This window comes from Bombus huntii, chromosome 12, assembly GCF_024542735.1.
Source record: "Bombus huntii isolate Logan2020A chromosome 12, iyBomHunt1.1, whole genome shotgun sequence".
In the NCBI taxonomy this organism is placed as follows: Eukaryota; Metazoa; Arthropoda; class Insecta; order Hymenoptera; family Apidae; genus Bombus; species Bombus huntii.
In genome coordinates, this window is record NC_066249.1 from 5,892,399 (window position 1) to 7,045,831 (window position 1,153,433).

At 38.5% G+C, this 1,153,433-nt stretch overlaps 19 protein-coding genes, 4 long non-coding RNA genes and 1 pseudogene across 58 annotated transcripts; 13 read left to right on the forward strand and 11 right to left on the reverse strand.

The window, feature by feature from the left end:
* Positions 1-6,115: 6,115 nt before the first annotated feature.
* LOC126871805 (protein shifted) lies at positions 6,116-10,935 on the forward strand. Its single transcript, XM_050631061.1, has 6 exons — positions 6,116-6,795; positions 7,456-7,698; positions 7,822-7,965; positions 8,783-8,935; positions 9,798-9,893; positions 9,981-10,935. The coding sequence occupies exons 1-6, from the start codon at positions 6,642-6,644 to the stop codon at positions 10,205-10,207; spliced, it is 1,017 nt and encodes a 338-aa protein (XP_050487018.1). The 5' UTR covers positions 6,116-6,641; the 3' UTR covers positions 10,208-10,935.
* Positions 8,964-11,041, reverse strand: LOC126871814 (5-demethoxyubiquinone hydroxylase, mitochondrial). Its single transcript, XM_050631081.1, has 3 exons — positions 10,879-11,041; positions 9,568-9,737; positions 8,964-9,490 (listed from the first exon to the last, which is right to left on the reverse strand). Exons 2-3 carry the CDS (start codon positions 9,722-9,724, stop codon positions 9,060-9,062), a joined length of 588 nt encoding a protein of 195 aa, XP_050487038.1. The 5' UTR covers positions 9,725-9,737; positions 10,879-11,041; the 3' UTR covers positions 8,964-9,059.
* Positions 11,042-20,354, forward strand: LOC126871798 (DNA-binding protein P3A2). Of its 5 annotated transcripts, none has more exons than XM_050631043.1 (8): positions 11,042-11,170; positions 12,796-13,070; positions 14,518-14,642; positions 14,759-15,184; positions 15,283-15,585; positions 15,996-16,136; positions 16,224-16,371; positions 17,924-20,354. In XM_050631043.1, exons 2-8 carry the CDS (start codon positions 12,893-12,895, stop codon positions 18,253-18,255), a joined length of 1,653 nt encoding a protein of 550 aa, XP_050487000.1. In that variant the 5' UTR covers positions 11,042-11,170; positions 12,796-12,892; the 3' UTR covers positions 18,256-20,354. The 5 variants fall into 5 exon arrangements, with proteins under 5 accessions (XP_050487000.1, XP_050486999.1, XP_050487003.1 ...); XM_050631042.1 differs by lacking the exon at positions 11,042-11,170 and adding an exon at positions 11,237-11,654; XM_050631046.1 differs by lacking the exon at positions 11,042-11,170 and adding an exon at positions 11,237-11,654 and having other exon boundaries at positions 15,283-15,483.
* A 221-nt stretch (positions 20,355-20,575) lies between these two features.
* On the reverse strand, positions 20,576-21,605 carry LOC126871815 (cytochrome c oxidase subunit 5A, mitochondrial). Its single transcript, XM_050631082.1, has 2 exons — positions 21,279-21,605; positions 20,576-21,060 (listed from the first exon to the last, which is right to left on the reverse strand). Exons 1-2 carry the CDS (start codon positions 21,481-21,483, stop codon positions 20,807-20,809), a joined length of 459 nt encoding a protein of 152 aa, XP_050487039.1. The 5' UTR covers positions 21,484-21,605; the 3' UTR covers positions 20,576-20,806.
* Positions 21,606-21,630: 25 nt separating this feature from the next.
* On the forward strand, positions 21,631-23,447 carry LOC126871812 (SPRY domain-containing SOCS box protein 3-like). Of its 2 annotated transcripts, XM_050631079.1 has the most exons (6): positions 21,631-21,779; positions 22,138-22,229; positions 22,371-22,561; positions 22,634-22,862; positions 22,928-23,155; positions 23,221-23,447. In XM_050631079.1, the coding sequence occupies exons 2-6, from the start codon at positions 22,142-22,144 to the stop codon at positions 23,337-23,339; spliced, it is 855 nt and encodes a 284-aa protein (XP_050487036.1). In that variant the 5' UTR covers positions 21,631-21,779; positions 22,138-22,141; the 3' UTR covers positions 23,340-23,447. The 2 variants fall into 2 exon arrangements, with proteins under 2 accessions (XP_050487036.1, XP_050487035.1); XM_050631078.1 differs by lacking the exon at positions 21,631-21,779 and having other exon boundaries at positions 21,981-22,229.
* Positions 23,360-24,950, reverse strand: LOC126871807 (N-glycosylase/DNA lyase). The gene is made up of 3 exons (XM_050631063.1): positions 24,643-24,950; positions 24,187-24,492; positions 23,360-24,126 (listed from the first exon to the last, which is right to left on the reverse strand). The coding sequence occupies exons 1-3, from the start codon at positions 24,738-24,740 to the stop codon at positions 23,538-23,540; spliced, it is 993 nt and encodes a 330-aa protein (XP_050487020.1). The 5' UTR covers positions 24,741-24,950; the 3' UTR covers positions 23,360-23,537.
* Positions 24,951-25,589: 639 nt separating this feature from the next.
* Positions 25,590-52,008, reverse strand: LOC126871804 (uncharacterized). Of its 4 annotated transcripts, XM_050631056.1 has the most exons (12): positions 51,871-52,008; positions 44,343-44,496; positions 43,861-44,009; positions 43,418-43,782; positions 39,222-39,312; positions 38,735-39,135; positions 35,204-37,167; positions 32,159-35,012; positions 30,463-30,714; positions 27,692-28,015; positions 27,062-27,340; positions 25,590-26,421 (listed from the first exon to the last, which is right to left on the reverse strand). In XM_050631056.1, the coding sequence occupies exons 8-12, from the start codon at positions 32,173-32,175 to the stop codon at positions 26,226-26,228; spliced, it is 1,068 nt and encodes a 355-aa protein (XP_050487013.1). In that variant the 5' UTR covers positions 32,176-35,012; positions 35,204-37,167; positions 38,735-39,135; positions 39,222-39,312; positions 43,418-43,782; positions 43,861-44,009; positions 44,343-44,496; positions 51,871-52,008; the 3' UTR covers positions 25,590-26,225. The 4 variants fall into 4 exon arrangements, with proteins under 4 accessions (XP_050487013.1, XP_050487014.1, XP_050487015.1 ...); XM_050631057.1 differs by lacking the exons at positions 43,418-43,782; positions 51,871-52,008 and having other exon boundaries at positions 44,343-47,037; XM_050631058.1 differs by lacking the exons at positions 38,735-39,135; positions 39,222-39,312; positions 43,418-43,782; ... (1 more) ...; positions 44,343-44,496; positions 51,871-52,008 and having other exon boundaries at positions 35,204-37,664.
* Positions 47,261-51,448, forward strand: LOC126871796 (zinc finger protein 530-like). Its single transcript, XM_050631030.1, has 3 exons — positions 47,261-49,447; positions 49,536-49,695; positions 49,752-51,448. The coding sequence occupies exons 1-3, from the start codon at positions 48,072-48,074 to the stop codon at positions 50,403-50,405; spliced, it is 2,190 nt and encodes a 729-aa protein (XP_050486987.1). The 5' UTR covers positions 47,261-48,071; the 3' UTR covers positions 50,406-51,448.
* Positions 52,009-52,101: 93 nt separating the features above from the next.
* LOC126871817 (protein yippee-like 1) lies at positions 52,102-71,103 on the forward strand. 2 transcript variants are annotated; one of them, XM_050631085.1, is made up of 5 exons: positions 52,102-52,311; positions 67,579-68,046; positions 68,214-68,257; positions 68,456-68,564; positions 68,659-71,103. In XM_050631085.1, exons 2-5 carry the CDS (start codon positions 67,945-67,947, stop codon positions 68,746-68,748), a joined length of 345 nt encoding a protein of 114 aa, XP_050487042.1. In that variant the 5' UTR covers positions 52,102-52,311; positions 67,579-67,944; the 3' UTR covers positions 68,749-71,103. The 2 variants fall into 2 exon arrangements, with proteins under 2 accessions (XP_050487042.1, XP_050487043.1); XM_050631086.1 differs by lacking the exon at positions 52,102-52,311 and adding an exon at positions 65,238-65,562.
* LOC126871824 (uncharacterized) lies at positions 60,336-62,644 on the reverse strand. The gene is made up of 2 exons (XR_007691753.1): positions 61,185-62,644; positions 60,336-61,122 (listed from the first exon to the last, which is right to left on the reverse strand). It is a non-coding gene; the product is annotated as an uncharacterized LOC126871824 (long non-coding RNA).
* Positions 71,104-71,685: 582 nt separating the features above from the next.
* LOC126871810 (uncharacterized) lies at positions 71,686-74,597 on the forward strand. 3 transcript variants are annotated; one of them, XM_050631069.1, is made up of 2 exons: positions 71,686-71,872; positions 72,208-74,597. In XM_050631069.1, the coding sequence occupies exon 2, from the start codon at positions 72,232-72,234 to the stop codon at positions 73,099-73,101; it is 870 nt and encodes a 289-aa protein (XP_050487026.1). In that variant the 5' UTR covers positions 71,686-71,872; positions 72,208-72,231; the 3' UTR covers positions 73,102-74,597. The 3 variants fall into 3 exon arrangements, with proteins under 3 accessions (XP_050487026.1, XP_050487025.1, XP_050487027.1); XM_050631068.1 differs by having other exon boundaries at positions 71,686-71,812; XM_050631070.1 differs by lacking the exon at positions 71,686-71,872 and adding an exon at positions 71,886-72,085.
* LOC126871797 (atlastin) lies at positions 74,275-101,325 on the reverse strand. 10 transcript variants are annotated; one of them, XM_050631040.1, is made up of 9 exons: positions 97,668-97,765; positions 83,937-84,017; positions 79,396-79,655; positions 78,249-79,028; positions 77,944-78,165; positions 77,652-77,866; positions 77,510-77,576; positions 75,416-75,446; positions 74,275-75,116 (listed from the first exon to the last, which is right to left on the reverse strand). In XM_050631040.1, exons 1-9 carry the CDS (start codon positions 97,720-97,722, stop codon positions 75,109-75,111), a joined length of 1,719 nt encoding a protein of 572 aa, XP_050486997.1. In that variant the 5' UTR covers positions 97,723-97,765; the 3' UTR covers positions 74,275-75,108. The 10 variants fall into 10 exon arrangements, with proteins under 10 accessions (XP_050486997.1, XP_050486992.1, XP_050486993.1 ...); XM_050631034.1 differs by lacking the exons at positions 74,275-75,116; positions 75,416-75,446 and adding exons at positions 76,226-77,047; positions 98,362-98,510 and having other exon boundaries at positions 97,668-97,770; XM_050631035.1 differs by lacking the exon at positions 75,416-75,446.
* LOC126871786 (uncharacterized) lies at positions 98,702-683,821 on the forward strand. 7 transcript variants are annotated; one of them, XM_050630990.1, is made up of 21 exons: positions 98,702-98,896; positions 98,938-99,879; positions 187,044-187,098; positions 212,302-212,402; positions 354,009-354,071; positions 437,180-437,438; positions 466,676-466,813; positions 525,185-525,294; positions 540,222-540,340; positions 553,727-554,030; positions 590,614-590,907; positions 639,916-640,197; positions 648,020-648,134; positions 657,006-657,277; positions 657,468-657,821; positions 659,162-660,689; positions 661,509-661,612; positions 662,409-662,789; positions 663,042-663,125; positions 664,003-664,169; positions 665,969-683,821. In XM_050630990.1, the coding sequence occupies exons 4-21, from the start codon at positions 212,391-212,393 to the stop codon at positions 666,291-666,293; spliced, it is 4,911 nt and encodes a 1,636-aa protein (XP_050486947.1). In that variant the 5' UTR covers positions 98,702-98,896; positions 98,938-99,879; positions 187,044-187,098; positions 212,302-212,390; the 3' UTR covers positions 666,294-683,821. The 7 variants fall into 7 exon arrangements, with proteins under 7 accessions (XP_050486947.1, XP_050486950.1, XP_050486948.1 ...); XM_050630993.1 differs by having other exon boundaries at positions 98,702-98,894; positions 98,932-99,879; positions 657,009-657,277; XM_050630991.1 differs by having other exon boundaries at positions 98,702-98,894; positions 98,934-99,879.
* Positions 237,489-248,974, reverse strand: LOC126871831 (uncharacterized). Its single transcript, XR_007691770.1, has 2 exons — positions 248,884-248,974; positions 237,489-238,272 (listed from the first exon to the last, which is right to left on the reverse strand). It is a non-coding gene; the product is annotated as an uncharacterized LOC126871831 (long non-coding RNA).
* Positions 249,160-254,580, forward strand: LOC126871829 (uncharacterized). Of its 4 annotated transcripts, none has more exons than XR_007691765.1 (4): positions 249,160-249,553; positions 249,623-250,442; positions 254,333-254,453; positions 254,535-254,580. It is a non-coding gene; the product is annotated as an uncharacterized LOC126871829 (long non-coding RNA). The 4 variants fall into 4 exon arrangements; XR_007691766.1 differs by having other exon boundaries at positions 249,160-249,540; XR_007691767.1 differs by having other exon boundaries at positions 249,166-249,810; positions 249,965-250,442.
* A 2,965-nt stretch (positions 683,822-686,786) lies between the features above and the next one.
* On the reverse strand, positions 686,787-688,609 carry LOC126871806 (putative GPI-anchor transamidase). Its single transcript, XM_050631062.1, has 4 exons — positions 688,313-688,609; positions 687,634-688,239; positions 687,217-687,327; positions 686,787-687,147 (listed from the first exon to the last, which is right to left on the reverse strand). Exons 1-4 carry the CDS (start codon positions 688,367-688,369, stop codon positions 686,911-686,913), a joined length of 1,011 nt encoding a protein of 336 aa, XP_050487019.1. The 5' UTR covers positions 688,370-688,609; the 3' UTR covers positions 686,787-686,910.
* Positions 688,610-689,765: 1,156 nt separating this feature from the next.
* Positions 689,766-757,437, reverse strand: LOC126871801 (follistatin-A). Its single transcript, XM_050631053.1, has 6 exons — positions 754,348-757,437; positions 725,900-726,088; positions 725,289-725,507; positions 724,142-724,378; positions 702,967-703,263; positions 689,766-698,454 (listed from the first exon to the last, which is right to left on the reverse strand). The coding sequence occupies exons 1-6, from the start codon at positions 754,577-754,579 to the stop codon at positions 698,336-698,338; spliced, it is 1,293 nt and encodes a 430-aa protein (XP_050487010.1). The 5' UTR covers positions 754,580-757,437; the 3' UTR covers positions 689,766-698,335.
* Positions 757,438-812,023: 54,586 nt separating this feature from the next.
* Positions 812,024-838,374, reverse strand: LOC126871799 (angiogenic factor with G patch and FHA domains 1). 4 transcript variants are annotated; one of them, XM_050631048.1, is made up of 9 exons: positions 838,212-838,374; positions 837,422-837,621; positions 837,110-837,346; positions 836,873-837,031; positions 836,518-836,674; positions 836,113-836,273; positions 835,574-836,016; positions 835,254-835,353; positions 812,024-812,536 (listed from the first exon to the last, which is right to left on the reverse strand). In XM_050631048.1, exons 2-9 carry the CDS (start codon positions 837,602-837,604, stop codon positions 812,387-812,389), a joined length of 1,590 nt encoding a protein of 529 aa, XP_050487005.1. In that variant the 5' UTR covers positions 837,605-837,621; positions 838,212-838,374; the 3' UTR covers positions 812,024-812,386. The 4 variants fall into 4 exon arrangements, with proteins under 4 accessions (XP_050487005.1, XP_050487007.1, XP_050487004.1 ...); XM_050631050.1 differs by lacking the exon at positions 836,518-836,674 and adding an exon at positions 836,720-836,795 and having other exon boundaries at positions 838,101-838,278; XM_050631047.1 differs by having other exon boundaries at positions 838,101-838,245.
* Positions 838,375-838,383: 9 nt separating this feature from the next.
* LOC126871785 (dnaJ homolog subfamily C member 13) lies at positions 838,384-849,117 on the forward strand. 2 transcript variants are annotated; one of them, XM_050630988.1, is made up of 18 exons: positions 838,384-838,749; positions 839,259-839,526; positions 840,575-841,420; positions 841,788-842,231; positions 842,325-842,735; positions 842,833-843,398; positions 843,522-844,437; positions 844,512-844,868; positions 844,950-845,141; positions 845,221-845,733; positions 845,824-846,402; positions 846,476-846,905; positions 846,976-847,258; positions 847,334-847,547; positions 847,616-847,801; positions 847,877-848,017; positions 848,092-848,332; positions 848,419-849,117. In XM_050630988.1, exons 1-18 carry the CDS (start codon positions 838,682-838,684, stop codon positions 848,532-848,534), a joined length of 6,771 nt encoding a protein of 2,256 aa, XP_050486945.1. In that variant the 5' UTR covers positions 838,384-838,681; the 3' UTR covers positions 848,535-849,117. The 2 variants fall into 2 exon arrangements, with proteins under 2 accessions (XP_050486945.1, XP_050486946.1); XM_050630989.1 differs by having other exon boundaries at positions 841,863-842,231.
* A 1,637-nt stretch (positions 849,118-850,754) lies between these two features.
* Positions 850,755-854,724, forward strand: LOC126871795 (zinc finger protein 567-like). Its single transcript, XM_050631029.1, has 6 exons — positions 850,755-850,919; positions 851,502-851,604; positions 851,824-852,379; positions 852,465-853,456; positions 853,543-853,768; positions 853,865-854,724. The coding sequence occupies exons 2-6, from the start codon at positions 851,510-851,512 to the stop codon at positions 854,642-854,644; spliced, it is 2,649 nt and encodes an 882-aa protein (XP_050486986.1). The 5' UTR covers positions 850,755-850,919; positions 851,502-851,509; the 3' UTR covers positions 854,645-854,724.
* A 566-nt stretch (positions 854,725-855,290) lies between these two features.
* Positions 855,291-857,179, forward strand: LOC126871978 (probable methyltransferase-like protein 15 homolog). Its single transcript, XM_050631403.1, has 3 exons — positions 855,291-855,358; positions 855,575-855,638; positions 855,748-857,179. Exons 1-3 carry the CDS (start codon positions 855,291-855,293, stop codon positions 857,017-857,019), a joined length of 1,404 nt encoding a protein of 467 aa, XP_050487360.1. The 3' UTR covers positions 857,020-857,179.
* A 2-nt stretch (positions 857,180-857,181) lies between these two features.
* On the reverse strand, positions 857,182-865,349 carry LOC126871792 (C-1-tetrahydrofolate synthase, cytoplasmic). Of its 2 annotated transcripts, none has more exons than XM_050631022.1 (13): positions 864,450-865,349; positions 863,295-863,360; positions 862,053-862,388; positions 861,426-861,518; positions 861,090-861,231; positions 860,617-860,728; positions 859,611-860,176; positions 858,943-859,246; positions 858,652-858,869; positions 858,108-858,571; positions 857,774-858,026; positions 857,506-857,691; positions 857,182-857,439 (listed from the first exon to the last, which is right to left on the reverse strand). In XM_050631022.1, the coding sequence occupies exons 1-13, from the start codon at positions 864,473-864,475 to the stop codon at positions 857,350-857,352; spliced, it is 2,856 nt and encodes a 951-aa protein (XP_050486979.1). In that variant the 5' UTR covers positions 864,476-865,349; the 3' UTR covers positions 857,182-857,349. The 2 variants fall into 2 exon arrangements, with proteins under 2 accessions (XP_050486979.1, XP_050486980.1); XM_050631023.1 differs by lacking the exon at positions 864,450-865,349 and adding an exon at positions 863,438-864,364.
* Positions 865,350-901,404: 36,055 nt separating this feature from the next.
* Positions 901,405-915,617, forward strand: LOC126871819 (uncharacterized; annotated as a pseudogene).
* A 195,442-nt stretch (positions 915,618-1,111,059) lies between these two features.
* Positions 1,111,060-1,113,717, forward strand: LOC126871830 (uncharacterized). 2 transcript variants are annotated; one of them, XR_007691769.1, is made up of 4 exons: positions 1,111,060-1,111,524; positions 1,111,648-1,111,702; positions 1,112,321-1,112,478; positions 1,112,989-1,113,717. It is a non-coding gene; the product is annotated as an uncharacterized LOC126871830 (long non-coding RNA). The 2 variants fall into 2 exon arrangements; XR_007691768.1 differs by having other exon boundaries at positions 1,111,060-1,111,702.
* The last annotated feature ends 39,716 nt before the right edge of the window (positions 1,113,718-1,153,433 follow it).

Consider the following 1,153,433-nt stretch of genomic DNA (forward strand, 5'->3'; position numbering starts at 1 on the left):
ATGACTTGGACGTCACGTAATTTTTACGAACTTTATATATATAAATATATACGTAAATATATAGGAGCCTACAAAAAAGAATGTATTGTAAATGAAAGAAAACAATAATTTATTATAAAGATACTATGAAGTATATAAAAGGATGCGGAGACATGTAATATATTTAAACGTGATTAATCATAAATTTATATTAAATTACATATTTGCCAAGATAAGCATCCGACGTCCAAGTCAAAATATAGTCGTATATAATTACGTTTCAACGTATTTTTCTAATCGTAGCATCTTGTGTATAGTTTCAAAGTGTGTCCAAATGATATCTATCAGGATTTGAATTTCTAGTTGGCTGAAACACATGGTAACTTATGTGAACTTCCAATATTTTCGTACGTGTTACTGGTCTTTTGATACTTTTAATATATTTTGATATTTTTCTTTTTCTTTATTTCACTTGTTATATACATAGAAAGTTTTTTGTATTCACGATAGGTACGATGAGCGTCTAGCACGACGCATTCGTGTGTTGGATCTGATTTTTTTTATGATTATATTAACAGTTTTATTTATACCGTCGAAGGAATGACACCGTGTTAGCGTAGTGAGCACAGATTTATATTTAAAAAAAAAAGTATGATATATGCGAGACTTTCTACAAAACCGTGTTCATTTTACAACGACATGACAGCACATGTTATACCTATAAAACTGTGACAAAAGTAACAAAACAAAGAGAATACGCTCGTTCATACATGTGCGCGTCTATCGTGCTAACTTTTGATTGTACATTACCTTAGTACTATTAAGATCCTAATGCGTTTTCCGATGAAAAGATGCATAAGAGTGCTCCCAGAAGGGATACATCATTATGTATTTTTTCAGCGATGTCATCGTTTCAATATTTTTTCTACGGAGTAGAGTTTTCAGAGTTTAGCAATCTGGTTAAAGATTCTTTCATCTCCCCGTAGTGCAACAGAGATTGAGAGTATGTATCACATTGCGTTACAAATGTTATGTAAAATTTCAAAGTGACTTCGCTTTGTGTTCGACTGTTTACCAGCGACTATGATAACGCGCATTCCAATGCCTGTGTAACATCTCCTATGTCAATAAAGAAAAGAATAAATTATGAATAATAAATAAATAAATCAAAATCTTGAAACAACCAAAAAATATGAATATAGGACCATTGATCATTCTTTCACCACCGAGTTCTCATCGTTTTCCACCACAGGAATCAACATGTTCCATCGAAGAGACTAATGACCCAAACTAAAGTAACCATCACAGAAAATGTTCGATGCTTCCTATTCAATTTGCCATAATATTCGATGTTTTCTACCAAAAATCCGTAAAAGATAGGATAAAGAACAATGGCACGGACCCCCTGCAGTTTCATTGGAGACCTTGCTGCATCGTCCTCGAAGCAACGGTGGCCTGTATTATATGGGAACGCATTCGTTTTCCCAAGCAAGGGCTGTGTGACTGTGGACAGAAGTCGAACGAGATGTGACCGATAATGTAATTATGCGGGACAGGTTTTTTGTGCCAGTACTCTAACTTGATCTCTCGAGAATTCCTCTCTCTCTCTCTTTTTTCTTGTCCCCTCTTTCTCCTTTGTCCTCTCTTTCGCCGATATTTCCTTTTTCTGTCTCTTTCCCATGTACTTTCGTCCCTGTTCCATCTTCTTTGTTTTACCCAACTTTCTACCCTGTTCTCTCTTTTTCTTTCAGAGTTTTCCGACTTTTTCGGATTCTTTCTCTGATCGCTAATCCCATTTTTCCGTATTCCCCACTCCGTAGAGATATCATTCTATCATTGTTGTCTACCTAGTGAGAAGAGAACGATGAAAAAGGATGAAAGGAGAACGCGGTCCGATGACGCAGAAACATAGCACGATCTGGCCGCTGCCGTCAGCTACATGCATCGACGTTAGCGCCTGGCTGCCTGCCGGAGGAGCCGTGTGTCCATGTAGGATCCGAGGTCGTGTGCGTTTGTATCCTGTGGGAAAAGAGGAGGTAAGGTCGGTGCATATGAGAAAGAAGGATCGTATATACGAGTTGCACACGCTGATCGGATACACGGGTACGTTGCAAGGTAAAAATTACAATGATAGGTAGATGTCATGTATATCGTACCTACATAAGATGAAAATATATAACGCAAGATCAGACATTATCTCGATCAACGTAGCATAAAATATTATAACGTATGTTATTATGATAAAACAAGAATTCCATTCACAGAAAAAAGGAGAACAAAAGATCATCCAGCGCATAAATTGCTTTCCCTGGATTTTTACTTCCACGAAGTAGGTTCATTGTTCCTATAAAATCGTGCGAAAGATCAACTTTTAATACAATCTATTCGTTACAATTAACAAGCGTAACCAACAGCTGATTCGATTTTGCAAGCATGATCGGACGAGCCCCTGCGTTAATGCGGCTCGAAACGGACCGACCGTCGGCGGATCGACATTTAAAAAGCTGGGGACGGTACACGGTTTTGCGTAATGCTCTGCCGTGTACGACTGTCAGGTGGTTCGTAGCGAATCCAATTAGGTTTGCGACGGTCGGGCAAAAACATTCGATCGGGAATAAACCGGCACCGGTTGCTCCTCATGGGGACGGCCCTCGAGACTCGCTTCCCCGTTCGTGAGCCATGTATAATATACGTTCGAATCAATTGTACGTTGTGTATCGGACGAAACGGCCTTTCCTTCGTAATCCGCCGATAATATACAGTGCTCAATTTTCTCGTGCAATGGTTTATTCAATATCCTCTAATTTCGCCTGGTTATTAGAGTCTCAGCACGTATTCCGGCCTACAAATATCGATTGCTCGATGGATATTCCAATATCCATGAAATTGATTATTTCTGTCTCCACCTTTTCTCCTACTTGTCACTTATGACGCATAAAAACGATGTAAGACTGTCCTGATTTCATTCTGCAGAAAGTTCTATATACACTATATGATTCTTTTGTTATTAGAATAAAAAGCAAGAAGAAAAGAATAAAGAGGGGTGCTTGTTGTTTTTTTTTTTTTTTTATTTTTACTTACCGATCAAAAATACCAAGAATTCAACTGATGGGCTGTTATCGAACCGTGTGTATCTTTCAACCGACCAAACACAGTAATAATAGCTCTGCGCGCGAGAAGATCGTTTCTCTTTTCTGAATTACCCTGTATGCACGCCCGTTTCGTGCACGGCAAAAGGAGTATGAAGAAGGAAAAAGGCGAAGAAGAGAAAGAGCAAGAGGAAGACCGAGGAGCCGTAAGAGATAACAATGGGCCATTTGTTAGATGGGCCAATCCTCGGACACGCAGCCTACAATGGACACTATTATCAACTATTCATTAACCGTTCTGTTAAACCTGTTGCCTGATGTATCCAGAACAACCCCATTCTCCTTCAGGAACTGTGTACTTTGATTTCTAAAAATGAAGATATCGCCGTAGAATTCTTAAGACGCAGTGCATCGTCTAAGATATCACCGATCTGTTAAAGAAAATAAATGGCTCGTTAAATTTTCAGATGAATTATCCGGAACACCTTCAATACAATAGCTTTTTTTAAATTTGTTTAGTAATATATAAATATAAGAAAAAATAACAAAAAGTGCACGAATAGAGCAGTTGGCAGTTTGCTACATATATTTAACGTATTATCGTTGGAGTGCTAAATTAAATATAGTTCCTTTCCCGAGACACGGAGATCGAAGACAGTTCACTAACAAACTCGGTCCACAGCAACGGCAACACATCTATCGCATATCATGTATTATTCATCAACCGGGCTTTCATTCGAACCCCGTGGTCGAAAATAGTAATGCAATCGCCAGCCATTCCATTATTACGCGCTTGTTTTCTACTTTTGCTTTGATTTCGGCTAAACACGGAGGAGAATCGTTCATCTCAGCTGCCATAAGTAACCGTGGAATCGCAAATAAACCTGGTTATCGTTCATTATTTGATGAAGATAAATTGTTTCTCTTCAAGAATCCATGAATTACTTCAGTGAACTCCCCGTAGTTTCTAAGAAATCAATCAATCAATACTATTAACAAAATAGAAGTGCAATAAAAATTTATTAGATGCTGGGATATATAAGAATTAATATTTCATCATTTAAAATATGGAGTTTTTCATTAGAGAATATTTAATAAAAAAGAGACGATATTCTAAGAAAATAGATGATATAGTAATGTTGTTCTCTTGAAACAATGAAATTTGAAAATATATTGAATAATATGAAACTTTCGTGAAATCTAGGTTATAGAATACGCTACAGTATCTTGCTGATACTATCTGAGATACTAATGTCTCTCTTAAGAGAATAATTTACGTAAAATAGCATTGTACTTTACATTTGTAGTGTACTTTTGCTCGACCATATTATCTCTACGTATATATCTATGTGTGTATATATCTGTGAAATAACCAGTACATATGGAGAGCGTCTTGTGTACCTTTCGTCACCTGCACCTGTTTGTAGAAAGTTTCCGACGATCTGGCATGTTCCTTGGAAGATCAATCGCGTCGCGAAGAGTTGCTCGTCTCTGTGAGGCGCGAAAAATGTTTGCGGCCTGACCGACCACAAGCGCCAGAGTGTAAAATCGTGCATGTCGTATATACCACGATACCTAACAAGCCAGCCTTTGTAACGGATTGCAAAACGACCATGGAAATGTGGTCGAACATTCGACGGGAAGAATACCGTACTAACTAAGAAGAGTTGCACCACAAGAGAACGATGAAATACCATCCTGAAATTCGCTCATCTTTTAAGATATGTCTCAAAAGTATTATGTAATAGAAACTACAATAAGAACTTAAAATACTTGATAAATTTATATTTAATTTTCGTAGCAATCTCTTCAGAAGATTCTTCGTTGTTGTTACGATATTGCTCGTGAATAGTAATCCCCTTTTGGAATATGTGTTCTGACCAAAAGTAAGTTTTAAAGATTTTGTTCCATCTACAAGATTTTTATTGCCAGAGATGTAAAAGCAGTCCTGGAATAGTAGAGTATGTTACTTTGAAACAGTTGTGCGAAATAGCAGGTATTTGAAGTGCTTTATCGTCGATCGTTCGTCTCTGATCGATTTCTGACACCTCACAGATTATTCAAGAGATTCGAGAGAAGCTGAAAGATAAGTTAACAGCAGACTTGGTGTCAAGCTTGGGAACAAAGTCCACACTGCAACAGTGAATTCTCTTTGCCGAATGCAAAGACAGACGGGGGAGGGATAAGGAGGGGAATAGACGATGAAGTACGAAAGAGAATGGAGAGAAGAAACGAAGAGGAGGAACCCGGCCAAAGACGTTTAAAAACTGGTTCCTTCCACCCATTTCTTTTCACCTTATTTGCTAATCCGAATTCTGATTTCCATATATCCGCGTATACAATATTCGAGTCCCGAGGAGATTGATATCGACTGATAAACCATAAAATACGTCAACAGGACTGTCTTTGATTTACCAAATAAATACCAGATATTTATCTCTCCAAGAAACGCGTCCGTCTTTAATAAGATCATTCACAGACTCGTCGAATACAAAGAATTTCGTAATATCGCGATTGTTATGCAAATAATTGTATTTAGATGAATTCTTTTTATCTTCGATATTCGATAGATTTTATTGATGACAATGGCTGTATTGCAATTATGAATTGCAGTCAAGGTAATATTCGAATCAATTCAAATTTAAATTCACAGCTTTGCTCAATGAGGACTTATATATTACATTTCGAAGCTGTTCTTAACATTAAATATTTACTACTATGACCTACGATTTGTTATGCCCTGTTCTTATTTTTCTTTCAACAAATAAAAAAATATTCAATGGATTAAGAATGATTTTTTCATATTTTCAGCAAATTCGATACATTTTGTTAACAATGAAAGATCACGGTGGCAAGCAATGTAGCAAAATTAAAAAATATTAAAAATGTCAAAGAAGAAGTTAAGAAAATCCAATGGAGATTATGTCAGAAAGTATGATCGGTCAAGTTTCAAAAGAAGCATCAAATATCGATCTTGCGAATCGTTGTGCACGCACCCTTATCCCCAAACGTATCGGGACCCCTTAAGAGATAGAGATCTTGCTCTCAGACTCACAGCAAGAAGACGGGCTGCTGTAGACCTTTTCTCATTGAGTCAGTCAGTCAGTCAGTCAGTTTGCCGCAGCAACGCGGCCTGTACGAACGTGTGCATACGCGTCTTGTTGACTTAACATCGTGTGATCGTACGGCTGCATTATCGACAGAGCTGGCAGAAAGCTACAGCGAGACATCGGCGAAATTGGTCGTCGGTCAACCGGTCGTTGGTCGTTCCCTTGATCGCGAGATCTGATCCCCATTGAAGCTTCGCATACGTGTCTCTCTGGGTTGTGTCAGCTCATTAAATTGCGTGCGTGAGAACGTGCTCGTTCGTCTCGAGTTTCGCCGTGAAATCCCAAATTTCACGCGTCAAATCGTGGCGTGTTCCGTCGGGCTGCACACACCAAGACACACGAGTGTCACATACACCAACGAATAGCTTACGCTTACAAAGAATCATACAGAAAGAGAAAGATTTACATAGCCACAAGGGGGCTAGTCATAAACCGTGCAACACCTGGCGGCACGTCGTTAATTATGCAGTGGGCCGCAGCCGCCCTGGCCTCGGCGGCGATCGCTCTGCTCCTGGACACGGCGGCCGCGAGAAATCACCATCGATCCGGCAATGGGCACAAACCAACCGGTGACATCTCCCTATGGATCGACCAGCAACAGATCAAAATGTTCAGCGGTAAGTTGGTTTACGGATATCGATACTACCGCGCCACGAATATCCATCCGTGTTGAGTGCCGCATTTTTCTTTTTGCATATACTGTGTTATTTTATTCCTACAGTATTTTATTCTTCTTGATATTCTTATCATATTGGTATTAAAAGAAAAAAATACATATTGTCATTCTAAAGAATTTATTTGATATTGATAAAATTGCCATTTTTGGGATGCTGTTGTGGCATTCACTTATTCATGATTTTAGTATATGGGGACAATATTTATTTTTTATATTATATCTAGTTTATGTTATAAAATACTTCATATATATGTTTATGTTATATGATACTATGTTATTTCATTATAAGATGAAAATTCTATCATTATTGTTCATATATATATATATATATATATATATATATATATATATATATATATATATATATATATATATAATATATATATATTATATTATATATATTATATATTATATATATATACATATCTTTTATGTGATTCTCTCATGTTTAAGTATAGATATACTACTGTATTAATTTATTCTATAAATAGTATTAGAGTAATAATCTATTTCTTTTAATTTATTCCAACATCACTCTACATAAATATGTATGACAATGTAACAAGTTACAATCGATCTTTATCTTCTCTGTTTCATTTAGGGGTTGAAATGGAGATATTCGCGATTACGGAGGGTAGGGTCTTGCCTTATCTATTGGATCCAGAATTCGAAAGCAAATTACCGATTATTCCGAGCGAAGTAACGTACGTGAATTTTACATGGAAGTCTGGTGTAAAGAAATATTACTATAATTTTTATCGATTAAAATCGTTCGACGAGACGATCCTGAAAACACCATATATCACGATCAAAACGCAAGGAAGAGTACCCAAGAGACCTAAGGGTAATTTATGTTTTTTTAATTATCGAAATATTTTGAGTCAACAAATTTAATCGATTAACAAAAAATTATTAAATTTGATGCCTACGTATATAAATAAATGCATAATGTTCATTAAATTCGCAGAATTCAGCGTCCTATTACCATGTTCCGGTAATAATTCGGGCATTGCGCAATTAGGCATCGGTTTGATGATTGAAAGTCGTAAGGGAAAACCTTTAAACGGAACACCCCTTCGCCTTAACCTGAGAAAAGAATGCGCCGTGCGCGGTGAGTGCGTCAATCGCGCCCATGATCATCTCTTTCTACACACGCACACACACGCCTGCCCGCACGCACAGAGTTCTGTATCAGCAATAATTCATTGCTCAACTTGCTACACACTTCAATTAGAAACTATCGAAATCTCAACTGTTTCATTACCATGAAAACTGCTCTTTGCAAAAAGATAAGGAAAGAAGATGATAGAAGCAAACATTTTTTGTAATAATGATGCATGTGGAGTAGGAGACATGTTATGAATTGACGATGATTTCGATTGTGTTTCTGTCCGATCGGTGCACAATATATATCTTTGTGTATACAACTCGATAAAAGATATTTTGCGGGAAGCTTTAACTGTGTATAACGCTTTCCGATTAGTATGAAGGTAGATCCTCTTATCCGCTTATCCTATAGATCTGTAATCGATAAAATAGTTTCTTCAAATCAATGAGCGCATGAGTCTCTCTGACCCGAATGTATCCTAAAATTTTTATTAATGAAAGCCATTTTAAGTGGCCGAAGTATTCACTTAAGTCAATGTGTAATTGCGTTTATCTGCTTAAATTTACGTGGGTGTAGCGGAAAATAATCGCTCAATGTATCTTGTGTTCCTTTGCAATGAACGATAATTGTTTATGGTCTAAAGGTGAAAGACAAGATAAAATTTATGCATGAACCAATTTGATATTTGCTTGTACTATTTATGAATTTATACAATATTATGAAAAAATACTTTTATGATTACACTTATTATATTCAAATCCTGTACTTGTTATTGATATCAAATGAATCTTTCTTCTTTATATAATATTTTTCATTGCAGAACCTAATCCTGGACCTTGTCCAGATGGATATTTAGGCCCACCTCATTGTAAAAAGGCATTGTGCTATCCAAACTGTATGAATGGTGGCAATTGTACAGCACCTGGTGTTTGTTCGTGTCCACCAGGTTTTCAAGGACCATATTGTGAAGGAGGTATTTTGATTTCAAAATAAGACATATATATAAAACAGATATTTTATTTACTTAAAACTAAACTAATATTTATAAATATTTTATTAAAGTTACACTTTTGTACTATATTAACAAATTATATAATTTATATAACTTTGGATATTGATATAGCAGTTTTACAACCAAATTTAATAACATTTGTTAAAGCTTGATAGAATGGTGCTTGTTCTGCACCATGTTTTAGACCAGTGTCATGATGTTCTTGTTCTTCATCACGAAATTTTTTTATTACTTCTAAAACTTCTTCATGTACTTTTTCATCACTTTCCATCAATGCACGTAATTGATCGTTATAATGCTCTGTGATCACTGTTTCAACAGCTACGGTGCAAGCCATAGCTGCTTTTTCTCCCATAAGTGCTGTACCAGCACCAAGGACAAACCCAGCAATGTTCCAAACAGGTGTTAGAACAGTGGGTCTTACACGATATTTTCTAATCAACTCTTCAAACTTTGCACGATGTTTCTTTTCTTGATCCCACATATGTTGAATAGTTGGACCAACAGATGTTCTACCTGCCTTATATACCCGTGTTAAATTTATATTCAAAGAAATAACAACATCCTGGTATATATTTACAGTATATTTATACCTAAAACAGCCATTTGTCCAGCATATATTCTATCAGCTCCTAATTCTCCAGCATGATCTACCCTTATAACTGAATCTAATAATTTCCCTGATCTAGTTGCTCCTGAAGCTGCTGATGTACTAGCCAATCGAATTCCAAGCTGTCTAAGATGCAGCATTTTTTTCTATAAACTTTAAAAAAGCGTTTGTGACAAAAATTTTTTCTCTTAATTAAAGCACAATTAATTTTAGGTATATGTGCAGAAAAATGTTTAAATGGTGGGAAATGTATACAAAAAGATACTTGCGAATGTCCAAAAGGATATTTTGGATTACGTTGTGAATTTTGTAAGTAAAATTATAATAGAAATGTAGCTACTAATGGTTAAAATTATAGTATTGGCTTCATAATAAATATGTTTTCACTTTTTTTAGCAAAGTGCGTAATTCCTTGTTTAAATGGAGGAAAATGTAAAGGGAACAATGTGTGCAGATGTCCTACTGGCTTCAAAGGAGATCATTGTGAAATTGGTAGAAGATCTCCGCAACGCTCAGCCTGCACAAGAGCATGCAGAAATGGAACGTGTCAACCTGATAATACGTGTCTTTGTGAGCCTGGTTGGTTTGGAAAACTGTGCAATAAAAACAAGCCATGGGCTTGAAAGTAAAAACATATTTTTCACTGGTGGTATTGGTCTGTAGCCAATTGGATGCAACAAGATTTCTTATTTAACATAAAATTACAAAATGTCTTGAATTCTATTTAGACTGTATTCCTTCATGAGTTTAAGACATCTTTTACTTCAAACCTCGCATTTAGTTTAACAATCTTTATACTTAAGACAATACTAGATATGTATTCAGAAAATTATGAATCATTAATTTTATAAAGTATTACTATGTGAATTTAATAACAGTATATATATATATATATGTATATATATATTATATATATATTTTTTTTTAAATCCAATTGGTTGATACCACTAAACTAACATGTATAATTAGTAATTTACCCCACCCCAGATGTGATATGTAAAGCTGCTTTACAACATTTTATACTATTAAATATTATTTTTAAATAATATACTTTTATATTGTTAGATTTATTATAATGATTGTAAAAAAAATAAAATAAAATATATTTTCTTTCTTGTAATTGGTACTTTTCCTTGTTGATTTCGTAAGATTACATGTTGTCTCTCTAAATTACCTTCGTATTTAAGATTCGAACTTTATATCTCGATAACAATTTACAACAATTTCTCATTACGAAAATGTAAGACAAGAATATCGCTATAAAGACAATAAAATAGAAAGAGGAATTGCATACCCAAGATAAAGTCTTTCGAATAGAAAACGTCAAAACAACAAACGATTGTTTCTTGCCGTTTCAGATGGTGCAAGTTTTTAGGTTAGACTGAAACTCAGCAACATCGTTCCAGGGACGCTGAGAACAAGAGTCACGTGTTTCAGGATCCAATAAGAAGGTAGATCGGATGGACGCCATGACGCGTACCCCAGTGGTACCAGCCAATCAGGTTATTCCAGATCCATATACATGTATATGGTGTTCGTGTTTCCGTGGTCGCTGGTACCTTTTTGCGGATTCTGAGGGGAAATCGGTGAGTGCCGAATAAGTATCGGTGCGTTATTAGCACGTAATTGATCGTTGAGGGACCGGGCGATGCGCGTATGTTGCTTATTCGCGAAATAAGGGCAATTTCGCATCGTCTGCTTGGAGTGCACCGCGCAGGCTCGCTCAAAATGGCCGCCTCGCTGCCGCGTTTGTTGTGGTGGAGATGGAGGGCCGCGTAGCCGATCGATACGGCTGCTGGCGAAACTGGCCATGGTGTCTATGGCGGCTGTTGTGTGTGTTGTTGTGGCGTGGCGCGACGTACACGCGAGTTACGCCCGGTGAGGTAGAAGGTCGCGTTTTAGCCTCACGGTGGTGGTGCTGTGCGGGTGAGCGTTTAACACGGGTGGCGAGATGAGACCGCGAGACGCGAGCGTAGGGCGTGGTGAGAGAGCGTAGCCGACGGCGGCCTCCCCGCAGACGCGAAACCCTGAGCCCTCCCTGATCGGGTGACCACTCACGGGACACACAAGGTGCGTACGCAACTCGCGATTTTCACTGGGCCTGCTCCATGGCTCCGCGGTACCGCGGTCATGAGCTTTGCGGCCCCGGAGGTGGTCTCTTTTGCGTGTGCCCTGCGCATTTTCATTGCCCCCCCAAGTATCCACCAAATAAACGCGCCGTGTGCGCGGCTTGGCGCATCTTCTCTCTCTGTTCTCTCACACCTCGTCACGCTTTGCCAAGCCACGCTCTTACCACTCTTCTTAACTGCCTGTCCGCCGTCTGTCGTCTGTCGCGTCGCCTGTCAAATTCATCCAACAAATATGTATCTGTTACTCGCTGTCACCCCGAGTGTAACACCGGTTCGCTACGCTTCATCCGCGCATCACCGATATTCTATGTCTATGCACAGACCACGGCGACGACGACGACGACGTTCACATATTTACGTTACGTTAATTTGTCACCGCGTGCTCCTTTTTCACGATGTTATCTCACGTTTAGTGCGAATATCTTATAGCATCACGTTTCATCATGCGTGGGGATCCTAAACATACGCGCGGGAAACACTTCCGCCTGAAACTCATTGTTTATGTTTCTCAAATTCTGACCGTATGTAGTATCATCATCCTGGATTCTTATCTACTCTACCCTTATCATGTAGCATTTCACATGGAAATACTTATGTATTCAATGTCTTTATTATACTTTGTAATATTTTATAGTTCATGTGTATGTAGTAAGAATATCTGTTTATGTGTTTTTCTTACCTTTATATCATCAATTAATGATACATAGATAACGATATCATTATTTTAATTGCTCTTAAAATATTATTTGATATACAATCATCTTTTTTATTGTTGGATCTAGATTTATTCGTTTCATTATATATATGAACATAGTAAATTTCAATATTTCTTTTAACATTGAAGTTCCTTCCTATAAATAATGTAAGTGATTATCTATATATAGCTAAAAGAACATTATTTTATAGTTATATTTAAATAATATCACTATGTAAACTTAACAGAAGGTAAATTTATAAACATTATGGAAGATAACTTTGTTTTGGAAAATTTATACATTTACAAGAGACAGTCTGTTGTTCTATATTTTATATTTCATATTTTATATTTTATTTCTCATATAAGCTTGTTTCTTTCGATTTAGGAGGTGATGTAGAAAGAAAATAAAACATCAAAGATTGGCATCTGTTTCGACGGGGCATTGCAATATAACCGAAGACAAGACGGACGAAGACAAAAAGATGGTGTCTCTGCCTAATGCAGAGCCTGGCACAATGGATAGAATCTCAGATGATGATGATGACGAGCCAAGTAGTGGGTCTGAAACATATGAGGAAGGTGACCTTTTGACAGCTGCTATGGATGATGATGTGACGGCCCAGCTCGCCGCTGCAGGTTGGCAAATCAAACACGCTAATGGTGATTTCCATTTTTTTGCTTTTTCACCTTTTGAGTTATTTATATTCTAATCATTTTCATTTACAAAAGGAAAGTAACATAGAGGGTGCACCAATAATGTTAAATGAACAAGTCTCATTACATAGGCACAAGGAAAAAATAAGTAAAGGACTTTGTAAATTAAATATTTTGGATTGTGATTGACATATTTCAGTTTATAATTGATAATGTTAATAATGCATATTATTCTAAATTTTTATATAATATATAAAGTATTAAAGTATGATTTGTATAATATTATTCAATTCTTTGAACATAGATAAAGAAAAATGATTATCTTTTGCAATATTATAATAATCATATAAAAAATATGAAGATTCATAGAATTGAAGTTACCTTGATTTATCATCAACAGAAAGATAGAAGTAAAATACTGCCTGCCAATGATACATCTAATCTGGTAACTATTAAATATTAAACTAAAATACATTTATAAGAAGATTCTCTATGGAGCCCTAATATGGTTAATAGTTTTAACTGTTCATGTTTTTATTAAGTCATTTAAAAGAAAATACATAAGTTTATTGTTTTTTTCATTTACATCATTGACAGTGCAGCATGAATTTATTGTTTTTCTTTTTTTTGCCTTTTTTTATCTCACTTTTTTATCATTCTAATTTTCTTTCAACAAGATAAGTACTCATAATACAAATTACAAAGAAAATATTGACAAAAAATACCATTATTGAATGCATTTTACATTGTTTGTGTGCTGTAATATTATTTGCTTCATGTTTTTAATATTCTACATACATGGAAACACTGTTTTTTATATACATGTTAATTTTGCATTTTATGCAGTAATTTTCACTAGCAAATTTAGAATTATTCATATATATCATCTTTCCTGTGTGTTTATTAAAATATCATAGCTTAGAAATTAGCTTAATATTTATCATTTAAATTTGTGTTCACTTTGTGCAGTAAATTTATTATGTTATGTTTACTCCCTAAATGTTATAGAAAAATATGTAATATTTTGTAGATGTTCATTTTTACCTTATCGAAAAAAAATTCAAGAATATATTACTTATCTAGATTTCAAATACCTTTCATTTCATGTTATAAAACATAATGTTGAGTTCTATACACATATACAAATTTAATTCATTTTAATATATGTATAATATATCCTTGGATATCAAGCACGTTTCATATCACTACTGCTTTGCATCTCTTGTTTTGAATGAACTAAAGATACATGTTGACATGTCAGTAAAATATCTATACACATATATACATATACGTGAATAGGATAAAAATATTTTAGCAAAAATATTTTGAAAATACCGCACAAATTGAAATTTTTTCTTCAGTATCTTTTAATATTACTGATATTTTACTGACATTTTATTTGGTGTGGGATTGTAAAATTAGAAAACATATAGTTAATAATTTGCACATTTAGGCCCTGTTGGCGTAGCTGCCGCCGCGGCTATTGTCTCAGCAAAAAAGAGGAAACGACCTCATAGCTTTGAAACAAATCCCAGCATTAGAAAGAGACAGCAAAACAGACTCCTAAGAAAACTTAGAGTAAGTATATACATATTACTATGTTTTATCTTGTTATCTGTATGCCTTTAAATATTTATTATCATTTATTTATTTATTTATTTATTTATTATTTCTTAAATATGTATTTTTTACAGCAAACAATAGATGAGTTTGCAACACGAGTTGGACAACAAGCAGTAGTATTAGTAGCTACACCAGGAAAGCCAAACAGTAGTTATAAAGTATTTGGAGCAAAACCGTTAGAGGATGTAGTAAAAAATTTAAGAAATGTTATAATGGAAGAACTTGAAAGTGCGCTCGCACAACAAGCTCCGCCACCAGTACAAGACGATCCATCTTTATATGAATTACCACCTCTTATAATAGATGGCATACCAACACCTGTGGAAAAAATGACACAAGCTCAACTCAGAGCATTCATCCCTTTAATGTTAAAGTATTCTACAGGCAGAGGTAAACCTGGTTGGGGAAGAGATAGTACACGGCCACCATGGTGGCCAAAAGAACTTCCTTGGGCAAATGTGCGTATGGATGCAAGGTCTGAAGACGAGAAACAGAAGGTTTGTAGATATCTAAAGAATCTTCGAACACCTTTTTTTCATTTCGGATATATACATTTTCTAAACTACTTAATGTTTGTTCTAATGTATTTTTTTAGATTTCTTGGACACATGCGTTAAGACAAATTGTAATAAACTGTTATAAATTTCATGGAAGAGAAGATCTTCTACCTGCATTCAGTGAAGAGGATGATAAATCAAATGTACTGATACAACAATCGACTCCTCATTCCTCGTCGCATCCGTCACATTCATCCGGTCAAGGGCAAGGTGGACAATCGCAGCAACAACAGCAGACGGTGGGAGTTGTTCGCCTCAGCAGCACGGATTCATCTAAGGGAAACTCTTCGCCAGCACAAATCATTGCCGCGTCTCCTACAACTCTTGCCACTGCCACTCAGGTGGGAGTGGATAGAGTACAAAAAAAGAATTGATCGAAACAACGTGATTGAAAAAAGTCCAATTATTTAGTACAGTTTCAGTCTAATCAAATTTAATGCAAGGTTCGATAGTACATTGTGAGATCATGGTGTTTCTTTAAATTCTGATTTTACATTAAAAAAATTAGAATTTGAAATTCCTTTATACGCAATTTGCGTTTATGTTCATGTGTTTGGTTTCCCTTATTTGAGTTTAATCTATCTTTATTTCTGTAGTCGTTGTCGTCATACTTGGAATCACATTTTATTTGGTTATACCTTCTGTAAAATTTTCACCATTTTTTTAGTTGTAATCATATCTTGCTTTTTAAAATATTTAAAAAGACACGTGACTCGGCCATCATAATTAATATTTTGTTCTTGTGTTCTAGATGACGGCTCAATATCCGACGGCAGTTTTACAAACAATAACGAATCCTGATGGCACTGTATCAATCATCCAAGTTGATCCTAGTAACCCAATAATTACGCTACCAGATGGTACAACAGCTCAGGTTCAAGGTGTAGCTACTGTAAGTTATCATAAACCACTTTTTATATTTTTCTTTTTGACTTTAGGAGCAAAGTTTTAAAATGGGAATTAATTTTCTTATCTACAGATCCATACAAGTCAAGGAGAAGTGCAAGCACTTGCTGAAGTAGCAGGCAGTGGGGAAGGTACTAGTGTCGCTGTCGATTTAAACAGCGTTACAGAAGCAACATTAGGTCAAGATGGTCAAATCATTCTCACAGGAGAAGATGGACACGGTAAAACAGTTTTCTATAGGCTCTGCACCGTCGCCGGCCAGGAGCTACTTGAACAGTGAATTCATTTTTACTGGCCCAGGATCCTTTGTTGTTTTGCATGCTGTCTGCTACGCTCCATTCAAGAAAAATACCTACGTGTTCTACTACTTTGTACAACGAAAGTAGAATATCGATTAGTTATTCTTTTTTGATACTGTACATATGCAATTTCATTCGGAGCTATGCACAGCTTTATTTTAATTTCTTCTTTAAGAATCCATGATACATGTAAGAGATCATCAAAAAAAATGTTCAGGGCACTTGTGTATTGATTTTTATGAATTAATTTACGTTTAAATGTCGTGTGATAAGTCAAGGAACTTTACTAGAGAGAAAATAGAGAAGTTGCTCTTAATATTGTGTCGTTTTGTATATACACATATGTCTATAACGTTTTTAGACTACTCTCTTTCTGAGATGAGATAAAATTCAAGATCTTTTTAACAGGGGCTCGATAATGATGAAATAATACAAATGATAGAATTAAATTTGAACGTACCGTATCTATATGCATGTACATACTGTTTTTTTTATATACTGAAAAGCAATTCATTGATGCCTACAATATATTTACATATTGGAATGTTGCATGTATAGTTCGTACATTTCTATGGAGAGCTTTAGATACATAGATTTTTAAAGATTTTTAAAGTGTGTACGTTATAAAGTAAACAGATAGAATCGATCGGTTCACATGGATTCTTAAGATTTTAAATTTAAACGAGAAAATAAAGGAAGGTATTGATGATCACATAAAGAACCTGTCCCTGTTTTACAATCACTTTACCATTATTATCGAAAATTGGTTACTTTAATTTACTTTAATTAAAACAAAGAGAAATAAAACTGCTGTACATAGAGTATTTTTTGTTGATGTTTTTATTATTTTATAGCTGTTGTATTTCGCAGCCTTTGTTTAAGCTACTCACGATTGCTATTTTCTAATTTATTTGAATCAATAAATTATTTTTAATAAAAGAATTCGTATTTGTATAATTTATGCTTGTCCATACTTGATCTTACAGATTGGCTTAAACATCTGTTGCTTTTTATTAATGCCTTATTTTTTCTGAAGTGTAGATGAGAATTATGTTTGCACATTAATGATATTACATTAAAAGGGTGTGCCAGAAAAAAAGATAATGCTAAATGTGAAAACAAAAGTACTCATCTTTTCAATTACATTAAATATTTGACACATAGAGTAAGTATATCTACTTTTCTTTAGCACACCCTGTTAATCTAACATTTTTTTATTAGCTTTGTATACAACAATATACTTTTAACTTGTCATTTAAGTTTTAGAAAAAACGTATAGCCCGTTAAATCTGACTGTATCGTAAACTGGTAGCATGAACGCACAAATCCGAAAAAATTGTCGATATCGAAAATACACGTACGAATACGTGCTCTTCGAATTATTAAGTTTGACTTTTTAATTCCCAGTTTGCTATACAGAGAGAAAAATGCCTGGTCAAGGGCAGAACACAGGACAGTTACTTCTTTGTTTCAGGCTATCCTGTTTCCGTCTCAGGAGTGATAACAGTACCAGTATCTGCTAGTATGTATCAAACTATGGTTGCCAATATTCAAAGTGATGGTACGATGCAAGTAGTCACACCAATGGTTCAAGTCCCAAAGGTTGAGCCTGGAAATGGGGAAGCTAGCATTGAAGCTGTCACTATTCAAGGGCATCCTATGACAATGATAAATGCCGCAGGTGAACATCAAGTTCTTCAAGTAATATCATTAAAAGATGCTAATGTCCTCACGAAGGCTATGCAAGCCGAAGTTGTAAAAGATGAGGATAGTCAACAACAACAAACCGTCTCTAGTCCAGAATAAAGCGTTTTACATAGTTAATACAAAGCTTTTATGTTAACACCAAAATGCGACAGGTGCACATTAGTGGTGTTCATGAGAAGAAGAGTGAGAGTATTAGAAATGATATGTGTTATTAATATTAAGGGAGATGATTGTGTCTTTTCTGAATCATCGTATAGTGTGTTCTCTTGTTGAGAAACAGTAAATGAATAGTAAATGAATAATATGTTTGGAGAGTGAAAATGATTGAATGTTCGATGACTCATTGGACTTGAATGTAATCATATTTGTATTCAAGATTCATTGTAGACACTTAGAAGTATTCACTTGTAATTCAATTTCTCGAAGATAGTACTAATTTTTAGAAAGTACTGCGACGCTCGATGAATGAAAATCGTTGAACATGCAAAGTTTCATCGATGTATTTATAGTGATAGTATCCGTCGTCTGGATATTTAACATTTTCCAATAAGCAAACACGGATACAAATATTTTCATCTAGTCTTAGTGTCGGGTCCTTAAGAACGATCGATATACCAAAGAATTTTAAATTTGTGTTAAACTATTTTACGAAAGAGATGATTACTAACAAATTATATAATTTAATTACATCGAACTAATGATCTAAAAAGGACTTTAATTGAACGAGTTGATGCTGTAAACTATATAATTCGAATTTATTTGTTGAACTTGTTAATGATAGATTATTTTTTCAGACAAGATCAAGTCTCAAAAGTCACTTATGGTTTCAAAAATATTTGTGGAAAGATCTGTCATATGTAAAAACCTTTTTGAAGTTCAATGAAAAACGAATTCACATTTCGTAGCAGGATTCCGAACTAAATGTAATTTTTGAGTTAATCAAATTTGGCTATCGGATTAAAACAAAATGTAATATGTAGCCTATTTTTATGATAAATTGAGATATGGAGATGAGTCATTTTTCGGCGATAGAGATATATAATGATACATATTAATATACATTAATAATCGACAGTAGAGATAAATGAAAAAAAATTAAGCATTTCTGACGGGTACAAATAGGCTATAAGACATAATTTTTTGAAAAATAAGACATATGGATTTGAAGTACACATCCAAAAAACATAATTACTTTTATCATATTAATACTATGTTATATTAGAAAATTATTTTTAGGTGATGTTATAAAGAACACTATATACATAATTCTCACAAAAATGACAATTAAATTCTTCCATTTCCATTCTGTATTACTCGGATAGTGTGCAGAATGTAGAAATGGAGAATCGCTTATTGTTCTTTATTTTCATTTTCATGTAATCTATTTATTTTGATTATTAATGAAAAAAAAAATCAAAATGTTTTCATGCATTTAAATGCCAACTCACTTTTATACAATATATTTAATGTTAGGAAGAATATTATTTTTTCTGTGCAATCTTGTTTCAATGTTGCGGTATCAAGTATTGCAAGCATATGTGATTGACTACCGAAAATGAATTTCATTATTCTGACGATTTTATTTACATTTTTATATTTTTTAGTATCTTTATGTGCATCATACCTATATATATATAGGTATGTGTGTGTACACACACACATATATATATATATATATATATATATATATATATATATATATATATATTGTTTTCAGATGATAACTAATAATGAATTTGTGATACTTGTTTAATTAATATCTTTTAGTACATGTGTCTCTATCATGAATGATGATCATGAAGTTCCTGTAGGTGTGTAGTACAGTCTTCTCTTTAAAAAAGTGTATGTCAAGAGCAGAGTCGTAACATTGAAACAACAAACTGCCCTCGACATTAAGTATGAATGATACCAAAAAGAAAGAAGGTTTTTATAACATTATAGGAGAAAGTAGATAAATTTAATAATTATCAGTAGAAAACAGATCACAATGACTAGATATTAATTGTTATATTGTTTTTTAAAACTATGGCCATTACATACAAGATGTAATATATTGATACTCCCATGTAAGACCATGTTGTATTTTTTTGTTCTTGTTTGTAAGAAATCACACAGGACATAAATTAAGTTTAATGTCATTTGAGAAAAGAATGTAATACCATTTTAGATAATTATAGATGTATGTGTACATGACTTTACCACTGTGTATCTTACAATGTAATTTGTACATATGTCATTGTTGTGTCACCTTTCTGCTTTGGTTACTTTTGATGTAAAAAGGTAAAAAAAAGGGAACTTGAAAAATATTAAAAATTTCAAGGCAACATAAGGAACCAATAGAAGTTGCAATTAAAATATAATATATACATATCATTTTGTTTCATGATCTATTAAGGTGATTAAGTCTTGAAAAGCAATATATAAACAATACATGTTTCATATATTTTTCCAATTCATGAACAATATGCTTCATGTACGAAACAGATATGACATATGATAAATATTTGTCAAAATCAATATTTAATAAGAGACATGACAATTGGTATTCTTTTATCCTGATTTAAAAATTGATTTTTTGTTTATTTGTGACAAGTCTAATAGAAAGCACCTCTAAGCGTATATACTATGTTTATTAATTTAAAATCAATAATTAATGTATATCATCAATGGATTGAAGCGCTAATTCAGGCTTATCATAACCAAGCTCTTCTGGGGTATTGATACCTAATTCATCTAATGTAGGTCTGATTTCTTGTAAAATGTAAGGATAAATTTCTTTAAGTTTGCTTCCACATTTATCCTTTACCATCTCCAAAATCCTGATAGCAAGAGCAAAATCATTCAGTTTCCTGCAAGCCCTTAATGCAGCACAAATAACAACTGGATCTGGTACAAGATCTAAACCTGAAAAGACAATGACTGTTAGAACAATTATTATAATATCGCTACAATAATAGTTATTTCAATCTGGCTATTTAAATAAATAAGGAAGAACATTCGAAAACAAATTTTTTGAAAATAGAATGTTACTGTTCGATTTAAATTACTCGAAATGATTGTCATTTAAATTGTTAAAAAATAATTGTGATTGTAAAGTATGATATAACTACGCAATTACTGACCCGCTAATTTGTTAAAAACTCGACGAATTTCCCAGTGATCGAGATCTGGACGACTTAGATAATTCACGTATTGCTTATTAAATTCCTCCTCACTTTCTTCTGGGCCATCGTGGGAGGCACGAACATTTCGACTTACAACTGTAGCGCGTGGTAGTAGAGAATTTCTTATGATATTATTTGCTTGTCTTCCCACAAATCGTAACATTTTTTCGACGAAATGTTACTGAATTGAATATGATAGCAAGGCTGCACGATTGGCTTCTTGCGTAATATCAGAAGAAGACGGAATTTGCTCTGAGTTCGATCGAAACATTTCTACCAACCTAGAAGTAGTAAAGCGTTCAATTTACATGCTTGCAGATGTTGTACCGCGTGTTTCAATTATCAAATGTTTTCATATTACTTTTACGTCACTGTATATAATTTTTAAAACTAACCCGATTACAATACATGTATAATTTATTATCTAGTTTTTTTTAAATGACTAAATATTTTACAAATGTAAGTCAATAAAATTTAGAAAATACTAAAAATGTACATTTATATATAGTTTGAGTTATTCATTATCATTATGACAATATTATTATTATATATTATTTTTTCATATTTTTCAAACAATTTACATATAAATTTAATCGTGACAAGTTTATCATATATAAGTACTTACATGTGTACACGTGATGACATATGTACATCGTGTACACGTGTGTTTGTACACGATGCCATTACGTACATGAATATTTGTAGAATCATTAGATTAGCGCTGATCATAAGTAAATCAAAATACAATAATATAGTGTAGTGCGATAATTTACTGTAGAAGAATAGTTGAAAAACAGTGGAAATATTATAATTGCAGAATTATGTATTTCGAGTATAACCCTACATGGCCGTATGCAAGGTTCTGTAATTGTACTTCACTGACTAACTGTCGTTGCGGAGAAAATAATGGTATGATAAGATATTTAAAATAGCGTTAAATGATTCTCATTTTTCTTTCTTTTTTCATTAGCAAGAGTCTAATAATTTAAATGCAATTTTTTCACAAATACTACCAAAATTCACATAAATATTATCTTTTTGTTTGTCTAGTGCATGAATGGACATGGAACAAAGAAAATGATACATCTACTATCGTTTTATCTGAAAATAATTTAAAAGTTAAATTTCACAATGGCTATAGTTATGGTACAGCAGCTGTGAGAGGTACAAACGTATTAGAAAAAGGCAGGCATCATTATTGGGAAGTTAAAATGCTTTCTTGTATTTATGGAACCGATATTGTAAGTATCTTCAATAGAAATTAATGACATTTAATCTACATATTGTTTCTATTAATAATGCAAAATTTTCAGATGGTTGGAGTTGGTACAAGTAATGTGAATTTAAATAGTGCACAGGATTACTTCTGTTCCTTTCTTGGGCGTGATAAAGAATCTTTTGGTTTTTCTTACCATGGATATATACAACATGCTGGTATAAAACGTGATTATGGCACTTGTTTCGGGCAAGGTAGCTTGGTAGGGGTATACTTGGATACATGGAGAGGCACCCTAGAATTTTTTCTTAACAGGAAGCCACTAGGTAAATTCATAATATTGCAAATATCAACGTATTTATATTTTTCCTTACAATATTTTATGATTTAGGTATTGCTTTTACTGGATTAAAGAATTTTGCGTTATATCCTATGGTGTGTTCCACAGCTGCACACAGTACGATGAAATTGACTCATAGCTGTTCTGTGCCAGCTTCTTTATCAGTATCTTGTTTGTCAGTATTAAAATCATCACATAGAGCATATTTATCAACTATGATTCCTGGATTACGGTACCTTACTCAGAGCATTTTTGCAGATATATTAAAAATTCACTCAAGTAAGTTATTTACAAAGAAATGTGCAATTAATAATTTATACTTTAAATGTTGTTCTTTTCTTCAGACAGAAACGATGAGAATGAGAAGGATGAACCCCAATTTCCAACAGATCATGTAATTCTAGATGACTTTGACTTTGTACTAGTGGGTATGAGTATAAAAAGGAGGAAAATGTGTAGGTGAGAGAATGTGGACAACAGACGTGGCCTCAAATTAGTTGTAAAATTTCTTATTTATAGATAAAAACGATCATTGTAAACATGTACATTAAAAACGAATTATTCCTTCACAGATAGAAAATTTCATATGACTTTATAGAGTTTTGTAAAAGTGTAATGTAATGCATATACCGATTTTTTAAAATATTAAGTAAAAGTATTATTAAAATTTCTTAAGATTTCGTAACATGCTACTTGTACTATTTCGCTTGATACGCGATCTGGTACGAGCAGAAATATCATTAATTTTTGCACAAAAGACAAGAGCTTGAGCCCATCCAGCTAAAGGACCCCATAATTCGCGTAAATAGTTACTAATTTCTTCATGAATTTTTGGGGTGACAGTTTTATATTGTTTTAAATGAGGTAAATACCTTGCCCTAGCTATTTGGAAGATATGAGTGTCTACAGGAATAGCCTCTAAGTGACCTAATGACATTAAACATACACAATCTGCAACTTTTGGACCAATCCCAGGAAGAATAATTAGTTGTTCCCTAGCTTTAGCATATGATGTATTGTTCTTTTTGTGTAAATTTGAAAGCCATTGTTTTCCACCAAGATCTATCAAATGCATTGCTGTATTTACTATATATTCTGCACGATATCCAAATTTTTCTTCTCTTAATTTACTTTCAACATCTTTACTTGCTAATGCCTCAATAGATGGAAACTTGTAATAATCTTTGCCTTCGATTGAGCAAATTTTTTCACCAAAGAACATACATAATTTTTCTACCATTCCTGATATCCTAAAATAATGATGTATTTAAACGTATGATATATAAATTAAACCATTTTACTTTACAAACCTTTGGATATTGTTGTTAGAACTACATATAAAAGAAAACACATTTTCAACAACATCTTGATTTAGTATTCTAACACCATTTGTTTTATTTAACGATTCTTTAAAATGTGGATCCGCAGCAGTCCATTTTTCGCACAGGTCTTTTAAACACTCGTTCAATCTGAAGTAGTCAGACAGAATCGTGTCATAATTTTTAGAATCTACTAGTGGGCCTTGTACATTGTAGAATAGATAATTATCATGTTGCGTAAGAGTCCAAACATATCCACCAAAGACTCCTCTAAATCCATTATTGTAATTAAACCATCTATAAAAATTATTTTTTACATTATTTGTAGGAAGCAAGACTATGTTATTTCAAAGCTCGCAGGAAAATTATGTTAGACAAGTGAGAAGTACTAAAAAGATATTGGTTATGTTTTTTTTAAAAGATTAATTATGCCATTAAAAAGATTACCTGAAACTTTGACCGCCTTTTAACGTAATGCCTAAATCTAATTCCGACGACAAGCAAGCGATTTTACCATGCTTTGTTCTCACTTCATTTTCGTGCATCTTTCCTTCCAAATGTCTTATATTGCTTGACAAATAGATTTTAATCTTTTCTATCAATGCACTATATTTAATACGAGGCAGGAGAAATTTGTAATACTAGAAATTTCGATTATTCGTACAGGATTAACAGTTTTAAACGTTTATTTTCTTACAGAACAGGTAATATAATATAAATAGATAAACCGCGCGCAATTTGTGCAAGTGGAATAACGGAAACACGTGCGCATTTAATAGCGCGCCAAATTCGACTTTGAATTCGATTCCAAATCCCGAATAGTTGTAGAGGAAGATGCAAAAGATATTATGTATATGAATTTTGATAATTTTCATAAGGTTTTATTCTAATTATTTTTATAATGCATCCTTTATTAAATATGTTAGTACTATATCACTATTATACATATTTACAACGATGTACCTACTGTTAAGAATTTTGATAGTTTATATTTATATATCTATGAATTATTTTCATTTATACAATACGAGGAGATATTGCATATTTAACTTATTACACTTATTTTTTATATGTCGCATTTAAATACAGCATATATTTCAATATTTAAATACTTTTGTATCGTTACAATCTTGATTTTCTTTTCAACATTTTTACATCGCACGAACATGACTCATTCATACATAAATACAATCATACAGAATACATGCACGAGCACAATTAACGCGGAATCAGCGTTATTGTACACATAACCAAGAAAATAAGATAAAAGTAAGTGAACTATTACGCAGATTTCTAATTACAAGAGTCAACAATTTTGTAGGAAAGAGATTTTTTCATTTTCTAAACTACTTGTTAATATAGCGATTTTTTCTAGTTTTTTTATGCTTGAAAAATTATGCTACTCATGATATGTACAGTTTTATTATAATTTATCTACAGAATAATTTATTTGGCATTTTCAAAGACAATAACGACTACATAGTTAGTATATAGATAATAAAAATGATACCCTGTCTATTTCGAACGATTTCATTTCTCCGTTTCATTTCATTTTACCATTAAGCCACTAAGTAAAAATCAGCAGTCTAAAACGAATCTGACCTTGCAAATATGAAAAATTAAATACAAACCACTTTTATATAAGTAAATCTGCTTCATATAATTTTCGTAGTTGATATGTTTGAAAGATTCTAGATACTCGACCAATTAGCTTTACAATTATAAATGATGATTAACTCGATCTTACAAAGAATCGATCCAAGGAACTGAAATATGATATAAAACTGTCGTCAATCTACTCTAATGATTACACTTTCTATAGCGACCACTACGTATTGTCATTCTGTCATTCAGACGGTCAAAGAGGATGACTGCTTTTATCTGTGATCTGTTGTCCAAAAATGACCGATCGGGTCATGATCGAATACTCTCGATAAACTATTACATCCCTGAGAATTGGTATTGACATCTCTAGAAAAAGAATATTCTCAAACATTCGTCGCTCTCTTTTTAAATCTCTTCCATTTAATTTAATGATAAGGAACATTTTCACGGACATGAGCCTGCTTTCGGTATTCGTGATGCTGGCATTTGCCCATCCAGGACCATTTCGTACAAACCTTTTGCGGTTTCAATATAAAACATTTCGTTCTTAGAACGTCAAAGAAGATTTTGCCGATAAAATTCGCGGATGCTGTGTCTGCCATCTTTAAACACGTACGAAATCTGTAAATATGACAAAGAATCTGATAAGTTCGATTCGCATTCGGATTGGTCTTTGATAAATTCATTCGAATCTACAGATTGTCTTGCTAACTGGCCAAAATTTTATCTCGTTAAGAGTTGCTCATTTTTACTCTTGAAGCTACTTCTTGAAAATGTATCTTTTTTTATTTCGTTCGTCTGACATCGACGTCTGAATTCCGACATTCAACTGATTCTATGTAGACTGACTGACAACTTTAGACAACTCGGCTATTGCTGTCTAAGGGTGGAATTTCCTATAAAACGCATACGTTTGATGCAAATGCAATAGTTGGAGATCGTTTGTGCGAAATACGCTTCTTCGATGTATCGTACTGCAAGCATCTCACACTGTTAGAAAATCTCTGTGTGTGAACGCTGCATCTAACCGAACTGAAAGCGTCCTTGTAGGAAATTCCAGCTAAACTCTATCTCTCTATCAATTTCACGTGAAACTTCTTAGCATCGATAATTTGTAACTTACGTATTGTAATATCAATCGATTATAATAATAATATTAATCGAGTAATGCAACAGGACCTTGACAGAGATCCTTCATAATTAATTGGCCCGATTTGAGGCCAGTTAGCAAAGCAGTACTGTAATCGATACCGTTCGATACCGTTCGTCACAGGCACAATGCATCATGCTCGAGATACCCCAGTTGAAAAGACCGTAGCGCGTCTCGAAAGCCGGAATGAAAAAAGGACAGGCCGTGTCGTGTCTGCGACAGCAGGCATCTGCTGTGCCAAAACCGCCCAGATTCGTGTATTTCGTGGCCCGATGACCGCGGCCGCACCATTGTGTCCCTGGGATCATCAACAAGTCCCTTCGCGAGCGGCTCTTACCTCGTCTCTGGCGGTGACTGCTGCTCGTTCCGTTTAAAAGCTTCGAGTATTTCCTGTATTACGTGATATATAAAGAAAAACTGAAAACTCTCTCTCTCTCTCTATCTCTGTAACAAGTACGACAAGTAGATAATTCTCCTATTTTAGAAATTCGATTTATCGATTTAGCAAAGCTGAAAGTGTCTTTATGGTATATTTGAAGAAAAAAGTTAACTAGCACAGCGAGATAGACTGGTTAAAAAACCTTTATCCACGATTTTATTCGTTATTTCTATCCAGAGTGATTCGATGACCGAACCTCGATATATTTCGTTATATTCTTAGATGATACCATAAAACAGGATCACAGTTTTTTTATTCTATGCTATATTTCATACATTTTCTTTTTATTATAGTTTTTATACCTTCGTCGATGTTGTGAAATCAATTGATTTCGCGCCCTGTTCCTTACGTGGGTGCACCGATGACGTAGATCCGACGTGGACGAGAGCCAGGAGAGGTCCTGCGGGATCCTCGACGAGTCCTTCTGATCGTCCACATCGAACAGTTCGACGGACGTTTCATCGCCGTAATCGTCGTCCAAGTGCGTGCTTGATGTGCAGGATCTCTCGTCACCGACGTCGAGTTTCTCGTCCACACAGTCAGTAAGCGTGCCACCCTCGTATATCAGTTGCACCTTTCTGGCCGTCTCCTGTAGCCAGACCTGCCTCAGTGCTACGTCCGTATCTCTATCACAGTCATACATGTATTATGAAGAATAGAATTATTATTTAAATCACTGCAATTTAAAAATGTTATGACGATACATGCCGAAGCTTAGAAAATGAATTATCTTTCTCTAACATGAATTTTAATAAACTATTAGTTGCATATAACGCGAAAAATACCCTTCTCAAGTAGCTTGAGTTTTTTCCTTCTTAGCGTTTTTTTAGTTGTTAGTTCTTTTCGCATCGACGACGAATGACACAGGAAGAGACGCACCTTTAATTATTTAATTTAATACGCTCGTTTAAAGTAGCTAAAACCCTAACGCGATGCCCGTGTAATTCACGCTAAATCGATCACACGCACGCGTTGCACGATACTTCCTCGTGATTAACGCGCAGCTATGATTGATGCTCCCCCGCCTTCTTTTCAACTCGTCGATAAACATCTTCGACGTTAAATGGTCGTCGTTAAATTCGTCGACGGCTGTTCCACGATAACAATGTTCCGTCCATGTGTTCTCGTTCCAATACGTGTCTTTTCGTCTACTTGTTACGTATGAATCACTCTGAGCGATTAAGAAACTATAAACCTTCTATTTCGCAATACTATTTACAATTAAACATAGAGTGAGAACCATTCAACCAATTCTTTTAGCCCTGATGCTATTTTTTCACCTTTTAATTTCACATTTTGCGAACTTTGATACAAATAAAATCATTCTTCGTTATTTTTCATCTAGCTGACAATCGTGACTCGTTACTATGAATCAAACGTGTAAATAGTTACCAAAGAAATCGTAAACCGGAAGGATTGGAGTTCTCTAACGTATTCATCGAATCGGAAGATTTCGTTTCTCGTTGAAGAATTGATGGTTCGAGAACGATGGTGTCGTTGGCGAATCATGAGAACAGGCAAGCCGCGTGCTTTTCTCGTTACAGCAAAAGAGCTTTCACCGATTTAAGTGCAAGGTGACGTTTCGCGGTCGTGGAATTCCCTGGTATCCTCGTGAGAGTATCCGCAGATGAGTTACAACCGCTGGTCCGAGGCCAGCAGCTCTGGGACCGTTCTCGATGTTCGGTCTCCTGCTTCCACCTAATCCTTGCTTACTTAACTTGCCGCTTTTCGGCTTAAGGCCTCGGTTGGCTTAGCGGTCGCTGTCCACGGCTGTACGCGATAAATTGTTTTCGATCCGAAAATTTAACAAAACACGATATAACCATCGTTGTACGATCTACTACTTGCTGGAAAGTACGCTTCGCTTTTAATTTTCGTCTTTCAAGGTATAATATCGTTTCTTAAATAAAAAAAAAAAAAATCTTCCCATGCGATCAGTTCAACCGGAATATCTAACGTTATTGTTTCGTTTGAAATCAATCATCGATTGGGATGAAAATTCGAGGACCGTGGCGAATCGAACAATTTTTCAATTTTTTTCTCCGCGAGAAAATCGTTCTATTATTTTCTAAACCTTTAGTCGTAAATCTTCAAGGGAGAAGAAGCATCTGGACGCATTGGATCTTTAAAAAGAAAGAACCGCGAGAAGAGGCACACTCACGTGGGAAATACGCGAGTCTCTTTTTAAAGAAAAAGAGCCGACCGACTCGATTTAGCGCTGTGGTAATTCTATGCAGTTTCCGGCTGACAAGGACGCGCGTCCAGTAAACTGCAAACGTATGCCCGGTATCAGTTAGTCGATGTAAAAACGACGACGCGCGGCGTATTGAAAGAGGTAACCAAAGTTAAATGCATACGTAGCCAGTCTCGTGGCTCCCACGCGTATTGGCAATGCTGAAAGGAGGCATTGTTTTCCTCTTCGCTAACACCGACTCCTACGGTTTCACCGGGAGGGTTGTAGTCGTGAGATGCTGCCTCTTCGGGAGATTTGTTCCCTCCTAGTTGAAGGAAATGTTATTCCAGGCAAAGAGGATGCTACGATGTTGCTCTAACGTCGATCGGAAAAACAATCGAACTTCGCGTTTCAAGAAGAAATTCTTGCCGAGTGTTTTCACGAAGTTTATTCGCGATTAATATGTATACTACGCGGTCGTGAGTCGACTAGGTGGGAATCGATGCAGAAACATTTCAGAGAATTGACTTTGTGCGATGCAATAAATTTTCAACCACAGACATTCGTATTTTTGCAATTTTACTATAGCTACGTAGACCCTAAGCTTCTTGGTAATTTTATTTATTAAAATCATTGTTACGAGGTTGATCTAACGTAACTGTTTGGCTTGAATTGAAAACATAAACGAATTCTCAAATGGTAATGAAATAATAAATCTACTCTTCCGTAGCTAAGGATTAAACGAGAGATATTCGATGCTATTGAAAATAGCCTAGATTTTACGATTTAAAGAAATATTAAAAAAAGAAAAAAAAAAGGAAGGAAACTTCGAAGAGGATCTTTGATTCTTAGAACTAATAAAAAGAGCATTCTTTTAAAGACAGGATGAAGATCATTTACCCCCAATTGACGATGGTCTCCTTGGCGCAAATTCCAGGCAGTCGAATCACCCGTTCGAGTTCCCCGTCCTGCAGGATCCTGGTGACTGAAATACCGCGATTAGTTGCGGCCTTGGCGAATCCAAACGAGACGTTCGGGAACGGTAGGAGGAGGTTCGATTGTTGGTGAACAGCTCCGGCGTCCGACAGCACCAGGAGCAGCCCAAATGCCAGCAGCATCGAGTACGGGATCCAAATGATTCGCCTTCTTTCCCTGGACACACGCGATATTTATTGCCTCGTTAAGCTATCCGCCACGATGCCTGGTAGCAAATTGAATTTTATTTCTATCCTTTTATTTTCTGGCCGGAGGAATTCGGAGGAGTTTCATGTTACATCTCCTCTCTCGCTATTCAGTTTAACGTTACAGACCAGCTTTTTGCTCTTTGATATTATTCAGATATGCAGCTTCTCAGAATAAATAAAATAAATTTTATTATGAAAATACACTTTCCGTTCGACTTTTATATTATTTGTTAAATAAATTCTTTCAGTTACCATTACTTTTTATTAAATAATCTTACGTAAAAACGCTATATAAAAATATTTCTTTCCTCGTGCGAGTTTATGATTAGAATAAATTATAAATCGCTATATAAATTTTTCCACCTTTATGTGTAATAATTTAGCGTTCGTCTATTTAAAGTGAAATCTCTGTTCGTTTCTGTACTCTTTGAATTATCTGTATTATTGGCAAATTCGATAACAGACAGGTTGTAAAGAGAATCGGTCGGATCGATGGACGGTGTAACGGAGGTATCAATTTCTGGCGTACAACTTCGATTTGAAGAAATTAAAGCACCGAGCCGTGGCTTTGACAAGCCACCGGGGCCGATACCACCCGCGATCCTGTCGCAGTTTCTTCTCGTCGTTCGTGGAGAACTGTTTGGCGCTTTGCCATCACAGGCTCGATCATCTTCTTTTCATCGGCAAGATAAAAAGAAGCCGCGCCTCTGTATGCTGGCTCTTACGTAATTAACACGTATGATATCTGCACAGCCATATGTTCCACGACTGTTTATTATTTTTTTCACGAGAAACTCCGCAAATTTCTAATGTTCTCTCACCGAAAAAATCTTTCTTCTCAAACGTATATACATAGACATAAAATGTAAATAAATAAAAAAAAAAAAAAAGAAAATAAGAAATAATAGCTGGATAACTGAACGTTGTAATGTTTTAATCTTTTTAGCGTCCTAAAATTCCATTGCTGCGGCAAAACAATCCCTCTTCTCGGAGACTTAGACAAAAGACAAGTAAAAACGAGCAGTAAGATAGAAACGTGGGGAAAGATTCTGGAATCTTGGAATTCTGTAATGTTTTAATCTGTTTAATTAAAGAAATTTTAACGGTTTTTATATAAAACATTAGCCTTCCGTCGATAGAGTTCAACGAGCTTCGTGATAAAAGTAATCATGATGTAAATTTGGAATTGCGGTAGCATCTAATCTTGGAACGATGACACATGATTTCATGCAGTTCGCGAAAATATTATCGCGTTTGAAAGAACGAGATAAAAATTACACGTATCCGTATCGTTCCCTTTAACCGGTTGCTTTTTCAAGAATTCTTAATATGTCGTCGGTTATACGCGATAAAACAGACGATTCCTAGAAAATTCTTTTCCTCTTGAAATACGCTGAAAAATCTTACGATACCTTGGTAGCACGCTCATCTGCACGGTCCACGAGCGAAAGTTCCAAAGAGCCCTTGGCGCGGCGGTTCAAACTCTTCCATAAATAGTGCACTTCCGTGAACCGCTGCGAACTTCCTCACGGGACGCACATTCGTTCATATTCGATGGCTATCACGGGCTCAATCACCCTTTTACTATCTCACTTCTCCTATCAAGGATTTCGGATCTTATTTTTAAACGTTAATTGTCAACTCGGAAGCTCTAACTCGTGGTGTTTCGACGCGTTTTCTCACTGAATCGACATGAATCTCAAACGAAGGGACGGAGTCGCGAATTATACAAATAGAACAGGCGAAGGGAGAGATGTTTCGGAAAATCGAGTCACGTGGTTGAGACTTTTCGCGCCCTTTTCTTTCGAGCGAAATCGGTGCAGTGCACAGTGGCTCCGTTTAGCTCGGGGATACCTCGTGGAGGCAATCGGCCGTAGTAACTGGCGCGCTACGCTCGCGACTCTCCCTTAAATACTGGCGAGAGTTCTGGTGGTTGTCCAGTTCACCTACACCACTACCTATTCTGTCACTTACGTCTCTCCTTCTCTGACGCTCTCCCCTTGGTTCGATGCGTTTCCCCATCTGCAACCCCACCACCACTCGGACACCAACCAAAGTCTCTGCTTCCCCTTTCCTCCTTCTCTTGCAACCTTCTACCACCAACGTGAGGAGCCGCCTCTGCCAAATCCAATCCTACCCACTCACCCTAAGATCTAATCCCTGCTCTCTTCCTCTTACTCTTTCACTCTAACTCCCTGTCTGCTCTATCCCCCTTTCCTTTTTTTCATCCCTCTTTCCGCTTCTGAATTCCGCGCGCACACCTCTTTCCCTTCCTTTTTCCCTCATTTCTCTTTCTCTTCCCCTCTGTAGCCGTCTTTGGATCTCGCGTTTCTTCCTCCCCCTCGTTTCTCTTTCTCTTTCTCTTTCTTTCGTTTCCTTTGTCCTTCCACCGACCAAGTCGCTGCTTTTTTACACCCTGATCCTTCCTATCGTCTAGGCGACTCTAGCGAGCTGGCGAGCGACTTTGGTAAATGCCGGTGCATCCATCACCGAGCGTCACACAGGCAAGTCGAGGTTACCGAGGGCCATGGCTCTGATTCCGTGTTACGAGTCGCGTGTTGGTGCATCCTCGTCGGTTGCCTCCTAGCCCGGTGGATTCACCTAATCGATCATACAAAATAAATTTACTGGTTCATCGATATTCGTATTAATATAAATAACAAGAAAACGATTATCTTCTAAATGTAACGCTTTTCATAAATCAACGTAAAGAAGCATTAGTTTCGTCAGCTATTTTCCGGCCGTAATGGATGAACATGATAGAATTACCAATAATCGAAGCTCAGACAGAAGCTTTCCTTTTTCCATATATATTGCGAAAGAAATTATTCGATGATCGACGTCGATAGTACAGACAAAGTCAGCGTTTGATCGACTGGGAAATTTTTCCTAACGCAGGAAGATGTCGACCAAATTGTCGCCGAAACGTTCGTTCATAATAAATTATGCAAATCAGCGCAACATGAGTAGTCCTCGTCATTGGCCATGAGTCCCGCAAGATCGTACCACGACTGGCGACTAGCCAAAGGTCGTTCTTCGCGAGGTTCGCGATAAACTTTCGTCCCGGCGTGCAACCGGGAAGCATTGTCGCGCGAATTAGCGCGGCTTTTCAATTTTTCCGCCGGCTAGGCACTTATAGAGAGCCGGCCGCGTTCTCTGAAATGGATCACCTGCGCGACGATTCCTTATTTCCACCAGTGCACCGCGAATATTTTATTCGCAGATGCTCCTGAAGAAGATGTCCGGGTTCCCACGGATGGCTCCGTGAAATTATGCTCCATTAGCTTACTTATTTATATTGCAGTAGCTGCAACAGTATATCATCGTCACTGTTATCATTCGAATCTTACGAATAAATAAAATTAAATATAAAAGATATAAAACAATAGGGAAACTTAGAACGTAATTTATCTTCAGATTACGTATTAGAGAAAAATTTACTCGTTACTCGAAAAAATATTACCCAAAGTTTCTCGAACGAGAAAAGAAAATTCCTTTCTATCTTACCAAAAATTGTAAATTCCTCCGAGTCCTTCCTCTTCAAAGAACCATATACCGTCACATAGCTTATTCTAGTAGCTATAAAATACAGGTAACAATTAGACGCGTGCACGATGTCTTAAAGGAGCCGGTCATAAAAAGATGAATGACTGGCCCATCGTGAACACTCGAGGGTCTTACTCTCAACTCAGGTGGATCTCACAAGTTAAACGCGTTAATAGCACTAGGCAAAAGGAGGGGAGAAAGAAGGGCGACACGACGGATTTGAAGATTTATGCTCATCCATCGGCAGCTCTTGAGTGGTCTCCTTGAGGAACGAGATCGGCTCCACGGAAATTAATTGGCGGGACGAAGAAGTGGCAGTGAAAAGCCGCCAGTGGTTTCCACCCATTGTACTCCTTGTGGTTATGACTCGGTGCCGCAGGACAGGGTTGTTAAAAGGGAGGGGGAGAGAAATGGAATGACAGAGAGAGAACAAGAGACAGAGAAAGGTAGACTAGTCGAGGTGAGAGTCTGTAAGTGAGTAGGTAGTTCTTGGGGCACTCGATTGTTCGGTCCTCGAGGGTTCGTCCACGAACTACCGTCTCCATATGCACGTTTTTGGGGCTCATAAAAGATCTCCGAACAAAGGTCATCCCGTTCTGATTTCCAATTGCCTCGTAAAATCTGTTCTGTGATTGTAAAGTTGCTGTTTCGCAGTATCCTTTCGGTCGGGAACATCGTCATTTCGTGTTTCGACTCTGTTTGTGCGTGTGAATTATGATCCTGCGAGTAGAGGAATTTTACGTTATGTATAGCAAAATGGTAAGTTCTAACGGCAAGGAAATTAGTAGAGACAAGATTTTTACAAATATTTCCAAATATATAAATATATAACTTATTAAACGTTGAATGCGTTAAACGAGAGAATTCTGCAACGAAAGAATTTTATTTTCAAGTGCCGAATAGAGATCTACCTGTGCCTCCATCAGCAATCTGAAGAACGGTTTCCAGAGTTGTTTCACTCCCCCACAGGAATGGTTTTATTGTTCCGAAGGCGAAGAGCTCTCGAGCTTGAACGCCAGTGCACATAGTGTGAGGTAAGGTTCCGTGGGTTGACTCTTGCAGACACTTTTAAATCTTGGAAAAATATCTATTACCTCTTGTCGCGTTACATCTGGCTGCTTTCTTTTTCCTCTCGCGTTTCTATGTCGATTAAAGTTCAGTTCTCTAATTTATTCAATCGCGTCCTTTCGATCTCCATGCTATTTTTTTACAGGCTAATTAGAAAGAAGCAGATTAACGTGAAACATTATTCGTAGTTAAAAATATGTCAACCACCAATTGTTCCGTCAATCTCCGATATTTATACAATTTCGTAGACAAGAGAATTATCTTGGGGATCGTACTAAATTGCAATTTCTAGAGCTACTTTAACCAGAAAAGAATTCGTGGAAATATGAACGAAGGAAACGTAGACAGAAGAAGGAGAAAAACAAATAGAAATAAAAAGAAGAAGCCAGTTTAACATTGGCATCGCGTGGTTCACATGACTGGTAAACGGCTTCCTCAAACATTCGTGGATTGAAGTTTGTCTTCTCGAGAAGTAAACGATGACAGAACGGATCCTTTGCTCCGTGGATGTGCTCGATCAACCAAGCTCGCAGATCCCGAGTTAAGATCCGCCGCTCTATAACTAACTTGCTATTATAGCGGTTGAAGTGTAATTATCTCGCGATAGTTCAACCGCAAGATATTCCCGTTAACTAGAAGGCAATTTGTGGATACTGGCCATAATCGAATTCCCTCTGTGCTGTATGACAATTGTACTACGTCAAATTAGACGCCTCTCTTTCATTTTCTACCCGGCAGCCTCTTTTCCTCCTACAATTGTAAAACGAGCCATTAGCGCTAGTAAACATTACCGCTGTGAAGAGTTGGCAAACACACGGGCTTTATCGAAAATTTCGTGTACAACGCGGGTCACTATATTTTCGGAAAAGAACAAAGAATTATCTCGAGAGGATTATACACACGTCTTATTCCTCTCGACTCCTAAAATTCAAGCAGAAGTTAAAATTATAATTGAATATCTTTACCACAAAGATCATTTCAAGGTGAAAGTAAAAAAAGAACATTTGTTTCATCACTGAAAATAGATAAAGTAGATAAAACATATATATATCGCGATTCAAAATCTCACAGTCGCAATGAATCATCTTGTAGACACGATCCAGACCTAAAATATAACCATCTTAACAAAACGTTCCCGAATCGAATCAATGACTAATTATACGTTGGAACAACAACGCGGAGAAAAAGGTTTTGGATCGGACGTCGTTCGTGGGATAACGTATCGATCATCCATCGGAGATCCATTACACCGTGCCAGCTTAGATCCTTCGAACACGGAGAGAGGTCGACGATCGTTTCAAGGGAGGATGGCTTCATGGATTTTGTTGAACGAGTTGAGGTATAGTCGTCGTTCAACTTCTCCTTCTAAGAGCTAATTAATTTTTATAGCTTTGCTCGAGGAGAGAGACCTCGGGTCCACCGTTCGTTTCTTCTTCAGATCCTACGAGGCAATATTAATGGACTGGCCCGTTTGCTTCGCTCATGTTTGCAGATTTCCTGCAGGTCCTCTTTATTTGCGGATCGTCTCGTTGTTACTGCACTGACCCCTCCACGTCCATACGTTGATTGTTCCTCCCTGGTCGATGCACATAATTTAATAGTTTTTACAATTTATAAATTCGTCTAGTCGATGGCAGAAAATGAGAGATATAAAATAATCAAGCGTGGTACAGTACAGACATAGCGCCGTGAAGCATAATACTGGTTTCCATAATGAACATTGTTCTCGTGGGCTGACGGCTGATATCTCATAGCGGTTTTCTTCGAAATTGACATATTCTCCTGGAAAATTTATGGGTAGAAAATCCTGCAAAATTATGAGTTGAGTTATTATTTTGTTGATAGCTTTTATGACTTCATATAAAAATTCCTATACGATAGATTTAATGGAATCGAGGAACGTTTGTTCGATCGATTATACTCTACAAGAAGGGGTCTTTGATCTTCCCGTGAAATTTATAGAAACCATGATTAAAAAATCGAAGCAGTTCCACTATGTGAAGCTCTTCATCGTCCGAGAAAAATAAATAACCGGTCGATCAAGTGGTGCGTCTCCCTCGCAGGTGATTAAGTTTTAGGGTTCCGAACGGAGAGATTTAAACATGAATTTATCGTAGTAATTATTTGCCGAGGCACGAACATACAAATCAAACAGGCTCGTTATTATTACACACGATGGCGAATTAATTGCCAAAAGAGTATAGATCGATATGATCGGTGGCAATCGTTTGATTTATGTCGACATCAGATAGCTGACAATGGAATTTGTAGACTCTGATATAACAAAAAATAGAGTGCAAGATTCGATGCACTCTATTTGAAGAGTTTTCGAAGAGAATCGAAGATTGTTTTCTTTGCTTATTCCGCATATTCGTCGTTTTCTTTTTAGGTTCAACGTCTTAAAATTTGACTGCAAAAGGGGTTCTTCCGTAACAGACGAAATTAGCTGAATCAATAACGGATACTCATAACGATAAAGCTGTATCGATTAAAATTATTTTCGTCGAAATTAAAACTCATCCGTACACGCTGAGATTTTATCGAGCACTTGAGTTCTAAATTATTGCAAACAGTGAGTCATTCAAATCTTTGAGTAGTTCCACGGGACCGTAATGCCTATGGAAGCTTATAATGGAAGCATTGTCGGATTTCTAATATAAAATCGTGGCTTATTTTCTGTATTCAACAAAACGCTGTGCGTGCAAATATATGATACCATGGAGGAACGTGTACGAACGCAAATGGATATCCTAAATGGCCAACGGTGAGTGTATACGTGCACGGTTATAATCTATATTGTACCCGCATAGATGTGTCTTTGTCCGTGACCTATACATCAAAAAGATTGGCGTCTTTATTAACAGAGATACCCAGGATTTCTTCTTTTTCCTTTTATTAGTCAAGCTTCGAACTCTTGACGAAAATCAACGACCGTTGCGGTAAACGTCTATCTAATCTCTCGTACGAGCCGTTTCTATAATCATACAGAAAATATTGGGACGTTTGTTAATGTTCGTCAGGTTTAGTTGCATTTTAGATTCAAGACCATCACGCGATACATCAACTTGATTGACTAATGTCGCATCCGAGCAGTTGGTTTTCCCTTGGAAATCGTGAGAAACCGACGCATACAGGAATCTAGCGAAATTTCGATTTACAATAGTTTGCCGAAACTCCCATGTATGTACCAATTTTACAATTCTACTTTAAAAATATTATGTTATACTATATTCCCTGCGAACACCTATTTTGTTATTCGAGCGGATCTTTCAATACTTCATACGCTCGAAAGCAGATTAAAATCGTATTTATCTCCGATTCGTGGTCGTGATCGCGGCCAACCAGAATGAATTAAAACAGAGAACGAACCGTACGGGGAAATGTCGGTAGTAAAACGACGAGGAAATCCCCCTTTCTTGCCCCGTTACCCCTTAGACACTCAGGCCATTCAGGCAGTCGCCGTTTTCCGCGACAATTGCGAGCGCAATGCAATAATTGCATAATTCCCGCCACACTTGCCACTCGGGGCGAAACTGGTCGGTCCATGAGTGGTTGAGCCGCGCGTTCGTAAAAGGGTGTAGCCGCTTCGTAGCCACAGAATTGTAGCTTGTAAGTTGTATCCGCAAGGAGAGCCACCTTTTCTTTCACTCCTCGAACTTTGCCGCTGGAGGATGAATTTTGTGACCGACGTGCGGCTTCGACGAATTTTGTTCCTCCTACTCTCGGGCTATGGGTTAATCGTCAGAGAGTGCTGCAGCATCAGGATGAAGCCGACCTATAGAAAGTATAAAAAGCAAAATATACACATTGTAAAACGGAAAGATAGAAAAATATAAAACATAGTTACCGACGTCGACGAACCTTGAACTTCTTAGTGGACAGTAAGGAATTACAACGAATTCTACTTTTCGTTCGGTCTAACGTGACTGGTCGGTCACTAGCGGTTCTATACCTGAAATTTGTGTGAAAAATTTGTTTCAAAATATCATAAACGCTAAGTCAAATACTATTCAATTATCTATTCATTAGCATCGCTATACCTATGGTATACATACCCATAGTAAGATGAATAGAACAGGCACAATTTACACAGAATAATCTGCGGTTACCCAAAATTATTATGCTGGTAATTATAAGTGAAAATAGCTTGATTTATTGCTGGGGATGGTTATATTTTCTAAGTAACGAGAGGTAACTGTGACGAGGAGAAGGGGCAAAAGGGTCGGGCAGACGAAGAGAGAACAGATAGGCAAGGCTGCAAACCGCTTGACGAAGGAAATAGAATTCAGAGGAGAACTTCCTTCATTTCGACTTTTACCGGCTCTTAGCGAAAGCAACGCTGCGTTGTAACGGGTGACGTTCGCACAAAGGGTGTTAAAGTTTTACGCGGACTATTTCTCTTTTTCATAGATATACGCCTCTCGGGCGATAAAAACTTGTACAGTTTACTGAGATTCGTGTCGTTGCCATTGGAAGAAGGAAAAAATCGTGAAAAAATTAGCAGACGTTATATTCGCCGATATTCTACGTATATATTGCCGACATTTAAAACATTTATTCCGTCGATGCGTTTGCCTCTACCTAATAACAAATTTCCATTGTATTTCTTAAAAATATTTCAACCTTTTGACAACGTGAAAATCGTCTAGCTTGTAAACACACACAATGAAGCGGTCGTCACGGGAAATTCTTTCGAATTGGTTACGGCGTCGAGTCCCAAAGATTTGTCCGAATGTCATCGAAGCTTCTTCATGCGGGGGTGGTTTCGTGGAAGAACGACGGGAAAGGAATGGGAATAGGAAAGAAAGCGAACGAAAGGCAGAAGAAATGAACTGGCAATCTCATCAATTCACCAAAAAACAGCCGTAGCGGTATCTACCTGATAATATTTACTGCACATTGAAACGCGGCAGAAAGGAAAGCCACGGGTCTTTGTAAGACCAATCGGCCCATTCAAAAGCTGGTATTAGCCAAGCTATTGTCGGAGCGGCGTGAAATCGACATACGAAAAATTTTAAGCGAATCAATATGACGCTACTAATTGCTGTATAGCTTCGAGTCATGCCGGAACGCAATGTTTGGTCCAACCAACGATATCTATTGTTTATTATAAAAACATGCCTCCCTTTGTTGCTGTTCTGTTTCGCATTTTTCTATAGACGCGAAGGATTTGAAACGATTGGAAGATTGCTTCGATACAGAAAGAATTTTAATACATTTAGATTTGTATTTTGATATTTTCAAAATAATTGGTTCGGCTTAAAACAAGGAGAGTGTCTTCTCTTTAATCAAAGAGCTCGGCTAACTTCAAAGTAGACCGTAAGAAAATCATAGGAAAGCAGCTACTCAAATACAATTTCTAAACGACTCACGAAGAATATGCGAAATTATAATAGAACATTGGTGGTTAAAAATGAGAAAAGCAAAGATACGTGGCAAGTGGATGTTCCTGCACCACCCTCCGGTGAGAAGTGATCACGGAGTGGAACCGGTGATCGGGGAACACGCAGTTCCCCGAGAAGATCATAGAGAAAAGAGGAACTTTACGAGCCGCGTATATGGTGCACACGATCCGGGCTGCGGCACAATTCGCCACTAATTGATTTTACGACATCCGTTATATTGACCGTGAAGATCGTCGACAGAGTTGGTCGAGCTGCAGAGGGTGCAGATGACACCCTGGTGCGAGCCATGCATGACGCCCTTTTTCAGCGGATACACTCGAGGAATCTCCATGTATGAACCCTGATCACCGAGGACGATCTGATCTATAGTCTGTAGCGGCCCTCTGTTCTTTGTCCGCTTAATGTTTCGCTGATAACGGCCGACAGAACGGGCCGAGTTGACCGAGGAACGAGAGCTAAACCGGTTGAATCGAGAACCCATCTGATAATCTGATAATCGGGACCCATCTACGGAGACACGACTAAGAAGCATGTGAAAAATACTCTGCTCGTATTTAAGTTTTACATAGAGTGTAGATTGTTTAAAAGCATCGACTAAGAAAGAGTATGTATATGAAAATTAGTTTAATGCCACTTTGGATTTTTTAAGTCGAGTTAACGTAAGAACAATACTGAATTTAAAGAAGGGGTTCAGGAGAAAACTGTCTTTGAATCACCCTGTATATTATTAATAAATAAACGGTGAAACTATAAATTAAATTATAAAATTGAGTCTCGATTTATTTGGTGTTCGTTTTTTTTTTTCAATGGAGCATTAACTATATATAATGAAAGATCGGGAACTTAATTGGTACAGTCGATGAATAAATATGGAAAAAGCGATAAAAAGCAATCGGAGAAACCAGTCGTGGATACAGGTCGTAGCCTCAATTCTCGTTCGATGGCATTAGTTGCCCATAGAAGAACAGAGAATCCCCTTGGCCTCCAATAGGATCGAGACGGGATCTCAAAAGGAGGCAAGATAGGAACGAAGGAAAGTCATCTCTCGCTCTCTACTGCTCCATCGCTATCTCTCACTCCAATGGACAATGAGACAATGGAGTGACGTTTGCGAGACGTGATAGCAGTCGGATTAATTCTCGATCGATTCGAAGGGAGCCGGTTCTCTGCTTTGAGAATTCGTACTTTCCCGACAAATACGCAACCGGTTAACTGTTTGACTTGACACTACAAACCACGTGCTTTCAAATCGTACCAAAATAATTCTAGAAAATATGCTTACAAAGAAAATGCTCAAATTCTTCGATCGGTCATCGTTTAAAGTCTTTTATGCCATGCCTAATACACAATTTCTGAACCATGAAACTTTAATATACCCTATATAAATAAAAATACTACATTGACACGTGCGTGCAAAAAGGCTGACTATATCGACGATCAAATTATTGTTATCATAACCATCTGCTCGTCGCTTTTACAAGCTTAAAAGCTAACGCTGCCGGTCGTCAGATCAAAGGAGGCCGACGCTTCCGCTCCCGAGAATGGAAAACATAACCCGAAATTCCCTAGCGAATACATTCGAAAGTGAGCAGTGAACTGATCGGCAAAGTACCCGGGAGACCGCTCAGAATTTTATATGAAGGAGAACAAAGAGTTCTGCTCAAGAGTTCAGTCCTGTAAATACATATATTCGGTTCAGTATCGCAGAGAATGTCGTTGCACCGGTCTTTTGGGAATTCAAATATGCGATGCATCTACGATCCAAGACACGGATTGGAGATCAAAAGGTTGTATCGGTTTGCAGAGTCCAATAAACGTTTCACGTTCCTCTCGTCGAATGTTTGATTCCTATAAGACGATAATAGTAATCTAGTTCGATCAATCTTTGTCTTATCTAGAATAATATAATATTTAATATGTAAGAAGTCGTGTTTTTATCGAATCAACCATATATCCTATCGTGTTTGTTTCCTATCGCCTCGTGCAAAACGCGTATTGGACAGGGTGCATCGTTTTCGACCACTGAACGCATGAATTGTTGTCACACGAGTTGATTTCAGGGTGGCTCGAAAATCGATGAACTTCTGGCAGGTCGTACGACTAATCGTGATCGATGAACCGGCACGCAGCGGCACGTGACTGGTGATCTATCGCGTGGAAACGATTGATCGCGATATATGGACGCGGAGACATTTCGCCCTTTCGTTGGACATCATTTTTTTTAATACCTCGTTTTAGATCTCGTCCTACCATGCACTCGTTTCAAACTTAGTTTCACTTGTCATTGCAAAAAGTGAAAAAAAAAGGGTGAGAAACAGTGAAAAGATACAGTCGAAAATCACTTTTGACTGATCCTAAAAGCTAGACGAATTAGGGCAAGAATGCAGGATAACTAATTGCCCCATAGCGTAAGTCTCATAGACACGCATACCGATACATTCATTTTTAGGCAAACCCATGGCCCCAAATGGCGTTCCATGGTCAGATAGAAATCTCGAAATTATAGCTCGACTATATAGATGTTCTCAGCGACAGAGGAGCTCGTTAGTGACTGAGAGTATCGATGACCCTCGTTAGGTAATCATCTTTTAATTAAGCCAAGAAAAAAAGACGCCGCTGATACATAGTCTGCAACCACAAAACTCTAATTACCTTGCTCTACCGGTTTAACAGGCAGCTTTGTGTCTTCGAATGGGGGCTGACATACAACTTGACGCACTCTAATCTCACGGTTAACTCCTGTGTCAGGTGCATTTCATGTGGTGATGATGTCGGAACTATTCTTCTAATCTACATTTCTTTTGTAATCGCTAACGCCTCAGTTTTTCTAAACAATGACAGAAGTAGCATGTGTCTTCAAAGCAACCATGTGTTTATGTTCATATGTCACGCTCGTTGCTTACAGATGATGAGACGTAATCGTATAAAGTTATGTTATGAATAAGTATTAGAACTTGCATAACTTCTTTATTATCGCAACTGTGATTAGTAGTCTTGCATTTCAAAGTATGTACATTCTAAAAAAACATCAGTTAAGAAACTTTTGCTACCTTCTTACAACGGAATTAATTAAGACGTTGAAAAGTAAATCTCACCATATCGTTTGTTTATTTCCTCACTCTATCTCTTATCTTCTTGCTGCACGTTTGTTCCTTTGTTTCGAAGGCGGAAAGCGCAAAGCACTGTCTCGTGCATATTCGCGATGTCCGTTCACTTTGACGTCGTTCACAGTCCGGGAAGTGACCTTGAGTGACAAATTGATTTCGAACGGACTAAGGTATATAACTCCTTTAGATTTAGTCTAGTCTATCGAGTACCTCTGTGAACCTGCTACTTTTACATCTATTTTACTGGTAAGACCCATCGAAATAACGATAAAATAAATTTTATTTTATTTATTCGAATAAGAATAAAAATAAAATAATATGGTATCGTATTTTCCATTTCCTCTGATGACTTTTATCTAACGATAATGATCACCGATTGTTATTATTCTAAGGAAAATTGAAACTGTTATTGAAAAAGCTACAGTGTATATCGTAGTATAATTGATATATATATAGAGATCGCAACTGACCTGCAGAGGATGGGATTTGCACTACGAAGGGATGGTCGACGAACGGTTGTTTGACGGTACCACCCCCACACCGAAGCATGGCAAACCTGGTATCGCATTCACGGTCCACTGCTTCAGGATTCGGGTCTCCACCCTGTCTCTACGCTCGTGTTTCCTCGTGAAAAAAGAAAAGAGAGAGGTGGAGAGAAGGGAGAGAGAAAGGAGAGAGAGAGAGAGATGATACGGTAAAGGCTACCCATCGTTGGCGATCTGTAACCCTCGATCGTCGGATCTGAACATATCTCACGACGAAACATACTTAACAGATGGTTAGGTGAACAACGCATTTGTCTTACAAATTGCAGCATCGAAACGTCTTCACGGCTTCTACCACGAAAATTCTTCATCCAACTGTTCTGTATCCGAGAAAATTTATGGAAAAAATTTATTTTCTACCTGGAGAATAGTTTTTCGATTACTACTGTTGGAATCGATTGTGCCGTGAAGAAATTTGAGAAGTTCGTCTTTGACAATGTAGTTTAAACTAAGTTAATCTAGAAACGTTGACTTAATTATTACATTACGTATTGCAATACAAGTAACAGAGTACCAGCGAACGTGATTGCTCTTCATAAGAATATATTGACTTTCGTATACTTAAAGAGAGTTTATAGAAAATTCTATCCGAGAGTACCATCGAATAATCGTAAATCCTGAACCATCTTGCGTCTGTTCGACGAGAAATCTATGTTGCGAACGGATCGTGAATCCATGAACATAACGCAATCACCTCACGCATCCGTCTTATTCCAAGATCAAGTCACGTGTGAGACTGCATGGTAATCAGCTGACACGGACCGTGCACAAAAAGAGTAGGTGATTTTAATAGAGAACAAACAGGATAAAGTGATGCAATTTCCCTCTCTCGATATTTATAAAACGTATATACTTACAAAGAAAATCAAGAATTTTTCTTTTTTGATAGTTTGTCCAATATTGTTCCATCGAAATGCAACAATATTCTCTCTTTACTCTGTAAAGTTATCTATCAGTAGAGGACATAAGTCGTGGTCGCGTGGTAAGAAACGGCTGGGCGATATACATAGCAGGTGCGCGTGCAGACAGCTCGAGGCGTTTACCAGTTAACCAAGGGGTGGGCAAACTTTTTTCTGAAAGGGTGGAATAAGAAGCTGCGGGATTTACTGTGCCAAAAAGGGGTCACGCTATGCTAAAGCGAACGCGCAGGTCTTTTTAATCATCTTGTCAGGCTGGTATAATCCGTGCAAATCGTTCGTAAAAATTCTCACTACTTTCTGGCAGACAAAACTACTGTAACTGCAACAGGCATAGCTTCTGAAACATGAAGATGGCTAACGTTGACTGTTCCGTGAAAATGTCTTAAATAGATATCGTATATATCGTAAAAAATATTTTCTTTCTCAGGAGTATTTAAAATTCATACTTACCATTTCATTTGTGTTACAGTAATATATTATCCTATATAAATTAACGAGAATGAACTATCTTAACTATCTACTCAAAGAATGTCTTTGGAACAAAAATGTCACTGAAATGTTATAAAAAAATTAATCTTTAAAATATTCATCTCTCTAATTATTAATTAACGAAAGAAATATTTCACGTACATCAATTAAGTGAAATTGTTTGTCTATATATTTACCAATTTACAAAAATATCCATGATGTTTTAGGGACAATATTAAGAAGTGATTGCAAAAAAATAAAGCACCGTAATCGACACTAATTAGAGATAAACGAGCATAGAAGTGAATAAACGTTGAAGATGTGCTTGGCGCCTGAGTGTGAAGATGAGTAAAAGTTTGTAAAGATAGCACTTAATCCAACGTGTTACGTCTAACACAGAGAGAAAGAGATAGAAGAAGAAAATGAATGGACGTGGCTGTAAGATTCTCATTCCGCCAACACGCACTGGCTTTTTGCCAAGTCGTGAGCGCGAGCCATTAACGTGCGGGATTGCTTATCAGTTGCTGAGTCCGCGTTATTGCGTCGACGATGACCAACCGAGCGGCGGGCGACGCTGTTTCTGTCCCCGTGCCACCTAGATGCCCCCACGTTTCATAACTCGCCAGATATCAGCTATAAGCTATAAATGACGAAAGCGATCACGTTCACAAGAACCTACGTCCGTGATATTGACCTCACATCGATTATGGAACTATTTGCGTGCATAGCGAAAAATTACCGCACAAAAATCATCCTTCCTTTTGTTTGTAAGCTGATTGTTTAGAAAACGCTTCAGGAAATCTCTTACGATACAATATACTAAAACAATGGTACATAAAACATTACGAATGAAGTACATTATAAATGCAATTTATAATGATTTTTATCGGAGTAACAATTTTTAGTTATATATACTTAACTTTGTACGTGATACCCGAAGTTTGATATTTAATAACATTATCTGTATACGGAAAAATGAATTTAAAAAAGTGAATAATGGTTATATCTATTATATGATAATTATTTTCACACGTGGAAAGTAGTTATAGTGTAATTAGCGTTGTTGACACTCGATGTAATCACCTCATACTTGTTTTCCCCTTTACATCCTGAAGTAGATAATTGATTACTACGAAACCTATAATTATGGGTTATCGCTATGTTAAAATAGACCTTTCACTTTTCACTTGTAGCTATAGTAATTGCACATAGAAATTTCATAATAAAACATCGTCATATGAAAAAATTTCAATATAACATTTTGTCAAGAGACGAACGAGTAATAAAAAGATTGTTGGAAAGAAGAGTAATAACTTGTAACCTGTGAACATTTAAATATGGTGGAAGAAATCGCGTCGGCGGTACAGTGTTGCCAGTACGGAAGTACTCGATGACGCTATGCCAGGTTTGCTCCCTCCAAAACCGCGCGTGCATTGGCAGCATTGTTTTTTGGTAGTTTACAAATAAAATGGCCGATATATGAGGCTATTTTGTATGGACAATAAAATATGCAATTCTGTAAAATTAATGACCATCGGCCGCTCGTGTATGTATGTCAAAGTATAGGTTCAGTGCCGCGAAATACGAGAAAAGAAGGTGAAGTGTAAGTGAGCGTGTGGGAGTGCCGTGAGAGGAAGGTGGAGGTTGTCTTTCAAGACCCGTGGACGCCGCGGGCCCGAACACCGAAACGAAGAATAACTTACGAACTCAAATATATTGAAAAATCAACCGACCACTATATCTTTTTCATTGGCGCGCGGTGGCGCGGTGACAACAATACGAGAACGGCTCTAGATTTACGGAACCTGGTTTACAGCGCACAGGCCCCCTCTGCCGCCTGCTCTAATTCTTCAGGCACTCTCGCCTCACCTAAACACTGTGTGTTCCTAAGTCTGACAAAGCAACACTTGGGAACACACCAAGCATTTGTTATACTTTATGTGACAGATGACATACACATGGTGTTAATCACCTTCCATATTTTATTTTATGAATCTTGATTATCCATAAGCTGTCTATTAATATCAAAGGGTCAAATATAGTAACTTAGAGCCGCTTCAGGCAGATATGATTCTCAATTTTGAAACCCACAGCTGAGATACTGGAGTGTGACGGGTACGTTTATTTAGAACCTTTCAAAATATTTCCCGCCGACCAGTTTGTTGTAGTGGAAAGAAATGGTGCCGACAATACGTTGACAGAGACGGAGGGGCCCACGAGCAGTGCGTCCAGCCAGCCCACCCCCTCCGTTACTCCTCTGTCAAACATGTGCACCACTCCTGGCAACGTAGGCACAGGATTTGGGTATGCTTGGTCCTTTGGTGGACCTGGAGCAGAAACCCGAGAAAATGCACAGGGTGAACTTACTACAAATATTAGTTATGCTGTGAATAATAATCAGGACCAAGGATCCAGCCAAAAGATACAGATCGACATTAAACCAACTAAAGTTGCCAATAGTACACATCGTAGACCCATGTTCACTATGAATGAAACTTGTCAACAGACTCCGACGACGCATCATACAGCTGGAGCTCATAATCAAACACACGGCACACATGTTCGTACTAAGAAACATCACGATGTATTTTCATTAACATGCGACAAGGGAGGTTGTAATTGTGACGCTGCGCATGCAACACCCCCACCATCTCTTTTTTCAAATACTTTAGTTTTTACTACAGCTGATAAACACGCTATGAGTAAGCATTTCATGACACCTCTTGGACCACTACAGCTCACAGCAGAAGAGTGCAATGAAATTTTAATGAAAAGAGCAGCAGCTGCTTCAAATCAAGCTAATGTTAACAATGTGGCAACGAGCCAGACAGATAGTACGGCTCACTTTGGGCATGTTTTAACGCATGTGAACACTACACAAATCGAAACAAAGGTCAAGCAACAACAAGATATGGGAAGTCAGGTCAGAGTACCAAAAGAAAGACCGTATTCTTGTTCAGAATGCGGGAAGTCATTTCTTCTAAAACATCACCTTACAACACATGCAAGGGTACATACAGGAGAACGACCTCATGTTTGCGTTCATTGTGGTAAAAGTTTTGCACACAAACACTGTCTTCATACCCACCTTCTCCTTCACAGTGCGGACCGACCATACCAATGCAGAGAATGTAAAAAGTCTTTTACACTAAAACACCACCTTGTAACGCACACACGAGTACATACGAGAGATCGTCCATTTGTTTGTCAAGAGTGTGGAAGATCATTTCCTTTAAAACGTCATTTAGTGACACATAGTAAATTCCACTCAGGGGAGAGACCTTTTGTTTGCGAAGAATGTGGAGAATCATTTTCTCAAAAGGATCACCTAACAATGCATTCGCGCTTCCATGGCAGTTTACATCCATTTGTTTGTCACGACTGTGGAGCAACCTTCCAGAGAAAGTTTGAGTTAGTGAATCATGGTCGTTTGCATGGCAGAGTTCCACATTCGTGTACTGTTTGTGGGAAAGAATTTCTTCAAAAGAGAACACTACTAGCACACATGCGCTTACATACAGGAGAAACTCCATTTGCTTGTACTGTTTGTGGAGAAGCATTTCCTCGAAAAACAGACCTGGTAACCCATTCGAAGATACATAACAATAATACGAACACAGACGAAAAATCTCTTATGTGCAGGTAAACAATAATTTCAATAACATATAGTTTAAATGTGTATGTCTGTCTATATTAAAATCTTCTGCATATGTTAAATTTAATGTTTCAGGGAATGTGGATTGGACTTCTCAAACCGGGAAGCTCTTACCCTGCACTTAAGGTTACATTCTGGTGATCGTACTCTTGTAACAGATCTCTGTGGGTTAGCAGCTGCTTTCCAACAAACTCCTGGACACTTCCTTACACCCAACACTTCTGGAACTCATCAGGTATTATCAACATTAGCATAATATACGAAATGCGTATACAATCAAAGGGTTTACAGATGAATGGACCCATCGGAAATCCCGGTGTCAGCCATATGCATGGTGCAACACAAACATCACCACCTGTAGGAACAGGCCCGAAACCAAAACCACACGTATGTCCCGATTGCGGTCGTGGATTCGCGCAGAAACATGGCCTGTCTCAACATCAAAGACGTCATACGGATGGTAGCTGCCATATAAGATCACACGTGTGCGATAAATGTGGAAAAGCGTTTTATCAGAAGAATCATTTGTTATTACATCAACGCCAACACATGGATCCCCCGCCCAGCATACTTCGGCAACAACAGAGACAAGCTGCACAAGCTGCTGCTCAACAAGCACAACAACAACAACAGCAGCAGCAGCAGCAACAACAGCAGCAGCAGCAGCAACAGGTACAGCAGCAACAAGTGCAACAACAAGTGCAACAACAACAAGTGCAGCAACAGCAAGTGCAACAAGTGCAACAGCAGCAGCAGCAGCAACCTCAACAGCAACAAACAACGTGCACTGTAGATACAAAAACAATACAGCTTCAAGCAATACAACAAGTGCAACAACAAGTTCAACAACAGGTACAACAGCAGGTACAGCAACAGCAACAGCAACAACAACAACAAGCGTGCTCTGTGGACACTAAAGCAATACAGTTAAATGTCACTATGTGAGACGATATAGAAAGTGGGGATTGGTCGATCCCTGGAACAATAGCACTCCCAAATGCGCACCCTGCTGCCACCCTCTGCACGCACTTCTCTTGTACTAACATTACACGTTAGATATATTTATTATCTCTAGAATCGAATACGAAATAACCAATTTTATTACAAGAGTATATATACAAAGTATACATATTATATTCTAAATATGTAAGGCTTGTAACAAGAAAATAAAAATAACCATATATTAGTGTTTTACATATACTTTATATATCATTTACTCTAGATATGTAAAATGAAACTAAACAAATTAGTTGCCTTAATGAGACGAAGAATTTTAATGAATATATTAACTATTGTTTGGTGAACTTTTTTTCATTTACTTTTAATTAGTAGGACGTCACTTTATAAGAAAATACATATTGAATAAACAAACGTAAAAAATAAGTTTTTTATGTACTACTGCTTTGTTGTTATCCTTCATGCTGCGCTTGTATGGTGAAAGTCGAGAGAAATGTTGATCGTGTGAATGATCAGTAAAAAATAAATATGTAGAATGTATCAAGAAAGAGGGAGAGGGTGGCAGACATAGCGCATTTATGGAGCATTTAAAATTGTAGGTCTGCCCGAAAAAAAAGAGATGAATGGTGTCTTTAAACGTATTTTTTACGTTATAGCAATTCGCGAAATTTGTTTAACAAATTCTAGAGAATTAAGAGCGCAAGAGCATTACGAAAATTTATATTCCATTAAATGGATAGTTATTAACTTTATTAAATCGAAGGATTCGAATAAAGTTCGAATCGTTAAAATTGTTTTGTTTTTATATGATTGATAGCGTTTTCATTTCTTGAACTTCCGTACTTTCTTATGTTCTCGACTTCGACTTTTTTACTTTATAATACTAAGATATGTGTGAAAGCCATTCACATATTCTTACAAAAAAACATCCAGCATAGTAAACTTTTGTAATAGTTTTGTCAGAGATATGTAATAGCTAATAGAATTGCGCAAAGAAATGAAAGAAGTAATAAAGGTAGCTTTCCTACATAGTTTTAACATACATATATATTTTTTCCAGACAGATAACAAACATGCAATGCGTTTTTTCGTGATTTTACACGAAAGTGAAACACGACCTAAATTAGAATCACATTTTTAAATGGAAGAAAAAAAGGAGAAAAATTGTTAAACGATGAAATATTGTAAAACGAGCTTTAATGTGCCTTTTTTCAAGCTCGCGATTAAAGTACCTTTCCTTCTTCTGCATTCCTGTTTCTATTCGCATACGATACAGATTGTCTTGTGAAAGTAAACGTTTTGCCCACGCGCATGAAAATATATGGGCTACACGAAACAATCAGTATTCATATTTTTTTCAAACTATGAAAATACGAGCATGTAGTACATCTATGCGATTAAAATTTTCATTCGTTTCATTTGTGCAATATATAAGTTTATTCAAGTTACTTACAGTCACACACGAATCAAATGCTTCGAATGCTGCGGTACTTCACTTGTTTACTCATTTGAACATCCTGAAATCTCCCGCGTTTCATTTGGTAATGTAATAAAAAATAGAAGATAGGTAACACGCATTTGTTCATAAGCGATATCTGGCGGTGATGTCCGGAGATAGACGAACGCAAATAGCGCATGCGCATAGGTCATCGTATACCGTCCCGCCTGCGGACGAACCGAAATAAATCGAACGACGCCGAGCCGATCAGCAGTACGGTGCTCGCTGGATGCGACTGTTTCGCGTTAGTGATGATCAAAACGAGTTGTCGTCGTCGTTGTTTGTGGCATTTCGCGAAGACGAAGAAACCGTGATCCGTGATCAAAAGCTCGAGACGGAGAAGAGGCCGAGGACACACATCGTCGCTCGTTGCCGCGGCCACGGATGCATATGGAGGTGCGTAAACCCTTGTTTCGATGCACCCTCTTCATCTATGCACACGTTTTTTCTTTGCTTTGAAAACATCACAGACACTTCCTTTAACACCACTGCTATTTTTCTATGTGATCTCCTCTGTCCCGTGAAACATGATTTAGTACGCGAATGTATCCTGGACAATTGAAAGTGCAATAGATGCATTTATCACAGGAATTGTTATTTACGATATCTGCGTCGAATCGAAGGATCGTTATTCGTCGAAAACTTTCAATTTCGTACATTACCTCGAGTTAATATTTTTTTACAAATAATAGTATGTTTGAAACGCGATTCGAGGAAACGTCCATGCTGTTTTCATTCGGTCAGCCTGTGCTTGGAACGACGCAATACTATTTTTTCTTCTTTAAGTTTGTTTATTTGATGTGCAATCATTCAGGTGATTACAATAGTATCATCTTGGGTTGTGCAAACGTATATGAATTTTGCACGACAGTGAACTCTCCCTTGGAAATAGGCCGCAGATTAAAAGTACGTGCGCATACGGCATTGGACTTTGTGTACGCTCTCAGCTGACGGGGGCCTGTCAGCTGCCTTCCACGAGAAGATCAGGGCCGTCATTTTGTGTGGCGTTTCCATACGATTTTTCCCGTTACTTCGTTTATCTGAAATTTTACAATCGACTCATTCCATTTCGTTTCTACCTTGATGGTACACTTTAATTACAATTTTTCTTCGCTTAGTAACAGTGCATAATCTGCCATATCGAATAGCTCTGTCGTCACGTCCGCACGTGTGCGTAGGACAAGAATCTATTATTCCATTGTTAATTGATCATTGTACACTTAGTTTACACTCATTTAACATCTCATTAAATTTCCATCAGCCTCTCGTATGTATACCTCGTTTCTTTTTCGAATACATTTTTATTCGTCGACTTTTTTTATTCAAATTTTTTAAATTGCTTCTCACTTACAATGTCAACGACATCGTAATATTCCGCGTCAGTGGTGATAATTTCCTTGATACTTAACCGGCAATCTCACCAAGATAATGCGCGCCGTCTTGTTTTGTACACATTCACAGCTGATTCAACCGCCTCGTCTTAAAAACGTTCAAACTGTTATCTTTTAGTACGCGGGTACCCTTTTGCGACATTTCTTCTCTCTGCTGTATGTGAACGCGTACGTACAGAATGGCTTCGATCGCTCTGAAAAAACCGTACATACATAATATCCAGCATAGTACCTGTGGTAAAGGCTAACAATAAGTGGTAGAGGGAATTGACGTAACGCTTTGCTTCTTCCCTCTGTGTGTTTCTACCCGAGACCACCAAACTTCGATCGATTTTTCTATCGTAAATATTTGGCCAAGTTTACATCAACATTTACGTATCGTCGATTTGTTAAAAGAGTGACATCTAAAAAATTGTCAATTCTGAAGTATCTACAAAAATTAATCTTTTATTTATTTCTTATTAATCTTTTATTTTATTTAACTAATATTTTATTTTTATTTTCTATAAAAACGATACTACTTTACTTATTAATATCGAATTATTTAACGAAAGGAATGTTACAATGCAAAAATTGTATCAATTCCCTATTTAGTAGTTATTTTATTAAATATCCTCAAAACCCAAAGTCTGTTTTATCCCAACGATAAAAGAAAAGAAATTCTTTTTTATTACTAGATAATGGAATTATTAATAATTTTTAAGTTTAAAACGATCTCTTGAAAAATGGACTTTTCCTAGTTGTGTCTTTTAGTAAATGGATGATATAAGTTGTCTCTTACTATAAAAATCATACTGTCAACAGAAATTCTCTAAAAGGGAATAGTATATATATCTACTTTCCTTGTACTTGTACCGATTGAGTACAATTTGACTACGGGTTTCTCGAGTCGATCGAGCGCCTTTCGAATTTAATAGCCCGAGAACCGTTTGGTGTGTGGACGGTGTCCATATACACAAAGTGCATATTAAGGTGCAATTCGCTTTGAAAGCGACATCCGCGTGATGCGTTCGTCCACAGGACGCTTTACATGGAAAATTAAATATGCGCGACGAGTTACGAAGGACGATGACCCGAATTAACTAAACTCGAAGCTGCTGCTGTGCGCCGCGCTTGTTCCTCTCCCGGTGTTTATTTAAGCTGCAGTGGTGTAGCCTCGCTTGATTCCTGTCTAGCCAGGCAACAGCGACCAAACCAAGCTGCTATACAGTCACTTTGATTCGCGCAACGAAAGTTCTTCGCTCGTTCCTTCGTAACCATGCTATTGGCCATACCAATATACACCTACCATGTGTACAGTACTCTGCAAAAATATTCTTACACCATTTAACAAATACAAATCTTTTGTTTTCTTTCATGAATGAATGATAATATACTTTTACGATACACTTTAATTCTGTTCTTATTTATAAAGAAGCATTTACCCAAAAATTTCCTAGAAGTAATTCCCTAGAAAGTTGTTAGTTAATTTTATGTAATTAATTTTGTGTATGAGCTTTTTCTGCCTCAATAACAAAAGTTCTTTTAGGTTCATATTATTTATTATCTTGTGTTTGATGTTAAGATATTTACACTATTGTAACAATTTTGCTTTTTTACGAGAAAGTGTTTCCGTGATATTAATACAAGGGCTACCAGACTGCTCGAAATTCGCAATTCTTTATAGAAATTTTATAATGTACAACGATGCATCTATAATTTGTAGTTTTATATTATATTTTTTTTATAAATTCTTCATCTTGATTTCCTTGATACAAGTCCCGTAGTTCTAGTCTTAAACTTGGACGTCCACCGAACAAAGCAAAATATACACGTTGAGTAACACGATACCGATATTTTAGGTATTCGTGTATTATGTATAAAAGAAGTTCCACGGAATACATACTCTCGAATAAAAGCACTACCTGTAATGATCGTTTCTCTAATCGTTATACACAGTTATTTAAATTTTCTAAAAGTGGGAATTCCAGTATAATTATGACTAATTAGTGGCTTGTTGTTATTATCTGTCCGTAACGCGTTACGCTTCGATATAGCCAATTTTTTAAGTCTTTTTTAATTCTGTTATAGTCGTTGAATATTTCAAGCAAGCAAACGCATCGAATTTTCTGTTTCCATGAACGCGTCCTCCGTAGACCTGTTGGACGACGCTTTTGTGTACGTTTACAGCTGATTGGGCTGTCAGCTGGGCTGCGCGCGATAGAACCATCTAGCAGGCTGGCCAACGCATGTTCCAGAACGCTCCGAGGGGGTCTTGTTTTTCTCTTGCTTTTTTTCTTCTTCTGTCATTTCCCAGCAGAGGCTCTGCTCGCTGGCGACCACGCCAGTCAGGGCAATGCCTCTTACAATCTTTAAACTTATCCCTGCTGAGTCGCTAGCGGTTGGGATAAGGTGAGGGGTTATATTCTACGCGTTTACGTTATACATGTACGCAAGCGTAAACCCTCGCCTATACTGGATGGGTATTATAAGTTTTGCCGGCCAAACTTTTTGAGTAAGTTTTACGAATATAAATAAGAAAAATAAAATACTGTATAAACAGTGGTCTTTTATAGTTGTATTAAGAATATGACGTATGAGAGGAACAGTATTTTAGTCTGCAAAGTTGTAATTAGGTCTCATATTATTAGACTTGCATAGAGAATTTCGTAAGAAAAATTATATTAAGTAAGTTGATACGAAAAATTCATTGAAACGAAATAGAGTTGACAAATAAACTTTATTATTCTTATTGTTACGTGTAATAGTTACCTGAAGTTTTTTATCGCTATCTTCCTATCTTTCTTATAACTTTTTAATAATTAACAATAAATTGTCGAACGGCAGTTATTTATGTAACATTCTTTTCTGATCTATATTTATCAAATATACCGAAAAAGTATAACCGAAAACAATTGTGACACTTTTATAGGGATCTATAAATAACGTCCAGTTTCGGTTTTCTTTTTATACGCTATTTTTACGCGTATTCGGTAATATAACGGACGTATTTCTATGGTAATTTATTAAAGATTTTCTGCTAAATATGCGTGCTAAAATTACTATATTGCCAAATGTTTAGCGGTGATTGTACTTAATTATAATCGTTCTCGTACGTGAAAGAAAATCTTGCAACATCGGGTAAAGTTACGAACGACCTTTAATTCCAGGAACTTATTTCTAGTTAGTCATAATAGCTGGTAAAACGTGACAAACTACACGAAGATTCCCATTCATAATTCGTACAGTTATACGACACGAGTAAACTTCCGTTAGAAACGTTCTTTATTACCGAACTATAAACTAACGCACATATTATTTTCTTCGCACGCACTTGATTAAACTCGGCTCTCATGGTAGTGGGGCTCGGCGGGCTTGCGATCAAAAACCTCGCTATCATTTATCACTCTACCGCTGCGCTGGTTCGTTGTACGTGCGTGACCTACGCAACTTGACTTCGCTTTTTTTTTTTTTCAAATCGTTCTCTCATTTTTTTTTGCATTGTAACGATTGTACAACAGAAGATTGCGAGTTTACGTAATTAAAAAAAAAAAACCAAACTGAAGACTTAGGATATAGCAATTCTAATGTGTATTTAAAAAAACATTATTTCTTTTTTTCAAAGCGATCAGACGAACGGATTAGATCACGATACTGGCTTTTTTCTACTGATTCCAACGCGATGCTTCGTTACAGATTGGATTATATTCTTTATCTGGAACATATATTCCGGATTGTATTTGAAGTCCTTGCCACGCGCCATTGGTCTGCTTGTCCGGTGGCCATTGCTTGGAATAATAGGGACACGGATAAATACGAAGTCCATTCACTGTTCCACGCATATAATTGAAACGTTTCAAATCGAACGTTCGTTACGATAGATATCGGAAACAATGGGTTACGCTTGATTATGACATGTACCTGGAACATGTCATCTTTACACGAAATTTAAGTTCGCGGCTATTCCAAGTATCGATAAAATGATACCCGCATATCTCCCCTTGCTTATTCTTTTTATTTTTCTCCTAATGTATTTACGAGGTAAATAAGAAGGAAAGAAAGACGCAGTGTTTTCGTCGCTCTTACGTAGTGCATCGCCTTTTTTTTTTATTTTACTCATAGTTGACGAGCCAATAGTCGAAGCCGTACATACTATACGTAAATATAACCACGGATATGTATATGTTTACTCGAGTCTGGAATACATACAGATATATATGTGGATACAAGGAAGGAGGAGTTTAGGGGGAACAAGAATGAAAGAAAACGCTGACCACCAACAACGACCTCTAATAGGAAAGAGGCTATTCGCTTTGTGCTCATCGATTTGATAATGTAGTACTTGTCTTTCGTAATACGTTTTAGAAAGCTAGTCGAAATGCTGGAATTTGAAGTTTAGATTTCCTATTATCATGGTTATCTCGGTTCGTCGAACGTTGTCAGTACGCGCGGATCACTAATTATGTTCAACGAGTCGTCGCGATGAAATGTAAATCTGCACGGCAAAAAAGCCAGCTGGGTTATTGAATCGTCGTACAACGATTTGCTCGGAAGTATGATTCATTCGTACTCGTGCATACACTTGTCCAACGCACCGCCACATATACGCTACGCAATTCGTGAGTTTTCCTTTTGTATTATTTACCATGAATCAGTAGCCGTACTTAGTTAGGTTTATATATTTACGTTCACGTGTTTGTTCTCCCCACCATTTTTTGTTTTCATAGAACAAAACTCCGGCATTTAGGATATTAAGGACTTACTTTTATGGTCGTCTGGCTTAGGATTACGTGTATTCCTGGTATAGAGCCTACCTTGCTAACCGGTCACATTTAGTCCTGATTTATGGCCAATTAGCCATTCAATTTTCATAAATCTTAACGTAACGATAAGAGCGAAATTTGTTTAACAAAATCTTTTATTTCAAACGTAAAAGATCTCGCCAGTAGCTTCAACGCGATTGGAAAAAAAATATTCGCAGCAACGCATTCACTCTTATCGCCGTCCGTTTCTTCCTTCGCGTGGTGTGCATGGCACCGTTATATTGTATATAATTACTCGTTGCTCTTGCATGCAATCTTGCTCGTGGTTCAACAATCTTGGCGCTTTTAGACGTCCGCGCGAATTATTTATAAAACGATCGTGCACCTTGCTCAACGAAAGAGTTATCTGTATGCTAAGCGAGAACACGCCGTTGCTCGTCGTTCAGTCCCGCCACGCCGCGGCGTGTAATGTAAAACTTGTTGCGAAGAAAACGCGCGCAACGCGACGTCTTTAGAGTCATTGTTCTCTCTCTCTCTCTCTCTCTTTCTTTTCCTTACTCGTGGGGGAAATACACGGATGTATGAATATACGCACTAGACGATCGCGTGTGAGCTTGTTCCTCCCGTTGCGGATGTCTGCTTGAAATTTTTCGGTTGCTGCGTGCACGAAATATCTTCGAATATTTTGGTTCCTAGTCGCGATCTTACGTTTACCATAACATGGATCGATAGCGTTCTCTTGGTAAGTAACGTGTTCAGGAACAAAGAAACAAATCCGCGGTCACTTTCCGTAGAAATAACTGGCCGAATGATATCTGGATTGCATTACCTTTCTCACTTTATATCGGACCGCAACGTGTCTACCGTCGATTATTTTAGCTTAGCATCGAAATAGAATTTAATAGAATGTGTTTCTTTCTCAGGTTTCCGATATGAAGTTTAAAGATGTTTTGTGAATTGGGCTAATGGAAATGATCAAAGTATTGAGAAATTGATGAAATCAAATTTTCTTTTTTATGGAAATGTTTATTGCTTACAATGCACTGTCGGATTCTTATCCCTATTCGAGAGGTCTGCGTGATTTATTAAAGCCATATCTTCCTGTGCATTCGATGGAAGACAAGGGAGAAGAGATATCGTCGTTGCACGACGACTAAAGGGAACGTAAGTCGACGATGTTTCTTACGAACTATCTGCATAAAGGCGTCGTGTTGGAATAAAATTGAAATACTTAGGAAAAATAACGATAAAATGGTATTCTTCCTACTTTATATTTACATATACGTTTCTTATTAAATCGTAGCATACGAAATTCTATCAGGGCTCAATGTTTACATCGTATTATCAGCGAGAGATATTTTGATCGTCGCGTAAAACGTGTTAAATCCATGTTGACGAGATAAAGAGGGAAACGACGCAACGTCACTTGTTTCCTTATCACTAATGTTTGTGTTTATGGTGCACTTGGTATTCCAAGTGCGTACATTCGCTATTTACACTTAGCCGGAGATCAACAGCTTTTTGGGACCCACGTACATCGCACTTGTAACATTGCGAATCTTTGTAGAAAAAGTATAATACGCAATCTCCTTGTTTTTACTTCTCATTTGCTTTTTATTTTTTCACGTTCGTTTCTATACAATATATTGCTAGTCGCGCATAGTATTTATTCGTATCCAAACGGTGATCTTTTTACGCTCACGTACGTTACGTGTCGTCTATCTCCAGTTTTTATAGCGAGATACGAACTGTGAAATTCGAATGCGGAGACTATACATGCACATTTAATGCACATACCTGAATCGACTCAGAACGTAAACGTCGTAAATATTCGATTTTGCTGTTACGTTTCTTTTCTCCGTGTCCTTATTCTGAATTAAGTGTACATCCATTGACATCGAACCTTCTCGTTGAAATTTTCCGACCTTTTATCAAGCGAAGATTTGAACCCTAGTCAATGTTCGAGCATGTTGATTTTTCTAAACGTACGACATTATCGCGTTACGAACGTTTGCTCAATTCTACGTGTACATTTGTGCTGTTTATCTTCTGCTGAGTAAATTCGTCGATAATAAATATCTTTTTTCAGACAGGAAGTAGCACCTCGAACTTCTACTTCTTTTTATCAATACAGTTAAAAAACTTGTTTTTCAGGAAGAGGTCAGTTTTGTAAAGATCAGGAGACTTTGCTACGTTGTATTCTAGAATAAATAGATTGTGCAAAACGTAAACATTATCGTGTGTGAGCTACTTGGCAAATGTTTGTAAAAACTGTGATCCTTCGCTGTTTTCCTTTTTATTTTTTTTTTTTTTTCTGTGGGTCTGTTATCACGAAAGACGTTGATCTACGTCGTCTCTGCATGTAATCCAAGTTAAGGCCGTATCACCGTGTACCGCCTTGCATGTGATATGCAATAGAAAACATTTTGTCAATACACGCGATGACGCGCGGAGTCGTGACTGTATTGCATGACCCGCGATGCGTGTTCCGTCGATCGTGGGTCAAACACGTGATTGCCTTCTCGCGAACGCCACTGTTCACGATCATCTATTTAACCCTTTTCCGTATAGGGTTAGTCGTTGAAGAGAGTTATCGATTATCGCGCGTGACATATCGAACTGCAACGTAGCGCGTCTTTCATCCTTTTTTTACATCATGGAGATTATCGATATGTCGTTTATCGCTGTAGTCGATCACGATCGTATCCTCAGTTGTGTGTGTGTATGTGCGTGTGTGCGCGTGTGTGTGTATATATATATGTATATACGTCAATAAAGTTGCGAACTCGAAATGAAATCCGACAGGAACGAAATGAAATTATTACGAAATGAAATTGTACGACTACACACACGTACATATGTAATTGACCGGCACTATAGTCATCGTGTAGAATGTGAAGACTTACCTTGTGAATCAAGAATAACTAATATTTTTATCGAAATATACGATCGTCTGTATTCTTAGAGAAGTATCGTCTATTATGCGCTTGAAATATGTTTTCGACGCTTCTGTAGCCACTCGTCATTTTAAACGACAACTTATAAATGGCGCCATTTAAACGATGGACAACATTCTATGAATACAAAAAGAATACATGAAATATACATGAAATATGCAAAGAATATACATACGTACCTAGACATGTACGTGATTCGTTCATGGAACACTTTCTTCTGCATGTGAATTATCGGTCGCGTGTAGATTCTCGATTATGTCACGGAAATTCTTTATCGATGCAGTCGATAGTCTTTGTCGGAAGAATGCTCGTTTCTTGGTTTTACGCTGTATCAAATATAAGAGCCTGATAATTTTCAACCCATGCGATTAATGGCTCACTAAATGGCATCGTGATACGTGTGCAACACATTTGCATGGATTGCCGTTGTCCACGTTATAACGTAACGATTGTTTTATACATATTTGGTATCGATACGATAATTCTACTGCGAATTAGTCGGCGTGAAAATGCTCGAACAGTAAAAAAAAAAAAAAAAAAAAAAAAAAAAAAAAATGAAAAAATGTGGAATTGTAGTCAATTCGTATGGAACTCGTACGTTCGACCTCTAGTGGAAATTAGAGCGTATTTACTAGCACTTTTTAAGCTGCTTATATCAACTTTATTATACTAACCTTACCTGTTATATCGAGTTAGCGAAAGGTTAAGGGGAAGCCTATTATGTTATATCGTGTACTAGCTCTTAGTCCATGGTGTAGCCATCTAGAACTCGATAGAAGTATCAAAATTTCCAAACAAATACGTACATTCGGTTCACCGAAGAGTTTAGATGGCTGGCCGAGCATGAAATCGATTAAAATTGATTTCTGGTTAGACGGCTACGGTACACGAACGCAAGGTTCGCCGAGGTCCTTGAAACAGGTGCTACGCGACTCCTCGCGAACTTCGATAGTTTCAGCTTAATCTACTCGATAGTGATTTCGCTGTAACAGCATCCCGAATAATCGCGCGCTTGTCACGTGTTTGTATTGGGTTACCACATGATGCGTGTGGTATGTGTTGGCTCCGTTGAATGAAGTTTAGTCGAAGATGGCCGCAACTCCTTATTCAATGGAGCCGAGAACAATAATACGTGGAACGTGGAGGATTGTACCTCGACATCGGGACCAAATTAGAATCGGCAAGAATTTTTGTATCGTTGGCCGTCAGCCATGCGTCCATGTGCTTTTATTACGACGGTTGTCACATTTCTACTAGATTGAAACAATTTTGTGCGTCGTCGTACGCGTATGTGTGCGCGAACGATCATTAACATAAGTGTTATTTAACGACGCTTCATGAATCTTTACGATCGTTTCAATTTACGATTCTGATAGAGTAGTTCATTCGGTGCCATTTGGGATGCTGGTCAATATGAATCGAACATCTACGCCAACAGTGGCAAAACAATCGGTTCGGTTTAGTTCGGTTGTCGGTTTCAATTGGGAAGAATAAATGAACATCGCGTCGTTTTCAACGTTCATGGTCGATGTTAACTCCTTGCTCTATGACTTTTTTAGTACATAGTTATTGGAGCGAGCATTCAGTTATTTAGTTAATCGTTGATGCAACATCATATTCTATATAATATTTATTTAGTCGTAAGAAACTGAAATTAGAGTTCAAATTAGTTTTCTTTACGAATGTAATTTTCGATATTATTCGATATTATAAGACAAATGATTAATTATTTCTATTCTAGACACGTGTACATCTGAATAAAAATGATCGAATAATTTTCTAGCGAAAACACCTTCTTCTTTATTTTAAATCCGTGCACGATCGCTCTGTCGGCCGAGAAGTTTAATATTATCGATAGAGTTACCGGTTAAGTTAGAAATGGATAAGTTGGCCGCGCAAACGTGAAATTATCGATGGGAAGAATGCAAGCCTTAACGAAATTTCCCTCTAACCTGATTATCTTTCGCGCCGATTAAATTTCCCGCGGGAAGATTTTGCGATAATGTCGTTGAAAGGTTTTCTTTCATTCTATCTCCGCTATTTATATCGAATGGAAAATCTGCGAAAGTCACTCGACGAACTTTCGATCGAGCAATTAACGATCTAGCTCATTGCAATTGTTATCATTCCACGTTACGAGAATGTTTCTTATATGACATTAACGTAGAGATCATCCGAAAGAAAACTTCACGCCTGATTGGAAAAAGCCGATAAGATATACAATATTCATATTGATTGCATTTACCGCTGACTGTTAACCTTTGCAAAAGCGTAATCGGTATTTAATCTAATCATCTGTTTAGATCTTTATTGCGTTTATCTTGACATAATATTGTTTACCATTCTACAAATTGCCTCTTTATTGACCCTGAATGCTCGAAAGAAACGACGATGTATATCAAGTTTTAAGTCCTTTTTTTGCCTCTCGTGATCTTCTAAGCGTATTAGACTCGTGTAAGACACATTTACACGGAATGCGTGTAAAAACACGTTCATAAATATGCACGTTTGCAACTAATACTTGAAACGGCATATGAATTTAAAATCGAAGCAGAAATCAAAGGATATACAAGGTAGGACGTAAAATTTCCTGTTTTATCGTTTCAGCTTTCGAAACATAAAGCATATGCGTCGTTCAATTCCCGATAAACGTTCGGTGTATCGCATAAATGGTTATTTCGTTTTATCTAATGTCTACGGATGTCCTGAAATTCTGGTGTCGATATCTGTCTTTAGTATCAGAAGAATCCAATCGTTTATCTTATCATCCTACCGAATATCGTAAGGTTTCTGTCGCTCGATGAAAACACGACCGAAACATAAACGTCCAAATGGTTTTCTACGTTCCTTCGATTTCATAAAATTCCATCCTTTGTCTTCAGTATTGGAACAAGGTGAACGGAAACATGACCATTTTTAAAAATAAGTTTCATTGTCTGTAAACATCATGAGTTACTGTTATGACTCACTCACGCGGTCTGAAACGTGTGTGCGACTGTTCGCAACTTCGCAACTAGAAGTTGTTCGCTGCGCAACTCAGTTTTCGAGAGTGAACTGTACGCTTTAGGGTTACGCAGTTTGCACCGCACGACATCTGTTCCACGTGTTTCCCTATTGCACGCTTCGTCTGTAGTAAGTACATAACACGCATCATATATCAACAGCAGGTGAAGAAAAAAGAAAACAAAGCGTCTATCGCGGGTAGAAACGGGCTTTCACTGGATTCTTCGTGTCTTATTCATTGGCGAGGTGGGCTCACGCGGCGCACGCCGTCTGCACCGGCATGGCACGGGGAAAAAAAGGATGACAAGAAAATCGGAAATTCCGAGGATGCGCCGGCGACGGGTAGCAATGACCTTGGGTCGTGTATTGACTCGGTGTTCCATCTCTTTGTTCCCAACAATTCGTCGGGAAACTTCTTTCTTGCGGTACGGCCTCTCTGCGGATTCATAGTCCGCGGCCATCGAACCGCGCCACCATTCTATACAGTTGTTCTTTATCGTCACTGTATTCAAGGATGCTCGAGGAGATGCCTAAGAAATTTTTTAACCTAACCTGAGAAGCGTCTTTTATTATATCTTACGTTATATTTGAAGGTTTCTATTCGTGTTTTTATTCAAGAGTTTCTGCGCTGTTTTGCACGATTCAGTTAATATTGTCAGCAAAAGATTAGAAGCTACAAGTTATCATATATTAATCATTGTCCTCGTAATTTGTTAGTCTATAGCGTCTATAGAGTGTATAGAAACTATGATATAATTATAATTTTTATAATTCATATTCTTAATATTTGAAATAATTACTACTGCGTCGTTCCATTAGATAACTTTATGCATTTAGATATGAAACTACGTTTCAAGCTTAAACCTAGCAGATAATCGTTCGCAAACGCGAATTCGTATCTTTAAATGCAACACACGCGAACCGATAACGGTTTTACGTATTTGTGAATGAAAGTAACGTGTGCTTTTAGTCTGTCAGACCGATCGGTGCCTCGTCGACATTCAAAATAAAATATCAATCGAATTATTGTATCGATTTACTTTTCGGTAGATTAAAATCGTCTTGAAGCGTTATTCTCTTTCAAACTGTTCCATTTCAAATACGCTAATTTCAATTAGTACAGAAACGATTTTAAACATACAGAAAGTAACATTAGTTTCAAGAAATTGAACAGATGTATAATTTGTTTTAATTACGTCGCATTCTTTTCCTTTTTTTATGGTCTTTAGAGCGACTCTCACGTGTCAGAAATAATACAGCAGGAAGTGTGTCCGGCGATTGTGTCACACAGGCTGTTAATTCCGCGCGCTGCCATAAGCCTGAAAAGTGAAGTACATAGTACCGTTATCGCAAGGCCACGACGAATCATTGTTTCGATTGATTCAAGCTGAGAAAGAAAGAGAACGAGGAGGACGGAAAGAAAGAGAAAGAGAGGGAACGTAGGCGAAGAAAAGGACGCGACGAAGAAGGATTGAAGAAGGAAAAAAGAGGAAGGAGAGGAGGATACGGGTTAAAGCCGCAGAAAGCGTCTGGCTCTCTAAATCCAAATAAGAGGTTACCGTTCTTTCATTCTTATAAAGCAGGAACACCTCGCTAGGTCTAACAAAACAAAAGCTCTCTTATTTTTATATGTACGTACGCCACTATATGTGTGTGTGTGTGTGTGTCTTTCTCAATACAATATGGAAACGAGATGATCATAATTACGATGCACTTCTCATTCATATTAATGAACGATGCTACATTTTATTTCGAGGCCTTGAACTGAATCACAACGTTGTCGATATTCTTAGTTTTTTCTCTCTCCATCTTTCACATAATTAATTTTGGGTAACGGGCGCTGGAGAAAACGAAGATCGTCCCGCTTCGAGATCTTTCTTTTCGAGAAGGCTTCGACGATGCATCTATATCGATATTTCTCATCGGTGCTTGATATACTTATATCGATAGAAATCGTTTTCTTTCAAGATTGCCTGAAGCACAATTTACATTGACGTTTCAAACCAAATGCTACGCTTTTGTTTCAGTATCTTTAGCAGATAAATATGAAAGAAACTTGACGATTCTGACGATGAGTACAGCGGCCTTCAGACAGCTCAAGGTCACAGTAAGGTACAACAGGATACAGTTGCATTTAAGAACCACGGGCATATATAACTCCTGAGTGCCTCCGCTGCGGGACGCATCGTTCGTTAAACATCCTTGACTTGGAATTTGGAAATGATTTTCACAAAATTACTTTTCTATTCAAGATCACTGTATTTTCTCTAGACATTTTACAAACCTCGTTCAACCGTCTACCTAAAAGGATCTTTTTTAAATTTCTACTAAACCAAAGTTTCTGGTTAAAGTCGTACAAATGCTATTCATAAAATCCCTTCCCTTTCAACATTTTTAACGTTTTCTCTCTCCAAATGATTCTCATATTAAGATCGTGTGATCTCAAAAAGAAAGAAAAAACATTGTACAGAAACAGGTTGGAAGCGTGAACGTTTAACAAGAAGAGAGACTGGCCCGTGCTTCCTCGATCCTTATAAAGAAGTCTTTCTTTAGGTGCATCATAATAAAGACCTTGTCTCCTTTCTTTGTTTGAACACACGCCAGCACGTGGCGTAGCCGGTCGCTCGATATGGAGCGTACATCAATGCTATTGCGCTTCAAAATGTTCAAGCAGTTTCGCTGTTCCGCCGCTGTGCGCGCGTATACATTTCTTATTTTCATATATGCGGTGCACCATATGTTATCTATTCTTTTTCTGCTTTTCTCTTTATCTTACCGACGCGATGCGGCGACCGTATTGAGATTTTTCCTCCCTCCTTTGCTTCTTCTTCTTCTTCTTCTTCTCAGCTGTTGGTTTTCCATAGTACACTCTAATAGTAAGCCACAGCGCGCGGTTTAACGTGCTTGGAGCCAGAGCACGCACGTTATTTAACAGGCCGTTATAAATAACTCGGAACTGATAGTTGTGGAATAAATATACATGATAGCGAGTAAATAGCGTGTAGAGCGTACAACGTAACGAGAACGCGGATCCCGAAGAAGACGCTTAGAAGCCAATGTTTGTTTCATTTTTAATGCCCAAACGAATGTAATTTTAGCCCATTTCGCACGTGACTGCCTTTGTTTACTCAACTCGAATATATAGCAATATTTTACCTTAAGATGTTACGGCTATTAGAGACCTTTCATCTTTCTTCCTTTTTCTCTTTTTATTTTCTTTCTTCCGGAAGAAAGCGCTATCCGTTTTCATGTATTTTAACTTTTACAGATATTAGTTTCTTTTTATCTTTAATAAAATCTCGATGATCCTATTCAAATAGATGTCATCTGTTCGCGGTAGAGATTAATGATATCGGATTGAACGCATTGCGTTAGTTAGATCACGCGGCTATCCCTGAACAGTGGCATACAACGCGTGTCGTCATCGTAGATGTTATAAGCGCGTAATTTTAAGTTGCACAACACACAGTCGATCTTATAACTCTCCGTAATAAGAATTGCTATGATTAGAGATACAAAGAGAAGAGCGGCGAGTATATATCGACTACTAATAATGATGTTTATCGACAGGTGTCCCCGAACCGGCGCTGTCTGAACCAGCTCAACAGCTGATCGGAGTACGAAGCGGCGGTGAACGGGGCCACTATTGCACCACCACCCCGCGATTGGAAAAAATTTGATATATTAATCGGTCACTGGTTAACGGCCGGACGTTTCCACGAACGAAAAAAGAGGAAGGACGAGACCAAGGTCGAGAAAAAGGAGCGAGGCGTCTGGACACTCGATAAGAAAAAGAAGGAGACAAATTAACGACAAAGACGACGACGACGGCGACGACGAAGACGACGACGACGACGACGACGACGACGACGACGACGACGAAGAAGAGGAAGAAGACAAGGGCGAAGATTTCTTTGCTTGTTTGGATACGCCATCATGGTCAAAACTTTTCAAGCATACCTGCCCTCGTGTCACCGCACTTATTCGTGCATTCACTGCCGTGCTCACCTCGCCAACCACGACGAACTCATCTCTAAGGTGAGCCGTGCTAGATCAGGTAACGAACAGACTTCTCGCATTCATTTCCGAGCTCTGTATACATCGATGTATACTTGTGTTGTGCGTGTCTATGCGTCTATATATTCTCTACATATGTGTGCAACTATGCGCAGTCTACTATACAGGCTTTTTCCTTTTGATTGCAGTCCTTCCAGGGCAGTCAAGGTCGTGCCTATCTCTTTAATTCCGTGTAAGTATGCTAATGTCTTCAGAGAGGCGAGATCAAATCGCGATGGAAAGTAGGACGCGTTATTTTACCCGTGAAACTTCTCGTGCTTTCTGTATATTATGCCCGTCTCTCTTCATCTATTCCCGTTGGCCTGTCGCGATACGATAGGCTATTTATGTAAATGATAAAGAATAATGATCGGTCTTCTTGTTGTTTTAGGGTGAATGTAGGCTGTGGTCCTGCGGAAGAGCGAGTTCTGTTAACTGGCCTTCATGCTGTCGCTGATATTTACTGTGAATGTTGTAAGACCACCCTTGGGTGGAAATACGTAAGTTCCCTCTAGAATTTCTAAGAAGACAGCTATACGTGTATGCACGTAGATCGATCCGGGTATTTGCTAACGACGCTTGGAAATTTTGTAGGAGCATGCGTTCGAGTCGAGTCAAAAGTATAAAGAGGGCAAGTTTATAATCGAGCTTGCTCACATGATCAAGGAGAATGGATGGGAATAGATCGAGTCGAGGGTCACCCGTTGCAAGAGAAACTGGATACTCCCGATACAAACATATACGAGGCCCATCAAAACTTTTCCTGATATAAGAATAATGCCTACAATGTTGTTCTAATCGCAATGTGCGGCCCCCTCCCCTCTGTCAAACCACCAACGAAAGTCTGTGATTTCATTTGTGATTTGTAATCTTAGTAACTTTTTATGTTTCGGACAATTCGACGCTATTTTTCGTTCTTTCCGATCGATTCATCATACAAGCGATGACACCGGCGATCCGCGGCGTCGCGGATCGATCAAACAAGGAAGTATTGTAAAGAGAGAAAGAAAAAAAAATTATTTTTCAACAAACCATAAAAAATAGAAGAAAAAGAAAAAGACGGGAAACAAAAAAGGAAGAAAAAAACAAATGAATATAGAATATAAGGAACAAAAAACAGATGATAATGACGTTAGTAAGCTATGGTAAATATGATGACGAAGGTGCCATGGTGGAAATAAAGATGGAGAATCGCTCTGTTCGAACAATGGGGTGCCCTCCTAATTTTAATTCATTATCTTTCTAGACATTTTGCCGTGAATGTCGCAATGATAAATGTTAAAAATTAACGCGCGGGGCACCCCGATTAAAGATCAAATTTTTTAATCCGTTATTGCACCGGAGCAGCGCAAGTGCCACAGACTTTGCTGGACTGACTGCCTGCCCGCCGCGTCTATCATTGGAATTTCACTGCCGATATTCCTAATATTAATTAAGATGGCTGTGCCGCATCGTAGGCGACGCAGCTGGTAGTTTTTAGAATAGCTTACGAGTATAGCATATTAAAGCCTACGTTATAATATTATAGGACCTCATGGATATAGAAAATAAGGATACCGTAAGAGTAATCACGGGTGTGAAACGGAAGTCGAGAGGAAGAAAGACGGAGTGAATGTCTTACGTGTGCGTGCGTGCGTACGCGCGCGCGCGTTGTGCGTGACAGGGACAGAGAGAGAGAGAGAGAGAGAGAGAGAGAGAGAGAGAGAGAGAGAGAGAGAGAGAGAGAGAGAGAGAAGGAAGAAGAAAGGTTTGATTAATCGTGTCGTGTGTATATGTTTGATTTTATGTTCACCATGCCTGCCAAACTGTCTGTTAATCTGCCAGTCGCCATTACTGTTAGTGGAAAAAAAAAGAAAGAAATACCGTATTCTAACATGTTCACGTTTTCGTCGGCTCTGCAAGGTGTGGTATGACTGAACTTTTTTGTTGTGAATAAAAAAAATCATTGATCTGCGCCTTCCTATGCACGCACTATGAGATATATAATATTAAAGCAAGAAAAACGAGAAAAAAAGTTAAAAACGGAACAAATTAATTGCTCATTACTTTTAATATCGATCTCATTTGTAAATATTTAATAGAGTTCAATGACATCGCAGATTCACTATTTTACAAAAGATCGGAATTCCGATATCCGATCCCCCTCTCGAAGCCCAAATGTACGATTGATTTTCATTGGTCATTAAACGAAAAAATTTTACCATGATACTGATTTGTCATTTTCACGCTAAACCAATACATAATGACATAGCGACATTTTAATACAATTAATTTTCTTTTGGTAGGATATCGTATCTTTGAGACTGCTTGTGTAAGTGAAATGATGTAAACTAATTTTTAGGCGACTTTTGATGTTACCTTCGTTATCTTCTTTAAATTGTAAAACGATTAAAATTGATATCATTTATTTTAGACATAGAGGTCCTAACATTTATGAAATATCGATATTCGGATAGATATTTGGATTTGAAACGATAAAAACAAGTATTTACCGTTCTTTGCGTTCTATATCCAAACGAAGGTAGCAAAATGTGCAGGCGTGAAAAACGTTTAATTCCTATTTTAATATAAAAGTACATATATAAAGCAAAAGTATAATTGTGACATAAGTGTACAAACAAACAAAATATTGGTCGGTTCTTGTGCTACGTTTCTCTTAGAAGAGCGCAAATTGAATAAGGAGTATAAAAACTAGGTGGGGTCATTATTCAGATATTTAATAAAACACGAGTCATATGCGTTCGTCGTTTTGAATGCATACATACGAAAGTGCAGTGTACTTGTGTGTATTTAGAAACGTGATGAATGAATGTGCCGGCCTAATTCCTCATGCTGTCTCTTGAAAAGTACTTTTTATATTACTGTGCCGACGTCCCTTTATCCGCACTCACTTTTCCAGTGATCTTGTTAAATTGTCCCCACCAACACTAATTCCGTAGTTCTCAGCCTCCACCGCCATCCACCATTTCCACCATTACACAATTTTGCTTTGTAAAACATGTTCATAATAAAAAAGAAATACAAGGTATTTAATCGAAATCGACTTATTTTATTTCATACGTGATACTCTATTAATTGTACATATGAAATATAATAATTTCATTATTTATATTGACTAATATAGATATTTGACAACTTATTTTAATGTAAGACCTTCCTTGTTCATGTCAAGTTTATAATTTTTTGAAAATAAAGAAATTTAAATTATTTCTGCTGTATATAAAATTAAAATCACGTTCCAGTTTTAACTACTTGTACATCCAAATGTATATAAGTAAGTATATACAGAGATATTAGACGATTATCCTGAACAGCTGAGTTTAAATGTATATTTTGCGTTATGATTGTTGATTGTTTACGTTTGATCTTCGAAAAAACAACAACAGATATTCGGGTATTCTTTTCATCTTATATACGTATATACAATTTTATTTTTAATGCATAATAAATTTTTTAGTTTATTATATACATCTAAAGATAATTTCATTCTTAATAAATTAATATATTTTGCAATATTAACCTACGCTATATATTAATTCGTACAAATATTTGATAAAACATTTTTCATTGTTTTCATTCGAAATTCATACAAATATGAACTTTGCGTCTGCGCATTATTATATTTGGATTTTGGAGTCACAGTTGAGATCTGGTAAAGGTTAGATGAAACGTCATAGTGACGCGTCGTTGTTTATTTCGTAAATATTATTAATTGCATGTGAAACATGTATAATTAATTGCATATGAAGTACGTATATTTATCAATATATATGTTTACAATATAATATACATTATATAGATTATATATGTAGGTCAATAAATTCATACTAACCTTTAGACTATAAACGTTTTTACGATACTCTCAAACTATAAACTTGGGTCTTTCATGTTCGATGCATGTTTCAGTAGATGATACTTGTTTAAAAAATCCCAAAAAATTCATATAACATGTTCAAACGTTCTAAATTAAGGTTATCATACAATCTTTATCGAATAACCTTTAAAACGGGAGGAAAATAAGGTTTTCTACCTATTACTTTGTTAGATACTCGACTCTATCGAAAGAGCCCGGGCATAATATACTTTTACAGTTTAAGGGTTAATGAAATCAACTGACATATAAATTTATATTACTTAATATAGGTAAAGACCAATAAAATAAAAAAGATGTTACTTCAAACGTGGAAATCGGCAGATAATATTGTAAGAAAAGATATAATAAAGCCAGGAACTTTCTCGAGAAAACCGACTGAATGCGCTTCTTGTGAAGTTGTTATTGAAAACATAAACGTTATCAATGCGTCTGTAGAGGATTTGAAAAACAAATTTAACTCGCAGATTTTACATGGTATAAGTAAAAAAATGTTAACTATAGGTGAAGCAAATTGTGAAATAGATCGTCAAATTGAGCGAGCAATACAAATGATGATGGTGTTAGAAAAAAGTTTAGTTACAATAGATATAATGTTAGAAGGCATTGATGATCGTTTAGTTATTAAGTTCGAAATAACATTGAATAAAATGCAACCATATAAACCAATTTGGGAATGGACGCCACAAGACAAGTATTCGATAGCTTTAACATATAAGGAAGCAGGTGTATGTTTATTTCAGAAACATAGATACGTGGATGCATTTTATAAATTTAGTAAAGCCTGTAAAATTCTAATAACATTAGAGCCAATTCAGGATTTAGAATTAGATAAGACATTAGAAACTAAAATTAATAATTTAAGACTTATATTATATAACAATATGGCTGGGTGTCAATTAAGTCGTAAAAATTATGAACATACCATATCCTTATGTAATAAAATTCTAAATAAAGAAGCTAACAACGTTAAAGCATTATACAGAAGAGGAGTGGCACGTGGAAATTTGAAAGACGTAGAAAATGCTGTTACTGATCTAAAATACGCTGTTAGTCTAGAACCACATAACCAAGCAATAAAAGAACAACTTACAATATATAATACAAAATTACAAGAGGCCAACCAGAAATTTGAAGATATGGTAAAAAAGATGTTCAAAGCTTAAAAAATTATGTTGATACGTTTACCTGTAAAGGATTAAAAAAAATAAACATTTTTCATTTTGTAAATAAAAAAATAAGTGTTTATTTTTATCTACAATAATTTACATATTACAAGTAATGTATTACTTTAAAATTACAACATTAAGAATTTGTTACAAATATGTAACTTTGTAATTCTATGTAACTATATTATTGTTAAATTATTCTTACATGTTTTGTATTTCTCTTGTAGCTTATATGTACATTATGCACATTATGTACATATGCACATTAATAGTAACAGAAATATTTTTACATTATGTATAATTTATTCAAAAATACATGATGCATCAAGAGAACAATTTATTTCTTGCATTTATAATTATATTGCAAAATTGATTAAATATTGGAACAAGAATATAAGACAATTAGAATAATAAACCTCCCCCTATTATTTAACAAAATATAAATCGTATATTAATACATACCTCTAAAAATATTAGTTTCAAATGTATATATTGGCACTTTTATTATTTTGTGCTTTTATTTTGAAAAAATTTTATTAAAGAAAACATTATGGAATCTATAAGTATTTTGAGAAAATAAGATTAGAACCACTTAAATATTATTTTAAAATGTAGAAGCAAAATAACAATAGATTTTATAGCTTGCAAGTTACATTAAAATAAATATTATTACATATACATAATAAATGTATGAAAGTATATTTGTTAAGCGTTCAGAATGTATAACATTTTCTTGTTGAAATAAATGTGACCATTAGTAACTGCACAAATAGATAATTAATGTTTTAAAACTATCACCATAGAATATTAGAATATAAAACCTTTTCTGCAATCTTTCCTTCTGAAACTATGGATTGCTGCATTAGAACATGCAATGGAGTGTTACAGAAACAAGCCTGAAGTATAAAACTTTTTGAATTTTCTAGTCTGTTATGATAAAAGCCTTATTCTTACAATAAGGAAAGAAATAAAACTATTATTATATTTACAATCCTTCAAAAATTTGTTAGTACATAATTGATATTTTGTAAAATAATAATCTAAGGTAAAGTTATTTAATGCTAAGTCTAATAAAATATATACTACATGGCATATATGTATTTTCAATCCATTGTAATTAAATACATTATCAATTTTATTTAAAATTTATTAAATGTGAAGAACAGTGAATAGTATTTACACTTCAGTTTATTAAAAAAAATTAAACAATACAATAGTAACTGATGTAGGGTAAATCTGGCACAGATATAATTTAGGTATGTTAGTACATATACATAGAATAATGCATAAATATACAAAGTGTGTTTTATTAAAATTTCGTTTCAAAAATATTTTACCACGTTTCCTTGTGACCTTGAAATGCGTTTAAGTACGTATATTCCTCTAACTAAAAAGTTAAACATGAATTGAATATTATAAAAAAAAAATGTAAACGTATTTGTTTCTAAAGACTTCTTTACACTTTGTTTTTTATGTATGTATATATATCCATATATTTCAATATAAAAAAAATTAAAATTGATGATAAACATTAACAACCCCAGAACAATAGCTTTCATCCAAACTATCTTTACCAGTAACTATGGAATTTTATTTTTCTAACAAATGTAATATCAATCATAGACAATACTAATAATGATGATTTTCAACAATCTAGCAAGGAATTGTAATCAAAATATATTGTATATACATTCACAGTCACTTTAAATTAAAATATGTAACGTACAGTATTTCCTTGTGACTTAACAAAGAAAAAGCTATTTATGGCCTCATATTACATGGTCAAAACAATGAAATTTTGTTATGTCACTTACTGGTTTTAATACATTGATGTATGTTTCTAATGCACTTGCGAAATTGGGACACAAAGGGAATGAACATCATGATAGTTTAGGCTTGCCATTGGCAGTGGCAGTGGCATTCATTGTTGTATTTGTAGCCATTTCAGCAGCTTGAGCCACTGCTACAGACACTGACTTCTCCACAAATTGTTGATAGACTGGTTTAATTAACTGAACAGAAACAAAAGTGCATTTTCTTTAATATACTTAAGCATAATTTGCAAATTAATGTAAATTTAGTATAAAACAATTACTGATGTTTATATACTCTAGTTTATAAATGGAAAACAATATGACATATATGACATCTAATGATAAAAATGATTATTTAATTATAAATATAACGTTATAACTTTGATAAAATTTATAAAGATAAATGAATTGTGCGTGAAAGTCACTTTTTTTCAAACTGGAATATATGGAATAAGAATTATTTTTATTTCTAAATTAATTATAAGCAAACCCCATACCTTTTGTACATTCGCTCCTGTTAGTATTCAGCTTACATTAAGGAGGAAAAAAAATAGTAACATAATATTAAAGGCAATATTTATATAAGTGAAAAATGTAACACATTAGAAGTAATAAAGATTAGAGTATATAATATATACAGAATATAGAAGATAGAATATATATGCAAATGTTAGAACAGTTCAACTACATTTAAAATGATTTACAATGATCTAGATTGTAATCACATAATTTAGAAGTATTATCAAAAAGAATGTTTGTCAGATAATTTAAATATCTAAGACAAGGGGGAATAATAATTTAAACAGGGATCGTATAATTTAAAAATATTATTAAAGGCAATGTTCATGAGATGTTGTAAATATCCTGTAAGGGTTAGACTAATAATCTAAACAGAAATTATATAATTTAGAAATACCAAACAAAGTGATATTTGTGAGGTATTGTAAATATTCTGAAAAAAGGGAGGAATAATCAATTAAACAGGAATCATATAATTTAGAAGCACTCTAAAAAATGATGTTTGTGAAGTACTGTAAATATTCAGAAAAAAGAGAGGAATAATGCGTCAAAGAGAAATCGTATAATTTAGAAGCACTATCAAAAATAATGTGTGTGAAGTACTGTAAATATCCTGAAAAAAAGGAGGGAATAATAATCTAAACAGGAATCACATAATTTAGGAACATCATTAAAAATAGTATCTGTTAAGTAATGTATATATTCTAAAAAAAGAGAAGAGTAGAAATTTAATCTATAATTTATAAATATTATTAATAATAATATTTGTTAGATTATATAAGTATCTCTAAAAAAAAAAAAAAAAAAAAAAAAAAATGGACGAATAGTAATGTAAAAAGGAATTGCAAGAACTCAGAGCTAGTATAAGAATTAATGGTAACTATATGGGAAAGGGCACACCTTATCAATTTTGATGACCTCGGAATGTGTTGTCAAGGTCGCTAAAGTCAACATTCGGAAAAATTTCTTTTCTGTACATCTTACCGTCACTCGGCCTTAATTTCTGAAATATTTGCAAAAAACCTCAATACGATTCATGTTAAGATTACACTCTACTCTGAAGTAGGCGGGTATCTTTATATAGCCCAACCTAAGTTTAATTCATTGGTGAAAGAAAACTATTTTTGATATTGTGCAAATAAAAAATAAAAATGAATGGGCTATGGATTGGAGTTCAGTTTAGGTTGGGTCATATAAAAATGCGATCACTTATTATGTTGTATGAATGAAATGTAATAGTAACTAAATTTAATTGAAGCTTTTGTGAATATCTTGGACATGAAGGCCGAGCGGTAATTAAATGTACAGCAAAAAATTGTTCAGAATGTTGTCCTTGACAACATATTTCAAGCTTATTGAAATCGGTGAGGTGTGCCCTTTTCTATATAATTGCCGAAGTAATAGTTGATATATTTGAATATTTGATACTTCTCAACAATAGAATATAAATGTTCCCAAAAATTAGATATATCTCCAAAACTAAAACGTGTAGAAGACGAAGGTGGAGAAGGAAGTGGAAATGAAATGAAACCATATAAAATTATAAACCATGATGAAGCAGCAGCCACAGCAAGTGTAAGTACAGTGAATAGTACACCCATATCTCGGACCTGTAGAAATCATATGTGGAAGGTATGAATCAGGAAATATGGTGAAATGATGAGCAGCAATTATTTACATTACCCAGTTAATACCTTGCGCTACATACAATACCATCATTAAAATTTAGCGTGCGTAATATTTTAAGTAATATTTTAAATATATGAGGTTTTAAAGATAATGCAATTTTTGATATACATATTTTAAGTCGCAAAACTATAAAAAGAACTTGTGTAAATTTCTATTCATATGATATAGCTATGTAATGTGAATGATTAAATGTGTGCACAGTACATCGATGTAAAACTGGATACTAATTGAAAGTATCTAATTATACATATGCAAATTACTTCTCATCATTTTAACGCGTGGAATTAGCGTTATTAATAAATAAATTAAGTTTATTAATTTTATAGCTATAGAGATTTTACGGATATCTGTTATACGTAGATAATTAAATATACATTACTTACATTATTCCATAAAGTGTTTGCCACTTCATCTATTACTACCCCAAGTGTGTCGTAATTGCCACTGTACCTATATCGATGAAAGAATAATTATAGTTAAATCAAAATTGCAAAGTACTTATGTAAATTACTATTATGTATATACCTAATATATGCCAATAACATGAGGGTTAATATACAGATGCACATGATGAAGTTACAAATATTTGCTAGCAAATATAAGCCAGTAAAACCAAATACTGAGGATAAAAAGTACATGATGGCAACAATTGCACCATATACTCCTGCGGTTCTTGTTGATTTGAAAACATTTTTACTTTCATTTTGTGCTTTAAAATGAACAAACGCTTTATCCATATCCTGTAATAAATCATGTATTAACATTTTTAGCATCAAGATGAAATATCAGGTAAGCATAAATTCGAACAGTTTCTCACCTCGCATAATTTTTTCATATAGGTTTGACTAAATGCATCTCCGCCCATTTTTCTTTTATTTTGAAATATGCACATAGCTTTATCCATACAACGTGCATGCTCGGTCTCTAAACGTGCTGTTGTTAAATATGGTTTTCTTGATCCACAGACATCTTCCATTAATCGTATATAAAATTCTCTCGCTTCCGTTACCGCAGCCAAATTATTTGCCTCTGCTGTTGCCTAAAAATAGAACGTATACCATAACAAATTCACCAGTAAGGCATAGAACCATAAAATTAAATATATAGTAAACGAAAACTTACCACTAACATACTTTTTGGTTCTGGAAGTTCGTTTCCTTTGTAAATTTTCATGTAACTTTTGAAATATTCCAACAAATCCCTTGCTTTCACAAGTTGACCATCGATTTTCTTTGGAACTAAATTCTCTGGAGCTAATAACACCGGTATGAGCACTTTGAGCTGTTCCTTAAATTCTGGTTGAATTTCCGATAATCTACCATCGAAACGAGGATTAGTGGCAATATTCAGGCCTGGATGTGGCATTAGAAAACAAGATATTTCCGAGAAGCAAGACTTAATATGCATTCTCAGATTTTGTAATTCTGGATGTTGTTTGTCGGAGATTTCTAATCTTCTGTTCAGTATCTCTTTTCCACCTTCTGAACCATAAGGTGCTTCGTATGGGTAACTCCAATCTCTCACTAAGAATTGTAACTTCTGGAACGGCGTGACACCGGACTTTTGTAACGCCAGCCTACCATATTCCGTAAAAAGTTGCAAGTGCTGAAGGTCATCCTCTTGGATGTTTTGTGATAGATTATAAATTTGTACGGATGACAACATTGTACTTAGAGCAAACACAGTCGCACAGTCCTTCACTGTCGACTGGCTATCGAAAGCACCTTGTGTATCCATCAAAATCACAGCAACTTTTTCACCGTCCGGTAAGGTACCGCAAAAAACTTTCGACCACATTAATATCCCTGTTGTGTCTCTTTCAGAGCCTCCTTTCCATGAAAATCCACTCAGTGGCTCATCATCTTGGCCCAACCAAGAATCCGTCTGGTTATTATTATTATACTATGATCGATGTTAATTACGCAGCCAATGTTCCGTGCAGGCATGGAAAAAAATAAAAATAATTATTCGGTTTAGTTTATCTATTCATCTGAATAAGTATTCTAATAAATTATTGGAAACATTAATTAGACTACGGATATTTGTTAGATAGACTACGGAGGCAATTAAGTAAATGAAACCTAAACAGAAATTTAATCATTTTTATCTGCTAAATATTACAACTCAGTGCTTTGAATATTTTATATATATTTCCATTTTATATGCATTCTGTGTATTTTTGTATTTTCAAATTTCCCATAAATCCATTAGGATACCCGCAATCTAACTTATAATTAATATTTCGATTTTACCAGTAATAATAACATACCTGACTGTTCATGTATCGCAAGAAAAAGTCAAGCAGGAAGCTTTTGCCTTTCCTGAAAGCACCTGCTACTGACACAACAACTACACTCCTATTTTTAATATCATCGTCAAGAAGAATTTTTGACAAGGCTTCTTCGTTTAATTCGAAACTATGGTCTGGATGAGCAAGTACGATCTGTACAGGTTGTCCTACATCCGATGTCTTTTTATCCTGACTATCCATTGAAAGACGTTCTATTTTTTCTTGCCAACCAGATCGATCTAGCGAGGTCCAGAAGCGAAAAAACACATTCATTTATAATTACATATCATTTCTAAAGTAACAAACATAGAAAAAATCATTATTATTACACGCTGTTAACGGTATAGTAACTTGGTAGAATAAAATATGATAAGGATAAATTAGAAATTCTGGGATATAATTAAATGCCTTAATTTTGTAATTTTATTATTAATCAAATTTTTCTATAAATTCATAGGTCCATCGTGTTCAAACGAGCTTTTCGTCACAGTTCATCAGAATGATACAGAATCATCATATGACCATATATGTATTTATTTATGCAAAATGTATACATGATCTTAGGTATTCATCGCTAAACTTTTATAAACATAAGCCTCTAGGTTCTTAGAACTACGTTCGTTTCTTTACCACATTACATGCATTGTAATAATATCCATTATTGTTAAAACATACGCCAAACAAATGAAAATTATCAAGAATTATAATCAATCGTAAACATTTTGCCATCTTCAAACTTTTGTTTTTCTTTTCAAGGATTTTTTAATAAAATTTTTGTTGAAGATGTTTTATATTATCTACTATTATAATTTGAGAATATGAAATTTCTATGAAAATATGAAAATACTAACTCCTTATACAATTGCTCGCTGTTAGATTTTTACGAGAGCAGGGCGAAAAAACGAAAACAAGTATAACGGAGAGGAAAGCAACGTGGACCTTGAACGACCAAAATCTTTTGCTCCGACTGCATACGACAAGGGGGGAAATGTAATGTTTAGAGGCCTTGACATAGCTGACATCGTTCCGACATACGTCTAAATAGGTGTAGTCCACCGCACGTGGCACGAAAGCCAACTATATGAAATCAACTATCATTGCTCACGTCTTACGTGAACAACACGCTGACCTGTGCCACGTGATTCGATTCAATTTGACGAGACAACGAGACACGTAACTTACGCACTCGTGCAAAGGATTGATGTCAGAGTCTGATGAAGATAACGATTGAAAAATCTAATTAAACAATTATATATATGTAATTCTATCGCGTAACGGATATTGATTATTAAACGATATTTGATCTGAATTTCTTGTTGTTTCAGAAAAAAGTAGATCTGTTGTAAAGAGCTAATGGTAAATATCGAATATAAATTTTCATATAGTTAATAAAATATAGAATAAAATAGATAATCAATCTTATTCGTGGATTTTTCTCTTATTTATCGTTTTTATGTAACAACAAAAAAAAATTCGTGAAAAAACCGTATGTGATGGTAAAAAAGAATGATATCCATGTAAGCGGTAGAAACGTCACACAAAGATTACCATAACGCGTGAAATGATAATTGTTACACGGCTTCTAGGTTTCAAGAGTCTTGAACACTTTCGTTTTCCAGCATAGTTTCCATGGTACGTGACTGCACGTAGAACGTGAGATACGTGGAAATTTCTCACGACTCGATTTCCAAGCAGTTTTTATAATTGACGAACGACTATGTACGCATTTGCATTCGCGTGAAACGACCACGCGAATTCTAGTCTGGCACCTCGATCGCAAATCTGTTGGTCACAAACATACTGAATACTTCAACAGATCGATCTGCCCTCTTGTAAATGATTATCTATTTCTTTCACTTTGTACACTATGAGACGAAAGTTTGAACTGCAGTTGTACAGGGTGGTTGGTGTAACTGGTGGTACAAGCGGAAAGGGGGCGATTCTACGCGAAAAAGGAAGTCGAAAATATAGAATAAAAATTTTTCGTTTGATTATAACGGATCTCACTGTAGATCGTTGTCTCGATGGAAAAATTAAAAAAATTAAAAAAAAAATTTTATTCTATATTTTCGACTTCTTTTTTCGCGTTACCAACCACCCTGTACAGTATCTTCGGGTATCAGTGACGATTTAATCGACTTCAACAGATTTTAACGAAGATCAGCAATGACTAATTAATTCATCGTTTAAAAGTATTTCGTTTCTTACGACTGTCGACTTACGTAACTAGCTTACGTCGTTATGTCACAGATTTATGTAGCACCGTGTTAAACCTTATTTAAAAGAAACTTCTTTTTCATCTTTCTAGCTTCGAATATATCAGCAAATAAGTACATGATACTTGTGTCAGATTTATCAGAAAGATACAGAATCACGATATGATGGTGCGATTAACAAAATTTTTAAGAATCTGTTGGAACGATTAATCACTGTATCTCGATCGAGATATACGTTGCACCCACTACAGACCAAGTAAATTAATTTCTTCGATAACGCGAGATAACACGAGATAATTATTTTAATTCTGTTCGTAATTCCACTTCAAGAAGATCAACGAGTTGGAAATAAATAATCGGCTATAAATCTGACGTTTCTAAATATCTTTACGAAAGCTCGTTTCTTAATTTCTGCTTCTTCCTAACAAATTTTTCATCAATAGCGACCAATAAAAGCCTACTCTACTTTTATCAACGCGCTGTTCATAATTCAAAAAATCGATCAAGACTTCGCGCAATTCGTTATATAGTATACGAATAGTGACAATTTCAAGCATAAAGAAAACAATTTCGTTTAAAGCGAAGAGCGTTCGAAACGCGGAGCAGATGAAAAGCGGAGACCATTGGAAAAGCAGCTCCCATGAGTCGTGGAGCGTTTCAATTTTACACGATAGAACGTCTACGAAGGAGCCCCGAGCGATTACTTATTGCGAACGAACGGCCAATTATACTCGCGCGAGCGCTAATTCCACCTCTTCGCCTCTCCTTCCGCCTTCTGTGCTTTAACGCTAGTTCTCTCGTCATCGTTGACGTCGTCGTCGTTGTCGTCGTCGTCGTCGCTGGTGAAATACGCGACGCCGACTGCCATCCACAGCCGCATCGGTGCCTTGCAATCTTGTATTTACACGAATCATTACCGCATTAAACTCGCGAATACAGGGCGTCGAATTTCTCATCTGGAACGGAAGACTCGGGGCGACGCGACGTAGCGAGAAAAACGGAATACGAGAATTTAATTAACAGACGCGCGTCGCCAGCCTCTGCTACACTCGAAAAGAAGAAGGAAATTCTGAAAACGAGATGTTGACTAATGCAATTGGCCTAGTGAAAATGTAGCTCGCCGTGTTTGTACACACCGTTTCCTAGAAAGATTCTGCCGCGCTCTAAAGGCAGCTACAACTGCTTTTCGCATTAATCGTCGTTACTTTTAAGCAACGCGTACGCCACGTTCTTATCAAATATTTCAAGAGTATCCAGAGTATGTGGGCAATTGCGTGTATCGAGGTAGATTTAAACGACGCGGAAGTGAAAACCAAAAGTAATTATTATCGAGCACGGTAAAGAGTAATATTATCGAGAAAGAAGGCGAACGTTTGAATCTTCTTAATGTACTTTTAATATTTTGCGAGATGTTGAACTAAGATACTGAACAAGATTCTGAGAACAGATAGTGATAGGCTAACTATAACTGAAATCTCTTACGAGATAAAAACGAATGATCTTTGGTTTAACATTTAGTAGCAATTTTTTCGACTGCATATTTTCGAAGTTCCATGTAATAATAATAAAAAAAAAAAAAAAAAAAAAAACAAAATTACAGTCTATATAAATATATGTTTGCAACATGGTGAAAATTCGATCGATCTTCGTACGAAGTGTTTCTGCTTATACGAGTGAAAATAATTAGAAAGTAACAATTAAAGAGATAGTCCGTATTAATAAGTTTGATTTTCCTAGAAGTCCGTGCGAACGTCAATGAGTAGAAAAACTATTCGAGCTGCGTAAGTGTAAGAAAGCAAATCTATAGACGTTATTAATTAAAAGAAAAAAAAAACTGCAGATCGTTGCTATGCTTACGTATTCAACGTGTGAACGCTGGCTGAACGCTACTATTATACACGCTGTATACGCGTCTATATTTTTCTCCACGTTGCAAACCTGTGATAATAGTTTTTGCACGAGATTGCGTGCATCGTAAAGTATGCAAAAAATATATATGTGTAGCGTTACGTGCGGCATAAGTTATCGGTTGACCGTGGTATTTAATAAAAATTTAAATAATAATCACAGTTCTAAATAAATAATATCGGACTAGCAGGAATTCACAGTACAAATGTTACTGTTTTTTCAATATTATATAATAACAAATATTGTGCGGCAATATATTATTATACTTGGACTTAAAATTCTTAGAAGCTTACGAAGGTTTTGTATGACGATCTATTAAGAATACGCTGTGGTTCAAAGGTCCATTGGGTATGTTTGTAAGACATACTAAAGAATAAGTCAATGAAAGAAACTCACCTTCTTCCTCCCGTTCGTTTGTGTACACCCGTGGAACACGGTTCACGTTTTCATCGAGGGTCGTCATCGGGACTTTCTTGACTGAAAGCAAATTTCGAAACGCATATTTAGTCTATTTACTTCGTTTATGCAAATATTTTCTTCGTAAATAATTTCTATAAACGAACAACGGACGTTAGAACGGAACCAACAAAATAGTCAAGCAAAGAAAGATTTTAGAAAGAAAATTCCAACGATCGTCGATCATCGAAGCATTGAAAAGTAAAATTAAAGAGCAACTATTGCATGTTACGCGTAATGAACGTCGACACTCGGACATTTTCTAAGTTGCTGCTTGTGTATTCGTTTGGCATTACAATGAACTCTGAAGGTCTGCGTTCCGATAAACGATTTCATTGCCGCGAATCTGTTGCGTTGTCGAGGTTTTGGAAACGCGCCAATATCATGTCCAAACTCTCACGTTCGATTGAAACTAAATTCTAGTCGTTCTGAAAAGCTAGTTTTGCGTGCTACATTGTACCTCCTTTTACGCAATTTCGTTATTTACGAATACGCGACGCATTCAAAATTTTAATCCCGTCGAATTCAAGTTTCACGTAGTCGAACGATAGATCGAATGATTTACGTTAATTCCACGACGAGACTGTACTTTGGAACGCGTCACGATCAAAAATATTAGCAAATTATCGACAATTTATGTTCCAATCAAATCCCTGAACTTCACGTACGACCGGTCATTACGTTTCGTATATTTTCAGACCCATCGTTATCCCGATCAAACGTTTCCGTTATCGCGAGTTCTTGTTGCGTCTTGCCGTAGCTTTTGACAACAAGCCAATTCCCTTTCCAACGAGCAAATTTTCAGCCTCGATATCTGCCTTCAAACTTCGTTGCCTACGATTTAAGCTCGTTTCGTTTCGCGATTAAATTCCATTCTCGGCTCGATCGATGATTCAGCGTCGTACTCGTTGGAACATCGTCTTCCGAAATTTCTGACAAAATACCAATCCCCGGCGGCAATCAAACTTTCGAATACGATTAAACCTAAACCCGTCTCGGTCCGCTATTTAAGCTGGTTTCACGCTGGTCCACGGCGCACCGCGATTGTCGTGTCGATCGATAGCTGCATTGTGACGAGCCTGTTGCGCCCTTGTCCTCGGTGGCCTGACCGGGTCCTTGGGCCTGTTGCTTTGTTCTTCTTGCCTTTTCCAGCTGGACGGTATCTTCTTCTTGTCGCTCATGTTGCCGTGGCTCGTTTTTCACATTCGATGCAACGGCTTCAGCAGCCTCTTCTTTCGGCGTTCCTCACTCGTCGACTGAAAAAGGGAATCGCGAGTCCGCGGAACGAGCGAGAAAACGAGGCTGTACCGACACGCACAGGTGCTCGATGCGCACACGATCCAACACTAACTCGAACATGCCAGCCGACTAGAAATATCCTGCTGTGTGTGGTGGTGGCCAGCCGATGGACAGTGGTCAGACCAGAAGCGGAGGAGTCCACCAGAGTTGGCAGTATCCCACAATCGGTGAATACCGGTGAAACCTGGGTGACGTGCTGTGGCGTGTCACCTTGTATCGCGACAGTAGCCCCGCGTATGACCCAATATTACGCACCGCGGATAGTAATTAACGAGAATCGACTCGTGGAGATTCGCTCGGATGCCGGCGTCCAGGAATAAACCGACTCGAACGCATGACTTTTAATAATAGACGTAATTTTACTGATCTCATTTCACAGATTTACGGCCACGATTTGGCCAACGTCATCGTCGAAGCTTTCGTCGCACAGATTACGTTAAAGTGTAATTTGTATAGAATGTCAGAATGTTTATAGAAAATTTTTACGAAAATTTGCATAATAGATACGATATCTTACAATCGAGTCGTGTCCAATCAGCATTAATGTAATTCCCAAATGTTTTACGCAATAAGCATAACATTATTATAGGATTTATTTATTCAGAAATATTATAAATTCAAATTTCCAATGATTTCTATCCTATATGATAACTTTTTTATTCACAGATGGATCTATTTACAATGGATTAACCAGGAAACGATAAACTAAATACAGTAATGTGCTGTAACTAAGACAACTAAATGAATAATTCACAACTCGTAACAACTCGGCAACTCTCTCGACTAAACTCTCGACTCCTCGCAACTTGACTCTCAACCAACGACTTCTCACAATTTGACTCTCGGTTAACGACTGTCGATTAATTCCTCTTTCTCCCTTAAGGATCCCTTTGTCTTTTCTCATACCCCCACCACGTACGTGTTCCACGATCGTCATCGCGCACACCTTTTCCCGCGTAACTATTCGACCGAAGGACCGACGATACATTGATGGGCCGCTTGGCCCATTGAAGTTTCTCGACCCTCTCGGTCTGTCAGCACTTCGGCTTTCTCGCAACGTTGTTTATAGTTCACCCGATATTTCTTAGGCAATCTGTCCACGATATTACATTATGTGTATATATATATATATATATATATATATATACATACACGGAACACGTACGTGGTGGAGGTATGAGAAGAGACAAAGGAATGCTTAAAGGAAAAAGACGAATTAATTAATTTTATATACAGAGTGGTTGGTAACTGGTGTTACAAGCGGAAAGGGGGTGATTCTACGCGAAAAAAGAAGTCGAAAATATAGAATAAAAATTTCTTTTTTCAATTTTTCCATCGAGACAACGATCTGCAGTGAGATCCGTTATAACGAACCGCACGCGTACCGAACGAAAATTCAAAATTGATTTTCTCGAAAACAAAGCCTCAAACGAAAAATTTTTATTCTATGTTTTCGACTTCTTTTTTCGCGCAGAATCGCCCCCTTTCCGCTTGTATCACCAGTTACCAACCACCCTGTATGTTGAAAGTTTTATATTAAATTCCCAAATCCTCTCATCGGTTACTACGTATGTTTTAGAATGTACTTTTGTACATTCCAGTTAGCTGTTAATGTATTCTGACTTTTATAGTGTGAACGTAGGTGTTTAGTGTCTGCCCAGATCCGAACGTAATATCACACTTGGCGTGTTTTACCAATGTACTGTTTACTACGCTCGAATAAATTATTCGTTAAAAATTGTACGTTATTATTAACTTAAAAAGTTTGAAGACGTGAATTTTCTAGATCTTTTAAGAGACTATTAGCCACTGAGGAGAGTTTACGCTTTAAGGATACCGTAAACAGTACCGTTTATACAGTAAGTGATAATCGCCTTCGTTGCTCTGGATATAATTATTTACTTTTTGAGATTCTTTAGAACGATTATTCGATTATCTGTTAATATTGCAATAGATCGGTGTATCGTCGAATATTACGAATGAATATTTTCTACGCTTTTTGATAATTCTAGGAATTCTAAGACATTTTAGTGACTATCGATCTCAATAACAATCTTCGTATATACATTACACTTTCAGAATCACTGGAAGCCAATATTTTGATCGTTCGATCCCCAATCCCCAATCAGTCATCGCGTTACGCCGTATCCGGAGATCACTTCGTTATGGAATAATCTAATCCATACTTATCGCGTACCACGGTGTTTATAATGATTTGTTAAATAACGCAATCAAGACAGACACAATGACACACAAAAGTATACTTTCAAAACATTTAAACACTTAATATTTCTTCCGAATATATATGCATATTAAGCTAGAAAAATTTACCGAATGTTCAGCTGGATAAATTGTAAAATATAAATTACACGATAAAAAGAAAAATATATACATATATGCACTACGTAAAGACCACAGATGCAAGATACGATAGTCACGTGTTTTCTCTTTCGCACGAGAGTAATTTTAAAATGCAATATCTTGTCAACCTGTCACATTATCAAACTTTTGATTTTATTACCAAACATTACCAAACATTACTATTTTTGGTAATTATCGATCGTCCACCATACCGATTTCGATGATCTTTGAATATGTTGTAGAAACCAATATTTTGAACAATTTTTTCTTCTACGTATAATCGCCGATCGACCTTAGTTTCCGAGATATTCGTAAAAAAACTGTCGGTACCAGTACCCTGAATTTTGCTTAAAATTGTACTTCCGCCGTAGCGTATGCGTAGGTATAGTTGGCAGCCGCTTCACGACAGCCGAATAAAACGGCACTTAACCCAAATCTATATAAACTATAAACAGAAGATAAGAATTAGGTTTGGTTTACGGGCCACGTTATAATATTTATTAGGAAGAAGACGAATGTCTAGGTTCTGCTGTTTTGATTAATTTGATAGGACACTCGCAGTCTAAAAACAATAAAACTTTGTCTTTTCCTATTTTGGATTTTTCTTACAAATCTATTAATTAGAAGAAAAACCCTGGCGACTAATACGCGAACAACCTGTATATGTGTGTACCTTTTTCCTTTTTTTTTTTTTCGGAGGATAAACGCAACCTTAATGGTCTCTCTGTTCGGGTCTGTTTAACTCGGCATGGATCTTGGTTAAAATCGCGGGATATTTTTTGAACATATCGGTGGATCTTCAGGTTCGTTGTCGAAGAAGATTCCAAGTATTATTTAGCTTTGGAACTGACGGCGAATGAAAGTTTGGCCTAGCTAAGCGAAATCAGGTTAAGGGAGATTCGGTGGAAATTCGGGTAAACATTTGGTGCAAGTGTAATGGTAAACATTGACCGTATAAACGGCTTCGATAAATGGTATTGACCTATACTTGCTCGATCTGTTCTTTCTAACTTACCGCTAAGTTATCAACGACGATAGTGTCACGTAATTTTTTGGGGTTGGTTGGTGAAATAAAATAGCTGAGTCGTAACACAACTATTAACCTTGTTTTAATTAAACTTTATTATCAATTCAGCAATCACAATGTAACACACACTGAATTAACATAAATCACAATTCACTCCATCCACGTTATGTAAGACTTAGTTACAACGATACGTTAAATACGCGACTGTTATAAGGGTAGAGACCGGTATAGATATGTTGACTATTCTAAGGATACAGAATAAGTGAGTTTTTCTGGCGATACTATGTCTGAGGAAGGCTAGGGATGGGTGTGTTTAAGGGCACGGGACTATCGGATTTGTTGATGACAATTTTGGTTAAGGAAGTGAGGGCAGTAGACACTGTCTCCGATTGGATAATAAGACGGTTGGTGGACCAGGAAGGGTTTAGCCGCCCTCGCGAGAAAGTTGCTAACGGAACATACCAGATGCGAAGAAAACCAACTTTCTAAGCTAACACGTGGTAGACAATAAAAGTAAAGGGAGATCTAAGACAGAAATACTCGCTTGGTCCGAAGGACCTTAACTATGAAAATGCCAAGACCCCTGGTGGGTACTTAAGACTATTGAGGGTGCGCACCAAGAATCTGCAGACATCTGGGTGCCATCCTGTCCGCGGTGTGTGGCCTGGTCTCTGATGTGAATTGACGTTACAATAGTTCCGTTAGTTTTCGTATTTTTCGTTATATGCCCGAGCTAGTTAGAATCGTTTTCTATTTCGTCTCTTTCGCGTTCGATCCTTGAGCCATTTTTTTTTAAATGTCTGCCTTAAAATCAGTTTTCATTGGTAATGAAACGTGGATAATTCCGACGATGAAAAAAAGTATATTTGCAAATACAACATGTTTTTCTCTTGTTCGTAAAGATAGAGCCTAACAAAAAACCAATGGGATTCGAAAGAACAGGATACTTTACTATTATCTTCTCTAAAATAAAGAATGGATAACGATAAATTTCTATTTTTTCCCTCGTTTCTCCGCTTTATACGAGATGACGATAAACATTTAGAGAATCCAGCTGACGATGATCATCCGTACGCTACAACAGTTACGATTCTGCCATCAATGTTTGCTTATGGTTGTTTCATCGTAAACACAGGCCATAAACTAGAAAAATACAGGATCAAAAAAGATACTGTTTGTGACAGATATTACGTCGGCGAGTAAATTACAATTCTCCAACCGTCTGATAGTTGTCGTCACTCTACGACGAATGGATGTTAGTGGCCAGATCATTGGATGTTAACATTCTGCGTAGAAATTTTACGCTCGGTGTCTACTTCTAATTTCCTTCAGGTAGCTTTACTTCAATTTTACGCAGCGTAGAAAAGAACGTAGGAAAAGGAAGGAGGAAGGAGAAAGAGGGAGGAGAGAAGAAATCAACCGTCGAGTATTATCGTTTTGCTCTCTGGCGCGCGGCGATCGATCGGACAAGTGATCGATTTGCTCGCGTTGCACATCATAGAGTAACAGGTTAATGCATACCAAAGCGAAGTGGAATATATCGGTCATGCATAGTCATAGACGGGAAAGTGGATGAATAATGGCTTGTAAAAGTGAAATACAAACAGAAATATAAAAGAAAAAAAAATAAAAGAATAAACAAAAAAAAAAAAAAAAAAAAAGAAAAAGGAAAAAGAGGAGGGAAAGGAAAATTATAAAGTAGATTGCAAGTCTTCCTTTCGACAGGATTGCGTAAAAATGACAGAGAGTAAATAACTGCAATATTCGCAATTACGAGAGAATGATAGGAATATACGAAAAAGCGTAAAACGAGTGATAACGATAATTTAAAAAATCCAAACAGAACAAAATAAAAAATATAAAATAAAAAAATCGGATTTGATAATTCTTTAGCTACACGATACAATTAATATGTTTACAAATAGAAATCGTTCTTATCTTCGTATCATTTGTTTCGTAACCTGCAATAGTAAAACTAACGTACGGCGATGCAATCGATGATGACACAGTAAACAAAAATTGAAGTACTACGATTATTGAGCAGCAAGCAAATATTTGTGTAAAATGAATAGAGTGGATGTTCAAACGTCTCTCGCTCTCGAGTAAACACGTATTAATTTCCTGACGTATGATCTCGGTCTTTTATAATGTTTACTTAAAAAAATTTCGGGGAAAAAGGTAATTGACATAAAACAATATTTTTTGTATCATATATCTACATATTATGCATATTCCTGAGTACGCTGCGATGAGTTGCAATCGTTTAAGCATGAGAATCATATTGTTCGACTTTTAAACTGTTTGACCTTTGAATTATTCTGTTTTGCATCGTCAATTTTTATACGCGATCACGATATGACGTTAGCTGTTATGACAGAAGTAGAAAAAAAGAAATGAACAGAATCCGAGAGTTATTTAGCCGAGGTTTATCGCTGAAGGTGATTTCCAAGGTGCACGAAAGTGAAATTTAATGGCAAAAATAGTGAAATTTAACCTTCAGAGTCAAGTTTAATCCTCGGCTGTTATCGTTGAAGCGTAGATAGTTATAATTAATAAATCACATTTCGATCAGACTCTTTAATTCTAGTTTATACCTTTTAACTGAAAATTTCAGGCGATTTATATTGTACAACATATATTATACGACATATTTGTCGATGTTCTTTATCATATAAAATATGGAATGCAAATAAAGCGGAAATATTCTAAAGACAAGTAACCCAACGCAAAATGCTAGTCAAATATAACTAAATAACAGTCGCTAGAAAGTTAAATACAACTAAACAACAATCGGCAGTACATTTTTTCGCTACTTATTTTTCTAGAATTTTTAAATATACGTTGACGTGCGAAAATTACAATTCAAGAATAAATTCACTCGAAAGAGTAGCAAATTAAAGTAGTAAAAAACTAAAAAACAATCCTCTGACAAATTATTTTATCGCTATAAAGAAGGAATACACAGACACTTCGTATTATACATGTATACAAATTCTATGCACACAGATTGATATTTTCAAACTCTAATCTTTCGTAAACGTATAATATTTCAAAAAATCGAAGAGGAATTATCGTTATCGCAGAGAACATTTTATCAAAAATGCAGCGTCCGAAGACGCTAGGTGAGGTCACCTACCTGAGCGACGTGAACAGAAGGTATAGCTGCGTGCAACATAGAAACAAACGTACCACTTAACCAGACGGCAACGTCAAAAAAACTGACGCGTTCTCCTTTCTAAAAACACGTGTGCCTGTTCGTGATACTTCATTATTCACGATATCCCCGTTTAGGTTGTTTCGGCGTTCGTTCGCGTTTCCGCGAACGTTACCGATTTACGAGCCTCGACCGAACAAGAAGAATCGCAATCAAAGCGACGCGTCAGCGTCGTCGGCTGCTTCGGCAGAACTTTTAGATCGGCGCACGGTTAGCGGCAGCTATAAAACTGCGGAGTTAACGATCGAATCCGTGGTGCACCAAGTTACGATGTGCTTTCATGGCAAGATATTTATTTAAGAAACCATCCCTCTCCGTATCAGTGTTTCTCAACCTTTTACGAATCGTGACGTTATTCTAGTATAGTAAATAATCCGCAAACCTTTAGTATATTATGTACATAGCAAGATATTTTCAATAGGACAAAGGAAATGCATTAAGCAAATTAAAGCAAATACATTCAACGTAGTTCTCTTGCAACGTGATTCTAATCTAATATTTAATACAACGGTTTCAACAGAGTGTAAGCGTATATGTAGATGGCAGGAGAAAAACGCGGTAAAATACATTTTTGTTGATATTATGATTTTCGTGGTGCTTCGTAATTAAACGTAACAATGTTAATGCGACGTAACTGAGAAAGAAAACAAACCTGTTGGATTAAAAGAACGTAGTAAAAGAACGTAATAATAACAATAATAATTAACGAATTTCTCAAAATTTATGGCGATTGTCCAAAAACCTGGAGTAGCAAAATAAAATCAGGCTCGGACATAACAAGAAAATTCGACTACTTTTCATTTATAAAGAATCGATGTTACGATAGTTATTCTAATAATATTTAATAATATTATAAGAAACCCGTATTGAAAGAAATAAATGCTGAAAGTCTTCGTGATGGAGATTTCTACAGAAAATATTCTCTATAAAGATAATTGTAGATAAAAATAACTTCTGGCAAGACATTCTGCAACCCCCTTGGGGGCAGCGCTGCACAGGTTGGGAATCCGAGCTCTATATATTCTACGCCTCGTTGCGTGATCCCTAGTCCCGCACGAACGCAAATGTTTTACGACAAACGAGGTTTACGGATGGAAAAAGCCGAAGTGTATGTCGTGATGGATCAAGAAGAAGGAAGAGTAACGGGACAAGACGAACGAAGAAACGAGAGCTCGATCGTATTCCGGCTAGTGACTCAGGATTATTATGCCTCCTTCAACCACCTGAACTATCGTTAATCTCCCCAGGCTCGGCTATATCTCCTACATGGGTTATTTATATTTCCAGCGGCGTACGCTAGCAAGTAACTACGATTCGCTTCGAGTTTATGCTGCGCTGTTTGGTTATGCGTTTTCCAAGAAACAGGCTAGCGCATCTATCGGACAGAGATTCCCTGGTGGCAGCGCTTCTTCGAGTTGCCATTGGGGAAATTGAGGTTAACAATGTGGCCAAGAAACTGGTTAACAGTGTTGAATTAAGAACCTTTCCTACGTGCTTGTAGATTACTTCCGCAAATGTCAGCAAAATGTGAACGACATTTGCGTAACAGCGTTCTATAGCGTAGCTGTGGCGCGTAATTAGCAATAAACGTTCGATTGTTCGCTTTTGTACGAGGAACGCGATACGGAGGGCTTCGATATTATAAGAAAGCGAAGCGAAAGCTGCGTAATTGATCAGCGATAAGGCGATGAATTCACTGGTCCTGTTTCTCTCCGCCGTTTGTACGTGACTACGTTCATAGAAGCTAGAAAGTTACGGAATAATCGGAATGTCAACTTTATTATCGTCGTGAACGATCACATAGAAAGGGAGATCACTAGGAAGAAGAACGAGTTGGGAACAAGATATGAGAAAAAAAAAAACGAAATATCATGGTCTGTCCCTTTTTTCTATTCGATAATAGACATGGTTCGTTCGTAGATACAGTCGAGAAGAAAGAGAACGAATTTTTCGTGGTGCGTTGGTAGCAATGTAGAAGAATACATCAGTGATCACGTGCAACTGCCCTTACACGCGTTTTACTGCGTTCTCCAACTAACTCAATCTCGTCTTTACCGCGGCGCGTATAAGAAAAATATGGCCGGTTGAAAAATGCCGCTGTGATCTCGCGGTTAAAAGCGAGAGGCAGAGGCAAAGATCGCCCGAGACGTTGCAGAGTCTGGAGAGACCACGCGTTTACTCGTCTTACGTATCGAGCAGAATCGAGGGTCGCACTTTTATTTTACGACGGGAATGTGCGTTTCGCTATTTGAAACGTTGGACGACGTTATCCCGGTCGCATAAAAATCTTTTATGGACTAGTCGCAATTCCACCGGGACAGACGTTCAATCGTTTACCTTGACGCGGTAGTCGAACGAAGGGACAAAGAAAAACGGAGACGAGGAATTGTGTGTTTTTCAGAGGAATCGCGCTCCGGTTTGCACAGTGTGGATATCGTCTCCGAACTCGCTTGAGCGAATAATGCGAGTTTAATCAACGAGCTACGGAAATACGTGAGCGGCCAATGAAGTGAATTGGATGGATCCATCGCGATGTGGAGCACGCGTGCGTGTACTTTGCCGTGTATTGGTACACTCTAGAGGAGAAACTCTTGGTATTAGTCTTATTGGATTGCGACAAACGGATTCGCGAGGTCCTCGCTGGCAATTGACATAGTTCCCATTCGTTACCAGATCTCGTCTTTCGCTAATTATCGATCGGAACTAAGCGCTATTCGGCTATGGAAAATGATTTCGTTTGATACTAATGCACTTTCTTTATGTACGTTCTCCACGTATCAATTGATATAGAAAGTTCGCTCAAGCAATTTCGTAATTACCAGATTGTGCTATAGATGTTTGGATGCTGGATGTTTACGTATTTAAAAAAAGTATGCAAAGAATGAAAGAAATCCACATTTAGTATGTATTTCTTCAACTGCGTACATAAACATATAAATTTGCATAAACATCTGCAATCTAATAATCCACATTTAGTATGTATTTCTTCAATTGTGTACATAAAGATATAAATTTGCATAAACATCTGCAATCTAATAATGATGCTACGTTGTTAACTGGAAAGTGACGCGTAAAAAAGCTATTTTCGAACGTAATAATATAATATATTATTAATCAAATTTCCTAACGACGAGAGCGATACTCATAAAATGGGATCAAATATTTTTATCACTTTCGGTTTATAGTTACAAAGAACCCACAGTGATAACTCGAAACACGTTTTTCAATTTGATCGACTTTCGTAATAAAAATTGTAACGATGAAGAAAATTTAGATTAGAGAAAAACGTATCGCTTAATAACACCTATTGTTCATTACCAATTCAGCTATCGGGACGATATCATAAATGATAACAAATGATTTACCTAAATGAACTTCTTTTATTGATTGATATTATTTATGAGCTTCTTTTATCAAACGAGTGGTTCTGTTTTCTTTTCTACATATTCCATACTTCGTTACAATTTATCTTACGTGTTTACTTTCTATTAAAAAGAATTCGTTGTTGATTTATCATTTACACGACCCAGTTTGGAAAATCACACGTCATCGATTATTATTATTACGTATTTGCCGCCTCGCAAAGAGAACTATCGATTGAATTATCGATGGGAGGGAAACGAAAAGACCAGTTTTCATTGGACACGTAAACCTATCGATAGAATTCAATAAAACACGCGCTGTGTCGGACTGAATAGGTATGCCAATACACAGCTCTCATTTCCAATCCTGAATATCGGGGCTCTGCATAACGCAATTGCTTTCGAACTCCGGCCTGCTTGTTTCCACCTGTTTCATTGTCACGGATTTCATTTAACGCGAAATAATGTTATAGCCCTCCCTCGTATAACGTATCGCCGTTCTTGGCCATTCTTTGGTCCCTGCTCGTTCAGAGGGATAACGTTTTCCCCAAACTTTATAGCGGGTACAATAGACAGTTTAACGTTATTGTGTATTTATACACGATGAAACGTAAGCATGATTTCATGTACAAATAGAACACGTGGAAAAGATGCAAAGAAATGTTAAAAAAAAATTCTATTCGACATTTTTTCATATTGGTCAACGAAGAGAAATAATTCGTAAAGCGTGTCACGTAAGTGTTTGCAAATATCTAATCGGCATGATATCGGATGTTGTTTGTAAATATTTAACAAGTATCATTTGTATTAAATGTTTAATGATGTGATCGTAGATAGAAGAAGATATACAAGAAAATAAATAAATATTAGGACGAATTTTTTAATATTTGAATTCGTGTTCTACGAACACTCCCTATATACCGGTCATTAATTCGAGGTCATTGCGTTCGACATTAGTTTATTGTATATATTTTGCATTCAAAGGAATATATGCCACAATATACTTCCTGGTTATATGTATAAAGAAGAATTTGTGGACGGTCAACGACATGTGCGTATATTAAGCAATAAAAATGAGTAACGATAAAGCAAGAACGCTTATCAGGTCATGTGAATTAAAGTTAAAAGAAGTATTCCAAAAATTGAGTTCGGGATTTGAAAAGCACGGTAATTTCAAAAGTTATATCATTTCGTTATATTAAAATTTGCAATAAAATATTAAATTGAGAAGAAAATTTAAAATATAAAAAATCATATTACTGCGATTATTTAGTTTTTAAATTCATAAATAGTTCTCGAAACTATTTGTCATAATTGAAAGTCTGATATCTGAAACATTTCATCATAAAATTGCAGTAAATAATATTTTCCTAACAAGAGTTCAATAAAATGGGACATATATTTGTAATTCTAGGACAAAATTTGTAAAATTATATAATAAACAAGAAAAATAATTGAAAATTGTAAAAAATATATCGTGTAATTTAAATGTAAGAATAAGATTATTATAAATTAAAATAAATTTGTCCTGTGTATGGTTTCCTAATCATTAGTATTACTATGCTTAGATTACTCTGAAGAGAATATCCGCTTGTTGACGCAGCATAAATAATATCGTACAAAGCAGTAACAAGTGAAATAGCTGGTAATTCTGCTGAGTAATAACAAGCAAGGACGAGCAGTCAGTAACAGGCACAGTTTGAAATTCCCTCGTTTTAAGAAACATAGTTGGAAACTTTTCCAGAAGGCGGCAGCACATACGTGCCATGCTTTGAGGCTACGTCATCCTCCTTTGACAGAATATCACGTTACTACACATGATTATGTATGCATAACAGGCTATTACATTGTTTATACTCTATCATGTAATTGATATAAAAGATCAAATCGTCATATATTACTAATAAAAAATATTTACGATTGTACTTTAACCTCTACCATCAACCATCAACGTTACTTAACACATCCATTAAAGTTTTCACTCTTGCAGCGTATATTTAGTCTGGACGCAACAGTTACGAAGCAATATATTCGTTAGCAATGCGTACACGTTGTAATTCACGAAGTTAGAAACACAGGATTTTCAACAACGATTTACATTGCTTGTGGCAGCACTTCTTACAAATTGTTCATTATTTTAACATATAACGATTCCCCACTTAATCAGAATTAAATTAAACTAACAAAAAACGTTAATATTCGTCCTATTAAGCTAGAAATGTAGTTAAACAGTTGACAAAACGTCAAAAAAAGAGCACAAGGCATAACGGAGAGCGGTTACATCTGGCGCATGAGCTTTCAGAGTACATTTCAATGATTATTAAACGCATTTTATATCGTCGTTGTTATCACTTGAATTTTCCTTCTTATATTATCATAAAATATTGAAAAATAATAGCAGTACTTACCCACATACGATCTGCTGTAATTGCCACTCTGTTTACTCTGCTGAATGTCCGCCATAATGGAATAAGAATGACGCCACTTCCGTAACTGCGTGCAACTGCTTTACTACGTAGGTTAAAACGAACTTTGTCGCTAACTTTTACTTGTTCGTGACAATTACGCGATATATTTGATAGTGAGACGTTTATTGAATGTAAATGCAAAGAATAATATTAACGAAAGTGAATTGCTTCTCGTGGGAAAGAACGGTAACCTCTTCCCACGAGTGCTTTTACTCTCGTTACACCGAACAATAACAGTAGATTTCAAACTTCAAACAGATAATCAATGAGATTAGATACATATCTAAAAATAAACTTCCTCTTAAGGCTAGCTTTTCGTCGAGAGTGTACTGCTTTTTTTTTAATTATGTTATAAAATGATCGATAGAGATTTATTCTTATAAGTGAAACTTCACATTCCTATTTCAACTTTCACTAATTACAACCGGTTTCTGGACGTTCAATTGCTCAAACTAGATTTGACAATTTTATCGGCCACTTATAAGAATCGAGCGATATTAAATTTTATGAGTGTAAACATGCATATTTGGAAACGAATTCTACTTTAACAGTACATACAAGTAGATATATTTGAAGAGACTTGCGATACTAAAAACTATATACGTATAACTATAGTTTATAGTTTTTAACATACCTTCTATTAATTTTAACGATATAAAAAGATTACAAGTCCGTCAAAGTTTGTTTAACTACTCACAACACGAAACGACAAAAGCCTACGATAAGATGAAAAACAAGAATGTGTACGATACGAATGTTAGACTCCGTGTTTACTAGTTTGGGAGCGCGCAGCCGTCCTGAAGCCATCTGATTCGTGGTTTCGGCGAAGCGCGGCACTACTTTCGCCGGCGGATGTGATTTGATCCCGGCAGTTGCACGGTCGTAGATTCCCTATGGTGGAATGTGGATGCTGTGCGCGGTGGTTTGTTTCGTACGTGAATTTAGATTCGTTTTGCTGGTGATCGAGCGTCCGAACCCGTCGACCGAATCGCCCTTGCAATCTGGCAGCCGTTTCGCGTGACGATGCAGCTTGACAGAACGTACGTGCGCATTGACAATTACGCGCGAATCAGCGTACAGTGGTCGAGCACGGGTTAGTAAACAAATGACAGAACGGTGGACGAGAGGGAGAGTGAGAGAGAGAGAGAGAGAGAGAGAGAGAAGAGAGTGTGTGTGTGAGAGAGAGAGAGAGAGAGAAAGAGAGAGAAAGAGAGAGAGAGAGAGAGAGTGAGGAAGGGAGCGAAACGAAACACTACCGTACCGTTCCAGCGCGAAACAGTGGCGCAACATTGTGCCTTTCGATTCGCGTTGTTCGATTTCTTCGGTCATTAAGGGAACGCCAGCCCATGCGCTTTTCAGCTGGTTGACGCGCGTGGAACGTGTCCGTGCATTGTCGCCGTGACGTCAAGTGTCACGAGTCTGTGTTTCCCAAGTGCCAAGTACATCAGCCGCGTGCCAGCTGCATATTCAGCCTGTCAACTTTGTTTGGGTTTCTTTCGACAACATCCACCGAATTCGTCGTCCCCATCTCTAGCAAGTGTTAAAATATACATACGCATGCACAACAAGTTAACGACATTGTGCGCGAATTCGGTGTCATTTCTGTGTAAGAACGTTCGAAAACACGTTCACGCGGGTGATGCTGCATTCCGTTTACGACTGAAACGCGAGTGGAACTTTCATACCGGGGCCCTTTAAATGTAAGTGGTCGAGGGCAACTACGTTTACACGCGTGGTATATCTAGAAACACAATAACGGTAGTTCTCGTGTGCCGGTTAGCAAGGCATTTAAACTTTGACAAGTCTCGATTTCTTTTTCGTCCCGCTTTAGTTTTATTTGAACGCCTTTCGCGTATTATTCGTTGCTTTTAACGTATCGGACTTGTGTTTTGCTCCTGATGCCGGCAGCGTGCAATCGCGTTCACATCGCCCCTAGCCACGAGAACGAGATCGTCAAGTTCGATCGCGATTCACGGTGAGACGTTCCGATCGTTTTTCTTCCGCGCTATTTACGTGCCATCTCTTCGTCTTTTTCTGTCGACTTTGTCACGCTTTGAGGTTAGAAAATTATGTAATATCAAACGAACACTGAACTTGCCTGGCTCGGAATGTGGGATTTGTTTGCAGTTCTCAGCGGGACCTACTTGACTTGGTGAGTAATTTCATTCTATGTTTATTGGCCTTCGAGAAGCGAATTTTTACTCAATTCCTTATCCATATCGTGAGAGTATTAAAGATGGTTGGTAAATTTTGTCGTATCACTGTGAAGTTGACGTTTATTGCATTTTGTATAATGTAAGGGATTGATTAAATTGTTCGTTTCTTATTTTGGCAATATATGTTCGTTATGATGCGGTCTGTAGTAAATAATATGTTTAATATGGACTTGCTCGAATATTGTGCCAGGTGTATCGGACCCATTATGTTTAATAATATACGATACTTTAGAGTAAGTTACTTATTACAATATACAATACCTTTTGGAGTAACTTAATTATAAAAAGAGATAAGAAAAAAGTCGAGTAGTTTTTTAAACAGTTGATGCTTAAAATTTGTTCAAATAGTTCTCTTTGAAAAGAAAAAATATGACATAAAGATAAAAACTATCATTCATCGTATCTCACGTACTGCGTCCACTCATTTATGAACTCGTTTCGTGAAAACATAGTCATCAGTCGTCACGCATAATATTTTGTCACGGATGCGTAGGATTCTGATACTTTCGCGCAGTGTTTGCTTGAGCAACCGTGAAATTCGAGGCGATCTAATTTTCGCGTAGCGCGTGCAGTCGTGTCACGTCTCGGAGTGGTAATGAAGGACATTTCGTAATTGTCGATGCGATTAATTAAATCCCACCGCGCACGATGTTAGTCCGAGGCGAATATCCGAAAAGATCAAATAACGTATATCTCGTAAGGTCGACTTCACATTCCTCTGTATTATCTTTGTAATCTTTGTTCTTATTCTTATCGTACAATAACACAGCATTATCATTGATTTAGTTTTGATGACGCTTCACTCTTTCGTTCGATATTCTACATAAATCGTGCGACAAGCCAGTCGTGAAGCAACAAATTCTTCGATAAATAAAAAAACCAGCGAAAAATTGTATCAATCGAAACACAATAATATATAAATTCTGTGCTTAATTTTCGATCGTTGTTTTTAAATTTAAATTAAGTTACTTAATTTTGGAGTACTTCATTTTAATTTCTATTTCGTGCTTTAAATAAATAATAATGATTAATAATAATAATTGAAATAAATAGTAATATTCGAAATAAATAAAAATCAGATAGGGCAGAATCAGGCGAATATATTAGGCGTGATAGTACTCACCGTTTTCGTGTTGTTCTAACAAAGAATCGCATATTTCATCGGTCGTTATTTCATCAACATTTATCTTCATCGGTGGTCTGTCACATCGTTCGTTATCTTCCAGGTTGAAATCTCCATTATTGTATCTTCTAATCCACTTTTTAATGGTATGTTATCATCATAAATCACCATACACATCACAAACTGTTCCTCTTATTTCTTCTATACTTTTATAGTATCGATTCATTTTCACATTTAACATGGAAAATGTATATGTATCGTGTTCGCTCATCCTCAGAAGGCCTTTACTCGTAGAAAATTGAATAAGAAGTGGTTGATGTTGCAGATGAACCATTCTAAGACCGTATTCGTCGTAGCTAGCATATAAGCATTAATTTGAGATAATACTTCTTGAAATGCAAACGCGTTTAAGACGAACGATCTTATTCCTCTACATAATACACTTCACGAGATAAAAACGTAACCTTCTAACAATTTGCTACACACACACACACACGCACGCACGCGCAAACGTATTCGTAATACATATGAAATTAATTGTAAAAGGCGGAAAGTTTTATTTGGTCGAATTGGACGTGAAAAATATCGGTGCGCTGGAAATCAGCGACTCGTAATTATCCCGCCGCTTAATTACACCGGCGTGTTTTTCGGGATGAACGGGTGGCGGTTGTCTTTTTAGCCGGCAAAACTCGGAAAAGGAATTCTCGCGGTGTGTCTCGTTTTTCAACGGGTCGGCCCTTTCACTTACAGGCTCATCAATCTCCCGCTAGTTTTTCCGACGTGTCAGTGTTACCTATGGGAGCTCGTATGCAGTCACGAACCCTCATCACCGGCCGTTTCTCTTTCCCTTTCTTCCTCAAGCTTTCCGGTTCTGTTGCGCAACTTATCATTATCATATGTATCTCGTGCACGCAGCATCGAGGCACTCGGCAAACAGCAACGTGTATCTAACTTTTTGCCAATCTTCGTTCTCGTTCGCGAATGATGTTTTGCTTGAAACAAGTGGTTGGTATCGATAGATAGTTGGTTGAAAAGTGTACGTCGAAGAATGGTTCGGTCGGTTTACCTGTTGGTTAAATAAAGTAGCATTCTGATCCGCGTTACGTGGAAGTACGAAGTTGCTATAGTTTGTATTATATTGTATGTAACGGCATATGAGTCACAGGATAATACAAATCATGTTGTTGTTGTTTTGCCTCGGAGTATCAAGACCGTTAGGTTACAAGTAATGTAAGAACAAATAAACTCCAGGCAAAACAATGTCACCACTACATACAACCGTCAAACGTAGACGAATTCGAATTTTCCGGTTTTCCCTCGACCAGTGTAAATAAACGGACGCGATCGCAAGGAAAGAGTTACAGTCAGTTGTCGATCAGTTATCAACGAATTATCAGCGATCTAATTAACGAGTCAATAGCGGTCCTATTTTACGACTTATACACTGTCTCAGCGAATCGGTTGGTACGAGCGTCTTTGCGAGCATTATCTGTATACTAATTTATCATTTTAAATATATTCGACGGTTTCAACAACGAGCAATCTCGTCCATTAAACCTCACCGACCAACCGCCCTCTACACATAAACCTCCACATGTATATTATATTTTTCTATACTTTTTGCTACGATCCGGGTCCCATTATACAATAGAATTAATATTATTAAAGAAATTTTAATAATCGCAAGTTTTAAGTTACCAATATTGCTATTATTGTTTGTTGGTTTAGTTAAGATTTCGTAAAGTTAGCTAAATATTCTGTTTGATAGAAAATTATGAAATTATAAAAGACAAGTGTATAACCCACAACTTGGAACTTATCAATTTGCTAATTACATATTATTGCCTGGTAAATTATAGGTAGTTTAAGAGATCACTGACCTACTTGTAGATGAAATATGATTTCCTTCTTTAAAAAATTAGTTTAGTAACGACAGTGGTTGGCAAGGAATTCCTGCTCAAACTATAATTCTATTTTAATCATAATTATACGTTTAAAAACTTGTTCTTCAGAGAAATTTGATCGGATATTTTACAAGTTAAAATACTTTTGTACTTGTATGTAGCAGGCTTCTATTTTCAAAGATTCTTTCTATCAATATATAATCGTACTATAATTGGCTGGAAATTTTTCACACGAGATTATATAATTACAATTTAATTACACCTTAATATACCGATAATAAGGTATCAATTTAATGATACACTATTACGAAGATATTGATATAATAACAGATATAGTATAGTGTTGAGTCAGAGAAATCCTAAGTCCCATTACTTTTAACGAATATCTAAGTATGTGATTTTTAAGAAGTTATCTAAGTCGATTCTATAAACAAAGATACTTTACGTTCGATAATATACAATTATATCCGATCGTAAACGCGATTACTCGAAGGTTAATTACTATCGTACATCTTACCTATGTATATTTTATTAAATAACAGTGGATCTGCATTGTTATGCAAGCAACGTACTTTTTATCCTTTATCGACGTTTGATTACCTTCAAACACATTGATAGTTATATAACATGTTTTGTAAAATCAGGTATATTTGAACTGTTGACTCACGTTTAACCGTAATTTGTAACCTACATTGCGTTCAACGAATGGCGATTGCAGCGTTTGAGAATGTTTTCTACACTTTGTGAAATATCTTAACAATACTGTACTTATGTCCTCTAATTAAGATATCCAATTACATTTGAATTAATTACATTCGTTACTAATTGCGTTGGCAGTTAAAATAAGATAATGGAAAGTTTTCTAGAAAATTTATTCAAAATCAAATTAAAAATGTAATTGCAACTTCCTTACCAATCGCTCTTAGCCTTCGAACAATTTTTATATTTTATATATTCAATATACTATATATTCAGAAGGTTATGAATTTCTCTAAATATTCGTAGTCTACTTACGTATCAAATATAAATACTAGTTCCCCTACCGTGTATAAAACATAAATTTAATAATACACAAATATTTCCTAGAAGCACTTTCGATACTACGAGTTTATTTTTGAGTTCGATAATTTCCGCTCGATATCTCTTTACTTAATGTTATATCAACACGTGGCTGCGAAAACTTTTTCTAGAGGGATCGTTCGTTTGGTTCCACGTCGAATCACAGTTTCTATAAGCGATTTCAACGGGGTGGTCCCTCGCCCACGGTGTGGCAACTATATTGAATAGGCAAACGCGAAGCCGGACCGGTACGGACCCGATTGTACGTACCTAAGAGAGTTTATATTTGCACGAACCTCTGTACATGCAAACACGAACGTTCCGTAATTTCTGGTCAGTTATCGTCTTCTCCGGTTTGAATTTAATTGCATCGTCAGGTAGGTTACAAAACGCGTTCCTATCGCTGTCGCATGATTTTTATTATCACGGCCTGGACGAAGCACAGAATGAGGTTTCTTTTTTTTTTCCTTTAAATACGGAGAATTATCGTAGACGACTTAACTAACGCAGCAATATCGTTCCATCGCGAATATACATATTAATGTATTAATGCGTTCAACAAACCGTGTTCCGTACTTATTCATGCAGTTGCCTCGATACATTAACCCTTTGCGGTTCGTCTGCTTCATGCGATTGCCTGTTACTATGTTCGATTTATTCCCAAGGTAATTTGTCCTAAACATAGAATAATGCTGAACACAACGGTCAAATTATAACGTCGTACAATTAAATCTGGCAGTAAGATATCATTTTCTCGAAGCAAATTAATCATATTTTTCTTGCGAGCAACGATATAAATTAGATGTTAGAAGAAAAGAGTTTGAGATTTTGGAAGTTTACGGTACTCGTCGAGAGGGATAGATAAACAATGTGTAATCGATATCTATGGATCTTAAAATTCATTCTTTTGATATTTTTCAACTTTCAATTTTTGCGAGAAAATTTTGGATTTTTTCACGAATTCATATTGAAAATATTTGAGGAATCTTCGGAAAAAGATAGACCTTTAGCTCATTGTAGTGCGCTTTGCTTGAGAATTGATGCAGCTCTAATTACTCTGGTTCCGGCTTTGAACGATGCCAATTAAAAGTGTTTCTCCTCGTTACACGATCAAAATCTGTATCACTTAAATCATATGTTTTAAAGAAGAAACCCTGTTTCTCCCATTATAAAACACGTACAAATTTTTATCGTTCTTATACATATAATACTTACGTCTACTGTCATAGCTATTAATTTTCTTGCGAAAATTGCTACGTGCTGGCAAAATCTGAGATCCTTTTTATGTAACATCCTCTATGTTAAATGCAGGGTACAGCCGTATAACACGTAAAAGCGAGCGCGACGATGATTCCTCCTAGAAAAATACGAAAAAAAAATAGAGATAAAAATTTTCTTATTCTCGGCCATTTGAAAATTTATCACGTGTAGTTGATCGTGGCTAATTTCGGACTGGTCAAGACTAGATTATCGACAGGAGGTTATTCTACGCGTGAAAATAAGTGTAAAACGTAGAATAAGATCTTTACACAAGATACTTTGTTTCCGAGAAAAATAATTTTGAAAATCTATCATACGCATGTACCAGGCTGATTTCTAACCAAACACGTTCAAACTCTATTTTCTTAAAAGCGAAACTTTGAACGGAAAAAAATTTTATTTTACATTTTCGACTTATTTTCGCAAGTAGAATGACCTTCTGTCGATAACCTAGTTTTTACCAGTCCGGAATTAGCCATGTTGAAACGTCGAAACTTGATAAATGTTGAAACTCGAATTTCTCGAAAACCAAGCGGCGAATGAACAAATTTTATCATATAGATTTTTCCTATTTCTCCACAAGGAATCAGCACGTGCTCACTTTTACACGTTATTCGACCGAACACGGTATACCGCGTAACTGAGGAGCCACTGAAATCGTTTCAATAGAATAGCACTGTGTTTTGGACCACCCACCGGTAAACTTTAAGACACTGCAATAATCTATCATGTCATAAGATTCCTTTTTGGTAGACAATCTAAAGTACACTCTTGCAGCCACGATAATACTTTTCTTCTCGTGAAACGCGTGGGATTCGTGCATTGTGCGTTATTCGACGTTAACATTTACGCATCTCTACAATCATCCTCTATGCACCGGAACAAAAGGCTGAGGTTCGTCGATCAGAGCCGCGGCTGATTTTAAGAAGCTCTCTACGGCTTCGTACTTCCTATTGTTCCCTGGCTGCTGTCTTATTTCGAACGTGCATCTGCAATCTGCTTCTCGCATCGCGAGTAAACGACCTACGAAAATTTTTTCTCCCCGTGCGTTTCTCGTAAAACAGGTTGTTTGGTTGTTCCGATACGATCGCCACTGTGATTTCTTGCTATATACGAGTTATCCAGTTTAGCGAATCGAGGGTTATCGTCGATCTGCTTCTCTTATCGCAGGTAATAGGAAACACGTTGCATGTTTCGGGATTTTTCAGAGGGTTTGCTCGAGCGGTTCGTTTCGAACCGGTACCCTGGTCAATTTCGAACTTTGAATATCAAGTATACGAAGATTCTATCTTCAGAGCGTATATATATCCTTATGAATACGAGTTAACGCGAAATGAATACGTCTTAAAACCAAATACAAGTATACAAATATATCATTATGTTCCTGTTGCTTTCCGATGGACAAAGTCTATAGATTTCTTGTCATTGTAATAATTACTATAGACCCCATTACTAATAATTCTACCATAACGTAGCCTTTAATGATCAGTTTCAATTACGCCTACTTTAGAGCAGCGTATTCACATTGTTTTATCATAAAACAAGCATCCAACGTGAAGTATCAATTTTCAAGTAGACCTGCACCGTAATTAACGAAATGTGGCATGATTAGTGTTCGATTTTCCCATGTTACCATTAATAATTTACTGTAAACAAATGCATTCGGTGTACGACAAGCACGATAAACAATAGTAGCCACGTTGATTACCGAGTGGACACCTTTGTCCCTAGAGACACCCTTTGTTTCGATGTCTATCTTCACCAGGGGAACCGTGTGACGAGAGGGTGGGAAACAGGGGTTAGGGGAGAGAGAGAGAGAGAGAGAGAGAGAGAGAGAGAGAGAGAGAGAGAGAGAGAGAGAGAGAGAGAGAGAGAGTGGTTCACGCTCTACTGGCGGTAGCGTTGAAGTAATTGCAATTAAAATTTGTTTCGTGAAATTGGTTACCCACATCCCACGTCCCTGTCTTCTCTGCTGTCCATCAGTTGGAGGCTTTTAGCACGCACTTGTTTTCTATTTATTACACTCTTCTGGTAGATCGAAAATCGTAATTAGTAGCTCGTTCACGCGACTCATTTTCCGTCCCTGTCTCCCTCTCCCTTTCGCGTTTCTCTTTTCCCCGTTCTATCCACGTCATTTTTTTTTTAACAGCTGTAATTAACAGCGCACCGTTTGATAATTGTGCGTCTATTGTCCCGTTGCGGGTTGCGTTCGGGATCGATTTAAAAGGTTCGCGAGCAGAGGAACATTTTAGGCCGGGCGCTTCCATTCTATTTCGATTCGTTTTTCCTCGAACGGCGAGAGGCCCTTTTAATTGAAATGTAAATTGTTCGATTGTACCGCCGCGAAGTATCGGTTGATTTTAACGATGCATCGACCTGCGCAGAAATGAAATTTCACCGATTCTCCGAATGGAACGAAAACAATGCTCGAACCCGCTAATATCCTGATCGTGACATTTTCTTCCCTTTCGATCGCAGCACGATGTTTGTTTCGCTAAAAAAATCTACGTATTCCCTAGTTTGCACTCTAACGACCCGCCGTGAGGAATTTCGCCGAGCGAATCGTAGCGTGCTCCGTTACTTTCTTTAATTCTTTGATCGCGCGAGTTGCAACGTTTTACGCATATTCAGCAGACTTGTACGGATACGCGTATGTCAGCCAACTGATGGGAAACTCGAAAAAGAAGCTACGTTCACGGTAAATATATCCTCGGCTCGATATCAGATAGATCGGTAGCATACTTTTAGCCAGGGGACGTTTCAATTAATTAATATGAATATACGTAACTGGAGCGTTCAAAGCTAACGAAATGATCATTCGAAGTAATGAAATATCGATAAATTCTGTACGCTTCTATGTACAGTAATTTCATTTCCTCTATGTTCGTTCGTTACAGATATCTGATTTTCGATTTTCATTTTTCAGAAAACGTGTTCGTATACATTGTACGTATTCCTGTATACATATAGCGAATGCATATGTAACCGCGTAAACGTGCACAGTCTGCTCGTACAGAGTATTACGTGGGGGGATTAAAGAAGATTTTTCTAATCAAACTTCTACCATCGACGAATAAAAATATTAAATTTGTACCAAACGAATCGAGAAATATATACAAAAATGTATACGATGGAAGGAGAAGAACAGGCTCTACTAATAAAATCATATACTTCGTCAAAGATCATTCAAATCCGCAAAAATAAAAATGAAAAATTCCCAATTGGTCGTTTCCATCACTCTGTGGTTCCGGTGTTAACAAATCGGATTAATTCGCGATCGATTCCCTGGACAAAGGGAACGAAAAATGGTACAATTTTGATCGGCAGAAGTAGAAATCGCGCGGCCGCGAAAACGCGAACCGTGCACTGATTACCGGCAATATTTCCCGCACGACCGGTCGTTAATAACGTTTCTGTTATTAATGAACGAACTGCGGCGTGGCGTTAACGGCTGATACGCGGTATAGTACGTTATGAGGTTCGATAATGCGCCACGCGGGATGGCTGACGCGTAATTGTAAACTCGATCGGAAAGGCTCGTCGATGGCGATTCGCGTCACGCTCCCTTATTTCTGGCCGGCGATTTGTACGTTCAGGCTTTTCGTAGCGTTAAATAATCAAAAGCGAATTCGAGGCGCAGTTGCGCGCATCGGCCGATCGCACTTTTCTCCATTTGAAATTCAATGCGATCCGTTTGGGCTTGTCACGAGACTGCCATACTCGATATTTATCGCGCCTTTCCAGAATTTTAGCAATTTTTCGGAAATATCGTTTCTGCACGTTGAGAAGGAAAGACGAGGGTATTGGTAGGAATTCGGCACGACAGGTGATTCTATCGCGCAGGAATTACATTTAATTTATTGGTCAAAAGTCACGTAAACTATGTATCGTCGAAAAATGTAAATAATATCGTAATATTATCTCGTATCAAGATGGAAGAAATTTGAATATTACGTAATTACACATACATAGGTGCTATGAAGTAATTGTATCGTTTTGTCAGAGTACAACGAATCGATTAGGACAAGGAGATAAGTAAGTGCTGGACAGAAGTATACTACAGAAATTAGAGAAGAATATAATTTGCATTGATATCGTGCAGATTCTCAGCTTGTTCAGACGGATCTTTCTTTATTTTCTCGTTATATGGTAGTCAAATTTGTTGAGAAAAGAATACACGTGTTTTATTGCTCACATTAATTTATGCAAGCGACGAATGCACGCGTGTTTAATATTCGCACACAGTTAAGCTATTTCTCGAATGCTGGACCAGTTCAACGGGTGGTCGTTATAAATTATAATAAAACGTTGCACTTCGTGATATCGCCTTCGTAGGAATAGTAAATTTCTCAGGGGCGTAATAACAACGAAAAGTGGTCGCCTTGGGGGGCGATTAATGTCGTCGCTATGAAAAATGCTCAATATTCTTTTTTACCTCTAGCTGTGTACACCGCGACACAACGTATTTTTTTTCCATTTATTATTTATATTCTTACCAGTACAGCGTGTTCTTTTTTTTCCCGATGAAACGCGGATTGAAAAATTTGTTTAATTTACTCACAGAATTACGATTGAACGATAATTACGATCTTAATTGTCGATAGATCTTTCATTTTCTACCTTACAGCCACGAACCTTCAAAAATAATTCATTTCCACAACGATGTTAACCTTTACGTTACGAAACTCGATTACAGCCGAATGCTACCAGTCGTGCGCCTTTTTATTTCAAGCCAATCGCTGTTAAAATTTGTCTCCTTCTACTGTAGGGGTCGACAATAGAATGTACGTTGGTAATATGAGAACAGCGTAAAGAAGTTGAAAATCAAAGAATATCTCTCCTTTATAAAATCGAAACTACCTCGAAGTAAGTAAAGAAATCTATTAAGCGACATAAGGATTAGTCGCGTTCTATGAAATTCCATTAAAAAGAAAATCCTGTCCGTAAAGCCCAACGTAAAAATTTCATTTTTCAAATATTTTTTTCCGACGTACCGGTCGAAAGAGGAGCCACATATTACACGGAACGATATTTCTCAGCACTCATCCGTGCTGTCGTTGCGGAATCGAAGTAAATGCGATTAAAGCTGGCCAGAGCATGAGATCGACGTTGCACGATGAATTCGACGTAACCATGCAGCCATGACGTATAACGGGGAAATTTATAAGGATTCACGGGGATCGTCGTAAACCATGAAAATTCTATTTATTTCGCGAATTTCAGGGCGAATGTGGGACGGACGCGCGATGAGACAAATTTACGATCCTTTTTAGGCATCAAATCTGGCGTGTCGGGAAAGTTTGGCTCTCAGCCAGCCGGTTCTCGAGTGCGGCCAAATACACGTACACATGTGCTCACTTATACTCGGTGAACACGTGAGCCACAGTATTATGAGATATTTAATTTGAGTTTCGCGCCGTTATATATCACTCGGGTGTTGATAGAATGGCTTGTTCTCTTGATTTCCGTTTTTGCACCCGTGTCGACCCGTGATTTACCGTAATTTCTATTAAAGATCCCTCGGAACGTGCACCAATTCCATTCCTCCTTTTGCTCTTCTTCTGCTTTCCACCTCTTCGTCTATTTTTCCCTTGCCGTTCTTGTTTCCTCCGTGCAATCTCTTTTTTCGCGTCAACTTTCGTGCCAGCGGTGTCGCACGCCTACTTTTACATTCTCCGACGACGATTACCGGCATCCGTCGTCGGTGGCGAAAGAAGGACGAGGAGAAGAAGAAAAAAAAAAGAGAGAGGAAGCACAGCGTGAGAAACATTATATCGCCGTCCCGTAGAATTTTCAATTTTCTTGAAAGCTCCGTAAAGCTTAAACGCATCCTTCGCGAACGAATACGTTTCGCGTCTTCTCGCGCCGGATTTCTCCTTACGAACTGTGAAAAACCGTGTTATATGAACAAAACCCTACGGTGCAGGCTGTTTCACGGATACGTGCACCGATCCATATGGGAAGGCGCGTTTTGTTTACCGAAACGCGGCCACCACCGGCTGCTGCTTGCCAGATCGGCCCCGTTTTATGCAATTTTGGCCAGCAAACAAGTTTCACGAGAATAACGTAACGGGAATGTATAAGTAATCGTTCACCGTTTTGTTTGTAGAGACAGTCGTTTGTTCTTTTTTTCTTTTTTTTTTTTTAAGGTTTATAAAGAAGGAATTAGTTAAGTCGTTTAAATCGTTGCAGTGAAAAGGACGTATTTCAAGTATCGTTGATTAATCTTACGGTTATACATAAATATAAAATTATATTATCGTACAATTGGGAAGAAACTTTAGATACCATTGCTATCGAGCTCTTCGGTTTTGTTTTCCATAAATAGTTTGGTCTCATTTTCTCTGCTTGTACGAGATTATTATCTCGGTTGACCATGTACTCGACCGACCATTGTTGCAGCTTATTGTATCGAAAGGTCATGAGTCGTGATCCCTCAAGATATCTATGTGCTCACCTCGTTTTGCAATAGAAATCGATCACGAGTATTACTTTGTACCATTATTCATCGCGATTCTGTATCCACTTTCCTTCTACGCTTTATCTATTTTTATTCGGTATCGGTTTACTTTCTTATTAGCCCGTTTTATCGATCGGATCCACTCTGACACGAGAAATGAAAAACCACGCAAGATTTAATGATTTAAAAATGACAAACTCGTAAGACGAGAGCGTACGTTAATGATTTAATATAACACACTGGCCGAGGATTGAAATATTTTCAAATTACATCTTGCAGAGAAGCAGTTGGTAAAGATGTTCACGAATTTATACAACAAAGAGTAAAATTATCAATAATAAACGAGAATCGTTGTTAAAATTATTTGTCGTTAATTGATCAGATAGTCGTTGTCAAAAATCTAATCTAATCTAATCGTTCAATTTATTTAATTCATGTGCAGTTATCATCCTCTGCAAAGACAAAGGTGGATCTCCATTCTTCGTTCTTATTTTCCCGAATTTTCCGTTTTCTAAGCGAGATCAGGTCGCTCGTTCGATTCAAGCGAACGATCAGCTGCCACCCACTAGTCGCTGTGTTCGCATCTGCGTAAGAAAATTAAAGTTTTCTGTGCTGTTCTTTCCATTAAAAACAGCAACCACATTGCGCTCGATCGTAATTGATTCTCCTCGAATCGTGCACCGATATTCGAACGATTCGCGATTTCCATGCAGAGCAACATCGCGCAATTATGTTTACCTACACTTGCCGGCAACGTTTAGCAGAATAATCCTTTCTTATTTCGCCGTTAGCGGGATAATTGCATTCCGTGCGGCGCCACAGCTCCGTGTATCGTTTTTCTCGAGAGCCTCGTTCCGGCTTTTTGTTTGACGAAGTTACCTTACCGTTGCTACGGTTGCTCCAAGTATCCCGCCGTTCCCCTGGGTACGAGAAGTAAGCTTAACAGTGCGATAAAGGTAATATGATTACGCGAATCTGCAACGCGTAAGCTCGGCCCAGAATATAACTTCTCGATGAATTTGTGATTAATATGCAAATGCCGGCTAAGTTCCGAACCGGAATCGAGGATAATTTCGCTTCGAGCGGTGTACGTCTTGCGGGATATAGAAAATATCGACAATCGTTGATTTAGCGTAGAAATAATTTTTCCAAGAAGCGATTTTTTATCCTCGTTGAGACGAATAATTTTCGCTAGTACGAATTATTGTTACCGTACGAAGATCACAGGGAAAACACGGTAAGTACGTTTTTATTGCTCTTTTCTTTTTATTTCAACGTCGCATTGTAATTTAAAGGCAATATTTTCGTACAAAATAACTAAGAATGGAAAGAACCTGTTGAGTTTAGCTAAAGGTATAATCGTTAAGACGAACAATATGTACATTCTCTGTTTCGCATCTTATTCGTCGTATTCCATAATCGTTTTTTTACCGTGCGTTCGTTTGATCGTCAGGTTCGTGTAAATTGAGCTATTAAATTACTATTATCTAACGATATATCAATAATATCTCGTAACATTTTTGTAACAATGTAATATTATAGAAAGTTAAGTAATGGGAGGTTTTTTTGTTGAGCAACGCTTTAACAGCTTTAAATATCCAACCGAGACTGTTATTGCAAGCGATAAATCTTTCGTCTTTCTTACAGCTTTGATCTTATGTAACGAAATAAAATCGATATCCACAATATTTTCCTGGCGTAAGGTTGATACCGATAAGTATTATCGCTGGAAGCTTGAAGGTATTTCGTAGCGCAACACTGCTTCAATTTACAGATTAACAAAACAAACAATCGATAATAACGATTATGATGAAAAAAAAACGTCTCGAATGATCAATAATTGCGTTACAAATTAAAGGTAGCTGCGTGATACAAACTATTTTTGTCAATACTGATCCGCTATATTGCCAATCTTCCAAATCAGGGATTAATAAGGGAAAATAATCGCCTGAACAAGAATTTCCTCGTATCTCTACAGAAAGTCGCTAGAAACATAGAAACTTGAACTTTCGTCCAACGATCCACACATCTGCACATAATAATTTTACAAAATATTTAAAAAAACAGTAAGGGAGAACGTTATGATAATTGATCGATCGCATCATCCTTCGACCGTGAAAAATCATTGCGGTTCCGTAAGATAATAATAAACAATAATTAATAATAAAAATCCATTAGCACTCGAGTGATTTCTTACGAATGAATCATCGATCTAATCTCTGGATTCTCTATCGCTCTCGATTCCCGATAAACCGTGTACGCCATCTCGTTTCGCTGGTTTTTCCATCCGTCGCCTGCATCTTTCTCCGCTTTTCACGAAAGCTGTGCAAGTCGTAAAGCAGAGGCATGAATTCCCTCGCATCCCATTGTCGTAAATAGCTGCGAGGGAAGGCCCGTGTGAATAAGTAAAGACGTTCCCTGAATGACGCCCCGTGAAAGTGTAATGCCGACGAACGTAACGCGTAAACGTGCAAACGTTGATTCTGAAAGTGATTCAGCGTTAGGATCGCGTGCCACATGGAGGCGAAAGACAGACGAACGTGAAAGTCTGGAAAGTTTCGCGTGTTATACGAGGGCGAATTGTGGTTTCACGATCTTTGTTCGGGCCGACTCTGCTGCCTCGTTTAGACACGCTTCATCAATCATGTTAATAAACCTGTTCGAGCGTTGTCCACGTGTCCGCCGGATGAATCGGGCCACGTTACGAAAATGCACATCCCGAGCATTGCTCCGCTGGAAATAGCCGAACGCAAAGGAGACCGAGTGATCTATGGAGGATTCTTTATCATCCCAAGTCTCATTATACGAACCATTCGCGTTCTACAATGCGTACGGTATTTCTTTTTTACCGCGCGTACTGCCGCGTATTGTTCGAGTTCTGCCTTCAAACTGTATAACATCGCGCGGGTTTTCCTCATGCAAGCCACGTGGTAACCAGCGGCGATTAAATAAAAGGTAATTAAGAAAGAAAAATGCGTCGGCTGAATTAAAAATTACGGATATCGGGGAATACGGTGGCGAATGTAGGGCGTGATGTTGAACATTGTTGGCAAACTGGGGTAGGATCTTTTGTGCGCGTGCATTGCCGACACGTGCTTCTTGTTTTGACAAGATAATGTGACTTGATCGGTCGGTGTTATCTTTCAATAGAAACATCATATGGTGTGTTGCAACCGAGAAACGTTTCAATCTTTTACTTTCTTTGTGATTAATATATCCGCGTATTGTTTCATAATTTACCGATATCGCGACTGCATTTATTGTAATTCGCATCGCGTTAATTATAGATAATTCTAAAGGGAATAGTAATTATGGAATTGGAATAGGATGAATTATTTTATCCGTACCGTTAACAGTGATAATATGAATTCGGATGCACGAAATTCTAAATCGATTAAAATACCTTGATCCGGGTAAACGGTGGAAATTTTAATGATCAGCCTTTCTAGGTTTAATATTCTCATTACGTATTCCACCATCGAAGAACGTGCTTTCCGTTCTCAATTTAAACACTGTCCGTGGTTTGTTTGATTCTGAAATGATCTTGGACAAAAACGGTTAGTTGAATTTATCGCTATCTCTTTCATTCATTGTCGCATGACTTAAATACAACCGGTTTTTTGACATACCGACACCGATCGTCACTCACCGGTGCATTGTCTTCACTAATGAGTCATAGCAACTACAAGCGAACGTTTTAACGCTACTCGTAACGTAATTATTCGCGTGGTAACGGTTTTTATACTTAGACCGCAGATCTTTGCGCGAAATATTCCTAAGGAATACTTAATATCGATAAATATGACGCCAGGTATTTTATTTTCCACCTTTTCGATACTTTTATCTCGTCTTACACGTTTCACAAAGAATGTCACCTTTGTCCCATCGAATTCGTAAGTTAGCCTCAATTTTCTCCACGAGTTAGTTCCAATTTAATCCCAAAAATCCTTTCATTGTGATTTACCATTGGAATTGAAGAAACACGTTGATAACCCGTTTACCGGCTAAGCTTCGAAGGCAAGTTCGATAAATAGACGTTTTCATCAGTCGTAAGGTGTTTCCATTTTCAATTTCTACGAAAAGGAAGGAAGACATTCGGCTGCTACATTTGATACGGAGGATAGAGAGGAACTAAAAGGTTTACAGTCGGCACGGCGTTGGGCTGAATACGCGCGACCCAATGCTCTCGAAGCTTTCGCGCAATAACGTGAGTAATCTACGAAAGCAACGCGGTATGGTGGCTAGATACTACTATCTGGGAAGGGAAAATGTAGGGCACAGAACGGATCGAAGCATCGATCGTTGAAGCGCGATAATGACTCGATGGATTTGAAAGCGGAAGACGCCAGCCGGCGTTCACCTTTTCGACCGGCTCTCATTTTCCCTTCGCCGACTTCCTCATTATTCCCAGATCATTTACTCTGCTTTTTGATACAAAAGCTTGGCGGGCTTGAACTGGCGTCGAAACACACGGCCCTGGCATTCGTGTTGGTGTCCACAGGTTCGTTTATTCGCCCTGTGTGGGCGCGCCTTTTTGCACCGGCTCTATTCGTACCGCTGAAATTCCGGTTACACGCTGCGTTCTCGAAAAATACTTTACGCGGAAGGTTAACCGTTGAAATCTTCCACTGCGAACGTCGATTCTTTCGATGCAAGAATAACAAGAGTTGTAGTAGGTTGTGCGAAAAGTTTCTTTCGTTTTATAAGGAAATAATAGACGCACGATGTTTACTGAATTATGCACGAATATAATAATAGAAATATAATAATAATAATAAAATAATACAAGACAGAAATTGTTGTTCATCTATTATCACCTTATGAAACGAAAGAATCTTTTCGGACAACCTTTCAACGAAGCAAAATGGTTATTCGTATGTTAGAAAGCGATGCTATTTTTATATAAAGATCGGCGCTCTTCTTATCTGAGACTTTGTTCAATCGCACAATTCTCGCTGATGACACGTGTTGTCCTTTGTCTTTTAAAAGTCGTACGTTTCGTTCATAATCCAACATCTCTCATAGCATAATTCAAACATGAATCAAACATGATTCACTCATGCGCCCCGTCTACGTATTCGGTACGTGGACGTATGCGAACAGCAACAATTTTTAATCAACGATATCAAGATATCAAAATAAGCACATAAACGGATAAAGTTCGTGCTTTTGAATTTACGTTAATGATGATTGTATAAAATTGACTGTAATGAATTGATATAACTAAAGTGAAGTAGAATGCCATCTTAGTCGAAAATTGTTCGTAGAAGAATGAAAATTAAAAAAAATTCCTCACGAGGGGGTTAAAGTCGAACGTCTTATTGTTAGTCAGATATTCTTCATTTGCATCTATTATTCGAGAGGTATCGTTCATTCTTACGTAAGGTTTACATAAGCGATTGATTTCGTAAAAAATCAATGGGTCGTGAATATTCATGAAAATGTTTTCCTCGCTGTTTACGTATTTGTGTTCTACGAATTTTTGTCTATCACAGTCGAAATATCGAGTACCATAGCCAGCTTCGCATTTTGGTGGATTCAGGAAGATTAGCATTTTACGATTTCGTGTTCCCTGTATCATTGTGCTTAGCCGGTCTTGGTGCGTCTGTTAGAAAGCAATACAATGTTACGTTAATAATCGATCAGCAATAAAACGATAAAGACGCGGCTACAATGGTATCTCGAAGAAGGATAGAGAGGAAAAGTAGCGGGAAAAGAAGTAAAATCGCCGTATAAAAGTTTTACGAGCCACGACATTGCCTTGTTGCATCTGCTCATACTTTATTCCGCTTCTCTTTATTTTTAGCTCCGTACGCTACGAGGTTTAACATTCGGATAAAGTAACTTCGCCGTTATAAACAGCGTCGGCTAACAACCCCATTTTTCCGCCCTGTAATTGCCTCCACATCGAAATAATTCGTTTTAAATGTATTTCCTTATTTGTAAGGTGGCGCAACTTCGAAAAATTCGATATTTACGAAACTTACTTACTGCAGCTTTTCCTTTCAAGTATTTCGCTCAAATCGAACATTCTACGTACGCGAAAATTAATTACTTTACGCGTCAAAGTACTGCACAAAGTACCAAAAACGTACGGACGTTCCAACCCTACAGGTAAGTCGTTCTGCACTTCGAAACCACTTTATGTAATTCGAGTATTTCGTAAGTACAGTAAATTAGATATCGCTTTTGACGAGCAGTGATCAAATGCCAGGAAATAAAACTTTTATATCGAGACTTATTTGGATTCATAATGAAATTGCATAGTGAAATGAGAAGTCCACCCCTGATCGAAATATTTTCCATCGTGGCAATTATTCCGTCGCTCATCCCTCAACCATCGACTTAACTCCGATTTCGTGATCTTACATACATATGATAAAACTGTTGGAGATTTTCAGTTTTCGTGCCATGAGCATTTGCACTGGTCAAAGCTGACGTAAAGGCTATCTATCGTTTCATCCTTTTAATAACTTCAGATCCATAGAATTTCTCGAACAGCAGCAGTTCTTTTTCCTGTGTGTCGTAACTACGATATGGAAAGGAAATGCATCTATATACCGGTAGATGTTCAAGAGCGTGGACGAGGGTACAAAATGCGAATATTGCGCTTTACCTTTCTACGAGGATTATCTTCAGTGCGATGCATCTCAGTGCATCCGTCTTTCCGTGCCACATACATATTTAATACGTTCATCCCATCCGCGATCAGCCGTTAGATTGCATCGTGTATCGGTCGGATCTACAACGAACAAAGAGACGTAAGACGTGATAACCGTGCACATACGCGCATATTGTTACAGAGATGCATCGGGTATCTGGCAGTGGTGGTCAACTTGCTCGATGATATTGAATATTCGTTTCAACACTGATTCACCAGAGTTTCGTTTATTATTTTTTATAATATTTACGATACTTAGAGTTTATATATTTTTCGTAGATTTGAACGAAGAAGATCTAATAAAACACATACCTTTCGAAAAATGTAAAAAAGGAATTGATTCTTTCGACCGTTTCTGGCGTATTTCTCCCTTAAGAGATATCGAGATTATCGATAGAGATAATTTATTTTGAGCGTCATCATTTTAATTTATTACTCGTTTTACATTTTAGAATATTGCCTGTAATTAGAATGCACGTTTATTGTACGAAATTATCAGACCTAAGGTGATTTAACATTTATATAACAGACAAACATATTTTTCCACGCTATACAAATAATAGGATCGTTTACGTCCAATATCGCTTCGTGCTCTATCGTTTTCGGTTTCTAAGAAATCTAGAAACAATCTGGAATATTTGTAAATATCTCTGTTGTATGATTTTTTGTTAGTTAAATGATTGAAACTTTTCTCAACGAAGTAAACTATCCGGAGGCAAGAAATTCGATGTTGAAATTTTGTTTCCATCGTCGATGATCAATATTATTTCCTTTGATTCGGTACTTTACTTCGGAAAATTTACTTCGTACATTGTAATAGGCATAGAGAGGAAATAATTATTTGTCGCCTGTAGTTTCGTGCGTTACATTTAATTAGATATAAAGCAACGAGCAAGTAATTGATACACGCTATTCTCTTTAACGGATCAAAATGTAATTTTTCCTGTTCCGGACAATGGCTATCCCTGTCGTATCACCGTTTCTAGCATATCGACTATGAAATATCCTCGAATTTCCATTCATAACATATTGGTTTCCTTCGACGCGGGCTTGCTTACTTTTTAATATTCCTCCTCCACTCTGGCGTGCTTTTAAGCTGGAAAACCCGAATATCGGCATTATTTATCGATGTCAAAACGCTGATATTGATCGTTAAATGGATAAATATTCGCGGGGTTAATTTTATTTACGACGAACACGTGTCTGCCTAAGTAACGATGCAAATATTAATAACAGCTTTGATCGATTTTAATCTATTACCTCAGTCTGCCGCATCATTTGTATCATTTTTGTTCATTAAAATTCTTTATCGAATTGTGGTATTTTCATCGTTATTATTCCGTGAATGATATATGATCCTAAATGTTATTATCCTACAATTATTACATACGTTGAACTATCTACTAATGTACTTTGCGTAGCCTTTTAATTTGAAGTTTACATAATATACAGCGTTTGCTTGTCCTCTCACAGGCACTTTTCAACGACGAAATAAAATATAAAAGGGCGAATATTGCAGAAAATAAATATTCCGCGAACATACGAATGGCACGCGAATGGAATTAAAATACGTTAGAAATGTATCAAAGAATCGAGCGTTGGCCATTTGCCCGTTCGAAGTTCACGCAAAATTAGATAACTGGCCGATATCGAGAAATATCGGTTTCTACTCGGTCATACGATTTCGCGTCCAGCCAAGAGAAGCTTACTTTAGTATTTCCAGACGATTTCACCCGGTCGAACGGACTAGTCACCGGGTATAAATTTCAGTTGCGTTCGCAGGGATGTGTGTTTTGTCTGCGGCCGTGGACACAAGGGGAGCGGAGAACGATTGTTATTAATTCCGTCTCCAGGGTACCACTAATATTCATTTGGTCGACGGCCAGGGACGTACGTGGAGGCAAGTGTGTGCCAGTCGAAGCTTCTGAAAAACGAAGGATCCCACCTCCGAGCGAATAACTCAATATCGACGTGGTTTATTCCACGGGGACGAGACCAGCGTTCGTTCTTCTCGCGTATTTGCCTATTTTGCCCTCTCCACCACTGTCGTTTTGCTCGTTTTCACTTCTCGACGTTAGTTTTTGCGACTCGAATAGGCCGTCAATCGTTAATTCGAAAATAAATTGGCTCGCGGAAATGATAGCTTTTAGTCGATATTTCTTTAACTCTTTGCGATTTCGGTTAAAAGTATCTTTTAAACAAAGAACATACCTGCACACACGCGAAAGTGTATTAACCGCAAGTAGTTAAAAAAATTCAGAGAAATGTACATAGGTCTGGACACGTTATACGAGTTTCAGGACAATATCGAAAAGTACGGATGCAAGAAACGGAGAGAACAAAATAGCGTAATTCTACACTTGTCAGAGGCATTACCATAGATTTCTGTGAAATAAGAGTTAAAGGAGTGTATTTGCTTACGTCCAAGAAACTATTAAAAAAATAAAAATAAAGTACAATTATGGCTTTACAGCGAAACCACTGACCCATAAGAGTTGAACGCTCTATAGTCTCGTATTTTTCTTATCAACAAAGAGGAGTTTAGTTTACATTCTACTGTAGTTAGAGAAAACCTACGTAGGGCGTATAATTCGATAGAATATATTATATGTAGAATGTATAATTCAATAGAACTGCAGGTCTTGCAGAATAGTAGAAACGTATGGAACGTTATCCGATACAGGTGTCAGAATTAATCTAAGCATAGAATATATATATATTTAAATGGTACGATAGGATATACGTGGTTCCTCTGAAATTGGTCAGATTTACCGTAACGCTGTGTAAATAATTGCTTTTACGTAAATCCAGTATCTCTTGATTCGATTACATACGTACGTATAGGCATTTGGAAAAGTATTTGAATATTTGTCATAGAAAATTTTTCACAATATATCGTACGTGTAGCGCTTGTCTCAAATGAAATTCTGTGAAATTTCATTAGCGCTGTAACGAGACGCGAGCATCGTGATTGCATTGGTAATGTTTGGAGCCAATTAAAAAATGTACATGGAAATTACAAGACATTTATTATAATTGTACACTTATCAAAATTTAATATACAGCGTAAACAGTGGCCTTAAACGTATCCGAACCACCTAATTAGCGTTAAACGTGATTTCACTAAATATCGTAGCTTATTAATATAATAAATAATTGACTGTTCAATAATTTCGCGAGCCACTATATGCTGTACGTATTTTCCTCGAGCGCGTGTTCTACGCAGAATTTGAAATAATCCTGATCGAATTAAGCGGTTGCAAAGTGCGAATAAAGATTTAAAATAAGAAAGAGTAGCAATCCGCTGAATCTGCCCGATACTTTTGGATCGTATTTTTCTCCTTGAAATACATTTCACGGCGAAGGATTTACCTGGTCCCGTTCTTCCAGCGACGTACATAAACCTCGAGAAATTAATCCCTCAGGATAAGACAGTATGACGGAACAGCCGGAGAGAGAGAAGATGGAAAGCTTTTTTTATAAGCGAGAAGCGCCTCGATGCTTCGTTTACCGAGCTACGATTAACCTAAAAAGTATACAATTCGTCTCTTCCTCTACCGCATCTCGTATTCTTTTTTCTTTTTTTTTTTTTTTGTAATACTTCCACCGTCTTTTTTCTTACGCTTCTTCTCCTTCCTTGTTTCTGTAACGTTTTATTGTGTAGCAGACTTTTACAGTTTTCGTTCATTTGGAAACAGGAAGTTAGTCTTTCGGTAAAATTTGTTCTTCTGCAAAATGTGGTATGATCTTCCTCGATAAATTTCTTTTTTATCCCGCAGCCGCTTTTCGGGACAGAGTTCTTTGAACAGCGAATGTCATAATACAATATTACAGACACATATACACGTGAATTTGACTAAAAAAAAGCTTCAGACGAATACGGGCAATTAATATATTCGAATTTGAAAAAATGTTGGTTTAAACAAATACACACATTTCCAGGCAAATTTTTATTCAGGAGACACAATTTTTAATTACCAATTGCTTCTTACCTTCAATTACCCCTTTTTATCGTCGCTGTACACCTTCTAACGAACATCTTTCTCGCATTGAATAGCAAACGATGGATTTTCAATAAAGGAAATATTGTTTTTTACTCCGAAGTTATCTCTTTTCATTTGGACGCCCTCAGCGCGGACTGTTATTGTTTTCGAAAATTATAGCACTCTATTCCGTAGTTCCTCTTGGTCCGTGAAGTGAAAAGGAGAGCGAAGGAGGTAACTTCAGGGATCCTATCCACAACCTATCGTCTGCCGAAAGCGTTCGAGCCTCAGCTCCCGTTTCCTTCGCCTCTTTTACCGTTGTTCTATGATTCTTTTTATTCCCCGATAGACATCTGTATCCCATGCCATCTCCGATACTGTCTTCAATATCTGGAGCAACATGCCGACAACTACGAATGTTCGTGTACTTTCCGACTGGTCAATAACATCCGGCTCTGCTCGGAAATGTCGGAGTACTTCAAGTTCCGTCGTTACATTCAGACGTAGTGCCCTTGCTTCCGCATTTACGTGTCGGTTCTACGAGGGACATCCGGCCCTTATCTTGTAATTGTATCGATATTGAAAAGACTAGTGCAGAATGGATCGTCTTTATAGTTTAATTCGATAAAAATTGAATCAATAACGTTACTATGTTTTGAGGAAAGATGGTTTAAAATACTTGATGTTAAAAATTATGTCTTATGTTAAGAATGTTTGTGATTTATTTATAAGCTGCGTAACTCTGTATGATGGAACTAAGACTGTGAAAATTGGACGAATTTGTTCGAACTGATAAAACAATTGACAAAATCATTATACTTAATCTATCAGACCTATTATACTTTTTACCCAAATTCTAAATTGCATTTCTATGGAAAGATTTGCATTTGTTTAGTCACGTCGGATTACCTTTAAATGGTAGGAAATTTAACATACAATACTACTCGTAATTATACTTCCTTTGTTTTCGCAATTGTGATTTAAAATACTTACACTTACGGTTCGTGTATCATAAAATCTCGTATCGTACTTTAATGTACGATTACAATTTTCTTCGTCGATGTCAAATCTTTGTCGATGGAATAATTATGAGCGTGTTTGATCTTTATCAAGTATCGCGTAAATGCTAAGCGAATACAGCGGTATGCAAATATTTTTCGAATTCATTACGTATCGACTTGTACGTATTTGGGGTTCTCCGCGGTGGCTCTTACAAATTTCAGATTCGTTCGTAGCTATCGCGTCTCACGAGACCGACATAGTCAACATCGTATACATCGGTCCGACTTCACGTGCACACATTGTCATCTGCGTTTTGTCCCACGAATCCTGCGACACCTGTATCGTGCACGTTGAGTCCCAGATTATCTCTGACGTGTCCTCTTGGTACGAGCAAAGCAACTTCCGCGCCATTTGTTGCAATAAACTATTATAAATGCTAACACAACTATTCCGTAATAAAATAGAATTATTCCACAAAGCGAAAGATTACCGCTTCGTTACACAACAATTATATAATTTCTGTTTATATACACTCGTGTTCTATTTCATCGTTTTACACTTTCTTTCACTCGTTTGCGACAAATCGCGTGCACCCAAAAACTGATACGCTCGTGTTCTCTTCTTCCACGCTAATATCGAGCACTTTCTCGATCGTTTCACTAGCGCTTGCACTTTCTCTGGCATTTGAACTTTAATCGCTCGAGTACTTGCGAATATTCGCACCACGTTTCCCACAATTACTCCAATATTCTATGAGAAAGCCAATATTTCATCTATGAAAAAACATCGCCTATCCGATTGTTAGAATGTTACATTCTCGCGAGCCGCGCATTCCACCGAGTTATATTACGATATAACTGAAATATTAATTTTTCCTTTTCCACGAAAGAGGGAAGAACGATTTCCATTCGTCGCTGCTATGGTTGCTCGTAAATATCGCGTTATCGGCCCGACACCATAAACAGGACGCAGCTCGCGAGAAGAGCAAAAATTCAAAGAGAATAACGAATCGGTGCAGTTTCAAGCGGCTGAGCCGCGGTCCTATCGGAGGACGAACGCAGAGGTGAAAATAGGGAAAAGGGAAGGGCTTGAAGCTTTACGTCAGCAGCAAGGAAACTTCCATAATTCTCGTCGTTTTCGCTGGCGCAGGTTGTGCCATAGGCTGCACGGATCGTAGACCTGGAAGGTTGCTGTGAGTGGCGGTTCTGGAGGTGGGGTACGGATGTAAGGTAGCGAAGGCGTACGGTAAGAGGATCATTACGTGGAAAGGCGGGCTAAAGGATAAGAAAGGAAAGCACGATTAGAGACGGGCGGAACATGGGAAACCTGGAAACCGCTGAAGAATAAAAACGGTGTCCTAGCTGGTTTCTCTGCTGTGCGAGACAGATATTTTATATAGATACGTGGTCATGCGCGCGCCAACCAAGGACACACAGTGGAGCTCGTATGTAATCACGTATGTATTACACTGCGAGGCTCGGTTTGTGTGCACGTCGCATTTGGCGGGAGGAACTAAAATCTAAAGGGAATAATGGATTCGCGTAGTTCAACCTTGCTTCTCGGTGGGTTCCAGGCGAGTTCTCCTTTTCTCTCTGCGTTCGCGACATCTGAAAAGGGGGAAACGAGGGAAGAAAAGAGGAAGGGAAGAAGGGTGGGACTTTAAGCTTTACCTCGACAACTTTACCTTCGCTGAGAAAACTTCCATAATCCTCGTTCCGTACACCCGTGTAGCCGCGCGTCTCGGTGAGCGTCGGCGTCGTTGTCGTCGTTGTCGGAAGCTACAGAGCGGCGGAGGAAGGTCGAGAAGGGTGCGTGAGGAGCGAGGGCACGTGGTAAAAGGCTGTACGTGTAGGTAGGCGAGTGGAAGGTAAGAAAAGGATGGAAAGGCCCGTCTGCTAGCTGGACGAAGTAAGTCGGCTGGGTATGGGGCAAGAAAGGCGAGCCCTAAGACCGAGTTGAAAAAGAAAAAAGAGAAGAGAAAAATATATAGGAAGGAAAGAAACGGCTAAACAGAGGAGGAGGAGGAGTTTGATCAGCGAAAGAAGAAAAGCTTCTGACCACACGAGTCAAGGAGTAGCGGATGAAGCAAACGAGGGGAAAGCAGAAACGGGATTCACTTTCTTTGGATTCTATGCTCGTCGACCGGTCGTTCGATGCTCTATCTTGGCTTTGTCTCTCGTCTCTTCCTTTCCTACTTGATTACGTCTTTTCTGCCGCGTATCTTCGTTTTCGATTTTTTCCCTCTTGTCAGGCTAAACTACGGAAACGTTGCTATCCGGAGGAACTGTGGTCGAGGACACGGTCGTTTCATAAATTGCACCAGATTTTCCTAATTACTATCGGGGTTGCCAGGAAAGTTTGTGCCGATTTTTAGATAGACGAGCAGGGTATTAAATATATTATGCAAGTTTGGTTGATACTCCCTTATAGAGTTTTTTCGTATCTCTCTCATAAAATTCTTACTATCTTATGAAACAGTAGTTTCTATTTAAATAACGTCCTATAAAGTTTTTATAATTTCTGTGAACGATACCACGCACGTTCGTTGACTTTCATTCGTTTCGACGTACTGAAACATTACCCGTAAGAAACATCACCTGTAAAAACTTATTCGACAATTCCATGTTTCTCTCTATCATTTATTCGAAATAAAACTGCAAGAAGAAAAAGAAGAAGAAAAAGAAAAATGTCGTCCGATCCATTCTCAAACAAACTGCCAATTTGCATTATCTCTAATTAGTTCCAGTTTCCTGTTCGTGTAAATTACAGTCGACTGTGACAGTCAACCGCGTAAGCCCGAGCATGTGTGACTGAAAGCGCACGTCAACGAGGGTAGCCGTGTTCCCTCGGCTTTGCAAGATTCTCGTTGTATCGAACACAATTTCTCCGCGGGTTTTCGGGATGCCAATCGCACTCGGTAATCTGAAGCTCGCTTAAACGCTTTGCCGACGCGCATTACGATAATTGATTGCTCAGTTCCTGATTAGAGTTTCCGATCATTTGACACTCGCTCTGTCTACAATCCGGGGGCGAGCCGCGTGGGGGTGGTTTCGCGTCTCGTCTCCAACCAACCAGTTGGATAGAGCTAGTCGATCTCTCGAGCTTACGGTTAAGCCGCCGCCTTCTATCGCTCTACCAGTCGTATCGAAGTATGTATCCTGGATATCCGGATTAACGTCACCCTCAGCTGCGCTGTAGGCGAGTCTTTGCGTGATTTGTTCTTCCGGCAAACGGTTCGAGCGATTCGTCTTTGTTTGTCGACTCTCGCAATATTTGGATGTTGTTGTTTGTCGATACGGTTCTTCTGGAGCTCTTCATGCGACACCGAAGTTGTGCAAACAGGAAAAACGCGAAGATAAAAAATAAAGCTTTATGTCGGGAGCTTACGATATTTTAATGCTGCTACAAAACTAAGAGGATGGTTGAAATGGCCAGTTGGTGATTATTTACGGAAATCGTATAGATTCATCGAATTTTAACGAATATTTGTTCTTTCTCCGCTTATTGTTAGCGACGTAATATCGGTTTTCCATTTTTTACCAATTTCACGTCCACAGATGTTACATGTTCTAAAAGTTACATCTCAGTGGCAATTTCGATGAAAGCTTGTCGTTATCAATGGATTCTTTTGTCAAATTTTTAAACCTATCGGAAATTTAAAGGATATCTTCGTCGCGCGTGTTATGTTTCTCTTCTATCGACGAAATTAAAACGAACTGGAAAATTCTAGCCATCGTGTAACAGATGCAAGGGTACAGTGTATTTTTGGAAATTTGATTGATCATTTTTTTTCTCGTATAAAGCGTTCATACGGACAAAGGCTTGTTTCTGTCTTGCGTCGTGTATTTTTCCACGCGTCTCTCGCACTGATTTCTTTAGTACGAGTTTCAGTATTAAATTTAACTCGCAATTTCAATCGGTAAAGCTTTTCAGCATTAAAAGAGCTGATTGCTAAAAGTAAAATTAATTAATTTTGCAAGGATCTGCAACATATTTCGTTCTTTGACGGAGGAGTGTGTACCGTTTGAGGGATTTATTGGAAAATAATGTGGCTGAGTTTCCAGGAACTTTTCGATTCTGATTAATTAAATGCCATACTATTTTTATACGTTTATTAACCGATGTATGCTTCTGCTTGTTTCTGAAACTGCGAAATTACGAAAAGGTATTTCTGCAGGGGATTATGTAAATCAAGTGAAACGAACGAGGTCACCGTTGACAATAAGAATCTGAATTCAGAGCCACGTATTAAAGCGTCCATTGATTTATTTCGTTCCCTTTACAATCCCTTGCAAATGAAATTTTATTCGATTAACGAATCCCAATGAGATCATAATGGTCCACGACATTTACGCTTTTCATTGTTCAACAGGATCCTAACGAACGTGCCAGGATAAGACAATAGGATATTATAAACATCGATTCTTCGTCGATGCACATTCATCTATGCATCGTTTAATCTGAAAAGAATCCATTGAAATTAGCGTCGCCGCTATACTCGCGCAGAGACGATGAAATGTTAAAAGAATCGTCCGCGACTTAAAATCCACCGGATTTCATTGCAAATCCATCAGAAGATATTATAGTTAATAGTATTAGCTGTTATTGTAGGTATTCTGAATGGAATGTTAGAAAAATTGGCCTCAAATACCTAGATATCCTACGTTTAAACCACTCGGAAGTCAAACTGATAAACTTAATCTTTTTATGGACTTCTCAAGTTTAATAGCACAGTTACGTGAATAAAGATTAACTCTTCAAATTTAAGCATTTTATCTTGACGAAGTTGATTACCTTTCGTCTTTTATGATTCGCTCAATGCTTTCAAATGACGTGTATCAGTAGATAGTATCAAGCGTCAAGTCATTATTCAATGGTGTTTGGAAATAAGGCGATGATGTCGGGATTTTAGCTTGCAATTAAAACGTACACAAGAAAGGAGAAGGAAATATTATATCTTTTACACACGTTCGTTAAAAATTCCTAATTAGAGATCACGAATTTTGTAGTTAAATTCGTGCGATGAACCATTTTAAACACTTTGATCGTCGAATAGAATTCGGAGTAAAAGATTGATTAATTACGTGGAATTCAAGTACAATCCACGAATGTGACGATAATAATCGAACAATATCGTATTCGACATTAAAATCTGGATCTTACCCAACTGATCTCGTGGAAAACGTCAGATCACATTTTGCAATGTCACCTACGGGCGATGAAAACCGATTAAGCGCGCTTCTCGTTGCTCGTCGCACCGGATTCGCCGTGTTCCTGGTGTGTTACCATCATTGATCCTGGTCTCGGTTAGTCGTTGCTTGGCTCGCGCAAAGGTACACGCGTTCCACGCTCGAGCGTGCACGGCCGTTGCGCACGGAGAAAGATTTCAGTAATCCGCACACGTCCAGAACTCGTAAGCGTTCGGAACAAGTCGTCCAATTTTTCGGTACGGTCAAGTTTGCGCGGACTCCAATTCCTCGTTACCCGCCGCCACGCCGCCTCCCTCGTTTCGATCGTTCGTTTTTCCATCCTCCTCCCTCCTCCTTTCTCTATTCCAGTTTCTTTCGACGTACCGTCTACTACGGCTTGACCCGTGCACCTACGTTGAATACGGGCCACCTGCGATCGTTACGGAGCCAGAAAGTTTTGCGGATCGATCCCGCGCGGAAGAAACTCTTCCCACTTTTCTTCTCCTTTTATTCGTTCCACCCTTCGATCCACCCTTTCCCACCACCGCGATCCTTCTACTTTCCCTCTTTCCACCCCATTTTCCTGCAACGTCACCAGTTTTTCTTTCTCTTCTCTCACCTTCTCCACTTCCTTCGTCCGGTCGTTTCTGGTTCACCATTCTTTTTACAGCCGCTATCGCCGACTTTTATCCGCGGCTCCACCGCTGAAATCCTTCTCTTTTGTTTTCACCTGTTCTTTGTTCGTGCATTAGCATGTAAAGCTCGCCGCGATGTCGCGTTTTTATAGCGGCGACCGATCCTCGCCAACCGCCACGACCGCCAAAGAACGGAACGCGGAATTAACCGCGGATCGACGATTTTTGTTGAGCGTGACCGTCACGGGCTTTCGATGCTACGGAAATCCTCGTTCTTTGTTTCGCGTTTTTGTTAGGGGAACACGAGAGGTGTGGCTTTTTAAATTTTTACAATTCTCTCGGGCTTTCGATATCTCGACACACTAATTGGCGATTTAATTAATAATATAATTCACGCGGTATATTTTGCACGGATCGAGCTACGAGAAATAGGAAACTTAAATATATTTTCTACTTGTTGTGCGAGAAACTCCTCACAAGGAAACGTCTCGAACTGTCCGGCTTCGATTTGCATGAAACTTTGCAGGCTCGAAAAAAAGGTTAAGTCCTCCAAATTTCAGCTCCTTGCGAGCTAACTAGGAGACGATCGTAGATAGAAAAAAATTGTATTAATAAAAGTCGAAAGCTTTTCAACATGTTGGAAGAAAATGCTCGAACAATTATAAAAAATGAATTTAAAAACTTCGTGTATCCTTATCTCTAAATATCATAAATGTGTAATAAAGTTCAAAGTATCCTTATCTTTCTGAGAAAGAATTTTTAACAATTGCTTATATCTTTGTTTCTGTATACGCACAACCAGTGGATATTAAACTTTTCTGCGTATCGTTGTGTCGTATTTTGTGTGTATCGTTGAATTCATGTAAATGGGAGCTCGTTAATGAACGCTATGTACTTACTATATCGAATTGTAATCCAATGGCAGATTAATCGTGACAAAGGCATCGGCGAGGTCTATTTCTGGTTATGCAGTTGCTATTATTACGATCGCATAGACTGTCAGGGTCTGACATCAAAGTTAACCATAAACAACAAGCATTTCCAATGTGTGATTTGATTGATACACGAGTAACCTAAACTGCCGCGTATACAACCGATACCTACTTCGTTCCATGAAATTCTAATCCACTATGATGTCGAGTCTGCTAATTAGGTGCCTTGTAAATAATAACTTGCTATACACGATCATAGAACAAATTTCCAAAACACAATTTATACGAATATTAGACGTAAATATCAGTCTTAGATTTATCGCAGTTTCGCAGAGAATTTCAATTTTTCCGAACATCCATATCCATCTCAATTAGATTCCACGTACGTAACTATTATAGAATGACACGCTGTTCTTCTCCATATACAAGGACGATATTTTTTAAACAATCAAATTAAAGAACCAAAAAGCGTTCCTCTATTCGTTTTACATAGTTCGTTCTTGCCGCTCTTATTTCTTTTCGTAGTTAGTACTCTCGCTAAAAAATCTTGGAACGCGTTTTATCTTTGATAAAATTTTAACGTAGATTATGAATCTTAAATTGAATGCAGTTTATAGCATACATTTTAATGGAGTAATACATTATACATCAAATATTTTCTTCGTCATATAAAATGTCGAGCGACGACATGTAAAATGTTAAATCGTGTTCCTTCGTATCTTTTAATAATGCTCTACCTTTTCCAACTTTGAAATATATATATAATCGCATATGTAGGAAATATAATATAGTACATATGAAATAAGAATTTCGACTGGGAAAGTATATTATAGTATAAGCAACCTAAAGTATATAGCAACCTAGTTACTGGGTCCACCAGGAGGTCTTATAAATGATCAATGAACAATAACCAAAGATTCGTTCGTCGCAGAAAATCATCGCAATAGAATTAACGCGAAATTAATTAAATTAGCCGTTCGCGATCCTGAGGGATAATAATCGTTGCAATAATTATCGACGAGGAAAAATACCGGCCATTTGCGGTTCTCTATTGTATCGTAATACTCGTTTATTAATTAGATTGAAATTGCATATATGTTACACAGTATGGAGAATTGATTGCTGACGAACGAAGCTAATCGAGTGCATATTCCAGCGACCTGAATTAATTTCTTGTCGACGTTGTTGGCACGCAAGATTCTCAGACTCGCGTGTTGTCACGTTTCCAAGCCGAATATCATCGTCGTGTTCACGTTTAATCGAGTCGTAAATTCATTGCTGGTTCTCGTTCGCGCGGAACAGCTCAAAAATGTCACGGAAATGCGAAAATATTCGATTTCGCGATTTCTTATCGATCACGTCATTGCTCCCTCTTTCTTCTCCGCTCTTTCTCAAACTCCTTTATCTCCTTTTATTTTTCCCCGGCAACTTTTTCCCCACCACTTTCGACTAAATGCTTCGTGAGATAGAGAGCCACGCGGCTTTTACCAGTTCAGGCAAAAATCTTCCGCTTATCGCCCGACCGTTTCCCCGTGGAACCTTTCCAAGTTTGCACGTTCGTTCGAATGATATGGATCTACTTTTACGGTAAACGAAAATTAATCGAGCGTGAATATCGTAATTATATTATACCTCTCGATCACGGTTTTACTCTTTTACTTGAGATTCTCGGTTTTACGTATAGTGCTAAAGTTTCCGATGAAAGTTCGATTTTTTAACGATTGCCAGATACGCAGGGTTTTAGCAGAGTGTCGAATCAAAGCGAGAAAGTTGCATTGGAACGTTATTAGTTTGGAAAAAATTGTTGATAATTCCATCTCTTTTTATGGCGGATTGTTTTAATAGAAACTTCTGTTAATCGTAATAACGAAAGTCTCGCGAAACTCGTTTTTCAGAAACGGTCGTAGATCTCTATAAAAATCTCGGGACAATTATATTTTATAACGATTGAGAATACGCTTGGCATTTTTTTTATGCCGGATACATTATCTTGATTCGTAGCTCGTAATTTCTCAATGAGATAATACCAGTTATTATGAATTAACTGCGGTATAATAGCGTCATGTCATATAAATTCGGAACAGTGAAAACTTTAATAGATGTACTTGATAATTTAGTTTGAAGCATGGTATCGCCGAAACTTTGTGGAAAGCTGGTAAAGATACGGAAGTTTTGCCGTATACGTGTGTCGAGCCGTATCGAGTTCGCGGTATGTAGCGAGCTTATAAAAGTAAATGAAGTTTTCCGCAGAAGAAATTCGCTATTGGAGAATTTTTCTGTCGGATTCATTAGCGGCACGATAATATTTCTCCAACTGTATTATTCCATATTGTTCCTTGTTAAACATGCTTTTTAAATTGTGTTTTATTTAATATCAAGCAACGTTATTTTTCATAAAAACGAATAAAAGAGATTTTTCGAAACGAAATAAAAGATTCTTCGTTTTATCTCTACACGTTTTAAATATTGTTTAATCCAAATCAACGATGTAAATAACATTTTTACAATGAAAAAGATTCGAATTTCCAGTTTGAAAAGTATCGTATCGCGATACTTTCACGGCAATGTTACTGTCAGAATCGCTGGTATCATAGTTTAAACTGACAGGAACGGTTGCTATATCTATTGAAAACTATTCGTTAGGTTGTCCTTGCTCGCGAATAAGAGTCCGGATGTGAGAACATTACAAACCTGGGGGTGCAATCTGTCTATGTCTCCTACATCGACAGGTTTTCATGGACCCGTGCCATTCCCGTGAGATTTAGAAAGGATATTTTTGAAAGGGAACATGGAAGACAGTTCGTTTATCCAAAGTGTAACTACAAGAAGGCTTCAAAGCTTTCGAACATGACAAAATCATTTTTATTATTCAACTTTTCTTTTTTCTTTTTCTCTTCTTTTTTTTTACAAAATTGTAGCTACTCGTCATCGCTTCGTACGTTTCGTTTTTCGAACAGAATTGAGACTGCATTTGAATCGAAGTGTGAATTTGAAAGAGACGAAAGACAGTTAGCGACTCGAACACGATACACAGTTTGACGATGAACATCATCATTTGGAAAACGAACATCACGCTTTGACGAATTTTCCAGTCACAGCTGCGTAAACATCGCTGTTTATCATATCGATAGGTTCGAACATATTCTGGTTTATGCTCCGTAAAGAGAGCAGAGTCAATTGTAACAAATGCACCAACTGTTTATCTTTCATCTCGATTGACACGCGAATGGAACAGTTACGACATCGGTTTCCTGGTCCTTTTGTTTTTTAATGAGCCATAGATGCGCGTATGGCTGCCGGATGTGGAACAGTTCAATTGTTATTGAGAAACAAATTAATGAAACATTTACTAGAAACGAGAATTCAACTGAACTCCGTTTTAACACACCGAATTTCTAAGCTATTTTTTTAACGTGTAATATTTGACGAGTGGAAAGGAATTAAAAAATCAAAATTTTAAGTTAGCAACTCGATTCTCGACGCTGATTTGGTTTAGATTCGAGCCATCTTTGATTAATATTATTAAAATCATCGTAGATTCAAAGAAAAGTGATGAACTAGCTATGTCTAAAAACGAAGTTCGGCCAAAGATTTCGAATTTGGCGTTTTGCTCGATACGATCGATTTTCCTTTTCATTGACGCACCATTCGATTATCAATTGTCCTGTTCCATCCATTCTGAGTTCTCGAACAAAAGCAAAGAAAAAACGAAAGGATAAGAATAAAGAGAAAAGATAGCTTTACGTTGAATCCAGCCTCTGGGTTGCCTCGTATCGCATAAAGGACAAACTCCGGCTCGTTATCGGTCTAAACAAAGATTGCCGGGTAGACGACGAAGCTGAATTCGAATCCAAGGCCGAAGGAACGAAGAAAGAAGCTTAAGAACGTTAGTTCTTACGTAATCATGGCCCCGGCGTTGTCTGATCCCTAGGCTTTGAAGTTTCTACTGCCTCTCTGTCGAGAATTGGTCTTAATAGGTGAATCATTAACGACCAAGGTAAATGACGGTCCGTGATATTAAAGTTAGGCAGACATTAAAGTCGACTTGTTCGTCGTTATTCCTATATAAGATGAAAGGAAGTGTCTGGGCCTGTGTTGGATAGAGAAGATGTTCCAAGTTTACCGTTGCTACGGCTCGTTCTTATTACCGCCTTGTGACATTAGAACGGCTGAGAAATCGAGTGTCTTAATCATTACGTTCTCATTTGCGAGAAACGCGTGTCGAGGGGCGGCGCTTTCGTCTATTCTGTCGACACGCGAACTGGTCTCGCACAATCGTATTTACACCATCCACATTTTCTATTTTCTGACTCGGCTACGACGACTGTCTAACACCGTTACTCGTGGGTCCAGTTATTTCAGGTATCGAGCTACGAGAGAAAGAACTCTTTGAGGATTCAGTCGCTTAGAACATCTGCGCATGGTTATCTAAATAATTATTTTTGTAATTTTTGTTTCGTAGAAGGTTTTAAGCAATCCATATCTGCTTCCTTTAGTCTGATTAGTTTTATCAAAACACCAATGTATACTTTTTATTAAAACTTTATAAACCATTTCTCCTAGCCGACTATTCCATTTCTGCAATTTGAAGAAAACGATCAACCCATTGTATCGATAATTCAAACCAAATATCTTCCTCTTTCATCCTGATCGTTTCTAATCAACGAGTCAACGTAGACGCTTTCTTTTCGCACGACTTTCTACGACGACTTTTGCTACCGATTGTATCCTTGTGAAATACGAACGATTTTCTTAAATACATCGACCTTTCCAATTCAAACGTAACAATTAACCATAAATTAAAGAGCAATCTAAATATTCGGATATCTTCTGTTCTAATCGCTTCTAATAGAAAAGTCAGTGTATATAGAAATTTGTCACTACGTCTTCCCATACCATCTATGAAATCGATCATCCTGTTCGAATTGATTTAATCGATATCGATTCATTTCTGTATAAAGAAAGTTACATATTCCACATGAAGAGAATCCCCGAAATAAATTTACCGGAAATACTCGAGAAAATCTCTGCAGCCGTACAAAAATGCCGGTTCCATTGGAAATTACCAGTTGCACGGGTCGAAGGCCAATGCGAGTAAAGGTCGGGAAATCGTGGCAGGATATTTTTGCGCCACTTTGCATCTGCTTATGCCTCGCGTGCGAAGGTGCAGTGTATCTTTTGCGCAGTCGAATTCAGAGGTTCACGGAAATACCTTAGTACCGGGATATCCTCGTGTCGGATGCTTTCGAGACTTCCGGCATGCTGTGTGTCTTTATTTCGTCGTAGTATGGGGTTAGAAATTCACGATGGTCGGAGAACGAGGGAACGGGTCACGGTTTCGGGATAAACGGTGAAATCCTCTGTCACCACCGTTGCAAGAAAACGATACTGTCTCCGTTAACGTACACGATGGAAGAAGGAGACAGCTAGACGATTCGTATTCCCTATGTTAATGTAGAAACATAAAGTACAGCCGACACTAGACACGAAGCTTCTCGTCGTTCGCTTTCGAGGGAGGGAACAGCTGTAACCAATGTCGAAGTCGATTACTCGAATTGTAAGTTGTAACTGTGTCCACGTCGTCGCGTCGTGTTGGAATAATCGTGAACGGAATAATGTATTTGCGCTTTGTTCGAGAAACAGAGGTTTAACGCGAGAAAAATTTCACGATTAAGTTTCTTGATAAACTTTTTGTCTTTCTGTCGATGATTGACTTCTTACGGTACTTTCGTTTTGGCAGACTAATTGCAGATCTTCGTTTCATTTCTTTATTCCGATAGTTGATACTGAAGTATATATACGCAATTTTTATTTCGTTTATCCACGTTAAGTAGATTCAAGGATTATGAGATTATAATCATAGAGATCGTGATTGATAATTATCGATTCTTCGCAAATCAGTTTCTCAAATTCTGTTATTTTCATCATGAAAGCTTGCACATTTTATCGTAATTTATTTACCTCTTCGAAAATACGTAGCAAGACGAAGAAAACCGGAAATACGAAGTCCTGGTTCAAATATAACATTGGACATAAAATATCTATATCAATCCACAGATATAATTATGTTATACGGTGCAAGTTCGCAATAAGAAGGTAACTGAAACATATGCAAATAATAAACGATAATATCACATTATATTAATATAAAAACGTTATCGAAAACAGCAATTCGATACAACAGAAACAAATATGGAACTATTCACTCTTCGTACGACTCGCTTTACTCTCAAACCAACTAACACTGTCTCAAAAGACCAAAAGAAAGGAGGAGGAAAGTACGAAGAAGTATCATATACTCGGCAGAAACGATGTCCCATCCACAGCGAGGAATAAGAAGTTCCATCACGGAACAAGAATATTCGTTAATCTTTATCGCACGTTTGGGCTACTTGCCGGTCGAGAAATTCATCTCGACCACTTGGTTCGCCTCTTCAATTTGCATCGTCTTTATCCTAACTTCCAACCGCGTAATATTATCTAGCAGCGTACCTCGCTAAACTTTTTATGCGTTTACGAGATTAAACTTCGGCCCCGTGGGTACAACGTAGTTTCTTTCTATTCGTAGCTTCTTTCACCCCTCCTGTGTCACTTTTCTGCGCGCTGCTTTGGCACAAGCGTAGTTTCACGTAGCTGGTTACTCGAACGAGGCGCTTAGTATAAGCACGACAGAGAAAATTCTTCGGCCGGGGAAGCAGTTCTCTAATACGAGGCCTGCAGTATGATAGGCGCCACGCCGGAAGTAATGCAATTTTTCCAAGCGATCTCGCGAGGGATTCAATTAGTTTGGTATAGTGACGTTCACCTGTTGCATTTCTAATTAATCGCGGTTGTATCTTTGCCTGTAATTTTACGGCTGCCTTGAAAGCTTCTGAAAAAGCGAATTTTTGAAGAAGGAATTTCAGAAACATGATAGATACATTGGACAGTGATATTTACTAATACCAAAGTTAGAACTATTCAGAACGTTAGAATGCTAGATTTTAAACAACGGGTCTTAGAGTTTTTGTTTTTGCAATTATTAAAATCGTGCAGGTACCTCTGGCAAGACCAATTGTGCGTTTTGTTTCTTATTGTATGCGTATTTTATCTGTAGCAACCGTTAACTATTAGATCGCGGGTGTTCACGTCAGTAAATAATTACAATCTAAGTACAGGTTCCTCTCATCCTCTAAATATTATTACTAATTCTTCATCCTAGATACTTCGCGTAATTTTCTAAAGTATGCGTTTTGTACATTTTTACACGCATAAATTTTCCTTAACTGTGCGTAAATATCCACGATCTATTAATCACTAATATTGCCATGGAACCAAGAATTTATAGTCCACCTAACCCACAGATACAAACTTCTCTCTTAAACAAACTAAATAAAACTCCGCTGCGAAGGGTCAACTTTCTAGATTACTCGATCTTCCGAAAAACCTCGAACCGAGATTCTCCAGCACCGGACAATTTCCTTCGTTCTTTTTTCCGTGACCAAGATCGCTCTACGATTTCACTGAAAATTTCCGTCCCGCCGGCGGAACCGAAGAGCTGAAAATTATACGAGGGGCCTCGTTTAAATTCACTCGCATTGGGTGGCAGCAGCGGAGCGCTCGAAAGTCTCGTGAGCGGAGAAAAACGGCCGAGGGAGGGATGCTTTCTCGTAGCTAACCTAATTCCGCAGATGAATGCTAAGTAGAGGCAGAGATTTTGGGGATACGCGGGGAGACGAAGGCCTGGAGGACGCGTTATCCTGGCTCAGGGATGTCTACCTCTTCTCGACTCTTCACGGCCGCCGAATTCGCGCGTATACATCGACCCGGATGCGCGTTTTTTTCCGCGCGAGCACCGAAGAAACGCAACCGGAGAACACGAGACGCGCGACGACGTTTCGCTACGCTCAACGACACCCGTTTCGTCGCGTTGGTATTGTCCTTAATTTCTGACTCGAGTCTACAACTTGCGTTTCGCATCGCTGCAAACGATTCGGCAAAACTATGCACGCGAAATTGCAAAATTGTGCTTGCGGAGCCTTCGTTCCCGCAATTGGCACGTACGTTTCGGTGTTTCGTTAAAGTAGAATAGCTGTGGCGTTTGCTCGCGCAGCGCAGGGCGAAAAGGAAGATGCGGTTGTTGCAAGGATGTCGTTAAGGATCATGGAAAGATGCTCGAATATTTGGCATGCTGTTAGTATCGCTGATATTTTGTTTTCGTCACTGCTTGCTAGTCGTACTGATTCCGCAACTATTTCAAATTTTATCTTTCTAATATCGTTCTTGATTCTTTTCTGTTCTTTTCCGCGTTCTTCTATCGTGTACAACTTGCAAACGATTCTATAGTTTTTATATCACTTGCGACTTCTACTTCTACTTGCGAAATGACGACTACAAATGTTATTTTTATAAATTTACTTTAGAATTTTCAATTATTAACATCGTTTCTTTCTAATAAATACATATTTATTTATATACTTAATATTTATGTACTTGAGCAACGAAATTGTGAAATTCGCAACGAGTGGAGTTGATCGGAGGTTCGCATAACGGTCGATCATTAAATCAAGTAGCTTCTGAAAAGTCGTAGGAAGTATCTGAGTGAGAGTTTGACGACATAATTATTGATCTGACCTCAAGTACCCTGATACCACTTAGCATGCTCCGGGTAACGCAGACTTTGCGAGTTTCTATCGGGTTGTTCTTTCGAAAGGTGAAACCTATTTTTGACAAAAAAACTAGATCTAAAACTAAGACACAGAGTAGTTGTTAGAGTGCATTTTCTAAGGTGACGTCAGAGTGCGGCAAGAAAGAGCCACTTATTCCGTGGTCTCGAGAGTTTGGTTGTTGAAGCGATGTTGGCAAGAAAATGAAAAATGAAAAGGGCCAGGAAACACGAGATAAAGGATGCGCTGCTTTGCTCCGTACTTATTGTACTTACATAATGAAGTCGTCAGCTATGTATCTTACATTAGATCAATCGTTAACGAACGATACTTTTACGAAAATAGAGTTCTGTATAAATTATTCAAACAAATACTTTTACGCTAGTTCTCTTATTTATATCTGCTTCTAGATTATCATTAAACGAATTAATTTGCCTGTTGAATAATAAACAACGTTCCCCTAGCTGATTTCTCTTGCACCCCCCGTTATATATTACGATAATTATGGTAGAAATACAAATTTATTTTCATCATACTCGGTAATTTCTTCCTAAAAATGTCATCGCGCAGAAATTGTCCCTTTTGTTTCACTTTCAACAGGCTGTCGGAGCAGTACAGTTCCTCCTCGATAATATGCGTTGCGCAGGCGTCACGCTCTCGTTTTTTTCTTTCTTTCCACCCTTTTTTTTTTTATCGTGAAAAACTCTATCTCGTCGGGCGATTTCTTTTTTCTTCCTCCTCTTCCTCCCTCCCTCCCTCTCCCACTCTCTCACTCTCTCTGATTCAGCGTTGCTAGCAGCGTTCGAACAGTATTTCAGCGACGGTGCGCGACAGCCTATTGTTCTCCCGCACTGGTCAATCATCCAGTAGTTTGCGGGCCGGCTATACAGGTGGAAACACACGCATTTCCGTAGGCGTATATTATACATATAAATGATGCATGTGCGTGGAACGGGGAGGATGCACGCACGCGCACGCATATGCAATATATGTATGCATACACGGTCGCCTATATTATTCCGTCGGCTAACAAAAGCGGCGGTGGCACCGCATTTATCTGGCCAACCGTGAACGCAAATTTAGTTGCGGCCATCGCGGTGGACCGATAAATTCTTTCACCGCGACACGTCGCCCGCTACACGCAAGTGGAATCGACGTACCTGTGTATACGATTAAACGATTAAAAAAAAAAGAGGTAGAATAACCACGAAAATGCGAATAACCAGACGGTCGCAGATTTCCAGCGTTCCGAATTGCAAGGATTCTCGATCGTAAGGAAATATGGAGCATAAAGACGAGAGTGAAATCGGTTCGCAGTAACAAGGAAATAGCTTCGATATTTTTATATTCTACTTATTGGAAGAGAATGGAAAGTAGAGGGGTTAGGTTGAAAAGTACAGAAGTTTATAGTTGACTGTAGCATACTTTGAAAAGAGATTTCGTTTTTACTGATTTTCTATTGATTTTCATTGCGCACTCTGTCTCCTTGGTGCATAGCCTTTTCAATTTTTTAAAAGGATAGAGCAATGGAACTGTAACGTTTCTTGGGTATTGTATGGGTATTGATGTAGTTGAGTACAGATATGAAAGTATGAAACTCCAAACGACTATTAACCCATTGTCACATCGATTAAAGGAGTTACACGTAGAGAATTAATAGGGGCCATCTATCTAGCTATAAACTAGAATCTTATTACGTATATTATTCTACACGTCGCTTAACAACCTCGTTTACATAAAATATGATTTCCTGAAAAATCTACTTTTCTTAGCTGCGTCACTCTTTTGAGTGAAACCACGTCACAGTAAAATACATTGTGCCAAAACAAGCAACAACAACACTCCAAAATCTCCTACACGCAAAACGTACAAAATTCAACGAGGGTGTTAATCGCAACTTCGTAACTGGCTTACACTGTCCTATTTCTCAGTAGAAATGTCCCATTTTGGTCAGACGGCCTTGGTAAGCTACTTAGATAGTACCGAATCAAATTCCACATGTTTTCCTTGCGTACGGTGGTTAACCAGAAGAAAGAAGCGCCGATGCTGAGGTTACAGGCAGACGTGGTTAAGTTTTTCATCGTCGATCTTCTATTCCCGCGGCGTGGATTACGAGGCGCCTCTTTCTCGCGATAATAACTTTTTTAAAAGTTTTTCATATCTGAAAATTCGTTCCACAGTCGGTCAACGCATGTACGTTAAAAATGGAACGATATCCGCTAACCGACAGTGAGGTTTCAAACGACGACTTCGACCTCGATGGATTAATATCAGCGATGGGTTCGAGTGCAACCCCGCAAAGTGGGCTCGAACACTGACCCGTTACATTCGAACCTTTTATAGATATTTAACAAAAAGAAGACTATAACGCGAATGTATAATATGTATATATACTGTATAATTTCTTAACATTTGGTTTTAGAATCCAATAAAATGATAATTTGTCCGATGTCTTCTTCTGGTTCTTGGCATTTCATTTCTTTAAGCACTTCGATTCGTTCAAATATTTGGATAGTTATCAGTGGATTTTCGAAACTTGCAAGTATTCGATCTAAGATTCGAAACCAGCTCGATCGAAGATATAACACTTTACGTGTACCTGTATGCAGGTATGCAATGAATGGATGGTTACATCTTACGAAGAGTATTGGAATCATACGAAATGATATTTTGCATTTGGCTGGAAATCACTTATTAATCTCGTCGCTTCCTTATTCCATATTTTTCTCCTTTTTCCCTCTTCCTCGTCTGAAAATGCTCTCTGTCAGTCTGCTTGGTTTTCGAGTAATTTTCTCTTCTTCCACTTTTTATCTTTTATTTTTACTATGAAACGCCCCGTTGAATGCGTAACGTAGAACACGGTCACACAGTGGCGTGGTCCTCCTGTTTAAATACATATCTTTCTTGCACGGCCACCGAAGAAGGGCTTGGAATTTGCATAATAGTTGAGAATTTGCATAATGGAAAAGAATGTATAGTAGAGAGTGGCGGGAGCACGTGTGCATTTAGGACAGACCGGTTGCCTGCCGAGAGGAGACTCACTGATGATAATGAAGCTAACCGAAACTACGTCGTTTAATTAATTAATAATGTAACGTCATTTTGAAAAAAGGAACACGTCCGAAAAAGAAGAGCAGCCGAGATGCGCTTCCCCTTAATGAAACGGCCTCGCGAATTGAAATAGAAATTCCCGTTTTTTCCAAGTTTCTTGCGATCCTCGTAGCAGTTGCATTCCTTTGTATCATCTTTCTCTCTTCAACGTGTGTTTTACTTTTAGATCGATGGCTCTCTTACGTTTTATATTACAATCCATGAAAATCTTCTTCGTCGATCATTTCTTTGGAGAAACAACGATTCTAAATACATTTTTCTTATTTGGTTTTACTTTTAACCACACGATGCAAACGATATTCGATAGATTTCTGAAAGGAAAAGAACTTTGCCATTTGTTCCATATTTTTCTTTTAACCACACAATATCGTAGTTTTTATCGATAATTCGTAGATCAATACATCGGTGGTTGATAATTAACGATCATACGTAACGAATAAAATCGGAAATTACGAACGTCTGTGCGCAGCGGGATTAAGCAAGCCAAATCAGTTTGATAATTCTGGCAATTTCAATAATCTACAAAGCTATTAAAACGTAACATTCCGACACCTCGACAGACGTTGCTCTCGAAAAACAATATTTATTTTATTTTGTTACACAAAGATGAAAACAAGCTGGAATCACAACGTGCTCACCGACGCAAGATTTACCGCGCTATGTTTTTCCGTCCTTTTAAACCAAAAGCCAGGCAAAGCGTAACGAAATGTTTACCTCGGTCCGTGAAACGCGAGCCCGAACCTTCTATTTATTTGTTGCTCTGCTACTGGAAGTTATTTCGTGGATCGTTGGTTCACCTACCGATCGATGCTGCCTCCAAGATGCTGTTCGACCGTCGCACCGGAAACTATGCTCGGAAATGTCGGTCTCGTTGATTAGTGATCGTATTTTGGCCCAGTATGCTGTTCAGCCCTGTATCGCCGATGGACGATCGACGCGGATGTTTCGCTCGCGCGTACGCGTGTGCGTGTAGCTATTTTAACACCTATACAAGTGAATCGAACATGAGCGAGTATTTCTCTTTTCCGTTCTCCTTCTCCACGAGTTGGTACAGGATTTAAGGGAGGAAGGTAGTATATTTGTCTGGCAGGTACCGCCCATCTCGTTTATGCGCTCTGCCTGACTCAGCAAGCCCATAAAAGCCCTTCTTATTCGCGAAAAACGATTTCTCGCGAAGGATCTTGTTTGCTGCCAATATTATTCCTATCAAATCTCCACGACGACGCCTGTCTACGTTAGACTCGCCGTAGTGCGGTTTAAGGCTTGTCGCGTTATTGAAACGGTTTTGAATGCAATCTTGCCGCGGCTGTTGCGTTTTTGCTTGGATAGTTTTGCAGCTTCGGAGAAATAACGTTCCACGAGTTTCGCACATTTATTTTACGTTTCGACGTTTTATGATAAATCGTGTACACAGGTTTTCTAGGTCACGGAGATTTCGTAGCACGTCGAAGTATTGTAAATTTGCGCGAAAGAAGTTCCATCTGTTTATGGAAAATAGACCACGATCTCCATTTGTATGGTAAACAATTATTGTTAAGACAAATTTTGCTAGCATAAAAGGCAACTTTCTCTCGCTATATCTGCACCATTCACAAGACAATGGGAATTTTGCACGATCCTTTGTAACAAGCGATTGAATTTCCAGCGTTACACGAATATATTACGCTTTTAAGATCCTGCTTTGAACTAAACGCTGAATGTGTTTTGCGCGCTTTGCCTAAAGCGAATGAACGAGGTTGTGAAATAGAGAAAAAGATTTATTACGTCACAGAAGATGGAGTTGGTCTTTGAATGGTAGTTTTTACGCGATATTTCGTCGCATTGAATCGCGCTTCTCTAGCTTTAACACACGCTACTTCTAACTTTATTCCAGCGTCGAAAGTACTTAACGCTCTTTATTTTCCATCTTTCTATAGATGTTACGTTACAAATTTCTACGTTCTCAATTACGTAATCGAAGGAGACGAGCGTGACGGTCGGGTATTCGCAGTACCGTGCGAGGCTCTACAGCTGACAGCGGCGTGATAACCGATTGCAAAAAAGCTGGAACCACCGGGTCGGTCCGACTACTTTAACGTAATCCCGCGACGCCAGCGAAAAAATAATATTATTCGAGAGGGCGGGCCAAAGTTGTCCGTGGCCATGGGAAAGTTAGCACGCGCCGTGACAAACTTACTTTCGCATTATCCTTTGTCCGCCGTCGCAGTCCCTGTCCACCGCGTGGAAGAAGTTTTCGCCGATAAAGAAGCTCGTAGCTGTTCCTTCCACGAGTGTTCCGGGATAACACAAAGCGTGTTCTTAATAACACCCGTCCCTGTTGCTTTTATGAAGCCGCCTGTAAGTCTGCCGCACACTTTCGACTTTTTATCGCCGTTTATACGCGTTTATACGCGTGACGCCCGAGTACACCAAGCTAATATCCGCTAATACCTGTTCCAAAAGATCTATTATATGCGATACCGTGTTTCTCTCGTGTACTTCTTTCGTTGTATAAGTCACGCCATCAAATATAATAACATCTACTTCTGCAAGGATAGGGATTGTCGTGAGCAGATCCTAGTTATTTATACTGAATGCATGTACAGGCTTATTCGTTTAATTCGGAATCAACGCTCGCGCGAACGTATGAGAATGCCAACAGCCATAACATGTACGTTTACTACGCAATCAAATCTTGTTCACCGTCTATGCGCTGTTGGTAGAAGTATAATTATTCGAGAACATAGAACGGTTTGATTGTCATCGAAGGACCTTAGATTTGACGTTACAGTAAGGAGAAGATCGCTGAGAATTATTTACATTCTATTTTTACTTCCCACCATTAATATAGGTATTATTTATTATTAGTAGTAGTAGTACTTACGTAGCACTTATACCACCTTGCATTAAATTGCATTAAATTTCGCACGATTTATTCTCATACGATTACGGGAATTTATATACTAAACGTTGAGATCACCTGAAGATTACCAAGAGACCGATCAAAATTTTGTCATTAGTGTGAGCGTGTAAGATCAAGTTCGAAGCTGATACTCGAAGCTATTATTTAACGATATATTCAGAATTAAAGTTTCGATATAGTACACGGTGTATTACGAAACATACGCTACGTATCTTCGATAAATACGAACTAAGAACAGGTGATTGATCGTGAGTATACATTTCTCGATCAAAACTAACTGGTAGACAAGAGAAGTTGGAAGATAGAAACGCACGATGGAAACAGAGTAAGAAGGAAAACCTCATGACGCTGAAGCGTGCAGGGGGTGAATGGAACGAAGAAGAGGGAGCAGTTGCGATTGGTTATAAGCCACTGGTAAACTCGGCTTGAAGAGTTGACATTAATTGGACCGTCTTGACAACTTTCATTCATCCTCTAACAAGCTACATCCTTCTCTATCCGTATTACCGGTTATCCCTTCTGCTGGTCGTAAATTCGACCTCGTCGAGCGTTGGTTGGTACACGAGAAGATGCATCGAACCGGAGAACGCGTAGTTTGTTGTTCAAATTATCAAAGGGTCCTCGTTTGCGTCAGCGATGATATTTAATTTTCGTGTATCGAGAAACGCAAACATTTTCGAGTATTGCCCGATATTTCCGTATACACGACCTCCTGCCTGTTTATTTTACATGGCCTCTGTTACCTAACGAGTAATTAAGAGATAGCGCACCGAACTCGAAATACAATAGAAACGAGATTCCAGCGTGGTCCAACTTTTTCTCTCTTCAAATTTGCTATCAAGTGGATAACGATTACGCGCGGTAAAATAGTTTTTATATTCGGGATTATGGGAATTGCCGGAATTCACCGTTTAAGGTAGTTTGCGAATATCCTGGAAGTTGCTTAAACGTTAAATTCTATGGTCATCTGTGTTTAAGAAGCGCAATGATTAACCTCTCCTGCTTTATGATTCGTTTCATGGGAACTGTATGTGATACAGAACATTGGATTTTAGTTGGTCGTCAAAAGTACAGAGGACATGTTTTATTTCTCGACGTCGGCTGACTTTGAATAAGATTACCAGATATTCGGATTTAAGTATATTCGAGAGAACATTAAACTTGGTATAATAATGTAATTATATCAACATTTTGAAAAATTACTATACACATAATACGAAACATTTATTATTTACAGAGAAGTAATTGACAATACGACTATCTGGTAATAATTTTTTTTTTATCTCAATTGTGACTCGATATTACAACACAAGTTTAGCTAAATTCTATCTTGAAAAAATCAACCTTTCATACTACTGGAAACTTATCGATACAACGTTCTACTATCACTTACGAGGTTTATATCCGATGTGAGATTATGCGATCACGATTATACGAAATTCAACTTTCGTTATTTTTTTATCAATTCAGTGAATATTTCGTTTTTAAATAAACGATCTTTCAGACCATAATTCAATGTACGATCAACTTTATTCCACAGTACTTATCGCAACTGTAAAGTTATTATTATAGAAATTTACTCCTCTGTACGAAGGACATAATCCTCTATTCGCAAGAAGAATTGCTACATCCAGAGGACTAGCGAGTTTATCGCTAAACGCTGGCACAATTTTTCAGAGGCTTCCTCCTCCCTTCGTATTAATACGACATTCAAGCAAAATTAATAGGAGATTCTAAATATCGTAAGCTTCTGTTAAATACAGCCGTTACGAAGTTATCTTTACAGACGGTCGTTTATAAATAGCCGGTTGCAATTTGCCGAGGCAGCTCGTTTAATTTTCGTAATTGGTGCAAAGCAAGCGACATGTTCGCGTACAGCAACTCCATCGGCGAACTATAGTACACAGTGATCCATCTATCTCCTAAATCGATAAATCGTACAGTTGTCGAGAACGCGTTTCGTGAATGAGAAATTTCGAACGAACGTTTGTTCTATCGAGGTTTAAATCATGTCATTACTGGCTCGACGAGTTAAACAACGGGCAGAATCGAGAAATTCGTCGTAGGTACGCTATTTCGTAAGAAATCTACCTGCAGAGACCGGGATGTTGACAGAAAATTGGGAGAATTATTTGGAAAACTTGTGTGCGATCTTAGTTTTGCGTGAGCCACGTTCGCGAAATCCACCGGCCTTTCAAATAACCTTTCGCTACATTTCGTGCGTTGGGGAAACTTTTAATTGCCGGCTTTGAAGGAAACGCGCCGAAAAGCTCGGGTTTTAGAGGTGTTCTTCGAATTCCGGCGTAATTTACTGGAATTTACTAAATGCTTCGGTCATTAAGAATTTACCTTTTGTTGACGAATGGAAATAATTTTTGTAGCAGGTGGAACACGCGGCATACTTCTTATAAATTCTTATCGATATACTTCCTTTGATAGAATTTCTTACGGTTATGCGTACAGTAGTAAACACGCTTTATGATCGAACAGATTGTTCTGGCTATTTTCCGGCAAACTAATTTACCGACTTTTGGCGTAAAAAAAAAGTAAAGGATTAAAGAATAAAATAAGAAGAATGAGAAGAAAGAACGAAAAAGCTTTCTTCGCGGGAAACGAGAAAAGTGGAGATGGGAAAGAGGGGGGAAAAAGAAGAAAAGCAAGGAAGGAAAGAAAAACGGGAGGAAACGAAGTAAAGAGAAGAGAAAACGCAAAAAGGATGTGAATGCAGTGGAGATGGAAGGGATACCATTAAGAACATCTACCTTCGCTTCTGCTTATCCCGGGGTTCAAGCATGAACGATCCATCTAACGTAAGATTTCGTAATGCTTCTATATCTCTTTTACTATAACTCAGTGTCGTTTTTTAATCGCAAACCAGCCATAGTACTTTGAGCTTTTTACAAATTTTTATCTACTTCGACGGTCTTAAATAATTGGTTCAACCACATGTCTTCTGATAATACTAAACGTTATTCCTTTCTTTTCTTTCCTCGTCTATTTTCTTTTGCAATTTCTAGCGTTAGGAGAGAATATGGAACATTTCCTCGATAGCGTATTTCCCGTTGTTACTATACGTTCGAATCTGCGTTTGATAACAAGTAGGCAACTTGTTAAACACGCGTTGTACCAGCGAATATCGTAGCATGTTCGTCTTTTTACGAGCATGTGACGATCGATGTTGTGCACAGTCGCAATAATTGAGACACCGAAATTTAATTAACTGCACCATAAACAGATGGTAAAATTTCATCGATTATCCGGTATAATTATTTGACGTTCAGAATATGGTTAATTAAAGATCGTGTTTGCTCGTCGAGCAGCTAGTATTTTCGATATCGGAAAAATGTAATTAGCAGAAAATATTCTGGCCGTTTACATGCGTGTTCCTATCGGAAAATTTGTGAAATCCTGTCTGTTTTATTTCTTTCTCTCCCCCCCCCCCCCCCGCTGCTCCCCCCCCACTTTTCCTTGAAATCGTTTCGTCGTTCTTTGATCTTCTCGATGACGGAAAATATTACGCGGCTCGATGCTCGAGGAACGAATAAATCTCCAAGCGAAGGTTTCAGAAAAATGAAATATCGTCAATGTAGAAAAGCGTTCTCTGACCTGAATTTTTGTCCTTTTTTTTTTCTTTTCTTCCTTCTCCTTTCGTTTTTGTACCGATGTTTTCTCAAGATCTCATCTTTCTTCGTTCAAGCGTATTTCGCGATTTCAATTCGTACGTTACGTACAGATTTTCGTTGCCTCGTAACATCGACGTGGAGAACGAAGAAGGCGCAAGCGAAATTTATTGCTCACCATTAGAATAAAAAGCGTACAACCTGTACGTTTGATCGACAAAATTGTAAATAATTTATTAGTCTCTATACATCGTACGAAATTCTTAATATTATCAACGCGATGTAAAATTGTCCACAATTATGTACCTTTTTTTTTATCGATCAGTTGCTCTACCTCGTTCAAAAAGATCCAGAAGAAAATCTATTTTGAGTTTTGTTCGCATATTGCAGCTTTCTTTCCTAAAGCAACGAAACGAGATTCGAATACCTTCAGCAATCAGTATCTCATTTAAAAGAAATGCAGGATTAAAAGTCTCGATTCGTACGTATTTCCGCGGTTCAACCTTTTTCCCCTGCACAAGACCCTCTTACGGCGTGCGTGGAATTTTCGTCGACTGAATTTTCTCACGGGCCTCTCCATGCCGCGTTCTTAATTAAAGCAAACCGACCTGAAAATACGTTCAAATTATCCCGGACCTTGAATCCCTGGGCTCGCAGCGCTTTTCATTCGCCTTCGAAGCAAAAAGGGAAACAGAGGAGAAAGGAGAGAAAAGCTCGAAGAGAAAGACGTTTCTTTTAAGCTGGTTTTCTTCTCTGCGAGCGAGATGGAACGCGCGTGCACGAGCCAACAGCAAAGAGCGAGCAAGACGGGTGTCGCACACTTTTCCTTTCGGAGAGGAAAACGAGCGTGCACTCGAAGTAAAATTGAGACTCGACAGAGAACAGGACGAGGCGACAGAGACCAAAGAGAGGCTCTCGGATGGAAGAAGGAAAGAAACGGGTGAAAAACAGCCGTGTTTTCTATTTGTCGCGCGTCTACAGCGTGCAGAGGTAACGTTACTGTCGTATTACCGTAATTTGCTGGGTTCGCGCGATGTCATAACGCCACGATATTAATATTCCCACCACGTCACTCTTCCTCAAAGCTCTGTGCTTTGTTTCGTCGCTTTTCTCCGCTACACTCCTCGATAGAGTCAATAGCGCGGTAGAAGCCGTGGCTGGAAACCCTCGCGACATTTCCTTCCTAATTCGAATTCCACAAAATCCTTTCCACGAAGCCAATTCAACCTTATTCTCCTACGGACTCCGCGCGTCTACGTATCTAGCTACATAGGTACCGTTCAAAGGGACTATATATATCACATAAAGATATATATATATATATATATATATATATATATATATATATATATATATATATATATATATATATATATACAGATATATAGATCCTTGAAAAGTTCCCCCGATCAGAGTCGACGAACCAACCCCGAGGAAAGGCGCGTTGGAGAACCAGCAGCGCGGTAAAAAAGGAAAGCTTGGAATAGGACGAAACTCGTGGATGGCGTCACGGACTTCTCGGATGTTTCCCGTTTTCGGTACTTCTCTGCCTTTTTTCAGATGTTTCTTTCCACCTCGTTTTATGATATTCTTCGTTTCTTCTCTGCTATCTTCTCTTTCATCGCTAGCTCCATCCGGTAGGTGTTCCGGGTAAGATGGACCTAAGCGAACATCCGGATGCTACGATGCTGGGTTACGCCGTTCAGTTCCGCAATAGAACGGCGAAACACCGCCTTGGCGTTCTAGTCTGACTGTACGATTGACTTTACTACTGGTTCGTTGAATCCCTCGATCTCGAAATTCCCCTTCTCTCTATGCTGTTCCTTCGTTGGTTCGCTACGCAATGGACGCTCGTATCGCTTTCTTTTTCTGGCCGTGGAACTTTGCCGAGTCTTCTCTTTCTTCTTTTCCTCCAGCGGAATTTCTTTCAACGGAGTTGTGTAAGTGGTATCGACGCAGTGGCGTTAATTATCGTTGAATACGGCTTCTTCGTCGTTCTGATCGATTCTTGGGCCGTTGTTCGATCGAACAACAGGAGGAAGATAATTTACGCCAGTCATTTTATGTTTTGTATTTAATCCTTCAATATTCGCGGCAGTTGTTCTACGATAAAAATCAGGTATATTAAGATTCTTTGGTATTTTCATCAAATTTAAACAATTTTTTAACGATAGAAAAATACGATTCGGTCGTGAACGACCCCTCAAAAGAACTCACAGTGCCGTAAATAACCAAATTTTACACAACGGTTAAAAGCCGAACGCGGTACACGTATCCGAGGATTAACACGAGCCACCGTTGTTCTCGCTGCGATGGTTTCGCGTTATCGTTCACGAGGCGAGCATCACGTTCGCAAAGCGAGATAAAATTGGCGGAAAGTCGCATGCCTTCTTTGGCGTTGTTACGAGTAGAGAGCCATACACTCCTCGAAGGTGCTTTCCGTAGCATTCGACGGCCATAAACGTTCCACCGACGCTTCGAGGTTTGATGCCTCCCCGTTATTTCCAGACGCCGCGCCGCTTAGAAAACTGTATCTCGCGATAACTGCGAGCAGCAGAACCATTACGATCGAGCAACGTGGCTGCGTTACGAGCGGCAAAGTTATAACTTAATATTTAGGAACAAAGGAAAGAGCTGGCTGGCGTTACGTTTCTCTTTGATCGAAGAAATTACCCTGCTACGTTTCCAAATGGAATAAACATGCAGAGTACGCGAACTGCAGCAAGTTCCGTGGCTCGAACGTACAGCTCGCTTGAACCGATCCAACGTGGAATATACGCGCGAATGGCACGATATCGATCGAATCGAGGCCCACGACTTATGTGCGAACGGAGGATTTGCTTCTCCGCGGAATAGACGTTCTACGGGATTAATTCGCGCAACATAATCGCATTGCAACATCGTCGAAACGTAAATGCTTCGTTACAAGAGCTTAACCGGTTGATTTGAGGTAAACTGGCAATAGGCTTTGACTGGCTTTACACGCGGTCTGCTTATCCACTGTCCGCTCCAGGCTCTCCGCGTTTTTATTTGCCGTGCATGATACGCGAATGTATGAAAAGATTATCGGAATCTTTTCTTGATATATGCGAATTTAATACACGAATAATACGAAATTTCAAGAGGAATACTTAAAAGGAAACCGATCGTAATCTCGTAGCCTTCGCGAGGTTATTTCGAGGAACTGTCGTTCTGACGAATAGAAAAATGAATTGCAGAGTAAATTGTCTAAAGTATATAGTAATCAGTTGTTCGGAAGATAACGTAAGAGACGAACATTCCGCTGTCACGACAGTGATTTAATCAAGTAAGTCAGGCGTTCGTTCTATTTGACGAAAAATTCGGAAATTAGAGAAGCTGTTTGCATAACGGGAATGTATAACTCGTAACGTATCGTTAATCGATTCACTGTTACTGTTAATTAATAAATTACGATACACGGACGGATCCACGTTATGGGACAAATTAATATCAAAATCAAACTACTACTATTTCACTGAATTACCTTGTCCTCGATAAATTTCCAAATTACCTGCACAATATCAAAATTTAATTCGTTCGCCCATTTTCCACAAACGAACCAACCTCTCCACGTCTATCGTTCAAATTTAATCAATACAATCCTCGACACATATGTAATACCCCATTTTTCATCCACCTTATCCCAAACCCGTGCCTCGTACGTTCCCTCCCATCAAAAGCGATCATCTCGCATTTGCATAAATCAATGTTACATAAACCGGTCGGAGAGGCGGAGCACGAATTCTCCGCGAAAAAGACCCGTTACCATAATTCACGCGGACACTAAAATCGGCCGCTGATGAACGGTTCTCTTTCACGGATGCTGGATTTGCGAGCTCGCAATTATCGGGCGATCGCTTCGCGCGATCCTCGTGTGCCTTTGACACTGTCAAAAGACGCCGTCAGCCAGAAAGGCATGGAGCGGCGAAACCGAAAGGCAGAGCCGACCGGTGAAAGAAAATCGCGATTCATTAAAGTCCCGCGTCGCCGTTTTATTATATGTTGAACGTTGATTTAGGGATCTCGGCGGGGAGCAAGCAACCGCGCCGCATTGTCTCGGCGCTCGCCTCATGCTGGGCATTGTTGGCTCTCCCATTGTCCGGTATCGTCTCCCCTCGTCCCCCTCGATCCTTCCTATGGTTCCAACCCCCTCAGGCAATGGCTAGTAGCCGGCACACGAGCACCTATGCATGTAGCCCGTGCTCCGACCAACGTCGAGTGACGTGAAGAGTATTTTCCACCGATTAATTGTTTTCCGCAGCCCTTTTTCTGGCTCGATCGCGAAACCTGCCGCTGTTTGCGAAATTATGCTACGTGTAAGTAGGATTTTTTTTTTTTTTACAGCGAAGAGTAGACGGAGGGTAGGATACTTGGATTTCTATTTTTATTTGAGTGATTTGTTTTTAGACACCGTGCATGAAATTTCGTTGTAAACGGGAGCTTTCTGGTTAAAGCTAGTCGAAAGCCTCGGAGCTTTCATTTTTATTTCAATGGTCAATTCTGTCTGTTTCATACATCGTGTTTTCTCTCTTTTGCCTGTGTGATGGATTCTTTATGAAATTGTCCTCTTTTTTAAATAACAGTATACATTGAATCAGTAAAATTCATGTCTTGCGTTTGTACGTATCGTCAACGTGGAATTATGAATACGTCGTGTATAGTTTTGTTCGCATGTATTATGTAGTTTCGTAGTAAATGATAATAATCTATGTATTGTCATTTACTATATATAACCATATACTTATATATTATATGTACACTGTATACGTTAAGTATTCATAATATATTGTTGAATGTTAGAATTGTTGAATGCAAAAACAATTCTAATACCACGAGGACCATTCTCACTGTAATATGTATTAGATTCTCGCCACACTATGATAGCTTCGGTAACATTGACAATGGGACGAGTCCGCCAGTATTAAGTCGACTCTCGCGATATTCGGACGACTTTGACAACGCTGAGACAACGCCTCGGAAGGAAAGTTTCCGCCTCGCTCTTTCTCTCTAAGTAACAATTCCCTTTACTTTCGACCAAATACAGTAAAAATTCTTCATTAACGAATAATACACGATTTTCGAAAATATCGATCGCCTTTTATATAAAACTACCAAAACCAAGTAAGAGTAACAACAGATACCAGCGACGTATTGTAAAATCACAAACCTGGTTATCAAAGCATCCTTCGTCTAAAACTTGTTCATCAGAGCCACACCCCGCATCGTCGACACAGCACCCATCTTCAAAACGCTAATCCAGAAACTTTCCCAATAATTGCCCTTTAGGCGTGCACCTAAATTCGTAACGTGGCAAATTCATCATCCGTTTCAAGCTGGACGCACTAACCGGCAGAACCTTTGCAATTTGTTCAAAATCCTGTTACATCCCTTTGCCTCGTCCGCCATCATGAATCGTTGGGGAACATCCACAATCTCGTAGAAACGCGACGAGAGCGCAGCTGGCGTTACCTGTACCCGTTGATCCGCCAGCATGGCAAATAGCGTAACAGTGGCTCGTCGCGTATGAATGTCGTGTTATCGCGCGTCGACTGGTCATGCGGAACTCCGCGCGCCTACGTCGAACAATGCGTCGTAGAGACGAGCGAGTATAACCGCGTGCACACTCTCGTAATACGAGCGTGTGCTAGCGTGTAGTTCCCCGGCGCGGCGTGTTGGCGTGTCGCTGTTCGGGACACAGCGCACTGTCAAACGTTTCACGATAACCGATCCTTCGCGTTGTCTCCGTCGGTACACGCGGCCACGTTTCCGCGCCCCGTGTATACTCGTTCGGCGGCAGTCGAGCATCGAGAGGCCATCGATATCCGTCCCGCGTTTCCGACGTATCTGACAGACGCACTCTTGGGTCGCGACCAACAATTGTTGGCACTCGAACGCCGCGAAATCGCCAATTGTTTTAGTCTTTTTTCTTCTTATTAACCTTTCGACGTTATACCTGGTTGAACGAAAGGAAGTTTGTACATTAAGAAGTATAAAAAGGCACTATAGCTTTGTATTTCTACTTAGCAGAAGCAATTAATAAATATAACGTACAGCGCTAGTTTGTAGCAGGATAGGCGATCGTTACCAATACGGTAACAAATGGTTAATGTGTTGATGGTTAATTCACAGTGTATCGGTTTTTGAATTTTAATACGAAAGGCGTATATTGCGTAGGATGTTGAGATCAAGAGATCGGGGTGAAATTGTCATCTTGTTTTTTGTCAAATTGTTTCTTTCGGGACGTTCGTAGTTTCGTATAAGGAATATTCAGAGAGAGACTGATTTATCGACTAAATCTTTTTCTTAATTAAAAATTCTTTTATTTAGGTGAATTGACTTTTTTTTTTGACGGTAGAAAAATTGTAATAGCGTAACGTTAGAAATCTTTGTATAACGTTTTATTTACGTAGTTTCCACAAATTTCAGGAACGGGGAGCACTGCTTTGTGCCTTTTGAAGAAAGAAAGAGCTCTTTGTCGGTGATTTATGGTTCCCGTTTTATTACTTTCCTTTCCTAGTTCATTCATGCTGCTTTTGCCGCTTAGCTGTGCAACGAAACTTTCAGCTTACTTAGTCAATGCTGTTTTTCAATAAGTATTGTACAACGTATTTTTAATACAAATTGTATTATTCCTTAAAATTATGCAAATGAAAGACTGTTCTTGTTAATAAAGCATCGAAAACGTTTTTCAAAAACGGTTGATTAATTAATTGCGTAGCTTAAATTTTTGATTAAGATCAATTTCTCGATAATTGTATCAATACGTTCGAAATATTAAGAATTTGATAAACTTATTTCTTTATTTTTATCAGTTAAGATTATTTTTAGTCGATCGCGGTTGGACAGAGTAGAATAGGACGTGTCGTGATCAGACAGAAGGTGGGACAATAGTTCGAAATAGAACTTCTTATCATGACCTTGTTACGTGATAGAGAATTTATTACACGTGCCTCGATGCGTGTAGATTGCTCTTCATGTTCAAAAACAGTCGCTTTATGGAGTCGATGTAGAAGAGAACTAGTTCGTTATTATTCAAACAAATGGTAGAGCAATTAAAGTGTACAAGTAGAATAGGGCCGTTCCTGATCGGACAAGTAGACCGCTGCTGCATTTAATCATGTAAATACAATGGGACTGTTCCTGTTAAGATAGATGGTTAACTAGGACGACGCTTCCGGTCTAATAACCATAACAGTTCTATTTTTAAGCACATAAGTGGACAAGAATATAAAGGGAATCTACGCTCTGTTTAGTGCGGCAAGTAGAACAGGATTACCACTGATCGGACAGTTCTATTCCCTAAGAATTTGAAGGAAATTATCGAGGTCTGCGCAAGTAGAAACATTCATTTCCTATCAAACATATCGTTTAACATCGTATTTAATGTAAATTCAATTTTAATCAAACAGATACGATATACTGTCGTACCTTTGATTTATGTTTGCAAATTTATTTTTATACAAACTACATTATGACTTGTAACGTACGAAACGTTCAATTTTATTCCATCAATTTTCTAAATCTCTTTCCCCAAGAATTATTTTTTTCTTTTTCCACGTGATTTATGCATTATATCAAACTTGAACATTTTCTCTTTCGCACACGGTTTTAGCTTCGTAACTTTTACGTACATAGTCATGTATTTTTTACGATTCAGTGAAACACGTCTCTTTAAAAATCTTCCACTTCGTAAATCATTAATTTCTACCTGCTAACTGCAAAATCAGATTCGCTCGCGTACCTTTCTTATCCACGCTTTCATTCAACCTCCATATACGCCAGATTATCGCATATATACTTAAATTTATTCCCAATTACTACCAATTCGTGCATTACAATCAAATAGACCGTTTGTAGCAGTCAAAAAATCAGATCACTCTTGCCAAAACCAAACGGAAGAACCTACCCCCGACCAAACCGCCACTGGTAACGAGGCTAGAAATAAGAGCAAGGCCATCCATTCGACCGACAGGTTTTCTCCCGTTTGACCTTCGTCCTTTGCTTTACCCTAACTAACTAGCATAGGAAACGCGTGTAACCGCGAAAGTTTCCCCCTTGGCCGGTGTAAACGAAATTACCCCGAGACCGCACGGTCACGGCGTTCGTGTCTCGCGAACTGGCCGCACTGCGGCTCGTTGAAAATTAGTTCTTTGTATCTCCATGAATTATCGAGGTTATCAGGTACGTGTCGGCCGCCGGACGGGCGCAACGCGGTCTGGTTGCCGGCGTGGCTGCACAAGAGATAGCGAGCGAGCGTTGCGTACGTGTCACGTTTAGATTGCAAACCCGCCGGGCTGAAACGTGGCTATTAGAGCGTAAAAAAGTTTCCACGGGCTTCCGTCTGGCACGTAGCGCGTTTATTTTACGAAAATAGACGCATACGAAAAGTAAGGATTGAACGAGGGAGAGGGGCAGGTAAGGGAAAAAAAATTTTTTTCAGAAACAGTCCGATCGACGGAAGGCAAACTGCCGAGCGAAAATCTCTCTCTCTCTCTCTCTCTCTCTGTCTCTCTTTCTCTCTCTCTCCCCACGTGCGCATTTCAACCTATTACGCAAGCAAATTTTTGATTCTCTGTGTACCCCGTTGCGAGCTGTTACGACGCGCATGAAACTTTCATGCGGCGGAAAAGGCGAGCTTGCGTTGCGTACTGGCCGAAATGGAAAAAATATCCCGAAGAGACGGGTTTCGGTGTAGTCCGTTGATTTCGCTCGAGGACACTATGGTTTCGTTTATGTTGTCGGCGCAAGTGAAATTTCACTGGTTTCCTACAAATTTCGTTTGACGAGGATATCGATGGTAGGTAGAATATGCGACGAGACAGATTTTTAATTGGGATTTATGAATAATGAAATTGATGAATAACGGAGAAACGAAAATTGCCAGTTGAATTTTTATGCTATTGCTGGGAATTTCATTCGAAGTGGGGGAGTTAATAAACCGAGGTTGTAACGTAACATTAGTAGAATGCTGGGAATTTGCTATATGGTCAACATTTAGATAGTTTTCTTTTATGGTATTTGAATATCGATAATCGTGTTTTCTTCATATTTATTATTGCACGTATCATTTAATTTAATAATAGCCAAGTACAAGTTGTCGGTTCTATTATTTGCAAAATAGAAATAAGCTTGAAACAGACGAGCAGAAATTTATTAATTAATTTAGTTTGCAACTAGATACTGTAATATTTTCAAAGTATAACGAACACGAATACGAATGGGAGCATGAATTTCCGCAAATGAAGCGAAGGTTTGGTGGTAGAAAGCTAATTTGAGGAAAGCATCGTTCAAAGCGTTCGACCGTCGACGCGCAATTTTTGATTTTCAACGAAACATATTGCAGCCGTTCCCTTTGAACAAAAGGGTGCGATATCTTTCAATTTCTCGACGATGCGTATGAAGTATGAGACTTGAGAAGGATTTCGAGGGTGCCAACGCGGCAAATCGATATCCGACCTCGAACTCCGACTCCATCGGCCGAGAGAAGAATGGCTGGTGAATTCGGAGCAATAGCCACCAACAAGGAGAGATAAAAACAGGATCGACGTGGGCGAAAATTCAAAGGGAAACAGATCGAGCGAAAGAAGGATTCCAAAGAAATCGAGAAAGAGTTACGAATCGAAAGAAAGAATATTTCAGAACGTTTCCAGACTCGTAGTACGTATTTGGAATTTGATCAACAGGATTATTCTACCTCTTTGTAAAAGTTTCGTCGGAATAACAATTTTCAGTTTATCTTACATTTCGATCTAGTTCTACGGTGTCTGCTTAAACTTACGACATAATTTAAAATCTATTTTAAGAAATAGAATTGTATTTTGCAATGGAACCTTTTTTTCCGGAGTTTCCATCGTTAAAAGAGTCAACCTTACATTAGATTCTATTTAAATTATATGATATAAAAAGCTTCGTTTCTTAAATATATTTCCATAACGTAATACCATCGTAAAATTCTTTTCGAACGTTTCAGTTCACGAACATTTTACTTCTGCAGTTATTCAAAGACAAATTGACACTCTCGAAGCTATTATCGCTTATAACACCGCGCTTTAAAACCCTATATTAAGATTGTGATTCAGCAGGAGTTTTGAAACGCAAATGGATTATGAATATCCATAGATAAATGTATATGACCAACTGGAAGCCGGCTTTCACGTTAGTATCACTCGTAAAAGCATTTCTTTGAGGTTGACCCTTTAAACCTGAATTCTGGATACCCTTACAACGCAAAGTAAGCAGTGATCGCTGGAAATACCTCGTCGTTTCTCATGTTCTTACAGGATAAACCAATTACGCGTATCGAATGCATTCTAGAATTAGGAGAAGCTTAACACGTTCACAAAAAACATTTGTATAAACGTTTATATAAAACATAAATTGACAATTGCAAATCACCTTTCATTTTCATCTTTACTGATGCTTTAACAGTAGAACTACCATACCAGTCAAATTGGCTGGTTTTACAATTTTATTTGAAAATTCCTACTTCACGTTATCTCTTTTTCCCCCAATGATGTAACGATTTTCGTAATCATAACTAAAAGAATAATATAATGAATTTTATTTTGTTTTTTATTTATTCAATATAGTATAATAATACCAAAAATGTACTACGTAACATGGAATTCCTTCTGTGAGAAAATAATAAATCAATAAATATAAAAATTTCTATTTTCACGTATTTTTTAAAGACCAGTCATTTTGGCTGGTTTTGGTAGAAATAGCTTCGCGTTAACTATCGGTAGTTCTAGCGTTAACTCTCCTCTCGTTCGACAAACTTCGATGTTTTCCTCATGGATTATTAATTATAAAAGTAAGAGCTTTACTGTTTTACAAAGTACAGAAAGAATTCCTATTTATTGGAGAGATCTGTTTAAACAGTTAAATTCTCGTTCGTTTCGATGAATAGCTTCGGAATGAAAATTTTCTTCAGAAATATTTCTCTATCACGTAAACGACCGCACTTTTGGAACAAACATTACGATGGCGACAAACGCCACGACGATGAAACCGTTATTGATACTGACCATGCTGGATTCCGCGAACGTAATCCACAGTGGGCCAGTAAGGGTGCTGGCGATAAAAGGATCAGGCTCGTTTTTACGATCTCTCCGGCCACTTTCGTGTAGGCGATCTCAAGTTTCCGCAGTACAGCGACACTAACATATGAACGCGGTATAAACTGAACGACAGACCTGCTCGATAATCGCCATACTCGCGCGGTACTCGAGCAAATCCCTTGATTCATTTCGTACGGTTATCTAGAGATCATTTTGTGAGAATGCGCTTTAAAGATGATTTTATGTTTTAAACACGATTTATAGGGTTTCAAGATTTCCAGATATTTCATACTCGATGTAAGATTTCGAAGAAATTGATATATAAAGTGTCGTTATTTAAGTTTCAACTTTACGCTGTGCAATTAATTAATTTCTTCCAATCACGCCGAAGTATAATTAATTTTAAAGGAGAACAAAAATTCTTCGATTGTCAACCCTTGGGCAATTTTTTATGTCACTGTCGTATGCCGATTTTTCGAGGGTAGAAGAACGAGTATGTAATTTACCTTCAAATACCGCGGTGTTTAATTATAGTCGAATGTCGCGGATTAACACAGTTCTTATATATTGGCAAAATTAATATTTTATACGAAGCTTTATCAGTAAGAAAGAAAATAAGTTAAAATTTGCCAAAAGTAGAGTGCAAAGTAGAAATTTTCCAGAGTGTAAACTACTTAAAAAGATATTTATTTTAGTGATTGGATTTCCTAGAGAATCGTCAGCGCTTAAGGTATTTATTCAAGAAATTTCACAGATTATGATGTCGATTTATTCGAAATATCCGTCTTTGTATCTACGAATGTTTAACCAGCGAATCGACCGATGGAAAAAGTGTAAAGGAAATCGGCAGAACTGTAGCAGAGTTAAAAATTTCCTCGAAGAGGTAACGTTGGAGAAGGAAATCTAAATACCTTCCCCTTCATCGTCGAGATAAATCACCTTTTTGTACGAACGACTGAACTTAGTTGGAACGTGACCGCGATTCCCTGGCGCAGAAGCGCAGAGAAGTTACGATTCCGGGAAGAAAGCGGGGAAAGAAGGGGGGAAGGATAACGAAAGAATCTTACCGATAGGACAAGTCCGATAGGAAAACGGAATTTCCTATTAAGTGGCGCGCATACGAATCGCCAATGAATTCAAATTCCGAATAATCAACACTCAACAAGGAAACGAAGTAGCAGAAAGCCAACCCAATCTTCCATTTTCTTCTTCTTTCTCTTAAACAATATTTGTCTGTTCGGAATATTTTTTTCTCTAGAGGAAATTGCAATTATTTAGTTAATCGCGTTATCCCTTAACGAGAAGAATATATTTCCAACGTCCGACTATTTCCATAGATAGAAACCATGCTAAAGGTGGAAAAAATCGAATCAATGTTAGTTTGTTCGGATTTTTAGTCCTTGCGCAAGTACGATGTAATTTATTTTTAATAAACGAAAGGACACAGGAAAGGAAATTATCATGTCAAAGAGAGATTCCCGTTTTTCGAACGGTTCCATACCTAGATTCCATTCTTTTAATTCTATTCATGAAAATATGAATTCGCACAAATGTCCGTCAGCTAATTATTTATGTATCAATCTCCATCGATAATCTCGCAACATCAAGAAACTTCTGATCAACACAAACCCACCCGAACGTCACCTGAGCGGATAACAGCGGGCGAATCAGTGTCGCCCTGACCTACCTCTCACGCTTGCTAAACTCGAATCCCGAATCGTATCAGTCCTCCTGCCGCCCACCAGAGACAAAGGAAAATAAACCGGACAGGCAAAACCCTGTCAATTCCACAACTAGTTCGTATTTCTCGTTCGTTCGAGAAACGAATCGTTTGGCAAGTTAAGTTCGAGCTCGAGTATGGATCTCGAGAAGAAGTAGAGAGAAGAGAAGAAGAAGCAGAAGAGAAGGAAGAAGATGAAGAGGTCGTTGTTGCAGAAGGGAAAGGGGCTAACTTAAAGAGATCGGACCAGCCGCGTTACGAGGAAAAAGCGAGAGGGCGGTTTCGCATACCTTCTCCGTCGGCTGCAAATAAAAGCTCGCTTCGCCGCTGTTTCTTCGGTCGTTATCTCATGCGTATAATCTAAAGCAGGCCGTAAAAGCTTCTATATAGGACTGTTGTGGCGTTTCATTCGTTCTAGGACCAGCTTCAGAAACAGTTCGGTCACTATAGGTACGTGTTTCGTGTGGTTATGTTCCTAATACGCGGGTCGTTTCTATGCCCTGGCTGTTGCGCAATTACGCGAGCAAGTGGCGGATAAGCGATTTTTCGCGGGAAATAAGAGGCCACGATCATCGATTCTTCTTCTCTATGAAACTCACCCAGGTTGCGATTTCGTCGGTTCCCATTCCTCGTTCAATAGACCAGTTCTACTTTGCTTCTATGTAGCTTCCGATCGATTTTTAACCCTTCTATTGAAACAGAAATTCAGATAAACCTTCGAGCACGGGATCAAATTATACTCTACGTAATATAGTCGCTAAATTTTGTTGCCTACAGGAATGTAACTAATATCGCGTGTTCTTGCATCAACCGTTGCAAGTACAGAGGATTTCTCTTATGGAAAATATGGTCTCGAATAATCGGAAAAGAAAGAAATCTGAAATTCATCGACGTTTATTAGAGACTAGTACCTTTAAATTTTCTCCAAGCAGAAAAACAACTCCTAAAATATAAATCTGCAAGAGCCATGAAAATCGCTGGAAACAAAAATTCTCAACTTCTGTAGAACAAAATTAAGTCTATTCTCAACGAAAATGTTACAATTATATCAGACCTTCTCTCGAAACAAAAAAAAAAAAAAAAAAAAAAAGACAAAAAGACGTCGTTCCGAGCTTCTTGTCCACGTCGTAAAACTCCAGAATACAAAACGACAAGCACCGACACAACAGAGAAGCAGTGGAAGGGGATCGTACAGGTTTGTCCGCGGAGTTGGCCACGCGTTTTCGCCAACTCTGGCCGCGCGCGTATTCGCGACACATGCGACGCGGTTTCGAGTTGGGGCATATTCGTACCACGTAGGAAACCTCCACTTAACTATCCATTAAATACGAGCAGCGGCCATCCGGCGTGGTGGTCGCGAGCACGCCGTGTACCACGCCAAATCCACCGTAATCTAGGGAAAATTTCATGGCCGGTAAAAAGCGGCGTGCTCTCGCGCGTAACGATCAATACCGCACGTACGCGCGTAAAACTCCCCGCTGACCGGCCGCAAGGGAGCGACATTCGGCGAAAACCCGTTTCGGGGGCCAACGACATGCCACTGGCCAAAAGCTGCTCGTAAAGGGACGCCGCGTTGTCGCCGCTTGGAAACGCCAGCGTCGCCCATTTTTCCGAAAACGAACGACCTTGCATGATTTGCAAGACGGATCCTGGAAGGCCGAGAATTGACCTGGCTGGGAAAAGGGTGTTTCTGGCTGGTGCAGTTTGGCTCTGGGAACGTTCGCTCGACTCCCTCTTTCACAGGGGAATATGGATCGAGGTTGAGGGCTGTCTCACGGCAGAGAGTAGATGTCGTGCTGGATTTGTAAAGGACTTTTTTTTGTCGGAACAAGTTGGAAGCTGCGGATTGGATAGGTTGCCCGAATGGTTAATCCTGTTAGTGGTAGTTGACGTATCGAGATTTTTTCTCAGTTGCTAAGGTGGTTGATTTTTATGAGCGGAAAGAAGCTGTTGGTTTATACAGAGTCGACCGCGTAAGTATTCGTTCGTACACTGGACGTGACTTTTTCAATACGGTTTAGTATTTTATCGAAGTTTCTGATGTTGTATGATCATTAGGGATTTGTAGGCATATTATCTTCTTACGTATCGCGTAATTAAAAGTAATATCTTTTGATCTCAATTTTACGCGCATAAGTACGATGTGTATTCATCGATTGTATTAATAATCGTTTCGATAATCCGTTAAATATTTTGTAGCTTATCTAGGTATTAAAAACCTTTTTCTTTTCCGATAGAAAAATTGATTGCCTTTGGTAATCGACGATCGATAACAAAACAACAGAGAGCAGGCTAATCAGATGCAATAACTTATTATCGAAATGTAATTGGAAGATGGATGAATGTTCATTAGAACGGATGATGTCTGTTTTCGGGACAGAAGGTGTCAGCCGGCGTTCGAAACGAATTTCGCACGTTGATTGGCTGAGACAACATCGGCGCCGCTCGGTATCCATTTCACAGTAAATTAATTACAATCATTTAACAGCCGCCTATAGACAATTTCGATAATGGTAAACTCGCGAGAGGAGGCGGTTGCGTCCAGGCAAAAGACCTTTTAAATTTATCACGTTTTGATCGGCCGTGATAAATGTATCGGAGCTAATTAATTTCCCGTAAACGTTGTAACATCGGGAACGCGAAGGAAGCGCATTGTACACGAATTTCGACTAATTACACGGCCCTTAATTATCAATTAAACGCTATCTGTGGGCAATATTTAAAAATGTTTCGGCCCGTTAATTACCGCGAGTTCTTCGCACGGCCGCGTCCAATACGACGGAAGATCGATCTTCGTGGCGTGGATGGCCGGTGAAAAACGTCGCGAACGAGATCAATTAGTTTTATAGATCGGCGAGAGGAAGGAAGCGAAAGCGGCCAGGGCCGATCTACGAGCCGCACGAATTATCCGCCACGAAATTACGAGTAGATAGGTATCGATGTCGATGACAAATTAGCCGTCTCCGCCGATTAAACGACCCGGCTACCCTCCTTTGACGCAAATTGCCTCGTTAATCTGCTATTAAATCGCGGTATAAATGATCGCGACCTTTTTTCCACAGAGTCGAACAGAGTCGTATTTTTACGAGATAATGGGAACGCCTAGATGGAATCCTTTATGCGAGTATAATGGACGCGCGCGAGAACACTTCCACCGTCTGCGTTTAACTTGACCAGTTTCATCAAGACCTACCTTTCGAAGTTCTCGTTTTGTTTAATGATCGAGAATAGACATTTTTTGCGAATTTTTTCACTCAGCGTAGCTCAGACGATGTCAGATTGATGAGATCGTAGGAAGAACCTTTTATGGTTAGATGATTAATCAGTTTTCTACGTATATATAGTTACGAGTATAACGTGCTTTCCAAACGATTGATCTCAAATAGTTTGCGAACATCGATGCACCGTGCGTTGGTAATTAAATGTTCGACTCGGGCGTCTGTACATGTTCGTATCTCGTACTGTACGGAGAGTCTCATTGATCGTTTGATTTTTCATTTTGACCATCGAAGAAAGTATTTGAGTAAAGAATACATTAAATACAAAGATACGATTCTTTTATACGACGACGAATCTACGATGTTTTGTAAAAGGTTAACGATATTTTCATAAATCTTTTATAAATCTAAAATTTGATGAAATAAAAAGCCATAGACGATGTAATTTTATTTTATCGTTATTCTTTTTTACTAACACGATAATATCAGAATATTACTTTATCAGATTAAGAAAACACCTATCCGGAATATAATTTCAACGAATACATACACGATATGATGTATGATATGATAATTTCCATCTTTCGTTCATTTCAATTTAACCGCAATTCAAAAAACCTTGTTCCACGATCCCTTCGACAAACTCGAGAATTCGAAAACTCGCACGAAGCGGACAAATATTTTCAATTAATCGCAAATCAGTCTGGGAAGCCACTTGCACGCAACTCGAGGGATTAAGACGTAACGAGCTGCACGGTGTTCCGAAAACTAGCTACGAGCTTTATAACGGTCTCGCGACCCTCGTTTCCCTTAATTGCTCCGATAACTACGATAACATTGCGAGAATCTCGGTCCATGGCCGTTTCCGGTTCTGCGAGACACGTCGTAAACTCATAGGTTTGCGTTTGCAAATAATGACGCAAGATGAAAAGGCGGCGTTCATCTTAGGAGGAACGATGGCAACGTACGGAAGACACCCAAGCTTCGTCATTTCCTATTGTCTAATTTTTCTCCCTTATTTATTCAAATTTTCCTTAAAGATTCTCGATTACTATATCATTTAGATTGGTAGGTATAAAAATTAATTGTATAATTGGAGTGAAGAGTACATAGAGATGAATTATGTTTGTCAGTAATCTTGAAGAATCCTCTTCGATCGGTGATCTTAAAGAATACCACTTCTCCCGTTGTAAAAAAAGATATTTAAAGTAGATCGTTTCACGTATTATAAATTTTGTAGAGGAACGTGTTTATCTAAGAATTGCGATAGAAAGACGACGGAATTTCGATACTCGTACAAGTCTACTTAAATAATCTTTCTAAGTAAATAATATTCTGATTAAGAGTTTTCGTGAGATTAGGAACTTCAAAGGAATAAGGATATCAGGCAAGAAAAAATGGCGAAAATTATGACTTTCTCTCCGTCAGATAGTCGTTTGCAAACACTGAACGACCATCTAAGAAGAATGACGACGCGGCGGCCACCGTGAAACATGCATCCATCTTTTTGACATTCTCCAGCGAGCTTCTCGAAAGGAAAATTTTCCTGGGCGCGGGAAAGAGAGGCTACGCTCTGTAATCGATCGACACGCTCGCCCACATCTGGGTCGCGACTTTTTCTCTAATTACTTGCGGCTCCGAGAGCGCTGCTAGTAGTAGTAGCAGCGGTAGTAGCAGCAGCAGCCAACCAGACCGCTGCACCAATGCAACTTTTCTACGCGGCGGACCAGCCTTCTTCCACTTTCTTCTCCGATCTGCCTGCCGTTCTCTCTTTCGCTCTCGTCTCTGTTTACTCCTTTAAGTCGTCCTTTTTTTTATTTTCTTTCGCTTGCTTCTTTCGCTTCCTTTCCTCTGTCGAATCAAAGTCGAAGCACGGCAGCGTAACTGGCGCACGACGTTAATCTCGATCAAAATCAGCGGATCAAAGGTCGGCGAGCCAGGTACCTTGCTATTTCGCGATCAGTAAATCAGCCGACCTGACTAATTAATTATCGTAGCCTTCGTCGAGGATATCGAAAGGAGAGCGCTGTAACGATCGTATTCTTCCTTTCTTTTTTCAATGTGTCCGTGTGTTAGTACGCGGCGTAATCACCCGGTGATTACCTTCTATCCGAAGATGGAGAAGCGGACGGAAGCGGGGGCGAGGAGAGGACGAGAGAAATCTTTCAGGGATCCAAGGGATTCGTTGGCGACGCGACGTGCCGCTCGAAAAACGTTTTCGGATCAATTACGCGAATTCGCAGTAGTACCAATTACTTTCGCAAGGAACCGATGATGGACGTGATCGTGATTCCGTGAAAATCTTGCTCGCAAACGGCCGACTGCCTCCTCCTATCATCCCTTCAAACCTTCTTCTTCTTACTACTTTTTTCCTTTTTATCTTCTTCGGCTTCTTTCGCTCTTCCTTCGTGGTCTCCCTTCTCCCTCGACGTGGATCTTTCTTGCTCGCTAATTGCATCCGGTCTTTGAAGCTAAGTTTGCGAACAGACGCTCAGTCACCAGGGATGAAAGGAGCGGACGCAGAGCACGGAGAAGAAGAGAGACGCAGATGGAACTATTGGATAGGTAGATGACTGGTTGAGTAGGTATAGGGCGATGGAAAAGTATACGGGTGCTACGCTTATCTGCACGGGAATTTTGCAGGCGTTGGTAATGGTTATGAAGTTTAGAGAAAGAATTCGGCTTCTTTACGAGGTTTCAGAAAAGCAGCTGGAATTCTTCTTGTCAAATGTAAAAGATTCGCTAGGAATATAGCGGTGTTAAAATATAGGCTGAAATAAATTCAATATAGAATTGATTTTCAAATTCCCCGTTACGTTACATTTTTCTGCATGTTATATTTCGATGAGAATGTTAACAAGATACATTATGTATCACCAAACCTATCAAACATCAGCATACCTGACAAATCAAATTTAAATCGATTTTAAATCTTCTAAATGTAAATACGGTGGTCCGAATTTATTTCCAGCAAAAATTTGACAACGCGTTAAAAGAAAGGAAAATAGCAGCGAATCCATGAATAGGGAAATTGTATTAGCAATAAACGAACTTCTCTTCGTCGACTAAAACATTAACTGCGAAATGGTTTCTCGCAAGACGAAACCGAACGATACGAAGAAACACTGGCAGATTTCAAACTCGATGCGAAGAGGAAAAATGCTCGATCGCCGTCCAGATACAGAGACGAGAAAGAGAGGCAGGAGAGGAAGCAAGGAGGGATGAAAACCGATTGGATGTAGCGGTCGGGCGGAAACGGCAAGGTATATTGGCACAATCAGTCGGTGACACGTTGCTACTTGTCGAACTGATTGTAACTTAAGAGCGAATGTAGTGCGCGCGTTACACGCGGCAACGTACACGTGTACGCCCGTAATAAGTTGAATTCCATGGATCCATCGCGTCGTGGCCAGCTGCACCAACGTGGTTAAAAATGGTGGACGCGGCCAGGCACGATTCGAGTTACGTTTCCATGGTTTTGCAGCTCTCCACCGAGCGAAACTGGGATTACGGAAGGATCGCGGGAATCTCTCGATTCGAGAGTAATTCTATTAAGATTAAGGGAACATCGGTGAATAATCTTATCCGTGTGGCGCCTCGAGATCCCAAGCTCGATGGTAATAACTCGCCGAGACAGAGATTCGTTGCGATATCGTTGGAAACGAACGTTATTCCGCAACGTCAAAGACGTTTCAGGATTACAGACGTTGGATTTTCTGCTTGCATCGGAGAAACATCCGACGCGCTGTTTTTCATTCGTAAGGAATCGGAGGTGCAATGGCGATTTCGCTTTGAGATAGAATTTCTTGGCCATCAGGGCTTTGAATCTTTTTGAATAGTTAGCGCCGTTTATATCCTACAATCTTTCAGTAATCCATTCGTAATCTTAGATCTTTAAATAATTGCTTCATATAAACATGAAGTATTAATAATATGAATTGTTGAAGTGGTTACCACTTCTAAGAAAACTTTTTAGTTTTCTCAAGCACCGAAGCCATCGACAGCGTGTAGACAAAAGACTGCGTCGAAGACAGACCATAAACAGTAGACAGGCGACGTTGGCTTCGGGGTTTTCAGTTATTGGGTAACACAGCTGGACCAGCTCAAATTGTATTCTTACTTATAATTACACTTCTATTTGAATATATTTTCTGCCTTACAATTTATCCACGAGTTTTCTCTGTTTACACATCGAATAACCTCAACATGAATGATAAACGTATAAGTATCTATGTGTCTTGTGTATCGTCATTGTACTATCACTTTACTTTCACGACAATTTGGTTTAGAATTAAGTCGATCAATTATTTATTTCTATTTCGTTTGTTTGAGAATCGCTTGCACCTACCATCTCGTCCTTCTGAATAGCGTAAGCTAGAATTTAGAATTAGAAAAGGTTCGTGTGTTGACTAAGTAATCCGATCTCGTGATTATTTGTTAACCTGTTCGATATCTTATAGCTTAGCAACAGATTAAACGTCGAATAATTTGTTAAACAATTTGAAAATATACTAGCAAATGGAAACGCTTTGCAAAGCGATGAAAAGTAAGATTGAGAGAAATTTCCATTTATTTTTTGTTACACCGATCCATATTTTAATAACACGAAACCATTTGCGAAAAATAATTGAAAAGCTAAATTGCTCGACGGCTTTGAAAGTGTATTTTTTAAAGCTACTTTCAAAATCACCGGTACCTGTAGTGCCCCTATCATTTCATATACAATTTTTGTATATAAGCTTTGCACAGTAGTACAGGTACAACTCACGCTGTTGTTTTTCATTGTGAAAATTTACGTTGCCATCGACGACGTACGTATTAATGAAATTATAACAGTTTTCAAGTCAAACAGTCAAACGGTATTCGAAATAATCTCCGAGTGATATGTGAACTACACATTATAGATATGGTTATAGTAATTTTTAATTTTCAATATTCGGTAGAAACAAATCTATAGATCGACTTATAAACTTTTAAGTGCTGTTTAAAGTATTAAAAAGACGATAAGACGATAGATAGAGACGATAAACGAGGTCGCGTTGCTGATCGCCGATATAACAGAAAAGGAAAGACGAGTATATTTTCCACAGCGTAAAGATAAATCCACGTGTGCAGGTAAATCAATTTCCTGTCGCGGCAAGACCTACCAAAGCAAGGACAAGTTGTTACGTTTTTTTTAGATCGCCTCTTTTCAAACCAATTTCCTTCCGTCGATGAGAAACTTTGCGGTTATATTGCACGACGCATCTTTTCGTGGCATGATGGAAAATCTTGACAACGTATTACGAAAATTAAAAGGGAACGCAATTTCGTTTTGATTAATTTCTATCGGATCGTTTAATTTCCATCATTCGTTGACGTCTAAGATTGTTAATAGAATTTAAAAGAATTTATTTGGAGCGAGGTCTGATCATAAACGTTCCCGTTCTACTTTGTCTGCTCATAAGTAGATGCAGCCTATAGACGTAACAGTTCTACGCGGTTGATCAAAAACGTCTCGTTCTACTTGTTTAGTCGAGATTCTAGCATTGTCCAGGATTTAATCTTAATTCGTTTTTCTTATCTGAACGAACAGAAACGTATTAATGTTTAACAATTTGTTTCACCCTCTTGTAAGTATACGTTGGGTATTAGTTCTGCTATTTATTAGGATAAACATATTTCTCAAATGATATATTTACGCCACATGTTTATACGTATCGTACTGATGGAATGTTTGGGATCGCTATGTGTTTCATAGAACCGAACAATTTCAAGGAAAACTCAATTTTGTATTCTTCCACTTTAAAGAAGCTCTTGGTAAAAGAATGTCATCAAAGTAAAACATATCCTTTTTTATTTATAAGTTCCGAGTCGCATCAACATCAAAGGTTATTAGCGACTGTTGGCTGAATTAAATAAACATTATAGGTAAGGGTTTGCGACCGATCGAACTAGAAGGGATGATTCGGTAAGGTCTTTGTAAATTGTCGAGAATTCCAATAATCTTGCAGAAAGTTACCAACGTGTTCTGCTACGATGTCGATGTTGTTGCTTGAGTCAGGTTGTTCCTGATCTTTAATCAAAGATATTGTCATTGACATTTCTAGCGTTCATTCCAAACATACAAATAACAAAGTTAGCAGCTGATTCAATATAGGTAGAGTGGAAAAAGTAAACCTAAATTTTCGATCAGCAGTACGTATAATACATCGATCATTCGAAACGATCATCGAATCTTTTACATTCACAGTCGTTCAAGTTCTAAATCTATAGATCATTCTTATTAATTTTACACATCTCCTGTCTGCGACTCGTTTCAATTTTATTCGTTTACTAAAAATCCATCGTAAGAGAACATTCGAGCATATACATAATACTTTTTATTCCTTGCTCTTACGTTATCTCACGAATCACGGTCACAAGCAACGACACGTCTCTAAGCCGTGGCTGTAAAAATTTCGATCTCGGCGTGCACACACGAAAGAATTGCCGGCACGTCGACGCGGGCGGATAAAAAGAGGACGCTGGCGCGATATGTAAAAGCGATGCTCGAGTAGTTAGAGGAGCGTCGAATTGAAGCGGGGCGAAAGAGCCAGGGGCGACTGGTGGAGCTTGAGTAAAGGTAACAGGTGCTATCTATAACGGCTGTAACGGCCGCGCGTAAGCCGAGGCGAAGCTGTTTCCGGGAAGTTGCGGCCTCGGTTCCATCTCGTTCCGTTCTATAGGAATACGTGCATTACACTCTCACCACGTCGACCCACGACGTCGTCTTCTGTTTTTACCACCGACTAATCGTCCCGACTATTTGCACTCGGATGCACTTTCAGCCAGCGAGTACCTTAAGAAAGGAATACACGTTTCTTTCCTTTGGTATTTTTTTTTTTTATTTCTGTTTACCTTCAGCAAGTTATTCGCGTATTTTTTTTTTATTTGATCGTTCGCCTGTAAAAAATTTGATGAAACGACTCCGTGTAAATTTCAGGTTTTAATTTATATTTATTTCGCGAAATTTTAGAGACACCAGAGACATTATCATAATTAAACTGCGAATTGTTACGTATATGGGGACAATTTGAAGGTGCCAAAGTGCATCCAAAAGCACGCGTGTAATACGAAAGAAAAGAAAATATAAAACTGTTGTATTATTTAATAAACGAAATAAATATCTTCATTTCATTCTTTATATTCGTAAAATTGTGAAATTTCAGAAAAATTCGCAGTCCAATTATAATAATACAAAAGCTCTGGCACCAAGACCAACCTTATCCGACCAGCACCAAGAGTCGGATATCGGAATAACAGACGACGGAAGAACGAGAGACGAAGAATCGCGGAATCGATGCACGAGAGACGGTGTTTTCTGTTATCGAAACAGCTAGGAGGTGACGTATTGGAAATTCTATTTTCCGCGGCAGTGAGTCTCACGACGGGTATTTCTACTTTTCGGGCGCGTATTGTTCGCGTGAATGTGTATCGCGGAAGGACCGCGAAAACGGAAACGGGCCACGTTTACGTCGTAAGCCCCCGACTCAATATTCCGCGGCGTTGCACCTTCCCTTCGACTCGCTTTCGTGTAAACCCTTGCCCGATCCCGAATATATATAAGGAATTTTATTGAAACGCATTGCGCCTCGCGTCTCATCTGCGACAATCGTGCTATCCCTCCACCCCCCGCCCTCACCCTGGCGCAACCTCTTTTGTATTTTCATGCTGATACGTTCGTTTCGCCGCGTGTTCTTTCCGCTTTCTGTTCGCGAAATCCTCCTTTCATTTCGGTTAACGCTTTATTGACGAGCTTTTAACGTGAACGACGGTTTTGTTGGAATTTTTTAATTAATCAAGATATTGGTACGAAAATAGGAGGATGCATTAAAAAGGATTTAAGCGTATTTATTTTATATTGTTTAAATTACGTTTTAGTTGGAACATATAGCGAAATTATCGAAAGTATCGGAACGATTGTAATTTGTAGATATTTTTTGTGTACATATCGTGATGTATGTGTTTCTGATATTCGGTGTTATCGTACTCTTAACAATTATAATACGCTTAAATTTTTACCAAGTTTCTTTTAGTAATTTTTTTGTTACTTTTGAGTATACATACTTTACAGAGCTTCGCGTATTGTCGTAAACTATTATTTGTTGATTTATGTCACTGGTTCTGCGAAAAGCGCGGAGTATCGATCGATAGAACGCAGTGAAAGGTTAATCTTTTGTCTTTGTGCAAAAATGTGACAGTCACGTATTTACCACATCGGCAGTCGACGTCGCGACACAATTTCACGAGGAATTATCACGTGTCATGGTACTAGTGGCTATTAAGAAAGGAAGAAAAGGCAGAAATAACGTATAGTAAATTAATATTCGTCGACAATGCTCGTGTTACTTTCGGAACGAGCGTTTTACGTTTAATGTTATTCCGTTGATTTTAAGTCCCGGGGCTCAGCGTCATAATTAAAATCTGCTTTGTTTCGCTGCACGCGTCAGCAGCACCGGGTATTAAATTTTCTATCGAAAATAAAGTGTCACGAAGTGGGGGAGAGGGAGGAGGAAAAATGAAAAAAAAGGGGAAAAAAGGAATGGAGCGGCGCGTGTCAGAGATCGTTCGATATTCTCGCATGAAAACGCGTGTCGTATAAATTTTAACGCAGCTCGTCGATTCGTGAAAAAAAGCTACGCTGCGATATACACCGCACTTTAAATTTACATCGGCCCTTTATCCTGGCCGAACGAATTATTGATACCTGTCTTGAACACTCCGAATTGGATTTTATATCAAATTCGACGAGACGTCGATGAAAAGTTCCTTTCACGTATTTGCATGTTTCGGCGAACATGTTTCATAGGGACTTATACATAGAAAAAATTACTAAAATGGCTTTGTTAATAGTAAGATTTGGACCCTGGTGATATACAAATTTTAACAAGTGGCAAAACTATGAAGCGGTAAAGAATCTGCAAGTAAATAAGAATATAACGATATCAAGAAAACGAAGAATGCAGAAAGAAGAGAAAGTACAAATGATTTCTTGCATTATACAGAATGTTCTTATAATTATCGTACAACCAATAAAATGATAATTCTATCTGAAAAAATAAATTGAAAATATAGAATAAAATATTTCATACGACGCTTTGTTCGCGACAAAATCGAATTTGTATTAGTCGAGAAAGAAACAGTTTCATAAAAATATTTACTTCGGAAGATTCTCGAAAAAATAAGACGCGTCAACCTCCGTAGCTCTCGAGACAATTACAAATCTCAAATTCTCTCGTCGCAAATCCAACGACAAACGTTCCTCTCGCTATTCGTCGAATCTTGCCAACGCTCTATGCATTACTCGCTGCGTTCTTCTGCGACGACGAGCGCCAGCTAAATATTGTTAATAACAAACGATAACCTCGCCAAAGAAACGTCATGTTAGGCGGAGTAAACAATAATTTATCCACGGTGGGCTGGTCGCGGCGACGAAAGTCCGCAAAAAGAATAAACGGAAGGGCAAAGGAGGGCCAAGAAATGGCTGGATAAATTGATAGCACGGGGACGAAGAGGCAACGAGGACGGTTTCCATTTGAAACGACGAGGTGTGACGAGGATGGTCGTGATAGGATGGTGGCCAGGGGCGAGATGGAGGCAAAGGACAGGCTTTTCGCGTACTGCACGGGTCGCTTTTGGCCGTCGTCCAATTTCGGCGTCGTTTTGACGTCGAGAGAAAAGGAAGCGCGGGAGAGGATAGGGTGAAAAAGGAGAAAATTCAGCGCGCGTTCACACCTGGGGTATACACACGGTACAGCGTTGCGCACATAAAGAGGGAGGGGGAGCAACGGAAGGGGAAAGGGGGCTACGAAAAAGAGTTACGTCGGCTAAGTAAAGCGAGGCCAGGCTTTGAAGGGAGCGCGTCCTTCTGAAGGGGGCGTATTTCTTCGTTAAAATTAACGGTACCACTTTGAAGAGTCGGTCGCGTGGAGGGTCTCTCGTCAGAAGTGGATAAACATTCAACGTTATAATTCACGGAGAAAGCACTGATTCACCGTAAATGCGCTAAATAACCCTTGTCGCCTGAAACCAACGTCGCTCGAGGATTGTTTCGGTCGTTATGGAACGCGGTGTTAACGATGGCAGTTGTGTGCTACGTTCCGTTCGTGCTTCTTCCGCCGATATCGGGCGGTATCATTGACAGTCGTGCGCTTTCGTGGCTTTCCCATTTTATCTGAAATGTTGTTGCTGGAAATTATCTGTTTAGATAGGATAGATTAATGCGCGGGCTGTGTTTCAGTTGTGATTTAACAGAGAATGCCGAATGTATATTGCGTTCATGGTGAATTCTGATTAAAACAGCGCTTTACGTTGTAAGTACCCGGTCAATAGTACACGATATATGATAATAACACATTCGAGTATTTTTTATTCTCTTGGCTATTTGCGTACAATGACTCACAAATTATTCGTACTGTTAAGATAGTATTAAGGAATTTGTGGGTTACTCGTTGCGAAAACCGATTTCACTTCATTGGAAGCCAGCTACTCGGAACTGGTACGCTTGCAAATTCCTTGCCCGAGCTCTAGGAAGATGCCACCCTCCATTTATCACGCAGCGGCTTTTGTTACGTACGCCGCTATACGATAATAATTAGCGGCATAACGATACGCTGCCAATTGCGAACTTCGAGCGGTTGATATTTTTTACGATACAGACTTTCGTATCGACGATGATGCACGTTGCAAGGACTAAACTTGTATTTATAAAAAGATTAGAATCGCTCAAAGTTGGCAATTGAAAAACGCTGGTACAAATACTTTTGTGATTCACTGTACACACCCATCTTGCTGGACTCTCGATCATTGGCCGTCTGTTTCGAAGGTACGTAAATAACGTTGCATCCAGAGGGACGTTTAACAAGCACAGGACACGAAGTCATATTATACCAGCATGGAAACGTCGCGTCTGTCGGTACACAAGACCTGGTCGTTTCCTGGTCCAGGGCTCGATACTTGAAGCGTGTTTATGCGAGTCGCCGCACGCTCGGCCGAGCGTTCGGCTGTCTGGCCGGCTACGTGCTCGCCTCCTGCCGAACGAATTGCAAACTCGCGGACTCCTCGTCGGAATTGCAAATGCCACACGCCGGGGGTATATTTTAAAACGAGTGCTTCCCGATAATAGCCTCGGCCCCGGAATTTCATCGGCACGGATCTTCGCGCGGATATCGTCTCGTCGCGCGAACGCCGCCCACGTTCTCGAATAAGAGGGGGTTGATAGGAGAGGGTAGAGAGGGCAGTAGCGAAAACTGAAAAAGCTTGTTTCCCGATTTTACGCCCGCCTTGTTTCATACGGTAAACACGAACAACGTTTGCGACGCGACGCTTCGCTGTGCGCGCTACTGCACCCTGATTCTATTATCTTGCCGCAGAGTATCGGAGGAAGCTTTTCATTCCGAATCGTTCGTTCTGTTGCGTCTTTCAGGTATAAGTTTATCGATAGGCTTACGTATATGACAAACTTATTAGGTACAGCCAGTTGCTGTTCGAGTGTAACATCGAATGCGAAATGTTTCGTAAATTTAGCGCAAAGTTTAAGATTGAATTTTAAGGTGTTGAAGCTTAGGTAACTCAAATAATCCTATTATCCTCGTAATTAGAACCACATAACCTTTGCTATGTAATTGGATTATCCTCTATCAGCGGTACGTATTAGGAGGTAGCTCGCAATGAAATTTCGTAAGACGAGACCCAAGTACGACATTCTGGTTGGATAAAAAAACGAGGAAAAAAATCGTCGTGACAACGATGCCGTAAAACGATCGTACGGTGGCCTGGGCCAATTTCTACACTGGCCAGAGTTTCTATAGGAACGAAGCGGAAGATGGAGAAACGGTCGCCTATTATTCACGAAGCGACGTCCCAACGTTCAGCGTAATTGTGCATATTTTTGTCGCATCTGTGCTGTCGCTCAGCGGAATGGCCGATGTCCAATTGTCTCCTTACGGAGCGCCTAAGAGCCAATTTTGGCTCTTGGTTAAAGCCGTCGAATTTGGCCGTTGCTCGAATTCCGTCGCGGTCGGCATACAGCCGCGATTTTGCGACACGAATACACGTGTACGAGCTGTGACGAATTCGTCGTGAGCTTTTGTCTGACCAGAATCACGTTCGAGTCTCCTTCTGGTGGTAAATCGACCATGAATTCAATCCGTTCCAATTTTGAGACGCATTTGCGAACAAGGATGGAGACTGAGCGATCGTTCGTTAGTCTGATTGCTGCTTCTTCGGAGCTTAATCTGTCGTGGATACGCGTGTCGTCGGGCTGCGTATTTTTATGGGATTATGGGAAATTTGAGCATGCAAAAACTCACGCAACGCAGTTAACATACAAAAATGTATGAAATATTTCGAATAGGATTTGATATAAGAAGTTGGGAAAATTACATAATGTGAGAAAGTGTTTGAACAGTGTATCGATGTAGATTTCAGCCTAAGCTTTTCTTTTACATTCTATTTTTTTGTCAAATATCCTATGGTTTCTCAAACGATGGCTTATTCGAAAATTAGAGGCGAAGCATTCGTAAAAAGATAGTTTGTATCTCAATCTACGTTCTCGCGTACTTCGTTAAAATGATTCACAGGCGAGGTAAACCAATCTACTGGTAAAACGAATAAATCCTTTAAACCCGTGGTTCCCATTGTCCTGCCGAATATCCATCTGGACATATGTCTCACTGTGTCGCTTTATCGAGTTCGACATATATTTGTATCTTCGTTGTCGACTGCCACATGTATTCTTCTTTAACGCGTGACGAATTTCCTTCGAGATTTTCGCGCTATCGTCCTATCGAAAGCGGCATGTATCACAGGCGAGCTTGAAAGATTTATCGCTTTTCCAAAGATGTAACGTCGTCGTTATTCCAAAAAGGTTGACAGAGGGAAGATGGAGAAAATAACAGTATTCTCTGTATCCTTTCGTGCAGTATCGATTCCAGATGTTGATAAGAGATCAGGTGAGCCGCGGTTATTTCGTTTGGTGGTCGGGCGCGTAAATCGCGCACGTGCGTGTCGCTCGAGCGTGTACAGCCTTAGTACGCGCACGCATGAACGCGCAACGCCTGGAAATGGAGTCGAGCGAGAATGAATGCGGCAATTAGGGATTCGAAGGAATTACGTTGCGGGGAATTGTAATCGCTGTCGATGCACAGGAGAAATGCAGTGGTGTGCGTCTGCGAAATTACACTCGCGCAGCCAGCATCCATAGGAATACGATTATAGGTGCGCATGATGTTCTTGCTGCTGACGCGATCGACGACTCCTTGCAAGATAATTTCGAGGATGTTAATAGTGGTAGATGGTTGCAATCGTAGGTTTCTAATTTGTCATAGTCGTAGATTTTCGCCTCAAAATTAGTCGTTAACTTGGTGTTACACCTTAGGATAAAATTGAATGGAATTTTTGCGAACCTAATATCGTCCTATTGATTCAAGTTGACGATCGTTGTTATAATATATTTTGTCTAAAACGAAATCGGAAACTTTCTCTAGCATATCGTAGTCTTAATGTCTTGTCAAATTTAAAGCAAAATATAAAACATTCGTAAAATCTGATTTTCTAAATTCTCACGCAAAATAAAATTCTGGAGACTCTAAGTAGAATAATATTAAACTTTTGTACTGTAATGTACAGTCGAATTTAGAAAATGCATCGAACGACAAATAAAAAACGGAATGTTATCTGACACAAGGGTTGTTCGTATTCAACGATACGACTGTATCTGAACGTATGAGAAAATCGCGAGTCGCTGGATAGCTAAACTGTGTGTTTGCCCCTTCATTACCTCCGAGTATATACTAACCGATTTTAATTACAGCCTCCTTCGTGTAACTATATCTCTTCTTGCTTGTTATTTACTCGTAAGCTTGCCTACGCCATCCAACTTTCTTGCTGACGGTTTAAATGGAAGTCGCAGCCAGGACGTGATTTTCCTAATCTTTCCGGCTCTTTGGGTTTTGCGTCTTTCGCAAGAAGTTTCACGGCTTTAAGTATATTTAGATGTAGTCTCCTTTAACATTTTATAAATGTTGCGCATTATGCTACTTTTAACTAGACTTAAATATCGTCCATCTATTTTTACTTACTACATTATATCTTTATATTTCGTTATCTTTCTTCTAATTTTTTCATAAACTTTCAAAGGATACGCGTTTATATATCGGTTTGTTTCTATTTATGTCCATAGAATGGACAAAGTTTGACAAGGAAAGAAAATGGAACGCTGTAAACCGGTGTGTGTTGAGAATTACGTCATATTTATTTTTGATCGCTCTATTCGTCAAAATTAACCTGCTACTGTGAAGGAAGAACACGTAAGTCCGAATTAACATCTCACATTTCTGACAAGTCTTCTACACCTTACGTTCCATTAAATTATCTCAAATTCCTATCTCGTTTTTCGAAACTCATATACAACTGGCTATAAAAAGCATTGGCATATTATTGTATTTATTATAGAATTTCTACGTTAATCGATTAGAATTTCGAAGTACGAAAATGAAGCGTATAGAACTTGATGAAAAAGCGTCTCATTAGAAAATAAGGATGAGTGCCAATACTTTTTATAGACATTGAAGATCTCATGCTTTTGAAACCTAACTAATTTTACCACCGAGCGTCCGTATCTTCTCCACGCAGTACAAAAATCATGCCTCGTTCAGGGGCGGTTTTACCTTGACCCTAATGACACTGTAAGTCTTCTGCCCCGAAACGCCATGGGGTCTTCAAAAGTGTTTGCCAAAGAGATTAATAAACGATTATCAGAATTACAGAAAATACGTTTATTAATATACAAAGTCTGGGATAAAACTATCAATTTTATTAATTGGAAGCAGCACGCATAATCGATCACTCGATGGGCCTATTCTGCAGCGTTTAGGAGGAGTCCTGCGTTTTCCGGAATGCGTGAAAAACAATGAACGCCTCCAACGTCCTTCGGACGTAAATATTAACTTCATCTTGGTTCGACAAACATCGATTTAACTTGACCGAAACTTTTTCGAATTTGGCTTAGTTCAGAAGCTCCAAAATGATTATTATGTTCAAGCTCGCAGAGTTAAATCCGCCACAGCCCTTATCGCAAAGTATTTCCTTCCTGCCTTTCCGCATCAAGTCTCGTGCCAACATCGATACCATCAAACTTTCGCGAAATCTATTTTTCCGTGGCACGCCGTGCGAGATATTAAGCTATCTGCCATTATCAGTCAATTACATCGCGCGTTACCTCCGCGATATCTCCGTCACGATCGACCTCTCTCGACGTTCCCTTCTCTTCTAATTCGAGGCCGTGTGCTCGATCCCTCGACTTGGTCGCCGCTTTTTGCACTGCTAACAAGCGATTCGCGGATTAAGCCGGATTCTCGGAGGCGTGCGATACCATCGTCGAGTTGGCGCTCGTTTCGCCTTTCGGCCGAAAGTGAGCGCGAAAGAGAAAGAGAAAGAGAAAGAAGGAGAGAGAGGGAGGGAGTAAAGGTTAAGGGCTGATAGCATCTCCGGAATTCCGCCCCTCGTCGATATTTCTCATGGACGCGCCTATTACCGGCTGCCTCTCTCCTCTTTCGCACCGGCTCGCGCTCCTCTTTATCTTCAGCCCCTTTCCACCCTCGTATTTCCGTTATCTAATGTTTATGGACGAGACGATCCGCTATATAGCGGCCGATCGCTCCTTAAACGCGGCCAGAAGCGAATTTATTCAACGCCCTTCTCGATCGCCGTCCTCGTCGAAAGACAAGATCGTGGCGAGTTCGGAGGTTTCTCTGACGCTTTTAAACGCCGATGAAGATGCAAAGGGGAACTCGTTTCGTATTCCCGGTACTGAAAATTCTTCCACCATGCTCGAAATGATTGGAGTGTCGTCTACGAGTACGTTTTCCTCGGGGGAGGACGGTGGAATTTTAAGAGGTTCGCGTGATGCGATTAAATCGTCTTTACGTCGGGTTAGAATCGGTTTGGGCTAGACTGGACTTGTTTGACAGGTACCGTTAAAGTGTTCGAGCTGTGTTTGAGGAAGGGCGAGCTCGGTGAAGCGTGACACGAGGGTTGGAATGTCTGAAACAGAGGGTAGTCCGTCTTGCCGCGCGTTGGATCTTGGCACTGTCATTCGATAGAAACTACGAATAGCGCGTCCGTTTTGTTTGAAGCAAGATTTTCATTTAGCGAGATCTCTAATTATATGACAAATATTACGGATACGAATAATTTACGATTTTAGACACTGTTTCGATGGTTTCTTATTAATATTGTGCAAGTTTACGATAAACAATGCTCAATTTCTGATTCTACGGTCAATACACGAACATGTTTAAGCTGAGGATGGGACGAACATTTGATACGATAGCAAAAGAAACAAAACGCTCTAAATAAACCTAGTTTTCAGATCCTAGTATTTCATCGTTCGAACTACGTCAAATATCCACACGACGATTTTCACCTTAACCACTCTGATCCTATATCCGTGAAATTATAGCATAGAAAAAAGAGCTGCGAATCTCCAAGTTTATAACCTGCGCGCAAAACACACTTAAGCCGAGGTATAACGAAAACTCGATACAGTAGCGAACGAGGTGAAACGCCGTAAATCATCGACGATCACGATGGCATTCTGGCATCGAGTCGGCCAATGGGAATCGACGTTTCGAACGGACACGCGGCCATTCCCGCGTCCTCGCCGCCGATCGTGAAATATCGTCGGACGTTAAGCGGTCCGCGTGTAATTTACTCGGGCCGGCCTCGAATTAGAATTCCTACCTAGGGCCGAGCAACCTCGTATCTAAATGGTAATGGGTCCGCGTCACGCTAAAGAAGCGAGGGTGAAACGTTTGCTAACGGATAGTGAATCAGGTGGCGAGCGTCTAATGGCCTCTTCCAAGAGACATTGCCGAGTATCGAATACTGCTTGCTGCATTGCCGATGCATCTGCGAATGCTGGTTTATGTTTCTGTCAATTATCTCCGGTAATGAAAACACGCGAAAACGAAAGCAATCGTGCTTTTGCCTTGTTCGCTCGGCGAGGTATTTGCCATTTGTTGCGCGATGGAAATGCTTTTTAAATTGACAGACGATCGTTCGCGCATATGATATATGTATATGTAATATATATTGCGAGTTAAAAGTTAGAAATCGTTTCGCTGGAGCGCGATTCGAAGGGTAATGATTTAACTTCAGCTGTTTATCTAATTGTCCGCTGTTTATTAAATTGTCCATGAGACATGGAAACGCGTAAAATTGAACAGAATGCATGTAATGAAATCTACGAAGTAAAGTGCTCGTTATAACGCGATATATTAAAACGAAGGAGGTCCATTTGAATTATACAGAAGTTAAACTGTTGCTCCACCGATTTGCTTTCTCAGAGGTTAAACGTCAGTTATATGCGCGAATTAAAAACTTTTTAGGAAGACAGTTGATCGGTTTGACATTTTAAATGGCTCGTTTATCGAACTTCTTTTTGGTATTAATTTAATCGTGAGTCTTGAACAATACGACTCGTCCGTGTAATCCTCACGAAAGTACAGAAGCTTTCGCTAATTGGTTATTAAAATTCAAATTATCTTCTCGGTTGGTAATTTCTTCCAGAGAAATATAATAGAAGATGCAAAATTTCAGGAACGAAAGAGATATGTTCGCATCTTGTTACGAAGCTCGCAAACTTCTTTTCGTATCCGGCGTTCTAATGGTCGCGTTCGTTAACGTAACGTCTGAGAATTGCCAACGTAGAACGACTGAAAACGCAGGCTGTCCCGAAAGCTAATATTATTAGTGGCACAATAGAGTCTCGATTATCCGACTCGGTTGGAGCCACTGCACAAGGAATGCCATGGAATAAAGTTTACCCTTTGACGTACTCCCATCATGCGAACGTCGGCTGAATAGGGAGTTACCAAAGCATATGCGTTATGAACTTTATGCACCGTGCCGCGATATTGCCTTCTCGCGGGACGATCGTTTACTGCTTTTCAGCAACGAACAGGACAGTCTCGTTTAATAACGATAAAGTGGAGAAAATTTAGTAGTAGAAAATTATAAGTTTTTAACGTTTCATTTTGTCCGGGATAAATCGGCCATTTAAACTTCTAAAATACGAATGCATTTGGAAAAAATTCGATCGATCTCGGAAATTGAAAGTCCAGCCATTAATTTGTTATTCATTGGAATTCTTAATATTTTACGCGCGTTGCTTATAGATGGATTATTGTCGCGTTTGTTTATTTGCCAAAGCGTTCATTTCTATCGCTATTGATTCACTTCGACTGAATTACAAGTATATCGCGTAATACTCGATTGAAATTTCAATCAAGTGTGCTAAAACGTTGTGAAATCGTTTAAAATCTCATACATACAAATAACTTATAAATATCTGTTGCACCAATGTAACATGCGTCAATAATTTATAATTTGTCTCGTTGTTCGTATGTTTGACCTCAAAATAGCAAACTACAACAACGTACGTATATATGTTTCGCAATTTTCCATAATAACTGAAGTGCTTGGGCGTTAAAGAGTTACGCTTTGCCATTAATTTCTACGAAGCGAAAAAGAACAATACCGACAGAAGCTAAAGAAAAACACTGGAATCGACCGCGTCTTCCGTTCTTTCTTCCCTTTTTCTTTCCGCGAGTACGTAAACCGAGGAAACGCACAATGGCGCAATCAAAGAATAGATTGGTGCTCGCGATAAAACGACACGCTCTCTCTATCCACGAGCGTAAAACCCGGAGTGCCAGATGTACAGTGTACAGTCGTGAAACATTTGTTCCGACTAGACCGGCAACGTTTCGAACACAACGTATTTTCCTCAGCATTTGCCGATATAACTCAAGGAAATCTGGCACGGACGTGCGACGAATGTATCCCCCTATGTAGACGCGAAAATCAGTATATTATACAGGTTCCTGTGTCCCCTTTTCTCTCCTGTTATTCCGTCGATTTCGTTCACGATTCAGTGACGAAAAGGTACCGTTGCACCGTTACCTCGTATAGACAGGCGACTACGTTCTTTTCATCAGATTTGTGAAAGCAGGCAACCAAATTTTTCGAATGTAGCATTTTACATTTGGTCCTTGGTACATACAGTCCTTGGTCCAACAGTTTCACCTGGTGACGCCGAAAGTTTGAAAGAGAGAGAAGCGAAACGTCGTAAAATATTTTCTTAGATAATGAGTTCCGAGTTTGCAAATATGAGAAAGATCCGTATGGTTCTTTAAGTTTGTATATTGAGAATGGTAGGAATCTTTTTATACAATTCCTGGCAATTGGATTCATTTTACTTTCTAATTGCAACGCTGTATCACGAATAGGAAAGCGTACCGCTTGACAATAATATCGTACACATGATAATTAATTTATTACTACACTATATCGTAGATTCGAGTCCCTCACAGTGTTCCATCCATTGAAAAACATCCTTCAAACTGATTTAAATCGAGCCTACAAAATGACATATATTGTACATATACTTGGTTCGCCTAAATTAAATAAATTCTGCCCTTATTGGCTCTCTTATTCGATCTCCACGACTATCTTTTGCATTTCACGTAAATATATGTATACGGTAGTCCCACGACAGGTAGGTTCGGCGTGTCAATAAATTGTTCATTCCGATCCACTTCTTCACGGACAGCCGTGTCCCGCCATGCGGAACCGTCCAGTTGTACAGTCAATTTAGAGTGGCCGTACCTCGTGCGGTAGATAGAGGCGACCTTTTTAACTGTGCTCCGTTACGCATAATTTACGTTCATTATCTTTAATGGGCGAGCTATTAAGAGGGGCGCGAGTAATAGTATGGCAATACCACTAATGCTTCCGCTCCTCTTACTTTATACCTTCTCCACCTTCACTCCCTTTCTCCCTTTTCTCTCTCTCTTTCTCTCTCTCTCTCTCTCTCTCTCTCTCTTTCTCGCTTTTTTATTCACGCACACATAGAACCTGGATATACACACCGATCTACTTTCTTTCTTTCTTCAGCTTTCGCAGCGTTCTTTCAGTCTGCTCGTTTCACCATTTTTCTGCCGGCACGGTTTAGAGGGCCGCGCGAAGCAAACGATGCCGGGGGAGCATTACTCTTCGCGTGGGAGAATGCAATAATCGGCGAACGATCGCTCTCGTCGAATAAAAGTATTTTTTACGCGGCGCAGAATCGCTCGAATGGGTAATTCGATAGCAATCGATGGACGGTCGTTTTTCTTGCCCTCCTGTCCTTCTTTTTCTTCTTTTTCGGTTTTTAGTTCGATTTGTCGTTCGCTCCTATCGATAACGAATGTGTTAACGACGATCCGTTTCGGGGGATGATTCCGCGAGACAGGTTTTCGCCTAACTGTTTAATCTTCGTCCTGTTTCCGCGTATCGTGAAAGATGGCTGCAGTTTTCGTGAAACATATTTCACAGGCTGGGCGATAGTAGATTTGTGTTGATTCGAAGCTTAGATAGAAGCGGATTGAGAATTTAAATAGACAATTTGATTGCACGACGAAAGAGAGGAAACAGAAGCTTACGTATAGCGGCTATAAAACATGTTTCCACATACTCTTCATTTTCTATCGAAACGTCGTTTTTATCATGTTTCGTGCTTCATCATATTCGTAGTATTAAAATTTTGTAGCCGTATGAAAGCGTTGTTAAATGATATGAAATTTGTTATACTTGAACCTAACCGATTAATATGCAAATGTTATAATAATATACAATGGTATGCAAATATTTTTTGTAGCCATTGCATATCGACTGCGTTTAATTTAATCTGAGAATCGAGAACGCAATTTACCATTCGATAATACGTTTCAACGATAAGCAATTATTAATGGTGAAATTTCATTCTCTCCATATATGCATCTCCTTTTTCACTCTAGCAACTTTGAAAGTTGTTTTGCTTTAGTTTGTCTTGAATTATGTACATATGTATTCCAGGAAAACATATCTTGCTTTTCATTAAAATAGGTTAATGTAATTCAACTTGAGATCCAAGAACTCCACAGCCGGGAACCTTGACGAAGATAAATAGCACTTGAATGAGTCATAAGTTCTTATCCAGTTTACGAAGAAGCTCTATTTATTCTATAAAAACTCAGGCTTTAAATTTTAGCTTCCGACGGAAAATGTATAGTAGAGGCGACGCTATAAATCAATATCACCTACATAGTACGCGAATAACGCTATTTTTAACCTTTCTACTGCCATCGAATCTGTCTCTTTCCTCAAACTGATACAATCTTTTCATTTCGAATTTTACCGAAATCAAATTTCTCCACATCGTTCGTTTACGTTCGTGTTTTAGTAGAATACACGCGTTTTAGCAGATTTCGTGCTTTTTAATTTTTTTTAATTCCATCGAATCTCTTATTTTCTCCACTCGGTACATTTTTTTCCAGAACAGTTCTTCGCGGAAACAAGAATAAGTCAAAATGTCCAAGATAAATCCTTCGCTTGTCGAAGTTGCTTTCGTTCACCGATATTACGAAGCACATTTTTTCACAAATCCCCTACTCTTATCATCTTCTCTAGCATCATCAAACCCTTTATTCCTTCGATTCATTATCTTCGAGAAGAAAGCTTGACAAAAACAGGATGAGGATGGAAAAAGAAAAATCTCCGGGACAACAATTCCACCGATTGTTCTGCGGAATTGTCGTCGTCGCGTCGGTCAAACGATCAGCGAGATTTTTCGCGACTAGTTTCATCGTCGTGTTCCCTCCTTCTTTGGCAAAAGTGCGTCCGAACTTTTGCACGATGACTCGCTGTTCGTTCAGCGGATTCGTGCGACCGTCTTCGCGACATTCTGGCACGAGTATCTCCGAATGTCTTTCGACCTGTCACTTAGCGTCCCAAAGAAATAACATTTCCTCCTCCAGCATCAGCGCGACATTGTCGTCGTCGTCGTCGGCGTCGTCGTCATGTTGCTCGTTGTCCGCCTCATTCTCGTTGGACACTCCAGTTTTCCCCTCTTTCTGCAGGACATCGCGGTGAGCGGATCCTTGTCCTTCCGTATTTTTGTTTCTCGCCAAGCATTCTTGTCCGACGAGGATCCACCCTTGCTAAGCGTCGCGTCACTGTCAGCTTGAATAATACATGTAAGCGACATAGAACGTTCAGCTTGACGTCCTGTACCACGTTGTTTGTCCTGTACGAAACTGCTCACGCGTCTGTATAGCTCGTTCGTGAAACTATTTTTATCATGGAGATTGTTTTTACCGATTTTTTTAACAGCCACGAGGACGTAGTTTAATTATCAAATGCATGATTAATGTAAATCATTTGTAGACCTTCGCGTAACGAGCGTTACCGTGTGAACGTAACATACACGTGAAAGCTTTCCATTCTGTCCGTGTATTTTTGAACCATTCTACGTAATCTCGTAGGTGCATAACGAATTCCAAGATGTTTGTTGATTTAAACAAACTTAGTTTACAGTTCGCGCACACATTGTATATTTCTGTTCAGTGTAAAACCTTTTCACCGAGTACTCGTGTCGTGGCAGTGATCGAAGCCTAAAGCAACCCTGGCGCGGATTTCCTGTGTCGTCCCGGTAGTCAACAACTCGGTTAATGTTTCATCTCTCTGTAACCGTGTACCTCTGTGTGTTTCAGGGATTGCCTTCGACGTGAATTGGATGTACTGACGTCATCTGGAGTTCGCTACACGGTGAGTACACCTATGCAACGATGTGACCCGAACCCAGTCAACGATAATTCGTCCGGGAGTGTGCGAGGCGCTTTGAATTTTCAACCGAACCGAGTCGATTCGAGTGTTTACCTCGTTGCGCGCGCGTTTGCACGATTTCCAAAAGCGATTACAAGGCGAGCGTCGAGTGATTTCTAGATTTTTAAGAAACGTTCATTAGTTAACGCTTTTCGCCCTTCTTACAAATTTTGAAAAATCGAGAATTACAAAATACGTTTAATCGATTTGCATAGGAAACGCTGGAACTCGACTCGGTCCACGATCAGACGCAAATTGGCTTACAAGTTAAAACGTTTCAACCTTTCGAACGATACTGTGTGTTACTGTATTGAAATTAGTTGTTGCTAACGAAGCTGGATGCAGAGAACAAAACGAAACTTTAGTAATGGCAAAAGTATTAACTTTACCTTCGTACAGAATTAATTCTCCGATCGTGTCATTCGCCTCGCTCGACTTTTCCACGCGACAACCACCATACGCGAATTCTACTTCAACCCGTTCCCCAAACCGAAACCTCAAGATACACGAAAAAAGCCCGCTCGAACGAAGAACATCCAGTGGCGGTAGGTAAAACATACCTTAACGCTGTTAGTCGAGCCATGAATAAATTTAGCGCAGCGACCGAGATTACGAGGCCGGTCAAGTAATAATGCGCGCGAGAAGAGGCGCGCCCTTAGCCCCGTAGACGTTATCGAGCAAAACCATCCCCTTTCGCCCTCAAACTAGTTTCGTACGCGCGTGTACAGTACTGTACAACCGTGCCGCGTTTCTATAACGCGTGTACACACGCACAACCGTGGTTTCACATACTCCACTCTCACGAAAGCTCGTAGAATCCACGCGAACGACAAATGGGGAGCGTAGAACACACACACATAGACAGAGAGAGAGAGCGAGAGAGAGAGAGAAGGAAAGAGAGAGAGAGTGAGAGAGAGAGAGAGAGAGAGAGAGAGAGAGTGGTCCAGCGGGGGTGAACAGGGGTTGGGAAGCGCTCGAAAACATTTACAGCGAATCGGATTAACGCGGGTATTTAATCCCGCCCGCGGCTTTCTCGTCGGCAAAATGAAAAGCGGGACGGCTAAAAAGGCGTATTAAAAAATAAGGCCGACGGAGGGTGAAAGGGGGGTGGCTCGCGGACGAGTGGAGGCGGTGAAACATGGCGGTGCTCGCGGACACTGTGAAAAGGGGCGGAATGGGCGAAGAAGCAAGATACAGGGTGCGCGCGGGCCTTCGATGAAATCTCATCTCTTTAATGGGAGAAACTTTTCCAACGAGCGAAGTCATCTCCCTCGAGCTTTCTCATCGAGTATCGGATTTCTGGCTGATCGCGCGCCGCCGCTGCCAACGACGCAGACACCCTTGAATCCGCCGCGTCGGGAGGGATGCTTCTCTTCTCTTCTTTCTTTCTTTCTTTCTTTCTTTCTTTCTTCCTTTTCCCGACGAACGAAAGTTAACGGCTGAAACGAAGAGCTGGTGAAAGGAGAGAGACACAGATGGGCCTGGTCCGTGTCCGTGTTTTTTAATCATCCTGAAAAGGAGCTCGAACGTGTCGCGTCTTACGTTTGAATCGGCCAGATGCTCGAATGGAAAGGGTGAGCGCGAACTTGTTCATGGTTATCTGTCGCAAGGGTGTCGCAGCTATTCGTACAACGCTCTCGTATCTTGGATGTTCTGCACGAGGCGTGTGTGCATGGTTTCTCTCGTTCTTTTGGGCTTGTAGGCGGATGATTTGCGACGATAGACATGGGAAAAGGGTAGTAGAGAGAGAGAGGAAGTTGTTGAAGAAGTTGGAAAATTTCAACGTAGTGGAACTGTGATCCAAACGGAAGGTACAGCGTTCTTGCTAAATTCGTCCTTTCTTTTGTCCGAGATTCATTGTAAATGAACGTTTTGTATCGAAATTTTCTATGGCGTTTTTTTTCATTTTTGTTTTCCTATGCAGATTTTTCTATCGTCTGCAATTTGTTCACCATCTTCGTTTGATTTTAGAATTAATTCTTAAAAGTCGCAAATCAAATCGAAATAGTATCGTCGATATTATTGATAATACTAATATGTGGCGATAATGTACGATGTGTGAGGATCTTCACTGTTAATTATCAAAAAATAGAAAACAAGTACTTGAATTTCCTTTTTGTTCTTGGCGATGTACAAATTTTTGAACTGTTTGAAATATCGGTACTAGAGAGAATCCAATTATTGAATAAGAGTTCCGACTCTTTGTATTGAAATTTACAAATATATAATCTGCGAGAAAGCAGCACCGAGGAAGTATAAGGAAACTCGTACAGTTTTTCAGTAGTCCGTGAAAATGATGTCTTCCTTTTTTTCGAGATCAATACTAGGATCAGTTTCCGGGTCTTTTGAAACAGTTTACTCTGGTTTAAAAACGAACGGCGAATAAACTTGGAAAAGAAAGGCCTCGGTGAAAAGTGGTACAAGAACGATGGAACATTTTGAAACAGAAGACGTGTTGCGTTATGGCGATTCTTTTCACGAGCAAATAGTAAATGCAGATTCCTGACGGTACACGCAACAGAAGGATTAATGAATGTTGAACAGCGAAAACTTAATAAGCGACTAAAACTTTGTGTCTTGTATGGAAATACGGGCATTTAAAGCATCGCTTTTAACGTAAAGAATTTAATTTCAAAAATGTTTATACCGTATGCTTGGATTTTATTCTAAGATAAAACGCGCAATGATAGAGGGCACTGTAATTTTCTGATATGCCGGAAACAGAATGTAAAATTTTACTGGGAATTATTTTATGAACCCTTGAATATTCTTTTCAGTAATAATTTTAGACTTTTCGAAGAAACTTTTATGTATTTAATTCATTAAAGATAGGGGAAGTGAATTAATACGTAGAAGGGACAGGCAAGAAAAATATTAAATGAATTCTTGGAACTCCCTTCGGTAACCACGGTATTAAAAAACAGAATTGAAATCTCAGTTATTAGCTTAGTTACTTTCAACGCATGGTATATTTTTTTAAAAGATTAAATCGCAGTGAAGAATTCTATGAAAAATGTATTCGCGTTAATTATCGTGTGCACCATCTTGAATTTCTAAATCTCTATCATTTATCCCCTTTAAGAGACTGGCCGAAGAATTTCAAACGACGAAGACACAAAATGCTCGTAGTTAAATGCTTTCGAATTTATCGAGGTAATCGCGAAGCGACCTGAAATCTTCCGTTTGCATCTTTGCAGTTGGTTGCAGCACGTGAGCACGATAACCCGAAGAGCGAGGCAACTTGTTCGGGGAACGCGTTTGTGGCGCGGAATCTCACGTACGTTCACACGAACGCGGCACGCTCGCAGTTGCTGCGCCTGTTTCGTTGGAAATTGCCATCGGAAAGTCGTAATTAGTTTAATCAGTTTCATATTGCTCTCTTCCTATGGATATTGCGTCCCAGCATCTTACGTCACGTCACATTTTCCTCTTTGCTGGCAAACAGATCTCTTTCAATGGGAAAATATTTTGGAAATTTTCTAGAAACGTTAAAATTTGGGTAGTTTCGATATTACGACCGGGCTTAACGAATCTGATTCACAACTCTAGGTTTGTGAAAAGGAAAACTCTTTACTTTGACGGTAAATATATTTCAAATTGCGTCGAGTTCCACTGTATTTATATCTTATTCTTCAATTCTGTGATCATCGCTTTAAAGTTATTGACGTTTTATCAACGTTGTCTACGTTTAGTCGAGTATTTTATTTTTTATTGTTTACTTTAATGCTTCAATTTTTACATTTTTATTCCTATTAATAATAGAAATTAATTCTGTTCAATTCACTTGGGAATGAATATATTAATAAATACATTTTATTAGTAGATAAATGAAAGTAATATAAAAATACAGGAAACTCGACAAATGTCGAATTATTTTTTAATCATACGCGAAGAATAGAAAATACCAGGAGTTTTCAATCTGCGGCTGTTTAGGAATAAAATAATAATGAGTAACGAAGAAAGTGTGAGTAATATATATGTTTGGACTAAACGAATGGCAGTAACAATGTCGGAAGATAATATACTTTATCTCTGGTGTGTTGTTTGATAAAAGAGCATTCAGAAGCGAGAGGAGAAAGCGGTGGAAATAAATCGACGAGGGATAATGTCCCGAAACGTTCGTGTCAATCTCAAATGCCGTCAGTCCCTTCTCAAGATTCGTCTTCGCGGATTCGAGTGCAGTAACAAATACCTTTGCTCGTTACTTGTCATTCATAAGGTTTTATGTGGAGATAGCTGAACGTGCCTCTGTTCTATTCGTTTTCGTATAAGTCGAACTGACATTCCAATTCTACCCATCTTCCGCGTTTTCTCGCATCTCCGTACGAAAGTATCGAAAGAAATATTTCTGTCCAGTCAAAGGATAAACATCATTCGTCTTCGAATTGATAAAAATTCGTAGAAACATTTACGACACGGCGCTTTAGTTAATCTACGTTTTCATATCTTTTCTCTTTGCTGTAACGAAGAAACGTCTTTATAGCTGGTATATGTTTGAAATATCAAACGTAAATTTACTTCTTATTAATAATTTCGAAATAATTTCTCATTTGTACTTGTGCCGGATTTTCTAATAATCTTGATAATAAATTAAAATTAATGCTACAGATATCGATAGTAATCTTCTTTCGGTTTCGGTAGATTTTTGACAAAAATGTTTCCCAAAGTTAAAACGACTATTTCACCAAATTCTGGAATGGACATATAGAATGGAACATATAGTTACTCTAAACTGTAAGATGGCAATGTAAGTAATTTAGGATAAATAATTTAGGAAATGTTCTTGGAAACACAAGATTAGGTAAATTTTATCGAACAGTTGGCCTTTAAAAAGAATCAGATTATCGATTAGAATAAATGTTATTTTGTTTTGGATTATTAATTATTTCCTTCTATAAATTGAAGGGTGTAACGATATGTTTTATCATCATTATTATTTATCATTATTGTTCTATTCTTGCCACTTTTTTCTACTATTTATTCTCTCAGCGTAGATATTGGAAATACTGTTTCCTACCTCATTTGCCAAGAATAAAAATGGGCAAAAAACGGGAAAGTGATATTTCAATAGAATTGGCTTCGATCAGCTTCGAACTCCTCCAGCCCTCCAGCACGTTTTATGGAATCCGCTATTCAGCTAACACTAACAATATTCTTTCATAAGACATACTAATAGAAACAGTCTACTGAAAAATTAAGTCAGCGAAGTATCAAGAGATATGTCAACGTTTAAAAGCAATCTAATTCACCGTTTATCGATACTATATCGTAAATTGATTTTATAAAGATGACAAAAATTACATTTATAGAGATCACAACTATGTATTACACCCTTCCATCCAAAAAAAAAAAGCAAAAGAAAAAGAAAGAACACTAAGACGTACTAAGTTAAATTTCTGTCTTTAAATTGCACTTCGATATAACTCAAGTATCTTCTTCGAACATCTTTCCAGAAACCTTAATAAAACAAAATATTTCGACCATAAAAACAAGGAATAAATAAATTCTCCTCGCGCAGCCCAACTTTCTAAAAGCAGATAAAAATCGTATAGTGAAGGAACAAACGACTACCGAAATACCAAAATACTAAAGGAAATCTACTCAATAATTCAACGTAAAAATTCAGAATACCATTCAGCGCAACACGTGCCACCCGTATCCACGTCAGCCCGAGACAACCATTTCTGGATCACTTACCATTCCTGAGACGTGTATCGTACACGTTGAACGGACCACCCATTTCCGTTCCTCGTCAGTTCACCATCACCGTGATAGCGACTGGTTCGTAGCTGAAAATCGGCTCTCGAATCTCCTACTTGCTTCACGAATCATACCTCGTCGGCTACTTCGCGGAAGGCATTCGCAATTCCTTCGGCCTTTCCCCTCCAGTTTCTTCGCTTCTGTAATCGGTCGTTCGTATCTCGCGGCACTGACGTAGAGAGAACGTAGTGCGGGTTCTACGTGTTATCGTGGAGAGCGAACCGCGTGATCGCGGCCAGGCCGATTTCGTGGCGTGAACGATGTACGATCGAGTCGGCTGGGTGAAAAATGAACAGGTTTCTCGAGGCGGGTAGAGGCTTAGCCACGCGAGCCGAGCGTACGTTACGTGACCTCAGCGAGACTTCATAAATCCGGCATCAATATCGAGCAGGCAGCCCGTGGCCGGCATCGCCCTTTTCTCTCACGTTTTCCTCGCACGCCACGCTCCGCGCGTCAAATTTATTGCGATTGTCGTCCGCTCCCGTTCTACGATTAATAGAATCTATCGAACGTACAGCGCTCGGCACCCTTTCTACGATACTTTCACGCGAAATCTTCCCGCCGCTGTTTACACCCTGCAGCTTAATTGTATTCTTCTGTCGTTGAAAGTGGTCTCTCGAGTACGAAAGAAATATGGTAGAATCGTTGTTAATATTTGCGTAGTTTCTCACTTGTGCTTTTTCGTAATCGTAATGTTTGACCGTTTTTAACATTAATTAATTAGGGAAATTCTACGAAAACGCGAGAAAATATATCGTATTTGATTCAAGACGTTTTCATTGGATGACTATTGTTGTTATTTGACAATCCGAAGGAAAAGAGGTCAGCGTCATCGATCAAACACTTAGGTATTGCATGTTTTAAGAAACATTGCCGCACATCGGTTGATAATCGCGGATTATGATTAATGTCTGTATACGTTCTCACAAACCGCTCCACCAATTGTCACTTTTTATAACAGACATATAAAAGATCAGTCTTAGACGTAGATAAGTTACCTAGTTCTTATGAAACACGCTACTCTACGGAGCAGATAATCTGTTCGTTTCTTGTCAAAGGACACTCGCGTTCCTTCTCCATGGACACCTTAATCGCACGATGCAAAAAGTTAAAACGGTAAACGTGAAAAGCAAATAGAGAGGAAGGGAGAAAGAGAAATAGAGAAGAAGAGAAGGTGAGCAAATAAGAGGTTTGCCGCGTTGTTTCACGAATGCATATTTCATCGAATCGACGCAACCCTTGACTTTTGTCGGCAGCTGCCGTCATCTCGAGAGATCCTGCAGAAGATTTCTTTTGGAATCGAACGAGCCACCGCCGGTCTACATCTTGATTAAAGCGATTGTTTCGACGAAGAGCACTTTCGTAGGCGCTGCTCCTTCTTCTCTTTTCATTTTCCTCTCCTTTTTTCTCGTTCGAGCACGATTTCTAGGTCCTCTTCTCCCTCCAGAAACGTCCAAGCGTGATATCTACTTAATTACCGAAGCTTTTGTAAGCGAAACGAAGCAAGTGCTCGACAAAGAGCGTCGGAAAAAAAGGACGATTGTATATATGTATAAAAAAAGAGGCAAAGAAAGAGAGAGAGAGAGAGAGAGAGAGAGAGAGAAGAAAGGAAACGAGAGACACTGCGTTGATACCAATGCTGGAAAAGGCTCGAGGAAATGTCCGTTGGTAAGAGGCATTTACATGTAAATGGCCCCATGGTTACGAAAGTCTCGTCGAGTGGGACGAGGAGAGCGAAGTTAACGAGGCTCGATCGTCAGGAGGAAAAAGAAAACGGCTGCCAGACGGAAAAAACGGCTGCACCATAGAGAAAGAGAAGGGGGATATCGTTCCGTTCCGTTTCGTTTCGGTTCGGACTTTCGTCTGTCGTTAACATCCCCATCCTCCTGAGTTTCTACCACTTCCACCGTTCTTGCTCGCTTCGCGCCTCCAACTATCTCGATTTCTTATCCTACCTCGGCTAATACCCAGATATACTGGATAAATCGAAGCTTCGTGGATGAGCTACTATTGTCCTCTCTATGAATGTGCTTTTGTGATAAATATGTGGATACAATGGTTGATTTTTATCGCGATGAGATTAATTTAGGAATTGTTGCGATTAACAGCCTACGAATTTTGATGCGTTCGTAGGAAATTTTTAAGAATTTGCATGGAATGCACGTAATACGAAAAAGTAGGTAAAATATTCAGCGTACTATAGAATTTTCTTCGCTACTTATCGTTAGTAGGTAAAACGATTTTCTACGGAGGTTCTACTTTTTTAATTATATTCTCAAACATAGGAATTTGCATACAAATCCGCAGTATAGGAATCACTGTTTGAAATTCAGGATAATTCGAAAACTTAAGCTGCATGACATTCTCGGTATATTTAGAAATCTAGTATTTTGTACGCTTTCGCGAATGAAAGATATTTAATAATTAATATAAATATATGAATTAATATAGATTTCCGTAGAGATCTTTAGCTAATCGAATACAACCGCTTCGAGTAACTTTCGGTCAGATTCTCACGCTTAACTGCACGACGCTTCGAACTGCTGTGACAAATTACAAATTCCTGAGATTAAACTTACAGTATTATAATTATATAATTGTATAAAAAATATAATCATTATATCGAATATAATTGAAACCGATAGAAATAGAGTGCGAAGTCTAGGACCGCTTTTAGAGCGAGTCGCAGGTTGAAAATCGAAAATGGAGGGTTGGCCAGTTGTCACGAGGGTTCGCGTGTATGCGCATTAGGTACACGCAAGTGCCAAGCCAGACTGGTCCGGCAAATAGTTGGAAGCCTTACGGTCGTATATCATCGGGACAGGATTTATGCAACGTGGAGATTCGCGTGTAGGTACGAGTGTGTTGGCTTAAGCGAAGGTAACGGGCCGCGCGTACAACTATAAGTCACGAACAGTTTTCAGTGCACACGCGCGAACAACATTCTCTTCGACGTGTCCACGCGGAAGTATACGTGTTCCTTGACGCACAATTTAGTCGAGATTAGTTCGTCATTGTATACCTTGTACGTAACGTTATTACTAAATCGCAGATTTTCAAGCAAATTCGTACTTTAACGAACCTAGTCAAACGAATGAAATTTAAATAGGAATTTGTTTAATCCACTGATTGTTATAACAATTATTATGCTTTGGATATTTCGTGCACTGTTTGCAATTTTAAATTTACTATAAGTATAAAGATCTGCGTTCGTCATTTGACACCAAAGGGTTAAATTACTGTGACGAGTCAGACTCGTGATATGAGACCAAGGGATTAAATTACCATGACGAGTCAGACTCGTCATTCGATGCCAAGGGGTTAAATTCTTTCAAAAGGAAAATGGAGGTATCGTATCGTTTCGTGTAATTTTGCGTCCCAGTGCAACGGATACATTATCATTTACGAGCGCTCGGTTGTTGCAGGCGTTTGTCGCGATTGCAATTACCATTGAACTTGTTACTGGCTACAGAGGAATCGATCAGTGTTGAAAATTGCATTAATTCGATGATGCTGAAGTTAAACTTGTGGCAGCCCGATCGATTCGTTTTTGTAGCAACTTTTACGTTTCGTGCATAGGGGAAGGTAAATGGTTTAAACGAAGAATTATAGCGATATAAAAATAATTGATACTTTTATAGAATTGGTGACAAGTTGATCGTCTATTGCATTTTTCCCTATAACGAAGAATAGACATCGCTTTTCATCCAGTAGATGTTCGCTTCTGCCATTTCTCTTAGACCAATAATCTACAAAATGATCTACTTTTTCCAATATTCTTGATCCAATATTATCAGCGTACGTACAATAACTAAACCGTGAATATTTGTACATTCGTGACAAATATAAATTTGTAAATATCTACAAATATGAAAAAGTATATTAAATATCAAATATAAAATACACGTTAGATAATAATTAGAAAGTAAGATATACTTTTATTCGTCTTTTTTATCAGTGTCTACAAAAACACGAATTGACATAAACATTTCACAGTACGCTAATAAACATGTAATCGTTCCTTTCTTATTTTTTAAATTGCCATATTAAATATTTGTAAATGTGAAAAATTCAATTTATTTGCTTAGAAAAATCCACTCTCCTCGAGGAAAAATTTCAACCTGTAAGATCAGCCGAATGCTGCATCAGTTCGTAAGCTGTCGGTTATAAACCCGAGATACGATGAACACGCTTCAGAAGCACCTGACTGACGTCAATCTGTAATTGCATTTCTCGTGACGTGTGGATACATTTTGGTCGAATTGCGTCGGATTATCTGTTCTCAATGTGCGATAGCTTCCGTGTTCTAACTGGCGCTACGTGGACAAGGGATTCTAGATCGTGGTATTAGACGAGCTTTTCGTAGAGCTTTGTCTTTAATTAGATATCGTCTTTCAATTTCAATAATGACTGCTCTATCCTGTGAACATTTTAACAAACGTATAATGTTTTGTGAGACAAGTACAGCTATCAGAAATCTATCGGACTGGTCGATACAAATAACACGTAATTATAAAGATATGTCATCTTATTCTCGTTACAGATTTATAAACGTAGAAAAGAAATTAGAATCGGTCTGCTATTATACGATACCGAAAAAAGAAAAAAAAGCAGTATCGACAGAAATACTATCTATACGAAAACTAAGCCATCGATCAATGATTCAACTTGAATCCGCTCTACCACTTGAAACATACCAGCTCACAGTTTCATCAATCATAATACATCTCGAACGATCGTCACAATTCCAACATATCAAAATCGCCGAATATCCAACGTTTCCATAAAACAAAAGGAAAAAAAAACGAAAAGAATTCCTGGCCAATTTCCCGAAATAGCCGAATTTTTCGCTTAACTAATCGTAGAGTCATGCTCGATGCGTTAATTTACAGTTCGTTTCAAAGGATCGTCACAAATTTATATTTCCAGAAAACGAAAGGCAAAGGGGAAAGAATTTTTGAACAATTCGTCAAACTATGCGCGTTTTTCGCTTAACTAGCGACGAGCGTGCAACGCGATAAAATAGAACGGCGGAGATGGGTAACACGGCCGCGGGAGAGCGATAGACCGATAGAGCCGTAGACATTGAATCGGCCCCGTGTAGCCAATCATTGGAGGATCCTCCCATTCCCTGTTTAATCGTCTCAGCAACCTGGGTTCCGGCGGCCCGATAATGAATACGCCCCGTAGCGCAGTTAGCTGCATCTGCAACCGACCACCGAGACACTCTTGGCCAGCGCGAAAATTCTCGAAACTTTGATACTCCGTGGCCGTGGTTAAATTTCAACTTTACTTTTGCTGTTGGAGAATAAACGAGATTGAAGAAAAATTATTGAAGGAAGAAGAGAATCGTAGAAAAATTTGACGACAATACCAAGTTGTTAGCATGGTGGTGCGGTTGATGGAATATTGGCATTGGTTTCGGTTCTATTGTTCGTGGCTGCACGCTTCGAATGTTTGAAGTTATGCGTCGAAGATTGTTTCAAGCTGTTTAGTATTAATTTTCCTTTGTTTCGGAGTTCTTACGGAAGGATTTAACATTAATTTAACTCGATTAATTTTGGAAGGAAAATCATGGTATATGTAACTTTTGTTTTTATGTGAAAAAGATAGATCTTTATGTTTGTGATCTAAACTACATTTTTAGGTAATAAATAAAATATGAAAATCTTACAAGCATCGTATCTTCGGTGAATATTTATTCATTGCACACAAAGATATCTTTATGATATAGGACAGGCAGCAATACGGTGTTACTATATAATTTTAGTTTTGCCCACGAGAAATTCGTTTTCGTGCGATTCGCGAGAATCGATCTTAGAAAATGTTTCTGTCAGGCACAAGCCGCCGTATAAACCTCCAGCCGTTGATCGGTAAATTCATCTCCAGTTCCTTTCATTGAAACACAGAAAGTGTTCCACACGAGGGAAATGGATTTCTTGTTCGGTCGTGTGTCGCCATGGGAACTGGAACGTGTTTTACAGACTTTTATTTTGATCTCGATGGAGACCGTATGTAAGCTATGTAATTTTCGTGGCAGACGATGAACATAATTTCTGAAACCTCCGAAATACAGACTTTTGCAAACTTTCTTATTTCCTAAAAAGATAGGTAATCCCAATAAAAAATTGTTCATTAGAAATTTCTCTTGTACCATTTGCGTTATACCTTTTGCGTATTAAATTTGCATATTATGTGTATATTTTTTACATTTGCATATCACATCTGCAAGCTGGTATTCCGTCGTTCTAAGAGCAAAAATGAAAGAAAAATTACGCTCTTGATTTGTTTATATGTTTCTTTATATATAATTCTACTATCTACGTTTTTGAAAATTATAAAACTGGACAATTGTACAATTATAAAACTGGAAACTGTATCGGTTAAACTGTACGTGCTCAGCTACTCTATTAGCCGAATACACCGATCGCGTGAATATCTTCCTGTATTTTACTTCTGGCCATGTATCTCAACGCTTATCAAAGCTTTCGAGAGTTCTAAATTTCGGATCATGTTCAAAGCGATTCGAATTTGCCGCCACATAAAATACAGTACAGGTTCGAAGCGATTCGAAGTGTTTCAGATCTCATCGTCAGACACATCTCCGTGCAAGGTAGAGAGAAGAACTCTAACGATATCTTTCGATTATACTCCGATCATAATTCTCGACGACGATAACCTTCACCTTTTTCAGACATTTCTAGACATTGGTCGTATATCGATTGCAGCAACGAGGTAGAACGCATCTGTACACAGGGTCGTTCGAGTTTGGCATGATTTAACTGCGGAACAAAGTGACGATTTCGCAGGTGGTTTGAGTCGTTTGTAAGCGTCGCGCGTGTCTAATGGTCCCTGTACGTGTAATTACGTTGACAGCCCACGGCAGCGACGAATTGTACGACCGATGTGTGGCGTACGGTGTGCGTCGTCCTAGGGATAGGAACGCTCGCTTCGATCGGTGTCCTGTTTGCCTACTCGATGACGCATTGCCACGAGATCCTCTGACCTTTCCGATTCCAGCTCACGCGTTCCGCTCGACGATCTTCCAAGAGAAATTGCAATGTCAAACTACGTGTACCAAACAGGTTTAGTTTAGGATAGGAGTTTAAAGACTTACCTATATACATAGATCCCTTAAGGTGAAGATATCCAGGGTCTTGCAGTCTTCCTTACGAACGAGTTAACTATGTTACAAAAGGCCTGTCTGTAGCAGAATTAGTTGGTATCAGTCGAGTGTTAGCTATTAGTTAATATCGGAGAAAAATCGAAGCGATAGGTGTAAAAAGTTTATTTATCGCAATTTGTAATATAATTTTTTTCACAAGAATCGATAGCGTCTGTTTTATATATAAACGTACACGTGTATCCTGAAAACACACGTGTGTGGCATAGTTAGAATAATCTCGTAGAACTTTTTTCCTATAAATTGGAGGGAACGTAAGGATCACACAGGGGGGTAAACACTCGTGTCTAGTTGCCGGTTCGGTGGTATGTTCCGTATGTATGTAACTATACATTGACCAGCTCTAGAATTCCACAGGGACGGAGGTCGCATCTGCGAATACGCACGTACAAGCACTTATGCGTGTTTGTACGTAAATGAAGCTATAAGCGACGATAACGTTAAATTCACCGACGCTTCTGCAACATCTGAAACACGGGAAATATCGGCTTGATTAATGGCGCATTCGTAAATGCTTCGAACGTGTTCCGCCCGAGTTTCGATTCTAAAAGTCACGCGCCGTTATGCGTGTATTTTGATGCTTGCGCAGGAAATGTCAAACACGCTGGAAATATTAAAATAGCCTGGAAACGCGGTAAAATATGTTTGCGGTAAAGTATGTGATTAAAGTTACAAATGTAGCCTCGTTTTTGGGTTATTAACGCTTATACAAATTTATTACCGAAGCATGCAAATTTTATATCCTTTTACCATTTTCCTTTTTTTCCTTTCTTTCTTTTTTTGGCGACATTTAAAATTCGTCTCAAAATTGGACGTCGCCACCGTTGTATTGTCACCAGAAAAATATGTCCACAGCTGAGGGTTAACAGCTAAAAGCATTCTCTACCTAAGCCCCATTTTTTTCGCAGAAAGTATGAATTTGCAGAAATACGCACAGTCTACTGGCAATAAAAATCTACTGGCAAATATTCGAATCGAAAGCAACCCCTTAACAATCTGTGGACGCGTGGCCGTCGAGTCGAACGAGGCTTCGATTACGCGAGACAGCCAGGGTGCCGTTCAATTTCGGTGACGTTACGTCAGTCGACATTCCGCACGGTTTGCTGACTCGCGAACGGCCGCGCGCTCACCCGCGCGTGCATTTCCGTGTAAACGGTACACGCTCGAAAGTATCGTCTCTCTCTCCGTGAGTTTCGAGTTGTTTCCACGCGCGCACGGTGAAATCAAGCCTCAGCCAGCCCCCTGGCTGGATTTACGCTCGGCCCGCTCGTCTCCGCCGCATACTTCTCGACGTTATGGCAAAATTGCCTGGCACGTGTGAACGAACAGGCGTACGCGCCGAATGCGTGTGAATCGTGGCAAGAATCCCTGTGAATAAATGTGAGCGTCAATGTTCGCGTGGCCAGCCCCTTTGGTTGCTTGTCTCTCTGTAAAAAATACGAAACACGCTGCAGGGAAATAGCAATTTGTCGAAGAAAGAGATGCAGAAGGGCGATCTGGTTGGCGATGGTAATGTGTTTTTCCAGAAAGAAAGCCTCGGTGTTCGGGGTCATAAGAATTTTGATGGATTTTTATTGTTGCGGTTTATTCAGAATTATAGTCGTCGGGTTTTCGGAATTATAGTCAGAACTATACAAGTTTTTTTTTTCGATTTGATGTTGATTTTTGGAAGGGGCTAAGCGTACGCTATTTTCACGTAGATCGAGAAACGATAGATGTATCGGTGGGATTTTATTGCCGGACTTTGTTTAGAGATTTACTTGGTATTCAGATTATTTATCTTGGATTATTTTTGGAAGGATTTCAATGTCTGCTATTTTAATAGAAGAATTGTTTATATTTGATTTGTAGAATCTTCGAATTAGTGAATTATCCGTAACTTACTACTGTTTACTTTTACTTACTTTTTTCAACATAATTCACAATTTCACGATTTTTGTTTAACATAAAGTGGCAATAGGAATCATTCACATGTCAGTCACTTTCAGCTAATATACTTTGTAAAAACGTGATCATCCTCGATCATTTCGTACCCGATGTACGCGACACTGTGCTTTTTGTAAGTTACTGATTAATTAAACTTGTTAAGTTTAAATATATTTATTTTCTATGAGTCTATTGATTTGACGAGTCTATTATTTCTATGAGTCTAAATATATTTATCTTCTATTGAGTATATGTTACAGTCAACCGGAAAAATGTATTGCTACTATCAGTAACTAACAAAAGACAATTTTTTATCACAGAGCAAAGAAAGATTTCGGTCATAGAAGACTCGGATTGTCTTCAATTACAATTTCCATCGATAAGATACTGAAAATCTCGCACAAAGACTTTAAATGAACGTGGGTAGACGAACATTAGACGAAATTTCAGTACGCAGATTCGGTTGTACACTTGGTGGATGGCGGAAAATCGGAGTAGACGTTTTGCTACGTGAGCACGAAACTCGCATGCATGATCCCTGGGGCATGTCAGCCCGATCGGACAAGAATGTCAGGTGGTCACGTCACGGACCACCGGCTGTCCATCAATCCTGTCCATGGGGTACATGGGGGTCCCCGTCTCATTTCGATTACGTCGGCATACTGGTTGGATTTCACGTGTAAACTACGACTTACTCCCTTCGGTATTATCTCCCTCTCTCACTAACTTCTCGTCTTATGACCCCGTCATGGGTGATAATAGAGTTCTGAAACGCTGAAGGCATTTCTGGCCACGTACATTCTATAAATGTTCGTTCTGCTGTCCCTCGATCCTCGATAGCGCGAACGATTCTTTTAATTTATCCTCAAATTCCATTGATTTTTCTTTCGTCTTTTTGTTTTTGTAATTATCGAGTTTTAAAATTGATCGACAGAGCCGGTTGTAAACAGCGCGAGGGTTTTGAAGTTTAAAATTTTGAAGTAAAAATTTCGCCTATTTTGTTATGGAAAATACGATATGTGGTGGAATATTGGGTACAGTAGAATGTTAATTATAAGTATGTACATTGCGAGATATTTGTTGTCTACGCGTGCTAAAGAAGTTTGAATTTAGTAGAGTCTGAATCTACTAAGTAGTACAAACGAAGTATGAACATAGTTTCATTCTAACTCTCTCTCTCTCTTTCTCTTTTTACAATACTATACTCTATATACTAGTAGATATATTAAAATGAAATATAATCAGAAAATTGTAAAAAAACCAATCATGAACTTACGTATATTAATCGCGATTCAATAAATTCGTATAGTATATTATACTGAAATTCATATCACTGTTACTTCGATCGCACCTTGAAATTTTATCAAAAATGTTTTCCTTATATTTTTCCCTACTTTCCACTAAAATGTTTCTCGATGTTCTTGCCTGTAGTTCGTTGATGTTTCCAAATTTCTTTTATTAATACCATCGATCGATACTGTTACAGTGATTTTACGTAGATTTTTGGCTTCGAGTGGTAGGAATAATAATATTCGATAAAATATTGGAAAAATCGTGACTAAAATTTAGTTGCTTACTGCATAGAATAAAAAATCGAAAGTTCAACAGACTCGAGACGAAGAAAGAAAAAAAAGGTGAGATGATGTAGGTTCGAACGAGGGGGAACAAGTTTCAATATCGATACGTCGGATTGGCTGATGCCCGGCGGCGCGCGCGTCGTGTCGACGATGAAGATCAGAGAGTAGCGAGACGCGTGTTTTCAAAGCGTGCAAAGGATCGGGTGAAATTGGGCGAGATATTATTGAACACGCTCGCTAGCCAGGTGGAAAGGCGGAAAGACTGCGTTCCGGTGATGTACGATCACGACTGCGTGCATCGAAGTAACGTAACTGGCGTGCATAAAGAATTTAGTTGCAGCATCTTTACTGGATGAAAGAGCTGATGTCTGTGAACAGCTCGTTCACGGTGCGCGAAGGAACTCTTTACCAAGGAGCACAATTTTTCGATATATTTCGTTGACGATATCTCGTATTTTGAGGATACATGAAAATATCGATGAATGTATCGTATTAGAATAACGAACAACGTCGATCGAATGAATATTTATATGAAATTGTCTGGAAAATTCACAGCGAAAGTTAAGGAAGGTTTAACGAGAATTGGATCTTTTTTCGTCTAATAATCTCACGAGTATTTTCTCGAAAAATCACTTTTTTCTTTTTTCGTTGATGATGAATCAAGTATAATAGCTTTTACAGGATTGTAAAAATATTTAATTTTTCGCTCGCGCCCTTTCAAGAAGTTTTGTTAAGACCATGATAAACTATAACGAGACTATTTTTATCCATAGAACAGTGTAACAAAATTGATGCAAAAGTAACGAACTGAGAAGAAAATCTTCTCAGTTCCTAAATGATAATGCAAAAACGAGCAAAAACCATCACTCGGTCAAAAATTACCCTCGAATCGGGCCAAATAATTCCACCTTGCCTCAATTATCACTTACACAATCTCCGAGTTCCATCGCGGCCAATTAGCATTCCGGGTGTGGAGGAAAAAAGCGTCGCTTCCGGAAAGAGAGCCGAGAGAGAAGCAAGCGCAAGGGTTAAATCAATTCGCACGATTCCCCGGCAACAATAAAATTCGTCGCGGTGTCGAATTTTAAAATTCAATTGCTGGTCGGGGCGCGGCGTGTAAAAAGCGTCGAGCGAAGACGAAGGAAAGAAGAAGGAAAAGAAAGGAAGAAAAATTGTAAAAGATGAGAATAACGAAAGAGGAAGAGGATCAAGAGGACGAGCGGTGACAGAGCGCGGGAAAGCACCGAGATTTCGCCGGAAATATTTCCCGCCATTGGCATGCGGCCCGCGATTATTCGTATATTTCGAAAGACCGGTACAAATTGTTCCCGCTTCCGGCCCTAGCCGCGTATCCCTGTCTCCGCGACCGTTTAAAATTCCACGCGCGACCCTGCCCACCGCGATCCAGGATTTTGATTCTCGCCGTTCGACGCCGCTTAGCGCAAACCAATACGATCTTGCGCGCGTTCACGCTCATATTCTTCTTTTTGTTGGAGTATGTGTGCGCCAACGACGTCTCTACAGAGCCGCGTGTACGATCATCGTTCGCCCGCTTGCTTCCCTTTTCCTTCTTCGGTGTGTACTTACGTGATCGAATACGTAAGCAGCCGGCTTTCTCCTTCTTTTACCGCGAATTCCACGATTCGCTTCCACGCCACTCTACCCACCCTTTCGAACTCGCCTACCTGCTTCGATCCGCTCGATGGAAATCCAGATAGAATTCGAGTTATTTGCTGGGATATTTTAGTTGCGTCGGGGGGCGAGGGGTAACGTCTCGATCCGCCGCCTCCCTTTACAGCTCCACTCGGCTTCCTCGGCACGATGTCGTCGTTTCCTTCTCGATTGGATTTCTGAGAAGCTTCTTCTTGGAGTACGCGTGACGCTAATAACGATGTCTGGCGAGATCGCCGAGGAGAGGATGATACGTTAATAGACGCGTTTTTGCGTTTGTTTGGTCGACGGACGATGGGGTTGCGTGACGAAGCTTTCGCAGATGAGAATAAAGAAGGAACGATACAGGGAAGATGCTTTAAATTGAACTTTAACTTCGTGATGGTCGATGATATTTCTTAGCGTGCAACTGGGCATTCTTTCAAGTTCTAGAATTGTTTACAGTTTCGGAATTTTGTATTTGTTCTATAGTTTTATGTATTTCATTCTTTTGAAGTCTGTAGCGGAGATAGGTGGAATAAGATGACGTAAAATTAGAAGAGTGTCGTATCTCTGACGTCAAGTACAAAGGACGCTATTTTCTACTGTATTCGTGGGTAATAAATTTTAATAATTGCATAATCTCATAGTTCTTTGAACACGGAACCAACTACTGGCTAATTGCAAGAATCGACATAAGTATAATTCGACCATCTTTCGCGAAACGTAGCTCGCGTACGTTGCAAGAGCGCCGAGGGAAAATAATTGAAGGTAATTCATAAAATTGTCCCTCCGTTCAAAGGATAAATACACACGGTCCACGGGCGACTCGCCGAGTCGTTTAATTAAGTCTTCGCGGTGGAACAAGCTTAACGAATGTAAAAGACAGGGTAAATTCGTTCTGCCGTGAACCGCCACGCGGCAGTACGTCTTCCTCGCGAGAGATGTAATTTAATCGCACGATTAAAGCTCCGTGGGAGAAAGAGAGGTCTATAAAAGTGGTGGAGGCGTGGCAAGGGGTTGTGAACGTGAGGGGGTGGAAACGAGAGACGCGTCCCGACAGATAGAAATGGGACAACACCGGACGATTCTTTTGCGACGCGTATTTAAGACGTTTAAGCGTAAAAGCGCGCAGCGCAGCCATTTTTCCTCGGCGAGATAGCGAATACTAGCGTCGTCGTTCTTCACCGTGAACGCATTCGAAACTAAGTCGGCAATCGTAGTTCGTTTCTTTTTTTGAATTTATTTTAATGGTTTTAATGATTTTTTTGGCGATTTCTTCTTTGTGAATTTTTGCTCCTTTTCTACGTGCTTTGCTTGTGTTATTTACGAAGCTTCTCTCAGTGACTCTCATTTATTTACTTCCTTCCGATTTTTCTCAAACTCATATAAATATCTTCAATATTTGGCTTGTACGTGTATACGTATCTTGTTAGTTAAAATTCCCTTTATCTTGTCACTGTAACTGGAGATTCAAGTTATTCATGAATTTATTATCATAATTATCGAATATTAAATAACATCTCCATATTGTTCTACCGTCGCTATTCTCTTATCGTTCGCCAAAAAATTTGCATCGTTGAAGCTTTCAAAAAGTTGTCCATCCTCATTTCCCTTTATTATTGTAATTTTTAGTAGCGTAACAAGTATGCCGAAAAATGTGCAGATCTCGAACAAATTTCACCGCAAGTATCCCTACCCTTACAAATTCTTCTCTATCGTCGAACCTCCAACGCCAACTTTCATTTTTCACAAATTATTCGGAGAATTCCATCCGAAGAATTAAATCTTTTACTTTTCACCACAAAGCCTCTGCATATTATATACTGTAAACCTGCACAAACTTTCGCAATTCACAATCTTCGCAAACACCAGCGAACACTCGATACATCGTATGATCGATACGCGAAGCACGTTAATTCCGTATACTTTTTATCGGTTTTAACGAGATTTCGGTTATGATAATGATAATGAGACGATAATCGATAGCCACTCGAGCTCGAGCCGCATTATCGTTCCGTTATCGGTTCAGGTATTTCGCGGTCGGATAATTGAGTTTTTCGCGACGAGTTACGACGACGTTAAAGGCGTGAAAGCCCGCCAAGCTGAGACGTAACACGGGAACGTCGATGGCCTGTTGCGTGTCTATCACTATGAAAGCGGTCATTCACCACGTACGAGACGCTAGTTTGCGCCACGGTAAAACTGTACCCTGCTAGAGCGGACGTGTTGCCGTGCTCGCGAAATTATGGCGCAGCCCGTTTCATGTTGCAAAAGTGTTCTTGTATAGCGGCCACGACGGCAACTCGTTTCGAAACTGCGCTTTAGCGCCGACGAATATATCTGATACGGGTTTTCGTGGTCGTTGCGCCATGATCGTTGATACTGACGAGCGAAATCGAGGTTAATGGTTTGCTTAAGTGTAATATTTTGGAATTTGATAGCGATGCTCGTGGTATACTATGGTTTAGGAAACGTTGACGCGGTAATACTTGGTTAATTGTAAGCAAAACGGATGCTTTGTTTATTCGAAGTATTATAAATGTTAATATAGTATAACGACGGGAAACAAAATGTGATGTTCTAGATTGTGTTACAGATAAAACGCAATGCTTCGTATTAGTGTGTTTCAGTGACTTTTCAATGTAAACACTCGATTGATTGGTAGATTCTTTCTTTTGTTATATAAGTACCATACGTAGATAAAATATTCTACTGTCATTTTACAACAACGAAATTCCATTACTTTAAGAAATTGTTTGTCAGAAATACCGTTTGAAAATTATTAAATATATGATCTATAGATTAATATTATTGGAAAAACGAAGTAGTTTGACATCTATTGTTTGTTGGTTCGATAGTGAGCACACTTTTAACGACACGGTAGAATATAAGAACGCGAAATTCTACTTAAGCAGTCGATTATCGTATAAATATTATACGAGCGTGTCGCATCGAGTAAGATTAGAGCAAAGTACCAGAGAAAACGAGCAATTTGTAGCGAGCGTCTGAATAAAGGTTGATGCTGGTTATTTCCGATGAATCGGATATCGAATTGAAAAGAAGGAAAGCAGGATCGCAGAGTGGATTGGAACACTGTCGAATTTGTGAGAGATCCGCCGAAAGCTTTTCAGATTTGCATACTGCCGAATTTTATTGAATACATTACTCAACGACTGACAGATCTCTCTTCAAACTTATTGAAAGCAAACATTAGTATTAAAAGGGGAGAACGGATTTTATTAATAGCGGAGCTATACGAAAATCACGTCTATATTTATCTTTTTATATGTTCTTCGTCTTTCTGTATCCCATTATGGAATACTTGATACAACATAGATAGTTTAATCGACAAATAATTGTTCAGAGTACTGTACAAATTTCTTTTCGTTATCTTCTTCTATTTTAGTATTTTTCGCAATATTTTATTGATAATTTCGGAAACAATATATGTTTTCTAACTGAAGAGTTTTCTAAGCAACGTCGTTTCTTCTATCGTCATTTTATTCTATTGTTTAGCTCGTTCTGTAAAAATACTTTTGATACGTGCACATATCGCTTACATACTTACATATCCCTTTTGAAAATAATACAAAGATCCTAACATTTAAACATATTTAGCGGATATAATTCTCACCGCAAGGCAGACCGCACGTGGGCAGCCGCACAATTGTTTCTAGTTACGATCGATTCTCCTAATGAGATTCTATACGAAAACTACGGCAACGTATTTCATTGCTGCGAGGCAAATTACACGATAACACACACAGAATCGTGATCTAGTTTCCTCTGTGATCAACGTACCCGAAATTAAGATATCAATTTCCTATGAAAGACCGAGTCTTAAAAACCTATGTCTAAAATATATCATATTACGAGAACCATCAACGAATTTAATTGTTTAAATCAACAGAAACGTCGATATTTCTTATTATTAACTATATCGTCCAAAATAAACAAAAATATCCAATCATCCGAGTATTTTTTATCCACTTCTCAAAGTGTACTTTCTCTACAGCTATCGACGCGGTAGAGTAAAACGATAAGTGTTTATCAGAGATAAATTTCTGCTACATTTTACCTTGCGCTCTTTTATCATTTTTCGTAAAATATATCAAGTACTCTTATCGCCAACTATGTACAACATACCAAGCAACGCATTATCCATCAAAGTACCATTCAATCAGAGTCGCGAAAGAATCACCCCCGCGGTGAACACTTACGACAATTCGACGGCAGTTAGGCGCATCCGAATCAATGGCACTCGACCATTATCTTTCCTCTTCATCCATGCGAGGCGAGCCGCAGGGTACGCCCCGATAATTATAATCAGTCAGTAGGGGTCTGGCCAGGGGTTAGCTTGGATCGTCCAGGTCACTCGGGGGTTGATGTAACAAGAGCAAGACAGAGAGAGAGAGAGAGAGAGAGAGAGAGAGAAAGAGAGAGAGAGAGAGAGAAAGAGAGAGAGAGAGAGAGAAAGAGAGAGAGAGAGGGAGAGAGACGTTTAGCTAACGACAGAAGGAGAGAACTCGTGTGTCGTCTCTCCTCGCTACGACAGAGGGTGGACAGAGCATTTACATCATTTAATTTATGACCCTCTACGCTGCACCGACAACAAGCGCGAGAAGGCTGTGCCCCTGTAGGTGTACGCGTAGTCGCGCGCGTGTAGACGTATACTCGCTGCCGGACACAGCATGGATCGCACACGGACGCATATCCAGAATAAATTTGCATACGCATGTAACGGTGCACGGTTGCAGTCGTGGAAAGAGGGGAGAAAGGGGGTTCCTGCGGGGAAGAAGCAGAGTGGAACACCGATGCCCTCCCTCGAAATCGAACTCGCCGCGTTGGAGAACGCTGGGGTGAGAACGATCTCGATGTCGCGCGAATCGTACTGGCTGGATAATGCCGTGTCGTTTCGACCGGTTTGCGACTGCTCGCGCCGAAATACAGAGGATGCCTGAATGCCGAATGATTAGGTGATTCGCTGACTGTGAGCGCAGGGTGCTGTTGCGTGCGTATGTAGTCGACGCGTAGTGGATGTTTATTGGGATTATTAGCGTGGAAGAGAGTTTGAATCTTTTCGGTGGATGATCGGAAAATCAATTTGGCCATCTCTAGACCTAAATACTGTTTTGCGAGCAGTAACGTTCATGCGAAATATTTGACTTGAGTATTAGTGGATCTGGAAGTTTGATTGGCCGTGAACAGTATATTAAGTTTTGACGAGGCAGGTAGAACTTCAGCTTGTACACCGTAAGATCTACGGGAAGCCGCAACTTGGCGAAGTCACAGACAAATCGGATTTTAGGTTGCGTGTTTTTAGTTAATACACGCATCGATATTTACCCGTCTCAGCGTCTTATTTAAACAGCAATTAATTGCGTCTAACGATTTTCTCGTTAAATATTCACTGAGCAAACTGTTCTGTAAATTCATTGCAATGGCACGGTATAAAAGAATTGTTCAAATAAAATTACCTACATGTTATATTAATTATCGACTGTTAATCGAACGAACGTATCATCTTTTTCATTCTCATCTCTTTCATTTCGTAATGAAACCGTGGCCCTTTGTGTCAGAAATCAATTCTTCGTTTGAAATTCGTCCTAATACGTTTAATGCGACGATTAAGTCCGACCACAGGCTGATAGTATTTTATGCGATTGAATGAAATCTCCATATGACTTTTAATATCGTTTCATCTACGAAAATTCCAAAATTGCAGGCTTGTATGGTGCTATCGAAAAATCATGTAAACAGTAAGCAGAATATCGAAAGCTGATACATTTTGTTGTATGGCTGTCTACTTCGTATTTGAAGTATACAATACTCGAAGAGTATCAATCATCGTAACATTTCATAGCAGCGGAATTTTTAGGATAAAATTTTTCGTAATATAAAGCGAGAGCAAGTTAAAATTCAATAAGCCCGATTTTTACGTGTGGCGAACGTGTTCAATTAAGACGCCAACGAACGAAGGATTAAAATTCGTGACCATCCCATTTTCCACGTCTTGGTGGCGCGACAGTTCGCTACCTTAGCGAACGAAGATATAATTCTTTTAATTACTGGCTAGCTTAAAATACAGCCCCTTTTAAAGCGCGCGAGAAACGAAGGAACGCTGGTTACGCCAGGACAACGACAGCGAAGAAAGAGAACGAGAGAAAGAGCACTTTCGCGAGGCTTCAAATTAAAACGCGTAATTACGCTGGGCGAATTTAGCTGCAATTAGTTTACGATTGGCTTTCAACTTGCTCCTGGACCGCATTGCCATTCGAATTTCCGAAATTGACTTACTTCCCTGTCAAGCGACGACCGTGTAATATCTCATTTTCATTTTGAAAAACAGACGTCCTTGGCGAAAAAGGAGTTTAAGGATTGCTCGACGATCGACGAAGATACATTTCAAGGATGACACGAGTGATTCCTTTCGAAAGTGTAGAGATGACACGCGTTTCTATCTACTTTGTTATTTTTCTAACAATAAAGTTATGATTTACGAGTTAGGAGGTAGTCTTGGAATAATTTTATTGTTTGTAATGGAAGATATCGATTTTCGGAAAATTGAGAAGGAATCTTTCGTGATTTCGGATAAAGTATGGAGAGAAATAATACGTATTTCATATTTGTTTTAAGTAAATATCAATCATCCTGATAATTCACAACTATTAGGTCGTCCGAAAAGTTTCTTTTTAACGAAATAATGGGTGCACAACATTTTCCGTTTTATATTACATCATCGAATTACATGGTCCATTTTGTTCTATCAAAATAAAGATCACGACGTTCGACTGATTAGGTTTCATGTTTGTATAAAGATGCGTTGTCGTAAAAGACGTGTCTGTCAAAGAAAGACACTTTTCGGACAACCTAATATATAATTGTCATGACGTTTATAACATTCGTGGACGAATAATATTTGATACGACGACTGTTGTTTCAAGAAAGAAATCTTTACGTCCCAAACAAACAATGGCTGTAATAGTAATAATAATAATAATCGGACGATGGAATAAAGCGTATTATAGGAATACATTTCTATTGCAGAATGTCCAAAGGCGGTACAGATTCCGGTTGGCTATGGCTCGCTTAGTGAAGCCTCAGATCCCGCCGTCCGAGCCGCCTCTCATCTCTCCATGGCAGCCACGGTAAGTAAATTGACGCTAAAACATTGTTAACCAGAGACCCTTCGTTGCTCCTTATGCAACGCTATGCCAACAGTCTGTCCGTCGACGAGTTTCCCCGTCTTGATCTTAATAAGTGGACGACAATAAAATTAGTTTCGTTAGCAGGGAATCTCGCGTGTCCCATGCGCGTGTCTTCCGTTTTCGGCTAACGGCCATTCCTTTACCGCGTTTACCCTCGTCAACGCTTTTCTCGTCTGAGATTCCGATATCAAAGTTATCCGTTTCTCCACGAATATCCTCTATAGCAATTTGTTTCCGATGTCACTCGATAGTGGAGAAAGATTTGTTTCTGCGAGTTTAAGTTGAATTTATCCGTCGTTCTAAGGTAGAATTTAATGAATTTTGTACATTTGTACATTTCTTATTCTATTTCTAATAAATTCACATTCGTTTATGTAGTAATTTTTAAAAATTATAAATTTCAAATAAATTGACAATAAATAATACATTGAAATAGAATGAATACTTGGTATTATGATATGTACAAGGGTGAAAATAATAAAGGAAGAATATATATCAAGTAATTAGTTTGGGGTAGTTTAAGCAGATGGTTATTAATGTAAGCGCAAAGTGTTTCAATAGTGTTGTAGTTTTACTTCGATATAAAATTCAATGTATATTACTTTTTTTACTTTGCATATAAATAATAATGCCTAAAGCCGCGCTTTAACCTGCTATCTGGAAAGACGACTTAACTTGTCACAAAAATTGCCAATATTTTAGACACAGTGATTGATTTATTCGAAGATATTTATTCCTCGAAATGCAACCTTATATTTATATCCAAAATATGAAAAAGCTATATACAATGTTACTACACTTTGACCATTTTTATTAAGAAAAGTTTTAACTTCGTATCTGAAGCAGTTTATGATTATAGTACAATCTCGTTAATAGGCCGAGGGTATAATCATCTTCGTATAATTAACGATAATTCCAGGTGGTAAATATAAAATGACAACCATAAGCAATGTTACATACATGAATTTTATTGTTCACAAATTTTATAATCTTTGGTAATCAAAGAATTATTTCATACCGTGAACTGTAGTCTAACGATCTTGAAATACATCATCATTGATCTTCCCTGTAAAACGTTACGATTTCGAGCATTGTCGCTGTATCCCCCCGGAGAACAACCCTTCCTCAATCTCGTAGTTTATACTCCGAGTCCCATCGGTCACTAGGCCCTAGAGGAAGGCCTGTTTGTCAGCGTGCACGTGCAGCAGCGCGTTACGATAGAGACAGGGGCACTTCGTTCTCCCTTCACGATGGACAAAGTCCAAAGTTTCAGACCGCCCCTTCCGGATATTCGTTCCTCGTATATCTCCAGCTTGGCCGGCCACGTACGCGCCTGCCTGGATCAAACAGGACGAACGTCGTTGCAACTAGGTGTTCACAGGGTGCAGGTTATTCTTGAATACCCGTTAAAGGTAGAACCTATTTTTTTGAAATACGATTGAAATACGTGTACTTTTGCGAGGGTGGACACACACCCTACAAGTTAAAAATATGTATGATTCTATGGATCGTTGTTGTACCTGTATCATTATAATGGAATTAATTGCGATTAATTATGTATATTATTTTGTCGTGTTGCGAGGATTCGTTACATTAGCACCAGAATTTCTAATCACTTAAGTTGACGTTCCTGCCATTTTCTCTTATACCAATCGTTTAAAATTCATTCTATTCCTCCATGAAAGCTCACAGCTCACGCGCAGCCTTAATTCCACTCTTTATTCACCATTTTCCTATTCCATTTTCCATCACCCAATTTGTAAATTTAAAATAACATACTTTCCAAGGAATGGAACAAGTAGCACACAGAATCTATCGCGAGCAAACTAGTCCAAGGGGAAAATTGAATTACAGATACTCTTTCCGCAAAATCGTCCGTAAATACGCATCTCACAGTAGGATCTGTAAATATCTTTTGCTAAATAAATAAATATTGCTAAATATCTCTATTATCCTTATTGCTATAACGGCAATCCATCTGCCCCGTTCCACCCCTACGAAAGAATTCTACTTACCAGCTCCTTCCCGTATTTTCAGCAACGTTGATCGTTCTTGAATTGCAGTAAGGAGGGTAGAAGTTCGGTGATCGTCGGTCAGAGGGTGGCTGCTTGTTGCGAGGGAACTAATTGGGTGGCTAGAGCACGCGAAGGGCTACGCTATCGGCACGAACATCCATTTTGATCGTTGGCGGCCGCAGCCGCGCCATCAGACTTACCCCTATACTGGCTCTCGTAGATGTTCCATCGATGTATTGGCCGACCGTTTATCGCTAGTCGATAACACGCAACACGCACCTGCGCTGGAATTCTCGGCGACGCAAACTAGCGTAGCCGAGGTCGCTGTCGGTTTCCGTTGTTTTCGTGACATTACGGACTCATTATGGGGTGACTGTTTGATGTAGAGTTGATCGAGCGAAGGGATATATATAACGTCTGGGGTGTAAGAGCCGTGGAAGGAGAATTAAGGGGCTGGTTAGGGTGGTTTGTTAGGTATGTTTGACGTGGTCGTATCTAGGGTGACTTTTCTGTAACATACAGGTGGTTGCTGTTTTCTTGGATTGGCATATGACTTATTGAATGTCTATTTGTTCTTCTTGATTAGTTGGGGATCGTTATCGTAACTATTTGGGAATTACTTGCTATCGGGGTTTTCTAGTTAAATATGAGGAGGAAAATTAGTTTTATATTGAAAGTATCAAGGTCCGTTTCGAATTGATCTAAGTTTGGGTGTGAAGTCTAGACTCTGAAGGGATTTCGCGAAAGCTCTACCACCATACACTTGTCCGATCGATTCAATCTATTTTCCCGATGCTTCCTCGAGCTTAGAGAGTGTTTAAAACTGATTGGAGAGCGGCCTCCATTAAACCGGTGAATAAATGTAAGGAAATGGGGATTCGAGTTGCTTAGGAATAGATTGTGATGTATTTTAGCTGCACTGATATAGTATAGGATGATAGAAAATTGTTAGACATACGGGCGTACAGTACAGCGTGTGTAATGTTGAACGCAGTAGTATATGTCTGATAAATCAGACACGTCTGTCTATTAAGTTTTAAGCAAGTGTGATCCTTACATTATTTTGTTTCTTCAATTTTTTTTTGAAATTTTTGTACGTGGGTATTGATAAAATTTACAAAATCTTCGAAAGTTTTAATCAAAATTGGTTATTGTTTTTATACAATAGTTGATTTTCCAAGGTTCCATCTTCCATTTAACAGCGTAATTCCACCATATACGCTGTATTCCACTATGTGGTTCTGTAAATTTCAATTACCGCTATTACTTGAAGCAATAGGTGCAAAAATGATTCGCAAGAGTCATATGCCTGCAAAAGAAGATACAGTAGCAATAACTTTTTGTTAGGAGATAAGCATCAGTCTTGATTCTTTAAGTAGGACGTCCAATGCTTCATAATCAAATTCATTTCGTTGTTTGAACGGAAAATCCTGCACTGTGAAAAACGTGTATTGTATTGTACAACGCTATTAACATTCGGTTTGAAAAATCACGCTTCATCTGCAGATTTCCACCTACAAAAACACTGTTGCTACTACATTGTGCCTCTCATCTATCCTTCGAGAAGAAAGGAAGATTATATGCATAGATCAATGGTTATCACGAACAGCATAAAAGGTCAGGTGGCATTAAGCGACGAGTTAAAGTGTCGAAAATTAAGGTAGCTGAATCCATATCTTGCATCGCCTTTCCTTTTGGCGTCGGTAACGCCTGTCTCGAAGGAGACGTGCTTCCAATTGCAGGGTAAACCAAACCTGACGTTTCCATGCCGCTGGTTTTCATTAAGAAGCCAAACTGCAACCACACGTAACAGACTAGCCGTGTTTAGCATTCAGCTCCGCTCCTGTTCGACGCCCACCCCTCTAAGCGCCAGCTTCTCACCCCTCTATCGACCTTCTGCCAACCTTCCATCCATAATAAAATATTACGCACGCCGATTATACGCGTAATTGCCGGCCTAGTCTATCGGAGAGTGTTCCATCAGTTTTGCGATCGATCACGTTACACCATGGTAATTAGTAATTAATATTTTTCCATGTCCTGATAGAGGATCGGATATTTAGGAAATTGCTTTATAACAGTAGAGCAACAGATTGTAAGTCGATTAAATATGTTATTTTAAATGTAACTCGATATATTAGAATCAAATTTCAACGTATATATATATATATATATATATATATATAGAGAGAGAGAGAGAGAGAGAACGATCGATTATTTGAAAGTTAATTTAATTTTTCTAAATAAAATTATTCTATATACAGTTTCATAGAGCTTATATATTTAAATATGTTTATCGTTATATTAATAATTAAAAGTTGTTATTCGCGTTCAATATCAATATCAAGAAAATACTGTAAAATAAAAAATTCCCTCGTACATGAAAACGGAATTATTCGACTAGCCGAACATTTCGATTATCCAAACAGGGTATGCCATAATTAATTAGAATAATCACGGTTCTGTTGTATTTTGGTTCCCTTGTTTACATCGCATACGACGAATTTCTAGCGTATAAGTCCTTTTAGCGGAAAATTAAATTCTTCGTAAATTAAAGAATAAGCTTCATCCAATATTTGTGTAAATGAACATTTTTCATTATCCTGATGTCTACTATCGCCCAAAAAAATTCTACATATTCATAAACATCCTGTTGAAAATATCACGGATTGAGTTGCCGACTTATATACCATTATTTATGTACATCGATAAGCATCAAATCAGACGTATTTCTTTTTCTCCTTATTTATTGTTCAAACATTTTCCATTTCGTCGCATAAAATTCTAATTCCGTCCTAATATTTTTCCAATCGCTACCGATGGTGTTTTTATTGAAAAAAATGTTTCATTTCTTTTCTCCGAATATTGTCCCATATAGCAACCGAACGATGCTCACGTGAAAAGCATTTTTGCGCTTTAAAACGAATCATTAATTTCACAATTTTTCCGCCTAACCGAGGCAACCTCGGCGAAGCAACTTTTTTTCTTTTATTACCGAGCAAAGAAGTTGACCCTCTTTCCTTACAGCATCTCAACGTTTTTTGCACGCGTGTGCCGTCAAAGCGAATCGATTAATTAAGCACCGACGTGCATGCTTCTTTCACGAGCACCGGCTCGCTAATCATTTCCGTATTGAAAATTCATTCATTTTGCCGGTTAAAACGTCCGATGTTAAAATATCTTCTAACTTACATGGGATTTTCGTCGATTAAAAGATCCATCGAATATACCGCGACCTTTGCCCTCATCTCGTTAACTTGTCTATTTAATCATTTTCGATCCAGTATCGGGTTTTCCACCCTCTTTCAGAAGGAGGTCTGCTCAGCAGGGTTGAGAAGAACCATAGCGACAGAGTCGAAGGACAGACATGTAAGAAGAAAGGGGAAACAGCTTTGTATTCGAGTCCATAACAATGCCAGTGATGCAAAGAGTTGCTCCCCTCCGAACGATAGTCAAACTGGTCCGACTATGGGCTGTAGTTTATTGGTTTTTTATGATTCCACTTTGAAAACAACAGCGCTTAACCTACAGCCGCGAACACCGAGGCTTCAAATATTTGGTTCTTGTGGAAAGATTTCGACATTTTTTCCCCCTTTCCGAGTTCTGTTGTCTTTTCAGGGTTGGAAGATTAGCTTTTCTTCTAATTCTAAGAATAACTGAGATTATTATTATTTTAAATTGCTTCTCTTATCTATTTATAAGAAAATTTCAGACTTCCTAGAGATTTTAATACTCTTTGCTTTTGTATATCGATCGACGTTATCATTATTCTTTAATTTTCTGATTTATATGAGATTTAGTGGCTTTTATCGATACTACTCGACGATTATAAGAGACAACATTTTTTATTTAACGTTGTTCGATCAAATATAAATCATAGAAAAATTTGTCTTTTCATCTTTTGCTTTCTCAGATCGTTCACGGGCCAAAGACAGCGAGCACTCCGTGTAATTAGAATTAATTCGATCGCGTCGAGCAACGATGATTTCAGATCTTTTTTTCCTTTCCCTGGCTTCGTTTCGTTTTCCATCCAGTATTTCCGGGCCGAGCGTGCACTCGGTTTCAAGTTCGTACTTTCGAGCCAATCCAAGAGCGGTCTAGAGTTCTCAGACCCGTAAATCCTTTAAGTGTCTCCCCGCTTTTACCACTCAACCCCTGGAGTGTAGATAACAGAGTGAGGAGGAGTAAAGCGAAGTACTTACTTGTGCAGTTGTGCCATTTTTCTTTGCGCGCGTCTGCCCGCTATTTTTTATGCGCATCTCTCGCAAGTAATATCGCGACCGACGCGCAAACAAATATTCTTTGACACGCGATACACAAGCATCGACCATCCACATCTTGCTCATTCTCTACATACGACGTGAATGAAAATTTGTTCGTTTCGTAGACCCGTTCTTCGTTATGCGCGCGCCACGTTCCATATTACCGCGTTTCATGGAAAAAGAAACAATTGCTTCTTTCGCTAATAATTGCGCGCTGGGTATAAAAAATACCTCGAGATTTGATTCGAGGAACAGCGTAAGGTTGAAAAATTCTCGCCTTTGTATCGTCGAGTATATCGTAGTTAAAGGCTTCTTTCTATTAAGCCCGAAATAACTCCTCGTAAAGTTTTTACGCTATAATTTTACCATTTTTTTATTTTTTTTTTAGAAATTAATGTATTAATTGTATTTCTTCGTTGGTAACACATATATATAAATGAAGAAAAAAGTAAAATATATTTATCTCTCTTTTTGATCGAGAGGTCGCTAGCTAACAAACTAAACTTCTAATTTCCACTCGTAGAAAGCTAACGAGGTCTAATCCAGGATATTTGCTAGAGGAGAGAAAAAGGCGAGTTCGAACGTCGATTCAGCTGGCTACCCGTTAAAGAACAAAAAAAAAGGTCGAACTCCAGAAACAAAATCGATCGCTGGTAGCAAAACATGACTCGAGCACCGATCTCGGCCACGTGATCCGAAAAATTCGTGGCGAAAGGAGAAACCCTCGAAAACTGGCAAATTAGTTCGACCGGATTCCCTGGATTCTCGACTCGAACTCAAGATGAAACTCCGTCCAATCGTTAGGGTATCTCTTTTCGACGGGAATCAAAGCAAAGAGATAAAAGGGAACGTCAGAAGGTGAAAAAAATTCCCGTTTAAAATATCCATCCATCCGTTCGTCGATCTCATCGACATGGGTGTACAGGGTGTCTCAATAATCAGGTACAATTTGCAAACGGCTGCTTCTGGATGAAAAAACGAGTTGAAAATGAGGTTTCGTTTTCGAGAAAATGAAGCTTCAGTCTGTCAGATATACGTGAACTTGGCCAATTCCTAACCGGATAAGAGCGGACGATCGACTGAAGCCTGACACTTGAAAATAAGTTGAAACCGTAGAATAAGAATTTCTTGCTTGAAGTCTCGTCTTTTAGAAAATCGAATTTGCAAGTTTGCCGACTACCTATGCATCGAACTAATTCTACGCAAATTTTGTTCCGCAGCTTTGAACCTGCTGTCGATTGTTTATTCGTCAAATTCACATATACTTAACAAATTCGTCGTATGAAACAATTTCATTTCCACTTGCCTTTTCATATAAAAACCACTCTCTTGCTGATTGCACCAAAATTACTGGACACCCTGTATGAACATTTGTCTGTATATGACGGATTTTCTATCCGAGCACCGATTAACCGAGTTCCAAAGGGTTGAAAAGGGTTTCTCCGGTGGTCGAATCGCGAAACGATCAGCGAGGCAAAGCGAGGAGCGGCGACAAGAAGAAGCGAAGAGCGAGAGAGAACTGTGCTCGGCTAGTGGAAATTTTGCCAAGAACCACGGTAAATAGTAGTAAGGTGGAGGCTGGTGGCGTTCGCGTAGGCGTTCGACTGCACGCCACGCACACCACACGGTCGACCACGTGCACCAGGCGGCCACGAAGTTACTTTGTAGCGGCTTCGAAAAGACCGATGGCGTCGCCGAGCACTCGAGCCGGCGTGATTGTAATATAGGTCAACGTTTACACAGCTGCTTTAAGCTGGATTTACTGAAGAGCTTTCGCCCTGCCATGCCAACCGGGGCAAACTGGGACGGCAAATACATTTTTTTTTCTCCTTTTTTCCCTAATGTGTATGCGCCAATGTGTGAGTACGTGAGTACATGTATGTAGGTGTGGACGTTTGGGTGCTGATGGGTGGTACGTAGCACGTCGAGGACCTCGAGTTTGTACACCGTGATCGAGAAGACGGGGATTTTTTGAGGAAATCTTTCTCTCGAAAGGAAGACGAGGACGCAGGTTTTTCTCAGGAAAATTGGATTTTCGGAATTTTCTGGACGTACGCGGCTGAGATGAAGCTCGTTGGAAAACCTTTTAATGGATTCTGAGAGAATGTTTTTGTACATAGGGTTGATCGAAGGGTTGTTAAAACTGTTGTCGGAGGCGTGCGTGTTTTGAAGCAAGGGCTTGTAGGGAAACCAATTAATCTAGTAATAGATTGCACGTCTCGAGCAATTACAATTTTTTCGTTATATTTCGTGAAACGTTAATATCATTGCAATTTTAATAGGAATATTGTGGCGATAGAAGAAAAAAATGTTTGTAGTAACGAGGGAATTAATTTCGCTAGTTGGAACGAATTTGATGAAACTTAAGTTTGTCAAAAAGCGTTCCAATGGATGGTAACATTTGCGCAAAGCTGACCGCAACCGTATTTATGACGAATAATTATTACGAATGAAAGAATCTGAAGGATTACTAAGGATATTTTGTTAGAATTTCCCCGTTCGTACTGTTAAAGCTATTGAAATTAATCCACTCGTTAGGATATATATACTTTTCGACTAGAAGTTGCTCGTTGAATAGCTTCGTTTCATTTATAATACGTGGCACCATATTTTCTTATTATTTTTTATATAAATATGTTTTGCTTGGAATGTGATAACACTATAACACATCGGAACGTGTATTCAGGTATTTATAAAAAGTATGATATAAAGTAGCAAGAGTGTGCGAATACCATGGTTCGATTTGCTTATTATTTAGAACTGGAGTAAAAAGACAAGAAATTTCTTTGGTCTCAGAGTCACTGATAATTGGCCTCGCACACCTTCTTCTGCCACTTTGTGCAAGTACAGTGACGACAGCACTTCTAACTTCGATACCGAGTTCCTTGCCTCTAGCCATTTCTTTCCTCGTAATATCTGAGAACTTGGTTCTGTACCTTGACAAATAAAACTGTCGACTTTTCGCTAAGTCTTTTAACCTAACCCATACCAGATATACAGTATACGCTCGGGAAACAACAATTTCGTTCGCGGGATATCATATAAACTAATTGCAAGCGGAAGAAACTGAACCTCCAAGTCATAGAGTCGCGATGTTACAAAGGTTCGTAAATGACATTAGACGCTATAAAAATGTATTAACTGTAGCTCAAAAGAAAGCTTTCTATTTTTAACAGCAAAAAGTCATATGAAAGATACATGAAAATTACATATAATGAAGTATTAAATTTTGATTTTTTTTTTTATATATAAATGTAAAATATAAAGGCAGTAACTTCCCATCCGAAGATTTATATCGCTATTCGTTTCTTTGACGATAGTGTGATAGTATGTAATAGTATGATATGACATCATTCATGCTATCCACCTTTATAGTTACAGTATGTTGTTAAATTGTTATTGCCTTCTATAAAATAACCCTGGACCGCTACAACGTTAGCGGCTTTCCGCTTTAGCCATGAAAAGACGTAGTACTACGTCAGCGGTGGTTACTGCGTTAAGATATACAATGTAACCTCGTTTATAAGCGTCACGAAATCCTCAAAACCTGTAGGAATTGCCATTATGTTGGAGATCAAATTTTATCTCAACGTTATCGCAAAATTCTCGTCGCTTATTTCTTCTATCGCGTTTGTTGTTTGACTTCATTCTGTAGAAAATATTCTGCCAAACAAATTTACCTTACAGAAAAGTATGACTGGCTTAATACGACTTAAGTATATTACCATTAATAATTAACAGTTAACTACATACAGACTTCTTTCGATTGTCAGTCAATTGCAAAAAAAGTTTCTACACAGTTTTTTCATCTTATACGATTCGTTTCACCGTAGAATTATTTCTACGATTACCAGCACAGCTAGTATTCGTAGATGTCTTCTTCTTTTCGTCATTCCTCTTCGTTTATTTCGGTTGCTCGTATTTGAGCCGAAGCGGCCATGAAAGTCGAATTAACCTTTCGAACTGCCTCGTTTCGAGTTTAACGTCGGTTAGTCTGAGCTTCTACGAATTTTTTTAGGACAGCTGTATACGTGCCGCGTTTCTACGTTGCGTTCCGTTTCGTGGCTTTGCGCGCGGTGCCGGAGGGTTGTTTCCGCTTGAAATTTTCGCGCGACCAGCGTTGTTTCACGAGGAAAAAAGAACAGCGAAAACGTTTCGTTGTATCCGTTTCGTTTGCCGCCGCGTTGTTCCGCGTTTTAGAAATTGCTTTGTTTATGAAATTAATGTCAAGTGATCGTAAGTGTACGGGCTCTGAAAATTGTTCAGCAAGTGAGAAATAAAGAGATTTCAGATTGCTGAAAGATTCATTTTTATACAAATATTAAAAATATTTAGTATGTAAATTAAATAAAGTTAAGTAAATAATTGTGATTAAAATTATACGATAAAAATCGAGTAGGAATACAGTGGAGTTTGTATTTAGAATTCAGTAAAATCAACATTTCCAACGGTTTGATGATTCTAGGTCGATATATCTTTAAATTTTCATAAAATATCACGTTCAATTTGGATAATACAATTTAAGTAATAAATTCATAATAAAAACGTATTGTCAGTAAAATGATAAATTTGCTTTTTTTTTATCATTCGTTTCATTTCCCTCGTTCCTCCGTAATTATTATTTCTTACGTCATGACACGCTATGTATCATAATTTCTAACTATTTACGCATAACTTTTAATAATATTTTCTCAAATTTTTCATTGTACTTTTCGTTTAATTTAAAAATATATAATATGATTGTAAAACTACGTGACACTCTTTCTCGATCATGGCCTGCACAACACGCATACAGATCGGTATCTCCTAGTTTTATAAATTTCATTTCCGCTCTATTTTTTACACCGTCACGATATTCGGGAGCTTTCATTGAAATCGGAGTAATAAATTACGCGACAAAAACGTTTGTCACGTTCGGCGATCCATTACTCAGCTGCGGATAGATAACAGAAAAATTGCAGTAACTGTTAATCGAATGAATTATGTAGAATTTTCCGTGCATGCGCTCATTCGTGTTCACTGTCTCGAATAATTAATTCAGGAGATAATTACAATCAGAGAAAATTATTGCAAACAGTCAAACCATGATATTATCGGCATCGTGTATTATTTCTATCTGAAATTTTATTATCTTAATCTCTAGTAATATTATTTTTGCCATCTTATAATATAAAAAAAGTAAAAGGTATTAAAAAGGACCATTCATCATTTTGATTAATTATTATTGTACAATAAAGGTTTATGAATAATTAATTGGGAATAGAATTTGAAATTAATTTTTATTCAGCTATTCTTTCGTTAGTTCTGCGTTTCTATCTATCCTTTGTTCGAACATGAATAATTATGAATAATTTGCTTTTTGTTCTGGGTGAGTCATCGATACGCGCGAGAAAAAGTTACACAACAGATTGTTTATAGTTTGAATGAATCATTCGTACATAATTTTGCACCTTTTTACGTTGAATAATTCGTTCTTCTTGAAAGTAACAATCTCTACGTTGTGCCATTTTCGCAGATCATAATTTTTGTGAAAAACTCGGCACTTGCACCTGCTTCAAAAGCAAATTTCGTTGTTTCTGTTGCTCGAAGTTTGGCCTTGCATCGTACTTTACACCGTTTGCTTGCGTTTCAGATCTAACAACAGATATAAATTTTAGCGACTGGTACTTGTTAGCGAGGAACATTGCACGGTGTTGGAAATCCGTTACAACGGAACACGTGCGTAGAATTCATATTAGTATGGATCACGAGACAAAGAAAATAAATCGTGCTTTAAAAACGAAGCGACTAAAGGTATTTATTGTTGTTGTAGAAATGAAACTTACATCACACGGGAAGGAAATATTGAGATCAAAAGGTAAAAATCATGAGAAATGAAACGTTTCCACTCACATTAATCTCTTCTTGGGATTTTCCATTGATCTACCTTTTATTGTATTTGACGAATCTGAAAGAATCTTCAAAACAGTTCTATTCATTCCTCCATGCAAAAAAAAGTTCATTGTAGTTAATAATTCTAAGCGATACTGCAAAAAATAGATTATAAATTCTACATTATAAATTCACGTGAAACAAGATTTTTTCCTTTTCTCGTGTACCAGGGAAGATTAAAATAAGTTTGCTTCTTAAATCTTCGTTTTATTTACTCAGATTGCCAAAAAGTGAAGCTGTCGGTTTTGTAGTTGCGATCCCTTCGATCGTATTTTCGATCTCGTTATAATCAATAAAACGAGGCGACCAAAACGACAAGAAAGGAAGGGAATGGAAGAAAAAATGAAGTATGCTATTGGTTATTCGCAGGATGAGCAGAGAAATCGAGGAGATCGCGTATCAGCGTGATTCTGGCGGACAAACGAAATTTGTTTGCCAACGGCGCGAATTTCGCCTCGTTGTTCCAACGGATGGATCCAATGAGATTCCAAGAAGATTAAAAAGTTGTCAACTGCTCTTTCTCCACTTCTTGGTCCGCCCCCTCAGCCGCCCTTCTGCCTCATTTTCCTCTTACTATCACGTCGCCGTCGCGTCGCCGGGAAACTTTGCTAGTTAGAATTTTGCGCGGTACGTTCCGAAAGGAAATCACCCTGTGTCGTTGCTGAAGCAAAGAAAAGCCCGGGAAAGCTACACGGTTTATCAAGTAGCAAAGCTGCTCGCCACGCGCAACTTTCTCTCTTTTCCTCTTTCCTCGCCAACTCTGTAACCAACCAAGGGAACAGATGCTCGCAAGGATGCTGTTATTTTCGACAATTAAAGGAAGGAGTTTCGATAGTATGCAGGGAACGGTGTTCGTATAGGTATTTACATTTAACTCGCAAATATCGTGATAACGTCGAACAGTGTGATCTGTGTTACGTTCTGTAGTTCGGAAACTAAGTTTTTGTTTGATTCGCTGTATCTTACGTTTCTTTTTGAGATTCAGAGTTTACCATAAGAGAGTGCTTCTTGCACGATAATTCATTAATTAATCATAAACTGCGAATGTTTATGCATTTATAATTTCCACTTAGGTTATATTTTCTATATAAAAGTAATTTCATAGTTCCAAAATAAAAATTGATACGTTAGATCCCAATGCCAGAAGCAAAATTTAAGATACGTCAATTTTTTAAACAAATACAAACTTTTGTCTGCAACGAACGCAAAGTTCAGTCTCCTACCCACCCAGTACAAGTTAGTTAACGCGATAAATTTAATTTTAACGCTTCTGCACGTTCCATTCTAAAATTATAGGTGAAAAAGTCGCGATAATGGATCGTCGAAGTAAGGATAATCGCAACAGCCGGAAACAATGAATCAATTATGCGAAGGGTACATATAGCGTTCGGCAAACGGATGCCGGAATACGCTTCGCCGAGTTGCGAGCGTTCGAAATAGAATATGATTGCATTTCACATGACGCGAACTAGAATTGCAAAGGACTTCGGCCCCTTTGAAGATGCGTGCCGCTCGGTGCCGTTCTGTTCAAGACGTGCAGCTTCCGACGCTTTCGTCGTCGACGAAGACGCACCGTCAAAGACGTCACGCGAATCCGTCGCCTCCTCCACCCACTGTGAACTCACTTATTCCCTGCCTAGCTCTCTCTTTCCGTTCCTCCATCTGTCTATCTCTTCCTCGCCCATCCTCTCACTATCGATCGATATGTGCCGCTTTAAGTTCGTTTAAATCGCATAATCCTGAAGGCGACCACGTTCTCTTGAAATCGAGTTTCCAGCAGCACGTCCAAGTTTCCCGGGAATTTTCGAAAAACTACGTGGACGTTTAGCGAAAGGAATAGACGTTTCTGTGCGAGTAGGTTGCGAAAGTAGTTAGCGTTCTAATTAATAACGACAGTATAATCTAATCTGATAAAACGACAGTAGATTAGAATCGTGTATTTGGTCCTGACCATCGACATGTTGTAACGTTGCTTACAATTAGTTGAAGGGTGCGAGGAGTGAGAAAGAGAGAAAGAGAGAGGGAAAGGAGATACCAACGACCAAAGACACCAATAATCAACTAAACGCCAGCTATTTCCTTCAAAGAAGTCCTCTGTTGGTAGTATTTGTATGCTTGCTACAACTTCGTTGAAAGTCTTTTGATGGGAATAAATAGCTGTTACATTAATTAAATCCGCTTTAATTATATCAACGTCTTTAGACCTTCCTCTCATTAACTTTATTCTGTTGTTGAAGAATAAGAACGAGTCACAAAGGCCAAGCCTTGGCAAAGAAGCAGAGGCCAAAATATGCTGCTCTCTTTCTATTCATTTTTATTTTTTAAAAACAAGCTCTTGAATCTTAGGAGTATCAGACATTTCAAAAAAGTGTTTGTCCACAAGAAGCTTTATTATACATTTTCACCCTACTTTTTTACGTCGAGTCTATCTAACAAGAAGCAGCCTACATTCGATCATCCTTTAACTCATTGTCAGTGAAACTAGACAGATATCAATGTACACTTTTAAAAACGACATAAACTGGAAGCCTGAAACGAAAATCATTTCGATAAATTTGCCCATCCTAACGCCAAACTTGTACATCCTTGCATTGTACATCTTTACTATCGATAAAACATATTCGCACTAATTTCGAAATGAAAATACAATTTTTCTATTTTTATACAAAAACATGTGATTCTGCCGTCGTGTCTTAGACAGCAGAGATCTCACTGTCGGGTTGGTCCGTAATTGAAAGACGTTCTTGCGTTATCGAGGGACGGGTGTAGGGGTTGTTTTCCCTCGTTCTCGTCCTTATATTCAAGCCGCGGCCCAAGGCCACGCCGCGTCGTGACACGGGATCCTGAGTGTAGCCATGGCAACTTTTGATTATGTCTCGCCGCGTCGTTTCCTTGGAACGTAGACTCCTGGTGAGCGTTCGTCGCGTCTCCCCTTCGTGGCTGTCGTGTGGAAATATGCGAAAAGGTGTCTCTCCCGCCCTCCTCGTCTTCGACGACGACGATGCGCGATGATGTCGAACCAGTCGAGGAAAACGGGTCTCCTCGCGAACGACTGAACATTGCGCGACAATTGACGGTGAAATTGGCGTGTATGAACCGTCTGTTTCGACCTGCAGTCGATTTGTCGAGTTGTTTCTGAAGGGTGGCTTTTCTTTGTGGAAGTTAAACGGCCACGCTTGGAAAGGAATTTCATGCGTATCCTTGCGTAGCTTCGCAATTAAATTCTAGCACGAATACTGAATTGCAGACAGATTTTGATTGCTATATGTACGTTGGATAAAGTAGGCGTAATTCTCTAGAGAATTCACTTTTGTATTTTTATCGAAAACGACAATGGAGGATTGCGTGAATCTTCTTACTTTATTACATTTATTTATCACAACATAGATAGCTCGTAAAACAGCAAACTGGAACGAGAGAGTAGTTATTCAAATATTCTTAATACAAAACGAAATTGATGATGCGATACGAATGAAGTAGACATCTTAATACGTGGAGTGTGATGGTGAAATATCTAATCCTGTTTGCTGGTTACAAACGCCTGAATTGTTACCGATCATCGCTACCGACACTGGAGTAGACTGGAATTATTAAATAATTGGAAGCAAAATCAGGGATTGTTTCAACACGATTACGAATTTCGATAATTCAACATATTTATCGTAACATGCTTATTACGGAATATTCTACAATTCTACTGCATTATCCACAAAACTTATGACCTACAGTGTACATGATTTATTAAACCTTAAATCAATCACCAAGCAAGTTAACTAAACCGGGAACAAAGAGCCGTAACACGCATTGTTTTCAGCTAATAAACGCCATAGCCCAGCAAACGAGCAGCCGTTCGATAAAGTCACCCCAAAAGAAGAATCATCAAAAATTACGTACCCCATTGTACGTCATGGTGTTTGGTCACCATGCCGGTCGGAACGGAACGAACACTCGTGGCAAGGGTAAACGGAGTATCGATCGAAATGGGTTAAAATCACTTTCGATGGTCTGGTCGACGGTCCAGGCGCGGGCTACACTCTCCATTCGAAAATCGATAACACGAAAGCCGCTTGATTTAGGCCGATATCACCGAGGGGATAATGTATGGTAAAGCCAACGAGTACGGGCACGCATAAACGATAAGCGGCCTGCTCGTCCCTTGTATGCGCGCTCTCCTGTACGAACCGCGAACGCGAGGGAGACGCGATTTACATACCAATTAAAGCGCGCTCCCTCCTTCTGCTCTTCAACCCTGTTCAATCCCGCTATCCTCTTCTGCACGACCGTCACTGTAGCCGTAATAAAATCTACGCGATACAGGCCGCGGTCATATAATAAGCAATCTGCATAAGCCCCTTCGATTCCGCCGCGACAAACCAGACCACCTCGTAAAATCCACTGCACTTTTTAAACGGTCCATTCCCGCGTGCCACCATTCCATTGCCTCGTTATCTGCTCGGATCTCTTTTACGTTAGATTCTGGTTCACCTGTTAACTGGGACAAACGAGTTGACTTCGCCAATCAATATCTCGAATACTTACTAAGCGATTTCTTAAGCTTTGTTGCGAAATTGTAGGAGAGGATCGCGAGCTTAATTACCGATCGTATTCTTCTTTGCTTTATATCGACTTACGACTTGTAATTTTAAACGTACGTCGCAGTGAAGTTTCTTTTTCAAAGGAAACCATAGAAGAGAAGCGCGAGGCGAAGACGAAGAAACATTTTTCTTGACAATATTGTTGGACACACTTGCAGTTTCGCATCGTACCTGTTGAAAATCTTTAAAACCTGCGAAAAATAGGCGATAAATCCACGAAGATTAGTAAAAGGAGAAAAATAAAGCAAACGGTGTGACTAATCTTATAACAATCGATATTTTTGAAATATTTTTCAGAGGATAGGAAAAATCTGTATTTAATCCGAGAACTAAATAGAGCAACAGCTTTGCTAATCCAGGATTGCTCGACAATATTATGAATTTTAACATCGCCCTATGGTGTTTGGTTGAATTTTTCTGAGATTAAAAAGTCCCTTTATATAAAGAGCAAACATGTTCGTTAACTAATAGATTGGTTAAGAATCATCGAACAATTTATAGGAAAGATTTATGTCGCGTATCGGATAGTAAATTGTTGTTGACTGGCATACTTATCGATGGTCCATTGTTCCCGTGAAACGCACGCTTGCGAGCTTTCTAGCATTCGTAAAGTCATGCTGCCCCGTTGGAACGGGCTGAATTCAGTGCAACCGACTACCAGAGACTATTATTCTTCGTTATTTGTCGCTATTACACGTAACTGTTGCGTTCGAGGCATAACTAATAATTAATTTCAATAATTTATACGTTCGCGTTCGACGATCGTGTTGGCCGTATACTGAAAAATGTGCGTCACTTTTCGTTTAATTAACCTGGCTATGTAATTGCTTCTTTTACGCGTAATGTAAAATTCCATCGTATCGGTAATTAATAATTGTTCATCGTCAGAAGTTGTTTACTGTACGCGGTAATTTGCATCTTGGTGTTTAACTATCGTTATATGTACATATATACATTTATTACAGTTTCATTATCGAGTACTTTTTAAGCTATTAATTTGTTAAGCTATTTATTATTATCGTAAATTTTAAGCGTAAGAATCTCGATGCAAATGGTGTTTTATATATTTTCTTAAGAGGCTAAATTTTCCCTTTTCCTCTTTTACTTCTCCGTTGCTTGTTAAATTTCCAATTAGTTCCTTTAAAGATACAAAATTTCCACACTTTTTCAAGATTTAACGCGCACCGGTCGTCAAGCAGCGAAATCTTTTTCCAACGTTTTTCGACCACGTTCTTCGCCGAGCATTATGCAAACTCGACCGAGCGCACTCCTGTTCGAAGGTTTTCCAAAGGACGATTTACTGGCGGTAATGGGACGCGAGAGGATCCACAGGCTCGTTCATGTATCATTCATACGTCGTCGCCGGTTACTCGCTTCGGCTGCGCGCGAAGTCGCGCGTTCACGCACCTGACGTTGCACTTCTAGTTACTTTCCAGAACGAAGGTTACGTCTTTCCGTCAAGTCAAATAGTTCAAACGTTTATCTTCATTCCCCGAGCAACGTAAGTAAAAATGAACTCGAGTTATATTTTCGACAGTCGATTTGTAACGTCGATTAAAAATGGAAAATAATATCGGTATATGAGGTTGCCATTGGAAAGGCAGCTACGCTCGTAGAATAACGAAGTTTAAAGATCTTTATAATTCATATGTTTAGTATAGTATCGGTTTTTAGTATCGAGAACTTCATCAGAGACGCTCGAAAGATGAAAATACCAAGATTATTTAAAATAACTGTTTTATTAATGTATTCGTAAATAGGTGGGAAGATGTCGTCCCGCGTTAATCATTTGTATAATTCATTATTAATGCATGTATTGGATTACAGGCAGTTCACGATAGTTCCAACTAGATCGTTTCGTTTCAACGTATATCCCATATTAAGAATCGTCAGTGGGATTCGTCGAGTAAGATGTACGATACAAATAGAAATCCAATACTGTAAAATTAAGTAACTTACGTTAAATTGGTTTCAAACTATTTTGATCATCCATGCTTCAACAGTATCTATCGAAAGTCAAAATGGAAAAATATCCTCGTAAAATCTAGATAAAAAATTAACACGACTATTCTTCACCTACAACTTGATTAGAGATCTTTATACAATATCGTAGACGTTTATATTTTTATGAATAAAAGTAGAAAAGTCGAATATAAGTAGAGATTTCTTTCAAGCAGAACGATTTGATATTCTAATGTACTTTACATATTATTGCGTTATATACATTTTCCACATGGTCGTGTATATTTTCCATAAATCCAGGAACATTTTTAACCTATTCGTTAGCAGCCAACGTTCTCGATCTACTCGTTATCAAGGCATAAAGGAAAAAGAAACGAAGTTTGCTTTAAAATATTTAACAATCCAATCAGGAACGACCCTCTCTTCGTTCTCGCACATTGTACACACGCAGGATCGGTGGAGGCGGATTTCATTAGCCCGTGACCCTTAATCGTCGCGGTCGATGATCAACGAGCGATCGAGGCTCGTTTAGCCGGCGCAACGAACGCTTCCGCCCCCGCGTCAAAGTTAGCAGCGCGTGTTGGGCTAACCCTGGTAATTTACGGCTAGCCCCGCCGGGGATTTAAATATGTCCGGGGGACCGAGATCCGTTTCCGCGCGGCACGGCAACTTCCCGATAAGCCGGTAGCCGCTTTAACTTTTCTTTAACCGGAAGATTGAATTTCGCTTCCGCCCCTCCGCCTCGCTCGTCTCTTTTTTATCCTGAACGAATGAACGAACGAACCGCTGGCGAAACTTTCGCTCTGGAAAAAGGTATAGGAAGCTATTGTTACAACGGCACTCGGCGAAATTTCCTCGAAAATCAGCGTGGATCGCGGATTTACGTCATCCGCGCGCCCCCGGGGGGTGGAGACCGACCGAAGAGGATGGAGGAAGGGAAACTTTCGTGTAGAGTATCGACTCGAGTCGCGCAACCTTCACCTGTTTCGTTTCGGAAAATCGAGGGAACTGGGTGGAATTAATGGCTTGTTTTACGACTCTTTTTCCTCCTGATTGTTCCAGAGGTTGGTTGCTTAGTGCTAGCTTTTCTTTGATGGCGATGGATAGTTGAACGTGAAGTTGAAACTGAACTGTGTTACGAGGCTGGGATAGTGTGCGAAGACGTTTAACAGGAACCGTAGAACGGGCGATTTGAATTGCTAATTGTTGGAGAAATTGTGTTACTTTAATTTTACTGTTTTTTGTGTTAGAAAGCTTGTGCATTGGCTATTGATTGGCTTATATTAATATCGAACTACGCTCCTCATGTTTCGATTAGGGTTCTGGTTTAATAGAAACGGATTTATTTGTAAGGAAACTGTTACGACCGTTGGGGGAGAGATGCGGTCGCTAGGAAAACGCGTCTGCGAGAGGCGTAAATTCTCGCTACGATTCTGTTAATCGACGCGCGAAATAGTCGTTCCCCTGTTTCGGTTAAGATAACAGAGGTAGTTCAATGACTTTAACACTGTATTAACAGGTTAACATAAAATAATATATTTGACAATAATATGACGAACACGCCACAAATTGTTTAACAATGAATAAAGTAATATGCTACAGAAAGTTGACTCGACTTTACAATGTCTCTCAATGAATTCGTTAGACTATGCGTCTTTGATTTTGCTCGTCAGACCTCTCGATGTATAACGTTTGGCTCGTCAGAAGGGACTGATTGCCTTTCGATCATTTCTTTGTCTTGTTTGGAAGACGACTCCCACTATGCTCGGGTCACGCCACCGCTCGCGCCTATGATCACGTATGCCGCCTTCTTGTGTGGAAAACGTAACGGACAAAAATCGACGTTTCTAGAGCTCGCTGCTTGACGACAACTATGCGCTCGTCGATACATTGTATATGTTCCGTCGGGCAGATAAGACGATCTGCCTGCGACACTGCAGGACCGCGAGCGACGGTTAGAAATACAGCCTGTGGCAAGCCTCGTGGCGTAACAGAAACTGTCCTCAGTTTAATTAGTAAAATTTACAATTAGTAAAAGCTGTCCTAAAAAATACGACAATCAGAATCAACGCTATTTCTCGCCGTTCTGCACTTAGTTTTATAAAATATGCCTCTCTTCCTAAGTCCTTGTACGTTATGCCTCATTCACAAAAACATTCGAAGAATCTTTGTTCCTGCTAATAAAATGAATCATTCTCACAGACTGAAAAGAACTCGGCTCTTAAGTACGCAGGACATTATATTTCCTTCGAGACATTACAACAATCCCACGCAAACTATAATAACGTCGCAGCATCTTAGTAATTCTTTTTCCTCCGTTATTCCACTCTACCTTTCCGTATAGCCGAGAAAGGAACGAGGCAATTCTTCCTCGAATTCCAGGCTACCGTTCGCATTAATCGATCCTCGAGAATCCTGATCGCCATTACAATCGCGCAGCGTCTCGAAAACTTGGAAAGCGAACCCTCGATTTACGTCGGGGTTTGAACGGACAAGAAAAGGGGACGATAGAAGAGAAAAACGGGGATGCCTTTAACCTGGTATGCTCATACGTTCGAGGGATATAGATATAATTGCCATAAGGGCGGTGGTTGAGATGAAAGAGGGGACGAAGGAAGAGACGAAAGAGGGTGGCAGAAAGACGGTAAAACTTCCGTTCTTCTCGAAGTCGCGTATTGGCCACGCTGTTTTCTTCCGCATTTTTCAGAATTTCATTGTCCTGCCTTCGGTCCAAGCCAGTAACAATGCTGCTCGAAGCACAATTCGAGAAGGATTTTCTACCTTACGTACCCATATCCGCTGTTCCCTACCTCTTGAGGATTGGCCACCACCTCGTCCGGTTGTACACGTCCGGCCGTTTTTCAATATCTTTCGCGTCGCCACGGAAATGGAGGAACGAAATTGAAAAAACCCGTGTATCAATTGCTGGACGCGTCGACGTCCGCGGTTTTGCTATTTTGTACGCGTTACGCTCGAATCGATCGCGGTTTAGGAGCTTTTCGGCTGCACGTTGAAATCTTTTAATATTTTTTTTTCTACGTTTTATAGAATCGCATTGTATATACTTTTTTGGATTTCAGCTTGTAATTTCGTTGTATTAGGTTTGGTAAGATCGTGAAGCGGACCGTGGATCGATTCGTTTGGACAGAAATGCGTTCATAATTTACAGCGCGCAGGTGTTGATCAACTATGTATTGATTAAACCGGAGGAAACTTGAGAAGTTTTAAATATTTTAATTTATGGTCGTACTTTCATACAAAATTTCATTTTACGAACCTTTCCATCTTCGAGACTAACGTAGCAAAAAAATTCTTTGCGAATGTCCTTTAACGATATTTTTCAAGATTCTCGTCAATCGAAATGTTGAATCAGCGCCGGAATAGTCGCTTAAATAGAGCAAGATTTCTATTTTAATTTGTCACTTTTTTCCCTCTATATTTTGGTTCGGTGTATTTTGTCCACATTATATCTAGTCGCCTGTCACAAAGCACTGCTTATCATTTATTTCTTGTCTCTTTGTCTGTTTCTGCTGCTTGTTATTTCTTATACTACACGCTATATATCCAACCCAATTCCCACTATTTCCTCGGTCCCTTTGATTTTGCTTCCGTATTTTTGAATTATTAACCACATTGGCATTAACCCAAGCACATAATACAGATCTCTATCTCTATGGTATATTTTGTCTTCGTATAACACATTGAAAGGAAAATTTAAGCTATAAATCATAATATCTACTTACATGTTTCACGAAAAAAATTAATAATTAAGAAGATAACGAGATACGTCTACGTCTCTACGTCTCTAAATTTTCCCATTTGATTAGCTATTTACTTCATGTTTCACATTAATACTACGATATTTGCAATACCTTGAAGAAAACATATTAAGAAGATATTAAAAATATTAAAATCTTCTATTCACGAAAGAAATAAAGTACAATTATATATTTTCAATCACATCGCGGTAAGAAAGATTTTCTCCAGAGTGGATGAAAAACAACGTTCATTTAGTCGTACTACTTACACGACGAGACAAATACAGTACAACACATAAAAATCAATTTTCTAGCATTGATTAATCTTTATGCTTCTCTGTCGTTTCTTCTGCGTCTCCATTGGCTTCCGTTTGCAACGATAAATCTCGACGAAACAGTGATCAAATAAATAATCTGTTTCGTCCTTTTCCTGCCAGCCAGTTTTCCTTTTCGCGTAACTTTTCCTGATGACAAACTAGTTGGCTTGGCGCCATCAAACGCGACCAAGTCCAAACATTTAATTCAACCACGAACACCGAAAGAGGTCAGTCTTTCCGCTTCCTTCGCGCCATTCTCTTCCCTCCTTTCCATTCTCGGTTTTCATCTTTCTTCTCGTCGATCGTACGATCGATGATACGCACGAACAACGAAGAATTTAACGTATAATCGAAGAGAGACGGGGTGGAACGTTTCGCGAGTGGGGGGAATAACGAGGCTTGGCTAAATAAAAATTCAATGCAGCCTCGTTAGATGGGCAGAGGCGCGATTACGAGAGGTCCCGCCCCGGTAACGGCGTATTTGCATACGAAAATTATCCCGTTGAATTTTTCACCTTCGTTAAAACCGGAAGAAGAGGGAAATAAGAGGGGTAAACGGCGCGAGAAATTGAAAATGAACGAGCTCAGCTATTTGCGCGATAAAATTGCAACACGACCGGTCCATGAACAAACGAACGAACGACGACAAAAGGAAATTTTTGAAGAATTTCCGCGCCAGTCTTTTTCTGCTTTTTTTTTCTCCCTTTGTCGCTTGTTTGCGACGATGCTTTAAAAAGAATCGCTCGATGCTTAAAACGACGATTCTTGGAAACTTCTCAAGAAACGGTATCGGAAGAATGTTATTTGAGACTGGAAATTGTGCCATTGTAAATGTTTCCCGACATAATTAGTGTGTTAGCGGATATCGCGATTGGAGTTTGCGAATCTCTACCGCTCCAGATTACATTTTTTTTCTTTTAGTTCGGTTTAATGCCTTAACGAAATTTTTACGCGATCAGAATATTCGTTAAAAATGTACATTCTCGGCGTACTTTCAAATCTATAGATTTAAATACGAGAAAGTCTTTTCACGTGTTCTTAATTTATATAATGGATTCACGGATTTACAGGTCTCGTCATACAGGTTTCTGCGTCGTTCAAGTTACTCGAACCTTTTTTAACAATTCTTTGAACGTGTCGAATGGATTTTAGAAATCCGAACGAAGCTCGAGCGGGATAATCTTCTACATCTGTTCGGAGAACAATTCAATGCAAACTTTCCTTTCCAGCTATAATATCACAGAGCACGAATAACGTATGCACAGCCCACAGATTCTTAAGGAGTAAGGCGGCTTAGTAACAACGACGTAACCATATTATCCGCGATAAAATCTAGACACTGACACTGGCTGCGTGCACGCGCACCTTCCATAACGGTGATACATTTTTTACACGACCAGGCCTGGAAAAAGCCGCTGTAATCCAGAAAAGTTTGGATAACGTATGTACCGCGTAATATCGCCGCGAAAGTTCAGCCGTTCGTTGCCGAACAACCGAAAAATATGCTTCCATTTCAGAGGCCACTTAATTCCAAACGAGGTGGCGACTGTTGGCCAGATGCTCGCGACACAGAGTATCTTTTCTCAGTTGATGTTCGCTCTGTTCCGGGTTCTTGCTCCTTTCGAAACTAGTGTATCGTAATACTTTGCGTGGAGTTAAAAGAAGTCCGATTTGGGAAGGCAAAGATTGGAAACTAAGTTTCGCGAACACAAGTTTCGTCCTTCTTTAAAGAGTTAGATTTTGGTAATCTCGCTTGTGCGTTCAAGTGAACAGGATGGTTTCTGTTGTTTGAAAAATAGACAGAATTAATATCGGCGACGGAGGGCACGATGGTGCTTATGTTAAACAAAAATACCGAATCTTAAATTTGGAATTTTGGATTTTGTTGGATAGGACTTCGCATTTCGAAGCCTTGAAGTGTAATGGTCGAAGAAACTTGTGAAATTCCAGGATTTTTAATTTTGTTGCAATCGTGTCTAACAATTTGAAAATCTCTCCATTTTTTTTTTTTTGAGAGCTTCCATTTTAATATATAAAATTTTTAGAAATCTACGAAACTGAACAATGCTTTCTTTGATCTTTTTCATTTCATTCTATTGTTGTTATGTATTCTCTAAAGTAGTGTAAATCTAGAGCCATACAAAATAGGAAACTATCAAAATTTTCATTTATAGACACATGCGGAATTAAATATTATAGTGTTATATTTAAATGCTGTAATATCGAACATCATTCTGCGTTATAATCATTCAGAAACCCTCTGAACCAGTACCATATTCAACGCATCTTTTCCTATTTTACAATCTTCTTTGATTTTTCTAACAACTTAAGTGCATATCTACTAAATATTTTGAAGAGTCTCGTTCCTCTCTCAGCGTAGCATCGAACATTCGATCTTTTCGCACATTTTTAGTCCACAAAATTCAATGACTCCCATCGAACAGTTAAATTCCCACCCTCACATTATCAATAAATTAATCGCTAATGAAACAGGTTCAACATTTTCAACCATCGTGCTACGAAAGTTATCCAAACTTATTTATTATTTGATTAATGGCGTTGCAAAATCCTGGCATAGAGCCGCTGCTGAATCGTTCAGTTTCCACGTTCAGCTGCTCGATTAATATATTAATATATAAGCATTAACGTTTAATGCGATTCACGGGACGAGCTGCGAGGGTGGAAACGACACTAATTCGCGTAATACGCTCGAAGCTTTTCCATCGGTTGTTCCGTTCTGATGTTTAGCGTTAAAGAGATCCAGAACGTTATTTTCACTTTTAATCCACCCCTCCCCTTAATCCAAATGCAGACTAAAGGCAACTGTTCGCTCGATGCAAAGCATGCTTTATTGCCGATGATGTTTAACCAGCGCTGCTAGTCGTCGCTGATATATCGTTTACCCTTTCACGGAAATCGCTGTGGACCCTTTTGTTCCTCCCATTAGTTCGGTCGAAGGTTGTTTAAGGTCTGTAATTAGAAAACATGGAATTATAGGAGAAATCGTTGTAATAAACGTTTCTTTGGAATAATCGCTTATTTATTTTTAATTTTAATATAGTTTCTGTTCGGAATTTTGAGTGGCCGTCCGTTTATGGCACGGACAGGCCCATTCCCTTCTTCAAGAAATTCCGAATTTCACGTCTTCCCCGAGCTGTAAACCCAATGACTCCGAGGTCAGGTCAAAACCCCGGGAAAAGTCCAGCCTGCGAAAAGTCCAGAGACGAAACCCAACGGCTGTTAGGGAGAATCAGCAACGTAGGGGGACAGTTCATCGACAGACCGTCGATTCGTACCGTGCGGCTGAAATACTCCACATCCAACAAAATCTTACCACCGCCATGTTCAGAACATCACACTTTACGTTTATACAACAAGTGCAAATACAGTGCCGGATTACTCTAACACTCGATTTTTTAAACCTCCTCCACCTTGTGCGTTAATTCATTCGAGGTACGCGATATCGACCGATCGGTTTGACCTGACCGGTTGCTCTTTAGTCGATGATTCGCAACAGTTTCCTTTGGGGGGCAAAATGAAATTTTGGTATTTTATGTATTATATGTACGCTATTTCGTGATATTGTAAACATCTGATCATGGGATAGAAACAATTTGGTATTTAATAAAATTAGGTATAATACAATATCGATTAAGATATCAGGAAATTGTGTGTAACTGACAAGTACCATGCACTTTCCAATTCTTTGTACAGTCGTGTAATAAAGATTACCTGTTAGTTTTTAAAGACAACATTAATTTTGGCAAGCTATTCTTTCTCTGTCAAAATTTATCTCGATAATCCATCGATATCAGTACATGAATCGTTAACCTACGTTAAAACTGTACGTATAATGTTGAAAATAACAACGTGTTTCGTGCTCGCCATCCATATGCAGATGCGTTAGTTATAAGAAATAGTAACTAGGAGATAATCCTAATCCAATCGATAGATTTAATCGATAGGCTTGAGATGCTTTTTTGTTTTTATCCCTAGTTTTTGTAAGCGCGTGCAATAAAGGTTTTTTTTTGGCTCAGAACGGTGCGATAAATTTATCCATTCAATACAATAATAACTATCGTGATCCTACCTCTGAGTATAGAAATAACAACATATAAACACGCGTATAATATATAATTTTTATTACATGACAAATTACATATGTAATAAAAACGATTAATTTTTCTATTCGTCGAATTATTAAACAATCTGCGTGCCGTGATAGACTTCTACATTTACCTACTACCAACGTTAATATTTTCGAGTTTTCGCAATCAATTCCTTCTCTTTCATAATTTGTCCTACTTTTTCTCGACTGTTTTCTAAAAATCGATCTCGTGAGTCGTTCGTTTGACCAAAGAAGTTCCTGTCAAGTGTTATACAGTGAGAGCTATACGAGCGGTAGTTGAACGCGAGCCATTGAGTTAACTGGCGAGATTTATCGAAGCTGGACGACCGGACGATAAAAGTACAATTAAAGCGAGGATAATATATTCTCAGCCTGGAGAAGGATGGTACACCTGTCGGATATTCTTCGTTGCGATCGGGCAAGGAGAAAACGAACCTGAAGAAAAATTAACCCAGTTACAGGGAATAATAGGGGCGACGATTCGCTACTCGCCGTTTCCCGTTAATAATCGATACTTCCCTTCGATATTCATTTTTCCATCGTCAAATGATAATCAATTTCCTTATAGCGAACGATTACATCTTATATCTTGTTACACAGTTTCTCTAATTTGGCAAAAATCTCACTTTGGAGAATGATGCTGTTGGTTTTGTTTGTTCCCCGAACGAAGTTGTATTCTAAATACAAATCTAAAACTTTATGGTAAAAGTCTAATTATGGCGATTAAATGTTTTTTTACTTACAAAAGTTACCTACAAAAGTCTCGATACGTCTCAGAGGAAAGCCATTTCTGTTTAAGAAGAACGTATACGATATCGTGTTAAAATGTACAAATTTATTTTGTCAGAGGATAAAGCAAGAATAAAACAGAATTTTTCTTGGCACAGAATTTTTAAAAGTATTAACTTCGCCGCGAAATTTCGTACAATTTCACTGCGTTAATAGAGTTTATGAAAAGTTCTATCGGTGGGTGTGTGTTAGATTTTGCAATATGGTTTTGCATAGGGAAATTCTATTTCTAATTTAATGAAATCTAGAGATTTGAAGTGCCAGTCTTGAAACATTCAGCATGAAGGATGATAAATTGTATCGTTGTTTTCTTATAATGGAAAAGACAGAAGTAAAGTCGCAAGGAATATAAGAAAATGCTTTATATTTCTGAAATGATTCAGTGGAAATATATGGCCAGCAACAAGTTTCTAAAGCAGCCGGATCCTCAAGGTATCCAACGAGGATTAAAAAGTTTTTGAGCTGATTCATGCCGTGAAATACTGCAGTGTACAAGCGATCCTGATATAGGGACAATTAATACGTGGAAAGTTTATTTTTTTCTCTCCAAATGAGCAAATAAACGAAACAAATTTCTTCGATCGAACGAGTTCTATTTCATTCTTTGAACAAATATCTCCAAAGACAAAGTCTAAAAAATTTCCAAATTGTACTTAATCATCATTAAACGTGACGACAAATTAAACGATATAACAGGCCAAACAGTAAGTTGATGAAACAGTGAAAATTTTACTGAATGAAAGAATACAAACTCTATAATATGAGTATACATCATCACAAAAAACTAAAAATACTGTCTTATACTTATTGTCAATCTGTTTTATAAATTACCTATCACAAGACAAGAAGATTTTTATTTATGCAAGACAAGTGCACTCTGTTACATTTTTAAATTGATCGTCTACAATTGCATCAACCATTACAATGCAAAAGATACTTTTGTTTTACTTATTTTACTTGTTATTCCCTTTATTTTTATTCCTTCAGCTTCGTTCCTCTCGTAGAAAAGAGACGACGCTTTCTACGAATAATATTCAGCAACGTTCATTTGGAATTTCTTGCTCGCAATTAAACGTCGCTTCAAATTTAATTACCGAAAGTATTTGACGCAACGCTTTATCAAGCACTCATTATCTTTCGAGTATAATGGAACGTCAAAATGTCCGGCAGTTTTTGAAGTCGTTTAACCAACTAGAGACGAGCAATGCGTTTGTTTATTCGACGTTGTCCGATGAAAAATCGCCGAACGACGAGGAACAGGTTACAGGCGTTGATCATCGAATTCGTGAACGACACGATGATGGCTCGAGCCATCGGCTTTCCATGAATAATGCAGGACAAACGCTTCTAATTATAAATGCTAATTGGTCGAAATGTAGCCACGTTAAACGGGACCTGGCAAATCATTACGACACTGATAAACATACGATTCTGATTTTGTGATAACAATAGCTTTTATTAATTATGGATGATGTTCGTGTTTGATCTAGTAACCTTAGGAAAATATAGGTTGCTGATTTACTAAAATCATTCGTAACAATACCATCGCAATAACCATACTACGAATTCAAGATTTTTTCTTCGAAAAATATACACGGTGCTGTCGTTCGACTATTAAAATTCAACGTTGGATAAATGCATTGAATTTGTCAAAATCGCCAATCGACGATATACTGAATTCGATCCTGTTACAAGTATATGTTATATATGTTGATATATATATATATATATATATATATATATATATATATATATATATATATATATGTGAATATATATATATATATATTCACAATCAGCGATTGCCAATCAAATTATAAAATAGAGAACATTGTTTCACCTATAGCATAAAGAGCAAAGAAATTCTTCAAACTCTCATTGTTCCTCACGTATGCCACTGTTAGAAGGTAAATAGTAAGTATCAAGAATCGAGTAATTTAAATCTAAAAATCATCATTTTATCACGTTCCAAATAACCTCGATAACTTACGCGCCCCTGTTGCAACTGATTAAAGACAAAGAGCGAAAATCAAAGTAGGAAGAGGGACCGCGGCAACGATCCCTAACCATCGACAACATTCACAGGAGAGCAGATTGACTGGTGGTGGATATCACGGAGACACGACATCATCGGGTTCGCGTTTTCCGCGAGCCATTGTTCGTTATCGATTACCGATGTCCGTCGTATTTAACCAGCGAGGCCCACAGTTTCCTCCGCGAGCACGCTATTTTCTGTTCATTGGCCGTCTTATCGCGTGCCACCCTCCCACAGCATCCTCTGTCGCTCGTTCACGGGGCACGAGAGAGCAGTCGGAACCCGCAGGTTCAAATTGTTTGCATTGTGCGGATCTCCGATGATATTAGCCATTATATTAAACTCTGAAGAGTCCGCCCGAAAGGGAGTACGACGTGAATAGCGACTCTATCGCCGCTGGCTACTGGGCAGGAGGATGGTCGCTTCCTTCCGCAGCGTCGTCCAACCTTCTTCTTGCTGCCTCCTACGGTAGCCAGACTGATTTCGATGCTTCCGTGATCGGAACCTCGCCGGGTTCTCCGTTTCGTTCGTAGGTCTCCGTTTGTTGGCGATGGAACGTATGTGTTTGCGATAAGAGCAAGTTTTGGAAACACTAACCAGGACGTTGGTTTCTTCGACTAGGAAATTATATGGTTTGGTTGAGAGAAGAGGATTTTGATATTTATTGAGATATGTATAATTTTGCGTAACTGTTCCGTTGGCAGCGTGGTATGGAAGATGGTGAGACAAAGAAAGTGCTGAGACGCGTTGCAAATGTATATCGACGAAGATCCTGGAAATCGTTTATTAAATAAATCTAAAACTATTCTAATATGAATTCTAAGTGTAACCTTAGTGTTCCTTTACTTTTATTTCGGCAATTAAGATCCACAATTCTCATCAATATTAAAACAATTAATCGAGTCAATGTGGTCTATTAACGAATTAGCAAAAATTAGTTTCGTAAGAACGAGCACGTTGGCTTGCGAGCTTCTATATTGTACTATATAATGTATGATGTAAATATTATATCATGCTTGCGAGTTTCTCAAGTTTAAAGCACAAGCGTTTGTCTATGACTTGTTTAAGATAGTGTATGATATCTTTAACGATTGTTTTTCGTTCGAAGAGGAACATTAAAAAAGGAAAGTTCTAGTATTCGTAGCTTTAAGCGAGGCTGGTGTCAATGAGACTTTTCGGAGGAATTTTAGAAAATTGATCTTCGTTATTCAGCTCATCCGGCTCTAAAAATCAGAGCTGCAGGATCAACATTCCTTGTCAAAAATCCAAATTTTCATTCATCCCAAAGCAGATATCTACAATTCACCATCCATAGACGTTTACACTCAACGTTCCATTTTACTCGGCTTTCTTCGCTCTCGTTTCACGTTCGCGCTCTTCGGAAATGTATATCGAAGAAGCTGGCGCACGCACGCACTTTTTATTCTATTTTACTCGACCATTTTCCACCCTCGAAGTACTGTTTGCGTTCACCTTAGCGAGCGTCGCCCGTCTTCCGGAAAATACGTCCTCTCTCCAAGTATCCGCATTAATTTGCAGATTGCAAATGGAATAGCGGAGTCGCACGGTACACATCGATAACGATTATTAGTCGCCTTCGGATGGTCGGAGAAGACTTCGATTCGAATATGCTAACGAGAGAACGCAACGTCGACTTCGCCCATTTGCAAAATCGAAAAATGGAAGAACTGGGTCAAAGCGTCACGGTGACAGTGTTTACGTAGCTCATAGTCCTTTGAACGTAACATATTTCGTCACGTTACGTAAATGAGGAGCCGCGACTGAACCTATAAAAGCGTCCGCGCGATTGTTGCTGTAACGGCGTTAATTTGCACGAAACTTGCTCGCGACAAACGGCCCCTCGTGTTGCGGCTTTCAGTGTTTTGAAAAGGCTCGTTATGTTTCGGATAAGAGGCGCTGGTAATTTTCAATTTGAGAGTCGATAGTTTGAGAAATCAGCTTTTAACAACGCGTTGTATATATTATACATTGACGTCGAAGAGTATTAGAACGGTTGTTTTGAAAAGATTTGATTTCATCGCAAAATCGCTATTCGTCTTCGCGGTTCATCCTGGCAATGTTATAAGACAATTCAACTGCGATTTTATTTTTTACAACTGCAACTTGCAACAACAGATTGGAAAGAGTTGCTCAACGTACAAAGCTTTCTCCTACGTTTCAAGTACCTGTTTCCCGATAACTCAAGATTCCTGTCGATTTATCCAAAACAATCGCAGTAAATGCAATCGCTGAAATCTCTCGCCCCGAGCCACAGCCGCCAATTGAACCTTCCAAACGGAAGCTACGATTGAACGGGAAAAGCCCATCCCCCTTTAAACACGGTAACATCCAAAGCTCATCTCTGAAGCACATTTTACTTGTTGCATCCGCTTCGAAAAATCGACGCTGAAAAGCGGAAGCGAATTTTCGGCCAAATACCATCCAGCCCGGCGCGTCATTAGCGCTAAGCGTTTACGTAAACTCCGATACCGGGCGAATTGTTTACGCGTTTTACGCTGGCCGGAAGTACGATGGAAAGTTGGTTCGCGATAAGCAACGTTTCGACAGCGAGCACATCCCACCCCGTCTGAAAAACGGGCACCGGCTAAACGACACAACCGTGCAAATGCGACTTTGATCGTTCTACCTTTTGATGTTCATCGTCGATATCTGACAATCTATCCGTTCCTCCATCCGGTTATCGATTATCGCCCGTGGCGCAAAATGAATACGACTATATTCGGTGACGTGGTGCGCTCTGTGTCGCGCATGCAATTTGTCGCGCGGCCGCCGCCGATTCGTTAATGGCGGCAGGAAACGCGTTATGACGCATTAACCCTTGTATTTGTCGGTACGCGTAAAACACGCAATGAAAGCAACGATCGCGAATTGCTGGTAGTATACTGATAGAGATTCGCGTTTTTCGGAAACTGTTATTGGAACGATCGTGTGATATGCAAGGGATAGCTTCAGTTTGTGTCGAGTCTTACGAATGGTATTGTAGTTGTATTCGATTCGGAGTTGGTAATTGTACGTCGTAACGAATAACGCGTTTTATGTTGTAACGGTATATTTACGATATATATATATATATATATATATATATATATATATATATATATATATATATATATATATATATATATATATATTAGGTGGTCCGAAAAGTTTCTCTCGTTTTATAAGGAAATAATGGATGCACGACATTTTTCGTTTTATATTATTTTACTGAATTACGTATGATCCATTTTGTTCTATCAAACTAACGATCACAACGTTCGACAGATTAAGTTTCATGTTTGTATAAAGATGCGTTGTTGTAAAAGACGTGTGTGTAAAAGAAAGACACTTTCCGGACAACCTAATATTTGTAATTATATTCGATGTAATGTAAGTTGTAAGTATGAAGAACGACGAAATGCGCGGAAAGATCTCGCGTAGTAGGACAAACCGATCATTTTCAAGAGATTTTATTTTATGTCTGAGGCCTAACGCGAGTATTAGGAAAATGAAAATCTGCTTTCGAATTAACGGTAAATATAATAGAATTGTTGTAATACGTAACTTCATTCCGAAACTGATACGTTATTCTAAACTCGAGTTTTATTTCAAACTATCGATTCTCTTTATTGACCGAGTCTATTTTGCTCAAAGATAGCTTAACCTATTTTTATCTCGTCGACACTTGTGTTCCCAGAGTCTACTTCAAACTCTTGTAGAATCTGTTTGAAGTATGTTACGTATCGGTTGTGCAACGTGAAAATGGATAACATGTACATCTACTGTACTCACTTGTATTTCAATTGTAGAAAGATCGACGTTATTTACGCGATACCGAAGCGAGCAAGTAATAGAGACGTGAACATTTTTGTTGCACGTTTTATGTCCTAGTTCTAGGCCACAGTATAGAGAAAATACGTACACTGGTTTATTGCGTGTTCCAAACTTATCATAATGTACTTTGTTCCGAAACTCGGCAAACATTCGCGTACCTAACATCCTCTAAAAACCAACCGCCCAACAAACCACAAAATCCTCGAACAAAAGCACCCTCTGCGTTCCAAATTCCCCCATGAAATCCGCAATCAAAAATCACGCAACAAACTCACGCACAACCATACCAGTAGCTACCAACCAGAGCCAGAAACAGAGGTCCGTGACGGGCTGGTCACAGCGACGCATCCGTCACGAGGCGTAATACATTTTTGAGAGCGGGCAATAAATCGAAAGCTGACGCGGGTCATCACAGGGCCAAGGATGTCGTCGCGAAACCCCCAGCTCGTCCCGACCGGCTTTATGGCGCACGCCAGCCAGAGGGAAACGCGTTCGACCCCGCGTTATAAATCAACCACTATGAACCCATTAGGGTGGCCATAACTCGTCGATATCTCGAGGACCGGCAGCTTATTATATCCTGCATATATAATTCGTCCAAGTGCGAGCATCCGTTCTCCAGTAGCGCGTGTTACACGTTGCGAGTAAACCGTTTTCACCGGATCTCCAACCGGTTTGATCGATCCGATTGATTGGCGAACGATCGATCTACGGTGATCGATGGCCAACGAAGCCAGCCTTCTCTACCTGTGGCCTATCGTTGCTCGACGCGTGTGCCTCGCCCGTGTAATTGGATTTAAAGATACGAACCAGCGATAAGCTTGACGAATGCTCGACCTAGACCGACACGAGGCTACGATTTGAGAATATTATTCGCAAGGGACGAGAAACGTCGATGGTTACGTTATTTCGATTATTTCTCGGGTGAATGTAGGGGTCCTGTAAGGAGATTTCTATCGTCTAAAGTCTAAAGCAAGAAACATTGGAACGTGGAGGATAGATTTGGAATAATGTGGAGCATTTGAATGAATCGCGAGGATTAAGCGAGATTAGATAAGATACTGTTGCTACCAGATATTATTTAAGTTACCTTGTTTCGGATAGTTTTAAGAGGTGCAGGTTTTGTAAGTAGGTTTTTTGTAGCCTAAGGAAATGTGATCGGTGGAAATTTTGAAAATCACGCGAGCAGATTTTACTTGTTTATCATAAAATTGGAAAGCTTGTGCAAGGGAAACCACGAATTCGTGAGAATCAAATTTTATCGTGAAAGTCACTTAAAGAAGATAGTATTACGTCATAGATTAAAATTTCACAAGCAAAGTTTAAAACCAATCTCTAGTCGAAAGATTCGGAGGAAACATGGCCGGTGGAGGTTCGAAAAAGCTGCCACGGCGTCTCTTTTCTCTCGGCCAGCCTCGTACATCACTCGATTCCTGTTCGATCCCCGTCACGATAAATCTTCGTGTTCTTCCGACGATCAGCGTTGCTGTCGACGAAGAAACTGGTTATTCGAGCCGTTAGTTTTCAAGCCTGGCCACGTTGTCGCGAGGAAAAAGGGGCGAAGCATCGCGTGAAATTCGATTACGCGGTCCGCATCGCGCATCCATCGACGACTCATCGCAACAGCATCATCGTTCCTGCTTCTGTACACGTGATAACGTACATATAGCGAGCCACGAGCCATGCTTCCGGTGAAGAAGATCCTTTGATCAAAACTCGCAGCCTTTATTACCTTGCACAATACGCCGCGACTGAATTATGCAAAATGCTCGCGAATTCGTGTTGCCTCCAGGCGTTCGTTACGTGAAAGCGATCGGAACGCGTCCTAGAGGAATTTAAAAATTTCGACGGTTGCTTGTTCCAGAGTTTTCAACTGATTGTTCCATCGCGCTCTTGGAAGTTTATTTTTTTCATTAAATTCCTTCTCAATTTCTTTCCTTTCATTTCGATAGTGAAAAGTTGTTGAAATAATAATATTTGAGAATTTTGTTCTCGCTCTCGTTAGCAGGAATAGCGGTTGTAAATTTGACGTTTAAGAAGGAACGTGTGAATAGATGTTGAGTATCAAGGAAATTACTATAATGTGTGTGGTAAGAAATATTATTAAGGCTCTATTACGCGTCTCTATTGTGCGATCGTTTAGAAAGATCGCTTCAATGTCTGACTAGCGTCTTATTCTACTCACGAGCGTTGTTCGAAAAAGGAAACAAAACAGGAGAAATAAATACTTCATTTTTGAAATTTTTCTCTCTCTCTCTCTCTCTCTGGTAGAATCTCATTACCATATAAATGAGCGAAAATGTTTCCACATTAAGTTTAGTGAATCGACAATTATATAATCTTCTTAAGCAGTCGTATCGTCAGCTTGCTAGAAGAATAATGCCGATAAGAGTAGAAAAATTTCTCAGAAAATCGGTTTGAAGTAGATAAAAAAAGTTTAGAATAGAAAATTTTTAATTATTCCACTATTTAACGGTCAAAGTATTTTCTCTCTCTGATTATTTAATTAACAAGCTTTTTTTGCAGCTGTCTAATAAAATATTATTCACGTGTATTGTTTATTATTAAAGCTGTATCGTAAGTTGTTCAAAAGCGTTCTTAAGTAACTACGACACTTTTATTCTACCAAGTGACACACTTTTCATATCAATTCCTGCAAATATCTCAGAAGCGACTATATTTAAAATACATTGTTTCTGCAGCAAACTTACAATATGCTTAACCACAATGCGCAGAAAAAGTAAAAGAGCCGGATATTATTAATTTTAACGGTATGAACTATTTTAAATATTACCTGAAGCATTTTAAATAATATATGTCAATAAACATTTCTTCCGGATAGAGCTCCTTACTAAAAGCATTTCGGTGTTCGTCTGATCAAAAAGTAAAATATCCCGCGATGTGAAACATTCCTGGGGCAATCTATACGGTCGTTTTTCGTGGAAAAACCGAGCTGGTCGAAAGGCAAACGTACTCGCCGCGAAACGTACACTCGTTCTCCTCTCGACTGCTCTATTCCCACCCTGTTTCTATTTCTCCTCGGTGAGTCTGGTTATGCAACTCGCCGATCGAAAATAGAAGAAGGTGCCGACATCGTCGACGACGCGACAACCGAGTGCGACCAGTTGATACGCCTTCTTGGAATTGCAAGGAGAATGAGACGAGTCGACTTCTTTGTCGAATCATCTTTCGTCTATTGTCTTTATGGTAGAATATAAAAAAGATATTAAAAAAAAAAAACTAGAAGCAACGCGGAAAACTGAAGGAAGGCCGAAGTAGTTTGGAAGCTGATATTTTTGGTTCGAATGGAAATTTACATTGTCTATATAATTTATATTAATATGACGAGAAATGACTTTTGACGCTCGAAATGTTACGTAGACCTGCTGACTGATAAAAGGTTTTATAGTCTGCACTTGTACATAATACAAATATAAAATTGAACGTTATGGTAGTATAAAACGGTATTAAATTTATTAGAATTTGCGATAATTTATTCTACCATTTTATTATTATTAGCTTGTTATTATTAGAATTAGGTCGATATAGATTCTTGACATCTCAGAGGGAAACTTTTCTAAATAATCAAACGATGTTAAAATCGAATGGCGTGGTTTAAAAAACGGATATGCTGACGTGTGACAAAAAAGAATGACGATGACCTTGGAATGGCTTCTAAGATGACTTTGTGCTTCTTCCATTTCTTCCATCGTCATCGAACGTATGTAAATCTTGAAATTATATGAACTTTCCCTAGTTCTCTTTTCTTTTCTCCGCTATCCATAATTCAAATATTCGTTTTACAAGTCGCCATACAAGTCGTAACTCATCGAACACCAATTTTCAACTAAATTTACCAAGATAATTTTAAGCAGACGTATTTAATATATATCGAATTCCTTTTTGGAATATTACGACAACGATGACGATAGTAACGACGATAATAGCGAAAACAATGACGCTCGAATAGGAACGGCATTAGCAACGCGTCAAGTGCATTAATTGCAAATCATTCGTCGACCGTCCATTGATGTTGCTTTAAAGCGGCGCATATTAAATCAGAAGCTCCGTTAATTATATCTTTTGCCCCGGCGCATTGTTTTCGCCCGGGATAACGTTACCTCGTTGCATTATTTCTATATAAATTGGCGCAACGATGCTTGTTCATTGGACAGCCGCGTGATTGACAGCTGTTCGAAATGTTAATAAGCGTGTACAATATGTAACAACGAGCAAATACGCTGGCCTGATGGTAGAAAATTACCAAGCGTTGGAAAAAATTCGTTGCATCACGGACTGCAGAAGATCGTCGTACAATAGACAGTGAAACGAGTATAAGAGGTACAAAGATCGGTGCGTAAATAAAGTTTATATTTCAGTTTCTATGGAGGTACGATGAAAATAAATAAACGTATATGATCATGTTTCTATTTCGATAAAAGCCAACATTAATTTTTCCCAAAATAATTGTATGTTATTTGTTGAAGCGGTCACCACTTCTAAGAAAGCTCTACATCTGGTCTTTTTTAGTTTTCTCAAGCACCGAAGCCATCGACAGCGTGTAGGCAAAAGACTGCGACGAAGACAGACCATAAACGGTAGACAGGCGACATTGGCTTCGGGGTTTTCAGTTATTTGGTAACACAGCTAGCGTGCGGATCTGCACCAGCTCAAATTGTATTCTTACTTCTAATTACACTTCTATTTAAATATATTTTCTGCCTTGCAATTTATCCACAAGTTTTCTCTGTTTACACATCGAATAATCTCAACATTGTTAATAATTACAAAAGATCCGAAACTTGTCGGATTTTCTGATACTTATTTGAGATTATTGTTTCGCTATCCATTGTTTCTCTTGTTGCATCTTTTTCGTTTTATGTAACGTATACTTTCTGAAACTTCGTAAAACGTGTCACACATACAGACATCGTAAACTTCATAAAGAGTGCTACACATACGTTAATTGCAAGAATCGTAACTGTCGACGATATCGATTGTTTTTTACATCGATGATATCAAAGCATAGAAATAATATAGATAGCGAGCTGAATTCTGGAATTAACAGATTTCGAGGTTTTATGATAAATTTGCTTGCATCGTTCTACTGCGGGAAGGGTAACGTTAAATAATTACCGACGTATCGATGCACAGAGTTAATTGTATCGAAGCTTACAATTGCGTGGATCAGTAATGAACGTTATCAAATATGTCAAATTACCGTCTCTGAAAATTTGATTAGTAAATCGTCGGACGTTTGGTATTAAATGCGCCGTTTCATAATTTGTAACGTAGCTTTATGCTAACGCGGTTTTTGTAAGCGTTGACCAACCAAATTCTCTTACGGATAATATTATTATTTTACGCGAATAAAATTTCTATCGTTTTATTGTCTGGCCGACTGCAATCAAAAATATCCTTCCCTATACGAAAACATATTTTCATACACTATATTACCATTTGCTTGTGTAATGCTGAATGAAATTTTCCATGTACTAAATTTATCGCTTCTTTTTATCCTAAAATTAGAACCATATAAAAAACTTATAAAACTTGATAAAAAAAAAAATATCCAGATTTCAAATACATTCTCAGTCGGAAATTATTTGATGGCCATAAACGTTTGTTTGCGACTCTTTTGTCCGCGTATATGGTAGATGAACGAGTCAGACGAATATCTTGACATTTAAACCGAGCAAGAACCGGAATAAAGCTAGAGTAGGCTGTGACTTTATGATTAGTTTGTGATGAAACAAACATTCCACTTCATAATCGTAAATATATATTTATACGACTATCATGAATGTCACTATCAATAAATAGTAAATGGAGAAGAGAAACAAGTACTGCAACACAATCGCTCAAGCTTCTAATACATCGTATGTCGATTATGTAAACATCTTTCTCGTGTTATCGATTAACAATCAACAACTGGCCGGATAAAAAAGCGTGTGTTTTTTCTATTAACAACAAGTAGGTACATTCTCAATTACAGAAACTTTCTTCAAAAATAGTTTCATATGTGAATACAAAAATTTTATACACAACGGGTATACTTTTGATAAGCTATCGAGTAGTAGTATGGTAAAAACATTATTTTATCTTTTCACATAATCGCCGCGAAAGGTATTAAAAGTTAAATATCGATGAACGTATATGGAAAATTAATTTCTTCTAACAATATTCTTCATTCTCTCACTTTCTCTTTGAATCGTCAAATTTTTCACTATAATACATTATCTCGCGCGTTTCCCTGATACGACAGATCCTGACAAAAATGAACTACGACCTGCTATTTTTCTCTCGATCTTCAGACGTAAATATACGCGCGCACATATAAAACAAGACCACAGGCAAGCTCGTCGCGTCAATTCACCGATTATGGCTGGCGAACCGGCCCCGCGGCGCATTAATTAATAACCCGCGATACAGAGGGGTGATCGTTATCAGTATGTACCGACACTTTTTCAGAGACACGGTTGTTACAGCGGCACGCCGTGTTTCCAGATATCGTAACGCTTGCTGATAAATAAATTTCGCCGTGGCCGCGAGCGTGTTTCGTTGAGGTACGAGCGTATTTCCCTCGTTACCGATTTTTCCTCTAACGAAAGTTCGGTTGGCGAACATTCGCTGGGATACACGAGGAATATTTTTCGCGTCGTGTAAACTCGCTCCATGAACATTTCCTCTGTACATTTCCACCGCCATCAGTGATATGCCATCTTTAATACGAGTATATTAGTAACAATAATGATTTTATTTTGCATTTAACGAAAAGGGAATAGAATTTGAGTGGACAATTGAGAATATCATTGAAAACTGAGAAATAGAGGAAAGAGTGACGTTCTTGGAAGCTAGAGTAAAGATCGAAGCGAAGGTGAACACGTGAAAGAGCGATCGTAGATCATTAAGTGTAGATTGAGATATTCTTTGGTGAATTGAAAGTAAATTCTACGAGAATTCGATAGAATACGCGAAGAATTTCGTTCTTTGAGGAGAGAAAATATCGTCTTTTATGTAGCCACGAAATAATTTTTGTGTTGTGTATTATTTATTTCATTTGGACACTTACCTTATTCTATAATCTATATAAAAAAATATATATTTTTATTATGAACGTATATATTTTTGTTATGAACGTTTTCTTTCGATTTTTATCAACTATGAAAATTTTCCACGTAATTCGTGTAACGACAAAACTATTTAGCAAAAATTAAGAAGATGTTAAAAAGAAAGAATCGCTTTTTAATAAAGTAAAATATCGAGCTTGCTCTTTCAAATTTCTCAACATTTATATAAATGTATATTCGATCATTTTTCGACTAAAATGACATTCTTCCTGTAAGGCAGAGGATCAATTTTTCACCGCGGAATCAGCAATATAACGAGACAAAGATTTCATCAACGAATCTCGATCCATCATGACCGATCAAAAATTCATCGATTTTAAATGCACCGCGGACAAAACTCGCTTCTGAAATTACACTGGTGAATTTTTTTTCCCCTTTACGATGGAAACTTCTCGTTGGTCCGGATGAGCAAAACGCGAAACGTTCCCATTCGATTCGCAAACCGACGCGATCGTAATGGCTGGCGAAGTAACGAGCAAATTTGTCGCGCGACAGGCTGACTACGTTTCGTTCCTGGTCAAGTTCGATTCTTTCAACGCCCGTGTCGATCGAACAAGACACGAGTGGGGTGCACGTAACTCCGCGTGGTTGGGAAACCAATGTTTACCGGACGGAGAAATTAAACTGAAGCTTGTGTCAATATCGTTGTCGGCTTTCGTCGCTGTTTCCGACCCGTTCACACCTGTGTCACCTTTTTCCATGCTGGCGCGTAATCGTTTTGGCCAATTCTCGCGGAAAAATTATTCCCTCGTTCGTTGAAATTTGTTCAATTCACCAATTTAAAAAATATTTTTAATTTCAACTTTAACGATACTTCGATTTCCATGTGTTTCCTTTTCTCTTTTTGTTTTTATTTATAATTTGATTCTTTGTTGTAGGTACTAAGCTGTAATCACGTAATAAAATACGTGAAACGTTGAATTTTCTTCTTTTTCTTTTCCAATCAAATTTTTGTGTCTGTAGATCCTTTCAATGTATCCTTTTGAAATTCAGAATTTTCTCTTGCACGTAGGAGTTTAATTTTTCAACGTTCATATATATACATATTATATATATATATATATATATATATATATATATATATATATATATATATAAATGTATCTTTTCTAGAATTTATACAAAAAGTGCTAGAGCAAAGTAATCAGAAAATATCTTCTCGAAGGAGATGTAATTGTACTGAAGAAAGAGCTGTGATTTGAAACAATTTCGTGGACCAGCCTGCATATTACAAGTAGGTAGACCTAATGTTCAATCACATTTAACTTTGCTATTCGCAATTTTACAAACTAAATTATAAATTTAACTGTTTCAGGACTGACTGTTTTTATCCTATAAGAAAAATGATATTTTATTGATCACGAATAATAGTAATTCATTTTCGCTAAAATCTGCAATTAGTTTCATCGGAAACAAATATATTTATCTCTCAATCAAATATCGTAGTAATTTATTTCTAGATTTGCCCATCCACATGTAATGTACATACGTGTATAACTCGTACGTGAAATGGTAAACTGTCTCCAATTATTTACTATTTTATCATACACTTTACTGATCTTTAACATTTCACTGAAAAGAGGTAACATCAACAGAAATAGAACGTAGATATACGCTTACTGAAACCACAAAATGCAAGAGAGAGAGAGAGAGAGAGAGAGATCAAACTCGACTGCGTCCATTTCGCGACGGTTAAAGAAGTTCATTGAAGAGGACATTTCTATGCGCGTGCATTCACGTTCCGATTGACGATTTCATTTTGATCCTCAAAAGCAGAAGACCTTCTGCCGGACCTTTTGGGCCTCGCTTTTCGTTTCTTCCCTTCCATTTCCATCGGGAGCTTTCCCGATTATCGGTGACCCACCACCTTTGTGCGCATCGAACGATCGGAGCACAATGGTCGTCACAATACCACTGCATCGAGCCGTAAAACCATAGACTTTTGGAAATCGTGAAACGATCCGAAACGCGACTTACGTAAGTATATTGCGATGAAATCGTACGTATCCTGTGTACGTAGTAGGAATCAGCTTCTCGATTGTCTGATCTGGAGATTTTCGATTAGCGTTGTATTTCAGAAAGGCGTAAAGAAAGCGGAAACGCGTAGAGAAATTCTTGTAAGCTTTATTAGTTGGCAGTTTAAACGTTTGAGAAAGGTATTTTTCTAGTTATAAGTATACTTTCGAATATTTGATTCTGTAAAAAAAGTTCTCTTACTATGATATTTTTTTATTGTAAAATATTACTGTAACTTGTAGTCAGTTGTATTTACTTGTACATTCCTTTGGTGGCCTTTGCGTTACGATTGCTCAGAGAGAATCCATTTTTTAAAACTTTTGTGCTAGCGATGCAAATCGTGGATAAAACGAATATCATTTGTACTTATCAAGATAACGCTACCAGATAATGTAATAACTGAATGATACCAATAGCAAGTTTGATAGCGCAACGTGGCGCTAGACGATATTCGAAGAATAATTAATTTCTTGATTAAAATCGTCGATACAGTACATTATGTATTATGTTCCTACTTGCACGTAAAACACACTGTTAACAAAACCCAGAAAATCCAGCAATCTACAATTTCATCAATTTCCCAAGACTTTATCCGAAAATAAATTTTGCTTGGAAACACTGATTTTAATCAACCAACTCGCCAACGGTACAAAATTCTTTTTAAAAACACCGTTCCGTTCACATTCGTAGGAAAATCGTAGTCGGACAAAAAGTCAAAGTTCATCTCCTTTGGTGACGTTTTCCTTCGTTACACAGCAAGAGGAACGTAACGGCCGTGTAAAAAAGAAGTCGATTAACGGGAAGGATAAATTCGTCCGCTTAAAAAATCAATCGAAGAAGAAACGGTTCGCCCCTTTTCAATTCCCCTCGCGGCTTCGTCCGTACAAAGCCGCGAAATTGCTGACGAATTACCCATTTTTCCCGCCTCTCGACGCTGCTCTCTCTGCTCGATCATACCCACACACATAGATGTGACACGCGTGCTCGTGCGTAAATCGATGCGAACAGGATAGAACGCGAAAAGGAGAAATTCCGAACGACAAAAGTGCGTTGGCGCGTGTATCGAGCGGTTCTCGAGAAAGATCGGACAAAGGGATTCGCAAGACGCGTATGAGATAAGAGGACAAAGAAGAAGACGCGAATCGTGGCGAATAATTTCAAGTAATTAAAAGTAGACCGACTGGTGAATCCAGCTTGACGAATTTCATTTCAACGCGAGCGTTGTTTGCGCGCCGCGTGCGAGCGATTCGCTTCGTAAATTCGTCGTCCTCGTGCGTGAAATTGCTAGTGGAATCCGCGCGATGATCGTCGACGTAATTTCAGACGTGAGATTTTTACGAAGGCAGATCTTACAATTTAACGCTTAACTTAACACGTTGTAAATCTTAGAAGGAAAGTATAAAGCAAGGTGATCATCCTGGTATGAAGTGAAATTTTAAGATCATTGAATAGAGCGGTTGGTAGAATGGATGTTCATACAAATTTATATTTTTAGCGATACTAAGCAAAAAGGTAGAAATTGATTAGAGGTATAATTTATTTTTCAAATGTTGTACCATTTATTTTATCTTTTATATTTCATACATTTTTCCAATTATGTTACCAAATGTGTTAGAATTATCGTCTACTGTTTTATAATCCATATCCATAGTCTAACGTCTCGTTCCATTTGGTACGAAAGCATATTTGCACGAGCTGATGCGAAGTATAATTGTAAGGGGTGAGATTGAAGCGACGAAGGAAGTTTTGTAAATATAAATTTTAGATCGAACGTAATGTCGTAGACTGTGCCTGAACATATAGCAGAACATTTTTACGCATGTTTTATTGACAAGTAGTAGATGAAATGTCTGCTTTTTTCAACATTTCTGTATCATAACATATTCAATTGCTTTAATGGATTATGTTTCATTCATGCTACTTTTTAAATATCTGGTTTATAGATCGTGGTCTGTTCAGAGAGCCTGCATAAAATCGATAATAACTGTAGCTTAAAAGTTACAGGCCGTGCCATTTAGTTTCCAATATTTCCAACGAAGATTCCACGTATAAATATTTGAATGATACTAAACTATGTCGGACACGTCTGAAAAGGATTAAGAATCTTGTAACTCAAACCTTCACACGAGCGCTTAGCACATACTTGAATCTTAACGCATACAACGAGGATCAAAGTTTTCTTCCTAAGAAGATTATTTTACTGAAATAAAATGGCATGAAATTAAAATAACGTCGTAACATTAATTTGAGATAAAGTAGTCTTAGATACGCGTATTTAATTACTAAAATGCTTAAACAAAGCTCACGTTAATAAAGATAATCAAGAATAAAGTCACAATTGCTTATTGTATTTGTAATTGCATCCTGTTTAAAATAAATAAGCGATTAGATACTTTTAGCAATATTATATCTTCGAATAATACTTCCTGTACTTACAACTATACCAAATACATCCTATGCGTCACACTAATACAATTTTTTGAGAAACCATTACCATTTTCAATTACACCATCTTTCGCGAACGAGGATCTCGGTAAAGAAGCAATGGAACAGGATTTTTTCCCAAAACGGGGTAAGTACAAAAAAACGTAGATAATATAAAGAATTTTATAAATTTCGAAACTTCACTGATTACATGTAACAACTTATTTTGACACTTAAAAATATCCATATTTCCCTAGGCTTTATTTTAACCCTCGCTGTCTGCGAAGTAAAAAATTTCTCCCTTGTCCTCCTACCTTCCTCGTTCATTCACCACCAACATCGATATCCATCACACCGCATCTTCCAAGCAATTTAAAAATCCACCACTACGTTGAAACTGTCGCCTGAAACCACCCCAAACAAACCGAGTCACCCTCTCATCTCTCCATTCATCCAAAAGCGTTCCGCTTGGTGGTCGCGTGATGCACGTTGGCGGAAAAATTTCGATCGTGAACGAGAAGGATCCGGCGGTTCCAGCGGCGCGCAGTCGGTGTCAGCGCGTACGCGCCGTTCTCCTCGGTAGTACGCGTCGCCGCGCGCGTAGTACGGTCCGGAGCGGAGAGCAGCAGCGTGTGCTGGCGGTTGAATATAGCGTCGTGGATGGGTCGATAACGCGCAACTCTCTCGCTCATCGCGGAGTCGCCGATGCCACGCTGTAGCGCTCCTAAGCCGAGCTTTCCTCTCATTCCGTCGTAAGCCCGCACTCTGGCACATCCATCCACCGCCGCCACCTGCACCAACCAGACCGACCGACCGGCCGACCTCCGCTACCATATCGCACCGCCGAACCACCACCATTACCCCCGCTATTATCGCTACCACCGGCGCGTGATATTCGGTCTGCCAGCGGCACCATCAGCAACACGGCCACCAGCAACCCGCCGGTTGTCATCTCTCGCGACCCGCGTCATTCGCGGCCCGAAACGTCGTCAGCTAGTGGTGCGAAAAGTAGCCGGCGAGGACATCGGTGCCCGTTTCAGTGATGTCGTCGAAAGTGATCTTGTTGATGTGAACATCCGGATAAGATCGATGATTCGTTCGATCAAAGTGTGACTGCGTGTGACGTTACTCTATCTGTTCGAGTTGCCGATGAAAGAAAGCTAATGCGTTAGTTTAGGTGTTGGTGAAAGGAGTTTGACGAGGTTTCTGGTAGTCAAGGTCAGTCTGGCGTGGATCATCGCGCTTTTCTTACAGTCGATGCGTGCCTCGTGCACGCGAGACGCCGCCAGGTGATTAACAGGTTGTTGTCGCAGAGCCCCTTTGTTGTCGCGCGTCACAGGCCAAGCATACTTTCGTCTCGTGTCTCCGTGATCGGCCTTCGAATTCCGCGAGCTTCGCGAATTTCAGTGTGCACGCGAATAGAGATCCTATTTGTACGTGGTGTTAGTCGGTCAACCGAGGATAGACATAGAGAGAACGGATCGATGGAAGGTGACGAGTGATCGATCGGTGATGCGTGAATCGAGCAGTGATCTCGTGGGTGTCGACGAACGAATCGGGCAGCCGTGTTCGCGTATATCGAAGCATTTCGAGGCGTCGTTGCTGACAGATTGATCGAAGAAGATGAGGAGTCTGCGAGAGCAACGGTGTGCTCGCGGACGAGCGGAACAGCGCACAGTGAAAGTGATTGCTAGTCGATCGACGCGATGTCAGTGATTCCGCGATCGATCCCCAAACCGATCGATCCCTCTCTGATCCGTCACGTGCGATTCATTCGAGCGAGATAGAGATTCGAGGGTTCGAGACTGAAGCTGGATAGATCGGTGCACGCGAGTGCTAGTCCACAGTGTCGTGATGTATCAGTGGTGACCAGTCGCAGCATTCACTGTTGTGTCTTTTTACGATGCTATGGTGTTCGATTCGCAGCGAAACGACGGCTGCCAGTCCAAGCGACTGGCTTCGGACATCCACTCGAAACTGATCTTAACCAAATCTTCGAGTGTTAAGTATGGCACAGGGTGTAATTTGCGATTCGACGCGTGGCTAGACTCGAGCAGAAGAGGTTCGATCGTGTACAGAGTGTGAGAAGGTTGTAAACGCGCGACCATCGTCGTCGAACAGCTTCCGAGTATTACGAAGTGGCATTTTTACGCCACCGATAAAATTCAAATTCCTAAGTTGGAAATCGAATCTCGATTCCTTCGACCTGGCAAAGATCTCCGCTATAACCGTGTTCCACCGAATGTCCCAGCCAGTGTACGCGTACGGTCGATGGTCGAGCGTCGGTTTTACGAGTGCTCGGGAACGTTAATGTCCGTGGTCGGACGGCAATTAAAGACGCCGCTGCGTCCGTCAGCTGCGTGTGCCGTTGCTGGTCCAACAGATGTTTCCCCGCCTGGAAGATTTCGGTGCTACGAGCGTGTTGTTGCTACGAGCGGATCGTGCGAGCGCCGTGAGCGCACCGCTCATCCGCTAAAGATAACGAGTGTCATTTGCAAGCCGGCTGATCGTGCGATCATTGTCGTCCCGTAGTTTGTGGCGCAGTTAAATCACCAAGCCGCGAAACATTAGTGCCCCACGAGAAAATGAGGAGATCCTGTTCGTTCTTCATCTCAAGGTAGGACGTCTTCTTCTTTTCATAGCGTTACTTTTATCCCTCCATTTTTTATCCTCGTCAGCCCTTATCTTTTTTTCTCCTCTGTTCGTTCATCACGATGCAAACGAGAAACTTTCTTTCTTCCTTCCATCCATTCCCTTCCCATGTTAGTTCCGTGAGTTCGTTTTACACCAGGATGGCCCCAAATGATAAATTTCTCCCTTTGGGCGCCAACCTATTTGCCACGTACGTGGTCCCTCGCGTGAATTTTAATGGCACCCCCTCGCATTACGAGGATAATCTAACGCGTCGGTGCTGGACCTACGCGAGAAAGAATCCCACTGGATGTCTCTTGAAAAGCTTAAAAGATACGTGATCGTTCAGGAATTCACGTTGACGGTGGGTAGATTTTTATTGGGCTTTAAGCGGCTGTTTATTGTCAGCCCGGAGATCGTCGCGCCGGTAACTACGAGTTTATCGCTTTTGTCAATTTTTCAGGGCGCGATCTCTGCGCTCGCCTCTTGTCACGGTGGTTATGTAACGCGTTCTCTGTATTTTCTCTCTCTCTCTTTTTTTTTGTTTTTTAAAGAGCGTAGTTTTTTTTAGAGACAGTATTTGTTTTTTTAGATCCAGTAAATGGGATTGTATGTTCCAAGAGAAACAGAGAATGAATTATAAACGACAACCGAGTTAGCGATAGATACGTTAAAAACGGCCATGAAAGGATATTAATTCCGATGGATATAATATTCTTTTTATGGCGCAGACCGGTGATTTATCGTGTTATTATGATAATTTGCTTGCGACGAAGCAAACGTTGATCGTGAGAAGTTTAATACGTACTCCTTCCTGCTGAACAACTTATCAAGTGGTTATTATTAAGCGAAAATGTTTTCATTTTCGAAGGATTTCGCAGAAAAATCGGCGAGTACAGTTTCCCAAAGTTTAATAGCTTGCAGTTCACTGAAGATTGTCGAAGGTCGTATGCAAACGAAATTGTCGAGATGGTCGTATTCAAATTCCTAAAGTGACAGAGTTTCAATTTTTGTGTAAAAGATGAAAATTCTTTACAGACACCAATGGACTCTCGTAATTTTGTTATTGTCTAAGACTAAACAGAGTAGAAAACGATAGATCGTGAACATAAAGTAAGTTTAATGGAAGGTTCTAAGCAGAAGTTTTAAATATCATTCTCTATGACTTATGGATAGTAGTGCACATGTTGTCCTACATTACTAAAAAACCATCACCTACCAGCGGTTCCAAATTTAACGGGTGAATAATAAAAATAAAACGTTCTTTCAACACGCTTTCACAAAGAGGAATGCTAAAATACCTGTCACGGAAAATCAATTTACGAGGGCGAACGCGTCCAGACAACAGCCCAATTCATCTTGACACCCACGTATCGCGAGGAACGCGTATTTTTTTCCAAGGCACGAATCCTGTCCGTCAAAGAAGCTAAATGTCCACTTCGGTGGCGCGCGATGTGATTAATGCTCGACGTCGTTCCGTTTCGGATGGTTTTCTTACGCAACCCGTGGAATGCGGACACCGCGAAATGTAATGTCCACGAACTACGGACGGAATTTCTTCTCGTCCTGTAATTAGCTGGTACAACGAGCCCACTCGAAACGAAGTTCCGACAGCGCGCCGTGACGCTTGCAACGCTTTGTCCCCTTAACCGCGAAAAATGCCACCGAATTATCGCGTTTTCAGAATTATTTCTCATCTTATTTTTCCGTCAGTTTATTTTTCATCTCTCCTCCTTCTCGTTTTTCGTTTCATTGCGAACAGCTTGCTTTCTATTTCGAAGAGTTTGAAAGTGAATTATTGTGTTACGGAAGAGAAGGAGACGTAAAAATTTGTGGGTCACCGTGAGAGATATTTGAGAACTGTGACAAGTGTATGGGATAAAAATAACGCCGAGCTTCTGTTTTATTTCGAATCAATTTCATGCATCGTATAAATAACATTTTACCACATTTTTATTTCGAATCGTCTATTTGTATGTTTCAGCGGATTTACGTTTAATCATGTTATATTGTGATTAATGCAAGATTTCGCGTGGTTGTCTTTTAGTTTAGTTTCGACGTGTCGCCGCTGGAACCTGTGGAAACGATGTAGTTTTTTTTTTAGAGCGACTTGTCAAACGGAATATACAGAAGTTTGCACGGGGGGCAAAATAAAAATAAAATTGTTCAGAATTAGACGCGAACGTGAAACGTTACCTGTAGTAGATCTAAAACCGTGGACTTATAACAACGTTTTAATTTTCTTCACTACCTTCACTAACCTTCGTTTAATTTAATCCCAACTTAATTTATCTCTCGGTGTCAAAAGGTCGATATAATGGAAAGATAAATAGTTAAATGCAAATGCCTTCTTGAAAATAATACGCTTAAGCATAAGCTTCTCCTTTCACTCACAAATAATAAAACGACGTGTAATAAGACTATGCTATCTCCTAACTTCTACGTGTCAAATAGATACAGCAGATGGATAAGTGGTCGAACATGAACTTCAAAATGACAAACTGTATCTTTCAGACGACCGTTCTACGCGGTAAAACACCACAACGCCCGAATCTCTGATCCAACTTCCATTTAACAAGAAGCATCCACCTCAATTAACAAAACAAAACGAAATAAAAAATCACACAACTATAGGTATCCTCCAGTCACATAACGCCACGAAACAAAGGAACCAGGAAGCTGGAAACTCGGATCCCCGGTAAACGATCCAACTTTTATCGCCGCCGTTTTTTTATTATTATTATTATTTTTTTTTTTAACCGAAACGAAGAAGATGCTGTTTGCGTTTACTCGACTCGGCCTTTACGACCTACATTTTCGTTGGAAGAGCGTGCAGGGTGCGCACAGGGGTGCGTCAAGGAAAACGAGGCAAAATCTGTAACGTTCCGGCCGTGGGTAGAAATTTCACGAAGGCCGCCGGTAATTTCATCGGCGAGTGACGAAAACGTTGCACGGTTCGACCTAGCCCGGTGATATTTCGCTTGGAAACGATCGTTCGGATACGGATGGACACTGAGAAAACAACGGCGACGGCCAGTGGCCACTTTGAAAGCGGATGCAGGCGCACGCAACGCGCAGTGACAACCGATGCTTTGGTTACTTTAAACAAACGCGATCAAAGAAACAGGTGCCACGTCTAGAACGTGTCGACGACGATGTTTCTTCGTTACGAGCGTTTCGTTTCCTACTGGCCTGAAAAGCTTCTTCGCGGAACTGGCCGAACAAGCAAAACGGCCATTCTCCCTTGTGATATTTTCGAATGATTCGGAGTATACCGAGAGACTTCGTAGGCGTTTATTTAAAGTGTAGACACGGCCTTTAGGTTTCGTTTCTTTATTAATCGAAGGATATTTGTTTTTCCAGCGTTAGATCGGTGTTAGATTTTGCATTTTTTAACCAAGTGTTCGATTTTTTTATCAAGAAATTTTTACTAACGTTACTGTTGCCATTAGCGTAGAGGTTGCTTCGGTTATTTGAATAATGTTTTGCTATCAACTACCGTAAAAAATATATTACAGCGTTAGAAAAGCTTCTTTAAGTTGCGTATCACGTTTTTCCATTAAACGATATTATTCGATTTTAGATCTGTCAATAGTACGCGTTTACGTTACGCGAAGAGTATGATATATTACGCGAAGCAAAATTTTCTGAAATAAAAATACCTGATATTAAGAGGAATATATAAAATGTTTTGGTAAGTCCATTCCACGTTATTTTCTAAAATGACTATAGTAAACATCGATGATATCGTAGGATGCTGTACCAATGGTAACTGTACACTAGTCCATGTTCAAAATCAATTGACCGCTCAAGGCCACTACTCCCACTACAAATGACGTCACAAGTGACCCTTTCCTGAATACACTGAATATTCTGGATATACTAACTGAACTTCAATATGATAGAACTCATCCAAAAACGTCTACCTCCAAATTTACATACATTTTCTGTCTGAAGCGGAAGTCCAACGATATTAGCCTAACATTGTTAGGTCATGTCACAAGTGACGTGAATATTTTTCTACTTTTATTATTATTTTAAACAATAGTTTTTTATTCGCCTGCAGAGTCTCCGTTTTTTTTTTTTAATCAATTTTCCCATTTCATTGTCAAGTTTTTCAAATATTTGTATTCCTTATGGGATAAATTTCTAGAACAATATCAAATATGAGGGGAAAAAAGGTATAAGATAGGATAACGACGAAATCAATCAGAAATATTATTTAACCTGTTAACCGGAGAAAAAAATTGGATTGCCAATATAAAGGAAAGTTGATTTATTTATGAATACCTTAATTTTTATACATTCCTTTATCGAACTTTATGAAAGACAAATTAATATAATATTTATATTCGAGGACTGGGAGGAACATTTTTCAACTTTTATAGTCGATGTATTTTACGTTATCAGAAGTGTCTGTTTCTTTTTCGAATTTAATATACACTTTCGTCACCCTGTAGAAAACTCCAAAAATATTGATTTTCATAACATCAGCTGTGGTCTACTGTTTCTCTACAATATTTCATGGATATATCGTCTATTTTTAAAGGACCTGTTTCTCTTTTCAATATTACCAAACTATATATATTATATTAAAAAATTCTCCCACAGACGTGAAATGGTGAAACTTCTAATATTTTCACTTTTCCATCTTTATTTTTAAGGAACCAGACGGATTTAATCAAAATTTAACAATTTTTAACCTCGATATTAATTTCTCGATCGTATCAACGTTTCTTAATCGTGCAACCAATAAAAAAAACTGTTAATATTTACGTAACAAGCTACCTAACGGATTACACACCCAACTTCTACAAAAGTATCCCTCGTTGTTTTATAGAATTTATCAAATCCTGTGTTTACTTAAGAAACAAACCATTTAATTAAGTAACAACGTCTACCCAATCAACAAATTGAAAATCACGCATCCTCTATAAAGTCAACTCCGTCATCTTCCTCGATCTTATCGATCTCTAAATCGATTAAACGCCTGATCAACTAACAAGCAACTTTACAAGATCCATACATCCCTATAGAACCATCTTTTGCTCCAAACTCTCGACTCATCTTTCGCAGAAAATAAGAAACAACGGATCGGCTATAAACGATCGACGATTCCAGGGACATTTTCGAAAATCCATGGGCCATCGGTGGCGTTGTAAATTGTCGCGGGTTCGACGACGCGTGTGGGTAGCACACGCTCAGCTGTGCCAACGCGAAAATCAACCAAACTCGGAACGTCATCGTGGAACGTCGGGCAATGGGAATTCGAACGCGTGCGCGAAACCATCGGCCTCGCCGCGCGGACGTATCGTGCGAGCCATTGAGCTTCGATTTTGCGTTTCTCTGTCGTGCGGCCAGATTTTCGTAATAACGTCACGTACACAACCGTCGACCACGTCGCCCGATGGATCAAAGGAGGAAGCTGGCTCCCAGCGATTCGTGCTTTTAATTTAGCTCACGAACCATTTGGCCCCCGGCTGCCGCCGCGAACGTGTCCGGGTTATCCTTATACAGAAATAACAAGGGACTTAAATTTTCCAGCCTAGTTTTTCGAACGTACTCTCATGTCCAGCGTTTCGGTCTGTTGTTGGCTTTGGCCAGGATGGTTTAATACCTTGTGTTGCTTTCGTTTCGAAGGATTGCATAGTATCGTTATTATCATTGTGTCGGGTTGATTGGAAAGCTCTGTCGCCAGATTTTCTTTCTATATTCATAACTTCATTTCAGGATTTTCATCAATTATGGATAGCTTAAATGTATGTACTATATCGACCACAAATTTTGAATCAATACGTATCCTGCGGATATTGAGAATTTAAAAAATGGGAATTTAGGATTCTCTTATGCCAAGTTACGAATGACATTATAATTATTTCTTTGGAATTAGTTAGAACGAATTATTTACGAATAATAATTCCAAATGTTTGATCGTTAGTATATGTTCCAAGTGCGAGAACATAGAAGACAATATTGGTGGAGGAATTACGTGTTGTTCAAAATTCATTTAAATTACTCTACCACAAATGTATCTAATATAATATAATATAAACTTTGCAATTCCTACTCTTGTCGAATAAAGCAATGGGAGAGAATATATAAAAAGTTGATAGGCTCGTACCAATGTTTTATAAATGGCAACCTGACGCTTGCTCTTTAAATTGCTTGTTTAAAGTGCAATATCTTTGTCCACTTACGGCCAATTTTATTACCATATAATTATTTAGCAATAACTGTTGAGAAAAGCAAAATGTTAACTTAACAAGTGCGCAGAAACTTTCGTAGCCCAAGGGTTACCGAAGGAATGTTTTGCGATGAATAAACCGCCGAAAGAGGAGCCAAGTAGTAGAACGAATATAACCAAAAGCGCTCTGAAATTAAACGAAAGAATATTCGAAAGTACATTTTCGGATATTTTATATACTCACAAGAATCAGATGGAAACTAATAGAAATACCTGAATACCTGAACGTTTGCATAGTTTCTCTTAACTAGTGCGTCATATTTTACGGCCATTTTTTCTACCACCTTTTGCTTTCTTTCTCATAACCGCGCCAGAATCGAATATGGAAGATACGAATCGCGCGATTCTCGTTTCGCTGAGTTGCAGCTGCAGCAACCATGCCCGTATTTTTGCCTCCATATTTCTGATAATATCGACGCTTCAATCAAGCAGATATAACCCTCATGCGATAGATAGTTTTTGGTTTGCAAGGGCAGTATCTTTTGACACAACTAAATTAGTTTCGTTTATTTCAATTACTTGCATCGTGTTCCTGGTATGCGATACGAATAAGAATGCATCGTGAAGAAACTAAAATGTAACTGAGACACCGTCATCTAAATGGGATATATAAATTGGAAAAGTTACGATGATTTGCTGCGAAGCAAAGGTACCATTGTAAAAATATAGAAAATACAGCACAGGTACAATGAAGAAAGCGATTTGAAATGTTTGAAAAGAACGGAAGAAGAATTAGAAACAGGGATCAGTGATTCGATTAAATTATCACTGGACTGCGGATATTTGTGCGAATTTATATTTTTATAAAGGTGCGCAAAGGAATAAAACCAGAGTATACTTCATATAGTTTGTCTTCCGCGTATATTCTGCAATAAAATCTAATTTAACCTGCAATCTCTAATAACGATCACGTGATTTCGAGTGTAAAGTCGAGCTACCTTGGTCTCGAGGTCGCTCGATCGTCGAGATACCGATCGAATGGAGCGTTTCCCATCTTCTATCGTCGCGTTGCACTCGGTTCGCAGCTGCTGCTGCGTGACAAGAACGGACAGAGTTAATCGAGAGGCTCCGTTACGCAAATACGCCCGCGACGGACTATGTTTAGTCGGTTTCGAACGGCACCGATTAGAATCGTATTTTCGTGCTGGAACGTGGACGTGGCCGGTACTTTTGAAATATATCGTCCGACGTTGAAGAATGCTGTCCGCCACGCGGTGACTCGACTCGATTGTTCAACGCTGTTCGTCAACTTAATAGCTGGTGACTCGGCTGGGTCGAGACTTGGTCGATCGCGATAATGTCGGTGGAAAGCGATACCAAGGAAGCGATAACGCTTACGGGCGAGAATAAGGAAACGAAAGAAATGTTCAAGTCTCAATCCGGATATGAAGTTTTTCTTCGTGTGTCGCGTGAATGACGACGAAGAATCAAGTAACCCGTTCTTCCAATAGAGATTACTTTCCATCATTTCATGTGCGGAAAGAAGCGAATGGAGAAGATTAAATAGAGCGAAAGACGACGAAGAAAATATGCAATGAAATAGCGTGAAATATTTACAAGCGTAAAGCGTAGGTAGAGAAATGTAAAATTCTTACTTCCGATATCATACTCTACGATCTTTCTTTTTTAACATACACGTCAAGGTTTTCTCTTTTCCTTACATCGATTTGTGCTAGTAATTCTTGAAACCCAAACAAAATTATTATAAACTTGTCTAAAAGTTAGAATAAATAGACGATACCTCCTCGATATATATCGCCAATTGCAAAGCAAAACCAAGGTATTGCTACGTCGTTCAAAAATGGCAATAAACGTATACTTTGAATTCGCACCAACCTAGAACAAAGCATCGGAAATATATCCCGAGAATTATAATAAATTTCCAGCCGAAGAATAGAATATCGTGAGAAACTTGCAATAAGGATAGATGTTCAAATTCTAGCTGAAAACCGTCGGTTCGTCAAAGGAAGCCTTTGCGCTTGGTTCGAAGTGGTTCGCGGGCAGCCCCCGGGCCGATTCTAATTATCAAAGTCGAGGAAAAATTACATAAACCGGGTCTTCTGTTCCTGCGGGATATCTGGAAAGTGACGTGATTAACCGAAATGAGCGTTCCTTCGTTCACCCTTCCGGCCGTTAGAGCCTCCTTTGAGAATCCGCCGGCTTCTTCGCCCCCGAAGAGGAGCGTGGCCGCGTCTCTTGACTTCCGGTGTTATCGTCGAGAAGTTCAGGGACAAAAAGGAGGGCGCGAGCGCGCGTTTAAAATTCCCGTCCTCTCGCGATTAAATTAAGAGGGTCTCCTCCTCATCGTCGACATTAATCTTCTTTTGTGACGCGTTCCTGGAAATCTTTCCAACGATCGTTACACCGTGTGTCTTAACGCGAGGCGTTCTCCTCCCGTGCGCGTCGTAAGCCCGTTACGTTCCAAGCGGAAACGCGAATCGAGTAAGCTTCTTAGCGAGAAATTACTCACCCAAAAATCTATCCAGACGATGGTAGATGATACGTAACAGCGATTTTTAAGCGCTTTAGTAGTGCAGTGTATTACGATTATTAGACCGCGAATGTTTATGCATTTATGGGAAATTCGAAATATACGGAATGTACGATTAATATACAAGATAATATAGAAAAATATCTCTTTCGATTTCTTAATGTTCGGAGATTTTTCAGATACAGAGGAGATTTTTTTTTTTGTGAAAGGGTGAATTCGATAAAAAACATGGCAAATTTTTATTAATGTTATTGTTACCAAATATATAGTTATTTCTGAACTGACAGTTGAATGATTTTGAGGGAACTTAGTTATTTTTGCGAAATATAAAATATGAATTACTATTGGAAATTCCATTTTGTTCCATCAAATTTTACTTTGAGTTATCAGGAATGGCGAAGCGTGGACAAGAGCTATCAAAAGCCAAGAGTACTGCCAGATAGCCCTCGTCCACCCTATTCACGTCTCAAGACCACTCTGCTTAAATTCGTGATGTGTCTGATAAGAAGTCAGAATGATAAATGAGCTTAAGCTACAGTTTCGCGAGCCCCGCTATATAGTATATGGTAGACAGCAACCCCTAACTTCGGAACGTCGCTTAGAGATCCTTGCTGAGTCTACAGTTTAACATACTTTTATTATACTGCCCTATGATTTATTAATTTTTCTGCATTTACATGAACTTATGCTCGTGAAAATTTATCATAATTTCCAAGCATTTTTATTATATCACATTAAAACACGCTATTTTCTTACGAAACTAGTATCGGTTTGTCCGAGAAGTTCCTAGCGAAATTTACGCAAAAGCTTCAACGTTACGTATCTCCGTAAAATCGAAATACGTCGAAGAATAAAGCAATGGCCAGACGAAGTCAACATTTCGCGCTAACAAACAGGTCGCGAGTACAAATGTCTTTGTACTGCGTATGGCAGCGTAAGGAAACATTTGCGTTGTTTGATAGGGGTTCGCGCTTTAATCACGTAATTGGTTGGTTTTCTCACGAGTCGACTTCTCCGACTTTCGAACGCCACCGAGATCAAGGAGGCTCGAACAACGACCAGAGCTATCCTAGCAAGGGAGGAAAGACGCCATGGAAACGGATAAGGTCGGTGTGGCGTTGTACGCGGCTGCATTATGGCGTAGCCTGCTTCTAATGGCATAACTCGTTGACGAGATTATAATCAGCTAGCAGACATTAAAGCTGCAAGGGCTCTGCTTCGCTTCTCGTGCTCCAACTTCTCTCATCGGCCTAAGAACTGCATCCAAGCTTTCGCGTACAATCACACGATCGTCCATACGTACATATAACCGTTGCAGCGCGTGTAATTGTGTATGCGCGTGTGTCTCGAGCAGAGATAACGGTCGTACGTCCGCAGTGACTTTGTGTATCGGCCACAGATCCTCCGAAAGCGAGGGTTTGCGCGGACTTTTCCTTAATCGCGTCAGCCCACTCGCCTTTGATCCGGGCTTACCCATAAACATCCTTTTATCGAGCCTTCGTTAGGAGGCATCGAGCGAAACTGCAGGGACGACGTTGTAGTCGCTGTACAAAGGACCGGTTGTAAAGTAAAAAATAAAAATTCAAGGGAGTAGAAGAGAGAATGTACGCACGTATATGTAGAAGAGGAGGGAGGAGAGGGGTTAAGCCGGATCGGTGGACGATGCTTCTACTCTTCGTCTCGCGTTTTGATTAAAAACTTTTTAAGGGCTGCGTTGCCTGGCGTGTTCAGCTAAATAGCTCGTTAATTCGGCCACCTCCGAACTTTGCTCGGCCTATCGAACGGTTAATCTGCGTTGCACGGGACGATGGGATTTCATCGATTAGCACGGGGTTGCCAGCTGGATGTTTACTCGATTGTAAGTTGAAAAGCGCGAGATTTGTGCGGTCTATTCGAATGCAATGATATTGTTATAATAGTGCAGGATATGATACACACTAGTTCGAACAGAATATTAATAGGTCAATCGTAACTTTGCCAATGGGATATATATTTGCATTTCGGTTGTCGTGCTTTGGTTAACGGATCAGATTGACCGAATTATGAAACAATTGCGTTATTTGGTAGATTATTAAGTCGGAAAAATTGCGACGATCCAGTTATTCCTCTAAGAGTATCACTTAATGGAAGAATTTTTTTCTAGAAAAATTTGTTCGCGAATGAATCAGTTTGTGATACGCGTTCATAGCAGATGGCAATGTACTGAGTAGCAAATTACACGTATTTTATTCGCCTGATTCGTTATTTCGAAACTCCATATCGGCTGAAGTTTCTTTGGGCTAGCGTTTCTCTAATATTCGATATCAAAATTAGATTAAATTTCAATATAAAATTGAATTCTACGTGATATCGTAAATTCAATTTCCTCTCCTTACGTAACTCGATTTCTAAATATACCATACCTATAAATCCAATTACGCTCGCAGCTCGAAAAAACTAATAACAATGTATCAAATCCCTTACGTTCTTTTAATCTATTTTCTCCTTTCAAACACAATCGATATACCACTATTCGTGCCTCGACAATTTATCCTCTTATTTCCTCATAAATCCAAAAACTATCAAGAAAACGCTACGAATCTCGAGTTGAAGCAAAATCGAAGAATTCCAGTCAACATACGACTCATCCCCCGAGAAGAAGACGTTTATCCAGTTCGTGGAAGGATTCTACAATTTACTGGCACTCGGTCGCCAGATACAAAAGTCGTTCGTAACAAGTCTTTCGATTATTCGAAGACGACCGTCGGCGTCGACGATCGAGATCCCTGGAATCTGATTCGCGAGTTTACGATTTTGTGCTACGAGTTAGCGCTGGCTCGGCTCGGGAAACGAGGAAGAGACGAGGAAGAAGTTGTAAACCCCGGGCTTGAGCGGCGCGATAAAAACTTTCGAGGGCAGTACAGCCACGCGGCCGTATTTCCGGCCCCTCGTCCGGCAACAACGAGCCTAGGCAACGGGAGGAGTAAAGGGAAAGAGAGCGATGGAGGCAGCTTCCAGCAGAGACAATGAAAAAGACGAACATATAACGGTGAAACTTTTTCGTTTGTAACGTCGTTGCGCCTCGCTTCCAGCGAATTGGACCGGTGCACGCGCTTACCTGTAATCTTCTCCTCCCTCAACCTGGAAAAGTCGTGTTGATTCCGGCTTTGTAATTTCCTAGCTGGATCCCAGATATCTCGGGCGCTCGATGCGGCGTACCCGTAGCGAGAGGGGCCGGAATTGATAAACGGTTGAAGGAATTGGAACGATTAATCGGCTATTCTTTGCTTCGTTTCATGGTTTTTTGCTGGTCGACGAAGAAATTGCTCGAATTTTGCAGGAAATTGGTTTAACGGGTGTCGGATGCGATCGTAACGATCCTGCTATTTGTTCGATGGTTTTGTTTTAGGCTGACGGTTAGCCACTTTTGTGAAATTGCCATCAGCGGAATAGACATTTGGAAATATTTTATTTCTGGAACAATGGATCAATCGTATGTTGCAATTCGTAAATACGATTCAATTTTAACTAAACAATTCTACATTTTGTACGTCTATATTTTGAAATACCGCAAGAAGGAGAATGCGGATCAAATAATAGATCGGTTGTAGTCGAAACGTTCGTTAAATTTCCAATTTTTCCATATTTTCATTCGTAATGTCTATCCGATTAAAGATAATTGAACGAAAATATTTGTACGCGCGATACAACTTTTTCCAACGATAAATTTCATTTTTTAAAACATGCGAAGCTTCGATAACAATACCTCAATAACAATAGCAATCAATCTTGCTCTTCTACCAGCGCACTGCGATGAACAATACGATCAACAGAATCGCCAGGTTTAAAAACGAAAAAAGAAAAACGATGAATTTTTCTTTACAGCCCTCCATAAATCTCGTTTACGTTCCGCGTTTTCCCCGGACATGAGAATGCATGCGATCATTCTACGAGGATTCGTTCCTCGCGCGTATTTATCTCAGCCTGAACGAATTTGGATCGTCATGGTGGTACACGGAGGAACGAATGGAGGGCGGGACGAAGCGAAGCAGATTTTTATGAAGCAGATAATGGCGTCTGCAATTTAAATCCCAGTCAGAAGAAGAAGAGAGAAAAGAAGTTATAAACTTCAGCTTAAGCCGCGATGTTTCCGACTGGCGGTTGAAAACGTTCGTAAAAATGGAGAACGCAATAAAAAATGACGCGCTCAGAGCGTTTCTCCGCGCGGTATCGCGACACGTCGGTCAAAGCGCGGCGAGAAATGGCTGTTTCGTCATTGACTTGCAGCGTGTAATTAGGTTTGGTTTAAGCTCTTTTTCTTTACTTGCTTTTTTTTTAAATTAATTTTATATAGAAAATAGATGTTTGCGATATTAACCGTTTTGCCGGTGTAAACTCGTGTTGTGGTTTTAGATATTATAGTTTGCTATAGATTAAGAACGAAATTGCTCTCATATTGGCGAACGTCTTTTTTTCATTTTCGGGTACAACATCGACATCGTTTAATTTTTTAATATCAGCAATGGAAACTCACGGAGTATTTAGTTTAGCGAGATTTTAAATATTTTCAACTTTTAACATCATATTTAATTTGTAACATAAATAGTATTTTTTGGATCCACTACGTTTTTTGCCGTAAGCCACGTTTCTTCTAATCGTGTGATTCCTCGTCACGAATGCATAATATTTGAGTACAATAATCGACCAAAATATTATAATTATTCGTGATAATCGAATATTATTAATTGAAACTCGTTTCAGAGCTAACAATATTTAACGCGTCAATGAGAACGCAAAAACCTATCCGTTTAATAAATCTGCCGAAATATAACACTCGTTGTTTCGTATCCAATTACTCGCTTTAAAACCACCCATAAATAAACGAAACAACTTGCCCTACTTTCGATTCCTCTACCCTCGCCTTGCTCTTGAATCTTCGACTCAACTCCCGGGTACAATGACCAACTTTTAAATTCCACCTAAAGGACCCACGCCACCGTAAAGAACATACGACCTAAGAAGTTCAACGGCAATAAATATAAGCCGAAGAAGGAAGGTCCCAGAGAACAAATCGCCACGATCTGTGACCTGTGACGATCGACGGGAAGATCAAACGTTCTCGGTCGCTTTCGCTCCAGAATGAACAAGTACACGCGCGCTACCCACCAGCAAACTTCAACCCTCCGAGCTGACGCAAGCGGTGTAATTACCGTGCACTCTGTTTCCACGATCCTGACCTCGCGATGCGTGTATTCGCCGTGCTCTTTCTTCTTTCTCCGTGCTCTCTCCCTCTCCTCGTTTACGGACGCGAGAACAGTCGACCTGGAGGGTGAAAATACAAAGGGGCGGTCGTAGGTGCACCGAATTTCAGAGTTCGCAGTTTATCTTGCCGCATTTGCAGACGTACCGGCTAGGTGGCAGAGTGTGTGTGTGTGTGTGTGTGTGTGTGTGAGAGAGAGAGAGAGAGAGAGAGGACGGGCGAGGAAAGGAAAGCGAAACGAGGCGAAAGGGTGGCTTTGTTCACCGTGTATGAGGGAGGAAGTAAGGACGAGACGGGGGAGAAAAGAGAGAAAACTGTCCGCGGTGATTGCTCTAGTGGGTGTGCAAATTGCACGGCGGGGTTGGTCCCGGCGAGGAAAATTATTTTTAAGCGACCAGAAAGGGGTGGATTCGGGTAAAGTGCCGGTGAAATGATGACGTTGCTGATCGATGATCTTTGTGTTTCGAGTGATAAGGGTTTTCGGGGAGGAATTGTTTTGGGAGTTTGGGATTTTATAGACGACGTTGTTTGTGAGAACAGATGAACGTACAGAATAGCGAATGAAGAGTTCAACGTCGATGTTATGTATAGGACCTTTTTAAATTCTCATAAAAAACTAAAGATGTTCCTATAGGAGTTGAATAACGTCAACTTTGCTATCGATAAAATATCCTGGTTTTTCAATGTTTTTACACTTTTCTTCCCAACTTTTTCTCTACCATGCTTTTTATCTTACCTGTCATAAGTAAAAATAATTTATCTCATCAGTCACGTTGATTGCCGACAATGTAACGTCTATGACATTACTCCTATACAGCGAACTATTTGTCATCATCAAACAAGTCTGTCGAACTTTCTATTATCCGTGTAACGTTGTCCCAATTATTTATTTTCATAGTTTCAAACACATTTTCTCAGAATTGCACTTACCATTCCTAACATGCTAATGTTCAAGCGTTATCCTTAAACGAACTATATACAAAAGCCATTACGACATGCTCAGCATTCTTCGTCTCCTTTACAACATTTCTATTTCACGTTTAACGCGTTCCATGAAAACCGATCATGTTCTTCCTAAGAACATAATAATTCGTCAGATGATCGTCAAAGGAACGTCCTACTTTCAATTAGTTACGCAGATAAGCAGCTTTATCCTGCTATACGATTTCCTACAGGTTCCTTCCATACCAACACATTCTTAAAAGATACTCGCGAACGCGAAATGCTCTCATCGAATTTTCATGTCGCGATTCCGACGCGGCGGAGATTTATATTTTCTGGCCGTTATCGGGCTTCCCCTTTTGTGCCGGTCCGTCGTTGCGTCCATTCGACCCCATTTTCGAGGCTGGCACACGAGCCGTTCCGCGCGTTCGGGAAAAAGCACCCTCCTTATATAAATAGCCCCGCGTAGAGCAGCGTGACAATAACGATTCAACCGTCGTCAGATGGAACGATTTTTATCGTCGCCTGCAGTTGTACGGTCTATTTCGAGAAAATCGAGAATAACGATTCGATGCTCTTGATACCCGACGCGCTGTCGTCCCCTTCTCACCCGTCAGCAATCCGCTTCGCTCCTTCCACCCGGTCCTCCGCTCTATTCTCTGGAACCCTTTCCCTTTCCGGGTCCTTCTTGAGTGGCCCCCTTATCTGCTGGCAAGGATCCAGCTCCGTGTTATCGGATCCCTTTGACGCCAATTACGCGATTTTTCAAAATGACGACACCGCCCTTCACCTTCCTACACGGAATGGACCTCTGGCGCCAGTTGCCGCGAACAGAGGGTCGAAGATGTAGAGGTAGGTTCGATCGAACGACGAGTGTTCTTTCGCTACCGATATCGTTCAAACTCTAAAGGGGTGAGTTTGTTTATTGGACTCTTGATAGGTTTCGTTCGATGCTGGAATTTTCAGGCGCGAATGGTAGTACTTATGGAACGTGTTATTTGTAGGTAGGATTTTTATTTTTCTTCGACGAGTCGAAATCTATCCGAGTTACACGAGATGCAAGTAAAGTTGCAAGCTTCTTAAGAATTTTATCTAGCGTTTGGCGCGTTTCTTTTTGTGTATTCGTTTCACAGGAATTTTATTTGTCCATTAAGAATTTTGATAACTCTCACATGACCGAACGTTTCTGTTGTGTAAGAGAAAATTTGTTCTTGCCGACTGTCGATGATAAAAATATACTTCTTCTGGCTTTGTAAGGAAGATATAACGCATGAAAAATGGTATTATTAATTGCTTAATAAGTTCGTTGTCCATGCTCGATATTAAGTACGAAAGGGTGAACTTTCTATGAGAATAAATTTCGTTCTAAAGAATTGTCACGTTGGATTTTGATAAATCAAGCTTGGAAACTGGATAGACCGTGGGAATGACAAGACAATGTTCTGCAGAATTTCCTCTATTATTATCATCGTTCTCCTGAATGAACTTTGATTAACCAAGAGTTGGCTGAAGTGTAAGTTTAACTCTGGCGAAACAAAAGAATCTTCTGGCGCATCGTCTTTACTGTTAATATGCTTCCTCGCGAGAATATATTTAATCAACTTTCTCCAGCAATTTAAAAGCGAATAACAAACGAGAAGAGAAAAATTATAATGTTATATTCTAAACGAGAGATTCTTGAAGAGAATTTCCATCGTTTCCAACACCTGGCAGAAGTGAATTTCTTTTTGGAAGTCGTTCACGTTTTAACAAAGCCTGATTAACAAACGACTTTATAAAATTTCGGAAGAACGCGATTTTCTTCGTTTGTAAAAAGGATGTGCCTGGCATGCACGTGCTTTCTAGCGTCGAAAACGTGTCATAGACGCCGAGATCTCACGGAACACAACGTCGCGTCTGCAAAAATGTCTGTCGGCGCTCGGCCATACAAGTCGTCTAATTAGTTTCACACTAACGAGGAAGAAGGCCGGTGCTTCTTTTACAGAAACATTAACGAGGCTAATTTCGTATTTAGCTTTATACGCTTACGAGTGCCATTCAGATGATTACGAGGATGCGCTACAGGCATATTCTAACGATTCGTCTTCTCGTTTCCCTTGTTAAACAGCCATTTCTGAACCTTTATGCGTCTGTTTGTAAATTCGAATGATGTAACAGATTAGGTGTGGAACACGTGAGTTCACGTATGTATAGAGGAAGATTTACGACGTAATCGTGTAACACGAGTTTTAAATTTCAGGGACACGAGGTGGAGATCGAGTAAATTCGAAATCTAGCAGTCTGCGTTTATTGTCCATCGTAAAAGATGTTTAGAAAGCGCGGATTCTATTCTCGTTGCTTACTCTCTGGTGTTTTTCAGTTTGGAAATTATCGTAACGCGACACCGAGGTATATAAAGATAAGTGAAATTTATTACGACCGTTTTGTAATTGATACGCAACTTTAGTCGTATTTCTTTGTGATTTAAAGTTTTATGTTGTATAAGTTGCGAACTAGAAAGATATTACCCTCTCTTTTGATTAAACGCCTGTCTTTTATTATAATTTTACGCATTCGTCCATTTGGTAGCGCTATGGTATATTTTCAAAATTCGGGGAAATTATTCATATTTAAAGTAAACTTCGAAACTACGTTCTTAGTAGATTTTATGAAGAAACACGAAGAGAAATAGTTCGCTATGTAAGGAGAAAATAACAGACTATAAAAGAACTCGATATAGAAGCCGCAAGTGGTAAGGGACTCTACTATGGTCAGACATGTGTCACGCCCGACAAGACAGCTCTACTTACAACTTTTCAAGTATTATATCATAGCCGGTTATAAGCTTTTAAGTCACAAGACGAGTAAATGTACCATTTCCTGCGCTAATGATCAACATCATTCTTCGTATTTTTATTTCATACAAGTACTTTATTATGTACTGAAATTTTTGGTTACTAAAAGAAAGTTAATACTCTTCTACCTACGGCAGGGAAATTCTTCCGCTAACACACAAAACAGCTATTCCTCAGCGAAATATTAAAACGAATGACGCTATTGCTTTTAAGCAGGTGTATCGCCCGCATCAACTGTTATATTTCACCCACGTCTACGTCAATTTTAAATTCCCTCTCGCAAAGAACGCTGCGAGCGTGCATTGTCGAAAGTCCTGCTAGTAGAATAGTAGCTCGCGTCTAGATTCTCGAAACGGTGTTCCGCCTTGCCCCTGCAAGGCTGCTTTCCACTCTCTCCGCGGCGACGCGAAAAAAGAGAAAGGTCAGAGAACAAATTCACTGTCTCTGCCTTCGCGAAGCGAGGTCGAGGCCGAGGCTGTTCGGAACGAGCAATTTAACCGGAAGTGCTTGTTACGTAAAGCCGCACTACAAAGATATCCGTTGAATGATATTATTTGTACACGCGACTCGGAGATACCGGGCACACGCCTGCAGCCAGCTCAAAGATAAGCGTTCCGCGTGGCGAAGACGCGAGGCCCGGCTCCTCGCGAGCCCTAATTAGTTTCCTCCTAACGAGCCTCGGGCCTGGATTGTATTCGTCATAGAGCGAAATTAACGAGGCCAATTTTACATTTAACTTCGTACGCCGAGAGAGTGGGACGCAACGGTGATTACGGGGTACCTTCTCTCCTTTCCCTCCTCTCCCTTTCCTCGTCGACACTCGTCCATCCGAAGTTCCGTGTGTGCTGCCACGAGTTCGTACGTGCGGTGTAACTGTACCACACTTGTCGTTGCGCCCACGCAACGACGAACACCGGCAAACAGGATGGAGTAGAAGCCAGCAACGAAGGGTCGGAGACGGGGACTGTGCGAGTTTACGTTCGTTTGCCTAATGTCTGCTGCACTGCCTTTGGATATGGCTACGGGGCTCCTTTCTCCGTGGCGTGCCTATTAATTAACTCCGAGACGTTAATTGCGCCGCGCGCACCAGGAACAAGTTTTCGTCGCGCACACGTGTATACGTAGGTACGTATGCGGCACACGCGGCGCGACAACTATCTGCGGATCTTCGGGGCGTCTGTTTCGCCTGTTCCGGACGTATCTGTGCGTATTTAACCTAACTACGGCAGAGCATGCTTTGGCATTTCTCTAACGAGGCAGAGACATCGGTCGAGCAAATTAAAAGGCGTTAATCGTGCGTCGGAAAATATACTTTTTCACTTTTGTTGTTGGTCGTCTTGTGAAAGGGCTGAAGGTTTTCGGAGAAGGGTCTAGCAATGGCTACGACAATAAGAAGATTTTCATTGCAAATTCGAAATACAACTTGGCCGCGTTTTTGTCACCTTGTACAATCCTCCAACGAGCAAACAAAGAAACAATTGTCCTGCAATAATTGGCATAGACAGCCAACGCTCAATTACGGGATCGTTATAACAAAAAGTCAAGCATTCCGCATTTAGTCTTCCGAACTAATCTAAACCTAATGTACTAAATCTTCAAGATCATCCGACAGACTACGAAGTATCCACAGACTTCGAAGTGGATCAAACAAGGATCTTCGAACGCCTCGAATCCGGCTACGATTCCACGATCGGTGACGGAGCACGTCGCTTCACAGCCTGACAAAACCGGACGCCTCGAACTTAATTAAGCGCGACGAGCGTCTCGCTCGTCGATTGATTAATTCGCAGAAAAAGCTACGCTTATTACTCGTGCGAGGGCGAAGCATACCGTGTTGCGAATCCGCGCTGACGAGCGTGAACGCACGCGGCGCTGACTCGCCGACACGGAAACTCATGCCGGCCTGATCGATGTGCCTATCGTTCGAAATTACGTTAATTGGACGTTGTCGAGAGCAGCGGGACAGTTTTCTATGCTACGTGGAGCGTGCGGCTTTGTCGAGTCGCGACAGAGAAAAACGGACGATAGGGAAAACCGACGGGAAACGGAGAAAGATGGAAAGGATAGAAAGCGTTTCAGGGTAAACGGGAAGGAGAGGCGTAGCGAGAAGCTGAAGCGACGCAGAAATAGCGACGAAGGGAAAGGGTGGAGTAAAATGTAACGGGGTAGAGTGCGAGGTGGAAAGAGACGGATGGAGAAAGGATGGAAGGGCTGGGGGTGGCGAGGGGGCGGGTTGGGAAAGCGCGCGCGGTCCCATTGGGTCGTAGTCAAGTGGTGCCCTTCGCTACGGTAACGCAGGCTCTCCATGTATCGATTCGTCTTTCAAACTTCGAATTTCAGCGCGCGCGCGCACCTCGCTGCTTCACACGCACGACACCTACGTGCGTGTATATGTACATGTGTGTGCTCGAGTGTATACACTACCGCTCATAAGTATCGGGACACTTTGATCGATTTGTCGTAAGAGGTACATGAATTGTAACTAAGTGTAGGAATTAATGGAAGATTTATGTGACGAGGAGCAGTACTTGTTGCCTTTTTATGGAACTGGTAGACCGTGAATTTCGATATTTTGAATATTTTAAAATTTTTAGATGGATATTTTAGTACGTCATAGTTGGAGACGTGATTTGGAAATGCAACTGTGGTGGATGGTTAGGTATTCTTGCTTGGATTAATTGCAGTGGTTCGTCAGTTTAGGGATTACAGGATACGAGATTGAAAAATTTCTCAAGCGACAAAAGAATTTCACGAGGTTCGATGATTATAACAAATGCGTGTAGAAGATCAAATTTATCATATTCTATCGTACATATAATGAACAGACGCACACGCATATATACAGAAATTAATTACTGCCGAATGTATTTCTCGAAATCATTTGTACATGGTATTAAATAGGACGAGACGTTTTGATATTCCCTCCGTGCTCTGGCTCAATTATGATTCCTCCCGATTTGCAAATTCGTTGAAAATGTTGTAATAAATGAAGTTCTGACCTAAATCTCGTAGAACGTAGTTAACTAGAACGCGTGAGGGCAGAATGGAAAGGCAAAAAAGGGGAATCAGCTCCTCGAAGCATTAAAAGAAGAATTACAAAGAAATGTGAGTTGTGTGTATCATGGGAGGACAGTCGTGCGCTATTAATTATTAAATTCTCTGATGTTTCTCACGAATTAACAACGAGATTAAACGAAACGTTCCTACTTCGTTCAAGACTTTTAAATAATACTGTCAGCAAGGAATATACAATACAGTTCGACACTTTCAAGAAATTAGACACTCTTATGACATGACAACTATAGATTTACGTAAAGTAAAGGCACTTGTTACGTATTTCTTCCTTGTCTTTCATTGACTCTGCATCTGCCTCTAGCTTTGAAACTTGAAACTACGGTATTTCTACCGAATGTTATGAAACGTCCTATAGACAAAGCGTTTAGCAAAGAGAGACGTACGTACGCACGCACGGACATGGACGCGTTAATGCGTGCGACGTCCGTACGAGTAACGGGATTTCGAGCGATTCGAAAATCCGGACGCGCGACTATTTTATCGCAAGCTTCGATTTGAATTATGTGCCAGCAGTAATTGTATCTGCTGCTCTCGTTTCGGTCGTTTCGCCGATCGAGAGTCGTACTCTCGACCCGATATCCCTCACATCGTCGATGGAATCGTATTCGACACCGAACTCGCGGATTTGCTCGGATAGCACTGATTCGCCTGTTCGGTTCAGTTAGATGCTCTTAGTTTTTTCGGGATGAAACTTGCGAATTTGATGGTATTCTCGAGTTCTCAAGGTAAAACCATTGGCTTTGTAATGTGAACAGGCAAATGGGAAGTGCGAGCGAGCAACGAGCGATTGTGGAAACAGATATTTTGTTATAGAGGACATTCGCATTAAACTTCGAGAAGAAATTATGTCAAATAATCATCCATTCGACCAAGATTTCTTTCTATTCGTTCCATTAACCAATTCTTTATACAATACGCGATTATTGAATTGGATAATTCGTTTGAATTTTCGTTTTGCGTTATAATGAATTTAATAAACACTATCTTTTAATAAAAGGTATATGAACCAATAGCTGTATTACTACACTATGTAATCCTATTGATAAATATTGTAGCTTAATGTTAAAGAATATTAATCTGAGTCTAATAATTGCAAGGGTATAAATCATGTATAAATTATATCTCGGTTAGGTGACTATTCCATAAAATTCTTTTTCAACGTTTAATACATATTTTGAGATTAAAGATCGTATCTTACTTGTTTGTCTTTGATGTTTGACGAACTACACAGAAATTCTAATATATCTTTCAGCTATCTTATTTCTTACCTCAAAATCACTGTACTTTTCCACGCTTTCTAACCTTTCGACTGCTTACTTTAGGATCGCACGCAAGAATATTCCAATTCAACCACGTGGAATTCATCAAATGCTTTCTGAAACGCCAGTCGGTTATATTCAAAGTCATTACCTTCGAGCCAATTTAACTTCCTGCGTCATAAACCTGACCAAGCAAAGGAATCATTCGACAATTATTCAGCCGGTGGAAAAACTATTTCATTTCACTGTGCTATTCCTCGATTATCAGTTCCGAAATTATATTAAATATTAAACAATAATTACAAAAGAATCTAGCATCGCACCGGGAAGGAGTTTCGCTTACCAAAAATGGAACTGTTTAATATCATTTTATTCTGTATTATTCTTTCATTGTCGATTCCACGGTTATATCAAATACAAAGACATTGAACGCTGGCACAAACATTACAAAAAATTTCACGTTGAGAGGAAAAACCTCAAAATAGAGTTTTTATTGAATCGCATATCGCAGCATGAAGGATTTCCCATTATGGAATCGTAGCTAACGAACAAGCTACTGGAAAAAAGGTAGTGGCTTGTTTTTCGGAAAGTGATCATATTACAGTGCAGAGTACTCATATATCGATTCGTTTTTTCAAACTTTCAACTGGAAAACGCATGCGCCTCTCGTGATCCCTGCGTGTACGGGTACATACGTGGAGAACCTGCACCACCAGTGCATTATCAACGAACAAAGCATTAAGCGAAAAGAAGAATTCTCGGTAAATTAGCAATGGTCATGGACGAACGTAACTAGCGATACACGAGATCGCGAGCAACAAAAATGTTTCAATGGCACGTGCACCGATCGAGTACTAATGCTATTTAGTACGGCGAAGAGCCTGTTAAGTGGCTTTGATAACAAATCGCTGTTTCTATTGAAACTTGATATATTATTCGCTGCTGATCAATTGGCAAGAACACTTCGATATTTAAGTTACAATGTCATAATATATCTATTGATGGTTAAAAGCTGCTACTTACCGATAGTCAAAAGTGTTTACGTAGCCAGCCTTAGAAAATCGAAATATTCTGAAAATGTATAGATCGTACACAATGGATCGCGAGTTTTACCTCTATGTTTATTGAATAAAAATTAAGAAACGATGTTCGATGTACCGTTTAACGTAGGATATTTAATAATAAGAGGCAATTTATAAATACGAACATAGAGGTTCTCGAGATTCGAAACGCAAACCATTATTCACCATTAAGTCAGTTAAATTTAACAGAAAAACAGGGATGCACAATGTGTCTCGAATTAATTAAGAGGATTATTTAAGCAAACCACTCTTGGTTTCGCGTCATTTATCTTGCCCCGGTGAATTCCAAGTGGTTTCACTGTAATTTTAAGTAACTCACGATTAGTTTCGGCATAAATCAACGGGGATCCGATGTATTTCGAGTACGTGTTTTGAAGCCAGTTGCCAGCAGTTTGATTCAGCACGAAAATATTTGGTAATGTACATGCCTAACATAGACGCGATGTCTGAATGTTGGAAGAGACGACGGCGACATCGGCTGGTGAAATCGTGGCCATTGTTTCCCGAGCCAAGTGTCTCATTTACCATCGAGATACAGTTTGTGGTTTGCTTTGTATAGTTTCTAGTTTCGTCGTTTCCTAGGGGCTGGTTGTTCGCGTTCCTTTAATAGGATCCGCTTCGCGTGAATCGCGTTCACGAATCGGCAATTAAAATCATAATTAGAAACTGTTGCAATATTTCGTGTTAGCTTTATCCCTGATACTTAATAGATTATGTGGACTCTCTTCTGTAATAATTTATCAATTCATAGTATCGGTAAATTGACATATTACAACATGCAAATTATAGATTTCTTTTTTCGTAATCTTGCAATGTAGTCTTAACGTTGAAATGGATACATCAATGATCGTTTCATTGCCTGGGTTAATTACTATTGCAATAATTTCACTTTTGTATTTAATATTTTGTATCTATTATTTATCGTATCGAAAGTATGACCATATTTCACTTCCGGTCTAATCGATTGGAAAGAAAATGTCGAAACCTTAAAAGCTATCGTACTATATGATCAAGCATCGAATTTCGAGCGCATCCACCTAATCCAAAACTGATCGGGAAAGGGCAAAATCCACGGCAAACAAAATTCGAGAATATTTTTGCCGGACGTCATTTAACCCCTTCCCCTGTTCGCCAGTGATAATCACACGTATTGTGAACACTGGCCTAGGGGGCGCGGCCATTTATTTGACCGTGCGCGTCGCTACACTCGCCATTATCCTTTTACAATGTGTTTGCAGCCTAACGGGATTGAAGTGGTTGGAAAATTCGGACCAGCTCCTGTCCGTTCGTTCCTGCCTCGTCATGCGAATTTTATCGGGGGCGCAATTTCGTCCGCTTTGATTATACTTCAAAAGCAATTGTATCGGCCCGCGTGCACGCGAAGCTTTTGCCAATCACCGCTACGACTTGTTGCTTGAAAAGGCGCGAAATTACAATGTATCAATTTGATGCGCGTCGACGTATTAATTTTACGAATAAATTTCAAAGAACCATCGCCCAAACCCTCGCCGTCGGTTACACGTTGCCTCGCTTTGTGCAAATTTACGCCGTCAGCAAATTTTCCGGCTGCAAACTTCGTTGCGCCTCTTTGTTTTCGTTTTCCTTACGCTCTGCCCGTGATATTTTTTAAATAATCACGTGCGGAAAATTCAGGTCTCAAGCACACGCATACGTCGCTGCTATCGTTATCGAGTAACGCGACATCGTTAATTAACGCTGCGGAATAATGTTGCGGGGGTGACTATAACTGCCTGGGATTAATGTACAATTATATTCTAATTTATTGTGGTAATTCGGTGGGTTCCGTGGATCACTTCTGCGTTTCGATGGTTTATTTGAGAAATTAAATATCACGGGTCGGGGGGAGGAGGGACGGGTAATTAGGTTGCACAGCGTATAACAAGCGAGAATTTCGTAGAATATACTGCAATCGTAATGCGAACTTTAATAAATTAAATTATCTTCGAACTAGTCTCGTCGTTCAAATATTTAAAAAGTCCATTAAATTTGCTCGATTCCAGCATTTTGGTACCTCTATCTATCTCCAGATGCGAAAATTTCAAAGGGACATACGCGGTATCTATATAATTATTCGAAATTATTCCAACACTTGCTGATTTACGACAAAATGTCTATCGATTATAAGATTATGAACAGAAAACGTACTAAAGCGATATTATTCTTCATAATTACCATAAGTTTCTATAATCGGTAACGGTAAAAGTGATATTACAAAATGTAAAACCTTGTAGAATTATTTTTTACGCGATAAACTATCTATCTTCAAATTCTTTAACGCTAAAATCCTGCAAACTTAATTATTAATTGATTAATTATCCTTAAAAAATAATTCTTGACTAATATCATTCGTGCGTAGAGTTAATGGTAAATAGAGTAAATAGTAAAATATATTCTTGTTACATCGTGCAATAAATATTTGAAATGTATGGTCTTCCGAAGCGAAAGGTAGCGATTGTTTCTAATTATTGATTCAGCAAGTTGAACGCTATGGTTAAACTATTCGAACAAAAGAAAGCAACAGAAAGGCAATATTTTCATTCTTTCCACTCTATTTCCCACTTGTCGACAGAGAATTCAAAAACAACCCGTAAACTGGCCAAACAACACGATACGCGAACACGGCTCTCGTGCTTTCAGCTTTAGCTCGATGTTTTTCGCGTTAAAAGAAGCTTGCGTCGAAAGCACCGTGATAGGTAGCCATTTCGGTGAACGTAGCTCGCTATCAGGAACGAGAACGGTCCATCAAAATATCGTTGCGATTTCATCCATTCTGATAAACGTCTAGCCTTTCCATTGTTTCTCTTCGTCGTTCTTCCTTATCAATCCATCGTTTCTCTTCGTCGTTCACGTAGAAGAGTCGAGTATACGAGAATGTAGTGGCGTCGTTTACCCCGTGCAACTATTATATTGACCTTCTATTCACGCAAACAGACCGATAGCCAGAATACGGTTTCACGTGGTTCGGATCGACAAACAGAACGTTCTCGACGCGATATAGGTAAGTGCGGACTTTAGCCAATTTCATCCCGAATTGCACCTCTGCCCCGTAGCAACTATCCCTTAAATTCACCGGAATCACCTGACACCGGACGTGGATTTCTAAATGGTTCCCAGTCTACGTACGTTGTTCCATCGTTGTTCAAGCGCCTAGTTCATAGTGGAATTAATACGGGGATGAAGAGCCAGGTTCTGGTTGTGTGATGTTTGTGGAGAGAATTTGGGACTCTGGCTATAGCGTCCTTAAGATTAGAGAGAGGTTTAGAGGAAATGGTTCAAACGGCTCTTGATATGGATTATTTGACTTTCTATTTTGCACAGTAGCTTTTTGTTCGAAAGCTTTAGATGTGTGTAACGTCTGTGGAGAGAATTCAAGATTCTAGATATAGCGTTCTTAACACTCGCAGAATTGAACTTTTCTCTCGGCGTTTCGTCGATCATTGTGGAAAAGATCTTGGACGGTTATCGACCAATTATTATTATTAGCGATAGAAACACGTTTCTTGTAAACGTAAAATAATCGATCTTTTTTACGCGCACTGAAAATGGTAAAATATTTTTGGAATATCGAGGAAAATATTTTCCTCCTCTCTGTTCCTTTTACTTTTGTATTCGCAAGAAAATTTGAATCGCAAACTTTCGCAGCTTTTTGGAATTCTCTCTTAGTCTTGTGTTCTATTTAGTTTAACGGTGGACGCAATTATATTTGTTCTACGCAATTTCTCAGAAAAAACTTTCCAGTTAGATTAAGTGGATGATGTTCAATTTGCATGAGAAAAAGGTGACTCGCTTTAAATTCCCGATGAAATACTTCTGGTTCAGCGGAAACTTTATCTTAGCCCATCGCCTTAGGTTTGTTCAACTTATTAAAGAACTTTGACGAAACGAATTAGACGCGAGCGCAATTAGATTCATCGATCGTGCAACTTTCTGTCTTATTCCTTTTTCCCCTTTGTGAAACGTTTCGCAGTAACGTTCGTATTAACATGTATAAAAGTTCGTGTCAACGTTTCGTGGAAACGTCTCTTCGAAAGAGAACGAAGACTCGAGGGATACTTTGACCAGTCTGAAATCGAATTAAAATGTAGATGCAAGAAACAACGAATATTCTTTAAAAAATAAATCTCAGTTAAAATGTTTTAAGTTCAATACATTCGCTACTTGCGGCATAGGTAACGCAAATAACGTTCACAGAGAACATGTATCGCCTCCTCGAAATTTCGTGGTTTCTATTAATTTACGTTCCACGTGTAAATCAACTTCGATCGTTCGCCACAAAAGTACACGCCTACTTGAACTCGTACATACAGCGAATGACTAAGCCTAGCGAAGCAACGATAATCGCGCTACTTAAAATCCATTTCAACAATTCCAATTTCAGTGCAAATACTTAAACGCCTCTTTCGCCTACCACCCCCGTCCACGAGTTTCTAGATCGTCCTAAAATTTATCCCACGAACGTCAGAACCATTCGCTCGATCGTCGGCAGAAATGCATCCAAAACTACTTACGATCGACACAATGGCGACGAAAGCTGCGACGCGATAATCGCATCTACGGCATTAGCACGGCAGACACCAACGTCTCGATACCGCAAACGTGCGTCTCTTTTAGCAGATATCATCAGCCATTCCCCTTTATTCCCCGTTGGATTCTCTTCCTGCCATTAGCCTCCTGCTTGGCCAAGTAAAACTCGGCTGCCACGGCCGGAATATCTCGCTGGAACAGACAGTTAGCCTGAAGTTGACTGTTGTCCCGGACCTAGTCTGGGAGAGTCTTGGCATAAATTAATCGACCGATGATAAATGCGAAACGCCGCGAATCGAGCAGCCAGCCACGCGCGCGCGAGACAAAGAGAGAGAGAGAGAGAGAGAGCGAGAAAGAGAAAGAGAGGAAGTGGCAGGGAAACGCAAAAAGAGATTGTCATGAAAGATGGATGTCTCTGGTCGGTAATCGCGTTGCATTCGCTGAACTTGGACCATTCAGAAAGTCCTTTCCCCTTTGCATTCGAACAGCCAATCTGCACAGGGTTGTTAACGATACGATGACTTTGGCGGATCCACCCTTTACACGAGATTTTCGTAGTCATCGACGGTGGATGGCTCGGAACGGCGCATAGGGGAGAGCACAGGCTTTATAGGGGAAGAATCGTTGCTTCGATAGGCAAGTTTGTCTTCGTTTTTTTTTCTTCTCTGGAATTTCGTGATTTATTGGCTGGAATTGGACCCTTTGTGCGAGCGATTGGTTGAAAGTTTCGGATCCATGGCCGTCAGGCTAGTTCATAAATCTTTTCCGGTGGAAGGTACACGTGTATGACTTTGATACTATATTCCATGAAGCGTGTCTTTGGAAATTTATGTCTATCGCCCGATGAAATCTATTCGCGTGTTTTATTGACGAAACAAGTGTCAATTTCAGCGTACAAGTTTACTTTACCGTACTACTCTTTGTTAGTGTTCTTCGGCAAATTTTCGAATATTTTTTTATCACAGGTTCACAAAAATTGAGCTTCTATAGAAACGATACTTTACTTCGGATATTTGGTATTCTACGCATTTTGCACACTCGAATGTCCCACGAATCCAGTCTAATTATCGTACAATGCCAAAATTGTTTCCTTATCTTTATTCCAGTTGGAACATTCCTTCTTCTGTTCGCATCGCGTTTACCTCGACAAACAAAAGCTGGCCACGACTCCCAAACAGCTACCCGAAATTCAGACAGTCGACGTTGCACAGACATTCGAGGAAAGTGTCGAGAATTGCTGATCGAAGTACTTTCGAACGTTTCTAGTCGCCCGCACGAGAGAATTCAAGTGCGTGTTTCTATTTATTGCGCGTTTATTTGCGACGATTCTTCCGTTACCTTACCAAATGTTTGTTTAGTGGGTCCATTGTCTCTAATGCATTGTCTGGCATGATTTCTCGGAAAGTATTACGAGATTAACGCGAAAAGCGGCAACAGAAGATTGGTGTTCGAAGCGGTGCACGATTGGCGTACCGAAACGTCGCGCCGCTAGCAGGTCTTGATTTATTTCGAGTTTCGTTCCAACAGATAAATCTGCGAACGTTACTTCATAAAGAATTCAAACAATCATTTCTCGTTCGATTTATTAAGTCGACCCATTGTCGCCACTAGAATCGATTCCCGGTTGTTTGTATGCCAAAATCCTTGGCACGAGTTTCGAAGGTAGTTGACGTTATTCCAGACGAGGCTTCGAACGATGTTGAAATTGATGGCAGTTTTAACGTTAAGTATGATTTTGATGAATATACAACAATGTACATTAGTGGCTGAAGACGTAATAAATTTAGCGTAATAATTTCCGCTGCTAATCTTCGATGTATTAAGTCGTCCGAAAAGTTTCTTGCGTTTTATAAAGAAATAATGGATGTACAACATTTTTCGTTTTATATTATTTTATCGAATTACGTATGATCCATTTTGTTTTATCAAGATAAAAATCACAACGTTCGACAGATTAGGTTTCATGTTTGTATAAAGATACGTGTGTGTAGAAGAAAGACACTTTTCGGACAACTTAATATGTAACTGTTAAACGCAGGATCCTTCTGCATATAATAAAATAATGTGAAATGAATATAATAAAAAATGTGAACACATCAAACAGTGGAATAGTTTTCGCTACTAAGATACTTTAGTGTAATAACAAATACTTTAAATAAAACAGAAAGCAATAGCTATGTATAACATTAAAATATTTCTACCCTAAAGATTCTGAAGAGATAAAATGAAAGATAGTATAGCTGATATTTCATAGCGATATTTTCGGTATTACGAAAATACGTTCGAAAACACCGTGCAACAAGTACTGTGTGTCTGCTATAGTAGAAAATATAAGAATGCTGCTAAATGGTTCGTTTAAGAGTTAAATAACAATTTCCATGATGACTAATAGCTGTTACGTAATTTATCTTTTGCCATAAATGTTCGAGAAAAAATTCAATACCCGCTAAGTAATATCGTAGAATAAATACTAAGAAGATTGATCTATCGATAATCGATACTCTAAAATTGTTACAATTTGCTCTACATTGTGTATGTTTTGACAAAAGTACAGTAATTTTATAATATTTTATGGCACTAAGCTAATTACGTTACGTCGATGAAATATTCTTGACGGATGCTTAAAACGTTCAATCAGAAGAATTTCATTCGAACTCTCGAAATTATGCAACTTTGTTCGACCCATTTTCCTTTAGGTATAATATTGACGTAAATCAAGGTGGTAACTTCGAGTGACTCATTCTGTGTAAGTGAAAAGTTCGAAAATAATTTAGAACTTTTCTGAAGAAATTTACGTGTGTGTATAATTAAAAGATCGTAGTTGCCTAAAATTTGTCAAGGACCTGTTAATATCTTCGTACTGCGGTAGAACGTTCAAGTATCCTCAATTACACATTGACTATGTATGGAACAAATTTTATGAAAAAACCCAAATGCTCACAGCGTCATTGTTATTTGTGATTATCCCAAGAATCATTTGTGTCATCTATCGTACCTTCTATCATATCTATCCTTGCTATAAAAATGGATGGAAAAAATGTATTAAGACGTTTCTTAAAACTTTTTACTACGAGAAAGTTTCCATAGCTCTTTATAGCTCTGAACTAAAAATAGCAAAAGCCGATCAACTAACAGCAAAATCACAAAATAAATTAATCGCATCTGGAAACACGTACCGACAAACGGATACGAAACCATCTGAAAACAAAATCTCCTTCTTCTACAAAATAGAAGAGAAATATATGACAATATCAGCAGTTCCGTGGAACATTAAAATTGCCAAAGAAGCGTTCGGCAAGAAGTGGAAGAACTCGGAAATGGTGGAGCGGGTCCTTTCCGTGCTCTCGCGCTTTGTCCGTCGACGGAACGAGCGATCGGTTCTCGCTCTGATTTTCTTCTCGTTTCGCTTTTTCCAGCGCAACGATTTCCTGCCTCTGACACGGCCGGACTTTTAATTTTAATCATCGACCGGGGAATTATAAAAGTTGCTCCCGCTCGAGGACGCTTTCAATTAAGGATTTCCGTTCCTCTCGGGACGATCGGCCTCGTTCGAAGAGGAGAGGGCGGAAAAAAGAACGAGAGAAAGAGAAAGAGAGTGGACGATACGCTCGAGAAGCAAGTTCTTCCTTCTGTCCTTTTTCTCTCGTCTCTCTGGGCTTGTTCTTCTTTCCTGTATCCCGCGGGAAGGCAAACGACGCTGCAACGACATGCGAGGATTTTTCTAATTAATTTCACGGAGACGGATCACCGTTCCTTCACTGTGGCAAACGTTGCTTCGTTCGGCCAATGTTACCGTCGTCAAAGAGGAATCGACGGATAGCGGAATATGCATCGTTGATGAAATTAACGAATCTTCGTTTACGTTTGAACAAAACGAGTAATAAGGCGGACTTTGTACATAAAAGTATAAAGATGATATAAGGAAAATTTATATGAACACGTGGCAGTTATTCGTTAAATGGGTCTACATTAATTGGGTCCGTAGGCGTGACATTTTCTGTCGAACTCTTAGAATGTCTGAAACTATATTTCGTACGTTTTATTTTATTAAACGACTTGAGTAATTGCTTTGGGGCGTAGGCGTATTTGAAGATAAATCGATGAATGTATTTCGATTAACAAAGTGACTGCTGTTTAACACAGAGTCAAATGCAAAAGATTCACTTCCTTAAAGTCCTGTTTAAATTGCCTTAAATACAACTAGAATTATGCATATCTCTCATAATACGTTTTGCTGATCATAATAGAAGTTATTATTGTAATATATTCTCTGGGCAAGAATAAAAATAAACAGTTTCGCTGTTAATCGTAATTCGATTCGCCGATCTTATACGTGGAGTTGCAGCGTCTTAAACAAATTTGTAACATTATGTAACAACGTGTGTGTGTGCGAATGAAGGAAGGAAGAACGCAGAGGAAGGAAAGAAAGTGGATAGAAGTAAAAGTATAAAGTTCTAGTCAGACACGTTTCACGCTCGATACGTTCGACCTCGGGGCAAACTAACTCGACTCGCTTGAAATCGTTTCGAGAGCGAGCGCCAACTCGCCTCAACTCGCTCTAATTCGCTCGAACTTGTTCGCGCTTAAACTCCAGGCTTGTTGGAAATCGCGCGAGCGCGTTCGAACCAGCCACGCAAACCGCTCCAATTTGTGCTCTCAAATGACGTCGATTTATTTCTATTCCCTTCGAGTTTGCGCTCTAAGCGCGCGTTCGCAGTCGCGAATCGAGGACACGCGTTTTTCAGGCCAGTCATAAACATCGAATTTTATAGGCTGTTTGAGATACACGCGGCACCCTCGTCACGTTAATGTCTACTGAAAAGGTACATTTCCATAAGCATTGTTAACCTTCGCTGTAACTACACGAGACGACTTTCCGATATTTCGTTTGACCCTGTCGGTATGAGAATTCTGTCATCCTATGTTTGCAAGTTATTTTAAGGCTCTTTCCTTCTGCGATCTTTCATATTTTTTACGATGGTTATCGTTCAAGTTTTAATTAAATAACACGTTATCATATTCCTTTTGGTCTTTGGATAAGCTTTTTAACTTTTTATAGAGCCGTTTCAAGTTATACGCTCATGAACCTTCTTTTTAAAATCCTCGTTCCATTTATTTATTACTATACTCTTGTACGATTTTATCGGTACCAAAAATTATATCGTCGTCACAAGAACGTCGGAAGAAAATGAACTTTCATGATCAATGACGGATCGAAGAAAATTGATCCGCTAAAAATGCTCTTCGTCGTAACCATCTCGAGTGTTCCAACATCCTAAAAATCATTTCGCACTTCGTTCAACTTCTATCGTAATAATAAATTCTCGCTCAGTCGTCCAAGTTCACCCTGACGATTCGTCGTGTCATTTTTCGAGCAGCATATGCACGAAACGATACAGCCAGTGAACGGATGTTTCATGAGGATTCACACTGATGCACGAGCTATTAAGCCAGCTCGCGCATCTTTTCGTAGACCGAACGCTTGCACTGGCCAAGATATTATTCTTCCCGAAAGACTTATGCGAAACAGCTGCGCCAGCTCCTTACCTTCTCTCTTTCTCTTTCTTCTGTTTCCCGCGGTTGAAACTACAATTACGTTCGGTCGATCTTTACACAGCGTCGGTTCACTGCCGATGAAACAGCGACCAACTTCTTCTATAACTATATATAACGATTATTTGATCGTTACGGTGCTTTATTGCGGCTGGCTAACGACACCCCGGATAAATCACCAATGACGAACAAAGAAGCTTCTACAGGTTCCAATAGAATTGGGTCGTACTCTTTAAACTTTCTCGCGAATGTATCGAGGGATCACGCGGCGCTAATATGCCTGTGAATCCACTTCTACGTTGATTTTATTACGAGACTTTTAGAATCTATGAGTAATGCAAGTTGTCTGACGAACCTGTAAGCTGCGAGATTTCATGATACTTTAATGACAGAATTATTGCTTGTACAATACACATTTGTGATGAATAATAGGTCGATGATGGTATTACAACGCGAGGTTGGGCTGAAATTTTTCATAAAACTGAAAAGTTACATTAGTCAGCTCCATAGTTTCAAAACAGAGGGAAGTGTTAATATTACAAACGTTAGTTTTCGAAATTTACGATTCCTTATTTCATCTTCGCGCTATAAACAAACTTATGAAGGTTTATTTTTTAAGAAATCTGACTTCTTATACGCTCAATCCACGGAAAGAATAAGTAATCTTAGGAGATGAACTTTTTTTTTTATCAATGATTCATACTTTGCTAGTAGAGGGTACGAATTCCATTTTTGTATTACTTTGCTTCCTTTAACGAATTTAGACAAATTGTGCATTTTATCGTTCTCCATATATTTAGGAAATTTCATGCTGAAAGTGCGATTCTCCGTTTACTTCACGCTACCATGAAGATTTATCTATTGTACACGTACAAGACGTATGAATAATAAACCGAAGTTGACGTTCGGAAAATGTTTGCCTAATTTCGTAAGGGAGCAACAGGTAAGGTATTGAACAGCAAGAAACAAAGCAAGGGCCTCGAATCGCTAGATCGATAAGAGCTTCGAACGATTGACGTTTGCATAGCGGCACGTACAAAAGGAGCAAGGAAAAATGGCGGAGCTTTGTTTCGTTGTGCTCAAGGGAAAGATAAGAGCCCTCGGTGGCTAAAGTAGCTCGACTACCAACTTTCGTGTTTTGCCTACGGATTTGCCGATTTCTCATGTCGATTTACCCAAACGAGAAATAAATATTTCCGAACTCGTAATCCCCTTCATTGTTCCGGAAAGAAAGGAGAGAATCTTGAAAAGTTTATCGGAAGAGGAAAGAAGAGAAAATAAATATCAACGAAGTGGATTTTCCTTTGATCTTGCATTGAGAGTAGATTCTACTATTTTCCAGGGGCGGATTTACCTTCACGCTAATGACACGGTAAACGTCGGGCCCCGGAAACCTATGGGGACTTCAAAAGTGTTTGCGAAACAGAAGAAACGATTATCAGAATTACATAAAATACATTTTTTAGTACGCAATGACCGGATACAAATTTTAGCTCGGTTAAAACAATACTCGCCGAATCAACAAATATTATCGTTCGAATATTCGAGTTTTGAAAGATCCTTGCGTTTTCTAGAACGCGTAGAAAACAATCGACTCCAACTCGCTTGTTCGATACTCGATAGGAATTTTAGAGACAGCTTTGGACTGGCCATCGCATCATGCGTATTCTAATTACTAGACACGAGGTTGATATTCACCGTCTAAGTGAATATCGTATTTTGACAGATAAGTTAAAGGATCTGTCAATGTAAATATTAATTTCCTATTGGTTTAACAAACATTGTCTTGATCAGGCTACGCTTTTCCAAATCTGTTTTAGCTCAGGAACGATTACTACGATAGTTGCAGGCCCGCAAAGGATTAAATCCGCAACTGCTGTTCGGCGAACTTTGTTCTTGAATCGAAGATGCGCGGTCAGATGACAAAGCGTCCGTCCAAGGCGACGAATTAGCTTGGAGAGCGGCAAATTAAACGTCAACGCGATTATTTGCAAATACAAACGGGCCAGCGCTGAATTTCGACGGTGGCCGCATTCTCTTTGTGCAACCGGATATCCAAGCTCGCGTTAATCTGGCGCTTCTACGTTGAGCAGACGCGTCTTACCGAAATCCCACCGCCTCGTGTTCCGGAGTTTGCATAATTCCGCGACAAATCGCACCGTCCCGTCTTTGCGAGGGAAATTTTCTACACACTAGTGTACAAGCTTCGTGTTGTCAAAAGGAAAATCGTTTTGATTATTCACAGACTGGTTGATGTGTTATAAATGTTCTAACAGGGTTCGTTTAATCGTTAATTAGTTTTGATAAAGTTAAATAGCGAGCGTTCGTATCTGGTATACTCTCGTTAGCTAGAGCTAAAAATATTCTTTTCAAAGTCGATATCTTCGTAGTCGAGATATAATAATATTTCACAAAACATGCTTCGACATTATCAATTACAAGAATGTTGCAAATTTCCAAAATATATAATAACAAAAATAAAAACTATTTCTAACATCTTATTTTATAGCAACGTTAATACTTTCTCTTCTGATATGCCTATCAGTACAGTATATCTACTAATATGTTATATAAAATATTTAAGTTCTTCAAAATGTCCTTTCAATCTCGTTGAAATATCTACTCATTGCCAAACTTTTTTTTCTGAAATTATGGCCCTAACAATTAACGAACAAGCTTTTATAAAGCAATCAACTGGAGGACTAAGACGGAGCGGTGCAAACACGCGAGAACGCAACGTCTGTGTAGTACATCGGTTCAACTGGCAATACTGCAGTGTAAATAAATCAATTTTCATCGGTTAATCGAGGAATTTCATCGATGTCTCGAAATACGCTCTTCGAACTAATCAAGCGCCACGAACGAGCGCATCAATCGGGTGACTAGAAAGTCGTGGCGCTGGTTTTCAAGGCGAGCCGCGCGTATAAATACGTCTATAGGTATGTATTTATGTTCCTGGAACGCTTGCACGCTCTTAGGGCGAGCCCGGAAACGACCAAGTTCCGCGCGAGAACTTTGCAAATTTGTTAAATTGCCAATTTACCTTCGCAACTAGCGGCCACCCTTCAGCCTCGTCGCCTCCATTCCAGCGTTCCACCTCCGTTCTGCCCTCCGATCCCCCTGTCCCAGCCTGTTTCTTTTCTGCTTTGTCTCTTGTTAGCGAACCAACCAACTTTTTAATTTTCATTTCCGTCCAATTAGCCGCGGGAATTAACTAGGAATTCCTCGAGACACGCGCCACGTCCTTTTTAAAACGTCTACGGCCCAGCTGCGTCGCGATTGCTCTATTAATTCGAAAGGATCCTTCGGATGAAACGTAACTGGACCTGTTGCGAATGAGCGTAGAAGTATGAAGTACGCATTTGCTTCGTTTTGTCCGAGGCTAAATCGGCGTAGATACACTAAACCGGTGTAATTTCTTCATATTCTAGCACCTAGCGACGAAAACACGTCGCGTACGTGTTTCAAAGCTGACACCTGTGTTGTAGGATATGAATGTTATATGTTGTTGAGGTATATATAATTATTTTTGGTATTTTGCATGATACAAAATACCTATTGCGAAAGTTATTTCGTAAATTTATAAATCTCTTCATCGCACACATATGAAATAACAAAATTATACTACTCCGCAGTGCAGTCCACTTGTCATATTAGCTTTATGTAATTTCTAACAAAGGAAACAGATCCATTTTTAATTGAAGATGGAAATTCGGAATTGCTGACCGTGATATATATATTATACTTGCTTTTCATAAATCAGTAAAGTGGCTCGTTTAGTAGAAATTTAAAATGATAAAAAATTTTGACATGAATTTTGAAACTCGACAGTGCAGGAATTTTATTTAGAAAGACAACATCGAACAGCAACTGTGCGCACAGAAATCTTTAAATGGATATATTTTTTTCTTTAATTACACACATCTTAATGCCATTAATTTCACGGTCGTGACTCGCATGATCGACTTTAAGCTGTAAAAAAAAAAAAAAAAAAAACATGCACGCGTATATTCCGCATGACCCAGTTTTGAGTTATAATTTCCTGTATTTTCATTACTCTCAAGTCGACCGTGCTCTCATCTCTTTCGGTTGCGTTAAAAAAATTCCTGGAATTATCCACTGCGAACAGAATTACCATCTTCCTCGTAAAAAATTTGTTAGGTATAACGAATCGTAATTTGCAGTAGAACAATACGAGACAATTGACATAGAAACTCCAAATGAAAATGTTAGCCGTCGCTTTTCTTTTCACATATCTGTTAAATTTCCATTATTTGTTGCGTATGTCGTTCACATGCGGCAAACTGTTATCATCCTTGTTTAATTAAAAACGATTTTCCGTGCCCACGTGCACGTAGGATCGTACACGCAGAAACGACTGCAAATCACAAAATCAAAACCAACTTAAAAAATACTCTAATCGCGTTACTTTCGAAACAGGAAGGGCATCAAGTCCGCCAGAATAAACAAGCCAACCAACGAACGAATGTATTACTCGATCCAATAATTTCTCCGAAATGTCTGCGAGACACAAAACCAAAATCCATTCGAAAAACACTTTAACTTTTCACAAATTTCCTAATATATCTCGAAATATCGTTCGGCTCGAGGAGCCTTAAAAACAGACAGAGTATTAACTGTCAGAATAAACAAGACACTCGGTTCAGTTCGCTGTTGTCATTTTTTCCCGAGCATCGCTCAGTCAGTTGCCAGCGAAACGGACATCCAATTGATTCGCATTTTCCGCATGGAGGTTGATCCCATCATCGAGCTCGCATTGTCATGCGAACAGTTGCACGATGCCAGAAGGGACGCTGAAAGATGACTGGTTATGCACCACCGGATAAGGATATCCGGATATAGAACATTCTGTAAACGAGTTTCATGTATTTACATTGCCGTTGCCATTATTCGTTTATCTATCGATCCTTGAGAGTATCTCAAGGGAGTATAGCGAGCGACCATGGGGCACGCTGGTTATTCGCGGCCGATCGATCGGCGTAATTGAACGAGATCAACGGCTGCCAGAAGCATATCGCTATTTTTTTCCTGGTTCGTTATCGGTTCGTTCCAATATACCGGCTGGAATCGATCGAATCGACCATTTCGTTCGCGATTCGCGTTTTCATGTTAGTCTGATTTTGATACTACGTTACGTTTATTCTTTTTCTATTTTTCTTTTCTTTTTGTGTGTGTGTGACGCAATCGATAAGCTGGAATCGAACGGCGTATTGTGAAAAAAGATAAGGTTCAAGTTGGAGAAATTTTGTCGTTTGTTTAAAAAGAGCGTTTTGTGATAAATGATGAGAATTGAGTTAAATCGTATTCTGGTATGTTACAGTTTGATATTTTAAATGGTTTAACATTCCTGAACTTTTATAAAAATGTAATGGAATCATTATTAATGGAGTATGATCTCTTGTATCAATTTTATGCTAAAAATATTCTTAGAACGTTAGAACTTAGAGCGTCCTTTTATTTTTTGAAACAACAGTGAGCTATCTTCTTGCTTGATAAATTACTCTGAATTCTACGCTCGTAATTATAAAAGAAACATAAGTCGAAAGCTCAGAAAATGCAAGTTTATCGCTGTTACTTCCTCCAGTCTACATTCTCTATGATAAAGTGAAACTATCTTCGAAAAACAGTTATAAAGAAAACGTTTGTCGCCATTAAAAATATTGTCTAGTACATATACGAAAATATTTCACAATAAAGATGTATAATAACATTTTCGCAATTATATGTTCAAGATGTTTCGTAATTATTGTCGAAGTAGTTTAATTAGCTTAATTACATTGTCATATAATATGTTCTCTCGTGTTTACCTGCGTTTCCATGTCTTTGCCACATTTATCGATCGTAATTTCTCTTTTTCACTTCCGCCATGGCGAAGACTTGAAAGCGAATTGCTCAAATCATCGAAGTTAATAGCAAAATTTCGACTTCGCCTTTCTTTTCTTCAAATTCAAACTCAACTGTTTGAATAGTTTATTCCAAAGCACTAAATAGAAATCTCGCATTTCTTCGCTCGCCTCTCAATTTTGCAACTTGATCGAAATAGTCCCTAAACGATTCGACTTATCCTAACTAAAAAATCTTCCAACCGGAGCCTGCAAAATTGAGCCAAACAAGCATCTCTAATAACTGACAATTTACCATTCGACCAAAAAGTTTTTCAATAAAACCTTTCTACCCAACCTTCCCTCTCTCTTACGGAATACCAAAAAACCTCTGCAAAACGACTCTCTTGCGGTCCCTTTCGAATTTCCAAAATCTTCCACTGGCTCGTCCATCCATAATTCCCGCGCTTCTTTCCCTTTTGCCCACCCCCGGTTTAAGGAGTCGGTAGAAGCGTCGTAGTATATTCGTAGCGGCACACTCAAGGGCGAAATAGGGAGATACGTTTCCGGGCGACGGTTCCGGAATGTCGAATGTCCTGCGCCGAAGTTCGCCGCACTTACAGGCAACGACTCGTGTGTCCAGCTATCTATCGCGAGGAGCGGGAAGCGGCGGACGACGAGTGGTACCTCTAGGAAGCTTAGCTGTCCTGGCGTACAATGTAGCAATCGCAGCGGACCGTGGGGCTGGGCACGTGTAATTAAATGCAATCAGGGAACAGAGTGCTCCGAATTGCCAGCGTTTAGCCCTCACTCTCTGCCCTCTCGGCCGCGCGCTCCTCTCTCCTCTTTCCCTCTTACGTTTTCCGCGCACATAAACGTTCCGGGGCGGCTCGTTCGCTCGCTCGCTTGCTCGCATATAGACGGTTGGGTGCTGTCTATTCGGCATTTCATCTCCCCGCTAAGCTCTGGAAAGAGCGAAGTTGAAAGGCTTTCAATTCGATAAAACGCTTTCAGCAAACTTCAGTTCGGAGCAATTAACGGAAATTAATTCTCGTTTCTTTTTCCACCGCCGCTTCTTCTGCATCTTCGAATCACCCCCCCCCCCCCCTTCCCATCTCGCCTCGCCCTTTTTCTATCCCTTCTTTCCCTCTCCCCCCTCCGCCGCACGCTTTTACCTTCTTTCAAACCGGTTCGATTCGATCCTTTGGATTTTCTTCGCGCGATTTACCTCTCGACGACGAATTCTGTCGCGATTCACACGGCGCGTCCGCCGAGGGTGGCGATTCGTCGACCCTGGTGGAAAACCAGGGCTCCTCTTCTCCTCGTGGTCGAACGGTGAACGCTGTAAATTCGCGGAATTCGCCGAGATTTCGAGTCGATTGAACGTGTTCAATGGGAGCTCAGTCGGTCGAGAACGATCGCGAGTAATTAATAATTTACGCGCAACGAGGAAAATCGAGGCGAGTCGCGCTATGTCTCTCTGGTATGGCTTGTTCGTGTCGCTAGTTAGAAACGAAAGGTACAATTATTAGCAGAAACGAGATACAAAGGGAGCGATAATGCTGAAAAATTTGTATTTACTTCTTAATCACACCTCGGATCTGTTCGTATTATCGTTATTCGTCTTACGAATAGTAACGTGTCTGAGGAAATGTAGATTTTCTTTATCTTCTTTGATCATTTCCATTCGTATCGACCGAATTAACTAAACCTCGGAAATACACAATATTTTCTAAAATCCCAGATAACGAATCTTCATTGCGCTATAACCATCCGAATTATTGATTTATCGATTAATTATGTTACATAGTAATGGAGAAAATGAGATGCAGCTATTAACCGTAATTTCAATTGTATGTAGATTAAAAGATTAAAGAAGATATAACTATTATAGAAACATATTGCAACATCGAATACTACTTTCATTAGAGGCAAGAAACAATGAAATCTTTAGTGGTGTCATTAGATACAGGATGCCATGAGAGGTTTCAAATATTCGATAGGGAAGAATTGTTAGAAATAACTAAAAATGTCCAACATTCGTTCGGTAATGAAACACGTATAAGATTTGTATAAGAATTAGTTCACAAATGTAAGACACAGAACATTATCCCAGCAAGGTGTTTTTAATTGCCCAAAAGGCAACTCCACCACACGATGGATTATGTTTATGAACCGAACGCGACCTATTCGAAGGAAATTCCCCTGCGTTGTGCCGAAACAGCTTTGCTGTATTCGTATCCCCGCGTTAAAGAGCTACTTTAAAAACTAGCTGGTTGTTGTTCTGGTATATATTACATCGAAGCATATTGGGTAATTGCAGTTTCATTTGTTGTTCCCACGGTTCGTTTTGTGAACGTCGCTTAGCAATTCGTTTGGTTATTCGTCTATTTCGTAACTGAAGTCAAGTAGAACATCTGCGAGTCAACGATTAAGAAAGCTATTTATCCAAAGCATAGCAATCACGACCAAACGCCTGTATATGTTCAAAGATTAGCAACGAACTCTAAAAGCATGTCCCATCATTTCCATTTGCATCACTCAAGACGTCTTCGAAGATAAAATGAGCGCGTGGCCATGTAACATCTCGTCGCTGATGCTCGAGTACTATTCGTTGGAATTGAAGCGAACGGACAAGAAGGCTAGCCCGTTCTCGAGAAAAAGAACAAACGCTTCAGGTATTTCCGCGAGACTTTTCGCGGAGGACCATTATCCTCGCTTTTTGCCCATTTATCGCGATGTTGTCGTGTTTCCAGCACGCGCGAGGAACAATGAACGCGGCGAGAGAAACGTTCTTCCGTGCAGTCCCCTGTTTTCTGGCTTGTAGAGTTCTGCAAGACTACGATCGATCGGAGGGGACATCGATCGGCGGACCGTAGCCCATTCTCTTTGTCCGATGCATCGTTCTTCGTCGTAGCTCGATAATCGTAGCGGAGCAACAACAACAGTTTCTTCACGCTTTAGATCCGGCGATTTAAGCGAGACCTCGATCGTCTCTGTAAGTCGGGAAACGAGGGGGATGAACGAGCACCGTTTTCGCAACAATAAAGCCACGCTTTCTTCGTGAAATGGACAGAGAGAAGGGGAAGCTTGAAACGGGGCGAGGAGAAAGACAGGCGTTCCACTAAGCAAAACAAAAGCGAACCGAAAATCACGGGCGGCAAGAGGGGCAGCGAGGTCTCGAATCCTCGACAGGAAAAGCGCAGACAAAAGGGTTTAGAGGCGGCCTATAATTCAGGGTTGATGGTTGGATGGACGAAGGGGATGGAGAAACGGCGTTGCACGCTTCGAGGTGAAGAGGGGTTGGAAGGGAGAATTACGAGGTCACTTCCGGTGGCGCCTGCACGAGCTTCCGTTTCCGGTCGTGCTACGCTGCCCCTCCCGCTTTTACTCCACCGATGTCTTCCTCTTCTCTCCACCGTGTGCCTACTATTCCCGCCGCCCCATTTTATAACCCCTTTTTCATTCTGCTTCTCCACGATTCTTTCTCCCGTTCTCTGTCTCACCTCTTTGTCTCGCTTGTCCCTTCCACCGCATCCCCATGTATATGTCCATTCTCTACCGACTTCTTCCCCGAAACCCACTGACTTCCTCTATCCCCTTTCACCTCCTCTACACTCACGAATCCCACCTTAACGCGATGGCCCTGCATTTACACGCGGTGCAACCGAGGCTGTAGGACGCTCAGCGCAAGCAAACTTCGCACAATGGCGTAACTTGCCTATTACTATCGCGTGCCCTTGCCTTGGTCATACCTTATCGCCTCCACTTCGCCCTTAGCCACTTGCAACCACTCTCTCCCACCTCCTAGTTCGCCATCATGCCTGTTCTATTATGCAGAAACGCTGGCGCAGAGCAGATAAATGGGGGAGAGAGGAGACGCGCGGCTTTTCGGCACTGGCCCCAGCACGCGCGTTCGTACATCTATAATATAAACGTGTACTAAGGTGTTTGGAATGGTGTAGTTGGTAGTATGCGAGGCGGCAAGTTCCTCGGTGGGGTGCGCAGGTGACTCTATTCGGGCGTAAATTCCTCGTCGTTAGACTCGGGGGCCAATAACACGACCGATCAGGGACATCGGCTGCATCGGCCTGCGACACGGCAAGAATGTGGATTACCCGGCTGGTGATTAGAAATCGACGACTGGCCTGGTTGCGCGAATTTATCGCGTCTCGGCCGATTGAACCCGCTGCTTCGATTTAACGCGAGTATCCCCCGCCGGTAAAACAGCTTACTCGAGGGGAAATTATGTCTCTGTGTAATTGGAAATTAAGCGAATCGCTGGTGCGGTGAATATCGCTCGTTCGAAAACATTGTAGCCTCTAGCGGTGTACTGGAGTGTATTCTTTTTCTTTGTCAGAATTATCATTGGGCATGATTCCGTTCTTCGATTCTTTGCTCTTTATTTATCCTTTTGTCTAAGAATTTCTATCTTTAGTTTTTGTTATACGATTCTTCTTCTTGTGCTTATTATCGAATTCTTATACCAAACAATTTGTTTTCAACAAAATCCTTGTTAATCTAAATTGTACGAGTTTGTGAAGCTGGTAATGCTTCAATTTTTATTTACGTGACTTTGGACGTGCACGATGCACTCTGCACTTTCATCTTTGAAATTAAAATCTATTCTTCGTTGCAATTAAACCTCCCTTTCCTTATATTACCTAACAAAAGTACTGTAGCATAACGTGGCGTAATCTCATGATCCAACCGGAATACTCGGTTCTCAATTACCGTCGATTGATCGAAACATCGTTCGTTTCACTGTCAAAGAATCAGCGTCAATCGAACCAAGCGTTGCTTGACTATAATCCCAAACGGATACAAACATCCTATCTCACTGACCGTTCGTAAACACACGGGAATCACGCAGCGGATAATTTTCGCGCTAATTGTCGACAACAGACCTTGCATAGGAAATTTTTAACAACACTCGCGAAGTAGAGGGTCAGAGGTAGTTGATACAATGTCAAAACCGCTGTAACTTGAAAACCAGGTCAAATAAGACAAACGTTCGCGGGAATAATTTTTTCCTCCCGTTTCACAACCGCGACGAAAAACTTCACGTTTGCGCTCGTTTGTATACGTTTGCACGAGACGCGTCTCTTTCCCTCCGTATCTGTTTCCGGTGGCTCCTCTTCTGCGTTAGACAGGAGGTCGTTTAAAAACGCGACGAAAATTGAAATTTTATTTCGCCGGACTCCGCGATGAAAGCACGACGATGGAACGCACGACCAAGCAAACGCTCATTGTTCCATCGCGAATCCGCGCGTATTTTCGGCGCGGCTGCCCTCTTCGTGTGTGCTCTACGAACGAGAAACGACGCGACGCGGCGTCACGACGTATGCCACGACGCCGTGCACAAATTGCGCCCGACTATTTGCATCGTGACCCACTTACCTCGAGATACGTTCCCGTTATTCGAGGCAGCGTTTCCTACGCAATGCCAGTGGAAAAAGCACGGTCAAAACCGGCCATTCTACTTTTGTTCTCCCCCTTTCTCTTTTCTTCCCTTTTCTTTTCCTCTTTTCATTCCCTCTCTGTGCAGGTTTCCTTCTTTTTGCCTCTTCCACCTTTTGCCTCTTTTTTCCCTCGTGGGATGTCACGCGTTTCTTCTTCCCCCGCCACAGATTCCAGGATAGAAGTGGGAAATTTTTACGTGAGCAATTATTTCGCGGACGCTCGTATCGCGGCCGCGCAGCAACGCCGGATTGTAAATTACCAGAGATTTTTCGGGCTTTTTCCGGATCACGTTATAATTAATTCCGCGCGCTGCCCGGCCACGCTGATAAATTTCAACGTGATTAGGTACGTAATGTACGTTCTTCGCGCGGCTACGTCGAATTCGCGGTAATTAATGCGCCACCGATGCTTGTATTTCATTTCGCGCCACCGGTAAGGGGTGAGACTGCAAGGGTGCACACAGCTGGTTATAAAAATTTGGTCACGCTTTCGGCGTAAATATTTGTTATCGTTGATGGGCCGTTCTTATTCAGCCGCGTCGATATATACGCGTTTCGCAAGCCTGTTCTCGCGCACTGTTCTGATATTTAGTACATACTAAACTATACCATATTCCACGGATCTGCGCGCCAACGTATACACCAGGCCATGTATGTGTTTGCATAGGATTTCGAAGTAACGTTGTATAATGTGTAATAGTAAAACAGGCGGAGAGCTTTTTTTTGTTAAATTTTCGGAACATGGATTTCGTGGAAATAGAACGTTGGACGAAGGAGATGCGTTTTATTTTTTGGATAGCAGAACTGCATTTAGGATTGATTATATTAGAATTTCTCTCTCTCTCTTCTACACGTCGGTTTTGCGTATGTGGAACCTTTTCTTATGGAATGCCTTACAGCGAATAGGAGCTCAATAAAAGAAGAGTGTTTTTATCTTAAATAGACGTCGTTTGTCACGGATTATTTAGATCCTTTTTGCACGTTTGTGACGAATCTGCTTCACATTCACTTTCAATTCACTTAGCCAATGTTATTTAGTCTGGCAATCGATCTATCGCGAGACTTTACGACGAACAAACATCTTCTAGATAATCGCACGATTTATACAGAACAAAATTTGGTCCTCAACTTTTTATTTATTTTTTTATATATTCTCCAATCTGTCCTCCAGTATATCCTAAATACCGCAATCCTGCCTGAAACACAACCGTGCTAAGTAATCTTATTGACAATTCGATTCATAGGCCTGAAACCAAAATGTCCGCTGCTTTTCTGTTCTCTTATCCTTCTTTCTTCGTTCTTTTCCTCTATTTCATTCCAGTGGCAGAAATGAAAGAAAAATTAAAAAATACGCATAGTCAGCCGTGTGTTTTTTCTTACGCGAAAGTCGTTAACAGCGGCGTTACGTTCGTGATTCGCGTATAACGAACGATCGTAATTACGGTTAACCCGCTAGGCAATTTCCACGGTTACAGTGACCGTGAAACGACTATTGGTCCTGCAGGGGCCGTTCGTACCGCTGAAATTACGATTAGGCCAATCGACTTCGTTCGCGCGTTTGCAGAAGCGGCCGCGCCATTGCTGCGGAATCCGGTCTTGATTCGTTTGCACGGCCAAGTTAATTACCGAACTGCAAAGCGACGGCACGTCTGAAACAGACGAGACGAGCTCGCTGTTTATTCGTACGGAACAAAGTGACCGGAAAGGTCTAAACTGTTTACGAGGCTTTCTTCGTCAAACGTTTAATTTCATCCGTTCTTTAAGACGCCGGAGGAATTGTTCCATTTTATTTCAGACGTCGTTTAATTTATCAGATATAACATTTTAGTGCGAAACATTTGCCAGATATAACTGTTCAAGAGCAATGCTTCTTAACAAAAATTTTGTTTGTTGTATTCTTTTTGTCTGACAATTTGAGAAATTGAAATTGTTTATGGTTCAAGTAGCAGAAACGAAGATTTTTTATGGACACGACGTTTGAACGTTATTGATTTTTTAGTTTCATTAAGAGGCGCCATAAATGATAAGAAATGTAGTAAGAAATATAGAAATTTATTTCTACGTTATACCTTCATTGTTACCATTCGTTTCAATTACTTAATTAAGTAATAGTACATCGCGTAGCAGAGTTAGTTAAATTTTTGGTATCCCCGAGAATTTTCATTAAAAATGCTGTTTCATACACTTGCTGGAAAATTCATTCCGCCGTTTACTTTTTGCTTTTCACTTTCCGCTAGTGCGATGAAACTTGCACGAATATTAAACAACGCTTTAGTTCTTCTTTCCAATATGATACTTACCAGAGAAGACGGATATTAAGTTAAGAAGAGGCATTCGTCCTATCAAAGAAGACGATTAAAGTCGACTGGCGACTTTCCAGTCGCGACTGATACTGACTTTATCCACTGGAGATACGTGATCGTAGAAAGTTTTTGTTATTCAAATGCAATTCACTTGAATTAATATTATTTGCTCAATTTGATCGTGCAATAAAACAGTTGCAGGTAAACTATCAGTCGTTGATCGCGTTACCGTTTGCTTTACGAGACTGCGGAGTTTTAACTCTTTACTCGATCGCGCTAAAACTTCCAGGCTAAATTGCTATACCATGTATAGCATAGTATAGGCGAATATATAGCGTAATCGCCTAGTTTATGACACTGTTGCGCTCCAACTTTTTAACAGCACGGAGTTAGATCGTGCTTACGAGTTTAAATGAATATGGGAATTCCATCACGCGACCATTCTATCCAAAACCCTAAACGAACAGTGTAATTGGTTTATTGCGTTATCGCTGTTTAATGTTAGATATTCTGCTTGAATTTTTTAAACAAAGTGTAGCTCATTTTTTTATTAATATCGAGTGCGAAGTGCGAATAAAGCACTAACCTTTTTCAACGAACTGTAATTTAACCAAGTTTTAAACGAATAGAGGAGTTAGGTGATCGTACAGTCTCTTGTTCACGCTATTGCACTTGAACTTTAAGCGAACGTTAGTCTATTATATTGTCGCTTGCTTCACGCGGTTTCTGCACGTTAATCTGTTTATCCAATTTTCAGGCAACCAACGAAGTTAAGTACATCAAGAACGAGTATTTTATTCGTTCAAACTTTTCATTTATTTGGTTAGAACGATTTGAAGGTATGACGTAATGCACAGAGAAGATAACGCATAATGCTCGTAAAAAAGCAACATTTTTTTCATTAATATAGATCCATAACGTATTAATCCTGATACGAATATCGCCGGATACAGAAATTTAATTTGGTCTGTCTTTCAAAGTCAGTAGGTATGGTATATGAAATATGATAATAAAGGTTCTGGGAAACGACTCATCATAAATGGAGACTTTTCTAAATGTTTGTAATTTCTTTTCGCGGAAACGTCAGATCCAAATTAAAATGGAAAGTAGTACGCTTTTATGACAAACTGGAATAAACATCTAACTTATGCTCTACAAGATTACTTTGCGGATTCCTCTCGAGAGAATATCTTTCGCTAATTTTAATTTGTACTACATGCTCCTATCTAAACTAGACCACTTAATTATCTTTTATAATATTATGCTCTTATATGAAAACTTGAAAACTCTGGAAACTACAGCTTTGGAAGAGAACTCCACGCAACGTATTTATCCTCCGGTTCCCGCTTAATTTACATACAAAAATTTCGTATCGTCGTAATTAGAGATGACAATTAAGTAGCCTGTTTCAAATGAAATATTATCATTACATCAACATAAGTTTCAACCTTTGTTAAGGCGTCAGCAATAGTTAGTTTTAAATCTGGTTGCGGACATGATTTTCTCGCTATCTTCCACTTTTATACCTACGTTTGTTTTAATTTCATTTATAGCCAGGAGAACCAACTTTCTAGCGTTAACGAACAATTTTCAAGTTGTACAATTGTATTATTTATCGTTGCACTGTGGATTTACATGTTGATTAAATGCGTTGTATACCTGTCACGACGAGCAAACATCAACTGTTTTAGTATGTGAAGTGATGTTTGAAGCATGGGCGTGGCGATTGTGTTCACTGTTATCGGAAATGACGCATAGTTTGACACCAATTTATTGAAGCCAAGCAGCTTTGCATTTTCACCAACAATTAACAAACAACGATTTTTCTTACAGGCTAAAGAAAACATCGATCTTGAAAGGATCAACCAACGACATCAACTTATTCCTCACCGTTTAATCCATTCATCAATCCATGTTGCCCAGTCCACCAAGATTTTACCAAGCTTCCAAACAATTTCAAACTTTTGATTAGGAAGAAGAAGAAAAAAAAATTGATAGCCTCTAACAGCATGCCTCATGCTCAACGCGTCGATTCGATTATCCAACGGAGCACCTCTCGGCCGGCCGAAAATAACCGGCGTGGTCAACCTTTTGAATCGAACGGCGTTCGCGTCGAAAATTCGCAAAACGCGGCGCGCGCACAACCGAGCGGAACCGCTTGTAAAATTCTAAATGCGGACGGTGAGTTTGTGAGGTCGTCAGACGCGGCGGAGGTGGCACGGGTCAGGTCGGATTACGCGTGGCCGCGCTTTCTTTTGCCCGCGTTCCGCGCGCGATTCGAAAGAAGGTCGGCGGGCTCGTTTCCGACGACGCGCATTCACGTGAATTACGTATTCGGCGAATAGAAAAGCCCGCTTTTGGCACCTTGCCAAGGAATGCAGACGCGGTTACGGTTACGCGCCGGGACCTATCGTAACAACTCTAAACCGCTGTTCGAGGAAAAAGAAACGAGGAATAATGAGTCATAGTTCGTTCGTGGTTCATCGAGTGGTTTTTAAACGAAGGAGAACTCGTACCTTGTTTCTGGAATTTGAAATAGCAATTAGTAGACTGATAGGAATTCCACCTGACAAATTTAAACAAGAATTATGTTTTCGGTTATTGATTGGTTGGTAAGTTAGAATAAGAATGGAACGATGTTAAAATGAAGATTTAACCGTTTCATTTTTATGCTAGTTACATGGCTATACATTGGCTATAGAAATTATTTACACGCCATTGTATTTATTCTACTATTTACTCAGTGATTGATTAAGTTTTAGTAAACTTTACTTTAAATTTCGTATCATTTGGTAACACTTTCATGAAATTGTTAGTATCTTCTGGTGATATGTTTGGTGTTTATAAAAGCGACACAATATTAAGGATTGATTGAAATAGAATAGTGATTGAAAAGAATAGTTCCCATTCATAGACTTACTGGACTCAATGTTCCATAAGGTAAGTACGCGTTTCTAATTAATTTTGATATTTTGTAAATAATTTCAATTCGAAGCAAATTTTACTTTATTTCCTGTGAAAAACGCATACACTTCGGTGCAATGTAAAATTGGCCAGTCATTTAGAATGCAATTTCACAATGTTAAGCTCGGTTCACTATCATTCTTACGGCCGACAGGTGGAGAAATAGCGAAAGCTCGCTAGGAAAATAGTCGGCCATCCTTCAGCGTCAGCAATAGTGGACCATAATATCTATACCGGGGTGAGTTGGTGTGATATATTGTTGCCCTAGACGGACGTTAACTTGACGGGAGGAACGTAGATTGTCTTGGTTTGACAGCCGATAACTTTCCAAAATTGTTTCTAAAGATACAACGGACCGGGCACCTTCGAAGCCGACAGAATGAATTGCTCGACGACGTTTGAGATGAGCCTCGATAATGGCGTTTCAAAACCATCGATCTCGGACTTTGCCAACGGGGTTGATAGAACGTTGATGAACAGAGCGATTCTTTCGTTAGCTCGACGGAAATACGATTGATAATGTTGGAATTCCATCGTACATCATGTTTCTAACGCTTTAACGTAACGGCGCTGTTGAAATTTTATAGAAAAGTTTGTCTTTCGATTCGTTGGATTTAAGTCAGTGAAATTGAACTTTTTCGTTCGATGTAGGAACTTTTTAAACTTGAAAGTTGCATCTGAATGTTTACGCTACCAATCTGAAATCCCTACTGTAAGAACATCGATGTGACATGATATTATTTATAAAATAAAATTCACATTTTTCATTCACAATTAGATATTCCAATTACAAATCATATCTCTCTATATAGTATATATATATCTATATAGTATCTATATAGTATATATATATAGTAACGAGATATTAGTTTTTCATAAAATAGAAACCCAAATTTTAACCAAGTTCTATCTTCGCGATCATGAAACATTTTTGTCTTAAATTTGATGAAGATATAAGACAGTCGTTATCAAGATATATAATTCCTTATTTATACATGCCATAGTTCTCGAAAAAGTAGAAATGGATTTGTTAAAACAAAAGCAAATCCATGGTACAAAAATTCAAAGCCAATAGCAGAATTAGCAGCCTAATTTTTCACTAGTTCAGCAACATCATCGCTTCTACTTCCCTTGCTTTGAAACAAAAAGTCATTCAACGCCATTTCCAAGTTCATATCTCAAGCTATACCGTTGTCATTCGCGCGTTAATTGGAGTTCTTTCAATATACAGCCCAGTCTCAGATGCCAATAAACGTGCGCACGTGACAAATGGTCGCTCAAAACACGAATTGGTAATAGTTAGTTGCTATGTTGCTTGACGGAGACCAGTGAAATAGCGAAAGCTGCGCAAGAAAATAGTCGACCATTCGTCAGCGAACGGCGATCGTGGACCATAATATACCGGGTCGGCAGATAAGTTACTGCGAGGGACAAGCATTAATTTGGGGCTGAGTTGGCGCGCGAGACGGCATGCCACGACGAGCCACACCGAGAGCTCTCGGTGTGTGCGCTTCAGGACTTGTCCCTCGAGGCTATTCCGTCCCGCTAACGGATAGCCGGTGCCCTTAGACGAATCGATCCTTCTTAGTTGCAGCGCCAACCTCGCCACGAGAAAGACCGATTCGAAGTCGGGAGACGACCTCCTTCGACGACGAAAAACAAACATTCGATTCATTCCTCTTTCACAGTTGTCCTACGGCTTCGAAACGTCGAGCTTGGAACTGTGGGACTTTCAGCAGGAAACGACTCGAGAAACGTCTCGCTTCGCTGATCGACGTGGTTGCTCTCGATACCTCCGCGCCGATGCGCCTTTGCGCTTGGGAATTTTCGATTTCTTCTCGAGAAGGCGTTTCGCTTTGAAAGTTAATGCGAGACGAATTGATAGGTCACTGTTCTGGGAAATAATGGTAAGAACTTTCCGGAATTTCAATAACGCTACGTCACGTTAGACGCAATTATCGTGGTTTTTATTATCATTTACCTCAAAGGAACGACACTACATTGGTAAGATCGCTATTATACAGACTATCTTACGTACGTTAACACGAAAAATTCTAAATGAATTTTTGTATTTCATACGAGACATGATTTTCTACTTTACTCGCGAGGACAACGAGATCTAACAATATGCTTTATTTCTCGAAGTTTGAAATTCCAGTAGCGAGGAAAGAGTCGAAAAGGAATGAAAAGAGTGGGAATGGCATTCCCCTTTTACCATTCCCAAAATCACGAGGCAAGGCACGGACTTTTGACCGGGCAAGTAGTGTCGGAGCACGGTGGCGAACACGAAGGGGGAAGAAAGAGCAATTCAACGCTCCTCTCTTCTCTTCGTGTTCGGCACGACCCTGAAACTCTGGCAGTCACGCAAGCACGCGGAACGCCGGTAGGTATATTCCTGCCCCGGCGTTCCTTCCAAGTCCCGTAGTACTGGGAGGGTTCTAACGATGCTACGGAATTTTAATTCGATTTGTACCAGGGAGATCCCCGCGAGAGCGAAGCCACGCCGTCTACCAGCAGGCGTAGAATCAGAATCCCTCTCGTATTCTTCGTGCAATAAATCCTCGCGCGATGTAACCCAATTACTTCTAGTCGTGGTGTGTTCGCGTGCACGGAGGGTACATCGTCCTCTCACTTCCGATACGGAACCGACTACCAGCCTTTTATCAACGCGTTAATTGGAAAAGGGTGCAACTTCACGGAAAAGTTACATCGTATCGACGACTTGCGAAGAAACTAAAAGATAAGAACTTGTACTATATTCAACTTATGATAGTAACATTCGTAGCAGGTAGATAGAAGTTTCTTTCAATTTATGGTATCGTGGTTTTTGATTTGCTGATTTGTTTGTAATGCAAGTCGCGTTTCATGTTTTGTTCTGATCGATTTAATGGATCAGGTGATTGGTAATTCAGCGTTCTTCGGCTTGTATATTAGCTGGAAATAAACAGTGTTGTTGGAATTCATTCTCTTTTATTAAGCGATAAATATCTTATCCATCCATTATATAGGGAAGATTTACTTAGCGAAACAACTGAATTATATCTCGAATATAATACCGTTAGTCACGTTTAATCTATAATTTGTGGATCCTATTCCTAAACGTACAGATAAAACATTTTGCTCGCGATAATAGGATTTTTTGTTTGGAAACAAAACGCAGATTGACCTACTTTAAGTTGTATCCCCATGAAGCTAACATAGTCAAAGCCACGTTATTTTAATTGGTGACTTGTTGCGAATCATTTATGTGAATTTACTTTTATTTACTTTCTCCTGCAATCAGAAATCATTTCTATGAAATGCTGGCAATTATTTTAATTATTAATCTGCAGAAAAACTGCATTAGCTTCTGTTAACCAAATATTCTGTGTGGCAAACTTCCATTCCAGGATTTATTCCTAGGAATGGAGCGCTTTGCCTTTACTCGACTTAATTCCTAGCTGGATTGTATCAAGCTGGGGGGCGGCTGAATGGTTTAAATCTACCGAAACAAACGTTACCCTCGTGATGAACGTCGAGAGTTTTTATCTCGACGAACTTGCTCCTTGCACGTCTTATCTGGGATTATTTCTTCTGTTACGGCTATTTCCGTGGGGATCTGCATAACCTGGTTGACAGATAATTTATACGTTCCCAAGTATTCCTCTTATTTTCTTTTGGTTTCCTCTACTAATCGTAAACAGCACATTTACATTCGATTAAAGATGTTATTATGATAACGATAGGTTTCTTCAAGATGGGCAATTTTGATTACAAACGATGTAGTAAATACTATGGATCGAGTAGATGAAGCTACATGAAGATGATTGAAAAAAGACACAATAAGTCACATTTTTCATATTTTACAGAAAAACAACTTTAAAATTATCACACATTTTCGTATTCTTCGTATTCTAAGGCAGTGATTTATAGAATTATTTCGTTCTATCGTATGAAAAAGTGCAATATCTATTTCGAACTGTTAGGTTGAAATACAGCGTGCACAAACGGATCATATGACGTCATGTGTTCATAACATACTCCACTTTATTAATTCCAAAACCATCACGAAACGGTACACTATGAATTCAGTGTACAAACACGTCTTGCAAACAATCAACTTAACAAGTGTAACCAATCGAATGAAACGTACGTATCGATTCATCGAATAAACTCATCCCTCTTCTCTATACAAATTTCTGATACAAGATTTACCACAATTGGCCTCGTAAATATCTAATTATTCAAGCATCGCGCGTTGGTGTCCGACTAATTTCACACCGACGAGGAACGCGTCAACCGGCTGATAAACCTCCGGTAATTACTCAAACACCAACACTGAAAACGTCAAGCGTCGAGCAACGAAACCGATGAAAAAAACAACAGGGATGATTCGAGACAGGCGGATTAAAAATTCCATTTTAGAGCCAGGGAGAGGGACAAGTTCAAGCGCGGAGCATCTCATTAAAACAGTTCGATGGACGGGACGCGCGATGACGAAAGGATTAACGTGGCAGAAGCTCGAGGGAGGCCGGAATGACAGTAATAACAGAGCCGTCCGTCAAAACCGAAGTTCCACGGACATGCTCGATAATCCAACGAGCCACGGTAACACCGGATGATCTGTCAGCTAGTTTTCCACCATCTCCCGCCCGAGGTCGACCTTCTCGAGAATCACAGCGAAGCTCTGGGAAATTTCGAAAACGACCGACCCTCCCGTCGACCAATTTTATTTTTCGCCCAGCGCGATAACGCACACGGGGGTTGGCTCGACTTTTCGACGTCATTTGGCACGGCCTGATAGGAAATGGAAACACAGTCGAAGGGGCTTCGACTGTCGATAATTCTCGGTGGTAACTGGCCGATTTCGAGGGGCATTTTGGCAGAGTGCGTGATTTCGATCCGATTGCTCGAAGGTGGAGCTGATCGCTGATACGTCTGGTTAATTTATTGAGCGAAGAAGCTTATTTTCAGCTTGTTTGTTTTAATAGAATTTACGATGCTTCAAATATCTTCTCGATTTTCTTCTTCTTATAAGTATGAAACTTTCTGAAAATGGGAATCTTTTGAAGACGAAATGTCAATGAGAAGAATCTTTTTCAAAATTCTCGAATTTTCTTTCATAACAACAATGTGTAAAGTAAGATTCGATTATATCGATTGACTGGAGAAAGTTAAGAATTAGAAAAAAAAAATTGTGAATTACATGAACGTAATATGTCGGATGAATACAACGTTTGTTTTTAATAAAAATGCTTCAGAATTACGTTCAATCTTTAATTCTTAATTCTAAGTTCAAGTATATACAACGGAACAACTATCCACGAATTTCTTGTTTAAGGGAAATTGCAAGTAATCACAGAGAGAAAATCTTTCTTTGGAAAATGCTCGGCTATAGAATCGTCATATTTCGACTTCCGGATACACAGCAACGTACGGGAGGTTGTTATAGACTTCGCTTAACATCTCGTACACGCAATATACGTGGAATAACATGTACCACTATTATCTCCATCTCATGCAAAGTTTTCTTCGTGGAACTGGTTACGTGGAGCAACTCAAATTAGACTTATCCGTGCTGCATCATCAACTCGTAGATGATGCATTAAGTTACTGCATTCGGTACAATAGGCCATGATACACGGGCAACTGTGCGTAAATGGGAAATTGCGAAGCGGAAAGTTTACTGCGCGCCGCATTGACTCACAGTTGACGAAACTGCATATTTATTTGTGTACCGGACGAAATTAAGAGCAATATAGCTACTTTCACGCCCTCTTCTCGGATAAATGGCTCTTACTTGTGAAAACGGTAAAAATATAACGGCAAAATGTAACGAGCAATTTGCAGAGAAAAAAGTTTGTGGACTAATAATAGTAATCTTGATTTTATTGTAAATGTGCATTACTTAGCAGAAGTAGAATAGTATACTAATAAAACATAATAGACAATAAAATAAGATAAGTCGAAGATACAGATAAATATACGAGTAGGTATACGCGTATAGATAAAACCAAATAGAGATAAGTTTTCAAGCTAAATCTCTAGGCTCTAGAATACTTGGAACTTTTGATTTTTCGATATAAAGTAAAATATATTCCTATTCTTGTTTACAATGAGATATGCTTTGTACAAACCTTACTGTCTACTCTGAAAACATCTTAAATGTGTAGTATGCCAATTTTAATCGCAAATGTTCTCTACATGTTTTCAAATTCTTCAGATATCTACGATCTGACAATTCTGACGTCAAACCGCAAATGAATTTATCATAATATCATGTATCATGATTGCACAACGAACAAATCCATACAGAACGGTTCTTGCCGAGGTTCGATGATTCAATTTTAAGGGCATTTTACAGGGAGCCGCGCTTTAACCAGCTAATATTAACACCATATTTCAGCGGATAACGAGAGAACGCGCGTCGTTTAACGCGCGCTCCGTCTACACGCAATGCGTAACAACGGCGATTTCTCTCAAAACCTCTCAACGTACGTCAGCGAAAATTTCTGGTAATAGTCCGGTAAGCCCTTTTCGGTGGGCGCACGATATTCCAATGGATTTTCGCAACGTTCCATGCTTGCCGATTCACGTGAATGCCCGGCATAAGCCACGTGGGCTTAACAAAATGATCCACGATGAATGAAACGCTATTTTATCTATAGAGCGGTTGGTCGAATATGTCGATTCGGAGCCAAAAAGATATCGTTGAATCCACGCCAGAAATTTCGTGACGGAATCTTGCGGTCGTGACGTTTTTCTAGAAATAAATATGTACGTGTATTATGTGTGCGTGTTCAAGTATGTGCGAGCATCATCCTGCCATTTCATGCGTTTTGGCTCGGTCGCCATTATATGACGTCGAATCGCGATACATATTTGAATTTCCATTCTGATCTATTCACTACACTGACCATTTACTCGGCTTGATGCTTCGTATATAGAATTCTCCCGTTCTCTCTCTCTCTCTCTCTCTTCTCTCGTTGTGTATTTTTTACTTTGATTACCAATTTTGATAATATCCGTGAGCATAGTGCCAATATCCGTATGCAAAATACAGAACGAGGATTATACGTTTTCCACGAAACGAATGTATGAATTTTCTGTCAACGAACTGATATGTGGAAAATATTACGAGGAAAAATCGATAAACCCTAGAAATATTGTAGATTATGTAAAATTCCAATTATTGGGGTCTGTTAATTCTGTGGAAATCGCAGTTCTACATCTTCCATAGCAAATATATCTGAGTATAGTGGCGTAATTAGTTAAAATTGTTTCATAATTAAAAATATCTAAAAATTAGGTTATTTACAGTGATATATCGTGATTAAGTTATGATAAAACAAATTTAGAATTGAGTAATGATGAGGTAGGGTATACAAATTTCGTGTGAGCCAGGTATTAGGTTAAAGTAAGCAAAGGTAACAGCTTCTCTTTCGTTTCATTCTTTTTTCACTCCCCATTCCACCATATGTCTACCCTTTCTTCCCTCAGCTTCTATTCTCCTTCATCTTCCCCTCCCTTTTCTTCCTCTCCTCTTTCGACAATTCTATTTCTTCATTCTTTTCCTCTTTTTCGTTTTCTTTCGTTCCTCCTCCCTCCCCATTGCAGTTTTGGCAATTGCTCCGAATAAATTTAATTTTGATGTCTAATAATTTCGCATAGTAAACGTTATATTTAATCTGCGGAAAATCGTACATTCTGCCAAACTATGAACGAGGAAACAAAAGTTGAGATCATCTGAATACGCCAAAGCACAAGCCAAAGAAAACACGCACGCTATCTTCGAAGCTCCGATTTCTTCATGAAGATATCGAGCAATGTTGCATTATATTCCGGTAATTTTAAAAAGGTCATCCACTTCTTACTTCCTCTTTCTCGCTCCTTTCCATATACATGATATTAATCTGCATTAATTCAATATCGTGATTCACTTATACGTTAGAATGGAATGCTGGTGATACAGCGGGGTAATTTCCTTTCTTTTTTATCTGACGCAAAATGAATATTATATTTGGAAGAATACGATGCTCGCCTACTCCATGTCGGTATAAGAAGCGCATAGAATATTTTAATTAAATCCGAGCCCTCAGAGAATCTCGGCAAAAGGAAAGAAAGTACATATAGCGGGAGTATACTGCCTTGAGGAGATTTATTACCGTACTTGGAAAGACTAAAACGCGACCGAGTAAATAGCGAGGAACGTGGAGTTTATCCGATGCTGTTAAAAATTCTTTAAGCATCTCCCTCGGCCAGGTATATCTAACGTTCGAGAATTAATTAAAAAGATGTGCCTTTATCGCAATTATCAAGATGTTGCGCAACACGAAGTAAATATCCACGATTAATATTTTTTATGGATTAAACAATGAATCACAAAGACGAGTTATTTATAAAAGCTTTAATTTACATACTATTGCAAACATATCTGTGTGAACATCATCCAGTAAGAATGTATATCTTATAAAAATGAATTATGCTAAATAAAGCTCTACTAGCCGTTTCTTCTAAACATAATCAATCGTTGTTCTTTATTTTCGTCCCGATAAATAAATAAGCATGGTCGCGTAGGCGAGCACGCGGCAACACTTAATTTTCTCGGATAAAGACCAAGACTTTACGAGCGTTTTATCCAGCTTACCCGGAACCGTTGATTATCCCTGTGCAAGGGACGTAAAATGAATCTAACTCAAATGGATTTCTACTTGAACTAGACAACGCAATTATTTGTAATCGCAACAATGTAATTACTTGACATAAGTTATTGGAACGTGCGGTTGCAAATCACTCGCAGAGAGAATCCGTTGGCAACTATTTGCGGATCTATTGAGAATTTGGATCCGTAGATACGAATTGCCGCTATGCATGCCGTACAACCATCTCGCTGTTTCGTATCAAACTGATTCGCCGAGCTTTCTCGCGTTCTCTACTAAAAATATCGACGGATGTATCGGTTACAAAACACGAAGCAAAGAAGCTCGGTGCGAATAGTCACGACACGTTAGGAAGGGGGGCCTGGAATTAATGATCCAATGGGATCTCGTTAACATCGCCAGCAAAATTGTTATTAAATCGAGCGGCTTTGTTTGAATCCGCGGCTGCAGTTAATTAGGTGAGCGAGACAAATGGCGTTGTGCCTTTTCCTCACTTTGTAAATCCGTTGGCGGTTACTCTCGAAATTCGAAGTGCCATCTACGCGCACCAAAGTGACCTACGTGTATTTTACAAAAAGTCCGGGGAACAACCGACCACGGCAAAAAGAGACGATCCCTGTGGCGCCATTTCAACGATTTACAGCACCGCTTTTCTACGGTCGTTATGCTCCTAACTGTTCGTCGATCGTAATTTTCCCGGCTAATGTGGTTAACCATCGTCAACTCCTGCCTCCCTATCGGCGTGTCTTGTCAATCATATTAAAAATAGAACTGCCTACTTCCGATTGTTATTTCTTTTTCCTTCAAAATCACGGCGCGGCGCAAGCTTGTCCGTTGAAATAAATTTTCGTACGCGCGTATCTTCCGACCAAGTTTAATATTTCTTAGTAAAGAAAAATTAAAGGAGGCTGCAGCGAACCTAGTGAATGTACGGGAGACGAATCGAAAGTTCCTTCCTCGATCCTTTTTATTATCATTTCTCAATAGTAAATTTGTAATTTATTTTACTTTGACGTACACGCGGTTGCTTTCTCCCCCAGCCATTTGTATCCGATAAAATATGCTGCTTGCTCGGATGTTTAATGAACGATCTTGCGAATATTGAAAGAGCATACTTAGTCGACGGAGCATGTTTTACGTTTAATCTATAATCTACACGCATTATGCGGTCTAACGTTCCGATCTTGTTATACTCGCAATTTCTAAATAGAAAACATTTAGATATCTTCTTAAGTACATGCGACATCAGAACGTAACTTTTGGTATTGCCATATCCTTCAATCTCGTTTTACCACGCATGCTTTATGATTCACCAAATTATAATCCACGATCATAAAACACGACCACGTAGCTTGACTTTTACAACTCGTGTTTTATTCGGAGAAAAGAAAACGAGACCTGATCTGCGATTGCTCAGTCTGGACAGTAGTGTTCAAATAACGTGTCCACTAAAAAGTACCAAGCGTGCTATGTACATCATTTCGTAAGGAGGCATAAACGTTAAATTTACTTTAAATTGGAACGATTTGTTTTCCAAGCAATGACTGTTGGGAATAAGTAGGTCGAGATCAGTGAAAACAAGGAATATCAGTAGAGCAGACGGAAATATAGAGGCTGGCTTGATTTCCGTTTCTTTCGCGATGAAAATTGTGCGCGGGCGCAAAGAAACATCGAAGACAGGTGAAGCAATAACATGCGGAGCAGTAACAGGCTGGAGCAACGTCCAGCAGCTAACGTTGGCGGGAAAACAAAACGTGCAGATAATTCCCGGCTGAAATTATTTACACAGGGAATAACGAAAATTCTGCGGCCACGTTGACAATTAACAGAAGCTCTACGTCAAATAGATTTGTTTTTTCACGGCCATTAGTAAGGTTACACCGGAACATTTCCCTTAATCCGTGTTTACGGAGGGTCGAGGCTGCGGTATATCCGTTCCTCTATCTCTCCGTTAAGAAACGAGAAGCTTACCAGACGCTGCATTTTTTTGTAAACGAGCCGGGATAATGGTGCGAACCGCAAGTAAGGAACCACGTTAAAATGTTGCACCTTACACCTTACACCTTACGTCGACAGCGTGCGACAACGTTTCTGGTATGGTAACAAATTCGTCCAAGCTTTATTTGCATAGTTACCGTGCTACCGATGTATCTCGAAATTAATAACTGGTTTCCGTGCTATACTTATTGCGTTTGCAAAAATCGATCAATTCTCTGGAATCCATCTTTGTGCTATATATGTTGATTATAGTTTAGACGAGAGCAAAGTAGTAATTGACTCTATAATCTGCATTTATTATGTATCTGTGTAATCTGTATGTACATATGTATTGAAATAGATTTGTGCCACGATTATAATAGCGTAAGCATCTTTCTTACATATATAAAAAGTAAAAGATTTAATTACTGTGATACAATACATACAACAGAAAATTAAGAAGTCTAATTGTAGTAATGATCGAGATAAGGTTATGTTACGACGTACATAGAAAACACGTGTACGAGTAGACTATAACGATAGAAATGCAATTATTTAATAATTAAAAAAAATACTTTCAGTAGAAGTTACATATATCGAGCTTCATAGAAAAATTTTCAATAATATTCCGCCATTTTGTAACTCTGTCACTCTTAGTTATACTACAATATTAATGGTGAAACACTATAAACTCACAATAGCATGATACGTGCAGATTCGTACATTACAGATTCTTCGTTCAAGAATAAATTGAAACTGAACAACAATATTCTTCGAAATAACACCTTATCTATAAGGAGATCGACTTTGAAAACATTTTAAGTATGTGTACTTACCCTTAGCTCGAACACAATAACGCGGCGTGCCTTGTCGCGTAGCTCTCTGTTTGTCGTTATGTTTATAAACATGATTTTCGTCGTAGTTTACTACCCAGCGTCCTGCAAGTTTGTTATCGATATGAATAATCAATATCTTACAAGATATGTATATAGTAGTCAGAAAGTAAGACAACGTACAGATGAACCGTATTACAGCACGTAATATAGGACGATGACAAAGACTCGCGATGACAACGACACAACATAGACGTGAATTTAAAATTTGTTTCCCCCACTCGATCGGAACGTACAGCATGAAAGGGGTAGTGGGCCGAAAGGACGACATAGCGCGAGTGCGCGCGCCTATGGCGCGCGCGGAAGGACGGTTGGCCGCGAGGAAAAGAGGGTGAGCACTACAGGTGGTGGGCGTCCCAACGTCGTGAGCGCCGCTGCACAACGCGACAAACAACTAAAACGCGGTCGTCGAAAATCCAACCCAACGTGTGTGTCCATCCATCCGTCGGTGGTATATACGACACGTTTGTCACGACGCGATGCGATGATCCAAACGCAGCAAACGACCGTCAATTTCGGCTAAGTCTTCGTCGTACGCGTTCGCGCTCTTCCGTTGAATCCTAGCCATTTCTCTCTTGCTCTTCCTAGACTGCGCACATTATATATACGTACAGATATAACACACACATACAGCGATACACGATCTATATATTTCTCTTTCTACCCGTAGCCTACTATTACTACGTGCACGCGCACCGATCTACCTATCTCTCTCCCTTTCCGGCATCCCCCTTCTTCTCTCTTTCTCCGACCTTCCGTCCTTACCCCTCTCGCGTGCCCGTCGGATCGTTTCGACGAGATACCGCGCAGTGGCGCAGTCGTCGCCACGAGAGCGACGTGCTCTCCGTCGGTGGTCATGAATCGTGCGGCGGAAGAGGTCCTCGCGAGCCGGCCGCCGCCGTCGTCGTTGTAGTCGCGTCGTCCTAGTCATCGTCGTCGCGCCGTTGTGCTAGTCCTCGTCTTCGCGCGATCGTCACGCGTTTGTGGATCTTTGTAGCAGTCGTGTTTGATACGTGCGGTGGTCGTCGTTGTCGTGGTGGTGATCGTGTGGTACACCGGATCTCTTTGAGCGGACGATCTCGGTCTCGCGTGTGGTCGATTACGAGCGCGACTGTACCGATCAAACTCCGCCGGTGTTGTTGTTGCCGTTTACCGTGTGACGATCGAGTGGTGGTTTTAACGAGAGGAAGAAATATGGGCATTGGTTGGCGCGTGCCGCGTCGCGGTGAACGTTGCGTCGCTGATCGCCGACAGCGGCGCCATAACGGGGCGCGTTCGCACGCGATCACAGTGTGAGACGAGAGAAAAAAAATATAGAAGAGGAAGAGGAAGAAGTGCGGAAGCCGGTTGCACGCCGTTCAACCGGAGGAGATATATAAGGCCTGCTGCTCCTGTTTGTATTGGTTTTTTCTAGTCAGTGCCGTGATCATAGCCGCGTGCAACCACGCTCGTTCGGAGATTGTGCTCTGTGCCCCAGCGGGAGAACGAGAGCGCGCCGAGGGCTGAAAATGTGAGAAACTTGTTGTTCCGGCTGGTTGGCGGGACACCGGACGATTTCGTTGACAAGGTAATGCGATACGGCTGACCAGGCGTTTTTACGCGCCAAATAAACGCGGGTATGGTTCGTGTCCGCGTGATTTACGCTCTGTACGCGCGCAAACGCGACACGTCGCGGATTTCGCTGAAACGTGTGCACGTTAATTACACGATTTGTGGACTCTGTCTCTTCTCGTGCAACCGTTTTTTCGCTACCCGTGTTTAGTGTCGATGTGCAGTATTGCTCGCACGTCTATGTGTGCGAGGTGCACTTTCCATCGCAATTTCGCGTGAAAATATCGCATCGCGTCGCGGGGATTCATCGAAATAGCCAACCCATTGTCGACGTCGATTAACGTAATGGTCGATCGCGTGTTAGACAGTGATCGATCGTAATATAGTTTGACACGGTTACACTTAGAAAGTAAGGATCGCGTAATACGTTTTCGCGATGACAGATGTAGGTTAGATTGTATGATCTTGGATAGTTAACTTCGACGCTTTTCAGTGTCGCGTATCGAAGCAATTATTAACGTCTTGTTATACATCCGTACGCTGTAAAGATGGCCGCCGTTATCGATCTATATTTCTCTTCGATATATCAAACGACACCAACTTTTTACTTCGATTCACAATTTTACCATGTATTTTATAATAATTAGAAACATTCAGAATAAGTGTTAACCCTCTTTAATAATTCGAAAAGACTCAAGGGAATCGATTCCTTTTACTTGCTACGAATAGGAATGTCAAATCGCTTTTTCTTTCTGCAAAGTTGATATTCGAGCCGGCTGCGTTCGAATAAGCGGGAAGTGATTAATTGAACGCTCGTTCCGCGGTTCGACGGCGCGTAACAACGAAACTCGCTTTCCAGCAGGACCAGTAGCTGCTCCGTGAAAGCGTAGAATTCACGGACGAATAAAGAGACTCCGTGAGTAGTGGCGGCTGTTCGTCTCTGACGTTCGGTGGATTTACTGTTTACGCTGTTTCCGGCGTTAACTGTACACGTTGGAAATTTCGTAGTTTCGCGAGGCGTTCGGTGACTTGTGCTTTTTCAGATCGATACCAGAGTCAAGGTTGCCGGTACGGCGGCACGTAAAAATAATAACACGCCGCGAGTACGGCGAGGGGGGAGCAAGGAGGAGGGAAGATGGAAACAAAGAGGGAACGTGCAACGGAGTGTTTTACGCTCCCTGTTGCTCCCTACATTGTTCCATATTTGTCCGGCTTCGGTGACCCTATCGGAAAAGCGCTATAAATAGAGAACGATTTCCAATTTTACACAGAAAGGCAGGCAACGCACCAACTGCAGACGAGATGCGACTACTCGAGTGCGCCAGACGTTTCCTTTCGTAATTAGGTCAATCTGTACGTAATGAGACATTACTCGCGCGCGTTTCTCTACGACCATTCTCGCGTCGTTTCGCCTCATTTCAGACGGCGAGATTTGTCCCCTCGGATCGAAAGATTTTAATTAAAGGTTCGCCACCGAGATTCGGCGACGACCGCGCGTCCCGACGCCACGAGCTGTCGTCTTCGCGCACTCGTTTTCGAGAATACACTCGGCAACGATTACCTCTTTAATCTATGAAGTGAGAAATTGGTCCAACGAGTTCGATTCGAAGAGATACGATCGTTTTATGAATATATGGGAACGGATCTTTGTTGGCTCGATAGTACTAATGGCTGTGGATTCATTGATAAATGTCGATGAATATTGATGCGAATAATAGAGATAGTTGTCAGAGTAGAGGAGAGTAATGGGTATAAATAGTTGTTTACGAACGAAGAGAAGAGTGGAAATTGACATTAGTTGTATTGCTTGCGGAGAAAACAAAAGAATCGAGTTGTTTCTGCATCGGTACCTATCTTTCTCTTTGTTTTACGTTAATTTATTTTTATAATATTTTACAAGAAGCCCTAGAAACCCTTGATCATAACGACGATGAATAAATTTGTACGTGTGATTTTTCCCAACGATTCGAGTAGTTTAAAAATGCCAGAATGTAATTAAATTACGAAGACGTTACTTAACTAAAAGTACTATCAACATTTTTCACTATCTGTAGCTTACTTATACTTCGAAACTTTACAATCATTTATAAATGATTCGCCGTCGACGGTCACCACTAATATGATCATTTTACGTTGTTGCTTCTAAACAGATAATTTATATACACGGAAGGGACATGGAATCTGTCGTGTCCGTGTAAATCAAAGTTAAAACTTTAACCGAGTAGAGATCACCGACCAGAGAATTATTACGGAATATCGTTGGACCGTGTCGCAATCACGGCCCCGGTATTAGTTACATTCTTCATTCAGTGAGTGCATCAGCGACTTCCTCGTCGGTGGCGTGTATTTGCGCGCGTGGCGCTTTAAAATAGTCACCGGTAAATATACACACCAGCGGGGGAACACTTTTATTTATCGCGGCTACTACGTGCCGTTTCTGATTGACGGGCATTAGCTGCGGCCACTCGAACGTTCGTGCGCGGTTACCGTTTCGAAACGAATCGAAACGTCGCCGAATATTTACGGGGAATTTCCGCTATCGCGAGGAGGCCCGCGAAAGTTTAGATCGCTTTGCGGAATCGAGAAGGTGCAGAACGGATTAGAATTTCAGATGCACGCTTCGTTGCTATAGGATGTTTGCTGAAGTGATCTGTGATTGCTTGATGAGGAGAAAATGGAGATTCAACTTTGATTACTAGGAAATTGTAATGGAAGAGATTTTGGGAATAGCAGTACTGTCTGAGAATTGAAGGATTTGCAGTAGGAAGATTCGGTATTTGAAGTGTGTTTTTTGAAAGAGAAAGAAAGCTAGAAGCTATTTTATATTCGAAAGTATAAAAATTTATTTTTACGAACATTGGTTGTTTATTCAGATGGTTTTCGTTGCTTTAGTCAAATTACTGGAAAGTGGAATTGTTTAACCAAACTGCTCCCTTTGATTTGCATTGAGCTATCTATTTGCTATCGAGGATTTTTGTCGATTTACAAGAGAGGGGAAGAATGTACATGTAAACGGTACCGTGATATGCACAGTCTGATCATGTCGGGTGAATCTACTGCGCTGCTATGTGCCTTTTCTCCGCTAGCATAATGTTAAAAAATTTTAATTTTCTTGAATTTTTAAGTAAAATTAAAATTATTTAAATTCATTTGTAATATTTACCAATTTGATAGATATCGTGTAGGATGTACTGCTGCTTTCGAAGATGATGCTACTGATTCAATATTGTGTGCACGTTACGTGTTTTGAAAAGGTCAGGAGGATCGGATTAAATCTTTGAAGCAGTCATTGTTATAGTGCATTATACGTATAGTACACAGATTTTCTTGTGATGAACGATATGAATGCAATCTGTATGACAACAATAATAATTAAATTCATGCTTAGCTTAAATACATTCATAGTAGATCGAGTCACTTAAGATAAATTGGTATATACTACAATGTATATCCGTATATGTTCAGTTTATATAATATTTGTCACTGGCAAGAAAGTTGCGAGAGTATCTAGCGTAATACACAATTTTGATTCGAATTCTTTAACTTGAAATTATTGCAATCGACACGATAAGTTTCGTGACTGTGAATTTCTCAAAGTTGAAAAAACAGCGCTGCGGAATGAGTTTCAAATTCTTCGTAGAAAACAAATAATCCGAATGAATAAAGTATGATTCATCGTGTTTGGCAAAGTATGCGTTTATCTTTTAGTATCATCACTTTTTCCCGCATTTGTTAATTTTTTTATTCGAAGCTCCATCAGTTTTTCGTATAAAAATATCGCCCCGTCGAATGTAGATATTTATTTTCGTTTCACAACGACGTATCTTCCCTTTTATTCCTCTCCAATAAATCGTGCAATTATTTGCCTTGTGACTATCTCTCCGTGGAATGGATCAACGTCTCTTCGTTAAAACGATCGTTTCCTATTCATGAGATACAGTTTACAACTCATTCTATTTTCTTATCTCCATATACGTCTGAATACGTTATATATAATACATTTCAAGGATTGGTAGCATATATGTACGTACATATGTCTTAAGGTAATGAAGCATCGCATATAAAAACTGTATTTTTGTCAGAAATGTACTTTCCCTCGTTCGTTTCATATTTTATGATATGTTATCTTTAACATTGCAATTTATACTTCGTGAGTAAACTTTTACTAAATTGCCAATTAATTACAAACTTACATGTACATAACATCTTTCTTTTTTTGGAAAAGAAGAGAAACGTGTATTTGATAGATTTAAATAACCAATAATTCTTTTCAATATAATTACAGAATATCTAGGATTATTAACAACGAATATTATCTTATTTTTTTATAATAATATACATGGTCAAAAAGTACATGAGATACAATTAGCCGATTGAAAGTTAGTTTCACAGCAATTATCGTCCCATTCTACTTGTCTATCCATCGCTCTCTTAATCTACTAATTGCAACATTACACACTATGCCTATCCCCCAGACTTACTCGAACCAACACAAGAGTAAACCAATCTAGAAGAACCGAACAAAATCTCCATTCCACTTTCGTACATGTGTATTTCCAACTATCAACCAATATCTGCACGTTTTAGCGGCATTTGTCCTTTTTCAACGAAATCAAAACTACGCTCTAGAACCATTTCACGTCGATCGTGCATCATTCACGATAGAACCGTACGCTTTTCTTTCTGATCGCGCCCGTGAGCTGCGCAAGAAACGAGCGGAAATAATTTCAAAGCCGGACGCATTTGCCGATAGAAAAATACAGAACGATGCAAAGGGATGCAAACGAACGGATACAGCTTATCCCGGCGTTATTTTTCCTTTCCATTATATCGAGAATCTTACTCGCGATTCATTTCCGACTGCATGGGTTAGAGCTTTAGATTAGCGAGGCTTTTCCGTTCGCTTGCTTCCTCCCTGCTTTTTCTCCCCTCTTTTTTCCTCTCGACCTTGGTCCCTCTGCCTGCGATAAACATTTCCACATCGCTTTGACTCATTTCAATATTCAGCCACGAGTGGAAATTGACAGAACTTGTTACGGTCTCGCCACAGGCGAGAAATCCGATGTTGCTTGAATAAAAAGCAGAGAAAACGGAATAAAAGAACCGAATGGACGGGAGATCCACTCTCGTTCTCTTTCGTTCCTTTCCATTCTCTGTCCAGCGTTCAAGTATTCAACGATCGTTGCGAATCGCGAATTAACCCCACGGGTTCGACAGGGCGAGCCGCCCACCCTTTCGCGATCCTCTTCCGGTATTCTAAAAAATAATTCTCGCGCTTCGGGCGGTTATCGTGTGCACGTGAAGCTGAAGTAAGAGAGCCGTTTGCCCGTGCTCTTTATCGAAAATTGCTTCATTTATTAAACCGTTTAATATCGGATTTAAAAGCGCCGCGAACGATTCCTTTGAAGTCAGCCGCAGACAGGAAACGCGAAACATCGGCCGGTTCGTAGGGATGTTTCAGTGCAAATAGCACACCGGAAGAAAGAAGGAATGGAAATTAAAAAGTTTCAGACAAGCCATGTTAGGTCATCGTTGTTGCATTTTTGAAGCAGTTATAATTATTGCTTTGCACTCGGTGTATAAATAAAGCATTCCTTTATGCGTCGTGAGAGTGGTAATAATAGTTTTTGTAGAATAATTCAAGACAGGAGGAGAAATATTGTTGTTGCTTGCAGAGCTTTGATATAATAAACATCGTAATGTGATTATTGTGTAAAATGTTAGGCTGTTGTCTTGTAATATCCGTGACGATCGTGACACAGATTACGATTATGGTTGTATTCGTATCATCCTTTTAATCCCAAGACATATCGTATTTGTAGTTTTTCTAGTTTCAAATATTTATATCGAAGATTGACAAATACAAACTATACATACAAATGTGTCACGATAGATAAAGGATTAGGGACTGAATTTAATCACCTAACAGCGTCGTCACACGGTATTAATCACATTTGTACGGATATCAAGCTTATTTATTTGTTATCGAACACAGTGCTGTCGAAAAAAACGCCTAGTGCATACCTTTGTTATCGTCCATGGGATTTTCGGGTTCTGGCTTCAATTTTTTCCCCTGTCATATCGCGCTACGGTATCTGTTTCTTTGGCTGCGGTCCAATAGATTTGGACGCGACCATTTCATTATTTTTTTGACTCGGGGCAAAATCTGTGGATCCAGTTTGTATGTGTGCGGATTTGAAATCGAAAAAGAACATGGCTATGTGCGTGACATACGGCTGTCACGTGCGTTCAACGTCATAGTGAACGCATCCGGGCCAAGCATCGACAGCTGTTCTCATTTCTCGCCTTCTGGATGGATATTTCTGTACCATTTGATGCATACGCGATAATCAGGCTGATTGATATCGGTATTGCTCCGGAAAACTCAGGTTCTTTAATTAACGCGTCTAAATGGTCGCCCTAGTTTCTCCTACTATCAACTTCGCATCCTAATCATCTTAACTTTGTGAACAAAACACGACCTCTGTGTAGAAGAACTTCTATTTGAAATTTATATCAACGATTTTTTCTGTTTTCAAGGCTCTTTTCAAACATAGCTAAGAATATGTATTTGTAAAGTGTCATGTGGTATCTTGGATCTAAGGTTCAGTAATTTTGTATGTTTTTCGTGAAGTAGAATTAGGTGGAATAGCTAAGTAAAATAAGATTAATTAAAGTACAAGAAGTAGTCGAACATGTTCATGTTTCTCTGCAGAACAATTTGTTAAGTTTCTTCTATCTTTAGCACCTTGGGTGCTGGTTCCTTATAGACGTGTATTTAAATAAATATCTAGTAGAATGTTAATATATTTAGATGTACTTGGATGTTTCTTAAATACCAAATTCGAAGAATGATTCATATGTACTTCTTCGTGATCACTTCGTATCTCGGCAAAATCGAGCTAGTAAATATAATATCTAATACCAATGTTAATTGAATACTAAATATTAATTATTATTACACATTCATAATTATCAGATTATATAGTAATTACCAGTTCATAAGGATCAAAATACTAAGGAGATTAACCAAATGATAATTACCATGGTTACTTAAAATATTTACCGATTAGAATAATCACTTAAACTGTATTTTCTATTTTTTACAGAATAATGGTTTTATAAATCAGTTGTGTTATCAAAATTATCTAGTTATTTGACCTTGGTGTCAAACATGTGTTCTTCCATCGTCCGCATAGTCTAAAAAATATTGCTTGTCATCATATTAAAATACAGAAATGCTCTGCGATAGTGAAAATGTTACAAAATTTATCTTACCGGTTATAGCATTGGCTAACAGTTTCTTCTCATTTTCATCTTCTTTCTTTTTATTAAAACATTCTTTTTGAGTCGTAAAGCGAGATTAAAATAAAAAAATTAACAAACATGTACTTACTATATTTGTTTCTACGATCTTCGTGTGCATATATATAATTTCCGCAAACTTCTATTTCCGTAGTTAGGAGAAACTGGAAAGAGGAAGTGGTAGGTCGTTCGATTTTTTGGGATTTTGGCCGGTCATGGTGCCGGTGGTTTTATCGTAAATCATTCGTGAAAACGTGGCGTGTCAGCGAGAACACGAAACGGTGCGTTCACGAGCGCCGGTACGTGCAAAACGTAAAATCGTGCAAAGCGCCAGCTTGCTAGCCTAATCAACTTAGCGTGCGCTACCACCAACACCGTCTCGAGGTCTTCGCGGTCTGCCAACGAATGTCCCCTGTCACGAAATCGCAGATGCGAAACAATGCGTAACGGCCAGTGTGCGCGACATTAGACAACTGCATTGCAAATTACCGCAGGATATGTCAGTGAGAAGCGGCTAATTCTGGTGCGTTCGTCATCGTCTCGATTGTTCTTCCCGCGAAATATCGTTGCGCCAAACAAGGAGATGCGATGGTGAACGAAATGAGAATTTTTTCCTCTGCGTTTTTAGAACGTGAACGAAAAAGTGATACGTGAAATGGAGTAAAATATTAATTTTCTTCCTTCGAACGAAAGAGTGATTTTATATTTGATATAAAGGGATTTTATTCTGTTCTGATTAAAAAGAAAGATGGAATTATGTTAAAAGTGGTTGTATTACATTTACTATAATAATCATTTCTACCATTCGAAGCAGAGAAGATTATTTTAAATCAATATACTTCTTTCTATAATTTCATTTCTTTACGTTATTACAAAATACGGTGCCTCCAATGATTTTGCAGCGCGTATTATTCGAATATGTTTTTGTACAAATAAACTTCGTAAATGTGTGAAAATGAAATATTACATTAAAGATAAGTCAGGGATTTAGCAACACTATCATCCATTTCCTGTTTTTAAATGTTCATATAATGCATCACACTCGTTCACGGATTATAACGTAGACATTCGTCAACAGCCATAATGCTCTCAAATCAAATTTCAAGCATTTCCTCACTCTGTAAAATTCAGTCAGCTGTTATTTCTTACTCCATTCAACCTACCTGTGCAACCCTAGAGAGACTGTCTTTATGAATCTTTTAATCGTATCTTCTCCAACAACGCTGCTACATCCCTCACCGGTGTACGTCTTAAAACTTTCCAACCATCGAGTACTCGCACCCAGGTTCCATTGCTTATTTCTCTCCGTTAATACGCCGTCGAGAAATGTAATAGTGTCGTAAAACAATTATTGAACCATTAGCTCGCGTGCAGCGAACGGGAGACGCGTACGGATGGACGGACGATAATTACGCTCGTTCAGTGTCTTTGGAATTATAACGCGATATACTGGCGCAGATAGTGGTTTCGATAAATTTAACGTTGATCGTGTAAAAAGAAATAACTGTTTGATATAGAGGAGTTGAACGAAATAATGGAAACACCTACTATATGTTATATACGTACATGGCATATATGAAATAATGGAAACATGTTTTATATATTATATATATGAGGTGATCGTCCGTGAAGGTGCTCACAAGAAAATACCCTTGATTTTCAACAATAACGTTTATTAGACTCTTAACAATTAACAATAAATAACGTTTAACCACGATTAACGATTAACAAGGATTAACGATTAACAACGATTAACAACGATTAATAACAAGTAATGATTAAAACTAAACTCTCAAGAGTAGACGACTCGTTTCTCTAATTGTGTTTGCTTCTCTTAACCTTTCGCACTTCGCAGCTCGGGGCAGAATGAATCTTTTTGGTTCAAAACCGAACAGATTCTTTTCTTTGTTGCTCCTCGATATCCCCACTACGCGCGCGTTTATTACAAGTCCGCGACGGTTGCCGCGTATGCATTCTACCAAATATTCGGCGAAAGAACCGTAGGGATATCGATGGTATATTAGACCTGTCGGCCTTACGCTTTGAAGGTATAGCGCTTTGTGCCGCGAAGCCGTTGGAAATTTCCGTGGTCGAGTGCCGCCACATATGTAACATATATGGCATGTGAGAAGCGTTTTCATTATTTTGTCCAACCCTTGTACATGTACACTTGTATACTTCTAACTTATACAGAATGTTACTTATACATACAATATTATACAATATTATACATACATACAATATTATATTTGTAGTTAACACTTTTCGAAACATAAATTATAGCTTGTTATCGTAAAGTATATTTCGAACGAAGTATATTTGAATATTGTAATCTGATACTGAATATCTTAATGCTTAATTTTATCTCAGGCAATCATATATGTTTATACTTTTAACTAACAGATTAGTAATACTGTGGCCAGGTGTTCGAGTACTTACAGAAGGGTAGTTAGCGATATCAAACACTTTAACATCGACCAGATAAGTGAAAAATCTTCGATATTATACCTTGAGGAAAACATTGAACTTTAGTCGTTGAATCGTGGAAGAACCTGAGCATGCTCGGTACCGAGATAATAATTTCACGCGGAAATAGAAGCGTACGAGAGAAACGAGCCAGTCGTTCGAGAGTTCACGTCCACGTGAACAATAATAACATCGATCTAGCACTCTTCTACGTTTTCCTCTCGATCTCGTCATTGCTCGATCGTGCGTGCAAAATGGCGAGCTTTCTTCTCCCTCTAATGCTCCCACTCGTATTCTTTTACGGTTATCACATCGCTGGTTGACGATCGTTTCAAAGCGTGCGCGATATCTTCGCTTTAATGATCCTCTTAATTGCTAGCTGTAGCACCAACTACTTGGAACTTTTCACGACGTCCTTACCGGTTGTACTAGCTGGCTACTTAAGCTAGAAATTCGCGTAGAATGTCGTATCGTTTTTCCCCTTCAGACCGAAATATAATATCGTAGAAATTCGCTGTGTTAATGAAGAATTCTTACTACAAAACGAACATGGAGAGAGTCGCTCGAACAGTGTTTTCTCTTTGTGAAGATATTGTGTTAGACGAATAAGAAAGTTTGCGATTACAAAAAGAAAAAGAAAAGAGAAAAAGCAGATCGTTGCTAAATGAAGGAAAAATGGCATTGTATTATGGCGATTCTTAATATGGTAATAAAAATGTGGCTGATAAGATTTGAAGAGTAGACGAATCGTATGGCTATATTTTTTAACTTTTTTCTAGGGTTTTGTTAGAAGCAACTTACTTCGTTTTAATTCTGTGTTGGAAAAATACTGTTCATGTAGGTTTAACGGTGAAATAAGTTTCGTGTTGCGTGCTTATTTGTACTTTTTAGAATGAAATATACGTTTAGCCATATTAAATGGATTACTGAGAAAAAGTATATTTCCAAGACAATAGAAAGGAATATCACGTATAAAATATAAAGAAGAAATTCAGTTACTGTGTATCTGGCAAAATATTTTACAAGCATTTTATATAGCCCTTCTTAATTCAGGATTAAATTCTAACATTTAAATACACCATATATGATGTCACTTCTCTTATCTGTTAATGCAAAATTTATGATATAACCAACAGATATTTATCAACGAAAAATCATCGAGTTTGTCATTAAAAAAATTAATAAAATTAAGTATAATTAGTAATTTTGTTAAGCTGCCAAAGTAAGAACGAAGATGAGAACGTGGCGAATTTTTAATCGAACTGGAAACTCTTAGTATTCACGGTGCGGCCTGGGTGTTCGCGAACATTTGCAAACACTTAAAGCGGCGAAGACATTTCGTCGCGCAGAAACACGCACGAACGAACATTTTGCGAGTTCAGATGGCGTATCAAAAGCTATTCGTGCTTCTTCGTGCGCGTTTAGCATCGCATCGGGGACGCCACGGTGAAAATTTTGCGCGAATGTTTCCGAATATGAGCCAGGACCGCGAGCAGCGTACGAAATTAACTGAAGTTCGCCGAGCGGAACTGCCGCGATGGAAATTTCTAAAAAGATGCCATTGTCGCGTACTCTCGTGTCATGGTGTAACTTCGTACCGTTCGTCTTCTCTAAAAAGGACTATGATCGCGCGGTTCCTGTCCTACTTTCAGTTTTCGAGATGTTACCTTTTTTTAAAACTTTGTCACGTTTATCTCTTTATATCGCGTTTCTTCAAAAAAGATTTCTTCGAAGAAGATCCATCTTAAACGAACATTTATCGACCAGCATTATTATCTATGTGCAGAGAACGAGATCTATGTATTTTCTATCGATATCGCGGATTGCCAATCGTTTCTCCAAAGCATCGCGATCTGACACGATCGAGGTCTGACCTCTCGTCGAGATATCAAAGCTGGCAGATTCTATCTAGAGAAAACAGGACGTGGATTATGAAGAAGATACTACAGGGTCGATGAAATCGGAGGGTGTTGACCATGTCGATCATTCGCCTCTTAAAATCCTCTTTATAACCAGCTCTGGACAGAATCGTCTTCGGAATAGTCATTACTATGAAATCTTGGCAGTCATCGGGATATCTAGTACATCGTACGGATCCTTAACTGCCTGAATACTCGAATGGATTGGCTGATGTTACTGTTCGGCGATGCATCTCTAAAAATAACCCTCAAAAGATTTTTCTTTCAACCTCTCTTCCTTTCTCTCTTTTTATACGTGCCGAGAACTTGCGAAACTGTGAGCGTCCGTGTACACGGTACGTGCAATCGGAAACGTTGCTGCGTTTGATTATAATTACTTAATGCCCCTGTCGCTAAACTTCGATCGTTCCTGTTTGTTTGCTTTGATTCCGAGCGACAGGTTTCATGATACGATGGAAGCAGATACGTATTATTATATAGCTCGATAATATGTAACGAGTAATGCGATTGATTAGTGAGATCTAACGTTTGTATTTATAATCTGACGCGGTTCCGTCTGAAAGTTTAAATTGTTTCGGTTGTTTATAAGACTTGGTCAGTTCCACTTCGTATACATTTCATGATTCCATCACACGATTACTGTCCAATTCTAAGAAGCGAAATAGCTTGCGTCTATGAGTTCACTTGTTCCAAAGAGGTGGCACAAATAATAGGAATTTTCAAGGTAAATTGAAAAGAAAACAACTTCTCTAGTATATATCATCGTTCTTTTTCACTTTTCACCGAGAGCACAATCGTATGCACGATACACTTGTTTACGATGTTGGAAATCCGTAGATGAAAGAATACAGTCGATACAGTCCACCACTAAACGATACGGTTCATCTAGAACCGCTGAATCGTTTCTTCGTTCGCAAAATCCGATAAATTGTGAATTTACCTCCATGGTAGAAAGTTAGCACAGTGTATCACAAGAGAGTGACGCCGTTAGTAGCGGGTGTCAGCAGCAACATTAAGATGATATTACGATGCATAGTGACCTTCGTCATCGGTGTGGCGCGGGGCCTTTAATTTCACCGGACGGACGGTTCGCTCGGCTCTGCCACAAAGTGGTTGACAAATAAAGCTGCTGGAGTGGTTCGAACGAGCATCCCGCGAAAACTACCGTCTAGATAGATCCCCTCTGACCATCGCACGGGTGTGTGGATGGTGTGGAGCACTCTTGGCTGTCGCTTACTCGGCCAAGAAACCGAGAGAAGTCAGAGGAGGAGCACACCAGATAAGAGACGCGAGAACGATGGAAAGAGGCAGATAGAACCGAGTGGAAGAAGAGAGGTGTGTCGTGTTTTTGACGATAGATAGGGTCGGTTCTAGCATTTTGGCGACACTCCAGCATCTATATAAATACCACCGGGAGTCACCACTCGTCCCTGTGGCGCTGGTGCTCGCGCGCGTTTATGTGTGAGCTTCTCTTCTTCGCTTCCCGCGTACTCGACACGCTTCGTTATTTTTCCTCTTCTTCTTGCTCCCGTTCCGACGTACGTACGTTCTGTTCATACGTACGATCGTGTACGTTGGTAGCCTCTTCTTTTTCGTTTTCTTTCTTAGTGTCAGCTCGCGCTTTTTGTCACCGTTAACCGGCCGCAAACTGCGATCCGGCACATCCCTGCAAGCCGAGAGTCAAAACTAATAAAGAGCGAGCGCGCGAGCGACAAATGACACGCGTTTGCTACTAGATCCCGTAATTCGTGTTATCCACGAGCTGTTGTCCCGTTCCTCTTTCGGAGTTTACTGACGAGCTTGTTTTGGAATTAATCGCGATACACTGTTTTGTATCGGATCCATGGTTTTACGGTGATTGATTTCGAATGTAAAATATATGGATAATTTATTTCGCATTGTTGTCGAAACAAGAGTAATATCAGGCAGATATCTCGTGTCTCGGTACAGAGAAGCGTATATCAAGCTGCGTTTGTTGGAATAAATTGGAATTCGGAATGTATGTTTTCTTTTTCTGTGTCTTTTTTTTTCGTGTAAAAGTTTCGTACAGGAAATTGAGTTTGAAAACGCACGGAGTACGGTCACGTTCAATCAAAATTCGGTGTAATAAACATCGCTATAAATACGTGAAATACGTGCGCGATTTATAGGAGCAATAGCTCGTAATAAAAAAATGCCCCATATCGGTCGGAAATTTCCGTGACCTCTTATAGTAAAAAAAAAAAAAAAAAAAAAAAATCCGACGTATTTGAAGAGCTTGAAGAGCTACTCAAATATAAACACGGCGGAAGTGGTATCCGGTCCGCATATTTTCATACACGATATTCTCGAAAACGAAGGATCGTACGAAATGTCATTTTTCATTTCCCATTTACTTTTTTCTGAAAAACCTCTTCGTTCGATGTTATATCGTAACGCGTCGATTATATTGGTAAAATTTGAAACCAAATTACACGTTCAACACGACTATTCATGTTACAATATTATATACAATTTCAATTGATTCGAAATTTTACCAATGTGATAGTCGTAATCGTGATAGTCATATTTCATTATAATACGAATTAAATGTCAAAATGTTTTGTACACGAATAATATATGCATAAATATTTTCTATAGTAAATATATTACTTTCGCCAGTTACTGTGCTTTAATTCCGAACAATTTTCAACGCGCCAAAGTTTGCTCGTGCTTTTTCATCCAGAGCAAAATTAAACGTCAGAGTGATCACGGGAAGACGGGAAAAAGGCGAAAAGAAAGATATCCAGAATTTCATTGTGACGCCAGTTTCACTTGGAATCGCAGGTTCCGTCGCGCCTCTGTTGCTCCTTCGCGAAACTTCTGCCGTCTCGAAAATCCAGGCACGAGTTATATACATGAAAAATGACAGTCCTGTCCGTGGAAGCAGCCACTTTCCCGCGACATCCTCGATATTCGCTTATTCTCGAAGGACGTGGCTTCTCGCGAATGGTTGAATGGGCCGACACAAGACGCATAGGTATTCGTTGGAAACCGTATAAAGACGTCGCGAAAGCAAGTACGGCCGGGATCCACCTGGGAAATTTAAGAGAACATTCTATCGCGCAGTTATCACGAGGATACGTGGCGGGAACCGACAACGTTACTACTTCTTCTTGACCTCGTTCAAGTTTCGCGAGCTCCTCGAGGAAGCCCGACCGCTTCGTTTCCAGAATTTATGTGCCGACGTTGAGCGACTCGCCGCGATCGATACAGCTCGCTCTCAGATCTCTGATTTTATTTTATCTCTATTTTCCTTTCCTCTCTATCGGTTTCTTCTTTCACGACTATTTTACGATCCTTTATAAGATATCGTTCGACGTAGCGTTTTGTTTATTTTAATTTATTCATTTTCATAAATACGATTTGCATATTGTATCGACGAAAGAGGAAGGACGAGTCGTTATCGAGCGTTTCATGGACAAGATTGTGATCTCTAAACGCGGTTAAACGGTCGGAGACTTTGAAATCGCTTTCACGAAAGGGAAAGTAGCGTGATGGAGAAAATTATAGATTAGAATAGCACGCTAGACTCGTCCGTTGTAATTTTCGTGACCTCGATGATATCGATTCTCCTCTATCATTAGTTTGAAATCGAAATTGAAAGGGAGAATAAAGGAAAATAGGAGGAGCATTCGTCGTAAAGTGGTAGGAAGTCGCGCCATTTATAATCATCGTGTCGCGTTCGTTTCGTTAAAGCGCTACAGATATTGCTTACAATATCCTCTATTATTATTTCTATATTCCCTGGCTAATGGACGCCGTTCACGTGAAGTTACCGCATCCTTCTTCTCGTTCAATTAACGAAGTCTTGTCGTTTTATTCTTAGCTTTATACAGACGCGAGGTCCGTTACATGCCAGCCGGGTCTCACTAGGCGCATGTTCTAGACTTTGTAAAAATATTGCTCTCGTAGAGTCGTTGGAATGTAAACGAACGTCTTGGAATTATAGACCGAGCAGGTGTAGAACCGTTTCGTCGTTTCGACGAATGACGCGCGCGCGAACCATCGTCATGGTAGCCGCTCGGTACACGGTACCTCCACTGGCAATAGACGTTTACGATCGTCGGTCAGACGTATTTTCCATGAAGCGACGCTCGATGCGTGGCCCCGACAATATTTTCCATAGAATTTTCAAAGAGCGATCCACGCCATCGTGTAACATATCACTCCCATTTTTTCTAATCGACCTCTTTTCACTCTTGTTTGTCACCATCCCTTTTTTCTCTCGACCCTTTTCTACTATTTTCTCTCCCTTTCCCCTTTTGTTTTATTTTTTCGTTTTTCTTTTTTCCTTTTTTTTTCTTTTTGTTCGTTTAATCCATTCATACGGCTTTGATCGGTCGCTGTTGATTCCGAGGCTATTTTTAATTCGAGGTTAATAACGTCACGCTGGAGATGCTTAAATTAATTAATCGGCCGTGTCGTCGACGTGCAGCCTTTCTCTTGGAAAAATGAATATCGAACGACGCGTTTTAATCGACCGTTTCTTCGTACATCCTCCGTCTCGTTCCTTTATTTCTCCTCTTAATTTTCTCTGGTTTTTTATAGTCATCTGGCATGGTGCGAATTAATCCGATCAATTTGACTCGGTCGTGGTATGAACGAAAAGGGTTAAAACTACGAAAGAGGAAGATTGTTGATTCGATCAACGGGCGATTATTGACGGAATTTCGTAATAAAGCGGATGGAACGCGGAAAATTTCGTTATTTAATTACATCGCTTTAGCGTGCACCCGGCAAGAATTCACAGACTCTGTAGAATATTTTCGTTGTCGACGGACAATTAGCGGTAAAAATGCTACGATTTGCGTCAGTCTGTCGTCTAATGAAATTTCTGCGGGCCCAGTGACGTTGGACACGCGTTACTGCCAACAGTGTCAGAAACGAAATGGAATTTCAAAAAGTCCAACGCGCCGTGGCTTTTAATTGGGGATGTATTATACCGTGGACGAGCTAACGTGCCTCTATTTATCATTTCGCTTCTGGCTCTGCTTCTGTTCTTTTTTATTCTGTTTTATAGTCTTGCACGATGTACAGGCAGTTTGAAATAAATATCGTAAAAATGTCAGTACTCGAAACACGTTTTTTTTTTAATGAATGCCGTATTGTAGATGGTATGGCTAAAATATTGTGTATGGTTTATGTAAAAATTGATTATTATATGTACGTATATTAGAGTAAAATACATAAGCAATACGGTTTTTTGGATACTTCGGACGAAGATAAGCAAATATCTGTGTAGAATTAATCGGTAATGTATTTTCATTGTCTAGGATTATTTATTGTCCTTCCACTGAATTTCTTATTCCTCCTTTTATAAAACTTCAATCACGATGAATTTCATTATACTTATCGCAACGTTTGTTGTAAGAATGACATTCATTATTCATGTCAGGAAAAGAAAAACAAATTATCGAGTGATCTAATAAAGAAATTCGATAAAGATAATTTACACGCCCACATAATCCTGGAAATAACTTACGTGTAGGAAAAACACCTATGATTCTTGTACACAGGATCTTCCAACGCCTTACTAAAATTAAAACGAATTTCTCAATAGCATTTGAACAACTTTATTACCAATATTCGAATATTGAAATGTCTTTCTTTTCTTATCACATACAGCCAATAAAGGATTCCTTTTAAGAATTTCACAACGGTAGAAAGTTCCTTTTCGTTGTACGCGATAATGAATAGATCACATGCCACGTCAACTTTGAAAATAAAAGGACAGAAGATAAGACTTTCACGATTAATATATTTTCGTCTTTTAACACGTATCGGTCGTAAATGGTTACGTTGGAAAACTGATGAAACCAGAAGCGATATTTCATCGCCCGATACGGGAAACACGACTTTCGAGGACATCGAGAAACATGACGCATGAACTAGACGTGTAGCCGCATAACCGCGCAATTTGCCAAGAAGTTGGTGGTGTGTTGAGCGACAAATCAAGGCCGGCGTATTCTCCCCGTGGCAATTTGCGCCCGGCGGCGCTCTTGCTCCGCTTAAAGGAATTATAAATCGCGGCTCGTTCACCGACCAGTCGTCCGAGCGTGCTATGTGTATCTCTGTTTCTCCGAGGACGCGTGTGTGTGTATAAATCTGGCATGCCACTGTGTATCTTCGCTATACGCATCAACAAGTCCGTTGTCGTACAATTAGATCTCTATACGACACAGCTATGATCGTTGTTCCGGACTGTCGTCACTTTCGTTAGCTTCTCACGTTGTTAATTTTTCGGTGGATTCGATAAGAAAATACAATCGAGAAGATTTCTAAAGATAGGATGTATAAAACAGAACATAAATCGAGTAAACTTCGTTGGAAGTTTTGATTTTACATCTATCGTTCTTTCTATATCCACGAAATAAGTACGATTTTTATAATGATTCAACCATACGACCAGAAAATGCGTTTTGCTTTTATGCGTTTTTCGTAAACGCGCGAGTTTTCCTTCAGTGCTCGCGAATTGCGATTAACGTGCAACGTGGAATACAATTTAATAATGGGTCGAGTAATTTTTGCGTTCGTTTATCTTCCCTCGAGATAGAAATCGATCGAAGAAGTTGGTCCGATACTGCGATCATACTACCTTTATGTAGTCATTATGTTTGAAATGTGTTTATCAGAGGTACTGAGTTACAGGCTAAAGGAAGCAAGGTAATTTGTTACGTGAACGGAGGTAGATAATCTACCATAGCTGTGTATCGCTAGTTCTTATTTGTATTTCTTACGTTTGGTTGACAACTGACATTTTCCCCACAATCAGCATGTTATGTACATTGTAATCGTTGGTTTTACGTATTCGCGTTTGTCGTATATAAAACAGGTATTTATCAGAGGTCTATAGACTGTAGTTTTAACCGCAGACGTGGAAGACGTGTTCTCAGCGTAATTTACTTCGTACGGACTTGCAACGTTTGATAATAGCGCGTTACACGAAACGATCCTCGCTTCGTTTGAAGAAACGTTACCTGTATCTTATAATTCGTATCGTACATAATCACGGGAAGCGTATAATAAAGTTGTCGTAAAGGTAGATAGCTGCACCGAGTAGAAACACGATTATGAGCGGTTTGTAGGGCACATTTCTGCAGGAGCATATCCTTTACGTTTACTTGGTACACGCTTTATTCGTCTCTCTGAATCAAAACCTACATTTCTGCTCATCATTCCAAGAAATAATCTCAATCTTCTAAACTCAATATACTTTAAAATTCTTCAAACATTGCAAATACTTGTCTTATAACCAGCACGTCGATTCACTTTTACGTTTCTAGGTAATTTGCATGAAGAAAAATTGTTGAAACGTCAGAAATGATTCTCTTTCAACCATATCGCTGATTCACTATCCAGTACCATTTGCCAGGTAATTTGCATGGACAAAATTCTTCAAACATTGCAAATATTTTTTCTTCATTCACATCGACGATTCACCATCGGCCATTATATTTCTGGAAATTTGAACGAATAGGAATTCTTTAAACGTTACAAATACTTTTCTTCCCACGAAATATTTTATTGCAGATGGTACGCGTAGCTAAGAATCCTCGAAACGTTGTAAATATTTCTTTTTCAGCAATCTTCCTATACGTTAAACGCTATGTTTTAGATTATTTGAGTAGAAATATCGTACTGTGAATGATACGAATACACAAAAATTCCTTCAACGTTCAAAATACTTTAAAATACAAATAAATATTACATTCCAGGTAGTTTGTAAAGTGAAAAATTCTCCAAATGTTTCCGCTGCCTCCGCAATTCCTCGAAACAGCAATAAATGTTATATTCCAGCCTACTATAAGTAGACAACAATCTGTCAGATATTAAAAGTATTTCTTTTTCAATTATCGTATTATAATTAGAAAGTACAAAAACTCACGAAACCTTATAAATATTTCTCATCCATCCATCTTCCGGATTTCACCGTTAAAACCTATCCAAACTATGGCGTAACAAGCGGGCAAGCGCACAAAGCGCAAACACCGTCAGTTCGAAATTGAATCTTCACCTCTAATCTCCCTTCTCTCGCCTTCTTTCCCGTGTTTCGTCCACGAAGAGCTTTCACGTAACCAGCCACGCGTCCCTCTGAAGCTCGAATGTTGGAAAGGACGTTAGCGAAACTACTGCGTGATTACGTGGTGCTTAAAAGCTGCTCGGTTGTATGTGCGTGTCTATGTATAGGTGGATCGCGCATGTGTCAGGTTACGTTATTAAGGAAACACCGGCGGCAAAATGTACGGACAAAGGACCGGGGGTGGAAAATGTTTGAAAGGACAAACAGAAGAGAGAGCGAGAGAGAGGGAGAGGAAAAAAGACGAAGAGAGACGGAGGAGAGCGAAAGCGAAGGCAAAGCAGCGATGATCGATGACTCTGTACGCGCGCTATTAGCATGACAATGCACGCGCTCGGTGCTGTGCTTTCGAGAATGCTTCTCGCGAGTTCGTTCTCGTCTTTCGTCATTCATTGTTCGAACGCCCGCGTGCTTCTTTTTGGCTGCGTCTAATGCTCTCTTCGATCGACTATAGTAAACGCATGCTGTGCTCGCGGTTGTTAGGAAATAAAACATTAAGCATCGTTAGAACGTAATCGAAGCTCGGCAATTTCAAGGAAGAACTAAAATCCTCGATTTATAGAGATTTGTTTGAGCGTGAGTTAGACAGGTTTAATGAAAACAACTTAAACAGACTTTGTGCCTCTCTAGTTATTTTTTTTTTTTTATAGTCAATTATGTTTCTTTCTTTACTCGGTTATGTTTTCCTTAAGACATCGATTGTGAAACACGAATTTTTCGAACAACACAGTTTAAGTGAAGCCTCGACGTGAAGCATATTCGTTGCTAATAGAGTAGTTACTTCAGTTTTACAATTGCCAGAAGTGTCTTTGCTTGAACCGATAATTCTGTTTCAGCATATTGACCATTGTTTTCTTTCCAAAAATCAGAGCAAAATTTTTTTGTCGAAACACAAAAAGGTACAAACGCGATAGCCGCACTTACATTTTCTATTTATTGTTAGACGACGCAACGTATGCATCAGTAGCATTGAAAGTGTTAGTTTGAAAAACAGCTTGGCGATTGAAGCTTGAACGAGATTTTCAGTTACTCGCATTAACCGAAAAGAAGAGGAAGTTGTAAATTTGAAGTAAAGACGTGCGGTTTAAGATTGGGAAGTTTATGCAAAATGGCGAAAGGTTTATGATCATATGACGACTGTTGTCAGTTATGGGGTGATAAATTAAAATATATGTGCGTTCTGAGTTTCGAGCAGCCTTGACACCGTTTAGTGCAGTTGTTATAATGTTTCATTTGATTATGATTCTTTAATTCCACTGAAACTCTACACTTTTCTATAATTTCAATTTTATAAACTCGTAAAGCTTGATGCATGTTATATATTTTAAAACACATCGTATTATACAGAATTGTAAAATATCCAGTGTATTTGTAATCTTTCCTCCAGTTGCATGTCATTTTATTAATTACCTCGATAACATTTTGTCTTATCTTACGTGCTCGTGAGAAATTTAATAATTATTCCTTGTCGAACACGTGTCTCTCGATTCAGATGTCAGGTAGTTAGAGATAAAAAAGCATAAAATCTATCTATACGCGTGACGTAATTGTAGCTCTGGCGGACTAATGCATAACATTTCTACTGTCTGCTTCACGTTCGTCACTCTTGTTCTAAACGTTACTATAATCGCGACATTAGTAGCTACGCTGTCTTATACGTTATAACGATACGTTTTATTCTGCTCGTAGCATGCAACGAAGAGGATCATAGGAATTTTATATAAGACTATTTGCAGAGAATCTCTCAGCTAAAAATAAACGAAAGCTATTTAAAAACGGATCGATGAATCGAAGGAATTTTCGATGTTCTCGACCTCAGAATTCTCAGTTTTACCGCTCTGAAAATAACTATCAAAGTAAATTACGTTCGAAAGAGTTATTCTGCCCGTGTCAGATAAATTTTGATTCAGTTTCACGTAAAATTGGAATATTTCGTCTTGGTGCATTAAAACGTACGAGGATAGTAGATCATTGTTTATTACACGAAAGATACTTTTACATACAAATTAAAATTATTTCTCCCGTAATCGATATAAACTCGGTGAAGATTTTCTATGGAATTAGTTCTAGTTTTGTAATATGAGCTTCGTTTTAATCGATAATTATAATAGCGCTTAAAAAAGAAGAAGATATAATTCTATCATCTGACCAGAAAATGTACTCAACGTCTATAATATTCACCATGGATCTATAGATTATTTTTTCGTAAAGCTTCTCGGTTACTAAATCTAAAATGACAAGTTGTCAGTAAAGAGAATATTCAAACGTATATTCTTCGTAAATTCTACTTTGAAACTTGAAACTACTATTATTTCAATGAGATCACGCGAGAAAATGATCAACGAGCTTCTTCATTCGCCCATCATCCATACAAACTATGTTTTAACTCTCCTTGCGCTTCTTCTCGATACAAACGTGTTGATTCAATATACAAGATCGACGTTCCATTCTTATATCTGATTGTACGATACGTATCGTTTTAACAAGATTATGTTTCAATCGTTCGAAACGTGTATCTAATGTGTTGCGATTTTCGTAACCGTGACCCATGCCTACTCAATCCGTTTAAAGGCAACGAGGTATCGATCCGCAGTAACCTTGCAAGTCAATCAGTCGCTGATCGAAGTGCTGACTTAATTGAAAAAAGATCAAATTCTCGGACGATTTTAATCATTCTCCTAGTATTCATTCGTCCCACGTTTCTCATCTTCTTCGTTACTCCTATTTCTCCGTTTCGCACTGCTGCTCGCTGACTCATCGTTCCAGCAGAAATATCGAATCGATCGAGGAACAGGTTCGTTTATTATCGCGGATTATTTAACCTATCGATCAAGAAGTTCATATGTGTATCCAGAGGTATATTACCAGTGGCTCTTTGCGCTCCTTCTTGATTCTAAAGCCGTGGATGAGATACAGGATAAACTTATCGTTTAGTGCAGTTTTTTGATCGCTTCGAGGAATCACGACTTCCCTTATCTGCTTCATCGTTACATAGTATGATTCGTTATTAGACTTTGCACGTTTACGCAAATTCATATTTTTCTGTAAAAGAAAGAAAAGTGAAATTAAAATACAAAGCGATCATTGTGTATATTTTTGCATAAATAAATTTCCTGTAAATTAACCGTTGTAATTGACAATAATCGATGCAATGACACATAAAGGCTCGTGTAATATTCCGAAACCTAACTAAAGCTAAGATACAACCTGTACAACGCACATTTCACAGAGTCACGAATCGAAGCAGATTTCGATCTTTCTCCCAGCTTTTGTACCAATTCTCTCGTTCAATCTTTCAAACAAGTAAAGTTCTACCGAATTTTCACGTGAGTAGACATATCACCTATGCATATATATATATATGAGTTTGTAGATGTTACGAAGTCAGGTTTCTTCGAGGTCTGCACCTTGCGAGAAACGATGCGTCGCCTTTTTTCGTCATCGTGGCTCCATGAATCACGAGTTTAAATTAAAAGCCGGCGAAACGCGCGTGACGAATGACGCGAGGCTGCTTAATTATGCGGTAAAAAGCGAGTGGCCGTGACGACGTCGCCGCGAAAGAATAGAACGGCCCGGCGCAAACGAACGTCCGGCCAATGAAAATGATGAAGGGGAAGAACGAGGAATAGGCGAGAGAACACGGTCGACACACGCTACTCGCGAGGACTTTTCGTCTTGCTCTCTCGCTGCTTCTTGTTACCCGATGCCGCCGATGTCTGACAACTTTGCGGCCGTCTAATCTCCGCTGTTCCCTATTTTTAACAGCCCTGGCGCGTGTCAGCCATGGGACAGAACGAGAGACAGACCGAGAACGAGGGAGAAAGAACGAAGGTGAGAACGAGTGAAATATAAGGAAAGAGAGAGAAAGGGGAAGACGTAGCGGTGAATTATCGTCGAGGCTGCTGTGCGTTCGCTTCTACTGACAATCGGTCGGCCATCAATCACCCGGCATACTTCCGTTTGTAGAACGACCCAGGGCCGAGCTCTTTCTGTCGCCCATGCCCCTTGACAAGGTTTTAATGCACTCGATTCTTTTCGTTAGCTCGTGCCGACGCGACGCGACGTAACAAATACACGGAACAGGAAGAGCTTTTGACGGACGTGATACTCGTCCTTCCTTTCTTCTTTTCTTTTTCTGTTTGACTCGCCGGTGCTGCGTATCATTCTCTTACGATCGACGTGACGTGACGATACTCGGGCGAAGAAATTGCGGGACTCTTGGAAATGGATTTGCTGACAGACCGTGGAAGAAATATCGACTGCGCTTTGATTTATCGTTGTCACCCTATTGACGCGCATAAATGTGTTAATTAATGGCTCGTCTTTAATTTGGACCTAGTCAATCCCCTGGTGTACTTAGAGAGTTCGAATGTTGGTTTATGGATCATAGTCCGACGACAAACAGGAAGTAGTACGTTGGAATTGGAAATTCGTATTTGCTCGAGGTCAACTTTCGAATGGACAAATTTTTCTTTCGTTTATGGGGCAGGAAGTAATTAAATCTTTTTTAAGAGACAAGATGGGTATACTTAGAAACTATATATATAAGACAGTAGTGGTAAAGGAAAAAGTTATTTTAGTAAGAGAACAACAAGAAAGCAGCTGATCTTTATAGACTACTAAATCTTAAGTGGCTCTCTCTTTTCGTCTTATCGAGTATGTCGACGTCGCGCTCGTACGCGTACGAGGAATTACAATTTGATTTTCCTTATCGATACGGTGCCCTGTCGTTGAACAGGAATCTCCATTTTTACGACCGCGGTCTTTGATTCGCCAAGACCGGGAAGCGATAAAGGGAATGAAAGACGAACTACAAGTGGATGGAACACAGAGAAATGTAGCAGAAAAAGAGATACGGCGACAGAAAGGGCGAAATAGGGAGGGACTGAAGCGCGGAAAGGCAAAAGGAAGGCAAAGCCATTCAACGACGTTTCTCCTATAAATTGAAGAACTTCCCGACCTTCCGGTACCCGTACGGGACCAAATTCCCGCGAAATTATTTAAATCGCCTACGAAGTCTCCTTAATATTGAGAAACGATTGTTGCGTCGTGCTAGATGTTATAACAAGTTGAAAACATTACCCTACCTTAATGTCGTTGAAAGATTTCTTTTCAGAATGATCTAGTTTCTCGAAGGAATTTTCGCATCATCCGGAATCTGGACGAGGAAACAATGTATAAAACCGTAGTTTCATTCTTTTTCTATTTTAGTAATTGTTATGCAGGAATTTTTTGTGATTCTGTTGTTGCAAGCTGTTGAATTATAAAGTAATTTGTGTAAGATTGGATTGTTCTTAGAAACTAGAAATAGATCTAAGAAGGAGAGAGAGAGAGTGAGTGAGAGAGAGAGGTACTTACGTAACTCTGTCTGTTTTTATTTTTGGTTTTAGGTTTAATAAAATCGAGGTGAGTTCAAGCCAGTTGCCTTTCTTTGACCCGATTTTTCTTCGTATTTCCCGCAGAGAAATAGAGAATTATTGTTCGATGAATATTAATATAACAGTGGACATTACGTAACAATCGTATCTCGCTACAGCGTTAACGAGGTTTCTAATTATTTTATACAACATACGTAATATAATCATAAAACATTCTTTCGTGCCTCGATACTTCCCCTTCTACAAAATACGATTATTCTTGAATTTGATTATGTTCTCAGGCAATTTTCCAAATATTCCTCTGATATTTCACTGTCATTCTCAAAGTATCAGTTGCTTCAAACAGAGCAGGTCGGAATATGTAAAGCCTCGTTCGTTCATTTCACGTTTTATACGCTTTTCCTTATCGCGTTTGTGATTCATCGACGACAACATAGTCGCGATGTCGGCTGAGATTAGGGGGTTCGAGATATTAAGGAGCGTTTCCACGATTGCACGGGTAAATAGGTCAGCGCAGGTCGATAATTGGACATCGTAAATTGCCAGCTCGCCGGAAGACGATCCTGTGGCCCACGGAATCATGTCGTTGACGAAAAGTGGTCGATCCTCTTTGTCAGTGCGCCATCGTAAATTAACGGCAGACTCTTTTACGACGTTTCCTGCGTTTCGATTTAACTTCTGGCTACATTCTATAACTTTGCACCCTGACTTTGTCAGACGACGTCTTTATATCTCTCCGCCGTTTTATTGCCGCGTCCACACTTGGCTTAGCCAAGACGCTGTTTCGCTCCATGTTAAATCATAACAGTAACCGACTCGGTCGACGTATTGCAAGCAAACACGACGACGATCCAAGAATTCGTTTAATTGAAGGGAATAAAATTTGAAGATCTATCGGAAACCTACAGTGGCTACAATATATATTTGTACATATATTTACTTTCCGTATTTTCCAACCAAATAATTTCTTTTAATGGAACTCAATATTTTCACGACATGGATATTTTGCAGTCGCATGAAACTATCGCTGAACGATACGAAATTTAATTTATTTGTACCTACCTAATTGGTGTATAAATGTTATAATAAATACTAGATATAGTATCAATTTTGTAGCCATTGTAAGTGTCGAGAATTGTGGATCTTAAAATAAAATAAAAGTAAAGGAACACTAAGGTTACACCTAGAATTCATATTAAAATAGTTTTAGATTTATTTAATAAACGATTTCCAGGATCTTCGTCGATATACATTTGCACGCGTCTCAGCACTTTCTTTGTCTCGCCATCTTCCATATCACACTGCCAACGGAACAGTTACATTCATCTGTTTTTCGAGACGCTGTGCACACACATACTTCCACACACTCATATTCACGTACGTCTGTCACTACTACGCGGCTAATCTAGTCTAGCACAGAAAATTATACATATCTCAATAGCAACAATAGGAAAATTGAAAAGAGAATTTCTGCTAGGAATTTCAGTCATCTTCTTTAACAATATTCGATTGATTTGCATGATTCTAGTTACAAAATCGAGGAAGTTGAAACGTTCCTTCATTCTTAGAAGATGAAAATACATTTATAAGAATATTTTGAGTTTTGACAGTATCTTAAATTTAAGTGGAAGAAATGGCTAGATTAAAATATTTAAGCGTTGTAATATATTACATGTACTGCATTTGCACAGTATAGCAAACGATATTTTTGTTCCCCTAACGAAAATTTTACTTCTGCCGACTATACATATGCTGCGAATAGCCGATGGCTCACATGGAACATATTAACACGCATAATGCTCCGCGTGTTATTCCGATTTTATGCAACGGTAAAATTTTACTCTGCATTCCTGTAACACAAACGTTTATGACGGATTGAAAATACCTATTCCCATTTTAAAACTTTCGTTTTCGAGTTTGTTTGAATTTGTTGAACCATCATGCATCGAGATAATATTAAACTTGAGGAGGGAAATAATTTGTTCTAAGGGAATATAAATTTTTTAGAGTAATTGCAGTTAATAATCATTTCACTTTCCATCGTATAATGCATATTAACCGTAAATTTCTTTATACATTGAAAATAAATCTTGTTATTTCTTTGCATATCTAATTATAATATACGCATAATCGTACCCATGATACTCTATCACAGAGAATTTGCATCAGGCACGATAGTATTTTAATATTTAAAATCTACTACCTCGCATTCCAACGCTTACGGTCTCTTTTGGCTGCGCTTTTATTCCACTTGAGACATCATGAAACGATCTCCAGCTTAGTCCATCGTCGTACAATCATAGCTCGTTTTATTTCTAATCAGAGTTTCAAAATATCTGATGTATAAAGGCTAAAATCAAATTTCGCTGCGATGCGTGCCTGTAATGTCTCCCGAAAATATTCGAACATTTATCACAGGTAACTTTTATATTACTCTATGAAACAGCTTGGAATTTCATTGCATTATGAAATTTAAAATATGACGCGTAATATATTCATAAAATGTTTCTATAAGTGTTCGAATATTCTCTTTGCTCAGTAACCGTGCAACGGGACTGGTGTGTAAAATATGCTTGGCCGAGAAATTGTTGCTTGGCAGATGGGGCAAATGGCGCTATTAAAGCTCGAGGTGGACCACTTCCACCCCGGAAGTCGCTGCGCGTAAACAAAATACAACCCAGTTTCGAGTCGTTCAAGGTTTCTGATTCTTGCCAAGTTTAGAGGTCCGATGGTGTTCGTCTTCGAATCACTTAGCCCGCCGACGTTCCCATTTTTGCTGAATTTTTCCACGATACGGTTTCGTGCCATCTATCTTCCCTAATGTATCCCGGTCGCGATCGCGCGACGAGAAACCGTCGAGCGAACGAACCTAATAAATTACCGTATTGGAAACGGACTGGAACTTGAAGTTGCACGCGTAATTCATCTCTTGCCTTCTAATGACTAATGCGCCGATCAACCTCGTTTGACTTTAACTAACGCTTCGTTGCAACTTTCGTCACGGCTTGTCACGCGTTACGGACTTCTGATTATAATTAATCAATGAACGTCGCCCTCGCTGCATCTTCGAAGGAGCACGAACGTGTTTAAACAGACAAAACTGACGTCTCTAACGAGTGAGGATATGTAGGATGAATCGCGAAAGCTCTTGAAGACTCGCGCACATCTTTCACGAGTATGTTGCATGTGTTGCGTGAAACGTTTCGTGGTCTCGTTAACGTACTAATAGAGTAAAATTATCGTGATCATATCGGTAAAGTTTCAATGAGATCTAAACTTGTGCAAGGTATTTATTGCAAATGCGAAGATACCTATTAATTTACGATGGATGAAAGGTAAACACGCATAATATATCCGTCCGTCTTGAGCCACTATATATATCCATAGAGTCAGAGAAGATGGCTATTTCTCGCAAAAGGGAACTACGCGAAGTTTTATTCCAATATTTCATCGAAACATAGTACGCGAATAGAGGATCAAAAGATGTTGGAACCGTTTTCAGCTAGTAACGTACGTAACTCAACACCCAACTAGTTGACGAGATGACAGATTCGTTTCAGAAACACGTCTGCGGAATGAAAACTGATATTGTGTAAGGAAAGTCTGTCAGACTGTCTTCTTCTAACGAAATCTATTAAATCTCATCTATATCTGTTTAGACTCGCTCATTCCTCGAAATAATAGCTGTACCCACCGATATAACCACGCCACGAATACTTTCGTTCCCTCTATCGCGTGTATCATCGAACATACAACGTCCCAAACAACGAGCATGTTTTCCAACTCGTCCATTGTATAAATTTACCAGACAGAAACGAACAGAAACGAACATGATTCGGCGGACATCTTTGCGAGGCGAACTAGCAGCAACGACAATACGAGCTTGAATTTCGCAGCATCATAAAATCGTGTCATCCGCGTGACAGAAATTAAAAACGAGCCTTAGGTCGTTTAACCCTCGTTTTACGAGCTGTCTTCGATCATCGGTATCACCGTTTCAAGCCGAAGCATCGTCGCGCTTGTCTCCTATCAGAAATTACACCCTCGTTTCGCTTCACACCTCCGAGCGACTATTCGCGGCCTGGCTTTGCCTAAGGCCAAAAAAAAACCACGATGGCTGAACGAGGAAAACGGAACGGTGGCAGTTCACGCTTTGCTTCGACACGTAAATTTATTCAAGCATAACCGATCTGGCAGACGTTCAAGACGGACGCTCCAGCTAGTCTGAGAAGTCCGGCACAGTTTTACGATCAAAGTTCGGAACGACGCTTGCACCCAGGTTGCTCTTTCGCCACGATTCCGTGGCCGACGTCGTCTTTGTGCCGTTTCTTCGTGTCGAACCCCTCCCGTACGATACGCTCCGATGATTCTCGAGCGCGTTTCCGTCGTCCGTGCATCGAGCACGAAATTTCCATCTCGATAATCCTGACTGGATCGCGCGAGATCGCCATGGACGACTCTAAACTGGACCGACCAACGTTTCCGCCGAATCGAGACACGATTTTTACCACGAATTACCACTAACGCTGCCTTTTGGCGAGATCGATTTCGAGTTTGGCTGGAACGTGCTTTCGTTTGGAGTCTGCGCCGATAGGGTTGCTTTTATTTGCCTCGATTCAGCAATCGTCGTGGTTGCGAGATACGAGCGTTTTCTTTTTGTCGTTTCGAGTTTCAGCATGATTTGCGTCCTTGTCGAATAGCCGTTACTTGGTAGAGAATAGCAGAAATTGTAGGTGAATTGTAATTGTTACAATTGTAATATTATCGTTCTTTCAAACAATTTGTATTTTTCAATAAGATCGCGTGACGAGATTTTTAGCATAGGATGTATCATGTAGCGTAACAATAAGTGAAATGTGTAGTAAAAGAATGTTAACTTCGTTTTAAAGTACTACTTTCGCCAATGTGTTTGAACATGTACTAAAGCGGAATTTATTTTTCGACGTTCCTTTTTAACCCTAATGTCTCACCCTTTGATTTCTACCTTCAAGCAGAAATGATTAAAAAAGTTTCTAAATAAATAATTTTTCAGCCTGATGTACTTTAAGAGTTTATACTCCATTAAGGAAATTATCGTTACCAAGGATATCGATATTTCGCTATATTTCTCTGATATTTTAGCGGCATTAGCGCTGCCTAATTAATGTCCTCGCTTGACGAGACGGTTTCGAGAGTCGAATAAGAAACATTTTCGACGAGACGAAATTTTAATTGCGACCGGCGGCGATTAAAACAAAATCGTGTGCCCAACGTCGAGTGCACTCGTGTTAGCCCTCATTTACCTCCGCTCTTGGGTGAATTCGCTGGGCAAAAATGTTCCTGTTACCCTTCCACTTTTCTTTCCATCGCGGTTATCTTTTCTTTCGATCGTTTTAATTTGTAACCCAACAATTTAGAAACTAAAATATTTGTCGACTTCAATCTATGATATTAACGAATCGGTTGATTCAGTTTTTCTACGTATTCTCCGTGTTTGATTTTTGCCACGTTAATTTCAATTGCAAATTTCGATGATTAACGATCCGTTGGATATTTAATTGTCGTGGTGATTTACGCGTTGTTTCCAACCACGACATCACCAATTTCGTTCGTAATTAGCGACTGGCTCTGTTATTTCACATATTAACCGACAATTTTTTTCTTTTTTTTGTTGTAGAGTGACAACGGGCTAGTGGACACAGATCCAGGTCGAGTTAGCAGCATGACAGCCATCAACTCGGTATGTAATTAATGGAATCTTACAGACACTGATGTAAAAGATATGTCGTTTCTTAGTATCTCATAATACTTTTTAATATTCTAATTGACAAACTAAAATCTACACTTCTCTGTTTACTTGATTAAGTCTGTCTATTTGATCTGCTTATTAAGACTATCCGATACATATCTTTACTCTATTCTGCAACGTAATATCTGATATACTAGCAACATTAATTACCCGATCTGTTTTACTAGACAACTTCATCGACAAGTTTTATTTATCACTCTAGCGTGTCTATTTCTTTTAGTCGCAATTGAACGTCACGTCAGTGGCACAGGTTATTAACGAAGGAAAGAAACGTTGTTATTATATCTGAATATTTCACGAAGATAGAATTCTACTAGACGAATCTTATTATTTCTTCTATGTCTTACTCGACATCTTATTATTTTCTGTTTCACCTTTGAAAGAAGGTCTAACTGTATATTTCTTACGAAACACGTCATACTTCACACAGACACGTATTAAAATTTCTTTTCTGCCCTATATGTCTTCTTCTACGTATTATATAAAATAAAATAAACGATCGACGTGTATCGAATCCAACAGAGGTTTATCACAAGTAGAAGTAAATACAAAAACCTGAACTACGTTGTCCGATTTGTCTAATTAAAATCTACAAACGTAGCCACCTTATTATTCGCATTTCCAAGCGAATCATCGAGCGTACGGCACTCCAAGTTCCTCTCCGGTCGCACAGACTCGCGCAGTTTGTAAACGATGAGGCATCAAAAGCGACGAGCACCCCTCAAGCGAGGGATGCGATAAATCAAGTTCCTCCTCGACCGATCCAAAGTCGCTCGATTCGAGCAAATTCTCTGTTCGATCCTCGAGTAGCTGCACGTGACGCGGTCTCTATAGTGGCCCGATCCATAGAAACTACCCCGATGGAAACGGGATTCGCGGTAGTATGGAAATGAGGAGCCCGAACGTAGTTGGCACAACTCGTGGGAATCGTTCGTCGACACGGCGCGACGTGCCCTGTCGGAAGACTTACATCTACGAGCTCTTTTTCCATCTTTTTTCATCAAAAAGTCTTGGAATTCCGCGTCGATAGGCGATTGAATGTATGAGAATTCCAGTGGACCATTCGGTGACCGACGTCGAGGCTACGCCCTCTAACCTACCCCTTTTCTTCGTTTCATTCTCGTCGCCATTCTTTCTCTTCGTTTGTCGCGTTTCATGGAACTTGATGTACCAGCTATTTGATGTTACCACACAGAAAGTTGGTTAATTTTAGCGGTTCTCTTCGTACTACGTTGAAACTGATTAAATTGTTAACTAGGTTCTTTAATTTAATTGGTTAATTCTTAATTTGGTTAAAGTAGGAAGTTACAGTGGCGAAAAATATTTCATTCTTTCGTATAATAATTTAGTTAGTGCAGAAGATTGATAACGTTTCTTGGTGGATGTTTTCACGTTCGTTCAGGCATAATTTGACGAGTTGATACGCGAGTTTTAGGAGGGCATGGTATTATTTAGCAACGATGCGAGTGTTTCAAGAGCGCTGTAAGTTAGGAAGTGAAATACGCCGGCGGTCGAGACTAAATTCCATTTTAATAGTTGAAACGCCTCTGTGTAGTGAGTACCCGCGCTTTGGGAGTCATATTTTAGCTGGCGTCTCGTACACGAGCCATAAGTTGGGCGCGCGTTTTGACCGCGAGCTTCTTTTTAACCTCGCGCTCGTTGCTGGGACGACGTTTCCGCAAATGATTTACCGATTCCGTTTCTCTTTTTTCCAACGATTAAATAATCTTCTCCCATTCCATTCTTATTCTCGAATCCGATTTATTATCTTTTTTTCAAATTAACATGTTGTGAGCTGACATATTTAACCAACTGGAGACTTGAAAACCGATTAAATTTCGACGATCGCGTATTTTCGCACTGTTCCAAAATGACACGACGATGACCAGCACTTTTTCTTCCGAACGTCAATGCATTCTAATCGTACAATATTCTCCCCGATAGAGCGTCGATGTACGATTAACGCGCGATTTAACGTGCAACCCAGTTTCACGCTGCAAATAACTGGACACAACTATCTGGTCGCGAGGTGTGCAACTATTTTTGAAAAGGCCATGGAGTAAACAGTGTGTCCAATTACTTTTAGAATTACCGAGTAAAATCAAGCATCACGATACATCGTCAGCTTGTAGGTTAATGGTGTATCGATAAATTCGAATGACCCTGCCCACCACAGTTGGAGTGTGAAAATTACGATTTACTGCATAAAAATCGCAATTATGAATTTGTTTTTGTACATATAGAGAGATATTTCGTCTTTATTAGGGACAAATATTTATCCTCTTTTCGAACATGAATCTTCTTCTGATTTTAATTATTAATTATGGATTAGTACTATAGGAAACAATATTTTTATATAACGAAATTCTAAACGTACCTTTTTTTTTAACTTCTGGGCTTATACGCAGCAGATGATGACCACAGACTTTTGATTCTTAGCGCATCATGCGCATCTTGTTTTCAGCGCATATCTTGTTTTAAGAAGTTAAAAATATTTCTTCATAATTAAACTCTAGCGAAGTCGAAACTGTGTCTTTTACGCAACGCTCTGAAATTGATTCCGAAACGAAGCGGAACGCGAACTCGAAACCGATGACTCTTTTAATGAAATTGTAGCCGAAAGACGGTACTAAAGGACGCCAAGGAGGAAACCAGTTTAAATAAAGACCGCGCATGTGGGTCAGCCGGCGTGGCGTGCATCGTGCATGTGCGTTACGCAAGCTGATTCCGCCGCACGCATTACTTGCATCGAGCTTTGTTAAGACGCGTCGGTGGTGCACACATGCTGCATCAACCGGTCGCTCCTAATGGTCCCGAAAAACTCGCCGACATTTATTATCCGCGTACGTGTCACCGTTTATTTCATTATAAACGATGCTTGAAGACAGTAATAACGTTATATAAAACATTCTGAAATTCCATTAGCACTGTAATGAGACGCGACTATCATAATTATACTGACCAAATTTAAAATTAATCTAAAAATATATGTAGAAATTACAAAACATTTACTGTAAACGTATATTTAGTAAAAAATAGTATTAGTAGTAGTAGTAGTAGTAGTAGTAGTAGTAGTAGTAGCATATATATATGTATAAGTATTTGAACGTTATTGTAAGTCTTTGCGTGTACGATATTTGTTAGTAGTTTTACGTAGTACAAGTTTTTCCAAAATTTCTTGCTTCTTTAACACAGATACAAACTGCACTGAAAACAATTAACTTGGCTATTATAAAATCGCAATGTCGAGATATCTCGCTACCATGTTCATTCAGAAAAGAATTTTTCTTAATAAAACTAAGACCACCTGACCCGTAATTGTATAACGGGGAAATGTATCGAAAATCGGATAGAAGAGTAGAGAACGGGAAAAGGAAATCAGTCGAGTCATGTGTTGTCGACCGGCTAAATATTTACCCGCATGCTCTTCCAGTCAGGAGGGTTGTCATATTACAGTTTTCGAAACGACACGACGTGACGAAGCCCGCGCTATATGCGACACGTTTTATCTGTTGCCTTTCGTTCCTTCTCTCCCTAAAGATAGGGCGAGTTTTACGAGCACACGGCGGCAAAAGTCGTCTTCAAAGATCAAAATATCGGGGACGTCGTCAGCTTGTAAAAGCGAGTAAAACGAGCAGAACGCCCTAGTCGATACGACCATGGTTTCTAAGAAAAATCGAATATAATGGACTCGTAAATTATCCATAGTCTACGATGTCACCGTTGTAAATGACTCTTAATTATGCGTTCCCCTTTGTGCACACGTATAGTGACTCTATCTACACGCTAAGAATAGATAGAGTGAGATATAGATGGAAAATGATACCGACGAATAAACGTTCGTGCAGTCAGATGTTTTTATTTCATCGTTCGGCTCGGTACACGTTGCGTTGAGAGCTTTTTAATTTCGAACCGGTTCGTGGGGTCCAGGTTTTACAGATACGTTGAACTTCAGGGGATCGATTGGTAAGAATGGTACAGAAAATTTATCTTGCGGGTGTTCGGCTCGACGATTAATTTCATCTATGTGAACAATTACTAAGATTGCTTGTGAAAGTTATTTGTTTATTTGGTTACATCTGCTTATTGGAAATAGCAGAAGTACGTTTCTTATGATTCGAATGAAAAATGAAATCTATTAGAGAATTGTTAATGTCATGTCAGTAATTGATCACATATGTGTATCGATTATCGATTACATATATGTTTTTTGGGGTTAAGGGAGATTACCAAATATTTTAAACTTTCTGTTTCTCTATCCAAGTCTTCCAAGATTCTTCGTCACCAGACCTTAAACACACCGATGCAAATAAGTTCAAATTATTTGATCAATCTTTACGGTTTAAGAAAATTTTTCATTAGGATTTTCGAATCATCCTTCACAGTCGATAAACAGGGTTGGGTGCTGGAAGTTGCATAAATCGTCACCCATTTCGTCGAATAGTGACTACGATGTCCCTTGGGATGGACTCAGGTGCTTCGATCTGCACGAAGGGTAAAATCCTTCGTCTTTTTTTTCTTCCTTGCTCGGGTACTTCGTTCCAGTCGCTTCCTCTTTTGCTCCGCGTTCTTCGTTCCTCCATATTATCTCGCGCGTCGTACTCACGAGAAGTGGAAGGCACATAAAATGAACTGCAGCCGGCGCGCTCGAAAAGAAAAGAGAACGGCCGATTCTTCGGCGGGATCCCAATCCCGAACGACGACGTGAGATTTATTTCCACGATAGAACGGAAGCAGCTGGCTAATGTCGTCGGCTTTGTTGTACCGAATAGACTGAAATTAGATTTTATTTGCACGATTAAATGGAGGAAACGCGACGAGTGATTGCACTCTGGTCCTCACCTGTTCTCGAGCGAGTAGACCTTCGAGTTTGATTGATCTTTCGCTAGGTTTGCAATAGTCTTAATATGGTTTAATAGAACGACATCGGATTGTTTCGAACGTGTGACGGGAATAAAATTTAGATTTCAAAGTTAAATTAAAAAAATGTTCGATTAAAGAGAATTGTAATGAAAGGTAGACTATGCTGAAATACGCAAATTGCTTCGGTTCATCTTCATTTCCTCGAAATAACAGCGAACTATTAATCTTGGAATGTTCAGAACTTTTAGACACCTCTTGAATCAATCAACTTTTCGTTTCATGCAACAGATCAAGAAGTTTGTCCATGTTTACCTAACATGGAGTTTTACGAACTTTCGCTTAACTTACCCTGTAATCTTTTTTTTCCTCTCTTTTTTACGTTTTTACGAACTGAGTAAATCCTTATTAAATACAGTCACGTACCAAGTAGGTATAATCTTTGTGAGATCATTTATCCTCGCTTTTGGAACGCGCAGTAAAATTTACCGTCGTATCGCAGTCACTGTCCCTTGCAATTTTTGCTCATTTTTCCATTCTTGTTACGCGACCGTTCTGTGCCCGATTCTACTATTGTCGCCACAGCCTCCATAAATAATACCGCTGTTATTTACGACTTGACACTTTGCATTCTGCGAAGGTGGCACTCCGGTCGCATTGTTGCGCGACCAGAAAAATGGTTTACGCGTGGAAATGAGTCGATGGTGGAAGGTTTCTGTCCTGAGTGCGAATCAGTGTATGCATTATTATTGCAAAAATAATGTAAGCGAAGGATACTTATGACAGACGACTGATCGATGAACGTAGTTCTCTTAACAGGTGTAGCTCGTTTTAACGTAGCTGATAGTAGGCGGACGTGGTCTTAAATGCTGGTAGATGTAAAAGGAAAGAAAGAAAGGAAAATACGTCTATTTACGTCTCTTATCGATATTACTTTGCAATGGATTATCGGTTATTTGAAACATCGATTAACGAATGTTCCAATAAATTTTAGCATCCTTCGTTCTCGCCTACGGCGCCTTTGCTTATTTTGAAACCATGAATAAATCGTGCGATGAGGAAAGATTAACAGCGAATTGTCGTTCGTTCAATGAGCCATTCGTTTATACGATCTCATAATAAATTGTTTTCATTCTTGTGAAGTTCCTTATATAAGATCCTTATATTATCTTATATATATCTTACATATCTTTCTGATTTTCTTCTCGTTGCTCATGCGAAGTAGCTACAAAGAGTACGAAGTAGCTAATTACGTCGGTGCTTCGTGATACGTAATATTTGCGATAATACAAACAATTTATACATAGTAGCTGGTAATTCAGATCTGATAAAAGGAGTAGACCGTGAAAGTATGTGTACTTATTGTTACCTCTGGAATTCCCTCGATTGTCGTTGCGGTACATCGAGCTTTATCCGTGGCATATTTTGCCTGTAATTACAAGATACCATTAATCATAAGCTTGGTCGCTTTACTCCTTGAAACTTCGAGATCACATCGAAGTTATTCGCCGTACTTGATCCAATTGGAAACTGATATCGTTCGAGCTTTGGTCGTTGTTTATAAAAGGGAGTAATAGCTGGATTTTTCATTGTTATTATTTACGTTTTACGATATTTATAATAAACGTATTGACATTTTTATAAATACCATGTCTCTATAAATATGTGTATATATAATAAGTAATATATATAATATGTATATATCCGACAATCACAGTCTGTTTATATGCAGTATTATCTGTATAAAATTCGTACGAAGAACTGCGCAATGATTGGCCGAGAATTGTGCCAACTTTCAGCATTCATCGCCAACAAAGCGAATGCAAAACTGTTCTAGAGGTCGATCAGATTTTACGATAATACGCTTGAACGCTGGCGCGTTCAATATTAACGATGCAAACATCGCCTTAATTACAGTCTCGATTATATTTCAATTTCACTGGCGCCGTGTTAAACGCGTCGCTACGTCGTGTTTACTTGCCACGTTATGGCATCGTTTCGAGAGTCACGCAAGCCGAAATTTAATTTTCCCTTGTGATTAAATTAATCACTGTACTTTGTGATTTTTTAGCCCCTTTTTCATTTCGCTACATTGTTGTAACACATCGTCGCTTTCGTAGTAAAATTGTGAGTGCAAGATTACGTTTTTTAATAAATGGTACAACGAAAACATCGTGCTTGTTTTCTCTTTCACAACAGTAAATATTTTCCGTTTTTCCCACTTGAGATAAAGATTTTTTTACAATATTCAGAGTTAACATTTATGAAATGAAAAATGGTAAAACAGAACCAAAGAGAATAGAAACGAAACCAAAGAGACGCAATTGCCAAATCGAGAAGCTAATAATATTTCCAATAATCTACTAAGCACATGCTACATCCACCTGTTGATAATATTTTATCAAAGAAGCTGTTGAAGCTACTCGATCTTTTATTTTTCGATAAGAAATCAATTATTTCTCCGACGATGTTACTTTTACGCTTTAAAATTAGTAATGTTACAATTGACCATGGTTAAAGTCATCGCGTAATACCAATAAATTCGTTCGAAATGAAATTCTACTAGAAAAAGAAGCTCTCGAATTGTTTATTTCAAGGAATAAACCAATTTCTGCAAAGGTATGAAAACAATAAAATTGCCGATAAAAAGTAGACGAATAAATAGTGAAAAATAAAACAGAAGTAGCTAACCGTAGCGAAACGAGTCGGTTACTTAATCTCTCATCTCTGAAGAAGGAATAAACGATTTATCCAAACACACGTTGTTTGTATCTCGTTAAGCCGTCGATATTAAGACATAAAACAAGAAGGATGGATTCCGGTCAGCCTTCGCCTGTTGGCTAGGAACGCGAGAATATAGATCTCGACTGGAGTGACGGGACGTTCGCGGTTCATGGCTCGCCGTGAAAACCGGCTACGAAAATACACGGACGGCCGCGGGCCAAGGGAAAATTAAACGAACGTCCGTTCGCTCGCAAAGGCTGGCAGCGGCCGTTTACGATTATTATCCGACGATCGCCTCCCTCTTAATTGTTTGTGCAGCCTTCGTTTTGAACGAGGGAAGAGTTCCGCGCTGACTAACGCTCCTAATGGAATGCCCTGACGCATCGACTAATAATAAATCATCGCCTCGCCCGTGTAATCGCGTTATTTCAGACAATTGTTGCCATTAGATAGACGCCGGGGAAAGTGAATCCGTGATTTATTGTTAGAAGCTTCGCGTCGCGTGCTAGCTCGGCCGGTTTCATCGGTGCAAACTTCGCTCCCTAATTGGCAGCCTTGTTCCGAACGGTATTGTACTGGAAAACACGGGATACTGGCGAAATTGGTCGTCTTTCGGCAACGATATCGTTAGTGGTGTTTAGGATGTTTTCATTTCACGTGGATCGCGATCGTTGTTGGAATGTCGCGAGTGTATTAAGTCTTTGCGAAGAAAGGTGAAAACGTAGATTTTTGGAGAGAGTGTCGAACTGAACGATTGTACTTATTATGGCAAATTCATTGGGTTGCTAGATGTTGCGTTACTACCTGTCCGTTAACGAGGTAAAAGTAAAATTTGAAGGGGCTCTTGTGGGCGTAGCCTTGTATTTCTAATAGAAAATCAATATTTTCTAGATGGTTAAAGGAAACGAAATTTTTTAAAGGAATAAGTTATTGGATTAACAGTTTTGCCGAGAAACATATGTTAAGAAACTTGGAATTGTAGAATATGTTATTTATAACGTATACTAGTACAAGATACTTTCAAGATATTCATTTGAAATATCATTCTAGGAAAGAAGATGTTCTACAATTCCAGCTATTTTTAGCACTTGAAAACGATATATCGTTTCCATCTTTCGATTATTTGCCCACATCTATGAGAGCACAAGGAAAACTGAATCATCCGGAATCGCGGTATATTTCTTACTTAGCACAGGCTTCTATCAAATCATTTCCTCAAAAATATATCAACAGAGTGAAATTTCGTTCCTCCTAATTTCTTGTTTGAGTCGGATCAAACTGTTTCAAGACATCTTAAGACTCATCGTGTCTGCAAAAACGTCGTTCAACTACTACTCGGTTGCCGCCGTGAAAGCGATTTCCCGTCACGTTCCACGGCGTACGAACGTCGTTCGCGTTCGATGTTTTCTCGGCAAACAGCATTATTCACGTGCACGATGTCCCACTGTGAATCCGTCGTATCTTTGCACGCTCGATCCGTAGATATGTATCGTCGCGTAACGCAACTTCTCAAGACGCATTAATGGAGAAACTTGCGAATGATGAAACACCTTAAACGAGAAATCTGTCGCGCGCAGCTTCCTTCGATCGATGTGTTTCGTTTTTGAGTATATTAAGATTCGTCATTTCTTATTTCGTTTGTTTGCATCCGTAAAATTAGGCGTGCACACGTAGCCGATGCATCAATGGAAAAATTGTTACAAAAATTACTCCACTTTTTATTTACCTATTGCGAATCTTATGTTTTTTAGTTTTCCGAATGTCGAACATTTTTATATTTTCAATACTTCTACCGATATTTAAAAATGTAAAATCAAGCAGCGCTATGGTATACTATAAAGAAAGACACAAAACAGAGTTCCAAGGAGAGAAGAAATGTAGTTGTTCTTTGTGTAGCCATCTAAAGGAAGTTACAGTACCATATTAAGAAACAAAGCATCTGTATACGTATTTCTACGTATCGGACGTATCGTTTAAGGATGAAAAAATCATAAGCTCTGGGCGAGTGATCTTCTATGAAGCCATCTTTCTTTTTGAAACCAACCAAGTTCGTTACCTTTTCTCGGTTGATCGGCTGGACATACGAAAAAGCTCGTTCCCTCGAAAAGCGAGACACACGCCCTAACGACCCTAATTTCCTCCTCCGTGTCGTCTTTTGACGTTTTTCCTATGGAACGATTCGGTCGATTCATCTCCTTTCTATGTCTTGATCTCGACGACAAATCGGAGCACGCGAACGACGTGGTTTTCGACTAGAAGCTTCGGTTGCTTTTCGACGTTTCTTTGTGGATTCTTCGCCTGTTGGATATTGAAACTTCTATTGGCGAATTGTCTGCTGAACTGAACGAACGCGCGGTTTATTGTTCTTTCGAGATACTTCTTTGTGCAACTGAAAATTTCGCTCGATTTGGAACAAGAAAAGAAGTTTGCAAGTTTCGGCGCAAGGAGGGTTTGTTTAACGTGTTGAGAGAGATAAAACGATTTTTGAATGTGCGCTGGCGTCTTAGTCGAGCAAAGTGAAAATCAATACGTTCTCTCATAGCTGTATATCTGGCCTTCATTAAGTGCTATCTCGCGAATGTAATATTGGACGAAGGAAATGAAAATTTGACGCAAGGTTTTTATAATTTCCTCGACGAAAAATACAAGAAACTTCGGTATGATTTTTTAACTTTTCTCTTTAGCTTCCGCACAATGACGAACTGTTTCCAGCAACATATATACACTGTGCGAAAATTTCACTTTTAAAATAATATCGCGCGATGCTTAAGCAATTCCCAACCGCCGATTAACTCATCCTCGAATCTTCTCTTATTTATCAATTTTTTAATATTATCCCAATGACCGAAACAACTAGTAAAAATAATTATGCAAACAGTACACCGACGATATCCTTATTTAAACACAGTCTCTGCTTTCCTTCAAATACATCTAGATATCAAACAACGAACGCGAAGCAAACAAACATTGGTAACGCGAGATGCTGATCCTCGGTGAATTCGCCAGGTCCTAACAACGCCGCGTAATAATGTATCCCGGTTGTTTGAAAATAAAGAAAGAAAGGAGTTGGGTGACAGACAACGGCGAATGTTTGTCTAATAAATGTCCAGGGAAGTCAAGTAGCGAAACGGTGGCCTTGTAGCCAGGGAAAAAACGTCTCCTTAAACAAGAGAGGAAGATTTCTCCCCGAAGTACAGCGAAGTAGACGAGGCCGTCCAACCGGAAAATAACCTTCGCCAAAACAACCGAGTCCCTTCTCTTCCAATTCGCATTCCGGCTTCTTTTTACCGCGTAACATCGTTCCTACTCATCCCGCGGCATCGTGTACTCTCTTAGAGCTTCGTTTCAGCTGGTCACCGATCAGCTCTTTTTTCTTTTCCAACGAGCTCTTTCCGTACCGACCACGACGCCCTTTATCGCCACGATAGAGCCGTCTTTTTCCTCATGGATCCACTTCCGCCGGCAATCGTAGCTTTCGAGAGCTTCGATGCCTCTCAAGGTATATGGTTGTTTGAAAAGAACGTTTAGAGTCGGTGTGTGAATATATTATACAGCGTGGTTCTAAATTTCCAAGAGTCACAAAATAAGTATTAGCATAAATCTTCTTGCGTTGGAAACTTTGTTTTTCAGGGGATCGACTTTGAGAGCTTATCAAATATACTTTATGGGTGTTTGACTAATTTCTAACTAGATAGAAATAGATAATTTCCAGGAGTTCGATCTTTTTTTTGCACAGATTTCTATTATTAAGATACACGGATTTTATTTTATTTTTTTTATTTTGTATTTATTACCTAGGGGTGACAGTAGTCGTCGCAAATTGCACCACGTAGTATCCTCGTAAGAAAGAAGGTTAGCGATCGCTGTGACTTTAGTAATATGTGTTGGTCTATCCAAGGTTTCTCGTAGATTTTTTATCGATTCTCGAAGTTTGATAATTATTTGAAGCCTGTTTTTGCCAGTAAACACAAATATTGTGTAAAAATTGTTGTTAATGTAAATATAAATGCTTTAAAGCGTTGGCCAAGATTGTTCTAGTAATAGAATAACAGGATTGAGAATGTTGATGTAAATACTGTAGCTGGCAGGCTTATCCCATCGAAGGGTTGTTTAAGATTCATGTCCCACTTGGGGATAACTATCATTAGCGGCCTGGACCATCCGTATTCGCAGTAAACGGGTTGAGAAAATTGTGAAACGATAGTCGAATCTCGGAAGTGCCTTTTAGGGAGCTTGTTACAGTACGTATGGAAGTTTAAAAATTGAAGTGGTTACGTTTCGCGAAATAGGATGCTTCTTTACAGTCTTGATAAATCTCAATCGTATACTTAAAAATGACATTAAATATACAACGATGTTTCAATTTTTATTTATTACTCCCATAAGAATCACGTGTAACGTTTGGCAAAATTTATTCCACTGCGAAATATTGAAAAAAATAAGCGAAGACTGCTGATGATTCGCCCTACGCTGAATGTTTTGTAAATATTATTGTCCATTTCAATTACTAAATTATATTCTGGATTATTTATTATTTATTTATCTATTTCGCGCATGAAAATCACACATAATATTTGATAGATTCTATTCTATTACATAAAATTAAAATTATTAAATAAAATTACATAAAATTATCCAAGTACTTTACAAAAATTACTTTATGTTAAATATTACATCAGCGTTTCACCATCCTTTGTCCTAGGATGCTATTTTTTCGATCAGTTTCCCTCGTTTCTCATCCTTTCCGTTTCCATTCTCTTGGTTGCAACCAACCAGCTATCCCCGGCAATTTTTTTCGCCTTCCACGTCCCATTTGTTTTTCCGCGAGGGAATAAAGCTCGATGGCAAATCCTTTTTTCTCCTTAATGATTCCTTTCTTTACAGTATGCCGCTGTCAGCGTACTCACGGCAGATCTAATCAACCGAACACGCGATGTTCGATAATGTTTAATGGCACGAAAGAATTTTCATCTTTGTCGTTGTTCTCGAGTCTTCGCGGGGAAAATCAAGGCGAGTGATAAAACGCATCAAACGTCTCAATATCGATGGAGAAAAAAATCTCCAAGAGTCGTTGGCTCGCTGTCAAAATATTCCATTCGCGATAGTTGCGAAAAGTTCCTAAACGCGGTAAGTTATATAAATTATAGCGAATTTGTAAATGAAATAATTATGCGATAGCTCCAACCGATGCAGTTGCATTCAGAATTGTACGTATCTTACAGAAGTTTCTTGAATCTCAGGGTACAGGAGTCTTTTAAATTCGTGGTAGCGCAAAAAATAACGTCGTTTATGTTCTTTATCATCTATTTTTCAAATCGTGTGTTAAAGATCAAGATTCATGTAGATCAGAATAGATCAAGTTTAAAGTACAAAGCCAGAAGTAATTTCGAGTTGATAATTTCGAATTTTTGTCGATGTTAACTTAATACTTACTTGATTTTGCTGGACTATACAGTTAATTATAATTAAAAATGGCAATTGAAGCTCAAATGATAAAATAAGTAAAACTATAGGTTATTTGTGTCGTTTCTTCCATTTAAACTTCCTTATTATATCAATTTAATTTTCATAAAAAAATGTCTTTTATTAATATTTAACGAATTTCTTTACTTTCGCCATGGATATTCCACGGATCGATCATCTATCAGAACTCTAGCGCTCTAATTTGAGAGAAAGATCTTCTCACCAAATACGAGTAGATATTTTCTCATTTTAGCAAGTGATCTAGAAATGTCTGTCCTCAACGTCATATTCTATGCTGCGAAATGTTGCATATAGGCACATGTATTCAAAAATTTGAATAAATTATATCTCGTAGCTAACAAATTGACGTACCTTGCGCGCGCTCGTCAAATATTCGCACCGATAAAACGTCGGTACTGCGCTGTTAAATAACACAGTGACAAGGTAAAATGAAATTTTATCGGTTCCTGGTGTTAACACTCGTGGTCGAATTTTCAATTTCGAAGCCGATCGAAGGTCAGGAGTTCCCGCGACGAGCACTACGATACGTAGCTACGAGGACAGGTATTCGAAATGCTGTTAAAAACTCGAACGCAGATAGCTGGTCGCGAGGCGAAGTATTGTTGTCGTGTACCGGAATTTCGAAAGAGCAAATAAAACGGAATCGCACTCGACCGACTTCCATGAAACATTCGAGCTTTCGAAAAGGAAACGATCCGAGGTGTATTTACACGATCGAAGTACGCTTCAACCCGCATCGAACCGCAATTTTGCATCCGTATGGAAACGGTGATTGCAATGCTTCCGTGTTCCGTTTTTCGGTTGCCCGTATTCGTAATACTTCAAAATAAGTTCAAATATCTCGTACATGTACCGAACATGGATTATATCTCATTTTGTGAATTTATGATCCGCGAAGATTACAATCTGTAATATTTCATGTTAATATAGCTGTAATATTTTTAATATTGGTAACGAATATTGTAGCATTATTACTTTGAACTATTAGTAACTGCGTTATATAAAAATACCATCGATTTTTTATTACTTGCGGAATATTCAAAACATCGAACGTTTGTAGATACATTTTCGTTCATCCATCTGAGTCAACATAAATCGTCCTTAGTTAAATTACCAACGATATAAATAATCCTCTTAGAAGCTGCAAATGATATTTAAAACGAAAAAGTAAGAAAAAATGTTATCTTTCGAGAAGAGTTCTAAAATCCTACGTTGATTTTCTATTACAAAAATCTGTCATATAAAAATCGTTAAAAATTTACGATATAAAATTCCCGAAAATAAACGAAATAAAAGATGAACCAAAAGGAGATTCCAAAAACTCTCCAAATCCCCTCTCGGTATTCTCTGAAAAACACTGCGAGAGCAAAGAAAGTAAAAAGTGGGCTTGCCAAAGAAATCTTTAAAACCTTTTCCCCCTGAAAGCAATTTCCTCCGTAAAATCTTGAGCATTTTAATCCCCCGAAAATGGTCCTTCGCTGCCCGTTACTCGCGCACATAAACAACGACGATGTCGAAGTTGCACGGTCGTTCGTCAAAGGGGGTTGCAGCAGTCGCGGCGAAACGCGTCCCTGGTGAGCGGCGATTAATTTTCGAAACAGTGCGGTCCACGCGTAAAAGCAGCGCTCACGGGGCTGATCCACTGTCGCGTTACAACATTTACGCGGAAAGAGGCTCGTTCGCGGTAGGGCCATAAGGTGGTGCGGATAACGTTCCCTCTGGCTTGTTTATTTCGCATGAACGTATGGTTAAAGCCGGAACCATATCGCGCGCCATGCACAGCGTTGTGCAAAACCTACGTGAAATTTCAGGAAGCCGTGCAAAGTCGCGTAAACTTTACTCGTTCGTTGCCAGAACGATCGCCAGTGAATGCAAGTACAGAAGTTTCGTGCATCCTTTGTCGGTAACTGGCTACTATCGCGCCACGAATGTATCGGTATTATACGCAATTATTTACGTAATTATTTACGTAATTATTTATATCGGATACGTATTATATTTGCGTAAATAACAACAGGGAAGCTAAATCATTTAATTCTAGTCCCTTTACATTGTTAATATCGTTGATTAAATAAAGAAAAATTGAAAGTTTATTGTAGTAGGATCTAATGAACGTTATTGTTCTACGAAGAATTTCAACAAATTGAATTGGTACTATAAAAGATTATAGAATAAGATGTGTATTGTTCTATATACACAGAATAAAGTAGAAAAGTCCCTCGGTAATCAGCCGAACTAAACGCGCGATCTTCCTCAAGATGTTCCACGTTTCATCAAATCAAATATGCGTATACCAACTGAATTCTGAAAGAATAACAATGAAACTAAATTTTTACTACTTTAGTCTTCTTCTATATGTATTTTGTTGAAGCATAAGTCAAAGAATATCTTTCTTTGCCCACTGAAAATTTTATCTTTGGTTCAAAAAAAAAAAAAAAAAAAAAAAAAAAATGGCCATGTTTAATTCAATGAACGTTTGAAAATATAATAAAAATTCCATGCAATCATGCTCTTGAAGGGATAATAGGCATGTCTGAATTAAGGAAATGCACATGTGCAGTTTCGCCTATTCCATACGCGGAACGAAGCGCGACTCATGCTCTTTTTCTACGTTCTCGTCGAGCGGCTGAAGTTTTTAAATTCGTTTCTGCCCCATTAAGCTCGCCTCGTTCTACGCTCTCGTGCCTTCATCCTCTCTCTCTCTCTCTCTCTCTCTCTCTCTCTCTGTCTCTCTATGTCTCTCGTCTCTGCGTTCGATCTATCTGTAGCTTCTCGAACGCAGTTTCTTCCCGCCCTGCCTCCCTTAAAAACGAACGATCCCTTCTGTTGCGGGACATAAGTCGCGCTGGTAATATCCATTTACTAAAACGTGGCCAGGCAGGTGGAATGGCGATGCTCGTTTACGGCTAGTACCTCGTCTATGGTGTTCCATCAGGGATGAATTTGATAATGATATTTTTTTCTGTATGTTTTAAATTTAATTTGTTATGTATTTTCTTTGTGATTTTATTTCTCCAAACGGTGAACAATAATAGAAAATAAATGATGGTGTATTGAAACGCGAAAGAATTTGAAGACTGTAGGAAAGAGGAAATTCCTATTTGTAGCCAAAAATGAATGCGTTTTTATCGAAGTTCTAATAACAGAGTATTTGGAATTTTACTTTGACATGTCCATACAAAGGTAGAAACGGCGTGTCTCGTTGCTCGTTTCTTCTACATGAAACTAAAATTGGAATGCTCGAACTTCTACGGCAAGAGATCTAGTCGTTGCTTAATCTCCAAGCTTTCTCTCCGAGACGACACGCGAAACGAGATACATCGTTCTTCGCGTTTACGTTTACCGTTTCCCCAGTCTTCCACTCGTTCTTGGTTTAATGGTCTCAACGAGTATGCTGTTTTTCAGCTTAGAATGCTTTGAGCGCGATAAACTCGACGAGAATTCCGTTGCTCCGAGTCGAATCGCAATCCTGAAGCGTAATTCTACGAAGGAACGATGTACTGTCCCGAATGTAAGAGTTAATAAATTGGCAGATTTTTCTTTGCGACATCTCGCTTCTAGTTCGATCCATTTACCAAACATGAGTATTTTATGAAATAAATTTTATCGAGAAAATGACATTTATTACCGCGAAGGAAATCACGAAGTTTGACGAATTATGTTAATATTCCTGCTGATAACTCTATTCTTATTAAACGAATGTATAATCGTTCATATTCGTTTATGCTTTAAAGAAACGTATAAGGGGCTTTCTTTGTCTTTTATAGATCGTAAAATTAATATGTTAAAAATGCATGTATTTGCAATTTTTGGGAATAATTTTATTTCGATTCGACTCCAATTTAATTCATAGTGAAAATATTCAAATAAAAAAAAAAATGTACAAATAAACCAAATAAAGAGAAATTAAATTTATTCGCAGAAGAATCGGCAACTAAAATAAAAAATCTCATTTTCCCTCGCGTTCTTCGCCTTGCATAAAAGAAAGAAAAAACGTAAAGTATTGCAGAAAAATGCAAGCTATCTCCGAAACCTTGTTCGTATTGAATACTTTCGAGACATTAGCAGAGGTCGTCGAGCAGCTCAGTCCGGGGAATCGCATTAGCCAGCCCGTAACACATCAACGCGTCGTTAACGCGATTTTTACCGCCCTCTATTAGTTCTCGTCAACGTGTCGGTCGCTTTAATGAAAGCATTCGACGCCCTCTGGCCAGGAACCGAATTCACAAGGGGAAAAGAATAAATTTCAACCAGCGAATGCGAGTTATTCGCGAGCTAATTTGTTCTAGCGATATTGCCGTGGCGACTATTAGCATTAAAATCCTTTATTTCGTTGGTCGACGAACGGAAAGAAGGGAGCGAGAGAAACAGAGAAAACCACGGTATTATCCGGACTTCGCGGTTGCATTACCGCGCAAATGATAGAATCTCTGTCATAAAGAGTAGCGCACGAATAGGGGTTGGTGCGGTGACTGGAAGGGAAGGGGTGGTCGAGTTTATGGTAATGAAATCTAGATTATATTTTCGGTTATCAGGCGTGCTCGAAATTCCGTTGCACGCGTATACGAACACGCGTACGGCCACGGGAAAAAATATATTCGCGGATAGACTAGAAATAACAGAACGTAACAACATTGAAAAAGAAAGAGAAGAAAAATAGGGGAAGCAAGAAAAAAGGAAAGGAATGGGAACAAAAGTCACTGAAAAAACAAGAGATACACTTCAGCAGTACGTGAATTTTTCCAAAGAGTAAAAAGTTAATGGTAAAATATTAATTCGAAGCAGCACTTAAGCTCCCTCGCGTCTATTAATCCAAACGCCTATCAAAAACACTGTAATGGTGTATTTTACTATCTATATCTTTGAATATAACAAATAGCTTTTAGATTCAGCAATTTTATATTAAAATATTCCATTTTAGTTACACAATTACTTTGAAATAAAAATATTAACAAAAGTGATCTTCGTATAGAAATAATGTTCAAATAGAAAATACTTTTCCCATAGAAATAATCATCATCTCATAATGTTCTCCGTATCGAATTAAAACATTGCAGTTCGGTTTACCCGTAGCTTTAGAACCAGGCCACATCTTGTCAAAAATAAACAAGTATCCAAATATGTGTGTATTTCTAATCGATAGAGCGTACATCGCGTATATCGTTCGAGACGCATCCCCGTTGCCTAGTTTTCACCTATTTCAGAAGAATCTCGCCCATTTGCATGCCGCCTTTCACGATGCACGCCCGACAATGGCCACGCATCATCGCTATACACCTACACGCATGTATGACCTGGAGCGTGCTCGGCCGGATTTGAATTTAAATTTTCTAAAACGAAATACCATCGTCCGGACCGCTTCTCATTCTTCGAACCCTCGTCACAAGCCTCGCCCCCTCGAGGGACAATTTTAATTTGTAATCAGAAATTTGCATGCGCCGCCGCTGGACGCGCGCCGCCAAGCCTCTCTCCTCTCGGCGAAGCTTTACTCGTCCACGCCGCGGACCAGCGGCCCGCGTATCCGCTCGAACCCGTATTATCATTCGAATTAGCCGCGGTCGAAGTGAATTGAAATCCCCGCGAATGCAAATTTATTCGACGCCACCGCCACGACACCGGATACCCCGTCGATGCACGCCGCTTGGAAAACCGTTCACAGATCGAAGGAGGGGGCAACACACCTATTCGGAAACACACACACGCGCGTACCCGCTTGCGTAAAGCGTTTTCATGCCCGCATTTCCGGATAATACGGTTCCCGTATGCGTTTTCTTTGGCCGATAGTTAACGCTTTGGATGCCGCGTGCTCTAGAAACTGATATTCGCTATGCGTGCATACATGCAACGATATCTGGAAGATAATAATTGAACTATAACAGTTATAACAGCGTTAAATTCTTAATTAAATGAAATATTCGTGAATATTCCGTTTTAGGTTTATATATTTCTTCTTCTCTGCAAACTGATATTTATCGTACATAGAACGATATTTGGATAATAATCGAGTTACGTTAAGCAGAGTTAAAATCTTGGTCATGTTGGATATTCGTAAATTTCTCTTATTTCACAAGGTTTCTCCTTGTTCTCGACGATTTATTATTTTGAAATATGAGAATCTAGAATGTTGAGGAAACGTTGGCTACCAACAGTTATTGAAGTTAATCGATGCTGAGAATATAGTTTGTGGTATGATTCGATAATTAATTCATCGTCACGATAGCTTAGTAAACGAAATACTATTTCTCTCGTGTTCTCTGCTGAATTTTTGGGGGATTTTTCATAATTGAAGCGGATTAGTTGTCGAGTGTATCCGTAGTGGAATAATACTACAATTCGTTTTTTACTAGCAAAACGTGTACGGAGCATCGGGAATTTTCGTGTTTGTATTTTATGTTCACGATGACAAACGTTACAGTCATTTGAGGTGAATTGATGCGTCGTTCAATTTATCACCGTGAACGAGTTACAAGTTGGTTTTATTACATTTTTGTTTATAATTAATAGGCTTGTCAAAAGCTTCGCCGTGACAAACGATACGACTGCGGCGCTTTCGAAATTCGACCGCGCTATCTGCGCGCGAATACATTTCTTTGCAATACGCGCCGGTTAGCTCGGTATTTTTTTATTTTCGAATTTTATCTTCGTATTAATTACACTCGCACTCGCATACGTTACTAAAAAATGCATCGTCTAGCGAGTTCACGGGACACGTTCAACTTGCATAAAATTTTTCAGAAATATTTTATGTTCGGCAAAATAACGCGCATCGATAACTGCTACAACTAACAAAACGTTGGTCCAAACAAAACGTGCAAAAGCATGATACGGCATAAATATTTATGATCTAACAATCAGTATCGCATGGTATTACACGTTGTTCTATGTCATTGAAATACACACTTTTTATTTCCTATTGTATCCTATCTTTCGCAGGATACGATATTTTATAATATACGATATACAGGGTGAGAATTTCTATATTATTTCGTGAAATAATCACAGGTATCTGCGTAGTATAAATCAGCCAGGAAAAATTCAATTAATCGGGCATTAACAGCATTAGCTGACATTTCGTTCGGATAAATGGAGTTCCACTGTAAGTGTCAATGTCAAATCAACAATGATTTTATACTTTTGTCATCGGTAAGATACTTTGGTTGTTCCCCAACATCAAAATGAAAGGGAAGAGACTAAAATAGAATACAATGGAACAGCATCCAACTGTATCAGCGAGTAGCATTCAGGCTTAATTTACGTTGGTCGCCGCCAGCAGAGTGGCCGAGCAAGGTTCTGCGAACGAATCGATCCGCGGCGAACGTAGCCCGCGTAAATCATGCTCGGCGAGGTGCGCGCGTAAATCTGCCCGGTAAATTTTTCGCGACTGCCGGCACGCTCGTCCTTAAGTTCGTCTTTGTCGTGCCGGGACATTATTAAGTGCGATTTTACGTCGGACATGTCGACGAAATTGGCATCGTCGTGAAATTGTCTCGCGACACTCTCGGCTCCGCTCGGCTACCGGAGGTGCGAGCCTTCGCCTCTCGTAATAATATGCCGGCCGAGATATAAATCACCGTCTATTTTTGAACCGGGTCCAAAAGTTTCTTCGAATTTATTCTGCCGCGGTTACATCAACGTGGAAGTGCGCTCGGCTACGTTGCCGTCGTTGTTATTGTTCCCGCGCAATTACCGCCCATTTCCGTCAACTCGCCCACGGATCCTGCGAGTGAACGTTTGTCGAAGGAGACCGCGGAGGAAAGTTGGTCGAAAATGTGAACGAACGTCGGACGAGGACGTATATCGAATGAATCGAGCGTTTCGACTAGCAAACGACGCTTAATTCATCCATCGAACGTCGTGTTTTTAGCAACCGAGATAAGTGTAATTTATTAAGAATCAAGGAATTCGTTGGACTAATAAATAGTAGACGTATGGTAGTAACTTGTTAACAGCAATGGCGACTGAGCATATAATTTACTAGCACTGTATCGTGTAGAACCTTGACACGGTACATCGCTATACGTTCGTGATAATTACACTAACTTCTTCAGGAAATCAAGTTCCTTTCTTCGTTCGAAACAAATTGCACAAAACCGAGTTCCCACGGACTCGCCTTAAAAAGGTAGAAATTTCATTCGCGGTCAGGCTCGAATAAGAGAAGAATCGCGTGTTTCCTTGCGCGTAGCGAAACAACGTAACAGTGGCTCGAAAATAGCACGGCTAAGCTATTTATTCGTCCTGTAGGCCGCGAAAATAAATTCAAGAGATGCGAGGGACACGAGCAAGGGAAGAACAGCCGAGGCGACCGGAATATTTCCAGCGGTGCGGAATACACGAGATATGCACACGCGGACTTTTTATCGATCGTCCGTCTTGTACGATGCAGAATGAAAAATTATCGAAAAGAGCGAGCACGTGTTTGTTACCGCATCGTGGCGAGTTTAATGGTCCCTCATTATATTCGTTATCACAACGATAGGGAAAAGCACGGCTCTTGCGTTCGATAGATACGAGATTTTTGTTAATCCATCGTTGTTCGCTCTGTTCGTAATTCGTTTCGATTACGTATATCCTTTGAAGATTTTTCTATGTAACTTGTTTATAAAAATAGATAGGCATCTGTTAGATATTGTCGAAACGACGAATTACGCGAGTTTGAGTTAATCGTTATGAGAAAGGTTACTAGTGGAACGTGTTAGATATTCTTGCTTGCACTCGTGTTTCTATAATTTTATAATTTGTACATTTTACAAGATCATAGTCTGTTTTTCTAGACTGAATATATTACCACGATAGTAACCAATTTGGTCGTTTCTACTAATTCACAATTTGACTTCTAATTAATATCGATCATCAATTAAAATGTATTATCTCATATCTGCTGACTATATATCATGTACAGTACCGTGAATTAACTATATTATACGTCAGAATTAATATACGTTCGCATATTAGATATTCGCATATTGAAATAGATACGAATGGAATCCAATTATCGTATAATATTTGTTTTCTAAATTACTCTGTCTTCTTCTAACGTCTATCGATATCGTTCGCTATCGAGCAAAAAGGACGAAGCTTCTGAAATATCAATTAACCATCGATATGATAATAATTCTAACCGATCTTAAACTAATAACGCTGTGAAATCTCAATATTCGAGATTCTCTAAAAACACCAAATGATTCGTGTTATTATAAACCTGGTTGAATTTAGCGTGTTGAACGGCCGCGTCTCTCTTACATCGTCGAGCTTTAGCGTAAGGCTCGTGTAGCAGCTCGAAAACCACCCTCCGGGGTGTCGTTAAACTCGATGCCTTCGAGCGAAGCACGTCGGCGACGCGTTCTTCCGCTCGAAAATTCTCACGAAAAGCATTCCCCCCCACATCGCGTTGCCATGCGTTGGTAGTCTGCAGTCAAGGCGTAACAAAATGACAGAGTAATAATGGCAAACCATTTTGTAACTCTCGTTTCTACAACGCAAGCGTGAATTTTGCCTGATTTTCCTTCTGAATCAGGAAATGATTTTCGTATTCTCGACAGCTAATTTATGGTCGATGTTGGAAAAGATGTTGAGGAATGTCGCTATGTAGAACATCTGTTTCCGCAGAATTATCCTTACTTTGGTATATTGTTATATGTACATAGGAAAACAGTATTGAAAAGTTTGCTTTTATTGTGGTTTATTACGTTCCTTTGTAGTCCATTCGATTGTATAGCTACGTTGCAGAACGGTTATTGAACATTCATCGAGTTTTAATAATACAGGTCGAATAGTTTGCTTAAAATACAAAGCCTCTATGATGCCGAATTTTGAAGAGCTCGCGTGAATTTGTATTATCGATTAATATCGGTAATAAGTTGAAATTACACACGTTGTTCCACGAAGGTATTGCTTTTGTTTGATCGTGATAATTTATTATTCCTGATAATAGGTTAATTGTTAACGTAACGGATTACACGTATAATTCGAGGTTGGAATATCGATTGATTTAAGACGAAATATTTTTGCCTTGTGAGAAAACGTTATCGAATAACGACGATGCATCTCGCCAAAAATCTACGTAACCTGCATTCACGTAGAAAACAAAGCATATATTTTAATTAACAAGTTTATAATTAGCCTAGCGTTACGGTACCTGTTGCTCGTAAAACGGTTGCCTGTTCGTCAGAGCCGTGTGCAATAAAATTTCATATCTGTTTGCATGTGGCCGTCGTAACTGTGCGCACAGGTGTGCTTGTGAGTTCTTAGGATCGTGGAAACCAGCGGGAACAATTCCACCATTTGACCGCAAGCTCGTTCGTGAACTTCTCTGAATTTCATAGGATGCTTTACAGTCTCCTGCTGAACGAACGAAAGCTGAAATAAAAAAAAGAAAGGAGAACAAAGTTGAAAAAAATGCACGTTAAAACAGCTCTGTATTACTCGTAAAATAAGCTTGAAACAGCTGTAAGCATCAGTTCCGAATTATTTTCCATATGAAAGTTTCATTTTATAGATATGTGATTTTTAACCATAAGAGGTTATACGTATGTTTCGTTTTCTGCATTTTTAAACCGCTGCGATTGCACAGTATTCAGCCATTGTATGCCGGTGAAATATAGTGCGATGGAACTTTAGAATTCTCAAAATAAAATAGATTTCCTCTGTCAAGTGTAAAAATCTGCTACAAACAACACTATTATTTTATTTATTCGTTACGTACATTTGGTTTTCGCTCAAGTTCAATATTGTAAACGAGAAATTAACTCAAACTTCTGATTAAAGTACTCATAAAGATCCTAATTCGCTCGATCAAGGTCTCGTTATATGTACTTACAAATTTATACTTTTTTACACAACTCAAATCTATTTAATCAGTATTCAAATAACAACGTAGTTCGATAAAAGTCAACTTTAATTTTTTCCAACAACTCCTACATGTTTCTAGTAATCGCAAAAGCAAAAGATCTGGAACCTACCAGATTGATGGTCGAGTTCTATTATTAAAAATAGTATTTTCTTTTGAGAAATATCTCTATTTACAATGTAGATACTTTGTCCCTAGTCTGCAACTCTGAACTAGACTCGACTTCACGAACAGCGGACCGATACCAAGAAAGAATTTTTCCACGAATTATATAAACCATTAAGAGAGAACGATTGACAGAAAAAGAGAGAAAGCTAAAATAAATTTTAATCCCTAGCGTGTTATTTGCCATTCCGTCGAACGAATCAATCTGCCAGGGACTCGATACAGGCGGCCAGGTAAATTACGTTTAATTGAACGTAGACAGCTTTATCTATGATTTCGGGATGGAGCGTATGGAAACGGTGCCGCCATCATCGTCGTTCGAATCGCGCATATCCCATATTTGCCGAGTGTATTTGCAGGGCACACAGTATCGGCCGATATCGCGTAGCTTCCCAACAGTTTTAAACCCGGATTCCCAGCGATAATTAATGATGAAGCCGTGTTTGTTCGAAGATTATTAAGTTACGTTCACCGTCCGCTTCGATCGGTCATCGAGCAGAGAGGGTTGGGGAAACATCCTCTTCCTCTCTGCCTTTCATCCCCATCCTCTTCTTCCGTTCGGCGAGATATCGAGAATCGCACCTACATACATACATACACATATATCGCAGTTGGATTTGTCGAATTTCGTTATTGTTCGCACGAACCGTGAATCGAAGCAGGCAAAACAGCGCGTAATTCTCGTTTTCAAGTCGCTTGCAATCAGCGGCTAATCAGCTAGATAGAAAGTATTTGCCGGTGATTCTTGCGAACGTTGGCCGTTGCTCGTTGTTGTTATTGTTGTTCTTGCGAGCATCATCGTTAATTGGATATCGATTGCACGCAGCCTCGAAACGAATTCCACGGCTTGTGGTCTCTTCAAGTTTCACGCGATTGAAATTGCCCGCGAGCCATTTCTGCGCCACCGCGCAGTATAGATATCGATATTTCACGATCTTGCGTTCGTACGAGCTACGCCGATCGATGGCGTTTCAAGGCTGAAATTGCGGTTGAGCGGCACGGACGAATCACCAAATTGATCCCTTGAAAATACTAATAATTTGTATCGCGTATCTTCGTTATTTTTATGGCGAATATATTCGGAAGAGCTACCAGCGATAAGATAGACTGTGAACGTTTTTTTGCATTTGTAATATTTTCTGTAAAACTAGATCGTCATTTTAGAATTATATAAGCTGCGGAAGATTTTTGGACGTTGCGAGTGAGCACTCTTTGGAAATGTTTGCAGAGTTTGCTCGAACTTAACGATAGAGCTGTTGGCCAGGGGGGACAAAGAATGTGCGGGTGCAACGATAAATGTCGCGCGAAGATATATTCACGGATACTAAAAAGGTTTAAACAGTACAACTGTGATTAAGGATTATTAGCGTCGACTTAACCCTTTAGCGCTGTAGAAACAAATAATTCAAGCTGAACAATTTAGAAGATAATCGTTTCTTTATCTGCATTTCTAGTATCAAATACAGAGGATACGTGTAATACAAAATGCACAGTACTATATTTAACGATAATACATAAAAGAGCCAATTGTACGTGTATTAAACAATATATACCAATTTTGTCAGGAATTGCGTGAGCACCAAACGAAAAATCGACTCCAAAGACCAGACATACTTATAATATCACGCATGTGATAAAAACCGGTTTTTATCGCGTACGATGAACACACACACAAGAGTCGGTAGAAAACGATGGATCGAAAGTTCGACGAGTCTCGTACGCTGGAAAATAGACAGCGTGCGATGTTGAACGCGCGCTAATAGCGCGTAAATTGACCGGTCCGCTGTAGAACGTCCGCAAAACTGTTTCCCGGAGGACGTAATAAAAATGTAATTACCTTTGACGTGGAATACAAGGGAGGGTGTGCGAAGTGGAGCGCGCGAGCATGGTGCATTGTTTTTCTCGATTTCGCGTTCACGGTGAAAGGCGTATCGATTGCAGTTTAATTACGAAAAGGTGAAATATGAAAAGAGGGAGAGAGAAAGAGAGAGCCGCGTCCTCGAAGCGTGTCGTTTGTATCGCGAAGCGTGGCTGGTGACAAATTGCGATTGGTTCGCGGTAAAACGCTAGCCGGAGCCATTTCGTCAGCGATCGAGTGGCTTCATCTTGCGCCTATTAATAAAACCTTCGTGCTCGAATTTGATCCATTCGAAAGGAATTCCGTGGCACGGCTGGCTTGTTCCTCCATATTTCACTATCAAAATTCTCGTCGTGTTTCTTTTCTTTCGCTTACTGTTAGTTGGTCTTTTATAACGCCTCGTTGGAATTCGATCGGAAGACAAAAATAAGTCTTGATTTCGGTGTCGATTTAGGTTAAATATCTTGTTTCGGGTAATTATCATAGGCGAACTCGTGGTTCGAAGATGAATTGATCTTGAGCCACGGATATTCGTATTCTTGTTCTCGACATAGATAACGTTATAGAAAAATGCAATTAAACGTAATGTAACAACTTTCTTCGATGACATATATCTGTTTGTGAAGATATTTTACGATTGAAAGAAAGTGTTCGAATGTTGGAGCAATTAAAATACTGCACCAGAGTGTGCCAATGAAATTATGTAATATACTAACCAGTTGGATTCGCGCTATAACACCTTAAACTTCTTTGAGCAAAATTTCTTCGAAAATTAAATTGCCCTAAAAATATCGAATACCTGCAACTAACGTCATTAGAAATGCGTCAGCAACGACGTTGCGATCCAATTTAGCTGTCATTAACGCTTACACGAAGCTGGTTCTTCCATCGTTTCTGCGAACTGGTCGCGCCAGTCTTTTCAATGACGCGATAAAGTCGCGTTTTACGATTCGCGCGAGCCCCTTTGTCCGATTTTAACGAACGACACGGTGCAGAGACCCGAACAGGATGAAAAGCTTGTCGTTTTAGCTGGAACCACGTCGTTGAAATCAAAGGATCCTCTTCTGGTATAAATTTGGCAAGGCTGTGTCTTCCAAACGAGCCGAGAGTACAATTCCTTGTAGTCTAACTTGTCTAGTTGCGAGCAAAGCGTTGTCAGGTATTTCAGACAACGGCGTTAAATCAATTTATCCGTCGTGGATGGCGTTTCTGTTGGATCAGACGGTTGCCGACAGAGGAAACCACGTTCCGGGTACGTTGATCGATTCGCTTTCGAAGTCGCCGCGAAACTGGCCGGCGTAAGTTTGCTTTCCTCCGCGGTGAAAAAACAAACGCAGCCCGTGGTCGAGTCTTTCGTTAGAAACTCAACGAGTTGAGAGAACTTCACGAGCTCGTGAATCTCCATTACATTGATGTTAGGAGCTGCTGTATTACTCGATGCGCGCCCAACGAATTAACGTTGTGCAAGTGGCTCGATCGAGCGCAGGCGATTGTTTGAGCAAATTCGGGCTGTGTGAATACGAAATGACGATAAGAGTAGGTGAAGTTTTAAGAGAAAGTTGAAAGCATTAGAGATATGAGATTTAACGTAGACCGAAGAATATGTTTTTAAAATGATTAAAATGATTTCTTTTTTTAATTTTATTTATATTTTACAGAGGTTCTTCTGTTTCTTCAAAATTGGTCTTCGAGTTTACTCTCTCCCCTTTGGAAAAGTTGGCACACATTCAACTTCCAACTTCGTGCTGCATAATTTTCTAATTTCACATTAGAGATTAATTAATAATTAATTCTTTATCTTAACTAATTATTTTCTTAACTAATAATTAATTCTATTTTAAATCAAGAAAAATGCATCTCGATTCGTAAACTCTATAAATAATTATCCTGATACACTGACTTAGTTACGTTGTTTCAAAATGTTTGCCAGGAATCTGTCAATCGGCGTTTCCTCTTTTCCTTTCTCGCTTTTAACCATCGAATATAGTAATCGAAGGGAGCGGAACGTCTGCGGTGCGGGTGACACCGGTGCAAGGATGTAGAGAGTTACGTGGTCGTTGCGAATCACCGTGCCAAGAATTGAGTCATGCTCGAGTGTTCACTTGCCTCGCTTCATCCTCGGTTATCCTCTTCTCGTTTCCACAGACGTACACCTTCCCCTTATTTCGCGCCAACGTGTGTGCGTAAATGCGCGTACACACTCGAGAGATAAATTGGCAGCTCTTGTTAATTTCGAGGAATTTCCGCTGACGCGATTCGACTACGACTTGGTACTCTACGCGAAAGCGGAACGGAAGAAAAAAATGAGTCTTCGAGTAGATCAGCCGATGTCTTTTTGAAACATGAAATATTATCTTCTTGTCACTCCTGGCAGACTCGTCCTGTTCCATTTACACAGCGAACGACATTCGTATCGACACTTTTAGATTGTACGAAGAGCTTTTGTGTATTTATGGGAAATTTGAAAATGCCAAGATACACAGAATGCAGTTTAAAATTTAGCTCGTTAGTCCTATATTACGAACATTGCTATTTTATTTTATTCCAAGACCAAACATATATTTTTCCATGCTCTTTATAATTTTAAAATATTACTTCTCATAGTATCAAAATATAATATATAAATATCAATATATCATTCGTCTTAATAACTACACCTTTGACTTGTACATAACTTGAGATAAATTTACTCGTTAGCATGTAACGGTGTGAGAAATAAAAATAAGGTGCTTAGCGAACGTGTTCAATGGGATTTCGCGAGTCTGCGACTAAAATCTTATTTTATCCCGAACATTTTGCCGTGCCAGAGAGACGTCTTTCCTCGTTGTATTTTATAGGAGGTTTCGTCGAAGTTTCGCGAGGGGAGATTGGGCAAAGTATCGAGAAATATGGTGTAGATGCCGTAGATACCGGGTCTTAATTCTATCGAAGGTGTTGCGGGATAAACGCGATAGAAAATTGAGAGGGCCGAGTCGAGGGTTCCAGCAGGCAGAAAATACCCGATCACGAAAAAGACACTACAAACTTAGTGAGAAATTGGCGAAAGTTTCTTCTTTGCAACTTTCTTCCTTTTCCTTTCACAAACTTTCGAGATATGCCACTATCAGAAGGTATTAATTTACGATGAAAATACATATGCTGCTATCAGAAAACATTAATTTACGATAAAAATACCGAACGCGTGAGGTTTAACACATTCCATGCGCGAAGTTCGAGTCGAAATGCCTTTACTAACCAAGCGGACAAACGTGTTCTTCGGCTTTCAAATTTAAAATATCGGAACATAAATCTTCGAAGAACCTGAAACAATACCTACGTTCCTCGCTTCTTCCAACACTTCATCAAAACCACGTAATCCTCGCCCGTTCTAAATCAAATCATCCTTTACATAACAAACAGCCCAAAAAATAGCTCGCTCTACATACTCGAATCTATGTACGTTGTACATTCACTATCTTCCATAAGTCATAGGAAATCACACATAACGTACATATGTATACCATCGTCTATAAGTCACAGGACACTTATTGTCCATAGACATCGGCGTAACGTATACCTGTGTTTCTAAGTATAATATCAAGACATATGCTGATTTTAAATAAAATATGACAATCGAGCCAAATTATCCAGGAGACGATCGATCGATCAGTTATATACATTTATAAATTCTATCGTGCTATAATATTTTACAACAGTTTCGATAAAAAACGATACTTTCACCAGTCTTTTTCATTCTAAAAAATTTCATTCAAATTACATTCTATGAAAAACACACCAAGGTCCACAAAGCTTCTAACGAGTGTCCAAATCTCAAATCAAAAATTGTGTTAGCTCCGCGCAATTAGCGTCGCGTTAAAACGTCAAACTCGTCAACCTTCGTCGAGCGCGAATATCGAGCGAAACGGATCCAAAGAAGCCTGGAATTTATTCAGTTAGACGAAGTCTAGCAACGAGAGAAGAAGAGAAAAAGTCGTCGTTGGATTGGTAAAAAGCGCGTCTAGAGCACATGCTTGCGGTTTGCTCGTTCTGGTGTGCATGCACAATTTCTGAAAAGATCCGGCCGCCGTCCGAACGTCGCGTCGTCGACGTGGACAAATGGCCGCTTGCTGCAATAAAGTCACGACTAAAAGAGGGACACGGAAGGGCCGACGACTGTTCGCTCGTTCCACTTGCGCAACGAAAATCCGTTCTTATGGCTGGAACGTGTACGCAATCCGTGCCATGGGCGACACGTCGTCCTCACGTTTTGCTCGCACCCCTTCACCCATCGGTCCCACCCTCTTCCGCTTTTGTTGCACAGTTGCACCTAACCACGGGTTATGTACAGATTCCATACGAATGCTGGCAAGCATCGATTTTATTTTCTTAGAATAAAATGGGACGTCTGGTTTAATATCTTGTCTTCGTGGGGAATTTTTAGTCACGTTTTTCCTTGCATTTTTGAAATTGCTTTCTGATTCGCGGAAAGATGTGTGGATATTGGCAATGGTCTTTTTCTGTGGATAGAATTGTTTTTGATTTTGTGGTTCGTGTTCTTCTTCGCCGATTAGTTAAAATTGAAAGACGTGTTAAGTTGTTGGTGCTGTTTTCTTGAAAAAAACGCGTGCCATAACGTGATCAAACAATAATTTACTTTATACTTCTAGATATTAATACAACGCGTGATGAATTCGTCTTATCTAATTAATGTGAATATACGCAACGATAATTCAGCGATTATTAAGCGATAAACTTTTTTTTTCTTTTTTTAGATTCTTGATTTAGGCGACTTTCATAATCACAGACGTATTTATATACGTGGAGGTTATGAAACTTGAATTTCAAAAATGATTTTTTTAAATGCTCGAAAATACGTTCTCGTTGTTCAACATATATACGTACTTTGATATGAAAATTTCTATCTATCAATTACGTTGCGTGTAAAACGATATAAAAATAAAATTTTGTATCGAAGAATCATTCGATTGCCTTCGAACGAAATAGTAAATTGTAGAATGATCGAGATCGATAAATCGGAATGCGTGTGTTTAGCTTGGCTTCGCGGAGTGCCGTTCCCGCAGACGACAATTGTAGGTCAGATTCTATTTTCGGTGCACGTAAACTAGCGAAGTCGCGATTGTTGGAAATGCCGCCCGAAGCTTTTCCTTCGTTACGTCTTCGAGATTTGTCGCGTTCGTTCACGACATGGTAACTTTCGACCCGGGAACAGTTTGCATTCATCAGACCTGTTTACCTAATGTCGTTGCCACCGTCTGTTGTTTTCAACGTTCAGAATGCCTTTCAAAGGTTAAAGTTTTATACTGGCGCGTGGTACGTTTGTCCTACGGTTTGGCTTTCGTTCAGACAAATAGCATCTTGGAATTTCTTCCACGTTGATATCGCGCAAGAGAATTTCTCTTATTTTTATATTTACCGCAGGAGATATAAATATCGCTCCGTGACCGAGTTAAAATAGTATTTCGTATAATTAAGTTGTCGTGGAAACTACTAAGCTCGTTGTTATTAAGTTTTGCATATACCACTTTTATCGATTTCTCTTGCCATCAAGTTCAATTTATCGCATTCGAAGTATCAATTTGGAGTCTGATTTATTTCATCGTAAATATCTCACATCTTCGTAAAGAAGGAAGAACGCAACATCGAAGAAAGCAAGAAACATTAAAAAAATGTCATGTTCACAGCACACTTTGTATTATGAAATATTTAATTCTTTGTAGTTTGTTGGTACCGTTATACGCGTCTTAATTTAACTTCGTTTTCACCGATAAAAAGTTCGAGAAGGAAGAACGCTATTGTAGAAATATAAATTTATAAATACGTTCCCTTTTGAAATAAAATGTTAACAAATCTGTAACTTTAAACGGCTTTTTGATCTTCTACAATCTTTCTACCTGCAATTCACATTGTACTTTGTCCCTCTTATTGTTACTATGCAATAAGTAATAAAGTAGTATAAAATAGATTGCTTAAAATAGATATATATCAAATATAGACAAAACGTAGCCAAATTATATAATAAACAATCTTTAAATTTAATCGCACGATGTTCACCAAGCTTCGTAATAGTAAAACCTTACGTTTAATAGAAAAATGATAACTTGCAAGTGAAATCTAGAAAGCTTCGATACCACCTCCCCCATTTTAGGGTAACAACTCGAGAAACGAATGAAATAAATAAATCGTGTTATAAACACAATCCAGCGTACGAGCTAATCACGGTAAAACGTTTAACGTTGTGCGGATCAAAAACGGTTAGTCAGATGAAATTCTTCGTTCTTATAATTAAAAGTACATTACAGCCACAAGCATTAAAAGATGATTTCCCCTACCAAGGCTCCAAACTATCGAGATTCCTCCGTAGTTACATCAAAGTCAGCGGTGGACGCGCTAATCGATATCTCAATCTCGCATCTTTTCTTCCCTTGTTCTTCGATCGGAACAGCACACCACACCACAGCACACCAGAGCGAAGCGTGTCACGACGAATTGCCTAGTACTTTCTCGGATCGATCTCTTCTTTTCTCTTTGGTCCTTACGTCGCGAGCTTTGGTTCGTCGTGTTCGACAGCGATCGCTAATAAACCGGCGCTGCAAAGGCAGGAAATCGCACGTTCTTCTTTCTCGTTGGACGGATCGAGGCGTGAGAAGGGGTTTCAGACAGAGGGTGGCGCGGAGAAAAAGGATTTCCCTTTTTCTCCAGGCAATCCCAGATAGAGCGGCCCGGAAAGAGTAGGAAATATCGGAGGCGTGACCCACCAAGCACAAGGAGGACAACCCCCGATTGAATATTTTTACATGTATGAGATTTTTATTCCCGAGATGCGATTGGCCGTTGCGCGCTTTTCATCCTTTGTCTCTTCTTTCTTTTTTCTTTTTTATTTTTTCTCTTCTTCTCGCGTTCTCGGCGAGATAAGGCGAGAAAAGAGGTACGAACTAGCGCCCCTGGATGCTTTCATCGTAGGATGGGGGCCAGACTATGCCCGCAAGCTAAAACCTTCGTCGATTTACGCCTCGATCGTCGAGACTTTGAGGCCATTTCGCGTTACCCTGTATGTGTGTTGTTTTTTTTTTTTTTTCGTCTCCTTTTTACCTACTCGACGATGGGATCGCCCGAGGGGTTTCACGACAACGCGAATTCCTGGCGATGGAGTACGTTTTCGAGTACCTGTGACCGATACCAGCCGATCATCCCAGATTTTAAACGAAATTTTTGCATGGCTGATCGCTCTCAGAGGATAATAAAGATAACGCGATATACGGAATGGTTCGATGGAATTCAGGATTTCGGTCTTTAACCCCCGGTCTTCTAGTATTTTTCCAGTAGCTACTTACATGGTCGTTACTTATTCGCCGTGGTACTTAGGGATTTTCAGATCACAGAATCGAGATTAAAGCTAGAATTGAAATTGAAGTTTCTTGTAAATACGATTTACCTTTGCTCGATCGTAACGATATGCCGTGTAACGAGTGTTATAGATAATTTGCAAATTAAAATATTTAACAATTTAAAAATTTGCTGGAATCGATAATTAGAAATCTGCGTTGTTGAATTATAGTCGAATATGCGGTGATTCTCGTCTATATAAATCGCATACAGTAAACATTTCGTTTTATATTTTACTTTACGTTGCAAGTCTATAAAATTATCATGAAAAAGTATACATTCGTCAGTTTTACTGGTCTGGTAGTCCTAGCGTTAAATTCTCTTTTTCGCGTGAATGTCTACAACTTGACCTACTTTAAGTCCCGCCTAAAGACAACATAGCAGCATCATGTCACATTTTATCGAGCTGTTGACAGAAACATCAGCTTTGTCGCCCGATATAACAGCCTCTACTCCCTTCTTTCTCAATTCAAACGTTTTAACAAAAATAATACGATGTTTCGTCGGTACAGCATCGCGAGTCTCAACAAACAGATCGATTGGATGATCGGGGCTGAGTGGATGTTTGGACACGACGTCTTCGAACGGTTTCTCGCGCGATTCCAGATCGTGGTCGCAACGTGAAATACCCTGTTGTTGATTTGGCCGCGGTATAGGCGAGCCAACGACTCGATTCGTTGCTGCTTCTCCTTATATTTCTTATTTCTCGTCCACATCCAGGCCGGCTGCAAGCGTGCTCATAGCACGGCAGAGTAAATAGAGCGTATTTCTTCTGGAAATGACAGGAAATTCAATAATCCTCGCGACGAGAGAGAGAGAGAGAGAGAGAGACAGAGAAAGAGAGCGAGAAGTGAAACAGCAGGGAGCAACGAAGGAGGTCATGGAAAGGAGAGGGTGGAAAAACAGGGGTGAAGGGGGTGTTAACGCGAACGTACGATCAACCGTGTGAAAACGAGGGGTGCGTTTGCGGGAAAAAGATGTGATATTTAGATTTTCTTGGATATTGGTGGCCGTGCAGCCTGCGATCGGGCGCACCAGCTGCAGGCTCTCGCGTTTTCGGCCGAGTTCCGTACAGGAAATTGCATTTAGGAACACTGGTTTTCGGATCGGCTTTTGTTAGAAAAATATGCTATTGTTTATGGTAACAGAAAAAATATAATAACAGTAAAAAATGTACTTATCAACTGGTATTTTGTTAGTTTATTGTTTGTTCCATCTTGCAGCGATTTTCTTTTTATTTCAGGCTATCCATTCGTTTAGTCACTTACAAATCACTGTGATCAGTATTCTAGATTTAATTTTAGTGATTACGTATTAGTATCTCATAAATATTTTTTTTTTAGTTATAACGCACATTGAATTTTGATCCGACAATTCGACTCTTTGCGTACAAAATTTATATGTTAAACTACTGCTGTCAGAGAGACAGGCTATCAAGTATATAGATACCAAACTTACAAATTTTCATTTCCAAACGCAAGTTTAATTTCCAAATTATATATTCTACAAACTGGAAATTAAATTCGAAACCATAATAACTGAATATATTTCATCAGAAACTCGTTTCCATCGATAGCCCCACAATTTCACGAGATACCCTACTTTTCATCGATGCGAAACTCCGACTCGGCAAACCAGAATCTCTCGATCAACTTTGTCACATGGCTTCTCAGCTAATATTCCAGTTCGAGGTGCGCACTCTGTACCTTACTTTTAAGCGGCGAAATGAAAAGAAAGAATCGTCGCTACCGTAAATCTCCTTCGAACGTCTTCCAGCAATTGTTTTCTCGATTTTCTCGCCCTCGGTCGTTTCTTGAAAAATACGAGCGAAAGAATTTTACAGCCCGGCCAGAAAACTTTTGTCTCTCGTGATCCACGATTATAATATTCTTGTCAGGTGGCGCGACGAGGGAACGTGCGAACGTACGAAGGTATCGCTACGAGACGAGAGCTCGTGGCAGTCCTTTCTTGACCCGAAATTCGTTCCGGCGGAGGATCCTCGGCCGGTTCCCTCGCCATCCGCGGGGACCGGAAACCAGGCAGGAAGATCTCGTTCGCTACGATTCGAGACACGTACGGGGAATTTATTCGCGGAAAGGCAGGTCGCGTATGCGGCCCGGTGTGCTCATCTCCGTCTGAGTTTCCGGAGCAGTTTTACCGATGCGCGATACGCCACGCTCGACTTTTACTTCGACTTCCGCTAGTTCTCCAAACTAGTCAATGGGGAACTCGAATTATGTCAGATACGATTGGAACGATAGTTCGAATGAAAGTTTATAGGGAATGACACGTTTTTCGGCATATAAGGTGCGAAAAATTTGTTGGAGAGTCTTTGAAGTTGAAATGGAAACGTGTGAAATGGAAAACTGTTTAAGGCTTCGAGTGCACGCGAATGAATGCTTTTGCGAATTTTTACGAAGCTCGCTTAAATTGAGAAAGATAGAGGGAAAGGATTGTAAAGAGATCGTTTTTTAAGCTTAGTATTATTATTCAGGTTAGAACACACTGTCATACTCTTTCGACAATCTAAATATTTCGTATAATCTCACATTAAATTGATCGCTTTAAATTATAATAATTAATAAATAAAATCCATGACAAAATTGTACAACAGTTCTGTACTTGTTTGAATAATGCGAAGTCGCAACTGCTATGACACGATATCATAGAAGCAGCGGAAAAGAGGAAATAGAATCGTCTTAGCGAGGCAAAGCTTGGTCGCTTTAAAAATTTTTGCTCGAGTCTAGCGGAGTTTAATTTTCGTGTGATGTCTACGGCGGAGTGTCCGGCAAGTTCTCGAGCGACTCGAAACTTGTATAACTTTTCGAGAACTCGATAAATTTCTGCAACCTTTCGCTGTAGCTAAACGCAGTCTCCTCTAGATTTAATTACACTGCGCTGAACTTGCGGTGGCTTGTTAACCCTCTGAAAGCTGTGTACTTAATAGACCTTTTTAACTGATCGAAACTTTCGAAACGTTTGCCCCGTCGTCTATTTTTTTTTTTTTTTTAATCGCTCTTTTGATTCTCCTTCTCGTTCTTTTTTCAACTATAATTTTACAGTTTCTTCGTTTTTTAAATTGGAGTCTAGAGCGACTGATTCTGTTAAGGAATAATTATAGAGTAATCTATGGAGCAAGATATCGATTATCTACGTTCTTTTGTAATATAACAATTTTAACGAAGCATTTTAGGCAACATATTCCCTAGGATGGTATTATTACCATTTTATTATCTTTGAAATGTTTAAATCGAGAAAAGTTCACCTCGTTGAAAATTTTTTTAATAATCGTAACAAATCCTTTTATTCATGCTCTGCCATCCACCATTCCGATTTTAGTCCATAAATACCATGTAGCACATATTTCAGCGAAGCGATTTTTTAATACCAAGAACAATTCTTTTTTATTTTCATTTTCATTGTAATTGCAAAAGCTGATTGTGAATATTCAGTAAATATATCGTAAATTCTTTTATTCCCGGTACACCCGGTTATTGTTGGTACTAGCATTTCAACAATAGCTGCTTCTTCAAAACACTTTGAAGCGTTCCCGTGTCCGATAATAACCGACGGCAAAACGCAGCATTTCATTATTAATGTATAACAATTCCCAGTGCCCCTTCTACCTCATATACATCGGACAAATGAACAATTGAAACGTAAATGCGCGGTGACACTCGAACGTACGATATTTTATCACAGCGGTAAATAGGTTCCGTAATTTACCAGTGAGCACCAAGGATTATGGCTGTCTCTACGTAAATATATGCTAATGTCAATTTTTCCAACAAACACTTATGCTATTTTTCGATATTATACGTGTATTTTCGTTTGACGCGTCGATATTAGTTACATTGCGAACTCTTCGGTATTTGTTTGTTATGGGTAGAATGGTTTTAGTTGTTAGATCTTTTGTTGCGATAATTATTTAGATTAATTAAATAAATCGTGAAATCGATCGCAGTTTCAAATTTTTCACGATCGAAAACTAATATATCATCTAGACGCGTGTATCATCGTAATAATTCCTTCTCAATTATGAGAATTTCCTGTAATCATATTGAACCTTTTTTTAAAATATCGAAAGCGCTTCTCAATTCGAGATAGCTCCCGCGTCTATATTTTTGTGTTTTAAAGTGTCCCTTCTAAACCAAAACTTTGTAATTTTGTAGCGGCATTTATTAATAATAATAATAAATAATTTTGTTGTGCCTTGGAGTATCAACGTTGTTTTGGTTTGCCAGGTTCAAAGGTAAACAAACTGCGGACAAAATATTATCGTCGTTATTTGTAATCGTCAACCGGAGTTACATTGGAATTTTTTCTAATACCATTGTTCGATACAAATAGACGAATGTGATCTCTAGGACAATCAGTATAGCGAGTCATACAGTCGAACAGCGAGCGCGGAGTTGAACGGTAGTATCGAGCGAGCGACGATAACGACCGGCACACGCTATCCCTGTACTTGTATTTAAAGTGATTTTAATATACACACAGACTATTATAATTTTATCACTCGTCTGTTTAATAAATCAACACGTATAATAATGCAGCTGAATTTAAAAATCAGAAGGAGAACAGTCTTTAAAATAAATATTTTTATGTTTACGTGTAAATCGACTTCGCTTTTGTGCAACAGAGAAAATTCAATTTTTTCGTCTAAACGTTGGAAATAATAATCTGCGCATTATTCGATGAAATGACGCGAGGGCAGTGAAGAATAGGTTTTCGCATCATTAGATAACAAAACGGCGTCAGGATGCGCTGCAGCCCGTGTCTAGTTGGCTTTATTTTACCGAGTATACACTGTAGCAAATGCTTTTTGTCAAATCGTGCGAAAAGATAAAGCGAGAAGCATCTTAAAGCGGCAACGAGATTCGCTCCATCAACTCACCCTTCGCCGACCGTGAAGAGTGAGTAACGATGCCACGACGTTTCATCTTGCATAGAATCTACTCTGTGAAACCGTTTCGTTTCGAGGATACTACGCTTCCATTGTGGTTCTTTTCCATTATCATCTCTTTCACGTAATGTCGTATCGTGATTTATAGCGTAATACCTGTGTCATGAGAAATTCGTTTGCTTTCCTTCAATTAACCAATCCACGCTCTTCGTGATATTAATTATCTGCTATTAACGAGTGTTTAGAAGGTAGATTGCAGAGGTTTACGTGAATATATATATTTTTGCGAGCACGATTAAAGGGATAGAATCTAAGCAGAGATCTGTTTCTTGCGATTCGTGATTTTCTTGTTATCTGCTGATATCTCGAAATGTTATTTTGTTTCTAACATGTATCATAGAATGTTTGTTGAAATTACAGTCAATCTCGAATCTGTATCCGTTTGATTAGCTTCCTATAGTTCTTACGATATTTACTTTCGATCGAAGACGAAATTCGTGTAGAGCGTAGTTCGATTTTCGTTTGATGAAAAGTATGTGTATTTGAGTTTAATACCTTTTTAATTTTTGTAAGCGGATCGTGTATTTTAGTTGGAATTCTGTAATAAAACCATATCGAATATAGTAGAGTTTGGTTGATTACATATTAAACGGACTTGTTAATTCGACGAGAATTATCCTCGTTAGTTGAAATCGATTCTATCTAGAAAATAAAAGCAATACACATTTAATTGATAACTCGGGCACGAGCACGAATAATTTTTGCGATAGAAATGGATTACGGGTAATTGGTCTCGTTAATTCCATGCTTCCAATGTCATATTATTCGCTTTTAAATCTCATATTTTTGGACTTTAACTTCTGTCTCATGTATCTTATTTAAAACTCTATAAGAGTTTCTTCTTATATTCGGAATTAAAAACACAAGTCTGGAAGGTTCAATTTTAAAGGTGAAAATGTAAATTGGCCTCTCCTTCTGCGCGCACGACCTCGTATTACGATAGAGAACAGACTGCGTGCAACAAACTGAAACACACCAACGTCCACCACAAAATTGAATCGCATCGATATAAAAGAAAATCAAGACAATTTTACCGCTAATGACACAGCGATGGATGCAATATAAAATCGATAACTGAGAAAAGCAGCGAGGGAAACATCGCATGCCTCGATACGTAACAAAATATTCACCATCCTGCTTCTTCTAATTTACAGAAAACGCAACGTCTTCCACTTAATCATCTTACGAGTCACAAATCCTCTTAGACCGGTATTTAATCTGCAGCGAGTTCGAAGAAAATTGGAACGAAACAGCGTAATTCTTCTCTCGTGGATGCGGCGCGTAAGAACTGTATCCTCCCTTCGTTTCTTCTCCAACCCAGCGAAACTCGTCTTCCATCTACTTCCGCTTGCATATCCGTGTAACGTGCATTTCGCATTCATCATCGCGCTGGTTCGCGCTGTACGCGGCAACAAGCGCCGATATTAACGAGAGCAGCGCGAGTTCCGAATCCCCGAGAACTCCTTTCGTTGCGGCGAAACTTCCGCCTCCAACTCCTCTCCTCGTCGACATGGCGCGCGGCTGCTTCAACCCCCAGCCGAGTTTTACAGCTTCTCACGGAAACAGTTCTACGCAACTAATTCCCAATGGCGGCGCACGCGAGCAGGATAACGCGCGCCCACCCTCCTCCAATGTTGCAGCATCGCGAGCAAAACCAACTCCCTTCGCGATCTCTGTTCCCACCGGCTGTTTCTTTAATAGAATACCAAGTTATTTCCCTTTGCAATTCGAGCCTTCGAAACTCTCTCGCGACTCGAGAAGCATACCGCGCATCTCCCCGTGGAGTCTCGCGGCTCCTCCGCGTCTTGAAGAATATGTAGGATTTGTCGATCTGCCGTGCCAGCTTCGTTCATCATGCAATACACAGTTTTCATGCGATGTGAAAAGTATTTCTTATCGATAAGCGGATGTTTCGCAAGATTTATGAATTTTTGCGGATTTTAAGGTCGGCAATTTATTCTGGTTTATTCGTGCAAATTGTTACGCAAATTTATATCTTAAACAAAGGTATAACGTTGATTCCAACGATATTAGTCGAGGATGCGATTGTCTCAGAAATCAGGATGACGCGTTTTCTTTTGGAAGATCGTCGGTCAATTTCTCATCTTTTTTAATCGATTCGCTTTATAGGCGTCTTATCCGGCAGCGATTCTTCTTTCTCGATGACTGCAGCTGTTTCTTCCACGAAGGGGTTAAGATCGATAATAAAGAAAACAAGTTAAGTTACTTGATTAATAACAATCTTGCATGATAAACGAAAATTCTAGTGCCGACAATCCTCTTAGCGAGTATTGTACACAACGATATACCGTTGCAATTATCGTTGTAAATTTAAATAGAAAAACTTCGCTCTCTGTTGACTGAATTTCTTCCACCTTCTTCCTGTTATTCTTTCTGAATCTTGGCGAGATTTCCACGTGCAAACAACGAGATTACCCGAGCAATCTGAAATCTCATTGCAGGTTGAAAATTATTCGAAACGTCTCGCGCCTGTAACATCGCTTGTCTCCGGTTTCTCGCGCATTGCCAGATGTCTCGGCTGTACTGAAATCTCAGAGGGTAATTTCTGCGAAGGATCGCATCTGTCGCGGAACGTTTGACGCCTATGCGTCTCGACGACACGAGAGACGATGGGTCTTCGAAGAAATGGGGTTGGGGCGACAAGAACGCGGGGGCTGCAGCGCGTTATTGGTGGAAAATCATGGGGGGAACGTGATAGCTGGGGACGCCAGAGAAAATCGTTTTAGCGCAAGAGCACGCCACGTTGTTCGACAGGGCTTAGATAAATGGAAAACCCGCGAGTTAAGCGTGACTTTTCCCCCGTTTCTATAGCTATGGAGTGAGGAAGAAAACGGGAGTGGGCCAGAGAGTATAAATTGGCTGAGACTTAGTTCGCACTTCGGGGGTAAAAGAATTATTAGCGACGTCGTTTCATCGCATCAAGATTATGCACGAATATCAATTTATGTCAGGAATATTAATAGCGTTTCCGTGGTATAGTTATCGGTGTTTTTATTTTATAAGTGACGCTCTAAGTAATACGTTATTTTACAAATGCTGTTCACTGCAAATTTTTATGCTTGCGTAAATCGTTTTTCTTTTTCATAGGTCAATGGAGACCCGTTTGTACGTGCTAAGAGATAAATAGTTTGTATAATTGGAGCTCGGTATAACGAAAATTTTTATTCCGATGATCTTTCTTTCGTATAACAGGACCTCGGGTTCGGATAAATGAATTGGAGCATACGAGGAATTCGTTTGATGGAAAATTAATTAACGTTTCGCTCGATTAAACGAAGTTTATATAACCGAAGTTTTATTCCGTAAATTAGTACAAAAAAATCTCGTCAAGTTTATTTTTCGTAAAAGTAAGGATCGTAAATATTGGAGTCAGTTTTACTTTATAACTAATGACGAATAATTGTATAACTTCTTATTTATTATCCATAATATAAACAATTCTTTGAGATTATAAAAAACCAAAAGCTTGGTATTTTCTCATATATTTCCAAAGAAATTCAATCCAAGTCAGCGTTCTCCTTATTTCTGAATTAATCCATCCAACTTCCCTCTATTCCTAATCAATATGACTATTAATGGACGCGGTATCATCTCTCGAAACTCGTACAGTCAACTAGCTGAAATTATACGAGCGACTTAATTGCCAACGAAACCAACGCTAAACCCTGAAACCTTGCCCAGGTTCATCGAGTGTAAGGGAACCGCGGGGGCGGCCAGTGGCACAACTGAAATTTATGGAAATGCAATGGAGCATCGGGAACCGCTTTAGCGGAGTTGAAAACGAAGGTCGCGGTGAAGCGTACCATTGAATTGAACGTGTATTATTACCATTGTATAATAGTACGATACTATTATTTATTCCGCAGCCAGAAGAAATATTACATTTTCAAACCACCCCCTGGGGCCACCCGTTCCTTGTCTTCTTTCCCCATCGACCTCTCTCCTCGACCGTTTTCTTGTCCTCCTCTCTTCTTGGCCTTGTTTCCACACCTTTTGTCCCGGCTCGAGGTGAACACCGCTCTCCATTACCATTTATAGTGATTCTCGAAGCATCTCGCCACCGAACCTAACCGGGCTATGCACACTCAAAAACGCATATTTGCGTGCCACCATGTCCCGACCGCGTTGAATTGCAAAGCGACACGTGTGGCAGCTTCAATGGTAGACCGTCGAATCACTGTCCTTTAACTTTTTCTCAAAGACGGAGGTGATCTCGCGGTTTCTCCCAGCTTTTTGTATCTTCGTGCGCTTCCGCTGACTCTGCGAGGCAAATAAGCTAGCTTTTAATCGACACTTGCAATTTCATGGACTACGTATTTGGGATTTTTTTGGAAATTAAGTTTGCAAAGTTTTGTGTATGCGAAATACTTTGTGATAAATGTCAGTAATAAACTGATACAAGCGATACCTCTGTGAAAGAATTTGATGTTAACGTTGATAATAAAATGTGATACTCGGGTTGTATTGCTTTTTTTTTTGTTAATGAAATACTAGCGAGATAAAGAAAAATTGAAAGCATTCGTTTATTCATATGAAACATCTATTTCGTAGAGAACGTGGCCATTTTATCGTATCGCGATATTGAGATTGCATGGTTTTTGTAGCAGAAGAAATAGTAGTAAAGTGGAATTCGCTCGATCGTTATTTAGGTCATTCTAGATTTGCAAGGGGTCGTGGGCATAATGCAAAACAACGGCGTCCTACCGTGAATAGATTAAATTTAACCCACCGTTGCGCGTCAACAATTCTGTAACATCATCAATGATCGTATATAATCGAAGTATATTGTACCGGTATATCAGCCGGTAGATATATTACACTGTCGCATTATACGAAAATTGTTATCACGGTGCATTTCAACACCGACTGTTCGTCCATCGAAATAACTCGTATATCTCTGCATGTTTGTCGTGTATCATGAGTAAATTACAAAGATCGCATCTTTACCAAAATAATCAGACGCATCGCGCGTTATCCACTTTCATTTGTGCTAATTAAACGACCATCGCTCAGGTTGTAAACTAACGAGTTCTCCATAAATCTCAATTTCGTTTTCAGTCAATCGTAGCCTCTGAACTATGAAATAAAACGATTTCGAGCAAAGTAAGTAAAAGAATTATAAAGAGTCTTGGCATGGTTCGTTCGAGGAAGTAGATACCTATGTTCGTTCAAAGAAGCAAAATCCATTTCGTTGGCCGCTTCTGGACAGAGACGAATGTAACATACGTAACACAAAAGAAAAAGATCAATCAACTTTTCGGAAGCCAACAGTCTGCGCCTCTTTCACGCTATGTAGGTCGAATCCTTCTTTGAAGGTGCTTCTATGAAAGAAGAAATCTTCAGTCGTACTTTCGACTTCGTTCAAAGCTCTTCACCTTCGAACGTTACTTTCTGATCTTCCTTCAAGCTCCAAGGCTATGCATATTATTCTCGTCTGCTTCGTCGCAAAGTGTAAAGCGAATGGACCGTGTCACAGTGACAACGTTTGTGTTTCAAAAAATAGAATGTCGTTGAAACGTGAATTATTTATTTCCCTGTGCAATATCGATCTGTGATATTCTGTCGTAGTAGAAGCGACGTGTCCGACGAAACGCAAGATGTCGAGCGGTTGTGTATCTCTGAAAAAAATATACTTTGGAATTTTTGAAGTCTATCCGTCACGTACTTGCACGTGTGTTCGCGCCTCATTTTTTAAATCTCTATATTTGGACCATGATCGACACAATCGCAACGATAGTTTTTGTTTCTATTCTTATCTACCCTTATTTTTTCTTCTGCAATCCTGCTGCTGTCACACGCCTTAAAACTGCATGACAAAATAATAGAATACATTGTTATGATATTGCATCATCCATCGATTCTACTCTTACGACATCACATCGTCATAACGCTATTTCTTGTGTCAGCCCGCGAGTCCTGCTTCGCAAATTCTCGACGAACCACGTAATACCACGAGAACGATGTTTCTCTCTTTCTCATTATGATCGAACGCCTTAGGTGCCAGCGGCAGCTCAGTTTACCATCGAACAGCGATTTCGACGTTTTCGACGCCACGTGGAAAATATGCGCGAATTTTCTCGTGGCAAAACATCTCGAACGAACGGCTGGCTCACGGCCAAAGGGGATGTCCTGTGTCCCTCTTCGTCGGTGAGTCGCACGCGAACGCCGTCGGCGCTACAAAAGTTAATTTGCGTAATGGCGTGTTTAAAAGCCGCGGTTCGCCGATAGCTCGTTCGTCTACCGGAAACGAATTTTCGTGCGATTCGCGGCAGAGGTTGACGACCTTCGCCACGTTACTCCGTTTCGAACGACCATGGTCGAAATTGGCTCATGGTTTCCGAAGCTTGAATCGGTTCCAATCGCGCGAGGAACCGCCCATCTATCGAGCAGCTTCGCTATTTGTTACCAGAAACGTTCGCGGTTCTTTTCTCGATGCGTCGAAGACGAGCTGTCTATTCGCTCTTTTATGTTACAATCTCTCAATTATCAATCGTGTGGTTAATCTTCAGTTCGATTCAGATAGGAACGAGACGTACTACGCTTCTTCTTCCTTCAATTCGCGGATGTAATTATTTCGACTTGTAACCAATAAGATAAGACCTGTGTCTCCCATGCTATATAATTCTCGGGCCACGAGCAATGCTGTAAAAGAAGCGTACTTGCTACTAAAAATATACAAAAACTATTCACGAAGTGCTTCGAAAACGCGTACAATCTGAACGCCGTTGCATAGCGTAAAACCCATTGGCAAAGTGGTCGCGTAGCGCGATTTCCAAAAGTTGGGTCGGAAGCAGACACGCGGAACGTGGGAAAAAGTGGAAGAAGTAGCGGGAAGTCTAGCTCTCGCGTAAACACAGAGCGTATTCGCGCACTTACATCAAGTTGTCGGGAAGACGGGTGGCGGGCGGGCACGTCAGCCGAGCACGACGTTGCCTTATCAGTTCCCGAGGGAGGCGTAGCTCGTAAAGTCCCGTCTCGTGTTGGACGGTTCCCGGTGCGGTGGCGCGCAACCTGCTAGCGTCGGGTTAGCTTGCAGCAGGCGCGCAATGGTGACCGGAGGGCCGCAGAGTAATTTGCCGCCGTGGAGTTAAATATTCCCACGTGAAAATGTTCCCGTGCTGTGCAAAGAGAAGGCCGTTGCCCGTTTTCCACGTAAAGCGAGGATACACGAAGAAAGGGGGAAAGGAAAGTAGACGTAGGAAGAGAGGGCGAGCTGAGTGATGCGAGAGTGTGACTAATGCAGCGTCCCCGAGGACTACGACCTAACCCACCTACGAGACTTCGACCTGCTGCCAACCTACGCTTTAAACCTCCGTTTACGTCCTGTTCCATATAACCTCCGTTGCTTGCCATTTCTCTCTCTCTCTCTCTCTCTCTCTTTCTCTCTGTTCGCTCTTTCCCTCGTCCCTTACCCCATCGTCTCTGGGTACAATCCATCAAATGGTCCGTTAAATATGAATGATTGCGCGGCTACGAGCGAGCAACCAACGTGGACCAACGGCTTTGCATCGGCCGTGTCTTCGTGCCCCTAACGCGATGAATTAACGAAATCCCGGCAAAGGGAGCTCTAATGCGCGGCTACGCGCTCGTCTGGATTCGTTTGCTGCGACGAGAGAGTCCGGCTGCGTTGCTAGGTTGTCGTTATCGGCAAACTTGGTTCCCACGATGTTTCCGTGGTTTTGAACTTTGCTAAAGCGCAAGTGGGGTGTAATTGTACATTCTGAGCTGCGATTGGGAGAGGTTGAACGTTTAACGTCATTTTGTAGATGGAGTTTCTGACGTATTTTAAGTCTGCGCTAGATCGTTTTATCGTAGAATCCTATTTATCTGAACGTTTTGGAGGACGTTATCAATGTTTTTTTTTTTTTTAGCATTTGATCGATATTCTAGAAGAATACATATTCGACGTTTTCATCGCTCATAATCAAACAACGCGTCTCAGCTCATTCGCCGAAAGATCTCCGATAACATCGAAAATCCATCCCCGCGGTGAAAGATTATTTCGTAAATAGCAAAAGGCTCGGGGAATTTCGTTTTTTTTCATTCGGAGTCGCGTCAGTTTGGCCGGCGGTTGTGAAGTAATCTCGTTTCCACGCCGCGAACACGTATCGCATCGCCGCCGCAAAAATAGGATCCCTTTGTAGCCAAAGGGAGGCGTCGTTCCTTTGGTTAGCTTTTCCATCCCTTCGTAGCAGCGACGCGACACGTAGGCGCGCGTGCACGTAGATATCTTCTCGCGCGGCGCGTGCTTTCAAAGCGGAATCGTCCGTTAAGAAGCGGGCGCGGTTAATTAAGTTGAAAATATTTGCGGCCTCCTTATCGCGCCGCTGTTCTTTTGTCTTTTGCGGTGTTGGCGCGAGAGCGGCGCGCAGACATTTTTCATCGTTTGCCCGTAACAGGCCTTCGCTCTTAACGCCGGCTCTATTTCCTTTCTGCTTCTTTCGCGCTCACCCTTCGCTTCTGCGCGCTGCATCCCTGCATGTTTATTCAAGAGGCTCACGTACAAAAGATATTCCGCGCGAGAAGGACGTGACACAGCCACCAACCCCTCAGCCATCGAGTTTTCCAACGGGTACCGCTGGGAGGAAGTCCGTCGCGGAACCGGAAGACTCTAGGAAATGAAAAAGTTATGCTTCGACCTGCAACTTTGCCGCGTGCTTCCGCCTTTTCTCTTCGAGCCGCCACGAAACTTACGGATTTTCGTAAGAGGAAGGGAGCACGAATAATACGCCCTCGTGTGTTTCGTGGTTCTGCAGTCGAGGGAGATTTCAGATAGAATTTTCGTGGAAAACGTGAGACTCGAATAGTGATGGAATGTATGTTAGTGGTGTTAAAGAGACAGAGAACCGAGTTTGTAGATGGAAACAGAGGATGTTTCTTTAACGTGTCTTTCTCTGGGAGTGAGATTTAAGGTGACGTTTGGCTTAGTTCGGTTACAGTGGTAAGAGACGTGGATACGGGAGAAAATCGAAATAAGAATATTTCTGTTGATTTTACGTTAGTATTAACCTAAGTTGATGTTAGTATTAACTTCGATACCGTGTCATTTCTATATTAAGATAAATTCTTTTTTTAACGTTTATCTTATGACAATTTGAACTGAATAATTCAGCGGCTGTTTTACAACTTGGAACTTTCACGCTGGAAGATTCAAAACTCAATTTCTTCAAATATCCTTTAGAAGTTTATATTTCGTAGAATAATTCTTTAGAACTACTTTCTAAATTGTTTATTGATCGCCACGTATAATGTGTAATGTACGATATATTCAATAAGAAACACTTTATATTTTTCGTGCAAATCTCAAGGTGCTTAACATTTAAGAACGTACAGGAAAAGGAGGGAACTTATAAAAATTTACTTCGGTTACGGTAAAAACCGTACCTTTCTTTAGCTATTATATCTTGCAGTTCGCGTCTTGGTCGGAAATCTTCAAGAAGCTCGTGCAACTTTTAAGAGAGCTCACTCTCCAGCTCTTTCGATAATCCTCTCACGTGCAATTCCGGTGCGCAACGAGTCGAAATATCGTGTTAAAGGCCGTAACGATGCTCGTTAATTCGATATCGCTGCCTTGTATCAGTTCGCATTAACGGAACACGGATGTGCCAACGCAAAAGCGAAAGAACAACGATGCTTTCTTCGAGACAACGGGTCATTAAGCTGCATTTTTAACGTTGTCCCCCGGCGACCGGAAGTAGCACCAAAAGGAAGTCGCGATGAAGTCTCAGACTTCGCCTAACGACTCCCGTTTTCTGAATATTGCGAACTCGCGTTTAAACTTTCGTAAGTACCAAAATTTTCTTAGAATCAAAAGTACCGAAGGCCAGAGCATGAAATTTGTATTAAAGAAATCAGAACAAAAGAAGAAATCCGGCTTTCATCCGTAGATTTTAAAAAGATATCATCGAAATCTCTTAATACACATCTTTTTCGGTTTGTACAATTTTTATATACTTCGAATTTTTCATTTTTGCTATACTGGCTTTAACAGCTTTCTAAGGAAGAAGGTACTTGTTACGCTACGATTATGAAAAGTACTTTAATCGTATTTTATATTCAGACAACTTCTAATATTTTTCCGTTCAATGCTTTCGATCAAATTTCGCGAGTACAATAATTTTCTTCCTAGTAAAGGAAAATAAACTTAATGCGATTAATGTACAACAATTGTAGCAAGAAAATGATCAAATAGCGAAAGAAATTGTTAACACTCTTTGCTAGAAAGAAAACAATGTCTTTTTTCAAATATCATCGTCGAGCATTTAAGAGAAAATCCAAACATCCATCAACTATTTTCTAACATTTCTATTAATTCCAACATCAATCGTTTTCCATTTCACATCGTTAATTCTACAAGATAAACGATCTGAAATATTCCAAAATTTGTTCCCAAGCAGTTTCTAAAAAACTTTCAAATTCCATCTCACGATTATCCAGAGGTTCATTCTTGGAAACTAAACTAATCTGATAGCTCGTGAACACTATGACAGGAGCAGCATTTCGGACCAGCGGATCGTGTATTTAGTCGTATGCTTTGTAAATATTATACGGGGGATTAAAACGCGTAGGTGTACAGTGGAGATGGTATTAAAATAGCGATGGAAGCGGAGAGATCCAGTCCATCTACGATGGTAAACTTTTATTCCACGGGATTTGTACGCGTAGCGAGCCATCCCGGCCAAGCTAGTTGAAAACGAAATAAGCGGATCCCGCAGGAGGTTTGTTCGTACTTCGCTTGTTTTACTGGCGCTCGGTAATTATTTCATATTAGCTGTAAAAGTTCGGATAGCGGTAAAAGATGTCGGACGAATCAATCGGCGTAGCCGAAAATAATTTCGACTGTATTTTAAAATTCGAAAGGTGAATTTTTTAATTCTTCGTTGCTCGCTAGTTTAATTACTTTGATTCTTTTTACGTATTTGTTTCGTTAGATCTTTTTATTCGACCGTAGAACAAATTATTACTCGTTAGAGCGAATCAGATAGTGGAATTAGATAAAGAGAAAAAAATTACGTGCTCCTCTATAAACTGTAATATATATAAATATAATATAAATATTTTATTCGCACCCTAGTTGAGAACTAAAAGTAACATCCGATTTTATGACGTTCGAACATTACAACGAAAATACTAAGAACGACAATGACAATACAAATTCATTGAACGAAGATCGATTAATTTAACACGCAGAGTGTGTGAAAAGTATCGTAACTTCTGCAATTTGTCCCCTCGATTCTTACCCTCATACCGCTTCATACATATCAAATTTGTTCACACTTACAAATTTTCTAGTTTATATTAAACTCGATGTGTATTTATTATTTCCAAAAGTACCAAATTTTTCACATTTAAAAGTACTCTCCAGTTCTATATTAAACTCGGTGTGTCAATTAGTTCGTTCAACACGTATGAAATTTCATATTAAACTCAACTTAAAACTCGACTGAAATTTTCCCTATGTACAAATTTTTTGGTCCCCGTTTATTTACTCTTGTTTACTCTTTTCGTATTATAATACAATCTGCACCATAAAACTAAAATACAGAACTTAACCAACGGACGATCTAATTAAAAATGCTGCATCGCGTATCATCCAACAATTTCATCGCCGATCCCACAGAACTCTTCCCGCTGATGATACACGATATTTTTACGATCGTAAGTTATCGAAATAAGCAGAAAGGTTGTAACGCGTGTGTTACACCAGTGCAAAGCGGTCAATAGATGGAGGAAAGTGGAGGAACCTCGGAACCACGGCCAGGAAACTTTCGTTCCCTGGGAATTGTCCAGCCGGGGTCAGAAAATGGGAGGGTATAAGCGGATGCTGGCGGTAGCTTGACCACACTTTTTAACTTCCGGTCGACCGGTAATTAGTTCGCATTAACCGTGAATCGCCCGTGGCCAAGCGTAAGCGCGGGCCTCTATGTAATCGGATATAATGAGAACGCCTGGCGCACGTATCCGTGGAAAAGGGCTCCATCGTGGTCTGTTTAATGAATTCAAACGCGTCCGTACCATACGCAAACACGACGACCAAATAAGGGCCGTAGTTGAGGAAAAGACAGACACCGTGTGGTCAGTTTTCTTTGATAATTTATTATGGTCAGCGGTCAGATAATTCCGCCATCGAGATGTTTCGGAATGTGATTGTCTATGACAGTGTCTGATTGAAGAATTGTGTTAGACAGTTTAGGACGAAATAGTATAGGCTGCTTCTTGTTGATATTGTAGATATTGTAGCGGTACGTGAGTCAATGAAAGACTTGAATGGGAGAGACCCATACTTAATGTTGTTTTGGTTTGCTAGGTTCAAAGGTAAACGAACTCCGGACAAAATATCATCGTCGCTATTTGTAATCGTCAGGCGGAGTTACATTGAAACTTTTTATAACAACAACTGTAGTTATAAATAGACGAACGTGCTCTCTAAGACAGTTCAATAGTAGAGTAATTAGCGAGTAGAGGAGTTGAATTGTTTCGAACGAGCGACGAGTACGACCAGTGTACACTATTTCTGTACTTGTACTTGCAGTGATTTTAATATAATCGACTATTACACTTTTTATCGCTCGTCTCTTTATTAAAAACGAATCGACACGTTTAATATCCACCTCGATATTATTCAATATCTCCGATTAATTCGTTTCAGTAATATAAATACGGCTAAACGAACCACTTGCAAGTCAAACTGATCGATTATATCCTTCATACGTTAGTCTCAGATATCGAACGATGTTCTATTTTCTTTATCCTCGTGAAAATCCAGAAAATCGAGAGTCAAATACAAGGTTTTAAAACTTATCGTTATACCGCGTCTGTTTCTTCAAATCTAATTGTACCGAACAAATTCATTCTGCTCTGAACACCAATTTCGAACAAAGTTTATCTTTCGTGTTTCCGTTACGTTTACGAACAACTCGAAATGATCGATCGAGCACAGTCTACAGATTTAGAAATTTATCATTATACCTCAAATATAACTGTATAAAATAACCTCTCTGCTTCTGACCGATCATACCACAAATCCTCATATTCTAACGTTCCCTTTATCGGCATCGGAAGTCCCTGGTCGAAGCACGATACCAACTATGCCAGTAAATACGCGAACATAAACGAAGCAGATACGTACACGATTCGCGAAAAGTCTTCCCTGTATGCTCTCACCCCTCAAAGGAATATACCGGCACTATTATTATCGCTAGGCCGGTAGTGCATCCTACCAGTTGGAAGCTGCTACTCCTCTAGCATCGCTACTGCGATTCTCTCTTCGTCTCTCTTTCTTCTTCTCGTTCATCCTGGCTTGCTCGCTCTCGCGCACACACAACGGATCCGTTTGGAACTTTAACCACCGAGTGGAAGGCAGGGGAACTTCGCCGAGGCGGAATTGTGTTGGAGAGAGAAACCTCGGAGGGCTACAGGGATGGCTGGTTTCCTCGACGTGGGTGGCGGAGAAACGAGAGGTTTTTGGGGAGGTGGAGCTGGTTGAACGGCGGCGAGGGAAGGGAACGTTTAAGCAGCTTTCGTCGCGAAGCTCTCGCATGCTCGGCAACGCCAGTTTTCCTACTAATATTTGCCACTTGACCCCCACCCATCCAGGCTTCCAGGTTTCAGGCTGCACACAGCCCATGCGACGTCCGCTCGCTCCGCCATCTCCTTCTCTTCTCTTCTCTTCTTCGTCGAGCTTGCGCCCCTTCTCCGCACAAACACACAGGCTATACATATCTGTACACGAATGAAATTTTGAGGCTACGACCACTGCAACATGCGATATTTCGAGTGTTCTTTTTAGACTGGCTGCGGAGCCAGATGAACCCAACCGAAGAACACGAGGCCTGGCCTAGTCGTTGGTGATTAGGCCAGAGAAGATTAACGTTTAAAGTCGAATCAACGTTCTGATCTCCTTTTTTTCTGCTTTTGTTTTTCTCTTGTCCTTCTTTTCTCTCTTTGCTCGCTGGTTTTTCAACGTAGCGAATTAGTAACTTTAATGCTCTGGAAATATTTATGATCGATTTGTAATCGATTTGCAATGAATGTATTGAACTGTAATCTATTGGACAAACTTGCGAACGCCTTGGAAGTTATTATTCATGGCTTAGTAACACCACCAAGTCCATAAATTTAGCTATGTAGCATCCATTCGTTATTCTCATACCTGTTCAAGCGGAATAAGTAATAGAACGAATAGTATTTGTTTATTTCCAAATCTGTCTAGAATTACCAGTACATTTTCGTATCCCATTTCTACTTACGTTTATAATTATGATAGTCGCGTTTCGTTACAGCGCTCATGAAATTTCGAAATGTCTTTATATATCACGTACAGTATATAAAAGTTTGCTGTGGTAAATGCTTAACTACTTTCGCAGAGATCGGTGTATTCCTTGTTTTGCACAGAGGTCGACCAAATAGCGTTCCGTGTGTTTCTGTTGTGTTTTCGAACGAGTCGACGTCATATTTACCGCGTGTAACGATCGATGAATTCCACGAAAGCACGCAGGTAAACAAGCCCAGGACGATTTGTGCGGCGCACAAAGCGAAATGGCACGAGAGAGGGACGAAGGAGAATAGTAAGGAAGACGGTTGGAACGAACGTAAATCGCAGTACGCTGGCGTTCCTTCGGCGGGAGAAATTGCAAAACTAAATTAATTATCCGTGAAGTCGCGCGCGAGTTGTACGAGAGAAAACGGGGCTAATAAAAGCGGAGCAGAAGAAGAGGCGAAGGAGAGGAAGAAGAGGAAGAAGAAAAAGAAGAAGTTGAACCGAAGGTGCTTATACAATACACGGAGGGTAGTTTAGCGTGGCAGCAGGGTGACCCTATTTACTCGTCCGGCTCATTAAATGTACAGCAATTATTTTCACAATTAAGTTTACTGAAAATTCAACGACCACTCCTGGCACCGATCGTTTCCACTATTTTGCAATTAGTGAGTACCTCATGGAATTGTTGTTACTTTTAATTCACGGACGAAGGGGGTGACTGACATTGTTTCCTCGCGTTGGCCATTCGAAACTGTTGACTAACCATTCGAAACAATCACTCGTTTAACTTAAGTTTCTGTTCTTTTTAATACTTCGTTGTAGCGAGGGCCAGGTATTCCGTTTACTCGAGCTACGTTTTGGTTATTTTATTTTATACTAGTTTTATTATATTTTATACTTTATTTTATACTGGTTTTATTTGGTTATTTGGTTTATTTGGTTATTATATTTTATTTTTACTGGTTATAATATTTTATCGAAGAAACAAATCTCTGTTTAGGTTTTTTTAATTGTGTTTATGAAAATATAAATTCGTATAGACAAATTACGAAACAATACTAACATCGTCTCGAAGTTATATACAGGACGTAGTGATATTATCGGTGTCTCCTTCGTTGTCGTTTAAAAACATTTCTCAAAAATTGTAACACCGACAGAACACTTTTATCCCTGTTCTATTTACGCTTCCCTAACAATACTATTTGTATAGGAAACCTTTTTCCAAGAAAACAATCTTAATACATGTACGTAGGTTCTCGTCTTACGATTCGTATGTGTAAGGCTCTCTTTTAAATTAATGAATTTCATAGCGTACGCGATGTTAAAACGATGGAGATATTCTTTCTTTTGCTAATATTATATGCTGCTTAAATTTATCGACTTAAATGTACTAGATTCTGTTTTTGAATGAGTATTCAAGGTCCTGCTATATTTAGGATATTGTTCATGTTAGACGAAACAAATTTATTATCCGAAGAAATATCGTCAATGGTAATTCATTTATGGGCAATTCTTATTGAAAAATGAAGATTATAGGTAGAGCTTCCCAGTACTTAATTCAGACTAAATTTTAATCAGTAAAATTCTCTTGAAAAACTTACGATATCACGAACAATCTCTAAAAACATTTCCCAAAATTTCCCTTCTTTTATCTTTCGCTATTAGCAAAGTAATAGCTTCAATCACTGAACCATCGCTGCCTGATCAAAATTCTCAACTATTTCAATATTCTCGCTAACCATTAAATCATCCAAAATAGCGTCATCATTCAAGATTTCCTCCGAATCACGCGTTGCTATCTTTCCAAGGTCCTCGTTGCAGGATCCTCGAAATTGATCCATTTCCAGCAGAAGATCGACTGAGATGCAGTTGGAAGCAAGAATAAAGCAGGATCCGGCAATCCTGTCACCTTCCGTCTCATTAAATATGCAACAATTATTTCCGTACGTAGGCAGGCACGTTCCGTGACGCCTCGAGTCTTCTTTGGACACCAGGAGGTTCGGACCGTGAAAATGGTAAATTTTCCGCGAGGAAATTGACGCTCGCCTAGCGTGACTCTGTTACCTCACGCCTCATTAAATATGCAACAATTATTTCCGTACGTACCTGAACACGTAGTCGGCTGCAATCATTCGTTCTCGTGTCATGAACCTGGTCCGTATCTTGAGAAATTTAGCGGCGATCAACGTGGTGGAACTGCTGTACCACCTCACGACACGTAAACTGATGCGAGTTTGTAACTGGTTCTTGCTCCACTTCCAGTTTCTTGGATTCCTTGGGCGACTGAGATTTCCTAGGATTTGTGTTTCCCTGGATAGTGATTTAATGTGTGGTTTGTCGCAGCATGAGATTTAGAATCTTCAGACAGAAGATATTGTTCCGTTGGTGTGATAGAATTTTATCAACATTTTATGTACAATTAATTATAGTGCGAAGAGCCGAATATAAAACTAAAATTGTTTATATAGATTGACGGAATAATAACGCGTAAACATTTGTAGAAATCAAAATTAATCTCGATTTTGTTGACCGAGACGATACAATGGTGTGAACGACGAATATTCTAAAGAGACGAAAGTCTAGAGAGTTAAAAAAGATTGTAAAGATGTAAAAACTGAGTATGTTGGCTGAGAGTATCTAAATATCTTTTAGAGAAATATAAAAGGACCGAATTTACGTGTCCAAGAATAAATTATGAAAAATGCGTTAGCAGAATAATTCACGAAATCCGATCTTACGTGCAATTGTCTATATTTATCTGATCTTGAACCTTCTCTATTAAGCCACAGTTAATTTTTACGAGAAATGCTACTCTCTGAATGTCAAATGTTTGGAAACATTCTACCAGCCACTTTGCGAAAATCTTCGAAGATAAAGATAATTATTTTTCAAAATTATAAGAGCGTTTTAACATTTCATTTTTTTTAGCTCTTACGACTGAAATCGATTTCGAATTTGGCTCTGGCATGGCATATTTGGAAACGTACGAAAGACGGTCAGGCTATAACAGCGAACTAAAATTGAAGGTAGGAATGAAACATGACATGAACACGTGACAGTGACAAATGCAGACGACTAGTTTGAAAAAGCGCGTAAGCTTCGAGAGATTGACTTTCAGTAATGAGTTTCCAGAATACATTCGAGCAACTGAAATCCACTCGAATCCAGAAACATCGTTTCTTCCACGCATTTGCTTATTAGGTACATACATACTTTTCCTATACTTTCGTATTTTATTAACTTTCACGCGTATAATTACAATATGAACAGGTTGTAAAATTTTCGGTTGAATTAATTGCAAGAAACAAATTCCGAAATAGTAAAAGTTTCCTATTTTTGGAAATGCGTTCCCTAGACGATGCAAAGCTACTGATTCATAATTTCCTCGTAACTTCACTGGCTCGTGTCTTAAATACCGCACATGGAGGATGCTCGAAAATATTTTGCTTCACTGCAACGTGGTTCATCGTGCCAAACTCGAGGAATTCGGTTGTTTATGCGAATAAATTGCCGTTGCGTAATATTGCTTGCGTAACCCGATTGTCACGCCATAAACTACGAGACGGGAAACCTTGTTGAGAAAAAATTAATCGTGACTATCGTCGAATTCCACGTTAAACATTTTTCTGATCCGTCCATCTTTCGATTCGTTTCTTTTTCTTATTAACGCCTTGACAAAAGAAAATAATTTGATTTATATTTGTTTCTTTTTTTATAAAATATTTCCGTCAATGGCCCAAAATAGGCCCATAGTATAAATAAAAGAAATATTTGAAGGAACAAATTTTATTTTCGTCGCATTCTCAGTTTAGTTAGTTTTTATTTGTAAGCTGAATCTGTTTAAGCTTATTGCTTTTATTTTTGCAAGACTTGTTCCACTGTACGACGTATTTCCTGCGATGGTTTACTTTGGAGAAATGCCATTCGCGAATACAACTTCTGTGACTCTTTAAAATAGTACTTCCAAGGGTGCATTAGTTCTGTTTGTCCGAACCTTGTTGATGGATTCGTGTCACCGTACATTCGCGCTATACTTAAGAGAGTAGACACAAAGTTGCTATTATTAATACATCGTCCATTATTCACCGAATAATATAGTCAGTGTTCTATTATTGAAAAGTTACTCTCGCATATATAGTTTGCATTCGCATGCAATTATCTCATAAACTGTTTCCTATTCGAAAAGAGTAGAACTTATTGTTGGAGGCATTTCAAATAGAATTTGCTGGGTTTCGTGCGACGCTTCTTTTAATAGACGCAATTGTTTTCTGAATGTTTCAGATTAACTTCTGCCGCGTTAAATAGAATACAAGAATAAAGCGCGAAATGTTTGAAATTTATTCAACTAGATGTAACACCTGTTAATATATTTAAGATTATGTATCATACTTTGAAATCTTTTTACAAAATAAATTTGTCCTCGTACTATCGACAATTTACAAGTATTCATAGACAAAGCAACGTCTCTCGAAATTCCTACATTCCAGCCACCACACCTTTCTACCTGTACTGCGGGTAAAATAAAATTCAGCATCGAATGTCGCTTTACAAATGCACATACGTGAAAGTTTAAGCGGCGACATTTCAACGTTCCCTTCTCCATTGTCATCGAGGGTAGCAATACGCTTTTTATCGTACGGCGACGTCTCGTGAAACGTTAACGACGATTCGATCGAAAACGTCCGGTTCTCCTTCAAGCATCAACGTTCGCGTTTATATTGGCCGTTCGCCGGCTAGAGTTACATCTTCTGGATGCATTATGGATACCATATCCAAGGTAAAATACACGGAGAGAGCCGTGCGAGAGAGCGAGGCGGTACGAAATTATGGTCGAGGAATATTATTTCGCCGTGTACGCTGTTCACCCTCCTTCGGTTGCCTGCTTCGAGTTATGCAGGATACCTCCCAAGTATCGCACTATATTATCGAGGATATGGTCATCGCTGGCCACACTCTGATATTTCGCTGCATATTTAACCAGCTGTAAGTAGAAAGAATTTAGCTTATTTCCGAAGGTTTACACCCTATTACCAGCCTCAGTCCACCTCTTTTTCAGCTTTTTCGTCGATTTAAGTCGTTTCTCCTTTGTGGTTTCTTTTCTTCTCATTTTTATTTCTTTTAGTATGTGAATATAGGTTTGTGCTAAATTCTGGGTTCAATAAGTCGCGTCGCGTGGTTTTATGTTGAACGATTTTCGATGTTCCCGTGATCTAGATGGGGCGAGAGCTAGGCTTTTATTACAGAATATAGCGTGGTGATGATTGATGAACAGCATAGGTATATTGAATTGATACGTTTTAATCAGTATAGTGTGTTCCAAAATGAATTGTCCGTATTCGAGTTACGAATGTATGATATACATGGTCTTCCTCTTTGTGATGTTTCACAATTTTCATTTGAAATATTTCTCCGTGCCTTTCATATTCTTCTCAGATATTTAGAACTGTTTCCATTTAGATTGGGCACGCTGTATGACTCGTGTTACGTATCGGTTATTGAATGTAAAAAGTTTGCTTGGGAAATTGTATATTGATGAAAATTTGTAAGAAAATTTGTAAGAAAATTTGTAAGATGATATCAAAGAGCTCTGTAAACTTTTCGAGAGTTACATGTGTGTGTGTAAACTTATTTGGCTTAATTGTATACATAGACGTTAACTTTGCCCATTTTTTTCTTTTTATGAGATATAATTTGAAGTTATGAAAATAGAGTGTATCAATGAATACCTACGTACGTTGCTTATTGTGTATAATAAGAAAGATTTTAGTAAAGTCTGATCTAGTAGGCGATGAAATATTCAAGCCAGACTTTAAGTAGATTATTCAGATGCAATTCAGAAGCGGAATCAGACACGACCCTACATCTTAGCGTACTTAGGTATTCTACATTCTGAAAGTAGTTATGAATAATGGTAATGTTGTTGCGAGCACACGCTACATTCTTAGCGAACTTACACGGTAGATTTCATTGAGAACATAACCCCATCTAGAAAAAGGAAGACCATCGCGCCAGCCTTTGTCCACTGAAAGTAGTCGTTAACGTTAGAATTATCAGAATAGTCTAAACGATCAATTCGTAACGTTTTATAGAAATTTTCTGATTTCTTGTAAAATATATGGACACGTTCGTTTTTCCTTTCTTCTCTTTTTCTCAAATTCTATGCTTCGGTCGTCCATAGTACTCTCGTTAAGACAGGATATTCTATGAGATTTGTCGCGCGTGATGTACTGTCAATCGGAGTGATAAATTTTACAAAGCATTTACAACGTGTGTAATAAAGTCCTGTTTGCTGTGTTCAAATTATTATTAAATAAAATATCTTCGATCGGGAGCGACGGGTATGACAATAATACAAATATAGTCAGAATATGTAAATTACTCTGGCGGGACTGTAATCTTCCGTTACTATGACTCTAAATATCACACGAACGATTTCATTTGTAACAGTAATGAAAATGATCAAAACTTAAGTGCTAGAAATTGAATACGGTAAATATCCGAATTGTAGCATTCACTTCGCGAATTCCATCGTTTTAACACACACCGATCCTCGTCTATTTTCCTTTTTCCTGCTTTTAGGAAACAACGATTGTTGTAAACGCTGCAGATTCTGCCAATGCGTGGCTTTTGTTGATATATGGCTGTTACGTTTCTCCTCTATAAATATATTACCGGGTTTCTCCAGGTCAATTGGATGTGGTGCGATAGAGGCATCGATCACCAGCCCGGAGAATCCATTTCGTCGGATTCGTTCCGTAAATTCTGCTCGAAATTGAAATTTTACCTCTTCGCGCTTGTTTCGCGCCACGCGAAACTCGTAATGTTTGTGAACGATTCACGTGCGTGCACGTGGCTTTGTGTCGATACGAGACAAAATCGAAAATCGAAGTAAAATCGTCTGGAGAAGTTGGATTCTCGGAATTTATCGCGTCGTTATTAATATGTTACAACGTGCTTTGTAACCGAGTTTCTACCTACTTTCTACTTATACCGTGGTATTATATAGAGTTTGAACAATACCTTAATGCTATTACATTCTTAACAAGTTCCATTAGCACGTTCTAGGAACCACGTAATTAATCGATCAATTTCTAGTGAAATCACTTGCCGAGTTTTTGCCAAACTTGCATCTAAGCTCGTAAATTCAAACATTGCGTTCTTTTTACATCCTATATTTTTTCGTAAGCCCTTCGTTATAGTTTCCTCGCTATCGCTACTGCACTACGATCAACGATAATTCTAACGTTAAAGAGGAATTTGATTTTTTTTTTTTTTTTACGGGGCGAGGAAGCGAGAATCGGCGAGGATCGGCGAGGCGATCGGCGATGAAAAGTTTCGAGGCCGCGAGCTTTTCGCCGGGACCAGCGGAGCGTTATAATTTCGCGCCCCGTGAAAGGAAAGCGGCGCGGATAATTATCGGTAACTGCTAACTGGTAAAGTTTCGAGAAGGGAAGGCGAACGCGCCATCCCATTCTGACTTTCTCTCTCTTTCTCTTCCCTTCTCGCTTTCTCTCGCTCTTCGTGCGCCGCGTAAATTAAGTATAGCGCTGCAATTTATAGCGGCAATATAATGCGCCTTGTTTGCCGTTCGACCATTATTAGCCGGCTTTCCGATTCGCGGCTCGTTCGAGTGGGTCTTCCTCCGAGAGAACTCGCGCGTTCATAATGTTTCCCTCTCGTCGAGTTTTCCTTCTGAACGTGTGTTAGTTTAGCAGACAGCAAAGCGCGCTCGTGATTTCGTGTTTGACTTCGATGGATATGAAACGACGATTCTTGTATGGCTTTATGGTAACGATGGGAATAATAGAAAGCAGAAAGAATGAAATTGGTATTTGTAATAATATCGATAATAATAGTAATACGCCTTTATTGTACGTTGAATGGTTATCAGTAAGAGGAAGACATTTCTTGCGAATGTATATCTATGTGTGTTTTCATCGAGTTTCGATCGTTAGAAGTTTATTGCAGGCTTATTTTGTTTAAAACCTGGATACGAAGCAGGAATTACGTTCCATCGCAATTTACGAGTGTTGAAGGATTTAAGTGAAACGGAGAGGAATTTTCAGTCAGTTTTGAAGAACCGTAGAAGAGGCAGGAGGAGCAAAAGTGGGAGTAAAAGTTATTTGTATTATATGGGAACAACATTGAAATGTAAATATGAATTTTTCGTGTGTATTGAGACATAAAGATAGAATCATAAAAAACGGGAAATTGCTAACATTCGAGTGACAGATATTTTATAATACTTCAGTATCGAGAAGTTGAAAAATGTTCACTAAAAAATCCTGGGAAGCTGTGAAATGTCAGGCAGAAAATTACCATGCAAATCACCTCAAGCTTAATCTCATAAGCAGTTCACTGTTGCTTCCATGAAATCTTTACATACTTTTTACGTCATTTTAACCATTCACGCAAAAAGTAGATAAACTTTGAGATCAATCTCCAAAGATTGCACGTATACAACGCTGTAAAGATAAAGAACATTTGCGTGAAAAATTTGTTTCGCCGTTAACGGAAGAATGAATGGATGTTTCTTTATTTATTATAAAATACAAACATACGTTTGCGATTGAATAAACTGGAAAGAAACGAAATTGGAAAAAAGAAGGGACGAAAACGTAGAAACCGCGTAATAAATAGTTCTTTATTCTCTTTATTTTTTTATTTTCTTATTACGATATTGAAAATTGAGAAACTTCGAGGAAGTAAAGGACAGGGGTAGGAGCGAAATTGTTGATGTTTATGGAACATGAATATGTTCTTTTTTTTTCTCTAAACCGAGCTTCTGAACGAGGCGAGGTGGAAAATAAAATTGTAGAAGCCGGAAGATGAGTTGCTGAATATGATGAAAATATACGTCTGCTTATTGTGCTACAGAAAATTGAAGCCGGAAATTACAACAACAATTCTACGATAAAAGTTGCCACTTTTAATTTCGTACAATGCTAATCTAAGGTTGTCCATTGCTTGCACAATATTCTACCGCAATGTTATCAATATTCAAATTAATTACAGAAAATTCAAATCCCTAACATATATTTTGACCAATTTCTCATTTAACGAAGCCTAATATTTTTAAATCTGATATTTCTGAATCAAAGAATCGCAGCATAGAAAAGAAAAACACGTTACATCTCGAGCCAAACTATCATCCTGTAGAAACATACTGTAAACTTTAAACCATTAATCGAGATTAAATCACGTGGATTGTTCGAATCCACCGCGATTATTACAATCTAGAAACGAACGTTCTTGTCGAAGGAAAATTGCGTTTAAGGTTTGTTAAAGCATAGCGCTTGAGTTATTCCGAGTACTAACGCTAATTAAGAGGGCGAATATTACCACGACGAGGCGAACGAATTTTGTGAAGCTGTGTACGTGTGTGACAGTACGCATACACAAGAACGTGGTATAACTAAAAGTCTACAAAGGCTATGTGTAACGACTGGCTACGCTCGCTATAACCAAACTCTTCTCTCGAGAGTTTCGGTTTTCCAATCCTCGCGATGTTTCCTCTGGTAAGGTTTCTTGTTGCCTCGCGTTGTGACGTCAATTTCGCTGGGGTTCGCAAGTGCCACTGAATTAAACGCGTGCACGATTTTCTGATCTTTGCTCGCAGTAAAAGAGAAAGAGACTGTTACTGGACGAAGATTCAGCTATTCGTTGAATAGCTACGTTTGTTCTAGTCGTTTGTACATCTTGTCAAAGTATATTTTATGATGGTTGATTTAATAAATAGTTTGTTATTTAGAAATATATTTATATATTTTATTGATTTACTATTTATATGTCTTTTAGTTGGATGATTATTTTTAGATGTTATTTAAAAAAGAAGTAAGTTTGCTGTAGGTGGTCTTTTGCTATTTTGCATTTTTTCTTTAAAATTTCAGAAACTGTAAATTTATAGTATTGTCTCAGCGAATATAATCCGAAACAAATGTTTTAGACACTTTTTCCATTATTAATTCTACGTGATTGATACGTTTCTAGAAGAAATGCTTTTCGATGCTTTGCATATGGCTCATAACTTTGGCAGAGATATATTAAGACGTACCACTTGTCAAGTATAACTATCGTATTATATAGATCGACCGACGTTGTTTTTGTTCAAAATTTACAACCTTGTGCAATGAAGAACTATATTGTATTCTACTATAAAAATCCGCTATATCTTTTCTTCTGACAAAAATTCTTCGGATAAACGACGAAACACTCTAATATAATAATATCATCCAGTATCATAAACAAATATCGTATATCAAATTACGTGTATCCTGTCACATACCTGGTAATCTACAAATAAAGCACGCAGTTCGATCTAACTGGAGAAAGAATCACGTTGGAGATAAAAAGATGTACTGTTCACAGATTCACAGTAACGAAAAGCGACGACTTTGACGAACGACAATACGAATATCGCGACGGAAGGATAAGAAAACAGCCCCGATGCGGAAGTTACGAACGGTGTCTAACCAAGCGTTCATCAAGAAGACCCGTAGAATAATTCGCCGCTAATGACGCCTAACGATCCCGTCGACAGACTTCGGAACCTGGCAATCGCTAATCGACAGCTAATTACAAGGCTCGCCGGCAATCGTTTCCCCGACGAAGGAAAGGAAATCCGTGTAATTTCCGCGCTCTTGTCGTGCCAACAATGGTGGTACACAGAGAGGAGCTAGCGATTCCTCTTTGAAATAGGAAAAAAAAGAGGAGAGACAGAGGGAGAATCGAACAGAAATGGAGGGAAAATACCGACAGCTGTCCCACCGTGGTCCTGTTTTCTCGCATAGGCGAACGCAACGAACCGCAATAACGTTTTAGTCGATATTCAATCGAACGAGCCTGGTCCGCCATGCTCACCTTCCTTCTATTCCTCTTCCTCTTCCTATCTAGCCTCTTTCTCGCTTTTTGTTCAATTCCCCGTCGCGAGAACACGTGAAACGCCAACCAGTTAAATCCTTTTCGTGTGCGTCTTCTTCGTTCTGTTGACACTCGATCTCAATCGAGTCGCCGCCACTGAATTTCCCCGATTTTCTCAGTATTACGGGGCTGCAGCACTTTCTCCTGGAAATTGAACAGTCGTAATTGTTGGTACGTTTGTTAAAAGCTTGTTTGACTGCTGTGAGATATGCATGTGGTCTTTGATGACATTCGATCGATTTTGATTTAGAAAGAGGACTTGTTTGTACTCTTTGCACTACGAGTTTTATATATTGGATGCTGTTTAGCACTTGTTTGGCAGAGTATATGAATTGTTAAGAGTGGAGGTGGAAGAGTGACGTTATCAATGGAATTCGAAAGTACGTTACATAATCTCAATAAATGCAAGTTGCAGTTTCATCGATGGATAAATTATTATTACGTTACTCGATGCAGTTTAATGACAGTGCAACGTACGTGTTATCTAATTAAATACACAAATATAATAAACAAAATTCTCGTCTCATTAAACGAAGTTTACACTCGAATCGCTACGTTTCCAACACCCGCGTGTCGCTCAAAAAGGTTAAATAGCAAATCACTGGTACGACCTGCACAATGGCAAGAGTTGTTAAATTGTCCTGTATCTGGGCAACATCGATTTAACGAGGGGGAAATGAAGAGCGTCGGAGAGGCATAATTTTGCGAATGGAGGGGCTAATTCAGGTGCCTCGATAACGTTAGTTCCGGGGACATCCTCGCCCTTGGGAATGCTTGTAAATTTTGTAGCTGACAAAGCTACTGCGCGCTTCGTTCCGCTTCCGACACGAGCACTAGCTCCAGCTCGTGTAATTAGAGTCCATCGGATGATCAAAGCTTCTAATCGGTTGTACGAAAGCTGCAATTATTAATTACGATTACGTGTCAGCGACCATTGTTTTTACATCGCAGTCGAGTCGGTGTACTGGGCGATTAACACGTCGAAGCGATTGCCAAGTAATTGATAGTTCTTGTTGAAATGTATTGGAACTTATCGGATCGCGTATTATTGAAAATTATTCATAGTGTGTAACAAAGACACGGTACTACGGTAAAGACAGTGGGAAAGCAATAACGTCGACGCAAAGAAGAATTTAAAGGGATATTATTTCCTGAAATTTCAGTGACAATGTGCCTTAAAAAAATATTCTTATACAATAGTATCTTCGACTAAATTTAACTGCAATTTAATGAACAAAACTGATGCATACGATTTATCGCGTGATCACGAAACAAATAATTCGTGAAAGAATTTTTAAAATGTATTTACGGGAGAAATTGCTATAGGAACATAAAATGAAGTTGGATAAAAGATACGAAATAATGTTCGTACAAATTTTCTACTCATTTCTTCTTCTTCGCTCGGCAGACGTAAGCAGAACAACCGAAGTCTTGTTCCCGAGCTGCAGGACGTGATGTAGCCGACAGGGCTCTTCCATTAAAAAAGAATTTTCGCGTCTAGCGTTGAACGATGTAACTCAATTTTCACGTGTTTCTTCGTTCGCGCGTGTTCACGCCCATCCATTTCCCTTTGCCTCGAAACAGGAGGAACGTATGGCTATGATAGATTGCTTCTTCAGGGCCCAATTTTCCAGCGCACGGTCTACGTCTAATGTTGCTCGACATTTTGCCTCCTACTTTCTATTTTCTGCTCCATTCCTTCTATTCTGCCTCCTTCGTTTTGTCCACCTTTCCATCTCTTTTCGTATGAAGTGCATTAAAGAAATATTTCAATAACTATATAAATAATATTTTATCTTAAATTATTTTCTTAATTACGTTCCATCAATTTTTTAATTCTTCTTTCGTCCTTCTGAGAATATCGTTGCGCATTTTCATATTTCTACGGTTCTACTATCCTCCTCTATCTTACATTTCTATTCTTTCTCATCCCTCGGCAATAATTGTTACTCATTTTTCCGTTTCCATAGAGATAAGTCTGAGAAATGCTTCCTTAGATGGAATTTTTAAGTCCGTTTGACAGAGGGAAAATTATTTTACGCATTTTGTAGATTTCCTTAGCGTAGGGAACGTAGTTACAGCGTCGCTTGAGAAATAGGATTTTATTCAAGGGGAATTTCGCAGGTGGCAGTGGTAAAGACAATCATTTGAAGAGACAGCGTCTAATCGCTGGAACGTTGAATAATAATTGCACAAAGCCAAGCGGAGAATTCTTGAAAGCAAGAGTTAGAACCCTTCTGATCCGTTTAAGACGCCACAGATTTTCTCGACGTAGACTAATCGAAAGCGTGTTCGCGCATAAAGAGATCGTCTTACTGCTGGCTATCTTCGAAATTCGCAGCGTTATCATCTTGATTTAATACCCTCAATGAGAATCTTCGACCAAATGCAACTTCGTCTCCGCCATCGTTCGCTATCTACATTCTTATTTTTCGAATATTTTATTATTCAAATTATTTCCATTAGCATACATGGCCCCCCCAAAAAAGTATTGAAATATTGTATTTGGTTTTACGTAATTTTATACGTATACAAAATATTATTATCGTATAAATAAAGTAAAATAGATTGTAAAGAAACGATGATTAATATCACGTAGAAATTATCGAATCGCCGCGCCGTGCCAACGTATTTACATAAAACAAAGTTTTGTCCCTTCATCCCTTGACAACAAGATACATATATCATAAAAACGTCTCTAGCGTAACCTGATTTTTTACCATACACGAATCCATCTCTATTAAAGGGGAATTTTATTCGCGCGATGCCTGTTCCTAGAGAAAAACGAGGCTGGAAATTAGCCGGTTACGTATGCGTTAAATTAACGAGCAACTTGGACGAAATTTGCCACAGTCCTCCATCATGTTCACACGCGGTGTAGGTAAACAAAGTTCTAAATTCGCGTAATCCCGGAAAGTGTGACAAGGCATCTGAATCCTTTTTCACCATACATTTATGGACCGTTAAAAGCACGTGATCCCTTGGTGGCGCAGGGCAAGCTTCCAAAACGATGGAATAAACTTTCGGTTTGATTAAGAGAGTGGAACGACGCGATGTGTAACAGTGAGGAAATCCTCCAATATATCGAACGTTTTCTGATAGAATAGCGAAAAATTCTTGAATTGCAATGTAGACTTTGTTATCTCTGGAATTATAAAAAGATATTAAAAGGATTATAGTAAAGAGTCGAGCAATTGTAGTATAAAAATGATCACATCTTCGCTATTCCTAGAAGTATGGAAAAATAATACGTCGTTTTAAAAAAATCGTAACGCATAGAGTCGTCATTTACATAGAAAATACAAAATTTCAATCTATTATTTTTCATAGAAGATAACGAAAGATGCAATATTTACAGAAATAGATATTAGATATTACATTCTTCTATTTTCAACGTTAAAAAACGTTATTCGAAATTTCCTAAGAATATTATTTAGGATAGCTAGTATATCGTTATTTTTGTCCCTTGCAATAACACACATTTCAACCTTTAATGCAATATCAATTATTTAGATAACTCGGACGATTCGTAATTCAAGCTCGTCATAATCAGAGAATAATACAGAGAGTCAAACTGGAGCAACGAAGTCGAGCCAAATCGGTCAAGCGCGATCCGATAACTTTCGATGCGGTTTCCTCGGAAACGGCGCGTCGCCAAGGAAAATTCATTGCACGATCTCGCCTTATTTTCACCCGAGAAATCAGCCGCAGCACGGTCGCATCGCGATTTTCATCGCCCTTCCTTGAATACGTCCCGTTGGGTTTGCTGGTTTCTATATTATCGAGGCACGTGTTACATCTTGTATAAGGGTATCATTGGTAAAGCCTGTGGCGCCGCGACGCAGGGCGTCATCACCTGAGAGTAATAACCAATAGTGTTTCCATTCCGAGATTATGGATTAGTGTTCAGTCTTATAGCGTTTTGCTATTTGGATGGCGTAAATTAAAAGAAACAATTGGTAGAATTTGATAGAATGATTGTATTGCAATTGAGAAGAATTTGACAATTTTAGTTGGTTTTTCAGTCGTTTATTGTTTCAGAATTATATTTATGTTTTGAAGTATTTATAATATTAACGCGAAGGCAGCAGGCAGACAAGTTGTAATAATCAGAACGAATTCGTTTTATATATTGCGACATTAAATTGTCTATTCGTTTATTTGCGAGAGTGCCAATTATTTATGTAAAAGTTAACAAATGCATATTTTGTATGGAAATACGCGTATACAGAATGTTCATCGTAACTGTTGCCACGATATTTCAGGGACTGCCGGTAGTCGGAGAGAAAGATATTTCGAACAAAGTTAATCGGTTAATTCGAACGACTACAAATTGAAATATTAAGGACTTTTGAAAAACCTTTATTTCGATGAAAAACTGAGGTCACCTCAATGATTTTTTTTAATTTGACGAGATAGTTTTTTATACGTCACTCGATGTCCTTTTTAATTTCTTACAAAGTATTGAAAAATTGTAGCGATCGTTACGATGAACACTCTGTACATGCTCATGTATGAGTCAAATAAATCTTCATTAAGGTTTTAAATATTTAATAACAAAAAATAAGAAAGTAGAATATGTAATTTAGAGAATATGTAATTTATATAGCGTGAAGGTATTAAAAAAGTTATTACCACGATTGCTTTTAACAACAATACGTTTATAAATATTCTGTAAATCAAGCTGAATGTCTAACGTTGTACAGTTTTTTTGAACATACAGCATATAGAAGAGTCGAAACATCAAACAAATGGCTAATAACTATGAATCGTATTATTATCTGTAAAAGATTTACTTGAAAATTCCAGAGAAGTTTGTGGTATCGAGTTTAATACGATTAAAGATATATCACCGTGGCGTGATTGTTTAAGACGAAAATCTAATCGATATTTCCAATTTAAACTTTATAAGTAGGTTAATCTTATATTTTCTGGATGGCGATCTTTGACAGTGTAAGACATAAGCAGAAACACCAACAGACTAATCTCAAACTTCATCATGATTGTCCTTGTATACATGCTTCTACCATCTTCAGGATAGGATTAGAAGCCAATCGGTATCAGGCTATGGAAACCAGATTTCGAAAACTACCTTCATAGAATTTCAACTCTATTCAAACGATTTTCTTTAGCGAGAAAACGAATACTTGAAAAATTAAAACGCAATTACCTTAGCTACAACGAACACTCGATAATTCTACCTTCTTCCTTTGGACACGTAAACATTTACACTTGAACAAACTTTTACCTTCTTTTACGATATTCGAAACTGCGTTACCGTAAGGAAAGTTTATGACGATATCGCAAAAGTCATCGTTGCACCACAAAAATATACGCGTTAAAGCATCCACGAGCATGGACATTTCAGGCAAATCCAATCATTTACGTTACGATAAAAGGGGAAAAATAGAAAGAGTGCGTCTGTAGAGAAATAAGTGTAAAAGACAATTTGCTTTTGTAGAGACTGGTTAAGCGATGACTGATTTTGGAAAATTCTCTTCCTTTCCGCCCCTACCACGTCCACGATCATCGTGATACGAGTGGTCTCATTCGCCGGAGACCGGAGAAAATCCCAATATCTATATTTCTCTTGAAAATGCACCCGAAACGTCGTAAACTAAAGCGATTATTACAGGAACGAACCTGCGATTACACATCTCGGAGTACGCGGTTCTTGCAGCAATTTTTCCTTCTTAAGAAGGCAAGAAGCGTTCCCAGGGCGCTGTTTAATCATAGAACGCGAAGACAGCAATCGGGAGCGGCGTGGAGGCGCACCTGGACGCGAACTCGCTTCGCGGCGACGCGTTTATCAAGCGCAGGGAAACACGTCCATCCGCAGATAGCAGCGGAAATATGGCGGTTGGAAAATTTTGCCACCGCGGGGAATTGCATTTTTCGTCGTTAAAGTGTCTGGACCTGTGCGCGTGTACGCGCGACCAGTCGCGCACATACGTGCATAATGCGCGTATAAAACGGGATTCCGCAAGATTGATTCGCGCTTTTATTTCCCTCCTTCGAGCGCGCGTTCGTACCCGACGGATTTCCGTAATAGCGGGATTCGCAGTTCCGTGAAATTTATTGCGTTCATTGGACACGGATTTCGGTATGATGAGACACGTTTGATCTCGTTTCGCGAGGTATTCGGGATGCAACGTGATTTAGTGGTTGTTGGGATTTGGCAGATGGAAAGTGATATAACGCTAGGGTTTGATTCGTAGAATAATTTTAAAGGTGTACGATAGTATTTTTGAAAATATGTTATTAACATCTGACAAGAGTATATTATGAGCGATGTGTGAAGCTAAATCATAGTATTTTTGGAGGTACATTGCATTATAGGTTATTCGTTATATTCTTTCGTGTATTTATATGTCGGTATATTAAGATAAATGGCGAAGCAGGTGAAAGCAAATTTACGACTGTAATTCTGATATTGATTTTGTAATTACAACATGTTGAATTCATAAAGTGAGGCTTGATGTTGTTATACGAACACTACGTAGGGAAGACACCTTTTCAAATAAAATACTCTGTCAACCAATCGCGTATTACCAAAACTATTTTTTTATTCAATTTTTTTTTTTTTTTTTGGTTGACTATATTTTGAACGCACGGAAATTCATATTACACGTGCGTTATTTACGCCAGTAAAATATTTCTCAGAAGGGCGATATAATGATTGAAAAAAACGCTCTCTTCGTATTTCATAACTTGAACGCTAAAATAAATATTCCGATATTACAAATATAAAAAACAAATGTAATCACGGTATCTTCAAATGATGAAAACCATATCGTTTTGAAAAGGATCAATAGAATATTCGGAATGTTTCTCATTTTTCACGTATGTTCGTTCGGTGTTTACTCAATTTTTCGGATAAATGTAAACAAGATGCGCGCGCGATTTATGCGGATTTCCTTTGTGGATGCGGTCACATGCGGCGGTTATCGTGTTTGCGGATATCATCGAGGTTGGTTTTTAATATTCAGTTATTGAAAGTTTTCAACGAGCTCGTTTCGCGATAGATACGGACACGGGATTTATGAAATAACACGGGTTTCCATTCGTGGCCACCCAACGCCGCGCCGGCACAATGTAAATTCCTCGAATGGAATAAAGTTTCAATAATATAACGGTTGTTTTTGCGTGGGCGTTAATTAGCGGCAGCTTCGTTGCTAGGTATAGCATTCTTGTTATCGTTTGCGCATGCTTTTTCTCGCAATTTACAATTCATTACGTTCCTCTCGGAATGCATTATAGAAATTTAAAGACCGGCCAGTAGAAATTCATCAGGAATAATTTAATAATTTCGAAACTGACGTTGCACGCGTGTGCGTTGCGATAATTAGTATGTTTCGAGCGAAAACACGAAGCAAGAAAATATTTATAATGGACCGTGCAAGTGATACGTTCTTTCATTTTAATGAAACTTTTACATACGAAATAAACGAATTTTTATCAAAGTATAACGTTACGTGCAGCTTGAAATAATTAGTTTTACGCGGAATAAAGTTTATAGGTGTATATTATACAGCAGAGCGAGGAAATTACGAAAAGAAATTGTTACCGTTGGAATTTTTCAAGTTGCTCGTTTTTTAAGAAGCAATTTCTCGCGTGTAACGCGAAAATATTCTTACATAATATTCTATCGACGCGAACGTCACGGCTATGAAAGGGAATTGGAAAGATTTGCTTGACATTTCTTCCATTTAGATTCTACAATTTTATGAAACTGAAAAAATTGCAGTATTTCTAACGTGTCTCGGTTCTTAACGAATCGATTCTTTACATTTTTTTCCAGAACAAAGAAAACACGCTAAAACGTCTTGGAATTCTTTCTTTACCTCTTTCACAACATCCTCGATCTTCCCCAAATCTCAAAACTCAACGTCTACGCCAACCCCTCCTCTCGTACCATCTCACAAGCATAACAACATTCATCCTGCTTCCTCTGGCAAGAACAAATGATAGAACAGAAAGGAGAAAAATAAACGCAGAACCACTTAAAGTTAGCGTGGAACCATCGCGAGAGCACAAAGCGAAAGGATCGATCCTAAGGGAAACGAGGCGACGAGAAGGGAAGGTTGGTCGGCGTCGAAGTTGGTCCATGAGGGTTTATCGAGAAAACGAAGGTAGTAGGTCGCGGCTCGAGTCGTTGGTAGAAAAGGTGGCTATATACAACTGTCTCGGTCGCGAAATATTCCCGGCCCGTCGAGGCTTTCTCTCCGCGTCCCATTCTTCGCGGCTGCCCTTTCGCAGTTCCCTTCCTTTTCTTGCACCGCTTCGCGTAATTACGTCAGAAATGAAAGAAAAGCGCCCCGGGGGCAAGAGCGTTTCCGTGAAAGGCGACCCGTTTTATTATATGCGGCCAGGACGTTACCCCGATAGAAGCCAGACAACTTTTTACCCGGAGCAGCCGCGAAAGACAGGCCAGCTCGTTTTTCTCCACTTTCATAGGGCGTCGCTGCGGACCAGGGCGGCAGAGGAGGACGAGGGTCAGAGGGAAAAGTCGCGTCTATAATTCGCGGTTAAAGTTCCGTCGCTGTTCCTGACGTGGCTCCGTCTTTCGCCGAGAGGCTTCGCTAAATTATATCACGGTGTCGTTATATCTCGCGTCGTCATCCTTCGTTCACCGTTTCAAAAGCGTTGCAGGAACTCTTGTAGAGGAATTCGTGGCTGATTTATTGCATCGTGATAAGTCGATAGTTATAGCGAGTGCATAGTCGGACGAAACGATGTTTCGACGCGTGAAATTGAATCTGATTCGAAAATTGGAACGCATAAACTCATAAAAATATACACAATACGTATTTGGTTACATTGATGTATCGAATTCGTCAGAACGTCGATTCGTTTACCGTAATCATAGCAATGAATGGATCAGCATGATCGGAAAGCATACGCGGAGCTTGATAACGCGGTTTAATTTAGATTTTAACGATGATCACTTTCATCGTGTTGATAATTATAAATGCGTAACGACCTGCGCTAATATAGCGGTCGCGACACTTCGATCTGTTATTTTAATTAGAACTTTTTTGATACATATAAATTTGTGATGTTCGTAAAAGAAGGCCGTGTTTCCTTGGTCTATTATTTTGGTCCAATTCTTTGGCACACAGTAATAATTTGCGTTAATTGTAGAATTCTATAAATAGTTTCATGAATATTGAACCTTCGCGTGTTGCACGTTACATCGTTTGAAGAATGGTCTCTGTTGCGTGTTCTGAATTTATCAAACCGAATCTGTTGTACTTGTAATTGTCGAGAAATGTTCAAATTTTTGGCAAGGAAGTGTCTTCGGTATATTAATATCTGTTGTACAAAAGTTGGTACGTCTTTTGGCAACCGCAAGCGTAACAACTGTAGTTTGATTAATTAACCGCTATATAGGGTGTATACACTGTTATACACACATCCAGTATGTTAAGGAAAAAACGTATGTAGACACTCTTTATAACGTAGAATCATTTCTATGTTCGTATATTGCATATGTTATGTCAGAATTAATTCTACCGAAATGTAAATAATACGATCATTCTTATTTGGATTTATAATATTAATTTGATATTCTATATTCAAAGATGCAAAAATATAAAGATACGTTGTAGGAAAGAAATTAAATACACAAATACCTTCAAATAACGGAACAATAACTGGCACTAAATTTAATCAATAATAAAACGGAACCATCTCTCTAATTGCCTGATATCCTAATAATCTTAGTTTTATCTGTATTTTTCGTTATTTTTCATGACTGTATGAAATCGCTCTTTAACTCGCAAACGAGGCACAGTTGTTTATTCCTATTTTGAAAGTAGGTAACGCGACTTTAAAGAAGGAGACGTCATCGTTAAACTGCAATAATCCGTTGCAGCAAGAGCAACAGAAACAAGGACAAGTAATTTTACGAAGTAAGCGTTCCGTTTGTCAATAGCAGCGACATTAAATGCAGATTTCGCTGGTAGAAACGACAAGTCCGACAGTAAGTTCAGTAATTACGTTTTTCATCAATCTTCATTCGCGGAACGAGTTTGACGGAGAGAGGCAAGTTATATCTCGCGAAATATTTCGCCGATGGCCGCGTAGCGCGCTCTTACTCGCGTTTTGTTTTCAGTTATTGCTTCGGTTCTCGATCGTGACGTGACGGAATTATCGTGAACGTGTAATATTGTTCTTTTATAAGATTTGACGTCGTATTGATCGTACAATCGAGGCGAAGTTGTAGGCAAAGCGACCAAGTTCACGTGTACCTTCTAGTTTGCTGTTTGCTTCCTTCATTCCACACAATTACATATTTTCATTTCCTATTTTATTCTACGTTTTTTCCCGAACATTTTCCGATATCCATGTATATTGTCCAATTCCTTTTTGTTTTATTCTCTGTCTCTGTATAAATGTAAAGATATTGGTGCAAGAAAATGTAATAATCTCACATTAGACTACCATTTTAATTTGCCGCTTTACCGTCGCATAAACGTTAAGATAAATCGTCGTAACTTTCATTTAATTATCGCAGAAAATACCTCTTTAGAAAAAACTAAAAAAAAAAAAAGACAGGAAGAAAATATAATCAGCCTCTTTGCACCGACCGCAGTCGCTTTATTTATAATCGAGCAAAATTCCGCTCGAGCAGAAAAAGCAAAAGCAAGAAGAAAAAGCAAGTAAACCTTGCGCGCCCAGTTTTTAACCATTTTTCGCGCGAACAAACAGCGTGCAAACGGTATTACGCTGGATCGGGTCCTGGCGAAATGGCGAATCGTAATTTCATGCGGATACGTTATTCCGTCGAAACAACCAATTCGCAGAGTCATTCCCGGTAATTGTGCTCCGCGGCCAGTGGCGGCAACGCAACGGACAAAAAGATAAAAGTGAAAGAGAGAGGGAGAGAGAGAGAGAGGGAGGGTGAGAGAGAGAAAGCAAAAGAAAAGCGCTTCGTGCACAATGGCGGTTTAAAAATGTTAGCCTGGCCGCGCGCATTGAAGTTTTTACACAGTGGATAATAACTTTTAATGAAAACAAACGGCCACCGCGCCGGACTCCGCTTCTGTTTTGTCGCACACGCGCCGCTATCCACGTTGAAACGCACAGCCAACCAGAGAAATTCGCTGCGATATCGATGCTCTTCGATCAGCAGACTGCTGTTCACGAGCAAAGATCACTAAAATATGGTGCTTTGTCGATGAATTACATAAACAATATGGTTATGTTGTTTATAATCGTATATCTTCTTGGTAGTTAAGTTGATTTGTGTCTATGGGAACATTTATAACGTTTAATCTCAAAGCATCGAGCACCGAGTTATGTTCGAAGTATAAGAAAGTGTATAAGAATGGATTGATCAGAGGGTTAATTTTGTTAAATTAAAAGCAGGGTTTCAAAATAAATTTCTAACCGATAAGCTACAATTCATAAATCTGTAGAGAGATTTGTAACATAAATAGGGACGCAACATCGTGGTGGACAGAGGCAAGACAATCGAAAGAAAGAATGGAAGAGAAACATTAGAAACTGTAATGACTGAAATCGCTGGGGGGGTTGCAGACCAGTAAAAGGGGCAGGAAGGGTTGTAATTACGCGATCTTCGTGACTGGGATAAGGTAGAAACGACGATAAGGGAGAGACGATGATTCGAGGGAAAAAATGAAAAGAAGAATAGAAAGAAAAGAATCTTTCGATCTAGTCATTCTACAAGAAACATTTAATTCTCACAAAATAAATCGCATGGAGGATTATGAAATAAATATAAAGAAAAAGAAAAAACAAAAATTCGAAACACGTGAAAAGAACTCCTATGAAAGCGTATGATTCATTTTAATAATATCAAGAATACCTTTGTAACAAACGATTCGCTTATACACAATGGCGCGTAGTTTAAAAAAACAAGCAGGTTTTTGCAGTGAAATTTTCTGTTCAACAAGGTAAAATTATTCTCGACCTCGAAAAATTCTATTCAAGCGATTACTAAAGCAACAGGAACTAAACTGTCTCGGTCGGTTTGTTTAAAGCATAGAATCGATAGCGACGATTCGAAAAAGCCGATTGATAAAATACGTATACATGAGCGAACGGACGATTTAAAAATTACCGCTTAGAAATTGCTCCCCATTTGTCAGCAATGTTTGCACGCCCATAGACTCGATCCAAATCACATTCTGTTTGCCTGTGACAGCGCAAACAGCCGGAGTGCACCCGACAGAGGAGAGTCTCCGCGTGCATTGATGGAAAAAAGAGTTGGGACGGTGTTCACAGGTGTCCTGTGCGCGAAAAACCAACCCCTACAAAGTGTGTTCTATCTGTTGTACGTATGCACGACGCTCGCGTTTTGTTGCCACAGCGATTCGAGCGCGACTGTTTTGCAACAATAATTCATCCCTTGAACGTGTCGCGTCTGCATCCTATATCTCTTTTACTTGTTTCTTCTTTTGCTTCTTTTTTACTCTTTGCGAATTGCATTCTCTCAAACAAATCTGTATAATATGCTAGGATCGCTTATCATTTCTGAATATTTACAATTTTTTCCTTCGCTGCTTTCGCGCGTTGCTACCATTTTTTTTTTTTTTTTTCTCTTGACCATTCGAAGAATCAGTTTAGTTGACAGACCTGGAATCGTGAAGTAATCACGAATGCTGCTATGTAGTTATTAAACGAATGTCGTTTAAGAACTTTACGCTTTGCATCAGATTTTAGTAGAAATTTTAGCGGACCTTCTTTCCTACTCTATTTCGTTACGAGTGCATAGAGTAAGAAAGAGAGTAAAAATATAAAAGTTTGAACGGAAAAATCTATTAATCTAAATTCGCCAGAAGAAGATTATAGATGGAAAACAACAATCACAGATTGTGTTACTATTTGAAGAATTTGCTCGTGAAGACTCTATTTACCTTTCTTGATAGGACAGAACAATTAATAGACTTGAGTCAATTTAAATTTTAAATGTGCGCTGCAAGACACGGCGACAAAACAGCGCAGCAACGCGGGATTCAAATTCGATAATTCGGACAAGATACATAAAAATCTGCCAGAAACCCGCTATGGAGAAACCCCATTTCTTTGACCTGAATAATCGATACAATATTCTGCGTTTAAATTCAGGGAATCCGGCGATCGCCGGCGGAAACGAGCGATACAAAATTCGGCATACCGTTCAGAAATACTTTTACGAAACACGATATAACACAAACATCGCCGCGGTGTATTCGTCGTTTTCGAATAATTTCACCGATTTCACCCCTTTAACAACATATTTTTTCCCCGCCACGGCGAACGCGGCAGCCGTTCTCACGAAAATATCATGTTGCTTTTCATTTAACGTGGAAACACCGACATTCACTCGGTTAGCCGTGGCTCGTGTTCCGCGTAAATTAACGGCTTCCCGGTGTGGTATCGAAGTGTATCGTCAGTTTTCAGTCGATTAATTGGCCTGCATTTGTAAGAATTTCAATCTCGACACGAGGAAACACGACGATCGAATATTCCGCGAGTCGAATCGAAAAAGACGATACAACCGCTGATCAAGTTTCTTTGATAGAAATCGCGTTAGGGATTGCCATTAGGCCACAATTATGATATAGTCGTAAATAGAAAATTGTATTTGTAGGTACTCTTATTTGAGATTCTAGATGCGTATAATCTTGCGAATATTGTCTCGTAATACCTTAGATACCATTTTGCAAATACCTGAAATATCATCCACGATATTATTCGAAAAGCTTTTAATTTTGTAATTGTCTATGACAAAGATAAGGCAAGAGCTTAACGATAGCCATAATCGGACAATCATTTATAATCATCCAATTTCGCACAGCTAGCTGATTAAATCACGCTACGACAGCTTGCAAAGTCACGTCCATATTACATACATCAGACAAATTTTCGACTTCAGCTGAAATTGCGTGCACCGGTTAACGACCATCAAAATTCAATGAAACCGATACCAAAACCACTACGAAACAGCGCATGAACTCCATCCAAAAATCCCCGGTCCACCATTGTCACGTTTCATAAACTGACGATTCACTCGTTTCAAAATTACCGAGTTGCGCACACGCGAGAACTGCACGATAACGAAAAATCCTCCTTGTCGTGGCACGAATCGTTCCGCGACCTTCGTTACGAGCGTTTACCAGCGTTGCTCTTCGAAGCTGGCAGCGGTCGTCTGACGAACGACGCGATGGTCACCGCAAAAATATAAATGACGTTGCAACAGCGAAGGGTGAAATGGGCGCAGCGGAGGGAGCGAAATCACGTGTATCTCTTTTTCGTGCGACCGCCTTGCAGCTTAATGCACTGCAGCAAAACGCACTTTACGCGCGCCAGAAAAATGAGGGAACAGGCCGTGCGTATCGCGCCATCATGGTGGTCAGATGCTTCGTAAACAATGTGTTCAGCACGCGCTACCCCTCGTCCAACGGGTTACAAACTGGATACGACCATTTCGCGGCAATAATTCATCGGCGGTGAACATTTATGCGCGCCGGTGCGCGTCCCCTCTATGACTTTTTTCGCGTCGCATATACGAGAGCCAGTCCGTGCTTTACACGCTTTGAAAAATGTTTTATCGCGCCGATCTTTCTCGCACTCTCGATTTCCCTCGCTATCAATGAGAAACGATCTTCCTGCTTTTTTCTCCTTTTCTATGTTACTGTCTTTTTTTTTTTTTTTGGCTTTGAGTCCTCGTTATTTTCAGCGAGCTTTCTAGATTTCACAGGTCGAACGTTTATTCATAAGGTTGGAAAAGGAGAAGTTGGCGTCGCTTTTTGGGTTGTTTGAGATTTCTATCTGAAAGTTAAAAAGGATAATTTGGACGATTACCTTCTTTAGTGATTGCCAATAAAATCGGTTGAGATCGATAATGTAGTAAATATAATTTTCCATTTTTAAAAGGACATACACATTAATTATAATACTTGCTACCAGTAGCAAAAGCAAATCACCGCAATTTCGCTAAATCCCGAACACCATCTTCTGCGGCATTGATTCGATCGAAATTTTAGACCGCTATAATCCATCTCTATGCGTTCCCTTATCCTTCTAACTATCTGATCCTACACGCTAAAGTCCTGCAGTGTGTTCAGTGGCTCGCGAAAAGTTCTACGTCCACGTTATCGTAATATACGTAAACTCCAGGTTAAAAACTTGTACTTTATAAAAGAACTTGATAAGGGATATCGATCTGTGTCAATACGTTTACTGGTATAGTAGACTCGTAAAATGTCTCTACAAGTGTTCGGATACTTTCGTGAGCTATTATACATGGAACAACGCTGAACGACGTTGAATAGAGATACACGTTGCTCGAATTAACGCCGGAAGCGAGTTCGAGGCGGCTCAGAAGAGCGGAAAAAAGATTCCTCGGCGGAAAATCGCGCGTTACGTTCTAGCGAAGGGGTGTGCGCATTGTTAGGCTGTGTCGTTCGGCCGGCAGTCGTTAAAGCGAATATTACGGTAATACGGAGAAATTGTGGCCAGCCGAACGAACGAAGAGAAACCAGCGAAAGGGACGACTAGGTGGTGGCATTTGTTCGCCGCGAGCTAGACCGTGAATTTTCCAGGGACGAGCGATTGCCTGGCGTCGAATACACAAAGCGAGATCGCGCAACAACGGCTCAACCATCTCCGTTTCTCTTCTGGCTTCTCTTCTGTGTCTGTACAGTCCCGTGCTCTTTCTTTCTCACCAGACACGTTTCGTTCGTTCGTTGTGGGGTAGGAACGCCGGAACAAAGCAGATTGCTCTCCGGCCGGCGTTAAGTTTCCTCGCGGCGGCGACGGTGGCGGCTTAATGACTTATCAGACGGGAAAATAGCGTGAAAGTGGATTATTCAAATTCTTCGCCTCGCGTATTATTATGCATGGAAAATTATCAGCGGCGGCCTCCACCGGGAGGCGAGTTTGATTACGACCTGAACGAGCTTTCTCCCCGAGACCCGCGCCAACTTCTTTCGGTAGCTTTGTTTGTTGCGCAGGTGGATCCGTTGATTTCAAGCGTGTTCCGCGTGTTGAATTGTTTTTCTCGCAGATCGACGCTTATTTATACCTGACTATTGGTTGGTTTGTACGTTCATGCTTCGATTTAATTATCAGTCGAATAGTTGCATGTGGGATGGGAAATTTTGGTATTTGTACGTGTATCTGCTAGTGATAGAATTTGGATAATTAAAAGTGAGATGTGTTCAAATGAGAATGAAAATGAGAGTTTGTTGCGAAATGAGAGTATATTATTTTACTAATATCTTTCTTCCGCTTAAATTCTCTTAATTCAATGACGAGAATGTTATCAGCCCTTCTAAAGTTTCCAAATTTTCCAAATTCTCGAAAATCCTATACTAAAATGAACGACCATTAAAGAATCAAGCGAATCACGCAAGACGAACCGCTCCTAATCGATCATGCCCGAGCATCACGAACTCTGTCACGTCTCGATAAATGGCCCTAGATTCCTCGCGTTCCGTCGAACTTACGACGAAGCCTTCAAGTATGAAATCCACGCACGACATGGGCGTGTTTCGAGTCGTCTCGATAATTCAGGAAATCGATTGCACGGAGGACGAAACAGGGAACCGGGTCTTTTACGATTCTGCTCCGTATTTGCGTTATAGTCGAGGAAATCTGCGTCCTGTGCTATAGTGCGGTCTCATTGCATCGATATACCGAAGGTGCACCGGAAACGGCTACATAGAGATGCTCTCAGTCTGCGTATCCGCATTGTTATGGCCACGTTTCCGGTCGTTTGTCCTACGAGGAGACATTCTGAAATCTCCTCGTCAGTTGTGCATTGCGTTTCCCTATTCGGCTTCGGTACGCCTTCCTCGAAGATCGTAAAGCGGTCTTATCGCGCTGACAACGCGAGATGCATCGTATCGAGACGTATCGAGCAAAGGAAGATCGTTAACGATCGGAAAAATCGTAAAGAATCGGCGATACGAGCCGATGTTATGTTGCGTGAAGTCTAAGAATACTTACACGTTAAGAATTAAATCTCCGAATATTGATTGATCAAAGAAGTTGAAATATTTCTTACGCCAAATACTGCGTACGATACAAATCAAAAGAACTTCGTAAAATTAGCAAATCGAGGCCATAAAATACATAACAGAACATTCGTGGATAGGGCTGTAACGATAAAAGCTTGACTACCAGAAACTCTTAACAGCGATCGCGATAAAATCGCTGTGGCAAGGACGTGAACGCAGACGCGTTGCCATTGTGGAGAGCAGCAGGTGCCATTCGGCGAATGGCAGCGTTATCGCGCATTCTCCGGTTCCAGGTTATGTCAGGGTTACGCACAGCCTATTCAGAAGTGGCCATGCACCGTGTTCAAAGGGCCATTACGAAAATGACCATTAAAATAAATTACTCTCATCGCGGGTAACGTAACGCCCGACAACGCTCGCCAATACCTTGGAATACGTGGCGCGGAAATAGTTCGCCGCGTACGAATCAATTTACGCAAATAATGGCACTGGGAACAGGGCGCAGGGCCGCCGGGCGAAATTTTCACCGCTAGAAACAGTGGACCATCGAACCGAACACCTTTGTGCACAGGAAAATGTTCATCCTCCGTTGGATTTTGGTCACGATAGCAACTGAAATTTCGTGATGAATACGAGTTCTAGAAATCGTCTATCCCGTTACAGTTATTTCGGGCTGCAGGTGGCCGAAGCCATATTTCAAGGAATTTCGAATGGATTATTGAGCAGTCAGATTTGAAATGAATGGCGGTGGCGAAGTTATTACTGGAAATCTTTTTCTGGTGTTTGGTCATTCCATCGCTTGTCCGAAGTATAAAGGTCTTTTCGGGCGTAGAATGAATTACGGATGTTTTTAGCTGTAACCAGTTTAAAATTCATTACGTTTCTCGAAGTCACGAAAATGTATCGCGGCGGAGAATGACGTTAACGCTGAATTAATTACAAAGAAAATGAGATCGTACTTTTAAACGTTAAAATACATAGATTAGAATTTTTTAAATCTTCATTTTTATACACCACTGTATGATTCTCGGTACGCTATTTTTAATCACGATATAGTTTTATAAATAGCGTAATATCAATTTTGAAAGCTATATAAAACTAAAGTAGACACCGACTGAATTGGCCATCTTCCTTCTGTTTCATTCTTGTCATAGGAAAAAGAGGATAGCAGGTATGTTGTAGATTAGGTAAGAAAACCGGAGGGGACCCACATGTAGAAAGACAAAGGCAATATAAAAGGACAGATACAGAATGATATCTCTTAGAAAGATGAGGAGATAAAATAAAGAGGGTATACCTTTGCGAGAAGAAGGGCAAAGGTTACATTAGAAAATAAATATAATACCCGTACCCTTCTTCTATAAAAAGTCACTTAGAATTAATTGAATCGAACGATAAAAATGATAAATTTTTTTCTGAAATATTGTTATTTCGTATAAAATCCATTACTTGTATCTACACGAAAAGGATAATTTCTACTTATGGATAAACAGAGAGAGAGAGAGAGAGAGAGAGAGAGAGAGAGAGATAAAGAAAGGGAAAAGAATATGGACGTTTGTAGAGGTATTTTTCTTCTTCCTGCTATTTCCTCGTCGACCCCTTTATTTTAACGCTCGATATTACCGTTTTTAGAGGAGCGAACCGTGGCCAGAGCGTTTGACGGCGAATCGAGTGGCGGTACATCGAAATCCTTTTTCGACGCGATTCAGCAAATATTGACGCTTGCAAATTGAAATTTGCATGGACGGCGAAATTGGCAAAATATTTCTGCTCGTAAAAGAACGTTCGGCGACGCGCTGCGTGGCCCGTATAGCGAGAAATGGAAACCCAGCTATGTCGAGAAGCGACGACGTCAACGGTGTTTGCCTCTAGGGAATATCACTCGTTGCCTGACGTAAAACTGAACCCTTAAATTTAATATCACGCGTCCGATCGCCCCGAAAACATCTTTGCTCGCCCTCTTTCTTCGATCGAGTTACTGTCCAGAAAGAAAATTTCATTCGTTTGTATCGTACTGGATTAAGCTCGTTTCTAGTGTTCGATTGTTTATTGAATTGTAATTTTTGTTATATAGATAACTTCAGTACTGTCGATACCAAGATACCTATAGCGAAGCTGTCTACTATCAGCGTTAAATCGATATAATTAACGTAATTCACTTGTGTAATTTTTACAAATTATTATTCCACATTTACAAAGTGTATATTTATCGGAATGAAAATTTGAACATTCTTATCGCCCAATTGTTTCTTAACAACATCACGATAGACGCCTATCAACTACGTAGGACGAGTCTTCTTTTATCAACAAACATTGAAACAATTAATTTATATGATATATTTACTACAATTTAATGGAAACTAACCTATCAAGGTTTCGTAATTTAGAGCGCTATAAAAATTAATAAATCGTTGAAATTTTGTAAAAGGCAACGAAAAGTCTGATTTCAAACAGCAGTTCACAATTACAAACCAATTCCTCTTAAATCTAAAAATGTCTCAATTTAAATGTCTAATTTAAAAAATGTCTCTGGTCTCCAAAAAATCTGAATTCTCAACATTATCTGGTAATATTTTCAGGGTCCGGTCGGGGAAGTGGGCGGCGTCAGGCTGCCGTTGCAGTCATTACATGGGTACGGATCTGTGTTCATGTACTCGGCGTCGACGAGTCCCGGGGGTGGAAGTGGTCAGGGTGGCGGAGGCGGAGGAGAAGTAACCCTCCGCCTCCGCGAACCCGAGGACATTCCCGAAGAAGTTCTTGCACGCCTTGAGGACACAGCCACCCTCTCCATCTCCCTTCAAGGCGACGCAGTGCTAAGGCTGGGGGCGGCTGGCACGGGTAAGTCCCATTTTTATCTCTTTCTGGTCACCTGTTCTTTCTCTGTATTGGATAAAGAGCAGTAAATATTTTAACAGGATAAAGCTTCATCGTGATTTTCGAGAAATCAATTCGTTCAATTTGTCGTATCTGTCGTTATTGTAGCAGATTTGATGTAGACCACTGCTCAAAAGTTTTATATTCATTTGAACGCTAGATAGAGTTAGGTCATAACCAAGAGACGTAGAAAAGCAAAGTTTGTGTGATTTGTACAAAATATAGGTAGGTTAGTAGCGAGAGTGTTAAGAGGATGAAAATTCTGTATTGAGACTAGCGATAGCTTGAATAACTGGTAAATTCGTTTCTTTTATTAACAAAGCTGAACACAAAATCATTAGTCATTAGTTTATAGGAATAAGAAGAACGTGAAAAGAACGTTTGAATGGGTTTAAATTAGAGTGTTTTAATTCGGTCGGACTAACTTTAATAAGGTTGATGTTTAAAATAAGATTTATTTTATAAAGATACGCTTTTATTATGCACGTATAAATCCACGTGGAAACATTATTACGTAATATTATCAATTCAAAATGTGTATTCCGTATGGAAATTCAATTCCCCTCCGTATTTGCATATAAAACCGATATTTCTTTTTTAACTTTATAATATCACCCTAAGAAACGCCGATTGATAGAATTTTAACGCGAAACGAGATTAGGAATATAGAATGGCTGTAGAAACGTTGATATTCTTCGATAAAAGCATAATCGGAATGTCGAACTATAATCGAATGAACGTTCTTCACTCGGCTGAACGATTAATCGAGGTCAAATTAAAAAGTGTTACGGTGGTCAAAGTCGAGGGACGAGCGGCTGGACGATAAATAATTGGCTTATACGATGCATAAATTCCGACGGGGTCGCAGCCTTCGTGAAACTTACTCCAGAATTTATTATAATGGGAATTGCCCCCTCGTATTTTTGGGATCGCAATTAATTTTCTCGTTTCCGAAGCGCGCGCGTATGCGGCCTCGGCCAGATTAGCCAGCGCGTTTGCACGCGTGTGTGCAGCCTAATGCAGAATTATTTTACTGAAATACGCCGATCCCTGGCACGCATTATCGCCGATACTACTTTTGTGCGATGCATTTTTCGTTGATAAGCTGGCCATTCGTTTCGTTTTATCGGCGCTCGATGCCGCTGCTAGCCTGTCGTGAAATTTGTGAGCTCGATTAGTTGGTGAACGATCGTGCTGCTTGCTCGTATAAGTACACTTTATCGCGTATTAAATATTCAGTCGTAAAATGTTATCCTACGAGGAAATCTTAATTTTACTTCAAATAGGAAGCCAGGGATCCGATAGTTGAATTAAAACAGGTTATTTATTGGTCGTTGTAACTGATTCTGAAGTAAATGAGAGGTTGAAGCGTGTTTCAGTTATACGTGCGACGTTTATACATAGGTTTAATTGCTTATATTATAATTAAGGGTGAATATAGCGAAAAGATTAATTTTTGTAGAATCTTCAAGAAGAAAGTTATGCTTTTCATAGATTTATATATAGATCGATATGTCGATAAAATGTTAAGATCGAGCTGAAAGCTCGCAAAACACACGATCCACCAACTAATAAATAGAACCAAAAATAAACCAATTTCCTCGATGGAAATGTCCATTAAAACGGATTACACTTGCGAACATCTGAAAATGTAGCAAGAAACATCTTTGTAGAATCAGCGAAGCTATTTCATGAAACCGGAGCCGTTCGCTCTAAAAATACACGAGAACACAGTGACGGCTCTAGAAATCTAAATGAACGTCGTACTCGACGTTTCCCCTTGCCGCAATCGTCGGAATCGATTGCATTAACGATTAACTTCGAAGGAGATGGAGGCGTAACCTCGATCGAGTCTCTGCTTTCTCGAAAGACGGAACTTCCAGATTGCTTCAGTTTCGCGTATTTCCATTGAAACTAAACGTATAGCTTTGTTGGCCCAATGGAAACGGTCGCAGCGCGCAGCTTGATCTCGATAAATCGCTTTAAGCATCGCTATTGCAGCCGAGACGGAAGATCGCGTTTTGAAAACATCAGCTGGAAAATAAAAGTTTTCTTATTGCGAACACGGCGTTCGATCTGTTTATTCGAAGAAACTTTTCGATTGAGATGGTCTTTCAAATGGCCAACTGTTCGATATTTCTCGCATGTTCTTCTGCTTCTTCGTCATTCTGTTTAACCTGTTTTTCAATATACATACAAATGTAATAGCTTTACAATTGACAGCTACGTTGCAGCGGATCGTATCATCGAAATAAGTATTATGTATTGTATTTACCGATCTCTATGATAGAATCTGAATAGACTTTTAATATTAACGTTCTTGAAAATGAGATTTTAGCCAACGAATTTCGTTTTCTATTTTGAATTTATTCTAAACGCTCTGTCCAGCTGTGTTTGTAGCGTGAAATTATAGAAATGAAAAAATATGTATTAAAATTACTTTGTTTCGAAAATGGTTTAACCGTCTCCAAGATACGGTAGTCTCAGTTATCTCGACCACAAAGATTAAATATTTGAATGTAGCAAATCTTCTAACACGAAACCAGAAGGAAAACTCAAACTAGTAAATCGCTGAATTATGTACCAAATTTTTCGTTCACGCTCGAATCTAAATACTTTGTCTCGAACATTCAAAACTTAACGATACAAGAACGAGACAACACGAACAAAACTTCACGCGGATTTCGAATTCTCGCAGTTAACTCGAATAACCTCCATTCATATTTCTCTAAACAGCTCTTAAAGCCATCTGGTTGTATCCACCTCGAAGGTCTCATTAAAAGCAGACATTCGTTTCCCGTATTTTTCTGGGGGAAACAGCAGACAAAAGCGGAGAATCCCGGGGCTTTCGCTCTGGCCGAGAGCAACAGAGGAACCACATCGGTAGAGAGCCAGTAGAAACGGATTAAAACTTTTATCAGGGCTTTCAAAGGCAGCTGGTCCACGGGACAGAGGGTGCCCCGTGGCTCTGCCGAAAAGAGGATTCGTGAAACGATCGAACGTTAACTTCCGGACGATTTGTCTGAGCCTCCCACGGTGGTGGCGGCTGCCTCTCGCGTATGCCGCGATAAATCCCGGATTTTCATAAGTTTCCTCTCTCCCTATGGTCCTTATTCGGTCGCGAGAAGGTCGAGCCATCGAAAGCTTTTTCGCCTGTCTCGTGGGCCACGAGTTTTCCCCCCTTCTCTTTCTTCTGCCTCGTATTCTAAGCGTTTCAGCCACGACGCAACGATCGAATCAAGATATATGTCCACCGTTTCTCTTTTTTTTTCCTTTCTTTCCTTTTCTCGGCAAGACGTAGCCGAGAAAGGAAATAGCGAGAGAAAGAAGGAGATTTATCGAAGTTGCGGCTTGTTATCGAGGCTTTACGTCGCTCGAGAGCCGCGATAAAGGTGCTAGCAATTGATTAAGAGGGTCGTTTGCGCCAAGGAAATGCTACTTCAAACGCGACCCCCGCCCGATCTTAGCCGCTTTTCAGGCCTCTTCTGTGCCACACCACTCGGATTCTTTTGTTCCACCTCGTTTCGCGTCAAAACTTTCGCGGTAATCCGACAACCTCGCCGGGAATTCGGAGATTTTACGCCGGTAATCTGGTACGTTTTACCTCGTTGTTCTCCTGGATTCGAAACTGATTTTACTTGTGTGCACGCGCAGCGGTAACAAAATGTAGGTTGGAATTCGACGACTTGCAGCTCTGGGTGATTATGAGGTAGTAAATTGTCACGCACGTGTAGAATGTATTTCGAATTTATTAGTTGTAATGTATTATATTAGGTGCCTTTTAGAAATTGAAACTTTATGCGCGGCTATAATATAAATTCAATAAAATTACTTAAGAAACTAAAATTCGAAACCTTATAAAGAAATGTTGATAAGGATTAAACAAATTTGTACTTTTTTAACAAATATGTAATTAATCACATTGCAATGTATTAAATTGAATTAGAAATTTCGTCGAACAGCATTTTATTAATAAAACACGTGAAATGTTTGGTTTTTGTTAAGTTTCAATTTGCAAAGCTCAGTCTTCCCCGATAAAAGCAACGGCGCAGTGGTATTAACCAGACTTAGACAGACGCCACGCGACGGTAAACGATACTCGTTTATGGCCAGCCAACACGACGTAAAAGAAGAACCAGAAACAAAGTTGCAGTAAGAAAACTACCGTTTTGCTAAAATCAACATTGCCGCGCGTTTCCTCCTCTAAACTGGAAATTCGAAACAGGACAGGCAATTTTATGGACATTAGCTTGGAAAAAGTGACACCTGCAAACCACACGTTGTGGTGTAGGTTTGCGAAAAAAATCTCAATCGAATTTTCGACGCGTGTTTAGAAATCGATAATCGTTCGGTTACCAACAAGAATAATCGTACGTTTCTATAAATCTATCGGAAGTAGAACGAAAACGTAGCTATATATAGGAATGCGTTGCGGTTGCGTCGATTACATTTCCCAAAATTAATTTCATTAACGTTGGGACAACAAGGTAAATACTCAAATATATTACAATCAAGCCCCTACAGGCTGTAATTACGTGAATTCATTGGTCATGTGTTATTTTAAACATTTACAACAAAGTGGAAAATAATTGATGGATATTCTGCAACGATCATTATGCACCAGTTTGATCGAACGTTGTTATTCGGTGTGTGATCATGATTTCATGATTATCAATCTGTAATAATTTCCTGATACATCCACGTTGGTGAAGAGATATTTTGCCAACCAAAAATGTTTTCTAACCTTGGTATTGCTTTTTACGAGATTCCATAATCTCTATAGCTGTGTTCTTCCTCGAAAATGAAACCTCCAACGAAATTTTATTATTCTCGATATTCCTTTCACTTTCAAACGTTCGGCTTTCTTACAATCTTCTTGATTACGGTCGTACAACGCTGCATTTGTATGAAAGGGGATGAAACGATGATCTTGCAGAATTTTATTATCCCCAACTAATCCATATCTCTTGAACCCAGAATTAAACTCCTCTGAAAAAAGAACCGTTCTACAAATTCTCGAAATAAATTTACCATCCTCCCAACGATCATTTCCAACAACCAGCAAAAGCAAAAATCTACGAATCTTACGAGTAGAGCTTCGAAGCTCGTGTAACGTTTCTGCGCGGCCATAAACCGCGTAGGAATGGAAACAGGCGAAATAAAGGAATACTCTTGGCGGAATACTCGTCGCGCGTGGCAATAAGTCTGAAATATGCCAGCGTTTTATTCTCGCCGCGCGAATACCTACGAGAAAGAGCGGGTCGCGGCCGAGAAAAAGATCGGTGCGCCGCGACCTGTGAAACTGTAGGGTGGACGGGGGTGCGGGCGTGGATTTCGCGTCGAGGAAAAAATGTCTGCGGTACGCGCGGTTTACATGGCGAACACGAGATGTAGGCAGGGAGGGAACGTGGACGCAAACAATTCCCGTGGAGCATGCGCCGCGTAAATACGAGCGTGAGACTGTGCAAGAGGGTAGCGAGACGCGATGGGGATGGGTTGCATGCACGTATGCGAAGGAACACCGTGTCGGTGGAGAAAAATACTAGGTAGGGGGTTGTGTACATGCGAGACTCGGCCGGAAAAGTTTGCGGGCAGAGCAATTCTCGTTATAACTTTGGCTCTGCGGAAACTTAAACTGCTGCCGGCCGAACACGCGGAACTTTCCGCCGTTTTCCTGCTCGGGACAATCGTCCCGCTTCTGCTGCCTGTCCTTTCGGTTGGATAGCACGCAGGCGAGAGAACGATCCCTCTACGCTCGTCTTTTTCTCTTGGCTTCCTTCCCGTTTTCTCGTTTTCTCTTCGTACGGCTCGAACTGGTCTTTCCATACGTTGTCGCGGAACTCTGGTTTAGAGAGGTACAAGGAAAGACGTGGTACGAGCTTGTGAATTATTCTACTGATTTTCAATCGTGAACGTTTCGTATTTGAAATTATGAGAAATTTATATGTACTTGCGATTATCGCTCATTTTCACGCAGCAACGATAAAACGTAAGCTTATCCTTGCTCCAAACCTAATATAATCCTAATATGATTATTTTTAAACATCTGTGCGTATAACCTTGTAATTTAAGATCCACTGATGGCAGATGCTTCGTTACAATTTGTAATAATTTCTTTAAATACAAAAAACTATACGCTTTTTCTGAAACTAATTAGAACGCTTATACTCTATAAGAAAGATCACACACAAATATGAAAGATCCTTTTAACCTACGTCGCTCGTTCATTCTCTATTTCCTATCATTTTAAGAAGAAGATCTTACCACTCTGCTTTTCCTCCGCCAAACCACACCCCTAATAAAACTTTTAAAAGATTTCTGTCTTCCTACGAGAAAAAAAAAGAACTCGATAAAGTTTCTAAATCGGTACACTCCCCCGCAAAGAAACCGCGTGGTTGATAAAACAACCGAATACATAGAACGCGCAGCGGCTATAGAGGCGGTATTAAAAGACCTAGAACTCGATCGTCGTTATTCCCGGCCGGCTTATCTGAAATTTCGAACCCGGTCTCGCTATCGTATCTCTCGTTCTCCCTTATCTCCGGTCATTAATAGGTCGGCCGCTGGGAACCGCGCGCTTTTTCTTCGAACTGCAATCACCGATCGAATCTTAATCCCGTATACGGTTGGTGTACGCGTGTGGTGTGTGTGTGTGTCTATGTGTGTGTGAGTTCGTACGAGTCCCAGCACTGTTTCTAGAGACGCTTTGGGAGGACAGGTTCCGTTATCCTGGCATCACGTATTTAAGAGGGAGCCGAGGGATACACAGGCTCGCGCACGAAACGAAATTTCATGACCTGTGTTCGTGTAGATCGCACGTGTTCCTTGGTTATCGAGGGTAGCAAACCAACGAACGAGTCCGGAGAAGATTTAACTGTGAACCCGCGCGAGAAAACACGCCCCTCGCCTCGTTAAAGCTATTCATTCAGCTGTCGCCTGATCTTGTCGCCATTGATTCCAAATAAATTCTCGAAAGCGTCGCCCCGAACCTTTCGTTACATGTTTTTGTAACGTGTTGTGTATGAATTGGACAGGGCTTTCTGCTTTCTTTCACGTTCATCCTGGATCACGTTCGTCCTGGGTGTTACATTTTCTGTTGCTGCCGGAGTAGATGTTTGTTCGATGGAGCTTGAGTTCGGTTTCTTTGAGCCGGAGGCAGAATTTTGATATTGTAAAATTATGGTTGAATGCAGAGCTTGATTGTAAGGAATTGATGCTTCTTTGTTTCTTGAATGCAGACTTGGATGTACTGTTTTTGATACCGTAGAAGGGTAATTCAACGGATAGACCGATTGTAAGAATTTAAAGATTCCTTGTTTCTTGGATCTCATTACGATCATTAAATGGAAGGCCTATATTTTAATTTTCAATTTCAATTTTTCTTTACTCAAAATGTTTCAAGTTTAGCTGATCGTATATCGTTTTAAGAAAGAAAAAATAAGCAGGAAAAATGTAATTTCTATAAATAAAAGTATTTCCATACGAAAAAATAGACAGACAAATAAGAATTTTATTCGAATAATTCCACGGATTGTAATAACAAATGTTATAATTGTTTGTAACTGTTGGCCGGTGTTCGAGATTTGGTAGTTCGGAAGTTTATAATCTGTGTAATGGAGCAATGAAAGCTTGAGCTTGTTTAATACCACCGATTTCCCGATTCTGCCATTCAACTGTACATTTTAGCATTCATTGCGAGTAATTCTATTAGGGCGCTTAGGCGTGGTATAAAATAGAGTTGTAATTAAATCATCGAACCGTGCCGTGGGTTGTTGAAAATTTGCCAGAATCGATGCCAAAACGCGAAGAATGACAAAACAACGAAATCGGCAAGCAAAGAAAAAGAACATTTGATATTTCTCTCTAAAAATAAAGTTTAACTTTGTCATCGCCCATCCGTTGAAAATATGTAATTAATTGATTGTTGGTTTTTTCTCTGACATAAATCTTTCATTATATAAACATTTCTTAAAAGGAATATGATTTTTTTGACAACTTTCCATACACGTCAACACGATCACAAACACTCTCATTTATATGTTTACAATAGTAAAAGGACTCAAGCACCCACTCTTTATCTCGAATATCTGTTTATACGACAAATTACGAAATCTATCGACTATAAACGTTTACTGGCAAACAATGCGCCGTACTTTTGTTTCTAATTCCACGCGGCTCGAAAAGACAGCGCGTTTTGTCGTGTTCGTTCAAGATTTATCGCTCGATAAATCGCACCACGCCGCTAATGATTTTGCATGATATTACAGTTCTATAGAATGCCTATTGTCCAGCTATTGTTGTAACGCGTGAACAGTCGCGAACAGCTGGCGCGTGGTCGTCGCAAGTTTGCGTTTAGAAAGCTACTTCTTTTTATGACAAATTAAATTCAGATTAACATCTCTGAATCATCGTGTGTTATCAAACTGTGGATTTTTATGCAATTTATGAGAAATTTGAAAGTGTAAATATAGTAAGAAAATTGCACAAAATGCACACATAATATGTATTTTAACTGATACTTATTTCAAAAATACGTACATGCTATCGACTCGTCATCATTTCTCGAAACTAACTAGAAAATTATTTTTTTCTATTTATCATCTCATAAATACGTATAACTCGCCGAGAGCAGAAAAATCTCTCATTTGTGTGCCCGTTGAACCGATCAATTTTACCCAAGAAGAATTATACACTGTCAGTTTTTAAGTCTTAAACAAATAGATATGTCAACTGGACGATAAGCCTCTTCCTATTCCAATGACGTCAATCCGATGTTAGAAGTAACAGCATTCTTCGGCTAGTTGACGTAAAGATACGCCCACTGACTCGATTTAAATGCGTCGTCTCAACGCATTTCTTCGCACGATCTCAGTCTGTAAGATCGCGCGAAAAAATAACCACTTGAACGCGAGCCTTCGCGTGAGTCACTTGTGAATCCGATAGAAGTCGATATATTCAATAAACTGTTAACGAACGTACGGATTGCTTGTTTCTCGAATCTCATCTTGAATCTGTGTAAATTACTCGTGATGAACGGGAAAATCTTAATTTTAATGTTCTCGATGAAACTGACACAACAAAGATCGATAATCTGGAAGAGTTATTGTTGAATGTACGAGAAAGAAATGGTTTGTTTCACTCAGGAGTTTTCATACGCGTGTGTAAGCGTTTAGACGCGATTGAGAATAAGCAGGCTATGGAACGAGGATAGGAAATCGTCATTTGCGAATGAATTAATAGCTTTTAAACGTTAAAACGTGATTTTCATGTCCCACTGGCCTGATTTCAATGAAATATGATTCTGTCCTGATATTGACTCGATTAAGTACTCCGCTTTAAATTTAATTATCATGCTTGTAATATTCATTAAAAGTCTGTATTATCGTTTCGAAACTGTTTATTTCTGAAATATGGGACTTTATTATAATATGTCATTAATTAAGTACGCGCCGTCAAAGTGTTATAATAGCGTGTTAATCACGAGATGATAAAACGATTTTACTTAAAATGTTCAAGTTCCTTCGCGCCGTTCTTACTTATTAACCTCTAAGGTCACTCCACTTAACAAGCAACAACGAATATTTAATAGCAATATTTAGATTTTCTTTCTCCAAACAACTTGCACGATACTACAAAAGTATTAATCCTTTCATTTAACCAACCAATTCAAGCTACCATATCAGAGGAAAGCACCATAAAGCTAGAAACGCGTATAACCTGCACAAAGTAGATTGAACCTGTAAAGAACAGACCCCCGCATAGAAGCTGACGCGAAATTAGCTCGAAACCTTTCTCCAGGCGTTACGCCATAAATTAAAGTTTATACGCACCACTGGACTCGTGTTTTTCTTCTCGTCTTCTCTGCCATCCTGTTAAGCGCCTATTTCCAACTGTTTCATGTCGCGTCCAGGTGAATTTTTTCTCTTTTTGTCTCGGCGAATTCCATCGGTCAGACGGCAGATTAATGCAAAAATATCGAGCTGCGCGAAAAGTGTTTCTTTAGCCACGACGTTTGCTCTATTTTCTTCAATCTGTGCGCGGTGCAGACCACGTGTCGAACCGTGTGTCGGCCACTCGATCGAAAGAATCAAAGCAGAATCGCGAAGTTAGGTGAATGTAAACGCGTGAAAGAAAATGTGCGTGGGTTCGCGAATCATTGATTTCTTCATTGTTCCATGGAGGAACTTGGTCAGTTGTTATAACATCGGCATTACCTCATTGGCTAGAAATTTCGATAACCAGACTTAAACATCTGTAAAGCAAATATTACGTCGCTAGATCGCGAATGTTTGTGCAAAGTTCATTTTTCATGAACGTAACTAAGAAAATAGAACGAACGCAAACGTTTATTCCAGCCATTAGATGTTCTAATAAATATTATACTTTTGATGTTTCAAATTTTCCATCTTATATTCTATTTCTTTAAATAAATTCGTATACATCTTTAATCTACTAATCGTACAACGCTAGATTTCTATGTGTAATGTGTAAAGAACATACGACACCTTGCGGTTCCATTTACTCTACATTTTTCAAAATTCTATTCACGTACAAACCTATTCGTGGTTTATAGATTTGAGTTGTTTGTTCGTGTTTCCTTTGGATAGTTGTTTGCTTGAAATGTTTTACGATGCAAGCGTTTGTACGTGAAAGAGTTGGGAACAGATTTTTAGAGTGGAAGCTTTGAATGGGTTCGAGTGGGTTGAATCGGCATAAAGTAGTGGTAGTTTGTAGCGATTGGTAGTCACAGAGTGACCGTACCTTTGCTCGTTTGTCTCCTTTTTCTGTTTGCCTCGCCCAGTCTAGCTGGTTTAAAACGCAGAGAACGTAAGTCTGTGAGTACACAACGTGTAAGCGCTCTCTCTTTCTCTCTGTTGGAAATATACGAGGTCAGCGTGTATGTTGAGATTGTAAAATAAGGGGTCACATGTGACGTCATTTAAAATTACTCTGATAGCCTGCGGGGTTAAATTGATTTTACACGTAGAATGCAATAACATCAAATTTCTCCCACAATTACATCTAATATTCGCATACTGCTGTATTTTATAACGAAATGAATTATTTCTTATTAAATATAAAATAAACTATTTTTAAATAGAACTTGCATTTGTCACAATGTTACAAGATAATTTTTCAAGACTGGCCATAAAATTTCCATTACATTACTCATTCTATATGTTAGAAAGCTTTCACAATATTGTTACAAATTGGTCCATATCTAAATTATGGTAAATTAACATATACAAACATCGAAATTACCACGAAACTCGCCCTCGGACTTCATACGTCATTTCTGTCATATACTACGTTACAGTGTAACTACATAGTTTCCACCAGGCTTCCGATACTGATTTCCATATGTCACAAAATGTCAACACACCGGCGCACAATAGTATCACTCAACATACAATAGTATCGCTACAACTCTCTAGCCTATCTCGTTCACAATTTCGACTCTAGCAATTACATCGTTGCTATATTTTCCACGCAAACACACGCAAGAATGCGTTAAACTTCTATAGCCTACTAGCCATCTGACGAGAAAATAAGCTGTTTTATCGTCAAGTCTCGTTCCAATCTTGCCATCCTAAATATTCATGCCACAAACTACAAGCCTCTCGCAAACGAATCATCCCCATTCAAAAAAACCATTTCTCCCAATCACGTTGCACATGTAAAACGTTAGACACATAAAAAAACGTCTTCCACCACACACTTTCGAAAAACCACTCGCCGCTACCCACTCTCAAACTACTACGAACAACTTCGAACAACAAGCTACGCACACAGGGTAAAGACGTGCGAACGATTGAAGATAGGAAAGGGATGCAGCTCCATTCCAATGTCCCGTATTTACCGTGCACGGTTGTATCCCTCGGGACCGGTTTCGAGACCGGTTATAACCCGGGGCGTGCTGGTGTAATCGGCAGCGAGCCGCGTAGGCGTGAGTCGACCGCGGCCGCACATGCCGGCCGCATGCCTACCGGCTAAAACAGATGAGCCGCGCGCGATACATATTTTCACCGGGTTTACCGCGATATTGCCGCGCCACGGAGGATACCTTCGTTCACCTTTGGGACGCCTGTACCTGTCCATACAGCCGCGATCGCAGGATCGACGCGATACCGGATAATAGGGAATTGCCCTCGATCGATCTCGAAGCGGGATCGCTTACGAGGTTGCGTTTCGTGTTGCTTATAACGTCGGTTAACGCGTTGTGCGTGTCTCTGTGTAATAGAACTGTGTCTTATTGCGACGATGATGCGCTGGAATTTTCGTGAATATCGCGCTGGACAGATAGAATTTTTTTGTAGGAAATAAATTTGTTGTACGGGAAATAATTTTGCTATGGGTGAATTATGTGATGTAGAATCGTAGAAAGATGATCGAACTATCTTTTCCCTTGTGTTTGAGAAAGAGAGCCAGCGTTGATGAAAGTTTGTCGTGTACTCCAGTGGGTTTTTGTGTGCTTTATCGGGGTGTATTTTTGATTGCGGTCCATATTATGGTGGAACTTTTGTGGCAGTAAATATCGGAAACGTGACTTTTGAGATAGTGTATACGGTGTTTCGAAATTGTCAAATTATGTACCATAAAACTATGGAATAATAAATTAATTTTCCTATTCTTTGCTCCTGAGGAGATATCTTATATAATTCTTTTATTTCTCTGTCTCTCTCTCTCTCTCTCTCTCTCTATTTCCCTCAGTGATAATAATTTATTTAACTGTTATAATGTATCTTCTAGATTTTCTATAAAAAGAAAAATGTTCCTGTTGTAAAACAATTTTCTTCGCCATTTTGCTTAATGAATATAAAATATCCGCTAACTTTTCAACCATATTATTAAGCGACATCTTCAATTGAAATCGCTTATTATAGCCTTTGATGGCTGATAAAGTAGTGAAGAATCTTTGAAATTAGCAAATCAAAGGATAGAAAGTATGAGGAGGCTGGCAGAGCCAGAAGGAGGACATTAAAGGTGATTTTTAGGTTCGTGGCACCGGAGATGATAGCAATCTTGCGATTATTGGATCCATTTACGGTATGAAAGGCTTTCGCTTCGAACCTTGCTATCCTGTTGCTCGGTCTCATGGACGTGAAACGGAGCGCAGATCATCGTATTAATCGGACGTTAATTACATGTGATCCTTGATCTGCTTAAGCTGATGATTCCAAACATCAGCCGTGAGGAGCGCGCTTCCGTATAAGATAGGTACCATGTATCGATTAAACGCGTGAATTAGATTAATCATCTAATCAGAGCTAGCCTAGCTTACATACAAGTTTCAGAAATATTCTAAATCTTGCAATTAATATTTAACGCGTAATTTTGTAAATCAATCACATTGAACGAAACAAACACATCATATAAAATCTAAAGAAATTTTTGCATCATTTCGTTTATTAGAGAACATAAAATATTCGTAATATAACTTTTATTATTAAGCCACATTTTCAATTGTCATACTACTTATCGTCATTTTGTTGAAATCCTATTTTATTGTGAAATAAAAGCGTAAAAGATATTTGTAATACTTCTACGAATCGATGCGTTAATCGCAGCGATTATGTCTGATATTTCTACTATACTCATGGTAACCATTAACATAGCAACCATTAACTAGAGTAGCAATGGTTTAATCTACGGGAACAGCTATTAGTTACTGCATCCAATAGAGTACGTTACGAGCTCTGACAGCGTGACTGTTCCACGCCAGGAGGTTGGCAAATAGTCACATCTCGTCCGTACACCATACGTTGTCTTATTCGTTGAAGAAACTTGTAAATCGTTAATAAACTTTCTATAACGAATCAATTCAAATAGAATAATTTCCATTGAATGAAAATTACGTATCCTCGAAACATTTTCGATACATATCGAAATAAATGAAAGGACTCGTTTGAGTAAGGAAACCCTAAATTTACATTTCACTTCTATACATTTATTAGACGAATCCTCTTATATAGTACAACAAAAATCTTTGCAATTTTCCCTCCGTCTTTTCAAACGCCGTAATCATTTACCCATAATCCTCTGACGCAATTCCACTAAAATCCACGATGCAGAGTATCGAAAGCAGAGATACCGTCTGATACCTAAGCAGCGCTTGGAAACGGAGATTCGGTCGGGATCATCTGGCTCCGGTTCTGGAGCACTGAAATATTTCAGCCGGTACCGCGGCTAAACTCGTTCCGCGTTACGACGTAATGGACGCATTCAGCTAAAAGCGTGATTTCACCGGTCAACGGAAAGTTATAGACCGTAATTGAAGGCACGGTAACAAGAGTTACAGGAAAGCGTAAGAGAAAGAGAGAAAGAGAGAAGTAGAGTGGTTGGCAGCGTCGGGAACGTTTACGAAAACTACAGCAGCGCGTAACTCTCTGGGAAGAGTGGCGGCGACCGGGCGAAGCAAGTGGCAGGGTTTAAATTCGAATTAGCCTACAGGCGAGAGATTCTGCTAGCCTCTGGACAAAGCTAGCCACGGTATTAAGCCATTAGACCGTAACGAGAGTTGATTAAGTGTGCGGGCCAGAGCGGAGGCTACGACACGCAAAAAGTAGAAACTGCGTGGGCGTGCAGGACGCAACGGGAATGCGAATCGAGGGAAAAAATTGAGCCGGCTTCGGGTACGAGGCTGTTTTTTCCATGGAATGTAGAAGCACGCGCTTGGTATTAATCGGGTGTGCGATAAAACCGACGATGTCACCGGCATTTCTTTCTCTGTAATCGATTTCGCTTCTACGTCCTCCGATGCGTCTAGTTTTTAGATTGATGCCTATATCTCGCGGTAGTACTATTCGCTCGATTTTTTCCCCAAGATTTATTTCAGATTCCTGAGAAGCTTTCGTGACTATCGTCGGACAGATTAGAATGGTCTTTTCGGCGTTCAAAAGTTGAAAGTTCCTTTGATTTGATTAATTTGTAGTAATAGTTAGATCAACGTAGAATATTTAGATTGATTTGGTATATCGTACGTTTGACATAGTGCGTTTATTCCACGGTGTGCACTTTGCACGATCTTTTTCTCAAGGTTTATCCGAGATAGAATATTTTAGCTAAGCTATGATAGGATCTGAATTTAAATTCTACGTCGATAACATGTTTATCGTTATTAGAAGATAATAATTTGTAAGCGATATGTGGATATGTGTGAATCTCCATACTTGAGAAACTGAAATCAAACCGCTCATTCTAAACATTCTAGACAGGAGAAATTTCAAATAACCTTCCTCCTATAATCCACCCCTAATTCCAAAAATGTATAATTCATTGCCAGATTACCATGCCCTTAATTCCGTAGCGTAAAAAAGCGATTCGAAACGACCAAAGAGTCACTACCAGCAGAAACAAAATCGCCTAATCATAGCGGAAAACAAACGAAGGTTCGCGCGTTTCATCCCCTCGGTGGATGCAGGCGAGCTTCAAAGGGGCGTCCCCCGACGATTCGCAATTCGAATCCGTCTGTCAAAGAATGATAATTCGCCACAGTGTATGCGAGCACCGACCGCGAACGGATTAACATGAAAATCGTGGCCGGGGGGCGCGGGATGCGAAACTTATGCGCGCGAAATTATTTTCGTGCCGGCCAGTGTGAGCCGGGACTTTAATTTGCGATAGAAGCTGACTGCGCTGTCAAAGGGATGCCGCGCGCTTCCAACCCCCTCCAGCACAGCGTGTTCTCCACCCCTTTGCTTGGCCGCCAGCTCCAGCCAGCCAGCCAGCCGATTTAATTAATGTTCCCCGCGTAGATATGGCGGGACCCTCGTCGTGAAACATCGTTCGGCCCTCCCAGCTGTTGGTCCAGAGAGAAAGTCCCGAACGAACGAACGAACGAACAAAATTGCGTTCACCCGGAAATTGCGTTTTTACGATGCCATAATGAGATGTCCATGCGCGAGATATCGGTGGCTCGATGGTTTTTCCTGACGCGAAAACCCAGGCGAATACGTTCCAAAAAGCGGCGGAAAAAGTACCTGGCTTGTTGTAATTTTCATATTCGATGCGGTTTTTTAGGGAATGAGGGAAATGAGTTAGTGTTTGTTCGGGATGTTCGGTGAGGTGAACTTTTAGCAATGTTCTCTGCTGGCAATTATTGGACCTGACGGTAGATTGCGCTGGTTTGTCAGTAATGCGATTAAGAAAGGTTCTTTTAGAAGAGAGGGCATTTTTGCGATTAATGTAATTATTTTTTAAGCGACCATTTAAATTTGGAATAATTATTTGTTTGCAATCTGTGACGGCGATAAATACGATTGAAATTTTCAAGCTATTCGTAGGTGGTGTAGTAGTGGTTGTAGATTGCAGTCATTTGTTGAAAGTGGTAGTGCGATTGAGGAACGTTATTGTAGCAGAGCCAGATTCTTTTTACTCAACGTGATTGTTCTTTAAAGAAATTTTTAAAATATTTCGAATTTAGGACAATTATTATTTAACTCTGCTAGCTCTTTCATATCGAACGATCGGTAGAAAAACATTTTAAAAATTGTTAGGAATAATCTGGAGAGGTTTTTGTGCATCTTGAATGGTTGCTCTTTTAATAAGAAGGCACAGAAAAGGGATACATAAATTATGGAGGCTAATGGTGATCGAGGTGGTGCTTATATGGGATCGAGGTCGAAACCTCTTAAGGGCGGCCAGCAAGCAGTAAAAGCAAAGTTTTAAGACGCCTAAAGAAGAACGTTTGACGAGATTAAATAAAAATTTCCTTAGAAACAGAACTCTGTATCGTAAATGAATCAATTACGTAGATCCATCGCAATAGAGAAGAATCCATTTGATAATTATCCGCTATTTGTACCTTTAATTAGATTTTCCAAATTCTGTTTCACAATATAACGTATCAATTTTTACATAAGATCCGTTTCAAAAAAAGACAAAGATAAAAGGACTACCCGGCTTCCAAGTAAAGTAACGAATTCGGCATAAATTTTTGAACCTATTCTAATTCCAATTATTTGACATTCTAATTTTCCTTTTCTGGCAAAATAGTATTCCGACTATATGGCACAATTTTTCAATTTATTTTATACAGAATTTCAGAGAAACTTTATCATGAATAAATTCATTAAAAATTAGTACGTGGTTTCTACATGTTACGTCGCACAACAGTAATACTATACAGTGATATTTATTAATTCTTTTATCGACGAGAGAAATCCATTAATAAAAAAAAAAAAAAAAGAAGATCATCGATCTTTTTCTTCGAAAGAAATTCTCCAACCGACATCACACTTTCGTAGTATCTGTCAGAGATCCTGTTGAAGTGTCTCGTTACTGTTGTCCGATTCGTTGAACACAGGGATGATATTCCGGCGGCGTTGTTATTTGGGGAAAACGGGTAAGTGACCTCAGATAAATTGACCACTCAAGCTCCGCAAGAGAACGCATCCTTTACCGTGTTCTCCCTTTGCTATTCTCGTTACGAAGGCAAAGACTTGATCCGTGACTCTGAGGCTTCTACGTCGTACACGTGTCTCAAACTCTAATTAGCTTCTGTATACTTTGCTGGGTAATTGTTTCGGAGGCTGTTGTCAGTGGGAACGAAAGGAGCGTGAATGCAATTAAAGTGGACGACGCTTTGTTAAACGATACGAGTGCTCGAGCGTCAAATACTTTAATATGAAAATTCTCTTTCTATTGTCTTTTATTTCTCACGAATAAATCATAACGAAAATTATGATTTTATTTTGGAATGGAATGATATTTGTTAATTCGTAATTTCTGTAGTTTCTTTTTTAATTTCTGGTGAATGAAATGAACGGATATTTGTCTGTTAATAAATAAGGCAGTTAATAGGGTTCAGGTAATTGGTAAAAGTCGTATTAAGATTGTTAGAATTAGAGAGAGGGAGAGAGAGAGAGAGAGAGAGAGAGAGAGAAAGAGAGTTGATAACTGTTATCGTAGGATTATTGCGGTTGGGAGGGATGTGGTAAATATTATGATAGGATTATTAGCATTAAGGTCTAGCTGGATTCTAGCATTAGGTGGAATTACGAGAGAGAGGATTGTAAAGTATTTAAAACATCTAAAATGATAAGATCTTAAATCTCATTCGACAATTGAATTATTCAGAAGACAAATTGAATCTCATTTTCTGAACATTTCTTGGTATTAGCGTCGAAATACCTGATCAGTTTTCTTAAATTAATTCTATAGGAAACAAAATACGAATTGAACAGTTTCATTCTCAGAAAACTTTATAAATTTCTCAGTTTTAAATTATTTTTCAATTTCACAAACGATTGGTCATGTTCGTTAAATAAATTATCTTTGATATGGCTCGATTAATGTTTAGTTTCATAATTAATAACTGCCTGTACAGTTGACATAGTACACTCGTGGTTAGTTCTATTTATCAAAATGCACGATGCATTATTCTATATATCGTTACAAGCAATTAAATTGTCGAAAAGTAAAACACTTTTGTTACCGAAACCGTGTATTTTTATATTTTTAAACGATCGCGTTACTGGCGATAATTCATAGCAAATCGAGGTCAATTTTTTCTTTCCTTCTTTTTTTGCGGAGGGAAAAGGACAGCTCGGATCGAAGAACGGACCCGCATTTATGAATTTAAATATTCGAGATGGTGGATGGTCGACTTTTTTCCCCAGCTCTTGCAACTTTATAGCTTCCTCTATATTCAACGCTCGTACCTTTGCCCTTGTTAAACGAATACACTTACGGACACGTTATATTTGGCATGCATGCGGCCATTTCTAAGCATTCTGCATTGTCGATCTATTTTCTCTGGCTCTTTCAATTTACCTCCTCCTCTTACGATTCCATCTTTTTTTATTTAAGCATCCCTCGACTCGAAAGATATTTTTCGCCTCTTTATTTGTGTTAGTCACGATCTCGCGGCATGTGTAAATAAAAGGATAAAAAGTCGAAAGACATAAGCGAAGAATTCGATACTCTAGAAATCTGTGAATGATACCGAAAGGAATTAATTACCAAAAACAAGAAAAGTAAGTAGTTCTTCGAAAGATTCGCGTAAAGAAACGTCGCGTATATTATTCGATGGAATACCAATTTTATGGAAGCACACACGGCACAGTTCCTTTATATGTTTCTTAACTTTCGCTATCAATTTCCTGAATAACCAAATGTATATGTACCAACAAAATCATAAAGCGTTAAATCGAAGCAAAATAACGAATCCATAGAGTCTGTGAACGTTTCTAGTATACTTCCACGGGATTGGTAATCTAGCAAGCTGTCGTCGTCATTTTTATCGTAGCAGTCAACGAAGCAGATACTCGCGTCGGATTAAGAAAGAACGGCGGCGAAGCCCGGGACGATGGAAATAAAGAAAGGAAACACAGTACGCGGGCCGGTCTCATTTAAATGTACGATACCGCTCGCCTCTTATCGCATTATAGTAAATACGGACTATACTCGTTCCGGCGGAAACGAGGGGAGAACGGCTGCACCGCTGATTGCAAATTGACTTCGCTACCGAAATAATACCGGCGAGCCCGTTACCTTGCGATTCTTATTGCACCAAGTTCGTTACGGTTATTCTTTTTCTCTGTCCGCTCGCTGTTTCGTTCCCACTACGCGCACATTTCGTTTCCCCTGTTTAAACGTACGTGTACGCCGCCCCGTAGCCCGCTCTTCCTCCCGCGTTTCGCTTACTCTCTTTTTTTCCCTTTATTTTCCACCCTTTCCTCCCCTTTGCCTTTCCGTCCTTTTCTCAACTCCATTATTTACCTTCAGTCTCCTTTCTACGTTTCTTTGTAGCGGACCGTTTGTCGAGAATGTTGTAATCCAATTTATTCCTCCGTTCTTCGTCTTTACCCTTTCTCTCCTCCTTTTCCTTTCTTCATCTTGATTCCGTTGTTTCGTTTCGTTCGTTCGCTACTTATCAACGTTCCAAAGATTTTACCGTTTCAGACGATTTGACTCGTACAACGACGTTTGATAGAGTTTGTCGACGGTACTGGCAATCGACAGGTTTTGGAGAATTTTTGATCGAAATACAACGTTAAGTTTAAGATGCAATTTCATCTATGTGAACGAAGAAAGTTTTATTTATTATCTGTTAGTTTTTTACTTATCTATTACAATTAAAAAGATGAAAAAACTATTCGAACGTCGAAGCTTATAGTATTTAATAATCGAACGCTTTCCCCTAATAGCTCAATAATTTTGTAATTATCTACTTTGTCTTCTCGTTGCAATGAACAGTCCAATATTTTCATATATCGTGTATGTCTCATAAAATAGTATGATATCAAAGGATAATGTTAACACTTCGATAAGCGCATTAGACATACAAGATTTTGTTTCTTTCTGAAAAAAGCTATAAATTATCAATTACTGAATTTTCATTTAATTAAAAGGAAAATTATTCTTTCAACTGCGCTCATACAGTTTGGAAACAATTCTCCATTTCGTCTACAGTTAGAAAAAAGAAATTGAGAACAGAGATTCTGAAATGGGCAACGCCAGGAACTATGCACGAGCTGCCTTTGTTTTCCGAGACCAACCGACAACGTCCAAACAGGAATTTCGCAAAACTTCACGCTGGGAAAATTCTCCGACGCTGTGCATTCTTGCGCGATTTCACTGCGCGCGTAATTTGAATGCGTTTCATGGTCGGTCGGTTTCGAAAATAGACCCTGTGATTTTTGCAACGCGGTCCTCCAACTAGGACCTTTTATTTTCTTCAATGAACGGAGGGGACGAATTCGCCTTCCACGATAAATAAACTTCTCCCTTCTATACGTCAGGTTAATTTTAACCAGAATTTCTTCTGCCTCCGGAAAAATGTATCTTACGTAACTTGTAAATCAAATTATTAAAATTTTAATAAACAAAGCTGTTTACAGTTACATCATTGTATAACTTGCTAAAAATCTCCTGATATGACGAACAATGGAACTAATTGAATTGAGAAATACAAAATTTAGAACTTATCACATTTTCGTACATGTGAAATTACCTAACATACATATATTTCATCTGTCATACTGCTAATGAATACGAAGTATACATTTTTTTCAATGAAACATCTCCTCCCATAATTTCCGTATTTTATTTTCTCGTTACGTACAACATCAACAAACATTTTCCAAGTTATCTTCCATTATACAAAATATTCCTGTCACATTCGTTTTCTATATATCGTAATATTAATAACAACGAAAAATCATTTATACGAAAGTTATAGTTCTCAACTCAGTTATGTTCTTCTACATGTACTGACTAATGAAATAAGCTTCTGCCATGTCAGGCCCGAAAATGAAACGTTACTCGAATCTCCGTTTAAACCACACTTAAAACCTTCCATTATCCTAATGCGACCATAGAAAGCAGGGACCAAAATATCGCATTTTCCAGCAGGGCATGTCGTGTAACGAGCAGGGTTGCTCGCGAAACGAGGGTCGCGCATCGCGCCGATAAACGCGTCGCCTCGCACTGTGAAAACGTTTAATCGACAATCACGGCTCGATTGTCGGTTGTCCTATATTACCGCCTTAATTGCGGCACATTAATTATAATGGTATGATTATTGGGCCGTGAGCGTGATTACCCCTGCCCGTCTCATCTGTGCCGATTAGGCCGTCTTTGTGCACGCTGGGATCGACCCAGTAACTAATGTCGACACCGGCTGGGTGCCACCATTCGATCACTTGTCAGACCCGAATGATAGCCTCACAATGTGCGTGTATATGTACGTCTTCGTAGTGTAATTTCTTTGTTCATCTTCGTAATAAGAAGGAAGTTAAAAATACACTACGAAAGAAAATGTACAATTAATAATATCATCCACACCGCTTAACGCCGAGAAACACGACAAACCTCGAGACTTTAAGGAATTTTCTAACAAGTAGCAATTTGTCGAAGCGTTATTGGACGTTGACGTGCACCTCACAGATGTCTTTGTACGTTATGAATAATCTAGAAAATTCTCAAAACTTCGACGATCGTTAAATATGTAACCCGAATGCGAAGAACGCGGAGTTCCGCCGCAGTCTACTCGTCGTATTGTCAAACAATGAACAAACAATTCGCTTCGTTTTCTTCTTCAAGAACATTTTTCCCGCCTCCCTTACGAGACCAAACTTCGTATACGATATAAACGCAAATACTGGTAAGCGCACCCCATAAAGTCTTCCTCACCCCCAAAAGTCACCCTAAACCGCTTTCCATCCCATGGACCGAACAATTTGCCCAAGTCAGCATCCGCCAATGCGCGCCAAACTCTGGTGTCTCAGTTCATCAAGCCCGTCCATCGTCTTGGTCCCCTCGCCTCGTTTAAGTCGTTTAATTATCCGCAGCAAGCTGGCCGAGAAATATTTCGCGTGGAAACGTCCGTCGACAAAGGCTCGGCCTTGGAAGGATCATCAACGAAACGGAGAAGGGAGAAAGTGAGAAGGAATCCTTGGGAGGAATACGCAAGGACGTGGGAAGATGGCGCAGGGCCCGGCGAGTAGCTCCGGTTCAAGTTTTGTCGCTGCTGGCCGAGAGATAATAGCTCGGGCTTAGTCTGCACAAAGGGAAGACGGCACCCGCAGCTCGCGACACTTGTGCGCTACGGCTTAAGTTTCGTAATACCGGCCGAGCGGCCGTGATACACTGTACACGTTAGGCGGACACTTAATGCAATTTGCATATCTTCGGCTTAAAGAAACCGACCTTTGGCCGAAGACCGTTGTTTCAGCAGTGCGGCTTGTTTTCATTGCCCTAGAGGGTTGTGAACCAGGCAGATGAAAATGGCTTTGGTCTGGAATATGCTTGGGTATTTTCTTTCGCCTCTTTTTTATTGTTTACTGGGAACGGAGTTTTGTAGAGTGGCGGTCAGGGATTGGGAGAAAGTGTGGTTAAGTGTTTGTATTCGTCTTGTAGAGAGAATGATTCATATATACCGTGTATAGAGAATATTCTACAGAAAGTTTGAAACTAGCTAGAGAATAACTGTTCATCGCGCAATATATAAAATAATGTATCATGAAGCAGCAGTGATTCTTTATATCATAGTCTCAATGTTATATTTCTCGTGATTTATTAAAAAATATATATTTATACGCATCGTTTTATTTGATTGAAATTCGTTAACAACATCGATCAAATAAGAATCCGTATTATAGTATTAGCTCTTTGTTAACGACGGTTTTTCAACATGCAGAATGATTTTTGTCAGCTAATACGTCCAAAAATAATTTGACGATGTTTATCCTATACGTGATTTTTATTTAATATACTTGAAATCTCGTACGGGAAGTTTCATCTTTACTGTTTGGCGAACGAATTCATTTACGGTCGGCGTGCATCGCGAGAACCGCCGGAAGCTCCGTTCATCGAGCGGTGAAACGCGATATTTTTCATAAAATCCCGAGTCGACCGCGGCTGCGTGATTCTGAATATCTTTTACAGAGAGGAAACCGTTCGATTCCGCGTAACGGCCAAACAAAACCCCTATGTAAATTGTGTACTCTCGCTTGCATATTTTGTTAGTTTTATGTACGCACCAGTTTTTATTTTCGCAACTTCATAGACGAAAGGGCAGAGTTTCAGGTTCCATCCAACTGGACCTTATACGACTCAGCTGTATCTGTTTTAAGCATTTAATAATAGTATCGATCTTGAAACCAGTTCCGGTGATCAGCCGTTCGTAAAATTTCCAATATTCTTTCCATAGCCGAGGAATATTAATTTTAAGAATTGATTTCAGATTTTGAAGAATCACATAGGCAGATATCGAATGCGTAAAATTGCAAGTTGGCGGAAAGCGGTACACCTACAATTTTTTGTTCAATTTCAAATATTACCATATCATCTCTCGATAGATATGCATTCTTGTCAAACTTGACGATAATCAAGAAATTTCAAAGGTATCGATCCCTCGTAAATCACTGGCCTTTCACAATGGCGGAGGAAAGTAATGACGAACGACCAGATACCAAGAAGAATTAGCCACCGACTCGAATTGCGTGCACCGTCAGATAAAGCATTCCATAATTCTTCGTGACAGGACGATCGTCAATATTAACAGAGTTACAATTGACTGTTAGTGCAACCTCGCTGTACCGCGGGTTGAAGATAAATTTAACGCGCGCGAGGAAATTGAAAATGGTTTACACTGTCGAACTGAATTGCAAAAAAAGGGGCGGAAGAAGAAAAAAAATTGGAAAAAAATCAAACGGGGATATCGCCGATCGTAATTGTCAGCACATAGAGTTTCGAACCTCTATTCAACTGATAACACATATCTGACAGGATAGAAACCTGACAGCGCAGCTGCCGAAAGGTAAACAAAATTTGCGATGCTGGAATATTGAAATCGATCGATCCTACGTACATAGGTGTTTCGGAGAGAGAAAGAGAGAGAGCATGGTTTAAAAAATGTTTTTGGAGCCATAACAGTTCGAACACGTTTACCGTCATTAATTTCAATTTGATTAAAATTTTTGTTTATTCACCGTTCGAAATTTTCGACGTCATCCTGTCTCGTTTGGAAATAATGATTGCTGGGTCAGTGGTCGAGTGGTCGATCTACTCTCATTGAGGCGCATGGACGCTCAATTTTGTTCAGTGATGTTGCAAGAGTTCCATTTGACTGCATATAAAGATTGCATTGTTTAATGTATTTCACTTTAAGGGTCGAAGAATGTGATGTACGCGCATGTATAATGAAGAATTTTAATGATTCTGTATTTTAGTTTCTATATTTTGGATTGTCTTAAGTTTCCACTCTTTACTAGTCAATATTCTTTGTATAAATAATTGCAAATTTTTTTTTGGAGCGTGTTAGGATATAATCCATAACAATATTTCTCCATTCTTCATCCCTCGTTTTCTTATATCCCCTAACAATTACCAGTATCAACTGGTGCTTACAGATCTAGTTTCATTTTCAACATATTCACTGAGACCTCTGAACCACCACTAAGAGTCAGAATAAAATACCTAAACGATAACTTCTAAGTTTCGGCATTTCGAAATCCTATTTATCTAACCATCTTCATAAACAGAAATATCAGCAGATTTCAAACTCATCCACCAGCAAACTACCCCTTACTGGTGTAAGATAGAAATATCCACTCCAATTTTAAAGACAAAGCACGCGAAGAGCTCGTCAAAAACCCATCCGAAGTAGCTTGAATTCTCCGCGACATTAACCTTCCATAAAAACCGAAGCGGCACGGGGAACGATACGTGAAACGAAATCGTGTTCGTAGCGAAGGATGGCGTTCGGATGGTGAGCGTCGGCAGAGCGTAGATGGGATTTTAGAAGGGTTGCAAGGGTAAGGTAAACGATATTTGCGAAGCTTGGGGGATCGATAGCAATTTAACCGCCCCTCACCATTCTGTACGACCGCTCCCCTGCGCTACATCTATGTACCTTCGCCGGACGTAGGTCCACCTCCAGCAACCAGCAGGAGCATCATCATCATCGTGGCTACCGCGGCTGCTTCCACCCTCTCTTACTCTCTCGTCGGGTTGTGCACCGTGGCCCAGTCGGAACTCATCCATATACATCGAGAAAATTAATATCTGGGCTTCGTTCGCGCGTTGAATAAACTTGGTTGCGCGGCCGCTTCCTTCCAGCGTCGCTTCCTCCTTCGTTTCTCTTCCTCCCTCGCTACTTCCGGGCGACGATGATCAACCCCTTGTCTTCGAACACCCTCGTTTTTCCTCGCTCTAAGCATTGCTGAACGAGCCACGCGAACGTAAAACGGTCGCGTTCGTTAATAACTTCGCGGCGGAACTTTAATTCCGGATCGCCACTGTTCGTTCCTCCTTTTGTTTCTTGGAATTACGATCGTCGGACTGTTCCCGATCACGCAGCATGTGTGGTATTCTTGTTTCGTCTGGATCTGCTATTTGTATCCTCCTCGGTTCTTTTTCGTACCTTTGCGCGAATCACGATGACACTGATGATGTATTCGCGACGTTCTAGGCTATGTTAGGTAATTGGGTTAGAGGCGTTCGTTTCTCGTACCTACGGTGTTTCTTTAGGTTTCTGAAGGTTCCTTTTAACAGAGTACATAAGTGAATAGTTGGAGAACTGTGTGCATGAAATATTAAGAGAAACGTTTTGGTCTTTACGGTGGAGGTTCAACGTATTTGCTGATGTATATGTTGCATTTTAGATTACGTATTTTATTGGTTGTTGTTAGAGAGATAGACAAAATAGCGGGCAATATATTAGAAGAACGTTATTATTTAAACAAGTTTGGAGGAAAATTAAATATGGTAGTTTCCATCATTTGAAAAATCATTAAACTTTAGAAAAATTCGTGAATAGCAATGAAAGTAATCATGGTTTACTTCATTACTTAAATTTCGACCACTTTTTCAGAGAATACTTCTATTTTTGTATTTACTATAAAAAATTACACATAAAGTATCATCATGGAAGCGGACATCAACTATTTAAACGTATTATTTATTTAATAAATTAAGAATGAGTTGCAGCGGTATACAAAATACCACGTGTTTCCAATGATTTATTCCAGCGTCGAAACTCTGCTCTCGTTTCTTTCAGAATTTTATTCAAGCCTCCCGTTCAACCCCCTTTCGCGTGCGCATCTCTTGCTATATGCAAACGTTTTGTGTCGCGTCCTGTGTGTTCGCGTGTGATTCATCGATCTCTCGTAAGCGCGGATAACGTCCAGCATGGCTGGTCCGCTTATATTTACATATTTAACTAACCCAACGGCGGAAGCATTAACGCAAACGCGGACGGATAATCTGGAATATGTTAATCCGCCGCGAGATGCATACCGTCGCTTTGAATTAACGCGAACGCTCGTCTACGACGCGAATCGTGTACACGGCCGATGTCGAAGCGGACGAATATGGCATGTAATGCTTTGTGTGTACCCCTACGTCAAACGTATAATTGTGTCAGTGACAATGGCTGAATATCGTATATTTTTTGCGTTGAATTATTCCAGATATTGCCACCATTGCGACTGTTCGTATTAAAATTTCCCTTCTTTACATTGTTTGTTTTAATGATTTTGGATTATTACGATGTAAATCAGAATTTTTACATGTATTGTATTTCTGATTAATTTACTTGCTTTAATTAATTTCTTTGCAGTCGATTCATATACATTTGCATCTCTGACGTGGAATTTTAGTTATTGTTTACGAAGGACCTGGTCTTGTTACTCGGAGGGAATTGAACGTTGATCCTGTAACTGTGCAATGAAACTTAAGTAATTGGCAATAAGTTGAATGGATCAGTTTGGTTTCCGAGAAACTCGTATCTTGTAATATAGCCACTGAATCGTCAAACGAATTTACAACCTGTTAATCGTCGATAGCAACCATTGTCTCATAATTCTTCTGGTTAAACTGTAACGAAAACACGGGTGTATCTCGCGATTCCTCAACACGACTATGGTTGACGAGACCCAGTTGACGACGCGGTATAATCGAGTGAACCGAGACGATCGTAACGAGGGTCTGACAAGCAAGAAGACGGAGTTTAGGTCGCTTAGCGCGACGAGCTTCGTAACCTAAAATCCACAGTCAAAGTTTGCTACCACTTGGCAGCAGTTGTCCTCGGATCGCGAAGGCCACCTAAGGTCTCGAGAGATCCTCGACTGGCTGCTAGTTCTCGTAAGAGTGCTTCAGCGTTGTTGTCAGTGCGCCGAGGAATATGCGAAAGCGACACTCGTCTCATACCCGAGAACTTCTCATTTAACCCTCCCAGCCCCGTTGCCCAACTTTCATCCCTTCTACGTATCGTCCTGATAACGAAAATGATCGATCAACTCGTTGAACCATATTACGTATATTTTCCTTTTGAGTTTTGCTAGGTTTTATTTTTAGTTTGCCAAGTTCGATCGATTGTTCTTAAAACAATGTTTTGTTATTTATTAAACACGTAAAATCTTAATGAAAGTGTACGTGGGGGGTGCTTAAAATTTTTTCTAAGTTTCTTCTAAGAAATTCTTCGAAGTTTTAGAAAATTTCTGCTTAATTTCTTGGATTAATCTTTTTTTCGATTATAAAGATTAATCACTCGATTATTTATGATAAAAAAACTACCGAATAATTCATGAAACTATTGAACTTGTATGGAGGAAATCATTCGTTACAAATCGGATTTCTTTGAATCTAAATTACATAGTTATTCCCATTAGTGGGAAAATAATTTACACATCGTAGCTTAGAACTATTTCCTATGGAGAAATTAAACAGTTTTTATGTCGATCAAACAATTAATTTCCCTATAGAGAAACATGACAGTATAGGTGATTAGCCACGGATCATATCGTAACAAACGTAGCCAATTATGTTTGAGTTGCGCCCTTCGTAACACGCGAAGAATCTTGTTCATCTGTCGACGCCGTTCGCCAACTTTGAGGTCGAGCAACCTGGCATCGAATAGAATCAACAACGAACGAGATTTTGTTTCTGCGTGTTGCGTGGTCAGAAAAACGAGAATGGGGCCGAGCGTGTTCACAGAAATCAAGAGAATCATCTCGCCCACGTGCAGACGCTTCTGCTAATTTTTCGCCTCGATTCATTAACTTCGTCCCGTAGCATTCGTTCGAAGAATTCTTCTATTCTTGATATTTCTGCTAAATTTAGTATCATCATGCGATTCTCTTTGTTCATCATTGTTTTCGTAAGAAGCAACGTATACAAGAAACTACTTTTACTAAAAGGTATGTAGAGACATTTACAGAATAATAAAGGTTTTCTTATAAGAAAATATGGCGAGATGAACGTTGATGATAGTTTCCTTATTATGATGAATTTATAAACAATCAACAATGATAAATAATTGCAAAGTAGTGGAAATGCAATTAACGTTAATTATGTTACATAATTTTATAAACCAGCAGGGGGATGTATATACATAAACGTAAATAATAAATTATGAAACAGATAATTATTTTTAATGTAATACATAGCAATAAAAACGAAAGAAAATTTACAATTCGAACCTTTTGTTAATTATTATGAACGATAATGAATACGTGGAAATTACGAAGGAAATATGATGAAAAATAAATGAAAAGTATCAAGTTCATAGCAATGATATCACAATAAGAAAAGCTGCAAAATATTCTGAAACTGATTGACATACAAGGAAATTATCTAGTAAAATTTATTGTCGTGTTAGTCGTGTATTTTCTAAACTTCGTTTCAATTTATTAAACGTATTATTCAATTGAATATTGACTGCCAGAAAATGTATGATACATGTTCTGTTTCAGGCAACGGGAATTTAGAATTGTTCGATAGTGAGAGCGGGCCGGACCTCACACTATCACCTCAGACCTTCACGTCGACGGCGGAGGCCTTCATCAATGACAATAGTGATAGTCTTGGCGTTCCAGGAGACAACGATACGGGTGAGTGTCGTTTCCAATTCTACTTTTATTGCGCGCTGTCTGACCACTACCGTGCTTGTTCTACTTGAGCTCCACGTTATAAGCAAAAACGCGTCTCTTAAATCTTTCCTTTTATGATGATAATAAAGTTGAAATGATATTGGGGGGGGGGGGCTCTTAAAGTATACAAATTCATAAAAAATCTTTTACTACATAAAATTACAAATTGGTAAATAAAATTTCTGCAGCATTTTTCATTCGTTTTATCCACTTGCGTTGCGATACAAATATTTCAGCGAAGAGTATTTTCTATATATCACATTTTAAAGTCATATTAAAGTCATTAAATATAACATTTTAGAAGAGTGCACTTTTACAAAGATATTTTATTTCTAAATTAGTAAACAACCAAAATTCTAAAATTTCAATTAACTGAATTTCATCAAATTTTCTATTTCTCGGAGGAAACATTCAATTATTAATAATTTTCATTCCGATTATTTATGATTTGGTAGAATATTAATACTAAAATCTTGACCAACTAAATTTTCCCAAATTTTCTGCTTCTTTAAGCAAGCTTTAAATCTTAACAGTAATCCTATTCTCCCGAATTTATCTCGTTGGAATTCATCTCATCCATTTTATCCCATTGTTAAAATTTCAAAAACGCAGCGCTATTCGTCAGACAACATTAAGACCTATTTAGACATCCGCTCAACCGATTAACCTTCGACAAATGAAATTGGTGATAAGGACGAATAAATCAAGATTCGAAATCGTCGCGGCGTTTTAGTGGAAGCCCGTGTTTCCTTTAATTGAAACGGTCTAAAGGGCGTGGGCCGTCGATCGTTTAGAGTCGTTAGGCGAAGGAACCGAGGACAATGCATTAGCGTAATTGTTGCGCTGCTCGTCAACGGGTACAGTTGAACAGTGAGTTACAACTAGTTCGAACAAGTCCGGGGGAAGCTATTTCCGTGCGTGCGCCACGCTACATAATACCCATTGTTCCCGACAAGTATAAGGGGTCTGTACTAGTTGTACACCGGCTATAAAATGTCCGCATTGTTTCCTGGGGACACGGTGCACGGTAATCAACACGCCTTTCCAGAAGTGGAAGCTACACCTTAATGTTCTGATTGAAACCTTAGCTCGTTTGTATTTTGTACGGACGTACACGTTGTTTCGTTAAAACGTCATTCACTTAAATGAAATAACGTTCCACTTAACGATCAATTAGTTTCGTATATCGTATTTATAAAAATATTTGTAAAAATTATCGGTTTTACAATTAAAAAAAAAATTGTCCAGTTGCTGGAAAGAATACAAATTGAACGATGGAGAAAATGAAAGAACAGGAAGATTTACTTTTGAAGTTTGTTTGTGGCCATTTTTAATACACGAGCCATTTGTATTATCATATTTATTTTAATGAAGGCGCTTGTGTATCGAAACGTTATAAGAAATAATTTGCATTCGAGTGTGACAAGCCTGTTTTTCGATAAATACTCGCAACTTCAGACGCGTAAATCATCGAAAGAAGACGTGTTTACAAGAAACAAAAATACATAGTATCCAGTCCTTCTCGTAATTGCGATAGAATGTAGTAACATGACGCAATCTCTCATCCTTTGACGCGCGATTCACGCGCGGGATAAAACAAACGAGCCGCCTGGCCAAAAACTATCGGATTTCAAGCGGCGAGCCAACAACCGAGCGTGTCATGCCCGATGCCAAAAGCGCGTTGTTTGCGTTCGCTGTGTCAAACCGCGATTCGATTTGTTTTTTCTCGTCACATGGACGCATTCTAATTGCCGTCGCGTGTCTTCAGGGTTGCTTTCACCGGGGTAAAGTATGTCAGGATTCATCATCAATGATTGTTGATAGATTTCACGAACGATAACCCGTTATGGAAAAATACGTGAAAAATCTGACTTTGTATTTTTATTTTACAATGTCACAAGTAATTTATGTAATTAGATTTCATAAATCCCATCAAGATTCATCATCAATATATTCAAAGTTCCATGAATTTATTTCGTGGTAATTCATAAATTTCCCACATCGATAAAATTCGTATAGACATTATAGTTTCGTTTTAGTCAAAATGTGGGAAATAATTTATGGAATTGGGAATTGTACCTGAGATACGTATGTGAATTCTAGTAGGTATTTCGCTTCGCACGTGTACCGTGAAGTTGGACAGCAACCAGATTCTAATTAATACAGAGTAAAGATTTATCATTTTTGAGGATAATGATTTATGAGCTGTTGCTGAATAACATTGTAATTGGATTTTATGTAGTGCTATATTTTCCCAGCGCTTTTGACGGATCTCAGTCGTATGGTCTTTGGTATACGATACTCTTGAACCCTGTCTATGTCTGACAGATTGAGAACTTGCAAATGAGAACGTGTTTTATATAACGCTTATTCTGTCACTGTGTATTACTACTATTTTCAATATTCGCATTTCCAAAGATATCAATGTAATATTATGATATATTTAAGTTTACCAAATGTTTACTTATCGAGGTAAAATCTAAATAAATCGCATTCTTAAATTCTCCAAATTTTTCTCTTTTCCCAACTAAAGTTTACTGAAATCCATAAAATTTGTTCCAATAGCACCGATCGATCAAAATTCACGCAATCTTTATTCTCGATTCACTGAAAATTGCTCGAATTCCAATAACCCTTTTCGAAAGCTGCAAACATTCAAAATCATCGATAAACTATATTTTACTTGGTTTAACCACGTCTAAAACGGTAGTTCCGAGAACTACGGATTTATTTCATTTGTAAAATGTAGACCGCGATCACGGGGAATAAGGTGTTTTGCACGAGCGAGTAAGTTCGTTACGACAATTTTGAGGGACACAGAGGGTGGTCGGGAGAACTTCGAAGCCGCAGCTGCGGGCAGTCGCGTCCATGAATAAATTTCACCGTGACGATATGTCATTTGCATATTACCTGCTACGTGACGGCCGAACCTTGGTCGCGTCGAATGTCGCGTTAGGGTAAGCCAGATCGAAACGCTCGACTCTCCCGTATTACGAGGAACTGTGCGATACGAACAGAGTTCCTGTATGCTGCTATCGATCTACGCTCGCTCATATTGGTAGACTTTCTACGGGTGGCTTCAACGAAACACGTAGAATACAATGAAACATATCTACGATTGTTACTTGAAAGTTGGAACTTTAACTTTAAACCTCGTTCAAATTGTTTAACTAGGCAATTAATACGTAAAATTGAGAAGAAATAAAATATTATGAATGTGAAATATTTCGTAAATGTAATATATGTTTAATGATTAGAGGAACTTCGTTGAAATTAAACAGCTGTTTATAAGAGGAATAAGAAATTATGTACACGTCTAGCTGAGAGTAGTACAGAAATTAAACATTCTTTGCTTTAATAACGGTAATTATGCTTGCTTCGATACACCTGAAAGATGGTATAATCTTATTTCGCAATAAATTAAAAATATAAATTATCCCATTGTCGTACCATTTTCTTATATCGTCACAAATATTCAATATTTTCTGAAATTCAAAAAACTGTTCCATCGACTATCTGAGAAATTTTGCCAAATTTCATGAAACCTTGGCAAGTTCCTACATACAAGCTTCGTTTTACTCCTTTGAAAGAAATAATAATAAAGTAACTAATAAACGATTTTTATGTCAACGATCCGAAGTAAAATCTTCATTGTTGACGGAAACTTGGAATCATCTCCAAAGTCTTGCCTTTCATTCGAATTTTCGACGTTCCAAGTTAAGGAAGTGCCACCGATAAGAATATTATTCGTCCGACGAGGTTAGAGACGAACGTCGACCAAGACGATCTACATATGAAAGACGACGCGTTGCTCGACGATAAACGCCACTCCTAAGGAGGTTATCCCGACGACATTGTGCCGAGAAATGTCGTCAAGAGCGTCTTTCGCCTTATTCTTTGGCCTTTTTATACTACCTTCTGCCGTTCGGGGAATATTAATTCCCCGAATTACAACGACGAGGAAAATAAAAACGTTGTTATGCTAATCCACGGACGGACTGATTTTTATTCGACTTGCAATTCAAACGAGCTACATGGAAATCGCGAAACATGCAAATGCCGGCGTATTTTCCTGTTGTAAAGGGACATACATATATTTTTCGATTTTCAACGTTACGCACTACGAACTCCGACAAAGCATTATTTCATTACGAATCGATTTTTGATACCCTTTCAAATATGAAAGAATGGACATTTCTTTCGCAGTGACGTATGCAAATGACATGTTATTGATCCTCGCCATTTTATTCTTACGGATTTGTATACTAACGTCGAAACCGAGAATTGTAATTATAATTCCTTCAATAATATGTAATTGTATGCTGTAAGGTAATTTCATCGTGGAGATTTCAATTCCCCCAATAAAAAGTCACTAATGGTAGTAGTGTGTGAGTACGTAGTCTGTATCGAATAGATATCGTTATCTAATTGCAAGCTCATTTTACATTTACATTTGATGCCGAATTTTAATTAGATACATTGACTTAAAATTAAGATCCTTTCCCGAAAGAATATTTTTAAATAATATATTTTAAAGAATGGCTATATTTATGAAAATATTGATAGAATTTAAACATTGATTTTTTAAAAACAGAGATAGAAGTTTCTTCTGACTTTTTCTGCTTCTTATTTTCATTCGAATAATGGATTAATCGAAATTAAGAACACTTATTAGAGTTCAATATTCAACCTGGTCGAACAAAAATACGAAAAAATGTAACAAAGTTGCATTTCCTAGTTTACTATCTCAACGTTTAATCGCAATAACTTTTTAAATATCGTATTTATAAATAAATATTTGAAAACAAGACTCGAAGGCATATTATTTTCAATTTTACATTATTTACTTGTTCCTAGAGAATCGTCGCATTGTATTACCAACGAGTCGTATTCCTGTTCCTCGCAAGCAAGTGAAATCCTCTACTTAAGATAAGTTGCAGAGTTCGTTCCAGACAATTAATTAAACGATCCCGCGAAATAAGCTTTGATGAAATAGAAAGGCAGCGCCGGTATGCCATGGTGTTCGTATTAAATTCAGCGAGAGACGCGAGCTCTCGTAATAAGACATCAGACTGGCACGCGGACGTCACCAGGGGATGAACCTCAGCCTGGGGGGGAAAAATACGCCGGAATCGTTGTAGACAGAAGAATATTGCATTCTTACGTTGAAGCAATTACTCGCGCGCCGAGGTATCGTTCTTCTGTCGCCTTTACACGTCGGAAACTTTCTACTAAGGAAAAATGCTTGAGAACGAACAGAGGAAGAAGAAACGAAGGGAAGAGAAGGAAAAAGAAGGATCACTTTTCTACCACCATAGAAAATACCAGGCAAAGGATCGTATCTAGGACTCCTCGTTTACTTTTTCCCTTTCCTCTTCGCTGCCTTTCCTACCGTTTCTCTCTATCCTTCGCACACAACTGCGCTTCTTCTTGAAAGAACTTCATTTCTGACTTCAAGACTCCGCAATTTGTGTCTTTTCGTGTCTCTATTTGGAATCATGACATTAGTCTCTCTCGGTGGAAGTTTTTTATTTCACGCGAATTCTCCGCCACGGATGATGGCGTTCAATTATTTGGCCAAAAACTTGACAAATGCTTATAGTACAGGTGATTGGATTTTTTATTTTCTATAGATAGCGTGCGTGATAGAGTACAAAGTTTCTTCGAATCTTCTGAGATACTCGTAAGAGATTCAAAGCAAAGGAAAACGCCATTAGGTTTCCTTAATTGCTCAGAGTTGCGGGATTTTCATTAAATAGTACATTGCGTGTTAAACATTTGATTCTTGAGAATTAATCTCACATTTCTTTTCAACACCTAAATTTCGTTACTTTCGGACGAGCTTTTCCAAAAATCCACGAAATTCAACTGTTTTAAATTTTGCCTACTGCAAACTATCACGACCACGGTTGTAACAATAAAAAGCTAGGTTTTAACAACTTTCACACTATCAAACCTCGACGATCACCTCCGTGTAAGCGCAGCCTCGTGCACTCTAGCTGTCTATTTGCCGTTTTTTTTTCCTTTTTTCAACGTGAACCTGATGGTGTATCGCGAAACCGAGTTCTTTTTTCGTTGACCAGCTTTTTCACGCTTGTTTTTCTCCGGCTCGGTCCAGAGCGCTATCTATCCTTTTCTCTCACACTGAACGGAACGTGATTCAGCTTTCGCGCCCCGTTTCGTTGTTTTCGCCATGCTCGAAACTGCAACGGCGATCTCGTTTCAGGAGGTGTCAGTTTCAGAAGCGTAGAACGGCGGTTTTAATGGAACTCTGAGCAGGACGCGTCTCGATATCTCCTCGTGGACGATCGATTTTTCTTTTGTTCATCTTTCTAGCCGCGGTGTTCCTCGGCTTTTCGCCGTCTTGCGGCTTGTAAAGCTCGATCCATTGCTTTACTTGGTTATTAAAATACGGTTCCTACGACTTTTGTCCGAATTGTGAAATTGTTCGACGTTATCGGCTTGATTCTGCTTGAAAAACGCTATGAATAGCATAGTATATTTTTTAAACATCGATATGATGAAAATTATCGATAAAATTAATTGTACAAGATATAGTTCTCTAAATACTTTGGAAATAAAATTCAGCGAGATATCGCAGCTTATTATCCAATAACAGTAGATCGAGTTTAGAAATTCGCCTGAAAGTTGTTTCTCATGAAACATGTATTGATTCTCTGTAATTTTGCTTATTCATTCGTCTCAGTCTTTGGTTTTAAAGATCGTGTATTATTTTGAGAAAAAACTATTGGAAAAATTTCTGAGCTATATATACGATATTAAAACGTGTTTACTCACGTGGAGCTACTATCCGATACAAAATTTGACAGAGATATCTGTTATTCCTGGTCGTCGTGTAAAAAAAAAAAAAAAAAAAAAAATTTCGATGATCGATTAAATTTTATGATATCAACTTTCCTTTCTATTTATAGCACATTTGCGTCGTGCTATATCGATATACACGTGTATTAACAGCCGCTAACGGATTATTATACTTTTTCCTGTTCAAGACATTGTCAAATGATCAATTACTCTAATAAGAGGGAACGCGGTTTCAAATATACTAACTTTCCTTCACAACTCAACGGTAAGCCAAAAATTGCATCATTTCCAATTTCTCAGCCAGCCATTTACCTGCACCTAATACCCTCGACTAATATACAGTGAGAAAAGTTGCAGCTCGAAATGAAACTAGTCGAATTACAAGCAAACTACCGGGTCAATAATTACGAACGCGTATAAAGGGGGTGGTAAATGTTAGCGTACGCAACCATTTCGCAAGTTGTCCACCGTGTGCACCGTATTTCTGCCTCTTTCGAGAAGACCGAGTCGATTTTAGATGATGGCCGGAGGATCAATTACGGGAAGCCGTAAACATCGCACGTAACCCAATCACGAACGCGTGTTGCATGGTCGGGGTTGTACGCGGGCAGGCACGCGATCGTTTCAACCCGTCGGTTTATTGCTCGATATGATTGATCTTGTGGCGGGTATTCGCGTGTGCTGTTCCCGCAATTCGCGTGGGAGCTTGCTCTACCCTCTACCCTCTTGCCCGTCGTGGATGTTGGCCCTATTCATTTAGAAGGGCGAGCTGGAATTCGATGCGAGAGAGAGTGTGTATAAAAATTGTTAAGAACGGTCGGATAAAGTGGTTCGGGGATTTGGACGTTTGTTCTGATCGCTAAAATAAATCGGGCCGAGGTTTCTGTTGTTTTGCTCGCCGAGTTGAGTAATTCGCGAGAACGTTTCGCGAGAACAACAGCGAAATAGGAAACGTGTCGGAAGCTCCTTTTTAGGGGAATGAAATTTTTCGGCCCGATGGATGTTATATATTTGACACTTTGTTTCGTATATGACATTTTTCAAGATGAGATCTACAATTCCGTATATAAAACATGAAATTTTGTGCACGACACTTATGAGCGTGAAACGTATACGTTTGGGGAAAAATCCTTCAGATCAAGACAAATTCTTAGTTCTGAATGTGATTGATTTTGAAAGATCGTTCTTTGCTTCTATTTTTGTTCTTATTCGCATATTATTCGTATCAGCCTGCACATAAATCTTACTTTTTCATGTTCTTAACGAAACGTTTCAATAACATATTTTGAAGACGGACTATCAAGAATTAGAACGAAAGTGATTTCATTAAAGTTCAAGGTTGAAGGTTTGGAATGAACTGTAATATTTTTAAATATCGGGGAAAGCCAAAAATATAGTCGGAAATTTGGCATGAGAATCACAAGTAGTACGTCTTGGAATTTGTAGCAATTGTGCAAATTGTTAAGCAAGCAGAAAATTAATCAATCCAATCTCCATAAGTATCTATCTAGTGCCAAAGAAGGCACTTTGATGAAATCGTAAAAATCTTCGCTGATTGCCGATTCTCCTTAGCTTTTCCGTCCAAGATGAACCCGTGCCAACTTTTTACGATGTGACTTCTGACTCTCCCTTGGCAATGAAATCCACTGATATTCTTCCGGAGCATTACATCAGCAACTACACCCACACGTTTTATGAATAGTAGCTTGTCGTCTCGCTATTAACGCATGGCTTCCGTATCGGTATCTTCTCTAGTAAACAGTGCGATAAATGTTACTTGATATTACAAAATTACCATTAGAAGATAGTTGACAATGCAAAAATGTTGAAAACATTCCTCATTCTATTATAAATAGAATGGAAACTCCTCGTCTATTTGAATAATTTCCTTTTTACATTTTACAATTTACTTATAGTTATGAAGGTAATAGAAAGTACCATACTTTCTCGAGTTCTATGATTGTTAAAATAATAATAATAAAAGAGCCATTCTCCATGGAATTACTCTATATAACTTTATTATCTTCTAAAAATTTCACGCGAAAGCTGAATTCCAAGTTGAAATCCAATGAAAATTTTCCCTCGATAATAGTTTCTTCCGTGCTGGGGGAAACTTAATTTTCCTGTGTACAAGTTACAAATAAAAATCTTCACAAAACAAAGAACTTTAATTTCTGATCCTTCCGTATTTCGTAATTAGATGATTATATATTTAATTATGGATTTAGATTCTCTGATCTGATATTTTATTAAACGTATTTTTTATATCTCTATCGACGCTAGTTAGATCACGCGTTATATAAAGTAACATTTTGTTTATAATTCACAGCACAATTATTTACAAATATATCAGCAACATATGTGTATTAATTCAAGATTAACTGGAAATTATTTATGTGTTTTTAGTCTTCGTATCGAATCAATATTTATAAAAACCAACATTTATCGCAAATCCGAACTCGTGTATATTTCGCATGCAAAAGGTTCGTTGCATTTTGGTAAACACAATTTCTATTTCCCCTGATCTTCTTTCTATACTTGTCATCCCCGTTTCATGCAACCATTAGCCTCAAAAGTTACCAGGATAAACCGCGCAGCCGACAAATGTATTCATCATTCTCTGGAATAGTGAAGCGAGATCTTCAGTTTGCAGAGACAGAAGGACAAAAATAGAAGAACTTCCAATCATTTTTCGCACAATAATAGCGTTACTTCCACGTAACGTGGCTGACATACACGCTGACCCGGATATTCTCGTTACACTGAGGACCAATTCAGCCGCACTGGTTGCTCGCTTCCGTAAATAACGACTGCCACGCAGAAGCGACAAGCCGCTCGTTGATATCGCCGTTTCGCGCGCGCGACCCAGCCAGATACCCAGAACATGAGAAAAAAGGATAGAGCACACTACACACTTCGTGGTTGTCGCTGGAAAAACTCGTGGCCGTTTTTTCGCCAGCTTGGTTTGTCGTTTTTTCCCTTCGCCTTACGGCTGTTACAGCTTGCAGTTGGGCTCCCTTTGTGACAAGGACCGAAACGATTCCTGTTTTTGAGAGTTCAAATTTAGCGCTCACCATTTGCACTCTCTTGAACAGAATTGAATCGATATTGTTAGCAAAGTTTTACGAGTCTCAAGTTACGAGCTATCATTATCAGCTATCATTTATCGTGTCATATTAATTATAGCTATGTATATGTATGTCTATGAAATATTTTGATACGTAAGAGTAATAGGAGTTTACGTTTGTTATCGAGCACTCAGTGATATTATAATAACGGAGTTTTACCGTAATACGATACAACGTTACTCTTTCATGTTAACCTTAGAACTGTTCATTTTCGTACCATTAACTTCGGAGAAGAAGTACAAAGAGGAAATGAAAGCAGTTGAAATTGTGTTTATCGAAATGTAAGAAATTATTTCCGTCTGCAATATAATGTCCATTTTTACTAATATTGATTTGATACATAGTTATTCATACGAATGAAGTGACATTCTGTTACGATAAAATTCTGTTACTCTGTGTAATTTTAATCGATGCTGGATAATAAACGCGCGAAATGTAATAATATAAATATGTGAAAATACTATTTTGTATATGTATACACAAAAATGAAGAAACATAGGTGATGAAAAGAACGAATGAACTCCCCTACTATATGCATGAACTCAACAAAGTACTTGCCCTCCCCCACCAATTCATATACAGAGTTCTAGTACGTGGTTGACATAAATGGCCCGGTTACAACGTTCTTTCTCTCTGGTCCACGACTTTTACGTCGTCGAACGACATCGCGGCGAGATCACTGGGGCTGGTCCTCCGAGACCGAGTTCTGTTCTCAAACGCGTGGAGATTACGTCAGAACTTATGGATTCCTTATCCAATCTCTGAAACTACCACTCACAGAGCCTCGCTCCGTTTCCTCTGTCTTTGTCTGTCTTTCACCGGCTGTTCGAGAACCTCGTAAAAGCTCGGGCGTAATGAGAGGCGGGATCGTTCCCATCGACGCAGCTGTCGCGTCGCTAGGAGCCGGCCGAGATTGTTACGACGAATGGAGCGAGTATTTCGGAGAAAGTTCGGTTCTCGCGTCTATGCCTCTATGCCGCCTCGTCGCTAATAGATGAACTTCGAACAAGAGTGGTAAACGAGTACGAGCGGCGAAACGGGTTGCGGGTGAGAGCACGGTCTCGCGTTTGCGTGGCCCAACTTTCGAACATAGAAATTTTCAGCGACGCGGTTCGCGTTTTAGCGACGTGTTTAACGAGTTCTACCGCGGTGAATGGAGGGACCTTGGGTTTTAGTTTTTGCGTTTCGATGGGAAGAAGAGCAGGTAACGATCGTTGGAGATTTCTATCATTGACGAATAGGGTTGATCGAATAGGGTTGAACGTTTTGGTTTTGATTTTTGTGGATTTGCTCTTACAAATTTGGGAAACTTTCGTTGGCTGACGAAGATCAAGTAGCTAATACTAGAATCAGCCAGTTTTTCTTCTAGAATTTACTCAAGCTTTTGACGAAATTGATTATATATCTTTTATTAAGATCATCCTTGGAAAAGAAATTAATGGCAAACAATCTTTTGGATTAGTTAATTTTTATTTGTATTTGCCCATCAGTTTGCATTTACTGTTGTCTAGGAGACGAAAGGAATTAGTGTAACTTATTTTTAATATTTATATCGTTTATCATCCCAACACTTAATTCTACACTTGCGAATGTTCACGCATTATATTAGGTAGTCCGAAAAGTTTCTTTCGTTTTATGAGGAAATAATAGACGTACAACGTTTTTTGTTTTATATTATTTTGTCGAATTACGTACGATCCATTTCGTTCTGTTGAGATAAACACCGTGACATTTCACAGACTTGGTTTCACGTTTGTATGAAGGTGCATTGTTGCGAAAAACACATTTGCGAAAGAAAGACACTTTTCGGACAACCTAATATATGAAATTCAACGATGAAAAACGCATGGAATGTGTTATAAATCTTATCGGACGAAACAAGCGTAGATATCATTTCTTACTAATATTTTCAAAAATATGAATTAGCATAAACATCCGCAGTTTAATGAATTTCAACAATCAAACACTACTTGGACATAGTCCTTTCTTTTATCGATTGAGTCGAAGCTTGCACGATCTTCCGAGCGTTAATTCGCCTCGTAATCCATAAACTTCCGGAATTCTCCTAGCCTCGCGTTTCCTATCTCGCTTCTCGTTCGTAAACAGCGTCGTAGAATGCTCGTTCGTGAACAAGGTAGTCGTGGGTGTCGGAATGCAGGGGTTCCAGGGAGAACGGAAGGAACGCCGGAGAAGGTTGAAGAGGAAGGAGGCGATGTCGGCGTAATGATACGAAGAGATCGTGGAAAGTGTGAGTGGGATCAACAGAGAAAGAAAGAGAGAGAGAGACAGAGAGAGAGAGTGGGAAACGGGAGAGGAAGGTCGATGGTACAACCTCGTTGGCTCTAATGCGGGCTATTCAGCTCCCACAATGCACTAGTAATACGATTTCACCGTCTCCGACATCCAACGAGCCGTCCACAGGCACAGGTGTTAGCTGTGAATGTGTGCGCGGCATCATACATACATACGCATGCTCGTACACACACACGCTCGAATACGATCGTACGGATTTTTAAACGAAAGTTCTTTGCTGGTGTGGGAAGAATGGAATGAGAAAAGAATGGATGGTATAGGCGTAAGCTGGTTTTGTGGGGCTCTGTTTTCATTTGTTCGTCGGTGGAAAGTGTAGACTAGCTCGCAGAAAGGATTTTAAACGTGGAAAGAAAGATTTAATAAAAGAATGGCATTATGGAAAATCGGAAATTGAGAATCGATTGATAGAACAGCGGCGGGTGAAATAAAATCGACGATTGGTATAAGAATTGATTGACAGTTGTTAATAAATAATTCTAGTAAATATTTAGAGTTTGTTAGGGGATATTAAAATAAAAAGGATTATTTCAAAAGTTATTATAGTCGAATCTTTAGAAGAAAATCCTTTTTCATCTGGAAACTATTCTGTATATATTTTTCTATAATTCTTATTATAACTCAAATTTTTCTCTTATACAAAAAAAAAAAAAAGAAATTCGAAAGGATCACGTTTTCCATAATCGCTTCTGGAAACTTGCTTTCACGTCGGCTATCGATTAACCATTCTGCGAGACCTCTTTTTTCTTCCAATATAGGCATTCATTTCTCACGAACGTATCGTTATTACCAGCACACGTTACGATATAAAATTTGCCTACGCCCGTTGGAATATTTGGTCGAATTACAACGGTGGAAACGGCCGTGTGTCACAATGGCTCGGTCAGTTAAGTTTCTTCCAGCGGAATTACCCTGGAACGAGTAAATTTGTAATAAAGGAAATCGGGGGTGGAGAAGGGGTTGATGCGGAGACTTTATTCCAGAGAGCGAGCTTCGAAGTATCGATTTGTAATTATGAAGCGAGTTATTGGATATCGAATACTTTGGAGTACGCGTATATACGTGTACATAATATCTATATACCAATACAGAGAGAGGTAGACGTATAGTCGTATTTCCGGGCACCGTTCGCGAGTCTGCTTTACGTATTGGTTTCCCGTCGATCACGTGACATTTATTAACTTTTATCGCCGTTTTTTTTTTCAACGTGGAAAACGCCTTCGCCCTCGAGCCCGGCTACGATTGCGTCGATTGTTTAAATTTGTTGCGATAGTTCGCTCGCCCCTGTCAATGTTTTAATTTTATGTCGAAGCAACGTAAATTTGTCGATTATGTCAAACGCTCGATATTTTATCAAATGAAACCTTGCAAATGTCCTGGCTGTATAAAAGGTTACGAAAAAATATGCTCGTCGATGTTTACGCTATACACTGGAGCCTGTTTTAGGGCCAGACTTCGATGTCGTTGACACATGAAACTTGTAATTTTGGTTGTTTAAAGAGAAAAAGGGGCTCGGCATAAAAAATCACGTGTCATATGGAAAGTCGCATATGATTGATAAAAATAACTGAGCGCGCTTGTTTTTCAGCTTTGATGCTGCAGTTCGTCGTCTGTTAATGTATAAAATATTTTTCGACGGGGCTGGAATTTATAGACGTGCGCCCGTACATCATCGCCATACTTGCGATCGCATTACGCACACTCGGATCGTTATTTTTCCACGGTCGAGAAAGTGAGGGAGAAATAAAAAATAGCCTGCTGAAAACACGTACTATTCTTCGTGACGATAAATATTATGAAATGCACTGGCAACGAAATAATATATGCAACTCGTAATATATTGTTCCCTTTGGTGTGAGAATGAAATTAATAATTCCACCAAGGATGGAGCAAATGGGCCGTTGGAATTATTTCGTTTTATAGACGGAAATGCCGACCATGCGTCAATCGCATAGGTTTCTCGAAGACTATATAAATTTCGTTTATTACAAAAATTTATAAAATACAGAATTTCGTATAGAAATACAGGATTTTTTTATGAAATTTATTTCAGAGTAAGAATTTTCCACAGTTTGCTAGTAATACTTAACGCACCATCGACCGATCGATATTGTTTATTGAAAGTTAAATTCAGCCAAGAGTTACGATATTTCTTTTCCTTGAAATAAACCAAAATTTTTATTTTCTGTATACAATATTCCTGGGTAGAATTCTTAACAGGCCCTTTTTTTCCTATCCTTTAGCTGTCTACCTATCCACAATTTACTTCGAACAACACTGTTCTCTATATTTCTCTTACTGTTCAAATAATTCATCCCCGAAACAATTAGCCCCGTATCACGTTAGCCTGTGCTGATTGCAACGCGGATACCGTATCAATTTTCCGGCTTCGAGATTCAACGACGTAGAGCGCGGAGAATCCCACAGTGGTTCATCCTTGTAAGACCATAGAGTTAATCAATACAGAAAAGGGCTTTCTTTGATCGTTCCGGGACAAGTCTGGCGAAAAGCTCGCGAAAGACGAACTTAAATTGAAAGTGTCCTTTACAATGTACGACGAAACGTGGCGGTGGAATGGGAGAAAGAAGAGCAAGCTCACGGAAAGTGCAGCCTGTAGTAGTTTTCTCCTCTCTTTCCTACCGTCTATCCTCGTAGCCGCGTCACATGCTTTCGCCAAGGGATTCTACCTTTTTTCCCGTGGTCCTGGTGTAACGAGTAAATAGCTGAAAGAACTGCCGACTCCGCGGCAAGGAGAAGGAACAGCGGCAGGAGAAAGGGTAAAGGGGACGTGCAAAGGAAGAGCAAAACCAGTCTGCTGAATATAAGAAAAGGACCGAGATAAGAGACGGAGGTTGGATGAAGTGCATTTTAATAATCGTGGCAAAAGCGAGTGGCAGGTATCCGACAGCGCCCTCAAAGCCACGCGAATTGTCACTACTACATCGCTTCCGGGCTAAAAGTGGCGGAGTATTGAAATAAGTGGCGCCTAGCTGACTTCCTTTCTCTCTCGGTTCTTCTTACTCGCTGTACGCGTGGATCCGTGAACGGACATACCGTAGATTCCCTTTTTAAAAAGGAGCATGATTTGACGTGTTATAGTCGAATGGAACTCGTGTCTAGAAGACTTTCAGTTTCTTGAAATTCTTTGAAATGAAATAACATCACTTTCGTCGATGAAAATTTTCTTTTTTAGAGAATATTTTTAGAAGGTAGAACGTATTTTGTATTTTTAAGGAGAGTTTGAGGAAGTTTGACGATCTTAGCTGTTTCATACAACAAAGGACAAGACATTCTACAGATGTAATTCAACATTCTAAAGATCAGTGACGTTACGACGTGTCTTTATGGTCTTGATGTATCAACTATCCAAATTTTTCTTGAAAATTCGCTAGGCACAGTAATTTTCGTAATTTGTCATTTTTCTTTATATTTATCATCGTCGTTATCGCCAATGTTATTTAAAATGATTCATCCTACCCTTCAACCTCGAAATGTACGAAAAAGTTACAAATTCCATGATACAGTTAATTAATAACTATCAGCGAAATATTTGTCTTTGTTCATGGCATTCGTCATAAAATCATCCTCTTCAACTTTACTTCCATAAAATGCTATTTCACTGAAGAAATTTAAACATCCACGACGAGAAGAACGGGTAAAACACGTTCAGAATGTCAGCAAGTAGAGAATACTACGGTAGCGTGCGCCAGAACGATGTAAGGCGTGTAGAGAAGTGTTAGCGCGAGAGAAACGCTGGTCGCTTGAAAAGCACCCCGTAGAAATTTAATCCGGGAACGTAACGTTAGCCCGGAACGGCTCTCGCCGATTAGGTTGCGAGAGAATGGGAAGGACGAGCTCTACACGGGGAGAGAATGGCCAAATAAAAACGTCCGGATGGCAATTTGCAATAGTAAGGTCGCTGGTTAGCGTGTACGAAGGGAGTGCTACATGGTGGCGAAGAACGACATTAGTTAAGCTTACTTTTCAAATGTTCGTGTACACTGAGTATTCTGTTTTGTTGAACTATATTCTAATATATATAAAAAAATTTGCTAATCTTCTAATGGTAATTTTATCGTAACATATAGAACAATGTAATTTTACAACAATTTCATGCTATGTTATAATGTTAAAAAAGGGTGTAGTAATCTTGCAAAAATTTTTCATCAAGTATATTGATAATTTTCTTCGTGCTGGTATGGATATGTTGACTTATAATTAAAATGAAGATTTATAAAACTGAATGAAGGGAAATTGTAATTCCGCACATTCGAGCAAAAAAAAAAAAGAAAGAAAAAAGACGGAAGAAACGAAAGTAGTAATTTCGAAATTTCGAATAATTACCACATGCCCTCGTGATTTGCGAATAATTTTTGGAAGTGTGTATTATACGGAAATAGATGATTTATCGTGAAGTTATTTTGTTTTGGAGTTGAATGATCCAATTTATCATTTCGTCATTCTCAATTGACGAGAGGTAAAATAAGCAGAAACAGGTATCGCGAAAATTTATAGAATTGGGATGATAATTGGGAAAGTTTTGATTTCGTATTATTACATGCTGTATCATATATGTAAATAATTCTTGGAAAGTTCAATATTGGAAATAATTGGATATTTTTAATGTGCAAGCGAATATGATTTTATCGAAAGAGAAAACTGATTAAATAAACAACGTTTGAAATATTGCAAAGTTGGAAGGATTTTACGTTTGCGTGATTCGCGTTCCTTCTAATTTTAGATTATTCGTTTCAAACCAAGTGTATTTCGAGTATAATTTTTCAAAATTTGTTCCATTGGCTTCTGATCACCCGTTGCCTCTTTGCTTCGTTAAAACTAAACTTGACTAACGAACTAGCACCTAGTACTTACATAGTTTTTTCCATTAAGAAGTATAAACATTAACTTGAAGCCACATATACTGTTCTACCTCATTCAGTCACACACCTACCGTAGAAATGTTGGGTTGCAGATCGATCTTTTAATAAATGAAACTTAAAATAATATAAAATTAACTACATCGAATAACATAATATCTGAATAATAATAACAATTTCAAAGTACACTGATACATATTTAAAACCTTCACTGTCAAAAGTTTCAAGTCTGGTTGTCAGTGAATCAAACACTTGTCACAAACCGACGAAACAATTTCTTGCAATCTCAAAACTTTCAGAATGAATTTCACGAAATTACATGGATGCTAGAAGTAACAGTTTTTCCAGCCTCTTACCATTGATGCTATTTGGCGAGCAAGATCCATTCATTCAAAAACGGTGTTGCAATTGCGAGCATCGTTCCTCTTTCAAGCGCAACGGGGGCCGTTCTTCCGGCGGCGGACGTCCGCGATAAAGTTTCTGGAAAACGAGCGTTTCCACGGACGGCTGGATCGTCGCCGTACGAGAAACGATACGGTAACGACGCTCGTTCCATCGCAACCGGCACGGAACAATCGCTTGGAACGTCCGCGCGAGACAAATCGCGAGAGTTACAACGTGGCGTTAATTTTTCTACGCCGGACGAGAGCGATTTTTCCCAGTGCCCGCAGCACATCCACGGAAAAATATTGCGGCGAGTTTTAAGCCGTATCTTCTCACTGTGGATTAATGGAGCATCCGGAGAACTTGGGTGATCCATCATATTCGTTGAATCCTCGTCGTGACATCGCCAAACTTTGAATGCTTTAGATCGATTTAGAATACGTTTGATGAATGTACCTTTGATAATTATGTCGTTACGAATATACGAATATATGTTTCCCAACAACCAAGGATATTGCAATTTCGAGTAGTTTGACCGAGTAAATGAGTAGATATTTATAGGAATATTATTGTGTTTTACAAGCATGAACAGCTTTGGATTCTTCAGATTGAAATGTACATAGAATATGTTTGATGAATGTATTTTTCATAATTACGAATATATAAATATATTTTTTTTCAAAAAGAGTTACATATTACCAAACGTATTTGAAATACCAAACTTGATAGCAAACTATCAAAATCAGAACCACCAGGATACCCTTAAGAATCTTCAGGTTCGCGTTCCAATCGTTCCAACACGAGAATTCTCTGAAAAACATAAAAATCCATAAATCTGCAGAAGAGAACAGCGTTCCTTTCATCCGCCTGGGTGAACGCATTAATAGAATTTAAATCATAAACGTTCCCGCGAGACGTACATCGGCAGGAATACCTAATTACACGAGCGTTTCGTCGGACGATTTCGCCTGTGACGGGTGCACGATGCCGTGCTGCATTGATATGCAGCCGCGAGCGAGAAGTAAATTGATCGAGACGGCTGAAATTCGACCACGAATCTCTCTCTCCCTCTCTCTCTCTCTCTCTCTCTTTTCCTCTATCTCCATGTTTCAGCTTTCTCTATGACATCCATGGTTTCTATTATGCGTTGCGACGCGTCGCATTCGCCACGCGGAACGCGTACACGCGCGCCTGCACACACCAGGGGGTGAAACAGAGAGAGTCGGGTGAGGGAAGGGTGAGAGGGGCGGCAATTTAGCAAAGTGCGCGTACGCGACGATGAATTTTTATTAGTCCCGTCCGTATCGAACGAGCCGGCTAAATGGAATAATTTTTTCCAATTAGACGTACGCGGACGTTAAACGAGCGGAAATATAATATGCGCGGCGAAGTGGCGTGCGCGTGCTTAATGAAACACAGATACGTGTCGTGTGAGTTTCGTGAGCAAAGCTGGGATTTCTACTCGTTTTTGTTGCGAATGATTGATACGGAGGATTGTAGAGCGCAGAAATATTTGTTTCGTGCAAGAACAAATTTAGTGCTTGATTTTACTACTTTCTCTGTGGTATATAATGTATTAGTGTAGGTATATACATATATGTGTTAACAGTGGTGCAATTTGCGATGAAGTATTCTATGAAATTATCATGACTCAATACCACAACCAAAACCATAAAAAAAATTTTTAATACAGAGTGAACGTAGTTTGTACAGATGATTGAAATAGAAGTTTATATTTGTATTACGATTTTGTTTTCTTGTTTGATATGTTTGAAATGCTAATAATATTCGCAGTCTTGTCTATTTGTAAGTGACATATAACGTAGTTAAGATGTCGAACGTGTACGTAAAATATTATTTCTGAAATTTTTTGATTAAAACAAATTTGTCAAGTTTTATAGTTAGCTTTTTACGACGATTTATGTTAGATACTCTAGTTTTCGATTTAGACGAAAGACACGAAGAGACATTTCGTGTTCGTACGACGCTTATCTAACGCGGCAAATGCATTCACGAATGGCTTCAATATTTCCACACTTCCTTTTCGACGATCTCAACGACGCGTGCCCGAACAAAGCACAGAAATAGAAAAGAAACGATGGAAAGCATTACGTGTCTTCTCGCGTTGCTGTTCCAGTGCGATAGGAAACTGCAATTTGCTTCCACGAAACCACCTCGTGCAATATCTCCTTTCTCCTTGAGAAAGGAGATATCGTTACAAACACCTCAGTCAAAGAAGAACATATTGAGCTGTGGTTATAATCATTCTCAAGAAAATGCTTTACGCAGTACAAAACTGTACATCTTTGGAACATTACATTGCAAATAATGTCCATCAGCGATACCTAAATGTTTGTAGATAACATCGCTAGAAATACTGCGATATTTCAATATAATGATTCTATTATTTTCTATATAATATTTTACATATTCTAATTTTGCATTTTTTCCTAATATTGTTTCTACATAAATATTTCTACGTAATGGTATTTAGGTTAGAAATTTTCGAATAATAAAATTCTTGTAGCATTTAAAACGAAACTAATGAAAAGAACTATATGCACTATACGTGGTTATGTACACTCATTATATTTCTTTATTCTTCGGAATGGTACTTAAATTAATCACCAGTATCCTTGAGAGTTTAAAAGGTGAATTTAAGAATAAAAGGAGGTATTACTTAAATTTAAAAATCTTCACTAATGAATAAAGAGAATAATCATTATCCAGATTAAAGAAGGGATAATAAAATTGCTGAAGCATTTGAATGAGAACATTAAGTTTTTTATATCAGCTCAAAAAGGGAACTTAAGAATGAAAGAAGATATTATTTAAATTAAAAAGACTTTAAATTGAAAATAGTATTAAGCAGGGCAAACCAATATCAGTACGTTTCTTAATTGAAGAGAAAGTTCGGAATGACTGTGAAACTACTAATGAAGTATTAATTTGGCAAATGATGACAGTGAATTGGTGGTAATATCGTTTGAAATGCACTTTACGGAGAAGTGCATAGAATCTCGCGAATTGTCCTCGAAATCGTTCTCGATATCGATTCAGGAATAGTCCCTGAATATTCGCGAATGACATTAATAAGGTCATAGACTCGAGTGGCGTAATTATCTGATATGCGTGAAGCAATTATTCCGAAGTATTTCAGTGCAATTTAACGTGTGTCTTTTACAAACTACAATAGTCGCTGTATTTATATTTCTAGCAACAAATTTAGGGTGGTAATGATTTATAAATTGTGGAATTTCGCGTAAATCCAAAGAAATCGGATTACTTTTACAGTAAGAATTAAAACTTCTAATTTGTCGATTTTATAATAAATGATATTATAGTAAATTTATTTTATTCTACCTTACTCGTGTTGTTGGATATTTTGCTTCTTTAATTATTTATTTTCTATTTATTAAACGACTTTGTCGAATATTTCCTTCGTTTCACGTAAAATTGGAATATCCTCGCATGCTTCGTGTATAATTAGCTTAGCACCGTAATTGTTGCATTTGGATAACATAAATATCTCGCGTTAGCTCACCGTCAACGTTTGGAACTCGAAAGAACGCGAATCCTGCACACGGTTGAAGAAACCAGAGAAAGGAAATTAAATCACATAAAATACGTTCCAGTTGTCGCACAAGTTATACACATATATTTCGCGTTTTAGATTCATATTACGCGTACGTAGCTACCGGAGCTACATTAAATTCTTTCCCTTATGAAGTACCATTCTCTCATTATGGTATTCTTGAGATTCTCGTAATATTATGTTGAATTCGTTGCGACGTTTTATTAAAAAGAGCTGTGTCAATTTGACCGACGAACGCGTTAAATTGAGTTTCTTTCGTAGGTTACTGTAAAATGCACTTTTCCTAGGCATTGAATTTCAAAGAAATTCCTCGCATGTTACTTCTTTCATATTTCGAACATTTCAAAAATCAGAAACACGCGGAGTAACCGTTGAAACAAAAATACGAGACTTTATAACAATGAGCATACGTTTCGATTCAGTCATTTTCTTTCAACTCTCTCCAATATTTCCAAGAAAGACTTTGCGTTGCTTCTAATTTTCTAGTATTTCTTTTTTTATTAGATAATTAATAATAATTATTAAATTTCTTCTTAAGTTTAGATGTTTTCGAAGAGAATGTCGAATAGAAATACCTTTTACGTATTTTATTCTGAATATTTATACAAAACATATCCAAATACATCTTGGTATTTACTAGATACTGTACCTGTTTTAATTTACTCCCTTACTATTTTCAAGATAAATTCGCGAATGGTCGAATTTATTAAATACCTCTTATACATTTTATCTCAGTTCGCAGTTCTCAAATACTTTTAACGAATATTTGCTAGCACAAGAAAATTCATCAGGTATTCTATGTATTTTATTCTATTTCGCAATTCTCAAACATTTCTACAGAGCATTCCGAAATGAGAGTGTCTGTTGGTCTACTCGTTTTAATGTATTCTTCCGTTCATTTATCCTAAATATTTCCAAAATAATTTCATGCATGCAAACACGTTTATTATCTTGCCATTTTACTTTGTAATTTCCAAATATTTCTAAGAACGATTCATTTGTTTCTCTGACTCGTTAAAAATCTACGTATCCATTTTTTACAGCAGGGCAGTTTCAAAATTCACCACATTATCGATTGAGTTCATACAATCAAAATTGTCCTTTTATTTAATTTTAATTAAACGCGCATTTCTTGAACTTCTTCGTCACTTTAAATATATTGCTTATAGAGATGGTAAAATAGTAAAGATATTAAAATATTGTTTACCTTAACATACGTATATTTGATTTCTACAATACTTTATCAAGTATATCTTTAGACCTGGAATATTCTTTCCACTTTTAGCTATCTTGTATTACAATATTTCTTTTTAATTACTAAAATACGAATACCCACGAGAATGTACGTGTCATATCTTTCTTCCTTCTTTTGGGGAGGAGACGTTCGTTTATTTCTTCATTCTAAACAGTTTCCAAGGTGTTGGACGTTTCTCTCTGTTTTCACATTCGCTAAACGCACTCAGGTCCGCCGTTGCATTGCACCGCGTCGTTTTTCCACGAAATAATTAACATCCATCGCATCGTATTAGTTTCGGCAAACAAACGAACACGATGTCTCTCGCGTAGTGGTACACTGGTGTTTCAACAGGTCTGCTTTTCAGCCGGCCGTTTAGACGGCCATTACTCGGCTCGTTCCGAGATATAAACGGTATATGGTTAATTTTAAAGGAGTCGCGGCTGATGTCGTCCCGTTTTCCGCGGCCGTGTTCCAATTACAGTCGTGCGAGCGAACGGTAACGTAGAACGAGAGAACAAACGAAGACGTTGACCGCGAGATATGGCGCGCGCGGAAGCTTCGAAAAGCTGTAGCGGAGAAAGGGGAGAAAGGGAGAGAAGCGTGGAAGCTGCCACGTATAATGGATTCGAGTGTAAATATGAATTTCCGCGAGAGCGTATTTAATTATTCTATGCGGGAGTTTGCAGCTTTCCCTTTTTTCCTTTTAACCCGCTCTATCTCTGTCGTCTTTCTTCTCCTTTTATCCTCTTTCACGCAGTCGTTCTTCGAGCATTCTCTGTAGCGGGTTAATGAAAATGTCACAAAGATTTGCGGAGACAGTGTGCACCGGCAACTGGATGGACAGAGAGAAAAAGCAAACGAGATAGGCTTCCACTTTCCCATCGAGATCCACGTTCAAGGAAAAAGGACAGAAAGATGAGGACAGAAGAAAAAGAAGAGAGACAGATACGTGGCTACGTAATCAATTCTCGGCGATTCGCGCGACTCAATTACCCGTGGCCGTCTCCACGGCTGCAACTGCACGGCCACGCGCCAATGTATTTTCATTCTTTCTCTCGATTGTCCTCCCGTCATTGCTCCCTTTTTCCAACTCGGTGTCGCTCGTTTCGCCGCCGTCAATCGGCTATATTAATAGAGAAAACTTCGCCTGCCACCGGGAAAACAGAGCAATTTAACGATCGCGTTCTGGTGACATCGTTTTCGAATTCTTCGCCACCTTTTCTTTTTTCTTTGGCTATTTCACCTTTTTCTTTTTTATTCCGAAGAATTTTGTGCCATTTAGAATCTAGTAGCTATCTTTAGCAGAAAGGTAAAGGTTTTAGTATTTATTGGCGAAAGGAAGTAAAATGGAACGAAATATGTTATCTTTATGGAAGCTTGAAATTTTATTAGCTCGTTTTGTATTTTATCGTGATATCGTCGTGTTTAAAATTCATTTAAGAAGGAGAAATGATATAGTTAAATGTTTTAGCTTCTAGCAACTTAAATCTCGTTAGTTTATTCTGTATTTTATTGTAAGATCATTGCGTACGAAATCTAGTATTTAGAAAGAAAGTGAAATATAACGCACTTATTTATTCTAATATATAAATATTGTTGCGAATACAGAATATATTTGCTGAGAAGTTGGTCCTTGCTGGATAAGAAGAAAACTATCCACCCTTGCCAGCCAGAAGTCTGAGAATTGATCAAGCTTGATTCTTCCACGAAATTCCAATAGATATAATGCTAAAGACAGTTGTATGTTGTGTATAATAAAATATTTATCATTCTATCTTTGATCCCTTCATATCTATAAATAAGATATCTCGTATCGTATTGTTCGTACGACGACATCCTTTCGATGAGATATTACGCTTGTTTTACTTTTCTATTTGATACAAAAATAACACTTTTTTAATTTCTTTGAGAATATTACATATACGTTTAGACATCCTATGTAATTATTACGTATTCATTATTTCTGGTAAATTTCGTAAGTATTCGTAGAGAATAATCAGTCGCACTCGCCTAAAACTCTAATTTCAACCACGTATTTCACTTTTAACATTTAAAGCTCCATGACTCACGTTCGTAAAGATGTCCACTTCTATTCGAAAGAGGCATTGTTTGCAACACAAGCACCTTTATAGCCTAAAAAATTCGAAATTATTTTTATTTCCATAAATTGCATTAGCAATTACGCTTTTAAATTTTTGTGCGCGTGCACTAATTAGTCGGTGCGGAATGACGCGTGACTCCAAACCGTAAGCGTAATTAAGCACTTAGCTCTTTAAACTTTCGTGCACTAATTAGTTGGCGCGTAACTCTAACAGTAATTTAAATGTTATCTCGAAAATACTTGAAAATATTTAAGTAGAATCAGTCTGATCTGACTAGTTCATTCTACTGATACGATTCTAATGGAGGATAATAAAATTTAACGTTCGTGTTCCGATGACACCGGTTTCTGAACCTTTCTTGTTCCTTTTACTGCTTGTTACAGTGGATGCAACGTCACGATTCCTCTGGAAGGGAAAGAATCTTTCCGTACTATTAAATCGACTCGTGTTTGCAGAACCTGTAGGCGTTGCGAGTTTATTACTCGTCGTAAACTCCTTCGGGAAGATATCGGGACGTGTACTAACTAGTTCCGGGAATTTATGCGCTCCGTTAAGTAGGCTTTCGCTCCTTAAAAAAAAAGAGCTCATCCCGAGCGAAAATAGGTCGCAGTCATTTCCTACTTCCGCAGTGAACAGGAAATTCTAAATAGACTAAACGATCCAATTACCCGATTAATAATCAGATCGCTTTTTTACGCGAATTTCTAATTTTATAACCGAAGAGATATTCTGTGAATTTTTCTAGAAAAAGAAATCTAAAAAAGTAATCTAAATATTCTGTGAATTTTGGAACAAACTGGGCACATAAAAATCCGCAGACTATTAATAATTTGGAAGACAAATCTCATTGTTTTGATTGATATTGAGTAACTACTTCTTTTCTAACTATAATTCGGGTTACATTCGGGGGTTGAAATAGGCCACCCAGTGAGGCGTAGTCTCTTTTTAAAAGTACCTCATAGAAGGCCGGTTAAATCTCTTTTCCATCCAAGGTTCTTCATTATTCTCGAATAACTTCGAGGATTCCATAACCCTTAGGAGTTAAAGACAGGTTGGGCTGCTCCTTGTTAATTAAAACCTAATCTGATCACACGAGATTGCTACGTGATATTAGTACGATAGTGGCTCTACGACTAAGTCTTGATATCGTTTCTTAGTCCAAACTAATTTTATGCCAACTGCAAAAAATTCATCATTTAAAAAGAACAATAATTATTGGATCTAATTTAATATTATTTAATTTAACAAGAATATGTTCGTCTATAAAATGAAGGTACACTTCGTCATATTTTATTGTTTTATTTAAAGTACATTTTTTCTTTGCGCCTCCTTGCAGACTAAAAAACTGAACAAAAAATATTAAAAATATTTTTTCCAAGAAAAAGTTTTGAAAAATCTTCAATTTTTCAATGATTACTTCAAAGGATTCTGAGTGGTTCGGTCAGCTTTTCATCATCCCATAGTTTAATTTATCGCCGGCGCCACTCGCGGTGGCTGTAAGTTTCTCTACCAACGCTGGTAAAATCCAGCGTCGAGGATCGATCGAGTAAATCATCTTCCGGCGTTGTCATAATAAACTCAAACATTGTCGTTAACTATACAGCTCTTTAATAAAGAAAGTTATAATTAATATTTCGCCTCGAAGTAACGGCCCAGGGGTTGAAGCACCGAATGTTGCCCCTATCTATGCATGCGCAAACGAATTCCTTGCGAGAATGGAAACTCCGCGGATGATAATGTTTTTTCTAACGATTTTCCCTTTTTTCCCTTTCTTTTCCCTCAAAGTTGGATTTTAAAGCAAATTCCACGAAAATACTGTTGCTCTCGCGATACATTAAGAATCTCATTAAATTGAAGTTTTATTCGATTATCTCTCTTTTGTTTCAGCTTTCTGTCTTTCTTGCAACATAGCTATAAGTAATTTTCTATTTCGCGTGCACGTTTTGTCGCTATGTCATAATCCTGACAAGAGTTAAATCATTGCTAGTAAACGTTGCCTGTTTAAAACAAATGGAAGAATTCGCATTGTTTGATTACGCGACAGTATTTGTGTTGCCGATATTTTTAAATCTATATTCTGATATATATCTGTATATTTTAATGTTGATAGATAACCAGAATTTGAAAAATTTAGAAAAATAGAACGCAAGAAATTTGAAGATTCGAGTATGCAAGATTTGCAATATTATAATTTCCATCGTAAAAGATTGAAAAGTAGAAAATTTGGAAGAGCGAGGCATAAAATATTTGAAAAGTTCACGCAAGTATTTCTTCTGTCAGCAAATTCGTTAGAAGTTCGAAATATTTAATTACGCGGAACTCGAATTTACAAAATTTACAAAACTTCAATTTCCATTGTAAAAAGGCTAAAATCTTGAAAGTTCGAAACTGAAATTCTGTTGCAACTTTTTACAATTATTTTTTGACAAAATACCTACGTATTTTTGGTAATTATACAAAAGTAACATATAAAATCCGTCATTTCGATAAATTTGGTAGTACAATTTGATATCGAAGTAATTTGGTAGGTATCACCGATATTGCCTACTACCTGTTATCAAAACGCTCACAACCGATTTCTTTCAGCCTAGACGAGCCCTCTCCGTTCTCCTCGCTTCACCTCTCCTCTCGTTACACATTACATTACGCTCGTCGATAGCACTTTGATCTATTCGAGTCGGTCGGTTCACGAAGGAAAAACAGAATTACCCGGTTTGTCTGACTGTTCGATAGCGGTCGAAAGAGGCGGACTAGGTGCAAGGAGAGTCAAAAAGAGAAATGGCGTTGGTAATAGTGACATACGAGCCAGGACGGTATCTGTCTGCACTGGTTATAGCGATGCTGGCACCGGGAAAGATAGCAACCGCGATAGGGCTGAGGGTAGCGAGTGTCGCAGTAGTAGAACACGACGATAGGGCAGACAAAGTGATCGATAGGCAAGTTCCAGTGAAGACGAGCCACACTTGTCGATAGATGGATACCCCGGCTTTTTCCGGAGGTGGAGAATGCAATCGACCTTCTATTCGCTTTCTACGTTACGTATATTTCACAACCATCCTTTATTATGTATGAACTTCCTGAATTCATCGATTTTCAGATTACGCTTTCCATGATTGTGCTTGATATATGGCTTGAAATTTTTTCGATTTGTTTCGAATATTGGTCTGTATGTGATAAGTCTGTGTCAGTAATATTTTGGTATTTTCTAGTATTTTACATTATTTATATTATTATATATGTAGATATTTTGAAAGCTATCAATGATATTGAAAAATGTTTCAGACGAAGGTCGAATAATTTCAAGGGAAACATAATTTAATATCGTTAATTTTGTTGCGAGTGTAGAGAATGTATGAACATTAAATCTGTTGTTTCATAAATGGAATCATATATTTTTAAACACATTAATCGAATACATTCGATTATTCGTTAATACATTAACAAGGAGTTCATCGACATCAGAGTAATGCTATGCATGAATGTAATAAAAGAGAAATTATTATCCGCGATTTATCTGTATCGAATAGATAATGTACAATGGGAAAACATGCGTTGAAAACACTCTTCTTTTTCATATCGAAAGGAAAACCACTTCGAGTTTTTAGAAAATATAATTCAGTCTCTATCACGTTGCAGAGAATATTCGTTCGCAAATTAGGATTACCATAATCGCAAGATTTTATGATCAGAATCGTAACATAATATATTCTCAAACTACATGATTTTCTCGTGGAACGTGTCAAGTATTTTCGGAACCATCAAGTATTTTGCAACCATCTTCGGAACTAGGAAAAATTCCAGCGACAAGGTCCAAATTCCATAACACGATCGACATTCTAAACATTTAACAATTTATCTGAAACTTGAGTTTATCAGAAACGCCAATTCCATCACCAACGTCGTCCAAAATCACTCATAAACATGAAATCTAAGAAATCCTAGTTGTCCGTCATCTACAATCGAACGACTAAGGACGCCAAATACGACGAAAAGAAGGAGACGGTACTAGTTAACATAATATTCCGCGTTGGCTGATTTCCAAAATTATTCGATAATAAAGCTGGGTGCGTGGTACGTGGAATGCGCGCTAGGAAACGAAGCGGAAGAGTATAGCAGACACAGATGGAGGAGGAGAAGAAACGTAGAAAAGAACAGAGTGGCGAGGCAGTTTCGCTTGGCTCGGCTCCATAATATTATTGTTTTATTTGCCGTGTTTACGAGGCAATGGAAAAAGACGGAAACAGAAGCGCGCACAGAGAGACAGTTTATTATGCAGCTACGAAGAATTCTTCCGAGGAAACGAAGATAAACGCCCGACCGAGTTTCACGCAACGCTGACACGGCAGCAGCCTTGGACCGTGATAGACATCTGGCCACTTAGCACGCGTTTCTCACTGTCCACCGGCACCGGAAAAACAATTTTATCGTCGAATCGCTAAGATAGAAGACGCTCGTTTGTTCTACGCACCCTTCAGCCAACCCGTCTTTCTAATTGACCGTTTCGTTTATTTTTACTGCTGATGAGTAAGTGATAACAGACGATAATTATTTCGCTCCAGCTCTATCAACCGTATGCGTTATTCTTTTGGATGGTTTACGTATTATGATAATGTATTGGAAATTTTGTTGGTAAATGATTGATAGGATTTGCACGAAGTTAAGTAATATATCGAGTTTTGCGATACAAAAGTAAATTTCGTGCGAAGATTATTTGTTCCGACATAGGACGAGTTAGCAAAATTTATAATACTCTATAATACTCGATATTAAGATCCACAACTAATGCAATTTCACTGCGTTAAATTCGAATCGCCCTTCGAATCGTCACTTCCATATACTCTGTCAACTTGACTGAAAACTTTCTCGTGCTACACTTACCTTACTCTTGCAACAACCCAACCATTCCATTACAGACATCCTACGCGTTCTGAAGACGATTTTCCAGAGTCCACAATTCAAGCGCATCGACACAATCGAAAAAAAAAAAAAAAAGAAAGAAAGAAAGAAAAAGAAGAAAAGAAGGAGGAAACGGAAAGGAAGCTAAAAAAGGGAAAAGAATCGTGTCGTTTAACAGAGAGATATTCCCTGCGACTTCTAAACCATAGCGGATAACCATTTCACGAGTGGTCGTTGAAAGAAGCGTGGGCGGGTTGGAGCAACGAGCCGAGGCGTCGCGCACGGGCGCGGCAAAGCGCAAACAGCTGGGACAATGGCGGGACGGTTGTGTAACAAGGAGAATCCAGTAGTCGGCCGGGACACCGTGCTCCTCTCGTCTATTGTTGTCCCGTTCTCTCGATACGACGGCCAGAGGGTGAGCTAGGTGTTCTTTCTCCGTGAGTATATACGACACTCGGAGGCCGATGGCACTTCTACGAACGGCTGACCCGACAATGGACCACTCCACTCGAAGCTGAACCATTCCTATGCTAACAGCCTTTCACGCCAAGCGCAGAGGATCCAGGCCAGGTCTGGCCTGCACACCACGTAGCTTGCGTTCCTCGCGATTCTCTGAGCCGGTTAGCCCGCCTGTTATCCACTCCTTCCCTATTTCTCTCTCTGTCTTGCTTCGTTCTGACCTGTCGGCGCCGTATGCTGCCGCGAAAAACCATCTAGAGCCAGCCAACCGTGCAACAGCCGATTCCTCGTGATGGCCGATCTTGCAGATCAAGATCAAGTAGAAAGTATACGAGCCAGGAGTTTCTGTTGGTTGAAGGTTGAGATGAGCATGGTATGAGAAGGTATGTGAGTATCGTACATAACGTTGTTGGTGATGGAAGATTAGATAGGGTAGATAGAGATTGGAGTTTTGGAAGTGATTGTTGGAAGTTGAAAAGTTAAATTAAATCGTTCACTGTGGAACGCGAATTGGATTGTCAATCTCTTGATTATAATATTTTGTTTATATATTTGAGAACCGATTCGGTTTTATGGTTTCGGTTTTCGTTGCATTTTTATTCGGGACGAATTATATCGTACTTACATGTGCAAGGATTAAAACCGACCTAATAGAAATGGACACTTGTTTCTATTGCTTTTTAATTCTATGATTGTAGAATATTCTGTTTAATCGTCTTATAATAGTAATCTAAACGAACGAAATAGAAGTTTCGTCGTTCGCCGCGTTTTTTGCCATTCATTATGTACGTATAACTGAATTTTTTGACGTGCAACGAATGTGGTAACACAATATATGAATTATGTGACGCGAGGTAGGAAGTTTGTTCGCGATGTGATGACACGTAGTGCTGTTAAGAGACCACTTATGCCAGCGGCAATTATCTCTGAAGGGGTGAAATTCAAGAAGGATGAGTTTCACGTAGGACTGCAATGTAAAGTTATGGTACATTTAAGGGACAAGAGATGTGTTTCCGTGAATCATGCTGAACTTTCGAGGAAATACTTATGAGAAGGAGTTAAACATTACGAGGAAATGAATTACAGACGTTTGTACAGCAACGTTGTAAAATGAATATTCTCTGAATTTAGCAGAATTGTCGGTTGTCACTTTTAAAAGCAAAATTCTTTCCAGAACGTTTTCTTAATTCTAGAACTTTTAAATATTTAATCAGAAATAAATGTCATCCTCTCGCAATAAATAAACTCATGGAAGTTTTCTTCTTGAGAATATAATCCTATACACATGCAATGAAAGTAAAAAATTATCGAAAGGTGAAGTCGATCAGTCTGGCTCCTAATAGACTCGTATATCTGTTGTTTAACATTGGTCAAATCATATTATTAGCAGCACGCCAACTGGCGCGGCGTGACCCGCTGTTAAAATGTTAATAAACCACCTTGGATGAAGAACACGACGTGTCGCGATAAAAGCGTCTCGAACCGGTCCATTAACACCGAAAATCACCTGGCAATCCGCGATGACTATCATCCGCAATCTAAATTCCCAGACGTGGATGTGTTGGTTAGTTTGCCACGAGAAGACTCAACCAACACAATCGCTCTGTTTCTACTGAAGTTTCCATAAAATTGTTCTGAGAATCATGACGTAAGCTCGTGCCTGCCACTACATATCATCCACGTCGTGTCAGCAGCTGAGCCTAATTATCCAAAAATACCCGACGATTTCTGCCAAGATAACAATACGTATAATTGACCAGAGTATAGCGGTTAGTCAGCGTTTTGGCTACAAGCCAAACACGCCCGAAGAATTCTACAGAGTTGATGAGACACGCGAAGAGAGGTGTTCAACGGACATTGCTGGACGCACAGTTAGAGATGCGAGATCGCGGTTTCTCGTGGCGGAAGTGGCATTCGAGTCATGTGCTAGCAACAAGTGGCGATAGGCTGTAGCAGTCATGGATCGTTTCATGGAACGATGTATTCATTAGGCCCGTTTTATTGGAGTTAGACACGATGAATTGGACGTTAGGCAAAACTCTTTGGGAAGAAATGTTCGTGTTTGGAAGTTCGATGGTAAGTAGCTTGTAAAGCTACGAACATGCTTCTGACGTGGAGTTTAGTAATAAAACGAAATAGTTGGTTCAGAGAGGTGGGTTACTCGTGGGGAAGATTGAACATGGGGTGCGTAAGGTCATGAGGCTTTAATGGTGCGTTTTGCGTAATATTTTGTGGAGTTAGATGTGATTCGTAATAGAAGGAAGTTCGATTAGGTGTCGAACGATTGTGTATTGTTTGATGCGATTTATATTTATGCCTCTAGTTATTGAGGAATCTTCTTAAATCTTGAAATCGGTATGAAAAACGTAGATCAATCGCCACTTTGCTAACAAATTATAAATTAGAACATTTATAATACGTAAATAATTTTCAATATTTTCATCATACAGAAAACTTCATCTTTCTATATCACAGTACACGTCGTCTCTCGATTAGGTTTAGGTATATTATCATTTATAGCTTTCGTACACGATTGCTCATACCGTCATTAATTTCTAAATCGTTTCAAATACAACGATTTTACAACAAATACAGCAGTAGAATATCGATTATCACTCTGTCAATAAACGTTACTGCTTCGTATCGAAATTATATACATATCAGCAGAACATTAACTTTAAAAAACTTTATCAAACGCAAGTATACGATTCTGCTTTTACGCGAGGGTGCACGTCGTTTCAAAGCCGATGGTTTGCCCGATAGAAACACGGCGCAGCGTTTCGAAGGAGACGCGAGAGCAACATCTAAGGCATTAGCGACAAAAGTGATTTGTTCTAACCGCGACGTCTCCCATCAGTCAAAGCGACCAGTTCCTCGAGTTACGAATGGATTTAACGATCGTCTCGAGACTTTGTCATTCCCTGGAATCTCTGACAGTGCCTGTCCCGCCAACCTCTTCGCCTCTCCTCCCCTTTTGCTTCTCCTGCGTCGGGAACCGCTTTGAGGAAACTCGTTAATCCACCTCTCGAAACTGCGAGGGTGCTCGAACTTCTCCAGTCGAAAATGATCGACCGGCACCGCGTTCGGTTTTCCCGGAACATCGTTGAAGGGTGCATACAATTGTACGCGAGAAAAGGACAGAAACTCAGGGTTTCTCTCGGTATAATTGGGAATTTTGTGCGAGCCACGCGATCGTGCATTCTTCTCGGTACTTTGTTAACGCGAGAGTGCCCAGAGTATTAATGGAAAGGAGGAAAACTGGGCTGTGTGTGGGTTCCAGTTTAATGGGACTTTTTCATCGATTATTCCATCACGATGTTTGATATCTAGGTCTTGGATTTACGGCGTGTGAGAATTCAGTTTATTGTAGTTACCGATAGGTATGAACAGGTCTTTATGAACGTTTATTTCACTAGGGATCGAATTCTTCAATTAGGTTTATCGTCGAAAGATGAATTTATTATAACATTGATACGCGTAAGTAGCATACGTCGTTGTAGGTATTTCTTTGTTCGATGAATAGTTCAACGAGTTTTTACGATAATAATATCGCTAATTTATCTTACGAAATTGTGAAAAGAGAAGTATTTCTTAAATTATTCTGCAACAATTACCTGTTACCTGTGAGAAAGATACATATTCTTACGAAAAATTTCTTCTACCATACTCGTTGCTCTTCTTAAGTTCGCGAGAGGCTTTTTTAAACACAGCTACTCTATTTTACAATTGATCACTTCGTCGTACATTCGGATGAAACTTAATCGTACTCCATATTATGCTCATCTTCGAGGATCGTCGAAGATCTCCACGGTTATTACGAATGAAACGTTGTACAATAATTCCAAACGAGGTAGGGTGCAAATACAGATCGACGGTGGAGCGAGGAAGGCAAACTCTAAAACGGATATACGATCGAAGTTCTAGAGAGTATTCCCGGTGTAAAATATTGGTCTTCCGTGATACTCGGTGTTTGCCGAGTTAATAAGAAACGGACGATCTTTACGACCGATGAAACTCGTTAATTTGTTTGAAATAGGCGTGGGTGGACCCTGAAACGTTATTGCCTGTTCAAATTAGAAAAAAATAGAGAAAAACGTTAGACTGAGATTTAATAGCGAATAGTGGAAGAACGTGTATTGATTCGTGTATCGATGAAACATGCTCAAAAACTTTTCGAATATTACTGTTATTAAGTAACTAATATAATGCCAAAGGAATTATTAAGTAATGTCTTTGGTAAACATTGGTATTTGAATGTTTCGAGATAGGATTCATAGATTCGTGCAGTAGACACGGAATATCGTGATCAGACGAGTCTGACCAGTTTATGATTCATAGAATTATTGAATTATAAATTTTATGGGAAGCTAGAGCAATCAACTTTTCAATTCATTCCCTTACTAAATATAAATTCATATTCATCATAATCATATTCATCTTATAATAGATTTCCATTATGATTTATGTAATAGACATGTGAAATACAGATATATAAAATTCTACGTGGATTCCAACATTCCGGAATAACAAATGATTGTATAAAATGAGTGAAAATATAATTATCAATTATAGTCGTAAGTTTTCAGAAATGGAAATTTTTCAAAGAAATTTCTCTTCAGCAACGATAACAAAATATCGAATTACACGAGGTGTTCGAAAAGCGAGGATATTATGGTTCGATGGAAACGGATTGGTTTTCGAAGAAGATAGAGAACATGGAGCCGCGTCTGTTCGTCGCGTGAGCATAAATCTAAGCAATCCATCTATAAAATGAAAGCCGAGGGGCAAAAGGGTACATCGAACGTTGCAAAGGTAACGTGTGCATCCATGTGTCAACCCAAGCCCGTCTCGTGCTCGTGGTCAATAAGACCGTTGGTTCTTTCCATTTCTGAGAATTATGTCCCCGGCGTTCTCGTTTCTTTTCAATCCTGCTTTCATCTTCCAGTTATATCTTTCGAACGGAGACGAACGTCCCATCCGGAAGGATGAAAATAAAGGTGTTTTCGAAAATGGCGCGTGAGATACAGGAAGCTTGATGAAATGACAAAATAGGATGTAAAATTCCAATGGAAATTGTTCTGTATTAATAGAAATATTTTATAGATATAGACGTGTTGAATAAATATTTCGAAATATTCTATAAATATAGAGATGTATTGAATGAATATCTGAAAATATTTCAGATGATATTTTGTAAGGTCGTTTAGATCTCGTAAATATTATAAATTGTTATATGTATCGATAAACGTATCTTCAATTACTTTCTCTTTTATTCAACAAAATTTCACGTCACGTGTACAACAATGTAGAAAATGTAGGTTAATGGATTTTTTTTCAAACGTTAATTAAGGGTTCATTCTTTAGAAAGATGAAAGTGACGGGGAAGGGAAGGTTGCAGTTCAGTGTAACTCCGTAAAAGGAGAACGGCACGAAACGAAATGAAGGAACAACTCGAGATACCATTTCTTCGTTCCATTTAACTGCAAGTGCCTTCATCGTGAAATAACGGAACAGCGCGGCGCTTTGCTGGTTTAACTTCGTTCCTTTCTCGATACTTGTCGTGCCGTTTGCGCGTTAGAAGCGCAAGAATTCATTAATTCATTTCGACGACGCGCTTTCTACACCTTAAAGTGACGTAAAAATGCGAAAACAATTTTTCGAAGTAAAATATACCTCGACGGTATACAATGAACGACGTTAAACTGCGAAACGATAGAATATTTCGTGTTGTGTTGTAACGACATTAAAGATATTCCAGACGATGTAGTTAATTAACGATATTAAAAATATTTCACATAACGTCGTTAATTAAAATCAACTCTCCGAACCCTCGAATTCTCTAAAATACCTGACAATTGCATTGCAAATCTAGGAATTTCAATCTATCCAATTCATTTCAATGCGTGTCCAACTTTCTACATCGCAATAGTAATATTCATTCGCATCGACAAATAACATGTTTTATTTGCCATGTAGTCGACGTTCCACGAGTTGCATAGAAGATTATACGTATAAGGAACCATCACATCGAAAGTTTTCCTGCTCGTTTTCCAAGAACAACAACAACAACAACAACAATTCGCTAGATCTCTCGTGCTTCCTCTTCGATACTGTTTGAAGGGAAACAATTTTTGCCCGGATCAGCCGTGTAATGCGGTTCCTGGCGGTCGAGCAGCCGCAGTTTACGCTCGGTGCAAGGATTTCTCTGGTCTCTGTTGGCTCGTCTTCCTCCCTTTCAGCCTCTCCGTTCGATGTGCACGTAGAAGCCGCGAGCTAATCCCTCGACAAAGGGGCCATCGAGTATCGATCGCTTATTCTCTTTGACGTGCCGGCCGCTATCTCTTGGCTGCACACTCGTCCATGATAAGAGCTCTAGTTTACTCACACGTTCAACCCAACGATCGGCGCACAGAGTATCCCCATTTTCACCGCTACTTTCTTCTTTCTTCTCGTCGATGCACCTACGTTCTTCTTCTTGTTGTTTCGCAGAAGACAAGAATTAAGTGAAATTTTTCACGAGACTCTCTCGATGGTTAATGGAGCTTCTTCTCGCCTTATGTTGTCTTTTAATGCAGATATTAGTAAATGACGATGACTGGAGATATTGGATCTTACTAATTTCGCAAGCGAATGGTTACAAGTCCTTTCTGAATGTGATATGAAGCATGTGATGAAAGACGATATTAGGCGTCCCTGATATTGCAAAGGGAATTATTGATCGTTGATCTGTTTAGCAAGCATCGTGGGCTAAGTGTTTCTAATAGAACTGTTCGATACGTATGTAGTCTTTATGGATTGATTTCGATGTATCGAGTAGTTTAGAAATTAGAAAATTGCTTAGTATTATTATTTTAGTCGACGACTATTATTACTATTTTGTCATCTTTTTTGATCGATGATAATTCACGCGTTAGTTGAATCGTTTCTCAATCATCGTCGTCTTAGGACAATGCGAAAGAACGGAACGTCGGTATCTTTTTTCACAACCAAAGTAACGTTCTCACGAGAACATTTTCCTGTATAAACGAATAATATGTTTATGTAGTTTTATAATTCCTTTTTGTCGCGTTTTATCGTTGTTTCCAATTATTTAACATACATGTATAAGGTACTTAAAAAGAAAATTCGTACAAAACGTGCGTAGCGTTAGAATTTACGAGAGAAAGAAGAAAGAACATCGGAGTCTGAGTTATTCGAGCAATCCATGCAATTATAGGGCGAATCCAGCGAAGTCCTGAACCGACGAGAAATGGCAGAAGCGTTCACCTGCTGTGGGTGCATAATTTGGCGGCATAAATTAATACGTCCCTGGAAATCTCAGGTCTCCGACACAATTAGGCGGAGATTAATTAAAGCCATTTCACATCTCAGCGGGCTTGCTCTCCCTTTACCGCCACCCTTTTCGTCCCTTCTTTCTATCCCCTATCTCGTTTATTCTTTGTCCTTATTCCGATTGTGCTGTACGCTATTCTTCTTATTGTGTCGGCGACCTCCCATTTTTTCTTCTTTTGGTTTCTTCTTCCTTTCGTTTTATGCCATTCATTTTTTCCATTACTTGCTTCCCACGGCAAATTAGATCCGCGATTGACGAGTTAGAGAAAATGAAGGTTGGACAAGATCCTAGTCGTTGTAAAAATTTCAGAATATCGGAAGATCTTTCAAAAGCAAGAATCATGAGCGGTGAATCTTCTCCTGGAATTATTTGAGAACCAATCTTTTAGGAAATATAAATGTCTATACATTTATGGGAAATTTAAGTATGCGAAAATATGTATATCTGATGCCTACAGCAAGCAAAAACCTATAAAACATCCAAAGTAGGGTAGAACATTTACATTCCGAGATTTTTGTTTCACTTTGCGTAAGAACAATAGCGTCGAGTTACAACGTAAGAAATACTTGCCATTCAAGTTTCTGCAGTGTTTCGCGAGGTCCATTAACTCGTGGCAATACGCGACTGAATGCGTTAATACAATCCAGTTAGGGGCCTACTGATAGCCATGAAAAACTTACGTTTTAAAGCTAAACCATAAAGCATACTCATTTACGTGAGCGCAGCCGCGCTACTTTGGCACTGTAACGACCATAAAGAGAAAGGTGCTGTTAAAAGTTGCTCCCCTTTCCCAACGTAATTGTTTCGAAAGTGAAATGCTCTTGCGTCTTCGAGAAACCTGAAGTATCCATCATAAATGCAAATTTATTTACTACTAGCATACTCTAGTAAGTATACTGGAGTAAAATTGAACGATATTTCCAAGTACCATCATCGAATCGCACTTTTTACACCGTAGAATGACAGTAATAGTTTGTAAGGTCGTCGATTCAATTTTTGTTCAATTTTAGAAAATTATACCAAAGATAATACAGAGATTTAGTTGGGAGAGGCTTCTATGTTTATTTATTTTTATATATAAAATTCTGTTTTAAAATAATATCACGCTGTCGTAGTACGCTATTACAATAATATTACAGATGGAAATTTCTGAGGTCGATACACCGTAAATGTAATTTTACGACCATCTTGAGAAGTTCAAAATATTGACAATTATTTTAACAAGCAAATTTGTTAAATTCCGAAAACTAAAAATCACGAGATAGATTTGTAAACATTATTCCCTAAAATTATATGTCCTATTATCATCCAGTTTGCAATCATCACTTGTGATCATTTCGTCGCTATTAAATAACGTTAGGTTCCTTATTGTTATTTAGCATTTTACCATCTAACTTCCATTTGGTTCCTTAGTATTACCCCAAAGAACAGATTTCCATTATTCACTCAAAAAAAATACTATGTAAAAAATACTATGTAACATATATATTTATAACAAACATATTACCCGTTCTGTATTATACCAATTAACAACAATAATTTACTAATGTCATTACTCTACCTCGTTTCTCACTACTTTATTTTAAACTCCCCTTCAGATACGATTCTGCGTCCAAAGAGCAAAGTAATCGATACTTGCCAACGCCATTAATCAATTGTACAGATTTTCACGTTCGCCGTCAACGGCGACAAGCAACGGCTTGTTTACATTTAATCATTATACTTCAGGACGCGTGGTTTTATTGTCAAAGAGTGAGAGGATGAGGCATGGGTTTGAGTAGACAAGAGGGTGGTTGTGTCTTCATCTGCGTCACCCTTGCCGCCGAGTATGTAAATTCGCGATAATAGCAGGGGATGCTTCATCCCCTAACCCAGACTTAGCTTGGCCTTTATGAGTTAATAACTTGGGTTATCGAGAAATTCGCCTTGACTAGCTCCATCTCCTTTGCCCGCCTCGTGCCCACGCACTCGTGTGCGCGCGACCTTGCAAGAATCTCGAACAATCCTCACCACCGAGGCGAATACCGAGCAGCATTCAACGGTTAATAGCTGTCTTCGTCGTGATTTCAAGCAGACGTGGCACAAATTTATCGCTGAAAATTGATAATCGCAGATGCTTGATGTTGACCACGATATACAGTTGCGGATGAAAGATAGTTTATAAAATGAGAAATATAAAAAGCCATCGTAACTTTACCGAGATGGATTGTACGTAGTAAGAGAAACAAATAAATAAAAGTCATAGTGTCATAAAATTCACAAGTGTGCGAAGCTTTGATTCTTTTTATTCGCCACTGCATCCGAGCGACTCGTAATTTTATTAAAACTTGAAACAAAATTTATCAAACGTAAACATAGAAATACTTCCATCCTCAACAATCGTAATTTAACGACCAAATCCTATTCGTTATCCAATTTAGTTCGCCAATTAATTACCAAGAACGAGTCTCATCGTTATTGCCGCAATAATAACCATTATACCAACCAAATACATTTCCTTCTCTAGGACCAGATTTAATTTTACGAAAATACCCGCTCTGCGAGCAACACTCGTCAATGGATCAAAAGAAAACGTAGGAGAACCAAGAAGACGAATACTAAACCATGGAGAAACGCTGTCTGAATTTCGCGCATCTCCGCGAGCAAATCGCTAAATACGCAATTAAGGAGCGTCCGGGGATGTAACAAAGCTTGGTGTGCCAGCGATCGCGATGAAAACCGGAGTCGATCCGATGTGTCCCAGATTCGCTGCAGCGTATACCCGGAACAAACAATCGCAGAGGGCGGCCTCTTTGCCAGCCGTTTCTCGTTAATGAATAAAAAGGGGATCGGCGATTCGATTGGGAAGCAGCCGCGCGGATATCTCGCAATTTCGCGGCGCTCGGCCAAACCTCGAGCCGGTGAACGCGAGAGTAGGCGCGCACACGCGTCAATATTTGAGAGAAAATTGAAAAGGGTTAATTAGCGAGCCGGTCACGCCGTGTGACGTATCTAGTTTGCGGCGTGGATTTGCGCGTGCTGCTCGCTCGATTCGCAACACAGTGAAACAGAGATGGAGAATAGAAGATGAATGTGAACGAGAGAGGGACAGAGAATTGCGTGCGTGTGGCAAATAGACACGTGGATCGCGTTGCATTGTGAGCCAGAATTTATAACAGAACGCATTATCCGCGCGAGCATAAACACGGCCACGTATGCAGCTTGTGGCCGGACAAACGGGATAGTTGATACGCGACGAAACGTATTTACGAGCCGCTCGTTACGCGCCATTCCCTCGGCCCGCTTTCCGTTTCGTTCGCGCGAATCGATAAGCTGCCTGCCGCGGGATTTACGGCCTAGACACGGCGATTTCGCTTCGGCGATCGCGCGGACAAAGCGCACCGATTCAATGGACGAATATTTGGAATCGCTCGACTAATGAATTCCGCGCGATGACTTTTTTGACGGATTTCTGCTTTGCTGGATACGTTCGATCCCTCTTTGTTCGCTGGATCTCTGTTTTACATTCTTCTTTGTAGCTTTTTCCAGGAAGTTTGCGACCAACTTTTTCTATTGAAATTATGTTGTTTCAGAAAATTCCGAATGATTCGACGATTCGTTGTTGTACGTAGGTTTATGAATCTTTCATCGGCACAGCTAAGAGATCGTATAATACGCGTTGTAACTGCAAGATCCATAAATATTTGACGATACAGTGAAATTATGTACGTGGGAAATATATGATACTAAGAATTTTCGTACATTTTTCGTTCTATCGAAGAAATCGTAACATTAAAGTACAACTTATAAATAAAAAATCCACAACTCAAACTAGACGCTCGTAATAAATTTATTGGGACGATTCCGTTCGATTTATGAATTCAGCGCGGCTGTCTCGTTATCCTCAAATCGAACAAGAAACTGTTCCTACTACTAACAAATCTCGCTTCGATTTCGCTAATCAATCAACCCTCTATAAGAAAAAAAAATCAGTAAACAAGAACAACAAGCAAACAAAGAAATAAAAAACGAAGAAGAAAGGATATATTCGACCGGTAGCGAGTATTTACCAGGAATATTACGAGAGGGTGGAAGCCAGCCATACGTCCCGATTCAGGATTTAAGAGGGGCCGGCCAAGGCCGTACATATACGCGCATAAACGCGCCAGGCGAAATTCCATTATCGGCTAGCGGCGATAAATATTATAAATTGGGGTGGTTGCTGTCGTTTCCCTCGCTCTCGCCTCCCTGTCGGTTACACGAAACACCACCTTCCCCGCACCCTCGTTCCCTTTTCTTCGTCCACTCTTCTTTCTCGCGTTCTATCCACCCCCTTCTATCGAAGCCATTCCCTTTCCCATCGCGTTTTCCGTGTCTGGCGTACTTTCTCTGCTCGCTCACAAAGCCACCCCCCGCGAGGAGGACTCCACTGAGCCAGCGAATATATATCGTCGTCCTTCGTTCACCATCTCCCACCCCTCTTCGCCTGGTCTCCTTTTTTTAAGCCCTTTCGTGATAAATCTAGCCCACGAAGGGGAATGGTTTAAGCGATTTTAACGGCGGGGATGGTCCGCGAGCGTTATTGGCCGCCGGTATCGCGACGCCACCACCGGGCTTTATTTCTTTCCTCTACATCCCATTTCTGCTCGATTCTCCATTCCATCCCTCGATTTCCGCCCTTCTACTTTTTCTTTTCCTTCGTTTCATTCTCTTTTTTTCCCCCCGCTTTCTTCCATTTGTCGCTGTATTTTGTTCCTTTCGTTTCTCCTCTCCACGGCGACGTTTCGTTCGAAATACACTCGAGGCGTACGGTGTTTCGATGGCAGAGATGTACTCCGTGCCGACGCAGACGACGACGGTTTTTGCGGAAACAAACGATACGCCAGCTGAAAATGCTTTGACGAAAACGGCGGAGTGCTTGTCGAACGGTTGAGTTTCGGATTGATGGTTTTGGAAGCGTGGATGTTGAGCTCGAGAGGTTTTTTTTTTTTATCGCGTTTCTAGAGACATCGCAGCTTTGTTGCGTTTACCCTTTATTTTAGGCTGGATGCTTCTCCGACGTTTTACTTGTATTTTAAGATAACGTTGAATACCTTGGAATCATTGTGTTTCTAGAGCTTTGAAGTTAGCTGAAAACCGTGTTGTGTAGAGGGTAGCAATTGAAATGCGAGCAGAAAATTTGTGTCGCGAATTTAAAATAAAATGCCTGATGCAGAAAAAAATTCTCTACTTTTAGTTTGATACTGCAATTAGTTGTATATTTTGAGTGTCAAAACGGAAAGCCGAACGAGAAGGCCATTTGTAAAGAGAGATTGAAGAAGTTCGAGATGCAGAAAGAACAAAAATTACAATTTTTAAAGTGTCTAAAAGTAAAACGAGGGATAGATAGGAAGTCGTTAATGTTTTATGACAAAAGAACGCTTCGGTAATTGGAAATATTTCAATTCTTTAAAAAATGAGGATACGCTTTGTTCGAAAAAGCATAGTATTATGTTGGACGCATAGAATTTTGTTCTTTGCCTAATAAAATTCATTGAATGAAAGCTTGATTAATTATAATTTATCGAACCGCTACGTATCAATTTACGGATTTATTCCATTCAAATAATTCTAACTCGATCTTTTTTATCCCCTCTCCCTTCATAAAAAAAAGAAAAACAATTAATACGGAACGTCCTAATTTCGTTAAATTAAAGATTCGCAGCGTAACAACGGTCTGTTCGCGTTCCACGTGAAATATTGAAAGAAAAATAATTACGATATAGTCTTGTTTAACAATGCTTCACATCCACGATGAAATGGAATTGGTCACAAAAGTGAAGCGTCGAGAAAGAAAGCATCGGGTGAGCTTCTTCACATGGAGCCTCAGCTAAAAATGGAAACGCAAAATTGAATATCAAACGTCAGATACAATCGTCGGTTTGATTCCACAAAGGAAGATTCTTGATCAAAGCTGCGATGGAACAAAAGACCATCCAGCGCTGCGTATTGTTCCGCTATGTTAATTAATTTAATTAGCATCGAAGCGCGGATTAAATCAAGATACCAGTCTTTGTCAGGAAGTCAGCTTTCGGCCGTTTTCCGAATTAACGAAATTTCCATCCCCTTTGGGAGTGAAGAATGTCGAGCGTACTCAGAACGTTGATATTGATGTGTTAATTATGACAATTATTGTGTTGCGATGCTACGTTTAGAATTATTTCATTTTCTTGCCACGTTCGTATTAATTTAATATTACTGCAATAATTTTACTTAAATATTTTTTAATTTAAATCTTCCGGTAAATGATAACGCATAGTAACAGCAAAGATATAGAAAACTTAATCTAAAAATTGTCTCTCGTTATTACTTTATTTTATTTTTACAAACACAGTTATACATTCGTCTGGTAACGTCACCAAGAAATATCGTTTTAAAGTAATATCTTTGTTTTCCAAACTTACTAAATAAATTATACATATATACGTCACGATAGAAAGAGATTAAGGGCCGAGAAAACGTAACAACAGTATGATTAATTACATCTGTAGACACTGCTGCTCGAATTTATTAGTAAGAATCAATTAAGAAAACAATTAATTACCTTCGTCTTTGGAAGAAGCGGTTATCTATCCCACTCCCCCGCCCCCTGAATTAATACTTTCCATTTCTCCTACGTTCAAATCTAATTTATGTATAAATCTACAAGATAGGGTATCTCTCTATATATATATCTCTGTCCATTTAAAACAACTGACATATTTTTAACTCATCCATCCCTCGGCTTTACAACACAATTTCTCATTCGTTGTCATATTGATACAATGGCAACTTAAATCTCCAAATAAGATCAAAGAACTTTCATCTCTATTTCTTACATAAACATAACATTTTCCATGCCGTATGCCGCGAAGATTATCTGGTTTTACAGAGGCTTCGCTGTGATCTCACAGTCGCCTAACTTTATCCGAGAGCCATCGACAGGGATGAATTAAGCGCAGTCAGTCGCGCGATACTTATTTTCCCTCTGGTTGATTGATAGCGTCGTGTAAGGGAACGATAGTGGACGTTAACGATTCTCTCCATCTTCCCGCAATATATTCCACAGACCGTTGATAAAAAGCCCAACTATCTATCGCCAGACCTGCCCTCGATCCACGATTTTGCGCCATTGGCTCCGGCCTCGTATCCATTACCTCTGCCCCAGAACGTCAGCGTAGCTTTTTACCAGGACAAACGCCAACACACGTTTATGACTTCAGATCGTTTCTTGCCCCGTACCGTGCAGTACGGGATTGTTAATTCACTGGCTGGTAAGTTTCTTGTGAAATCTACAGGATAAAACAATTGGGTTAGTCGTGATATACCCGACACAGCTCGTGTAAGTTTGCTCCTTCTGAACTGAATTTAAGTAAAACCACCCCAAAGGTGGTTTCTTTCGAGATATTGTAGGATATTGCCAAATCTGACCTGGTTTCACCTGTTGCAGATTCCGTTTCTTCGATCATTTCGAGAATTTATATCTAATAGGATTCTATAAGAAGGGAAGGAGAACAAATTTCATGTTTTTATGTTGTAATCATTAATAATTTTATTTCTACGGACGTCACATGAAACGTCCATCGAATTCGTAATCTGATTAGAAAAACTTCCATGGCAATTTTACGCCTTCAACAAAACTCACCAGGGCTGACGTTATTTGAAATCCAAGATTATTTTCTTCGACCCAGTTACTTAACGACTGGATTATGAGAAAGTGAAGAAGTCGATTTTACCTGAGCTTTAATTAAAGATCAAACAGTTGTTGAAACGAAAGAGCGTAGTATAACCGGAAAATACTAAGGATTATTAGCACCGAGCATCTATTACGAAAAATAATACTGTTTCTACAAGTGTCCAAGTATTATTTTAAAAAATAGTTCAAAATGATTACAAAATTAATCTAAATCGACAATTAATTTAAAACAGCCAAAAAATTAAATTGTGCCAAAATATTCATCGTTGTATAGGATTAAGTTTACAAATGTAAACGTGTACTTATCGAGTTTCGCCGGAGGGAAACTTTCATAGTACGGCGGTTTCGGACAGGATGGATTTTCGGCTAGTTTCTACCAGTCGACAAGATGTCGCGAAATACCATGAGACTGACAGCCGGCTGACGACGAATTGTTTTCACCCGGTCCTGCTCGGGCTCGCGATCGATCACTGCGCAAACCGTAAACGATTGCTTTGGTGAATATTTTAAATCGTTCTGGCCCTTCGTGACGTAGACATTTCATGCATCATCGATCGCCACTATTAATATCGATTGACCATAGCTGAAGCTTTAACGAGCATTTCCTCCCAGCGCAGAGTACAAACATATTTATACATTGTTTTATCGAAAGAATTCGTTGATTGATTTAGTTGGCGAGTAACGCAGAGTGGGATTTTAATGTGGTTCGTTTGAAAATGTGCGCTCATTTGTGGTATAGGAATATTTTTTAGTACAGTGTTCTTTGAACGTTTTAACCATTTGTTACGTAAAAGTCTCCTTAATATTTTACCAATGAAGAAACTAATGAAAAAAATGTAGATAAAATTTAAAACATGATGAATTATTAGGTATTTCATAAGATTGTACAAAATATAATTTAAACTTCAAAGGGTTACAGTTGCCATAAGAAATCTTGATCTATAAAAATGTGTTTTGAACGTTCGACAATCGTCATAATTTTGATTAATTCGCGAATGAATAATAATAGTACGATGCTCGACCTATTTTGCAACAAATGTTTAAAAAATCATGTGCATTTGTACAAATATTCTTTTTATACCTTGTCACTGATGAACATGTATTTTTAGATGTTATTTTTATTGTATGCGCGTACCTCCGTGTTTTGGTGGAGTGTATTGAAAATAAACAGCGATTTGAAATTGTATCGGAACAAATAAACGTTCTGTTGTTTGCTCAAGTGAAAAGGATTCTTCGTATAACGCAACGATCCACGTTCTTGTGGAAGAGCTGGAATATATCTATATATATTACCGCAAAAGTGCAACGAAACGATGAATATCCATCAAATACTGGCTCGAATATTTAGGTATATTTAGATGCATGTATACGCGATATTTTCCCTCTATTTTTTGATGATAATTAATTATAATATTGCCTTTCATATTCTGACACTGACGCATCTATCAATTCATAACGTTTTTCCTTAAATAATTACCATTTATATATCATCGAGATAGATCAGCAAATTATACGTTTGTCATATATAAATTTTATTTTATTCTCGAATACCCTACAGAATAATAAAAATTTATCGCTATTTTATGTTTGCGATACTAAACGATAGAATAAAAAATGTAATTTAATTTCGAAAGCTGCACGGATTTCTTAAGAAACCCAAAGGTTTCAGAAATTCCGCAAATTCTTTGCAAAACTTTCCCACGTATTCCCATTTTTTTCATTAAAATCGTATATCGTTTTTCAATTTTACTTTTTAATCATTTCCACGTTGATGTGCCTTCTTCTATATTATATTTGAGAACTTTCCCTCGTATCTATCATTGTGTGTTCGAGACGAGGAAGAGAAGGAAACCAACGTTCGATATTATTTTCCTTTTGATATCGAAAGTTGCGTTAGCTGGCCGTTATATGCAATATGTTCGTCGTGGAAGGTGTGTTTGCTTGTACAAGCGACGTTGCGGAAGTAGCGAGATTGCCTCGTGCTCGTCCGCTGGAAGTAACGTCTTCGAGAATATCTACTTCCTGCGTGAAACAATATCATTCGATACGAGTTACGAAATTTAACTTTCGTATTTTCGCGCTCTCGCGATTAAAGAAATGACGTAATTGTAACTACAGTCAAGCGATTTCCAACTTTTACCTTTACAAAGCTATCTTTCCATTTGTCAAAGTAAATATTTCCACAGTGAACGATCTTCAGCTTTCGTTGCAGCGTTAAATATCTTTCGTTCAAAACATTCGATGGTCGAATCGTTTTCAAACAAAAACGGCGAATATTCCACGGCAATTTTTATCATGTTACTCGGTTACATCGTATCCTTTTCAGCTGTCTCCGCTTTTATTTCAGTTTGAACGTGTGCTCTTCGTAGGCACGGTGGTTCCCTACTTATTTTTATAGGCCGTAAAAAAGAAGGCGGCTCGGGCAAGTCGGCAGAGTGTTCGGGCGGAGAACTTTGGAATTTTCGTTGCGCGGGTATTCCGGAATCAGCGCGGATTAAAAATTAAAGCGAAAGCCCGGCCACAGTAATAAAAAGGGAAGAGGAGAGGAGGGTTTGAAGGGATGGCGGCGATGAAAACATAAAGGGGAATTAAAAATATAAGTGCTCTCTGTAAAAGAAGGTCGAGCCGCGGTAAAAGTAAGCGGCGCTTGCAGGAAAAAAAGAAGAAGTTGGCGGAAGGGTTGCCACGAATAAATATAGGAACGCACGGGAAAATACGTTTTCGCGCGTTGCTACAAAGAACGCAGTTCTGAATGGTACAGCCTGAACAATTTCAAATTGCATCGCTAACGCCTTGTTAAAAGAAATACTTCTGCCGGTGGCCTTTATTCGCTTCCAACAGGCATAAATATCTTTCTTTTCACTGGACATTGTTCCTGCTAAATAACGCTGTAGTGAAAAACGCATTCCAGCGGAATTGGTAGTTTTTAGATGCTTTTTTCCGCTCTTTTTTTTTCAAAAACATTTTCCAACCAAAATTACAACAATAGCTTGCACATCACGTAACATGGCATATAGGATACGCGAATTTATGAATTTGTTCAGCTTTTGAAATATAGCTGCAGAGATATCACGCTGAAAGCGTCAGTTGCTCGAACCAAGAATTTTTCAGTTTCAACCCGAGTTATTGAGATTAATTTTACATAAGTCAACCTCTCCGATTTATCGTCGTCAGCTAAACAGAATTTACGACCTGGCAAAATTCAAAAACGACAGATCAGGCTGTACGCGACGCTCGGTAATAAAACCAAGGATTGCGATGAATTTTAAATTAGGGAGAACGTCTAGTATCGCGTATTTTTGACATCGTTCCATAACTCGATCACTGTCGCTGTTCTGTTACTTTTGGAGGAATTTTGTTATCGTAACTCTGAGACGATGAAAATAGTAGGAAGTTAAAGTATAATCTATATAGTGTATATAATTTTATTCATATATATAATTACAGAGGTATAATTTATTCAGTAATATAACTTATAGTATTGCTACTATCAAGTAGCATAATTAAATGTATATAATTATATTAAGATTTCTTAGAAAAATTTCGTTTGTACCTATCTAAGGGTTAATCAGTGTGACCGATCACTTTTCAAGCAGTCGACCCGTCTGCTCATCTTTAATGCTTTTAAACAAATTTTCCATTCATCTTCTAACAATTTCTAACTATCCTAAGAACAAAAGGCATGTTGATCCAGGAATAAAAAAAATCCTCGTCTCTCTGAGCTCTCAACGACGATCGTTTCAACGTTAAATGAGACCAGGGAACGACCAGTGCGTTGGTCTACGTACACGTTAGCGCATTGAAACGGAAAGATTCTCCCCGTGATACCTAGCTGGAATGCATATCGTGCGCGGAATTCTCTGCATCCACACGCAGAATCGCATTTTCATGTTTATTGCAACATGCATTTAGCGAACGGTGTGTGCATCTGCAGCGCGGAATGATGGCCCACTTCAGGAGTACGCGTGTTCATACTCCACGCTCGAGTCCGTACTCCAACACACATGTGTACCAGCGCATTCATTCACAGTCGCAAGTGCCTCTTCCGTGCACGTGTCTTTTTGTACGTTTAATTGCATAGATGCATCGTGAATGCAGATGGAGATGCTGCGGATACTCGACATTGAGACGATCGATCAGCATAGAACGTCGAACAACTGTCAACGAGATGCTGTAAGCGTTTCTAGAGACGCAATGATCAGGATTCTGTTTTAATTTATTCTTGAAAAGCTGTTAAACAACTATCGAATATTCGATGACTTGGAAATATCTGTAATAACGATAAAAAATTGATTTTCTCAATCCGTAATTCTTTAAATCTGGGATTATATTTTGAAAAATCTACACGATATTCTCGCTCTTCTTTTCTTTAGCTCTGCAAATGTGTGTGGTTATTGTGCAGCAAAGTTGCAAAGAATAATACGAAATTGGCCACGATCTAAAATTTTGATCAACGTACGAACCATACCAATATGTCCACCGAACTCTTTTGTGAATCTTCCCTTTCCACAGTAGAATATTACCTGTCTGCGTAATTATAAAAATGTCAAGCGACGAAACCACGAATAGGTTTTTCTTTTCAATGTGCAACACGAAATGATTCAGTTCGATTTCAGCGATACGTAATATCGCGGTGTGGACTAATTAAAACGTGTATTCTATAGCCAGATATTTTTATTACTCTATCGCGTATTTTCCGTGAAACCTCGTACGCAAAATACACTTATTGATCGAAAGTTTTGCATCATTCGTTTCTTGTTGAATATTGTATTTCACGTGCCAGAGAATTACGTCAATGGTGTTTTGTTCGCGTTTTAATTGGATACGGTCATGATCGTAAGTTGCAATTCAGTTTCATCTGTTCTTGAAAATCATCGAAAAAACTGAAATGTCGCGTATCGCGATTAAAAAACATTAACGTTTTAAAACTTTCCGATGAAATGAACTTAAAAATTATCGATAGTATTGAAAAATTTCAGGTTCTATATGTTATTTGAATTCCATTACGTAAATCTTTCATGATGCTTGGTAAATGTAAGTAAATATTGCAGTGGTCAAACAGATGCTGTTTACGTAGAATGATATCACAAATTCGCGACTACATATAATGTTATCTTTTCCTATATATGTAAATATTCACGTAAAATAGCTATTTTTTCCCTGAATAAATATTTCAGCAAGATGCATATGTCTCACAAATTAAGAATATCAATAAAACATATTGTTTTTTTTTCTTTTTTTTTCTTTTTTTGTCATCAATACATGACAACAATTATCATCGTAAAATAGTTGACCTTCGCGTCAATCAAGATGTCACGTAGAAAAACACAATAACGAATACTGTATTTTAAAGGAGACATCAAACGGTGACCGGTATCCAAGCTTTAATCGTAAAAAAAGATACTACAAGTTGTTACACGGAATCGTTTCGCTTTATACATCTGTTTATACTTTTTACGGTAGGGACCACTTCAAGAGAAGGGTTGTTTTTTCTGTTCGAAAAACAGGTCAAGGGACCCGTAGCGGCCTCTTTTCACGGTTTACGCACCGTTTTCATTATGCAGTCGTTAAGGTTCACTGCAGCCTTTTATGGATCCTCGTAAAAGGTGCACGTGTATTCGGGCCAGAAAACTTTCCGCGCGTGTTAAATTCTCGCAAGTTCTGTGTTTCGACATTCGTTCGCCAGGGACTCTATTTTGTTCCTCCCTTTTTTTTTCTCTGTTTCTTCTTTTTTTCTTTTTTGCTTTTTTCTTGCCACGATAAAACCATACAATTGCCAACCACTCGTTCGTACAGTTTTACGAAGGTTTAATCGATACCATCAAGTTTACCAACGCACTATACTGATTAATTTACGGCATCGACGATACTCCAGTCTCGTCATTTGCAATATTTGTAAAGCCTCTAAAATATATTTTCTACTGTTTAACGTTTTCCATGTTTGTCCAATATACGTATCATTTTAAGCTCTCTCCCTGTGAAAAGCTCTTGCTTTGTGTAATTTCGAAAACACGCCTGTATGTTGATTCCGTTACAACGATAAGTTTGAATTTTTACGTAATATTCGATGCAAATACTCAATCATGAAAATTAAGTGATATACAGTTGCACACGGACCATACGATAACTGTTCAAATACTTTCGCGACCCACTGTGTTTCAAAAATCCTCCAGACTTTTCCTAAATTCTGAATTCTACCAATTTTTTAAAAATCCGATTTTTCTTCAACAAAATAATGTTTCATATTGTGCAAATTAGATTAGTAGATTAAACAAATGGAAGGTAAAAGGTTGAAAAATATATATTAAAACTGAAGGAGAGAATTATTCCGAGGTTTTTCGTCGCTCATCCTTCATCGATTTCCTTCCCATGATTCAGGGTTCCTAATTATAATATCGTTTCTTACATAAACTGTGTTCGTGTCTCGCGATACATTTATAAACGCGAGTTGTTTTCAGTATCCGCGTATTGTGCAAATCCGCGGAATGTAAATATCGGCGATATTTGGAAAGCCGGATATTTATAGATCCGTCTGTTTGACGTGGAAATACGTATATTCCGGCCGGAAAATCAATCGACCATTCGCGACCAAATCGAACAGACGAGTGAACAAACGTAGCTTACGTACGAAACATCGTCTTTCTTTTTCCATGTGTCCGTCGAGGTTATCATATCGGATAACCTTTTTCCACTGGATGAAGAGAAAGCGACAAAGTCATCCAAATAAACGGCGTACTTTTGAATAACCATGTTGAAGTTGTAGTTGGGAGCACGACGCTGGTGAAATCGATTTTGGCTTCAGGGATTTAACATAGCAAGGCGAGGCCACTACAGGGGACCACAGGTCCGTCAGTGATCAGATTTAACGATAATGCTAGATAATTAGATTCCACCTCTAATTCCCGTTACCAATCAAGGAATTATCAGAGGCTGGTAATTACTGGCTAAAATTACCTATTCTCTACAAATATCTTCATCTCCGTTCTCTACTTATCAGCGTGCCATTCCCGGTTGGCCACTTTTTGAGAAACGATAAGTAATTCCGAAATGGGCTATTGCAGTACGTAAGTTAGATCGTACATCTCCTAATCTCTCAATGGACAAATGTTATCTTCCTTCCTCGCTGAAATTTTGTGAGATTTTAAAAGAGTCAGATGGGTATATGTTTGATAACACGTTCAATCGTAACTTGGAGTTTACAATCGATGCAAGTTTCATGATTTATGGTTCATAATTTTTTAAATTAACTATCAGATACTCTGTTCTAGGTAATCCTGTCGTTAGAACATAAAAGATCACAAATTTATGTTCTAGCTGTAGTATTTAACTTACAGCTAATAGTTCAAAAGTAGATATCGTACATATCTCATGGAATAAATGGCATTTATATTTTGTACAGAAGTAAGAACAATTATCAAACTCTACATCCAGAAATTAAAAATTCTCTTTTGTTTTGTTAAACTCGTAATAATATGTAGCAAAGAAAGACAGGAAACACTTCTTAACGTTTGAAATATTTTTTAAAGCAGTTCATCAGATTTTTCAAATTCTGACAAAGGAAAAGAAAATTAGATTTGTCAGTATTGACAATTCGAACCCTCCCTTTGTCTCTGGGAATTCACGAACAAACTTTAGCGACAAATGAGGCTGGCGCGAAAAGCGCGCTACCGACAATTATTTCTCATGCATTATTTATTCCAACCGCGACACAAGGGATTATGATGGGATAGGGTTGCTGCATTTTCAGCGTTCCGACATTTTTGCAGGTCACGGCTTAATGCGGCAGAACGCGTGAAAAATTATCGTTGCACACCGGACAATGCACGGCTACGATGTTTTGCATGATCTGTAAAGTGCTCGAAGGGCCGAATAATTAAGGCCAGCAAAATTCACGGCATCTGTTAGCCCTATTGCTCCATTTCCTTTAACTAAAGTCTCGTCTTTTTTCTCTGAACGGCGTAATGACATGTCGCTATCAAACGAACCAGCAAAACAATTCAGCGAAAAAATACGTAGGATCATTTGACTATGTGTTACTTGTTAGAATAAATGAAAAGAAGATGTTTGATAATCCTCTTTATAATTATCTTAGTCGTCGTGTTAAGCGATCGTCTTAAGAATCAGAAGAAACATTTCGCACTTTCCAAATAGCAGTTTTATAATACGATGAAGAATCATGCAAAGATCAATACAGCATCGATCCAAAAAATAATATAACTCATATAATATGAGCAACAAACTCATAGCCTCAACTCCTTGATCGTATTGAAATTATTAAGTGATTGTACGAATAACATCGAGACATCTAATTAAACGACAGTTAATTTTATAAATTCGTAGAAAGAACAAAAATGATCGCATTAACGTAACGTATTAAGAAACACAAAACAATATTACGAAACCGTTTAAATGTACATATGCCGCATAAGATGGACTAAAACAGACAAGGAACGTCGTTTATTTCCGAATATTCCCAGAACGTATTCTACGAGATATCCTGGCAAGTTAATCGCAACAGGAGCGAGTTACCCGGCCGTATGAATATTAAACGGTTTTTGAGCTGTTGTACAATTGCCGCGTCCTCTGTGGCCTGTTAAGTATACGCGCGGCTACGAGACCGTGTATTTGTCTAGTAAAATTAGCGATGCAATTATGCACGGGAGCCGAGGAGTGACGCTTCGCTTTCTGAGACACAGGCAAACCCAACGGGACGCGAATGAAATGCGACCGACCGACCGACCAAACAACGTTGGCCAATCGCGAATGTATTACTCTGCTCGCATATTGTTACCAATTAACCACTCCCCGGGTGACGAGCGCTGGACCACCCATTAAAATGCATCGCAACGCTCTCGTTAAACTTTTAACGGTGCAGTAGAACGAAGAACGGCAATTAAAAGATAGGTGTTGCAAATTACGACTCCGCTGTACCATGTGGTTACCGTGATAAATGCATTTCCAACTACGTAGTACTTTTCAAGTCAGTGGTACATTGATTCCTTCTTCTTTCGTTTTTTAGAAACATTGATATTCAATGCGAAGTAATGGAAGCGAGGAAATTCAAAAACTATGAAATATAAAATATAATATATTGCATGATTGTGTACATAACATTAGATTTGTAGGAAATGAATTTCGATATTGGTCATAAGATCTATATAAGGAGAATAGATCAGTCAGAGTAAAATTTAGAAAATGTACGTAGACAAAAATTAGAAAGCAACTTATATCGATTATTTCTCAGTATCTATCTCGCCATTGAAGTTCTCGATTTTACAGGCTACAAAATTTTTTTTGCAAAAAACTATCGTACGATCCAATCTGAACAAGACCTGGAGCTTAGCGCGATATCAAAATACTTTAGCGTTAACGCGAAACCATCCCCGGAGGAGCATTTAGGATGTCACAGTACAGAGAAGATATCAGAAGATGGTTACGGAGAAGATAACACGCGCGTGTTTGCCACGATCGGCTATGCAATTATGCGCACTCGTCCTGGTGGTCGACGTCGTCATCGTGACGCTTCGCTTTCTGAGACAAGCTACAGCCGCAAGGAAGGGAAGGGCGAAACTCCGTCGCCCTCGGATGTGCGAGAGGCGAATGCAATCGTGACGGGGTCGTGTACCAGCTCGGCGTACTCGGTTAAGTACACTTTATTAAGCATGCCGTCTGCGCGTTGCATCACCCACTTACGTGGTAAATGGAATTACAAACGCATCCCGCCCACCGCCCGCGGATCTCCGCTTGCGGCTGACACCTTCTGCGCGCGGCTTACGCGTACACACGTTAAACCGACGATCGCGGAGGCGTTATATTTGCGCGATCCTCCACGGGTCTGCCTGCGGCTCCGCGCGAAATTGCTCCGCGTGCTCGCGAATTAAGTACCGTCGAGCGAGTCGAGTCGCTATTCTTCGAGGATGATAGATGTTGGACCGATTTGAAGATCGGTCGAGATGGTTTGGTTAATTTGGTTTGCATGATCGTTGTTGGGAAATGGAAAGAAGTTGAACGATGGTGGTTACTAGCGTATCTGAGGACGAGGTATTTTTTGGATTCCTGATATCAGATTTTGGCGATGTTGAGTTTGAAGTTAGCACTTTTTAATGCTAGAACATTACTTACCATTTATTTAAAGTGACTGATATCGGAATTTGCGGGTTTTGCGATTATTAAAAATATGGCGAGTTTTTGGTTTACTTGTTACCAGATAGGTACTCGTTATACACGATCTAGCAGCGTAACAGTCTATACTTTGATAATGCAGCATCTCATCGAATAAAATCAGATTCAACATTGAATTCCGATATAAGGAAATACAATTTATCATTCTGTGGGGAGAATAAATATTCTCAGTTTGCTGGATTCGAGATTCGGGATTCGAACCCGGATTTTCTTCTTACCAGGCTGATACCTTCCCAATGAAGCTGTCTAGGCCGTCAGCGAATACCTTCTCGTAAATCGCTAAGAGTCGCTATCGGCTACCCACGGTTTTCATATTTTATTCATAATCCATAATGCAAGTATGATTCAGAATTACAATTCAAGGTCTAAGAACAAATTATTATCCCATAAAACCACGTAATCTCCACTCGAAACAACTACTTTTTCTGTGTAATTCAGCACATTTCATCGCAATCGCTTTCCAAACCATCGATCAGACCAGACCGCGAATTCTTGCCTGTATAAACGATCGAAAATTAGTCGGTGACTGGCTCAAATAAACTATAATTGGAGGTGGGGGTCGTTGAAAAGGCTACGGACGAGAGAATTGAAAATTCCGCGGCGTCGGCGCCGAATTCAGTTTCGGTCGAGCGAATTACTCGCGGAGGACGCGAGGCGCGGCTCGTTTATCAAATTCGCTTGGTATGCGCCGCATCAAAGACAGAGCCGTTGATTTATTAAATTGCGGCTGGATGAAACCGTGGCTGTGCCGCCGAAAGAGGAATCTATTAAACGGCGGATTCGACGTCACGAGGCGTCGCCTACGTCGCCCGACGTCGTCGTCATCGTCGTTGTCATGGGTGGGGGCACGCTCGAAGACAAAATTATTAAAGTTCGCTGTATACACATTTATCTTCCGTCCGATGTTTGCGTCGCTGAGACGAGATAGCTCGCGCGCGAGAGAGAGAAGAGCTTCTTCCGGTAAATACGGCTCCATCGAAGGTGATGAAAAGCGACTTGTTTACCTCGTCGCTGCGCCCCGTTGACTTCCGGGACAGCGACGAAAAAAGTTTCACGGGGTGGGAAGAAAGCGGAGCCGCGTGTACTTAGGGCGGTTTCGACGAGGAATCTTTTATTTTAAGACGGGGAAGTTTCGCGAAGAACCCATCGTCCCTTCTGAAGATGGCCGGCACGAGCATCCGCTCGGGTTGTTTGCGTTACGGTACATGGGAGGGTGGCTCGAGAGTTGATGCGTTGATTGTTCAACATCGTGAAATTGGATTCGTTTTTGGATACAGATGATAGGTGGTACTAGGGTTGTGTTGGCTCGTTGTATCGAAGGGTAGTTTACAAGCTATGATGTTACAGGCAGAGGTGTTGCTGAAGAGATATTCTTCTTCGAAGACGCTGTTCGCAAAGGAGAATTGTCGTACGGCGATATGAGTATGATATTGCATAAACATTCTGCATAAACTGTACTTTACGAGTAAATGGAAACTTTGTTCGTCGCTACGGTTAATTTTCGTTTGTGTAAATATAATAACAAGACAATTATCGTTATCAGTTAATATTCATCGATTGCCCTCGTAAGCTTCGTCGTCTTAATCTCAAGCTTGAAAAGATAAACAGCATCCACATTTATAGCGGGAGATGTGTTCTCTCGACTACTTGATACGATGATAATTAGATCCTACGCAAAACTTCCACTTCTCTGTCTCTGTCTCTCTCTCTCTCTCTTTCTCTCTCTCTCTGCTCTTTGTAGCTAAAGATAAAGTAGAACGATCCGTACTTGTAGAATTCCGGCGCAACGGTCGTTCTTGGAACAATCATTAATTAGATTCGCCATGAAACAAGGATGAGAGGGGAAACTGGCCAGATACGAAGGAAGATGAACGCAGGTGTGGCTGAACCAGCACCGACGATTCAACGAAGAGCAATGGGGAGTGATAGAAGAGAGAAGAGAGAGCATGTTTCTCCTTGAAAGTAAATCGGAGGAGTAGGGCTGTTCCTCGGCCGGAAATGAGGCTTGCCAAGTACAATCTCCGGTCAGAGAAGGCCTCTCCATTTTGTTCTTTGTGATGTGTCCGCCATAATTGAAAATGTCGTCGCGGACTCAAGGGACTTTGCGCCGTGTGCTCCCTTTCTTCGAGCAAACTCCATCGTGGCAGACCATCCACCGGTCCACCTCTCTTTCAAGGCCGAACTGTGTTATTATCGTCAAAAGACACAATGGTCCCGTAAACGGATACGAGGCAACCTAGTGTTTAGTTCCCGAGCCTCGCGGTTCGTTACCGTTTTATGCAAATATCCTTCTCGCGACTGTGCAAACACTGTTTCTTGTTATCAAAGGAGGATGTTTTCTCCTTTTCCATTTTAACGATTCTTAATGAAGAATTGGTGGACTACATTAGTAGCAAACAGTGTGCTTTTGTCGGCTTTGTTAATAGTTAGCGGTCGGGCGTTCTTGCAAATTCCTGTTTTTGTATACATAATTGAACAGATGCAAGCAAGAAATTTGCTTTATCTACTAAATACTGCAATCATTACTTCGTTTTGAATAGTTCATGTAGTTTTGTACACCGTATACTATGTATATCCTATACATCTCTGCGTCTTTAAGTTCGTCGAATAAACATCTACAGTCTAGTGAATAGAATTTGATTTTCATTGAACTGTTCCTTAGTACTTTTGCTATGATATCTTTGACAGAAGTACGAACCTGTAAACGTGAAAGCACCGGGTTATCTGTTTCACTACATTCGATAAAATATTTTATTAATACGCCTCTAATTTAATATCAATTCAGAAAAAAATACTTTACAATAGAAGCGTATAAAAGGAAGAGCTCTGTCCAAAAAAGAATCTCTATATCTGAAACAAGTCAGACATTTTTTACTCGTAGCCAATCGATACTCTAGATCGTTTCTTCGTGGTGGAATCGATCGGTGGTGACGGGCCAATCGGCCATTAAGTATATCTTGTCTACTGATCGCAAAAAGAGACGCGACAGGCAATCAATCTTCGATAAGTCGATGCTTCGAAGAAACAGCCGCTCGGTTCTATCGAACGTTCTCGATCGTACGAAGAAACTGACGCGCGTGTAAGAGCGAAATCTCTCGCGAGGTGTCGCAAGAAATTTTCGATCGGGAATCTCGAAACATCGGCTCGATGTGTAAGTAATGGTTTCGTCGTCCATCAACAAGAACAGGAAGAAAGATTTCTTATACGCGTGATCATCGTGCGATTTTCACTGGGGGTTATATTTTGATTCATCGAGATATACGTATATCGGTGAAAGGAAGTTAGCAGCTCATAGATCTGTCCTTTGGTTTCAGGGAGCAGCGAGGAATCGAGACCTGGAGCTGGTGAACCTGGAAAGTTGGGAGTGAAGAAAGCAAGACCGAAGGCTTCGTCGCCCAACCGACAGGGACCACAGCAATGCCAGGTAGAAGAGTTGTTATTTTTTAAACATTGCATATCTTTTTCATTCAGTTGTTTTAGTTCGATATACGAGTCTTTCGAAAGCTGAACTGCTGCAATTCCTCTTTCAATAAATTTCTCAATTTCATCAGACAAGTACAAGGTCGATGTTCAATTATCAAGAATCTTGACTTGGCTTACTTCCTTCACTTCGTTTATCGTAACAAAACTAGCGTAATAATGGTAAAACCTAAAGTGAATTTCAAACAATAATGTCTACAAGAACGTGGCTTACTTCCTCTTTTCAATTTATGGGATTGGTCAGTCTGGTTTCTGAATATATATATAAATAGTTTATCATATTTTAAATGTAGTTAAAAATAACTAAAAATTAATACTGGGAGCGTGTATGCTGTGACTGTTTGCATAATTCAACGAAAGAATTATGTATCGATGCTTTCGTATTTCGTATATGAAGAAACTCACAAAGAGAATCATCGACTAACATTAGCTTTTCTCTAATGACAGTTTTATTAAAAAAATATATTATCCAGATTTTATAATTTTACTTTAAAAAATACTCTAAAGATAATCTAGTTGATTGCTTATAGAATCCCAAGATTAGTCACAAACAAAAGTCACAAAGTAAAAGCGGTATAAACATGTCAGTCGAATACTTGCAATTAAAATTCTGTGCGATAGATCATTTGACTTACTAATACGTTATCACGAACAATTTTCTTTCAATTAAAAATCGAATTGCCAGTCTTTCAAAGCTAAGCTCGTGATTACAGTATTCTTTCAACGTTCGAAATATAAAAGAAGTCGTTCCACAGTTGGATTCACGCGGAACGTCGAGATAAGAGAAGCGAGAACTCGAAACATGCTTTAACGTCAGAGGTGAATCGCCGCTCGGTCCGATCAGCGTCCCCGGTGACGTTCGTTTGACAATTTTATTAACTCGTCGGGACTCTGACTGCAAAGAGAATTTTCAATGAAATCGCGGAAAACGAAAGAACAGTTCATTAGCGACATGCAGACGATCGAATTAGAATGTCGATCGATAGCCAACGAAGTGTGCTCGCGAAACCGCAAGTCCACAAAATCTACGCCAGCTTACCGAACCGGTTTCCTTTTATTCTCTCGTTTCATGTTTTTACTCGGCTATTGTTCCACATGTACTTTACTTTTTATCGCTCTTGTTTCCCTAGGCATTCTGCTTTTCGTTTTTTCGTTTACGATCCGCGTGCTCCTGCGTTCTATAATGTTACAATCTTTTTTTCGTCTCGTTTCTTTTTTCTGCGGTTTTACTTTTCGCGTGCCTATATTTCCCGGAGAAAATTCTTTCCTTTTTGCTTATGTCTCGCGTGTTCTGTACGTGTAACATTTGTTAGATTTTTCCCGGAGAGTAGCAATCGCAGCTATCGAAACTCAAACGTTTGGATTTCAACGCGATTCGCGAACTTGAAACGACTAGAGAATATAGTTGATTACAATTAACTTTAATTAACTGTGGAAAGTTAAAAAAAAGGGCGTTTCAAACTATATGATATTGTTCGGATATTTTAATTTTGAATTTCTAGCTTCAAATACAACATTGTGAATCCATTCAGAACTTTAAATAAACTAGCAATTTTGCACTTTGAACTTCGATTTTTTGATGTTTGATTCTTAATTTTTCATCGCTCGTTTGAGGTTTTAAATTCATTGCATTCTTTTTACAAAAAAAGGAACAGCTTTTTATGCATATAATTTAGTATAATGGATCGGTGTAACTTAGTCGATTATGATAGAACGATAAACTGTGAATAATTATTATTCCATCGTTGACTAATTGCTGGTTTATGTTCTTGTATTTTGCGTACCTAACGCAGCTTAGCGGAAGCGTATCTGTGTAACAACCGAATTAGGCCAAAAGTTCAAGGCCATTTCGGTGCTATCCGCTTCGTTAGCCGTGTTCGATTTAATTTCTATTCCCAATTTGTGAACAAAGTCAAGAGAAATATTGGAGCGAAACCTCTCAATCTGCAATTCAGTTCTATCTATTACTTTTAGCCCCAATCAATATGAAAAGTAAAAATGACTCTTTCCTACTATTGATTTGTATATTCCGATATTTCAAACTAATGTTATTTTTGCTATATTTATTTATTTACTTACAAACTATTTAATAGTGAAATTTTCATAAACTTATCACGTGATTGTAATAGTTATATTCATTTGATTATAATTTTAAATATATAAATTTAATAACTATAAACATAAGAAAATTACATAATAATATTGTATGATAAAAGAATTTTAATTAATATCTTCTTTTTGTTACATTATCAAATTTGTAAATTTCTGCTTTATGAGATTTGTCTCAAAGAATGTAAACTATGTTTGATAGAAATTAAGCATCGGTATCTCGACAATTTTGTACCATCTAACTTAAACCAAGAGTAATTGGGAATATAATAATTCAGTTAAGTCTGTTTGCATATAACCGGTTAAATGCTCAAACGTTTCGCTCAGGTACAGACGGCTCTAGAATAAATGTAGAAACGACTACGTCCGTAACATTCTCTGTTAATTTACATCGCGGTGAATCTCCTGAACATTAATAATTAAACACACGCGTTGCGTACGACGCGAATAACGTAAACTGATTTTCGAACACATCCAGCTCAGTCGGTACATTTAATTTCATCTCTTTGAAGATATTTGCAAGGGCCATGTCAAAGCGAGAATTCGAATTCGTATTAATTAAATGTCGTTTCTTAGAGGAAGTCTGTTTATCGAGCAAAATACGCATGCTGCAGTTTCTCACAAGAACGTTTGAAAATTGTGCCCTTTCAATCTCTGTTTAATTCACTCTACACGTATAGTAATTTCCACAACGTTATACAGATTTCTACAACGTTATTTCTTGCACGTTATTGCAATACATTTAATCTAACAAAGATAAATGTTGAAGTAGTTGAAAGTCGTAACGATATCCAGATCGATATTTGAATATTCTAAACGAGACTCTTGAAATTGCTAATCGCTTGCCGAAATTTTAAACACATCCTGATACTTCCAACGAATGAAACAGACGAGTCTACGACAAAATTAAATCTCACATCGAGTTCCATAATATTTGTATAAAATCGTTCTGTAATCATTTTTTAAGTAAAACTTTCGAAACAATCCTTGATATAAATAAAAACTTTTTCTACTAATTCAAGAGTGAAATTTTGCTTCGACAGGAGTTAATTATTTTCCATTGACAAACCAAAAGAAAACTTTGTGCGTTGAAGGGTTAAAAATTTATTTACGACCCGATTGTCTTAAAGTTTCCCCGTAATAACGTTTTCGAATCATCTCGTCTCACCCATGAATCTCATCGAAATCCTCCAAAATTCCCTGAAATTTCGTCTGCCTCCAAGATAGTCCGTTCGATCATAGTCGTATATAGGTATAGTTGCTAGATACTCGCGGCACGTGTGCGTTTTTGCGTGCACGCGTGACCCAGATTGGTATGAAACGACCGAGACGCGAAAGCCACGCTTCTATCGATGCCGGACTGTTTATGCAGGCGAGCTTACAGCGGCCAAACTGGTCGTCGCACACGTGTACACACATACACAGGCAGGCCACATTACACAAACAACGATGGATAGTGTGTAACTCGGAAAGGCTGTTGAATATTCAGGCGATGCGATCCTCGAGCAGCCAGGGGGAACACGCCGCCTCGTCGAGTACAACACACGAACGCAATATCTCTTCGTTCGCGTAACCGAGCAGCGTAGTTACGTCAAGGACCATTTAAGGAAGCGCGACTGTTTTTTCTTTTCTTTGTCTTCGCGCACCCCGTTTAAGTTACGTCACGTTGCCGTTATTCTCTTCTTTCGCTTCGTTCCTCCTCTTTCTGCTCTGCTTTTAGCGAATACTGAGACCGAACGTTGACACTTTTTAGCAAGCTGTTCGATAGAACGAGACATTGTAATTTTAAGAGAAAAATGAATGTTGTTGAATACCTGAAAGATCGGCTGGATTATTCCGATTCGTTATTAAATCGGCAGAAATGATTGTTTTCAGCGAGAAGAATAATTATACGGAAGTTTTTGAGTTGAGAGAAGGACGAGCGACCTTTTTAATGGTTTGTTGAAAATAACAGCACATTGTTCTTCGGTAATTGTTTTTAAAGTATCAAATGAATATACTCTTAAGAAGGATAATAAGAAAGGAAATTCTGTTAAATCTGTTAAAGCAAAGAAATCATTAAAATTGCAAAGTTCGTATGACTTTAATTACAATCATTTCTGTACAACATATTGTGTTATACGTTAAATACTGTGCTAACTTGGTATTGAGCTTATAACTGGAATAAAAGTTATAAAAATTGAAAGCTACGGAATGTATATACTAACTTTCCTTGGCGTTTTCAACTTCTTTTTTTTATTCTAAATACAACTTTCCGGCCAAAGCTGAAGATAATTCGAATCTCTATAGCTAGTCTCATTCTCTGGCCTCAAAGTGGCATCTTCGTTTTGTATTAGCAACTTGGATAGCTGAGAACCGAAGGGCCGTGAATTACGGGTCGCCTTGTTACATAATTAAATGATGACTTGGCCGACTTGTTGACAAGCCCCGTCGATGTATCGAGTTAGCGACGAATTAAGCTGATCCTCCACCGCTCGATTATGGCTCGGATATTGGCACGAAGGATCCACAAAGGAGAAGGAGAAGGCGAACCTGGAGCAGAAGTGGCTCCTAGCTCGTGCTTCTCTCGCTTCTAAACGACGACCGTGCCGTAATTTTACAGGAAATTAATAGTTACAGGTTGCGCGGGGATCGTGAAAACCTTGGCGAATCGATCCGTGAATTATCGGCAACTCGTCGTTCGCCGTTTCATACTTTTAATTGACGGCTCATTTTCAGACAGCCATTCGAACCTCTTCGTCTTCGATCTCCTCGATTTTATCGGTTTGCTAGTCTTAAAGTTGTATTTTTCAAATACGCAGATACATTTAATAAGCCCCTTCGTGATTTTTGGTAAAATTTGTCCGATCTTGTTGAGTTTGAGAAAAATTACTTTTACTCTGAGAAAAATTTAAGTAGTAGCACATCTGCTGCTTTCTTTTCACGATAATTGATTCAAATTGTTGAGAAAAGAACTAATCGATTAGAGTTTCATATTTGCACAAGATAACAAACCGAAATACATGGATTTTGTGAACTCTTTCGATCTAAGTTGCTGAGAGAATTTATCTTCGTAACGAAATGTATCTTTCATGTGAAACGATCCTGATTTTGCAAGAGAAGCATTACTGTTATTAAATATAGCATTAAGAAGTAGATAAAAGAAGCAGGTTGTATCCTTCAAAAAGCGGCTGACAATTATACGTCAAGCGTAGACCTTGACAAATGTTAGCCTTGACACCTTTATATTGTCTCCATTGTACATTTATAATATAAGCTACTCATTCTACTTAGCAAAAACTTTTTTGACCTTGCGTTGGACGGTAATTTAATTTTCAGAAAAGAACGATGAAAAATTAACTTGCCAAGTTAAATTGTGAAACAATGCAAATGCACGTATACGTGAGCGTAGCTGGCCATGCAATTGCCGGTGCCTGGGACATAGGGAAGCGTATAAATTCTCATAGTGACGTAGCCGCGTGTCCATTGTCGCAGAACAATGTAACGGATCCTCGAACGGAATGCGCGAAGATCACAAGCAGGAGGAACGTCCAAGATAATTCGAGCGATCGCATCGATCCTTTCAAGGAGCAGCAGGATACCAAACCTGTCGGTCATACGTACACGTGTGTGTACGCGCGTCGGTGGTCGATTCACGGTAATCTGAAAGCGAGGAACACCGAGCACAATGGGGGTAAACCGATTGAACCGAGCGAAATCTGATGGCATTCCTTCTCCTCTACCAAGTTCGACCTCTCTTCGTTCTCCTCTGTGTCTCGTTTTCGTCGAGCATTTCCCTCTTTTCTCTCGTGGATTCACCACTCTCGCAGACTCTCACATCGATACACACAACACGCTTACACAGTGAGTCCTGAATCCGATAACTTCGTAGAAGGGTTTTGAGAGTCGTTGACCTCGTCTTCCGATTATCCTCTCGCGATTCGAGCACACGGAATCGAAACTCTTCGAAGTTGGCATACAACGTACTCGCCAACGATCGGACCCGATAAGCGCGCACCTCTTTCAGAGAGCACGGCCGATCCGTTTCCCGAGTTATGGGACGTTAAAGCGTGCCGTTGCGCGGACCGTGCAGGTCGTTAAGTTAATTAATTGACTAGGAGGTTACCCGGTTGTACGGCTCGCTCGACGTTACGTGGCTTCCACCGAGAACACTTGCAAAGATCCGCCTGCAACCCCGGCAAGATGGGTGGAGAAACACTTCGGCTGATCGATGAAGTGGTTCATCGGGATTTATGGAGATGATTATGTGCGTCCGACTACGCGGTATTTTCGTAGTTGGCGCAGCTGTGTTTATGGTTCAGAGAGTTCGAGAGGTAGCAGGGGAAGGGGGTTGAACGATACTTGGAAAGGTTTTATTCAATGGGTATACTTCTGGGTGGTAGAGAGGTTCTTTGAGCGGAGGAAATGTAATTCGAAGGAACTGAGGATAGGAATTTTGAGATAAAGTGAAATAAATTATAGTGGAAAATGTAAGTATTTTGATAAGAACGTTAACCTTCAAATAACTTAGACGTTTCACGATACTGAATGATCAAAAAAATACATTCGCTCGACATCTGTCATTGACAAATGACACGTGCCAAACTTGAGATTAGTGAAGGCGTGCGAGTAAGAAATTCGATTACGAGGCTGTACTTTAGTTGGCCGTCTTTTATTTTGAATTCGCTAAAAATATCTCGGCAATTAAGCGATTCTATCTTCCTACCATCGCAGCAAATACGCGATTCTACTCTGCTCCTCTACCCTACATTCTATCCCTACATCATCGTTAGCAGATACACTCGCAACAAATACTCCTCCTCACTCTGCCAAAACTCTCAACTAAAACAAAATCACCAACCTCTATCTTCCGTACGAATACCATAAACCCTTCGTCAAGACAAGAAATCCCTCGAAGCGACAGGGGCTCGCATTCCCGCACCGGTAATTCCATAATTCCCCATTGAAAACGAACTCAAAACGGGGCTGGAGCTCGAGCGAGTGACTCGGCGCGATTGTCGTTCGCTTACAATGAAGGGGCTTCAAGTAGCGTCGCGACGCTCGTCGTCTCCTTTTCCTCGCGACGTATTCCGTTCGTGCCTCCAAAGCTCCTACTTGCGAATAATATCCCAGGACTACGAAGTCGTGGCGTGGTTCACTTTTGTGTCCCAGCAACGACACAGCAGCCAACGACGAGTTCACCTCGTCGACGTTGGCTCGCTCATTATTTACGGGGGCGCGAGTTTCTCGTCTGCCTGCTGGCTGCTGGTAATAAGATGCACTTCTTTAAAGGACTCCGCCTGCAACAAATTGCATTGCCCAACCCTTCACCCTCCATCTAGCGTCCTCGCAGACCGCCCTGCTTTGAGGCAACCTCGTCGAGACGAATGTGGTTAGCCAGAACAAACGTTAACCGGATAGTACCGTGGACGCGTTTTAAGCTCGAATCAACCAGCTGCCTTCGAACCAGGGGAGGATTAACGAGGTAAACTCTAATGCGGGAATGTGTCGATGTTTCAAGCTGCACTGTTGTTTTTTTTTTTCAGGTTTGTTCCCTTTTTTGTGGTTGGTTTTAGGAAGTAGAGGGCTGAGCATGTGGACAGACGAGATTGGTTAGGGTAGATAGACTGGAGGATTGTCTGAGAATCCTGTGTTGGTTTGTTTATTTTCATTTGTATTGGTTTGTTTAAAATGCTGATGGAATTGTTTGTTTAAAATGCTGATACTATAACAAATACACTGATATTCAGATACTATTTATAACCACGTATTTTTTACGCGCGTTAACGATCATCTTAATCGTCGTTAGCAACAAAACATCGAGAATCCTAAAAAAAAATCGCACAAATGAATCCTTCTTAACTAATCTCTTCGACGCTTATAATAAATCCCAAAAAATCCTCGAAGTAGGTCGTCTCCTCATTTAGCAGCGTGGCGTAACAGCGTGAATGGCGAAAACAAACGTTAACAGAATCGACCAACCGACGATATGCCTCTCAGACCACGAATCGCCGTTTCTCCTGCCATCGTCTAACTCCATCCATCGACTCTCTCCTTCCAGCTTCCTTTCCCGGTAGCAGCCGGGATGAAGCTTCATCCCTAACGAAGTATCAATGTTACCAGCGGCGGATTACGTATTCAGGAGCGGCGTTGCTCGGTGTACATTGGCGGGTTTGGCAGCGCGGACACGAGGAGCCTGCTGCTGCAGACGTGCACGTTGATACGTTGCCGGGCAGAGCGGGGGTGGCAGAAAGCCGAGTGGCGTGTCTGCTGGTGGCGGCAGAGGGATCGAGAAAGGCCAGGAGTAATGATGTTTGTTTAACTCTTGAGGAAGGACCGTTAGCGGGACTGGAAGATACGGGTTTTGGCACGAAGATGATGGTTAAGGGGTGGAACGACCAGCCGGTGTCGAGGCCCGTTCAAACGTCTCCGTTCTTTTTCATCTCGTATCCGTCTCTTCGTCAGCCTCTCTAGATGGTCCTCTCTTCGGGCCTAGCGGTCCTTTTGCTTCGTAAATTGAAACTCCCATGTATTCAAGTCCGTCTATCCGCAGCACCTTACGAGTTCGGCTACGTAAATTAGATTTTCTGCTTAGGAACCGGCAGTATGATTTTCTCGGTCTCCTCCCTTTCCGTAGGATTCGTCGATCTTCAGAAGTTATCTTCAGAAATGGTTAGGGAACTATTTAAGAATTATTATCTGGTTTGAAGTTAATGTAAGGATATATACAATAAATTATAAACAAGATTTCGTGGTTGTATATAACACTATTCAATTTTTTCTCAACTGTATCAACTATACCAGTTTAGGCAATTGTAACAGGAACTGATTTTTCTCGTCGCCTTGGTACAAGCAAAAGTTTCAAGCTTACCAATTGGAAAATAGAGAGAAATATTTGCAAGGGAATTTCCTCGCAATAAGTAGGTCACGAATGTTATAGTAATTTCCTGTACGTATGCAGATCGAGTAAAAGAGGTCCCGCTAAGAAAAGAAGAAGAATACGATATCTGACAGAATTTAGCTTTTTTTTAATTACGATAGAAAAGATCTGACAAGCAGTAGTTTAATTAAGATTAAAAGCCCGATACAACGAATTGTATGGTTAACTTGTCTTTCGATTAACCTGGATTCTACTGACGTAGTTGCATTAAGTGCAGAAGATAGAGAAAGAATGCGAGGGAGAGGGTTAGAGAGGGTGTTGTATATCTTCCGCGAGAAAACATAGTTTTGTTTTATCTCGAATAATAAACTTCTCTTTTTGATAAGAGGTTGCATTTTATGCGCGTAACGGCGGTTTATTTAAATTAGTGACCTTAATAACCAGCCTTGAACTATGATTCTTCATGAATTTCATTAAAAGATAGCGTGCGAGTTTTCATTTATGGATCTTTCACGTGTCCTACGTGATATGTGGTTATATGAAGATATTGCACACAGTGTTCCGCATGGAATGTAAAAAATTTCTCAATATTAACTTGAGAGATCATTTTTAGCAGACTCTGAAATACTTTGTGGATGAACAGTGTAATATACAGAAAAGATAATAAGATATAAATATATCGAATACTAAAATCATTGACCCAAAGGGAACAGCAAGCTGAAAACAAAAGAAACCGAGTAAGATTCAAATGGTTAATAGAAATCACCTGATATTCGATCAAAGCGCCAAAGCCCAGTAAAGATGATGGATGCCTCGTATCTTTCTTTCGAAAGATCACCTTGGATGATGAATGACGATAGAAAAAGAAGAGACAAGAGAAAAAGAGGAAGAATTCATAAGCCGCATAGGATACATATTTCCTGGAAGTATCGAAATTCTAGCAGCCGTCTTCCCGTACGATCGTCCACAGAAAACCAGTAAATTTCACGGCTCAAGTATCAGCGATCGCTGAGCCGACAGTTTATCCTTTCTTCTCGTTCCATTAGGAAAACGGAAGTTTCCGGGCATGGATCGAAGGAAGAAGGAAGAAAGTTGGTGGTTCGATTGGAAGGCGAGGGAAATTTCTACGGACGAGTCGAGTGCGCGACTTATTCGCGTTCGTCGTCGTCGTCGTCGAAGCCAGAGGCTCGATCGAACCGATGAAAATAACGGCGAAACGAAAAGTGGAAAGAAGTTTTCCGATAATGGAGCCGAGAATCGTGGATCCGTCGCCACGTGCTGGCCGCAGCTGCATTGGAAATTAATTTCGACTTAACGATGCGAATTCCGAACCCGGCGTGTCGGTGGATTTCCGATGCGTTACGAGTTTTTGATGCGTGTAGATTTCCAGAGGGACGAGAAGAGTAAATGGGCGGAATCGAAAGTCGAGTTTGTTCCCTGGGATTTTACGATTCGAGGTAACGATTCGAAGTTCGCGCGGATGATGGCTGTTCGGCAATTTGGAAATATATTAGTTGCTATTGAAATGCGGTAAATAGAAGTTTGATGAAGTTTTATGCGACGTAAATTCGTACGAGGGATGTTTAGACTTTTGGCTTGGAATAGAAATAAAAGCTGCTAGAAACACAGGCTGATATATGTACAGTGAATTGTGAAGACCGATAGGGAGACATCTTTTACTTCTTCAGGAAAAACGTTTTTCCATATGACAATAACTTTGCCAGCTAGTATCTTGTCCAGTAGTCACGTATTATCAAATTGTCTTTTCATTAAATTTGGCTATGGAATTCTCTTGAAAAATATTTACACCAAAATACTAATCTGAAAAACATTGGCTATCATATAGATACATATTTAGTATACATTTAGTTTTTTCCATAAAACTTGATGTATTTTCCATCCATTGTTGAAAGTTAAAAGGCTTAGTAGCTTAAGTATCAAAATGTTGAGGATAATTGTGAGTATAATAAATAAATCTGACTTCTAACTCGATGTTTTAAGCGTCGTTATCGTAGCGATGAAATGTTGTACAAAATGCAAATAGCACAGTTGCTCTTTTGATAGTATAATTACGATATAATTATGTGTGCTAGTTTTTCTTAATACAAATCTCTCTGTGAGCTCGTGTTTCACATATTCTCCCGGATAAGCTGACATAAATATTCCTGCAGATTCATTTATACTTATATTCATAAACATTTCTGCGTTTTTATTTTGTACATATTTGCTTCCTGTTTCTTATAAGAGAGGCTTTTTCAGTATCTCTTTCACTACGTCACTTTTGAATGTAGAAGCCGTGTAACTTCTATTAATGAAGAAAAACTGGATATTAACAACATCAACGTGATACGATAAATAACAAAAATAAGACGTGTCGTAATTTATTTGACCCAAAATTATCGGTATAAATGCAATACCACGATATTTCTGTTAATCTTAATAAATTCATAAACTAAACCATGGATGTTTATGTAAACTCATATTGTATACACTTTGCATTACATGTTTTTTTATATAAATACAGACTCTTGGAAATAATTTGTTTCGCTTACTATTAAATATCTTGAACGCTGTACTTTCGATATTCTATATATATTTGCATTTTGTAGATTCCTCCATTTTTCAATTTTACATAATTGCATAAGCATCTGTAGTTTATTCATAACAATAAGCTTAATATTAGCTTACTGAAATATCACTCAACAAAATGCGACCTATTTTACTATTTCTAAATAGCAATTTAACACTAGCTCACAATTTCCAATATATCTCGAGGAAACCTTGTCGAACGCAACATTGAATAGAAAGTAAAGGTGAAAAGTAGCGGTAGAGTTTCATTGAAATTCTATCAGAAAAGCCATTCGTTCCTGGACGAATTCAAGTCAGGGAATTTGGCACAATGTTTGACGGTAAATTCGACGCCAATACCCGATATTCTTGCACGGCTTGTGGGTCTTTCAAATGAAACGGCGCCTATGCGCGCAAGCCTTCGGCCTTTGGCTTCCTGAAATAGTTGTTGTAATAGTACACTCCCCTGCCCGAGAAATAAACCCAATTCTACATACTTAACAGGCATACCATGTCTAACACCCTCGACCGTGTCTTCGGCCTTTCTGCTGTTAACACGTGAAATGTTGTGCCGACGTCTCACGTTAATTGAGAATTGTGCAGAACGGAGTTTCGCCTTATCTTCCTTCACACAGCATGAATTCGACTTCGAAAAACTTCTCTGTTTAAAAATATACATAAGATAATAAATGATTTAACTATTCTCTCTCTCTCTCTCTCACTCACTCTCTCTCTCTCTCACTCTCTCTCTCTCTCTCTCTCCAGACTTCTATTTTGTAACTTTGTTATGAATTAAAGATGTTTGTAGAAAATTCTTATTGATTTTGATGCTTCGTCTATTCTACTGTGTATGAATGAATTGTAATGAAAAAAATCTATTTATGTATTGAACTCTTCCGAACTACTTACTATGTGACATGTACGCTATGATGTATTCACTAATAATGGCGCAATCAAATTTGTCGATTTCTCTGTTTCTTTTTCTTTTCTTTTCGTTATATTCGAAGAACTGTGATATTTGAAATTTACACCATGTGTCTATTAATATCTGAACGTTTTACTCTCCGAGTATTCTCTTATGCGAACAGACTGTCTGCTAATAACAGATGATTTTTTCTCTCTCTAACAGCATAAACGAAAATAAATGAATAGCAAATGAAAATAACGAAGATATAGCCATCTTCTTGCGTTTATGTAGTATGTATGATTTATGTAGTTTGGCGGTAAAAAGTTAACTGACAATTTCCTCGATCGCTATTTGAACAAATGAAATTTCGTATCAGAGAAAAGATTGTTCTGTTTTCCGAATATTTTTGCCACCCTATTAGTTTAGCTATGAGAGGCCCCATTGTACATTAAACCATAGACGACGTAACCAAAGAAATTCGAGCTACTGAAATGGATCGTGATTCGTTTGAATGAAAAGGAGATCGCAATAACGTACAGGCAGAGTCAGACCACCCTGACGCATGCTAAACGCGAACGTGGAAACGCCGCGCAATGGTATCTTTATCGACGTTCTAATGTCCGTCGTAAAGCGCGTCCGGCCTGGTTTTACGACGGCTACGCGTGGTAATTGAAAATCGTGTCCAACCTCGTTCCGTTTCACGTGTCCGTAATGAACCGTTCGAAACGCGCGACGGCCCGCGCGGAATTGCGAACATTCGCGCGATACGCGCTGCGATTACCGTGTATTAAAAGCGCGGCAGTCTCGATTGGAAGTCGTTACACTTGATTCGACGTCGATCGCCGTTCGTGATACTCGTTAGACCGAAATTTTCTCTCGTTTCGATAGAATTCGTTAGCTAAATCGAGATAGTTTCGTGTAATTCAAAGGTTGAAACGAAGAGTTGAATGAGGCGTTAAAAAAATAAGATACAATTTTTTTCGCGAGAAACGAATAGATAGGAAAATGATACCAGAACTTTAATTGTCGAGATTAAAGTAGATATGGAACTTGTACGAAGAAATCAATGCGAAATTTTAGGTGAAGTGTGCCGGAGATTGTAAAATTATTTATAAAAGATCGCAAATCTATTTGTAGAATATATAACTTGGATTAAATTATGCTTTCCAGCTATGGCCAGAATTATGTTTTGGATCATTGAATGAAGATCCATTATAAAGGTTTATAAATGGCCAAAAATTAATGTTGTCTTATGGTTTGATAACGTTTTCATCACTTGATTGATTTTTTAATAATTTTTTGATTATTACACCACGGATGATTATACGTTTGTGAAATATTTAAAAGACATAACATTCAAGAGAGTAAAATTAGTATAGCGTTCAATTGACGAAACAAATTTCTATTTACTCATTCGTAACTCGTTCGTGAAAAGATAAATTTATAGTAACATGTTTGCAGTTTAATAATTAATTAATCCATCGATTAATATTGTAGAAATTCTAAATTATCGAAATGAGCTTTGAATATGCACAAATATTTTCGTTTAAATTGTTGTCGCTAAGGTCTGTTTTATACGTTTTACGTTCAAATATTTTTGTAATGTTTCAAGCAAAGGTTGTCCGGTGGAAAACGGGGGGAAATAGAAGCGCGACTGTGTATATTTGTTTTGTAGCGTAAAAAACACAGGAAACCGGGTGTATTTTTAGAACGCAGTCATTAATGGATGCTAGGAAATGTGTGTACGCGGGCATATAGCAGCGCTGTCTACGTCAAGCACATTCGCACGTTTGGCAGTAACATGTGTCAAATGTTAGACGGTTCTGAAAACGTGTTCCGCGTAATGCTAATGGCCAAATATAGGTTTACTGAAATTACATTTTCCCTGTTTGTCAACGATGGTCGAATGGCTCGTGAAAAGTCATTTTATTAAAAGTCAGTTTGATTTTTCACGTAAATACGTGCGAAAAAAATTTCAACGGAAATTTAAGATTTTACTACTCCGACTTGGTATATGTATATAATACGTTCCATATAATTCATATTATATCTGATTTATAATACATTATACATTAATTGATATTAATTAAATAGGATTTCACATACATGTGGTGCCAAAATATCTAAATTTTTGTAATTTTATTAGCCCCGTGATGACACGACTGCAATGATTAAATTGGTAAAATTTAGAAGAAATTTGCAATTGCAAAAAATTAACGCGTAGCACGAATGAAATTTCAATATGTTTTGTTTAATACTCGTAATATATCGATAAAATATGTTCAAATACTTTCGTAAGCATATATTTAGTACGTAAGGGCGAAAAATCGTGTAACCTTGAAAGCGTAAATAGCCAATTAAGCCGATTGTCAGGGATGGAGCATCAGCACAAAGACGCGCTGACACGTAGCACGGTTTCTGTCTGCAGGTCTGCGGGAAGGTGTTCAACAACGCATCGGCGCTCACGAAGCACAAGCTGACGCACAGCGATGAGAGGAAATACGTGTGCACGATGTGCGGCAAGGCGTTCAAGCGGCAGGACCACTTGTGAGTATAGATGCACACCATTCGCCCCTTTTCCGCGTCAATTAACCAACACTTGTGCCATCTCTTCCAGTTCAATCGTTCGTCGTGATAAAATTAATAAAAAAAAATGACAAGTTTCGGGGTAATTTTAGATTTTAATCTTTTACAACGATGTGTTGACATATCTGTAATTCTTCTTTAGAAAAATATTTTGTTTGTACGATGCAAATTTATAACACTGTATAGTTTAAGTTTGGGGTATAAATAACACAGGATTTACGAAGAAACAATGTCGATCAGTTCTACAGTAACATCGTAGAATTACAGTGGAATTATAGTATAGCGAATTGAAATATTTATTTATAAAATAAGAACTCTACATATGTCTTTTATTATTCAAAATAAGTGGCACATTTTTTAAATTGCCTAATAAACAATGAGCGATAACTAAAACCTTCTGAAAGTTACTCATTGTTAGGATCGTCACTTCTACGATATACGTACCTGTATCAAGGTCATTGGAGCAGATTTCCCTATAGCGCAAAATCAGTATTTTTTGTCTATATCTTTTTTTCGATTCTCAAAAGGAAGTAAAACTTTGCTTCTTTTCCTCTTTCATCGATAGTGAATCCTCAATGAGTCTTTGAACAAAACGCTTCTGTCTAAAAACCGAAGCTTTTCGTGTACGTCCGCCAAAGCCTCTCAACGAATAGACGCTATTCTGGTAGAGAATGAGGCTTCCTAAGGCTTGTGCATTACATAATATTATGGAATAGCTGTTTTGGTGCTTTGTACACTCGACGAGAGGATTGTTTCTGATATGCGATTCGAGGCAACGCACGAGTGGGCCACGACTGGAGTGCAGCTTGCTCTCTAGGCCGGATTTCAAGAGGAAAGCTCGCCTTTTGTTCCCAGCCACGCTGCTTGCGATTGGTGCTAGTTGAATGCTGATTTGAACTGCGGTAAAAAGGTTCGGCAACTTGGTGAATCGATGTTGCCTCTTATCGTTTACACATGCACACGATGGAGTAGTTATTTTATATTTTTAAATTTTTTAACGTTGCAATTTTAGAATCTTCGAATCGTTGGATTTCTATATTTTTGAATATCTTGATCTTTGCATTTTCGAAATTGCGAATCTCTGAATCCTTGAATTATTCAATCTCGATTTTCCAAACCTCTGCGTTTCTTAATTTTTAACTCTTCGCTATATCGCAGAATAAAATTCGAAAGGTCGAATTCAATACGTTGTCTTGCATCGTTCGAATCAAAGAAACATTTCGAAATGATTATTCTTCGCTGATCGTGAGTCAAAGTTGCGAACAGTCGAAAGGCGTGGAACGTGGGCAATGGCGTGAAAAGAGAAAGACTTTGGAGGATCGCAGGATCGCGAGAATTGAAGATTCTATTCTTCTCGAGAACGGAAAAAGAAATAAAGGGGAATCAATAGTAGCAGCAACGGTTGCTAGTCTTGGTCAGACTTGTTGGTTGGTCGGAAGGAGTTAGACTTGTATTACCTTTTGCGTAGACGGATCTACAAATCTTCCCTCTGTTTCTTCTACTTTCTCAACGGTTCTTCTTCCTTCTCATTCGAGATTCGCCACGTATCTTCGTCCACGTTTCCCCTCGGTAAGTTTTCCTTTTTCCTCAGCATCTCATGCCCTTTCTCTCTCTCTCTCTCTCTCTCTCTCTCTCTCTCTCTCTGTGACGTTCAATTCGGCTTTGCAGTATTACTAGCGATTCGTTGAATACTTTGTCGAAAACTTATTGATACGTCATGGAAATGTTGCTTCTCGTATTTAGGATATTTAATCATGTATGTTTGATCGAAACCTCGTTGTGAATTTCTTTGGATACGAGTTGTTTGTTCTTAAGGGAACTTTGTTGTTGATATTACGCAGATTAATTTTGCTATTAAGATAACCCTGATTGATTCGTATAGCATTTTAGTTGTAGCAAGTTCATTGAACTAATTGTTTTATACATTTTATGGTTTCCTTGTCAATTGTTTTAAAATAGGATTGCCTCGAAAAAGTCGAGAAAGAGAATGTTTTTTTAAAGACAAACATTTTATTAGATACGACGCCGTATGAAGTTTTCAGGCTCATGATATAAATTCTAAATGCTAAGTAAATTAGTAATACTAAATGAAACGTCAGGACAAAGAAGTATTGATGATTTTTGTAGTAATTTCAATTATCAGATATTTAATAAGAATCCTTTATAACTGGAACGTACGAAAGTTTATCTTTGTACTCTCGTCGAAATCGGCACAATCCTCTTTTGTGCTTGATTCCGTCTGTGCTACGTGCGCTGGATCCACTTCGAGTAGACCGTATTTTTCTTTTCCTCGACCTTTCCACTATGTCGCCTTCGTTTTATGTACGTATTTTATTCGATAGGGTCGCTCAACACTCAGTTCAATACGAGCTGACGAACAGCCCTTAGAATTACTTTCGTTTCGTCCATGGTTCCCAGAATTTTTCCCCCCTCTTTGTTGTTGTTGCTTTGTTCAAAGGTATCGTCTCGCTGATTGTTCCTTTTTCGAGTTTCTTCCGTGGCCTGAGATTCAAGATCAATTATCTTGCAATCTACTGTACGCTTGCTTTTGGCATGAAAATTCAACAGAGAATTCCCTCTTATCGATTTTGAATTGAAGAATTTTCTTCAAATATGTTACTACCTTTGCATGGAATATCTTAAAGTTTGACGGTTGGATCGTGTGAGTTATCTTACTTTATACTACTTTCAATTCATGCAATCTGTTTCTTTGAATACGAGGAATTCGATTCGTAGACTCGAAGATCGTAACGAAGTTGAGCTTATCGATCATCGACTTCCACTTCAAACAACTCATTCATCAGTTCCAAACTACCAAAGGAGCCACGATTCCAGAATTCAACGATCTTTTTTTTTTTTTATCAATCCTAACAAGTTGCACACGATGGCAAGAATAGCTCGGCAAAAAACATTGGCCCATGCGGTCATTCCATTTGGCCTGCGTCCATAAAATTTCCTGGTCGGTTACTTGGAAACTCGTTTTCAAGAAAGCATATGCCGGGATTCGAGTAAACGATGTGGACGACTTTATCCGATCAGCGAAAAAGTCCTTGGCCTGTTTCCTGTTTTTATTGAAATCCTTTTAACCTCGGATATTTCGCAGAGATGAGGGACTTAAGTACCTAACTCTGTACGTACGGAATCGTAAAGAATTGTGTTTTCCCTCCCTACGAATCCTTTTAAACTTTGCCGGTAACCAACGCGTTGCTTTTCGAATGGCAAAAAAATAAGATCCTCGATGATTCGTATTCGGGATCGATAAAATTGGTATTGAGCCTGTCGATACGGTTCGCAACTGTTGTAATCGGCAATAAAATTATTAATCTGTATCGCGTGTTCCCAAAAATTCGATAAAAGATTATCAAGATATTTTGACAGCGAGGCAAATTTATTGTGCAAATTTATGTCGAATTTTTAGGTATTGATAATGTTGAAAATTCGGAAGATTTTGTTTGAATTTTTAAATAAAAGTAGAATGTCGTTTGAATGTTCCATTAGGAGAAATGTTTCGTTTGAAAAAAAGTAATGTTAGTAATACGAAGAATAGAATTACTGGAGAGATTTCATATTTTAGTGGTTGTTACTTAACACATTTTTATTCCTTGTCAAATTAAAGTTTTTATAATTCACAACAAAAATTCCTGTTTCACTGTGGATGTCTCTTATTATTATAAATTGTTATAAGCAAAAAGAAAGTAGAAATTGTTTGTTATTAAAATAAACATTTTCCTTCTCTTTTTTCCCACGCCGTACAGTTTATTACGTATGAAAATTAAGTATAATTGCACTTCGAGATTCTTGTCCCGCGAGTTCAGCGTGAAGTTTAATTCGTGCTCATCGAGCTGAAAATTTTCCTAGGTTCAGTGAAGAGAAAAAAATTACGTCCTGCCTGCTTTTTACGTAATATTTCAACCGGCTGGATGTAATATTGCAATTGTCGCGAATGAAATACTTCTTTGAAGTCTCTTGCCTTTCAAGTATTTAGCAAAGAATTTTCTTGGAGCGCGGGTCTGGTAAGAAACTCCCATTGCATAAAGAAAATCAACTAATTAATCGAGGGCAAAAGGAAGCTTGCCTGTTGTCCCTCGTGCTTTTCTCGCGTGCAAGAATCCTTGTTATTTCTTTCTTTTGTATCTTCGTAAAATTCTGCTCGCTGTATGTACATGTACTATCGTTAAGTAAAGATGTCAATATTAATTAACAACAATTTAAACACTCTGATAAATTATTCTAATGGCAATCGAATACTGACTGAGGCGCACAATTATTCTTTTTTCCAATTTCTTTTTGTTAATATTTTGTAGTCAATAACACAATATAATCAAGTGGGATGACACCATTTAACATGATTAATGTCAGAATTCTTTGAACTTTTGTCTTAAATAATAAAATACACGAATATAAATACTAAACAGTAAGTAAATCCCAAAAACGTAAAGACTATTATCTAAATTGGAAAGACAGAACAATTTTGTCATTGTTGAATACTTGTAGGCATATAAATATCTCGATTTTCATTTCATATCGTTCGATGTTATAATTAAAAAGGAAAGAAAAATCGAGAAAAAAGGAACTCGAGATCGATTCGATAGAAAAAGCAGAAATAGGAGATTGTCTATAGCTTTTCTTGTCATTGAAATGTTTTGTGACGTTTAGACGAGCCTCGAATTACTGACAACAGGAAAAGTGCGGAGATAGGCACCCTCAGACCAAACGTGATTAGAGCTCTCATCGTTCAGAGGAAGTTTGACGGCTGATCAGGAAATAAAAGTAATGCTCCCATGATCGAGCGTAATTTAATTCCATTTGCACGAACTAATAAGCATCGAATTACACTTTTTGCTGGTACTTTCTGTTATCTAGCCCTTCAACTTCCTTTTTTGTTCTCCTCTCATCATTATATAATAGGGGAAAGAGCCGGTTTTAGATCACGTAACGCGTTCGTAGAGCTATCGGGAAATTTTTCACAAGAAAAAGGATGAAAACATCTTTCTTTCTCAATTAATTTTCCATTTCATACCGGCGGGCGATTGTTCTTGAACTAAATCTACTTCGTTTGGAATCTTTTATTAGACTAAACAGCAGATACCAATATTTCCTGCAAATTAATGCAATCAATTATTTTTACTTATGAATCGTTGTGACAATTTGTAATTAATGTGTGATTTTATTTTCCATTTTCTTGTTTTAATCTTAATATTCGATATTTTAATCTATTTTCATTAAAACGTGGCTAGTCCATGCATTTCTCTATAGAATTCAATTCAAAAGGGAATTAAGTAAATACAATCATTTCAATGAAAGTACATTAAATACAGTAATTCTCCAATATGATATCTTTGATTTTATTCATTATAATTTTAATAATACTAGACTGCTTGTTAATATTTCAAAGTACACGTGAAATATTTTTTAATTTGAAAAAAAGTCTACAAAGTTAAGATCTTTTCTAAAAAATACATCTATCTAAATGTATACGAAATAAAAAGATCAGAAAATTCCATTTCTGTTACATTCAACACGTGACAGAATCTTCTTCTGCCTTGACTCAATTTTACCAAAAAGTAGACGCAGAAAACATATGATAGATTCTTTACACTTATCATAGGTCACAAGCAACAATTTCCTCGTTCTCCCGTTTGTTTTCGTTTGTACTAAGCGTCACGGTTCTCCCGTGATTTGCGTGCTCTTATTATCAAAAACATTCCAAACAGGCGTTTGCTGTTCGACTTTAGGCAACAGTACACTGAAGAGGAAAGAAAGAATCTCCGTGTACTTAACCTGTTTCCTGTTATCCCTTGAAAGCCTCTTATTTCGTGGACGCTACATAGAATTTGTATAGAATTCGTTGTTCCAGGCTGCAGTAATTAAACGGGTAAGAGGAAATATAAAAGAACAACGTCGACGAGCTTTCCTTCCTTCGCTGCCAGCTTCGCAACTGCAATTGTTCTCTATTTTGCACATTTTTGATTTCCTCGAGTATAAACTGTTCGTGTGTGTACCCTTTGGCGAGAAGAGTTTGCGAAATATTTTAATTCACACACACGCACACGATAGAGTTATATGAAACTTTGAAACTGGGATACATCGTTTTATTACTTGAAATATTCAAGAGAATTTTTATAATGGTGTTTCGTGAAATTTATCTGCATGCAAATTTTATTTATTGTCATTGTAGAATTACATTTATGATATTAACGACGTAATCGAATTAATAGATTGGAGATATTTGTACCTCTATCGGATACTTAAATACGTTAAAAGGAAAAGATATATATACAGTGTTGAAAATGATCAATTTTTATTAATTAATTTAAAAGAATTGCGTTTAGTTTTCTATAAATCTACAGTTTATTATAATAACCTATAGTAACAGAATTTACCGAGCAAATTAAGTCGCTATTAAGCTCTTGGCTTATGATTTCTTGAGTAGCAACTTAAGTGAGCGCGACGCTGTCAGATGGCAGAATATCGAAATATTCTATACAATTTGTATCTAATAATCTCCAGTTTGAAGAATGGAAGCTAAAGTTAGAGTTGAAAGTAAACTTTGTTACGAAAGAGAATATAAACTGCCCTCATTCAATCGGAATTATAATCTCTGTCACAAGTATGGCTCGATATTATAAGCCAGGGGTTAAAAGCTTTCTCAACGAGCTATAACTTTGATTTGAACTGCACGATACTGACATTCTTTTAGCAAACAATTGAACAATTTTGTAATTAGAAAACTTTTCGCACGTTCAACCATTCAAAAATCCATACACCAAACAAAAAAAAAAGAGAAGAAAAGCAACCAGTGAATATCAAATTCTCAGATAACGCGAGCCGCTCCAACGCAACCTATAACGTTAATCACGCCAACAGGCAAATCCAACGACAACTCTTTTCTCTCCTATTCAAAGAAAAACGCTCCAGAGTCGCTTAATTGAAATCTAAAAAAAAAAGAGGAGCGCAACATCTCCGGAAATTCTTATTCTCCTGCGAGGAGAAAGCTGCGTTTCCAGACTCGGTCCAGCGAGCATAGCCTTGCCACCCTTCTCTCTCATGCCTGTTCAACCCTTTCTTGCCGAGCGAGCGGACGCGCCATTGTAAGTTCTACGGCGTATCTCTGTTATCGAAGTAAATCCACGTAGTCCTTTTCCCGTGTTCGAACGGCGACGGTGCCGCTTGAAATGAGGAAAGACGAAAGGAAGCGCTTATACCTCGAGAGGTATTCTCTTCGAGAGCTCTTCTTCGGGAGCCAGGCTACATATATACTGTATACATAAAGAGAGAAAAATATATATAATATATATACAGAGTGTCCCAGGGTTTAACGGCCAAACTATGACAATAGATATATTTTACACGTATAAACGAGATAGTGTTATACGTATAAATACGAGTCATCTGAAGCTTTCTTAAAAGATTATAATAAAAGTGCGAAGTACAAAAGAAGAAAAAGATAGAAGCAACGCTGTTGCCTCTAATTTGATGTTATTAGATGATTATGGCTGGATAAATTTAAAAAACAAAATTTATATGCAAAACAAATATGAAACGAGGAGCTACCACTTCGAACACTTTTAGTATGTACAAGCAAAGAAAGATAAGAATTTTTCTCTATTTCTCTACTCCAGCTATATATATATATATAGAATTTATTTATTTGTTGAAATGAACTAAAGTTAAATGGACTAAGATTCATATAGTCTACTCTGACTTTTTTCATCCAGAATAACCTACCAAACATTCTAACAAAGTTATTCGATTTCCTCCTGGGACACCCTGTACATAGAAAGAGCGGAGGACAGTCTCTCCGTCCGAAAGGGATTTGCGACAACTTCGAGGTGGCGAGGGCGAAGGGACAGGGAGAGTGGGATTCAGAAAGAGTCGTTGCCGATGCAGCCAGTAGGGAGAGAGCCTGGTCGTTTCTTCGGTCTTCCGCTTGTAAAGAGGACTTGCTTTCCCACCTCGATATCGTCGATACCCCCTTTGTTCCTCCGCTTCCGTCTCGTCCGCCTCGCATTAAGAATGCTCTGACCCCGTGAAATGAAAGAAAATAGACCTGGGGAAACAGCCTCCACGAACCCGATAGTGCTTCCTCTTTAGTGGGAGCCTAGTCCCTACTGCCGTCTCTCTGTCATTGCTGGAATTAATGGAGAGTTGATAATTGGCGCGAATTTAATCTTCGATCCCGACAGCTGAATCCAGGAGGGAATTTTCGCGTGGGAAATTTGTTCGGGTTTAGAGAGTTTGTTGGATGATTTTAGAGGGAAGAATCGATGTTGGAGATGTTTTACGGTGATAGGGTTGTTCGAGGAATTCTTTTGTTCAGCGATCTGTGTATTTTGTTTTATTATATTAGGTTGTCCGAAAAGTTTCTTTCGTTTTATAAGGAAATAATAGACACACAATTTTTTTTTCTTTTATATTAGTTTATTGAATTATGCACGAACATAATAATAGGAACAGAACGAAATGGATCATACCTAATTCAATGAAGTAATATAAAACAGAAATTGTTGTTCACCTATTATCACCTTACGAAACGAAAGAAACTTTTCGGGCAACCTAATATAATCGCACTACTAACGTCTGCGAAACAGCGAAAAGAGGTGTAACATCGTAGTATCGTTTTAAATGGCTATGGAGGTGAATCTATGAAAAAGGATTGAAATTGGATTTATTGAAAAGAGTCACTAGTTGATTATATTTGAAAGCCTGAATGAAAGATAAAATGCGCGTAGATAAATAAATTGCTAGGAGTTGAGATGGCGAATGGAACACTTTTCCCTCTTTATAAAGGATATTACAATTCTTCACGATGGATAATTGTATTCGATCCTGTGTTTAATTCGTTGGAATAATTAAACCAAAGGATATTTATGCATAATTAATCTATGTATCTACGAACAAAACTGAATAGAGGTTTATTTTATTACACTCCCAAAATATTCTAACTTTGGACATTTTTGCTTGTTATATATAGTCCACATATCTTTCTAACTTAAATTTTAATAATTACCATGTTACACCGTTCGCAAACATTTGTCATCGACTCTTAAAATAAAGTATAATTTACTACCTCGCATTTTCACCGAAATAAAATATCCTAATCGATATATACTCGCGTCGCATTAATACGGTTGATCGAGCAGCATGTTTAAAGATAGGATATAGATGTTGAACTCTTCCGTGTCTATGTAACCTCGTTTTAACGTAGCGCGTTGTATTTCAAGGGGAATAAGCTGTCATAAAAGCTTTGGTGTTTTCATTGCTGAGTTGTTTCTCATGTTTGCATCGGATCCTCGTTGCAAGAGGAATTTTTTTAAACAAGAACTATGGCTCGTTTTCAGAGGAAAGCACTATCCTTTCCTTTCCTTTGTCGCCGAATCGTATGCAAAGTACGTGGAATGTAAATCGTTAAATTTTTTACGGAACTTAAAATAAAAGAGACGACGAACGTTCGCTTTTCTATTTCAATTTTAAGGAATCGAATATTTTGCTTTTAAGATTTGCGCTAATTATCCAGCGGCATCATTAGCCTTAAAAATTGATATGGCGATCGATTCTACTTTAGAAATATAGTTTCAACGTGGTTCTTTAAAGGGTACATCGTCATTAAAGGAAAAAAAGGATCCGCAGAACTCTCGTTCTTTTGTTTCTCCTTCAACAACGAAGCTTTCCTTTCCTGCTTCGACGTCTTCAATACGGTCTTTGTTCGTACATTTTCCTTTCCCCTCGTCGAGCTAAAAACGTTTCGCCGTGGAAAAGGAACTAGAACGAAAGAAATTATGGAAGTGTATATCTTCCATCTTTCACGCTCTTATCTCCGTCACGGCCAAACCTAAGTTTATTTCGAATCAACGAAAAATTAATCAATGTTAGTTCGAGGTCTTCCTAATGGTTTTTGAAGCGAAATGATATTACGTACGTAGTGAATCATAACAAATGTCAGCGATTTGTTAAACTATTAATTATCTGCAAAAATTAACTCTGAGAATGACTTGCATGCGCAAAGAAAAATTATCATTTATTTTTACAAAATTTCAACAAACACCAAAAACTCTCAGTAAGCATACTACTCGTTGAGTATATTCAAGATTTATTAAAAATTAAATTATAATTCAGGTGGATTAATGTTATTAATATTTTGAAATTTTAGTGTACTTGTTGTATATCTGAAACGTGAATCAAAATCTTGCTACAACTTTAACAATTGATCTACACAGACAAATGAAGTATCAAACAAAATTAATCACTCCATAAATTACAAAATCTAATTATTCAGATTACACTTTCCGCTGCACTATATATCAAAGCGAATGAGAAAATTACGAAATAAATTACTCCACTGTTTATTCACCCCGTCTCTTACTCTTCCAATATCTTTGCAAATAGCTATTTGCTTTTCTCTTTCACCACTTAACAACGAATAGTCGCAAGAATAGGTCGATCGATTCCCGGATGGATGCAGATTCCCACGGGATTCAATGTGTCTGTGCGTGTGCGTGAAATGTGTGCGGATCAGAAAGGAAATACGTTAAAGTTGAACGAATTAGCTTTTACAAATTAAACCCTGCCCAGTTGGAAGTTCATCCTGCGATAGAATTTAAGAGACCTCGTTCGTATATCGATGGACTATAAAACTTGCACCAATAGAGTGAGAGAATGGCCTCGGTGGACTGTTGGAAAATTTACTGGAAACGATGTCATCCGTGCTATGCTCTGGCCACTTCTTAGCGCGAACCACAAGAGAATCCTCTCTGTGTCGAAAGATACGAGACGTGGACAATGTTGCAGGGCTCGTTAAAGTTTCACAAGAAGGGAGAAAGGGTTGCGACATGAGAATAGCTAGTTGGAATACATTGAAATGGATAGATTCGTGCGATGAACCTCCTGTTACATACACAGTGACTCAGAAAAGTATTCGATCGCTTACTATAGGAAAATTGTACATATACGAGTATATCGTATGATGTGTGTTATATATAGCGATTATAAAAAGTATTTGTGTACCATTGCATTTATCATAACATTTGTATACTAATTAATTAAATCCAAGTATATTAAGTTTCGTATCGTTTGGTAATATTTTCGTATGATTACAAAAATTTGATAGCTATGAAAATGAAACGTGGAACCTGATAAAAAAAAAAGCGTTGTATTGGAAAGTAAGAAAGATTATAAAATAAGATTCGTACAAAATGAAAAATCTTTTTAAAATTTATTGTTCCTTCCAACTGCCACGAGAACCGAGAATAATATAAATATTTCTCACGTTGCATACTTCTATACAATTCCTAATTGAGGTGCGCGCTTTACTTTTTACTTATAAAGCTCCAAGTATTCTTGCTTTTACTCTTAACAGAAGAAGCAAGTGGTTCACTCTTAAAAAATTAAAGGTTGACGCATAGGCGAAAGGTTAAAGGTAACATTTTTTTCAACGAGCTCAACGATCTCCTTAAACAGCGAACAATATTTAAAAGAACTTTGCCCATCTCCGTGCTCCTTTACTAATTTACTAATTAAAACCTTTGATATTTAACGTCGAGAAGATTCCATAAACGACAAAAAAGGAAAGATGGTACTTTCACAGATTGAACCGTAGAAAGCACCGCCGAATGAAAATGTCACTTCGTCCGTGATTTTAAAAGTCAACATTAACGGTTAAATAAATTCCTAAAATAGTCTCTTAGCGAGACGAGATATCTGATTGTCGTTTACTTCGAAATCGTTTTCGTTTACGTTTTCCACGCAACGACGCGACGGTGCAAATTAATCGAGTAATCTGAAAAATACTCCGTTAGAGTCGTTTCCCTCTCGGCTCAGTCGTCGCGATTGATATTCCAGGCAAATATTTGTCCAGAGAAATCGGATCCAGCATAGCGGTTCGTATCGATGGCGACAACGAGAGTAAGCATAGCGCCACCAGTGATACAGATCGACGATTTACCCTCGTACTTACTGGCTGTTTTATCCGCGTTAAATCTCCAATCTCTAGATTATAGTTACGACTAGACAATGGCGTTTAACGATGTCGTTTCCACCGTGTACCTCGTTGCTGGATTAATGCAATTATAGGGCCAACTATCATGGGAGATGAACGTATCAGACGATTCATGGTGGTAGTAAAGATGCCCTTTATTCGTCAGCCACATGGCCAACTTGTTGCACTTTCTCCGTCTTTTCTTTCGCACTCTTCTTGTTTTTTTTTATTTTTTATTTTTTTTTTTTTTTTTTTTTAGGGTAACAGGGGTTATAGGGATATGGTTTATAGTACAAATGAAAATGATTGAAACTGGTAAGCAACTAAAACTTGTTTAATGAAGTATTAATAGTGTTGAAGTGTTTGATGAATAAAGTAGCAAAATTTGTTTACTCTTCAGGTAGTTGTAGTTGAAGAGATTGTTCTCCCAAAAATGTCACGTTTTTGGGAAAAATATGGAACAAAATTCTTTCGTAAGATGTTTCATTTGCGAGAAAAATAAATTTGAAACTTTACCATGCGCGTGTATATATCACATCAGATATATAATTATATACATTAAGGTATACTACAAATTTTGCATTTTTTCAGAAACGAGGCGTCGTATGAACAAATTTTATTCCACATCTTCGACTTATTCTTTCACATAGAACCACCCTCTGTCCGGTTGTACTACGATTAGCCTCTCACCCTGTATTATGTATTCGAATATTATTAACATGATAATAGTCAGTCGGTATATTCATTGAAAGATTTCATGCATTGCTCATTCGGTACGTTTAACATCATTGAAGGCGTTGCACGCTATGGTTATCAGATAAATAGCCTGGAGAGATCGGTCTTTAGCACAGAGAAACGGTCGTAAGATTGTCACGTCGGAGGTAAGCTTAGATCTGTCTCGCAGATAACTCGATGCCAAGATCGCCGTGTAACTCGTACAGGATTTCCGGAGTTCAGTGATCCTCCATATAGATAAGGACTTAATTGGACTGACATAATTTTCCACGCATGATTGGGGCGCCGGATGATCGAGTTCTCTTGGATATTTCTTGTATATCGGTGGTGGATTATGAATGCTTTGGCAGAGTGTTGGTCTGATCTCGGTGGAACGTGACAGGAATCCCATGTTTCTTGTAGAATGTGGGTTTATGGATAATATCACCGACTGTGTATAAATCTTTTACTACTGTGTTCAGTTACGTATTTTTGGTATTGTTAATTAGGACGGAGATACTTCTTGATACGTATTATCATATTGAAAAACGGTCTCAAAGAATTTCGCTAAAAATTTATCGTTTTTATCAAAATTTATCAAAATTTACTATAGGAATTCCTCGAACTTAAAATAATTCTTATCCTGTATTATTTTCCAGGAACGGACACATGCTAACGCATCGAAACAAGAAGCCATACGAATGCAAGGCGGAAGGATGTGGCAAGTCGTATTGCGACGCGAGGAGTCTGAGGAGGCATACGGAGAATCATCATGCCGGTAGCAAGGTGAATGAAAGCGTGAGTCCTAGCAGTCCAACTACGGGCCCGCATACACCAAACACTCCAGGGAGCAATCCCAGTACGCCCAGCACACCAGGTGCAACGTCGACACCGAATGGACACGGACATCCAGCCTTGAAGCAACTGCTCGCCACAGAACCGACACAGGCGCAACAGCAAAAGGTAAGTTTGCATATATTTCACATTTCACTTAGCTGAAACAACATAGCGGAAATAACAAAAAATATACTAAATATTTTTATAAAATAGAATATATTTTTATAAAAATATACTAAATTGTCATATATTTAAAAAGTTAAAATTTCATCCATTTTTAATCGAGCTTGTTCTACGAGATATATTTAATAAGTTGATAATTTATAATTTATTTAATATTTGTTCAATTATACAAACGACCTCAGTTATGATGTCAAAGAAACGAAAAGAAAACGAAATTTTCCTGCGAAAGTATCTTTTCCATCTATCATTTCGTTTACTAATATAGTTCAGAAGCTTGTCTACGCGTCTGTATATATGTATATATAGATATATGTATATCGTGACACCGTTTTCTTGAAATTGGTCCGATATTGGTTCGTCTGAGATAGGTTTAAAGGCTTAGGGAATAGCGGCTCTCTTGGATGAGTCCGGTCAACGTGGATCTGAAGATCCAGCGACATAAGAGGATTACGTTGATCTGCCTGATCGTCGAGCGATGTTACGCGACCTCTAACTGCACCCTCATTAATTTTTATACGTCATTCACGAGCTTCAATTTGTCCGGCTCGGTACAGTGACTCCGATAACTGGATTCAAGGAATTAGATCGGTTCAGAGACAGATTAGGGATTATAGTCGTTGCGAAAAATTCTTTAATAACGTCGTTCGACATTTGTTGTCACGTTTCTTCCTCCATCTATTGCTAAGTGTAATTATTGGAAAACTATAAGGTCGATGGAGAAATGTACGAAATGGTTTCTGTTGTTTGCACGTGTTATAAGGCACTTAGCTTTCAATGGAGAATTAATGATACACGTGATGGAATGGTTGGAAATATTATTGGAATTGTTCTTTTCTTCCAATTGATTCGTTAAAACTCTCTTTAATTTTGTGAAACGTATATTTCAAACTTTTTAGCGATATTGTATATTGTTATTTTGTTTTCAACGTTTTGGTTAATCGTGTATTTGTATTATGTATGGATAAATTATCTTGAAGAAGCGTCGCATTAATGTTAATTGAACGACTAATTTTATTTTTATTGCAATATTGGATAGAAAAGGAATAATATTATTCTAAGCTTCATAATAAGAATGCGATATAAGCAACTTGAGCGTATAATTACCAAGGATGTAGTAATACGATGTCCTAGACAAACAGAATGTTAATATTGCGGGCGATTACCAACGCAGTAGAAACTAGCCGTATCAGTCAGCCATCGTTTACACTGGCACACAGGGACGGACGCTACTAATAGTAGAGTTGGTTAGCATAATCAGCCAGCCGTGACACTAACAGGAGTTTGTAGAAACACCGCCAGTAGTAGTATCTATGACGATAGTAGTGGATATTAGGTGGAATAGTACTTTGTGAAAATAAATAACAAAAATTACATTTACGTCATTTATCGAATTGCCATTAAATGTTCCTATGCCTATAACCTGTAAACAATGCAAATATTTCATAGGTATTCGAAGATTTATCTATTTTCGTAAGCACATACTTTAATTAAAAATTATGGATAAATCGATTTGCACTAACTTTGTTCTTTATAAGGATCATAGCAGCGTGCATTACACTATTATGATGCGATTAAGTTGATCTTTAGAAATAGTTATGTGCTAATGGAAAACTGACATTTTCGATTATCGAAACTTCCAAATTGTAAGCCGGACTAACAAAGACAAGTTCTTTTGAACATTGATAGAACAGCAGATGAACTAAAAATGTAAGAGATCTCTGCCTATAGATTCTACTTCCCCAATTATGCTTATCGTACATAAATTACACGATAGATCAGTGAATGGCAAAATTTCCCATTCAAGATCAAGGATCATCGGTTAATTCGACGAACGGAAATGCCACGACTTGGCCGTCGCATTCGCTGTAGCGCTTTTCCGCGGTATCAGGCAGCTTCGTCTTAACCGTACTGGGTGCGACGGTTCGCGACCTGGTACAGCAGGTGGAGCTGGTTGGCCATTGTCGGGCGGTAAAAGGGCGCGAGAGAAAACGAACTACTTACAAGAAACCAAAAAGAAGAAGACGAAAGAGGAAAAGAAAGTAGAGGAGAGAATCAGAGGTGAAGGACGAAAGGAGGCGTTGGTGAGTCCACCCTTCTTCATCTGGCTTGATCCCCCGTCCACCAGAGCCGCCTTCAGACCCGGTGGAAATTAGTTCTCGGCCGTGGAGCACGAAATTATTGCTGCTTTCAAAGTCGCTGGAGCTCGAGCTCGCCGTGCTTACATCTTGGCCTTCTCACTGAGGCGCCCGAGAAAGTACAAGCGAAAAGAAGGACGGAGAAGAAGCGAAGGGAGAACGTATATGCGCGAGCATAAGAGAGAAAGGTGAAAGAAACGAGGGTAGTTAAACCGAGACTACAAATCTACGATATTGAGTTAGAAGTAAGGCGAACCCTTGAAGCGGGGCTAATAAAATTTGATGACCGGGAACTTCGTAATGAGAATGAGACGCGGAAAGAGGTGAAACCTGGGGGTGGTTGGGTGTTACCGGAGAGGGCTGGTCGAATCGGCCGTCTATGAAAACTTCGCAGACACAACGAGTTCCGTGATTTACGATATTTCATCGGACGTTACACAGACCTCGAGTTTCTTCACCCGCGTAACCCGAGTGGTTATCGTCGAGTTCCTCGTGGGGCAGGTGCTCCAGCGTCGCTCAACCGAGGTATTTTCATCATCTTCTTTTTTTTCTTTCTTCATCTTCGTCGTTTTCGATTGTAAAGATTTGTACAGTGACGATACGTATTCGCCTTGGTGAATCTTTGCTGCAGAGCGAACGGTGGTTGCGCTGTAGAAACTTCATTTCATACGGATAATTTAATTTCTTTAATAATTCGTTAATAATAAGGCTAGTCCTGTAGATTCTGCAGAGGATGATGAAGATAATAAGATATTGCTCTAGCTTATTTTCTATCGTTCTCTGAAACAACCGTAAAAATGATCTGACACATTATCTTGTATTTTTATTTGATTTTCAACTTATTCACAAAGGTTGGAGTTTTCAAAAAATTCGCAAAAGGCTCGTCGCTCGTTTCGTTTGTTCAGACACAATGCTGGCTAAAAATGCAAAGTAGAAAAATACTGCCAGAAGCGCAGAGGTATCTCTTTAAACACCAGACACGAGTGCAAAGAAGAGGTCAGTTTATACGCCGTGAATGTATCGACGTAAAAACGTTGAAGTACCTTTATTAAAAGTCCCCTATGATAGCGGCAAGAGAGCACAAGCTGAGACTATTTTCCCCAGTGTATGTTATTGTACGTTAAAGGGATGAAAATCATTTTTCGGGCTTGTTTGGTACAAATGTATTTCGTACTAACAGCGACGACTATAGACCCTCGGAGGATTATCAATTACTTCTAGGTGTTAAGGTTTACTATAAAGTTTAAAAGAAATTCAACGCCTCTATTGGAAAATTTTTACAGCAACTCTGATTAATTGATAGTGTACGTTTAACTAAGATTAATTTAATCGTTGTTAATGAAAAATGGTTGCTCAAACTTTGGATGATAATTATATCCCATTGCGACATAAATTATAACTGATAAAATATACGATTCTTCCAAAAAAAAAGTTTTTTAAATTTTTAGTTATAATTATGATCTAGATATTATAATGTTACATATTCTCATTTATTAATAGGAATCAGGCAAATCACAATTATCCGCTAATACGAGGAACTCTACTTTCTTTATTCAAATGTAACTACAACACGAGATAGCTACGACTTACGAAGTAATCGAAGGTCTTAGAAAGAAGGATGACGCGTGAACGTAATAGGCAGATGTACAGAGCGGTTCGTCGCGTGAAATCCACTCGAGAGTGGCGGAAAGATGAGCCAGTAGAAGGGACGTTGGCAGTGATTCGACATCAAAAGGCGTCTGTCGGTCGTTCAACCGATCCTCTGATTGCACGGTAAAGGCAGCGTGTCTTAGAAATCACGTTTATCGCGGCAGAAAATCACTTTCTTGCTCGCGGAAGCGTGTACGCTTGACAAAAGCGGCAAAGGGCAAGGTGAACCATAAAGGAAAGGGGTCCAACGTGGCATCGGGTTTGGCATTGTCTTTCGTGTTGCTCGTCCCTGTGTATTGGTCACCCGCTAGTAATCCGGTAATTTTCTGTATCGATAGAAATACCTTTTTCCTCAACGGTAAAATAACATTTTTGATATTACATCATTTAGGAGATGTCGATTATTGATCTGAAAATTTTCGGCATCTATAATTGAATTTTTCGTTCGGATTAATTTGTAATTAATTTGTAATATGAAAATATTAATAGCAATAGCTACGTAAAGAATGTCTCGTATATTAGATTTGGAGTACTAAAGACACTTCTGAGCTTTGAATTAGAATTAAACGGAGAATAGTTGAGGACGAAGAGAAAAAGGGGTAAGAAAATTTCAAAGTTGATAAGAAATTGGCATAAGTGTTACCAAGAAGAAATGGATCTTCATTTCCTCATTTTCCCAAGTTATTCTTATTATATAATGAATATTGTATGGTATAAACTATTTACAAGATAGAATATTTAAAATACTATGATAATAAGTAAGAAATCGTAAAATCTTCGATATGGATATACATGAAACATTTCATCATCGATTCAACCATAGCTAGTTTCTATAGACATTTCCATTGGCATTTCTTCCGGCAAATTCTTATCCTGAGACAAAAAAAAAGCAATGAACGCTCTAAGCCTAGTAGCTCTAATGCACTCAGCTAATGAACATTAAGCGATGTATGCACAATAGGGGTATATCGCACGGCAGTGTTCAATTTTATAGCAACGACAACGATATTCACGGGAGAATGAATGCACACTCATGGAAACAGGAACGTGTAATATGAAATTCCGGGACTCTTTGTCAATATTAATGGCAGCTGAAAGAGCTCCCGGTAGCTTCGAATTTAATATGATTAAAATCGAACCGAAAGTACCAAGCGCGCGCGTGGTTGGCTATAAAACGCGTCGAGACCCATGAAAAACATTCTCATGGAACAGAGGATACGCAGCCGATGGAATTTCAGCCAGTAATTAGTTGGAATCAAGCGAATCGCCCGAATTCCATGAATTGCCCTTAATCATAGACGACGAGGAACGCGCGCATGCACTTTATAGCCGGAAGTCGATGGTATTCTTAATTTGCAGATGAATTCTATGAAACGAAACAACGGTGCACCCGTGAACCGTTTGTTGTTTTTCATTTATTTCTCGGTGAACATAGGCGTTTCGGGAATTTTAAAAACCATTTGAGCATGAAATACGTTAATGGAAATCGAAAACAGCGCTTTATCGATTTGCAAAATTGATATAATGTAGGTCTTTCAGCTGGTTCATGTCGTATTATAAATGTTTCAGTGAAAATTCAAATTGTGAATTACCGTAGATACGTTTCTCGATTTCATTTTTAAAGATTTATACGTACCTCGTTTATCATAATCTTTGATAGTTAATACTATTTATAAAAAAAAAGTACTTTTAATAAATATATTTTGTACCTTGTCTTGTGTAGTCAAAAAATACTTTTATTCGATAATTTTTCTATTCTTTTCATATATCTTCGTAGGAAAGTTGAACAAATCGCTTAAAAAATTAACACAGATTCCAAAGAACAGAAAAAAACTAAAATTTCTCCCCAAGCACCGAGAATCGTATCTCGAGCGACCACCTGACGACAAAAATTTCACCGAACTTCCGAAAATCCCAGCGCATAAAGTTTCCCTCGTTTCCAGGCTCCTACAGCTCTGTATAATTACGGTAAACGCGTGTTCCCTACGGAGTCCCACTCGACCTTGATTCGCTACGATCGTGATTACCGTTTCAGAGGTTCGTTCCGTGCTCGCTCCGGCCCGGAATTATCTTCTTAGCGCGGAGACATCGTAAACTGGGTCGAACGAGAGCCACGGTACGAACGGTACACATGGGATGCGCGCTCATGTGGTTCCTCTTGACTGTTTGTGCCCGCCGGCTTTAGAATCTCAATCGAAATCGGAATCGGAGTGTCTCGAAGTTTGCAAATTACGTTCGACCGTGTTCCGGCCTCGTGGCTGTCCCCCACACACGCAGCAAACCCTTTCAGTCGTACAGACAGCATATCACGATCACCGGCAAGTCAATCGTGAAATTCACAATTCTGCAAGTTAACGTTTGTTAACCGTGCTTGTATTTTGTATTGGAAAGCGAAGCAATTAGAGGAGAGAATCGGATTTGCGAGAGACAAAATTCGATAAAGTTTCGCGGTGAATGGTTCGACTGACACGCTATGGTTCGAATGTTTTATAATAGTTTTGGCTAATTGATTTGGAATGGATTGGTGAGGGAGATTTGGTACAGTGGATACATAATTAAAGAGTTCGGGGGAGGGAGGAGGGGTGTGAGCATATTATGGTTACGCGAAGTTAAGTTTTCAAATAGTGTAAACTTTTTGAATGAATTGGCGTTTCAGGATAAAATTTATTGTAGTTGGAGGGCAGAATGCTTTTTATGAATTTTTAACGATACGCGTTTTTATGTATATTGTCCATGTAAAAAGGTAAATTCTTTTGTTGAATTATGAAAATAAACTGACATTTCGCTGGGAAATCTTTTATTCGCATTTTTCATTGGACAATCGCTAACGAAACAAATTTTTCATGTCAAAAATTAATGAATACGGAATTGTATAAAGTAGAGCTAATGAGAAGATCGTGCCAGGGAAGTGACTGTACTTCGAGACGTGTCCTCGTTTTATTAACTATTCATGATTTTAATTAATCCCTTGATTTATTTCGCTGGGGGTATAACCCGATTACACTAATTAGTAAACGACAATATCTACTTAACTTTCGTATGAAAACAAGAATAATTGTTCCAAATTATTTTCAAACGCAACCAAGAAGAACACAGTGTAACAAAGTGTAACGAAGGGCACAAGAAACAAATATAACAAAGAAATCATATGTTTAATTAAAAGAAAAATATCTTACGTGGGTCTAAAAGTCAACACATCGAAACGTAATTAAAGAATACACTTTTTAAATCAGATAGAAAAAACGTTTTTCTTTTTTTTTCAATTTCTACATATAACAGCATTTTACTCGGAAATGTAACTAAATTTATAAATTAAATACTGTACACGGGAGACGGATAAAAAAAATCTCTTCAATATAGTAAATCCCGAAAAATCATGATACAAGCGTATTCACAAAGGTTTAACGTATAAAACCGTAACTAAAAAGATTAATCAGGAAACAACGCGATTCACAACAAATACGAGAACCATTTTCAGCGTAAAAACTAAATTAAATTTCGAAATTCATGGAACACGCGGTTCAACTACTAAAATACTAAACACTAAATCTCTAAATTCATAAAATACATACACCGCAGATATACTCGGCATATAAAAACGTAACAGGACGTAAAAAGTAATTCCTTGATATCGTAGAACAATGAATAACTAAACTTTCTACCAATTACTACATTTTATATGAGATCAGTAAGTGTCCTAGTACCTGTAATATTCCGTTTTATAATTCTAAATCTGTTACCATAGAACCACTATGGAAAGCTACCATAGAACCACTATGGAAAAAGGAATAAATCTCATCGCTAGGAAAAAATAAAACCGTAACTACAAGATGAATATACCAGTGAACCCTGTTGCAAGCCACAAAAACATCAAGACAGAGATCTATCAACGAATCATTACAGCTTCGCGAAGAAAAAAGAGAATTTCTCTGTTGGCCGCAGAATTTAGTTTTCCCCGTACAAAGGATCGTTCGAGATGAGTTCTTCGCGCGGCTGTCGAGACGAGGAGGTCCAACTTCTTTGAGTTGCATAATCGCGTCCCGGTGTCGTCGCGTCGTCGTCGTCGTCGATTAATCCCTCGTAATCCTCGCGCGTTGCTCGTCATCGAATTTCCTTCGATTTCTCGGAGCAAAATTGTCGCCCGGTCGCGTTTTCGTTTCGTCTGGCCTGGATATATCGTATCTCCGTGGCGCCATCTTAAACGGAATTACGGCGTAATAGCCTGCAGCTCGCGAGCTACAGCTCTGATCCCTATCTACTTTCCCAATCGGAACGAGCCATCGCACGATTGCAATTATCGTCTACGCTTCGCGAGGCGAACTTTTAAGCGGCGAGAATTGTGTCTCACCGATTTTAATGAAACCTCCAGACGATCACCGCGAAGACGTTCATCCTTCCGACTTGTTAATTCGAGCTTTATCTAGCGAAGGTATCTTTTAATACGCTTACAGCAACCGGTCGATGTTTTTGACTGGTTTGAGTAGTTGAGGCGAGATTATTGTCGATATAATGTTATTTGGGACGAGAAAAATTCTGCGGAATTATTTGATTAATTGGATTTAAAAGAGCAGACAAAAGTAGAGCAGATAAAAGTTTAGTTTTTATATGATTAGCAAGGATTATTGTATTTCTATCATTTTATGGTATTAGATAGATAATCTTGGAATATTTTTAGTTTTATAGCTTTCGTGTATTTACGACGAAGATGCGATAACGACGATAAATAAATAATATTTGAATTCTTCGAACGAAACTGCAAGTCTTAATGCGGAATAAAATTACTTGAAGAAAGAAATGATCCAATTATCGAAAAAAATAATTTACGATAACGTTAGTGTTGAAAATACTATCTCAATTTCAACGATCAGAAACCTTCTCTTCTCGATACTTCCTCTATCTTCCTCCTGTCTCCAGAACAGTCTCATCGACTCTCACCTCATCGACTAGGAGAAGCTGGTCGTGTTGTATCTGAAAATATCTATAATATCTAGAGACTCGCGAAACTGTACGTGAAAGTGGAGAATAGGAGAAAGAAAGGTAAACGAAGAGGAAAGAACGAAGGTAGAGGATAAATTTCCGGGCATCGGCTGGAGCAGCAGTTTCTAAGCATCGTCGTGTGGGATTTCGACGAATCGCCATCGCGAGCGGAAATTGACGTACTTTCCCGTGGGAGTTAGCTGCGAGGGAGGCGAATGGCTCGATATCGGCCGACTCTCCTTCTGAAAGTGTATCCGATTAGCGACAATTCGGACGGTTCGCTTGGGAGAAGCTCTTCGCTTCCTTCGTTGCGCTAACAACGTTACCTCGTGGTCGCTTTGCTCTCGATGTTGCACGTGTGCTTATACGGATTGAATTTGTTCGAGCTTTATTAAGAGGAATTCAAATCTGAATGCTTTGGATAGTACGCTATTTTCGTTGCTTTCGAGAAGAAGGTCTATGAATTATTGATTTTCTCTGAGTGATTTATTTCACAAAAGAGTTCTGTCGATGGAAAATTAACCTATAGCGGAATTCTACTTATCGAAACGAAATTTTAGTTGGTGCCCGAACTACGACGAAATTCTAGCGACAGAACTCGTTTATTTAAATGGGAGCATTTTAGGAAAGAAATTACCGGTGAATCTAAGATTTTTTAGCTAGTTGACACACTTTTATATAGATTTACGGAATAATATTTACGGAAGAAGAAAGAAGAAAATGAGAAAGGGACAAAAAGTTGCAGAACTTATCCAATCTCTCGTCCACCGTAATTTCAGCGTGAAAAATTTGCTATGCTGATGTAGTAAAAATCAGAATACGGAATAAACGCGGAACAACCCTCGAATAATTACGTTTCCAAACGTAAATCTCGCGACTCGATTTCCGTAAGCAGCTTCTCCTTCGACTGTCCGCATAAAAACGAGAACCGGAAACGCCACCGATTTCCCGTCCCAAGCTCCTTCGTTCCCCTCGGTCGTGGAAAATAAACGAGCCGCTGCAACCGGCTGCAACGTTGTTCCGGGTCATTAAATGGCGGTGGTTCGCGAGTTTTACGGCGTTGCGCGTATCTTTGTACATGGCCGTTCGATACTACGCAACGACACTTTCACGATGTTATTACAACAACCTAAAAAATATCTGTAAAGAAAAGAGAAATGAAAAATAAGCGAAATAGGTTTCTACTCGAACTATTCGTTATTTTAATATTTATAAGCATACGGATTCCCGTAAAGTTTTCTCAAATTAAACATTTTGCTAATTTCTCTCCGAATTTTACAACATATTCTACAAATCACATAAGGCGATTTTAACAGAGTTCAATCATCGTATGTATCGATCAATAACGTACGGCGTACCGAGTTTTCTTATTGTAAATAATAGGAAGAGAAAGAATATGATTTTTGTCATGGGGTGAAACGAAGGAAACGAAGAAAAATCACAAAGGAAGGTAAAGAAAAAAAGAGTACAGCGGTGAGTTAGTGAGCGCATTGTTCTCTTGCAGAACATGCTTTCGATATTCCGTTGTCGAAGCCTCGAAGAAAAAGTCTAAGCACCATAGTTATTGATGACCAACGTGTCGAATGGGCTAGATTGATTTATCGGTCCACGGGTGAGAAATATTCTCACGATGTGTAGGCGAAGAGACGAAGGACGAAGACGAAGAGAAAAAGACGGAGAATCGCGCAGGTGATACATATGGAGGTCGGCGAGGGGCTTGAAAATTTACGATAATATTTGCCGGAGTTGGACGACGGACTGTGAAATGAAATTTTGTTCCAGGGACTTTCACGGGAAACTTTATTCGCGTTCTATTAGCTCCCCGGGACAAAAATAATCGGGAGAATCCTGGCGACGGCGACGTCGAATTTATGCAGAGCACGCGGATGCCTCTTTTTTATGCGACCGAAAAGTACGCCAATCATATTTTCGGCGAAGAATTTCTGTCACGGCTAACGGGCTTATTGAATATTGGAGATGATCGTGCTGTTGGAAAGCGTTCTTCGAATCTGTTGTTGAAATTATTGCTAGAAACCTTTTAGTCATTTTAGTTGATAAGCATGAAACGATAGATCTTTGTATTCATACGATACCGAGGAACAGGTTACAGGAATAAAGTGGATAAATTAATTATGATTATTCGAAATATTTCCGTTATGTATACTACTTTTTCTATACCTGGAATAATAATTTATACTGGACCTGTGATTATCGATTTACCTGTAGTTATATATTTCTTCGTAACAATATCAATAACTTAACTGCTAAGTCGTCTGAATTGTCTCACTTCTATATATAACACGAACACGCAAAGAAAAGTTTCGTTCTTTCGTTCCCCCTTATAAAATAAGGAGAAAGAGAAGGTAATCTAAAACGCATACAATCCGTGAAGGCAATTTTCCCTTTTTAATAATTTTCCGAGCGTAAACTGAAAGTCAAACAAACGGATGGTGTATACCGAAATTGATCTGGAAATTATAATTTCGCAACAGAGGTTAATTTCCCTGTTGCTCCATAACGCGTCAATTAGTCGACGGTTAATCATCATCCTGGCGAAATTTCGCTTGGAAAGTGGATTGTGGCGGAATTCGCGTCTGAGGCAGACTTCCTGCACGAATTATATCGCAAAAATGGTCCTTTTGTCGCTCGGATCCACCGTAAATAGATAGTACGTTATCAAAGAGAACAGTTTCGATTCTCTTTCCGGCGATATCGCGCTGCGTTTAGGCGAACAAGCACCCGTTCGAGCGGTGCAGCGAAATTTATTAAACGGCTCGCTCGATACGGGGATAAATCGTGAACGCCAGAAGCGGCATCGAGTCGTAAATAACGCGTGACAATGGAAATTTATGTTAATACTGGCTGGCCTAGCGCGAAAGGATAACCGAATGAAATTTCATCGATCGTGTATTTTCATAGAGATATCGTTGTTTGGTATTTTCGAAATAGGGGTGTTAGAGTTTGTTGTTAGACTAAGTTTATGACATAATCAAGAAGGATTAACATTTTTCAGAATTCAGTATTTATATCGTCTGGTAATTCTCGAATCATACGTGACATCGTTGTTGTTTATTGATTTCATTATACCTTTCTATCTATTAATTGTAATTTATTTATTGAATTCGTTGAATAAAAATTCAACGCACAACAGTATCATAGCAATTTCTGTAAACATAGGAATTATAAAAGAACGCAGCAGGCAAAGTTCATGAAGAACACGATTTGCCTCGATAAAAGCTGAAATTCTAAGATGCGTAACAATTCAACGATATATCGAACGCGTGAAAAGAACACGAAGAGCTCAATTTGAATAATAACGATTGAATCGCTTTCACCGCGTTTTCTTCGAGCATTTTCAGATACCCTTCAGTTAGCTAAATTATCTGAAATTATCGCACGTATCAGGTGCAAATTCGATCGATTTCGAACAAAACTCTCGTGTCCGGCCATCATCGACGAACAAGTGGAGGAACGGGAGAAAAAGGAAAATCCGCTCGGCTCCAAGTTCGAGTAGAGCACGAAATCGAGGAGCAACGATGCAAATACATAATAACCCGCGATTCAGTCAGGAACGAGCAACGAAATTTCTCGTCTGGTTCCACTCTTTCCTTTCTCCCGGCGGTCTCGACGTGTTCTAATTTCGCTCCGCGGAGCTTTTAAAACGAAGTACCCACTCGAACGAGGGGGAGTCCATCGATTCCATGGGAGTTCACGTACGATTTTTATGGAACGTCCGTATTCTCTTATTCGCGTCGGATACGGCTGAAAGGGAACCTTTTTGTTCGACGGAAAGTAAATTCCCAGGCAAATTGGTATCGTCCGGCCGCCGTGGCTCTCGATGGAGGAGAATAATTCGACGTTGAATAAAAAAGAAAGAAGAGAAAAAAAATTATGTACGCCCTTTGACGAGACGAACCGAATGAACGTAGCCCGTGTCTGGTCGAATCGACGACGTTCTCGATGAGAAGTCGATTTAAACGCTGAATACCTCGATTTCTATCTACTCCCTACCTCTTGTTTAAATTTCTCCTCTAGCTTCTAGAACTAGTTAATCAACTGTTTAATATCGTGAAGCTTGAAAATGGAGGTTTCACGCTATAAAACAGGCAAATTGGTTTTTTACTAAAATATTACGTATATTCTAGAACATTTATAACTCCGAATGTGGTCTCGATATCTTTCAACTACGATACGAGTAACGTATGACTTTATTTCTATTTCGATGGTTAACATATGTAAGCTAAACAAGCAGAGTAAAACTGGAATTTCTTGGTGTCAAATATAAATATAAATTTGGGTTCGTATAAACCCAAAAATTAAGGTGGATATCGCGATTATTTGTAGCTTAGCTGTTTCGCAGCATGGCTCATTGAAATAATTTTGAAAACACGTCGTCCAGCACGGGTTTTAATAAGTAGAGGGATCACTTGTTCGTTTTGACGATGAAACGTTCGTAGCTGGTTGTAAAACGCTCGAAATTGTGCGTTTCAAATGTTTCACTGCATACGGATGATTTCAATCATTAGGGGAATAATCATCGGAGCGAAATGCACTTATTGCGTTGCATTTTGTTGGAGAGCGCGATTGCGCTTTTGAACGATTTGTAATCGAGGCGATCGAGTGCCCCGTCATTGTGATCGTCCAATTTCAGAGAAATATCTTTGTCGACCGTAGCTGCAAATTTATCGTGAATTTTCGACGATCACAAACGTACATGAAACAGAAGAAATTTAAAAAAAGAAGGGAATTTAAAGTACGAAGAATATAGTAAAATACAATTATTGTCCTTATTTTGGCTATTATGCTCGGTTTTCTTTCTTCCTTTGAAGTTCATTTCTCCTATACTTTTTATTTTCTCCAATTTATTTTTCCATATCCTTGTAGAAGGTAAAATAATACATTCGACAACGTTATCTTGGTTTAATTTTTAGATACTTAAAATTTACTAATAAATAAGGCAGGCATTAACTGGTTTATTTACACTAAATACCTGATAATTTCTAGATATTACATATATATCTTCGGATTGATATCAAACTATACCAATATAGTCGTAATAGTCGAGTCTCGTAACTCTTCGTGCTAATGAGATGTAAAAATATTTCGTATAACAGAGATATTATATTCATAAGAGGTTTCTACAAGTGTTTGAATGTTTTCGTGACTTTGCTTTGTTCATCCGTATCTATAGATATAAAAAGGTAATCGGGTTTGTGGGAGGCTTTAATCAAACGGGCGTGCGAGCCAGAATCTCGCTTTAGCATTGGCTTTATCTTTGGCCGAAGCACCGCAAAAGTCGTGTATCCCTTTCGAGCCATGGAATTAATCGAGTTTCCTGAAGCATCCCAACGGACAAAGTGCTCGATGAGAGCTTTAATCTAAAGTGCTCATACACGTGTGTGTACACGCGCCAGTTTCTCCGCGCAGATAAATACGCCAGCTACTATACCATGTACTTCCGTTTGCAAACGAGTCCTCTTGTACCTTCAAGAAAATAGTGGATTTGAGACCGGCAAGATAATTCGAAGATATCGCGTATGAATCGTTCTTGGTTTTTGGTGTGAAATAGCAGCGTATAAGAATTTTAAAAAACGGCAGAATTTGTACAGAAAGATCTGTAAGGACGATATAAGCTCGTAATTGTGTCGCATGAAATAGCCTATAGCTTGTAAATTTTAATAACATTTCCATATTTTCTTAAAATTAATTAATCCGAGTAACTTCATAAATTTTATACTGCCGTTATATATACGCGTTTCATACACTTTCATATAGATTTGTCATGGTCGTTATACGTGCAATACCTCTGTGTATGATATACAGTCCCATGTATATTATGCGGAAGATTGGATTATAAAATAGATATAGATGAAACCTGCAACCTAAAACCTCTTGATCTACCATTTCACAGAAGGTATCGTATCAAACGATCGCATTGAGCCATTACTCTAAAATCCTATCTAAAGCATCTCCAGGTATCCTAGTTCCCTTCGAAACGCTCATCCACCAACCACATACGCCAATCTCATCAGAAATATTATCCTAATCGTCTTCTCCCTATGTGCTGGAGAATCAGAGGGAAAGAGATAACCAGTGTCAGCTTCGGCCGAAAACTGTTAATCATCCACCGATCATGGTACATAGATGTTTCATCCGTCCATCTATTGGTCGATCCACTGATTGCAAGGGTGAATGCGAGTTACAAATCAAAGTCACCATTCCACGTGGATACTGACAGTCTCGCCAGCTATTGGATGAAGATGCAGAAACACGAGAAGCGACGTTTGTACACAGCGCATGTATATGTACACATATGTAGGCATATATAGGGTGTTTCGTTTATCTTGGATTTCTTAATGCATCAACTATTTTTACCAATATTTCCTTGAATTTTATTTCGAAAATAATATTTAGCATTTGGCAATTTATATCTTATACGTGCCCGTTTGTCCCGTTCAAGTTACTCTTCTTTTCTTTTCTTTGTAACAAACTTCCACTTTCCTCGGTTTCTTTGTCCACGCTGAGTTTTGCAAAATTAAACTATATTTTAAATTACCTTTCGATGGAGAAATAAAAAATATCTGATACTAATAATAACCGTGAAAAACACAGAAAATGATCGAATATGAGAGCTAAAAAAGAAATAATTGTAGGAGAAAAGAAATCGCGAAACACGATATTCGTTGTTGTCAATCAACAAGCTTTGCCCTGGCACCATTATTCGTATCGACGAAAGTAACTAAAATATTACGAAATCCAAGACAAACGGTACACCCTGTACGCGTATCCGTACACACGGTCGCGCATACACAGGCAGAAAGCTACCAACACCAAAACGTATGCAAACGGTGACAGTGGTGCTATCGTATAAACGGAGGGAACAGTGACGGAGGAGCAGGAAATGGGGATGGAAGAGGATCGTGCACCCTCGCATAAATCCTACGCAACGTCGACGTATACATATTCATATAGGGGCGCAAAACCAACACACATTAATGCGCCGACGATATTAACGCAAACACACGCACACCAGGATAGCAGTAGCGAGAGGATGCGACACAGAGAAAGGCAAAAGGCGGTGTACTTTGTAATCGCGAGTCTAGAATTTTGCGCGATCTTATAAAGTGGCAAGAAAAGAGGAATTAGAGAGTGGCGGAAATCAAATGAACGTTTGACAACATTCTATCTTTGTAACGGAATGTTGCACCGAATTCGCAGAAGCTAATTAGAGATCGAAATCTCGATTTGCCTGGCCGAGATTCAAGGGAAACGTTTTGCGTTGCTTTAGAGTGTACTTGTTTGGTTCGAGGCAGCGTTACAATCCTCTCACTGAGGGAATTTGGGGCCTGAACGCGTGTAATTGAGGAAGTGAGACGTACGTTGCTCGACCAGATAGCGTCAGTGCGTGAGATAAGAATTAGATTCATTTCACGTGTCTAATTAAAAAGAACTGTAAGGGGTATGTTTATGTTTGTTTGTTATTTGTTTGATTACGAAAGTTCTTAACGTGGTTGATGTATATAGATCGTTGAACAGTTTTCACAGATATGAGAATCGTTTTAGGGACATGAGACATTTTGGGAACGAAATCTTGAATTTTCTTGATGGGTTAGTAGAAGATTTTTTCTGTGAAACGACGACGGTCTTGAAATGATTCTGGGTACGTTCACAATTATTTGTAAAAATAAATTCGTTCGTTGTGCAATCACAACGGAACATATGTGTTCAATAATTATTCATAAATAGAGTGAAACATTTCTCATAAATAGAAAATACAGTAATAGAAAGATACTGAAGAGAATCAATCTTTCTATGTTTAAGAGTGAAAAATCGTGAATCTCGATTTACTCGCGTGCATCGAAGTACCTACTTTCCGTATTTTTGTACCATGTTTTCCCTTTTTGTGCTACGCTTTTATTAGCATAACTGCATCTACTTATATATTCGTTTAGCTGATTTATAGGTGCTTAACGACGAGAGATATCGCTGAATGCAGCCGCTTAATGAACAGCTAATTGAAGATTGGAATCTGAAAGAGAACGATTCGCAAGGCATATGGAGGCACTTTCAAACATCGTTTCTTGAAATTTCTGCGATTAATGGTGAAATGGAATTCGAATCTAAGATGAGGGAGTTTTAGAAAGTTTAAGTGTAAGGATAAAAGAGTTGAACAAGTATTTGAAGCAAACTTCGAGGAATTTTCTTTTTTAGCTCTTTAATCCTTAATAACCTTTCCGTGATCTTTTCAGATTTTGTAATTCACAGAAATCCTGAACTCTATTTTATCTTCTTTAATTTTGATGGTATTTTTCATAAATGTATCAAGACTTCTTTACGTTTTTAAGTGTTTGTTAGAATCACGCTTCTGAGCTCCTTTATCTTTTTTATCTTCACTTTGAAAATATATTTACGAATTGTGCCTTTCACACGCTTTATACTTTTCACAGGAATTATTATTGCACGGTGTTTAAACTGTGAAAGTTTTTTTTTTTAATTTTTGTGGCTTTGAGGATATTTCTAGAGGAGTTATAAAAGAAATTTTAAAACATAATTCGAGAACAAAAATGCCAGACAAATTGTTTTTGGAGAATTTAACAAATTTAATTCGCTACGAAATTTAGAAAATAAAAAAAAAAGGTAAATACTTCAAGCGATAATTTTCATTGTTTTATGGGATTATTAGTGATACATGTATAAATAAAAATCCACTTTTGTAAAAACCCATCAAAAAGCAAAATTTTTCACGCGATTCAATTGTCGATTAATTCGATTTGTAGTTATAGGTATAGATAAAAAAGTATTACAAATAATTCGAGAATTGAATTCCGGATTGCGTAGATTTTCCAAGAATTTATTTTCCCGATATAAATATTCACTTATTGAATATTAAATTTTCAATGTTTTTTGTCCTATTCGTATTCGACTATTGGTCGTTCGTGCTTCAATTATTAGTAAACTATTTTCCATTCTTTTCATATTCAATGAGAAACAAGGCTGGTTGCCGGGAAAGATAAAGAATAAAGAAGAAACAAAGAAGAATGAAAATTCGCGATCTAACAAATAAAATTTAATTTCATCATTGAACGTGATAATTCGATTGTCGAGTTAAGTGGTCGTAACGCATGGAGAAATAAATAATTTATTCAACGTCACGCGATCCTCTTATTTTTCCAGTTGCGTTTCGATTAATCGTTTTCATAATTTCTCCCATATTCCGATATTTGTATATGATAATTCACGTTCGGATCTATTTCGTTTCTCATTTGCATAGTAATCGCGACGTGCATGCAGCAAGTTGCTAAAATTATTCAAACAAAGTAACTTTCATAAAGTAATTCTGCTTTAAATTGATCCATGTCTGAAACAATAAATGTATCAGCGATGTCTATATCAGAAATAGGAAGATCCATATATATTTACATGACATTTACATATTGTTACACGATTAAATTAATTTTTTATCCCATATGCATTTATATGTATGAATTCGGTTGTGAAGCAATTTACATGTTCATAATTAAATCTCTAGAAATTCTATGCAGATATATGGAAAATATGCAACGATATTAGGTCAAAATTAAGCACTGTTCTCGTCTTCGAGACCAAATTGTAATGTACCTAATGATACTCGAGAATAATTCCTAAAGCATTTAAGTTTCATCCTCTATATAATGTTCTCTATCTACTCCATTCACATATTCCGAATTCAAGTGCCTTTCTTCCATGTTGCCTGTGTGCTCTAAAACTTTATATTCTTTCCCACATACATACATACATACATACATACGTACACTTGTACACTTGTTCGTTATCGCATAAGAGTTCCTTTAGAGATCGAGCTGATCAAAATTTCTTTTCTTCTTTTCCTTCCATATCATATTCCCGACATAAATTAATCTAATTCTCAAGTATAAAAATCACTCTTTCTATCTATCTCTTCGTCTTTTCTTAATTTACACATTTTCTTAATTTATCCATGAAATCATCCTGAAACAGAGTGAATAAATCGTAATATTATGGAAAAACAACACTCAAGTGGCATTACCGTGACACCAGACGTTTTTTATCTTATATTTTACAAGGTACAGTCATTCGTCGAACCGTAAAAGTACGCGTAGGCGAGGACGAGTCTAAAAACCGGTCATAAATTTATCGCATCGAGTTCGGGCGACTACTGCTGCTACATACGATCGTATTTAAATCACAAACAGGCAGCCGACTTGATATAGGGCTAATTGAAGATCGGAATCTCGGCGCGTCTGCCGCACGTTGGGCACGCGCGAGATCGGCGTTAAAATCGACTCGGTGTCTCTTCGTTAGAGTTACTCCAAAGCGTAAAACACGAAGTAAGTAGAAACGATTAGAAATAGTTTAATGTACGACTAATATCAGACTCGTTTCAAGCGGAAAGGAAATTTCCGTGCAAGTGAGAATTTGAGTGAATGACAAGTAGATTGAGGATCGAGTGGAAGACATTGAATGTGTAATCTCTGGTATCTAGAGCATCCATTGTTAGTCGAGAGTCAGAGTTCGGAATTCAGAGAATCGGTTTGTGCCGAGTAAAAGTCATTTTAGAGCTAAATTATTTGTTTCGTTTTTTCCGAGTACTTTATACACGAAGTAATTTGCAGTAAATGAAACAGTTTCTGTTTTACTATTGAAAGAGGGAAGTAAATATAATTCTTCACATTATTCTTCGTATACGTATATGATCACAGTATTAGAAACACGTTACATGTGTGTGGATCTGAACACAGAGAAAATTATCGATATTCTGATTTCATTTGTTTCAACTTGCGTTTGGACAAGTAGTTTGGCACGGCTATCTGTGGCGATTTAACTGGGTGCCTCATTTATCCCATTATGGTATTCTGTGATGAAATTCACGAGAACTACCTGGGAATAGCGATTAGTGCAAATGCTTCCACGGAATAATTCGAGAAATGCATGCGCCATTACACATTGGCCGACATAGAATAACATGCACGTGCGTCATTCGCGATTACTAAATTGCCGTAACTTCCTCTAAAATTCTCATGCTGGTATTTTACACGTTTCCGAAGGACTTTTAGCACCTAATTTACAATACATTTTGTGTATTTTTGCGCTATCAAAATATCTACTCCCGTCAAACTCATAAAGATCTGTAGTTGATTTACTGTGCAAACAGAAAAATGTGCATTTCGAGTTACCATTATGACAAATTTAAAGAAACACTCTTCGACCAATCGCCAGAAGCGTATCTTTTTAGCTTCACAAACTGCTGGAAAAAATTAATTCGAAATTGTATTTTTTAGAAAGATCAATATTTCTGTTTTATATTTGAATTCAGAATACGCTGCTGTTGATACCAGAAATACTTTCCATGGCAAATGCAATGGCAATGTTTTCAAAACTTACAATGAAAAGTCAAAACCGATTGCAATTTTTATTCTACAAATTGTCAGAGAAAGCTAACGAATGAATGTAAACGATTTTTTTTTTTTTTTTTTTTTTTTGTAGTCGAAAAAATGACTCAGAAATTGAGCACAGTTCGATGCAGGGGCAGTGACAGTGGATTCCTAAAAAAAGCAAACGCACTAACCTCCGTGGATTTTCCTGTATTTTCTTTTATCGATACATCGAAATTAAATCGAGTATGGTGCGCTGTTTAATTTTCAAGCATTTCTCTTATTCTCTCGCACAAATTGCAAGCAAAGTTGGTTTTATGTTAATAGATTTTATACAAAAGTTGCATTCCATGCAATTCCGTGGCTTTATTACCTTCGTTATATCAACCACGAAATTCGATGCTTGTAGCTGCACGGTAGCGTATTTTATTACGCGTATCGAATGATCTTGATTACAAATATTAATTAACAACTAATACCGATCAAATTCACAGACTGCAATGAAAATCATAGAAATAGCTCTATCGTTTTTATATTTATTTTCTTACAGAATTTTAAATTAATTTAATCATGTTGCAAACTAGTTTATGACTGTCTGATATTTTATGCTATTATCTATTTAAGGTATTACTTGTTCAAGCCTAATAATTATAATTAAACAGTTAAAAATATTAATCGTGTCAGACCTTAACTATCGACTTCTATGTTCATAGAATTAAAAGTTTTCCTTCGATAACCGATTAAGATAATTATCTTAGATTTAAATAATTTGAATTTTTAGAGAAGACTAGGAAGAAGATTAAAAGACGATTTTATTCGCAGCGAATTACTATACTCTTGTGCTTAGTCGAGTTTTAAATGATCTAGGTACTTTATCAACCATTATACATAGTAAAACAACATAAATATTACGCTGTATATAACATCGGTGCATTACGATTACGATACGATGAACATGGCAATTTTACGAGCACGTATTTCTAATTCCCATTCTGAATCAGCAATGGATTAAATGCGTGGCTTGGAAATTTATCGTTTATATTTGTTTCGCATAAGCGGCTTATCTGAACGAGATAAGGCTCGACAAATTCATAATTTAACGATACAAAAGGAACAGAAATCGATGTAAAACTTGACCATTTGCGTTTCCTATATTTCGCCATGTGTGCCACAATGGCAGAGTATATTTTTATATATTGTACAAAATGTATAAAACATACGTGAAATCTCGTAAAATTACCGTAATATTAAAAAATATTAATGAAGTAGCTATTCGCCTCTAAATATCGTTTGGAATTGGCCGTACAATCGGATAATACGGTTTACAAAATCGGGCATTAAATTACCAGGCAATTCGTGCGTTTTTATTAAAAGAGAAATTAAATGTACCAATTATTACCGAATGAATTAAAACGCTTGATGAATGAATATTATTTACGGTGGTTATACGTAAAAAGCTAAATTAAATACTATAAAGGAAGAAAAAGTTCGGTGTATATGAAAGAGAAAAATTTGTTCACGTATACAGCTCATTTAACATGGATAACAAACAAAATATCGGCTACTAATAAAGAGTAATAATAAAAAATTATAATCAATTTAAAAATATTATAGTAAATATTATTACTCTTCATTCTCTCGGATCGTCAGCTTAACATTCTAATTGAAACTATTTGAATTTATCCATTCTTCCAATAAAAAGTATGATGTTGTTATTGCGTGCAGAACTGATTGCGACGGCGGTCTACAAGAGAAGAGGAAAAATATTTCATATGAAGACGAATACCTATCCACAGGTCTAAAACTTACATATATCGATCCTAGAAATAACGGCTCGGTCGGGATCTAGAAATAATATTTTTGCTTTCAGAAATAAGATTTACCTTTTATCGCGTCTAGTAGTTCTCTGTTTGAATAACCCAGTTTCGTCCCGTTGGACGATGGGACGAGGGATCGAATGTTCAAGCAATGGGTTCGATCTTTTGAGCGCGTTTACCAGTCTAATACCAGGAGCAGGGACGGGAATGCTGTTATTTCTCGTGTAAGTCTTAAGTGCACTTTGCAATTTAAATTTCGGTTGGAACGTAAGGAGGACCTTAAGTATACAGAGAATGAAATACATTAAAAGAAAAATGGTTAATAAGCAAATCATGCGGGATGAAACAATTACTTGGATAATTGATAATTCATCGTTTAAATTATCTAGATTTTAGCGCGACAATCGAATGATCAAATTGAAGAGATAAAGTCTTGTCTTTCCTCGTATTACATGTTTTTTCATAAATAAGTAAATTATGTGAATGAAAGTTTTATTAAATGAGATATCTATCTTAAGTTTTGCAATTGCCGAGTATCTAAGATTCTACCAAACATTAAAAAAAAAAAAGAAATATACATCGACTCTTCTTTCATTTTCTACGAAAATATTAAACTAAAAACATAACAGTTTGATCTTTTACTAATTAAAATTTTACCGAGAAGTTAATCAAATTGCACGTTTCGTTTCCATTTAAGTAACAAGTTTAACTCCAATTTTGTTCGTTCCTCGACCGGAGACTCGATTGGCAAAGGTAGAGCGAACTTTTCCCAGCAGTCTCTTTGACTTCGAGCAAATATCAGTCGAACAGCAAGATCTTCGATTTCCGTACGAAGAGATGATCGGAAGTTTCGTTGTCCGAAGGAAAAAGGGGTTATCGAAAAAGAGGAGCAATGCTTTCTAGCGTAGATTTTGTCCCTCCGGGAACACAAGCAAGTCACAAAAGCCCATATCCTAAAAGTTTTAGCCGATGTGATGTGTAATCGGATCGAGACCTTATCGAGTTTTCGTACTTTCGAATTTCACGTGCCGGAACGCGAGGCCCACCGCAAAATTTGCTTTTCAATTTTGGAAATTTCTCACTCAATGGGCAATTTTTGACGATGTCTCGCACTTTCTTATATCGTATAAAGCACTGACAGCAGAGCTTTCGAGGTTGTTCGAGAAAAGGGGACTTTTCAGTCGAGTTTCTTCGATATCGTTTAACCAAAGAATTGAATATTCTCTGTTTGAAATTGTATGCAAAAAAAATGCGATCAAAGTTAAAACTTAAGTTTCTTCATGCTTATAAAGATAGTGAAAAGTTTTATCAAGTTTAGATTCTGAATAATTAATAATTTCATCAAATTTTGGAATTTTACTTTTATGGAATCTTAGCATATCCTACTTCAAAAGTCGATTCGTCTCGTTTCGAGGTTTCCTTATAATTGCATTTCGAAGGAGAGAAATGTGAAAAGTAGGAAAGTATTGAAGACAGAAATAAAATAAAAGGATAGAAACTACAAATCGAAACGTTCGAACGTGATTTCAATCTCACCCCTTCAGTTGTTTTTAAATTGTCTCCGTTTAATGGTCTTGAAGTCAAACATAAAAGGGGTGCGCGTTTTAAAGATAACACGATTTTCCAATGAGGTGTGTGTTAAGTGATTTTAATTATAGTTTTTCAATAGCTTGCAATTTTCTTCGTGGTGCGCGTTCACAGTACATGCATGAGTAATGGGATTTTTCAATCAACAGGATAATAGATTATTCGATGTCGATCGATGTTTGTCCTTTGTGGATTATGTTTGACGAGGGAACAAAAATGTCTATGCATTGAAACGACTGCAGCTTTTTATGGCATTAACGCGCTACTCCTGCATACATGAACAGTTTATAAAATAAAAGACATATTATAAAGACGTATTATAGGTTTTTAAATGCTCGCATAATTTCTAAAAAAAAAAAAAAAACAAATAAGAACATTTAGAAGTATGAATAAAAATATTCTGAAATTTCTAATCTTTTTAACACTCAGTCGCCCAACATTAATAGCACTCAAAGATCAATAGAAAAGCTTGATATCCAAAGATGACGATCGAGTTCATTTTCTCACATAAAATAAGATATAATCAAATATTTAAAATAAGACAATACCATTCTCAAAAACAGAAATATCACAACTCGTAATCTATTTTATTTCTCGAGCGTGAACAAAATCTCTGCAACCTAGCTTCATCACTGAAAAGAAACGAAGGCGAGGACTTTTTTCTGACTACCGTAAATTCTTCGAATGGTCGCACACACGGGCATCAAGTAGCCCAAAGAGAAAAATCGGTGTATCTCTCAGTTCGAAAACGGGTATTCATTCGTGGCAGTGGAAATCTTCCATCACATTTTTTCGAGGGTTTAACGCGATGCGTAACGGGGTCGAGATCTTATCAAGCTTTCTCGTGCTTTTCGGTTCGAGCTCGTCGACGAACGAAGAATATCGTAGCCAAAAAACGACGAATTAGCTTCCTTTTTAAATACGCAATATCCGAATGTTTGCGAACAAAGATGGCCAGAAATTGGCTTCGTTTAATGTACATTTCATTGTTCGTTCTGGCTCGCAGTCAGCAGCTTCACCCCTTTGTTCCCTCGTATCCGATTAATGCTAGCGCGAAAAAAGCAGATTTCCCGTTTCTGTCTCAAACGTTCGTGTATACAAATTTCTGCATCACTTTGGATTAATTGCAATTCCATTGCACGAACAAAAAAAATGTACTTTCGTCGAAGTTTCACTAGTATTAGATATTACACGAAAGATTCGAATGTAATTCTCTTAAAATGGTATTTATGTATTAGTGTGTATTATAATCTATAGATTGGAAGGAAATGAAAAAATGTAGTTTTACTAGAGTATTTTAAATATTAGACACTGTATTAGGATTTCGAGTATAATTCTATTAAAAGAAGATTGAAATGAAAATTTGTAATTAATGAAAGAATTTTTAATGTATATAAGTTTCATAAATATGATATATTAACTATACCCGTGATTAAATCTATGAAGGTGTTCGATTTTATTTTCTTTGTACCCTTTGATTTATTAAGTTTCATAAAGGAGAGATCGTACTTTATCATTGAGAGAAATGGTTTTAACGGAGCTATTAATCACTGATATATTAATGGTCATAGCCTGGCGTACAATGGATGCATCACCTATATCTTGCAAACTGCAAATGACGATTTCATTTCATTTCTTGTTGGAGGTAGATTTTTATAAATCACGTACTATAGTACTGCGCGGTTGTAAATTATATCTTATCGTAGAACGATATGATTGTTATGAAACTATAAGGCTCCTGCTTCGCTCGAATTTTACAAAAAGTGTAAAATAGTGTGTTAACAGATAAGATTTTCTTCCTTTCCATTATAGACGTTTTGTTTTAAAAATGAGACTTCACTTGAACGAGAATTCGCCTATAATGAAATTCCTGTTGAATATTAATTTAGTTCAATGCGGTGGATATCGTCAAGAAATTTTCAGGAATTTTTATTTCGCAAATGCTTCGAGGATAAACTGGTCAGGCGAAAGATTAAAGGGTGATAGATTAAAAGTGAAGCAGGAAGGGAGACGTGTATGTATCTATAAATGTCGTTTGAGCGTCGTAGCCAATCGAAACGGAATTCCACTTTAATGCCAACCCCGAATGCCAACCCCCTGACGATATTGCAATTAGGCTTGTGACAGTCGATCGAACAGAGCATACCCTGTTGCACCGTATGTATAGGGTGTTGCGTCAATTTCGTGACAAATTTTACGCGAACAAACTCATATATCACGGTGAACTCTTTTTTCGTTTCATTCAGTGAGTTAATAAAATACGGTATTTCATTCGCTATTTTTATGGAAGTTTCAAGCTAAAACTTTTATAGCGCTATCATTTATTCTGTAAACAGATAACATGGTTATATGTAACGCAATCAGAATTTCGTTTATTTTCTAACGTAGAATAGATAGAAAGAATACCTGAATATGAAAAATGTTTTCAACTATCGATCGACCAATTATAAAGTCACAGACCAATAAAGTTGTAGGCAATTAGGTCAATGAGAGAGATCAAATGGTAGTACTTGAGTCAAACGTACTATGCAAATTATACGTCTTCTTAGGATAAATTTATGATTTTTTCCTTTATTTGTTCGTACATACGTATCGGAAGCTTTACTTTTGTTCGATAAAACTGCATCTAATAAAGATAGAATTAAGAACAAAGTATAATTAATTATATTACATTTTTATATAATTGAGAATAAAATAGTATACGAGGATGAAAGCTTAGAATATAAGAATTTTGAAGTTTCTTCGTCAATAACAGACCTCTGGCTAAAAGAAGGAACGAAGAAATAGTTAGGATCGCGACCACATCCATGAAACTTCTGGAAAAGTTTCGCGAACGAACTAACAAACGAAGTTGTCTGGTTGTCGATTCCCATGGAAACTTGACGATTTGTGTAGTGAAACGATGCCGATCTCTCGCAGGTCGATAAGCCAGTTGGTTTGGGTATTAAATGCTCGCAAGACGAGAAACATATCATCTTTCTCCGTCTGGTTCTTCCTGTTTCTTTCTCCTTTTTCTCTTTTCTGTTCTAGTTTGAATCATACACACGCAAGTGTATCGCGTGGACGATATAAATTTTAGATTGACAAACTGCAGAATTTTTATGGTCAAATTTTTCTATCCCATCCCTTGCGTCAGTTCTACATCTTCCGATGAATGTAAAAAATGCGACATGTCCTGCACATCGTTTCCAGAAATATTATTTCCTTTTCCATTTTCAATAAGAGAGTTCGCGAATTTACTTGTTTGTGTTATCAATATATCGATCGTCTATTACTGTGTCAATTTAAAATCAAGGAGTAAATTAAATTGTGAGAACCAGAAATGAATGATAATCATTTTGTATTTCATTTCTTCGCAAGTTTGTATATAGTTGTGATTTTTGAGCAATTTACCTGTATTCCAAGAACGAAAGATATTGCGCTATGATAATTTAAAATAGAGAATTATTTAGAACATTGGAAATTGTGATCGATGAATTGATGATTAGGACTATGAAACGTAATAAAACTTCGTATAATTAATAGTATAAAGTACCTAATTTTATTTATAAAACTTATTTTTATACGGTAATTTATCAGTAACCTAAATGTTTCTCCCTATGAATTATACCAAACTCAAGTTTTTCAACTTTCACAAAATCAAACTTCTCAATCACATACCACCCTCGCTTATCCAACAAAAAGAGTTCTTAACGTTTAAAAAGAATTCATTTTCTAAAATCTGTTTACGAAATGACCGTGGATATTCGACCTCTCATTCTCTACGCAACAAGCATCAGAACCTAATCCCATGGAAGATGGGAGAGCGTCGAAGCGTGGATCATGCAATTACAAGACGCAGATACCAATCGCGATCCATACTCGTCGTATCGATAGCGTGTCCGATATCCGCTGGTAGCTGTATTTCGCATAATAAAACGTTCGTTAACGAACCGGTTGCCATAGTTTCGTGGCGTGGCAGATGGAGAATCAGGTCGAGGAGAAACGGCCCTGGCTTCGCCTCTCCTCCGGAATTAAATTAATTAAGCCAGATTATCTCGACGGATGTAAAAAAAACTTCGATAGAAGCGGCGTGGACGGACAAGTTTCTCCGGCAGACCGTCGAGGAGAGACTGGAGAAGAGAAAAAAAAGCACGTCGTACTTTTAATTTCGTTTAAGTCCATCGTGGCCACCTTGGGACCTCGTCGCTGGCGAAAGCAGGTGTTAAGATCCTTCCGTGGTCACATATTTTCGCCTTTCCCCGTCAATTTTCATTTCGAAGTTTGGCTGACTCGCGTCTTTGCACCTTTTCGTCCCGAGACGATTAAGAAACGCCACTTCCTCGAAAAGTGACGCACTTAGAGCTAACTTTTCTCACCTGCCGTCTACTTTCGCCTCGCGAATAAACAGCGAATAAACGTATATAAGCGCGAGATACGTACTTTTCTAAGAATAATTATTTGCCGAAGCAAAAGGATCGAAAAGGACAGATTGATTTAAGAATTTGCGCTTTCTGAATATATGGTAATTTTAACGTTTGAATATAAGCTGGAAGTGCATAAATGAAAACTAAGTTGGGGCTTGGAAACCCTATTTTCCGTTTATTCGTTTATAATTATTACTGACAAGACCGTAGGGTTGAGCGCTTGAGAACTTTAATGAAATTTAAAGGGCGAGTGCGGGGGTTAGAAGAATACCTTCTGTGGGATATTTTATTTCAACGAGAAGTTTCCGCGTTTATACATTGCAAGAAAGCCTATTTCATCTTCTTGGGTCTGACTTCTTTGTATGAATTTTTATAACACGAGTTAACAATTTTTTGAGAAATATAAAAGTAAAAGAAATTTATTTACGACTACTTTATTCCTCTTAATTATCGAAAAATATAAAAGTCTAAATAAAATGATTCAAGCCAGAACGAATCGTTTCAGTTCTCCAACCTTCGTCTTCGCCGTTATTCATCTTGCTTATTCGTACTGTATCGAATTTGATTTTCCAGCGCCGTTAACGCTATTACCAGGCACGTCAGTGTCTCTCGGTGGGCTTGACTGAAATTTTTCAGGGAACTAACGCGCGTGCAATCATCTTCCACGCGTCTCCGCCTCCCTGTGCTCGTTTACCTGCACACCGGATGTTCGTTCGCCAGTCTCCCGACAATAACATACGCGTCACTCATGCTGGAATACATTTTCAAACTCCCATTTCCTGTCTCGTGGAAAAGCCCTTCGATCGTTTCAGCCTCTACCAGCCGCGGCGAACTTTACGTTCGATTCAGGATATCACGTTCCCTCGCGTGTATAGGTCGTTTCACTATTCGTGTTTCGGAATATTGTATAATAAGTATATCGTGATAAAACGTATTCGTTAATTTCCGTGATTTATTCTCCCATTTCGTTTTAGAAAGTTTGAATTAATTTTCAGAGATCAAAGTATCGTAGAATTAAAGAATTCCAAATTGTTTGTTAAGCCAAATGAATGTAAGATTTATATAGTTTAGAAATAATTTTTAAATGAGTTATCAGTATTTTATAGAAAGTACATTATGAAAATTGGAAAAAAGACTTGATTTTTCTACAACAGCTACACGAGTCATTCTATTTTTAAAAGTAGTCGATCAACGAGTAAGGTTAATCGAGCAGAGTAAAATTATATTGTATCTATAGTTGTATTATACTTAATGTTGACCTCGACATCGTATTATATAAATTTGTATCTTCTTCGTATTTCTAACTAATGCAAAATTTACGAGTCTCTTGAAATCGATGGAAAGATTCGAGAAAAATGTCTCGCGACGTAATCAATGAAACGTCCTGTATATCGTCGAACGACGTTGCACACGCGATGTATAAAACGCGAAGTGCGAGCCGCCTTCGGGGATTTTAACATCTGCACTACTGTTTATTGAAATTACAACACGAAAGAAGGGGGCGGATATGGAAGTGAGAAATTCCACGCATTTATTCGGCTGCCTCGGAAGGGAGTTACCAGAGGAAAGAAATTACAAGAATCTCGAACAGCGTCGAAGTAATAGGGCGTCCTGTTAAAATGAAAAATAATTATGCTCTTGTGAATGGGACTAAAAAGTAAAATATAACCCGTTGCAGATGTTGAATCGATGTTTATTTGCTTCCACGTCATGAATATATTAATATGCTAGTGCTATCATTAATCACCATGATTCATTATCGAGCACGTTATTAAATATATTAGATAATTAACATAATTGATTAAGCTGCATACCCATAAATGTTTGCACAACACCGTTAACTTGTGTACTTTTCTGCATGCATATCACATAGTTGGAGAATTTATAAATGTTGTAATCTCATAATAATCGTTACGTTACGATCGGATTATATCTGGCTTTGGTATGAATCGAATTTCCCTTAAACGAAATTATTAATGGCAAAAACAATAAGACACGCAAGATATAATTCATTTATAGAGATATGTAATGATACATAACAATGTGACACGATTTGCAAATTGCCACGAGTTTCTTTGAAAGTTTTTTTACCGAAAGAAAATGTATTAATAATTCACGAAATTATAGTATGAAAGAAATTTAACTACGCTTTTATAAAACGTTGTAATTGTTTGGTGCATATGCATTCTAACTATAATTCTGTCCTAATCGCAAACGAACATACCTAAAGGTAGGCTAAATCGGTACCAAATTCCCATCTAAACAAAGTTTAACGCTATCACGCAAAGAAACTAGCACAGTGGCAGGTAAATCTAGAAAGAGAGAAAGGAGACGTAACGGTAAAGAGAATTGCATTGGCTATAGCGCAAAAAACGTGGTCGAATAATTAAAAGCTCGCCGCGTTTCCTTCACTCTGGAACAATTGAAATAAAAGAGCATCTCTGGTGGTTGCGGGACCGCGCGGAAGCAACACCGGAAACGAACAGAGGAAGCATCCGTGTATATGCTTATAAATAATAGAACGGAGACGCGAAAATATCATAAACAGTGGGAGGAAGGAAGACAGCCGCGCCCCGCAGAAAAGTGGGTCGTCTCTGAGAAAAGGCGGATGATAAACGAGCGTGGTAGCGACGTGAGAGATGGAGGGAGGCTGGCAGAAAAATAATGCGATTCTCGCGTGAGCACGATGGATTCTGAAATCGCGGACGCGCCAGCCGTGCCGTTGGAAAGTGTCGAACGAGGGTAGGAAGGAAGGAATTAAGGAGGGTGGCAAGATGATGCGAGACATCGTGGCCAATAATTGCAGCGAAAATTACTATGGCGTGCGGACGCGATGAAAGCCTTGGAATGGGCTTTTCACGCTTAAATGATGGATTCTTTGTTGAAGTAGGTATTTTTAAATATTGAAATTTCAACCTGAATTTGTAGCAACGTGATATTCTGAATCGAAATATCGAAAATGTTCTTGTACGAATATACAGACATTCGGATATCATTTAAAGAAACAGGTACGTAATTTGTGTGATTTTAAAATATCTCGATGAATTCGAGATAGTAACATAAATTCATGATTAAAAAAATTCAAAATTCGAGATAATTACATAAATAGAAAAATGTACAGTCATGAATTATTCGATATTTCTAATTTCATGAGTAACATACATATATCTCCTTAAATTGAATTCATAGAGATAACTTCTTATTTTATCAAAAGTATCATTAAGAAGTACTATTGTATGTTAAATTCAATTGTCTTTGTCTCTGACAAGAATTGTTGCTATTTTCGCTCTTGTGAGTAATTTTACGAAATGTTGCCTGTAATTGTCAATGATACATCGCACAGGAAGGTAGGAAGAAGGAAGTGTTCGTTCACACGTGGATAGAGAATATGGTGAACGTGCAGTAAGAACGAAGAAAGATGCAAGAGGGTGAAAACGAGTCCAAGTGGTGCCGTTCGTCGACATACTCCTATCGTCGGAAACGACGATTTGTCAAGGAAGCTCGTTCGTCCAACAAGAGATAACACCGAACTTTCAGAGGCGTTGTGAAGAACGAACATCCGTGAGCTAGTGGCTAACAAATGCGTTTCCCTCATGGACCGTGTCTGGAGCCACTTTGTTATGATTACAAATAGTCGTTTCCTCGGTGTACGTGCATCGCAAGTGTGATCTAGGTATAAAACGTGTCAAACTTTTGCGATGAAAATTGAAAAATGTCTAAGTTATAGAAGCAAGTCAATTTTTTAATAATTCCGTGTATAAGATGAAAAATTCTTACTTCGAGAAGGATAGAATTATTTTTGTAGAACTGCTGCTTAGAAATTTTCTAACAATTTTAAACACATCTTAAACTTTCCTTTAGGAATTGAGGAAAATTTTCAATGATGCTAAAAGACGTCGAAACATTTTACATTTTCTTTTTTCATTCCAAATTCTTCGTAATAGTTGAACTAATTCTTGGCTTTGAGTATTTTACTTAATTTTATTGCATTTATTAATTGTATTCTGATTCGAACAAACTATAAATAACTGTAAGCAGACAATTAAATAAATTCCACGTATCGCCCTTTAATAATAATTCACTAATTTCACTCTCAATCTTACAATTTTTATTTTTCTTTCTTAAAGCCTGCTAATGAAACAGAATCTACAGTTTCAAGCTTTAAACGATCAAAACAGAAAAATCAAAGAAAACAATGATCCACGTGGTCTCAGCGCCGAAGTACCACGCTGAAAAGTAAACGGCGTTAAAGATTCAAATTGAGGCGGGCTTTCGCGCTTCTAAAAGATTCATACGTAACGATCGCTTGAACAAGAACAATCGTGATCGTTCAGCAAATTTTTCCGACCCCCGCACGTGCATCGGTGTATTGAAATAACACAATATCATTGTGCCGCTTCGAAACATGCTCAAAATCAGAATCTCAAAAAGTCAATAGCGATCCAAAGCTCGGTAGAGGGCCGCTTTGTTTCTAACCATAAACGAGTTCCTGTGAAAGCCGTGTCTCTTTCCAACGCCTTTATGCGGCCGCAAAGTGTCCGATATTAATAATAAGCGAACGTACGCCAGCCGATTTCCGTTCCAAGCAGAAAATTAAGGGGATCGAAAACGTACGAATATATATTTAGAAGACAAACATTGTACGTTGCACACGTATGCAATCTCACGCCTTTAATTCTTCATACGGTATAAAATACAGCGGAGGGCTCTGCGTTTTCTCCTAAATATTTAATTATAATTATTCGATATTCACTCGGCCACATTAGTTAACCGTGCGCGTTTCGTTTTATTTCGCCCCCTGTCGCTCACCCTCGCACCGCATGGGCAAGATTTAAAGCGAATTGATTGGGAAAGAATATGGTGGATTTATTTTATGCACCTTTGTGAGAACGACGGATCAGTGAAAATTATTTCTGATTGACTTTTACATTTGTATATTCGTTTTATTGGTATTTTTTATTTTCTTTCGTTCTGTATAGCCACGTTAAGTTCCATGAGCTACTAGCGACGTAAAAGAATTATAAGATACGATTATGTACATGTTACTATATGTTATTTAGAACATTTTGAGTGATTTAATAGTTTTCGTGTCAAAGTTCTTTTCAATTATTTTATCAATATTATAAATGTTACAGTTATTTACTTCGAACGTTTCAGAAAACTACAATTCTGCTGTTTTAATAAGAATTTTGTGTCTGTATGTTCCTGGATAACAGGTTAATCGTGAAATAAACGTATCTGAATTTGACTAAACCAAGTTGCAAACGATTACCAGAGAACGAATGTAGTAAATTCCTCGTTAAATATATTATCAAATTTTACAGCCATATTCGCAAGAAATTCCGCTGTATTAAAAAATATTCCTCAACATCGTGAAACAATTAATCGATTAAAAACGCAATAAACAAAAGATACAATTCTGGAATTATTTTTCCAAACAAGGAAGGAAAAATAATTCCGCTAACTTCATATACAAATTTACATAGTCGAATGCAACTTTTACGTACAGAGGAACAACAATTCACCGTGATTTGTTCGCGTAACGCAACAATAGCCAACGGACGTGGCAGCGAGGTAGCATAAAATATCTTGCCCGATATATCGTTCTACCCTGTGTCAGCTCGGAGGGTGAGAAAAACTCGGTGCCAGCGGAAAACAACCGGCTACTGATTACAGCGATGACAAATGGTAGCGTGGGAATTACGAAATGAAGGTTTAATAAGGTATGAGACGGATCGGGAACGTCCGCGCCGCCACATTCCCTGTGCTAATTAACAAATCCAATTTTAATCGACGCTCCAATTCGTGCTCGCCACCCCCTGTAGATGTCCCACGGTCCATGTTCGTCGCGCCCGGGTAAAAGTGATTAGCGGCTGCCTCCGTGGCGAAATTATTTCGCGTCAGCTGGATCCGAGCTGTTTTTTTCTTTCTTTCGGCTTTGGATTGGACACCGTGGTTGCCATAAAGTGCGAGGGTCGAAAGCTGTTTACGTAATAAAATAAGTATGCGTACGCTTGTTTGTAGAGTATTGAAATTTGAATATGAAAATTCAGCGATCCATACACTTTATTAGTTTATTTCTTTATGATTTGACTGGAAATACGACTAAAGGGTAAAATAAAATTAATCGTTTCAATGGTTTTTGATACGAGTGTTTGAATAGTTTTAAACTTTAAAAAGTTTAACTTTGCGAGTGTTTTTTTAACCCTCGCCTAATAAATAAAATAGTTTCTCTCAAAATACAATAATTTATAGTTTTAAATCTTAAAATATTATTTAATTTCGTTATTCTTTTATTTTATTCCCCTTATGTAAATATACACTTCGCTGCTTGAAAGTAGAAAATATTCCCAACAATCTAATCGCAAACAAACATCATCCACAAATTGAAAAATAATACGTCTGGCTCTCTATACGAAATTAACGTTGCGACTGGTCCTTACAAACAAGTCAGAATCAATGAAACCGCGTAACACAAATGCGCATATCCCGTACATATCTCTTGCTTGCCGTCAGTTGTCCGGAGATTTTTCGACTGGGTGCCGTCCGTAATAACCAAAACGCTTGCACAGGAACGAAGGGAGCATTGAATGGCCAGCCTTTCCGCGATCACACCCGAATAATTCAGGAAACCGAGTCCGAGGATCGTTCGGAAAGCGATGACACGAATGGCATGCCGGGCGTGTCCGTGGTAACCCAATGGGACCGGTCTCTTAATTAAAAATCGTGAAATCCGGCCCCCGTCGTGTCCCTTTGTTACCGCTCTCGTCATTCGTCGTTCCATCGAGTAGAATAAAAAAAAAAAAAAAAAAGGAAATAGAAGAAAAAGAGAGAAAAGCAAAAAAGGTGAACGTACCGTCGTCTACGGTTTTTCCATGGTGTGTCGTCGAAAAACGATCAGCAGGCAGGACAACCACTGCTCGCATCCGCCATTCTTTCGTTGGTACGCGTCTACTCTGGCGCTCGCGCTCTTTTCCCCTATTTCTCTCTCTTTCTCTCTCTTTCTCTCTGTATTGTCCTTTTTTTTTATTGTCCTTCTTTCGTTCTTTTTTCCCCTCCCTCGCGTTCTTTTTTTTTTTTCCTGCATTTTATTGTACTTCATGCGGAACGTTCTATCCGAATTTATCGTCTGGATATTATTTCTCCTGAGTTTAGAATTGGAGGAGATAAATTACCGCGGCAGGAATCTGATAGTTTTGCAACAAACCCGAATCTTCGGATTTGAAAAATGCTCCCATTAAAAAAAGAAAAAGAAGGAACGGCTGACTGCCCCCGTTTTTCTAGCAGTCGATCTAAAAAAATTCGTTGTACATCAAAATTTTTTTTCTATATTGGTCTCTATATCCAATAGTTGCAATGAAAACTTTTTCTAACACTAACATCTGCCGCAGTTTGTATAAAACTATACAAAATCCAATTACGGTTGTACGTTTTATTTTCCTGTTTTCTTTCTATATAACTCGATCCAAATAAAATAACGCGGTTCGCTTGCATCTTCCTTCATTGCGCGTCGCCATGGGGTTCCGATCTGGAGAAATTGGCAGTAGTACGAACGCAGCTCACATACTACGAGATCTCCGACTATAAAACAATGCGTACAAGTATAGTGTACCATAGCACAGCTGCGTCGTCCAGTATATGCGTTGGCTATCAGTTTCATTGTTCGCTTGGTGGCCACGTATCGTGCGTTTAGGCGTGTGCATGTGCGTAAGCCAACCATATAGCGCACCGATATTATGGGGCGATTCTTTCGCAAATATTACGATGGTCGTTAACGTTCATGGCGAATGGAATTTCTTGAGAAGGGAAAAGCCCGCTCTTCTGTGTTATTCGTTCCATTCGATCGATAAAGATCGCGTTCGTTTAAAATTTGGTCATCGAGTAGCTGTGCGAAATTCCGACTCTTTGAATATCGTCCCGCTTTGTACAGTACAATGTATTTGAATTATATTTATAATCGAGGAATTCGAAAGACGTGAGAAAAAGAAGCTGAAAAAGCTAGAATTTCAATTAGATTTCTCGTCAGGTTATTTCTAAAGGATTTGCGCGCGTTTATGCGGAACGAAGTGAACTTCTTAGAGAAGATCGTTAAACACTGAAACGAAGTTGTCCATTTTGAGGTAGATTTTCAACCTAGCTTTAATCGATTAAGGTTTCTAGGTCATCGTCAAATTTTTTCTGTAGGATTATTCTTTCTCTGTTCTTTTTTAAGCGAGACAGGGACACGAAAAGTTTCACGAACGAAATTAGAAAAATAATCCACGCTTTCTCAATTGTTTTATAAGTTCTGCAAATAATTATTTAAGATATTCCATATTTTTCCATTTATTTCTAGGCAATTGAAAGATATCGTTGAATTTCACACCAACGATTCACTAGCATTTTAGAGTAAAGATATTTCTGTACAGATATTAAAATCAGTGCCAACTGAGTTTCTTCATAAACAACGTGTTTTTGTATTTTTTATAACTTTAAGATAAATAAAAGTTCAATATTCGTCGGATTTGCTCGAGAAACACGAATAAAATGCTGATATATCTGTTTTTTTTTTCTATACTTTACAGAGTGCCACGTCTCCTGGTGCCAGTAACGACGGCCTCACAAAGCAACAATTGGAGCTTATTCAACAGATTATGCAGCAAACGCAACAGCAACAACAGCAGCAAACATCCGCGCAACAGCCTCAGCAACAACGTAACAATTCGTCAACCACAGTCACAGCACAGATTCCAAAAACGCAAAAGCCGTCCGTCAAGTCCACGACTTCATCTGGAAACGTTTCGAATAACAGTGGAAGTTCGAATGCAACGAACAACGCAAGATCCAGCCCGAAACCCAAAGTCTGGAGTCACGTGCAGGTGAGTAAAATTTTAAAAAATTATCTTCCGTTCAATCATTTTACGTTAAGTATTGACGCCATAAATATGAATTTCTATCTTGGCACAAAGCTAATTTCTTTTACTCTTTTCAAAAGAAAAACTTAGACTCAAAGTTTTAAAGGTTTCTCCGAAACTTCTTCCGGTTTTATTTATTCCTCGAAGAAACTTGCTCTCAAGATATTGCGTGTATATATAAATGTGCGTTTATGAACAGAGCAAGAATTCCGAAGGAAATACAAAAGCAAGGAAATAGAAGAAAAAATTCTCAGAAGAGTACAAAGATTTGAAATCTAAAATACATTACACACAATATAATAGTCGACGACAATACGCAATATACTCGTTGAAATTACTGTCTGGCCAGGACGTGACGCGCGACAAAGAAATATCTTGTTGACTGTTACTTAATAGCAGTTGCACATTGTGACGTTGCAAAGTGCATACATTACTCGGGATATTTCGTGTCGGACGCAAAAGCATTTTAACGAGACAGCAGACGGTACGGTGCCTAATGATATATTTTGTCATTACAACTAATCAGCGTGACCCGTTAAAATGCCGATAGCCAGTGTTCAAATTATGGAAACGAGCACGTTCACGCGATTCGTTCTCTGCTAACTATCGTTTTTTGGCTGCGATAATTTACCAATTTACATTAGCTGCCTTTTCAAACGGCCATGATAATTAATCTGTTATTCCCGCTCTCAGAAGTTGGTCGTTTCGATTTATTCGGTTAAATTCTCAGAGTTCTATTAACGCGAATCAGTATGATCCAGATAATCCAACTCTTTGATCAAATGGGCGAAAATTAACAGGTGAAAGGATTTTTTGTAGCAAATAAAATTGACGAGAACTTTCATTTATTAGATATTTATATTAATTTAGAAGCGAACGTGAAATTTAATGGGAATTTGAAGCTTTTTAGAAAGAGAGGTTTTTCATTGTTCTGGTTCAGGATTCAATTCGAAATAAGGTTATTATATGGGTAATTTCTGTAATGATGAATGCGAGATTTCGGGGATAAAAATCCACAAAGAGAGATTACGTGGAAGCTTTGGAATTGTTCCTCAGCGGTTTCGCTTATCACAACGTTAAATCGTGATTTTTGTGGGTTATCGCTGCAGCTAATTATATTTTCTATGGCAAATTGCTAGCAAAAATTATAACCGACAGCGAAGAACATTTGCGAGTCTGCGTTAAATAAGATTTATTAGATTTCACGAACGCTGGAATAAGATAAGGAGATTATTGGCAAGCGTTGTTTTAGTATTCGTTTGGTTCCTTTTGTAATCACGCCAATAATTAATTACAAAAGAAATTGTCCTGTCGTTAATAAAATTATGTGTAATTTGAGATATCGATTCTACGTACCGTAAATATAACTGGAAAAGTGGTTTCAAAGTTTCAGTCAATGACGTGTTTCGTATAAAAATAGTAAGCTATTGGGCTATTTCTGAGTGAACGTTTAATAATGAATCAGCAACAGAGGGATTTCGAGTAATCCTGTCTCATGCAAGTTAGTTTCGACTGGTCGCGTGAAACAAAAGCAATCACGATCCGTAACATCGGTACATTTCTCAATTGTTGATACAAGAAATACAATCGGCAAACAGCCACGTTGTTGCCACAAGGAATTCAGTTTCCAGCCACCTAAACATATCAGCCATGCGTCTTGCACGTTGACTTAATCGATCTAATAGTAGTTACTCGGTCCACCGTGGGGACAAATTGTTTACCGTTTGCTCCAATCTATGTATAAGAACAATAAACGCTAATCGCGATGCATTAGCAAGAATCAACATCCCTTGAGAAATCCCCGAGGTATCCTTTGCCTTTAATTTTTGCTAACACAATTTACACAGTTCTACACTGTTCACGTATTTACATATTTTGAGTAATTTCGATTTACTAGACGACCATTAATTCACGATCGAGATACGATCTTCGCAAATTTATGGAATACAAATATTACACGTAGGCGTAAAAAAAAAGTTGCAGTATTCTTTGTTTGACGCACTCGTTTAAAACGTTCTGGGTGTTGCTATTTTTATTTTGGATAAAACCAGCAACGCGAGGAACGATTGAATTTGCGTGATTATTATCGGGCTTGGAAATATAGAAATTTAAGAATATAACAGTTTAATTAAATTCAAATATACGTCGCCTATTTAAAATTTATCGATCCTGTTTGAATGAACGTAAAAATGAATTTCATGTATACACCTTTGGAGAATATTCCAATGTTCCATTGAGAATACCGCGGCATTCAGATTCCTTTCTACCCTTTGGAAGATTTTAATTAAAATATAAAGAAGGCATGGACGTTACTAATAAGTATTATAACAAAGGAGAAGAATCAGTCGTCGAAGAGAACGCCTTCTATATTCTACAGTCTGCAACATCCACTATGTTGCGCCATATTCTACGTATAATTTGCATTCCTTCTCATTAAAAAATCCATTTTTTTTACTCTTTTAATATCTACGTCTCTTACATCGGTCGAAGCATTCGATTAACCAAAGGACGCATGCAAAGATCGTCTTTCGTTTACTATCAAAATGCCTACGTTCCCTGTTTTATCACGATCTTCGTATTTTGAACAAGGCAGAGGCCGTCCCAGCGGCACCGGAACCTTTACCACCACCTAACTTCATTACGTTAATGGCATAATAACCATTGTGGCCGACGGAAGGGCTTACGCGCCGAAACGTCGACGTCCCTAAACAGAGCAAGAAGCGAATTCGCTCCGAAATCGATCGGTTCGCCATTAATATGTATGAGATCTTGGCCGATAGAACGACGAAGCTGGATGAACGCGTCCTCCGCCCCTTCCACCCCCTTTCATTGCAGAGTAGGAACGAAGAAATCGTTGGAATCGTCGTTGCCATAGGAAGACGAGACGGGAACCTGCTCATAATTGGCTAGGAATTCGCGGGCCAACGAATTCTCACGGACTTTCGGTCTGCTTTCGTCGAGACAGGGAAACAATCGACACTGTCGGGATGCATTCGAGCTTTATTCCATTCCGCGAGATCAAAGGATGGTTCGTATTACTCTGGAGAGAAATACTTTTACCCAGCGGATCAATTCAGAACAGTTCTGACGACGAAGATATCGTGGATAGATTTTTACAGTTGTTTAAAGGAATTATTTTTCGAATGTTTGCTTAGAGGTTTGGTTTTTTTGTGGATAATTATCGATTTTTCCATTTGAGATTGCATTGTGATAGAGTTGTACTTTTTGGAAACATAGGATATTAAATGTGGGATATTCTGCGTGATGTTTGAAAATAAGCGGCTGGCTCTTGAAGGGCTTACGCTACTTATTGGAAAGAATAAAAAGACTGCTTGATTAATGTGGTACTTAGAGTAAGGATTTTGTGAATTTTATTAAGGAGATCGTTTCTCAAACGTTTGATCGGAACTTTTCTATTTAATCTACTATGCACGAATAAAATAAATTCATAAAGTATATTCAGAAGATGCGACGGAACTAGATTCGATACCAAAAGTACGAACCTTGCTCAATTTTAAGAATCAATTCTAAATGAACATTTTCTATTCCTCTTGACAAATTCTATAAACCCGTAAAACCTTCCTCAATTCTTTCTCTATCGTATTTCGTAATTGATGACATAAAGCTAACCCGAGCTAGCAACGAATGACTTTTTCCATTGGAAACTTCGTTTCTCCAGCTGTCTAATCTTCATCGATCACGTCGCCACCATCAATTTCCATAGAAAAAAAAAATATACCATATATACATATATATATTTCTGCTTTCTACGGACAAAATAAATCTCTGGCAGCGTTACGAAGCGCGAACTGATCGATCAACGTAAATTACACGAACGGTGCAATCGGTCCGCGTAGATGGAAAAACGCGCGCGGACCGATCGGCTGCTCCAATTCCGCCGGAAATAGCTGTGGCCGAGGCGAGGCAGTGATTTAAAGCGGCCGGCCTAAAACATTAGACCCGGCCAGGCAGGGAAAGTGAAAGAGTAAACACGACGACCACAAATTGCACAGGTAATAACGACGTGTTCTTAGTCAGCGTTCTGGCAGGCGAACTTTTCGCTGCGAATAGCGTATTCCGTGTCTGTGCGTGCACAAATGCGAATAAGAGATGTATATGCGTTATTCGATACCATCGCACACACTATGAACAGCTTCCTCCGTGTAACAGCCGGCTGCAGACTGCAGTCACGCAACGTTTCGGGCTTTACACGCTCGGTTTAACCAGCCCCCATTCACGGAACGTGTCAACGACAAATCCACGCGCGTTCCTTCTCGCGTCGTGATATCCTCTTTTGCCCATCTTTTTTTTTTTCCTCCTTTTCGTGACTCGCGTCACGAGCCCATCGCGTTCGGTTTCCGGAGAATCTCGCGCTGACGCTTTCGAATGAGTGGTACAGTTGCGCGAAGAGATACGGTGATATGGTCGTAAAAATAGTGTTGGGTGCTGACGTTGGGACGTTTAAAGGGGTCGAGGCATGTAATATAAAATATTTTGGAGATACGAGGATACGATTCCTTTTGTGCGATTAAACCACAGATAGAATTTTAGTCTCTGGAAAGAACAGAATTTTGTTCGAGATGAATCTATCGAGAAACAAACAGGTTATAAGTATGATAGGAATTTCATGATTTTCACTAGTAACTAGTATCCGTTCGTATAATCGAAATTCAGAAAAACATTCTGATCGATCAAATTTGATAGGATTCTAGAAAATCGTTAAATTACGTCGACGAAAGTTTCAGAATTTACGGCGTTTATGAATGCTGGCAATGATAATTGTAAAACTTCTCCAAATGTACGCTACGACACAAATTCTCAAAACGCAACAGTTTTACTTAAAATACTCTTTATTCAAATTCTAATATCGTTGGTAAAATTTCTTCGTTAGAAATTTCAAAAATGTCATTTCACTCTACCCTCGATCTGCACCATATATTCTCTTCTCTCGCATATTTCACGCCTTGCCATCGGATCTGGAATATCAAACCACAGGATTCGTTGAAGGAACTGTTCGAGCAGATCACGGATTCGAATTTTCTAAATCCGTTCCGTGTTGTACAAGGCGCGGGCTGGCAATTTTCTGACACAATTCGAAGCACAATGACCCGCACGACCGAGAAGAGAGAAGGAAACGAGATCGAATCGGCAAGGATTTGCAATCACAAGTAACCCGCTCCGACGACTTTTCCCCCTATTCGAATTCCAAAAGCACCTGCCCCGACTCTTTTCAATCGCGCCGCGGACGGCACAGCTGCGAACCTAACTCTTGGACGTCGACGAATATTAATAAAGAACCGGGATTGAGCGGAGGGAACAGTCGCTCGAAAATTATTCTATCGATAGCTCGTCGTTGCCCGACGAACGAACCGAGAGGGCTGGCTCCTCGATTATCTTAAATCGTTTCCCTGGTGAGGCCTCCAGTTCATCGATCTCCAATCGATACGAGGCAATAACAGTTACAAGACTCGAATGACGACCGATTTACTCTTCCATTTCGACTCAGACCTTCTTTCAACGTGTCGACAGTGTTGGGATATATTCGTTGGATTTACGGCGTAATGTGATGCTGCAGGGGATTAGTTTCTATAGATGAGTCTGTGGAGAAACAAAAAGAGGATTTTTCATAGAAATTGTTTGAATTAGTAACGATAATGAAATTTGAATTTCGAGTTAATTTCGTGTGATTTTTTCGATCAGGCTTGAGTAGGATTGGATGGAAATGATATTTCTTAAAGATAAAGTGAAAGAAATGAAACGATAGGAATATAATATCTTATTTTCTTCTATTTTTATTTCGTATAACACCATTAGCTTCGTTTATATAATTAATTATATTTTAAAACAGAACTTCAAATATGAATTATCAGCGAGATTGTAAACCGTGTTAGTTTAAGTAGATCGCTCTTTCTGCAACGTATCGAATGTGAAGTAACAAGAAGAATTCAATTCGACACTTTTGAATTGGAAATATTTCGACAACTCCGCTATATATATATATATATAGTTAGGAATTTACTTTGATCAGATAGACTAGGCCAGTCTCATCTTCCTATCGAATCTATGCTATTTAAAGTTAAAGAGAAAAGTCACGATCAAGTAGAAAAGGAATTTTGGCTTTGACTTCCGTCCAACTTCGTTAAGACGAAGCACTGTCTTATCACTGTCCAACAAGTTATTACGAAAGAAGATACCCGTAGCATTATTAAAAAAACAAGCAAACTTTCTATCTAATATTACCAATGCTAAAATATCAAACTTCATCTTTTTATTACTTTATATTAAATATTCTGGAATCAAAAAATGACTAAACTACTCAAACTAAAATTTCATTTGATTACTTACTTCCTCGTCAATTTTCACTGCCCTTCAATAAAGATTACGCTTACTTGAAGCAATCTTGTTCCAACGAACGCCCTCCCTCCAAATAACCTCATTGCTAAATGCATCTGGAATTCTCGAAGCACCTGCATCGCGTGTTTCATCAAAAACCAAACCAACATTCTTCCTCATCCCTCGCGTCCGCATTTTCCCATTTGGGTCCAAATTCGCGGCACAATGCAACCTCACGTGTACAATTCTCTGCTCAACCGCTGGAACCGAACAGTTAACGGTAAAACTCGAACAACGAAAATTCGTCGAAACTACCACATAGAAAGGTGTTCAATATTAACCAGCGACAGCGGTGGAAAATTGTATGTCGAAAGGAAACACAGGAGTAGCGATGAAAAGGGAGGATAGAGAAAGGGCGAGATGAAGAGACGAGACGCAAGCTGACGATCGTTCGGTTGCATTAATATGTATGCACTCTGGTCGGCCATCGTTGTGGATAGATCAGAAGCTGCACAAAGTTTCACCGGCGGATAGAAGCGCCAGTAATAATAATAAATATTTCCGGATTGCGCGATAGAGGCGCGTTTCGCGGACGTGCGCACGAATAAACTCGTGAAACAAATTGGCGACACGATCGAGAGCCAACCTCGGATCGCCGTTTCACCTAACCGGCTATAAGATAGAGTTTGTAACGAGAGTATGGATTAAATTAATATGATCTGGTACGCGCTCTTGGATACGCCCTCGCATAGTAATGAAGGGATCGAGAGGATTCGGTCCGTTCGTTGGACGGCTTTATCTTTATGCAGCTGGTCCACGGAGATTCGTATTTACGGGTTTCGACGCTTTCGTCTCGCTGCTTCTGACTTACCGGACCAAACTGGTTAGCGCATTCAAATGCATTTCCGTGCTCTTGTTGCTTTGCAGTTAGAGGAAGATGGAAAAGAAAAGTGTGAAATTCTATTTTTCGTTAAAACCTTAAAAATTTTCGTAATGGTAGACTTTGCCGATGGTGGTAATTATTTTTTCCTTTTTTTCTTTCTTTTGGTCATCTAAATAATAGAGAATAAACGTTTATCTGTATCCTATATATGCTGAATATTGCGTATTTGCAATGTACTATTTATTTTTCATATAATCGGATTTCTCGTATTTCATTTTTTTGTTTTTTAAACATGGATTCGTTTATTTTCATTTGATTAGATCGATTTGTTAATAACAGTGATAGTGATACGATTAAAGAATTTTCTGTAAAAAGATAAGGAATGCAACGAAACTATTACACGAAGGAAATTTCGAAGAAAAATCATTATGGTATATTTCCCAGAGGACGTAGATACTTCTCCGATATTACAGAAGAAACTTTCCAAAATTGCGCAAATTCGTAATATGGAGCTTCTCGTTCTTTGATACGTTCTCTAAGAACAATTTTATGTTTTGATATCTGTCTGAATTCTCAATTTATAGAACGTTGTGACTCAATTATGATTTAAACGAAGATCTCTTGCCCAATAGATAGTTGAACTTGCAATTAGAATTACTGAATTATATTCAGAAAAGTAAAACATAATGGAAGATATAAAATCTTGGATCCCACTGAGAGAAAAGAACGTATATTATATATATCCCGCACGTTTCCCCGCAAATAGTCAAAAACAGTTATACGTACATAGCTATAAAGCACGCTTTCCGTGATATAAGAGGGGTTTATTCAGCGGAAAGAGAGCAGTCAGCTGCGAAAACGTACGTTTTACGAGTTAGTACAACGCTATAGTATGTAAAAATTCCGAGAAAATTGTCAAGTCGTAGCGGACGTCGATGTACACCAATTTTTGCGAACGCGTGTTCATTTTTGTGCTACTATATTACCTCTGCTTTGTTGCAAAAGAAAAATTACGTTGAATATTTTCCTAAAACAATAATAGAATCTTTCTTTCAACGTGCTTTGAATGGAATACTTGTATATATCATTCATCCATTTTTATTCTCTGTACATAATATTATTTATTTATTTACATTGTTACATCTATCTCGTTGATAAAATATTTATTAAAATCTATGCAACGATATTGACAAAGTAACGATATGAAAAACGGTTAAATTTTGTGTTGTTCTTCTCAATAATATGGTAACTTTATTTTTTAGCGACAAAGTTATTTCTATGATTTCCTATTGATTATAAGAAGTTGCGTTTCATATATCTGACCTTTGAAACAGAACATTTTGTGATCGGGCAAGCGAGGAGAAATTATTCACGTTCTACATTCTGAAATTCTATATATGTATTTAGCGAACAGTTTTAGCACGTTTCCGTTGCAATTACGGCCCCTTTCGTTGATCAAAATGTATCGAATTTACTCGCATATCGGCAAGAGAGAGATGTAATTTCAATCTGAAGTTGAAATAATGCCAGAGCGCATGGTTAAAATGATACTTGGAGTAGATTGTAAATTTATACACGCGAAACTTTCCGGTTCAACTTTTGCGAATGTTGTTTCAATGAGCTACGTTTAGCGTAGCTACTGCGTGTTTTGTTTCGCATGTTACTATTATAGGATATTACAACTTCAGAGAAACAAAATTACGAAGCTTTCCAAATATTTATATCAAATAAATTATGTTTAAAAAAGCGGCGAAATCATGCAATGCATACGATTCTCGACGAATCGCCGGTATCTATTCGCTACTGTTGAATCGTTTGAAAATATGCTATCAAAATTCCAGAAAAATTTGTACATATTGTATCTTTACGTGTATGCATTGGCCGCAAAAGGTTAATTCAACCTGCGTTTCTATCGATCGGCCATTCAAAAGGGCGAACAGTTCGATTCGCTGAAACGATACGAACAGCGCCATGGAAATAAAACGAGTAATTACAAGGAAGACGTGGCAACAGTAAAAAAAGAAGAATATTGACATAAAAAAATCGAAAAGAAGGAGCAAGAAATGATTAAAAGAAATATAACGAAAGAAGGAAGGAGGAAGAAAGTACCAAAAAGCAGAACCAAAACGAAACAATAGAGCAAAGTGTGAAAAGAAAGAGAGAGAGAGAGAGAGAGAGAGAGAAAGAGAGACGACAAAAGCAGAGACGACGAGGAAGAAAACGGTGAGAGAGAGACGAGGAAATTGAGAGCGCACTCGAGTTTACCGGCCAGCAAATGGGCTGGTATATGTTCGCACGGTAATGGGAAAGGCAACAGATGCGAACGCTGGCTGTTTCGCGATGAAACTATCGTGTCGTATAAAAGGGCGCGAGAGGCTGGCAGAGGTTAGCCTGCAACCGACGACATAAACTTACGATAGTGCAAACGACCGCGACACACCGGAACTGTTCCTATTCCCCTTCCGTTTCGTTCTATTCTGTCAGGGGCGCGTTACCGAACTGTGTTTCTTGTTTCTCTGCGAATCTAACGACTCGATCGTAATTCTTATTCGTTCTCGAAACTCCGCTTTTAAATGATCGTAATGCCTCTGCTCCGTTCTTAAATGGCAGTAATCATTACACTCTCTACGAAGTTTTACGAAGAATATTACGAGTTTTGAGATTTTTGCCACTGTGCTACATTTTGCGGATCTAAGTTATCTGTTTCTTCATGTTATATCTATTATTGTCTATTATTTATTATACCTAATATCTATTATATCATATTAGTTTACAACTATGTATCGTCCACCGTTTTTAGATCGAAGAAAATATCCGACCAGCACCGGCTTATATTTCGCTGGGTCTACATATTTTAATTGTAAAATCCTGGTTAAATCGAACTGTTTCAAATTTATTAGTTTTAATTATTCTTTCGATTTCTTTTCTTTTTCTTTAACATTTTTATATAGGTACTGGTTACCATAGTGCAAACTGATATTATTGATCTTCGTATTAAAGCCCACGCGTTACTTAATAACTGTCCATGCATCACAATCCTAACGACACACGACTATGATCTTATAAATAGCTTGGAAACTCTAGCGAAACTTCTGAAGGAATTTCCGAAAATAGTTCGTGTCATTGCGTTCGCTCTAAATCCGACCGGACGAAGCAAAGCGTCTGCCAAGTGTTCGCTAATATCTGAGGGTTTTTCGTGTCGCGACAATTTCATCCACTCAACGAAACACGACTTTATCAAGAATTTTCTCTTCGTTATTTAGAAAAGAAATAGACTTCCAAATAGAAAATACCATAAATACTTTAATGGTACTTTTTTTTCAAAAATACAAATTCTAAAATATACAAAATTATCTATGATAAAATTAAGAACATAATTCATAGCCTCCTATACTTTCGGATATACATCTGAACATTGTCGCATAAGCAAAATTTAACGTCAACCGAGACTTCAAATGTTCAACGTCTAAAATAATTGAATAAAAAAAAACACGTATACGAGATTATTTCTGCTTTAATAAAAATCAAAATTAATTTTACAAACAACGTCTGTATAATTTTAACAACTAGCTCTTAATGGACCTTAGGGCAACTTAAGATATTAATTCGGTTTATCGACAATCTCTAATTGTAAAAATATACCAAATATAATTTCAAGATTTCGGAAATCCAGAATCTCCTAACTTTTACCTGAAAATTTTGTCCAAACTCTAAATGACAGATATTTTATAAATCGAAGCATAACGCTCTTCGGAAAGGAAGAAAAAGTTGTGAGACGACTTCTAGATAATCTGCACGCGTAAAATCTTAGCTACGTTTCCCGAAGCGAACAACCAATAATAAAATTGACCACTTACAGCGACGTGCCTCGTGTGCGTGATTAAAAATTCAAACTGTCTCGACGACCGGAAGTAAAAGCCATCGTTCCCTTTAAATAACCCACTATTCTCGGAACGAGTAGCGGAAAAAACGGGTCGCATCGCAGGGGTACGTAAAGGGGTATTTTGCTTGCCTCCAACGACGAGGAAGATGTGAAACCTGGCTAACCCGAAACTCCTTCGGTTCACGTAGACTCGTACAACGTATCTTCTCACACTTAGATCCGGTCGGACCAGTGTCACATGCACCCCGTTAGACGAAAGAATTTCTCCGCTTCGTCCACCCCTAAAAAGAAGAAGAAGACCCCCAATGAATCTAGAAGGACCCCCAGCAAGTTTTATCGCGTCCTTTTCTCTCCAACGAGAGAAAGGACCCCCCTTGGACCGGATAGTGGCCAATGAAAGATTTCTGTCTTGATTTCGCCGAGGAAAAATCTTGATTTCCGACCAATAGCGTGTCTGTCTTTCTGCCTCGAAGCGTTCTGAGTACGTTGGACCGTCAGATGGCCTTGAAAAATGTCAAGCACGTGCGTTTTCTTTCCCGATTTTTATTACTCGACGATGACGAACTCGAAAGTCTGGACCAGCAGCTGCTCGTCTCCTCCTTCTTTTACTATTTTCTTCTTTTTCTCGCGTGAAATTTCTTTTCATTTTTCGTATTGCTATCTTTCTTTGATCGTCGGTAGTTCGTTGTTTCTAGTTAATAGTAGTACGTTGAAGACTTTAAAGGGATGACCTAGCTTCCTGGTCGCTTCCCTCCGCGATTCATCGCGGCGACTTAAATTTAAAAACCGAAACGTACATGCTACTAACCCTTCAGAGCTGTTCTTCCTCTTTGTCGATGGTGGATGGCCACTTTTTCTAGGTCACGGAGGACCGTTAGTATTCAGACGAGGTCCTCGGCGATGAACATGTATCTCGAATCGTTTCGTTTCTCCGTTTGTACGTCCGCCCGCTGAATTTCCATCGGTCGATGCTATCGTTGAAATATATTGACCGAGAGTAATCGTGATTTTCTGGACGTGATTGGAAAATGGTATTCTTGCCGAAGAATTTTTCGGTTATAATACTGCTTTGACGATTCGAAGTAGTAAATAATAATAGTAATAATAATAGTAATTTGGTTAAAGTATAATATTCACTTGAATTCCGAAGAAATATATAAAATTCATCTTTGATTAGAACACCGAATACCTGATACAAATATTGCGTTTGAAAGATACGTTTCTACATTTCTTAAAAATCCACATCCAACGCTTTTATTAACCCCCAAAAGTGTCTTAAAATTTTTGACAAAGACACATGTCCCCGAAGAAATCTTATTTCTATATGTCCAAATAAATTTATCGCAAAACTACAAATCTGTGTCTCCATTATCCCAATCAAATGTCAACTATACGAAAGTAAAGAATAATAAATTCCACGTTTCTTTTGAAACGCAACATTTTACCCGTATCTCACCCTCGTCAAATTCTTCGAAAATTCTTAACAAAAATATATGTCTTGGGAAAATGCTTGGAAATAAAAACAACTGCAGCCCTATCTTTGACAATATTTCAATGGAACAACAAAAAACCGTAGTGGAAACCTTGTCGTAAAAAAAGGGGGGGACGGTATTTATATTGGATATTCCCGCTTTAAAGTTTGGCTGGCGCGTGAGGCTCGCCAGGGCGGAAGGAAATGATTTTTTCCCAGCGATGAAAACGCATATTTCGCGGGGCCGATCGGCTGTCGGGCATCCGGTACGCGGAGGGCATCGATCTCTGTTCAGATGACGGGGATGTCGGCGTAAAAGCGTATAGGACGATGCCGTGGCAAGGGAACAGGAAGCTTATATAGCGCGCGGGATTATGGCGGCGGGTAGTAGCAGGATTCTTGCAATAACTCGCCGCGGCTTGGCACGGTATCGCAAACAAACACGAAGGCGAATTGAACGGAGGCGCGCCAAGTATTTTCCAATTACATCTTCCATTAACGATCATTCCTTGTGTACACGAACCTCTCTTCCCTATCGAACGAATCGATCCAAGAAGCACGCCGGCTTCTTCGCCGTCCCGCGGTCCTCTCTCGCCCAAACTTCGGAAATAATTCCCTCGATCGACCAAGCGATGGAATGGAAGTGCTGTTGACAAACGGGGTTGACACGTTTGCTGCTACAATGCTGCGTACTAACGAAACGAACACCTTGTCTTTGTATCGTAAGATTTTTCGTACGATGACCGGTGAAAGTACATATTTGGATAAATAGCACAGAAGATTTTTACGAATACGAAGAGCACACATATGCGTTTTCATTGATTTGTTCGTTTCGATATTACCTGTTGATCGAGGTAGCTGTTTGATTGAAATGATACGAGTATCTTAAAAATAGGTATCAAATTTGTAAAATTTTGCAAACACTCGCGAATATATTTAATATTAATGACAGGAAACATTTTTGAAGTTTGAAGAAGATTTGATGGTAAGTTGTACATTTTTTTAAAAATTCGATTTTATACCGTCAGAAATCGTTTGGGATTAAATGTGTATCTTCGTCATATATTTAAAATCGTCTAGATATTTAAAAATATTAATTGTTGCAGAATTTATTATACTATTATTATAGGAATTGTGAACATTATATTTTTACTTTGTAATGCTTCGTTATCGATCTTCGTCTATTTAAAAAATTGAACGTGTCACCAAATAATCATTCTGTATATTTTCTTTTAATCGTAACGACAATTTCATCGCAATGGAAATATTGCGTGCCACCTGAAAAGCTCGGCTTGACATACTAAAAAGGGCTCGACGAAAAAGATACGTACATTGGACTGATTTGCTAAATCTTCCGAAATCGTGGTAGACATGCACGAAATACATATTTCAATGTATCTATGCAAATAAGGGAAATGTTTCAACGTATCAAAGTCAAGACTTATTCGATATACGACCGTTCACACAGTTTAGCTGAAATGTGGCATAAAAACATCGAAAAGTATATAACGAAATATTTTAACTAACCTCGATCTTTATAGCCCAATTCCATCTTTTTACATCAAATATTAATCTTAACCTCTCGTATTTTCTTAATCTCCCCTAGTTTCTTTCCCAAACGATTAAGTTAAATCACTCGGATTTTTATAACACAGAATCGTTCTTACACATATAGGAACTATAACGCAAAAAGTAGAATCCAAAGTAGAGGAGGAAACCGCTCGAAGTTGAAATAGTATTAAAAACCGAGGGATTTAAAGTAATCCACAAAGGGGGGCCGTATTTCACGTTGAAAAACTGAACTTCTTCATTTCGTCCACAGAGTTCGGCCCCATTGTTCCACCCCCATTACGCCGGCGAACATCGTTAAATGCCTTCAAAAGCCATTATCCCTCAAACTTCATTAATCCTTTACCAACCTACCCCAACCCGTTCTTCCTTCTTCCCATTTAAAAAATCGACGAGAAAAAGTCGAACTAGAAGCTTCGATCGCCATGGAATGCCGCACATGGCGATCATTACCGTGGTCGTTACATGCAAAACGCACGCATCGTTCGCTGGTAATTTTGCAATAGCTGTTTCGATCGGAGACACCTTGCTCAGACGTTATCGTCGCCCTTTTCCAAGTCCCTCGTTGCCAAGCACTCTTCTCCTACCTCCTTCTCTCTCTCCCTCTCTTTCTCTTTCTCTCATATTCTCTAACCACCTTCACCGATGGTATGCAGCCGTCTGGCAATTGCGAATCCAAGCCGGGGGAATCATTTTGCGGCTTCGTGACGCTTCCGCGTTCAGGAACTCGAAGGCGGATTCGATTTCTATGGGCGGACAGAGTTAGATATCTAAAGAGAAAACGATCTTCAGAGACGGATACGTAATTGGGAGAAGAGCGTGAGCGAACGAGACATGGAAAAGGGGATCGAATCGGTCGAGGGGGTGCACAGAGTATTGGAAGGGATGGGGGCTCGCACGTGGGCTACAAAGCTCGTCGAGAATACTCTTGAAAGTGAATACTGGTATCCAATTGCAAGTACCGTGCCGCGTCTCTAGTTGTTCAAAGTGTGCATAACAGCCGAGTAAGGGTAGGAACTAATTGGCAGGTTGCTCTCAAGAACATAAATACGAGGCGAGAGGATCGCGAACCGGCAGGGGTTAGGGGGTGGTGGATGGCTTTCAGAGACGAGGCGGAACAGAAGACCTCCGGGGAGTCTCTCGTTGCCACGAGATGACGAAGTGCCTCGCAGCCTTTGAAACCTGTCCTTTTTGCCGGACCGACGAAGAACACGAATATTGGATAACGGGCACGCGGATTTATTGATTCGGACAACCTTCGAAGAACTAAGTGTGCATAATAAGATAACGATGGAAGTACGTTTTTTTACGATTAATGATAAAGTATCAGGAAGGTATAAAATTTTAAATGCGTTTTTCTATTTTGATACGATAGGTAACGAGATTCTAAAATGTAAATGTAAATGTAAATTGCTTGTCGTTTCAACTTCTACGTTCTATCAATCTCCGACACGAAAGTGTTTCTCGTGTTTAAATAAACCGTACTTTGAAATCTTATTGCATCGGTCGTAACAGTCACGCGAGAAAATGACCACGGAAACAGTTGCAATCGTTTCCTTTAGTGCTGCTAATTAATGTCGCGTCGCTAGATTTTTCGGTGCAGAAACAACGTCAAATAACGTCGTGGTAGGCAATGCGAGCTGTATCACACAACGCGCGCATTCAAGTACACTACCGGTCAAAGATTTCGTGTTGCACATGACTTGAATTATAAAGTCGCCGAGCATGAACACACACGTACAAAATGTTTAACCAATGGAAAATTATATTTTTTCTATTATAACAAAAAATTCTAACAGAAAGATTATTACTTGTAATACCTAGGAATCTCGGACCATACCATTAAAGGATTAATATCGATAATAGTTTCCTTTATTTTGCCAAACTTTCGGCGAATAAATTTTCTAAGCTGATTCTTTTAAATTCTTCACTTTTATGGAACATATTGTGATTACAAACTTTTGGCGGATGGTATATATACGTGCGTGCAGCAGTCTCGTGTATATTTGTTCGTGGAATGGAATTACCAGGGGATCGTACAGATAAAAAGCGACTGCGTATCGCAGGGATACGATCGATAAATTTAACCAATTCCAAGCGACGCTTTATGGACTCGTTATACGGCTGCTATCGTAATTATCTCCATTTCGAATTTATACGTGCACGCGCGTGGATCCTTTAATCTTGTCGGCCGCGTGCTCGTTCGTCGCCCGTCGCTCGTCGACGAATTACTGTAACGTGCGTCGTCGCGTTATTAACCGGCGACTAAAATGTCCACCGAATTTCACGTTTACGAACGCCGGAAGACTGAATGTGTCGTTAATGTTTATCTGATATAGGAATTACGACGGTAATGATGCGTAAAATTCAAAAAATTTGCCTATATTCCTTTTCTGATTCCAAAAGTATTTGAAGATTTTGACTACTTTTGTGGATTTTGATAGGTGACTGTTGCTTGGAACTGTTTTGAATTTGATTGTTAATCGTTAATTAATATAACAAAAATATACAAACAGACATATAATAAAAAGTGCAATAAAATGCATGATATATATATACAGGGTGGTTGGTAACTGGTGGTACAAGCGGTAAGGGGATGAATAAAAATTTTATATAGAAAAAAAATTTTTTTTTAATTTTTTTCTTTTTTTTTAAATTTTTTCATCGAGACAACGATCTACAGCGAGATCCGTTATATAACGTACCGCACGCGTACCGAGCGAAAATTCAAAGTCGATTTTCTCGAAAACAAAGCCTCAAACGAAAAATTTTTATTCCATATTTTCGACTTCTTTTTTCGCGTAGAATCACCCCCTTTTCGCTTGTACCACCAGTTACCAACCACCCTGTATATATATAGGCATATCACATTTGTGACTCTATTATCGAGTCCAATGTTTGATTTCAATAGAATTCTTCTAAATTGTAATATATAAATTGTCATGAATTTTTTTCTATATAAATAAGTTTTAATCTCAACGAACTGAAATTTTACTGTCGGCCGTTCCACCGATATTATTTCAAGCTTGAATTCGAAAAGTAATTAATGCGAAATTAAGGGGTTGAAGTAACCAAAGCACATTTCGCGAGTCTCATATTTTTTCATCAGCGACATTCATGCAAGAGAGGACTATACGGTTGCTGAGCGTTCGAAAAGGAATTTTTCCCCTGCAGAGATAAAAATACTATGGTAAAGAAAAAAACAAAATGGAAACTGGAAGAATTTATGGTTCTATAGGGAATGAAACTGTGAAGTAATCGGAATTTCGTGCGGTAGGAAAACACTTGAACTACTTCACGTAATTGAAATCAAGGTCCTCGGTTGATAATTATACAATGATAAAAAACGAAGAAATATCAAATAACTGATTTAGAATGTTCATAAATATGTGCAAGTATCAAACGTATATCTACGCTATATCTTTAAAAAATCAAACGCCTACCTGGCATCGATGTTAAACAAATGGGAAAGATATTGCTCTGTAAAACATCCGTCGAAATGATTCCTCAATTACGAAGAAACTAAACTCATGGATTCACATGATTATCCATAAACAAAACGCGTAGTGAATTTTCTTTATCGTACTTAATAATCTATTTGTCGGAATGAATAAGCCAAACCAAATAGAAGCAGCGAATTTTCAAAAAGCTAAAAAATAAAACACAAAGAAGGGAGATACCGAATAAGCTACAATTTGTTTCAACGAACTCATTAGCCGGTGAAATCGCGTTTATCGATAGAAATGGTTAAGTTCTCTGCGTGTCTATAGTGGAAGGTAGGAAAAGGAAGGTGATGTTTCATCGCGGTGGCTGTTTTTGCCACGACGAATACATACGCGTGGGTCTCCTCGAATCACGATGATTGGACGCGAAAAAAAGTTCTACATTGGCGATGCTCCGTCCAGCGGGGTCGAAATTCGTCGGTACAGAGATTCAAGAGGCATGCTATCCCGTTGCTTTTTGCTTGCATGTAAAGCTTTGAATTTTTCACCGGCCCCGCCCCCGCGCTGGTTGATTTTCTTTTTGTGGAACCGCGTACGCGTGCGAAACGAAACTTCCCTCGCTTCACCAACGCTGCCGCGTTTCCCTCATTTTCCGGCTACCGTATATATCGTTCGTTTCTTCCTGTTCCACGATCCAACGTATGTCCCGTTTTAATCATCCTCGTGGTCCTTCGATTTCGTTTTTCTTCGATTTTTCTGTCCCCTTTTCCAACTCATTTTATATTATTTATCAAATTAAATATGTATATTATGTTGACACGTATAATAATATATGTATACATTTAACGAGACAATACATTTCTTTGTAATATTCTCTCAAGCAATGAAAAATAGCACACGATAACGGTTGACTTTGAGATTGTCATCTGTATGTTGATAATTGTAGTTGTAGCCTTTGTAACATTTTTTTAATCAATTTTAATGTTCGTGAGCTTAAAACAGAGCTTGCACCGCCAACGTGATTTACATTTTCACTTTCAAAATTACATTTGCATTTTGGTTCGTTTGTAATTCTAGCAGCAACTAGAGAGATAGCCAAATTATGGTGATTCGCTCTAATTCTAACACTAATTATAACCTTTCTCTCACTTCCCTTCGTTTCTACTCGTTTTTAATCCTACGAATCTTGACCTCTTAAACAAAATTACGATATATTCAGTAAAAATATTCGTTGAAAATCTCAATCCTAATTTCTCTTCTCCCATCTTTTTTCCCTCTTAATTATCCTTTTTCTTTCCCTTCGCGTTCATCTCTTCCCTTCCTCTCCTTCCATTTCTTTTTCAGTTCCATCTCGTTTGACTTTCCCTGTCTCTTCTTTTCTCTCTCTCTCTCTCTCTCTCTCTCTCTCTATCTCTCTCTCTGCACACACATATACATACGTTGGTTCGACCTCACCCCATTGAACGTGCAGGCGCGTTTCCAGCGCGTGTAACTTACAATCGTGTTATCCCGGTTGGATTTTTACAAGCGCGTACCGCCATGCCGGAAGAATCGGTCGTAGAGCCAAGGGAAAACTAGGTCGAGCGTACTGACGTCAATTTTTTGAAATGATGTTATAGACGCCCGCTTTTCCCATGTTCTTTCTACCTTTTCTCCTCTCTTTTCCTTCTCCTTCCTTTTTTTTAATTGCTACTGACGGGCGGCTCGCCAAACCATACAAAGAGAATGCGAGAAGGTAGCTGTATAATTATGCTTGGGTTTTATCTTGTGGATCATTAAGGAATCGTAAATGTATGCGTGTTATTGGAATACGCTGTGGCGCTTTAATTATGTTAGACGTTTTATACGTCTTCTCGATAAGATCTGCACGTGTCTTCTGTGCACGATGCATCGGTGAATAGGGGCATGCTCTTTTTAAGATACGACGAGTGTAATAAAGATATGATGAATACGTAATGATAAATTTGACGTTCTCGATCGTTAAATCTTACGACATTTTCTGCTACTATTTATGGGAAATTCTTTATCTTCGAATTATTTAATTTCTATAATAAGGGAATAAAGAAAGTTTTAATAAGAAGACTATCGTAATTAATTCGAGTAACGATACCTAAAACGAAAATAAGAAAAAATTTTGGGAATTTCATGGAGTGAATTTTTATGGTCGCAACGCGCAACATTCTCTCAATGCAAGCTGATTGTAATCACAGGCTCAAAATAAAACAGCCTAAATAATAATAAAGCTAAACGAGTACTACCGCCAGCCACTAGAGCGAAGTAACCATTCCTATTTCACGATTTCTCTAATGCTCTCGTTTCAAAATTGCCGTAGCAATAACAGCGACGAATCGCGAGCTACGATTACTGTATTAACATCTGGACAACACGCGCGGATCAGCCAAACGACTGATCGAACTGTTCGAAATCGACATTTCCGCGGAACCAAACAGAAAGGTAAAGAAAAAAAGAAAACTACGAACGTGGAGGCCATTTGATCGGGGTTCGACAGTTTTCAGCCACTTAGCCCGTTCAGCGCGGAGAATAACCGCCGCTTAATGCTCTGCCCGGCGTGGTTATTAAAGAGGATTACGGCCTTTAATAATCCCGCTTCCGCAAAAATTTCGCAACGCTTTCGAATTACCTTCGCGAGCGGCCAACCAGCGTGTTCGGTCTCATTGTTTTGCCGACCATTTGTTTCTGCCTGGTGTAACGTTCGCGAAAATGGAAGCTCGTTATTACGGCTCTCCCCATTGTTTCCGAGGAAAGAGGCGCAGAAATCCGACGGAGAGGGAAAGAGAACAGTTCGAACCGACCAAACCCTGCTTCGTTTCGAATTTTTTCTCTCCTCTCCCCCTTCCACGGCCCTTCGTGGAAATCTCATCGGACACTTGTCGCCAGCGACGTTTCGCAGGGTGTCGTGGGCCGTGCATTATTAGATTTACCCTTCCGAACCACGCGAAAAGGGTTGGACAAACCCTCTCGGCTTCTCCCTATCCTTCGTCGAACAATCGCCTTTTTAGCAGCGTCCTCCGAGGGATTCCACCAAATCCTGTCTAACCTGTTTGCTCGCAGCCCAAAGGATGCGTCCACGATACGGGGAAAATCGGGTGGATTTAAAAAATAATGATAATGGAGTCGGCATTGATAGGAATGAACGTCGAGATTGCGCGGATGTTTGAGAGAATTGGAAATTGAATGGGAATTATTAGTTGACAGAGTCGAAATAAAACGTGTTAAAGACAGCGAGCCGTATCCTGTTTGTCATTTTGAATTATAGTCCCGTAATTTTGACAAATAACGGAGAATATAGAATATATTCGTTGTAAAATTTATCATCGGAAATCGAACAAATTGAAAAATCATTACTTAATATTTATCAGTTACACGTATATCTCTATCATACCATATCTATGTAAATAATAGTTCATCGTTTATCTTTACCAATTTTGTCCAACGGTTAAAAAGAAAAGTGAAAATATATCTCGCTTGTGTTTTAAATTAAAAACGTATCGAGGGTATCAAAGTCAACGGGCTATTAAATTTTGTAAAAAAGTTATATAACATTTCCAAGTTAGAATTTTTCATTTTAAACTTGTGTGTGTGTGTGTGTGTGTGTGTGTATGTGTGTGTGTGTGTGTGTGTGTGTGTGTGTCGCATGGACAGGCATCAGATAGCAATTTTTCAAATTCATTCGCGCGCTTATTCAGACCAGCGATCGAGTTACTCGTATTTGGTCCAATTTGTCACGCGATATTGCGTTCTCTCTTTCTCTCTCTCTCTCCCTCTCTCGTCGCCGCGTATAACCGAGATTTTTGACGGGTACCGTTGACGGGATTAATTAGAATATTCCTATCCAGAGTCGTATTAATTGCCTATGATGCAATCTAAATGGGTGGTAATGGGAATCGCGGCGTTGCAATTACAGTTCTGTAATGGACCGTCGCGACTAGAATTAATTTGAGTTAATGATTATCTGGCCACGATAAAACGAAACGGTTGAGTGTTAGAAGTGCATAATCGTTAACGGATTCGTGCCCGTGCAACTGATAACACGCGAGCTGTAATACTAGTGTTAATTGCCAGTTTAAATCAGCTTTAAATGGAAATTCACCAGGAATAATGAATTCGATATGTCGTATATTTTATCTTAATTCCATATTATCCCGGATCGTACTACCAATATTTAATCAATGAGGAAACGGAGTTGTGACATCTTCTAAAAATACGCTGCACTGAAATTCCCGTTGCAAATTTTATTATCGCTTACGAATTAAATATCGTTGTATAATTGGGATAATGTTCGAACAACAGAATATTTAGAATAGATGTTTCGAATGGATATAATTTGTTAAAGAAACAATTGAGAATATATCCTATCGTCGAATTTATCAGTACAAACTTCAAGAACGTAACGACTAGTGTATTCTTTTATACCTAACGTTTCAAGATCTACATATCCCTTTTTATCGAAGACACTTAGATTCCTATTTCATAACATATTGTAATAATCAAATATAACAGGTATTTCAATTTACAAAGATTACGAACTATCCTAAAATCGTAGCGCACTGAAAAAACAAGTTCAAACCTCGAGAAACCATCTATAAACAGAAACATCTTCGTTCGACGATTGGTTGTTTAAAAATGAAAAAGAAAGAACGCGAAGGAAGTGGTATCCGTCAGGAAGAATCTCTCCAGCAGGTTTTCGATTCAAACGAAAATTCTATACACGACGTGTACGTATCAACCCCTTCTCTTCCTGATGCGTGGCATCTTTTTCCCAAAGACGACCCCCAGCAGCAACGAAAGCTAAAAGGCTGACCGGTCCAGCGGATCTCTGAGAGAGAAAAAGAGACGGAAGGAAGAGAATCCTCAAAAGGGGCGAACAATAATAGTCCGTGGGGGTCAAGCAGAGTGGGGAAAGACCACCAGCGGCTCACCGCGTTTTCGGCAATTTGAACACGAGTTAGTTGGTCCGCAATCATCACCTAGTAGAGTGCAATACGAGATCCGGCGGAAGTGCAAGCATCAAAGTTACGAGAATCAAGTTTCCTGTTCCCGTGAACTATGTGAAAATCGGTAACACCATTGGGGAACGAGGGATCGTTTCAGTTTTCGAATCTAAGTTTCGTGCTATCCTCCAGACATTGTAGAACGTTCAGTGACTAACTTTCTATGTGGCTCTCTTTTGCGATTTCGTATTTTTACAGCTATTAAACGTTCTGGGTGCGCACCTTCGTTTATCGAATCGAGGACGCATTTGATCGTAGATGAGACTCACGAGGATCAGATTCATGAAGCCCACGATCAGTTACTAATACAATATAGAAGAACGATAAAGGTAGTTCTATCTTTTCGTTGAAAATTTCTAAAAACCCTTTCAACCGTTGTGTTCGGTATTTATCTATTTACTGTATATTCGAAGATAAACGATCTACGCGTTCGTTACTGCAACATACAATCACGATAGAAACAGTAGGAAAATCCTTTGAAACGTTCGACTTCCAAATAATAATTCAGTGTTTATCCAATAACTGTACATCTTATGAAGATTCATGATCTACGTATTCGTTACTACGACGTAGAATAACGGCAGAAGTAACATCTCTTGATTCAAGTTTTCTCGAGACTCTAAAAATGTTTGTGTATTATTCGATTTTCAAATAATTATTCAGCGTTCCTGTGCGAATTATATACGTTAAAATCCATCGAAGTGATCGAAGAAAAATACAGGAGAAAGATTAAGAGCTCTCGGACGAAGCGCGCATCGGAACAATCAGGCCGCTTCGTTTTCAAAAACTCGCAATCGGTACTCGCGGGTGCGCAATAATTTTTCTCGTCGATTCGCCGAGCCATCCGTCAATCGGGACAAAGGAAGCTTCCAAACAATAGACAGATACGCGGAGGTCCGCCTCGAATGTGATGTCGGGGATTCCATGCGAAAGAGAATTCGGAATACGACGATCGAACGTCCGGGCCCTATTGGCAGGTGATTGATATGTTTGCCATTTGCGCGAGCTTCCCTTTTTCACCTCGAACTGAGGATACGTCCGAGGTTGTGAACCGGAAACGTGACTTCGTTGTGATATGGATGGTTACAATCATGCCTGGTATCACCAGCATCATCATCATCAGCATCAGCATCAGCATCAACATCAACATCAACATCAGACGCATCTGGAACAGCAATACCAGCAACAGCAACAGTTTCAGCCGCAGCAAGGGCAACAGTATAGTCAGCAACCCTATCAGCATCATGTGCATCATCAGTATCTACAACAGTATCCACCAGGCTATCTCTATCGGTTCTCGTTGCAGGTAAATAACGTTTCGTCCAGACTTCTGCCACGAATTTTGACCTAATTTTTCATACCCATGGTAGTTTGTCCGTTGCCTGAATCTATTCACTGAAAGTTGAATTAATGTTAGGAGTAACTGCTACCAAATTTAAATTCGTATAAAAAATTACAATAAAACTTCATATTGATGGTTTGCTCAACAATTAAGTATTCTACAAATGAAATTTCTGTGTTCCATTAATCTTATACAAATTTTTTTTTTTACTCGCAATTAAGAATTTTATTTTGTCATATTTGTATCTCCTTTTTTTTTTTTTTTTTTAGCACATACACACAATTTTAGCTTTCACCTTTATTTAAGTCAGCGTGCAATTAATAAATCTACGCGAAACATTCTCAAACAATTTATCCAACGTAGTAAATTGTTGAGAACGAATATAACAACAAAATCTTTTACGCGTTATGTATCGGGGTGATATTTCGGATATTATCTGAACCCAACCGTGTTCTCACGATCCTAAGAAACTATCGAAAGATCGGTAGAAGAAACAATGATTGGAAACGCTTCTTACCAGAAGATTTTCCTTTAAGAACCGAAGGAACGGTTCCTTGATAACTGGAAGCAACACTAGTGAATCTGAAAGACCATTTATCATGGCAACGATATTTCTTACGAAATACCGTAAACGATTTTCGAGATCCACCATATATATTCCTTATCAGGCGGGTGCTAGCGTTGGGTCGAGAATTAATCAAACTCGGCAACGTGCAACGTTCGCGAATGCGACCGTGCCCGTACGATTTTGCAACGTTCGTTCGTTCGACACATTGGTCGGCATGAACAACCGCATATCGAGCCGAGCAAACGAGCGAAACGCGGAAAGGGGACACAGATAGATGGACGTGCAGACGGATACATCGGTCGTGTCACGATTCACTCACCAAATGATTTAACCGTGTCGCGGACCGCCGACATAAACGTGCGATTTCAACGGAACCGATTTTAGGGAATTTCTCGATCGGTGCAATAATTATTTTAATTAGTTTTCATTAAACTTTTGAAATTATTACTGTAGGAATTTTTATCGTGATAATTTTGGAAAAGCGAGAAGAATATGAAAGACGTTCTTTTTATCATCGATACAATTTTATTTTAAACTATTCGATGTTGTAAGAATACATAAACGCAACGACTGTTGTTCCAGAAGTGACTCACTGTTAGACAAACATGTTGCACATAAAATTGAATAACAGTAACGATAAGCTTTTATTAAATTATTAATTCTGGCATGATTTTATATAGTAGACTTTTAAAAATAATACCTATTCTTCAAACTTGCTAAATCCTGCATGTAACACATCCAAATACCGCCATTGTATAAGCGATCGTGAAACTCATTAGAAAGGTAGAAGACACAAAGGAAAATAAATGTCTAGAAAATCGAAGAATGTAATGACATCGACCACTGATAGAATTCGTTATCCAACGTAGAGTGACGGTAACAGAACGGTGCCTTCATCTGACAAATGGTGACCAGTAGACTTACGCGTTACCTGTGTCCGAATTATGCTTCTGTTATCCCCTATGGCCGTTTCAGTAGTATAGGTCGATGGCAAGAGCGAAGAGCCGTGCCTCTATCGCGCCGCACGTCATCCTCGAAGTTATGATTCTCGCCGTGAGAGGCATCCGACGAACGAACCAGACGGAATTTCCGTTCGAAATGCCACGGATCTCTGCTTGTCGCAAATTTCTGACACGGAGATTCGAACTTGTCCTGCCCCGTTCTGCGGGATTACGCGTACAGCGGGTCGACGATGTCGACGAGCGAAACTCGGCTTTGTTTGTCGTTCGGTTACCGTTTTGTCCAATTACTCGATGGTTACCTCGCTTTTCCTACATTCCGCTGGATTTTGCGGTGTTACGTCAGAATTTGCCGGAATAATTGACGGATATAGGATGGAGCGTCGACACGAATGGAGCAACGATAGTTAGTGTTGTTCATAGTACGAATTTTTCCAATTGGAGCAACCATTTTCTGTATTTTCTGTAGAAGACAAGTACCTTAAAAAGAATTGAAATTTATTTCTTCTTGGCCTTTTTAGTTTCTTTATTTTATTTAGAAGAGGAGCAGATTTTTTTATTTGGGGATAATAAGAAGAGCGAAAAATTCATTATTATTATTATTTTGACAGTACCGATGAGAAATTAACATTTGAGAGCACAAATCTCCATTTATTAAAAAATTCAACTGTTAAATTTTTAAGTCCCTCAATTTTAATCAACGTTCAATTATATAATTGCACTTTCCCCTTCCAATTTCCAAGTTCCTATCAGACATAAATGAAAATTTCCCCATCCGAAACTAAAAATCCGTTCCACTATCGTCCGAAAATAAACACGAAGCACAAAATAAAAAACTGAATGATTCACTTGGAGAACTTCAAGCTAAATCTCAAAGCCGAAACAAAAACAAAAATATTTGACGATCATGGAAAAACAAACCACTCTCCAATGTAAACCAAAAACTTGTGGTTTGCCGTATTCGAGATTTAAAAAGCGTCGCGTGAAACGAAAAATCTCGCGAAGCGTTCGTTCACTGTGTCGTAACAAATCTCCACGGTCGTTCCCGTCGCGTCGTTTCGAAGTTCCGAGCCGGTAGCTGCTACCGACAATCGTAAAAATTCGAACAAAGAGCCCTAATAAAGACGCGTGCGCGACGCGTATCGCCAGCGTCGTATAGATACAGCGGTGAATTACGCGCGTCGTACGCGCGCGGAATTATGCTCGCTCTTCCCGTGGCGAACGATCGTAGCCGGCTATCTTCGCGCAGAGCGGATTTACGACTCGTCAGAGCAACGCGGGAAAAACCAGGCCGTCCGCTTCGAAACGCTTCTGATCGTTAAACTGTCAACTAAAATTGCATCGTCCATAAGCGCGCGTATTCGCGTGAACGGCCCTAGCTAGTTCGCGAGAATCAGCGGTTAAATCGATCGACTGGAAAATATTCTAATGTCGACGAGTAGCTACTAGACGAATAATTCTTCGCGAATATGAAAGTAATTGGGTTTATCGATTTACAAGGAGCGTCGATGGTGAATTATTTCATGGAACAAAGATTAATTGTTGAACTAGGATTGTAGGAATGTGAAGGTATTGGAACTTAATGGGCGAACTGATCGACTGGAAAATGTTCTGGTGTCGATGAATAGGCGTTAGGTGAATTATTTCGTAGAAGAATTTCGGTTATTGGAGTGTCGATGCTCTTGGAATGGAATAACGTGGTGTAGCAGCATTCTGTGCGAGCGGAGTAATTCTAAACACACGGTGACTTTTATAAATCATAAAACATTCGCGAGATGGATACTTAGACACGTCGTTTAAAAAAATAATAAAATATATAAAAATGTAACGCAACGATTGCTACGTTTTGACGATATCACGCGTTATTTGAAATGCATCGTATAAACACAGGATACAGCACCGTTTGTTACGCAATGCCTGACTCTCCCTAAAGTCGTCGCACCCCAAAAATCGTTCGTTCAACGCAATACCATGAAAGATCTAATGGACTAATGCAAACACGGGTACATCAACTCTGCTATATTAGTGCCACTAATCAGACCAGCTAACGATAACTCGACGGACCGATCGTTGCAAAGCACTTGAAACGGTAGACCACCATAAATCCCGGATTCGATTACTCGCGCATCCATCATTCCGTTGGATCGTCAGAAGGGACACGTGGTTTTATCTGGATTGTGGTGCCCGAAAAACGTGGGTGTCGCGCGTATGGAAAACAAAATCAGCCGTGGACCGATAACGGTAACGACTGCAATAACGTGGCCAGTCTCGCAAATAGCGACGCGGGCCACGCTAACAATAAAGCGAAACAAGCGGCGCAGCGCGGCAGCGGCATGGCAATCGATGCGACCGATAATGATCGCTGGCCCGCGTTAGGCGTCGCAGCCGAAAGCGCGAAACTGTACACGCCAGATCGCTCGTTCGAGATAATCAGTGCACAATTTTCGTATCGACAACGTCCTCGTCCGATGATAATCACTGGCTGTGTGCTGGCTCGGTCGAAGGTACGGCCGAATATCGTGCACAGGAGCATTTCGTCGATCGTGTACATTCGATCATGGAATTCGAGTACCTGTGCGATGCTGAAGGATTAATTGGAGGTCATTTCTCGTTTCTTTTCTTTCCTAACTGTTTCATGTCATGTATACAAGCTGACGGCCGCGTATGGTGGCTTTGGCTGCCAGTGATTATAACAGTGTACAGATGGCACAAAAATTATTACAAAATAAAGCATGTGTTTGCAGAAAGTTAAAACAAAAAGTGGAGCCTCAATAATACTCCATACTATGTTACTTTCGTGCAAAATTTTGAATGGTTATTGGTATCTACTTTGAAGCTGTTTTTAAATTATATCAATTTTATCAATTTTATCCGTACTCGAACGAATCAAGAATTCCTTTCTGCTGAAAGTGAGAATAGACAAACATTTTTCTCGCGAAATCCTGTCAGATCTAATTCCTCTTCTGTTCCGTCAAAGACCTACAATACAACAAACTCATTTCAAGAACAAATTCTAAAGAAAAGTCGATGCAGCGCAAGGAAAAACTCTCTTAAACCCGCTCGACGTAGACAGAATTATATCGGAGCAACGGAAACATCAGCTTTGCATTTGCAAAGAACGCAACGAAATCGTTTGAACTAAATAAGAAATCAGAAACAAGAGGATCAAATAGTGAACGAGACAGGGCGGCACATCGACTGACGAAGAACAAATGAAATAAACTCCAAAGGAAAATTAAAATAAAAGTAAAACGATAGGACATATGGAAGGAAAAAGAAGATAAAGTGATCGAGGAGGGAAATCATTACTATCAACGAAGGAATGACAGAGAAAAAGAAAGAGAGAGAGAGAGAGAAGGAACGAGCCATGGAGAAAGGTCGGAGAAAGCAAGAGGAAAAAGGTGATAAGGGTAGACAGGTTGATGTTGTACGATGGATGCAGCATTGACAGGACAAGAAGGGGCGAAGGGAAGATAGAGCGTTCTAAACAGCAACGGTAATTCGTTCACTGATAAAATACTTGGCTTGGAACAATGACGTCTACATTCTGACCGCGTGCGCCCTGTCCGTGCAGATTCTCGACGCAGCGCACTTTTCATCGGATTTTCCTGGTGTGTTGAGATCGCGTTTAGATCGATCCACCGATGAACACTCGTCGTGGCCTGGTTGGAAAATGAGAGGAAAATGTGAAGAGTAACTGTCCCTTTGTTTCAGCGTGCGCTATTTCTTTGTCGAACGATCTCGTTGGAAATGAATGAGCAGCATGTGCGTGTGGCGTTATCGGTTAAACGTTAAGAAACAGCTTGTTACAAGATTTTATAGTTCTATTTTTCCCGCCGGTTTTCTCGAGTATAGAACGATTCGCTTCTACATATCGATTATTCCTCGTTTAGGGCATCGAGAGCGATTGAATCGTTATTAAAAAGAAATTTGTACATTTTCCTGTTTGAACCGAAATTTAAAACCAAAATTATCGAAATTTCACGAACATAAGTGTGAAAATAAGTACGAGTTAATTATCGAATATTATAGCAATATCAATGTGTGCGTTCTTCATAATGTACGATTTCGAACGAGATAGTAATTTCTAAATATTGTAATATTTTTCTCTAATGGTTATTCAAATTCGTTCGCTTTCTCGTGTGAATCCTAATACTTATGTACGTGCATGGATTAACTAAAAGAACGTATCTGCAAAGTTGTTTTTATACTTTTTTTCGTGATCTATTAACGGTAAGAATCTTCGGACAATAATCGTAGTGTGATAAAAATACTCATCGATGTATGGATCATATGTTACAACTTGTTAGTTTATACGTCAAATAAAGAGAACGATTTACGATCTGTTGATTCGGTACGCGTGATTGGATCTATAATACGAAACACGTTGCGTGAAAACGATGCACGTGAATTCCACCGGTTGGAAAACGGTCGGCAGCGACAAATATTTCTCGTTGAGATTAATGTTTTCCATTATCCGTCAAACGCGCCAGCTCGACAACTAACTTCCTTGCCAAGACTATGTTGTGATTTACAGGGCGGTTCATAGTACATTGCTTCGCGGGGACGATTCAGCGTTTCCACATTGCAATTCGAACCATTCAACACCGGCGTTGTGCGTTCGTTGCAGTATCGGAAAAGTGATATATGCTCCTCATTAGCAAGTTATCGCCTAGTTTCCTGTCGCTATTCATTGCTAGTTGTTTCAAATATCGACCAAAGCTCCAACTATTTCGACCACCAAGTCATCGTTTATTCTCTATTCGTTGATAATATCATCGCGTCTATCCACGTATTCTTATAATTCAAAGAATTCACGTAACCATTGCAGAGAGAAATTTTTTTCGTATAACATAAATACTTATGTGGTAAATGAGGAAGAGAAAGGTAAATGGAAAATGTAATTGAAAAGATTGTATGTCGTCAAAAGTTCTGATTCATCTGATTCGCCATAGATATCCAACTTTAGAGAAATACGAGACATCGTGATAAAACTAGAGATAAAAGAAAATTCAATGTTGCCTTATGAAATAGCGAGAATTGTTAAAAATTGCCGTAAATCAATCGATATAATTCGGAGTAAGAGACGGTCAATATGTAGAAAGAACTAATGTCCATAGACTAGTTATCGATATTTAATCTTTCCCGCTTTAAAATACACGTCAGAGATATATTTTTCTCTGAAAATCAAATCTATTAGATTCATGGACAAATTTGAAGTCGGTGCATTTTAAAGCCATAACTCAATTAAACCGCATTAAACCGAAGCCAGACTTGTCACGCAGAAAAGAAATTACAAAATTCGGCTTAACATTCGAAAATTGTCGTCACTGACGCAATCTACGAGATCATCGTGTACCGAGCGTGTTCCAGCGGATGCTCAAAGGGTCGGCGAACGAAGGAAGCTTTCTGCGAAATTACATTTTTTCCCGCGGTCTGATGCACGCGTATTTTCGGTGTATATCAAATATTCGCGAAGCACCTCTTTTGTGCGTGCGATTCCCCCTTGTCAAAATAGGCTCCTATAAATCCCCCGTGCACCGTCCGGGAAAAAGGTTGAAGCGCGGCGATCCATTTTATATTCTACGTCATACACGGTTCGCATTATTTGAATGTCAGCGAGATCCTCGCGCTTTTTTCTTTTATTATTTTCTTCTCTCTCTTTTTTTTTTTTTTTTTTTTAATGCATTTTTTCGCATTTCACTGTTTCCGTTGCTGATTCAACGTCGCGTCGTCGCGATACGTTTGGAAATTATACGTATAACCGAATTTTTGTCGCAACGAAATTTCGTTCGCTTCGTAAATAGCATGATACGCGGTCCGTCGAGCGGTAAATTTCGTCGGAACGACAAATAGCAGGCGAAATATGGGTCGATGCATTTTCAGAGGTAATTTTGTTTCTTGGAAAATGCTGTTGTTGTAACGCATTCGTAAAACGAAAAATATTTCTAACAGTGAGTTACTGACTGTATCGTGTTTCTTGTGAATCATAGATTCGATATAACAAACCAAAAGCTTTGTTACACGATCACCGAATTTGAAACTTGTTGCACGATAGAACGTTATTAGCAACGTTTCATAGATCACAAGTTACGAGTTGCTAGATCTGACATATCTTCTTTTATAATGGCAAGAATGGTAATAACTTTGATAATAAAACCAGTCGTATTCTATAAACGAATGATGCAAATGACAGGTGAACTTATTGTCGTTTGCTGTTTATTACGGACACAATGATATCAACACAAAACTCAACCTGTCACAAGAATCATGATTCTTCTCGCTCCATCGGAATCGAAAGACGGAAAATATTATATTCTACGGCGAGTTGAAAGCACATTTTCTGTTGCGCACCTCTAACGAGCTTAACGAGCGCCTGTACTTTAGTATCTATATACATACATACATGCATACATCATATACATACATGCATCCAGCAGTTGGAAAAAGAACGAGAACTGCCTTTGGCTTGGCCCACGGCGAGGCTGGCTTTTGCAGCACGTAATTAGACACGTCGTCCAGTTTACCTAGAGACATTAAACTCTCGGACTCGAGACGCGAGATAAAGAGGTCGCAGCCTTTTCAGCGTAACGCAGAGAGAACGGTCGTCCATTCGTTGGGACGAAGGTTCACCGGGACTAAATTGAACGATCCTCTGCCGGGCTGGTTCGTCGACCGAGTCTCGCCGTCCGGTACCGTTAAAACGGCGTAACGCATCCACGTCGCACAATTGTCGCGCGGAGTGCATGCGAAATGCGGATCGTCCTGGTTGGTTAGACCTTTCTGGTGCAACATCATCAGAGAGCGCGAGAGGAAGGGAGAAGGGAGGTAGAGAGGAAGATAGGAATAGAGGGTGAGGTTGAACGACGAAGCTGAGTTAACGAGCTACACAACCGTTAGCCGGTTTAAGGCACGTCAGCTTGGCCTCGCTGGACAAACTTGTATAAGGCATCCTGAGAGAGTTGAAGAGCGGAGAGAAAGTTTTATTTCGCGACGAGGAATGGTTGGGTAAAATAAGTAGCCTGGAATGCTTGCGAAACGCGATGAATTGCTTTGAATGTCAGGCGCGGGGGTAACTGGAAGAAGTAAAAAAAAAAGGGAGGGGGTTTTAATTAATACGGGAGTTGCTTTCCAATATTGGATAAAAAATTAATTAAAGAATTATTAAAGTACAGATACGAGATTAAGGTACAACGATGTCAAATACATTAAGCATGTAGTAGATTGAAGAAGAAAATTGTAATTACTTTGTGCAATTTTAATTTAAAGTGCCTCGTATTAAAAAACGAAGAAAAGAAAAGATGTTAGTAGAATCTCTCGTATGAGAAGTGGTGGTCCTACCATACATTTTATTATCCAAAATTTCTTAAAAAATATCTTTCTTTCGCTCTGAGAATTCACAAGAATGTAAAAGGTTCGTGTCAAATTCCAGTCGAACATCGAAATTCGGCTGATTCGAGATCGAAGCGAGAATAATGGGGATTTATGGGACATGCCTTGCTAGTTTTCAAAATAAGAGCGGCTCGATTCTGTCGCGAAGATCTACGGGACAATCGGTAATTTAAAGAACAAGCTGCACGTGACGTGGCGCGTACCAGAGCATTACGGAGCGGAGCAGAGGGTTCGAAGAGAGAACTCCTGACCTAATCTCAGGATCGTTTACTTCTGCCAGGAACATTATGCAGATGATCCCCGGTACTCGGTCAAATAAGGGACATCTGTTACCGGGGCCACGTTTGGCACTCGTGCCTCGTCGGCAAGATTAAATCGTGAACCGAATATTTATGACGCCGTCGTATTTATTATCGTCGACGTAACGTGATTTCGCGAACTAAGGAACCGAGATGGGACCACGTATCCCTGCATCAAGCTTCCTTGGTTATGCTTCCTACAAATTGATGGCTGTTCAAAATTGAATGATTCGAACGTACGTCTTTTGGTAATTTGAATGCAGATAGACGAGGTATATCATATAGTGATAATCGACTTGACGGGAACTTGAATTTGAATTTGGGCGGGGGAATTATATGTTAAATGGATAATTAGTTTAGTTGAAAATGAACGGTATGGACGTTAGTGAAATTGTTTAAAATGTTAGTAGAATTATTGAGATTTGAAGATACATTAATAAAATTAACAGTATGTGTACACATGTATACTAATGTAGAATTTTGTATATTTATAAAATTATAAAATCTACGTAGAATATTTGTATATTTAGAACATACGTAGAAAATGTCGAATATGTAGAAGATGAAAATTTGAGGTATTTTGATGTATCGATATTTTTGGAATATTTATTATAATTTTTGATGCGGGTTATTGACGAAAATAAAAGCTTTTAAATAAAATTGTTCTGGCAATATCGTCGCGTTGAATAATTAATCGTCTTAAGCGACCGTTTTAAAATATGATATTTGCGAAACATTTTTATATAACGTTTGTGGATATTGTACGTCATGAGAGTAAAGATTGCATACAAGAGCCTTGTGTAAAAGAAAAAGTGTGTTTCGAAAAAAGGGATTACTTGATCCTTAACAAAATGTTTCTTGAAAAATTTCTTGAAAAGATTCTCCTTATAAACTCGAAAAAGTGATTTTACTGTAAAGCTCCTTCGATTTCTTTAGGGAACATGTTTCATACATGCGGAAGACTTTCTGGATTTCTTCGATTCTACGAAAAGTCGTGTACCGAGCGTAATCGAAGACGGTTCTGCAAAGAAATATGCAAAGGAAATCTGCATTTTTCATTTATACCATTTTGTGTCATCCTTGTTGGTGGTACATCGTAATAAATAAATATTACACCATTTCCTTACACGTGTCCGATCGCTACACCAGTTTTCTTTATAATAACCATTTTTCAATACATTTTATCTCACGGCGTAACACCACGATTCTGAAAGCAATTTACGAGGCTATGAATTCAAACATGTGTAGTGAATGGGGAACTATATACATAGGTGACGCGGAGTCTTCACTGAAATATACTTGCCCGATGTGTTAAATATTTATGAAAAATAAAACACTATAAATAAAACTTAATTTTCGTTGAAAGACAAGATAGTTCTTTATTGAGTAAATATTATCAGTATATGAGTTTTTTTCTTTTCTTTTTCACAGTGCGGATACATTTTTTTTTCTCCTGGTAAAAAATACAATAGGATAGAGATATTTTATTGTGAATTCCAAGATCAATCGTTCCATGTACTTTTTTAACGAATCTATACATCGAGTTAGAAAGTTACGACACGAAACTTTTTATCTTCTACATTTTTCTAATATTCAATATTACACAGGATGGAAAGTACAATAAATTCTACTAAGCTGTCAAGTTATTGTGACGTTGGACGCGAATAAATATAACTGTATCGATAAAGGAAGAGTGAAATGTGTGTCAGTAGAGTAGAGGAACGAGAAATATGAAAAAGGAATACAAATTCAAAAATAAAAGAATCATATCGCGTGTTTAAAAATATACGTATAAAATATCTAAAGTCAAATATTCGTTACAACATTCAATAAGCGGAACTAATCTAAAACATATAAAACATCAAAAATACCTGCTACAGTTAACGCTTTAATTACAATTATTCCATTCGATGTAAACCAACTAAATCGAATAAAACATCTCTCGGCTCCAAACTAATCTTTCGTCCATATCGTATCCCAGAATAGAATTAGAGAATAGAACTAGTAGAATAGAAAATTATAATTTCCCCGAACGAATACTATCCTATCCGATTGCCTTAACCAACCAACACACTTTCATCCACCTACAGCTCTGTTCTCGAAGAATCCTGAGTCACGATGGTCGCGAAGCTCAGCGAGTTCCTCCTTAGTAGCGGACGCATGCATCACCGCCATAATAAGCCGGTTTAAATCCACGGAGGCCGGGTCTCCGATGCAGAAAACGTTATGCAGATGATTCGAGGCGGCGCGCAGAGGAGACATGTGCCAGGAAGCCACGCCTGGCACTTGTGTCCCTTGTCTTCCGGGCGAGATTGAACCGTGAGCCGAATGTTTATGGGTCTGGCGTAATTACCGGCTAGGAGGTCGGCTAACGTGCCGCTGGCATCAACGTCGACAGCCAGAGGAGGTGGAGAAGCCAGCCGTGGTTATTGTTCATAAGCTCAGGCGCCATGTGTTCGAGGAATTTATGCGCTGGCTGAACTGCACCGAGAGAATATCCTCGTCGTCTCTCGTGTCTCGAGCACACCATCGTCGCGAAGAGTGTACCGCTCGGTTTCTATCTGTGTTCGTGCACGTTTGTCCGACTAAGCGAGTGCACGCCACAGTTCTGTCTCTCTGTCTTCGCCCGCACTGGATTTGTCACCGTGCACCGATAATGTTCACCGAGGTCGTGTTTACTTCTCCGGTTAACGCTCGATCCACCCTCCACTACGTAGTAACCTCCACTCTCCTTGACCCCCACGATGAATCATGATGTCGCGTTGGATCAAGATACCCCGACCTGCTTTGTTCCCGTGTCCCTTCTCAACGGATTGCTCGGCTTTCCAGTCCTCGTTCTTGCTACGTTAACCGTGTCCCTCGGTCACGTTGCTTCATTTTTTGGCAAGTCTGCCATGGATGATTTAGGGTTGGGTCCTTTTTGTCAAGCAACTTGGATGTAGCTTAAGGTTGGTGTTTGATACGATGGTAGTGGATGGTAAACATCGGGAAGTATATTTGGTCGAGGATGATCTTCGTGTAATAAAGGTCTCTCTCAAGATTTTGTGATTTTTAATTTGTACTCTTTGTGTTCTTTCAGTTAGTAGACAATAAATATGTTAGGAGGATATAGATCATAGTTTTAAATTGAATTTTTGATAGGCTGTTGAATTTTGTTTTCATGAATTGGTTTGGTGTCGGGTATTTATTGGTTGATATAAAATACAAAGAACGTGATCCATGTAAAGTATCTTGTAAATATTAAAGGCATCCATGGATAGCATATTTTCCTAAAACACAACGAGTCTCTCGAATATTCCTTGAAATTAATGAATATAATTTATCAACCAACTTTTGGCGATGATGTATTTCTTGACAATTTCAACTACAATTAACGTAGAATACTTGAAGAACTTGAAATGCTTGTAAATCCAATTGCAAGTTGAAGCTCAATCTTAATATGCCCTGCGAATTATTTAAGAGTAATGCAAGACACGTTTGCATGAGAATCAACGTAAAGTTGCTTGCATAAATGAGATTCAATTTCAACATCTGTTTCTCAAGCGTGTCACGGAGCGCTCGCGTTCGATTCGTTGGTAGAGTGAAAGTATCTTTCCGCATCTTGTATTTCCAGCATGTCGGAAAGTAGGAGTGAACGAACGAACGAACCATCGGCACAAATAAAACCGGTAATTATGAAAGTTTAAATATTCATAGCTTTGTGAGAAACGAAAAACGCGAGACGGAGTCGGCATAAAGTTTGAAACGTGCTCGCACCAATCACCAAACTTTCCACAAACCCCCGAGCATTATTTATCAAGGAAATTCGAGAACCATGAAACGCCAAGGCCGAAAATTAACGCTGAGCCCCTTGTTTCCAGCATAATTTGTTTCCGTCGCATAGAAGTCAAACTTTTTCGCGGACGAGAAGTTCCGGAGATGGGAGCGAATAATTAAAACGTACCCTTTTTCGATAGCGACGACAACCTTAATGTTTTCACAAACGTCAAAACGAATTCGAATTAAAGAACACGATAAACGCTTTGGCAGTGTAATGTGTGCATTTAAAATTTAAAAAAATTTTTTAGTTTAAAGGTTATTCTTTCTTAGATAGCAAAATTGTTTTATTTTACTGAATTTCTTGTCCCATTATGTGGATAATAAAATTTATTCTAAAGGAATATATTTGCTTCTTTGGTTTTTATGAAAAGATTTTTTAACGAGATTTGCAAAAACAGTAGTTTTTAGATTAGTACTTATTTTTATTTTGATGCATATGTATATTAATATTAATATATTGCTTACATCATGGTAGTTTTGAACCATGTGACAGTTTACAGCAAAACAGCTTCGTGTTTGAAGTAACAGAGGGTTCTTCCCAGCATGATCGTTTGTCTTGTCACTTTCAAACGTGTGAAAAGAATCTAAAGAACACAGATGGAAGGACATTTTTAAGAGAAAAGGAAAACATTTTTTCCAAAGTATAATTTGTCATACCCGATGAAAATAGTGTCCGTGAAGAAAACGAAAGTATTACAATTTTTATATTATTATCAAGAAGGAAAATAATTGATGGAAAATTTCATTCTTCCTCTATCGAAAGACGTTGGACAATGAAAACAATTGAAAATACTGCAAATGTTCGCGTTCTCGCAGAAAATTAGTAGAGAATATTTATAAATTACAATTCACTTTTCTAATTTTTCGTTTAAATTTACGAACACAACACGATAGTCAATACAATATCAGTTTCTTAAAACGTAACTCAGGAAACCATTTTTCACGTCTAATATTCTAGAAATCTCTTAGAATCGAGTACGAATCAGCATTTTACTCGAAGGGTACCTAATTATCCTGTAAATGGAACCAACAAGGAAAAGAATGGTAATTAGCTCGATGCGATGCTTGTTCCACTTTTTAATGCTTCACTTTTCCTTTCGTTGCTGCTCTCGTTCCGCGAGTTATATCAACACGGGGCTCAAGCTCCATCGACGTGTCGGCTCTTGTCCTGGAGAGCACTCGTTGCGAAGTCGACGTAAAATACGGAGATAAAGCAACAACGACGCGGCTGTTGCGCGACACATGGATGAGCTAACGCATATCCGCGCAATTATTAACGTTTACATTATGTTGAATGATCCTTCTGTCGCATGGGAGTATCATGAATTTCCTAAGTAAGCGCGATCGATTTCCATTATGGTTGATTTGACTGAATGGAACACTTCTTGGAAACCTTGATAGATTGTTACTTTTATTCTCAAAACTTAGATTATTGATTTCTCATCTAATAAATAACGCGAAAGGAAAAATTAATTGACAAGATTAACTTAGTAGTAAAATAATACAAATTTATAGTAGTTTTACATGCTGACTATACCTGAAGTAATAGGTACTATATTTTCACATTCTTATTTTAACATCTAATTTTTCTCAATTTCTCATATTCTTCGCGAATCTTTCAAAATTCTTAGCACAATATTTGCCCTTCTCAAAATCTTTTTTAAACTCAATCTGCCTACGACCTCGCTTGCGTCGTTTCCGCTAACTGCAGACGGTACAGCATTATACCTCTTACCTTTTTTATGCCAAAATCTAACCTTTCGAACCTCTCACGAGTCATCTTTCGCCCTCTTCACGAGTCTTTCAAAGCTCCTGCCGCAATGTCCCTTCTTTAAAACGCTCCTTAAACCCCCGTCGCACAGGAACCTCTAGCACGTTCAACCCCTGAAACAATCGTCCATACTCACCGAGCCGGAATTCGCCGGGCAATCTCCGTCTGCAAAAATTAATTACACCCGATGAGATCAGATTCAGAAGGCAGCCACGTGTCCTCTGGTTCGAACGTAATTCCGTTGCACGGCCGCTGGATCTGGACCCCGGCTAACCAGACCGGACGCCAGAAAGAGGAGGGTGAAACAGCCGAGACGAGGAGAGGGATCTCCTAATCGGTATGAGAGTTTCCACCAGCCGACTCTCAATTCGTACCCGAAGCAATTCGACGAGAGCCCGCGGGAGCAACGGACTAACGCACCATGGAGGAACGAAGCGAGATAGCCGAGAATGGCGGAGATCGGAGAAGGAGAAACAGGGGAACTCGAGCGAACGACTCGAAGACAATGCAATTATTCGCAATTACCGCGTCCGTCCGCGGTTCGCGGAATTATCCCATTCTGTTTCCATTACTGGTACCGTCATTCCTGCCTTTCCAACCCCCTTGCACGTAAATTCGTGTACAGGGGTGCGCGTCGATGTAAGATGACGCGTCGAAACATCGAAGAAACGATGAAATTCGTGTACACGGTGAATCGAGAGGGAATGTGAATATAATTTTGGGGTTTAGGATGCTGCAGTAGTGGTTGGGGAAGCATGGAACAAGTGGATGGTTTGCTGGAAGTAGAGTAGGTTGGTGTAGCTATGGATCATTCTGTTTTTGTTCGTTACAAAAAGGAAATTTTAGATGCGATATTGTTTTGTATGACGTAGATAGGAAAAATAAGTTTGTCAATAGGGTATATAATGAAAAGAGAGTTCGTTAAATTAATCAAATTAATTAAAAAATACAAGAAAGCATGGCGGATGGTTTGATATCTTTCGTTATACATGTAACTACATTCTTCTCGCTGGTCGCGATACTCGTTTATTTTTCCATCATCCAGCACCACTGGCAAAATATGTATCGTTTCGCATCTCGCTTTACACACACGGATACGAGTACACACAAGAATACACGCTCGATTACCTTGCTACCGAGGCGCAGACGCTGCTATGATTAGACATCACATATATTTCATGCGAAAAGGTGAAAAAGGAGTTTCGAGAATTTATGATTTCACGCCGTGGCCAGTGTTTAAGAATTCAGTATTATAATAACGAACAATAGCTTCCGTGACGCAAGCGCAATTTATTATTTATTGCTATTTATACTTGAAAATTTAATAGAGAAGCAGAGAACTACCGAATCGCATAAAGAATTTCACTTGTAGGATTTATTCTCATTTATGAACAATGTCGTACTGAATTCGATATATCCTCAATTTCAAAACTTCAACTTTCATCGATCCAAGAATCGATGAATTCTTTTCATTCGAGAAATCAAATTGGACGGATTCTTCCTACACGCGAAAGATTACGAGACGTTGGCCCGATCGGATCAAGAGTAGCATTAGACAAAATTCTTCGTCCCCGCGTCTTCGACTATACATAAACCGAATCACGTTGATCGCTAAAAACGAAGGGAAGCGAAGGGATTCGATTACAAAGCCTTCGAGATCTCTTTTCTTTCCTTTTCATCCTCGTCGTTGGCGCGGCTCGGCTCGTTAAAGATTAACGTCGTCGGCCTGGAATCGCGTTCGTGGTTCCAAGAGCCGGAACAGGGGACAGCTAATGTAACAAAGGAAATCCGGGCGACGAGGGATGAAACTTAATTATGCGACTCTCTTTAGAACAGCAGTCATCCTATGGTTCGGTTTTTCGCCACCACGGAACCACTCGTACTGCGTTTATCGGTAAACGTTCTGCAACTCGATAGTAATAATAAATCGTGGAAATTCTATTTTACAAAAACTCTCGCAAGAGGATCCTATAAATGAAACGTGTTTTTCACACCATCCCGTCGCGGCTCGAAATCAGCGAATAATTTCACCAAAGAACTCGCAACAAATTGCACCCACAATCACGCCCACCGTTTCTCCTTTCATTTACCAAACAGTACAACGCTTACACCCAAGGAATCTTTATCCCCCCCAACATTCATTCTGCTCGCTATTTCTTCTTTCTACTCTCGGTCGCCAATTACCTCTTCTTTCCTTTCGCCTTTCCTCGCCTTGTCTCGTCGTTTTTTCTCCAACGACGTCTTCGACGTGTACGCATTTCTTCCTCTTTATCTTAGCCTGCCTCTTTACGGTCGTATAAATTTTCTCGATAGCCATTCTCCTTCTCCTGTTCCTTCGTTAATTTCGCCACAATCTACCATCGTTTCCGGCGTTCGTTGGACGTTTTCAACGAAACAACGACACGCATGTTAGCGTACGATCCGTAGAGTATAAGGACGCAATCTTGGTCATGGAGTCTTTCATCTGTTTCACGGGCAGACCGTATTCCGGAAACGCCCCGTAATTTTCCACTTTAAGAGAAAACCTACGCTTTTTTAGACACTGTTTTATCGATGTCGTTGTCCGTGGCCGATTATGTGTCTCGAGATGGAACGATAGGGCTGTTGTATACAAGTGGCATTGACAAAAGAAGATTTAAAGGATGAGTAACACGAAGAAACGCGACGATTTTAGAAAATGAAATTATTGCAATTGACAGGAGCAACGAATGAACGTAATAGTTCAAAATAGATGATCATTGGCAATGTAGTAAAAAATGTCTGATACAGAAATTACTGGCACCTACTACTAAAATTTTTAGAATTTTAAAAAACGTTAATGTCTTTAAATTGTTTATTTATTATGCGCGCAAATTTCTAACAGATTGTTAAAATGCTGCACTGGGGAACTAAATACAAATAATTCCACGGCTATTAAATTCAATCGTGAATCATGTCTATAGTAATATAATTTTAAGAATATCACAGAGATCAAGGTAAGAGATTGGAACCAGGTATTAGAAACGTTAAATCACAGGCGTAAAGCTGCAAGATTTAAAGTAGGTATTAGGAACAGAAGATCGCAGGAGAACCAAGGCGGGAAATTCAAATTGGGTATTAGAAACGTTAAATCGTAGAATCCAAAATGGAAAGTTTAAACCGGGTATCAAGAACGTTATTAAGTCGTAGAAATGAATTTTCTTGATTTACTTTAACTATTATGTTTATCTTGGCGTGTGTAATCGATGATTACATGAATCATAATACGAGTCTACCTAATTTCGCCATGTTGAACAATTTTCAATGCTGAACACGATTGAAATAATCGGTAACGCATATATATATTATATATAAAATAAATATAAAATAATACAGATGTATGTTGTTTTCACAGTTACAGTAGAATAATGCTAAATTGCACAGCATATAAAAAAGCATCTTTCGTATCGCTTAAAATTTCAATCGCGTGTAAAGAAATCGGCATTTCAAGCCAAGTGATTAAGAGCTTATTTAGAATTTACTAAAAACCGTGTTCCAGCGTTTAAGTTCGTCTTTTACGATCTTGCAACGAGGCCGCGTTATCGTTTTCAAAAGTGGAAGCATCGTTAACGATCAAAAGGAGAGCAGAGAAGTAAAAAGAGCTACACGAAGATTGTCTCGAAAGCTATCCGGCCACGGATCGATACTTGACCGTCGCGTCGTTCAATCGCGGCGACTTCTCGAACGATGAACGAGTGAACCGAGGGGGATATAATCGGTCGAGCTGCACGAATTAAACGGATTTTATCGGCGCGCCATTGCCGCGGTCGAGTCTTAAATTAAACTCGCTCTGTACTCCGCCATGCATCGGCGCTACAAACGAGCCGCGATTATCGTCGATCGACTGGATTACGTATTTGATGAAGCAAAAGGAGGAAGGTAATCGAACGGAATGCTTTCGGCACGAGAGATCGCCCGGAGGGAATCAAAATGCCAGGGAAATAATGATAAACGTCAAACGCGTAGCGAACGGCTATCTTCTTTCTTAATGAATCTGACGTTAGCTTGTAATTACGTTTCGATTACTTCACGGTGCTTTCCTACGAATTGGTCGATATTGCTCTTTTGTGAAAACGAGACGATTTTATGTTGAATTTTTTTTAAATATTAAAGTAGCTTGAAGAGTATAAAGAGGTATTTATTTGTAACAGGCGTGTTGTTTTAATAGCTGTAAATTAAGGCGTGCGATAAGTAGGATTTAAGTGGAACGATGTTTTCTTTATCTCTTGTCAGTAGAATAAGCAAGTGGTTGGTCAGCCACTGCACGATACAACGACTACCTGCTTTATATCTATTTATCTATTGTCACTTGCGAACAAAACTCAGATATTATTTAAACTATCGTTTAATTTTTTCAAATGTGGCTTTATTAAAATCAAGAAAGATAATTGAATATTATTTTTCTGGCAAAGAAAATGAACAAATATGTGTATATCGGCAATAAGATTAACTGTTTATGAAAGCATTTCGTAAATTCAGAAATATTTATTCGTGGTAAGTTTATTGTATCTTTTGAAACTATTGGAGCTTGAATTCGACATTTATATCGATATTTTTCATGAAGTTAATGTATAATAATTTTATTTGTTTTTTTTTAGTGATATAACAAAAAACAAGAGATTTTAATAATTTACAGATATTTTCGATCATAATTAAAAAAAGTTTGTTGTTTGCTCTCCATTTATCTTACCTTACTCCGTTTTTTATAGAAAGTAGGGCAAACTCTTTTCTCAAGCCCGCGCAAGAAACGTGGCCGTTTCTTCGCTTTGTGTGGCACGGTTTTGTCTTCTTTAACGCTGCCGTATCTCGTTATTCCTGCTACAATTCGCGACCTCCGAAACAAAACAGCCAGCCAGAAAAAAACGCCTCGTATTTCGTTACTGTCGCTATACTTCTACCCCTTTCAACCAAGACAGTACACTGATCGCTGCTACAAAAAATGTCATCCCGTTGTAATCAAGATACGAAGACACGAAGAAAGACGATATAGCGAAAGAATGATTACGACTCTTTTATTTTATGACAAATTAACTGTTGAATGTATCGTCGTCTAATGTGTTGAAATTCTGCTCTAGCTAAGATTTAAAATTTTAATTTTAGAATATTCGAAAATGTTACTCGATTTAAATAGAATTGAGTGTTCGTAATGTAAAATTGAAGGTGAAATTTATAATTCACAATTTGTAGCTCGGAACAAAATTTTTATGAAATTCAACTTTCAATAACAAGCTATCGAACTGTTGATATTCGTTTGAACTATCTCACTTCGTTTTATGTACTTTAATAAAAATTCTCCGAGTCAGAAATTGAGGATAGATATTGCTATTCTTTAACGAAGGAAGTTTTAAATGAGTCGAACGTCGAATCGACTTCAAAGGTCCATATACTTTAGCGAGTTCAAACATTACGAAGTTCAAAGTTCTAATTCGCACAGAGTTCGTTAGTTTACCAAGTTCTGGCGAGTCCTTTAACGGATCCTAACTTGTTCACTTTGACGTACCAATTTGTTGTAATCGCAACGCTAACCATCGTGTCTAGACCCAACGTTTCCGTTCCAAGATCTTCTTCCTACGATGTTCTAGAACTGCCTTTTCTTCTCAAAATTTCGTATTACGAATTTTCATTATTCTATCCTGGAAAGAACGAAAAACCATATATAGAATAAACAATGCGAAAATGGTATAAAACAATTTCAACATCGAATATAAGATTACGCGATTAAGTATTATATTAGGTTGTCCGAAAAGTGTCTTTCTTTCGCAAACGTGTTTTTTTACAGCAGTGCACCTTCATACAAATCCGAAAATGATAACACTAAACTCAAAAACCACGTATATATTCAACGACTAATTCATAAATATATCATTCGTACAAGAAATGTATATATATATGAACACACTTGTTTGAAATTCAATTACTCGCGATAAACGTAAGAAATTCTCATCCTCGCGATATTCTATGCGAATAAATAAAGATCATATAACAAAACTTTCTTCGTTCATCGTAAGCAATGTCATTTTGCCAATTTAAAACAGCAATTAAAGAGAAGAAAACGAATCGAAATAGATCGTCGTTTAACGATACGATACATAAGCGTAGGAAGCAAACATTTCACAATGATCCTTCATAAGCGGCTGGTAAAGTTGGAGCGCAAAAAGTGTCATCGTAACGAGAGGAAAAGAATCTTCTTCGTTAAACTCCTTCGGAGAAAGTCTGCGCTATAACTACGTGATCCTGTTGACTCCATTAATTAACCATTCGATCGCAAAGAGCCCTGCCTTCGCTTCTGACAGTTTTTCTTCGCCTGCTTCTCTTCTTCAGCAGCTCGCAGCCGTCGACATTCGCCGACATTCGCGACAGCGGATAGGGTCACTCGGAAACGAGATGTGACTCGAAATCCTTTGCCAACGTGAAACCTTCCGTAGAACGTGCGAGCCTGATGCGTTCCACGCAAGATGAACGTGTGGTTGCGCGTTACGAATGTCGAATCAACTTTTCCTGCGCTTTGATAAAGCTGGATACTACACAATTTCTTACTGCTACTACTGCTGGCTACTAAAAAGAAATCGGCTGCGTAACGATACTTTGTTATTTTGTAGATATTATAGGATTGAGATGAAGTACGTTTTCAAAGCAAGTGCTGTGACAATGATAAAGGTGGATGTTAGAAATATCAAAGTAAATGCTCGGTTTTATGATATTGACGCTACAGACGCGGGAAAATCGATATAAGTAGGGACTCGTTTAGGTATTTAATGATTTATATAGGATATACGTTTTTAAGTAGATCAGAAATTATTGGTGAAAGATTTTCCTATCTTCGTTTATCTATGAATTTTGATAGGATTTTGTAAATGTAAGGAACTTGCATCTTGATTAATTTGAACTAAAATCGAAGATTTTCACGAAATGTGACGTATAATATATCTAAGGAGACACTTGATTCCTAGCTTCTAGAAACGTCATCATCGATGCTAAAAATTTACAAAAATAATGTACCTTGGTTGCTACGACAATGATAATATATTGTACGAAAAGATAAAACGAAAAGAGTGATCGATATGGAACCTCTCGTATACAAGAATATATTCTCCTTAATCTATAACATTCAAATACGACTATTGCTTCCTCTTCCATTATTTTTCATCTTCTACGACGAATAGCCATACATTATCCATAAATTTTCATCGAACGAGCTACTCGATTCCCTAATACGCTGAATGTCCCTTCGAGAAAACTCGAACAATACTTCACTCTGAACTGCACACTGTAGTCTGAAATCGCACGGATTCGATGCTCTGCGATTTATCGTAGCGTCGAGATCGTCGTTGGAATACTGATGAGCTTGCGGCGGCAAGATCCTGTACCAGGAAGATGCACACCAACAGAATTCTCGAAAATCCTCGTCTAACCATCCCGTCCATATAAACACATTCTCTGACCTGACCTCCACTGTCTGCGAGTTTAAAGCTGATTACTCTCGCTATACACTAAAGCTGGTAAAGTAAACCTGTAGATTGTCTCATAAGTTCTGTCGACTTTTTATTTTTCAGCTTTTATTGGATGTAAATTTCGAAAAGATTCACAGAATGTTATTAATCGTCTGAATGGCGCCAGATTACGAAAGATTGAACTTATCAGGTCTGTAAGTATGAAACCGGCATTTGTTTATAGATGGCCCTAACTGATAATGTAGTTATCACTAAACTGCGTCATTGATGCCAAAAGTCTTTGTTGACATCTCACAAATATTTTTTTTCTCGCAAATATTTTCTATACTTGTTTACCTTCTGTTGAGGTTGACTGATAGAGGAACGAGTGGAGCACGTTCATATATTTATAGCAAAGGACATTACCAAAAAGTTAACCTTGATGTGTAACAGCAACAGAAATCTAATTATAGCTCTTTTGTTTCTAGATATTGTAACCCAAAACAAAATTTATATTCAAGAGCACAATAATATGGACCTCTCCTTATTTTGAATCTTTTTCACCAAATTCTATTTTCTTCGCAACAGCGGTCTCCAGGTGACGGATATACAAAAGAAAAGGTGTAGAGTTTATCTTGAAGTAATTACTTCAACACCTTCCAATTTTCTATAAGTGTATGCGCTGCGGTGCTGTTTTCGCGAAACTTGTTCTGTGTTTTCGCTTTGACGAGCAGGATCGATCGTTTCAAATTCGTCGCGCTAATTCGACGTTTAATGAAACCTGCGTCTACTTTCGGAATCAATCAGCTTTGGTAGGGGTCAGAGGCGTAACGAGAATTAACGCGGCCCGGAATTACAGAGGAATTAAATGAAGATTAATTTTCGTTTGGGCGTTGCATGGACGCGACTTCCTGTATGATAGGGAACCGATTTTAAAGCTATAATTAACGTGGTTCCATGAAAATTTGGATGAATACTTTCGTTTGATGCTATGAATGCAGTGTATGTCTGACTAAGCATGGTTCTATTCTACTTGAACTCAATGTCCTATCAACTTCCCCATGAAAATAAAAGGATAATGAAATATTTGATAAATTTGAAAATTTTTGATAAATTTGACGTACATCTCGACTAATTGCTATTTAATTTAATTTGTCCTTCGTCTCTATAGCCAAAAGTTTCCATCAACGTAAAAGATGAAATGAATACTGAATAATATAATTTTCGTTATTTTTGCAACTTGCCGAGGAAAATAACAAGAGAATGGAAATACACATATTCTTGTAGCATTTCTTCCTACGCTCTCATCTACTGCAATAAAACGGAAACTTCCTCTCACCTCTCGCAACGAAACGAAAATTACAGAACAATACGCCACGTAACAAGTTGCATCGTTCTCGATCTGTACTTAACCATTCCGCCGGCATCGTCGTTTCTCCCTTAACATTCGCGAAATTACAAAGTTACCTCAGAGCTTGAAGTAGGCGAGAGAAAAGAGAACAGACTCATGGAAAGACTTCACTGGAGGGCAGAAGGAATTCTATATTCCATGTAGCCGCATTATTTACGTGCATTGTTCTTTTTTTTTATTATTATTCTTTATACTCCTTCATTATTCTTGTGAAAGCGATGAAACGAAAAACGTGTATGTGAGAAAGAAAGGGAATGAAATAACGAACATACGCTTTTATTAGAATTTTTATTACACCGAGCGATAAATTCTTGTTGGTTGAAGCTCAAATATGCAGCTTTCATGCCGAAGAACTGTCACAATTCGAAGAATTTCAATTTTCTTGCTATAACAATAATGGATGCACGTGTATGGTCATGCGTGTGTTACGCGTTTTCTCGGTGAAACTTGCAAATATTAATACATAGTTTACTACGAGTCATATGTCGAATTTTAAAGTATTTAAAAGTTCCTCTATTTAGAAAAAATAATTCATCTTTACGATATTCAAATGTTTGAAGTCGAATGAAAAATGTTTACGAACGATACAAAAATTCTATCGATTGAATTGATTTTGAGTTATGTGCGCCTACCTTTTAAACGTAATTTGCACTCGAAGACAAACTAGAATTTAAATTTTGAAGATTGCAAATGAAATAATATCTTTCCGAATGCTAATTTTATAAACTCGAACAATGATAAAAATTGTCATCGAGAAACACCATACTGTAATATATGCATGAGAAACCATTAAAACAGTGAGAAGAAAAAGAAGCTGTATGATATCAGGAACGATAACAATGTTGAATATTTAATTTCATGGTAATCGTTCGAAAAGCGTTTGGTGTCTCAAAGCTGTGGAGGAAAGTATGCTTGAATCCGAAGATGTTTTTATTAATTGTCAAAGCTAGTGTGAAAAGAATGCCTCGTTCTTCTTTTCGCACTCTGTTAGGCAAAGAACCACTTTGAACTATGGAATTAAATGTTATTCCGAAGGTCCCTTTACATTTGAAGCATCGCATCTTCCACTTTAGTTAGCATTGCTGATACCAGCAGCAATACCACCTATAAATTATAACAGTATATACAATATCAGCATAATTTAAATAATCTTCTCTAGATTTATAAAACATATTATATAAAAACGTTAAGCATAATATTTAACAAATAATTCGTATGGAAATAAACGATATGATACTCTTTTCATATTTTGAGACAAGTCATAAAGTGTAAAGGAGAAGAAATTTAACAACTTCACGAACTTACTTCATATATTATATATAAATTCAATAACAAACTAATAATTTCAGCTATTTATTTCTCGTTGCAGCAACAACAGCAGCAAGCGCAACAGCAAGCTCAGCAACAGCAGCAACAGCAACCGCAGCAACAGCATCAGCAGCAACAGACACAGGCTAATTCGCCAGGAGGCGGAAATGTGGGGAAAAGCAGTCCGTCGCCGGGAAATTCGGCGTCCCCTGGCACTGTGACGGCGTCCAACAAGACGCAGACCGAGCCAAAACCGGTCGAATGCAATTTGTGCCATCGAAAATTCAAAAATATACCGGCACTCAATGGTCATATGAGACTCCATGGTGGTTATTTCAAGAAGGTAAACAAGTTACGCCTTCCACTATTTTCAAGTGTTTTCTTTCGTATTATTACGTATACAGTATATTATCACAGTATTATATATAGTATTATAGGAATATTTTCAAAGAAAGGACAATATTTTATTCTAATAAGATTGAAATATTATGATAAAGTATTAATAACGCAGATTTTCTTGGCGCTGCTCCTTTTCTGCGTTTCTATTTACCGTATTCAGATTTCTAAATCGTTATTTTTGTATAAATTACATAAAAGTAATCATATAAATAAGAAACATAGTAATAATTAGTACAATGGTGTAAATGATAAAATACAATGATCTTCGACAAGGTTACAATGAAGAATTTTACAAAAGTTGCGAGCGCTATAATATAATAATTGCAGCTAATAATTTTGCAAGAATCATCCTAGGAATCGTCATAAAAATTTGCAATATTTCATATCAGAAAACAAGAATAGCGAGATAAAGTAATTGAGAGGAAGGAGTCGTTAATTCTAGTCTCGCGTTTGTTCCGCTTGCTTCATCAATTCTCCTCGAGACGGTCTCGAGATGAAAATTATACGGAATCCGGGCTTTGCTTACCTCTTCCACGAACCGCGTTTCATCCCGCGGGGGCAGAATTGAATTTTCAAGAAGAATTTCATGAAGTTTACCAAAGGCTACGGCAACCTGCAAGGTTCAGCGACATTACCATATGAATTCGCAATCCCAGAAACTCGCACGGAGAGCTTCGTGTAATCAGTTGGTGATTTCATGAAAATCTCGACGACCGAAACGCAATCAACCGGTGATTTCATGAAAATTTCGACCGGTTACGTTCTACGACGCTCCTTTCTTCGTGATACATGAGACGATAATCACTGAAAAGGAAAAAACAAGAAGTCTTCTTTTTGTTAAAATGTCAAATTCCTCGTTGATATCAATTAAAACGATAGATGATCAAAAGTGGACGAAAAAATGGAACAAGATGTCCAATAGAATCGAAAAGTATATTTACAATTTCTGTTCATTTTATTACTTACATCCAGTTTCTAATAGAATCGAGAAATGTTGCTTCGTCTTTCGTTATCCATATCCGCGTAAATTCTACGATATTATCGTTCCACCGACGACGTTTTTACGTTGAATGTCGTTTCTATCGAAATGGCGAGAAAAAACTTGGGGCGAATCTTTTTCAGCGTATCCCTACAAACGACACGCCGCGCCATTCGTTAAGACATTTTTAATCAGTGAGAAGAGAAGCGACTAGGGTGGAATCAGAGAAGAGGAAGAAAGAAGGGGGCAGAATCGCTGATCTTTCTATTCCGACGACTGCAACAGCCTGCCTCTTCCTTGACCTTATTAAGAGCCTCTCTGTTCAGATTCTCTCTGCTCGCGAAGAGAAGAGAAAAAGGAAGAAAAGTATGAAATCGAGCAGATCTCGCCTCGTGATCCTATCCCTGATTTCTTCTCACTTTTTTCCTGCCTCTGCAACGATTATCGCCTGCAGATGCATCGCGAAACGAGAAAACGACAATTTTCTGCGATAGTATATTTTTGATAAGTTTCTAATTGTAAGATAATTTTATGATCGATCGGGAAAATGTTAATATCGTATACTTGAAAACGAAAATCTTTTAGGTACGAAGATGTAAATCTTTTAAAAATAATTCATAAGTTGGAGTTTCGTAAATCTACTCCAACAATAATATTGTCCTACGTATCGTTCTACATTTTGCAAGAAATTGGTCGTTTTTTCGTAAATTCGCTTCCGTAGTAGAGCTGATTCTCGCGTCTAATTCGACGTTCCAATTCGCACAAATTTTCTTTGCGACTATCGCTTGAAACACATCTTCGATAAAAAAGTAAAAACTCAAAAGTTAGGAATCGGTCGATCGAGCAAAGACAAGAGGTAAACGAGCGCAGATCGTGAGAGAATAAAATCGAGAGATGGAATGGTAAGGCGATGATCGAATCCAAATGAACCCATTAACAAGCTCTTTGCTTGGACGGTGGCGGCTGGAGACGGAAAGATTGGGAAGCAGCCACGGTCGAAGAGGGCTGTGCAAACATTGTCTCGAGCTTTCTCCATTATGTAGATTGAATCTGAACCGGTTACCGGCTGGGTTTTCAACGGGGTCTGCTCTCGTTTCAAACTGCACCCGGAGTTTTCAACTCGCCACTCTCTCGTCCATCTCTGTACGTGTGTGTACGTTGAATCCACGCGCATTCCAGCGTATCCAAGGTTTCGCGTCCAGCCTTCCGTTCATGCACTAGCGCAGCGTCCGGATCCATTCATTTTGATCTGTGTACATACACAGATTCATATTCATGCTCGCGGCCGGGGGCCTTTATGTTCGTCGTGACCGTGTTCACGATCAAGCGTCAGAGAGGTCCACGTAGCCGTTCAGGGACACGAGGTGAACGTTCATGGTTCACGGCCGGGGAACAGAGGCGTGAGTGCATTCGGATATATTTGTAGTCGACATCTGAATACGTGGTTCGCCTGCACTTTGTCCAACGTTAATGGGTTACCACGTGGCTATTGCCTGGGGATGTTCTCCGGATCGGTGTTAGATAGCTGGCGCAGGTTGCTGATTATTTCTATGTCGATTACGAATGTTTCTGTAGTCGATGTGAAAAATTGAGAGCTAGAGGAATCTTCGAAGGACGAGAACTAAGAACGATGGAATTTCCCACGAATGTTTTTCCTTCGATTAATGGATAATCTATCTTTTAGAGAGCATAAAGTGGAAGCTGTGATGAGTAGGCACGAATTATCAAATGGAGGAAAATACACGTGATCCCACACGCAAGCTGATTTCTTCATCGATTTCATACCGTTTATATTCGTGAGATAATCGAGTAAATTCTATTTATTCGTGGATTATTCTCGGTCGTTGCGCAGAAACGCAGCTTTTCCGGCAATCGGACGAAAAATGTTCAACCTCGACCTGAAACTAACTTGCCGAGCACTTTCGTATTGCTTAAAAGTCCACGTGAATCCCGTTCCTCGTGCGACGTCCCTTAAACGCTTCGGGCCCGACAATTTCCACGCACGGATGTCGATTTAACCGACATATTCCATGAAACGCGCCATTTTCCAACGCGCGTCCGCATCTGGATTTTCTATTCCCTCTCTTCTTGAGAATAAAAATAACACGCTTTAATTCGGATATACCTGAATGAAAACCCGTTGAAACTACTTAGTATTGTAACTCTATTTATAGTAGTGGTTCTGTTTCGTTCGATTCACCGAAAACACCATTGATTTCTACGATGGTATATGAGAGAAGCTATTCTAGGAAGCTAGTAGTAAGATTAAATATACACTGGCTGACAGAAGAATTTCGACACTTACCGTAAAAGAGTTCCATGTGTATATATTTGTTATGTGTTACGTAAAACGTTTTGAAATTTCATTAACATCGTAACAAGACGTGACTGTCACGATTGTATTGGTGAAATTTGCTGATCTAAACTAATCTAAACTAATGTAAAAATATACATATATAGAAGAAAGTAAATATATGAAATAATTATTATCATGCCATTGAAATGGATTTAGGTATATCAAAAATAGCAAAGCTTTACAACAGATCTTTCATAATCCCGCATACACGTGTCAAATGATGTAATATCGCGAATGTGTTTTAACATTAATTAGCTGCCGTATTTAACTTTTCTGTTGAGAAATTGGAAGGATTTATGAGACAAATTAGGAACAATTGCTGTGATTACCAATAGAAATTGGGAGCAATTTAAAGCTCGAATTAAGGATAAAGTCATTAAGAAAGGCGGATAATGATGATTTATTCGCGTTTCGCTATGGAGAAAATAATAATTATATTTTTTAATCTTTCGTTGCGAATTCGATACGTCGGAACTGTATAATTCAAGAAAATTGATGAAATTCCTCGGCTCTCCAATCTGTATGTGTCTGTTCTTTCATTATTAAACTAAAAATCCCATCGAATCCATTATATGCCGTTCCGATACTATTCATATTGAAATTCTTTTATCGTTGAACCGCATTTTTAATTAAACATCAGTAAAAATACGTTATCTGAATATTAAAGTAACTCTTATCGTGATCGATAGTAACACTCGATATTAAAAAAGGAAAAGGAGTCAGGTATCCAACTAAAAGTGATATTAATATTTATACGCGTATACGTTCTTTACATCATCAGCACGAACTTCATATCGTATTAATCTCGTTCGTCATAACTTAACAAATTTAACAATTCGTTTATTTTTTTAGGAATTCAATCATATTTTTAATCGCGAATCCGTCATACCGTTCAATTAAAAAATTTAAATTTTGCAATAAAATCATACCAGACTTTGATTGGAAATGTTAGAAACTGTTGAGAAATGTTATGCATGTCATAAATTCAAAATTCAATCAATATGTGAATTTAGTATAGAGAAGAAGTACAAAATTTCTTACGATACAATTTTCTTATGAAATTTTGTTAATTTACCAAGTCGAAAGCGAATTGTGATATTGAACGCGATACAATCGATACAAACAAAGCTTTGTACATACAAAGTCACCGCTCGAGGTTCTTTATTTCACAAAAGTATCGGGCGATCGATTTTCTATTATTCGAACTGTATCGAACAAAGCAAAACACAAAAGTGAACAAGCAAAAAAGGGGATGAAAAAATATGCGAGCAACGAAATAAAGAACTAAAACAAGAAAAAAGAAGGCGACTCTCGAACTCACTTACAGATCGACGCAACGAAGCATCCTGTGTTCGAACTGTGTCGAGAGGGACGTGGTAAAAAAAAAAAAAAAAAAAACGGGAGCAAAAAAGGGGGGAAAAAGAGAGTACAAAAAAAGAGTCAGACGTGTGTACATTACGGCACACAAGAGAACTCGCGTTCGGGGCTGGAATCGACACGGATCGAATTGATGAGTCGGAGCCTGCGAACGTTCCGCAATCAATTCCGCGCATTAACGGCAGCCGATCAATATTCATGAAGCGAGCGCGGTACGCCACGTCAAAGACAGAGTTCAATTTCGCGGCAGGTCATATACACACATACATACATATATATAAAATACAAGAATACATAGTATATATTACTATAGTATATATATTATTATATATATTATATTATATATTACACACACATATGTTTACGTGACATAATATATACTCTGTACAGAGTGTTGAAAAAGGGTATCTACGACTGAATCTACGACTTTGAGGGTTTGTAGTATTTAGAAGAGAAAATAAGAAATATTTAACTGATCGATATTTCTATCAATATTTTTGATATAAAAAGCAAAATATCCTCGTTTGGATATTCAAGTAACTCGATTTAATGGTTCACGAAAAATGCAGCCAAAGTACAAAATGTATCTATGTAATATGTGCGATATAAAAAATATAAAATGAATACCATATCTAAAAATCTATGCCATAATTTACACGCATAAGCGCAATATGAAAATTAAAAGAGGGAACATCGAACCTAAATTTAAATCTAAACATATCGAATCAAAACTTATGTACCCTATACTATAATCTCGACTTATTTTTTCATCCCCTTCGAATCACCCCCTTGGCAATCCTATCACGACTTCTAGTACGTCCCGTAGATATTCGCATACAAAGCACAGAGAAACCCAGCTACATATCGAAGTAGGAAATTGAGGAGCACGATGACGATCAGCGATTACCGGGTTCACCGTAGTCCTCCTCCACCTCGTTCTATCTTGCTCCCTCGCCATTAAGGTTTCATCAAGATGACAACGTGGACGCCGTAGCGTGCGTATCACGGTGATGCATGGTTCCTCGAAGGGGACTGGCTCTCACGTGAAACAGGACGAAGATATATAGCACATCCGACGTGGACGTATGCTAATTGCCGCCTCGGCGTCCGAAGGACTGGCACAATTAACCCTTCGTTTCATCGGGACCACTAATCTGCGAACCAGTCGTACCCGATCGAAGTATCGGTCGGCGAGGGATGCGTTTCCGATTAACCGGCTGCACCCATGATAGACGAGAGGAGGATTATGGGCCGCGTGGGGAGCATTTGACGTGTGGGTTTCGAGATGCGTTTGGTTAGTTAAGATTTGTTGAGGAAACGGGGACAGTGGTGTGATCAGAGAGTTGTGGGTGTACTCGTGATTAATGGCTTTCGGTTTGATTAAGGGAATCCTCGTTGCTAAGCAAACTCTCTTTAATCTTTTAATTCATTTAATTGTTTTAATTCGATCGCCGGTATTTGGTTAGCGTAAAATTTCGTTATTTCGCACTCTGTAGCCTGTTTTCGTTGTACTTTCGCGCGTGTAGAGATTTTACTTTACTTTGCCTCGTATCACGATAATGATACTTTTCCAAGCAACGTGTCCGAAGATGTGATTCGATTGTATAGTCGTTGCAATTGGAGAATCGAAGAGTTGAAACGCGGAGTAATGCATTTGAACTGGCATCAAGAACAGTTGGCCAAGTTTTGACACTACCTTGAAGAGATCATTCGAGCGATCTTAAGTAGGGAGATATCACAGTTGATTCGTTTCTCGATTTTTATCAAACATTATGATTAATTGGTGCTAATATTCCTCACACAAATACGAAGGTTCCTCGTATGATTACCATTTCCGACATTTGTCAACGCGTTAGTATATATCCGCGACAGACGATAAGTTGTGAATGTTTCTAAGAAAATTTCGTCGAAAATCGAATGAGACGTTATTTTATGAAATTGACGTAACAAACTTCTAGGATTCTTTTATTCCCTTAATTCACAGAACGTCTATATTGTTCCAAAAATAATCTCTCTTTGAAATGCTACCTCTTTCAGACAGAATTAGAAATTTATTTAAAGCAGGGTTACGCAGTTAGAACAACGAAGGGACTGCAGAGATATAAAAACGTTCTTGAACAAAGAAAAAAGAACCAATAATACAGACCACTATTGCTCAGTCATTTCCTCTTCCCCGTCTAGCCTTTCTTCAACTGTCATCTTTATCTTCTCCCTTCTCTTTTATAATCCTGCTTGAAACGCCTGATCTCTTCAATCTCATTCCACGGACATCCCTCTGCCTCCCCCGCCCCTTTTCCATGTTACTTTTCCACTGGATTGCTCCTCTTTCTTTACTCGCTCTCTTTCTTCCTCTTGTCGCGTTTAAGCATCGTTTAACATTCTAATCGATTTATCAATACAAGCCCTGTAAAATTAGATTTTGAATCATTCGCGAATGTTGAACTAGGTCAAATAGAATCGTGTTGCGCAACGAACTTTCGATGGATAACCAAGACTTGTAGTAGATTCGTCAAATGAGCTAATTAGTAATTAGGAAAGTATATTTGCGTCGAATTTATTCCGAATCTTTGATACCGATTGATTTACCTGATTGTTTTCATTGTTTATATTATACGTATATCTCAATGTACAAAGTAGTGGGACAATTGAAAGGAACGTGGACTTGTTGGGATTAACGTCAACTCATGTGTTATTTTCTTTATTTTTCTCTGTTAAGTCATTCAAGTTGCAGTGCATGTATATGCATATCAAAAAGAATCAAAATAATGTTTTTGATCGGAAATTTATGACGAACAATATCAAAGTTATTAGCATAAATATTATTATATTACCATATTATGGATAATATAAATATTTTTGATTGGATAAAAATCACCTAATTCCATAAAATACAGGACAAATTTTATAACATAATTGAAATATAGGAACGATTGGTAATTTTAAGATAAATGTCTGAAAACTTCTAAAATATTAATTTTCTTAAATATTTACGATAAACAAAAGCTTTGATTTGAAATGAAATTTATAGACGCCTATTATCTCTACTTATTCTAGGATGCTGAGAATAAGAAAAGTGAGAAGAAAGAGGTCGTCGGTCCGCCTTTACAAACCGCGTCTGTCAGTGTGAGAGCGCTGATCGAGGAAAAAATCATACAGAAAAGAACGACTGGTAAGTTGTATTAGGTACTCGTATTTTAAAGCATGCCACTCGCAATAATATTTATAACTAGTGTTAACATAAATTTAATAACAAGTATCGATGTTTCGTATACACCAACCTAATAAGTCCAACACAATAAACGCGAATTCCAAAGAAAGGAGGATAAGGGTAGAAATATCTTTTATTCGTGTAATTTATAGTTCTATGAAATATCGAATAATGACGTTAATATCAAACAACGTGAAAATTCAAAGAGCCTGCGGAATAGAAATACGATCACGATGATTTATGTGCCTTGAAACGTATCTCGGTTGGGTTACGTCTATCTTTCTTCCTCCCAATCTCTCTCTTTATCACGATCTGTCTTCTCTACAGATACATTTCGCGAACTATCATAAGGAGCAAGACCGAGTTATATTAACTGTCGAGTTACGTTAACTTTCCCTTAGACACATTCAGGAGTCTAACGTGACATCTGGTTACAGAGAATCTGTCGCTGAGCTACTCTGTATACACTCGCGAATACTTAAGACCGGAACTAGGGCAACTTGAACGAACATGGAATTCGTTCACCAAGTGTAGCGAGAGCGTAACTACGCGTTAGAGAAGACGTTCTAATATAATCGCGATAAAGATTAGAATAATCACAGGTGAATAATACAATAACAGTTTGAATTAGTAAATTATCTTTTCTTTGCTTTATATTTATATTTCGATCTCATTTAAGCTCAGAAAATATTTAATATTCACCATGAGATTAGAAATACGTTCCTATTGGAAAACTATAATTGCACGTTGTATAACAATACGATTTGTACGAAAATGAACATAACATAACGTTCAATACAATCCACGTTATATCATATGTTATAGAAAACCATCATCATTATCATTGTAAATAATTATATACGTTATCAAAATCACGATACAGTGTAGAATGCTGGAAAAAGTGCATCGATGTTAATCTTCAAATCAATGTTCGCAGAGTCGTTTCCGTAGCAAGATATTAATCCGATCAACTTCGAACGGCAACGCTGAGAACACAAAATTCGTGAACGCCATTCCGATGATTCATGCGATTCACGGCGTATCTCAATCCAATCCCATCTCCTCTCTCTTCTTTTCTCCTTACTCTTTCGTATCTATCCATGTTTCTATGTGTCCGTGTCTCTTGTATCTATACACGTGTCTATATTTGCGTCTATGTCTATGTTTGGTCCGTGTCTACATACTACGTTTGTCCGCCTGTGAAAACCGTGTACACTTGCCAGAAGCTGGCGTGATATTCCAGCCAGCGAGAAATCGCGCCTCCTCCTCGTCGCTCTATGCACTGCCGAAGAATCGTGATTTACGAAGCGAGCACGCCAGAATATTTCTCGCATTGTCCACGTTCGAACGATAAATCAAGCTGTGCCGCGATGGTCCTGGGTGGCGTAGGGTGGCGCGAGGGTGGCCGGATGCCGCGCTTTTGTAACAAAGTGCGCGTCGTTAACGATTTATGCGCTATTTCGTCGTCGACCGCTGCCAAGTGCAACGCGAGACGAAACTGTCGTTTCTTCCGCGATGATTCTTCGTGGATCACCGGTCTCGTTCAATATTGAGATTGGTCTACTTAAACTCGCCCCTTGACGTACAGTTTTCTTCCATCTATCCGATCGTAAATGTACAATTTTTGTTTTTAGCAATATTGTTTCATTTTTAATACGATATTTCAATTTTTGATACTTCCATTTTCAATACAATAGGATGCCAAGCGCAAATTAAAGAATAGGAGAAAACAAATGACCTTGTAAGTACGGAAACGTGTGGATTAACGCAAAAGATACGTAAAAAGTGATTGGTTAGCTGTGCCCGTGTCTCACCTCAATTTTTGAAATAAATTTACAAGTCAGTCGATGATTGGTTTATCATCGGATTGATAAAGAATGAATTGTTGGCATTTATTTTTTGGAAAATCAACCAGTCGAGCCTATAGTGGCAGGCCACGAAATCGATCGATAAATAATTTGGTGGAATCGACCGTTCGACACTGTTCGCTTGCTGACGACGCATCGCGTCGCGTCGTCCGTCGTCGACGCATCGATGCAATTAGAGGATGGTTTCTGGTTGAGTTAGTTGTCGACGACGAAATGGCTCGATGTTTGGTCAGAGTCTCAAGAGAAACGACAGTGAACAGCATGACAACGCTTCGTTGACGTGTGAATTCAATTCGACGATTTTGAAATCTGATTTGTGATCTTTCGAAATATTTCGAAATTCATTGAAACCCTTCGGAATCTTTCTTGGAAAATATGTTGCATATTCATTTTTCGAGTTGAACGACAATTTTCAAATATTTTGCTTTCGTATGTGTCATATTTATCCTATATGTTGATAAATAGTTTTCATACAAAATCTAGGTTCTACTGTGATATTATTATATTGGAAAATTTTACTCGTTTTTTTAGTATAAAAATCCTTAATGTTCGTGAACTGTTATTAATGTCTCATGATCGAGCTACAGCTCATGGTCTGATAGAAGCCTGATATATTCTACTTATTGATAGTTCTAGCAATAAAAGCTGGAATTCTTTATTTAACTAAGAAGTAGAGATTCTTTCTAAGACGACGATAATCAGTTACGATTGCTCGAAAAAATTGATACTTTTGATTTAAAAAATAAGATACAGTTCTAGAATGACCAATATTAATTTTTACGTCCCTTTAATTAGTACTATCGCACGCATATATTATTCAAGTTATATTAAATACCTTTCCGTCTCCCGTTATATTATCATTAATATTCGCATAATTATTTCCTTTCTGTGTAAAAAGATTCGCTTGATCTATAAATTTACAATTCCGCGTTAATTAAAACGGTGCCTAAAAACGACATTTTCCCGTGTTTTGCTGCTTTTTAATTTCACCGGTATGCATACGTCCGACAGGAAAAACAATTGCACGTCAAAATATAATTTATTCCACTACACGTTGAAAATTCCACGTCACGGATAGAATTTCCGTTTCAATGAAGCTATTATTCCACTTCAAAGCTATCGCTCTTCGCTTAGCGCGCGCGTAGCCTTTTTCCTAACTGTCCGTTTCTACGCCACACGATTATTCATTTTAATAATCGCAACGAGGAAAAAGGGGAAGGAAAAAATCGTTCGGTTAGGAACGCGAGTTCTTTGATGAAAACACGGCACGCGTTGCAGAAAACACGATATAAATATTCATTGCGTATTTAGGGGAACTACGTATTCACCGAACAAAACATTCATAAGCAGATAAATTGATTGTAAATGAATAAGTGATCACAGGCGTGCAAACGCGCCGAAGCATGACGCTCGTAATAACGTAATAACAGAAATGATGCGAATTTTAAAACAATTTGCAACGATAATGCCAGTGTAAATACTTAAAATCCATGAAACATCGGTCATGGGGCTGTTCATTCATTAAAAATAATTCGCTCGAATGTAACATTACAGCTCGAACGATTTATTTCTTTATTTAATTTTATTTTCTATGCGTGCTCAAAATGAACAGATAGTCTTTTATAGTCTTCTCTTCCTTCTATAAGCTATTATTCTATAATTAGATTTTTTGAAAATAGTATTTTTAATTCTTTAATCGCTATAACCATTCGTCAAGGTTGGGAAAAGATAATTATTTCTCACTTTTATTGACGGTATTATGCCTCGTACTGTCGAAAACGTTTAAAATTATCATCTCTTATAACACATATTTTCTATCCATTTGCCAAACTTTCGCAACGATCAGCAGATAACCACGATATTTTACCGGCTCCCCATAACCAGCGCCGTCATCTTATCGTACTTTCCATTGAATTGCAGCGATGCACCCAGCATCGAGTTATGCATCGTCAGCAGTGGCTCGTAGTCCGCCAGGATCCCCGGCAAATTCTGTGTAAATCGTCGTTTCTACTTGAAGAATTATCGTGTCGATATTACTTCCAAGTTATGCCTCGTTTTGAGCGTTTCGTCAACAATAATTTCTCGTATCACGACTACTCGTCATTAATTGAAAATCACACTCAAAAGATATAAGAATACATTTTTATGGATTTTCTGTTAGTTTTAGAAACGATATAAAAACAGACGATAAATCGTGAAAATTTCATATCTATTTTGTATCTATTTATTTTCAATCAAAATCACAAATAACGATAAGCTATAACTTTTTGCGATATTCCAGAGTTAATGATTTGAAACAGTAAATATGCTTTTCTACGAAATAAAAATACGAGTAACGCGGCGTCAAATATATCGTTCGATAAAAACCTGCGAATTAAAAGAATACAAAAAAAGAAAAAATAAACAAATACGATCCAATCGGCGCAATTTAGATCGTTTCGATTTGCTTATTTACAATTTTATTACGTTTACTTTTAAACGTTCGATCGCCACGATTTACTCTTTTACTTCAACCATCGAGGTTTCTCGTGCGAAAACCTTGAAAAAATATCGACCACTCGACTTTTCCGCATGCTTTCCTCCGATATAGCGAAAGCCGCAACGATTTCCTCGCGGAGAAGTAAAAACAACATCGAAGGGCCCCTTGGACTGCGAACAATCTGCTTTTACCGCGATCAATGATTGGCAATTTGCAAAAATCCCCGGCGGTTTCGCCCGCGCGGATTTACGTCGTTACGTGACCGTACAAATGCGCGGCCATCAAATGGATTTGCGGTCCACATAACGTTATGCGTAGAAGCGCCGACTGAAAAATGTAACGAGGCTCCATCGTCGAGCACTGCGTGAATTTCGGCGGGTTAATATGAAACATTGATTTATCGATCAGCTGCCTCTGTAAGCTTTATTCTGTATCTATATGCACGTTTGTGTAAACGTTCGTTAAAATACAAAAAATGTTTCACATTTAAAAATAACAATTATGTATTCTTCGATTGGAATATCATCTGTTTTAATTAGAATTTACTTTCGATTGTAATATTATTTTTCAAATGTAATTTGGTACCTGGTTTTTATTATTTCCTCGTTTAAGAGTAATTTAGCGTCGTTTCATTGCGCCACTTAATTCAGCGTTTCCTCGTGTGGTAAAGGTAGCGGAAGAAAATAGAAAAAAAAGGCAGAAAATTTCGTCGAAATGTTGTTGGTGCTACGCACGACAAATTGCACGGAGATCGATCGCCTTCGTTACAATTTCCATCTCCATTGGTCGAACAAAAGCGTTTACAACGATTTCAATTTACCCCCAGAGGGAAGAAAAGCAATAGTCAAAGACGGATATTAATTTCTTCCGGTTGATTTATTGGCCGCGTGGGCTATGTCGACAATGAGCAAAAACGTCGAGCAACTCGCGGTTTCTGGTGTATAACGTAAGGTAAAAAACCGAGAGGAAGTGAAACTCACGGGCTCGTAGCCAGAACGAGGGCCAAATATTCATGGAATATCGTCGTAGAAAAGTTTCCTCTCGCCCTACACAACTGCACACTCTCGACGTATCCCATTTCCTTCTCGCGCCTCGGCCAGGATATGCGCGCATTTATATCTGTCGGGTTTCGTTGCTGTCGTAAACGACGTTCCTCGTCTCGAAATGTATTTTTCAACGAGCCCCGCGTCGTGTCTCCGCGGATGCATCGGCTGTCAATGCTGATCGCACTCGAGGAATTGATGGAAAACCTACGGTATTACAACGGGGAAATTGTTTCCTGTTAATTCGTTACTCGTAGAGGTTGTTTATGTGCGACGTCTGATCACACACTCGCGTATTCTACTGATCGATTTTATAAAGGTGTCCTATAGGACACGAATATCTAGGAATTAAGTTGTTCTGCAAGTTTATAGCGTTTTCCATGTATTTTGATACGTATTGTTATACTTTTCACTAAATTGGATTGTTTACGAATGGATTGTTAACAATTACAAGATTCTAATTTTTCCACCAACTCTCACGCAATACAATATTTTGATCAAAATTATGGCAACGATACATGTTGTTCTAATTAGGAAATATACATATGCACTGTGGAAACTAGATCGTAGATAATATATAGTTTATCGGTGTTGATGACAGATGATGATGAAATAACCGTAATTAGAATTAGCATGACACGATTAAGTAACCTATATACTGAACCTTCCCTAGCGTGACTTTAATGACTATAACGTTGATTTATGTAAATTCGTATTTTCAGCAATGTTTGATATCCAAAAGATTCAATTTTGTTATTATATATTTGTTTTAGATAATCAATCTTCAATAGCAGTATGTAACTGTATTAATAAAAATCTGGTCCATTATCTATAATTTTCCAATTGAATTACATCCTGTAATGAACGAGCTCGTATATAAATTGATAGGCTCGTATATAAATTTGTTTAAAAAGCCGATATATTTTCTATTAAAGAAATAAGCTTCGAAACGAGATTTCTACTTCTAATTGGCTGGCCGTTCAGTGGAATATTCTACCGAATAAGTCTTCTACAGATAAATGAATTTTATTTTGAATTTTCATTTTTCCAGAAATAAAAAGAATAGTATTTATATGAATACGTATTTTAAATGAGGATCATGTGATCATTAAGTACCACGTTCTGCAGATACTTCAAAAATATAGGATATATACACGCTTTCGAGCTTACGAGCAACGTTAATGCTTTCGAGCAACGTATTGTTCGTAAAATATGAAACTTCTCTGTTTTCACTTTGTTTTTCCTGCCGATTTGTTGGAATATCTTATTCATTTTCGCTATTATGCGTTCAATTCATTATTGAAGTATGCGTATACTGATTCACGGGTTTTTGATTGCCGAGTAATTTCAGAGTTTATATGCTTTTAATCATTCGCATCGAATTTGCCAATAAATATTAAACGATATTCCACGCCGAAAAAACGACAAAATCATATTAGTACGTTCGTTTCGTAGTAATCAACGAAGAATTTGAAAACGCAAATTAAAGTGTACTTTTAAATTACAAGAATCTTTTCTACTTAATGCTTTGAAGTAAAAGTTCCCTAAAAAATATATATCTCTACATATGTGTTCTATCTACTTGGAAATGGCGAAATGTTTTCGAGTTCGAGATAAATACGAGCGTCCCGCTCTTTGACAGAGACACGTTAATAAAACCATTTCCCTTCGTCGGAAGATTATTCCCTTTTCCAGCTTGTACGGTCGTGAAAAGGCGAATTAAAGAACGCACAAATGGATGGAATCGGCGCTCGTTTAAGAAGATCACAGATCTTATAATTTATTCTCCATAAACTGAAACGCTCTTAGAAAGTGCGTTCGCTTAACTGGTAGTACGATTAATTCATATTAACGTCATTATAAGAGAGAATATGTACGGCTGAGACGAGCCAGGGAGAACGGATCGTTCCGCTGCATTCGCTGATCTTCTCCCCTCATTTTCTCCCTTCTCGTTTCTTCAATTAGTCGTTTAAAAAGATCTCGGCAAAGAAGAAGCCGTGCTCGAAGAACGTCACTGCAGTTCTCTCTTGTTAAGCCGTTATTTATGTAAAATTGTATGCCTGTTCGTGTTTGTAACTGTCCAATGTCTGCTGGAAGATTATATATTGGTATATTCTACTTACAAACGATATTTTTTGCGTATAGGTCTGTAATATGGTTTAACTTGGAAAGTTTTAATTGATCGTAATATATTTCTTTTTCATATCGATCATCACTCTGTTATGTGTCATTAGAGAAAATATTTAGTATGATAATTTTCATATAATTTTCAAAGTAAACGTCGTACTATAAAATTAGATAAAAATACTTTGATATCGCCGAATCGTTTACAAACTACATTCTAACACAGTTATAACGTTGTCGTGTTTAAATGCTCTACTAGCAGGAAAATTTTCTCTTAATAATTCCAAATTGATGATCGATGCTTAGTATTTTCATCGTTAAAGATATATTTAATTGGAAACGATTTGATATTAATTTTAAGACCCGTGCACGGCACAGTCCGCAAGGTACTTCAATTAACTAATAAAATATGTTCGTTCGTAGAATCGACAGGGTACAGTTCCGTTTCGAGAAGCATGCGCCGTGATCCCACGTTTTATCGACGAAAATTCACGCAAGTTACACGCAAACACACACGCCGATCTCCGAGAAATTAAACTGCAATGATAAAGTAAATAATTCGGTTTATTTGAATTGGAATTTATCGAAGTATCGTTTAATGATAACTGAAAAGCGGACTAAAGGTTTTCCAAAGGGTTTCTCAAACTTATTGCATTAACTGCATCCAAATAAGATTAATATTTGTACTACAATAGACATTTTAATTCCTTTTAGTTCTTCGTGTATTGATTTGAAATACATATAATCATCAAACTAATTTAAATACATCATATACTCTTTTTTTATAAGTCGGTAAGTTTAAGTTTCAATGATATTAGAGTGAAGTCACGTGTAATACTAGAAAAAGAAATACAGGAGAAATTTGATTGCAGAGCAAAAGCTGTATTTATGTAACATGAATAAACGTTAGGAAATTCGATACAATTCATATGGTATTAGTTCGATTAATAACCATTCGTAATAATTTAATGCGTCAAATAATGAATTATAGGAGATTTTAATCTATCACTGAAAATATGAAGAAAAAGTAATATTCAATTTTTGTATTTAATATTCCTGCACTTCCATATTAATCAAATGTAAAAAATATAATATTGAAAACGATATAAATAAAGCAAACATCATATTATAAAATAGTTGAAACATACGAGAATATTTTAGAAATACAGGATATATATGTTATTATCGCTTAATTTGCTAACATTTCTCACAACAAATTTCATATCGTAGAAAGGAAATCTCTTACAAAAATTATTGCCTCGAATACACAGAAATAAAGCGAACAGTTATTTCAAGAAAATATTCTTTCATATTTCAGCAGCAGATACGAGCACAAATCAACAGCCTCGTACGAATGCAACGGTTTTTACCACGCAAGCCGACGGTGCGTCGCAGATTTCCGGTAAAACGAGCTTCGCGGTACCAGCACCGCCTCCTTTGGCCACTGCGGAAAAGGTCCGCAGACTTTCGGATGGCGAGCACTTCCGGCAGCCCAATGTCACGGTTTCCGGACACGCCACCGTACAGAAGCAACTGCAGGAAGCACAAACACAGGCTCAGGCGCAGGCGCTGGCCGACATGATCTTGAAGGTGCACTTCTGTTCTTTGATTCAAGATTTACCTACGTTTTTATATCATTCCTAAGTGTCTTATGGATAGCTGTATATTTAGAAATTTAGAAATTATATGTTTCCAAAATATAGCTGGCAATTTATAACGTTTCGTGTAGCGTAATAGATGTACATTTTGATTTTATAAGAAGAAATATTTAATCTTCCAGGGCACTACCAAAATGGCTGTGAAGAGAACGACTTCCGATCCCGGGCAAAGATTGCACCTGACGTATCAGACATCGGTTCAATCGACCACCAATCCGCAGCAGCAGCAACAGCAGCAGCAACAACAACAACAGCAGCAGCAGCAGCAGCAACAGCAGCAACAGGCGCAGCAACAACAACAGCAGCAAAATAACCAACCTCAAGCTCAGCCTACAGTTACAGACAGTTTCTCAATGACAGGTTATTCCGAAGACGGTGGCTATTTTAGCCCAAGTCTTCAAGACGAGGTGTTCCAGCAAGTCACCGCAGTTCCTGACAGCGTTCTGCTTCATGCAACACAATTGGATTCTCTTCAGGTGAGTGTTTCTTTTTTCTAGTTTGTTTCTGTTACCTGACCTATCTTTTCTCTTGTTATTCTCTGTCTTTCTGACCTCTGTCGTATAATCAGGCGATGAATCAATCGGTGATAATTTATCAAATTTATGTAAAAATAAAAGTTTTTTGAACGTTTCTGCTCGCCTATGAAATATTGACTTCTTTTCCTTTTTGACATTTCAATAAATAACATTTGTCTATAGAAAACTGATACTCTAAGAAAACTATATTTGTACAATCTTGAACGATCAATCTGTAACTGTTTAATAAGATTATAAACCTAGTGAACCATTTTTACCAACTAGAAATCATGATCCAAAATTCAAAAATCACATAGCAAAATTCAACTTTGTTGAATTTGATGATACCTAACTTTAACGATAATTAAAACATTCAGTTGCTATTACATTTCCATAGTAAACCTCCGTAATAACCCTCAAATTCCCCACACACACACTCAGAATAATAACTTCATTGTTATGCACACGTTCTCGTTCGTTCATCCCCGAATGCTTCGCACGCACAACTTTCGCCTCGCAACTGCCATCCACCGAAAAGTACATGGCAAGAAGATTGCTAAAAGCGACGACGCGCGAACGGATATGAGAATCCGCGTTTTCGTCGCTTGTGTCAAAACAGAATATATCCAAGATCCTTTGATGGGCTAATTACACCTGGCGCCCCGTTCTTCGTTCCGTGTCAAGCGTCGAAGACGCTTTAGTTTCAATTACGCGACGGGGCAAGGGGCCGCCTCTCTCTCCGGGCGCAGAATTTAATAAGGCGAATTATCTAAGTAGTTGGCACCAACTGCACCGACGATGACGTCGACGATGCTTTGTGCCGTTTGGAAAGCACCGTTTCCGTCTATGTCCTCCACCTATCCATCGGATATCTTGCACGCCCTCCCTTTCTCCCTCTTCGTCGTGTTTCTCTCGTCTTCGAGGAGACTCATTAACGTCTGACCTATGAAATTCCACCGTAATGGCTGCATTCATTGACGTGCCATTGGAACGCTTTTATTCCGCGAATTTTTCATCCCCAATCCCTTGGAAAATTCAATTTTTGACGAGAACTTCTGAATGAGGATTGGTATCCTAGGTAGAACTTGGGACAATGTTACTTTATGAATAAGAATTTCTATAGTTTATGGGTTTGATCGATTTAAACGTTTCGGCGGATTTTTATGAAATTATTTCAATACACTCTAGAAAGTATTAAACACGAATCGCAGTATGAAATTTGAGAGCAATCAAAAAATCGTGTCATCGTATAATAATCGTCTAACGAATTATTAATAATTCTAATATACCAAACCATTCAGTTTCAGACAACGAGCCTGTTACAAGAACAACCTGCCGAGCAGTTACAAGACATCACCCTGGAGGACCGATACCCATCTCAGCACACCGTGAATCCCGACTTACAAGCGCTGGTCAACTCGCCGTTACCAGACTCGCTAGCCGAATTCAGTACTTACGGTGCCCAATATACAGAAAGCCCGCACACGTTACCAACTCAGTCTCCCCTGCCATCGCCTTTAACGAGACACGACAGTCCAAGTTTCACATATCCAACACCACCAGCGAGCCAAGAAGGCCTTTTAACCGGAAGCTTCCCTCTATTGAGTCCTCAAGAGGACCCGGAGAGCGTGAGACAAGTATCGTCGCCCTTATCAGCGGCTTTTTACGCGACCACGATGTCCTCCGCGGCGGCGGTGGAGGAAGCTCTGAGTGAAGTATTACCAGCTGAATCCGAAGCAGACGCTGATCTATACGGATCCGGTTCACCGAATCCGCATTCTCCACTGCCAAGCCCTTTGTCGGCGACCCCGGCACCGTCGCCACTGTCCTCGTTACCGCCGTCCTCGGTCTCGTCACCAGGACCAGTGTCGTTCACGGGCACCAGCTTCCCTGTGTCGCCACATCACGCTCTCCAGAATCAGATGATGCCCAACTCGGAGGACCCACTACTGTCGTCCACTCCGAAGGACTTCACGACAGCCAGCCGTAGGCGATTCGAGTTTCAATCGTACAAGTTCATCACCAGCCAAAACTTGGTCGATTTTGGACTGGGTAATGGTAGCCTAGCTGGTATCGTGGTAGATAACAACGGGGAGTTCAAGCTGATTCAGACGGCTGGGCTGCAAAAGACGAACGTGCTGGTGCAGACGAGCTCTCTGAGCCCGGCGTTGACTTTCAAGAAAGAGATGCGGCTGACGACTCCGAAGATGGAACCTGTCACTGTGAATCTCGGCTTAAACGTGCAGACTAACCATCAGTACAACGCTGGCCAGTTCAATCAACAGCAAGTGGTGAATCCGACGAAATTTCTTATACAAACGAATGTGGCTAAGAATAATAATATGAGACAGAAAACGGTCAGTGGAAACTTGCCTATTCCGGTGGAGCAGATCAAGGAAGAGCTTCTGGACGAGGATGTTTTCCTTAATCCTAGTAACGTACCAACTGGCAGTCCTGTTAGGCAGTGCAGAAAAAGGCCTCGTATGGATGGAGGATTGTACGCGAATGCGTCACACTCGTATCCGTCGAGATTGAGGAAGGCCTGCGATCGACATTGGGATAGTAGCTACACGCCTCCACCGATTTTGGATCCTTCTAGACCTGGACCTGGACTGTACGCCAGGCTGCATCAGTATGAAAGAGATTCTGACTTCAGTTCGGATGATTCGCAAGGGAACGATGGACCTCCGCCGAGAATTAATATCGGGACGAGGTACCAAGCGACGATACCGCCGGTTGGGAGTGACGGGGATAGAGGAAAGGGCGAGCCTGAGGCTGATCATCTGCTCTGGGATCCCGGTATAAATAACGTGCTGACAGATAATGAACGTAAGTAATTGCGGCCTTTAAAAGTTATTGGATTTGGTTTATGAGAGACTTGGGTTTATTGAGAGTTTTTTTATGAGAGAGAAATGAGATAAATGTTTTTTTTCTTTTCCTGTTTTCTTCTTTCTGACGAAATGGATATGAGATATAATATCTACAATTATAGGTATTTAGCTAGAGAACTTTATTGGGAATTTCCAAGCTTTTACGAATATGTGTACATATGTAAAAATGTTTTGATCCTTTTTTAATTAAATTTTTTATGATTCACGGTTTTTCAAATTGAAGATTTTTGTACCTTCTTTCCTCCGAGTCTCTCGTTTGTATTAGAGGCTTAATGTCAATGAACAATACTATCTCTGGCTTGTATATATACATTCTTGAATTAAGAGGGAATTGGTTATATAAACGGTGGTTATGTGAACGATCGTACAGTGTATCTCTCATCGAAAGTATCATTTTGTATATAGAATGTGATTATACAACCGCACATTACATACGCAATAATTTCGTAAGAAACGCAGTTGTAATAATTATTATTTTCCATAAAGTTAACTCGAAGCAAATAATCGATATTCGTTGATTAATGTTTCCCAATGTTTCTATGTGGCATCGCAGGGAATGCATTAAAAGAATAAGTAGATTACTTTATCCATAAACGTAGATCGTAATAAAACAGACGAGAATAATACGTAAAACGATTGCAATATCGTCACGCTACAGATACACAAATTACATTTAGTTTACGCTTTCACGCCAGAGAATGCGTTGTTTCCGCGCGAACGAATTTGTATCTGAAGCAAAAAACTTTTGTTTTTGCAGTGGAAATGTACCTACAATTTGCATGCTGCGCTGCGGTACCAGGTGGAGGAAGGAACAAAGAATACGCGCTTCATCTGCTGCACATGTGCAAAGGAAATATTCATGTACGATTCTTTCAGTTTAATTCCTTTATTCCATTTCCACCATCCTTAAAATTCCTATACCATCCCTTTTCGCTTTTCTTTTTCTCTTGATATAATTTTGAGCAATGTATTGTTGTAGTTGAAGACAAAAAGGTTAACAAAATTGTATATAACCGGTGTCTTAATTTTCACATATTGCATACATTTCGTAATTTTATCCATTGGGGTTGTTTATACAAAATACATGAAATATCCAGGATTATTAAAAAATGATATCTTTCCCTTGAACTCGATCTGTGCTATTCTGCCTCTGCTATCTTCTATGTACATACGAAATCACTCTCATTGTCTATATTCCATACTTTATATTTTCCTTCGTTTTCAAGTTTCTCATCAATTACATATAGCCCCAAATTATATCAAATTGAACGTCTGATCGTTCGCTTTTTGTTATGGTTTGAAACATTTCAATTAACTCACAACCAGTATCGAATAGATTTATATCTTCCTGTTCTAAAGCAAAGAAATATCATCATCTTTAATACATCTTTGTATTTCCATATTTCATTATCATTTATTCTCTTGCATGCACAGAAATCAGCACATTCTCTAACATTACTAATACGTAACTATTTTATTTTATTTGAACTGTTTAACTTCTATTTAGTCATTTTCATAAACTTATCTCAACTTCGTAATACTCTTATTATGAAACTTTTCCAAATACAGAAAGCTAGGATTTCTCATCTTCTCGATGTCTCTCTTTTATTAAATTCTTTCATTAATAGTATCAACGTGGTTCGTTGTTCGTTTCTAGGAAGCAATGTTAAAGCTGATGAGACCGACGCCTCCGTTGCCAGCGGAACATCCGTTGCTGAGTTACGAGTGCCACGAGACCGACCGATGGACGTCGCAGGAAATGGACGCATTCTACCAGGGCCTGTTGAAGTACAACAAGGACTTCTCTGCGATCTCGCGAGACGTGGGTGGCAAGTCCGCGAAACAATGCGTGCAATTCTATTATCTGTGGAAGAGGCTGTGCCCGGACGAATACAGGAGACTGCGTGTTCGTCACGGTAAACCAAAGATTAAGACAGAGAGCAAGGATTACAAGGACACCAGGGAGCTTCGCGACGCCATCGCGTCGGTCACGGAGATGGACTTCAGCGAAGACAAATCTGTTCTTCACCGCACTCTGGTAAGTTCAATCGAGATTCGAATAACATTATCGTTAAATCACGGATGCTTATGCTTTTAAGGGATATTTAAGTATACAGACAAAGAATTCACTTGTAATATTAATGTGGTTTTAAAGTATAGAAAATTATCCTTATACTTATATCCTATAAGGATCGAAGACTGTTTAATTATCGTGTTTCTAAATATTGTGATATTTGTATTTATCTGTATGGAGTTTGATTTTTCGTTTCACGTAGAACTTGTTCTTCAGTTACAGACAAACGAGAGAGAAAACTCGGCTACTCTGACCACTAGCGACGGAGAGCTGAGATTATTCGCATACGACTGCCCCGATGTGAGTACCGTTACTTTATATCACCCTCTATGTATTCTATCTTTTACCTACAAGCTTTATTTGATACAATGAAACCGAGTAACTCCAAACGATAACAAATTTTACGATTTTAATAAATAAAGTATTAGAGTAACAGAGTTTGTTAGCTGCTGAATATAACTTAATGTCACCGCTTCTTTTTGATTAGGAATATATGATACAATATCGAGCATTTTAATATTCTTTTATATATGTATATCTTTTTTTTTTAACAACAAGCATAGATCGATCGTTAAATGTCTAGACGATTATCGAGACTATTAAATGTATCTTTCATGAAACTTGTATTATTTTTCTATTTTTTTTTTTAATTATTAATTATTAAACTAACTACTCGTCGAGTATTGAATACGAATCGTTCAAATGTACTCCTAAATTATTATTAACGTATTATTTATAGCAAATATTGTTACTAAGCTAAATAGCATATTTTTAAAAACGGCATTTTTATTAAAAGAAAATACCTGAAAATACTGGAAATTTGAAAGATGTAACTCGGATACATAATATGTGACCGAAAATCTACAAAAATTCACAATGATCGATTCGTATTCGATTTGTACGTACAGCGCGTGACCACTCGACACGCGTAGATAACGCGTGAACGTTTAAGTGTCGCATGTGACTTGTTGTTGGACCTGTCGTTTCTACTTTTCTCTCACGCTTTCTTCTCACAAGGTACGAGCGCGTTGTGCGTTGCGTTAAAACCAAACACGTTTTGTGCGTTTACTTATCTCTGTCCGTCGTCGTCGTCGTCGTCATCGTCGTCGTCGTCGTCGTACGTGTTGTTGTTTGTTTGTGTTGTTTATTTTGGCTTTGTGTTTCTTTGTGTTGTCAGAGCTTTAGCGGAAGTGTAACAGTAACGATGGCCGGAAGCACCCAAACCGCCCAAACCGGCAATACCGGCCACGCCACAGTCAACACCAACTCACAAACTCACACTAGTTCTGAGCAACAACTACCCGTGCCCACCCCACTTCACTACCCCTGCAAGATTTGCGGGAAGTAAGTCTCCAATCTCTAATCTAAACAAAAAATTAAGTCCATTTCGAATAAAATGACCAACGGCTAGCCACTGACACAAGCGAATTAATTAACACGACGGGTTACGAGCGGCAAGTATCGGCGCAAGCACAACTATAGAGAACACCTTTGCTTCTTTTTAGAGGGCGAGAGAAACAGGCCGAGAAAGAAAGAGAGCCTTCCTGCATTAAATTATCTCGTCTTCTTCCCTTCTTTTTTTTTATCTCCAACCACGTAGCGTTTCTCAGTGCTCGTTTTTGTAGATTCGAATTTCGGTTACGTGTCGTATACTCAACGGAGAGTTCGCGAATAACAGGGATATTTTATTAATAGTAGTTCTATAAGGGATGTCACTTAATATTATAATTAAATAATTAAAAGAGAGAGAGATTAGATTTATTATTTACAGGAAAAAGAATCTTTGGGATTTAGAGTGAATTCTTGGATTGAACGGTTTTTGAAAAATTGTTATGTCGTTAAAGTTGCGAAATAAGTGTTTAGAAAATAGAAGTTGATCGAAAGATGATTTGAAGAAGCCAAAGATATCCTTGGTATTCATTAGCACTCTGTACTACAAACATATTTTCACAAAAAAAACTCATTACGATACTTGTATCCTACTTGCTGCTAGATACTGTTAATGCCGCTTTTTAATAGGTGTTTTACTTACTATATATTAACGTAGGACAATAATTATGCAATATGCTATTGCAGCAAGTTTGATATGTTCAATGAAAACGCATTATTCTCTGTATAATATACTCAAATAAATTGCTTGGTACGTATCTTTTCAACAATCATAGGTATCTTGCGGCAAATTTATTAAAACGGCATTGTTAATCGTCTCTGTCCTCTACTTTTAATTCCTTTTGTCTTGAGATTTATTAATTTGTTTCAAAATCTGCTTGCAACGCTCTGTGCATAAGTGCATAATGAAATCGATGTATCTGCCTGAACCGTATACGTTTTAAATCTAGAATTGAATTGCAATGTTGCAAAATATTGCAAAAATGTTACAAAAGCGTCGATGTACATATAAAGTAGAGAAAATAGTGGAAAATTTCTAACGATACGTAACAGCATATACGACTATGATACGTAAATCAAATTTTCTTTCTTTTTCTTTTCCATCGTACGGAAATGCACTGTGAAAAAATATTGTACATCCGTATCTCCTTGCTCGATATAATTTTTTTATAAATTTGTTATTCGCCTCATTAAATTACGTTTACGTTGCTGTCACTTACATTCCTTTCTCTGTTAAACCAGCATTTCGATCTCGTTCATTTGAATTGCAATCGTTCCAATACGGTTACACGTCGCACGTCAAGGTGAATAATTCCGGCAATAAATATTTAGAATGCTTGCATTACCATGGAATCGATAATTAATGTTGCAGCGCATCATACGCATGATCTGTCATTAATTAGCTCAATGTTCATACATCGTTGTCGTCACGATCGTCATGAATACCGAACACGTCGTTGAAAATACGTTCGACAAGAATTACAAATACTCAAAATCATCGAAATTGTACACCAATTTGTCAAAGAAAAAGAAGATTACAAAAACAAAATGAAAGATCCCCTTTCGATACGATACTATTAATGTTACCCACGTCTCAATAGCTTCAATTTCTTTCATTCGCATAGTCTGTGTGTTATGTACCGATCCCAGGCATCGTGTTTATATTTACCTATCTACAGTCTAATCCCTTCAAACTTAATTCCTATAGTAAATCGTCGATTGAACTAACGCGATCGTTCAATTTGTCTTTGCAGAGTTTTCAACAAAGTGAAAAGCAGAAGCGCACACATGAAATCTCACAGGCCGGTACCCTCGCCCGATTCAACGGGACAGGAATCTAAAAGGCCTGCACAGCAGCAATCGAAGGTGCAGCAATCCCAACAACAACGTCAGCAGCAACAACCACAGCAACAACAATCGCAGCAGCAACAGCAGCAGCAGCAACAACAACAATCAAGCAGCGTTTCATCGCAGGCCCAAGACTTCAATCAGCAACAACTGCCTCCCAGCAATAGTGACACCGGCGCTCAGAATCAAGCGCATTTATGGCACAACCCAACCCGGCTCAGACCACCATAGGACGATGCCCAGCCGGTTCAACTAAAGTTACCTTAACGAAGGCTGTAACGGTACGGTAGGAAAGTATTTTACGGTCGCGCTACGTTAATAGGCAGGCACTACTAAGAGAAACTAAAACTAGAAAACAATAAATCACGATCGTCGAAGGATCGTCGATGGCACGACGAAAACGGGTAAAAAGTCAGTGACTCCAGTGTCAATCTACAGAGAAAGAAAGAGAGAGAGAGAGAGTCGTGTCTCGAAACCTCCTACACAGAGGCAAAACGTTAACTGACGTTCTAGGCGAGTTATAAATGAGAAACGGACACTTCCATATGATAGATAATATAGTTCCAAGAACAATGAAAAGAAAGAAACAGATGAAATAAAGAAAACGAGAAATACCTCTTGTACGCGCTATGGACTTGAGCGAAACGAAATGACGCGTGTTCTCTACCAGACCAGCCATACCATAAGTTATACGTACGCGGTCACACATAGGTGCGGAACACGTGCATCGGAGGATGAAACTATCCCGAGGTACCTCTATCCTTTGTTAGTAACAACAGACTTCGAAAGAAACCGTTAGAAGCAAAAACAAATGGCATAAGTACGATCAGAATGGAAATTTTAATTTTTGAAAAAGAATCTAGATACTGAAAATGACGAAACGAGGATAGAGATATCGCGTGGGTGTTATACTTCGCAGTCGTAGTCGAAGCTCTGTTCAACGAGGAGACAGGGTAACGGAAGTCCCCCATTTCGTGTCAAACGAGGGATGGACGAAACATCGCGACGGTCCAGCAACGGCAGCGGTCAACAGCGATCGGTTGGATTTGTCTATGGGATAATAATCGAACGTGCAAGCTTTCCGTCTGTTTTATCGATCATTTTCGTTTTGTCGATTAACAAAAGAGGATGTTGGAGACGCGTGAAAACGTCATCGACGAACCAAATGGCCTACAGGAAAGATCGTGTCCTACACGAGCGACACACTGGCTGGTGTTTTTAAGTATTTTCTTTTTTTCTTTTTTTTTTTTTTTTTAAAGTAGCAATCTAGCAGAGGTTAAAACCTGACTGGATGAGTCAGGATAAGGGAATTAGCCACGATTCAGTGCGATGTAACGCGTTGAACGATTATTCGCAGTTTTCGATGTACCTATTATGGCTATATGCACGTGAAATGTTCCCAGGATTGTGCCACAAGACATTAACTGTTACCTGTTGCCTCTTTGTCATTTTTTAAACATTTTAGATTAATTTTAATCGTCTTTTCTTCACTATCTACTCTTCATTACTTCTTTTATTTTCTTTTTTTTTTTTGGTTTATCGTAGACGAGATCGGCTTACGAATCGAATCGTTTAACCTGCGATTAGAAGAATCTTTTCTTTCGGATATTTTTCAACGAGATTCGAATGGAAAACAAGACGATTAGAATAAAGAAAGGTCTAAATCGAAGTGTAAAGCTAATTGGTTAAATATAACATGAACGTAGTGTAATATAAGATGAACTTGATCTAAAATTGATCTTGTTTTTAAAAACGCACGAAAGGTAACGATCTTATAAACGGTTCGCGAGCACATCCCGTCCTTCTAAAATTAATACGACTTGTTGCACGTTCGCTCTAGTTCTACTTAGTTTAAATTTACATTTAGCGTATTTAAATGTCGATAAGTAAAGCGATCAATCGTCAAGAGAAAACGTTCGTAGATTTGTTGAAGCTCCCCAAGATTTTTGTTACCTCTGTTACTTAATATATATAATATATATATTAACTATATTTGTCAGAATAAATTTTAATATATATTATATATATATATACATATTATACATATGTATAAACAGATCGATGTAATTTGAAGATGACTCGTAGCCTAGGCGAGATATAGTCCTCTATAGAAGAAAAAAAAAAAAGATTAAGAAAGAGAGACACGTTGTTCAAGTTTCACTTCGGGCCGCGATCGATCGTGCGATCGCGATCGAACTGTAACATAAATTAATTATACATACAGCCATGAATACATTATATATACACGCATCGAACGCAGACACGTGGCAGAGAGCGTTTATTTAAATAAATCGAGATGCGAACAAAAGAAAAAGTAAGAGATAAGAAAAAGAAAGAAGAAACAGACGGATTATTATTCGACTAATAATGATCGCGTTAGATCACCACTCTATGTGTACATAATTCGTGTACATGTCTGTACATAATTCTAAACGTCAGTGTCTGTATGTACAATTCGAATGAATTTTAACGCAAAAAAAAAATACGTAGGTTATAGGTTTTAGGTTGTTTTAGGAGGGATCTATATTATAAATAAAGTATATATACTTGGCTTGATTTTCTACCTTACTAGGGACTACGAGGCGAGACCCTCGAGCCAATGACGGTGAATCGCCTGGATACAAGTTTCGCAAATTTTTATCCTTTCGTTTTAACGGAATTCAACGATGTTCCTGTATGTAAGGTGCCTTAAATGATCGTTTGCGTTAATTTTATAAATTGTTACCGCGGTGTTGACAATGCGTTGTCTCGCCCTTTATGTTTCGAAACTTTATCCGATAGGTAGTACAAATGTAATTTAATTAAAGAATAGTTACGTTAGCGATTATTTAGCAATTATATCGTTTAATTAATATTTACGTCGGCGTACGAAATTCGGCCTGAACGGCAGAAATTCGATATGTTGCTTGTTTTTAGTTACGTTGTATTACGTTGTTTGCTTGTTTTAAATGTATATATAGGAACATCGTTCCCGGCGAAATTTTACAAGCAAAGATATACGAGAAACAAATATACGAGAAAAGCTACACGTGGCGTTGACACGTACTCGAGCTACGTTTCACGATACGTGTGAACGCTAAAACGTATACATGTGTATCCATTGGTCGACGTCACTCGAGAGATTGTCGTTCAGATTTGTCCGCCGATCGTAGCTGCTCTAATTCTACCTTTAAAGATATTGTTATTGTTAACACTCTTCTTCTTATTAACTTTTACCATTAAAAGGAATTAAAAAACCACGATATACATTTTAACTTTTTAAACTTTTCACGTGTAAAAAGGGGAAAAAAGCGAAAAAAAGAGATGCAAGTGACTGAGGATGCTTTTAAAGAATCTGCCAAGTTTTAAACGAAAACAAAAGGGGAGAAAGGAAGAGAAAAGTGAATGAAAGAAAGGATGGCTTGACATTTTCCAATGTTGCTTTTTTTAGTCTGAAAAATACGCGAGGAAAGAATATCGTTACAAACAACGTACAAACACGTTTCGAAACAGAAGGAGAGAAAGATCTAGGAGAAAGGAGAGATACTTCCGTTTGACGTTCCGCATTCGAGCAGATTCGTTGGATTTTAAGCTTACGAGAGAATCGTCTGTCCTTTATGCGTGTGTGTCTTGTGTTTCTTCCATGTTTTCCCTTTCCAACCCTTCTCAACCCCCTGATCCACCGACGAAAATGAAATCAAGAAAGAAATGTGTAACGCGCTGTTCAAACGACAAACGTTCCGGCCACGCACCATTCGTTCATTTACAGACAAGAATTGCGTATCGATAGAAAAAGAAAAAAAAGAGAAAAAAAAAGGCGTATGGCCAAGGGCACCGTTCTATCTATTTAAAGAAAGAAAATCATCTCTCGAAAAAGAGAAAACCGCTGATAAATAACGAATCCTTGTTTCCTAGATACCTAAATATCGTTCCACAGACACGCAACGAACGGATCGTTTTCGTTTGAGAGAAATATTTTTATCACGTTGACCACATTTGATAGCAATGAAGAATAAATAAATCGAAGCAGTATTTTATCGTTCAAACGTTCGACGCGTGTACTTATTTTCGAATCTTAAATCGCGAATATCACGGATACTTACGGCCCATGGGTATACCTCTTTTACGACCATAGAAGAACACACGATTTTGTAAACTCTGAGTGAACGGCCTCCAGTAAAGAAGGAAAGGAAGAGAGAGAGAGAGAGAGAAAGAAAGAAAAAGAAATAAGTCGAATAAGATGCGTAATCCTAGAAATCTATAATTAACTATACTAACTAAGATCCTAGGTGATTCGAGTATTTAAACATAAGTTCATTTAAGGTGTAAAAGTGTTATATATGTGAATCCCGACCGCAGGTCCGGCTCATAAGTCGAAATGCAACAAAATTAGCAGACATATCATTTAAGACAATACACTTGTTACAGAAACTACGTTTCTACTAATGTAATTCTTATTATATGTACGTAATCTAACTCTTAATCAGATTTAGAATCGATTCGAGGTGAAACACGACGTAGTTAGTGATTAAAAAAAAAAAAAAATAGAAAGAAAGAAAGAAGAAGTCGAGGAAAGGGAAAAGAAGAAGAAAGTGTTGGAATTATTACACAGCAGCGAGATCAAATCCAGAGATCACGATCGTTAGTTGTTAAAACACAACCGAATTAATTATTTCGATAATTTCGTAGTTAAATAATTCTTATTAAATTGCGTTACGAATTTAAGAAAAAACAAAGTGATTATGTACTTAAAATTTAGTTAGCTTTTAATCAGCCTTCTTGGGTAAGATTATGTGTACTTAATAAAATGTAATTATTCTACGTTCTTTCTCCTGTAACGAGAAAGTTCCAAGCTTGGCCACACTCTCTGGATTTGTTTGGCAAATGTAAACGCAAGAGGCAATTCTGGAGGCTGATTACTCAGAATTTTGAGGAAAGGTACGATAAAACGAAGCAATGAAACAGTAACGAATATATGCATGAATTGTACAAACGAGTCCCTCCACGTCACAGAAAAAAAGAATGATATATATATATATCTATATGGAGAATATATATATAACAAAAAAAAATGATAAATATGTGATGTATTTAAATGGTATGTGGTATATGGTATTACATATTTGTACATAGGCGGACCCGTGCCATCAATTAGTGAGTTGTACCGATATTGTACTGCCATTAGTCGAGTTAGTGGATAACATCGAGTGAATGGAGATAGATTGACGACGAAACGGATTACGTTCATCGTATGAAATTTTTGTTTCTACCGGCAAAATCGTACAGCCGAACGAAAAGCGTAGCAGATTCGAATTCGGAGATTAATTTTATTATATTTAATTCTATGTGACTATCCAGACCGAGTGAAATTGATTTTGAGCAAAAATCTTATTTAAACACGACCTGAAAAGTTTTGTTTAATTTTTATCGAGCACGAAATTGTTACGCAATTTATTTAATATCGTACTAGACGTTATCGATTATATTTATCTAAGTGTTAAAAAAAAAATGTATAGTTTAAATTATTTCACAATGCGCTGATTAATTTTGAAACTTCGACGAAGTACAAAATTATTTAACGATATTTTAATATATATTATATTTGTAGTTAATTTAAATCATTAAGCAGACCAAGGCAACGTAGTGTCTTCGAGTCTATCGTTACCATTGTTCATCGTGAATGTGATTGATTTTCATTAGTCGAATTTTATTTAATAATTTATTAACACACCATAACTCGTATGTCTGCGAAAAGAAAAAGATATGTCTCATATCGTCGATAAATCAAATCGTAGGAATGGCGAGGTGACGTTGCGAAATATATTGGTACAACTCGGCGAAGAAAGTGTAGCGTGGTTATACACCTGAGGAATGTGCTCAAAATACTGTATTAAAATGAAAAAAAAGTCTACTAAATGATCATCATCGTTTATGCAAGAAAAAAAAACTACTCTTAAACAAGTGAAAAGTTATTTATTGGATTATATTGATATCGTAATCTATCGTCCTCTTACCTATTACCTACTTTAATATCTATCTCTATACGCCAGCATGGTTCTTTATACTCTTCTATTTGATGTTAATACTATTCTCTATTATAACTTTTACTACGACGGAGAAACAAAAAACGAAATGTATTGTTAATAGTGTTTTTAAATGTATTCGAAGCATGGTCAGCTGTAGGTGAGCCACGGATACGTAATGTCGCGTTTCACATGAGAACTGATCGATTCGATCCTAAATGCACGAAGATAACGGAACAAGAAAAAAAAAATAAGAGAAGAGAGAAATAGAAAAAAAGAAACAAAAGGGAAAGAAATAAATTCGTAGAACACGAGGCATTGGGAATCTTTGATCTCGTTCAGACAAAACCATCGTCGTCTCTCTGTCTTTTTTGCCTGACAACTTTGTGAGATTAGATTCGTTCGATTTTTCGAACCCTTCGATTATTCGATTTTCGTTCGTCCGATACGAACAATCTTTCGATTTCATGTTCAAAGATCCCTTGTTCTAGACAGCCCTTATCTTTGATCCCTTTTTGCTGTCGTGAAAATATCGCGAATATATAGAGAGCGTGAGAACTGCACGGTCCAGAGTATTCATGTGACACGGACATTTTTATCGCACGGTTATTATCGCAATAATTATTACGATAGAGTGAAAGAAGAAACGTGTGCTCGGTAGCAATATCGGTGTGGACGCGTGTCCGCGCTGTCGTTGTTTTTTCCACTTCTCTGCTCAACTAGTTCTTACCTGTAAGGTGTAGCTGTATACATTAAAATATCCTCGTCACGGTTAGTCTTTTAAACGAAACGATAAAAAGAAAAGAAGGAAAAGGAAAAAAAACACCGTTCTCTCTCCGACTCTTGTATTGTCTTTTGCTCAAAACTCGCGTGAAAGAAAGAATATCGAGGAAGCCGATTTTGAGGCTACGCCGGGAAAAGCGCAGACGAACCTCTCGTAACTCTACAACAAATAAACAAAGAAAGAAAGAACAAAAATTTGCAATGATATCGCTCAAAAGTTGGTGCCATAAGCAATATGGACAATATATTATTAATTGTGTTAGATGACGTATGCGCTAACTACAGCTGGCCGAGTGAGGGATTCCACTTTAAGGGATTTGCAGACGAAACGTCTCGTGATCGTCCCTCGTGAGCAACATTTTTACTACCCTTACTTATCAAGTATCTAAATAAACTTAAACATTGCTTTTCAACCTTTCTTCGTCAAATTTCTCATTAATATAGTATAGACTAGTTGGACTAATTCTATAAATTCTTCCATTTGAACGATTTCTTTTTGACTGCGCTTTCACGCAGTTCCACATTCTATACTATGCAATCAGCTCATGAGAAACGATAGCGTGGCTTTCCACACATTTACACACAGTTCAGTCAATTTGAAGCGCGATGTGGTACCGAGTCGTCGACGAAAACGATGGAAAATCGATTCGAAGGCCTATTAAACTAACTTTCCTCTCCGATCTACGAGGACAGAGGAACGAAAGACCCCATAGGAGGCATGAAAACCCCTCGACACGCGACTCCACCACATTGGTCTTCGGCCAACAAAGACGGCACAAACGTCGCAGCTGATCCTCTGAAACCGAATGCGCGCGTCTGTGACTCTTCGTCGATCCTTTAAATAAACGAAAACCGGAGGAGCGTCGATTTTGTCCAGTTACGCATGGCCTCGTGAAAATTTCGAATCGATCACTGTGTTAGTTATAATACCTCTTTAGTCTGTCGATAGCCACGATGTAACCGCTTGCTTTTCGTCGTTTTAACGAAGTTTTAACGAAGTCTTTGACCGAGGTGCTACGACGCCCTTGCGCGAATTGTGAATATTTAAACAAGCTTATAAAGAGATGGATCAACGAGAGTTTATAGACGCGCACGTTTCTGTTTTTAACGTCAGTCGACAAAAATCGAGGAGCTCAAGGTCCGGCCAAAGCATCGACGCAAACTGAGAGCAGAAAGAAGGATTCCATCGATGACGGGAGAAACGATGAGATAAACACGTTGATGTGTGTTAGTTAGGCTTAGCCGGAGTGACGAGCTTCTATGCATCAGTATTACGTTCGAAGAGCGATACTAATATACATTGGTCTAGTGATTATACATTATATTGCGTACATACGATTTTATTTAATATACACATATATATATATACATATTGGATATGAAAGGGCGATATTATTATTATTAACTATTAATTATTATTAATTATTATATAGATATGTGGGGATATATATACTTATATATATATATATTTGTATATATAAATACTTATACATGTATAAATATATATATTCGTATATATATATATATTTATATATATATGGGCGCCGATTATGTGCAGGGAGTAGGCAGCGACCACGCGCTTTGCGATAGGTCGCGGTTTAAATCTCGATGTTGTTCGTTCAAATGAAACAAACTAAAATAGAAAAGGGGAAGAGTAAAAAGGAAACAACAGCTCGCGCTTCGGAATCGTGAGCGATGGGACTTCGGTACGCGATAAAAGGAAACACAGATGGAACGGGAAGATTTTTGGAAAACGAGGGAAGCAGTTGCTTGCTTCGGTTGTTCAGTTTTTTCAACAATGTAAAACTCCCAACAGAGTCATCGAATGTACAGGAAAACGATCTTGGCAAATTGTGAGTCGACTTGTCGCGATCGTGTTCGTTTAAATCCTTATCGATATACTTCGATATATTTGCAACGACATTTTGCAGTGAAACGATCGTCGATCCTTTACAAGGCAATCGTCGAACCGTCGATCAACTTATACATCAAATTCTTGACAAAATTGGTTCAGTTTTCGATCATTGCACGTGAACCAATCGCGATCGAAGTTCGACTGCACTATTGAAGCACGATCGATCGATCGAATTTGAAACACCGATCCGCCTGTTGCAGAAATTCCACGATTCACGTGTCTCGAGATGAGTCGACGAAATTGTTCACGGATTAGCTGAACGAAACTTCAGTTTTTCCTCGATCGACCGATCCGGATGTTTGTCCTTTCGATGATATTGAGCAAAACTTACCGAAAACCCTGGCTCACGAGTGCACCAGAGTATTAAAAAAGATCGGTATAACCGTGGAATAATACCGCTGCGGGAGATTCAAGACAAGCGTGAAAGAGAAAGAAAGAAATGATGTTTTAATACTCAGATGTAATGTATAATCTAACCGTCGTTTATAAATGGATATGGATGATGAGCAATGGATATATGAAATAAATAAATATATGTATATATATATTATATATTAGATATATGTTATATGTATAATATATAATATATGGTATATATACGTAATATATGTATATAATATATATTAAAACTGCATTGCACACGTAGTATATATATATATGTATGTGGCGATATATATGTATATATATACATACATATGGACTATTTTCTTCTATTGATATTGTGAGTAATTGCTGCGTGTTATTTCCATCATACGTCGCAAGGCACTCTGCAACCGACGACGAGACGCGAAATGAACGATTTTAGTCGATATTAACGTCATTGTTGCTAATTTAGCGGTTAGTAGACGAATCGATGTGATGTAGCGCTAAATGGAACTTCATTTGAATGTACATTTCTCGAGAAAAGACCGTAGCTAATCGTTATTCGTGCATCTATTCGAAAACTTTCGTACGAGGAGGAACGAAATATTAGTATGGTAAATAGTATACAGAATTTTTTATATGATGTAAATGTTCTTTGGAGTTACGACTTACTACCATTGTTTCTAATTAAAATTGTTACAGAAATAATCTTACATACGCGTAGCGAATTAAAAGGATTCCTAAGGAAGAAGGATATTTAATTTTCCGTGAGTTATTGTGTATAACTTAAGGAGCAACGAAACGTAATACAGATGATTATTCTATCATTATATTTTTCTATGACTTTTTCAATTTACTTCGATATATTCGATTCTGTTTTTATTATTCGTCAAGTTACAATTACTTAATTTTAAACACCTAAAATATCTCATTAATTTATCAGTCGATTAATTTATTCGCTATTGACGTCTTACGAAACTCGATTTAATAAACAAAAAAATGTTGGTACTTTCAGTGTGGAATAGATATATTATAACAATATTTTTCAATTGTAAACACATTGTAAATAGTAACTAGCGGTAGTGAATCGAGTCAGCTGCTTCTCGATTATAATGAACATAATCGATGTCTCGCGTCGTTCGTCTCGTGTATGCGGTGCGTCCTGCGCAAGCTATCCCAACACCGAGCTACACCAAAAGCAAGCGACTAACGAAAGAAATTAAAAAAGAATGAAGAAAAAAGAATAAAAATATGTACGATGTGTAAGCCAAGTGCCTTGTGTTCTGGTAACTAATCATTGATTTTTAACTATGATATTAGAGGAAGTGAGAAAACGAGAGAACGAACGAGAGAAAGAGACACCGAGGAGAAGCAAAAAGAACGGGAGAACGAAATCAAAGGTTTTTGATATCAGTTCGAAGGAAAAGTGAAGCGTGTTCTTCGATAGGATAAGAATACACTTTTTCTCCTCTTTTTATACGATCTTAAATGATCGTTGCTCCGTGCTATATCTGCTCCTCGAGTAATTTCAGTCACGTTAATTTCGGTAATTTCATTGCAGATTTAACGACTCGTCGATTTTATCAATAATAACTTTCATAACGATTTTAACGATCGTAGAAAGAGCAAAGAAACAAGACAATTTCTGAAATGCGGATTGGTATTTTTTATAATACAAAAACGCACAGTATTTAAAAGATGGAATAGAAAGTATATTCGAGTAATCGAATAATCAAAACGCACAATCGTCCGCGTTTTACAGCGACGTTTCTCTTCGATACTTGTTTTCATTGCTCCGAGTGTTTTACTGGGAAAAAAGATTCGTAACAATGTTTTATTAATTCTGACGTATCGTAACGATGTGCCAAAGCACGGAGGTATTGCCATCGTGCATAAGAATCTAGTTTTACGTTTCTTCCGTCTGATTATGCGTAATGAAGAGAAAAACGTTCGTTTTGATTGCTCAGTTTCTCTCTACTTCCACTGCCTGAAAAAAAATTGATCTCAAGTTTACGAATAGCGAAATGTCGTTAACTCTGCAACGTGTCTTCGTTGTCGGAATTTTTTACCCTTCGTAGCGTATGTGCCTATGTTAGCGAAAGAGTTAATTGCTCCAAACAAGTCTTCGAGTTAATCCATTCTGCACTAAGCCTTACCTCTATCAAAATGATTATTTCGTATGATTCTCTTGTCAAATTTATTCAGCGAGATATACAATAGAAATTTAGTTTAAACGTTAATATGATATCACGTTATCATGCAAGAGACGCTCGAAGTTTCGTCGACATACTCAGAAACCTCGACCGACTCCCTCGATTAGCTAAAATCTTCCTTCTAACGCTTGAGATAAAAGCTATGCTTTTAACGCTGTTTAATACCGCGAGCGTTTCCACGAAAGTTGGCCAGAAGCGAGGCGAGTGTCGGATATCGTATCGCGTTGGCAGCTGATTTCGCGAACGGAAGTAAGAAGAGGGAAAGGGATGGAAAACTCGACGACGAAATTGATCATCGAGCTGTTGTTAGGCTTAGAAGATAGAATCACTTGTGCCGCAGTGCACTCTGGGCCCATCCCATGCCAAATCCTCGGTTAGCAGAAATGAAAAGGAAACGGCGACTAAACTAAATAAAAGAAGCAAATAAAGAAATAAAATGTGGACATTTTCATTCGTAGCAAAAATCGTTTGGTGTTGCGATAGACGGCGAAGGTGTCAGAGCAGAATGGAATACGAGTGTTGCGTCATCGTGTGTATGTATGTATATGTGTATACCGTGTGTTATACGGGAAATACGAAAGAAAGAAAAGAGATGCGAGAACAAAGCAAAAGAAAAGAACTAGGGAAGGAAATGCAGCGAGTGTTCCGATTGCGCGTGCACGTACGTACGCCGTTTCTTACCGGCGACTCTATACTTAATGTAATAATCTTTTTAACTATGACGAGGAACGAAATATTAGCTATGTCTAAAAGGAATTGATGTACATAGTAGATCTCGGTAGATAGCAAATGTGTCGTGGCCGAGGGAGTTCTGCATTCATGACGCGCTTAAACGGAATCGTGTTTAATATTTCTTTCTCCAGGAGAAAGAACAAATCGTTCTGCGACGATATTAGTACGTAACGAGGGAAACGAATTATACGAGAGCGTTCGAATGAAATTCGAGGACGTTTCATAGAAAGTGTAACGGCGATTGCTGCCTCATGGATGCATTGAATCGGATGAGAAACCCCTTTAAGCAGACAATCCTTTGTTAGTTAGTCCTTAAATACGCGCGTGCTGTGTCCCTGTGTATGAATGAAATGTATGGAAAGTATTAATTCGTAAGAAGCCGAAATAATTGCGCCTATTTGCCATCTGTAGCCCTATACTCTCCCCTCGTCCCTCTTTCTTATATTTTCTCATTCTTTAGATAGATACGAGTGTACTTAATTCCTAGAGAAAGCGGATACGATGCACGCTACTTTTTATTGGTTGAATGGATGAGTAATTTAGACGTTTTTTAAGTGTAAAAGGAAAAAAGAATAAGATTTTTAAACGATAGCGTATGTCGAATTGGAGAATCAAATTGAATCACGTGCCAATAAAGAGTTTTCTCGAAGTATGTTATAACGTATCTTCGTATCCGCTTGTTACATAGTACGTCGATCTTGCGAAGAGTTTTCTTCTTCCTCTTAAAACTCTTGTAGGCATTGGCTTATTTTACGAGCTTCGATACCGAGGACGATTGTATAATAGGAATAGTAGGTTGGAAAAATTCTTAAGGAAAAGTCGAGAAACGAACAGTCAACAGTCGTTTCGCAGCGTCTTCGCGACTCGCATGTTTTAGAAGAATTTCAATTTTACTCGAGAGAATACGAAATATTTTTTAACGTTTACGTTCTTTTGAATAGATTTAAGATTATGATCCGGTAATTATCGCCAGTGGCGAAACCGAAAGTTAGATAGAATTAAACAAAATTCGATCTTTAATAATCGGAGCATGGTTTGGAGAAAACGAAACGACTCGGAACTTGTAAAAAGATCACGAAGCAATGGTTCGATGTCTAGTCTAACCATGAACAACAGAGTATTGTGTCTTCGATGATAATTTCTGTAACTGCGATGGATTCTGAAAGGCTTGAAGATGAAGACGATGTCTTTATCAAAATCGACACAGAATAATTTATTTATTTGGAGTGCATCGCGATGTATAGAATTCTAAGCCGGTACCTAAGTTTACAATAGAAAAATTTTATTTGATATATTCTGATAAAGTATCAAAGATTTTATCGCAATCGAATTATTGTAAAATGTTTAACCTTGTCGCTATGTCAGTCGCTATTAGAAAAATATACACGCTTATACGTACGGGAATATCTGTATAAGTAAATTATTTTATTAAAAGCAAATTGTCATCAAATTTCATTTGCGATCGTATTCTGCCAGCTAAACATTAATATCCGAAGTCAGTACGTTAAACGCAAATATCAAAAATAAATTTTCAAATTTTAAATTCCTATTTCGTTGAGTGACTATTATAGCAATGAAAGGTATCTGTTCTAATCAAAATATTCATTTTTGACGGTTATCAAAACTGGTACGAGAAATGTTTCAAAATTTCTTTCGCTGATACCTCGCCAAAGTTCTCTATAAAGAAGCAAGAAACTATTTGCACTGTGCGAAAAATCAAAAACAACGAAGATCAAACAGAAACGCGAAATTATTTGAGAAATGAGATCGTAACGCTTAACAATAAATACCGTGCCAAATATCGTCGTTGTAATCAAAAGACGCATCATCTCAGTCGGTGTAGTAAATCAAAAAGAGGAAAGAAACACTGCTGCGATAAAATTAGGAAAAATTCTCGGGTATGTCGTTCCGTGAATCTTCCGTTCCTCCCAATAAGTTACGTCGTCGAGGCTGAATCGACTCTCGTTCCTTTTCCACTCGTCTCTACGTACGCGTTATAGTACGTTTTAGCGCAAATGTGTTAGTGCAAATGTGGTGAATCGTAGCCCGCGAGCGACGAACGTGTAGTATGCAATAATATACTGTATAAAGAGTCTGGATTTTATATGTGTCGTGAGCAACGGTGTGCAAGAAGGTGCACGAAATCCTTTCGATCCTCTCGATCCAACCCCCCCCCCCCCCCTCCCCCGCCCCTCCGATACTCCTCATGAATTCCACGACTCGTGTGTTTCAATTTAGACGCGTAAGAGATCGAAGCGACGTCGCGTAGGATACAGACTGCGCTCGAGATTCGAAGATCTTTCAAAGAAAATATTGAAGAATCAAAATTGACAATCAAAATGGAAAACAATTTGTCGAAGTACGAAGAAGGTTGCATAAAGAGGAAAGGATCAGAGAAGTAAACGATGGAAATTATTGAATGATATCAAAAGTGCTTTTCGGAGAACAATTATCCATGATTATTGGACTCTCGAGTGCATAGTTCCGCGAGGAAAGCGCGGTTTGTGTCGATCCAAGGAGAATTTTTCGACTTTGGAGAAGAGATCGACGCATCCTCGCTCGCGCTTCGCTGCGTTCTAGCTACTATTTATGTGAAGGATATACATATATTATACAGTGTACACAGTAACCGTGGCTGAAGCTCCAAATCAAAATGCACAGATTCAGATACGAGTATCGATCATCGGGACGTTTAACCATACTCCCGATAGGATTGTTCGTCGAATAATTTTGTTCGTATTTTTAAGCGACGTTGTAAAGCGAAAGCGTTAATCAAAGGTCGTCATTGACGTGGACAGATGGGAAGCACGTGATTTTTTCATTCGTTGATTGATAATGGAAAATTTGTAACACCAATACCGTGTGAATGGGAATCGAACGATTTTTAATAGGATGAAAATATAAAAAAAATTCGTAACAATCATCGATAGTTTTCGCTTTGCAAAACTTTATTAAGCTGTTCGTGCTTAATGGAACGGAAAATTAAAGTAAAAAGCCATCACGTTAATCGAATAATAGGACTGGACATTCTTTAGGATAATTGTTGTATTTATTTATCGCATATTTCTTGTCGGTGCTCTTTGTGTGTGTACATAGCAAACACGTTTATCGATGTTATTCGTTTGCATTCGCAAGTGCACACGGAAAAGTCAACAGAGGTCGATCAGTGTTTTACTTTGATCTTTCTACCGAATGGCAGATGTATAAATCGCGGCTCTATTCCGATACGACCAGCCCTAGTTTGCTAAATTAAAAGTTCACCACTCTTCTCGAAATTGCAACAGATAATCTTCGAATTATATGTACAAATAATCCTGGACGTGAACTTTCATTACGCGTAGAAAGTTTCAAATAATTACGAAAGTGCAAAATATTTTACAATTATAATTGAGTTCAAATGAAACAAGTTTGTATGAAACAAGAAACACTGACATTCGTGCGAAAGATTAGAGTCGAAGCTTATTGGTCCCCTGCGATTCGATGGAAATAAAGGATAAGAAAGAAAAAATCAAAAGCAGAGAGTGTGAGAGTGAGAGAATGAGAGCCAGCTAGACGTCTGACATATCAAAAGACAGGATTCTTCTTGACGAGAAACCACACAGCAATACCTTTCCGCTCAATATGGATAATAAAGGAGGAGAAACATAACGATGTTTTGAGAATGTTTTAATGTTAAAGAATTCGACACCATTTACAGAGACGGTAGACGAATGTATGTAGATATTTCGGCGAAATTTTAACGATTTTTTCGTCACGTACAATAGCGTGTAAAATTGTTTGTAGACACAAAAATCAGTCTCAAAAGACCTGCTTCGTACAATAAGCGAATTGCCCAACTTCGTATCGCGTGCCGATTCTAAAGTTTCTAAATGTCACATCGTTCAAATTACGTCATTCGATTGGACGCGGTGTCTTCGTGCAAATCATGGAAAGCGGTTTGCCAGAGATTGTTTCAAGCATTGAACGATAGAATTGAACAGAGAGTGAAATTGCTAAAGTAATCAGCTGATAAAACACATTGAATCGTGAGTAGTTATCAATGTTATTATTGCTTGACGATTTTCGTGATTGTGACTCCTTTACAAAAGTGAAAATAACGTAAGAGAAATGAAACGTCGCCCTATCGTCCTTTTATACCATATAGGAGCAGGTGTACGCGAAAGAAATATTTCGAAAACGCGCCAGCTGAAAGATCGAGTCGAAGCGGCCGTGGTTGAAACTTCGATTACAGAATGAAATAGAAATCGGCAGAGGAAGCGAAAATTTACCTAAGTATCGATACACGAATATGTTAGATATATATAGACGAGTAAATGTTTATATGCCTCGTTAACGAAAACATCAAAGACAATTTGAGAGGAGAGAAAGAGCAAAGCGCCCGGTGTTCGGAGCACGAGAGGCAGAGGTTCGTTTGTAAAGGTTAAAAAGACATTGGATAGACATTGCGAGATATTAAATATGAGAGAGGAATGGAGTAACGAAAAATTCCATCTGCTCCGCGCCTGACAAAACGGTATGTCGAAAAAAAAAAAAAACAGTTCGTAAAAGAGCTAGGATACGTACAACAGTACAAGATAGACAAAATAAAAAGTGAAATGTTTGTAAGATATCGGCTAAGCCCTGAGGAGTTTCACTTTAAAATAGTAGTACGATGAGGACAATGTAAATGTATGAAAGATCTATTAATTACCTGATCCTAGCCCTTTCCTAATCCTTTCAAAGATACTTCCTTCCCCTCCTCCTTTCGCAGAATCCTTCCTCGGCATCCTTTTCCTCTCTCTCTACGACGAGTGTAAAAAAAATATCATGTAAAATTAACACACCGATTAATATAAATATAAATATAAATATTATAAATAAATGAATAAATATAAATATATATATAAATAAATAAATATATATAAATATATGTATGTATACATGTGTGTATGCGTGTATCTATATATGTATACATATCTACACGTATGTATACACATATATATACATTCTAACAAATGATTGATTGTGAGTCATTTAAATAATTGTTATATGTATTTTCTATATATTATGACAACTAATACAATGATATATATTGAGATGACATTACGGTACTATTAACTAAGTGTAGTTAAACAAAAATTAGGCGGGCGGATGTTCGCGTTACAAGAAAGAGATAGGAAAAGGTTGGATTACTCTAGTCCAATATTTCTATAAATCTCGCTAAATGAAAACAAAAGAAACAAACAAACAAAAAAAACAGAAAAAATGGCGGAGAAGGCGGGCCAGCGTACTCGCGACGCGAAATATTTAAAAAACAGACAAAAACTAGAAAAAAAAAAGAAAACGATAGGAACGAGACACTCGAAGCGATTTCCTTCTATCACGGTTGCTGAAAGAAGTGTATCTTTTCATCTGGAGAATCACTAGATACGAATGAGAAATAAGCGAGAGGAAACGCGATAATAAGAAAACGATACGTCGTGGTGCCGTTTCGAGTGTGTTCGTTACGTATTGCAAAAAAAAAAGATGAAAAAGAAAAAAAAATAACACTGAGTGAAGAAATCAATGTGGAATTTGCAACAAAAAAAATGTATTTTCTCACTCCCACTGCGAGGTGTATGTTCATCGCTACATCTTATTTGGAACGAAAACCTAAATATTATATTATTATATAAAATTACTATATAATTGTAACGAAAATTGTTTTTCAAACGATGTGGTATTTTTATTGTAGATATTATTATATAACAAATAAAATCATGATTCATTGTATTCGTTGAGTTTTCACTTCTATAAACATCGAAGAATATTTTAAATAATTTAATTTATAAAACGTCTCAAGTCTCGTTTTATTTTAAACCCTTTTTATAATTACGTGATTGTTGAACTTTTTTCTATTTTATTTACATCTCCTTCTATAATTTCAAACTTACGTTCGTATCAGACAAGCAAATCAAGTAACATTTTATACATACATAATATATCCTATAAGAATGCATTTTATGATATTTTAGTTATTACAATGGACGCAACGATAATTTACCATAAACGACAATATAAATAGATGTTAATACTAACACGAAGGTAACAGATCATTTACAATTCTCAAAACAATATACTAGAATCAATAGAAACATTTCGAACGTTATACCTAGATATTCGATCAACAGATCACATTTTGTGGATAATCACAATAATTAGTATAGATGTTAAATACCAAGTCATCTTCACAATAGAAAGCCGTTGGAACTGCTTTCGAATGTGTACAATAATAAACTTTCTTGCAATTGAATGGATCTCTGAAATATCCTTTTTTCACGCAAATTGGAATCAGTGGAGGGACTGGTTCGGTTGGGAAAGAATTAATTGCAGGATCTTTAGGTGATTGTTGTCTGCTGTGGTTTAATACGTCCTTCATATCATAAACTCCTATATATTTTCCATTTAACTTAAACGCGAACGATAATGTGAAGACTGCGATGATTAGTATCAACGTCCTCAAGAAATACATCTAAAAACAAAAATAAGTATGCATGTAGTAAATTCATAACTTTGTAGATATGATAAAACAGGTGCACCTCGTCGATTTCTATGACCTTGAAGTATGCTGTTAAGGTCGTCATTTTGAACAACTGCTCCCTGCACGTGCTACCGTCACTCGGCCTTAGTTTCCTAAATATTCACAAAAAGCTTCAACAGAATTTAGATTATACTCTATTCTGGAGCAAGTAGCCGCATTGTTATAGTGGCCAACGTAAACTTAACTCATTGATGCAAGAGATAACTATTTTTAATATTGCATTAATGAAAAAGAGAAATTAATGCGTTATGACTTAAGCTAAATTAGTATCCGACCAGACGGTCGGCGATGCCAGCGTGAAATAATTTTCAATGAATCTATTAATATCTGGTCTATTAATATATAGTTGCACTCTATTTTGACCTTCGTTCGATCAAAGTAATGTATACAAAATATATACATGCCCCTCTTGTACAACGTAGTTGGTGATAAGCTCGTATGCTCTTAGTCTCTGAATCATGTACAAAAGTATTTACGGTAATGTATATTAATAATAATAAATGGTACTTTCCCTCAAAATCGAATGAAATAATAATTAAGTCTTGCGTTACCGACCTTCTCGAAGCGGCCAAATGTTGATCTAGCCCAACCTATTATAACTCAAGGATTTATTTTTTTTCATTTATATTAGAGATAATTAGCATCGATGAGTTAAGTTTGGGTTGGTCCGTATAAAAATCGGGCTACCCACTTCAGAATAAAAAATGTAATCTAAATTCTGTTGAAATTCTTTGTGAATATTTTGGAAACTAAGTCCGTGCGGCGGTAGCATGTATAGGGAAAAGTTATTAAGAATTATGATCTTGACGACATAGTTCAAGGTCAATAAAATCGATGAGGTGCACCTGATTCCGAAAAATTATTAGGAAAACACATACATTTTATTGTGCTGAAACACACACTGAAACGTTCTGTGATGTTACATAAAGAAAGATTATATTCAAAACACTATTCATAGAAGATTTATTAAAAGAAATTATTAATTAATTGCAAACAGCTAAATATCTATATATAAAAAATTAAAGGAATAAACAAAATATTACGATAATATATATAAGGCACTTAGAATCAATAGAATGTTATGGACTATTTCTTGTCGAGATGGGTTGTCGAGTACGAGACGATCGTAAGGATAAACTTAATATACGTATAATATTTAAAACTATTTTATTTGTATTTACAATAAATGCATTTTTAGAATATTTCGTTTTATGTTTCACCTTTTTTTTTGTCAAAATATTGTTGATGTCGAAAGGATAAATGTGCAATAAGGTTGTTTTCTTCATATTTGATAATTCATAAACTGAAAAACAGAATTCATTGAAAATTTGCGTATATAATATCTAATATACGTCAAGCAATAAATATAATTTAATTTTCACAGATACATTATATTTTCTAACGCTCATAACTTTTAAATGCGATTTACTAGATATCAAACAAATGTCACTTACGTTCTTTTGATTCTGGGTGCATCATATTATATTAACGATTTACATAAAACGGAGAAAAAACAAACAATCGAAGTTTACGTACAAAATTATGAATAAAAAAATATAAAAATCAAATTTATTTATCTTCAACATAAATTTTGAAATTTTCTACTTTTATTATCAAATGTAACAGTAAATAGAACGAAAATACTAACTTTAAAAAAAAATCGCAATAGTTGAAAAATTTTAACGATGTTCCAAATTACTTTTGTATACACTTAGGTCGATTAAAGTTCTCGTACGATGCTATCAAGCACGTTCTGCTAACTGCCGTTGACAGCGCTGATACCACATTTATACATACATATGTACATATGTGCGACTTCTATATAGTTGAAGTATATAATTACACAGATTTCCATTTATCTTGTTCATAGTACATAAAACTAATGTAAATATGTAAAATGTAGCAATACTCGCAAATTTTGGAGTCATTAAATACTTTTCATGGAGAATTATTTTAAATCTTACTCTGAAATTGATATAATAACAGTGTGGTACGCTTAGTATCTGCTATCTCTCATGGACTTTATTGACTTTTTTCAGAATCACGTACCTCGTTTAATGCTTCTAAGACGATAAGAATATAGTTATAAAGTATAATATAAATGTATGATTTGCTCAATATGCTTGCGATAGTGATGCAAAAATGAGACAAAGCATATCAGGAAATACGTTCTTTTATTAACATTACATATTTTATTATTTTACGTTTTTTTTCTTTTTTTAATTAAATATTTAGAAAGCAAACGTCATTTTTTAAAGAAATTCGTATTTATTTCTATCAATCACGTAAATTTGGATACGTCTGGAAATTGTGCGACGTAAGAATACTTCCTTTCCGGCTCGATAGCTTTCGTTTTATTTGTTTTCACGGGTAAAACGTTCATTATATTCGTGGTTAATTCTATAGGCCTTAAAGATCCAAAGAAATCTGTAACTGGTACTTTATCAGGGTCCCTTCTAAATAAATCTTTTCTTACTCCAACTGTTGACAAACAATAATGCTTTGGACAAACTCTGAGCTAGAAAGATAAAGATACGTTAGTTTATTCGTGCAGTAAAAATTGCTTTTTATATAATATATAACTTACAAATTCTCCCAAAGTTTTGGAACTAAAAGGTTCTACTTTTTCCAGAAAATCCAATGCATAATATGTGTATCTATCTATAATGTAAACACCAATGGCAGGATCCAAGTGATGCTGTAAAAAGATGGAAGATATTAATAATATTCAGCTAAAACCATATTAACCCCTTGCCGTATTTTAGCGAGTCAGACTCGCGATGAAGATTTTGGCCCAAACATGAATATCGCGAGTCTGACTCGCGACCAGATATTTAGGCCAAACGTAAACATAACAAACCGAGCTCACGGACTGTTTTTTTTTTGCCCGTTACGATCGTGACTGAATGTTAGTTCCTGTTTACGAGCATCAGTCTGGTCTGTTTCGTCGAACTAAATGGTACAGGAAAGGGTTAATAATTAGAAAATAACTTCAATTACTCACAGAAAGCGAATCTTCTCCCACTAAACTAGAAGCAACTGCTAGAATGTTTGGAGAATAAAACTTCTCATACATTGAACTTGCTTGGCAAGTATCAACAATGAACAAAATTTCATGGTATCTTCTTTTCTGCCACATTTGCTCCAATGCATCTCCAAGTTCTTTACTAGTAATTTCTTCCGAATCTTGGAATTTCAAGAATCCATTTCCGCCATGACCAGTAAGATAAATCAAAATATTAGAACCTTCGTCTGTTAACAGTTTCTTGGATCTTGGTGTTTCTGGTGCTAACCGCCCAGTTAATAATCTCACAAAATTTTCTACAGTAACTTCATAACCTCTGTAATCTACTTCTACATCGTCTCCATAAACATTAATATGTTGCTTAATGTTATTAAAGACAGTAGCAGGACTAGGATTCCTTGGGTTGCATGCCATGTCGTCTGCTATCATCAAAATAATTTGAGAATCTGGTATGCCCAAGCGTTTGACGCTCCTATAAATAGATAACACGTTTGCCACATGTCGATAATTAAACCAAAATCTTGAAGTATCGACTAATACTGCCCAGTTATTTGAATGTCCCGTCTTAGCGAAGTTGTCCGGTATCTGTAAAGGTTAGGTTTTCGCATTCGACAATGATACTTTAGAAAATATTATAAAATTAGATTGGAATACGAACCTCCCATGCATAAGTTAAATGAAAAATGCAAAAAGTAATCACAAATTTTAAATACATTTTGATAAAATTTCGTATCACATGAATCCGTATAAAATTTATTATTGCTTTTTATATGCAATAACAATGTGCAATAATCAAATTTTTAAACATAAAATAAAACATGTATCATTTTATTTGACCCGTTTCCATTGTCAATGAGTATTTAATTTTTTCATTACAGTAATCTTTACTACTTTACTACTGTTTACAAACTGTACTAATGAACATAACCTTTGAAATGCATACTAAGCAGTTCAAGAAGGTGTAGTATTGTCTACCAGATGTCTACGCAATCGAAGCGGTAGGTGCTGCCTCCGTGTCAAGTGAGCAAAATATAATAGTAACGGTTCTCGAACGTTTGAAAATTTGAAGTGACGATAGAAATTTACTTACGTAAAATACAAACGAGAATTCAGTGTGAATTTAATGTCGCGTGAAATTAATTATCGACTTCGAAAAGAAGTAGGCTACTTGCAATATGAAATGGTAAGTTTAAAAGTTATACTCTCCTCAATAAATGAAATCAACAGATACGAACAAATCTTTTAGTATATCAGCGAAAATGGTTATGTTGTACAGAATGGAATGAATTATCCACATAACATAAATTTAATTCTTTTTACTTCAAATAATCGTACATTCATTATCACTTCCTATCTATGATACAAAAATGGATGTTGTATGCATGATGTAATATAATAATAAATTAATTAATTTTTATATATAGCACGTCATATATGTATATATATATATGCTTAGTAAATAGATGGTATAGATAGTAAGATAGTAATAATTTTATAAAATATATCATTTTATAAACTAATCTAAAATATATTATTATTAGATACAACATATAAGATAATATAAAATAAATATTAAATACATTCTCCTTAGTAAAATGATTGAACTAATGACGAATGGACTTACATTATAATGGTGTGTTTGTCATATTTTCTGTATATACATAACCTTTAAATCTCGCTTGTTTTAAACTTCGTTCAAAACTGCCTATTAGAATCGAATGTTCAGAAATTTAGAGTCAGTTTCTAAGAATTCAGAATGTTATTTCTTATCGAGAAAAAAGGTATGATATCATTTTAACACGTCATTAATGGAATTTTCTCGCACACATAATTCTATTATACTTTTGCAATCTTTGACGTAATTTACCTTTTTTTTCAGTAGTATCGTTGGTCTTTTGGTTTTCATACCGAAATCCGCTGAATGATCAATTATTTTCAATTTCCCGATAGAATTACATACACGAATATATTAACTTCAAAATTCAATTCATATGGAATAGTTATAGTGGAATTTTTCAGGAAATTTCCTATTTTTGTCAAAATTAATATAAATAGAATATTTAATATAGAATATAGAATTAATATAAATACAATATAGAATTAATATAAATAGAAACGAATGAATATTAAATATGAAAATTGGAAAAGACTGAACTTTTGAACTTTTAAAATATATCATTTATAAAACTTGTGAAATCGTCTATGTCCAATGATCTCTACATTTATGAATCAATGTACATATTATGAAACATCTAATGAATGGAAAAGAAAAGAGGAAGAACTAGAGGAAATAGAGAAATAATTACAGGAAAGAATGATTGCCACGTTATAATAATTTATTTAAACATTTATACACCTATGATGTTCGACAGTCTTGAAAGTAGTTGCTAACCGATATACACACACACATATATATATATATGTATATGTATGTATATACATTCACATACATGCATACACACACATATTTATATACACATATACGCGCGGTACATGTATACATAGATCGTTCTCATAAATACATATAGTATGTATACATTATATAAATTCATTTATTTACTCGTTTCATTTATTTATAAGTTAAAACCACTTCGTTACCGTCTAGATAAAGCATTCTCGAAACTTAAGGAATTAATCAATGATTATTAGGCTATTCTGTTTACGTCTGTAGACTTCACGACTGCAGTTTCGATGTTATATACTCTTTACAGTGATTACTGTCGATTATTTTAGGTACACGGCAGTGCATGGGTTCTATCTTTGAAACATTCTGCATTCCTGACTTCGCGTTCCTCCATTTTTCTACGTCTCGCTGAGCGACAACTTCGTAAGTTTTTAAATTGTTTTTAAATTATTTGGAAGCTAAGATACACTTAATTTAATTTACAGCAGCTTCCTACTTTATCATCTATTGTATTCGTCGGTTTGTCTTGTATTAATTATACAGATTTAATGTAAATCATGCGATATGCTATATATCGTACACGTGTTGTGGAAAATCATATGGACAATTGCAATTCTTGAACTCGAGCTATAATCGCAGAGATATTAGTAGAAATTAAACTGTATGTTGTGTGCTTTAAAAGTCGTGCTACTGTAATTTTCTTGTCACTTTCCTTTTTCTCTTTTTCAAATATGAATCCGAGCTTCGTATTTTGAGAGAGAAAGATTCAATTATTCTGGTTTTTCACCGCTTTTTTCCTTGTTTCTCTCAGAGAAAAAGACATTACTTTGTTTTTCTCTCTTATCTAATGAAGATTAAACTATTGATATATTTTCTGTTTGTATTATATCACAAGTTTAACACTATATGTTTCGACGTAAATGTGGTATGATATTTTTGTGTCAACTGTATTTTGAAGAGTGTGATTTGAACTAATTTTTTCATGAACACATTAAATATATCATATACTTCCTAACTAAACACGACAATAAATAAACATTTACAAAATAACTTTTCTGTTCCTTTTTTATACATATAAGTGAAAATTATATTTAGATAATACTTTATACGTTGTTTGAGCTTTTCTTTAAGATATTGTACCGTGTGTTTCATAAATGAAAAACAAAAGTAAGTTTCGTTTCTTAAAGGTTCTACTTACTTTCATTGCGTCACTAAAGATACCAATATAAACGTTCATTTGTTATACATAACATAACATAACTTATGTCACGAGTTTAGGAAGTATATGATGAAATTGCCATTTTTTCTCAAACACGTTTGAAATTATACTCGGTGTCCGCCTCCATTATATATTTATTGTATAGAAATACCTGCGCCTGTGTTTATGTAAATGATATTTATCTTTTATCTCGGTTAGTGCATAGAATTATTACGAAACGATGTCAGATATTTTAATTATATGCGTTAGTTTCTTACACGAAGCAGCGAAATGGCAACATGTTTAAATCAAGTATCGCAATAAATTAATTGAAAGCACAGTCTTGATGAATACTAACAACGTTATAATTTAATCGAGAATTATAATATTAATCCATACTCCGTTATTAAATAAGTTATTATAGTAACGAATCAAATATAGAATTTATTACAAACGTCTCACTGAAAATGAAGTTCCATAATAATAATATTTAGCGAAAATAAATAGGATATGTAAATCGAATCTCGAAATTATATAATAACAAGCCAATGCAAGATTTTCTTTCCTAAAAACTCAGGGAAACACGTCAAACATTTTTGCCGAAATTTCATTGATAATTTTCTTCTATCTTTCTCTTCTACTACGTTGTCTCCGACTTGATCAAAAGAGAAACAGTGAATGTAGATAATTATCTGTTAGATAATGTTGTTTTTTAGATTGTCTCTTGCTCGACGTTACCATATATTCTCGTATAATATACTGTTTTCCTCTCGTTTCGATGGTCGCCAGTACTCGAATCAACATCTCCCGAACAAAACTTTCGAGCAGACTTTTAAACGCTCGCGAGTTACGAGAGTTAGTTTGAATGAACATCGAAAGGACAATTACGACAGATATTAATGTGACGTGCAATTTTTGGTTCGTACAACGTACTACTGTTAGAATAATCTAAAGCTACTAATAGAATAATTTATATTAAATTTATATATATAATACAGGAACTATATTATCGCATATAATTGCGTTTCCATCTAAAAACGATTTCACCGTTCACAGGTAATAGACACTGTTCTTTAAAGCTAAGTGTCACCAACATCTCGTTCGCGTATCTTTTACTTGTTTGTCGTTTCGGCGTTACCCTATGATTTTATCGAATACACCTTGCTTCTAACAACGATAGACAGGTCTCATCGGATCAAACGTCCATTCCGGTTCACGTAGCCTCGAAATAGACGAATAGAATACATAAGACAAAGGTTGAATAGAAATATCCAATACGAGATTGCTCAAGTGGTCGCGTAAATGTCGAAATAAGCATAAATTTATTGCCATTCGAATTCTGTAATACTATCGCACGCGTCACCCTGCAAGAATGAAATTATCCAGCTGGAATCTTTATATTCGATGGTTTTCTTGTCTTCGAATTGCAACGATTCAAATAACATAGATTCTTGTCTTTAAAGTATCGTGTTATATAGATCGTGACGTTCACGTTGTTTTGATATTTAATAATTCTTTTGATTGCAACATATTTGGCGCTGTTACGTTTTCTTGTGTTTTCTTAAGTTTGCGGAAACATGAAAGAATTGTTATCAATGTACTTTGTTTCTTAATTGAACCATTTCACGGTCGAATGTCTGTCATATACACACGTATACGTGTGGTTGTACTTCGACAAGATATTATTTGTTTGAAATTTTAGTACATCAGGTCTTTTTTCAAAAATACATTGACAGAAAATCTGTTTCTATTATTAATAATTGGTTTAAAAAGGACAATTTTCTCTCGGACCAGAAAATATTTGGTCCCGAAAAAATTAATTTTATATTAATACATTAAAACGTTAAAAATGTTTTTTTATATTTTATATTTCGAATCGAAATCTAATTTTATTTAGAACAACGAATAAATAAAAGAATAACACGGATGGACAATTATCTATGATTAAAATTATTGTATAGAATTAATGTATATAAAATTATTGTATAATTATTGTAAAATTATTGTATGTAACTGGAATCGCGAATTTTAAATATCATAATCGAAAAATTATTTGCAGTTGTTCCGAACGAATGAACATTTCCTGTTTCCGAAACAATAACAGAAAACAAACGACACTTTAACAACATGGTGATCGTTCGAGATGCCAGAGGATCATGTTTCCTTGTATGAATATTTGAGAAATTGTTTCACCCTTCAAGCGACAATTGGCATTATCGCAAAGCAATTCCAATCTTGTATTTTCATGATGCGGGGTGTCGCGACGTTTCCCCCTTTCTTGGAACACTTTTGCGCCTGTCAGGAACGTTAATTGTTTCGTGGGGATAGCTACGGAGCAGTTTGCATTCCGCAAAATCAGTCCCATGGGACAGAATTTAATGAACAAAGAACCGAGTAAGTAAAGTAAAAATGATAGAAAAGAAGAAGGCGATAATACGTAACAATTTAAACAATATATCAAATAGACACGTTTTCTAATAAATAAATTACAAAGAAAAATTGCACAGAATTTTATAAGCTTTTCGTTAAAAATTTCTTCATAAAATAATAACGATCTTTTTTACATAAAAATTAAACCATTTTGAAAAATATTAAATAACACAGATAACGTTAACAAATTAAAACATGTTCAATTTTAATATTAATAATACACAATATTAAAAATATAATCAATTTCTATCACAAAAATAATAAAAAATTCTTCAACAATCTTTTCTGGATAATTAAAAATTCTATATCTCCCATGCAGTGTTTAATTTTTCTTTTAAAGAAAAAAAACTCGTTTAATTTTAACTGGCCATTCGAAGAAAATCATACGCCAGAATATCGTATCAATAATTTAATCAGGACCATTCTATCATTCTTCGTTAAATTGTCTTATTCATGGATCTTTTTCTTCCTCTATATTCCTATTAATTTAATCGCATAGTAGCTGATAACTAACCTGGTCATAGTGATGAAAAATGATACACGTAGAACGTTGACAATATCGAAAAAAATGTGAGATACGTAACTGTAACCAATAAAACGCAAGCGAATAAGCAGAGAGCTGTTAACGTAAGCGAATAAGCAGAGCTGTTAACGCAAGTCGTAAAACTAACATAAATTAAGTACGAATATTATGGGAATTCTACTGGCGCCAGACTGGAGGCATTGAAACGATTGGAAATGGTGCTGTCTGATATCGAAGATATGGTCTGTCTAATATTGTACATGTATTTAAGAACACGTAACTTAAACGCACGATCGTTAAATGCCATTTCTGAGCACAAAGTGGTTTCTGGTCGATGCGGATAAAATTATTGATACATACACGGTAGTGAAAATGAAACGATATCAATATGGAATTCTAGTTATCATTTAAGAATCAGAAATATCGTATAATATTACGTTGAATGTGGAATGAAAGTTTGTCGATTTGACGAAAAGAAAAAAAAAAATATTATTTAACTCATCGAAGACCAAGAAGCGAAAGAATCTGTAAATTTTTAAAGAAAATTTTTGAACTGCTACGAAATTTGGAAAAATCGTACTGTTTTGATAATTTATAATCCTTGTTGCGTTTAGTATTTGTTTCTTTAGTATAAGAAATGAACGAATGCTAGTGATTGTTAACAAGTGATCCTTGTGAGTTAATCCTGATTCAGCTTGGTCGTTTATTATAATTCCACATAGTATATGCTTGCATCACATAAAATTGAATAATACTGATTCGTTCAGAATTAATCTTCTATCTGAATTTTAAAAGGAAAGGAACATAAACTCGATCAGAATCTTTTAGAAAGTAACTCGCATTTCGAAGTCAGCATTTTCTCTTTACAAAAAATGTAAGCTAAATTTTAAGATGATGGAACTTTCGATTTTAATTTCTCATAATTAAACATCTGTTTCTTTAGAGTAGAGATATCATCCTCCTTTTTTCTGGAAAAAATTTTCTCACAATGAATCTTTATCAATTTTATAAAATTATTCCAAGCTTCAACATTGATAATTATATAACCAAAGAGAACAGGCAAACATGCTCAACAAGAACTAATAATAGATCATAAATTCCACAAATTAGAATAAATAATTCCACATAGAAACAGTTACAATAAATAAATAAATAAAATCATCAAACATCACCTATTCTCTTTTAGATGAAATTACAATCTCTGCTATAAAATCCATTAACACATCGCGTACTGTAATTTCATAAATTACCGTCGATCCCATAAGCTTCGTTAAATTTAATTTCACTCTCCGCTTTTCAGTCTTTCCTGCCTCTTTTTGAAAATCTTTTTCATCGTTCGACCGCTCTACTCTATTAACTTCGTAACGGATAAATATTCATGCATACATCATGTCCCCACACCGGTTTTCTATTTTCTTCCTTCCTCTTCAAGGACGCAATTTCAGTGAAAAATTCCCGTAACTTTTCTAATGCGCGCTGTGCGACTACCTGGCGAGTTTTATCACGGACAAATATTTTCTAGCTGAACGTCGCCGGTATACGATACCTGCAATTTCCTTATTGCATTCAGTTTTAACCTCTAAGATTTTATTCAGCCATCGTTGTGCCTGGTTTTCTTCGAATAACGTTTGCGCTCAAAGCTTCAACAGCGTTTACGCGCTTCGACATGATCATATTTTCGTGATTTAATCTTAACCCCTTGCCTCACGATTTATTTACTTTATTTTTGTTCAGTTCGCGTTAATTAATAATTATGAAATTGTCGATCTACTTATGAAATTAAAATTAAAATGGAAAATACAACGTGCCTTTGTTGAATGTCGATCATTTGCCGTATCACGAGTGTTACACGATATTATAAGGCAAGAGATTAACCGATTAATGGCCAACGTTATCCACGATGTGTTAACGAAGAAGCAATATTTCAATAAAGTGTAACTAGTTTGCACGATGTAACGATAGCCAGCCAGTTATGCGAATTAAAATCGTAAAGATAAATTCGGCCGTCTGGATATTTGTATGAAGTGACTGTGATTAATAGACTGTGGATATTTATGCAAATTCGTATCTTATAAACACGACTAGAAAAATGGAACCTAAGCGGAGAATTAGTTGAATATTTTATATATTTTCTGTGTATTTTTACATCTTTAAATTTCTCATAAATGCATAAAAATCCGCGGTCTAACGATTAGTCCTGCGAAACTTGCTTAAGTCGTTTAAGCTTTCGGATTAGCTCCGTATTCTTTGAGTTCCTAAAATGATCTACTTACATAATACTCGTCGAACCATAGTAAGCACATGGATTGATTAATTTGAAAGTTTTCTCGAAAAGATCATGAATGGTTATTACTCATCGACGTCATTAACACTTTCGCGATTATTTTATGAAAACGAATGTTAGATACATCGTCAGGAGCCAATACAATTGTATGGCTGTAATTGGTTAAAGCGAATTATTATTACGATACATGTAACCAGACAGTTTAAACGATATTAGTGAATGAATGTTGCTGGATTAGTAAATGTTACTCTTTAGTATCGATGAGAGATTTACGATCCTAACGTTAAGAAATAATGTATAAACGTAAAGTAAACGTGCTATGTACAGAATTCTACAATATTAAACGGCAGTCGTGGGCTAAAAACGTGCATGGATGAAAACATTGAAAATAATAATAATATTACGATAATAAAAATATTACAAGCTTACTTTTCACGTACTTGACTTGTATCGCGTTACTATCTCCGTATGATATAAATGTATTTTATATACGCGTTGGCAATAAAAGTTCACGTTACACCGTGTATCCTGTTAAAATAAGAAAATTAAAAAGCTGGTATTATGTTGAAGTTTTGAACACGATTTTCCAATCAGACTTCGTTTATTCATATTATTTCGAACAATAAATTAATTAACATTATAATAAATTAATACAAAAGAACACTGTGGTACATTATCGATTAAAACTGATCCGAATAAAAATAACGCTAAAAAGGCAAAAGAAAGAAAGCAGATGACGAAACAATACTTACAGCAATTTACAACTTCGCTTAATTCGTACACTATCTATATTATAATAGTGATTTTCATCGACCGGAGTTAACATATACACCAACATTGTACTCTTAAAAACATCGGAGAAACACTTTATCTTTGTAATAAATTCACCAATGATACTTCTAAAATACCTTTTTCACAGAAAGTACTATGGAAATTTTAAAAATTCAGATATTTTTCTATTCGAACAACCGACGACACTATCAAACGTTCTCAAAATGCGAAATAATCAATTTCTTACGCAATTGTCTGCGTCAAACTCGTGAAATACTTATGTACACCGAGACAATAGATACAAACCTGCGCGAATGGCTCCCGACTGGTAGCAAATCGCGCGCTTCGATCACGAAAGTGTTAAATTAGTCTCGATTCGCCAGTTTTCCGCTTCCTTTCGAATGAAAAAAAAAAAAAAAAAAAAAAAAACAAAAAGAAATCGTCACTTGTACGCGAACGAACCTGCGAAACCTCGAAATCCTCCCGAAAACGGAGAAAAGAATACTGATCTGCCCTTAATCTACATTATCCGGCACGAATCTCGCCGCTCGTGCATCCACGCGATTTTAATGGCGTTCATATATGTACGCTCTTGTATAACCTGCGAAGAGGAAGCGCGAACATGTCTGTTACGCGTCGTTCCTCGAGTTCTCCGGAAGTTCGAGCGGAAATTCACACGATATCTCGCGTGACATTTCCTTAATACGATCTAGATCGGTTCTAGAGAATTGGACGCGGTAGTCGTCTGATTCTTTCACGTTGAATTTTATTCTTCGATCGATTTTATTCGATCGCCCACGTCGATCGTTCGTAGATCCGCGAATTGATGAATTTTAACTTATTATTCTTCGATCGGCCACGTAGATCCGCGAACGAATGAATTTCATCCGATTACTTTTCGATTATCCGCGTGGATCGTTCGTGGATTCGCGAATGGATCGGAGGATATCTCTCCGTTTGCGACACGTTTCACCTATCCGCGTGGTTCCTTCGAGCGAGCACCTATGGAGAAATCTACGACTCGTGTCGTGTTGGCGAACAGGATCGACCGATCGATCGATCGATCGCGCGCTACGACAACGCCAAAGAACGATGCGTCTGCCCGTTGTACGAGAGGGATTCGGCGTCCTCGAATCTCGCGTCCTCATCCGCCAGATCGACGCCGTAGTTGCTCGAGGTGTTGTCCTCCTCTGTAACAAAGAGCCAAAGCAAAAGGGTGGTTATTAAATTAAAGCCTGTTCGATATATACCGCCTCCGGGCATGCCACGCCGATTTCGATATCTCTCGATCTTCTACGGAACTGCTGCGAAACCGATGCTATCTTCAACTGACGATCGTGAACGAGACCGAACACCATGCGAATCGAAAACGTTCCGCGAGCTTTTTCTTCGATGGTGCGCTGAGCTGTTTTTCTTTTTTCTTTTTTTTTTTTTTTTATCGCGAGCACATGGTGCGATCCATTGTATCGTGGGCGATAAGAAATGCCGTTAAACTGGCTACATACTTCGATTTTATACGTTATTCTCCTCTTCTTCTCCCTTGGCTCGTTATTATCGAACGCGTTGATCGATGACGTGACATGTGAACGGACGAGGAATTGAAATGTAAATGACACGCGAGACTTAATTCATTCTACTATATGGATACAGACTAAACAGCTCGATATAAGATTTTCAAGACAGATCGTAATGGATCGTTAGCAAATTTTAATCAATTAGATGACTCTAATCTAATCCTTGAAGAACGTATCTCTCTTCTTTTTGTCGTAGCAAGCTAATCTTTTTCAATCTGAATTTGATAAACTGTTATTTAAATAGGAACAAATACCGTTTAACAATAGGGAACGTATTTTAGGACGAACTAATTAGACGTCGTTTTATAAATGAAAAAAATTACGTAAAGTAACGACGGTTATTTAAATATCTAATGCCTGCAGACTTGTACGAAGGTGATCTTGTGCATTTTTTCTTTCGAGATATTCGCTTCAAGATTTTTCTTTTGCGTGGATTAAGACGTACGTTTTTAATTATACGATGAAATATGTAAAACGAAATAAAAGAAAAATGATTTTCTTATTCATAAGTCTCTCACGGACTGGCCGATTTATCAATCAAATAACGTCAAAGTAAACAAGAACCGAGTTCTGTTTAACGATATAACTACCGACTTCATTTCACGCTTCAATTCATACGATTTTTCAATGATATTTCAATGTTATTATAATGTAAATCAACGTAACACAAAGCGTACGACAAGTACCATGTTTTTATATCTTTGACTTAGACTACTTTCAGAATCGCTAGCAGATATATGCTAACAAAAGGAAATAATAAATTGATGACAATTTCATAACTGTACGTAGAAAAAGCAATAATATATGATACCGCACATAAATAAATCTTACATACGGATCGTTAGTTGCAAACGTGGCATGTACCACACGTTATTCATCATCGATATCATTCGTATGGTTTTATAAAAATGTCAACAGCTAGTACGTGTCACAAAGTTAGATTTATCTATATCCGACCTAACAAAAACTAAAACGTTGCACCGTTACTCCGTGTTTATGGTTTGCTGCGTAAAGACAATGCAAATTATTCAAAAGCTTCTGTTCCTGAACGTGTTATGATCTCTTTTATAATTTGCGTAATAGCGAACCGTCATTGTATCGTTTCCCGATGTAATTACGATACATATAAGCGCGTTTGCGGCATGAAAGAAAGCCGCATTCAACTGCGTCTATTATAATTTAGAGAAAGGAACCTATTCTACGCGTTGTTCTCCACGGGAACAACCGTTGAAGGTAATAAACGCGTGAAAAATATAATATGCGATACGATACACCGACGGAATGTCACAGACAGGAAATTTATATCACCGCGATATAATTCTATTTTTTCCAGTTCGTTTTATCGATTAACGATCTCTCCTTTGTTTTATTTATAAATTATCGTTCTACTGAAACATAGACAATTTTATTATCATCTGCAACTGATCTAGGTTACGGTTATGTTCCATAAGTTAAAAACGATCGTAGAGAAACAAGCTCTATCGCTTTGTGGTAGAATCCTTTTTCTAAATGCACGGGTGTAAAAATTAAATATTTCGTAAAGTGTCAAGCTTTGAATAATTTTAGCTTTTATTAATAAAATGACACTAGGAATCAATTTACGCGAAAAAATTAGTTTAGTAGTTAGTAAATAAATGAATAGAGTAGAATAACGAAAGAATGGAATAATATAGCTATATAATAGAACGATAAAACTTTTAACAGCATAAAATTTTCCTTACTTCCTTTTCTTCTCCAGCTTAACTCGAAATCGCTCTATAAAGTCACCCTTTATTGTCTATTTTATAGTGATTTTGCAATACAAAATAAATCACGATATGCGACAAAATGTAGCATAAAATACTCTGTTGTAATTCTTCCAGTGGTTTCATTCTGTACGATAGTTATTTTAATTTTATTGTTAGCGTGGGCATCGGAACTTATAAATAAATATCAATAACGTTAGCGAAATGGTGATCGATGTCGGAATACGTTTATACCGGTAGCAATTCAAGAAACCATCGTAATTTAATTGATACTGTAGGTACTTACTCGTGCCAAGTAGAGCATGCTACAAGTTCGATAAATTCTAGTCGGGTTTGAAAAATCGTGGGTCGTGCCTGAGATAAAAGTCAGAATAATTTAGGATGCTAGACGCTGATGCGTAAACTTTCCCGTTTATGTCCGGCATGCAACAGGTTTCTACATCTACACAAACATTTTGTACACGCACGACAAAAGCATTTTATCGACTGGAAGAAACGAAAGAATCGTATCGACAGCTTTTTCTTCGATTAATGCAATTACAGAACTTTTATATTTTATTGTGAAATAAGAAATAATTTCTCTTTCAAGATTATTGGGAAGGACAAGAGAAGTAATTCAATATTTCTCAAAGTTTCTCAATAAATCTTTTACTCATAATCTTTCATCTGTATTATCTTCTCGAATTACGCATAACTTTCGATTATTCTTTTCCCTCATTCTTGCAAAAAGACTAAGAATCTAACTCTCAACATTACTAAAACATGTTCTAGCAGGAAGCACTGTTCTCTCAAACTATCAATCGACTCACAGCTTCGCTCATTGAACGCGAGTATTTCAAAAAATTAAGCGTCTCAAGAAACTCTATATGTATAGATTCATTGAAGAAATCATTCTAAATCGCCTAAACGATCACTCGTGTGAAACATTAAATATCGAATGAAAATAAAAAAAGACAGCGAATGCGACGCGTTGAAAATTTGTATAAAAATCGATCTAGTTCCATGGGTTCCCATGGCGTGGCGACAACGCAACAGTAGGAAGCGTAGCGAGAAACGAGAGTGCACACGCAACGAGGCATCGCAAACGGAACTCTAGAATTCCATGGCTAGCTCTCCTCTGGGTTTTCGCGATTGACTGTGTTTAACGGGCGAGACAAGCGAGCGTGTGGGCGCGTATATTCTCAGAGGCGACTCGAACAAGGCGAATTCCACGCTGGATTACGACGATCGCTTGCTTCGCAGACGGCTCGTGAATGGCCCACGCCTCCGAGAGAAATAGATAAATGACCAGACGCGTATTCCGCTTTATCACGGCATGGGAAACGCGGCCCCTCGACATCGGCGATCCCTTGCTAAATGCGAAATGAAATCGGAATGGAAGTGTCGACCGCCACGCTGTTACCGTCTGCGCTCGTTCCGCTTGCTCTCCATGAAAAACGAGTTCACGCTCTGCATTTCAACTTTTTCTCTTTCTTATTGCTCCCCTTCTTCCTTTTTCCTTTCTTTTTGGTTCTCGATGGTGTTTAACTTTGCGCGTTTTATTATAAAATAAATAATAACGCAATAACGCAGAAAACACGCGAAACATTCTCCGAACTTTGAATTCAATGGACAATTACGATCAGCAAGGAAGCAGTTAAATTTTGCTTTATTGCAAGTTATTTCGATTTTCAGATTTATAAAACGTCGTTATCGTCTGTCACGAGTATTTAGAATATTTGTCTGATTCTCCTACGTGAAGTTACATTTGCAAGAAGCAACGTATTGCAAGTTGCTAGAATAGAATAAAACGTACAATCACTTTTCAAAATAAAAAATATAATAAAAAAAAAGAAAAATGCTAAAAATTCCATCTCCAATTGTCAGCATCAATAGAAAACACCCATAAATCAATCTCATTGAAACAAACATATTTTCTAATCCAACAGAAACCTATTCACTGACTTTCACCATCCATGAGTATATGTATAACACGTGTAATACACACTTCATTCAAGTCCAGCAAACAACTTTTTAAACCCGTAAAACTCATTCAAACGAATAAAAACACATAAAACGAAACCTATACAAGATATAAATGTATCGTGTAATATAATCAAAGTCGTGTCTCTGAATGTTGCTATTGAAATCTACCAAAGCCGCAAAAACAACTGGTTGAAAATCATAAAACTCGTAAAATCCAATAAAACCAGCTAGAATCATAAGAAAGGTAAAAGTATTGCGCAAAATAATCAAATATCGTGGTCGCGTATTTGGATAGGCGTGAAGCGTCGAGCTTCGCTACTTGAATACAGAGGCTACTTGGAACAGACAGGGCCCAGCCAACAGTATTCATTGACTAGCAAGCGCGTGTTATCTACGTAATCGCGTGTCGAGGACTTACCGATATAGAGAGGAGAGGTGTCGTAGGCGTTGCAGGGGCCGGCGTGTCGCGTCTCGAGGACGAAGCCGGTAGCGCAGGCGTCCTTGACGATGTGACACCAGCTTGGATAGGTGATATTGTTGGTGGCACACAACATGGTCGCCGATGGATCTCGATCACGGTGTGTCCGGTTCCGGACGCGCTCCCGCTTCCGGGGACACCGATAGGTACAGGTCACGCAACGTGGTCGGCCCGACTTCATCTCCGATAGACACGTCTGCCCCTCGCGACAACGAATCGTCGTACAGTCTGCGTTCTCTATAAAATAGCAAGACGAATCGTAGCGTAATCAGTGTTCTCTAAAAAGTATTAAAGCGAATCGTTGTACAGTTTGTATTCTCTATAAAACAGCAAAACGAATCGTAGTATACCTAGCCATTGTTCCAGAAAAAATATTAAAGCGAATCGTATATTCTTTACGAAGTGGAAAAGAGGAATCGTAGCACAATCTGCGTTCTCTATGAAATGGCAAAAGGAAACGCAGTACGATAGAGTTCGATTTATAGGAACTAGGCGCAACAAATTTATGTAATTGCGGTTCAAGTAATAAAAGGTTGTCGATTTTTTTCGCTACTAATTTTTATTCAAACAATAGAGGCTCGCGTTCAGACAGGTGAATTCAACCAGCAAAAATTGAGTTAATTGAGCGTCAACTAACATTTCGATTCGATAAATCGAGTTCTACCGTGCAATCTGTGTTCTTTATAAAATAGAAAAATGAATTACAGTACAGTCTGCGTTCTATAAAAAAGAATAATAGAAAAAAAAACGGCGCTGTCACGCATTCACCGAACGAATGGAAATTTTTTCGAATGATTAATATCGATGGATTTTGATTCGAGTTCGTTTTACGAGTAGAACGGTATTCCTTTTGCTCTTTGATGATCTCTCAGACGGAAACTGTAGATACGACGTATGCTGATGAGTCTGGAGGCTCGTTTGTGTTTTATAAAGGCGCTTGTGAAGGATTAAGTCTGCTGCAGAATCGTTTTTGTTTGGATAACTGTTCCTCCTTTTTTCATCTCGATGGATGATGATGTAACCCGAATGTTAAAAATCTTTTCCCTCTAGAAAAAGTGTGCAATGGAATTGAATTTAAGAGCCTCCACTTATCCGTGATCGCCTCTTCGTATACGGATGTTACTTCATTGTTTTATTAACTCCACGCTCCTTAAATTTTTACTTCCCATTCTTGCTTTAGTTTTAATCTTTAAACGTTAATTAACTGGACCATAAATATATTTGTTTCCGGTAAAACTGGTCTCAAATTTGTATACGGTATATCTTTTTTTATACAAAACCATATGTTTCTATTACCAACGACCGATAAAAAATAATTCTTCTCGTTGGTTAAAAAAGATTCGACCCTCAAAGGGTCAGCACAGAAACAAACTTCCCCAGCTTCCCTGTACTTCCCGTCGTAAGAAAAAAACGACTCAGCCAAAAATGAAGCAAAGAGCATAGTAGAATCGAGCGATGTTTCGTCAAAGTCCAACTTGACAAACGTCCCACAAACATTTCGATTATATTAAAGAACCTTCTCTGAAAGTCTAAACTGGTACCGTCTGAGAAACGCAAGTTCACGATCGTTCCTTGTACCAAGACCTTGAGAGCTCAAACGGATTGACCTCATCGCGGAAGATCGAGTGGCAGGCAAAGTCACGGATGTGGATTGATTTTCGCGAACGCGAGACATCACCGGGGAACGTGCACGTTACATAATAACAAATGGCACTGGAAGGAACTGGCTAGTAGTAGAGCTACTGTGACGAGGCAGAAACGAGAGACAGGTTCAATCGTCGAATTAGACGCGCTCTATCTTCGTCCACTCGGTAGATTCGTGCGGTGACTCGTTCGCAGACACGATTACTGCAATAATATGTCGTTACACCTACTTGGGTCAATGGCCCACTTCTCACGGAGGGATCGTGTAATGTATTGCTCATTTTTCATCCTGCCAGTCGTCAATGCGTACGCGACCCGATGAAACGTTACGCAATTCGTACATCGACCGTCTACATTCGAATAAATCACTCATTTGGTCAAGCGACACGATTGTTTCAAAATTCGCAATTTGAAGTTTTGAGTAGATGTAGCTGATACCGAGACACGAAGATGTTTAGTTCGTGTGAAGTGTCTCTCTAATACCCGTTCGCTAAAACGTAAATTTAATTTACGATAACAATTGAAATTTACGACGATGTAAAATATTTCGAGCCAGTCTCGGATACGTAAAAGTTTACCAAACTTCGGTCTATGCTTATCTATGTTTCACTCTTATGAAACTAAAGTACATATTTAATATAAAAATAACCGGATTCTCCATTCTGTAGATTTACGATACTAACAATTTACGAAAAAGAAGCTCCAATTATTTTGCGAAGAGATTTGAAAGTACATAGCCGACGTTTAACAGAGCTCAGAGTGTTGTTCGATCACTTAATTTACAATAATTTAAAATAAATTCATAATTTAGAACGATCAATATACAACTTCTTTTCATTTTCAATGTCAATAATATCGATTATCTTCTGCTATTTTCAACAAACCCACAAGTTGATATCTTTTCGAACTTCGAGGAAATTTGAAATGCTTATTGAAAAATGAGAAAAAGAAACAAGAATTTATGAATTAGACAAAGCCACAAAGAGGTTAAATACGTTTGGTACACGGTATATTTAATTGCCATTATAAGATAAATAACGCAGATGGTGCACATCTACCGTATGATAGTCTATATCGATCTGTCATGGGCCACTGTTATAAATATCAATTATTCTCGAGCATCGTATGAGGTATATTTGTTTGTCTGCCGGACGTCTGACGTATAAAATGGCGGACGTAAATTCTTTGTCTAGTCTAGGGTTCCTAGTGCACGTGTAAGCCACGATCGGAGCAATCATCATATCACTCGCGTGTGTAGTTGTAGTCTGTGTTGTCCGTACCACGTGGCTGTACTAGATTAATATTAAGTGATTCACGCTCCGTAATGCGATCCTTGTTGTTAGACACGATGCTTAGGCTACGTGCGTACTTTTATATGAAAGTCTACTCGATGCTGGATCTCATTGCCTGTTACACGCTGGCTAGCGTTACATTGTTATACATTGAGAGACATCTGCTTAGAGGGAGCAATTGGATTTATTAAGACACATTACGCAAATTGTAGTACCGAGAACATTATATTAATGAGAATACAACGCTGCATCTTTATTAGAAAAATATATGGGAACGCGTGTTATGGGACATGTCGAAAACAACCACTTGCTCCCTACGAACGTAATGGACAAAGCATTTGTAGAAATTATATTATCCTCCTTTTGTTATTATATAGTATTATTGATAACATTGTTACTTTATTGCGACGAAATTAATTATTACCTTCTTTCTTTTTAAATATTTTCTTAGGCTATATTAGCTATATTTACGTAGCTATATGTTGACAGTATATAGCTAACAATGAAAATAGAGATAAATGATGCGTAAGTCTAGTTTTTATTATTTTTAATTTATTATTCCTTATTATTATATTTATTTGTTATTTTTTATATATATATATATATTATTCTTAACTATATTCTATATTATTCTTATTATTTAAATTCAATCGAAACTGTTTACGTCTAACCCGAATTTTCATAAAAAGCCTGCAATAACGTATTTATGTCTGAATTACAAGTATCTTTATCGTCATCGCTAAAAATAATTATATTCTCATATTTTACTCTCGGTATAATATATTCCAAATTTTTTTAAATAAGAAAAAAGACTTCATATGCATTATGCCACGCACGCTTTATCAATATAATTTCTCGCGATCGAAGGATGCTTGCAAAGTAATAATTCTGCAACCTATCACGAACGAAGTTGTCAAGGAAAAGGATTGACAGCATCAAAGGATATACTTCTTAAATCATCACTATAATCATACTATATTTCACCTGACGTTTCGTAAGATATTTGTACGGTAAAGAGATATCAAGGTAATCATGCCGGTTCGTGCACATTTCCGTAGTTCAATCAGCACCTACATTGTGTCAATGCTACTCCAAGTTGAATGACCAATGACCCTCGTGCAAGGCGTTGCATAATATTACGTTCTGTTTCTTAGTCATTACGTATCAAACGATACGATAAATCGCAGTGCCTCGTTGCCTTTGACATTTAAGCCGAATCATTCACAGTGTACATACGTAATTATGTAATAACAGGCGCGCGGCCGCAGAGAAACAAGCAGAACAAACGTTTATTGAGACGATTCAGCAAGATTGTTTGCATTATTCTTCCTTTCAAAAGAATCTTTTAACACGTGCAATTCGCGGAACAGATGATTTCCGCGAATCTCTATATTTCCAGATCCAGGTATTCTTATAACAATTATTTATTTGCGTATTAGTTAAATTTCAAACTCGTCAGAACCATGAATACTGGTTATTGATCGAATAATCGGAAACAGAAAATAAAAAAAAAAGAAAAAATACAAAATACGTGATGTTAATACGAAGAACAATTTCGTAAAACTGTTAATTATTATGGTATATTATTATAACATAAAATGTAGATTTCTATGAATAAATAAAAATATCGAAGATTAACGAAATGATTGCGATAAAATATTGACGACTTCTAATCTGCATAAGAGACCTCTCTTATTTGCGAGTTCGTCAAATATATCATATTGAACCGTTGTCTACGAAAATATAGCAACACGTTACTTGACACGCCTCAATAGAGCTGTAAATTCGTAAAGCACCAACGACATCTTCGACGAATACGAGACTGTTTGCAAATCCGCGATATAACATGCTTATGATTTATGATTCATATATGTGATGAGGGTCAACGCAAGAAGGAATGCACGCGGCCAGCCATTACGTATACGTATAAGCATTATGGCTCACGAATGGGCATATGTTCGTGAGGCACGTGCTCGTTAAAGAGAAATACGCTTCGTCTTTCAAGCATTATATTGTCTTATTTATGCATTTATTTACTCTCTGTAATACGTAACATCGTTCGACAGCAAACGTCATTCGACGTGCGAAGTGATCACCGATTCCGATAAGTGATTGATCAATATCATGAAATAACTGAAAGATTGATAAACAAATTATTTTATGATAATCTACCTTGTAATTACATTGTACGTACAATTATTAGATTTTATTCTAATTTTAAATAATTTGAACGGCGTATACGAAACTTTGTGTCAAATTTTCATCTGCTGTCCTTGCTGTCACTTGAAAGATTATCGCTATTTTTTTTTATTAAATCGTAAATTTAAAAATGTTCGTAGAATTGCAAAATTTTAACAATCGTTATATTTTGAACATTTAACGTTATCGTTCATTAGCACGTGTGTTTATTAACCGTTGTACGAATTGCCCCGACAGCGACGAGCGCATCGAAGCTATTTGAATTACAATGCCGATGTTAATCCGGATTTCCTTAATATTTCTTTGCTTGTAGTACTTTCTTAGCAGACTAAAAATAGCATGGGATCGTGGTAATGTTAATCGCTACGATAAAAAGCCGGAGTGCATGAAAAAGGAAAGAAAAACAAGAATGAAGAGGAAACGGAGAAATGAGAAGCGGACAGCAGATGAATGAACCGTTTAATAGGCGGTTAAGTCAAAGAGCATGTAATAACTTCGTACCGAACAAACTCTTTCAACGAAATTTATTTGTTTTTCTCCATAAATTAAGCGTAATTTACGGTGTTTCATTTCACACGCCTACGCAGCCGTTCGTATGATTTAAAACAGTGCAGTTACTCGAGAGTTAAAATTGTATTCCGCTGAATATCTCTATGAAAAGAACGGCCGTGCTTTTAACTCCTCGCAACCCAATTCTTTCCTCCCTCTTCAAAGTGTCCCTCGTTATTTCATTTTATACAAATTCTGTGCTAAAAGGATAGATTGAAAATAAAATTAATAGCTGGCTATTAATTTTCCATCGAATAATTCGATTCTTAATTACACGAGAAAATAAGTCGTTTAAGTGGATCTGCAGAATCGCACAGTATAAACTTATACAGTACGCGTCTGTCTCCGATAATTCATTGACTTGGACACGAACGTTGTGCGCTGAATAACTGTGGTTATCAGTTGCAAACGTCGCAAAGCGATTGGGTAAGAAGAACTGAACTTTACGTCTTTTAAATTCAATAGTAGCAAGGAACTTGGATTTTAATGAAGCGGGTATGTAAACGAGTACAGCGCAATGTACGTATTTCTGTCGTTCGTATTAGGATGTTAGAATATGTCCATGCTGATAGAATGCTAGAATATGTCAATACCGATTGAATGTTAGAACATGTTCTCTTAGAATATGTTTAAACTATCCGAGCTCTCAAGTTTCTTCAGGACACGCGTTGATCGTTTGTTCAAAATTCGTCACGACCACCCTTCCACGCGTCCTTGACGCGCCTTCTTCCGGCGTGGCACCCGAACTGACGCGAGATGTCCGGTTTTTCGGAAAGGTCGCAATACTCCTGCAGGTCAGTAACCTCGGTATCTTGTACGATTACAATATGGTTTCAAAGTTCCCTTTGAAGATACTGAGTTTGTAACATGTTCCTGGCTATCGAGTGCGAAATAAAGTAAAAATGTTTAATGCGATTTGCTCGTGCTTCCCTAATAAGCTTTAAGATTCCGACTCGAAAGTAGTCCTCTTTACGATCGTGCTATAAACTTTACCAAGGAATACCTCGCGTGGTTCCTTGCGTGTTCCGGACGGGAAATTATATTAATTTAATCTGATAGTTAATACCCTGTTAAATGGCAATTAGACTCTTGTTTATTTATTTATTACTATAATTATTCTTCATATATAAATATTTTAATTTTCGCTTCATCTTAAAGGAGTTCGAAATTTTGTACAGTCACGTCGTGTCAATCTTTTTACACAATTATGCTATCTACAAATAGAACAATCGATTTTAATCGTTTCGGTGATATTCTCGGAGACACGCGCGTCAATCGTAATTAATGAGACGTGGTTATTAATAATGCAGAGGAAACATGGGGTAGCTCAAAGTATATCCTTTTCGGAACTCGTTCTACCAGTCGTAACAAAGCAACGGATAGAACGTTGCATTGCTGCGGATTCGTGGCTAGTTCTCTCTTAGGGATCCGATATAATTAATTAGCAACGGCATTAAATGGACACGTCAGCAGGAACCAGTTGTTAGTCCCGTAATTAACGATGCAGGATAAGATCGGCTTTCTTTGTCCGTTATAATTTTCTGTTTATCTTACGCCGATCACATTTCGGTGACCGTAATTGTAATTTAGAAAATTGTTAAGCTAAAATAAATTTCTAAACGAACATTGATTTTTATCGATGATTTTCAACCACGATTCGATGAGTTTTTAAGAAACATTCGTGAGAAAGGATTAATTTGATGAAATAGGATCTCCTTTTCAGAAAAAGAGAATTCATTATGTTGGATATATACTTAAGAGTGTCAAATTAAAAGAATAACTTTCAAACATGTTTAATCAACAAAGGTTTTATTAATCTACGATATCTTTGTTGAACAGGGAAATGTCATTAAAAAAACGATATCGAAATAATAACGTTAAAATACCTTAATATCGCTTAAGAGCCGCAATAACATCCACCATCAAGAACACAGAAAGTCCCATAAAAATGAAACGTTACAATCTCGTCCCTCCATTTACCCCGCATGCAATAATCTCTCTGACAATCTCTTCAACGTCCATGCAAACGGATAATTTCCCCCGGAACTTGCCCGAAGAGTGAAAAACGTTGAGGCGCGAAAAAAATTTGATGCGCGAGAAAACCATGCCAATGTATGGAGGAGCTATTAGCGGCGAGTAAAAAGAAATAAGCAAATTACTTAACGCCTATGCTGGCGCGAGAAGATGGCACCGCGTGTACGAGAGGTCCGAGAATATCAAAGAATCCGGACCGGCGGGGCCAGAGGTGGAAAGGAAGAAAAGAGAGAGACTGGGAAAAGCTCGAACATATTACCGTATGCATATTTGCAGACACGTGCACTTTCGCGCCTCGGATCCTCGAGGAAGACGATTATTTACATCGCGACACCTCCTCGCTAAGCCGGCTGGTTTATTTACTTATTTACTTCCTTGTCCTTCGTGTGTACCGTTTCTTCTTCCTCTCGCGGCTGTCTATGTTTCTTTCGTCGTTTTTTCCCTCTCTTCCTTCCCTCTTTTTTCCTCTCTTCCTCCACTGCTTCTCTTCATCGTGTCTCGATCGAAGGAAGTTTTTACGTTTCACCGGAGCCTCTATTAACTCGAGCGTTAAAATTTCTGAATTCCACCGGAACGGGAAAACAGAAACAGAAAAGCCGATGGCCGATGCTCGCTGAACAATCCATCGGTTTTTAGTAGGTCCCATCCAAGCGGTATCCGCGCGTTTTATTCGACGAGCACGATGGAATTTTACGAGAAAACACGATGCTTGCAGCATGACGTTTGGTCGTAAAAAGTGTACCTATTTTTGAAGGTGTTTTATCGAGTAGTATTTTTTACTTGACTAACATCGACTAAGAATTATCGATGATTTATAAACGAATTTGGTTTCGAATTAATCTTATCGTAATGAATATACATCTTTTGAACAGAAATATACCTACAGACGTACAATGGTGAAAAATAATAGCGATAATCACGGCAGTAATTCCTTTGTTTCCAAACTGAGGCAGTAGAAAAAAATCAGTCGAATATTTTGAATTATTGATATTTTACTGATATAATTTTCCCCATTGAATTACTCAATTTGTTGAGTATTTTTTCATTACCAAAATGGCAGAGGTAAGAATAAACATTTTATCCACGAAACGTAGTGTTCTCTTCGCGTCGAAATTGACAATGATAAATCGTAACAAAGTTTAAAACTCGAGTATCTATCGAAGTAAATAATTAAGATGTTTCAATGTTTCTTGCTATGGATACGAGAACTAAAGTTACCAATGAGTAAAAGTAAAAACATGTTCCTGAACTTGTTGCGAACCAGACAAGAACGAGATTCTTTTCACTTAGCAGATAGCTATTTGCTTAGTATAAAAATGTATTCTCGATTTGCGTGCATCATTGATACGACGTATAATCATCTTTTGTCTCTTTCTTCGGATCTTGTTTTACGATACCAAACAAAGATTATATCGATCGAAGAGATCAGTCTGAATAAACGTATCGTTATTTACAGAAACGAATTGCAACCTGTACTTAGAAAATTACATTTCAGAAAAAAATTAAATTCACTATAGTATAAAGAACGAACAAACGATGTTTATTTTCGTCTCGACATTTATCTCGACTAATACGCATTCTGTTCATAAAGGGAGATTAACATGTCGTTCAACGCAATACATACATATGTATGTAAAGCGCATTTCTACGCGTTCTGCCAGCTAAGTGTTAACCCATGTCGGGTCAGACGTTAACACATCGAGGATGAGACATTTTCTCGTGAATTTTACTGCGGGATAAACAACTTCGGTAAAAGGTATAATAGAAGTTCTGTTATTGCAATCAAGTTATAATAAACTCTTGTTAATACCGTTATCCGAACGTGAATTTTACCAGAAATTTACTAGAAATTGTAATATTTATGGAATGAAATTTTAGTTGAACCTCGATTTAATAAATTACAGTTGACTTCATCCGCTTGTCTCAACGTGAACTCCTATTCTGTATCTTAAAATTTCATCCAATAAATATACTTAGCTCTACTGTACTTTCAAACAGTCTCGAACCTAAACGAAATATTCCAGAAGGAATCTCTACAATTTTCCTTGCGTATTAATTGCACCGCTATAACAACGCGATAATAAAATACGAGTACAGTGGTACGATAAAACAAAAGGGTACGTGTCTCCTTCTCGCATCTCGGTTACGAGCAGACAAATTCTGCCAGAATTTCCGCTGCGACGCAAGACGACGTATCGTCCCGTGCGTCGGAGTATACAGTTATCCGATCGGAATATTCAGAAACTGCGAACGTTCTCCCGCAGCTCCATCGTCGATGTGTCTCCTGAGTCCAGGGATCCGGCAGATTTCGCGGCAGCCGCGGTTGAATGCAGCTCGCATCGGCCCGTTACCACGGCGATATGTAAAACGCAGTCACGGGCGGACGATGCACGGTTTGCATACGGGCAAAGGTTCTTTTCGCCGATTGTTTACAGTATTGAGGAGCGGGCGAGCACGAGGACGAACGGTCGAGAAGTGGAAGGTCGAAGAGAAAGGGTGCGGCGAGGGGCAAACTTTTGAAGCGAGCGAGCGAGCGAGTAAGTCGAGTGAGCAGGGTAAGACGCGTGGGCAAAGGAGGAGACTCGCGGCCTCAAGAAGCGAGTATTCGAGCGGAGGCATGCGCCAGTGAATGTCGATGTCGAGACGCAGACGCGCGGACGTTGATATGGTTGCAAGGAACGGACGAACGAACGAACGAACGAACGAACTGGCTTGGTGCATGGTCGTGGAGTGCAAGAGACGGAGAGGAAAGATCGGTGCGAGAAAGAAAGAGAGAGATAGCCGGATTCGGCTGGTGGATAAAACGGGTGGATCGACCTGGAGAGAAAAGGAGAGGGCAGATCTTGCACAAGTCCGGCGAAAAAAGAAGAGCTTGGCGCGGACGCCGCGCCACGCCGCTCGCCGGTGACCAGACACCATGCCGCACCGTGCACGGTGTTACTGACGAGGAAAGGTTGAGCAACGCGCCTCCAGCCTTCCCGACCACGAGAGAAAAACATCGACTTTCGAAAAGGGCCCCTGCCGCTCTCGTGTCACCGGACTTTGCCTTTTTAGCGGGACCCCTCTCGAAATTCGAAGGGAACCAACCGGCCCGGCCCGGCCCGTACTCGCTCGCGAAATCGGATGGATCCTACAGATAGGGAATGGATTAGAGAGATACGCGTTCGTTCTTCGAGATATGAATCTTTTGCGGATTAAATCGATATCGTGTGAAATGTAGGTACAGTCGGTGGGAATGTTTGAAGTTTCAGCCCTTAGAACATTTTTAGTAGTTGTTTCGTCGCTTGTTTTACTATATCGAATCGTACTTCTAATAGATTATAGAAGTATTTGCCTTCAAAAAGATAATTCGAAGTTAGAATAATTAATATACCGTTTGGTAGGTTAACACTTCTGTACAAACCGAAGTCGATGACCAAGCTGTAACTAGGAAGATATTCAGAATGTTTCGTATATCTTGTAAAATGTTTATGCATCGCGTATGGACTCCTCGACGTTGCCAAGGTCGCAGAACGATTGTAAAGTTATCACTCAATTCACCCTTGAAGAGCTATCATATCGGCTCTAAATTCCAGTCGTCTTGAAATAAGTTTGCAAAATGATGATAAAGTATTCGTTACCTCGTTTTTCCCAGTATTCCTAAACATTACGGCAAATGAAACATCAAGGTATATTTAAACACCACACCAAGAATGTAGGATTACATCTTTGTACTATAACAGACAACGCTTATCGTCTTCGACGTTATTTAATCGCAAAAACATCCCCCGTCGAAAATTTCAGACCAGCATGGAGTGCTAACAAACCTTCGAAGTTTCTTCGTATCCGAAATCTAAACTGATATTTCTCGAAGCGAGATCCGCGGGGGTGCGTCACGACGTATCGTTCGCACATCGAACGGTCCTCCGTAGAATCTTGTTGCGCGCGGAATCTCGGATAAACGTTCGCTTCTCTTTCTCTTCGCGTGGCCCCTCTTTCCATCGGCTCCTTTTCTCCCTCTTCTTCGACTTCATTTTCTTGTTTCTCCTCGTCTAACCGTCTCCCTATATTTCTCTTCCTCCTTTTTCGCTCCCTGCATATGCAGGACTCCCTTCTGGTTCCCCGGTCGTCAACGTTCTCTTTCTCTCTGTTCGCGCGTATCCTACTCCCTGTTCGTCGTCGGCGCACGTCCCTCCCTCTCTCCTCTCTCTTTTCCTCCCGCGGCGTCGACCAGTCGAAAAAGACGGTACGTATGGCATACCTCGCGCAGAGTCGTGCCACGAGGCCTTCTTCGTGCGAGGTACTCAACCTTCTTTGCATCTACCGGTCTCCTCTCTTACCTTCTTCTCGGACGGTAAATGTCTGACCTCGTGCGACCCACCTGTTCTCCTCAAGTAGAGAGGTAAGGTCCTCGTCGGACACGGAGGAGAAATAGGAAGAGCAGCCAGCAGCCAACGGCAGCGGGCAAAAAGTGGGAAGGAATAGCAGGAGGTTGGAAGCAGAGGCAAAACGGAATCGTTCTAAAACCTGATAGAATCGCAAAACGAACGATCCGCGGTTTCACTGTGTGTACCATCATAGCCCACCGATAGAGTCGCCTTTGATCTCGACCATGCTGGATCACGGAAGTCGTTCCGAGAATAAAGGATGAAGTTCAGCTGGTAGACGCTACCGGAGGCATCAAAGGTATCCCGGTGTCGAGCTTTTCTCGAGTCGAAACTACTGGAGGAACTTTTGGCGGGCGGTTTCTGTCGGAGAAGACGCCAGAGAAAATAGAGAGATCCCCTTTTTTTTTTCATCGTCCGCTGAAGCTTTCCGCTAAAACTTGATTCTTCTGCGTTTCTCGTCTCTCCCCTTGTTCCCTGATTTGTCCCTTGTTGGTTCTTTTGTTTGTGCGTCGTTGCGACCTCCTCGGAGCATCAGGCAGCCGTGATGCCATTCACCGGCCGTTCACGAGTGCCGCGGATAAAATTTCGGTCTTCAAATCGGGATGGGAATAGTTTGTTGTTTCGCGAGTTCCCGATTTAGATGGTCGTAACGTTCCGTCGCGGCAACGCCGGATGGATCCGCGACCGACTCTCACCGAAATCCGAAAGAGCACGCGAGAGGGCGAGTTATCGGCCTGGAATGAAAATAAGGCTACACGCGGTTTGTTATTTTAGAAGACGTCTAACTCCGCATAATTTGTGGATCGAACTGCTTCGTTGTCTCACTCCCTCCGTTCTCTTCTTCGTTTCCACGAGAATCTTGAAAATGCGACCAAGGGACTGGAGTTTCTCCGATCGTTTTGACATCATTACATGCATCCAACTGATATTTTGCGGTAACACGTTGGATTTATTTTAACGCAACGCGTATTTCGAATATCCAGGAAGTGCATCAAGATTGTTTGGAAATTGAACGGTGCATGGATACATCTAGTTTCTGAGATTTTCATAGGTAGATTTGAAGATATTCTAGTTTTTTTTATAATTATTAAGCAATCATGATTGTTATAAATATATCAGTATGATTTATTAGATTGTGCATACCTGAAGATAATTTCTTGTACAAAAGTTTATACGTTTAACAAAAAAGTCGTGATTTCTAATAATATTAACGAATGACAAATATCGAGTTACAAAATTAACGATCTAATATGAATTTTAAAGTACAAATAAATTGCGTGCTTGTTTGAAATGCTTCTAGATGAAAATCTAAAAGATCAATATATTCGAAACTATCGAAGAACTCGAAATATTATTTAAACGAAATTGAACATTTTATGGACGAAAATTGTTACCCGTTATCGGAGGATTTTAACGGCAAAATGTAATATTATCCCAGCTATAAAATACTCGTAGAACGTGCTTACAGATTAGAAAAAGTTTATGTCTCTAGCTTGAGAGTAGCGTTTCGCACGATCGAAAGTATCATTACGTTCGCAGACGTAAATAAATATATTTTAGAAAAGTATCCAGCGAGTTCTTTAAAATCGTTATGCAACTGATTTACATTCCGCAAAGTATTTGAATGCAAACATTCGCGATTCAAAGGATTCTCTCGATCTTCTAAGAATTTACATTGAGCCGCTTTAAAAATAAGAAACTTTCAATTCGAAATGCGTTTGTTTTTCATATTCCCACTTTCCACCCACGGCGAGATTAGTCACATTTAAAATGTTAGTCATAACGTTTTCTAGAAAAAACCCACAAACCACGTTACGTCATAGCGAATTAAACTTTTCGTGTAATTCCGCTTACTCACGTTCGTGAAACATTACGATCAGCCCCCAATTTCGATACCTGTCTCTCTCTCTCTCTCTCTCTCTCTCTGCAAAAAACTTGTCTACCACTTAAGTTTTCTAAAACTCAAAAATAGAAAAAAATCCCGGCACGTAATCCTCTCTTTCTCGAAGAATAAGTCTTATCGAGTATGCCTTCAATGCATAGTATGCTTAGATGCGTTCTTTCGAAAAAAGTTCAATGAAAAATATTCAATATATTCTTTCCTGCCAACGTTCGTTTTAAAAAACTGAGATTAGAGTCATCGTGTATATACGAATAGTTGAACTAATATTATTATAATTTATTAATATTATTGTTCAAATTTTACAGCGAACATGTCTATAATTTATGACGACTCTATAGAAATGACTGATGCGAAAACATGTATGTTTCATATCTTTTAATTATTTATTGTGTCTTTAACTATTTGTTTCTACTATAAACTTTCTAGCGTAAACCTTGCTCAATCTCGTAACACAGCAAATTCATAAAATGTACAACACGCAACTTAACTCGTTTCTAAAAATCTGCGTTTCATATATTTCCCCATACTCATTCACAAATGTAAAATGAAATTCTTCATAAATCGCCCAAGAAACATCTCTGAAAACTACAAACTCTATCTACAAGTTTGTCGCATTCTCAAACACCATTAATAATTCCACCAAACCCACGCGTCGTGACAAATCTAGCTATATCTACGCTACTTTATATCCCATTTTACTCGCAACAACATTATCAATCTCCCCTTTGAAAATCGTTCCAACATTTTGATTATTCTAGCCATTTTCCCTACACTGAAATGCTAGAGATTAGAGAGTCGCGTCAAGGTCGTGGCAATAAAATTCTATTAGATTTTCGGTAGGCCGCTGGCGAACGCTGATCGATGCACGCCGAATTCCTCGAGTCGCCAGTTATTTTTAGTCGAAGCAGAAAGCGTGGAAGGGGACCGTAAGTGTCGTAAACGTAAAAGACCGCGTGTCCCGGCTTCCAAACATGCACGCACGTTGCGTGGGCGCGCTCCGACTGCATGCATGCGTGCGTGCGTGCGTACGTGCTTACGTGCGTGCATGCGTGCGTGCGTGCGTGCGTACGGTGAACGACCGGAGGGCAAGGACGCCACAAGGACACGCCCTTACACACGTCCGCGCGCTTCCACGCGCGCGCTCACGTGCACGTGCACGCGTGTCAACCCTTTTCCGCGCGACGACCGCCGTCGCTGCCGTTTCTTCTTCTTCCTTTTTATTCCTCCTCCTTCTTGTTCTTCTTCTTTCTTTTTCTGCCGATGCTTCCTTCTACGTTCCTGTTACATCGCGATAAACTATGCACGCGTGGCTACTAGTTTTGTGGGCGCGTCGCTTCCGCCACCGGAAGGACTAACGTGCGACCGGCGAACCACCGGAAGCCGGAGCGTAATTAGCCCGAACCCGAGCAAAGAAGTCGGTTCGAAGGAGCTGTTTTTGCGCCTCTTCCATTCGATGAACGCTCTTCGTACGAGATACGATGAACCGTGTCCTTTTCATATGAATTTACACGGTAATTCCGTGGACGGAATGTCCGAAGAGGTTCCGTTCCATAAATTTCGATTTCGAGAGAAGACACGACGAAGGGGATTGAATTTTGGCGAATACAGATAAATCGTGGAAGTTTAGTTTTCTAAAGTATCTACGAGTTATTTCTATTTACTGGTGTAAATGACGATGGTTAATAGGAATGAATATGTTCGGTAATACACCTCGGATCTAACATCATGAGTAGTCGAATGAATCTTCCAGTCTTTCTATTCTTCGATACATAATATCACGAATCCAATAATAACGTTGTAATCAATACGTAATCAATTTGTATTAAAATCGTTCGTATTATTTTCCAAACGAGCGATAGTTTTTTTGTGGTGACGCAAGCGTTGCTTGGAAAAGCATACTGACGAGAATATTCCGGTCTTCGACTGTAAAGGGATAATATTACAGGAAAGACGCCGCTGACGCGTCCTCGGCATTCCGAGCGTCGTAAATCAACGACGAAACCGCGGATTATCCTGCAACGGCCTCGAGTTATACACTCGTTACATGCGCTCAACCCCTTCCCTTCCTCCCTTTCTCGCGCTGATTCCCTTAACGAGTTTTTGATTCAATGTGTATACATTATTGTAACACATTGCTCGCGTGCTGCTGGCAAACGACGTTGCTAATCGAAAGAGCGATCAGCTTCGAGAAAGGACTCTCCCGCAAGATACTCCGAGAGAGAAAAAGCCTACGGAAAGTTTGAAAAATTTCCCTGATTTTGTGAAAATTGTTTCGCACAGCACGCTGATCGTTTATCTTTTATTTTCAATATATTTTAATTTTGCACGTTTGAAGTTCGTTTAATGTTGTTTTCTTCTCGTATATTCCGACGAAGAAACAAAAATGAAAAGAAAATATCACGATGGCTGTCGTATATACCGTGTCAATTATAAAAATGTCTCTAATAATCAAATAATAAATTATTTGCCAATTTCTTCGAGAATCACGTTGCAAGTTATAATGTTCCTAATACCAAAATCTCCACAGAAATTATCACGCGTAGCTTTCGGTTCCTTCGAAAGCAGATCGATCTCCAAACATAGTTCCATTAATTAATATCGCGTCAAGCCGGTGGAAGTTGCAGAAACCTTTGTGATTTGATCGCAGACATTCTGGACAATTAGTCGGCGAAACGATCGGAACAGATCGCGTGAGGTTCTCGAAGGGATGGTGACGCCATGTTTAAAAAAAAGTCTGGCAAGCTCTTTCGCAATCGCTGATCTTATGTACGAAGTTGCAGGCTTTATTACGACTTCTTCGAAGGAATACGCAGAAAACGATACTTTCCCCCCTCCTTCGTCTTGTCCCTCTCGCCCCTCTCTACTCTCTATTCCTTCTTTTCCCTCTTCTTTGGCTCTCTTCCTTGCTTGCACTGTCTGTATTCCCTCTTTTTATAATTTTTTGTTCTCTCTCACAGCCAGGCAGATCGCGTCTCGGTCGATGAACTTCCTGGAACGATCTTGCGATTGCCTCCCGATGTTTCCTTTTTTTTTCTTTCTTTCTTTTCACCTCTACGTTTCTTTCTCTCCTTTTCTTCTTGAATCCATGCAATGCTGGACATTCGAGTTGAGAGGCACCGGCGAAAAATTGTGCCTTCTGCGACACACGCTCGTGTACGAGTGTTTCACGCCTCGAAAAACTCGCGAGCGCCGCATACAGTGGCTCACGAAAGTATTCGGACACTTATAGGCATATTTCGCGAACCTATCGTATGCAATATACCGAAAAAGAATTCATCAAAAGTTCGTGTCATTAGCAGTGTAGTGAGATTTGACTATTATGATTGTATTGGTATAGATTGAGACAAAGAGAATACATACAGAAATTAAAAGATATTTGGTAGAAATTACGTATATTATATATCACTTACTAGATACATCATTTGCTAAACGTTTTATCTTCCAAGTTATGATGACATATCACGACATTTCATCGACTAATTAATAGATTCTTGTGAATTTTTTGATCTGTAGATTTATGCAAATTACCTCAAACCAGTATCCGTGCATTTTGAAAAAAATTCCAAATTTACGCAAGCATACCGAATAAAGGGAAATATTTAAATGCGCAAAGATACGTAAAATAAAGAATTTATAGAATTATTTGAAACGAATAATTTTCGTTCTTTATACTTTCAAATTATTACCTTCTGTGAGCACCGATCGCCTTAATGGCTAGTATTAATGTTAATCGAATACACGCTCGTGTTATGGACCGGTTATCGAACATTACGTTGGGGCGGTCGATAATTGCCGATGATAAAGAGAATGTATGCAGTGCATCCGTACAAAGGCGCTGGCCTGTTAAAAAAGATCTTTGACTCCGTTAAAATGTGAGAGCTGTCTATATTTGCACGATGCTCGGACCGATTAGCACACTTTTGAACAAACTGCGCGAACGCACTAAATTTCGGACCAAAAGGCACACGAGGCAACATTTTTCTCCAATGACTAATGCTTGAACTTTCAAATCGCGTCATTTTTGTGTCTGATAAAGGTCTAACAAAGGTGTCTTATCGTCACAGGACACGATAAAACGTACCATTCTTTCTTCTTACGCCTTCTGAATCGATCATTGCTGAGAGTAACAATAACAAAATCAATTACTGGGGAGAGAAAAAGCACCTAAAAGCACGTAGTAGGGGTAAAGACAATGAAAGCGAGCTCGGACGAGGTACAAAGCGATTCGCAGAATACGTACACGGTCAGGATCTGTTATCCCTGGAAGAAGGATAATGTAACGGTTGAAAGATCAAGCGACTAGGAACGAGCAGGAAAGAACGCCGAGAAAAGGGAACAATAAAATGGAATTTATCTTCCGAGAAGGAAGATCTCACTCTTCGTTCTTAGAACGGAGCCTTATAAAACTATAGAGAGCAATAAAGAGGGAAGGAAAAGTACTTGAATAACTATAATGACATAAGAAATGAGAATAATTTGCTACGACTAAAATGAATTGCGAGTCTAAAAGAAAATATACACGTGGACATCAGGGATCGGTGTTGGTCTCAAATATTGAATGATACCGTAAACATATTAAGAAGAGCCTCTTAAACTGATCTAATCCTATTAGAAAGAATTGTTATTAGTCGTTAGAGACTATAGAATCATCGATAGATAATCTTATTATTTGTCGATAATATCACTGATAATAGAATAAAACTAACAGGTAATCTCTGTTGGTATAAAATGAGTAACAAATCACCGTTTTTGCGTATCGTTGAAATACGACGTTTATAATAATAAACTGTGCAAAATTAGTTTTTATCTAAGTTCATCGTAATGTGTTTAAGAAAGCAATGCCATTGATAGATGATACAGGAATCGACAGAGTTTTATTATCCATGTGATATTTTAATAAGGTTTCCATCATTTGCATCTTATTGAATTAAGAGGAAAAATACAGAACGTTGGTAAGAGGCAGTTTTGGTAGAAAAAGGAGGTCGAAAGGCGATTCACTCGTAAACGCTTGCACAGGCACAGGATTTTATTATTCCCTGCAAAGTCTTGTTTGGACATAACTTCGCTCGGTGACTTTATGGCACCTGTCAGAAGAGTTCGGCACTGTGCAAACCAGACAACAATAAGATACATTCCGATGCAAAGCAGCGGCGGTCTGGCTACTCGCCTGCTCACCAATGAACTGAACTTTTCTCTCTCCGCCTGTTTTGTTCCTTTCCTTCGTCACCGTCCTTCACCCTTTCTTGCTCGAATCCTTTACATGCATGATTTCATGCCGCTTTTTCTCCCGCCGCGGCCAGTAATAAAGAGAAAACATCCGCGTTCGTTTCTAGCTCAAGAAATATTATTCCTTTTCGTACAAAATTATTAATTACGTTTTCTACGATTATATAAATACGATCCATTAATTTCTTAATGAGTATTTCAATTATCTCATGATAATTATCATTATAGGTATATATTCAATATCTTCGTAAATTCTTCATATAGAATTTATCTTTGTAATAAGCATTTGAAATTATGTAAAGTTGATAAGAGAATATTATACGCTTGGTGCAATTAAAATTTATGAATTAGTCATAATCCGAGAGATATGAAATTATCGATCGATCCTTTTTTCATCTATCCAATATCTGTTTAATCTTTCTCTTATTTACTATATGTTCTATATACGAGGATATAAATAATTATTGTAATTTAAGTAATATTTGTATATCGGATAATTACCTGCATTAAATTACGCTATACACAGTACTTCATATTTTTATAAATATTCTCTTTATTAAATGCAAGATTTTCACGTGTATTTCTCGTGCGTAGAGATATAAGAATCGTGTATATTAAAAATGTTTATCTCCGTAATATGGACCTCGATTTTTCGTGTCGTTAACCAAAACAGAACGTAGTCTTAAAAAATACGCTGTGACATCACCGTTCAATTCCAACGTTGGTCTCAGTTTGCATTAAAAAAATTCTTATTCACCAGTTGCATCGAGCCATATAAAAGCCACCCTGCAGTTTACACCCGTTTTCCTGCGTTTAATCACTCTTTTACATGAGAAGCAACAGGTAGTGCCTTCGAAAGAAAGCGCAAAACGTATTCGAGCTCTCTCGCACAGAAATTTATCCTCTGACATTAATCTCACGCTCATCAAAGGTAAAATCCAAAATACAAAAGCGCAATAATAAAACGAACAGAAGAAATCTACAATTTATATCAAAATAATAAACGAGGAACTTAGATGAATACAAGACACGTAAAAAGATTGCGATCAATTTGTGATTAATGATCATTTTAATTGGAATTCAGCGATACATTTCAAAACAATCTATCAAAACGAAATTGAAAAGGAAGTATCGTATGATACTTATCGATAATCTAATTATAATCTAATAATCTAATTAACTATCTCTCCATAGGATCAGAGGTAAAATGTTACGTAGGAAATAAATAAACACGTCTAGCCGTATTTCTATCTCAACAGGAGTCAACATTAACGCATTCCACAACAATCAATATAAAATAAACTTCGCGGACTAAAAAATTCTCGACAATGCGAAAATGACATAGCTGCGCAAATGACAAAATTGATCATTTTGACAAGATCAATGAAACATTCGATCGATCAACGGCCTTTCCTATCCTTTCCCTTTCCCCTCTCAACAGAGCAGTCATTACGACAAACCTTTCCCATTACGAGGATCTCTCTATCGGACGCTCGCCACTGTTTCCCGTGGGATATTTACGATTTCCCCGCGAGGCTTCTCTGCGCTGGAACCGATGGTTGCGCACCGCTGTGCTGAAAAACCGACTAAAAAGCAGGCCACGACGAGACGGTAAAGAGAGGCGAAAAGAGAAGGCGAAGAAAAGGCAAACACAGGGGCTAGAGAGACGGGGCGAGATGAAAAGAGAGAGCGCGTGCAACCGACGGAAACAACGGTGCGTCCGCGCAGTCACGGGGGTGTGAGGTAGAAAAGAAGGGGGAACGAGGTGACAGGAGGAAGAGAGAAAGGCTTGAAAAAAGAGGGAGAAGAAAGAAGAACGTCGGAGGATCGACGAAGGTGGCGGAGTTGAGCGACGAAACGAAGATAAAGAAAGGAGGAGAAAGAAGTAAAAGGAGACTCACGTTTGCAGTGGCCCTTATAGGCGACGGGAATGGCGCGACCTGCGCGGCAGGCGGCAAGTCGCAGGTGGCAGGCACTCTTGTAGGTGTTTCCGTCGGCCCCGCAAACGGGGCGTGCGGCGGCTCGCTGTTGCGGGGGCGGCTGGGGGCACCTGCGGGCGCACCTCACGCAGTGCGGGCTCAGGTTCTGGTCCAGCACGCAGCTCCGGCCTTGGCCGCACCGGACTCGTGCGCACGAACCTGCTCGACACTTTACACGTTATTACGCACAGTCGTAAACCGACCCCGTGATAGATGCGTCGCCTTCCCTGTTTGTTTTTCGCGCCGACCAGCGCGCACGCGCGAACTTCCCGCGGTTGCCTAGTACGCGTGCGCGCACACGCGATTTCTGACCACCCCGGGTTATTTAGTTTTCTTTCGATTGCAGTTTTGGGAGTTGGAAGTTTAGGGGCTGATATAGGAGATAGTCGAAGATCGAATAGTTTTTGACAATTTGGATAGTAACAGATGTGTTGTTAATCGAGTTAATTGAAATATTTGGGGTTAGTTGATTGGATTTAGCTTCAGAAAGTATAATGGAAGATGATGAAAATGATGTTGGTTGGTTGGAACGATTTTTACGATTCGGCGATATGATTGAATTTGTTGATATCGTATATGTTAATATACTTATAAAAGTCAATTACCGAAGTGGTCAGAAATAATCGACGATATGTTTTTAATTATTTATGATTATTAAGTTATATTTGTAGAGTTGAAAAGTATGAACGAAGAGAATATGTTAGTTTCCCTAGTAACTGATGCCAGAGAAATGTTTTGATGTAATCGAATAGCTTCGAAAATTCCAAATATTATATATAATTATTGAAACATGCTATAGTATTTTAAATGAACAAATTAGCAATTTTCAAATGATATCAGGAAGCTATTTCATTTCATTTATGCGTTCATATGATCTCTGAACCAAAAATAGATAGATTTCATAATCTTTATATTTAATTATTAGTTACAATTAAATTAAATCAAATTATATAGATCTACTCGATAGTTTCTTAAATTTTCACAGAATCTATCCTAAATGGTCTTTTCGATGGCTATTCAATTACGAAGCGGTGGTGATAATGATTCCATCTCTTTCATACATACTCACTTTGGCAGTGGCCGTTATAGGCAACCGCTAGTTCGTGGCTTCCCTTCTTGCAAGCGCGTTTCTTCAGTCTGCACAAATTTTTGTAGCTCTTGCCGTCTGTCCCACAAACTGGACCTCCTCCTCTTGGTGCCTTGCACTCAGGACTGCACACGCACCTTGGTCTTCCTCTACGCACCACGCACTTCTTCCCTTCCTCGCACCTTACTTCCGTGCAGCTTTCTATTAAAAAACATAGTTAATACGTTGAATTGGTCTTTTCATCAAACAACACGCAGAATAAGCTCTTTAATTACCAATGAATCTATACTAATTTATTTATCAAAATTATACGACTATTAAGATTTATAAAAAACTAATATATCGCATTGATATATTAATAGAAGATTTCTAAAGATTAATATTTACAAAAAGTACCTAATTGTTAAGAAGTTATGTACACATCATATTTTTTGGAACGGAATCGCGTCTTGATAAATAAATACGTACTGTCATAACAGGTTCGTATGTAATAATAATCATAAAGCTTTAGATTCTTTCTATTTGCAACTTTGATGAGAATTTTTCGCTTTTTGGAAAATACGATATAAAGTCGAAGTAAAATATTCATTTACCTCTGCAAGGACGACACTGGACACCTCCTCCAAGTACCTTCCAGAAAAAGAGACTTCCACTATCGAGGTCTTCCTCGGAGTATGCGGTCGCTGCCGCTGCGTTCGACGCGCAACAATCTTCCTTCGTCACTCCTTGTGACAACAATTCCTTACAACGACCGTTACTGATGGAAGACCAGCATATGCCGCCTATAACATATCAAAGAGACAAGAATTATTGCCTGAATAATGAGACAAAGTCAACGAGAAACTAATTATTGATGAATTACGAAGGGAAACATGAATCACGATGGAGCAATTTTAATGTTTAATACGCTATCGATCAGTCACGCATTGCTACAATTCTCTTTCAATACGATTCGCTATTTTAAAAATATAGACTGCAGATGTTTATGCAAATTCATATTTCTACGAGCACAATTAAAGAAATGCAACATGAATGGGAACTTGTTCCACCTACTAACTGTTACAAAGAGCATTTTACTTTAGACATTTTATAGATTTTTATGTATTACGTGCATCCTAAACATTTTCGCGATATAATCATGAAATTAATTACTCGACTAATTTTTTTGCAAATCTTCGTCAATTTATCATTTATCTTCGGAAAAGAAACTCCTCTGCCTATCTATAATCTATATTATATCAAAGCGTTCCATTCTCTTCGATGACCAAGTGGTAGAAAAATAAAAAATCAAGAAAAAGCATCATCGCCTTGCTTTTTCCATATGATCGTTAAACATAAGAATTGAAAAATCATAAAATCCTTAAAAACATCAAATAATGTTCTGTAATCGACCAAACGCGCTAACAGTTACGCTTTCGAGATAAACGAGAGGAACAAAAATAACTCTGGCAGAATGCAACTGTAGGAATTCCAGACAAGATATGACGAAACAACGAAGCTTCGAGAGTCTCGACGGGAATCGTCGACAGGATTTTTTTCCTGTTTCATGGCGCGCCTAATCACGGCCATAGCTATGCTGGGTGCGCAATGCGGGGCTCGCGGGTTTAGTCGGTTTCTTAATGAAAGACAGCCGGCTTGCGTTAGTATTCCCGGAACGTTGTATTAATGAGACGCGTTCGCGGGGAAAATTCCTTCGAGGAGTTTTAATTGACACCGTGTACGGCGGGCGCGACGCGCGACTTTAAAAAAGTGGAACAAGGCTCGGCGCGAAATCGACGGACATTCGTTAGAAAGCCCGACGGACGTGTCATAAAGTTGCGAAAGAAACACGTTGTCCGCAACAAGAGTACACGTACGAACGTGTACCACCGACAGCCAGCAGTGATATGAAGAATGAAGGAACAAGAACGATGAGTCGTTGATTTTCTGGGAAAAATGACGGGCAATATATTTCCCAGATGAACTGGGAAAGGTGACTGCAAGTCGTGGTGAATTAAATGTGGGACAAGAATGCGAATATAAATAGGTGCGATTGGAAATTACGTAGCCGTGTAGGGAATGTGCAGATGCGTAATGTAACTTGTAAAGAATTACAGTATGCGCTAGAAAGTTTGGTCTTATTTTTCATACGTAAAGTTTACAAAGAGAAAGAAAAGACAAAATAGCGAAGGCCGATGTCTTTTGTCGTTAACGACTTGTCAATTTTTTTTGCTCATTTATTTATGTAAGTAAACATTTGCACAGATTTCTATGTCGTTTCTGCTGCGTTAATTTGATTATTATATGTAGACTTGCTTCATGCTTAACCATCGTTATATTACAGCTAGATAGTGTGAAGAAAGAATTGATTGAAGTGGTAGTATAGTATAGTACAGTAATAGTATATATAAATATTTAGGAAATATTTTGCTCTCTTTGGAAATCAATTTAATAAACTCTAAGGGTCATAGTATTCCATCTCTTGATCAGATAATTCACTGTTTATAATATCGAATTTAACGTATTAAATTAAGATTAAACTTGAGAATAAAGATATCGCAATAATAGTGTAAAAAAATAACTGTACTTTAGTCTTTTTGTTGCAAAAGTTCAAACATTCATTCGTACTTTTTTCGTTAAGAAGATTCAGGTTTCAGAAATAAAATCTTAATAGCATACGTAGTAGGTATACTACTTTTTGTTAAAGATTATTAAATTCTTAGTGGACAGTAACTGTTTTATTTGTTATTTGTAATAGGTACAAGACAGATCACCTAAACTGTGAGAAACATTTGTCATAAATATTCATTCAGTAAATGAATATTTATTGGGTAAATGAATATTTATAAAGTTTTTATGACTCGCATAGTTTTGCATTTCAAATCTTAATTAACCTGTTGATAAGATGTATCTAGATCGTACATTTAATCGTTTCTTTCTTTCCACTATATGCTGCTAATTATTATAATATCATTTTATACAGATGATCAAATTCGTCTAATAGTATTAGAAAAGTACAGTAAGCTTATGGATAATACAAGTTCTGTGAAAAACCATCAATTTAGTCATTTTAAACATTCTAATAGCTCTAGTGTTTAAAAAATTATAAAAATATCATTGACGTGGTAGACAGACAAACTGCAGTCTGTAGTCGCAGGTCCTGAGAAGCGGGAAAGTTAAGTATTTTTCTACACTACGAACTCATAAAGGAAACGTCCAGCGTGAACTCCGTATGCAAGTACTTTAGCTTGTATGATCAGCACACACGAGACTCGTCCAATTCCTGGCTACAAGTTAGGAATAGTCGACATTGTTTACCGAACTCTCCATCGACTTAGGGTAAAATTCCTCGAAGACGAAGAGTTAGCGGCTATGCTAACGTCTGTGCCACAATGAACCTCCCAACCCAACGTACTAATTACTTCCACTTTCGATTGTGTGTATTTAAATAGTCCTCGCATGCGTTGCATTCAAAGCACACCTCGACAGCTTTTCCGTTTTCTTGCTCTTAAAAAGTGTTATCGATGGATATTTCAAGCGCATATATTGGAGACAGGATGAAATTGCGTACAAGATTTTCTTTATAATATCGATCGAGATCATTTTTAGAAGATAAATTCGAATATAAAAACTTGAATTTTAGAAAGAAAGTACGGAAATCGTAATTTTAGAGGGTATACTCTATAATTTTAACAAATACTATTCTCTCAATTCTCTTACGTAATAGTATTTCTCGAAAGGAACAAGTATAGTTTCTTGTATACTTCAGACAACCGTTACCTTACCCTCCCATAAACTTAAATTACCAAATTAACATGTATTGTGAGGCACGTAAGCCAGAGATACGTAATCCGGTACAATTGTGACGTACGATTAAAATTTGCATACCGAAGCGATCACTGGAAAGAATATGATTGCATCGTGAGACTTACGTATTCAAGGAATATATCGATTACCCTAACTTTGTACCCTTCGCCGTTAACCATTCAGCTCGTCGAAGTCGTAAGGAAACATAACAACGGAATACGAAATGAATGATGCTAATAAAGGATGCTTTAACAGATATAAAGTATGCACGGCTGGTGGAATCACAATTGTGTTTTAAGCAGTGCACGGTTGTGGATCAACAGATCGGTAATGGGATCTGTTCTGCTCTCTTTGGTCGCGTTTTCTTTGACTGGAGTTAAACAGCAACTCAGACGTCGGTAACAAAGGCGTGTGTTTAAAATGCGTTTATAAAGCGATTATGGTCGTAAGAGGTTGTAACAATAAACGTCATTGAACAGTTATAAACGGGACGTCCAAGTGGATTAGTTAATAACGTCAGTTACGATCGCGGGTAAATGTTAAATAAAATAATTTGAAACTGATTCATCGTTGCGATAAATGCGCCACCGATTCGAGGTAAATACACGTCGACTTCATCGCGAATAAAAGATTCGTAAACGTTTTACATTTTCATTCGAAGATGATGTTCCACAATGATAGTGAAGCAATGCAAAAGACATCTTATTTCAACTTGCAATTTATGCATGTCCGTTCATTACGCATGTATATACGCAGTTTGATATTTATTAGCTGCAATCAGGTTTTGTTGCGATGCACAGTAGCGCTTGATTGCGTACGTCAACATTTTCTTTCATCGCTATGGAAAGGAAATATCGTCGACGCAGAACCTGTGCGTTTGAAATTAAAATTTTTAATCTTTTGCTTGATGTACGTACAGTTGCTCGCGAATGTATTCGATCATTCGTAAACTCTCTTTATGAATACGCTATAACGTGTATTATACGAAATATTTTGAAATAGACGACTATGGTAATCATATTGGTGACGTAACATAATATGCTGATAAAAGATTTCTAAAAGTATTCGAGTACTTTGGTGAACTACTGTGCCTAAAAAATTCTACGCGGGCCTTAAAACTTCATCGTGAACCGATTGACACTGCCTGCATCGCGGAAGCAAAATTAAAAAATACAACATCCGACACGCACGTGGCGTTCCGCTGGCCAAAAGCCGCAAAGAGGCGGCGAAAGGGGTGGAGAAAGAGAGAGCTCGCACACGGCGTGGTTTTGCGTGGCGGCATAAAAAGGCCGAGATACACCACGGGAACCAGAACCGAGACGTCGCTCAGAGACAATGGAACTCCTCGGGCACCAATTAATCACCGCACGATAATGCAATTGGAAACAGCCGGTTCCCCGTCTTTTCGCAAGCTTGGCCAGCGTCTGGCAACGAATTGCTCCGACTACTGCCGTATCTTTTTGTCCCGAATCCTCGAATCCTTCGCCTTTTCTCCTTTCATCGTTGCTTCATTTTTCTACTTTCCCCATTCTGTTGCTTTTCTTTGCACTAGTTTCATTCTGACTCGATAGAAATATAGCATGGATCGTAATTTATGGTACGACTGGAATAACAGAGATTCCATGATCCAACACGAGACGAGAATCAAGAATAACAAAATTCTGTCGAAAATTTCATTTACGAAGAAAATTATTTCAATCAAGTAGAACGTATATCTAATTGTAAAAAAACCACTTCTTATTTACCAATTTAATACAAAAGCACTTAGAATGAAATTCGTATTTCCTATAATCAAATACACGCATATCCTATCAATCTTCAAATGCATTTTTCTCGAAAATGAAGCCCTCGATCTAATTTTGTTATCCTTGACTTTTATCTTGTTTCAACTCGTAGAATCTTCATTGCTACGCTTGTACCTCGGTTGACGGGGTCACGCTGCAGATTTGTTTCTCTATTCCTTCGTAGCACCGACTGTTCGTCGATTATTTCTTTCGAAAGAGACGAAAAAACGGAACGACTGCAATGGACGACGACTAAGCGAAGTTTATTCGGTTTTTGGTAGAGTCAATCGTTGGCGATCGTTTGCCACATGTCAGACGCTCTTCTCCCTGATCGCTCGTCCTTCGGGTTAACCGCGCGGAAAGGACTTTGCTCGTCTCGTCGACGAAGACAAGTCGCAGAGCGGGATCGATTCTTGCGTCCGCCGAAAGGAACTTCCGTTAATCCGCAAGTTTATCCGAATACTCGCAAGTTTTCGTTATTGTTAAAGTTTTTAAAACGACATAAACACGTCCACGAGCGATGTTCTCTAACAGTTGTATTAGTAGATTGCAAATGTTTGTGCAAATTCGTAATTTTATAAGCATATTTTAGGGGATGGAACGCAATGGAAATTAATTCAGTCGTTTTTGGATAAACTTACCATTTATTGTCCACTTTGCTTTTGAATTATTTATTTATTATCTATTGGAAATTAGTCCTAGTAGAATCAAATGATAGGAAATCGTGTCTCGGATCATTCGAGATTGTACAACGAGTTTTTATTAAGCGAATTTCAATTAATTCACTCTTTAAATACAAAATTATTGTACAACGATTACTTTACTTAGTATGTACGAAGATGCATTCTGTGCACATGCACAGAATCGTGCGTAGAATGCATCTTCGTACATTTAAATTTCCCACAAATGTATAAAGATTTGCAATCTAATCATTAGCAGATTTCTGACGTAAATCAATTCTTGTGACATTAATTGTTTCTCCATTACTATAGTCAACGTAAAACACACTGGCATTCGTAGCAGAAACTTTTTCCATTATAACGCGATACCACTGATCATCAGCAGTAAATTTAGCAACCGCTTATTCATTTCTAGTAGACGTATAAGCACCCGGAACTATAGGATTAGATGCTACTTCGATGCAATTGCAGAAGAATATTTTCCAACGTTTTACGCTGATCAACCCGTTCCATAAACTGTTTTCGTGATTTTGCAAAGTACTGCGTAACAAAAGCTTGGTCTTTCCTGCTATTTCCTCGGTCATTTGTTAATTTATCTTTATCGTCACCTTTTGATATATAGATAGATAATTTGGTAGACTTGTTAGGGCAACTAACAATAGGATAATTAAGAAATTTCAAACAATTTTTAAAGGACGAGTAATAAGGAATTTGGAGATCTTATAGAATTCCTTGATGACTTTTCGATTATCGGAATTTCGCGTATCGGGTTGATTAAGAAATTGGAGTATGATTTCCTCTTTTAAAAAATTTGCTAAAATTTGTCCAAGACTTCTAACGAATATTTGAAACTAAAATACCAGTGTTATCGGAACAATCTTAATTTGCCACCTAAATAGAGAAAAGACGTGATAACAATGATGACATTGTGAAAGCTCGTAAGTTGTGCACATGAAATGTCACACTATTCGTTGCATAGTCACCATAGTGTAACCTGCATTGCTCGTAAAGTACCTAAACAACACGGTGACTCAAGTGATTTGATATTAAGTTTTCTGGCGGGCGACTTTCGCTTGTACCTTTTTTATCGCACCGCGAAATTCGAGATTCTTGAGCCTTAAACCACGCATTGGAGTTAAATTACGATGTTTAATTGTATGAAACTACCGAGTGTATTAAATTCTGTCCACTCTCCACATGTCTTCTTTCATTTCATTTGAACGCTTAAACTTACGAAGAAAATCATCAACGTTCGAGCAATAAATACATAAAAAACATGAACGAGAGAACGATTATTAATATTAATATAATTTACAATTACAAGAAATAAATATATTATTTCGGTGGTGCGTTTAAATTTCCATAGATTTTTTTTCGCCAAATTTGATTCCACATAATCGAAAAATTCGTCTCAATAAAAGAATTATAAATCATAAAAGAGAATTAAATTTAGCACAGCATCGCGAATTCGACGTAGAAATAGAATGTACGTCTCGGTAATCTTATTCATCGTTTGCATAATTTCTTTTTTTAGTTAATCCAAAACATTGAAAGATGTAGTTGAAAATAGCTGTGTAAAATACTGCATAAATATTGCACTGGTAGTCATTTCTCGATTTATTACACATAAAATAAGTTCATTCAAAGTCAAAAATACGTTGCCGAGTTAAACACGCATGCTTCCCAAACGCAGACGAACATTTTTCTTTCTGCAATTTGCAAGAAAGAAAAGTAAAGACTAATACTGTCTGACTAAATCTCGTGAACCGTAACAAGAATGAGCTGATAGAAGCATGACGCCCTGTTGCTAGCTAAAATAGCTGCAGAACCTTTCGAACCCAGCACAGTTTTCGTTCGAATGGTTCGTGTTACGCCTGGGAATAAAAATAGTTTTATAATCAAGCGTACAACGAATAGTCGTGTCCTCAAAATTATTAAGAAGAATGTTGAAGTTTAGTCTAGCAAAGAATATTCACGCGGTCCTTATCGAAAATAGAAATTTCACGCGAACTTGACAAGTTAGATAATAACATCAAATAGAAAATAATTAATTGAACTTCCAGCAGTATATATCCTACTTTATGGCAAGAATCGTAATATCAGAAAATAATTGTTTTCCAAAATAAGATATTTACTTCTGTATACTGAATTCCCGGAAATTGTAAAAATTAAGCATATCAAGTACTTAAGTTTCTCAAGAATTACTTCATTTTTATATAAAAGAAAAAACAATGTTTTCTAAGGTAATCTTTAAATACAATATTTACTTCTAAATATAACAATTTATTTTTTTGTAAAGCGTCATTAAAAATTGCAATAATTAGGTAGCAAATTACTGTATTTTTCAAAAATTCTTCTATTTTTCATATATGATTAATTTTTCTAACTACCCTTTTTTTCACCACTGAGGAAACAGAGAAAAATTGAAAGGGAAGAAGGGAAGGTGCACACAGCCCTATGACGATCAAAAAATTAATTAGAAACGAGCGAGTCACCGGTTGAGGGATTGAGATCAAAGGCCAAGCGGTCTGAGAAGATTCTCAGACGAGACCCACCCCCGTCCGTGGGCTCGCCTTTTGCCACTGACCTCCCTTAACGCCGCGCGAAATGCCTTCTTTCACACAGACGAAAATCAAGCAGCGCCTATTTTTATTTCGGTCAAAGAACGACCGAGATGCCTTTGCTCGATCCACACGGCCTTCATCGGAACACACTGCTTCTCGATTCTGTCTTCTTTTTCTTTTCTTTCTTTTACCTTTCTTTTCTCCTGCCGTCTCTCTTTCTCGAGAGAGAGAGAGAGATTTTTATCACGAGACTCGAAGCACGCTGTGAAATCATTCCGACGTTAAGAATACGCGATAAAATAACGTGGAATAATAAAATGATAATAAAGATGGTTATGGAAGATAAGCGTGGAAACGTACGAGTATCGTAGCATTTAATTTTAGTTGCTCAGCTTCACAGTACATAGATTTCTAACCAAACGAACGGGGGAGCATAGTATTTAGCATTTTAATTATTTAGAGTCCCACTAGGAAGTTAAATAATCTTTTAATTTGTATTAATAGCTAAGCTCTGAGATTCCGTTTCTCTTTGTCTCAGTAATATCTACATGAATTAAGATACCGGTACTTCAATGTTTATGTTCTGTGCAATTTTGATATTTTTGTTAAATAACCAAGAAATAAGGGTTTGATAAATTCTATAAGAATTATAGGGTAATTATTTGTAATTATTTGTATCTTTATGCATGGAGATGGCTAATGAAAAATGTGATGTTTGCGTGATATATGAAAAAAAAGATTCAGTGATCGCGTTTGTGGTTACCGCAAATCGATGTTGTATCACAATATCATAGCATACTATTTTTCGCGACAGAAATTATTGGCGATGGTTCTTATTACCTGGTGAACTTTATTACTCACGTATACCTGACTTACATAATATTCGATACGATCATGACCACACGAACCACATATTCCTGATCTATCGACTAATGCCCATGCAAATGACTTTAATATGTATAGTAGTGTTGGAAAACATTGTTGGACAACAATTGTTCAAAAACAAAATTTTTAACATCCCTCGCAAAGGCACTTTTCCAAGATGATAAAAATTTTGTCAAAAAAAAATAAGGATTCGTCTAAATTTTATATATTTTTGTTTAAATTTATCGTCAATATCTTAAATCAACGATGTTCTATATTACTGTTACATACGACGATGTTTTAGCTTGGAAAATAAACGACATTCCTCTTTAGAGAAATTATTCACAAATTATAATTTCATTAATCATAGTTTAAAAATTGCTCTATTAATTAAATCTACGTCGGAATAAAAAAAACAAAAATCTGACTACCTATATCGATTCCTACACAAGCTAATAATTCATTATTAGAACGGTTGAACGTTAAAGCTATCTCAATCCTTCTAAATCATCATTCATTGCAGTATCTACCATCGCCATCTCCTTTCGGATCTACTAGCGCCAATATTTCATTGCCTGCTGGTGTATACTTTCTACAGAGAGACGGTAGAATAGATCCCCTTAATCCCTTCCCTAACTAAAAATCAATTTCCATCTGGAAACTAAAATTGAATTCGAAATCAGTCACGAAGTTAATCCTTCTTAACCCTTCTCGATCCTACCCTGCAAAATCTAAAATCAATTTTTCAAACAATTTTTCTATTAATACGTTAGCTCCTATTCACCCCGTTGCTGAGTTCTTTCCATCGAGTTGCGTTTGTTTAAGATTAAAAAGTATCTCAATCTGGACAAGACGCGAAACAATTACTATTATAATTTCATAGGAAAAATCTTCGTAAGACATTACGTATCTTTTCTATTTGCTAAAATGAAAGCAAGCCTGAGAAAAAGTTTAAAGATCCAAGCGGTCAAACTATTCCTAATCCACTCGCCTACGATCCCAAAAAGCTCGCTTACTCTTACGCGAAACGGAAGTTACCTGCCGAGCAAGTAATATCGAAACGTGCAAACAAGAAACAGCCTGGTTCGTCTGAGAATAGCTTCGGTAGTTTGTGTGTGTGTTGCGACCCGGTTCCGCGACAAAAGTGCCGCGAAGCCATTATAATTAGTAATCCTTTGGGGCCGTCAGACATCACGGATTACGATCCGCCGATGGCGGAACCGCCTGCTTGTTACGGAGCGAAAAGGAAAGTCTGGGCGAACTGAGAACATTAATTCTCTGCAACCGCCGCGGCGCGGCGGTGTCTAGACCGCGCGACACAGCCACTGTTTGGCCCAGTTACGCCCTTCTTCTTCCTCCCTGGCCTTTCTCTCTCCCTGTTTCTCTCCGCTGGTCTACCTTCCCCTCTGGTTGATTTCCCCGCGTTGCGTCGTCGTCGTCGTCGTCGTCGTCCTTCCCTTCGTGTAATGCACACTACGTCGCTTTGCCATTCCCTCCGTTTGGTGGCTCGCTCGCTTGTTCGCCCCCCACCTCCCTCTCGCAGTTCGCTGAGAGCCACCAAGCGCACCGTAACCCGTAACGCGCACACCGGTGTGTGCTTCGCCTCCGGTTCTACAGTTCGTTATTTGCGAGCTTGGCCCAGATGAACGGAACTTTGAGCCAAGTCTTCTCACTCTCGAGTCCTTCCGCTTCTCTCTACCGCTTACGTCACCGACCCAACAACTCAGCCGCCACATACACTCGGACCTAACCGAGAACCGACTTTGGCACCTCGCAGAACATTATTCGTAGCAATCCGTCAGCGTCGCGTCGCGCTGTGACTCGCGTTTGCCGGGTCAACGCTGACTTTGAGACACCTTTCGCCACGAGATTCGTCGAATGCCGCCGTTCTTTTGCCCGTCGCGCACTGAAACTGCGAGTGGCTTTGATGCAGCCTCACGAGGAGGAGACACACCCCCGCGGGCGTAGGATTTTTTCACGCCGTTCGAGCAACCGTGTACCCCAGACGCTATTCGCGATTGTCTCTTACGTCGTTCCTATTTTCCTCGTCGCGTTTTCCTTACGACGAAACGTTTCGACTTTGCGGTATGGTCGGGTTTGGAAAATTTTCAGATCATTTTCGGATCTCTCTCTCTCTCTTTTTCTTACGGTATTTCTAACGGGAGTTGTTCCGTGTGATCGTATTTTATAATTTGAAACGAAATTGGGCAAATGGAGCAATTTATTTCTTCATAATCATTGCTTATATTTGAATTTGAAGCATATTGTTCTTGTATAACGAAGACTGTAGAAGAAGGAACAAATAAGTCGCATTTTTATTGGTTATAGAAGAATAGCTTGAAAATTTGGTATTTTTCTAAGCAATTTCGTGTTTGCAAAATATTTGAGAACCATCGCACAGTGAGAAAAGTGATACAACGATATGGTAAAAGGAAATTACTCTCGAAATTTAGAATTTAATGTCATTCTTCTCGTATTTTGCCAATGACTGAAATTAAAGATTGACAGAATGTAAGTGTCTTTTAAAAATAGATCCTTTTCGAATGTTACGCAGATTGATTTGTTAGGTTGAAAGAACGGGAATCGTTTGTAACGAAGGAACTCTAAATTTAGAGTACTTTATCTTTCAGCCTGTTGGTGACCGACGTTCACCAGGTTAATGGTAACATTGTAACCTCTTTCTCAAATGTTACGTTGCTTTTCTGGTAGACTCGAGCGAAGGAGGTGATCGCTTTCGACGAATTTAGAGCCTAAATTTAACCGAACTAATTGAATTTCTCACGCTCACCGACGCGACGTGTACCGTTATTAGCAGAAAAATACGTGCGTTTAAAAAAAAAACGTGTAAAAGACGTAACACGAATTGCGTAACGCTTTATCGCGAATCAAAACTTTTCAAGAATTATTCAGAAATTCTCAACAATTTTCATAAAAACCGTAGAAATCGCAGTAATTTCATTTTTCATTGAAAATCGATATAAAATGTTCGCCAAGGTCAAGTTGCTCGTTATCACGTATTGGTATTTATCACGTTGCGAACTGGTGGCTTTAAGTTGCTTAAAGCTGACAGCGTGGAGCAAACTTAAGGTCCGCAGGTAGCACAGACGCTCGAAGTTCACAGCTAAGAATTCGCTTTCTGTTTTAAACAAAAAAGATCTATTCGATCTATCGATCGTTTCGATCTATTCGATCGAAAACGATATTCTTCGATCACGAAATAAGCGAAATAACGTTTGTTCGGCGCACAAAAATCTCAAATGTTAATGTTAATGTCCCACTTGTATGACACTTATCAGACATCTGCCACCGTATATCCTGCAATTTCAAGATTACAAATAAAACCAATTTACTTGTATTCGGATAAAAACATCCATCTGCCGCACTCGTTTCTCATTGCACGAAACGAGGAAGAAGATTTTCGCAAAGTGGAAGATTCGGTCGGTTGAACAGGCGTGCTTGTCAGACGGTTTTATCGTAAACAGGAGGATAATGCGATCGAGCCGGAAAAATCTCGGAAGACTTATGGGTCTAGACTCGAGGTTCTAGGCTCTAGCCTCTAGGCAGTGCCAGGCACGCCGGTATGCGAGATACAAGCTGCCGATTAAACTTCCTATCCGTTCTCCTGTATGTACATTCTGTTGCTTTGGCTTTCGCGGATGCACTCTGCCATTCTCGTGTATCAAAAACTGGAGATTTTCAACGGTAGCCTTCGGCGCATCCCTGCTACCGACCTCAGAGGACGGTTATCGAAAGGCCTCTTGAATTTCAAAGTGTTAAATAACCGGTATACCACGATACGATACTTTGAAACGCCACTTTTTCTTTGTGGTAAACGACGATACAACGAGAGAACATGGAAAAGGTTTTCACACGGATCATTTGAATTTTTCTTGGAGTACAGGTTCGAGAATACAAGAAGAGAATGTAAGAACGCATTACGAAAGAAAGTTCGGATCGTAAACTCGCGGTATCGTTGATGTATTAGATATTCGTCGTTTCTCTTGCGCGTTTCTATGTCCGAAGAAAGTTTGAAAATAGTATCTTTAGAAGATAGAACGAAGTACGGAAGATAGAATGTACAAGGGATGTTTGATACCAACAGCGAATGGTAATTTATAATTTTGTTTGTGGAATACGCGCCTTGATTATCCTTAATTGTCAAAATTGAATCATTTTGAATGACAAAGAAACCTTTTTCTCTTTTTTAAACATTCTAAGAAACTACGTCGATCGTAAGAGAAATTCTCATGGAACGTTGCGGTAACAGCATCCTCCTTGCCCTAAAAAATGAACTATAACGACACGGGCTGTGCGAAAATCCCACGCAAACGCGAATTTTTCACGGTCCGCGCTATGTGGCTTTTCCAATTCGTAATTTCACGCCCGTTACGCTGGTCTCGTATGCACACACATGGCCGGGATCCACAGGAACCGTATGTCTCATTGTTCTCCGGCTCGTTCGCACGTTTAGCTCTTCCTATTATGCGAGATAACACCGGAAACCGGTTATCTCGGTTCCGATCGTGCGCCGATCATTATGCTTTTCAGGAAGCGCGACTTTCCCAAATACGGCTACAAATGGTTGAGAGTATACAAAGTCTTCCGACGGTGTTCCGTCGGCCGTTTGCCCGCTCGTTGTAATGCCGTTACATCGAACAAAAGACCCGTGCAAATATCTTGATAGCCATGGAATGTGCTCTCCAAAGACAGATTGTTCGAAAGCCTGGCTTTCTATTCTCCGTTCGTGAAACCTATCGTTATGAATGCAACTGTTTTGCATAAAGAAAGAGATGCAGGAAGAACTAGGATCCGATATTTTCTCTCGAGAATAGAGCTATTAAACGATTGATATTTTCTTAACCAGTGATATGTTGTTAATGTGAATTTTTTTACCATTGATACGTTATTTTTAGCTCTTTCGAGTAGGATTTTTGCGTTACTTTCATTTTATCAAATTTCTTGCGAGTATTCTATTTATATCGCGTGTTACTGTCTCGCCAATTCGAATACTTCAATTAATTCCGGACAGCTGCAAATAACCTTCACGGCATTGCCGAAGGTTGAAAATGTAATCCTAAATTGCTATAATGAACTGCTCCACTAAAGTAAATACGCTTAATTTAAATTAATGAATAAATTATTGTGACACTACGGAGATATTTATGGTGTCACATGTTGCTTTCGGGCAATAAACTTATGACAATATTTATCACATCTGGCACAGTGCGTAACCGTAGAGTAATTTAATCATAGGAAAATATAAATCAAACTGACAAATCAACTGGATTTATAATTTATGAATACATTAGACTAATTTAGAAAGGTTTAATGTTTCAGTTTTATACCTGGGCGACTATTGCGTGTAACTATTTCTCTACTTTATATCGATATCGATATCGCAAAACTCATTTCTAACATGTAAGGTAGCAAATTAGTTGCAATAAATTTAGAACGATTTAGATAAAACTTGTGTTTACCTTCTTCGTCAATTAAAATTCACCGGTCATTCCTGATCCACCGGTAATAACTGCGTCTGTGAAAATCATTTAATTAAGCCGCAACACAGTTTCTCGGTCGGTATAAACCGATCCTATAATTTCTCTCGAAATAACAACATTCGAGACAACGTGTTCCCATAAATTAACTTCTTCGGTCGCCATCGGTTCGCGACAACGTAAATCGAATTACGTTACGGAAGAATTACGTTATCACGTTAAGTAATAAATTACCATCTAATCGTAGATAAATTATAGATAACGTCATCAACTAGAGATTATGTAGCTGAAAATGAAGAAAACGTACGAAAGATCGTCGAACGAAATGCGTAAATCCATAAAGATCGGTCGTTTTTTCACTTTTCCCCTTCATTTCCTTTCTCTGATCGCGCCACGATCATTAAACCATTCGCTTGCCATTTTTTTTACCGTTCTAGTCGTTCCTTTATGCATAGGATATGTGAAAAATAACGATAATTTATTAATCGTCACCTAGTATATAGATAATTCGCGTTAGATTAAAAGGAGAGAGGAACGGGGATACTTAATTTTTAAATATTTGATTTCTTTTCAATCTACGTTTCATGTCATAGATATCGTGAATGGTACTTTTGGTATCGACGATACTCAATAAATAAGAACAATTCTGAAGATCTGTTTTTCGAATCGTTTTGAACACCATCGTTTCGATCGCTTGTTCTGTTAAAATATATTCGTTATGGGTCGTTCTCTGCAAGTTTAAGTCTCGTAAATTGGAAGTAATCGTAGAGAAGCAAATCGAATGGACATTGTTTGCCTTTCAGATAGAAATTCACGTGCAACGGCGGTACGATGAAAGAAACCAGATGTATTAAGATACTGCCGCCTTAATCGTTGTAATTAGTATGGTATATGTTGCTATTTGCATATGCAAACATAACTTTTAAAATACCGCTAATTACCACCAGATGACGTTTGCACAAAAACTTAGAAGCGATTAATCCCGTTATTTTTCCAACGTATCGCATACAACGTCTCGTCTTCTTCCTTTTTCTTCTTCGTACAGAAATTAATTGCTTTAAAACTTTACGTTAGATTACCTAGAAAAACCGAACAAATCTTCTGGAAAAACGAAGCTGAAATTAAACTATCGCGATATCCACTAACGATAAGCAGAATTTCACGAAACAGTTTAAAAGTTTTTCCAAGGTGTGCATTAATCGACTAATTACCATCACCCGGCTACCAGACGGCGATGTATGTGAATGGTTTAACTAAATTTATTTTCCCGCGGCTCCTTTCTCAATAACAGCGCACACAGATACGTCTACCGCGGCTGACGCCGATTAACGGTAAATCCGGCAGATAATCTCAATGAGCTTCGATCTAATCTTGCGTGTTTTCTTCGGCGGACGTTCCGCTCGTCGGGATTGCCTCGCCTTTCGAGATTGCATCACGTTTTTCAGCGTTAATAAACAAGTTATTTTACGTTGTTAATTAACCATGTTCGTTCTACATCCTCCCCTCATTACGATATTATAAATCCGAGCGACTCTTTCGTTGATCGGACCACGTCGAACGGTTTTCATTTCTCGTTCGACGATCGACGATAATTCAACGCGATAATTCAGACGCAAGAACGGCTCGCACGATTAACGTGTTTAAACGATACCCTAATAGACATCGATCCAGTCAGTTAACTTCAGTTTATTTCCTTCGCGTCAAATCTTTACTTCATTAATACGTCCGTTTTAATTTTCATCGTGATTAACCCGTCGATATTTCGAGAAGCAATCCAGACTCGACCTCCTATATAGATCGTGATATAATATCCCAGACCGATTCTATATTCGCATGTTAATGTAATGCGATGTTTGGATTAATGTCTGAATCTAGGTCGTGAAACGGATGATTAGATCGGTGATGTCAGAGACCAAAGAATATTACGAAACTGCATTAGGAAGCGATGCATTCGAATAAGTCCTGAACTAATCGGAGAATCTGGAGCTCGTTGAGAACGATTATTGATAGAATCTACAATTTCAATTGCTTGTACGCTGTTAATTTTATAGAAGAGCGCACTGCTTACTACCAATGAAAAGTTAAAAGCGCTCAATATAGCTCTATCTCTTGTTACGTAATAATTATTACCCTATCATTTCAGTAGCTTTTAGAGTTCATTTCTATAGATATTTCAAAGTTGACGAATTCATGAACGTGTCGCTCTTTTAATATTATCGTCGTTTTACATATTCGATATAAGATCGTTTGTCTGTAAACTGACTACACTGTCAATTTCTATACTTCTCCATTGAAAGAAACCAAAAAGGGGCATCCTTAGTTTAAAAACCGAAACAAAACAAGATGTTGATGAAACAAATCGAAATTACACCACGATTACTAAAGCTCCCATCATTGCCACGATCTAAACTGGTCCACGTTCTCGACAGGCCTATCCATTTGCTACTCGACTAAACTAATACCTTTTACGCCATGTCGCCACAGTACCAAAAATCCCGACGTCCACACCTTCTCAAGCGTGGAGGATCAGCGTGAAGCGTAAACGTATCCCCGCGAGCCTTTTCCGGGGTAGCGATCCCACCAGGGCTCCGATGAAATAACACGAGAGGAGTATCGCGGGATCGGGCGACAGCAGGTGGTAAAAAGATCGGTACTCGGCCGAACAGACGCTGCGCAGGCATTCGCGACGTGCCGCAGGGAGGCGAGTTCTTGTCGAGGCAAGACGGCCACGCGGTTAGTCATCAAGGTCCGGAGATTATTCCCGCGGACGGCGACCCGACCGGTTGACCAAAACCACAAGCTTCTCCCCCCGTTCGACCGTTCGTTCGTTGTATACTCTCGTCGTGCTCTCCTTCTTCCCCCTTTCCCTGGTTGTTTTGCCCAAGCCTCTCCTTTCTCTGTCTATCGTTCTCTTTCGCTCCTTGCTCTCTGTTTAACTCTCTGTCGTCGGAGGTGCGCATTTCCCTCCGCGTTTCGTGGCCGCGGTTGCCTTCGTCTCGAGTCACCAGAGCGTCCGATGCCAACCGAGATCGAGTAATCTTATAAAGTCAACTTGGTATCGGGTATTGATGGCTACATTGTTGCGCGTCCCCGTCGAGAACGTCCCTTCCGTCGCACGGCAGCTTTCACGCGATCCAACCCACCGCTTTTTTACTCGGCCCCGCGATTTATCGTCGTTTCACGGAGGATCCACGGTCGGTCGACTGCGCTCGGTCTGGCCTTTCGTCGCCGTCGATCGCAACAGCTTGGACACGCCCGCTGCGGTCGCTGACGCACCCTCCGCCACGCTGCCACGGTGTGTAATTTTTCGACGCTTGGCGCTTCATCCGGCTTTGGAAATTGAGCAGACGATGGCTTCTTCATCAGAGATACTTTTAAGAAGAAAATCTTCTTTTCGAGGATTCTTTGACACTTGTCTGTGACAGATTTCCAGCTATTTACGGCTGTTTGGAAATATCCTGTACGATGTATATAAGTTTTACTTGCGCAATACCTATCGTCAACCTATCAAATACTCTTAATTAATTGACACCTGTATCTTCGAACCTTCTCATTCTCGATATCGTTTAATCATAGAGTTTGAAGAAAATGTTCTCCTCTGATCTTCGATTACGATCGCTATATTCTTCGAAACTCGAACGTATCGTTATCTATGTTGTTACATTATCACGATCATTCTTATGAGAAAGATCTATTTGAAAAGGGTTAAATTTTAACCTTTGCTCCTTAATTCTCCCTCTCGTCCGTCATTTTTCTAATCCTGATCTACGATCGAATACTATTCTCACAGCAAACTCTATCCGCAACGATCGACCATTTCTCCGACTTGGCTGCGATAACGTCGCTTTTATCGTGCAGGTTTTCGAGTAATCACTCTCGTTGTTGGAACTTGAAACTAACCGCACGCGCGCGCATAACTCAAGTGTTTTATCGCAACCTCATCATCACCGCAGACTGCGCCTTCGGCCATGCACGTCGCGTCGGTCTGTTTTTGCTACGCTACTCATATTAAAGGCCTCCGAGTCAAAGTGCTAATCCGATACGTGTGTACACGGGACGTAACTTACATACGCACGTATACACAACCACTCGCTTCGTAATATTCAAATACACTGCTCCGGTTCGCTCCTAACTTTTGAAAAACCAACGCTCGTTCGCGTTATTGTTTCGTCCCGCGCTCATTATCCTTGAGTCAGACTCTCTGTTTTCACCGATCGCCAAGTAGTTTCGGTCATCTTGCTGTCAGACTCGTTTCCCGCCTTTTAGAAGCCCTCGCACTGCGTTCCGTACGTTTCGTTCGAGTTCACGTTCGAACCTAACAATGAAAATTCGGATATACGGTTTACATGTTACTTCGATGAAGTCGTATCGCGTGTTTCGGGTTCGTTTCACGCGTCTATAACGTATTTCCCAGTTGTTTATTGGAATTTTTATAATAACAGATGCTTTCCTATTATTATTCGAGTGGAAGCGTGTCATAATTTTAAGACTAAGACGTTATATCCACAGCTTTTTTTTTTTTAATAATGGGTTAATTTATCAGATACACGTGAAATCTTTTTATAAGTATCCTTAAACCGATGCATCGTAAAATATACCGACAAAAGATCGTTTGTTACATAATGTATTGAATTTCGTATAAATGTATTGTACTAGGTTGGCACATATAATATACGTCGTTTTTGCAAAGATACCTTTAACTGCGTGTAGTTTCTTTACTAAACATTTTTATTATTCAAGTGCTACGTTAAAATTGCTAAGCAATATTTGCATAATATATTATTCGTCCTCATGAATAATATATGCTTGATGGTCGATTTACGCTTTGCAATTAAGAATGATATTCCATTAACAGGCAATGAGTACATGTCCTTGTGACATCGTACCAGCAGATATGAAAAATTCATCGTATTTTATACTATTGATTGCACGTTTTCGTCACATTCGATATTCCTCGCATCAAATATCTGATAATGTACTAAACAACGTAAACAGATACAGGCGCGATGTTTCGCAGATGCAAACGAGAAAAAAAGAGTAAGAATATATTAATTCACGAAAGCGATGCTTCTCTTGGGCGAAACTGTGAAACAAACATGCCGCCCACTGATTCGTCCGAAGTGCAGGTTAAAGAGCTCGCCGACCCCGCGGTAGCATAATTTTACGTAACGCCATATCCGTTATTTTTCGCGATCGTTCGATCAGGTCTTTCGATAATGCGTTCAATAACATTATTCAATAACGTCACGACATAATTGATTTTGGAATCATGATTTCGAGCCTAACACGCGATCCATGTGTATTGTATTACAGGATATTTGTTTAACGCTACAGCTACTAACGACGTGCAAAGAATCGTTCAAACTGTGTCCTTGCAAATTTGTACAATTCCTATGAAAAATTAGAAATTGATCAAATTGACCGCTTTGACAATTTCACAAAAAATTCATAGAAGTATACCATATTGCTTTTTACTCGGTTGTCTTAAATTAAAATGAAGATCAAAATATTTATTATCTCCTCTTATCGTAATCTTCTAGATCACGCTATCGATCTAGTTATATTTGTTTATTAAAGGTCTCTTATAATTAAAGCTGCTTAAATTGAAGCTCGCAAAATTCTTCAAGATTCTAATTCTAAATCATAGCAATGAAATAAAAGTTCGGACTTCTCTGGAAAACGAGTGTTCTCTATTTCAGAGTTAACTGTCATAAAAGTCCAAAAGACAGACAACAAGCAACGCAGCATGCATATGCGTAAAAAAAAATCGAAAAATTCCTTTAGTTGTGTGAGCGAAAAGGATCTCGTGCGCGCCGGATTACGTAACGCAGCTGATTTGACTAAAAATATCGAACACGAGGATTATATTCCGTAAGCATCTAACGTTACACGCTCGATCGAATAACGCTGGACTTAGCAAATTTTCGTTCGCGTTAACGAACGTACGACAGTACGTTTGTTCCGGCTGCCCCGTGTGGCCCGGCACGATCAATAAGATCGACAGCGTACACGCGAACAGCCATATTTACGACGTGCAAACGTGATCGCGTAAATGCAACGCGATGCGGCTGATTGCCGCGCTCGAGGAGCTACACGGTACGGCGCGCTTTCGCTCCGTCAAGTTGCCAGCAATGCACGAGGAACATTTTTCTTTTCGTCGTTCTTCGTTCTCTGTTTTCAGTTGACTTTTATAAATACGATCATAAATATCGTTACTTATCCTGAGAGTTGTTACGTTCTTTCTTTCATCGATGGACTGCGAATTTTTATGCAAATTCGTATTTTTATGAGCAGAAGTAAAGAAATTGAAGCCAAGTATAGAGATTTACTTTATGCTTTAAATAGTACAATAGCGGTACTTTTTCTTGGGTATCGTATACGCTTTCACGAGCATCGGAAGATTCATAATCATCGGAATATAACAGAATCAAAAATATTGTACGATAATGTTCGATTAAAAACGTAAAACGTTAAGACGAAATAGAAATCTGGTGTAAAAAAAAAAAAAATAATATCTTCTCTCAATTAGCGATACATTGAACTGACCGGTGTAAGATAATGCTTCAATTCCTATACGTTTAAAGAGACGTTGCAATAGTGCAAAAACCAGGTCGATGCCTAGAGCAGTTTTAACGCCAACCTATTTGTCATTTGGAGCGAAAGGAGTTAACGAGGAAACTGAATACTGCTTTGTATAACGGTTGAACAATTCCGTTCTGTGTTACTTCGCAATCTATTCGCTATTGCCTTTATAAAAAAAATGCAGTTACACAATTTGTTCAAATAACATGCCTATAAATTTTCTTCCAATCAAGCTTCCACTTTTAATATCTATCGCTGCAAAACGTAAATTATTCATAATCCTACAACGCTAATCGAATAATGATCCCCAAGGAGCCAAGATCGTCGTTGAAGCAACTGGCAGAATTAAAAAAACAAAAATACCAGGAAATTCGCGAAAATACAATTTCTCGTATTCGCAGATTCGTTCTCCTAAACTCGTACGCTCGTTCATGCAGCCGGTCCAGCTCAGATACCTCTAGAAATTCCTCGAACCATCCAACTCATCCCCTGAGTACACCTAACTACCTAGCCGTACATTTTCCTGCTAATTCGGCCGTTCAATCCCCAAAACGATAATGGACACGAAGTAGTCAGTCGCGTCGGATCTCGAGAATCTCTGAAATCCTCCATAACCGTCGCGAACGCCCCGTTGTCCCGAGTATTCGAAAGCACCATCATCGGTCGCCGGCGTCTACTATTCGTAGCCTCAGAGACGGAGCCGGCGAAAAGGCCTGCCACTCCTCCCTCTCTGACGGGGCCAAGGAGCCCCGTCGGACTTCCCCTCGTGGAGTCGTCGTCACGAGGGCGGAAAACTTCCCCCTTTCCTCTCTTTTTTCCCCTTTCTTTTTTCTTACTTTTTTCGAAAGGCAACGAGGAATGTTGGTTTGTTTCGGTGGAACGAGGAAAATGGCGCCAGAGAGCAGAGAGAGAGAGAGAGAGAGTGAGAGAGAGAGAGAGAGAGAGAGAGGATTGTAACCAGACCAGAGAAGGTGGAGAGTCCTCTCCCTCGCGCGTGGTTCACGCTGGTCAGGCTAGCCCTACACTCTTTGCTCTCTCGGTCGAGAGAGCGGCTTCGCGACTCGCCAGGCCCTTCTGGCCCCTCTTCTGCCTCTCTGGCCCTTCGTTCCTCCCTCGCCTCCCTGTTCGAGGACCTACAGGGTCCCTCTGCCTCCGTCGTCGTCCTTCTTTCGCTCGGTGGCATCGTCCTCGCGTCTACAGCCTCTGAAGCTCCACTCGCTGATGCGGAGCACTGACCCGCAAACTGGTTCCTCCATTACACCAGGCTTTCTCCCCCTCCCACCCTTTGCTCTCTCTTACGATATCCCTGTCTCTTTCCTCCCTTCCAACGATTGCCCCCTCGACTTCTTTCTTCCCCTTTCTTCCCCTTTCGTCCCTCTGTTTCATCGTCTTGGATCACTTCGATTCCCTCTAGTTTTCTCCCTCTCTCTTTCACTTTTTTTTCTCCGTTTCCCCTCGTGCCCGATCTCTGTGTCTCTTTTACTTACAATTAGCCTTCCTACGTCCGTGTCAGCTTCTGCAACCCCCTACGGGACGATCGACCTCGTCAAGTCCGCCGCAGATTCGACAAGACTGCACAGGCCCGATACCCTTCGAGCTTTTCTCCTTCTTTCCCTTAAATCGTCTTCCATCGAAGTATACGACTCGGGATTTTCTACAAAAACTCTTTCCATCGCCAGTGAAACGATATGTTTTCTCTTTATTCTTTCGCTTTATTTTTCCCCAAAACTAGAAGCTTTATTTGCCGATGTAAGAAACTCGGGTCGTAAAAGCTGCAAGAGCCGAGTCACAGTTAAGGCGGACAGACGATCTTTAACCTTTATCGTTTCAGTGAAACAGTTAACCATAACCTCAGACGTTTCCAAGGAACAATTGGCAAGTATTCGCGAGAAACGACGATTCGTCGGAGCATTGTCGTCGGCCAGAACTACGTGTGACCTAATGGAGTTTCCGAGAGCTGTTTCGCCAGACGGTGTACCGCTTGTTCGTCGCGTTTTCCCTGCGGCCAGTCGCGCCGGCAGACGTGGAATTAGCGCTGAATTAATTCGCACTTTATCGCCTGTACGAAGGCGAGCGACCACGCGTTTCCACGCCCGACTCGGCGTGCATCAACGCCACTAATTTCGCTGGCAACGCGCGGATAATTGGCGATCGTGGCTCGCGATTGTTCACCGCATCCTCCGCGTCCTGCTGCCGGCCGACAAACAGACCTTCGAGACGCGCTTTCCTCTCGCGTGACGCGCGATCGATAAGTGTTTGAAAATGCTCCGCGAGTACTCCGTTCTTTCTAGCGTCGATGGATCGAATCGGATCGAACGTTCGATACGAAACAAGATACGATCGTGATTGTCCTTCTTCGGTTTTCTTTTTATATTTATCGATCGATGATTAATCGCGAAAAGGCAGCTCTCGTTGCTTGGTTTTTCTTCCCACTGTTGTTCTATCGTCATTTTTACGATCGTTCTATCGATCGTGATAGAGTTTCAAGCGGGATATTGTGTTTAGATCGTTGGAAAAATTCTTCTATTCTTATGGAGGTAATAGTTATTCGTCCGTTGTGTCCATTTGACATGACGTGATAAATGCAAAAACGTAGGCATGGCTTGTATATTGCTTTGTTATTTCTGATGAATTGCGATATGTACAATCTTATTTTTAAACGCGTCGAATACTCGTTGCTATTAAATTCATACTTTTTTTTAGTCAGACAGTTTATAAAAATTATTCGTCTTTCCTTTCTGTTAATATTATATTGATTTTATTACATGTATATGTACTTTACTTGTATTTTGTTATGTATATTTTTTTGAAAAACGAAGCTCGTTAGCATTGCGGTATTATTTGTTATTCGTGCGGAATATGCTCAACGCTCTCTATATCTCTGTAATCTGTTTAAAAATCTTCCATAATACAAAACGTAACCCTGTTGCTTTCTCTCGGAATACTTCTCGGTAGTGTGAAATAATTTTCATTTATTTGTGTATCCAAAATAGTAGATATAGAACGCTCGAAGAAACTCTTGCAAGCAAAGAATTCAGCAGGCGTGTTCAACAAATTTTGCAGTGTTAACTTTGCAAATCTTTTTGTATCCGTGAATGTATAGAAATTATCTAGTTCTTAGAGTAGAGAAACGAGGCAATGACGCGAGCAACGCGTCAAATAATACGAATCGAATCCAATTAATTGCATTAGATAATTAAGTTCGATTTTACGACCTATTATTGGCTATGAGCTAATCGTCCTCGTTACAAGCATTGCGACTGTTCTAGTTGAAAGAGAAAAACCAATCTGAAGGATAATCTCGTTGCATCTGAACCGCAGTTTAAACCAGTTTTAAACATTAAATAATTCACAAAAATTTGAAACGTTGGGCGAATTATTTGGACTTGAATTACAAATTATTTAAATTGTCTTTCGTTTATTTTGTTATTTTTATTCCCTTGTAGAAGTTTATTTAAAATTTTGTACACGTGAGAAAATTAAATTTAACAAGTTTTTTATTTTACATTCGAACCAACGTGAAAGCTTTGCGGATAGTTTCAGCAACTTTTCCAAAGTGTCACGAATTTCATGTGCCTAGCGAAAATAAATTACGCGACACAGTCCACTCGCCAGCATGTCCTTTTCAATTATGACAATTTCTGCCTTATTCGCATATTCTCCCGTAACATATTGCAAAAGTTGGTCGTGTATGTCTACGATAATTATCGTTGGCCGATAAAGTGTCCATTGCGAGATTTCTGCGAGTGTAGGTCGCGTTTTAAAGAAGGGGGCGTGATTTCTTTCGTACGTAAGCCTGCGATCTCGTAATGCACGACAGTTGGACGATTAGCAACCGTTTTAAATTACGTGCAAAGTAGACAATAATAGAACGAGAACACCGGCTACGCGTCTTGCCGCGAGGTAAAAACATTTAACGCTTTTGCAGTAGCTCGGCCAACCGCGACAGTAGTATAACAAGAATTTCACGAAATCTGTCTACTTTATCTTCAATTATTGGCAAAAGAATAATTGTCTTCGAATATCGAATAAAGATGAAGATACTTTCTAAAAAATTTCACTGCCATACACCGAAACGATAACGATTTCTATCGAAAGTGCACATCTTCGTGAAAGTTTACATGTTTATCGGGAATCTCTAAAAGTCGAAGTTAAGAAATATCGAAAATCGCAGTTACCCTGAACCAAGTTTCGTAGAATACATCGAAACGAAAGAATACTACGAGAAACTGGATCATGCTTATTTAAGGTATTAAGTAATAAATACCTTTCTATAAATACTTATATGCTTCCAGCAAATTCGTTCGTTTTACAACATTTTGCAGTCTCATTTCTCGGTGAAGTTCTTCTTAACAGACTGGCGGGAAGTAGCCAAAATAAACGACGTGAACAAAAATAAGTACCAATCGTCTACCTGTTACGTTGGAAAATAGAAACTTACGAACGCACGAATAAAATGGAAACGAATCGACAATGCGATCGACGTCGAATCGAGACGCGTTTACGGTGACACAGTTTATTCTAAACGCGATAAATAAACAATCCGTTTGATCGATTGTTCACCGTTGTTTGCATAACGAGAATTGCGATCCTGCTAACAATCGAAACACACCCTGGTTCGTGTTACGTCAACGCCAGTTGTCATTTAGACGTTAACCATTGTCACCGTTGCAAAGTGTTCGCTAATGGTCTGCAACCAATCGAACGATCTTCGATCGACCGAATCGATCCCCACGCAATTTCGTAGAATATCACTGTCGTTGGTTGCATAAAATTCGTTTGCTTTGGCATAGTTATAAATGGTAATTAATAGACTGGGAATGTTTATGAAAATTTGTTTCATCCGCTAAATATTACAAGGGATACTTTATTTTTGATATTTTACATAGTTTTACGCACTTATTTTCCATAAACATATAAAGATTTCATTAATTAGATACAAGTATCGCTTACAGATTAATGGTTTATATCTTTAACGTGTTTATATCATTTATAATTCAACGAATGATAATTGATTTGAAAAAATTGGAAAGCAACAGTAAAACAGCTAATCTTTACAACGGTTGCGTTTATTTTGTTTTCGTGTCGTTCTTTAACACAATTTCTTGTCCCAAAGGAGAAATTAAGAAATGTTTCGCGACTACTGTTGTCGAAGTATTTAGAAGGAAAAGAAATTTAGATGTTTCGAAGATTCAGAACGTCCCCTGTTACTTTTTCGAAGTATCTAGCGAGTTTCATTACTGACTACTCAATTACGAAAACATTTTCTTCCGCAACTAAAAGATTTTTTTTATTATACGTATATCAATAATGGCGCGCGAATGTGAAAGTCATCAGGCTATCTTCAAGGCTACATCGCACTTTTGTTGGATTCATAACGATTTTCTACCTTTCACACATCTGTCGACGATAAATTCAATATCGGTTCGTAGCCGATTCTCGGACGTTCAAATTTTTGCAGAAAATAATTGAGGGCGCGTATCGTGATAAGACAGAAAATACGGAAATCGTAAGTGGCAAATATTCTTGTCCGTAACTATTAAAAACGAAAGCACGCTGATTAATAGTGGCGATACGTGTTACACGCGTATAATTTTAAACAGGATACGTGCGACTTGCTCAAAGTATTGCTAATAAATATACGTGATTGTTATGTGACGTTTATTGAGGATATCGATAGCTGTATGTAATTAGCAGCAACTTTAAGAAACATAAAGAACATCGAGTCCCGATGTTCTTAATATGTACAACATAAGCGTACCTACTTAATCAGAACGGCAATATCTGCCGGACTTTATACGATTATTATTAAAGTAAAAGTCCAATAACGAAGGTCTTTCGCACATAAAAATGAAAAATGTAGGAGTACAATGATCCACTCTTTCGAAACATCCTGACATCTTTATGACACGGAGCAGCTGCGTTTTAATACAGGCGACGCGAGAAATTTGGGACGATGATTTCTATCGATTAATCGCGCGATTAATCGTACGATTAAACGTCGTTAACTTAAGAATTTAAACATACGAACAACACCGGTTTCGATAAATATCGTAGTAATAAAGATAAGAGAATATATTTATTTATATATTTTCTTAAATATCTTTCGTAAATTTCTTCGAATTTATCTCTTTTCTTGTATTAATACTAATATACAGATTAGATTTGTTTATACAGTATTAACTAAACAATTTTCTATCGATATTAAATCAATCGTATAGAATTAATTAACGAACAAATACCAGAGAAATTACATTTCAATCGTACTTCGCTACAAATGGTTCCACATAATTCAAGAACCACCATCATCAAAAATAACTTTAAAACGTTCAACATGCTTTATAGGTTAAACACATAATCAGCAGCCCGTTACATCAAAAATAATTTCCCAATTTCCCAACCATCTGCTATAAACACTTTATCAAACATCTTAACTATTCGGAAGAAGAAACACTAACAATCTTTGTCGGTTACGATTAACTGACAGATGTTAGTTACAATGAAACATATAAGTTAACAATTATAAGAAACCCGAAAATCTCGGTATTACGATAAAGCTGAATTTTGAGGGAATTCTTACAATTATAAAAAAAAAATTGTAAATGATTTTATACAGAAAACTGTCACAAATCTGTGGTCAATTCAAAGTTCGATTCACTCTATGAAAAGCTGTATCGTCTGATCGCACTCAATGACTTTATTAATTTTAATACTACATAAATACTCCGGACGTGAACGATTCTCATAGACGACGCGCTATTTCCTATACTCATCGCTGCGAGTATAGTGTTTTGCACGCTGTACAAAATATCATTTAGACGCTACGCATATATTCACGTTGTTACTTTGACTTTTTACTGAAATGTATCCGCACACTTGTTTATATTTAGTAGCATGTAACTCAATTACGAAATTACAGTTAAGTGGAATTACAGTGATTTTATCCTTCGTACGAATGATCGTCGTATAATTATGTAGCGTAGAATATCATGGCACATTAAGATCGAACAAATCAACGTTCGCGACTGTCGAATTTTGCGACCATTTTTTTTTTGCATTGAATATTACTTATAATTTTCATAAAGATAATAAAATTTAGCGGAGGCGAACCAATTGTGTATTTTCAACAGAAACAAAACGACTTACAAGAGATCCTTGAATAAAAAGATTATTATATCTCGTAACATTCTAATTTCTCGAAAACGATGAATTGATCTCGATAAAGTTTATCAATTTCATCTCTGTACAACTTACTGCGTTTAACATAAAGTAAATATTGGACTCACCCGTGGCGGACTGGGTCTGAAGCAATAGTCCGATCAGCGAAACCAGGACGTAAGTGTTGTACCGGGGTGCCACGATACCCCGTCGCAGGGTCGTCATCTCAGGCGGCCCCCGCCAGGTGCCCCCTCGAGCTACCGCCGCCCCTGCGACCGCCTTCGGCAGCTTTGGCTTCTTAACTTCCGCCTTCGCTCCTGCCAGCTCCACGCCGCGTAGTCCTCGTGCTTCACATCTCATCTGCCACGCCGCTGTCGCTTCTTCCCCGTCCGGTGGCGACCGTCCTTTTCCCCGAATCTCGTCCGGACCGTTTTACCACGTATCGGGCCACCACCACCTCCACCTCTTAGGCCACCTCGTCATTTAACACACCGTTTCGCTGAAACGTTCGATCGTTTACAGTCACGATCCCCCAACTCGAGTCGTGTGCCGGCTCCTTTCGAACCGACTGTTAACCGGGCCACTCTGTCACTTACGTCTCTGTACTGTATATATGTATAGCGTGTATACGTTTACGTGTATCTAGTTTACGTTGAGACGTAGTCTGTATGTGTATATATATATATATGTACGTGTATGGAACCACCGAGTAGAACTCGAGTCGAAAAGATTTTCTGAATTCCGAAATTTTGTTTATATGTCTTTCACGTAACGTCCCATCTGCCTCTGTGCGTAAGACGTAAAATTCGGTTACGGGGCGGCCCGTTCCACGTCCAACCTGAGCTCTGCGCCGAGAATCGGTGTCACGCGACTATAAGGACGCGCGGAGACGGTGCCACGCGAGATCGCACGCGATTAATATCGGTTGCATTTTCGCGAGAAAGTTTCACGTACACGTCGTTGTGACGCGACACACCGCCTGTCAAGATCCATCGGAACGACCGCCTTTGTATTTTACCGACTTCCTCGCGATTGAAAATTTTACGATCGTCTCTTTTTTCCTTTCTTTCTTCTTGCTTAATTTCCTGTCATATAGAATGGAATTAGAACGATTCGAAATAACTGACACTCGTGTCAGGTTTTAAGACAACTGGCTTACGGTAAAGGGACACTGTCCTTTCTCGTTCTCGATGGAATATTAACGATCCGCGTGGAATCCGTGTGTCCGGTGAAACTTCACGTCCGATAAACGCGACTCTCGAGAGAAACTGTAATGCCGAAAGAGGCACGCGACGAGAGCGAGAGACAGGATCAGTGCGAGAGTAGCGGATCACGTGTCCGGTGAAGGAAACTCACTGAACATCACACCATCCACGAGGAAAAGCACGGCGCGACAACGAGGGGAAAAGAGCGTTTGGCGGAAGCCGAGAAATCGATTCGAAACACCTGTAGAAGAAGCGACGTGTTTCTGTTCCGTTTCGTTCCGGCGTGTGGTCCCCAGCCTGGAACAGCACCAACGGAGTGTCCTGTCCTGTGCACCACCAGCGGCTTGCTTTCTCGGACTCCGTCTCTCTGTCTATGTTCTTTCCTCTTTTTATTTCAAAAGACACGCGTCTTCCGCTTCCGAACTGAAAATCGTCTCATGATCACGTCACTCGATGATTCACCACCCGCGTACTAACATCATCCTCTCATTTCTGTCCCTTCGTCTTTTCCTCCTTATTTTTCTTTATTTTTTCCCCGTTCCTGCGACCGTGACGAATCGTGAAAGTTGGCGGAACACGTGGACACGATAAGCGACGAAGAACAGCGGCGAGGCGCGAAAACGCGGTCACCCTGGGGTCTCTTTGGCGGCTATCGAGCCGTCAACGATTCGCGCGGCGAACGAGAGCCGGCTCCTCGACCTGCCTCACTCACGGATCCTCGTCGATCGTCCGGCGAGGAGTGACGACGAGCACCTCTCGTTTTCCGAGCCGATGCTTTCGGCGGCGATGTAACGTACGACGACGACGACGGCCTGTGAGAGCTCGTCCGATCGTTCGTCCGTTCGTTCGCTCGCCCGCTCGCTCGCCTTCGTCTCGTCTCCTATAGCTCGTTCGTTCGTAATCGTTTGCTCGACCGTTCCGCCTCGAGAACGAGCGCGGGTAGTTTCGTGGCGCGCGGATTCGTCGGATGGAAACCAAGCGCGCACGAGGCCGCCCGGCAGACTGAGAGTAGCAGTCGGCAGTCGACAGTCGGCAGGCAGCAGCGGCAGCAGCAGCAGCAGCAGCAGCAGCAGCAGCAGCAGCTAGTAGCAGCAGCCAGCAGCAGCAGCCAGCAGCCAGCAGCAGCGGTACAAGGCGGAACGTTTCCCCGTGTGCCGAGCGAAGCTCTGCAAAAGCGGTCTGCACACGCGGCCGCGCTGTGTTATGTTGTCCCCACTTCCCTTCTTGGAGCGCGCGATCGCGGCTGCGGCTGCGGCAGCGACTCGCCTATCTGCCTGTATGCCTCTATGCCTTGCCTGCCTTCCTCCTCTATGTCTGCCTGTATGCCTGCCTGTTTGTCCGCCTGCCTGTCTCATGCATGCATGCATGCACGTTTCGCCTCCTTCTCCACCACCGACGACCTCCTCCTTCCTACTTACTCCTTCTCCTTGCTTACTCCTACTCCTCTTCCTTCTTTTCTCCTTCTCCTCGTACTTCTTGCATCCTCCTGCCTCCCTTCGCTGCGGCCCCCGAGACTGCCTTCCTTCCTTCCTCCAAACTGCTCCATACGTTCTTTCCACTCTCTATCTTGCCGTTCCTCCTACGCTTTCCTTCTTCTATCTTTCCATCTCTTTCTTTTCTCTTCATTTTCTTACCTCAGTGTATCTCTTCTTTTCCTTCTTTCTATTTCTCCTTTCTATTTTTCTTCTTCTCTGTCGCCTGTCGTCTACGTTTGTTTCTTCTTCTTCTTCTTCTTCTTCTCCTCCTCCTCCTCCTGTTTCTCCTGGTCGTCTTTACTCTTCCGTGGTTCTTCGCTTTCTCGTCCTTCCGTTTTTTGCGAAGGAGACGCGCCTCTTTGTCGGGACCCGGCTATTAGGCTTCGCCGGTTCGCGATACCCCTCTCTTTTGCTTTACTTCCGGTATTCGTCTCTGGATGGTGGAAGGAAAGTACACGCCGCGGGAGATTCGATTTTGGTCCGGTTGTCGTCCGCCGGACGAACAGGAGGATCGGTCCCACCGCACGTCCAGATATTTTTTGCCCAGTTTCGCGATATTTATAGTACAGCCGCGTTTCTGTTTGTTTCGGATGCATAAATTGTGTAAGGCCTCTTTTTTCGACGAGGATCCACAAGCTTGAGAAGTGGGGAGTAAAAAAGAAAAGTAGTCGAGAGTGTCTTCTTTGTTCCCTCGTCGAGGGTCGTTAACTCTAGTCCCTCCGATGACGGATTTTTCGGATTCTTTTTGCGTCGCGCGCGGTGAGAGGGGACGAAATTGCAAGTGCGACGAAAGACGATTCTCGCGTTCGAGCGTAAATCGACTGCGTGAAAAAAATAGCTTTCTTTAGAAACGCTCTTTTTCCTTTTCGCGATAAAAGCTTTTAAACATAGTTAAATGACTTTCGTGATCAACCGATTGGCTTGTTTTTAGTCCTCAAGCATACTATAGCACACGATTTATTTATATAGTAGAAAATAAAAAAACAGTGGGAAAAATAAATAGAACGAAGCTTGTGAAAAGACCATAATTTTTATTATCTTTTAAGCGAATAAACTACGATCACTTATTACGGTCCCATTTTATTTTAAAAAACTTGTTTGAATTTTAAAGTCGTGCGGAAATTTCATAATTTTATTTTTATACAAACTACTGTAGAAATTACCATGGATAGTGCTACAAGTTATGTTTGTTAAATACACCTGCGATAAACTTCCAAACTTTTATAGAAAAAAAGAAGGCGAGACGGTAATCCGCACTTTAATTCATTTTCGCGCAAAAATTCCTACAATTTCATCTCTACGTTTGAATCGAGAAATTTTTCTCCATAAATGATAATAATAGCAGCGAGGAAACAATAGAGTCGACGATCGAGAATCGCGTTTTTCCTTTCACCCGTTTCGGTTTCGCTTCTTCAGTTTCCGTTTGCACTAAATGGCCCATTCTGTTTTCTTGCTCCTTCGAGTCGTGTAACGGTTTAATGATTGTTATTAGTACTTTTACCGCGGTTTGTTTTGCAGTCTGCGAATAAAATTGAACGCGAGAGTTGAAAAGTTTTTGGTTGCACCTCGTTCATCCGCTCGCAAACTTTTGCTCCTTTAGTTTTAAAAATTGTCCCTGTCTCCAACGATTTTACACCGATTCTTTCAGTTCAATCGTCTTTGAGTTGTAAACTTCTTCTACGTTTTTCTTTTATTCTGAATTATATGAATTAAAGTACATGATTTAATTTTTAACTCGATCTCTAAATTGACAACTCGATAATTAAAAGAAAAATCAAAGTTCTAAAAACAGACGAAAAACAACACGCTACAAATATAGTCGAATATAGTCGAAATTTCTTTTTATTTTTAATTGGAACCAATCTTTTCATTTCGTAAATAAAAATTAATTTCTACAGCCTTCTTAACTTTATACAATCTATATGTTCACCATATTCGTACAAAGGTCATAAACATTCTCAATTGAACGACCTCATAAAATGATATGAAACAATACTTTAAAAAACACATGTAATTTCACGATTCGTTTTATTCGTTTGCTACACGACTAAACACTTAAAAACGTTACTTTTTCTGCTACTCGTATCGTGCAATTTTGCCCTTCTACAAGAATATTGAAAACAAACACGTTCTCCCGTGACTCTCGAAACAAAACAAAAAAAAAAAAAAGGAAAAGAAGATGTGACAAACAAAGAAAGCAAAATCCTTTACTGCCTGCAAACAATAATCTATAATAGCAATCCAACCACTCTTAAAAAGAAAATAAAATCCTAACAAGAATTAACCGGCAAATTTCAAAAACGACAAAGCCCACAGCAAGATGAAGCGAAGTATTAAATTTCGCAGAAAAGCAAGTAGCGAAAAACCTCATCCCCCGTATCTGTGTCGTTCTTTGCAGTGAAGGGTTGACGCTTACCGAGCACCCTCAAACCGACGAACACGCGGTTGCGTGAGCGACGCGAGTTTTACGAGGCAGACGGGATGCGGATATCCCCGACATCGAGTTCCTTCGAATTCCTTGTACGAAATCGCGGTTACGTGTATATCATGTACGAACATATTTTACATACATCACGATCACCAGTCACCGTGTCGCTGGTCCGTGTTTTTAAGGGTGGCGTGCGTCGACAGCCGCGTGGAAATTCGTGCGTGAGGGCACGCGTCCCCGCGGATAAATCGTGCAGAACGAGCGCGACGATGCAGTAGCGAAGTACTGTGTTTTAGTCCATTGAAGAGCGTGAAACGGGGAATAGAAACGGACAGCGTGACACACACGCACGACGGCGAACGACGACGATTCGAGTTGAGAGAAGAGGGTCGTAACGGCGACGACCTTGCCTCCGTCCCGGTGGCAAAGTGCAATAGTAATTGGTGGATGCACCGGTGCTACGTCTCTCTTTTATACCGGGCGGCCACGAGAAAACGGTACCGCCCCCTTGGCCACGTGACGATACCTTTGCAGCCGGACCTACCACGCGCTTCTTGCAGCGCACCCCCTTCAAACGGTACAACCAGAACCCCCACCAACACCACTTGCACCCTTCCTTCCGCACTTCCTTCCGTACTTCCTTCCTTTCTCCGTTTCCTTTTTCCGACTCTGCTTCCTACCGTCTTCGTGCACTTGCTTCATATCGCTAAGAAAAGAAGGAAAATAGGGATGGTACAGGGGTAGGGATTCTTTCCACATGGTACGAAGGTGTTGGCGTTGAGATGCATCGAGATGTTGACGAGTAAGAGGTTGATTGGGTGGATCCAGGGTGTATTGGAATTTGAGGAACGTGACTCGGGGGTGGTTTTATCGAACAACGAAGTGGTATAGGTAGAATTTGGGGGTTGATCGCTACGTGATATTTGGAACAGTGTGTCGTCTTGTAAGAAGATAACTGAATTGTTGGCGATGTTGACGATGTATATATGATGAAATTATATTTGTTATTTTTTTTTCCTTTCACTAATAAGAACGGGTAAGAGGAGATGATCGCCACGTGGAAATAAAAATTGATGGGCATTTTGTTTTGAGTTTTGAGTTTTCTACGGAATGTAGATAAATCGTGTAAATTGAATAAATAAAGTGTTTTGGAAAATGTTTGGACGTTTATTTCTTAAGATAAAGACCAGGGGAAGAATGTTGAAATTGTCACGATTAACGCAAAGAAATAATTTATTGCGAAACTTTCTACTCGTAAAAAAATACTCTTAAAAATATACCAACATTTTCATCACGAAACATCAAGGAATATAAAACGCAATCACTATCGCTATTATACTTCACAACTAAGAGAGTAATAAAACTTCTCGTTTTCGCAAGAAAAGAGGAGAATCCGCTATAAAACAAAGTAACAGCAGTGTTAAAAGGCTAAAGAAAGCCTGAACATCGTAAAAATTTACGAATTATCTTTTTAAACTGCTTCCAAGAAACTTTTTCGCGACAAAAGATTGAATCCAGAATGGAATTGGTTTCTTTTCAGCTTGAGAAGCGTCCGAAGGGACGCGTATAAATAAAGGCAAGATAAAACGTTGGACAATGTCAGAAAGTTGCAATGGAAGGTAAACACAGTTGAACGAACCCATCATTTTAATGCACCGTGCAATGAAATTCTAGCGATTCGAACCGAATTTCCTCCATGACGATCTGCCTTTTATAGCAGAACTCAAGAAATCTCAATACGGATCCCGTTTCATTCGTTCTTCTTTCTTTCCTATCCTCTGCCTTCGAGAAGAACTCGTCGCTGCAAAGGGAAACAAACGTTCCTTTTTAAGATCTTCAGTCTAGACGCGTTCCTCTTCTTAATTCGCCATAGGTTTCTCGTTTACGTAATGCGTTTTGCGCGAGAAGCACCCTGAAAATACGAAAATTATACGTTTGTCTGTATCTCTTCTTTATTTCGAAATCGAAAAGATTGCTCCTCTTTCTTTACGCGTTAATAATCGTAATTCTACTTTGCATTTATTGCTTCTCAAATTCTTTCGAGAGAGGAACTTTATTTTACGAATGAATCTTTAGATAGACGCTTAAAATAAAAAGTACAATTACGATAATTTTTTAAATAGATTTCTAATACTTCTGATAGCGTTGATCCATATAATTTTCCAATCCCTTGAATTAATTACCACGTTACATATTTATTCACAAAACTGACCGATCAAAGAAACGGGGTTAAGGATACTTCTCAGACTTTAAAATAATTCTCCAATCGATTAAACGTTCCACTCGATAAATAACTGGTCCGTTTCGTCGTTCTGATCGATCGATAACCCGGATGACCATAACCCATATTGATCGAAACCCAAACTACAAATTCTCGCAGATTTGAAAACAGCTGTTCGAACAGCTAAACCCTTCCACAAATCTAACCGATCGATATTCCAAAATTCCGCCATAGATTGATTAAAACTAAAACTAAGAATCTTTTCAGATTTGAAAACGAACGTTCAATCGCTTAAATTATTTCGCTTAACGACTAACTCGTTCGTTCCGCCGACCTTACCAATCGATATCCTGAATAACGCTAAGAAAATCCTGTAGTGCATCGATTTATCGATTGACAGTGTGAAAAATTCACCGACTAGATTCCATCAGCGGCGCAAAAGTATCCCGTTGAGAGTTCAGTCGCGCGCGTTCGTCTCCACTTCGAAGGGATAAAAAGCGAACGAAAGGGGAGGAAGTTGGACGGCAGTGGATCGTGGTGCGGTTGTGGTCGATCCTTCTCGACTCGATAGAATCGCGACAGGTGGTGAATACCTAGATAGTCAAGCGGTTCGGTGGTCACTCCGTCGATCGTCAAAGAATAGAACGAACAAGTCAAGGTCAGTTGTGCGACCGGATGCAGCGGCCTAGTCTCGTTCTGGTAATCTTTTTCCTTTGTGCATCCCCGCTTTTACGCCGCGCGATTCTGATACGCTTCAATGAAGCCAGTTAGCTCTCTCTCACGATGGAAATCCGGAACGTTTCTCTCGCTCCTCCGTTATACCTCCACGCTATCAGCTTGTCCTGTTTGCTCGCTGATGGAAAACGCTTATACTTATGCTATTTTTAATATTTTTCTATCTTTTATCTTACGATATTTTTGCGAAGGAAAGAAGAAGGCTATCTTTTCGAGGTTTCTATAGTAAGTTGGCCGTAACAAGATGAATTCTGTTTAAAATTCTATCTATTGGTCGTTCAACTCTTATCAGAAAGGAAGGACAATGCGTTACACGAAGAGTCTATGTAATAATTATCAATTAAGTAAGTATGTTTATGGATGTTTCATGTTAGATATATCTATTTATTTTCTGCATAATTAATCCCAAATTTTCGAATCTTCCTAACAAAACTATCCAAAAATACGTGCTTCTTCTATCGATACATCGATCACATAGGAAAAAGAGAAACTTGGATTCCGAAAGGGTTCGAGCGAAGAATTTTTTACAGAATAAAATTGATCGATTTGACTGACATCGATGTTATTAATCTACTTTAACTTTCGTTCGATGTTCCGTCGTATTCTTCTTAAAGTCACCTACAAAAGTTTCAACGTGTTTTAAAAGCAGTCGCCCCGGTCTGGATTGCGCCACAATTTTCGCCGCACCCTATATATCGTGGTGCATCGATCAGTGCCACGAGCATCTCGCAGGACGTAAGGTCGAATTACACGAACGATCGTATCCTTCGCGAGACTGTATCTTCTCTGCCAGCTTGATTCCCCAATTATTCCTGCCCTTGCCGCAGTTCGTGCGCCCTTACAGGCTTCTTTTTTCATCTCGTTTGCTTCTTAAAAACAGGAGAAAGTGTTGCACGCCTCGATATCGTCCACACTTTTCGTACCCTCTCGTCTTTCCTTCGTCCTCTTTGTATCTTTTCGAGGCGAAGCAAAAGCGGACCATAAGTACTCGACAGAGAATAAGAACCTGAAGCCTCTGGCATAATTTTATCGAGTATAATCGACGGATCGTTAAGATTCGTAAGGATTTGGTAGTTGGCGATTGATACGTTTTAGTATTCGAAATTACACCTGAAGCTCTACGACGGATGATCTTTTAATCTTCCGATGTGTTTTTGTCCATTTAACTTCGGATAAATTTAGTAACACGGAAGAAATTGACGTTGGGGAAATTTTAAGCGCAGAATAACGAAACGAATTGAATTTATAACGCGGTATTAATTATATTTAACGTATTACTGGATCATATCTCTACATATATCTATTTGATCGCGAATTGAAAGCCTCTTTCCGAGAAACTTGTACAACAATTCATGTTTAATAAAGCACGTACGCAGCATTTCGCAAGAAATGAATTGTCTATGAAAACTATTCTCTAATATGTACCACTGTAAATAATGAAAATCAAAATCAACAATAATCACCGCTTTCCACTCTATCCATTAAAAACGTTCACTGTCTCGCTCACTGGAGTACGCTTTTCGTTAACTAAAATTCCCAATTTCCATCAAAGTCTATTTCCATCGAAACGTGAAACATCCCCGAGAGCTCAGCAATTCGTGTACCAATAAAGACATTTCAATACACGTTCCTCTAATTGGTCCGCGGTCCGTATCATTAACCGAACGAACGGACTGTACGGCTTAGCTGTTATTAAAGCGAAACCAAAAAGGAATGAAAACACTGGCTCGTATGATCGAACACCTGTACGATCGCGTCGTCCAAACGATCGGCGGCCCATTATGCCACGCAAACGGCATCGCTCGGTGCAGAGACAGGAAGCGGCTACAGAAAGGTACCTCAGCCAGCCTCCTATCCCTCTCTCTCTCTCTCCCTCTCTCTTTCTCTACCTTCCTCTCTTCCTCCCTTTCAACGGCCGTGCTGCACAGAGAGCATCGACTTCTCGCTCGCGCGCGACCGACGACACGAGTGAATCTAGTCTGTATATGGTCGGGCCCAGTCCGTCTGGCCGGCGTCCAGTCAATGAACGTGATTCACTGTTCGGCGACGGAATCTCAGGCAGACGGACGAACGGATGGCCGAGTGGGAGAAGAGGGTCGAGAGGAGAGGAGCCGAGGAAGAGATACCGCGAGCAAAGCGATCGTCGCTGCAGACCTTTGCCGAGAGACGAGCTGCTACCGGTGGCACAGGTATGGATATACATATGGCGGGCCAAGGATCGTACTTTAGTTTTCTCAGTTGTGTCACTCTTTCAGTAAACCGACGACCAATACTATCCAAGTTCGATGCTTAAACGGATATCGTTAATTATTTGATCGTAGGATATTCACGCACTGTACACTCGCTACTGCGAATATTTCAAACATTTGAAAATAAGAACGAGAGCTTGAAATAACAATGTTACGGTCGATGACATCTTCAACTGAAGGAAGTTGTGAAATATAGAGGTAAAGTACCTTGCTACGATGTAATCTTGAGAACTTCAACATGTTTTGTACAACGCGCACAACACGCTCGTAAAAGATACACGCGATAAGCCGATAGAATTTGGAAAGATTTTCTGTAAAATATACCTAACGTATCGATAGAAAGGTTTCGTAATGAACGTTCAAATACTTTCGTGAATGAGAGTAAATAATGAAATATCGTGGAAACGTCTCGTTTCTAACACGGTCCTCCGTATTCGCTTGGTACACGTTTCTCGTGTTTATTGGATTCCCTCGCCGCGTTTTTGCACCTATCTTTCTTGCAATTTTCTGACGTCGATCGAGAGTTCTCGAGAACTGATGCGACAGTCGAGCGGCGCTCCATTCATGCTTGCCGTCGTCTCGACTAGATACTCTATATGGTAGTCGGTCTGTCAATCCACGTGAAACTGGAAAAACTCGACGGGACGAGGAGAAACGATGAAACGGCCCTCGTCACGATTTAGGCGTCTACAAGACGACTAAACGACTACGCTGATCCAAGGTGAAACTGATTTTCGGCAGCCAACGATAGATCTGAACATATAAGGTAACGCGATCGGGATACCTGTTTAAGCGCTTTTATTTTATTATCTCCCTCTTAGGATAAACGAGCATTCTGTCTCTTCCATGCATTGTTACTTCGTTCTATATCGTTATTCTTAAATTTATAATTCGAGAATCTTTGGAAAGGATCGGCAAATGGTGAATAATTAGAATATAATTAATTGCAATCATATTAGGTGGTGAATATCTTAAATAGATATAGATGGTGAATATGTTAAACACTTACGATGAATATACGTAATAATTCATGTATTAAGGAGTATGGGATGAAAGTGTTAAATCGATCTTTACTTTTATGAATTTTATATTACGAATAATTGTCATGTTCTTTCTTTTATTCCACATTGTCTTATAAACTCGAGTAAATTAAAATTAAAGAAATATCACGATATGTTCGCTAAAATTCTTTCCCATATTTTATTTTACAAATTGTTCTTTGAAAACAAAACAAATTTTATCGCGGTATAATGGTTCTTCGAAACAGAATTCCTCAGAATCAAGAATGAAGTACTCGACGGTAAATAAACCACAGGATATATAACTGTTCGCAAGGAAATCAATCTCCGCGTTCGAAGGCCCAACCATGATTGCATGATTATTACTTGGATTATTGTGATTACTCGAACGAGCCAACAAAGTACATTTTTGTCAATGAATACTTTCTATTCGATGTTATACGGATAAAGCCAGGTAACTGAATATCTCTGAAGGCAACGTAAAAAAGAAATTGTTACGCGTCAACATTGATATATTTCGGGGAGCCAATTATCTTAATTTAATTGGCTTTTTGTACATGAAAAGATCAAAAAGATTTCAAGATCATTAACTCTTCCCCAAAAAAGGATGGAACCGTCGATATAATTCGTATTCTGACCTATTTAATAATCACAGTCATTCACAGAGGTCGGACAAAACGGTAAATCGATCGAAAAGATACTTTAAGATAAATTATTTTCTACAAATTCCAACAGGCAATCCCATTTCCAAAATTGTCGTTATATTTGCTTTGAAACTCGTCAAAATTAAAAAAAAAAGTGCTTATCGTGATATTAAAATATCGAAAACGTTTTGCTCGTCTTAATAATTATATCTTTGACTTTGACAAAATTTCATCGACGTATCAACCTATTCTCAAAAGATTGTACACGTGTTTATCTTTAAACCAAACAGATTTTTCTAATAATGTGTCATTAAAATCCCCTGTTTAGTCATAAAGTGGCGTTAAAATCAGAACTTCGATAAAAATGTACCAATCGTATTTTTCTTCCATGATTTTCATTTTTTCTATGTATCTTTCGTTCTAATCGATACAGAGTTATGTATTGCTCGTAGATAGTTCTGACGTTAACGTTATCGTAATGAGGGATGTGACCTTGAGAAGGCAGTAGATTCGGGACGCGACACAAGCTCTCACGGTGTCGGCCAGGAAGCGAGGAGGACCCGCGTATACCGGAAGCAGTCGCTAAGAACGCTCGACTCGCCGCGCCGGCCTAGGCAACTTCCTAGACTTTATTGCCGTTGCATGAACTGGTAGTGGAGCGTGTGCACGCTGCAGCTGCACCTTCTTCTCTCTCTCTCTTTTTCTCTCTCTCTCTCTCTCTTTCTCTTTCTCCTTACCTTTTTCCTCGTCGATCTCCGCTTTACTTTTGTTGCCGGAGACCCAGCAATGGTGCACTCGCGTCGAGCAATTGCGCTCGATGCATTTTGATGCCCTTCGAATGTCTTTACCACGAGGGGAAAAGCCATGGTATTTGCCGCGGATTGAATTCAACGATATCTCGTTACAGGACCCTGGTACCCGACGAGTCCTTTCTGTTTGGTTAAAAATCTGGGCATTCATTTGCTTCGTGGTAGGTAGAATAGAAAGGTAGAAGCTCAAGGTAGAATAGTTTCCTCGAGGGTGCCGTAGACGTGTACATTTTCTTGAAGAGATTCTAATGTGTGCGGCGCAAGATTCACTGAGGATCTTCGAAGTTTCTAATGTAGTGATTATTTAGCAGCGTAGGATCTTACTACGCAGTGATTGAGATTTACTTGTTATTAATCAATGGACTGTAAATGTTTACGTATTTATGATAAATTTAAATGTAGCGAAAAAGAATATATAAATATATACATAAATAAATAGATGTAGAAACTTGTAAAAAAAAAAAAAAAGAAATAGCTTTCGTATTATACTATTTAGAAGATGAGATAAATCATCATTCTGCTTCCATTTCTTTGATCGTTCGATCTTCATAAAAGTATAACAGGATTATTGAAATAATCGTCTTGAAACATCGTGTTGAACGGTTAAGTATCCATTAAAAAATCATAAAATACGAAAGATTAATAATAACTCAAATTTTACCAGTGTTCACCGTCGTTCGATTGCCAAATAGCCATTGAGTACACAGTTAAAACGAAAAAAGAGACTTACCTCATCTAAATAACAATACGACGCAAGTCGTAATAATACGACGAAGCAGCCGAGGAATCAATTTTAATTCCACGCGTGTCGAATGGGATCGGCAAGTTGTCGGATCGCGCCGTATTTTGGCGCGTTCGATTGCCTTCGACACAGCTCAACGGTCGAGTACATACGCCCGCCGGTATATACTTATGCAAGCACACGGCCGGTGTTCTCTGCACGCGGAATTGTCGGCGAATAATCGGCGAATCTGTGCCGAGACTCGTGAGCAGCCCCGAGCGAACATTATGCTACCGTACCGGCAATAGCGTTGCGTAATTACACGATCCCCAAGGGGACTACGGGACTTTACATTGTAAGCCATATGCGAATAACGTTTGAGCCCGAACGAATCGAATAACTACATATATTCGACACTTCTCTATTTTTCCCCCACCGTCTTTCGTTTTGCCTCCCTTTTCCTTCCTCATTTCCTCTTTTTTTCTTTTTCCAACGTAACTATCACTCGCGGTGAAATGCTCTAAATCATAGCCGCGCGAAAGTATGTCCGACGAATGAAATTAAATTGGTACATACTACTTTTCGCTCTTTCTTTGATCGTTGGTTTACTTGTTTGTCCTTGTTTCTTTGTAATACTTCGTGTTTTGGAATTATTGTAATTTTTTAATTACGTATTAATTTTCTAATAGATCGTATTCTCTGATAGTTTGTAACTTGTCATTTTCGAATTGTAATTAAGGTTTGCCTGACAAACGAAATTAGCTTCGTGGATATTCCTCTTCGCTTTTCTTCGTTTGTTGATTTTCTTATGTAACGCGCTTTCTTTACCGATATTTTATTAATATTTATATTTATTTCCTGGTTATTGTAGTTCTCTTGAACTATTAATTTCCTTCTATATATTTATATATATATATATATATATATATATATATATATATATATATATATATATATATATGCTTTATTTATTGTTTCGCTTACGAATCGCATTTTTCCTATCCATAATCCATTTTATAATACGTTTTGCGAGAATAACCCGCGTAACGTGTATACTCTGGACGTCAAAAGTCGACTCCCGAGTGATGTAAATGCTTGCGTAAGCTTTGAACAATCGAAGATACTTGCATATTTTTAACCGGTTACCCGGTACCACCGAATCTTTCTGACGTTTGTTTCTTTAACTCTGGAATGATGAATCGTATCCTCGCATCGAGTAGGTTCAGATATCAACAAAAGTGTTTTTGCGAGCAAATATTCTCTCGAAAAATTTGCATCAACCCAGTTATGTCCATCGTTCTTTCAGTATGATTATTGCAAAGTAATCTTTCCATTTATTTTTCGATTTTTATCAACTTTCTGGATAATTGGAGTAATAAATGAGTAGTAAATAATAAAGCGATATTTGTTTGTCGAACATTCTGAAAAATCCGAGGACTATGTTGAAAATATTTAGAACAAACTACCTGTTATTTCCAAAATAATACAATTCTCTGTTTGAGAAATGAAATGTACACGCTGATTAAATTATTGCGTTACTATTTATCGTACATTTATTAATAACATTTATTACGTGCATCAAAACTTTAGTTTCGCTTCTTTAGTTGCAATCATACAAATAGACACTTCCATAAACAAAATTAACACCAATCTACTAAAAACAATTAAAAAATATATCGTTGCATAACCGATTCGAAACTAGTTCGATTATACTAAAATTCACAAAATCGTAGATAACTGGAAATGCTCAGTACGTGCGCGTTAATATTAACTAACTGGATATCGGAGTTCTTCGGCAGGAGAGATCTCTATTCCTTCGCTATTATTTCAGCCCTCGATATTTTCTGGCCGGACCCAACAACGTTGCAAGTTCGCCTCTCTTTGCAACGAACACTGTCCGACGGTGTTTGTTCCCATTCCTGAGTTTATGTCTGCACAGTGCTTTCCTCTCTTTCCTCTACACACGGTCACATCAGTAAGGTTAAGAGATTTACGCTGCACACGTGCACCAACAGCATCCGCCATGCACGTTCTCGTGCATCCCGCGTAACGAGACAACAGAACTCTTTATAAGGCACGGAATGCTGTTTTAATTTTTCACCGTGCGCTTCCCTCGTGATGGGGATGCAATATTCTACGTCGTGTTAAGAATATGATATTAGAGTTAAGCAACTGCCACGGGTTAACATCGCGATTGCACGTGCGTTAACAAACGTTACCAACACACCCGGTTGCGGTTTTTCTGCCGAAACCGCGAATTTTCATGACTGGATGAACCATTCTTTTCCACATATCGGCTGTTTTCACAGTTTTAAAGGATCTTTTCGAAGAAAAAAATATTCTTTCGTTATCGAATGGTTGAACAATCTTTTACTTTAAACAATTAGATAAAAAAGAACTACAGTTAGGAATCGTAGTAAAACTACAAATTCATAATTACATTTAGAAGGATTTGAATAACTTTCTCTAAGAAATGTAAATTATCAATGTTGCAAAATATATCTACATATAGTTGTTTCTAATGTATTCCTCCGTGTACCTTCCACTTCGATTCCTTTGGTAAAACATTCGTATCCTTGTAGTTACCGATAATTCTAGTATCAAAGTATAGGCACAGTATTATACGATCTTCGATACAAAAAATTCCTGCATCGTATAGAATCCTTATGAGAAATTCTTTAATCCCCATTGTCTTGTCGAACTTCGTCGACATACGACTTACTTCGATACGCCCATAAAAACTTGGTACAACCCCGTTCACCAGCCGATGTATCTGCCGTAAGGAAGTTTCATACGACGATTAATATTTAATATTTCGTCCAGTTGCAACGTTCTTTGGACCTTAAACATGCCCTTGGAATGGTCGGTCGCGGTCTTACTTCGATCTTCGCTACGAGTTCTCTGTTCCTCATTTACATATAACCGTCTCCGCAAACGCGAGAGTAACAGGCCGAGTTGCGAGCAGAAACTTGCTGCAACCCAAGAACGTTTCCGTGGCTGTGCAAAAGGGAGTCCAATGATTGGTCATGCAATAAATTCGGTGAACAAGAAGAGGAATCCGAACAAAAGAACCACCAAAAGAGAGAAAAGAAATAAGTTGGAGAAGTATTCAAGAAACTCAAAGATGTACCTGATCTTCTTGGCTCCTTTTATCTCTTATTCTTCTATTTATTCTTCTTCTTGGCTTCTTTTACTTCTTCTTCTTCTTGCGATTTCGCCTGCTGTTGTTCCCCTTCGTTCTTCTCCTCTTTGTGCAGTATGTATTATGCATGTGAACCAATCTTCATAATTTCACATATCAGATCCGCCGTAACATTAACTCAAAATCGATGCACTTCTTGGCATCGTGACGTAAGTCAACAGCATACTTCGAGGACCTTTAACGAACTTTGTCGCGCGGCGATTTACATAATACGAGTGCCAGGATCACGACCCGAATGGACGATCTCGTTGCAAAGAAATTGTCTCGTTTACTGTCACGACATTATTTCAATGTTAGCAGCGTTTCGTCGTTTCTAACGCTGTAGCAGATTTACGCAGCTGGTCGGGGTCAAAATCGTATTGCTATCCGCTCTTGAAAATAAGTTAGAAGTAAGTAAAAGTTATAACGAAATGTAAAATCGTTAAAGTTAAACATTAGGGTTGAATTAAATTGTAGAAGTGACAAATTTCTTCGACGACGCGAATGAAACGTAGAATTTAGAACGAACGATCCCTTTATCCTCGAGACCTTTTGCATTTCTGGAATCAAAGACGAAAAATACATACTTTCAACTCTTTACAGAAAACAAATATTAATAATCGCGTTCCATGCATATTATTGTATGACGTATGATCTACGTGTCGTGTAATTGTTCCATTTTCCGATTGGACTTTGAATCGAAACTCGTACGGTTTTCGTAATTTTGAAATTGATTGCGATAATTTATTTGTATTGCGTTTCGTTTGTATTTTCCTAATAGGAAAGTGACGAGAGCTTGGCTCGAAAAATACCGATAAAATCCCAAATAAAAGAACGCAGAATTGAGAAAAAAACATGTGCGTATAAACTGTACGAACGACTGGGCTTGTTTCACATAAAAACACCCACGACCGTCTTATTTTTTCTCCAATCTCGAAGGCATCTAAACGCCTAAAAATATTGCCTTGCAACATAAGAACGTCTTAATGGACGCAAAAGAAATTACACAATTGTTTCCGATCATTTTTGCCAAGTAACGTTTTAAACAGCGCTTTTAATTTTCTGCATACTCCGAACGTTTTCATAATATCATCCATCTGCGCGTATATCGATGCTAAAAATACCAAAATTTTCGTTTCCTAGTGTCCCGTTTAAGTCAGACATTCGCTGTAGCTTAAAAATAATCGGCGAGAAATAAGTTGTACAACGCTGCTTAATACAAAGCTTACTGAAATTTTACGAACAAACCTTAAAACAACGATACTTGTCAATCCATTGTTACATCAAATAACAATTTTTATCCATGTGTTAATGTATCGGAATAGCCCAGCTGATCTTCCTAATATAATAAACCCGCTGGCGGAAGAAAATTTCGGGTGAACGTCCGACATAGAAACGAAAGTCAATCATTGATTGCGTAATTGGTTGGTCGGGTACGTTAACCATACGCGTCCGCGGACGCATGATAATAAAGACTACCTATCCGGACTGGCCGCTTACCTCTTCATGGCCATGATGAGTCCATGCTGGTAGCAAGGTATTTGTGGTCGTTTGTGTAAAGGCAGAGCCAATCATGGTACCGGCCGACTGAGAGAGCAGCATGCTTGGGCCCGAGCATGTTGTATATCGTCGTTTTGCCACGTCTGCCAGCAGTCTAGACTTTGCCGCGAGTTCTCCTCTCGAGTCCGGTCGCGACGTCACCGAGTGAATTCACCTTTAGGGCGGCGATAAACGTCCCCGGCTCGGTTGTGTTTTATAACCGTGGCTGCGCCAGGTAGCCAACCAGACCCTGATTGCTTCCCCTTAGAGCACGCCGATCTCGCATCCACGTGTAACCTGCCGAGCCGATCTACCGATTCGTTTCTTCTTCTCTTTCTCTCTTCGTCCGCGTATCCTCTTCTCTTTTTCCATCTGTCTCTCGCCAATGTTTCAGATGTATACTCTTTCTTCGCTTGTCTCGCTATGGTCGAACCACGAACGCTTCGACGACGACGCCGTCGATTTCTTCCTGTTGAGCCGAGACGAGTCTTGGTAACGTTAAGAAGAGACGTTTGTTTTTGTCGTCGATACTTTCTCGTGCTTCCACGAGTTTAGGATGCTGGCTACGTAAAAGAGGGTTGTGCTTTGACCAAGTACTTCGTTGATCGTAGCGTTTTTATTCGATTTTTTTCGTATTTTAAGAGACTCGTCGAATGTGCGAAACAATTAGGGATGTATGGAAGGATGTACTACCGTACTATATACTATGTACAGTATAGTTTTATAAGTTCGAGCGTGAGTGTATTTTCCGATTTAACCCGTAAGAGTTCGTTCAATCGAACGTCAACTAGAATTTCGTCGAAATAAATGGGGTTCGCATAAATGAAGTTCTGTTGAAATAAATTTGTATAAGAATCCGTAGTTTGCTCGCCACCGTCTTCGCCAAAATACCCTTCGTCACTTTTTATGAAGGGACTTTTGCCAAAGCAACCTACATACGAACACGATCTACGTTGAAATGACTCAAATCTCAAATCTCATCTTAAATGCGAAAACTCATCGATCAAAGGAATTACGTGTTTCATAACGCGACGTTGATAGTATATGACCGCGTATCCGAACAACCGAAGAATGTCGAGGGTGGAAGAAAAATTGAAGGGGAAAGGAAACAAGAAGGATAGAGAAGGAAGCGTGAGAAAGCGTAGCGGAGGCAGATAAAGAGGGTGGTGGCGGTGTGTACGGTAAAAGAGTCGAACTGCGGCGCGAAGGGGGGATGGAAAGGATGCATGAATGTGCTAGCAAGAACAATTGATGAAAAACGGTGCGAGGAGTGGTTGGGTTTCTTGGAAAGTCTCTCCGCGAGAGGCACGCTGCAAAATGAAGGGAGGCAGGTGCATCGCGGGTGCAGCTGGGAGGCTGCATGCAGCGTCGTTGCAAGATACTCTGACGTCCTCTCTTCTTCTCTTCTTGTGCCTCGCCTCTTCTCCCTTCAGCTCCTCCTCACCTTGATCCGTACCCTTGTTCCGTTCTTGGGGGCAAAGTGCCAAGACAAAGCGGCTACGGGGGAAAATATCGTGCCACGGCCACGCAAATACCTTTCTTTCCTTATTTTTTCTTCTTCTCTGTTTTCTTCTCTGTGAGACGAATCAAGGGAAAGGTAGATAGACGTTGGAAAATATTTATGATCGTTGCCATCTCGAGACTGGTTGTTTGGGAATTTCGTTAATTTTTCGTTGAAAGGAAACTGGTTTGGCACGAGGTACGAACCTTTTTATCTGCAGTCTCGACGTTCAAAGTAGCTCTTCTCAGGCGAATCGAAGTGACTCGATTTTATATAATACGAAACATCTTGATAAGCGCCAATCTGTTATTTACTTGACTCGAAATATTCTTCTTTAAATACGCGAAAGGAAAGAATTTATTTAAAAAAAAGCTACGCTATTAGATAAATACTTAAAATTGTTTACGTTTCTGGTTCCTAATTTCCTTTGACGTCCAATTAAAAACGGTACCGTTCGTATCGCTTGATGAAAGTTCCTATTGAAAACGCTACGATCTTTCCGAACAACCCTATACATTGACGTAATTAAACAGTGACATCAGCTAACACTGTAAATCAAAAATCTGGAAAACATCCCCTACCTTTGAAAAAAAAACCCAGCAAAATTTCCATCGTCTACTATCCTCGCGCGAACGGCAACCTCGAACGAGCTGGAAACATTTCGTCGAAACGAAGCAGGCAACGACGAGGTTAGCGGCGTTTCCCGCGGGAGCGCTGGTCAGATATTACCCGGGCATTGAGGACGGTAGAGCAGCGTTACAACGGCACACGGGTGTTCTTCGTCAAGGAGGGCACGAGACGCACGGAGAAACGGACCCTCTCGGCTCGGAGATCCTGAATGGTAATGATTATAGCAAATTGCTCTTGCTTGGCTTGGGGGTGCCTAATAGCCACTCAGTAGGGCTGTTGAAACCCGTGCACCCCTTCGTTCAACCTTTGATCCCCCCGCCCGAGTCAACCCTTCAAATCTTCATTGTTTCTACCCTGTTTCAAGCGCGGCTGGACCCCTGAACCTCACCCTTCTCTCTCTCTGTCCCTGTTCCCGTGGATGTTCTCGATATATGTCCCGGCTGGCTGACTGTGCCGTGCTTCTGTCTGCATGCACTTCCTTGCTCCTCTATACAGGGTGTCGCAAAATATGTGAAAAATATTTATACAACAGATTCTAGACGTCGCAAGAAGTCCGCGTATGGCAATATCGTTATTTTTCAAATTGTTACGCTTCTATCTTGCGCTGCTACAGTTAGAAACAGGTATCCGGCATCTATGAATCAGTCGACGAATCCTTTTCTCTGTTTCATTCGCGGCACGGTGTTCTTGCTCTACAAGACCGACGAACCAAAACAAACGACATATTTTGTCACACCCTGTATATTTTGCCCGCCTCTGCTCCGGTTTGTCTGTTCGTCAGCCTCTCGTTCTTTGTCGCGATGCCTGATGTTCGTACGTTAAGAGTGAGTAGAGAGTGAGATAGATGGGATTAAAGGGGTTGGCGATATACGAGACGACGTAGAAGGGGTTGGAGAGGCTCCGTTAAACTTCTTGACTCATCGGCGTCGCTCTGGGCTGATCGTTGCGTTGCCTGGCTTAATTAGCCCCGCGCAAATGCGGCTTTCCGGAGGATCAGTTTTTCAGCGACCCTTTGTCACATCGCGTTTATTGCGTAGTACGGGCGAGAAACGCGTTGTCCTCGCGTGGCGAGGGCGACGCTGGGTGAACTCGAGGAACGGTTGGTGCGATCACGTTTCGCGACGGATGCGAGGTGGAATTTTCAGAGATTACGATGGAATGTCTGTAAAATATTCACACAGATATGGAATACGTAAATTCTGGAAAAATTGCGCTCTTTTTTTGTAAACTTGGATAACTATATTCGTAATAATAATGTCGAATAAACGTGAATTTATGACATTCACGAAGAACTATGCTCAATTCTATAGATTCAGAACATAGATTCGTAGTCTTCTTAAACGATTTACTGACCGATTAACGTTTTAAAATATTACCCTTTTACAAGTATGACGAGATGCGTTCTTATTAGTCTTTCCACCTTACGGAATGATTCTACGATGTAATGATGTCTTCCGATATTACAAATTAAATTCTTCGACACCGATTGCTGTGCATGCCGGTACAAAATATGAGTTCTACCGTGTTTGGGCTTTAATATACAATACATAGTTTATATTACATAGTAGCTAACGTAAGGGGCACGGCGAACGAAATTTGTTAAGGTATAAACTTTAAAGAAGTCGAGAAGAGGTTCGACGGTAAATGAGATCGTTTCTGCAGATATCTCTAAATTGACGATCTTCGAAACGTATCGGTGTCTTAACACACCGACGAATGGACTTCTATCATTCAACGTACCAAGACCGTAATTACGTATGTTTGCTGCGTATTCCACGTGTACTAAAAGATCAGAAAAAACAATTCTATTTCAACAAGCTGCAGAAATACCGTCTACTTACAAGCGAAAATCGTCGCCAAGAAGTAAAACCTCAAGAACGCCAAACAAAGCCAGAAGCCAGAAGTACAATGTAGGATAAAAATAACCAAATCAACCCTTTTCCTTAAAAATACCATATTTATACACGTATCCTGTGAGCCTGGTCGTCCTGCTGTTGCAACTTGTTCGAAAGCAGGCAAAAAGGGTGTGAGGCGAGAGCAGCTTCTCAAGCAACATCCTCGCGAGACAAACACGCGATCGCAACCGATGATTACCGCCGGCGCGGATCCACGTCAGACGTCGGGACGCGGCTCTCGTGCGACCGCCGTGCGTTTGCCTTCGATATATTTTTTCCCTTTTCCTCCATCTCCTCCTTTTCTCTGCCTCTGCCTTCGTTCTTGTTACTTTGTTACTACACAGTGTGTGCACGATGGCGTGCATGCAGGTGATTGGAGTGTACCAGTTAGCCGACTCGTTGCTCCGGGAAGAGAAAAAAGGAAAGAAGTCGAGGCGATATATGCAATAAAAGCGAGCGGGGAACACCGCGCGGTGACCCAAGTGAGTGAGTGACGTGTGCCGGGAGTGAGTCTTCCGGGGGCTTGTGGACCGAAGTGGAATGGCCTTTTCGAGTTCTCCAGTCAGGAAGAGAAGGCGGTCAGAGAGAACGTGTGTGGTGGTAGTAGCACCGGCCGTTGGAAAAGGCGAGGAGCAGGAACACACCGAGAGGCGGTCGTGCAAGGGAGAGACTCGGCCGACCGCCTCCAGGGGCTACGCTCGTTGCTGCCCACGCCGTGGCACATCTATCCACGTCCAACGTGGCCACCTGCGCAACTTGACAGCCCCGCTCTCTAACGATGCGCATACGTAGGATCCTTCAGCAGACGCGTCCTCCACTCTCCGTCTCTCTCGCTCTCTTTTTATTTCCGTCTTTCGTATTTTCGTACTTCGCTGTCTCTTTACGTTTCACGAACTTTATGTTTCTTGGAACGATGAATTTGTGAAAAAAGAAAAAAGAGAAAAAGAAAAAGAACGGATCTCTCGTCGAGATTGAGGATCTTACGTGGATGTCGTTCAAGTCGCGTTTTCGAGTCTAGAAAGCTGCCACTTCGCATTGGATCGAGACGTCTGAGGACTCTGATATCAGAGAATAGAGACGTTGGTTGCGAGGGTGTACATTGTTTGGTTTTGTACGTGGCAGAGAAAGCTGATGGATGGTTAGTAAAATTGTAGGAATGACAGGATTTACGTGGAGCGAGTTGAGATTGTTTGGGAAAGAGCGATAAATAGGTGGACGAAGAGCAGTCGATTTAGAGAGTTGGAGGTGCGAAAGGAAAGTGTTTGAAGTTAATGTTTGAGAATGGAGTGCTAGCGAAGGGTGTTAGGCTATTCGTGTCTCTTAGCAATGGCAGGGATAGAAAAATAGGAAGAGAAAGTACGGACAACGTAAAATGTTAAAAATAAAAAATTTGCTCTATAAGTTTCATAGTGTTGTGGAATGGAATTTCGTTAAAAAAAAAATGGGATTTCAGTAAATCGCCATTCGACTCGAGTAGTATCGGGAAACGAAGACCAGGAATGTCTAACGGGCGACTCACGAGTCCGCGTGATTTACGACTTGTTTATGTTTTACGTGCCTGCCGGTCGTCATTTGTTACGAACACCAATCTGTATTTAAAACAAGCCGATCCAACGGATTTTTCGCGGAAACCATCCGCTCCATCCGCTATAGGGCTAGATCTTGGCCATTATTTCACGGTCGTGGGTATTGTGCGGACAGGGTGTTAGCCGACTATAAATTATGCTGAATTCTACTATTCATCACCGTGCCGTGCGCTGAACTTAGGACCCCAATTACCCACATTTTATCTTCGCGCCAGCCATTAATCATAGCCTCGCCAGATGTAATGAATGGCCTGTTCGATAACAATACAAACGTTGTCACAATAAATATGATTTCTCGCGATGGGCCGCGGTTTACGCGAGCTTAATGTCGTGTTCCGCTTCCGAGACGCGCAATCTCATCAATTACGTTATTCTTTCCCGTCTATTTCCTTTTTGATAAGAGAATCAGATTCTTAAGTTATGCGTTTGGACGAAAGAAACTTAATATCATGAATTTCGATACGATTTCTTCTATTTCAATTCTAAATTAAGAGTTGATTAGGTTTCAAGCCTTTAGTACGTACCGTTATTTGCCCACCTTTGTCTTCCTTACGTTAATTTAACGCATTTGAATACTTTTGCAAAATATGATCAACATCTGAAAAATCCTTATCGATATAACGCTGCAAGTGACTATATGTGACTAGTCGTTGTACATAACATTCTACGTAACAACGTTATACACGACGGTCAATTATATTCCACTATAGTTTCCCTATAATAAATCTCCAATGATAGATGACAATTGCCTGTGTGTGGCTTTCAATGAGAAGTGTGAGTATCTTTTTGTATTCTACCAATGGTCAGTACCAAACCACTACAATTGCCCTCTAATGAATCTTTAATGATAGCTGGCGATCCAGAAAAATACTTACTGCTTCAACAATCTTTCGATGATAAGTGGTTATAATTCTTCTTAGTTAAGTTTCTACGATTACTCTACAAAGAACAAACCATGCTTGACTTGCCACGAGCGACTATGTTCGTTGTATAGTAAATTCTTAGTACTAGAATTATCCGAGTGTTGCATATGATTAATTCGAAGCATTTTGCTAAAGTTTCATAGTTGACAACGGTAATCCTGGCCGTGCTCGCCGTTCACGTTCAACGAATGTTCAATGACAAGTCGACTGAAATCAGCGTCAAAGTAGCGAAAGGGTAACCGTCGACGTTTCCACGCGATTCTCGTTCGCCGTTACCGGAAGATGCTCTCTCGAGGTTTCGCGTAAAGCGCTGTTAAAAAACTGAAAGCCACTAAGGCCAGCGGGACAATGGACCGGTGCTCGTTTCTCGTTCTCTTCGGCCGCTGGCCGAAGGTTTTTAGCGCCCTAGTGGTCAATTTCCCACTCAGACGGAATCATTAGTCTACGGGCACGGTGCACGGGGTGCGCACTCGCGCATCCTCGCAAGAAGGCGAAGTACACTCGATATGAACGTGGCAGAGAACGAGCGCACGCTGAAACCAAACTCTCCGGCAATCAGAGATCGGGAAGGGCGATATCCAACTGCGAACGCGATCCCCGCGACCCGTTGCTCTCGCCTGGGGGACGCTCGGGTCGAGTATTTTTGCGCCGAACGGACCGCCCTTTGTCGTTGATTTTGCTCCAACACGTACGCGGTCAAACCATCCAACGATTCCAATTGATACTGACGTGATTCTTGGCAAACCACATATCACTCGAATAATGTAATCTTTTTAGAAGGCAAACAAATCGATTCTACAATTTATCAAATTTATCATTTGATTGTACAGATATACAGATGAGAATTGCAAGAATTACACCTGCTTTGACATACACCTAGGTACATACACGGGATATAGTAAATTAGAACTAACTATAAGCCGATGTGATGAAAATAAAGACATATACACGATCGTATCTCTGTCTGTACAAAAATAAAAATGTAGTATTAATAAACGTGTTTATATGATTTTGGAAATTGTAAATATTTTTGCGTTGTAAATATTGCAGGGGAAAATATATCGTGAATACGTACGTGTATCGATAGGAAGAGATAATTAAATTAATATCATTGTCATATCTTAAGAAATACAGTAGAAGTATACCTATATGAAGAATGGGAAGAAGAATATAGAGAGCAACACAAACTTGATAAATAGAGAGAAGATTGAAGAAACTACGAACAAGAATAAGATAAGTGATGAATGAGGATAAAATGAACCTAAAAAAATTTATAAATTATTTACTGAAAATAAGAATTTTGTTCATTTTAATAAGCAGCGAAGTAATTCCGAGTACAATTTTTTCTATTAATAAGTTCGGATTAACGAATCTTATCTACAATATATTATTATACTATAATTATAAACGAACTTTTACTAAAACGCTAATACCGTTTTAAAATGCTCGTTAAAACGTAACATACGCGGCAATCTCGCATCGTTATCCCCAATAATCTTTCGAATTTAAGCATATTAATACGAAACGCGCACTTAATGACTCACATGTTCAGGTATTTATCATCATCCGGCACAATCGATACTTTTCTGATCAATCGCGCATCGATAATTATCGTGGTCGGTCTTACACGAACGTAGAAACGTCATTTCATCCAGGAAGAAAATTAAAGAAACCAACAATAAAAAAGATATTAGAATCTTTAAGCATGCTTCTTCTAATCGCGAAGAGAAATCTAAAAATACGATTATTTTTCATGAAAACAAGCAAAGTACTTTCTGATCTAATCGCAAAAATAAAACTCCTCGAAATATCCCTCTTTGCCGAGAAAGAAACAATCAAGTAAGATCAAAAGACTATGAAGCGTACTATTTCTAAGCTAACCAGAAGCAAAATAAAAAGATCATTCTCCTTTCTGCCCAAAAAAAGAATAAAAAGTAAGTCAAATAAAAATGAAACGACAAAGATAAAACCGATAGAGGAAAAAGACGAAGAGCATCGAAGGATGAAAGAAATTCTCGCGAGGACGTGGAAGAGAGGAAAAGCAAAGGACGAACAAAATAAGAGGACTCCGAATGAAGATGAAGATGGACGTCTGGTTTTACGCCTGAAATCAACTATATGGTTGTGTAATTACGATTACTATCTACAACCAGCGACCAACGACGTGTCCAGTGGCGTGAGAAGAAGATCTTCGTTGATTCATTCTGCGAACAGGTTCCACAGTGTTCATTCGATCGTCTTCATTTTTCCCATTTCATTTTAGATTTTTAATCTTTTTCTTTTCTTCGTCTATTTCCTCTTCAAGGGCTCCATTCTATAATGCGCAAGCATGGATTAGAGAGCATGGATTTATCCCGAGAGGAAGTAGGCGTACCGTTCTCCACTCCATTGAGCTCGATCTCACGATTTTTCGTGTTTTCCTGGATTTCGTTTATAGATCGAGCCAGCACGTCACGTTTCCCCTGTAAATACGTAGTCTCAGCCGTGTTCTCCAAACGCTGCAGCATGTAGTCGATCATCGATGCTGATTTATTTTCGTCAATATCGCGTTTCAAGAGCCGCGCTCACCGTCTCTTTTCTCTAAGCCTTTGTATACCTTGTACGTGTAATAAATTTACGTAAATTGCTATAAACACACGAATCGGCAGGCTTTATTATCGAATCGCGTCGCGTTCGTTTTTCCTCACGAAACACGAACGAAGGTATTATTATTGTGATTTATAGTATAATATTAGGGTGAAAAAAAAAGAAAAGAAAAGAAAAGGAAACGAGAGAAGGGAATGTATAGTTTATAGCGTATGTTGGAATTGATGGGCTTCCAGATATCGTCTGGACTTATCGGTCCTTTTTTCACTGGGCAGCCGCATATGGTGTAATTTAATGGTCGCCGTTATTCATCATTATTTGTTTTAATTTAAACTCGTTCCGCTAAGTAGTGGGTAATTAAGCGATCCGGATTTTTCAGCTTGTCGCGGAATACTTTCGAGATAAGTATAAATAGGAAATTTAGTGCGAGTGAAATAACTCACGAGGAAATGGTTAATAAGAGTAGGTCGATCCTGATTATTTTTCATTCACTAATTTCAGTTTTTCATCCTTTCTTTTATGTTACTTTATGTTTTCCCTGTCTTTTGTACGTCTCTTAGGTAACAATAGAATTTTTAACAAGAAAAGAAGATATTTTGAATAAAGTCATTCCGATCTAGTTCTAGTTGTACACTATTTTATCGTTTATCGACTATATCTTTACGGTTTTGTTTTCATAGCTACGATATAATACGAAGGAACGAACTGTAATTTTCTTAAGCCTTCATAAGCAGGCTAAGCTTCTTACGGTTTCAATGAAGCAGCTTCAATCGTACGTACGAGAAATTCATTAACGGAGAAAGAAACCTATAATGAACTAAAGCTTTTGATAAATGACTACAATCCTGCAATGGGCGTGGATATGTCGTGTTGCTATAAATTTTAATTAGACTCTGTAGGAAATGGTAGGATCTTTAAGAACCTTACGTAAAAAAAAAAAAAAAGTTCGGAAGATATCAAAACTTGCATGTCTGTATCGATCCATGTAATTATAAAGAATAGCGAAGAACATCTGAATTTCCTTTCTGTCTCAGTGTCGCAAAGAGAGATAATTATACAACAAAGGACAAATCAATTTCGAATAAACTAACAAGCTTTCGACTTACCTAATTGCAAAAGAAAAGAAAGAAGGCGTTTGGGAAAAATCGGGTTTAATAGGATTAATCGAGCAAAATTGGAGGGAACGGTTATCGAAACGATCTACAAGCCACCCATCTGCCTGGCCTGTCAAAAATAATTAACGAGAGTAAAAATATCCCTCTGATTGTGTTGTGCCGTAATGAAGCTCCATCGCAGTGTAATTTACAGTGTAACGCGTGCAGATCTATCATCGATAATTGAACGAATGATTGGAATAAGCACGTGAAATAACACGCGGCCATAGATCATGCATTTTCAATCGATTTATCTGCGTAAATCTGTACTCGTGTAGCATTCGTACTTCTCGTATCCTTGGTATATACGGTGTTACACAAGACTTGACACACAATGTAGTCATGGGTTAACATACAGTGGCTGACGAAAGTGTTCAAACATTTGTAGAAAGTTTTTGAACGTATTAATCTTTTTTATGAATCTACTGTTATAATGTGCGTGTTACACGAAACATTTTAAAGTCTCATTAGAAATGTATCGAGATCCGACCGTCTTGATTATATCGATAAAATTTGAAACAAATCTGAAAATGTACATAGAAGCTACAAAATATTTGGTACAAAAGTATATGTATATTTCACAGAGAGAAGGAAATTGTATTTAAACGATTATTCTTTATATCAATAAATCTTTACTAGAATCGTCTTTAGCACATATATGTTACATATATGTTTAAGATGGCTATTAATTTCGTGGTAAATTGTGTGTACTAATTTTTTAATAAATACCTTGTAACTTTTATATAGATTTTCAGATTAGTTTGACATTTTTTCGGTATAATCGTGACTGTCGCGTCTCACTATAGAAAGGATAAAATTTGTAAACGTTTTATATAAAACGCACAACGTACACGTGATAAAGGTTTTCTATGAAAGTGTCGGAAGTATTTTTGCGAACCACTGTACACGTGTAACACACGCGAGATATAGGGTCAAAATGAAAAGAGAAGAAAAATACAATGATGCAAAGGGAGCGAGAGGTGGAATGGGGAAAGGAAATGATTTGTTCGATGAGAATAACAGATTTAATTGATTAGACCACAGAGAGGCGCAGCTGAATGAATTATACGACGTAAGATTAATAATAAAAGATAACGCGTTAAGTCGCGTAAATGCGATACCTTAAACTCATTTTGAGGTTTTATATTCCAATAACGCTCACTGATGAGTATAGTCTTTTATGGTTTGTTTGGTCGTACCAACGGTATCGGAGATGATCTAACAAAAGGGGGATACCAAACTTGATTAGTTATAATGAAAAGAATCTCGAGTCTCGTATCTTCCTTGAAAAGTAATTACATACGATCTCTCTAACTGAGAGGTGAATGCACTACGATATTCTATCGATCATCAAATTTATTCATTTTGGTTTTATCGTTAAATCGTTGTATCGTTTTATCGACGAAGAGAACGAGGAATTGTAATTTCTAAACAACGAACGATTGAAAAATCTCTTGAATCATATACGAGAAGAAAACCCGTACTAAGCCCCAGTTCTCAATCTCAGGCTACGTGTCCCTGGCAAAATCGAGTTCGAAAAATTCAAGCAAGAACAACGAAAAACCCATACCAAATGCCCAAAACAGGCTCGCAAATCCTTAACACTTAAAAATTTCAAAATTCTCACTTCATTCTATTAATCGTCTCGTTAAATACCTGACGATCGGAGAAATCTCCGCAACAAGTAACAACTCGCCATTTGCGAAATCCAATAGAGTTCATAAGCAGAATGCAGTCTCAAAAATTCTCCAAACATTCCCGCATCTTATATCCCATTATTTCATCCGTGGTTCACCCCTCTGCAACATCCCCAAACACACTCGAAGCATGAAACTCGATTAACCCCGTCTGCCGGCCGCACGAGCGTAACCGTATCAAAAGAAGCTTGTCCCCGCTTGAAGTCAGTCCAGTTACTCCCCGCGAGTGGTGTAATCCTTTCGCGTCTAACAGGTTCGGGAGGCGCGCAGGATACGTACAGGATACGTCGAGTCGGCACGCACTTAACCCCCTGCTCCTCCCTTCTCTCTCACCGTATTCCTCTCTCTCTTTCTCTCTCTCTCTCTCTCTCTCTCTCTCTCTCTCTCTGTCTCTCTCTCTTTCTGGTCGACCATTAATGTAAGTATGTATACGTGTACGGTGGCGCGCATACACGAGGCACCGTTGTGGCCGCCCGCTGGATTACACGCACACGGCCGTTCGTTCGTAGCCCCGTCTAGACAGCCGTCAGACGTATTATTGGGTTCGCGTAACTCTATGCTACATAGCTATCGCGTTACACGTGTATGCCGCGGTCGCGGCAGCGCGAGCGCGCGCCCGCGCGGACGAGTTCGCGTACATATTACGTACGCGCGCGCGAATAACCGAAGGAGTACGCGTTGTTGCGCTTGTACAGCACCGTTTACGAACAGTGGGTTCGCGGTCCGTTTGTTTAGTTATTTAACGCTTTCGCTACATACAATGGCTACGGTAACTATTTCTACTGACTGGTCTCGCCATTGCTCGCCGTCACGCGTTGCTGTAGTGTCTTATTCGTGCATGTGACGCTTTTGGCCAATTCGTGCGACCATATCGTATTACATAAATGTAAAATTTTCATCGTCTTTGTAGAAAAGCAGGAAACGCCTTAATACGTATCTACGAGCTATAAATGTCAGTATTCTTGGCTTTTTTTTCATAAATGGCTTTTTTCAATTTAATATATTATATCGGATATATTCTATTTAAATTCATATATTTATTTGACGTAATAATATAGATTCGTGTCTCGTTTAGAGGTGAGTCACATTGTTTAGAAAAGACAAAAAAATATGAAACAGTTGAAAGAATTCTAGGAACATCGCGAGCTACTAGAAGTACGCGATCTTTAGTTTTCGAAAATTTGTACTGAGAAACATGTCAATTGAATTTAATCGAAACGTGTCTACTCGATTCGCTGTTTTATTAGCTAGCTAATTTTGTCAGTTGTTTCCTACAAATAAACGTATGTACTGCATATTGATTTCTTATACTTCGATATTAAACGTCGATCTAAAGCCTTCTCTATCAAATTCAAAGCTGATCATCGAAGGAACACCATTCGTGAATTGTATTGTAGAGATACGAGAGCTCGACGAGTTTCAGCTGACATAACAGTCGCTAATTACCAGCCCGGCCCGATTGCCTCGCTAAATCGGCCCGATGCCTCTTCTACACGTGCGTACGCGTGTGCGTGTCATGTACACCAGCGTGTGCGTACGTGCGTGCATTATGTACGCTCGACAGTATCCACGTGCACGACAAATTGCAGCTTCGAATCAACATAATCCTCCTCGTCTTCCACGGACAAAGGAATTTCGTTTCTATTTCTATTTCCAGGCAGAACGATTGCGGTAACATTTGCCAGAGAAACGATTAGACAATTTTGATTCTTACCTGAGAAATATTACACGAGATCAATTTACTAAAAGAACGATGCAACTGGAAAAAATTCCTACTACAATATCGAAGTTAAAAAGCAGAAAAATTAAGCACGAGCATTTAAATGTTATTAATGGTTTCGAAATACAATTTCACTGCCCGTAAAAGACATTAATCTTCGCAATTTTTCTTTGCTCGAAACCTACAATTTAGCTTTCAGACATCCCTTGCATTTCGTTATACTTACAGTTATTTTAAGTGAATTTAGAATAAGTTATAAATCATTCGCATTATTTTCTCCAGAGAAAGTATCTTCTATATACCGAAGCGCGCCATTTGACTCACCCCTTGGCACGAAACGTAAAAAGACGAAATAAATGCAATCGAGAAACTGCAAACAGATTCCGCGTACTTTGCAATTTTGTTACAATTTTAATCGTTAAAAAAGCAAAAAGTATCAAAGCCCCGAATAAAATGAAGAAATTATATCCTTCCGTCTTAACAACCGTATCATTATAAATCCATAGATCACTGTCCAATAAAATGTTCCAACGGGAGAACGTAACGCGATTCCGAAAGCCACATGACATTCTCCGAAAAAAGGGATCTTTCAAAACCGCGCTGGCCACGGTATAAATTACATCGAGGGTTTATGATTAATTCATGATTAATTTACGGAACGTATCATCATTTTCTCATCTGACATGGTTGTTTAAGCCAGTTGTGTGTGCAACAGGAACACGCGAAAAATCCTTGAACGCCACTCGAAGTGAATCGGTATTGTCCGTGTTCAGAAACGTGATAATTGCACGCGCGTAAAATATGCTCTTTCGTTGATCGAGGTCGATTCATCGATGTATCTAGACTCGATTCGCGACGTACCGTGTACGCTTAATGCGAACCATGTAGCGCGATTCTAAAATAAAGCAGTAAAATTGTAGTTAATTACCGGTTGAATGGTTGGCAGTAAAAAATCGTTTAACGCTAGGACTTTAATTCGTAGCGCTAAATATGTTCTACAGAGTGAGTCATAAATACATATCTATATTTCAACAGGTGAATCTACCTGCATACTCGTAAAAAAAAACGAAACGTAAACGTACGAACATATGTCCTACGTAACTTAGTTTTTGAGTTACGGATGATTAAAGAAAATGAAGTTATCACCTCGTGCTGAACGCATGCTACTGCACGCCTTAACACTGAGAAATCGCAGATTGCTGTCTGTCAGTGTCAAACACTGCGGACCAGTTTGATTATTTAGCTACGAATAATATGGAGAAGGTTCTTCCAAATTGATACAGACAGCATATCGTGACCAATTCTACCAATAATATTCCAAATCGGTTAACACTTCGATATTTAATTATAATATGCCATCGATAAATAATTAAACAATTTCAATTTCGTACTTTTAATTCCGTATTTGTTGATTCTACGAGAAATCAACAAATATCGGTTTACCTCGTTATTTTCCCATTGATTCGTATATTTTAATGACGTTCGTGTTAATTCGAATGTGCCAAAGTATCCACACATTTGTGAACATAAGTATACGTCAATGTACATACGTAAAAATTTCTTGACTATCGAACAGCTCAGCGTGAAAGACGTTACACGTCGACGTCGTTTTGAAACGTCGACGTCGAGGACGAGGACGAGGACGTTCGCGCCGGCTAACCGTGCACGCCGTAATTATCCGTTCCTCCAATTTGCAAACTTATATGTAATTCAAATCGGTGCTCGGCCGCCGGCTAATGCAATAATAATGACTTCGTGGAAACTACGCTGGCCTGTGAACGTCGCGTAACACACAATGTGACGTTAACGCTTCTAGTTGGCTCTCTCGATTTGATTCCAGCTAATCGACCATCATCCTTCGACGGCTGGGAAAATCGTGCCGAGTTTAGAATTGTGGTACTGATGGAATTTTTTTATTCAATGAGTTGTGGAGAGGCGAAGAGAAGCGTAATTGGAGTTAGGAGAATGTTCGGATGGAAGGAAAATATCAAATGCTTGAAATTATTATGTGAACGAAGGTTGCATGGCTATTCAGGCTTCTTAACTATCATTTAGGAATGCAGTAGAGCTCTGTTTGAATTTCATTTATCGAATTTCTGAGATAATATTACTAGTGAAATTTTACAGTTACGAGTTATCGCTAACGATAAATTCCATGAAATAAAACGAACCAATCTGATAATAAAACAGATGAAATTTAATAAACAAATTTTAGTTACCATTGAAATTAACCCTGAAGGTAGTCCTTTCCGATCGTTCAGAAATACTCGTAACCGATATTTATTAATATTTTTAGTTATATTTCATCGGAAACACGTCACTCTTTCAAATCGTATAATACAAATTTCGCTATCGATCCAGTAATCTTAATTCCAAAACGATATCACCAAGATCTTAGAAGACAAAAAATGTATAACAGAGATCACAATCACAAAGAAACGCGGCAAGTTCCTTCCTGTCCGTTGGTTTCATAGGCTGCTCTAATTAGGAAGCACGCGCGTTCCCCTTTCGCCTTTTCGGCGGAAATATCGCGTGCACCTACGCGATATTTTTGTCCCCGGGAAGAGGCAAGGATCGTCCGAAGCGAGACCGTGGCACGACTTTCTGGAACCCGTCTCAATGAGCCTACCTATTTATAGGTGGACGTCAACAGCGTGAACGGCGATCCAACCACGTCCAGCTGAATGAACGGTTACTAGAGCTACGGTAGCTGAAATTTCACGTGATCGATCATCACGCTTTCTTGTTCCCAGAACAGGAAAGCATTCAGGTAGAAGAAGGCCACCGGTTTGGGTTTAGAATACATTAGGGTGCTGATGCACTTTCCTCGTTTTTTCACGGCATTCAACGACTGACAGACAGCCTTTCGTGTTCATAGCCATTGAATCTTGGTCCTTAGAATAGAACTTCAACGTATTATTTTCTCATCATAATGGTATATTAAGGCAACTATACGTTAACTTTAGAACATAATGTTGTTCACAGCTTTGCGACTGACTAAAAGCTATTTATTGCAAATAACGAGTTCGATTATCGATTAGTTAATTAATTTGACGAAGATATTAGATAATCCATTATCGAAACGAATAGAGGAAGTAAAAAGCTGTTTTTGTAATAAAGGTAATATAGATAATAATATATTATTACTATAATTATATATCGTATCAAAAGCGTAGAAATCTTTCTACTAAAATGAAACATCACGTACGGTATTATCAATTTTTATTTTTTTTTTTTTTATGTACTTATAGGAAATTTGAAAGTGCAAAATTGCACGGGATGCGCGTAATATAACGAAATATATAAAATATCGAAAAAATTACTCGATAAAAAAAATTTTCCACCGCGCTTCTATTTTTTCACTTGTATTATCAAAAATATGAATTTGCGTAAAAACACGCTGTCTAACAGTCGTATTTCTGAATGATAAGAAAGGTAAAAGATACGGATGATTCTACATTAATTTACATTCAGTATCTGTATATTTACCGATAAGTACTTCAAGGATTGGTATCGCAGGCAGCGTACATAGCGGTTTAAATTGCCTCAACATTTCACTATTCGAACAGCGTATGCAGCCATTCAGATCAAATTTATCAGTAAACTCTCATTTACATAGGATTGCTAATGTTAGCCAGACGGAAACGCGCAATGCACAGTTGCTAATCGCAGCTTAGTTGCTAACCGTAGCGACTAAGTACGAAATAATTGAGGAACTGTAGAGCAACAAAAGTGTAATTTTATTAGTGAAAAAAAAAAGACTCGGCACAGCCTGACCAATGATTACGGATATCCAAAAGCGGAAACTCGTTATTGAAAATTACTTATACAAGGCTGACGTAAGAAAATGGTTTCAGTTCAATAAACCTTCCTCGACTGGCGATGAGATTGTACATTGTATCGCATATCCTCTGAATAATGGAACGGAATATAAGAGTGGCAATATCGATGTATCCTGGCATTGTGAAGCAATTTCTGGCTTTTAGAGAAAATCAAAGTGAAATTTATTCGTACACGGTTTTTGTCGAACAAGGGATCCGTAATTCCGACGATGAAAATTTGGAATAAAAGTAGAAAAAAGAGAAATAAAGATACAAGGTAATAAAAGCAAAAGGATAAAAGCAAAAATGTACAAACGTAATACGTAGAGACATAAAAAATATTGAAAGCGAAATATCTGTTACGCGATATTTAATAGACGAAATACATTTTTATGTAGATTACGTTTCTTTGATCGTGCTAATGTAAATACGAAATTGCATAAATATCCGCAGTTTATTAATCAGTACAGCTACTGAACGTGATAGGCTCGTATATCAATGAACTGCAAACGCCTAGTTCTTGGTTGCCCCAAGAGGCGACCCCCTTTGATAATCGTGGTAACGGCGCGGCGCTAATCTGCTTATCTCGCTGCGTCTGGTGCAGAGACCAGCGTCGCGTCGCCAGTTCCTGGTGCCGCTTATGGCACGGATATTCTCCGTGTTTTGTCTCTCGATGCACGCCAAAGACACAACTATCTGATATTACACTTGCACCGCAGCAAGGTTTTGATAATTTATCGATCGAAGTCATATTCTTCCGTCGCGTTCCACCGATTGGCCATCGTATCGAGACGCCAACTCCGATTTCGTATCGATTTCATGCGGTTCCCGCGAAGAAATCGAGGGAATGTGGCCGATTATCGCGAACCAGTCGAACGCTACTCATTACGAGCAACGTTTGTATAGCCTCGGCGATAAACGTAGGAAATCGAGATGGTGCGGTGATCGGAAAGAAATACCAGCACCGATTCTATATGCTTTTTCTGTCATATACAGTTTCATTTCGCGACATCATCGATTACCAATCTTGATTGTACCGTCAGTTTGGAGACGTACACTCCCGTTCACAAGTATGAGCATAATTTAAATCTTATTGAGAAAGTTTTGTATCGTATTTCGTAAGTACGAAATAGATGCAATACTCGCGTGAAATTTACTTGAAATCCCAGCTGATTTTCAGCGGGACGCGTTAAATATTAAAATACGAAAGTAGTTCACGCGTTCGTTAAAACGGTCTTACTCGTTGAAAATCGTCGGATGAACAACTCAAAATCGATCGAGTCGCAAACTACAGAAAAACGACTATCTACTTAGTTTCTCGATTTTTTAATTGCTCGCCGAACGGCTCTCAATAATAACTGTACTTCGTGTAATCTGTGAGTGGGTCGGGAAAACTTATCGTTTTCGAAACTGGGTCTCGATCGATGAAATATTGAGAAGCCCTGTACTAGGGTAAAGCAGTGGGAACTTGAGTCCCGCCTAAACCTCTCTGTTTATGTCCGTCTATGCCACTCTGCTCGAATTCTGACGTCACAGACTTCGCGTTTGCTCGGTCAAGCTACAGCCGCCCTTACTAAAGCCACGTTACACACGGCAAATGCATAAACACATCAATAAAATGTAACAGCGTACCATTACGCCGTCCCAAGATACCATTAGCAATCAAGTGACCAAACAATGAACACTCACGAGGCAAGAGATGCCCGGCAATCGAGGCGAAGCCTGAATCGCTCAATCGTCGACGTCTGAAAGGGCCGTTTCATCGAACAATTATAGATCACGCGGTGGAACGCATTAAAATCCCGTCAGCCTCGATCGTACCGAGCCTGGTCACGATCGATCGCTGGGCCATTTCATGGAAGAATTATCGGCGGCGATCGAAGCGTTTCGCTTCGACGCGAGGCTTTCTTTTAATCGGGACACCGGATCGAAGGTCCACACACGGTTCTGCTTAAGCATCGCCTAATTGGTCGTGGAACTCGCACACCAGCTACAATCATTCTCCTGGTATAATTACGACAGCGTCCGGATTACACGGTAAACGATCTATAAGGATCGAGCGGCGCGCGCGCGTTTTCTTTCCGCTCGCTCCGCACGTGTCGATCGTGTCTTGGTCGGAATTTTGGTCGTGTCCGAGAGTTCATCTTTGTTTTCGCTTGAAGCCCGTTGGTGAACGAATATTTTAAGCAACGTGTGTTCTCGTGTGCCGTTTTACTTTTAAATTCGTAATTCCTTGTAGTCTGATAAAATGTATTGAAATTGCTAATTATCATAGTAGAGAAAAATAATGAATAGTATATAAGGAAACAATTAATTTGTATTTTGCTTTTTACGCGATAAAGACTATCGGTAACGTTTAAAATAAAGGTAAAATTAAAGTAATACGAAGTAAGAGTTAACGTACAGGCCTATCTTCATGCAGGAAAAAGTTTTATCGTCCGTCCGATTCCTCGAACATTCATTTTCATAAGATGAGACTCCCACCAATGTTAATAGACTAATAGAACGAGCTCTTAACAATATACTTGAGACAGAGACTGTTGGTTCCGTATACTTGTTCTGATGTATCCACCTCGTTTGCTTTTCCTCCTACGCTAGATTAACGTGCAAAACAGGAAGAGCCACTTGTCATAGATTGGGCGGCCCTTTCGTGGACACGCGTGGCCCTAGTCGATGCTAACAACCGCGCAACCTACATATTGACCAACACCTTCGACGCAAAAAGGACACGTGTACGACTGGGCACGAGGAAGGTTGATGTCGTGTGAACAGCCGTTCAAGACACGAACGACGCGACAGGAAGGAACGTCAGCTCTAATCGAGAGATTTATATCGAACGGAATGAAGCGGTGACCCTTTTGGGAAGTTGGCCGACTTGGGTGGGATTGCCTTCAAATGATTCACCAAGAAAATGTTCATCGTATTGAGGTTTCTGTTGTTTACGAGTGTAGTTATTAAATTGAATTACGTCGAATCGAATTAAACCGAATTGGTGCGTACGAAGCGTTGTTTCGTCAAAGTTTGAGTTTGAATTTGCGTTTGGAAAATGACACGATTGTTAATTATATTAAAGTAAAAGAAATCTGTTACGAATTAAGCGTATCGAGCGTTAAGAAGATGGTATAATAAAAATATCAGCAACACGTTATTCGTTTATCCGTTATTTATTCAAGTTTCGTAATAATTGACGAATAATTTGGAAATAAAAAGATCGGATATACAACTATACCACTGTGTTGTTGAAATTTTATCACAGGAACGCATAAAAAATTTTCTGTCGAAAAAAGCTATACTTAACCGTAGTTCTGAGAAATGATACGTACCTGAAGTTCCATAATAATCGATAAATGCTGGTTCGTGCGATCGTCTCGGAACGTAACATCGATCAATACGTGTTTAGAACATGTAGAGGTACGCATTCCGCGATATACACGCTCGTCTGTTAATGCTAATTAATACCTGTAGCAACGTTAATTGATACCAATGCCCATATAAACGTATCGCGATCACATTCCGCGACTTCGAACGATATACCGTCCTCTTGGACGAGCGAAAACGATGAAAAGAGAAAAGGAAAGAGAAAGGCCTGACGTCTTATTTTGCTTATCATCGGCTTACTCATTTCACACCGACAGCTATATCCCTTGACATCGTCGATTACTTCGGCTAATTAATACCACTGACCATTTCAATTAAAGTCGAGATTAATATACGTATGTAACACGGTCGCATCTTCCTAGTAACAGACGATATATGTATGTTGTCCTTTGCGAGGAATCGAAAGATATATTTAACTCTCCTTTTGTTTATTTTGTCGTATATAATCATAAGATTATCTTAACCTTCGAACGGGCAATATTTCTTAATATAAATGATATATATCGCCATCAAGGTATACATTCTACGAGTATTTAATTTCTTGAAAGTTTGTGTGAAATTATAGAAAGTATAGTGCACGAAGGAATAACCATGGGAAGATGTTACGCAAATGCTTGGAATTTTCTTATGTAATCGCAATATTGAAAAACGGAGATCCATACTGTAAATTGACTTGGAAAAACAAGCAGATAAATTAAGCATTTCGTTGTGATGTTTCGAGGACTCTCCAGTAACGAAACATACTCCGAATTCCAATTCCTATTTATTTCTTTAAATTCAATAACTATATGGATAATATACCTGAAGAATATTTTGCGGGAACTTTGCTCGCGACAAATATCGTTAATAATAAGATTGAAATGATAGTGGTTTCGCGTTTCATAAATTACATACAATCTAAAGTTATTACTGGTAGTTAGGTATTCGATAAAAATGCTTCTCTATTAAATACATAATGACTCTATAAAGTGATCTTTCACGCCAAACACCTTTCTGACCTTTCCTCTGGTTAACTCAGATCTTATCACTAATCATACACACGAATTCCGTAATATGTACCACACCTATCTTTGCATCTAATCTTCCACACCTACCTATATCTATTAAACTATCTACCTACGTCCATACTCTGTTATCTATCAAATTTATGTTTTAATTTTCTCAGCAAGTACCTAGAGCCACGAGTAATCAAACTTTAATGATATAGAACTAATTATTATAGCAGGAGGTTTTCAAACTTCCTTATGAAATCGTTTCTTACGATCTTTGTCTAGTTATCTATTACAATTACGCATTGTAAATTATAACAAGTAGACAGGAAACAAGACTTGGAATAATTCTGCTGGCAACTTTTTGTTTTGTTCGATGACAGCAATCAGTTTAACGATGATCGATTCAATTCCATTCACTCGCAATAGCATATTTTTCTATCGTAACAATTCTAATCTAATAATTTTAACCTAATCAACTCTGCTCTAACAATTGTGATTCAATCAATTCTATTCTGGGAATCCTAAACGATTATATCGTAACGATTGTCCTTTCTATGACAATACATAGTCACCGATAATTGATTTAACTTGTTTCTTTCATTCTCAACAATCATTCATTATCCTTCGTTCTTTCGCAGTGTCATCCACTCTAACAACATCTTATTCCATCCAACGACAACCGACTCGGCTTTCTCCATTTTTTCACAACAGCGTCTATTTTCCGTCATTTCTTTCACAACACGATCCAATTTAACAATAATCCTCTTCGACCCTCTTTTTCCCCTTTAGCCGGAACATACATTTGAACAACAGTCCGAGTTCCAATTTCATCCGCAAATGAATTTGGCGATGACAGTAACAATTCTACCTTCGTCGACTACCTTTTGTCCTTTTAGAAACAGCTTCTATCTTCCTTCGTTTCTTTATAACGGTATTTACCATTTTTCTTTATTTCCTTTATAATTTAATCCAATCCAACGATAACTTCGAAGCGGCACCTGTTGTTTCTCTTGAACGACAGCATCCGAATAATAATCCGATTCGACTTTCCCCGTAACTCCGCGACTTTTAACGTTCCGTTGTCGACAAAGTCAGCATCCTCGAGATCATTCGGCGGTTGTTTTCGTCCGCTTAATTAACGTGTAACGCGGCACACGCACGCTCCACTGTAACAGGGACACGCGCATTAATGTTTCAGAGGTATGGGCTCTGGTGGGCTCGTACGCACGCGGTACGAGCGCGCGGCAAAAGCGTATCCCCTTGCGCGTTCTGTCTACCGGCTGCTACCTCATGCGTGCGTCCGCATTCCTAGCCTTCAATTACGTTAGGCTTACGTACCGGGGGCTTACGTCGCTTACGCTGCACGCGGCCCGCCACGATCGTCCATCAGAGGCGCGCAAACGCGGCTGGACAAACGCGAACCGAGGCCGCAGCGTTATTATTCAGCCAGAACTAGCCGCTTTGTTGGTACCAACGTTGCTCGACAAGAGTTAACGGGCATGCCGCGATCGCCATCCGGTTTCCTGACCGCGACGGCCTCCTGCCTTCTATGCCAGACGTTCTCGCATGTAAATCGACTTTACCAAGTCTGTTCTTCGTCTAGAGCTTGCCAAACTTCGGCCCGAAACCCACTTTCATTGATGGTTATTTCCAAGGTTATGCGGAAATCGATTGATAATTAAGCATTCGAAATTGATTCGATGAAAAATGCGCGAGCTCGGAGAAATTGGACAAAAGGAAAGACAATGGGAAAATAACGTCGTCTTGTAATTATCTTTTTCACAGTATGACGGATGTATTTGAGTTGAGTATTGTAAACCGGAGGAATATTGGCAGGAAGATGTAACGTTGTGAGAAATATTAAAACAAGGCGTCATCCGCCTTATAGAGAATAGGAAATCCCGATGACACGTAAATTCGCGTCTTCTGCATTGGATGTATTAAACGGTAAAAAAAAAAGAGACTGAAATTCCAGTGAAATTAAGGAAGAAAATAATATGTCATTATATTCAAAAGCAATTGTTCGCATTTCTTAAACGATTAACGTTTTTTCAATTGCGTTACGTTCGAAGCGAAAGTGCTTCGCTATAAATAGGTAAAGATATCCTATGAATATACTGCTTTAAATTTAAGATGAGAAATTCTATATGCATGAATATTGCCATCAGAAATAAAATCGAATTTTTCGTATTAAATTTAAACGTTATACGGAGCGTTAAATTTAATACACAACTGAGAACAGGTACAAGAAATTGCTGATGAGTCAGAATAAAAAATTTCACCGGGATTTCTGTAGTCGTGAGACAGCTTTACTTACCTCGCGCCAAACAGAATAAAGAAATCGAGGCAAATGATAGCTCAGTACCGCGCCTAAAGGCGTTCACGCAAGAAAAACGGTACCTGGAAATACCTGGAAAAGTTGGCGGTAATGACGGAAGCAATAGCAAGATCAGGCTACCTTTGCAATTGTAACTTTCAAGACCGATTTCCATTCGCGTGAACGCCTCTAATCTCACGGTCGGATCAATTCGTTCGAATGCCGATACTGATATTACTGTTAATCATCGTCACGCGAAAATTATAGCCCCGTCAGACCAACGAAAACAAGCTATAAAACAGCTACGTTCTAGAACTTTCGAATAGGGTGCCATTTTCTAAACTAAACTCTCTAGCACACTAATCGCTATAATTTCATGGAAATCCTCCCTTCTCAGATTAGAGGTCATTTGGATGTCAATACCGGAATTACCATAAATCTTCATCAGTAGATTAGTTCAAAGCAACAAGAAAAAGGACACGTGATATGTTTAAGGTTTTAGAAATTTTAAGTAATAATCAAATTTTGTAAATTCGAATTTTTTAATTAAGCTGGTAAATGATTATCTTCGACGCATTAATTTTCCTTTCTCGGTTGAATTCATTGAAATTGTCGAAATTATTGAGAAGCTTCGTCATATGACTATTATAGATCATTTAAACTGCATATTAGGAAAAAATTAACATCTCCATATTTAAAACATCTTGCATATCTGAAAACTTTTAAACAATGTGAAATTTTTCAAACTCTCTAACGAAATAATTATCGTTATTAGACAAATTCTGCCCCTTCGACTCGATTACCTCGAACACTGGTTTAAGAAGTCACCAAATATCTCTCGGGCCAAAAAACTGTCAAATACCGTGAAATATCTTAAACTCTTTAACAAGCTAATTATCACGATAACATAGATCCTGTATCCAATCTATTTCTTTAAAATACAGATAGCCCTTGAAAATTATTTACGTACATCATCCCGTTCGATCATTTGGCAGACTCAAGAACGAAGAAAAAAGGAGGGAGAGAAACGATTTCGAATTGCAGGAAACGACACGAATTTTTTACAGACGCAGACGCTAATTGTCCGACCAACCAGTTACAATTACACTGTTTATGGATCGTAAAAACGCGGTCCGTTGCTCGATTCCAATATAACAACTCTTAATCGTTGATTTCCGTTTTCACCTTCACCTAATAATGACATCTTGTCACTGCATCTTCCCAGGAAGATCGTTAAACGATCCTTCTTCTTCTCCTGAAATACGGGCACAGCCGAGACAACGTTTGTTCGCAAATCGAACGTAGAACGCGTTTTAGAAACAGTTCGAATCTGTTCGAGCGGCGGAACATTCGCATTATAATTACGTCGACGTTTCGTCTCGCGAAGCTTAGACATCCGGCGACCAGTCTGTATACAAACGAGCGCAAGTATCCCAGGAAACTTTAATAATTACATTAGGCACGAAAGAAGGCACGGCTGAACAAATGTCGATCCGCTACAACCAGCGTTTCAGCCGTCGATTAGAAATAAGAAGAGATTATTTTCTTAGTTAAAGTATTATAATATCGAATGATTTCATAAGTTATTAAAATAATGGAAGTTTTCAGCATAGAAGCTTTATAAAATTGTATAAACCTCGAACATTAGACTTTTATTCTAAAATTGTTTTTATAAATGGAATATTACAAACGATTACGTCCTTTTTCTAATAATTTCGAGCAAGCTAATTTCAGTAAAATTACGTAATTACAAAGTAACATACTTTAATGACATATGTGTAGTATAATACACACATTTATATTCATCAACTTTCGCTACATTTTAAGTATATTTTCTTGAACAAAAGTTTATCGATATCATATAAACAGTATAAAAATCTTGCATTTTCAAAATGTCCGATGATGAACGCCTTGGTAAAAGGGCATGAAAGAATCGAGCAAGAGGAAACCATCGATATAAGTGGAATCGTAATCAGCAGTCGACCGGATGTTTTGGAAAAATACGGAAAACACGAGATTCGTCTCTCCACCCTTTTCCGCTCTCAGCTAGGACAGACATCAAGGCCAGACGAGATGCCGAGCACGCAATAAAAGGTGGCCGAAAAATTGCTGACAGTGAACAAACGAAGGTCATTTGTTACCACCGACTTGACCCCTCTAAGTAGCGATGAAAATCAATCATTCTCGAATTGCTGTAAGCTCGACGTGATAGAATTCGAATGATCTAAAGTTTCTTCGACGTTGCAACGTTCATAATCGTAAATTATTGCACGTAAATTTAGAGAAGAAGTTAGCGCAAATATAAAATAGTTAAGCGACGAAACATCTCTTTTATTTCGTCATTGAGGAGAATTTACATTCTTGTTTGATAGATCGTACGAATAAAGTATAAGTACAATTATTTTTATATTTTGATAGATTAGAACGACTACAGTGAAAAATTTGGCTATTAAGCGATGTAGTTTCTTTAGACAGGATGCTTTAAAAAAAAAAATATTCAAGAGCTTATAGTATTCAACGAGAGGAGCAAATAAATGTCTAATTAACATAGCTCCTAAAAGTAATCCTTTCCGTGTAAAATCAACTTTTATTGCTTATTAGCATTCGATCTCGCGAGTGTATCTCTTCGCAACGCATTGAATACACGTAAACGTATAATATATGTTAATCAGGAACCTAAGATGATATTAATCCGTTTATATTTTTTTTTTTCATCTTCGTTCAAATTTAATGCCCAATATTGTAATAAGTAACTCGTCCAATAAACAAGAGCATCTCGCATAATTCAACAAACCAAACTAGTTATCAGCACGTCGTAAATTTCCCATAACAGTGTCATGAAACCTACCTAAACGATAGAAGGTGAGTAAATGAACGACTCCCTAATCATCGTGAAGCGTTTGGAAACACGATCGTTCACGACGCGACGAGACGATGACAACGAGCATGATACGAGTCGAGGCTAATCTTTGCAGAGAGGCCACAGGGAAAAAGAGACACGAGCGACGCGAAGTGGCTTCGGCGTGCTGCGAGCATCAACGAAGAAGAAGAAGAAAAAGAAGAAAAAGAGGAAGAAGAAGAATAAGATGAAGACGATGGAAAAGAAAAAAGGGAAGGGAGAAGGGAAAAAAGACAGAAACGAAGGAAAGAGGAGCAGCAGGCCAAACGTGAACGGGGAGAACGGACGTGCAAGAAGGCAGGAAATTGGCGAGGCTAGAAACAATTAGTGCGGTTATTTACGATGCTCTCCTCGCCTTTCAATTATGCATTTCCGGGCGCAGAAATGAACTCGCAACGCGCCGTGATATACATTGGCAACCACAGATATTAGGACACCTCTTGGTTACATTTCAACACTTGTACTGCCCTTTTTAATTAAATTTTCCTATCTATTTTCATTTTGTATTTCATTTTATATTTATTTTCCAACATATGTTGAGATATTTGCAAATCATAGGGAAAACAGGATACGCAGAACACACTGCGTATTTTTCAATTTTAATGCCATTTTTATACCTAATAAGAAATATTTTCTAATATGGAATATTTATATAAAAATGAAAAAAGGAAATTGTTAGATCAGCTAAAGGTATAATCCTTAAAACGAACAATATTTTGGTATTCTCGATAGATAAGTGCCATTCAGTGTTTTGATATTACGATGAACAGTGTTTTTTTGAATCGTAAAGCGATTGAGAAATTGCTACAATACATAATACAATACACGTTTAGTTTAAAACTCAAACGCGTGTTTTCCCTTCTGAGCCATATTAAAATCTTATACATAACGTGATATTAAGATAATAAAAAAAGTACTCGTCACAATTTTTTCTGTCGCGTTCGCACATTATAAAACACTGTAATACAAATGTATAATACGTATGTATCGTAATAAGTATATAGGCACGGATATTGCAAATTCAGAGTCGTTGTTTGTCTTTTTGTTCTTATATGGAGCCTTTTGAGTGTCGTTTCTGATAGAGGAAGGAAAGAAAGAAAAACGAGGGAAATCGTCGACGAAGTCTATCCACGCTATTGTCTTCGATAATCGATTAATCGGTTGCTCTTTGCACCCTTACTCCACCCTAAGCCCGCTAATCCTTTAAGAAGATTGACCTCGTTGAATTATTCAGCTGCGCTGGCGTTTTCAATGAACCGTACTTCGGTGATATAATACATTCGGTGAAGTTTCCCTTCGTTAAATAAGTTGAAATCTCTTTCTCGTGGCTTCTTTGGTTAACTTTCGTTTTGTAAGGAATAACAGCGATGTATGTTAAGCTTCTTAAGTCTTATCTATACACAATACGTTTGCGAATCTTTTTTATTCGTAACGATATTTTTAACAGACTGTAACGATTAGATAAAATAAAATATAAATAAATTGTTAGATATTAGAATGTACGTTGTAATTAAATTTTTTGTAATAATTTGTAATAATCACAATTCTCAACATTATTACCGATTTACACCAAGAAATTGCAACAATTGCGTGTTCTACTACAACGAGTGCTCTTTACTCTTATTTTATTTGAAATAAAAAAAGAAATAATTTGAACAAAGCTGAATATACGTTTGATATGAATCCAATAACTCGAAGCCTTTGATTCTGTATACTCACCAAAGATCGCAGTAATTCAACGAAGAAATTAATTGATCGCTTAACAAACACAACTATATATTTGATTCTGTCTGTTGATTAGACACATATTTTATTTATTAATAGCTACATAATCTGAAAATAACAATAATCAAATACAAATTCATTTGATCTAATCTACATCCAAAGAAACTCAATGAAAAGTTGAAGAAAATATATTCGTACGCGGAATAAGGACATTTCTGAGCTTAGAAAGGAATAATTATTAGCCAATAAATCTGCAGAAACGATTAGGCTATCGCCTAACAACGTTCGTTTATTCTTTTTCTCTAAAGGATTCGAAACAATTTAAACTTGTGTCCATCGGCGACAGGGTAGAAAAAACTAACATTCCCACGAGCTTGCCCGCGGAAAAGAAGAGGGACAAAAAAAAAGAAGGAAAAACGCGTGAGTCGCGATTGCGATTTGTGGAAAGTCAAAGCATCCGGAAGCATCCCCCTTGCGTACGTTCCTGAATGGTTAGGGGCGCTTTCTTCTCGTCGTTGGCAGGAGGACCTTGACTGATTTCACGAGTAGGCGCGCATCTGCACGTACCACGAAACCTTTCGAGGGGAGAATTTACGAGAGGGAAAAAAGGACAGGTATGCCACAAGAGGGAAGGAAAGGAAAGAGAGGGGAGAAAGTGATTGAGCGAGTGCTGTTGCCATGCAATTTGAGTACCTGCTACGAACGTGTACGCAGGTGACTTCACGAAGTCACTCGTCTTCTTCCTCTTTCTCTTTCTCTTCGTTTCACCCTTTCCTTCTTTTTCTCTCAGCTCGCGCTGTATATTTTTTTCTCTCTTTTCCTCTGTCGTTCCCTTTTTCCTTAGAAACCCCTTCATTGCTTCGTACAAAGCTATAGTTACACATTGGTCACCGGCAGAAGTTCGAGTACCGGGCACGCTTTCCGATCGAAACAGTGGAAAATATCATTCGTCGACTCGCGTTTCGTTCAAGAACCATTCTTCCTCTGAAATGTTCCAGCTGATGTACAGCAATTTTCGTTGAAATTATGACGGAACGAACTGATTTTCCTTAACGATTTCGCGAACGATTTCGATTTTCAATGTTACTGTTTACTTTGTTACGTGTCGGCTCGTTATAGCTACCGTTAACGCTATCAGTTGTAATTTCATAAAATTCTATTTAGTAATTTGTTACATCAGATCCTTCGAAAAATTCGAAAAAGATAATCAATCTCAAGTTCTATCGTGGATTTGGCTTATGATCTTTCGATATCTCCGTTGAATTGGGAAAAGTGTCTGCTAATCGAAGAGAAACATCTGATAAATGAATAAAATTGTTGCCGAACAGCTACCAAGCCTCGGTAAACTATCCCGATCAGACATATACCATCAACTGAGAAGCACGCAATGCATGGACAAGGATTTTGTCGAAAGCTAAGTAAAATAAAAAAGAAAACCGCGGAATAAAAAAAAGAAAGAAGAAATAGAACAGAAGAAGAAACGCGGCGAGGGAGACGACGGGATTCCTCGAAAGCTACGATTTCTATTTGAACGAGAGATTGCTTCGAGACGGTCGTCCCCGTGAGTCACGCGGCTCGTCCTCCACGAGATCCCCGAATCGTCGTCGGGGCCGCTCTTTCAGGATCCCCCTTTCTCTCTCGTGGTCCTGCTCCTGCGGCGCGGTTGCGTGGTGCCATTTTTATAAGGCTCATAAAGTCCGCGAACGGCCGTCGAAACATAGTTTCGTGGCGTCCACTCGAGCGGTGCCCCGCGGGTAGACGCTATTAGCTTCGGGTACCCACCGGTATAAAATTGACTTTTTATCGCGGCGAGCACGAGAGCAAGAGGAGAACGGGAGAGAAAAAGACGAGGGAGAGGGGAAGAAAAAGAAGGGCGTAGAGAAGAGGAAAGAGAAAGAATTAAAGAGAGAGGGTGAAGAAGAGGGAACACCGCTTGGAAATTAGTCAGCGACGTTTTCGAAGATTCCTAAGACGTCCCGTTCGCGTGTGCTTTTTCTTCTACTTTTAACAAACATCGAAAATATCATTCTACCCGTGGATGCACCGATACGATACCAATGCCTTTCACTCTCTTTCTGTATGCGTGACTAAGTTTCTCTTTTTGCTTCCTCTACTCGTTTCTCCCTTCACTCTCCTGTGCTTTTCCACCTCTTTATTTCCGCTTTCTTCGTGGTTGTTCTTTAGACGTTTTTACGAAATCCTGTCGCGGATCCACGGGACTTCTTGTCCCGTGCACGTTGTCAACTATCGCGTTGAAGAGAGATCAAGGACTCTATCAAGCGAGAATCGCTTCCTCCGTGGACGCGTAATTCCTCGCTGAACAATTCGATCGTTCCTGTCTGTGTATCGCGGATGCTAACGATCCCGCGAACGATTGTTGGACTTTATCATCGATCGTCATCTTCCCGATACGGTGTGTACCAACGCTACACTTCCATTCACTTTGATCCATTATGGGATCATCTTTTTTTTTACGCAGCGTATATCGTTTGCTACGTCCGACGAAGTTTATTTAGAGATTATTTTATGCAAAAGATACGATAGTTTGGTGTAATCGCGTTTTGTTCTTTCAGTTTCCTTTTCCTATGGAGATGTTTCTGAACAGATTACGATATTGGTAATGCAATCATTAAGTGGAATACAAAATGTTTTGTGGGAAAATGTGTATTTTTATTTTTAAAATAATATTGAAATTGGTATTTGAATATTCGAGTCGCTACTACATTTCGTATTTTTGGTACAGTATAACTCTTAAAAAATCTTCTATACTAGTGGTACTAGTATAGAATAAGAAGTAGATGTACAATTGGTATAGAAGATATTTTTAATGTTTTTTATAATATTTGTACTATTATAATATTTAGTAACAATCCTGATCGAGCAATTTTTTGAGTTTCTATAATTTACTTGTTTGCAAAAAGAATTTCAATTGGAATTAAGAAACGAACATTTTTAGTAAAATAACCTTTTATGAAGAAGATAGTCGCGTTTATTTTATGTATTTACACGCATTAATCATATACTCTATCCTGTACGCTTGTTACGCGAATGTCACGCAAGATGCTCTTAAAGTATTTTATAAAGTATTCCGTTTTTTCTGCCAAATTATCCGGAGGGTACGTCTAAAAGAGAGTAAAATATACAAGATTTTCTGCTTTACGTCGTGAAATTGCTCTTATGCGCTTCTCGACCAAGTACTCCAGCCTTAAGTTTACCTGACAGTGCTCTCTAGAGTTTAGGGTCTCAAAACGTATATTTTAGAGAACTTCTAGTGGTAGAACACTAAACTTGCGACAGTAAGTATAAAATATATACTGCTCGAAAAACATCGTCTTAAATTTACGTTTCATCTCGTTCGTTCGACGAAACTGTTATACGTAGTCGTCGAATATGATAAAATAGAACGAATCGAACGGATTCACAGCCAATTACAAGGTAATCTCGAAACATAAAAATAATATCGGAGCAATAAAATAAGAGCTCGCGCCGCGGTGACGAATGATAAAACGGCCATTTGTATTCGTCACCCGTTAATACGTTTCGAGAAATCGTTCCATAAACATATTTTTTTCTCCTCGAATAATTGGTTCCCGGCTTATTTTCAGGCGAATTTACGACTTTGTACTGAGAAATGCGAATCGACGGCTATGTAACTCTGGAATTTCGAGAATAAAAAAGGACAACCGTTCGTAAAAAGAGTCATTCGAAATTCATCTTCAAATCGCTCTTTTCATTCCTTGTTAATTTGTATACTCACAAGACAAACATTTAGAATTCTTACTTATATTTCCTATAAAAATGGAGATAGTATCTTTTCCGCTTTAGAAGATTATAGCGAGAAGAGACAATGAAATAGGAGTTATCTTGAGATAAAAATGTTGAGAAACCTAAAAATTGTCTCAGAGTAACGTAAAGAGGACATTTATGAACACCATCCAAAGAAAATTTCAATTTCCGATTGTCTGAAATAGAAAAGGTTGCGATATTCCACAATTGTATATAACGTTACGATGATTACATTACATATGATTTACAATTTCGCATGAATGGAAAGAGACCACGCACAAAAGAATTCTTCGACAGACTGCAATTACCTCTCAATTTTTCCACTTGAAAATGAGTAAGCGGTAACACGGTTTAATTCGCATTATCCTAGGTAGATATGCTATTATCAGGCACCCAGTAATATTCTCGCGTATACTATACGCTCTCACAAATTATGGTATTGCCTTGGGAATTATCCTCAAAGAATATGGCGCTTAATCATTATCTAGAGCAGAATAAATCACCCGTTTTATAATAAAACTTTATTACCTAATGAAAAAAACTCCATGCATAATAATCAAGGATTGCATAACATACTTGAAACAAGCTACACGTCTGTCAACACGAACCACGTATTTTTCGATATTGAAAGATTATGGGGTAGACCTTACTAACAATTTTATAAGGCACTGCCATATCGATGGAGTATTACGTCAATTCGTGCAAGTTACGCTTACGTTTCGATACGATATTTGCATTGCAAATATATTTAATTATAGACCAATATAACATTTAAGCTATAACATTTAACTATAAAGTAAAGTACGTATTTAGGGCATAAAACATTCGTTAATATCCTTCCTAACGATAGAAAATTTCATAATACGTATCTAAAACTATTTCAGTGGCACGATTCAATTTCTTTTTGTCAATTATCTCCTTTACGTGTTAAGATTAGCAACTTAAAAACTGTTTTCTCAAGAGGAATATACTTACGTCAATTATAACATCGACAACGTTATCAAGTCGATTATTATTCACAGATCATCGAACTACGAGCTACTTCAGACTAACGAGAAATTTAGTCAAAAGAATTTTACGATTAGTTATGAGGACGATAGAATTTTGAAATTATTTTCAATGCTGTGAAACATAACTTTAAACGCCAGAAAACTAAAATAAGACGCTGCAATATTAAACTATGATAAATAAGAATATGCACAAAGAAGAATACAGCCTGATATTATAACGATAACAGCAACCATAATTTTGAATATTACGTGAAAACGTTAGCCCTTAGGCCCTGTCGATACACGGAAGCGCGTATTACACGCTCGTAGTTGGCCGAAAAGTCGGCTGTTGCTCCGACGAGCAACACGAGCAACGCGTGAGCCATCAACTTATCAAGACACTGTATCGAGCGACTGATGGATATACGCGGCTGATGCGTACGCACGGTTATTACCGCAGATTTGTGGGCCTGTGTGCACCTCGTAAATTCGCGGGAGCTTCCATGGAAAAGATGTGACGCGGCGAGGGGTTGGCTGGTGACAGGTTCGCGCGAACGGGATTTCGATTAATACAACCGTCTGTACGTGGATCCTCCAATGAATCACGAGCGCCGGTAATTCACTCTTACGAGCTTCTATGCGCCAGTTAGCTTAAGCCTCAAATCCACCGCCCCCGCATTATTGCCAGCTTTATTAAATTGAAATGTTTCTTCCGTTCTTGGAATCGGTGGAAACGTAACGTCACGCAACGGTTATAGGATTTAGATGATACGAACGAGAGGAAAGTACGAGCAACGGAGAAGTTGATGTTATGGTACGTTGAGACGATTTGCGACGTTAATTTAACGCCAAAAGCGCACGGCACGTTTGATTAAACGTTGCGTCCTATCTTCTCACTTATTCGTTTGGATTCTCTTTATTAGTTTGTGTAGATGGAAATGGTTATTATTGCAATCATAGATTTCGATAAGAATTTTAGAAACTTCGAGAGAATCAGGTTTTTAGCAGAGAGGTAATATATCGTGAATTTGATTGAATATTTTAGCCGCGTGAGAAATTATTATTTAGAATTTGAAATATCTTTAGTCGAGTAGAAGTTCTAGAAAGAGAAGTCTGATTAATTACGATGTAATAATTAAATTATATATGTAATAGTGAAATATCCAATATTGCAAATTCGTGCTATTTTATATGTATGAAATACTATTTCTTAAAATCCTAGAATTTTATTTGGTAAAATGTACATAGTTTTGACCAAACACCCTGTATACGTGACAGTGCTTCCTCTATTTTCCGTCGTTGTCCGGATGTTCTCGTTGCTGTCCCGCGGTTACATGGTGTTCACGGGATTTACAATGTTGGGAATAATTGATTGGTTTTAAGTGACTTCTTAGTTCAAAGAGCACGGCATATTTTGAGTTTTAAAAAATGCGAAGCATTTAAGGCTTATACGTGTCAGTATGATACGTATTCCAAGAGAGTGTACGAATTGTATTAACTATCGAGGATCAATTTTGAATTTACAATCATATAATTAGCTACTATTTTAAGCTTATATAAGATAAGCTTATATGTTCGAGATACGTTAAAATCATGTGATAAATGGCGCAATCGTACAGTAGATACGTAAATAAGGAAAATTCTAGCTATAATATTCCAGGGTTGGAAGAACAGACATCTTAAAAATCAAATAAGTCCGAGTAAGTATTTTAAATAATTATTATAATTTACAGAAATTTTATTATTTTACCATACCAATCTTATTTGTGAAATAAAATATTGATATAACGTAAGGTAACGTGTAGATATATTTTTTAATGAAATACATTTTTTCTCAAATCAAAAATGATTTCTAGGTAAACTCGATTCCTTGCTTGTCATATGTAATCATCCTAATAGCCGTAAGCTCGAAACATATATCCTTATTCACAACCATGAATCACTGAATAACCAGAAAACCGGAAAAGGCGAGTGTGTACATGTGTGTGACCAGGAGAAATACGATCAAGTCCAGTTGCTCGAACTGTCTTCCGTAGAACTTCATTTCACGAAACAGTTCGTGCTTATTGCTTGCATAGATCTAATTATTACGGTGGTTTGCCTTCACTCGAAGAAACTCGATTCCTTAATTACAACCCCTTCTAACCACTGAAACTCTAATTAAACGAATAAAAAGCTTACTCATTTGACTTAAAGAACGCGTTCTAAAATTTGTTAAACATAAATTAAACTGTACTGTAAAGTTACATTTAAACATAAATTTAATATAAGTTTATAATAAGAAACTTGTGATACGAAGAACTGCTGTTATTGGAAAACTATTTAAATGGAGGAAAGTAGAAACACGAATACACCGTATTAGTACTACTATATAAGTATCCAACTATATTTCTATGTTGTAAACGAAATTGCAATCATTTTTATGGTTTGATAATCGCCATTATGAACTGAATTAATTCGACTTTAGACCTTTGAACATTGTAAGCAGGGAAAGAATCAACTGATTGGATTTGCTGAATCAGTTCAACCAAGACTTGACTCCGGACCTTTCTTCAACGATCGACTGTTTTAACCAATTGAGCTATCCAGGCCATCGATAATTTCTTTCAACCTTAGTCTAATGTTGAAAAATACTATTTTTAATATACACACTTCGCCAAAGCTAACCAGCACCAAAAAAATATTCGGCGTTAATAATTGAATCGTAGGAATGAAAAATCATTATTTAAAATTATAGAAACGGATAGAATCGACCGATTAGATTTACCGAAGCAGGACACGAGCAGAGATCTTTTATGGTCCAATGATCGATCTAACCAATTGAGCTATCCAGGCCAGCAATGAATTCTTCCTCGCTAATTGCCAGTCTAACGATCGAACCAACCATGTCCTATATCTGTAAATTATTTAAACACCCAGCTGAAGGACTATTAACCCCTTGCGGTTCTTTGCCATGCTCTTCTGAATGAATCGCTGATCTTCCACTATCAATATATGTAGGAAACATTTGTTCCACTAAGATTTCATTTAATCGGCAAAATATACCTATTATTCTTTGTTTCATTTTCTCTCGTAAATCGGGAATATTGCAAGAAATATCAGACTAGCGAACGCTAGCAAACAACTCGATATTCTAATATAATTTAAAAAATTTCTTCTTTTTCGTCCCTATCGAGCAATTAACAAATTCCTGTTGATACGCTAACACAGATATCGCTATTTACGAATCCATGAAAATCCGAGTACATTAAAAGTGACTCATCGAGAACGAATCAATTGGGATAAAACATCGAATGCGACTTGGACCGTAAAAGGGTTAACAACGTTCACTTTGTATCTCGTCTAATCTCACGAAGGAATCACGTGGCTCGTTTCAGTGCAAGAAAACATATGAAAGCTCGTAGAAAAGCACGATGCAATTAGAGGGCTGAAGAGCAGTTTCTGAGAAATAAAACGAAGAATTCACAACTAGCGAAACGCATATGCTTGTCATTCTTTGTTTAGAGTCTAAAGCGACGTGGACTGCAAGAAATAATCTGAACAAGCATGTCTCGCGTAAGATGTATAAGATGCACTTTCACGTGCTCGTAAGTTCTCCCCTAATCCGGGCTGCTGATCCTCTCCATCGATAACCAACTGTCCCGTGTCTTAGCGGAAACTATTTTAGCAAAAAGGACGAATATAAGCGTGAAGTCGTGTCGAGTTCGATAATTAAAGAGACTAATTCGTTGTCTTCGCTTGTCACCGCCATGTTTCCTGCCACTTGTCTCCGTGTTTTACGACGTCCCTCTGCTCATGGTTGAACCCGTTTACGAGCGTCTCTGTGAAAATGGTCGCAACATGACGTTGCGTTCGTTAATTCGAGATAAAGCTATGGTCGAAGAGGAGAGTATAATTCGAAGAAGAGGAGAAATGAACATTTTGTTGAATTGCGTGAAACAGAGACACGCGATGGATGAAAATCATAGAGAGAAAAATGATGTCGTACGTTTCTTGAATTTTAAAACTTAATGCATCTAATAGCAGAGAACTGTTCTTTCATTTGGCTTTATAATTAAATATGCAACATGTTTTGGAACGAACATTGGATCTTTGTTGGGTAACAATTGCAATCATTTTCAAAGTTTTAGTTCTCCTGGTGTAAGCACTTCGTATTTATTTCAGAGAGAAAATAGCTGATTTATAACGATATATATTGATGAAAGGCGATAGAACAGTAATAGAAATGCTGCAATAGACAAAATTTATGAAGTCAAACAATGTTAAAATAATCATCGATATACTTAAATCAAACGAGTCACCGTAAATACTTCTAACGAATATGAATGTCCGTCTACTGATGGAGGCAGACAACAATAGCACCGCAAAACGATCAAAACGAGCGACACAAAGTGAATAACATAAAACGAATGACGTCTTACTGTCTTCGCAACAGAGCCGCAGTCTCGTTGTTCTACCGAACCTTCCACTGATCTTCCTGTTGAACTTTCCTTAACTTCAGATAGTAATTCAACTTATTAAATACAATCATGTAGAAACATAAACTGTTTGACAAATGTCTCTCATTGAAGACTATAAAGAACTGTGTGTAAGTGCACCGTAAAGTTCATCATATTTAATAACACGTATTTGGGATAAAAAGGAAACATACGATACGTGTCCAATTTAATAATTAAAATTTCTGTTCATCTAATATTTTCTATTAATTGAAACAGTAAACGTAAAAACTTATTGTACATCGCATTCCATGCGATTTTCTGAATCTGAATCTCGAGTCTTTCCATTTCCATAGAAATAACAAGATACAATAAAAATGAATGAAACTTAACCATTTCCTTATTTACATGTAGACGACTATTTGTGAAATTGATCGCGAATATGTTAATTCAAATATATCGAAGAAATAAGTGTCGTGTGGCAAAACTCGTAACAAAAAAAAAACCGTTAGAAACACGTATAGGGAACGCGTTTAAATCATGCAGAAATTTTAATAGACCGATCAGAAAACAGAGTTGCAAGCGTCGTGGTTCCGGTCGCGAACCGCCTGGAAATCGTGACAAACGTCGTGGCCACGAGGCGCGCCGTAAAAATAATGGAGATCGAGCGTCGCTGGAAGTAGTTTATTATGAAAACCGCACGATGTGCCGAAGGAGTTAAGGGCTTGGCCTAAACTTACGGCTCGGCTCGGTACACTTGCGCCGAGGTCTTTGCACCGTGAAGTTTGCTTTATAAATATCGCCGGTGCACCGGAGTGTCCAGAGAAACGAACCGTGTCTTGGATGAAATGAACGGTCTAAGACTCTCTTTGCTTCAATTGCAACGAATCCGTACGCGTTTTCGATGCGAGATGCAATTATTTCCTCTGTTCCCCATCGTTTCCCTCGTTACTTTTCATGGTGATATTAGCAGCTTAATGATGGTAAAAAATAGGACCGTTGTGTGATTGACGGAAACTTTGAATCGTTAAAATTGTTCATACAGTGGCTTACGAAAGTATTCGGATACTTAGCATAGAAATTTTTTTAGAATAGATATATTATGTATCGTATACGAAACTCTTTGAAATTTCCTTATCGTTGTAACGAGATTTCCAGTTTCAATGTAATAAAACTGAAGCGGTGATTGCACAATTGCATGAATAAAAATTGTTCGTGAAAAGAAAAAGGGTGGATTCAGATACGGGAATATAAGATACATGTAGCTATCGTATTTGTTGCAAAAAGAAAAGAATAAGGAGTATCATGAAAAAGTAAATTAGGATAGAGAATTAGAAGATATGAAATAATAAGTATGTCGTCTAATTAGAAAAATATAATAATAACGAAGCGGATATGAATAAATAGAAAAACCAATACAATTGATAATTCTTGTTATATATATTAATCCTTAAATTGAGATCATTTTCTCATATTCTAACAGGAACATGACAATTTTTAATAATATTTCAATAACCACTAACTCATAACACACGCAAACATATTAGGAGAAATATTCTTTATTACAAAAATATTTGTAATTCATACTAGAGAAAAATTATAAATCGATGTATGAGAAATTCATATGTAACATTAACAACTTAACATATTCTTATTTATACTTTACACTTTTGTTTCTATTTTCCACTCGATTTTCTATTTTTGTTTCTATTTTTGTTTCTATGTATATACGATTCAAAAATCGTCTAGCAATGAGCGTTAGAATTTTTCGGAATTCCGTATTTCACATGACGGTGATGAGAATTTTTACGGTCGAACGTAATTGTCTTCGCTTACCGTGACAGACGATGAAAAAGCGCGTGCAATGCAAATCAAGCGTTTTTCCCGACAAACGTTCACGGTGCAATTATTTCGCATGGTCGGTTATTTCTTTGTAACGTTGCTGGGTCTTTCGCCACAGCGCCTGCTTCTTTTCCGTCGTAGAATCTAGCTCGATTGTAGGAAATTCGCTGGTCGCGCCGAGACCGGTTTTGCTCGGATTATTCGTCAAAGGTACCTGCAAGCAAACAACATAAATGAATACGAGATAAGCAGATAATTGTTCCCACATAATGTTTCATACGCTGTTTTACATAAATGCGTTTTTATTTTTTTCTTCTTCCTTATCCTATCGTTTAATTATAGCAAGCGGACGTTACGGTTGGATACTATAGATTATTTACCGTAGTTTAACTGTAGTTGCTGGCTATTTTTTTAATATTAAAGATACAAGGACAGCCTCTATGTGATGCAAAATATCACCACGTTCATTGAATTTCCGTCTACGATATGTGTATCATAAAATGTTTAGAAAGAAAGTAAAATTTAATCAAACCATAGAGGTCAATTCTACTACTTATTTAAGCACCAAACACAACTGACTATTTACTTAATTGTAGATTATTTGCTATGCTTTATTCGCGTCATCTCTGTAGTATAAATGTAAAGAAGAAACGAGATCGAAGAACGGAGAAACGAAAGATTATTCAGCGACGGGTGTTATCGAGGGAAGGGTTATTTTAAGTTTCGAGTCGCAACCACTGGGCAGAATACCCTCTCTTGACGCGTATTTAGGGCAAGTGGCCTCCCCCGTCTGGCTTGTAAATGAGGCCCTATCTAGCTTCGTCGACACTTGACTTACTTGGTTGAAAGGAAAAGAGACGAAAATGAAAGAATGGAAAGAGCGTAGAAAGAAAATACGACGAAAGGATTTCAGCACGAAAACAAAGTCCGATCTGGCTGAAGATAAAAATATCTAAGAAAAGTGCCTCAAAGCCGGAGACGAATGAAATGATAATAAAATTGAAAAATAAGACCAGAGAAAGACGATAAAAGTATCAGAGGAAAATTTGTCAGTTTGAGATACAATATAAACAAGAGAGATAAAGATAAATTTGCTATATATACAGTTTCATTAAAAGGAGCATCTATCGCCTTTCTAGTCGGGACAAACATTTTCATACATTTTTCTGAGAAATAAAATTTTATTTTCTTACGGTAGTCACTAGCTCTAAATGCTTCGAATTATTAATTGAGAATATACATAAATAAAATTTTAGATAGAAAGTGGGACATGTTAAATTTCTTACGATGGTTCAGAATGGTTGGTATTCGAAATGGAAACTGATCTGATGAAACAGACATAATAAGAATTTTTGTATAATTGTATTGAATTTATGATTTCTATTTATACAGCGATTATATAAGCGAATCAAGGAGTAATAATTAAAAATCGCTAAAGGGAAAGGTTTAGTAGAACGATGGGAATTGAATTTATCTTATTAAATATTAACCACTAGAAATTACAAGGAATCTCGGAGTCGTTTCACAGAAAGTCAAGCGCCTCGAAAAATCTCAAGATCCATTTCATAAAGTTTCTTTGCCTACTCGCTGTAACTTAAAAGAACCTCGTTTATAAGTTTGAAGCAGCTGCAAAATGCAATACAGACGAATGGTTTTTAGGCTTTAACAGAGTCGAGTGTTCTTACTTTCGCCTACGTGGAATTCACCAAGTCGCAGAAATAACTCATTAAAGAAACGGTAAACTAAGGTATAGTGAAATATAATAATTAACACGGCTTTGATTAATACTCAGTCGCTGTATTGATTTTTACGATTTTCTTACCGCAAAAATACCGCTTTAATTACTGATCAATTTTTTCAAAGCATACATTGAATTAATTTCCAATCGGTGTAAAATTAGACTTACGTAAACGTGATACATAAGAAAAAACTTGTTACCAACTCTTCAAAATCGTTAATTACAACATGATACAGAAATTTTTTAGGTGATTAAACTTTCCAAGAAAATAAAAGCGCCATTCAGATTCTCCAACTGTAGTTCACCGATCATCAAGGAAGAGCATCAAAGGGGTTGCACGGTGTTCCCTGCGAGTCGTAATTATTTTTAGTTGCAATTATCTTTATAGACTATTTCACCACCAAGATTTTTAGCAGTTACTTATTTACTACTCTACTAATAGATATGCAACATCGATCTTATATAAAAGGGAATAGGACTGTGAATCCTCGCTCTATTAAAACCTCAACGCATCATCCTGTTCCCCAGCTATTTATACAGAAAACATTCTAAAAATATTTAATTCACACGATCTCTTTCCCAAACTATTAAAAATATCACATTCTTGCGGTACTTTAGCCAACATTTAACAACAAGAATTTCTACTATGGAAATTTTCTGCTTGTACCATTCTCGCCAACGTGTCTCGTACTCGATTCCTCGAAGGAAGCAAGAAAAGGACGAAGATGGTAGTAGAAATTCGCGAAAAGGAGGTATACAGGGAGGATCGTCGGAGGAAAGACGAGAACGGATCATGATCGAGCGACAGACGCGTTATCGTGCGCGTAAAATGAGCGCTCGTTACTCGATTGACGAGCTCGCGAGACGTTCAGGAGCAAAACGGCTCGACTCGAGTTTCGCTTTCTCGCTCGACGATGATGGCGATGATGCATCCGTCTGGCCTGTCTAGACCACTTATATATATTATAACTGGCGCTCGCTCGTCCGTTCTCTCCTCTCGCTGCTCGCAAAAGACGAACACCACGACGACCTTTCCTCTTTCGTCTCCATCTCTTTTCATCCCTCCTCCGTCATAGCCAATGGAACCATCGCGAATATATATTTTACCTGATTTATGTCACGAAGATGATTAATCTCCCCGGCCCGAAATGTTATCTCGGAACGGAATTAGTTTTTCTGTTGGCTCATCGTTGAGTCATCGCCTGGTGAATTTTGAACGGTTACCTAACCTTTATGTAACGCCGCGTCGCGTGCCTTTTATTACTCTCGATAGACGAGTCCACCTGCTATAATCTTGCACCATTAGTTTCCGTTCTTTTGCTCACTTTCAAGATCGGCCGAATTTTTATGTAATTTAGATAATTTATTTGCTAATTTCTTGGAACTTCGTAAGATCGTAGAAACTAGGCGAATGAAGAAATAACGATGATAAGAATATTAAGTAGATCAATGAGATTTTCTTTTATAATTACGATGTTAGAAGGCAAAATTCGTTGATACAACCTGACTGAAAAAAAATTGTGAATATTATGTTAACGCAACGTTGGTTCTGAATGAATTAATGAAGCATTTGCTTTTGTAGCGGACAGGTACGACAAGATTTAATTGGCGATAATTAAACCGCAACTGGACCGAGGATAATTATTCATATCGTACTACCTATTAAAAGTACACCTATCAATGGAATTTTTACATATGGATAATTTAAACATTTTCATAGAATTTTAATCAATCTCGTATGTGCAACCCCTTAGAGTTATATAAATTTTAGAAAATGTGTCAATATAAAACGTTCAAAATAAGAGGAGAGTAGTTACTATGGACGAAAACAGAGAAAGAAAAAGTCTCTAATTGTGTTGAGCAGTAAATGTTTATAAAATTATATTAAAATTTACATCCTTAAAAACCTTTTGTTTTTCTCTATTTATTATAAAACTTGAACATACAAAATCTAACTAGGATATACTACAGAAATAGTTAAGGGTCAACAAATGTATCACATTATCTTTCTGTCTTATTAAATATTTTTATTACGATTAAGTATCTCGCTATCTTTTCTTACTAAAAAGAAAGTAGAACTTTGAATGTTATTAATTCCTTACTGATCTCGTTGCAAGATGACAAGATGCCACACGAGCAATCGTCTCGATTCGATCTTTTAAAGAAGAGACAGTATAATACGTGGGCCATCGATCGTTCAAGTCTAAACTTATCACAGCTGCTCACGATGAACAGATGGACGAGACAATGATACCCGGATTACTTATTAAAAATGGATTAAAAATGTCTGTTGGACGATGGAACAGCGCGACCGTTTTCTTATGTACGATGCAGACAGACATAAATCGATGGCTGAACGGAGAAGCGGCTCGTAATATAAGCTATAGACAGCCAAGTGAACCGAACAATGTTCGATCATTGAATTATTTCCATCGAGTCCGATCGATCGTTGCTCTAATGTCGCGACCCAGATATCATACTTACTTTATGAGAAAACTCTTTGTTTTATCTGTGTGAATCATTGCTTTAGCCAGGTCTTGACGACACCAGCCGTGAGATTCGAAATAATTCAACCAATCCCAAACGAATAATAATTAAATATTAATTAGAAACGTATCTTTCAACTACTTTAGATTTTCTAGGGATTTCATGATTTTAAATCTTTATATTGCGTAATTGATTTCTGTAACTATTCTTGAGATGCTTCAATTTTTATAGGAAAAAGAAACTTTTTAATCTGTAACTTTTTTTTAACTTTTTTAAATTCTAAATTTTTTATAATTTTTTATATTGCAACTACTATAATTTGTTTTGACAATTCGTCAGTAGCTTTGTTCAAATATATGCAACAGAAAGATGATCTTATCCGAGGTTTCGGTGTTAGCTATGGAAATATATATAATAGTAGTCTGGTCTAAAAAGAGCTGTAAAGTAGACAATAAAGCATGGAACTCCTGGCAACGAAACGCGAAAACTGATGCGCGGAGACAAAGCGGGAACTAAAAGGGTGGAAAATAGGGAAATAGGCCAAGCTGGCTAGATGAATGACACAGGCGAGCGGAGGCAATGTACCGTGATTTCCTATTAGACGATGCAAACTCGTCGCCGCGTCGATGATGTTCACGCCTGTTACCCATTTTTCCTACCCACGCGTTTTCCTTCCGCAATCTTATTCAATTCCTATTCTATTACAGATAACAGCTTCTATTACGATATCTAGCACTGATGAAGCTTTTAAAAATGCTCTCTCAAATCCACAGTATATCGACGTACGAAATGATCGTAACATTTAATAAATATCGATCATCGTACGAAAAGATGAAAGACAGGCAGTTAGAAAGTATTAATTACATTTCCATATCTATTTTATATTCTACACAAAATTTAGCGCTTTAACAAAAAAAAAAAAAAAAAAATAAAACCTTTCTCCCATCTCTCAAGCATGGCATTTCACCGATGCGATCCAAATGCCCGAAAGTAAATTTCATTCCCGAGCGAGCAAATTCGATCGCGCAAGATCACGCCGATGACCAGGGCTGTTTCCGCTGGTTTCCGTGTCGGCGAGGAAGTCAGGCCACCAGCGCAGCGGTGCAATACACGACCGGCGCCGACGATTTCCAACGAGAGAAAGGAGACATCTCGGCCGGAATCGACGCAGCGTGGTGCATATGCACCTTTGAACTTCCAGGCCACCCGGTTCGGGACGAGGAGGAAGCAAAATTGCGAGGCTAGAAACACAGAGAGAAAGAGAGAGAGAGAAAGCGAGAAAGCGAGAAAGCGCCAGACACCGACAACAGTCGGTCGTTCGTTCATTCGTTGCCAGTTGGGAGAGGCATCCACAGATAAAACGGTGCCGCTAGTACAATAACATATTGAGAATTCGCGGGTTCGCCGGCAGTAGGTGGTAGGGTGCCAGACGGTCTGTGCCAGTTCGAAAGTTTGTCCCGGTTTGCCCGTCTGGCATGCCGGGAAGCGAGACGCGGACACACGTGCACCAAGCACCTTGACAGGTTGAATATGGGCTCTCCGGAGCGCGGAGACAGCATATTGGGTTCGAAACTTTGCTCGTTTACAACGTCGCCACTATGTCTGCCAGAGGCGTCGACGATGGAATTGGTGGTGGTGGAGGCGACGCTCTGTGTTACCTGTAGAAATAAATGTCGCGACTCGCACTCTCTCTATCTCTTCGCGCTTTTCCTTCGGTGGCTTTCACAGGATGTCGCTTTTCTTTCTCTACTACAAAGTCTATTTCTCTGACACGCAGCTGTCGAAGCAAAGATTGAATGAACGACATGCCAGCGCGATTCGATCTAGGGAACGATGCTGTGATTACGTCGTTCTTTTCGGAAATTGCTTTGGGAAAATAGATGATAAAAAGACGAAGATGGTCGAAAGTTATTTGGGGAATAGTAATTTGAAGAATCATTTTGTGTCTTTTGTCGAGTCTCTTGAAGTTTCGGGTATTTCGTTTCTAATTGCTGAGCCACAAGCAGATTATTAACGTATGTGCATTTAATCCATTAAACACCAATGTTCGAAGATGCTCAAAAATTTGTATATCATAAAAATTCGCGATATAAAGTCGTATAATTGGTACAGGCTTAGAATGTTCAATAAGAAAAGAACAATTATTTCAAATTATTTTCATATTAGCAAAGATTTAAACAGCTATGTACTTAGACCGTCAGTAAAACAGTTTTACAGGAGAAAAATAAAGATAGAATAAAAGCGAATAATTCACATCAAAATAAAAACACATAAATACCACAATAGAGCTTCTACGACTAAATCGTTACATTTCTTTATCGTTATTACCAAAACATCGCTTTACCAAAATTATTTTCTGTAGAATAATTCGAAGAGGAGCGCTCTGCCTACAAAAGAAATAAGAGAACATTCTCCTCCTCTCTAGTAGATCAAATTAAAAGCAACGGTGATCGTGAAGCGTGCACTGAAATAACTTAAAGCAGCAAGAGCGGAAGCCCTGTACTCGGAAAATGTGGGCCAATTACTTTCGGTCAACGTTTCCCCTGGTAAATACTCGAAAGCAAGTCCAAAATGAAACTGCAGGAACTCTACGAATCCTCCACTCTTGGAGGAACGTTCTTGCGCAGCCATCGGAGCCAACGATCTCTTAGTCGCTGAGCCGCGGCATGTTTGCACAGAATTAATTAGTGTTTGGTCGTCTATAGACTCTGGACTTGCTAGACTAAACTAGATAAACTAAGGCGCAGGTACCTTCATCCTCGTCACCATCACCACTTCCCGTCGCGCTTCTACCTCTATGTATACGTGTGAATTTGCGTAAAACATACACCGATGCAAACCTCTGAATCAAGACTCATTTAAATGATAGAATTATTCCACAATTCTTTTGCGATAAACGATCATCCAGTTACAATTTTAAACGATTGTAATTTGTTTTATAAATTCGCAATGGAATGCTAAATTGCCTTATCCCCCTAGATTTCTAATCGTTAATTAACTACGATTACCTAACTTGATTAGATTATTATACGGTAACCTAAATTAACTAGTATAATTTTATACGCGTTACATTAGTTAACCAATATTATTACGTATATGAATAAAATGTTTAATTACAATACGAATACCAAAGTAAAAATGTTAGGAATGCGATATAGTATGTTTTTTTAAAATATTTGAACAAAATTATTTAATTTAATCCATCTTACGGATCGCTTTATACGATTTAAACTAGCAATTCTTATACTACATAAGTTTAACACAAAGGGATATACATAAAAAATGTTAAACTAGACAATTAATGTCATAGAACAAACGACCAGACGGAGCTTTCGTTCGTGAAACGAGGCAACAGATCGTTGCCAGTCGCTTGTTCATTCATATGTCTCGTTCGCAGAATGCATACACATGCATGTGCATCCGTCCTAGACAAGCATATAGACAAATGGGCAGACGTAGTCTTACATGCGGCATTCAGACGCTTGTATACATACACTTTGACGGCTTTATGGAGAGCAGACAGACACAGAGATGCCGCACATCCTGACCAAACTCGACACGATGTTACTGCAATGTCCTGCCTTATTACCTTTTTATTCTCTTTCCTTCCGTCTCTCCTTCGTATTCCTCATTACTCTTCCTTTTTTCTTGTACACTCTACATCCGTTATCTATTCTGTTACGTTGCACTCTTTGCTTATCTTTTTTTTTTTACTTATTTTACTTCTTTTTTCTATTATATTATGAAGATAGAACAAGGCAAAAAAAGGTGCAGAGGAATTTAATGTAAAAGAAACTTTTTAATGGAACGCTATTAATTATATTTAGTTCAGAAAAATGATTTTTAGTTAATCTTAATAAGTCATTGTCGGTCTAAAATATTTATAGAAGGACTGAAATATGTCTGCTTTATCATTTCTTGCGAATACGAAATTAAATATACAGGTACGTATATTTGGAATTTTTTAATTATTATTATTAGTTCATAAATATATTTGTACCTTATATTTGCTTTATTCTTGCCTTTCTTCGATTTTTATGATGGCAGACTTATAATTCAGACAATGAGTCTAGTTTAATTCATACCAGTTACGCAGTAGATCCAGACGACAGTGGTCAGACAATTTTCTACTATTGCGTTTCCTTCTTTATTTATGTCTTCCTCTTCGTTCTCGTAGAATTTCATTCATGAATTATGGAACTACCTATTACCTCCAATACATCTCCTAACACCACTAAATCTAAAATATAATTTCCCTTCTTCTTTATTCTACTTACAGTAATTACAAAAGGAACTTATACACACCCTTGCTTCTCAATGAAGTTTCTTTTTGTTGTTTCAGTGTTTTCATTAAGTCGACATTTCATAGTATTAAATTTTGGTGATCATATGAGAGAACTATTAGATAATACGAAATTTACTACAATTGAATTTAATATCTAATTAACTACTGCATAAATACAATAATAAACACAATGGTATACAAATACTTCTTGTGACCATCGAATACCATTTCTTAACTTAAATTCCTAAAATTCCTGATAACTGAATTTAAATTCCTCAATTGCAATAATACAATCAATAACAATTAGCAGTGCAACAAAATTTGTATCAGATTGCTAGACACAGAACTCGAAAAACATCCCTTCGCTTCTTTTCTCCCTCGATCTAAACATTCAATCACATCTTTATTCCGTCCAGCCCAATTCCCTTTATCTCTTCACCTTGTATCAATTCACCCCCTTTCCACCCTATGTTCTTTTTCTTTTTTTCTTTCAGCCACTCTTCGACTACTTTATCAATCAATTCCAGGCTCGTTTAATGCGTACACGTCGATGAATCGTCGAGGCGACGTACAGACAGGCGGGCAGACGTAGTCTTACATGCGGTCCGCTTGCACATGCACGCTTTGGCGGCTTTATGGAGAGCAGACACAGAGGAGAGGCCGCACGTCCTGACCGCGCGCGAGCATGGTCGCGCGATAATCCTGTGATGGATGTCCCTAGGTAGTCGGTAAGCCCTGCCAGCCAAGCTGCTCGCCACGTCGGTGTGTTTACCCAGACGGAAGCCGTCTGGCGGCGATAGGAGGACCGACCTATCGCGTGCGGTGTGTGCGGGCGATACGTCGCTTCTACTTCGACTACCACTAGGATATGCACCTCCGACGAGACGGCGTTTCAACAACGTATCTAGCCAGCGAATAATCGCGGCGGCGGCAGACCTCGCACCGAGAGCGGGGGCAGCTCCTTTTTTTCCGATCCTCCGATCTGATTGATCGCGACGATCACCCGCGCGATGGAAAGCACCGACGGGTACACGTCGTTTAACGTCACCCCTTCTGGGAGGTGGATACGTTGACGGCAAGCTAATTTGTGGAGATGTTCTTCGGCGAAGAAAACGGATGCATGATGGGTATTAGGCATGGTGTGGTTCAGGTTGCTTGTTGATATAAAAGATGCGAGATAACAGTAATGTCGGGAAAATCCGCCATTTAACTTGTGTGGTCGATTGGAGAATGTACACGACATTTAAGTCTATGTGAATTTATTCTTGATAGGATAGAAGTTGTAAGTGTATAGAAGAAGATATGAGTGAGTAGTAGTTAAATTATTTATAATAGCAATGGTTCTATTTAATAAGAATTTGATATAGTATGTAATAAATAATATAAGTTGGTATAATTCGACATAATTTCTAACATTACACGTTACCATTCATTATCGAATATTCATTAAAGGTTATGACATTTGTTATTTCAGTGTTTTCGTTTGAAAATAGAATCATCTGTGCATTTCATATAGATACGGAAGCTCGTTAAACCTATTGCATGTTGCATGTGCAGTGGAAGCTCATATCCGCGATGTAATGGGACCACGTCTGATCCGGATGAACGGAAATCCGGATAAACCGCGCATTTCCCATCTACTAATTTGTACCCATTACAAATATATTTCTTACTCATTCACCAAAAAAAAAAAAAAAAAAAAAAAGAAAAAACGAAAGGAGAAACAATCTACCACCAATAAGGCTTAATCCTCCGATTAATCTATCGAATACACCCTCAACGTTTAGTTGATACACCGCGGGAAAGAACGCGAATTAAATAACATTCTGTTTAGTGGCCAATCGAGCCTCGGTCAAAGCGCTTAAGCGGCCGCTAATAAAACGCACTCTTTAATTGCTTTCAGCAAACGTCGCAACGTTTAATCATTTGATCAATTATTTCATCAAAAGGAGCCAAAGGAACTTCCGATCGTACGCAATAATTATGTTCTTTCTGGGCTGTCTGGTTGCGTCCCGTTCCACGGGATTCACCGAGAACGGTCGGTTTGCGCTCGTCGATACGAGTCAGAGCCGGCTGCTGCTGGTTGTAATTAATAGATCTCTCGTTGTACATATTTGTATGTCGGGCCTGGTCGATTGTTCGGACAATGTACGCCTGTGTGTCGGCGGCATGGACGCACACCTCGTCTAGACCGATCGACCGCTTCTGGCTGCCGGATTCCTAGTCTGGCTAACGTTACGGACAGCCGACATACGGACGTATTACCGTCGCGTATACACGTATACACGTAGACACGTGGATGTACACACAGTTGGACAGACTGTTAAACTGACGACGTGGTTATGCGCGCACGTGTGCGGCCCTCCTGTGTGCACAGCATTATGCGCTCGCGTCCGGTTCCTCCTGGCTGAGCTCCGGTTAATTTCGTTCCGTCTCTACGTGTCTCCCTGGGGTATCGTGCTCCATGGCCGGATCCGTTCTCGGACTCTGCCACGGTCAACTCGCCTATTACTCGCTTTTTACCGTCACATTTTTCGCTAATCTCCGGCAGCTCACGGTTTTTATCCTGACTGCATACTACTCCTCGAACTACTCGACTTCTTCCTTCACGAATCGTCATCCAATGGATTCTTGCCAAAGAATCGTTTCGAACAACGATTTTTGACCGACTTTGATTAATCATTCTGTTATTCAGATAGAGTAGATTCTATAGTTTGATCCTTGATACATAATGTATGTTTGTATTATATATTGTAAGTAGAATAAACCTTAATTGGTATCGTTGGCTCGTAGATGATACACAAATTTGGGTTATATCGGTCAATTTTAGAATATTCTATTTTAATTTATATATCTATATCTCATATAATAGAAACTGAGTGAATTTTATTTATCATCAGACCTATGACATAACTATTTGCTTAAAATTTATTGTTTCATGATCTATCAGCATATTTATATATAATTATGCACAATTATGGGAAAATATTTAATAAAAATATTGAAATTTAGTATATTCTGTGACGGAAACATGATCAATGTTTTATTCTTGCTACGTTAGGTTACTTTCGTTCTGCAACGGAAATACGTTGAACTACACGGCATAATCCATTCACAGAACGTAATGAATGTTTCATTCGACAGTATCGTTCCAGTACTCCGATTAAAATATTTGCAACGTGAGAATATTGCATTATAACGCGATACGATCCCCTTCATTTCACAAGCACTTAGGGCTGCATTGCGTTCACGTACCGAGCACAGATTCGATGCACGTCTAGATGGAAAACTCCTTTCTGATATCTGCTGTGAATTCAAATAAGTACAATAACCAGGAAATGTTTAAGTTATACAAATCATACGCGAAATAGTTAAATTAAGCCATAAATCTTCTAGTATATTTAATTCTCGATTGAAAAGATTCTATATACTTGAAAACAGTCGAAAATATAATACAGGACCAGCCATAAATATTAGGACAGTTACTGGTTACCTGTCCAGTATACAGAATATACAGTCGGATATACATAGTAAATTTATTAATAACACGATATTAAGCAAACAACTCCATTTTTATATATGCAATTTTGAAATGTAAGATAAATAATAAAATCTATGAAATACTCGAATAAACACATTCCATACAACATCATCGAACTAATCAGACAACCACGATCTACTTAATTTCACAATTTTAACTGAACAACGCTGAGAATGCCACTAGAATCCTGGCGGAAAGCCGAAAGCGTAAAAAGTATAAGACCATGAAAAATCACGAAAGCGAGAACAAAACAAAAGCTAATAAAACGTCGGACCATTTGCGCGGACTCGCGAGCAATCGAATATGCGGGTATCTGTCAGAGGCAATGGGGAAAAGAGATTCTGTCGAGTAAACAGGCAATCTGTGGCGCTATGGCAGCAACGTGCGGACACCGATGGCTGGCCAATCTGACGGTGCACCCGCATGCCAAGCGGTGCACCTATCTCCGCAACGGCGCGTTACGTGCAAGCGCGTTTACGCTCGGGAGCGTGTGTAACGACACCTGCACAATCTCTGATCCTGTCGTGCGTACGAGTCGTCTCTGCCTGCCTCTATCTACCCGGGTTTCTTATCTTTCTCACGCTTCTCTCTTCTCTTGCTATCGCTATTCTCCGTATGTACTTACGTTCTCTGGTCCGTTCATGCACCATCATCCGCAGAAAGTTTTTCTCTCTCATTTTCGCTCTTCCTTCATCGCCTACTGTCTCAGAGGTACACACACAGAGAAGTAAAAAGAGAAACAAAAGCCGAGAAAAAGAAAAGAAGAGCGGTGAAGGGGTAGAGAAGAGAGAAAAAACGACAGAGAGAGAGAGAGAGAGAAGGAAGGAGAAAGTAAGCGGCGCGATAATCTGGTACCCATGGTTAGTCAGCAGATCGCCGTCTAGACGGCAGCGGCGTTTGTGTTGGATTTATTTGTGACAGTGGGTTCCCACCTGTTGCCTCCCGCGCCCCTTACGAAACGCACCGCTACAACTTCTCTCTTTGCCCTTTTTCCTTTCTCCTCCCTTTTTATCTTCCTCCTTGTCGTCCTCGCCACCACCTCTTTCTCTTAGTCTCCCAGCATCTGTCTGTCTCTTTGCCCATTCGCTCTATCTCCCTCTTTCTTCCAGTTCCGTTCCGTTCTCCCAATCCGTTAGCGTACCATAAATCCTATGCGTTCTCCATTCACTCTATAGTCAGTCCTTCCTAACATTCCCTCTTCGCGTTACAAAACAACGCGCGCAAAGAAGGACAGACCCTCTCCCTTCCTCCATTCCTCCTCCTCACTCCTCCGCTGCCCTGCCGCCCACGTTGAACTGACACACGGTGAAACACGCATTCATGCTGTCCCCGGAGAATTAGCCCGTATTGCCAGAGAGAGAGAGAGAGAGAGAGAGAGGAATGGAGGGAAGGAGGTAGATCGTGCAACTGCCGAGGGGAAGACTCGCCCCAAGGAGATTAAAGAATGCTTCGTCAGTGACTTTGGAAATTTCGACGTCTGACTGACGCACGTCGGAAGCGGGATTTAATTTAGAGAGGAGGAACCGATCTGGCTCCTGCTGCTCTCCAATGGCTATACAATGGAGCCACGTGGATCGAACTATGACGGTCTCACGAGATCCTTCTTACGAGGTAGGATGCAGAAATGCAGACGATGTTTTAACCTGGATAGGTTAGACAGATTTTTGTATGAAACCAGACTTGCCCTTATATTATATGTAGGAAGCAGTCGATATTCTACATGTTCAGATAAATAATTGATTTTCCGAATGTGTCAAGCTTGAACATCATTCTTCGGTACCAGAAATTAACAATGATTAATAAAGAAGTTCATAAAACAACCACGACTACAGAATCCACATCAAGCTTCCATGTCATGGCTATAATTATCATGAAACGCCTTACGCCTTTTCTATGTACGATGAAATATGAATCTATAACTTCGGTCTTGCTAGAGTGGTCATTCAATCAACACTAGCTTAGCGGAAGATTGATTTTGATGATGTCATACCTTGGTATATGCATAAATTAGTACGCAATGAGTGTGCGGATAAAAAATCCTATCGGCTCACGCGTATTCAGGCGTATGCAAGTAGGCTCGCATGCCAAGGATACTTTATGTTTGAGAGAAGTGTTCAGGCACAGGTTAAATGTGTCTACCGTAATAAAATTTCATAAAACTAAATTCAATGCCATAGCTATTTGTCCTCTTTCATCCTCTCATTTCTCCTATTTACATATGAAATATATAGCGACGTGTAAAAACTGTTGGCTAAATAAATTTTTCATTTTGTATTTTAAAAGTGATATTTTAAAGAATTTTAACTCATATTTAATATAAATATAAGTACCGTTTTACAACGATCTTATACTCAATATATTAGCTAAAATTCTTTTAGATATCACTTTCGAAACATAAAGTGAAAAATTTATCTGGCCAGAGACTTTTGCATATCACTGTAGTTATAATCTGTTAGGACTCGAATAATCGATTCTTTCTTCACTGATAGAATTCTCAAGGTAATTGGCCAACATTCTATGTTTACCGATTTTATCTTCTTTGATATTAATTCAATTCGAAGTGTACATGATGTTTACTAGATGAGATCTTGCAATTAAAAGGAGTAGAAGTTTTTAAGTGTAAGCAGCTTGCACTTTAATATTTATCCGTTGCTGCTTTCAAACTGATATGCTAGATACATAGATAAGTCGATAATTAAGATATAAATTGTGTATGAATACTAATGAGGAACTAACAAATCGCGATAGTGTTTCTTTTTCTCGATTATTTATTTATATTTTCAGCGTTATGTTAGAGAAACCGTGGGAATATAATTTTGTAACTGTTTAGTTTTAGTATTCGTTTAGTATAATTGAAACAATAGAATACAGATTTTGCCAGACTAATCGAAGAAATCAGAAATAAAATTCTATTAAACTAATACACGGTTGTATTTATATTTATTTACCGCAATTTTTATAGATTTGTCTTATATAAATAATAATATGTATGTAATAAACCGACATGAAAAAGTAAACACTGATATTTTAGCATTAAATTTAATTAAGACTTCTAAGAAACTCACGTTACCGAGAGGAATATTATGGAAACTTGTACGATAATGTTATTTAATTTACATGTTTCATTTACCGCGATCACGATAGACATCGGCAATTTTCTGCCTCAATGTAAATCAAATACCAATAAATTGTATAAAAATTCCTTTTAAAGTAGCTCTAAATGACCACTTATAAACAAATATCACGACAGTGTGTATATAACGATCGTAAAATGTTGTTTTTTGATTTAAATTTATAATCACGACAAATCTCGCATAAAGCCAGCGATAGCTAAATAATAGGCTCGGTTAATACTTAATGTTAACGATCCGAAATAAATAAAACCAGTTTATATAAAGAATGCAGTAGATATATGACGCGGTACACGCCCAGGAACAGCATATATAAAAGGGCGCAATTATGAACCCGTTAAAAGTGGTACCGAAGTAACTTTATAGGCACAAGTATATAGAATTAAAGTTAAGGAAGAGCGTTAAAAATTTTGTCCTGTAATTTTCATAATTTACAGAGTGGACACAGATCGACGAATAAATTTCACTAAGTGACTGGCATCGGGTCTTTCGTTCGTCCTTTCTCGTACACCTTCCCTCGAGATGCCTACATTTCGAGACAAGATTAATAAAAAGTGTTCCCTTTTTTTCACCTTTTCACCTTTCGCTAATAATCATCGATTCAGTGTCTTTCTCGTGGGTCAAATTTCGAAGAAATTCTAGCAAGCAAAAATCGATTCCAAAGTTATGCCCTATTTTATGTATTTTTACATATTATGTGCATTTTGTAATTTTACCAATACGACTTTAATTTATTTCTACAATTTCAACTAAGATTTCAATTTATCTCATAGAACTATATGTATATGATATACTCGTTTCTCTGCAGTTATTCAACCCTTCGTTTCAATATATATTAACGTCCATTTAGCGTAACAAAACTCTTTCCAGTGCACATATTACTCCAGAGCAGGCGTCATAAAAAGAGTAAAATAACATGCTATCGTAAAGAGATTAGAAAAGCCGTCTGAAAAAGTGGCGAATGGAAAATTGCATTAGCGGAACACAATGAGAATTTATCACCGTTGATCTTTGCCATAACCGGTAATATAGCATAATGCCACGGCTGAACTCTTAATCTATGGTGGCTGATGTATTAATTGCTCACGATTGTGACTTATAATCGCGCGAAAGGCTCCATGGCCGCTTTATCCGGCACATCAGGCTATCACGCTCTGAGGGTTTATTAGCTGGTGTAATGAAAGTGTCCGAATGCGTGAACGAAAATTTCCAGTGAGTGAACGAGCGTGAAGAGGGCGAGGGGATACCCTTTCCAAAGAAGTTGCGGGTAGAGAGCCCTTAAGGATCGTTCGAGCATGGAGATGCGAATCCACCGGTGCCGTGGATGTAAGCTGGTCGATCAGAACCGGCAAAAATCGGCATATCTGCATAAACCGGCATGGCAATGAACGAAGATCGTAGATAAAGATTGCACATTTTTTCGCATAACTTTGTATCGTTCAGCCGTGACCGACGAAGCTGTACCGACGACGACGTCACAAAAGAGAAGCCATTGTATTATATGGACATGGATACTCGGACACGTAGATATTTACTTGAATGGACATGGATCGATGAACGATACGATAAACGCGCAAAAACACGGAGCATAAAACGATTTGCAAATCGTTAAAAGGCACCTCGTGAGTAATTGATAAACAGATTGATTTATAGGTACCGGAATATAGATTGTACCGTAGAACGTAAATAGGCTAAAAATAACATTCGAAGATAGGATCAAAATCGCATTACCACCCTAAAACATAAAGATCGTACAACCCGATTTGAAAAAAAAATTAGTCAAAACATTGACTAAAAAAGTCCTTCTAAAATAACTACTGCCCCGAACGCCAGAATTCCTGTAACCTTCCCCGGTACGTCATGCAAGCATTAAAATCAAAGCCCTACGGATAAAGAAAGTTGCGGGTTGGAAGAGGCAAACGCTGGATGTAGCCGGGAGGAAGGGTTTTTTTCTCAGTTTTCGACGATGATCTCCCAACGTTGTCCCGAATTCCAAAGACAATGGGTTCCCTCCGGGGCAACCGAGGGAGGTCGAGAGCTGATCCTCTCCGTATCCTTGCACTCTCCTGCCTCTTTGCATTACATAATATCGAAACGACCTTGCGTTCCGTCGTACCACCTGCGGCAGGACTGCACACGTACACTTGGTGTACAACTTCCGCTCAGAACCCTCTCTCCCTCCTTTTCTCTTCTCTTCTCTTTCTCCCTCTATCTCGGCCTCTCTTCCTCCCTTTTACTCCTTTTTCCTGGCCCGACCTTTACGTCTTCGTTCAACGCACGAACTTCGTGCATTCTGCCCCGCGTGCCTTTTTCTTCTCTTACCACTATTTTTACTTTCGCCAGAAGAAAAAGGGACCGGTGGATGAATAGAAGGCGCGCACAAGGCAGCGAAACGAGCAGGAGGAGGACGCCAGCAACAGGTTTTGGCGGACAAACAGGAGACCGGGAGAGTCGCGAGTCAAGACCTACGATTCACTTTTATCCGGTTCTCCTTTTTTCTCCCCGCTGCTGGATCTGGCGCGAATCAAAACACTCTCGATTCGGACGCGCCGTCAATTATCCCGGGAAAAGACGAAAGTTGAAAGCGAATCGGAGAAATGTGAGATGAAGGGGATGGACGAGAAGATATTCGAGGCTCTCGAAAAAGTCAAATTTTCCTTTTGTAAATTTCTCAATTTCGTCGTCCAAATACACAATTAACGTTGAATTTCTAAAAATCAAACGACTTGCTCCCATGAATTTATCTATTGGAAATAACGTCAAAGTATCCATATTCGGAGTGGTATCGATCTCTAAGAAAGATACTTAGAATAAAATACATGATTTTTCCAAACATCCTCAGAAATTGGAATTCGGAATTCCGTTGAAATTAATATATTGGCAACCTCGCTACTTGTCAGACAGGTTGTGTACATTTCCTTTGAATTATAAAAAGATAAAAATCTATGAATTTTCAGTCAGGAAACGTAATTAATCAATGACACGCATTATTGCACCATCGTCGTAAGATCTGAATCTTTGGATCACGTTTAGAAAGTTGCTTTCGACATGGCAGGCCAAAATCAGCTGCGACTAAGGGTGATTTTCGTACGAAACCCACGAATATCACCAAATCAATTTATTTTATCGAGATTTGTACTGCAATTATTCATGTATGAAAGTACAAGATATAAGAAACACTGACACAGGAGAAATATCGATGGATATCAAACTATGTTGCTTTTTGCTAGTTAGGCGTATTTGAAAAATTAGGATGATAAATGATATAACTGAGAAAATAATAAAAACCAATTCCTTGATGCACAGTCTCGATACAAAACTTTTTAATTTCAAACGCGCGTGCAATATTATGCTTCTCAAAGAGAAATCGTAGAAAGCTCTTCCAATGAAAGATTTTATGGAAGCACCACGAGCCTCATTCCTTTGCGAGACTACGTTGGATTATTTATTACGTCATTAATCAATCAGGTTTTTCCTCGCTGGTACTGTAAAGGGCGAGGAAATGCAATATGGAAATGAATGTAAATCGTAAAAGGCACTACCGTGGATATTCACGCTGTAACCGTGAAATGGCTCGCAACAGCCGGTATACGCGAAAGTCCATAAAATGAAATTGTTGCAGTTTCCGGATGCACTTTAAGGCTGCCTCATATAGAAGCGAATTGTAACACGTTACATCTATTGCGTTTCAGTTGCAATTGTTTAACGATCGACGTTACAAGTCGGTTCAATTTTACAATACCAATACGTTGTATAATACAGTCCCAATAAATTGGAAGCTTATTGTATTATTTATAAGCGAAACGGTATAATCCAAATGAAGAAAATTAAATGTTTGAAACAACAATCTAATAATATTTTAAATTTCGATTGTTAATATGATCTATTATAACAAAGTTCCATCTTTTTCATTATAATTATTTCATAAAAATATTAGCTTACATAGATATCTGCGGTTTAATCAAGGGATTGAACATACAAAATCTAGCTAGATAATGCAACGAAAATGAACGTTAAGTAACCTCAAATGAACTTAAATACACCTCTCAAATATTCATTATATATTTTCATGAAAAATTTCCTTAATTTCAATAACCTGCAACGTATAAATTTCAAAGTTTCAAAACAACACTTCGCTTCATACAACTGAAGACATTTTTAAAGTATGCAGAATAAAAACCGAGTCCTTTATTCTAATTCTTAACTCCACGTTACCGAAGCAACAGCCTTCTACGTCAAAGCAGCACGCTAATAAAACTTGCATTGACCTGTTATCTCAAGTGTCTCTTGTTAGAGATCGACTCTTTTACGCGAGCCAATAATAAAAAGTAAGTACTCGCCTTACCTTGCGCGAGTGAAGGCACTCAAATAAACGAACCTACCGAGATTTCATTCGGTCAGATAGGACACGCATCCACCTACACCTGTTAAAAGCACTTTCATAGCACGGGACAATTTTATACTTTATCGCATGCTCGTGGTTTACTGTCAATCGCCATTCGAGAACTTTACAATGTCTGGTTTACGAACTCTCGGAGCGAACACGCGGATTCACCCTCCAAGAGCTAACCGTCTCTCTCTTCCTTCTCCTACCTTTTCACCCCTTTCTACGACCGTGAACGTGTTTCCAGTTTACGATGTAGGTCATATAGGTTGGACAAAGAGAACCTGCAGAAATAGGTACGCAACGTAAAAACGGAGATAGTCGATATAAAATTGTAACAACTGGTTGCGATGTAAAGCGGCTAGACGAAGAGAACGAACGCGGTATTACGTAGTTGCGAATTTAATTTCAATTTTATTTAGAGTTTCATCTCATCGGTAAATAAGACGTATACTTGTCAATATAATTTGTGAGACATAATATTGATATTTTTTGATAGTAACACATAAATGCGTAATATAATATAATTTATGCAAATTTATATCTTTATGAGCGTAACTAAACAAGTGGAACCTGTGTTTATGAATAGTCAATGTAGTGTATAGCAATTAACATAGTTTTATTAATAGATGCATAATTTTAAACGAAAAATGTTTAACAAGGAAACAACTTATTAAGTGCGTTTTTAAATGTGCAACGAAATACGTATGCGCAAATAAATCACGCGATCTCATGCCCAAGATAGATCGTAATAATCTTCGCGAAATTATAAAGCCATAAATCATATTTCTCCCTTAAAATCACGCGATCTTAACGTATCTTTAATTGCTTGAAAGCTAGTTATACGTATACGATTAAATCGCGTAATACATGTACGCTCGAAACTGTACCATTTCCCTTTGCAACAAAATTACAATAACTCGAAGAGAAGAAGAAATTTCCGCAGTATCTCGAGTCGACTTAGTTTTCTGTATCACAAATTTCCGTAAAATACATTTACCATCCGTAAAATTGTTTCCTACATTATACAAGCGGTAAGGACAGAAACAGCTGATGCATGAAAATATATTAATTACTTCACACTCGTTAAAGACTCGTAGAAAGAAGCACTGACTCTTCTCTCGGTCTCTACGTAAGGTATGGTATGCATCGTGAATCGTGCAACAATAGCAAAAGTCAAACGGTGTTTTACGAGCAAAAAACACATTGTAGAAGAGAAATCGTCGTCCACGGAGGAACGAGGATTACAACGAGAGGGAAGACCATCACACGGATAAATTTACTGGAGGTTGTCGGACATCAAGGAGGATAAAGGTGTACAAGCAAATTTAGCAGACACGCGTCAAGGTACACAGAGACGAGAGAAAACAACGGTCTCCATCTGCCTCGGTTTCCTTTCTCCCTTAATCCACCCCCGTGGAGGAACGCGCTATGTGCCTTTCCTCATCCCCTCTCCTTAAGCTCAGAGCGTGCAATAGAGCATACGATGCGTCTAGACAAAATAATGATTTGGATTTCAATACATTTGCATTCATTACCCGGGGACACCTCTTCTGTCGCTCCCTCTCGCTCTCTGCTGCTCCCGTTTTCGTCTCTGCCCCTCGCGACGATCCCCTCTACTATTCCGTTTCATGTCTCGCAGAGTTACGCTCGTTATCATATGAATGCTCTGCTCGTACCGTCGGCGCTCGTTTCGTCGCCGTCGAAACGCGATGCGGCCGGACGAGTAAGCAGCACCACCAGCAGCCAGAACCTGCTTGCTGTCTGGCTTTTGCACACGCTATCTTCCATGTCTGTATTACACGTATATACGATGCACGTGTATTGGTATCGTACGGTGTATCGGGCGGGTCAGTCAGGGGGTGGTGATGGTGATGGTGACGGCGGTGTGGAAGCAGTAGAGGAACAGAAAAGACTCGCAGGGGGTGAGCAACAGTAACGGCAGCCCACAGTTTTTAGCGTGTCACGTCGCGTCACTTCGCTTGAAAAAGGCGAACGAGGCCGGATTGCGAATTGCAGCGACACGACCCCGTTCAGCTAATGAGCGGCTAAGCGGCCGACGTTTCTATGCACCTTTTGCACTGGACACACGTGCTACACCACGTTTGGCATGATGCTACAGGCCGACAGAAAGGTGAAATAAGAAACGTATCGCAATTGCCGATTGACGTCATTGGCATCGCGGCGGCGCTAATACGCGCGCTGAGAACGACATTCTCTGTCGACGTTTACATACCGTTGGCATCTGGCGTCTGGAAAGCCGTTTCTGAGAGCTACGAAGACGAGACATTTGACGCGGACACTTTAGAACATACTGCGAGAGAGATGTCAGTCTTCGGATTGACGCCACTCTGTTTTTAAAGGAGAATTTTGGAGATTTTGAATTGTTTAAGTCGAGAAACAACTGTCATGTTGTATTAGAAATATGCTTGCAATCTATTTGATTTTGTATAATATGATTTAAATTTGTAGGGTGTACAAAGAGGGAAAAATCCAAGAAAATAGCGAAAATTGACGTACCCTATCTTATTTAGATGTTGCTATCTTGTCTAGATATTCCAACTTTGACTTATTGTTAGATATTGATCTTTAGAGAATGCGAAGAATATGTTATATAGTTTGCGATAGAAGGATGAACTCAATTTACTTTGAAATTAATTGTTACGAAAAGTTTGTCGAGACTGAATTTTTCGATTGCAATTGTAAAATAGTAGTTCTAATTAACTAATCTATTATTTTCTCACATGTGAATAATTAAGTAGAATTGTACCGTAATAATTATACCTATAGTTGCGAAAAGAGATAACTATTTTATTGTAAAGTATACAATTATTTTCAATGCAATATTTAGGATATACTTAAAGAGAAATGGTTAAACTTATGAATGTTTTTTCTTTTCTTACTTCAAACGAATCAAATTCTGTTATATTTAAACGATTAAATATCTTAAAATTACGTATCCCATTACAAGAACCGTTGAAATGAACTGAATTTTTTTTACATTAGGACAAAATTCTTTTCGTTAATGTATAACACAATAAAGCGACGAAATATTTGAAACATTTAAAATAGTCATAAATTCTCATTTTATGAATTACATCAACGTTTTGGTACGGAACATAATTGTATTACTCATTTAACGTAAGTTAGATATATATTAATTCCAACAAAATTCAATATAAAATGATATAATAATACATAAGTATTATTAAAATCCCTATTACCTTTCATGGTGCTATAATTTATATGTTTATAAATGTAAGTATTATCATTTAAAATATTGGTACATTTATACTGTATAATATATCATAGTAAAAAAATCACATGTTAGAATAAATAAAAAATTTGTAAGGAAGAAGACTTACCGGTTCAGTTGGTCCATCTCTTTCCTTCCCTAAGGATTGCCCCTCAGACCAGCCCATTTTTGATAGCAATTTAAATCCCCTGTTGTCTTTTGCTATAGATCTGTAAATAAAATACATAACAAATACATAATAAATGAAATGTATGTAAATGGAAACACTGCATGAGAAGACTCGCAAAATAAACAAGAAATAATACAAATCTGGAATTACAAGGAAAGAAATGAAAAAATAAAATAAAACACTGATAACATGTTTTAAATATATCTTAATTACTTAACTGCAATTGTTTTAAAGCATAATATAACAAATAAATTACTCACGTATCCATTGAACTTTGTTGTGTTTTAGCATGATGATTCAAAGAACCAATGCACTGTCTTCGATTTTGCGCTCTGTCTTGGTACCCCAATGCTAATTGACTAGCACTTGCGACATTATCTTTTTCTATGCCAAACTTATGCTTCAGCCGTCTCAATTCTTGTTTGTGTTGGTCTTTTTTAGAAGCTTTGTTCTCTTCTGCGTTAATGCTTTGCTGAACAAGTCCTGGCTCACAGTGGCCACAAGTTTCATTTCCATTATGAATGTGACACAACAATTTCGTAGTACTAACTTGTATAATAGAACCATGTGAAACTTCATGAGGTTCAGATTCTTGCTTAGCCACAGATAATCTTTTACCATTCAAGAACGTGCCATTTCTTGATCCTAAATCAATGACTTCGTATATTTTTCTATCTTCATTATATAAAATGCGGGCATGATGCTGAAACATCGAAGTTTTTTACTTAATATCTTATACAAATAATATTGTATACGTAAAGAAACTTTTGCTGTTAACTTAAAAATCTCTTTAACTTACTTTACTTATATTTATATCTGGTATTACTACAGAATGATCACCTTCACGACCAATTGAACCACCAGTATATGCAACAAAAAATAGACTCCCAATTTTTAATTTTGATAGATTGGTTTCCTTAACTATGATTCTCATGCATGGGGGATAGGTTTTCGCTAAATCTGAAATAAAAAATCAAATCGTTACAACAAAAAGTTAATGAATGTACTTCCATTCATAAAATATTCCAAGTATTATTTGCAAACGTATATCTATTCTATTAATTATATTGTAATTGAAATTAATTATATAACTGAAATGTAACTAATAGCAATTATATGTGTAATCAAAACAAGAAAATTAAAATCCATGAATCATTAGTTAATAACATTTTTTTATTTTTGTGCAAAATAATTAAAAATAAACCTTGATCTTCCTCATGGTCACTGTCACTACTAGTACATAATTCTGGAGTAATGTCATTAGAATTGCTGTCACTATCATTGCTTGAACATTCACCGTCCTCAAGTTCATCTTCCGACTGTTCTTCTCTTTCCGCAAGTTTGCGTTTTTTCCTCTCATCCTACAAGAGAGACATGTGTGCATATTAAGAGCATAGGACAATTACCTAGTGCTTGACGCCTGTATTTTTCAATTGATATGTTTGAAAGGCCATTTATTAATTCATGTATGTCATCTGAAACCTGGAATAAAAAATGCTTGTATGTGATAGATTTTCTTTAGAAATGTGGTATGTAACAATAATAATTTAAACCCCAACCTTGGTTGTCTTTCTAGTTTTCTGCTCCTTCTTGCTTTTCACATGTGCAGCTGCTTCATTCACAGTTACTTGTGCTTGACTATGGAATTGATATGTTCCACTAGTTTCATCATAATAGTAATATGTACCTGTATTACCATCATAATATAAACCTTGTTTCTAAAACAGTTTTTTTTTTTTTATAATATGTAAGGATTATCAATGAAAATTTAATACTGTTATTGCATACATACTTACCGCATCATAATAATATCCACTGTTGTAATCATAATATAAACCAGAAGTTTCTTCATAGACAAAACCAGTTTGCAACAAAGCAGACTCAGCTACTTCTTTAACTTGTTGTATAATACTAGTTGATGTTCTATCATTATTAACATTCCAATCCTGACATGATTCTTTTTCATATTCCAATGGATTCGTTTGAGTTCCATAGTCAATCAAGGTTTTCTTCTCCATTAATTTTTTACTTTTCTGTGAGCAGATAAAAGTATAAAATAAGATATAAGAAATAACAGAAAAACTATATTTAAGAGATGTAGTTCTTACATGTTCACTGAGTTTATTTTGTAATTTGGCAATCTTTTTGTTTTGTTTTTTAATGTGATCACGCATTCTTTGAATAAATCTTAAAATATGGGGAAAATTATGTAGTTCTTTTTGGAAATCCGCTTCAAAATCTGATTTTATTTCTCCTTCATCACTTTCACTAGATATGTTATTTTCTATCATTCTGTTTGCTTTATATGCTGAAACCAATAAAATAAAATTTATTATTTGAATTTTTAATTTCCATTAAATTAAAGAAATGTTTAATAGTAGTTTATTAAACAATTTTATTTACAATTTTTGATAAAACATATAAATAATAAACTCTACAAAAAATTTGAGCTTTAATGTTCTTCAACAACTTATAAACAAAAACGCTAGACTTGAAATATAACCTCTAATCCAGATAACATCAAGAATCAAACTCACTTATACAAATGAAACAGAATAAAAATAAGAATAGTACATATAAGATCATAACAATATAAATAAAATTTATATAATATTATTTATAACTTATAACTTATAAATTATAAATTATAAATTCATACAATAAATTTATACAACATGTATATACAATATTGTAATACAATATTCCTATTTCACATTTTCGTTTTACATTTACGCACAAATTACAATATATCTTGTTCTTTAATTTCAATTAAAGCATGATACCTACACATTCGATGTATCTATAAACAAACTTATAATTCGTAGTGCTAATTTAGTTATGTCAACAGAGATCAATTCATAGTTTTACTTGTACATTTAAAATACTGGAATTCTTTACCTTTCGCGCCTTTTTAAAATATGTATCCCTTTTCTTGTGAAGACAAACGTAAGAAACTTTTCCAGAGAAAGTATATTAACTTTAGATTATATATCTAACATAAATAAATGAATAAGTTCCTAGTGTGATCATTCTGCCATCTGGAAACAGCTGTTTGTTAACACCCCCGAGCATCATGGCCGCTCCCAGTCCAATGGAGCCGTCGAAAATGTCATTAGTCGGCTAAAATGCGATTAAATAGTGCCTAAATATCATTCGCTAATACGCCAAACATAAACATTGCGTACGTGATTCAGATTTACTTTGTGTTTCTCGTATCTGTCATTTTGAAAATGACTCTGCTGTGATTCATTTTCAATTCGTATGCGAATGTCCCTCCTACGCTACGCATCTTTCACAAACAGTAACCAGTGTTTTGTTAAAGCATTATTTATAATAATAAACACGCTGCATTGTCAGGACATGTTACAATGATGCCGATAAAGGATAACCAGGATGTGGCATGTTTTCTGGTCACAAAACATTCATGGAAAGGAAAGTAAGTTCGCGTTTTTTAGTTCTTACTACTTGTCAAAAACTATCCGTTTTATGGATAATAATATACGTACAATGGGCAATAAAATAGGTACACACGATTTAAAGCATCGTAAATTAGTTATGAAAAGTGGAATTGCTATTATATGGTGTACATGTGTTTTTGCTGTGTATATTTTAAATAAAACAAGAACCTAACGCTGGATTGTCTGGGATACAATAATACAAGGAAAAATAGTTAAATAAGAATCACATGTTATATATTTGTATCTTCCAATGAAAAGATTGTAATACTATCATATTATAAACACATATTAATATTATAATATATTTCTAACATATTTTGACATTCAATATCATAACAGAATATAATTAAACATATTGAAATTAAGTAATTTCTATGCTTACTTATTTTTAACATACATATCACCTTATTATATGGAACCTAATATAAATTAATATATTTTTATCTCAAATAAATATTAAAAATCTTATTTAATGCTTATACAACAGGTACAAACGTATCTTTTCTATTGGATCCATGGGTATAACAACATATAATCCTACTACATTAGAAGTTACAAATAAATGGGAATACTTAGATTTTATAAGTGTGCAACCAACAAACAGAAATCAATTAGGTCTGCATGAATTTAGTATAACAATGCGCAAAGAACGAAAAATTGACAATATGAAATTTAGTTCAGAATACAGAGCTCATTTATTAACTGAAGCTCTGAAATATAGAAACCAATTTGCTGAGAAACCTAAAGAAATTTTGGTGAGTTATATATTCTTTATATAACACTTCTTGGAAAAGATGCTATTAAAATTTAATCAAACCTGTTATCAACCTAGCCATATGGTTAATATATATGTGATAGTCTGTAGTATATTTGTTTACAGTTATCTGTACAACTAATACATGCAATACCATTTATATCAATCTATATAATATCTACTAATTGTAATTCAATATTTTTATCAAATCATCCTATTGAATTTTGTAATTATATAAAATATTCAAAATAAAACAATAAATGGTAATTATATAAAAGAGGGTACATTAAAAAAAGTTACATTAGTATTAAAATTTTTGTAAATAAAAATGCAAAAAGTAATCAAAATATCTTATTAAGTTTCTCTCATGAAGTCAAGCAACTTTCATCTAAAACACTGTTTTATATTTCTCATACTTGCATAAATAATCACATGTATATATTTAAAATGGACATACTGTATAATTATGAAAGCTTATGAATAAAAATATTAAGGTTTCTACATAAAAAAAAGAATTTTAGAAAAATTATTAATATTTCTTTGTAACTTTTTCTAATTGAACAATTGATAAATCTTTTGCCAGTTGACTGCCCTAATTAAAAGCAGTAATTTTTATCCTAAAATTTTTTCTTCTTCTTACTTGCAGTTTGCGAGTTACAATATAAAATCGAAAAATAGCCAAATTTTCAGGGGTCAATATCACTTTTGCAATGAGTTTGGGTAGCAAAAAAATTGCGTTATATATAACTATATATACGAACACACATGTAATATCATCATATCCATAGATAAAGCTAATCCAAACCTAACTCACATTAAGATAAAAAATAACAAAAGTATTTTTATCAATATCTCGGAAATTAAAGCACTGCGATGGTTATATCTATAGGAAAATCTTGTTCAGAATCATGGTCATAACATATATTTGAAAATCATTGAAATTGGTGAGATGTACCCTTTTCTATATAACTGCTCAATAAATAAACTATTATGTTCGCCATTTTCAATGTGTACTGTATTTATTAAATTAATATTTTCATTTTCTCTAGAGGTATCAAGCTTATAAACATCATTGGTCTGATACAAGATTACCTGTTGTGTTAGAAGTGACACCATATAGTCTTGACCAATTAGATCCAGCAACCAATATGGTATTAGCCAGTTATTGTTATAAAGATTTTGAAGGAATTCTTACAATGAAAGATTATTCTAATGGATTTGTAATTGTATGTGGTGGATTTGGACGCTTACATCTTTTTGCTTCTCAACACATGGAAGAAATTAAAAAAAAGCTGCTGGAATCAGCTATGAACAATTTAGGTATCAGCATAAAAGTTTTGAAAGAACCAATCAAATTAGATGATTTTGTTGCTCAGAGGTTGGGTAAATTTAGTGCTGATGAACATATAACAAGTGTATCAGAATTTACTGTTCATAAGTATTCATCTAGACATATAGATCCTCAGAGAAGAACTCTTTGTCTTTCTGATACTTGTTTATTGGAAAGAGATCCTCAAACGTATAATATTTGTACTCTTAGACCTCTGTCAGATATTTTTGCGTTGATTCGTGACAATGAAAATCCACAATTATTTACTATACAGTATCTCAATGGTCAAACACGTAGTTATACTGCAACGGATAGAGATTCTTTGTTAGCTTCCTTATTGGATGGAGTTAGAGCATCTGGTAATAGAGATGTTCATGTCAGAATGTATCCAGTACCTAGGGGCAAAAGACTTGGACCTCTTAATTTACCTGTTGATGAAGAAGTTGAAACATCTCATGTTAAGTTTCTTCAACAACCACCAAGTGGACGTAGTTTTGCTGAAATTTTGGAAAGATTTAATGCAAATATTCCCTACAGTGGTCTTAATTACTCTGTTACACAAGATGTAAGACATATTCCCTATATTTAATATTGTATATATATATATACATATATATAATATTAAATTTCTATATGATTATCAAATATAAAAATGAATATTGTGCAGTGCATTAAAGCGGTGATAGTTTATTAAATTTGAATTAAATAGTATTAAATTTTATTAAAATGTATGTGTGATACAAAATAATACATTATACTTATCTTTGCAGATTGGAATAAATTGAATAAATATTTATGTAAAAAGTTGTTTCTAATATTTTGTATTTTCTATTTCTTTTTTATTTACAATAATAAATAGATCATATTGATCATATTGTATAGATGAATAGATTATATAGTAATCTGAATAGATATTTTCTTTTTTTGTCTAGGATGTTGTACCGCTTGAATGGACTGCAACAACATTACAACTTCACATATACCATTTGATGAATAACTACTTACAGGGTCTTTTTACTGAAAATAAAGATAAAATTATTCTTGGTGCTTTAAATGCATTGGTCAATAAGGAATTAGAAACAAACAGTGAAATAGAAGCACAATTCCATGCTATAAGGAGATTGGTTGCTAGCAAAATTGGTTTTACTGCATTTACAACTCTTCTTGGATTTAGAGAAGCTATTGGACATAAAGTTGTGAAAGCTTTGAAAAGACAAGATTATGGTGTAACACAAGCTGCTATAGATTGTATTTGTGCTCTCATGCAACCAATGCATGATGATTGTGATTTAAGACAAGAACAGTTAAATAAAAGTAGCCTTCTCAGTAGTAATAAATTTTTGGAAAATTTACTTGATATGTGGATTAACCATATAGTAAGTGTGAAAATATTAATCTTATCTTCATTTTCTTAACAATAGTAGTTACTGTCCTGTAGTATGCTAACATTGTTCCTATGAATATTTCAGAATCATGGTACAGGTGCTCTGGTAGTCTCTGCCATGCTTGACCTCTTAACTTTTGCTCTGTGTGTACCGTATAGTGAAACGACCGATGGTAAACACTTCGATAATCTTCTAGAAATGGTCGCTGCAAGAGGAAGATCGCTTTTTAAACTGTTCCAACATCCGTCGCTAGCTATTGTTAAAGGTGCTGGGTTAATAATGAGAGCGATTATCGAAGAAGGTGCACCAGAAGTGGCTGCAAAAATGCAAGAACTTGCTCTTGCGGAAGGAGCTTTACCGAGACATCTATTAAATAGTCTTTTTACTGTTGGTACTGATGGTAGACTGTTGACACATAGACAATTGTGTAGACATCTTGTAGGACTTTGGGTTACAGGACATCCTACAGCTATGGGACTGTTGAAAAGGATTATGGTAAATTAGCATTATTGACTGAACTTATATAATATCATTTTCATTTAATTACAAAAATGGAAGTATCTAAGTTTGTATTCATTATGCATTTATACAGCCTGTTGGTTTATTAAATTACTTAGACTCCGATGAAAAAGTACCCGATTCGTTTCTTGAGAAAGAACGATTGAACAATCGTGATAATTTAAAGATAGCTATAGATCACGCATCAAAAAATAAGAAAAGCCCACAGTGGATTGCGATCGAACGTCAAATGCGTGTAGTTGAAAAACATGTAGAACATGCTCTTCAACACTGGGGAGCTAGGATTGGGATCGAACGTAAAGAGAAAATCAAAGAACGTCCGATAGTATTAAGAAAACGCAGAGAAAGAATTAAATCAGAAGCAAATTGGAATTTGTTTTATTATAAGTTCAATCAGGATCATTCACTGCCGAATTTAATTTGGAATCATAAAACACGTGAAGAATTAAGAACCGCGCTTGAGAATGAAATTCGCGCGTTCAGTTCTGACAAAGATTTAGCAGGAGGAACCCTAATTGCTTGGAATCATAGAGAATTTGAAGTACAGTATCAGTGCCTGTCAGATGAAGTGAAAATCGGTGATTATTATTTAAGGCTTTTGTTGGAAAAAGATAGTCCAGACAGTCCAATAAGAAAATCGTATGTATGACAGAATTTTAATTGTTGTGATTACAATTCAGATTATATTAAATTTATTTCTTAAATTTTCTCACATGTATCATGTTGTGCAGATGAAGTAATAAATTGTTATTTTCGTCACAGATATGAATTTTTTAACGACTTGTACCATAGATTCATATTAACAACAAAAGTCGAAATGAAGTGCCTTTGCTTGCAAGCAATGACTATAGTATATGAACGATACTATGAAGATATTGGTCCATTTTCGGATACAAAATATATTGTAGGAATGCTGGAACGTTGTACAGATAGAATGGAACGTGATAGATTAGTCATGTTCATAAATAAACTTATATTACATAGAAGAAATGTAAAAGATATAATGGATCAAAACGGAGTACGCACATTAGTCGATCTCTTAACTTTGGCTCATTTACACACATCTAGAGCAGTTGTACCTACACAAACTAATGTAATAGAAGCAGGACCACAGCAACAACAGATTATGGAAAAAGAATGGTATTACAATGACGGAGATCAGCGGAAAGGTCCTATAAGTTTGAAAGATTTAAAGGAATTGTATCATACAAATCAGATTACATACAAAACGAAAGTTTGGGCACAAGGATTAGACGGATGGCGAATGATCTCGCAAGTTCCGCAATTAAAATGGACATTAGTCGCGAAAGGGACACCAGTAATAAATGAAAGTGAATTAGCAACATTGATTCTAAATATTTTAATCAAAATGTGCGAGTATTTTCCAAGTAGAGACGTTGATGACGCGGTAATTAGGCCTCTGCCGCGCATGAAGCGGTTATTATCGGATCTTCAGTGCCTACCTCATATTGTTCAACTTTTATTAACGTTTGACCCGGTTTTAGTTGAAAAAGTAGCTACTTTATTATGTGAAATAATGCGAGATAACGCAGATGTTTCGAAAATTTATCTTACTGGTGTCTTCTATTTCATATTAATGTACACTGGTTCAAACGTTTTACCGATAGCGAGATTTTTACAGTTAACTCATACGAAACAGGCATTTAGGAGTGATGATGTAAGTATGAAATTTATATTTTTGCTAACTGACAAAACAGATCAGTTGTCTCACATAATATTTTAATATCATAGAATGTATCATCAGACATCATGCAACGGAGTATTCTTGGACAACTTTTACCTGATGCAATGGTTAGCTATTTAGAAAATCATGGCGCGGAAAAATTTGCGCAAATATTTCTTGGTGATTACGATACACCAGAAGCAATATGGAATGCTGAAATGAGAAGAATGCTTATTGAAAAAATAGCAACGCATATAGCAGATTTCTCACCAAAATTAAGAAGCCATACTATGGCTAGATATCAATACATTGCTATACCTGCGATAAGGTATCCACAATTAGAGAAGGAATTATTCTGTCAAATATTTTATCTAAGACATCTTTGTGATACTGTAAAATTCCCACAGTGGCCTATTCCTGAACCGGTAAGTCAATAGTAAATGATTTAAAAATATCTACTTATTAATTCTTAAAATATATTTAAAATAATAATACATAATTTTTAGGTACATTTATTGAAAGATGTGTTAGATGCATGGAAGAAAGAAGTAGAAAAGAAACCACCACTGATGACAATGGATGAAGCTTATAAAGCCCTTCAATTGTCCAGTGGAAAACAACATAATGAGGCTGAAGTTAGAAAATCATATTATAAACTTGCGCAAATGTATCACCCTGATAAAAATCCACAAGGCAGAGTAAGTTGTATCAAATTCTATGTACATTAGCAACATATAAACGTATTAAATTCTTCATAGAAGTGTTTTCTGTTCATAGGATAAATTCGAAGCTGTTAATCAGGCATACGAATTTTTATGTAGCCGAAGTTGTTGGTCGACTGACGGTCCAAATCCTGATAACATAGTGCTTATTTTAAGAACACAGAGCATTCTCTTCCATAGATATTCCGACGAACTTAGACCTTACAAATACGCAGGTTACCCGCAGTTAATTAAAACAATCAAACTAGAAACAGACGATGAGCAATTATTCTCAAAATCCGCGCCATTATTGGCAGCCGCTAGCGAACTTGCATATCACACAGTACACTGTTCTGCATTAAACGCGGAAGAACTTCGCAGAGAAGGAGGATTAGATGTTTTATTAGAAGCTTATACACGATGTGTTTCTGTCCTAAATAAATCGAGTAAACTTAATGATATAGCAGTGCAGGTATGCATGCATATCACTAGATGCTTCTCGGTTGCTGGGTCCTTTAGGGGCTGCAAAGATAGGATTATTGAACTACCACAATTAGTTAAAGACCTCTGTAGAATATTACACTTCAAGGTTAGTACTAGCAATTTTGAAAACATTGTTAAAAAATCACTATTAATATTATATATATTTTTTAATTATTATAATGATATACATTTACAGCATTTAACAAAATTATGTTCGGTGGCAACAGAATGTGTTTCTTCCCTTGCCACGGATAGTGCATTACAAATGCAACTTTTACAGTCTGGTGCTTTATGGCATTTATTATTATTTATGTTTAATTACGATTACACGTTGGAAGAAGGTGGCGTTGAAAGAAATCAAGACGAAAATCGTCAGGAAGTGGCAAATAATTTAGCGAAATTAGCAGTTCGAGCATGTGCAAGATTAGGTGGTTACATGACAGGAGAGAATGAAACACCTGTTAATCCTGTTACTGTTGCCGCGTTAGAAAGTTTATTAACGCCTTATCTAGCTCGTCAACTCTCGAAGGATAAACCGGAAGAAATATTAAAAATCCTAAACTCGAATTGCTCCAATCCATATTTGATTTGGGATAACGGAACAAGAGCAGAATTGAACGAATACTTGGAAGCTAAACGACAAGAAAGATTAAATGGCAATGATAGTTTTGAACATGATTTTAGTGACTTTAAATATAGCGTTCATGCCGATGAACTTATTATTGGAGAAATATTTGTAAAAGTATACAATGAACAACCCAATTTCCCTATAGAGGTAATTTAACATTATGTAATATTTTTCCGATGAAAAAATTATTTTTACTTAAAACAAACAAATATTTTTTCAGAACCCCAAAAGTTTTACAATTAATGTACTTGACTTTTTGTCTGAATCGTCAAAATATTTGACATCAATGGGCAATATGGCATTAGCTAAGAAGGATCAAGAGAAATTGGAACATATTGTTATGTCTTTAGAAGCATTAAAAAATGTTATAAAAAATAATCCAGGAATTGAATTACAATGTATAGGGCACTTCAGATTATTATTTGGACTTCTGAGTTGTAATAACTTTAAGTTGATACAGAAAAACGCACTTGAAGTTATTAGTAATGTTACAAAGAACCAAGAATGTGTAGATGATATCGCAGCAAACGAGGTTATAGTACATTTATTATTAGCTTTAAATTCTCTGCAGGAGTGTCAGTTGCTAATATTGGAAACTTTGTATGCTCTGATGAGCTCCACGAAGATCGTAAAAGATGCACTGTCTAAAGGTAAAATTAAACATGAGCCATATCTAAAATTATACCTTTCTTTTCAAAACGAAATTTATGAAAATTTTAGGGGCTGTTGTATACGTTCTTGATCTGTTCTGTAATTCAAGTAACACTCAGATACGCGAAACAGCCGCAGAACTGCTTGGCAAAATGTCATCTGATAAGTTGGCTGGACCAAAAGTAAAACTAGATTTGTCTAGATTTTTACCCAGATTATTTAGTGAAGCTATTAGGGATGCTCCAAAACAATGTGTGCATATGTTTGAAACAAAACACGAGAATCCTGAATTAATATGGGATGATAATGCCAAAGCTAGAGTGTCGAGGATCGTTGGGGAATTAAAAGACGAGTACATAAACATTTTTTAAAAATATTTATTTTCTTGTTTAATTACATTCGTCTAAAGCAAAATAAATTTTTTCAGATATTACATGTTACAAAGACGAAATTCCAATGCAATATTAAAGTTACCTGATACTCAAAGTAATATTGATATCGCAACAAATGAACCCGCAGTCGGAGGTGTATATCTTAGATTATTTATAGCCAGTCCCGCATGGGCTCTTAGGAAACCTAAGGAATTTTTAAGCGAACTTATGGATACGACGTTAGCCCTTATGTCCAAGGAGAAAACTGATGTAAGTGTACACTTTGGTGTGTTGTAGTATATGTGTATATTGATTAATTTAATAATATCCTTAAATAGTCGGATATGTTGGAATTAACAACACAAGCGCTAGTAAATTTACTTCAAGCACAACCAAGTTTAGCAGATCAAGTTCCATCATTAGGACACATACCTAGACTATGCCGACAAATGTCAATGCAAAACAATCAACCATCTGTATATAAAACTGCGATATTAATACTTCATCAATTAGCAGCAAGCGAGGTGAGTTCGTTGACTTTTCTTTATGAAATATTAAATAGTATTTAATATCAACAACACTAATTAATAATCTTACAGATTTGTATATCATCTATTTGTCAAACAGAATGCATAAGTCCACTGAAACATGCTATGCAATCTAGACGAGATATGATAGCAATAGCGTGCGAAACGCTGAATAGATTATTTTCGACTAACGAGGATAGACTTATAAAACAGGTAAATACAAGACATCAAATATTATTTCTATCAGTATTATAAATTCAAGATTTGTTGTTAACTGTTCCTTATAGGCACTGGACGCTGAAATGGTACCTTATTTGTTAAATATACTAGAAGGACGGTTAGACGTAATTGAAAACCCTGCAACTGCTAAAGCTCAAATAGTCAAAGCTTTAAAAGCAATGACTAGAAGCTTGTTGCTGGGTGAGAAAGTAAATGCGATACTAGAGAAGTCAAGTGTCTGGGCGGAATACAAAGATCAGCGACATGATCTGTTTATTTCTAATACAACTAATTCTGGTTACCTTACTGGTACGATATACATATCAATCATTTTCATTTCTATATTAGATATAATATATTTACACATACGAATGTAATAATAATATAATATATAGCTGGAACGCCGGTGTCTGCTGGTTATTTAACGGCTGGACCCAGTACCACATTAACCACCGGCCCACCCCCAGTCGACAAAGAAGATAGTTTAATTAATAGAAATGATAGTATCTGATATAGGTAGCATCGTAATTAAAAAAAAAAAAGGAAGGAAATAGGCAGTAAGAATGCCACTTCTGGAAATTCCTATTGGTAAATCGGTAAATCGGTACCGATGTAAAGACTACATTGCCTGTGATTTTTGGCTCCTTAAGATAAGGAATTTATCAAACGAATAATGTTTTTGTTGAATTTACATTTATATTAAGATTATCACAATACAATGATACTTTTTATTATGCTATATAGGCAAATTATATAATTATGTCAGATATGTCATTCTTTACAGAGACATCATCGTGTGGCAAAAGATAGTATTCAATGAAAGTCTATTACTAAACAAATTTTTCTAGAAAATATCCCTCGAATAAAAAATCTCCCTCGTCGATTGTAAAAATTTTCTAGACAGCGTTTCATTTTGTACTTAGCAAATCTTCTGACACGATTTTTCATCTTATTGTGACAAACGAACTTACATTCCTGGCGAATGAAGGAATAATACGTTCGATGTTTAGCGTTGTTGCTGTATCTGAATGTGATTAATATTACTTGGAGAGATTTTTAAATACTTACTAATAAATACAATATATACATATGAACTTGGTCCAACTTCAACTGCTCGGTGTCCCATGTATCAACGAAAATTTTATTGTTTAAATTACCATCAACATTATATAAAAACATTAAATTTATATTTGTTGAATGTATCTTCACGATCTAATCGCATTTTTTGATATGGCAAAATGCTTTCATTTTTTATATACATTAAAAAATTCAAGAGCGTTTAAGTATGTAATACACATAAAAGCACAAATGCGTTATTTTCATTCATTTTAAAAAGTAACAAAAATGTAACTGTATGAAAATGATTTATCATTATTTCTTCACGGTAATTTCACGTTACATTGTTTTCTTCAGAAATCTTATAAGAAAACACGACAATTACGAGCGTATATCGAACGTCTACAACAAATCAAACAATTATAAGAAATTTTAAACATACATAATCTTAAAACAAAATCGGTTATATATTTTAAAGCGATATTCATTCATTATTTCAATATACAATATATGAATGTATATCCTTTACTTTTGAAATGTTACACATATATGTATATATACACACACACGTATATTGTACTTTGTTATACATATAGCTTGTTTTATGTAAGCTTAAGGCCGAAAAAAAGCGCTAAAACTTCTCGGTGATACTAAACGAGGATCTATCGAATGGATTAGATTCCATGAGTAGGAAGTTCCTCTTTTTCATATCAATTTCTAGTATTCTAACAAAGCGATCATTCAGCAAATACGGGCGGACATCCGTAGAACTTAGGAATATAAAACAAAAGTAAAAGAAAAAGAAACACGCTACGCGTTGTATTTTACTTGCCATCCACCAGTATTGTAATATACTTTTGCTACTTTGAATCGATAAGTTGAGTGTTCACGGCGTTAATCAAGCAACAAAACTACGTAACGAAGACACAAAAATGCTAAAAGTAATAGTTCCTCTGATAGCAAGAATGTAATATGTAATGAATGTAGGAATGTTCACGTGTCTGATGGACGGGACATAAAACAGTATTTCTATACCTGCACTTCTATAACAAAGGCGAACAACTAAGTTCCTTTTAGACTTCAAACCTTCGTTTCCGGCAAACTGTAAATTTATGAAATATTTACAATTCTTTCGTCACCGTGTACTTGACTTATCGATCGAATCTTCTTTTAGACAAATGGGAAAAGAAACAAAGTTATTAGTGATATAAAAAATAAAGAGATCGAAACGTTAATCATAACGAAATACAAAAAGAGTATAAAAACTGATTGCCATGTTCTTGCTGTACTTTGTGTAATATTGTTACTGACAGTCGAGCAACGGTGTGAACAAATATGGAAGAGCCTTAGTCATTTTTATGTATTTGCACCTGAGTTCTTAAGATTGAGAATAAGATATTGTATATAAACAGACAGACACACATACATACATATATACATATATATATATACATATATATATATGAAAGAAGTTATACCACAAATTATTGTACGTATAATTAGAAAATAAATGATTTTGCACATGGTACGATCGACTGTAAAACGACGTGATTTTTCTAATTTCATTGTCGTGTTTGTAAACACTATTTTAACGAATTGTGGAAAATTTGCCATTTTTTAGATATACATATGTTATTATTGTTAATGCATACGTCCATATTTAAGCATTTGTTGTCGGACTGATAGGAAATTAATTTGTCTAGACTGTTTTTGAATTGAGTAAACATAGGTCTACTGTGAAGCCGTGCATTCCAGCAAGAGAGTGAAACTCGCTTTTTACAATTTTTTTAACTGAGCCTAGGGTGAAAATGTAAACCACACATTTTAAAGATTTATACAGGTATGTATATATCGAAAATTTCATCAAAATGGACTAACATTACTATGAGCTACGAACGGTTAAAAATGGTTGAAATCGCAGTTTTTCACGACTTTTGGCCTAAAATCTAAAGATTCTTACATCTTTGTAACATCATTATTTCCATATCAACCGATTCCGACCAAAATTTAACAATTTCTTAAACTGAATAATATAATACTGAAAAAATGATACCACAAATAACTAGCATTCCGAGTACAACTTCAGATTAGCATAATCTTATATCATATTAATAAGTAGAAAGTAAAACAGAGTTTTATGTGTAAAAATATATAGATAATAATCATCTATGGTAATAATAGAAATTTAATCCTCGGAAGATAAAATCAGTATTCAGTACAAATCGAAAATACCTAGTTAGTTAACGCCATCTTTTAAGTATTGCTAGAATTATAATTTCTGTACATGAAATCATTGTCTGTGATCAAATAACACAGCTACTGACAACATCTCGATAATAAATTTAATATAATAGATTAGTCTATAGATCTAATGAAGAAATTAGCAGAAAAGTACATAAAATTTATCATTTTTAAATTAAAGTGTTCAACATGAAGATAGTTTGCGCTGCCAAAACTTGTAAATACTCTTTGGATAATGAAGACTCGACAAATGTCAAATTCATTCACTTTCCGAACAGTGATACGTAAGTCTTGTCGAATTATAAATTAATCACTACTTAAAAATAATATTTCATTCATTATACTAGTCGTAGTTATACATATTTTTAATTTGCAAGCAAATAATATTTTTCATTATCATAATAATCATTATGTAAAATAATATACTTAATTAGTAGTCTTTCTTTATTTATTGGAAATTAAATATTTTGTTTTATAACTTGTTATAAATTATTTTCTTTCAGTTCAAAAATATGGGCACATCAGTGTGATAGAACGGATCTTCTAATGAAATCTAATGAAGAATTGTATTCAAATTATTATATATGTTCTCATCATATAGAAGATCGTTATTTCATAAATAAGACAGATCCTGTGATAGTAGATCAACATGCTATTCCAACGTTATTTGAATCTGATATTATTGCTGGAAAAGATTCAAAAAATGTCTTTGATAAAAATGAACAAACAGAAATAACTGATAATGTTATGTTATCATATTGTGATATGGATGTTGAAATGGATCAGTATCATGAAATCAGTATTAAATTTTCAAATTTATGTAGAATATGTGAAGAACCATGTTTCGATGGTATAGAAATATTTTCACTGAAAGGAATAGATCTAAGGCTAAGAGAAAAAATAAATTTACATTTACCAATCATGGTTGATATGGAAGATATAATGCCACAGAAATTGTGCATGAATTGTTATAATAAATTAGAAGTTGCACATTCGTTAGTTATAACATCTTTAAGAACAGACATGAGGTTGAAAAAATTTTTGAATATTAATGCAGAAGTAAGTAGCTAGTATATATAACGTAACATTTAACTACTATATATGTATCATAATATTAAGATCAAATGTATATATTATTTTACAGCTAAATTATGATCATAAGTATAGTGCCATAGCAAAAAAGTGTTCCTTAGAAATAGATGAAGAAATGTCTATGAATGAAACAACTGATGTTACACCTGTAGAATTATCTTCTAGCAAAATGAATGAAATTTCTATGAATCAGGAAGTTCCTAAAGAATTTAGTGACTTGGAAAATACCAATATGCAAAAAGATAGTTTTCAAAATAGTATAAGAAAGGAAGTGCAATCTGAATTAAATAGTTTTATTGCATCACATAATGAGGAAATTAAAGAAGATGAATGTACAGATAGACTAACAAAAAATTATTCAGATAATGAAATATTAAATAATGAAATTCAATGCTTGTATTGTAAAAATATGTTTAAAACACAAGAGATGTTTGAAAACCACAAAATGTTGTGTGATGGAGGAGAAATAGTTGTACAGAAGGAAAAAGAAGCTAATAATAATATGAATGATAAAGAATCCAATAATATAAAGATAATGAACTTTCAATTTATAACAAAAACTTGTAATGTTTGTCATGAAAATTTTGAAACTGAGAAACACTTTGTTGAACATAAACTTTCGTATTGTAAATTTCTTCAAGTAAAAGATTATCAAATTACTGATAAAATAATTATGAACAAAGAACAGTGCAATAATCATAAAGATTTCTACAATACCAATAATCCATCAATGGAAACCAATAAAAAATGTGGCCATTGTGGTTTGATTTATATTACTAAAAAGGAATTATTAAATCATATTATGGACTGTCATGAAGGTCAACTTCTATTTAAATGTATCATATGTGATAGAAGCTATGAAAAGTGGTCTAGTTTAGATGTACATGAAGCCACTCACAGAATAGATAAACCTTATTTATGTGATTTATGTGGGAAGAGTTTTAAACATTCCAATAATTTAAGAGGTCATAAAAGAACTCATTTAGATGATTCAAAAAAGAAACGACACATTTGTGACATTTGTGGAAATGCATTCAGATCTAGGTAGCATTTTAAAACTTTTAAGTACTATATCATAAAGTAAATCATTAATTTTGTATTTTTCAATAATTGTTAAATATGTAATTCAGATTTCATTTGGGAGAACATATGAATCAACATAATGGAAATAAACCTTACTCCTGTGAAAAGTGTGGCAAAGCTTTTTACAAAAGAATACAACTAAGACAGCATAAACTTTCTCATGGTTTGAATAAACATGTCTGTCCAATTTGTGGTACAGCTTTCAATCGTAAAGGAAACATGAATACACATCTTAAACGTCATAACAGTGGAAATGGTATATATACATGTAGCGTAAGTATACCATTATTAGAAACAAATTAATAGCATTCGAAATTAATAATTCATAGCATTCAGTATTACGTAAAAACATATGCATTTTATTTCTAGATATGTACACACACATGTAAATCAATGAGTGAGTTAAAGTTACATAGAAAAAAACATATAGAACAAGATACTATAGAAAATATAGAAAAAAAACATATCGATAAACCTACATGGAAATGTAAGAGTTGTGACCGAATATTTTCAACTCGAGCGGTATTATTAAATCATGAACGTACACATAAAGAAGATAAAATAAGTATCGATTGTAATATTTGTGGGAAAAAATTAGCAAGCAAAAATTCTCTGGTGTATCATAAAAAATCCATTCATTCTTCTGAGAGACCGTATATGTGTCAATATTGTGAAGAATCGTTTGTTTCCAAAGAATCACGTCTTATACACGAAAGAATACATACCGGAGAACGTCCTTACGTTTGCAAAATATGTAAAATGGAATACAAATGTTCAAGCAATCTTAATCAACATATAAAAATTCATTCTGGGATTAAGCCTTATATATGTATATATTGTAATAAAAGTTTCACGCGTAGAGGAACGTTAAATGTGCATGAGAGAATACATACTGGAGAGAAACCATTTGCTTGCGAAACGTGTGGTAGAACATTTTCTCAAAAAAATGATATGATCAAGCATACTAAAACACATAATGCCAAATCGTTGTCTTGCGAACAATGCAATGAAGTTTTCACAAGGAAGAAAGATATCCTAAAGCATATTGCTTTGCACGAACAAAATAATCCTATAATTCAGGAGTATGTAGAGATACAACAAGAAATAGAACCTTACAGTGTGGATATAGCATGCTCCGAATTTGAATAATTTTTTTATGTATGAGATAATATAAATATTAGGTACTAAGATAATTTGTGCATGTAGGTACATAAATTTAGTTAACAGATTTCGCCTGCGTTTAGTTTCAATTTCAACTACCGCTGCTAATGTCGTATTTATCTTGAGTCGATAACGTTACATGTGATATGAAGTTGGTAAGGGAATCACCACCATTTTTGTAAATAGTAAAAATTGATTTGTATATTTGCTCAGGGATTTACCTCGATCACGTGATACAAAACCCTTTAATACGTTTGGTTTATTTTATTTTACACTTATTCATGATAGTTGGTGATATGTATTTAAAAGTGACTAACTTTTTGTAAATTGGTACTTTATCACATTATTATTACTATTTTTACTAACATAAATCATTATTGCGCGACTTTGCCAGTTTCATATTTGTCTATCTCAGATAAAAAAATAGATATGAACTTTTCCGTAGAACCGTACAATTAAATAGGTTCTTGTCTATGCTAGTGTGCAATCAAACAATACAGATCCCTAATTATATAGGTTCTTGTATATGCTAACTTTAGTTGACCTCAGCACTTGACCGCATGGTGCAGCACCTGTACTGAGAAATAACTAGAATTACGGGCGTGAGCATTCTCGTTTCTTCTCTGTTATTACTATGGGTACATATAGAAATTATATGAAATTATTAGAAACATGGCCCGTGGATAATTCTAAACCTGGCAGGTAATTTTGTTAAATAAACTAAATTTGACTATTTTTTCCTTCCTCATAACCTATATTCAGGTTAGATTTAATATTTTAAATAGTTATGGTTATAAATGCTTTGATACTGTATACAATTAGTTATATGTTTTATAGTATTTGAATATGTTATTAATTTTATACCTAATTATTGTAATTGTTGCTATAAAATATAATTATAATTTATATGTATTTTAGAGACTTAGCTCAGCATATTCGTGATCAATTAAAACTTGCTTTTGCAAAGGGTGAAGCTAGTGAAGTAAATCGTGAGCAATGTGACCGTTATTACATGAGTTTGAAGAGACTTTCTTCCAATCATTATGGACAAATGTATAGCCGTACACTTTCAAGTACTGCTAGTGGATTAACAAAAGATCAATGTAATTTATTGCTTACACCAGAAGCACAGGAGTACTATTCAGAAAATAGAAGAGGATTTTTTAAGAGTAAATTTTCAAGATTGTTCAGGAATATTGTTAAGAATGAAGCTAATAAGTAATATAATTCATGTATATAAATATTATGGCTTGAAATATCTAAGAAAGGATGTACATTATTTATTTTGGGCACATAATGATACAATAGATTTAAGGAATAGTAGAAAATATAGCAAAATAGCAAACAAAACTGATAATACTATTAAAAATATACCTCATGTGCCAGTTATGGTTAAGGAAGTATTACATTATTTGGAGCCATTACCAGGAAAAGTTTTTGTGGATATGACATTTGGAGCTGGTGGACATTCTACAAAAATTTTGGAATCTTCACCTGATGTAAAAATATTTGCATTGGATAGAGACCCTGTTGCATATCAATATGCACAAATTTTGTCAGAGAAATATCCTGGACAAGTAATACCTTTATTGGGGAGATTTTCTGAATTGCCACAGTTGCTTTGTAAATATCAGGTAAATGTACATAGCATAGATGGCTTCTTGTTTGATTTTGGTTGTTCATCTATGCAATTTGATATTGCTGAAAGAGGATTTTCAGTGTCAAAAAATGGACCTTTAGATATGAGAATGGATGGATTTAGATGCCCATCAGAACCTACAGCTAGTGAAGTTTTAGAGCAAATAACAGAATCAGACTTAGCTTGTGTGTTAAGAATTTATGGTAATGAAAAGTATGCTAAAAAAATTGCACGTGCCATTATAGAAGCTCGATATAATTTTAGAAACTTAAAAACTACACAAGAATTGGCTCAACTTATTGAATCTGTGATTTCTGAAAAAAGACTTGATCAACTTGGCAGACATACTCATTGTGCAACAAAAACATTTCAAGCATTAAGAATTTTTGTAAATAATGAATTAAATGAGATTAACTATGGTATTATTATTGCTGGGTCATATTTAAAAACGAATGGTCGTTTAATAACAATATCTTTTCATTCTCTGGAAGACACAATCGTTAAAAGGCATATGTCAGGAAACATAACAGAAACTGTAGCTAATGTGTTACCATTAAAATATTTAAATTATGGTAAACATTATAGTTCAACTGAAATGGAAGATTTTAATAAAACACCTTGGAAAATGTTGCATAAACATGTAATAACACCTACACTGGAAGAAATAAACGCAAATCCAAGATCACATTCTGCAAAGTTACGAGCTATCTGTAAAATAGCTTAAATTACTGTCAGATTTTAAAGTTGACACTGTAGATACGAATAAATATTTCCATTCATATCTTTTTTTAAATACAAAATATTTATTGGATCTTTGACAATATATGTACATTGTATCATGTGTAAACAAAGAAATAAAGAGTTACAATTTAGAGATGCAAAAATGTACAAAATATTCAAGGTAAAATATACTTTATAATACTTCATACATGAAACAAATCACCATTTAGAGTCCATTTTTTAATTTTTATTCACAAAGATATGAATTTGCATAAAAACCTGTAATCTAATTGTAAATCATGATAACGTTTATAACATTGTAGACGTAACATACTTAAAATAAGCCTTCTATTTCATCTGTTTCACTGTTCCACTCCATGTCATAAATGCTTGGTCTTGTAGAAAGACCTGGCATCATCATTATCTAGAAATATAATACATATTATAGTTACATATTATATCGTAATATTCAATAATCTGAAGTACTTACTTCTCCTACTATTGGTACTATAATGCCTGCTCCTACTGACACAAATATATCAGTAATTTTGAGTGTGAAATCTGTAGGTGCACCTTTAATTGATGGATCACCCGTTAAAGAGTTTGATGTTTTTGCCATGCATAGCGGTAAATTATTATAATTTAATTGATTATACTTCTTTATTTTCTCCTGAACCTGTGTTCATAATTATTGATTGTACACATAATTGTGTAAATTTTATATCAAACAAGAATTTTCTACAAAATTGAGAGTTTACCTTGTCTGCAAGAACAACTTCTCCAGCTCCATACATTTCTTTGGCAATAATATTTATCTTTTCTTCTATACCAATATTAAGATCATACAATACTTTGAAATTACTAACTTTATTTGTAGCAGCTATGACTGCATCAGCTAGTTCTGTGGCACCAGCACCACCCTCTGCCCAATGATTACATATAGCTGCATTAGTAGCACCACTTTCTATTGCTGCTCGTTTCACCAATTCTAATTCAGCTTGAGTATCAGTACTGAAATAATATTTTACGATTCTGTATTTACTACGCAAAAGTATTTACGAGGAAAATTATTTACCTTTATGTAAAATTTACCTGTGAACATTAATGGCAACAATAACTGGAACACCAAATTTAATTCCATTACTGATATGCTTCTGAAGATTCGGAAGACCTTTCCTAACTAAATCAAGATTTTCCTCGAGATATTCTTTTTTTAATGGAACGCCAGTCTTTACCGGAGGCCCTCCACCATGCATCTTCAATGCTCTAACAGTTACAACAAGCACAACAGCGTTTGGCATATGATTAGATGTTCGACATTTAATGTCAAAGAATTTCTCCATACCGATATCAGAACCGAATCCACTTTCGGTTACTACGATACCTTCCGGTCCAACTAATTTTAATGCAATAGCGTCTGCTATGATGGAGGAACAGCCGTGAGCAATATTTGCAAACGGTCCAGCATGAATCATTACCGGCGTTCCTTCCAATGATTGCATGAGTGTTGGCTCAATAGCATCTTTCAATAAAATTGCCATTGCTCCAGTCACACCCTAAATGTATGTATATATTATTACCGAGCACTAGAATGAAATATTTGCAATTTCATAATTTGGATAATAGATATACTAACGAAATCTTCGGCAGTTAACGGTTCTCCATCTTTGTTAAAAGCAACTACTATATTGCCGAGTCTTCGCTTCATATCATCGACGCTAGTTGACAATGCAAGTATTGCCATTATTTCCGAAGCAACAGAAATGCGGAATGATGTTTCTCGCGTTCTACCTTTCTCGGTCGGACTTTGACCAATGGTAATCTTCCGTAAATATCGATCGTTTGTGTCGACCACTGAAATAAGTAGATTTGTGTAAAAAACCGTATCGTTTTTTTAATCTTTTGTGCATGATGTGTTCTATGTTACCTCGAGTCCAAGTAATGTTTTCTGGGTCAATATCTAATCTTGCGAATCTTCTCCTTTCTTCTTCCGTTAAACTATTTGGATCGGTCTTTGTGATACCTAGTTTTTTTAAACGTCTTAATTGTATCTTAGAAAATTTCCTTTCATTTTTGATAGTTGGTACAAGATGATCGTAAAGGGACTGATCACTTTGAGTACATTCGTGGAAATATCGAGTATCAATTTGTGCTGCTAATAGATTATTCGCTGCGCTTATGGCGTGGATATCACCAGTTAAGTGCAAGTTAAATTCTTCCATAGGAATGATCTGAAAATTGTATTATATTACTTATATCTTTTTATTTGATAGTATGCTTTGATATTTGTTTCATTATTGTTTTTTCTTTCATCTAAATCATACAATTTTATGAAGAAATTAAAATATTTATAGTACGACGATGAACATCTCTCTTGTTTCGTTCCTGATTTGTGTAATGAGTTTTTATAAAGTATTTATCATTCTAATACATCTTTTACGTCGAAAAAGCATTGAAAAACAATATGTGTCTTCTTTTTACTTACATCTTTTAATAATTAGTGGGTTAATGAAATTTTACATGTTAATGCTAACGTGATTGGCAGTAAGATTAAGTTGTATACTTAAAAATTTTTTTAATTTCAATAGACAATACCTGTGAATATCCTCCACCAGCCGCTCCTCCTTTAACTCCAAAAGTAGGTCCTTGACTAGGTTGTCTTAGAGTTGCAAATGAATTCTTTCCTTTGAACGCTGTTAATGCTTGCACCAAGCCTAACGACATTGTACTTTTGCCCTCACCAAATGGTGTTGGCGTGATACCAGCAACTACCACGAGTTTTCCATTTGGTTGGTTTTCCAATCGTTTTAAAACTTTCAAGCTGATTTTTGCTTTTGTACTTCCATAAGGACTAATTTCATTAGGAAGTAAACCAATTTCCTCGGCTAAACTCGTGATTGGTTTAGGTTCCTGATTTCTTGAAATCGTTATGTCGTTAGGTACCGGCTTTTGGGGATTGACTTTTAAAATTTTTAAATTCCATTTTTTGTTTAATACTTTCTCTGCTGTTCTTTGTGCAGATATTACTGTGTTTTTCATTAACATAGCAACGGTCATTGGACCAACACCACCAGGTACGGGCGTGATATAAGAAGCTACTTTAACAGCTTCATCATAATCTACATCGCCCACCAAACGTTGTCCACTTTTTTTTGTAGGATCTGAAAGAATCCTTCAGATTATTATTTTATAAATGAATTCAATGACTTTATAATTATTGCATTTAATTGTCCGGCGCTCTCTCGCTATTTTCGATTGAATCGTATTTTTTTATCGTTAAAAAATTTCATTAAAAAAAAAATTGCTACCGATTTTCGTGAATCGTCGTTTTAATTGTATATTACAATTCTTCTTAAGACAGTAAAAATCTTCTTCGTTTCAAGATTACGAAATACAAAATTTGAGGATCGCAACTATGTTGATATAAAGAGAAGGTACCTGCGTTAAATATACTTTTCATAACAGTGATAATGAGCTTAGGAATTATAACATTAAGTACAATAATTATTGCAAGTTTAACATTAATAATACACAATTTTAAGGGAAATAATATTGATGGGAGGATAATATCAATGAATGCAGTACGTGAAATTATGTCTACCTGGAATGGAATTGATTCCGCAATCGATTACGACTGCACCCGGTTTAATCCAGCTTCCTTTAACCATCTGGGGTTGACCAATACCAACCACTAAGATGTCAGCTTGTGAAACCTTCAATCATAATCGAATATTCGATGTAAAATATAGTTAAAATTTTCTATATCTTCGTTTAAAAATTCGTAAAAAGCATAGTTAAAATGTTAATCTTATAAGTGAAAAATGTCTTATCTAGCATTTTTTATTTTTCAAGATATACTGAAATATTGTAAGCTATCTATCTTTTTACCCTTTAAGCAATGTTGTATTATACAAACTGTTACGAAATGACGACCAAATATTTTGAATTGAACGAAGAAAAACGAAGACACAAGAAATAATAAAATTTAATTCTTCTCAGGTATTTCAAAATGATACATAAATCATATTAACTAAGGAAGACAATATATTGATCCAATGGAGATAGAATACTTACAATTTGTGGAAGATCTCGCGTTTTTGAATGGCATATAGTTACAGTTGCGTTATGCCATTTTAATAATTCAGATATAGGTGTACCAACGATTTTACTTCTGCCTATAACTACAGCTTGAGCACCAGCGATCGGTACGCCGCTTCTACAAAACATTATTTCAATTATTTTGCATTAGATATCATCTTATACTTTATACAGGTATATAACTATCATGCGTAATCATTATATTTATCTATTTAAAAAGTTATTTCTTTTTAATTATCATGTTGTCCTTTTTTCGAATGGAAAACATAAGGAATTGTTAGCTGAAAAGAAAAAAAAACATTTTCAACATACTTTTTGATAAGTTCAATGCATCCATTTGGAGTGCATGGTAAGAATCCAGACATATCGCCAATGGCTACTCTTCCTTCGTTAATTGTGTTTAATCTAAAAAAATAGAGTATTTTAATATTCATTATTCTGTGCATAAGAGGAAATAGGCATTACTTCTTATTTTCGGTCATAAATACAGGTTAATGTTTGAATATTTTCCAATAACGCTGGATCGACGGAAATATTGTGACGTTCCCTAACAAAATAAGTAAAAAATTGTTATCGAGTTTGCTAGTGTTTAAACGGAAGGTTTTTAACGACTATGCTCTTATCATTTAATTCGAGATGTTTTGTGTCAAAGGTCACGTTACTGACGCGTTTTCTTGTATGTGTCAGCATTTATTTCTTACATTAAGTTACCCTAAAACACATTTTGCTTAATAAACTTGTCATTTAATAATAAATTTTTGAAAATTTCGTTGCGAACATTGATTAATTCATATTCGTATACGTGACTCGGTGCATAAAATATATTTAAAATAGATGTTAATTATATTATTTTTTTTCAGTTTAAATGAACAGTATTTCAAAATTGAGCGCAGTATTAAAAAAATTATTACATTGATTATGACAACCTGGAAAACTTACCCATCCACATCCTTTTCGGGCGATACTAAGTCGGTAATCATATGAGAATTAATTCTATTGATACTATCAAGCGGCATTTGTACGATGATACCGTGTATGTTTGGATCATTGTTCAATTTATTTACTTTGTTTATTAATTCTAGTTCTGTGACGGTATTTGGTAATTTGACATGATCTGTGATAATTCCAATTTCACTTGCCGCTTTTATCTTCATTCTTATATAAACATTTGAGTCTTCTCTGCCGCCTACTTGAACGATCGCTAAACCAGGTACATAATTTGGTAATTTCTCACTCAATGCTCTCACATCTTTCTTTAGATCTTCACGAATTTCGCTAGGAAAGTAAAAATTCATTATAATATGTATTTTCAATAATATATGATATATTTAGAACTATATAAAATGATTTGAGGAAAATAAAGTATTAAAATTTGTTAAGTTAATAATTTAGGAATGTATCTATTCAAATTTCTTTTTTGTAATATATTTCAAATTAAATTGATTTCGTATACATATTTTGCTGATATTGACATTGATAATTAGAAATTTGAAATATTTTATTGGTAGAAATTTCCTATTTGTATATATATATATATAAATCATATCATATATATGTACGAATTATATATATATATATATATATATATATATAATTCGATAATATTTTTTAGAAATACGTAAATAAATTAATATATTCATATGTATATCTACAATTTCGATATCGCATGCATCTCTTACGAATATTTAAATTTGGCGCTTCTTAATGCAGATATATATATCCATGCTTTCTAAGGGTAATATACAATTAAACGTCTTACTAAATATCAAGGATTTCATTTCAAGAATTATTTGTATTGTAATGAACACTTTTTTTTTATTATGTAATCAAGTCACAAAAAATATACATAACCTCACATAGGGAAAGAGGCATACTTTTATAAAGCATATAATTATTAAGAACTGGTTTAAGAATTAAATTATAAAAGATAGGAAAGTCAGTACAATGAATAGTATCGACCTCTATGCAACTATGAAACACTCGGAAAATTAATTTAAATCGTAATTTCTATTCGAATAGCTTTTGTTTTGAAATTTGAACCACGTGTAAGATCAGATCGATAAATTATTTCGAGGATCTATTCTGAAAGCTGTAATACATTCTATTTGAATAGCTACATACGAATTAAGTATGCTCTTTTTATTGTTTAAAGCTTATTTTTGATAGCTTTTAATAACTTACCTTGCCAATTTAGTGCCGGATAACACAATTCCTCGTGCATCTGTCGACATGATTCTGTGCAAGAATCTATAATCACACAAAAGAAATTACTTTTACTTAATTTTTCACTGTACAAATTAATCGCTGTGTAAATTAAGACGTACAGATCGATACGATCAACATGAATTTACTGGAAGACCGACACTGTTCGAATGAACAGTTTAAGTGCAGGCAACCGGTTTACAAGCGATTCGACTCGTGACTCCTGAATACTCATGTATATATCATGTATAAGTATATATCTTTGTAGTGATATCGTTATGCGAGTTGTTCACACATTGAAGCACCTAATCGATCATTTAAACGTTTATACCCACTCGAAACTTGAGTAAAATATAATATGTAAAGCGTGTGTGTGTTAATATCTGCAATAAGATAAAAATTAACCCAAATAAATGTTCTAACAATTACTTTATTTTACCGAATAAAGAACCAACCCCCAAAGTCAGTCTTCACAATTAAATAAATTCTGTCAGACACCTCGGACTTTACTTAGACAAGAAACCAAACTGAAGAAAACACATTCAAGGGAAAATAAAACAAATAAAAATTACTAAAAAATCAGTATAGTGTGGTATATTAGGCTTAAAATAAGAAACTCCGAATTGAGCAGAGACAACAAATTCTTAATATATAAAACCATTATTAAACACGTATGAACATATTCATTACAAATCGGGAGTATGGTGGTCAAGTGAGACTTCAAAAAATAGAAAATCTAAATATAGGTATAATGTAAATAAATGTATTTAAAAATGGAAACCAAACTATCATCTTAAGATTCATCCTTAAAGCGTTGACTTTTATCAGAATCGATGATATAAGGAAAGTGTTAAAAATTCCCACAGTTGAAGAAACCACATGACACATCACAGCACATAAACAATCACACAAACCCACTTACTAAAAACTGCTACACAAACTCCGATTTATTAATGCTCACGCACTAACACATTACACACGCACATGTAACAGTAGTAGAACGTTTCACTAATTCCCGATAATTGTATCGGAATGCATACGATTCTTTTTAATCTTTAAAAAAATATACTTGACGATTAGGAAGACAAGAGTATGAAGAATTTGAAAGAGTATTATAAGAAATATTATTCTTACCTGAAAGTTTGCAGTATTCGTGCCATCTGGTGGAATTAAGATGATGATCCGGTAGAGACTAATGAATCATTAACAAATATGATCACCATGGGGGGTAAGGAAATACATGCAACAAACAAGAGAATAATGTTCACCGATAATTTATATCGGAACTGTAGTTGATAAACTTTGATCTCCATTATTTAACATGCATCTATAAAGACAATATTATTATCTTTACGAGATGCAGAGTATATACGAGTAAAATAATTTCTTCTTAAATTATCGATATTTTGTATTCGTAATAATAAGTTTTTGTCTGAATATAACAGAATTACAATGTTGAACATGAATGAGATAAAAGTGAATGCATTTTCGTAATACTTATGTATGTCGATATGAAAATGAATCTAAATGTTACGTATAGTCGGTGTAAAAAGTAGTAGTGTAGCCTTTAAAATAGAATTTTTTTAAATTGGACTAAACAACTCGATTTATTTGGAGAAGCTGGGAAGATTAGTTTACTAGTAAAAAGACTTTTGGAAAAGTTGCAATTGTTCGGAATTGCGAAGAAAGAAGTAAAGGTTGCGCTTCGTATCTTTTTTATCGAAATCGATTGATGTGGTAACAAGTGACAGTCATCGAAAGAAAGAAATGCAAAGAAATGCAAAAATCTTTACATTTATTACAGTTTATACACCGAAAGTCGTGAAGAAGTGCGATTTTCACTATTTTTAGCCGTTTGTAGCTCATAACGACGTTTATCGATTTCAATAAAATTTTCAGCATGTATATGACTGGCATAAATCTTCAAAATTTATTGTTTATAAACATAAAAAAGATGTAAAACGCTTTCTCTTTTTCCTTCGCGATTACGAACAATAGCAACTTTTCCAAAAGTCTTTTTACGCTTCATCTAGTAAACTAACCCTCCTCCTAACTTGTCTAAAAAACTCAAATCATTTGATCTAACTTTAAGAAAGTTATTCTGTTGTAAAGAGCATGAATACTTTCTACGTCAACTATATTTACTGTATATACATATTTATATTCGTTTTCAATAAATAACTGACGGATATATGATTGATTGTGAAATCTTACTATATGTTGATAACTAAATGATTTATTAAATCTTATCATAGACGTCAAAACCTCGTAATAAATTCTTGTAATACGATGCTAAAAATAATTAATTTCCTAGTTAAACGAAATATAACTAGTACATATTTCAATATTTTCAATATTCACTACACAAAATTCGAGAATTTCATATCCTATTAATTAATATTTTAAAAATCTATGTATCTATAATATAATCAACGAATTTTAGAACAGGAATAATCGAATATACATATAGTGCCTCTTAATTAGTGAATTCTGGTTTATTTTTGAAATACGAATTCGTATTATGATTTTAATTAATGTACGAGATACGATAATTATACTAAAAGTTTAAAATATTTATGATGAATTAAAATTGAAAATAATTGATGCGCGTCAAGCTCAAGCGGTAACTATACAGATTTAATACTTACTGAACTAAACCGTTAGTGTCTCCGTACAGCCTCGATACAGACTCGATACGAACTAACCATGGCTATTTATCCAACTGACTAACCATACGACTAGTTATGACTACCATCGACTACCACTGGCTACTATCTCGAACTTCTCCTCGTTTCCCCTTTTCCCGGGTGCCGACGAAAGGGAAAGCTTTTAAGCTCATAAGCAATAAAACAACAAATTTTCTTTTCAAAGGCCCATGGGTTTGTTGCTATGTCCCAGTGTCTATTCTTTTACGACATTTTGTCCTCGGACACCGTCTCGCAGCTCATGCGGCCAACATCTGTGCATTAACTCCGGAACTTTCTCTACAGCCATGAGCCGCTACATAATTTTAGAAACGTTAAAAAAAGCTGATTTCTTATCAAATAAGTAATGAATTGTATTGTTTACTAACTTACTGCTTTATCTTCTAAGAACAATTGATTTTTATTTTATATTTATATTTGAACGAATAATTTTCAAAGAACACATAATATATATGTTTGTTAATACATGTTCATATTTAATTAAGGAAATATAGAAAGGCTCAAAGTTGTTTATACAGAGCTTTGGGAACAGTTCAAATTATACTACTCTCCGGAACTTTGTGGAGAACCGTGCAAAAACAGCTTGCTTTCCTCATTCTGTTCTGTGTTTCAAAACCCCACGAGTCGATAAACCCATCTAATTTACTGCGGACGTTTTCCAAGACTAAGCAAAAACTGAATTTAAGCTTCTTGATGTTACGACGGTGAATTTCGTCGTCGTATTATTAAAACTATACCCAAGTATTTTTCGATCTATAAACGATATAACATTTATTTAATATTGGGCAAATGACTGGTATATTAAACTTTGATCTATCGAACATTTTCTAAATAATTCATAATTTAACTTAATTAAATTTGTTACTTTGCATTCGCATCTTGCTTAAGTCGCATTATTCGTATTATTAAAACACGTACAATAAGTGTTCGTCGGTGATTAGACCTCTTAGTGTCTCGACAACTTGAAAAGACTATACGTTCGCTTCAAACGGCTCAATGAAATTAAGCGTAGTATGTTCTACGTCCTTTATCCGGTCTTCGCGCTGATTGGGGGATCTGTAATGTCATTAGGCCGTGGTCTTCAACTGACCGTTCCGCCGTTTCGTCATTCGAGGTTGGAGCAAACGGCGAAGATTAGTAAGATTAACCAAGATCCTCCTTCTGCGTGGCTTTCCGTGTTCTCAGAAGGGCGGAAGCCCGACGAAGAAGCGTGAATCGTGGCTACGTCTCTGATATTTCAGATTTCCCCTGTGCTTCGGACAAAGCGGTCCTGATCTGTGTTTCCATCTTTATTGCTCTTTCATCGAGTTCAATTGCGTTTTCTCTAATTAAAGGTAGTTCTCGTAAAGATTTGGTTAATGCGATACCATGAATTTTTAACAACACCTGCACTACCGCTCAGATAATTACAATGACTACAAAAGATATTTGTATTTCTTCCTCAGGTTCTATATTATATTCTCATAAAATTTTCTTAATCGTATGGAAGTATACTACCAAATGATATGAAATTTAATATACTTGGATCTAATTAATTAATTTGTACATGTCATAATGAATACAATGGTGTGCAAATACTTTTTAACACTATACGTATATACATAATGAATGATTTCATATCTATAAGAGCCAAACATAATGGAGCATTTCCGTTATTAACGTTCATTATCCTCGGCTGACTTAGTCATCAAGCTATAGATAAGATTAAAGTTTTTTGAAACTGATGGGAAGGCTGTCGAAGCGATAATATTTAAAATCAGTTAACACTTCCAAATATCGTGTAGTTTATCTTAATACATCATTGACGATGTTTTGAATAAACAACTTATATTTCATACGATGTATATACCTATATATATTCCTGTATATAGGTACATACCCATTTGTCGATTCCATAAGAATGTATTAAGTAATAATTCGTTAATTATTAATTCGTCATTAATTTATATATTTGAACAATATTCATATAGTGTTAATATAAGTCGATAAAAATTTGGTGGACTGCAACCACTTTAATAGGGATTTCTGCTAATTGATAATATTCCATGAAATTTAGATGCATGTAAACGTTCGGATCGCTAACTGTTTAAGTACACTTTCAAGGCAACTCCCGGAGGATCTACGCTCGCACAAGTCTCGAATCTCGCGGGTCTTCGTAGCTTAAAGTTAATTAATATTTGACCGACGGTAGCAGGGTCGAAGATCACGTGGAAATTGGCGGTCTCTATGAAATTGCTGGATCGATGTAGCAATCGGCATCCACAATTTCTCGCCGTATGTAGATTTCCGTTAACTCTGTAATCTAAATGCTTTTCCTACATGAAACTGTTTATCGTCTTCGTATCGTCGCATGTGATTTACTTATCGAGGTTCTCCTTCTCCTTCTTTTAGCCAACCTGTCGATTCGTTTCCTCTCTGATACGACCCTACGACTCAATCTTGATTCTGAAGATCTGCCTCGGGCAATCTTATGCAAAATCAATATTACCCTAACTTCCATTTACCCTTCATACTGTAGAAATTGTTTGCCCATTTTGTTATTCACAGTGAATTGATTATTTTAATGTACATCGTTGGTTCAATGATTCGTAATTGAAGTATTACTTTTGTTGAAAGCGACGTTGGTTTCCACGATATTTCTTTCGACAAGAAGTAGTAGGAAAGATTTTAAAATTTGTCCAACAGGTTTTGTTAGTCCGGTTACACCGGAACAGTAACCGGAATAGATCGAATGCTCCATTATGTGGAAGAGTAAGGTGAACGTTAGGATATTCTTTTGTATCTCTATTGATCGCTATATGATATTTTCTTATTTTAAATGAACAAAGCAACAACTATAGTAAAAAGTATTTGTGTGATTAAAAGAGTGCGATATGAACGTAATCCTGTAATTCGATCTTTAAGCTTTACGTATCTTAATCAGAATCTGAATCAGAAATAACGTATTAAAACTCGAATAACCGTTTTAACAACTAAAAATTATTGTGATTCTAGACGAAATCAATATTCTCTCGTTCGCGTACGGTAAAAATATAAGAATTTTTCCTCAAATTTATCTTTCATTCGCTCTATGTTTACCGCAAATATGCTCATTGTCCCAATAAAAAAAAAAGATGTTACATTTAGAATTAATCTTTAACTAGCGAAGATTTAGAGAAATGTATAGCAATTCGATAGACGATGAGAAAAGGTATTGTACTATTATTTCACTTACCATATTCACTCTCTTGTAACAGCCGTTCCGAAACGAACCTAACTTCTTAATTCGTCCGTAAACATTGATTGTATGCTCTGTTAAACCTTTCACGTAGTTAATGTTCGATTAAATTAACTAAAATTGCCGTTCGTGAATCTATTTATATGAATTTCTACTATATGAAATTATTATATTATATAGCGGGGAGAATCAGTGGATTCTTATTACACGCACTCTAATTTAAAGTATCCTCCAATAAAATCATATAAATGAAGTTCCACAAGTAACATTCAAATCACGAATATCACTACTAACCTTCTTCGATTCTTCTATCGATCCCCATCATCCAGTGCATCTTCATCTCGTAGGCCATGCTCTCCCTACGCTCTTTCCAAGAGGCTTGGATTTGATTTTCGTTTCACTTTCCATCTCTCGACCGGTTTCTTTATCTCCCGCTTTCTTCGTTGCTTCTACCAACGCTGATACAAGTCGAACCGGTACCGGTTGAGCGTTTAGGTTCGAACGAAGGGTGCTGCTTGATGGTAGAAGAGGGGGTGAGTTTGTAGCTTCGTCGTGGAATAGGTACGTACAGATTCCAACTTCTGCGGATAGTTAAGCTTAAGGGTTCTACGGAGAAACTAGCCTTGGGGTGACTGGGGCCACGGATGATCAGGGCTGAAGTAAACTGGCGCGGAGAGGCTATAGGGGGAGGGGGAGAGGAGTGAGGCCGAAGGAAAGGGGCTGGATTGGGTGTTATAGGGTGGAAGATTTCTCCATCTCGAATAGCAAAGCAACTTGGACCGCAAATTCCTTTACGTGGTTCAGGGTGGAGTGCATCCACGGCTACAGTCTAGGAACGAACTCGATTTCGTTAATAGGTCGCGTTTAACTTGTGCATTTTATTTGTTGGATATAGCGAAAGGGCTTTTAGCTTGTTTCTCGGACAGACTCTTACCGCAATTTCGTGTAGTCAGATAAAAAGAGAAACGAGACAAATTTTTTCAATGTTTTTGGATCTTTCACTGGTTTTAACTTCGTTTCGTGATGATAAGAGTTACGTTAATTTCTCTAAGTAACTTAAGTAACAGAGGTTTTGATTTTGCCAATATTTTTTTGAGAAAAAAAGGTAAAAAACGCGTAGGAAAGATGCAAAGGACTATAGAATTATGTTTAGATATACCGACCAAAATTTAGAATTACTGAATTGTGTGTTCCATAGAATTTAATAGTTTGAGAACGTTTTAGCATGAGATTCCTTAACCTTAGAACACGTTTTAACAAGAAATCCAACGAGATAAGGGAATTACTACTGATATCTATGCTATTTATTTCGAATGAATTACAAAATTAGCAAAAGATTTGATATAGATAGGTAAACACAGATCTTGGCCAGTATGGCATATGGTACTGATAAGGAGAAGTTGGAGAAGTCGACAATATCGCAAAATATAAAAGATCGTAAGAAGTAATAATGTTATCGAAGGAAAGCGTAGCTAAGGTGGCGGTTAAACTTCCCTTAAAAAGCAAACCAGTTGGAGATACAAATCACCCGATGAATCAAGTGACTTCGCGAGCCACTTGTAAACTGCTGCGGTCGTAAACCCACCATTACTGCACTCTACATTTAGTATCTCCCCATAAACATTTACATTTACACTTAAATTGCTCCACTCGACTAAACATGACTAAATTTCAAGCCATGTAACAAGCCTATTATCACGCTTTTCCACCGACATTTCATAATTCCCATTTTTAGTAAAAATTCATATTTTATACAATGCTTTAACTTCCAATTTTTTTTATTCACATTGCTTCATCGAGAAAGATCTTTTACGCGCGCCAAGCTTATTTTAATTCTTACTCCAACGGAACAAAATATAGTTAAACGTTATAAATTTCCATATATATCTTCATAGATATCGCAGTAGTGTATTTTCTGAACAATGTTAGAAAAACAAATGTTTCTTCAAGCAAATGTTCTTTATTTTATTTACTTTATAATTTATTCACTTATATATTTTTATCACTGTATTACTGTATTAGTTAAAAATAAGATCGTCACCGTATAATTATACGTATAATATCTGAATGATATTTTAACGGTATATTCTAATAATACATTTCTATATTTTTATGATACATTTACATAACGTGTACAATTTCAATAAAATACACATAACATTGTTCACTTTGAAATCCGTTTTAAATTATACGTACAAAGGATTTTCTTTCAATCAAACAAGATAAATTGTTAATCCTGAGCTATCGCGTAATTCAAGTATATTCTTGCGTAAAGTTAGAACATGTGTCCTGATACAGGTGTGGAACGCAATTCTGCTTCCAATCAAGGATCCTTAGAAGAGACTAATCAAAATTAATAGCCAGTTGCCACTCCTCCGCATCTAGGCGATACCTCGTGGAGACCGTACGAGATTGGATATGTCGGCAATAAATAGACGATTGAACGTAGTCGTTCGTGTTGGACGGCGGAAGGGATATGAAATTAATACAACTCCATCCTGCAGGCCTGTCATGGAAGGCGCTTCTGCCTTCACATAGGTATTTCTGGCATCCTTAGGCTCCTCGACCGTAAGGACCCTTCGACGTGAATATCAAGGAAATTAGAGACGTTAGTAGATAGGCCTAAATTATCGACGGTCCGACGAATCAAGATTTCGTTCTGCCAATGATTATATGTGCTGTGTACGTTAGAGTCACGTTTTCATCCCTCTGATTCTGAGGAAGATTCCAATCTTGATTAAAATATGAGAGTTTTCTAAGTAGGAGTATGTTGAAGTAATTTAACGCTAGAATTGCCAAACTTGTCAATAATTCTCAATACTTGTCAATATTTGTGTATTGCGTATACGGTAATCATGCAGCTGCTTTTGAGGAAGTTAATATTATTTTGTTTCTGAATATCTTTACTATAGTATACATAAATTACTACTTACTTAAAGTGGTTTGGTGAAAATAAATAAATATAATACATATACTCATGTACGATGACATATATTTATTTTATATTATTCATATCAACGTATTATATAGTACATTTAGGTGGACATAGTAAAGATCGATAGTTCTACTGTTAAGGATTACTATTTTGTTCAAATTACACTGTTGTGGTTAGATAATTTTCATAATTGTAAAGGTTACGAAAAAGAATAGTATGATTCTATATCTAAATTCTTTTTTACGTTAAAAAATAATATTACGAAGAGTGGAATATTTTCTTTATTTAAGTTTAGAACGATACAAGATATTTTCTTGAGATTTTGTTTCTATCTTTCTAAATATTATTACGAGATAATGGGAATAAATATTACTACATTTTTGGATTTGCGAGATAATTGTAATTGTTAAACTAATTTCATTGGAAAGAAAGTCGTTGAATTTGCAACAACTTTAATTCGGTAAAATAATATAGAAAATAAGATAGAAAACTTTACTTCGAGAACTACAGTACAGTAGAAGTTTTAAAGTTTAACGAGATTAATAAAACGCAACGGGTACATCGGAGCGAGGTGCGGTAGAAGTTTATATGAGATAACTTTGCATTCGACTTCTGGAATGGGAACAGTATTATCGTTTCGAGCTTAGGTACTCTTGTTGATTAGCCGTAGAAATTCGACAGCTTCGTAATCGAAAGCATTACGCTAGAATTATACGAAAGTACTTGTGAAAGGTTACTATTCCTCGTCCAATATTATACGATATATTTTAAATCTTCTCTTAAATACTTTAAACATGGAAAACGAAAATTTAAGAAACATCTTAGGCGGAGAAGAATATTGCGAATCTTCGTAACTCTCTTTCGTGAATTGTCCAGTTTCATCCGTAACTCTCACTCGCGAGGGAAAATTAATCGAAACATGAAATTCATATTGCGTCTTTCTTACCAGCACAAGTGTCGATTGATCGTAGCAATGGTCTGGAGTGGTTCGGTCAATAGTTGGGAATTTCGAGGGTGCTCTAACTCTGCTCAGGGCAGGGACAAGAAAGATAACTTTATAGAGAGGGTAAGACGCGGCTTGCTGGGGGTTGATTGGATGACCCCTCACCATCTCTGCTCGCTGCTCGAGCATCACCCTCCATCCAGCATCTTGCTTTCACTGCGATCAAAACGATTTCATCCCCCTTCCAGTTTGCCCACACCGTAAAAATATGGCCGACCAGACGTGGTTTCAAAGGGTTCAAATCCAACGTCCTAGAGGATTGACGACTTGATAGAACGGTGATTGCCTTTTCTTATAACAGTCTGTAAAAACTGGTAGCAATTTTTAATTGGACGAATTGGCGATGAATAATGAAGTGTTATTTGTGAGAGTATTTTCTGGGAGAATCGTAGATTGTTTACTTTCTCGATACATCGTTATCGTGAATGACGGCTAATGATATTTATTACCGAGTTATCAGAGAGGTTGTAAATTTAATGCAAATACGGACAAAATTACGTGTAATTTGTTCGATTTTTGTTTATTATGTACAATGTGAAGAAATTAGTGTACGCGCAGTGAGTTGACTGGGCATTGATTACCTGTGAATGAAAAAAATTAGGGAAAGGATTGGCTACTTATTAGAGATTAAGAATTATATAAAAGAGACTTGACGAGATGTAACGATACGTAAATGGAAGATAGGTTGATTGCCGTACATATCTCGGGAAATTTATTTCTGAGAATAATTTCATGCTCTGTATGGCTCGTTCATTACTTCTCCGTGGTATTATAAATCTATAAATAGCGAAATGTTATCTTCTACTATCTCTGTTTTTACCACAGCAACTTGAGTATCCTCTTTTAGTCTTTATTCTTTCTTTGATCAATACTATTTGACAAAAATATTTTTAAAAAAGAAACATTTATAATTTCCTCCAAATGTCTTGTTAAATAACAACAAGGAAAATGATAATTATTTCCACCTTAAACTCATATCCCACCTATAAAACTAAGAACGAGGAAAAGAAAACAAGATAATTAAAAATATTTTTAGATATTCATTCATATCGAATAAAACTTATTGATTCGTTTCAATGAAAAATTTATTTGCACGTATCTGACTTACGCGAGAGCCGATTGTGCGCAATTCAGAAGGATCAATCGTCCGATATGCGGTTATGTCTCATTGTAACGAGGACTTGGCGGCGAGGCAAAGTTTGTCCAAAGTTTAAGGAGTATCGGTGCACTGAGGCTGAAGCATCGAGATCTCTGAACAGAGAACAATGGTACACCCCGGATTCTCTTCTTAGATAGCATCTGTATCGAGGACGCGGGGTACAGAAGAGAATGAGTAGGAAGGTCTTGCAACCCATTCCCAACCCCATACAACTCCGCCAGCCCAGACCGTTTCGAAGTGCCTACCATCTTAACAGCCATATTGAATTATGGTTATTACGACGTCCTGTCCTTACGATATTTCCTACCCCTTTGAAGTTCACGGAAATTGGACCCACGAGAGTTGCGTGTCTTTTTTGTTCGAGGTTACTAGGGATCGTTTAACACACAGGCGACCAAGACTAGACACAGGCAGATAGATATTTTTCAGTAGGATGTTATGTTAAAATTAACTTAATCAATTAATTTAACTTCGTTCAAGTAATACCGAAAATTGAATGATTTTTTAGAACATCGAGTAAAGAAATAGTTTTTGAAGTTGGTAATTAACAAAGATATTAAAACAATTTAATTAGACGCGGCAACTTTGTTTCTTCAGTTGAATTCTTTTTAAATTAACGAATAGTTGAAGACGATTTAAGAGGTAGAACAATTTCTTCTCGATATAATTTCGAAAGGAAATTGTACAAAAGTAAGGTAGAAACGAGCGATCGTGCATCTTCTCCACGATTCTAATTATGAAAATCTTGAGGTGGTTGGGGTTTGCATGCTCGATCAGGAGCAGCCAGGAATCTCGTGGGCACGATCACTCAACTGAGGATATCTTGATGCAGACGCCCACGATATCGACAGTGCATCCCTTAGGCCCGACCCGGAACTCTCTCCTTATCCACCTTCCTGCGTACCTCCGAATAACCTTAGTTACTTTGCTCGACTGTTAGGTTGCTGAAGCTAGCGCGAGCGAAGTACGAAACTCTCAGTTCCTAGGAGAGTCCTAGGTAATCACCGAACTTCGCCGCTCCCTCAGGAACGGGCCACGTCGTATCACCCACCCCCTTTCCTCCCTTTTCGTTTCACCCCACGCTTCTAGTACGAGCCGATATAACTTTGTTCCTGGGGGTGTAGTACCGTTCCACGAGCCAAGGCTGCCTCGTAGCTATCGCATGACGTTGGCTTTTCTCAGTGCGGAACGTTTGCACTTTTGCGATAGACATCGTTGCGGTTCTTGCAATTTTTGGTTAAACCTAGAATCATTTTGATCGAAATTGTGATATTTCAAAGGGATTATTATATCGTGATATTATAGGGAATTATATTTTTTTTTTTTGATTATTCAAATAGAATGTAAGAAGCGTGTTGCGAAGATTTGAAAGCTTTAAATTATCCTTTCACTAACTTTTGTTAAATAAGTTATACAAGCGGTATAGATTAAATTATTATAAATGTAATTCGTTAAAAAAATCTCTATTTTTTTTTAATTGAATTTTGATACGTTTGAATGAATATAATATATATTTTATCAGCGTGGATGAACGCGTGATATTTCCATATTAGAGAATAGAAACGCGAATAAAGAGGAACAGCTGTTTAAGACAATTAAATAGTTTGTTCATAAAGAGAGAAGTATATAATTGGAATAAATATATAATCGTTTGCGATATTTTAGAGACGTTTAATCATTTTCTTAGGAAAACGATGTAAAACATATTTGGAATTTTGCTTGATTGTCTAGAGTTCTGCCGCTACTGTTAGACATTTACAAGATTTAACGAGATCTCTTCGACGCGAGCTGATGCACGTTTAGTGCTTAATGTATAGCCCGCAAATCCACGTGGTCTTGAAAATCCTAAACAAGCCGTCCTCTGTCTGGCTTAATTGGGTTTCTAGAAAATCCTGTAATTGTACGTTAATACGCGTTCAAGTCTATTGTCCCTCTGCCTCGACATTGCAGCTCTCACACGAACAATCATGTCACATCGTACCTATGTACTGACGATCGAAAAATATAGTTATTTCCCTCGAAGATATAGTTATTTCCCTTATGAATTTAAATCAACAGCATTTAATAAAGTTCAGAGAATATGTTTTTCTTGTATCTTTGAGAACGATAGCATTCTTCCAGTAATATAGCTAGATGTAAATTTATCTTTAAAAAGACAAAATACTATTACTAAGAATATGCAAACTGCGTTTGTTGAAAGTTATTGTACATATATATAATATATTGCATGATTGTTTTTTTAATTAAAAAAAGACGTTCTATTTTGTACTTCGATATAGATTGATTCAAATCTATTTTTATTTCATTTCTATACTGTCATTTAATTCTGTCACTCAAAGGATCAGTTAATTAAACTCATTTAAACTGCAAACAATGACTATACACACTAAACGATCGTTATCCAATATTCCGTCACATTTCAATCATTCTTTAAAAGCGAACAATGCATACCATGAAAATTATTACGAAGACTGTAAAACCAAAAAGTCATCATTTCTTCAGTATACGAAGATTCATCGTTCCTCTGTTAATCTTTCAAAGTTCGAGAATCACGTTGATCCAGCAATAGAATCTTTTCTGTATCGCATGGCGGGTAACAGCTCGAAAATCAGTGGTCAGATAGAAGAGGGGTATACGTTAGTCCACGACTTCACGAGAATTTGACTCTTATCGCGAATATTCGAAGCAAAGCGGGTCGATGGACAATAAGGTCGTTGGACGGATCCACCTATCTCAACAATGGTGGCTTATTATCTCGAACAAAAGCAGAGTTCTAGCAGCGTTGAGGGGGTGGTGATGACCACCCTAGGAAAGATGCCGACGCCATAAGCCTACTAATGGATTCCTTCAGCAGCAGCTGTCGCCTTAAGATTGACCGACTTCAACTAAATTAATTTCCACGTCTATGCCACGCCACTTTCCCTGAATTAGAGCTGAAAGAAAATTTTCGTCGGATTATGAGTCTATTTTGTAGAGTTTAGGAATTTCAGGAATTCAGTGATATCGATCCACGGTTTTACATCGATGAATTTAGTAAATTTTGAAACCGATACAAATTTTATTTCAACTCTGAAATACTTTCTCCACTCTCGTATCTTAATTTGGCTTAATTTGGCGTTTTGAAAAACGAAAAGGCTATTAATGCTTGGAGAAAATCTTGAAAAAAGATATATATAAAATTAAACATATCGACGATGATTCTTTTATTTTATCTTTAAACAGTTTAAACGTGAAAAAGCACTTAGCGACAAAACAGCGCAATACGTAACAGGGTTCGATGAACGAATTTACAAGTAACAAATTGAACAAACGTTCATAGCAATTGTAGAATGATTTCTGCATCAAAAAACGCTAAGAATATACACACTGTAGAACAAAAATGCTCATTTTGAGAAATTTGAATATTAATTTGAAAACAGTGAAATTTGTTCCAAGATGAAGGAATATTAACGAGCTACTTACAAGCAGTTAGTAAAGCAGTTAAAAGTTTCAGTAAAACACGATATAAGTCTGTAAATTAATTTGTCAGCAACGTTAATATCAGCCTCCTTTATCTTCAGAGTCTATATGCAGTAAAAAGTATCTTAGTTTAGTAAACCGTTTAGAAAAATTATAATATATTCGAAATACTATTTTTACATGGCTATTTGTTAAAATAAAACTTGTACAGACTAAATATTGCTGGATAAAAATGAAGAAATCGTTATCTATTTACCACTTCCGGACAAAACTATTCATACGTTTAAATTGCTTGATGAACGATAGCCATTGTTAGAGATCTTTTCTTATAATCTATAACGTTGAAATAAAGTTCAATTGTTGGTTAAACAAGAGCAGCAGCACACTGTCCACCGGTTTTCTAAGAGATGGCGTATGCTGCCATTTTGCCAGTATCTTGTACGTGGGAGTAAGTAAATTATTGATCAAACCAACCCCATGACTTACTAGAGCCACCTACGCGAGAACACAGCAAGTTCCTACGATTATTATTCCCAAAAGGGCTGGTTACTGAAGAAATTTGTCGGTAATTGACACGTGTTTTCTCTTGCTACAAATTAATCGCTAATCGCTGATTAATTGCTTGAAACGATTAAAGAATATCATCATACTTTAATAACTTCAAATAATCAATACACGAATTTCATGTATTTTGTAAGCTAGATATTTAGTACCAATATTATTACTGTAAATACGCGATGTTTCTCTCATAGATGAAATTCATCATTCTTCGTAATTATGCACATATGCAACACGCTCACTGTATCGATTAATATATTATTCTGATAAAATTAATATATTCTACTATCGCGTTCATACAGACGCACTTTACATCCTAATTTCTCTCCAGGTTTGTTTTTTTTTTTTTCTTTTTTCTAATCCGAAACTTATTAAATCCTGAATTTCCGTTTTTTATACAAATATAATAATTTAATCGATCGTTTAACTATTAAACTTTAAATCGCCCTTTCATCGTAATAGTCATATTTTATCATAGCATACCAACGATAGCATGCATAAATTATTTGAAGAGAAGAAAGAAATTTTCGTCTTTCTCCTGTACGAGAGTAATCTTGAAATAAAATAACGATTTTAAGATACAGAGAACACTTTTTTTTAGTTGGTTTTGAAATTAAATTTGTTTCATTTATATCCTTGCGAACGTTTCAGAGATATCGATTGTACCGCTAGAAGTCAAAACGAATTAGAATTCGCTTTTTTATTAAATTTCGTGAATTCCAAACGAAAAAATATTTTTTTTTTTTACACTCAAAAAAATTTTTTACAGAAATGGACCTGACACGTTTATTTCCTATGATCTTCATTCGCAGTGAAAGAAGAAGCAACATTTTCCAAGCTCTTATACTCGGGGAAAGATAAGGAGATTATGAATGATAGTTTGCTTACCTCAGCCAACAATGTTCATCACCGTTCCCATTCACAAGCACAATGCGAACTGTTCACGTGGATTCCGCGCGAAGATGCGACACTCAAAGAAGACACAGCTTTCGAAAACCAGTCCTCTCCCTCTGTCGAGGGGTGGCTGGACGATCGAGCCAGTACCGGATGGACTGGTCACGATACAGAAAACTGTACAGGGATTCTTCCAGCATCCTGGTGGATGCTGACCGGTCACGGACCGGTCATTGGTGAATAATAAAAAAAGAAAGAGAGATAGGAAATTCCGTTGCAGACTGGACATGGCGCGAGATGACCAACAACCGGTCTGGCAGATGTTGGTCCAGCTGCAGTTTGTCTAGCGTACGATTGTGGAGTTTAGAAAAGTACTATAGATTTAGAGGGTTGAATAATCGGAATTCTTTGTGTTGGATAGTTTGATTATTTTCATGCGTGTCTATTTATTAATTGAAGATCATACTGGAAACATGACAAGTCTATTTTTGTTAATTTAAAGTAGGAAATATTACTTCTATCGTCGTACGATACTATATTATGTTAGATATTATTTGAGAGTATCCGGAATATCATACTGAAAACATGACAAGTCTATTTTTGTTAATTTAAAGTAGGAAATATTACTTCTATCGTCGTACGATACTATATTATGTTAGATATTATTTGAGAGTATCCGGAATATTTAATTTGTGGAAAATAACAAAATATTGGAGTGGAAGTAACAAATAGTTTGAAGGGATATCGAGTTGGTATTGAATAAACGTTTCTTTTTTTTTTCGCAACATTTATTGTGTTATTCGCAATCGTGTTATTTTTATGTCAATATTTGTCAGAACGATTGGCAGTTTATATTGGAAAATATGAACAAATTAAAAGAAGAAAATGCGGTTTATTTGTGTAGATTGCGTGAATATCGAATATCACGAAGTTTACGTATTATGTTTGTAATGCGAAAGATAAAATGAGGTGATAAAATCAAACCAAAATTTGTTACGCAAAAATAATTTATAGCTTGCATGATCGGAAGTAAACGTTAATTTTTGATCAAGTAATTTCTGCACAATGATATGGGTTTAACGTGTACACCGCAAAATTTCACGTTTATTCGCGGCTACGAAATATTTTACTACCTTCCACTGAAGAGAACGACACGCTCATTAATGCTATTGAGTTTGTTTGAATGAACGAGATACTCGCGCTTCATAAAATTATTAAAACCGTCCCATCAATTAAAGCGTTAATTTCCCTTTCGTTGACACAGCCACTTTTAATTATTTCCACTTTCATTCAATTGCTTGCACACCAAATTATCGAAAATAACAGCTCGGTGAATAATTTACATTCTTATGTTCAATTTTCCGATAGCTTTATGCGGTATTAATATATCGTTATATGTATTAATTTCTACATCAAACAATTATTTTAATAACAGTAATTTCGCGCGGATTCCATAATCGTTTCTTTTTCACAGATTATTGTACCCTTGACCGTGAAATGTGAATTATTCAATATGTAGGGTAATGAAATTATTCGATGCAATGAAAAATAATGAAACGAATTTACGCAATAATTCATTCTAGGTGACAATTAATCCTATATTAGTAAATAAAACGCTGTCAAATTTAATTGATGGGTACGTAGATAAATCGCCTAAACAGTGTTTGCAAATAATTGTTCCAAATAAAGAATATAAATTTCGTAAGTTGTAGTAAGTAAGTGTTGTAACAAAAATCGAATTTTTAGACGGTTTACTAATAAACAAAACCCACGGTTTATATTTTGTAGAAGACGGATTATGACTCTATAATTTTCCAAAAAAAAAATGATACAAAATGTAATTTCCAGGGATATGTCAACTATATCCTAATCACAGCTTACAGCTCGTGGTTTACGAAAAAAAATTATATCGTTCGATCCAAATGGTAAACATATAAATTCATATATTTCTTTCATTTCGATAGAGATTTTTATGAGAAATTTGAAATATTCTAGAGGCTGCATGAAAAAGGGAACTCGCGTTTGAACGATATCCTGTTTACGATTAACATCGGAACCTGGTCGAACGCTTCTACAAAGCGAATTGCTGCAGTGCTTTACAGAAACGTGGAGAATTGTCTGCGCATGAATAAAGAATGGCCGCGTGTCGCGGTCTCGTTTAAACTCGCCGGAAGTTGTTTAAACCGTGGGTCCGCTGATTAGCGCGAAAAGGTCGGGAAGCAAAGGGCCGCTTAGTAAACAATTAGACGGCCAGGTAGCCGGTATAGGCGGCCGGTTGCATGCTAATAGGGCCGCGATAAAGAATGAAACTTGCCGTGTGGTATAATCCGGTGGAATGAACTCGGTAAATAAATAATTAAATAATTAGCGGGCCGTATGCTGTTGCGGAATTGTCGACGACTCGAGCGTTTTCTCGGTTGCTCGCCGCTTAAGAGTCGCCGGCGCTAAAGAAAAGGGGAGAAAAATGAACTGACGGCGCGGGGTTGCCCGCGAAACTTTTGACCAGACGTCGTTCCTCCTATGAACCATGAGGCGAGACACTGCTTTTTCGACGTCTTCGCGGCGTGAATTTCTCGCGAAGGGTTAAAAACACTGAGCTCTTCGTCCACCGTGACTCTCAACCCTTGCTTTCCAGGAAGGTGCGACTATTTCATTCGAAATTGTTTTCACCATTGGTGGTGTTGAAGATTCTCGTGAGAATTGCAACGTGAAACGTTGGTTTGAATCGAGCTATGGATACCTCTTGATAGTTTGGTTTTATTCTTTCGTTCGGAAGTTTGAGTGGCTAGATTTGATAAAGACGACGATCGAATGTTTGGGTGGTTCCAAAGCGAGGACGACGTACGGTATATGTGTAGATTTATTGTGGGAATTTTCGATCTTTTATTTTAGCGTATTATGATTTGTCCGAGTTTTTATGCCCATAAATGCTAGCAAATGTTTATCTGTGGTTTGTTAGTTTTAGTGTATCGTAGTTTCGTAGCATTGAGATTTCATTGTTTTCGTTTCTTGAAATTCCATTTTCCTTGAATAGTAACAGCGATAAGATCGTAAATTCGTAACGTGTATTTTTCAAACTGTGATGCAAGAAATGTAATTTTTCAAGGAAAATTACACTGCTCCTCGATATTGTAATTTATTCTTTAATTATTCGTTCGAAGCAACATCATCCAAACGTGAGTACTGCGGAACATCTTGCAAAATCTCAAATCCATTATCGCATATTTCAACAATTTTTTCTGATCAAATACAGATTTCACAGATGCAATAACAACTTTATCGAAAATATCTTTTTATCGTTCGATATTTAGAATTATTTTTTGATTATTTTCAGTATTCAAAAATGTACAATCATACGTTTTCCCTCTGATCCTCCCTTCTGCACCAGCGAAATTTAAGAAGCTCTTCAAAGCAACGAATTCGATGTTATCGATCAAAGATGTTCGCACGAATCGAAGGAAGCAGCCTGTAAAAAGGTAGAAGAATTTTGAGAACCACCTGCATTTAGTCGGCGAAGTTGCAGAGTGTTGGAGCAGAGCATTATAAACGTTTCTTGGCCGTGTTTCTGCCGTTTCTACTTTACCGCTTTCCACACTGCCGTGCGAGAAACTAAAATGAAAAAGAAGTGGCTCTATGTGTGGGTGATATACACGTGCCAGCGGCGTTTTATCGCGCGGTTTATGTTGCACACTCGCCACCCCCGACATTTGCCTGCAGCGGCAGGAGTAAGAATGCTAATTGGAAAGCCGGGGCCATTTCTTTCTTTCGTCTTGCCGGGGGAAAGATATTTCCTTCTGTCGCCCTTTTTACACCGGAAATTTATAGCACGCGCCTTTTCAAATCCTGCCAGAGATGAATTTCGATGCTTTTAACCGTAACTCTTCCATGCTGTTTAGAATTTTAATTGGTCTTGTAAATTTAGGTTATACATAATGCACTTTTGTCGACTATTTTTTCAGCTCTGCTATTAAATATTTAGTTGTTTGTATTTTTTACTTTCTTCCTCTTGGTATATTTGTTTTGCTTTCCTGGCCGTACCGAATTTTGAGTCCCTAATTTTCAGTAGGTAGTTTGTTTGAAGTTTTGATCAGTGTTTCTTAAATAGCATGATTATTTCCTTTTTTTAAAGTTGTTTCTTACTAGTTTCAATTGCTGGTGGTATTTAATTATTCCTTTGATCGTATTGACACTCTTATCGAATCGTCGTGTGATTCTTTGAAAATTATTATCTTTAATTTCCTTTGATGGATTTTGTCAATCTTTCTTCGATTTTCGTTCTTCTAGAATTACTTATTGCGTATTTAATAAATTTTCAATCTTAGCGTGTTTTTTTCGATACGTTCTTCCTCAATGAGGACTATTCCAGATTTAGATGTTTTCATTTAGATTTGCATTATTTCGTTTAATTCGAATTCATAGAGGTACATATTTACGTAATACGTAAAGAAACTTCGATCAAAAATTTGTTTTAGTTTTTGGATCTTTCGTCAAGACTGCGAATGTATTTCAATTTATCCAATAATAATATCTTCAAAAATATTTAGCCGCGAAAATTGTTTCTGTCTACACCAATTTATTTGAAATTCCATAAAGAGGGTAGGATGTAGCAATTTCGAAACGATTCTGTACTATGAAAGAAACTTTGTCAGGGATTGTACCGGGGCCAGTTTATGAAACGGAAAAAGTTCTGACCGTCGAAAGAACTTCGAACTTTGGACAACCCTGAATACAGGGGACGGGAGAAAGGAGGAGTATGCGATGCACATGGGAGTTTAAAGGGTTTATTATAGGTGGTGTCGGAAGTTAAGGTTGCAGCACAGGGGCGTGGCAATTCTGTAAGTTGCACAACCACAATTTATGCAATGGCGTTGCATCAAATAAAGTTCTTTTCGTTGTTGTAAATATCGCCTCGAATTTTCTTAAAGTTTTACTTATTGCTTCTATCGTTTTAATTTGAAATAAAAAAATCCAGTTATTTTAATTTGTCTGTTGATTTTAATTTGTTTAAATTGTTCAGAGCGGCAAAATAATCATCGAAGTTTAAAGAATCTTTGTCTTGTGTCCGTATACGTTAAATATTGCGTTAATTTTTTAATCTAAAGACGAACTTGTTTCGTCGTAATTTTTATTTCCTCATTTATAAGAGCTGCAATTTCTCATCAAATATACGTCATTTTAAATTTCACTTTCGAGTTGTATGCGTCATCCGTATGTATTTAGGAGGTTTTGTGTTTCTTTGTATTTATTCGCGTTTATCTTCAGTTTACTTTTCCAAGTCATAGACAAACTTTCGTATCATAAGGAGCCACGCACTGAATTTTCTTTCTACCAAAATCTTGTGTATCCTTCAAAGAAGATATAAAAAGCATTTTGTTAGTCATCCTCGTTATTTTTACAATTTTTCTGGTCATTCTCGTCACTTCTAAAATTTTTCTAATCATTTCTGTCATTTTTGAGATCGTAAACAATGTTTCTTCGTTTTTCCTTTTCCATGTAATTTCCATGTAACTTCTTCCTCGTAACTTCTTTCTCTTCTTATTAACTTGCAAACCTTTTTTTTTTTTTAAGTGAATTGTATGGATGAAGAATATTCCTTATTTCGTGTTAGGGTAGGACGTGTCTGGCCAGGTCGTCCGGGGATAATTTTCGGGAGGGTCGTGCCGCAGAAAACGCTTGAAGTGGCTCCTACTTTTGCGCAGGTTTATGCTTTCCGGTTCCTCCGTGGCTATTATCCGGCCTCCTCTGTTCTCCACTCGCGTTCTGCCTGAAACAATAAAACACGTTCATGAATGAAACCCTTCTCTGCGCTCTCCCTCGTCCCTTCTGACACCCGCCTACAGTCCTACACCCTCGACGGCCTTCAGGAGTAGACTACCACCCTCTTTTACCACGCTTTATCATGCTCCTTCCATTCATTCGTAGCTTCAGGTAATAAACTTGGGGCCGCGAAGGGAAGAACGGCGGAAGATCTTCGCTCGTTCACTTCGCCACGCATACGCACGTACCAGGAAGCGTTGCACCCGCGTTTATTTTTATAAACGGAAGGGTGGATACGCTATAATTACCATGAGAAACCCCGGTTTCGAAGGTCAGCCATAGATTTCAAGGGCGACCTCGTGGTCCAGCAAACAAAGGGAGATATTAATTTCTTCGGAAACAATTTATTAATTTTTCGATTTCATTTCTCAGTGTGAATCAGTTACGATAAAATATCGTTCGTCGTTGACAGTTGATCGCAATAATCTTTACTACTTTCTTTGGAATCAAGTTCGAACTAAAGAAAACCTAGACGTACACATATGTATATGGTAGTATCTTTCAGGAGCTTAAGCAGAGATTTACATTTTGTTAGTTGTCGGTTGTAGCCGAAGAGGGTGCAAATGAATTTTCCATCGTGTGCGTGTATACGACGCGCTTAGATGACCGATAACTCGGTTGTTTGCGAGTCGCTTACTTAGAAGTAGAGTACGTTGTTTTGTTGTTATTTTGCTTGCACGTATTTTTCTATGTTTTCTTTTACTTGCCGCTTCCTATAATAAACTCCTAGATGCAACGCAAAGAAGCGTGAAGGAGTATCTTGCTTGATTTTTTATGCACATGAACGCCCGATCAAAGCTTACATAATCCGTTATTTATAACGAAGGCTTGCTAGGTTAAATAGAGTGCCTGATCTATAGGTCACTTTAGATCTTCTTCTTTTCACGTGAAACCCGCGATGCCATCTAACCTTTTTCAAGTAATTTTCTCAAGTAGCTTCCTCAAATATCTCTTTTATATGCGACTCTTTTGTATCGTTAAAAATGTTTATTACACAGAGGTCGCAGGTTATTTGGCTGCTGTAAAAGAAGATCGCGACAATCGGGAGACTCTCGAAACGTTTCAGAAGGACAGGCAGGTGACAATCGCTGTTGAATGTACTTGTACATAAGCAACACTCTGCGTCGACGAGCGTTTGTTTTATTTCTCGCATCGTTGTCTAGTCTATCCCTGCCTGTTGCGTAATTTTAATAAACGTACAGTATATTCGAGCAAGCTGTCTTCATCTTGTATCATTTCTCATTACATTATCTTTCATAACATTATCTTTCTCAGCTCGGAGTCGAATTAAAGTCATATAAAAAGGGCTTCTATCCGAAGAGACGTGTAAATGCATTTAATTGTTAAGTCAGTCTCGAGACAAGGGACCTAGGGCAAGTGAAATAGAGAAAGACAGAGCTTATATGCAGACAGATAGAAGAGACAGACTGAGAAGGCTCCTCATTCGTAGCACAGAGCTAGAGATCGCAGTGGGCATCCATTGGCCGGAACTATGGGGTGGGTTGGCAGCGCTATGGGCTACTATCGGCTCCTTGGGGATGTTTCCACCCCTATTTCTACCAACTACCCCCCTTACAGTGTACACCGAATACACTGGTATAGTTATACAGACTCGTACGTGCCGGGCTGTTGGGTATTGATCGTCGTTGCCTCCAGAATACCACGTTCTACCTACTTCTCCTTCACCTGCAGTAGCACGTCCTTACACATCCTTGCTGGTCCTTCTCTGGCCGGAGGTGCATCCCTCTTGGTCCACGTCCGATTTCTATCTCGCTGTTAGCCGCGGAGTTCGGCCGGAATGGTATCGAGATTCGTTAAGGGAAGCTACTGGTATACGCTCGATATTACGGACGATTCTTCGTCGAAGGAATGTGAGGCATTGCTTAGAACGTAATCGTAATGCAAGGAATGACTTTTTAGATATTGGTGAACCGAGGAGTTGAAATGGTAAAATATATATATATAAGCGTTACAAGTGTTTCTAATAGAAACGAGAAATGATTTTTGTTAATGTTGTCAGTTATATCACGTGTCGCTTGAACGTTGTAGACTTTCGGTAGATACGTAGAAAAATGATAAGAAATGTATCAGGTCGATTAAATTGATTTATCTGTATTTCATATCTGCATTTTCTTCAGTCACGATTTAATTGAAATCTACGATCATGGCTATAGCCTTCGATATCCCTAACAGCTAAATTACATACAAATTATTCGATCATTTATAACTTTCTTCGTCGTATTTCCTATACAATCTACATCATTTTCACAGCAAAGATCGTTTTATATTTTCTTTACCACTTGAATCGTTTGGTATGGGAATTTTTTAATTACCGAAGGATACGTCAGAGTTTAGTCTTTTGCTTTAAATATCATTTGTGTCTGTATTTTTAACGCCAAGAAGGAGAGATAGTAATTTGATAGTGATAATAAATGGTAAATAGATTTTTCTACATTAAGATTAAAAAATGCTGAAAGCTTTTAAGTTTTCATTGATCTTTTTAAACCTGCCAAATTTCAGCGAGCAATCGGAATAAAATGACGTAATTTTATACTTTGTATTCGTGACAAGCTAGCCACTAAATTCTCACAAATCTATCTACGACGAATACCTGTGGAACGTTGAAAAGATAAAAACGACTGAGTAGTTAGAGAGAAAGAGAGATTCGAATGGAGAAAGGGAGGACGTGAAAACCTCCGGTAATCGAAGACTCTTATCTTTATTGCTGAAATTCCACGTATCTTTGGGAGCGAAAGGGCCGATGGAAATGAGGACATTCCGTTCCCCGACCGGATTGGGTTTCGACGATTAAGGATCCTTCTAATCCTTCCAACCTGACATTGTATTCTACCATCACTATTTCCCGCTTTCTCTCTCTCTTTCTGCTCTGTTTGTAACCTTTCTTTAGTCGACTATGTACGAATGTTGCTTACATCTGGAAATAAATTCAAATATGCGGTCGACACTGACGAGTTGCGAAACTATTTCGAGCGGTTCTTCGTGTATCCAACTGTAACTGAAGTTAATGTTTTTGTTAAATTACAGACATTATTAACGTATAAACTTGGAATCGCTTCTGAAGTTGTAATCAACGCTACTATTTTGGAGTTGTGAATGTTTCAAAAGCTCCTCTAAAACTGACTTTATGTAGTATTTCTTTACTTTTTCTATTGTTTTGGCTACGAATACATTTTTCTAGATTTTTATATTCTTGAGAATTTGTATGTTTTTTTGTGTAACCAAAATGTTGTCTGGTTACGAGTAAAATATAATTTGAATTTGAACTAGGAACTAATAATTGGATTATATGAAGGAAATACTAACGAAATACAATGGAACATTTATAGAAGATCGAAAAATTAGAAGATATATAGGTACGTCGCGTCATGTATCGTTTTCCCATTTAGTTAATCGATTTTTTTTATCTTATTCGTGTATATTTATTTATTTAATTCGTGTGACCATATTTTGATTAATTATCAATTAAAGAAAGAATTTCGTGAACCTTTAGAAATTAATTGGAAGGAACATTTTTTTAACGTATCGCTAACGTTTGAACAAAATATATGCTAATTATCCAACAGTGTCTGAGGTTTAACCCTTATTCGTCTAAAACAATTTCATTTTCAAAAAAAAATCAATTTAATCATCGTTAAAAAATCACGAAACTGTCGTGGGAAATATGGCATTCGAAGAATAGACCGAATTTAAAGAGAACTTCCACTGTAAATAGTTTAAACGAAATTACGATATTCCAAACGGTATAAATGGAGCAAGGAGAAAAGTAAAAGTAGAAAAGCAGTAAAAGTAAAACAAACGCGAAGCTTTTAACGTAACATTGGAGAAAATTTCCGATACGGTACAGTTTACATTGAACGGAACGCGTAGCGATTCGGTCGCCGGATCAGCGACGGTCCTTTTCTACTTACTCGATTTTTAACCTAAGCGATCGATCAGCCAGACGAGACAATGTAAGCGAGATTTTATCGGCCCAGGCGATTTCAACGATCTTAGTACTTCCAACAGAAATTGCTTCAGAAAGAAAAATCCGCTTAGCAGATAAGTATATGAAAAGTAATCAAAAAGAAGAGGTATACGATTCGTCTGTGATAATCGAGACTCGAGGCTGCAACCAATTAAATACCGAAATCTCGTTAGAGAAATTAAACGATACTTTCTCCGAAAGACGCTTTGCTCGCGAAACATCGTTATCAAACAATCGACAGAATAGAATGGCGAAGTAAATTGCATTTGTATAGATTTGTAAGTCCATTTTTCAGAGAGCCCTTCAATTATAGTATTATACAATGAAAGAAATTGCATAATTAGTTTCCTTCTCTTTTTAAATTATTAGTACATTTCCTCCTTGTTATCCTCGGCATTTTAAATACCTTGCTCCTTTATGACTTTCAACTCTTTTAACCGATTACTTTTGACACGAAACTACGCTCATTTCCGCAGAGTGCATTTCTTATCCTTAAGAGGGAAAGAAATTTACGGAGTGGTGATAATACCCTTTCCTTTGCTTGGAGGGGGTAAGTCAGAATGGTGGATGGAAAGGGTGGGGCAAATGGTATGGGGAACCAGGTTTTCCAGAGAGGGTAAGACGGGACTAACGGTGGTGGTGGTGATGGTGGTGGTAGTCTAACATTTGCAGGGGAATATGAAAGGGGTTTTGCAAGGAAAGGCGGGGTAACAAGATGGCCGCGACCACCGACGTAGGGGAAGTAAGACATTTATCCGTAAACAAGACTGCGCTAGCTTTTGCTTCCACTATGCTGAAAAAGTAACTAACATCGCTTAAGGATTTGTCTCATCTTACCGGCGATATTGTTGCCACGGCGCCTTTTTAGAAATTACGATATAATCGCTAACAATGATGACATTGACAGCGATACGTGCAAGATGAAATTATTATTTCAAATCGTTGAATTAATTCTTGCACATTAGGATTTAGTATCCTTAGAAAGACAGATAAGTAAATAAGCAAGTATTATGCAACTGTCTTATTTTATTAATATTTCTTGATAATTTTTCGAATTTGCAGTATATTGCATAGAATTGTAAATCAATAGAAATTTATTATAAATAATTACTTTTATATATCACGCGGTAAAAATAATCGTTTATAACGTTTCAAAACGTCTGGAAATAAATACGATACTGTTGTAATTAATTGTTTGCAAGTTAATTTTGAAACGTCCTATAGATACACCGCGGAGTATCCCAGTTGTAAGTAACTCTGTGGTCATCCCGGCACACGCTTCTAAATTAACACCGGGGTCTATTCTATTAATTAATCTCATTACTTTAATATCTCTCCGGATCTGTATTTTGAAATTTATATCTTTTGTCTCCGAAACATCTCGTCGAAGAATATCGCGTCTGATTCAACAATAACTAGGGGTAAACCTAATCTCTAAATCTATGGTATTAGATTTATTTTAAAGCGTTAAACAAATTATGTATTGACATATGAAGTGATCGACTTTATCAGAAGCAAAAGTTACAGAGATTTTCTCACGGCCTTAATCGTCACGCTATCCAATTGTAAGAGACGATGGAGGCGATTTCTCAAATATTTGATCGAGGTTCCTTCAATTACCATCAATATATTAGCCATGTCAGCTCAAATCAAATCCTGTTTAATATCTAACCGATACGTAATCCTTTATTATGGAGCAATGAATAAATAAGAATATAAGAAAAATATCTCTATACCGATACACCGAACGCTATTCGATATTTACATCAAATCTGTTTTCCATTGTTAGAAGAGATCTTCCCTCTTTCTTCGTTATTAATTATATCTATCTTATCATACTAATCATGTTTATATATATATCAGCCACCATGGTTGTTCTACGACGATCACGAGTCTCGCACGGTGTGTTCGTGCGAGGATGGTGGTAGTTCGCGTCGGCGCGAAAATTACGCGGTTCATTAGGCAATTAGCGGGGCAACGAAAAGTCTGGTTAAAAGGTAACGAAAAGGAATCGGCGATCGCGTCTTCTTTTTTCTCCTTCGAACGGGCGATCATAAAAGAGGTTGGTTGCTCAGTGGTAACGATCGATCCAGTAGTAAAGTGCCACCCGGTACTCGGGCGGAAAATAGCGTTCGGTGGATGTTGACTACAACCGCTCTACCCCTTCGACAACTCGAACGAGAATGCCCGTTGGTTAGATGTATATAGCTTTACAGGAAGTCACTCTGTACCTTCGTTGAATGACCAGTACACACGCTAGCACGCTTTACGTACTGCTACCACCGTTCGCAACCATAAGTATACGCCCGATGTCGCTGTGTCTTTTGCGTGTACGTGGTGGCTATGTGTACCGGACTGGTGCTCTCACGAGCGTATTCGTGCGTATGTGTATGCGTATGATACGGACGTACGTAGGTACGGATGGACGGGCAGGCTGGACAGAGAGGGTGGTAGCTGCCCGGACAGAGAAATGAGAATAGTGTCGGTCTACGAGCTGAGTGGAGTTGGTGAGCAAATTGCTCAAAGTAATTAATCGCTTTTGCCGGGTTGGCTTGCCACGCTGCTGGCTGAAGCTCATCCAAGGGGTGGCACCAGGTACCCTAGGAAAAGCTATCGAGGGACTCGGCTAAAATGGCTGATTTAACGAGCCTGCTGTCTGGATACACCTACAAAATTTTCGAATTACGATTATCAGGGATCTAAGGTGTTTGTCGACTGACGCCTTCGAACGCTTGCTTCCGGGAAGCGGAAGAGTTCCCTGCGCATATTTCGCGTTGCTTTGCTCTCTCGTCAAACGAAACGTAGCTTCTTCCTTCGTCTCGGTACGTGATACTAAACTTTTCTTCCATTTGGAATACGATTCTTTTGTTTATATAAATAAATGACGAGATGTAATTGTGTATATATAGAATAATTTTTGGTTTCTCTTGCTTCGCGTGGTTATATAGTTGAGCATAGTAAATCGGGTATACTATTTGTTAGGTATTTATTTTAAGAGCATCATGCTATCGCGAATATATGCTTCGCGCAAATATTGAATCGTTATAATGTAAAATTGGTCGAACGTTATTACAAATTCACCGGAAAAGCGATTACACGCGACTGTGGAAATAAATTATGCGGTACGATTATTAAATCTATACACCGCGCGCGTACCGTACCGTGCTTATAAACCGTGTACTCTACAGAATATCGTATTAAAATATTTCGCTTTCGAATGATATTTCCGATTGGTGCATTTTCTGCGTTGCTGTAATACGGTAATTGTTCGTGCTAATAAACTTCTGCAGCGTGGATTATTCTCTTTCGCGAGTTTGATAGAACAACGTTAGTTGCTACTACTTCGTACTTCTTCTGTCAACAATAATTTCCACTGTCCTCGTATTTGCGTTATTCGTTAGCATTTCGTGTCTTCCCTATTTGTCGACGCAAAAAACAGTTGACGAGTTTTCCGATAGAAGAAAAGCATAAAAAAGACAAAGCTCTTTAAGAGCTACTATAATTATCAATTCGAGACTAAAACTAATACTTCCAAGACAATATACTCGATTTTGTCTTGTACATGTTATCCCTAAAAAATTCCTCGATTCAATGTGAAGATATTCTACAAAGAGTTTTCAACAAACAGATATCGACGCTCTTCAGGGAAGCATTCTAAAACCATCACACTGGCGCTCTTTATCTGAAATACTGCCATATCTCACGCCAATGGGGGTCCGGAGATTGTTGCTCCTTCTCGCGAGAGGTTTCCAATGTTATATGCGTATATTGCAGTAGAAACTCACAGAAATTCCAACTAGCAGCGCTTGCGCCCCGTTAAACGAGGAAACGGTGGAAAGGGGGTGAAAAGCTCGGAAGAGCGAAGAGGTGGTGCGGCGCGAACGGGGGATAAGACGCAGACAGGTTGCTTGGGAAACGACGAGGGAACGACGAGGAGGAGAATTATTCGGACGAAGATGCGAATTTGCCGAGCGAACGAGAGCAACAAGGAGAAGACAGTACAAAACCATCTCGAAGGAGGACGACGAACAAGGATAGACAGGAAGAGAAGCGTTAATGAAAGATGAAGACAAAGTCCGCCGAACAAAGACGTGGCGCCAGGCACTGGAAAGATACGAATGAGGTAATAAAAGATAGACTTTGACGAGAGCGAGGGAGGAACGCGAAAAAAGAGTTCTGTGGAGGACAAGGATGAATTAGCGGAAGAAGACGCGACGATGGAAAGCTCAAACGTGGCAACAAAAGACGGAGGTGGAAGAAACGCGGATAGAGAAGTCCTGAGGTGCGACAGAGACGAGCGAATGTTTAACAAGGACGAAGGTATTCTCGGGAGCAAGTGGCGGCGAAGGAGAAAGATGCCAGAAGCTCTGGTAAAACAGAGAACGTAGAAGGATAAGACGCAGACAGGTAGATGAGAGAACGAGAGCAAAGGACCGGACCGTGGTCGATGAAAGGAAGATGCAAAATAGGTGCAAAGGGGTGAGTGTCGAGTTGAAACGGGACGCGAATAACCAGGTTTAACGCGGACACGAAGGGTGGGGAGATGAAGGGGAAGGCAGAGCGTGTTTACAACGAAAAGGAGGAAAAGAGGACTGAAAAGCACCCCACCACTGTGGAAAATCTCGGTCGTTCAGGAGGCAGCCGTCAGGAGTCGACGCCGCGAGCTTTTACGCGCGCCTCGAAGAAGAAGAAGAAGGAGACGAAGAAACAACTTTCCACCTCCAGAAGGCGACCGCCTCGGGTCACCACCACCACCACCCTGCGGTGCCTAGAAAAGGGGTGGGTGCCTTCATCCGCGGAACTGGGCGCGACTAACCTCTATTGATCGTAAGAAGACTTGCACACCTACGATCCTCACACTTTCATGCGGCGGTTCGTACCGGGTGGTTCGCGTTTAAAATAATTCGTAAATGTTTTAAGGTGTGAAAGGTTGTTTGTTTATTCAGACAGTTGCGTATGTCTTATTCTTGTATTTATTTCTTTCGTCTTTTTATCGATTTTTAGGACATAGTTAAATTTCACATATTCGTCTTATATATTTTTCATTACTTAAAGCGTAACACGTAAATGAATCTTCCGTACCACGAGCTATTATGTTATTATTTTTGTTTATCCTATTGTTTACGCAACAAGAGTTTTTAAAAGGCTTGTGTTTTTGAAGAATTCACACAGAAACAAATTTCTTGAACCTTATCATTTTCTTCTCGATGACACGCCATTTTTTAAACTTTCGTACAATCTCTATACGATTGCAACATTTCCCTCATCCTCGTCAAATACTAATCTTTTGCCAAAAAGTTCATCACCAAGTTTGTAGAGCTAACGAATTATTTTTCCTGTAGCACGTTTTCTAGGGCGTCACCCGTTAGATTGCGAAACTAACCGGGCGGGTTTTGCAGGTCCGTGGGTTCGTAAGAAGCGCAGCTTCGTCCGCGACATAAGAACATCGTAGTTGGCGATGGTGGTGGTGATACAAAGGGGTTCGTCGGAGGTTGCCAGAGGGGGTGCAAGGAGGGGGCGAGACGGGAAACTAAGTTGTATTGATCCTAGGCTGCAGGGGTGGAAAACCAGGCAGGGTTAGTACGTGTTCTTAATCGCCAAGTGACCACCCTCGCGTTTCTCTCTCTTTCTCTCCACGTCTCTCGTTCTACTCTCTTCCTCCGGCTCCGTCTCCTCTTCCTGTTTCTCCACCTTCCAACCCCCGAGCAGCGCTAACATCCGACCAGCTAAAGGGGTCTCGGTTCTCACCCTCGAGAACTGTACCCTCCTACCACCTTCCAAAATCGCCGACGCCATTCGGCCGAGGCATTGTTTCAGGATTAGGTAAGGAACTGCGGCATTGTCCTCTGTTGTATGATGAATCGTTACCTCGATGAAAAATCATTCTGTTATCGGATCTGCATTCTATCTCCAACGTCTTTATCGAAGCTCCTTGAATACGGAAACTACTCGACCGATTTAACGTTCGAACAATCGAACCATCCGATCGAAAGCTGGAATATTATGCTATCAGAAACATAATTTTCCCAAAAATGTATTTCCAATGAGATTTTTAGATTTCTATATCCTCAAACCATACGTGTAAAGGCAAAACAAGTATCATCCGAATTTGTTTAGAATTCAGAGTCAGCACTCAACTGAGCTATCTTAAATAAAACACCCTTTTAAAAGCGAAACCAGGAAAGTCTTCTGAAACTAGCTTTCAAGCTCCTATATGTCTACCATCCTTTTCATCCTATTTACACCACATGGAGTTGAAATTCTTGGCGGGGACGTCACGGAAAGAAATTCGATGGCCAGTAGACAATTTCATTACGGTATCCCGAAACGATGTTCGGTTTTCCGTTTAAGGGTGAAACAGTCGGTAGTTCGAGAGGCTGACAGAACGTGTCTGGCAGCATATTATGTCGCTTAAAATCCAAAATGGTGAAAGACATCCAGAGAGGTGTCAGCATTAATTGGATTCTCTTGAAACTCGTATGTTACTGTCCGTGTCGACTGGAAACGTATGAAAGGAATGATGTGAACGGCGGGGCGGCGAGGGGTGTTGAAACGAGGGGGCATAGGAGGAGGAGGGAGACGGGTTGAAAACACGATTAACGAATACGCTGGCCGCTTTGCTTAAATTTCAAATTGGCGAGGTCAGATCGTAGGTGAAATTGTGTACAACCGCGGTCCGTTCGGTCGCCAGTCGGAGTTAATTATAGAATGAAAATTTGAATTATGGAACGTAATTAAGCTTCGCTTTTATTCGTACACCGGGAACAAACCGTGAACGGTATCGTTATGAACATTCATATTAATGGACACCGAAAATGAAACGGCCGTATTCGACGAATAATCATGGGAACAAAGACGCTTCTAATGTCGAACCAGGGAATTATCCATTCGATGGAGTTCGAATAAAACAATTTTCGATCGCAACGGTCCACAATTTGGACTCGCGGATGTCAACCGTGTGTATAGGGTTCCAAGATATTATGGACCAGTTCCCAAAGAGGAATTCGTCCCACGACCTTCGAACCCTACGGAATTCTTCCCCTCTCACTAAGAGGAGTTACCCTCTTCGAAATCCGGATTCTGCGGTCCAGGGATTCCAGTAGCAGAAGGTGTCCCGTGGGATTTTCAGATGCACGCGAGCAACATCGTCAATTTCCAGTTTTTGTGCTCGGCCGTTGAGGATTTCTGGTTTTACATTTATCTGCCGGACAATTTGTGCGGAATTTTTCTTCGACGATACGAAAGAATGCCTTACGTTGAAGGATTTTTATTGGCCTGGCTGAGATCAGCAGTGGAGTCGAGTGAAGTTATGTTTTTAGGTTTTCAGATCTGCAGTTCTTGAAATCCCCTTTAATCCTGCGTAGACAAACTGAGTGGTCGGCAAAGCAAAAGAAATTTCACCCTTGAATTTTATCTTTCCTTTGAACTTTTATTTTTATTGAAAAACTTACTAGATTTTACCCTTACTATTTTTAAAATAGCAGTGTAGTTTAGCTAGTTGATTTCTTCTTCATATCTCCATGTACTTTGTTCCATGATAATATGAAAACATTAAGAAAAATTAGTACGCATCTCGAAATTCGTTATTCACCGCTGTGAAATAATTAGTATTTCTTAAATTGTCGGATCTGCTGTTACATGTATTAACGGTGAATTAATTGATTCCTCGCTGTTAAATTAGAGGGGAAACTACTCGAAATACTCGTTTCATTAATTAAGCTTTCATTCTCAAATTTTGTGTGATTATTGTTTCTGATTCCTCTGATTGCTTTACCGGCTCACTGAATCCTGGGTGTTGTGCTTGTCTTGTAATAACGTGCTAAGTTGGCGTTTCTCGATTCGTATACTAATTAATCACACTTCCAACCTCAATACAAAAATGTCAAAAATACGAATACAAACGCAGATTTAATATTCATCAGAAATACAAATTCAAGAAGACAGTTTACGTTTCCGATCCTTAATTTGTAATCTATTTCATCTGCGAACGTTACAAATCGCGAGTGACTCTCTGCGACATCGGTTTCGCCATCCGATTCAATGTTACACGATCCAGCGGCATTAAAGCTATGGTGATTGTGTAATTTCTCGCGTTGCTGCGGTAATATTTCCGCGCTGGCTCATTGGGAGGCGCGGTTCGGCCGCAAACAAACCCCGAAACAACAATTGATTCCGGCAAACACGTCGCGTCGTGAACGCGTGCAAAACAGCGAACAAGGGATTTTCTTGCTCGCCATTGGACAGGGGGTTGGTCCGGTCCCGAAATTTACGGGATTGTATCCGTGCGAGAGGCTTTTTGCCCGGCCACGACACGACTTTGCTTCGCCGTTAATTACACGCTGATAAGTTCTCGACCAGTGGCGACAACTTTTTATCGAGCTACGGGCCAACCGGTTCTTTGCGAAACTTGTTGACCCCGTATCAACTCACGGTCTTTTCCTTTCCTCTTCTCTGCTGTTTTCCTTCAATTTCGCGTGTGATTTACAGCAACATTCGATTGAGACGCGGGCCAAATTTTCGGTTGTTCCGTCCGAATTCCAATTAATATCTTTACGAAGTCAGTTCGTGATTATTGTAAACTAAATTTTAATACGATAATACACGTTGTTTCCAAAAGAGCAGAAATGACAAAAGAACTATAGGAAACAAGAGATTGTGACATTAAATCGTGTGTCTTGCTTTGAAACGTGTCATACAAAGCTTAGAAATCAAATGTTGCGTATATCATAAAAATGAAACACGTAAGTATGGCACAGTCGAATATACAAACAATTCTTGGTTTTGCATATATTCTATTATTTGTTTCTCATTATTGCTGTTTGTATCGTAACTAATTCAACTGTCATAACTATTTAAGCAAGAGACGGAGTGAACGAAAGATCTTCGTTTCGAATATAATACGATTAGTTTTAATGATCGAATTTCCAGCGATCTCTTCCTTCTTTTAAAGACATCAAATTACTTTTGTCGAAGTGTAATTCGGTTTGTATTTCACGCAATCTGAAGCGACTAGCGTTTAATCCGATGGTCGTTTAGCAGGTAATAGCTCGAAAGAAAGCTTGCTCCGTTCGAGGATCGTCAAGCGTTAAGTAAAAGTGCAAATGTGCTCGCCGGAAGCAGAGTAAAACGAGTTCACGAGTAAGAAATCTTCTTTACTCCCGTGCGAAAAATTTCCTCTTCTCGCGTAGTTTAAAGTGCTTATCGTCTTTAAGCGTATTTGAAAGTGGATTCAAATTTTAATTTAGCAACGTTGTTCGGTAGGAAACATTAGGTCGTTTGAGAAAAGTAGATAGCAAAGTTTAAGGACAATTTAAAGTACCTTCATCGATTAGATTTTTTATCGAACAACATTTCAAAGACTTTTTTTATAGCTATTTATAGCTTTTAAAGAATTTTTTAGAAAAATAAAATACTCAATTTTTTGTCGATAAATAAATTTTATAGGAATGACAATAGAATCCATCCAATAGTTATAATAATTCGACATCTATAGCTTCACGAGTTCTGCTTTGAAAAATTACGTCATCTTTATCGATAATAAATTTTTCGATTTAGCTTTTGCTCTAGAGTCTACAGTAATTTAGTTCCTCTTACAATTGGATAAATTTTGTAACGATTACGATAAATGATAGTAGAGCTGTAAATATAGTGGTTTCGATACAAACGGTATTAAGTATTGTATTGCATAAACACGTTTTCGAATCTTGCAATGGTGATTTCGCACTTATGTGAGGGAACTGTCAGCATATCGAGGATGCAGGGAATATGGTAATTCAAGGGCAATTTGCCTTTTACGTTCCCATAACAGTAAAAGCATCGCATTCACCGTTTAGATTGCAAATTGTACGAATGTGCGTTTACTGGGCACGAAGTAGTTGTCGGACACGTTTGAAAAAGACTATTATTACATATCGCCTAATTGTTGTGGAATTGATGAAACTGCAACGAAACCTCGAACTTCTGTGTTAACGAAACAATCTGCATCCATGCGCCTAAATTCCTTCACATCTTTAGATATAATAATTGTAGTCCATTTCGTATTTCTTCTAAATATTTATTTATTTAAAAGAAATGGAATAAAAATGATTTGTAATTCCTCTCCGAGAAATTTTACTTTGCAATTCCAAATGTGTAGTATTCTAGAATTACCGTAAAAACGAGGAAGTTAAAACCTACTAAAACTGCTAGCATATAATAAGTGTCTAAATATACAATACGCAGATGATTATAATTAATGTGATATTAAATCAAATTATAGTTTATACAATCATGTTTCTATCTCAATAGAAATTAACATCAATTTCCCAAAAACATCTGTATATTTTTAATAATCGTATTGAATCATGTGAAATAGCTTTCTCATTACGCAATCAAGTTACCTGTCATGACAGAAAATACTTTCTTCCCTCGATCCTAACACCTGTACACATCAGCAACCATCGTCGACTAATTCGTGGCATTATTTTGATCAATTTCTATTTTTTTCGTGTCACAAACGCGTCGCTCATGGTGTCTGGAATTCGTAAGAGGGACCGGGTTGCCAGAAAATCTCATTTTGCAGCCGAATGTCGGACGAATCTTAATCGGTCGACGGAAATATGCTGCGAGATGTATAATGCTCCGTAGGAAATGACGTCATCACTCAGTGCAACGTTAGAGAGAGACAGGAAGAGAAAGACAGCGCCGAGGTGGAAACGGTGCGAGGAACTAAAGGGGTTCGGCACGAGGGAGAACGACGATGGGGTCGAGGGATGGTATGGGGTGTGGAGAATGAAATAGACAGAGATAAATAGAAGTGGAGATACGTGTACACACATATTGCGCGAGACTGTATACCAGAGACTGACGGAGAGGGACAGAAAATGCGTGACGCGTTTCGTAGACAGAGAAAGATAGTCGGTGGATAGAGAAACAGTGGGACAGAGAGGGAGATTTTCGCGAAATCCCGGCAGGTAGCCTCGGTTGAGTTATGCTCGTATTTCCCGTCAACACATCCGATGATGTCTACGGTAATGTAACCGAAATGTATGAACGTTTCGTACTGCTACATTTGCACGTGTAAATGCCTACCCGTTGCGGACCCCGCGACGCTCTCCTCTCTCTGTGTAACGCCACGCACGATCAGAAGTCCGTGTCACGAATCGTACGATTTACATGTCGATAAGCTCGTTGATTACCTTCGTTGTACTAAAGTTTCCATAGGGGAACCATGTACGCTCTGTTCGTTCGTATACCTTTTTTCACCGTTTGACGGGATCCGAAAGGCAATCAACGCGGATTCCTGTTTGCCAGGAGGTTTGGTTTCGTTGTTTGTGGTCCATTTGCTCGCCGGTTTGTGTGTCATACAGAGTTTTGTGTAACGATTTTGGTTGCTGCAGGATTTCATGGTTTAGTGAATGAAATGTTCATGGTAACAAGTTCCAATACACGTAGGATATATTTGTTAGAAAAAAGCCAGCGGATATGAAATTTTTTCTTTTTTCTTCTCTACTTCCTTTTTTTCTTTTTTTTCTTTTTTTTTGATGTTAAATCTACATTTTGTTGCATCGACATCTATAGAAGTAGTGTTTTATAGTACCTATAGAGATTATTTTACTATTCTAGTTTTTTTTTTTATTGGAAATGTAGTGTGATATTTACTTTACGACAAATCAGATATCTTTTGCCTATTGGATTAAACAATTCTATAACCACAGCACAAAAACATTACGTGTCATGGATGTATTTTAGTTAGTTAAATTAATTTAAGGAACATTGGAATTTATCTTCGAATTCATGATTTCTGATATGATCTCATTGGCACGAATAGACGGAAGTAAGTCACCTGTATTTCGAGAAATTCAACACCATTAAGGGTAGAAATAAATAGAACAGTTAAATGGTTTATGATCTTATGAACGTTGCATAAAAATCTAGTAAAATTTTTTTAGAATTCGCTAAATTATATTTATATTTGTATTATATTCTATTATATTACATTACATTATAACGCAAATTTATATATAAAATTACAACCCAAAGAGTTAAATACGTCTTCATCGAATCTATTCTCACTCTGTTTAAGAAACGTTCGTCCGTTCGTTTATCGCGATTCTAGGTCAGGATATTATCTGTTCCCTTTTCCGACGATTTTATGTCGGATCGATAACTGATCCGCGTCGCCGAAGTTTCCCCAAATAAAATCCGTTACCGTAATCGAGGCCGCGGGACGAAGGGTGGAAAACAAGCGGTCGAGTTCGATTCTCTTTTGACCCCCACTTCGTTCCTGCTGAAACGCCCGCATGCGCCGTAAAAAAGCACGGCTGCCACGGGTTCGTTTTACTCTTCGAGCTTCGTCTACCGGTTAGCCGATAAAAAAGCTCCGCCGCGAGACTCTCGTTCGACGTTGCTGTAGACGCGTTGTCCGCTCGGTTCTCGGTGCTGAATTCCATCGTGAACGCGATTCTCTTGGTGCGAAAAGGGCCGTTCAGTGGACGTACGAGAAGTTGGCACAGGGCCAAAGGACGAAGAGAAGAAACGTTTCGGGGAAAGAAGAAAATTTCGAGAACGCGAGGAAGATACGAGCAAAGGGGTGGAAGAAACGGGAATTTTAAGGATATTACACGGTTATCTCGCACGATCTCGACATCTGTTCTCGTGATCATACTAGTTGACGTCCATGGCCTCCACGTCGGCTATAAGGGTTGCTTCTCCGTGGAAACCCGGGGGTGAGAATAGGAACAGACCACGCCTCTTGTCTAAGGTTACCCCCACCTAGATCCTCGAGCAGTCTCCCTCCGCCACCGTGCGGGAAACCTAAGATTTTTCCACTTCACCCCCTTCCATACCTCTTACCGCCAGTACCCTCTTGGCTGCTACCCCCTCCTTTGCTGCTCGTTCACCCCTTACACCCGCCCCTCTCCTCTAGGAGAGTACCAACCCCCCTTCTTCTATTGATCCAGGTCTAAGGTCGTTTCTTGCGCTCCAGGAGCTGGCTGTGCGAGTCCCGCTGGACCGAAGAAAACCCGCCTTTCAGCTGTTCCTCCCTCCTTTTTTTTTTTCTTTTTCCCTTTTCTCGCTTCCGAGCGTAACCTTGAAAAACTTCTTTTTTACTCGACCGCGAGATTTATACCGAGCTTCAATGGGATTTCTTGCATGGATTTGTTGCACTTGTTCGCGTGCTACATCTACTCTTTAACGATCGTTAATTTTGCGCTAGAGGATGATTTGTTTGTTTTATGCCAATTTTATACGTTGCAAGGCATTAACTCATTTCTCTTTTTATAATTTGTAATCATTTCGTTTTCATATTTTTCATCGAAATTGCGATTCGTCGTAGGTTATTAGCGTTGATTCGCTGCTCAATTAGAGTTCGGTTACGAAGTGGAAAAATTCACATTTCCTGTCACAGGTATTCTCTTTAGAGGGAAAGTCAAGAAGCATCAGAAATCTCGCGTTTTCCACCATGCGAGACAACTTTCACCGCTAAACCGCAACCATGTCGGTCGTTTCTGACGTCATAGCTGCGACAGTTTTATAGAATCTAGTTCTGTGCGTGTATAGAATGTAACACCCAGTCTACGTCCCATGGTGAATGAACGTGGTGGTTAAGAGAGCGCGGGGGTGGAGAAGCGGTGCTTTAGCCGGCGGCTGTTAAACACGCCGGGTCTTATCGGTAAAACTGTTCTGTACAGGACTACCACGTTCAGCCATTGGCCACGAGAGTATCTGTAGCCTTATACTCGTTGTCTGTCAGGTATGCATGTCAGTACATTATACAACATTAATGCTGGCTCGCTAAAATCGTTCATGCAAGAAATCCATGGTGAATCGTTAGCGATGCACCTACGTGAGATCATTTTTCGCTCTTTCAGTGCTCGTTATCTTTAGTATCTTTAATTTATCGATCGAATCTCGTATATAAAATTTCTACTTTTTGATCCTTTACCATAGAATATTTTAACTCTCCAGTTCCCTTAACATAAATTGTGATGCGATATTGGAAGTTCTTTTTATCATTATATTCATTGATACAAAACAACAAGATTCAAAATTTCGCCAATAGTATTATAAATTAACGCGTTGAAACGTTATAGAGTACATAAAAAAGATGCTTATTCTTATGAATCGAACGATCAAAATTGTAGTTATTAGCACTATGTCTACGTTGCATTAGATGGTTTCCATTTCTAATTTCATCGTTCTATTTTGATTATTTCAACTTCGCGTCGTCTATTGTCGCTCATCTATTCGATATTCGTTCGACACGTTTGACTTCGAGGGGGCTCATCGAGGAGCGTACGGTGCACGCGTTGAAGAAAGTTCAACAAGTTTCCGACGAATTGTTCTAGTTCGCTCGATTGTTCCACTTCCACCATCGGTTACTCGATACCTCGGCTAGTCCCGTAGCGATTGTTCTCTCGTACCGTCCCAGAGAAAATTTTTAACTTCCTTGCAAAACTCTCGCATTGGGAACGCTTTACGTTCCGACCTCTCTATAGATCCCATATTATTCGGCGTGGACGTTCCTAGACTATCGAGAGACAGAATTCTCTTAAACATTAACAGTCTATTGTACGATCCTTAAAGCCTAACTTCTCTGAGGCAGGAACATCATTTAATTTGCATCGATATTTGCTGTTTCCCGGTTCTGCCCGATAGATAGGCTGTGCTATAGCAGATACATAGGCGGGATCACTTATAAGCTCGAAGTACATATGTATTCGCAGCAGCCTTTCTCGGCATTAGGTAGCCACGCTAGGGCCTTAGAGGTCTCCTGGCAACCAAGCCTATCAAACTATCTTACGGTCTAACCCTTACCAGCCCTTTCCCGAAACCTTTCTCAACCCCTGGAATCTCACTTAGAGCCCTTAACGACTGACCCCGCGGGAGACACTGTGAAATTGAGAAAATTATCCTGGCCCCGATGTTACACGGAGTCGATGACTGTACGGTTCTCACGTCCCCCGTTGCAACTGTCTGTGACTCCAACAAGCCCCGACGCCTAGCTGCGGTGAGCTTTTATCGGCGTAAGAAGTGCTGGAGGGACAGCGAAACTAAATGGCCGACAGACCGACTGCCATCTTAGTTGTGAATTAAGGAGAGGGTGGATGACCGACCCTCGTGCCGAAAGACCCAGGCGAACCGTCCGTTGCAGGGGGATGCTGCGTTTCATTATGATTAGCCTAGAGGCTTCGTTTGCTCCACCATGCAAGTTACGATGGTAGTTTCGTATGCTTCTTCGTGCGTATCTAATGACGTCGATTTTTGGTATTGGATTCTTCTTCGTTGAAAATGGGAAGTTGTTCGATAGTTTCGCAGCTATCTTGTCGGTAATTTAATATAATTCTGAATCTTAACGAGTTTGCGTGTAACTTTGATCATTTGTCTTTACTCTTTTAACGGATAGATTGAAAATTCATTTTAACACGTTTATTTTATTCTACTTTTTGATTCTTTGGCTAATCGCTAGAAACAAACGTATCTGAATAGCGTATCTCAAAAAAAGAAATCACATGAAAATACAACAAAGAATCACTTCCTTTAATCTATCCACCAAGAAAACATAATATATTATTCCTTAAAGTAGTAAACACCTTCAAATCCACGTATCACTTCTCTTAAATCGAAATTTTCATCGTCCAACGTCAATAGGAACGCTCGGGACGATTAAGTATCCGTTCTAGAATCGAGATTCACCCAAATTGCGAGCGATCAGGAGGTTTTCGACGGACAATGAGCGTAATCGTTAAGTTTACCGATGCAGAGCCGTTGAGCGTGTGCATACATGGTCGTAAGGTGCAGTATGGGTGGACATAAGTGTGCGGATCGTAGAGGGACACCGACGACCAAAGGGTCGGTCTGTCGTCATTCTAGTACGGTTACAGCAGCCACGGAGCTTGACAGAAGTTGTAAACTTTATGGTAAACCGTGGCGGCGGCGCCGGCCACGGCCAGTAAATGGGGAAGGTGCCGGTGCAGCCGTGTGCTTAATCCAATCCGGAGTTTGTTCTTTCGACGATCGACGTAATCACCGGCCGCACGTAGTTTCCAACCTGGCTTGACCGACCTAACACTTCGTCTAAGGTTCAACCCCTTTCCGCGTATGTATCTAATTTGCCGGTGTTTGTCGATGCTCGCGCGACCTCGTGTTCCTAATTGCTTCCGATCGACTATACTTTTCCAAAGTATTCACTTTCATCTTTTCACGTGGTAAACTGTATTTGCTTTTTTACGATTTATCCGCCGTGGAATTTGTAGGATCTTTCGCAAGTCGGAAAAAAATTAGATTTCTTAATCGTTATTGTTTAGCTGAACACGAGTAATTTTGTTATATATGTGTATATTCGGAAAAAGGATATACTATTTTAAGGAATCTTGTACATTTTTACTGCAGGCTAAGAAAGAATTCAAGTTTGAAAGGAAAAAGATAATAGTTCGAACGATTCGAAAGACGAACAGATGTGTTTAATCTTATTTCTACATTCCGATACATCCTCGGTCAGATTAAATTAAAGAACGCGAAATGTCTAGATTCGCGTTAAATTGCTACTATATTCTTTGTATCCGAGAAGCAATTCAGTCACATGTAAAAATCTTTCGCTCTACTTAGAATTACTAAAGAGAAACGTATTATTCGGAAAGGCAAAAAACCGAATGTAACTTTTTACCCGAGAGGAAAAAGAAACGGTACTTGAGTAATTTAAATAAAATACGCTTATGAACCCTTTCCTTCATCAGACAGGAAGAAAGTAAAAGAAGAGCTTTTTGTCTCTCTGCTTTTCTCTCGGAAATAAATGTCAGGAAACTGGAATATACCAAGGGTTTCCCGTCACGTGTTTCGAAGAATAGTCGGAGAAACTGATAATCATGATATGATTTTATATGCCTCGACCTAACTGTATGGAGAATCTATTTAGCATCTAGTGATAGACTGCCTCTATTCGAGGGTGTTTCGCTTGGGACGCGATTAATTATTGGGTTCCTTTTGGGGCTGGGAAGCTCGAGGCTTTGAGCTCAGTTGGGGGTGGCCGGTGGTATGGGAAATATAAGATACGTTCACGGCCGACGTAGACACTCGGCTTAGCTTCCTCAGAGTATTAGATCAATAATTCTAACCTTAAACTGGCTCGGTCACGAGTATCGAACATGGTACTGCATGTAACGCGATATTGCTTTGCGTCGAATATTACTCCGGAGCACCTTTGCTTGCTCCGTCGGAATATAATGTTTCGATAGAGAGTTCGATATTTTGTTTCAATGAAGTTGCTTGGCCAATTCCTACGCCAAAGTTGCGAATTTAACTCTCCGAATCGCTGTTCTTCCTTTTTCCTTTCGAATTTCAATTATCGAATCGATATCACATTACGGTTGTTATTTAATAATAGATCGTGATAAAAGGTGGCAGACAGAGTTGTTAAACTGTACGTCTCGACGATGCTTTTTGAAGTCGTTATATCGTTAGGTAAAAGTATGCGATCGTTTTAATTGATTTGGTTAGAACACTTGAAGTTATTGGTAGTTTATATGAAATCGTTTAGAGAAACAAAGGAATTGTAATAAAAATTTGGTAAATTTGAAATTTTGAATGAGATTATGGAATATTGTAAAATGAGATGTGATTAAATAATATCGATTTTAGCAAACTATATTGTAGAATTATTGTTAGAGAATTATTACAGAGAAGTATTCTTTTCGTTTTAAGTAAAAATGTATCAAGTAATCAACACTTTCTTTTACCCAATCTATATTTCACTACAAGACGATATGATAATTTTAGTTGATAGCGTTACGTAAGAAAAATTAAAAAATACTCACCATTATAGTAACGGAGATGTAGAACGATCATCGAAGTCACTGTTTCTTCAGTTTTTCCAAACGCTAAATTGTACAGAACCGTAAAACTTTACACATAAAATACTTTACTACTAAATCGTCCAAAGAAATTATATTTTACCGGTGTCGAAACGTATCGAAACGAGTAATAAAAATTTGTTTATGAGCCGAGTAATGTAGTTTGTCACGACGGTCGAGAACTGTTACAAACTGTTGGATTATGAAAAATTACTTTACGAGCAAGAGGGATGCTGCGTGGACCGCAGCATCCCCGATACTGACCAACAGACCCAGATTTTCGTCTCTTGAAATACGCGGAACCAGTTCTTTGCCGTTAATGCACGCAATTAGGAAGTGGAATTTTCTTTTTCAAATTCTAAACATTCCCCACCCCGCGAAGACTTGTTCTCTTTTTTCTCGGCTGCACGGATGATGTCCATTGGTCCGCGACACCGTGAGAACGTAGGGTGGTCCAGCGCTGCGTCACCCCTAGCCTTCGGAAGAACAGGTTCCTTTTTATCTTCGGATACGCGTCATAGTATCAAGTTATCGATGCTCTCTTCTCGAATTTCCAAAACAAATTGTCTATTTTTATTCTCTTTCTTTGCCTTTTCTTCTTCTTTGACGGGTAACGGATAACACGATAACTCGTTTACCTACGTGGACAAAATGATCGAGAAGTTTTGCAACCTTCGTGGTAAAGTTTGTGGTAGGGATCATTTTTATGCGCATTTACGAGTGTGGTTTGCGTTTTGTCAATGCATTATTCATAGTAACAAGGTTTATAGTTGTATACTTGTGAAGAGGGATTTGCAAACTGTAAACTTGTCGGGAGCAGAAATGGAGATAGATTTTTAGTACTGTTGCATTGAAGGTAATGGCTAGTTCAGTTTGTTCGACTTATTTAATTATTTCATGTAATTTTTAATATTTGTAGTAATAGCTTATTTTAAATGAGTTTATACTGCTCGTTAATTTTTCGTGTTAGCTACTCTTTTGCTGTTTAAGTACTTTTACAATAAATATCTCAGAATGAAAAAACTTGTGGATAGATAACGTAGAATTTGAATATTAATTATTTATAATAATACGTCTGTTACATTTTATCAGTATCGTCATAAATCTTTGTTCCTATTTCACGTATAATACTTTAGTTGCCATCGTTTATTGCTACACTTCTGCAATAATATTTCTTCTATTATTGATATTCATTTTACGTCATGAAATTCTTACTGTTTAATTTTGCATTATTTTCCACGTATATAAAAAAATATGGAATTTTTGTAAAATTTATTAATCAAATAAAAATGACATAGAATGTTTAAAAATTGTAGCCAGTGGTCGAGCATGGCAAACGAATTGTCATATGCAAAATCGTTGAAAGTTATTAAATCTGCCCCGGCCAGTTTCATCCCCCCGAACTCGTCAAGGGTGGATATCTTTCCACGCATCTTGTACGCGTTTCGTAAGATGACTGGTGGTCAAATGCCGTGAGAAAAATACGCGGTCCAGAGTAACTTTCCGATAGAACAGGTTTTCACGAAAACAGTTATGCTGTGAACAGATCTGCTAACTCCTTGTCTGCCATGGACCTGTTTCGAGCAGCGGAGTTTCGTATCTTGGATACGTAACTTGTATGAGAAATATTCCTTTCTAATGTACAAATATTTTCAACTAAATTTCTTATATTTACGTTAAATTTTTAATAATTTGATGTTTTATATAATCCTTTAATCTAAATGATCCGATCCGAATATTATAAGAATGCCGATTTTCGTGAATTTATGGGAAATTTAAATATGCAAAAGTGTATTGAATTTGTATAAATTCGTTGTTCGAAACAAAATAAAATCAATAGTGCTCCCATTATTTGTTGTTAGCGAATTCTCAAACGTGAACTTTTAAAATTTCTACAACTTTTAAAAGAATATGTAAAAAATGAAAAATATTCAGTCTTCATTTCTAGTACGAATGATAAGTAAAAGATAAACAGATATAGCTTCTATGGGGTTGGCGATTAAACGATTACACACAACACGAGGGGTTGCTGTGTCTTTCTCAACTTTTCACCTACGCAGCCCTCTCTCTCGGTCACGATCCTTTACGGATTATGCGGATCTATCGTTCGCAAAATCGCATAATACCACGATGGTACTTAGCCGTGTAAGGGTTGAGACATGGGTTTAGGGTGGGCGTGTACCGTAATGTTCGTATCATTAATCGAGCGTCAAATAACTTCGTACAAAATGGACCCCTATATTCAATGGAATTTTCCCTACGAGTAACTCTGTAGAAATGTTATTGAAACGAAGCTCCATTCTCCATGTACACCTTATCTGATTGAATAAATCTTCGTTTCTTTACACCTTTCTTACAGCAAACTTTTCTGGAAACGGATATAAAACATTGACGTCGAATTACGATATATTTCGTAATTTTTTTGGTAAATAAAATTTACATTTTATTTGACAGGATCGTTTTTGCAAGGTAACGTAATCTGAATCTCGCGTAATGCGATTTTTATAACGCGACATTTTATTGAAACTTAACTCCCCGTTGTACGAAAGTCACCTGTACTTGGTTTATTCGTTCAATAAAGAGACGATAGTCCGCTGTAGAATTTCAGTTCCACCTCTGAAAGGGGGAAAAACACGTGCGTGTAATTGAATCCATTGCACCCGTTGAATTTCATTTTAAAATTAATTTCGACTTTGCTACCAATTGGCCGATGGTCTGCGCGCTTAGCTTTTCATTAAATGTCTTATTCCACGATTATGGCGGTCTTCGTGATTGCATAACTTCAACTACGATTGCACACGAATTCCATTTCGAGTCGATTGCAGTCACGACGCAGTAGCAGCCATATTTGCATGGGTTAGGAATGGTAGTAGCAGAGTCCGTTGATTTTCCGAGAAATTCGCACAGAGAGGGGATTGGTCGAAGACACAAACCGCAATTCCGTTTGTCGATATACGTTGTTTGACTTGAAGAACTCGATATCAATAACACGTTCGGAGTTCCTCCTTTTGCAAAACCTAAAATTCCCTCGTTGCTGAACAATGCCTTTACGAGGATGTCTTCACGTGCGCTCTTATATATTTTTTTAAACGGCTAACGTCTGTGCGATATCTACGATGTAAAATAAATTTCATTTCTAATAGCTACAATCTTTAACTTTTTACATTTAAATTTTATCAATTTAACACCGTTTTTACTTCAAAAATTCATCGATCTAATCGTTCATCGAAGAACGAGGAAGCAGCAAAGAAAAAGAAAACACACAGATTTCTGCATACGTTTTTTTCGCCTGATTTCAATATTAATATTTCTAGAAAAGTTGACAAGAAGACAGGTCCAAACAGTTCCAAAATAATCGGAACTTCTAGATCACCAAACTTCTTTCGCGAGTCTTCTGATTCACCTAAATTCCCTGGTTCTCACGTCCGTATCCTCTATCGACCCGAAAACTTCCAAAAGAATCTCATCTTTTAGGTTTACCACTGTAACCTTCCTCTGCAAATCTTCCAGATCGTTCAAACACCCACTGACATTATTAGCCTGGTAAATCGTTGAAGCTGATGAAGAAAGCTCGATAAAGTTGTAGAAGATAAAACGGGAGGGTGCAGGGGGCCGAACGAAGAGTGTATGGAGGGAGCAACGACGTCGACGGTTGGGGGCGGCGGGGAAGACGGGAATAGAGGCGCTGCTGGAGGCCGTGGTGTTTGGAGGTTAGACCGCAGTTACAATATCGCTTGATTAGAAATGTACATAGCGTATATGCGCGCGGGCCGCATATCCAGATGGTAGGTGGTCGGGCTGGGTCGATGCCTGGGCAACTCCATAGTTTAATGCACGAACCGTAGAACTTGCAATAAGGAAGGGTTGAACGTTGGAAGGGGCCCTGGTTGAGGCGGAGGTGAACAACGGGGTGGCTCCTGGGGGTGTACAGGGTCCCCGTATGTACCCACACACACGCGACTAACGGGAGTTCTAGTCTGCAACATAACGCGATCGCACTACTTGCAGCTTGCTTGTTTGCCCTCCAGAGAGAATGCTCGTGGTCTCGTATACCTTCGTATACCTTCAAATTCCCACGAAATGCTTTCGTGGTATCGTTCTGACGTCAAACTCCCAGGGACGTCTCCTTCGAACGCTTGGTTCAACAACCGTATCTTCACCGCGATGTTTGATCGTATTCGCTGGCAAAGACTCGTACGAGAAGTGGTCGATCCAGGACGCGAAGGTGTACTCACAGTTTCGTTACGCTTCTTTTTTTTTATATCGATATCGAAGTCTGGACCCTCTTGTACAATTGAGTTAGTAAAATTTTTCAAATCGTAAGTTGTATGCTATGTAGTGACAGTTTCGGTAAGATCGTGAAAGAGAAGTCCATAATATCCATTTATCTTTCTATTCGAACTGTACTTAACTTTACTTCCTATGAATTATTCTGTCTGCGTATAAAGTTAGAAATAACATGCGCGTTTACGCTACAACTGCTATTTATCGTTCAATCTGTTATTTTTTCCACGTAAAACAAGTTCTTTGTATAAATGCAGAGTAAAATTCGAACTTCTAAAATATAAATTGTCAAAGAGGCATAAATAATTTTCGCGATAGTTTTGGTAAATACCCGTGTATATTCTGCAAAAGGCGCGTTTACTGCGTTTGTATGTGTACTCTGTATGTCTGTACGTACGTAGGAAGATAGCTCTATATTAGCGTTATACCTTAGTTCCTAAATCAGCGTGCGCTTAGACGTCCATGCTACCGGCCACTGCAGCTTCGTCCTCGAGGAATATTCAGCCATTCCTCCTGCTTTGCCCTCAGCTTTCTCGTTTCTCGGTTGCTGCTTCTCTCCGTCTGTTGCTCTATCCTCGATTCGCCCAAAGTTTGGAGAGCTCGCGCTTGAGAGGAAACGCTGAACGTCAGTGCAATATCGTCTAATGTTCTCGAAGAAGATGGCGGTTGTAACATTTGATACGTTTCGTGTACTCGGAATAGACATGATTTTCCTTTTGATGCCGTCCTGGGAAATTGAAACTGAATATTCGCCGTGTTAAACTTCAAATCAAAAAGACTTGGTTTCGTTGAATTTTCTAATTCGTGCATTATACGCTTTGGCCAACGCAGTTCTCAGCCAAATAGTAATTAACCGACGCTTGGTTTACTTAGATCCTTGTAATTTGTGCTAGGAAACATCAAAGCACCGATCAACTATCTCTTGCATATATTTACTTATCGATATTAGTTTGCGCGGAACTTTACCACAAATTCCGAGTAATAGACTTCTGTTTTGCAAACCACAGCGTAGAAAATATGTCGGCTGAAAGTGTCGTACAAGCGAAGAGGAAGCGATTCTTTATGCAAAAATAAATGAAAATTTAGGAGTAAAATTCTTCGTTTTGACTTTGGTAGGCTTTAGTTTGGAGAAAATTCTTTTTAGAAATTCTTTACGTACGCATGCATTTACATAGCGAAAAGCATCGAAGAACGTCGTTCACAAAACTTTTCTTTATGCTTACTCGAATCCAGTAACTCGTAAAAATCTATACTGTGAATAAAGACAACAGACGTTACAGTCTCACTCGACTCGGACACAAACTTTTTATTCCATACTTTTAATTTACTTTTGCACAAGGAAACGTCTCCTATTCGTTTCTGCGATACTTTCAACTTTATAATTACCCCGTGTATTTGTTCTTTCAAAAATATTATCTAGAATACTATTCAAAATTAATCTCCAAACTTGAGCATTGTATGTACCGTGTGTGAAAGTTATTTCATTTGAAAACGCGAAACATCAATATCGTAGGAACAGTAGCGCGGCAAGTTCGTCGTGTAGATCGAAGCGTGAAAGCTCTCCGGTTCTTACTGCAGCTAACTTATACGCGGGCAACTGAAATAAGCCAGCCTTGAGCCTACAGTGGCAACAGAGCGTAACGGCGGAGTGTCTCACGATCAGAGCGGAGGCGCAAGACAAACGACGTTGTTTTCAGGGAGATACCGAAAACACTGGGAGAAGCGTTTCTAGCAGTTAATTAGCTGAATAATGCAGCGTTAATCTAGTCAAAGTTGCATGCATCCAGACCACGCGCGTAGTTTCGTTCTGGCAAACTCAGGGCGGCTTCGCTGTTCGCACGCCAAAGTACACGTATTCACGTGTGCAAACGTACACGGACACGTGGAGACGGCTACAAGTACAGCAAGTTGGATTCGCTCTGGCCGGGTGCGAACAACATCTTTCAGCGTATTGAATATTTTAAGGATACCATTTGCCCGCTATCTAGCCCTGTTTCAAGACACAACTGGCTCGATACATCAGCTCACCCCGACCCCGCCGCTCTGTTCGGGATGCAATATTTTGCTGCAGTTTGCACAGTCTCCATTATTCAAGTTCGGAGATTAGTGGACCGTTACCAGCAGGTGTTTGCCAGCTTTTGCATGCTGTGGTTAGTCTCGTAGCTAGACCAAAGTTTAAGAGAAATCGTGTTATAACATAAAAGACGTGTCAGCAAAATTGTCGAATTGCTACCTTTCCACGCTTACAGTTGGTTTCATTTGTTAATGTTAAATTTTTATTGATTTCAGTGGTCTTGTGGATTTTCATAATGTGCTGTTTAAATGCCTGCATTTTTCCGAAGTGTATATTTGAAAATTGTTTAAGTATTCTTTCCTTTATTTATCCATCAGACTCGTAAAGGCTTGTTTAGATATTAAACTGAGATTCAATAAGAAATATCGATGTAACGAATCGACTAGAATGTCTCTTATAAGCTGCAATGTAATTTAAATAATGTTATATAAATAATGTACGGACGACGTAGGCGTAATAGTCGAAGCTTCTTTAACACTACCCTAAACTATTTCATTTTAATATAATCTTACGACAATTTCAATCGAATCTGAACAGAATCATTGTTCGTGTAAATTTTTCGAACAAATTATCGCGCAGAAGCTACCCGTTGATAAAATCTTAATTAACATTTTTCCTATTTATGCTATTGTTAACGTAATTACAAAAGATCAGCGTACCGTATACAACGAAGTATTTTACAGATATCCAGCATACCTGAAGAAAATGAGTGCCATTTATTCGATTTGTAGATTCGTATAAATCCACCTTGCATCAAGCTTTCAAATTACATTTGCGGAGCAAGTCCGCATTTATTTAACAAGACGTTCCTCCACAATGTCTCGAGCAGACGTTAATTCGTTAACATTTAATTGCACACTTAGTTCCCTTCGACACTTGCCTGCGCTGGTACGCAAGCCTCGACACACAAATATTCCAGGCATTGGTACACACGCGCACGCACACGCGACCATGCCAACCGAAGAGGCGACGAACCAATACCTCATGCAACAGCTTCGGGGATGTACAATGCAATTAATATAATTACTTTCGATCACACTGCAGCTGCTTTGCTTCCACTACGGATTTCCAGGCAACGTTGAACGAAAGAGATTGCACGTTTTCCTATCATCCTGTATTTTCTATATTGTCGCACAAAACCGTCTGAATATTTGCTTATTTTTTTAGTGTAATACGATTTAATTATAAAAGTATAGATAAAAGGAATTACGACGTTTTAATTCTTTGTTGTCATCGTAGTTACTATTGGTACATAGTTGGTTTGAAAGATAAAATATCGCGAAACTAACATCGAAATTTTGTAATTTGAATTTTTGAAAAGTAATATATGTTGAAACTTTAATTTTTTTTTAACGAAGATATTCTATCAACGACGTGTATTCTTAGTAAAATATTTTGTTATAAGGTTAAAGCATGGTATCAATTGCTTGAAATGTGCGACGTCTCATGCGCAGCAACCTTAAGATCTCCACAAAAAAGTGAAAAATTTAATTTTTGGATCTTAGCGAAAAAATAATTCTTTTTACCAATTATTGCCGCGAAAATTTCTCGCGACTTCTTAAGAGAGTTTCGAAAAGATGATAAAATTTATCGTTATTTGAACGTTCTCCGATAATCGGTGTACAAGTTTCTCCCACGTTTCCGATGCTCCATACGATATTGCTACATTTCGATTCGCAAACAATGGGAAGGGAAGCGTGACCAAAGAGAACGCGAATCCACGCACGGGTCTCAATGTTGGCCACCACACTGGCAACGCCCGTCATTTCCTTATAATTACTCTATTTCCTCTTGCGCCTATAGTTATGTCGTAGCAGCCTGTAGGGCGGAATCGATGGTAGAAAACGGTAGATATTGGAACGCAACGTACGATCGTGCGGGCGAAACCCGGAGGAGGGGCACGGCTCGTTCGTTTCAAGATATCGAGGAAATGAATGGGATTGGCTGCTGGGCAAAATTGCACTCTGATAATTACCTATTACCTACACTGTGCCTGGCACCGTTCGCTATCCTAAAGAACAATGCCTGTCATCCAATCGTGCAAATAATCGCCGAACTCTGGCATCTTTCGTTCATTCTCTACATCTCGGTCGAAATATATAAAGGCATCCGTGGATATCATGTATGTTATATCAGAGATAATGTTATTAATTAAAGTACGCTCGAGATATAATATTGTTTGAGATAATCTAGATTTATATAAGCTTGATATATCGCTATAAGATTCACGTAAGTTGGTTAATGAGATGTATTTAAACAAGAAAACCGATACTTGCGATACTTGCTTTTCTTCAAACAATTACTTCTAAATTTACTATTTACTATTTACTATTACTATTACTATTTACTATTTACTATTTACTATTTACTATTTACTATTTACTATTTACTATTTACTATTTACTATTTACTATTTACTATTTACTATTTACTATTTACTATTTACTATTTACTATTTACTATTTACTATTTACTATTTACTATTTACTATTTACTATTTACTATTTACTATTTACTATTTACTATTTACTATTTACTATTTACTATTTACTATTTACTATTTACTATTTACTATTTACTATTTACTATTTACTATTTACTATTTACTATTTACTATTTACTATTTACTATTTACTATTTACTATTTACTATTTACTATTTACTATTTACTATTTACTATTTACTATTTACTATTTACTATTTACTATTTACTATTTACTATTTACTATTTACTATTTACTATTTACTATTTACTATTTACTATTTACTATTTACTATTTACTATTTACTATTTACTATTTACTATTTACTATTTACTATTTACTATTTACTATTTACTATTTACTATTTACTATTTACTATTTACTATTTACTATTTACTATTTACTATTTACTATTTACTATTTACTATTTACTATTTACTATTTACTATTTACTATTTACTATTTACTATTTACTATTTACTATTTACTATTTACTATTTACTATTTACTATTTACTATTTACTATTTACTATTTACTATTTACTATTTACTATTTACTATTTACTATTTACTATTTACTATTTACTATTTACTATTTACTATTTACTATTTACTATTTACTATTTACTATTTACTATTTACTATTTACTATTTACTATTTACTATTTACTATTTACTATTTACTATTTACTATTTACTATTTACTATTTACTATTTACTATTTACTATTTACTATTTACTATTTACTATTTACTATTTACTATTTACTATTTACTATTTACTATTTACTATTTACTATTTACTATTTACTATTTACTATTTACTATTTACTATTTACTATTTACTATTTACTATTTACTATTTACTATTTTTCTATACCATCAAAGTTCCTAACGATCTTGATCGTGAAAGATGTTCAAGATTGCGAATGATTTTATGATTTATAGCGTGCTTGTCTAATTAGAGTCTGACTATAATTTACTTGTACATGGTAGTAAGAAAGTAACGGATATATACTCAAATGGTATCGATTCTTTTACGTTTATTCGTCTTTCGATCTACCACAGGTGTGACAAAGTAATAAAACTGTGACAAAGTAACCCTATTCGCATATCCGAAAACCTGTGAAACGTCTCTACTTTCCGTACGCGAGGGGTAACCGAGAACTGGGTCGTCGACAGTGGACCGTTCGGTCTTTCAATCTTCCATCCCGCAGCCGATGGAGATTCCGGTCGGTGCTCGATGTTTATGCGGCCCCGGTGGTGTATGTGTGCAGCAACAGGGTTACTGCGGCTCCGGTCCGCTCGACCTCGTCTTTCCAGATAGAGAGACGTCTCTCTGAGGAGACTGGAAAGCCGCGATCCCTGCTGCGGACCGGTCGAAATGCCTGGGGGTTGATTGATTAGAGGGTACGCGGTACGTCCGAGAGAGCTTGAGTCGAGGCAGAGTTGTACGGTGTGGGTTAGTTCGGCAGGGACCCTAGGTTATATGGGGGCGGTATGGAGACGCGGTGTTGGTTCGAGCCGGAGGGTGAAGAGTCCGGGCGGGGGTGAAGAGGAAAAGTAGGTGGAGGCAGAGGAAACGGTGGGCACCGGGGGAGGAGGTCAGAGGAGAGGAAGAGAAGGAAGGCTGGAGGCGGTAGTTCGAGGTGCTACAGTTTATAATAGTTGCCACCGCCCTCGGGCCAACCGACCCTGTCCGCAACTTTCACAGAGTTGCTTAAACCTAACCTCCTCTCGGCTGCTGAACGATCAAGTCTCGTCCGTTGACCAGGCCAAAGAATCGAGGTTCTTCCGGTTCTCTCGCTGTAACTCGTTCCCATTTCTAAAGATCCACTCGACTCGTTTCGATGGTTCTTTCTATTTGAGTATCGCTTGGAACGAGCGCGTCTTTGGAATATAGCAAGCTTGCAAGTTTCCGTTACCAGCCAATAGCATAGCAGCGAGGTAGGGCACGTGTGCCGTAGATTAGTTTGTAGTTCGTGGTTGAAGAAAAAGCGGAGTTATTAGTTGCGGCTAAGGGTCAGTGAGCTGACGGAAAGATGACGAGGTCAGGTGAGCGAGATTCAGAACTCGCTCGCCTCCTCTCCTCTAGATCGTTTTTGCCTGTTAGATCGAAATTGAGAACGAGATAAATTTCTTGTTGCGTTGACAAATGCTTGCTGTTGATTATTTAGAGATGATGCATGCAGAAGAGGTCGTGCGCTACTTTTAGGTTGTATCTTTAGATGTTTCCGTTTCTGAGAATCGAGGATTGGGATGATTCTTATGCGCAATATTGCTTCGTTTATGCTACATTCTATCGTATAAATGAAGATCCGTAAAAAAATACGAACATTAATATATTATACACATAGTTCTAAATAAAACGTGATTTTACGTTTATAAAACGAGGCATTCTAAAGCAGGTTTTGATCATACTTTTCTATAAGATAAACGCGTGAAAGTTGGTTATTAAAATTTTTCTTCGCGATGCAATTGGAACGAAAGAAGCAATTTATACGTCTGCGAGCGCTCGCGTACTCCGAGCTATATGCCGTGCAGTTTCTCGGTCGCGTGACAGGGGGCTCCGTTATAATTCTCCGTTATCTATGGAAATTCTAAACCGTACTAAACAACAATATATATCCCAAAACTATGTAATTCTCCGTGCGCGTATACACACTGTGCAATATGCGCTAGGAAGAGCTGCGAACTGACCCTGGTTTTTGTTCGCTTTCTTTTTTCATTTCGCTTCTTTCAAATTTATTCATCGACGATTAATTTTTTCTATCGTCTTTTAAAATGAAAATTTTTACTGTAACTCTTTGACGTAGTAAGACATTTTTATTATATATCCTTTTTATACCAATAAAAACCGTGCACAGTGATTAAAATTATTTATATTTTTATACATATTCTCAATTCGACGCTATTTATGTTTAAATGTTTTTAAATATTCAAATAATGAAACTATATCCCAAATTCAAAATCAGCCACAAATATCAGATTCGATATTCAGATATCGAACATCGGAGAGGGAATTAAAACAGAATATTCTAATAAATAGGAAAATCCAAAGCCTCAAACGTGAAAACAAATAATCACGTTCTTCTTATCGGTATAGAAAAAATTCCAAAGGAATTTATAACGAAGTAACTTTCTCTTAAAATAACTTTCTCGCTGCACATTCATCACAGACGTCCCTCGTCCATTAAGATTATCAATTTTCCGAATCTAGTTCCTTCAAACGGTCGAAAGATTCACTGAGGATTTCTATCTATCCGGAACTGGAACGACGGCTGATGATGGTATCGAACGTGCGATCTTCAATTAAATAGGTAGCTAGAAGCATGCAGTGTGCAGCTCTAATCAGCCGTCTCGAAGAGTTTTCACGGTAACTGGAGCACGTTCGCTCACTGAAGAGGGGCAAAAGACCGAACCGCGTATGTAGGTGGAGAGTACTGGAGAGACAGGAAGATGGATCGTTGCTCAGGTCCCGCAGCAATGTCCTACGACGCTGTCTGTGCCTTAGGACAGCACGTAATCATACCAGTCCGCTATTACTTCCTATAACGCTATCTACGCCAGGAAACGCCATTGCTCGCTCGTTCCTACGTAGGTACGTGGTCCAGGGACGCCGAGGATGATGAGATCTGCAGGCTTGCATCCTGATGAGACTATTAGGATGGCTTGATAAGTCCATAATATTCTGGTCGATGCCGGGCAGCGCCGTCGAGTCCACCCGGTGTCCTCGCCAAACCGCTGCACCCGCCCCCGCATCCCTGACAGCCCTACACCACCGACACCACCCCCCACACCACACCTCTCTTTCACCCACTCCCTCCCCTCCCGTCCCCTTTTACGTGTAGATATACGTAGACTACCTTCGGTCAGATTGACGACGAGATAACTGATGCTTCCCATCGACTTTGTTAACCTCAAACTCCAATCATTCCTCAACCCTGGAATCGTAGCTTTTGGTCGATGAAGGATTTTCCACGAGATTTCACACCAATCGTTCCTTTGCCGATACTCTATTCCTCTGTGACATTCTATCTCTGTATAGGTTCTATTCGTGGTTCTTTGAGCTCCGAATTAACGTACATTACGATAACTACTCTTTACTTTCTTCGCATCGGTGACCCAATAACTTTTGGGATCTTGTGTTGGAAATTTTCTTCGTAAGGGAAAGTTCAAACGGTTTGATAAAAATATGGTAAACAGATTGGAACGATGATGGAAAGAAGTTCTTGTTTTTTAAGGAATTAACGCGTGGAACGTTCAAACGATTTTATACCGGCGAAAAGACCTTTCTTCTGGCGATCATTTCTCGAACGAAGAATCGTTATAGAATGATGAAACTTGAGAAACTGTCGGATCTCTATACTATCTGTTGCGAGCGAACGGTCTGTGTCACCCTCTCGAAACGGTTGGAAATTAACTTTGAGTATTACAGATGTCGAGGCGCGCCGCGGTGAGAAGCTAGCACCTTGTTAGTCTGACAAATTCGGTCTGTCTCCCCTTCCTTCTGTCTTCCACTTCGCCGTTATCAGCAGTTAGTTCCATCTACAGAGAAATACCGGCAAGCGAGCCTGTTACTTTTCGCTGTTACCGTACATCCACTTGTAAATTATATTTTGCTTCTTCGATACGAGGGAGCTTGCTCGATCCGGTTAAACGGGTCCTTATCTTGTCCTACATAAATTCTGCCACACGCTGAGTAAATTAGCCGGCAGCTTGATTAAAAGTAAACTGCATTTGATATTCTTTTTTTCTCTCTCGCTTTTTTCTTCTCGTTTCGCTTTAAACACGGAGCAAAAATGATTTTGACAAGAATTTAATGCAGAAGAATTTATCATTACGAATTAAAATATAATATTAAATAGAGTACTATTTGTATACTATAACGGAAAGTGATATTAACAAGAATATCTCAGAATTTGGACACTTCAATTTCTTCCTGAAATCTCCTCGTTCAATTCATCTATTAACGAAGCAAAGACTTAGCCAATGCCCTAAATAATTTTCGAAGGATCTTCTTCGTTTCAATCTCATATCACGGACAGAACGATACAATGAAAACTAACAGCTTCAAAAAAATCGCTAATGTATTTCTGTAAACGAATCTACAAATACTACTTATCCGCAATAAATTTCACATTCGACTAGTTTCGAACTATCACGTTCCTGTGACTTTGATCGTTCATAAATCAAAGAAAAAAAAAACGAGCATGTCTCATACTCTCATTCGCCGTACCAATAATCGATTAATACTACAATTCAAACACGTACTCTTCGTTCCACGGAAAAAAGCCTTTGCCTAATTTATTCGAATTGATGCGTCGCGAAGCGGTCCGGTAGCTGTCGGAATGCCACAGGCAGCTGGTCCTGGCTGGTCGTTGGAAATTGGCGAGAATGGAATCTCGAGCAGTTCCAGAAGTCAGCGTCCTTGCGGAGGGTGTCGATCGTTGGCGGAACGGTGTTTGCTCGCTTAATCGGCCGGCCCAGGGTGCCACCCTCATCCCCGTCGCCATCGCATCGGACACCCTTTTCTCTCCCGCTTTCCTTGTCACCGAATAGTACAGCCGAATGACTATCGGAAAGTGATATCGAGGATTTCCAACGGCTACACTTCGGTATTGCACGATTCCGTGGCACTTGCTTTGTTTCGTACCCGCCTCGAAATCGAGCCTTTGCCACCCTGCTAGAGGCCGGACCTCGAAAATGGGGTGACTGAGAACGGGATGAGAAACGGCCGACGACTCGCTGCCGCTCACCCGTGAGGGTAATAGAATTGCATGGCCGAGGAGTGCCAATATCCGGCGCGGCCTTGTCGGCGGCGTTTAATTGCATTAGTATTTCATCGCGGAACTCAACGGGAGTCGACCAGACTTTTCGATTTCAACATACCCTGATGGATATTCAGCCGAATCCAGGTAGACTTCCACTTGGTAGTGGAGATGAGAGGGTGTTAATTAGTGTTAATACGTAAAATGCAGGTTTCTTCTTTCGGAAGAGTTTGTCGGATCAGTGGTTTCGTCGAGGGTTGGAAGATTTAAGATATAGAGACACTTGTAGCGTCTCTACTAAATAACGGTATCGCTGTTGCTAGTTAGTTTTTTCCTATGTTTATTTAAAATCGGAGAAACATTTGAAAATAATCGATTTGAAAGACGAAAGCTTGCTTTCATCAACCGTATAGGCGTATTTCGAAGCGATCGTAACGCTTGGTTCTCGTCTATCTTATCTGATCGAAGCGAGATTCAAGACTGAACAGAAAGCATCAGCCGAGCGGATTATTATCCAGAGAAAATGATGTGAAAGCTTATGAAACGGCAGTCTAGTTCAGCGAGATACCGATGTACGCTGTGTTTCCAGCTAGCGTAGAGAGATAATACTAGGGGATAGTAACAGTCGGAGGTTTATCTTCGCAGGGCTATAAAACTAACCCGTTGTACGCTTAATGACGAGCGTACCGCGGTTGTCAGTCTACAGCTTGTTTCAAAACTCCTACAGAATTTCCTCCCCTAATAGAGATCTTAATGTTCTACCCTGATTACTGCACTTTTACGCGTTCCAACTCTGTTGTAGTTCGCTGAAGATTTTATGTCTCGAACGACTAAGTTCGCGTTAGAGGAGAACGTACGTGGTGACTTTGAGACGTCGACGTCTTATTCGGCTCGTTAGACATGGTTTTTCGGATTGGTAGGAAACTTTTTAGTACGATTATAATAATCATTGGTAGATGGCGGTTGTCGATGAAATTTCATATTTTTATGAACTCCAAATAGATTGCGAATTAATATTTTATATATTTTATACACTTTTTTTCTTTTGATGAATTTGGTTTCGAAGATTTTTTATGTAATGGCTTGCAAACGATGAAATTTCTTGAAGTATGAAAATGTGAATTTCAAGTGGAAAAATGTTGTCTAAATAAATGTACGTAAAATAAAGGAATTTTTATGCAAATATGTTTTAGTATTTTCTTTCCGCATGAAATGCGGTTATTCGACGTTTTTATACCTGACCATACGAAAACTAGGTTAAAGTAGTTGTCTGGCAACTACTCAAAACATTTAACGTGTCAAATATATGGCTTAACAACAGAAACATAATGTTTTAATGTATTTTCGCATAAAATTGTCAAATTTGAGAAACTTTGCAGAACGGATGTTATAAAAGGATAACCTGATAAGAGCAAACTAAAAATTTGTTTTAGAATATTAATTTATAATTATAATTAATTAAAGTTCTCCGATTATACATTGGATTAAATATATTGGTATATCATAATAGATATATTAATGTTCGATATATTTGTATGGAACAATAGCACACACACACACACCGTGATATTTCTATTAAATTTTGTAGTATCTCAATAAGTAATTGATATGTTGGATCTGTAACTCGATACATTCGTTCGTATTTCTATCAGTGTATATTTTATAAAAATATCCTCTTTTCAAAGATGTATTTTACATTTGATAATTAAGGAAAACTCTTACTCCATTATTATAAAAATCAATTTTCTTCGCAAGCGTATTGTTTGATCGTAAAGCTTTCTTATTCCAAAATCGTTAACATTTAAATAAATTTGTAAGCCAACGGGCTTATTTTACGCTTGATACAAAATTCTCTTTCGTACCAGTTTTCAATGTAAGTTAACACGCTACGGAATTATCAAACGTTTCAAATAAATTTTACAAAAATAAATCCATTCCATTCCCAACTACTATACTCTTCATGCTATCAAAATCTTCTTATTTTCAATTTTCCAAAGTTTCTAAAGAACATCCTGAACATTCTGCATTGCCAAAAATATTAAGTGTGCGTATCTAATCGTTCGTAGTATTATCCTGCTATACCTTGAGCGAAGACGTTGCAAGGACTCGCGAACCTTAGACGAGACACTGTGTATCTTTTCACGGCAGGTTGATATTTCAGGAGTGCGTGTACAAGCCGATCGTAAATTGTAAAATCTATCAAGACCAACGCGGTCGACATAACTCAGGGGGTTGCTATCCTGGTGGTATGAAGCATGGCGGCCAGACTCGGCATAAATACCCGGTAGCAGAACAGAGCAGGAGCAGAGAGCAAGCCCAGACCCGTTGTGGCGTGGCAACATCATCTATCTCGAATAATTTATTATCGCGCGACTACCGCATCCTCGAAATCCGGACAAGAACGCAACTATAGGAACTGTGAACCGGAAACGAGTGTCGTGCATGGAGATCCTAGATGCGGCCGGCTTCGAGATTCAACAGATCTGCGAGAAAACTTCCACGGAACGTCTTGGAATTTCGCGTTCTATTGAAAGTGCTGTTTTGTTAATACGTACAATGTATATATATATAAGACTTACGTGTATAGTTTTACCAGAAAAACGATTGCAATTTTTTATTTTAATTATACGATTGTCCTTCGTGGTTAAATTTACCTTTGAAAAACGTTAAGAATTATATGGTTGAAAAAGCATAAGAAACGGACAAATATAGCAGAAATGCATAACATATAATAGTGTAATTTAATAGTAATAGTAATAGTATAATTTGGATATTAATCTTTTATAAGTAATCTTCTGTTTCGTATGGAATAAGTGTTTAAAAGAGATGTAATGGAAGGAAGAATTTGAAAATCTGTCTTATCTGTTATTTTCCTTAAATAGCCTTGGAGTATGCTTTGGATTTCTACACGATTTTTATTAAGAATATTATATATATGTAATGTTCTAATAATATTTTGTTAAAAGAAACGCAACGTGACTTTGAACGTGAGAATTACTTTCGTGTGTCTAAAAGATCCAAATTTAAATAGGATTATTTTGAAAACTTGAAAATGATACACGAAATTCATCGATAATAATAAAAAAGTAAGAACATGTGGTTGTCACGATGATTATTACGGTAAATTGTGAAAGAAATCTGTATTGATAAGTGTGTTAATTTGCTCATAGGTCTGCCTCCACTTTATGTTATGTAAATATAACGTGATGTTAAAAATGATTCACTTAGTTAAACCAAACGTGTGATTTACATGCCCTTTATGATAATCCATTCCATATAAGCTGTGTAAATATACTTTCTGCTGTATTATCTAAGAACTTAACAAATAATCCTATCACTTAGTTTCTCTGAAGTCTTAATTTTTTTCTTCTACATGAATCATCAAGTTATCAAGATTATTCGAAAATTACCTAGATGCCAAAAGACATAAATATCGAAGATTTCTAAAAATAATTAACCAGACATTTACGTAACTAGTCTTACTTTTTATTTTCTTCCTTAAATTGAAAGTAAATTAAAAATAGTATACAAATATCAGATTTTAATTTCAAATCTAAAATTTGTACGAACATATTCCATGTTAAGATTTCCTACTATTTGACGCAAAAGTGTTTATTTTCGTCTGGTATATTTAATAATTCACGGAATTATTTGATCCCTTTCTCCCCACTTTAAGCCATGAAATTGGGTATTAAACGGTGTTAGGAACCGAACGAGGCTGAAATTTAGTAGGATTATAACCGACGTGAAAGATTGTGCAATAGCTTGGCCAGAGAAGCAGCGAGCTTTCGAGACGTTCATCGAATGTAAATTAGTGGTAAAGGTCATGGAGCTTCATGTGCCAGTTATCGATGGTGCGTCGAAACTTAGTTTCATGAATTCGTATATATCCTCGAACAAAAGTTTGAAATTGCATTTGCCAAAAAGATATAAAATTAACTAAGAAAGATAAAATATATTATACCTTGTAAGAGATATTAAAATCTATGTAAATAATGAAGTGTCTTTTATAAATCACTGTCCTAACACCATTTATATTAGATATATATGTATATATATATATTATTTTGTATAAATATACATGGCAACTTAATACTGTTAGAAAGGATTTACTTCCATTGCAATTTAGTTCAATTAAGAAGAATTTGATATTTCTCATTTGGTGAATGATCACAATCTTTCATTTCAATTCTGTGATTATATTCCATGGTTAAATTCATCTTTGAAAAGTGTCAAGAGTAAGAAGTATACGTAATAAGACAAAATTTATTATTTCATTTGTCACAAGCATTTCAAAGTTAATCTACTAATCTTAAGCCATGTACAAGATAAAGAAACTTATAACCAGTTACTATCGATAAAATATTCGGTTTAAAACTTAAAAAGATATTATCATGCACATTTTAAGATTTCATAACCTCACAATCATTCTTCAAGAAAGAAGTTTATAGTTTTCACTTATCTAGTTTATTTTTACGTATACAATTTCAAATTAATATTTTGACAATTTTTTAACATTTTGTTATCTTTAACAGTGATCTTACTCTTCTTAATTCGTAAAAATATTTGTAACTTACAAGCGTTTATTCCAAAGTTGTATCGTACGATCCGTTTGACCATTTTCCGTTCTATACTACTGTCGTTTAATACCGTATGGCGTATGGCATTGGAACAGCATCACCATCTAGGAAACTCACAGAAGAGCAGAGGACCGCGCTAAAGTGCATCGTTACACGTTCATCGTAAAAGTTAGTTAAATGCCTTTCTCATTAAAACTTTGTTAATTTCGTTCGACATCGGTGCACAAAGCGTTCCGAAAGGACGATGTATAATTTTCCACTAAAAACTATCTGCATTCGTAACTTAAAAAGTCGAAACTTTTTAATACCTTTTTTTTACAACATTCAAAGAAACACATTTACCAAACAGATATCAATAACACACCTGCAATTCTGGAATTTTATCATTTTTTTCACGTCCGTGTTACGTGCTGCCATCGCACGGAGCATCCCGGAACCTTTACACACATTTAGAGGTCGAAGAATATCTTGTATGAAAAAATGTCGACAGATGGCACCAACTCCCTTTCGTCAAGCCAAAACTCGTCTCTTTTTTTCGTTTTCACAGCAGCCATGTTTTTTTCGCGGGGCGGGTGTTTTTAACTTTTTAAACTTTTCGATTTTATACGATACTTTCATCGAACGGTACAATCGATTAAACTTCTAAAAATTCTCTTACTTATTCTAAATATCACGCTAGACGTTGCGTGTGCGTTATTTTTCTTCTTTGTTAAAAATTTCGTACGTATCGTGTATAAGCGGTTGGAGTTCGCGAAAATTCGCTGCGATTCATTGATTCGAGGAAAATGGCGTTCCTGGGGCTGGATCGAACGAATCCAGAGCAAAATGGTGTATACGTAGAACATCGTTTCCCTATCTTGGTATGCGGTTCAGGTGTAGACACGGCGTAGGAAGGGAGGGAGCAAGGGGCAGTGCCACGTTGGCGGGCAGATTTTCAAAAAACCGGAGAGGCTGCGCGCGCTTCGCCTTCATTGATCGGAGGGTTGTGTCCGGCGGCCATCCTCTCCGCTGCGCCACGAACGTGAACTACCCTCTTCGTCGGCTAGCGGCCGAAGAGGGACTCGTTCCGCGTCGACTTTCAGGGCGGAGCCCAGGAATCTCCGAGGCCCTCGTTTCGGTGGGAAAAAAAATTCGAAAAATTTCCTTTTTTTTTAAAAATCCTGAAAAATGTTAAGATTAAAAAAAAAAAATGTAGAAAAAGGAGAAAAAAGCGGAAAAATTCGTAAAATTTGAAAAACTCCGCCATTTTCAGGCGGCCCGCGGGATTTCAACTTTTTTCCGCGGACCTACACCGCGTACCGGAGGGAATTTAAATGAGGTAGAACGCCATAGGAACGTGTTCTTCCTTTTATCTCGTGATTATTTCTCATTTTATAACCGTTTTCAACGTTATAACACGGATCGCTTGATCATCGAATGGACGACGTGCTTTTTCATTCTTTTTTCTTTTTTTTTTTTTTTTTTTGTTTTCATTCGCGGAGACAAACGGACAAAGGAAAAATAAACGGTCGCCGAGATCGCGCATGCTTGAAGACACTTGAAAAAAAATTGAAGCCTATTGAAGTCTCTGCCTCCAGCGGGACGTCGAGCTCCTCTTCGCTCTTCGTTTCAGCCGTTGAACACAAACGATCCCATTGTTTTCCCTCGTCGCGCTGCCACCGTACATTTTCCAGTCATCTTCCGCCAACCGCCAGGTCGGGAAAAACCTACGGGTCCATAGCGCGGCGAGCACGTACACGCTCGCGTCGAAATGGAATTACCGACCAGTCCTTCAGGTCGTGGACGTCCCCTTAAAACGGAGGATCCTCGGACGCTCGGTGGCGGTTGGTCACGATCGTTTCCGCGCGAGCTGGTCAGCGAGGAAAATCGGCCGGCGAGTTTCTCATTACAGTTTCGGGAGGATTTCGGAAAAGGACCCCCTCTGGTAACGGACCGGGTATACCGCAGCATTTTTCAGTCTAGGGGACCAAACCCTGACAGGTCCTCTGGGTTCGGTTCACTCGAGGGAGAGAATCAGCCGGGAGAATGGATATGCCAAGGATCGAGTAAAAGAGAGGAGGCAGGGAGAGGAAGCACAGATGTATATACGTGTACGGAACGAGACAGGGGTAACGAAGAACGAAGGAAGGAAGAGGAGGATCAATCGAAGCGGGAAAGCAGAATATCCCGTATTTGAGACAAAGTCCGAGTGAGAACGGCTGAAGAGAGGAATAGGATGAGAAAGAGGAAACAACAGAGGGAAAGAGAGAGATAGATCGATAAAGAGGGATCGAGAGGGAGAAAGAGAAAGGTAGAGAGGGAGTGAGAGAGAGAGAGAGAGAGAGCGAGGGCGAGTTAACCTAACCTCAAAATTCCAGCATCAATTCTGGAGCCCCTCTAGTGTCCCACCCAGCCGGTGCAATTAGGAACTACCCCTTCTATCCTATTCTGGCTCTATCCTCACTTCCCTTCGACCTCCCACCCTGGAAAGCAGCGGGACCACGTGATCCGGCAACTACACTCTTGTTTTTAGGGTGGCGGCCCGGGTGTTGGTGGTGGCGGGCAACGGGGGTGCGTGTACGGAGGAGGAAGAGGAGGTGGAGGTTCGGGGGAAGGGGACGAGTTGCCGGGTAGGAATACCACGTCCGCGTCGCCATGGCTACCGTAGGGGATGGTTTATACTTGAAGGGTTACCCCCGCGGTACAGTCTCTGCAAAATCGTGAAAACTACCGAGCTACGACGGTCTCGCGAACCGGAAAAAGTGCTGGCTGCGGTCTTTGTACTTTTGGCCAAGCTTTCACCCGGGGGCTTTCCCTTTCGCGACCTCCGCTGTTTACATCGCTTAAACGTCTAAGACAATTAATGACCGGGTTTTCGGGGCTTTCCCCTGGTTTTTCATTCTACGATTTCTCTTTCTCATTTTCTTATCTACGACTAACGTCGACGTCTAAAATTCGACATGGCGAGTTCCCGTTTCTTTCGATCAGCAATAATCCGTTTTTCTTGAAGATGTTACGAACGTTCGAGATTTTTGAGATTTCGTTTCTTTTTAAACCGTGGACGATCGCGTATAAATCTATTTAGAAAGAAAGATTGAAATACATTCGTCGCATTAGGGATCGATAGTTACCTGTAATTTTTATTTATTGCTTCCTCTTCGTTTCTTTTTTCAACGGTTTCGGTTTAAAAGGATTTCTCGGAGAATTTCGCTACGTTCCGTGGCGTTATCTTTTCGACTAAGCTCTGCTCTGTTTGATAGTTACGAAAACGATTATGTTTATTGTCCTTGAAAGTAATAAAAATAAACGATATCGCCGTCGGTGTCGACATTCGTGAATCGCAGGAGTTGTTCGGCTCGCGCGCAATTTTCCCGCTGTAACCGAATCCTACACGCCACGATGTAATATTCATTTCAGATAAGGAAGAATTGTTAGCTTGAGAATAAAACGTAATCTTTTTTTTCAACGCTCAACTATGTCTCTGAACGAGCACAACTCGATCGTTTGTGGGGAAGTTGAAAAAAATTGTGATTTAACAACGAAGAAATTCCATAGTAAAAATTTATTCCGCTCGTTTAGAATTATTTTATTCGTTACTATGGACACTCCAAAGCGACGTTGGATACACATAGAAGAAATCTATTATACGCGATTGTTATTAAAAAATTGACACAATTCTATTTCTATAAATACAATAATACTAAATTATAATCGCTAGTGATAACTTACTAACGAAGACTTATAATTAAATTCATTACGCCTATTCAAAATTATTTAACGTAAAATAAATTACGTAACAACGTTACGTATTTAGATATAGAAAAAATGTATTTTCCACTGTTTCGTTATCGTTAAAGAATTTATACTTAATCATTGATAAATTTTCATCTATAAACTTTTTCGATAAAATAAACCGGATTTAGCATTTCTGTTATAATTTCTCACTGAATCACGAAGCTACATAGCCAGTTACACTGAGTCTGTTCAAATTGGCTACTTTGGAAATTGCAAAAATTTCAATGTCCTATTCGTTCGTTTAGAAAAAGGGACATTGATCCGCTGCTGCGATGAGTTGTCATCAACAATTCATACTCCTTCCATTAGGAACGCACTAATTATTTTAACTGACGCCGAGTCGTCTGTTACTCGCGCACTGTAATTGCAAGTTCCTCTTTTCCCTTTGCTTCTTTTCCAACTGCGCTGGAATTCGTGAAATTTATCCGTCCTTCCACGTGAAATTTTTGTTTCGACGAAAAAGAACATAGAAAAGGAAGAAGGAAAGAAAAAAAAAGGGGGCTGTAGAAACTAGGAAAAGAGACGCACGATTGAAGTGCTCGATATATTCTCGAGGGTAATACGAACTGCTTCTAACTGTCGTCAATTATTAGCGAAGTCGGCGCTCCGACTCGTGGACGTTCGCGTTTTTAATCAAACTTTCGCGCCGCGCTGCCGCTCGTCTTTAATCGATTTTCATCGAACTTTCAGAAAGCGCTTTTTAAATATACCCACTACCAATTACGGTCAAGTTGCCTGCTTAACTGAATTATCGATCGATTCGTTTGCCTCTGGCATTTTCTTCGCTGTTACTGCAGCTGTCCCGCAAACATCCGTTAAAAGTCTTTAATTTGATTAATTTTCTTCCATTTTATTCGAATAGGATCTGTCATTGTTATACAAAATAATTGAAGAACAATTTCAAGCTTTTGTAGAGATCGAACGTTTATAGACGTTAGATTGGTTGGTGTCTTTTTCATACAAGAAAAGTTTCCTATAAATATAAGTTTGATATTTTTTTAAAAAGTTACAAGAATTTTGGTTATTGGTTGGTATGCGTGTATTACAATCTTTCACGTTGCTAACGATGAAAGGATATATAATACGTACTAAACTTTCCAAGTATTCCTATGAAATAAATTGCTCGTATCACCACCGAAATTAATTCGAGCATTTTTTATGCATCTCTGCATCATACGCTTTTAAAATCGACTTCCTCTTTTCAGTTTATCCGTATATCGGTTTATGCTGAAACATGAAAATATCGTGATGGTTAATGTTTTTATCAATCGATGATCAAAGAAACTGCATTCGATTTCATATTGACCGCAAACAATTTTTTGCCTACTTTTCTATTAATTCTGATATTTCTCCTTAATATATTTCCTATCAATCTGCCGTTACATAAAATCAGGTTACAAAATAGAAGATTTCATAACTGAATCTACATCTATAGAATAGTCAATCGTTGACCAATCAATAATTCAATGTTTCCATTCCTTCCGATTAATCGTAACATATTTATACCTCATCGCCAATAACTCTCATTATCTGTACTCTCTTCCATTCCGATACAATTTAACCTTCTCACCTTCTTCCTATCCATCGACTAAATTAAAAATCAACCGAAACAATCAGTTTATACGGTTGGCGATCGAATCGATAAAAGACCAGTCGACCGATTTAACAATCAATAATTGGACGCTTTCATCCCCTTCGATCAATCCACGCCTTCCCCCTTTTCCACTGGCAAACATACTTATATGCCGACATCGATCATTCGGCGCGTTTACCACGCGACTAGTCCCGAAAAGCAACGAAACGAGTAGCGAAAACACGCGTCGAAACCGTGGTATAATGGGCCGAGATCACCGGCAATAATTCAATCCAGCGTGGCCCGGCCACCCTGTCGCAAAATTCTAAATCTGGCCCGACCGCGCGGTCGGCGTATCGTTTACGTGTAGCAGGTGTACCAAATGGAAATCTATCGGCGGTTCTACTTGTTCTACCTGTACACTAGCGCGCATAGGGTGCATCGGGTTTCCTATTGGCATTGGCAACTCGCGGAAACCTATCCACTCGGGCCAAGAACGCCTCGCGGTTTCAGATAATGCAACCGAACGGAGAGGAGCGGCACGGCCCTAAGCTCGTTAGAATTACACGGCCAGCGCTAAAGGCGACCGGGAGAGCAGGATGCGGACTTGTCAACACTCAACGGACCGAATTCGCTAACGTGCTGAACCTAGTCGGACGCCTCGAGCACAAGCCACAATCTAATCATGGCTCGCCGCATTCGCATCCCCCATTTTGCTCGAATCTACGGAATACCTTGTACAGCTTATTCCTTTCGTGTTTTATCGTCCACGCGAATGGCTAGGGATAATAGGGCGCGTCGTTCCGTTAGTTCGTTCCATCGATCGATCGATCATTGCCATCTTGGTGTGAGTGACCGTAACGTTGATGAGATTTCTTCGATCTTTTCGCCTTTGCATCGTTAGCTTTATGATTGAGGGAGAGGGGGGGGGGGGGGGGGAGGAGGCGATGAGTCGATTTTAAATTAATTTGAGATGTTTAAAAGAGATCGTATGACAGTATATTTATACATGGGAAATGTTTACGATATGTTTCGGAATACGCGTATTATGCAAAAATACATAAAATATTTATTAAATGTTAATAGATGAAATAGATCTATACCTACTTAGATATCTAATCGTATTTATAGAAATGTGAATTTGCATAAATGTCTGCAATGTTGTTACAATGTTTGTAACGTGTTACTAAGAAATGATAGTAAAGGTGCTTTAGAAGTAAAACGATCGTAAAGATAATTACTGTCAAAAGTTGCAGGATAAAAGTTGCGGGGAAGAAATTTTGAAATGGAAATAGATAGAATTTCATTATGACAGATTAAGAGTTTTATTGCTTTTTATAACTTGATTTTATTTGGAATGATTTACACAATCACTAGTGATTTCGTAGATGTGTTTCTTCTTTAATCTCGTTATTTTAATGGTATTCGTGATTTACGAATGTAAATGATGGGATAATAATGTAACGAACACGTAATTACCATTGCTTTGCAAATCTCTCATGTTTAATCAATATTTACCGTCAATAAAGAGCGCCAATTTATTCTTTCCTCTGAATGGATATTTATAGCCTATCAAAAGTTGTTGGTATGTAACAATACTAATGGAGTGAACGTGATCTACAATGTTTCTCATCATGAATTTATGATCACTAATTGGAACAAGTTTTAGTATCGTTCTTTCAAATTCTATAAAATTTTAGAAAGAATATTATATATATGTGTGTGTGTATGTGTGTGTGTATTTAAAGAATATATTTAGAGAATGTACAGAAAGCAGTTGTCTTCCACTATTTATTCATACTACTGTTTCCATTCGTTTCTCTTCCTATCCTCTTTTATTTCTTCACCTTTTCTATCTCTCTTCTCATAGTATCTCTACAAAAGCTTCGCTTTAATTTTGCGTCTCAATTATCTAGCTACTACATTGAATCTATCGAGAACCATACTCAAATGACAAATACTTTCTCAGATACTTATTTTTACATACAAATAAAAGACAATTAATTCCACGTGTATGGAATATATCGATAAGAAGAAGCGATTAAATATTCAGCTTTCATTCCGGATCAAATTGACTGAAACAGCGAATAAAAGTGAAAAAGTTAAATCGATTAAATAGTCGCACAGATTTCTATCTTTAATTATTATTTAATACTTTACTCTCCAAGCCTGTATTACAAAGTAATCTATTCACAGATATTTAAATTTCATTAAGAACAAAAGTATCTAATGAAACAGATGATACAAGAGAAAGGAAATCAGCAGAACTAAATAAAATTATAGAATAGGAAAATTTTCTGGAATCGTTGGAACGTTATTTCTATCGAGCGAACCCGCTTTACTTTCCGAAGGAAGGCAGAAATGATGCACCCTGGGCGTACACGCCGGCAACGCGTCATCTACAGATGATCATCTGGCCGAGTGGAGCGTTAGTATCTAGGCGGCGATCAACCCACCACTATAGCTAGTAGATGAAGGCGGAGTCTACCCCCGTAGTAACATAGCATTAGGTAAGCTTTTCGTTTTATTGATTTTTCGAAAAAGCGCGTGCGCGGCCGGAGCTGCCCTCCGCACTATCGCCTACTACTATACGAGCTGCACCGTGCTCTCGTGAAAACCGCTCCACTCCCCTCTTTCCTACTCGAAGAGTCCTATCCGGTTGCGCAGCGTTCCCTTCTCCCTTTCGCCTTCTCGCCTTTCGTCCCCCAATTCCCGCCGCGTGTCTACGATTTTTGAATCCCGCGTGAAAACCTTGTGGAAAACTCCCCCACGACTTTACGGAAGCAACAGTTTCTTCTGAGGTGGTCGCCTGGTGACTCGGCCATTTCTTCTGACGGGAGTTTCTGCGCGAAAGCATTGCAATAAGCAATTTTATAGTTTAGTTTTAGCTACATTTTCATTTGATACCTTCGAAGAAGATTATCTGTCGAGGTTATCGATTTAATGGATCTCTACGAGAGGCTTAGAACGATGAAAATAAAGATGTTGATTAGAAAATGGAATAGGGCAGATTCATTTCGCTATGTGTAAATCACGCGTAGAAGGTATACGTATACCTCGCTGGGCGTGACTGCCGATTATTCTAATCATACGTTACGTGTTATTATCTACTAGTAATTACTAGTAATTTGAGAAACAATGGGATAAAATATAATAACGAGCTGTAATAGCTCGGACACAAGCTTGCATAAAACGAGTTACCGCCTGAAAGTTTATAAAAATGAATTAGAAGTGTTTCCAAGTTTTAAGGGCCTTTAACGTAAAATAGCTCAGAGTCGGTTACGAAAAAGATAAAGGGAAAGAGACCACGTTGCGATGGGGTGATACGAGCAACGCAAGTAAATACCAAATTAGCGCAAGTAGGATACATTATGAAGAAGGAGATAGACGATTCTAGCAACGCTATTGGACGGAGCAGACGAAGATCCGTCCACAGGTTGAAGCAGCGAAAATGAAGGCTTAGCCGCCGGCAACAAACATTCATTATTACTCGACGCAAACCCTGTTCGTTTTCCTCCACCCCCATCATCCCACCCGGTCATTCTCTCGCTCGTGTCGTCTCTGTCCAACCGATTTCGTCATCGCGTATTGCTGGTTGCCCGGCCGGCGGTCGGCGTGCTGCCATTGGTCGACGCGGGCTGCCGTGTTTTCCGAAATCATCGCCTCTCTCGCGCGCGTACCCGCAGACACAGCCGAGTGGCACGCATAAGCTCGCGTCCGTGTGCCCACCTACGATGAGTATGCATAAGGCGTTGTTCCACGGACACGGGACCAACACATCCGGGAGCTCGGTCTCGGCCACACTGACACACGCTCTCACGCATACACGTCTCCCGGCTCGTAGTTTGCCGTCGTCATCAATCATCGAATGCCACGGGCAGCGCTGACATTTTCCGCAAAAAGCACACGCACGCACGCAGCCACCGAACGCACACCGTGTTCGTCCGTGTCGCCACGCTACCAGACGTTTCCGTGCCTCTCCGCCGTGAAGGGTCCTCTCCTCCACCAAGGATCTCCACCATCTCTCTCTACCATCTTCGTTCCGTCATCGTCGTCGACGTTTGTTGCGGCGAGGAGAGCTCATTCGCTCGCTCGCACGCTCGATTCTGGTCGCACGCACACCGTCGGGTCAGCGAACAGGGAACACCGTGATGACCAAGTGGAACAACTTACTTTGCACATGGAACGTCTTAAGAGATATATTATATACATGACGTATAGATATTTTTCGCGATGATTCTTCGAAAACACGCGACAGGCAACGAAAGAACGGGAACGATGGTTACCGCGCCGCGTAAAAACGCAGAACTGAATCCGCGGCTTGGCCACGGGCACAGAGGGGTACGCCGTGGCAACGTATGATTGGCAACAATCGGCACTCTGATCGAACGTTTGTTTCAGAACACATATGCATTCGTCTCGCTCTCTTCGCCGTCCGTGTCTGTTCGTCCTCTCCCTCTCTATCGCCCTCTCTTTTTCTCTTTCTATTTCTTCTTTCCCTTTTTCCAACTCTCGTTCTCTCTTTTACCAGGTCTTCTCGTCTCGCTCTCCCGTATCTCGTTTCCGCTTCTACCGTCCTGCGTTCTCTTTCGAACCACACCTCTGTGTGTTTCTCTTTTCGAAACTTCCCTCTTGCTCTCTCGCGTAATACCTCTTCCCTCCTCTTCGATATCGTTCTTCGTCGAACCAGCGGGGTGGCCAGTCTCCGACTACGTGCATCCTCTCGTTCTCTCTCTGTGTTCTCTTTTCATACCACCGTTTCATTCAGCGTCTCTCTTTCCCCGGGCTGGTCCATGCTCTTTTTTCATCCCTCTGCCTGGCTGGCCCATCGTTTCGTCTCTGTCTCTCCCTGGCGGATTCTCTTTCGCCGATGTTTATATATCGCGACAGGTTGGTATGCAGGAGCGTACATCATACGACGGGCACGTGTGCGTGTATACGTGCAAGGATTCGCGCGCCAGCACACGTACGTAAAGTTACCTCGATATGTATGTATCTCCGTAGTCGAGCGTCCTTCCCTGGCTCGTTCCTCTTGGGAGTGCATACAAGGTAACATCGCGTATACGTGTGCGAACTGGTTCCGCTATGCGTGTACGAGGGAAATGCGAAAAAATGGGCGGATGTATCGCTTGGTGCTGTCAGTGTACCGGGATACCCACGTGCACTCTGTGTGGCACCCATGTATCAAGTGTGCGCACGCGTGTGTAACACGTACTGGGTCAGTGGAGGATCTTCCCTCTTTTCTTCGTGCTTTCTTTTCGTATCGGTCAACGTTAAAATATGCCCCGATTGATTTTTATTGCACGCTTCCGAACCATCGGTCACACGCTGTTGCGTTGCTCGTTCACGCGTTATAGCGACCATCGAGGTTAGATCTTCAGTTAGGAATAGAAGGTAGATATCTTAATTACTGTTGACATGTTGAGTTTATTCTACTGTTTTAATTTACTTATTTAGTTTTTTAATTTGATTATGATTGTTAATGAACCATAAATATTTAGGTTAAATAACCTAGTTAGATGTGGAATTAGACGTGGGAAGGAGATGTTTTCATTACGGTTAGTATTTTACTTGTTTCTTTATCTTAATTTAATTCCTTGGTTTGATCCATCAATATTTACTGAGATTTATCTTATTTCATTTTTATCTTATCTTATTTATCTTGTTTCATATTTGTTTGGATGTTGGATAAAAGATTGAGGTCTTTTATCGATCTTTTGATTAGTGTGTTAAATTAATACCAAAAATATGTTGATACTATTAATGGATGTTTGTTGCTTAAATGAAAACAATTACACCAAACTATGTCGAGTATTTTAACGTAGATCAACTATAAAATGTATTTCTTACTAACAATAAGATACAAGTAAGTACTTGCGATGCATGAAACAATGGAGCAATTAGATTAAACTATTGTCAAGAATACATTATATTATAGTTACCCTCAGAAGAAAATTACAAAAAGAAAAATAAGTCTCGATTGTTAATTAAAATAACAAAAAATCCACTATTGGCAATTAGATTAATATTCGATTAATACTTTAATCGATATATTAACTTCATTCCAATTCTATTTCGATTTTTTTCAAAACATCTGTTTGTGTAAAAATTTTAAAAATTCTTCGAAGTTTTTTCATTATCTAAATATTTTATATATTTGAAAAATATCTTAGATAGGTATTCATTCCGTAACCCTAAATACTCTCGTCGATGGTGGCGACCCTTACGAAACCGTTGAGAATCTGTTCCAACCACCCGGTGGATTCCGGTAAGCCAGTTTTCTGTCCCGGTTAGAAGCAGTCGGTAAAGATGCCGTTTCGTGCAATGGAATGGGATCGAGGCGTGCGGTGATCGGAAAAACGAGATTTATCGGGGCCACCAATTTATTGGATTTTAAACGTTTAATTGCTGGATCGCGTAGCCGAGCCGCGGTTAACTTCCTCGACCGAGTCATGTAACGCCGCAAAAATATTGGGTGTTGGCGGAAACAAGGACGGATAAAATACCGGTTAGATCTTTTTCCGGGAGCGGGTGGATCCTATTAAAGCTTCCGCGTCGAGACAAACCGCACGTCGATTATAAAATCGTTCAACATCGATCCGCCGGCTGAATTCCCAGGGCGGTTCGGTTCTTTTTTCTTTTTACCATTTTCCTATGAGGTTACCGAAAACCGTAGAGTCAGCCGCGGAGAGCCATCATCATCAAATTTCGCTTCTCCCGCATTTTATGATTATGCGCGGCGGCCGGTGCATTAGCATCGCTCATGATCTCTGAAATAACGATTCGCGCGGATGTCCTGTTCCGATCACGCGTGCTGGTTTTCTCATCGTTGCGGACCGTCAACGAAAAAATAAGAAAAAAACAGGCGTGGAAATAGAGGAAGGAAGCGCATCGACTGGAGGAAATAGAGGCCCTCGCCTTATTGCCTTGCCAATCGTATATACGATCGACAGTAGTACCAGTTTCGTGTTTTTTCTTCTTCCCATCTGCTCTTTTTTCGTTTTTTTCCCTCTTTTTTTCTTTGTTTCCTTCTCCTTTTTGCGCCCTTTTTTTTGTCTTTTTCAGTTACAGTTGTGTCGATGGACAGTGCAAATTTTATCGATTCTCAAATGTCACGCGTTGTCGCTTTCATTGTTGAAGTTGAACGTTGTATCGATGGCTGTAACAAAAAGCAGAACGATCGCAATGAGGCACAGTTACAGACGCTTTTCATTTGTTATTTCATGCAGAGCGAGCTAATGCAAGTTTGCAAGAAGAATTCGTCTGTCTCTGCATAATTACGCCTGTGAATCTTTAATTATTTATAACTGGAAATAGATAGAACGAATATCTCAATGGATATATTGCAGATATTATAATATTTTTGCAATTAGATTACATCGTTCCAAAATAATATAAACAAAGACTTACTTCTATAAATAGCATCACGCATTATACTACTCATTCGTTTGTTATTTTACGACATCGACTTACTCTCAAGATCTTAGCCGGTCTGTTAGTAACACTTTAGACATAGCTGTCCATGACTCTTCGCGATCACCACGAGTATGAGATTCTAAGCTCGGGGTACATAGTATGGCTTGGATCCAATGAGCTCTTCCCTGTGAAATGGGCACTCAGCCATCTCGCTGTATGCCTCATAAAGCCGCACGGAAAATCATCTCTTAGGATGAAACGACGCGTGGGTAAAACGTAAAATGTTAGGACGTAAAATCGTCTCCCCTTTTTCTCCTTCCACGGACCGCCATCTCGTGGGCAGCAGCTTTTCAGCTTGAATAGGGTACGCGGGAGCCGCAAGCTGGCTAAATCGTTCTTTTGGTGGCGTAGGAATGCCGCGGGACCTTAATGTTCTCACTTCTCATTCGGCATGGCCGGAAAATCCTCCACGTTTCGCGGAGTTCAGAGCCGAGACGGCCCAAAGTAATCACGATATGTGACGCGTGCGCCATTTTTGCTTTCGCCGTTTTAATTATGAATAGGGACCGTTCTGCATTATTACGCGGCATTCGAGCGAGCGATGGCTCTAACGACGTATATAGGAAGATCGGGCTGAATGCCTGCAAATTCTGTAAATCGCCAACAACCTGCAGGTTCCAAGTTTAAGATCACTTCTCACGCTGTAGCGCAATTATTACGTTGCGAAAATATTCTTTCATTGTTTTACTCCGCCAATTCATAGTTTTCAGATTGCTTCTTTTCTTCAGGCAATCTGAAGGATCCTGAAGAGTTTATTTTGTAATACATCTTATACATTTACGTACAAAATAAGGAACGTCTTACAGATAGATTGTTTCCTTGCATCGTTAGGCTACAGTTTTTCAAAAATAAACGAACGTACAAGTTGTAATTATAGATTTTGGCAAGGATTTGCGAATGTTAAGATCTTGAAAGGAGGAGGTTAACGCACAATTTCAAAGAGAGGAAAGATTGAATAAAGGTGCACATTCATAGGCAAACAAAATTTTAATATAATTTTTATCGATATTTTAATATCGCATGAGTAGTATTTTGAAGAAAATGATTGATAGATAGCAAATAAAACATTACTGAGCGCCAAAGTTAATTATTGTAGTTGAATAAGAATAGAGAAAGGAGAGATTAGATCAGTACGTCGTTATATGTAAGTGCATGATATTTTCTACAGAATTATGGTATACACATGATATATAGGCTCAAGCTTTTTGATAAAATACAATTTTCTGTTTGCAATATTTTAACGATTCGTTTAATTAATTCGAAAAAAGCAGTAAAACGTTCAATCGTTGTATTTGCAAATAGCTTTCATCGATGCAAGGCAGAAGCTCCTTTATGGAGGCACCTCAGTCTTCGTTTAGGCACGAGATAATTTACTGGATCGCGAAGCATCGGTTATTTGCACGGTCTCGCGCGCCGCATGATCCCGTCGCTAATCGATTTTCTCGATGTAGTCGCGTGCGACACAGAATTGCACTTTTTAGATCGGGTGTCGCGCGTAGCCGCGAACGTTATTTTTTTCTGCTTTTTTTTCTGTTTCATCGGTTGGAACAAACAGTGGACGAGACACAGAGCGATGGTGGGAACGAGAGGAAGGAAGATGGGAAGGATAGAGGGAAAGAGAAAGCGAGATCGATGAAATAAAAAACGCCGATGCCCATGATGGACGCGCGCGATCGCGCGGCCACTTTCTGAAATTATTCAAAAATCGCGTGTTTCGGCTAACAATGCTCGAATGGAGTAAGCTCTGGCCGGACCGTCATTGGTTCTCGATATTTCAACATCGGGCCACGGACATTGGAAGGACACAATCCTCGCGCCTGATTAAACAGCACGCTAATTCGGCAAACTCATACATCCTGAAGCGAACGCACGGTAAACTGACATCGTGTAAACAGGACACCCGTTGAATCCTACGAAAATATTGATTGGCGGTCCGGAGTTCCGCGGGTATGTCTACGATTCCTTTGTACGTGTGACAAATACATCAGCCGGTCCCGCCTATTTAGGATCGTTTCCTAGATTAATCGAAAATTCGCGCCAAAACCGGCCAGGTATACGCGTGCCATCATGGTGGAGTTTAAACGCGGTTGAAATGAAAATTTCTGATTAATCTTCCTATTCACTGCTTCGAGGGAAGGAAAATGACAGGAAAAAGCGTACGGCTGGGGAATCGACGAACTTTAATCAGCTGATACACGGCCAAAATCGAAATTTAAGATTAAATCAATGCGAGTACCGGCTCGGGTAAAAGGCTTCCAATACAGCTGCTCTGGCTGACTTCCTTTTACGCGGTCGCGTTCCATCAAACCGGAATCATTCTGGAATCGGTAATGACTGATTTTCATTCAAAGTAGCGGATTTCCGTGCAAATCGGTCGATGAATGATAAATTTAGTAGGGCGATCTGCTAGGCGAGGAAAATAATTTTGCTCTATGATAGTACAGGATTGGTTCTGAAATGATTTTTTAAATATGTTGTTCTTTTTAAATATCGATTTAGAATGACGAATACTGCGGATTTTTGACGTCAAATAATGTTTATTTAGGAAACACGTTCACGATAGCGAAGGTGAAAGGAAATCGTCAAAAAGTTGTAACATTTTTTAATCTAAAATGACAATAAGGTATTAAGAAATAGAACAGTTTATAGAAATTATTAATTCTACGACTCTTTATCTTCCGATATTTTATACTAATTGCAAGGAAATATTTCAACAATCAACATAGGCATAAATATTTTAAAATAGGTACAATTTTGAAAGTCAGCAATCGAATTACACGAATAGTTTCGATTTTCAAATACATATCGCATTTACTGTTTAACAACATAGAAGCTACTCGGTACTAAGTATTAAGTAATGACAAAGTGTCGTATGAAAAGCCAAAAAGCAAATTGTACGGTTTGACGCTTTGTCTGTGTGACGTGAAATTCGAAGTTCTTTTGCAATTCGATTTCAGCTACACGCGTACGTGGAAATGAAAATTTAAATAGAACCAAACTCGCATGGCTACCGTGCTGGGCATGATTAAAACGCGAAATCACGTTGCTGTAACGTTAGCAATCATAATCGTTATTCAAGTTGATATAAACGTCATTTGCTCTACAATTATTTGATGTATGGACCATTCTGCGGTTTGCAACATCCGAGAACTCGACGCTATCCCTATCCGTTGACAAATCAGAACTTACACGTTTCATCTTCTGTCCTCTTGCACACGGGAATTCCCATCCTCCGTCTCTGTTCGATCCATCACTCACTTCATTCTCCTTCTCGTTCTCTCCTTCGTTCGCGTAAGCGTGCGTTGATACGACGCAAACACGTTCCTCTTGTACTCGAAAAGTTTTGATAACAATAGGTGCAGAAAATCGTCTGACGTTTCGAGCAGCGAAAAGAGAACAGAAAGAATCGTCCGACGACGTGTTTTACGGGAACGAAATCGTTGCGATTTCGAAGCGATGGGTAATTCGAGGCGTTAAAGTTGGGAACACCGACATCGACTAGACTAGCACGGTACAATTTTTAGTTACGCCCGGCTTCGATTGTTTCCCGCCTCTGCTAAACTTGTTTTCCATGTGCTTAAGTCTATACAAATATTTGCCATCGTTCGATTACTCGGTATATGGCCCGTGGACCGCCTCTATACCGCAAGCCACGTAATTTTCTATGAAAATATTATCACGCTTTCCTAACGTCGAAAATTTAATAAAGCCGTCGGGTCGGCGCGTGCTGCTCTTTTGTTTTAGGCGATAACCTCCCATTCAATTAATAATAACAATTCATTATAAAATCCCCAGCCCCGCTTGTTTGCGTATCCTTCTATGCTAGAACTTGTTTTTACTCTTTTTCGGTAGACAATATCAATTTCGCTATTTTAGTATAATCAATCCACAAATATTTTACTTGAAATTAAATATTTTAAATTCTTGTTCTTTTAAATCACGAGCCGCTCTTAATGTGCCACGGAATTTCATCGAAGATCAAATAACGTAGGCGTTCGTCTGAACATTCTGCGGTGTGTATTTTTGCGATAACTCATCTTACGAACTGCAACGTGGTCTAAATGAACTCATCGAGTGAAATCGAGACCAGCAGGCGGTAAACATTTCTGGAAAAGCGACGTGCTCTTCGGTAAGAATCGAGCGAAGCAGCGGCAGCAGTCACAGCGAGCCGCGCGCTTTGACGTTTCCGTGAGGTCGACGATGTAGCAAAGTGAAACTTGCTCGTCCCATTCCGAAAGTCCTCGTCGTGAGCCCCTGGCTTTTCTCTCTTTCCCTCTGGTCTGTTCGCCAGCCCCGTCCGCATACATGTTTGAGCAAACTGCAAACTGTCGGAACATTCAGCGCGGGGAGGCGGTCGAGTGTGTTCCACCGTTGGACGTTCTTCAGCTTTGACTTTTGCATGGGAATGTTTTTCATTTCCATGTAACGTACAAGAACGCGTACCACGTAGAGCGCATACGAAAAAGTTGCCGCAGTACTCGCACCGTGAGCAGTCGTAACGATACTCCTATAGTTATATATAGATACTAAAGCAACTTTCGTGTATATGTAGGCGCGTGTGTGCAAGCTACAGCCCTCTAGCCCCCTTCGGGGGCCGATGTGTTCTCCAAATTAAAAATTGCAATTCCCTATTCATTACGAACTGGCTAAATGCACACATTTAATGGGCAAAAGGAAGAAAAATAGTACCCGGAAGAATGGAACAACGATTCAGCGAGCGTGACTCTGTGACACGAAGTAACGCGAGCAAGTCGAGTCGAGGGGTGATACGTGCATTCCAGCCGGATCAAAAGCGTATCGATACGCCCTACGTACTCCGTGACCTACAAGTGGCGAGTTCTCGATGTATCAATGGACAAAACAGAGCGGTTCGCATCGCTCATCCCTCGCTTCGCATCCCCTTCCATCTCTCTCACCCTCTCTCTCGCGAGTGCGTGCGTGGACCCACCTAAACAGCCGCCCGGCGGTGTTCCAGCGGGGAAAAAATTCCATCGTGACACACCGAAACATCCCACGAATTCTGTCCTGCTCCAGGTCAGGAGAGGGGAGAGGAGCGCCATTTTTCCTTCCATCACGTGGAAGCGTGAGCATGGGTGTAGCCAGGGGATGAGGAAGAAAGAGCATGTGAAGCGAGAGAAAGGGAGGAAGGACGTATAGGGATAATGCTAAAACTGGAGAAGAGGACGAAAGTGGAGGAGAATGGTGTGGAGAGGGTGGAATACGAGAAAGGGACGAAGCGCGCTGTAAGCGTGAGAAAAGGAAGGTGAGAAGGGTTGCCGAGCCAGGGTGAGCGAGGCAGAGCGAGGGAAACATTAAAGAGGCGCTTGAATAGAATAGAAAAGAGCAGAACGCGAAGGGTAGCGGAAAAGTACGCGGAGGAATAAGACGTATAAAGTGGTAAGCATGGCTATGGAACACGAAACGAAGAAACAAAGAATTCACGATATCAAAGAAAGTCAGAGAAATTGAGATGAGAAAAGTAAGGAGAGAAGGATATAAACGAAAGGGGGTGGGGGTATGAGTGAAAAACAGAGAAAGATCAAAAGACAATCACCCGAAAAGCGAATCAAAGGAGGAGCATGACAGCAGGGGCAAAAGCGAGAAGCATCGAGGGAGGCTTAAGGGACTCGGTGGAAAGGAGAGGGAGAACGAATTAGGGTTGTCTCCCCTAGCGAGGGAGACAGCGGTGGTGGTTTCCTCCGAATTCGGTCGGAGCAGGATCGACTCGGTTTTCCCTAGCGCTATATTCGTGATACGTAATGTAGCATAATACCGACGCGGCTGGCGGCGCGTCGGCCGTGTCGGCGGCAGCGTCGGTGTCAGCAGGCGACGGGGGTGCGGCAGGCGTCGTCGTGGACGGGCTGCCGGTCGGCCGACGCTGGCCCAGGCTACGTCTCTCATTGATTACGCGAGAAAGAGGGAAAATTCCGGCCGTTGCGTGCCTGTAAAGGTGGCGTAGGCGTGGCAACGCGTCGGCGTCACGACGCCTTATTCGTTGAAAACTTCGCGCAAAAGCACCGCCCTCGCGCGCGCGGCTGCCGCGTTCTCGGCACGTGTGCGTAGCCCCAGCTGGGCTTTTCGAGGACCTCGTCTATCGTACGTACGGTTAGTACGCGTACGTATTGGAGGAAAGAAGAACAGCCAGGATGGATGCCACCCAACGACACCCTCTCGCGCGCGCCACCACCCTTCTCTCTGCCACGAAACTCTTCCACCCCTTGCCATCGAGCTTCTCTCGTCGACGGCGACGGCGCCATCATTCCCCGCCAATTTTTTCAGACCCTGGCTCCCTCTATGCGGCCAGCCCTCGAAACTTCCATCTCTTTCTCTGTTCTTCCTTACACGACCACCCTTTTCTCCCTGTTCCACCCGTTCCCACGAGTTTCTTCTCCTCGTCTGATTCGCGCGTTCTCCGTTCAGCTGTGCCACCTCGAGGAGGACGAGATGGAAACACGAGAGAAGGGGTTGACGTCTCCGTTGGAGAAGGATAGAAGGCACGAGAGAGCGCAATAAAGAGGGAAGAACCCTCGAACGGCACGATAAGCGACGAGAGGAGTCTCCGCGTCGAGACGCGCGGTCGATTTCCGTTGGTGGGAGTTTTTTCGGTGAGACAGAGGGACGGACGCCGGGTGCTGGGGGATGCCATCGTGTCGTCTCTGCTTTTGTCCGGTTTTTCTTTTTGCCACTCTGCAATTGACGACTCTATTACTTCTGCGAAAGGGAGCCTCGTGCCGCGGGAAAGAGACGGTAAACGCGAGGAGAGGGAGAATTCGAGAGATAAAGAGGGTTCGTCTTGCTGGTAACTGAGGACAGGGGTGAATGTCGAGGATGGAGGGAAATATTTTTCTTTCTTGTAAACGAGGAACGCAACGTATAGACGATTACCGTTGGTTTTCCGCGTGTTTCTTTTACAGCTTTTCCTATATACAATCGATGCCGCCTAATGGGTTGATTAAATCGACGTTCTTACTTCGTCTCTCGCAAAGAGATCGGCTAGCGATACCAACGTTTTCAAAAGTTCGTTCAAATTTCTCGAACAAAATGTACATGTTTATTGAGTTCGCTCAATCGCGAACACATTACGTCTCTTAATTGCGTTGTCCGTTAACTCCGTTTTTTTCAAATTGAGTTTCGTCACAGCCCCTTTCAATCCGAATCCACGCAATTTAGCAGAAGCCAAGCTCCATTTCTGCTTCTTTTTTTTTTTTTTTTTGCGAAACTACCAGCCACGCGAACGAAAGACATTTCCGGCATGGTATTTTATCGACTCCGCTCGTTCGAATTATGCGGTAAAAATGAATGGATCATCCGTGGATGGAAATCCAGGTTGAACTTTTCCCGTTCTTCCGTTCAGCTATCGATAGTGGCAACGTCTTGGCGGCAAATCGGAATCGAATTACGTGTACCGCGGGACACGCACGTGCTCGAATTCCGGAGAACGCGTGCGCGTATTGACACGCGCGGATCGAACACACACTGACACTGTCCATCACGCGATAGCAGGGGAACCAATACGACGGAATCCAGCTGTACGACCACGTGTACGCCTGCTGGTCCGGTATTCAACGGGCGAGAGAGCCGGAACTTTGGTCGGGGTTAATAAGTGGTCGCGGTCTCGGTGTACGTGGTTCCCCGGTTCGTGCTTCGAGCGTTGAAAAATTAGCCTTCTTACAAAAAGCACGTCGAAAAGGGGGATTTTTCCAGGGGCGGCGCGGTGAAACGAGACAGCTTGTTGTACGCTTTGCCGTGGACGAACGAAGGAACGGTGGCCGCGGGGGTGTGGGGCAAACGGAATGAAAAAGTTACGGGACGAGGCGGGAAATCGAGCAACGTAAATACGGAGCACGTTGCTATGTGCCGTAAGCATCCCGCCCAGCCAGCCTTTTTACAAAGGCCCTGAAAGTACGGTACGTGTTAGCCGGCGGAGTAAAAAGGAACGAATGAATAAATTAGCCTCCGTCCCAGCTTGGTGACGGCGAAGAAGGTGGTGGAGAGAAGGGGAGTAGGGGAACGAAACGAAGGAAGGGTCGACGGTGGCCGCGTAGAACGTAACAGCGTCGCGCCATTTTGGAGAACCATACGGGTCCCCCACAGGAAAAAGGACAAGGGTAGCGAACGGTTTTTCTCGTGCGTTGCATTTTACCTAGGTCACCCATGTTTTTAATCGTTTTACATATCTTCCGTGGAATTATTGCGCGCGTACTCGTTGTTCCACCGGCCTGTTTAATTTCCGGTGACTCGTGTCGCACGGGAACGCGAAGCGGAGTTCCGCGCTGCTCCAATCTTGAGATTAATTTGGTAACGGATCCGGAGAGTTTTAACCGGAGAGAATATTTTGCCCTTTTTCGATTGAATTATCGAATATTTCGTTTTTCCTATTTTATTTTTTCATTGTCCTCTTTTTTGTTGTATCTGAATACGAATCGGATTCCAGTGGATTTAACAACAGTTCTTTTCTACGGATGAATGAAACAACGCCGATCTCTGCACACGTAACCGATATCACGGAATTCGCATAAGCAATTCGCGCGGAACATGGATGAATATCCGTAATCTTCACGTTCCTGTGGCCTGTTAAATATTACCGATTCGATCGCCAGTAATGGCTCATCGTGAATTCGAAATGGTAAATAGCAATAATTAAATCGGAAGTTGAGCGAATTCTGCACGTTGCGCCGATGAATTCGACATAATCGCCGACAGATTAACCAATCGCGTCGCTAATCAGTGCCGACCACGACGAGCTGTGTTAGTTGCGTTTTAGCAATAAATCGTACCCTTCGCGAATGCACGTTCATTTCACCCCCTTGTTTCCTGCAAGGAAGCTACCGTTGCTTCGAAAACGGCGTTTTTACCTTGAGGTTCGAAAGAAATTCCAGTATCAAATTTACTTACAAAGACCGATCTTTACTCATTTATAGTCAGCCATGGAATTAGCGATTAAATGGATTTTATCTGGTTCCATTTAATCCCTTTATTAGGTTGTGGATATATCTCCGTTTATTTCGATCTGTTAATCTAATTTGATGGTAGACAAATATTGGACGAGTTGTTTGTTTTGACGTGTACTTACCGTAATATAATAATTCATTATTCAAATGTAATTTTATACAAACATTTATCAAGGGTGGTCTAGTAATTATTACTACTTTTTGATAAAATATTGCGTTCGCGGAGACGAAAGTAGTCTTTGTATCTTCGAAATTAATGAAACCGATGTCGTCATACGACGATCTTCTTCGTTATTCTTCCATATTCTAAAAGATTAACAAATTTTTAGACATCAAAGTCGATAATTATAGGTGAATAAATAAATATTGATTTTCACCGTAGTATGATATATTGCAACTTGATTTCGATTACGTTGCTATTGATTTGTTAAAAAAGCAGTTCTAAATTGAAATAGACTGAAATGTATCGATTACGTGACAAGTAAAATTTATATCAGATACGTGTAACTGTTAATTCTATACAAAATATTTTCAGTTGAACTGTTCGACGATATCACAAATATGATCTAATATAATCCTTTCTACATTTAATTTTATTGAAATTTTGAAACTAAATTATTACAACCAAATGATAAATACAGTAAATATCTACTGTTTACAAAACTAGCTACTTTATCAAAACAGAAAATTCTATTGAAAGAGAATTTAATCAAATTTGAAGCGTTGAACTAGTAATAATAGGAAATAATCATCTCTGATTGTCAGTAGAGAGACAAAGAAAAATAATCGTGTTAAAGTGTCGTTATAAAACAATAAGGTTCAATTGGATGGAAACTGAGCCGGTATCAGCTGATTTACTGTGGGCAATTACAAAAACGGGCCGCGTGCCTGACGCGGGTCGCAAACAACGGACGCATTACATAAAGTAATTATAAAACGCTCCGTTATTAATATAATCGATCGGTTACCGGACTCCATTAAATAATTGTGTAGAATTGCAGCTGCGACGCGATTAATGCCGGCGCACCGTATAAGCTGGCCGCCGATAAATAACGCTAATTACGTAACCGAGACAATTAACGTAGCGCAGAATTCAAAATGCATCTCGACCAATCTTCGAGTCTCTCACGGAATCCATTTTCTTTGTTTTCCGATTCTTTTCTCTTTTCGACCACGATGAAAGCCAAAGAGTACCGGAATCGGTAGCTGGCAATTGCTCTTGGAGTAGGGATGGAACTATAGGGATGACAGGTGGTGGAGGACAAGAAGGCTTCGGTTAATATCCAATTTCCGAGACGTCAATCCCTCAACAAATTACCGGTCATCTCTATCGTGTTCCAACATGTAGCCCATCTCATTTCCCGTCTTTTCCACACGGTCGCGAGGAAACATGTGCGTGCACGCGTGCCTAAAATTCCGTAATACCAATCAAGCTTGATGCGGTACATCCTATGGATATTACGTGATATAGGCGTGTTTAGTCGAAGAGGCATGGGGAATAGCTGAAGCATGTCGAGACATAAGGTGACGTTCTTGCGATTACTCGCAAGGAAAGTCTTTTGATCTTGAAAGATAGAACATTATGGTTAGCGTAGACTAAGTGAAGTATGTTGTATTAAATACGACATGTTGTATTAAATGTTTTATATATTTCTGCATGAACCTATATATCTACAATTACGATTTGAAAATGCGATTAATTTTCTTAAAAACAATCGTTGTGTATTCTTCAGCATAGATTTTTCTCCAACTAGAATAGACAAGTTTTAGAGAAGATTTTTTCTGAGAAAATAGGAATTAGGATAGTAGGATCGTTGGCGGGTTAACATTCTGTTCGTTGACGGCTGACGTTTCGTCGGTTTGGAGGGAGCCGATGAAAATTGCTTACTTAATGGAAGCCAGCTCTGCCTTTATGGGCTCCCTTCGGCTCGGTCAAAATGATTTAATGAATCATTAATGCAGAATCGATATTATAATAACCATGGGTGATGGATGCTTTTCGTTTAATATAATTTCTTTCCGCATAATTATCCGGTCGGTTGTATCGATCGTTTCCCTCATCGAGATCGCCGCCTCTTTCCTTTGACCGTGCTACTTGAACAGGTTTTCCCAGACCCCGTTATAATCGACAGCTTTGTAACCAAAGATCGCGTTAACTATCTCGCACTTTTTCCTTCCTTTGCGTGTTTTTCTGAACACTTGGACCACACCCATAGGCAGATCGGTTGGAAAGGTTGTAGGAGTGATGGGTAGAAGAGAAAGTCGCCCGGAGATAGTGAGCTCATTTGTACCAGGTACGTGCTTGCGAAGTAAAACTGTTGAAAAATGATATCTGAATGCTCTCAGAGTCTACCATCCACCATAACGCTTACCGCGTTACCATCGCCATCACCTTGCCACGTCCTCTCTCCCCCCCCTCTCTCTCTCCCTCTTTCTATCATTTGATTTTACTGTTTCTATCTTCGTTGCTTCGATGCTTTTCGCTCTTTCTTCCCACCTTTACCATTTTCATTCCCTCGTGATGTGGTCTCATATCGTAGGTAGGAAATTCTATCCACGCATATTCGTCCTCCTTACCACGCCACGGTAACAACTATTAAAATATGGAATTCCATTTAACAAGCTATGACAAGGATCGGGTATTTTAGCGAATGTACTTGCAAACTGAACTTTAATTACGATGAGACGCCGTTATTGTGCGTTATCCGCCCGGCTTCCTTTGCGAAACTTTCCTACGTGCGGCAAGTTTCACCTCGAGTACGAGAAACGCAAATGAATACAACCTCATCGTATCTTCTCTCGAAGCGAGATCTGTTTTGTAGTTTTATCAAATTAAAATATCTCTCTTCCTCGCAGTTAAGACATTATTTCGCAGTACATCGTGTGTTCTTCGTCGCAGGATGAAGTACCACTTACAGATATTTTATTTTCCTAAACTCTTGGAATATAATTTTTTAGAAGCGAATATACGAAGTTGCAAATCGCTAACGTGGACCTTGAGAGTAAAAGATTACACGATAACGAGACCAAATGGTTCAATTTTTGTACTTGTTTAATTAATTTACTTTTCTGTTCGTTACAATACACATAAGTATGGCGATCGCATGATACTTAACGTGAGATTGAATGAAAGAATAAAATGCAGCATGTATTTAAAGAATTTTTTATTCTAAAGTATTTTATTCGTCATTTAATTGTTTATAAGACTGGTCGAGTAGCTCATTTTGAAATATGATACCTAAATGTACAAAATAATCATTTCTTATTAAATTCATACCAATTTGGAAGAATTAATTTTATTTGCAGTGATTCGTATCTCGTTTTATGCTGTCATGGAATATACTCGAGCCTTTATAACTCTCCAAAATAGACTCCTCTATGAATACCTTTGATGTCAGTTCACCACAGTGTGATACTTCGTCCTGGTTTCATAAAAGATTAATGGATAACTTCCTCTTTGAATTATCTTTCGTTTGAACTGACACAAGGGATGTACCAGTCCTTCGAAGAACCATTTAAAGATATTTCCCATGTCAACAGGTTAGAAACTATCCACTGCATCTATCTCGTGAAACATACATAGTATGTACAAAATGTACTATCAACCGAAAGTTTAGTATCGCTATCGTTTACCACTAAAAGAATATGAAAATTACCAGAATAAAAATTTTCTTATCTTAGGAGTCATTTTTGCCAAAAATCTATCGAAGTAAAGAAAATTACTACCGATAACAAAATGAAAGAAATTTGAACCATTCGGAGATCAAATTGATTAACCGCAGTTTTCTAAAAAATTAATTAAATAATAAATAAATAAACTTGGATGGACTTGGATCAGTTTGATTTCTGCTTGGCTTACATTCAAGCAACTATAACGAAATAAAAAGAATTAGTAGATAACTGTAACGTTGACGTTGAAATAATAGCAAGATTAGCAGAAAATTTAGTATAGGGTGGTGATTGCAAATGTTCGACCAGCAGTCTATGACATCTAAAAGCTGCCATAATATATCTAGCAACACCGAACAACCAAGAAATCAGAGAAAAAAATGTTATTCATCCGATGAAAATATCTCAATCTGCAGCGATACTCTAGAGTTTAGAATACCGCAAGTATCCTCCGGGATGTTCCGGTAGCCTGACGATAGCTACGAAGCCATAGAAAAGAGGACAAGGAGTCCACTAGCCACATCTGAACGTAAGGGCAGTCGGACTGTCCGCAAAAAAAGAGCCGGACGAAGGTTAGATTAATGGTTGAGAAATGCAAATTGTCCGGTAACCCCTAGAGCGGGTCGGGCGGTCCTCCAGTGGGTGGTTAGCAGCGTCTCACCCGTTTACCAACCAGCAAAAACCCCTTAGAAATATATCGTAGGTCATTTCCCTTGCTAAACTCGAGGAAAAAAAATTACCAGCGAACCCCGGAGCCGAGCGTGCTACATTCAACGAACCCATGCCACCGACCACCACTGTGCGCCCCCTTCCTCCTGTTGGGCCGCCACCCTCTCTAACCACCCACGTATGCAACCACCCATCCACCCGGGCCAGCCGCCCACACACGGACGTGGCCGAAGCGTGTCCAGAAAGCAGACCAACCGACCACCACGGCTGTTGCCTCCCAGCGCCTTTTTCGCGGCGTGGAACACGCGCCTCCGCGGAGTAGAAGCGCGGAATATATATATGCGGGCCACGGAACAGAAAAATGGCCGCGAATTTGTTTTGCGAGAGGGGTAGCCGGGGGTGGAGAGGGAGGGTAAAGAGGGGTTGAAGAGGCGGAGGCAGGGCGAAGGGATGAGGGTGTCGGCGACTAGGGGGGAGCAACGCGTCCACCAGAGCCAGAGGGGAGATGAACGAACGGACGAGGAAACGGAGGGTGTGCGGAATACCGGGAGGCGAGGAAGCGGCGCGTGTGTGCGGAATTCGTATCGCGCGAACCGCGTCGACCGAGCTGGGCAATCGGCCATAGTTTATTTTTGCGGTGGGATTACGCGCGCTCGATTTATCGACTATATTCGATTGATTATACAAATCTCTACCGCGGGTTCTTTGCTTGCTCTATTTTTTCGCGCGCCTCTCGCCGACGCGTCGTATCGTTCGCCGCCTGTCTTTGCTCTTTTCTCTATGTGGGACTCTGTTATTGGAATTTCTGGCGTGTCTGTCGCAGGGTATCGTTGTGTTTTTCGATTGTCTATACACGGATCGATGGTAACGATCGAACGGTAATAAAATTCGCCGGCATAATGGGCGCTTAATGCCAGCTATTTAAATTCCAAAGCGATCAATTTGACGCGTTTTATTCGTTCGGATCCGGCTGCAACCGCATCCGGATTATTCGCGAATCCGCGACGTACGCTCGTTTATTCTTGTATCAATTTATTTTTAGAATTAATTAATAGGCTTCCGCGATTTCCTTCGCGGTCGTTTCTGTGCATTTCGATTTTAATTGGCTCGTAATCGATACGATACCTACGTGACGCTGGTTCGACGGCCGTTAGAGAAATCTTGGCGCTCGTAGAAGGGAAACTGGGTCGCTTTTAGTTTCGAGTTTTACGTGTATTTTGTGTCCGCGATAAATACCGGGGATAGTAAAGTGTGTAATCTATGATTGTTTAGAAAAAAAGCTGGGTTTGCGTTTACTCATCGCAGCGAAGAAATAAAAAAGAAAAAGCTTCTGCAGTTATCTAACTTTTTTTTTATCGTAGAAGGAATTTTTTTGTACTCTTGTACCTTCTTTCGTGAACAATATTTTTATTTGTCACTTGTTAAACGTTTTATACAATATAAACATGTTTTAATAAATATTTCATAATATTTAAATATTTTTTATTTAACGTTCTCAATTGTTTCGTTGCGGTGTGTAATTTTATCTAAAAATTTGTTAACCTTAAGAGTATTGTAGCAATAACACGTTAACAGCGCACCATAGCACAATGGTAATAAATACAAAAGATGGATAACTTCTTCCGTTTTATGTAAATTTTTCCGTCCTGTTTATTCTTGTATTACCGTTTCGTATAATAGAAATTACAAATTATATACCTACACGAATAAAGCAAAATATCATCTAACCTAAATCTGTCAAAAATAGCTTAAAAATATATCAGTGTTTTAAGATAATCTAAATCCTAAATTAATTAACAGATTTTAATTTTCGTTAACACAAAAGATTTACACAGGAACATTCGACAAAATACTCTCTATATTTTTATATAAAAAATTTACATTCGAAGAAAATAAGGAACGAGTCAACAAACGAAATTATAATAATCGAATAAACGGCAATCTGATACGATCGTTCCAATTATACGTGCCGCGTGAAAACATACGGATCGAGGTCTGTGTATCGGAGGCGGAGACCGCGAAACCGATTTTCCCGGCGTCAACCTGTGGCATTCTTTCGCAGGACCGTCGACACAAATTCATTCCTCTCGATAGTTCGTGTTGCATCAATCGCACATCGGCTGGTACACACGGCTCGGCCGGCTGGCCGTCAGCTCGTTTTCTTTCTTTTACGCTTGTATACGCGCGTCTCGATCCTCGCGCATGCACGCGAGCTGACCGGAACGCGAACGTGGCCACGCTTTCGTCCAATCAACAAAAGCCGGCCACCGCGTCCTACGGGATACCCCGTTTCGCGCATAATCATGAAAAAACGCTGCTACAGTATTTTACAGTTAGTAGACTTCTTAATCCCTGGTAATAATCGAGAAAATATTTCCTCGCCATCCTGCTTCGCCTCTTGTTTTGTTCCTCTTTGGCGGAGGAGACCCCGCTGCTTCGCAACTGTTTACCAATTAGCCAAGCCGAGATTTTCATTTTACGCTTTTTCGTACTTTAAAACGGTTTGGTAGTCAACGCTAGAACAAGCAACCTCCAATGCGTACTTAAATTATAATTAAAAGGATTATGATATGAAAGTAAAATATATTTGTGGCTCGGTGCAAGGAGTACCAATGTCGTATTTTTGCAAAAATGAGTTAAACCCGGTATTGGTTTTCTAAACTATTGTATTTTCTATATAAAGAAACGATAGTTTCAGATTCTATCTAGAAAGTCAATATGGAAACAAAACCAAATAGCGTAGGCTTTAATTCTCTCTTTTTGCATTAGAAAAGAATTTTGGGACAGTTGAAAGTTCTGTGTCAGAAATTATTCGAACAAGAAGTATTAACATATCTTTAAGTGTTAATATCTCAATGTTATAAATACCGACATTGGCGCTTCTTGCGTCAAGCCACAGACGTGTATAACTATGTGTCGATTTTGATAATTGTCTATAATAATAATAATAATAATAATTTTTGTATAATTATATGATATATTATTTCTGTATAATAAAAAAAGTGTCTCGAGTAATTATAGAAAAAGAGGAAACTGGAATCCGTCATTTTTTCAAAAACTCATACGCGTTTTGAATAATAGTAAAATAAAGATATTTATTTAAAGATAGGATTAGTCATGTCGATAGATATGATAGATACAGTGTCAACTCTTTTTCGGAACATATTTTTGTTAATAATGTCAATCACCAGATCGAGACTATTTGTCTTATGGTGTTAGATTTGGATGATCGTATAGCGATGATAATTATTACGATTTGTTCGTTGTAACTAAATTTTAAGTAAGGCAAGTAAGAAAATTAAATTGTTTCGAAATAGGTCGAGATTTGCGTTTTAAAACCAAACTGAAGTTAATATAGATCGTAATTGTTATTAGAAATCAAAATTTTCTGCCCATTCCATATTTATAGCACTGTAAAGAATAGAAAGAAAAATAAAAATACGTTTTTAGATAACACGATTAGTTGAAACCAGTAAATATTTCTCTATTCCCGTTCTCACTGTGGATAATTGCGGACTTTTGTACAAATCAGAATTTATAATATTTTAGCGCGAACAAGACAAGAAAAACTTGACTATGAAATAAGCAGAGACCAATTTTTCTAAGCGAACAATTAAGTATTTAAATCGTGTACATAACTTTTCCAGAAACTCTATATAAAATATCGAAACTGTAAGAAAAAGTTGTCTCGTATCCGTAATTGACGCTATATATTTGCTCGAATTAAACCAAATCTATATCTTTAAATATATGAACTACTCAGAAGTCAAACTGATCATCTTCATTTTTTAAAAAATTGTTAATTTTGATACTAGAATATATCACTACGCTGTGCACGTTTATGCATTTATAGGAAATTGAAACAAAAATGCGCAAAATAAAGTACTAATTATAACAAGTCCTATTTAGTAGTTGAAACAAATTTCTGTTCACCGTCCGTTTCGCTAGATACATTCATAAATTTATGAACATTTTGTACAAACACCCGTAATCCGATGATTAGTGTTTAACTTCTGAGAAACAAAATGATTACTCTCGGTAGAGTTGCGTAATTTGGCTCCTAGCTCATACCTATATGATTCATCATACATCAAAGTTTCTTATCCATCTAAATTACCTATACGCTCTGATACGAACATTACTAATCTCCTATATATGAAGTGATACATTAATCGATACATATACAAGTTATGTCGAATAATACAATCGTAATACAAAGTATATAAAGAAATCGGTAACATACAAAATGATTACTTCTATCGTGCATCTAAACTGTCTATCTTACGTATCTGTTGTGTACCAAATAATCTGCACGTCAAAACGTCTGATACACGTATCGTGTACCAAGACTTTAGCCGCTGTATGTTCGAATTTGCGAGAAGAGTAGTCCGTAATTTCAAATTAATCAAGCGCGAGATTAAAGGATCGGCCTTGAGCAATTAAGCAGGCGCCTGGTCCGGCGTGAAAATTACATTTCTGCTTAATAGACCGAAGTAGCTAGTATTTCGCAATTAACGCATTCCTTAATCCCGGCTAACTGCTAAATATTTCCCGGTGTCGTCGGAGTGTGTGCGGTACAGGAGTGCAGCTGGCGACACGCCACCTCGGTTCAGCGCTTAGAGACGCCCCGATGAAAGTCCTCCGCTTGCACGGTGTGCACGCTCCGCTAGCCGCGCGCGCTAAATTTCTGTCGCGCTTTCTCGGCTAAGCGTGGCTCGTTTAAAAAATCGAGTCAGCCAGAGAAACAGGAAGTTGGTACGAGGACCTCAAGAGAGAACCAGAGGGGGTGGTAAAAACGGAGGTTGCAGGGGGGGGGGGTTGGAGAGCGAGAATAATGCGTGGAGTGCGACAAACGGGCGGCTGGAGGCTGAAGAAGCAGAGCGAAAGAGAGGGTCACGCCGTCCGTGAGAGGAAACGAAGAAAAAAGCTCGAGGTACGTAGGAGCGAGGTACACTTATTTTCATTCCCGCCACCTCAGTCGGAAGAGAGTCCTACGGGAGGACTAGGCAGCCTCATTTGTTACCCTTAATGTCCTGCAGCCTGTGCTCCTCTGCAGCCACCCTATCCTCGCTCCGGATCTTATAGAGCCATATACGTGCCGTTCGTGACCGCGCGGTCCTCTTCACGAATAATTTACGAATTATGGGGAATTCTATCGGGACGATGGCCGGCTGGCTGTGATTTATGGCGTGAAAGTCGTAATGGAGAACGTATCGTTTCTTCTTCGGTCAGCTCTGTTCTCTCTGCTGGCTGGTGAACGCTCGGAAATTATCGCGACCCCTTTTCCCTTTTTTTTCTTCCGACCTTTTTTCGCCGAGTCTCTCTTCACGGTTCTTACCACCGTGCCATTATCGGCCATTCTGATGGTTTCAATCGGCAGTGGGCGTCGAGAGAGGATCGCTTGATCGCTTAGAGAACGTATCGTTCTTTTTCATTCTTTTCTTCTCTTCTTCTTTCTTTTTTTTTTTTTGCTACTTTTATGCGGGGAAAACTTTTATGTTGCTCGGTTTTCTATCGCTGTTGACGTGCTCGTTTTGATTTGTTCTTCTGGCTCTTCGTCGATAAAAGTGTACACTTCGAATAGAGTAGAAACCAGGTGGTTAACATTTCTCGAACACTAGAATTATCAATGAGAGGTGTCAAAATGTTTCGCTGGAACGTTTTAGATTTACAAACGTACACTATTGGGCCATATAAATGAATTTTTTTTTAATATATGGATTGTTGCCTGGTCCCCTTGTTTCTCGTATGTCTTTCATTTTAATTCCTTTGATATAAATTTTGTACTTCATTTATCGGTAGTTTCAGTGTTAAATAGTTTTAACGAGAACAAAATTATCGAAGGCAAGATTATTAAACAATTTAAAATTGTTTTTGAAATATTGAAAGTATAATACAATTGAAGTATTGCTGTATTAAATATACATAACAAATGGTACTTGTTTGAAGATTTTTAAGTAATACGCTTGCTTCGTATTTACTCAACAAATTTGAAACGTCGGCGAGAGATAATTTGTAGAGACACTCAGGTTATAATAACTCAATTAATTTTGCATTTTCATTATAAAGAATAGAACTAGTTAAATTTTGAGTAAGTACTTCATCTATGGACGGTAGAAGGAGTCCTGAAAATTATCAATTTACTTCATTAAAAACTTTCAATTGCCATTAACTTGCTAACTGGGACATCCTTTGTACAAAAATTTCTATAATCATGAAATTATAAGTTGTTAAGGACGAATCAATTTCAGATAGGTCTAGAATTCACCAAGTCCATCAGTTCGCTGCGTTCATCGTGTCATGTTTCTTGTCGTCAAAAAATTGCTTAGATTGCAGGAAGATATAAAAAAATCGTTGCTGATGTATATAATTTTTCGGTTGAATTTTATGCGAGAAATTTCTTAAAATATCGAGAATCTTCCTGTTTGTTGAAACGAAAGCGAAATTGAGGCAAAAAATCGGCGACTACAACAAGGTATGGTCGAATTAGACGAACAGCTATAAAATTTTCAATTTCCAGACCAAATAAAGTTAATAGGGTAAGACGTAAAAATTCCGACCAGTTAATTTAGCTGCCCTTCTTTTTTCACAAAGAATAGAACAGTTTAAAAGTCAGTACCATTAGTACCCAGAACTTTGATCGTGGGTAGCGTAAAATATTCAGAGCCGATCGAAACATCTAATTAGCAAGCGTCGAGAAACTTCAGCCTCGGACTCTGCCGTTTTAAATTCAGCCTCCAGATTTCTCATTAACTCCTTTTCAATTCTACCTTCTTACTTCTCTAATGAATCGGCGGAATCGTCCGAAACGAACCAATTCAAACATCGGCCAGACTTTCGTTTCGATCCATTAATTTAGCACCTTCTCCTCTGCAAAAAGTAACCTCGATCGAAGGCCAATATATACCACTTTCAACTGCGATTAAGCACGATCAAGGTACATATCCGGGTGTACCATGTACATACATGTCCATTAGCAAGGGATTCGTTTCGATGGGAACCTTCAGTCGCCATTCTTGTTCTAAATTCACCCTCCGGATCTCTCATTGGCTCCCATCGGCCTCTCACGATAGAGCCTCTCGAGCCCCTGAAGACTATAACTCGATCAATACCTCCTTGTTCGCAATCCTCTCTCCCTATCTCTCTTTTTCTTCTATTTTGTGTCACTTTCTCTTCTCTCGGGTTCTCTTCCCTCGAGTATACCACCCTGTTGGCCTGGTTACTGGCGAAAATGCTGATATTTTATGATTATCAAAACAGAAGAGGGTTCGTCCGAAGGAAGTTATCTACGAGGTAATTAACCATTACCAATCAGTGGCTTCCACTCTGTTACGTTCGTGCGAACGACGCGAAGAGGAAGAAACGGCTGGTAGGTTCGCTAGGTATCGTTCCCATCGTGGAACGTGGCGGAAGGGAAGGTCGAGAAAGAGAAAAAGCGGATGGCATGTGGTGGTTCGCTAATATGAATGCCCTGTCAGTAGCAGCGGCTTCTTGCCAAGAATGTACCGCCTGCTAATATGCCCGTTTCAAAAGAATATTTACGAGGTTAAAAAAAGATATCGCCCAGATTCCTCTGCTCGAGTTTTCTTCTGACTTCTCTTAGTCGTCAGGGCCGGTCATGTCGTTCGCCATGTTGTTCCGTTGTAGTCTTTTCTCGTAGTCCTTGGAGTCCTTGATAAGCCATTTTTAATAAAATTTTCTTTCTTCCTTCTGTATATCCTTTTGTCTTGCACGTTGATTCTTGAGAATTGTCTTGCTATGGGGAATCTAGAAAGGGAAAAAATTCAGTAGGTACCAATTCAAATTTCTGTCGTTCGCGTAAGTATATGTGATCGTGCAATTGTATATTTTGCACGTTAGAAACATTTGAAGCGTAATTGGTATGATAAGATTGCAAAGGATCTTACGTTTGTTTCAGCAAAATGACGAAGATTCAACATTCGTTAAAAAACCAATAGCTTAAATATTTACGTTCAAATATTTCCTGTTCGTATTTAAAACAAATTGGCAAACAAATTTTACTAACATGCTATAATTACAGGTTGGAATATCAAATTTTATAGCGTAAAATAATCGAAGAATGTAGGTACCTTCTTAAATGAATCTCTTGTCAGTGTCGCCTCTTTTCATAAAATCCACTTTCGTTTAAAGAAAAGTCGTGGCGCTTATTTTGTTAGTAAAATTAATTATTTTATCTTTGGTTTTATAAATTTACTTGCTTGTCTCTCAATGAGCAATCGGTAAATTCTATTTTGCACCGCTTTCGCTTGACAGGATAAAGTTTTCAATAATATATTAGTAGAATGGATATAAAAATGATCAGCGAGCATTTCTTCGTGTGAAGTACCATGTTATATTTGGAATTTAAAAACGTCGTGGATAATTTGGTGGAATAAATTTTTATGACCGATCCACGACAAGAATCGTAAATATAATTAGGAGTCCATCGAACAGTTTCGGTGCGTATTTTCGCTGTAAAGAAAACTGGATAATGCTTTGCAATTAAAGCGGCAGAGAAACAGTTGATACATCCACCGTGCCGTTTCAGAACACCCTCTATAACATGTTTCACCGGCAGCGTTTACACAAGGGGCAGCGAAGGTATTAAAATTTCAAATTCTCTCAAGCGAAAAACAACAAAAAGTGTTCAAAATCCGTCTGTGTATTAATTTCCATTGGCACAACAGTCAACGCCTTTCTGACCATTAACTTTTTTAAAGAAAATTCCTTTTCCAATGAAGTTTTCGACCAGTTCCATTATAAAATCATCGAATTGCGCTCGTTGCGTGCTTCAAAAGTTAATATTTATACGTGTAACCGATTAACAATATATTAATACCAACAGATTATTAATAAACGCTTTGAAACAGAACAATGAATGATACTTTTTACCTGAATTAATGGAACGCAAATTAACGCATCTAAATCGATAACCGCACCCATCAAATGGCAGAACAAATGTTTGCAATCTGGAAAATTACGACTTTTACAAAGTTGAGAGAAACTCGAAAGAAGAGCGAAACCTTTCGAAATGTAATCGTACGTAAGTTCGTCCGGTTTTGTGTTCTTCCGAAACAGCCGAGGAAAAAAATGAAACACGACGAAGACCTCGTATCGTCAAGATTCTGACACGAGTATGCATATTGGTGGTAAAGACAAATACATTCTCGCCTGATAATGGCCGGGTCCGTATTTTACGACGGATATTAAGATTCTAATCGTTTTTAAAGTCCACCGACGAACGTGACCTTTTACCATATTTTTTCCATTTCCTACACATAAATTACAGGTATTTCCCCGGCAGCAGGACTCCCTTCGATTTACCCATTAAAAAACAGAGGAAAAAAGGAAGGCGAAAAAGAGGAGAAGTAAAAAAAGGAAACGGCAATGAGAGGGAGAGGGTGAGGGAGAGCGAAAAGAAAGGAGAGAACGATTCGCATTGTCGAAGCTTCGTTTCCCGAAAGCCACTGGGCGTTCCTTTTTTTCATGTAAATTTTACTGCGCAGCGGAAGGAGGCCTAATTTTTTTCGCAAGGGCGGTTCCCGCCGCCATTTTGTGCGGCTGGAAGGGTCGACCGGGAGCCCCTGAATTTACTCTAATTACTTTCCCGGGATATTACGGCCTCTGCAAAAATGTTATTGATAACAACGGCTTGTCGAGTCTGAATTATACTTCTCCTCCCTGCTACCTTACTACATGGCCTACCATCGTTTCTGGATTATCTTTAAATCAGTTATTATTTTTGATTCCACAATTTCAAACGAATTAAAGGTCTCGTCAGTCGGTGACATCTAACGAGATGATTTTATTCGATTTAAAAATTATCTATATACACGTGTATTTTCATTTTCGTTACATTTACCTTCCTCGTATTCATCTGTCCGTGACTACTTTTCTGTTACTATGGCTACTGTTGATATTTTCGTTCTTGGATATTAGGTCAGGCTTGTAGCAGCGTTAGAGAGAAAGAGAGAGAGAGAGAGAGAGCTCTTGAAATTATTTTCTGAGAAGCGAAGAGAATTTTCGCGATTCTTTTAATTATATTTTGAGCAAAGCTTTCCGCTAATACCCATTGACGATTTATTTATTCGAAACGTAGCAATGACGTAGAACAAAGAGAAGGACAAAGGGTGCATTCGCGTTTTACAGGCACGAGCATGCAAGCAATACGCTAAATTCGCCATGCGATTATTGTTAATAATAAACATGTTGTTTGTTCGAACCTGGGTATTGCAACGAAAAAGAGCGATTCACGAACGATTACAGTATTTTTAACTTGTTGGGAAATTCGTTATGCTGAGAAAATCTTGTCGACTATAGAAAAATATACAAAATTCCTGTTTGTAAATATTCAACGAGATATCAATATATGACGACTTCGTACTTTATTTGCAATTTTTCAAGTAATTTCTACGAATTTTACGAATTCATCTATCAAAATTTCGTAGAAATTATTATTGACACGAATAGAAGTTTCAGTTGTTCTATTTTTTGATATTTTACTAGAAGTTCGATTTAATTGGTTTTCGATAGTTACAATGCTCGTTATAAATAATCGAAAGGCTTATTTTCGGTTTATTTATTTATGGTTTTTCCGATATTTGCACTATAGATCAAATTATCATTTTACGTTTCTTGAAAGGATTATCGTAAGGTTGCAGTGATAGTAATTATTTACCGACCTTATTCAATTCTTAGCAAACTAGCGTGACAAATGAATATTGAACTTGCAGGAAAACCGTGTGCCGTCGGATCGACTGCATTTTCGCAGTCTGTTCTCCTCATTCGTCCAAAAATATTTTTAAAGGTCGTAACCGCATATTGCGCTTTTGCTTAAAATTTCAACAAAGAAAGTATCATAATTTATATACACATGAATACAAAATACTCATTTCTTCGGTCAAAGATCTCGAAACGAGACACAGCGTACTTTGTTCCTAAAAAATATCCCAACTTTGAGCGTAACATAAAATACGTATACCTTTTCATATAGATATTGGAATCAACAATGAAACGTTCTTCCATGTTTTTAATTGACAAATGTGTTCCTTCGAAGCAGCATCAAATTTCTCCGTTCCAAAAGGGACACGTCAAATTTCTTCCAGCTATAATGAAGTTCAAAAGATAAATATGATTTTATATAAAAAAAAAAAAACGTTGTATCGTGTTTTCCAATTCATCAGCATTCTGTACATTCGATAAACATTCGTAAAATCTTCTTTTTGTTTTTGTAGAAACGGGGACTGGTCTACTTTCACGTAACATTTCGATTTTCATGTTTCAATCGAATTTCCGCGCTCCGTGAATCCGCGGTGTGAGGTATGAGTTAGAAAAAAAAAAAAAAAAAAAAAAGAAAAAAGAAACAAAAAGGGGGCAAATAAAATAGATAGAGAGGGGGTAAAGCAGAAAAATCCTCGCGATATTTTATCGCTGGATTAATACACGCGCGATCTCAAAGTCTGTGTATCGCGTTTATTTCGGGGAAGTTATTGGTCCAGCAATCCATTGACCGGTCGGCCGGCTGTTTGCATTCGCGAGAATTCAAGGTCCCTCCTGCTAGGATTTCGCAAGTCTAGTAGAAATTGCCAGGAACTGGATACATCTTCATTAGGCCATCGATCGGTACATTAATATCGTCACACGTGCACCGACCCGATTCAATTCGGCTCCTGTTGTCCGTGACTACGGTTCTCCGATCGATTTCCATCGGGTTTCGTGCTTCGACCCTTGCATTCGATGCACATGGTCTGATCGTGACCTCGAGAGATCGTATATCGTTTCGTTATTTTTTTTCTTGTATACCGTTTCGTTGAGTTTAAGATACCGTCGTGAATTTTAGATGGTTGATAATTATTATCTTTTAGATAGCTACAAACGAGAATCGTCGATGAATGATAAATTATCTAAAAGTATAATTAGTTTCAATAAAAAAAATCGTAATTAAAAGATTTCGTTCGGTTTCAGTTTTGTTCAGTTTTTGTTCAGGCGATCAGTTCCTCAAAGAGACGTCCCTATCCTGTTTCTGTTTTCGAAAAGTGTTTTACGATGGAGAAAATCGAACGAAGATCGTTTATAAATGTGTACAAATAAATCTGTCTCATACAGATAAAGAGATTAAAGCTGTTAATGATTTTTTTCTGATGCGATTTGTTGGGAAACGAAGGTCTTTTGAAGCAATTCACAAATGAATTCATTGTTTTCCTTACGACCGAGTTTTCCTTATCGCGACGCGTGTCGTATTCATGCGCCAAGGTTGTATAATTCTGGAATTCATTAAAATGCAACAGCCACCAACGACACGGTACAAATACCGCATCAGCTGATTTGTTTAGCCATCGCTATAGATTTAAAGAACTCACACCGACGAATAACGAAGGATTCTTCATTAAATTTGTTTATTAACCTTTGAGTCCTTAATAACAAGCTATTGAAAAATTAAAGCATTTAATTTTGATTTTCTTAAAAATAGAAACGATCCTTTTATGTTTCCGAAAATGGTTATTTGATTAAATTTAGAATTTTTCGTGAAAGATTATTTTATGCAATTTTTAATTAAATCAGTTTTTAATTAAAAGACATTTGAGATGTGTAATGTTCAATTTGGAAGAAAAAAATAGAACAAAGATGATCATTAATTGTTGTTTCAAATAGAAATTATGAAAGAAATTATCTGCACAGAATAATTTAAGAAATTTGTCGAATGACTATCTTTTCGTTTATTTTCACATCATCTATTCATTACAAATGTTTCCTCTCTCGCCTACTCTATCTTTTATTTCATTATTTAAATAATCTATTGTTTCTTGGTAAATAGCTTTGGAGCGTGTAATTAATTTCTTCCAATTTAGTAATTTTATCTTGTCTTTGAAATAGCAATTATTCAATAAAAGAATACATACTTTTAGGATTTCTAAACTCTTTTAAATCTCTCTTGGTATCACCACCTTGTGTCTACGATAATTCTCCGATCGATTGAAAAAAATACATAATTAGATATCAGTATTTGCAAGACTCTTACATATCTGCCACCGAAATCGCTTAGAATATAGCGAGTGAATTTTTTTATTGTATCTGGCCAATCTGCAGCACCGTTGATAGATACACTCGTGTTAACTCGTACGTCTGTAAGGGAGAACAAATGAAATCGGCTTGTTACTTGTAACTGCGATATTCTGATCATACGTATCGAATAAATGCCAGAGGCTGCGGGTAGCTCAAGCTAATTCGAGAATAGCAATCGTTCGTGAAAGGAAATTATTCATCGAACATATTTCGCGTTGACGGAGGATAAAAATATAAAAAAGGGAGAAACAAAAAAAAAAAAAAAGAAAAAAAGGAAAGAAATGATCGTCGAAAGGAATCGATACTGGCCTCGCGCCTTTCGTCCTTGCGCCAATTAATATTTCAATAATAGCTATTACTCTTTATATTTGATCAAAAAGGAGAAAAAGAGAAGTTGTAGAAGAAATAATAGTATTTATACGCGAATGTACGAACGTGATACGCTTTAAGTAAATCGATGCACTGCATTGGTCATTTAAAATGTTGTTAAATATATTTTATTCTTCTTTTAACCATCACTTTGTAACTGATCTTTTAATACGAATCTCTTCTGTTTTCGCTAAAGTGTAACCGCATACGGTTTCGAGCAATGAATGAAACACAGTGGTTTGCGAACGTTTCCTCGTCCCTTTTTTCTTTTCTCTTTCTTCGTCTTTTCCTTTTCTTTTTTCTCTTTGTCTCCCTTCTTTTTTTTAATTCGGTCAATGTACCAGGAATTCGAGGACACAAAACGTCTGACTCCAAAAGATCGAAAAAAAGTTTCCGATCGATCGGACCGTGTGTGTCGAACACGTGTCACGTATGTAACGGGTTGAGTTAATCCGAGCCATTGTTCGTAACCAGAGTTCTCCAATCATACGGCGTGGAACTTGCTCGTAACAGTGCATCGCGAAACGTTCGAGTTAATTCACTGGCAACGATCAAAGCTGACCCAAAAATTCCAGGAATTTTCATTTTTTCGTTGCCTGTACGAAGAATTGATTTGTGTTTTTAGAATACGATACAGGATTTATTATTATTTATGAATGCAAGAAAGAACGAAACATTGATATAATCTTTAGAATACAAATTTAGATATCGTTTGACAAAAGTCAACGTGTATAATCCAAACAATTGAGAAATTACTAATTTTCAATTAATATTCTACGAGGTTTATATATGATCGACGTGGATATATTTCATAGATTATTTGGCTGTGTTGTATACGAAACTAGATAAGGTCGTGAAACTATTTAGCCTCGTTGTCATTTTAATTATAGTCAAATTGAATCTTTGCCACGTTAATTTGTACGCGCGTTAAGAAAACATGTTTAATATATATTCTATAGTTTCGATTTCATGTGTTACTCTTGTTTTATATTGAAAATTTTATAAATGTAAATGTGATATAAAAGAGATATAGAAATTTAAGAGAATAGAGCATAATTTTACAACCAGTGATATTTACAATAGAATTTTCGTCATTGAAGCTTTAATAGCTTAGTTCTAGCCAAAAGTGCGTATATTTTTGCCGAGATGTTCTACCAAAAACTTCTGTATCCAAAACTATTTCACAACTTTCCACTAATTAAAAACGTTATAGATTTACAACGTTGATATCAAACGAATTTTCCATTTATATAACCTTCTCTCAGAAATTATACCCAAATAAAAAAAGGATCGCTTTCACTCGGTCAATTTCCATAAAACTCACGAAAGAGTCGAACGGCGATACATCGCAATATCTCGAAATTCGGTCTTGCGCGCGATCGATTGTCCTTCGACGTTTTCGAAGGTGACGAGAGCGAAAGGAGTGCACGCTGGTAATCGATGAAAAACCAAAGAGAGGAAAACAAAGGAAAGAAAACCACGAACAGAGAAAAAAAAAGTGGAGAAAGAAGAAGGGGAGCACAATAATCGGTTTATACTCGAGAAGTCTGCGTATTGTTCTCTGCGAGTATTCATTGCCGGAAGTACCGGAACCATTTATACTGCATCGGCGCATAATACACATTATCCCTCCTGTTGTAATCATACGATCGGCTGGCTATCTGAGCCAGAGTTGTCACGAACATCGGTCCTTTGTTCACGGAGATTCGATTTCTCCGAGGAGAAATAGGCGGACGCATGTTTACGAAACGGTACGTCAGCGTGCGGGTGTCGATCTTGAAAGGCAGAAATGGAATTTCTCGTTAATCGTCCAATTATTTAAAACAAAGCGTGGCAAGGATTCAATCTACGGTTCCCTCTCACACTTGTCCGTGTCGACGTACGTGTGTATGTGTCTCGTTATTCATTTTTATGAAAACCATGTCGACCACTTTCGTAGTGGGTCGTTCGTTTCTGGCCTTGTACGACTTCGAAGACTTAAGCCGTGTACACACACCGCGTTCACGAACTTTTCGCGAACGAAAGGGTTTGTGGAAATCGACGATTTCGATGAGGGTACGAGCCAAGCCTAAGGCTATGTAACAGATTCGTCGATGAGCGGCAATTTGTAATCGTTTTCGAATGCGAGTGTTGACCCTGGAGGGAGTCGAAAATTCATTCTGACGAACGGTCTCGAGTAAGCGGGCCGATTTTCACGGAAAGTTCGCAAAACAAGCTTTTCTATCTGTGCACGCGGCCTAGCCTGTGAGAATTTCAAGTGTATCCTATATTTCTGAAGGTTTTGCGAATTTGTCGAACATTGATTCTTGACTTAAATTTTGTTCTTTCAAAGAGCCGACGAAAATGCAATTTCCAAAGGGAACGCAAATTTTCTTTCGTGAAGAGAGATTTAATATTCGAAATATATATCGGTAGGTACGGTTAATTGGGAAATATGTCAAAAATTTTATCAATTTCTCTACGTCTATCTTTATATTGGGAATTGAAGAAGAAAGTTTGTGGGTCGATTTCGAAATATCGAAATGGAAATTTTTAGTTCGATAAAAATGTTAAATACGTCGTGATGACATAGGAAATGTTAGTTGCAAGTAGCAAGAATTCGGAATAAACAAAATTTTGAAGCAAATTAGAAACCTTTTACGTATACGGTATTCCAGTCCGAGTTTAGCGTTTCTCTTCGAATAAGAAGAAATAAGTGGAACATCTAAGTACTTTCTGAGCCACGCTATACACGATAATTATCGATGCAGTAGCATGTAATTTAAAGATGATACTTATAATTTCAGTGACACGTTCCATTATAAAGAAAGCACTTTTAAATTATCAAGCGATAAATTTCATCTCGAACAAGTATCTAATTATCATCACTATAGGAAATTACCGTCATGCATCTATAAAGGATATTCACAGTTATCCCTGATACCGAATCTATCCTCTTAATTATCAAAACCGACCCTATTATCCAATTGAAGCCCTAGTTGCATCCGAATCGCTAAACCGTTCAAAGAATCGTCTTGCTGGAACATGAAACCGAAGTCACTGAATACAGAACTGGAAACTGTCACGCTGAGAGCGATGTCGTTCACGAGCGCGGTTAGAGGATGAGAGATGATTTCGGTTTCTTCGTTTTCGAACGGGAAAAACGAGGGACGAACCATTAGCGTAAAAATAGAAACGCCGGTACTTCGCCAGGCGGCAAAAGCCCAAAAGACCGGCTAAAGGGAAATCGTGGTAGCCGGTTAATCCTTGAGGAGGCCGGTCGCGGGGCATATCACGTTGTTCTCCGACAGTATTCGTTCCCAGGAGGGTTGGAACGACAGTGCCGGTCGTGCTGTGGCGCATAATAAGCATTATCCCTGCCGTTATAATCGCGCGATCGGCTGCTTATCCAGGCCAGGGCTGTCTGGCACAGCGCGGCCCTTTGTTTGCGGAGACTTGCTTTTTCCAAGTGAAACAAGGAAAACAGCGTTGCTTAGGGAGCGAAACGAGCGAACCCGAAGGGATCGAGATGAGGGAACGAGCCAGCGAGAGTGCCAGCGAGGATCCGAGCAAAGTCGGAGAGGGAAAGAATTCGAGGGCGACGAACATCATCGTCCACCCTTTCGGCTGTCTCTGTTCGTGTAGCTCTCTTTCTGTTGCCGCGCACCCTCGCCCCTCGCGTCGCCCTGCACCCTTCGGAGAAACGAAAACGACGACGAATGCTAAACGATCCCTCAACCTCAGGCCAACCCTCGGCAACCCTCTTGTCCTCGTGTATCTCCGCGTTGTACGGCCTCGCTGATAGGGTGGCCACGGGGTGCTGCTCCGCCGTTGATGCGAACCTCGTGGAAGATGGCTGCCCACCATTGTCCCGCCCGTTTCGGTTAGGCACTTTGAAATATTATACCGGCCGTATCGCAGCCCTACTAGTCGCACTCGTAGCATCGCTGCCAGCACAATCTACCTACGTAGGCCTGTTAACAATAAACGATATCGCGTTGGTCGTCGTAAGGAATGTTCACGGCCATACGTTCGCAACTATTACAGGTTCAGAACGTACAATAGTAGCGACGCGTAATAGCTCGACCAAGAAGAGACCATCGAGAAACCAGACGAAGAACCAGCTTCGTCGGTGAATTTTGTTTTCGGATAATTTTTAATTAATTCCCAGCCTGATTCCTGAGTCAGCTTCTGCCTCGATTTTGTGCTCCGCCTCTTCCACGCTACTTTCCTTTATTCTCCCGCTTGACGCCGTTTCCGTCTCACCCTTTTGCAACGTACGTCGCCACCTCGTCCCTCCCTCCCCCCTCCCACCCCAACCTCGTGGTCCTTTGCCGTGCAAAGTTCATCAGGACAGAAATGGCTCCTTCCGCAGCTTGACAGCATCTCCCTTTGCCAACGCGGCCCCGGGTTCTGCCGCTGATAGCCACGAATTGTACTTTGATGGTGACGAAACGCGACCGAGCAGGTAGAATGTTTTGCCGCCCCTTTCGAGAGCATCCCTTCTTGATTACCACCTCTTTTTCGTAAAGGACCGGGAGGGTGGTTTTGTTCGATCAGGGCACGCCCGCCCTGACGGGAATCGCTGATTAATTTTCGGAAGCCTTTGTTAATACTTTCGACGGTCCAATTGTAGGCTTCGATGGAGGCGCACGATTTCGTGTTTGGGGTTAATAGAAGCAGCCACGAGTTGTTGCGAAGTTTAACGTCGATCCCGAGAAGCTCCGAGAAAATTTTGTTGCGAAATACGAAAGGGTGAGATGAGAATCGCAAGGTCATAATTGAACATTTTTGGAAGAATGTTTCTCAGAAATAGAATGGACGATTCGTTACGTTTTCTATTTGTATCGTTCAAGGTTTTAATTCGATGGAACTAGCGAAATGAAAATTGATAGAATCTTGGACTCGTAACATTTTAGTCTCTGTTTTCCGATATTTAATATGAAATTATTATCAATTATAGATATATCGAACGATGTATTAGTTTAGCATTTTTTTTAAAAATATTCGTTGCCGAGTTGCTCAATTCCTTCGAATTATTGGGCCAGTCAGGATGGAAAATCGTAAACTTTAAAAGCTGACGAAGTAACGTCGATAATTTCGAAAATACACGAAACTAACATCTGGATAAAAATGGGCTGGTAAAGTCGACAAATTTTCTCGCATCGAAACTTGAAAACTGTAATTTTTCATCAAAGAGAGATTCTTATTTTTCTCAGATTTCCTTAACCACGCATTTATATAAATACAAAGGCGAATAATCGTTTTTATTTAAAAACTTTGTCGGATTAATACGTCAGCCGATACGCGTAGCACTAGGTCGAAAATCGAGGAGGATCGCAAACACATGGGCCCGCCGTTCGATACGAGGCGAAATTTCATTAAGCCTCCTGAAGGTAAATTGATTGGATAAAACGAAATGCCGTGGAAAAGTTCGTGAACCAACTTCTCGAAATACGAGCGTTAATAATTTGCATTCCAATACCGATGGTATCGGGTCGGTATCACTTCCCGTTTGCTTCCGATCGTTCGTTCCTTTTGCGTTACATTAATTCCTCTGCCATTCGTGCTTTTTCGCTTTCGCCAATTCTGATCGTTCATTTTCCCTTTCTGTTTCGCGACAATAAACCGTCAACCTTCTGTCTTTCATTCAAACCGAACGATAAGACGATTAATCGTGAATCGTGCGAACACGTGCTACTATTAGCTTTTTTATTCAAATACAATTCAATGTTTCTGTATTTTATCGGTAACAAGCGTCGATTGTAGAAGATTGTGATTTTCTTTATTTCACTTTTTTTTTATTTCTCTTTTTGTTTCATTTCTTCCTTTTTCATCCTCGTCATCGATCGAGAAAATATGTAACAATTTCACTGCGATAGAACAGAATTCTATGTTTGCATATTTTATCGATAGAAAACGTTTATTGTACAAGATCGAGATTTTTTTTATTTCTCTTTTTCAAAAAGATTTGTTTCGTTATATATCATAAGCAAGTACTATACTTTGGACGCTGTATATATTTTTACGTAGCATGTAAATTCTATGAATTTTTAAATACTTAAATTTTTTGCACAAATGTATAAACATCAATACGAATCTAATCATAGTGATTGATCGAAGAAGAAGCAATAATTTCATTGCATGCGTAATGATAATAGAGGGAGTTATCTAAATAGGTACATATCGTACGCCGCCATATTCGATGACAATTGGTTATTTGCAAAGAAGAAATATTAGTCGTTGTTCGGTAATAATTCAATATAGTGTAATGTACCGAATACTTTATTGGTAATACGTTCATTAATATTTCCGCCAAGAGCATTATTCATGTGCGTTTAAATCAACAATCAAGTTCCATTGTCGCCACTCTATTCAAAGAAGTTCCGCGTTACCCTTAATAAGCTGGCTGAGATGATAATTGATTAAATTTTCAGTTGTACGAAAAGTCAATTAATACAGTGAATTACTCGGATATTTTTACTAAAAATACGTTCTTCAGTTTGAACGAATCAAAAATAAGCAACCACCATTTTTCAAATATAGTAACATAAAAATGTCGTATCATTCGTAAGAATATATCAAGCTTAATCGGATATTTAGTAGATTATAAAACTAGTTTAAGAAATTTTCAACGGGTGTTTTAGTTAAACAAAGAAAATTTTCTATTATCTCGAATAGATATTAATTTCGTTTAATCGTATCTCAGTATCAACATAACGGTATGTATAGACAATAAATGATAATAATTTCATATGTTATCTCTATAATTCAGAATAATTTACATAATTAATTAATGTAATTAGTATCGAAATTACAAACGAGCAGAGATACAAGCTTTCTTTTAGACTTTCGACTTATTATTATCGTCGACACGGTTTTGAAAGAGGTCGTGTGTTTTCCTACGCGTAAAAGAGAAAATGCATCACGGAAGAGGACAAGAAACAGAAACAAGAAAAATCCATACTCTTTTGCATGAGTTTAAAAGAATATGGAAATTGATTATTGATTGATTCCGGGCAATGTCTCTTCGAGGTGACAATGTGCCGTCGATCGATCCATTTCCGGTTTCACTCTCACTTGCTATCAAATAGTCTGTACATAGACGGTCCGGGTAGCGTTATGTAGTTAATCTATATATACTGGCGTACATGAATATGCAATCTTGTGGCTATACAGTGGCATCCTCGAGAAATCGAAAGCGAAATAAGAAGATGAAACCGTGAGCAACGGTATTGGAAACGCGTTAAATCAAACGAACGATTTTGAAAAAAGAATCGCGTATGTATCTCCGATTTTTTTTCTGTTATCGTTACGAACGTTCGCTCTTTTTTCTTTTCCATTGAAATACTTTCACTTAACTGGGAGAAAGTGTGTGAAAAAAAATTTTTTTCGATATCGTGTCTATATATGGATTTATACGTCCACCATTTTGTCATCGGTGTGAAGAGACTCTAGTTACGCTAGCCTGTTGTGTGTATCTGGTTGCGTTGCTTATGGTTGTTTACGTTTATAAATTACCCGTGGCATAGTGAGCAAAAAACAAAATACACCAGAAAAAAGTACAGAGGGAGCTGCTTTTTACCTGGCAACCGATTGGCGGAAACAAGCCATTCGTATCTATTCGATGCACGCGGCCGATATATCACGTCGATTAATATAAGTTTATATCGGCTGGTGAACGAGTCAATGTATGTTTCGCGACAAGAAATTTATGCGAAAACAAATAACTTGGATAATGTATTCGCCGATGTTCGTTAATTAGAGATATTTGCGTGTACCAAGAAAGGGGAAAAAGAGGGAAATTTCAAATGTTTATCGTGAAAAATTCAAGCGAAATTTTACTTGCTTCTTCGAAGTTCTGTTTGTTAATAACGAAAAAGGATAGAAAGGAATTTGATAATAAAAAAGTAGAGAATTATTAATAATAAACTAATGAAATTTTTAGAATAGTCTTTGGTGCGATTATTAGTTAATCGATCAAAATAAATATTTCTTCGGCTACGGTAAATGATTTGTTTTCTCATTCAATTGATATAGCAAATATTACAAATTATACATGTTTATTACGATAGAGACTATTTAATAGCTGTTTATCGAATACTTCGAACTAAATAAGATACTTTTGATGTTTTAGGCGAATTTATTATCTATCTGTAATGGATACGAAACTTATTTATGCGTAGCGATAAACGAATTGCTTGCTTTATATGGAAACAAACAAATAAAGACAACTCACAGGAAATTTCGAGAGAAGAAAAAAGAACAGAAAAATGCAAAAGACGGGGAAACGAATTCCTTGAATTAAGAAGCAGCTTAATTATACCAAATATTTCCAAGTATGTTGAGAAATGGAATTAAGTCTGTACGGCTCGGTGAAGGTACATCGTACACGTTCGTTCGTCGTATTTCTTGTAACAAAGACAAGGTTCGTGGAAACGGGGTCAATGTTCATCTCGAATTGCGCGAAATAAATTTTCCGGCATTTTGAATTGTCCCAGCCGGATAGACGATGACGCGTGCGTGCGCAGCTACGTAAATTAATCAAACGCTAGAAAAATTGGAAGAGGAAGCTATTGACAGCCGGGCCGGTATAAAAAATAAATGAAATTCAACGCCCAAGCTAGGGACGAGTAGTTAATAAGCAAAAATCTGTCAGCCGTCGCAACGATACACTTAATTATCCTCGTTCTGTATGGAAAGTCTCCGAGACTCATACTTTTCGTACGAAATTATTTTCCTATTAGCAAATATTATACTTTTCTCCTTTGAATCCGAAGAATTTCTTCCTGTTTCTATAAAGACACTTTTGCTATTAATTTTGTTGTTTCTCTTCGATGGTTCAGTGATTTTTAAAATTTGGTGCACGATAGAAGATGTATCTTAACAGTAGTATAAGTGTAAAAATCATTGGACTGGGATTATATAGTATTTCGTCATTAATTATGGAAGATTATATCGTCTGTGCGTGTCTATAAAATATTACGTTGTATATATACGTATTTTGAAATGAGACGAGAAAGATATTGGTCTATCAAACAGTCGTTTTTCACTATTGATATTTGTTTCGTGTTTAGAAATTATTCAAGGAGAACCGGCGAGGTGATGAACATGAAAATGTTTTTATACGAACAAAAGAATGGATATTAAAATTTGTGCGCGAGAATTTCTAAGCAATAAACTAAACAGTTAACCATTTTGGTAAATATGTTGATGAATTCTTGGATATTTATCGGATTTGTTATTTGTTTTTATTATTAAACGTTTCCTTATTTATAATTCTTATTGAAACATTAATCATTTCTATTATCGAATAAGTTGGTTCCAATGAGAAAATAGTATTCGATTTATATATAAGACGGAAAGATCATCCAAATATTTAATTTTATCGATCTTCAGTCTTGCGTTTCATCGAACAATTTTGTCTATGTTTTGACAATTTTTTAAAAGATTATCTCTTCCCTGTTAAACTCGTTTGGCTTTCAAATTTCTATTTTTCACAATGTATTTGATCGTATTAAAAATTCCATAAATCGTCCAGAAGTATTATCAAAGAATACAATTTTTTGGAAGAAGAATTTTTTATCACGATTCACGATCAAGATGATGCTTTTGTGATACCCCGTATTAATCGGAAGTTATTCGAATTTAGCGTAAAAATAGGATGTTTTGCCATTTGGAAAGTGTAATGAACCGTATGACACGACCAGAATTCTGCACAAAATCGAAATTAAATACAAACGAACTATGCGAATGAGAAATTCCGAATACATTAACGAATTAATACGAAACTCACGAAACACGATAGAACATGGCGTATAACGAGCGCAGAAATGTAAAAAGTGTTCGCGAAACGAGTACATCATTTTGTTAGATTTTCGGTTGAATTACGATGATTAGGAAGAAGTTTTAGTTGTCGCGGTGTTAACTTAATCTTGCCGGTTAATTTCTGCTCGAACGTAAAACGCTGAAGTTTTATATCAGGAGTTACAATAGTTTAAAACAAACGTTAAACAAAGAATTATCGCGGTATTTAAGATAAGAAATGACTTTTTCGCGATTAAACGTGTATATAGAGACAGCGGTTGTGGAACTGGCCGACGGAAAGAATTCGTACGATTTTTTTTCACTTTGACTAGCTTCTCCAGCTAATTAACGCTTTTTACTAATATCCCGATCTTCTATATATCTGGTTATTTATTTCGTCGGAAAAAATTCATCGTTAATATAATATAAATAAAGCAGTAAAATTTCATAGTTGTATAAAAATGTACCAGGCTGACCATATTTACTTTTCCGAACAATTTTTTCCTTTTTTTAAACATTCGATCACACAAGTACGTACGCAACTGTTTGGAGATAAAAAAAAATAACTTGTGCTATTTACCTCGATACGATTGAAAAATAAAAGATATGCGAAATATTTACGTGCATTTCGATGCGTTCACTTTCTTTTCTTTCGATGTAGTAGGTTCGAGTAACCCAATTTTATGAAATGCGGCCAGGAAACGTCAATGCGTTAAAATGACGATAGAAATCACGGAGCGCGGATGAATTTGCAAATTTTTAGGGTCACGATTAACGTTTAAACGCGGCGAACGCCGCTTTTACTTTCAGTGAAATTGCGCGTAATTTTCCATCGATTTCGCCTCGAAAAATGTTAATATTTCGGAAAGAGCCACACTCTGTTAAAATTTATTTGTTTAACGAATTACATTATCACCCGATAATGATAGCTCATGAATTACTAGCAAGTCGCGGCTAAATTCACGCTGTAATGCTCGATTGCGTTTATTTACCGTTATTAAAAATTAATCCTTTCGAATGAAAATACGCGGCGCTTCATTTTATCGTGGTCAATCGTCGATTTTGTTGCTTGAAAATCACGGGAGCGACGAATTCATCGAACGAAAACGAAATGTCGAACACGCTCGTCCACCATTTTTACGCCGGGCTCGCGTCCGTCGGAAGGCGCAGCCTTCGCCATGCCAACTTTCGCGAATAACTTTACACTTTTAAACACTTTTACTTCCATCGAAATAATATTTCACCACGCACATTTCATTTATTATTATCATTCCTTCGTTATCACTCACCGGTAAAATTTTAATTCACCAATTTCTTTAAATATTCTTCTTGCAATTCAAATTTATAACGTTCTGTTTCGTTTTGACAACTTTTTGACAAACGATTTGAACATCAAACACTACGCAAAAATTGCTAGAAATTTTTGCTACAGATAATGAGAATTTTCGCGCGAAACGAAAAGAGACGCCGCCTTATGCGACGTTCTAACATGATTTTCAACGCGTTTGACCAAATTTTGGTTACTTATATATCGATGTAACAGAATTGAATTTAAGATATGTCGTCGAGAAGATGTTTCGGTAACATTAAGGTGGAATTTTATCTCGATAAAGGTTAGAATTCGATGTGACAATGGCGTGGCAACGATAAAAATTTGGAGATTTCAACCGACGCGACGCGAAGCGACGCGACGACGAGCCCAAGTTCGGTTCAGGTCGATCTATTTTTTCACGACTTTCGATGTTTTCTCGAATTTTCGAACGGTACCCGATGGGATCGCTTCCTATAACTTCAGCCTGTGACCGATAACAATCAAAAAGTGGTGGAAAGAATTTCCAGATAGATAATATTGATTCGAACTCTTCGATTCTCACGAGCTTCGTGGGACTCTTTTGAAACGCTTTAAACGAAGAAAATTATTGTCCTATTTCTCATAATAATCTTAAATGATTCCTTCTCTTATTACTAAAATACGAAGAAATGAAAAAAGTTCGGAGGAAATATCAATTATTATAAATCGATATCCAAAGAAGCTACTTGAAGAAGTGATAATATTTACAACGCGATCTATATGTTAAATATTACTAACAATTATTATTTTCAGTTAATTTTTTTTTATAAAAAGCATTTAAGAACCTTACAAGAATATAAAAAATTCTTTAGACTAATTCGAAATAAGTTAAAAACGTTGTGAAAAAGTTATGACTCTGTTTTTCTGAAACAAGTGAAGTCAAATAGAAAGTACGTAGTATTTTTATAACCAACTAATAGATTTTCTTAATCTCTCTCTCTCTCTCTCTCTCTTGTACTTTTAATTACGTTACGTATTAACGTCTTTAAGTTATAATTTTAGGTAAATGTTAATAATTTTTCTCTGAAATAAATGCGACTGTGATTTTTCCGACAATGCCCATCAATTTTTGGAAATATAAATTTAGGATATAAAATAAAACGAAATAAAGTAAAACTAATCGTAAGACTAAAATAGAAACTTATCTTTTGCTACGCTTACACTTTTGACGTATCCAAGTAAACATTGTATACAAATAGAAATGTTTCCATAATTTGCGTTTTGTTATGATTTCCTAAAGAATGCCCATAAAAATGTCTAAAATACAAATATAATTATAGAAGATTAAACGATAAGTAGCGTATATTTAAGACATAAAATAAAAGTATTTTCAAATCGCAAGTAGCGAGATTACAGACATCGAGTAAAGTAGCTAGAAATGATTTTGATTTTGATTTATCAGACCTACTATCTATCCATACATTTCTTTTTTTTTTGTTAACAACATATTTAAATACATGTACATGGAGAATCAATGTACGAGATAGAAATACAAGAGTTATCAAAACTAAATAAGGATAAAAATAAATCACTTCGCTTCCATAAAAAAAAAAATGTATAATAATATATATATATATTAAAGTAGAATAAAATAAAATAAAATAAAATAAATATAGGTATATTAATACTTTTCCAAATAATATACAAATAAATAAAATAGAAATCTTCCAAGGTATCGAGAATCCAAAGCGGAGAAACAAATAATAACTACTGCTCGAACGTAAATACGATTTCGATAACGCGTCAAACTAAAATGCTCGTGATAATCGAAGAATCACGATCCGTCTGTTCGGCATATCGCTTCGATTGCTCTTTCGTTATCAGCAGGAAATTCCAAGTAATAAATGCAATCTACGCACGATTCCTTTTTTCGTTCGTTTAAGAATCCAATTGGTTCGCTTTGCTACCGACGAATACGCGAACATGCGAGAAGCGGATAAAACGCAAAAGCAGATCGATCGATTGGAAGAAAAGAGAGGCTATAGAGCCGGTGGCGATTCCTTCCGCGGATTCGATATCAGAAATCGAAAGTGATCAGGCGTTTTGATTTCAGCATGCAACTGCAGGTGGAAAGAAAACAAAAGTGCTCGGGCTCCACCGCTCTGTTTTCCGCATTTTCGCTCCAATTGACCGGAATTAATCGGCGCTGTTTTACATGCAGTTTGAATTATCCGTAATAACAGCCACGATACGGTTTGCGATCGAAGCTGTCAACGAAACCGGGCCGGCACCGTTTTATAATCGTGTTGTTCGACAAATTTCTGCCTGTTTTGCGTACCGGTTTGCGATATTATGAAGGTTCGATTGTTATTCGGTGTTTGGATTAAAGAAGATGTCCGCATGACATTTTTGTTTCATTCGTATTTTGCGTGAAGTAACCAGGGGATAGTCCGTTTCAATCATTTTAAATCATTTAATGCGGTGTTTGATAGATCAACAATTTTAACGAGTTGAAACGATCAACCGTTCACCGAGAATATGTCGGAATCGATTTCTTTCTTATATTATCGCAAATTGGTATTTTTTTCTGTTTCATTCTCAAATAATTTTGGACCTTTGCTTGTGAATTCGACAGAATATTCTCACGATATTATTACGTCTCGTATAATTATATGCAATTATTAACACGTAGATATCTATCATGGAAAAATAATTAATTTTTCGAGAGATTTCTTACAGATTTCGTTTGGTATCGCTTATGTAGATTAATTAATTATCTTTCAATATTTAACGTGATATTAACGTCAGTAGAATTTTTCCAACTCGAAGTATCAGCCAAAATAATTTTTATCACCCGATATTCTATAATCAATTTACATTAAACATTTTGTCGAATATGTACAGCGAATTGACGATCAAAATAAGCAGAATCTAAATAATTTTGTGTCTTTTTAAACGTGGTAAAACGAGTGGCGTTAAAATATGCAAAGAACATCGATTTAACAAATTAAATATTAATACTAGTTAAAGACTAATATTTAAGTATGTCATTATTGAATATTTACGGGATGACGTACCTTTCGAATAACTTAGTTACGTAGATAATTTAAGAATATTCAATGAAAAAACACGATACATCAAACATTGCCAAATTTCTTTCGTTTTGCCTATTTTCTGCAATTGCTTGGAGATTATTTCGAACAAAGTAGACAGCGAAGTATCCGATACCGATTAACAAAAGGAATTTGACTAACAAAAACAAAAAATTCTTTGTCAAATAGAAAATTCTTTTTAAGAACGTCATTTTAAAATAATCATACATTTGTATTCAACATTGCGTGAATTTTCCTTTTACCATCTCTTTTACCGGTAGATTTTCTATTTTTTGAAGCTGTCAAAAGAACTACATAATCCTCTTTTTCAATTTTATTATCCTCGAGTCGGCGAATAATTCCCACGGTTAAACGGACGTATCTAAGTACGTTGTTCCAAGTTTCTGCTGATCTTTTTTCCAGGAATCGTAAAAATTCGTATTTCGTGATTCGAACAGGTCGATGATCGTGCACGTCCAGAGATTCTTTATCATTTTTCACGCGAACCGGATCGTTTTGCATCGCAAGTATCGAGCAGATCCCCTAATTACGTTCCACAAAACTTTGTTCTCAATAAAATTTCATTCGGGGCTCTTTCCGCGTTTAATTACGTTCCGTGGAATAATTTTGCAAGTCGTCTGATTTAAATTCTCTCTTTCTTCCACCTCTCCATCCCTCTCTGTCCCTCTTCCACTTTTCGACGTTAAAAGCCATTATGAAGCGAAGTAGAGGAACTCAATTATCGAATAGGCTTCGATCCATAAACATTTCCCTGTGCGAAGATCTGCCGTTCAAAACGAACGCGTATCTCGATCGATTCGTTTCCGTTATTGCTACGCGAATCTTTTAATTTTCTAACTAAAAACCACCACTGCGTTCGAAATTTTCGAATACAACGACGCACACTGGGCCAAGATATAAATTTAGCTACCAGTTTCTGTTACCGATAAACGTCGTCAAAAATACCAAACGTTAAAAATAAACCGAAGAAGAGAAAATTTATCGTTACAAACTGCAATGATGAGAAAACAACGGTCAGAAATATTTAAGAAACGATATGAAAATAATGAAAGTTGGAAACTTCCAACTTCAAGGCTGTATCGTTACTTGAATAACATCGCTCGAATAATTAACATTTCTTGGAAGATAATTCTAAGATACCTATAAAATAATAAATTATTACTTTGAGAATTCTGAATTCTAATTTTTAGTCATTGAATCGTTAAATTTCGTTTGTGCATCGCTGTACGATGTCGAGACGAGCGGTGAAATTGTTGAAAAATAACAATGAAATTTCCCAGTCCTGCTATCGCGAAGATTTCGACTAAAATTTTTCTTCCCGTGCTCGTTCTTGTCGAGGTTGTCGTCCCATCACCGCAAATACCGACCGTCGAAACGGACTTCATGACGATTTCATTGACCGATAACCGCGATTCATTCGATTCTCGACCGCACCACCGTGATTCGATAAGGTATCGAAACGTAATATCGGACGACGATCGTTCCTTCTGGGTATTTTTAAAGGTGTTCTGCCGTACAATCGTCAATTCGTTTACCGTTTGATTCATCGTGCAACCGCGTGTGTTACTCGAACCTTAATTCGGCGTGTTTTACTTGATTTTTCGCTGATTGATTCGTTTCGAAGGATTGAATTGGTTGAAATGCTTTATCGATGGCGCGATTAATGGATTATATAATTATCAAACGTCCACGTATATACGAAATATCTTCCTCTATTTTCTTTTATGACTTTCGTTTTTCTTGCTCCATTTTTATTAGACGTAGAACAACACTCGTTTATCCAATTTCATAGTCTGTTTTCTATCGTTCACGGTTTTAAAATCTATCGACACGAAATTTAAGTATCATACGGTTCTTTAGCGTACTTGTAGTACTAATATTTCATTTTTGAAATAACGTGTCCAAAATTGTCTTTCTAATAATTCGTTCCGTTCTTATTATAAATGGAAACTTCGTGGTTCGTATTATATTCGTGAAAAATGGAGCGAGGAATTTTTCAAACAGGATTATAATTCTAAAATCAGTCATATTCTACGGATTTTGTAAAAGTTTCAAGAAGAGGAATTACTTAATTAAAACGACCGAAGAACGAAACAGTCGAACGATTGAAAATATTTCAATTTCGAAGAACGAAGATACGTCTTGTTCGGAAAAGCTTGTAGAATATAAAACTGTGTAAAGCGAACAGAGTTTCCCTCTACACCTAATAAATGGCCGACTGTTAATGGACACAGCGCGACGTGTCAATTTTCCGCTCTCTAGAATTTTTCTGCAGATTTAATGTTAGTCAGAGGACCAACGATGGAACCTTTCGTTTACGTGACTTTTTTTAAGAAACTTACGGAAACATTTTGATTAAAACTCGTTAGTGAAATGCGCGAACTTTTAATGTTACAGTAGGTCCGTGATTTTGCAATTGTTCGAACGTACGCGTTTGTTAACGTTTCCTAACAAATTTTACATTTCCCATGCTCGATTGATCCCACCTTCCGGCCTTTCGTTCGAATTCTATTCGTTTTATCGATCGAATTCTGGTCCCAATCGAGGTGTCTAATTTACTTCCATTTTTCTTCTTTTACCGTGTTCGCAATTGTAATCACAGCATCAGATAAATCGTAATCGATCAACGGGTGCCGATGAAAATATATCAATAATTTCGTATCGGATTGGCATGTAAATTAGAAGACTAAGTCGCGCGTATCGGCAGGTTACAAGGCATTACACAAACGCGATCGTGTAACGCGAATTTACCCTGTTAACAACGCCCATCAACGTCCACACCGATGGTAGATATTTATTGAATAAAACAGCAAACCGACGTACTTGTCCCTCCTCCCTTCCACGCGTCTACATCGAATGAACAATCGAATTTTACTCTCGAGATACTGTCCAACGTATCTCTACTTTTTCGAAATAATTAACATTCGTGAATTTCGCTGTCGCGTCGAAATTTCAAGACAGCCTATAAAATTCATTTATGGAATTAATAATACCAAGCTTTTAGATATTAATTTTCTCCTCCTATCCTTTCTTAGGAATTAGTCAAGTTGCAAAATTATTTAATTTGAAAATAGAACGACAGAAACGTATGAAAAATCGTATAACTTTGAGTCATCGCGTGTTCCCAAATTTTCCTGTAATCAGCAATATTTCGTACGGCTGTGAGCAATTTTAAGACGCAATTTTAAAATGATAGGTTGCCACGATACGAAGCGATCAGACGGCGATAATTATAAATTTCGAATTGCTACGCGTTTTCGTAATTTCGAGTTACTACGTGTTCTTAAATTTTCTTGAAATTCGCAGCGTTTCATGTGGCCATTTAATTTTCAGATGGAATTTTATAACAGTGTTGCTTACTACGATATAAGCGCTCAGACGACGATAATTATAAATTTCGAGTGGCTACGCGTTATCATAATTTTGAAATCGCTAGAATCTCTGACACTTTGATTCTCTGTTGGAATTTCCGAGAGATAGGGTACACGAGGGTAATCAAGCAGTAAAAATTAATAATTTCGAGTTGGTAAAAGTTTAAGCCGCCGTGGTTCCGTGTTTTTCTTACGGAATGGAACGAGTTACGAAGGCAATTTCGAACTCGAGGACAAATTTCGTAATTATGAAACTTGTTCAGTACGCGCGTTGCGACTCGTATTGATCACCGGCAGCATCGAAAGTTTCCCATGCTTTAATATCGGGAGCCAAATTTCCGCGAAGCTAAGCCAGAAAATTAAACCGTAAAATCCTCGAACAACTCTAAATTGAAATAGTAAGAAAAACTGTTTCCAAGAGGCAATTACAACGATATCTAATGGATCGCCATAATTATTCCATGTTGCTTGGTTCTAATAAAAAAAATCCCTCGATTTATAACGAATAAAAAATCTTCCAAATTTCACATTCCATGAGAAACGAAACGATCACTCGATCTCTCGATTACACGGCACAAATCACTGTTTCAGCGTATTACTTTCGTTGTTAGAAGATGTTCACCACGACATTTTGATCGAAACTCGCGGCCACGGATCGAATCGAGGCCTCTGGTGGGCCCAGCGCCGAGATCGGCGAACCGTCTGACTCTGTCCACGGATATCGTGGGCCTTAAATTTCGTGGGACTGTAGGACAGCTTTGCACGGCCAGCCAATGGGGAAACACGCCGGGAACGGGTTCGAGGTACTTCGTGGGGGACCATAAAGGCCGCCACTCCGCTCCAGCTACCTGCACCTCGAGCTCGCCGCGATATTATTTATGCGTAGATGCTGCGAAGTATGAGAATTCGCTGGCTGGTTCGCAGACATCGAATCGATTCAAGGAAAGGGTGCACCTCGTTGCAGGAGATGGGGATGCTGCATGAGAAATGTGAGCAGATTGCTAAGATTGTTATTTAAAGATTTTATACGATGGGAAGATAGGGTGGGTTTTTATAGGAGTATTGTTCGATCGACAAGGTGAGGATGGAGTTTTGCGAGAGACAGAAATGTATTACTTAGATGTACGTATAATACGATAGAAAATTTTATCGCAGGAGATAAATTTTAGATGGTTAAAATATTTCTTATAATAATTGTTAGTAAATGTGACGTATTTAATAATTATTTAATTATTTATTAACGTAGTAATTTATGAAGAGTACAACGTAATAAGTTTTGAAAATTTGTGTTATTCGAAAGGTTTCATTTAGTAGGAAGAAATAGCTACGTATTAGATCATCAAAAAGAGTTTGTATAATTTGGTCTCTTAATTCAATCTTTTAGTAGTATTTTATATTTTAATCTCATTGTAGATGTACGATAGATACAAAGTAAAAATGAGACTGAAAGAATACTGTATTATTGGAGGAGGAATATTGTCTTTTGCGAAATTCTATTTTTAAATATATTCTATATTCAACGTAACATTATGTATACTATTGTTCATAATTGTTAAAAATTCCGCAAGCTAGCGAATCAGAGAAGTTCAATACAATGTAAAGGAAGAACATTTTATGGGGAAAAAGGAATATGTAGGAAAGATACGACAGAAAGCTTTTATCTAGTGGGGAAAATATTAGATAGCTGAAAAAAGCTTGCATAATATAATTTTTCAAAATATTCTGTATTCTTCTTTGTCACAGAATGAAAAACAAATGTTGTTGTTTGATAAACGTGGGATATGCTGTCAATATGTGACAAAAACTTTTAACCAATAAAAAAAGATATATAATAGGTATAGTAACAAAAAAATATTGAAAACCCATAGTTTTTGAGTGATTAAATTTTAGAATACGTTAAGTTGAAACGTACCTTACATACTACATTACTATAACTCGATATTTATTAAAAATTACGCTACATATTTATTTATCTGTATAACGTTTATTATGTAAATTGTATACGCATACACGTTTCGTACGTAAACTTGTCTTTATCTTACTACTGAAATCGTTTATAAGAAAAATAAAAGTAAGAACTGTAATAAAACTTTTTTACATTTAATCGAATCTGTGGAACGGACAGTTTATTATTCGCCATTTTTACCTGAAACCTATCGGCGTTTCCGAAATTTTAAACGAAAATAAAGCAAAGGTCCACTGTTTTTATACGAAGCATAGGCGATTTTTTAACGTGAAATTTTTCCCCAAATGAATCTGTTTATTTTTTGTTACACCCTCACCTTCCCGAATAGGGAATAACGCAGCATTCAATTTTCAAAGTCGATTTCGCTAGTTCGACCTGCGTGAAACATTTTTTTTTATTTCATTATTAGCTTTCGATCGCTTGGAGTAGTATTGATCTTGTCAGCTCAATATACTGGAAAAATATTTGGTAATTTAACGATGTGTCAGTGTTCACCAATACACGCGTATGTGTGTCTATATTTTATAATATAAATATTGCACGATATTAAATGACCCAACAGCTTTTCGATACATCGGTCTTTGTATACCACCGAATATGCTTCTTTCGTTACACGGGTTACTCGTCCAAAATGTGTTTAAAATCCCGGCCAGCGTTTTTGAAAACAGAGACTTGTGTGTGCCAGCAACTCCGAACTTCTGGCTAACGTTACAAAACATTCTACGTACAATATCATAATTTAATAACAACTCGACCGTACTTCTCGAGTTCCCGCTGATCTACAACGTTTTGCATTGGGTAGTTTTTCTTTGATCGGTAGAGCTACGTTTGTTCTGTTAACAGATATACTCATTCTAAACGATTGATAGTTGGGCGACTACGATTTTAATCGTTACTATTGGCGCCTTTTTCAAATGCATGGCGAATATCAAAATAATTTAACGAGTTTGCGTGTGTTAATTATTACATAGTTTCGTTGCAATGTCCTAAAAGTATAGAGTATGGTTTTCCTTTGATATAATGGTCAAACTATAATAAATACTATTCTCAAGAGCAGGTAAATCGCGGTTGGTTATTTTAAAGTGAATAAACATATCAAATAAGAATTAACAAATGGCAAAAGTTAATATAAAGAATTTAAAATGTATTTATGCAATAGAGAAAAATGAACAAGAAAGAAAGTAACGTATGAAATATTTAGTTTTTCATCACTGACGATTCTCCATTCGTTAAGATTCGACAAGATTTAAGATTCGTTAAGATTTAACCGCCAGACTTACGGATATTGCAACTATACAACCCCATGATCACATCGATCGCTATATTTCTGAAAGGAAATACTGGTTTCATTTACCACTGCGAAAACATTATTAAACTGAGAAGTTACATGATAACGCGATGATAACAAGAAGAAACGAAATCAGAGAAGCCCCAGGTAAAACGTGAAATCGGCTGAAAGTCATTGAGGCGCTGTTATCGGCAGCATTTTTCCGAGCACGACGACAGGAAATGAGGAAAGGCACGCGGCGGCTCGTCTCACCTGCGCCCGTAGGCGCACGCATTCGGAAGATATTACGTTTTATTAATATTTGTACTGCACGGCTGGCAAACATTTCCAAATCCATATGGACCATGCCTGTGTACCTTTCAGACGAGTACGACGTACGGTGAGCAAACAACGCGAGAGCCACGCGATTCTTCTTTCCTCTCTCTCCCTCCTTTTCGCGACACTTTTCTCCGGGGTAGTCGCTGCGTGTAAAAATAAAAATAAAGGGGGGGAAAAAACGAACGAGGCTAGAACGCGAAAGGAAAACGAGAATGGGAGAAAGAGACGAGGAGAATAAAAAAGTTCAGAGAGAACGAGAGCCAGTCTTGCCGCATCCTCGCTGCCTGCAATTTTGTTCCCGCCTCGCGTTTCGAAAACTACCTTGGAGCGCGCCGCGTATACAACCTCTCTTTCTTCCCTCTCGATTTTCCTCTGTCGCCGTCCCATCGCTCCTTCTTTTTCTCTGCGTTTCGTTTTCGTTTCGTGCGACGTCTCTTCGCTTTGTCTCTTTTCGTTGACAGGCAGCGCCGTGGCGCTCCGCCCCCTTCGCGTCTCGCCTTCTTTTTTCTCGCGCTGTCTTCCCTTCGACCGGGCGGTACGTGCGCCAACGAAGGGCTTTCCGCGGTAATACGTGCGTGCAATTACTCATTTTTGTTTTCTTTCACCGCGTTCCTGCCCGCGGAACCGCGCACGTACGGAAATATTTAAGGTCCGTCTCGCGCGATGGGCGCGAGCATCCGTGCACCCTCTGGAGGAGCGCCCCTTTCATATATTGCGCGAGTGTGACCGCGCGTACCCGTTGCTATCGCGAGAATATGGTAATTTTGGAAATCCGCGTGATTTCGCGACAGAGACCGAGCAGCAAGAGCAAAGAGAAATGAAGGGACGCGATGTGCACGCTAATGGACCGGCTGGGCAAAAATTCCGCGTCTGATGACGCCGGATGATTTCAAATTGTTTACGCGAATGCACACGGTAATTCGCGGATCGTGTGCTTTCGTGAAAATCATGGCTTCATCTCCTCTTTCTTGTTTCCTAATGAATGATTATTAAATTCAGGGATACATAGTTTTTTCGAAAGAGCCACGTGTTATTGAAAGTATAGATGCTGACTAAAGAGACTCTTCATTTATAAAACGTGGAGAATATGATAAATTAAAGGGATAGAAGCTAGAAGGTTTAATTCTTACTAATTATTTCGCTATAATTTTATGAAAATACGCAGCTGCTCGTAACTACCTATGCACACACTTTGGTCGATTTGTATTAAAAATACGATTTATTTTGAAAAACTTTTTCTATCCTATCTATAGTTTATCGATTCATGGGAGAGGATAATGAACTCATTAAATAACTCATTAAATAATAAAATTTCTATATAACGTAGATTTTACTCCTACAGGTGCCAATTTTTCTTTAATTAGATATTAACAGTAAAAAAATTTTTTTATTATTATGACGACGGCTCTAATATGTCATAAAGTCATTCTGGACCTTTAAGTTGAAGTATATTTTGCCAAAGGTAATTAGAGTAAATTTGAACGTCAAATTCGAATTCTTCAGCAAACTCATACGCGGTAGCATTCGTCTATAATGAAATGTCACAGCGTAAAGTTAAAATAGTAGATGTCGAAGTTGCTGGAGTAACGATACAGAAGAATCGTGTTCATAGGAACCAATCATTGCACACGCTGCTCGAATAATCGAATAACTTTACTTTCGTATAAGAGAATCGCTTATTTCGAACTATTTTATAAAAATTAATATCGAACGAGAATAAAAGTTTTTGAATAAAAATGTAACGATTTCTTTTAGTTCGTATTTTTATTTTCTTGCAAAGGATCATTCGCAAATTTTCTGTTAACCTGTGTCGATAATGATCGAGGTTCTATCGTAATCTTTTTCTTATAGAATTTTTTCATATATTAATGGAGATAAATTCCTGCATCAACAATAGAAATTATTTTTTCCACAAATATTTTTGCTTATTAGAAATTGTTGTATTACTGTAACGCGACATTCTTATTTAATATCTTTGCGGGTTAACTTTCTTTGTAAATATCCAAGCAATTTATGGCTGGCGGGGTTTGACGAATCCTATTTAGTCCATAGAACCACAGAAACAAATTTATTCCAGCGAAAGGAGCATTAGTCGTCCTTCGTGAGTAAGAAACAACTTTATTCCAGCGAAAGGAGCATTTGTCGATCTTCGTGGGTAATTTAATTTTTTAAAACAACAAAGCTGTTTGTTGAAAACAACGATGAATCTTAAATGCAGCCTCGAGATTTAGTTAATATAATTATTTAAATCTTTGAAAAATACAGCTTTGTATCAGGAATGTGTCGTATCGTTACTGCAAGCATACTTGACCATTCGCACGTATTTTTTCCAATTTCATGCACTATTGTTACTTTATAAACAATCGAACAATAAGTAACAAAGAAAAAAAAGTAGTCCCATTACTTTGTAATTAATGAAACGTTATTTCTTTTAATTATCTATTCAGCGAATAGTGTCGGTTGTTTACATCCAACTTAACTGTGGAAAGTGTACTTTTTTAACTGTTGTTGAAGCACAAGGGGAAAGAAGAGTATCGAAGAAATTATTCTTCTCGAAATATGTATAAATTTCATTGAAAAAAAGAAGGATTCTTCTTTTGTTTCTATAATCGTCTTAAAATGGTAATATTTTTACAGCAAAACGTTAACTTCGTTTTATTATTGTTATGAACAGTATTTCTTGTTTTCGAATTTTCTCATAGACGCGTAATCCTTTATGTTGCATCGGTTTTATCTTAACTTTCCCTACTTAAGAATACTTACAACCGTAATTCTTTCTCCCTAAATTTTCAAACAAAATCTTCAAGTTAAAAAGTAAAAATTCTCGAAAATATTTTAAGACCATTTCCAATTCCACCCAAGGCTTCCCTCGTCGAAGAAAAGGAACACGTTCGAGTGGCCCCGTAAGCGACATCTCCAAACTACGAAAAGGTGAGACAGAATCAATAACGAGGAGACGATTCCTCCAGACGTAGTTGATACGACCGGTAATCCGACAGTCGAATCGACGACAGACGCCTCTTTATTAGTCGCCTGTTTTGCAACGAGTCAAACAAGTTATTCAACGGCGAGTGCTGCAGCTAGAACGCAGTCGTAAATACTGGCAGCGCCGCATGTAACGACCGTATAAATTCCGCGGAATTGCCCGATGCCCGTTCGTTATATGTGCCAACGTCACGAGCGAGAAGGAAACGGCGGAAAGTTGTTGGCTCGAGGGAGAGATCGAACCACGGAATCGCGCTGAGGGGTTAAGAGGGGAGGGGGCTAGAGGTTGAAAAGTCGAAGAAAAACCGTGGCGGTGTTTACTGGAGCCGTTGGTGGAAAAACTTTTCAGACGGTGGCTTTTGAATGGTCGTCGATCGTTCGACGAACTCCGCTGCCCCGTTTCACGATCCTCGGATTTACTGGACACACGCATGCTCTTCGTTTCTCTCTTCTTTTTTTGTTTTCTCTTTTTGCTTTTTTTCCTCGTTTTCTACTTCTCTCTTCCTCTCTCTCTGTCTCTCCCTGTCTCTCTCTCTGCTCTCGTTTGGCTGCCTTTTTATTTTTATCGGTGAATTCGTCGTAAATTTATCGAGCACCATTTCCCGCGACGCTTCCTGCAACGAAAGTGTAACCGCGCAATAAAACTCTGTTTTTCCGCGGCGCGCGTACTTCGACCGCCTAAGTCCCGTGTTTAAATTAAGACGGAGTAAATTGCCAACGGTAGGTAATTGTTGTAGGTTAATTACTGCATATATTTTATACGCATTATCCGCTTTCGTGGAATACAAAGGTACGATCGGAGAGATATACCGATAGCTCGTTTGCTCGTAGTGAGTTTGGGAAAGAAGATTTACGAGATCTGATGTTTGTATGAATATTAAATATTTAAGAATATTCTATTGGCACGGTCACTTTCGGTTAAAGATTATTGGGACTAGTTAGACATTAAAGTAAAATTACATTTCGAAGTAGCTATTTTAAATATCCCTTCTCTATCTCCTTAAGAAATTTCTTTTTAAGAAAGCTTAGGAAACACTGATGTAAACCAATCGCTTGGTTCAAATAATTATTGTCTTTTTACGTGAAGTATCATCGTACTTCGAGACGAATAAATATGTACATCCGTAGGGAGAATTTTTCGGAAGCCAACAAATGATCTGGAAGTTCCTATATTCCTATGCTCTAAAAAACCAGAATCTTCCGTGATCGGTCAAAGCGTGGCAGTTTTCATGAGTATCGAGTTGCTTGCATCGCAGCGCTTTTTCCGTGCTTTTCACGCTTTATATGAACGTCCGATCCACGCGGAAGTTTGTATACGCTGACGTCTAATTACCACGATCCTCGAATCACGATATCCCGCGTACTAATTAGCAATTACCCGTCAAGTCATAGTCGTTCTGAACGCGGTTCTCGCTGTTACGGGCTGGGTTAGAGGGCTGAACGGGGGCTGGCCCAGGGAGAGACGAGGGAGAAAAAAAAGTTCATCGATCCGGTGTATTCGTCTCGTTAACCTGATTTAGGGAAACCATCCGTTTCGTTGGTTGCGCCAATTTAGCCTATTGTGCCGGGCCAGAACGTTTGTTGACTGTAACCGACGAAACAATTTCATTCATCGGTTAAGCCGCATGTAAAAGCCTCAGCTGATTCTGCAACTCGTTCCCTTTGGCGGTGTAAGTTCGTTTTCGCGCCCACCTCTCAGGATATCGTATCGCACGAAACCTGGTATATGGCCAATTTTTGACCTATCTGCCAAAGCAGCAAGAAACATGCAACCCTTATTGAGAATTACCGTTGGTTTTTACAATATTGGGTTGTTCAGTAGGTTTATAGTAAAATTGAAGAAAATTTGAAGGCAACATATTTCATAGAAACGCAATATTTTTTTATTATATTGTTAATATTATTTTGTTAGAAAAGGTATATTTTTTACCTGATCGAGACAACATTTTTCTCTTTTATAGCTGTATTTACTGTTCAACTAGAGGCAGTCCTCCTTTGTAGCAAATAAACTGTCTAAACAATCTAGAATCTTACGAATAAACGAGATATTCGAGAAATTCGTTTATAATGTTGAATATGTATTTCTTGTAAAGGTTCCAACGTCACGTTCGATCTTGTGAATGAATTTGTACAATATTAGCGTGTACAGTGCACGCTTTATTAATCATTTATATTATATAATAACGTATAATATTAATCTATAATTTATAAATTACGTTTTGTCTTCTATTCTTCTTTTTAATTAAAACGGAACATAAAATCTATTTCGGAGCTTTTAAACTAGTTAACAATATTCCTAATTTACTCGTAGATATTCAATACTAATTAAATGAATAATAGTCCTCTGATAATGACAATGTGCTTTCAGCTATCTTCTTAAGCATAATCAACCAATGAAGTTCATATGCTGTTAGGGTAAACGCGGCTAAGTGACCGTGTCGAGTGACTCTACGTAGTTAGATCATTATTGTACGAGATCATTACGCGCTAGATTCAATCGACTGTTCCGCGTAGTACATTACCGTCGAGTATAATCTGTATCCGTATTAATTGTAGCTGGCTCAGAGATTTCCTGTAGGAGATACAGTGGGATTACTTCTATGTTAGAAACTATGGGATATCAATTCATTGCTAGATTAAATGCACACAGTATGATCTGTTATTGTATCAAATGCGATAAAGACGGTAAACTCATGCTATTAATTACACTGTTATTTTTATATACCTATGTATTTCATTGCAAATACACAATGTTCTTTAATTGTAAACGTCTAGACACGAGTTTGATAATTTGTTGAATTTGCATAAACCAAAGGGATAACTGTTCGATGTTTCGCGTAACCAGCGATTAAAAATGATATTCCCAATTGATTAATAATTTTCTAGCCACGAGTTAAAGAAAAAGTCTTTAACAGTTATTATTTCTTTTTCTGGATGTAAATTGATTATTTGTCAATTATTAACGATCGAAATACATCTTTTACGATCTTTCTGTAAGGAAAACGTAATACGCTAAAATTAGTTTTATCGAAAACAAGTGTATTTATCGTTTAATTGTTTAATAATATTTCAAAGTACCACGATCACTTCACATCAAGCAACAAGGGTGTCTACCTACAGGTTCTAGCCTTTAACGTTGGTATCCTATATACACCTAGCAGGGTTAATCCAAGGAGATCCGGATCATATTGCTCAATATCAATCTAATTAGCCTCCGTGGCCTTACCTGGAGACACGGTTGCATTTGGGTGCGGATGCACTCGGCCATCTCTCCGAACGAAACGAAAGCATCGAGAGGCGCAGGTTACGAAACGACGAGATGGGACAGCGTTTGAGTTTTCGATCGGCGGCCAGGGCGGGATAATGCGATTAACGCCATGCAAAATTGGACCTCTTTGAGCAACGTGTCGTTCGGTCGACGATGCAACGCAGTTACCACGGAAAAGGGCGCTGCTCCATGCAATAACCTGCACCCACCATCGTGTGAGCATGTAACCGTTCATACGTATATATCAAGCTCCTCTACAGACGCTCAAAGTGTGTGCAGTTTTTTCGGGGAAATCGCAACGAGCAAATTTACCTTTACCGTGCGAGCCGCCAGACCTGATTTGCTGTTTCCGTCTGGCCGACGATTAAAGGAACGTACGCCCACTTTTTGTTTGCTGCGATTTCGAAGAATTTATTTGGCCGTATAAACGCTACGAGATCATCGACGACTGAGCCGGCTCTCGTCGAAGTTTCGTTCGAAACGAAGAATCAGGTGAAATTCCGATGTTTGATAGGTTGATAACTGACGAGACAACTTCTCTTTGTTGGGACAGATAATTATGCGTTTTTCAGGAATGTAGGACAAAAATTATCTTCGTGAAGCGAGACTCTTGTATCCCATGAAATCAGTACATGCAATAATTCAGGAAATTACTTGAACACTTACCATAGAAAACCTGTATGAATGTATCACGCGTGTACACGGAACTTCTTGTAATTTTATTAGCATCGTTATGAGATGTGACCATTTTCTAATGCATTAATCGGAATAATAGCAAATTTAAACTTGTAGTGAAGTTCCTATAAAATGAAACTCGTAAATATTGTAGTAAAAAATTAAAAATAATTGTATCAAATTTCTAATGGATCAATCTCTATTGGAATTTAATTTTTAAAAATCTAAGACTTGTTCGCTTTGTAAATTAATAGCGATCCCAGATGTTTTTATTTAACTATATACTATTAATGAACTCTTGAACGAAGAACGAGATTATTCTTTTTAAATAATAGAACCTACAAGATACAAAGCTTTATGAAAGCAAACAAAAAAGATATTCTCCATATTTGATTTCTTTCGTAATATGTAATTGAAGATTGAATGAAAATTTCGAAAATGCTGTCTATTGATTAAAATCACGTTCAACGTATCAAAAGGAGCAAATACCTGCACGTCGATCGAGGAAATCCATAAATTACGACGAGGGAAGGGGAAACGCGAACTACGAGTTCTCGTCGGTACTCGAGAAATCAGTGCAGCCACCGATATCATCGTTGCTATCCGTTTACTGTCGTAATGGTAAACATCGTTATTATGCTGACAGACGTAGACGTAAATACGAAGTCAGAGACCGGCTCCTTTTTCACGAGTAATGAGAAGACACGGGGCACAGACGGGCTGGAAATTAACGCGGCGATCGTCTAATATTTGCCCCGGTTCTTCTACTTCGTGTTTCGACCGCTGATTACTGATACTGTTTGTGCGGAAACGTTTATTCTGCGGTAATTGGTACCCTGCAGGCTACGTATCGAAACTCAGTGAACTTAGAGATCGTCGATCGACCCGTGTTCGACTCGCTTGACCGGTCAACCCGATGTTTTAAACGCTCCGAGCAGTCGTTCGTGAGAAAATTGCGCCGAGTTCTTTATGCAATGTTACATTTAAATTGTCACAATGAGAAAATTTATGTACCAATTTTTTGTCTCTTTGAACGAGACGATTTTTATCTTATATGTCATAGAAGGTAGTTGATACAAATTTAGGTTATAAAAGTTTCTAATTTATTATATTTATCGTGAATTACTAAATATTCATATTGGAATAATAATGGGTTAGAATTAAATTCATAACATTTTAAGGTAAGCACAAAAGCAGCTTAAATAGTGAAGCGTTTGTTCCATTTTTATATACGCTTTAAACTGTTTTTACATCGTGATGGATCTCGCGGGCATACTTTTCTTTTCAACCAAATTTATAGCAACAACAAGCGGACATAAATCATACTTTTTCGCCTTGTGTTTTACCTTCTATTTAACGAGATAAGAACGCGCAAGTAATCGTACATATCTTTCTTCCTACAGTGCGAATAAAGAAGCTGATCTTAAATAATGAAATCATTTAAATGATAAATAGCGTTTACCCAATAATTCATATTACCAACGAATTAATTTAAAATATCCAAATATCCAAATAACGAAGATTTAATTAATCTCAGAAAACAACTAACTATTCCGAAGATAAAATAACACGAAGAAGCAGCAGATTGCTCGTCCGCGATAACCGATCGAACCGAACGTAATTCGTCAACAGCATCTGATCACCTCGATATTTCATCCATCCATTCGTACAGACCACCCTCGATGGATGGAGAACGAGCAATTCCTCCACACAATCGTTATCTTGCGCGAAAGATCAGCGAAGAAAGGCTGAGAGCAAAGGGCGAAACGAGAGTGAAGCCCGATACTCGAACAGGCTGTAATTTCGCATAGACTCGACGATCGCGGTCGGCCGAATGGAACCCTTAATACGCGGCATTGTACGTTAGATTGGAATCGCTGAGAACGATTCTCAGCCTCGTGGCTGTTGCATCGTTCAGACAGGACAGAGAAACGACGAAACAAACGAACAGAGACATACATATACACAGATTGAAAGCTCCGGCTACCATAACCACGTCTCTAAATCGTTCGATGGAGACGATCGGGGTGACCCATTGCTGCGATTTACCCTCTATAGACTGTATGCGGGGGTTAACGCGCGGAAGAGGTATGTCCTACAAAAATACAGATTTCCAATAACCGATAGCCCTCTCTCGCTTTGCCGACCTTTCCTTCTTTCTTTCTTCAAACTTTGCCTGTCTCTGTTCCACGAACAACAGGGGATACAGAAACAATACAGCATTCACGGGAGAGGGTGTGCTTTCCCTCTCTTTCGCCTTTGTCCCTCTTGTTTCATCGGTATTCCTCTCTTTCGTTCTTGCTTCCTCTCTCGATATGTCATTCTTTTTCGCTCACCCCTGACCATCATCCCTGCCTGTTCTTCTTCTATCTCTACCTCGGTCGTTTCGACCACGTCGGTTCTCTCGCTTCTTCTACCTTCTTCTGGATTTTTTTTTTTTTTTTTGTGCGAGTGTACGATGCATGTGTACCACAGGACCATGTGTTAAGGTCCATCGTCCAAACAAACCGCGAACCGACTGGCTGGCCCTTCAACCCCCTCGAACCCCGTTCGCCCTTCTCACTGTTCGCCTGTCGATTCCCTGCGATCCTCTTCGCGATACAATGCTCACCGTGCCAGCTGTCTCTCTTTCTCTTTTTCCTCCGGTACTATTCGACGGTGTTGTCTTCATCGCACTTGTCCGGTGGCTGTCTTCGTCGTTCACACGTCGGTTAATAAACCATTGATTGGATTGACACCGATATAGGGAAAGCTGTCCGAGTTGAACGAGCATCTTTTCTTCTCTCTTTTTTTTCAGTCCCTCTCATTCCTATCCCCGCAGGGACATTCTCTCTTTTTAGCTGTTTTATCATTCCTTGGGCGCCTCTTCCCCTATTATTGTGCCGGTATCGTTTCGTTTTCTGCGTGTTCATTTGACTTTTTACTTTATTTTTATTCGGTAGTTCGTTTCGCGTTTCTTCCTTTTTTTTTGTGTCGCACTTGATCCGTCGTTCAATGTTCGGTGCCTCCTGTTTCTTTCTATATACTCTTAACATACAGTGATTAATAATTATAGTGAGATCCGGACTTTTTGTAAACGAACGATCCTTTAATCCATTCAGAATCTTTATTTACTTTTCTAGGATCGTTTTTTTTTTTACAGAAAAATTTGTTTCGTCGTTTAAATATTATAACGAGTACTTTATTTCTGATATTCTTTATTTTGATATTCATGCGTTTTGCAGGTTATATACGATCTGTATATTTTTACATAATTTAAATTTTCCATAAATACATAAACATCCGCAGTCTAATAATTAGAATTTATTAGGAATTTAAATCAGCTATTAATTATTAATATGCACTCTTTTCGTTAGTTATTTGGGGTTGATACATAGGCATCGATGAGTTTAATACAGCGATTATAATTTTATTTTAATAAGAAACATTATTCTATAATGAAATTTTTTCGCCTTTGGCAGAGAATTATTTAAATAATATGTGATGGAATAAGGTGGAAATTAAAATCGACCTTTAATTAAGCTCGATTAAATTAATTCCACTCAGTCACAGATCTTTCAAGGCAACAACTTTGTTCGTTAGTAAACGTAACTTAATCGAATATTTTATTAAATCCAATATTGGAATGAAATCTTTGTAAATCACGTAGTCAGAGTTTATAACTTGATTTGTCTGCAGAATTATTGTTGTACGAACCTCTCTTCGTTCAAACTGATCAATTCCACTTTTCGTAAATCTCACAACACCGTCACTCGAATGGATCGATCAAAATTTGAGCAAAATTGTTCGTACATACGATAGAAATAAATGTAAATTCCAAGGAAAATTGTTAAAAATAACTTGTACAGTTCACGAAGTTAGTCATTTTGGCTTCCGAGTAACTCGCATACTTTTGTCTTTTCTTAAACTTAACTCGATTGGGAATTACAGTGCTCGTAACGTTACAATACAAGGGATTTCCCCGCGACAGCAATTTCACAGGTACACGGCCCTTGAAATGGGCCACGCCACGTTGCCATAGGGGATTCACAGAAGCCAACGGGACGTACGGCCGTGCGTAATATCGGTCATTGACAGCGATAGTGTTCCGCAATGTTCCGGAGAATGTGCGTTCACGGTCACGCACATACCGGGTGCCGGTGCGCCGACCCACTAATGAAGACAGGGTGCGTAATCAGTTGAAATGACCGACGATGAATTGACTTTCCATCTGCTCGAGCGATCCCCCTCGATTCTCTCCTCATTGCCTCAACTAATTCTGCAAACAGATTATATCCGTTTCTTGGTTTGCCTTGTATGTTTTTAATGAAATCGTTCGCCTTCCAGATAACCATTTAGACAATTATGCCTATGTAGTCTTGAAACCTGAAATATCAGTCAAATGCAATACATATTTTATTGCATTTATATATACAGCATGCAGTCGAATAACATAACAAAAGTGGGAAGTGATTCCTTGTGAAAAAAAGGAGAAAAAGATGTAGAATAAAATATTTTTGTTTGAAGTTATACATACATATTATATATTTATTTATTATATTTATTATATTTATATTCATTATTATTTATTATATTTTTATTATATTTATATTTATATTATAATATATATATACAGGAGTTGTTTCGGTAATCTTATCCTCTTTAATATCTTCGTTATTTTTGCAGATATAAACAAATATGTGAGAAGAAAGTTGTTATCAATGAAATTATCATGACTTTTCTACTCAGGGTTATTTAAAGGTCAACATATCTTCAACATTTATTTGAAACGTATTTTTTGTCAGCTACAATAATGTGACGATAGAAATACGCCATTGTTATTGAAAAATCGTCCATGAACATGAAAACTTGTGAAAAGTGACCTTGAAGGGAGAAAAACTTAAATCACAATATTCGCCATTCTAAACCAAACATTTCCCTCGTACATTCGTTTGCATCTGCAAAAGTAATAAAGATATTAAAGTGGATAAGATAAACATAACACTGTGTATGCTTATATGATAGTTATAGGTTTGTTACATTTCCAGTTAAGTTACAGTTTATTGATCAATCTGTTAACGTCTAAAATGAACAGTCAAGTTATGTGTTTGGTAGAATGAATATTTCGAGTAGCACGAGCATATCAACTTGGATATTGTTATAATAATTAGTATTATTATAGGAATTCTACAATAATTCAAGTATGTCTTTTATTGTTGTACCTTCCTGCATTTTCCTGGAAGTGCTGGTAAGCACTTATGACAAAGACGATAATTTCTTTATTCCATAATAACGATTATTGTATTTTTCTGAAATGTTACATTTCTGATACTGTTCTTCTTCTACTGTACTTCTGATTTCAACACTGTTCTGAATTTAGTACAAAACAATCTATGTAAAAATGGTGTAAAGGTACATGAAAATTATACAATGATGAAAATACCAGATAATTTGGAGGAGCAAATCACGTATCGTAAATACAACATTTACAACTATCAAACGAGCAATATAATATAAAATTGCAATATAAATATGTCCATTGATCTCAAATGTCTTTTATATATATAAAGTACTATATTTCATAATTTTTGGTTTGTTCGAAGCAACTATAAAAATAAAATGAATTTTATATGTCACCAGTAAGTCTAAGATCGGGCTTAGAAGTCGGAATCGAAGAAAAATAGACACGCTGTATCTTTGTGTCATATATGGGAACTATGCCAAGATCGACAAGGCTGCGTGCCATTGATTTAGAACATCAACGTTCATTCAGAGCTGCTTTGCCATATAATCATGGAATTGCATACCAACCGGTACGATCCACCCAGTATACAGTCCGGTCTCGTGCATGTGGCTGTTAACCTGGCACATGTATGTACAGTAGCATTGGACCACAGATCGGGGGTGGTAAAGGGATAGAGGGACACGAAGGGGGTTGGTACGCGTTAATTGGTCCAGTGTCAAGGTCAAACCTCTCCAACGCGTCATCGCATTATCATCGATTATTGAACATATCTCGTGGTCAGTTCGAGACCGACACAGATGCCAAATCGATGACAGAGCAGCGATAAGACGACCGTTTGAGTCATTACGTCCATCGTCTAAATTCCCTTTCAAATTTCGATTTTTAAGCTCATCGACGTACAATAAAAGCGACTTTTATGAAAGGAACTCTGAAACAGAAAATTCCACTGTGCTCTTAAATAATTTTTCCCGTGCAAATCAACGATTAGTAATGTATTGAATGATAGTCCATAACGAAATCATTATGGAAATTCTAATTCCCAAGCAAAAGCCGAGATAAAAAGATTTTTCAATTCTTTGTTTCTTATCGAATATACAATAAAACTTATTGAATATACAGAAATGTTCAAACTTAATATTTATATTTTTCCAATTAAATTGTCAATGCATACGGATATATAATTAGATAAATTAGATGTGCAACCTAGATAGAGATATAGTTTATCTTTTAAATATCACAAGGAATACTTTACATTGAATTTTATACCTGTGCACATTACAAATTTCTGTATATTTTTGTAAATTAAAATTTTCCGTAAATAAAAATTTCAATGTAATATTCCATATAAAAATATTTAAAGAAGACTTTTAATGTCTATACGACTATTATCGTAAATATATTTGAATGAAAAGAAATCATTTGTTTCGTATCATTCGAGATAAAACACGTCGTCCACGTGGTCTATTCGTCAAACCCACGTGGATGATTGTATCTTCGTCGCTACAGAGGTCGCGGATTAAACGCAGGGGTCGACGAACAGTTGGAACAAGCGAAGAAAAGGAAAAAGCTGCGTCGGCGGACGCGGCAATAAATCGGTCAGGTCAGCCGTTCGACTGTGCGCGTTTCTTTTTGCTCCTGTTCAATTTTTCCCGCGGTCAGCTGCAGCATTGATCGAAAAACGAATCGAATGTCGCGTTCCACCTGTCCGCCGACGCGCTGTGACGAAATACCGACTGTTTACGTCTTCTCTCTATCGCGTACACGAAGACGATCGATCGATCGGGCATGTGTTACAAATGCTGCACTTTCGTTTCTTCGAACTTGAACTCTCGCCTGACATTTTAGGTTGAAATGAAAATTCCTTTAATGTTTCGCTAAATACATTTCTATTTACGAGCATACAGCGACGGCTAAATAAAAAGACAATTTTAGGAACACTGAACTGATTGATAATGTTCTGAATTTAAAAATTCGTTCCCTATAACAAAGAAATGTCTCGAATTATGTTATTGTTATCTTTCCCGTTCTTTTACCATTTCTATTCTATGGAAATTGTTCGAATAAAAATACGAATCAAAAATAAAAAAAATACCTAAAGCGTCATGGTAAATTTTCTAAATCTGGCTTGCTTCTGTTGTATTCACATTAACAGTGTTTCGAAGCTTTATATTCACGATAGTCTGATAACGACAGTGATTACGTCCGCCGTCCTATAAAATTCAAAGTATCTACATCGAAATTCAATACCATATCGAGTGTGAATCATATTGAAATCGATAAATCTATGCGCTTGACAAATACCCTTATAAATTTAAATATACATACGTAAGAAAACATTGCCCACTACTTAACTGATCCAAATAGTCTTATCTACATCTAGATCGATGAAAGAGCGAGTAGAGTGCTAGAACGTATGTTTCCAATGTCCGTGCTATTTCCATGGCCATTCCAATCATGGCTGGTAGGAAAATACGAAATTCGCATATCTAGCCATTCCAACTTAGCTTCCATTCCCTCGAAATCCGAATGTATCGCAAGAAAGTCGTTCTAGGGCTCCGTGACATACGTCGCGACGTTCGGAAAGCGAAAGTAGATGACACGAATGGATACGGGCGCGGACGGCAGATGGACAATAACCAATCATGTGCAATTAACCTGTGACACCATGACACCTAAATACTACGAGTACCTACATAGCGGTTATGTTCCCATTATGTGGCCGTATCGACATGTGTTTCGTGCCATGCCACGCCGGCGTACGCTACGCCACGCTGAACCGCGCCACGCCATCCCGTTATACCCGGCACACGGCCGCGCATTGTCCGATACTGTTCACGGGATACGATGGCATAGACGTGCCTGCATATGTACACCAGACATATTGATACACAGCACGATACACACCGATTACATAATAGGCCTATGTCGCGTGGATCGGCCCTCGAACTGGCCGTCCAGCCGAGCCGATGCAACGTCGCTCGATCTGATGCAGTTTACCCGATCAAGATAACCCGGTTTAACATGGATGATTCCGGCGTTCATTGCCGATGCAACCAGACTCGCTAGCTAAATCGACGGTCGGAAGAGGCTGACGACACACGAGTTCGAGGAATCTCGATGGAATGTCAGAGTAGACCTTTTTAAACTCGCGGCACACAAGTTAGACATCGTGGTGTTGAAGCAATCAACTCTCCTCAACTGGTTGGTGGATTATACAGTTTGTAAAGAAAAAAAAAGCTACATGAGAGTAACTACAATTTACAAACAAAAAGCAAACTATTTCTCACAAAGCTCTGGCTTTATCCAGATATTAACATATACGGATTTATTAACGCTGTTTTCTATAGATTAAAATTGGAAAATTAAAACAATGGCGTTGATTAAAATTATAGAGGACAACGGTAGTGTAACACGGCATTAATGGCAGGAACCATGTGAGTTATTGGTATGCAATATCGGGATACGCAGAGGAAAGCGTAACAGGGGAAAGATACGACGAAAACAGCTATTCGCGAACAGGACTGGGTATGCCCGAACGAGAATACAATCAGGGATATATTTTCTATTTCCCAAATGTGTGCGTTCCAATCACGTTCACAGGTACGGTTACACGATTTATATTTATGTCGATCCTAACCATGTATTTTTTATTTGTACACCGATTCTACACGTAATTTAATAGTCGCAGAGTTCACAAATTGACAATCTATCAATTTAGAATTTTCAACAAAAACTAATATTCGTTATGGGGCGCGTGTGGGTAACAGTTTCAGCCGTTTCTAAACGCGTTTGTTGTCCAACCATAAATGTACAAACGCCCAATTGCGGGGTTAATCTAAAATTTATTCAACCCCGTGTCTATTTCCGTGATTAACAAATGTCTATTATATAATTTACTAAACATGTTTCTTCACAGAATAAACGTTCGATGAATTTATCCGTTCATTGAATTTCAATAGAAAAAATTTAACGCATATCATAGTTGCGTTATAACGCTAATTAAAGTACGCGTAAAACTTACGTCGTTTTGTAAAATAGTTTGTAACTATCTCGTACGATTTTGAGGAATGAACGTTGTTCCAGGATGAAGAATACAAACATCAAAAATATTATACAATTATATCCAGATTCTTAGAATTATATTAAAATTACTCACACTGAATTCAATAATTTTTCAAAATTTTTAAAAATTATTAAAAATTTAAATAAATTTTCTAACAACTCTAAAAAGCTTTCGAAACCTACACTACCCAGCAATACGTTTCAGAGGTCATCTCCAGCTAATGTAATCTTCAATCCAAATAATTTACCCTAACACCAAAAATACCTGCAGAGGGTCAAAGGTGTTACCTTTAGGTCGAGACCTCGTGCTCTGTAGTCTTTTGGAGCAACCTGTTATCCCTAGCTAGTCGTTGATCTCGTCTCAAACCAGTTTTCTGACCCTCGTTTATAATAGAACTACAATGACGATGTTATACGACACGTCTGCAATAACCGGTTCTTCGCTGGGGGTCCTTACAGAGGAAGAAGAAATCGTTCAAGAAACGATCTATTTGCACGTTTCTCAAATCAATGCGATCCTTCGTGCCATTCTACTGCTTAGCTTTATTCATTAGGACGATATTCTCACGAAAGGGTGATGTTATACGATAACTCGAAACGAGAGGTCATTGTCTGAGCATTCGAGTTTCAAGGGTCGGTTCTTAAACTTTCAGAAAAAAATAGCTCGAGGGAAATGAAAATCCGATGGATTGATATCTAAGGATAGACGATAAACTGCTGCATACGAAATTGTGGGATTCGCAATTGCTTCGTAAGAACTGGAATTAAATTCATCGTACTATATGCAGCGGGTTATTAAGAGATCTTTCTTCACAAATGATATCGTGTAAATATGTACGAGAAGGTGCCTCGTGAGAATTTTTATTTTAATGTTCTAATATCATTCGTTATATTATTCTTTTGTAGTAATATTGAAATTGGGATTAATTATTTTTAAACACGAAAGTTATAGTTATAATATTCTTTAAAAAAAAAAAAAAAAAAAAACAATAAGGTGATTCAAACGTTTAGATGAAAATATTTAATAGAATTCTTAAATTGAATTTCTTTAATCATTTTGTTTGTCTACCTTACAAAAATTGTTTTGTAGAGTGTAAGGGAACAGCGGTATACGATTGATAGTAAAAAAAGTTCTACATACTTTTTTGATCATGATTAAGTAATTTTCAGATATTATCAGTGCTCCAAGTTATGATTAAATTATTTTCGTAATAAACGGGCACTGTGGTTTTATTACCAATTAATGAGACGTAATGACTGCTCATTTTGGGCGTGGCGAAAGACACAATGCCGGCGAAAATTTGTTAATTTCTATTTGCGCAAGTATTTTCCGCAAAATTCATTCCAACCATTTTCCGACACGACCTGGAAGGACTGATATGAGAGAGAACTTTGTGCAAGTTGAAAGCACGGCATACTGAACCGCAAATAGTTCGAGGCGCAAGCACGAAAAGTTCTCACAGACGTATCATGAGACGTTCTGAAACGGAGCTTGATAACGTCGTTGTTTGTTTGAACATGGAACAGCGACGTGTTTCCTCAAGAACTTTTAGTTAACCGACATAGCTCGCAAGAAGTACAGAAAAGCGTTTTAAAAAGCATTTTAACTGAAATATATATATTTATTGTTATTAATATTGACACTTCTCAAAACTTCGTTCCCAGACCATAGAATGAACCAAAAAAAAAAAAAAAGAAAGAAATATTGAAGCAATAATTTCACTTTTTATTATTTTACTGAAGGTAAAATTATGGGAAAATTTAATCAACTTCGAAACGACATATTTTTTACAAATTTTTATCCTTAGTGTGTAATAATTCTTGTTTAAATGCTTTGCATGAATTAGAAACTTGTAGAGAAAGGGATTAACAAATTATTGCATTCATATACTAACCTCGGTGTTATTTGTTATTAAATTTGTATAATGAAGAAATAAAAGAAATTCAATACGAAAGAAAAAGTAACAATATTACAATAAGAAAAAATAAGTTTACTAATATCGGTCATTAATTAAAACATATATTATTTTCAATAAATATATTATATTGATTTCAATTATTCATCGAGAAATAATATTATTAATTAGCTATAATACCGAGGAATGTCTATATTATGTTTATATAGCTAGTCCAGAAAAATATTTCCGGATAGACAATTTTTATCGTATGTAAGAATTAATTTAGATTTACTTAATTATAAATTATGAGTTATTAGTAAAATATGGAACGAGATTATATTTTTGATGAGAAAAATAATGTCTTTTCTAATTTTTCCACATAAAGAGTATTAAAATAGATAAAAAATTCATTTCCAAAAAAAATTAATATTAAATTCTAAATAGTGGGAAACTTGTTCAGATTAAATAACTTTTAGATTACAGTAAATTAATTGTAAATCAGTTCGTGGAAATAATATTAAAATGCTTGTCATTATGAATATCCTTGGAAATATTTATATCGTAAAAGTATAAAAATTTGGTGGAGAAAGGAAAAAATATTAGCTTAAAGTGCAATTAAAAGAAACGAGCGCGTAAATCGAGTAAGTAGAAGGTGCTATATTACGACTTACGTCTACCTTCGTTTAATTCTATTGCAGCTTCACTTTTCCTCTCGCGAAAGTCTTAATTACATCTCCTGCGATATTTCTTCCATATGCTTAAGCTAAAGAGTTACTCACCTTCTTCTAAATTGCAGTGAAATTTATTTCATCTACTTATGTCTTTAACTTTATTTCACTTTTTATTTACACCTTTAATGAACGTCTTCGCTCTTGAACGATTATTTTTAATTGTAAAATTATCACAGCAAAGTTCTGCTTTGTTTCTATCGCGTTTTTGTTTTGTTAGACGTAAAGTGAGTTAATAATATAAATTCATTAAGTATTATTTTACTATAAGCTAGATAAAATAGGAAAGAGAAATGAGAAGATTATTTAATAATAAGATATTATGGTCGTTTTAAATATTTCAAGCACATACGTAATACATGTATAAATAATATATCAGACGTTATCACATGGAAATAATTTATGAAAAAAGATTCTGATAATTTATTGAAAAGATAATGGGATAAAAGATAAAGGATATAACTAAATTATTTTGCCCCCTCAGGAAAATTGTTTTTCATTAATTATATTTAATAGAAGCACATACACTAAATGTAAAGTAAATGTAAAAAAATGTAAATATCGTAAAGATAAAATGCGACAAAATATTAGATGAATGTCACCGAAAACAAATAAGTTTATCTCCTACTTAATTATATATTAATTTATCAAAATACAATGTTAGATATATCTACGTAACATCAAGGGCGAAAATGCTGAGAAGAAAAGAGGTCTCTTTACGATACTACTCTTAGTAGGAATTTTTCAAAAGTATTCATGTACAACGAACCTAAAGAAATTTCTAGATTTCTCTTCTATCGACCATTTGAACTCTTACGAAGTCGCTACATGTTCAACAAAACTATACAATCGAAAATAATAAATTATTCATAATAGATATTAAACTAGTAGGCTGAACGAACTTGCACTCTTCATCTTCCATTTCATTATATCTTTCATTAAATTTCAATCCTTAATTCACTTTGGCGCTCTCTTCTGCAAGAAGCTAAGAATACCATCAGTTCCACCAAGTGGAGAACTCGTGAACTTCTGCAGCATCCTGCAGACGCCTGCAAGGTCTGCACGCGGAGCACGGGGTACGATGGAGGGGGTTGAGCTGCAGCTTTATTGGGGGTCCAACAATGATCGGTTGCTCCACCATAAAAGGTCGTAGCTGTACTAGCCTCCCTTTCCAACTCTATCTCGTTCCGGTTCTTCGCCAGCTCTATGCAAATCGTTCGGCGACCAGGCTCAAGATCGAAGAACGCGCTGCGCTGCTCGATCAGTTGAAAATCGGCCGCTGTTCGACACACTTGGTTTTCCTAAACGGTGACGAACTGTGATCGTGAATTTGTCTGATAGTCGCTTGCAAGACGATCGAGCAGCCATGTCGAGTAAGACGGTGTCGGGACGTGGACGCGGAGAAAAATGGCGGGAAAAATCGGAGCGTGCGTGGGCGCAGGATCGATGAAGAGCGCAAAATGGCGACGCGAGAAAGCAGGCAGAGAGAATTGACGAAGAAGGGAGAGGGTTCGTCGAGGAAGGGGATGAAGGAGCAGTCGAAGGGAGCGCAGGCGGTTTGGAATGGGTGACTAGGAGAACGGTGAGTATCGGAGGTGTAAAAAAAGAGAAAAAAAAAAAAAGAGAAGGAAGAGGGAAAAGAAGGGAAGGAGGGAAAAAATTGAAGCCACCGTTGAAATCGAACCCCTTTCTAGGTCAAGGATGCCGAGAGTGAAAATCAAAGAGCGCCTCCGCTCTCCGATCGTAGACGGTCTCGGTTATACTCTTCGTTTTTTTCCCCTCTTCTTTTGTCCGGCAAATGAAATACCATTGTATGAATTCCCCATATATACTCCGTCGGCCGTCGTGTTATGATATCGTTAAATTTATCGATAGAGACGAGAGCCACTTTGATTGCAGTACGTATACGCTTAAAGCGAGCTAACCGTTATGCAAAGCTATTCTTTTTGCTCGGCCATGCGAAATTTTTCTTCAGATATATCGACGTTTATCGTTATGTTCGTTTGCATTATTAGTGGTCTCTATTCGTTTTTCGTTTAGACAATCGTATTTGGATTTTCGTGTGCAGTATTCTTTCGAAGAATTTGGAATCGCTGGAGTTTTAGCGAAATTGTAGAATCTCTTATAGTCTAACTCCGTTGGAATTTCTGTAGATCTGTAAAGTTATTTGCCTAGTTTTAATCTCCAAATTGATAAAAAAAAGTGGACCGAAATTTGGACGAACAATACTTCGAATCCTGTTAGCTTACACATTTCCATTGATTCTAATTTATCCATAGAGCATTCCGTCGTTAGATCGATTTCTTTTATATTGAGAAATATTTTTATATTAGCAAGCAGTTATCTTCATTATTCGTTAATTTATTCATATTTTAAACATAATGATAAAATACATAATCGTTGAATGAATGAAACATAAAATGATGAAAATATACTTGATTCGATCGGAAGAATTTCCGCATTAATAAAATACTATAAATTCTTTTACGTTCTATACCAGAACTGTTTGTTTACCATTAACATAAGAGAAGTCTAGCATTTTTTTAAATAATATCTTTATATATCATAATAGTATCTGAAGAAAGAAAAGCAAAATTTACATTCGGTAGTAAATGTGTTAATAATTCGCATCATTTATTAATATTTCCCCCGTTCACCCATCCGATCTTTCTAACGTGTCATTTTCATCTTTCGTTTGGACAAAAACTATTAGTAAATTGCGGATATTTATGCAAATTTACATCCTCGTGAATATAATTTGAGAAATGAGAACTGTTATTTATTCATCAAATGTACGATAGCAAGGAATTGTATATTTTGCTGATTCTGAACATTTTTAACCCTTTGATAGTGTCAATCCGAAAACTCGGACAAATTGTGAAATATGAAATCTTAAATGCCATCGTCCATGACGCGATTATAATCTTCATATCTGATATCAGAAACGTACACGATCACAAAGATAAAGAGATAATTTTGTCTAAAATCGTTCTAAATTCTTTCGTTATTTTATTACACTGTCGAAGAGTTAAATATCGCACGTAATCTGTACAATTCCACGTGTTTAAAGTTCTCGCAAATGCATAAATATCCATTAAACTAGTACAAAACACGAGGTTAAAAAACTAAATACATTGTCGATTAAAAAACAGAGCAGAAGCAGATGCTTCCAATTGGAAGCCGTTAGCGACTTATTCCCCTTCGACTTCCTCCTTTATCTCGTGCACGAGAAACTCAGCAATTCCGTACGCGCGTGTCTCCTTGGCTCTAGACGGATATCGGTTCACCTTGTGTCTCGACGTGAGATTCATTAACTTACACGGGCGCGGCAACCCGTTCAGTCCGCTCGAACTCCACGGAAAAGTGTAATCGACAAAGTTTATCGAATGGCAAAAGGGTACGAAAAGGGTCGTGGACGTGGGACGAGTACGTGGCAGCGATTTTCCCTCGTTCCTCTGGAGAGTAGCCGCGTCGCTCGTGGTTGGTTACCGCTGCTCGTTTCCACGACAGCTCGTAAAATAGGAACGGTACGCCCACGAGACTAGGCGAGAACCATAGACTCCGAAGGCTCGGTTAATTAGACACCGAATCGATCTTTGCCGCTGTGCCCGGAGTATTTATTAAAAAGGCGACGATACCTCTGCAGTTGATGGTTAATGGCGATAATTGTCACGGACTTTGTCCTCGAGATCGTTGGAACTTCTATATGTATGCACTTCTGTTCAAGATACAGTAGTAATCTCATACAAAACGTGATAATTACGTTATGGATATTTATGCAAATATATATCATGATGGATACGATTAGAAAAATAGGATCTACTTAGAGATATAATTTATTCGGCAAATATTTTAACGAGTGTCGTATTTTAGATATTTTGTGTATCTTTTGTATTTTGTACTACATATATTTCATAGATTTTCATCAATTTTCTCCTAAATGCATGAATCGATTTAAGTGTTCGTAAGTGTGCTAATATTTATGAACAGTAGAGTGGAAAACGTGAACGTGAACAGAACGTGAAAGTAGTGCGTGTACAAAGAGAGATAGGGCGATAAAGATAGATTAGTTTCAATAATACTTAATATGCTTATTAGATTTGCTTTAGCACGAAAAGTGTAAATCTGTCGTGGTAAATGAAGTTCCTGGATTCTTTCATGAAATTTCTTTGAAGTCGTTCGTGAAATTGTGAAATAATTTTTCAAATAATTACAGCTACCGGTGATTGCTTTTGTGACGAAGCAGTATTAAACAGTTTAATATAAGAATAGAACGAACGCGAAGCCTGTCATTCCTGTAGTAGATGTGTATGAGATATACTTTACTTCAATATATGTAATTCTAAATGGAAGAAATATTTCGTTATTTTATACCATTCTCTGTGATAATACATATTTAAATTTATATTGAGAAACGAATGTTAGTTTTATGTTGGTAAAACACCAGTCGTAAAAAAATTAATCTATACGTAATGGAAAACGAATGTGTCACATCATTCCTTGCAAAAATTCATTAATTCTATCAAAACAATAAACGAATAATATATATTTCTTAAACGTGGCAATACAATGACGTACGATTGTCACAATGGAATACAATTGGAAATGAAATATCCAGGTAACAATATTTTAATTATTTCCATTTCATTCGGCACTAATTTAACGCAAATATCCCTCATTATTTGAAACTATGAATTTCATCAACAAAGATTTCTAAATCTAAACTAAAAATATACAGTTCTGTTCGCGTCGCGTATACATATACTTAAAAGAAAAGTTCATTCCTCTTTCACTCCCCACGGTACGGCCGGTCTATAGAATCAAAAGGAAACAAGAAAAATGAAGAGCGCCAACGCTCAAGAGAGCAGAGGTGGCCGCGTTGAAGGTGTTCGCCGCTTAAATCATCGTGAATTCAATTACGATCGCAAGCGACGTTTCAGCGGTGGTTCCAAAAGCTGTGCTTTTTAATAACTTTGATCGTGGCGCATTGTCCCGACCTGGACGTCGGTCAATTACGCCCACCTATCTTATTTACACTCCTGGTCGAGCTGGTTTTCTCCGTTTCTCTTCAGCGAGAGAGAATGTTCGTCGCGATAACGCGACGACACGACGTTTTCGCGATAGTCACGTAAAAACAGAAACAGCACGCCCGCGAGACCGCGTCTCGGGTTAATTAGATATTGAATTAATACTCCTAGGAGATACTCCTGGCACGAGTCAACTCGCATAACTCGCGAGAAAGCTTTTCCCCCAATCCTCTTTCGTTTCTGTCCTCTTCGATACTCTTCCTACGCTCTCACGCCCTCCTCTCCCATGGATCGGCCTCTTCTTCACGGGGATTTTAATTACCGGCGTATCCTTACTCTTAATTAATTATCGGCTCGTGCAACGCCTCTAAATAATTTTAATTAAAGTCGTTGAACGGGCCCGAGCCGATTACGAAATTTAATTACCCGCTCGCTGTTAAGTGGTTCGATGCCTTCGCAGCCCAAGCGATAAGAACGCCAAACGAGGCCCTCACTCAGGAATTTTGACCACGAATTTTGTTTGGTATTTGGCTTTCTATTTTTTTACACCTCAAAGAGCTTCGTTACGTTTGAGAAATTCTGCTTATTGAAATATATTGGTCCTATTTGCAGGATACTTGAGTTAAGATATATGTACATCGGGGATATTTATCTGTTGAATTTTGGAGCAAGTTTGGGTGAACTTATATTTGAAAATTCGCAATTTACTCAGTAGTGAAAAAAAATCTCAGTTTTTATTATTTTGTGATGATTGTAACGTTTGATATGAATTTTCTGATGAAATTTCAATCATCTATTCATGGTGAGAACTATCGATGATTCTTTTCCAAAGGTGTTGCGTCGACAGTTTCCTCTTTGGCGTTAAATCTTCTTGATACCAATCGATTATGCTCTTAAAGAATCAGATAATCCGCTAAAAACTGGAAGTCGTTCGATAACTCCTGGCTATAACGCCTCGAAGCAGTAGAGCACCCGTATTATCCAGTAACCTTCATACATACCGCCTAACCTGCTTCATTTCTCACTGCAAATTACGGCGGCGCTCTTTCCAGTTAGTACGCATATTTTGTTAATTCAACTAAAAACCCCTGATCTCATTAACCCGTCCCACGTAACGTTCCGCGGCGCAGTTACCTTCAGAAGAGTTCCAGCTTATTTTTTTTCTCGCATGCCACGCCCCCCCTCCGCGTCCCTCGACCTCAACTCTTTTTAATACCGAGTACCAATTAGGACAACGGCGGAGTAAGTTCTGGTGCCCCTCTTGAGCCGCCATAAAGCTGGATAGTTGGCGGGCGGTGGTAGGGGGCCCCTTTCTCTCGTTCCCGACTCCAGATGGGGGCTTCTCCCGAGGGTGGCGGCGGTGTTGGTTGAGCCAAAATGGTGGCTCCGTAGCGGGGTGACCTCCGTGCACGGTTCGTAATGGCGAAGTTTACTTTGGCCATTTGTATCGAGGAAAAGGAGCGAGACGGATGGACGCTTGCGGGACGAAGAGAACGCAAACGACACGAGGTGAAACGAAGAGAAGAGGCGGCTAGAAGAGAACAAAACGCGGCATAGAATGAGAGAAGAAGTGGATAGATAGAGAAAGACGATGAAAACAGTAGAGGAAGGGAGAAAGGGATAAGAGCAAAGGCAAAGGGGGATGAAGAGAGACGAGGAACAGGTCGAATCCTCGGTCTCCGAAAAGGAGCGAAGGGGGTTGAAGCCAGGCTGGCCATAATAATTCACGATATAAAGCTAAAGTACCTTGGCCGGAGGAAAGTTTCGGGGTGGTGCACTGGGCGTCCGACGTCGATAAATTAGCTTACACTTTTTACATAATGCGACGACGAGGGCCGAGGAGATGGAAGAAGCAGCAAACCTCTCCCTCCCTCTCTCTCTCTCTCTCTCTCTTCTATCTGTTTCTACGGCTTCTACCAGAAGAGACTGGAGGAGCTCTGGTGGTTAGATCAACGACGAGGGGGCGGCTGACGGTCCTCGTCCTCGCGTACAGAGGTGTACCTAACTACCTCAAACTCGTCTGCCTCCTCGGGTCAAATTAATTCCGGTATTAAAATTTGGCTTGCAAATATTCCCGACCCGCGGCTATACGCGTGTGCCGGGACACACGTACCGGTCGAGCGTGTGCACTCTTCGTCGTTCGACAACGTGTGCATTCATCTACCGTTCCGGTTTCCTCTGACCACGCACACGTTCGCTGGTAGCGCGCGCGTACACTACCGTTGTCCACGCGTACCTATCCATGTACGCACGTAATTTACATCTGTTATTATGGAAAAGGCCTCGTCTCCTTCCACTCGCTCCGCTCGCTCGACCGCGTTTCGATGTTTCAACTGTCCTGTAGAAAGTGGAGGAAAACGCCCCCGGGCCTGGGAATTTTAGTCGGCAATGAACGACGCGCTCGCTCTCTCCCCTTTTTACCTCTTTGCCACTTTTAGTCACAATTTCTTGTCTTTTTGGGAATAATTTCCTCTACACGACGGTTGTAACGTTTCGTTCGAACTGCAGCCAGCTACGGTTTGTCGTTAATCGAGTTTGAATTCTCCTATCAGCTTTGGAATTCTTTATCTTTCGTCTATTCCGAGGATTTGTGTTTGCTCTCCGGCGTTGTTTCGTTAGTAAACGTACATTTTTGTCTTTAGATCGCACTGCTTTCGAGCTTGTTTCTGGAAAAACATCCGGCTGGTATTTTTGATTCGCGAGCATATTCGTTCGTTTCGGCTATCCCGCGATTTTTACAGGTTTTATGATAAGACAATGCAGTTCATGGTATTATGGAAATATTCACAATTCTGGAAACACGAATATTAAAATCGTAAAGTATATTAATGTATTAATGAAAAAAATGATAATCTCTATTGAATTTTTAAAAATACGAATAATTACTTATTTCTATTCCGTGAGAATTTTTTGTAATTAAACAGCTTTTTATTATATTTATTGCACAAGCATAAGATACAGGTACTTGCAAACGTTACGTATTCCAAATTTTTCCAATACGAAACAATACCTATTTTGATTTTAACTTGTATGTGGCAATAGATAAAATATTTAAACGGTCTAATTTTGCTTTATAACCTTTCATAAATAAATATTATATTTGTATTTGAAATACAATCCTCCATAAATCTACGTATTCCCAAACACGTTTCTCTAATCCGCGCTCCAAAATTCATTCATTAAATTAAATTCTTAAAAAATTCTTAAGCCAAACAGATTTCTTAAAACTTTACGTAAATCGTCGTAATGCTTGTGCATTTTTATAATAAAATTGAAACAAGAAATCGCACAGTTCGTCATATTTTCCGCAAGATTAAAAACTAAAAACTCATCTTAGAGATAGAAGAAAGCTATTGATTAGGAAATAATTAAAACGACGTAAGTGAGCCAATTTGACCAAATTCTCACCATCAACGTTCTTGTTTTCTCTACTCAACGTAAGTCCCTTACTCTCTAATACCTTCTATAATTAATTCTAACCAATGCATAAACACCTATAAATTACATAAATCCTGCGATCGCCTCCGCCCAAAACGTGTGCTCATAATCCACGCACATCGGCATGCGTGAAATCACGGTCTCGCGATCCAATCAGAGACGATCGATGCGTGCCGATATGAGGCGTGCGTGTTAATATAATCGCGGCATTGAGAACACCCGTCACCGTGGATGTACGCGGGCGAATTCTCATGGAAATTTTCATATTCATGTATTCATTGTTTATTGGCGTGTCGGGCCGCTGCGGTGGTCGTTCCACTGTAGTTGGAGAATGGGACAGTCAGAGGAACGGAGAAATAACGTTACAGGCGACAACGTAAGAACAACAAGGTGCGTTCACAAGGGAACTCCGCATATCCACAGCTACATTAACCCATCGTTACGTACTCGTCGGTATGCTTGACCTGCGATTGCTTGATCGACCGGAAATGCCGATGCGCGATTACTGTTTACACGAGAGTTTACGCCGATTGAGAGCATCCGTGTGCGCTAACACAGTGTACTTTGCGCGAGAGCCTGGAAATTGGCGCTCCGTGTCTTACTTCTTTGCATAATGACCGATCGATTCGTTTTTTCGATACCGTTGCAACGTAAAACATGTTCGTAATCTGTTCTTCACCGAGTTCTTCCTTAGATCATTAAATGTTAATGCAAAATTTCATTTGCGATCTTCCTTTTTCGATCAATTTATATCATCGAATTTTGTCTCTTTACACTGTGGCTATGAAAGAAAATTCCAAGAATTCGCTAAATGTTTCCTTCGTCACTGTTTGTTTTCTTTTTCGATTCTAGAATTTTGTACAACTTAAAGAAATCGACGTATTTATAATTGCTACAATTTACTTGATTCTTCAGGGATTAATCAAGAACTTTTGCGCTTACAAACAGGTTTTTTCAAGTCCGTACGTCAAATTAAATCTTTGAGATTTTTAAATTAACTGAATCCTTTAAAACAATTGTCATTGAACGAGAAACACGGTTTCGTTTGGTAAGTCGGCTTTGAGAGCATGGTTTTTGGCGTCATTTTTTGGTCGAATGTAGATGTTCGATGGTTGCGAGGGATATTTGAGACTGGATATTTCGAGGATTTAGCTATGTAGACTTTGTCCTGTCGAACATTTGGATTTGTTCATAAATTGTCGGTTTTGTTAAATCGTTAAAAAATTGAGATCATGTCGCTCCTCTTTTTTGTACTTTACATCGATTTTGTTATTCATATTGCCGTAAAAATTGTTTTCAATGATAAATTATTGACTACCTATAACGGATAAATTTTTGCAATAACATATCTTTGCAGTTAAAACTGTTTTGATTAAAAATTGTCGCTATTTAATAAGCACAAGATGAGGATTAGCGTCAAATATTGTATGAAAATATAAATATTAAAATTAGTATGAAAATCTGTTACTATTTATCATATATACCTACATAGTATATATGTAATAAAAATCGCGTAATATGATTACATATATAATATAAGTATCATATATTATACGATATATTATAAATATAATATAAATATATTATACAATATATATTTACACTTTTTGTATACAATACATACATATGTATATTTAGGGAGTAAATTGATATTGTATATATCTATATATATACATAGGTTTATTATATATATTGTATATACTATATATTATATATTACATGTACAGGTTTATTTACTCGTCAAAAATATAACCGCTAATAGAGTCTAAATCCGCGAATGCGTTTCGAAATTTCTCGCTCCAAAGTCGACTATCATATTTTAATCCCTTTTTAAAGCAAGCGAAACAGCAGCAGCGTAGCAGAAATATTTTAAAGTGTCCCCGAACACCGATAAAACAATTTATTCCCCTCGCTAGATCGATAACAATAGAAAGTTGATTATTTGACACGCAGGTTCGATTAGATGGGCCTCTGCCGGTCGATCGGTCAAAACAAAAAGAGGAAAAGGGAGGGAGGGAAAAAAATACCGCTCCATGGGATTGAAATTATTCGAAAAAAATATGTATTCGTGCGACGAATCCTGGGCCGCTTTGTCGTACATTTTAATACAGGAATTTTCATGCCGCTTAATGTAAGCCCCGGGCTTTAAGCCCAGTGCGATCTGCGCGTTCTTTCATCGGCCAGATATTTATTATTTTTATACCGCCATAGCAAAAACCATCCCGTTTTTCCCTGCGCCACCGCTTGGAAATGCGCGCATCCACCTCGAAATTCTTCCGGGAATGGATCGTCACGCCCGCTTCACCAAGATCAAATGAGAATTTCCGTCACACAGCTTTGAATCCTTCATTTTGTTTAATATCTTCGTCCCGCGTTTCAGCCGTTAACTGTGTAACTTTTACACGATTTCTATGTACTCGCGCCCTATTCTCGGTCTGGTTCTTATCGTTCTTACTTAATGTTTGTTTGGCCGCGGACGACAGGTTTCCGATGTTCGTCCTCCCCGCGGGACCAAGTCGTCGTCGTAGTCGTCGCCGTCCTCCCTCGTGACACGTGACAGCACTTTGTTTCGAGGGACTACGAGAAATTCTCAGATTCATTATGTTTCCAAGTCCTTTGACTCTTTGCTGTTGATAAGCGCGTCAGTCTCCGTCCTCTGGCCATCTCACTCCTTTCAGCGGAAATTTCTTTCAGAGGTCACTTAGCGCATGAAACGATTACCTACCCCCCGGAGTTTTTATGATTGAATTCCCGCGACGTTATCGTACCTTTTGCATCGCCAACTTTCTGCCCAGCCTCTTTATTGTCCGGAGCAACTGGGATTTTCGATGATATCCTAGCGATGCCGGCTAACCTAACGTTCCGTGCAACGTCCCACGATTAATGAAAAATATCCTGTCGATGTTGTTTCGTGAACATGGAAAGATCGAAGAATGTGAATCTGCTTATTACTGTTGCGAGGGGATAGTGAAAATTTTGTAATTAATGGCTGTTCGATTTTCTCGTACGCTGTACGAGGTGTTTAAAATGAATGTACGACGTAGTTTGATAAATTGAAAAGTTATTTTAATTGAGACTGTTTGATGATATTTATGGTTAATATTTACGCGATTATAATTATTATAATCGAACTTCGATTCCTTATGTACGATATAGAAGCCTTGATTTATAGCCGTTACGTAACATTTTCTCTGAAGATTATTTCGAATTGTACAGAGTACAGTTAGCAAAGTAAGCAAGTTATAAATAATTAATAAGACATTAATTTGTACTTAATAACGAATATTAATCAACGGTCGAATAGTTTGAAAAATGCGAAAATTTATTATCGTCTGTTTCCGAATTAAACAGGCAAAAGGAAGAGAGAAATGCCACTAAATCTCGTTAGTTTACAAAAAGAGCTTAGCATGTGGTAAGCGGAATGCTTAGCGGGAAACACGGAATGCGCGATGCAACAGATCTTTTTTCGTGGTTCTCAGTCATAAGACATATCTCACGGCACGGCGGCGACAAGTGTAAAGGGTCGTTTGTAAACGTCGACTTACGGATACGCGTGCGCTTGGGCGCGCGCTCGTGGGCTAGCACCCTTCCCGCGAACGCACACACGCACGGGTAGATTTCCTCTTGGCCATTTTTAACGAACTTTTTCCGAAACTTCAATCTATATAACTCATTCTCGTGCAGACGGCACATTCATTTTTCCACGGTAGTTGAGCGTTTACATCGTCTGCGTCTCTTCACCGCCCACTGACCACCCTGCATAAGTAATTTTCTGCCCTGCATAGGTAATTTTCATGACGACCTCGTAGTTGTCGGCGTTGTTCAAGCTAATGTCTAGCATCTGAATAAACGTGTTTATTCTCGAGGGAATTGCAGGAAATACACGGTTACAGTGCACCACCGACAGAAACGTTGGCCGCTCGGTTTTAGTAATCGATAAAAGGCGCTATTCTCCAACCGTTGTGTATTATGTTTCCGCGTGAAATTAACGGAGGAACATAATTTGTTCTCAGACGCGTACAATGCAGTACGTGATTGAATTTCGCGATGGAGTAACGCGGCGTCCAGGCCGTCAGACGATTTTCATTGGGCTTAGAGAAATTCGAACGTGGTATCTACATAGTAAAATAGATGATGTGCGTATATCGCGTGTGTATTAACGAGAATGAGATTACTATTGAGATTAAAAGAAATACTTTCTATCGATGAAAATCGAATCGATGGCTTCTGTAAAATCAATTTCACGTTCATTGACTTTTCTTAATTACTTACTTCGTTGTACGGAATACTTCGTTTTTCTTTTATTTTACGTGGTTGGGTACTCGACGTTGTTTCTGCAAAAGTTTCCGCGATTCTGTAAGTGAAAGTAAAAATATTGTTATTTTTTTTAAAGTGATAAACAAAGAAAAGACAAAATTTGAGAAAAATATGAAATTACGAAATATATACACATTGTAATTTTATCGATGAAAACAGGCGAAAAAGATATTAATTATTCCATCGCTGATAACTTCATCGCGTAACGAGCTTATACGCAGCGAATTATACTGTCGGCAATAACGTAATCTTATAACAACGGATACTTCTAGACAAATATCTGGTCAACGTAGCAAAATAAACTTTGATTTCAATTTTTAATGAGTGCTAGATACGCTCCAAAATCCATGATAATGGGAATCAACGAATGCGTTCCAATTAGCAAATTTTTCAACAAACTTCGAATAGATCCTTCCTCATTCTATATTTTTAAAGAACATATTCATCTTTCTGGAAATAAAAAGAGTTATTTTTATAAAATTCAACTTATGATTCCGACTGAGTCGCTAATAACCTATTACGCGGCAATTAAAAAATTATACCATCAAAAAGTGATAATATTATGAAAATATGAATTTCGCTGATTTTCCATTCTAGAAATGATCCATCGTTTATTCAAAGATATTCTGTTGAAAATGACGAAATAATTCGAATAAACTATGAATATTACTCGACGAGAAAGGCATAATCTGTCTGACTTGGCATCAATTTTACCGTAAAATTTCCAAGAGTTCCGAAGCAATTTACTATGAAAAGCCGCATACACAAGAATTTTAACATACGATTACCCGACTAAACATCTCATACACTTGGAGAGTCGTGCTTCCAGAGACTGGCAAAGGGTTCTAAACATAATCTCACTTAAAAAAGCAAAACCCGTGTGTTTCGTTGCTTTTGAAGCGTCCTTAAACGCAACGGGCGCGCAGCGCGCCGCGAAATTGCAAAATGACGAGCGCTTACAGTTCCTGGAAAGCGTGGCGAAGAGAGCGAATTAGCTCTTTATCTGAGCCGCAACGGCGCGCGACAAGAGATATCGGATACCCTTTCCAGACAGGAAACGCTGCAAAACACAAAGGAACTTTCGAAGCGTTTGCCAGAGCGCGCCGCGCGTATCCCGCGATCGTACGCGTGTGTGTATCGAGCGGGCTGCGTGCTTCAACGATCAGAAACGCGCTATAAAAGCGCGCGGATGCAGAGGAAGGGAGACAGAAAAACAGAAATAGAGCGAGAAAAAGAAAGAAACGCTTGTGCCCGGTCGCGTCCGTTTCCAATCGGCCGAGTCGGTTGCGCGGCGAAATAAAGTCGAAGGGACGCACGGCGGACATGGTCCGGCGGAGTCGATCAAAAGGAGAGAAAGAAGGAAAGACCAGGCTCCGTTGGTGTGTCCGGTCGCTCTCTTACGGAGAAACGAATTTACCCGGGGATACCGCCTCGTTTCCAATTGATCCAAGCCGCTCTTCTGGGTCGTGATCAAAACTCCGCCACGCTACCGAATTTGATCTGCTGAAAGCTTCTTGTAATTGGACGTAATGCCCTCGTCCCGGGTGCCGTGTCTCGTTCGACCAACGAGACCGAGGAAAAAGGGCTACGAACACGCGAAGAGGGGAGGAAGAGGGTGAGGATTCCGGTTGGAAAAGCGAGTCGTAGAAAAGCGCTCGAAGGAAAGGGGCGAAGAGGTGGGTGGACGAGGGTGGCCGTCACCGGGGGACCAGGGAGAAAATAAGAGAGAGGGCCGCTACGAAACGAGCCGTCCGAGACGGCTGTTACGAATTCGATTGTCCTCCGGCTGGACTCTATTCCTTTCTACCCTTGCACCCTTCGTTTTCTGTTTTTCGCTCGTTTCTATCCTTGCCTTGGAAATATCCCCAGCCCCTATTTTCTACGCAGTCCGGAGCAACCCTCGCGGGCACCCGCCACCTCTCACGAGGAATCACTTGCTCCGGCATAACGTCGCGCGAAACCTCTCCAAACAAAGTCTCGGCGCGTTAGGGGACGGCATCAATTTTTCGCTCGTTGCACCTGCGGCTTTCGGGGCCGGTCCAGCACCGTACCGATCGGAGGAAACCTGTTCGACGACCGATCGCCAACCGGTCTAAAGCTTAAGGGTGACGTTTCGTTATGCCGCAAGAATAAAGGAGATAGGTGACACGCGACCTCGACTACTCGACACGCGACACTGTGCGTTGGATACGCGTTGAACGAATGACTTCAACTTTGTCCGGTTTAACAGGTTCGGCATAATACGTCTTGAATTCGAGCCGGGATAGACTTTTACGATTATGCATACTCATTGGCATGCATAATCGTATTAATGCTTTATCGACAAGGTTTTGGTGCGAGCAAATTCAAATTGTGTTTCATATCAAAGATTTTGATATGAAAGTTGAAAAGTATATTAAAGATGCTCTGATTGCCTTTTTCGTCATCATCGTGTTTAACATTATTGGAAGTACTTGTATCTCGTGTTTGTACATTGCAATGCGATCAATTCGCACGAGATGTCAATTGGAGTGCATCGTTGTTGATGTATTAATAAAAACTAATGAAATTTTGGAGAGAACTTTTATAGTATCTAATTTATTCAAAAAGCGAATGTAAATTTTTGTCATATGAAAATACATTTTAATGAAGATTCGATCGATAATGAGGGTGTTAAGTATCGAGTTGGTGTAGGTTTCTTGTTTGTTGGTTGATAACTTTTTGATTTTGAAATCACGTAGTCCGAGTTAATTATCGCTGGAGTCCGAAATACATTTTTTTAGTTTTGTTATAGAGAGATGCGTTAAAGGAAAAGTTATCTGGTCTGTGAAAAGGTGTTTTATCCGACAAAAATTACCGTCTTTAAGATCTCAGCGGACGGATTACAGTGGATGCAACAAGTATTTATACGTATCCATGTTTCTTTCTAGATAAATCCTTTCTAACTACGTTCCGCTGTTTGCTTCTTTAACGTTAAATATCTCAACTGATATAAAATTATTTACGTACATTTGAATTGTAGAAAATTTAATATACTCGAATTTAATTAAATAAAGTGTAAATGTCGAAATAGATATACTTACAAGTGCGCAACTACTTTTTACATTTATTGCATTTTCTATGTATTTTCAACTTTATTTAAAATTACCAAACAAAATCTAATTATAAATTCATTCGCCAGAATATTCGACTCTCTGAAATATTATGCTCATGTTCAAATATGCTAGTTTAGTTATCAACATATTCGTGATTTTGAAATCTTGTTGTTTTTTCTTCTAATTGTTATTGTTTAAAATATTTATCGACAAACGCGTGTACGAAAAGATCGAATAACGAAACGGAAAGTGACCTATCCTTGATGGAATTGGTAGACTTTATCGAATTACCTTATTTTTTGGACGATTTTTATCGACAAAAATAGTATTGGAAAAAATTTGTGCCACGTGTAAAATATTTGATGTCGAAACTAAAAGCCTCCGATGTTTGAACGAGTTGATAGATTCGATTGAATCGATTGACCTTGCGTTCAATTTTCTCCGAGAAAAAAACCGTCTTAAAAGAAATTGACGCGACTATATAAAATTGCAATATCAAGATTTAATATACCTACTCGGACTCGATCAATCAGTATGTAAACATTATAAGAGATACAATGGTATACAAATAGCCATTGTATTTAATTTGGAATCGATCAAATTTAATCTCTTATTTAAATTGCCAATTATAAAATTACCACGTCACTTAAAATCATAATTCATAAAGCTTCATCTCCATGTTGTATTGGTAAAATTTCTAGTTCGTAAATCTTCGCAGACTGCTTACGATGAATAGCTGCTAACGGAGGCTATGAAAAATCAAGTGGCTTGTTCCACAAACCAATATTTTAATAAAACCATCCTATTCCCACCATGTATGTGTAAAAAAAGAGAAAAAAGAAAGCAGATGAATTCGATTGCAATTCGAATTCGATTTCGAGATTAAAATCAATGGAACCCTCGGTGGAGCGAGGCTGGGTAGTTGCGGGGTAGTGTCTGATCGAACGGGAACACATGATCGAAGGCACGGTGTCGGACGACAACGGAGCTCGCGTCGTGAAAAATGGCACGGGACAGGCGGGAACGGGACAACGCGAAAAGCAAAAACGCGCCACGTGTTGCGTTCGAAATAAATAGCCGGTACGCCGGTAATAATGTAAACAGTATAACAATCATCGGCATTACGTAATTATATCGAGGCCGGCGGTATCACCGATAAAGCGACCAATGCCCGTAATTTGTCGGGGTGTCAAAGTTTTCGGGAAAATATCGAAAAATCAGCAACGCAGCGCACGATATATCGGCGTCGGCCGTTTCTCGCTTCTGTGGCTCGCTGGATATTATCAGATGGAGTATTGCCAACAGGTGATTTCGAAAATAACAATAATTTAATTTCCCCGAATATGTGGGTCACGGGGACTTTCGATTTCACGGGCGACGCGTTAATTAAGTATCGCGTATGCATTACGTGCCATGTTTCTGTCTACTATCCCGTCCGTTTCGAAATCGGGTTATAGACGGTTAAATTATCCTAGGTTTCCAGTTACGTTTCTATCAGATGAGAAAATCACGCGAAAGATACGATACATATATATACGTATACTGGTGGACGTTATTAGAGACAAATAATATACAACGTTTAATACACCTTTCGGATATTATTTTGGCAATCTGATAATCAGAACGGGGATCAATGTTTTGAGTACGAGCCGACGATTCAGCCGTAGTTTCAGTCCGTAATTTCTACCGCGGGGCAGTATTTTTAAGTCGATTATGAAACAACGAAACAGTAAATTCGTGCTATAGGTTTAAAGGTAATTTCCAATAACCGAAAGCGTTACCGGCGTAGATACACGAGGCTGTATACGTTCCTCCTTCTGGAACGAACGAATAGGGAAAGGGCAGAAGAAGAAAAAAAAACAAAGGAGAACTGTTTCCGTTTAACCCTTTATCTAACCGAGATGCATCCTCCAGAAGACAATCAACCCCATGGAAAAGCCCGAGAGGCTCGTACGGCAGACGGAGATCCCCCAAACACGAATGTATTTTTAAAGTAAAACGTTAGTGCCTAATGTTCGTCCACATTTTGCGCTTAATACAGGATCGTAGGGGGAATCAAGGGAATAAGAGCGGCTGAGAGAGCGGCGAGTGTGTGTGTGTGTGTGTGTGTAACACACACGTCCGCGGCGAGGGGGTTGACGTAGTTCCGTAAAGGGTAGAGAGAAACTCGAGAGAGAAAGAGTAAGGGCGTGAACGAAACGGGGGGACGGCAGGGGGTTGGAAGGATTGCGGGGTCGGTGGCAGAAACCCCCTTCGCGCTATCTCGTGGTAGGGCTGTTTTTCGCGGCTCGCAAAATGGCCGCCACCCCCACTCTACTATCGGCCTGTTCTGGTTAGAGGGTGTAGAGGGCTCGAATTTTCTCCGTCCTGCTCTCTTTCTATCCGCCGTATGTTCGTTCGTTCGTTCGTTCGTTTGCCGTTCGTTCGTCGTTCGTTAGTGCACCCCCTCTCTGCCGGCGGCGGAGCTTCAGCCTCTTTCAACCCTCTCCTATCGGTCCCCCGGCTACAATATTCCCCTCTATTTTCCATTTCCACCACCATACTTGTGACTCTCCCCTCCCCGATTCGCCGCTTGCTCAGCGCCACCGCCGGCAACTAGAAACCAGCCTCTCTTCGTTCTTCTCTTTCTCACCCCATTCGAATCCTCCTCGTCTCCCGTTCAACCTTCGCTCTTTCCGTCCTCCCGCCACTCTCTTTCTCTGTCTCCTTTTTTCTCACAACCTCCGTTTTCCACCTCTTCACCCCTGTCATCCTCTTTCTCCACCCTCCTCTAGTTTGCCGTTTCAGCTACTCCTACCACCTTTCGCCCTCTCTTTTTCGCACGTCCACAACCCCCTCCGTGCACAGTGTCGTTGCTTTCTGTCTCTTTTTCCTTTACTGCCGACCCTCGTCGGCCTCGCACGTACACACCGGTACACGGTGTTCCAGCGAGGTCGGGCACGAATATTGTTACGTAGAACGCGAATGAAATTTATAACTAATTACGGGAAAAGTTTAGATGACCGTCGAGCCGTTCGGCGGCCGGAAAGGGGTTGACCCGATGGCTGGCTGGAATATACAGAAGCTAGAGAGACGCTACGGAGACACAAGGGGCGGTGGGGGCATGATACTGGAAGGAGGGGTGGCCATCGGGGGAAGTATGGAACGGTTTCGGTCGGACAGTTGGGAGTTGTGTCGGTATAGAAACCAAATTACATTAATTAGGGTATTAAGCGTCCTCTATCGTACGGGAAAAAAGGACGGGACTGGACGGAGGATCGCGGGGGTCACAGTGAACGCGGCTTAAGACGGATTCCACGGTTTTCATGTGACAGAGAATTTAAAAGCGCGTTGCGTCATCCCCTTCTAATTAGCCTTTACCTCGCTGGCTGGAATTTCGTGACCGATGAAGAGACCTGTAATAAACGATTCTCTTGTATCGTAGATCGCTTATTGATCCGGAGGAAATCACCGTTGAAACTGTATGCCCGACATTTTGCACTTTCCACGAGTAGAATTATCCGCTTACAGCGCGAGAAAGTTTAGTAAGACGTTCGTACGTTAAAAAACGATTTTTCAATCGGACGCGTTAGTGTGTCACTTTCGATGATAAGAACATTTGACACTGCGACTCGGATTTATTTTTCGTTCTTGTCGTTACTGAGGTAAAGTGCGATATCTGATCACGTTGAATCGGAGGCTTCAGCAGTAACGCGCGCAATTCAATAATACTATTTGTAAATTTGGAAAGCAAAGAGGAACTCTCTGTTTCCGTACTCTAAACAGAAGCGAAAAGCTAATAACGACCTGTATGTTATTTGTAATTAATTTATTTCTCAATAGATAAATTATCTGTGTCGATTCGTGTCTTTTTATAATCTGGAGACTTTGATTCTTCGCCCATTACTGCACGTTACCTTAGTAACTTCCTCTTTTTGCCCCGTTCTTTTTTCGATGCGGTTCGATAGATTTCATGATTGAATCACGAAAATCATGGCGCGCAGGGCGTTCACCCAGCCGCTGTAGTTGCGTTGGTAAAAATTATTTGGAACGTTTCTGAACGGTTCTTTCGGTCGTGTACGGATTCCAGATTTTCCAATGTATGTAACGCGCATATTACTTTTCCCAGTTCAGCTTAATTGCAGATTTCATTGTTCCGCCGGTTCATAGAGCAATTCTCCCTTTCATGTACATCGTACCAAAATTGCTGGAACATGTTCGACTGGCGGCGTTACCTTAACGAGATTCGCAAGCGCAAATTAGCGCGGCAAAATGCGGTCTGCTATAGATTATTGTCTGCAACCATTCAAATTATACAGCATCGTTTTTGTCATGTGCATTCTTAATGATTACTTCTCGTTCTGTGAAATAATCAATTGTATCTAGATTTGTGTTTACATAGTCGGAAACATGTTACAGCTATAACGAATGAGAAAACAAACAAAGAATTTTAACTGCTGTTTCGTAGTACCAATTGATTTCTATAATCCCCCCCCAAAAAAGAACATGAAAGTAAAAATATAATTTAAAAATAGAAACGTTTCCTGTTAAATATCAACGCATAACTAATTATCTATGTAAAAGATCGAAGTCAAAATATTTCATTTCATTTATGAATAACAATATGCGTAAGCTAATTTACATACGTACTCAAACTTCTTCAATTCCAAATATTTCTTTTATCGTCAAATCTATTCTCAATATTTCTATCGAATAAGAAATTCTTGGCGCGTTAAACGCACATCGCGTTCGATTCCTTAAAAATGACGACGAAATACCTAATACAGTTCGTACAACACGCTCTAAAAATTTCCACGAAACAGTCCATCGCTTTAACCCAATATTCTCTCAATATCGTAAACTACACCAAGCCTCTAAAACGAAAAGAGAAATGAAATCAACAGAAATTATATTACGCGACACGTTGGAAAAATGATCTTCTTCGGAAGCAGATCAAGGGAGACGGGTCGATCCAATCGTTTTCAATCGAATCGTGAAATTCTAACGCGATTTCCCGGCGGACAGCCAGGGGGAAACGTCCAGAGAGCAACGTTTCACGTACGAAACCGCAAGCGGATGATCGGCGCGGTCGTCCGGCACGGTATTTCGAAATTTTTCAATTTACGTGGCTGGCGCGCGCGCTGCCGATCGCTCTCGCTCGCTCGCGCGCGATTTCCTGTCCGCGTTTAATTGCGGATCTCCCGCCGGATGTCCGGCCCGTTCGCGACCCCGAGAATCATGGCTGCCACCTTCCAAGTTTCGTTCTCTCCCTGTGCTAAATGACGCGCACCAGAAACGCGCCGCGCTAACGAGATTCGCGAACGCAATTTAGCGCGGCTAAGTGCGGCCAGCGACGAATTACGAATGCGCACGCGATCCAGTCGCGCGCTCACAATGGACAGTCCGAGGATAATTCGATCGCGGCGCGACTTGTCGCGGGGTTGGCGAAAATTCGATGACAGGTCGTTTCGAAAATCGAAGGAAAACGGATGCGCGAGCGATAATTAATTTTTACTCGCAATTTCTGTCGCGGACGTCCCTTCTCCTCGTCCCTGCTATCGGTGGGCGCAGGTGTAATTTTCAACCGTCACGAGAAAGTTTTGTCTGCTCCTTTGGCAGATGAAAAACGAGCGTCCAGCCTTCGTCGTGGATTTCCTAGGTTTTTTGGTTGGAACAGCAAAAACAGGGAATCTCTTTGTTTCTTGACAGAGGCGAAAGAGCTTATTTTAAGATGTCAACAGTACTATGAAAAATTTTGGTGGAATTTTTGCCCAAGTTATAAATATTGGTTCGTGGAAATTTAAGAATTTATAGGGATTTATAAAAATGCACAACATGGATAAGTAACTTGATATCCCGAGTATTTTTATATTCTTTCGCCGTAAGAAGATTATTTCAATTTTCTACGTATGCTCCTCGATTATTCTTCAGTTTTATCTTTTACTTGTGTACACACGTGCATACATTCTTAGTCATCTTTTCTCGCGCCCCGTATCTCGCTTTTCGTGTTTCCTTATTACACCTTGTGTTTTCTTCTCGGAATGCTAAATTACTTTGCATAGACCGTAAGTAACACTCAAACCCGGGCACCTAAAAATTCTTACCGTAGAAAACACTTTAAAGACGTCACGTACTCGCCATTTATTTTTACATTGAAATTCATTAAAATTCACCGAAATAATAACGCGACCACTCTCTGAATAGCATTTTTCCTCGCTATACATTTCCATGTAAAAAATCCTTTCCGCCGTATTTTAATTCGTAGAAATTCGATAGTAACGGTATAACGTTTAAATTTTGTTGAAAGCCGGGCAACGGACGGACGGAAACAATTTATCCCAAGTTTCGAAAGAGAGGAGTCCCAAGTGTGTCTCTCCGGGCGGAAAAGAGCGGAGGATCGAACAAAAATGGTAGGAACTGTCATGATTCCGTATCCATGGAGCGGCGTTCGAGCTGTTACGCAATCCGTTAGATGCACCCTCGCGTGCATTTGCTCGTTGCAGTGCGCGCGGCCCGATCGAACTTTCACCGTGGAAAGTTCGACGTGTTCCCGCCAAACCGATCAGTCAGTGTACTGTAACGTGTTTTCTCCTGACGCATCGCACGTGCCAATAAATGGGAACAGAGCAATACTTCCAGCTAGCGTTTTAAATCTCTCTAAATTTCGAGCGAGAAGGATAGAAAAATAGCGCCACTTGCGCTCGCGTGCACTCTTGCACGCACGTTTACGCTCGCTTATACGTAAACAGCAGTGACGTATGAACGATTTGTCTCGCTAAAGGCAACACACCAGCCGTAGTAATTTTTCAAAATTAGAAAATATTTTAAAGAGAAACTTTTTTCTTGTGTTTGGATAATTTGTAATTTGTAGTATAATCGTGGAACAAACTACTCGTCAATGCGTGATATGTAAATTAGTTTCTGATATTACTAATTGACTAGTTCATTCGACAGAGTGCTTATGTCTTGAGTAATACTTTCAATGTAATTTGGGAGAGCTCGTAATCGTAATTTCAAAATTGTTAAACAACGATAATAGTAAAACAGATTGAGATGTATAAATTACATTTCCTTGATGACCTATATCGACGTCTACGATCCAAAAGCTTTCTGAGAAATGAGCCCATAACGCAAAATGGCAAATTGGATAAATCGCAAAAGTTCTAAATCTAATTTCTTATTATTAGCTAGTTTAATAATTATAATTCTAATGATTCTTAGAAAGCTTTGTTCATTCCATCCTCATAAAATAAATTACAGTTTCATGATAATACAATATCTTTTTTCAGTTGATATTAAAGTCCAATTGTGAAATCTTTTTTGTAATGGGAGGTTTCCAGCAGAAAGATACGTAGATGCAAAATTTCTGAAAGGTCTATCTATAACCTGTATCGATCTCTCTTTCGCTTTCTTCGCTTCTTGTTTTCGATAATTTAATTTATTCGATCACGATAATAAATTCCTATTACCGTAGCAGGATATTGTGTTTTACGCGAAACTATAACGCTCGAGTCTCATCAGATATGTGCGGGCTTATTTGTTTTATAACTTTTTCCACATCCAGCCAGTCCGGGGATTAAAGATGCGCGTCTGTCAGGTAACCTATAACTCCCGTGGCAAATTGATCGATCCGTAGCTGTGCTATAACGTAGTTCTCCGTGACGCATCGCACGTGCCAATAAATTTGCGCGGAGCGCAGATACCTCCTGGAACACCCTATAAATTTTTCTGATCCTCCCTCGATGAGAGAGGGCGAGCCAGGGATTGTGCTGCTTCGATGAATTCACTTTTTCCCCGCCGTCTCTATTAATACATTAATATATATCCTCAGTGTCTTTCGACCGTGACGGTCAATTGATCCTGAACAAAATAATCGCTGTTAAGCTTCTTGCTTGTGACTGCATTTTTCATCGTCGTTCATGATCTACCAACATCTGATCGTGTCCGTGTTTCCATATAATTATCGACGATTCTATTTTCATAGAAATCTTGACAATAAAAATAATCAACCTGTTTAGCCGGAATATTTAATGTGAATTACGTAAATTATTCTTTTGGCCTGATGTCGATCTTCGACCGAATTGTTTCGTTGAACAGGACGTTGACAACATCAAAGTCGTGCAATGCGGCGCGTGTATCAGTCAGTCGTTAAGCGTACTTTTATCTTGTAACGTTCGACGGTTTCCCGCCAAACCGATCGCTGTGGAGCACGTTACCCTCAGAGTGAAGTATCGTGTGTGTCAACCGGAGTCAGTCAGAACGATGCCTCCTCTGGAACATCCTGTAAATTTCTCCCAATCCTCTCCACGGAGACCGAGGCATGGCATCGACTACCGTGTGGTTCCCTCGATATGTTCCTCCGGCTGCCCCTTCTCTTCTCGCCCCCACCAATTTTCGACGCTGACCTCTCCACCCGTCCTTCGTTCCCCGACTTTTTCTCTCCCTCTTGAAAAATGACCCCCATACCACGAGTCTTGCGTCTTCCTCCCTTTCGGTTCTTACGTGCTCCACTCGACGTCTCTCCTCTGTTACCACGGAAGACCACCGATCTGCCAGGTCTTTCCCATCCCCGCCTAATTTTTATTTTCCCACAAGCGGCGTTTTAAAAATTACCTTCCGCCCGTTTTTCCGTCCCCTCTATGAGTCTCACCTCTCCCTCTACACCCCTCTCGCTCTCTTTCTCTCTCTTTGGTGGTGCGCGGAGTCGCGGTGGTGGAAGAAAAGTAGAAGGGATGTTGGTGGTCGAGGGAGTGGAGTTGCTTCCTCCCCACCGTGACGCGTCGCTTTGAAAAAAACGTTGAGGGAGAAGATGGTAGGGGAGCGTGGAGATCGAGGCAGAGAGGAACGATGAAGGAGAAACAGAAGAGAGAAAGAAGAGGAATCGAAAGAGCAGGAGAATCGTTTATCCCCCTCTCGAAGGTAGCCGTAGTTTTTATTCTTTTTTCCCTTCCCCTTCCGCCCCTTTTTTTTTACTTTTTGCCACTTGTTCCCTCCGCTGGTAGAAGAACGTGATGTATTGCTCGGCGTGTTCCCCGTCGTCGTGTTTGGATTCGTTTTTCCCGCCAAATTCCCTGCCTACAAGCTGCTGCCACCTTTCTGTTTGGAATTCAGCCTCGTGTCTCCTCCCCGTTCCTTCTGCTTCTTTTTTCTTTCTTCCCTTCGACCACTACCCCCACGACCGACGCCACGGTTCACGGTCGTACGGCTTTCTTAGCTTGATTAATTATCGCGTCGAGCTGGGTGTCGGGATCTAGAGGTCCGCCTTTTTCTCTTTTTCCCTCATCGTACCTTCCTCTCTTTTGCCTCGATTCTCGCTTTTTTTTTTCTTTCCTTTCGGTAGATCCACCCTATTTGCTCTCGTCCTCTCCCTCGGCCGGTGGCGGTCGAAACGCGCCCGATAGGAGGACATTACGGGGAATTATGAAAAGGCATCCGGCCGTGAACGATTTCCTGAATAAAATGACGCCTTCGGGAGGACGATTTAAAGATAAATTGAGCGCGACCGGAAAGCTTTCGATTATCGCGAGGTCTTCCCCGATGTAGGGGAACGACTGTGCAAATTATCGCCCGATAGAATTTTTGACTTTCAGATGATAAGGTAGCAGCATCGAAGCCGATACTTTTAACCATTCGTCCACAAAGAAATATAATTAAACAGCCGACTCCGTGGATTTTCATTCGACTGAACGAGATTGTTTGTTAAAAAAGTGTACTATTTCTTTGTTATTAGTTTTTGTTGTATCATTATTCGTGTATTCCTTATGATATTTCTATTATTTATAGCCTCTATACGTATATATAATATTAAAAAGTTGTTTTGTATGAATAGTAAAAAACAAATACATGGATTATTAAAATTTTCAATATCATGATATTTTCGTAATGTTTAAACTATTTTACGACTTTAGAAATTTCTCTAGAGAAGTGTGACCTGTAGCAAATACTTCAAATTTGTCATCTTTGGAACGTATTTGGGAAAAAGTACGAATTAGACAAATTTTTCCAAGTTCCATCTCCTTGCGGTGTTGAACATTGTATCGAACAATTTATTCAAGCGAATAAAACATGGCGACCAAAATTAACAAAAAATCATCTACTCTCATAATAATTCCATTAATTTATAAATCTGCAATCATTATTTATTGAATCTTTAATTACAAACAACATTCCAAATCTTCGAAAACTTTGCACCTTTATGTCGAATTTAATAACCTCTCTTAACAAATATAAAACATGAAACGAAATGTAAATAAAGTTCAAGATCAGTTACACGGCATTTCTCCCTTCATTCCGTCTACCAATTTGGATGTTTCTCGGAAATATTCTTTAAATTTATCTCCTGACGACGAAAAGTTTCGAACTCACCTCGGCGCGAAATTCTGCCCTTTCTTCTGGCTGAGAAATGGATTGAATTAATCGCAAAGTATTTCTCGAACAATTCGAGAATCGTCGCGAGGGAGATAAAAGGGGCGGATGTTGTAGGAAGTCGAACTTTCCCAGGCGAATAATTTAGAGGATGAGATAATTAAAATGGGTCCGCGGGAAGCCTGTCAACCGTGACGGGCAGATAGGTCGCGCGCGAGTCTCTAGAACGAAATTATTCTATGAATGCTGATCGCTACGTAACGCGTATTATGCAGCAGCGCGGCTGAAAGTGACAATTTTTGCGTTTCGAGGGCGGCTCGCCGCTCGTTCGTCGCGCTGAAACGAGAAATTTCCATTAGGCGACAAGGAGCCGGTCACCGGCCGCTTTTTTTTTCTATTTTCTCCTCTATTTTGCTCCGCACTGTGTATCGAAAGACGCCAGACACCTCCGCCAGGCATTCGTTTTTTCCGAAATCCAGTTTTTCTATTCAAATTTTGAATCTGGAATTCTGCAAAAATGACGAAGTCGTCGTAATTTATAAATAATTTTTAAAATTCAAAGTGTGTTTCGTAACGTAGGTTGTTATAAAAGGGTCAAAGATTTTCAGCTTTATAGCTGATAATCAAGTTAATTAGTATAATACAATAGTATAATAATGTATAAAATGCATTTGTGATCTCGATGTTCATTAAATAGTTATTATTTTTTTTTATAGCCTGTGGATTTCTTAGAAGTGTTTGTACGTTTCATTATGTTGAATTTTTCAACATCTCCGACACGTTTCTGTAAATCAATCGAAGAAGACAAGCGACAGAGACGCATTTAAGTTAGTTACTCCAATCGTGGACTCTTTTCTCGTTCAATTCAACGATTCGTACGTATTGTCAAATTCATAAATTGTTTTGGTCTTAATATAAATCGCAAATCCACTTTTTTCTATCATAATCGTATACATAAAGAAAGCCGATATAAAATTAACAGAATTTCATCTTAGTACTCGATCTTTCGACTCATATTCCACCTTGAAATTTTCGCGACGAGGTTTCTTTTAATCCTACGGAATAATAATGTCGCGGAGGATTTCTTAAAAATATCATCGAATCTCCCTTCGGAGAGCAACCCGGTGGACGTTTGTCAGATTGAATTCAGAATCACAAAACAATACCGATATCGCGTAAAAGACCAGGACTGTATGGAGTTTCCGTGGGGCCCTGTACAGTGCCGTTTCGCAGAGGAAAAATATTTTTTATGAAAGCTGACGAGCGAGGGTGAACGACGTGGCTCGGCCCGACGATGGTTTTCGGGGCAGCGAGGAAAGAGGAACGACAGTCGAAAAGGTGCCCCACCCCAGGCTAATAGTCCAATCCGGACCCGGCGTACTTTTTGCCTACCTTTCCACCTCCACCGACGGCACGACCACCACCACCACTACTGCTATCACAACGACAGCGACATCGTCAGCGCCGCCACCCTCTCACGTCCCGCACTCACTTCGACGTGTATTTTTCCCCTCTGAAGTCGTGCGAGGGTGGCTTTCCGAGCTTTTCCTCCCCTCTCTTCGGACCGTGTCTCCTCGTCCTCGTCGGCATCGTAGGGGTGGAAAAGGGGTTGTAGAAGGGGCTATCCATGCACGGGTGTGCGCAGTACGCTACTTTTCCGCGGACGATGGCGCCGAGCTTGGGATCAATTTCAAAATAATCTGCCTTGGATTTTCAAGGCTCTCGAATCGATTGGAATTCCGCGGATACCATGGCCAACTCTTTAACACTCTATCACTTTTTCAGTTATTTTTTTTTCAGCTTTTTGTATTCGGGTTTATAACTGTTAATGGATGTAAAAAATACTAATTTTTACTTCGCTGCCATAACCGAATGGTGTATCGGTACCGAGCGAAACTTGCGTCCTCAAGGCCCGCTCTCCTCGCGTGTTTTGCCACCTTCCGCTCCACCACCCCTACCCCAACGATGCTCGGCTTCTCGGTCGCGGCGTGGACGCTGATCGATATACAGATGAGAAGGATTCGATGTATGGATGGACGAGTATGAATGATAGTGTCACGCGGTCGAGGGTGTCATATGGTCTTGGCTTTAAACTGTGTCAGGTTATGTCGGAGACGAAGAGTGATTTGTTTCTAATCGATAATCCCTACTTGATTTCGGAAACGCTTTGGGTACTCTATTATATTGATCGTTGTATAAATAATTAGTAATTAGATAATTATAAATTTATATAGAACGTTTAAATTGTACAGATATAGTTGCTTATCGTCCAGGTTATCTACGTTTCGTCATTTTCCATCTCGTCCCGCGGACATTTTTAAACCAAATAGGATTCTAAAAAAACGTCCTGTTCCCGATGTTGGGAGAAAGAACACGTCGCGATTCCGTTACCGCGGGACAAAATTCGAATATTTTTCGAACGCAAACGGTATCCATCCTCCCTTTTGTTAATGAAACAATAACACGTAAGTAATCGATCGCAGGATAAATAACTGCGGGCATGGTACGTTTTTTAGCAGCTATCATTCCCCGCAAAATTTCGATTCATAACTGATACGATGTGTCTGTATTTCTTTCCACTTCCGTCTACTAACATTCATCGATGCCGATCTTCGTGGTACTGCTGAAATTACAAACCTTTTACATCTACCGAGCCTTGGAAAACATAGACATAACTCATGAAAGAAAACACAGTTTTAAGTAACGATATACTTTCCTAAATTCGAAATTCTACGCGCCATTTAAACTACATTTTTTCTTGGTGATGATACATCTTCAAAATTTTCGCAGTTTTATTTCGTCGCGTGTTTACTTAAAATACAACTTAATACAGAAATTGCAAATAAAATGGAACAGAACGAAAGTTGACGTAGTTTCCTTTTGTATTTAGTTATTTTTCTAAATTCGAAATTTTACATATCATTTAAATTATTCATTTTTCACATCATATATGTATTTAGTTGAATTGCAATAGACAAATAAATAGTAAAATTTAACAGTCATAAGACCATCGAAATCGTTCAAAAATTAATGGCAAATATTCAATATCCGAATAATACGCTACCGCGTTAAACATACTATAATTATAATTAATTCTTTATTTTTGCCAACTATGCTGCGCGTTCATGAAAATTTCACACGTAAATCGTCATACGTGGTTGTTGTAAATGCGTTGATACGCGCCAGCTTCAAAGCCCGACGTTCGCTCGCTCGCTCGTTCGCGTGCGCGCGCGCGTTCGTCTGTTTTACGTTGAAAATGTGCGCCCTTCCGCGATTCTAATCGCGCAATACATCTGGCATTAATTATGACGCCTGTCATTTCATAATGAACTAAAGTAAATACATGCATAATAGCCACGACTGAACGATTCTAGACCGGTTACAATTGTTTCAGTTGTACTTTGTATTTAACCAGCCTCGAAATTGACGTTTGGGACGGATATCGGTCGCTGTTGGAAATAATAAATTGCATTATCGTCGTGTCTCCTGTGAAAATAACGTGATGATTTAGTAATTGCGATTACCGATCGGCCGATGTCTCCGAAGAAGACAAAAAAGAAGCGCGAAAGAGGAAAAATCATAAATCCAAATCGTCGTCCAAAAAATTCCAATACACGTGTAAATATTTCTTTAAATCGGTATACGATACCGTCCAATCGCAACGTTTGAAATCTGAAAGGAGAATATTTTCAGCAAACAGAGTACAATCAGGCTGAATAGAAGGTAAATTCGCGAGAGGTTGAACGCCGTGGACAATGTCCGAGCTGCTTGGAATCGTTAACGACGTAATTCGAAATTCGCGTGCAAAATTCCGGCTGCAGACGACCGTAAATCGAGGGTCCTTTTATCAAAGACGAGGACACGAGAACGAGCATTCGTAGGACGTATACTTTGCCTCCATTTACATCAGTTTCTTGATGCCCCGAGCGAGTTGCTGCCGCAGCAGCGCGGCACCGGCACCACCGCGGCCGCTGCCGCCGGCAGACCACCCTTTTTCCACCCTTCCTCTGTCCCGACCCTCCCTTTGCTACTTTCCTCTCTCCTCTCGTCTACCTAGCTCTTCCTCTATCGCGGTGCTCTCTGCGTGTTCTCGCGAAAATCCTCGCGATAAATTATGCCGTGCGGGAGGGAAATAAATGACCCACCCCCTTCGGCCCTTCTCTTGCTCGTCCACCCCCGTGCCGTCCCGAACTTCAATCCCCAGCGTGTGCACACAGACCCACCAACACCCTCGTTGCCGCCGCTGCCACCCTTCGTCCACCTCTTTCCTCTTCCTCTTCCACTTCCTCCGTGCCACCCAACCACCCTTCGCCGCCACTTCCTCCAACCTCTTTCTCATCCTACCCGTTTCTCTATGTTCCTCCTCTTTTACCCACTGCCAGAACTCTGCCACCTCCTGTGGTCCAACGACCAGGCGGCGGTGCTGCGAGGAAAGCCGGCTTTAAAATTATAATGGCACGCGCAATTTTGATAACCGTCGCCCGAACCACCACCCACCGACCACCATACTACCACCAGCACTCGAGCAGAGTCGACAACAACTCTGTCGAGAATACTGCCTAGCTTCTACGTTGCTAATACCACTACATGCTTACGAACGTAGCTCGAAGCTGCTGCAAGACACAACGACACACACCGCGACGACCTCCAACCCCTTTTTCTTCTTCTTCGTCGTCCCTCCCTTAGCCGGGTGGGGAAGGTCTTTTGATATTTCAGCGCACGTAGATCGGCGGAGTTACTTTACGCGCAACATCCCCAGACAAGTAGCCGAGGATAAGGATCGTGCTTTTGGAGTGGACGTGAGCTTTGTCTGTTCTTTATTTTTCTACTTTTCTTTACCTTCTTTTCCTTTCCTCTTTGTGTTACAGATATCACGAGAAGATTTCGTTAATCGACGCTCATGAAATATCCCTGAAATATATCAAACGATTATTATTTATTGCTATTTTATTGAAGTAGATTCGATAATTATTAATTGCAGGGTTTATAATTAAATAGTAGTACGATCTCGAAATTGTTTTATCGGTATCAAAATTGATTTACCTTCTTTTGTTACGTTACATGGATTAGTAAGATATAAAGAACTTTAATAAAAGAAGTTCGAGAACTACATAAAGGCTACCTTTCTCTCGATCATCGCTACTGAAACTGAATAATCCTTTAATGGACCGAGGATAAATTATTGTCAAACAAATCTAATTCGTTACTTTCGGGAAGTATTGCGGAACTTAAAAAGTCGATCGATGTTTCTACAATAATTAATCCATTCGATTTAAATACTTAGTAAATGAAAAGTAGCGTAAGTTTTAAGTTATTGAAACTATTTAATCTTTAATTTTCTAAGAAATATTTTCGTCAAATATACGTATAAATCTAGAAACACAAGATTCTACCTTTTTGAGCTTGCAAAGAAAATTCCTCTGCGAAATTATTCTTATGTGTAAACTCTTTTGCTAAAAGACTTGCTTTGACACTTTCGCGAAGTATTAATAAAAACGTAATTCGAAGCTTCGTCTCACGGCACCTCAATCCATTTCCCGAAAAAAAAGATACTGAAGCGTTGTTTGACGCCGCTTTCTTGCCGAATAAAACCCTACATTTGCGGTCATTAGAAAAAAACGCCGAGGCAAATATTTCACGAGCTCGTTCCCAGCATAGAACACGGGTCTCCTTCTTAATAGGGCACCACGCGGCGTACTATTTAAAGCGATATTGCGCGATATGTCTGCAACATACTACCGCGGCATCCCGTTCCTCATTCCACGCCCTGGACTAGTCCATCCCTTCCTCATCGCGGATTGCAAGACCAAACAATGACGCGACGTCCGACACGAGAATGGAGAATGGTTCCGCTTTGGTAGGCGGAAATTGTTTAAGCTTTTGTTATTTTGCGGCTTCTAAATCTCAGACGTCAGGCAGCGCCCTCCGAAGCGGGATGGCGCTCGCTTGCTCGCTCGCGCAACTCTCTTCGAGAGCTTGGATGGACGAGTGTGCATGCACGCTCGAATCCACCGGGTGGCCGGAACAGCCTGTGTTCCGCTTTGTAACGCGAACTTTCAACCGGAAGCGGATCTCCTTCGCGTGGTCGTTGCACCGTGTTCGAGCATTTAAGCGCAATTCCTCGCGTTCGACAACTCTGACCGTGCAGCACTTTTTTTCTCGCCCTTTCGTTTCTTTTCACCGTGGCACTCTCATTACAAGAACATTTTGAGCCTGATTTAATTTCGCGGCATATTTGACAGGGAGAGGCAGGTGCGCCAAGTTTGACGTATAATAGCTAGGAATCCTACCTCTCCCTCTCCCCCCCCTCTCTCTCTCTCTCTTACTCTCCTATTTTTCCTGTTTTCCTGTCTTTCTCTCTTTTTTCTTTCTCTCCTCTCGCTTCTTTTTTTTTGCTTCGCTCGTTTTTAATTAAACTTCGAAATGAATTTCTTTGTCCCGAATTTGCATATTTTAGGCGCTTATATGAATTTCCAATTAACCGACTCTTTATGCGTTAATAATAAAGACGTATCTCTGTGCTGAACCACCGTTGATCCTTGTTTTCTTCGATTGCTCGATAGAAGATACTCGGCGCGTACGCCTGACGTTTACAGATTACTTTTTTCGCCTCATTTATTCTCTTCTTTTTTTCCCCTCCCTTCTTGCGTCAGTTTCATCACAATTCGATGATTAAACCATGCCGGTGGCGGGAATGGTATCAATAATTACTATATGCTTCTTGCGTCGCGTGGTGAGTTTCGAGAGTAACGTTCGCATCCCATCGTCTCCATTTCCGCGGAATTTATTACCCGGACCCCAGGCACAAAGAACAAATCCGTTTTCGAAATGCACGGCTAATGAAATTGACCGTGTGTACGGTCTGAGTGTTCTACAAGAGGGAGAAAGAGATCAAATTGCCCGATTTTTTTATGGCTCAAGTCTTTTTCACTGTTTCTCTTGTTTCTCTCTTTCCATTCCGCCTCCGCGCGTCGTCTCTTCTCTGTTTCCGTGCAGTGCGTCGCGCGAGTGCAAATAAATTCGTGAGAGGCGAAGACACGCGCTAGAGAGGGCACCGCGATCAATATTTTCCTTTGAAAATTCACTGGCAACCACCGACAACCTATTCCCTGCCATTTTTCCATACTTAATGAACGCGTGCAAGTACTCGTTACTGTGCTAATGCAATTAAAACGCTTACGGTGAATTATAAATATTTGCATGAATAAGTAAGTATCCTACCAAACGAGATTATCGCCGGTTATCGCCACTCTTACGTGTAACCACCCTTCAATAGCTTCTCCCCGCGTACCTCGTCCCGTGGTCGTTAACATTTATCGCCGGCGACGTTAAAAAACTCGCCCCCTCTGCCCCCGATATCGATCACCATCTACGAAACCGCGCCTACACGATGCTCTCTGCGCTCTTTTTTCGCGAGTCACCCGATGGCGCGGCACTGGAATTTTAATCAAGATAATTTCTTTCGATCACGTATTTTACTGAATTTTGATTCATACCTCTTTAATTCGGAACTTCGTTCCGTTTAAAGAATATGCATAATCCGTCGTTATATGTCGTCGCACGAGATTACTCGAAAGTTTGATTAGAAAACTTGGTTCAGATTATATCGATCGATCGTTCAAGCTGCTAGAAATTTAGCAAATCGATATTTACTCGATAAATGTTTATTTTTATTTAACGAGGATCCTTCGTCAAAGTTAATGACACGTTTAAAGTAAACTTCGTCATACGATCATCGAGATAAAGTAATTGATACGAATAATACGGTATTTAAGAAGAATAAAGAATAAAGAATAAAGGAAATATCAGATTCATTAAAGTCTCCTTGTATAAAATAATTCGATGTTTAACAAACACTAAAACGAATATAGACAACGATAACTCGAAACTTCAGAACCGACGTTATTCCTTCGTTGAATCGCTCTATAGCGTTTAGCCCGACATTTTTAAAACTATGGATTTTTTAATTTGCACATTCTTAAAAGCGTCTCTGCCTATCGATTACCGGCTGGAAAATAACTGAAAAGAGCGTCGTTCCACCCTTCCGTCTCGTCGGTGCGGAACGCGGCTCGTCGACAAATGGTCGCGCAAGGGCGCAGCAGCAACTAATATCAAGCGTTATTTCTTTTTTCATTAGTAACTAGCGAACTGTTTAACGTTCCACGGTAGATATTTATAAAGCGGGCGTCGCACCCCCGCCCCAGCAGTTGGTCCAAGGGGGCACGAGGAGGCCAGAGGGTGAGCCGTAGGATGAGGCGTCGGTAGAGGAAGGACGAGGAGGAACGAGGAACGAGGAAGAGCAGAAGGGTGGTGGCGGCGATGGTGCGCGGACTTTTGGGGTGGTCGGTGCCCACCTATCGACCCTCTCGGCTCCTGGTACCCTTTCTTTTCCTCCCTCAGTCCACCGGGCCTCTCTCTTTCTCTCGCGTTTTCTCTCCGCTCGCCTCGTCCTCGCGCCTGGCCAGCGACCGACCTTCGTGCGCGCACACGAGAAAAAAGCACGCAGCCAGAGAGGATTGAAGCGAGATCGAGATTCGCAGAGAGAGAGTGCGAGAGAAAAAGAGAGGCGACGCGTAGCGTACAGCAGGCTGGTATATCTGTGTAGGTGAGCTCGCGCTCGCGATAGGATTGAGAGAGGCGAAGCACGGCCGAGAGAGCGCAAAAGCTTACTACGGACACAGGGAACGACGAACGCGCGAGTAGAACGCGCGTACACGTATACACGGCCAGACACACGATCACATATACGCACGCGGGCACATCCTAATTTTAGCAGGCATTCGGCGCAGCTGTGCCACCCACACGTATCGTGCGGGCTCGAAACTCCGAAATTTCGTGCAAATAGCACGGGAAGGAAGCCGTCCCTGATTAAACCGGTTATTTCCTAGGGAAAAAAGAAGCGGCCCGCCGGCGCGAAATTTACAGGAAATCGGGTTATTAGTCTCCGGATCGCGAGAGCTTCTCGTCGATCGACGCCTCGCAGTCTCGTTACGTTCTTCGTTCTTTATTTTCACCGTGTACCTTCGTCTGATCGTGGTGTTATTTTAATCAGCGATGAAAACCTTCCACATCCCGTTTTCTCCTCGCCTTCTTCCGTCTACAAGCATTTTCAATTCGATCGTGAAAGTTTCGAATTTTATCACCTTTGTCGTCGCTTAACTTCGATTACTTCGTTACGAATTTTTCACGTCGACCGCTGGTAAAAAGTCCTGCACCTGCTGTATCGTAGCCGGTCTTCCCGTTCTTCTCTTTCGAGAATCGTGCATTCCAGGGACCTCGATCAACCGGATAAATTTCGTGCGTTACGTTCGATTCAATTAGTCGGTCGTGACAGATTTGCATACAAAATTAGAAACCGGTAACCGGTTGATACCTTGATCGCTCTCGTTGATAACGCGATTCTAACGGCCACCGAACCGTTGGTATTGTCATTAATTCGATTGCTCGCGCGTCCGGGCTGATTATTTATGTTTCGTCAGGATTCTTCCGTGACATCAGCGTGCGTAGGGGGAGTGGCGGACGAGAGGCTGCCTGTTTTTGTTACTCATTCATGACCGCCGCTTTGATGTGGAACGGATCAATCAGAATGATATAATTCTGCGTATACATCAATTAGCAATAATGATAATTATCGCTAATGTTTGTAGATAGCTGATAGTGGTCGTGCACGGGGAATAGATGTATTTTTGGAAATTATGCGTCCACGTTACGGGTTACATCAGGCACCGATGGAAATGTCCGTTTAATGTCTATTCTGTTCTACGTGTCACTCTCCGGGCGTCTCCATTTAGGGGAGTAATATCCCTATGCGTTTTCAAATTATCTACACATATCTTCTCGGTGTATTGAGGGTAATTTGTTCGATGTTGCAGTACTCTAAATATTACGCGATACGAAAAGATTGATACACAGTTCTCAACGAAATAGAATCTTTTGCTCGTTAATCGATTAGTTAGTAGAGTTGGGTTCGTAAATTTTAGACGTAGGTTCGAAGGGATATCGTAGCTGATGTAACAAAGAAAAAGAAAGAAATCGATTAGCGAGACGAAATAAAAATTTATTATTGGAATTTAAAGGGTATTAAAAACCATCGTTCATTTCCAAAAATACAAAGAGGAAGTGGTTTGTTAAATTTTCAAATCCTAACATGCACTCGTCGAATTAGCGCAGATAACAATTCAATATCGTTATTCTTAAACTATCGTTGTATCGATTAGTTTCAATGCGATGTTGATTATTTATATAGCTCGTATTTTATTCTTCCAACTAAAACGTAATCTTCATATATCTAAAATCGTAAATGTCGATAAAATTATAAAAAAAAATTCGATAGTCATAAATTTGTAAATTGGTTGTTGCTATAATTAATCTACTGTGAAATAATTCCATGAACTGCGCACAATATTAAAATAAATTTAGGCAAGTTTAGTCTTAGTTTTGTTCTTTACTTCTACTTCTGTTAGCCGCATTTCGAACATTATTATTCATATTTCCCGGCAAATTGAATCCATCATCTTTACAACTTCTCACTCAAACCCAGCGCGAACAACCTCGTAACGTCTCTACAAATTCACGGCGTACGACCTGTGACAACAAAATTTCCCCGATCGTTAATCGATTACTCCCTCCATCAACGGCGGCGCGAGCCATAAACGAAGATCGAAACCCCGTGGCCATTCTCACGAGCTAATTTTTCCTGCGCGTGTATCGCGTATTCCTGAAAAAAGAGCGCAGTCATGGCTCCCGCCCTGCACTGGCGATACACGGTGCACGCAATCGCGCGCACATTACAAAAAAATTACGGGGAATACCGGCGGGAACGGCGAGTCTCCTTTCCTGGTGAATTCGAAATCTCGGAAATTCAACTAATTATAACTCCGGACCAAGGAGAATTACACAGCTTGCTGCGTTCATAATACGCGATCAGCGTCCCGGCGAATCGTAACGATTGCAAAAATGTGTCCGTGTATCATAGCCGTCTCTTGGTAGGACAAATTTTCTAGGGGAAAAATTCTGGCTAGTCTCATTCTAGTCTGACTACTATTTTCTGCTCTTTTTCCGTTTCGTGTTTTGTATTTTTTTCTTTCTTTCTTTTTTTCATTCTTTTTTTCATTCTTTATACGTCCAGTATCTCCGCACCATTCCCTTTTTAGTGTTGTCGTGCTCGTTTCGCGTGCGTGGGCGCATACGTTTCAATTGTTTGCCTTTTAAATAGTATAACGTCGGCCACGCGGCACGCTTCATTTGCGGAAACGCGACCGCCACGGAAATTGGGACGCGACTATTAATCAACCCTGCCGCGAATACATCGCGGCTTGGACAAGCGTTAAGATAGCCTAACTTTCTTTGGTGGGCCGAAATTGTAGTGTTTTAAATAAAGTTCGAGCAGTGGATGAAGTTTTGTGTCATTGTACGATTTATTTGTTAGATAATTTCTTAGATCATTTGCGAGTCATTTAAACATCCTTCGTCGAATTTTTCTTTTCGTAGCGATACATTTGGTAGTTCCATCTTCGTAATGTAAATGAAAGATGCATGATTTGAACGTACTATAATTCAAGGATAGTTAACTATACAGTTAATGCGAGCAAATATTTAAATTTAAAGAGTATCCAAATTAACATTAACAATTTTTTGTTATTCCTAAAGAGCTGCCATTAATACATTTGATAGCTTGATGAAATTTTTTAAATGTAAACAGAGTTTTCGATGTATTACAATATAAATATGGTGAAACTTAAAGCGTGTTCGACTTTTTTTAATCATATTTTTTCATTTTGTCTTTACTTATATTAATACGTTGTTTTATTACTAATAGTTTTTGTTAAATATTATACGCCATTTGGAAAAGAAGCATGATACATAGATTAAACTAAATATATATTTTCAGTTTTCTGTAGATAAATTTGACATCCTAAACGTCAGAAAGTATCTGAAATGAAAATAGATATTTAATAGAATTGCTTTCGTGATGTAGATAATATCATCTAACTAACTTTAATTCCCTTTTCAATTTCCTTCCTTTTCTGTAAGCAGTTATAACGCGTTATAACGAATTTGATCAAACGAGATAATTAATGCGCCCCATAAACATTTATCCCAAACAAATTCTATAAAATCGCCGAATCACATTTTCCATATTGTTAGAAATATGACCAACAAATTCACGACTTTCTAATCCGTTCCATTCACTTTTCATATTCGCAACACGTAATTACAAAACTATCGTTTCATAATAACCAAACTGCGAATATTTATGTGTTAGTATGCCTAACATCTAAAAGTAGAAACATATACATAAGAGATATCATTTCTCTAGTTATGTTCACAACAATATTAAAACGTCTAATAACGATTAAATTGCCTAATGATATCGCCCTGTATCCGATAATTCCCTGTATTCAGAATCGAACGTACGAAAACTTGCCCTAACTAAGTCCTCGTAATCTATCCCAACATACTTAACTAATAACGGTGCAACAACAAATAAACGAAATATCGTCGAAGCGAGGCGATAATCCCGAATTCCACAGACACACTTAAATTTCCGGGCAAGCAGAAATCGCCGGATCTCTGGCGGTGTTTCCTCTCCGGAGGATTCCTCGAGATCGGGTTCTTGCGCGCGTTCGCGCATCACGTGCAAGTTTTCTCACGTGGCAGTCGGTCAGGGCCGCGGAGAGTACGCGGTTGACAAAAAGGGGGATAGTGTCGATGGGAAACGAAAGAGCGATATCTGCCGGCCGATCGGTGGCCGCTACTGGACGTGTGTAGGCGATGTAGAAAGGGGGGTGTCGATGCCGGGTGGAGGGACACGGGCTCGATGATCCAGAGGGGTGAGTGCAGAGTTTACCTATAACCCATAAATCGACCCCACTTTTCTATTAAGAGACGCACGATTGACTTGCGTTGTTCAGTTTCCTTCCCCCGATACCGTCGCTGCACGCCTCTTTCTGTCTTTCTTTTTGCTTTGCCTACCCCTCTCCCGCCTTCGTGCACCGATCGCTACACCATCCTACACCCCCACCTCATCGTTGCTTCTCCGAATCGCTCGTCTTTTTCCCTCCAGTCGCTCCCCACCATTGCCACGTATCCTGCGCAAAACTCTCGTTCAATCCCTTCCAACCTGTTCGTCGTCGACTACCTTTCTTTTTTCCCCAAATTTTTTTTTTTACCTTTCATTTCCACCCTTTTTTCCCCTGCCTGCTTTTTCCCGTTCTTCCTTTTTCCGCTCGCCTGAGAATTCCATCTTCTTCACTCACCCCGCGCGTCCGGAAAACACGGCCAACCCCGTATCGGCGCAGAGGGCGGGAGAGGCGCAAATACTTGGCCATCTGTTTTCCACGAGTCGAACGTACGAAACGCCGTTCCCGCCGTTCCCATTGACTTCGATGCGACCGATCGCGACTACGTCCGATCGATCACGTGCCTCGCTTAGAGGTGAACGCTTTCGTCGCGTCGACGCGCGCCTCTCGACGCGCCGGGGTCGCCAAGTTCCTACGCGGAATATACGTTCTTCTCTCGTGTAACCTCTTGTTCGATCACGTCGCGAGCGCAATTTCAATGTCTCTCGACGATAATTTATGTTTCTCGCGGTAGTTTTCGTCGACCGTATCAAACAATTACGTGAAATTCGGCAGGAACTTCGTTAGACGGTGCACCTCTCGTCTCGTAATTGCGCGCTGTCGACCATTTAACGCATCATCGATGCAGATGCTTTTCGCCTCGTGAATTTTCAACCCGCAGCTAGAGTAACCCCGCTCGTTATCCAGCCGCGCGGACTTTTGCTTCCGAGAGTTTAATGCCGGCAAATTTCCTTAGTTTTAAGCGTCGAAAGCTCGCCAGGCCATTGTTTTCCGGCAATTTACGACTTGGGATAAAACGAACGATTGAAAAGATCGAATATTACGCGGAAGAATAAAGCTGGTACCGAGAGCTACGTTATCATAAAACCGTTCGCATGACGGTTCGCGTTTCTAGTTCCGTTCGTTGCGTAGCATGAAACAGCCCTCCCCAAGTGGCAGTTTTCTACTAAATCTGCAAACTACTGCAATTAACGACTTCGAAACTAAACGACGCCAATACAAACTTCTCTCTATAACGCGTTCGTCCGCGTAAACCGTTCCCCGTCGTTTCGCCAATATTCCCCGTGTTCCCCGATCAAAACGTCCAACCCGGTGAAATGAGCAAACGAAATGGAAGAGTAACCTGGTCGAAGGAAAGCGTTGAAATGGACCAAACTAGAAAAAAAGCACGATAGTGGGGGAAAGGGGAAAAACGAGGAGGACGGCCTCGGTTGAAACGAGTTCTCTTCCTTTCGCGTCATTGAGCGGATACACGAGACTGACGTGTTTCATTGTATTCGCGAATTTCACGATTATATAATTTCTTGACGTTTCGAAAGCGAGGCGTGCGCGCGCGTGCCAACGCATCGCCATTGAGCGTACCGATGGAAATCCAGGGATAATTACACGCGGCTGTGGCATAATTATAATTATCGAAGCTCACAAACCAGCCCTTTAAATTTCGTTAAATTTTACACGCGCTCGTGCACTACAGGCTGCAGGGCCGCGAAGGGAGGCAGAGATAGAGCCACAGAGAGACTACCGTTAGAGAGAAGTTCATAGCTGTTCATACGTGCGTAATACGACGAGCTATGAACGTTTGTACGGATTGGACCTCTTGATGAATCTCGTTAATTTTCCTCGTCGCGGATATCATCACAATTAAAGCACGATCTTCGACCAGTGGAGACAGTTACTGTCTGTTGCACGATAGAAAAGTAAAGTCTTTAAACGAAAGTTACAATCTTTCGTGCATTTCGTTCGATGTTATTGATTCGCGAGATAAGAATTTGATTTTGGTGTGAGAGGTTTGTGAGAAAACTGTGAGGTTGTTCGAACGACAATGGTCTTTTGTGAAATTTTTGGCGATATCAGGACTTTTAGGCAGAATAACGAGTAGTCGAATTAAAATTAAGAATTTACATTGCAGCAACCGGGAGACAGGCGACCGCGCACCGTGATACCGTTGTTCTGTACGCATTAAATTATTGTTTTGCACGGTAGGTTTATATTCTGATTACCTTATAATTGCGAGACATCTCGCGAAATAGCCGAGCCAACGGGATTTGCATTTATCAGCCGGAACGTTTTCGCCTGGTTCTCTTTTTCTTTCCTGGAAGAATGTTAATTACGTGGAAGATTTGCGAGTCGAACAAACGCGTTTCATGGTTTGAATAATTTTTGTTTGTCTTCTTGCTACTTCTACATTTTACCATCGAAACTTCTTTCGTTCGATTTATTTAACCCTGTATAATTACTATTCCAATTACTTCAAGTTTTCCCGATTTCCTCAGTAATAACCACCTCCAAACATTTTTCTGAATATCCTTTATAGTCTAGAATGGAAAATTTTGTTTGTATTTTACTATGAAAATTTCTTTCCCTGGACTTACTTTCAAGCTGTTTAATTAATATGCCGATTTCAAATCTTTTTGCTGTTAAATCTTTGTTTAATATTCTTTTGTGTTACAGAGTAAAAAATGTTGCTTTCTTTATACTTGAATGAAAATTGTTTTCCATATTTTACCATAGAAGTTTCTTTCATTCGATTCATTCAATTCTATGTAATTAGTATTCCGATGTATCTCGCGTTTCTAAACTAACTAACTGTAAGTAACTGTTCTAAAAAAAAAAACTCTTGTCAATAGTCTTTTTTTAATGAAAATTTTTGTATACTTTATCCATAGATGAAAATTGTTGTTTACGTGGTACGTAATTTTGGATAACAAATTAAAAAAATCATCTGATTTCGTAATTTTAGCGAATCTCGTTCTTTAATATTGCCTTTGAATTCGTCGTCTAAAATTTCCCTTCTAACTTCCTCTTTTAACATTCGCGTACTAATAAAGCGCCACAGGAATTGTACGGTACTAATTTAGGCTCGTATTCAGGATAAAATTCAGTTGGCGTGCTTCATGACAAAATTCATAGACAAATTTCAGCGGATGGACGCAACGTGGTATCGCGTCGATGGCTGTTCACGATATTCCAGCGAATTTGATGTTAATCATTCGTTCATTTACAAACGCACCATGATGAAGAACGAACTGCTCGATCTCATTATTGTTACGTCGGCTAAAACTATGTTTAATCTTCCATGATGATGATTCATGTTCGTTTCAAGCGGAAATGAAAAGTTCATTCTCTTCTTAATTTAATCTTTTTCGGTTTCTGTTGTTTTTCAAATTGGACTGATGGAACGCCCCGCCAAGCGAAAAGGCGATAAACCAACCATGGCAACGATTGATAGGTGTTCGATTAGCATCGAGCACGAATTATCGACCCAAACAAGCTTCAAGAAGCTTGCACGAGCTAAGTACACATTTCTCCAAGTCGAACAAATATTGACTCCTTTGGATACACACGATCGAGAGATGGTCATTCATCGGATCAAATTAGCTCTAATTAAGAAAATATTCCACGACAATACGAGAATAGATCGAATGTCTTTAACGTGATTCGATGTTTGAAAAATTTATCGACGTTCTTAAACCTGAATTCATCTTACTTTTGCGAAAACGTTTCTACGGAATATCGTATGTATATTTACATGACTACTTTTGGTCGTTTACGTTCGCAATATTTTCAAGCCGTCGCGTAAATATGAAATAACGCTGAGCACATTATCAGTAATCACAGCGCGTCGAGTGCGGATTATATCTCAAATTCTAATCCGCAGATATCAACTCTTAAATCCTGTAAATCTATCGTTTATAACATCCACGAGCTTTGCTAATCGTTCGGCATAATCGGCTGTTAAATCGAGTCCTCGCTGTGGTCCCACTTCACAGGGCGTTATTTTATAACGTAGTCAGATTCATCGATTTCCACGATAACATCCACCAAGTACGATTTTCCATCGATTCATCGAAAACCAAGGTTCGTGAAATCGCGTCAAACCTGCCTCTAAACAAGCCCGGTTGACCGATGCTAAATTCGTTGCCTGCGTTCAAATTTAGGCTGAACCAACGTGTTTGGTCGACGTTGGGGTTGCGTTCGATCCTGACAAATCCCGATCGAATTACGTACTAGCAGATCAATTAAAAAGCATACGAACGAAATCGATACGACATAGAGCAACGAAGCATCTAACCAAGTCCGCCACGATTGTCCTGTGTTTCTTCTTCAATAACGATGGAAGCGGAGCAGCTTCCATAAATCGATCGGAAACATCAATAGCATTCAGCGCGACTCATTAACCATAGGGACCAATCGATTCCTGAGCCGAGTCCGTATAAACACTCGATCAAAGACGTACGTACACATTACACGAGCCAAGTACAATGCACACAGACAGTCGGCGTCGTAGCCACGGGCCTGTTTGAGAGACCTCTTAAAACACACCCTTGCAGCTCACAGCGGCGAGAGAAGGAAAGCTGGTCGGCGAGCTGTTGCTGGTCGTCGTACTAGTCGTCGTCGTCGCTCTCATTCAAAGGGTAACAGAGACAAGAGAAGGAGAGACAAGAGAGGAGAGAGGCCGTGAGATGTATAGCGTGTGAAGGGGTGGTAGTTAACGAGGGGAAAAAAAAACCGGTGGAAAAATTAGAAAAATTGGGGTGGGGGGTAGTTGGGGGAGAACAGTAGGCGAAAAAGGACGAACGAGGGGAAAGCTGGGTCGGAAGCGAGAAGGAAAAAGATCGCGGGGTAGCAGGGAAAAGGGTGCCGCCCCCGCGAGAAATTTCGGTCCCGCGGCCATTGCAGCGGGAGGGCGTGGCCGCGCAGACGCTGCCAAAGAAAAATCGTCGCTCGCGACCAGGAAAAGCAGCGCGCGCCGTGCCGGAAACGCGCGACGCGTTGCGCGAAAGAAAAAAACGGGTTGCAGGGAGGGCGCGGGGGTCGCTGGCTAAGAGGGCAGGAAGAGAGAGGCAAATGCGCACGAGCGGGCAAAGAGGGCGCCCTTTCGCTCCGCCGGAAGTCGCCCTCTTCCTTTCTCCTTTACGTTAGTATCGTCGGTACCTCTTTTTCCACGTCGCTCTCTGCTACCCTTCGTGTCCTCTCTGTCCCTCGCGTCGAACTTTCTCCTTTTTCCCCGTAGTCTCTCCGCTTCACGATCGAGAACATCGTATAACCGTAGCGCTTTTCGGCCTGCTCTTTCTTCACCGAGAGCTGGCTCGGTTACCTCTCTTTCGCTCTCCATCGTCGACATCCCCATCGCGTCACGGTTACCGAGCCGCCTGCTTTCGTCCCTTCTCCACTCGCGTCCCTCTGCTCGCGACTTTACTCTCGGCTCTGTCTGTTCCACGTTAGTCGACACGGAAGGAGACAAGGTAGGAAAGGAAGAAGAGGGTGAACAGCGGGATTAGCGGCCTGAGGGGGTTCATAGAGGATGGCGGGGGGTGGGCAAAGCGTGCGTACAAGTAGAGAGCGAGCATCAAAATTATTTTCCAGTGGGCACCACCGCCGGCGCGGTACCAGCCCGAAATTTCAGCCCTTTAATTTCAGATGGTATGATAATTCGCGGCGATATTTCACACGAGTCTGGAACCTGGCTCAACGTGGATTTTATTGCGGCCGGCCAGCACAGTCGGCTACCAAGAGGGAGAGGGCGGGGTCGGGGCAAAAATTTTCACGGAATTACGGAAAGGGGTCCACGAGAAGGGACGGTCTACGAAGTTGTTAATTAATCTAGGCATCTAGATATTCCGCTCCTCTCTCTGACGCTCTACGCAGCTTGTCCGACGAAACTCGCAAATACACTGGATGCATCGTCAGTTTACGCTCGAAGCGAACACGGGCCACACGTGTTGAGTTATTCGGTTGACTCGCGCCGAATGGGAGAAGGCGGCAACTTCTTCCGCTTTCAGAGTCGCGTCGTCGCGATACGCGTCGTGGCACGTGATCGTATCACGGAACTTTAAAAAAGAAATATCTCCTATACTCACATCGCTGATAGCCTTGGTTTTATTTTTACAGGTTCACCAGTAACGTTGATTCGATCGTGGGCGAAGCTGGCTGGAGATCGAGTGAAATTATTTGGAAGAAGAATGCAATGGCGATGATCGAGCTCTGTCGATGATTGCGCAAAGAATAATAATTTTGCGTTAGCAAAGGCGTTACAAAATTAGTAATTAACTTATTTCTCGTTATAGCCGCTATATATCGTATAAGCCGTTGAGAAGCTTAATTGATCTGCTGTGAAAAGTTCAGAAAACTGACGACATTACAAATACTATCTTCTACGTTTATTTTAGAATTTATCTTGGAATTTAATTTCGAATTAATTATTAGCGAATAATTATTGATCGATTACATATGTAATAAAATTAAGAACTTGATAAAAAATGGAGTTCATCAATTTGTCTTCTGAGAGAAAGATATATTATGGAAATGTATGCATTATGAATAGAAGAGAAATATATGTGTCTGTATGTAAAAGATTAGTGTTGGAAATTTTTTACAGGCAACCTGTAAATTTTTCCTTACTACTATTTAGTATTATTTATCTTTTAGAATATTTGTTGTATTTCTAGGAATAGTATTTTTAGGTGAGATAAAGGTAATTTGGTACACGTGTTATGGGTAAAAGCCGAATTCTGTCAATAGTAGTTGCAAATGCTTTTCGTCTATAGGAACTAGTTTACTCTAGTTAATTACAAAATTAATTGTGTGTTGTTAATTAAAACTAGATAAATACGTTTGGGTATTTCTAGAATTAACTAGTTAATAGTAGTATTAACGAAAAGCTTCTGGTCAAATTAGTTTTGGAAATTAGTCGGATCGTGCATAGATAAATCTCGAAACGTGTAATTAAAAATTGCTACTAACTAATAACTGATAGATATTTACCATTTATTTTCTTTTTAAGTTCATAAATGTGATGGTCAATAGCATTCAAGCGATACAAGCCCTAGAATTAACATAAATACGTTTCCTGATTTAGAAAACATCACTTGTGGGATTTGCATCGTTCAGCATTTCAAATTTCCAATTACAAAAACAAAGCAGAGCGATAATTACAATCCTTAACATGTCGAAATACATTCGAGACAATTACAAAATGAAATATCTTTGACACAACATATTAATCCATTGAAACATGTAAATATGTATTGCCCAAGCCTCGATTAACCATCTTATGATCTGAACGCAGCAACGTAAAATGAAGGAGGTCTCTGGTCGAAATTCCATTGGTTCACAATTTTATTTTCCCTGGTGTCTACCCTTGTCCACGTTAGTCACCCCCAAACAATTTTCCCCGAAATTCCAACGACATATCCCTGCCACTTCGTGACGTCTAATCCCGATCGGTGAGTATAGGCAAGCAGCAAATGGCCTGAGCCTCCCCGTGCTTTTCCACGTCCACGATGGCCAATGTGGCTCAGTTGTAGTTCTTGACCGTAGAAACACCATCGAGGGTTCGAGAGAAACAGAGAAGGCCGCGGAGAAGTTGGTTCTAAACGGCGCAAAGCGACGCAATTTCGTTTCGTCGTGGGAAGGGTGTCGAGGTGATACGTAGGGGTGGCGTGAACGGTCGAACGAGTCGGATAGGGAAGAACAAGAGGAAGCTCGTCCGAGGGACAAGAGGAGAGAGCAGATCGTCTGGGGAGAGGTGGCAATTTTTTAAAATTAAGGCTGTTAAACCTAATCTGCAGGTGTGCAGGCGCACGCGCGAAGAAGTCGTATAAACTCCGCTATACGTATACACCGTGCTGGAACCTATCTACTTTTCTCTGTCTGTCTCGTTTCGACTCTTTTCCCGCGTTTCTTTTCAGCTATATACCTTCCCTTCGCGTATATAGCTGTTCAAGCTGGCTTCAGCAGCAACGCTGACTGCGCCGCTCTCGGCGTCCCTGCTAGGTGGTTAAATTGCCGCACGAAACGTTCTTAATGTCCAACGGTGGTGAGCCTCCCTCTCTCTTTTCGCTTGATATCAACTCTCTTTTTCCCCAGCGTCCACCCTTACTCGTCCCTTCGTCCTTTCTTTACCTATCTCCGTCTCTGTTCCGCCAGCCTACCCTGTGCTTCCTTTTTTCATCCCGACAACCTCTTTTTCGTCCGTCCTTGTTCCATTCCTTCGTTCGTTTCCCGTTTATCTTCTTCTATCGCTTTCCTTCGTCGCTATCGCGTCCTCCTCTCCGCGACCATCGTCGCGCTCTCTTTGATTCTGGTCTTTTGTCTCTGTCCCGCGATCACCCAGCGTCGTTCTTTTTTCCCTCTATCTATCCATCTCTTGGTATCGCAGCGTGTTTTCGAAGGGTCGGCTCTCTCTTTTGTTTTCCGCGGGGCTCTCCACGCGGCGTAAACGACCGCGTTGGTCGTCGCGGCGCCATCGCGCGCGGGTGCGTCGAATGCCGGATTACGAGCGGCCGCGGCGCGATAAACGCGCGAATTATGTTTAATATCGCCGGTTATCTGGTCTCGCCACGATGCACGGCATCTACGGTCACGAGGATCCTCTTTTTTCAACACTGGTTTTCCCGCCGCGTTCCCATCTTTCGTGGAACGAGGCGAGCGAGATCAACCGGCTAAAACTCAGCGAGAGTCGCGAACGCCTGCTCTAGTTGCTTTAATGGCCGCCAATACGACGTAATGTGGCGGAAAACGCAATGTCGTGGTATAATATCGCTGCGCTACTTGTCGACGATACCGTAACGCTGCCAGAGCTTAGCAACTTGCTTGCAGAACATTTTGTTTTCCAACCTACGATCTTCAATAAGATTCTTTGATGTTTTTTTTTTTACTGTTACTGCTTGTTTTTGTTTTTATTCCTACGTTGTAGAATTTTTTATTTCGTACCTTCGTGTGTTAGGGAGACGTCCTTGCGCCTCTTTACAAGTTTCTTTTACTATCCAAAGGGGATTCTCTTTTATTTATTTATTTTAGAAGCGATGTAGCTTCAAGCATTTTTAATACGCGATTGTTTGACGCGTAGGAATTTTTAGAGTGAAATATTTGAATATTATCTTTGTATGTTTTAAACGTTTATTTGTATTTTTTGCGCGTTGCTCCTCTTTTTTTTTTAAACAAACACGTTTTTCATTGGTAATAATGGCAAAAACTTTTATGTAAAATTCAATCCTCTTGTTATCTCAATATTATTCCATTTGCAGCATTTTACGATTTTTATGTATTTTACAAGGTTTTCGAAATTGTATCACGCGAAATAATGACTGCAAATAATAACTAAAAAATGGTTTAATTTCTATCGCGCATATCTTAAGAAAATGATTAAATATCAGAACGTTTACTCTGCGAAAAATTGAAAGCAAATGTTTTCAAAACAGCAAAATAGAGCGTCGGTAAATTACTTATAACTTGTTCCGTATATTCCGGAAAAATTGTATAAAAGCTAGTAACAGTAGTAATAGGTTTTGCTCTTTTTCGAAAGAAATTTATATTCTATTTTATTAAAAAAAAATATTCGGTTCGCCCATTTTTTTCGAGGCTTTCAAGGTCAGTATCGATTTCCTTTGCATAGTTACTTACTGTACGATGAAATACACTCTGTGTATATAGGAAAATAAAGGAATATGGCCGCGAATGGAAAAATTGAAATTTCAGTGGATAATTTAGTTAAACAACAAGTGAAAAATAGAAAAGTAGATTTTTTGCAAAAGATTAAATGTGATTTAGAAAATTATTACTAACATTTCGGGATGAAATTATTCAAGCTAATAGGGAGCACAATCGGTTCTTTCGTAGGAAAAGTGATGTTTTTCCTTCTACGTAGATGTTACGATATCGCATTCTTCCCCTTTTTTGGATAATTAAACGTACCAAATATGAAAAATATTACGGAATATTTTTACTTAAACGTAACAGCAGATATTGAAAATGACGTGCCGATTAATGATAGCTTTCTAAAGAATCGAAAACAGAACCTATTTCCTAACCACGTTCATTATAGATCCAAAAGTACGATTTTATTTAATTTTCCAAATTAATGAAAACTTTTGGTATATATAAAAATACTTTATTAAAAATAAAAAAAAACATAAAACGACGTAAATAAATATTAGATTCAGTTTCACAATTCAATTTACTAGGCGTTAGTCTAATCCTAGTCTACGTTCCTATTTGGATATCACGGTATTTTGCTAGAGTATATGTTCGAATTATATTCATTTTCAGTATTATCTGCTAACAATGCTCGACACCATTGTTTCGTGCTTGCTAAGTAGATCTGGCAGCTCATGAAAATCACGGAAAGCTTATGGAAGTCGAAATTCCCATATCCAACGTACAATTCAAGATGACGACTGCTTTAAGGCATATATGCGTTTAAAATGCAAATAAAATCGTAGCAGAAATGATACTCTTTGATGTAGCGATGCACGATGGCTGCGTGGAGAAAAATGCTTCTCGAAATATTGCGATATTAAGGCGAAACACATGTTGCGCGTAACTTTTCCTCGCTGCGATGACGAACACACGGTAATTTTCGCTAATGAGTAAAACGCTGATCGCTGAATGAAAAATGAGTATCTAAGTTTAACATGTTTTTAAACAATATCCTCGAAATATGGAGAAAAATGACTTCTTATATTCTTATATTTGACTCAAAATTAATAATAGAATTAATACAGTGAAATATTATATATAATATAGTAAAATATTATGTAGGTACTATATATAATTTTACATATGCATTTTACACGCATGTAGCTAATACATAATTTTGTTTGCGCAATAAAACAAATTTATAAATATTGAGAATATATGTAAATCATATTATGCATAAATAAAAACATATGTTAGAGATGTATGTAATTTTCATATTATAAGGTTTCTTAAGTTTTATACGTCGAATATAAAATTTCATATATGTAATGAAAACGCCTCGTAAATGTCAAAGATACATAGGCATAAATCATATTCTTGTGTTTGTCACTGCAACAAATCCGTGTCACGATACGATATTCGGCATTGAATGTGTAAGCCACGATAGGTCGATGTTCGGTCTCGTGCGCGATACTGAAAGAATTCGAACGAGGTGCTGGGCAATCTTATTACCGTAATGTACCGCTGATGGGATTCTGAAGCGTGTGGACTGTTTCAGCAATTATCAGTCGATTATCAGACACTGGTGTTACAGTGTTTCGGGTTTCGTCGCGCGCAAACGTATTCGACGCTTCTCCCAGTGAAGCGGATCGTTGCGAGGGTATTGCGAAAACCGCGAATACCCGGGAAGCTCGAGTTGCTTCCGGTCGACACGCCGCGGTAATGCGAGTAGCGATTTTCAAAATGGTAGAGAACAGAGAAACGACCGTTTCGGAAATGATAAATAGGAGTATTCGTTGTTTCCCAGCGCGGTCTACCGTTCCGGCAAACGCCGCCTCTTTCACTGCAAATCGTTCTCGTTATTTCGCGATGATATTCGGCGAACGACATGCTGAAACGTTACTCTGCATCGTTTTAATTCATCGTCGCCGTTTTGCGATAAAACGCGCCGATTTGGAATGTTTAAGCACCTGGAATTTTTCAGGGATCTAAGAAATAATATTTAGGGATTGAAAATATATATTGGACTATATCTACATCTGTTTCGTGTGAAATTGAAAAAAAAATATAGAGAAAGATTTTGCGATATTTTTCGAGCTCTATCGTTCTGTCGCGTGAACTTTTCCGCAGGTGCATCGATGCATTTTTCTATAGTGGAATCTTATTATTCTTTTTTTTTTTTTTATAAGTTGATTCCTTAAATTATTCCGCAAATGTATGGTGTCGTTAAGTTTAATATTTTAAGAAATTACAGCTCCACTAGTATCGTAACGTTTTATTAGAGCTTGTAAAATAGAATATAGAGCAATTCTGTGCAAGTATCAAATTCAAGCTTATACTTTGGACATTAAAATTAAATTTCAGATTCAACTAATATTTTAACACAAACATTTCTCACTGAAACACTGAAACCTTTCTGAAATAGTTACTCCACTCAAGCTATCTAATTACATGTTAAAACAAGATACCATGAATATTATAATCAAATTCATCTACCAGACAGAGAATGATCATCGCTTGATATACCTATCACTATACAAAATTTACCACAACATGTAACATATAAATACGGAACGAACATTCACTGATTACATACCAAGGTTCTTCCTCCATCTTATTCCACTTATCCAGTCGTTGTTAATATGTTTTTCAACGATATATACGTAGTTCTAGCGGTGTCGAAATCGTTAGGCAGGACAGTCGCGAGAATACGCGACATGGAAGTTCTGGCGGTTGTCGATATCATTTATTCTACGTTTCAGATCTGTAGCGGCGCGCTCGAAAAAAACTCGTCCCACGTGGAACGTTGTTGAAAGAGCAATACAAATAGAGGTCGCAGTTTTCAGCACGCATATCCCTTTGAAGCAGAAATTGCAATGTCGAATGATGGAATTATGTGGCAGGAAAGTGTAGATCGCGAATGGAACGAAAAAGATACATATATAATATGTATATGTATACATATATATATGTACATACTCCCGCACATAATCACTACCAATAAAGCTCATAACATGAATCGCAAGTAAATGCATTTGTAATTGAATCCGTTTGTTACAAGTTATATATAAATCATCTGGAAGTCGAATTATATTTCTTGTCACGCTACTACGATATTGCGTAATTGGTAGTTGATCATGACAGGTACTAATGAGATGACAATTCAAATTAAAGAAATAGAGGGCATATTAAGTTGGGTAATCTTAGGAGTTAATTTAATCTAAGTAACAGTATCCTCAGTGATCAGGTATTAACCTAAGATTGATATAATATACTTTACACTTTTAATGTACTAAAACAGTAACGTTTAATCTCTGATGTTATAAATTATATATTGTAGTGAAAAATTTGATAATGCACACACACATGAAAAAAATAGCAAACTTCGGTTAATTAATAGCAAAGTTCAATATGAACTACAGTTTCGTCTCAACAGATATGATAACTACTTTGATTATTCACTGCGAAGAGGACATTGAATAAGCAGGATGTTGAGGATATTCAGTGTCCAAAGGGATATGTGCATCTAGAAGTTGCATTCAGAATTGTTAATGGATTATGATTGATACCTACATTGGAATTGATTCTCTCATTAGCAAATTGGAAAGTGAGAGTGGAAGGTTGACAGATGGGTTCTGTTTAAATTTTACTTTTTGAATTTCATTTGTGGGAGCCAGCATTATTTAGACTGAGCATAGCACGCGAAAATCTCCTAAAATATCAACATACGTATCTGTCGCTATTAAGATATTTTTATATATTCTTCTATTCTTATCATTCAAGTTGCGATTGATATTTGAAAGATATTTTGTGTGGTATTTTATACATATTTATATCAGAGCAAGTCATTATCTTGTAACAAATAATTAATTTTAAATATTTAATATTCAAAAGACGTTTCTCGAAGCTAATACCAATGTCCTCGTTCGAAATCTATCTAATCGATCCAATACGACATTGATCATTTTTTAATAGCCCAATGTCTTATAATATCTTATAAATTGTATATCGAGTTGTGGAATTATAAAGAAGTATTAGAAGATAAATAATTTCCAAAAAAGACGTAAGAAAATGCATAATTATATACGCATAATAAACCGTCTGGCGTAAAGAAAAAAGATACTTAACCCAACGTATGATCTATTCACGTGCATTCGCTGAAAGACACTTTAAAAGCATTTTGGTGCAAGTCAAAATAATACACGAGGCAAGAATGCAGTTACGCGATCCACTATCGGTTTCTTTTTCTCTTTCCATTTTTTCAAGAAGGAGAAAGGAGTCAAGTTTAAAATGTCCTTTAATAGAATCTAACACGGAGCGACAGGCACGAAGCGAAATGTACCGCAAAAATGAGACGTTCCGTAAAAAAAGGGAGGAAACGGGGGGAGAAAAAAATATTTCAACAGAGTCACGTGTCAGACGCACATTAAATAATTTGAACGTGCTGCTTTCAGGATTTCGTGTGTCAATCAAGATGTCCTGAAATTCATTGTTGCAAGAAAAATGTTACGTTTTTCAATTATTAAAATATGCCATACTAGCTTATTAGAATGGAGTTTTTCGTGGAAGTGGATTAATATTAATATAAATGTTATGTGTTATTATATTTTTTCTCTTGAGTCTCTACTTTATTATAAGTTGTAGACGATACAGAATTGTATTAGAATTTGTTCGTAATATAATGTAATTACATATATATGTATTTACAGTATTATGTTATTTGTGTAATAATATACTACTTTTATGTGTTACTGTTCTTCTAAGGTGAAATGTTATAATCTATTATTGAACTTATTGAAAACTGGTACTTTACTTGGTCATACCTTTTTCTCTTTGTATACTGATACAAGATGAAATAGCAATATGAAATTTACATACAAATAAAACCTCTCGATTTCAATATTATCCTCTAGTTAATTTTTTCACTACGAAGACAGAGCTTCGCCATTCATGGAAATTTTGTTATACAGCGACATCAACTTTTAGTTATCTTTTATGAAAACAGTCTAATGTTTATGTCTAATATTTGTTGTTTCACGATATTTAGATAATTATAATATAAATTAAATATCTTTGTTAATTAATTTTGTGAGCCATTTGTTACAACAGAAAAGTTAAATTGCATAGATATAGGGGAATGCATACCTATGAAATAACATAACATTAATTAAGCCATCGGTGGTTGAATCCCACTTGTACAATTATATAACTTAAAACACTCAATACCCGTAAGAATATCGAGCTTTAAAAAATTGAACGAAAGGTTAAGAGAGATTATGAAAAAATTCAGAAAAAATTATCATTCTCAACTTCGCGTACCTAGTAAGCTTGTATATCAGAAGAGGTCGGATGTCGTTGCACTATAATTTACCAGCTATATAATAACGTTGGAAAATTAGATGTATTATAAGTTATATATTATAGACGTTGCTTTCGCAATATTACAATTTTTTTCTCAAATATAATAATCGGATACCTTTCAATTAGTAAATATTTCTGAAATTTAATTTCTTTTGTTACAAAAGTTACTGTTATGTAAGAGTATTCATCGATATCGATATCCTGTAACTTGTAATTTCTACAAATTTACTAATAGCATCAATTAAATTGAAGAAAAACGACCGGAAGTTTACTATTATCTCGTTCAAGCAGAAATTCGAATTATAAAAACAATTTCAGAAAAACGTGACCGTCTCCGACTTTTTATCCAAATGCAAAGGTCGTCGTTCTACCAGTATCGAAGTCTCCCGGGGTGAGATTCGAAAGGGTAGTAATTCCGCGGCGAGCGAAGCGCCGCAGCGTGGCCGCGTTTTCGGCGGTGATTTCTTCTCCGGCCGGCAAAGTAGAATGCACCGCGGCGGTACGGCACCACTTCAAGGGGACCAGTTACCGACGTCGTGCACGCGAAAGCGAGCGGCCATCTTGGAAAAACGAAAGCGACGCGGCGACGTACGAAAAACAAAATGAAGGCGCTTGCGCCGCCGCTTCGGTATTGAGCGAGGCCCCCGGCGCCTTTTTGCATTTTCACCCTTTACTCCGCCGCACCCGGCCTGATCGTGGCTACCCACCCCCCTGTCGGGACCCCTGCGTGCGCCCCGGCCACCCCCTGGTATCCCTTTTCGCTAGCAGCCTCACTCGTTCTCGCGCTCGTCGATCTTTCTCCTCCCGGACCACCTCTCTCTCTTTCTCTTCCTCCTCCGCCGCTTCCTCCGGCGAGATTCCGGTGTTTCCAACCGTCCTGCCGCGCTCCACCGTCGCACAATCCCTGCCTCTCGTAGTCTGCCATTCGCTTTTTTGCATTTTAACACGTTTTTAAATGGATGGAAAAATAAATAGCGCTGCTTGATTCGATTATGGCCTCGGGTAATCGGTACTCGGCGATTCCTTGCGAACGCTGCCACTGATTGCCTCCATACTATCTCCATACGTTGTCTTCTCCTTTTCCTTTACCGTTTTCTTCTTCGGTCTTTCGACGGGTCTTTTTCTTATACGTGTGGAAAGAGGAGCGCCGCATAGCAGAGAGTTTTATGTTTCGCGGCCAGCGAACGATTTTTCCTGTGTCGATCGGTTTGACGTGGGCCGCGAAGAATGTTAATTCGATATGTTCTAGGCACGGTTACGTGGCGCCCTCTTTTCGCGAGGGATGCTGGAAATATCGAGCGCAGGGGAGAATCTAATCGTACGGACCCCTTTAGTAATTGAATCGTGCCTTAGATGTAGTCCGGTTTGAAGAGTTTACTGCTGTCCAAGCATACGAGAATTGCACGGACAAGTTTTCTTCTGAGTAATTTCTGAGATAAAGAAGAGGTGGTTGTGAAGCTCTGTTTTACGATACGAATCTTTCTCAACGAAGTATGGCTACTGTGCGTAGATTGAAAAAAATAGTTTTAATATATTTTCGCTTCTACATCTTTTATACTGCTATACTTACGTTCTGTTATAGATATCTATATAATTTCTGTATTAATGTACAAAATTGACATATTCTTGTTTAATCCTGAGGCAACGCTAGAACTACAAACAAGTAATTTTTAAAGGCAGTACATTTTGATAAAACTATACATATACTACATTTCTTCCGTTAATTAATTGTTCACGTCCATGTGTAAAGTATTCGTAGGTATCTTCCTGCTCTAATATTCGCATTTGTTGTATTTCATTAATTAGACCATGCGATACAGTTACAGACAAATTTCTACAAATACCAAACCAAGTCTCCGAATTCAGTTATTTGTAACAATTAAATTATGTTCGATGTAGAAATTCCCTTAGCAATTTCGCTATGACTCTTGGAAAGCAATTTAATGAAACCTATTTACATTACAATATAATACACGTAGAAGTATAAAATTTATCGAATTTCTATATTTCCGAGTGTCTTGCAAATCCGTTAGAAATTCCATGTTTTAAATTCAATATGTTCCACGATATATAAAACATACATATATCCCATAACTCACCACAATTATTTAGAAACTTTCAATGTTAATTATTCCAACTTTACCAATAATGTCATGATATTTCTTTCAATTATTCATCCATAAACGCGAAACGATTCTAAATAAATTTCACAATTTGCTCACTTCCACATCATTACGCGCGTAAAATTATACCATTCCGTGCACATTTGAAAATTACGATTCTCGCTACCGTTAATTCTACTCGCCATCATCCAGATCTCCATTACCGCCGTAGTCTCATTTAACATAAAAAGTGCACTCAACTTTCCTTCCTTACTCCGTACCATCTACTTGCAAAGTCCACGAGCGAGGCTGAAATTTTTCTCGCGGAAAACACTCTCGTGGACTTTCTTCTAACTGCAACGAACTTGAGCTGGGCAGGGTCTGCTCGTTGAAACTTTAAGAAGCACTCGACGAGCGTGGTTGCGTCTCTCGAGGAAGTCAACAACGGTGCCACGGAGAGAAGGAAAAAGGACAAAAGGAACAAAAGAAGAAAATATGTGCTTTATAATGCGCGGTCGTATCCGACGAAAAAATAAAAAGTAGAGAAATGTTTTCGCAAGTATGTAATACCCGCGGAAGCGGCAGTCTCTCTTAATAATCTCACATTCTTAAGCACGTCGACTTAATTTACATTTTAACCGCTTCGCGAGGAGAAAAAAAAATTCCGTCCTTTCCAGAGATGACGGGTCTTGCCCTGCGATCGTCACCCTTGACCATCTTTCGACCTCGCTCTTCCGCTTCTTTTAAACCCCGGCAATCTTTCGACGACGTTTCTCGCTCGTCACGAGAGAATGAGTTTTTATTCCGCGTGACGTTGAATTCGGCGAGACAAATCCCTGGTGAAACCGTGAGGCGGTGACCAATACTAATGGAAATAGACGGATCGATTTATCCCGAGATGAACGTCGTTTCCATTGATTGAATGAATTGATTATCGGTGACCTTCAGTGAGATATTTTATCACACGTAAGAAATAATCAGCATATTCCTTTTTGCTGTTAAAATGATAAAGGGTAGTTTGGCTTTTAAACGAAATGTTTTAGTTTGTAGGTATGGTAAATGTAGAGTTTGTAATTTAGTGGTTTTTGCGCTTTGCTTATGTCTCGTTGTGTTTCAGGGTACTTCTATTAATGAATGGAAACGTGTTGTAGAAAAATGCTTAAGATAGAAATTTTATTTAGTATTTTAGCGTACGTGTACGAAAGAGATTTTGTTAAAATATAGTTATCTAGGCTTTATAGCACCTATTGTTTAGATATTCAAACAATATTCAATCTTCCTATTAAATATTCTAGCCTCTTTGTTATATTTCATAAATATCAGTTAAAAATGAGGAATAAAACTATCAGTTAAAAGCCATATATATATATATCCACCTGAAAAATTGAAGATTTACCTTTATACAAAATTACTAACATTCTATTCGTCAACTGAAAGCATATTCGATGAATCCTGTCGTTTCAAAATTCAGAGACACGAAAAAGCGTAGAAAGGGTGGTTAGGATCCTAGAAGGTCGCGATGATTGTTACGCAGTATAAAAGGGTCGTAAAATTGTAGGTTAATTCCCTAAGACAGCTTCACGACGATCTTTCTTAACGCTCTTTCACGAGCTGCTGCGCCCTCTTCGAGTGCGCACTTATTAAGGGTTGTTACCCCTTCCAGCGCGATCCATATACGCTTATTCGCTCGCAGCTGCGTGTGTGCAAGTTTCCCCACCATCCTCGACCAACCCCACTCCAACTCCTTTCCTGGCCCTTTCATAGAAAATAGTGGTGGGGTGGCGCGATTAGATGCATAGGGGAGTTTAGATGAAAGTTTAGATAAAACGCAGGGTGCGTCAGCTCGCTCTTCGCCGAGACTGCTTGCCGGGAATCTACGCGCGCACGAATGTGAATGGCGACCCAGCCACCCTTTTCGTTTCGTCAGCCAGGCCAGAATCTTTCATGTCTACGTTGGCAAATTATTTCACGTGGCAAGATATTATTTCTTCTATCGGCTGTTATTAGACATATATAACTATTTTAAACATTATGTTATCGGTACAGTTTTTTGATTGAGAATAATTAATATCCTCTGTCAATATCAATTTGTTCCTCTTAATTGTTTTGAACATTAATAAACGTGAAACTCGCGAGGTAGTTCTTCCAGTGGTTTTACAAAGTCCATTTGTGGTTTGTAATTTCGAAAATTCTACGCAGAATATTTCGTAATCTTTGTTCAACTTATATTAGAATATTTAATTAATATCATTTTTATCAACATAAATTCGATTATTTTTGAAACTTTCTCAAACATATTTTTACGAAGCTATTTAGTAATTCAACGAATTGAAATAGAGAACTTGAAGTTAAACGCAGCTGTACGTATGAATAAGTCATGAAATGAGAAAATAATTTTCTTACCAAAATACTTTTGCTTCATCTCTGATTTATTCATCCTGTTAGACTGGATTAATAATGCAATTTCATTAAATTTTCAACATGTCTGAAATTATGAGTCTACGAGTGTTAAAAAGTTTCCTACCATTTTTAGGACGTATCAGAGCTGTAACTAAGGAAACCAAATAATTTCTTCATAGGTGTTACTTCTCCATCGAAGTATTAGAATATAGAAGTTGCAAATATTTATTTATTGTGATATCTATATAATACGACATGATATACGAAATATAATATAATACGAAAATATATAGTAAAAAATCTCAACATGGTGAAGTGGTTTGTCAAGAAATATCAATGGAGAAATCAGGAAAGTGAATGAGAAATGAAATTTATAAAACACGTATCATTAACATCTAGAAATTTTTCTTTGTTAACATGAAAGAGGTGGCAGTATTAATACACTATATTATATCTTTAATAATCAAGCGTAATCGGTTTAACGTAATTGCATATAATATATTCTGTATATAATATCGGAAATCTTTAGATAGTGGAAAGACCTTGGTTAAGAGAGAACGTTGAGAAACCACTTAATTAATACCGAGAAAATTAATAAATGTACCATAGTGGTTGTTGGAATGTGAAACAATCCACCGCATACATTTCATGTTAGTACATTTTAACGTTTAATTTTTTGGTATCATCTAACATGAGAAACGATGCCTAACGTTTTAATCGTCTCTGCGACTACAGCTAATTTTATCTACAAAATTGAAATTGTGCAAAAAAATGTGCAAATTTTTAAACGAATGAACGGATCCAATGACGCTATGCTATATAAAAATTACTGTAGCCAGAACTATTTCGAAATTCTTTTTCATATTGTCAATATACTGGTCAAAACGGGTATTTAAAAGGTAATTTCGATCAGTTTATCCAATAAATTAGAAAAACAGCCATTATCGTTTAATTTCCATTTTTAATTCAATCGTATCAAATTAATGCAGATTACTATACCTCATTATCAATTTTAAACTAATTTCCTCTAATATTTTCTATTCTGTTCTAACAACTAACCCGAATGTGCATATTCTTTTCTCTGTTACATTAAATCTGTCACGCAAATTAAACGAAACTCATTTCCAAATTATGATGCTATCCCAACTCTGATTGTAACTTTGATTTTCGAGTAGTCTTCTTGAACCAGACTGACAAACTTCTTGTATGAAAATTTTCAAGCACATTTTAAGCTTATACACATTATTTTCTAATAGTCGGTATAATAACTATTTCATAGCTTGGATCTTAAAAGCTTAACTTATCTATTCTCACGAACAACTTCCGTAAACTACCAAATCGAATTCTTGGTCACTCACGACCCCATCGTCAGTGCCGCGAATCGCGAATCGCGAATCGCAAGTGCATAGGGCCGTTGGGTGCAATGACGGTGAATTTCCAGGAAAAGGGGGATCCCGTTTCGCCGGTTGGTTCCGTGCATATCCAGGAGCTCCGGCGGTCCGACGTTGCATCGCGCATTATTTAATGGACGGTTTTTCGCTTTGTTCGGTCGACTCATTAACCACGGGGGCTCCCGATTGTACTTTGCGCCGGTTTTCCGGTGCAACAGAGAACCGGCGCTCGTTGTACCGGGGGGATACAGTCGCGTCGTTGCATAATGAACAGGACGCCGCCACCCCCTAGAGCTCGGTTCGTGCCTCGCCAAGCCCCTGTCTCCCCGTGGCTGCCTCTCGCCGACGTAGCCGCTGCCTCCTCCGCTCCTCCTCCCTGCCAACGTGTAACCACGTTCATCCCCCTCATCAACCTATTATTTCTCCGTATTACGTTACGTCGCGTTGCGTTACGTGCCGCGCCTCGCCGCGACGCTGTTCGAGCCTCGCTGGAACAGCAAAAATGATGGTACGTGCCGCCACGGAAAAAACAGCCGCGTGTTCTGCTCGCGAGATGAACGGAGACCAAGATATAGTGCAGACAAGAAGGAACTCAAGGGATGGCACGAGGGTGAGGCACGTAGGATGGATAGGTGACCGGAACAACTTGTCAGAGTCGAACTGTAGTTCATCTTCGAAAGGGTATTGGCGATTTAGCCTCTCGACGTACAACTTTTCTCCACCTGACCGGCGAGGAAAGTACAATTTCGTTCTTGGTGAAATTGCCTCTTGGTTATACAATACCGTGTCTCTGTTTGTCATTCTAACGCTATATCTTGCGTTTTTCGTATTATAAAATACAGGATAGGAAATAAAAGAACACAAATGTTTTTATAAATAAGAAAGCGAGATTGCTTATTGGTACTTAGGCAAGGGTAACGTTATTTATTCTGTGTTCCAACTAGAACATTTTTTAACGTATACGTTATTTCAAGCGGGAAAGGGTTGCAAATGAAACAAGTATAAATTCTGTTCTAGGAATTTTCGAATTCTTCTGAACTCAGAATTATTAAAAGTCTGTAATAACGAAATTCATTAGTCGCTGGAGAAATGCATTAAATCACGTGAAAATCACTAGACTAAGTAATGGAGAAATATGATACTTTGAAGGAACTACGCTGTGTTAAAAAAATGACATTTCATATGTTCAATTTAATAATTAACAATGGAACAACGTTCTGTACACATTCCTGATCGTTTATAACGCGAGAAGCTTCCTCTAACGACATTCATAACGTTCGAAACCTGTCCGAAAATACGATTATGTTCCCTGTTAATAGATTATTTTGTATCGTTGCTAGACAGGAAGTGGGGGGGGGGGGGCAGTGACGCGTCGAATGAACGGAATTCGAAATGTACGAGTACTTTGTGAGATTAAAGCACGTTCGCCTTACTCTCTATCTCTTTTCCCTACTCGATCTCGATAATCCGGTTCCCAGCACGAGCCGCCTCATTGCCGATTCGATGTTAACGTTCGATTTTTCGATCGGGGAAATCGAATGAAGCGAACGCCCGCGCATCGACCATTTTTCATCGACTTTTTTCCGATTGTGCGCGTCCATCGCTGATAAGAAGCGAAGAAATTCATGGGAAACGACGATAACTGATAAAGAACGTCTGTATGCGATTCGAAGAAGGAAGGAGTCTGCTACACCTGTTTTTATTACGACTGGCAATGTAAATTACAGAAACATGTCTCGTATCCTTCTTTCGAGCTTCTTTTCTATTCTCTCAGTTTCACAAAATCGAGTTAGTCACTATATTATCTATATCGTTTTCTTAGATATGGCTATTTTTCTCTTGTTTTATATTATATTATTTTTTTATGTAGGTATACAATTCTTATTTATATTAAAATGTTTATATTAATATAATTTGATTGAATATCACGAGGCTTACTTTCGTTCTTGCTTGTGATTTTTAGTATTTCTCTTGTAGATGATGGATTGTTAACGTAATACAAATGATCATTAGAAAAGAATAATTGTATGGATATGCGTATAGAATGATTAAAAGCGCGCTCTGTACATGTTGCAAACATTGTTTTATCGTATAAAAGGAGATACATAAACCTTGACAGCTTTACTTTGTACATCGTTCCATTAAAAACGATTCTCAGAGAACGGTAAAAAATCTCGATACGTAGATACAATTGCGCCGATAACTCTTTGTTGATCAATGGTTCATTACTCTTATCGAAGTAAAACTAAAAAAGGTTCTCCTATTATGTATCCATTATTCAAAAAAGTATATCTCGTTCTCTTCATTTAAACTCTCAACTTACTATTCGATTGCATTCCGCGATTTAAATTTTAATTCTATCTTCTCATTGCAGTTTTCCGATAACGATTTTATTTAGATTATTTTAAGATTTAAATTTCCTGTACAATTAAGAATAATACAAATTACAACATCCTGAAATAATGATTATTTTAAATACCGGTTGTAGACTAAAAAGCTTTTCCCGATACGATTGCTTTTATATTTAATTTATCTGTATAGTTTGATCCTATTTCAATATTACGTTTCACTAAACGATTAATCTTTTCACAGTGTATGTTATCTATAAGTAACAATGTACCTTAAAATATTATTGATCAATTAAACGATAAATATATTTATCTTCGTTAACATTGGTTCTACGTATTTTTAGTATATTACGTTCTCCATTGTAAGAAGCTTAGAAAAAAAAAAATACTTCTAATCAATAACTGACAAAAACATATTTTATTTGGGTCAGAAATATTCGGTTGTAAGAAGGTTAAGAATATTAAAAGTTACCAAATCAAAAAATAAAGGTCATTTAAATGTAGTCTTAGCATACAAAAGACCTTATCTTATTGTTGGTTTATTCGAATCTCTAAAACAAACAAGAGATGGAAGTTCGATTTTCTCCTCATTAATGTAATTGATTTCCTCTTAGAACCTTTCATTTTCTATCGTCGTCCGTGTGCCGGTAAGAAAATGCAGCAAATCGAGCCTCGGCCAAACAAGAACCCTCGTTTGAAAGCCGTACCCCTCTTTTAACATCGATTCACCCCTCGACTACGAAATCGTTCTTACGAACCGATTTAATCGACAAGGAACGTCAGACTCTTTCGAATAAAAAGCGTAATGGAGGCGCGTAAAAAATAATTACATTAGAATTCTTTCTCTTTATTTATCCGTCTGTCGACGCGAATTTCACGCAGCCCGGTCGTTCGTCTCTGAATTTTTCTCTATGTTTTTAGATATTACGTGCAGAACTCTTTAATTACGAGATAGAAAGGCAGAGAAGAGACAGAAATAGAGAGACAGCCGGTTTGAAGTTTTCTCCCTAACACCCCCACGTTTCGTCCCGCTCGGCCCAGCTTTTTTCCACCACCTTTCGCGCGCTCACGTTCTTCTCGCGTGTTTACCCCCTACCCTTTCTTTCGCTTCATTCAAATGTCGGCCAGACGTTCGCGAATTAATGCAACTCTACGTGGAACGCGACCACGAGAACCTCTCTAATGATCCGTGAATTTTCATCGCGTACCAACAAACCCGTTCCATGCTCTTTTTCCACGCGTGTGTCCTTCGCAATGCGTTCTAACGCATAACTATGCGAGCCACTATGTATAACATTGAAACCACGTTCCTACAGTATGTTTGTACGGTTGGCTTTCTTTGTGCAATGGATACGTGTTTAGCGGGTCTGATGGTAGCAATGAGATGCTGCTTGTGGAAAATGTGGATAATGTTGTAAATGATATGAAAAAGGGTGTGGGCGTGCTTGTCGAATTTTTTCAAATTTTTACAACAACGCAAGATGAAAATTGTGTTAAAATATGTATAAATACGAAATTGTTAGTAGAAGATACTTTGTTAGTATTTTGTAAAAATTTAATCCTTTTTTTGTTCAATAGAAATTGTTAATAAATTTAAGATATATGCACAAGAGAATATTGTAAGTTGTAATGCATATTCTAGTCGAGATAAAAATTGAAAATATTTCAAAATACAAGAATCACAATATCGACCTGTACAACATTTTTCGTCGATCGATCTTTATTCAAAACCAGCGCAACGTATCGATACCTAACAAACTTCATGGCATCGTATCTAACAAACACGTATTGGATTAATTTTTCGCATTAGAGAAAACATTTGCAACATTTTTACCGCGTATTTTACTTTTAACTCACTCGAATGAAAACTATACAAAAAGGACACGATAAATCCATTTTTGTTAAGTTCTTTAATCTTGATGTTTCTGGATGACTAAAAGTGGGTATTTTAATATTACACGATTGAAAAATAATTCAAAGATATGAAAATAAGTGAACCAAAACCACGAAATCAGCGATCTAACTAATTTTACGACAATTAATATTTTTGTATTATTCAATTTATATACTCGATCTAAAAATTAAATAACGCAATTTTATTTATGTAGGATCGATTGACAGTTTGAGCAGTCGTTGAAATATTTTCCCATAAAAAAATTGATCGTATTTCATCTACATGATCTTCTAATACCAATGAACTTTCCATACATCGCAAAAATTTTATCAATACACTTCCTCGCGAAGATTCAATTTCAATTTCCTACAATCGCGATTGGATAACACCTTGCAAGACTATATTCGTCAAACTTCTCGAATAAAACGCGAATTCACGTTTTGGAGAAGGTAAAAGTGTGGGTGGAATGCGATTAAAGGAACGACCGCACGGTTTTCTGAGTTGGTGAAAACGGCAAAGAACTATCAGAAATTTGGTAACGAGGACAATCGGGTTCCAAGAGACTTTTCCTTCCACTTGCGGCCAGTACCGGTTATCAGTGGATAGGAGGGATCGGCGTGAAACTATGCAAAAAGTTTCCAACGACGAGCCGGAAACCGCACCGATTTCGCTAGGCGCCCTCCTACCGCGACCCTTTCGCTCGTTGTTCCGGTCGAATTTGGAAAGAGGACTGTACGATGAAAATGGAACGCAACTTTACAACATGAACAGACACGTACAGGCGTGACAGGGTGGTGCCTTCTGCGGGCTAAAATTAGAGGGTGCTGTCCGAACTTCTCCGCTACACGTTTGCATTTCCTATGCACTATTTCCCACGTGTGGGTGCGTACAGTCTGCGACGAAATCGAGCGAGGCCGGATACGAGAGACGCGTGTTGCCCGAATTTGTCAGCTTATCGGCGAGCAGTTCGCGGCGTGTTGCAAGAAACAGTGACTAAAAAAAGCTAACAACAGTTAGATCGAGAGAGAAAGACAGAAATAGGTGGGGGTTAGGGATGAATGAAAGCCGCGAATGAAATTGCTTTCGTTTTTTTCCATGGCTGCTCGACCCGCGCGTTTCTATTGTCTCTTTCCTTGTCTACGCTCCGCTTTCGTTCTCGCTCCTCTTTTTTCCTATTTTTTTTTGTTTTTTTGTTTTTCCTTTTTTATTTTTTATACGCATCCATAATATTTTATGAAATCGATTTGTTAACACGTGTCCAAGAGGAACGAACGCGCGGCGTTTTTTCCCACGCGTTGATTTACACATTGCTCGATTAACATTCGACCCACTCTCAACATAAATTACCTTAATTTAGTTCATCTGATTATTTCGCGTGCTTTACGATGCTCTTATATGTAAAAAGTCAAACCCGTTAATAATCTACCGGTTCCTTACGTTTCATTAATCAAAGTTAATTAATTGATTAAAAACGCGATGACCATTACAGCATACTCCGTACTTAAGCAAAGAGGAAAGAGAAGGGAAACTCTTCGCGTTTCGTTAAGAGTAGGAAAGTGCAGCGCAACTTCGTATCCTAAACCGACCTATGCTTATCCCCTGTTGCTTCCTCTACTCGGAACGGCATTCTTTTCCAGCCGTGCAACCCTCTGACCTTTTTACCCCGGTGACGTGACCTCGACTTTTGCTGCGGACTGTACACACATGTATACACGCGTACCCTCTCCAGAGGCATTAGACGCAGTGTATCGGCGGCCGTGCTCGTGCGCGAGTATTAGACACCATGCCCACAGCTCATTTGCCAACTCCGGCAAATTTACCAAATTTAAATGCAAAATCGGCCGGTGCTCCGTCGCTTCGTGAAAGTACGAGCGGGCGGGAGATATAATGGAACGGGAGTGACGGAGAGGAAAATTCGAGGTTGATGAAGAGAGGAGGATACACGGTGGGACGGAGAGAGGGAACCTGCTGGTCGAGGGAACGAACGCTCGACGATATACGTATAGGGGTGGAAAGAGGACGCTGGACACGGAGTGCGAGAGAAAATGGAATATAGATAGATAGAGGAACGATAGTATCATCGGTGCGACGAGGAGGAAGCACGAAAGAGAGAAAGAGCCAGGTCGAAAGCTGGATAGAACGCGCCCGAGAGAAAGAGGGCGAACGTTGTAGTAGGAAACTCAAATGGTCGCAACGGTGCAGTATAGTAGTCGGCTGGTTGTCAGGCGCAGCATGCGATTGGTTCACCGACCGTGTGTTGTCTCTCTTCTCCTCTCGTTTCTCTACCCTGTACCCGTCCTTATTTTCTACCGTTTCTACTGTTTCGACTAGCTCGTTCTATCGAGCACTATTCCCCGTTCCTTCGCGAGCCTTGCCTTTGCTTTTGCGCGTCGAGAACGTATCAGGGAGGTAGTTCGAATGAGTGAAAGGCAGAGAAATTGCAGGAGAACCGCGGTAGAATAGGATTTATCTTTTTGTTTCGCAGCCTGGCTAGGTGCGAGGATGATGCTCCGTTTTCACGAGAGACGACCGAACTGAGCTTTTCAAGGTTGGGGTTGCGAGCTCACGAGGAGGTACTGGCTACTATATTTCATGTGTCTATTATTTTTCGACGAGGAATTTCTTCCATACAGTTTTGCAAACAGGGTTGCATTTTCTGCAAGATGCTCTATGAGACGATAGGTGATTTTTCAGGCGGTGTATAGTATAATGCTATATTTACAGTATAGTGTATTTACGTACTACATTTTGGGACAAAGCTACAATTTATCACAATAAAAAGAACAGAAATATACGATCTTCTCTAGTAACATTTCCTTAATCTTATCGTTGCGTGATTTCTTGTCTTAAATATTATCTTTCTCCCTTGAACATTAAAAGCCATATTGTTTGTGAAAACAAAAATGAGATTCGGACTATTTGCTTAACTTGTGTAGACAGGTGTAAAGGCGTGTGCTATAGCTTATTACGCTAAATATATTTATTAAAACCTATCTAATTATTTCGTTAAATACCACACCATATACATTTATTTTAACAACAGAGTTTAAAAATAGTAACAATTCTTATTTCCATTCTTCCATCCTATCAATTGTTACAAATTGTTACGATCTCAATAACTAGTTTGATCGGGCAGAAAAGAAAGCAAAACGAATCTATTTTAAGAGAAGGTGGGTGAAAGAAGTAATTCGTCCACAGTAAACACTTTAACCAAGGTAGAAAAAAACCTAAATGCTCAAAGCGAACCGAGTTATCACTGCGAGTAGTAGGTTAAATGTCACGGCCGCAGGGGATGATTACTGACCGCGTTAATTCTTTCGCTTCGCGTGATCTTTTCCTCGACTCGACAAACGTGGAACGGACACCCTCGAAACGCAGCCATTTACCATAAACCAAGAAAACCTCTTCCATTGGCTCGGCCGTTCCCGGTTCATCCCCTAAAAGAAGCAAAAAGAATTGGCGGGCTATCTCTCCCGATACCGGTACATCATTCAACCTCAATCTACGAGCCGATGAAACATGACAAAAATGTTTTCCAATAATCGAGTGCATCCTGAGTGCGGATTTAAGGTGTTGTGTAACCTTTATTCAACGATGTGGATAAAAATGTCTTAATCTACGTAATACTCGCTTGACAACTATTCCTTATATGTCATTTAATAGAAGAATTATCGACAAGCTTGTTAACATACAATGACGCCTTTTTCTAGCAAAAAGTTAGTTTTCTATTTCGTTTGAAATTAGCGATTAAAGTGGAAGATATTCCTAAAGATGGTTTTTTTAACCTTCTTACTTTTGTTTTTAACTTTTAAACGAGTTTCAAGCTTGCAGAATACCTCTAAAGATATCGTTTTATTCCTGCCAATGCATATCTAGATCTCTGTTTTTCTTCTTTTAACCATACATCCTTCATATTGTATTTGAGTTTAATTCGTCAATGTTTTTTCTTCTTCAAGCATAGATACATCCACTGCTGTCGTTTATATTTACCATTTTGTTACCGCTGTTCCAATTATCTGCCGAATACGAGAAATAGAAATAGAAGATTCTCGAATATCGAAAGCAATTAGATTAATTAATGACAATGATTAATTTCCTAGGTATATTGTAATATTGCAATATTAAAATATTGAAATAAAATTAATCAAAAATCAAGAGTCATGTAATTCGAGTTTCGGCTTTCAAACATTCCATATTTATTGTTTCTTATTAAATACGATAAATATTAATGATAAGCATTTAATAAGTAAATATCAACCAGCGTCGGTTTTCCAATTCAATTTGTCCGTCGGTATTAAATTACCACAATGATAAAAAGTCAATATAACGGAAGGATGAATGGTCATGAATCGTCAAGTTCTTCGAGTAAAAATGGTAAAAGTATAAATTGACACAAGAAATAAATAAAAGATAATAAATTGTTGTTAGACAATGCATATACATATTAATAACTTATTTTCAATAATTACTTAAACAAAGATATAAACCTATTTATTTTATTGACAATTCTCAAATCATTATTTTCCACAACAATGTCATATATTTGAATTCCTTAACTACAAGTCTTATACTTTAATCGTCGGTATATGGTTCTAATGTTAAATCGTTCCAAAGACGATCATCAAGGTGCTCGTCTAATTCATGCCACACTAATACTTAGGTGCCAATGCATCACGCTAAAATTGTTACCGGACCATCCACGCCTCTTCCAGTCTCCTCACCCCCTTGGTAACTTCCGGTTCGCCGCGCCGGTGGACGCGATCGAATCGTTACCAATTATTATTTGCGGTATACTTCGCGCCGTTTTGTTGTTCATCGATAGTGGCGTTTATTATTCATCGTTCATCATATTGCGGTGGCCGTAGCACGCAGTTACAGCGGAACGGGACGAACCGGCTGCACTGGCGCGTGACGTTACAGCTTTACATCGACGGTTACACAGCTAAACGGAAAAGAGAGTCGTGGTGAGCGAGCGTGGGCGAGCGCGCGTGCATGAACGTCCGTTTCCGCTTGTGTGTGCGTCGAAATGCAAAATGGACACGGCACGCCGCAGGGAGAGGTTTATCGCGAGGCTCTCCTACATTTTCCTTTTTTTTTTTATGGGGGGTTCTGTCCTGCTAGACGATAGTTTCAACTTTCTCGGACGCACGCTCCCTCTCCGCCGATGCTTTTTATTTTTTCTCTCTGTCCCTCGTTCCGGCCGCGTTGGCTGACCGCGTTTTTTTTCGGTTTCGAGTGGAAACGAGAGACGAACAGAACGGCGAAAAAGCAAACGCGACAAGAAGAGCAGCGCACGCTGTATGCGAACTTTCCTCTTTTTTGATCTATCCTGCCGGAGACAGGTGTCTTGCCTCGCCACTTTGCCGTCCCCGAGTTCGGCTTTCTACTGATTCGTGGTTACGATTTTCCTCGAGAACCTAGCATTCACCAACGGAACCTGATTTTCCACTGAAAATGTGCAATCGGCTGTTGTTTCAGATTGAACTGCAGCCGGTTCGATGAATGCGTTTAGGAAATGGTTTACTGTAATGCGGAATTAGAGGTTTGAACTTTTCAGTTCGGTAAAGGGTTGAATCGAACGTTGAGAACAAAGGGAGTACTGTGTGTTCAATGTAGTAATGCTTGGCGTCGCAGCTGTAGAAAATTAGTTAATAATTATGCTCTTCGTTAATATTTATCTAATAAAATAATACATATCGCTATATAACACGAATTAAATTCTATTTCTCATAGACTTCCTTTGAAATACGATATCCACGTGCAATTGACATAATTTAAGATGTAATTAATCACCCTGAAAGACTTCTGAAACGTCAGGAGCAAATGAGTCTTTTTAAAGTTATATACTTTACTATATTTGTCATATATGTAGAAAATACTATAACAAAAATGTTTTTTTTTTCTTGTTGCTATTTCCAATTGCTTGATGCGTGCCAAACTTTATAGCGTCAATCTCTGCATTACATTACCTACGTGTAATTCGTGCAGGGAACTTCCATTTTCTTTTATTTCACCGTCAGGAATGGAAGCGATAAATTGTCACGGCGCATTTCGCTGGATCCTGAGAGAGCAATAAAAAAGTTGGGTTTATTTATATATCGCTATCTGCCTTTTTTTATTTCGCTTAACATATCGGGCCTTCGACTCATCGATTTTCGTCGGCAGTACCAAACGATATTACGAGTTATTACGCGTTTGAAGGGTTTATCGATGAAAGAGGTTTATCAAAATGTAAATATATTAGCGGATTGTGTGTATGCAATGATTACGCGTGTCTATTTGCACGGAATATCTGCGGAAATAAAGCGGCCGTTACATTTGGTTAATACAAATCGTTAATCCGCGATTGGCCTGCAACGCGTTCAACATGAATTTCCATTAAAATCGAAAAATATAAATATTTGTCGTTGCATCTTTACATGTGCACGGGGACGCATTGTTGGCTCAGTTTCAAACGTGCTCCCCGTCGTTTCGATCCGGCGTAAATATTTTTTGAAAATCACCTTATAATTATATATTAATTTTCACTTTTTACGTCTCCTACTTATCGTTGTCGGCTTGGGTTTGATCGCGCGCATGCGACCACCGAAGAATTTGTTTTTACGGTTTTACGTCCAGCCCCCTGCTCGTTCGCCAACGCGTGTTAATTATTAAAGACATTTACCTGTTGAATTGATTTATTTCGCCGTCAGAATATTCGGCCCAATACGAAAATTACAACGGGGGAAATTATCTTTTTAATTAATCGCGGAATAAAATATAAATTGACCGCGAATGCCGGCGATTAAATTAATACACCGCTTACATCGCGAACAGCTGTTAAATAAATTATACAAAGAATTTCATTCAGAGAGATCAACACTTTCCGTAAAATTCGATTTCGTTCTTGCGAATGATACTGTTTCAATGTATACACCCACGTGCGTGAGTATTTATTTAAAAACATTCTGCTTCTATATGAAACGTGCACGTGGTCTAAATCATCGAGCAAACGATTAATCGATCAAGATTTCGCATTCGTAATGTCATAGCTTGTAAAAACTGTCTGTAAAAGCTACATAAATTAAATATTATACGACATCCCTCACAATTTCTTAAATCGAAACGCACTGAAACAATGTAGCACGAACTAAATATACGATAAAATTCAGAGAAGTTTGTAATCAACATCAGAAATTTGAAACAAGATATGGAATCGAGCAAATAATATTTAAGAGAAAATACGGTCTTACTATCATAAAGATAGACTTAGGTATATTTAAGGCTTAAGTATTTCATTTTCCGAGTCTCCTAATATTTCTAAAAATATATTCGAAAGAACTGAGAAAATTTATTTACTTCTCCAAATTAAGAAAGAAGAGAGAAATAGGGAAATAATGGCTAGGTAACGTTAACGCAACAACAAAAGGAAAAAAAAAAAATACTTGGAACCTGGCACAGTATGATATTAATAGGGGAAATCCGGAATGCGTCCAACACAGAAGATATATCTCTATTCTCCTTCTTGCGTTTTCCGTTCGACTGGCGTAATTTTAAATCCCCACGAAATTTATAGAATTGCTCCCCTCCTCCCTTCATCTCTCTTACTAAAAGAGATAAGACTAATGATCGTGAATGCTCATTTGAAGGAAGACATTCTATCTTTATGCACCTGTCGCTCGATTCTTAAACTATCCCGAAGCAATCACGCGATTCTATCCTAATGTGTTAAAATAAATAAAGGTCAATTCTACAGATTAAAAAATTTATCTCAAGTAATAGAAAAAAGGTTCGTGATTTGTATTAATTTGGATGAATTTTGTATGAAATTTAACGCAACTCAAAATACACTAGAATGAAAATTTTCCAATTTAAATACAATTTTTATTCTTTCCAGTTTTACTTCTTAATTTGATCACTCTGTCATTTCAATATACTTTTTCCAATAGCATACTTTTTCCAAAATTTCGTATCAATTTATATTAATTTAAATAAATATTGTACCAACTCTGATGCAGTTTGACATACACTAGAATAAAAATGTTTTATTTAAACGAAAATTTCGATCATTTTTAGTTGCAACTCTTAATTTGATCAATCCGTAATAATTTTCACTAATTTTCCCAACTATCGTACCAAAACTGAATGCTAACACTTGGGAGGATTTCCGATCATTTTTTACTTTCTTTGACACAATTTCTAGGTTGTCGCTTTCAACTTGGCTCATTCCTTTCAAAACGGAGCTGCGCTGCGTTTGCGGAACAAAGTAATTTAACATGAATTAACATAAATCACTCGAGTTCCACGCGGTTATTCACTCGTACGGTCGCTCGGCCGACGCTACACCAACCCCGGGTGCCACCCTGGAAACCAACCTTGCCTGATCCCAGGCAGTGGCCGATTACAACGTTCTGTCAGAAGTTTTTCATTTTCAAACTTTTCACTCGCGCCATGACGTCCAAGACACGCCCAAATTGATTTTACATTGCCGATTCGTTCCTCAGTTTCGATTTTCACATGAGCTACTATATGTTCCGTTCATTTTTGCGTGTATCAAACACGTTTTGATTATTTAATTATTTTCCTTTGACATTTCTATATGGAAACATAAAATGCCCATCGTCACGCGCGTAGTTCGCAAGGAATGTATTAATCTTTAATCGTAATTTACATGCAACTTTAACGTGATGTATACTTTATGTAATGAAATATGAAAATTGTTTGTTTTAATCTGTAAAGGTTTACAATTTATTCAAAACCAAAAACGTGAAATGTTGCGAGAAATATTGATAGTGTAATATATATTAGAAATACTTGAAGAAATGTGAAATATTATCTAAGCTACCTAAGAAAGAAATATGAGATAATCTGTGTTGCAGAAGGAAATGATTTCACAATATTGAAACCGAATCTTTGGAACTCATTGAAATTCATTGAATTTCATAATTATTATGCGTGGTATACAGGGAAAAATAATGAATACGAGAAGGGCTGTGGAATAATAATATCGACTTCGTTACATTGACTTTAACGAAGCGCATTTTAATATTATGAAACCTTACGATAAAAAAAAAAAAAAGAAGATGTACTATTCAATTATGTCAATTCTAAAAAGTGTAACATATTATATGAAGAAGTCTTGAGAATTTAAAAATTATCCAACGTAAACTTAGTACACATGTATCTACGTTTCATTGAAGTTCCAATTTCATCATAATTGAATTAACATTCGATCTTTCTCTGCAAATATAAACTTTTCCCCCTAACGTTACACATTACAAATTAGAAATGCTTTTAACAAATTAAATTTGTAATAATATTAAACAAATTGTTCAGATGAATTGAAGTCAGCAACCATTCTCCGTATGTTATTATAAAACGTGATTATACAGTTGTCGAAATAATACTTAATAATCTCACGTATGAAAGAGAGTTTGTCGAACACCTCGTTACATCCACCTACACTTAACAAGATCTCTTTTGAATTCCTTTACATCCATTCTTTCGTTTACTCCGCTCCAATTCGATCTCTTCGGCCAAGGAAGAAAACTGCAGTGAAAGTCCTCGTCCCTCAGGTACGGTATCGTGTAAGTTATAAAACGAAATCCATCAAATCATTTTGCAGGTCGTTGCATTTTCGAAACATTGTTTTTCGCCGTTCTATTCGAAACGCAGTTCAAGCAGCGCGCGATTTATTTCTATTAATGCGAAACGTTTGTACGCGCGTTCGTTCGCGGTAAAAGGATATAAAAAAGCATCTTAATATTTTTCGAATATTCGTGACGTTTTATGGGAGGCCCCTCGAATTTCGCTTTTTCACGCAAACGCTTGCCGAAACTGGCTATACGACAATTATTCCTGCTATGCACTCGATGTTGAATGTGTTGAAATCGAACAAAAAAAATATACGGAGGGCAGTTGATGGGGGGCTAGATAGATAAAGAGAGAGAGAGAGAGAGAGAGAGAAAGGGAGAGAGATGGGAAGAAAAAAATTCAGACTCACATGCCGCGCGCATCTTGTTCAAGCGGTTACAATTCGCAATACGTGGTGTCCCACGCGAAATGGATACAAATGGATTTGTACGATGAAAATAAAACAATACCATTTACAAATAATAGACACTTGCGCGCACCGTTTTTCCCAGTCGTCACCAACTAGTGCCATTTACATTTCGAAGTTATTCAAAGGCTCACTTCAATTCACAAGCTGCTGTCCCTATTTTTCACATTATTACCGATTTTTAATAATTTTTTAAAAAAGTTTTACCGCAGATTTTCGCGTTATTTAAATACAATACGCTTGTCTGGAGTCATTTAAATAATGTACTTTATCTTATATGAAGTTACTTTGAAATAATTATATGTCAATCTGTTATTAGACGAAGAAAATGATTTCTAGTTGAATTATCCCGTTATTTGGTTATCAAATGAAATGAAATGAAATAAGAATTATATATTTATTGCCAAATAATTTAGTAACTTCCATTATGTAAAGGGAAGATATCTCGAATATACAAATAAAACATAAGAAATATAAACTCTTAGAATAAACTTAAAAATTGAAGAAAGCTAAATAGTAATCTTAAGGATAATCTTAAGTACAATCTTAAGGATAACGCTTTTATAATATTAAAACTTTATAATACGATTACAAATGTCACAGATTGATTACACATTGCTAATAAACATGAACATACATACAAAGACTCGAGAGTTATTATTTTAACCTTCGTCAAAAGCGATGTCAATTATTATCACATTTGATACGTCGATCAAAGATTAGCGAATACCGTAAATAAAGATGAAAGAAGAAGCATTAATGGTCGAACGATAGCTAGTGTACCCACCATTTATTTTCCGAGAGCCGTGAACGCACGGCCATACGGGCATCATTAACGCCAACCTTAACCACCCCCCATGTGTGTCTTATGGCCGATCCATGCTCTCTTCGAGGTTTATTAACCATTTGCGGCGGGCTGACCTCTCGCTATCCAATAACTGCTCACCGTACGCTAGTCGTTCCTTTTTATCGTTAACCGGATAAGGCCAGGTGTATCGCCTTTATTTGCACCGCTGGTCACGTACACCGATCAGTTCTGTCACTCGGGGGACGCGTTCGTTCCCGAGAAGCTGTCGCATTTTTATTATTTTTTTCGCTCGACGTCGCCACCGTTTCTCCATGGATATGCATTGTCACGTTGTATATTTGATACACGCGAAAGTGGCGGAATGTCGCTTCAGCGTAGCTTTTTTTTTAATGGGAGATCACCACGATGCTCGCCGCTTGTTGCTGTTGTACTTGCTGTCGTGATGGAGTTATGGACATAGAACACATGTTTTCGCTTTTTCCCTAACGTCGTATATTTTATAACTCTTCGTTGGTTGAGTTACTACTTGATAATGAGGCTATGTAATTAACCTCATTATCAGGTTTCGCGACCGCGAACGAGATATTTTGCTACTCCAATGTCATTTATGCCACGCTATAGACGAAATATCTCGCGTTGCAATGTCGTTCATGCCACGTTATGGATGAGATATCTCACGTGTCTTCATTAGGATGCGAAACGTCTCGTTCGGAAATTTAGGATAAAGAATCTATTTGAGAAATATTTTGCTCTTGACGCAAGAGGGTTGTATTTTTCTGAATAAATGCAACTGTAATTGCAACTGTAATTAGAGAGCAAGACAGATTTTATACAATACATAGTTACCTTAAATCCGTCGTAGTTTCTTCTTACGTACGCTCAATTTATTTTTCCACGTGCAATTTTCATGTTGTTAAAATTGACAAAATCTTACTGTTTACTGTAACTTTGTTTGTTTGTACTTTCAACAAGTAGAAATTAAATAAAAGAACATACTAACAAATACTCGAGAAACGAGAAATACTTCTGAAACATTTACAATTCTTCCACTGGCTTTTCTTTCTCTCCTCACTTTCAAATTAAAAATTCAAATGCAAGTGCAACAGATTCTTTCCTCAACAAACACGTCGCGTCCCTCTGTGTCTACGAATCGTTTCGAAGACGGTTAAGATTCTTGCTTCGAAGCGTAGAAAATTTTCTCATCCGGCTCGACCAACGAATTTTTCGCGGAACGGGTTTCACTTGAATGGACCACCACGACGGTTGCTCGCGACCCGTTTCAGGAGAAACTCGTTTCTTCGGATGCTGGACCGCCACGAGGGATGTTGCGAATCAACAGGATCGTAACACGAACCCCACGTGGCCAACGATGAGACCACGGCGATCCAGTTTTTTGGAATGAACCAGATGAACCGGTGTAGACCCCACCTGGACCGAAAGGACCCCCAGCCGTCATTCAGGTTTCTATTCGGTGAGGAAGTTCCTTTGATATTCAGATTTGTCGAGGATTCACGCGATCGCGACGATCGGCTTTGGGGTGCTTTCAGTGTCGCGTTTAGTTTGTGACGCGCATCAACGCGATTCTCTCGAAAGAGACGGGACGTGGCAGAGACGTTTTTGCGACTAAGAATAAAGAAAGAGGGAATCGCGAGGCTCATCTCTTTGAGGCCTTCACGCCACAATGAGTCCGCTAAACTGATACACAAGAAACGATATCGTCACTCGGTGCTACCATGTGTCATTCGGCTTTTTTCGAGAACGAGCGTCATTGCTTCTGAATTTCGCAGGTATGATCTTTCTTCGCTCTTACGAATCGTTGTAGAGATATCGTATTACAACATTAGAATGGACGAAAATCTTTGATATTATAGAATATAATATAATTGTATCTTAGATCTAGAGACATATCTACCTGGAATTTGTAAAGTCTTAATCATGTAGATTGTAAGTTACGTACAAATTCAGATATTATCTATCTCTTAATTCAAATCGTAAATCAATCTTATTTTAAATGTATTCTTGTATAAAGAGTTACTTAGCTTTTGTATTACAATTTTATTCCGCTCCTGTACCCATCTGTAAAACCATTACGATTCTAAAATTTATTTGTCATTTCGTAGAAGCCGATATACAAAACCATCTCATTGTTCTCGTCTTCACAAGTACGAACGCTCACTTTCTAAATAATTTATGTCTCTATTCTAGTCTCGGTGTTTTACTTTCGCCCATGTTTTAGTGCCAGGACATTCGATTTAGTTTCCATCAAATAACATTTTTCGAAGAGTAGAAGAACGCACAGCGTGTAATCCGGTATCCGAATTTAAACAAGCCAGTTGGTTTGAAGGTTTATCGAATTCTTTGATTTCTGCCTTCCTTTTTCCTTTCTCCTTTTTTATTTCGTTTATTTCGTCACCCATGTCGATCGGCCGCGCTTGCGTTCTTTTTTCTCCGCTTGTCGAGATCGCTTTAAAGCTGCTTTCACCGGCATTCTTGCAACTTGCCGGCTCTCTTTCTCTCGTTCGTTCTTCTTGCCTTCTTTTTCTGCATCGAGTAACGCGCGTCCGCTTTTCTCCTTTTTCTGACCCGATGAATCGATCAGACGTAACGGAATTAACTCACGAATTACCGATTTATTAGCACCACGTTCCTCTCTATCATCCCATGCGTGCATCCGTCATTTTATCTCTGTTTCGAATTCCTCACTTTTTCGTTTCGCATTAACAGTTATCGATCGATTTGTAAGACGACAGATACGAAACTTTTGAGTTAATATGCGGATTATGTTACGTTCAATAAATCTTTTAACGATGCTCATTAGCGAATTAAGTAAAAAGGAACTACTGTGCTTCCTATACCTGTAATATTTCTATATTTCAGGACATGATTTTTAGAATCATGTATCAAGAATGTCATTGTTCCCCGTTTAATACTGACTTCAAAAATCCATTCCACGAATTCAGTGAGTTCATTTCACTGAATAATTCAGGAAACGAATGCGCGAGGATTAAATGAAAAGAAATCATTGCCATTGCTATGTAATATTTCAATATTAATGCTATTCCTTTTGTTCGGTATAATTTTATCTAAAAAGATTAGATTGGAAACGACAATTGTTACGCGATGTTTCCTCTGCCAACTTACGCGATAAATGCCAAATATACACGAAATGTCAAGTATAGCAGACCGGAAACAGGCGTAAATATGTGGCAGTCTCGTGGCGCGTTATAAAACGGCCTTGACCGAATGATACTGAAAAGAAGTTAAACTTGAAAACCCGCGGCGACGAGCAAAATGAACAAGTAACAGAGGGCAACCCTGGCATTCTTGGAAGCCGGGCTAAAACCCGTTGTTCAGCCGGTGCTTCAGCGTGAATTGCAACTAAACTAAACCGCGTTTTATCCACCGCCTCCCCCCAGCCATTCCGTGGCACGGCCATTCTCTTCCACCACCGGACAACCTCCTTCACCCCCGCGGATCTGCGTACACCGTCCTCTACCCTCGACACCGAGTCTCCCGCGGGAGAGCGGTTAAAACAAATGAGCGGGCAGCGGCGGCCTTAAATTAGCGCCGGCAAGGGTGGTTTTCACTTCTACCCTTAAATTAGGACTAAGCCCGCTGCCTTCAAGTTTCGCAGTTTTGATCGGACGAGTTGCCGTCGTTTTAGAGTTACGCGGATTAACCGTTTCCTACTCCTCGTCAATGATCCTGGCTATAATAGCGATTCAAAATATTTGTTAGAAAGGTAGAAGGTGTTTAAAAAATAGGAATCTTCTAGGTGGATTGATTGTTCGGTCGAGAGGTGAATTTCACGACGATAAATATTCTTTTTCTAATTTTTAACTAATTCAATGAGCTTCTAAATACTATAAAGCATGAATGAAGGGATAGGATAATTTATTTATAAGAAAAATTTATATCACGTATCGTATGTTCGTGTATATCCCATCATATATGTACATATAATATACTGATGATTAAGGGTACTTTAAAAAACTGAGTATCGTTGAAGTGTGTAATAAATAGTTAAATTGATAATTATACATAAACAGGAGATTTCATTTGATACAGTTTAATAGCGCGGATATTCGTCGTAAAGAAAATGGTATATTATCCGAAGATTAAAATACCTAGTACCCATAAAAGAAGACTTTCTCAAGAAAAAGATCCATTAAGACGCAGAAGTCGAGCCAGGAAGGTTAATCACTCGAGAAATGAATCCTATTAAAAGCCACGAAAGATCCTGCGGGATATTTTACGACGAGGAGATTAAATTCTTTTCTCCTGTTATTGCTCACCATCCCGACCCTTCATCACTTCTTTCCAACGACTCTTTTGTTCTCGCCTTTCCCGGCCAAGATCTTTCTCCGACGAACGTAATAACGTTCTCACACTGAAGAGCGTCTTCGCTCTGCATTTCACCCTTAATCACAGATCTAATTACCCTCGTCATTTCTCGGCGCTCGAGCGAATGCATCGGTTTTCATGGAGGAAAGTTAACCGAGAACCGAGTGCCTAGGGGTAATCAAGCCAATGGTAGGTGGGCACGTTCGTTCAACCTAAGTTCGAAAGCGACGAGAATGTCAGTGAAAAACATCGTGAGAGGCGGATTAGTCGAACGAGGACGACGGGGCGCGAAATCAGTCGCGGAATCGCACTTAATCCAATAGCGGTCCTTAATAATCGAATAAAGCCGGGTCCGAGAATCGCATCTAAGCAGACGTTGTACGTGGGGTGTTCGAAACGGGTGGGTCACACCGGTCAGAGGAGAGAAGGTGACGCTGGCATAGGAAATCTAGTCTCTCCCACACCCCCAGGAACACCATTTCCCGGAACTCACTTGGTGTACGTCGCGCGGCTCGGTCGCGGCCATGTTGCCAGAATTGCCACCACCTACCCCCTTTCTCCCTCTTAATATCCCACCGCCTAGTCATCTAGTCCTGCCGGGTCCGCTATGTAAATGTGAACCAACCCGACCCTCCCTCTTCGTCGACCCCCATATACCTCGCCCCTCTTCTATCCCTTCGACTCACCGGCTCTTCTCGTCGCCCCCCGCGAACTACCCCCAACTAGCAGCCCCTAAATCTAAGTCCACCGGAGCGGTACAGTCCCAGGAAAAAGGGATCGACCCGGCCGGGAAATAAGGAGGCAAATGCGCAGCCATCGCGATTAGAAGCCAGGTTCCCTGGATGGAGGAATATTTTCGAGCATTCGGAAACGTTTCGTGGGAAGGAATTCCTTTTTTCTTTTTTCGGTATTCCTATATACATATATTGTGCTGTGTTGGTAGTCTCGTGTGAAATAGTTTGTTTTCTTCCATTCCTTTTTAGGAAAATTTGAGAACTAGAAATGTCAAGAGAGAAAATGCAGATATAGTAGTAGTAACTATTTATCGAGTAAGAATCGGGTAAGTTTGTTTCAGTATGAAAAAAGATCATTTATTTTGAATTATTTCATGAATATTAATATTAAAGAGGAATGGAACGTTTTGAATGAAACAAGTAGTTTCTTTTAGTTTCTAATCTTATTTTTCAATCTTTCCTCTAAGAGACAAGCTTCCAATACGCGTTAATCGATGCTTCGATAATTGTGCGTTTCATTAATCACAGTCCTGATAATCGAGATTCTACTGTAATATAAAATATGCTTTCTAAATATGAGTAATATAATACATTTCAAAGGTTCAAAATAGCGGACTTTAATGAATATTAAATAAAGATATTACAATAACAGGAAGAATTGTTGCAACTTATTAATTACGTTTCTTATTCTACGTTATGTTGTGTGTGTATTTTTGTACAGTTTTCATAGTTACTTTGGTAGTTAATATTTTATGTACATAAAAAAGGATGAAATTGTTGTATGCATAATCGATATTTCCTTTTGCATAATCAACAAAAGAGAATGGATATGCAGATGCGGTTACAAACTGGAAAAGCAAAATGAAAGAATATTCTTAGAGCGTTAGTCGAACCACACTGTTCCTTTCAATACCTTTTTATTAGTAGCGTGAAAAATGATTATTTTTATCAATAACAGTGCCCCAACTAATCAAATTTCCTCTTTCAAGAAAAAGACTCTAATGATTTAGATCTGAAACATTTTCATATAAAACTAACTATTATTGATTGAAATTATAAATAAGTAAATGTTACAAAGTATAATATAATATAAATTGCATTGTACGTTAGAATGGTACATATCGTTAATGCTATATATTCTCATTAATATTTTGTCGTATCAAGTAAACAACTGCTAGTAATTAAGCGTTTGTCTTAATAAAATCTGGAATAAGAGAATGAAACACAACTAAAATTAACCAAAACCGAATGAAAGATCCGTTTGTAACGCGACAATTTGATGGTATCTACGCAAGCTTCAACCACCTCTGCCTAAAATCGCAAGAATAATCCGACGTTAGGAAGGTAAAAAACGAATTTCCATTTCTCCCTCGGAATTCCAGGCCCGAAATAACAAAACGGCCGATTCGTTCGTGGATCTCTCAGTGCGGACCACCCCCTGCTGGCAATCGAGCGAGGGATTGACTCATTACGGACAAAGAAGTAACAGGAATTCCTAGATTGCTAGCAAGCCAGGCTCTTGAGCCCGATGCCCCCCGGGCTACGTTGTCGTCATCGCTATCGTCTACGTCCCGACGATGCTTCGTCTACATGGAGCGCACACACACGTGCAGAGAAGGGCGCCATTACCCCACGGCAGCAAGTTCTAAGCGCGCTAAATAATGGCCGCTAGAAATTCAACGGGGGGTCGAAATGCCCGTATGGCGCTACGAGTATTCCAACCGTGCGGCCATGTGTTCGTGCGTCCGTGTGTCTTCTAACATACGCCCCGCTTCCATCCCCGTAAACCATACTTAAGCGGTCACACATGTGTGTGACCATTTTCCTACGTTGAAAAGGTCACCTTCATACACGTATACATGTATGTGCATATCAGTGACATGCGTAGTTGTGTGTACGCTCGTAGGAGTGGGTATTAATTTAGGCACGTAGTCCTTTACCGGGTGAGCTAAGAAAAATGCCTGTACGTTGGGGAGCTGGCCCGTTAGAATTTAATCTCACGTCATAGGAGGGCTGGCCCGCTCATCGACGCGTATATGCGAGGGTGGTGAGCAGACTCACGCATAGTACACCGACACGGTTGGGTGGATAGCGAACCAGCCTGGACGTCGACCGGAAGGCCGAGTACAACCCGAGGAAAGGACGACGTAAGAAAAATGCGCGCGTGGGAGAAAGAGAAAGAGGGACGAATGGCGAAGTAAGGACAGACGAAAGTGAAAGAGGGTTGGACCGCGAAAGTGACCGGGGATGCTTCGAAATCACTTATATTCCGTTCCTGCTAACTCCTGGATAAGGGATAGAGACGCGTACACGTCTGCCCGCTGAAAGAATGCAATTACGTAAAGTGTAATTAAGATTAATTGACGCCCGCGAGCATCGAGAGGGGGAAAGTTCGGTGTTGAGGATCTTAGGTGGATTGAGAGGATTTAATCGAAAAACGGGTTGCGAAGTAGAATGGACCGTGGTATCCCCATTTTGTGGTATTTTTAAATAGGTTCGGGATAATGAGCATTAATTGTAATAATGTATTACGTTTCATTAAATATTACGTACATTGACTCACGAAAGTATGGATTGTGCAGATTTTTAGATTTTATAAAAAATTTTTGTGAACGTATTATACGTTATACGAAATATTTTGAAATTTTATTAGCACTGTAATGAGACGATATTATTATAGACACGCTATTGAAAAACGTGAGATGAATTTGAAAATGTATAAGTATTGAAATTATATTACAAGCTTACACTTTGCAGTGATTACTTATTATATTACAAGCAGTCCATTTCTCATTAGCTATAGGTATTAAGTGTGCCCGATCATAGCGCTAATAAAATTTCAAGATACTTTATATAACAAATATAATATATTCAGAAAGTTTTTTATGCTGGATGTCCAAATATTTTTATAAATCACTGTAGGATTTTTTAGCTACATATATTTGTCAAAGGAAAATTATAAAAAAACGTGCTCAAACAATATTTGATCATTGTGTGTTATATGATAATCAACGTTTCTAAAACAGTCCATTTTTACCTTACATTTTTATCCTAGTGAACTGTAGTATAAGTTTCTTTTATGTCACTTTGTATACTAGAAAAGTTGGTTTCATGAAAAAATTTCGCAGGATATTATCATAGAAAAACGAAAAGTTTGGTTACATAAATTTTCCTTAAAATATACGTGCTCATATTTATTCATTTTATGCAATTAAAATATCAATTTCTTAATCATCCTGCTTCGTTCTCGAGTTATTGAAACAATACTCGTCACGGCAGAATTTATTTATATACGAAACGTTTCAGCTGTTAGAGAAAAGAAAAATCCTCTCAATAATACGGAAAATAATTAAAAGAATATATCCCAAGTAAGAACAAAAATGAAATGTAAAAAATTCTTAAAAGCATACCGGCGCGCCTCAACGAAAATAGAGAAAGAACTTGACCGTTATTAAAAGTGAACTTTCAGGAAGCATATTAAAGCACTTCCAAGCCGTAGAAAGACACACACGCAATGATGATAAACATATCGCACGAGGAAAGAAATAATCTGACTCTCTTTACCGCTATCCCGTTTCACAATTACCGGGATGACTGTGCCCTCTCAGGGATGTAGAGACGAAAGGAAGTATCGAAATCCCACTTTTAACTCTCCGACAATCAAACTCTCCCGCTCGGTTAACACATCGCATGGAGTAGAGAGAGAACGGAGAGGAGGAAAAGAAACGGCGAAGAAGAAAAAACTCTAAATCCTCTCTGCGTGCTCGAAAAGGGGAGCAGCGAGCTGGTTGGCCGCAAAAAAAGAACCCCGAATCAAAAGGTAGAGTGCAAACAAAGGAAAAAACCGATGGCAGAGCCGAGGACGACTTAGACGAAAGAAGAAGCGCAAGAGGGAAGACGGTAAGAGAACATGGTCCGAAAAGAAAAAGAGAAAATTCGCGAGAAACGGGTGTGCGTCGAGAAAGTTACGGCGGGCATGCATTGTCGGTGCGGTCTTCGGGCGTTACACAAACACAATGAGACTAGGTTGAGCGTGGGTTTAAGCGACTTGCGTGTTGGTTAGCTGCTTGTGAATCCGGGTAGGTCCGTCGACTAGGAGAGAAAAGGGGGATACACGAAGAGGTGGCGTGTGATGTGGAAGAGGACGAGCACAGCGCAGGGGGTGTTGCGGGGGGCGAGAAAGAGAGTGAGAGGACGGCAGCGTAGCTGGCGGTGGCGATGGTCGGGGGTTGTCCCTTGCTAAGCCAGCGTTAAGGGTGGCTTGGAGTAGGTACGTAGAGCTTACGGGAAGGTAGGAGGAACGAGAAATCCATGAAAGAGAGACGGAAGGAGATAGGAAGAGCGAGAGAGTGACAATACCGGGCTGTATGCACGTTTGTAAGCATTTAGAGGGAAAGAGCAAGGTAGAAAGCACATAGAAACTAGAAACGAGGGAGTAATAGAGAGGGAAAACGGTGAAGCAGCCAGGTATAGAGGAACAGAGGGAGGACTAGATAGAAAGGGAGACACGCTGGGTAGGTACATCGTAGGAAGAGAAGCCGGAGGTGGTGAATGTGGAGAACGAAGAGGAGGGCGGGTAAGCAGAGTGTGTAGGTTGGTTGGCAGTCTTACAGATCAATAAAGCTAACCACCCTCACCCTCCCCCTTTCCTCGGTCCATCCTCTTCGAATCACCCACCTGACCACCTTCCACCACCTCCTTCTCATCCGCCACCTTCTCTCCTCCCTCGGGCTGCTGCCTCAAGAACAAACCTCAATATGTCTGACAACAATACCCACCCGATGGATTAGACGCTTCCGCCGGTCTCGTATAAACACCATACCACCTACGCATGCACACGTAGGTTTCAACCCCCGTACGGTTCACCTTCTAGGGGATACTTGGTAGCGGTGAATGTTCAGTCGCGGACACAGTATATGCATACGGAACGATCAAACATCGAGGGTGATATCTCTTCTGGCGATAGTCGGTGCTAACCCCTCTGTTTCCCTCGTCGTTTCTTTTCTTCGACACTTGTAGCGATGGTCGGCGAAATCTAGCGGCTATTAAATTCTCCGAAGGGGGATGAATATTCATGGCAGATCTCGGCGTCCAGCTTTTGCTTTCATCGTCGTTAATTGACACTGATTCCTTGACGGGCCTTTGGCGCGATGCGCTCGTTCTCCACGACGCGAAATTAGATTTAAATCGATCTGCGATGTAACTTCGTTGTGGTCATTTTTTATTCACTCACCGGCGGCAACTTGGAGCCTCGGAAACCGACACACGGCTATCGCATAATTATTCTGCGTGACCACAGTCTGTTGATTTGTTGCAACTTTGTTCATCTTAACGAGTGATTGAAACTTTTAAATTTTTCATTTTTTAAACGAAAAGCTTCGTTTCAAAGACAAATTATTGAGTTGCTTACAATGTGTGCGCGTGTGTTATTTTTATATACATATATATATATATATATATATATATTGTTTAAATAATACATATATATATATATATATATATATATAACTGTTTAAATAACACTTAATATATATAACATTTATGAGTATTACGATAATCTTCTTTAAGTAGGATTCGATTCCTCAATACTTTCGCTAGCAGTTAGATACGTGTATATAAAAGGAAAAGAACGTTAGGTATGGATTCATCGCAAAAAACTGTATCATATAGCGAATATCGATTCCATAGATTACACGTAGCGCCCTGCAGAACTCGTACAGCGAGCGCATTCAAACAGGTGTACGTTATTTTTCTCCGTACGAAAAAGTCCGACCACGTGGTCGCTGAAAAAGCTGAGGAAAAACATGTAAGCATCTAAATCGCGATTAATGTTATTCTTTCTTCTTTAATCTTTTGTCGTCGTTTGATAACATGTTATAATATCCCATTAAAACAGTAAAACAAAAGAAAAACCCAATAAATTGCGAACGTCTTACGCAAAAAGACCGAAGTCACTCTTCTTTCTGTAAAGGAAATTTCTCTGCCGCAAAAGAAAAAAACTTGTTCACCCTTTGAACGGTGGCGTGTTTACCCGCGGAAACGAAACAGAGAGGGAGAGTAATTGCTCGTGCGATTTTTTTTCCCTCGATACTCGTTTCCTCCGAAATTTTCTCTCAGCCAACAAACCCTCGCTGTCGTAAAACTCGAGGAATGAAACAAGCACACGTGGTCAACGTGTGTGGACCAAAGAGGGAAGGAGCGAGAGAACGGTAGAGAAAGAGCTGTGGCTGCTTGCTCTTACGTGTGTAATCTTCCTGTGATTGTGAGAGTGGCACGCGATCGAGGGTGGGAGCCAAAGTTCACGGACTGAGCGTCGGACACGCACACAGAACCACTGTCACGACCCCTTTCAGAATATTTTCTCGGTTCTTTCTTGCGGACCCTCACCCTAAGCAGGACAACGTAGGGGGTAGCTTGAGGTCCTGGTAAGACCCCCCACCAGCGATGCTTCTTATTGATCGTCCTCCGGCCCACCTACGGAAAGGGGGCATACACCATACTGGTGTGTGCTTTCTCCTTCTCCTTTATCCTCGCTTAGGTCCACCCTCATGGGCCACCCTCTCGCCTTTGTAGCCCACCTACCAAAAACCACCCTTGCTCTCGTCTCCCGTTCTCGCTCTAGCTGAAGTTAGCTCATATCGCATCTCCTCGTCTAACCAAACCGAAGCAGTCTGTCTGTCTTCGTTACTCTAGCGTGTTGCTCGATGGTAACCATCGGAGCACAAAGAGCCAGCGTGATCCCTAGCGTCTGGGCACCAACACGAGAGTAACGGATAGTCTGCAAGTACAGTTGGCCTAGCCGAGGAGGCTACCGGCGACGTCAATTTACCGGCAATTTCGTTCCCGGGGAAAATTGATTGCGGTCTACAGAAATTCATAATTAGCTAGACGTACCTGGACCAAAGTCCTGAACGGGAATACTCCTAACGGAAGCGAGTCCTTAAGCATGATTAAACGTGGGGATAGATGGCGTCGGATCGGATGCTACGCCGTGCCTCGATCCCCGGGTATCTGAAACTAAAAAATAGAACGGTTAACTTTATCCATGTTTTAAGGGATCGAAACTAGAAAAGTTTTATTTCATAAATATTAGTACACATTGGTTATTAATCGTTGGTACGTCTTACTGTTACGTTATGATTCTTTAGAAGCAATATGTTTCAAAATATGTGGATTGAAAGAGTTGAAAGAACTATTTTGCTATTAACGAATTAATATTGATAGTATTAATCATACGTTAAATATATCCATTCTCAAACAGTGCAGTAAAATCTTCGTTCCTAAATCCTCAATTATTCAACTACTTTTACGGATATGTTATCCCTTTTTCATTCTTTGCATCTTAAGAAAATGAATGAAAAGAAAGATAATGATACGCCGAAGAATTGCAATAAAATATATCTTATGGCTTTCTATATAAATTCTATATAAATCTTTTAGAACAACAAATATATCCGTATAAATTTCTTCAACAACGAGAGAATCCTTTGAAGAGGCCTACTATATTACCTTTCTTGCACTCTCAGTTATTTAACTTTTAAAGTAGCATTATTAGCAAAGGGAAGGATATTAAAGGAGATAAGGCGGTCACGTAAGTGTTTATAAAGTCGGAGAAAAAGGGCGGCAAAGTCGAACAGGTGCTAAGCACGTGGTCGATCGATGGCCGGCCAGCATGGATTGCCTCCTTTTTTTCCAGGCGGGGCTTTTCCCGAAGAACCGCGCATAGCCGTTTTTCATTCATATTTCCACGGTCGTGACCCGTTCATCGAAGGCTATAACGCCGCGTTGCGGAATCGATTTTGAATGGCGTACCAGGCGCGCCCATCTCCGCCTCTTTTACCGCTGCGAATGTTCCCCTAGGTCGGGGTTACATTTATGTACGGCCATGCTACGTTATATTTTTTTCCCCACCACCCTCGTATTTTACAATCCGTCGACTCGACCGAGCAATAAAAATAATGCGATACACACCGCCACTGTCATTCCATGTCGGTTACCCCAACTATAAAATTTGGATGATGAAATTTTGGTTGATGAAAAAAAGAAATATCATGTAATACGTACGGGAATTTCGCCCATTAACTTGGACCATAATAGAAAATTAGAGAAAATTAATGTACGCTGAACAGTTTGAAGTTGTTATAACATCTCCTATTAGAAGAGTATTTTTAATACGATAATGAATATGTTATTTTAGAATATTTAATTTAGTACATACATTTCATGCTATTACGTACTATAAATGTACCTGTGCATGTATAATATAACATACATATATGTATATTTATGGAGTATACTTTTCTTTCAAATTGCCGATAATTTGAAACATTATAAATATAAGATAATACAGAATGAAAATATACGTATAATGGTATACCATACAAAAAGAATCATTAAAAATTTCTTAAAATTTTTGCATTAATTTCGTAAATCTTGTTATATAACTTAAATTATATTATTCCCTGTATACCGTATAGAATTTTTAGTTGCTGTTCACCTGTTACTATCCTTTTAAGAATATCACCGGTACTTTCGTTTAAAATAGATGTCAAAGTAAGCAAAATCAAGTGAACGCATTATCAAAATTAATGTTACCAGTTTTCCTCCTATCAGTTTGCTTAAAATGTTACGCTGCATGAAAAAAACTTTCCTACACGTATCATGGACTAAACATCGTGTACATTCGCGTAACAGAATATCTTTCCATGCGTAATTACAAATCATCGTTCTCTGCCGCTAGGAGAACCTGACAATTTTATTTCTCGAAGCTACCCCATAGAGGAACATAAATCTACCGTCGTAGATTACTTTACGTGTTTGTAAAGTCCCGCTGAAATCGGAGTATTTGTTTTCGTCGGTTTCCCTTGTCAGTCAGCCTGAACACGGATAACCCTGTAAGTAACATGATTCACGGGATGACCATTAAACGAAATAGATACTTCGAGTTTTTAATTGGATATATTTTTATTTCGGGACGAATTACTGGATAAATTACTCCCCTGGCTGGACGTACTCCACGTCAGACTCCGTTGAATCACCGATGCGTTCGCTTATACGGCCCCGTTTCCTTTTCTTTTTTAACGCCAACATTTCATGCTACGTCGACTCGCGAGACGATAAAAAATCGCGCGACTACGAGGATATTGCGCGATGCTGCATGACGTAGGAATTTCGCTCGATAAAATTGTCTTAACGAGCGACATATTCAACGATACGCATAATGAAACTTTTCCGTCGCAGCGACGTCCATTGGCATTTATTCGCCCGATGGATGATCACAGTGGCTGTGACGTGAATTCGAGTAACATTAAGCATCTTATTTGCAAATTTTTTTTAATCTTTCTTTTGTTCGTCGCTATGTGTTTCTTCGTCGTCATTGAATAATCAAAACTTCTTTAATAGATTTTACAAGATTTAGATCTTTAAAGATTTCTTTAATACGGAAATTGGATCGAATAGAATTTTACGAGAAAAAAGAAACGGTGATGATAACATTCGAAAAAGCTCATAATCCCATAAAAATAAAAATCGTGAGAAAATCCCACCGAAGTATTCGGTGAATCGGATTCGAGCATGCGGCAATTAAATTATTTTTACAAAACGCATCGATAGCTCTTTCACGGGACGTCGGCCTTCGGCATAAAGGCGAAGTTTCCAGCCACTCGAAGTGCCAATTTATGAGGGCCAATTTAGGGGATCACGGTGGTCACGCAGCGATGCCGACTACGCCCAAACAGAGATAGCTGATCAGCGCAACAGCTGATGGCTCGCCGCTATCTATCGATCCATCGACCGGTATCGATATTGTAATAGTTTGCTAATAGTCGCACGATTGTTCGTGCCGTAAGCGTGCCGGTGGCCAGTCAGCACGAGTATAGAAACAACCTAACAGAGGAAAACGCGACGAAAGCGAGGATTCGCTATGATGAAAGAAGATTCGGTGTACGCGTACGAGAGCAAAGAGAAAAGAGAGTAACAAGCGCGGACCAACCGATCGGGTGGCCAGGGAAATTTTAACATTCTATAACGTGCGGTGAATTCGATTATTCTTGGCTGCGGATTCTCACTTTTTGCTCGGCTCGGCACGTTCGTTTGCCGCGACGTATGCGCAGATGTATCGGCACGCGGTCGCGGGCAAAATTTCGCCACGCGAAATCGCTGGCTTTCCCTCGCCTTAATTCGATCAAACGCCTGCGGGTTACGATTTATGAGAATATAGGAACAAGGAGAATCTCATAGGATTCCGCTCGAATTTCTTTTTATAGAACGTGGCAAAGTGACGTTGACTTTATGATGTTGCTCTCGATAAATTAGCTTTTTCATTGATTCCTAACGTTGAAATTATAGATTGAGTTCCAAATTTTTCAGAGAAGATTGACTTCTTTGAAAATATATGTACATTCGAATCTTTGACTTTTTCCGTTAAAGTTTAGTCTAATTAAGTAATAATCTTTATATTATACCAACATAAATTATGTTACTCGTATTATACATGAAGCGTCAACAAATGTATTAATAAATTAAATTGTGACGAGCAAATAATATAATTAATTAAATATTACTAATTAAGGGAGTGAATGAATTAAACATTTGAAATGGGAACTAATCAGATGGTAGAAATTCCGTATCCAGTGATAAAATATTAACCATTAAAGAATGGCTTAATATTTATCTATATACCACATATATCAATCTATAATCTGTTTTCTATAAAATTCAATTTTAAACATCAACTGTAATGAGAACAATATAATATTTTTTAACGTTATATCACATTATTCTAGATCGACACTGTACTTTGTAACAACAATATTTTTATATCTCTTTGTGCATAATTAATTAATCTTCATTCGCCTCACTTTGATTATGTGTCAGAAATCCTGTCCTATTTTGACATTAAGTATTCTGTTTGATTACTGCTTTAGCAATTAATCCACCAATTATCATCTAACTTCTACCATTTTCTATCAAAAAGATGACGTTGAGTTCTTTCTAGTTCGTCGCAAAAAGCAAATGATTTCGTTCAATCAGAAATGAAATAACTTAATGAAAAGAATACAAAATATATAGTAAAATTATTTTATGTATTATTTGACAACATTTCACCCTCGAGAAAATCGAGTTTAAACATTGCTGGGACGCGCGTGTAGTTCGCTACTACTTGATTAAGGTGTCCGTCTACAACTCGTTACTTCTACTTACACTAAACTCGCGAGCAACACGCAGTTGGTTGCTTGAAAACAGCGCAACAGGTTTTAATAGGTTATACATTTTTTATCTTCTGAATGAAAACGCACGAGGAATTATTCTTTTTACTGGCTACTTACAGTTAAAAATATTACAAAACACTTTATATAAATACCATCATAAATATTATAGATTATTTTATACATCTTTCTTTACATATTTATTTCGATGTATGAACAATAACATATTTCTTATTTCTACCTTTGTCAATACGACGAATTATAAAAATACAGAATTAAACAGGCGAATGCAACTAATGGAAAATAAATTATTTCTCTTTGATGGGTCCTTTATCATTTTTCTTATCATTGGGTGGTTTATCATTTTTCTACCATGGTGATTCATGTCGTTGCGAAACCATTATACTTTATTATTACAATACCAATTCGCTTCTGTCTCCTTTCTTTCTCCCTGTGGAGTTCGATGGTAAACAAGACGGACAAAGAACCACGAAAGAGCCCCATCCTCGGTATTGCCTGGCGCGCGAAGTTCCGCAAATATTTCACGGCGAGTAATCCATGTTTCATAACGTTAATGCACGAGCGTAGATACGCCACGAGGCCGCGAGGAAGGAATGTTAATTTCATACGCGCGATATGCATGTGCATGTATTTAAATATTTTACAATCACGAGCGGTACTTGTAGTTTTTAATATTAAATAGTTATTCGCTAACAAGCACTTTATTGTCTAATCTGGATCCGCCGAGCAGAACCCATGGGCCGGCTACGGAAAGTAGTTAACTTCCAATTAACATACGCCGGAAGCGAAAATATTCCTCCGACGAAAATTCGTAACACAAACGGGGCAATTGTATATTAAAAAGTCTACACGTCGCAACGTTTCATTATATCAAAAGACGTGCACCGCTTTCGTAATAAAAATTTTGTTTCAGTCCACCTTTTATCTTCTATATCGCTATTCACAGGTATTTCGTTACCCGGTAACATTCGATCTGAAGATGATATGGATAAGAAAAATTTGACGATAATGTGTTTTCCTGGAAGAAGAATTTTATTGAATAATGTTTACAACCGTGACTCTTTCCCATCGAGTAGCTTCGTATGTCTTTTTTCAATGAAAAGTTATTCGTCTCTTTTAATAATAAATTTCTACAAACAAATTTTCCTAGCTCTTAGAGTTTCCAATTTAATATAATTAAAAGAGTTCTATATAGAAACTAAAATAAAGCCATAACATAACTATGCTATATTCGATCAATGGAATAAACATTACAATTAGGATCCAAAATTTGTTGCCTTTTCTTCATTGATATAAGACAATTCGAATGAATCACTAGGCAAATTACATAGTTTGACTTAAATATCCTTCGACTCAAACAATCCTACCTTATTCTACTTCATATATTTACATGACGTATACGTATATTTACATATTTGCAATGACGTAGACGATAGTGTACACATACTTCTATTCTGTTCGTTCTCTGTCCCCTCAATGTTGTACGTAGGTATCAGTGAACGATGGCAAGCAACACGTCGCACAATAATTTACGCTTCTCGTACGAGCAGTGTGTTCAAATGTTACTGCAATAATTAATGAAACTCACTTGTTGCGAGAATCTTTTAACGTTTCATGAATCGCAGTCGCTTCGAAAACATTTCATTCCGGCGAATGCGTTTAAATTTCGCTGAACACGGCATGGTAGTGGAAATGTGTGCGAGTTTTGAGAGCATCGAGACAGGAATAGGTTGGTTGTATTATTGGAAAGTAATGTCTAAATATTTGTACGCGGTAAATGATAAAGGATGTTTTTAATTAGCACTTAGTAATGAAAAAGAGAGTTAAATTTCCAAGTGAAAGTGAAAGATTATCGAGAGAAATAATGAGTGAATAGGTTCATTAATTGATAAATGTATTGCGATAAAATTATGAATGTTTGTGCGAGGAATTATGTTGTATTTATATAGAAAATATTTATACTTTTATCATAAATAACGCATACATAATGAATTTTATCATAAATAATCTATACATAGATGGATTCCACGACTGTTGATATTTTGATAATTTTAGGTGAACGAACAGAAGAAAGCGGATGTTTAAACAATAATATATTATAAGAACGTGAAAAATATCTAAAGTAATACATTAACTCATATTTGTTTCCTATAATATTTAGAGGGTGAAATAAATATTGCTTTAAGCTTTATTCTTTTAAATTTTATAGAGATATGAATTTCCATAAAAATCTACAGTCTAGTGACAACTATATGACAATATAGTGTAGCTTCAGGCCTTACATTAAAGGCTTATAAATTAAATAGCATAAATCCGGGAGTGCATTGTCCTATGTAGGACCACGGCTGGGTATTTACAACGGGGATAAACCCTTCCGTGTCGTGATTCAGAACAACATTCGGCGACTGACGGAAGTGAGTGGGTATGAGCGAAAGAGAAGTCAAATTGTTATGGGACACTTCACCTAACAATTACATATCTCTAATAATTACGAATTAAAATATTTGTCGTAGTTAATATCAATTGTCTGATTTATGCAAAGTTAAATATTAATTATATGCCTAGATAGTATAGAATATATAGAAGGTGAAGTCGATTAGCTTAACTTCTTTGTAATTCAAATGTCCTGAAATATATTTGTATAAAATGCCAATAATAATATATGTATATATAAGTAGGTGTATATAGTTAATACAAAATCCGAGAATTTCAAAATTTATTAAAAACTTTGAAAAATAAATGTCCAAATTACGCACAGAAAAATACATTTATATATATACAATACATGTGTGTGTGAATGTGTGTGTATCCATTTATTTGATTGATATCTTTAAACTTATAAAGCACTGAAAAGTTCATACTCAACCTAAATTAAAAGTAATTTACCTTTTTTTTTTAAATTGAGGCTCATAAAAGCATCTCTATCTTTTCTACCGAACAAAGTCCAATCAAATCTTCTTACTTAATTGACACGAAACGAATCAAATTCTGGCTGCAACAAAACGGCAAGCTTGCTACGTGTACTTGTGTGTATTTAGAGCGCCATGAAACCACTCCACAGGTCGTCCGTGAGAAACAGACGACTTTCTGTTTTGACTCGACGAATTAAGCGCGGCGTCCGATCTTGGGCGGATCCCGGGCTCTTTGTAAACGCGTGTAAACACTTTTTACCGTCGCCATTAGCGATGGCTAGTCGGTCATCGTAGACTTTGGTCGAGGAACACGGTAGATCGCGTGTCCTCAAACAATCTACCCCTTTTTCTTTATTTCTTCCCGGCTGCCCCCCTAATTATGTTTGCGCTGCTGAGTGCTCCCGCGCTTTTTTCTTCTAATTAGTCACTCGGTTAATCATACTGCTCGCGCGTACGACTGACGAGCTTCCCACCTCCGTCCGTCTTTCGTCTATCCGTATGCATTTCAGAAAGGAAAAGTGAACGCTTAAGCGTCGCGAAATGGTTTTGCATACTTAAGGTGGACGCATCTCATGTATAATAATTTACTCGATGTTAATGCACCTCCAGTGAAATTGCTGAGATTTCGTTAGCACGATTGTGTGCTTAGGAAGTTTAATATTACTTTCCTTTCTAACTGAAGTTTCTTGGGCTGAGACTTATTAAAAAAAAATATATATATATATTGTATCGAATTGATATTTGAGAAACGTATAGCTTGAAATATTTTGAATTTTCTGTACTATTCTTATTGGATGAATATAAGCTTATCTATGTAGGTATGTAACGAAATCCTATGAAATGTAAATAGTAATCCAATGTTGAAATAATTTTTATATACTTGGTACTATCTTTGTTTTAAGAAAACTTATGGAATTTGGATACTAAACCAATCAACAAAATGTCTCTGAATTCTTATTGACACTTTTCAAACGCTTTTAAGTTTTAGATAAATAATTATTTATATCAATGTACTATGCTATATAATACACAAAAATATTAGAATTTTTTTTTATAAATGATGAAATAAATTAGTTTATTTGGAGAGGAATAGCGGATCAATATGATATATTTTATTAACAATATGCTATATTTCAAAGAGATCTTAGATTGTACAGATTGGTCAAGCGGTTCAAAGTCAAGTTGGATACATGGGGGCTCGAATTCGCTCTTTTTTGCGTTTGCGCGTGGTACGCGGGGATGACGGACCAACAGCTGTTTTCTCATGTGTCGTGACGGCACCAGCAGCAAAGAGGGAAAAAAGAGCGCGGAGACGGGGTGAGTGTACGGGGGCGGAGAAGAGTGAAGCAACAATCGAAACCATGTCGGGCAACGACCGTGGCCCGCACGTCGCTTTTCACAAATGGACCGTCGCGTCGTCGTCGTTGTTGTTTCAATGTCGCTGTCCTGCATCGCGGTCGTCCTTCTTCTGAACCGCGGCTATTTACTTTTCCTCTTCCATCCGTGTGAAATCCGCGACGAGGGAGAAAGTGGCCCTAGATAGCCGCTAAAGTATCAATTAGTTCAGGAAGCAGCGAGTTGAAGAAGCGGAAGGAGTACAGGTAGAAGAAGAGTGCGAAAAAGAGAGTTTCTTTGGTGAAATAATTAGTTTCCTGGCTGACGGAAGAAGGGAAAAAGGAGAAGCTTAAAGAGTCTTCTCTTAATGATAATTGGTTTGCTCCAGATTGGGAAACGGAAGGGAAAAGAAATGGGAAGAAATGGAAGAAATAAAAAGTCGCGATTCGAACTGCATTAAACGGTAGTCGTACGGGCCTCAGCGTGATCGACTGTTCTTTTCCCCGATTGAAACGGTTATTTTCTCTTTTTCCGATAAAATGTGATATCGTTATGGGAAGGCAACGTGGTTTGTTTATTTTATATTGCCATAAGAAAATAACTTCTATTTTCGAGATAGAATTATTTATTAATTCATTGGAGATAGTAATCATTTTATTTTGAAGAAATATTTTCTGCTTGATGGTAAATTATATGATTTGTCGATTGTTACGTAACTGGATTATTAGAACATTTATCGTATATTATAAAATATTCGAGTTGCTCAAGTTGCTTTCATCTTTTGTTACATTACTATCCTAGTTTATTTTACTTTTTCATCTTTTTCAAAACAAATATTTTCTTCTGAAAGAACTTTTTGAAAAATCGTCTTGAAAAAAGAAACAATTATCGAACAGTAATCCTTTAATCAAAGGAAAACACGCGAGCCAACCGAGTCTTTTACTTTCTCTTTTTTGGGTGAATAATGAGCTGAGGTCGTATTTATTTCCGTTCATTTCACATGCTCATTAAAGCGTCGGACAGAAAGTGTATCGGTGCTAAAAGCCTGGCAATAAATACAAGATAACCTGGTTAATTCATATTCCTCGGTACCGTTTGCTAATTATTCGTAATATCGATTTCAGGTGTGCGATTGTAAACAAGATTAACGACTGTCAAAATAAACTTACGTCGTGAAAACAAGAAGTGCAGGGGTTCTACGATTTCCTTTAATTTTCTGTCGTTGAACAAATAAGATGTTATCGAGGTACCTTAAACGAAGTGTGCTTTCATTAATCACATTAATTCTTATCACGTTCGATTAACACGACTTATTCGTAATTATCGTATAAAAATAGATTTATCGTGTAATCTCATTGTAAATGCATCTCGTATCGCCAAAGGAAAACGGAAAATGTCAAATACATTAAACCGATAACGAGACATAATCAGTTCATCGATTATTTGTATCAAATAAATTGTTTGTATCGATATTACTCTGCGGTGATTTTATTACACGATTTTAAATATCCTAGATTTAAATGACAAGTTTGCGATTGTAAACGGTAAATATTAGAAAGAATCAACCAAAAAGCTATTCTGATACGCGTTCCTCGATCTATTAACTAGTTTTTAATTAATCCCGCGCGGTGCACAGGATACCGCATTTTCATTCAGCTTAAAGAGCTAAGAGGAGTGGTATATATTCCAGTTGGATCAGACTTTTTCAGAATTGTTTAATAAATTATTTATACGCTCGTATCTCGTCGGTTTGGCGAGTGACGATATCCGCCTACGCTATTACCGGCGTACATACCAACCGAACTGGAATTCATCGTGCCGCTTTAATTAGTTATTCCTTCCAGTTATAAGGTCTCGCCCGGAACAAACGCACTTTTGAGCAGACTTTGAATTACATCTGCTCAATTCGAGGACTAATTAATAACGGACAGGTTACTTTTGATATCGATGCTGAATTATTAATTAAGAAATCGCTGTAGAAATATCGAAAAGCTCCAACTTTTTCCTGTGTATCTCACTTGCATGAATTTTTCACAATTTTTCAATAATATTCATAATTCTTCATTTTTTGTGTTACGTCTGTGTTTCAGAAATTTGAATTTACAATTTGATATTCATTCGCTGATATTCTATTTCGACCCGATAAATTCACATTCAGCAACGAATTAGAAAAAATATAAGTGGCGAAGAATTCAAGGTGTTTAAAGGATTCGATTAAGTGACTCGAAAATTGCGTAAACAATGAGGCGGTATTTTGTATGCGATTGATGGAGAAATTTTTAATAACTATAAATATCGAAATATCATTAATTGATTAGAAACGAAACTGATCGTACGAAATGCAGTCTAATCAACTTATTTTGTTTCGAACCTTGATAATAACTTGCAATATTAACCGCTATAAACTCTGTATACGTCATTTAATACTGATTCAATATGCAGGCAGTCATCGCGGTGATTCGATATACACGTTATTAATCAATCTTATCGCAAAAACGAGTGGAAACATCGATTTATAAGCAATACAGCCACGATAAGGAACAAATGAAACAAATTTAATCCCTATGCAAGCGTTAAAAGAGTAATCGAAGACGAAAAAGGAATGAAATGCAAAAAGAACGTTAGAACGAAATCCCACAAGAGGGAGAAAGCAGTAAAAAGAGTAACGCGCGCGGATATCTAAAATTCGATTTCCTGCGAGTTAGAGGAGAACGTCTACGACGTGTTCGGCACGTCGCGTCGTGCAGTGAAAGTCGAAGTACACGTGGGGTAAAAGTGTTTCCTGAAGAAATTAAAGAGTGTTCGGGCTGACCATAGGGGCGAGCTGCTAGCAATCTCCTCTCATTGTCTACAAACGCAGAACAAAATCGCCGCTACCCAAGACAACAATCGAGCTCTCACGAAACCGCGTCTCAAAGCGTGAATTTCCATATTTCCAGCGAGGCGGTTCTCGCTAGCGAGGTTTGCTGATCACGTAGACACGATCGAGCAAGCTCGACTCTCGTAGTTTCGCGCTCACGCTCTCGCCCTCAGGGGCTAGACAGCAGAGACGACTGGAGAGGGTGGAGAAGAGGAAGGTAAAGGAACACGAGAAAGGTGAGACGAAGAGAAACGGATCGAGAACGAGGATTCAGAGAGAAAGAGACGAGCGTAGCGACCACGGTGGCTAGTTGGAGCAGCGAGGAAAGAGGGAGGAACGCTTGGTAATTCCTGGGGCAAGGAAGCGAGGGTCAGTGGGGCGACAGGGGGTGCGTTAAGCCACACCCGCAAAAACAGCCCCCTGCAGCTCCAGCAGCGACCGAGCGCATCGACCGACCAGTTTCCCCACCATCAGTACCGCACACAACGCAAGCGACAAGTTCGACTCGGTTTGCTAAAGCTTCTCGAGGATACTGGCTCTAACCTACCACCCACCTAACCACCCAGCCTCCGTCACCCCTCGACATCCCCTTTTCCTTCGACCCCCGCTCTGCTTCTATTCCCGCTTCGGGATCCTCTTTTACGGGGTTATATGTGCATCGTTAGGTGGTCCGTGATACTCCGCACTGACACCCTCTCTTCCCCATACCCATCCTCTGCATACATCCTGCTACCTCTTCGACGATTCACCGTTTACCCTTAAAGGTTCATTTGCACCTGTACGCATACGTATGCTCTGTGGGAGGTCTAAAAGTTCAGAGCGAGCAGGCGTCCAGAATTGGGTAGGTAAGATAGCCGCGAGCACGTTTCCGCAGGGACGAGATGTTGTTGAGAATATTTTTGTTCGTTTTAACGTTATTACGTGTTATTTTATTTCACTGTCCTTTTTCTCCTCGGTGGCATGTTGTGCTATTGTATTCAAAGGAATATCCTAAATACAAGCATAATCTTTTGTTACCCTTTTAATTCATCGAGGAGTAATAGCATAATTGCGAATAGTATATCATTACGAATAGTGTAAAAGTATATTGTATAAACATACGTCAAAAGAAAAGCTTAAATTTTTTTAATTATATTTCGATTCTTTTCTAGAAATTTTTGGAATCGATATCAAGAAGCATCCTAAGATACGTTGAGAAGTCGACGTTGCGTGAATAACGCGATATCACCTATTTGCTTTCGCGTTAATCACGCTTGATATGAAAACAAAAGGTTAACGTCGATTGCGATGTTGTATCGATTACGCGACTCTTTCATCTTTCTATCTTTATTGTACAAGGGATGATCTATGCGTACTTTTTTTATTTCACCTGAAACAAGTAAATCACTTACGCTACAAGAATGGAATATCACTTTTTATTTCGTTACAGGCAAAAGCTATACACTTTTTTTCTTGATTTTCTTTCTTTGCCAGCTTTCTCCTTTGTATACCTACAGAAATTACATTAATCCTATTCAGAGTGTGTTCCACGTGCTAGGAATGTTTACGTTTTTCAGTTTCTTTTCGCGAGACCTTCGTACTACGAACCTAACTGCCGCTTAACCTAGAACTCCGCATGAATGAAATTGTCTCCGGAGAAACAAGTGACTAAAAATATTATATGCGATATCGCTTATCTTTCAAGAAAATATTTTGTCTCTTCAACGAACCTAGAATAAATATAAAGTAGAACCTATATATATATGTGCGTGTGTGCAAAAAAATAAAAATATTGCGTTTGACACACATCTAAGAATAATTTCTTCCAAATATTATAAATATGGTTACATGCGCGTAAAATTGTACCAACAGTTGAAGACAGATAAAAGACAAAGGCGAGCAATTATCATGAAAAACTGGCGTTCGCTTCATGTCGCGTTTTAGATAGTTTATAGCTACGCGTAAATTTACGGCGAAACGTATTAACATTACAAATCTCGACAAAACGTTTCCTGTATTTTCCACAATCGCTCGCTAAATTATGTAGTCGTTAAACGAATAAAATTGAAATTTATTGAAATTGAGCAACAGCCGAGCTGCATGTCTAAACTTCCTCTAACTCAGCCGCCTCATCCCTTAGCAAATATTTAAGATTCAATCTTGAAATGGAATCGTGATGTTGTTCCTTATAACGAAACGAGTTTCTATTCTCTAAGGGATTCTAATACAGCGGTACAGCTTATAGCGGTAGAGAGATGAAAATCCCCTCCTCGAACTACCCCATCTCCCTCCTTCCGGTTCTCTCTTATCTGTCGATCTCCCCACTCCTCCGACTCCTTCTTCGAACCCTCAGATGCCACCCCCAACATCGCCACTTCCACTAACGGCACGGCCAGCTCCATAACTACCACCAACCCCTACAACTTTACCCTCCTCCGTGACACCGTGCGCACCCTCTCGCGCAGGCGGCCAAGAAAACTCTGAAAAACTCAGCTTTTTACGCGGGAAAACTTTTCGAACTTCTTGACCGACACGTCAGCGCACACGCAGATGGAACGAAAGTTTTCTGACGGAAGTGGGAGGCCAAACATTACCCGTGTGAAAGAAATCTCACCCCCTCGAGCGCGACTAACTCCGCCAAGCGAGAAGCTCGTGAGAGGGAAAAAGAAAGATACGTAACGAGGGTAGTTTCGAACCTCTTTTTCTCCGTTAATTTGCTTTATATAATTAACCAGAGAGAGAAATGAGCGCTATGAAATATAAAAATATATTAAAGCAAAGTTTTATCTCACACTATTTTTTTCTGTTACCTCGAGTGCAACCTCTTATTTGAGAAGGTACGTTAAAATAAAATTCTCTAATAGAAATGGAAATTTTTATTCTGTTGTTGTTTGATCTATTTCATTATTCTCCATATGAAAACAGTGTATGTAAATACGAATCTATAATTGAATCATTATGTTTTACGACTAATGAACTAAAGAAAAATACATAGTAAAAATTAAAATAGTTCTGAAACCTATTTTCAATCAGTTTGTTTGTCAACTCATTTTACGATTATCTATAGAAGAAAATGAGCAACAAAGAATATACTTACAATTATAGAATCTCAATTCAAATTGGTCGCATGACTTTAACTTTTTGATAGTGTAATCAAACATCAAACGATATGGTACAAATGCTTATCAAACATTGAAACGTTAAAGTGACATTGGTCAATCTCTAAATTCCTCTATTAAGTGTTCGCCGTCTTTGTTCCGATTGACATTCAGCGTTAAATGCAATCCTGTCAGGGGTAGAATCGTCGTAGGTAGGGTAAATACGAGCGAAAGGGCGGATCCATAGACGCAGTCATAAGGGCGGCATGGGAGGGCTTTAATTAAGGCAAGTAGAGGAAAGAAAAATCCTGAGGGAATTTATAGAGGTCGACGGAGCCACGACGGGGGTTAAGGGACCGAAGGGAATGGAGAACATTGGTTGAGACGGGGGATGCTCCTAAACTCGAAGGATGTGCCCATGGTAATTTAGACCTTCGAAACGACTCTGGGCCTCGTAAAGGTTTGAATGTAAAACAGACTGTCCTGCGTTAATTCCTTTAGACGATTAAACAAATAACTGTCTGACTTTTATTCCTTTTCCTTTCACTCAAATAAATTTATTGTAAATGTATTTCTATTAAACAGACAATTGTAATTCCAACTTCAATTCTATAAATCTATTAACGTTAATCAATAATATCTGTCTATAAGTAATTAATTCTATAAATCTTCAATTTTATAAATGTATTTTATAAATCTAATACATTAACACAATGTATTACATATTATCATATTCATGAATTTCAATAGAAAACATTCGTTGGTGGATTTAAAATTAATCGCCATAAATTAGCTACATTAATTTGTAGAAATCATCAAATCATCCAGGATAGCATAAAAATCGTATGAAAACCGTTTTAACGATGATTACGAAATTATCGTAGGTCAAAAATCTGTACAAAGGACAAAAACACGAAGACGTTATCAACGGTGGTTCATTGAATCCAGCCTTGGAAAAAAGGCGTACCATGGCAGAAATCTGGGCTTGTATTCAGACCAGCATCTCTCGTCAGCGATGGTTCGGGTCACGCAATGTAACACGCTCGTCTTTTTACCAGAGTTAAACTCCAGAGAGAATTTTCCTCAGGGTAGCTCTATTAGTGCACCGAATAATGATGAGTTTAAACATGGCGCCGTCGTGTACGGATACATAGGCGCTGGCTACTGACCAGACCGAAGGTAGTTCGCTCGGATTAACTTGGTCCGTTGACGAGGTGATTAAACGTTGATTAAACGCAGACTAAATTGCAGTCAAAAATATCGATCCACCGCCTTGACTCCGCCATCAGCCTCTTCCACCTCACCTCCTCCCCGTCTCATGGAACTACTGTGCGTCTATGCTACTCTTGCCGCTCACATTTTATCCGTTCCCTCCACCTTCCCAACGGGTCACCTTTCAAACCCTGGTAATCACGGTTATCTTACTCCGTCCTAATGGAATTACAGCACGCTGCTTTGATATCGTTGTGTCTCGTACTGCATAATTACGAGATTGCTTAATGACGCGGACTGAAATGTGGATCATTGTCGAAAACTGCGGTTACCGATAGACTCGTTCGTCCGTGCAGTTGGTAGAAATTGATGAAGGTTTAATATGATCAAACGATGTGAAAGTTGTTTTTGAATTTTGTGAAAATAGGATATAACATGTTAGTGAAAAATTGAATATTAAGAATGTACCCACTAAATGGATACGTATCATCTAATTACGTTGTAATCGTATGACAAGTTTATTTCGATGAACCTTTTGGATTAGAAGTAGCGAGGGAGACTACCTGAAAAATGATTTTAGGAAACTGATTGATATTTGATTCAACTCCTTACTGTGTACAACAATCCACGCGAATAAAATGCTAAATTTCGTTGCAAAGTTAATACAGTCTATGATAAAGCGACCAATTTTATTATTTCTCTTTGGATATGTTAACAAATGAATATATTAATGTACATCGTGTTGTATACGTTTTATTGAAGTAGATATTATTTATAAGACTCGACTTTCGTTTACTCTTCCGTATCTCGTAGAAAAAGAAACTTATTAAATTGTATTGCTTTTTAAAATAAAACCAGATTCATCAAAGAAATGTAATAAAAATATTACTTTCTCCAAATTCCTTAACATCCAAACTTTTTCCAAGAATGTCAACCTCTACGATTAGAAAATACTGCAAAACTACGCTAATTACAATTAGATAGCGTATACAGAACTACGTTCTAAAAGAAGACCAACTTTTTCCCAAAAGTTCTCCACCCCCGGGCAAAAACGTTTCTATCGAAGCATCAGGAACAGCTAGTTGGCGCATTAACGCCTTTCGCATGATCGAACGCGGCCGATTTTTGCGTGGTTGTTCGGCGAGCTCGGTAACGTACAATAATTAGCGGCTCATTAACGATGGATGCGTCGACGTGATACCAAGTGCTCTCATTGATTCCACGATTCAAACGTCGCGTTCCCCGTTCACGTGGCCGCTTCTGTGCATGCACATGCATGGATGCTCACACATCCTGTGAATCCGGTCTAGGAAATCAGTGTCTATAGTCGTCGTCGCGAGTTCACGCTTCGCGCGAGAGGGTGCGAAATATCGTCGATAGATCGGCGACTTTTAATCAATCCGATTATTGTCGGTAGCATTGGACTTGGCACTGTCCGTGGAACACGCCTCTCCGCTTGTGTTAACGTTTTACAGGCATTCAATCTCGATATACGTCTACTCTTTATCGTTCCGCTTCTTCCCAATCTTCCGTGTCGTCGTTCGTCTCGTTTTAGCCTGTTGCAACCATCGTGTGAGTCGTTTATAGCTCCGATACGCATTTATGGTTACACAGATGGAGAAGAGGCGGCTTCCTCGATCGATCTTAATTGACTCGTACACGGTGTGTCGGCCACTTCTCCTTTTTCATTGCACACCGCTATTTCTATGGCCTCGAGCACGACGAGATAATTTTGCGGCCGGAGCCGCGACCCCACGAGAATTGAAAATCGAATAAGGAAAATATTTTTCTTGCGAGGAATTGTCCGGTCTGGCGGTTGTCCAAGGTGGTTTCCCTACGTCTCCATAATCTCCTTTCTTCCAGGAATTCTTTCACGTTTTACGAACGAACATTAATTGGCCGCGCACGTTCTTAGAGTGCTAAGGATCGGGCCTGAGTAAATGTTTGACTTGACGCTTTTTAATTCTTTCTTCGGGTGGTTTCTTTGAAAGCAGAAGTCTGATTTCTGAACTTCGTGGAGTGTCTATTTGAAGATGCAGATTGATTGCTGGGATTTTAAAGGAAATTTTGCCGGAAAATTTAATATCGCAGAAAATTTTTATTTTATAAATACTGTTTATTGGTCTATGGCGGGTATCGTGATTTTATTGGTTATCACACCAATTAAAAAATATATATAAATTTATACTTATAGATCATTTAGTATAAATATATGCTTCATAAAAAAATTAATGTACAGCATAAATAGTCATTTTAAACAGGTAGGTTCTACTTAATGCTAAAGATATTTTCACTAAGTATACATATAATATAACGAATAATTGTCTGTCCAAATTACTTTTGCGATATCGTGGCTTCTACGTATATTTTTAAACTCGAAGTCTTGCTTCGAATACAAGGTGAAGCAAATTTCTACCTAGGTTCTATTTCGTTAGTTCATAAAATATGAGTTTGCATAAACAACCATGGCCCATTAATCAAAAGAAAAATTCACATGGTACAACGCCATAAATCCGATTAAGGTGGCCTTCGCGAGTAAAACCGAAAATAACACACGCCCCGATCCAAGAATTCCTCATTTACATAATCTCCACCTAAACAACCCTCTAATTCCGAACATTATCCAACGCGCGGATTCCCCGTCTCTGCACATAAACATCGAGCCAAAGACAGAAAAAGAGAAAACAAAAGGGAGGAGAAGCGGGGAAAATAGTAATAATAAAAGAAAAAAAAAAGAGAAGATTGGCCCGATATCCGCGTGCCAATACACCGATCATGCTTAGGTGGCGAACACACGACGGAGCCTCGAATCACAATACAAGTCCGGCGGACGTTGTACGTGCTCCCACACCAGATAGTACACACGCTCACAGTCTCGCAAAGAAGTGGACAGCCTGGCCCTGACACTCAGAAGCACCATCAGTTATACAGAGACCGCCGCGCGACTGAACCAGCTCGCACACCATCTCACCGAAACGGTGACACCAACACCATCGTCATCTACCACCGCGAACCGTAACACATGGCCGTGCGAGGGGCACCGCCTGGATGGGGACGGTTTTTTAAATCTAGCCATCAAGGATCCATCCTGGCCTGGCTGAATGCCCGCACCGGCACACATCGAAAGCCATCTAACGCGGTCGCGCGCGTATTTGTCGGCTGCCCATTATCCTCGTCGAAATTCAATTACCGGTGCGGTCGTTGATTCTATTTTTGCGAGCACCTGTACTCGTTCAGCCTTAGTTTCTTACCTCGGACCAAACTACACGTTCTTCTGTCTTTTAGTTTCTTTACGCTCTTTATTCTGCCTGACAGGTTATCAAGCATCGAGAATGAGCGTGGATCTTCTTGAATTGAATCAGAGATACGTGTACGTATTAAGCATGTATTTTCTAATCGTATAGCAAACTTTTTTTTGAACGGGTTAAAAAGATATATTGCGAGTTACTGGAAGAATTGGAAAAGATGTTAGAAGTTAGAATGATAATTGATGATAATGTCAGAAGTGAAGATTTTTAATAGAGGTGAAAAATGTATTTTTTGTTGATTTTGACACGTATATCGTTTATCACTTGAACACTGTGGATTTTTCACATTTATTATCTTTATAGATTTAGTCTCTATAAGCGAACTATTTTTGTAGGACAGAAATATCCTTCAAAATCTGTTTGACCACCATTAAATTATCGATTTGTTGAAATTCCATGGATCTTTCTGCGGAATAACTAAATTAATTTCTAACCAATCTAAATGCCTGTATTTTCTATCAACGGGAACACGACCGAAGAGTGAAAGTAGCATCATCTGGTCCACAACAATGCGATTCTTTTTAATCAAATGCAAAGTGTAGGGAAAACGAACAACGAAGAGATATAATCACGGAACGAGAACCGTGTAACGCCATCCCGTAAATTTGTCGGCTTCCTGTTATTCCCGTTGAAATTCAATTACCGATACTAACGGTGGGCGCTTTACATTTTTGTTACAGACTGTACGCCAATTGGATTGTTTTGGTATTCGCCACTTATACCGCTTTTGTCCTCGTTCTTCAGGCTTCATCGTTCACTAAGCTTTCTTCAAGTACTGTATATTCATTGATCACGTAATTACGGACTATTGATACGATATCGGGATAACAAGTGCGAGGTATAATAATTGATAATGCGTCGTAATAATAAATTGACTTTAATGCTGTTTCTTTAAAAATATATATTTTTATGGAAAATCAAAGAAACTTCAATATATTGGAAATTTATTAATCTAAAAATTATTTATTCAATCCTATTATATTCCGCAGATGAAAATAATTTCTCTGCTAGATATTATACATATATAGATATCTAAAACTTCGAATATGCAATGACTTAAATCTGTAACGTATTTTTATAACATGTTATTTTTAATATCATAAAGCGAATGCTATAAGTATGGAAAACGAAAGATTCCAATAAATTGGAAGTAGGTACATAATTAAAATAAAATGCTGCATTTAGACAGGATTCCGCTAGATTAGTGAAACGAGCGGAATAAAAATAGACGTCGGTACCTTCTGACGCATATTTTCATTGCAACTTTTTCACCGGCCGACTTCCTCCGATATCCCGATAGAACAGGGAACGCAAACTTTTTTTTTACGGAAACAAAAATTTTTTTCAGGTTAATCGAGAACCGATCAACCGCACGGTGAATTCTCGAAAGCCCGGCATTGTTTATCTCGCGATTGGTAGACGCGATTGAAATCTTTCTCCCGCGCCACCTTTGTTCCCGACCTCTTTTGATGCAGGGATGTTCATAGACAAGCTGCAACCGTCTCTTTAAAAGCGCGAATCAACCTCGCGTTGAGACCTCAGACGACATGACGTTGATGCAATTAAGATCCCGCTTTTCGTCTCATACCGAAATCCAACTCATCATAAATAAATAAATCTCATCTTCTTTCTTCTTTTTTATTATCTTTCACGATCCCTCTTGTACTTGGTACAATAAATAGTACTTATAAATAGTTAGTACTAATAAATTTTTTTCTACGATACTAACAAATTTAGTAATAGAAGAAACTAAGTGTTGCGAATTATCAGCCATTTGGTTATTCTATGTAACGTAACATTGTAAAATTGTAAAAGAGTCTATTCTCTTCTTACTCTAATGTTATCAATTAATAAATTAGTATGTAAAAGCGGGAAATATGTTCTGCACGAACATGTATATTTTCAATAAAGTGATTGATAAGCCGTGTTTTTGAAACAGAGAATTTATTTGAAGTTCCGTGGAAATATCGCTGCGAAGAATCGAAGTATCGAACGATCATCTATACGTTACAAATTTATTTAACACGAGTTAAAATTTGATATTAAATTCTTTTACAGTTATATTTACGAATGCTTATGGTGACTTATATTGCTTGTAAAAGCGTATGTTACACGAATTAAAGAAGACCTGTTTAGTTTATTTGATCTTTTAAATATGTTTTCCATACATGTAGAATATCGTTGATCAGTTCACGTAGTATTAGAACATTTAGATACTCTAGCAAAATTAGCTACATTATTCGAATCGTGCACAATTTAATTTTGTCTTTCATCCAACGATCAAAATACAATTATACTTGACAATGTACATACATCATTAGAAAATGATATCTTTCAAAAGAAGGATTCTCGCGTGTACAAATTTTCCACCATAAAAAGGAATACTCGAAAGAAAATTACAAATAGTATGTAGAATAAACAAGCGTAGGACTATAAAAAATAAAAATATCGAGTATCATTAATTACACATCAGCTTGTAGTAAAACGGAACCGTTCTATTAGTCGATGGCACGACAAGGATGTCCATTCACCGATGTTCAATGGACGCAGGGCTTGACAAAGTCATGAACTTAATATCCACGTATCGCGAAATTGCCATCTGGCCTGATCCCCTTCATTTATTATTTCCCTGTCTCCTGGACGTTTCGATTTGCCTTCTTTTTGCGTCCAGGGTTTCGCACGACGCTTTTTCTTCCCTCTGTAGACGAAGGGGTTGCGTGCCGAAAAAGAGAAGGGGCTGTTGTTGCAGGCAAAAAAAAAAGGCCGGTTGAAAAACGACGTGCCGGGCCACGATGACTTTCGGAATCATTTTTCAAAATGTCTGCCTCTGCCTCGCGGGGTGAGGTGGGTGGATGGTTGAGTGGGTGGTTGGAGGGGTCGGTACCGACGAACGAGGGGGGTGTGGGGGGAGTGGGTGGTCAACCCCCGTAGCGAAGGGTGGCAAGATGGCGGCGCACAGTAAATCGATGGAGGCTAGTCACTGCAGGCGCCCTCGCTTTCACAATCCCCAAACTCATCCCCCCGTACCGCCGCCACACCGCCAACCTCTCTGCAACCCCCTCATTTTCGTGCTTCACGCAAGCGCCCGCACCCTGGACGCCGTGTCTTTGCTCATCTAAGAATCATTCTGCACTGATGACCTATACTCGCGCCAGGAAAAATGGAAAAATTCACGATCTTTAATTTTTTTTCTTTCTTTTCTACAAGAAAAAAATCCGTTTTTCTCTGGGGCACGATCGTTTCTTTTTTACGAGGATATTTTTTTAATCGATAAAGTGTCGAAATTATGGTTGGAACATGCGTTTGAAGGAATTTGCAAGTGTCGTAATTGATTTCGTTGGAATCTTCTTGGTCTCTTTTTCATCGAACCTATTCTAGCCAAATACTACGTGCATCCCATTGACTGGAACGCGTCATGGTATCGAAACAGTGAAAGCAGAGATAACACGTATTATTCCCCTTTCGCTGCGACCAACGGTATCCATTCGTTCGTATTCTTCACGATGCGACGCGACGTATTGATGAATTACAGTTTCACCTTGCGTACGGCCTTGATTATTAACGTTCAATCATAACCGTACCGGATGAAAATTTCATCCTCACATTTAGTGTACTCTGAACGAGTGGTAACGAGCTGATTGATCGAAGCGAGCTTCGTAAAATCCTTTAATCAAATATCGAAGGACACGGGCAAGAACACTGGTTGATAAATAAACGATAAACAAACGAGTTCGATTAAATCATCTCTGTTACGTGGTTTAACGTTCATCCATGACTTAACGTGCCCGATAAAAGGGAAAAGTAAGAGGAAGAATATCAAGCGAGGCAAGTTCGTTAAAGAATTAAGTCGCTTACGTTCGACGTAAGAGATAAAAAGTTTCAAAGGAGTCGACGGGAGATTGATTTTTTATTTGGCACCACACACACACACACGGATACACACCGGTTACGCAAACCTGTTTGATTCTGTCTGAGAAACGAACACTCCGCTTTCGAGAGTGAGAACTTACGACGGCTAAGGGAAAAAAAGAAACACGTGAAGCCACCGGAGTTGGCTAGGGCACAACAGGTTTCCGTCTCTTATACCTTTAACTCCGAGATTTTTCCTTTCGGTCATTTATTTCGTGCCCCGAAGGGGATTACACGTGCACCGCGTAACACCATTAAAATAACTGAATTAAAGTCTGCTAACCGCATAAAAACGCGTTAAATAGAGCTGTTTATTCAGTGGTGACGAATCGCCGCGATGGATTCTTCGATTCTTGTGAAAATTGAGGAACTATTTGAGAAAGGGACCCATAAGACAGGATGGCAAAGGATTGAGTACATTGCATCGAAAGCTTCGCTCTTAACTTTTTAATATTAGCTACGTTTGAATTGATAATTGGATATGAGCTGTTTTGGCCCGTGAACGGATTGTACAATGGCACTTAAAGAACTTGATTCATTTTATATTTACAGACTAAATGAAAATTTCATAAAATAATAAAAGTATTTGATTGGCAAATACACTTGATACTGGTATTATTTACAAATTTATATAAGCCTATATACAATAAATTCACGTCTCTGAAAAGTAGTCGAATATTTGTCTACTTTTGATAGAATATACCTAATTTAATTACGGATTTACAAGTAGAAATTGGAAGAATCATTTCGCTGGGTAATAGTTATTTATAATATGAAAATGCATTGATCTCATTTATTTATAAAATTCAAAAGCAATTTTATGAGACTGTAGGATAAGCACAGACGCTGTCAAATGTTCGATTGTAAATCGAAAACCGTTACGTGTTGCATGGCTCTTTGTTAAAATTATTCCATAACCTGTCAAGGGAAACGAATCTAATAGCGTAGATCGAATCAAAATTTCGTACGTTTTACATGATGTTGATACAAATAAATGAATTACTATCGCTCATTGTGATGCTTTTACCGAATTAAACTCTCGTTATTTCGAATACAATATCGTTTCATGCAGTGTTTACAGTTGAAATAAACTAACGGAAAGCGTCAGCACGCGATGCAAGTTGTTTAAAAAATATGTTCAACATACGTATCATGAACATATACGCTCTTGCATAAATAAGAATGTACCATAAGGAGAATGGAAATAATTATTTTGTCAAGAAAATACAATTTTTTCTTACGTTTGTTCGAATAAGAAGTTCAATGATTGTTATTAATAGCACAGTCGTCATAAACATATTATTTTACGATCAGATCAAAATTTACGAATACAATGTGTAATTCAAGGCAGCTAATGAAACTCCATTATACATGTCAGTTGATTGAAGCATTTAATAGAAAATTTCATCTTAATTTACATCATATAAAATTACATGTTCATCATTGAATAATATAATTATTTGATCGCTGATTTCTTATTATCACTTTTTCAATTGTAATATGCATAATTATTTCGTGAATACATTTTTTTAGTTAATAATAAATCATTTACAGTAACCTTTATATAAAGTATTACCGTATACAAATAATTAGAAAAAATGCAATGCATAGATACTTTATGATCGTAGCATTAGATTATATACACCTAATTATCAACAAAATTGGCGAATACGATATCACGTTAAATTCATCAAATTTTCCATAATTATATTTTGCATAATCTCTAGTAGCTATCAAGAGATACTCTGATTATTATCCAGGAGGAAGCTAAACGGTTATTACTGTATTTGTAATACTTATACATGTATATATATATAAATGTTATAAGATAGTTTTACTTTACTATTTTCATTTACTCAATAGAATTATACAAGTGCATAATATATAATATATTTATATATCGATACTTTATAAATACTTTGCATTACAAGAATATTGTATTTTTCTTTTACGAAAAAGTAATATACGTACAATATTTTTTAAGATTCTACTACGTAGTTCAATTTCTTTTAATAATGTTATCTCCATTTTAATAGAAAAGGGTCAGCTATAAATAAAGTGCTAATTTGTTCATATCATATTTTATCATACCACATAAATTATGGCATTGCTAAATAACACTATGTAGTATCACTGATACAATGTCATTATTCCATTATCATCGATGAGTAAATACGTTTAGTCATAGCAATTACATCTTAATTTCTAATCTTTTTACTCTTGTGTTCGTTTTATTTTTATTCACTATCATCTTCAATTATTCCATCCATAGAATCTGAACATTTTTGAATGATTCTAAATCTAAAATATTATTTCGAACTTTTTCGTATTATTAGCTTTAACAAATATTTTAAATAATTTTACATTCTATTCTATGTTTCTTTGTTTCCAGAGAAATTACAACGAATAAATAAGATGTTCCTTCTTTCGACGAGGATGTCGTGGTTAACGTGTTAATTAGCAAGCTTTGTGAATGATCAGGTGGAAGGACGAACATCGTTAAGGATGTTCGAGTTTCGTCAATGGTTCGTTTTAGAAGACGGGATGAAAAGCGATCTCTCGTGAATGCAAAACTCCTCGGGTGAACAGGGGAGCGAAGTGACAATGAACATACCTGAAACACTAACACGGAGTGAAACATTATCCTGCTATGGGATGTCCCAAACAGGAATGCACCTGATGCCGTTTCAAAAAAATCCCGGTTCCGACTACAAAGTCCTTTGCGGATCTGTGTACCTTGAAAAAAAGCTACCTTTCAAAGCTATCCCCCCCTAAAACAGTCTTTTGTCCGCGTCATTAGGAGGATAAATTATCGCTAAGCAAGTTAGTAATTGTGATTCGATTTGTCCTGTGTCCTTATCAAAGAATGTAATCGAGCAGTCGTTTATTAATGTCAAATTGCGTTTTGTAAAATTCCATTGTATGGAAATCTTGCGGAATTCTCAATATACATTGTAAATAATATTTTGATGAAATTAAGGAGAAACAAGCAATTTGGACTACAAGTAGAATTCCACTCCTTAAATATAAAATAGAATAATGAAAACAATATTTAACAATAAAAAAAAAATGATACGGTAAAAATAACTCTTAGTTGGAACAACTCTATTTTTTCAAATTCGCGCTCTAAACTAATTATCTCAACAATATATTTTCTTACTATATATTTTCTTTCGATCTCCTTGGCGATAACGCGAGTATATTTTTTCCTAGATCGGTCGTTCTCGTGATTATGCGTGACAAATCGGCTCGTTATCGGCAAAAATCGTTATTCGTGAATTCCGTCAGGTGCGATTCGGTTAAAGATAAACACGGAATTATTTAAAGTGACAGTGAAGCGACGAACATATCCCCCATCGAAATAAATTATCGATCTTCTCCGCCAAGCGTACGATTATTAGCTTAGATTCAACCGAGTCTTAACTGAAACACCAAGTAACACCTGTGTAGTTCGCATAATATTGGTCAGAACTGACGATATATGTATATATAATACATAACGTACATATATAGATACAGTAGAAAACGAAGTAATGCATCTGGATTCAGTAAAAATTGCTTATCGATCAGCCGCCTGTTCAATTTTCGAGTGGTCACTTTACTGGGAAGCAATTAATGTTGTTTTCTGTTCTAAACTGTCTATCACTAGCAGTTGGTTTTTCAATTGATCGACTCGGAGGCAATCGGATTGTCCGGTAATCTAAACCCTTTTCCGTGAATATTAAAACTTGCTCGCGTGGCCAGTAGGTGATTCACTGATTGTTTCTTTAACGCTTTCAGATTATCTTGTAAATGATTTTTTAATTCGATTAAATACTACTACTATACGTTTCCACTCCTTCATTCGAATACCAATATTGTCATATTTTATTTGATTATAGAGAAAAGAGTAAATCTTCATTAATTTTATTTGAAATCAAAATTTTATTGGAATTAATGCTATATCAGATTAAATTTTATTTCAAATCTAGTATCGAGTATTCCTCATTCCCTATTTACGCCTACGTTCATAAATATTACAGTGTCTGTTCCAAAACATAATATTGAATTATTAGGAATCTGATTAATTGATTAGAATTTTATAAATTCGTACAAAATAATGATTTAGAGCATGCGATAAAAATTGAGAAAAATTTCCTGACAGAAAAAGATAAATTATCAGATTAATGAAATGAAGGAAATTTCAAAATGTTTCACATAACATATATAATATATTCATCAAAGATTTCTATAAATGTTCGAATACTTTTGTCATCAACTATATTTCTCTGACAATTAGGACGAGCAAATCGTCCGATCGAACCACCTCGAACGGTCAATCATCGGGAAACGAATCGACCGCGGCGGACATTTTATAGAATTTCAGCATATTTGCGTTGCACTTGTGCACATTGCCAAGTGAAAATTGCCGGCCGAGAAAATTGTCCTCCTACGCACAGAAATCGCAGCCTAAAGAACTGGAAGCTGCATCGGCGACAGTAATTCTTGTCACCTGGTCGCCACGTGGATTCGGTTGGGCGGTCAAGATTAAAATCCGAAATTGACGCCCAGGGAGAAATTAAAGTTGTAAAGTTTCTGGTATCTATCAACGCGGCCCGGCTCCATATATCTGCGAACATGGCTCCCGGTTCTTCCATTTCGGCCCCCAAACTATTGGACTAGCTTGCCATGTTCATTCCCTTATGAAAAGCGGACAACTTTTTCTCCGTCGTCTGTCCTCCGAATGGCCATTTATTTTTCTCAGAAAATTGATGCCGAACGAGATCTCGCTTCTATTCCCTCTTTTTCTCTCTCGCTCTTACCTATCGCTGGAAAAATTCTCCTACTCTACCTTCACGCACCGAGAATTAAAATTTCTCGATTCAGCCTGCTCGTTTTCCAGCTTTCTTCGCTGATCCCGGAGGAGGAGGTATAATATGGATGCAGATGTTCTTGAAAGATTTTTTTCTATGAGATATGTGTGTGGACTGATATTTTAGGATCATAGATTAAGGAATATATTCTGTTCGCAATTTCCGGTTAATTTCTCTCTCCATGTAAACCAATGTAAATCAAATACAATACAAATTCTTATATATTATTTACTCCTCCTTAACTCTCCTAATCTCCTCTTAAGTTTCTACTCTTACTCTTTAGGTAAGAACAATAAGTTTCTAAAGTCTTAAACTGCCCTGAGATTGTAATATCTTAACTAATATTTTAATATCGTGTCAATACAAATTTCATATTGGTTCGGATGATTTCACTTAAAAGAAGAATATACGTGTGCTCTCCCTGACGAAAAAGGAATTTCTACAAATAAAGGGAAGAAAAGGGAAGAAAATGCTTCCTTTTCCCTGACAATGAAAGCACTTGGAAAAAGTGTAACATGTACGATTAACGAGGAAGAAATATACGTGTTTCCTTTTGTGTGTACGCGTACGTGTGGTATGTATGGTCACTCTTCGAGGTATATTTAATAACCACTGCTTGTTTTTTATATCCTTGCGGAAACTCGTTTCGCGACCACTTCTGACCGTGAGAAACGAGGTCGAGAAGGGACGAAAAAATCTACTTTCTCGAAGGATACTCATATCACGTATGCTCGGCTACACCAGCCTCCTTAGTTAAAATGACTGCTTTGAAATTGAAGAAAATTCCAGTTTTTATCTTCTTTGATACATCAATGAATTGTCTATTAAATTTACATATACCGTTGGTAAATTTTTAAACAAATAATTAAAATTTATTACTGGTTTTAGCTACTTGTTTCTCATTAATTTATATATTTTACTAACATTTATGTGCTGTTACTACAAATCGGCTGAAGTGTTTGGATACTTACGAGCGATACTGTAATAAATAAATTAAGGTCAATTCTCATACATCTTTTCTATGAACGAGAATAAATGTAACGAGCCTATTGTTTGTTTATCAATCGTTTTCCAGCGATTTCGTTCCTTTCGTTGATCCCCAATTAGTCATGAAATTGGTCAAATTACCAAGCGGACGGCACTCGTTTCGAAATTTTCCACTTTGTTGACCGGACGAACGTGTGTGTACGTGTTCCATGACGTCTTTCACTGAATTTACGCGTGCATCGCATAAAATAATTGCTAAATGAATCGCGACCCTGTTTTTCCCGGTGTACTTATTAAACAAACGTTTCGATTAACACGGTGATTAATAACCAAGGTCATCGGTTGATGATGATATGCATCATATTTACAGTGCAGACCGCTGCGTTTCGCAGCCAGAAAACAAACGAAATTTTAAACGATCATCGAAAACAATTTAAAGCTCGTATCGGCCAGTAATATCTCCGATAACGTGCTTCATTATGCCCCGATCAGAAGTAGTACGTCAGTAATTAATTGAAAGTGTTAATCGAATGAATCGAAATTCGAAATACGTTGCCGTTTCAATTGAACCATTCACCACAAAACGTTTCGTATATCTTTCTCTTACACTTTTATCGAGATATCCTCCATCGTTTTCAGCCAAGTGCTCAAGGTGAAGAAACGTTGTCGGTATAGTGATGTACCTGTATGTACGGTTATATACCGTGTTATTAACCGTAATTAAAATCAATCTGAATTAGTAGAAGAAACTGAACTTCGTCTATACGATTTAGGATCCATTCATGTTTTCTATTGTTTAGAAAATAGCAAATTTAACACAGAAAGTTTTCAACATATTCTTAAGAATTATGTGATACATCTTTTAAAATGATAATGGACGTTTGAATATTTTAACGATTACAGCAGTTTAGGGCGAAAGATCTAAGCTTTCATTTTCTATTTGTCGAGAATTGAAAACTTCAAGATTCATAAGGTAACCAAAGGTAGAACACTGTTCTATTCTTTGTTTATATAAATAACTATTCCATTCAATAGTTACAACTAGTATTCGTTATAACTCTTTAACAAGATGTTAACGCTTTAAAACTATAACGAAAGACACACTTGATAGCTACATTTTCATATTTAAAACGTCATCGTGTGTAACACAATTATTAATATTTATTTGCCATAACATGTTGTAATTGATATGAGAAATGGAAGAAATCTTTACGACATATAGTTAATTATTCTCTAAATTGTTCATTCTAAGTTCTCCATCATTATATGGCACCGTAGAAGATACAATTAAAATTGTTAATCCAATTAAAAGTGTCTTTGACAGAAGTAAGATCTTTTATGTTCAGATTATCCAAAAAACCAGGTGTTCAAATAGCGTTCCTATGCCAAGGGTCAGTCTGAAGGAATGATGCGACAAGAAATGGGAGATCGAACTACGAGATGAGCATAATTTCACATCGTAAATACGTAACCGGAGCTAGGCCGGTCAGCCACTTACGTTTAATTGGTTCTTATGATGGCCATCTTAATTGACCATCTAACTATTATCGGATTGGGTTACCGTGTATTTGCATGGTGCCTTATGGTCTCCCGCGGATGAGTCAACTTCCACCCAAGGAATAATGCGGTCTGTATAACCTGCACGGATTTATCTACTTCGCAAATAAGGTAATACGTCAAAGTCATCGTGACACAGCTAGAATGCCGATAAGTCTAGTCGATGAATTATATTACCCGGCGATTAAAGCAGACTCCTTGTCCATTGATATCACGGATGTATTCGATTGGTTGCAGATTTGATCGATCGTTAGGTCTATTCTGGGATATCCTGGAACTTCGCGGACTATTTGAAATATTAGATCGCTTATCCTTAAATATTCTTAAAAAATATATCGAGTATTGAAAAATTTTTATATGAAATGTTTATATGCTATTACCTTCGTTCAATTTATCTTATTTGTTATTTGAAATAACTACACAGTTCTAATAATTTTTAGTGACACGTTGTTTCAAGCCTTCCACAAAAACTTGGGTATAGTTGCCAATGTAAAATTGAGAAAACGAACACGCGAAATATTTCGAGTATCCGGAAGTTTCATATATTAAAAATGCATAGGAATATTTAGAATTCAAAGCTGTTTCAAATTTAAGTAGGCAACTTCTCGCTCGCATAAAATCCGATGGATTACTCGAGACCATTACAGCTAATTCTGAGTAACTGAGTTAATTTTCAGGTGCCTAAAACTTTCGAACACTTCACGTAATTCGAGGCAACTGCACATAATGAAATTTTCAAATGTTTGATCCGTTTCAGGTATCCAACGTTTTCTATCTACGTGATCTGAATATGTGTTCTTCGTCTTTTATTTCCTTAACTATTCAGCCATTGAAGAATAATCCATCTCATTTTTATGAATAGATATTAAATAAAACTTCAAAGACTTACAATTGCACAAATAATTTCCTGCTAGTAGTTACATTTTTAAAGTAACATAAGCAAATTATTTGGAAGAATGTTTTATATTTACCTATTTTGCAAAATATCGACACTTTAATGAATAATCAAAAGGTTAATCCTCTTTCGTCCGAAAATACTCTCCTCCTAATTCTTAATTCTTTTAATATCGCAAATTTTTCATGTAATTAGAAATCGGACCGTATGCCCAAGGTCCATGTCAAAGTTAAAAAAAAAAATGGCCGAGTCAGGATTGGAAGAGCGTGCTAGCTCAGTTAATAAACCTTGAAGGAGACCCATTAATCATCGGCTATCTCGTGGTCGAGGTTGTCCGTGTAAAACCGGCTAGATATTTGACTAAACGCGCCTAAGTTACCGTGACCACTCTGGCGAGACAGTCATACTGGTGGCAAAGAACTCAGGGATAAAGAATGAAAATAAAAAAAGTAAGAGGGGAATGGGCTAGGGACGAAGGTGGCAAGGGTGTCCTTAATTCAAATATTGACCGTTCATTTATCAAGCGACGAGGCTTCGATCCGCGCTAATTAGCTTTTCCTGCTCGTTCCCGGATTCCGTTTCCGCGCTGTTGGCCGATACCTCGAGCGAGTTCGACGCTCCTTTATTTATCGGCCGTTTGATCTTGCTGCGTTCACGTAGCGATAAGCAGAACGTTTTGTCTCGCGACGTATATTTGATATCGAGGGAGAGGCCGGGCGAAAGGGTGGACGCGTGAAAAAGTTAGCGCCGACGACACCACCTATCTAACGCCGTTATTAATCAGCCTTCGTCGATGGATTTTCATTAGGACCGTGAATTCCTGCGTCTGTCCGTTTTCTCGACTCCAACCGTATTAAATGTACGACAGGTAAATGTGAACGTTGTTTTTCAACCTATATGAATTTTCGAGAAAAGTTTTTGTTCGAAGATAAGTACCTATACGAAATTGATCTTAATATGTTTGTAATGTTACATGTGTGTCACGTTTTAAGATTAATTTAGATTTAACTCTTTACACTGAGAAATACTCGAGCAAAGTATCACATCTACTATAAGTTTCTAGATGTCATTTATATAAATAATACCTACATCTTTATTATATCTTCAAAAGCAGCTCTGTAGAATACTTTCTTCTAGGCTGGATCGGATATAAATCGTATCAAATTCATAAAATTGTTCCAGAAAATATAACGATTGTGTAAAAGTGCTGACATTATCATATTTAGAGTTCTAATCATCGTCATAAATCCTTTATGAGTTACAAGTCTTCTCGAGGCAAGTATTAAATGAGACCTATTTATAAGAGTATTAAAAGACATATTCCGCATAAAAGCAGAGTTATTCGGTTGAAAATTAATAAAAATCGTCTGAATGTTCCGTTCACTCACTGTGTAAGTCGATATTTTTAACCCATTGTTCCTTTAATTCGTTATTCGATCAATTCATTGTTGAAGATCAAATTAAGAGAAAGAAGTTAATAGGAAAAACACGTCATTGATGTCAAAACCGCGTCTATTAACGTATCCATTGATGTATCGAAATATTTATCTACACCCTCCAACGACAGATGCAAAATGTTACCAAGATATATCTAAAACATTTATGATGGGAGATTTCAATACAAAATATCAACGATCAATTATCGTTACATTATGTCAGAAAAATTGTATTTGTTCCGCTTTCAGTATAAAATCTGTAATTTTTCCGATGAAAGGGTATTTGATCGAAGAATATAAGTACATGTAATACGCGAGTCCTCTATGCTTGATACGATTTTTATCGAATAATAGTACCTAAAAAAATTGGAAAAATTTTTATAGTGTTTTCAAACATTCTAGATTAAGATCGTCATAAAATGTTTAACAAGTAATTCGTTTAAATACATCGTACAATGAATAATATACGGTGAAACACGAACTAACACGGATTCGAAAGATCCACGTTAAGACAGTAAAGTTTAATATGTAAAATGGTATTCGATGAGTTTCAATTGGGATTTTATAAAAGGTATGAGTTTCATATAAACAGGGCATATAGTTATTCCAAAGTGCTTTTTAGATTAGATGCTAATATAAAATTGTCTAATCGTTTATAATGTAAGTTTCGAATATGGTACTTAATTTTACACGACAATTCTATCATTGCCTATAAACGTACATAAAAGTAACCATTGAAAGTTTGAAATGTTAAAAATAGAAAAAAATATCCATATACTTTCGTGAAAGAAAACGAGATAATCTGCAAACTATGATTCGTTCAACCACGTTTATCGTATCGCATCGTATCGTACCCTTAACAACGTACGTTAGCAGTTCTCACGCTTTCGCATCAAAGACGATCAACTCGTCGAAAGCTTCTACCCTTCGTTTCCCAGCTAACAAACGAACCTCTATAAATCAAACACACTTCGAAAATCAAACACCCGCACTACGATTCCCTACACAGCGCATTGGTTCGATTCTTAAATCACAAGCATTCTAACTGCCCCTGCTTGGTGAAACGTCCGAGGTGAAAAGTATCGGTCGAAGAAGCGCGAGTGTCGGCGAACGCTTAACACGCTGCACACGTATCAGGCCGCGAAGCTAGTACGGTCGATCGGTGTTATAGTGAACCAATAAACGTCACCTATCCGCCTCCAATTCAGATCAACCGCAAGATCGATTATCCGTCTCGCAGACGCGCTTAACAAATATGGCCGACTACGAACCTGCAGGGCCGAGCGACGCGCGTCCGCCGCCGCTGCTCTCCGTGCACACCGGTATACAGCCAACGCTGCCAATGTGTATTTATCACGCACACGCGCACCAATACGCGAAATTCACGCGCAATCACGCTCATACACAGACACACGCCTGAGAAACACGCGACGGATCCGATTCTCTTCTCTTTCGAGGTTGGAGAACCTTCTCCCTCTCTGGATCTCGTCTTCAACGAGAAACACCGGGAAACACGTAAACGAGACGAAACAGAGAACAGATCACGGTGAGAAATGGCGCGATGCAAGACACGATCATCGCCGTATAGGAGAGAGGTTGATGCGGCTACGACTGGCTGGTGATGCAACATAAATTAAACTGCATAGCTAGCCTGCACACCCCAATCAGCCCCGTGTCCCATGGTCATCGTGCACAGTATTATCGGACAGTTGTGTTTGCGTGGCCGTGCGTGGGTGGGATCCAGCAGCACGCCGCGTATAAGCGTACACAACGGTACGGTGCGTGTGCAAAAATTGGCATTGCGCGAGGGTTACGCGTCCGCAGGCCGCGCGATACCGCGCCGCGGACCGAGCCCTGCTGTTTCCCAAAAATACCACCCACCGGTCCCCTCTTTTGCTCTCTTTCTCTCTCTCCGCTTCCACGATTACGCGTCACCCGTGCGGCTGCTTCCCTCGACTACCTTCGCGTAGCTGCCCGCTCTGCGCGCCACCCTGCACCTGATAACGTTCTATGTTCCTTTTTTTCTTTTTTTCGATTTTGTTTTGTCAAAATGAGCTTGCTTCTACCAACCGCTGCGCCGATCGTGCCTTTTAAAATTATGCGCGTTTTATGCGAGGATAAAGGACCTTTCACTTTAGGATCGTGCTTTCTGATAGAGAGAACAGTGACAAAAGATCGGCTGGCCTGCGACCCCAAAGGGCGGAACTCGCTTTTTACGGATGTGTTTCAAGTGCCTGTATGATAACGATTGACGGGGTATAGGGTATCTCTTATCGCGCAGAATTAAAAAAATGGTGATGGTGTACGGCGTTTTAGGAAATCAAGATTGATGGATAACGTGTCAATTGAGATACGATATCTGCAGAAGGTTTTTAATAATTTTGTAGCTATACAACTACATCATGAAGCGAGAGAGGTAACTGGGATCTTTTTTTAATTATTCTCTACCTTATAAATTCGAAATGTATTGTCCAAGATTTCAAGTTTTTATGTACGTACAACTCTCTGTCAGGTGCTCCATCTCAACATTTCAAACACGTCTACTGTAATTCGTGGTCCATATCAACTCCTCTACATCGTCGCTCCTTGCTTATCCCTACTCACCCATATGCCCAGAAATGGAGAAACCTATAATAACTGTCGCAATTTACTAAGTACGCTTAACTATAAAAGTGGTGTAACGTAGAAACAGAAACGTATGAAGCTTGGTAGCTTTCATCATACCGATTCAAGTGGCTGTAGGCCACGCGATAACGAAATACCGAACGAATACACACAGAGAAACTTTAATAAATCCTTGCCAACAGGGCGAAAGAAAATCAGGCCGTGGTGTGTACCTCCCCTGTTACCTCCCCACGAGCCAATATTTCCTAAATATCGCGCGGATAGCCGTAGGATCACCGCAGAGGCAGATTGGAAACGAGTGATCGTCCAGCGAATTTCGAGGCGAGAGACCGCGCGTCGCGTCGCGGCGACTCGCGTTCGAGAATTCGGAAACGAGGTGAAGTGGAGACCACCGGCACAAGTGCGGCGCAGGAATTTCAATTTTCGCGGGTCGCCGCGTGCATATACAAACTGATGAAAAAGTCGCGACCCCGCGACCAGGCTCCATATCGCACGATAGAATATTACCGATTGCAGCGAGTCCACTTCACCTTTTCGCCTGCTTGCCTCGACGAATACTTGTTCCTCGATATCGTAACGGCCTCGAGCTCGCGAGTTGGACAGTGGTCTGGAAATCGGCATTCCGTGATTAAAATTAAAAGCATCTATAGAGATATATATTTTTTCAATATAAATCTAATTTCTATATAATAATTCGTCTATTTATTAAAAATGACACGATTGTTGTCCACGAAACAAAGATATTTCAAGCTTGAAATTGAGAACATCGATTGTTACGCCTGGCGACAGTCTACCTTGACCAGGCCACGCACCGCGGACAGGATGGTAACCAGACGTCCGTACATCCTTGCTGCGTACCCTCCATACTCTCAAGCACGTACCATAAATCTCAGGAATTTTCTAGCTAAGGTCCTTCAGACCGAACAAACATCTCTTTACTAAATCGTTTTCTAAAGGTTTATTGTTTACTACAGGAAAGTTACTTTTCTCACGTATGACGCTTCCCACTGGCAACTTTCTCTCGGGGGCGGTTAGCACCCTTCCCCACCAACCAAAATAGAAAATTAACCAATTGACAGCTAACTCTTTCCCTCGCTCTTCCAACGAAACCTTGTCCTTAACAAATCAGCTCTTTCTTGTAGATCAGACCCACCCACAACAAGCTTCCTCTTTTGCATTATGTCTTTATGCATTTTTTGAACCGTCATCGTCTAAGCGTACGTCGCGTACTACACATTGTAACTTTGACTATCGATCGAAGTTTAAGTATATCTCTCTAGTCAAGACGTTGTTTGAATAAACATTAATTTATACCTGTTAAATCAGTGTAACCTCATTTGAACCACCCCTATTGTCGTAACAGAAATAAAGGAATCGATCAGTTCGTGGCGTCGATTATTTAATCGTAACGGGAATTTACGACTCTCGTTGACGTGCTAACTCGCGATCGCGATCGGTCGAAACATCGATACAGCGATATTTTCGGTATACAGTTGCTCACTAAGGTATCTGTACTCTTTTATGAATATCTTATATGCGTGTAGAAAAGATTTCGATATTTTATAAATCTACAATGAAATTATATTGGACAATTATATTGGACAATTTTCAAAGTAACTTAAGGACGTGTATGGGTTTTAGCGAAGCCTGAAATAAAACTGAAAATGAATATAAAAATTAAAAAATATTTAATGCAATGTTTCGTAAGGACCACAAACATATTTAAATAGTAAATTATAGTTATATCAATAATAATATTGAATATATTATTATATTATAATATAGTCATAAGACTGCCCATGCTATATACTATTTTTTCGCTATAGTAAATATCATATGTGTATCTTCTATATATATTTTTATATTGGTTTCAAACTTTATTTGGAAGTTTGGAGAGTCATCATTTTATAGAGATCTTTTTCCAAATGTTGAAGTCGAAAAAGTGTGTTTTTGGCCATGAAGTATCAGACCATTGTGGAGTCATAAGCTCGTTCACGATACACGAGATTCGTCAAGTAAATTCACGAGACTCCCAGCGTTTAATATTGTCACCTTTCGATCAAAATTAGCCAAAAAGGGAACGAGTAGCAACAACAGGGGAACATAGCAAGAGGAGAAGTTAGAGAAGAAACTAGAAAAAGAAAGGGCGATGGAGGGAAGAGGAGTATACGAGAACGTTGAGAAAACCGTTGGGAAAGAGACGGAGAAAAACCGTCGGTTCTCTTTTAATTGAAAACTCAAGTGCCCTCGCGATCTTAATTAAGGGTTGGAAATTTTCAGCTCGATCGATTGGATAAATGAGAAAGACTGGTCCCTATCGGTTGTTCCGCACTCGACCAATGGTCACTCGCGCACCGTGCACTTTACACGGCTATTTTTTCATCTCTGTTTCTCCCTCTCCCTGTTCCTTTCTCGCAGCTTTCTCTGCGTTTTTCCGACTAGCCATTGTTGTACTTCTCTTTTTTATCGCCACTTTTACTCGTGATTCTTAGAGTTCTTCCCCTTGTTCTTCTTCTTTTTTGCAGGAAGAGATCGCCGATATAATCTGATCGAGGAAAGTCGAACTTTACGAGTCGAAGCTAAACAAAGCATGAATGAGGAAGTCACGTGGTTCAAAGTATGGGACCAGTTGTAAAGAACCTGTGTATATGATATGAGCATTCCTCAAAGTTATCTTTTCTCACATGTATTTCAAGAGCGTCACAATTCGAAATAATTCAGTCCTGTGTTAAAAGAACATCAAAACCGTCAAAGAACGATATCAGAAACTACGACTAGAAGATATTATTTGGAAGATGTATTTAGTAGATAATTCTTTTGTAAGTTGTTGAATCAAGTTCCTCCTTATCAATGTTGTAACAGAGTCTCAGCCAAGGTGTTCAGGATACACGGTCTGGAACGAGGTCGCAGCTCGAGGCCGTATCGAGATCCTCGAGTGGCACAGACCATAAGCTCGTTGCTTGCTCGGAGAATGATCGATATCTAAACTCTCTAGAGCTTCTGTTTCTCCCATGCACCGTTAATTCTGTTCGTTGGGAACGCGGCTGCAATCGTAGCTTGATGCTCTTCGCGACTAATTTGCGCGTAACACGAGCCCGCCGACCTGAGTATCGGCTATGCTTACCGGAAAATTTTGGCGTTGATTACGGTGACAGGCTCTTTGTCACGGTGTTTAGATAATAGACGGATCATTGTATTGTATTGTAACGGATTTTCACAGGCATTTCCAATATCATGCGAAACGTGTCGACCAACTCGCCTACGTTACTATGAGCATAATGCGGAAAATCGATGATGATCCGAGGTAAATATTTTTGCCAATTTCATTTCACCACGAAAAAACATTGTACTTCATTCTTGTAGAATTTAGCTTTACGGTTAATTTTGTTCATTAGTCTCGTCGATAGATGGGGTATATTTTTGGAATATTATGTAAGAATGTAAAAAATAGATGGTACGAGTAATAACTATGTAGAGTATGTTCGTGCAAATTTCTATATTCGTAATCACAGCTGAAGAAATGAGACCTAAGCAGCGATTTGTTCATTCACTAAATATTATAGTGATATTTTATATATTTTTGCATACTGTACGCACTCTGTGCTTTATGGCATCTTTAAATTTCCCCGAAATGTTTAAATCTATCGAAATTTTATAATTAATCGGGAAATCTAGGTATCAATGATAATCAATGAATTCTGTGAAAAGGTATCAGCCTTAATACATTAAAAGATACTTATGAAAATATGTACTTAAAATCTACATGAAATCAACTATTTCCAAATATGTTAATTTATATAACTATTTCCTAATTCGTTACTATTAACAAGAATTCATTTATTCGGAATGTAACAACGTCGTGAAACCCTTGTATTTTACTTTAACGTTGCAACCATTGCACTGAGAATGCAGCGAATGGACGCCTGCAGTCTGCAACCCATCGTGCAAGTCGGCACGAAAAGAGTCAACCCTCGGGAGAGGCTTGAAAAAAAATCTTTCTAAAAAAAATACCGTTGTTTAGTCCTCGAATTTTTGTCATTTTTCCAATTACTTTTTATTTTTTCATTTTTCTATGTATTTTCTAAATTTTTATGGATTTTTCGTCATTTCTAAAATGCGAGTTTCGCATCGAGCTCCTAATTTCTTCACATTATCGATCTCGTTAGGAATCCCCGTTACCGACCTTCCCTATTTCTGATCTTTTCTGCACAACGCGCATGCGTCGAGCCGGTTAGTTCGCGTAGTCCACGGCAGGTGGCACCAGCGACCTGCTTAAAAAACGGACAAAGTGTTGTCTGCGATACTCGCGGGAATTAACACTGCAGGGAATCTTTTGTCCAATTGAGCAACATTTTACGACGCCCTTCGGCTTCATGTTGCGGCCTTACCACTGTTTCAGTAATTAATTATCCGAATTAGAACGCACACATGCTATGTGAAATCTTAAGCGAGAGAAAAATTGGTTAATTTCACGTAATGAATCGTATTCTTAGTATCTGTGGTTATTTATATCTGTAACATTAGCAAATATCTTACTATAAAAACATTACAAAAAGTAAGTTGTTCTAGTGAAATATTTCATTAATTAAAGTACTAACAAGTCATCTAATGTATACTGATAAGATAAAATTATAGGATATCATTCAATGGCTATACGTATTTCTCAATGTTAATGTGACAAAAGGAATACAATTTTATATAGACCGATAAATAAATTATTTTTTCTTACAACTAATAATACGAAGGATGTTTATAGAAATTGAACCAATTTGCGTAACGAGATAATAGAACGACATGTTTACGAATCCAAGAATAATGAAAAAATAATAAAGCAATAGGAAAGATCTATGTGTAACTAATATATAGATCGTTCAAAGACAATAAATAAAACCGCCTACTTGAGAACTAATGAATTTTTTAATCGTATCTGCTCGCTATTTAAATACTTGCAGAAATTCGCAATGTACGAAACACGGCTCGATCAAAATGAAACAAAATGTGCTACGACGGAACGATGGAAATCGTAGTTATAACGAATGACAGCCAACGGAGACACGCGAACAAAACGAGAAACATTTATTGAATTCAAATTTAAATAACGATTTATTTATTTAGCGTCAAGTAGAATTCGATTGTTATAATGTATGCTAATTGAATCAATTGGTAGCCATTAACTTCTACTTCATAATTAAAGCCTCGTTATCAAGTGAAATTTGTTATCGGGTACCGGAATAAAATAATTCCGGAAATTATTACCGAGAGTGTGAGCTTTTCCTTATTCGTTCGACTGGCCATCCTCTATCGCATTACCGCGTTTCCAAACAGTCCCCAATAAAGTTGTAAAAGTCGATTCACGTTTACACAACTACGTCGAACAACATGTTGCGCGTTAAATTAATAATTTACAACTGGATTTGTATTCGCCTCTTTGTACGTAAATACTATACTATGGGGTTTACGGAATTATAAATCATACATCGATTTTTAGAAGCCAATCAAGTGTAGATATTTTATCGTAATTTTGTTTAATTGCGTGTACGATAATGCCGTTGAATATTAAGTATACATTTAACTCACAAATTGAACTATTGAATATGTAATAAAATTGATACGTTTATTTTCTGTTTAAATCTTCGAGTTAAAATAACGAATTCATTTTTCCTGTCTTTTCTGTATTAACCGGCATTCCAATGAACTATAACTGCGAGCATATGAAGAACAGCAATTTGTATTAAACATATTCTGTGAACAAATCATTCGTAATTAAGTCACTTAAAAATGAGGAATCGATAACTCTTTAAATTATTTTTCAGATAATTCGTTCGCAAATAAATGTTCGACATATTGTGTTCACATTTCAACAAGTTCGTTCATACTTCGGATAGAATTTGTTTGCTGTGTGTTTCAATGCATACTGTGGGTACGTTATAAAATACTGCCGATTACAATGTCAAGGGTATTGATAAAGATCATTGATAAGACTGTTAATAAAGATTTATTTGAATTAAAAAGAGACCTTCCAAAAAATTATACCTTCGACGATATATCTTCTGGTTACAAAATTAGAAGATTACAGCTGTATAAAAAAATACAAGACATTTACAAACCCTTTATGGCGGGAAATTTGAAAAAAATAGTTGAATAAATTTATGCACATATTGTAGTGTGCTGTGCAAATATAAGAGCACAACCACTGGCGACTCATATGCTTTAACATTTTTAACGATAAATTAACTATCAATCACCGATGAACGCTAAATTAAATTTCTAATAAATATATATGATACCGCAGTACACTACTCGCAATTTAAGCATGGTGTCGTGAAACGCTACTTTTCTTGCCAGTTACTGAACAGCAAATGCGTGCATAACGATAGTTGAACGTTGTAACGAGTGTAAAGTACCGTTTACAGGTTACATCGTCGCGGAAAACTACACGACCATCCCTTTTTAGGATCTGCTGCCCATAAACCGAACGGTGGCACGCCTGATGCGAGATAACCGTATGTGCATCCGAGCACAGGCCACATTCTGTCCCTCTTTACGATCTTTCGCACGTTTTAGTGGCGTATTTAACGAAAACATATTCAGACTTAGTGGTGTTTTTTTTCCTTTCTTCTCCTTTTTTCCATAGGAAACACGCCATTGTCCTGTTTCAAGATTTAAACGCACTCAGTGCTGACGAGATCGTGCTTCTATTCGATCTTATCAATCACGATGCTTGGACGAGCAGGATGAATATTTCAGTCTGGCTGGAATCACTTTAATCACGAATCGCGTGCCAAGGAATGACTAACTCGTTCGTCGATGTAAAGAATTATGCATATACGGTTAGCGGGCGAGGTATTAAAGTCGGGGATATCGTATGAAAAATGCAACGATTACGCGCGTGAAAGTGAGAGGGAACTGCGTAACGATATCGTCTCGTGCAGAAGCGATAATTTCCTTCGTGAATAGAATTATAAAGATTTAACGTATTATCGAGAAAAGAAGCTTTCTAAAACGAACGCAAAGACAAAATTGTAATTTCTGTGACGCGCGAGTCTCTAAATCGTTTAACATTTGTCTTTTAGATATTTAGAGAAGTTAATTAGAACATAGAAATTAGCGATATAAATATATCGTTTGAGATGCAAAAGACGAGTGTATTTTTAATCTCTTAATTTCTCTTAGTAGAGGAATTTACCAATTTATTATATTACAACCCTTCGATTATTCGTTCGTATGAATCACAATTTTGCACGATCATTTCGCGCTTCGATCACGAGTTACAAATCACACCATCTCCTCGCTGAGCATCTCGATAGCCCTTATCGCAGGGGCCGGAAACTTTGTTCGGCGGAAACTCAAGCTACCAAGACAGCTCGTTAATTTTCGAGTCCTTTTCGTTTGCCAGGCACACGGATCGTTGTCCAGCTCGCATTAAATATACAGGACGCATCTGGACATAAAAGGCCGGAGCGTGGGCCATTTATAATCGGCCAGTCTTGCCGTGGCTACTTAGCGAATATTTTCCAGTGAAAAGGTGCCAGGATAGGAGGGGAAAGGGAACAGTTCAAAAGTTCACGTGAAAAACAGCGTCAGGAAATTGCTAGGAAATGGCCACCCTTTTTGACCACGCTCGTCCCTACGCTCGTTCTCGTCTAATAGCCTAAACGGTCACAAGAAAAGCCTTTAAAAGGCTGGCGCTCGTCGAGTGGAGACTAAAAAATGTCGCCTGTTCATCCGCGCGCGCTCGATACATCGCGCCGCTGTCCTCGAGGAAATTAAACGACGTCCCTGCGGAGTCTTGACCAGAGCGCGCCGAAATTCGTGTTTACCAATGGCCCTCTTCCGCTCGATGGTCCTCGTGCGTCTCTGTCTCGCGTTCTCTGTCCTTCGCGATTGTGGACGCCGATCCAAGGAGGCGAGAGAATGGATGTCCCCGCTGTTTCATACCCGGCGCTTGCTGATTGGATTCGACGAAAGAAGCCACCTCGATTGACCGTAAGTCGATTACAACGCGTTCTTCCTGTAAAAGAAGCTACGCTAACACTCGAAAATTCGTGTTTTACCCAGTCACCGAAACACGATTTTTACGTGTACGATCTTTTGACGAGCCATTCCACGCGTCGTTTCGATATACCATTTAAGTAAGACACTAAAATCGAGATTGCACAAGGGGTGTATACAACTCGTCCAAGATTTTTACTTCGCCATTTCTAGCAGTTGTTTTATTGTAAGGTCGATTCCTTTTATCGCGGATAAAGGTTATTACCGAGCTCCCTCTCTCACGAGAGGTTCACCCAACAACGTAACTTTAACTTTCCGCGTTTCTTATTTCTTACTTTATGTCTTCTCTGTTTGCGATCAGGAGTATCGTATACGTGTACTTTAAGAGGCGGAAAGAAACTAAGTAAAAAGATCCATTAGTTTATTCGATAGAGAATTTAATTAATTAAATGTTGGGAAGAATTTGTATTTCGAGAATTTTATTATTAAGTATAATATTTAAGAGAAATTGCTATATACGCATAGGAATTTACCTGTTAATTCTTTTTACAATTTTAATATTCGATTCGCATTTTGTGCATTTTCCTTTTTCGAAGATCTATGTTTATCTTTAATGTCATAAAAATCTAATTAAACTTTGTTTTTCAAAAGAGCAAACTAAGAAACAATATATATGAAAGATATGAATAAAAATAATTCGGGTTAATTACGTGTAATTTATCGTGCAAAAATATGAATTATTAATAAAGCTAAAGTAAAGTCCAAAGCTAAAGAAACGTAGACCATCGAAAAAATTTTCGAAACAAAAGTAAGAAGTGCAACAAAGTAAAGCGTAATTTACAATTACAAACTGTAACAGAAATTTTTATATATTCTACGTATTATATCATTTTGGCAAGCGAAACTCAGTCGGAGAATGAAAAGCAGCGTGATAAATAAATTCGCGCAATGCCGGCTAAAAGTCTCCTCGATTACCGAAAGAAACGATGCCGAAAATGGCAACAATCCTCTTAACGCATTGTTGATGGCAGGATTTATGCGGAAACTAACGCCCGTGGCTGACTATTTTTCACGCAAGTCAGCGTTGAAAGAACCGCGTGTGATATAAAAATGATCAAAAATAGCCTAACGTGACAAAATGAGAATGACGAGTAAAAAATTCTCTAATGAACGTGGTATCGAGCTTCGACAACTTCGTACGATAATTCTAACGACCAATGGAATTCGGATAACGTAAGACTTATTGACACACGTTTAATGAAAAATGTGTTGACGATAACTCACCTCGAACAATATCCTTTCAGCATTCGTCAACGCCATGCGCAGCCACCAAACAACACATAAATACGCATGCAGCAAGGATAAGTGGAGCTCTTAACCTTTTAGAAAGAATTGCACCAACAAGGAAGCTCCTTCACCCTTGATGAAGTTTAACACGATCTCAGGTTACGGTATACGGTTGAGAGAATAAGTCCCGGAAGAAATTAAGAAGAACTGTTCTTGACGAGGCGACGACAACGCGGAATGAAAGAAAGGAACGATAAAAAGGGAGAAAAGGTTGGAAAGAGCGAGACAGAAGAGACGGTAGAGGATCGTGGAAAAAGGTATCCGGGCGCGTAACGTGTAATATTTAAAACACCTCAAAGGCGATGTAACGACAATGGAAAACGGGGAGGAGAGGACGCGTCTTTCTCCCGGAAACTTTATCCTCCCCCAAACGTTTTCGTTTTACTCTCCCCGTTTCATACACACCTTCGTTCGCCTCGCCTGGGGTGCACTTTTTCAGCCGGCAGCTAGACGCGGTAAATACAGCAAAGAAGCGGAGAAGCAGAAGAGAGCTTTCTCTTTTCTTAACGCGCTCGACGCTGCGACTGGCCGGCCTCTACCTCCGCTTTCTGTCTCTGTCTCAGTCGTAAGAGGAAAGATTTATATACACGGGTGCGCGTGACCGCAAGAGACTGCAAGAATAAAGCCACATCGTGCTCTCGATCCCAAGCTTTTTACTACAGTCGAGAAATCCTCTTATGCAACAGATAAAACCTGACAGCGCCGCTGTGTTTACCCCCGTTGTTTTTCACCACCTTTACCTTTCCCCTCTCTTTTCCTCTTTTCCTCTTTCTATCTGTTACTCCTTTTAGGTTAATGGTTTCATTCGTTCCGGTTAGCCCGATAATACGGGCTGACGATTTACAAAGCCACCCCGATGATGACAATGATAAAAATAATAATCGTAATTCGAGGACGATAATAATCCGCGGTGGTTGCGTCGTATTATCGTGTGTTGGTTGTCATCGTCGTTATTATATCGTCGAATAATTACACGAGAAACGCAACGCGTTATATACAACAAGCGATTCGAGCGGCAGGGGTGGCTTGGGGGGAGCGTGGTTGGGTATCTTCCGGTTAGCGAGACGAGTTGAAATCGCGGCCGCACAAATGCTGATTAATAAATTATTGAATTTATTTAACACGAGTGTTATTTACATTTAATGATTGATTTTCATACTTTTAATCCTTACCGATACGGGCAATCCGCGCAATTTACTCTTCATCCTGATGGCCGTGCGGCAGCAAAGTAAATTACCGTTTATCGTCGTTCGTTGGTCGTCATTTTTTACTTCGCGGACCACGGTAATCAATTAACTGGCTCGGTTTAATCACGCTTTATGCGTTATTAATTTATTATCCGGTCGTATTAACAATATTTAATGCCGTTGAGAATATTAAATAACGATATACAAAATCGACTCGTGTTACCGCGAAAGACATAACCGAACAGATCGGTCTTCCCGTTTTTAATGTATTAAGTCTTTCCAAGAGTAATTTTTCAAATGTATATTATCCAAATGTAAATATACAACTATTTGACGATGATTAACCGATGATATATTTTATCTCATCTTTTTCAACTTCTACAATCGTTTTTATTAAGTTCTCTCTTTGCTTGTTTACGATATATAAGTTCATATAAATTTCAATCTCTTTAATAAGAAACAAACAAACAAAAAAAATCTATCTTTCCAAAACTATTTCTGGCTAACGTGTCACGAATAAACGTAAAAGCGTGAAAAAAAGATGAGGAAGAGAAAATGTATATTCACATGAAATTTTTTCGTCCAGAGAAGTTTGAAAGAAATATCGACTAGACGTCTGTGGAGAGATTCGTCAGCCTGGAGCGTCTCGCGCGACGAAAGCCAACCCTCCGACGAATTTCCAAGTTCCAAGTTCAGCGAAGCCAGAGTGGCGAATAAACGAAGAAACAACCGGCTGCCGGTTTATTTCTCTGGTGACGGTGTTTCCTGCTTCTCTTTTACGGTTGCCGTGCACGACGACGACGATGGCGACGTGCAAGAGATACACGCGGGCCAACTTGCCATCGGTGTGAAAAGAAAGAGAGAGAGAGAAAAAAAGCAACGATCGTGTCGGCAGCTTTCACCCAACGGCAAGGAAGCTTTACGAGGTTCTTTCTGCTACCTCGTCGTTTGATTTTACGGGTCGTCGCCTTCTTCTTGCGACGCGAATTCGATTCAACGCGAACAGCCTATCCGGAGGCTCGCTATCGAACCGCAGGCAATTTTCCTACAGCCGTTTCAACTTCTTTTATATCTTCTCTTTCGTCTCACACCCGGTAACCGAGCTATCATCATCAGTGCCCACCAAGATCGGAAAATTATCGTGCAACTTTATTCCTTTTTCACTTCCCTTCTCCCCTCTTTTTATTTTTAGTTTATTTACCGCTGTAGATAAGGGAGAGTAAAGGCGAGATACAGGATTCTGTGTTAAGGGGATGTTCTAATATAAACCTCTGAAAAAATCGATCTTTCTCCTTTTGCAGATTTTCTTGAGGAGTATAATTTTTAGAATATAGCGAGTTAAAATATAAAATGAAACGAACTTATAGCTTTTTAAAGAATCTGAGACATATGTCACATTTTTGTGCTATTGAACGTATCATCTCCTTCGCATAATCGTACAATTTTAGCGTCTGTCTTAACGTTATAAACCACTAGCTCTAAAAGTCATAGAAATTAATAACAACGAGTAGTAACAGTAAAAACACTAGTAACATCTACGAGAGAAACGGCAATGTCAACAAGAAAAAGACATTACTCCTTAAGAACAAAAATTCACATTCTCAAACAAAATGTTCCTTTTTTTTAATAAATTTTTTTGATAAACTTTAAATACATTTTTAATTCTAATAACTCCAACTCTGAATAGTAAAAGTTCCTTGTCGCATCCCTGGAAAGCTTGGATAATGGGTACATGTGACGCGATAATTTGTCCTATCATTGGAATTGCGTGGTAAAACATCGTCTAGCCGTGCTAGCAACGAAATTTTAGTTAATTCGCAGAAGACGCATCTCTCCAAGCCGATTGTCTCCACTTGGGGTCTTCGAGGGTGGATGCATCGCGTGCCCCCCGCACGAATGGTCAGCTGGACCCTCGTGCACGTAAATCACGCCACTGCCGCAGATCCAATTATCAAATTGTCCGGCACTTCAACCGAGTCAAGAGAAAACGGGCTGAAGCCGCAGAAGGAAGAGGGATGAGAATTCGGTACGAAGGCGAATTTCCAAGAAAAGAAAGAGACGAGGTAGGATCCGCGTGAAGACGAAACCGAGAAGACCAGGAAAACCGGAAAATAGAAAGAGAGAGAGAGAGAGAGAGAGAGAGAGACAGACAGACACAAAGAGAGCGAGAAAATGAGTCTAGGTTGGATTTATATAGGTTGTTCTAGAATCGCATAAGATAAATAACAATTAGAGGATGAGTTTAAAATTCTACTTGTTTACCGTGAAAGACGAGTTAATCTTACTGTAATCGCTGAATTCGTATATTTTAATTTTCCTCTCATTTAAAAAAAGAAAGATTTGCGATATTTTAAAAGAATATCTAATGTGAAATTTTGAAACGAGAAGTTACGAATACCAAATAATAATTTCTTCATATTTTCCACCAATTTGAGAAGGTTTTTAACGTTAGAAAAATACAATTGTGTCATAACTGACGAGATGATTGTCATTTGTTTTAATAAATTATTCATTGTAATTACTACTTAAAAGTTACAACGATATATGAAAGTGTTTCCTTGCGCACTATTCACATCATTTGATTGAAATATGAAAAAGTACCTGATATCCGATGTAATTTTTTAATAACTTGTTACATGCACTTCTCGCGTTGGTATACGTGTTAGCTTGCAGTCTGTTACATTAATGGTATTTTGATATATCATAATACTATTTTCATCTGTACAAGTATTTATGAATACATACCTGCATTTGTATGGAATAAACCATTTACCATAACAAAGGTAACTGCTTCGAATACAAATGACACTGTCAATATTTTAACGAGAAAATGGTTAAGATAGGCAAAATAAACCGAACCTATATATTATTTTAACGAAGCTAACAAACTTATAAGCGTGACTATCTTCCTCGAAATATTTTGAAATACTAAATCTTTATAAATTCATCAACCTATTACATGTGGTGGCTTGTTTATACAAATTTCCGAATTTGCATCAGTTTAAAGCATTCATAACTGTTATTTAAAGTGACAATTTAATCAGCTTTTAAGTTTATGTGCGGAATGTTTCGTTAGTTTAAAATTGTTCGTTATTTTAGTTACATTTACGAATGCAAGAAATTATACAAAACATTCAGAATACAAAACTGCATCTATTTGTACTTCCGTTTAAGAAAAATCTCGATGAGTTTAACAGCTTTTCGTAAAAGATGATTTCGAGAAGAAACGTCTCGAAATGTCACGATGATCTCCGTTCTGAATTACTTTCTCTTGTTAGGACATAAATTTGTGTATCGATAAAAGCAATTAAGAACAAATCAGACCAAAATACACGAAACACTTTGTATATAAATGAAATTTGAATTTTGTATTCTTTTCTAACATTGAAATTTGGCCGTCTCTTATAACAATCTATTTGTAATTTTGAGCCACTATTTCGGTAACGCGCAGAGCAGACGATAGACAAGCCTAAGTGCCGTGAAATGGCCAACTAAGGGAGCAATAGATTTTGCCAGGCAAAACCACTAAAGACAGCTCGACGTTAGCAGCGAAAATTTATCACTTAAGTGACTGGAAAGCACACGAACCCTGGGGAGTATTTCGTCGTCAGATAAGGTGATAAATCGATAAGAACAACGGGCTGTAAACATCGAAGAATCGATGATGAAAATGACAATGAAGAAGCAACAAAGTGATCTTCTCGGTCTTTTCATGTTTTCGGAAAATTAATATAATTCGCATATATCACAAACGTCACGTAAACTGAAGCTTTTCACAATATATACTTGAATTCTGTGCATCTATGAAATTACTTATGATGTATAAATTTTTGGTAAATTGTCCAAAATAGAGGTTTTAAAAATAACGCGGAAATTACCGACAGAATATATGGCTACACTAAAGTAGACCATTAGAAGTAGTACAGAAAGTTCATTTTAATTTATACGAATTGACCGATGTATCAAGATTACCGTAAAACATGTAACTCGACTAATAAGATAAAGTTTTAGTTCCAATTTTATTTTTATTTGACATAATTCATTCGATATGATAAAATAGAGAAACGAAAATGTTATTTGGAAAAGGTATAATTTGTCAGTGTAACCTTGAAAATAATTAAAAATCAATAAATAAAATACGATAAAATATTCCTATTACAAAGAAATTTCTGAATTGTTATCACGAAAATTACAGTTACCGTTAAGAATAGCTTCTTCGTTAGATGATTATCTGAAAAATTCGAAACGATCAGCTTTTAGGCGACTACACAGTTCGCCCTGATCCCTATCAACCCCACGAGACACGTAAACGATGCAATTTTTTGTTCTCCCCTTGGTAAGAACGTCCATGCTAATTTCCTTTTCACCTAACCACAGAGTTTCCTTGAAGTTAAGGCGACACGTGTACAGGAAAATGATTATTAGTGCCTGGAAATGCAAACCGGATGTGCGTGTGGAATGTGTACACACACACCCCCTTTGCACGCGATTCTAATGCAGACATCGTCTTAGAGACCAAGTTTAATTCAGTTACGATACACGCAATATCGTAATCGCCAGCAACAAGTAACTGGCTCTTCAACAACGGGAATTATTGAACTAGGGAAATTAAGCACGATAATTCCAGCAATATGTTGTTTGAATTTTCAGCTGTTTAAAAAAATTTTTGATTCCAAAACTACTGACAGTTAATAAATAATACATGTATCGAATGCATAGAACTTCAAATCAAAGAAATGAAAATGGGAAAGATACGAAGAAATATATTACCTATATATTTTATAAAAAATCATTGAAATTCCAAAAAATCCACTTTCGTAGATCTATGAAATATATATGAAGAATGTCTGTGACAAATTAGTCATTTTGATCAGTTTGGTATATTTGTCGAATGTAGCAACTGACAGTTCGCTTCTAAGATGTAACGTTTGCTCTTAAACTGGTCATCATTAACATTGAATTGCTAATCCTATAAGTATTTATATCAAACGAATATTTAAGTAGTATAAAGTAATCATTTGTCATTCAACATATAAATCCTTCAACTAAGATAAATATACTACATCGTATAGTTCAATTACAAATAAAAATTCCTTGATAACATTGCTTTTTAAAGAAGGATATCTACAGGAATCTCAATACGTATTTCCCTTCCTAGCGAGTCATAACATCGAATCTTATCTGTCCTAAATGAAAAATCGAGTAAACTGAAATCGTAGAACGTATAATTAGATATTAACCCTGAAAATTAATCGATATCGCGGAAATCTACTCGAGAATCGTAACAAACAAGTCCTCCTCGTGGAAATGCGTTTAATAATTTTCCAAAGACTAGGAGCGTAACATCGTTCTCGGAAGAGATATCACTTTTATCGCCTCGTAACTAACCCTGAGGTTGATAGACGTCGCCTTATTTCACCGACCACGTAGGTCATGCATATTGGTTATTCAAATTTAATAGATGACTTCGCAACGCAAATGTTCTATAAGCAATGTTCGTATTTTCATTTTTATCGAGTACGATTAACACAAATTCTGATAAGAGCAACGTAGACAAATTTATTAGATGTTGTTACATTCATGTATAATAGGAAAATGAGTTTGGAGTATTCGAAACATGGATAGATAACTTCACTTTCAGTGAATAGATGAAAGAGGAAACATAAATGATAAACATAAAAGAAGTTAGAAGACTGAAAAGTTCACGTTGTGAAATCTTAGATAAGCAATTATTGACACCGCACGCGTCATTGTTTTGCAAGAAGAGTAATACGACTCGTTAACTAAAGGAATGATACGGTACAGTTTCGTAGATCTCATTTTTTAGTTAACAAACATTATGTTTAATAAAAGTACCGTTTTGTGAAGAATTCAACTGCATAATCTACGAGTTGATAAATTCTACGTTCTTTCGTGAAGAATAGGCATGAGAAATATGTACTTTAGTTTAAATAAACGTTTATCTAATACTTTTGTACAATAATTATTCGAATGAATTTCGTTCGGTCGAATATTTTACCTGGATAATAATTATTGGTTATTTGTAATATATTATTCTATCTGCATATTCAAATGATTCCTCATTACGTATTCGAATAATTTATTGAAGCAACTATTCTGAAATTATCCGAATAATGATGCAAATAACTACTGACAGTTTTCAGTTCCACTTACAACATTACAGGTTGTAATATTGGAATAATTGTTAAATTTGCAAAAGTTAATTTGGATAATATGCTGCATTGAATACATCATTTGAAAACGCATTAATTATATAAACCAGGTTAAAAACAATTACGCGATAATGACTACGATACGCTAAATGATTCACTTTCCGATGCTTTTCTTTTAAATCTTTTTCGATTAAAGACTTATTTACCTATGATAAGAGACTTTATGAAAACATACTCGTCACTTGTTATTGGAACAAACTTATGCTCGATTTTGCCGAAGACTCTAGTACATGAAATTTAATAATAACATTCCTCAAATTCTTTAAAAATTTTAAAAACTTCCCGGTAAAAGAATAAGACTCGAAAATATATGATACAATTTGTATGGCAGAATCAAAAAAAAATATCTTCATTCACTATATTAGTCTTGTGTAATTTTCTCTTAAATAGCAGCCAAATTCTTCCCAAAATCAGCTCTTCTCAGCCTTTTACGACATTGGAAAAGATGATATCGCTTATTAATCAAAACGTTGAAATGGATTTTCGTTGAATATTGTTAAATTTATTAAACTAATCCAGCATCTTACTCGAAGTACGATAACTTGAAAGAAGAAAAAGAGGAAGGCTGGTAATCCTGACGAACACTTCGATTGGCGCAACAGGAGCGCAACAGCTTGATCTTCTTTCGGATGCAACGAATTAATCGGAACAGGCATTTAATTATCGCTTCGATAAAATGACTGGTCGCTCGTTTGTTTGCCGATTATCAAAACCGCGCTCGATAAATGTTTTAATTGTCTTCATTGTATTAAATTGCAAGCAATGATGCACTTGACCAGCCGTGTTCATCAGTCAGAGAGAAATATTATTCGCGGTTAACGGAGCCCCGGTTGCATACATTTTATAATACATAATATCGTGTTTACGTAAAACACGTGATCGTCGATTCAAGCAGCTCGTTGCTCTCTCGTCACTCCAACTCGTTCTCTCATCTGCCCTTTCTCGTTCTCTTTTTCTTTTCCTCTACGTTCAGAAAATTCACCGCGGGATTCGTTTTCGAATTGCTAACGCGTTACATAACTCGTCGATCGTTTACATTTTCTATATCAATGAGTGTAATTTGAGTCTTGCCAACGGATCAGAATTTCTGATTTACGGGTTTCAAATTTTTCACCGATGTAGATTGTATTATGTTCTTCTTTGGAGCGAATCGTAATTGTAATCTTGTAATACTATCTGCTACCTTCTGAATTTTTTTTTCACTTCACGAAATATTATTAACCATGTTGCCTTAAGAAAAAAAAAAAAGGAATTTTGACAGAAAATTGAAATATAGACTCATACACGTTAACGTTAGAACTACCGACTTCGATATGTATGTACATGTTGTACACAGGTAATTAGAATTGAAGAGATATAATGCAAATAAGTAAATACAGTTTGTGAGATGTAAATATACTACTTTTATCATTCACTACATCTGTTACGGTCACATCAATCGATTAAAAAGTTAATGAATATTAAAGCGATAAGTGATATCAGTGCGTGATTCCAAATTTGTTAAGGTTTCGGTGACTGTATTTCCAACAGCACCGGCATAAATATGTGCCACGATAAAATTTTAATAATATAAATGATATTGAATTCCATAAACGATTTTACGAATCCTTTATGATCGCGCGAACAATAAATTTCGTTACTTTGTAACTTTCGACGGTGCGTTTTATTTTATAATGTTTTTTCCGTTTACTGCTGCGTTTTCCAAACCTCTCGATATCGCTCTTTTTAATTTCGTAAAAATCCTATCTGATCTTGCGATATTGCTCAACGTTTTTAATGAAAAATTCCATTTGCGATATAAAATTGGAAATGAAAAGGAAAATACGGCCTAACTACTTCGATTTGAAACAAAAGCTATCGAATAACCTTCGCTTCTTTTTTTAGCTCAACATTCTTCGCACATTACGATTTTCGATGCAATGATATTTTTCATATCTTTAAACGCTTAATTTTTTTTTACATATAGATAAAATAAATATAAATAGAAATAAACGATGTTATTCAAGATTTTTGCCGTTTTACTACTGTCGTTAAATATCTCCAGTTACGCAATACTTTAAGGCGGAACATTATGCTCCAAAAAGAAGAAGCAAGCAACTTCTAGATAAAAGTCATCCACAGATAAAATGGTTTGTTTCATCATTTAAAAGATTAGACAAATACAAATAACTTAAAATTGTGTGGACTAATCGAGTGGATATATATATCGCGCACCACTATCATAACAACTTCATTTCTTTCATTTCCTCGTTCGTAGAATGCGAAATCGCTAAATGTTTCCAATAAAAGTTGTATCACTCTCCGCATGAAATTTTTTTAATATCCTGCCACTTGTTGCGGATAGACTCGAAAAGAATCGTTTTCCGAATAACAATCTCGGAAAAACAATTTCAGCCAGCGAAGAAGGAACACGTTGTACACGATTTAACGCCTTGAAACATTTAGCTTGGAAGTTTATCGGCAACGCGCATTTCCATAGCGGGTGAAACGTTCGATCGCACGACAATAATTTTTAGCCCCGAGAAACGCCTCGAGAAAAGCGTTGGAATTGGGGGAAAAAAGCAACAACAAAAAGAGCAGGCAGAAAAAACAGAGAAAAGTAATAGCAGTCGCGGTCAACGGATTTACCGGGTTCCCAAAAAATAAGCGCACGAGGAGGCCTCTCTTTCCCTCGGGGAACGACAATTGAATCAATTTAGAGGGCGGTTTTGATAGGCCGTACGACATGTGAACGCGTTACACGGCAGGTGTTTTGAAATATTACGCCGGTGTTACGCCAATTATCGTCGACAGCTCGCAGAAAAAAAATGCGATCGGCTGTTACGACTCACGTCAGATCGCGATTTTTTTCGCGGTATAGGTCGTATTAGACGATATATTGACATAAGTATTAGATCGTAGTATAATAAACTTGTTACGCATTTGTTAATCTAAAAATATCAACAAGATTGTTATTTTTATATTGTAAAATCCACTTAATCCACGATATACGTATTATTTCCTTTCACTGTCATTTGATAGTGGATTAAGTAATTTTTGTGATTTTATTATTCGAAAGTTTTCGTTCTTTGAAATAATTTCAGACAATAAAAAATTTAGCACTTTTAGCTTCCACTACTATGGTATAGTTTAATAGCATGAAAACTGAAAACGAGAAAAACGATACGTATGCGTGGTGAAGTACGTACTTGCATTTTCAAGTGTTCTTGTTGACTTAACTGCAACTGTCTATTCGAGTGAGAATGCGTAAATGTTTGGAAGCTGATGAAGAGCATTTTGAACATCTATTACAATATTTTGACGATGTTGAACATGTAGTAAGTAGCAATGGTAACAGATACCCTTTTTTTTTACATGCATTTCGTCAGCAAGGAATGGATTAAAATCATTAAAATCAGTTGAGAGTGGAGTAATAATATTTGTCGTTGAATTCGACTTGTCGAGTTTGTCGAATCGTAATATTTGTTTTTCTACATGATTATGCCCTAAAAGATGAAAATGATAATGAGAAGTTTCCCTATCTAGAAATATTTCGTTTGTCACAAAGAAATGGCTTTTTTTAATCATAAAACTTCTAAGAAACTAGTTCCATGATAATTACAAAATTAATTTTGGATCATAAAAATTCCATAACATTTTAGTCTTTCGCATAGCACTTTTTCCCCTCTAAATAGTTTAATGAGAACAAGATAACTTGTATTTATCTTCAATTTTAATGATAACAAGGTTTCTGTTCTTTTTTTAACTACTTAAATTTATTTACTTCTGTTTATAGTTCCTTCACTGCGCTTGAAAATCATTGTGCATAAGATTTCATCAAAAGGATATGACAAATAAAACTTTATCTTTGAGAATGATACAGATTGCCTTTAAAAGAAATATGATTAAATAATGTGTTTACAGTGGTATAAAATAATTATCTTATAGTTAAACGATAATTACTCGCGACTCATAATTAAAATATACAATGGAATATTAATTAATAAATACAAATGAATGCAACTGTTTATCCTGCTTATTTTGTCGAAAGCGATGATTTTGAAAGTTCATCTATCGAATACACGTGGCTATATGTATCTCCTGTTTATTCAAAATTTTCATATAATAATAAACATACTTACTATCTCACATTGATTCCATATTCATTTTTATACGTTATTTACAAAATGTAAAAATATTATTTACATATTATAAATTAGAAAACTATAACGAATAATAAACTTCGACGATTTTAACATTTCAAAATGATATACATTTTGAATCAATAAAGTAATTCATTTTTATAAAATGTACAGAACTTTTCATAAGGATTTCTTGTTTATAAAATTTGCTAAATTAAGAAGAAAATTAGTAATTATTAAATTCTTTATCAAAGCGGTTATTATTTGATCGTATGAAACTTTATTATTTTCGATTCATAGAATCTGCAGTTTATCGATGATTCAGAAGTCAATGCGACGAGAAATTTTTATAAAAAGGGGAAAAGGAAAATAAACGGAATCTTTTTCGAGGCATTGTCAAAATAAAAAAAGGAAGATCTGGAAATGTGAGTACAAAAATTTGTCGAGCACATAGAACTCTTACATAAAGTTTCAATATTGTCCTGGTTAACAACAAACAGAATAATGAATACACAACGTCGTGCAAAATTCAATCATACAAATTAACTGCTTGCATCAATTTCGTTTACCTTGTAACCCAGTCGAATCGCTCGATTCGATCGAACAATTGGTGAAAACGCCAAGTGTTTGTTATACTTTCAAATTATGCTATTTCCTGAAAATGTTGGTGACCAGCGATCGACGTATTAATGACGTTCTGGAAACACGACATAAAAGTTTCATTTTGGGAATAACGATCGTATCGCAGTTCTGGAAGTTAGTAACAACTCGACGATTAATTTAAAACAATAACGATTACTATACTTTGATTATTCTATGTACTTTTAAGTTATCTAAATGACATGAATTCTTCTTTTACGTGAAAGGAAACGTACGAGTATCATACACACGTACATGTAACTTTAAAAATGGAACACTTTGATAAAGATACCTTAGAAGTTTGAGATTCGATTTTTAAATAAATTTATTGAATGTGAATAATCGGAAAATGTTATTTCACTAATAGAAAACGCGTTTGTGTTACATTCGTGTTTGTGTAACTCTTCTATTTCTATACACGTGAACAAAATTTCTGACAAGACATATCTTTTACGAAAAAAAGTAATATTTTAATATTATAAGTATATTGTGATTACAATAACTTTGCAAAAAAATGTAAATTTCTATTTCTTATTATAATTTATTACACTATCTCGTTATCTATTATTGCAGTGTGATAATATCTATTGTTACTAATGTCAATTGAACTTTAATTATAGATTTACAAGCATATCTAATTATAAGTTTATTAATTTGGAAATAAACACTTACAAGATAAAAATTATGAACAGAGATTACAATCGAATTTCTTGGAAGAAAATGATAAATTGGCAGCAAAACAACGATCTTTAGAAAAATAATTATTTTATCAAGATAAGAAACGACAGGGGGTTTGTTCTTCTCTCTCGTGGATTTCTGCGAAACAGGAAGGCTTGCGCAATATGTTTGTCCAATACGGTGTTTACCTTGCAGTCGGTGAATCTCGATAAAATGCAGTGGTATCCGTGACGATCACAAATAGAGTTTGATGATTCGTCAAGGTGTCCCGTCCAAATAGAAAAAATATTATCTACAGATTTGTCGGATCATATAAATATCAAAGTTATAACAAATATGCTCAGACGTTACAAGCTACATGAAAGAGACTGAAAGCTGAATCTAAGAAAGGTAAGTTTTAAGTTTGTATATCAGATATACTAAATTTGTTTCAAACAAACAAATACAATCTTTATAATTACGCTTCATTGTATGATATTTTGCAGTTTCTATATTTGTGGAATCATATCGAGTGATTAAAATGAGAGTACTGTTTGTAATTCTCTTCATTTGCTTACTGGCCATTTCAGCCATTACGGGTTGCAGACCAGCAGGTGCACTAGTAAGTAAATTTGCTAATGATGAAAATTAAACTTAAGAGTATCAATTTTGTTATTATATTAAACTAAGTAAAACTGTTTCAGTTGTTTGAATCCGCCAATTAGGGCTAGGCTTAATTTGAATCTGTTATTTCATTCGAATAGAAATATCTTTTCAAATTTCAGTTAGAATTGAGATTCTCTTAATTATTCTTTGTAACGAACAACACTTGTTAGATAGCATAATGTTTTTTACAATTTAGTGTATCGCTGATACTGGATCATTAATCAGCTCTTATTAGTCAAGTTACTTCCAATTGCTTGAATTCAAGTAGCTTGGAATTACACTACCCTTTTCCTTCTATTTATTTATTTCAATATCGATTACAGTGATTATTCGTGCAAATAGTAATATACATGTACTTGTTACTTTACCTGACTTGAGATATTATTTTTACTTTATAGAACTATTGAAAAAATGTGTTCCTATTATTAGTAATTAATAGGGAACAAATTTTCTCGCAAGTTAAGAAAAAATTGAACCCCGAAAGGGTAAAATTTAAGTAATTTTAATTCATACAACTTGATTCGTACAAATAAAAGCTTAAATTCAAGTCTCTCGAATTCAAATAATTTGACTAATCTGAATAACGATTGATTCTATGCGAATAATTTTCCAATCCAATAGCTATACGTAATGTAGCCAGATATTTCTTTAGAAACCAACGAAACTTATGCGTCGTCTGGGAATTTTTCGAAATTTTTGTCACGCGTCAATTGGCTCGTTCGTATGGCTAATCATCAGGTATAATTTGTCGTAGTGCTCTGATGACAAAGATTGCTGTCAACCGTTGATATGCAACCCATGGGCTCGCCGATGTACCAAGAAAATGGGTCCGCCTTCACCACTACAATTGAAAAATTAGCTACAAGATCAAGCCGCACACGTGTTCTGGCCCGGCAATGAATCATCTTTCGATTGATATCAATGTTATTTCGTTTGTCTACGAATCTAGTTAGATACTCGTCATATTTAGAATCTTAAAATTGAATTTATTTTCCTCTATATTAATATATGTATGCATATGTATAATAAATATAAGATACATTTGTGCTAAATTTATTGTTCCTTAATTTTCCTTATCTAAGGTCCTATATCTTTCTCTGTTTATTAAACAGATAAATTTATGTACGGTATAATTTGTAAATAAATTACGGAACTGCTCTGACTAAATTAATATTATTAGTAAAATTTGATGATAAATGTATACAGTGGTTACAAAAAGTATTTACACACCATTGTATTTATAGTACTATTTACTACATACTAATTAATAATGAATTGAACTATACGTAATACAAAAAATAACATACGCAAATGATAAAACGAAAGAATCTATTATATCTACACTGTATGTATTAAGATTCGCAAGAAATTATTGAACTTCTTATAACAATACGACAATAACATTCCACGATAACATGAATGGCTCTGTGATTTCAACCTCAATCGACTACGTCTACCGTATAAATACACGAAACTACCGATTACACGACAGTTTAAAGCGTACTTCGACGCTGGAAGCACCCAGATAGAAGTTAGTATATTTCTTTATTCTCTAAAATTATTTGTGATCTGAAACATCAAATTATTATTATTTCACTGGAATTATCTACTTTGAATAAAAATCTCAAAATATGGAAATATTTTCTAATTTGCTGTTTCCGTTCACACATACTGTAAATTTCACTGTAATTAAATTTTAAGAAAATACATAACTTGAATTAATATCTACAACAAATATAATAGAATAAATATTTTATAACTTTTCTTTCAAACATATTTCGTTCATGTTAAGTTCAACTTTTACGTTGAATTTCACCTGAATTCTACACAAATCATTCTTTAATTTTATATAGCACCTTAGTATCAAATTGTATTAAATACACGCACATATATATTATATCCATATTAATTCTCTTATCAAAAACTATAGTGGAAAATATATAAAGTTATATTCCAGCCTTAATATATAAAATTATACTCGTTTTCTAGAAAGCTCCTCAATTAGTATTATTCATATAAATATGTGCCATAACTAGCATTCATACTGTCAATGTTAATCGCATTTTTAGTCCAAAATATTGATAAATTGTATTTTTAACGAAACAGAAAATTCCAGGACCCGATAATCTAAAAGAAAATGATTTAAACAAATGTTTCATACTGGAAGGAATTAAAAATTTACATTATATCTATTTTGTCGCTTTGAATCGTATCGAATCTCTGTTCTGTGAAACATAATTATTAAATTTTTGAGGAATAATCGCAGAACCTGCTCAACCATATGTAATAGAAGTAATGTTTCAATTTCACTGCACATTTTGTATAGCGCAAGTATAACAGCAAAAACGAATGTAATGGTGAATTTTTATGAGCTATGCGCAATCGGACGGAATTCAACGTGAAATATGAGAAAAGTTTGCAGTTATGTTCACAACGCTTCTGTTATGTTTTTCCTATTAGATCTCTGTATAGAAATATATATAATTAGCACGAAACGTTTATAAATAAGGAGAATAATCATGAATAATAGACAATTTGTTTATTAAGCCTAATTAAAATATTTATTCAATTTCTTGTACGTATCATATTTTCCTAATTTCTATGCTTACAGTAATCTTTAATTATATCAAGTTCTTTTCAATAATTATTGCAGCTTCGATAGCTATTGAAATGCGATTTCTGCTTCCCA

Coding starts and splice junctions, on each gene's coding strand:
- LOC126871801 (XM_050631053.1), bottom strand. CDS start 754,579: ATGAGATGTGAAGCACGAGGACTACGCGGCGTGGAGCTGGCAGGAGCG. Junction 703,264..724,141: donor CTATAAGGGCCACTGCAAAC/GTGAGTCTCCTT, acceptor GCTATTTTATAG/AGAACGCAGACTGTACGACG. Junction 698,455..702,966: donor CACCTCTCCTCTCTATATCG/GTAAGTCCTCGA, acceptor TCTTTGTTACAG/AGGAGGACAACACCTCGAGC.
- LOC126871817 (XM_050631085.1), top strand. CDS start 67,945: ATGGTCAAAACTTTTCAAGCATACCTGCCCTCGTGTCACCGCACTTAT. Junction 68,047..68,213: donor ACGACGAACTCATCTCTAAG/GTGAGCCGTGCT, acceptor TTTTGATTGCAG/TCCTTCCAGGGCAGTCAAGG. Junction 68,258..68,455: donor GCCTATCTCTTTAATTCCGT/GTAAGTATGCTA, acceptor TTGTTGTTTTAG/GGTGAATGTAGGCTGTGGTC.
- LOC126871795 (XM_050631029.1), top strand. CDS start 851,510: ATGAAGATAGTTTGCGCTGCCAAAACTTGTAAATACTCTTTGGATAAT. Junction 851,605..851,823: donor CACTTTCCGAACAGTGATAC/GTAAGTCTTGTC, acceptor ATTTTCTTTCAG/TTCAAAAATATGGGCACATC. Junction 852,380..852,464: donor TTTTGAATATTAATGCAGAA/GTAAGTAGCTAG, acceptor ATTATTTTACAG/CTAAATTATGATCATAAGTA.
- LOC126871792 (XM_050631022.1), bottom strand. CDS start 864,475: ATGGCACGAATACTGCAAACTTTCAG. Junction 860,177..860,616: donor CGGAATCAATTCCATTCCAG/GTAGACATAATT, acceptor GGATTCTTTCAG/ATCCTACAAAAAAAAGTGGA. Junction 858,870..858,942: donor AAACATTACTTGGACTCGAG/GTAACATAGAAC, acceptor TACTTATTTCAG/TGGTCGACACAAACGATCGA.
- LOC126871814 (XM_050631081.1), bottom strand. CDS start 9,724: ATGCTGCATCTTAGACAGCTTGGAATTCGATTGGCTAGTACATCAGCA. Junction 9,491..9,567: donor TGGACAAATGGCTGTTTTAG/GTATAAATATAC, acceptor TATATAAGGCAG/GTAGAACATCTGTTGGTCCA.
- LOC126871805 (XM_050631061.1), top strand. CDS start 6,642: ATGCAGTGGGCCGCAGCCGCCCTGGCCTCGGCGGCGATCGCTCTGCTC. Junction 8,936..9,797: donor AGGACCATATTGTGAAGGAG/GTATTTTGATTT, acceptor AATTAATTTTAG/GTATATGTGCAGAAAAATGT. Junction 9,894..9,980: donor TGGATTACGTTGTGAATTTT/GTAAGTAAAATT, acceptor CACTTTTTTTAG/CAAAGTGCGTAATTCCTTGT.
- LOC126871804 (XM_050631056.1), bottom strand. Junction 28,016..30,462: donor GAGACCATCGTCAATTGGGG/GTAAATGATCTT, acceptor TGACTGTGATAG/AGATACGGACGTAGCACTGA. Junction 27,341..27,691: donor ATTTCACAACATCGACGAAG/GTATAAAAACTA, acceptor CACGTAATACAG/GAAATACTCGAAGCTTTTAA.
- LOC126871799 (XM_050631047.1), bottom strand. Junction 837,347..837,421: donor AAAATAAACTCAGTGAACAT/GTAAGAACTACA, acceptor ATCTGCTCACAG/AAAAGTAAAAAATTAATGGA. Junction 836,017..836,112: donor CAGATATAAATATAAGTAAA/GTAAGTTAAAGA, acceptor TCGATGTTTCAG/CATCATGCCCGCATTTTATA.
- LOC126871810 (XM_050631069.1), top strand. CDS start 72,232: ATGTTACTTCAAACGTGGAAATCGGCAGATAATATTGTAAGAAAAGAT.
- LOC126871786 (XM_050630990.1), top strand. Junction 660,690..661,508: donor CGTGCTGACAGATAATGAAC/GTAAGTAATTGC, acceptor TTGTTTTTGCAG/TGGAAATGTACCTACAATTT. Junction 662,790..663,041: donor CTGTTCTTCACCGCACTCTG/GTAAGTTCAATC, acceptor CTTGTTCTTCAG/TTACAGACAAACGAGAGAGA.
- LOC126871815 (XM_050631082.1), bottom strand. CDS start 21,483: ATGTTACGATTTGTGGGAAGACAAGCAAATAATATCATAAGAAATTCT. Junction 21,061..21,278: donor AGTTTTTAACAAATTAGCGG/GTCAGTAATTGC, acceptor TTGTCTTTTCAG/GTTTAGATCTTGTACCAGAT.
- LOC126871796 (XM_050631030.1), top strand. CDS start 48,072: ATGTGCACCACTCCTGGCAACGTAGGCACAGGATTTGGGTATGCTTGG. Junction 49,448..49,535: donor GAAAAATCTCTTATGTGCAG/GTAAACAATAAT, acceptor TTAATGTTTCAG/GGAATGTGGATTGGACTTCT. Junction 49,696..49,751: donor ACACTTCTGGAACTCATCAG/GTATTATCAACA, acceptor AAGGGTTTACAG/ATGAATGGACCCATCGGAAA.
- LOC126871798 (XM_050631043.1), top strand. CDS start 12,893: ATGGTGTCTCTGCCTAATGCAGAGCCTGGCACAATGGATAGAATCTCA. Junction 15,185..15,282: donor CTGAAGACGAGAAACAGAAG/GTTTGTAGATAT, acceptor GTATTTTTTTAG/ATTTCTTGGACACATGCGTT. Junction 16,137..16,223: donor AGGTTCAAGGTGTAGCTACT/GTAAGTTATCAT, acceptor TCTTATCTACAG/ATCCATACAAGTCAAGGAGA.
- LOC126871812 (XM_050631079.1), top strand. CDS start 22,142: ATGTATTTCGAGTATAACCCTACATGGCCGTATGCAAGGTTCTGTAAT. Junction 22,230..22,370: donor TCGTTGCGGAGAAAATAATG/GTATGATAAGAT, acceptor TTGTTTGTCTAG/TGCATGAATGGACATGGAAC. Junction 23,156..23,220: donor TATATTAAAAATTCACTCAA/GTAAGTTATTTA, acceptor TCTTTTCTTCAG/ACAGAAACGATGAGAATGAG.
- LOC126871785 (XM_050630988.1), top strand. CDS start 838,682: ATGATGCCGATAAAGGATAACCAGGATGTGGCATGTTTTCTGGTCACA. Junction 839,527..840,574: donor AGAAACCTAAAGAAATTTTG/GTGAGTTATATA, acceptor CATTTTCTCTAG/AGGTATCAAGCTTATAAACA. Junction 847,548..847,615: donor TGTCCAAGGAGAAAACTGAT/GTAAGTGTACAC, acceptor ATCCTTAAATAG/TCGGATATGTTGGAATTAAC.
- LOC126871978 (XM_050631403.1), top strand. CDS start 855,291: ATGGGTACATATAGAAATTATATGAAATTATTAGAAACATGGCCCGTG. Junction 855,359..855,574: donor GATAATTCTAAACCTGGCAG/GTAATTTTGTTA, acceptor TATGTATTTTAG/AGACTTAGCTCAGCATATTC. Junction 855,639..855,747: donor CAAAGGGTGAAGCTAGTGAA/GTAAATCGTGAG, acceptor CTAGTGGATTAA/CAAAAGATCAATGTAATTTA.
- LOC126871797 (XM_050631031.1), bottom strand. CDS start 85,177: ATGAGCGACAAGAAGAAGATACCGTCCAGCTGGAAAAGGCAAGAAGAA. Junction 84,018..85,035: donor CGATCGACACGACAATCGCG/GTGCGCCGTGGA, acceptor ATTTGCTTTCAG/TCAAGAAAGTCCCGATGACG. Junction 77,048..77,509: donor CAAACACTTTATGGAATAAT/GTAAGTAATGTA, acceptor TGATTTCTACAG/GTCCGAGATATGGGTGTACT.
- LOC126871806 (XM_050631062.1), bottom strand. CDS start 688,369: ATGTATTTAAAATTTGTGATTACTTTTTGCATTTTTCATTTAACTTAT. Junction 688,240..688,312: donor ATTTAACTTATGCATGGGAG/GTTCGTATTCCA, acceptor TAACCTTTACAG/ATACCGGACAACTTCGCTAA. Junction 687,328..687,633: donor TGGGAGAAGATTCGCTTTCT/GTGAGTAATTGA, acceptor ATCTTTTTACAG/CATCACTTGGATCCTGCCAT.
- LOC126871807 (XM_050631063.1), bottom strand. CDS start 24,740: ATGCACGAAAATGAAGTGAGAACAAAGCATGGTAAAATCGCTTGCTTG. Junction 24,493..24,642: donor AAAGGCGGTCAAAGTTTCAG/GTAATCTTTTTA, acceptor TAATTTTTATAG/ATGGTTTAATTACAATAATG. Junction 24,127..24,186: donor TCTAACAACAATATCCAAAG/GTTTGTAAAGTA, acceptor TCATTATTTTAG/GATATCAGGAATGGTAGAAA.